At 34.7% G+C, this 1,153,433-nt stretch overlaps 15 protein-coding genes, 3 long non-coding RNA genes, 3 other non-coding genes and 2 pseudogenes across 28 annotated transcripts; 12 read left to right on the top strand and 11 right to left on the bottom strand.

Moving 5' to 3' along the window:
• The first annotated feature begins 114,453 nt into the window (after positions 1–114,453).
• LOC141486530 (uncharacterized) lies at positions 114,454–116,174 on the top strand. Its single transcript, XM_074184657.1, has 2 exons — positions 114,454–114,617; positions 114,692–116,174. Exons 1-2 carry the CDS (start codon positions 114,454–114,456, stop codon positions 116,172–116,174), a joined length of 1,647 nt encoding a protein of 548 aa, XP_074040758.1.
• A 412-nt stretch (positions 116,175–116,586) lies between these two features.
• On the top strand, positions 116,587–117,516 carry LOC141486529 (uncharacterized). The gene has a single exon (XM_074184656.1). It carries the CDS (start codon positions 116,587–116,589, stop codon positions 117,514–117,516), a length of 930 nt encoding a protein of 309 aa, XP_074040757.1.
• A 219,242-nt stretch (positions 117,517–336,758) lies between these two features.
• Positions 336,759–339,089, top strand: LOC141486604 (uncharacterized). Its single transcript, XR_012467947.1, has 2 exons — positions 336,759–337,390; positions 338,639–339,089. It is a non-coding gene; the product is annotated as an uncharacterized lncRNA (long non-coding RNA).
• Positions 339,090–446,272: 107,183 nt separating this feature from the next.
• On the bottom strand, positions 446,273–447,492 carry LOC141486567 (uncharacterized). The gene is made up of 2 exons (XM_074184744.1): positions 447,031–447,492; positions 446,273–446,747 (listed from the first exon to the last, which is right to left on the bottom strand). Exons 1-2 carry the CDS (start codon positions 447,101–447,103, stop codon positions 446,362–446,364), a joined length of 459 nt encoding a protein of 152 aa, XP_074040845.1. The 5' UTR covers positions 447,104–447,492; the 3' UTR covers positions 446,273–446,361.
• Positions 447,493–447,522: 30 nt separating this feature from the next.
• LOC141486566 (uncharacterized) lies at positions 447,523–449,353 on the top strand. The gene is made up of 2 exons (XM_074184743.1): positions 447,523–448,202; positions 448,692–449,353. The coding sequence occupies exons 1-2, from the start codon at positions 447,845–447,847 to the stop codon at positions 449,111–449,113; spliced, it is 780 nt and encodes a 259-aa protein (XP_074040844.1). The 5' UTR covers positions 447,523–447,844; the 3' UTR covers positions 449,114–449,353.
• Positions 449,354–513,805: 64,452 nt separating this feature from the next.
• LOC141486583 (uncharacterized) lies at positions 513,806–515,110 on the top strand. The gene is made up of 2 exons (XM_074184770.1): positions 513,806–514,236; positions 514,292–515,110. Exons 1-2 carry the CDS (start codon positions 513,999–514,001, stop codon positions 514,537–514,539), a joined length of 486 nt encoding a protein of 161 aa, XP_074040871.1. The 5' UTR covers positions 513,806–513,998; the 3' UTR covers positions 514,540–515,110.
• A 47,224-nt stretch (positions 515,111–562,334) lies between these two features.
• TRNAR-UCU (transfer RNA arginine (anticodon UCU)) lies at positions 562,335–562,407 on the bottom strand. The gene has a single exon. It is a non-coding gene; the product is annotated as a tRNA-Arg (tRNA).
• A 12,486-nt stretch (positions 562,408–574,893) lies between these two features.
• TRNAR-UCU (transfer RNA arginine (anticodon UCU)) lies at positions 574,894–574,966 on the bottom strand. The gene has a single exon. It is a non-coding gene; the product is annotated as a tRNA-Arg (tRNA).
• An 11,877-nt stretch (positions 574,967–586,843) lies between these two features.
• On the top strand, positions 586,844–593,941 carry sturkopf (lipid droplet associated hydrolase sturkopf). The gene is made up of 2 exons (XM_023167822.2): positions 586,844–587,358; positions 593,009–593,941. Exons 1-2 carry the CDS (start codon positions 587,065–587,067, stop codon positions 593,624–593,626), a joined length of 912 nt encoding a protein of 303 aa, XP_023023590.2. The 5' UTR covers positions 586,844–587,064; the 3' UTR covers positions 593,627–593,941.
• A 2,416-nt stretch (positions 593,942–596,357) lies between these two features.
• On the bottom strand, positions 596,358–597,904 carry LOC111511798 (enoyl-[acyl-carrier-protein] reductase, mitochondrial). The gene is made up of 2 exons (XM_023167821.2): positions 597,750–597,904; positions 596,358–597,607 (listed from the first exon to the last, which is right to left on the bottom strand). Exon 2 carries the CDS (start codon positions 597,591–597,593, stop codon positions 596,496–596,498), a length of 1,098 nt encoding a protein of 365 aa, XP_023023589.1. The 5' UTR covers positions 597,594–597,607; positions 597,750–597,904; the 3' UTR covers positions 596,358–596,495.
• Positions 597,905–598,141: 237 nt separating this feature from the next.
• LOC111511800 (proteasome assembly chaperone 2) lies at positions 598,142–599,161 on the top strand. The gene has a single exon (XM_023167823.2). It carries the CDS (start codon positions 598,359–598,361, stop codon positions 599,073–599,075), a length of 717 nt encoding a protein of 238 aa, XP_023023591.2. The 5' UTR covers positions 598,142–598,358; the 3' UTR covers positions 599,076–599,161.
• A 4,572-nt stretch (positions 599,162–603,733) lies between these two features.
• On the bottom strand, positions 603,734–608,687 carry LOC111511796 (pre-mRNA-processing factor 17). The gene is made up of 4 exons (XM_023167819.2): positions 607,873–608,687; positions 606,976–607,357; positions 604,244–604,599; positions 603,734–604,156 (listed from the first exon to the last, which is right to left on the bottom strand). Exons 1-4 carry the CDS (start codon positions 608,519–608,521, stop codon positions 603,834–603,836), a joined length of 1,710 nt encoding a protein of 569 aa, XP_023023587.2. The 5' UTR covers positions 608,522–608,687; the 3' UTR covers positions 603,734–603,833.
• A 2,521-nt stretch (positions 608,688–611,208) lies between these two features.
• On the top strand, positions 611,209–678,438 carry ENGase (cytosolic endo-beta-N-acetylglucosaminidase). Of its 2 annotated transcripts, none has more exons than XM_074184859.1 (8): positions 611,209–611,434; positions 617,275–617,543; positions 623,154–623,311; positions 647,769–648,069; positions 654,745–654,910; positions 664,464–664,667; positions 677,561–678,027; positions 678,244–678,438. In XM_074184859.1, the coding sequence occupies exons 1-8, from the start codon at positions 611,327–611,329 to the stop codon at positions 678,371–678,373; spliced, it is 1,803 nt and encodes a 600-aa protein (XP_074040960.1). In that variant the 5' UTR covers positions 611,209–611,326; the 3' UTR covers positions 678,374–678,438. The 2 variants fall into 2 exon arrangements, with proteins under 2 accessions (XP_074040960.1, XP_074040961.1); XM_074184860.1 differs by having other exon boundaries at positions 611,210–611,434; positions 617,314–617,543.
• Positions 678,383–727,209, bottom strand: LOC141486617 (uncharacterized). Of its 6 annotated transcripts, none has more exons than XM_074184865.1 (6): positions 726,985–727,209; positions 704,847–705,294; positions 697,794–697,904; positions 692,640–692,825; positions 683,990–684,016; positions 678,383–678,768 (listed from the first exon to the last, which is right to left on the bottom strand). In XM_074184865.1, exons 1-6 carry the CDS (start codon positions 726,994–726,996, stop codon positions 678,467–678,469), a joined length of 1,086 nt encoding a protein of 361 aa, XP_074040966.1. In that variant the 5' UTR covers positions 726,997–727,209; the 3' UTR covers positions 678,383–678,466. The 6 variants fall into 6 exon arrangements, with proteins under 6 accessions (XP_074040966.1, XP_074040964.1, XP_074040963.1 ...); XM_074184863.1 differs by having other exon boundaries at positions 683,990–684,205; positions 704,871–705,294; XM_074184862.1 differs by having other exon boundaries at positions 683,990–684,205; positions 704,847–705,290.
• A 14,868-nt stretch (positions 727,210–742,077) lies between these two features.
• Positions 742,078–763,820, bottom strand: LOC111514361 (uncharacterized). The gene is made up of 2 exons (XM_074184703.1): positions 763,663–763,820; positions 742,078–742,712 (listed from the first exon to the last, which is right to left on the bottom strand). Exons 1-2 carry the CDS (start codon positions 763,672–763,674, stop codon positions 742,203–742,205), a joined length of 522 nt encoding a protein of 173 aa, XP_074040804.1. The 5' UTR covers positions 763,675–763,820; the 3' UTR covers positions 742,078–742,202.
• Positions 748,496–750,947, bottom strand: LOC141486597 (uncharacterized). Of its 2 annotated transcripts, XR_012467942.1 has the most exons (4): positions 750,321–750,947; positions 750,123–750,217; positions 749,224–749,385; positions 748,496–748,840 (listed from the first exon to the last, which is right to left on the bottom strand). It is a non-coding gene; the product is annotated as an uncharacterized lncRNA (long non-coding RNA). The 2 variants fall into 2 exon arrangements; XR_012467941.1 differs by having other exon boundaries at positions 750,123–750,946.
• Positions 763,821–770,156: 6,336 nt separating the features above from the next.
• Positions 770,157–785,639, top strand: LOC111514360 (glucose-induced degradation protein 4 homolog). The gene is made up of 4 exons (XM_074184802.1): positions 770,157–770,439; positions 770,626–770,793; positions 770,849–771,081; positions 783,415–785,639. Exons 1-4 carry the CDS (start codon positions 770,293–770,295, stop codon positions 783,476–783,478), a joined length of 612 nt encoding a protein of 203 aa, XP_074040903.1. The 5' UTR covers positions 770,157–770,292; the 3' UTR covers positions 783,479–785,639.
• A 35-nt stretch (positions 785,640–785,674) lies between these two features.
• LOC111514362 (matrix metalloproteinase-2) lies at positions 785,675–1,131,731 on the bottom strand. Its single transcript, XM_074184801.1, has 10 exons — positions 1,131,226–1,131,731; positions 969,401–969,663; positions 849,343–849,489; positions 834,280–834,422; positions 813,465–813,629; positions 812,069–812,392; positions 805,630–805,808; positions 799,846–800,147; positions 797,130–797,233; positions 785,675–793,868 (listed from the first exon to the last, which is right to left on the bottom strand). Exons 1-10 carry the CDS (start codon positions 1,131,376–1,131,378, stop codon positions 793,609–793,611), a joined length of 2,040 nt encoding a protein of 679 aa, XP_074040902.1. The 5' UTR covers positions 1,131,379–1,131,731; the 3' UTR covers positions 785,675–793,608.
• On the bottom strand, positions 810,148–810,624 carry LOC111510321 (uncharacterized). Its single transcript, XR_012467938.1, has 2 exons — positions 810,457–810,624; positions 810,148–810,363 (listed from the first exon to the last, which is right to left on the bottom strand). It is a non-coding gene; the product is annotated as an uncharacterized lncRNA (long non-coding RNA).
• On the top strand, positions 989,119–990,754 carry LOC141486606 (uncharacterized). Its single transcript, XM_074184835.1, has 3 exons — positions 989,119–989,642; positions 989,702–989,923; positions 989,981–990,754. Exons 1-3 carry the CDS (start codon positions 989,469–989,471, stop codon positions 990,203–990,205), a joined length of 621 nt encoding a protein of 206 aa, XP_074040936.1. The 5' UTR covers positions 989,119–989,468; the 3' UTR covers positions 990,206–990,754.
• LOC141486519 (ubiquitin carboxyl-terminal hydrolase 2 pseudogene) lies at positions 1,100,026–1,101,433 on the top strand (annotated as a pseudogene).
• On the bottom strand, positions 1,107,004–1,107,836 carry LOC111509065 (large ribosomal subunit protein uL10-like; annotated as a pseudogene).
• Positions 1,121,721–1,121,792, top strand: TRNAH-GUG (transfer RNA histidin (anticodon GUG)). Its single transcript has one exon. It is a non-coding gene; the product is annotated as a tRNA-His (tRNA).
• Positions 1,131,732–1,153,433: the final 21,702 nt, after the last annotated feature.

The raw sequence follows: 1,153,433 nt of genomic DNA, 5'->3' as shown, positions 1-1,153,433 counted from the left end.
TATGCCAAAAAAATATTAAAACTATAAAGAATTTGAATACTAAATTGAAAGATAAAACTGATACAACAAAAAAGTCAAATGTGATTTATAACATTCCTTGTAATAATTGTAACTTGAATTATATTGGAACAACATCTAGAATTCTTAATGATAGAGTAACTTCACATAAAAGTGATATAAAGCTCAATAAAAAATCATATGCATTAGCACAACACTCTATAGAAACAGGTCATAAACCAAATTACTCTAATATCAAAGTTTTACATACAGAAAAAATATTTCCAAACGCCTTTTTCTTGAAATGGTGGAAATTAATAAGTCTTCTGATTGTATGAATAAGAAAACTGACATTGATAATCTCAGCAGTATATATAGTAATTTACTAGAACTACATCAAAAACATAATAATAATGAAAGATGTATCAATCAATAACTCTTTCATTACAGTAAAAATTATCAAATCATCATACCCATTGAAGAATGACATTTATGTGAAGGTATGACATTTGTCAAACCCACAAAAAAATCGTATACATGTTAACTTTTACGTCAATTTATATCTTCAATTTATTGCTTTTCACTCATTTTTACTGTAAGTATGATTTGTAATGTTATTCAAAGGCGAAAATATTCAAAAATCATTAAATTATAGGCCCTGAAGAAGCTTTTCATTAGAAGCGAAAGCTTGGCAAAGTAAAGCAGACTTTGATTTTTGATTTTTTGACTGAGAGACCCTGTTAATCCATTTTACCATATATATATATATATATATATATATATATATATATATATATATATATATATATATATATATATATATATATATATATGAAACACCTGTTTCATGAACAAAAAATCCAATATTTATCAAACACGCGATGGTAACTGGAATATTTAAAAAAAAGGTACATACAAGGTAGATATCAATACTAGTATTTCCAGTATGAAAAATTATTTAATGAAAGCATCGCAGGATTTTTCAAGACTTATCTGAGTAATAAATACAGTCAGATTCAAAAATTTGCCCATCGATTCATGGGTTATGTCCATCATGACGCCCAGTAGTTCCTCCGATATATTTTAAAAGAATTTTATGGAGACCTTACTAGAATAATTGAGAAACCTGAAATGTTTTTAACGGAAATTGACGAAAAATTGGGCGACAGCGAAAAAGCACAAGAGTCCTGGTTGAGATATTTGAGGATGTACAACTTCTGAGATTGTAAATAATTTCGGTGGTCAATTGAAATCTACTAGGAGAAAGGCTACCAATATTCAGCAAATAACCCAAAACAAAACAGATATTTCCCTTTGAATTTGGATTTCGTTGATTTTATTATACAAGTTTATTACCTATCAAATATTGAGAAATTATATGATTATTTTGTTGTGAACCATGCGCATGTACATGTTACTGGGAGGAAGTTGTTGTTGAGAACCATAATTACGTACCTTTTTTTTTGCTCTTCAAGCGGAAAGATGTGTAGGCATATATATGATACGTGTTATGAGGTATTTTTGTTCTTATCATTAAATTATTTGATATATTCAGAGACTAGGTTTCAATATATACATATATATTTGATACACCCCTCAAATATTTGATAAAAATTACCTGCTGGTTCCTCGAGATCTGGAAGTCCTCTGGCTTGGGCTGCTTGAGAGCCAGTGGGTAGTGAAACCTACCCCCATAACACGCGTTACAACAACATATCGCAGACACCCATACAGTGATACGTGGCATGAATACAACAATTCATATTTGTTACCAGTTTCACCAGAAACGATTGTGAGTGGGGAGGCATATGTCCTCTTTTATAGCCATATCAGGCTAGCAAGGCGAATTCAGCAAAATTACAAAAAAATACATCAATTTGTAGTTAATTATTTGCCAAAACAACGATTTTGTTGCTCGTACCGATCTTTAGAAATCGCAAATAATGCTATCGTGATATCAAGGTAGCAAGGTAACTCAATAAATTATATACTTTCCTTTTGATCTTTACAGAATATTCAGTTGCTAAACCTTGGATTTACCGAAAAATTTTTAATTGTTTTTTTTATTTTTTATGATCTGTTATGAACTGTTTTTTCCTGGAATTGAAGATGTTCTGAATTTGTTGCTCACCAAGAGTGAACTTGAATACACCTTGAGTATCAGCAACAAAATAGTTGAAACCGATCGCCCGATTTTTGAATTCTTTTTCTTTATCCTGTTTCTTGCTAGCTTGAAACTGGTTTTTCTTTGAATAAAAAGTGTTTCAAATTTGTTGCTCACCAGGAGTATACTCAAATACACCTTGAGAATCAGCAACAAAGTAGTTGGAACCAATCGGTCGATTTTTATATATTTTTTTTTCATTTTCCTCGTTCTTACTATATTGAAACTGGTTTTCCTTAGAATCAGAAGTATATCAAATTTGTTGCTCATCAGGAGTATACTCGAATACACCTTGAGTATCAGCAACAAAATAATTGAAACCGATTGGTCGATTTTTTTTAAATTTTCCTCGTTCTTACTATTCTGAAACTGGTTTTCCTTAGGATGAAAAGTGTTTCAAATTTGTTGCTCACCAGGAGTAAACTCAAATATACCTTGAGAATCAGCAACAAAATCAGAATAGTTGAAACCGATCAGCCGATTTTAATTTTTTTTAATTTCCTCGTTTTTGCTATCTGGCAACTGGTTAAACTGGATAGTGAAACGGATGAAACTGGATTGTGAGAACGAGGAAATAAAAAAAAAAATGAAAATTGGCCTATCGGTTTCAACTATTTTGTTGCTGATACTCAAGGTGTATTTGAGTATACTACTGGTGAACAACAATTTTGAAACACTTTTCATTCTAAGGAAAACCAATTTGAAGATAGCAAGAACGAGAAAAATGAAAAAACAATTAAAAATCGGCTGATCGGTTTCAACTATTTTGTTACTGATACACAAGGTATATTTGAGTACCCTCCTGATGAGCAACAAATTCAATACAATTTTCTTTCCTAAGAAAAGCAATTTCAAAGTAGCAAGAATGAGGAAAATGAAAAAAAAATTAAAAATCGGCCGATCGGTTTCAACTATTCTGCTGCTGATACTCAAGATGTATTTGGGTCTCGATTTGGTGAGCAACAAATTTAGAACATCTTCATCCAGGAAAAAACAGTTTCAAGATAGCAAGATCATGAAAAATTAAAAAAATACTCATTTAAATTTTTTTCGCTATATCCAAGGTTTAGCAACTGAATAGCGACTGAATATTCTGTAAAGATCAAAGGGAAAGTATATAATTCATTGAGTTACCTTGCTACCTTGATATCTGGATTGCATTGTTTGAGATTTCTAGGGATCGGCACGAGCAACAAAATCGTTGTTTTGGCAACTAATTAGCAACACTTTCGAATTGAGCTTATTTTGAAAAAGATGTCTTGTTGTTAATATGTTACTAATAAAAGAATGTTCAGCTGATAATCTGACTTTTCACTTGCAAATACTGTATAGTGTAAATGGTGTAAATATATTTTGAGATATTATTCTAATAATACGACACAATATAACAATGTTAGAATGAAATAAAAAAAAGGAATTTCAAGTAAATTGAAAGGATTATATTTTTAGGAGTGACCAAGAAGTTTTTGACTTTCTACTACAATATATTTATTCATTCATTCAACGGCAAAACCAATTCACAAATATATATTTACGAAAGTGTGAAGAACTACAAATTTTTTTTGAATGTTCATGTCTGATGTCTACATTATAATTTACAATTATACAAAACATTCAGCGATGTGTAAAATTCAAAATATTGATAATTAATTATGTCTAGTAACTACATTACTAAAAGATGAAATGATTCTGGTACTTACAAGGAAAAATATGTAACAAATCTGGTACTTACGAAGAAAATAGTGAGGTAAAGAAAAGTTTCAAGAACGCTATAGCCTTTTCAATTGATTTTAAAAGACCAGAAGTGACACATTAAACAGATCTGAGTAGAAATGATATTGGTTTCCTTGCTTCAGAATACGAGGAATCGGACCGTTGAAGGCATAATCGGTATGGAAAAAAAATATATGAAAAATATCAGGATTTCTCGTATCTTTTTGTTTGATATGAAAACTTATTAGTTGAAGTAGTTCTGGGCAGTTTATCTCACTATTCAATAATTTGAAGGGGAAACTCAAGTTCATAGAAATTCTTCCAATGATTTTACATTTAACTTGGTCAAGAGTTGCCTGTACTCATATTCATTTCGTTGAATAATAAAGTAAAAAGCACAATTCCCTAAGAATTTCTTTTGAACACTATCAATCGAATCGATATTTACATTATAGTATAGGTCATGCATGAACTACACATCCAACATTTTTTTGTATCAAAATGGAGTGGTAGAAAGCCAAAAACTTTCTTTCTCAATAATTTTAATCTTTGGTAAAGACAGCATAATACTTCAATCATGTGTTGTTGTGTAAAATTCTCAGTCTTATGTTCTCAGTTTCATTTTCCCTTTCAATAGACTGCCACTGATTAACGATATGGACAATGGACTGCAGTTCTTGCACCGTATTCTCGAAAGAGCAGAACCAATCTAAATGTCACATATATCATTATAGACCGAATGAGTGCATTTCTGTGACATTATCACAATAGCTAGACATTTAGCGATGTTTCACATATTCCTCACTATTGATTAGTTGATGGATAGCTTAAAATTATTTAATGAATTGAAAGTTGAGTTTAAATGAAATTATGAACTAAGGTGAACTGTCCAACAGTGAACCAGTTTTCATCTGAAGTGTCAGTGCTTATTAATTTTCATGAAAATACCATAGAAAAAATATCGAATGAAGTGTCCTGAGTTTTGACACTTTATATCTATGATCATTTGTGCACTCATTGAATTTTTCAATACAGTTTTTAATTTTTTTTTAAATATGACATACGATGATGTGGATACAGTGAACCATCATTCAGTACACAGTGAATCATAGTTCATAGCTTAAATGAAACGATAAATTACTCCAAAAAAGTTTGTTTTTTTATAACTTCACATGCAAGTTAAAATAGAAGACTTCTGATGTACGTACTCGACGCAAGTACTAAATTGGTTGAATACTATCAAAAATAAACTTTTGAAAAAGTGGAAACAAAAACTGAATATTATTTCGAATCAAAATTGAGAAGGGCCTCCTTGAGGTAATATTTCGAAAACAATTGACTAATTTTCACATTTGGAAAATATAAAAAAGTTGACATAGAGACGAGGCAAATTAAATTTCGAAAGCTATCGTATATTGAGACCGGAGAAGTCTATGTTGAAAGAATAGAAGGAATTGTTGCACCTGGAAGTGGAACCATGGTCCAATGGTTTTTTTAGAATAATTTGGACATCCGATTTTGACACTGTAGCTAGATCGGGATTGTCAGGAATGGAGAACACATATTGTGTTGCGGATTTTTTTCTCAAGGAACTGACATCATAATCACCTTCTTGGACCACTAAAACTTTAGCTAAATAGTAAATTTTAACACTAAACTCAACCAGAACAAATTCTCCTTCGGCAGAATCTCTGGTTCTGATTTTTCTCAATAGGGATAGTATCTTCTACCCCTTTTCCTGTTCTTCTTCACATTTTTTCTTGGTTTTGCTTTGAAAGGTGAACGGAATTCGGTCGGATCTATGAATTTTCTGTGATCTAATTTTGATGATTCATTTAGTAATGAATTTTATTGAGTGGCAATGTTTTCTTTTTCTGAACAATCGGATCCATATCTATAGATATGTTGTCCGCTGCAACAGCGGTAGAATCAATTTCCTCAGATTGTGGGCGATCAGTGACTGTGCTAGATGAAAAGTCGATTTCTGTAAAAATCGTTTTATCAAAAGGAACAATTCCGGTTGATTTGAAGCTATTCACTACAGAGGTGGGTATCATAGTTTTTAGATATGCTTCACCGATCAAACTTCCCACTTCATAAATTGATACTGGTTGGCCGGGATTTCTCATTATCCAAGAATCCATGGCACTATTATAAAATGTTTTGACTGGCTTGAATAATTCAACATCTGAAGGTTGTGTTTTATGAGACGAATGAGGCGATAAACTGAGTATTGTAACTCCTTGTGGTTTAGCAATATTCAAAGACTTTACTGACAAATGCGACTCATAGTTGTCTAATATCAATAGCGATGAATTATCCATCGAAGAGGAACTACATTTTATGAAATGTTTCATTACTTCAGAGAACAATTCTGAATTCATCCATCCGCTCGATGTGGCCAAACCCAAAGAGACATCTTATTCCTTTCAGTGCCAGCACTTTTGGAGGTTTTTGAACAGTGATTGTAGCTGTTTCATCTAAATTGAAGACGCATGTTCCATTTGCAAAATTAGAATGGCGTTTCAAAGCATCTTCTAGATTTTGAAAATATGTATCGATGTTACATTCATTGAAACCTGTCGCTCGAGCCAAGCTACAATTTTCCGGTATTCTGAGACATACATCTTGATGACGATCCCGAAAAGATCGAAGCCTTTCGAGACCTGTTATTTTATTTTTTTTCAGGACTCTGGAATATGTATTTTATTCATAATTGCCGTCTCGTACGCTAATTTGCGATATCTTTATTTGTTAAGCCGTACAAAAGATAAGCATAATTTTTTAAATTTTTCTTCAATGCCTCTTCTTGTTCCTCATTAAAAATCTTATTTATGTCATAGTTAGGAAGTATCCTGACATTATGACGTTCGCGTGCATTTTTTGTTTTCCAATAATATCTCCTTAGCTGCCTTTCGAATCGCTGGCTATGCAAGGTGTGGTTACCTAACTGGCACAACAATATTGAAAGAATTTTCTTTTTTACGTACCTGGGCAAAGCACTTGAAGGGTAGTCCGATGGTAGACACTTCAACCACGGCAATCGTTTTGAGTTTTATGTAAGCAACTGCGCAGTGTACTTGACTAATCCACTGTGGGACACGGTTCACTGTTGGACAGTCTACCCTACTCTCATCAGTTGTTTCGAAAAATTCATTAGATATGAATTATTTTTTCGATCAAATCAATATTTCAGTAATCGAGTGAGATGGAAACATGCAATGAAAGAAATAGTGTCACTATTTGGACTAAGGAATACTGAACTAGACGCCTTCCTGAAACACATCAACCGCGTGAGACTTTCTATGACTTTCACAATGGAGAAGGAAATCCACAACGAATTGACATTCTTAGACGTTTTGGTAAAGAGGACCGACACTAAGTGGGAAACATCTGTATACCGAAAACCCACTCATACGGGACAGTATCTGAACCACGAATCCAACCACCATCAATCGACTAAAAGAGGAATCATCAACCCTATTAGACCGTGCTTTTGGGCTCTGTAATACGAAGGCAGGTCTCGAGAAGGAACTAGACAGCATCAAAAATGATCTTCAACGAAATGACTACTCCAAAACGATGGTAGAAAAGACTTTGGCTAAAAGACAGCAGGAGCCTCGCAAGGAAGGGAAGCCGTCACAACCAGTGCTTGCACTGGTTGTGGCGAGAGAGGATAAGAAGAATTGGTACCAAGTACAACATCAGAACCAGCTTCAGATCCGGTAACACTATCCGTAGCAGCCTCACGAATACCAGGCTACCAACCGCGGACTGCGATTCCAAGAATTGCATTTGCCGGATACCCTGTGATTGCGGAAAATCGTATATTGGTGAAACTAAGAGGCCATTGAAAGTTCGCATTGTCGAGCACAAGAAACATACACAGCGAGGGGAAACCAGCAAATCAGGAATAGCAGACCATGTTTGGACCCATCAACACAACATCGAGTGCTGTGCTGTGCTGAGATCTTGCACAGAGAGGAACATTGGTTCAGGAGAAAATTCAAGAAAGCCGCATACAACGTATGCGGCTTGGCTGAATACAACGTTTTCAGCCAAGCCAGCGTAGAAATACGCAACATATGAAAACCCATCATCAAGCGAAAAATGGCCAACGCCCGCCAAACGTTCATCTCCCACGGAACCAGTGAAGTGGAAAATGGAAATCGGGGATGAGTGAAAGTACTCGAACGACCTATAAATAGTCATCTCTTGGAGGAATCAGTCCAGTCATCACCCGAAGACGATTGTAGATACTAACAATCGAAACGTCGTGAACTAACGTGACTTGGAATCTCTTCACTTTCTATTTTTATTTCCTTTTTTCATTTCTTCATTTTTATTTATTCAATTGTTTTATTTTTACTTGTATTTTATTTCACTATTATTACATTTCAGGTTTATTTTGGTTGATATAATTGTAATTTTCAGCTATTCATTTTTAATTATTCTTTTTTAGTTGTTTCAGGGATTTCAAATCATTTTATGTAGTAGACAATGGAAGTCCGAACTAGTGAAATTCAATAATAATAATAGGTCTTTATTCCCAGATTGATACAAAAAATGAATGTGAACATTTACTGAAACGGAAAAGTCTGAAGATCAGTTGGTTGCAACCTCTGTTTTTCATCTCTGGCCAAGAATAATAAAGAAAGCCAGATCACTAGGTAAATCTATTTTTATTTCAAAAGTGGAAGACAAGCCTTTATGAAAGGTTGGTCCACTGGTTTGAAAATTCCAGTTGGAAAAGGTCGTTGTCTTATCATCACTCACATAGGCAGCAGTGAAGGATTCCTGAAAGATGGATTGATGGTGTTTGAATCGAAGAAAAATGGGGATTATCATTAAGAAATGGTGCCACAGTATTCGATGAATGGTTTGAAAACATACTTGTAGAACTTCCGCAGGGATCCGTAATAGTAATGGATAACGCAAGTTACCACAGTAGACGAGTCGAGAAGCTGCCGACGTCGTGTTGGAAGAAAGCAGATATTACTGAGTGGTTACAAATGAAAGCTATTCCTTTTGAATCGACCATGTTAAAAGTGGAGCTCCTCAACTTGTCTAAACGTCATAAGTCAAAATTCGTCAGGTATGTCACCGATGAGATGGCGAATACTGAAGAAATCTCGGTTCTTCGGTTGCCGCCTTATCACTGTGAATTGAATCCAATAGAGTTGATTTGGGCTCAAGTTAAAGGATTCATCGCAAGGAATGATAAGACCTTTAAGCTGTGTGGAGTAAAGAAATACCTATATAGTGTTCTGGAAACAGTCGACGAAAAAGCTTGGGAAAAATGTATCCACAAAACAATCAGAATCGAAGCAGAGATGTGGGATCTGGATGATCGCATAGACTCATTATCAGAAAAAAAATTTCCAGTTGTCATCAATCCTAATGAAACTGATTCATCCAGTGAAGAATCATTTAATGAATCCCTGTAGACTTTTTCCAGATTAAAATTATCGCAATGTCTTATTCGAAGTGAGTATTGCCATTAAATTAATAAAATTGTTTCTGAATCAACTATAAAATCTGATAAAGAATATGAAACTTCATTTCCAAACCAACAAGAATATATAAAGTGTATCTCTCAGTGCAGCCACACTTTTCCCCTTCCTGAAAATGTCAAAGTCGAAGCCGAAACGTCAAATAACGCAAAATTTTGTACACGGTTCAACTCGAAATCAGATGTTCAAATTTCTAACCGTGGAAATCCTACTATTTGTATACTTGTCTGGTAACGTTTCGAATACTTTATCCATCTTCATTATCATACCGACGATCAATTTGGTATTATCAGTGTCAATGATAATGATAATATCAAATTCATTTACATCAAAAGACGAATCATAACTACAAATTAAATATTTTGATTTAAATAGGTTGGATAGAGAAAATGGATAGAGTCTTTAAAACTTCACCAGATGATACATATTTTTTTTGATTTGCAAAATTTTTTGAATTCAAGTTAATGACAAATTTTATTTTTATTTCCAAAAAGCTAATTTATCAAATGCAGTAATTTGTTGCCCTTTCTAAATTTGTATTTATTTGTGAATTTGAAGTTCGGATTATTTTATAGATCTGTAGAAACTAACAATTCTAAATATGGAATAACTATTTCAAATATAAATTGTCCTTCCCAAAAAAATATTTAAACAAAATTAGTTTTCACCATATTTCAATTATCATCTCATCGTACAGAATATATCAATGGAAAATGTATATTAATACCCCCAGTCCGACGCCTATTAATATTATCTTAAACGTTAGAAGTGAAAACTATCGAGGAGAGATACATTCGTATAAGGGAATGAATGTTACGAATTAAATTTCGAAATATTACCGTAATATACTAGATACCTCGCGAATGAGAACAATTAGATGAATTACAGAAAAAATTTATGAAAATGCTCCTTGGGAAACTAACACAATACTCATCGGAAAAACTTTTCAAAGAATCAAAATTGCTCGACCTCAGACAAACTAACTTTCTAGGAACTGTTGTGGAACAAAAAAAAACGAACAGAATTGAACTATGTAGATCACAAGCATAATACCAATGCGCAATTGAACGCGACATGCTCAATAAAAACGATCGTTCAGAGAATATATATTCATCTTGCAAATCGGCTCTACAATTACCTCTGAAAACCAGAATTGAACCGAAAACTATTCCATTAAAAAAAGATGCCGAATGTTTCATTTCAGAAACAGATAGAATTTCTATACATCGATCAATTGATCCGTCGATCGCATGAAATGCGGTCAGTTTCCTCACTATACTTACCCAGAGAAAATGGGTATATGTTCATATTTCTTATTTTTTCTTATGATCCTTCAACCACATACATTACTTGAGTTTTCCTTAAATGCTGCATAAATGTGTATATGTCTACGAGACAAATACACATAATAATGGAGTGACATTAGACAATGTCTAATGTCACTCCACTATTGTTTTTTGTTATTATACTTATGATTATTCAATAACTATACACGATGAAAGAACATACACGTCTTAGTGAGTGGCCTTTCATCACTAAACTCATTTATACTATGTAGGAATACTGTTGAAACTACCTACTAAAATGGGTACTAGTAAAGGGAGACATTTATTTGTCAAATTTTGTATGAGATGCTTTCCATCATTAATATTGTTAAGTCATGGGAAATAATGGCACATTTCACAGCCTAACATTTGTTGCAATTTTTATACTTTTTAGATGTTTGCATTTTCATTTTCACATGTACTATTTTAACACTTTTTCCATTTTTATTTTTACATATCACCTTTTTACATTCTTACCTACATGATTATATTTTTACATTTCAACATTTCTAATATTTGAGATTTCCACATCTTTACATTTGCATAACCTAAATTTTCAAATCCATTTCACTATTACTGTTCTGATTTATAATGTGAATATTTTAAATAAAACAGTAATACCCACGCACAGGGTGTCCTTTGTGGGTTTCCTGAATTTATTCAGATTGTTCAAATTTTTATTGACTGATCCTTGTACGGAAAAATTGAATAAAACTTCATATTATTGCATTTCATTAGTTCTGACTTCCATTGTCTAATCCCTTCCCTACTAATATCATAAATGCGAACGTGAGTTTCTTTGTTACGGTTCCACGCGAAAACTACTCAACAGATCATCATCATGAAATTGTATACACATGTTCTTGGAGGTATGGAAACTAACATAGGATACTTTGTCAAAAAATCTGAAAATCTAGCTACTTTAACGTCATCTAGCATTCCAGTAATGAAGTTAGTTTAGGTTAGGTTAGGTTAGGTTGAGAAAAACTTATAACATAGTCTACAAAAACATCCTAAATTAATCTTCATTTTATCTTTTTGAATTGTGACAATTGAAAATTATTCATTTTTGTTTCAGTGAAATATATTTTAACATTTGTTGCTGCAATTCAATAAAGCATATTTTAAATTTTCGAAACTTCATCGTATGTATTGATAATCCTAGCCAAGCATTGAAATATAGTTCTGATATTGATTCATATCTATTGTACTGACACTTATTTAATGGCATAAATGCGAGCAAAGCCGTGGGTCCAAGCTAGTATGATATAAATTGATTTTAAATTCCTGAAAGAATCTGTAGAAATTCGAAAAAATTTGCTGAAAAATAACAATTACATTAAACAAAAGAAACTAAACTAAGATCAACAGTAACCTTCGGTACATGTTATTTCTAGCCTCATTTGTAGTTTTTTCATTACTTATATAGATTGAATAATCATTGGGTTCATATGAAAATTAAAAAAATATTGACAAGAAATGAAAACTAAGATTTGAAAGATTCCAAACCAAGTTACTTCACAACGTTTCGATTGTTAGTATCCAGAAGCATCTTCGGGTGATAACTGGACTTATTCGACCAAGACCAAGCGTCTTTATTTCAATCAGGTTGGAGCCCAGCTCCCTTACCCTTTCAGCTGATTTTTGTCGAAGAAGGACAAATGGTTCATGACTGAGGGGATGTTGGCGCTATGAAGTCCTCAGACATCAGTGCCGCCCTTCACGGGGTAGCCCTACCTGGCTGGGGTGGGATGGCTGGAAAAGCTATTCGTCCGTTAACGGGGGACATGAGGGCCTCATTATACAGAGTGTTGGGGCCTTACATATCGGGAGGGGTTGTCTACATCATAATCTATAGATTCCTTAACTAACGAATTTTCATGAGTTTCTGCGCAATAAAAAACTCGCTGATTCCTCAACTGAATGGACTGCCGAATGGAAGGTAGCTGCAAATTCACAAGGCGCATTCACAATCATCCTCAATAGCTTGTTTTGCAATGTCTCCAGAATGGAGATATCAGACGGAGCCCCTTGTCCCCAGATTCCTGAAGCATACATGATGACAGGCTTGAACATCGTATTGTAGATGGTGATTTTGTTCTCGAGGCTCATTTTTTATTTCCTGTTGATAAGAGGGTACTAACTATCCGACCATTGATCTTTGATTTAACGCACATAATGTGCGGGTTTCAAGTGAGCCAACGGTCTGTTAGAAGGCCGAGGTACTTCACTCGTGCTTGCCATTCGATCTCCCTTCCAGAGATTCTCACCTTACTGGCCGGAGAAGATAGCAATCTTTCCATGGTTATCAGGTTCACACTGATCTTCCAATCGAGGTACCAGCGCTAGAGGACGTCCAATACACGTTGAATGTAGACGACGCCGAGTTCTCGACCGATGGAAGATGATAGAGCCGTGTCATCGGCGTATAGGGATATTTTCACACGCTCAGGCCTCTGAAGGTCGCGGGTGTAAAGTGAGTACAGCTTGGGAGAGAGCACAGCCCCCTGTGGCACTCCAGGATCTCTCTGTTATCAGACAGAAAGCCCTCTACTCTGGCCTGAAATGTTCTGCCTTCTAGGAAAGACCCAATCAACCGGATCAGGCCCCGAGGCAGGTAGAATATGATCAGTTTGTGCAAAAGATATTCGTGCCATACACGGTCGAAGGCCTTCGAAATGTCTAGCAAAACAATGTGCACTATTTTGTTTGTGTTCAGTTCGTGGATGGTGTTTTCGACTAGCCTTAGAGCCTGTCACTCAGTGAAATGTTCTCTCCTGAAGCCAAATTGGTCGTCAGGCAGAACATTTCGGTCCTCAACTTCTTCGTTGAGTCTTTGCAGAACAACTCTTTCAGCTAGCTTAGCAGCCGACGAGAGCAGACTGAACGAGCGATAGTTCTGTGGGAATAGCCCTGTTTTGGGATCATGACGACGATTGCATGCATCCACCTTCTGGGGAAGTATCTGAGGGCTAACGAGCAGTTGATGATACGCAATTTTCCGGAAGCTTCTTCAACAACTTATTTGTTATTGGATCGACCCCGGGGCATTCTTGGCCTTTGCGATCCTGATGTAACCCTTTAGCTCCTCCACAGAAGCCGGGCGGATGTTATCATCGTCATCTTCTGGACTTATTTCTTTCATCTATCCGCTCCTCCCTCTCTCCGCTTCATTGGTTTTAGCGGAAGCTGACCGTTTGGCGGAAGTCTTAACTAATGAAATATACCACGAGACATTGTCAACCACCTTCAAACGAATATTAATATTATTATTATAGGAGTATATAGAGACAATAGAAATTCATAAACACAGGAATACTTTAAATAGAAAAGAGGAGGCAATGAACATCAGTGAAATCTAGCTACCTGTCTTAACTGGTTCACAAACAATGTCAGGTAATCCAATTAAGAGGAACCAAGCTACGTTCACTAAAAATAATATGAAACTAGAGTCAAATACGATCATCGTAGTTAATGCGACCGTTACCACATCTCATTTAATAATATCTACCGCAGTGGTAGACAAAACGTCAGGCATAAAACCTGCAAACCACGGCAAAAAAAATAGCTTTGACACACGTTTTTCAATTTGATTCATAACCAAAACTTTATCAAAATTCGATATTGATTGAACACATTTCATGTTAGTATTTCACAATGAAAGCATTGAGCATTTTTGTCAACATTTTTCATGTTTTTTCCATTTAGATATCAATAATCCTGCTCATTTCTTTTTCATATGAAATTTTACACTCCCTTTTGTCAGGCGCAAAACTAATTATCATTTCAAGAATCCATAATTCAGTTTATCGAATTGAGTGTATAGGCTGCCATTTCTTCACAGAATTGTAATTATATTCAGTCTATTCTTACCAGGGAGCAATGTTAAATATACACGACATGTATGATTGTTTAATCGATAGAGAAAGAGTTCGACGGCGTATCCGTCCCTTGATTAAAATTGTTTGCATGACGACTTATATGAATTAAAAACGACGTCAAAAGTAATGGATTATGGGAAATGTAGCACATGTGCGAACCACTGCATTATGAACTTGAATAATGAATAATTCTTTTCGAATCTAGTTATGCATATGTACTTTGATCAAATTTAGTGCAGTTCTTGGAAAATACTGTAAATGGAAAATGAGAGATTAATATTTTTCATGATAATGGATTGGTTCAATCAACACTCAGTTACGGCCTAATGTTCTGGGGTAGCTCAATCTACCTGAATCAGATATTCATATTCCAAAAAAACTCAGAAGCAGAATATCTAATAGCTTGGTATAATTAACATAGTCAAAAGCCCTGCTCAAGCGGAGCACTCGCCTGAGTGCCTGAGTCATCGTAGAAAGATAGTAGGGCACTTTGAGTTGATTCACCACATCAGACACTATGCTGTATTGGAGTCGGAATACTTTATGAGCCGATAAAATCGTTCAGGCGTTCTAAAAATGCATACCCAAAATCTGAGTATGAATTTCAAAATGGTCTGAAATTTTCTAATGTTGATTATTTTTTATTTTTTTGAATAGGAGTTAAGTCACCCACCTTCAGCCGAGATGGAAAAATGACGATTGAAAATGATATATTCACCACAAAAAGATTTCATGAAAATATTTAAGATTATTATTTCACCTAGAAGACAGATACCTCCGATTTCCGTAGACCTTGTGTTCCTCATTTTACGACTGCCGAGATCAAACAGTTCGCTTTCAATGAATGGTTTCAAAAATAAAGTGTGTGGTTAGGAATCTTCGCAATTAGTCGAATTGTCTAGATGCTATAGCTTCAGAATTTTCCCCATCAGTGCTTGGGGGGTCTCAATGAAAAAATTGTTTAATTCAATCACAATCTTTGCAGTATCTTCTATCAACTCACCATTATTTTGAAACGAATAAAGTTCTATCCTATTCTATTCTATTCGATATCAATTCGGATGAACTCGATAAATGAATATAAAGCTGATGTGATATGTTTTTCCTTCCAGGACAGAGATTTCATCCTGCCTAGGAACCTATGCGACTGTATTCCATGCAAAAATTTACCTACCCTATTGAATTGTGTGTGGAGAAATTGGAGGAATCCAACCTCATACACAACTCAATAAAAATATTCTTGGGCAGTCAAGCGGCGTTGAGAGCTCTTGACTACTATCGAGCAACGTCTAAATTGGTAGCAAATTACCAAAAACGACTCTACTCGATAGGAAGCCTTAACAGATTGTCTCTGGTCTGGATTCCTGGCCATCTGTATCTGTAGAGTAGGGAGGGTGAGTGTAAGCCCACGCACTTAGGCCACATGTGACCCATTGTACATCCTCCCGAGGAGTTGCCCTCCTAGGTCATCGTCCATCCTGTCCTTTCCAGGAAGGTGGACAGGTCGCTGGGAGACGTCTCCTTTATATCGACAGGTGTAGGCCAAGACTCGCTGAACACACACTCTCTTATTGACGATAACTCCGGGTACTCGCACAGGACATGCCTGACAGTCTCATTTTCTTAGCTGACAGTAGCCAGTCAGAAATCCTACTGTAAGGGGTGGATTTTTCCTGGTCATCGCCAGATATTTCTTCGGCGCCAGCTTCCCAGGATCGCCCAAGGTGATCCTGGCAAGATTGCATCCTTTGATTTCATCCCATCGCTTTAGAGATTGAGCATGGGTGTAACTTTTGACTAGTTCCGCAATTGTCGAAGTCATCAGGCCGTGGGTGCCACTTGGTCCTAAAATTCTTAGTCCAGCCGCTTCCTTGGCTAAAGAGTCGGCAATGCGATTACCTTTTCTCTTGTCGTGCCCTTTAACCCACCTCAGGATAATGTTATTATCTACCGAGGCTTTGGCTAAATCTTGGTGGCACTCTAGTGCTAGCCCTGAAGTAACACGGTGTCTGTTCAAGGCTAATCAGTGCAGATTGTTATGCTATCAGTGCAGATTGTTATGTTTGTGCCAGAAATTCTTTTCTTGGTTATTTCTTTTGTGGCGATTGAGATACCAGCCAGTTCTGTTTGGACCACGCTGATATTTCTTCCCATTCCCCACTTAATCCTTAGGCTTAGTGATCTGGAGTACACTCCACATCCTGAGCCTTCTTTGGTTTTTGAGGCAATGAGGCTGCTGACTCCCTTGCAAAGGAGGGTACCGCAAGCAGCTTCATCGGACCAGAACCTGTAATTGGCATCGCTTCAAGCTTTGCCAAACAAACATTAAACACCTTGGATAGGGAGAAGATTTATGGACTTCTAGCAGAATCTTCCAGGATTGGCTCACTCCAAGGCGTTCATTCACCCTCCGAAGCTTGATACCAAACCGTTGTTGGACTATAACAGGGATGAACTACGAAGTCTAACAGGCCTTCTCATAGGACACTGTCATTCGAATCATCATATGCAGAGACTCGACTGTCGGAAGACAGTTTATGTCGCCTCTATTCGAAAAAAGGTGAAACTACAGAGCACATACTTTGTGCCTGACCTGTTGAGGACCAAATCAGGTTTTCATAGTTTGGCAGAGCCGCACTCTTACCATCTGACCTGAAGACCACTCACTATACTAACTGATCGGCTTCGTTAAGAAGCTGAGTTTATTTGGTCGAGTGTGAATAGATGTGAACCACAATAATCCCGTGCAGGTTGCGATGGAGGGTCAAATAGACCCACTCACTTTGGACCTAACCTAACCAGACCTAATGTTTGTTTAGAATTGATGAAAAGAGAAATGGAAATTTCTATGTTTTTTACCACTTTTATTTGTAACTAACGTTACTGCAGTTTCGTCCTGTATGGACATTTTCAAACTTTTACAATAAACTAACAATCAATCAATCAATCAATTTATTTCATGAAAGGCAATGGTTACATTGGAAATTTACAAAGAATAAAGAAATTACAAGGAATAAACAAAAACCCTACAAAAGATAATCTTGTCCGTAGGGATTAATGTTGATTTTATTCACTTATCTTGAGGTTATTATGTGCGGTTTCTCGACTGAGTGAGATTCACATGATTTCTTGGCTTTCATAGAAAGCTATTAGTGGAAAACTCTACAATGTTCAAAGTGTGGTTAGTATATAATGTATAATAAAGTATAAAAGTTATAAAACACCTTTCACATAATGATAATTTTACATATATAATGTGTGGTTAGTTAGTATATTTCGGAATTCATGTAAAAAATATTTTTTTTTTCATTTTTTTTTTGTAAATATATTTAGAGACAAAATTGTACATATATACATTGAGATTGGTAATACGGTCAATTTGTTATTCCCAGAATTGAATAACTAGATGATACATGTGTACACATAGTTATTTCCTGTTATGATTGGTGGGCATTTTTCATATCAATAAGATCATGTATTTTCATTCGATCTACGCCCGTGATGTATTTTTTTAAGTTTTTTTTGAATATAAAAAAGGAGATTGTCTGAGTTCTGAACTCAAGGTGTCGAAAAGTCTGGGTCCAAGGTAAGAGTGACATCTTTGCCCAATAGCTTCATAGGATATAGGTATAGTTGACTTTCTGTTTACGTTTGCTCTTGTATGATAGGAATGCGATACTAAAACTAGGCTATCTTTATTTTTGTATTGATATATCAAAATTTTATGAAAGAATAGCTGTATGATATCAAAAACTTTTGTTTCGGAGATTTGTGAAGTAACATCGATCTTTTTTGAATAGTATTTTGATCAACATATTTTGTAAAGTTTGTAATTTATTTAAATATGTGCTAGCTACACCTCCCCAGCATATTATGCCATACGAGAGCCTAGATTCAACGAGTGCATAATAAGTTGTGATCAATTCAGGCATATCAAGCATCTTTGATAATACTCTGAATTAATATATTAATTTTCTGAGGGAATTTGTTACGTTGTCGACATGTATATTCCATCTTAAGTGTCTGTCAACAGTGACACCAAGGTATTTGATTTGGTCGGTTGCGCTAATTTCAAAAGTAGTTCCGTGATTGTTGAAAGATAACTTTTCATAATTAGGCAAGTTGGAAGCATAACAGCTCAGCGGTAGGAACATAGATTTTTCAAAATTGATGGTGAGTAGTTTGTGATTAAACCAATCTATCAGGTGGCTAAAATATTCTTCAACGATATGTTTCAAGTTCTCCCAAGAGTCTGCGCTATAAAAGATAGCCGTATCGTCAGCATAGCTGATGATATTCCAACATGTTTGCAAGGTGAGTAAGCTGTTTATATAAATCACGAAGAGGATTGGCCGTAGAACTTTCCTTGTGGAACTCCGCAAAGTACAGTTCTTCCTTCACTTATACATCCGTTTATAGTCACGAATTGTTTTCTTGAGTCCAAATAAGATTGAAAAAATTTTAAAGCATTTCCTCGGATGCCAACACTGTCTAAGGCTTCCAACAACTGGGAATGATCGACAGTGTCGAACGCCTTAGGAAGGTCGAGAAACAAACAAAGTGCTTATAATGTTTGTATAAAGTTTCTTTGCGTTTTATTGAATTCATTAATCCTATTGTGATCCAAGGTTTTCTTTTTTTGTGTTTACTATTGTATTCAATACTTTTAGTGTGTGTTTCGATCATGTTTTTTATTATATCAGTAAAGTATTCAGCTGCTTCTTCTACTTCCTCAATTTCATAAAATTCTATCCTGCTATGCGTCATTATTGTTCTTCTCAATTGTTCATAATCAATGAATTTCCTAAAGTACGCATCATCACATGTTTTTCTGATCAGTTTGTGGTTTATAATATTGGTTAATACGGTGGAGAAATGATCTGTGATAGAGTTGTCAATTACAAAAGCAGAGCATGAATCAGTTGGTAACCCATTTTTAATTTTCACAAATATGTGATCTAAGCAAGAGTCTTTTCTAGTGGCTACATTGGTAGTAGAGGTGAAATTGTATTCGCTCATCAGATTCAGATATTCATTTGTGTCTTTGCTATCTGGCAACAGATTTATGTTGATATCCCCCACTATGACTTCGAGGTCAAAATGTTACATTCGCCATTATATACCACACCTGTAGGTACTAATAGAAATAGAGGTACTTGACTTGATTGAGTACCTGAATTTACAGTTCACAATGCGGATGTGCCAATTTAAAAACCGGAGAGTCAATTAAATCGATTTGATCGTTCAACAGGTTGCACCCGCAATGTTTATGCTTGTGAATTTCCAAGGATTCTGAATAATTGAGTTCGCAACCCTTCCTTGCATAGTGAAGAATTTCCGTATCGTTTAGATTCGGAAACTTGTGGTTGCATGCCAAGGAATGGTTTGAAAACGTCGAATAATTTTTTCCTAGTCTGAAGGACCTTTCATGTTCAGCATACCGTTTTTGGAAATTTCGGCCACATTGTCCCACATAAACACTATTACACTCCGGACACTCAACCTTATGAACTCCAGATGTTTCCAACTTGTCAACCTTATCTTTGGCATTGAAAAAGAAATGAGATAACCCGGCATATGGTCTTAATGCTACTTCCACATTGTTTTTTCTGAAGAAACCTGCGATTATTTCTGTTGAAACCATTATCATGACACATATGTGTCACAACACAACAAAGTTTTTGTTTCGGGGTTGAAATTAGATGATTTTAATGTATTTCCACGTGTTAAAACCGAAAGTGACCATAAAAATTATATATTAGATCTTGTTTTCAAGATATAGTATCATTATATTATATATATGTATATTGAGTTTTCAACAAATGAAATATTTCATCACCAACAGTTGGTACACATGTTTGTTTACATAACACCCCTCTCATCAGCTGTTCTTAAGTAGTAAACATAACCTATGTGAGTTTGTCAATTGTACGCACGTGGTTGCTATTGAAATTATCGTGTGAAGTTGATTTTTAAATTAATTTAAGTGCTGATCTGAAATGCCTCGAAAGTGTGTGAATTCTGTCGATAGCTTTTGCTATATATGTGGTGAAATAACATTTAAGGCTCAGAAACGTAAAATGACACCTATCGTTTAGACAGCCTATGAATATTATTTTGGTGTGAAAGTTGGGGACCAAGATAAATCATGGGCTCCTCATATATGTTGTAATTCTTGTTCCGTCATATTGCGAGAGTGGCTGAAAAATAAAAACCGGGCAATGGCATTTGCAGTACCTATGGTTTGGCGTGAGCCTACCAATCTTACAGACGACTGTTATTTCTGCTTAACTCCTCCCATTAAGCAAGGTTTATCTATGAAGAAAAGAGGAACGGTTAAATACCCTAATCTCCCATCTGCTCTTCGGCCTGTACCACACTCAGACAATTTGCCAGTCCCTTCTCTACCCCAAAACTATGAAATTTTAGAGGAAGGTGATGAAGACTATTTAGAAGGAGCAACCCATCCTTCTACATCCTATGACCCTGATTTTGAGGTAAGCGATAGGTCTAGTGATCCGCACAGAATTAGTCAAGCAGAGTTGAGTGACCTTATAAGAGATCTTCGCTTGTCTAAGGAAAAGGCTGAGCTGTTAGGGTCAAGACTACAACAGTGGAATCTTCTAAAACATGATGTGGAAATATCTCAGTACAGACAGCGTCAAAAAGATTTGCTTCCTTTTTTTGAGAAAAAAGAAAACCTCGTAGTTTGTTCTGATGTTAATGGTTTGATGGACTGCTTGAATTTGGATCACACTCCATCTGAATGGAGACTGTTTATAGACTCTTCAAAACTAAGCTTAAAAGCTGTACTTCTGCATAATGGAAATCAGATACCCTCTATTCCTATAGGTCATGCAGATCACATGAAAGAAACGTATATAAATATGAAAACATTTCTCCAATCAATCAAATATGAACAACACAAGTGGCACATCTGTGGTGATCTGAAAGTCATTGCTATACTTCTAGGAAAGTAAATTAGGGTTCACCAAGTACTGTTGTTTTTTGTGTCTGTGGGACAGTCGGGATAGAAAATCTCACTATAAAAAAATGAACTGGCCTACACGAGACCTAAACCCTAATGAGAAAAATGTAGTTTACGAGCCTCTTGTAGATCCTAAGGATGTTCTCCTTCCCCCATTACATATTAAGTTGGGACTAATGAAAAACTTTGTGAAGGCCATGGACCAGGAAGAACAAGCTTTTAAGTACTTGAGAGAAAAGTTTCCCAGGTTGAGTGATGCTAAAGTCAAGGGAGGCATCTTTATTGGGCCTCAAATCCGTGAAATCGTAAATGATCCTGCTTTTGACATGATTTTAACAGGAAATGAAAAAAGAGCCTGGGAAGCCTTTAAGGGGGTTGTACATGGGTTGATAACTTCACAGCATTGGTTAAAGAGCTTCTTCAAGCTTACCACCAACTTGGATGCAACATGTCCTTAAAAATTCATTTTCTTCACTCTCATCTTAATTTCTTCCCACAAAACTGTGGAGCTGTGAGTGACGAACATGGAGAAAGATTCCATCAAGACATTGCCTTAATGGAACAGAGATATCAGGGCCGTTGGAATGAAGCAATGCTTGCAGACTACTGCTGGTCTGTGTGTAGGGATGCTCCAGAAGTTTTTTATAAAAGACAAGCTGAACGACAGCGATCTTACAATGAATCGGATGGACTTAATTGAAATTTGGTGGTACAAACTTCTTTTATTTGTCAAAACACTAAGAATAATGTTTTTTTTTATTAATTTTGTACTTAAAATATTCTAAAAGAAACATAACAATATTGTTTTATGTACTTTCACTTTTCACGTATAGTATAACTACTCTTTAAGATTAAGTACTGTGTATCTCAAAAACCAGAGCTAATAAAAATTTTTCATTATTATTTTCGTTTTTATCACCCCAAAATTAGTAGAAATTGACTAATTTAGTGTAGGAAACATTCAAAAAATATTTTTTTGTTGTGTTGTGTTAGGTATTGTCTGAAGATGAAGGCAGTGTGAATTTATGTGTGCCTGTATGTTTTTTACCTCTTTTATTTGTAACTGGTTACAAATAAAAGTGGTAAAAGAAAGAGAAATTTTCATTTCTCTTTTCATTATGATTTCCTACCACGTAGTAAGGGCTACATCCATCAATTTATTGGAAGAAGCAAGTACAACTAGACAAGCCACATACTACTTCAAACCAAAAATGAAGTACCATCAAGCATCGCAGAATTTATGGTTCATCAAGAGTGCCTGAGAAGAAAAATTACCCCGAAATACATTAACATCAGGACCAGGACAAAAACACCAGCAGCGGAGAAGGCGACAATGAAGGCACGAGTGATCTGGCTGAAAGAAGAGTGCAGGACACTGTTCTCAAAAAAGGAATATCCTGCAACATTATTTGAACTTACTTATAAACTTCACCAAATAGAATTTGACATTTTTTATGACCAAATTGGGTCTACAATTAGTGATTTCATATACCGGAAGTACCAAACTCAACTCAAGAAACTTAGAGCACTAACACAGAAACAACAACATATCATACACAGCGACACTAATTAATAAAAATAGTTTGGATACGTTGATAACAGATACAGCTATTGCATTGAAACAGACAGATAATAGGGATATAGGGCCATACAAGATAAATGAAGTAATTCACAACCACCCATTCTCTTTATCAAACAGTAGGGAAACAGGCATAATAAAAACGACCAATTCCCGCCAAACGGTCATCTCCAGCTGAAACCAATGAAGCGGAAAGAGGGAAGAGGGGATAGGTGAAAGCACTCGAATGACCTATAAATAGTCAGATCAGAATAAGTTCAGTTATCACCCGAAGACGATTGTGGATACTAACAATCGAAACGTCGTAAAATAACTTGGTTTGAAATCTTTTAATGTTTATGTTTAATTTTTTTTTTGTTCTCAGCTCTTAATGATATTTCAATTTTTTATTTGTTTTGTTGTTGCTTGTATGTTATTTCTTTGTAGTTTCAGTTTTTTGTTTAATAAAATTGTTATTTTCGGTTAATCTTTTTAATTTTTTTCAGGGTTTTCAAATTAATTTTTATTATATTAGACAATGGAAGTCCGAACTGATGAAATACACCACAAAACATTGTCAACCACCTTCAAACAAACGTCAAAACGGTGGGCAGCCATAGTAAGAGTAAAAGGAAAGGAATGGGAATATTACTGTTGAAGGGGAAGAAACCGACGAAACAGAGAAACTGGTAAAATATATAAGAAGAGACTGTACAATTTAAAACAGAGCACGATTGGCACAACATATTACTTTTTGTCAACAGCAAAACCAGAAAGATTTTTAAATCATTATTCAATGAAGTTGTAGTTGTAGTGTTTTGAAACAATGTTTTGAAAGAATTAAAGGAAATTATTGAATTTGTTCTCATCTCCTGTTTATTTGATAATATGATCATTAATTTTTGATTATTTTTCTTGAGATATTTGGATTTAGAACAGTAAGAATTCACTGATTTGTGTGCAGTAAGAATCTACTGAAAATGATGTGTCTTGTAAAATTAAACTCTCAAATCTGTCAGATCATCAAGCTGTCACTGCACAGATAAGAATGGTGAATATTATACATTTCGATACCGAAAAGATTAAATATGGTCGAATCTTCAGTACAACCAACTATGACAAATTTAAGACGTTGTGTAATTATTTCAATTGGTTCTCTGTTAACTATGTATTCGAAACGGGTATGTTTCATACCCGTTTAGCGAATTTTATGAGAATATAAAAATATTATTTCAATGTTCATTTCCCTAGTAAAAAATTCGGAGGAAATGTAAAAAGCAATGGATAAGGATAAGAACTGGAAATTTGTGTAAAACATGTTGGTATTACAATATATTGAAAAGTATTATAATGCCGATTTCTTCATAGAACGGTTATTAAGAAAACAAAAGACATGTATCACTTCTCTAGGCTGAAAAATGCGAAGAACACAATTAAAGAAACTTGGAGTATAGTCCATGAGCTAAGAGGAATATCTTCTCACAAGAAACCACATTGGTCTATAGATTCCGATTAGATCAATTCATTTTATTGCAACATTGTGCCGTCTATAACACAAAACCTAAACACTGACTAAAATCCACTTTTATATCTTAGGGTACATAACATTGTCTCATCCTGTATATTTTAAGACACCACTTGATATCGATAAAAAATTTAAATGGTCTGGGTTATGATGAGTTGTCAATAAAAATCTCCAAAAATCTTCCTCTTTCGGCTTTAATAGTACTTCCAATGCTGATTAATGATGGGTTTTGAAAAGACACATTTCCTGAGTTTTTGAAAACAAAGGCGTTGATTCCTATTCACAAAGAAGGTGATACTCAAGATCCATCTAACTTCAGACCCATCTCTCTTATTCCGAATCTAGGGAAAGTGATAGAGAAGCTCGTAAAAATTCGCCTGATAAAATATCTTGAAACGAACAAATTAATCACCAATGAACAATTTGGATTCAGAAATAACAAGAATAAATCTGATGTGATGTTTAATTGTCTAGAAATGGCATACAACACATGTAGTGTATGACTGAATCTATTGATTGTGTCAATCACACATTATTACTGCAGAAGCTCTCCCACTATGGTATAAGAGACATGACCCTGAAGTAGATGGAATCATATTTGTCAGGACGAAATCAACTGGTTGACACTGACCATACATCTGGATTACTAAAAGTAAGTTGGGGAGTACCTCAAGGATCAGTTTCAGGTCCATATCTATTTCTCCTATATATGAATGATTTTTTTCTCTTAGATATATCTGGTTTCTTCAATTTTCTTGCCATTCTACGGCACTCTGAAGATGTGAATTTGCTTCGAAAAAATATTACAAAGGTCCTACAAAAAATCAAGTCGTGGTGCGATGCAAATTTTCTGTGTTTGAATCTCAATAAAACAACATTTCTAACATTAAAATGTCTTCTTTCGGATATAGAATAAGGTGCTGACTCTGTATCATATGACAATATAAAATTCTTAGGGCTCAACATAGATACCTATTCCAAAATTACAAATCATATTAACAGTCTGAGCAAAATATCCGGCTGTTTTGACCTCAAGTCTACAGCTAAAGAGTTAGGTTATGCTGCGGCAAAAATGTCTATTTTGCTCTCATTGAGTCAAACTTGAGGTACGCAATCCAGTTCTTGGGTTTGTTTAGTAATGAACTCTTTGAGTGTGTATTTTTGCTGCAAAAGCGGGCGGTGCGGGATTTGTGCTAAGTGAATAGTTTGAGTTTCTGCAAACCTCTTTTCTTGACACGGAATACTGACACTGACCTTAATCTACGTTTTAGAAGCTACATGTCTCATTTACAAGAATATATCTTTATATAAAAATAACAATCGTATCGTACGGAATGCGATGAATTCATCAATAATCATCCCTAAATCCACACTGATAAAAGACTCATTAATTTACGTTGGTGTCAAAATGTATAATAAACTTCCTGAAGATATAAATAACATGGATTCTGATAAAGCTTTTAGGAAAAACTTTGAACGACTGGCTTCTAAAGCCTATTACAATCTGAGAGAATATTTTGATGACGAAATGATATGAAATTGACGGTGCTTATATGTAATAATATATGTGTACTTTTACCTAGATGTGATTATTTATCCCAATGTAGTTATTTACATGTTCTCTTTCCACCAGTATTTGTCAATAAGGTCCTGCATCTTGGATAATGAACTCATGCTCTCTCTCTTAATTTGTCAACATTCGTTGAATAATAATGATACTTCTGCTCACCTTATTGGAAAACCTAACTGTTGTTTTTTTTCAGGTCGAGTGGGCTAAAGTCAGAAGCTGAGGGGTTCGTTATGACCTTCCAGAGGTCCATTTCCCTACATTTGTTGTTGTAAAAGCTTCCAGAAGTTCACAGAATGAATAAAATCTGAGATTTTTCAATATTTTTTCATGAGTATTGACCCATAACCGTTACCATATTTATTATTATACAGTATGTGTACGTTTTGCAAATTAAGTTGACATAAAGATATTATTTTAACTTCTATCGAGTCATAATCCACTTTGCATATATTAAAAAAAAGCACTTTCGATATTTCTGGAGTAATTGTAAATAACAGTCATGCGGGCTTTCTATCCCTCCCTACAACAATTCACTAACGATAAAATCTCCTACATACAGGAATGTCGTTTGCTCCGATATTGAGCGATAAGGTGTGACTCTAGAAAATGACAAGAAAATTAACGCCAACTCTTCACCAGGAGGCGATTGGAAAAAGGTATATCTTCGGCAATAAGTCAACAAGCGATTGTTGTGAATACATTTACATTTAACCGCATAATCTCGACCAGATCTCTGACCACATGTGGGCTTTTAATAACAAGTGTCAAATCCGAATGTCGGAAACGACATGTAATGCACATTTATAATAATAATATCTCCGCCATCGGATACAAGCTGTGATGCAGCAGAGAACCCGCTACTCTCAAACATCCGCAAATCACGCGATCCGAAATATTGTTTGCCGCGGGATTTATGTCATAAGTGCAACGTGATTCTTTTATGTGATATATGATTCCGCGGTATCGGATGAGATAGATTTTCATTCGAAGTGGAGACATTTATGGGTGCTGAAGATTCCGGAAAATTAAATGATATATTAGCATTTATGATTCGTCTGGAGCTGTGGTGGATATTTTTTTCAATTATCACGGTGATATCGTATCTTTTACTGTTACCTATATAGTGTAACTTTCTTGAAGGATTTATCTTGGAGGCATTGAAAATCAGAACCAGATACTAGGTTGTTTCAGAAGTTTTATCCGTTTCGATGTCATACACTCTGGACATTGATGCTCTTAATTTTTTTTTTTCAAATTTTGATGTTGTTAATGTATATGATGTTGTTGAGCCAAAAAATTAACCAGGCATTTGGCAATGATAGTTTTAATAATAATAATAATGTTTATTCACTTAATATACATAAAAAGTATACATAATTCTCAAAAAAAAAGGAGTAAATGAACAAAGACATCACTGAAGGAACATCGGCGAAGGGGTGTTCCTTGTACGTGATATAGCCATATCAGTGAAAAACAATAATATTTATTTGTAGTTCCTTATTATACAGGCTGATTCACGGTGGATGGCACATTAGACGTTTCTGGTGAACCAGACAACGGATCACTTTGAAAATTTAATGGAGGGCATATTCGGACATTCTCTAGCCAACTAAAATATTTTCGACAATGCGGTGTTGCCGTTTCTATTAGAAAGCAGTAGCAACTTTGATTTTTCAAATGGAACACTCCGTATATAATATTATTTTTGGAATTTCCAACAATTGCACGACAACTTTTCTTGATATTTCCCTATACCTATCTGTTACCGTTTTCGAAATAATTAATTTCAATTTTTTTCTTCGCAAATCATGACTTCTAATGCCGATATCTTTTAGTTAAGAAGTACTATGATATCGAAATTTGGTTTGGAGTTAGGTGATACTTGGACACTTCCCACACGTCAGCCTAATCTCCGTTACTTCAATATAGGGTGGTAAAAAAATACAGTTTTTTCGTTTTCTTGAAAAAGTTGCTGAAATTTGATTATTTTGAATGGAACACCCTGTATATTATTGAAAATTCGGAAAGCTGCTGAAATTTGCTTTCTTTTTATGTATATCATACCTATACCTAACTAGTCAAGTTTCGGACTTGTCCCTTCAGAATGGTATTTCCATTCGGTATTTGGTAAGCAGGCCATGATTACTATTTGACAGTAGCGTTGTGACATTCTCCTAAAAATATCGACATTTTCGTCACTTCAGAAGTTGCAAATACCTTCGAAACGATGGAACGAAACTATTCAAACGAAGTTCTTATGAATTTGTTTATTATTTTTGGACAGTGTGACAAAATTATCAGCAGAACATGTAGAAAGTTCAATGAAATGTATCCGAATCTACCGCCAATGAACCTCAAGAAATTTATACGAATTCAGAACAATTTCAATATGTTTGGATAAACTTTAAAAAAGCACCAAGAAACTTGAAATTGGAAATATTGATATGAATAATTATAAAAAAGTAAAACAATCATGTGGAATATTTCAAAATATGTTCGAATCGCTGGCCGTTCACTTCCAAGCACTTTAAAATGCGGGTGTTGACTGCTTTCGTGGTGGCAGATCTGATTTCATTGGGATCCAAATCTTCAAATGTTTGGGCAATCCTTTTTAACAATTCATCTCTCGAACGCACGGGTATTTTGTAAACTTTGTCTTTAAACATTCCCCACAAATAAAAATCTAATGGATTAAGATCGGGTGATCTCGCTGGCCAATTCCATGGTCCCAAGCGCCTCATCCACCGATCGTCAAATAGTCTATCCAGTTCTGCGCTCACTTCTCTTTTGCAATGTGCAGGAGCTCCGTCTAGTTGGTACCAACAGTTTCGATAATCTTCGAGTGGCAGATTATCCACGAAACTGTCTACAGTATTCTCCAAAATATTCAGGTAGCTTCTGGATGTTAATGACTCCTCGTATATCACGTACCTCAATTTGTTGTCCATCAACATGCAGAAGACATTAAAACTAAATTTTTCTTGAAATCCGGCTTCTTTTGTGACGTGAGGATTTTCACTGGACCAATAATGACGATTTTTTCTATTGAAAATCCCTTCTCTCGAAAATTTCGATTCATCAGTCCAAATAATTTTATTTAAAAAAAGTGGATCTTCTTGAATGCATGTCAACAACATTTCACAAAATTCTACTCTCTGTTGAGGATCTTGAGGCTTCATTGCTTGAATTTTGGTGAATTTATAATCATGCATTTTATGTCTTCTCAAGATTCTTTGAACCGATGAATATTTTATACCCAAATCTTCTTCAGCACTTCTTATCGATGACTCGGGAAATGCGTGAAAATATGCTAAGACATTAATCTGGTTGTCTTCGAAAGTTACGGGTCGAGGCAAGTTTTTTGGTGCTTTTAAAGTTGATCCAAATGCATTGAAATTGTTCTGAATTCGTATAAATTTCTTGAGGTTCATTGGCGGTAGATTCGGATACATTTCATTAAACTTTCTACATGTTCTGCTGATAATTTTGTCACACTGTCCAAAAATAATAAACAAATTCATAATAACTTCGTTTGAATAGTTTTGTTCCATCGTTTTGAAGGTATTTGCATTTTCTGAAGTGACAAAATTGTCACTTCAGAAAAATGTCACCAAATACCGAATGGAAATACCATTCTGAAGGGACATTTTCACAAATAAATGTTCATAAGTCCGAAACTTGACTAGTTAGGTATAGGTATGATATACATAGAACGAAAGCAAATTTCAGCAGCTTTTCGAATTTCCAATAATATACAGGGTGTTCTATTCAAAAAAAAACTGTATTTTTTTACCACCCTGTATTGAAGTAACGGAGATTAGGCTGACGTGTGGGAAGTGTCCAAGTATCACCTAACTCCAAACCAAATTTCGATATCATAGTACTCCTTAACTAAAAGATATCGGCATTTTTAGAAGTCATGATTTTCGAAGAAAAAAATTGAAATTAATTTTTATTTCGAAAACGGTAACAGATAGGTATAGAAAAATATCAAGAAAAGTTGTCGGGCAATTGTTGGAGATTCCAAAAATAATATTATATACAGAGTGTTCTATTTGAAAAATCAAAGTTGCTACTGTTTTCTAATAGAAGCGGCAACACCGCATTGTCGAAAATATTTTAGTTGGCTAGAGAATGTCTGAATATGCCCTCCATTAAATTTTCAAAGTGATCCGTTGTCTGGTTCACCAGAAACGTCTAATGTGCCATCCACCGTGAATCAGCCTGTATATAAACATAATAAATATTCAATCTATGAAAATGATAAAAAACACTACAAATAAGGCTAGAAACAACATGTACCGGAAGGGTACTGTTGATCTTAATTCTAGCCTTGAAGAAAAGAAAACTAAACAAGAGAAAAATCAAAGAAAAAAGAAGAGAAAAAAGAGGAAGGAGAGAGAGGGAAGAGGGAGAGAAAGCATGTTAAATGTTATTACTGAAAATTTTTCAGAAGTATAAAATCTTTGAAATCGATGGCTTTCTGATTGAGCAGCAATGAGATATTTTTTGTAACAGCAGTTGAATGAAGGAACTTTAGTAACTTTATATTTTTGTGAAATATTATTATACAAACTATTTATATTATAACTGAGAGATCGTCGATATAGAGTGGTTCGATGGGGCGGAGGAGAAAGTAACCCTTTACACCTCAAATTTGAAGTATGTACATCGCTACTAAATCTTGATTTGTTATACAACTATGATGGACATTTGTTAATCAATATTTTATGAAAGAGGGTTGCCGAGTGTGAAACACGTCTATTTATTTTCCACAGTTAACCAATTAGTTTCCTTAAGTATAGATATATATGTATATATATATGTATATATATATATATATATATATATATATATATATATATATATATATATATATACCTTAAATTCACGTCCATTTCGATATCTAAATTTTTTGCCACGTCCGTGGGGCGTATCAATAATAACAATATTAATATGTCTTCCCACCAAGCTACGATTCGTACAAAAAACAAGCAGATTGGTTTTGTTTGAATTAATTTTGAGGTTATGAGTTTCAGATGCTGAAATAAGACGAGCTAGATCGTCATTCAATTTTCGATTAGCAGTAGCAACGTCATTAGGGTTTAATGATAGATATAGTCGAGTGTCATCCGCATACATGTCTCAAAACAGAATGTCTTAAAACAGAAACTAGATCACAAGTGTATATGCAAAATAATAAGGGTCCAAGTATAGATGCCTGAGGGATTCCAAATTCAATGAATTCACTTCATTTCAATAAATTAATGAATTGATAAATAATTAAAAATAAAAATTAGTACATATGAGGTAAACTGAAATACATCATGAGAAGTAATATAGAATTAATGTTGAAAAATTAATAAAAAAAGTATGAATTATAAAATAATGCTTAGGATCAGGCTAATATTTACAGTAGTTCAGCGACAATGGTTATTAACGGTTGACTGCAAAATATGATATTTTGTACGTGATAAAATGACAAGTAAAATAGTACAGAATGATAAGAACAATAGCTTAAGTTAAGTAATTATCTTACATGGAAGGTTCTGTAAATAGCCGCTATGTTATCAAAATTTGTTTTTCTTGTGTGTTTTTTTTCTGAGGGGAGGGAGTTTATAGGGGGGCAAATTTGTTTATACATTTTTTTGTATTCATTTTGATTGACCAGTTTATGGAAAAATGATCTTTCGGTGAGCAATTTCCATTTGTTTACCTTTTTTTTTGAAACTTTCATTATTATGATTGTCTTCGATTACATCGGGTATTATCTGATAAATTCGTGGTCCCACTTAACATGTATTTTTCTGTCCAATCGTTTTCTCACAACAAGGGGCGATCACAGAATTATCCCTGTTTCTTGTGTGATAGATGTGTTCAGCTAGGGTTACCTGAATATTTCCTTTTTGAATATTCTTCAGAATACTCATACAGAATAATTGCCTCATATCAGGGACCTGTGTCTGTGTCTCTGAAAACACTATCACTTGAGTATGTTCGGCCTTTGTGAAGTATTATTTTTAAAATCCACTTTTGAATTGTATCAAGATTCACCAAATAACAATCTTCAACTCCTCCCGATCCAATAATCCCGTACGACAATTGAGACTGAACAAGTGCAGAAAATAGGGGTTTCAAGTGTTTCATTTCTAGGAAGTATCTGAGATATGGGAATTTAGAAAGTGTACCTCTCATCTTTCTTACTGTGTCTTTTATGTGTTATCAATTGTTACCCCTAGATATATAATTGAGTCATTCTCAGTTATATAGAAACTATTGTTGATATTGAGTTATCCAATATCAGGCACTCTATTGGAGTATGACGTGAATCTTTCTGTTCAAAATCTGTTTTGCCGTTAATCAGCTGTCGCTCCCATACGGACGACAACTCCCAGAAGTTGAGAAACTTGTGCGAGCTAAGGACTAGCGAGGTCTTACCTTTTGACGTGTGATACCTAACACGGTTGCAGAATCATCCCAGCTTCAACCAGATAAATTCTCTCTCGAAATATCTGGTCGAGGCGGGAATCGAACCCACGGCCTTCCGATCGTGAGTCGGGCGCACAACCACAGCCAATTCCACAACAATGGTAAGTAATTCGTTTCATCGAAGTTGATTATGAGTTTGTTCTGTCGAAACCAACTTTCGATTGCTAGAAAATCTTCTTCTGACAATACTTGAGTTGTTCTCGCGTAGATCCTGTGTATAGGATGGCACTGTCGTCCACAAAGCTCAATACCTTACCTCTTGTATCAAGAAGAAGCAGTTCATTCAAGTAAATTGTGAAAAGAACGGGGCCTACCACAGTTCCTTGAGGTATCCCCAAGCTCACAGTTTCCGGATTACTCATTGTATCACCTATCCTGACCCTCTGTTCACGATCATTCAAATAACTTTTGAAGAGTTCATACGCCTTTTCGCGAATACCAATGTTTTACAGCTTTTGTAAAAGTTTAGGGAGACTCACGGTATCTAAGGCTTTAGAGAGATCGATAAAAATGTACACTAATGGAATCTTTCTGTCTTAAAAATCATAAATTGTGATGTAAGCTTATGTGTTGCATCTTCTGTCGATTTTCTCTCCCTATATCCATATTGTTCATCAGCGATCAGTTTATATTTATTTGTACATTTCACAAGACGCCTCTTCATGATTTTTTCAATAATTTTTGCTGTATTCGAAATTATTGTAATTGGTCTGTAATTAGTCATATCCATTTTATCCTGTTTTTTGTACAATGGTTTGATTATTACCGTTTTGAGTATTTCAGGAAAACAACCATTTCCAAAACATTCATTATGAGAATGGTCAATGGAACTTCAATTTCAGTAGAAATCATTTTCAAAATTTCTGAGCGAATTCCGTCATGCCTTGGTAACTTTTGTGATTTCAGTTCCATGATCACGCCATGTACTTCATTTGTATCAGTTTCATAAAGATACAATGAATTTTGTAACGTTTGTTTTGGAATATTGTAGATTTTTGGTTCAATAACCCTGTTCGCATATAGTTCTCCTAGTGAGGCATAGAATTTGTTGAACGAGTTACATATATCAATTACATCATCAGTTACTGTTCCATTTTTGCACTGTTCGACATTCGTTAGCAAAATTTCTTTCCTGAAATTTCAGCCTCAAAGATAACGTCCCACGCTAAGTGGGATGGCGTAATAACTGGACGTCAGCTCCAATGTAGTTTTTGATGGTTTAAAACGTATTGGAATAGTCAAAATGGTCCAAAAGTGGGTACCAATCTGTCAAACAGCTCCTAACTAAGTATTAATAACAATGAATATTTAGCATCCCATGCTTTTTTAAAACCAACTTTTCTTTTTTTCTGTGAATAGATTAATTCTGATTTCAGACTTATTGAAAGTCATTAGTTACATCAAGCCATTGGAGTTATTGAAACAAATATAGTTGACGTGATAGAATATCTATCTATCTATCTATCTATGTTTTTAACATCTCGACGCGTGTTTCGATCACCAAGTGATCATCTTCGAAGAGGAAGATTAAAATTAGAAACTATTGCGAGCTAACCCTGTTTATGCTATAAAGGTAACCCATATAGGTAAACCATCCAGGTGTACCAACCATACAGGTATACCAACCTAAATTCATTTTACAATTTTGCCTTATCTATTATTTTACAATATATGTTTATATAAAACAATTTTCAGCTATATAAAAATTAATTTCGCAATATTGCCTATCCAAATTAATTTTTTCAATGTGTCCTTATGTAGTAATCAGTAAACCCAACAACATTATTTTATTTTATTTTAACAAGCTATATAATATGCTCTTTGGTATAGGTCCATCATCGTTATTCATAATATTATAGTGTTTACTTGTTTCTACACTCTCATAGGCATCTAGTTGCCGGTTCTTGTTAACTTGTCTAACTAATCTTAATGAACTGAAGTCTATGGAATGGTTTTGTTGCAAAATATGATGGGCGACTGCTGATTTTTCAGGTCTTCCATATTTTAAGTGTGCTATGTGTTCCTTATATCTTACTTTAATAGATAGGTTCACATGATAGGTTCACAAAAGAAAGACGTACAATGTAGGAAATAGCAGCCACTAACGGTTTCTCGAGGAGTACTGTAGATGGCATAATAAGAAAAAAGAAGTTTAGGCTAAGAATGAACGTAATCTCAACTTTCAGAAAAGACAAAAACCAAGATAAATACATATCAGTTCCATACCACCAATATACGAGGAACTTTGGAAAGATTTTCAAGGAACTAGCTATGAAGGTGGTTTTTAAAATAAGTCATACACTACAGAGCCTTTTGGGAAGTCCAAACGACAAAGTCGATAATTCGGAAAAGTCTGGAATTTACGAAATTGAATGTAAGGACTGCGATGCAAAATATTATGGACAGACTAAAAGATCTATTGAAGTTAGATATAAGGAGCACATAGCACACTTAAAATATGGAAGACCTCAAAAATCAGCAGTTGCTCATCATATTTTGCAACAAAACCATTCCATAGACTTCATTTCATTAAGATTAGTTAGACAAGTTAACAACAACAGGTAACTAGATGCCTATGAGAGTGTAGAAATAAGTAAACACAATAATATTATGAATAACGATGACGGACCTATATCAGTATGTAAGAGCATACTATATAGCTTGTTAAAATAATGTTGTTGTGTTTACTGATTACTACATAATACTCATTGCAAAAATTGATTTGGATAGGCAATATTGTAAAATTAATTTTTATATAGCTGAAAATTGTTTAAATAAACATATATCGTGAAATAATAGATAAGGCAAAATTGTAAAATAAATTTAGGTAGGTACCTAAATTAATTTTACAATAGCCAAGCGGTTCGGCGTGGCTGCTTTGTTCGAATTGACTGCCGTGTTGGTCGGTGGTTCAAGCCCTAGTCTTAACGATCGATATTCACTTGCTATCGTCCAACCCATGTTAGGAATCACACCTTTAAAGGTAAGACCTCGTAAATCCTTAGCTCGCACAAGTTTTTACTTCTGAGGGTTGACGAAAACAGAAACACCAATTGTACCTCCACCTGGTAGGTAATTGTTATTGTAGAATGAGACAAATACAAAATGAAGAGAATATCGAATTCGAACTCAACTAGGCAAATTAAGACTTTTTGTAGTATATTTTACTAAAACACCTATGAAACCTAGGTGACAGATTGTACAAAGTTCATTCAGGGTGGCTCGTTTTCAACTCAAATAATTTGTAGCTTCAAAATTGTGAGCTTCAGACCAAAATGTATTTTACTTTGTTGAAATCTATTCATCGTGGAACATCTGATGATGCAAAACAACTGTTACCAGAGCATGTTACCATTAAAAAAATGGTAACATGCTCTGGGGGAAACCAATTTGTAGGTGATCTACTTGAATAATTTCAGCATGGTCCTGCTGCTGATACCGTGAGGTATTTCGCATAAATGTCTCCCGGATATAATTGAATACTCAGCGTGGTATTAGCCGGGAAAGTAGTTGTTTTTCAGCAGGCATTTACCAGAACCCACGGTGTAGGTGGTTGGGAGAAATTAATATTTCGAAATTTCGTTTCGGAATATTCATTTTCTGGTGTGGAGTAAATGTTAGTCATTTATTATTTCCATTTTTTTACGTATAAAAATCTTCAAACGGACCCATAGTTGTTTCACAACAAATCTGATGTCAGAGCTTTCAGTCGCTACATATATTACAACACCGCAATGGTGGAGCAAAAATCCACATAAAAAGGTTACATGGAAATGAAACAATAGATTCATTTTCTATATTGTGGGCAGAAATAATATCATCTCTACGAGGCAGGGAGCGGTCCGATGCTTTAACATATGTAGTTCTCCCAATAATAATATAGATGAAGACATATAATAATGATGTATTTACTATTTAGACGCGTGGGAGAGATTTGCATGTTTGGATTGTTCTTTTATACCACGTGCCGCTATTGTGTAACACAATTTTTACTATTTCCAAGAGATTTCGAGATATAAACATGACGACGTAAATGCCGCATTAAGATATACTCAATAAAAACACTAAATCAGTGAACTTGAAAGGCACTTCGGAAATTACTTTGAAAAATGAATTTTGTGTTAATAGCAATATACCACACCACATTTCGTTGTACAGATAATCGATTAGTCTGTTAATCAAAATTCAATTATATGCATTTATTTCAACAAAACAGATTCAAGGTAAACATGATTTGAATATAGGTACTAGTATGTTCTTTGTGAAATAGCTTTTCAGTACCATGACTGAAAATCAGAACCGTTATAAAAACAATTGGAGTTTTAGTAGCTATGCTTGATATTCGAGTACAGCCTACCAGCAATCAGTAGGAGCATATGCACAGGAGAACTATATGCTTAAATTGAAAGGGGAGTATTATTGCTTTCTTTCTTTTTCGGAAGATCCCCACAATTTTGATGTGTGAAGATAGCGAAGTAGAGAGCCAAAACTTTTCTTTCTTAAAAAATTCTATATGCAATTCTTCAAGCATTGGTTTTTGTAAATTAGTGAAATCACTGGAATTATGTTATTATAACGGATTCACTGATTTCCATACAGTCTATGGAAAAAAGTATAATATCACCCTTTTGGTCAATCTTATGAAAACAAATCGATATTTCGTGGGTATCATATATTGATTTAAATTTTTGAGTCACCTGTAGACAGCTGTTTCAGCCTGTTGGGCGTCGTCAGTACCAGGCAGGAGGTCGCCGATAGAAGACAAATTGTGAATAACCAAGAAAAATGCTTAATAAAAAAAACTGCGTAAAAGCAAGCGAGACATAAGTTGAATCACTTATTGGTGTGACACCCAAGTGAACTTGCCAAGTATTTATGTCAGGGTTGGTGGTTTGACCAATCTGAAACCGACAACTGCGGTAGCAAAATTTTGGGAAGCTATCCTGGAATGTCGTCGAAATGTCGTCCACATGTTCCTGGAAATGATATGAAATCGAAAAAGGTTAATGCAGTCAAGCTGCTAGAAAATCAATTTCATGAAAATCAAAAGATGAAAAGATAAGTACTATTCTGGTTATGCCCATATTGCCTTCAATTTAGGATCCACCGGTAAGCAACTGTTTCACATGTTGGGCATCGTCAGTACCATGCAGGCGGTGCTTGATTTAAGACAATATGTGAAAAACCAAGAACAGTATGCAATAAAAAATAACTGCGTAAACGCAAGCGAGACATAAGTGGAACCACCTATTAGTGGTGACAATTTGAAAACTGTTTTGATTGGCTTCCCTGTTTTGTGTGATCCTTTCTGATCATAATCTCCAAATGTTTCAACTGGAACTGGGGCAGTCATCTTCAGTGGCGTGGTTGAAGTACTCTTCTTGACGTGTTAACCGAAACTCAGTTGACGCCAATGATGAGTGAGCAGGTGCATTATCGTTATGCAAATGCCATGAATTGTTTTTCCACAATACCGGACTTTCTATTCGTACTGCTTCCCGCAAGCGGCGCATAACTTCAAGATGATACTTCATATTGACTGTACTATCATATAGCAAGGACTTCTGAGGCACTACACCACGGTAATCGAAAAAAACACTCAGCACACACTTGGCGTACTTTTTTGGTCTTGGCTCTTCCATTGGAACGAATGGACTTTGGTTTTGATGTCATAACTATATACCCATGAATCGTCACCAGTTATGACCCGTTTAAGATGATCTGGATCGCCGTAGACAACAATTCACGAGCGATGCTCATACGAAGTGGTTTTTATCAAAATACAGAAATTTTCAAAAACGTCCAGAGTGGGGCGTCCAGGGCAAGCGTCTTCATTTACATCTTCTCGATCTTCTGTAAAAAGCTTGTCCCACTTGTGAACATTTTTCTGACTCAAAGTACAATCACCGTATGCCACTGTCGATATTTCATGTGTTTTTGAGCACTCATTTCTATTTTTCACACAGAATTAGATGCAAATTTGTTGATCCATTTTTTTCGTTTATGCCAACAAACCTAGCATGCTGAACAGCTGAAACGGTGAACATATGTTCAAGACGAGTGTACCAACATAAAAAAATCAATCAGTGTAACTATTATAAGTTGGAACTGCATCCTAACGTTTCGCCAGAACGAGTGGCTGGCTTCTTCAGATGTTGCATTGTGCTGTTGCCACTTTAGTATCTTTTAGTATGGGATTCCAAATCCGGTTAAGCGTTACCGCCTTCTCTTTTCTGTTATAGTTTTACGTATTTTTATGGATTTCTATGGCTTCCCGTACAAGCCGACTGTGGTATCCATGATCGGGGGCAAGTAGTTTCACATCTTCAAACATTATCGTGTAATCTCCTCCAATGAGCGCGTGTTCCGCTACTGCTGCAACAGTTTCTCCGACGTTCATTCAGGATTGTACCCTGGGATCTTTTGGTGGCACCGATATGAACTTTTCTTCAGGTGCATGGTATACGATTTACTCTCGCGGGTGATAGTGGATCTCTTTTGTCTTTCGCAGATCTAAGGCTTTGTTGTATTTTCCTGGTGGGCTTGAACATCGTTTTTATTTTATGCTTCCATGAGATTTTTTTGAGTCTGTCTGTAACCCTAGGGATGTACGATAGAAAAGCACGTTCTTGATCTCGGTTACACTGTATCCATCGATCTTAAGGTCACTTGAAGATGCTCCAATTCTTTTCGTAGGTGCTCCGTTTCACATATTCTACGGGCACGTTCCGTCAGGGTGTTGATAGTTACCCGCTTTTGACTTGGATGGTGGTTCGAAAAAAAATTTAAAAATCGCTAATCGAATGTACGTTGCAAAACTATGGAATGAATTCCATAGAGGAAACCCGTGATAGGTTAGGTAATTTTCAAACTATGATGGCATATCCGTTTATATCATACTGATGACGTTACCCATCTGGGCGTGATGACGTGATAAATTATTATTTTAAATGTGAATAAGGTTCGTGTGACAGCCCATTTGAAAGGTTATTCTCTCATCCATTCAGTAATAGAAATATCATAAAAATTATTCATACAGGGAGGACAAAAAAATATTTCTTATTAGTCAGTGGGCTATGCTTGAAGACTGGCCGTAAACAAATCTAAAGTAAATGGAACTTCAAACGTTCCAGCCAGTCTCTATATACCTACACAGTAGGTTTAATGGACTGACACCTATCAGAAAACAACTACTCCCCTGGCTAATACCACGAAGGGCGTTGGATTATATCCGACAGGCGTCAGTGCAGGAATTTTCACAGAAAATGTCCTGCATATGCAATTGGCAATACAACTGAAAGAGTCGACCTTCAATTATGGAACGGGCACACTTGCAGACCGGTTTCGGGCTTATTAGCCACTCATCAGTGCAAGATAGTGACCATCATCACCATATTCAGAGGAATCGGGCAAATTACGGATATGCAGTTGGTTAGTACCTCGTCCACGAGATGGAGTGACATTTGTGATGTTCGCTCCAACTTCGGAAGAGGAATGAAATACTCTGAGAGAATTCCGATTTTCAATTGTGGAATATCATTGACTTCAGATCGATGATCTCGGTTACACTGTATCCATCGATCTTAAGGTCACTTGAAGATGCTCCAATTCTTCTTGTAGGTGCTCCGTTTCACATATTCTACGGGCACGTTCCGTCAGGGTGTTGATAGTTACCCGCTTTTGACTTGAATGGTGGTTCGAAAAAAATTTTAAAAATCGCTAATCGAATGTACGTAACAAAACTATGGAATGAATTCCATAGAGAAAACCCGTGACAGGTTAGGTAATTTTCAAACTATGATGGCATGTCCGTTTATATCATACTGATGACGTTACCCATCTAGGCGTGACGACGTAATAAATTATTATTTTAAATGTGAATAAGGTTCGTGTGACAGCCCATTTGAAAGGTTATTCTCTCATCCATTCATACAGGGAGGACAAAAAATATAGTTAATTTTTGATTGAAATAAATTAAATCATCAAGAAGTATATTATCAATTCATTCAAAACATTTTACTATTGTCAGAAAACAAAAGAAATATATATTTCAAAAATAAAAAATTCTTTCCGCTAAAATTACGTGTTCCATTTGTGATCTACCTGCCACCTAGCAGTAATTGAACCGACGACATTCTTCATGAACATTTCGAATTCGATGTTGTGACTCATTTTGATCAACCGCCGTCAGAGAATGTGGAATTTACTCAAATTCTTCATAATAACTCATAGATGTTTACCAGGGTGACCGCAAAAAATCGATGTCGGAATTTTGTTCATCTGGACCTCACAAAACGATTTTCTTTTCCAGTAGAACACTCAGCACACCTTAAATATGGAAGATCAGTAAAATCAGCAGTCTCCCATCATATTTTGCAACAAAACCATTCCATAGACTTCAATTATTTAAGATTAGTCAGACAAGTTAACAACAACAGGCACCTAGATGCCTATGAGAGTGTAGAAATAAGTAAACATAATAATATCATGACCAATTGTTGAAATGATATTTTATTATCAGATCAACCTGACTGTTAGCTGAGGCAAAATTGTGAATTTAATTTAGGACTAGTAGATAGAAAAACATGTGAAATTAATTTCAGACAACTAAGATGCAGATACCTAGCAGAGGTATCTAGATTATATATTATAGATTATATATAGACGATACTATATTTAATTTAGTTTATTCTTCCCCTTGAAGATGATCACTTGGTGACTGAATCACGTATCGGGGTGTTGAAAATAATGGTTTGGTGTTGGGCTCAAACTACAGTAATATTCATTACTACACTGAAAGTTCCAAACAGTGCATCACAAATATTGTCATAGTTGACGTCATAGCAGCGCCATATTGGATTTGGAGGAAAATCTTCACTGCCTTCAACTCGAAGGGAAATTGTCATTTGTGTTATATCGCTGAAAAGATTATTTTATATTCTCTTGAATTTTTGAATTTCTATTTGTCAAATATAAACCTTCATTTGTGAAATTATAAAACAACAATAAAAATTAATTGGCGCTCCGGGGTGACTTCACTGATTCCAGTGGCGCATTTGCTTTTTCAGCTGCAGGAAAACGCGGAAAAAACTTGCAGCACCACATCATCTGAAGATCTTGATCCGCCAACGCCCTCTCTCTCATAAAACAAAACGTAGGGTGTCTCCAGAGGCTCCAATAAATTCAATACATCGCCAGAACACTTCGTGACACGACTATCGTCAAACTTAAACCAGTCCGTTTCGTCCCTGACCAAGGCGTAACAATGCCAACGCCAGAACCACAGTGAACAATGACTGCATGAATATTATAATAATGGTCTGCTAGATGGAAGTGCTCATCCATTTCGAACCTTCGAAAGAGTTTGGTGCTTCCGTCAGAGGTTGAGTCTTGTTTGACTTCCACTTCCAATTTCAATAAATACTAAGGTCCAAATGAGCTATATCTTCTTTTCGAATTGAAGTTTTTTTACCCCAAAAGCAACAATGACGCTATGTTCAATGATTCCATTGTCACCCGGTATACTATACTTTCGATAAAATTCATTTTCATTCCATGTCTTCATATTTCTTTCAATTAGACGCAAATTTTTGAGACAGTTTTTGATTGAAATGTAACTCAAATATGATTTTCACCTTTCTACATAATTTATCATATTTCTATATTTTTCGTCCATGAACAAATCAACCAACACATTCATTTTCATATACATCTGATATGTTGAATATTGTTTCACTTTGAAGTGTCCTGACGTTGATTTTACGAAATTCGAAACGTCGACAAAACTCCTACAATGTTTTCATTCATTTGACATAATCCCTACTATTCGTCTAACTGTTAAAATATTTACTTTCATCATTGGCATAAATATGTGCCACTCTTACTCCGGCCCAGTTCAACCTCAATCAACAGGTTGCCAGTGATGCTGGAAGCATGTCGTCGCCACAAAACGACGCTTTGTGTGTCATTCAATCATCAAATTAATCCATTGAGAGCGAAACTCGACAGCAATACCTGTGAACATAGGTTCACGTACATAAAGTTGTGCTTTCAAGAACGCACGTGTACAAAGGAATGCGATTAAACTGTTCTAATGTATATCGTATGATGTGAAAGAAGACAAATCTGTCTGCATTATTTTATTATGTGACAGAAAGATATTTCTCGAGTGTCTATTGTATATGAAGAAGTATAGGCGATGACAAAATCACGGAAATCCTAAAACAAATTAAGTTTGATTTGTGAGGAGGATGAGGTTTGACCTGGAAACTGTTTCAACCGAGTTTCGTTTCTGATGTGGTGGTGGACGGACGTGCCGACAGCGACCGTCCACAAAGAAGGCACGCGGACGCCATTGTTAGGGACGAAACTCAGTTTGTGTTGTGAATGTCTGCATAGAACGTGCCATCATTAAATTAAAAGTTCTTTGTGAACAGTTTATAAGTGTTATAGAGAAACAGCACTCCCATTCACGCCGGTTGGAGGCCGGATGTCCACGTGGAGACAGGATTTTAACAAATAAATGTGTTAATTATGTGAAAATAGTCTGGAAGTCTCCAAAAAATATTAAGTGTTCTTTAATATAATGAAAAATTTAGACAAAAAGGGTGGCAACATTGCTGCGCGCAAGACAGCTGCGCCCCTCCGAATCGAGATGGCTAAATGCGTCTATCTGAAAGCAAAGGCCAAGAACTTTGAGTGAAGTGAACTGTTTCAACCCTTATTTTCTCTCAGCGAAAGAAAAGGGCTTTTGCTTTCCTATCTATTGCTGCTTTGATTTTGGGAATCGATCCTGTCGGTTAAAAAATATCAGTCTTTGAAATGCCTACAATGTAGGTATTTTTCGAAAAATGAAACAGTTGGATGGATTTTACTCAAAATCTCACTGGACCAATTAGATGAATCATGGAACCAACCTCTCTGCGAAATAAAGCAGGTTATCTTCAAACCGATGTCATACAATTTGGAGCACTCGTGGTGTTATTTTTTATACACATCAATCATTTGAGGGTATTCCAGTGAATCGAATGTAATGCGATAAAGTTCATTTTTATATTGACCAACAGAATTGAATCGAAAGAATTGAAATCGGGTGTCCGAGTAGGCTACTCATTTACAATCTTCGTCCCATCCAGAAACTTCTAAATATGTCGTTTGACTGAATACTTACATAAATCAATACGTGGAGGAGCACTTTGAAGTGATTATTGGTATAGTATTTCCAATACCAATTGGAACAGCAAAAAATAATATGCCGACATAGGCGTCGGCATATTATTTTTCAGTGGTAGTTTTTCAGTTACTTATTCTTACAATCATAGCAATTGATTACCCCATGAAAAAGTTATCTCAACTGAATTTTTCCACCATGGGTAATTATGAACTTCGAAATTCAAAATAGTTGATTTCCGAGTCGAAAACTCTAAAATACAATGAAAACACAAATAATTACACCGAATCCTCGTCAAACATATATTTACAAAATGATAGAGGCCAACATAATTGCTAGAAAAATCAAAATTTTTCTTCGCTATATTCGGATGAGGTGGAATCATCATCGAGTTGAATAACGATCGGATTTATGGAACTTTGCACATAATATTTGTTCTCTTCTTTCATAATGTGGGCCACACAGTTCTTCCACACATCACTATTACCTACTTCATTCACCACTCGCCTGATATTGTCAAGCACTACAGCTTTCAAAGTCGTTGACTGATTATATTTCCGCAAGCTTTTCTTCATTGTGGCCCAAACCATTTCAATTAGATTGAACACAAAAGTATGGAGGCAAACGTAAGAGAATTTGACCGAGTGTTTCACACATCGAATCAATAATATACTCTTTTTTGAAATTACGTTGTTTTATGGTCGCCAGTAATACCTTTTTCGTTGGAATCTTTTCGGGTATTTCCATGTTTCAATTTCGCATGAAATCAACAATATCTGCTTTTTTTGTGTTATTGTTTGGTATTGTAGTCAATGACCGAGAATGATACGAAGTGTTATCCATAACAATAACCGAGTTTGGAAGAATATTTGGGAGAAGCTGCTCACTGAACCAGGTTTCGAATAGGGCCGCAGTCATATATTCGTGGTGATCAGCAGACGAATCTTTTATATTTTTGGCCAACAGAAGCAAAGCGTTAGGTAAGAAACGACTTTCATTGTCATATTTGACAACATCATGGGTGTCAAACCAATTTTCGTCGAGGTAGATTATATGTCTGCTAGATTCTCGGTAGCTTTTCATTAGCCTCAAATATTCTTGTCGGAGTTTGACAATGCGTGTCGATTCCATTATGACCATCCGTTTGTTAAATTTTTTAAACCACAAGACAATAAGACACCTCGTAGAGTTTCTAAAGATTTGTAATCGGGATAGTCGAGTAATCTATACCAAATCATTTCCAAGGTTGCTACTTCATTTTTTTGGTATATACCATAAATTGTTCGCCGAATCACATCTTTTGTATCACCATCAACGTTTGCGAATTTTATATTCCTTTGTTTTCGTTTCATTGCATGGTCAATGACATCCCGTATTTAAATGACTCGAAGAACTGTCGATCGAGATAGTTTCATTAACTCGCATATTCTATTCACTATAGCATTCTGTGAAGTGTGACAGTTTTCCTTCTACAAGCATTCATGAATATTCAAAATTACTCGCTGAACTTGAACATGTAAGTCCTTATTTTCAAATTCCGGATCCCTGTCGATTGGCACAGACTCCTCACACGTAATGTTATCATTTGTTTCAAAAGGTCTCCAGAAAGCCATATCTATTGTTGACAAATTAATTTGTATATTTAGGTATATAAACAGCTAACCCTCGTCTTCAGATTCAGTATCAATTTGCTTCTCCTGAAGATGCTGACCTTGTTAGGGAAACGCGCGTCAAGTGCAAAAATATCAGTTTGGTGTTAGGGTAATTGATATCTAGAAAAAGTATTCAAAAATCGGTTTGCAAAACCACTCACTACCTCACCTAACCCCACGAACACACGGCACTGATTAAGAAATATTGTGAAACGACGAAAAATTAGTATTCAGCCAGTCCAGCTAGCCGAGCCTTCATTCCTCAACTACACTTGATAGCTCGTTTACTAATTATCTGGGAGACTAGGGGCCACAGGCAAGAAATGTTTATGACTGTACTCATCTTTTTATTGCCGTTCCAATTGGAAATGGATAGACTATACCTGCATATCATCTGTTGAATTTTCAGAAAAGAAGACGTAAATTTGCAAAACTACCTGATCATATGTTCACCTTTTGAAGGTATGGGCGTTCTGTGAGTAACCATATAATGACAATCATGTCGATAAACTACACTATTCAAAAAAAACTACACTTCTTTCAAAAAAAAACATTTAATAAGAAATTAGCATTTTTTTTCATTGCTCCTTAATATGTGTGATTCATGACTTGCTTATTTTGTGGTAATTCATGATCACTTTAAAACTGAAATGTGAAATTTGAAAACTCGGTTATATCGGAAGTTTTTAGATAAGATGGAAGGACGAGGTAGTTGAACGAACCAGAGTGCCAACTTTGAAATTCAACACTGATGATTACAGGGGTTGTTGAATTTATAAAATCAAGAGTGGAGACTTACACAAATCGATTTGTTTGAGGGTGGTTGACAATGTTTTATGGTCGATTTCATTAGTTAGGACTTTCATTGTCTAATACGATATAAATTGATTTGAAGGTTAGGTTAGGTTAGGTTAGGTTAGCTGAAAAATAACAATTATATAAATAAAAAAAAACGGATAATTACAACGAAATAAAATACAAACAATAAAATAAAAACAAAAAAATTGAACTATTAACACGAGATGATGATCAAAAATGAAAATTAAAAGATTCCAAACTGAGTTACTTCACGACACGTTTCAATTGTTAGTATCCACAATCGTCTTCGGGTGATAACTGGACTTATTCCTCCGAGATCTGACTATTCATAGGTCATTCGAGTGCTTTCACTTATCCTCTCTTTTCTTTCTCCGCTTGACCCTTTGGCGGGAGTTGGTCGTGTTTCACTTGATTAGAGGTTTCCATATGTTGCGTATCTCTACGCTAGATTGGTTAAATGCGTTGTTAGACAACATATATGCTGCTTCTTTGAATTTTCTCCAGAACCAGTGTTCCTCCTTGTAGATGATTTCAGCTTGAGCCCACTTGATGTTATGTTGATGAGTCCAAACATGCTCTGCTATTTCTGATTTGCTGGTTTCTCCTCGCTGTGTGTGTTTCTTATGCTCGGCAATGCGAACTTTCAATGGCCTCTTACGATGTATGATTCTTCGCAATCGCAGGGTATCCGGTAAGTGAATGTAATTCTTGGAATCGCAGTCCACGTTTGGTGGCTTTGCTTTCGTGAGGCTGCTACGGATAGTGTTCCCATATCTGAAACAAGTTCTGATGTTATGCTTGGACTCTATCCTTCTTATCCTTTTCTACAATCCTCTGACGTAGCGAAGTACAAGTATTGGTTGTGGCGTCTTCTCTTCCTCGTGGAGGGAGCTCTTGCTGCCTTTTAGTTAAAGCCTGTTCCATCATCACTTTGGAGTAACCTTTCCGTTGAAGGTCATTTTTATTGTTGCCCAGTTCTTTTTCGAGACTTTCCTTTGTATTACAGATCCCGAAAGCATGGTATAGTAGAGTCTTGATGATTCCTCTCTAAGTAGATTGATGGTGGTTGGATTCCTGGTTCAGATAATGTCCTGTGTGAGTGGGTTTCCGACATACAGATGTTTTCCATTTCGTGTCGGTTCTCTTCACCAATATGTCTGAGAATGGCAATTTGTTGTGGACTTTCTTCTCCATTGTGTAGTTGGTTTGGAATCTTTTAATTTTCAATTTACATTTTTGATTTTCACTCCTGTTGATATTTCAATTTTTTTTTATGTTGCTTGTATTTTATTCCATTATAATTTCAGTTAGCTTGATATAATTGTTATTTTTCAGCCAACCTTTTCAATTTTTTACTGATTTTTTCAGGTATTTCAAATAAATTTATATCATATTAGACAATGGATGTCCGAACTAATGAAATACATAAATCGAGTTTGCTCGTTTAGGTGTATATATTTCTGGTTTTTAATTGATTTGTTAATTTCCATGACTTACAACAAATCCATTTTTTCCCTTCATAACATATGTGTAGGATTTTGAGGTTATCTTAACTTATCTTGTGTTTTGATTCTTGAAGATGTTCACACATTGTAGATTTTTTTCTCCAAACAGACGTGTTCACGGAGCTTTACGTCAAAATTTCTACCGGTTTGGCCTCTATATACTGCAGAGCATTCGCCACACTCTATTCTATATAATATATAGATATCTGATTTTTTCATTCTATTTCGTTTGGGTTTTGCATTTAACAGAGGTTATTATTACTTATGGAAGCTGTTGATATTTTGTATTTAGAGAAGTAATTTTGATATTATCTGAAAGTTTACCTGAGTAGTTGATGTTTCTATACTTAACCATATCGTGTTCCCTGCAGTTTGGGTATAATTCACTTATAAGTGTTTCATGAGGTTCACATGATATTATCTTTTCTATTAGAGGAATTGGTATGTGATTGTTTACTGCAATTTGCTTAATTATTTTTAGTTCATCTTGAAAATTATATACAGATATTCCTATTAAGGAAGTCATTAGAAGGAGAACAATATTTCCAAACATTGATACTCTGATTTATTTATTTAGTGACCATTCAATTTCAACATTAATTAAAAATTCCTGATGACTTCATATGGTCGAGCGGTTTTGGTGAAAGAGATAATGTAAATAATGATTTTATTCCTTCGAAAAGATACTGCAAATTCTGTATTGTCATCAACAAAAAACAAAATTTTCCATTTCGAAGTTAATGTCATCGTCGAAAAGTCAAACTGTTAGAAAAGGTTTTATAGTTCAGGAAGATCTAAACTTTCAATGTCGCGTCTTCGAATACTTAAAAAATAATAAGAATGAAAACAAGAGTGGACTGTAAGAATTGTGGCATAAAGCGAACTCACCGAATTACTCGCACAAATCCCTGCTTCTGAAAGGGCCCTTTCTTGGAGTGTTCTTTCTTCAGCTTCACTGGATTGTACAATAAAACGGGAAGTTAAAATGGGTTACCAAACAGTCGAAGATTACACAGAGTCTAGAGCACACACGGCGAAATGAGTGATTAGCAAAAATAATAGCGATTCACGTAGCTTACTTAGCATGAGATCGTAGGTAGGTCTCTATTGTGATAAATGCAAAAATCATAAGTTCTATGTTAACGATCATCTGGATTCAGTGGATACACGGGAAAAGAAGCTTTAGAAACATTGAACAAGTGAATGAACTGGGTGGATTTCAAGTAATTGGGTAGATATCCAACTTCTATCGATAAAAAAATACTGGGGATGAAATGATGAAAAATGATTTGATTCATTTGAATGTGGTTAAAAAAATAGTGGAAAAACGAACGGAAATAACACTGTACATTAAAAATACAAATTATATAGCGAAAGTACATAAATGGCGTTATCAGTGGACTGTAATTTTAATTCTAATTAATTTCAATACGAGAGCATCAAAGTTACCTGATAGTTGGAGTTTTCCTCTTGTATAAGCTGCAATGGGTTTTCTCAGGAGCTTCTTGGAATGATTTCCAGCTAACTTAACTGTTGATGCATATACTCGTTGACACAACATTCACAAATGGAATAAATAGCGGTACATCGAAGAGATAGCGAACGAACTGATTATATCGTTTTCAATACGGTTGCGATTCAACTTCAAAATCATTCACAACACACTCAATCTTCTTTCTTTGTAAGTCATAAAAAACCATGAACAAAAAACTTTGAATGTTCGGTCTCGCGATAAAGACATCGAACTGAGAATTGAAATGTTGCCGGTTTTCCGAACAAACACAAATATTTAAGCAATTCTCCCACTGAATGAAGCATGAAGAAGTCCTAGTAGTTTTATATATGAGGATAGGAAACAGAATCGAAAGTGTTGAGAACTGTATGAAATCAAGACGTCTACACTGAATGGTAGGAGCTAGTAGTTTAATATGAATAAACCATAATCTGATCCCAGACAAGGTTAGCTCCTGCATTTTCTATATCGTAGTCTTTTCAGGAAAATCTGTTTTTTGATTCAGCTCACCTCTCAGTGAACTACAGTGAAGATGTAACAGTTCAAAACAGGCAGATATTTTCCTGCAGATATTTGCCAGATCCTACAGTAGAGAAATATTGGAAAAGGTGAATGTTTTTGAATTCCACCTCGATGTATTCAATTTTCCAGAATTTACAACAAAAATGACAAATGAAGGTGTTGACTCGATTCAGAAGCAAATCAAATGAAGGACATTCAAAAGGACTAGCTATTGAAGCATATATGAGCTATATAATACACACGAGCAAATAAGAACTAGATCACTATTTCAAACTGCTATAATAATAATAATAATAATAATAATATATTTCCATAAACATGATTGTGTAATACAATGGATGTATAAATAAATAAATGAATAAATGTATGGTAAATATAACAGTTAACACACAAAAGGATATATTCTTGTGCGTGGGGTTATAAGGGAAACAATAATACAAATGTTACTATACATATAGATATCATAGAGTATATATACATATACACAGACATATATACAGACATTTACACATATACACACATATATACATACACACACACACACACACACACACACATATATATATATATATATATATATATATATATATATATATATATATATATATATATATATACATATATATATATATATATATGTTAAGTTAGTATAAAATATAAAAAGAGGCATATAAATCCAAACATAAAAACGAAAAGTCAAATGCAAAATTTGACGTTGAAAATTTTGTTACAGCACCAGAGAAAATGTGATTATTATAATATTCACACATATAGTGAGATTTAAATGTAAGTGTTAAAATTATTAGTAATATGATATTGAAATTATTTGTTCAATTTTATTTATCAAAAGTTAAAATATAATTGTGAATTTGACTTAAATTTTGTATTTCTGATTTTTTGTTAGAATTATTATTATGTTTACTTATGTGAACCATTTCTAGAAAAAGCCTTTTGAATTTATTATTTTCAACTGTTAAAATTTCAGTATTTTGATAATCCATAACATGATCTGAAGAGATAACATGTTCAGCTAGTCCACAGGAACGTTTGTTTAGTCTGCAGTCACTTTTATGTGAAGTGATTCTTCCATATATATATATATATATATATATATATATATATATATATATATATATATATATATATATATATATATAAGTATCAACATGTTTTTTGCTGTAGATTCTTCCAAAGTGCTTCTTTGGCCTCGATGATTTTTGACCTCCTTGGAAATTGAACAAAACAGATTCATGGCCAGAGAGTCCAGCACTGCCGGGTATTTGAACATACATAGTCGAAAATAGTATTGAGTATTTAGAAATACGTGTAGGAGAATCAACATGGATGCAAAAGGTAATGAACTTTCGCAAAAGGATCTGTTATATTCTCAGCAGGAAGGTGCTTCCTTATTATTTTTTCCCGTCCGACAGTGGTTAAACGAGGGATTTCCGGATAGATGGATTGGCAGGAGGAAAGCAGTTGAATGGCCTCAGAGATCACCGGATTTAACACCCTTAGATTTTTCCTCTGAAGGCATCACAAATCCGTTGTTTATAAAAAATAAACTTTCGAATATTGAAGAATTTGAAAGACGAATAACAACACCATGCCAGTCAATTCGTAGTGAAGTTTTCCATAATTTTAGAGGGAAGGTCGAAAATGAACTTCATTACTATTTAGAGCAAAATGGACGGCATTTCGAACAGTTCATAATATAATCGTAAGTGGATTTTATGTTTGAAATGTCTTTCTCGCAAATTAAATTTTATTTTGTAAAAAGACAATGAAATCCCACACTTAATACGCGGGGACAAGACAACAATCATGTTGTCTCTCTCTCTTTGGTCTTCAACCAAATAGTTGCGAAATATTTACGTATGCCATGCCCTTATAATGAAACCAAGCATTTTATTCACCTTTTTAGTTAAATAAGATACCATTATATCAAATTATTTCACAATCGATGGGTGATATTTCAGGCAGTGATAAGAATGTTATCACTAAAGCTCATGTCAAGTTATGATTTCGAAAAGTAATGAATTTGTTCGTATGCTTCATCATAATTCATAACGATATATCAGATTGTGTTATTAGATTACTCGGGTACGAGATGTAGCAGATTGTTGTGCTGTCGATCGAAGTATTATGTATAGATTAACAATGCTATGGCGATTGATGTTTCAATAATACTTATCTTGATATGGTATCTTGTACAAACCAAACCACAAAGATCGATGGTCTGTAGTCATAATTTATTTCTCGAAACGTTTTCTCATTTATGTTCATAACCCGAGAACATAAATGAAAATCTCAATAATATTCAACAAAGATTTTCAGAAATAAGAAGAAGATTCCTGGAAAGTCTTCTGGCAAACATATCAAAAATTCTAGTAACGAAACTGAAACAAGAAATAAAATTCGATAGATCGGTCCACTACTTTTTAATATATATCTAAACGACCTTTTTAATCTTGAAATATCTGTCGTGACTTGATGAGTTTTGCTGACGACACGGTAGTCATTCATCATTCGAACACATGGGCTTAATTGAAAACCATCGTCGTCTTTCCAAATATTATCGAATGGTTTGCCAGTAAAACTCTCACGATAGATTCAGATGAGACTTTTCTTCTACCTTTCTCACAATATTCCAGAAACATGCCGATGTACAAAACTTTGAAAATTAATACGGGTGATATGGAAAAAGAAATAAAATCCAAAGATAAAATAAAATACATTGGCATATTCATAGATAGCAAATTGAATTGGAATCACCGCATTGAAGATATTGTAAAAAAATAAGATCATTGATTTCCATGTTCAAGTTCTTGAAACAAGTGTTTGATCAAAAGCAATTGGAAATTCTGTACAACCCTCTTGTTAGACCACATATAAGTTATGGCATTCTAGCATGGGGTGGAGAAACCAACAACTTCCTTAAAAACCTAAAAGTCAACCAAAAGTGGATCTTGAAAATAATCCATAATAAAAATTTCAATTATCCTTCAGATCTTTCATATGAAGCGAGCAAAACGCTAGATGCACGGCAACTATACTTCCAAAGTGTAGTATTGTATTTTTATAAAAATAAAACTGATTTTGAGCGAATAGATCATGTATAATATAACACGAGAAATAAAGCGAAATCAACTGCTATACCAAAAGTTGAAAAAACATTATCGCAGAGACACTTCACATACCTAGGACCCATAATATACTTAAAAATACCAACAAACCTCACTCGAATCCATTCACTCAGTATATTCAAGAATATTATCAAAAAATGGCTTCATTCTACGCCAAGAATGGAAATACACAAATGGATAGATAGAAAAAATAATTACTAAACAGATCCTTCTGCGAAAGTTCATTACCTTTTGCATCCATCTACTCAAATACTATTCTTGACTATGACAAATATCCGTCAGTGATGGACTCTCTGGCCATGAATCTGTTTTGTTTAATTTCCATGGAGGTCAAAAATTATCGAGGCAAAAGAAGCGCTTTGGAAAAATCTGCAGCAAAAAACATGTTGATACTTATGTAGATCTTTGCAATGATGCAAAGTGGAATGATTTACATCATCCCAATGATGACCCATTGAGTAGGTTTCATGAAAGTCTCTCGAATAATTTTAATACTGCGTTTCCTATTAGCAAAATTAAAACTGAAATTGAGAAGCCAAGGGCATTAAGGTCTCAGCAGAAAATCTACGATCACTATATTCAATTCGGAAACATTTAGGTTACAATGAAGGCTTCAACTCCCTATATAATAGGTGCAAAAACATTTATAAAAGAATTATAAGGACTGCAAAACAACTTCATCATATAAAAAAATGGAAAGGTCTGCAAACAAACAAAAAAAAGCTGGGCAATCATCAATGATTTCAGGGAAAAAAGAATATTGCTCCTACGAAAACTGACCTAAAATCTGATTGCATTAACAAATATTACTGCACTGTGGCACATAATTTATCCAAAGATATAAGATCCAATATTAATCCCTTGACTTTTTTTTAAGACAAATCAGTTTCAGGACCCTTTTTTTATGCCTACAGATGTTATGGAAATTAGGAGAATTCTTAACGAAATTAAAAATTTAAACTTGGCTGGTTGGGATGACATGAGCATAACACGGAAGATGCTATGTTTCATCTACTGGAAAAGTGTATCTCAATTTAAATAATCGTGAAATAGCAGCGGCAGTTTTTTGCGATCTTTCAAAAGCTTCGATTGCGTGGATCATGAAATTCTGCTGCAGAAACTAGAAGTGTATGGCTTTGGAAATATATCTTTGAAATGGTTCAGATCATATCTAGCCCGCATTAATATAACCGCAGAAATAACCCAATTCGCTGATGACATTACATTATTTTGGCATTGCAAGAATGAAAGGGAACTGCATGATTTGATCAGCATGGAAATTATAAAAGTGCTCCACACTAGATATCTAGTGTTTGTGAGTCACAAACACATTTTTCAAATCTAACCTCACAGGGCGTAGTCAAACAGTTCATCTGAACTCTGTACCCTCTTCATTTCGGGATATCACTTGTGGTGTACCTCGAGGATCGGTTCTAGGACCACTTCTGTTCATTATTTATATCAATGATATATTTGATCACCTTGAGATTGTGAAGGGGCTTTTATATGCAGATGATGCTACATTTTATTTCTCGGACTCGAATCTTGTCAATTTGAAACAGAAGGATGGAACCTTGATTGAAAAGATCGATGAATGGTTAATACCGAATGGTCTGACACAAAACCAATCAAAAACACAGAAATTGATTTTTTCTTCCGATTTTTCATCTAACAGTAATCAGTCTGTGAAGCTATTAGGTATTACTTTAGACCAGTCACTCAAATGGTCCCATCATATTGATATTCTTTCGAAGAAGCTGGCTTGTCAACTCTTTCTCATGAGAAGACTGAAAAGATCTGTCAGCACAGATATACTCATGATTTCCTACTTTTCTCTTGTCCATAGCCACCTGACTTATGGAATTTCACTTTGGGGTAACTCTATCCATACTTCCAGGATTTTTGTGATGCAGAAACGTGCGGTCAGAGTCATTGTGGGATTGGGTCCTAGAGGTTTATGCAAATCTCATTTTATAAGATTAGGAATTATGACAGTTCCCTCTATATTTATATTTCAATGTTTATTAGAGATCCATAAAAATTGCCACACTTTTTCCACAAATAGTTCAAACCATAATTATAACACTAGGCATGGCGATTCTCTATTGAATAGGAGGTTTAGACTAGGAATATCAAAAAAAAATTCGCTCGATTTGGATAAATATAATAAACTACCAGCGGAAATTAAGAAACTAGGACCAGCAAACTTTAAAGCGACAATAAAAAATTTATTAATACAAAACTGTTTTTATTCGATTGACGAATATATGAGTACGCCAACTACTGAACTTTTGAAATGACTTGTATATTTTTTGAGTATTAGTTTTAGTTGTTTTACGACAGCGTATGTTTCTATATACATGAAGGTATATATATATATATATATATATATATATATATATATATATATATATATATATATATATATATATGTGTATATGTGTATGTATATGTGTATATATGTGTGTGTGGGTATATTTATATGAATTTTTCAAGAACACGAGTGTGAATATGTTCCTATTTGACTTGCTACAAATATTTCATGTATATAACGTAGCCAATAAATATCTATCTATCTATCTGGGTACTCAATTAATAGAAAACAAAACGTCAGCAAAATTTCTGGGATTACAAATTGATTTGGATTTTGAAGGTCACATAAATAACCTATGTGAAAAAATTTAATCAGGATGCTCTGCAGTCAGAGTATCAGCAAATGAATTGGGCACTAACATGGCAAAAAATGTTTACTTTGCTCTCATTGATTCCCATCTGAGATACGGTATCTGTTTTTGGGGAACGTGTTGCCAATACATGTTTGATAGGGTGTTTGTACTATAAAAAAGAGGAATTAGAGATATGTGTATAGTTGGATTCAGGGATTTCTGTCGACCTTCATTCAGAAAGCATAAAATCTTGACCTTGCCTTCCATACTTTTATTGGAAATGTTATGTCTGGTGCAAAAAAAAATACAGGACGGAAATTTTCATTTCACCACGACAAAATACCAGAAATAAGCTGAATATAGGTTTACCGATTACAATATCATCAAAAATTGAGAGGTCTTTCATATATAATGGAAAAAAAAATGTTTAACTATTTGCCAATTGGGATCAAAGGCATGACATGTACCACTAAATTTAAAAAAGTCTGTAAAAAAAAGCTTCTGATTTCAAAGGCTTTTTATTCTTTAGACGAATTCTATTCAGACAGAAATTTAAATTATATAAACAATTGATTTCAAATATTGTGTTTCAGTACCTACAGGTATTTAAACTATGTGACTTTTTCACCTTTTTGTTTAATGTTTACATTCAGCTCTGAACTGTATAGTTGAAGATGTTTACGGAGTTGATACTTACTGTTATTTTCTATACATTCACTTTTATATTTTTATTCTTTTCAGTTTTTATATTCTCATACTTACATTTATGTGTTGCATGAGAATATTTATTATTATTATTATTTATTTCAATATGTGGCATATATGTTATTACTTTGTGACTAATTTTTCACCTCAAAATGCTGAAATCACCAAATGTTCAAATATTACTTTCAATTTGTATAACTTATATTCTTATAATATTATCTTCGACAATAAAGTACGTTTTGATTGGATTTGATTTGATTATAAACCATTGCTTCTCAAGAATCCACAAAAACAGAAACACCACTTCACCTGGTAGGTTACCGTTATTGTAGAATAAGACAAATATGAAAGGAAGAGAATATCGAATTCAAACGTAACTGGCAAAATAAAACTTTTTTGAAGTATACTTCACAAAAACACCTATGAAACCTAGGTGACAGATTGTACAGAAGTTCATTGAGGGTGGCTCGTTTTCAATTCAAATAATTTTTAGCTCTGGGGGTGCGATAAGGAAAGTTAAATCGTATGAGAATATGTCAAAATGTATTCCCCTGTATACTATTGTTGAGGTGTTTTTTTATTTCTCCTGAAAATCATTGTTCCACAAGTTATTCAGGATGGCTTGTTTCCAATTCTGATAAGTTGTAGCTCCCGATCCACGAGCTTCTGACCATATATTTTATACTTTGTTGAAATCTGCTCATCATGGAGCATGGATGATAATGGGAAACAGTATAGGGTGATATTCAGAAAAAAAATTGGTGACATGCTCTGTGGGTGCGATAAGGGAAGTAACATCAAATATGAATATGTCAAAATATATCCCCCTGTATACAACGGTTGACGTGTTTTTTCACTTTTCCTGCAAATTAGTGTACCAAAAGTTATTCAGGGTGGCTTGTTTTGCATGGAAGACACTATATATACTTTATAGTGTTTCTCGAAAAGAATATTTTTATATTCTTGCAATTCATTCGATTCACTTTTCAATCCAGATTTGTGCATATTGACTTTTGATTTTATGAGAACTTTATTTGGGAACTTGTACTAGTACTATGTAATATTATCATGGGCAGTGTAGTGGAATTCAGTTACAATATGAACAAGAGACAACATAACATATTAAAACGTTACTTACAATTCTAATAGTTTTGTCCTTTTATGAAGGTGTTTATGAATTGTTAAGGTTTTAATATCCTGCCAATTACTTCGCAGCTAAATCGATATCTCGTATGGAATCAATTTATTTTTATGGCGGTTATTGAAAATCAATCTCAACATTTATAAAAATATGGATTCAATCATCCGTTTTATTATCAATGTAGAAATATTGTGGTAAATCGCAAAATATATTGCATCATAAGAATTGCGAGTCATAAATCCTGTCACATGAGTAATCGTTACTCATGGTATTCAATAGAGATATTTGATACCGATTCAGAATCTTTTGAGTTTATTTTCTGGACATTTAAAACTGACAACAAAAAAGTTAGTTCATTATCATTACTCCATATTATTTCCCCTCCAATTGTATACGGTGCACTTGCTGTTCTTCCGGAATTATACACTACCGGTTGTTATGAATTTGGATACAAGTTGCCTCAAATATTTTCTACAGGTAGGACGATTCGGAAAACGTTCATTGAAAATCCTTTCGGTCTCGTGAAAGTTACGCGTCGCACCGTACTGTCCATTCTTGGACAAAAGCAATACTGTAAGCATGCTTCAGCCAACGCATTCACCAGATTTGGCCCCTGCGACTTTTTTCTCTCCCGAAGATTGAAGAGGCCCATGAAAGGACGGCTTCTCACAACGATTACATACCAAAGGACATACCAAAAAATGCGTATCAGAACTGCTTTGAGGATTTGAAAAAACGCTGGCACAAGATTGTTTTATCGGAGGAGAACTACTTTGAAGGGTGAAGAATAGAAATTAATGAATAAATTATTGTTTTTGAGAAAAATGGAAATTCACCTTATGTTTTCAAGATACCTCCTAGTAGACAGGACCGTATCAAAATTTTGAAAGCTCTTTTCACATTTGGCAAGTTTTATCTGAAAACATTCGTAGGGTCGTTTGATTCAATTCCAGCAATATTGATTCAATTCCGTTCGAAAGAAAATATTTTTAGAACAAGAACAGAATAGTTTTTGGGTAAAATTTATTTGGCTCGATACTTCCCCATGTTTATAATACGAAAAAAAATTAAAAATTTCAGAAGTAAGTGAAATTTAATATTTATATGAATTTAGTTGTTTGGAAAAAAATCTTTCGTGTAATATAATGTTCTTGTGACACTAGTTGTTCCGCTTGGGGAATTTGGTTTAACATTTTCTTCTAGCTCTAGGCTAATAGGTTCATTTTTATACAGGGCTTTTCATGATGAGCGTTAATCAGCCGTTTCTGACAAACTATTCAACGGATCAACGTGAAAATTCCACAGTATGCATAAATCAGTATGACCTACACGCCTAAAGTATTTCAGACGAAACGGCGTTGTCGCTTCTACTATAAAGTAGCGGCTTCTTTGATTTTTCAAATGGAACACCCCGTATATAATATCATATTATGATTCATTATCACTTTGTCAACAAATTCATATACTATTTCCCTATACCTATCTATTACCGTTTAGAAGATATAAATTAATTTCGATATTCTTTTTACCAAACATGAACTTTTATAAATGCTGATAATTTTGAACTCTCTTGCACTAAAACGATCAAATTTGAAATGGAGTGGAGTGATACTATGAGGATCTTCACTCCGAGTCATATTTTCATTTGCCTCATACAGGGTCTTGAAAAAATGCAGATACTTTGATCTCATGAAAAAATGAGTGGAACTCAATTTTTTCAAATGGAACACCCTGTATATTTTAACATTTTCGAGCTCTACATCCAATTATAGATTAACTTTGTTCAGATAATACTATTTCTATTTTGAACCGTTTTCGAGATAAACTGTTTCAAACGGAAACTGACGTGGTTTTCTTGCTCGGTTTTTTGAATTCATCACTTATTTTGGATATTCAACATTTTTTTTATACTTAGTAATATTTCTTTTTGATCCAGTTTTTAACTGTCTCAGATCAGTCAATTCGAAATGGGTATGTACCTACCTTAGAAAAAGTTACAATTTGTATACATTGAGGTATTGGTCTCTAACATACAACAGTACACATTAATATTTTTTAATAGTGTGCTTTGGAAAAATAAATAAACCAATTATTTAACGTCAGACTTCCGTTGATGGTTTTGACTGATTGTGATAGCTACCAATTATAATAGAATAATGTCAAGATTAGGTTACAGTAATGAAGATTTCTTGAATTTATTAATAATTTGTGGTGAGTGCAATAAAATTGCAAGTATACCATGCCGAGTATTTCATGAAAGATATCCACAATTTTCGAAGCCGAATAATAATGTGATAAATCGACTACTGAAAAAACTGTAGGTTGAATGTAACCTTCCGTTCAAAAATCATTCGTAAGAAGACTAAAGTGGATGATGATGAAAATGGTATAACAGTTTTGGGATACTTTCATGCAATTCCAAATGCTTCTCTGCACGAGGCTGAAAGGGAGATAGGTATACCCTACGTGACAATTTGTCGAATTCTTAATAAGCATAAATGGCATCCCTATAAGTTCTACTGTGTCCAACATTTGAAAGAGACTGATTTACCTCGTAGAGAGAAATTCTTTGCACGGTTACTTGTCAAGACTCAAGAGGATTAACATTTTCTTGACAATATCATATGAACAGATGAGGCCAAGTTCACAAAAAATGGAGTTTTCAATAGACACAACAGTCATTATTGGGCGCCAGAAAATCCCCATGTTGTCAGCCAAAGGGGTTTTCAAGAAAGATGGTATTTCAATGTATTTTGTGCCATAAAGAATGAGTCCATTTTTTATATCGAGTTTTATGATGATAATTTGAATACATCAAAATATGAAGATTTACTGAGGAATGGAATTCAAATCATTTTAAATAATAGACCAGGAAGAGAACGTGTATGGTACCAAATGGATGGTGCTTCACCCCATAATTCTCATCCAGTCAGCGAAGCTTTAACCAAATCTTCGAAGACAGATGGATTGGTAATAATGGACCTTTTTATTGGCCTCCTAGAACACCAGATGGTAATCCATTAGATTATTTCGTGCGGGGTTTCATTAAAAATATGGTTTACTCTACTCCAATAACAACAATGGAAGATAAGAATCGAAAGTTACAACTGCTTTCAATAGTTTGACTCCACACTTGATCAGAGATTACATGTTTGTTTAAGTAGAGGTGGAGATGTGTTTGAACATATTCTGAAATAGACTGACGATTAAATTAACTCATTAATGTATGGGTTTATTATTTTCAGTTCGTGTTTCAGCGTTAATAAAACTATTGTTCGAAGAGAAGTTTCATTCAATGGTTGAGGAGTATTTTAATGAGTATCTTTTCATTGTATTATATGTGACTAATTGAGAAACATCAAACGAAATCTGTTTTATAAAAATGAGTGATGAACAAGGAAACCATGTCAATTTCCGTTTGAAACAGATCTGGTGGTCGCGCTGGCCATTCAATCGATGCTCGCCTCCTTTTCCACCGATTGGAAATGTTGTATCGAGGTATTGCCGAACATTAACTTGGTAATGCTGAACTGCTGAAACCATATCGTATTCACTGGAACTTGAGGCTTTCCTGGATCGGGATATAAATTTGCTGAACTTGGAATGACATCATTTTAAAGTAGTGCCAAATGATTACCGCCATTCAAGTTTCCCTCAATGAAAAAGAGACCAATGGAATGGTTTCCTACAATCCTTGCCCAAACATTAACTCCTTGAGGATATTGCGTATGTTCTTCTCTCATCCAGTGAGAATTTTCCTTTGACCAGTAGTGGTATTTTTGCCTATTAGCATGACCGTTAAGAGACATAGTACATTCATAACAATATCATATTGCATGATATTGTTATCCAACATGTCCATCATTTGCTCACAAAAATAAGTTCGTTCATCAAAATCGTTCTCCATGAGCTCCTGAGTAGGTATCATTTTATAGGGATGCATTTTATTTTCTTTTAATATGATCACTATCGATGTATGGCTAACATTAAATGTAGTGGATGGCTGTCAACTCGATGTTGTGGGTTTTTCTCAAACTCAAGCATCATATCTAATTTGAGTTCACCACTCAGTGTATTGGCAACTGCTTTTTTTATCTAAGCTTGCGAAACTGCTTCTCTCTATTTTGTTTATTGTTCCGTGAGGTATATGGGCGATGAATTAGGAATATCTCATTAAGTAGGCGAGCTATTTCCTATTGTGTTCGGGTTTTATCCTTATAATAATATAATGATAATAATAACGTTTATTGAGCAAAAACAAGTTTCATACACAAAGGGAAAAGGGTTAGCCAGAGGCTATCTTCCACCATAATTAAGAGAAAAAAAAAAGCAAACATTAAGACTATAAGTAACAGTTACAATAGACACAAAAATAATATAAAAAAAACTATTATGGAGATAATATAAAACATTACAATCATTTTTGAACATCTAAGAAATTAATTTTCAAAGTTTTTTTGAATTGATATATAGACAAATGAATATACGGTAATAAATTATTTAGATACTTCGGTCCAAAGTAAGAAAAACATCCCTCAAATTTGGTGGTAACATGATATGGAATGGTAAATGTATCTTTTCTTAAATTGATAGAATGATTATCAGATCGCTTACTAATTAATCTGAACAAGTAATTGGGAGTTTTGCTTTCCAATAGTTTATATAAGAATACAGATATGAGATAACGAATTCTAAACTCAATATTCAGCTGATCTAATTTCAATAAATATGGAGTTACATGTCCACGGTAGTTTATGCAGCACACAAATCTCATACAAGTATTTTGTATGCGTTGAAGTTTGTGTTTTTTATAGTCTGGCAAGAAGTTGTAATACACTGAGCAGCAATACTCAATATGGGGATAAATCAATGATTGAACTAATTTCAGTTTTGTTTCTTGAGAAAGCTGGAACTTGAACTTGTATAAGGATTTCAGTTTAAAAAAGCAAGTTTTGTCGGAATCCAGATTGCACTTCTGAAAGTATGTTACTTGTATCCAAATATACTTTGATTTGTTGTGTTACTATTTTTTCAAAAATTTTTGAGAATGCTGGTAAAATACTTTTTGGACGTAACTCGTTGAAACAGGTGGGTATAGGTATTTTGGAAGTGGGTAATTTCCAAAGGCAATTTTCCAAAGATCAGGAAAAATGCCTTGCCTCAGAGACTCATTAAACATATGTTCTACTTCATCTATGCAATGTGGAATAATAATTGAAATCATTTTGATATTGATATTATCGATACCGATTATATTTTATTGATAGCTTCAAAGATATCCTTATTTGATATTTCCATAAACGAGAAACTTGCATTGATATTGAATCTGTTATACTATAAAATAATAAGGTATCACTGTCAATTGTAGAATTTCCAGTAACATTAAAAAAAAATATTAATTTCTTCTGGATTACGCAGTTCTTGCGGTAGACTGTTGATTTGTGAAGAACGCTTTGTATTCATGCCCCAATATGACATATTTTTCAAAATTGCTTTAGAATTTTTTTTATTTTTGTTTAGAATATATTGCATATATGCTGTTTTTTCGCGTTTCAGAGTGTCGTTAACGTAATTCCGTAGAGTTACATAATATTTCCTTGAAGCCGGTGTTCTCAAAGTTAAATATGTTTTATGAGCCTTATCCCCGGTTTGCATCATGAGCTTGAGGTTGTATGTAACGTAAAGCAGACATTTCTTTTTACAATTCAACCTGCAGATAGGAGCACATGTTTATCAAATAGATGTAATATATGTATATGTAACCAATCGTTTATTAAACTGCTATTTTATGCATTTCCCCTAATCTTACCATTTGTCAGACTTGAAGTTAACAAACTTCAAACTCATATTGAAATACTGTAAAGTTGCCACAAAAAGTATTTAGAGTTTTCAAAAGTATACCATCTAAAAGATCTTTGCTATGGTTTTTGCTTACTTTCTCATCATCAATACCTCAACATGAAATAAGTTTTGAATATATTGCAATAAATTTCAAGAGTATTTTGATGAATTTCGTTAACCACATGATTTTGATATATTTTATCTCAATTGTTGCAATAAACTTAAAAGCGATAACATTGTTGAATAGAGAGTGAAGAGATCTTTCAAAAAAATATCACAAGCCTATAGTTCCCAATAAAAAAATTGGTGGTTGTACCTGCCATTCGACGAAAGTTAAAGGTAGGGGTAGCATTTTTCCGTTGTAATATGTCAAATTATAATTCAAATTTGTTAAAATATGTACCGTAACGGGATTAATGAATTAATTTCATTTGGCTTTTACACACTGTATATGTTAAAATTACTATCCATTTCATCTTTTTCATTCTTTTCTCTGCTTTTCTGTTTTGTTTTGTATGCGACTCAGTATCTGAAAAAAAAGAAATCAACTCATACAACCAATTTGGTTATTATGAGGTTTCTATGTTTATGGTTTTTCTGTTTGTTTTTTTTCCCGGAAGTTACATACATTTTTTTGTTGAAAAATAGAAATGTAAAACGATGGAGAAGTAGAAAAAGTTTATTTTTTCTCAAGACTTACCTCTTCTGAGAAATATTCCTTCGTCAATTCAAACAAAACTCCTATGACAGGAATTAAATCGAATATATATTTCACAGGTTTGTTGGTGATGGTTCCCGGGTTTGTTTGAAGTGCAGGTTTCGTGCCTGACATTTCGTCCACTACGGCGGTAGACATTATATAAATTTCAGGAAGTTATACATGTTTACTCTGGATTTTCTATTCGTATTAGCTTGTAGGGGTTGAAATAATTAACAATCATAAGGGATTCCTCAAAACTCACCCTTTTTCACCATGTCTCGCAGATCTATATGTGAACTCATTCCTCTCTGACTCGGTTCGTTTTCCTTTGAATTTATTACCATCCAAATGAAATTACACATGTCAGTGGGTAAAATAAATAAAATGAACTCATTTCAACAACATGATGAAGGAGATAACGTTAATTTAACATGATTCTCGTAATATGTAATTCATCGTTACTAATTTATGAGAAATTTAGTTAGTTATAAGTCATTTCTAATGGGAAGCGTTGATTTAATAATTTAATTGCCCAAGTTGCTTTGTACGAATTACTATTCATTATGTGTTTAATCTGATTTTGATTTACATATGAATGAGATGATTCTAATGGTTCACACATCGTAAGAGTGAATAAAAAAGGTGTGAAGTATAATTTGAAGAATTACTACAATGAAGCAATCAACTTTGTTTGCGAAAGAAAACGTGGAATAACTGGTGCTACTGGAATATTGTGAATATAATTATTGAATAGATTTCAATTTTAATTCCAATTGAGAACTTCATAATAATGATGTTGATAATGATAACAAAAACATACAGACCGTTTCTTTCATTATTTGTTAACATTGCTATATTCTAAACCAGGGGTCTCCAAACTTTGAAGCCTTTGGGCCATAATGATTTTTTCAGTTTGTTCCAAGGGCCAATTTCTGCCCTTAACTATATTTCTAGACTAGGATAATTGCAAAGTGCGTGACCTAAGCAAACTTATGCTATTTTTGCATTTCAATTATTATTGTGTATTGTGACCCTTAACAACATCTAGTAACGAGTTGTGGTACTATGTACTATCTTTTCCAGCTACCCGCTAGGTGGCATTAGGCGTAATTAAATATTTGGAATTACCGCGTTGGTTCGAGAAAGTTCTGGTTCTAGCTAGTGTATTCCGATCACCTCGAAATGGCAGTAATAATTGCATATAAAAAGGCTAGCGGCGTAACTGCGAGTTAGTCTGCGTAGGAAAGGCGAAGGAAGCGGAACTGTCTATTGTGAAATAAAGTAACACCCGTCAATAAAAGTATTTTGATTTGACTTATTGTTTTTATGTGTGATTTGTTAGTATGGAAAATAAGCGAAAAATCGACAGTGAATGCAGAACGTTCCAAGAAAAATGGAACTTTCAGTATTTTTTGATTGAGTCCAGTAATAAGGCGCTATGTTCAAATTTGTAATGAAACCATAGCTGTTCTCAAAGACTATAACATTGAACGACACTATGAATCGAAACATCTTCAAAGTTATTCCAAGTATACAGGAAGTTTGCGGAAGGAAAAATTTGAAGCTTCGAAACGCGGACTCAAATCGCAGCAATCTTTGTTTACCAAAGCGAATACTGAACAAGAGTCTGCAACTCGCGCCAGCTTTCGTGTGGCTCTTGAAATCGGAAAACGTGGCAAACCATTCACCGATGGAGAAATGATAAAAGAATGCTTGATTGCAGTAGCCGAAGAAATATGCCCCGAAAAGGTAAATTTATTTAAAAGTGTCAGTTTGTCAGCAAACACCATGGCTCGGAGGGTGCAAGACATCGCAGAAAATATATCATCTCAACTGTCTGACAAAAATGGAGATCATGAGTGGTTTTCTCTAGCATTGGATGAGTCAACGGATGTGTCAGATACTGCTAAGGTGTTGATTTTTATTCGCGGAGTAGATAAAAGCTATGAAGTGTATGAAAAACTTCTTGATATTGATAGTATTCACGGCACGACAACTGGGGCAGATATTTTTGAGGGAGTTGAAAATGCCATTAATAAAAAGAACCTTCGATGGAGAAATTTGAAATCTATAACAACTGATGGAGGCAAAAATATGTATGGTAAAAATAAAGGAGTGGTTGCACTTGTGTCAAAGGCTGTAGAAAATGATAGTGGTTCAAAACCATTGGTCTTACATTGTCATTCATCAACAGTCCTTGTGCGGAAAATGTTTGGATATGTTTGAAGTTCTAAAACCAGTCATATCAAGTGTTAACTTCATCAGATCCAGTGGACTGAATCACCGACAATTCCGCGAGTTTATTCAACAGATTGGAGAAAATGATTTACCATATCATACTGCCGTACGCTGGCTTAGTTGCGGTAATGTCCTTAAGAGCTTTTTTGAACTTCGAGCAGAGATCGAAACTGAATTTGAGATTGCAAGGAGAAAATCAGCTTCTCCCTGATTTATACACCAATATCAAATCCTTCAGGCAGAAGTATTTGATATCGCAATCACGTGAAAAATGTTTCACACATTTTGAAACATGTGAAATATTCAGCCACACTACAGAGACTGAATTTCCCGTCAATTTTGCAATCGAAACTTTGAGTGCTTTGAAGATAAATGTTGATACTCGTTTTTCAGATTTTGATGTTATTGCGAATGAAATTAAGCTTTCTCAAAATCCTTTTGATTCTGACATTGAAACCCTGGCTCCGGAAGTCCAAATGGAAATTATTGATTTACGGTACAGTGATATGCTTAAATACAAATATCAAAATTCATCTTTGTTGGAATTTTATAAGAGTCTTCCACTGGAACAATTTGATAATTTGCATAAATTTGCTCGTGGGTTGTTTTCTGTTTTTGGTAGTACTTACTTGTGTGAGAAAACGTTTTCCAAATTGAAGTACACAAAGAATGTTTACAGATCTCAATTAACCGATGAGCATCTTAAATATCTTTTGATAATTGGTACAAGTAAAATTGACCCACAACTACAAAGTATTGTTGGTGGAAAATCAGAATTACATGAATCTCATTAGTGTTTTTGGTTTACTGTGATTTATTTCGATTATTTGTTAGTTATTAATATGCCTAAACTCAGATACTTAAGTTATGTTTTCTTTGTCATCATTTCTGTTGTTAAGTTTTACCTTGCAAGTAAATAAAACCGTGTAATTATCACTCTGTGTTTTCTTCTTCAACTTATCACAGCAATAGTAACAACAATTAGGTAATCATAGGCAGTCGCGGGCCAGATTAAATGGGAAAACAGGTAACTGCCATCGAAAATAATACAATGGTCGAAGAAAATTTACGGGGACTATTGATCTTCTGGAGTTATACGGAAAAAACCAAAAATGCTGTTTTTCGTTTTTTTGAATGTACGTAATTGTTATTTCGAAGAGTATCAAAAAATGAATAAGGAAAATGTTGTTGTATTCGAAGTGTACTATGACGACGTAATAATGAATATTCGATATAACGTTTCGTGTCAACATGGCCACCATTAACTTTTTTTTGAATACGGACCCGTCTTTTTCATTACAGATATTACTAAAGCAATAAATTTACGATCCAAGGTATATTACAATTGATATTTCTATTGCGTTTTATTTGAAATAACCACTATCATCAGTGACAACAATTTCAAATTACGGTCCTGTCGTTATAAATTGTTTCGATTTATTCAGAATATAATTCAGACAACTCAAAAAATTCGACAGGTAGGTACCCTACCACAATGAAAACTTACTTTTTCGTGTTTTGTATATTTTTGTATTGCCGTAATCCTCCTTTCAAGGCTTAGTTTTTCCTAATCAATTATAATTCGTGATATTTCTATTATTCTCAATCCTGGAAGTAACGAAAATATCAAAATTCGATTGTTGTATAATTGGGTATGATCAATTCATTTACCACTTTAAACGCGTAGGCTCTGCTTGGATTCTATGGCAGCAAAAATGAATGCGTTGTTGATATCTGTTGAGGACTGTCAGATGTTTATGAATATATCAAAGATGCATTCAAATAATGAGAGGACTAATTATACTATTTAGTTCAGTAAAATCAAATAGAAATCCTCCTTTGGCAAGGAATATACAGGGCTATTCAAATTCGTTTCTGTACATGGGGATCTCGTAAACGATAAGAGCTAGAGTGTCGGTTAAATTGTAGCAAAGTTGCATATTTTAGACACCTATTCAATGGTGTGAAAAAATCGATTATAGTTCATTGGGTTCTGAAGGTATATAGGAAAAACCGAAAAATCCCAAATTATTTTTTTGCCTATATCTTTTTTATTCGCAGATATATTGAAAATCTGTCCACATTTTGCTATTGGCACTTAATGTGAGCTATCAGAATATGTTCATGAATCTTTTAGATGACTTGGGCCACCCCACCTTTGGATTTTCAAATACGGACTTGTATTTTTTGTTGTAGTTTTTGGATCGTAGACGTTCACTTTCGGTAATATTTGATTAAAATTGGGTGAATTATTTCCTTTTAAATTACAGCCCTGGAAATTGGTTGACTTAGTGAAATAAAAACACAATAGGAACTTTCACGTCTCCCTATGTACCGTAGAGTTTTTAGAGAGTTTTTCTTCATTTTCAGGTACCTTTTCATATTTTTTCATATTTTCATTGCTCTAAGCATTTTCTACAATTAACTTCGAATAAGAAAATCTTAACATCCGAAACGAACATTATAATTTTAATGAAAATTGAAATGAAGTAATTGGAGTCCTTCCGTTTCGAGACAAACAATGGGCCAATAAGATGGCCTGCAAGATCACCATATCTTACTATTTTGGACTATTTTCTATGGGGGACATTGAACAATAGGATTTACGCTGGCAGAGAGATAGAAAATGTGGAAGACCCCAGATTGAGGATTTTGAATGATTTCGCAATGATGTAGCAAATAAGTGTATTAAGGGTGTATATAAATTACTTCATTTTAATTTTCATTACAATTATAGTATTCGTTTCGGATGTTATTATTGCTATCATTTCTTTTTCAGCTCATAAAATACACATATAATATATTTTTGATGTAGATATGTTTCAGATAATCATTAAAAGTTTTCTTATTCGAAGTTCATTGAAGCGAAGGTTCAATGATGAGAAATCCCTTGGGTTCCTTGTTAGCTAAAATTTTCATGGACAACCTGGTATAAGCCGGCAGCTGAGTAGTTTTTCAGTTTTTTTTTATTTCAATCACCCTTTGATTAAGTTCACGACTGAGATGACCGTCACTAGAATTATTAATGAACATGATTTTGCCTTTCCACAAATCATCTTACACGGACATCATTATACACAATTCATCTTTACATCCATAGCAACAAAATGTAGTAGCATTCAATAGTATGATTCACAGACTATTAAATATTTCACTTTCTTGTAGGAATTTGGCATTCGTAATGATTCAAGTTACTATGGAACTACGACACACAATTTTCACAGAGTGAGCCAAATTGTCTAATTTTGAAGGGAAACACCTGTTTTCAAACTAGATGAATGAACATTGATGACTGTGAATGAAGATCATGTTTTATGACAACCTTAATGGTGAAAACCGCATACCGATATCTATCATCTTTCCTAAGTTACAACATGTTTTCGAAAAGTGAACAAGTGGAATGAAAAATTCTTTTTTTCAAAAGGGATATCACCAGTTATCGATGGAATACTATTTTTGTAGAAACACCCTGTATAATCCTGCATATTTCAATAGAGTTCAAAATTTACTTTCCGAAAATGTAGCACACTTGTTTTGCTAGAGTCATCTTTGAAATACAGAGCTTTTAGGTTTTTTCATGTTGACTTTGAAACGCACACTTGTTTCAAGTAGGATTTGGACGATGCGGCGGTAAAACATAAAGATATTGTTCAGTGGTAGCTATCAAATGTTGATAAAGTTTTTTAACAGCAGTAATTAAATCGCATATTTTTAATAAAACTGATAACAATTCATAGATACTATATTCACCTACTACTAATAAATGAAACTTCAACAATAATAATCAGATTCCAAGAAGCCGGCACATCTACAGAAGATTATTGCAACAGTTAAGATAATATAAATTAAAATCTTGTGGTTACCGAAATGTAATGCAAAACTAAATGTAATGCAAACCGTTATCAAATGTAGAATACGAAAAAGAACTATGCATGTTAACGAAGTAGATTTTCAAAATGTTCACCGCGAACGTGTTGGCACATACATATCCCCATAAAAAAATCAAATAATGAAAGATCAGGTGATCGCGCTGGCCATTCAATTGATCCTCGCCTCCCTATTGAGAAATGTTGTATAGAGGTATTGCTTGCTGGTCTTTAACTTGATAATGTGATGATGCTCCATCCTGCTGAAACTATATCGTATTCACTGGAACTTGAGGGTTTCCTGGATCAGGATATATATTTGCTTTTTTATCGACCTTTTTTGGGTATTTGTTACCTTTCATAATCTGAAAAATATAAAAGTTATAATGGAGAACTTTATACAAGTGTAGAAGGGGAAACTTTCTAGTTTACCCCAATAAGTTACTGCGTAAAAATCAAAGTATTTTTGGTAAATTTTCGTTATGTAGACACCCGGCGATTTTGAAAAAATTTTTGACTGTACTTACGTATTTTGATGCGTACATTACGAATCCGAAAAAAAAGCGGCGCTCTCCCTTATTTAAAAAGTTACGGCCCTTCAAAGTTCAGAAAAGGGCAACATTTCAGCCTTCTTTTTCACTAAATGAACTATTTAAAAACACATGCATTTATTCACTAGGTCACCTTTACACCTTATTCCTCCTTCTTTAAAACTTTTCACTTCAATAATCAACATTTTTCTTATAAAAATGTTAAAAAATGTACGGAGCTGCTTTTTGTTTACATATCACTGTATTTTACGTTTTTAAGGTTAATGATATGGTTGGTACGACTGATGCAGTCCATATTCCTGAAGTAATTCAAATGTTTTTTTACCTTCATTCTTTAGATCGTAAATTGGTTTTTGGTGATGTATTACGAATTTGAAATAGTAGGCGACGACAAATACCAACCGCTTTTTTCTGAAATGTCACTAGTAACTAACCTAAAAATAGAATGATGTCATCAGGAGAAGCATTCGTTTTTAAATTAAGTTTTTTATAAGAAAAATGTTGATTATAATCAACATTTTTTGTGTCGGTGTCGGTGGATGTTGAGTCGGTAATTATTGAGTTGGATGTTGTTGAATTTGTGAAGCTGTTTGTATGTTCGTTTGGTTTTTAATTGACTCTTTATTTTCTATTGCATTTATCGTTGAATTCATGATCGAATCTGGATAAGTGTTATCTTTCAAACCAGATTTAATTAATGATATTCTTTTATTGAGATTTTCAGTTGAATTGCATATCGTTGTAGCTCTTTTGTAAAGACAATTCATTATACCTTTTTTAACACTCGCATGATGATTTGATGTATAGTGAAGATATCTATTTGTATGTGTTTTCTTCCGATAAACATCAAATTGATCTGATGACTTCTCCAACATTACATCAAGGAAAGGGAGTCGACCATCTTGTTCAATCTCTATTGTGAACTTCATTGTCGGCTCCCGCTCATTGATATAATTCAAGAAAGCATTCAGGTTATCATGGTTTCTATTCCAAACAGCAAAGATATCATCAACGTATCGCCACCAAACTTTGGGACCATTCTGATAAGTTTCAACAAAATATTCTTCAAAATACTCCATATATATATGTTAGATAAAGGGGAATCCATAGTCATGCCAAATTCTTGTTGATAGAAATCATCTCCATATTGAAAATAGGTTTTGTCAATACATAATCTTGAAAGTTCTGATATAGAACTAACATCCAACTTCGTTCGATGTTTTAAAGTTGAGTCATTTTCCAACCTGGATCTGACAATTTGAAGAGTTTTATCAATAGAAACATTCGTGGAAAGACTTTCAACATCAGAACACATTTTAAAATCAGACGGTGAACATCGAGTGGAATGGAATAGGACAAGAATGATTACCAATGAGCCTCATTGTAAGAGACGTAAGCTGAAAGATTCAGCGTATATTCTCATGTCTGGAGAGAATTGTATCTCGAATAGCTCCTTAGAAATAGACCGTACTTGGCTACCCAATTCGAAGAAAAATTTAGATAGTGGCGAAATGGCAACAGACTGATATCGGAGAGTACCTTGTATTACATCGAATGTTTCAGTTGTCAATCAATAACATTGACATAATTCCATATTTGGAAACTCCTTCGACATCTGTCGAAGAAGTAAAGGAATGAACAATCAAAAAAGGAATAACTGCGAACATATAGAATTTTTTCGTCCATTTCTGAAGACGGAGGCAGATTTCGGCCTCCGAAACGTAAAAGATAAGTATTGTATTATTTCTACAAGTTACTGATAAATAGAAGATTTTTCCTTGTGAAAAATACTTTGATTTTTACGCAGTAACTTATCGGGGTAAACTATAAAGTTTACCCTTCTATACTTTTATAAAGTTCTTCATAATAATTTTTATATTTTTCAGATTGTGGAAGGTAAAAAATACCCTAAAAAGGTCGATGAAAAACTGATTTTTCCTCCACAAAATATGACTTTCGTTGAATATATATTTGCTAAACTTGGAATGACATCATTTTGAAGTAGTGCCAAATAATTATCGCCATTCGATTCACCCTCCATGAAAAACGGACCAATGATATGGTTTTCTACATTCCCTGCCCGAACATTAACTTTTTGAGGGTATTGCGTGTGTTCTCTCATCTCAAAGATCAGATTGATTCATATGTGTATATAGTAATAACATCATCACTGCTGTCCAGTCAGGTTTCCGGGAATCCCACAGCACTACAACTGCTCTTGCTAACTTAACGCATGATTTATTCAAATCAATTGATAAAAATGAATTGCTTCTAATAGTATTGCTTGATTACAGTAAGGCATTTGATACAATGGACCATACAGTTTTCCGTAAGAAGCTTTCGTATTTTGGATTTGATAAAAACAGTGTTAAGTTATTAGGGAGTTACCAACAAAATCGTAAGCAAATAGTATGTATAGATGGTAGATATTCTGATACTTCATCAGTTTGTTTCGGAGTCCCTCAGGAATCAATTCTTGGTCCGATTTTGTTTTCAATATACATCTCGGATTTCCATAACATAATAATTATATCATACATACATACGCATACATCATTACGCAGATGATACTCAGTTATACTATTCATCCAGTAAAAATAACTGGCAAGAAGCTGTTCAGAAAGTCAATCAGGATCTGTAAAATCTCTCGCACATGTCAGGTGCTCACAACCTGAAACTGAACACGACTAAATCCCAACTTTTACCGATAGGTACGAAAAGAAAAAGGACTGAAATTGAAGACCATATCGATGTTCGACTTGGTAATGATACACTTTCGATAGTGAAGGAAAGCAAAAACCTGGGACTTTGAATAGACTCCGAACTCAGATTCCACAAGCATGTTAGTATAATTTGTCAGAACTCTTATATCTTACGTCAGCTGTACCGAAATAGGGACTGGATAACATCCAGGTTTAACTGAAGCTATGTGAAGCACTGATATTATCCAGATATTATCTATGAGTTTGCCATAATACAATCGGACATGAAACGCCTCCAGAAAATTCAGGAAAACTGTATACGGTTCTCTTATGGTGTAAGAAAGTTTAATCATATCTCAGCTAAATTTGAGAAATTGGCTGGCTCTGAAAGATTAAAATTAGGCAACTGCACCTTTTTGTTGCAACTCACAAATTGATCTCTCAAAAAAACCTCACTATTTATTTGAAAGATAAGCAACATTTGAAACACAGAGTCACTCTAAAACCCGAAATCGTGATAAATTCATCATTCCCAGACACTCCACAGCTTGTTTCACTCGAAATTCCTTATATAATTCAGTTGTCTTCTAAAATGCACTTCCCAGTGAGTTCAGACACCACACGTTATATAACTATGCATAATATGCAGTTTATCTTTTGTTTTTCTATCTACTATTTTGTCATTTGTTTTTCAATTTTTTGTATAACTTTCAGATATCCTTTTGTAATTGTCTATTTAACTAGGTTAAGTTGAAAAACAGCTCAAGCTGAACTTAGTCATTCATCATTATTTTTGTTTTTGTATACAGGCTGATTCACGGTGGATGGCACATTAGACGTTTCTGGTGAACCAGACAACGGATCACTTTGAAAATTTAACGGAGGGCATATTCAAACATTCTCTAGCCAACTAAAATATTTTCGACAACGCGGTGTTGCCGCTTCTATTAGAAAGCAGTAGCAACTTTGATTTTTCAAATAGAACACTCTGTATATAATATTATTTTTGGAATCTCCAACAATTGCCCGACAACTTTTCTTGATATTTCCCTATACCTATCTGTTACAGTTTTCGAAATAAAAATTAATTTCAATTTTTTTCTTCGAAAATCATGACTTCTAAAAATGCCGATATCTTTTAGTTAAGAAGTACTATGATATCAAAATTTGGTTTGGAATTAGGTGATACTTGGACACTTCCCACACGTACTTCAATACAGGGTGGTAAAAAAATACAGTTTTTTCGTTTGCTTGAAAAAGTTGCTGAAATTTGATTATTTCAAATGGAACACCCTGTATATTATTGAAAATTCGGAAAGCTGCTGAAATTTGCTTTCTTTCTATGTATATCATACCTATACCTAACTAGTCAAGTTTCGGACTTATGAACATTTATTTGTGAAAATGTCCCTTCAGAATGGTATTTCCATTCGGTATTTGATAAGCAGGCCATGATTACTATTTGACAGTAGCGTTGTGACATTCTCCTAATAATATCGACATTTTCGTCACTTCAGAAGTTGCAAATACCTTCAAAACGATGGAACAAAACTATTCAAACGAAGTTCTTATGAATTTGTTTATTATTTTTGGACAGTGTGACAAAATTATCAGCAGAACATGTAGAAAGTTCAATGAAATGTATCCGAATCTACCGCCAATGAACCTCAAGAAATTTATACGAATTCAGAACAATTTCAATGCATTTGGATCAACTTTAAAAGCACCAAGAAACTTGCCTCGACCCGTAACTTTCGAAGACAACCAGAATAATGTCTTAGCATATTTTCACGCATTTCCCGAGTCATCGATAAGAAGTGCTGAAGAAGATTTGGGTATAAAATATTCATCGGTTCAAAGAATCTTGCGAAGACATAAAATGCATGATTATAAATTCACCAAAATTCAAGCAATGAAGCCTCAAGATCCTTAACAGAGAGTAGAATTTTGTGAAATGTTGTTGACACGCATTCAAGAAGATCCACTTTTTTTAAATAAAATTATTTGGACTGATGAATCGAAATTTTCGAGAGAAGGGATTTTCAATAGAAAAAATCGTCATTATTGGTCCAGTGAAAATCATCACGTCACAAAAGAAGCCGGATTTCAAGAAAAATTTAGTTTTAATGTCTTCTGCATGTTGATGGACAACAAATTGAGGTACGTGATATACGAGGAGTCATTAACATCCAGAAGCTACCTGAATATTTTGGAGAATACTGTAGACAGTTTCGTGGATAATCTGCCACTCGAAGATTATCGAAACTTTTGGTACCAACTAGACGGAGCTCCTGCACATTGCACAAGAGAAGTGAGCGCAGAACTGGCTAGAGTATTTGACGATCGGTGGATGAGGCGCTTGGGACCATGGAATTGGCCAGCGAGATCACCCGATCTTAATCTATTAGATTTTTATTTGTGGGGAATGTTTAAAGAAAAAGTTTACAAAATATCCGTGCGTTCGAGAGATGAATTGTTAGAAAGGATTGCCCAAACATTTGAAGATTTGGATCCCAATGAAATCAGATCTGCCACCACGAAAGCAGTCAACACCCGCATTTTAAAGTGCTTGGAAGTGAACGGCCAGCGATTCGAACATATTTTGAAATATTCCACATGATTGTTTTACTTTTTTATAATTATTCATATCAATATTTCCAATTTCAAGTTTCTTGGTGCTTTTTTAAAGTTTATCCAAACATATTGAAATTGTTCTGAATTCGTATAAATTTCTTGAGGTTCATTGGCGGTAGATTCGGATACATTTCATTGAACTTTCTACATGTTCTGCTGATAATTTTGTCACACTGTCCAAAAATAATAAACAAATTCATAAGAACTTCGTTTGAATAGTTTTGTTCCATCGTTTTGAAGGTATTTGCAACTTCTGAAGTGACGAAAATGTCGATATTATTAGGAGAATGTCACAACGCTACTGTCAAATAGTAATCATGGCCTGCTTACCAAATACCGAATGGAAATACCATTCTGAAGGGACATTTTCACAAATAAATGTTCATAAGTCCGAAACTTGACTAGTTAGGTATAGGTATGATATACATAGAAAGAAAGCAAATTTCAGCAGCTTTCCGAATTTTCAATAATATACAGGGTGTTCTATTTGAAATAATCAAATTTCAGCAACTTTTTCAAGCAAACGAAAAAACTGTATTTTTTACCACCCTGTATTGAAGTAACGGAGATTAGGCTGACGTGTGGGAAGTGTCCAAGTATCACCTAACTCCAAACCAAATTTCGATATCATAGTACTTCTTAACTAAAATATATCGGCATTTTTAGAAGTCATGATTTTCGAAGAAAAAAATTGAAATTAATTTTTATTTCGAAAACGGTAACAGATAGGTATAGGGAAATATCAAAAAAAGTTGTCGGGCAATTGTTGGAGATTTCAAAAATAATATTATATACAGAGTGTTCCATTTGAAAAATCAAAGTTGCTACTGCTTTCTAATAGAAGCGGCAACACCGCATTGTCTAAAATATTTTAGTTGGCTAGAGAATGTCTGAATATGCCCTCCATTAAATTTTCAAAGTGATCCGTTGTCTGGTTCACCAGAAACGTCTAATGTGCCATCCACCGTGAATCAGCCTGTATCATTATTTTGATGAATAAAGCCGATTATCAATATTATTATTATATTAATGTATCGCTAACATTGAATGTAGTGGATGCCTGTCTACTCTATGTATGTGGGTTTTCCTCAAACTCAAGCATCACATCTAATTTGAGTTCATCACTCATTGCATTGGCAGCTGCTTTTTTTATCTGTCCCATATGACTTGGCTCGCGAAACTGCTTCTCTACTTTGCTTATTGTTCTTTGAGATATGGGCGGTAAATTAGGAAATTTCTCATGAAATAGGCGAACCACTTTCTGTTGTGTTCAGGTTTCACCTCCGTAACCAATCATTTGTAAAAATGTTATTTTATGCATTTGTCAGACTTGAAGTAAACGAACTTCAAACTTAAATTGAAATACTGACAAGTAATGTTTGAAGGTGGTTGACAATATTTCGTGATGCATTTCATTTGTTCGGATTTATAAAAAAAATTAAAAAGAACATCTGAAAAAATAAGAATTATATCAAGCAACAAAAAAATCATAAATTACAATGAAATAAAATACAAGCAACAATACAATACAACAATTAAAAAAATTGAACTATTAACACAACATGAAAATTAAAAAAGTATTAACGAGAAACGAAAATTAAAATATTCCAAAGCAAGTTACTTCACGACGTTTCGATTTTTGGTATCCACAATCACCCGAAGGCGATTGTGGATACTAACAATCCAAACGTATTTGTATTATATTTCATTGTAGTTTAAGTTTTTTTGTTGCTCAATATAATTTTTATTTTTTTAAGATAATCTTTTTAATTTTTCTTTCAAATCAATTATATGGCAACTAATGTCGTAACATACAAAACAAGTTGACAAGGCGTTTCAAACTAACCAACTAAAGAACATTACTATGGTTTTTGATTACTTTCTTATTATCAAGTCCTCTACGTGAAATAAGTTTTGAGTATATTGCAATAGGTTTTGAATGTTTTTTTTCGAATTTCGGTAACCACATGATTTCAATTTGTTCTATCTCAACTGTTGCAATAAATTCGAAAGCGATAACATTTCTGAATAGGGAATGACGAGACCTTCCAAACGATATATCACAAGCCTATACTTTCCATTTAAAAAATTGCGGGTTGTACTTGTCATTCAGCAGAGGATGAAGGTAGGGGTGGCATTTTTCCGTTGAAGTATGTCAAATTACAATTTAAATTTAATATGTTTCGGGATTTTGTTAAAATATGTACGTAACAGAAATAATGAATTTATTTCATTTGGCTTTTACACACTTTATACCCCTGGAGTACGATTAATCTAAAACAAGCACTGTTTCCAAACACCAACAAAGTCTGCATCTTCAGAAGATGAAGTAGCCTACTTCATCTCCCAACTCCTGAAGAGTATGTCGTGAAGAGAGTTCCAGCTCTGGTGTTTGGGGAAACTGTTTGTGTTGAAAGTACTATCGAAGACCTAGCGAGAAAATTCATGCAAGTAGATGGATGATAATCAATTAATCCAATCGGTAATGAGGTATTTACATTAGATCCGGTTAACCATAGTGAAACTCACCTGATGTCTCGTTGTCACCTGTACTGATGAAACAAATCTTTCACACAATAAAAACACAGTTTCATAACGAGAATACGTTCTTCATCACTCCACTCGAACCCACACACGCGATCAAAATCGAACTCCAATTCGAAGTTAGTGACTTTCAGGATGCTGCCCGTTCGAATTTGATACCGGAAACCGGATCAAATGCAGAATATGTATACTGAAGTGAGCCGTAGATGCGCGAACGCGAAGCATCAAAGCTATAGTGAAGTAGTGGGCTTAGAAATCAAGGTGGCTGGACAAATAAGACCGCCTTCAAGCCTTCCAAAAGCCAGCATTGGCCGTTAGTATTCTACTTCCACTCGTGTGGTAACTAGAATGTATTCTTTATTCACAATGAGCTTGCTTTGATTCCCCTTTCGTGGTTGTTGACAGGTGATATAAGTTGTGATTTTGTCACCACGTTCAACAAGAGGAGGAGCTAATGTTCCGCTAGATTTCGATTAGGCAAATGGTGAATTTAACAATTTCAACATATTAAATGAGGTATGGTAAAATTTGTATCATACACATTATATTTAACGTAAATCTCTTCAAGTTTTTTTCGGATGGAATTATTGCGAAGGTAAATATTATCTCATGGGTGAGGTGAAGTAATAATATCCATTATATTCTTCTTTTTTAATTCTATATATTATTTGATATGTTTTGCAGAGTAATATTGATTCAACTATATAGAATAAACTGACTATATTCGTACTTTCCCGAAACACTACTTTCTAATAGTATATAAATATTACTATTATTTCCTAATCACCCACTGAGTAAAGAAACTATTGTTCATCATTTACACTTCTGACATTATCAAGTCCATCAAGAAATGTAGAATACGGGCGTATGCTGATGACATATAATTATACAAAATCTCTTCAACACTGATCTTGATTCGATCAATGGACTATCAATTGAATATGATTTGAAAATAATCCTAATAAAACAATGATGATGCATTTTGGATCGCTGAAGAATCGTAAATTTGCAGAAAACAATTTCCGTTTAGAACTAGGTCATACTATCTTGACTCCTGTTAATACAGCTAAAAACTTAGGGGTGATGCTTGACACTGATCTTATATTCAATAGTCATGTTAAAAATTTAATGAAAGAAGCTTATATGTCATTGAAACTGTTATACTATAATCGTTTTATTCTGAGTCAACCTCTAAAAAGTATGCTCTGTGATAGTTTGGTGCTAAGCCATTTCAACTACTGTGACTTCATATATGGGCCATACTTATGTGATTCAGATAAAAAAAGAATATGAAAAGTGCAAAATTCTTGTTGCCGCCTAATATATGGACTTCGTGAGTATGATTCAATTTCTGAAGCCTTTAAAAACTCCCGCTGGCTCAATATGAAAAACCGTATGATTCATCATTTGGGTTGATTTGTGCATAAATTGATTACCCTTTCACATTCTCCCCATTTAATACAAAAACTAATTCTGCGTAAATATATTCACTCAAGAAACATTAGACGACATAAAAACAAATTAACTATGCCACAACATCGCACTGCACAGTTTCAGAGATCATTTCTTTTTGGTGCTGTAAAACTCTATAATTCGTTGCCCGAGCAATTGAAGAGATTCAATATCAGGAAATTCAAATACAAATATAAAAATTATATCTATGATAGTCAGTAATGTCAACTTTTGCTCATTGAACAAATTAATAAACAACAGATCAATGAAATTTAATTATTTATCAACTCTCTTTAGAGGGTAGTCACAAATTATTATTTTTTTTTACGTTTGTCATTTCGTGGTACCATCACTGTTGAGTGTCTTTTATTTTTGTATGTTCGCGTGCATTATGGAGTGGTGCTTGTTCGTTGAGTTTGAGTAGTTTTGCGCTAGACGCCAAGGAGTACCAGAATCTCCTGTAATCTATTTTCATTTCCAAATGTATTTTTATATTGTTTTTCTTTGTATTATCAATAAAGCCGATTTATTATTATTATTTTTTTTTTTCACCGTAGTGTGCGCTGGTCAGGCCCTATCCCCCGAAGCCCCGATACATTCGGGAGGGCGCGCCAGCATAATCAACCAATGACCACTCCCCACACCGTGGTGTAAGTGATCATTGGGTCCGAGAATCATGTGCCCTGAGCAAACGCAGTGAGCCAAGAATGACAGCCTTTTGCATCTGTGCGGCTAAGATTTCTGCCTTAGTGCGGCAAGCCGGTATGATTTTGAGATTCGAGAGTAGAGAAGACATCATTTCACCAAGGACTCCAATAATCAGAACGACCATCTTGACAGAGTGATCTGGATAGAGTCTGCGGAGTTTGAAGAGAAAATCTTGATATTTTATCCGTTTTTCCTCCTCTTTTCTGACGATATTCGTTTCGCCAGGAGCTGAAAACTCCACGACAAATATCGTTTTGGTCTGGTGGTCGAGAAGGACTACATCAGGCTTATTAGCTTATTATTATTATTATTATTATTATTATTATTATTATTGCCAACAATTCTTCATTGCTTCAATTATTTCATTCGGAAGTGGATTGAAAGTGAAGGTTGAAGTGGATGTGAAAAAAAAAATTAACAAGTCAAGTTTTTTTACTTACATCAACAATAGTATATTTTTCAACGAGCGTATAATAATGATAAAAATTTATTGACACACAAGTTCACACAAGTGATAAATATTTTTTACATCAACATATCAATGGAATTTGGAAAATCAATGACTGGTATTTCGTTTGAAAAGTTTCCAGTTCTGGATATTTTTCAAATTTTTTGGTGAGATAATAAAGTTTTGGATCTGAGTAAAGAAAACTTTTTTGCAATATGTTTTTTGATTCTTGCTACTTGCCACACGTTCGATTTTTGTCGTGTTGTACGGATGAATGATGGCTTGTAAATTTGCTTTATATTTATCTTGGCGGACCACAATGTTCATGAAATATAATTATAATTGTCGAATATCTAAGATTTTCGATTAAATAAAAAGTTGTTCAGTTGGGTAGGTATATGGTTTTATAAGAATGACTTTGAGGATGATTTTCTGCAGTTTTTCCAGGTTTTTGAAAAACGTTTTATTGGCTGTACCTCACGCAACGATTCTATAATTTAGGTGGCTCTCGATCAGCGCCTAATATATAATTTTCATTTGGCCTTTGGTGAGTATTTTGTAATAGTGTTCCATCCTATATAGAATACTCCTCAGTTTCTTCACTGCATAGTGTATTTGTACGTTACATTTCAAGTTACAATCTAGGTGGATTCCCTATCTACATACATATCTGCAACTATCTACCCTATTAATACTAATAACTTCATTAGTTTCTTGGATTTTTATGGTGTTAAAATTAGACAAATTTTTGGAGTTAGAAGTGAAGAGAATGAAGTATGTTTGGTCTGTATTTACTGTTAGTAGCTGCCCGTCAAAACATTCAAAGATATTTCCAAAGTCCCGTTGTACTACAGTTGTCAATTCTTCCCAAATTTTGGCTTTGTAGAATACTGCTGTGTCATCAGCAAAGCTCATGACATTTCCTTCTACATTCGATTTGGATGAGTTATTCTCTTATATGTTGACGAGTATAGGTCCCAGGACGGTACCTTGTGGAACAAAAAATTCAATTATTCGGATAGGACTTACGCAGCCTTTTATTTCGGTACATTGTTCAGGTAACTCTGAAAAGCAGTGCCTCTGAAACCTAATCGTCCAAAGTATTCAAAAGCAATTCGTGGCAGACACTATCGAATGCCTTTTTAATATCAACCAGGATACATGAAGTAGTTTGATTATTGTCTAGAACTTGACTTATTTATATCTTTGATAAGTTAACAGCATCATCTGTCGACCTGTTCTTCCCGAAACTATTCGATTTGATCCTGTTTTGAAAAGAGGCTTCACAATTGCCATTTTGAATGCTTTTGGATAAATAACAGTTTTCAGTGAAAGGTTCATGATGTACGTCAACGGTCTGCAGATGTGATATGCGATAAGTTGTAAAGTTTCGATCGTTATCCCATCCTTCTCAGGCGCTTCATTCTTTTGAAACATCTAATTGTTTCCAGTCTCCTTTTCAGTAATCTGTTCTGAGTAAAACTAGTTCAAACGACTGGTTCGAGGTTTGTTAGGTATAAAGCTGGCTTTGATTTTAATTTTTTCTGATAATTTCTTTCCGATCTTTGTAAAGTACTCGTTGAATCTATTGGCGATGTCTTGAATTTATCTCAATTTCAAGAATTTTATTTTGACTTTTATTTTTGTTCGACATGTCATTCAAATAACGGCAACGATATGAATAATTCTGCTGATTGAGTATTATTGTATTTTGGTAATATTTTGTTTTGGTTTCTTTCATGAGGTCGTTCAGTTTATTACGATTTTTTTAAAGTTATTTACGTTCTTTTGGGTGGGGTTATGTTTCATAAGAATAAACAATCGTTTTTTTTTGGTTAATGCTAGCTACTATACCTCTTGTTATCCACTCTTTATGTTTAATATCAGATCTCTTGTATTTGATTGTTGAAACGTTTAGGATAATTGTGTTCATAAAGTTCGTACCAGTTTTTAGCTTGAATGTAGGAAACTAATTTGTTGAATGCGTATTTTGAAGCTGTCTAGGATAGGATAGGATAATGATCGGTGATACCCATTTCCAACACGACTGGTGCACAAGAACCTTCATCAAGGGTATTTAAAAAAAATATATGATCAATACATGTTTTGGAGTTTTTGAAATGTCTTGTGTACGAATTAATTGTTGACAAATATCGATAACGATGGCTATTATTCACAAGGTGAATTTTACGATAGAATAATAGCCGTTATATGTGAGTAGAATACGACACTTTATCAACGACTAATAAAAATGTTTCTTTAAGTTTTTTTGTTGAAAAATTTTGTTACATTTCATAGATTTTTTCAGAAACACAACTATTTTATTTTAACAAATGGTAATTGTGGTAAATGTTCAAGAAGTACTGAAAACTTATGTGAATTTCTGGAACTTCATCTAGCTTTTCCTAATACGACTAATTACCAGTCCGTGCAAAGCTTATTGTTAAATCATCTGAAAATGGAATTTTTAACAGGTGATGATCGACTGTATTGTCAAACATGCGCCAAACTAACTGACTGTTATAAGGAAACAAGTATAGCTGAGGCACCAGTCAATCTAATAATAACACTGATGATTTTCAAACAAGACTCAACCTCTAACGGAAGCAAGAAACTCTTTGGAAGGTTCGAAATAGATGAACATTTCAACCTAGCAGACCACTGTTATAATATTCATGCAGTCATTGTTCACTGTGGTTCTGACGTTGAATGTGGTCATTATTACGCCTTGGTCAAAGAAGAAACGGACTGGTTTAAGTTTGACGATAGTCGTGTCACGAAGTGTTCTGGCGATGCATTGAATTTATTGGAGCCTCTGGAGACACCCTACATTTTGTTTTATGAGAGAGAGGACATTGTTAGATCAAGATCTTCAGATGATGTGGTGCTGCAGGTTTTTCCGGGTTTTCCTGCAGCTGAAAAAGCAAATGCGCCACTGGAATCAATGAAGTCGCCCCGGAGCGCCAATTAATTTTTATTGTTGTATTTATTTTATTTTTATCGTTAGTGAAACATAATATACATTTTTTAACAAATATCTCATACAATACATTATTATTCATCTATACAGAGTGAATAGTTATCAAAAATTATAATAATCAACTGAAGCAACCTTGAATTACAATATGTAATGAAATAACTATTTGAAAACTTCACTCAATATCTTACATTTGTTGCTAGGTATTTATCATCAAATGCTTCAGTTAAGAAGTTATCGATATCTTCGCTAGAAAGATTTTTCGCATTTTTAGGCTGAAAACCTTCTGATTTCGTTTTGGTAATGCTCGTAATTTTTCACAATCTAAATTCATACATTAATGTAGGGTGATCGTACTCTTAAGCATTGAATAATAGGTCCATAGTGTTGAAAATCTACTTTCCAATGGTGTTAAAAAAAGTCATTTTCATTTCCTATATCAATTTTCATTTCGTTTTTTAACACAATTCAACACAAAATATCAAAACTTTGATAAATTTACGCACACAAACAATAATGTTGACAGGTTTGAGTCAAATTTGTTTTGTTTTGAAAGCTATTTTGCTATGTATGGAATGTTTCGAATAACATGGTATGTTTAGAAACTCCGTGTAGAAAAATTCACTTTTTTCATATGTCGGTTCAGAACTGTTATATATATATATATATATATATATATATATATATATATATATATATATATATATATATATATATATATATATATATATATATGTATATAATTATATATAAGATGCAAAGTGGTTTTTGTTAATAGTTATTGTTTTTTTTTTAATTTTTAAGTAATAAAATTTCATTTCTGTTTGACTTTTATGATTATTATTATTTATATTGTGTTTTTTTTCATTTAGTGATATAATAATTTTATTCGGCTAGACTTTTAAGTTGAGTTGAAATCCCTATAGCTCAATGCACAGAGATTTTTCTCGAAACCTTAGGTGGATTCAGGATTTAATACAACTATTACTTACCCAAAATGATCTGACTAGCAGGTATTCCTGTAAATAATTTTGGGAAAGACCCAACTGAATATAAGAAAATGTAGAACAGTTTGATAAAATGTAAAAATTCAAATTCTAAACATAAGTTATCTAAAGAGAACAGCAACTAATTCTGAGAATGTTCTATGGCTATACCGAACTAATTATCGTGAATAACGGAACACACTAATAGTCTGTAAAAAGTCGGTTATTAATCTCAGGAACACTGTGATTTTCTGCTTGTGTTCAATGAAAATCCTTGTATTTAATTGTTTTATTTAATTTGTCCAGTTTTTGTCCTTGGACAATTTATTTTATTATATATGCGTATACTTTATATTTGATGTGGAAATGGTGAATAACTGGTTTTCCTCCAATGTGTTGTGTAGTGTAAATTTTCTAACCTCTGGATTCCTCTTCACTACTGCTTCAAGTACTGAACTTGAACTGGATCTGGCTTATACAGGTTGGTTTTTTAGTATACCTGCATTTAATTATTATTATTCAATATAATTATATATGATTTTCTACCTTGTCTTTTAAATTCAATTTAATTTCTGGAGACAAATTTTTGCGTGTAGTCCACCTTCGTCGCCTTGAGAAGAATCCTCTTGTTGACAAAAAAAAAAAAAATTGAAAATCCTGTTCTATATGCAATTTTTATATCTCGTTTCCTCAAAAATGAAGCCACTTTTTCTGTTGTTTATCCAAAATACGTTACAGCTCTATAATTTTGTTTTTGATCATCTAACTTAGAAAATCTTGATTTTGATGGTATATAAATATTAGCGTAAGAAGCAACTTGTAGAATCTGTTCTGTTTTTCCGTTAATCAGCTGTCGCCCCCATACGAACGACAACTCTGGGAAGTTGAGAAACTTGTGCGAGCTAAGGACTAACGAGGTCTTACCTTTAAACGTGTGATTCCTAACAGTATTCAAATCACTGTTGAAGAAGCTACTGTGCTAGCGAAACAGTGGTATATTTTTTTAAAAAAGTTTGTGAAGATTAAATGCTGAGGTGTAGTTTTTGAAGATATTTGTCAAAGAAACAAACCTGGCATGTTCACTATAAATGCAAACTCATCACAATTAGATTTACACACACTACTACTCCACATACTACTACTATAAACTACTACATACACATATAAGTGTGAACTAAAAACAAAAACATGAGTATTATAATAATAACAATAAAAACACCATCGTTAGTATGTATTGTTAAGCTTATCCTGACACAATACTGAGAATATTTACAATTCGTCATCATGATATTCCTGCAGGCTATAATAAGCTTTCATGAACAGTATATTTTTAACTGACTCCCTGAACGTCTCTGCTCTGTTATACCCTTAACTACCCGTCGTAAATGGATGAACATTTTTTTCCTTCGTACATGCTAGAGAGTTTTCTTGGAGTCAATCTGGGTATTGGCAGATGGATATTATTACAACTGTTCTATCTTGTGTTGTGAATTCTATGTGCATCAGAAAAATCAATGCTATATCTTTCATGAATCAGGCATGCTGAATAGGTTGCGGTGTTACGTTTCAATTTAGCACTAGATCAAACTGCTCTTTCAAAACACTACCTTACCTTTTAAGATTTTTATTCAAAGGATATTAACAATGTAATTCAGTTACAAGTAGAATTTATTCATTTAACATCATAGTAATGAGAATCTTCCGTTCCAAAGAAAACCATACCTGAAATGTACAAGAATAAATGTATGCTCCCTGACTAACTGCTTTGACCAGTACTTACGCATTTTCCTATTGCCAATCGACGTTGGAGATCCGAAATTCCTCGCTAGGTTGAATTAGTTGTTATTGTTTGTTTCTCAGTTTTCTTCACCTATCATTTTTTTCAGCCGTTGTCTGCCTTATTCCCTATACCTTTCCGAGAATATTTCTTGCATACATTGTTATTCATCACTTCCAGAAGGTTTACTGACATATTAGAGCCATATCGCCTGAAAAACAATATTAGTTACCTCTGGGTGTCTGAATACTGTTTGATATTTTCGGTAAATATTCTGCATAATATGAATGCTCTAATATTTGTACTGAAAGGGAAGGATGTGGCGACTTACCTTATATGTTTCTATTCCATCGCATGAATAAGGATTGGTAAATAGTTGAAAATAGGTTGGAACAATATTTTTGTATACATTCTAATACAAGGTTAAGAGACAGCTGTTGGTTGACATCTGCCGAACTTTCGTAGTGTCGTTCCGTCGACTTACACCGAACTAGTTCTACAGTTGTTCACGGGTGAGGGATTGATCGGTTACTCAAGTTGTCAAGGGTTGTTTAAGGGTTGCATTGCTTTGAGAAAGAGTTTTGATGGGTCATGGACTTGTTGATATTGTCTCAAGTGGCTGTGGAGGAATTTATAGATTTATGATGTTGTGCACAGCGCCCCCTTGGTGCTTGTAGGGTAGGTTGGACGCACTGTGGCAACAACTGGTTAGCTGTCAGATGTGGCAGTCTCGGAGTATTCGGAAGTTGGCTTTCGATGAGCTTGGTTCGGAGTTCAAAGCGTACCATCAGACTGATTTTAGAATATATTTGGTTGTATTTGTGCCATCCTTCACGGGGATTATTTCTACAAGTCAGGATTGTATAGTGGAAGACTGATTGATCATTTTGGTGTGGATATTTGCAGTCTGAAACTTAAGCTCTTTTGAGGATTTGTGGTGGTTACCGAACTCGTGCCAGGTGGAAGGATTTCCGAAATTAGGTATGTCTGAATCACTGTCGCATCTCTCATGTGGTCTTAGCTATGATATCACCTCTTCAATTCTACAACCTTCGTTTCTCGTCTCTAGATTCATAAGAAACAGAAGGCCCTCAGTCACTCATCAAGTCCCAGTAGGACTTCCGTGCAGAGCACCGCACACGAAGAATCGTATAGAAAACCCCTTGGCCAGGGTAAGAATTTTACCATTAAATGTGTTTTTGATGAGTTTAGTAATTTCTGATTCCATCGTTATATCTCAAATGAATATTAGTATTGAAGAGAGGTTTCAACACTCATTCAATTTTCTTGATTTTTACGGATCATATGGTTATACAGGGCACCCAAAAATATACTCTTGTTATCTTGCTACTTTGCTTGATGAAAATATACCAGGGGTATTGATTAGTCAAATAGTCCTATTGAATGGGGGTTGAATCTCACCTTGTTTTTATCTGATTCTGATTGAGAATTTTCTTCCGTAGGGTTTTTTTTTCTTCTTCTTAAGTTTTTTTATCTTTCTGGATCTTATTTGGTGATCCATTACTGGTCCAGCTTGTCGTGCCCTACAGGGTGATCTATCTTGGTGATGCTACAGGGTGATCCATCTCCGCCGTACTACAGGGTGATCCACCGGTGCTACAGGGTGATCCATCTCCGTCGAACTACGGGGTAGCCTAACAACATATACCGGGTGGCCCAAAAGGAGCACGCAAGTTATAATTGATTTAATTGAAAATTTGTGATATACTGAGATATTTGCATAATTGTTGCCCTTATGTTTATTGATACCTGTTTGATATAGTATTTGTTATTTATACCTGATTGATATAGTGATGCATTTGTGAAACGGAAATTGAGGTATTTTCTTCCTTTCACGATTGCTGATTGACACCGATGCACCTACGCCTGAGCTCACGCGACGCAAACGAGTTTGTCATACCATCCGATACTAGTATTTACGATTTCACCTACTCAATTTTCGTGGTAGTTTTACTCGACGTATTGTAGTTTTTTTGAGCGTCGTTACTACCGTAATTTATGGCTGATTGAATTCGTGGTTATATACACCGCGCTCGTGTATTGACATTTGAACATCGCGTAGTAGTGTGAATATTGCATTGTTGTCTTAGAAGCGTTGTTGGTTAATCCATGTAAGTTAGGATTACTGAATAAATCATATTGGGGATCTTTATCTTTTATTTCCAATATTAATTGGTAAGTTATTGATATAGTGAGTTACTTAGGGTATCTGGAGGATTAAATTTACCTGGCGCCCATTAAGATCTATTTGAAATTTGCTAAGTTGTTTAACCCACTCCCGTCTTCACTGTTTAGCTTAGCCGCGGATACCCATCTGTCTTATTTGTTACCGACAGATGATTTAGTCTCCTCTTGTGGTTTGTGAGGTGACAGCGGAATCGGTATTTAACGAAAAATTGTCTACAACTATCCTTACCTATAGTTTGCCCTACATAAAAATGGTGAAGATCTCTTTTGCATCACGCAGAGCTGAATAAATCGTTGTTAACTGAAGAATCCCCAAAATGCAATGTCAGATAGGACTCTACTAGGGCAGAGTAAGTCGATCTAGCAGTGAATATATCAAGTTAATTGAAGACGATTCTGACAGCAAATGATCCTGAAGCCAACTCTGTGCATTAAAATGTGATATGTTCCTCAAAATTTAACTTATTGTCAATAAACAGACCAAAAAATCAAGTACAAAGCATTTCTTCTATCTTCCTACCACCTAGTAGCAAGTTGTTACAGCTAAATTCAAATTTCACAATTTAGGTCTTGTCTACGTCGAAGGAGAGTGAATTAGAATAACAATTTGTATTGTACCACAGAAGTTATTCAATTCTTTTTTATTTGTTTCGACCAACAAGGAAAAGAATAACAAAGAATGTTGATTGTAAGATAATATTCTTTTATCACAGTACGGCAACAAAAACGAAAACGTACACCTCCAGATGAAAAATAAACAACGGATTACGTATTACTTAATGAACAATGTGACCAAATTTCAATGAGATACTTTCAAAAATTTTCCTTAAACCGAAAAATGTGAAGAATTCATTTTCAATTTCAAAATCCTTAAGATGAATAGAATTTTTACTACGTCTCCATAACTGGCTGGATCTATGCCATGCTAGTAAACAGAACTGCAACTACGACTCTTCAAGGTGAGGCTATCAGGTTAAGGGTCACCAGGGGCTGTCCTCAAGGTGGGGTACTATCTCCCCTTCTGTGGTTGCTCCTGGTGGATAGTCTGCTTGATGCCATCTACATAAGGAAAGTTGATCTGCAAGCTAATGCAGATGACCTTGTCATCCTGGCAAGGTCCACGTCGGGAAGGGTAGCTTGTAGTATCCTCCAAAGCGCGTTGGACGTTGTTCATAGTTGGTGCCTGAGGAAGCAGATGTCTGTCAAGCCCAGCAAAAATGTTTTAATCCCCTTCACCAAGAGAAGGAAATTGGACGATCTAACGCCACTTTCCGTCAATGGTGTGGTCATTCCATTTGAAACGGAGGTGAAATGTCTTGGCATTGTCCTTGATAAAATACTCACCTGGAACGCTAACTTGGAAAAAGTTTTACACAAAGCCAGACTGTCTCTATGGACATGTCGAAAGATTTGTGATTGTCAGACTAATGATCACTTATGGTGCATTCGCTTGGTGGCCGAAGGCTTTACAGAAAACGGCCCAAGCGAAGCTTTCTGGCTTACAGAAACAGACTTGTTTGGCTATCAGTGGTGCCATCATTACCACACCGTCAGCGGCCATGAAGATCCTTCTAGATATACCTCTTCTCAACATTTTTCTGGAAAGAGAGGCTAGATGGACTCCATACAGACTTGTGCACATTGCCTATTGCACAAATCAATTCAATGCAGAGTGCAACAGACTGTTGGTTGACATTGGAAGTCACAGCAATCTGGAAATGACCTCTGACTTTATGCCTCCAAATGTCAACTACGAACTGCCTCATAAAGTACTATTCCCAAGTAGAGAGGACTGGATCCTGCAGGAGAAGCAGGATATTAAGAGCAGATAGTTGTTGGTTCATAAATGGATCAAAAACAACTTTCGGTTCTGGTGCAGGTGTTTTCAGTCATAGACCCAAGACAGAGTTATCTACCTGCCTGGGAACTTATGCGAGTGTATTTCAAGCGGAAATTTACGCTATTGAATTGTGTGCGGAGAGGTTGGATAAATCCAACCTCTGTCTCTGGTCTGGATTCCTGGCCATACTGGCCTGGAAGGCAATGAAGTTGCTGATTATCTTGCAAAAAAGGGGACTGCAAGTGGCTTCATTGGACCAAAACCTGTCATTGGCATCGCTTTGGGCTTTGCCAAACAAACACTGAACACCTGGATGGCAAGAAGGGTTATGGACTTCTGGCAGAATCTTCCAGGATTGGCTCACTCCAAGGCGTTTATTCATCCTTCGAAGCTTGATTTGAAACAGTTGTTGGACTACAGTAGGGATGAACTACGATGTCTAACAGGCGTTCTTACAGGTCACTGTCATTTGAATCATCACATGCAGAGACTTGGACTGTCGGAAGACAGTGTGTGTCGCCTCTGTCTGGAAAATGATGAAACTGCAGAGTATATACTTTGTGCCTGCCCCGCTGGGGACCAAATCAGGTTCTTTGAGTTCGGCAGATCCGTACTCTCACCATCTGACCTAAAAGACCACTCACCATACAAACTAATCGGCTTCGATAAGAAGCTGGGTTTATTTGGTCGAGTGTGAATAGGTGTGAGCCACAATAAACCCTTGTGGGTTGCGGTGAAGGGTCGAATAGACCCACTCACTCTAGACCTACCTACCTACCTTAGTATTCCCAACATGATTTTGCAGCATATCCAAAAAATGCCTGTCGAGGTTGTAAGTTGCTGATCCTATGGCACTTGATATTGGTCTCATAGGTACATTCTCTTTGTGAATTTTTGGTAATCCATAAAGCCTCGCTGATAATGCTTTTGATCTGCAAAGTTTCTTCTGCGTCTCTAGTGGTTTTGGAGATTTTTTTATCAGTCGATTGGTCATTCTCAGGATTATCTAAATTGCGTACTTCTGTAATCTTCTCTACGTTTCTTGACTGACAAGGCTAGCAACTTTGAATCATTATTCAACGAGAATTTTTTCTATGGATAGAAGCAAACACCAAGAGAACTGCAACAGAAAGGAAGAGAGAACATATCCACCAAAGATCTGGCACACAGTATGTGCAAACCTGCCATTACAGTGAGTGTGTAGAAAATCATAGTCTGGGTCACTAGATTTTGTTTTGGAACTTTCGTCCAAGGGCACCGATCTAGGGCTCTTCCGATTTGGAATGACCTCTGGCAACTTTTTGAAAAATTTCATGAGGGGCTCGAAAAAATTGCAGATGTTATGAAAAATTTAGTAAAGAAGGGGGGAAATTTTCTCCTGAATGAGGAGGAATTTTTTTAAAAAAGTGTCACCTCCCGGAACTCTATCACCAGCATTCATAATTTCAATTTAGAGGCGAAAATAGCGCTAAAAGCGAGCGATGTGCGTTCCGCACGCACTGGCTGGATTCTCGGTAGTTTGAACAATGCATGTCGATTCCATTATGACCATCCGATTGTTAAATTTTTTATATTTGAGAACACAAGACAATAAGACACCTCGTGGAGTTTCTAACAATTTGTAATTGTAATCGGGATAGTCGAGTGATTTATACCAAATCATTTCCAAGGTTGGTACTCCATTTTTTTGGTATATACCATAAATTGTTCGCCGAATCACATCTTTTGTAGCACCATCAACGTTTGCGAATTTTTTATTTCTTTTTTATCGTTTCATCGTTTCATGGTCAATGACATCCCCTATTTCAATGACTCGAAGAACTGTCGAACGAGATAGTTTCGTTAACTCGTATATTCTATTCACAATAGCATTCTGTGAAGTGTGACAGTTTTCCTTTTTTCAAGCATTCATGAATATTTAAAACTACTCGCTGAACTTGAACATGTAAGTCGTTATTTTCAAATTCCGGATCAATGTCGATTGACACACATTCCTCACACGTAATGTTATCATTTGTTCAAAAGGTCTCCAGAAAGTCATATTGATGAAAGTACCCAAAAACACTAAGATTTTCACAAAAATCGGTTTGAACGATGAGATTGGAACCTTTGGTGTAAAAGTGGGAAACTTTTTCTAGAAATCAATTACTTTAACACCAAACTGATATTTTTGCACTCGACGCGCGTTTCGCTAACAAGATTTGCATCTTCAGGAGTAGCAAATTGATACTGAATCTGAAGATAAGGGTTAGCTGTTTATATACCTGTAGTTTTTTGGTCCGATGTGGACTTTGTTTGTTGAGTGATGATTATCCTAATTGATTTTTCGGTATTTAACTAGTAGAACCACTACCTGCAAACTAACTTGTCCGCTTTTTAATCTATTGTTGACATATTAATTTGCAGGTAGTGGTTCCACTAGTTAATTGCCAAAAAATCAAGTAGGACAATCATCATTTAACAAACAAAGTCCACATCGGGCCAGAAAAGTTTAGGTATATAAACAGCTAACCTTTGTCTTTAGATTCAGTATCAATTTGCTTCTCCTGAAGATGATAACCTTGTTATCGAAACGCGCGTCGAGTGCAAAAATATCAGTTTGGTGTTAGGGTAATTGATCTCTAGAAAAAGTTTTCAAAAATCGGTTTGCAAAACCACTACCTCACCTAACCCCACGAATACAAGGCACTGATAAAGAGGCTAGAGGCCACAGGCAAGAAATGTTTATGACTGTACTCTTATTTTTATTGCCGTTCCAATTGGGAATGGATAGACTATACTAATTAGTACTATGTTGCTGTATCGCTGCTGAATGTTTTGACAGAATCAGAATCAACGAACTTAGGCGTGCGCAGCGTTACAGAACAGTGCTTTCAGAAAATTGTTCTACAGCGTCATCTGGTGGCGAGTTACAGAAAAATTTATAGCTTATAAACCTTCTGTATGAAAAATTACTTATACATGTCAAGTTTTGAGTTGAGCGATGTGGAAGTTTATCACTTACCAACCAACCAACAAACATCCATTTTTATACATTAGATACCTCAGTTATTCAAGTAACTTTTACAAGTTTTAAATCTACATAAAAACCTTGATAATTTTCGAATTGAAAACCTCAAATTTTGTTCACTTCTTGGACCTTTTCTTGAAAACCTTCAAAAAAGATTCCGTTTGAAAAAATTGAGAAATTTTGATTTTCCACTTTGTTATTAATGATCGAAAACGTTAAAAAGGAAAAAATCCAATTGAAGCAATGAATTATTTTTCGATGTTCAAATTTTTTCGTATTCTTATTGTTTGATATTGAATATAAAATGATTTTTATAATGTTCAGCTCCATTGGTTTGAAAAATTATTATAAACAAATGTATTGTCTGTAAGATATTTGAAATTGTTTTGAGGGTATTTTCATCAGTGATTATTATCATGATTTTCAAAAACAAAATCATCTCTTAAAAAAAGTGTTCATTGCTTAAAAACACATTTGTTGATTACCAATTTTTTTGCCACTAAATATGAATATTGAGAAACGATTTTTTTCAATGATAATTTCTATTTCTCTTTAATAGTATGAAAAAAAATCAATCAATATTTTCTTCATTTATTCAATAAACAATTTGTTTTGAACAAATTAATTTTTTATACTACCAAAAAAAAACAACCATGCGTAACTTTTTGTTCAAAAAATGTTTTCTTAACTTTTTACAATTTTTTTAATATTTTTTTACACAAAAACTGACTCATGGTTGTTTCTAACAATCAATTTATTTAGAAAAAATTGTTCATTAAGTAAATGAAAGTATAAATGAAAAAAAGTTTTTTTCAGAATATCAAAGAGAAATATAAATTATGATTTGAAAAAAAACGTTTCTTGATATTCATATTTATGTAACAAAACAGCAACACCACGACGGGGGGAGCTGGATAGGTTCGTGCACTTGCCAATAATTTAAATAGAACTCGGGCGTTTTCCAACACTTAATTCCCAGCAGGAATATTGAAATTCCGTGAAAGTGAAAACTGCAAATCAAATAAACAATAATATTTCTATAGAACAGAGTAAGATATGAGAATTTTACCTGCACCAGACTCGAGAAACCTTAATCAGAATTTTGATTTGATTCGTCCCAGGAACTTCGAAACAATGGAGAATGTTCCTTCTGAAGAAAATCAAGTAGTTTTCATAAAAGAGCTCTAAAACAATGCATTTTAAATTTATCATTTCAACCTTTTCCTTTAAAAAATTATTTAAATACTTGAAAAAGAAGAATGAAATAATGCATTCAACATTTTTAAAGGAATTCGTTTCTATTTCACCATTTGGCAACATCTGTTATAGCTAACAAAGGACAATGAACCTGTTACCTGTATGAGACAAACAAAGATGACATATCTCAGAAGCGTATGTTCTGTTTACTTATGTTTCGTGTTCCGAGACATTCTGTGACATACGACATTTTGTGCACCTAACCTATCTTCCTCTATATAAATAAATAACAAAACAACTGTTGTTGATGTGGCTTGTGGAGGTGGTATTGACATATAATTTATATTTTGCCTTAATTGTTGATTTATAAAGATGATTTTCCTCTTTTTAAAGTAGAATATCTAGGTACATATAAATTATTTCAACTTGATATAGGCGCTGTTGCCAATATGTGAATTAGAAACAAATCCCTTCAAAAATAAAAACCCAACATTTGAAACATCAATTTGAATACTTTTTGAAGTGAATTTGAAAAACTCATGAATCAAACTCAACTGTATTTTGTTCAAACTTACATTTGCTGTTATAATCCAAATTGAGGAACATTACCCATTGACGAGAAAACAGCGTATCTCATACTACAAGAAAACCGACAAAAACTGGGCGATTTAATTCGAACACAATGGTCTATAATTAAATAGCAAAGGTACCTGAGATATAGGCGACCCATTACAACAACAACAAATGCGTTTTAAAGCAATACAATTTTTTTTTGAGAAACTATTGTTTTTAAAATCATATTATTCATCACTCATGAACATATCTCTAAAAAAATTTCAAATATATCATAAACCATTTGTTGATAACAACTTTTTCAACAAATAGAGCTAAAAATCATGAAAAATAATTTTTATGCAACTTCAAATGATAAGAATACGAAAAAAAAATTATTATTGGAAAAAACTTTTTTTTTATTGCTTCAATTGAATGTTTCACTTTTTAACGTCTTTGATTAATTATTATTAACAAAGTGAAAAATCAAAATTCTTCAATTTTTCCAACGGAAATCTTTTTTGGAGACTTTCAAGGAAAGCTCCAAGATGTGAACAAAATTTCACTTTTTTAGTTTAAAAATTATCAGGGTTTTCATGTTTTTCATGGATTTTCGTGTATTCAAGTGTCTAGAAGGTTAGGGGTTTTTTTTATTTTCGCCTCTTAATTAGAATTATCAACATCGGTGATAGAGTTCCAGGATATAGAACTTTTTTTCAAATAAATTTCCTCCTCTTCAAGGATCTTTTTTCAATTTCGAGTATCTTCAATATTTTTTGAGATATTTGCAAACCCTCCTTTTTTACCTAAATTGTTTGTAACTTTTTCAATTTTTTCGAGCCTCCTTTGAAATTTTTTAAGAAGTTGCTAGAGTTCATTCCGAATCGAATGAGGCCTGGATCATAATTTTCGGTACCCTTGGACAGAAGTTCTTAAAAAAGGATCTTGTGACTCAGACCATCAGCACTATAAATGTCATGGCGGAAATGAAAGCTTCAGTTTCAGTTTCAGCAGGGGAGCCCACGATGCAAAATGGGGATTTACTCGAGCGTCATTGAGACATATTAGGTTGCAAAGCTTAGATGATAAGAAGAAAAAAATGTTATATAATATATACCTTTTCATCGGTGGGGGAAGCGGATATAGACTTTTGAATATGTAAAAAAATACTGTTGCAAAAGAAAACAAATTCAATCGAGCGCGTCAGATTTTCTAAGGAGGTGTTAAATGCAATAAAAAGCTCTCATTCAATAATCTGACGATTTCGATCTGACGCAAACTCGCGGTCATTATTATGATGTGCAAAAAAAATTCGTCATTTTGAAATACTCAGTCGCTTCAGATCAAGATATATATGGTTCATCTTTATGTTTTAGACGTGCTGTCTCATAATTTGATGATAATCTAGAGGGATTCGCTTAATCTGACAAAATCAATATTTTTTTAAAATTCATTGAACTCAATTAATTGAAAAGCTCAGGAAATAGATGGCAAATGAATAAGTGTATGTTTTTTAAGTAGAATACTTGTATTTATAAGAAAATAATTTTTAAAAAATGCTCAAAAAAATTTAATTTTTTATAATCAATTGATTAATTAATGAAGGAAAGAGAAATGAAACTTTATATGTTTTTTGCCACTTTTGTTTGTAACTAACGTTACTGCAGTTTCGTCCTATAAGGACATTTTCAAACTTATATATTGCATAAGTTTGAAAATGTCCTTATATGAATTTCACTAGTTCGGACTTCCATTGTCTACTAAATAAAATGATTTTAAATCCCTGAAACAACTAAAAAAGAAGAATTAAAAATGGATAGCTGAAAATAACAATTATATTAAGCAAAATAAACCTGAAATTGAATAATAGTGATATTAAATAATAGTGAAATGTAATACAAGTGAAATAGAACAATTGAACGAAAATAAATAAAAATAAAGAAATGAAAGAAAAAAATAAAAAGGTGGGAGATTCCAAGTTACGTTTCGATTGTTAGTATCTACAATCGTCTTCGGGTGACGACTGGATTGATTCCTCCGAGAGATGACTATTTAAAGGTCGTTCGCATTCCATTTTCCGCTCACTGGTTCCGTGGGAGATGGCCGTTTGGCGGGAATTGGTCATGTTTCGCTTGATGAAGGGTTTCCATATGTTGCGTATTTCTACGCTGGCTTGACTGAATACATTGTTGGACAACATGTAAGCGGCTTCCTTGAATTTTCTCCTAAACTAATGTTCCTCTCTGTGTAAGATCTCAGCTTGGTACCACTCGATGTTGTGTTGATGGGTCCAAACATGGTCTGCTATTCCTGATTTGCTGGTTTCATCTCGCCGTGCGTGTTTCTTGTGCTCGGTAATGCGAACATTCAATAGCCTCTTAGTTTCACCAGTATAAGATTTTCCGCACTCACAGGGTATCCGGTAAATGCAATTCTTGGAATCGCAGTCCGAGTTTGGTGGCCTGATTTTCGTGAGGCTGCTACGAATAGTGTTACCGGATCTGAAGCAGGTTTCGATGTTGTACTTGGAACCAATTCTTCTTTTCCTCTCCGATAATCCTCTGATGTAGAGAAGTGCAAGCACTGTTTATGACGGCCTCTCTTCCTTGCGAGGGCCCTGCTGTCTTTTAGCCAAGGTCTTTTCTACCATCGCTTTGGAGTAGCCATTCCGTTGAAGATCATTTTTGATGATGACTAGTTTCTTCTCGAGACCTTCCTTCGTGTTACAGAGCCCAAAGGCACGGTCTAATAGAATCTTGATTATTCTTGATTTTAGCTGATTGATGGTGGTTGGATTCGTGGTTCAGATACTGTGCCGTATGAGTGTGTTTTCGGTATACAAATGTTTCCCACTTAGTGTCGGTCTTCTTCACCAAAACGTCTAAAAATGGCAATTCGTTGTGAGTTTCCTTCTCCATCGTAGAATTGATGGAAGGTCTCACGCTGTTGATGTGTACCCATGGTTCCATATTATGAAGGTGTCGTCAACATATCTCAACCAGACTCGATCGAGGTTTCCTGTGGAGAAAATAGAGAATAGAGAAATAGAAACGTGGAAAGGGAAATATAGGTATCACACAGCTGCACGCATTAAACTTTTTTGACGAATTTTTGTTATTTCGGCTTGCGGAAATCGTCAGATTATATATTTTTTGTTATCTTTGAATTATTTTCTTCAAAATAAAAAAAATTAGCTACGCTCGAGAATGTCGAAATGACGTTATTTTTTGTAATTTTGCTTTGCTCCTCTTTCTTTACGTCACTCTCAAATTGTCAGATTACTGGAATATACAATTTTTAGCAGGTAATCAACTCACTCTACCTCAATCTGGCGCGCTCGAGAATTTCTGATGATCAATTTTTTTTACTAATTTGATCCTTTATCCCTCACAGGCGGCCTTATATATGGGGCTCATATTTGGTGGAGGTACTTAACCGAGTACAAGGTTTCCCCCTGTATAAAAATCAGCCGCGCTTCAGTAAATGCCTAAATCCCTGCTTGGGCTACCCTATTATTAAAGTGAAGATGATTACCGCAGTTGTAGCTAAAACGTTTGGAGATTTTAACCTAAAAAGAACACGGCAAAACTCGGAAACCAACAAAAACATTGGCGCCAGCCGTGAAAGCCTTCATTCCTATACGTTTTTTCTGTTCGCAGGTAATTTTTCCACCTGTTTTTCAGACCTAAACACTGGAGTACTTTCTCTTGTGAAACTCATATCAACTAAATTACATTCAAACTAGATTTATCATAACTAAATTGATGAATTGAAAGCAATGATTTGTTAATGGAGTTTCTCGGAGTAACTGAGCAATCGGATGATTTACTAATTATAGATATCGTTTATTGATAAGAGTTGCGAACGACGCTGTATACTTGCGATCGCATATCGCCCCAGGCATTGTGTATCGAAATGCTTCTTTGTTAGCCGTGGGTCAGCAGTTCACATATGATCTTTACCTGTAATTTATAACCCATTGCAGTAAGAGTGCACTGAGAATATTGTCGACCCAATTCACTGTTGAGCAACACACAACGTAAATGTGGAGCTTTATTTGTCAAGTAACGATATTTCAGTCACGACAAACTCATGAGGCATATACTTCATAACATAAACATGATGTACGTTATGTATGTGTATTATAGTCTGCCTCATTTGTTGCAAATGGCTTGTTTTCTTTCAGTATCATAATGAGAATCCCACTGGCAGTTGAGGAATGATAATCAGTCATCGATTCGAAAGGGAATGTCTTTGAATCGTGAGTATGGTCTGACATGTTTCACCCTAACGCATATAGGTTTTGAAGCGGATCAAGAGAAACTATAAATTCTAGATCTATACAGATCAGACAGATAGTCAGTTTCTACAGTACCTAAATATCAATAATTTGGTATATGATATTCCGTTCTTTGTTCCGGGCGCCCTTGCTGAGTGGTATCCTTAACATTCTATATGAATGCGTTATATGCAGCCATTTTTTGTGATGGTGGATGGTTTGAACTTGCAGGTATGGTGGAGCTTGTTTGTGTAGGTTTCCTGTATATTGCCATTTGAAATTGTGCTTTGTTGTGGTTATATCCGATGGTTATGTCCAGGTAAATGAGTTTTGAGTTGTTTTCTTCTTCGTCGATTCATATCTTCAATACATTGTTTTTTACTCATTTTTAGTGCCCTGAAGAAGCTTCCTACTAAAAGCGAAAGCTTGGCAAAGTAAAGCAGAGTTTTGATTTGTGATTTTTTGACTGGGATACCCCGTTATTCCATTTTACTCTACATTTATCCAGTCGCTAAGATTCTCAAGATATTTATATATATATATATATATTATATATATATATATATATATATATATATATAAATATATATATATATATATATATATATATATATATATATATATATATATATATATATATATATATATATATATATATATATTTATATATATATATATATATATATATATATATATATATATATATATATATATATATATATATATATATATATATATATTTCAATACTGAATTCTACAAATAGGTTTTGAAGCTTTATATCTTCTATTAATCATCTGAGAGCGCTTTCGACAGTTGGTAATACTGTCATCTTCTAGGCACTCCTCAAACTGCAGTTTGAGGAATGCCTAGAAGCGCTCGCAGATAATTAATAGGAAATATAAAGCTTCAAATCCTTTTTGTAAAATTTAATGTTGAAATACTCAAAATAAAGGAAAATTAGTTGCATCAATAAAAATATATATATATATATATATATATATATATATATATATATATATATATATATATATATATATATATATCTTGGCAAGTTGACTCGGGTGTCACACCATTAGGTGGCTCCACTTATGTCTCGCTTGCTTTCAAGCAGTTATTTCTATCAAGTACTTTTTTTGGTTTTTCACATTTTGTCTTCAATCGAGGACCGCCTGCCCGGTACTGACGATGCCCAATAGGCTGCCACAGCTGTCTACCGGTGGCTCTTAAATTGAAATCAATATGGGAATGATCAGAATGGTACTTATTTATTTATCTTTTGATTTTCATGGAATTATTTTCCAGCAGCTTGACTGTATTAACCTTTCTCGATTTCATATAATTTCTAGAAACATGTGGATTCGTTTTTCGATTACATTCCAGGTTAGCTTCGCAAATTTCTGCCACCGCAGTTGTCGGTTGATTGGTCAAACCACCAACACTGACATAAAATCTTGGCAAGTTGACTTGGGTGTCACACCAATAGGTGGTTCCACTTATGTTTCGCTTGCGTTTACGCAGTTATTTCTATCGAGTACCTTTCTTGGTTTTTCACATTTTGTCTTCAATCGAGCTGCCTATCCGGTACTGACGATGCCAAATTGGCTGAAACAGCTATCTACCGGTGGCTCTTAAATTGAAATCAATATGGGAATGATCAGAAAGGTACTTTTGTATTTATCTTTATATATATATATATATATATATATATATATATATATATATATATATATATATATATATATATATATATATATATAGAGAGAGAGAGAGACGGTAGAAATATTAAAAGAATTGGAAAGTGGTATGTCTGTAAATTGATATCAGGTCTTCTTGAACAAAAAGATATCTCAACAAGGGAAATGAACAGTAATTCTATAAACCAGGAAATAGTACTTGAATCATCAGATGGGGAAGTCCAAGAATATAGTCAGATCTCACTTGCTACAGAATTAAAAGACATCGAAACCAGGAAATTCAATACTGAAGATAATTTTTTATATCATCTCCAGGACCAAGAACACCATCCATAGACGAAGTTCCAAGAATCACATCAAACATATTAGTCAGCAAATACACTTCAACAACATTACCTCATAAAAACAGAAACATTGTCAATTTATCCACTTCAAAGGTTTTTACTTTGATTCATCAAAATGTACAAGGGTTCAGTAACAAATTGTTAGATTTTGAAATTTTCTTAGAAGACAATAATTGCGACATATTTTGTGTATCAGAACACTGGGCCAGAGACAATAGTATATCATCTCTAAAAATAGAGGGTTTTCAGATTGCAAACTCTTTTTGTAGGGATAAATCTATACATGGAGGGGTAGCTATATATGTCAGAAACAATATAAATTTTGACATAGTAAAAACTAATTCTGTCGAAATGGATTTAGAGGTGACAGCAATCAGATGTAAGGCAGGTACACTTGGCAAAGGCATGTTAAATAGCCTAGTTATAACAGTTTACAGAAGCCCAAACGGAAACTTTGACATTTTTATCAAAAATCTTGAGGAACTGCTCCGAAATTCAATTGTAAAATTCAAAAACTATAAGGTAATATTATGTGGAGATTTTAATATCAATTTTCTCAATGAATCGAAAAACCTCAACTTATTAACAGATCTGCTAACTTCTTATAATATCATACCAACCATTAATACCCCAACAAGAGGAAATAATTGCCTGGATAACATCTGCACAAACATTCACTATGAATTATATAAGAGTACAGTAGTAGATAATTATTTTAGTGATCATCAAAATGCTCAACTGATCTATATTGATACCAACTCACATGAAATTACAGAAACAAAACCTCGACAGCAATTTAGAGACCTTAATAATAAATTTAATATTGAACACTTTATCTCATTTTTGAGGCAGGAAGATTGGAATGATATGTATATGTGTGGGGGTAATGCAAACGAAAAATTTGAGATCTTTTTTCGAACTTTTAAATATTACTTCGACATTGCTTTTCCTCTAAAAAAAGTAAAAGAAAAACAGGCATCATATAAAAGAAAACCATGGTTAACTAAAGGTTTACTCATTTCTGGAGAGAAATTAAAATATCTGTATACGCTAACCTTAAACGGAAATGATGATACCAAAGAATATTATAAAAAATATAAAAAGTTATATAAACATCTATTGAATGTATCAAAAAAGCAATATAACAATGGCATAATTGCAAACGCAAAAAATAAATCTAAAACGGCTGGACTATTATAGGATCAGGCAAAAAATCAAAAAGGAGGTTGGAACCAATTCACTTAACTATTGATAACAATATTGTACAGGCACCCCAGAATGTAGCAAATCACTTTGTTGAATATTTTAATACCATACCCACACTACTGGCTAGCAATGTTGAAGAATCATCAGAAGAACCCACACTTAGATACTTCAATCCTTATACTTTTTCATTTAAACCAACAACAGAACCAGAAATAAATGATATCATCAAAAACCTAAAATCCTCTCAATCTACTGGTAATGATGAAATAAGTCCTAATCTTTTAAAAAAGTGTTCGTCATTTATTGCAGGCCCACTAACTTTTGCCATCAACTGCTCGTTGGAAGAAGGTATTTACCCAGTTAGTTTAAAAATTGGAAAAATAAAACCTATACATAAAAATGGAAATAAAACTCAAGTTGAAAATTACAGGCCCATTACTGTCCCCAGTGCTTTTGCAAAGGTTTATGAAAAATGGGTGTCAAATTCAGTCGTTTCATTCTTTGATCTTCATAAGCTATTCAATGAAAATCAATTTGGTTTTAGAAAGGGACGTTCAACTACTAAAAGTGCTATGTAATAGTCTAGATATGGGTAATCGAACTCTGGGTATTTTCTTAGATCTAAGTAAGGCATTTGATCTTGTAGACCACAGAATTCTACTAGACAAATTGGAAAAGTATGGTTTTAGGGGAAACTCACGTAGATGGTTTGAAAGTTATCTCCAAAATCGAACACAATACGTTGAAATAGATCAGTATCAATCTAAACGTTTAAAGTATACTATTGGAGTACCACAAGGCTCTATTTTGGGACCTCTACTTTATATAATTTATGTCAATGACTTTGAAGGAAATTTTGTAATGTATGCGGATGACACAACACTACTGGTTAGTGGTAAGAATGTTACATCCACAGTAGACTTGGCACACAGGGAAATTTTAAAAGCCCAGGACTGGTTTTCTAGCAATAAATTAATCTGCAATGATAAAAAATCATCCTTCCTAAGATTTAGTTATGCCCCAAATGGTCATGATCACAGTTTACTGTTAAAATCACAGCACGGTTTAATGAAACAGGTGAATTCAATAAAATTTCTAGGACTTACTCTCACTGAAGATTGTAAATGGAATCAACATATTAATGAAATATGTAAAAAAATAACGCCTATGTTTTACTGTATCTATCAACTCAGTAAAATTATAGATAAGTCGGTGGTACTCATGTACTATCATGCCCAATTACACTCAACAATCTCATATAGTATAGTAGCTTGGGGCCTATCACGTGAGGCACAAAGGGTATTTATTTTACAGAAGAGAGCTGTCAGAAACATTCAGAGTGTAAATAGACGTACTAGCTGCAGAGATATATTCAAAGTTTTAAGAATATTAACTCTCCCATGCATTTATATGTACCAGCTGTTAATTTTTGTAAAATCGGATCGGCGACCTTTTACCTTCTTAAACAAAAATAATTACAGCACAAGAAATTCAACATTGTTAGAAATACCAAATCATAGACTGGCTAGATCAGAATCAAGTCCAATATTCATGGGTGTCAGGCTATTTAACAAATTGCCAAATCATGTTAGAAAAATGTCACTAAGAAAATTTGAACCGTTCCTAAAAAACTTTCTGATTGATAAAGCCTACTACTCCATTGAAGAGTTTATAAATGACTTATCAATATAACTGAAGAATTGAGATTGTCATCTAGGGATGTTAATATATTATAATTTTACCTAGTTATAAGTTTTAATATATAATTTTACATAACTGTTCATGTCCTATATGTACATAATTTTTTCTTTTTTATAAGTTTATTTATATCATATTACACTGACTTGTTCTATATCATTGAGTTATGATCCAGAAGAACCAATAAAATAATATTATTATTATTATTATTATTATTATTATTATATATATATATATATATATATATATATATATATATATATATATATATATATATATATGTATATATATAGCTCGCACAAGTTTCGACTTCTGAGGGTTGTCGTTCGTAGGGGAGCGACAGCTGGTTAACGGAAAAACAGATTTTAAACAGATATATATATATATATATATATATATATATATATATATATATATATATATATATATATATATATATATATATATCTGACACCGTGCATATGTGATGTTTTTTCATTTTTGGTAACCAGTTGTTGTACATCTTTACAATTGGCTGCACCGCGCTGATGAGGTCAATAGCCAGAAACACGTGTCCGCGGTTTGCCTCCATATTTCTTGAGTGTTCTGTCCACGAATTTCCCCTTTTGATCTATATCATACACACTCGATAATAATCTATATCTATGTATTTATATCCTGGACCCGGAAGTCACGCAGGTAGCTATAGCTGCCTACGTGGTGATGTTAGATGATGCCTGGGAATGCTGGGTCTTCTAATTGAAACCACAAATGTGCGGTTGGCTCTTGTTGCTGACACCGTGCATATGTGATGTTTTTTCATTTTTGGTAACCAGTTGTTGTACATCTTTACAATTGGCTGCACCGCGCTAATGAGGCCAATAGCCAGAAACACGTGTCCGCGGTTTGCCTCCATATTTCTTGAGTGTTCTGTCCACGAATTTCCCCCTTTTGATCTATATCATACACACTCGATAATAATCTATATTTATGTATTTATATCCTGGACCCGGAAGTCACGCAGGTAGCTATAGCTGTTTACGTGGTGATGTTAGATGATGCCTGGGAATGCTGGGTCTTCTAATTGAAACCACAAATGTGCGGTTGGCTCTTGTTGCTGACACCGTGCATATGTGATGTTTTTTCATTTTTGGTAACCAGTTGTTGTACATCTTTACAATTGGCTGCACCGCGCTGATGAGGCCAATAGCCAGAAACACGTGTCCGCGGTTTGCCTCCATATTTCTTGAGTGTTCTGTCCACGAATTTCCCCTTTTTGATCTATATCATACACACTCGATAATAATCTATATCTATTATATATATATATATATATATATATATATATATATATATATATATATATATATATATTTTGTTATGATAAGTTTTTTATAAGATTATTCTGTTTGCGAAGTTAAAGATTTTCAAATTTTAATTAGTTAAAAGTTTACATTTATTTTAGTAGTTAAAAGTTAAAAGTTTGTATTTATTTTGATAGTTCGATGTTAAAAGTTTTTCATTTTATTAATAATTTGATGTTAAAAGTTCACATATTTTGTTACTTCAGTGTTGAAAGTTTGTGAAAATCAAAGTTATTCTTAGATGTTTAATTTTATTAGAAAGCCAGATACTTTACCTTTATTCAAATTCTTATCTGTATAATTTGGAGTAATGTTCATGCCCAGATCAGGCAAAGTTGTGACTTATCAGTATTAGAGTATTTCAGATCATTTCCAAACAGCACAACTAACCAGAAACCATCAATCATCGGGAAAAATACACTGAAAACAGTAAAGACATTAATACAACATAATAACATACAATAAAACAGATTTACACTACAAATTAATAACAAAAATTCAATTAACACTGACATTAGGAACTTTATCTGAAAAATGGTAAGAACACTCAGTACATGATTTGGATGCAACTAAAGAGTAGCCAATCAGATTAATAAATTGAAAAGGAGGTGTTAACTTCTGAAAAATGATGAATTTTGGATTCAAAATTAGAAAAATTCAAAACAAAATGTGATGAAATGTAATCAAAATTAATCATTATTAGTATTAGTGAAAATTGGGTGACAGAAATCGTAAATATAATATGTGTGAACAGTGAAAAGTGTCAAAATTGAAGAAATTTCAAAATTATTGTGAGGAAGAGCAGCAGGCAGGAAAATTTTGTCTGGTTGCCAGGGGTGAATCAATAATCAGAGAGGAGAGAAGCTTTTGAATTGTCCAGACGCGAATTTTTTTGAAGAGCTGTTAGAAATTAAAAAAAGGAAAAGAAAGAGGAAAGGCCGTTTTGCATGTTCTTATCAATATAAATCCATCAATAGGAGCCAGAGTATAAATAATAATAACAAGAAAGGATACTTACTGGAGATTTTAGAGTGTCTGGATGAATTCAAAATTCCAATCAAGGGAAAACCAATCCAGGGAAGCTGTACCAGTTTTGAGGTATTACAATATTATTTATAATTCCCAATCCATAAGAAGAATACATTTTTTGAAAATCTTGAACAATTCATAACCTCCAAATCGAATCAAAAGTTTTCCAGTCACAAGGAACTTCCAGTGTGAAAATCACAACTTCTGAACTTTTATTTATCAACGAACTTCATCACTTTATTTACAAGAACTATTATTGGATTTAATATTAGGAAAATTTGAAAAATTCACTGACATTTAGCACAAATATTTTTAGAATCGTTTCCCACGCACGAACCACAGACATCTTAAGTTTTCAAGTAACTAATTTGCCGTTACACGTAAATTTAACTGTACGGAACACAATTCTAAGAATATTTTTGTTTCAAATTTAACATTTACTGTAACATTTCTTAGCATAAGGTATTTTGGCGCAGTTTTAGGGTAATTTAAGTTTGGTTTGACAAAACATTTACAAAAATTTTACATTCATTATATTTTTTTTAACTTTGAGAAAAAGTTTCATTTTCAAAAACACAGACTTACAAAATTTTATTTATAACACCTTTCCAAGAACTCTACTCTGAGAAAGAGAGCTGCATGAGCTTCGATTGAGCTGAGCAACCTTGAAGAATAGAGGTAAGATTTAGAGGTAAGGACAGGTATCTGCCGGAGCACTAAGAATTTTGATATCACAGAAAAATTTCAAATTATTTGAACTATCAGAATAACAATCAAGAATCAAATTAATTAAATTATAAATACTCTTCTAATTTTATATTTTTATAACAATATATATATACATATATATATATATATATATATATATATATATATATATATATATATATATATATATATATATATATATATATATATATATAAAGCGATGGGTAGTCTTGACTACCCATCGCTAAAAAGTCGAACAATGTGTGATACTTTTCTACATAAAGAAAAGTACTAAGTTTGTGTTTCTCAGCGAAACGTTCGACTTTTTACTATAACCTCAAGTTTATATATATATATATATATATATATATATATATATATATATATATATATATATATACGACAAATGACTGAAAACTAGCAGAGTCAATTACAAGGTCAATGGTTGACATTTTTGGGTGGAGAGTGATTCCTAAATCTCTCATTGTGTTTTTTGTTTTCAGTTCTGATTGATTGATTTTATATGGCCAGTTAATGGGATTTTTGTTTTGGAAAAAAGGGAAAAAAGTAAATTTTTGATATTTTTCCATATTTAATTGCAGTAGATTTATATCACACCAGTGAAAAAAGTTAGATAAATCGTACTGTGATAATTTTGTATCAGTTGAGTCATGAATAACTTTCAACATCTTCAGGTCATCAGCAAACAAAAGAAATCCACTGTAAAGAATAACATCTTTCAAGTCATTTACAAATAGGTTGAAAAGCAATGACCCTAAAAGAGAACCCTGTGGTACACCCAATGAAACTGTGATTGAGGAAGAAACTGAGTTACCATATTTCACAAATTGTACTCTGCAGGCTAGATAATTTTCAATCCATTTCAGAATGTTTTCTTGAATACCCAAAGCGTTTAGTTTATGCAACAACAAATTGTGGTTTACTCTGTCAAATGCCTTTGAAAAATCTGTGTGAATAGAATCCACCTGGTGTATATTTTCGTATTTATTATATAGTGTTGATAAATTAGCAGATTTTTGCTGGTAGATCTACCACTACTGAATCTGTGTTGTTGATCAATGATTATATGTTTACAATCCCATATTAGCTTTTTTGTAATCAGGCTGTCTAACAATTTGGGTAATTGTGATTGATTACAGACTGCTCGATAATTTTTTATATCATTATGTGATCCACGTTCATGAGTAGGTTTCAAAGAACTGGTTTTCCTATAATCTGGAAAGATCGACGATTTCAAGGAAATATTGAATATTATGTGAATTGGTTTTACCAGGGTTAAAATACTTTTTTTGTTTAGGAATAGCGGAATTCCATCCTGTAGTTCTTGTGGTTTGTCCCCAAAAAAAAAAGAATGTTCAATATTAGAAAACATATTTTTTGAATTTGATGTAGAGTTATTCACATTTTTTTTATTTCTCATTTGAACATTTAACATTATTCGGAAATATAAAAACTCTCGATTTCAAAAGTGCTCGTAAAGTCTCATCATAATCAGAGGATTCCAATATTGGGAGGACTGAATACAAAACCTTGTCGATAATTTCCATTCTGATACTGTTACAGCAAATAAATGATCACCATGTATGGACATTGCATGAAACTAGAGCACATTCAATTGCTTTTCAGTTCTGTGAATCTTCACTGAACGCTTGATAACAAATTTTAATTGCTATAATTTTCGCTTCAAGTATTGTGTACTTTGGAAAACAATGAACAGAGAAAGTAGGAAAACGTGATTCTTGGTAGAATTCGTTATTTTATGTATATTTTCCTCGATATTTCATAGGATGGGAGAGGAAATGCTTCATTATTTTTCACACAAGTATGACGATTCATTGAATCATATCATCTGAAATTGATAATTTTACAGAAAATGCGCACACGGGCTCGATTATCAGAACTGGAATTGGTTATTTCTTTTGAATAAAAAGTATATCAAATGTTTGCCACACCATAACTTCTGTTTGAAAACAGAAATACTAATTTTGTAAAAATAAATTCAGATCAAAGTGTTTTGTAATAATCCAATTGTATACTTTCCTTTTCATATCGTTTTCTGATGATCTATTAGACTTCCAGGTCACATCATATGTTATGCCAATGATACTGCATTGAATTTCAAAGGCAACACCTGGAATGACACTATTTGCACAGCCAAGAAAGATTTGAGGAAAATTGGATTATGGCTAAATAATAACGAATTGAGTATTAATATACAAAAAAACAAAATTTATTACCCTTTATTTTCCCTTAGATGTAACCATTAACCCATCAAAGAAACAATTGAAATTCATAAACCAGATTGCTCAAGTCTACAGTGCCAATGCACCGAAATAACAAAGACATCATTTTTTCCGACCAACACATGAGGTAGGACAAACATGTTAATCACTTGATCAAAAGAATTCGATTGCTAATGAATAAATTTTACAATCTGAGGGACATCGTATCCAAAAATAATCTAATAACTCTATATTGCAGTTTAGCTGAATCTGTCCTAAGTTACTGCATTACAGCATGGGACAGCGCCTTTAATAATATTCTCGACCCTCTAAAAATTGCTCAAAATTCTTGACTAAAAATTATTTACAAAAAAAAAAACGATTTTCAACCATGTTACTTTACAACAATACACCGATAATGAATATAAATTCTTTATATGTTTACAGAAGTATTCAGAGGCAATATGGCGGGCGAGACGGACGTACAGTCGAACACTTCTCTCAATAATTGCAATAAATGCAAACAATTTATCGTGAAACAAGTTTTAAAATGTGAAAAGTGTCACAACGTATATCACCCAAGTTGTGCAAAACAAAAAAATGTGAAATTCATCAGCAACAATGTGATAAACTGCTGTGTGAGCACCGAAGCCTGTGATATGGTACATTTTTTTGATGCCATGGATGACCAAGACTATAACAAGGTAGACTTTAATCTATTCAAATATATGATACATCAGAAACACGTCGTAATTTATGAATTACGAGAACAAATAGAAATTTTGAATGATCATATAAATCTGCTAAAAGTGGTCAATACAGATTCACATCTTTCAACGCAAAAACCATCTGCCATTAACTCGGTAGTAGATCCAAAAAATGAGGCCGAAAGTAAACCATCCAAAAAAAGCTGATACTACGAACAAAAAGAAAATAGATAATAACAATAAACAAACATTTATTAGTCATCAACATGTGAGTGATGGAATAAACCAGGTCGAAAATACACTGAAATTAAGAAAATATATTGACATAAACTCCGATAAGTCGGATAGAAATGTCACACCTACACCGTCGGGATCATCTAACACCACCACGGAAAACCAGCAAGATGGGCAGTGGAAGAAAGCGATGGGAAGAAAGCGAAGACGACAAATGGTTGTTGGAAGTTATGATGGAGATTCTCGTGTAAAAGGTGTCCCCAAACTGACACATCTACATGTTTACAGAATTGATCTGTAGACCTCGTCTCATGATTTAACGGAACTCTGGAAAATGCACTTTCCTGAAGTAAAATGTGAAAGTATTACTCCCAAATACCCTAGTATTTACAATTCCTTTAAAATTTCAATTTTTGAACATAATTTTAGGAAGGCTATGGATCCTAAAATATGGCCCTTTGGGGCATGTGAACAACGTTTTTTCGAGTTTGTGAAAAAGGAATCGACGAAAACATAGACTGTAATTCTTTTTCACCGAATCTGTTAGTTCTCAACATTGTTAGCATTAATCCTCACATGATAAACGAACTTCATTGCGACACATATTTTTACAAAAAAATTAAACTTTTTATGTTTGACTGAGATACATGAAAAACCAGATTCTGTAAACAGCATATATATACCAGGCTTCACTCTAGCGAGCTCTTTCTGTAGGACAGACCACCAAAAATGTGGCGTGGACATCTGGGTTAGAGATTCTCTAATTTTAAAAAATTTATAACTAGCTAACCATTGCAAAGAAAAGGACATTGAAGTATGAGGCATCTCTTGGAGAGGCAATAACCAAAAATTTATTTCAATAAACTGTTAGGTGTCCCAGTGGGAATCTTAAAATATTTTGTGACGTACTGACAGAAATATTGGAGTTTATGTTCATACCAAATATTCGCTTTATACTATTCGTTCCTCCTCACAATTCAAGTATAAATCGACTACATATGGAAATGGAGCTGATAAGAAGAGAGAGAGAACTTACTGAAGAAGAATCTAAGGAAAAGCTAAAAGCCTTAGAACTAGAACGTCAGTTTTTACGAAAAAAAGCTGAAATACGAAGAAAAATTGCCGATAAAAGTGAAACCAATAGTTCGGTGAACGAAAAAGAGAAATTTCCAACTTATTCCGAACATTTTTATGCAAATCCAAATGTTATCGATAATTGGGTAACAGAGTCAAGACAGTGTATTCACAAGGATCACAGTCAACCAGAATCGTTTAATATTGTATCTTCCCCTAATGTCAATGTTCCAAGTTTTGTTGGGGGTGGAGAGAATAACCAGCTGCTTTTAGATATTGTCAAACAATATGCACAAAATGCGAATGCCACGAATAAAGTTCTTTCACAACAAAAATTGAAGAATCTCACGGAATTTTCTGGCGATTTGTCTGATTGGCCTATTTTCATCAATGAGTTTAGAAGATCTACAGATCAGCTTGAGTTATCTGATGAAGACAATTTGATCCGTTCGAATCGGGCATTGAAGGGCAAAGCAAGAGAAACTGTCAAAGCTCATCTCATTTCCCGAGAAACGTCTCCAAAATTATCAAGATGTTAGAAATGAATTTTGGTAGAGCGGAGTGGATAATTTTGTCGCTGATAGAAAAGGCGAAAAAAGCTGGTAACGTTAAAGAAGACAAGTGGGAGTCATGGATTCATTTTTATAATGTTGTGAATAATATGGTAACCACAATGAAAAACGTCAATTCTCATCTGTATCTCTACAATCCAGATCTGTTAACAAATTTTATAGAAAAGCTTCCTACTATGCAAAAGTTTTCATGGGGAAAATTCAAGCATCGAAGTGATTTGAAGGGAATACAAACATCATTAGAAGATTTTTCTGAATGGTTTGAAGAAGAGCTCAACTCGATGGCCGCTTTCAGTAATCCTTTTCAAAGAAATAGTCTATCTAAGAATTCTATCAGAAGGGAAACTGTCATGATTTCAAAAAGAGATAGTTTTTTGGAGAATAAAACTAGTAAGTGCATTTTTTGTAAAGAGCTAGACCACGTATTATCAAAATGTACGAAATTCTCTGATTTATCAGTGAATGAAAGACGAAAGAATGTTCTCAACCTCAAATTATGTTTCCTCTGCCTCAAATTTGGGCATATGTCGAATAAATGTTTTTTGAAATCGAGGTGTGGTAAGGATGGTTGTAGAGGTAGACATCATTCTCTACTTCATATTTTACGCAATGAACAATCACAAAATGAACTGCAAAGCCTAAATAATATTGTGAATAATCAACAATCACAAAATGAATCGCAAATCTTGTGAGTCAATTTATGTGCTAGTTTTCATAGTAGATCTTCAGGAAATGAAACAAAAACTGTACTACTACGAATCGCACCTGTGATTCTTAGAGGACCAGCTGGGGATATTCCGACTTACGCACTCTTTGATGAAGGATCAACCTGTACCATGATTGAGGAAGACTTAGCTCGCAGATTACGACTTCTAGGAGCGGTTGTTCCACTCTGTTTTCAATGGACTAATGAAATAACTCACCACGAAGATCATTCACGAATGGTTTCTTTAGATATCGCTGCTTCTAGAAACCTACAAAAATTCTTCACGCTGAAAGAAGTCAGAACCGTGCAGAATTTGCGACTTCCATCTCAAGTAATAGATGTTGATAACTTGAACGAAAAATATCCTCATTTAGACCGTGATCTATTGGCATCAATAAGAAATGCTAAACCGGAGCTGTTGATCGGTCAGGATAATTGTGGCCTCATAGTACCAAGAAATATCATCCAACCACAACTGCATCAGCCCATTATGCCTCAATGTAAATTAGGATGGACAGTGCATGGTCCTACCACTGAAACTGAAACCTTTCTTTCCCATGTAACTTTTTGTTGCAAACATTTGAATGATGACAAACTGCATGAAATGGTGAAAGATATTTTCGTCTTGAAGCTTTGGATGTAAAAATATCAGACAATGTTATCAAATCAATCGAAGACAAAAGGGCTGTGGAGATCATGTAAAGAACTCTGAAGAAAGTCGGTAATCATTATGAAATAGGGCACTTATGGAAACGTGACAACCTTACTCTACCGCCCAGTAAAACTAATGTCCTGAATCGTCTGTATTGTATGGAACGAAAAATGGACAAGGATGCCAAATTTGCTGAGGAGTATACTGCAAAGATTACTGAGTATCTTCAAAAAGGATACGCCAGGAAGTTACATCCATCTGAAGTTCAGAATAATAAAAACAACTGGTATCGTCCACACTTTGGGGTTGCGAATATCAACAAACCTGAAAAAGTGTGAGTCTAAACGATTTCCTTTGCCAAGGTCCTGACTACGTTCCATCTTTGATATCTGTCTTGTGGCGATTCAGACAAGGAAGAATTGCTTTTGGAAATGATATCAGAGATATGTTTCATAGAGTTTCAATTATCGAGGAAGACAGATGTGCACAATTATTTTTATGGCGAGGTATGGAGAGAAACCAAAGTCCAGATGTTTACGAAATGAAGGCGATGATTTTTGGTGCAATATCGTCTCCGTCTGCAGCACAGTTTGTAAAAAACAAAAATGCAGCGTCGTTTGAAGATAAATATCCAGGGATTGTCCATGCAATGGAGAAACAACATTACGTCGACGATTACTTGGACTCTTGCCATACGATAGATGTAGCTATCGATAGAATTCGAAATGTTATTGTTGTTCATAAAGAGGCAAATTTTGATATGGTGAAGTGGATAAGTAATTCAAATGAAGTAATGCAGTCGATTCCAGAGAACTTGCGTACTAATTCTCAAGTAGATGTGAAACTGGACTCAAAAATGTTAGAAAGAGTTCTGGGCATATCCTGGTCTCCTACGACGGACGATTTTGTATTTATATTGAACATGAAAAAAATCCCTGATGAAATCTGCCATGTAGAGAAAGTACCAACAAAAAGGAAAGTACTGCGCACGGTTATGTCAGTATTTGACCCGCTTGGTTTTCTTGCTCCTCTCATGATGAATGATGGAATTCTGATTCAGAATATATGGAGAAGTCATATTGATTGGGATCAAATAACAGAAGAACTTTTCTACACCTGGCTGAAATGGTTGACCCAATTGAAACATTATACTCCTGTCACTATCAATAGATGTTACTTTCCTAATTCTACGTTAATCAACAAAGTTGATTTGCATTTATTTTCCAATGCAAGTGATAAGGCATATGCGGCAGTCGCCTTTTTGGGGATGGTTGAAAATGACGAAGTCCACATTTCATTTCTAGCAGCAAAATTCAAAGTTGCTCCAATGATTCAACAAACCATCCCGAAATTGGAGTCACAAGGAGCAGTGCTTGCATGTAGAATGGCAAAATCTATAAGGAAGGAACTGGAATATGAAATTGATAAAGTTTACTTCTGGAGTGACTCAATGATTGTTATTCATCAAATCAGGTCTGAAACAACAAGATTCCCGATTTTCGTAGCTTGTCGACTTGAAAAAATTCACGAAGACTCTGATTTGTTGCAATGGCATTGGTTACCATCTGAATTGAATGTTGCAGATCGAGCGACGAAAGAAAGAAAATATATCGATTTGTTGCCAGGAGGAGAATGGTTTTCTGGACCACATTTTCTAAAATTGCCTGAAACTGATTGGCCGGAAGAACCACGTTGCTCCACTGAAGACAATCTGATACTACTCTTAGATATTAATGATAGTCTAGTTCTTCCGATGGACTTCCCCAATATATCCAGATTCTCGAAATTTAATCGACTCATTCGATCTACTGCTTGGATTCTACATTTCAAAAAAGTTGTCAAGATTACAAAACTGTCTAGACCGACCGACTTAAATGTTGAGTGCAGATGAAATCGAAGATTCCATGAAGTTATGGATCAGAAAGTGTCAGGAAGAAACGTTTGGAGAAAAAATTTCCATTCTAAAAAGAAAGCTATTTCTACCAAAGTCTAGTCGCTTATATAAATTATCTGCCTTCTTGGACGAATATTTTATATTACGCCTGGGCGGTAGGATTCCAGATACGAAAGAATTGGATATATCATTTGAATGGCGAAACCCTATTCTGTTAGATCCAAAGCACAAATTCACAGAGCTCCTCATAGATAAGTATCATCAAGAATCTAAACACATAGGTTTGGAGACAGTGGTCAACAATCTTCGTTCCAAATATTGGATTATAAATATACGAGTAGCTGTAAAGAAGAGCCTCAGAAATTGTCAAGAATGTAAAAATCGAAATTGCAAACCTCTTTTTCCAGAAATGGGTTTGTTGCCTCCCGAGCGGTTAGGAGCATTTCCTTTCCCGTTTTCATACGTTGAAATTGACTTTTTTGGTCCTATGACTGTTGCAATAGGAAGAAGAGTAGAAAAACGATACGCCGTACTCTTTACTTGTCTCACCCTCCGTGCAATCCATATTGAACTCGCGGCATCTTTGGACACAAGATCTGCTATACTTGCTATCCGACGTTTTATGTGTAGAAGAGGTCAACCAAAGGAGATAATAACAGATAACGGAACCAATTTTGTTGGAGCAATACGTGAACTTAAGAAATGGTTCCAAAGCTTAGACCAGAAAAAGATTTCAGAAGAAGTCGCATCTAAAAATATAAATTGGAAATTTAACCCTCCCGGAGCTCCACACATGGGTGGAATCTGGGAAAGGATGATAAGATCTATTAAAACAGCTCTGAAGATCAGTTTGAAGTCCATCAATCCAAAAGGAAAGGTTTTGGTAACCTTGATGAGTGAAATTGAATATATTATTAATTCAAGGCCCTTGACACACATATCAGTCGATCCAAACGAACCAGAAGCTATCACTCCGAACCATTTTCTGCTACTGCGACGAGGTGATGTCAGATCATTCGGCAATGTGGAGCTTTCTAGCAGAAAGCAATGGAGAATTGCACAAGCATTGGCAGATACGTACTGGAAACGATGGGTAATTGAATATAGACCAACACTTCTTCAGAGACGAAAATGGCATGACAAAACTAATCCTATTAGAATTGGAGACATGGTTTTGATTGTGGACGAGAAGGCACCTAGGAATCAGTGGATCATAGGAAAAATAGAAGAAACGTTTTCCGGTAAAGATGGAGTCATCAGAGTTGTTCGAATTAGGAATAAACATGGAACATATGTGAGACCTGTCACCAAAGTGTGTATTCTTCCAGTCAAGAGTTGATATACTCACCTTGCAAAGTCTGCTTGGGGGTGGAGAATGTTACTTATTCTATTTGTATTTTTTTATATCAGTTAATTGTTCATCACTATGTATAAGCTGTTTGATAAATATCATAGGTTGTTGGAGAATTAGACAGATGAAAAAAAAATAATAACTGTCAAGAAAAGTCATTAAAGGCGAAATTGTTTGAATTCGTTTTTAATTTGATTAAGTATTTTACACCAGGTTTAAAAACTATTTTGAAATCAAATTTTTGTAGCTGCATCATCATCTTTTGTAATTTCGAAAGACGTGATGTCAAAGGCTTTTTAAATACACCTAATAAGGGCTTATGATCACTTTCTACAACGAATGTTCTACCAAAACAAATTCATGAAAACTTTCGCACCCAAAGAGTATTGCATATAGTTCTTTTTCTATTTGGGCCCAATTTTTCTGTGTTTCCGTAAGGGCTTTTGAAGCGTAAGCACAGGGCGGATTATTTCGCAAAAGGCAAGCACCCACTCCATCTTTTGAAGCATCAACCGAGACTGTTACCGGTTTATTTATATCATAAAATTGCATTTATTACATAAATTTGGTATAAATCTACCGACATATGTAATCATACCCAAAAATCTCTGTTCATTAATTTCATTCTTTGCTAAAGGCATATCTTTTATAGCTGCAATTTCATTTTCGTCTGGAAAATATCCATCTTTTGTTAGTTTATGACTCAAGAAACTTATTCCACTAAGTCTAAATCTACATTTATCTATATTGAGAGTAACATTATTTTTTCGAGCTATTTCAAAAAATTTTCTCGACCTTTCATCATGTTCATCTTGATTCCTCCCCCAAACAATTATATCATCTACAAATATAAGACACCCTCAAAATGAAAAATATTTTTAAAACGTTTATGATACACTTCTGGAGTGGAGCTGGAAGCCTTAAAAAACATAATCTTCCAAAGGGTAAATTTTTTTGTGCTGTGGAACTACAATTCATTGTCTAAGCAAATGAAGATATTCAATATCAGCAAATTCGAATACAAATATGAAATTTTCTGCTAAGATATTCGGTAATCTTAATTTTGGCTCATTGAACAAATCCATAATATTTCACGTATAGTCAGTGGGCATACTTGAAGACTGGCTATAAATCAAATCACCTAAAAGAACAATTCGTTCAGGCCAGCCTCAACACCCTACACAGTAGGTTAATGGACTGACACCTATCAGAAAACAACTACTCCCCTGGCTAATACCACGAAGGGCGTTGGATTATATCCGACAGGTGTCAGTGCAGGATTCTTCACTGAAGTTATTCCTGCCTATGCTGTTGGCGATACAACTGCCGCAATAGATTTTCAATTATTGGAACACACTTGCAGACCGGTTTCGGGCTGTTTGGCCACTCGTCAGTGAAAGGTAGTGTATATCATCAACATAAAGTCGATGATTTCCGATAATTGAAAATCGAATTCCGTCAGAGTATCATTCCTCGAACTAAGCTGAAGACTACAACAAACAACAGGTTTGTCGTCGCTCCATCTGCCTGTGAACGAGGTAACCAACTGCATATCCAAATTTGCCCAATTCCTCGTAAAAGGAAAGAAATCTTTCACGTATAGTCAGTGGGCATACTTCAGTGAAGAATCCTGCACTGACACCTGTCGGATATAATCCAACGCCCTTCGTGGTATTAGCCAGGGGAGTAGTTGTTTTCTGATAGGTGTCAGTCCATTAACCTACTGTGTAGGGTGTTGAGGCTGGCCTGAACGAATTGTTCTTTTAGATGATTAAATCCATAATAGTCTACTTCACATGTAGGTACTTTTTTTGTAAAATTTTTCAGCCCAATCCAAAAATTACGATTCGTTCGTACTTATTTTTGCCTAGAAAGTTTAAGGAAAGATCCGAAAACGCGCCGATAAAAATTACAAAAGTTATAAACAATTGAGTGAAAAAAAATAGGGCTTTGGTTTTTTCTTAATATCTCGAAAAATTTCCAAAATTTTGGAAATTTGAAAAATGATTTGAAAAGATCAATGAATTTGCGTAAAAAAAGTCCCGATTCCCGAAACTGTATCTCGATTATTTATAATTTTTACAGAGCCCTGAAAATAGAGCCAAAAGCGGGTAGTCTCTGGCTTCGGCGCCTTTCGTCACTCTGACATAAAAATAAAAAAAAATTATTCAAACATATGAAATATAAATATTAAAAAAATATAACCCCTTCAATTCAAATAAATATTAAGGAATGAAAAAATTCATGTAATGTTGGGATACATCAATAAACAATAATCCGCAGTCAAAAAGTTTTTATTCCAATTTTAACTATAATTATAAATTTGTTAATTAATAACTTTTTCTGAATTGAAAGTTAATATAAAAATCCCTATAATTATTAAACTAAAACACTGGCATTTTTTTCCTTTGGTGAAGTTATCCTTAATAGGCAAAAAAATAGATTACCGTTGCCAAAATAAAAAAATTGTTATTTTCTATTTTTTATTGATAATTGAAAATTATAATTTTATAAAAAAATACATTTCAACATTTTTTTTCCTAATTCTTTATTGTTTCAATGTCTCATGGCTAAAATCTAATTAATGTTTTTTTTTTATTTTTTACAGCCATTGTTAATAAATTTATCATAAACAAATACATTGTTTATAAGCAATTCGAATTTTTTTTTGCATTATGTTAATTGAAAAAAATCATGATTTGTAGAAAAAAAAGCTTTCTTAAAAAATTTCTCTGTTGCTAACAAATGCGTTTGTTAATTAACAATCGTTTTTTGCAACTGAATATTAAAATTAAGGAACCATTTTTTCATTCATAAATTCTATTATTCTTTAAGGTTTTGAAAAAACTTTTTATTTTATTATTTTTTTAATTGTTTATTAAAAAAAAATGTTACAAACAAATTATTTCTTTTATAATTTTCTTAAACTCCTGAACTCTCAAACAATAAAAAATAAAAAAAAATTGTAATGTATTATTTATAAAATTATAATTTTCAATTGTTAATAAAAAAATAGAAAATAACAATTTTTTTATTTTGGCAAAGGTAATCTATTTTTTTGCCTATTAAGGATAACTTTACCAAAGGAAAAAAATGCCTGGGTTTTAGTTTAATAATTATAGGGATTTTTATATCAACTTTCAATTCAGAAAAAGTTATCAATTAACAAATTTATAATTAACGTTAAAATTGGTATAAAATTTTTTCTATTGCGGATTATTGTTTATTGATGTATCCGAACATTACATGAATTTTTTCATTCATAATCATAATCATAATTTATTAGCCCAAGTATGTATAAAGTACATTCAAGGTTGTCATAACAGAGGTATATGTATAGAACGTAGATTCAGTGTAAAACATAGAAAAAGTAAACGACATATAGTTTAGTGACAAACAGTACATGACATTTACAGTATCTGAGAAACTTTCAACAAAATTATTAACAATTTCGGTGGATTATGGTTGTATTTCATCAAAAGAGAAGTCAAAAAATTCGTCGAGATTGTAGAAAGCATCATACAGTAAAATTTCCATAACTGCAGCTTTAAATCTTTTTATCGGAGCATTTTTTAGTCCATTTGGTAATTTATTGAAAAGTTTCAGAGCAGTATAATTTGTTGGCTGCTGAGTTCTTTTCATTCTATGGTAGGGAATACTCAATAAATTTTCATTTCTGGTGTTGTAGTAGTGATATGATGAATTTAGAGAAAGTGAATTCTCATTTTATTTAATGTACATCATGCATTGTAATATAAAAACTGTTGGTAGAGTTAATATATTTAATTTTTTAAATAATGGTCTGCAGTGGTCCTTGAAACCAGCTTGAGCTATTATTCGTATGACTTTTTTCTGCAATTTGAATATTCTCTCACTATCTGAAGAGTTACCCCAAATTAAAAGGCCGTAAGAAAAGACCGAATAGAAGTTACTGTAGTAGTATGTTAGTGTCCTGTCAAAAGTGGTGAATTCTGTAAGTTTTCTGATTTGATAAACTACTTCATTCAATTTTGCTGCTAATCGCTCAATATGTTTTTTCCAATTCAAGTTAGTGTCAATATGGATGCCTAATAATTTCACGCTTTGTTGATCAGATTTTCCGAATAGTAACTCGTTTGTTTTTTCAGTATTTAGTTTAAAATTGTTTGCTGTAAACCAATTGGTAGCTCTCGATACTGTTTCAGATTTTTTTACAGTTAATTCCTCGACCTCTTGGGCTACATTCAGAATGGTCGTGTCATCCGCATATAAAATAGCTGCATCTGCGTTCATCGTTTATAAAAACAATGAAAAATATTGGTCCTAGGACAGACCCTTGAGGAACTCCGATATCTAAAGGCAATAATTCTGATTTTTCGCCCGAGGGTAAAACAAATCTTTGCTGTCTCCGACTCAAATAAGAGGAGAAGAACTCAAAAGCTTCACCTCTGATTCCATAAAAATCTAATTTATTCAGCGATATTAAGAAAAAACTAAAGCCTAATTTTTTTTCACTTAATTGTTTATAAGTTTTGTAATCTTTATCGGCGCATTTTCGGACCTTTCCTTAAACTTTCTAGGCAAAAATACGAATCGAATGACACCTTGGTCGTAATTTTTGGACAGGGCTGAAAAATGTCACCAAAACGAGTACACTAAATCGAGTACATGTAAACCAGACTATAATGAATAAAGATCCATTTGAACAACTTTTCATGGGATATTTACCAATTATTATTCTAATTTTTTTTTCTGTATATTTGCGTTCATTATGGAGTGGTGCTTCAATTAAGTTTGAGTTGCTCTGAACTAGATTTCAGGTTTGTCATAGTTCAATATAAATCACACTGCGATTTTTTGAGGCACAATTCCACAATTAGTTACACCACTCATACTTACCAATTTTGGGAATTCGTTGAACATCAAATTATGAGTGCTTGAAAACTGACCGTATTCAACACAACCAGAGTTAAAAGTTGAATGACAATAGCTGACTTGGCAATAGAATAGAAATAAAGATATAGATCGTGTGAAGGAGCATCAAAAGTGCGTGCCGAGCGTGCCAAATAATTACCAGAAGAGTGACATAAATTGGCAAAATTTTATCTTTGCAATAAATGAAAGGCAAGGGGGGAAATTCAAAAGAGGCCTTTTTTGCGATAAAAATTATTAAAAAACAAAACTGCATATCAATAGTAAGTATATGAGTTTAGTCTAATCTAATACATATTAATAGTAAGGAAATGTCTGGTAGCGGAGATGTCCTAACCATGAAAGATAGTTTCGAAGAAATAGATAGTGAAAAAGATCTGAAAGGCATAATTGAAGCCAGTGACGCATTTCTCTGAAAGTGAAAAGCCCGAAGTCTAAAATAACCAAACTGGAAGGTTAAAATCGAGAAGTGAAGAAAAAATAGAACACCTAGAAAGAGATAACAAGAAAATGATATTTATAATATTCGGTTTCGACGAAGTACTCAATCAAAAATATTCTTTATTTTTCGTTAAGAAATCAACCGATTATTAAACGTCGAAGTGAATGACACAGATATAAGTGAATGATATACAGAGTGGTCCAACGAAAAGTATGCACCTTGCTTTTCTCCTTTTTTTGTAACTTAACGCAAAAATGCTCGGAAAGTAACTTAACGCAAAATGCTTTTGAAGGGGACACATTTTAGATGTATTTTTCTACCTGTGCCTTCAACCCCCTAGCGAGGGTGAGTAACAACTCTAAAATTTTTAATAGAAAGTGGGGTCGAGTGATATACCATTTGAAAGGGCACAAAATTCTCTTTCCAATGATACCTAATTTGTTGTATTTCACTCAAACATGTAGGTATTATGAAGAAAAACCACTACAACCCAGTACTTTGAAATGTGTAATTGACTTAGTAGAATCCTACTTCAGCAAGTACTGAAAATGTGACCATTTGCTTCCATACAGTGATACTCTTTTATTCAAATCTATTCCTAACATTCTGTAGCATATCAGGTGTTATACTTCTGCTGGACTCGGGCTGCGTAGCAAAACATTTATTTTTCAAGTGTCCCCAAAGGAAAAAGTCTAAAGGCGATAAATCAGGTAACCTGGCAGGCCATTCGATGGGGCCTCTTCTTCCAATCCACCGTCCAGGAAACCGGTCATCTAAAAACTCTCTTACCGGAGCAACATAGTGAGGAGGTGCTCCATCTTGCTGGAAATGAAGCCGATCATCATTATGATTTTGGTCATTTTCAATTATTTCTGTTATGAGAGGATCAATTGTATCTTCAAGCATGTTCAGGTAGACCTCACCAGTTAAATTCCCAGGAATAAAAAGTGGCCCTACGATATGACTACCTAATATGCCACACCAGACATTGATTTTCTGAGGGTACTGGGTATGGACCTCTCGGAATAAGTGTGGGTTACTCTCATCCCAGTAACGGCAATTATTCCTATTCACAGCTTCATTAAAAAAAAATGTACTCTCATCGGAAAAGCACGTGTTGAATGATAGGTGCGGATCATCAATTAGTAGCTGGCTCAGTTGTTCACAAAATTGCAGCCTTCTATCAGGATCATCTTCATTGAGTTCCTGTACTAATTTAATTTTGTACGGATGAAATTTATAGGCTTTCAATATCAGTATTATGGACGAACGGGAAACACCTGAGGCTGCAGCAAGCTGACGGGTACTTTGAGTATGATCCAATTCAACATGTCCCAAAACAGCGACTTCCACTGCTTCATTTCTGATCGATTTCCGTGGCTGGTGGTTCACATTACAGACAGATCCGGTATCGATAAACTTTTGGACTAACTTGGCAACGTACGGATCATTCACATTTTTCCCGGGATGACAGTTATTAAAGAGGCGAGCAGTAAGTCTAGCACAACTATTATGTTGATAATAAAGTTCAACAATTTCAACTCATTCAGGAATGGAATAAACCATCTTTACAGTAAAGTTGAAATAATTTCAAAAGCAACCAAACTGAATCAATGAACGTTTGCCTAAATTCTTTTGGTACACTTATCTGCTGTTGTTATTTGAACCAAAAAACGCACGAGAGAAATTGAGGAATGTAGTGGTGATAAAAATGCCGTTTTTTCCGCATTTTCACCAAAAATATCGAGTAAATGTTCTTGCTTTTTTTATAACCATGCAAGTAAATACAACAAATTGGGTATCATTGGAAAGATAATTTTGTGCCCTTTCAAATGATATATCACTCGACCCCACTTTCCATTTGAAATTTTAGGGTTGTTACTCACCCTCGCTAGGGGGTTGAAGGCACAGGTAGAAAAATACATCTAAAATGTGTCCCCCTCAAAAGCAAAATTGACCTGTCCGAGCATTTTTGCGTTAAGTTACAAAAAAAGGAGAAAAGCAAGGTGCATACTTTTCGTTGGACCACTCGAAATATACATTTGGAACCACAATAACGGCATCTTTAAAGGTTGAACTTGTATCATATCGAACAAGGAAAATCATACTACAAATCTATTCGAAACTCAAAGAGTTTCCAACATCAGAATCACCAAAAAGACCTACATAGAGCGATATTGAAGACATACTTTGGTTTTTTCTCAAGGCATTCATTGATTTGTGGAGGGTCAGTATTTTCTCCTTGAAATAAGGACAGTCAGTGGCATTGAATTGAATCTGGTTACTTTCACCTCAATTCGAAACCACTTCTAGTATTTTGTTACTCACAAAAAACGCAACTTTGACCCAATTTAAACTACGACGTATCTTCTGTAGTTTAGGAGATCCCAATGTGGGGGTCGAATTTGAATCACCCTGTATGATGCTGACACCCCTCATACTGTGATACAATTCAATGAAGTCGATAAATTTTGAATATTTTTCTTGAAATGTTCATCAAATGTTACCAAGCTTCTCGTGTCGGGAAATTCACAATGCATATTATGAAACTTATATATTTGCAACCTAAAATCAAACTGGAATAGGCTTGAATCTGAAAATATTTTTCTATTTCCATCAAAGCATGAATATTATTTCAACATAGAGATATCTCCATCCTCAAAAAGTCACCATATCTCACTGTGTACTAAATTTAACATAGAATACGGTGATATCTCTCTGCTCCACAGTTGCACACAGCATACGTGTTGCAAAATGCATGTACCTTTCAGCATTGTTCCATTATCATAATTTATTTTACGTAACCCCGTCGCTAAATCAAGGCGTGCTCTTGTAGCATTTAAAACTGACCCAAACAATAGCGAGATACACTTGAAGATACGTGGGGATTTCGCCTCTTCAAGTTCGTCGACCTGAACGGTACCTGATCTTCCCCAAGGGTGGTTGACTGAGAGCGGTCAGTGGAAAATGAAAGCCAATAAAAACGAAAGTTTTACCTGCACCGCGAGTCTTCTAGGTGTGAATTGGTTGGGTGGCAACTGAAACAGGAATTGGAAGGCAATTTTAATGTCAACTGAATTCGTCTTATCCTTTCCAATAATAATAATGATAATTGTATGAAGGCTATTTTCCGGTTTGAAGGTGATTGACAATGTTTCGTAGTGTATTTCATCAGTTCGGACTTCCAGTTCTAATATAATATAAATTGATTTGAAATCCCTGAAAGAATCTGTGAAAAATTAAAAAGATGAACCAAAAAATACAATTTTATTAAACAAAAAACTGAAATTACAAAGAACTAACATACAAGCAACAACCAAAAAAATAAAAAAAAATTGAAACATTAATACAAGCTGAAAATTAAAAAATAAAAAATAATCAAAATATTAATAGCAAAAAATGAAAAATAAAAATTAAGAGAGACCTTGGAAGAAGATCATGGACCAATCTTTGCCAAAACTGAAAGCACGTACTTGAAGATCCGACAAGACATGGAGAATACACACAACAGGAAGTGGGCAAAGTTGGCGAGGAACCAATGCCCAAATGCAGAACGAGAACAGGACAACTATGAAGCCGCCAACGTCATCAACATGAGTTCCCGCCTGCTCACGGACATTGAGGAATCCTGGTTGAGGAAAGGTCTAAACTTCGCCATTGCACCAACATCTGTGCCCACTTTGGAAATAATAACTTCAGTAAAGTCCAACAGTTCCCTTATTGATCAGATCGAGGTAGAAGAATTCAGATGAAAATCAGAGAACAGCTAGATCGAGAACCAGTTTCAACCTCTAATATCAGCAATGAAGAACGAAGAGCCCTGAATGGACTACGTAGAGACAACACCATCCAGATCTTACCTGCAGATAAGGGAAACGCTACTGTTGTGATGAATACTGATCTCTACGAACAGAAGATCGAAGAGGTGTTTCAGAAAAGAAAATACACAAAGAACGTAAGAGACCCTACTGCATCAATTGGAAGAAAGTTGTAGCAGATTTTGAAAAAACACCAAGTCTATTTTTCGAAAAAAGAGAGATCATCGCTAACACCGCACCACAGTAAGCCCCCTCACTTGTATGGACTACCCAAAATCCACAAAAAGGATGTTCCGCTCAGACCAATCATTAGCTCCAGAGATTCAGCCACTCAGAACTTGTCCAGATTTTTACTACCAATAATTAATCCACTGCAAGGTAAAACATCATCTTTTGTGAAAAATTCAAGGCATTCCGTTGAACTACTAGGGGAAATCGAAGTCAAAGAGCAGGATCAACTGATCAGTTTCGACGTGGAAAGCCTCTACACTAATGTTCCTGTCAAAGAACCACTTCAAATTATACAGAAGAAGCTATCCGAAGATGAAGACCTGAAATATAGAACAAACTCACCGATACAAGCAATCAAAAGTATATTAAACCTTTCATGTCAGAATCTTTTGGATGAAGATGTTTTCCTTATATTGCACCGAAACTATACAACTCTTTTTCATATAAAATAACCAGCGTCAACAGTTTTTTCTGTTCAGAAAACCCTATTAGATGTTTTTCAAAAAAACACCTAGAAGTTGAATTAGTGACATTTTCGAAGGGAAAAAAATCTAAATTTTTCTGAAATGTAATCTGGTTTGTGAAACTTATTGAACTATGTATATATCCTATTAGATTTGTTCTGGTTCTAACATCTGAAACTGTTTGGAAACAGTGCAAAACATGATGCGTACAGGCAAAATATCTCAAACAGTCCGAAATAGTCACTTGTTTAAACTAGAACGCTTTTGAGGAGACCACTGTGCCACATATCATATATATGTAGAGATGAAGACGAGAAAATACTACTAATCATTTCCATTTTGTTATGTAGTGTATCCTTATAGTCAGTTCAAATGTTATTTAACCTCAATCATCAATTATTCAAATCAAATAAATAAAAAAATCATCCTACCAAATAGCCCAAACAAATTTTCATATGAATGCACATGAGCAACGGGAACAGTTCTCAACAGTTCAGCCTCGAGAGCAAGAACGATTCGGGACGGTTCAAAACAGTTTAGGATGATTTCGCAGAACAGAGGATTCATCAGTCCGAAATTATTCTCAATAAACCAGAACGCTCTATATCAACTGCGCATGATCCTGACGTCCTAGAACCTGAATTTCGTTGAACCAGAACAAACCTATTATTATGTATCGTATGTGTGCTTCTGTGTGTAAGCAAATGTGTGGAGTGTAGGATACGTTTAAAATAATAAGGTGAGCCCAAACATCAGTAATAATGTTTTTCGACCCCCGTGATGATTGTTGGGTACTAAAATATTTAGAAAATGTTTGTTTGAAGGTGGTTGACTATGTTTCGTGGTTTAAATCTGTTTGAAATCTGTTTTTCCGTTAACCAGCTGTCGCACCCCTATGAACGACAACCCTCAGAAGTCGAAACTTGTGCGAGCTAAGGATTAACGAGGTCTTACCTTTTACCGTGTGATTCCTAACACGGTGGTGGTGCATTTCATCAGTTTGGACTTCCATTGTCTAATATAATATAAATTGATTTGAAATCCCTGAAAAAATTTCTAAAAAAATTAAAAAGATTTGTTGAAGAAACAATTTTATCAAGCAAAAAAATGAAATTACAATGAAATAACATACACGCAACAACGAAAAAAAACAAAGAAAAAAATAAATATTAACACGAGCTGAAAAAATTAAAAAAATATTAACAAGAAATGAAAATTCAAAATATAAATGTAAAAGATTCCAAACCACTTTACTTCATGACGTTTCCATTGTTATTATCAACAATCGTCTTCGGGTGATAACTGGACTTATTCCTTCGAGATCTGACTATATATAGGTCATTCGACTGCTTTCACATATCCCCTCTTCCCTCTCTCAACTTCATTGGTTTTCAGGGGGAGCTGTCCATTTGGCGGGAGTGTATTGAACACAACTACGTAACGCCGAATCAGTGGGAAGGGAATCGCATAGTCGCTTACGCATGACGATCCGTCGCCACGATATGCGTTACCACGCCAGCAATCGGTTTAACGTGCGGCCATAGATGTTTCACATCAAAAAATTTGAAAATTGTTTAGACTTTCGTAAGATTGTTCATATGTTTATTCATTTTTTATGTATTACTATCCTTGTTTCACCGCTCCGAAACAAGTATAAAGTTTCTTTTTGATTATTATTCATTCAACCGTTTATATCATTCATAGTTGTATTGTCGTTATTTTTAATCATGAATAGAACAGATTTTCTACTACATCTCAACTCGCTCAACCCAAAAACATCAATTCACAGTGGAAGGAGAATCTCAAGGGAATCTAGCCTTCTTGGATGTTCTTGTGAACAGACGTGAGGGCCACCGAATGTACAGAAAACCAACGCACACAGAGAGATACCTGAACAAAAACTCGAACCACCAGCAACAATGAAAGAGAGGGATAATTAAAACGTTGGTTTTAAATCTGTGAACCTGAAGGTCTGCCTGAAGAAGTAAATCATCTGAAAAATGCATTCAAACGTAATGGGCACAGTGAAAGAGAATTCGAGCGGGCCATACGACTCAGGAGAGAACATCACAAAGCAACCCAGCTAGGCGAGTCAAAGGTGAAGCTTTTCTTCCCTATGTGAAAAACAGATGGAAAACATCTGTATACCAAAAACCCACTTATACGAGACAGTTTCTGAACCACTAATCCAGCCACCACCAATCGACTAAAAGAGAGATCATCAGAACTCTATCAGACCGAGCTTTCGGGATCTGTATTACGAAGGAAGGTCTCGAGAAGGAAATGGACAACATCAAACATGATCTTCAACAGAATGGCTACTCCAAAGCGATGGTGGAACAGACTTTGGCTAAAAGACAGCAAGAACCTCGCAAGGAAGAGAAGCCGTCACAACCAGTACTTGCACTTTCCTACATCAGAGGATTATCGGAAAAGATATGAAGAATTAGGCCCGAATACAACATCAGAACCTGCTTAAGATCCGAAAACACTATCCGTTGTAGCCTCACGAAAACCAGGCCACCAAACGCGGATCGCGATTTCAATAATTGCATTTACCGGTTACTCTGTGAGTGCAGAAAATCCTATATCGGTGAAACTAAGAGGCCATCGAAAGTTCGCATTGCCAAGCACAAGATACACATATAGCGAGGGGAAACCAATAAATCAGGAATAGCAGAGCATGTTTGGATACATCAACATAACATCGAGCTGCCCCAAGCTGAGATCATACACAGGGAAGAACACTGGTTTAGGAAGGAATTCGAAGAAGCCGCAAACATGTTGTCCAACAATGTATTCAGCCAAGTCAGCGTAGCAATACGCAAATATGGAAACCCATAATTAGGCAAAAAATGGCCAACTCCCACCAAACGATTATCTCCTGCTAAACCGGTGAAGCAAAAAGAGAAAAGAGGAGATAAATGGAAGTACTCAAATGAATCGTAAATAGTCATCTCTTGCAGAAATTATTCCAGTCATCACCTGAAGACGATTGTGGATATCAACAATCGAAACGTCGTGACCTAACTTGGCTTGGAATCTCCATATTTTCTATTTTTGCTTGATTGCTCTATTTTTTACTCCTATTCTATTTCACTGTAATTTTATTTCAGTTTTTTTTGCTTGATATAATTGTACTTGTGATACACTGTTTGGAACCTTTTCTGTAGTAATGACGACACGATGGGACGTCAGTTTCAACTTAACGTTGACGCGATGACGACATCGACCGCGATATGCTGTTGGAAGACTTGGTTCACCGTATCCTCAGGGAAGATGACGATGATAACATCCGTCCAGCTTTTGTGGAAGAACTGAAGGGTTACATCAGGGCCGCAAAGGCCAAGAAAGCTCCGGGGTTCAACTCAATAACCAACAAGTTATTGAAGAGGCTCCCAGAAAACTGCGTTTAGAACCTTCTGAACATCATAAACAGTTCGTTGGCCCTCAGACACTTCCCCAGAAGATGGAAGCATGCGATCGTCATCATGATCCCAAAACAGGGTCAGAATCTGCTGTTCCTACAGAACTATTGCCCGATCAGTCTACTCTCGTCGGCAGATAAGCTGGCTGAAAGAGTCGTTCTCCAAAGGCTCAACGAAGGAGTTGAGGACCGAAATTTCTGCCTGATGAACAATTTGGCTTCAGAAGAGAATACTTCACTGAGTTACAGGCTCTAAGGCTAGTTCAAAACACCATCCACGAGTTGAACACTAATAAAAAATTGCACATTGTACTGTCAGACATCTAGAAGGCCTTCGACCGTGTATGGCATGAAGGTCTTCTGCACAAATTAATCGTGTTTGATCTGCCTCGGGGCCTGATCCGGTGGATTGGGTCTTTCCTGAAAGACAGAACATTTCAGGTTAGAGTAGAGGGCTCTCTGTCTGACAACAGGAGAGATCCTTGCAGGAGTGCCACAGGGGCCGTGCTATCTTTGATGTTGTACTCACTTTACACCGGTGACCTTCCAAGGTCTGAGCGTGTGAAGATATCCCTATACGCCGATTACACGTCTCTCCTCTCGTCTTCCATGGGTCGAGAGCTCGGTGTCGTCTACATGCAACGTGCATTGGACGACCTCGAGCGGTGGTACCTTGATTGGAAGATCCGAGTGAACTCGGACAAGACTCAGGCGATAACCATGGGAATGAAGATTGAAATCTTCTGCGGCCAGAAAAGTGAGAATCTCTGGAAGGGAAATCGACTGGCAAGCGCGGATAAAGTATTTCGGCCTTCTAATAGATCGTAGGCTCACTTGGAACCTGCACATTACGTGCGTTAAATGAAAGATCTAGGGTCGGATAGCTAGTATGTACCCTCTTATCAACAGAAAATCCAAAATGAATCTGAAAAACAAATATACCATCTACAATACGATGTTCAAGCCAGTCATCATGTGTGCTTCAGGCGTCTGGGGACAAGCGGCTCCGTCTAATATCTCCATTCTGGAGAATTGCAAAACAAGTTGATGAGGATGATTGTGAATACTCCTTGGTTCGTGCGAAACAGCTATACGCTGTAGATTATGCTGTAGACGACCCCTCCCGAGATGCCCCGACACTCTGTCAAATGAGGCCCTCATGTCCTCCGTTAACGGACGAATAGATTTTTCATCCATCCCACCCCAGCCAGGTAGGAGTACCCCGTGAAGGACGGTACTGATGTGTGAGGACTTATCGATATCCCCAATATCATGAACCCATAAATAGGCTAAAAGAGTAAGGGAGCTGTGCTCCAACTTGAATGAAACGGAGACGCTTGGTCGGTGTGTAGTAATAAATATTACTGGAGTTTCTTTCCAACACCAAATCGTTATTTTCAACACCTCGTCACGTGTTTCAGTTACCAAGTGATCATCTTCAAGAGAAATATTAAACTGGAAAAACTTTTGCAAGGCTAATCCTATTTATTCTCTATAGGTACACCATACAGTTGTACCACACATACAGGTATACTACACCTTCGATGTCTTGAAATGAATTTACAATTTGCCTTATCTACTAGTTTTACAATACGTCTAATCTGATCTAATCTAATATTTAAATGTTATAGCTATTAAAACCATTTTCAAGCTATATAAAAATTAATTCCACAATATTGCCTATCTACTTGTCCTAAATTCATTTTTACTATGTGTACTTATGGATTTACTGACTTTTACTGTCCAGCTTGAACCCATTTGTCCTTCTGACAAACTGACAAAAATCAGCCGCAAGGGTAAGGGAGCTAGGTTTCAACCTGTCTGAACGACAGATGATTGTTTGAAATCTGTTTTTCCATTGATCAGCTGCCGCCCCCATACGAACGACAACTCTCAGAAGTTGAGAAACTTGTGCGAGCTAAGGACCGTGTTAGGAATCACACATTTTTAACGTGTGATTCCTAACACGGTTGCAGGATCATTCCAGCTTTAACCAGATAAATTCTCTCAGATACTAACAATCGAAAAGTCGCGAAATAACTGGAAACTTTTTTAAATTTTTTTGCTCATTTTAATTTTTATCCTTTCTATTTTTTTTTACTCTATGGTCATTTCCATCATTCATCTTGATTATTTTTATTCGTTTCATTGTTTTCTCATTTCAAGTTATACTGCTTACTATAATTTATATTTTAGCTATTCATTTTGATTTAATTTGTTCTTTCATAGATTTGGAATCATGGAATCAATGGAAACCTGGTAAAATTCCTTTATACGACAAGTGCAGTTTTTGTTTCTTTTTTCAGTTTTTTTCAACGAGCATTGTGGAGAAAAAGAGTTATTTGGTTCACGTTTTATTGAATTATCTATTGTAATTGTAAACATCCACACTTTTTTCAAAATTTCTAATAAAATAACATGACGATAGTTAACACCTCACCTTGGCAAATATCGGAGATAATGAATCCCATGAAACGTTCATGAAGTCCACCATCTCATAAGTTTAGTCGAAAGTTGAGAACGAAATAGCTTAACAGATTCATAGCTTTTAACACCCAAACTCGTAGGAGTGTGGAGCAAAGTGAATGTGCAATTACTTTTCCGAAACATGCACGTAGTTTGTTCCAACGTCCTGCATGCAACACCAGGGTGTATCGATAATTGTTATGGGTGCGTATGAATTATCGACATTTGCCAGTGTTAACCATCACCCATTGTTCATGGATGAAATTAATTGATTCTTTCTTTCTCAAACTTTCCTTGCGAATTAATTATATTCAAGTTGTAGTAACAAGTTGAGTAACGATTTAACAGATTGTTATGTCATAAGTAGAAACAGCATGTCATTTATGTCATAATATAAATATTGCTTTACAGGGTGAGTTCAAATTCGTAAATAATGCTTTCGAAATCATAGTGGACTTTTGTGACAAGACCAATGAAACAAAATATCAAAACTCATTGACATATGTGGGGAAACAAACAGGAATATTGCCCGTTTTTTGAAGAAAGAAGGCGTAAACGTAGCTTATAGAACGAATAATAACCTAAGTAAATTTATTAAAAACAATAAGGACAAAACTTTGGTGTCGGATAGATCAGGAGTATATAAGCCGACTTGTGGCTCTTGTCCAAAACTGTATATTGGCCAAATAGGAAGAACATTTTTCCAACGAATTAAAGAACATAGGAGTAGTTTTGTAAATAGAAAGACCAATTCCACATTTAGAAGAGAAGAGTTTGAAACTTAATCTTCTAGAATGTTTAGAAATCAATAGATCCAGGAATTCGGGTAATTTACTGAATGATCAATTAGAACTCAATAACTCTCCGTTACTGAATATATTTTTTCAAAGGTGAAAATGGAACATAAGTGCAGGTAATTTAATTCGTTAGAAACTCAGGTAAAATATCAGCTACTTAAAATTCAGGTACTTCGTTTAAGGGTACTTTGATTCAGGTACTCCATAAACTATATATATATTTAATATTGAATGTGTAGAATTAGTTGAAAGACACGCCAGATGAAGCCATTGTATGGCGAAACACGTGTTGCATTTTTGTAAAACAATTTAGTGAAAATCTCACAATAAAGTGTTTTTGGAATACGTTAGTTATGGATTTTCATCAAGTATCGGCCGATTCCATCATATATCATTAGTATCGAACTAAAATTCTGAATTGTTAGTCTTTGCTGACTGATAAAAAACAAAATTTGTTCAACTATTGGAGTACGCAGCATGCAGAAAAATAATCTTATGATATTGTATCCAATATTTCGACAGCGTTTAATGACATCATCAGAAATACTATATAGAGAAAGCAAAAGACCTACCAATACTGTTTCATATTTGCCATAATTTGATATGATTTGATTTGCAATACGACGTTTCATTCATTACATTTCATCATCAACTTATTTTTTTCTAATAGAGACCTCTCGTTTTTTCATCGATTTTTGTAATCACTTTATTGAGAACTTCAGCTATTTATTACAATACACTTTATAAGTTATTCAAAAACTGTTAATGATGAATTTTAACGAACGATACGTAGCACTGCCAATTATTTATATCAGATTATGGTGAAAATGAAACAGTGCCTCTTTTTACAATTTGAAATCGAGGTGGTGAAGTGAAAAAATAAAATTTGACAAATTTGGTTTCAAAAACAACCAATTAAGGACATAATAAATAAATAAATAAATAAATAAAAATATATTATATATATATATATATATATATATATATATATATATATATATATATATATATATATATATATATATATATATATATATATATATTTATATTTTGATTGATGCAACTAATTTTCCTATTATTTGAGTATTTCAATATTAAATTCTTCAAAAAGGATTTGAAGCTTTATATCTTCTATTAATTATCTGTGAGCGCTTTCGACAGTTGGTAGTACTGTCATCTTCTGGCACTTGAGGAGTACCTGTTGACCTAGTATTATTGTTCCAGCGCATGAGTATTACTGCAGCATTTCAAGATGAAATTGAGAAATATTTTGAACATGAACTGGCTCCCTACTCTTTATCGTTGTTTGATTACCTCGGGATGCGTAAAACACAGAAATCTGCCATTAACGATTGTTTCCAACAGGTCAATATTGAAATTAACAATACTAATACGACATAAATCATTGGCGGTGGATACTTACTACATCGTGTTGTGTGGGATAGTGAAGAAACATTTAGTATTATTTTAGATAAAGTTCAGTATGTACGTAGACATTTTGGTGCCAGAATTACGGTCGTATTTGATGGCTACGATGATTGCACGAGAAATATTAAAGCTGTGGAACAACGTCGTCGAACTTTAGCAACATCTTCATCTTCCGATATTCTATTTGATGAACTTATGACAGTTCCTACCAGTCAACAGAAATTTCTTGCGAATACTCACAACAAATCTCGGTTCATTTCAATGTTGAATGATGAGTTTTTTGGCGAAAATATATTGGTTAAACAGGCTAATAACGATGCCGACGTACTGATTATTGAAACAGCTATAGAGCAATTTAATTTGACAAATGCAACTATTGTTGTTGGTGAAGATGTAGACTTACTCGTACTTCTTACTGCTCGAACTCTACCTGAAAAAACGATTTTCTTTATAAAGCCAGGAAATACTCGAAGTCAAACCAAAATATATTCGTCAAAAAGTTTATCTACTTTTGCAAGTCAAAATCATGTACTATTTTTACACGCAATAACTGATTGTGATACGACGTATGCATTTTCCAGAAGGGGTAAAGCAACAGTCTTTAAAATGTTTGATAAACAAGATTTAGTTCAATGTGCTGAAGTTTTCAAAAAAAGTACTTCGACTCAACAAGAAATTATCACTAACGGGATTCAGTTTCTTCTTTCTATGTACAAAGCTCCGAAAAGAACCACTTGCTTAGATAAGTATCGATATGCATGTTTCGTAAAAAACACTAAAAATAAGAAACAGGTGCAATTAGCTTGTCTTCCTCCAACCTCAGTTGCTGCCCATCAACATCTTTTCCGAGTATATTACCAAGTTCGAATGTAGCTTGGTTATCAGCTAGACCGAAAAGACTGGGGTTGGAAGTTGTTCGACAATGCATTAGAACCTATACAGACTTTACTCCCACCTGCACTTCAAAAACTGCTGACCACAATTTTTTGCAACTGTAAAAAGGGATGCAGCGCTAAATGTGGTTGTAAAAAAGTTGGACTGTTGTGTTCTCTGGCATGTACACATTGCCAAGGTCAGTCATGTTCTAATGTTGAATCATCAATAGTGGAGGATTCAATTGATACCAACGAGGAAACATGCTATACATCACTCTTAACGCAGTTTACCTACACCCAGGATGAACATCGAGAAGAAGAAGAAGATCAAGAAGAAGAAGAAGACCAAGAAGAAGAACGACAAGAAGAAGTATTTGAAGGTTATGACTCAGATGAATACATTTTTACATTTTTTTAATTTCAATCGGTTTTATAATTTCCAACCCTTTCTAATATATTTTATTATGCCAGTTTTCAATTTTACAGAATCACAACGAACATGTGGAATAGGCCTACTGGAGAAACCACGTTGAAAAAACGCGCTAAGTACACTATACCTCATAGGTGGCGTGGAAACGTGTGCATATAATGACGATTACAACTTTTACGACTTTTTGACTCGTCGTATCTCAGAAACGGTGGCTCTAAGGAAAAAAAGTTTCGAAACATTTTTTGTAGAGAATTTCATTATCTACAATATTTATATGGGGTTATTTTATGATTAAACCCACCGTTTTCCTGAAAATCGCGAAAAACCAACTTTTTTCGAGATTTTTAACATTTGACCTCGAATAAATTTTTTTCCAGGCGTCGCAATTATTCGGAATTCCAAAATCTCATTTTTACCTATGTTTTCAACAATTATACGCATTAGCAGGTTGTTGTAAATTTATGTCCCTTCCAATGTCTAGATTGACCGGATTATAAATAATAATAATATATTTGTAACAGAGTTTAATTGTATCTTTATCTTCAATTCAAAATATTCAAAATATGATCATTCATTTTTAACGAATTCAAATAAAATACAGAACTACAATATTGACAGTATAGACAAAAGTACAGAACTACAATATAAACAAATGAAGAGTATGGAAAAATAAACGTAGAGAACCTCAAAAAAGCTGGGGAAAGCTTGTCTTTGAGGTATTTGGCTTTACATTAGGAGTAATTTCAATTTTTTAGTAACTGGGTAAAGGGTCAATCACCAAGCACCAACGAATTGACGTTGTTAATTTTTGTTCGTATTTCAAATTGATCATAATAAACAATAATAATAATCTAATTGATGTATATAACACATTTGTAACATAATTTAATTGTATCTATATCTATTGTTCATAATAAAACTTTTTTGAATATTTAAAAATTGTTTGTTTGAAGATGGTTGACAATATTTCGTGGTACATTTCATCAGTTCGGACTTCCATTGTCTAATATGGTATAAATTGATTTGAAATACAATAAATACAAGCAACAACCGAAAAATAAAAAAATTGATCTATCAACACGAGATGAAAATTAAAAAATTATTAACAAGAAATGAAAATTAAAAATTAAAAGATTCCAACCCAAGTTACTTCACGACGTTTCGATTGTTAGTATCCACAATCATCTTCGGGTGATAACTGATAAATAATTATGGTTGAAAAAAATTGTGTTATTGTAACGTTCAACACTAGTGATGAAAATATTTTCAACACGCTACTTTGTAAACATCATCCTTTAATACTCTTGACAACCATTAAGAATGTCACTTTCAATGACGGTTGTACAAAACTGTAATTTTGTCAACTTGTCTTATTCATACCAAACATACTAGTCACCAAAACTCCGCGATTGTAATTTTTCGATATCACTTGAGGTCCACTTAGATGCAATTTCAAAAGTGACTCTGAAAACATCAAGTAGGCGTAAAAACTTTCGAAAATATCGCATCCTGATTCAAATTTGTCTCAACAATTCACAGAGTGTTCTATTTGAGAATTTAAAATCGGAGTCATTTCCGGTGAAACCGGAGTGACCGGGAAATGAAAAATATGTGAAAACTCTTCTCTCCCCGTACTATTCCATAAACTGAATAGTCTTTGGAATGAAGAAGTTTTTGAAGGAGATCATAAAAAGACAATATATTTGGGAAAGAAAGTTTTTGGCTTTCTACTACTCCATCTTGATACAAAAAACAAGGATGAGGGAATCTTCCAAGGAAGGAAGGAAGTAATCAATTTTAAAATAAGTAACTCTATACATGGATGTGTAGATCATGCAAAGAAATAACTTTCAGACACAAACTGAAAGAAAGTCCTACTGAAACAGCTACTTTCATATAAACATTGAATTACACGAAAGAAAAAAAATTTTTCAAAACAAATACTTCTATATGAACACTGAATTATACAGAAGATACTTTTCTCTACTCAGTTTGTATTTCAAACATTCGTTGTGGAATGAAAATTAGATATCATTCACATGGTAATAAATTGCACTTACATGGAACACTGTCACCCTCACTGGTATACACCGATGTTTCGCCTTGAGACACTTGCCCCAAGGCTCTTCAGTACCAAATTGGATAACATTATAGAAAATACCCACAGTTCATTCATGAATTACGATTTTTCAATGTCACGGAATAAGCTTGATCTGCTTATGTCATCGATGACATCGTAATGTCATTCATTCACCCATTTGATTTAATCCCAGCCAAAAGGAATCTTATTTGAATTGAAGGGGTTATATTTTAAGGAGTGATTAATTTTTGGGAAAGAAAGTTTTTGGCTTTCTACTACTCCATCTTGATACAAAAAACAAGGATGAGGGAATCTTCCAAGGAAAGGAAGGAAGTAATCAATTTTAAAATAAGTAGAAAGCAAAAACTTTCTTTCCCAAAAATTAATCACTCCTAAAAATATAACCCCTTCAATTCAAACAATATATTCTAGTGAATGAGAGAATTGACTTTAGGTCGATGATGGCCACTATCTTGCGCTGATGAGTGGCTAAGGAGGCCGAAACCGGTCTGCAAATGTGCCCGTTCCAAAATTGAAAGTCGACTCTTTCAGTTGTATAGCCATTTGCATATGCAGAAAATTTTTTGTGAATATTCCTGCACTGGCGTCTGTCTGATATAATTCAACGCCCTTCGTGGTATTAGCCAGATGAGTAGTTGTTTCCTGATAGGCTTCAGTCCATTCAACCTACTGTGTAGGTATATCTGAGACTGGCTGGAACGTTTAAAGTTCATTTCTTTAGATTTGTTCACTGCCAGTCTTCAAGCATAGCCCACTACTAATAAGAAATTTGATATTGATACATTGTTTTTACTTCAATTCTCAATGACTCTCAATCCTAGCTAACAAATCTCAATGGCAATTTTTGTGGCAAATATAACTCATTTTAATCGGTTTTGACACATTGAATTCCTAATTTAACGATTTCCGACATTTTTATGAATGAATGAAAATGGTACCCTCTCTTCCACTACAACAGGATATAAGATCATGTCCAATATCTCCAAACATTCTTCAGGTAATTTTTTTTGCGAAATACGTGTACGTGTACCTTGGATTCTCGCAGAGAACGTGTCTATCTGTGAACCAAGTTGAATTATACACTGCGACGAAGGGTTGTTAAACTGATAGATCCGAATTGCTACCGTTCGTAGTGGAGAATAGGAAATACCTTGTTAAACCACAACATACTGAAAGGGAAATAAAATTTTCTACGGAACAAACTACACATTCATTGTGTTTTGCCCATGTTAAAGCATTAGTCAACCCTTCTCTCTGACTTTGGTAGAGGCACGGCTAACCACATGGTCTGTCCCTGTCTAACCTTTTCCTATTTCGTCTGAAAGATTTGTTCACGGTTAGTCGGGAAAGTGTAATATATAGTATTCCAATCAAATATTCATCATGCCAATTCTGAAACGCTATATTAATGCAAGGTTTTATTCGAAATGAAAAACTAATAGAGATATCATACATTTCAAGCGTCATACATTTGTTACATTTTTGTTTATCAAAGATGAACATGAATGGGTAGTTTATTTTTTTCTGTTATGATTTACTTCAAATGCTATGTGCATATTCACCAGTCTAGCAATGAAAATGGATGCTACTTGAATATTTAGAATAGAATAGAATATCTATTTACCAATATACTTGTAAAATTCACAAAAAAAGGTGTATATCGGACAACACAAAATATTTACACTGCACAAAAAGTTTACACAATGAAGAAATAATTTAGATTCCTCATTCCTCCTATTTTCAATTTGACAGGTCATTTATTTCTAGTTATAAACTCATCTATATTATAAATAGCATTCAGTATCAAATATTGTTTTATTTCATTTTTAAATGATAGGCAAAGGAACACAATTTAATAAAATAATACAGTTATAGTAAAGACAGTTTTTAAATGCAGCTGTTTAATGCCCAGGTATCGACAATAATTTTTTGTGTCGTGTTTCGTACATGTGCCTTTCCGCAGAGCCTAAATCTTTTTTTGCACTGCGAATGGAAGCTTCTGGATATGCATAAAAATATGCCAAAACGTTAACAGTATTGTCCTCATTTGAAGTAACAGGTTTTGGTAATGTTGAAGGCGCTTTTAACATGGAGCCATAGTTAAGGAAATTATTTTGTAATCTTACAAACTTCCTCTCGTTCATTGGTGTTAATTCAAGATACATTTGATTGAATTCCCTACAAGTTCTGGCAATGATTTGATCACACTGTAAGTGTATAATAAATAATTTTATAAGAACTTCGTTTGAATAATCAATATTTGCATTCATTCTTGGCGATTTTTTGAAACACCGTCAATAACCATTTATCAATTACTTATAAAAGTCACCAAACTGTCATAAGCTTGATATTTCCACGGCTACCTAGAAATCAAATTCTTTACAAATTATTTTTTGTACAATTGTTATTGAAAATCTCTTTGATAGAAACACTTCAATCAGAACACCTACCAAAAAATCATTTAGAAAAATTCACACATGCAGTTCGTGCTATTGGTAATATTAAATCCCTGTGAAGTTACTGACGATGACGAAGTAGTATTCAGTCCAACTGTAGAAAGTCCTTCATGACTAACCAATAATCCACCTTAAAATAACGTGAGTTGGTGTATGTAGTTGTAACATATGCCTTGTAATCCAAAGATCGTGTGTTCAAATCCCATGGACCCTGTAATTTTTTTTATTACCAGCAGTAACGTTATACAAAAAAAAAATGTATGATACATTTGTTAAAAGTGATTTTATTTTGCTCGTGAGTTTGCTACACTTGCTGATGCTCGTTTTGCAATAATCCCCACTCACAAAATAAAATGCCACTTTCAACACTTGTAGGTAAAACGTGAATAACTATTTTTCCACAAAAACGGCTTTATTAAGAAAACTTGACGATTCAGGTATAGGGACATGTATATCATCTTGAAGCATTTTTTACCATCTTTCAATTTATCGAGTAATATACAGGGGGTTTCATATGAAAAATGAACTTTCGACTACTTTTATGCACAATGGAAATAATAGTAATTTTAGCACGCCCTGTATGATATGGAGTCGATTTCTTGGTGTTATTTGAATATTTCGAGTTTGTCCAAACTATCATCAAAATATCAACTTTTCATGAATTGAGAGTACTGATGTACTTAATTTCAATTAAGGCTATGTTTTGGACCATATTTAGCACAATTTATTTTTTATCTCGAAAGCAGATAGAGATAGGTATAGGACATCATTGACAAAAAAGTATTAAAACACTAGAGCGATTCCAAAAATGTATTAATATATGGAGTGTTCCATTTAAAAAAATATAATTGCTAGCACTTTTTGATAGAAGTGGCAACGCCGCAGTGCTGGAAATATTTTAGATCGATAGAACAGGTGCGGAAATGTGAGAGGTGAAATTTTCAGAAAAATCATGCTTGCGTTTTCCAGAAACGTCTAACCTACCATCAACCGTGAGTCACGCTGTATATCCGTTCGAATACTCGGTCAACTACGGAGAGTATTCGAATATATGAGATGCTTGTAATCGGTCGATGATACTTAGAAATCAACAATCCTTCGTTTTTGAACATGAGAACGTTTCTCTCCTCGACAAACCAATTCGAAATCCGCGGTTCTCCGTCCTGCCATGAGTCTCTGGAAAGATGACGGTGGGTACTTACCTGTTTTTTCACCAATGAATATCCATCCCATCTGGCTCCGGAGCAGCGAAGTTCTTGGAATCCACAGAAGCTCTTCGAGTGTCATCCAGAATCATCATCACAGTTCAAAGGCTTCGAATTTGTAGTGAAGGTTGCAAACTTTTCCAGCCGGAGATAACTCCGTCAAATATATTTTTTCGGTTTGCTAGTAGTGGCTCGCGAGTTCAATGTCTGACGTTTCGTTCACAATTGTGGTAGACATTATAAACGGCAATGAGAAAACGAGCGTAATTCTCCAGTTGTCTTCAACATCATTATAGTGATTGAGTATATTGCAGTATCCAGAAACTCGTATCGTATCCACATCGAACTATGATCAAGTTTTTGGTAAATTTTCGTTATGTGGACACCCGGCGATTTTGAGAAAATTATTGACTGTACTTACGTATTTCGATGCGTAGATTACGAATCCGAAAGAAAAAAGCGGCGCTCTCCCTTATTTAAAAAGTTACGGCCCTTCAAAGTTCAGAAAAGGGCAACTTTTCAGCCTTCTTTTTCACTAAATAAACTATTTAAAAACACAAGCATTTATTCACTAGGTCACCTTTACACCTTATTCCTCCTTCTTTAACATTTTTCACTTCAATAATCAACATTTGTCTTATAAAAAACCTAATTTAAAAACGAATGCTTCTCCTGGTGACATTATTCTATTTTTAGGTTAGTTACTAGTGACATTTCAGAAAAAAGCGGTTGGTATTTGCCGTCGCCTACTATTTCAAATTCGTAATACACCACCAAAAACCAATTTACGATCTAAAGAATGAAGGTAAAAAACATTTGAATTACTTCAGGAATATGGACTGCATCAGTCGTACCAACCATATCATCAACCTTAAAAACGTAAAATACAGTGATATGTAACCAAAAAGCAGCTCCGTACATTTTTTAACATTTTTATAAGAAAAATGTTGATTATTGAAGTGAAAAGTGTTAAAGAAGGAGGAAAAAGGTGTAAAGGTGACCTAGTGAATAAATGCTTGTGTTTTTAAATAGTTTATTTAGTGAAAAAGAAGGCTGAAAAGTTGCCCTTTTCTGAACTTTGAAAGGCCGTAACTTTTTAAATAAGGGAGAGCGCCGCTTTTTTCTTTCTGATTCGTAATCTACTCATCAAAATACGCAAGTACAGTCAAACATTTTTTCAAAATCGCCGGGTGTCCACATAACGAAAATTTACCAAGTTTTTTTTGGAAAGAAAGTTTTTGGCTTTCTATTACTCCATCTTATACAGACAAAAAAGGGATGAGAGAATCTTCCAAAGAAAGGAAGGAAGTAATCAATTTGAAAATAAGTAACTCTATACATGGATGTGTAGATCATGCAAAGAAGTAACTTTCAGACACAAACTGAAAAAAGTCCTCCTGAAATAGCTACTTTCATATAAACATTGAATTACACGAAAGAAAAAAATACTTTCGAAAAACAAATACTTCTATATGAACACTGAATTATATAATTGATACTTTTCTCTACTCAGTTTGTATTTCAAACATTCGTTGTGGAATAAAAATCAGATATCATTCACATGAGTTCTACTTTGAATGAATGGTAATAAATTGTACTCACATGGAACACTGTCACCCTCATTTGTATACACCGATGTTTCGCCTTAAGACACTTGCCCAAAAGCTCTGCAGTACCAAATTGGATAACATTATAGAAAATTCAAACACTTCATTCATGAATTACGATTTTTTAATGTCACGGAATAAGCTTGATCTGCTTATGTCATCGATGACATCGTAGTGACATTCATTCACCTATTTGATTCAATCCCAGCCAAGAGGAATCTCATTTGAATTGAAGGGGTTATATTTTCAGGAGTAATTAATTTTTGGGAAAGTTTTTGGCTTTCTACTACTCCATCTGATACAAAAAAAGTAGCTGTTTCAGGAGGACTTTCTTTCAGTTTGTGTCTGAAAGTTACTTCTTTGCATGATCTACACATCCATGTATAGAGTTACTTATTTTCAAATTGATTACTTCCTTCCTTTCTTCGGAAGATTCTCTCATCCTTTTTTTTTGTATCAGATGGAGTAGTAGAAAGCCAAAAACTTTCTTTTCCAAAAATTAGTCACTCCTAAAAATATAACTCCTTCAATGATCAAGTTATTGGATCAAAATCTTACCGAGTTTGATTCGTTTGAAAAGCCAATGAAAAAATACTGATACAGAATTAACAATCAAAATTTGATAACTGAGGTGTATATGAGGTGAATTAGACATTGTGTTTTTTTTAACGAAAAAAGAACTCTGAACAAATAACAATAATTCACTGAAACTTAAACACAAAAGTGATAACACAACTATGCCTTTCTTCGAATATTATCAACTACACGATTAATATTCCTCTTCCTCAATCTTTCGAACTCTCTAACAATGGTGTGTTGAAGGTCCTCAATATGTTGATATTCTCTCTGACCATAAACTCTATATTTCAGTGTACCATATATGAATGTATTCATAAAACTTGAGTCTAGAAACCAAACCTTTCAGTCAGGTAAATTAGATACTCGTCTGGTAGTGTACGGTGAAGTACCATACGGTGTAAATTCCTGCCCACACGTTAATACTAAATCGCTCTTGATAGTCTGGTTCACATGTACTCGATTTAGCTCTTTTTGGTGACATTCTTCAGCCCTGTCCAAAAATAACGACCAAGGTGTCATTCGATTCGTATTTTAGCCTAGAAAGTTCAAGGGAAGGTCCGAAAACGCGCCGATAAAAATTACAAAAGTTATAAACAATTAAGTGAAAAAAAATGGGGCTTAAGTTTTTTCTTAATATCTCGAACAATTTTCAAAATTTTTGAAATTTGAAAAAAGATTTGAAAAGATCAATGAATTTGCGTGAAGTCCCGACTCCCGAAACTGTATCTCGATTATTTATAATTTTTACAGAGCCCTGAAAATAGAGCCCAAGCGGGTAGTCTGGCTTCCGCGCACCTTTCGTCACTCTGACATAAAAACAAAAAAAATGATTTAAACATATCAAATGTAAATATTAAGGAATGAAAAAATTCATGTGATGTAGGGATACATCAATAAACAATAATCCGCAGTCAAAAAATTTTTATTCCAATCTTAACGTTAATTATAAATTTGTTAATTAATAACTTTTTCTGAATTGAAAGTTAATATAAAAATCCCTATAATTATTAAACTAAAACTCTGGCATTTTTTTCCTTTGGTGAAGAATACATTACAATTTTTTTTTATTTTTATTGTTTCAATGTCTCATGGCTAAAAACTAATTAGGTAATAATTTTTTTTAATTTTTCACAGCTATTGTTAATGAATTTATTATAAACAAATACATTGTTTGCAAGCAATTCGAAAAATTTTTTTTGCACTATGTTAATGGAAAAAAATCATGATTTTCAGAAAAAAAATGGTTTCTTAAAAAAATTTCTTTGTTGCTAAAAAATGCGTTTCTTAACCAACAATCGTTTTTTGCAACTAAATATTAAAATTATGGAACCGCTTTTTTTTTAATCACAAATTTTATTGTTCTTTAAGGTTTTGAAAAAACTTTTTTTTATTCTTTTTTTAATTGTTTATTAAAAAATTTTTTCTTATGAACAAATTATTTTTTTAATTTTTTTTTTCAATACTTTGTTCTATAATAAAAGTAACTATGTGTTTTTTTTTCAATTCATTCTATTTTATATGAAACTTTCAATATTGTGATATTTAAAAAAAAAACGTAGGTACTTTTATTATAGAAAAAAAATTGTTTATAACATTTTTTTTAATAAACAATTAAAAAAGAATAAAAAAAAGTTTTTTCAAAACCTTGAAGAACAATAGAATTTATGATTTAAAAAAAAACGATTTCTTAATTTTAATATTTAGTTGCAAAAAACGATTGTTAATTAACAAACGCATTTTTTAGCAACAGTTTTTTCAAGAAACTATTTTTTTCTAAAAATCATGATTTTTTTCCATTACCATAATGCAAAAAAAAATTCGAATTGCTCATAAACAATGTATTTGTTTATAATAAATTCATTAACAATAGCTGTAAAAAATTTAAAAGAATATTAATTAGTTTTTAGCCATGAGACATTCAAACAATGGAACATTAAAAAAAATTGTAATGTATTTTTTATTAAATCATAATTTCAAATTTTTAATAAAAAATAGAAAATAACAATTTTTTTATTTTGGCAACGATAGTCTATTTTTTTGCCCCTTGAGGATAACTTCACTAAAGGAAAAAAATGCCAGAGTTTTAGTTTAATAATTATAGGGATTTTTATATTAACTTTCAATTCAGAAAAAGTTATTAATTAACAAATTTATAATTAACGTTAAGATTGGAATAAAATTTTTTTGACTGCGGATTATTGTTTATTGATGTATCCCTACATTACATGAATTTTTTCATTCCTTAATATTTACATTTGATATGTTTAAATCATTTTTTTTGTTTTTATGTCAGAGTGACGAAAGGCGCGCGGAAGCCAGACTACCTGTTTTTGGCTCTATTTTCAGGGCTCTGTAAAAATTATAAGTAATCGAGATACAGTTTCGGGAGTCCAGACTTTTTTCACGCAAATTCATTGGTATTTTTCAAATTCCCAAATTTTTAAAAATTTCCGAGATATTAAGAAAAAACTAAAGCCCCATTTTTTTTCACTTGATTGTTTATAACTTTTGTAATTTTTATCGGCGCGTTTTCGGACCTTTCCTTGAACTTTCTAGGCAAAAATACGAATCGAATGACACCTTGGTCGAAATTTTTGGGCAGGGCTGAAAAATGTTACAAAAAAAGAGTACATGTGAATTAGACGAATTTTTTGGAGCTGCCTGGGGTTGTTTATGCTCCAAATATGTTCGTTATTTCGGTTAAATATCCCACGATTCGTAAAAGTGCTTTCAGTGCAAACAGGAAAATCAGGTCTTCTAATTACAAAATTCTAATCGACATCCAGGATCACCTGGATGCAATTTTCGAAATATATGTATTTTGTTACATTTCAAACCGCTTTTTTTGAGATATCTCCAAGCACTTGTATTACAAATATTCATTTCGGAGGAAATTTGACGTGCAGATTTCCTTGGGTTCATGTTCATCTGCAAATTATTAATTTTTATTGAAAAGGACACAATGTCTAACTCACCTCATTCATACCTCAGTTATCAAATTTTCTTTAGTTTCCTGGTCCATTCTGTCTCGGTATTTTCTCCTCAGCTTTTCAAATGAACCGAACTCGGTGAGATTTTGATCCAATGACTTGAATATAGTTCGATGTGGTTGTCCTCTTTCGTGATACAAGTTTAAATGAATTTCCGATGTCCTAACACTGTTTTTATTCTATTTTTAATAAATTTGTATCGTATCTCTATTTTCTCCATTTGTGGAAGCCAGTATTCGACAAAAATTCAATGACTTGTGTAATAACAAAATGTCATTAAGTGTATTAAATTGAAAGTCAATGATGATGGTGATGAAAATTCATTTTTTCCAATATCTCCAATTTTTCGAAATCGAATGATAACTTATGATGGAACAACAGAAAGAATCCAATGTAACGCCCGTAATAAAAAATAAAATTGATGATGGTGGCCGGAAGACGAAACGTCGCATAGTGAATCTGAACACACCATGATGTTGCAGGGAAAAAGTGACAACGTGAGAGTGAAATTTATTTTCAAATCATTCGAAAAATAGAGCCAGAAAAAATAATTTTCCGAATATTCTGTTTTTCCGGATATCTCCGGATATATTCGGAATTTCGGAACTTTCCTGATAGTATATTATTAGCCAGGTAAATGCGCAACTTTATCTCGATTTAACCATCTTCGATAGTTTCCGAGATCCCAATGGTCAAATTTGAAACACCCTGTATAAAGTCAACACGTTCTTTTGATATCTCTACAATGTCATACAACTCACGCAACTTCATTTTTCGATCATTCAAAACGATTTTGTCGATTTTTTTCTGGTATTACTGTTTCATATGGACGTCCACTGCGTTCTGCATCATCAGTGTCTATACGACCAACGTTTAATTGTTGTTTCTGCTGAAGCGGAGTCCTTATAATACTTTCCAATCCACTGCTTCACTTGAACGGTATTTTTTCCTATTAAGAATCAGTGTAAAATTAAAACACTAAATTATTGTTGACAGATTGTTTCGAAAATAACGAAAGTGCCATTCTTAGCACGATAACTCAAAAACTTATGATTTTATTATCATGGAATTTCAACAGTTCTCTTTTGAAGGTTAGTACGAACTGAAAAACCGGTTAATGTAATACGATTAGCGCCATCTATGTGTTAGACCGGAGACTTTTCAGCCCAAGTAGTATACATTGTTTTGATGTATTTTTCAAAATTATAAATTATACACATGTCACTTTTTCAAGGAACGATCAAATAAATGGTGTTCCTTCAATATTCTGGAATTCTCATGCGTTTCTGTTCACTTTTTCAACAATTTCATCCCATTTTTATATAATTTGTATATATTTGAAATGAAAATCTTTCATAGAAAGTAGAAAGCCAAAACATTTCTTTCCCAAAAATCAATATCTCCTAAAAATTTAAATTTTCAATTTATTTTCAATTCATATTGAAGGAAATGAATTTTAAACGTTCGAGCCAGTCTCATATATACCTACACAGTAGGTTTAATGGACTGGCGCCTATCAGAAAACAACTACTTTCCTGGCTAATACTACGAAGGGCGTTGGATTATATCCGACAAGCGTCGGTGCAAGAATCTCCACAGAAAATTTCCTGCATATGCAATTGGCAGTACAACTGAAAGAGTCGACTGATAGGGCCCATCATCGACCTGAAGTCAATGATATTCCATAATTGGAAATCGGAATTCTTTCAGAGTAGTTCATTCCTCTTCCTTAGTTGTAGCAAAATAACAAAACGCCATTCCATCTCGTGGGCGAGGTACTAACCAACTGCATATCCTAAATTTGCCCGATTCCTCTGAATAAGGAAGAAAAACTTTCTCATTAGTCAGTGGGCTATGCTTGAAGACTGGCAGTAAACAAACCTAAAGAAATAAACTTCAAACGTTCAAGCCAGTCTCAGATATACCTACAGAGTAGGTCTTCCTTATTCAGAGGAATCGGGCAAATTTAGGATATGCAGTTGGTTAGTACCTCATCTACGAGATGGAGTGACATTTTGTTATTTTGCTCCAACTTAGGAAGAGGAATGAAATACTCTAAAAAAATTCTGATTTACAATTATGGAATATCATTGATTTTAGGTCGATGATGGCCACTATCTTGCACTGATGAGTAGCTAATGAGCCCGAAACCGGTCTGCAAGAATGCCCTTTCCAAAATTGAAAGTCGACTCTTTCAGTTGTATTGCCATCTGCATAGGCCTCAGTCCATTAAGAGAGTCATAGTTACAACCGTGTGGAGGGGTGGATTTTCGGGAAATCCTTGCGGGTACCGCCCCTCACCCCACACCAACAGGATTTCGCAGGGCTTCCTCCCGCTCACCGAACCCAGAGTTGCCTCCTTACATCTACTTAGTGTGGCTAACCAAGAGACAGGACCATCAGCAGCGTTCGACCGAACGTTGGTACAAGTTAGCTAAGCTCTTCTTTCGCCAGAGAGTGCTCGAGTCGCACACCTGCCCCCGCCAACCATGCCAAATCAGTTGGGAATATGGTCCCGGAACCGGTCGGGGTCCTAAGCTCGGATACTAGTAGCTCCGTCCAACCGGGGTCCGACACCTCAAGCGTCTGCCTTGGTGCCCTCCAAGACTAGACTCGGATACTAGAGCCCGGAAGGACCGCCAGCCCCGATACCTCGAACGCTCGGATCCGTACAGAAGCAGGCGAGGATCACGGAACAGCATAAGATGTCCAGTACCTCGGTATGGGGCTGCAATGCACCCATGAATGGATTATCGCAACCCTGTATCCCTTTACCCGCTAGTGGAGCCGCTGCCCCTAAGAGGCCAACGCCAGTTGGAGATGAGGCTCGCTAGCCTCCAGCCGCGAGCGGGCACTCACCTCCACCCAAGAACTCATGTTAGGAAAGTTCCCTTTCCAACGTTTGATGAGTAACCGTCGAGGACTCTTTCGAGCATCCTCTACCACACATCATATGTCGAAGACGTCGCGCCCATTACCCGTATAGGTGCGAGATAGGGCGGTTCATTAACAATTTTTGGGTGTACACCGTGTGGTCTGCACCGCATACCCTTACGTTACCCCGAAGGGCACTCATGTTAGGAAAGTTACCTTTCCAGCGTTGGATGAGTAACCGCCGAGGGCTCTTGCGAGACACCTTGAAACTGGCCAACGCCTGTTACCCGAAGGCGCGGGATTGGGTGGTTGACCGATAACTTTATTGGGTGAGTGCTGTGTGGTCTGCACCGGGGGACTGTCAAACACCCATAAGAGAGAGACAGTGATCCCCCGCCACTCACTCATCTGAGACTGGCTTGAACGTTCAAAGTTCATTTCTTTAGATTTGTTTACTGCCAGTCTACAAGCATAGCCCACTGACTATAATAAGAAAATCATATTCAAATATTTTCTTTAAATAATATGTGATTAGTCTGGTCATGTCGAATGATAAAATTGTTCTTTCAAGAGAAATACTTTTCTCATCAAAACTTATCTGTCTAAGATACTGAAATTTAGGTTTTTTGAGACATCCAGTACAAGTATTCTCAACACACAGATAACCCCGATAATTTTTTTTCCAGACGTCTCACTGCAAGAAATCAAGCAACGTTTTGTACTACAGGAATAATAAATAACAGAATATGTAGCTTTCCTTTGAAACAGTTTTATGCACACAACTCATTTGAAGTGACTTGCAAGAATCTACAAGCAAATTAGTCTTGTAGCGTTCCCTGATACGTTACGGTAAATTTGGGTGTTTTTTGGCGTTGTGAGTTCGCGTGAATACAATTAATAAATATGCAGTCGAGTTTACGGTTCGATACAAACCTTTCTCGTTCTGATTTATTAGACTGCACTGATTCCGTTTCAGCGTGAGAAAAAAAACGTCATGGACAATGACTTCAGGGTTTCGTAACAGAATTGATTTTTATAAAAGCATGGATTCGTGAACGCTCTGTTCAATGATAGATCAGCGGATTAGATGTGTTATTGTAGAACAATATTGAAAAATAGGTTGATTGTCAAGGAGATAACGTGTTTTAAATTCTTTTACCAAAATCATAAACTCTTGAAATTGATCAGGGTGCAGGGAATTTCGAAAATGGGAGATCACGTGGTCACACAATGAAAAAATTGCAAAATGCACCGGCAGGTGCATTTTGCAGTGACAGGATAATTTTTTGGATGGTTTCCTGGGCCCAATTTAGTCTTGGTTTCATGAAAGCTAAGAAAAAATTCGAAAGAAATGTTGAAGGAACACAATTCATGTGCTTCATGAAAAATAATATGATGCGATGTAATTTAGGATGTGTAAAGCATGATATGTTGCACCTAGTTTCATTGAAAAATTCACAACTTACCAAAAAAAAATATCGCTAGTTTCTTTCTTCCACTCAATACGTTGGCACTTAAGGAAAATAGGAAGGTAACTCAATGGCCTCAACTCTATCGAATATATTGCCACATCCGGTGCACCACAAGGATCAAATATAGGACCCCTACTGTTCAATATGTACATTAATGATATCGGAGCTGAGATTGATGTCAATTTCCTTTCATACGCAGATGACTTGGATCTCTATCACAATTCAACATGTTCTAATGATTGCAAACGTCTCGCCCTGAATTTAAATCGCGTTATTACATGTTGTAGGAAGAATAATCTGTCTCTCAACATTTAATTCAATGTCTTACCCACTGAAAACGAACTTGAATTTACTTAACTACGTCATAAACAATCAAGTTCTGGAGCATCCTGACACACTCACTGATCTAGGTGTTACTTTTGTTTCATCCCTCTCTTTCAATAAACATATTGACACTACTCTAACAGCAGCTTACCGCATTATGGATTCTCAGTTAGAAATACAAAAGATTTTGTAAAAGCTACAACATTGAAATAACTTTATTTCACTTTTGTTCTATCTAGGCTGGAATATGTATCTGTAGTGTGGAGTCCCTACTATCAGGCACGTATCCCACTATAGGAATATCCTATTATGAGTTGCTTGTAACTCACAACTTTTGTAGTGTCGAGGTAAGGCGTGAATATTATTCATTTCTTTTTTTATTTAAGGTCATAAACAATATCATCACCTGCTCTCAACTGTTACATATGTTGCATTTTTGGGTTCCTAGACGGTCATCTAGGAATAGTGTCACATTTTATCTCGAAACTCCGCGTACAAATATAATGAAAAAATCTCCAATGTATACAATGTGCGATACCTCTAATTCTGTTAGTCATGTCATAGATATATTCAACTGCCAGATTATACAAATCAAAAGACATTTCTTATTTAACTGACAGTTCTTTTTTTAATTTTTTTATATAGATTCACAAATTAATTATATTATCTAACTGCACATTTGTAAATGCCACTGTTACTCCCTATTCTTTGATTGGGTTTATCCTGCAGGATGGTGTATGGAATAAATAAATAAATAAATAAATAAATAAAAATGAAGGAAATATGAAACATAATCGAAAGATCCAATGAAAACAATAATGATAACATATCATAAGCTCCGTATTTCATTAACTCAAGAAACAGAGCATTTTTACGTAACAATACGGTTCGTTTTCCTTTTGAAAAATGCGCGGTTGCCGAACTGTATAATTTGTACCTGTAGTTACAAAATTTGAACGATACGGAACATGATATTACCAACAAAATATACGTAAAGCATTGAAATTCAATAAATTGATGGATTTAGCCGTTACTACGTGGTAGGAAATCATAATGAAAAAAAGAGAATTGAATCTATCTATGTTTTTTACCATTGCAGTAACTAACGTTACTGCAGTTTCGTCCTAAAAGGACGAAATCGTCTTTCTGCAATAACGTTAGTTACAAATAAAAGTGGTAAAAATATAGAAAGTTTCAATTCTTTTTTCATCATTGAAATTCACCTTAAGATCGATTTTGGATCTCTGGTTGCTTCAAAAGTTTTGTCAGAGGTTTACTTCAAACTGTAATATCGCAGTGAATACTTATGCTAATTCCAAAAATAATACAAGTCGAATTGCAATATGTTTTGATGTATTTAATTCTAAATTGGAATTAGAGAGTGATGAAGGAATGTTCAATAATCTGTTGCTAATCCCTAGCAATCCACAAATTCCAAGATTATACGGTCTCCCGAAGATACACAAAGATGGTACTCCAATCAGACCAATGATCAGCTTTTACAATACTCCTGTCTCTATTCTGTCAACATTTGTCTCACAAGTGATAAAAAATGTAACCAACTACAAACCTGCCAATTCAGTAAGTGACATTTTAGATTAAATTAATAAAATTAAAAATTTTCAACCTAATTCTAACACCCTCATGATATCCTTTGATGTAAGCAACCTGTTCACATCTGTTACTAAATCTGAAACTCTACCTTTAATTTCCAACTTGCTTTCTCAACACTCAACATCTGACTCTATCAAAATAGATATATTAACTTTACTTAAATTTTGCATTTCCCAAGATTTTTTTGTCTTCAATAATAAATTTTACAGTCAACCTGGAGGCCTAGCAATGGGTAATCCTCACCTTTCCTAGCAGACATTTTCATGTAAAATTTAGAAAATTCCCAAACAAACAAAAATCTAAATTCAAATGTATCGCAAACCGATGAAAACAATAATAATAACATATCATGAGCTCCGTCTTTCATCAACTCAAGAAACATACTATTTTTACGTAATAATACGATTCGTTTTCCTTTAAAAAAATGCGCGATTGCCGAACTGTATAATTTGTATCTGTATTTACAAAATTCGACCGATACGGAACATGATATTACCAAGAAAATATACGTAAAGCATATAAATTTAATGAATTGATGGATGTAGCCGTTTCTAAGTGGTAGAAAATCATAATGAAAAAAAGAGAATTCAAACTTTCTATGTTTTTTACCACACTGCAGTTACTACAGTTTCGTCCTACAAGGACGAAATCGTCTTTCTGCAATAACGTTAGTTACAAATAAAAGTGGTTGAAACATAGAAAGTTCCAATTCTCTTTTCTTCATTGAAATTTACCTTGAAATCGATTTTGGACCTCTGGTTGCTTCAAAAGTTTTGTCCGAGGTCTATTTCAAACTGTAATATCTCAGTGAATACTTATGCTAATTCCAAAAATAATACAAGTCGAATAATTTCATCACCATAAAAATTGTGTGCTCGGGATTCAGTGAAGTCGACGAAAGCCGTTTTCGCCTGATCCTAATTGGCGGAGGTTCCACCGGTTATGAATATATTGAAGTACATAAAAAGATGGTAGTCGGTTGGCAAGAGGTCTAAGGAGTATAGAGGATGAGGCAGAACTTCGATGCTACTTTTGATCAATTTTCCGACGGTGATTTATGAGACATGCGGAAAGGCGTTGTCGTGGAGCTGGATCGGAACTCTTCTGTTGACGAGTGCCGGATGCTGCTTATGCAATTTTTGGTACATTATGTCGATTTCGTGGCTCAGAAGTGTCTCCTGTTGTCGTACAGAATTAACTTTTCATCACACGTGACGATCTGATCCAAAAAAGGATCGTTTTCGTTGCACAAAAGAAAAGAATAATAGACCTCGAAACGTGATATTTTCTGTAGGTCGTTCAAATCGTGGGAAGCCCACTTTTCGAGCTTCTTGACCTTCCCAAAACATTTTAAATTATAAGGAACCTCATGAAGGCTGACGTCCAATTCGTCTGCCATCCCATGCATCATTTGTGATGGGTCAGTCTTCACCAAGGTCCCCAAATCCTCGACTTCGATTACTATCCATTACTATCATTGCCAAATACCTGGTTGAATTTTTGGGTTGTCCGAAAATCGTTAAACAAAAGGCAGCAAATTCAAACTTTGGAAATGAAAATGAACAGCATCAGTATATATAGAGTAGAAAATTCTCTATCGACCAGTATATACCATATACTGAATATTTATGGAGATATAAAGCTACAAAAACGGACGAAACTTTTGAAAAAACCTAATATTTGCATTCCATCATTTATCTTGGGGGGTTTTATTGTTTTAATTGCATATTTTTCATCTGAAACAATTTCAACTTTTTTTTATCGGAGGTGAAGTCTTTTAGTGCCACTAGTTGTTGCCCACGACTTCGCCTGCGAATAATTCGGTTTGTTATATTAAGTTTCGTGACAGACCAATTTAAACAAATAGTTACAATAATTTTTTATCATCCCAAAAGGTTTCCAACTTCAAAACTGATGAAATTCAATAGAATTTCTGAAACCCTATTTTTCCACCTTGGAGATGAAAATTCCTGATTCCTTTTCTTGATGCTTTTTCACGCTATACAAAGAACCTACCTGCAAATTGAAGGATTCTCTGTTCAGTAGCTTCGGCTGTACGTTATTATATGAGCGGGCAACAGCTAACAATTTATATTTTTATTTCAAAAGTACGGTAACTGAATAAATATGCCAACTGCACCAAGTATTGAATAGCTTCGAAAATCGAATTATGTTACCTAGAGAGAAATTTGCAAAACTGACACAATCGTAAACGACGTCTGCCTCACGCATCTGCCCGCGTTCGTTTTGCGTTCTCGGCGATGGCGCTTCACTGCTTAGACCACCCCTCTACCCCCGCGCATCGTCCCCCGTCGTCTTATAGTAGAAGCAACGCGTAATGTCCTACTGCGTTACGTTAAGTTAATCTTATCGTGACAACTTTAAAACAATTCGTCTAAATTACTTAGTATAAACGACAAAGTTCATCTATATTGAATACTTAAAACGACAATTATATCAATTTTTGTTAGAATTCGACAGATGCGTTAAAAAAAATCAATTTGATTGAACTCTGTTAACCAGTTATCGCACCCTACGAACAACAACCCTCAGAAGTCGAAACTTGTGCGAGCTGCACAGTAGTGAGTACGGTGACCCTCTGAATCCGATGCTGTCCAGTACTTCTTATAGTTGATCGTGACTGACAGTGTCAAAAGCTTTTTCCAAATCTACGAATATACATGAGGATAGTACATTTTTATCTACGTATTACTAATTTGATAGGTGAGAACTGATATGGCGTCTACAGTTGATTTGCCTTGTTGGAAACCGTTTTGATTTTTATACAGGGTGTTCCTTAAACACATGCTGATATTTAAGGAGGTAATTCTTAGACCCATTTAAAGTACAATTTTCTTAATTTTCTCTGCCAGTGGCGTACGTACGAGTTTTGAAATGTATATTTTTGGCGAAAAAAATACTACGCCACTGCTTTATCTTGAATTAAAAATTATTTTTGAAATCTCCATACATTTTTGAGCACATTTGATCTGCTGGGTTTTCTTTGTCCGACGCATGGTTTTCGCTCAAAAAATTAAAAATCCCTTTACTTAAGGAAAAATTCCTTAAAAATCTGACGCGGTATCGTACATCGACTGAAAGCAAACTAAGAGATCAGATTTGTTGCAAAATAATTGAGGATCTAAAAGGTATTTCTTGGAAGCGGTATTGAGGAAGCGGTGCTGCAAGAAATTGAGGAACATCCTGAGACGAGTACGAGGAAGATCGCTAGAACTCTGGATATTTGTCATCAAATTGTTTGGCGTATTTTGGTTGATTTTTTGTTATACCCATACCATATTTCAAGAGTGCAGGCATTACTCCCCAGAGATTTTCCACAGCGTGTGAACTTCAGTCAGTGGTATCTACAAAGTATTGCACTAAATCCGCAGTTTGAGACACAAATTTTGTTCACAGACGAAGCAAATTTTTCTCGAAATGCCATTCAAAATTTCCATAACAATCATGTGTGGGCTGAAGAAAATCCCTATGCAATAACCGAAACCCATTTCCAACACCAATTTTCGGTTAATGTATGGGCAGGAATTATAGGTGATCATCTAATAGGCCCATTTTTTCTACCAGGACGCCTTGATGGACGTTCTTATTTACAATTTCTCGAAGAAGACTTACCTGGGTTATTGGAAGATGTGCCGCTTGCGTTAAGGAATCGAATATGGTACATGCACGATGGCGCCCCTGCTCATTTCAGTGTAATTGTCCGAAACCATTTGAATACAGTTTATCCTAATCGTTGGATAGGTCGCGGATGACCTCAGCAATGGCCAGCAAGATCCCCCGATCTAAAGGGTCACCTTAAAACTCTTGTGTATAAAACTCCCGTTAATACTTTAGAAGATTTAAGAGAGCGAATAGTTGCCTCGTGTGAAACTATACGAAATACGCCGGGAATATTTGAACGGGTGCGTAATTGCATGCGTAGAAGGACGGAAGCATGCATACTAAGTGCAGGTGGCCACTTCCAACAATTTTTATAATCAGTTTTGGTATTATTACTAATTATTAAATTTGTGCTATTCGTTTAGACTTACTGTCACAAAATAAAATAAAACTCGTTTTTGTGAAAAATTTATTTTTTTGCAGATTATGTTTTCAATTATTATTAGGGAATTGGTAATGTGTTATGAAGCAATTTTCAGATTCTCATTCATTTTAGAATTGATCTAATTTATTAATCTGCTTTCTGTCGATTTTTATTTTTTGAGTGAAAATCATGCGTCGGACAAAGAAATACCAAGAGATCAAATTTTCTCAAAAATAAATGAGGATTTTACAAAAGATTTTATTTTGAAAAGAAAGCATTGGCGTAGTACTTTTTCCCCAAAAATATTCAATGCGAAACCCGTTGGGATGCCACTGTTTGAAAAAATACAAATTTGTGTACGTCAGAAAATGTGCCTTGAGGCATTGAAACATATATGTACCAAATATGCCAAAAATGTCTACAAAATTATCTCAGTTATTATTAAAAAACTGATTATTTTTGAAAACGTTGCCACCCTGTATCTCAAAAGTTATGGCGTTTAGGACATACGTCCATAGAAAGTTTTTTTCTTAAAATGGGTCTAAGAATTACCTCCTTGAATATTAGCATGTGTTTAAGGAACACCCTGTATAAAACATTATTTTTATTCATTTATGCGCTGATTCGCGATTTCAGGATAGTCTCGAAAACTCTTGCGGAATTTGTAGTTACAGATATTGTACGGCAGTTATTCAATTTCGTTCTATTTCCAAATTTAAATATTGGTGAAATAATAGCAATTTTGAAGGGGTTTGGACATATTCCACTACTGAAGGACCAGTTTATCAGGTAAGTTAATGGTTTTGCTAGTTCTCTAGCTATTATTTGATAGTTTTTGCTCGGATGTTGTCTATTCCGGAACACTTTTTATTTTTTAGGTTCAGTATAGTTCGCTTCTGATTCGTTGATTCCTTCTAGGAAAAAGTAATTCATTTTTCTATTTTTCAGATAGTGTTTTCTGTTATTTGGCCTTTCAAGAATGTCATTTTCTAGGTTTTAACCAACTTTCCTGAAGTATCCGACGAATTCATTGGTAATTTGTTGGGGATCATGAGTTTTCTCACCATCGTTTGATAGATTTGTCTTATTTCTTCTTTATTATTTCCCTTGTGTGTGGTTTCGTTTGTTTTCCATAACTTTGAGGAATCTCCTTTATTATTATCAATTTTTAATTCATAATAGTTAGTTTTAGATTCATCCATTACTTTTTGAAATGTGCTTTTATATTGCTTGTTCACTTCAGTTTGATTCGCCCTCATTATTTTATATAATTCGGTTTTTCATGTATTGACTTGAGTATAAAATCAGTAACCTCTGGATAAACCTTTTTTTTCAGCATGACGTTGAAAATAATGAGTAGAGGATACTTCAGAATAATAATATGTGTTTTGACAAGTTGGCAAGATATATTATCCGGGCCACATGTTTATTTTTTAGTTTAGAGGCTGCAAGTAGATTTTCTTCCGATATCTCATCAATGATACTTTAATTATTAAATTTGAGGATATTACCTTAATTATAATTATGCCAGTCTGTTGAATAAACACTTCCAAAATTATTCGCAAATGAATCGACAAGTGACTGGCTAGAAGAAAGTTTTTCACCACTGTTAAACAATATACCAGGAATTTTTGACAGTGCGTTTGACCAAAGTCCTTGCGGATTACTTTCTAAGTTTGTTTCAGAACTTCTAATGAATTTTTCATAAGTTTCATCTATTTCTTTTTGCTGGTGCGTCTCACGTTCTTGAACTTGTTCAAATGAAAAAGTGATTTATGTTTTTTTGTATAATTTGGGATGAGATTTTTTTTAAATATTTTTGATGAAGGTTCTACAGTACCAATTGGAATACTTATGTGTATGGTTCACCTTCATTGGAGTACATTGTCTGATGTTTGTTCGTAGAATACTTTTGAATTTTGTACATATTTCATCAATACTCATAAGGTTCATTGAATTCACTCTAGTTTATATCGTTGGCTAATGAACTGAATTTTTATGTGTGATTGATGACTTGTTCATTTTGTGGTAATTCATGGTCAGTTTGGTGAAATGAATTTAAACACTTTTGTCTAATTTCCACTAGTTAATTTTATTTATACGACCGGTTTCGAGTTTAACCTCTTTATCAGATATAAAATTGAAATGTGAAATTTTAAAACTCGGTTATATCGGGAGTTTACAGGTAGTTAAAGGAACCAGGGTGCCGACTTTAAAATTCAACACTGAAGATTATAGGGGTTGCCAAACTTATAAATTCAAGAGTGGAGCAACTGAAGTTGCCCGATTAGGGGCATATATATATATATATATATATATATATATATATATATATATATATATATATATATATATATATATATATATATATATATATATATATATATAGAGAGAGAGAGAGAGAGAGAGAGAGAGAGAGAGAGAAAGTTAACGTTTTGCTTATTTTTGACAGATATCCCCTTTATTTCAGAAAACAAGTTTGGTTAATTGTCATCAATTCATGTATACATAATAAACTCATTATGGAGTTTAACTTTTCTGATACATTTTTACTTATACGAACATTTTTAGAGAGAAATTAAAAATGTGCTATAAAAATTTTAACATGACTGGTGCAAAGTTTCAATCACTTGGCTATTCTCTTAAACAAACCTTTGATTTCGAAAAAGCAAAGGCAACTAAAAAAAATGCAAATAATTTCAATATAACTATTATTATTATTATGAATTTTAAATAACATTAATATTTTAGAAAATACAAATGGGTACAAAAAATTACTTATTGATCTAAATGAGGTTGTCAAACACTTATAGCCTACATTTCAGTATGTCGTCCTCCACATTCAATACAAATTATGGTCCTTCTACTGATATCTGTAACTGCATTTTTAATAAATCGAGGATTTATATTTGCACAGCACTCGCGAAGGGTATTTTCCAGATGTTGTATGTCAGTAAATGGTCTACTTCGATACACTTTTCGTTTCAGGTAACCCCACAAGAAAAAGGCTAAAGGCGTCAAGTCGGGTGATCTAGGTGGGTGATCTAGTTGGAGGGACTATTTTACAGCAACCGTGTGATGTATTGGTGCGCCATCAGGCTGATATCATAGGTCGTATTTAATATTTAAAGGCATATTATCTAAAACTTCACTGACCTCATTATTTGAAAGGTTGAGATAACCGACGGATGATAAATTTTCCCTAAAGAAAAATGGCTCAATTATTTGATCGTTAAGTATCCTACACCATACATTAGTTTTAAAGGAATACTGATCACCACATTCAACTGTGAAATTGGGATTTTCTTGGGCCCACCATCGGCAATTTTGAGAACTTACCGTTCCATTTGAAGAGAACGTTGCCTCATCTGTCCATAATATTTTATACGGAAACTTTACATTTTCTTCTCTCCCTCTATGAAACCAGAGTAAAAACCCCAAACGGACATCAAAATCTCGTTTTTTCAATGTGTTAATAAATTTTGGCTTATGAGACCAAAATTTCTCTCACTTTCTCTTTTGTAATCGGTATTTTTCATAACCCAGTTATGCTCGTTTTCCCGTGTTCAACAACTTTTACACAAATGTTAAGTTGGGCCTCCTTATCATATTTACTCGGAGTGTGCTTTTTCTTAAATTGATTTGCTACGGATCCTTTTTCTCTGAATTTCGACGTTATCCTTGACACAGTAGTATGTTGAACATTTTTTCCTGGATGCCGTTCATTAGAAATGTTAGCTACTTGCCGGTATGGTGTATTCTCACCACATATCAAAACTATTTCTTTTTTTTTCTGAAGAGACAACATTATTGCAACAATAACTGCTAAAAATTTGACAAGTAAATCAACAACTTAACAATACCATAGCATGCATTTTGTCTGTCAAGACCTACTTAAAAAATGTATTCAACGTGATTTAGTACCCTTACCGCCCTAGTTAGTGTTTATAAATAATCTGTAAATACTGAATATTGAAATTTTAATGTAATTTCAACTCTAGAAATTTTATTATTACTTATTGCAGTTTTTGAGTTGTGTCTGCTTTTTTAAAATTGAAGGTACTGACGTTTGTTTAGGAAAAAAGCCAAATGATTGAAACTTTGCACCAGTCATGTTAAAATTTTTATAGCACATTTTTAATTTCTCTCTAAGAATGTCCGTATAAGTAAAAATGTATCAGAAAAGTAAAACTCCATGATGAGTTTGTTATGTATACATGAATTGATGACAATTAACCGAACTTGTTTTTTAAAATAAAGGGGATATCTGTCAAAAATAAGCGAAGCGTTAACTTTATCCTAGTTGCATTAAATTTGGCATATGGATATAAAATTGCCGTAGTCACAACTTTTCCAAGTAACTTTTTGTTGAATTCGATTTAGAAATGCACTTTTTCAATTTTTTTTAAGTTGAATTTGCCAAACACTGAACGTTAGTGGGTCGCAGTTGGCCGCATCATTTTGAATTGAATTTAAAGCAAAAACAAGTGCCGAAGTTAAACTTCATTGAAACTTTTCGAAAAAAAAGTTTCACATATGGTGCGCACTTTAATGGTGACACTGTATATAAACATAAGTGGTTCCACTTATGTTTCGCTTACGTTTACGCAGCTATTTTTATCAAGTACTTTTCTGGTTTTTCACATTTTGTCTTCAATCGAGGACCGCCTGCCCGGTACTGACGATGCTGAAATAGCTATCTACCGGTGGCTCTTGAATTGAAATCGATATGGGAATGATCAGAAAGTACTTATCTATTCATATATATATATATATATATATATATATATATATATATATATCCATACATGGATGTGTAATTCAATGGTTATATGAAAGTAGCTGTTTCAAATATGTATTTTCTTGGCTATGATCCTATTTTGTTTTATATAAGTCAAATATTACAAATGTGCCATGTACTTATTTTGATACTTCCTGTTGACTGACAAGTAAGTAATCTTAAATAATTTTTCCAAATTTCTCAACCTTAAAGATTAAAAATTTTTTGCAACTTCAATTTTCACTAAACTTCCTTTTCAATTAGATCACTCACTTTCAGGTGAGCACTGTGATGACTGATTGTTTTGATTAGTTGTAGTTCTATAATATTGAAGTCGCCAACTGTGAAACTCACTGATACCGTTAAAGTTTTCAAAAAATTCTAATAAAGCTTCATACGGATCAAGAGTTGTTGATAACGGAATGTAAATCAAAAAAATATATTCAAACGCAGAATTGTTGGGAATTAATTTGACACATGAAAGATTGACGGATGGAATAGATAAAAAAATATCTAAATTCACTATATCGCCATAGTGTGATATAAATCTTTGTATCTGTATTCACTATATTCAATTATTATATATAATATCACGAATCTGAAATTGGAAAATAGGCATGAAATATTCAATCGAAGTAAATATTCACTCTCCAGTTGAAGATTCGAAGGGTCAGACGTTAAAAATGTACGCCTCAACATCAAGAACCAATTTTAATTTTTCAGTGAATTCTCACCGCACTAATTAACCCTCGAGAGTTCCGGATGTGACAGGATCCTTTGAGATCCAGGCTTTCGAGACCCAAATCTGAGAGTAACGTCTTAAACTCCGGTATTCGCATGCATGAGTCCGGAGAGTCCAGGCCTCGAAATCCGTGATGTGTGGACGTGAATATGCAATGGGGACAGAAACGAGCTAAGATTAATGGACCGCCAGCCCCCGGATTTCTCGGCCTAAAATAACCCTTAGTTATGCTCGGGGGCTAGTTGGCAGTCTCCAAGTAATCGTTTTTACCCCCGTATGTAGATTAGAGGACGACTTCCTTTATTGCGCTACGTCTTCGATGTTGTATTATTCCCTTACACCATAGACGGGTCACTTCTATACGAATTTCATTATACAGTACCAATTAAGATTCTCTGCAGACCTCTTCGAATTATCGAATTGTCAATTGTAATACCAGTCAATATTTATCCAAGTATCATTTTGAGTCAGGTGGATTGAGAGTTATAAGAGTTATAAATTATTAATATTGAGTTAACGTATTCAAAACACACTTCATTGTGAGATTTTCACTGCACGATTTTATAAAAACGCAACACGTGTTTCGCCTTACAACGACAAATGTTTAAAATATTGAAAACATTTGCAAATAGATTTTTTTTTGTCATTTTTCCCTTGTTTCTTTGATCATTTTATAACTAAAAATATTTTTTTAATTAAAAATAAAAAATCATGCATTTAAGGGTTCATATTCAAAACACACTTTATTGTGAGATTTTCACTGCACGATTTTACAAAAACGCAACACGTGTTTCGCCATACAATGGCTTCTTCGGGCGTGTCTTCACTAACTAATTCTAAACATTCGAAGCTAAATATACCTTAATGTACAAATTGAAGTACCTACATTTCAAGTATCTGATTTTCTTCTAGGTTTTTAATGAGAGAGAGAGAGAGAGAATATGCTTTATTGTATACATGATAAATCATGGTTACAAAGCTTAAAAACAGTGCAAAATAATACATATAAAATATTAAAATCAGTACAAGGTGTGTGTACACACACACCAACAGACACACACATGCATAGTACATACATTAAAAACACAATAAAGTCCTAAGCCTGAGTCAATTTTTACAAGAGAGAAAATATATATATATATATATATATATATATATATATATATATATATATATATATATATGTATATCAATCTGGATAACAATGTGTGAAATTATGAATCATATACCTAAACCACTATATCGCTTTACGAATATTTAAAAATGAACTATTACTAAGAATTTTGGAGTATGAATAGTACAACTATGATAGCGTGTCACTGAAATATTTCTCAAGGTGGTAATACGGTCTAACAACCAAAATATTTTTTACAGCTTTTCTGAACTGCTTAAGAGGTATAATGTCTTTAATTTCATAAGGTAAATGATTGAATATTTTGCATCCATTGTAAATGAATGAATCTTTAAATAAAGTGGAAGTCGGTCTCGGAAGTTTAATATTATTGTCTTGTCTAGTAGTGTAATGAACTTGGGGTGACCCAAATCTGTCAATATGTTTCTTTATTAATGTAACAGTTTCAAAAATGTATAAAGCCATTACTGTTAGAATTCCGAATTGTTTGAATAAAGGTTTGCAAGAGTCGCGATAATTAGCTTTGGACATATATCGTATAGCACGTTTCTGTAAAACCAGAATACTATTATGGAATGGAATTGGTCTTTCTATTTAAAAAACAACTTCTATGCTCTTAGATTCTTTGGGGAAATATTCTCCCTGTTTGGCCAATATACAGTTTTGGACAACAGCCACAAGTCATCTCATATAGTCCTGATCTATACGATACCGAAGTTTTGTCTTCATTGCTTTTAATAAATTTATTCAGATTATTATTCGATCTGCAATCTACGTTCATGCATTCTTTCTCCAAAAAACGGGCCATATTATTGGTTGGTTCACCCAAATATGACAATGTCCTATAACTGACGTTACCGCATCTTGAATTTGGGCACACCAGGTCCATGGCTTGCTTTTGTAGTTTTTTGGAAAGAATGGAGTCCATAATATCTACCTTATAAACGCTATTAACAGCGATTTGTTTGATCAAACACAGCTCGATCTGGAAATTACTCTCAGACAGTGGAATATTCAATAGTCTGTGAAGCATACTATTGAATGCAGCATCTTTATGCTGGTGAGGGTGTGTGCAGGAATTATGTATGATAATGTCCGTGTACGATGGTTTGTGGAAAATTGAAAATTCATGTTCATTGTTACTTTTCGTAATGGTTGAGTCAAGGTAATTTTTTGAATTATTTACCTCCCTCTCAGTGGTGAATTTTATTGACGGGTGGATGGAATCGACATATTCAATGAACTTGCCTCATTGCCTATCGGTACCAGTGAAACAGACTAAGATATCATCTACGTATCTGTTCCAATACAAAAAACTGTTAGTTAACTGATTATTGAGGATTTCATACTCTATGTTATCAAATATTACTGTAGTTTCTTCCCCAACACCAAACCGTTATTTTAACACCTCGACACGTGTTTCGATCACCAAGTGATTATCTTCGAAAAGAAAATCAAATGTAAATTTATTAAAAACAATGAAGACAAGACTTCAGTGTCGGATATATCAGGAGTATATAAGCCAACTTATGGCTCTTGTCCAAAACTGTTTATTGGCCAAACAGGGAGAACATTTTCCCAACGAATTAAAGAGCATAGAAGTAGTTTTATGAATAGAAAGACCAATCCTACATTTGCAAACCAACATTTAGCAGAAGGACATGAGTTCAATCATGAATATGATGTGTTACATTCAGAAGAGAAAGTTTGGAACTCAATCTTCTAGAATGTTCAGAAATCAATAGATTCAGGGATCAATTTACTGAATGATCAATTAGAATTCATAGTGAATATTTTGATTGATAGTAAATATTGTTTCAAGTGTGGAAAGTGGAATAGGTAATTTAATTCATTATAAACTTAGGTAAAAATCAACTACTTGAAATGTAGGTACTTCAAATTGTAAAATAAGGTATATTTAGCATGAATATGTAGAATTAGTTAGTGAAGACACGCCCGAAGAAGCCATTGTATGGCGAAACACGTGTTGCGTTTTTGTAAAATCGTGCAGTGAAAATCTCGCAATGAAGTTTTATCTGTTTTAATGTCATGTGCTCAAAAATTGTATGTATATTGATAACTCTTTTTGGCAAACATTTGTTAACCTTAAATGCATATTGTTGCAATATTGCAACAACCAATTTCATAGGCTTTTAAATTTATACTGGCTATTATACGATGCCATCACACACCGTTGCATATCTACAACGATCCAATTCGAAGTATACCGTCGGATATTTCGATTATAAAAGGGAATGTATTTACGATTTTGGAATTTATACTTCAGTTACCAGTTGACATTTGACGGTTACAGTATAGATGTAGTAAACTGAAGAATAATATTAGTGTTTTTGCAGAAAACTTCATAAGAAAATTGTATTCTTGTGTGATAAGGATATAATTTCATGAGGAATGTCAAATATAGTATATTGATAGTAATAATTGATTATGAATTGTTGTTGCAGAATTGCAACACTGTGCATTGAGAGGTAAAACTTTCATAATAAGCATGGATCGGAGAAAACCGCTTACTGACGAAGAATTGGCTGATATTTGGGAGAATTGGTCAGACAGCGAGGATGGCTTGGACTTTTCAGATACAGAAAGTGTTGCTGACCCAGATTATGCATCAAGTGAGGCAGATATAATAAATGCACTTGTAGATCAAAACGGAGATATTGAAGAAGCGTTATCCCAGGAGCCTTCCAATAAGATAGAGGAAGAATTTGTACCAGAAGATCAAAATAAATCTGTCCTGCAGCATTCAGTGGACGAATCGGTAAAAAAAAGGTTGCAAAAGCAAAAAGTGGTTTGGAGAAATAGAAATATTCATTTGAACGATCTGCAATTGGCGTTTCATGGAGAAACTGAACTTCCACCTGCAGTTATGGCTTTGGAAACCTCCAATAGTTTCTTCTCTTATTTTTTCAGTGACGATTTTGTAGAAAATATTATGGAACAGACCAATATATTCGCTATTCAAACAAATCCGAATAATTCACTGTAATAGACATGAAGTAGTTTATGGATATTTGCTTCTACACTTCAATAATTCATTTGCCTAGTGTGAGATCTTATTGGGGCAGTGAGATAGGCTATGATCTTGTGAGAAATGTAATGCCTCTAAACAAATTCGAAAAAATCAGACGTTTTATACATTTCAACGATAACTCTAAACATGTCCCACGTAATACTCCAGGTCATGACAGACTACATAAGCTTCGCCCAGTAGTTGATCATCTGAATGGGAAGTTTATTAGCATTCCACTAGACCCTACGCTTTCAGTAGATGAAGAAATGTGTGCCACAAAAGTCAGGCATTACATGAAGCAATATATGCCCATGAAACCCCACAAATGGGGTTTCAAATTATTCGTACTCGCTGGTATTTCAGGATTTGCATATCATTTTGCAGTATATTCAGGTCAAAAAAATTTAAGAAATAGACCTGCTAATGAACCAGATATTGGGGCATCTGCTAATATTGTTGTTTGATTGTCCCGGGTCATACCTAATATGAAAAATTATAGATTGTATTGTGACAATTATTACACGTCATTAGAACTAATGCTTTATCTTGCAAAAAGAGGTATATTATCTCTTGAAACAATCGGACGTAATCGAATTCCAGATTGTAAATTACCAATAGAAAATGATCTGAAAAAGAAAGAACGTGGGACCTCGGATGAGTGTGTAGCCACTATAGAGGATACTGAAGTGTCATCCTTGATATGGAGAGATAACAAATGTGTGACACTCCTCTCAACATATACTGGTAAATATCCTATAAAAAGTGTTCAACGATATGATAAGAAGAAAGGGGAAAATGTGAATATAGAATGCCCCAATGTCATTCAAGAATACAATCGACATACGGTTGGAGTGGATCTAATGTATAGTTTCATAGGACGCTACAGGATCAAGTTGGAAAGTAGAAAATGGTACCTACGAATATTTTATCATTTACTTGATTTGAGTATGGTAAACGCATGGCTACTATATAAGCGAGTTTTGACTTTACACGGAAAACAGAAAGCAATATTACCACAGTCGAAATTCAGAAGCCAAGTGGCAAATTGTTTGTGTATGGTTGTATCTAAAAATACCACCACACGAGGTAGACCAAGTCTTAGTCTGGAAGAAAATATTGAAGCTAAACGGCACAGAGGCAATGCATAACATATTCTTTCAAAAGATGTACGATTTGATCAAGTTGGACACTGGCCAAAACATGCAGAGAAAAGGACCAGGTGTAAATTTTCATGTTGCAAGGGGCATACTGACGTAATTTGTGAGAAGTGTGGTTGTTGTTCTTTGTTTCAACAAAAAAATAATTGTTTCAGACAATTTCACCATTGAGAAACTTTTATAAATTTGTGCACAATGTTGCATTTCTGTAACAACGACAAATGTTGAATATATTAAAGGAATATATAAATAGAATTTTTCATTATTTTTCCCTTGTTTCTTTGATCATTTCATAACGAAAAATATTTTTTTTATTTGAAAATAAAAAATTATGCATTTAAGGGTTCATATTCAAAACATACTTTATTGTGAGATTTTCACTGCATGATTTTACAAAAACGCAACACGTGTTTCGCCATACAATGGCTTCTTCAGGCGCGTCTTCACTAACTAATTCTGAACATTCGAAGCTAAATATACCTTATTCTACAATTTGAAGTACCTACATTTCAAGTAGCTCATTTTTACCTAGGTTTGTGATGGAATTGGTCTTTCTATTTACAAAACTACTTCTATTCTCTTTGATTCTTTGGGAAAATATTCTCCCTGTTTGGCCGATATACAGTTTTGGACAAGAGTCACAAGTTAGCTCATATAGTCTAGATCTATACGACACCAAAGTTTTGTCTTCATTGCTTTTAATAAATTTACTCAGATTATTATTCGATCTGTAATCTACGTTCATGCATTATTTCTCCAAAATACGGGCCATATTATTGGTTGGTTCACCCGAATATGACAAAGTCCTATAACTAACGTTATCGCATCTTGAATTTGGGTAGACCAGGTCGATGGCTTGCTTTTGTAGTTTTTTGGAAAGAATGGAGTCCATAATATCTACCTCATAACCGTTGTTAACCGCGATGTGTTTGATCAAACACAGCTGAAATTACTCTCAGACAGTGGAATAGTCAATAGTCTGTGAATCAAACTATTGAATGCAGCAACTTTATGCTGGTGAGGGTGTGTGCAGGAATTATGTATGACAATGTCTGTGTACGATGGTTTGTGGAAAATTGCAAATTCATGTTCATTGATATTTTTCGTAATGGTTAAGTCAAGGTAATTTATTGAATTATTTACCTCCCTCTCAGTGGTGAATTGTATTGACGGGTGGATGGAATCGGCATATTCAGTGAACTTGCCTAATTGCCTATCGGTACAAGTGAAACAGACCAAGATATCATCTACGTATCTGTTCCAGTACAAAAAACTGTTAGTTAACTGATTATTAAGGATTTCATGTTCTGTGTTATCAAATATTACTGGAGTTTTCTCTCCAACAACAAACCGTTATTTCAACACCTCGACTCGTGTTTTGATCATCAAGTTATCATCTTCAAGAGGAAGATCAAATGCAAATTTATTAAAAACAATAAAGACAAAACTTCGGTGTCGGATATATCAGAAGTATGTGACTCTTGTCCAAAACTGTTTATTGGCCAAAGAGGAAGAACATTTTCGAAAAGAATTAAAGAACATAGAAGTAGTTTTGTAAATAGAAAGACCAATTCATCATTTGCAAACCACGTTTTAGCAGAAGGACATGAGTTCAATCATGAATACGATGAGTTACATTTAGAAGAGAAGAGTTTGAAACTGAATCAATAGATTCAGGAATTCGGGTAATTTACTGAATGAACAATTGAAAATGAATAACTCCCCGTTAATGAATATTTTTGCAAATGTGGAAAGTGGTATATGAGCTCAGGTATATCAATTCATCATAAACTTAGGTGAAAATAAGGTACTTGAAATGTAGGTAGAATATAGTATATTTAGCATTGAATGTGTAGAATCAGTTGATGAAGGCACGCCTGAAGAAGCCATTGCATGGCGAAACACGTATTGCGTTTTTGTAGAATCTTTTAGTGAAAATCTCACAATGATTTTTTTTTGAATACGTTAGTTCCGGATTTTCATCAAGTATCGGCCAATTCCATGATAATTATTGGGTCGTTTCAAATGTTTTGTCCCTTTTAATGTCATGTGTTCGAAAATTGTATGTGCATTGATAGCCCTTTTTTGTGAACATTTGTTGATTATAATAATAACAGTCATTTATTTCAAGTCTATGATGACAGTTCTTTTCATACACAGGTGTTATTTCACCACATTTCAGCAATTCTGGAAAACCGCTAGCAGATAATAAGAGATTTACCATAAAAGTAAGTAGTATACAATAAGTTGTGATAGGCAGTTTTTCAATAGAATTGGCATGAGATATGGCATGAGAAGAAGAGAATTTGGAAGTGACGTATCGTTACGTCAGAAAATGATCGAAGCCTTGTCACAGGAGACTATACAGGGTGTTTCAAATTCGATCCTTACCATTGGGATCTAGGAAAATATGAGGGATATGAAGATGGGTAAATTGGGGCAGAGTTGCGCATTTACCTGACTAACAATATGTCATTGAGAAAGTTCTGAAATTTCGAGTGTATCCGGAGATATCCGGAAAAAAAAACAAAATTTCGGAAAATGTTTTTTTTATTTTTTCTGACTTTATTTTCCAAAGGATTCGAAAAATAATTTCACTTTTACATTGTCACTTTTTCCCTGCTACATAATGGTGTTTTCAAATCTTCTATTCAATGTTTCGTCGTCCGACCACTTTCATCAGATGGTGGCAGATGGTTACCTTTTCATTATTTTTCAAAAATTTGGAGATATTAAAAAAAATTAATTCTTATCATAATAGGCTTTGACTTTGATATTCCCAAATTTGACTTTCAATTTATTACACTCAATGATATTTTGTTATTGTACAAGTCATTGAATTTTGGGCGAAAAATGGCTTTCACGAATGAAGAAAATAAAAATGATACAAATTGATTACGAATACAATACAAACACTGTTAGGACATCGGAAATGTATTTAAACTTGTATCACGAAAGACAACAACCACATCGAACTATGTTCAAGTCATTGGATCAAAATCTCACGTTGTGTGGTTCATTTGAAAAGCAGCGAAAAAAAAAAACGGAGAAAGAAACGGACCACGAAACTGAAGAAAATTTGATGAATGAGGTATGTATGAGGTAAGTTAGACATTGTATCCTTTTCAATGAAAATTAATAATTTGCAGATAAACGTATCATACAAGTGCTTATAGACATCTCAAAAAAAAAGCGGTTTAAAATCTTACAAAATACACATATCTCAAAAATTGCGTCCAGGTGATCCCGAATGGTGATTGAAATTTTGAAATTGGCTAATGCGGAGACCTGATTTTCCTGTTTTTCTATAAAATGTAATTTAGACAGATGAAAGAACTTTTACGAATTGTGGGATATTCAACAGAAATAACGAACACATTTGGAGCATAAACAATCCCAGGCAGTTCCGAGAAATTCGACTTCCAATGCGATTTAGTATTAACGTGTGGGCAAGAATTTACAAAGAATTTGGTGATAAATGGATAGGGAATAATGGGCCGGTGAGGTGGCCAGCGAGGTCTCCAGACTCAAGTGTTATGGATACAATCTTAAGGGATAAAATAGAATTTATGGTCAGAGGGAATATGAAAATATTGAGGACCTTCAACACATCATTGTTAGGGAGTTCGAAAGATTGAGGAGGGAAATTAATCGTGCAGTGAATAATGTTCGAAGAAGGGCATAGTTGTGATATCATGAATAAGGCCAGTATTTTGAGCATTTGCCGTGATTTACTTTTGTCTTTTATGTCCTATTTTAATTGAAAAGGACACAATCTATGATTTACCCTATACACACCTCATTTATCAAATTTTGATTGCTGATTTTGTCTCCGTATTTTTTCAGTGAAAGGAAAGAGAAATGAAACATTCTATGTTTTTTACCGCTTTTATTTGTAACTAACAATACTGCAGTTTCGTCGTATACAAACATTTTCAAACTCATAGGATAACAAATCTGAAAACACCATTATGCAGCAGAGAAAAAGTGGCAGCGTGAAAGTGAAATTTATTTTCGAATCCTTCGGAAAATAGACTCAGAAAAAAAAAACATTTTTCAAAATTTCTGCATTTTCCGGATATCTTCGGATGTACTCGGGATTCCAGAACTTTTCCAGCGGCATATTGTTAGTCAGGTGAATGCGCAACTTTGCCCCAATTCAACCATTTTCGTATCTCTTATAGTTTCCGAGATCCCGATGGATCGAGTTTGAAACACCTTGTATTGCTGAATATCTTTTTAGGCGCATCTGTATAGAATTTATTGAAGAGTTCAGCAACCTCTTTTGGATCGTCAACAATGGTGTTATTATCGTTTATAGTTATATATATTTGATTTAATAGCCTTCGATTTATTAGATGGCTCTGACACTAGTTGCCATGCAGAACTTGATGGAGGACTCTCTGAATTCTTTATTTTGTTTTAAAAATATTCCATTTTTGTTTTTGTTATCAAATTATCGTGATTTTTTTTTCTGACTCAATAGATGTTTTTCAGTTCGGGACAAAATTTTTGTAGGTTAAAAAGGTCTTTCAAATTATTACTAGATTGTTTTATTTCATGTGTGATCCATTTTTTTCATTCTGATTCTTTGAACGAGTAGGTATTTTGGAAAATTCGTCTCAAAATAGTACGAGAATGTTAACAAAAATGCCTGAAACGTAAGATCAATATCAGTTTTATCCAAAATTTCAACGCAATTTTCATTGCCGATGTTTATTTTGAAATGATTTATACCTATTATCATTCGTAAAACACCATCTGTATTCTGTTTTTGTTGCTTTTGACATTTCGCTCAACTCTATATCTCAAAATACCAGACTATGATCGGATATTTCATTATCAGTGACACAATATGTCGTTTCCTCATATAAGTTAGTGATTATGTGATCAATTGTAGTGTCACTACTAGTGGTAACTCGTGTAGGCCACGATACTGTATAATTCAAATCTAAAGAAATGAACTTTGAATGTTCAAGCCAGTCTCGGATATACCTACAGAGTAGGTTGAATGGAGTGACGCCTATCAGAAAACAACTACTCCACTGGCTAATATCACGAACGCCGTTGAATTATACCCGACAGGCGTCAGTGCAGAAATCTTCACAGAAAATTTCCTTCATATGCAATTTGCAATAAAAGTGTAAGAGCCGACCTTTAATTTTAGAACGGGCACACTTACAGACCGGTTTCGGGCTCCTTAGCCACTCGTGAGATCAGTGTATAATAGTGACATCATCGACCTGAAGTCAATGATATTTCAGAGTATTTCATTCCTCGTCTTAAGTGGAAGCGGACAACTAAAATGTCACTCCATCTGGTGGACGAGGTAGGCATATCCGAAATTTACCCGATTCCTCTGAGTAAGGAAGAAAAAACTTCCATTTCAATCGCAATTACGTAAAAAATGTTTCACACATTTTGAAACATGTGAAATATTCAGCCACACTACAGAAACTGAATTTCTCGTCAATTTTGCAATCGAAACTTTGAGTGATCTGAAGATAAATTTTTATACCCGTTTTTCAGATTTTGATGTTATGTCGAATGAAATTAAGCTTTTTCAAATTCTTTTTGATTCTGACATCGAAACCCTGGCTCCGGGAGTCCAAATGGAAATTATTGATTTACGGTGCAGTGATATGCTTAAGAACAAATATCAAAATTCATCTTTATTGGAATTTTATAAGAGTCTTCCACTGTAACAATTTGATAATTTGCATAAATTTGCTCGTGGGTTGTTTTCTGTTTTTGGTACTACTTACTTGTGTGAGAAAACGTTTTCCAAGATGAAGTACACAAAGAATGTTTACAGATCTCAATTAACCGATGAGCATCTTGAATCTCTTTTGATAATTGGTACAAGTAAAATTGATCCACAACTACAAAGTATTGTCGGTGGAAAATCATAATTACATGAATCTCATTAGTGTTTTTATTCTACTGTGATTCATTTCAATCATTTGTTAGTTATTAATATGCCTAAACTCAGATACTCAAGTTATGTTTTCTTTGTCATCATTTCTGTCGTTAAATTTTACCTTGCAAGTAAATAAAACCGAGTAATTATCATTCTGTGTTTTCTTCTTCAACTTATCACATCAATAGTAACAACAATTAGGTAATCATTGGCTGTCGCGGGCCAGATTGATGACAGTAAATCATTGGCTGTCGCGGGCCGGATTGATGACACTGGCGGGCCGGATTTGGCCCGCGGGCCGTAGTTTGGAGACCCCTGGTCTAGCTCATTGCCAGTAACTTTTGATGCTTTATAAAGCTCAGATCAGACCTGCATTGGAGTATTGTTCCCAAATTGGAGCTCCGCATACTCTGAAGCTGCTGAATTCTATCCAGAAAAGAGCCATCCTCCTGAATGGAGACAAGAACATCACTTGCAACCTTGATAGTCCGGAAGATTGAAAAAAGGTTGGATATTTCTCTCTTTGATAGACACCTTCAGGGGAGGTATTTAAGTCACTTGGCACATTTGATTTCATCAATAGCGGTACATATTAGAAATAAGCGTGAAACTTTGTCTGCTCGTCGTTTTGAAGTTCAACTCAGTACACTTCGAACTTCACTTTTTCAGAACTCTTTCATCTGAAAAATGCTTCACCAAGTGAATGTAATCATCAACTATTCAAATCCAACGTTAATCGCTACGTTTGCACTGGTTCCGCTTGTACGAAGAATTATCCCGTAGTGCTTGAGTTTTTTCCTCAAATAAACAAAATTTTTCATTTCTCCCAGGATTCCAAATATTCATTAATCTCAAAATCATCACAAAGACCTTCAGGTTTGAGTTTTCCCAGATTTTCAGTATTTAGCCAGTTATAGAAAATGATGGTATTCAGAAAAAAAGTACCGATCATTTAATTGAAAAGAAAACTGATACAATTTCATCAATTTGGCTTCTTGATACCTTCAGAATGATACAAAAAGAATGCCAAGAAGAACAGCTGAATTTTTTGAACTCCTGGCCGAGTGTAATTGAACGAAAACGAAAGGGGGAAACTGATTTCATGGAAAACAAAATAAATCTAGAACGCAGATACTTCGTATGCATATCGCCTGGATTATCATGCCTAAATCGAAATTAAATCTATTGTGTGTAATCCAAACGACTGAACCCTTTTTGTTTTTCTTTCACCTTTTCCATTAGAGTATTTCTGTGAGCATTACCAATCTATCTAAACCTCTTCTAATGATCCCGTTTGGCGTTTGTATACACATGGAATTAATTTTATATACGGAAGGGATCTACTGAGATCCAACGGGATGATATCGAACGGACACAGTATGTAATGATTATCCAAATGAATCTTTTATTCAGAACAAGCTTGTACAATTTATTTGTCATCAAAATCAATATCAAATCATCGTGTGAATGACAAAATATCTTCTTCATTCCCGATAAATGAAACCCAGTTTTTCCGTTGTTTGTCTTGAATATGTTAAAGCTATATAATTTTGATTATCTAACTTATCAATAGGAAAAACGTCTCGAATCGCTTTTGCGTAGACTTTTTTGGAAAGTATTTCGTTTATTAATTCGGCTTTGAATCCATTTTTTACTGCAATTTGCTTGATGAAATTGAGTTCTTTATTGAAATTATCAATTGAAAGAAGAACATTGACTGATCTGTGAATCATGCTATTATGCTACTTTGTGTTGATATGGATGGGTAGAATCGCAATGTATAGTAATATCCGTATAGGGCGGTTTGTGATGAAATAATGTTTGTTGTTCATTCTACTAATTGCTAGGTCCAAGAAATTGATTGAGTTGTTTGGTTTATTTCAATAGTGAACTTAATGTTTCCATGAACTTTGTTAATATCCCTATGAAAAGTATCTAATTGTCTCTTAGTACCTGTAAAACATACCAAAACGACAAAAATTATCAGAAAGGCTAAATGGTATCATCCTGAACCATTATGACCTTCAACCAAAGTTCAATCTACGGTATTTATATAACTTGATCAATAAAATAGAGAACATAACTCTACCAGACAAAGCAAAATTACCATCCTTTGATGTGCAGAATCTATTTCGCATCAAAAACATGAAAAATAGAGTTGAAGGTCCCAAAAATATGAGCTCATTCGATTCGGAATCACCTCTAGAAAAATGTTTTTGTAGAATTTTGGCGCAGGTAAAAAATTGCAATGTGTATTAACAAATTAAGATTAAAAAAATGGTATTTAGTTTTTCATTAATAACTCAAAAAATATCAATATATAAGCAATTATGAAGAAGGGTCCTCAAAGAGGAGGAAATTTTCGATAGAAAGTCAAGACTCATGAAACCCTATCTCAATTATTTATGATTTTAATTTGATGTTGAAAATAGGGTTTCGCGCAGCTGTTACGGCTTGCACGCGCTGCAGCTAAAGAGAGTTTATCAAAAGAAATAATTTTTTTATAACATGAAATGTCATTTTAAAAATTTGAAAAAAATCTAGTATCTTCTTAACACTTGAATGAATCGAGTCCTGTAGAAAAATAAGTTAAGTAATAACAGACAACAAAAAAATAAAAAAAAAAATCAAAAATATTGAAGTATGCAGCCATATGAACGAAAAACTGAACTGGAAAATTGTGATCCGACCGGAATTCGAACCAAATTTCTGAGCAGGAGCATTAACCAACTACGCGATTGGAGTAACCAAGTATAATGACGGTCAACTTTCATCTTCAATTATGTTTGTACACTTACAATATAGTTTGAATGCGCTGATTCAGGTAGGAGCAATCATATTCTAAAAATTGATGGGGAAAGACGATCCAATGTCCATCGTTTACAGATATTGTAAAACAATAACAAAATGAATACCAAAATTCGATATTAAAAATAGTAGATTGTACAACAAGTGAGAAATATGCCATATTCTAACGCATTGTACACTGTACTTTTTCAACGGTTGCGTTGTTTTCAAGTATTGAAAATTAAAATACATATACAGGGCTATTCAAATTCGTTTCTGTACATGGGGATCTCGTAAGCGATAAGAGATAAAGTGTCGGTTGAATTGTGGCAAAATTGTGTATTTTAGAGACCTATTCAATGATGTGAAGAAATCGAATATATCTCTTTTGGTTATGGAGACATACAAGAAAAACCAAAAAATCTCAAATTGTATTTTTGCCTATATCTTCTTTATTCGCAGACGTATTGAAAATCTGTCTACATTTTGCTATTGGCACTTGATTTTGGCTATCAGAATATATCCATGAATATTTTATACAGGGTGTCATCTGACTTGGGCCACCCCTATCTTCGAATTTTTAAATACCGACGAACCTGTATTTTTTGTTGTAGTTTTTGGATCGTAGACGTTCTTTTCATACTGAGAAATTATATTCAATTTTATATTTCGGGATTTTTCGGTGATATTCGATTATAATTTTGTGAATTATTCCCTTCAAATTACGGCCCTGGAAATTGGTTGACTGAGTTGAATAAAAACACAATAGCAACTTTCACGTCTCCCTATGTACCGTAAAGTTTTTCGATAGTTTTTTTTTTCATTTTTAGGTACCTATTCATATTTTTTCCATTGCTCTGAGCGTTTTCTACAATGAACTCCGAATAAGAAAACCTTTTATGATTATCTGATACATATCTACAACAAAAATATATTATATGTGTTTCGATGAGCAGAAAAACAATGGTAGCAATAATAACATCCGAAACGAACACTATTATTATAATGAAAATTGAAATGAAGAAAGTAGTTTATATACACAAAAAAATAATTGTGCAATAAATGTTCGAATTGGAGTCCTTCCATTTCGAGACAAATAATGAGACAATAAGATGATCTGCAAGATCACCAGATGTTACTATTTTGGACTATTTTCTATGGGGGACATTGAAAAATAGGATGTATGCTGGCAGAGAGATAGAAAATGTGGAGGACTCGAGATGGAGGATTTTGAATAATATCGCAACAATGCAGCAAATAAGTGTATTGAGGGCAATAAATAATATGAAAAACCGAGTTTGAAAATGTCTCGAAATGGAAGGACTCCAGTTCGAACATTTGTTGCGCCAATAATTTTTAGGGTACTTATATATATTACATCATTTCAATTTTCATTACAATCCCCCATGCCCCCTCCCGGGTTGTGTGCCCAGGTCGCAAGCTCCCTCCTTACGGAATTAATTCCGCAGGTTTGGACCTGGCGACCCATTCCTTCCACCCCCGTTTCTTAAGGAAACGGTCCTCAAACCAGCTGCTAGGCACTTCAGCAAGATTGATATCTAACCTCTTTTGGTTGGAAACCAGCCTTTAGGTGCTTTTATTTCCCTATCTAACTTCTCGGTTTAAATTTTGTTTGGCTCTTCTTTGTCGCGGTATTCCTAACTGAATTTTTGCATGGGGGCCCCCAAAACTAACGGCGGCCAGAATTATGGTTGACGGGCGTTTCTCAGTGAAGCTGAGAGAATGTGATTTGAAAGTGAATCGCGGTTTTCCTGAAAGAGAATATATGGTTAGTACACTTTGGAATGTTATACTTGCCGGAGCCGCCTGACGGCGACCCGTGAAGGCGGTCTCTGGTTTTGTTTAGTCGGCCTTGGATGTTTGTCCCTTTCTCGGAACCTGGGGTCATCCATGTTTAACGCTCGTGTAGATCGCGAAACGCTGGATTTAAGTGCGATCTGATTCTATCGAACGTGCTTTCTGCTTGTTCTCTCATATACACGTCCACATATTGCGTGTCCAGGTCTAGATCTCTGTATATGTATCTGTTTGGAATATAATACGGTGCATTTACGGCGGCCCTTACGTTCGTATTCATAAATGCTTGGATCTTCTTTCTGTATGTCTGCGCACACTGGCCCCAGGCAGTGCATGCATACAGTATTATTGGCATTAGGATCGTTCTGATCATCAGTAGCTTGACTTTCAGTGCCATGTTGCTACTTCTTCCTATGATCGGCGCCAGGCGTCTTCTGGCCTGTTTGGCCATTCCTATTCTTTGCTGTACGTAGTCCTGGAATGTTAGCTTCTTGTCTAGGATGACCCCGAGATATGTCGCTTTGTTTGTCCACGGAATCTCTTGTCCGTTGAAGATGACGTTGCCTTCCGGTTGTACGAACCTGCGGGTGAACAGTATCGCCTGACTCTTGTCAGGGTTCGTACTGATTTTCCACAGGTTAGCCCACTCCTCTAATCTGTCTGCCTGTTGTTGTAGGTATCTCGTAACGAGTGCTTGACTCCTAGACCTCGCCAGCAGGGCCGTGTCGTCCGCGTAGAGTGCCAACTTGTTAAAGTTGTTCTCTGGCTTGGGCACGTCTGCCGTGTATACGGAGTAGAGGTGTGGAGAAAGGACTGAACCTTGCGGGACTCCTGCCTCCAGTAGTCGAACTGTTGATAATTCGTCTCCTACTTTGCAGCAGCATCGCCTGTCAGCTAGTAAAGACTGAATTAATCTTACCATTGGCTTTGAGTATCCAAAATCGCTCATCTTGGCTAGTAGCCCGTCGTGCCAAACTCTGTCGAACGCCTTGGAGACGTCTAAGAAGATAGCTCCGATGTTGTGTCCTTTGCCAAGGTTGAAGCCTTCTGTCGCAAAGTCCACTACCCTCAGGACTTGTAGCTCTGTTGAGTGTTCTGATCTAAAACCGAAAACCGAATTGTTCGTCGGGGAGGATCCGTAACTCTCTGGTTTGTTCTTCTAATCTCTTCAGGATGACGCGTTCCGCCACTTTACTTACGGATGGCAGTAAGCTTATTGGCCGATGGTTCGCTGGAAATAGGTGGTTCTTCTTGGGCTTTGGTATGTGGATCACCGTTGCCTCTTTGAACTGGTACGGGAAGTGTTGCAGTCTGAGTATAGCATTTATGATGTTGGTTATGGCTGCTGTACCCTTTCGTGGCAGCACTTTCAGTGCTCGATTTGTTATATTATCTGGGCCTGGTGCTTTCCGAGTAATAAGGCGTCTCAGAATGTCCTTCACTTCCTCAGGCGATGTCGGGGCCAGGGGTTGCGCATTATCTGTCCGTCAGTTGAGCCTCCGTACCGTTCTTTCCACCTGGTTTTCTATTTCTTCTACCTCGTCTGTGAACGGGACGTCATTCTCTTTGCACTGCCTTTCGAAGTTGTCCGCGAATGCTTCCGCCTTCTCATGGTCAGTGTAGACAATTCCTTGCTCGCCATGTATTGGTGAGCAGGGTTGTCGAGGTCCGTTTCTGAGTTTTTTCTGCATTTGCCACGCAGATCTGTCTTCTGTGCTCTTCTGTGGACCACCCGTCTTCCAGACGGGTGGTCCACTGTCTTTCTCGGATCGCTTTCAGCTCTTCTTTCAGTATCCTGTTTACTCTATGCATGCACCTTTTGTTCATCGGTGCACGTGTTCTTTGGTACTGTCTTTTCAGGCGTCTTCTTATTCTGATTAGTTCCATCGTTTCTGGTGGAAGGTGCTCTTGGAAGTTATAGCGCGTGGCTGGGACTTCCCTCGCGCTTCTTTCCGTTGTTTGTATGATCGCCTGCTGAAGCTGGTCCGTGGCGTTTCATTACAATTATACTTCCAAACAACTAACCAACCATGTACCTGATTAGTCATCTTATGTGTGATAATTTATATTTACTTATATTTGTATATACTATATTATGAATACTCTTTATATATCAATTTCAACCTGACTCTGTACTGTACATACGTACCTATATATTTCATTGTATCTTATCTACCTGACTTCATATACAATTTTATATTGTCGCAAAGAAATAAAATTGATTTGATTTGATTTGATTATGAGGAATTTTGTCACTGCAGCTGTAAGAGCCAAAAAAGCGTGTCTGAACTATGATTTTCAAAAACTCAATCGAAAACAAATATGGCATTTCTTGTTAATAACTTTTTTTTTATTTTTCAGCTTGTATTATTATTTAAATTTTTTTATTTTATTCTATTTTTTTGGTTATTGCTTGTATGTCAATTCTTTGTAATTTCATTTTTTTGTTTAATAAAATTGTTATTTTTCTGCTAATCGTTTTTATTTTTTTACAGATTTTTTCAGGGATTTAAAATCAATTTATATTATATTAGACAGTGGAAGTCCGAACTGATGAAATTTATTCCATCATAATGAAATTGATCGACACTTGATGAAACTCCATGATAATGAACATTTTGTTCAATGAGATTTTCACTAAACAATAAGAGAATAACACAATTCAATGTGAATAGCTTCAGTGGCAAATCTGTAAATCTGTAATCAGATTTTCTCAGTGAAAATTTTCGAAAAATAAGAGTATTTCAATCCTCTATAATAATTGTATAACGTCTATCATATGCGATAAAAAAAATAATAAATTTCACTTGGACATTATGAGTTATCGACAATAAACAAATTCTATTTTTATAAAATGAATAATAGAAAATTCTGTATTACATTACATTTCTTTTTACATTTTCGTGAATATCTCTCGAAACTAGGGATATTTTACTGATGTATCTCCATGCACTGACACTTGACAATAAAAAAAATCAAAAGTTATATTGGTTCCATTGTGCCTACACTCATCATCAGAGAAACTCTGTGATTCAGGAATACAAAACAATTTCAAAGGAGAGCATTGTGTTTGGATATCTGCTGAGTTAACCTGATTTACCTGATAATTGAATCGAATCTTACTGTTCGTATTGTTTGGTAAACGTTACTTCCCACGGTCATTTGTTTTGCATATCGTGCTAATATGTTTTGGGTCTGGAAAGGGTCTCTACGCTGGGTTACTACTAGGAAAACACATTGTTAGTAGAAGAAAATTCAGGGCCGGCATTAACTTAAACGAATCACACTATGGAATCCTACTGGATTTATCAATGGCTGGAAATGGAGAAAATTCTCTCGGCTCATGTTTCATCGAATTAATTGAAATCATCAGTGAGTGAGTTGATGGCACACTTGCAACGATCTAGAAAAAAAATTCGAAAGCATTTTCCAATATTGAAATTAGTTTTTCAGTGGTAATATTCAAGTACTTGGATTCTAAATATCCATTCACTCATTATGTCGACTCCACTTCATTGTTTTGCTTGAAAATTTATATTTTATGTACTACTGTCTATTGCAAACACATTTGAAAGTCATCTAAAACAATTTCTTCATAATTGAATGAGTTGTAAGAAGATAGTTGTGGTATGAAGTGAAAGGCACTTATTCTTCATTTTTCTGACCACATTTATTCACAGCTATAATAACCAAATCATTGTGAGGACAAATTTCAATTAATATTTTCTTTTTCACGTCCAGTATTGCCACTATTTTGGTGGAAGCGCAGGGCATACAATTTCCTTCGCTTTTTTTGGGTACATGAAATAAAACAAGAATCCGATAGTTGAGCATTTCATTCAAAATGGCAATATCTTGGTCAAGATCCACTTCACCATCAAATTATTTTTTCCCCAGTCCTCATTTCTCAAAAGATAGTGCATGCTGAAATTCAAAATGTCCGCCATGATCTACTCAATGTCATACGTCTGAAAGTAATGAATGAATATATTCCGTTTTAGGAATCACACGTTAAGAGGTAAGACCTCGTTAATCCTCACCTCGCACTAGTTTCGACTTCTGAGAGTTGCGACAGCTGGTTAACGGAAAAACAGATCTTTTTTCTTTTGTGAAGCAAAAATATCAAGATTGCCGTGGTGGACTACTTTTCTTCTGGAACTGTATGTGTTTATAATGAGTTTATACTCAATATGAACTTCAGAATGAAGCTAACAACTCAAAAATTGAAATTGTAAGAAGTGAACAAAAAAGTCTTCAAAGAATTATAGTGTTGAAGGAATTCAAATTTAGGTTTTCTGTGCTTCATTCAAAATTATTGATTTTTAATGGATGTATACAGGGTGTAACTAAATAAGTGTAAAATATTTGGGGAGGTGATTCCTCATCGAAAAAAAGTTGGGATCTTTCAATTTCATTGGAGCATCCCTTGTTAAGATACAGCCCCTTGAAGGGGGTAGGTACATAAAATTTGTATAACAATTTTTTTCACAAGCACTAAAAAAGTTACAATATTGAAATTAACGTGACGTTTTAAACTATCAGGGTGGAAAACGCAACCCCTGAAATTTATTTCCAATGTAACTTTTTATCTTATCATTTGTTTACCATTTAAAAATTTATTTCCAATAGCCTGTTTCATTCTAAACAAAAAATGTCACCTGGGTTTTTTACCCTAAATAAACCAGTTCGCAGCAAAAAATTATTTTAGGAACAACTACAGAGATAAATCGTCATAAATGCGAAAATACGAAACTAATCTATCTAGTAGGTCGCTATTAGCGATAGTGACAATTAAATTGGTATGACGCTGTCAGTTTGTGAATTTTCGAAATTGAATTAATACTAATTGCGTGTTGTTCTGTTCTTAATTTGTTACTTTATTAATTCACTTGTTATTAAAATGGCATACACAGATGAGAAAATGGCTGATATGCATTACGTTTACGGTCTATCGCAGGGGAATTGGTTAGAAGCTTCTAGAAGATATGCTGAATTGTATCCTCAACGGCAGCATCCTTCACATAGAATATTTACTCGACTTCATCAACGATAACGAGAATATGGTTCATTCGGCAAAAGAACGCAGGATTGTGGTCGCCATCGAGAAGAACGAACACCACAGCTTGAGGAAGCAGTACTTAATTTGATTGAAGAACAGCCTACTATCAGTACTAGAAAGATTGCTTTCCAGCTGAATGTTGATCATATGACGGTATTTCGAATTTTAAAGGAACAACTTTCATACCCTTACCATCTACAACGCGTACAGGCACTGTTACCGCAAGACTTTCCGAACCGTCTTGAATTTTGCAATTCGATGCTGGAAATGATTAGAAGAAATTGTGACTTCCTGAAGACGATAGAATTCACAGACGAATGTAGTTTTTCTCGGGACAAGATTATTGATTTTCATAATTACCACATATGGGCTGATGAAAACCCTCACACTATTGTCGAAACTAACCATCAAGAACAGTTTTCTTTCAACGTGTGGCTCGGAGTTATTGGAGATGATTTAATTGGGCCTCATTTTCTACCTCCTCGATTAAATGGTGAGGCATACGTTAAATTTTTAAGAGAAGTGCATCCAGTACTGCTGGAGGAAGTTCCTCTGGGCGTCAGAAGGGATATGTTTTTATGCATGATGGGGCTCCCGCCCATTTCAGTCAAGTAGCATGTCAGCATTTAACTGAAACATATACAAATCAGTGGATAGGTCCAGGAGGACCACAGAACTGGCCCGCTCGATCCCCGGATCGGGGCCTTTTACAGCACTTGGTTTATCGTACTCCTGTTCGCGATGTAGAGGACTTAAGAAACCGCATCATCGATGCATGCAGGGTAATCAGACATACTCCAGGATTAATTGAGCGAATACGTGGCTCAATGCGCCGACGTCTAGACGCATGCGTAATATCTGAAGGTAGACTTATTGAACATTTACTATGATTTGTGTGTTTTGTTATTAATAAATTAGTTTTGTTTATTACCCTTTAATAGTTTGATGCAGGTACTGACTACAAAATAACAATAAATCCAGTTCGCATTTATGACGATGTATCTCTGTAGTTGTTCGTAAAATAATTTTTTGCTGCGAACTGGTTCATTTTGGGTAAAAAACCCAAGAGACATTTTTTGTTTAGAATGAAACAGGCTATCGTAAATAAATTTTTAAATGGTAAACAAATAATGAGACAAAAAGTTACATTGGAAATAATTTTAGAGGTTGCGTTTTCAACCTCTTACAACCATGGGGCAAACCAAATAAATTACTGGCTGAATGTCTTTCTGGTAGTACAAAACGCTATCATAAGCTGCTACTTTGTGTTGATATGGATGGGTAGAATCGTAATGTATAGTATTATCCCTATAGGACGGTATGTGATTAATTGAAAAATCATGTTGATTGTTCATTCTACTAATTGTTGAGTCCAATAGATTGATTGAGTTGTCTGCTTCTACTTCAATAGTGAATTTAATGTTTTCATGAATTTCATTAATTTCCCTATGAAAAGTATCTAATTGTCTCTCAGTACCTGTAAAACATACCGATATACAAGAAATTATTAATCAAAGGATGTTTGAAAATCGACTTCTCTAGGTCATCAATAAAAAATTTCCTCAAGTAAGGGGCTCAATAGATTTTCCATAATTGAACCTTTTGAAGAGGAATAAATTTTGTTAAATTAAAAATAATTTTGTTTGAAACATAACGACTGAAGATCAATGATTTCTCTTATCATAACTTGCATCCTAAGGTATATATTGGTCAAACTGGCAGAATATTTAGGAATCAAATCAAGGAACATCATATGAGCTATGTAAATAAGAAAACAAGTTCAAAATATTCAAATAATTTTTTTAGAAGAAAATCATATCTTTCAACGGAGAGTTCGAAATTTTGCAAATAAAGGTTTGAAGCTGAATCATTTGAAAGCAATGGAAATTAATAAACCTAAAGATTCAAACATTTTAATGAATGACCAACTGGATTTGAATAGATCATTATTATTGAACTTGTTTTATTAGAAAAACCGACAAAGAATTATTATTGATGTAGAAGTGAGGTAATTGATTCATGTGATCATAATTGAAGAGGTACCTCAGGTAAAGGTTTAGATAATTTGTTGGCGGTAGTATCAATTATGGTTATCTGTTGTATATGAATATAAGTGTAAGAAGCAACTTGTAGTATTCAAATCTCTGTTGAAGAAGCCACTCTGTTAGCGAAACATGTGATATATTTTTCAAATAAAGTTTGTGGATATCGAATCGTGAGGTGTAGTTTATGAAATTACATGATTGAAGTTTGAATTGCTCCCATATCCACCGTTTTCGCCAGATTTAACTCCCTGTGACTACTGGCTATTCGCAGACCTCAAAAAATGCTCAACGGTAAGGAAATTTGCTCGAATGAAGATGTTATTGCTGAAACTGAGGCCTATTTTGGGGCAAAAGATAAATCGTGCTACAAAAATCATATTGAAATGATAGAGCGGCACTGTAATAATAGTGTGGCTCATGATGGAGATTGAATTGATGAGTTAAGCCAATTTTTGACAAAAAAACGCGTTTTCTCTCTTTGACCCGGTACTTTTCAGCCCAGCTGTTATTATTTCATATGAACATATAGAGATGTTTGTGACATACGGTACCTAATGAACCTTTTTCCTGAAGTACGAAAAATCACTCACTAGCGGCGCTAGTAGTTCGGTAAGGACAAACAGTGCCTAATCCTCATATAAACATATGGTAAAGTACAATTAAAAAATAATGTTTTCAAAACAAGATGTTCCTGGAGCAAAACTAAAATTTGCAACTGTGAAGGATAACAATGTTGTAACACTGAAACGTTGGCTTGCATGCCGTAATTTGAAAGTAACTAAAAAAAAGTGAATTAATAGACAGATCATTATACAGTCTCTAGTTAAAGGGTAGCAGTATATTCAAACTGTAAGGAAAGAAATTTAAAATAAATATGAATTTCAGATTTATTTCCGAGTAAAATATGAATCAAATATGTAATGAAATAAATTCAAATAAATATAATAAATGAATATAATTCAATAAACGATTGAGGTTATATCTCATTCTAATCAATATTGAACAACTATGAAAAATTTACTATTCATTTCATGTTTAGAGCATACATATGGATATTTTTTCATTTTTTGCACTGTTAAATCCACTCTCCTCGAAGCATGTATCCATGTCTTACATCTAACCTCATATTAATATGAGGTTTTATAAATGGTATGAAAAACACGTTTTCTTCCGGATATCGATTATCCGACGTACAATCCGCAAAACAGCAATGCTTTGTTGGCATTATACTAGCACAAAATAATTTTTTATTTCAGATTCATATTTTTAAATAATAAATTAATATCACGTAAACAATACTGTTTTACATGTGAATAGTTTATGTTCGTCCCTACTTCTAGTGCTGCCTCTCGTGACACGTTCGCAGTACTATTCTCAGGATAAAGTCTCATTGAATAGAAATGGCCAACACTTGATGAAAATCCATATTAAAAAACTAATCAATACAGTTTATCTTCACTATAAAGGGTTTTACAGAATCCGCGGTTTTTGTAAAGCCCTTTATAGTGAAAATCATACGATGAACTTTATTGATAATTTTTTTTTTTGTGACATACGGTGTCAAAAGCTCTGGATAGGTCTATAAATATACCGGATATTGGCATTTTCGCATCTGAAGCAGTATAAATGATTGAAGTTAGTTTATAAATGGCGTCCTGGGTTGACCTGCCTGCTCTATATTCTCATAATGTATTCAATTTCTTCAAGAAATCAGTCAGTGTGATTTCTAATAATTTTTCCAGAATCTTCCAAATGAAAGAAAGTGAGGGAATTGGTCTACAATTGCATATCTTTCCCGAATTGAACTCATTTAGGTATTTGATTCAGGTTTCACAAACTACACCTAAACGTATACTAAAACCTAAAACTACACCTAAAGTATATTTTGATTTGATTTGATCTCCACAAACTTTATTGAAAAAATATATCACAACATGTTTCGCTAAACATTAGCTTTTTTAAGTTGTTAATACATCTAATTATCCTTACATGGATACTTATATACTACAGGTAACCATAATTGAGACTGCCTGTGAGAAATTACCTGAACCTCTACATCTCGTACCTGCTCAATAATGATTACCTAGAGCATATTGCCTCACATCTACATCAATAATAATTCTTTCTTGGTTTTCAAGAAAACAAGTTCAATTCAAATCTAGTTGGTCATTCATAAGAATGTTTGAATTTTTAAGTTTATTAATTTCCATTGCTTCCAAATGATTCAGTTTCAAACCTTTATTTTCAATGTGCAAAGTTTCGAACTCTTCATTAAAGATGTGATTTTCTTCTAGAAGATGATTTGAATATGTTGAATTTGTTTTCTTATTTACATAGCTCGATATTATTACCGCTTCAAAAAAAATAAGAAATAAACTCACCGCAGGCGTTGACAATGTTCGTAGTCTTGTGATAAAGGACTGTATCGACGTTCTCTCTATACCTCTAATATGTATATTCAACTTGATTTTGTCAATTTGTGCCTTCCCTGAGCAGTGGAAAACGGCTCGAATTTGTCCGATATTAAAAAAAGGCGACTCTAGCGATATCACAAATTACAGGGCGATTTCAATTTTATGTAATTTTTCTAAACTCTTCGAGATATGTGTGCAAAATGTCATGTACTCCCATATTCAAAAAGTTATTTCTCCTACTCAGCATGGTTTCGTACAACAAAGATCATGTACGACAAATCTTACATGTTTAAGTCAATATCTCTGTATGAACCTGGACAAGCAAAAACAAGTCGATGTTGTTTATTTAGACTTTCAAAAAGCCTTCGATCAAATAGACCATTATGTTCTTCTCAGCAACTTGACACAATTGGGACTCTCTAATTGACATTCTAATTGAATCATATCTAATTACCAAAAAACAATTCGTCGAATATGAATCTTTCAAATCGGCCCAGTACGTAGTTACATCTGGGGTACCACAAGCTTCCAATCTTGGACCTTTTTAATTTTTAATAATAAATTGGCAATCTCTTTGAATATTCCTAACTTACTATTTGCAGACGACCTGAAGCTATATTATAAAATCGACGACATTACTGACTGCGAACGTGTACAACATGAATTAGATGTAATCAAACTTTGCTGCAATGATAATCGTCTAAAACTAAACGTATCCAAATGTAAAAAAATATCATTTACAACAAAAAAGCGAACTTTAATGCACGATTATTCAATTTACAATCAACCGCGTACATGAGATTAAAGATCTTGGTATAACATACGACAGTAAATCAACATTTACAACACATATAAGGAATATGACTGCTGATGCAAATAGGATGCTTGGATTCATTTACAGAAATGGCAAGAACTTCAAAAGTATTGCCACCTTAAAATTACTATATTTTGCGTATGCCAGATCTAAGTTAGAGTATGGCTCTTTGTTGTGGAATCCGGTTTACGTCTACCAAAAAACATCAATTGAGAGCGTATAAATGAAGTTCCTAAAATACTTATGTATAAAAGTTGATGGTCAATACCCCACGAGAGACATCGATCATAAGTTTATTAACTACGTTACATTAGTATAAATGTTTGTAGCAAGTCATTCAAGATACATCAATAGATTGATGAACATTTTTAAAAGAATGATAAAAATTAATGATTGTATATACAGGGTGTCCCTGAACTTCCTCTTTTCCTCTCGGGAATGTATAGATGGGGTCAAAATATCACCAGTACTTCATATAACTTTTTTTCCTAAAATCCTTCGTTACCAAGTAACGGGCCCTCGAAGTTACAAAATGAAAAATGTTTTTCTTTGATAACTTTTCAAGTGAATATTCAAAATCATCCAAATTTTGATAATTGACTAAACAAATGAATTCCTTCGATGAGCTTTCATGCAGGAGTCAGTTGTTTTGCTACAAAGTCAGGAACGGACTACCCCCGATGGTCCACACCCCAAAACTTTGAAATGACAGATATTTTTCAATATTTTTCAACAAATTAAGGTTACTTGGACAATTTTATGAATAAAAGTACTCGTGTGGAAAGTCGATCGGAGCAACGAGTCTTGATAAAAATGTAGTTTCACTCGACGACATCAAACCCGCTCGTCCACCATTATTTGAAATGAATAATTATCAAAGCAGAAATAATAATGATAACGTTAATTCAACAACATTTATTCTGAGATGTCTACCATTATTCGAAAATATTAGTTTTTAAGGAAAATGGAAATGATAGGTAAAATGTTCATAACGAATTTTTATAATGCAAACACGTTTAACTAACGAAACTCAAGAGCCTCAAGAGCAAACAGAAATGAAAAATCCGCTACAGAAACTGCTCGATATGACCACCTTCTCTCTCTATACATTTTCTTAGTCTGCGAAGACACCCTCTCTGTACTTGAAATAGCAATCCAGGGTCGTTTCGTATGGCTTCACAATGTAATGTTATTCTATTCAACAATGCATCTCTTGTGTGAATAGGTGTAGCGTAAACAAGGCTTTTTGGATGCCCCCACAGAAAGAAATCCAATGGATTTAAATCCGGAGACCGCGATGGCCATGAATATGGCCCACCTCTACCAATCCATCTATTGTGGAAAATATGGTTCAGATCGTCACGCACAATCAAACTAAAATGAGGAGGAGCGCCATCATGCATAAACCACATATCTCTTCGGGTTTGCAATGGAACATGTTCCAAAAGTCCATTCAAATCGTTCTGAATGAACTCCAAATAACGTTCTCCATTCAATCGGTCCTGTAGAACGAATGGTTCTATAAGATGGTTTCCTATGATACCAGCCCAAACATTCACGTTGAATTTCCGTTGGTGTTTGGTTTGCAATATACCATGGGGATTTTCTTCGGCCCATATATGGAGATTATGAGAGTTGATAACTCCATCTCTACTGAAACCTGCTTCATCAGTGAATAAAACTCGATTAATAAAAGTCATATCTTCTCTTTGCCCATCCATGAACCAATTGGCATATTCCAGTCGTGCTGGAAAATCTTGAGGTGTCATGGCATGTACCTTCTGGATGTGAAATGGGTGGAGCAGTTGTTCCCTAATTATTCTATGAATAGTGGACTTGGATGTATGGAACTGTTCTGATAGATTTCTGATGCTCATTGAAGGATCATCAGCGACGGCTTCCAAAATATTTTCCTCCAATACAACGGTACGTACAGTCCTAGGAGCGCCCTCACCACCTCGTTTTGGCAAAACTGTACCTACAATAATATCGAAATAAAACAACGTGCTCAAATTAATTATCAATTATTACATACCTGTCTCCCTCAAGCTGCGATCGACACGCTCGAATGTTTCTCTTGACGGTACCGTTCGATTGGGAAAATGGTCGGAATACAGACGACGAGCTTCTGCAGCATTACAAAATGCTCGTCCATAAAATATATGCATATCTGCATATTCATTGAATGTATACTGTTCGGCCATATCAAAAAAATTCAAAATATCCTATAGAATATTGACAATACAATGATAGTCATATGACAACGCACCACTCAACAAAACAAAATCGCATTCCAGTTTCTCATTTTTTATCAAAACTTTCTAAAAGGTTTTTTTGTCAACATCTGTGAAAAAAATGGAACATAATTATTCCCTGGATATTTTTCACCTGATCATGTGCAGCCGTTTTTGTAGTTCATTCGTTTGCTTTTTATTAGTATAGTAAATATTTTTTCAGATGTGCGTTTTTTCAGCTAAATTTAGATTCGTGTTAAAGAATTTCTCCCATAAAATTATAATTATCAGTGAAACTCCTCAACAGTTTAGCTGTGAAGAAGAATTTGAAACATTCGAATGTTGAGTTTCATGATATTCAGATAACTGATCAACACGAAACGTGATTATTCCACACGTATTATGTACATACAAAATATGGAATGAATTCGATATTTCATAGTAGAGTAGCTTGTTAGTTTAAAAACACCACGAATCTACAGAACTTGATATTTCTTTTGAAAAAATATCTGCTATCACAATTGTGACTTAAACTTCCATGTAGGTACTGTACTTTTTGTTTACGACTTCATTTTAGCATACTTTGTATTATTCCTGTTATAAATGTTGTTGAATTAACGTTATCATTATTATTTCTGCTTTGATAATTATTCATTTCAAATAATGGTGGACGAGCGGGTTTGATGTCGTCGAGTAGAACTACATTTTTATCAAGACTCGTTGCTCCGATCGACTTTTCACACGAGTACTTTTATTAATAAAATTGTCCAAGTAACCTTATTCTGTTGAAAAATATTGAAAAATATCTGTCATTTCAAAGTTTTGGGGTGTGGACCATCGGGGGTAGTCCGTTCCTGACTTTGTAGCAAAACAACTGACTCCTGCATGAAAGCTCATCGACGGAATTCATTTGTTTAGTCAATTACCAAAATTTGGATGATTTTGAATATTCACTTGAAAAGTTATCAAAGAAAAACATTTTTCATTTTGTAACTTCGAGGGCCCGTAACTTGGTTACGAAGACTTTTAGGAAAAAAAGTTATATGAAGTATTGGTGATATTTTGACCCCATCTATACATTCCCGAAAGGAAAAGAGGAAGTCCAGGGACACCCTGTATAACATACATATATCACAGATTTCGAAAATGGGTGACATATTCACTGACAAAATGAAAGCAAAATCTCAAAAGATAAGCCTTTAATGTTCTTTTAAATTTGGTTATACCAAGGTTCTTCAAATCTTCTGGTATGTAATTGTGCAGACTATATATAATCTAAGGTATTTTTCTGGCTCTTACTGTTTGCATTTCTGGTGATATAATCATATATATCAGATTGTTTTGTCAAAGAGTCCGTGTTTTTATGTATTTCTACCAAGACACTGTACAAAAATGAAGTTGGTAGCGGCATTATTTTCAGTTTTAAGAAAAGAGGTTGACAATGATCTCTGTAACCGGCATCACTTAAAATTCTGATAGCTTTTCTGATAGCTGTTTAAAGATTTGCAAGGCATTAGTGAAGTTACCTCAAAGTATAACACCATAGGTTATATGCGAGTGAAAAGTGAAAAATTTGTCATTTTAAGGATATCATAACTAGTAATTTCTTCAAGTTGTAGTAAAAGAAAAAGAGTTCTACATAATTTACTTTTTAGTTGGTCGATATGGTGAGACCAGGTGAGAGTACTACCTAAGATAATGTCCAATAATTTGACTGTATTTATACCTGATGAATTATTAATAGTAGAAAAACATAATTTTTGAGTTTTTTCTGAGTTTAACTTGAAACGGTTAACTGAGAAACAAGTTGTGGCTTTATCTTCTATCTGTTCAGATATTTTAGAGAGTTCTGATGACTCTCTATGTGAATAGATGAAGGTTGTATCATCTGCAAAGGTAACAGTTTTGAAGGGGTTCATGAAAGATGAAATGTCATTCATGTAAATGGTAAAAAAAAGTGGACTCAATATGAACCCTTGAGGTACACCATGTTTTACTAGTTTGAAATCTGTTGTAATATTATTAATAGATACGGCTTGATGACGATGTTTCAGGTAGGATTCTATAAGTGAAAGAGGAGAGCCCCTGATTCCATAGTAATGTTTTCAATCAAAATGTCGTAAGAGACGCAGTCGAAGGCTTTGGACAGATCGAAAAGCGTAATTGCTGTGTGAAAATCCTGTTCAATGCCTTCCATCACATCACTGACCACTTTAAGAATAACTTGTGTTGTTGACCGCTCTATACGAAAGCCGAATTGACATCCATTAAAAAAATTTTGTTTTTCAAAGTACTGATACAGTCGTTGTTTGAGGATTTTCTCCACAATTTTTGCAAAAATACTTATGAACGAGATTGGACGATAATTCTTGATAAGAGAATTGTCACTTATTTGAATTGAAGGGGTTATATTTTTAGGAGTGATTAATTTTTTGGGAAAGAAAGTTTTTGGCTTTCTACTACTACATCTGATGCAAAAAAAAGGGATGAGAGAATCTTCCAAAGAAAGGAAGGAAGTAATCAATTTGAAACTCTATACATGAATGTGTAGATCATGCAAAGAAGTAACTTTCAGACATAAACTGAAAGAAAGTCCTCCTGAAACAGCTACTTTCATATAAACATTGAATTACACGAAAGAAAATAATTCTTTCGAAACAAATACTTCTTTATGAACACTGAATTATACAGAAGATACTTTTCTCTACTCAGTTTGTATTTCAAACATTTGTTGTGGAATAAAAATCAGATATCATTCACATGAGTTCTACTTTGAATGAATGGTAATAAATTGTACTCACATAGAACACTGTCACCCTCACTGGTATACACCATGAATTGTGTGTATTTTCTATAATGTTATCCAATTTGGTACTGAAGAGCCTTAGGGCAAGTGTCTTAAGGCGAAACATCGGTGTATACCAGTGAGGGTGACAGTGTTCTATGTGAGTACAATTTATTACCATTCATTCAAAGTAGAACTCATGTGAATGATATCTGATTTTTATTCCACAACGAATGTTTGAAATACAAACTGAGTAGAGAAAAGTATCTTCTGTATAATTCAGTGTTCATAAAGAAGTATTTGTTTCGAAAGAATTATTTTCTTTCGTGTAATTCAATGTTTATATGAAAGTAGCTGTTTCAGGAGGACTTTCTTTCAGTTTATGTCTGAAAGTTACTTCTTTGCATGATCTACACATTCATGTATAGAGTTTCAAATTGATTACTTCCTTCCTTCCTTTGGAAGATTCTCTCATCCTTTTTTTTGTATCAGATGGAGTAGTAGAAAGGCAAAAACTTTCTTTCCCAAAGAATTGTCACCTTTTTTAAATAAAGGAATAACGCGGGATAATTTGAATGCACTTGGAAAAATAACAGTAGTGAAAATTAAATTAATCAATTCCGTAAGTAGCTGTAAAATTACATTGCAAGTCTCTTTGATGATAATGCTATTCAATTCATTGGCATCGAGACATTTTGAGTTACCCAACGATTTGATAACATCTGAGACTTCAATTTCGGTAACTGGAATCAAAAAAAAAGAGCTACATGGTACCAGATAGTTTTTGAAGTTCAATATGTCAGTATCTGACACATCAGGTAAGGTTTTCATTATAGTGTCAGCAATCTGAACATAAAAATCATTGAATTTGTCGGGAGAAATGCCTATATCCGGGGACGGGTTGATAGTTTTATTACTTTCAAAATTAATTATTTGCCAGCATGCTTTTGCTCTATTTTCTGCTAATAAAATGAAGTTATCATAGGAATGTTTTTAGAAATTTTCAGTTGCTGACTGTAAATTTCTCTAATATTTTTATAGCCTGATATATATTTGGGATCTTTGGTTATCTCTAGTAAATTCATGAAATGATGTTAAAATGTTTTGCAAGTCATTTAAATATGTTGAATTTTGTTTAAAATCGTTATTGAAATCACCAGTGATTTTAACTTTTGGTTCTACTATATGATTCAATAAGTTTTCAAAATTGTATAAAAACCTATTGAAATCACCCTTTCCAGAATGGCAAACAGTGATAATATTTACATTTTCTTGTAGTCATTCAATTCCACAGACTTCGGAATCCAGCTCACTATTGGATACCTGCAAATGAAGTTGTTTAAATTTGATGGATTTTTTTTATGAATATGGCAGTACCGCCGATATTTAATTGTTTTTTGCAGAAAAAACTTGAAAGAGTATAACCTTCAAGATTTATACTTTTGAGATTCAGCTTCCTCTGCCAATGTTCCGATATACACACTATTTCAAATTTTGAATTGTATAAAAGTGTCACAAAATTTTCAATTTTATTACTGAAACATTGAGAATTAATATGAAAAATGCTGACAGAACTATTACAATTAACCAGATTTGCTAACTCACAGTTATTTGTTTCAAAAGCTTCTTTCGAACGTCCTAAGAGTTTTCTGTTGACAGGGACTTTTTTAAATTTTTTTTATTTGAAGCGTCTGATTACTGCACCTCTAGGCCATGTATCAGGATTATATACACTATTTACATACTGAAGAGGAAAAGATACTTTATACGTTGAAGAGTGCTCCGTTCTGTTCCATTCGTTGCATATGAAAGGAACGTTAGGAGGTGTTTCATTGAGAACTGCTAATATCAGGTCCAATCCGAGAGACATGCACATATCCCGTTCTTGGTACAGTTTTAAATTCCGTTGTTGACACGATTTGATGTGACATCTTTGGAAAATAGGAGAGTTATCCTTGGTATAAAATTCCATTGACAGTACGGTTCTTTTACCCGAGATCAATTTCTTAGTACCAAGAAGTGAAGGTCGACACAATCTGAAATTCTATTTCGGAGCATCACGCACAAATATTATGCTACGATCACCATTGAATTTTATGTGCAGTAGCTTCAATAAAATCTGTGAACACTGCGATATTCATTTCGACTCTCTGAATGCCTTGGTATCTTGTATCCATAGTCACTTGTAATAATACTATAAATGAATGACTTTTGTGTCAGTACTGCAACATTGCATGATTCTTGACTTTTTGTGTTATATACTCAATTTTTCTTTCCTCTTTGAAATTCTACTTTAACGAATATTTTATATATACTTTGTTTTACCATTTACTTTCATACATTTCTATATTTCATTATTTTTTATATTTATTCCATGTATACTCTGTAATAATAGCATTTCTTGTAACTGGGAACTCCTGTTGGAAATAAATCGCTTTTTTTTTCATTCTGTTTCCACATCTTCAACTATTTTTATGTCCCCTGGAATCACACATCAAATTAAACGTTCATGATATTTCAGAAACGTAAGGACTGATCTCCTTCAGAAACATACATGAAAGCGCATAATTATCAGAGAAGCCGAATCGTTAACTGATATCCAAACAGAAACGCAGGTACATTGTGATTCCAAGACACATAATAACTGATTCGTGAGGAAAATGGAACGAACATGAGAGAGGGACGGCAAATCCTTGTACATATTCAGTAGGAATAAGGCATGGTCGGTGTACAATCAATTCCTTATTCCACCTCTCTGGTAGTATGGTCCCTTCCGCTTCCGGTGGTCCACACAGCATCACTTTGGCCTCTCTCCCCACCCGCTGTGGCCCTCAGGATCGTGTGTGTGCATGCAGATATGGCCATGGCGTATATGAATCTATTGATTACAGAACATAAGCAACTTGGTTCTCTAACAGGGTCGGCATCCCATGTCATGTGGATATATCTCTGGAGCGTTCGAAATGAATTATTGATAGTTTACTGGCTTGGAGTAAATGTACGAATGGACTTTCGATGAACCGTTTGGGATGTAAGATGCATGGATGGATACGATCTCGATATATGCAAATATTGATTGATGTTTTATCATTAGTTACTACTGCAGTCGATTATTTACTATGAATTAAAGAATGATAATAGATGAATTTTTGTAGGTTTCAGAAAAATGGAGAACAAAGCTACATCCTTGTCACGAATCGAAAATAGGAGACTGCGTTTTTCATCAGCACCTGTTTAAGTATCGATCGAACAATTCATTGATGAGAAAATTCAACGTAGTGGAATTCAATAAATATTGTCGTTTTTTTCAAGGACAAAAAACACAAGCACTACAGACGCTCTAAGAGCGGTGCCTTCGCGAAAGTAGTGATTCACGTTGGATATAAATCGCTGAAAATTAAATTAATTTTGGAAAAAAGTTTTCAGGAAGATTATTCTACATGAACGCAGTACTCCAAATGAAAGAGTTCTCAAACAATGGAGTTCGAGGTGTACTGAGCTGAACCTCAAATAAACCTCGAAACGATGAGCAGCCAGCAGTCCATGCATATCTCAGATATTGTCCTCTCTTGGTGGAATCAAATGTGCCAAGTCAGTTGAACACCTCCCTAGAATGTATTTATGAAAGAGAGAAAAATCTCCCATCTTTCTTCGATGTTTCAGACTATCAAGGTTGCAAGTTATGTTCGCGTCTCCAATGGGATGGCTCTTCTCTGGATGGAATCCAGTAGCTTCAGGATATACTTAGGGCAGAGCTCCATACATTTTTCAATCAATTTTATTTTTCAATTCGATATAACAAGATACTTAGATGAACATACAGCGTGACTCACGGTCGGTGGTAGGTTAGACGGTTCTGGAAAACGCAAAGCATGATTTTTCTGAAAATTTCACCTATCATATTTCCTTACCTGTTCTATCGATATAAGATATTTTCAGCATTGCGGCGTTGCCAATTCTATCAAAAAGTCCTAGCAATTATTTTTTTTCAAATGGAACACCCCGTATATTAATACATTTTTGAAATCGCCCTAGTATTTTATTACTTTTTTGTTCAAAATGTCCTATATCTATCTCTATCTGTTTTCGAGATAAAAAATAAATTGTGCTAAATATGGTCAAAAACATAGCCTTAATTGAAATTAAGTACATCAGAACTCTCAATTCATGAAAAGTTGATATTTCGATAATAGTTTGGACAAACTCGAAATATTCAAATAACACCAAGAAATCGAGTCCATATTATACAGGGCGTGCTAAAATTACTATTATTTCCATTGTGCATAAAAGTAGTCGAAAGTTCATTTTTTCAAATGAAACCGCCTGTATATACATGTCCCTATACCTAAATCGTCAAGTTTTCTCAATGAAGCCGTTTTTGTGGAAAAATAGTTATTCATTTTTTACCTACAAGTGTTGAAAGTGGCATTTTATTTTGTGAGTGGGGATTATTGCAAAACGAGCGTCAACAAGTGGAGCAAACTCACGAGCAAAATAAAATCACTTTTAACAAATGTATCGTACAAATTTTTTTGTATAACGTTACTGCTGATAATAAAAAAAATTATAGGGTCCATGGGATTTGAACACACGATCTTTGGATTACAAGGCATATGTTACAACTACATACGCCAACTCACGTTATTTTAAGGAGGATTATTGGTTAGTCATGAAGGACTTTCTACAGTTGGACTGAATACTACTTCGTCATCGTCAGTAACTTCACAGGGATTTAATATTACCAATAGCATGTGTGAACTTTTCTAATTGATTTTTTGGTAGGTGTTTTGATTGAAGTGTTTCTATCAAAGATATTTTCAATAACAGTTGTACAAAAAATAATTTATAAAGAATTTGATTTCTAGGTAGCCGTGGAAATATCAAGCTTATGACAGTTTGGTGACTTTTATAAGTAATTGATAAATGGTTATTGACGGTGTTTCAAAATATCGCCAGAAATGAATGCAAATATTGATTATTTAAACGAAGTTCTTATGAAATCCTGAATTAACACCAATGAACGAGAGGAAGTTTGTAAGATTACAAAATAATTTCCTTAACTATGGCTCCATGTTTAAAGCGCCTTCAACATTACAAAAACCTGTTACTTCAAATGAGGGCAATATTGTTAACGTTTTGGCATATTTTTATGCATATCCAGAAGCTTCCATTCGCAGTGCAGAAAAAGATTCAGGTGTATCACATGCTTCAGTACAACGAAATTTGAAAAATCACGGAATGCATCCGTATAAATTTACCAAAGTTCAAGCTCTAAAAGCAGAAGACTTCGAACGTAGAATGCATTCTCGTGAATCCCTTTTGATTCATATACAGGAAGATCGGGAATTTTTGTCAAAAATAAGTTGGAGCGACGAATCAAAATTTATGAGGGATGGTATTTTCAATAGAAGGAATAAACATTTTTGGGCTGATCATAATCCTCATGTTACAAAAGAAATGGGTTTTCAAGAAAAAGAAAAATTTGACCTGAATGTTTACTGTATTCTGAAGAGCAATAAAATTAGCTTTTTCATTTATGAAGACACACTGAATGCAGAGAGACATCTCCAAATATTATGGACGACTGTAACCGATTTTTTTGAAAATTTGCCTTTAGAGGAATATAGGAATTCGTGGTTTCAACTGGACGGAGCGCCAGCTCATTCCACCCAGGAAGTTTCCAGGAAACTTGACGAACTCTTCGACTCCGTTGGTTTAGGCGTTTGAGGCCGTGGGATTGGCCACCGAGACCACCCGATCTCACGCCACTTGACTTTTTTATGGGGTGTTTCAAAAGAAAGGGTATTCAGTGCTCCAGTGCCTACCAAAGAAGAATTGCGACGGCGAATATTGTGGAGTATTGAAGATCTGGATCCCTAGGAAATTGAAAAAGAAACCACACGTCGCGTAAAAAATTTTTTTTAAAATGTTTAGAATGTAATGGACAACATTTTCAGCATTTATTGTGAAAATGTGATATTTTTTTTACAATTTTGTTATTTTGAATCATCCTATTCTGTTATTGTCTATACTTTTACATGTTTCAGCCCACAAAATCTTACTTTTTACCTAGAAATGACTGATTTTTGGTACAGTTGTTCCCTGGAAACTTTGAGCCATAGTTACGGAAATTATTTTGTAACTTAACAAACTTCCTCTCGTTCATTGGTGTTAATTCAGGATACATTTGGTTGAATTTTTTACACGTTCTGATAATGATTTGATCACTTTGTTCATGTGTTTAATAATAATAAATAAATTCATAAGAACTTCGTTTGAATAATCGATATTTGCATTCATTTTGGAAGATGATTCGAAACACCGTCGATAACTCTTTGTAAATTACTTATAGAAGTAACCGAACTGCTATAAGCTTGATAATTCCACTGCTACCTAAATCCATATTAAAAAAAAAATGTTTCTAGAAGAAGCGACTTTATTGAGAAAACTTGACGATTTAGGTATAGAGACATGATATATCATCATGAAGCATTTTTCACCATCTTCAATTTATCGAGTAATATACAGGGGGTTTCCTTTGAAAACATGAACTTTTGACTACTTTTATGCACAATGGAAATAATAGTAATTTCAGCACGCCCTGTATGAGTCGATTTCTTGGTGTTATTTGAATATTTCGAGTTTGTCCAAACTATTATTAAAATATCAACTTTTCATGAATTGAGAGTTCTGATGTACTTAATTTCAATTAAGGCTATGTTTTGGACCATATTTAGCACAATTTATTTTTTATCTCGAAAACAGATAGAGATAGGTATAGGACATTATCAACAAAAAAGTATTAAAATACCATAGCAATTTTAAAAATGTATTAATATACGGGGTGTTCTATTTAAAAAAATAAAGTTGCTAGGACTTTTTGATGGAAGTGGCAACGCCGCAATGCTGGAAATAGTTCAGATCGATAGAACAGGTAAGGAAATGTGAGAGGTGAAATTTTCAGGAAAATCACGTTTTGCGTTTTCCAGAAAAGTCTAACCTACCATCGACCGTGAGTCACGCTGTATATTATTATAACAGTTATCCTTTATTATCACAAGGGTTCTTCCTTGAACTCGAGTTGCTTGTTTTGTGCATCCCTTTGGAATGATTCAGGATTTTCATTAGGTAATTGAAATGAATGGTAATCATATTATATATACATACATTGTCATCCCCAAAGTGAACACCATATAGAGAACTTATTTGTTAAGAATTTTTCGACAAAATATAACTCCTGATGAAAGTTTGTGCATTCCCCAAAACTAAACATGCACCAACAAAATATAGTAAAACACACGTAATATACGAAGAACCTTAAAATTTTAGATTTTGAGACAAGATTAAAGTACTCTTATCTTGAAAATTTTCGGGAAATGTTACTTGAAAAAGTTGTTCAGCATCAAAAAATACATCCAGATTTGAAGACATGGCCATCCAAGCAAAGTTTTATTTTTTTACTTATTTATTTTAAATGGGGACTACGAAAAAAAAATTGCTAAAACGTTAAATAGACAGCATCCTGTTTACGACGGTTCATTTTAAAAGCCTACAATATTATAAATTACACAACTATGGTGTTAACCATGGTCAATTTTTTTGAAGAGTAAAATAATTTTCAAATTTTTGCTGCAAAGTTATTTTTGTTTTTTGTTTACACCGAAAATTACTCAAAATTATGCAGTATTGTAACAAGAACTCAATATTCAATAATATCAAATCACAAAAAATCAAAATAAAATAGGTATTTTGGAACAAACTCATTGATTTACCGGAGATTATTTTTGAGAATTATTTTGGACTAGAAAATCAATGAGTCTGTTCCGAAATACTTATTTTATTTTGATATTTTGTGGTTTGATATAATTGAATATCAAGTTCGTGTTACAATACAGTATAATTTTGAGTAATTTTCGGTGTTAACAACAAATAAAATAACTTTGCACCAAAAATTTTGAAAATTATTTTACTCTTCAAAAAAATTGACCGTGGTTGATACTATAGTTGTGCAATTTGTAATATTGTAGGCTTTCAAAATGAACAGTCGTGTACAGGATGCTGTCTAATTATCTAATCAGAAATTTTACAGTTTGAGGCGAGATTTTCATAGTGAATACAGGTTTTGAAAACGGAATAGGATTGTTTTCCGAAACGTCAACTATTTTCAATAATTTTCTCAATGAATTGTTTCAATTTGTAGGCAAAATTTAGTGACAAGTTACTGACCGATTGGACGTTTTATTAGTTTATATTAGGCAGTAACTTTCCGGGGTAAACTTTCCATTTTGCCCTTTACTACAGTTCAGCAGATTCTATATTGATTTAGCTTTATTTTTTTCAGATTGTGGAAGGTTATAAACCACAGAAAACAGTATTAAATGAATACCGTTTTTTTGAAAAAACTTCAACGCCCTGTATTTCAGAAACGAAGTAACTTTGGACATATGTTCATTTGATAAAACGACCTGAAGAATCACCCTCTGAAGTTCCGTACCTTAGTTAGGAAAAATCCCATCATTAAAAAAATAGCATGAAAATGTCAAATCTCAAATTTTCACTTAATGATATGCCCTTGGAGTCAAGATATAAGAGTGGAATTAGGAATATTCTAAATATATGAAAATCAGGTTCTTGTAGATTCAACTTCGTTGAAGATGAAAATTGAAAAACAATGTCTGCAAACCAAAATCACACCTCTGGTATTATACCAACGCAGTTTATGTTGATACCCAATTTAACTTTCCTATTTCGCATCACGTGCAATTACATTAAAATAGCTAATTGAAATGAACTTTTCTCCCTAGCAAAAAGTTTGTTACTCAGATATCGAGGGGTGTCTCGCGTGAAAGTTTGTTCACGAATATATGAGGAACGTGAACGAAAACATTTAATTTCCAAACAGATATAGTATGAAATCGTATTGGAATGAATTACTATACAGGCAGTTTCTTTCATCATGTGGTAACATTGCCATCTCGAAAACCGCAACAAATATGAAAACGATTAAAAGAGAAAAGGGTATAGTCGAAGTAACCGGTATTGTGCATACTCGAAGTGTCAGCTTTCTCAAAGGTCAAAAAACCAATACAGAGAAATAAATCCGCTGCCAACTAGTCCACGTGGACTGAAGAATTGGCGGTTCGTAATGGATGATTTTTACTTACCGAGTTTTATGATTGGCTGCAGAGTCATAAAATTAAATTTGAAGTCATGTTACGCTAAATGCACACACACCGATTTTGGACGGCCGATTTTATACCGCTCGTCCAACTTCCAATAGTGAACCAACCACATGTGGGAATGGGACCTGGCACACATGTGTGCCGCTGATCGACGCCGATCACCGGTAGGCATGTGTGCCAGGTCCCGTACCCACATGTGGATCACTATTGGAATTTGGTGTGTGTGCATTTAGCGAAACGCTAAATGCACATACACCGATTTTGGACGGCCGACTTTGTACCGGTCGTCCAAATTCCAATAGTGAACCACACGACTGCTCACCGGTATTTTACCGGCGACGATCACCGGTAGGCATGTGTGCAAGGTCCCGTTCCCACATGTTGTTCACTATTGGAATTTGGACGACCGGTACACACCGATTTTGGACGGCCAGTATAAAATCGCTTGCATTGCATATCAGCATATCAGCCAATTCCTCATTTGTGTTTGCCATTTTAATAACAAGTGAATTATTGAAGTAACAAATTAAGAACAAAACAACCACACACAATTAGTATTAATTCAATTTCTAAAATCCACAAACTGACAGCGTCATACCAATTTATTTGTCACTATCGCTAATAGCGACCTACTAGATACATTAGTTACGTATTTTCGCATTTATAACGATGAATCTCTGTAGTTGTTCGTAAAATATTTTTTAGCTGTGAACTGGTTCATTTTAGGCAAAAAAACCAGGAGACATATTTTGTTTAGAATGAAACAGGCTATCGGAAATGAATTTTTAAATGGTAAACAAATGATAAGACAAAAAGTTACATTGGAAATAAATTTTAGGGGTTGCGATTTCCACCCCTTACAACCATGGGGTAAACCAAATAAATTACTGGCTAAGTGTCTTTTTGGTAGTAGAAAACGTCAGGTCAATTTCAATATTGTAACTTTTTCAGTGCTTGTAAAAAATATTGTCATACAAATTTTATGTACCCCCTTTAAGGGTATGTATCTTAACGAGGGATGCTCCAATGAAGTATCTTTATATGAAAGATTCTATCTTTATTTCGAAGAGGAATCACCTCCCTAAATGTTTTACACTTATTCAGTTACACCGTGTATATATATACAGGGTGTCCCTGGACTTCCTCTTTTCCTTTCGGGAATGTATAGATGGGGTCAAAATATCACCAGTACTTCATATAACTTTTTTTCCTAAAATCCTTCGTTACCAAGTAATGGGCCCTCGAAGTTACAAAATGAAAAATGTTTTTCTTTGATAACTTTTCAAGTGAATATTCAAAATCATCCAAATTTTGGTAATTGACTAAACAAATGAATTCCTTCGATGAGCTTTCATGCAGGAGTCAGTTGTTTTGCTACAAAGTCAGGAACGGACTACCCCCGATGGTCCACACCCCAAAACTTTGAAATGACAGATATTTTTCAATATTTTTTCAACAAATTAAGGTTACTTGGACAATTTTATGAATAAAAGTACTCGTGTGGAAAGTCGATCGGAGCAACGAGTCTTGATAAAAATGTAGTTTCACTCGACGACATCAATCCCGCTCGTCCACCATTATTTGAAATGAATAATTATCAAAGCAGAAATAATAATGATAACGTTAATTCAACAACATTTATCCTGAGATGTCTACCATTATTCGAAAATATTAGTTTTTAAGGAAAATGGAAATGATAGGTGAAATGTTCATAACGAATTTTTATAATGCAAACACGTTTAACTAACGAAACTCAAGAGCCTCAAGAGCAAACAGAAATGAAAAATCCGCTACAGAAACTGCTCGATATGAACACCTTCTCTCTCTATACATTTTCTTAGTCTGCGAAGACACCCTCTCTGTACTTGAAATAGCATTCCAGGGTCGTTTCGTATGGCTTCACAATGTAATGTTATTCTATTCAACAATGCATCTCTTGTGTGAATAGGTGTAGCGTAAACAAGGCTTTTTAGATGCCCCCACAGAAAGAAATCCAATGGATTTAAATTCGGAGACCGCGATGGCCATGAATATGGCCCACCTCTACCAATCCATCTATTGTGGAAAATATGGTTCAGATGGTCACGCACAATCAAACTTAAATGAGGAGGAGCGCCATCATGCATAAACCACATATCTCTTCGGGTTTGCAATGGAACATGTTCCAAAAGTCCATTCAAATCGTTCTGAATGAACTCCAAATAACGTTCTCCATTCAATCGGTCCTGTAGAACGAATGGTCCTATAAGATGGTTTCCTATGATACCAGCCCAAACATTCACGTTGAATTTCCGTTGGTGTTTGGTTTGCAATATCCCATGGGGATTTTCTTCGGCCCATATATGGAGATTATGAGAGTTGATAACTCCATCTCTACTGAAACCTGCTTCATCAGTGAATAAAACTTGATTAATAAAAGTCATATCCTCTCTTTGCCTATCCATGAACCAATTGGCATATTCCAGTCGTGCTGGAAAATCTTGAGGTGTCATGGCATGTACCTTCTGGATGTGAAATGGGTGGAGCAGTTGTTCCCTAATTATTCTATGAATAGTGGACTTGGATGTATGGAACTGTTCTGATAGATTTCTGATGCTCATTGAAGGATCATCAGCGACGGCTTCCAAAATATTTTCCTCCAATACAACGGTACGTACACTCCTAGGAGCGCCCTCACCACCTCGTTTTGGCAAAACTGTACCTACAATAATATCGAAATAAAACAACGTGCTCAAATCAATTATCAATTATTACATACTTGTCTCCCTCAAGCTGCGATCGACACGCTTGAATGTTTCTCTTGACGGTACCGTTCGATTGGGAAAATGCTCGGAATACAGACGACGAGCTTCTGCAGCATTACAAAATGCTCGTCCATAAAATACATGCATATCTGCATATTCATTGAATGTAAACTGTTCGGCCATATCAAAAAAATTCAAAATATCCTATAGAATATTGACAATACAATGATAGTCATATGACAACGCACCACTCAACAAAACAAAATCGCATTCCAGTTTCTCATTTTTTATCAAAACTTTCTAAAAGGTTTTTTTGTCAACATCTGTGAAAGAAATGGAACATAATTATTCCCTGGATATTTTTCACCTGATCATGTGCAGCCGTTTTTGTAGTTCATTCGTTTGCTTTTTATTAGTATAGTAAATATTTTTTCAGCTAAATTTAGATTCGTGTTAAAGAATTTCTCCCATAAAATTATAATTATCAGTGAAACTTCTCAACAGTTTAGCTGTGAAGAAGAATTTGAAACATTCGAATGTTGAGTTTCATGAGATTCAGATAACTGATCAACACGAAACGTGATTATTCCACACGTATTATGTACATACAAAATATGGAATGAATTCGATATTTCATAGTAGAGTAGCTTGTTAGTTTAAAAACACCACGAATCTACAGAACTTGATATTTCTTTTGAAAAAATATCTGCTATCACAATTGTGACTTAAACTTCCATATAGGTACTGTACTTTTTGTTTACGACTTCATTTTGGCATACTTTGTATTATTCCTGTTATAAATGTTGTTGAATTAACGTTATCATTATTATTTCTGCTTTGATAATTATTCATTTCAAATAATGGTGGACGAGCGGGTTTGATGTCGTCGAGTAGAACTACATTTTTATCAAGACTCGTTGCTCCGATCGACTTTCCACACGAGTACTTTTATTCATAAAATTGTCCAAGTAACCTTATTTTGTTGAAAAATATTGAAAAATATCTGTCATTTCAAAGTTTTGGGGTGTGGACCATCGGGGGTAGTCCGTTCCTGACTTTGTAGCAAAACAACTGACTCCTGCATGAAAGCTCATCGACGGAATTCATTTGTTTAGTCAATTACCAAAATTTGGATGATTTTGAATATTCACTTGAAAAGTTATCAAAGAAAAACATTTTTCATTTTGTAACTTCGAGGGCCCGTAACTTGGTTACGAAGACTTTTAGGAAAAAAAGTCTCTATATATATATATATATATATATATATATATATATATATATATATATATATATATATATATATAGGAATTAGTTCCAATTTTAAGATGTAATTGTAAATATTGCTGAGGTTGTGGAGCTCATTCTTTTTGTTCATGTTATTAGTATTCTTTTTGATAAAAAACATTTCTTTAAACAACCTTTTTTGGAAGTTGCTTTCAGTACACAAAACTTTAACTTCGATGTAGTTCATTGTGTGTTTAGTGCTGATGACATGCTCTGCAAGTGCACAGGTAGCTTTGTTTGTGTTACAATCACTTTTATGTGACGTTAAGCGTCCAGAAATAATTCTAGATGCTTGTCCAATATATGTTTTGTCACATGTATGACAAGGAATTTCAAATACTACATTTGACTTTTCTAAAGTTTTCAACGGAGTTTTAATTTTGGAAAAAAACTGTTAGTAGTGATAACCATGCATTGGGCAAATTTAATATGATCACTCTTGAAAACGTTCATGAGTTTAGGTGTTAAAGACTGAAAATATGGTAGTGTGTCGAAAATAATGTACTCGGAGGTAACTCTCCACTATTTGATATATTTAAATTATTATTTTGATTGTTATTATTTATGGAATTATTTTAATTGTTTGGAAAAGTATTCGTTGCTATGGAAGGGGAGCTAAAAAGTAATTTATTCGAATGTTTGCAAGGATATGAATTTTCAAGAAGGAATACCTTTCAATTCTTCAATACATTCGTCTTTGAAAAGTGGATGTGTTAGATCTGTTCTTCATGGCTAGGACTAAGTTTATTTTCATCTTCGTTGGATAGTAAGAGTGGTTGTTTAGTAACCTGTTACTGGCACATGGTTTCCTATACCATTTTGTACGTAGGACATTATTAACCAAGTGTCAGTAACATGTTACTGAACTGCCACTCTTAATATCCAACGAAGATGAAAATAAACTTAGTCCTAACCATGAAGAACAGGGTGATCAATCTAACATATCCACTTTTTAAAGACGAATGTATTAAAGAATTGAAAAGTATTCTTCTTGAAAATTCATATCCTTGCAAACTTTCGAATAAATTACTTTCTAGCTCTCTTTCCATAGTCACGAATACTTTTCCGAAATATTAAAATAATTCCATAAATAATAACAATCATAATAATAATTTGTTTATTTCAAATAGTGGAGAGATACCTCCGAATCCAATATTTTTCAACGCACTACCATATTTTCAGTCTTAAACACCTAAACTCCTGAACATTTTCAAGAGTGAACATATTAAATTTGCCCAATGCATGGTTACCACTACTAATAGTTATTTTCCAAAATCGAAACTCCGTTGAAAAATTTAGAAAAGTCAAATGTAGTATTTGAAATTCCTTGTCATACATATGACAAGACATATATTGGACAAGCATCTAGAATTGTATCTGGACCCTCAACGTCACATAAAATTGATTGTAACAGAAACAAAGCCACCTGTGCACTTGCAGAGCATGTCATCAGCACTAAACACACAATGAACTACATCGAAGTCAAAGTTATCAGTGTACTGAAAGCAACTTACAAAAAAGGTTGTTCAAAGAAAAGTTTTTTATCAAAAAGAATACCAATAACATGAACAAAAAGACTGAGCTCAACAACCTCCGCAATATTTACAATTTCATCTTGAAATTAGAACTAATTCCTCCAGGTTCCCCAAGCAACAGATAGTGTTTGGTTTGGGCACAGTGCTGAGTCTGTCAAAAAACCATTAACTTCAGTTGAGAGTGTTTGGCAGCCCTGTACTCAGAGTCAGATACTTTTGATTTTGTTTGTGTCAGCCATGGGGTTGGTGTGCTTTTTGGTAATGCTGTTGTTGTTTTTGTCTGTCAAATCATCAAATTTCAAATGTCTTTTCAGAATGTCAATTATCAAAATTCAAATATTTTCTCTTTCCTCTCTTTTTTTGGTTGCTACCACGCCACCGAGTAAGTGCCAAGCATGGCCAGTGAAATAATTTCAAATGTTTAAATAAAATAAGTCTTTTGTTCTTTTTCTCTGAAACTTTAAATTGAATATATGACACTTTCCTACATGATGAAAAGTATTACCTTTGTTTTTCTCATTGCCACGTCTGACTTTTTACTATAACCTCAAGTTAGTAAGTACATTTTTCACCTATTTGTTTTACAATTTTGTTGCAATGGTTTGAATTTCGTGTAGATGTTTTGATAAAGGGAATAAACATTCTCGAAAGCTCGACCATATAACAAAGAGTATTCTTTAAACAACAGCCTAGTGATTTTGACTGCATCTCCAACAATATTCCATATTTCTAGCACACCTATAGATAACACCTAGATAATAACAAATTAGATTTTGTCGAAACGTTGGTGAAATTAAAGATAATATCACATACACGGATAAAATACCCGAAAACCAGTTCAGCATAGTCCTATCTGTGAGAACTTCAGATTTAACATTGGATACCTTAACGGGAAAAAGAGGTTAACTAAGAAGAAGAAGAAGTTAGGTGAAAATCAACAACTACATCCAAATAGTAGGCAGTAGAGCGTGTAAGGACATTCTACTTCCGAACACGTAACAAACACCATTTCACCAGTATAGTAAGAAGCGGTTCGGGTAGGGTTAACCGACTTCTGAACACGTAACAGCACACCAAGATAATGACAAATGAGATTTTGTCGAAACGTTGGTGAAATTGATCATAATATCAGATACACGGATCAAATACCCAGTTCAGCATAGTCCTATATATGATATTTTCTTCAATGCAGATATTTCAGCGATTCATAGAACATGACACCAGCTCACAGTCCTGATACGAATCCTCTAGATTTTTATTTATGGGGTCATCTGAACGTTCTTGTTTATTAAACTCCTGTACTCGATGTGAATGATTTGAAGAGTCGAATAATATCGCAATGTCATAAGGAATAATCCAGGTTATTTTCAACGTGTCAGACAATCAATGACAAATCGACTGCAGTCGTGCATTTCATCAGGAAGTGGACATTTTGCTCATTTACTTTGAGGTCAAAATTGTTTTCATTCACTTTTGGTTTTTATTTTATGTTGTCCATAAACAATGTGCTAACAAATGATTTTTCTTCGCGAAAACGAAGCTTGATATGCAGAAAACACAAGTAACGAAAAAGTTGTATTTTTAGTTGATCAATCTAAAAAAAAATAAAAAACTACAATAAATCTAAGTGGCGTTCTTTTTTTCCCAATAACAATATGGGAACAATCCCATTTATGATATTTTCTAAATGACAGATATTTCAGTAATTCGTTTTGCACTTTTTCTAAATCACCTAAAACACTTTTTTGACTAGACTTCGGATGCATAGCTACTCAAGTTCAGGACGGACTAAGATATAATGAAGTTATCTAATAGTTGTTATTCTGCCTGCTTTCTATGACTATATATCCTTAGATCTGATTAGCAAATTTCATATTGTAAATATGATCGACAAAGGAGAAAGTGAAATCAAAATTTACTCCCATATCTTCAACTTCCTCTACACGCTCTAATACTCCATCTTTCATTGTGTCATAAAAAATAACTGGATGTTTCATTCTATTCATAGAACATGACATTTATTCATGTTCATGGAAGTTTGTAATCATGACTCCATTTTAATCTGACTTTGAGGTGAATTTTTGAGCAGTCAAAACAGTGAATTGATGACTGATCCTCCATTCAGTCCTGATTTTGCACTCAACGACTCCTTTTTGTTCCCAAATATCAAAGGTAAACTGCGTTGTCAACGATTTTCAAGCGCCGAAGTAGCAGTTGAAGCGTTCAAAAATCATGTTTTGGAGGTGGTGGTGTGAATGGAAAAACTGATTTGACAAATGGTTTTAATGAACTCAGAAGTGTTTTGATCATCAAGGGAAACATTTCGAAATACAATTATACTATTTTTATTGAAAAATATTTGTTATTATCTGCTATTCCCGAAATATAATTAGTACCTACCCTTCTAGTGATACTATACATACAGAAAACAAGAGTATCTTGATCACATCCACTTTTTTCTTATTCGATAGCGTGATCAGCAATCTCTTCTGAATCAATCTTCTTTCCGATAACAAAATCCATTTGCATGCATGTTCACATGCAAATCAGTCTGTATAATTTTGACCCAAAAACAGTTGGAAGAGATAACAGGAGAAAGGATTAGGCAACTAAACAAGAACAGAGAAACCCATGCAAATGACATAACATGTAGTAGAACACTTCCTTAATATCCAAAGTTGGGTATAGACAGCAAGGACAAGGACGAGACGGAGGGTCCTGACAGGACAAGGGAATCAAGAGAAAGACATGCAGGACGTGAAACGGTTGGTCATTGGCGGATCTAAAGAAACAAAATATAAGGTAAATGCAAATGGTCCTGTGGCTATACACAGAAAACTTCATCTACCTGAATGTTGAATATAATATATAAATTTTTCACTTTTTACTTTCGTATTTGATATCACCTGGGGTTTTTTGTGCATCTAAAATTCAATTATATCAATCGAAGTTGTTATTTTTATATACTTCCATAATTATAAACTCTTTATTTTTGCATGTCTCCATCAAAAGAGTGAGAGTAAGTCAGTAAGACTTCATGTCCTTCATGACAAAATAATTTGTATAGTATCCTAGTCAGTGAAAAGTCTGAAACTGAAAATAATACCTAGCCTGAATTCAAGTCTACAACATTCATGTCACGAAAAAAAACATACATATACAGGGAGTTACATCTCGGACGAGCCACCCCGTATATTTCTTATCCCATAGTGAGTGGAAAAATTTCCCGAGACACGTCGGGTGATTCTGTTTGGAGGACATCTTTTGACGTATATTTTAGGCTTGTAAGAGCAACCCCCTAATAGGGGGTTGCCCGAAGCCAGTTGGTTTACAATTATGTATAAACTAAAATGAAGTCATTTGATGACCTACCAAATTGCTGAAGAAGAACTATTAGAACGAATGCTGAAGAGGATACAGAACAAGAAATAATTATCAATTCTATGCAACCCAAAAAGCAAGCAGGGTTATTTTCATCCAAACAAGTTGTCACAGAAAGTGAGAAAAAGCCAGAGTTATGTATCTTTTATGGGACACCATCAATATGACAGTAGATATAAGTTATTCGAGGAGTTACTTCTGAATACTTTCTGTAAAGCATACTTTGCTGTACCTGAATTTGTCATCATTCAAAGGGTTGTAACACGAAACTGCTTCACTCAGAACAAAATATTCGGGTTTTCTAAATAGATAACGAAAAACTGAAACTTGAAAGTACAAACCTTTTGTATTTTACAGTCTTCCAAATTGTGAATAATGAGGTTGAGTTACTAAACCCAATGCCTTGAAAATATTGAATTTCCTTATGGAGTACCTTTACTCAATAAAAATCAAATATTTAGAAGTTGCTGACGAACTAATTTCCACCACGATATCGATGGTGTTCCACTTGAATAACTAAACAAAAGTATTCTTACTGAACACAACTAAAATTTTGAAGAACTTTTCAAAGCTGTGATTAGGAATCGATTTCAGCTGGTTATTCTTAAATGCTGCATTTTATTCTTGGTGGCAGCAAATACATATTAGCAAAAGCAATTTGATTTTATAACAGTTATATTAGTGTTTTTGAATTGTAGTAAATATACCATACTATAAAATAGTTGGGACATTATCATTGAAGTGACAATATGGTAATGAAAATAAAATAGTGTCTGAAAGCATTCTAATAAAATAATTTCATTAAAGCTACAGGAAACAGTTATAAAATAAGCTTGAAATAGTTTCATAACTATCATTAAAATCTCGCAGAAAAGTGTTATAAAAACTACTACATAACAATTCACTTTTATAGGAAAATAAGTTTTATAAGTTACTTGTAAAATGTTTCTGTGATAATTTCCTGACTACTTTATGATGGTTTTTTAATTTTATTTCATGAACGTTTCTATGATGAATTTATAAAACACTTTTATCACCTACAACTGTATTGTGTTCACCGATCATCTAATACAATCCATTAGTATTTTGAAAGTAATTATAAAATACTGATAAAATAAAACTGTTGCAACACCATGGAATTATAAAACAACTTTGCTGTTTGGGAAAAGCTGTGGCGACTGATATTTCTAAGGCCTTTGACCGTGTTTGGCATGTGGGTCCGCTGGCCAAACTTCGATTCTATAGCTTGTCGGATCATTTTTGTGTGTGGTTCTCCAGCTTTCTGAAAGAACGTTCCCTGCAAGTGGCCGTCGATGGAAATCTCTGACGACAGCACACTTGTCTCATCATTCCATTCAGATTCCAGGACATCGGCTGCAGATGCATATCTTCACCGGCAGCAGGAGGTTTTATATCTTAATGAGGATCTAGAAGTGATTCCAAATTGGGGTGAAAGTAACCAGATCTTTCCAGAAAGAAGCCATCCGCCTGATTGGTGACTCGGACATCACTTGCAACCTTGATAGTCTGGAACAACGAAGAAAGGTTGGAGATTTGTTTTTCTTTCATAGATACTTCTACGGGAGGTGTTCAAGTAACTTGGCATATTTGACTCCACCAAGAGAGGACAATATCTGAGATATGCGATGGACTGCTGGCTGCTCATCGTTTCGAGGTTTATTTGAGGTTCAGCTCAGTACACCTCGAACTCCATTGTTTGCGAACTCTTTCATTTGGAGTACTGCGTTCATATAGAATAATCTTTTGACACCTCAAAGTTCACTGTCTGAGATTTCTTCCATTTGGAGAGCTGCGTGTGTAATAAACTTCGTGAGAGCGTTTTTCCAAATGGATTTAATCCGCACTCCCAGAATGCCTTTAGAATTTTTCTGTAGTGTTACGTCAGGCTTATTAGCTTCCCAACCAGCAAAGTTGTTTTATAATTCCATGGTGTTGCAACAGTTTTATTTTATTGGTATTTTATAATTACTTCCAAGACGCTAATTGATTGTATTAGATTATCGATGAACACAATACAGTTGCAGGCAATGAAAATGTTTTATAAATTTGTCATAGAAACGTTTATGAAATAAAATTTAAAAACCATTATAAAATAGTCAGGAAATTATCACAGAAACGTTTTTACAACTAACTTATAAAACTTATTTTCCTATAAAAGTGAATTGTTATGTAACAGTTTTATAACAATTTTCTGCGAGATTTTTATGATAGTTATAGAACTATTTCAAGCTTATTTTATAACTGTTTCCTGTAGCTTTAATGAAATTATTTTATTAAAATGCTTTCAGACACAATTTTATTTTCATTACCATATTGTCACTTCAATGATAATTTCCCAACTATTTTATAGTATGGTATGGTATATCGATGTCGTGGTGGAAATTAGTTCTTCAGCAGCTTCTAAATATTTTATTTCTATTGAATATAGGTACCCCATTAGTAAATTCAATATTTTCAAGGCATTGGATTTAGTAACTCAACCCTATTATTCACAATTTGGAAGACTGTAAAATACAAAGGGTTTGCACTTTCAAGTTTCAGTTTTCAGTTATCTATTTAGGAAACCTGGATATTTTGTTCTGAGTGAAGCAGTTTTGTGTTACAACTCTTTAAATGATGACAATTTCAGGTACAGCAAGGTATGCTTCACAGACAGTATTCAGAAATAACTCCTCGAATAACTAATAACTACTATCATATAGACGGTGTCCCATAAAAGATACATAACTCTGGCTTTTTCACACTTTTTGTGACAACTTGTTTGAATGAAAATAACCCTGCTTGCTTTTTGGGTTGCATAGAATTGATAATTTTTTTTTGTTCTGTATCGTCATTTTTCAGCATTCGTTCTAATAGTTCTTCTTCAGCAATTTGGTAGGTCATCAAATGACTTTGTTTTAGTTTATACATCATTGTAAACCAACTGGCTTCGGGCATATAATTGTGGTTTCGTATTAGCTTATCAGCATCAATTTTTGGTCATGAGAGTTGGTTATTATTTTTTCTATTTATAGCAGTTTTATAAACATATTGAAAACATTTCTGGGAGATATGCAGTTTTATAATTTGTTTCTCCGAAACGTTTCCGCAACTATTATAAAATACGAAATTGCTAGTTGGTTTGTATGAGCCTGAGGGAGAGCAATGAATAGTTTCAATAGATTCGTCACTTCTCATTCCCCACAACGGATTCAATATCCCTTGAAGCGTAGGGCAACACTGGTGTCTCGTCATTACCGTGAGAGTGCCGCAGATGGTAATATAGCACTCTTAGAGCCGTGTTATGTCGATGAATATAAGTCGAGACCGCGTATGCAGGACATACATGTCAGCCTTACCAAGGAAACTGTTAGCATAAATATTGTATGTATCTACAGACCTAATGATGTATCCCATGAAGCCAATGTCCAATTGATCAATTACTCAAATCAACTATCGACCTTTGACAACCTCATCATTGCTGGTGACTTTAACTACCCCAATATCACTTGGCCCCTGACACAAATAGCGCCCCGAGTAATTTCATGCATTTCGTTGTCGATTCAAACCTTTTCCAACTCATCACTGAACCAACTAGATTCCGAATCAACAACGAGCCATCTGTTCTTGACCTCATTTTTACCAACGATGAAAACATCATCACAGATCATGAAATCCTATCACGTATTGGATTATCGGACCATGCAGTAATCTACGCAACTGTTCAGCTCAACATACACATGCCAAACAAGTACGAAACCGAAGTTGTCAAAATAATCGATTTTGATCAGTTATCCGAGGAACTTTCTACCATCGATTGGACACAACTGTTTAACGCATGTGATGACGTTGATATCCTCTGGGAAAAATTATACTCGACCGTAACTGCCTCTGCTGACAAGAACTCCCTCAACAAATTATGCCGGAAAAACCCTCTCGAACCATAGATCAATGCGGAAATAATGTCACTCATACGTCACAAAAAAAGACTCTGGAAAAGATACAAAAGATCAAAAGCCACAGAAGATTACCAAGCTCATTGAAATTTCTCAAAACACTTGGTATCAACAATACGATCTTCACGTCGTGAGTTCGAAGAATCTATTGCAGACTCTGAAAACAATAAAAAACTGTACAAGTTCATACGATCTAAGCTGAACACCAAAGTAAGCATTCCGCTCCTATGAAAACCTGACGGTTCCTTGTGTTCTACAGAGATTGAATCAGCAGAGATTTTGGCCAATTATTTCACAAGCTCCTTCACGATCGAGCCTCGAGATGACCAATTACCAAAAATTATAGCAGAACGACTACGTGATGATCTGAAATGTGTCGCTTACTTCGGAAAAAATTAAAAATCATTTATTGCGAATTCATCTCCTGGTTTCGCCATAAAGTTTCCGAAACCAGGAGATGTCACAATATAATAATAATAATAATAATAATTCTATTCTGCATCTCACTATTGCCATTATCCGTTGCGCTCAGAAAGACTCGAGGGTATAATTGTGGCACCCCCGGAAACCGAAAGCACAAGACCACCCATCTGTTTTATATGGATGATCTTAAACTTTATGCCTCTGGAGAGAAGGATCTCCATCAGTCCTTGACGGTGGTGGAAGAGTACACGCATGCTATCGGTATGAAATTCGGGATAGACAAATGTGCAATGGTTCATCTCAAAAGAGGACGATGCGGGGACTACGGAGAGGATGTGCAGATCGTAGATGGAAGCATCCTACACCATCTGGATGCCGGAGAGACGTATACTTACCTCGGAGTGGAACAACGCCACTCACAAGAGGTAACTGCAGTGAAAAACTCTCTCCCCGGCAAGTATCAGCACAAACTTCGACAGATCTGGTAATCGGAACTGTCGGGGAAGAACAAAGTAGCTGCAACAAATATGCTTGCCGTTCCTATCTTACTCTACTCGTTTGGAGTAGTGAAGTGGACTCGGGAGGAGCTGTATCAACTCGACGTAAAGACCCGAAAAATGATGCATCTCTATAGGAGTTTGCATCCCAAATCGTCCGTTCCACGGTTGTACTTCCCCCGACAACAGGGAGGTCGTGGACTTTTGAGTTTGGAGTGTCTACATGACAGAATGGTACTGGATACAGCCTGTAAAGTCGTCAGGAGTTCGGATCCCCTCCTCTGCATGGTCCGTGACCATGAGAGAGCAGGAATTGGAGCATTTCTCTTTAGGGCAGCTGCTCGAGCAGCTGATGAACTCGGTATAGTTTTCGACTCTGAACGGGGTGACTACAACTCTGTCACCGAGTTGGAACCCGTTCAGCAAAAAGCTCAGATAAAAGCCGCAGAGATCACCTTACTTCTGCGGAGACACAGGAATAAGCCAATGCATGGGTCTTCTTCAATAACATTGAAGACCTTGGCTTATCAAAGCGCCTGACGTTCGCTTTTCTCAGGTCGAGTGGACTGAAGTCGGAAACTGAGTGGTTCATCATGGCTTGCCATGATGAACTGCAGTCGCGTGATGGGTATAGAGGTTCTTGACATAAGGTGCAGGGTCTGCCGCGAGGCGCTCGAGATCCTAATGCACTTGCTATCAGCATGTCCAGCATATGCGGTCTCGGCCTATATCCATCGACATAACGCGGCCCTAAGAGTGCTATATTACCATCTACGGCACTCTCACGGTATTGACGAGACACCGGTGTTGCCCTTCGCTCCGGGGGATATTGAATCCGTTGTGGGGAACGAGAAGTGCCGAATTTATTGGAACTATTCGTTCCCCACCTTCAGGCTCATACAAGCTAATAAGCCTGATGTACCACCAGACCAAAACGATATTTGTCGTGGAGTTTTCAGCTCCTGGCGAGACGAATATCGTCAGAAAAGAGGAGGAAAAACGGATAAAATATCGAGATTTTCTCTTCGAACTCCGCAGACTCTATCCAGATCACTCTGTCAAGATGGTCGTTCTGATTGTTGGAGTCCTTGGTGGAATGATGTCTTCTCTACTCTCGAATCTAAAAATCATACCGGCTTGCCGCACTAAGGCAGAAATCTTAGCCGCACAGATGCAGAAGGCTGTCATTCTTGGCTCACTGCGTTTGCTCAGGGCACATGATTCTCGGACCCAATGATCACTTACCCCACGGTGTGGGGAGTGGTCATTGGTTGATTATGCTGGCGCACCCTCCCAAATGTATCGGGGCTTCGGGGATAGGGCCTGACCAGCGCACACTACGGTGAAAAAAATTATTTGCATTCAGTTCAATTACATGGTTCAATATAAACTTCAAAGTATATATACAGATATATATATATATATATATATATATATATATATATATATATATATATATATATATATATATATATATATATACAGTGTGGTCCAACGAAAACTTAACACCTCGATTTTCCGGCGTTAACATGAAAATGTGGAAAATCGCTCGAACCCGTCAATTGCTGATTCGAGGGGGAACAACTTTTCCGCTGTTTTCATCCCGTGACTTCAACCCCCTAACGGGGGTGAGCACAACCCCTTGATTTTGAATAGGGATGAGGAGTGTTGAGATACCTCATTTTGAAGATCTTATCGTGTACTATCTGCCCGTAAAATTTCACTTCAAAATATCCATCGATAATGAAATAACAGCGAAAATAGTGAAAGAGGCAATATGGAATTTATCTCGAGAATATTATTCGTATCCGACGCATTTCAAAGGTATTGAGTGGTTAATTTTTTGTCCAAAAAAGTAGACGGACCTTGTTTTTGTACCTTAGTCTATCGTGAATTGTTAAGAACGGTACAAGTGTGTACAAGCGATTGTAAATTTGTAGTGGAATTAAAATGGTGTATTCCGTAGAAGAAAGGGTGGAAATGATAAAATTATTTTTCCGAAATAACGACTCTGCGCGCACAACAGCGGCTTTATTTAACGAACGACATCCTGGAAAAAATGTATCCGCTGCTTACGTTGTGCAACTGGTTGCCAAATTTGACGCTACTGGGTCAGTTGGAAACAAAAAGAGGGTGCATGAAAGAGACGAAGCGAGGGACGTGGCTGTCTTAGGTCATATAGCAATGGATCCGACCGTTAGTACTAGGAAATTGTCCGAGGTATCTGGTGTTTCACGCACAACAATCATGAGAATCCTGAAACAACATAAATTCCATCCGTATAAGATACGATTGGTTCAGGAACTGAATGAGGATGATCCCGATCGCCGACTCCAGTTCTGTGAAGTGATCAGTGAAATAATTAACTGCAATCAAAACTACATGTTCGATATCTGTTTTTCGGACGAGTGTTCATTTTACCTTAACGGCATTGTAAACCGGCATAACTGTCGGTATTGGTCAGATGAAAATCCACGATTATTTCGTGAGGTGTATACACAGCGCCCCCAAAAATTAAATGTTTGGGCGGGTATTTATGGAAATCACATAATCGGCCCTTTTTTTCTACCCGGTAATCTCACAGGCCAACTTTATCTCGATCTATTGGAGAACGCTATTTATCCAGCCCTCGTGCAAGTATTGGAGAATGCAGAAGACCATCAAACGATCATTTTCCAACAAGATGGCGCACCACCTCACTTTGTTCAACCGGTGCGTCAGTTTTTAGATGACAATTTTCCTCACGCCTGGATTGGAAGAAGGGGACATATTGAGTGGCCACCCAGATCACCGGATCTGGCTCCACTGGACTTTTTTCTATGGGGTCACCTGAAATCCAAGATTTACGCTACCCAGCCTGAGTCACTGGATGATTTGCGAACTCGGATCATTAATGAATGCCGTCAAATTACACCAGACATCTTGAGTAATGTACGTGAACGTTTTCAGCAAAACTTATATTACTGCATGGAAGTGGATGGTGCCCATTTCGAACATTTAATAAAGTAATCACAAAAGTACGTACTCTTCCACTCTTTTACCTGTCATGTCGTTATCGATGGATATTTTGGAGCGAAATTTTACGGTCAAATAGTACACGATAAGATCTTCCAAATGAGGTATCTCAACACCCCTCATCCCTATTCAAAATCAAGGGGTTGTGCTCACCCCCGTTAGGGGGTTGAAGTCACGGGGATGAAAACAGTGGAACAGTTGTTCCCCCTCGAATCAGAAATTGACGGGTTCGAGCGATTTTCCACATTTTCATGTTAACGCCGGAAACTCGAGGTGTTAAGTTTTCGTTGGACCACACTGTATATACAGATATATATATATATATATATATATATATATATATATATATATATATATATATATATATATATATATACAGATATATATATATATATATATATATATATATATATATATATATATATATATATATATATATATTCATCCGTTCTGTACTATTCGATAGTCGACGTTTCGCCATCATCTCAGATGGCATTATCAAGACGAGTTACTGCTTCGCTTCGAGAGGTGTATATATATATATATATATATATATATATATATATATATATATATATATATATATATATATACATATACATATATATATATATATATATATATATATATATATATATATATATATATATATATATATATATATATATACACATATATATATATATACACATACATATATATATATATATATATATATATATATATATGTATATATATATATATATATATATATATATATATATATATATATATATATATATATATATATATGCAAAATGGAGTTGAAAACAATTTGAAAAAGTTCTAGTTCAACCCCAGTTTATATAAACATTGTAAATATAATTGTTCGCATGGAAATAATTTTTATTTTTATTTTAAAAATATTGCAGTATAAACAAATATTGTATAAATATTGTCTGTGGAAACATTGGGTTATTCATTTTTGGCCAAGAGACTCTCTCATTTTGTCTCGGAATAAATACAGCTTCATAGTACGAAGTGATGGGTCAATCTCATTATAAAGCTTGAAGACATTGTAGGTAAAGGTTCTTCGGAACAGAGAAGTTTTGTAAGGTGGAAGCGAGATATGACCCCTATGACGTAAACTGAGGTTTTGAATATCTGTCCTATATTTTATTTTATTGCAAAGATATGGGGGACACTGTTTAATGATTACTGCATGAGTTAAAATGGGAAAATGAAGTTTTCGACGATCTTGCATTTTTAACCATTTTGCGGATCTTAACTTGTGAGATATTGGATCATATTTGCGAATACCGTAGATCAATCTGAGACATGATTTCTGAATTTTTTCTATCCGATTAATATCGTTATGATCTAAGCATGGCCCATTCAGAACGTCATAAAAGTTAAAGTGACTCAGGACAAGTGTATCACTTGAAGTTGTTTTGAGTGATTGTGAAAGAACATGTCTATGAGGGTAAACCATTTTCATTGAACAATAAGCCTTTTGAAGACAAGAGTTAATATGTTTTCTGAATCGAATTTCTGTATCTAAGTGTAAACCTAAATTCCTTGCATCACTTGTAAATAGTAACTCTTCATTTTGAATTTTAATTCTCATAATAGTTTCAATGTGATGTCTGTTTTTTCCAAATTTCATTACTTTGGACTTGAGTGCGTTGATTTTCAACTTATGCGCATGTGATACCTCTACTAATCGGTTTATATCTTCAGATATAACTTTTTGAGCCTCAAACCAATCTTCTGGAGCAAATGAGTGATACAGCTGTGTATCATCAGCGTAAAAGTGGACTTTACAAGTTGTAATGCTCGAAATAAAGTTACTTGTGTATATACTAAATAGTACAGGGCCAAGTATAGACCCTTGTGGAACCCCACAAGTGACCTTTTTCTCTTGATGACTGACCCACAGCTGTCTCCACATATTGACTCCTGTCCTGTAGGTAATCACACACAAGACTGATAGCACTGTCCGAAAAACCTATAAAGTGTAAAATAGAGAGTAAAATTTCATGGTTGATCGTATCAAATGCTTTTGAATAATCTAAGAGAATAAGAACAGTTGTTTTTCCTGCATCTGTCTCTCTAATAATATCATCAACAATGCTAAGTAAGGCTGTAGCGCAACTGTGTCCCGGTCTGAACCCTGATTGTTCAGAAGGCAATATAGTATATTTTTCAAGATGATGTCTTATCTGAAAGTTCATAATTTTTTCAATTACCTTCGACAGACATGGTAGTATACTAACCGGGCGGAGGTCATTGTAACTCAATATATCACTTTTCTTAGGCAATGGAATTATCCATGACACTTTCCAGATATCAGGAAAAATACCTTCCAGTAAACATGAATTGACAATATTTGTTAATACTGGTAGAATTGTTGGGCAGCAAAGTAATATCATTTCTAAGTTTATTAAGTCAGGACCAGTAGCTAGTGATTTCACTTCTAGCAAGCATTTATGAATTTCATCGACAGTAACTGTCGAAAAATGAAAGAGTTCCCTAAAATTAGATTTTTTGTTTTGAATATACTTGTTGCGCAAATTTTGTTCAGGTTCAGACTTATCCGATGATGACTGCATAAAGTGCTGATTTATTCTATTAGGGTTGTCAAGACATTCTGGTATAGATACAGTTGTTTTGCTGTGCATATTCAAATTTTGTAATCTTTTCCATAGAATCTTACTACCATTTTTGTTTCTTGCACTGAATTCTAAATAGCTTTTCTTTTCGTTATGGACAGCTATATTTACACGATTTCTGAGTTGTTTGTAATAGTTCCAATGACCTTCGTTCTGCAATTTCTTGTATTTACGGTGAGCTTTTTCCCTCAGTTCAATAATTTTTTTGACAACATCTGTAATCCAAGGAGGTTTTTGGTATTTGAATGAAATTGTTTTCAAGGGTGACAATATGTCAAATATGTTCAATATCAGGTCGTTTACATAACTTACCTTGTGATTATTATCTTGAATATAAAAAACATTTTCAAATGGAGCATCTTGTATAAATTTTTTCAAGAGGGTTTCATCTATTCGTTCAAGATTTCAAAATGTAATTAATTTCCCACTTTGTTCTGATTTTCTGCCATCTAATCTACAGATTATGAGACATTGATCTGAAATATTTGTAGCATCCCGTATATCCCAAGAGACACTAGATATATTTTTTGGAATCAAAATAATGTCAAGAAGGCTATTGGATGTCTTTGTTATTCAAGTTGGGGATTCAATAACCTGTTTCAAATTGAAAGACTCAACAATATCTAATAATGAGGCAGTTATCTGAATATTTAAATCCAAGCAATTTATATTGATATCACCCCCACAAATGAATCTATCACAAGATATCGTTAGTTCTGACAACAAATCCTCTAGATCATTAAAAAAATCAATCGTGTTGCTTTTCGGTGATCGATACAGTGACCCAACCTTGTAAATTTGCTTGTTAAATCTAAATTGAACCCAAATTTGTTCCAGATAGTCACACGATTGATATTCCAAAATTTCAAATTTGAAAATATTTTTAAGATACATACCAACGCCTCCACCTCTTGAACCTCTGTCTTCACGAATGAATGTATAACCCTTAATGTTCAGCATATTGGTCAAAATGTTATCTGACAGCCACGTTTCTGACACTCCAATAATATCGAAATATTCTTTCAATAAAAGGGATTTGAATTCTGCAAAATGGCCAATCAAGGGCCTAGTATTTAAAAATGCAACAGATATTTCCCTCATGTTTCCACCTGCAATATTTTTATATTACAATATCAAGAAAAACAAAAAAAATATATAAATTGAAAAAATATATAAATAAATATAAATATATTAAATAACAAATAATATTCACTTAAAATAGAAAAGAAAAAGAAAAATATTTCCGATGTGTCATTTTTGTGTATCCGGCTATTTACATAAATTAAGTATAGCTTCTTCTGTTTTCCGTAGAGTTCTCTTCCCATCAACCACAGTAAATAGGTTTCCATTGTACGTCCAAACGTTATTCTTCCCCAGCTTATCTTTAGCAAAGTTCAACAAATCGAATCGACTTTTGATTAGGTCTTCAGCTAGCACTATATGTCAGAATTTTTAGCAAAAAACGCAATCACACCACCAGAACAACATGGTTTCGTCAAAGGTAGATCAACCACCAGCAATCTACTACAATGCATGAACGATTGGACCACAGCTTACGATAGGAAAATACCGACAGATATCGTTTATCTTGACTTTACCAAGGCTTTCGACAGGGTCCCAGTGAGGAGGCTAATGCACAAACTTGACACACACGGTATTCGAGGCCAACTAAACCTATGGATTGAAAATTACATGACAGATAGAACTTTCTCGGTCAAAGTAGGTCACTCTTTTTTTTCGCACAGACAAGTCACACGCTCCTCTTCGTTGTTTATGCAAGTGATCTTGCTCTTCACATAAATTCCAGCAAGTCGTTCTATGTCGATAATACTAAACTGTATGGAAATGCCTTAGTCGAACATCATTCCCTTCAAGAAGTCAGTGGTGCGAGGATTGACTTCTACCTCTTAACGCCGACAAATGCGCCGTACTTCATCAAGGAAAGAACAGTCCACTCCATACGTACACAATAAGCGGTCAATCATTACGTACAGTGTCCTCACATGTAGACTTGGGAGTGACTATTAATACCGACTCAACTTGGTCCGAACATATAATATCCACATGCAAACGCGCAAACACACTGATTTACCCCATTCTCAAAACGTTCCTCCATCTATCATATTCAAGTTCCATAAAACTCTACAGAACCTACGTTCATCCAATCATGGAGTATGCAGGTCCAGTGTAGTGTCCTGTTCTGGTACGCGATAGGGACTTATTGTTGGAAAATGTACAGCGTCGAGCCACACGTTTGACTTTTGGTGAAGTGCGTCCAACCTATCCCGAAAGACTGAGGATGGCACAACTGCTATCTTTTGACCAACGTAGACTCCGTGGGGACCTCATCATATCTTTCCGTATAGCTGAGTATAACTATGGTAATCAGAAAGAACATTTTGTTTTCAACAACGATTCGCTGTTACTCAAATTAAAAAAGGAAAAATTCGCAACGAGGCAGAGACAATATTTTTTGGTTAATCATATTTTCGAAACATGGAATAACTTACCCAACGATGTTATGAATTCCGACTCAGTGAACAGTTTCAAAAACAAAATAGACATTTGCTTATTTGCTTAATCGACTCTATGCATATATTAATTATTTTTCTTTTCTTTTTGCATGCATTATATTAACTTGTTGATATCCTTCATTTTTAGGCTTACATAGGACTTTGTCCTCAGCCTTCATTTATATGCAATAATTATAATAGTAATAATAATGCTGATAGCAAATACATTAGGGTCTCGGACGCATCGCGGCGGGCCCTGTCGGTATGCCGTGATGAACATCTCAGTTTCCGACTTCAGCCCACTCGACCAAAGGAAAGCGAAAGTCAGGCGCTTTGATAAGCCAAAGTCATCAATGTTATTGAAGAAGACCCATGCATTGGCTTTCCCTTATGTTTCCGTAGAAGTGAGGTGATCTCTGCGGCTTTCATATGAGCCTTTTGCTGAACGGGTTCCAACTCGGTGACAGAGTTGTGATTACCTCGTTATTATTGTTATTATCATCATTATTTATATCATTCTCATTGATCACATTCCATATTGCAATACAAATTACCCTTTTCCCGACAAAGACAAATCTAAAAATACAAAAATCATAAAATTTGGTCCAGCCGTTGAGTTAATTTTTTTTTCACCGTAGTGTGCGCTGGTCAGGCCCTATTCCCCGTAGCCCCGATACATTCGGGAGGGCGCGCCAGCATTATCAACCAATCCGATAATCCGATAATCATGTGCCCTGAGCAAGCGCAGCAATAGCTGTAAAAAATAAAAAAAAAATATTATTAATTAGTTTTTAGCCATGAGACATTGAAACAATAAAAAATTTTAAAAAAATAATTTGTAATGTATTTTTTATAAAATTATGATTTTCAATTGTCAATTAAAAAATAGAAAATAACAATTTTTTCATTTTGGCAACGGTAATATATTTTTTTGCCTATTAAGGATAACTTCACCAAAAGAAAAAAATGCCAGGGTTTTAGTTTAATAATTATAGGGATTTTTATATTAACTTTCAATTCAGAAAAAGTTATTAATTAACAAATTTATAATTAACGTTAAAATTGGGATCAAAATTTTTTGACTGCGGATTATTGTTTATTGATATATCTCAACATGACATGAATTTTTTCATTCCCTAATATTTACATTCAATATGTTTGAATATTTTTTTTTGTTTTTATGTCAGAGTGACGAAAGGCGCGCGGAAGCCAGACTACCCGCTTTTGGCTCTATTTTCAAGGCTCTGTAAAAATTATGAATAATCGAGATACAGTTTCGGGAGTCGGGACTTTTTTTACGCAAATTCATTGATCTTCTCAAATATTTTTTCTAATTTTCAAAATTTTGAAAATTTTCCGTGATATTGAGAAAAAACTAAAGTCCAATTTTTTTTCACTTAATTGTTTATAAATTTTGTAATTTTTATCGGCGCGTTTTCGGACCTATCCTTAAACTTTCTAGGCAAAAATACGAATCGAATGACACGTTGGTCGTAAATTTTGGACAGGGCTGAAAAATGTTACATAAAAAAGTACATGTGAGCTACACTAATTAACTACTGATAATTTCATTAAATCTCTTACACCAAATATAAGCTGGTAAATTTCACTTTCAGTGATTAATCTTTTCATTACCTGCCTCCTATAGGATTATTATTTCTATTTTTTGAAGTGAATCAATAATATTATCACAGTAAGAATTGTGCGGTATGTTTCACTCATCACGAGAACTGTTCGACCATTCCTAGAATCAAAATTTTCCACCTTCCCTACAGTGAAGCAGGGATAATTGGACCGCAATGTCGGCAAGATTCAAACCAATGCAGTTTGGTTAATTTGAGCTGGCGTGTGTGAAAGGGCAATCGATGTATGCTCGTATTAAAGACGACGCAGCAAGATTAATGGAGGTGTACAGTACACCCCAAATTTATCTTATAATGAATATCTGAAACTAACGTCTTGGGTTGTGTTCTTGAATTAATGGTTTTCCTTGGACATTAGAAGGGCAAATATTGGCTCGCTTATTTTACATTGGAGATGGAGTATAAGCGAATGAAAGATGATGATCTATATCCAGAGGCTTGATTCCAAAAATGAATGTGGAAAAATTCTTGAAAGTCAAGTCAGTTTCTTTCAATTCGAGTCGATTTTCAGAACACAATCATAGTAACTTGAATAATGTTAGAAAATAATTTCATGAAAATGGGGCGAGAGCTTAATAACATCGAGGAACTCGCGTAGTGAACATCGTGTCAGTACAGCAAGTCAATAAATTTTTCTGTGTGGTGAACTATGAATAAGTTGTTTGCTTTGGAAAATTTCCGAACAATTACCTGAAAAACAAGTTTGACAGTGGACAAAGCAGAGATTAATGCAAGCGAAATCAACGACAGTTGGAATGGGAATTCTTCTTGGAAAATTAGGAGTTATTAGTAATAGTGAGTGGAATAGTAACCAATATTATATTTTAACTTTGAAGGTTGAAGAACGATTACCTGAGGCCGCAGGTGTTTGTATGCGAACTGCACGTAAAATCAAATGTTTGATGAAAAAATTGAAAAAAATAAAGAAAAAACTTTTTTACGCCGGATGAAAAAAAAACATATTGGAAATTACATAACTGTGATGGTTGATGTTGATTTTGTAACTTCACGCAGATGTATAATTGATTTCTATTATAACTTACCTACCTACCTTATGTAATTACAAAAAAGTAACTCGGCCCAGGCTAGTCGATTATTGTTGGGGCTGAACGTGGGTAAGGAAAATATGTTTTTTTACAGTCGAAGTAGATGGAAAAAAGTAAGCCCTGGGGCGCCAGTTGAATGGACTCAACAGGGAAGGGGTGGAGAAATAGCCAAGAAGTCAACAACGAAACTCCAAGCTTGAAATTTATATTAAATCGATATATAGAAATAAATATTTTCCAACTTCACTAACAACTGATGTTTAATAACTTAAAAATTGATTTTCATATATTATTCGCAACGAACGAATGTAGAAAAAATCAGGCAAATATATATGCATCAAGTTTAAAGAACTTAATGAGAGAACTTAATACTAAAACGTACGTTTCCAGTAAAGATATTAATACGCCGCTATAGGCCGTTTTGATCACGTTATTACTACTGGGGAACTCTTATCACGGAACAATATTGAATCAAAATATTCGAGTATTAAACTAACACCGATAAATCATTACATAAATTGAAAGTGAGGGAACAAATAAGTCGTGAAAAGTATCTGTCTGAATCTTAATCTTTCCAGAATCTACTTTTCGATTAACTACAATCAAACTCGATAATTATTAATTACCCCCGTCAACAGCTGTCTTGGGTCCACAGAGAAAAGGTAAAACTTAAACTGTCCTCTGTAGATTTCAATAAGCAGACCGCTCCAAATATATCATCAATATCAAGGCTTCTACTCACGGGGTATCAACATTTTTGATATTTTTTATACTTGCTACGGTTCTCCGTTGGTACTTTCTAGAATGTCTCCTCGTATCTCAAAGAACGACGTGTATGATGCAACTATAACTTTTCCGAATGGATTTCTCCAATTACCAGATAAATATGCTTCGAAAGCTTTTTTTTACCACCAAAAACAGAATAAAAGTCGGACAGTGCTCGGCGTGAATCTTTCATAGGTGATCTTATTATTATTGTCCAAAAAACCTGAAAACATGTGTTATGGAATTCTCTAACAATATTTTAAAAATAGGAAATGAAAATATTGAATTGACTGATTTGACTGACCTTAGATGTTTTAGGTTTCGGACAATCCCTAGCTAGAGCCTTGCTTTCGTGTCGGCTTTAGATAGATACTAATCTGAATCGTTTCTAAATCCTGATCGTGAAAATCTCCTCGGTTTTATTTACTCCTGCTTAATAAACAACCCAGCAATATTCTGATAAAATAACGAACCCACAGGGCGGCTGGACTGATTCTTCTGAATTCAGAAATTTAAACCGTTACACTATATCAAAGAGAAATGAATTCCTACGCTCAGGAGAATTATTGAAGATATCATACGGAATATTGACTATCAGGTTAGCATGGAGTTTTTTCGAGAAGAAATTCATAAAATTGGATTTCGATGGAGAAAGGTGAACAATTACAGGAAAATATTTATTGAACGCCAGCCTATTCGACTACTAAGGGTGGAACTCTTAAAGAAAATGCGGACCTATAGAAAAGAATGTCGACCTATTATTTTTATGGATGGAGATAGAGACTCTGGTAGGGTATTCAACAAAAACATACAGAATAATCAAAAGTTTTGTCTGTTTTCATGAGACTAATTTGAACTGTATTATCTCACTGAATACTCATTCAAATCAATTCAAATAATCGTCTTTCGAATCAGTGCATTTCTGCCAACGTAAAACAAGTCGATTAATTCGATCAGTATGAAAATTGTATGCTCGGAATTCGATGAGAGCAACGAAAGTCGTTTTCGCCTGGTCCTGAATGGCAAAGGTTCTATCTGTGAAAGAATTATCAAAGTGTTCGGAAAGATGATAATCGGTTGGCGAGAGGTATGTGGAGTATGATGGATGAGGTAGAACTTCAATACCCAATTCGTTTGATTTTCGGACAAAGATTTGTGAAACGTGAGGTCGAGCATTGTCGTGGAGCAGTATCAGACCTCTTCTGTTGGCCAGTGCTGGCCAGTGCTGGCCGGGTAGTTCATTGGTGTCCAATTACTACCCACTCTTAATCACACATGACGATCCAACCTATGAAAGGATCGGTTTGGTTGCGCAAAATCAAAGAAAAACAGACTTCGCACCGTGACAATTTCTGTATATCGTTTAAATCGTAGGGCACTTTTTGAGCTTTTTGACCTCTCCAGTACCTACATTTCTAACCACTAAAAACCTCATAGAAACTAACACCCATTTCCTTCGCTATCTCTCGTACTGCTTCTGATGTTCAGCCTCTTCCAGGATACTCAAATCCTCATCCTGGATTGATGTAGGTCGATCGCTCCGGGGCTCATCTTTGAGGCTAAAATCTTCGGAATGGAATTTCGCAAACCAACATCGAACAATGTTTTTTTCAACACTACCATCTCCAAATGCCTGGTTAATTTTGTGAGCTGTTCCGGCAGTGCTTTGGTTCAATTTGAACTTGTAGAGAAAAACTGGATGGAAATCGCTTAGAGACACCATGTAATGAGAATAAGAGGCAAACATTTGAAAGTCGGCAATAAATGAACAGCATCTCAATTCAAGGAGTACAAAATTCCCTATCAATCAATATACAGGGTGTCAATTTGAAAACTTCCCACCCTTAATATCTTTCTTTCAGTATATAATATGGAGAGTCGAAATAATAGGTCATTTTCATAGTGAGGGGGGACATTTTCAAGGAATTTTTATAGCTCTCGTGGTTCAACACCCAAGGAGGGGTGAGTGGCGGGGGATCACTGTCTCTCTCTAATGGGTGTTTGACAGTCCCCCGGTGCAGACCACACGGCACTCGCCCAGTAAAGTTATCGGTCAACCACCCTATCCCGCATCTGCGGGCAACAGGCGTTGGCCGATTTCAAGCTAGATGTGTGGGAGAGGTGTCTCGCAAGAGCCCTCGGCGGTTACTCATCTAACGCTGGAAAGGTAGCTTTCCTAACATGAGCCACCTAACATGACCACACGGCGTACACCCAAAAGTTGTTAATGAATCGCCCTATCCCGCACCATACGAGTAATGGGCGCGACATCTTCGACATATGATGTGTGGTAGAGGATGCTCGTGAGAGTCCTCGACGGTTACTCATCAAACGTTGGAAAGGGAACTTTCCTAACATGAGTTCTAGGGGGAGGTGAGTGCCCGCTCGCGGCTGGAGGCTAGTGAGCGGCCAACTGGCGTTGGCCTCTTAGGGGCAGCGGCTCCGCTAGGGGGTAAAGGGATACAGGGTTGCGGTAATCCATTCATGGGTGCATTGCAGCCCCATTATGAGGCACTGGACGGCTTATGCTGTTCCGTGATCCTCGCCTGCTTCTGTACGGATCCAAGCGTTCGAGGTGTCGGGGCTTGCGGTCCTTCCGGGCTCTAGTATCCGAGTCTAGCCTTGGAGGGCACCAAGGCAGACGCTTGAGGTGTCGGAACCCGGTTGGACGGAGCTACTAGTATCCGAGCTTAGGACCCCGACCGGTTCCGGGACCATATTCTCAACTGATTTGGCATGGTTGGCGGGGGCAGGTGTGCGACGCGAGCACTCTCTGGCGAAAGAAGAGCTTAGTTAACTTGTACGAAAGTTCAGTCGAACGCTGCCGATGGTCCTGTCTCTTGGTTAGCCACACTAAGTAGATGTAAGGAGGTAACTCCGGTTTCAGTGAGCGGGAGGAAGCCCTGCGAAATCCTGTTGGTGTAGTGTGAGGGGCGGTACCCGCAAGGATTTCCCGAAAATCCACCACTCCACACCCGATCGCATTCAACGCCAGGGTGCGTCTGGGGGGCCTAACCGGCCCCCCAGGCCCCCCGGTGCGGTCGTAACTATGACTCTCTTAATGGTGGATGTGACCCATAAAATCTTAAATGGAAAGGGTGGTCAAGCGGCGCATAATTCTGATTGGCGTTCAATTCATCATCATCTAACTCAATGGTTCTTAAACTTTTTTTGTGACGGAACCCTTTTGGAACGCGAATTACTTGACGTAACCCTACAATGAAACAATAGTGTTTAAAAAAATATATTTCAATGATGAGGATAATGAAAGTACAATGTAACTATCACTTATCTCTCATTTACAGAGCAAGTATGATGAAATAAGATATTAAAAAAAATATAACTAATGGGAGGTATGGAACCGTTTTTTATTTTTCATCAATTGGTTGATACTAGGTTTGGTAGAAGACAGTTCAAATCTTATATCAAGTTCGGTGTCCAGTCTATTGCGGTATTTTGTTTTCGTGGCTGCATAGTTTGACACTACTCCTGCTGGTTTACCCATAATCGCCTTGGCCCCATTTGTACAAATGTCAATGCAATCGTTCTAACTGAGATTATTTCTATCAAAAAATATATTCATTTCATTAAAAATGTCTTCTCCGGGAGGGTTTTTGGGCAGCGGTGACCACATAAGCATGTTTCTTCGATATCTCATGATAACCAGCATGACAGCAAACTGCAGTTTGAGTAGAGTCAAAAAGATGATAGTACGACTAGCTGTCGGAAGCTTTCGCATATAATAAATAGAAGTTATAAAGCTTCAAATTCTTTTTGTGACATAAGATAATATCAAAATACTGAAAATAAAGGAAAACTAGTTGAATTATTCAAAAAAAACTATAAATTTGTTACATTTCCTCTTTGATGTTCGCAGTATTTGTCAAATTATATTCTCGAAAACAATTCCGTTGGATTTATATGTCAGACCAATGATCACTTATGGTGCTATTGCCTGGTGGCCGAAAGCTTTACAGAAACTGTCTGGCTCACAAAGACAGGCGTGTCTGGTCATCAGTGGTGCCATTAGTACCACATCGTCAGCGGCCATGGAGATCTGTCTAGATTCACCTCCTCTCCACATTTTTCTGGAGAAAGAGGCTAGATGGACTGCATATAGACTTGTGCACATTACCATTTGCACAAATCAATTCAATGCAGAGTGCAACAGACTTTTGGTTGACACTAAAAGTCACAGCATTCTGGAAATGACCTCTTAATGCCTCCAACTGTCAACTACGAACTGCCTTATCTGTTTCCGAGTAGAGACGACTGGATCCTCCGGGAAAAGGAAATATTAAGAGCAGATAGTTGTTGATTCACAGATGGATCAAAACACTTTCCGGTTCTGGTACAGGTGTTATCAGTCGCAGACCCAGAACAGAGATATCAACCTGCCTAGGCACCTATGCAACTGTATTTCAAGCGGAACTTTACGCTATTGAATTGTGAGCGGAAGAATACTACCTCATAGCAGGGGAGGCCACGATGCAAAATGGGGATTTACTCGAGCTTCATTGAGACATATGAGGTTGCAAAGCTTACGCGATAAGAAGAAGAAAATTTTATATGATATATATACCTTTTCATCGGTGGGAAAAGCGGCTATAGATTTTTAAATATGTTATAAAATACTGTTGCATGGACATACTCGACCGCGTCAGATATTGATACAATCAATATCCTACGTATTTTTAATAATGTTGGTATGTTAATCTGATCGTTTGCATGATGTGGGTGGTTGTACGTAAGGGTTAAAAGTGAAAAAAAATAATCGGGCGCGTCAGATTTTCTGAGGGGGTGCAACAAAAAAAAGCTCTCATTCAATAATCTGACGATTTCGATCTGACGCAAACTCGCGGCCATTTTTATAATGTGCAAAAAATATTCGCCATTTTGAAATACTCAAGCGCGTCAGATCAAGATATATATATGGTTCATCGTTGTGTTTTAGACGTGCTGTCTCATAATCTGACGATTGTCGAGAGGGATTCCCTTAATCTGACAAAAACAATATTTTTATAATATTTTTTCAATTCATTTAACTCAATTAATTGTAAAGCTCAGGAAATAGCATGAAAATAAATTAGTGTATGTTTTTTAAGTAGAATACTTGTATTTATAACAAAATAATTTAAAAAAATGCTCTTGAAAATTTAATTTTTTATAATCAATTGATTAATCAATGAATGAATAGAAATGGAACTTCCTATATCTTTCACCACTTTTATTTGTAACTAACATTACTCCAGTTTTGTCCTATAAGGACATTTTCAAACTTATATATTGTATAAGTTTTAAAATGTCCTTATAGGACGAAACTGCAGTAACGTTAGTTACAAATAAAAGCGGTAAAAAACATAGAAAGTTTAATTTCTCATTTCTTCATTATGATTTCCTACTACGTAGTAACGGCTACATCCATCAATTGATTGTTGAATTAATCATCATTCTCATCTTCATCACGAACGAGTCTCTGTGATCAGCTGTTATGGCATCATGACAACAGAATTCAGAGTGGGGACAGAGTGAGAGAGTAATAGATAGAGAAAAAGTGAATGAAGAATATAGGAATAGAAATTCGGAGAGGGAAATATAGGTATCACACAGCTGCACGCATTAAACTTTATCGACGAATTTTTGTTATTTCGGCTTGCGGAAATCGTCATATTATATATTTTTCGTTATCTTTGAATTATTTCCTTCAAAATAAAAAAAAATTAGCTACGCTCGAGAATGTCGAATTGATGTTATTTTTTTACAACTTTGCTGCCCTCGCCTTTCTTTAAGTCATTCTCAAATTGTCAGATTACGGGAATATACACTTTTTAGCAGGTAATTAACTCACCCTACCTTAATCTGACGCGCTCGAGAATTTTTGATGATCAATTTTTTTTACTATCCTGATCCTTTATCCCTCACAGGCGGCCTTTCCTGAAACCTTACCTGACCAGAACCTGACAATGGCATCGCCAATGACAGGTTCTGGTCCGCCATTTGCCAAACAAACATTGAACACCTGAATGGCAAGAAGATTTATGGAATTCTGGCAGAATATTGCAGGATTGGCTCACTCACAGGCATTTATTTACCCTTCGAAGCTTGATACCAAACAGTTGAAGCCACAATAAGCCTTTGCGGGTTGCGATGGGAGGCCGAACAGACCCACTCACATTGGACCCAACCATAACTAACCTATATTCTCGAATTAATTTCCTTAGACAGATCTCATTCCTTCCATTTCGAAAAATTTCCCTCTCCTAAGCGGTGAGTTTTATCTATTAGTGAATAGACACCAAATCCGAATATCCGAGAAACTATTCTTCAACTTCGTATTTGTATTTCACCTTTTCATTCGCTGAAGTCATTATTATTATTTTTTTCTCAACCTGAGCACAAAAAACGTCCTCGAAGACAATCCGTTGACATTTTTCTGAAAATTTCAGTTGAAATAAAACCTTCCGCATTCACAATACAATAAATAACTCAATTCCAAGCTCAGATTCAAAATGGAAACTACTATCGCTATGCTACAAGGACTGTTACAATTTCGTGAGCAATTTTCCTACATAAATCTTTCAGAAATTATCATGTTTGTGAAGATGAGAGGATGTTTAATCTTATTCTTTCTCAAAAACCCTCAACAGCAGATAAACGTAATGAAGGTATTCGATATTCATGAATGATTGATGAATGGAATGAGATAGAATTCGATTGATATTGTAATGGTACACTAGACTACTGTCTGAGAAGGAGAGGAGGAATTCTTTTTCGAATGATCGAATGTATTATTCCCACATCAAACATGTCTGTGGCTCGCTACATTGGTTTTCATGACTGATGTTAGTTAGGACTTTCCTGTTTTGGAGTAAAGCATTCAAATGCTTCATGATTACACAGTTTATGTAAGACGATGAATACAGTTTTGGTCGAAATTCAATATTTAATAATAAAAAATATTTCGACAAGTTTAAAATTGTACATGATATCAATGTCACAATTTTCATGAAGAATTTTATTTAAGACGCTCTAGCATTTCATTTTTCCACTTTTCATTATACACCCAACCAGCAAAATTGTTTTAAAATTTCATGGTGCTGCAAAAGTTTTATTTTGTTGGTATTTTATAAATACTTCTTAAATGCTAATTGATTATATTAGAAGAGCCGTGAACATAATACAGTTGTAAGCAATGAAAGCGTTTTGTGAATTTGTCATAGAAATCTTTATATAATGAAATTAAAAATTCGTTATAAAATAACACAGAAACGTTTTTACAATCAACTTATGAAACATATTTTCCTATAAAAGTGAATTATTTTGTAGCAGTTTCAGAGCAATTTTCTGTGAGGTTTTTATGCTCTTTATAAAACTATTTCAAGCTTATTTTATAACGGTTTCCAGTAGCTTTAATGATATTATTTCATTGGAATGATTTCAAACACTTATTTTCATTACCATATTGTCACTTCAATAATAATTTTCCAAATATTTCATTGCATGGTATATTTGATACAATTGCAATACAATTAAATGACTGTTATAAAATCAAATTGCTTCCGCTAATATATATTTCCTAGCGCCAAGAATAAAATGCAGCATTTAAGAAGAACCAAGTGACATTAATTTTAGAGGTCGTGTAGTGAAGTATAATTTGTCAGTTTTATTTGACTATCATCCCAATAACTATATACCTGATAACGTCGTGTAATATTGGTCATCGCAAAAAAATTACCAAAAGTGGTTTGTTTTTGACGAAGACCCACATAACCTAGTGCTTCAATTTTGTTCTTGCTAAAAACAGGAAAAGGTTATTGATGATTGAAATCCGTTGATTTAAGTGGAGCACCATGTTTATATAAACTTTGAGCAAGTAAAAACTCCTTCGAAATACAGCCTTTATAATCGATTGAAAAAACTTTTTAGCCAAAACATTCCGGCAGATAATATTTATGCAAACAATACGTGAGAAATCCTATCTTCATTTTTACAGAAATCCATAGCTTTAAAAGTAGTCCGACTCTGCCGCAATTCTTTACTCCTAGAAATAAGTGTTTCTTTACAATTTTATAGGGGTAACAAATAAGCTAAAATACGTTAAAACTTTTGTTGTTGATATCAAATTATTATATAGAACGATGCCATTTTGATATGATAGCAAATCGGGATACTAACATTAGATCAGTTGAAAATATGAAATACTGCACATATAGTGATATTTTCAGATGAAAAGTACATAGATATTATAAGATTATATAATTTAGAACAAACAGAGTTAATTTGCGACCAGAAACTTATTACGTTGACAGAGTGAATTTTTGTATAAATCATAATTTTTTCCAAAAATTTTAATAAAAGAGTGGCTCATTCAAATGTTACTAATAATAGGCTATACATTTGTCAATGAAATTTCATTCGCAGTTGGAATATCAATCTTTGAAGCACAAACAATATCTTCAGTTGGTGACATATCTGTTATATTTTCATGATGTCCAATACAAAATGACTTTTACACCTTTAAGAAAACATGTTGAACACTATTTTATTTCAGGCTGTATTATATTTTATAAAGCTTACTTGGAATTACTAACTATATAATTGAAATATAATTTCAATTATATAATAAGATTCTTCACGAATAGTTTTAAAAAAATTTATAGTAACTGCCGAAATGTTCATAAAACTGTTTCGTAGTTTTTGTGAAAGGCCTAAGAAAATATTAATAAAGACTATAATGTTTTGTAGAACGGTGCCAATTTCCTATGTATAGCTGTTTGAAAACATTTCTAGGAGGAATACAGTTTTATAATTTGTTTCTCCGAAACGTTTTCACAACCATTATAAAATATGAAATTGCTAGTTGGGCAGTGTTTGCAAGGCAATCTGAACATGATGAAAATTTTTTTGCCAATTTCAACTTGTGAATTATAATAAACCAATTATTTGAATTCCTATTTTTCATCAGAATACAGAACTAGGATTTCTATGAGCAGTCGGTAACGAAATTCCGTAAGCTAATGCCAAAATTCTGACAGCTATTTGAATTTCATGTTAATTGTTCATTTCGTTCATTTTATACATTCTACGGTTAGGCAGATGCACTAATATCTAGTATTTTTCTTCATTATTTTTGTTCAAGTGATTAACGTGAAGTGAGGTACAGACAAGAATATTTACCCATTTTTGCGAGGATGTCACAACTTAGAATCGGCGAGTGTCCTTTGTTAACATGTTTGAAAGGACTGACAGAACAGGTGGTAACATTGCCTGGGTTCTGAAGTGAAATCGATATCATTTATGAAAGTTGAAATTTTGAAAGGATCTTTACTGTGCCAGGCTTCATACGAAAAAGACGTAGTGGTGATGTAATGGGTAATTTTGATAATCACCAAGCAGAAAAGCTAGTCATTTCCACTTGGGCAGTACTACTATTTCCTTACTAAAATAAGAAAATCGAAAGAATATATTATAACGCGTTTCGATACACAGTTGGTTCATCAGTTGGACTGGTATATCAAATTAACGTGCGATGTATTATATACAGGGTGTTTATTGAACATGCGGCAAAAATTTGAGGGACTGTTCCTCGGAATATTCTAAGGATATTTTGTCCTTTGATGATTTTTGTTAGTATTTGCGTTTTCCAGGACTTCAGCAGGTTCAATTTTAAATTTTCCATTTTCTGCATGTGAATAATATGTCATATGTTGAAATCGTGCTTTTCGTTTTGGAATTTCTTGAAATTATTCCTATATGAACTTTTGGCAAGCTATCGTGTAGCGAAATGCTACACGTGAAAATATACTTAAGAAAAACGTCCTTTTCAATTCTCCGTCTATAATTACCCGAAGGATTGTTGATAAATCAACATTGAATAATCCTGAACTGAAATTATTCAAATTAGCATTGAAATGATTTCAATTAAATCATTTTTTTCTTTCTGTAAATGAATAATTTTTGCACTGAATTCAGACCTTACAGATATTTGTACATTCCTATTGTGATATGAATGTTGTAGACTTTAATTTAGGCTAGATATTATTTTCACTTTTAGGACACTGGCTAGTCATATACAAATTATTTTGTCATGAAGAGAATAAAGTCTAATTTACTCAACTATTCATTAAGTTTAGAATTATTCTGAAATTTCAATACTTTACAAAAAATCACTGAAATTTCTTTTTAAAGAAAATATTAACATTGTTTTCGAATTCGCCACTAGTCATCTACTCATCCAAATATCAACTATGGCTGGCGATTGCTTCATTCAGATAGCGACTGTCCTTGCCATATTTCATAATAATATCGCTCATTTGCGGCAACAACTTCATAACTCAAAAACTGAGCTGAGAAATGACACTCTACCATTAAAGAGTACACGTCAATATCACCATCATGTGGTGTGAACTAAAAAATCCCAGTATTTGAGTTATGACAGTAAATTTGAAATCAATAGAAAGATTGGTAGCATGTCGATAGTAGTAAAAATAATCTGGTCTTTCCTGGAATGGGAGACAACTAAATTATTATATAATTTTCACATTTTCCGCTAATCAAATTAGGCATTTTTCTGAGTTGATATGGTTTCAAATACTCTGAGACCTAATAGAAAATTCAAATCCACATAATTTCATTGTATATACACTACTAATATCCGATATCCAAAATGAATACTCCAATTCAGGTGAAATTTCGAACAGAACTCAATTTTTCCTGACAAACTTTGGTGATGTTCTCCACAGAAACATGTTTTGTTAATATATAGATATAGTATGTTTCACTCTAAATGGTATTGGCTTATCAACTGCAATGAACTACCTGGCTTAATACCATTGTATAGGGTAATATTGTGATCATCTTCCTTTTATTCGATTCGAGTTTCACAACTCAAGGATCTGATTGCTTTTATCATAATCGTTTAGCAAATACCACATACCGTAAACCTATAGTAGCGACTCAACCCGGCTTCGCACGGTAACAGAACATATATGTCTTCATTATTTCTCTCTCATAGTGACACATCAGCTGGTATATATAGAAGATTCCAGTTTTCATCTGAATTGCGTGATTTTCAATTAATAAAGGGTATTATAATTTATTTGACAAGCGATATCTCCGTTATCCCTGCCGCTAAAATATTAAACAGAGGTGCTATTGTGAAACTTCATAATGCCATTCCAAGATCGTGTATGAAATCGTTGTAACCATAGCACTTTCTATGAAACCACACCCACTCTAATCTTTCAAGTGCACCTTTCTGCTTTGTTCGAGTCTCCATTTTATTATCTGTTGAAAACATTTTTTTTTCGTTAACCTAGCTGTCGCACCTCTACGAACGACAACCCTCAGAAGTCGAAACTTGTGCGAGCTAAGGATTAACGAGGTCTTACCTTTTAACGTGTGATTCCTAACACGGGTTGGACGATAGCAAGTGAAAATCGATCGTTCAGACTAGGGATTGAACCACCGACCAACACGACAGTCAATTCGAGTGAGTTAACAAAGCACCCACGTCGTACCGCGTGTCTCATATTATTTTTCAAACAAGGTGTTTCAAATTTCAGTTCATAATGAGAAGAGTTGCAGAAATGGAACAAAGTCAGCTTGAATAGAATATCATCGATATCATGCTGATCATGTTTTGACTAAAAATGCACTACTGTAGTTTCCAAAGTGGACACATATCATGAATGGCACGTTTTACTATTTCGAAGTTCCATTGTCTAATATGATTCAAAATATATGAAAAAACAAATGGAATTGAAAATGAATAGAAATAAAAATGATTAGGTATGGTTCAGTCATCACCTGAGGACGATTGTGGATACTATATTCAAACATATAGCCAATGTATGCCCATTTCACGGCTGGTGTCAACTGAAACTGAAATAGTTTCAATTGACACGTCAAGAAGAGTACTTCGACCACGCCATTAGTCTCAACTGCAAATGCATGACTACTTCAGTTGCAGTTGAGACATTTGGAGATTATAACCAAAGAAGACCACGGCAAAACCCGGAAACTAACCATTGTAATGCCAACCTCCCTCATCATTCATCAACAATCGAAACGTCGTGAGGAAACTCAGTTTGAATTTTTTTCAATTTTTTATTTCTTTCTATTTGATTTTAATATGTTCAATTTAAAAATTTCTTTGTCCACTTTTATTTTATTGTTATTTGATTTCACGTTTCATTGCTTGATATAATTGATATTTTCAGCTATTCATTTTCAATTTTAGTCCAAACTAGTGATCACCTGAAGTTATCACCCGAAGACGATCGTGGATACTAACAATCGAAACGTCGTGGACTAACTTGGTTTGGAGTTTTTCATTTTTTTTTATTTTTTCAATTTTTTGTTTCATTTTCTTGTTAATAATTTTTTGATTTTATCTCGTGTTAATAGTTCAATTTTTTCATTTTATGATTATTGCTTGTATTTCACTTGTATTGTAATTTCAGTTTTTTCACTTAATATAATTGTTAATTTTTCAACTAATCTTTTTTAATTTTTTTTACAGTTTTTTTCAGGGATTTCAAATAAATTCATATCATATCAGACAATGGAAATCCGAACTGATGAAATAGTAAGTTCGAACTAGTAAAATTCACCATGAAACTTCCAATCCACTTCCAATCAAACGTTTAATACCCGGTACGGGCTCATTTCGAGGATATGACTGTGGTCAAGCTTACCAAGGAAGAAACTCATCTCAGTTTTTTGTGTAGAGCGAAAGACAGCAACATCATCCCCACAGATTTTCTACTGGAATGGCCTGTCCCAGGAGAAAGAGCCAAACGTTTAATGGAACAGCCCAGCCGAGCATCAATAAGGTCTCAAACTACCACGGTTAGGGGAGGTCAACTCTTATGCAGGATGCCACAGAACAATTCGAAGAAATCAGAAGAGAGACCTTTGAAGAGGGTCATGGACCAATCGTTGCCAAGATTGAAGGCACGTGCTTGAAGATCCGCCAAGACACGGAGGATACCCACAACCAGAAGTGGGGGAAATTGGTGAGGAAACAATGCCTACATGCAGACCAAAAACACAACCACTACGAAGTCATTAGTTTCATAGATACAGGTACTCAAAACTCCAGATTTTAACTTTCAAATATATAACCACTACAAGAAAAATATCACCTTTTGTAGAAAATTCGAGGAATTTTGTCGAATCACTAGAGGCAATCGAATTCACGGTGTTAGATCAGTTAATCAGTTTCGACGTGGAAAGCCTCCACACCAAGGTTCCTGTCAAACAAGCACTTCAAATTATACAGAGGGAGCTATTCAAGAACGAACTTACCTATAGAAGTAATCATGGACTCACTAGGATGATGTGAACGGAATTGCTATTTCCACCTGAAGGACGAATTCCGAATTCTTCCAATGGGATCAACATTTTCACCAGTTATACTCGACATATAAATGGAGTGGTTTGAAATTCTGGCAACTGAAGAAGCCCACAAGAAGCCCCGCGTCTGGTTGAGATAAGTTGATAACACCTTCATAGTATAGACCATGGGGATATAGAACTAGACATCTTTCCGAAGTACATCAACAGCGTAAAACCTTTCATTACCTCCACAGTGGAAGTCTACAAAGAATTGCAATTCTCACACGTATTGGTGAAGAGGACGTCTGTTTACCGGAAACACCATCAATGGCAGCCTCACGAAAATCAGGCCACCCAACGCAGACTGCAATTCAAAGAATTGTATTTACCAGATACCTTGTGAGTGAGGCAAATCCTGAATGTTCGAAACCAAGAGGCCGTTGAAAGTCCGCATTGTCGAGTACAAAAGAAACACACAATTGGAAGAAACCAGCAAATCGAAAATAGCAAAGCATGTTCGGATCATAACATCAATTGGTCCCAAGCTGAGATCATCCACGGGAAAAAACAGTGGTTCAAAATAAGATCAAAGAAGCTGCATATATGTTGTTTACTCTTGAATTTTTTGTTAATTTTTATCATATTGTAATTTCTTCTTACGTTTTGTTACTCAATATAATTCATGTTTTCATCCATTCATTTTTAATTTCATTCATTCTCTCAGAGATTTCGAATCAAATCAGAATCATATTAGACAATGAAAGTAGTAACTATTAAAATTCACTATGAAACATTGTCAATCACTTTCAAACGAACGATGAATGGGACAGTTATCAGCCGAAGACGATTGTGGCTCTTTCACGCCTAACCGACTGAACGGATTTAGATGAAACTTTAAATAAATACAGCTCATACATTAGAATAATGTGGGCTACAATTCACAAAGGTTTTGTGTGATTTTGGTAATGATATAAAGATAAGCATTTAAAATAGAACAAATTTTGCGAACAATCGTTTTTAATGTGTCGAACAAATGCATGAGTCAATTAAATTCAAACAAATAAATTGTTAGTTGAATAAATTGAGGAATGAATATTTGTGACAATAAAAAGTAAAACGGCGTTCCATACATATATTTGTTCATATGCTGCTTTCTCTAGAATTTTTGATGTAACCGGCAATATGTTTATGGGTCTCAGATCATTGTAGGATTTTGGCTTGGATATTTTGTTAAGAGGAAGTGTCACAGATTGTTTCCAACTATCTAGATAACATCCTTTTCGCCGAACTCGTGAAATAAAGTAAATTTTCATAATTTCGAATGACTCTCTATCACAAAAAACAGTTTTGGTTGATTTTCGGGTTTTACCATGATCTTCTTTGGTCATAATCTCCAAACGTTTCAAATGCAACTGCGGCAGTCCTTATAACCAAAAAATACCATAATACGCGGAAACTAACCAAAACATTGACGCCAGCCGTGGAAGCCTACATCCCTAAATCAGTTTATATTAGTGTTGTATATGGAATCCAATTCACCAATTCTGATTTCATTCAAATGTTTTCATTATATTCTCAAATCAAAATAGATTTTCTGTTCGGACCACCTGTCGGCTTATTGAAATAACTTGCACGCCCCTGAATCTATTCGTACACTATAAGCCGGTGGCGGATCTTTCCGATTTCACTTCATAAGGTCATTCGGTGACATTAGCAAGCTAAGACATTGAGTTGGCAGGGCTGTGCAGTTAAGACGTCGTGGCCTGGCGGACATACACGCTGCGAACCATCCTCAGTCTGCAGTAGTCCGATAATTAATCATACATTGTAATTAGTTCCTATGAGGGCTCAGAGCCAGGCTGGCGTGACCCCCAGATACGGCATTGTATAGCTGACTCTTTCCCTCCTTGTCCCTTGTCCGCAGATACACAAAATGTCTTTGTATCATGCACACGGCCTACTGCCACCAACGCCTTTGTCTACCGCAGAACCCTGGTCCTTTCTTGGGAGGATCCGTACAGAGATTTCAGGATAATGCAAAGTCGTATAATGTATTCCGGATCTTGGTCACTCAGCTGTACATGACATAATGTATTCCAATTATATGACGAACAATGTTTATCACGACAGATCCCTCTTTGATGGTGACGAGCTTCCTTCGATGTTCTTTGCATGCTCGAGATATTCGATACTGCCTGGAATTCGGATAGTTCGGTGTGATCTTGTCAGACTTAGAATGTAACACAAACTGAAAATATTCTTTTAAGGGTGACAAATATCACAACACAACAAAAAATATTTTTTGAATGTTTCCTACACTAAATTAGTCAATTTCTACTAATTTTGGGGTGATAAAAACGAAAATAACAATGAAAAATTTTTATTAGCTCTGGTTTTTGAGATACACAGTACTTAATCTTAAAGAGTAGTTATACTATACGTGAAAAGTGAAAGTACATAAAACAATATTGTTATGTTTCTTTTAGAATATTTTAAGTACAAAATTAATAAAAAAAAACATTATTCTTAGTGTTTTGACAAATAAAAGAAGTTTGTACCACCAAATTTCAATTAAGTCCATCCGATTCATTGTAAGATCGCTGTCGTTTAGCTTGTCTTTTATAAAACACTTCTGGAGCATCCCTACACACAGACCAGCAGTAGTCTGCAAGCATTGCTTCATTCCAACGGCCCTGATATCTCTGTTCCATTAAGGCAATGTCTTGATGGAATCTTTCTCCATGTTCGTCACTCACAGCTCCACAGTTTTGTGGGAAGAAATTAAGATGAGAGTGAAGAAAATGAATTTTTAAGGTAATGTTGCATCCAAGTTGGTGGTAAGCTTGAAGAAGCTCTTTAACCAATGCTGTGAAGTTATCATCTCTTTTGTTACCTAAAAACCCATGTACAACCCCCTTAAAGGCTTTCCACGCTCTTTTTTCATTTCCTGTTAAAATCATGTCAAAAGCAGGGTCATTTACGATTTCACGGATTTGAGGCCCAATAAAGATGCCTTCCTTGACTCACTCAACCTGGGAAACTTTGCTCTCAAGTACTTAAAAGCTTGTCCTTCCTGGCCCATGGCCTTCACAAAGTTTTTCATTAGTCCCAACTTAATATGTAATGGGGGAAGGAGAACATCCTTAGGATCTACAAGAGGCTCGTAAACTACATTTTTCTCATTAGGGTTTAGGTCTCGTGTAGGCCAGTTCATTTTTTTATAGTGAGATTTTCTATCCCGACTGTCCCACAGACACAAAAAACAACAGTACATGATGAACCCTAATTGCATTCCTAGGAGTATAGCAATGACTTTCAGATCACCACAGATGTGCCACTTGTGTTGTTCATATTTGATGTGAACTGCATGACCTATAGGAATAGAGGGTAGCTGATTTCCATTATGCAGAAGTACAGCTTTTAAGCTTAGTTTTGAAGAGTCTATAAACAGTCTCCATTCAGATGGAGTGTGATCCAAATTCAAGCAGTCCATCAAACCATTAACATCAGAACAAACTACGAGGTTTTCTTTTTTCTCAAAAAAAGGAAGCAAATCTTTTTGACGCTGTCTGTACTGAGATATTTTCACATCATGTTTTAGAAGATTCCACTGTTGTAGTATTGACCCTAACAGCTCAGCCTTTTCCTTAGACAAGCGAAGATCTCTTATAAGGTCACTCAACTCTGCTTGACTAATTCTGTGCGGATCACTAGACCTATCGCTTACCTCAAAATCAGGGTCATAGGATGTAGAAGGATGGGTTGCTCCTTCTAAACAGTCTTCATCACCTTCCTCTAAAATTTCATAGTTTTGGGGTGGAGAAGGGACTGGCAAATTGTCTGAGTGTGGTACAGGCCGAAGAGCAGATGGGAGATTAGGGTATTTAACCGTTCCTCTTTTCTTCATAGATAAACCTTGCTTAATGGGAGGAGTTAAGCAGAAATAACAGTCGTCTGTATGATTGGTAGGCTCACGCCAAACCATAGGTACTGCAAAAGCCATTGCCCGGTTTTTATTTTTCAGCCACTCTCGCAATATGACGGAACAAGAATTACAACATATATGAGGAGCCCATGATTTATTTTGGTCCCCAACTTTCACACCAAAATAATGTTCATAGGCTGTCTTGATGATAGGTGTCATTTTACGTTTCTGAGCCTTAAATGTTATTTCACCACATATATAGCAAAAGCTATCGACAGAATTCACACACTTTCGAGGCATTTCAGATCAGCACTTAAATTAATTTAAAAATCAACTTCACACGATAATTTCAATAGCAACCACGTGCGTACAATTGACAAACTCACATAGGTTATGTTTACTACTTAAGAACAGCTGATGAGAGGGGTGTTATGTAAACAAACATGTGTACCAACTGTTGGTGATGAAATATTTCATTTGTTGAAAACTCAATATACATATATATAATATAATGCTACTATATCTTGAAAACAAGAGCTAATATATAATTTTTATGGTCACTTTCGGTTTTAACACGTGGAAATACATTAAAATCATCTAATTTCAACCCCGAAACAAAAACTTTGTTGTGTTGTGATTCTATCGAATCGATAGTTCCCAACTAGCAACTGCATATTTTGTAACCGTGCGTAGTCTTCATTAATATTTTGTAAGGCCTTTTACAAACACTACACATATTTCAGCAATAACCACATAGTTATTTATGATATGAATGTTTAAAGTAAGGTTTCATTTTGTGGGTGAACAAAATAAAACTTACTTTTAACACAAACATCATACAATAGTTATTTATTATACAAGGGAAAAAAGTATTAGATTTAAGCTTGACGCGAAGCGGAGGTAGACAAAAAACTGAGAGGTGAAATGTAATATTTTTCCCGTGTATAAAACACAATGTTTTTCTGTGACGGGAAAAACGACGATTCAATATTGAAAAAAAACATATTACTACAATATGTTAAAGTCAGAAAATTATCGATATGAAATTTGAATTTTGAAACAGGTAGGCTGTTGTACTTATAGCGTTGCTAAGAAACCAATCAATAGAAAATTAAATATCTGTCAATTCAAAAGTGTATTGATATAGTTCAGAGGAATTAAAACAACGATAAAAATGAAATAAAAACAACAATAAAAATTAATTGGCGCTCCGGGGCGACTTCATTGATTCCAGTGACGCATTTGCTTTTTCAGCTGCAGGAAAACCCGGAAAAACTTGCAGCACCACATCATCTGAAGATCTTGATCTAACAATGTCCTCTCTCTCATAAAACAAAATGTAGGGTGTCTCTAGAGGCTCCAATAAATTCAATGCATCGCCAGAACACTTCGTGACACGACTATCGTCAAACTTAAACCAGTCCGTTTCTTCTTTGACCAAGGCGTAATAATAACCAAATTCAACGCCAGAACCACAGTGAACAATGATTGGTGAATATTATAATAGTGGTCTGCTAGGTTGAAATGTTCATCTATTTCGAACCTTCCAAAGAGTTTCTTGCTTCCGTTAGAGGTTGAGTCGTGTTTGAAAATCATCAGTATTATTTTTCAGCTATACTTGTTTCCTTATAACAGTCAGTTAGTTTGACGCATGTTTGACAATACAGTCGATCATCACCTGTTAAAAATTCCATTTTCAGATGATTGAACAATAAGCTTTGCACGGACTGGTTATTAGTCGTATTAGGAAGAGCTAGATGAAGTTCCAGAAATTCACATAAGTTTTCAGTACTTCTTGAACATTTACCACAAAATAAACAAGTGAGGATTTTTCCAGCAAAAGATTTACAAACACAAGACGAGATGGGTTGTACGGAATCATTCAGTACAGAGCGGTCAGGAGTATTGATTTTGCTATTGTTTTGCTCACGAAGAGTATTCAACAAGAACCCCAACTATTCGGAACAATCCTCTTGTTGTCCTAGCGAGTATCTAGTGGACTTCAAAGACTCCAGAAAATCGGTTGGAGGTAAAGATGATACCTTCTTACGAAACTGCAGCTGCATGAACAGTTGTTTGAGTTTGATAAATAAGTAGGAAACATTCCCGTTCTCGTTCATCATTAAAACTTCCTTCTTGAAATTCTTCGTCTTGACAACACTTGTAAAATGCTATTCATGTAGCAAGTGTTTCCTAAATTATCCAATCCAGTTTTCTTCTCTAGATTTTCAGGACAACTATCTAATGATTCGTAAGGAAGAACATGTGTCACAGAATCTCCATAAGAACCATTTCTCAAGCTGCGATCGATCCTTCCAAGTGAAGAAGGGTTTCGTAGAGGGATCGATTCGGCTCTTGCTTCAAGAAGCTCTTCCACTGAAAGGGTACCAGTTCTACGAGGACTGCAACTCATTTTTTGGGGGCAAGAATGACCTGAGTCCACTGACCGCACTGAAAAAGAAGAAGGTGGATCAATCACTTGTGAATTAACCTTGATAGGAGACTGATGAGTATCTACCTATCTCGACTTGTTTCGAAGAGGTTTCAGTTCCGTACTGAAATTAGGGCAATACATAAACTTATCAAAATTATGTGAAGGAGGAATAGTTCCAAGTACTGAAGCAGCATTGCCACGTTGAATAGCGATACTAATTCTTTCTATCAAAAAAGAGGTAGAACGGTGATCTTTCGTTGCTTGGCCTATTCTCCTTCCGAGTTCATGATCGAATAACAGAGTCTCCGGGCCATAAACACCAAAAGTTTCAACCGCTACCGGATGAAACAGATAGTTGTTTCCAAGATTTTGGTATTTTTTCCTTTTCAATTTCTTGCCAGACAATGCTGCAGTTCCAGCAGACTTGGAACATTCGGCTAGATGGGAAGCCGCGACCGTGTCAATTTAATTCTGTAATTTGATTTAAAAATTGCCATCTTAGTGGTCAGTAGTTATTTTGAAAAATGTCTGATTCGGAGTTTTCTCTGACTCCACCGAAGTTAGTAGAAGCAGGGAAAGTAGCCAGCTAAATCGCGGAAAATTAATGAAACCGCGTATTCAAGATTCATGGAATGGAAGATGAAAAAGGCATGCAGTTTTTTTTCGGAGACGTAATACTGGCTTATTTTTCGGAACTGTCACAACAACAAAAGCCATCAACAGTGTGGTCGAATTATTCAATGATTAAAAGTATGTTACAATTCAATAATAATGAAGACATTTCAAAATATTTCAAACTGATTACATTTCTGAAACAAAATCGGAAAGGTTACACGCGCAAGAAAGCTGCGATATTTACGAGTACACATATTAGTGAGTTTTTAAATAATGCTCCCGATGAAGTTTATTTGATGGCCAAGGTTGTTGTATTTGGGATTGCAGGGGCCTGTCGAATTTGAGAAATCAGCCAGGTAACATAAGATGACATTGAAGATTCGGGAACGTTATTAATTGTGGAACCCAAGCAAACAAAGAATGATGTAAACGGGAGATTTGTAGTTACTGAAGAATATATTAAATTTTACCGATTGTACATAGCCCTTCGTCCAGCAGCAGCAAAGGATCACCGCCTCTTTTATGTATATCGCATGAAAAATGTATCAGTTAGGTTGTGGGTAGCAATCAGATTTATAAGGTACCTAAAGCAGTGGCTAATTTTCTTGAAAATGCCAATTCATATTCAGGTCATTCATTTCGAAGATCGTCTGCTACACTTTTAGTTGAATCTGGTGGGACTTGATGACACTAAAGAAACATGGCGGTTGGAAGTCATCAACGGTCGCTGAAGGGTATGTTGATGAATCGGTAGCACACAGGACAGAAATAGCTAATTAAGTGTTTAGAACGTTTGGCAGTGCTGAAATAACACCCATACTCGATTTGCCCCCAGGTACATCAACGGCAGTTGTGTCCATGGCAGAAAAAAATATAATTCCAACACAAGAAAATTCGACTGCTGTACCGAATAGTTCAAGGAACATATCATTCATGCAATGCACATTTTATGATTGTACTTTTGATATAAAGGAAATGTAACTTTCGTATCAGGAAATATTCTCAAATTAAATTTCTAACTTTACGTATGTATATATATATAGGTTAATGCAGTCAAGCTGCTGGAAAATAATTCCATGAAAATCAAAAAATAAATAGATAAGTACTTTTTGATCATTCCCGAATTGATTCCAATTCAAGAGCCACCGGTAGACAGCTGTTTCAGCCTATTGGGCATCGTCAGTACCGGGCAGGCGGTCCTCGATTGAAGACAAAATGAGAAAAAACCAAGAAACTACTTAATGAAGATAGCTGCGTTAACGCAAGCGAAACATAAGTGGAACCACCTATTGGTGTGACACCCAAGTCAACTTGCCAAGTTTTTATGTCGGTGTTGGTGGTTTGATCAATCAACCGACAACTTCGGTAGCAGAAATTTGGGTGGCTCTTATATTGGAATCAATATGGGATTGATCAAAAAGTACTCATCTATTTATTTTTTTGATTTTCATGGAATTATTTTCCAGCAGCTTGACTGCATTAACCTTTCTAGATTTCATATCATGAATATATGTATGTATATATATATATATATATATATATATATATATATATATATATATATATATATATATATATATATATATATATATATATATATATATATATCAAACTTTATTCCCGTCACAGAAAAAAGTTTTTTGTATATCTGTTTTCATAATGAAATAGATAAATTTATTATTTCTATAAAAACACATTTTGATATATGTTGCCTATTTTCATGTTATCGCATTTGCTGTGAAGTGGCCGTGTCAGATGACCAACAAACAGTATTGCTTACAGCTCACGCGTTTTATTTGAAGTCACATATAAAGTTCTTGCTAGTGTTTAATAATGAAGAACGATAGTGAGGAACTGTGTGTTCCTGATGATATTGGAGAGGCTACAAAAAGTGCTTCAAGGAAATTTCAGCGAAACCGTCTTCTTAGCCTATCTAGAAAAGAAATCAAAAATAAGGAACTCGTCAATTTTGTGAAGCAAGTTTTCAATGATAAAGTCGAGTTGAAAATGGTGTTAATACGCGCAAATATTTCAAGGTGATATCATTCTTAAAGTGGAAAAATAGAAGTTATAGGCCCAAAAAATCAAAACCTCTTACGTTTGCACAAGTCCAGAGGTTTATAAATGAGGCATCATATGAAAAATATTCGATAATGAGTAGTTTTGTAAAGGTACTCATGAAATATTAATATTACAAATTTATAAGAGTCATTTAAGAGTTCCAAGGGCAACTTGAAACGATAACGATAAAATAAAAAAGTATTCAAAATGTTCTCTCGGAGGCACAATATGTAATTCTGTATTGGACAGTAGTAACATATGATATAGATATAGAAAGTTTATTAATTTCTATTTTGAACTTATAAAAATGTTAAAGACATTATTTGTGTTTCAAATATTGTAATTTTCACTGGTAAGGAAATTTTATTGTTTATAGTCTTTTATTAACAAAATTCAAGCGAGCCAGTAATTCATTAATGTTTTTGGAAAAGTTTTTCCTAAATAATATATTATATATGTATGTAATTTTCAGCTGTGAATTTCATGAATAATTTCAAAACGTCTAGCTCAAGTTCATCTGATGAAGAATTTATTTATACCAGAAGACCAAAAGTGTATAGGAAAAGAAGAGACTGTTTTGAAAAATATGATGAGCTTGACTTCTACCAACGTTTTCGCATAAAAAAACAAACTGTTTTGTATCTACTAGATGAAATAAAAGAGTGAATTGAATTACCTACTGATAAGTAGGTTGTAAAATTTTTATTAATAAAATAATTATCAAAAACTTTTATTTAAATTTTAGAGGAGGATGCATTACACCAGTACAACAATTATTGTTGACTTTAAGATTCTACCTATCAGGAAATATGCAAATAATAGTATCAGATTTAATGGGAATGTCTAGGAGTTCAGCTGTAATTCGTCCTCACGAATAATAAAAACACCAAACACGACAACTTTTAACTTTAATCATTTAAACACAGAAAACTCGCCAAATATGACAAATCTTGTCAAAATCCATGAATTCCAGGTTAACCAACATCTTAAAAATTACTTAAAAGATACTTTATGAAAATGGCACTTTAATATCAATTATGACACAAAATTACGCCAACAGCTACTTTAAAGGGGACTTTAGTGTAAAGTCTCCTTTCGGTAAAGTGGACTTTAGATATTGATTATGAAATCGGCCGGTAGACTTTGAAATTCACACTTCCGATCAAGTAGGTTTATGACAACTCGGCGATAAAACATAAATAAATTGTTCAGTAGCAGCTATCAAACTTTTCACAGCAGAAATTATAAAGCATAATTTCAATGAAACTGATAACAATTCATGTAGTCATTGTTCCCTGTGGTTCTGGCGTTGAATTTGGTTATTATTACGCCTTGGTCAAAGAAGAAACGGACTGGTTTAAGTTTGACGATAGTCGTGTCACGAAGTGTTCTGGCAATGCATTGAATTTATTGGAGCCTCTGGAGACACCCTACATTTTGTTATATAAGAAAGAGGACATTGTTAGATCAAGATCTTCAGATGATGTGGTGCTGCAGGTTTTTCCCGGGTTTTCCTGCAGCTGAAAAAGCAAATGCGCCACTGGAATCAATGAAGTCGCCCCGGAGCGAATGCAATTTCAACAATAATATTAAAATAATATTACAGAACAAATAATGAAACATGTTTCTTCATAGAAGGTGTTCAAAATATCTACCAGCTTTTTCTATATAGAGGCGATACCATTTCTGAAGGTTTTTTTGCCGAATTAATTAGTTCAACAGGAGTGAGATAAGCAAAACTAGGCATCACTGCCGCTTCCAATACCTGTCCAGAATTGGTCGGCAATTACAAAAGGAAGATCTATCAACCGTCCTAGAGATGAAAGTCTATAGGCCGGTCAACGGTTGTATCCTTTTTGACTATCTAATTATCACCAAAATTTGCAGCCACAAAATTGGTGACAATTGCAGTGCTGTGGAAGGAGCTCCATTAGTGACATTTCATCAACAAGGAGTTCAATATTCTGCCTTAAAATTTCCAAATACCTGTGAAATGTGAGAGTGCCATTATAAATGAACGTACCGGGCCGATAATTCTACCCCTGAAAACATCTGCCCACCCAGCAACCACTTAATACAAATCTTCTTCGACTTCTCAGCTCTACAATAGATTGAGGATTTTGTTTTGCCCATGTGAAGGAATTGTAGCGGTTGAAAATGCCAGCACTGCTCTAATAAGCTTCGTCTGTCTAAATGCAATCCAACGAAAAATCACACACGTGGTTACAACTTTTCAAAAACCACTGACAAAAAGACATGCGGTATTCAAAATCTCCTGGTCTGAGTTGATGAACTTTTCTGGTTCTGTTTGGCTTGAATTTGTGTTTTTCCAAAATCTTTATAACATTAGTTCTTGGTAGGCCTGTTGATACTGTCAAATTTCGCGTTGAGGTTTTGGGATTATTGTCAACAGCTCCTGAAACGACTATTCGTTCCAACTCATTGTCCCTATTTGATTTCAATAACAGGCACAGGCATCGCTCTCAGAGCGCCTTTTGTAGTGCTTGTGTTTTGTCCTTGAAAAAAGGTAAGGGACGTCAATGAAATTTTTCTAAATAATAAATGGGTATATCATTAACTGTTGTGTAAGGTATGAAAAAATATTTTTATATATATTTCATTATATAAAATTTTTCATAGGTCGAAAGTACCGAAATTTCAGATTCCTCGAGCCTTCTAAAGTTCATATCTCCAAAAAAATCAACTTGATGTTGAAACGTCATAGTACTTTTTTTATTTTTCTGATTGGCTTGGCCGTTACTTGATGAAGATCCATAGTGATTCAATTTCAGAACGAACACAACGTGTTTCGCTAACACAGTAGCTTTTCCGTAGTGAATAACATACTCAAATATGTTATTCACTACGAAGAAGCTACTGTGATAGTAGAAGATGTCGTGATATTTTTGTTAAATACAGTTTTTGAAGCTCTGATCGTTGAATGTAGTTTGTAAAAAGGATTTTTTTATATTTGTACTTCGAAACAGAATTCGCAAATAATTGTCCGATTGAAGAATAACAATTTCTTGCAATTATTTAAACCATTTCGGTTTGAACAATAAAGGGTGTTAGTTAAGTATGTATCATAAATTCAACAGACGATTCTTTAGGTAATTTTAAGACGGAATATCCATTTGAATATGTGTCCGCAAATCCTTCGTTCTCAAGATACAGGGTGTTGAAATAAAAATAAAAAAAAATATTCGTAAATATCTTGAATATCCTTTACCTAATTTTGTTCTGATTTGGCAATGGTATTTATAACATTAAGGAGCTAAATTAGCCCGAACGTGATTAAATTTGAGTCCAGTGGCGTCTCGAGCGGGATTTGAACGAATATTTTTGACTTAAAAATGTACGCCACTGACTTTTGTGCAATTTTCAATATTTCTTTGGATCAAGCAATTAGAAATACAACTTCTTTGTCTCTTGAATTTTTTTCGTATCTTGCTTAGTTTTTAAGAAAAAAAAATCGACCCAATTGTGGAATTGGCCGCGGTGGTAGTGCGCCCGACTCGCGATCGGAAGACCGTGGGTTCGATTCCTGCCTCGACCAGATATTTTTCAAGAGAATTTATCTGGTTGAAGCTGGGATGATTCTGCAACCGTGTTAGGAATCACACGTTAAAAGGTAAGACCTCGTTAGTCCATAGCTCGCACAAGTTTCTCAACTTTTGAGAGTTGTCATTCGTATGGGGGCGACAGCTGATTACCGGAAAAACAGATTTTGAACAGATTAAACACATTTTTTTAAACAGAAATTGCATATCCCTGGACCTCACAAGGAATAATATGGGGAATTAAATATTTCTTTTAGAAATTATTATTTTTACAATTTTTCATTACTAATTATGTAACAATAACAACAAATATTAAATACAACCGTCTAGCCGCCGCATCATTGAATTTCGCACTCTTCTGAAAATACCATAAATAATAATCAAGGGTTGTCTTGGAAAACGATTGCAGCATTTAATAATCAACTTGACTGTTGTTGTCAACTTTATAAGCTTTCAATTTATAATTGTTAAGAAAAGTGTGTTTAGTGGTTATTTTTCGAACCAGTTTTGTAAAACATGGTTCAATTTACTGACAGTGAAATGGCAGATATGCATTTCTGTTATGGAATGGATCACGGAAACTCGAATGCTGCAAGACGAATTTACCATGAAAGACTTCCTCAGCGTGAAGTGCCTCATAGAAGAACTTTTGTACGTTTCCATGCACGACTCTCTGAAACAGGCAGCTTTAAAAGATCGACGGTTGTCATTGGGAGGCCTGCAACGGTAAAAACAGTTCAAATTGATGAAGCTGTTTTAAATGAGATTGAAGTAAATCCTCATACCAGTACTCGAAAATTAGCTGAAGAACTGAATATTATCCATGTCACAGTGTGGCATGGATCACATACAAAGTGTGCAAGCTCTATTGCCCAGAGATTTGCCTGTAAGGCTAGCTTTTTTTAATTGGTTACGCGGTAAAATAAGAACAAATCTAGGTTTCCTAAGTCGAATATTGTTCACAGATGAAGCTTGTTTTTCTCGCAATTCAATTATTTACTTCCACAACAATCACATTTGAGCCGAAAACAATCCACACGCCTTGATAGAAAATAATGTTCAAGAACAGCTTTTTTTTAATATTTGGGTTGGAATTGTCGGTAATCATCTCATTGGGCCTCACTTCCTTCCACCTAGACTCAATGGAGGAGAATATCGAAGGTTTTTAGAATTCGTTTCACCTGGACTTTCAAACTTTCAGTCATGAAAAGATTCCGTATGTGGTACATGCACGATGGTGCTCCACCACACTTTAGTGTAGTGGCACCCAAATTTTTTGATGAAAATTACCATATTCGCTGGATTGGGAGAGCAGGCCCACATCCATGGCCACTCCGCTCGCCCGAAATGAATCCCTTAGATTATTTTCTCTGGGGACACCTTAAAGCATTGGTATACAAAACTGCTATTCGAAGTGAAGAGGATTTACGGAATAAAATCAGTAATTCATGTGACATAATAAAAAATACGTCAGGTGTTTCCAGAAAAGTGCTAAATTCAATGATGCGGCGGTTAGACGGTTATATTGAAGCCGAAGGAGGCCAACACTTAATTTAGTGCAATTCGCTAGTCTAGATGTTAATGTTATTTAATATTTGTTGTTATTGTTACATAATTAGTAATGAAAAATTGTGAAAATGATAATTTCCAAAAGAAACATTTCCTCATATTATTCCTTGTGAGGTCCAGGGATATGCAATTAGGACGACTTTTTTTTCTTAAAAACTAAGCAAGATACGAAAAAAATTCAAGAGACAAAATAGTTGTACTTCTAATTGCTCAATTTAAAGAAATAAGAAAAATTGCACAAAAGTCAGTGGCATACATTTTCAAGTCAAAAATATTCGATCAACTCCCGCTCGACACGCCACTGGACCTAATAAATTGAATTACGTTTGGACTAAATTAGCTCCTTAACGTTATACATACCATTGTTGAATTACATCAAAATTAGGTAAAGGATATTCAAGATATTTACGAATAAATTTTTTTTAATTTTTATTTCAACACCCTGTATCTTGAGAACGAAGAATTTGCAGACCCATGTTCATATGAACATTTCGTCTTTAAATTACCTATAGAATCGTCTATTGAATTTATGGTACATACTTCATTAACACCCTGTAGAGCACGGGGTTGCCCTATGACATGCATTCATATCATTAGTAGGGTAATTTCAAGAGTATTGCATAAAAAAATTTAGGTGGAATAGTTTTCGGTACTATTTGCCAATTCTTCATGGACTTTTATATGACGACAGAAAATGTACTGGTATGTATTTCAGGCTATATCATTAACGTTATCTATGTAATAATAACATCGATATCAACAAAAAACAGTACCTTATGAAAAACGTCTGACTCTTCATTGGAAAAATGGAATCCCATCCAGTATTTTCTACAAACCCAATGCATACATTCCATAACTCACAGGTCATGTTTTATATATGATTCACATTTCAGCTACTATTAAGACATATGTTCCAAAGAAATCATGAGGGAATGCAAAAACAGCAGAGTAAACATCAATGTTCCAAGCCACGTTAATTATGAAACGAACAAATGTTAGTCTACTTTGTGTAATATGTAAAGCTCAATTTACTGACCTAATCAGAAAAAGCGCCGTTGTTGTTTCTAATGAGCTGGCTAAGCGATCTTTATGATATTCTTCTTTGTGTAATCATCTTGCATTGTTATAAAGGGAATTCGTATTCCACCGATTCCAAATAAAATTATTTCTCGCACATAAATTACACTGAAACTGCAGATGAATGCATTTTTTTCCATAGAAACCATACAAAAATAATCATATAACTGAGCAACACTATACGACTATGTTGTTTGTGAATTATGAATTATTTAGTTATCATGAAAAATGAGAAATGATATATATATATATATATATATATATATATATATATATATATATATATATATATTTATTTTACCACTTTCATTGGTAACTATAAAGATACTGTAATTTTGTAAGGACATTTTCAAACTTATACAATGAACAAAAAATAATTGGTAGTATTAGCCCTATTACATCCGAACACCACCGTAGGAATTAACAGAGGTACGTATCTTTGTTGATTATAGACGAAATAAGTGATATAGTGATTCTTAAAGCTATCGGCGAACTCAAAGGCCAAAAAACCTATACAAAGAAATAATGCCGCTACGAATTAGTCTATGTGGACTGAAGAACTGGCGGTTCGTATTGGACAATTTTTGCTAATCGAGTTTTATCACATTATTACAAATAGTACTTGTCCTTGGACAAGTACTATTTGTAATAACGAGTGTGATAACAACGCAGACTTTTTCCTGTGTAGTGATTCCAATAGCGCTGGTGAACAATGCAAAAAAGAGATATCAGTGAATGAGTTTCGGATGCATTTGAATATGGAAACACAGTTTGTATCAATGTATATAAGAATCTTCTTGTCAAGTTTGGTTTCGAGAAAAAAACTATTACAAGCAACATCAGATTTGACCGAAATTCCTTTCTCAACTGTACGTTAAATACTCAAAAACATATCTCATGAACGCAAGACGCGATGTGATGTGCAATTAGCAAAACCTTTAGATGTTCATCTATAAAATCAATAAAAAAAATATACGAATGTTACAAAAGCAATCAGATTCCTACAATTGAAATCATAAGGAAGGAATTGAATACTTTCGGCCATAACGTGAGCTGCTATGACGAAACTCTTCAGAATTGGTTAAAGAAACTATGATTTAGATTCGAAATAATAAACAAATGTCAAGCAGTTATGGAAAGCAGAAGAATAGTGGAATTGCGTAAAAAATACTTAGAACAAATAACTGAATATGGACAAGAACAACGCGAAATTTTCTATTTGGACGAAACTTTGTATGACACTCACGACACAGATACGAAAGGGTGGACTGATGGTTGGAGAATGTGTACGCCTAACATGCCTGCAAACAAAGGATCGTGACTGATCATTGTGCATTGCGAAGGAAGTAAAAGATGGGTTCCGAATTCTTTGAACTTATGTGGAAAAAACTTGACTATCATAAGAACATGCAAGCTAATATTTTTGAGGAATGGTTTGAAAACACATTGGTCCCAAATTTGGATGCAAATAGTGTAATAGTTCTTGGCAACGCTTCCTATTATTCGCGACAGCTCATCAAAGTACCGAATAAAAATTCGGGGAAAGATGAAATAGAAAGTTTTTTGATGGATAACAATTTGTATTTTGGAGATAACTATACAAAAACCAACTACTTAAAGTTTCACAGACAAAAACAGTTGAAAAAGTGTATGTCCTTGAGAGTATTGCTGAAAAGTATGGACACATCATATTGAGACATCCCCGCTATTTTTGTGTTTTCAATCCCATCGATTGATTTGGGGAAAATTGAAACGAAGCATTTGGCGTAAAAATAATTTTCCAAAATTTGATAAGAAAGTGATGAAGCCTGTTGAAGAAGAAGTATCTGATATAACCGAAAAAGACTTACAGAAAATAAATAAAAAAATAATTTTAGTTGGAAAAAACTATATGGAGAGTGGACACTTCCATATCAATGGTGGAAATGAATTCATTAGAAATCCAGAAGTATTTCCAATCATCACTCTGGTATTCGAATCCCTACTTTCCCACTTATCTATTTTATCGAAGGGGAACTGCTGGAAGGTAGGGTGCACTATATCGTTTACTTGAACTGTACCTGAATTTTGTTTAACTGTGACAACATGGGTACGCTAATCTAAAAGAGGGTGTGTAAACTAGGCTTATTTGATCATTTAGCATGTTACATTCACAACGCTTATGCATATTAACATCCAAGGATTCCAAATGATTGAGTTTCCAACGCTGGTTTGCATAGTGTTCTTTCCTTATCGTTTAGATTCGGAAACTTGTAGTTGCATTCCAAGAAATGGTTTGAATACGTCAGATCATTTTCACCCAGTCTGAAAGGCCTTCAATGTTCAGCATACCGTTTTGAGAAATTTTGGTCGCATTGTCCTACATAAGCACTATTGAACTCCGGCCACTTAAACTTGTCCACTGAATTTTTGGCATTGAAACGTAAATTAGATAATTCGGCAATAACACATTTGTATGTGTTCTTTCACCAAAAGAGTTACATATTCCAATTGATGCTATCAGGATGGTCAGTAAATGAGCGTGTATTCTATATACGTCATTGGTCTCGAAGTGAAAAATATCATTGAAGATTCAGAGTGATTATTTTCGAATTACATTCATTACCAACCATTGTCCACGATTTCTTCAGCGTAATGGACTTCGGTTTCTGAGTTTTCCAGATTATCTAAAAGCAACATGTTCTAATGTATTTGCCTTTCTTCAATGAGATGATTGATTCAACCTGAATATTATTTCTATAGTATTTTTCCTATCAAATGTTTGATATGATAATTCTAATAGTTATAATTACTTTATTTATGGATCTATTGGGAAAATGAAACATTTATGTAACAGTGGAAACTGCTATCGAACCGGTTGAGACATTTCTGAAATGAGCACACAAAATGCGCAGACAAAAATTCTTGAAATCATTGTTTTGGGGACTATTGTTTTATTGCTTCTTCCTAATGATCTTTAACGCAATCATCAGTTACACTTTTACTAACCTTATTGATTTTGAGCATTCCAATATTGATAAAGTCATAATCAAATTTCAAACAGATTTTTCACTGATCTGAGCAACTTTTTGATAGTAGTCAACCTACGGATCGAATATACTAAAAATTACTTTTCTCTTTATCAGAACTTTGATATGCACTAAACCAGATTATTATACGCTGGATGAAACTCATATCGAAAGAAAGCAGTACACGGTTTTGAAGCTGAGAAAGTTAACAACATTGATAACGTAGTTGATCTGAAAGTCCAACCTATTTATCATCTTTATCTGAATTAGATTTTTCATATTTTATTCTCAATGTATAAATTTCAATCGTATCTAAACGAACAAAGTAATTCAATAAATAAATATGACAAAATTTATTCTGAGTCAGTAATAAATTTTCCAGAATTGAAATGATTTATAGATGTCTACAGTTGGAATAGAATAAATAAGTGTACAGAGTGGGCCAAATTAGAGACTTTTGAAGGGAAACTCCTGTTTTTAAACTAGGTGGATGAAAACTGAAAACTGAGAATCAAATTTTCCCTGTCAGAAATTTATTGTTTCTATGAACACATTTCCAAAGCAATGTTTTACGTAGAATTTACTGGTAGGTATCAAATTTTGATTTGAGCAGTAAAGACACTCAATTAATGGTTACTGCTCAATTTTCAAACACATTCGAAATGAAGTATGAGAAATATGAAAAATGGAATATGATAGTTAGTTTTTTACAAACCGGGGAAAATGCAGGAGACATCCTTTAAGAGACAATTTCGCAAGATTGCGACACATCCCTACTGATGATGGTTAATTTGAAGAGAAAAGGCCAAAACTGTATGAATCAGATAGGGATAAGGAGTTGGAAGAAATATTCGTTTCAAGAGCTGTTCAAAATATCAACAGATCTATCAAGAACTAACTTAAAGAGGATATTGAAAAAAAATAAATTCAAACCATGCAGGACCAGAAGATTTCATCAACTCACACCGGGAGATTTTGAACGCGACATGGCTTTCTGCCAGTGGTTCCGGGAAAGTTTTAGCCAATTGCGTGATTTTTTTTTAATTGTATTTGGACAGACAAAGCTTATTTGAGCAGTGCTGGCATTTTTAACCGCTTCAATTCTCATACTTGGGCACCAAAAAAATTCTCATTCTATTGTGGAGCAGAGAAGTCAAGGAAAATTTGGATTTGTTGGGTGGGTAGGTTCATTTAACGTGACACTCTCATATTTCAGAATTCGAAATTTTGAGGAAGAATATATTTTCAAGAAGACGGGTCTGACATTGTCACCAATTGTTTTGCTGCAAATTTTTATAATATGCGGATAGCCAACCAAAGATCCAATAGTTGGCCGGCCAGGTCACGCCTATGGGGCGTTAGGTCCGTTCTCCTCTGCGGAAAGTTGGAAAATCCAATTTTCAAATTGCTGACCAATTCTAGATACGAAATAGAAGCGACTGTGAAGCAAAGTATCGCTTCTGTCACTCCTAATAAACTAAAACTAAAAAGATAACCGCAACTCTTCTTGGTGGAACAAAAGCCTGGAAAGTAAAAGAAAAGAAGCTTGGCGGCTATTCAATCGAGCTAAAAAGTCAGGTAACTGGGAGTTTAATAAAACTACTCTAACGATATACAACAAGGAAATTTGAAAGGCAAAACGAAAGTCTTAGAGGAAGTTCTGTGAGAGTATCTCTGATTCACCTCGCAGCACAAGAATTTACAAGATTTTCTGAAATTGGGTCGCCTAAACGATCCGATGTAACATTTACGACCTCTAGTGAAGAAACGTTAGAGCTTTTGATATAAAACCACTTTCCTGGAAATCTGACTCCTGATAACATCTTCGAGGGCGCTAAACGCCCAAAAAAGAACGACTGAGACGTCGCAAAAAATCGTTACAACCAATCAGCCTAACATCCTTCCTGCTTAAAGGACTTGAGAGAATACTGGACGGACATATCAGGAGAGTAGCATTATATGTATCCCCTCTGAGTAACCACCAGTATGCTTATCAAACCGGCATATCTACAGATTCAGCATTAAACAACCTCGTTGAGAAAATTTCCCAATCCCTTGACAACAGGGAAATTGCAGTCGCTGTTTTTCTTGATATTGAAGGAGCATTTAACAATGCACCATAACTGGCTAGATCTATGCCATGCTAGTAAACAGAACTGCAACTACGACTCTTCAAGGCGAAGCTATCAGGTTCAAGGTCATCAAAAGTTGCCCTCAAGCTGGGGACTATCTTCTCTTCTGTGGTCGCTTCTGGTGGATAGTCTGCTTGATGCCCTCGACAGAAGAAAAGTCGATCTGCAAGCTTATGCAGTTGCCCTTGTCATCCTGGCAAGGTCCACGTCGGGAAGGGTAGCTAATATCTTCCAAAGCGCGTTGAACATTGTTCACAGTTGGTGCCTGAGGAAGCAGATGTCTGTCAACCCCAGCAAAACTGTGTTAATATCCTCCATCAAGAGGAGAAAATTGGGAGATCTAACGCCACTTCATCTCAATAGACGGAGCGGAGGTGAAATATCTTGGCATTGTCTTTGATAAAAGGCTCACCGGGAACGCTCACTAAGAAAATGTTTTACACAAAGCCAGACTGTCTCTATGGATATATTGAAGGATTTTTGGTGGAACTTGGAGTCTCAGATGTCTCCAGTATACTAAAATTCACAGTTACGCAGATGACACTCAAATCTATATGCAGTTTCCTGAAAGATTACTGGCAACAGCTTGCCAACAAATCAACCAAGATCTGAATTAATTATTAACCACCTCTAAAGAAACTGTCTAACAAACAATCCTTCTAAAACTGTTGCCATGCTATTCGGGAGGACAGCAATGAGAAAAAAATGTCAAAATCAAGTTTCGATTCTTCTTGATAATGTTAATCTTAGTTTGTCTGAGCGCACTAAAAATCTTGGTCTCACAATAGATCAGTCTTTCGGATTTTCACCTCATGTTTCACTTATCCTGAAGAGGGGATATTACAGCTTGAAAACTATATATTCGAATAGAGAGATTCTCAATAGACAGTCCAAGAAATTGCTGTTTGATGCCTTGGTACTATCTCAAGCAAATTACGCGGATACTGTATATGGCCCAAGTTTGTTACAGTCTGACAAAAAAAGACTACAAACTTTGCAGAATTCTTGTTTGAGACTTATCACTGGAACAAATAGGCGACAACCTATATTCCACTCGTGCATTTCATTTCATAATTGATCTCTAGGAAAGTACCGAGTTATCTTTATGGAAAGATCAGCTTCAGCACCGACGTTTATCATCTGAACTTGAGATTCAAACATCATTTAGCCACTCCATCCTATAAAACTTCATTATTTCGATGCTCCTTTTCATATATGTCTCGGCTGTATAATCGACTCCCTGACTCATTGAAGTCACTGTCGCTTGCAAAATTCAGAAAAAAACTGAAAGATGATTTACTTTTAAATGAATTTCTCCTACCAAATTTATTGTCTAGCTGTAAAAAATTATCCACTTATATATGTGAGTATATGAATGCCTATGTGTATATACATGCAAATATCTGTTTCTAGGTAGAATGATTAGCCAACATTCTTCTGTTTCTTTACTAGTTTTCATTATCGTTTTGTAGGCGAATTACTGGTTAACACTTTTCTATTTTTTTATTGTTTTTTATTGTCGTTCATTGAACGAAATAAGGATAGGTGATAGCATAAGTGGTTGATGATTAAAATTTATTTGTAATTATTGTTATGAAGTCCGTTGAATGGAAGAGCAATTTCTGATTGCGTTACTCAAATGACAAGATCAAAACCTGAATTCTGCCATTTGACAAAAATGTAGGATATCATTTAAAAACTGCCTGTTTTTTATATCTACTATATGTTGTACTGCATTTTGTCAATAAAAGCAATTATCATTATTATTATCCCGAATTTCAATTTTTTGAGTTTATCCGTTCAAAAAATAAAAACGAAGGGGGTACATTGAGGAAAAGCACTGTATAAACTTCTGATCCAAATTCTTCATCAAGTTTGTTTCGAGATTTCATCTCATTTCATTCATATCTCATTGACTCATGGGGTGAAACTGGTATCGGAAAAAATAAGAAAGTTGTTTCCCAATCAAAATATTACTGATTCAGTTACTTATCGCATAAACTTCCCAGCAAATCATCAAAGTTGCGGAATTCTCTCCAATCCAACTATAACAGACACGACATGAATTATTCAAAAGGTTATTGGAACTTCAAATCGTGAATTACCTATTATTATTGTTATATTTGTTGTCTTCAGTTGTGCCGGTGATTTATTGAAGAATTAAGCAATACAAATAAACACAATTCGTTTGTGAAAAGAAATATTCATATCAAATACTATGAAGTATTTACTATATATTGATTTTGAAATTTCGGTGGAGCAATCATACATTGAGAAAACCGTCGATTCCAAATATTCGGTTGTTTCGAAAGTTTTTTTCCGATTTTATGAGTCTAATTTCAAGTGTAAATACTCATTAAATTTCATCAAAATAAGCGCCATCAAATCAGTGCACTTTTGCCAACAACACAAGTCGATTTATTCCGCCAGCATAAACAATTGTGCTCGGGATTCGATGAAGTCGAGAAAAACCATTTTGCCTATTCTGTTTTACCGGTGACGAGGTAATTGATGTGCTTGAAAAGATAGTTAGGTCCAGAGAGAGTGGGTCTATTCAACCCTCCACCGCAACCCGCAATGGTTTATTGTGGCTCAATGAAAAGATCGAAAGGATTTACCACCATCTCACCAATTACTTGCACTTGCTGTTCTTCCGGAATGGACGGATGACCTGGGGACTTTTTTTATGTACACAACCGGTAGATGTGAATTTGGATACAAGTTCCCTTAAATATTTTCTACAGATAGGACGATTCGAAAAGCATTCATTGAAACTCTTTTTGGTCTCGTGAAAGTTACGCGTCGCACCGTAAATAAAAAAATTGTTGACGTGGTATCTTTCTACTAGTAAAACCGAAAACTAAATGAGAATATTCTTACTGAACAATGATGGTCTTTGCCGTACTGACATTTTTCGTTGTTTTTATAAACAAAAAAGTAACTCAACAAATCTTGTCGGGTTGTTGGTATTGCCTTATGGCAGATAAAAAGGAATATTTCTAGAAATATCGTTATTCCGCCATTTTGTAGTAGATGAATACCTATATTGACTTCATATTCTAGGGTTGTGAAGCATTCGCCCATTGCGCCCAGTCGCCATCTTGAAAGTTTCATCTGTCAATTTCAATGAAGTAAATTATTTATGCGTTGATTTCATCATCCCCAACTTGAATTTTTTGAGTTGACCCGTTCAAAAAATAAAGGGGGACATTAAAGAAATGCACTGTATATTCCACTTCATTTGAAAAATGATACCATTTTGGAATTTTCAGAAAGTGATAATTATGAAAATAATTCGTATTATGAAAATATGTATTTTTTGCTTTCGAAATATCAAATCACTCATAGTTTTCATTCAGTATCAATCATTATCGAATCCACTCTTCAACAAAACTGGCACAAAAAGTACAGAGTTGCCGCACATGCACGCGTGAACAGATCACGATCGCTTTTTTTCGCCTCGCCTGCCTTTTGTCCAACGCCTGGAACACATCAACAATGTTTGTTGTAGGTGGTTGTGCCCGGGGCTACCTCGATCCTCAACAATGTATAACTTATTTTCAATTGTTTATCAAAGTTACTATAATTAAAATAGTTCGTTTTACTTCAGGGAAGTAGGATCAAGGCAGGCCCCGATCTGAGGCCTCCACGAAGGAGAATAGATGAAAAAAATGATTGGGACTGGCAATGCGTCTTTTGTTGAACGGTTCCAGATTTTGAGGGTGTTTCGAGATTTTCGATTTGTACGTGATTTCATGAGAAATCAGTCAAAGGTCACTGAAGAACAATGAACCAATTGCTTCGTCAACTATCAGATGAGGAAGTATTTTTTATATTATATTACAGATACTTGTGAGCAGTTCTTCAAAAGAGAGAGAGAGAGAGAGAGAGAGAAAGAGTATGTGTTTTTTATCCAATCTGTTTTTCTGGTAACCAGCTTTCACACCACAAACGTCAAATTTATTTCCAAAGCATCCTTGTGAAAAATGCAAAATATTCGTAATAACTTCAACATGCATCGATTATCAAATAATCGACTTGAAGTTTTCTAGTCCAAATATTTAGAAAACGGTTACTTACAGCGACTAGTAACAAGGGTAGCTTATTTACGTAGATATGATAGAGGAATCGATTTTTTTACTGAAAAATGTGCTAGAAGTACGCCCAAAAAAAGTTATGAACCTTTAAAAAAGAAAAAGACGTGTAGGTGGCGCCTCCTACGAGTAAGAGCAATAAGAACATCAGGTTCGAATTCGACACCTCAAATACCTTCTATTACCAAGTTTCGTTTAATTAAGTTCAGTATTTCAAAAGTTATTTGGAAAAAACGAAAATAAAAATAAAACTTCAACATCCTGTATCTTGGAAACGAAGCGTTTCGGGACATTTATTTATTTGGACAATTCATATTAGAATATTGTGAGGAATCACCTCCTGAAGTTTGTCAAAGTACTTTTGGATCACCCTGTATGTTATGTGCACAAATTTCAATAGCATTTGTGCCCATGGTGATTTATTCTTCATTAACCTTCATAACATTATTAGAATTTCTAACGTGTACTCGAAGTAGGTAATTAGAATTAGTTTTTCTTTTTTGTTCATTTTATTTTTCGTTTATGGTTAAGTATTGTGAATAAAATTTTATATTGTCCTGTAAGTGGGTAACTGTTGAACAATAAAACTATTATTATTATTATAAAGCTAAATTATTAAAAGTGTTCGAGAAATATCTGCCTGAACGTTATCTACAAAAACAGCAGAAATGGATGATGCTTTCCACAAAGCTTCGACATTGGCCGCCAAAATAGAAATCGGTTTCTGTCCTTATATTCGACGATTGATATCAAAACCCAGCTTTGGAGCAGACCCTCGTGAGAATCTTTTGGATAAGCTAGGTTTGAGTTTTCTGTTGATCCCTTGATTGCCGTCTTGATAAGGAAAGGTGTGCATACTTATTTATATTGACGATAATGATGATAATAGTTGACACATGATGTGTCGTAAATTAATCGATTGTTTCAACCAAGCTATTGAATTATATAAGACATCTTTTAAATATTTTCTTATAATCTACGCCCCAGGTCATGACCTAGCTTGGCCTTACGGGTAATCTGGGCCTTATTATTGAGTTATATGCTATTTTATAAAGAATACTCTGAGAATTAAAAATAAACCTAAAATAATTTCTTGTTCATGTTTGAATTAGTGTTTCAGCAGCATGGATGACAAAACGGAGTTTTTGAATTATTTATATCATTTCATGTGTATCTTTATGTAATTATTTTCAAATTGTTACTTTTGCTTTGTCTCTAAGTGGTTCGTTTATGATATTCATATTTTATGCGTTATATCATGTTTCGAAATTGATTATAAGGTTGTTACATGTTACAGCTATTCATTTGAAACGAATATCATTCTTGTGAGACCACTATTTGAAAATCATTACAACGCTCATTTCCTTGTTCTTTAGTTCTTTGGTGCTTTTACTGAAACTTCCATTTAAAATATCTCTTACTCATGATTCAGACTATAATAATTTCGGAACATGTAAATTTTCCCGATATTGAAATTTTATTGATAATCAATAGATGAATTTGAAAAATGAGGGCTGAATTATAGAAAATATTCATTAGTTATCAAGTAATGCACTTTAACATACATTCTGAAATACGTTAGTTATAATTCTTGAATTGAAAATTTTCAATGAACATCCAAACAATGTGTCACCAGTATTGAAGGGTAATCTCTACCTTCAAACTGAAATATGAGTGACCTCATATCTCATTGGAAAGGGTTAGATACTTCATTTGGTTACAATAACTTGGTATTCATTGAATTTTTTTTTTCTATAGAATGACCAAAAAGTGGGAAAAATTATGAAATGGTAACCAGCTCATAGTTTTTGACTGCAAAATGGAAAACGTGCATACGATTTTTGATGGTTTGAAACCAAGGCCGTCGCCATGAGGGGGGATGGGGGGAGTCTCCCCCCTGCTTTTTCGACTTTGGAAAAAGTTGGGAAAAGTTGGGAAATTTTGGGCCGTGAAAATAGAAAAAATAATAGTGAAGAAATTAATAAAAATAAAAAAATTAAAAATGAGAGAAAGGAAAGGGAAGGGTAATAAGAAAAGAGAAAGAACCAGGAGAACGTTGGGATTTCCTAACATGCATCCCATACTTTAAAATTCTGATTAGTTTGAAAACTTCAAAAAAGTTTAATTTCTTCCAAATAAGAGAACAGTCCACAAATTTTAAAGTGACAATTTTACAAAATTCCCAACTTTTCGATGTTTTTTCAACTTGGAAAAGTGGGGAAATAATAGTAGAAAACAGTAAGCACAATATTATTACAGTGTTGTTTCCTTTCATTTGTATTGAATATTCCTATACATGGTGGATATGGTGGAAAACCAAGGACCTTGGTTCAGAGTAGAATAATTCCCATTATTATTTTTATAATTACCAAAATTTATTTTTGTTTGTGCATACCCCAACAAGCATAAACATTCAGCCAATCTTTGGATAGCTAAGTATGAACATTAATATATTATCGTAGTAACTGATCCCTCGGCTTTCAATTTTTCGAAAGTTGGGAAATTTCACTGGTGGGGGTTGGGAAAATTTGAATTCCCTACCCCCCCCTGGTTTCTCTTTTCGTTACGGCCCTGTTTGAAACATATGGGAAAGGTCGGAAATTTGGAAAAGCTCGAAAAGTGGGTGCTTCACGGTTTGAACGATCGACAAAAATTATCTCGTTTCGAAGTCTATTCTTCTTTGCTTTTACGCAACCAAAACGATCGTTTTATTGGATCCTATCGGCAAGTGTGATGAAAAATGTATCCTGTACGACAATCTGATACCTTCAGAATAGCGGTTGGGCTTTGATGAGCAAACCAGGCACTTTCCAAAGGCGAAAACCCACAAAAAACAATTATTACTGTATGATAACTTTCTTTAACCGGGCCAAACCATCAATTCAATCAAAATAAGCACCATTCAAATCAATGCACTTTTGTCAACGTAACACGAGTCGATCAATTCTGTCAGCACAAAATTTGCATGCTTGGAATTCGATGAAGTCGACAAAGCTCGTTTTTGCCTGGTCGTGATTGATGAAAGTTCTGCCGGAGAGTTGAAGGACTGCTTGAAAAAACGGTGGCCTGTTGGCGAGAGGTCAGGCGAGTATGATGGCTGACGCTCGACGCTCAATTCATTCAGTTTTCGTGAGTGTCTGGGTATCTCCTTAGTATCCAACCAACATCCTGAACGTTTTATGGTGTCGTATGTAACGATATATTCGTTACTGCCATTTTATTCATTTATGATACCATAAAATGTGACATCTATGAAGTGTTGTTCAATACTAATTTCTGAATTTCGTGTAACCGGTTTTGGCAGCTATTTCTCCTAGCATAAGCTATATTTGGTTTACAACTAACGTGAAGATAGATAAGAAGAGAAAATGGAAGGAGGAAGATTTTGACAAGGGGGGATCAACAAAAAAAAGAGAGTTCTCTCTGGCAGAAGTCTGAAGGTGGGAGAGCTGAATATCTTGAGATTGTTTTTTGCATCAATGTTCAAAGCACAAAATTATCTTGTTTTTATTCAAGAACGAAACAAGAGCACTACAGAAAAATCCTTAAGGCGCTCCTAAAACGGTGCCTGTGCGAAAGTATTGATTCACATTGGATTTGAATCGCTGGAGATTAAATTCATTTGGAAAAACGTTCTCAGGAAGTTTATTCCACATAAACGCCGATCTCCAAATGAAAGAGTTCTCAAACAGTGAAGCTCGAGGTGTACTGAGTTGAACCTCAAAACGCTGAGCATTCACAGTCCGTCGCGTAATTTTGATATGTATCGCTCTCGGTGGAATCAAATGTGTTAAGTCACTTAATTACTTCCCATGAAAGTATATATAGAAGAGAAGCAAATCTCCAACCTTTCTTCGATGTTCCAGACTAACAAGGTTACTAGTGATTCGCGTCTCCAATCAGGTGGATGGCTCTTTTATGGATGGAATCCAGCAGCTTCAGGGTATGTTTGGGGCGAAGCTCCCTCCATACATGAGAACAATACTCCAAAGAACTTCTGATCTGAGCTTTATACAGCATCAAAAATTGCTGAGGTATGTACAGTTTTCTGGTTCGGAATAGAGTTCTAAGCTTTTGAGAAGCAGCATTAGCAATTCCAGCGACATGATTGTGCTAAGACATATTGGTGCCCACTTCAACCCCCAATAAACTCATCGAAGCAGATAGCGGAATTGTCTAACCTCACATTATTATATCCGGTTCGGAGACATTTATCTTATTGGAAAAAACCGATGCCTGGGTTTTTGTGGCATTGAATTGAACCTGGTTACTTTCACCCCAATTCAAAATCAATTCAACCTCCTGCTGCCAGTGAAGAAGTTCATCCGCAGCCGATGTACTGGAACCCAAATGTAATATTGGACTCTTGGCTTTTTCCAATTCGTCGTTGGTGGTCCCTGGGGACCACCAGCTTTGAATGTGTAGCAATTAAATTTTCGCTACTTTACTTTGTTAATTTTAGAAGTTTTTCTGTAGGGACCTATGGTGGTATAGTTGCTTGCCTACCATCAATTCGGACAATTCTCTTAGATCAGATGTCCAACTTTCGGGGCGACCCGAGTTCGTTCGTTTGTTTTCGTGTTGGCGTGGTCCTAGATGGCTAACGATGCCAAGAGGCAGTGTAGACACCTCGGTTTCTGACCGAATGTAGCTGAACGCGTTGGGATTTTTACCCATTCAGTCTGGGTGAGTGGCGTGGAACGTGTCAACAATGGCAGTTTGCACCATCTTCACGAGTAGGGAGATGGGAAGGGGAAGAATTCTCTGACTGGAAGTTAGTCACTCCGAGTCACTCAGTCGGTGAGGAGGTGAGTTGATTGATGGTGGAGAGCAGCGGTCGTTACGGAAGAAGGGCAGAATTTGTCTGGTTTTGGCATCCTCCTTCCAAAGTTTTATTTAGACCCACAAGACTCCATCGGACGATCACCCTGACGCCCTTCCCGAACAGGGTTACGCCGTTGAGATCAAGTCCATAGCCTCCCCACGATTTTTGGTAAATAAAAAATAACCTTCGCCAAGAGAAAGTTTTTAGAGAGGAGGTTTTTTTTTGTTGGAAGAATAGTTTTTATGGAAGGATCGTTCTTGGAAAAATAGTTTTTTTGTTATTTCGGAGGAATGTAAATTGAAGGAGAGACAATTTTTTGAGGAACCGTTTTTGGAACGGATTATTTTGGGAAGAAAGACAAACCATCATCGGGATACGCTTCGTATGATTTTTGATGAAACCCTTTTGAATTGTGGAAGTGGACCCCGCTGAAAATTCATCCAGGATAATTCCACCGTTGACTCCTACCACGGCTCCAGTGAACAGGTTTTATTAATATTAAGAACCATTTAATTTGTAAAATCTTATTTTGATACTCAGGTATAACTATGTATCTCAACCATATGTAAAACCACCACAGTACTGTGTGGCTAAAAATGGCACACAATCCACCTGATAATTGAGTATAATTTGAGTATCCACTAACAGAAACATAATTTTCAATTTTTTTTGAAAAACTGTTCCTGAACCAGTGAAGAGTCAAATTTTAATAAAATTGTATGTGTTTATGTTTCATTTATTTGTCGATTCACACTCATCAACTTACGAACATCTTATGGTCAAGTCTCTAATAGTTCTGGGTATACCATCTAAGTAGTCATTATTTGGTTGCTCAACTTTCCAAGTAAGTACTCTTTGACTAGATATTATAAAAAGTTGTAGTGGCGCCCCTCTCATTTTCCGTTGACCTTTAAATTACTGAAATTTTGCTCGAACCCATAGTGCCAACGAACCCATAGTGCCTACCGACGAAGAGCTGCCGTCTGCATTGTACCATTTAGATAAATTTTTGAAAATTTCCCTTTTGAGTGAAAGTTTGGTACAAATGCAAAGGTATTCAAGAGATATCCATAGATGGCCACTTACAAAATGAGTTCGTTCATGAAGTTGAAGAGCCATACACAAAAATAGAATCAAAGTTTGGCCAGCAAACACTCATGCCACACACGGTCAAACGTCTTAGAAATATCAAGCGCAGCAACAGCCCTTGACTCTCAATATTTCTTGATTGCCTTATTCCAAATATGAGTGACATACTATAGGAGGTCGCCTGATGATTTTTGTTTCCGAAAGCCATATTGATGATCGCTCAAGATGCTGAAGCCTCCAAAATATTTGAGGATATGGTAGTTTACGGCTTTTAGACAGGATGAAAAGTCTGCTAAATACTGGTGCGAGTCTATTTGCGCACTTTTTAACTACAATGATGGTCACTTCATCAGGACCAGATGCCTCGGTGATATTGAGCTGTTTCAAAATTTGCCTGGCTAGACCCTACCGAAAAATAATTTCCTGCATTGTGAATCCTGGTGTGGAAATGGTAGATGGAGCCTTTTTCAGAAAATTACTGTGGAGTGGGACACAAATTGTTCAGCTGGTAAATTTGATTTTTCTATGTCTGTTGTTGCAGCTTTTGTTAGTGGTGGAATCGTGGATTTTGTAAAGTTCTGATTAATAGCTTCAGCTACCGACCAGAAGGATCTGGACCCAGTGGGATTGGCAAGCAGTTTATCCCTAATTCTTGGACTGAGAAGTTATTTGCTTTCATTTATCCTAAGTTTGCAGCTTTTACGAGCATTACCAAACCTAGATCGGTTTTCTGCAGTGGGATTTTTGCACCTTTGCCGGTAGGCGAGATTTACAATCTTGTCAGTGATAACTTCCCCGCAGCAATCTATAATTTCATTCTGTGTGATTTTGATGATGTAACTGGCTTTCCTTTCACACTCTCTCATGTGTGAGGCTAGAACATCATCACCAGCAGTGCTCTGATATTTCCTTCGCCAAAACAGCTCTACCAGTTGTCTCAATAATACCACCGTCTCTGATTGGCGTGAAGTTATCCACAGATTTCTGGCCACACATACTGACGTAGAGGAAAATAAAAATATGTGGTTGGGATACGAAATTATTAGCACCCGTACTAATATCTGTGGCTGGAAATAACCATTCACTATAGGTTGAACGTGAAATTATTAGGACTATTTGGTGTAAAACTTTTTTATAGAATCTTGAGTAGATTGACGCGTTGATAATCGTTTTCTCATCAACAATACAAATTTAGGGAAAAATAAAATTTGAAATATTAGACTAACTTTCCAATACCCCATACAAAAATGATATCCGATGATGTGCGTCCATCAAAATCACACAACTTCCATGGTTTTTTGAGTAGATTAACTTGGTGATGACAGTTTTCTTGTCATCTAAACAGATTTCAAAAAAGAAATTGTTCAAACAATCAGAATAATTTTTTGAGATTCCTTATAATCATGAAAATCACACAACTCCTATAGAATCTTGGGTATATCAATATAGTGAAAACCATTTTCTTGTCACCCATACAGATTTCGAGAGAAAAATTGTTGCAACAATCAGACTCACTTTTTAAAACACCTTGTAGAATTTTAACAAGAAGATGTGTGTTCATGAAAATCACACAACTGTTATAGAATCTTGGGTTGATCAATATAGTGAAAACCGTTTCCTTGTCACCCATACAGATTTCGAGAGAAAAATTGTTGCAACAATCAGACTAACTTTTTAAAACACCTTGTAGAATTTTAACCAGACGATGTGCGTTCATAAAAATCACACAACTGTTATAGAATCTCGGGTAGTGAAAACGGTTTTTTTTGTCACCCATACAGATTTCGAGAGAAAATTTGTTGCAACAATCAGACTCACTTTTTAAAACACTTTGTAGAATTGTAACCAGAAGATGAGTGTGCATAAAAATCGCACAACTCTTATGGGGTCTTAGGTAGATTGATGAAGTGATAACAATTTTTATGTCAACCGAACAGATTTCGAAAACAAAAATGTTGAAACAATCAGACTCATTTTTTGAGATTCCTTGTTGAATTGGAACCAGAAGATGTGCGTTCATGAAAATCACACTATTCACATACAATCTTGGATAGATAAACACAGTGAAAACCGTTTTCTGGTCACCCATACAGATTTCGAGAAAAAAATTGTTGCAACAATCAGACTCACTTTTTGAAACACCTTGTAGAATTGGAACCATATGTTATGTGTTCATGAAAATCACACAACTCTTATAGAATCTTGAGTAGATCGATAGAGTGAAAACCGTTTTCTTGTCACTCATGCAGATTTACAGACTCAAAATATGAGTCTGATTCAACAATTTTTCTCTCGAAATCTGTATGGGTGACAAGGAAACGGTTTTCACTATATCAATTTACCCAAAATTCTATAACAGTTGTGTCATTTTCATGAACGCATATCTTCTGGTTACAATTCCACAAGGTGTTTTATAAAGTGAGTCTGACTGTTGCAACAATTTTTCTCTCGAAATCTGTATGGGTGACAAGGAAACGGTTTTCACTATATTGATCTACCCAAGATTCTATAACAGTTGTGTAATTTTCATGAACGCACATTTTCTGGTTCCAATTCTACAAGGTGTTTTAAAAAGTGAGTCTGATGATTGCAACAATTTTTTTCTCGAAATCTGTATGGGTGACAAGAAAACAGTTTTCACTTTATCGATCTACCCAAGATTCTATAAGAGTTGTGTGGTTTTCATGAATACAAGGAATCTCAAAAATGAGTCTGATTGTTTCAACAATTTCTTTTTCGAAATCTGTTTAGATGACAAGAAAACTGTCATCACCAAGTTAATATTCTCAAGAAACTATAGAAGTTGTGTGATTTTGATAGACGCACATCATCTGATATCATTTCTTTATGGGTTATTGGAAAGTAAGTCTAATATTTACAATTTTATTATTCCCTAAATCTGTATTGTTGATGAGAAAACGATTATCGACGCGTCAATCTAGTCAAGATTCTATAAAAATGTTAAACACCAAATAGTCTCAATAATTTCACGTTCAACCTATAGTGAATAGGTATTTCCAGCCACAGATATTAGTACGGGTGCTAATAATTTCGTATCCCAACCACAGATTTTTATTTTCCTTTACGTCAGCATGTGTGGCCAGAAATCTGTGGATAACTCCACGCCAATCCGTCTCTGTGCCACCTCAAGGGTATATTTTGGGTACCACATGAACTGACCGTTTAATTGAATGGAATAAGCATACTGTAGTTCCTTATAATTATCTTTCTATCTGCTGCATTTATGCTAACTACTACACTCTTTGCTTAACCCTCGTGAGTCATACGAAAGTTGTGAATAACCACTGTTTTTTTTTCATGATATTCGCATTGAAATGATTTTTCAAAATGCCTACAGTTTTTTTTAAATGTTATTGGAAAATTGAATTACCGCTATTGTTTACCGTCCTGATTTTCATAACAGAACTCTTGTAATTGAGTCATTTTCATCATCATTATTAAAATAGTGGTTTCAGTGGTTCCAGTACAGTTCTGACTATGTGCTCATCCTGGATTGGCCAGCATGATGTTAAATACTGTCATAGATCACAATGTATTCAAAAGAATTGGAATCAAATCCGTTCGAACAAAAGCTGAATAGTTAAGATTATTCATAGAACATCATGACTGAGGGCTAGTTGTAGTTGAAGCCGCACTTCGTATCACTCTTTTAAAATAGGTTAATGGCGTTTCCACGCGTGAAAGGTGACAATCGAGTGTCAGTTGAATGTAACTTTTTAATCACACGTGTGCCATTCACCAACTATTTTGTCCATTGTTTACTTATCTGAGATTTATTCCTTCGGGTCGAGATCGGTTTGGACGACGGACGTTGCATAAGTGCCGATAACAGTTGTGGCAGATCGTGATCGAAATCGATGTGAATGAAGATAAGGAAATACATGCGAGAGAAGTAAATTGCCATCGCCGACTTTCGTTGCTTTTGTTCGGGAAGGTGAAGAGATTCAGTTAATCCGTTAATCCGTGAAGAATTTTTTCGATACGTTCTTCGAATTAAGCATGCATTGATCATGCGATATCGAAGCCGATAATAGGAAGTACCAGTTCTCATTTTTTGATTATAACGTTACAACGGTCGAATTTAGCAAAAATCGATGATATATCTGATAAAATATATGCTTTGGTTATTGATTTGGAAGTGATACATTGGCAGAAATAAAATATTACTGAAGTTCTATCCCAAACTGTTTGATCTTCCTCTTGAAGAACAAGTGGTGAAGATAAATGAAATACAGGTTTGTTATGACAAATTTATTGAAAAACTTGAATTCCATTTGAGAACAGCACCATATTCATATAATACTCAATATAAAAAATATAAAAAAATAAAACCATGGATCACTATTGACCTGATTATCGCAATACGGCAAAGGGATCACCTGAAAAAGAAATTATTAGTTAGATATACCCCAGAAACCAGAAAGGAAAAATGAATATAATTCATACAGAAATCGAATAAATAATATCATGAAGCTGAGAAAAAATCAATATTATAAAAACAGATTGAGAACAATAAAAAGAAATTGTAAAAAAACATGGGAACTTATAAATGAAATAAGGAAAGAACACTTTAATGAAAAAAAAGTCGGTAATAGGGGAGAGGAGGGTAATTGTACGCATCTAAGCAATATTTGTCAAAAATCAAGTGTTTTTATCGGTAAAACTGCAGATTTGCCATAGTCGTTCATTAATATGTACCCTTCAACATAGCCATCTCAAATTTTCTACAAAATAAAAGGGGTTGGTAAAAAACAGATAAACCTGAGTTTTGTGGTTGGCATTACCCTTCACGGCGGTTAATGATACGCATTTTGTCGGGCAATGATACGCAAATAAAAACTGCTTGAAAAAATCGTGTTTATTGAAAATTGTTAGGAAATATCATGAATTGAAAAAAAAATAAACTTATTCGTAATTAAAACTTCATAAAAACGAAAACTTAAAACATATTTTACATATTTAACAAAAACATTAAACTAATTTCACAAACTAAATTAAAGTGTGCCAACAACCCACACAGCACTAGATATTCATGGAATATTCCCTGTATATCATAAAACGAACGTATATATTCCAAATATTCATAGAATATTCTTGGAATATATACATGCCTTTAGAATATTCATAGAATATGCTTGAATGAATATGGCAGGATTATTCCCGAAAGAATGTGCAAAGAATGTCTATAAATGAATTATTCTCCCTTGAATATTCTAAGAATATTGTCGATCGAATATACCATATGGTATATTCTTAGAATATATCCCCACGGTATATTGTGGAATATTCTATACATTCATATTCTATGAATTATCTTATAATAACGTATTCAAATAATTCAATATTATTAAAAACAAAAATATTTGAAGATCTTAATCGAATGCATAACCTAATGTATGTAACCCTGATAGTGTTAACCAGTTTTTGAACTCAACGTGAAGATTCTGGATGAATTGCTCCAACAGCAACTGTTGGAAACGACAAAAAAATTTGAATGGGCCAATAAATGAACCAATTGCATCAATAAATTGGTTAGTTCTCATCATATTTGTCTTTTTGTAGTGTGTCCAAGCAGAGCGAACAGGTTAGAACTCGTTTTTGCATTGCAGAGGGAAAAAAGTGATATTGCAAGTGTTTTTACGCGATATTTGTACCTGTACCTGTACCTGTGTACCTGTGTTAATGTATTATTTCAATACCGAGCTTATTATAGTAGTTCAAAACATTAAATTCAAACCAGATTTTTTCGCCGGTAAAGTTTAAGGTTAGAATTGTGTCATCTTTTCTACCTACGTGTGGATTGGGGCATAATGGGATACTATCCCGTAAATGTGGTATATGGCCATTAGATAAAAATGTTTTTACGGATGCTGATTTCATAGCTGCAGAGACGACTAACACAGAAAATCTGGCAAGAGAAGAGCTGAATGTGGAAAATGCTCCATCAAATCAAACACCCGAACCAGCAATCACTTGGACAAATTTCGTCTGCAACCCAGCAAAATAATGTACCATCTTCAGCTATTTGTTCTCAGGCTGAAAATGGTCGTGGTTTGTCAGAAAATACAGAAACCATTATTTCTAATCCAAACTTACAAATTGATAAAGGGAGTGTTCCAGAGCCTCTGATATCCTCAGAAAATGCTGTCCATCCAATTTTATCCACTAAAAAAGAAGATATTGTTGAACCAGCCACATCCTTTTCGAATAACAATGATGCCCTGGTCTCGTTGAATTCTCAAATTGACATTTCTATGACTACCACATCTTCCCAAAACGTTGCTGCAGATGCTAACTTCAATAAATATTCTCCCGAGATTATTAATACTAGAAAGAACCCTGAACAAACATTGGCCGAGCAACCTTCGACGTCAACATTTCGAGCTAAAGACAAAACTCCCGAAAGGCAAATAAAAAGAGTAACTTCTTCTTTTCTGGTAAGTCCTGAAAATATTATGGCTATACCTAAAGAAGTTAGGACTCAGGAGAGAAAGACTAGGAAACGGGGGGAAGACTGCAATACTAACTGAATCACCTTACAAAAACGAACTCATGAAAGATATAAGTATTAAAGAAGGTAAAAATAAGAAAAAGACTGATAATCAAGTGACTGAAAAAGGTAAAAAACGAATAAAGAAACCTGGAAAAAAGACTGCAAAGAAGATTAAAAAGAACAACTGACAAGGAAAACCTGCAGAAAAAGCGTCAAACCAAAATGTGCAAAAAAGAAACTGAATCGGAAGATTGTTCATCCCAAGAAGAGGATGATGACTGTGCTTGCATCTGATGTGGGTACTTATACTCAGATTCAACCGAATGTTGGGTCATCTGCGGCGTGTGCCACGGTTGGGCGCATAATTCATGTGCCGGAGTAGATGAGGAAGATGAAGAGGCACACATTTGTGAACGCTGTCTACCTGATTGAAAAGCGTACTCGTTTTGCCCCACAGCGTTTCCCATCTTACCCCAGTTATGGGGCAAAACGGGAAATTTGCCGAGTTTATTTTTTCATTATTTGCCAAAAAAGTTCTGTGATTTTGCATGCTACAACGTTCAATTATAAGAGAGAAATGTATAATGGTTACCTCTTTTGTTAAAGAATGTTATTAAAGAGTTTAATTTTCCTTGTATAACGAGTTTTGTCTTAGCTATCTCATCTTGCCCCAGTCTCCCCTAGCTGTTAATATTTTTGACTTTCAATTGGTACATTTTCTAATTTTTCTTCTTCCAGAATATGACGGCAATGCTGAAAGTTCTGCAATGTAGACTTCGTCTTTTGCTAAAGCACTCATCACTTTTGAATTTCGTTTAGGACAGGATTGGGGTATAATTTGAACGTTGGAAGTTGACGGGCCGGGATCAGGCTGATTTGTGGAGTCCAACCTGATATAGCTTTTTCCATTGTCGCAATTTCAACGTAGGCATTTTTAAATATTTATGCCAAATCTGGGAAAGTTATTTTCTCTTGCCAGTTTTCAAAAAAATATCGCACTACTTATTGAAAGCGCATCTGAATGGGCCGAAAAACGAAGTATCGAGAGGTTGTAAGCGGTGGGAGGTATGTGGCGGTATTGACAACATGTTGATTCCATTATCTTTGCAATAGTTATAAATTGGAATGGATATATGGCTAGAATGGTTGTCGAGAACCAGGAGAACACGGTTCGCTCTACTTGAATTTACATGCAATTCAAAATGCTGTAACCACTGGAGAAAACATTTTTCGTCGCTCCAGTTATTATCGATAACTGCATAAATTCCCTCTAGTGGTTCATTTTTCGTCAATGTACGAGACATTCGTTTCCGAGGAAATATTAGGAGGGGTGAAATAAAGGTCCCGGAAGCACTTATTGTGCATATGGCAGTTACGTTCTTTCCACGTTCCCAAGATAGTTTTGATCCAAAATGTTTTACGCCTCTTGGTCCCAGTTGCTTAGTTGTCTTCTGAACAGTTGAAACCCATTCTCGTCAACATTGATGATTCTGCTTTGACCAAATTTAATTTTTTTTAACAAAGATGCCAAATTGAAAGCAGTAATTCTATTGATACGTGTTCCTTCAGGTTTTCTTAGGCTAATTTGGGGGTTTCTCTCAAGAAATAATCGCAGCCAATCCTTGCCTGCTTCTTGGCGAGTATTATTAAACTCGTGTCGCATGCCATTGGCTTCTGCAAATTTAAACGCGAGTTTCCGTAACGCTACCGGAGTCTACCCATGAAACAATTCAGCTAATTTAAGAACGTGACTTGCCATTTGAGTTTCAACCTGAGCTGAGAAGATAGAGGGTCTTCCTAGTCTTGGACCAGATCTGTTGTTGTTCTTTCTGCGCGATCTCAGCGTTGACTCGTGAATGTTGAATGATCTGGAAACCTGTCGAATTTTTTTAGCAGAATCTATTGCCTCTAGAAATTTCTGTAAAGTCTTCTCGGTCGAACCAGCGGTATTTGTTTTTCTCACGTACTTGTTAGGCATCTGAAACAACAATATGGGCAGCTGAAACACATATACTGACATATAACAACATAGGCATCTAGATGCCTATGTTGTTAACTTGTCAGATGTCATCTGATGCCTATCAGAGATTCTAATCTTTGATAGGCATCTAGATGCCTATCAGAGATTAGAAATATGTCAACATAATATTATGAATAATTATGGTAAACCAATACCTATATAGCTATATACTTTATAAGAAAAGAAAGTTTTTGGCTTTCTACTACTCCATCTTGATATAAAAAAATGTGGTAATCTTCCAAAGAAAGGAAGGAAGTAATCAATTTGAAAATAAGTAACACTATACATGGATGTGTAGATCATGCAAAGAAGCAACTTTCAGACATAAACTGAAAGAAAGCCCTCTTGAAACAGCTACTTTCATATAAACATTGAATTACACGAAAGAAAAAAATTCTTTTGAAGCAAATACTTTTATATGAACACTGAATTATACAAAAGATACTTTTCTCTACTCAGTTTGTATTCCAAATATTCGTTATGGAATGAAATCAGATATTATTTACAGAAGATCTACTTTAAATGAATGGTAACAAATTTCATTTACATGGAGCACTGTCATCCTCACTGGTGACATCGATGTTTTGCCATAAGATACTTGCCTTAATACTCATCAGTACCAAATTGAATAACATTATAGAAAATACACACAATTCATTCATGAATTACGAGTAGTAGAAAGCCAAAAACTTTCTTTCCAAAAATCAATCACTCCTAAAAATATAACCCCTTCATTTCATACTATATAGCTTGTTATATTTTTAGTTATCAAATTCACCCGACCAGTAGATGAGGTAACATTGTTAAATTAATTTTACGACAATCAAGACGCAGGCACCTAGAAGATGTATCTATGGTATGAAAAAGGACAACATTGTATGTAGATTCAGTTCAATTATTTTCTTGAAGATGATCACTTGGTGATTGAAACACGTGTCAAGGTGTTGAAAATTACGGTTTGGTGTTGGAATAGAACTCCAAACAGTGCATCGCACGAAAACAAAGTCATTCGTGTAGATTGAAGGTTTTGTAAGCAAGATGCCGTTGAAAAGAGTAACACTGAAGATTATAGGGGTTAATAAACTCTTAAATTCAAGGGTTGAGACCTACATAAATCGAGTTGCTCGTGTAGGAATATATATCCCAGATTTTTTATTGATTTGTCAATTCCATATGTTCATTACATATGGGTAGGATTTTGAGGTTATCTATACTCATTTTGTGTTTTGATTCTCGAAGATGTTCATACATTGTAGACTTTTTGTCCGAACAGACGGAGTCTAACGTCAAAATTTCTACCAATTTGGCCTGTATACTGTAGAGCATTCGCCACACTTTATTCTATATATACCTGATTTTTTCATTCCATCTCGTTTGAACAGAGTAGAGCCTAAATAATCATCAATTGTGAATGCTGTTGTTATTTTGTATCTTGAAAAGTAATTTTGAATATTTTCTGAAAGTTAACGGATCGGTTGAGTTTTCGATTTGGCATTCTGTATACATAGCACAATTAGTTACCCGTGTCTCTACTGTTTTTTCTAGTCAACAAAAAATACTTTGTGAGTTCAAATTTCCTTCCACATTTCTTCATTTTTAATTTCTTCTACAATTTCTCCTCATTATCTGTAATGAACAGAATACGTTTACTCACTGCTTGTTGCAAAAATTTGAACTGAAAACGAATAATATGGTGTATTGGTATTGTTTCTCAAAGTTACTAACTACAACTCGTGTCTGGAATTCTCGATGTAAAGAAAAATGTTTCTTTTTCTTTCCTCTTTCGCGTCATATTTCGAACATAATTAAAAATACCTCACGGGCCCATTGACGAAGAAACATAAATTATGTTGCAATCGCACTCAGTTTTCCAACTTTTCTGTAATTATACACAAGCAACAAACTATCATTACCAGTGCCCTGAATTATTTTTTTTTTAATTTTACAACGTTCTCAATGTGACGGAATTTGTGTAATTCATTGTTTGACTTTCTAACCAACATTATGTCAAATAAAGATCAAAAATAATATAACAGTATGGATTCATAGATAAAGCCATCACTATGTGGTAGTGAAAAATGTTTTTTTTACCACTTTCATTTGTAAGTATCATTTAGATCCGGGAATGTTTTTGAAGGTGATTGACAATATTTCACGATGAATTTCATTAGTTAGGACTGTCTAATATTTTATAAAATGATTTGAAATATCTGAAAGAATCAAAGAAGATTTAAAAATTGAAGAAGAATGAAAATGAGTAGCTGAAAAAACAATTGAATTAAGCAAAAAATCCTAAATGAAATAATAGTGAAAATGAAACAAATTGAACAAAAAATTAAAATTGAAATTAAAAAAAAAATGTTAGTATCCACAATAGTAGTCGGGTGATGACTGGACTGATTCTTCTGTGACCTGACTATTTATAGGTCATTTGAGTACTTTCACTCATCTCTGTTTTCCTTTTCCCGCTTCACTGGTTTAGTGGAAGATGACCGTATGGCGGGAGTTGGCCATTTTCCCCTTGATTATGGGTTTCCATATTATATTGTGTATCTCTACGCTAGCTTAGCTGAATACATTGTTGGATAATATGTATGCGGCTTCTTTGAATTTCCTCCTAAACCAATGTTCCTCTTTGTCTATGATCTCAGCTTGGAACCATTCAATGTTATATTGATGGGTCCAAACATGCTCTGCTATTCTTGATTTGCTGGTTTCCCCTCGCTGTGTGTGTTTTTTGTGCTCGGCAATGCGAACATTCAATGGTCTCCTAGTTTCACCGATATAGGAGTTTCCGCACTCACAGGGTATCCAGTAGATGCTGTCTTTTAAACAAAGTCTGTTCCACTATCGCTTTGGAGTAGCCATTTCGTTGAAGATCATTATTGATGATGTCTAGTTCCTTCTCGAGACCTTCCTTCGTATTATAAAGTCTGAAAGCACGGTCTAATAGAGTTTTGATGATTCCTCTTTTAGTCAATTGATGATGATTAGATTCATGGTTCAGATACTATTCCGTATGAGTGGGTTTTCGGTATGAAATGTTTCCTACTTAGTGTCGGTCCTCTTCACCAATACGTCTAAAAATGGCAATTCGTTGTTGACTATGACTGGTGAAAGTGGCAATCCCATTGGCAGTTCCTCATCTTGCGTAAAAAAATTTTCATTCAGTTGAAATAACAGTTTCGTACACAGCATCCGAGTAATTCCATAATAACTCCTATATGTGAATTCATCTTTCAGGTCCTCGTCTTATATAGCTTCCTCTGTATGATTCGCAGTGCTTCTTCTACCGGAACGTTGGTATAAAGGCTTCACATGTCGAAATTGATTATTTGATCTTCATGTGTGACTTCTGTTGTCCCTAGTAGTTCGATAAAATGCCTTGAATTATTCACAAATGACGATGTTTTCCTTGTAAAGGTTGAATCATTGGGAGTGAAAATCTAGGCAAGTTTTGTGTACTTCCTTATTAGCCCGTGGACTGTGCTTGAAGACTGGTAGTAAACAAACCTAAAGAAATGACCTTTAAACGTTTAAGCCAGTCTCGAATATAAGTACCTACACAGTAGGTACACCTCGTTTGGGTTTTGCACTTAACAGAGTAGGTAGTGCCTAAATGATCATTACATGTGACTGCTGTTATTTGATGTTGTTTTGTGTACTTCCTTATTAGTCCGTGGACTATGCTTGAAGACTGACAATAAACAAATCTGAGGAAATGACCTTTAAACGTTTAAGCCAGTCTCGAATATAAGTACCTACACAGTACGTTGAGTGGACTGACGCCTATCAGAAAACAACTACTCCCCTGGCTAATACCACGAAGGGCGTTGGATTATATCCGACAGGCGTCAGTGCAGGAATCTTCACAAAAAATTCACTGCATATGCAATTGGCAATACAACTGAACGAGTCAACCTCCAAGTGTGTAAGTGTGCCCGTTCCAAAATTGTAGGTCGACTCTTACAGTTGTATTGCCAATTGTATATGCAGGACATTTTCTGTGAAGATTCCCGCACTGACGCCTGTCGGATATAATCCAACGTCCTTCGTGGTATTAGCCAGGAGAGTAGTTGTTTTCTGATAGGCGTCAGTCCACGCTACCTACTATGTAGGTATATTCAAGACTGGCTTGAACGTTTAAAGTTCATTTCTTTAGATTTGTTTACTGCCAGTCTTCAAGCATAGCCCACTGACTGATAAGGAAGTTTTTCTTCCTTATTCAGAGGAATCGGGCAAATAACGGATATGCAGTTGGTTAGTATCTCGTCCACTAGATGGAGTGACATTTTGTTGTTCGCTCCAACTTAGGAAGAGGAATGAAATACTCTGAAAGAATTCCGATTTTTGATTATGGAATATCATTGACTCCAGGTCGATGATGGCCACTATCTTGCACTGATGAGTTGCTAATGAGCCCGAAATCGGTCTGCAAGTGTGCCCTTTTCAAAATTGGAGGTCGACTTTTTCAGTTGTATTGCCAATTGCATATGCAGGAAATTTTCTGTGAAGATTCCTGAACTGACGCCTTCGGATATAATCCAACGTCCTTTGTGGTACTAGCCAGGGGACTAGTTGTTTTCTGATAGGCGTCAGTCCACTCAACCTACCGTGTAGGTATATTCGAGACTGGTTTGAAGGTTTAAAGTTCATTTCTTTACATAAGTTTTGTGTAGCCGAATCTCTGGAGCTGATGATCGGTCTGAGGGAAACGTCCTTCTTATGGATTTAGGATAGTCCATACAAGTGGGGTGGCTTACTGTGGTGCGGTGTTAGCGATGATGTCTCATTGTCCGAAAAGTAGACTTGGTGTTTTTCAAAATCTGGTACAACTTTCTTTCAATTGATGCAGTACGATCTTCGTGTATTGTCCCTTCTGAAGAACCTCCTCGATCTTCTGTTCATAGAGAACAGTATCCATCAACACAGTAGCGTTTCCTTTATTTGCAGGTAAGATCTTGATGGTGTTGTCACTACGTAAGCCGTTCAGAGCTCTACGATCCATATTGCTGATGTTAGATGTTGAAACTGATTCTCGATCCAGCTGTTCTATGATTTTCCATCTAAATTCTTCTGCCTCGGTCTGGTCGATGAGGGAGCTGGTGGATTCCACTGTAGTGCTTATCTCCAAAGTGGGCACAAACGTTGGCGCAATGGCAAAGTTCAGGCCTTTCCTCAACAAGAATTCCTCTATTCCCGTGAGCGGGCGGGAACTCATGTTGATGACGTAAGCGGTTTCATAGTTGTCCTGTTTTCTGTCTGCACTCGGACATTGTTTCCTCACTAACTTTCTCCACTTTCTGTTGTCGGTATTCTCCATGTCTTGGCGGATCTGGAAGCCAATGCTTGAATATTCCGATAATAGAAAATCGAATTCCTTCAGAGTATAATTCCTAGAACTAGGCTATAGCGGACAACAACAACAGCATCATTATCGCCTCGTCTACCTGTGAACGAGGTAACCAACTGGTCTGCAGGTGTGTTTCAATAATCGACAATCTATTGCGGTAGTTGTATCGTCAACAGCATATGCAGGAATAACTTCAGTGAAGAATCCTGCACTGATACCTATCAGATATAATCCAACGCCCTTCGTGGTATTAGCTAGGGGAGTAGTTGTTCTGTGATAGGTGTTAGTCCATTACTACAGTGTAGGTAAGTTGAGACTGGCCTGAACGAATTGTTCTTCTAGATGATCTGATTTATAGCCAGTCTTCATATATGCCCACTCACTTTATGTACACCTTCAGTGGTGTTCAGATATATAAGGGCTGATCAACAATTTTCAATTCATTTTTTCACTTTGAAAATGTCCTTGCGGCACGAAACTGCAATAACATTAGTTACAAATAAAAGTGGTAGAAAAATATAGAAAGTTTCATTACTCATTTTTCAATATAGCTGTAATTTATTACGAATAACGGAATGTTCTTCCACACTTCATGCTCTGGAAAAACTGGAATTGTGTTATTGGATCCAATGTTCATGCGCCCTTTTGTGTTGGTAGTGATCACCTACCTACTCACGATGTATTTTTTCAATTCCATCACTCCACGAAGTGAGGAGTGATTATTGGTTGGAACCAATGACCAATTATAGAGTAACACAACAATGATAATTGAAAATTTATTGCGGCAGTTGTATCGCCAACAGAATATGCAGGAATAACTTCAGTGGAAAATTCTGCACTGACACCTATCGAATAAAATTAATTCAACGTCCTTCGTGGTATTAGCCAGCGGAACAGTCTTGTTCCTATTGATCGTTTGGTGGTTCCGATATATTGGACAAACACGACATCGCCTCAGGTCGGCTAAAGACAAAAGAGACCCATTATCAGCAGCAGGAGTCTATCGCATACCGTGCACTTGTGGAAAGGTATATATCGGAACCACCAAACGATCCATGGAAACAAGAATGGAAGAGCACAAAAGGAACTGCAGACTAGGCCACACCGACAAGTCAGCTGTGGCAGAACACGCACTTAGTGAAGGAGACCGCAGAATTTTGTTTGAGAACACAGAACTAATTGCCCCCAACCAGGGATACCATAGCCGACTGGTACGGGAGGCAATATAAATCCACAAACACACGGAGAATTTCAACCGAAATGAAGAAGCGGTGCACCTCAATCAACAGGCAGCAAGATTGTTAATGTTCCAAGTTCAAGTGCAGGAACGAGTACAGGTACAAATGCAGGTACAAATACAGGTATAAATACAATTGATTACCTGATGAGGCATAAATACGCTTCACGAAGCCGAAAAGGTAGTCATCGGACAGCAAGCCATGATGGTTGAACCTTTGAAGAAGCTAGCCACTCGCGCCAGCGAAACGACAGGAAGAAATTCCAAAAATCCACGGCTTTCAAACTCGAAAAGAAATGACACTGAAAACCTCAGTCATGAAAGTCTAGACCATTTTAATTCACATTATTTTTTGAACAAACTACTTATATACAGTGTGTCAATTTTGAAACTTACAATGGGCTATATCTTACAAACAATTTTCCCTTCACAGAAAACACTGAACTGCATCTCCTCCAGCGACACCTGAAAACATTCCTCTTCGAGTCATTCGCTTCATTCGAAACGTTGAAATGTCCATATAGATGGCTAATGAATCCAAAAATTGTCCAGAACGCAACCGTGCACTGTCCCCAGGAACAAACAAATCCGTTCGCTTCTATAGGTATTTCGACAACCCTCTTCAACCTGCATATGTATAAGGAATTTTTATTCACCAAATTAGTGGTCAATTTCGCTAAATATCCGTGATGTGATAAATGCTGTTTCAAAAGATGAGGAGCGGTGGTCCTGTGGTCGCAGTTAGACCATTGACATTCCAACAATTCGGACTCAGTATCGATGTGAGCCATCGAGTGAGAGTCTAGATTCCCCCAAGAGTCGAATAGATTATTGCATGTATCCCATTCGCATGATATTTTCAAATCTTCCTGCGATAACCTGATTTTCTTTGGTTTTCCGCCATCAGTCGATTGGGATTCGGCAACTATTTTTACACAACGTCTGTTTGCTTCCATTCTGTAGCGTCTACCACAGCTCTTCAACAAGTAATGAAACTATTCAACATGTATCGCCTTTTATAGTCTTCGAACGGACCAATCAAAATTGATCCTTCCAGATTAAACGAGTTCCGGAAATTGATCTGATGTCATTCACTCAAATTGACATTTGCACATTTTATTATAATGTTCTCAGTCTTAACTAGTTATCCAGTATCATGAGTGTTCATAAATCATCACATTTTCAAAGTGGTTTAAGAAAACAATTCTTCTCATGCTTGCTTCATATACATAACCTCAACTTTCGTAAGTAATGTACAACAAATTTTGACAATTGTTAATTTTCATCTTATCATCTAGAGTTCCTGAAGAAGAGTCAATAAAGTCTCGAAAGCTTGAACAGAAAAAAGAGTTCTCATTTTTCTTGTCTCCGACTGCGCACCCGTTCCAATCCCCGTGCTGTTTCTATATAATTATAGAGATTTTTATATTAACTTTTAATTCAGAAAAAGTTATTAATTAACAAATTTATAATTAACGTTAAAATTGGGATAAAAATTTTTTGACTGCGGATTATTGTTTATTGATGTATCCCAACATTACATGAATTTTTTCATTCCTTAATATTTACATTTAATATGTTTAAATTATTTTTTTTGTTTTTATGTCGGAGTGACGAAAGGTGCGCGGAAGCCAGACTACCGACTTTTGGCTCTATTTTCAGGGCTCTGTAAAAATTATAAATAATCGAGACACAGTTTCGGGAGTCGTGACTTTATTTACGCAAATTCATTGATCTTTTCAAATCTATTTTCAAATTTCCAAAATTTTTCGATATATCAAGAAAAAACTAAAGCCCTCTTTTTTTCACTTAATTGTTTATAACTTTTTTAATTTTTATCGGCGCATTTTCGGACCTTTCCTTAAATTTTCTAGGCAAAAATACGAATCGAATGACACATTGGTCGTAATTTTTGGACAGGGCTGAAAAATGTCACCAAAAAGAGCTAAATCGAGTACATGTGAACCAGATTATGGTGGCAATGCTAGTGGGCAGTGATTAAATTTGTCATACATGCCAAGAATCAGTTCACATTTTATACAAAAGCAAACATAATTCATTCCTCGTCAAATAATAATTCATACACCACGTCTGCTGGGTAAGCTAGAAATACCCTTCGTTGTCATAATTCACCTCGTCATAATTCACCTATTATATTTTTCGTGAGTAACTAGGAACACATCATCCTTCCAAATAAAAAAAGGGTCACATCCTCATCAGATCCACGTTCAGACACTTATAAAAATTCCTCTGTGGGGTGGCGATCGTCATTACTGAGCTAGAGCACTAGAATTACGACATTATTACGAAATAAGTGATAGTCTCTACTTGTACCAACTACTTATTACACTTAACTTCGACGCGCATCTCGTTCACTCAACCTGTGCCCTGCCGCTGCAAACATATTGTAACAGAGATTATCACACTCTCAATTATCTCCCGAGGGACTCTCAACTTTCCGTGCCGAATACAGCGTGCTACAAGACACGATATTTAAAGGTGGGTGGAAGAGGTCATGGATTTGTGTGAAGTAATTAACGCTTTATATACTTAATTTGATCTTGGTTGGTTTGTTTTACTAATAGATAAATATTGGAGATGCTGTAATTTGTATTCGCTGCTGAAGCTTACATCGTACAAGCATCCATCGAGTTGATGATATTTTCTTTGATTTTGTGGTTCATTAAAAGATGATTCTTTTACGAGTATAATGGGATATTAATCAGTTCATATTTTTGTTTTCTTAAATATTTGTTTGTATTGCCTGATCTGTTTTTTGAAAATGTGTCACATTGAGATACATCCCTTGAATCTCTCAAAAGAAATATTGAAAAGCGTCTTGATTGAAGCAAGTATCAGATGGAAACAACGAAAAAAAACTCGACAAACAAAAAGAACTTCTTTGAGAATGCATGAACTCGCATGAAATTTAATTTTTTCTGGATTAGATCGTTTCTCAATAACCTTTCCTGAAATAACGTTCCCTGCAAGTGACCGTCGATGGATATCTCATCAACATCGGTATTCCCCAGGGATCCATATTGTCTCCAAACCTCTTTTTTGGAAATGAACAATATATTGCTTTGCTGACGGTAGTGCACTTGTCTTATCATTCTATTTGGATTGCAGGACATCAGCTGAGGATGCACATTTTCACTGACAGCAGGAGGTTGTATATCTCAATAAGGATCTAGAATGATTTCGAATTGGGGTGGAAATAACCAGTTTCAATTAATTCAATCAAAAAATCCAGGTATCTGTTTTCACCAAGAAGTTAAATATCTCCGAACCGGATACAATAATATCAGGTCGGACAATTCCGCTTTCTGCTTCGATAAGTTTGTTGGGGGTTTGAATGGATACCAAAATGTTTTAGCACAATAATGTCGCTAGAATTGCAGAAGCTTTGAACACTGTTCCGAACCAGAAAACTGTACACACCTCAGCAAGTTTTGATGATTTATAATGCACGGATCAGACCGTCTTTGGAGTATTGTTCTCATGTATCACTCCGTCTCGAAGTATACCTTTGAGCTGCTGGATTTCATCCAGAAAAAAGGCATTCGCCTGACTGGAGACGCGAACATCACCTTGATAGTCTGGAACATCGAAGAGGAGATGGATATTCGTCTCCCTCTTCTATAGATACTTTCACAGGAAGTGTTCAAGTGACTTGGCATATTGATTCCACCAAGAGCGATACAAAAATATGTGACGGACTGTGGCTGTAATTTTGGATTGAAAACAAATCATTGATACGATACTTATTTCATTAGACTTTCTCAATATACACCTCCCCAAAAGCCATTGCAAAACATGCCACCGTGGATCAGCCTACCCAAGCTAAGGTGTGAGGAATCGTGCCGAAAGCTGGCTGGTCGCAGGGTGATATGCGGTTACGAACGATCCTCTTGATGAACCGGGCGAAACCTCATTATAATCAGCCTTCCTCTGGTTATGCGGAGCTCTGCCAAGGGTGACCAACTCTTCCCTTGCTACTCGTGGGAACACAGATGGATCCAATACGAAAAACAACATATCTCGAGGCTGAACAGAAATGCTCACCTCAATCTCTGTATCTGTAGAGTAGGGGGGGTGAGTGTAAGCCCACGCACTTAGGCCACATGTGACCCATTTTATATCCTCCCGAGGAGTTGCCCTCCTAGGTCATCGTCCATCCTGTCCTTTCCAGAAAAATGGACAGGTCGCTGGGAGACATCTTCTTTATATCGGCAGGTGTAGGCCAAGACTCGCCGAACACACATTTTCTTATTGACGACAACTCCGGGCACTCGCATAGGACATGCCTGACAGTCTCATCTTCCTGTTCACACATCCTGCATAGAGGTGTGTTCACTAGCCCCATATTATGGAGGTGTTTCCCTTGTTGACAGTGGCCAGTCAGAAATCCTACTGTGAGGCGTAGATTTTTCCTGGTCATCGCCAGATATTTCTTCGGCGCTAGCTTTCCAGGATCGCCCAAGGTGATCCTGGCAAGATTACATCCTTTGATTTCATCCCATCTCTTTAAGGATTGAGCATGGGTGTAACATTTGACTAGTTCCGCAATTGTCGAAGTCATCAGGCCGTGGGTGCCACTGGGTCCTAAAATTCTTAGTCCAGCCGATTCCTTGGCTAAAGAGTCGGCAATGCGATTACCTTTACTCCTGTCGTGCCCTTCAACCCATCTCAGGATAATGTTATCATCTACTGAGGCTTTGGCTAAATCTCGGTGACACTCTAGCACTAGCCCTGAGGTAACACGCTGTCTGTTCAAGGCTGATAGTGCTTGTCTGCTATCAGTGCAGATTGTTATGTTTTTGACAGAAATTCTTTTCTTGGTTATTTCTTTTGTGGCGATTGAGATACCAGCCAGTTCTGTTTGGACCACGCTGGTATTTCTTCCCATTCCCCACTTAATTCTTAGGTTTAGTGACCAGTAGTACACTCCACATCCGTATTGCATTTGTAGCATCTTTTCAATTCCATTGCCGCGGTTGGTGTTGTTCTCATGGCTCCTGTGATGTTTAAACAAGCCAGTCGTTGTATTTGATATAATTTTTGGATGGCCGTTGCTTGTAGAACTTTCGGTCCCCATGCAATGGCTCTATATGTTAACATAGGTCTTATTATTGCAGTGTAGATCCAGGTGACCACACGGGGTGGAAGACCCATGCGCGTCCCACTGTCCTCCGACATTGCTCATAAGCCACGTATGCTCTTTTTGCTCTACTCTGTAGATGAGAGTTCCATGTTAGCTTCTTGTCGAGGATAGTACCAAGGTATTTCACCTCTTCAGAGAAGTTTAGTTTGCTTTTGAAGATTTCGGGAGGTTTTAAGCCCGTTAAACTTCTTTTCCTGGTGAAAAGGATCATCTCAGTCTTCTTGGGATTGATCGTCAGTGAGTGTTCCTAACACCATGTTTCTATTAATTTGAGCCCATCCTGCGCTCTATCGCACAGTGTGTTTACAAATTTGCCGGTCTGCAAGATAACTATGTCATCTGTGTATGCAATTATGTAGAATTCATTTTTGTTAAGGTGAACAATTAGGGTATCCAGAACTATGTTCCAGAGGAGGGGTGATAAGACACCTCCCTGTGGACATCCCCTCATGACCAGTCCTTTTACTGTGATGTCTTCTATATTAATACTTATTGCTCTACCAGAAAGCATCTGGAGTATCCATTCTCCTACTACCAGGGGTACATTCCTGGAGTGTAGTTGCTGAGTAATTGTTGGAAAGGTTGTTTTATCGAACGCTCCCTCGATATCTATGAATATACCCAGGGTGGATTTTTTGTGGTCCAATGGTGAAGGACCGAATCAGTAGACCTTCCCGGGGTATATTCATGCTGATTTGGATGAAGTGGGTTACTCACCTCAATCTATAGCGGTGGCTGGGGATGAACAGAAATGTCTACCCCAATCTACCGCTCAGAATGAGGCAGATCACCTCGTGACGTAACACAAAGGCCAAGGCGTAAGCGCATTTTCGGCGCCGAGGCCAAAAGGAGAAGGAGAGCGAAAGAGACAGGAATGGCAGCAACTATAAGTGCACCTTCCTCTTCTTTCACTCAACCTCCAACAGCAAGGACACTCCCTGCGGCAGGCGTCAAGAGCTCCGCCTTGAAAAAAGGCAAGGAACCGGCTGCCCCTGCCGGAAAACGCCCTCACGTGAGTACATCCACGGAGGGAACCTCGAGAAGGGTAAAAAAGCCGCGCAGCGACAGTAATGATGCTGCACCTTCAAAAACCTTCGTGGATGCCTCCTTGGGTCACCTCAAGGTTGCTATCATAGATTAGAGTAACCCGTACGGTAAGGTTACCGCAGAATGGGAGTGTATCATAAAAAAATAATTGCTGGAGGAGCTGGACAAGATCATCTTCTCCGCCTTCAGCAGCAACAGCAAACCGCTCACGTTCAATTCGTGAACATACTCCGGTGAACTCATCAGAGTGGTCTGCGATGAGAACGTGACGCGCCGTGGGAGGAGGTATTACTTGCGGTCGTCAGTTTGGATAAGCTCCCGAAGCTTACCAAAGCCTCGCTATGGATCCCGGAGGACGTCCATAAGACGACATTCGGTGAAAAAGAGAGGCTGAAGGCGCAGAAGTTGCAAGATAGTGCACTTTTCACCATGAGGTGATGATGATATGGCTGTCCTAAAGAAAAATTCAATGAAGATGAGCTACACGTTTACCTCATTGACTATAAGAGTAACACGTAAAGAAGCAGACAGTACCTCTGAAGACCCCAAGTTCTTGGAGCCAACTAAAGTGGATATTGACCCCGAGGCGACCATGCGTCCCGAAAAGGAAGTCGAAGCATCAGAACAGATGACAGTCGATGACCTGATAGAGGAGGAGGCACCCAAAAACAGCGAGGCCGCCTCCCCCTATCGGAGGAGCAGATGTACCTCTAAAAGTAATTTTAAATCCAAAAACTGTGTCATGAGCAAGGACGTTGGAAACAAGATAAATATAATACAATGCAACCTCCAACACAAAAAGGCGGCAACGGCAACTACACTCCAGGAATGTACCCCTGGTAGTAGGAGAATGGATACTCAAGATGCTCTCTAATAGCAATAAGTATCAATGATGACCTAGGAGGACAACCCCTCGGGAGGATGTACAATGGATCACATGTGGCCTAAATTCTGTGGGCTTACACTCGCCCTCCCTACTCTACAGATACACATATACACCTATACTTTTCATCTTTCCGAAACTATCAAATTCCGAAAAACTGTATCTGAATATATACTGGGTGTCCTTTCGAAAACAAATTAAATTACTAATAAATATATTTCTTAGTGCAAAACAGCAAGCCACATCTTTGTCAAGAAAACTACCGTTTTGGTAAACTGTGTGCTGTTTGACATTTCAAGTTTTCCATTCTCTGTATGACGTTGTTCCCATTTTGCATTCTTATGGATACGTTAACGAGAAATAAGGATGAACGTTGTTGAGCAATTGAATTCAGTCATACTTTATATCTTTATTCATTTACTGACTCTAGTTTTGTTTTACAGTTTCCTTAAGTTCTGTTCAATAAACAAAAAAGAAAACTAGAAACTTCCTCTACACTCTACTCTTCACAGTTGAATTAAAAGAATCAAAAATATTCATCCGTTCGGACTTCCATTGTCTGATATCATATATAATGATTTGAAATCCCTGAAAGAATTAAAAGAGAAAAATTAAAAATGAATAGCTGAAAATAACAATTATATTGAGCAAAAATTACGCTTATTACGTTGTTGGACAACATGTATGCTGCTTCTTTGAATTTTCTTCTGAACCAATGTTACTCCCTGTGTATGATCTAGCTTGAGACCACTCAATGCTATGTTGATGGGTCCAAACATGCTCTGCTATTCCTGATTTGCTGGTTTCCTCTCGTTGTATGTATTTCTTGTGCTTGGCAATGCGGACATTCAATGGCCTCTCAGTTTCACCGATATAGGATTTTCCGCACTCACATGGTATCCAGTAAATGCAATTCTTGGAATCGCAGTCCGCGTTTGGTGGCCTGATAGTGCTACGGATAGTGTTTCCGGATCTAAAGCAGGTTCTGATGTTGCACGTGGAACCAATTCTTCTTATTCTTTTCGATAGTCCTCCTATGAAGGGAAGTGCAAGCACTGGTTCTCATCATTGTGAGGCTCTTGCTATCTTTTAGCCAAAGTCTGTTCTACCATCGCTTCGGAGTAGCTATTCCGTTGAAGATCATTTTTGAAGATATCTTGTTCCTTCGTATTACAGAGCCCGAAACATGGTCTGAAAGAGTATTTCTTGATGATGCCTCTTTCAGTCGATTGATGGTGGTTGGATCCGTGGTTCAGATAGTGTCCCGTGCGAGTTTGTTTTCGGTATAAAGATGTTTCATATTTAGTGTCGGTCCTCTTCACCAACACGTCTGAGAATGGCTATTCGTTGTGGACTTTCTTCTTCATTGTGAAAGTGAAGGAAGATCTTATGCTCTTGATGTGTTTCAGGAAGGCGTCTAGTTTAGTATTCCCATGGCTCCATATTATGAAGTTGTCATCAACGTATCTCAACAAGACACGAGGTTTCTTGTGGGCCAGAGAAAGGCCAGAGTTTCAAACCACTCCATATATATGTTGGCTATGATTGCTGAAAGTGGCGATCCCATTGACAGTCCCTCATCTTGTGTGAAGAATTAGTCCTTCAGTTGGAAATAACAGTTTTGTACACAGCATCCTAGTAAATCCATGATAATTTCTATAGGTCGTCGTCTTCGGATAGATTCCTCTGTATCATTTTGGAGTAACCGGAACCTTGGTATAAAGACTTTCCAAGTTGAAAATAATTAGTTGATCTTCCTGTGTGACTTCAATTGCCCCTAGTAGTTTGACAAAATGCCTTGAAATCTTCACAAATTACGATGTCTGTCCTTGTGATAGTTGTATTATGAGGAGTAGAAATTTAGACAAGCTTTGAGTAGCCGAATCTCTGGAGCTGATGATCGGTCTGAGCGGAACGTCCTTCTTGTGGACTTTGGGTAATCCATACAAGTGAGGGGGCTTACTGTAGTGCAGTGTTAGCGCAAAAATTCCTTTCAATTGATGCAGTAGGGTCCTGTACGATCTTCGTATGTTGTCCCTTCTGAAGAACCTCTTTGATCTTCTGTTCGCAGAGAACAGTGGTGATGGATACTGCATTTATAATTTGAGTATTTCAGATAAAAACAACGTAGATGATAGATTTCACAAGGTTGTGATGCAACAACGTATTCATTAAAATTTGTCAATGATTTTCCAACAACGCCAAAAACACGACCAATTTTCGTTTTTGTATTTGGAATTTGAACAATCAATGATTTATCCATTAATTTAATGTCTTTTATTGATGAATGACACAAATCTTCACGCCAGCAGGCTTGTTTCTGAGTCTACACCAGCTAAGAGAATTAGAATATGTGATGACGAACTGCTGAGCCAATTTTTTTGGTAACAATTCAATTGAAGCTCTTTTTACAACCTCCTCATTATCTTCAGGAACACACAATTTCTCACTATTGTTCTTCATCATGCAAGACATCAAATATATATCAGTAAGAACTGGTAAGAACTTTAAATAACACACCCGTGAGCTTTAAACAATACTGTTGGTGATTCAGTATCACCTGACACGGTCACTTCACAGCAAATGCGATAACATGAAAATAGTTAACTGACAAGGAATGTCAAGATGTGTTTATATGGAAATAAAAAATGTATCTATCGTATTATGAAAACAGGACAGTTGTACAAAAAACTTTGTATGATATTTGTGTTGAAAGTAAGTTTTATTCTGTTCGTGAAATTGCTCAACTCGCTACACTCGTTTCGCAAACTTTTCCACTCGCAAAATAAATCCTTACTTTTAACACTCATATCATAAATAGCAATTACGGTTTTTTTCGTTTTTGAGTGGTACAATCATCAATAAAACTACGGAAATTGAGCGAATCTCACTCCCATCAAAACCAACCATGAAGCGAAAAAGACTAGAATATTGATAAAAGTAATTGTTTGATAATAGTAGGCGATGTAAACGGTCGTGAGCAAACACTACAATTTACGCCGGATATACGGGTAAAAATGTAAATGCTTTCATCGCTTTCATAGGCAATTTTTACGGAACGGGTGTTGAGGGTATTAAAAAAAATTAACAAGCCATTCGGAATTTATCTTGGTAACTTGTCATGCATGTTGAAGCTTATACAACTGACACGCAGATAGATGTATCTTTCGCTATTAAACAAAAATTGTTATTGCTACTTGTGTATTGTTTGTCATTATCCAAACGAGTTGTGCTCAGATATTTTTGTAGCTGATGTGAACATTAACAGCGCTTTTCTTGTAACATATGGAACTGAGTTTTGAGCCATTTCCATATCTTCAGAATCAGTTATCGATTCCAAACACTCCTCCAGGACAATGAAATTAGGTATTTTGATGAATCAGTGATAGATTATTCATAAAAATTTTGAGGTTTATGGTGGAATTTTATGGAGTAAACAAATGAATATCTTAACAACGATTCATTTTTGGTCAAGAGTATATCACATAAACTTAACTACAATTATGCTAGGTATTCAAAATTGTGGAAAATACAGGGTGTTATATTTGAATTAAGGGAGTGTTTGGAAGTGGTTCACGATGTTTCATGGTGAATTTTTCTAGTTCAGACTTCCATTGTCTGATGTGATTTGAAATTTATGAAAAAACAAATTAAATTAAAATGTATAGCTGTTCAAGAAAGGAAAATCAACAAATGACGCCGTCAGTAATCTTCTAAAGAGAGTCTATGAAGCTGTCGATGATGGGTACCCAGACCTGCGCATCTTCCTAGATATCATCAGATCGGACTTCCATTGTCCAATATAATATAAATTGATTTGAAATCCCTGAAAGAATCTGTGCAAAATAAGAAAAATCAAAAAGATTACTCAAAAAATAACAAAAAAAGAAATAACATACAAGCAACAACCAACTGTTACGTTTCAATTTAGCACTAGATCAATAGTGCTCTTATGTGACCTTTCAAAACACTACCTTACCTTTTAAGATCTTTATTCAGAGGATATTAACAATGTAATTCAGTTACAAGTTGATTTTATTCATTTACATCATAGTAATGGGAATCTTCCGTTCCATAGAAAACCATACCTGGAATGTACAAGAATATATGTATGCTCCCTGACTAACTGCTTTGACCAGTACTTACACATTCTCCTCTTGCCAATCGACGTTGGAGATCCGAAAATTCCTCGCTAGGGTGAAATAGTTGTTATTGTTTGTTTCTCAGTTTACTTCGCCTATCATTTTTCAGCCGTTGTCTGCCTTATTCTCTATACCTTCCCAAGAATATTTTTTGCAGAGATTGTTATTCATCACTTCCAGAAGGAGTACTTACATATTAGAGCCATATCGCCTGAAAAACAATATTAGTTAGCTCTGGTTTCTGAATACTGTTTGATATTTTCGGTAGATATTCTGCTTAAGAAGAATGTTCAAATATTCGTACTGGAAGGAAAGGATGTGGCGACTTACCTTATATGTTTCTATTCCATCGCATGAATAAGGATTGGTAAATAGTTGAAAATTGGTTGGAACAATATTTTGTAAATATTCTAATTCAAGGTTAAGGGACAGCTGTTGGTTGACATCCGCCGAACTTTCGTAGTGTCGTTCCGACGAACTACACCGAACTAGTTCTACAGTTGTTCACGGGTGAAGGATTGATCGGTTACTCAAGTTGTCAAGGGTTGTTTTAGGGTTGCATTACTTTGAGAAGGAGTTTTGATGGGTCATGGACTTGTTGATATTGTCTCAAGTGGCTGTGGAGGAATTGATAGATTTAGGATGTTGTGCACAGCGCCCCCTTGGTGCTTGTAGTGTAGATTGGACGCACTGTGGCAACAACTGGTTAGCTGTCAGAGGTGGCAGTGTCTTAGTATTCGGAAGTTAGCCTTCGATGAGCTTGGTTCGGAGTTCAACGTACCATCAGACTGATTGTAGGATATATATGGTTGTATTTGTGCCATCCTTCACGGGGATTATTTCTACAAGTCAGGATTGTTTAGTGGAAGACTGATTGGTCATTTTGGTGTGGATATTTGCAGTCTGAAACTTAATCTCTTTTGAGGATTTGTGGTGGTTACCGAACTCGTGCCAGGTGGAAGGATTTCCGAAATTAGGTATGTCTGAATCACTGTCGCATCTCTCATGTGGTCTTAGCTATGATATCACCTCTGCAATTCTACAACCTTTGTTTCTCGTCTCTAGATTCATAAGAAACAGAAGGCCTTTAGTCACTCATCAAGTCCCAGTAGGACTTCCGTGCAGAGCACCGCACACGAAGAAACGTATAGAAAACCCCTTGGCCAGGGTAAGAATTTTACCATTGAATGTGTTTTTGATTATTTTAGTAATTTCTGATTCCATCGTTATATCTCAACTGAATATTAGTATTGAAGAGAGGTTTTAACACTCATTCAATTGTCTTGATTTTTACGGGTCATATGGTTATACAGGGCACCCAAAAATATACTCTTGTTATCTTGCTATTTTGCTTAATGAAAATATACCAGGGGTATTGATTAGTCAAATAGTCCCTATTGAATGGGGGTTGAATCTCACCTTGTTTTTATCTGATTCTGATTGAGAATTTTCTTCCGTAGGGATTTTCCTTCTTTCCTTTTTTTTTCCTGTTCTCCTGTTTTCCTGTCTTCCTTTTTTCCTTTTTTTCTTCTTTAAGGATTTTTTTTCCTATTTTTTCTTGGGTCTTATTTGGTGATCCATTACTGGTCCGGCTTGTCGTGCCCTACAGGGTGATCTATCTTGGTGGTGCTACAGGGTGATCCATCTCCGCCGTACTACAGGGTGATCCATCTCAGCAGTACTACAGGGTGATCCACTTCCGTCGAACCACGGGGTGGCCTAACACCATATACCGGGTGGCCCAAAAGGAGCACGCAAGTTATAATTGATTTATTTGAATATTGGTGACATACTGAGTGATTTAAATAATTGTTTGCCCTTATGTTTATTGATACCTGTTTGATATAGTGTTTGTTTATTTATACCTGATTGATATAGTGATGCATTTGTGAAACGGAAATTGAGGTATTTTCTTCCTTTCACGATTGCTAGTTGACACCGATGCGCCTACGCCTGAGCTCACGCGACGCAAACGAGTTTGTCTTACCTACCGATACTAGTATGTACGATTTCACCTACTCAATTTTCGTAGTAGTTTTGCTTGACGTATTGTAGTTTTTTTTGAGCGTCGTTACTACCGTAATTTGTGGCTGATTGAATTCGTGGTTATATACACCGCGTTCTTGTATTGACATTTGAACATCGCGTAGAAGTGTGAATATCGCATTGTTGTCTTAGACATTCCCATGGTTCCTCCGGTGAAAGTGGCGATCTATTGGCAGTCCCTCATCTTGCGTACATAATTCTTCCTTCAGTTGGAAGTAGCAGTTTCCATGATTACTTGTATCGGTGAGTTCGTTCCATATTTCAGGGAACACTTTTCTTAGCAGTCTCACGAAAACCAGGCCACCAAACGCGGACTTCGATTCCAAGAATTGCATTTACCGGATATCCTGCGAGTGAAAATTCAAAGAAGTCGCGTATATGTCGTCCAATAACGCATTTAGTCAAGCTAGCGTAGGGATACGTAACATATTGAAACCTCTAATCAAGCGGAATACGACCAACTCCCGCCAATTGTTCATCTCCCGCTAAAACCAATGAAACGGAGATAGGGAAGAGGGGATAGGTGAAAGCATTCGAATGATCTATAAATAGTCAGATCTCGGAGGAATAAGTCCAGTTATCACCCGAAGACGATTGTGGATACTAACAATCGAAACGTCGTCACGTAACTTGGTTTGGAATCTTTTAATTTAATTGCTGCTATAAAAATCGACGCCCAGAATTTAACTGCTTATCCAGTAAACATAAAAACGAGTCCATGAATATACATGCAAATTATGAAATCAAATACCTGGGTATAACAATTGATCAACACCTCAGATGTTGTAAACACTCTCAGGAGCATGCTCTACAGATTCAAATATTTTTCAAATATTTTAGATACCAACCATATATTGTACTTTGCCCTTATCGAGTCCAGACTGCAGTATGGGATCCTGGTATGGGAAAGTGCCTTAAAAGTACACCTGAAACGATTAATAATATTGCAAAAATACTTCCTAAAAATTATTCATTAAAAAGTGAGGAATTACCCATCTGAAAGACTATTCACTGAAACAAAGATTTTTGACTTGACATTTTTTCAACATTATGATACATACCTACAAAAACAAAAATTACATACTACAAACATCAGACGAACTACAATTGTAGATACTGACAATCGAAACGTCGTGAACTAACGTGACTTGGAATCTCTCCACTTTTTATTTTTATTTTCTTTTTTCATTTCTTTATTTTTATTTATTCAATTGTTTTATTTTTACTTGTATTTCATTTCACTATTATTTCATTTCAGGTTTATTTTGGTTAATATAATTGTTATTTTCAGCTATTCATTTTCAATTCTTCTTTTTTAGTTGTTTCAGGGATTTCAAATAATTTTATATAGTACACAATGGAAGTCCGAACTAATGAAATTCACTATTCAAAGGTCTTTCGAACGCTTTCAGATAACCCCTCTACCCTCTATCCGCTTCACCGGTTTAGCGGGAGTTGACCGTTTTTCGCTTGATTACAGGTGTCCATATCTGTTTCTGTTTAAAATCTGTTTTTCCGTTAATCAGCTGTAGCAGCCATACGAACGATAACTCTCAGAAGTTGAGAAACTTGTGCGAGCTGAGGACTAATAAGGTCTTACCTTCTAACACGGTTATGTTGCTAATCTTCAAGCTAGCTTGGCTAAATGCGTCGGTGGGCAAAATATATGAGTTTCTTTGTGTTTTTTGTGCTCAGCAATGCAGATTTTCAATGGCCTCTTAGTTTCTCCAATATAGAGTTTACCGTACTCACAGAGTATCCGGTAAATGCAATTATTGGAATCGCACTCCGCGTTTAGTGGCCTGGTTTCAGTGAGACTCCTCATCCTTTCCGACAATCCTCTGATGTAGGGAAGGGCAAGCACTGGTTGTGACGGCTTCCCTTTCTTGTTAGGCTCTTGCTGTCTCCTAGACAAAGTCTGTTTTGCCATAACTTCGTTGAAGATCTTTTTTGATGATGCCTAGTTCCTTATCGAAACCTTCCTTTGTGTTACTGAGCCAAAAGGCACGATTTACTAAAATTTTGATGATTCCTCTTTTGGTGGATTAATGATGGTTGGATTTGTGATTCAGAAACTGTCCTGTGTGAGTGTGTTTTCAGTATAGAGATATTTTCCACTTAGTGTGTCCTTGTCACCAGTATGATTGATGTAATTGATTTTTCAGCTGTTCATTTCGATTTCAGTTGTTCTTTCATTGATTTCAAATCATATCAGACGATGCAAGTCCGAACTAGCGAAATTGAATTAGAGGGGTTGGTACCAACTCTAATGAAACACCTACAATCGCCAATTTTCAGGATAGAGCGGATAGAAATTTAAACTAAAGTTATCCGCTAGGATTATACACATCCCTCTTTCAGGCGAAAGTGTATGCTATCTTGCAGTGTGCAAGGCTTATTGAATTGAGACCTCAAAGGAATGAGCGGATCAACATTTTAACAGACAGCAAGAGCGCACTGACAAACCCGAAGGTGACATCAAAACTGGTCTGGGAATACCATGAAGAACTGAATGAGCTTGCAAACAGGAACAAATCAGCTTTGTACTGGGTGCCAGGGCATTCAGGAATCACAGGTAATTATAAAGCTGATGAATGCACTAGACGCGGATCGTCAACTTCATATATAGGTTCTGAACCAGCTCTGGGGGTACCAAAATCATTGGTAAAGAACCAGATCAGGACATGGAACAATAAGAAGCACACAGAGTACTGCACAAAAGTACCTGGCAACAAACACAGTAGAACCTTCATTAGGGAACCGTCCGAGAAAAGAACCGAAGAACTACTTCAATATAGTAGGGATCGGCTCAGAATAATTACAGGGTTACTAACCGGTCATTGTCCGCTTATAGGACACCTGAATAAAATAGGGCTGTACAACGGAGACCTCAGCTCCAGATTATGCAACGAAGGGATAGAAACAGCTCGACACATCTTATGCGAATGTGAGGCACTGAATCACAGGGTTCAGGCAATATATGGACGTACAAAATTACGTCCAGAAGAATATGTCGAACATCCAACACGGAACCTGTACAAACTAGTACAGGGAATGACACTGATGAAATGGGTGTCATGAGAAGATGCGAGAATAAACGCAATAAGCCTAAGAGCTGCAGTGTATTCTGAAGACAAAATGGACAAGTCAGACAGCTCCCAAGGTACCAAAAAAAATTGATTTTTCAGCTATTCATTCCGATTCCAGTTGTTCTTTCATAAATTTCAAATCATATTGAACAACGCAAGTCCGAACTAGCGAAATTGAATCAGAGGAGTTGGTACCAACTCTAATAAAACACCTACATTCGCCCATTTTCAGGATGTGAATTCTTTTATTTCACAAAATACTGCTAACCGACGGTGGTCGCCCTGTAGCCTGTATATATTGTATATTTTGCTCGACTAAAATTGGTGATACAATTGTCAAATGAAATTGTTGATTGATTTGATTCATTCGTGAAATATAATATAGAGATAATAACATCATACGACTCATGTTCGTTAGGTGTTAATGCATTACTCGCTTATTTATATTCCTCGCCTCGTACGTAAAACAACTCTTTCTGTAATTAGTCACCTACCTGACTCATAACGTAGAATACTATCATTAACATGAACCGTACAAATATTATGTATGACATATGTCCGTCATTAGGCAGTGATGTCCTAAAGTAACGGATGAATTCATTTTCTACATAATTATGACTGCAAATGAAAAATCCTGAAACAGGTAAATTTTTATACATGAAAATACACTTTCTCAAAAAATTATTGAACCATAGGGATGATAGCTACCCCTGTTTGGATTCTAAATGAAAAAGGGTTTGAAAGGTTTGAAAGGATTTTCAATACTCTAGTCTAGCATATTAACTTTGTTGATGAAGGGCATGCGAGTTAGAAGTGTTTTGCGTGTTCGTTGATTCTCTGCTATCGAAAAAAAAATGGGTCAAAGAATTTGCATCAAATTTTGTGTGAAAAACGGAATTATGTGCCCAAAAACACTTGAGAAGTTGACAGTGGCATTCGGTGATTATACAATGAATCTAAAAAATATCAACAAGTTAACAAACAGGTGGTACAAGCCTTCCACAGCACATTAATAGTCAATAGAAATGTTGAAAAAGTGGAGATAATTGTTATGGAAAATCGTCGAATCACTATTAGAGAAGTTACTGAAAAACTTTTGGCATATCGATTGGCTCATACTATGCAGTTTTTTCAAAAATTTCGTGCATGAAGCGTGTAGCAGCGGAGTTCGTTCCAAAACTGCGGAATTTTGAACAAAAAAACCGTCGCATAAGAATCGCTCAGAAATTATCAAATGGCATCACCAGTGGTCCAGAAGTAGTCATAACTGGTGACGAATCATTGGTATATTACAATTGCCACATACATCATATTGATGTTGTTCAAAAAAAATATCAATCTGTCTTTTAAGTTCACAGGAATATATCCTCAGAGGGGAACAGACTATTCTATCCTTCTGAATCAATTTAATGTAATATATCTGAACACACGACAACTTTTTGTCGCAATCTTCTTTCTTCACCAACTAGTAAATAATAAGATCACGTCTGCCCCCCTTTTACAAATGATCAACTTCCGCACCCCTCACCTGAATTCAAGATATCCAACGACATTTCATTGTGATCTTGGCAGAACAAATAACAGTTTCGAAGCACCAGTGTCAATAATCTGTAACAATTACAAATCTGTGATATGTGCGATATTACCCGTGGATTGGGTTATCTATCGGGCGGGTCACCAGGTGGCGGATATGGGAACGGCCAGGGGACTGGGAGCCCTGTCTGGGAAGCCAATGTGGCCAGACGGACGGAGTCGCTGGACTCCTGGTCAGTAGCAGAAATAAGTAGGGTGAGGGGAACTAAAACTCCCCAAAAGTCTTTGCAAAAACATGCCACCGTGGACCACCCTACCCCAGCTAAGGTGAAGGAATCGTGTCAACAGCTGAATGACGGTAGGGTGATATGCGATTACGAACGATCCCCTTAGGGAACTGGGCGAAACCTCATTGTAATCAGTCTACCTCTGGTAATGTGCTCCGCCTTGAATAAAGGTAAGGAACCGGCTGCCCCTGCAGGAAAACTCCCTCACTTGTGCACCTTCCAGAATGAAACCCCAAGAAGGTTGAAGAAGGCGCCCAAAGACAGTAAAGTCGCTGCATCTTCCAAAACCTTCGCGAGGCCACCGTGAGACACCTCAAGGTTGCCTAAGAGAGTGTGTGTTCGGCGAGTCTTGGCCTACACCTGCCGATATAAAGGAGATGTCTCCTAGAGACCTGTCCACCTTTCTGGAAAGGACAGGATGGACGATGACCTAGGAGGACAACTTCTCGGGAGGATGTACAATAGGTCACATGTGGCCTTAGTGCTGTGGGTCTATACTCAAACTCCCTAGTCTACATATACAGATACAGATGTGCGATATTAATAGCGATACAGTTCTCTTTCAACTGTGATCTCTTTCACTTTTTCCTTCTTGTGATACCTTCTACTTCTATTCATTCCATTTCAAATCTGTTAAAAAAAACTGTTCGAAGTTATGCGCCGCTTGCAAGATTTGGCCTCTACAACATTTTTTGTTCCCAACACTGGAAGACTCATGAAAGAACACTGTTTTGCGATGACACTCAATGGCTTTTATAATGTTCTGTGAATTCATGTCTTCAAATCTAAAGAAATGAACTATAAATGTTCAAGCCAGTCTCGGATATACCTTCACAGTACGTTGAATGGACTCACGCCTATCAAAAAATAACTACTCCACTGGCTAATACCGCGAACGGCATTGGATTATATCCGAAAGACGTCAATACAGGAATCATCACACAAAATTTCCTGCATATGCAATTGGCAATACAAATGAAAGAGTCGACCTCCAATTTTGAAACAAGGCACACTTGCAGACCGAGTTCAGGCTCCTTAGCCACTTGTCAGTACAAAATAGTGACCATTATCAACCTAAAGTTGATGATATTTCATAATTGTAAATCGGTGGAAGTCATCTTGAATTTAGACAGGTTGGAGCCTGGCTCCCTTACCCTTTGGACTGATGTTTGCCAGAAGGACAAAAGGGTCATGACTGATGTGAGTGTTAATGGTAAGGCGCCCTTCACAGTGTACCCCTGCCTGGCTGGGGTGAGTTGGATGAAAACGTTGTTCATCTTTCAACGGAAGATATAGGGGCCTCATTCAAGAGAGTGTTGGGGCCTTCTATATCGAAAGGGGTCGTCTACAGTATAATCCATTGCTTTCCTGACTGATGGGTTTTCATGAGTTTCTGCACCATCAAAAATTCGACTGAATGGGCTGCCGAATGGGAGGCAGCTGCAAATCTCTGCGGATGGCTTCATTCCGCACAAACCAAGGAGCATTCACAATCATCCTTATTAGCTTGTTTTGCAATACCTCCAGAATGGTGATATTAGATTTCGCCGCTTGTCCCCAGACGCCTGAAGCATACATGATGACAGGCTTGAACATCGTATTATAGATGGTAATTTTGTTTTTAAGACTCATTTTTGATTTTCTGTTGATCAGAGGGTACAGACGTGCTATCCGACCCTCGATATTTGATTTGACGTACGTTATGTGCGGGTTCCAAGTGAGCCTACGGTCTATTAGAAGGCCGAGGAACTTTACCCGCGCTTGCCAGTTAATCTCCCTCTCAGAGATTCTCACTTTTCTGGCCGGAGAAGATTTTAGTCTTCCCAAGGTTATTGCCTGGGTCTTATCCGGGTTCACTCGGATCTTCCAATCAAGGTACCAGCGCTCGAGGTCGTCCAATGCACGTTGCATATAGACGACGCCGAGCTCCCGACCCATGGAAGATGAGAGGAGAGCCGTGTCATCGGCGTACAGAGATATCTTCACACGCTCGGGCCTCGGAAGGTCACTGGTGTAAAGTGAGTACAACGTCTGAGAGAGCACTGCCCCCTGTGGCACTACAGCAAGGACTTCTCTGTTATTAGACAGAGATCCCTCTTCTCTAACCTGAAATGTCCTGTATTCCAGGAAGGACCCGATCCACCGGACGAGGCCCCGAGGCAGGTCGAATGCATTTAATTTGTGCAGAAGATCTTCGTGCCAAACACGGTCGAAGGCCTTCGAGATGTCTAATAGAACAATGTGCACTTTTTTGTTGGTGCTTAACTCGTGGATGATTGTAAATCGAAATTTTTTCAGAGTATTTCATTCCGAGTCTTAAGTTGGAGCGAACCACAAAAATGTCACTCCATCTAGTGGACCAAGTACTAACCAACTGCATATCCGAAATTTGCCCAATTCCGCTGAATAAGGAAGAAACATTTCCTTATTAGTCAGTGGGCTATGCTTGAAGGCAGGCAGTAAACAAATCTAAAGAAATTAACTTTAAATGTTCAGAAGCCAGTCTCGGATATACCTACACGGTAGGTTGAATGGACTGACGAAATACTCTGAAAGAATTTCGCTTTTCAGTTATGGAATATCATTAACTTTACGGTTTCCAAGTTCCACCACAAGTTCTTTTTCCAAGCAAAAAAAACCTAAAATATGATCAACGCCTTCAGCAGCCTAGGCCGTATTTACTACCTGTGACAGTTCTGATGCAGTTCTGTTCGCGACAACTAGTAGATGAAAAGATCACTTTCTTCCGTTGAAATATCAGCTAATTCATGATATACCCTTTTCCAAGCCGTTGTAATAATAACAACGTTCAACAAAATTTGGAGAGTTTACTGACGATCCACAACTCCTCACATTCTTTGCTTTTGCTCAGCCAAAACGATCCCAGCTAAAGTGGCTCATCGGTGGCTCAGCGCAGGTGGTCAGGTTCTGGTGTGATTCACTAAAATTTTCTGCAAAACCATTACAGCAGAGTTACATTGTGAGGAAATCGACGAAATGTACCAAATATCATGTCAGCAGCAGCCGGCACTGGTGTTGACCAGCAAGTTCGGACCCCTTTTGTTGAAATGAATACGAACGTTGTTTTTTTGGGGAAAGGAAGTTTTTGGCTTTCTACTACTCCATCTGATCACAAAAAAAGGGATGAGAGAATCTTTCAAAGAAAGGAAGGAAGTAATCAATTTGAAAATAAGTAACTCTATACATGGATGTGTAGATCATGCAAAGAAGTAACTTTCAGACACAAACTGAAAGAAAGTCCTCCTGAAACAGCTACTTTCATATAAACATTGAATTACACGAAAGAAAAAAATTCTTTCGAAACAAATACTTCTATATGAACACTGAATTATACAGAAGATACTTTTCTTTAATCAGTTTGTATTTCAAACATTTGTTGTGGAATAAGAATCAAATATCATTCACATGAGTTCTACTTTGAATGAATGGTTATAAAATGTACTCACATGGAACACTATTCGGTTTCTTAGATCTTCCTCGTTCACTACTGTCTTATAAAGTAGTGACTTTAAATGTCCCCAAAAATAAAAATCTATCGGGTTTAGATCTGGGGAGCTTGGGGCCCACGCCTGGTTAGGTTCTTCTACACCCCTATCAATTCATCGATTTGGATAGACTGTGTTAAGGAATTCCCTGGCTACAACGCTAAAATGGGCCGGAGCCTCATCATGCATAAACCACATGCAGATACGAGTTTCTAATGGTACATTCTGAAGTAGTCCCGGCAATTCATTTTCTAAAAAGTGTCTGTAAGTTGCGCCATTCAGTCGGAGCGGAAGAAAGAAAGGACCTATCAAGTAATTATCAATTATTGCCGCCCATATATTTACAGAAAATTGATACTGATAATGCCTTCCACTAACTGCGTGCGGATTTTCGAGAGCCCAAACATGGTTGTTATGAAAGTTTGTGATAACATTTCGGGAGAAGCTTGCCTCGTCCGTGAAGAGAACATATCTTAAATATTGAGGATTTCAGTAGTGTAACAAAGAGACTTCTGGCGCAATGGGAGTGGGGGTAACCTATCAGCGTCATCGAAATCGACGCAGGATGGAACGAGTATAGTAGCGATTTTAGCGTGGAACTCCGCCCCTCGGCCCCCTTGGTACTCCACCTAACCTATCGGCCCCCTTGGTACTCCACCTAACCTATCAGCTCCCTCGGCCCCTTCAGTCACGTGATTTTAAATAAAAAAAGTTTATAGTTATGAGATTCGAACCTGGGTCGTCCGCGCCGTAGACATTGTCCTTAGCCTCTACACCATCGTAAGATATTGAAGTTAACTGCGAATGTTGGGTATTTATAGCGTTAGTTTTGTCAGGACCGAAATTGACTCATTCATTATACTTGACAGCATTATTTTTGATTTCCGTAGAATGTAATCGTCATTATCATATTGAAGATAGGAAAATATACTTAGATTTGGGAAAATAATTAATATTTCATGTAAAGATGTGTATGTGTGTGTAAGAGCGAGAGGCGCGTGTGACGTAATCGATGCAAAGAGAGATGGAGATTGAGGTTTTACCGGTTGCTAGTGCAAGCAGGTGTTGCCAGTTGTACAATAAATCAATGTTTATGGAGTAATGTAGCGTTGCCGGTTTGAAAATTAAGTTATAGAATACACAGAGTCATCTATGAGTCACTAGCTGAACTATCTATTGGTTGAAGAAGGACACTGTAAACACTAGACTCATAAGACTGCATCTGTCAAATGTTAATACATGCCAGCATGTCAGGTTCGGCGTTGCCAGTTGTACAATAAATCATTGTTTATGGGGCAATGTAGCGTTGCCGGTTTTGGAATTAATCGTGAACTACTCGACGAAAATTGGAAGCGCGAAAGTTATATATTAATAATAATGAATCAGATTCAAGAAAAAACATTACAGATTAATGAGGCTGTATCGTTTCAAAGTGTGATCCCTCAATGTTACAAGGTATTTCAAAATACATCATTGAAAACAAACATGACGTCGAAGTGTACAGGGTGCGTCAAAATATACCATTTAAGAAAAAACATGTCAGTTCAACAGAAGTCTAGCATTCCAACATGCCAAAAGGGCACTATGTTTCGTATCTTTGTTAACCAAGTTAGCATCATCAGGAGAAAGAGGAGATTCAAAAGTGTCGAGAGGTTAAGCGTTGTGGACTTAACGTGAGGGCAATGGTATTCGACAATGACATTTCAAAATACGTGGTTTTCCGTGCGTTTTCGATCGTTTTTCGTGCGTTGACGATCGTTTTTCGTGCGTTTTCGACCGTTTTACGTGCGTTTACGGTCGTTTTTCGTGCGCTTTCGATCGTTTTTCGTGCGCTTTCGAACGTTTTGCATACGTTTTCTATTTTTTGTTGAGGGTATCATAAGGCGGTGAGGTTAGATAAAAAAGAAGAAATGATTTGGACATTTATTATACATTTTTATTTTGGTAATATATCACAAAGCCATTTGTATAAAATATCTACGTTTCGGAGACTGCAATTGTAGTTGGTTCGCTTGCGAATGTGATGCATACAGGGTGAGGTACCTTCGTTGTTGTCGAATGTGGGAACCAACCATGTTGTATTGTCATAGCCCTCCAAATTCACAACGCGTGTCGGTATATTCAACTCGTGAAATTTTTCAGTTAGAAAGTCATATTTTTGATGTCCTCGCACATAAATGACATCGACACCTTGTAGATTCTCCATGAGGATGGCATCCAATTGATTATATTCCACAAAGCCAGAGGAATACCTCAATCCGTGAATGTTTCGCTCCAAGTAACAGGCGGTACGACGATCTTCTTTACTCAAACTGGAAAATGGTGTGTTTGGCAGCAGTAAAAAGTTACTACACTGAATTCCAATCCTAATGGCTATTTCTTTAGGATGGAATTTTTGCTCGACGGTGAAGCCTTGAATATCTACAACAGCTATTCTCATGTTGACTCTTCGATTGATACTGAAGCAAAATAACATGTTCAGTTCCATTTTTTAATAATTTCGCTGAGTGGGAGGTGTTCTATGACAGTGTCGTGCACAATTATGCAATAGGCTCTAGTATTTTGAGGAAATCCCTCGGATGCTTCGATTTCAAGTTTTACATCAACACTGGAACTTTTGATGCTCTCATCCCTTCTGGAACAATCGATGACAAAGAGAGCTTTGTCCGTGAAGACGGTGGAAGTAAGAAGAGGATTATGTTGATTGGTTATTTTGTAGCTGAGACCAAATTGTGAGTAGTTGAAATAAGCTTGCGAAAAATTCCCCTTTGCAAAATTCAAATGCATATTTTCCTTGGGGTAATTCTCACCGTTAAGAGTGAGCGTTATATTGGTAATATTCAAATGATTGAATATTGTTGGATCATTGTTGACTTTAGTGTAGTCACGATTTTTTTGGAAACATACAATTACATAGCGAGGGCTTTCGAGGAACGAAGAAGTCTTGACGGCCCATATTTCATTTTTTGCACCTTGTGTGAGAGCTGGCAGCATATGAAGTTCCCATTTTCTGAACGGTATGAGAATAGGAGTGTCTGCTTGGATAGCTTTCAAAAGTTGCAATTTAATTTGATCATGCGGAAAGAGTCGTTTAACTTTCAGTTCGATATTTTCAATTTCCAATTTAACTTCCGTTTTCGGTGTTAGTGCAGCAGGAGTCTCTTCTATTTTGAAACAGTTGCTATCATCTCCAGCTCGTACTAATCGAATGGTATGTTTACCGTAGGAAACACACTGATAATCGTTGAAGATATTCAAAAAATGCTTGATGGGTATGAGCATGTTGAATGTTAGATGAGTTGTGTTGATGGCGCCTGTATTGTTGGGAAAAGTCCAACCGGAGGTGGCCAAGTGTTTGATATCTTCGTCGGTGTAGATGAGAAAGCCTCTAACAGTACTAACAATTCCAAGTTCACGAACTGCTTCCAATTCCTTACCACTCTGCTCATAACTAGCAGATTGAAACATGAAAGCACCAGCATTGTTTACGAATGACACCTTACCGTCCCCTTTAGTTTTCTCAACTTTTCCACTAATGAACAGCAGACTATCGTACAAAGCATCGTAGGCATCAGATTGATTGATGTTAATTTCAATAACATCGTTGTTGCGAAAAGATTTGACATATGGATAGTAGGTCCGCCATTCTATCTTTTGTATGGACTCATCGATTTGCGGTTTTCGGAAAATGTTGAACACTTGATTGGACAACATGATAACCAAGAGATTCCAGAAACAATTTATTTTCCGTTGTCAATAGTTGTCGACTAGTGAAGGTCTTGGTGAAGACTGATTTGGGGTATGGAGGTGTATTATTTTTATAGATAGTCAGCACCATACTTCCGCTTCAATTCCAAACGAATTATTATTTCTTCGTTTCGGAAATCAATGAGCCTAGAATGTTGGTCGAGCACTCGCAGCGTGATATTGTTTATTTCGTCTCTATGTGCAATAGGTAGGTAAATGGGGTGATTAGGTATTTCGTCAATTGCATACCCCGGATCAACACCAACAGCAAATTCGTATATCGTATGAGTCGGTGTGTCGTTGTAGAAGGCTCCAAACGTAATGTTGCTATCTATGTGTATGGTGCGTACTTTAATGATATCCACAGGTAGATCGGATTCGTGATGTAAGTTTGGTTTGAGAACAGTAGATGAAAACCCCAGTATGTGAGCCAAGCTATTTGCAGGTCGGAAATCAATCGAGTGCTTCAGACAGAATATTTCACTTTTCAGGGTATTATTATTCGGTTTCAGATAGAAAAAATCCTCAGGGTTTTCCTTGAACGTTTTAGGCGTGATGTATTTGTTTATTAATTCTTCAATGTCACCAATTTCGTAAGATCCAAGAGGTATATCGATGCTTTTCTGTTTAGTTTTGTCAGCGTTTTCATAGTAGTAGAATTTCGTACCTTCTTCAATGTTGGGTATACTGTTGTACGAATGGAAACTGAGCAAAGCCAAAGTATATTCAGAATCAGAATCTAATCGAATGGGTGGATTGAAATCGATGGAGAGCGTCGAAGAACGACTCGTTAGCGTTAATATCATAGACATGACTGATATAATGTCAGTATGACATCTCCTTAAATAATGATTGAAACAATAACAACAACATTTTGCATAAAAATCATTTATTTCTACAATAATAACATTCTATTTGCGAACTCACAGGACCATAATACATTGCTTTTTGTAGCGATGACGCAGCTGATGTAGGTGGTGGTACCTCATGTCGGTAATGGATGAAACATGGTAAACGAATCTGCAAAGCGAATCGATGTTGGTAGTCCTTTGGTAATCTATGCCAAACATCCAATAATTCCCAAGGTTGAGCATTCTCAATCAAATAGTCGATCGATAAAGTTTTCAATTCAGCATCGGTTAAATCTCGCAAAGATTTATCTCCAACCATTTTTGCAGACATTATGGAGCAGAAACTGTAGGCACAGATGTCCGCAATTACTCTGGTCAAAATTTTGATACTGATCATTGTTATATGTAATCGTTATACCCCCTCCAAAATATCTGACCAATTCCATTGGAGGTTTGAGATTACCGAAACTATCAAAGTATTGTACAGCATTGCCGTTTTTAATGTAAGCTACCCAATGAGTGCCTTTATTCAATCGAGAATCCAAGTTCAATACAGCACATTCTCGCAGTCGAGGACCACGAGTTGGCAACGTGTCGCGCATAAAGACTCCACGAAAATGTGGAATTCTCATTTGACGGGCACATTTTTGAATTTCCGAATCGTATAATGCTCTATGGGGTAGCTTCAGTAGGAGTTTTTTTGCTTTTTCAAGTAAAGACCTCGCCCTTTGCGTTGCTGTTGTTTCTTTAGGAACAGACCAAATCCTCGAGGTGTTTTGCGTAGGTACAAACCGGAACCTAAATGTTCCATAGCTTTATTGTGACGTTGATCTTCTTCAAGTTTCTTTTTGGCATTTTTAGCATCTATTACGGTTTTTGCGATAGCGCCTGCTCCACCTGCCAACGAACCCAAAGCTGAAAGGGCAGCGAATATAGGGATGAGGGGAAGAATTCCTCCACATTTTGCTTCAAATGGTATTATCCTAGGTATCCGTATGTTTTTACGTCCTCCAGCTTGACTCAATGCCATTTTAGCAGCTCGCAAAGCCGAAGCACTAGATTTCTTAATATTGGTAGGATGTGGCTTCCAATTTTTAGTAATTTTTTGAAGCATATTACGTCGAAAGGACAACCCCATGCCGAACTTACGTTTCGCTTTCATTGTTGTAGTAACGAGCCAAGCTGCAGCTTTTTCACCAAATCTAGCGTCTTTCGATTTAACGCGTTCCCAAGCTCTATTTTCCAACACTTGATCTGCTTTATGACGGTCTTCTAATGAGTCGCTTTGAGAGTACGCGATATCGTGATCTTTACAATATTCGTCCAAAGGATTTACACCGGTGTCACCGCGTTCCAATCTCTTTTTCAATTTGGTGCCTGGTCCGCAAAACTGATAACCAGGTAGATGTAATTCGAACGGGAGCTTATTGATAATCGAATTGACGACACCTGCACCGGAGTAAGTCAACATTGAGAATGATTGGGTGATGACTGTGATGTTTTTATTTATAAGCGTAGCGCACTCATTATCCAGCATCACATCATGAAAGTCGTTCAACAAGACAAGACATTACCTATTGAAAATTTAGACTTTTTGAATGAAGCCAACAATAGTAGTGTAGTTGGGAAGCATGGTATATTATTACCCAATTCGTTTCGTGCAATAATTTGTGGGCCGAGTGGTTGTGGAAAGACAAACGCTATCTTAACATTGCTATTCCACCAGAATGGCGCCAAATTTGAAAATATCTACGTATATTCAAAATCATTGTATCAACCTAAATATCAAGTGATTCAAGAAATTTTCAGTAAAGTCAAGGGGTTGGGATATTATCCGTTCAGGGAAAATGAGGATATCATAAGCCCTCACGAAGCCAAATCAAATTCCATATTCATTTTCGACGATGTCGCATGTGATGGCCAACAGAAAATTCGCGAATATTATTCTGTATGTAGGCATAAGAACATTGACGCCGCCTATCTTTGTCAGACATATTCAAAAATCCCCAAACAATTGATACGAGACAATAGCAATATGATTGTACTTTTCAAACAGGATGAAATGAATTTGAAACATGTATTCGATGAACACGTCTGTCCCGACATGTCTTTCGATGAATTCAAGAGAATGTGTGCCGAATGTTGGCAACATCGATATGGAACCGTTGTAATAATGAAAGATTTCGATAAGAATGGTGGACGTTATCGTCAAGGATTCGACAAATATATAAGTATACACAGTGCGTGATGTAGTATCATTCACCATCATGAAACCGTTGAGCAAAGAAGTTGATGTTATTCGAAAGAATAAGATCAACGAAATTGCACGCATCATTCGAAAAAAATATTTGGCTCTGAAATTGGGCAAATCCGAAGAAGATGAGTCATTGCAAAGATTTTTCAAACCTCTGTCTATTCCATTGAGGAAAATAGCTAATAAAACAGCAACACAGTCAGCTAGTACCCCATTGAAAACTGAGGCAAAAACCGAAGTCAAACAAGAGACAGTGGAAGAGCCTGAAACGACTCCATTCCAATCCCTCGTACATGTTGCAGGTACAGATGAGGATGACGATGATGATGATGAAAACGTCTTTAGTGGGTATGCAGAAGACGAACAAGACGACAACGTTGCGTCAGGCATAAATGAACAAGTTTTAGAAGAATATATCGATCAATATCCGATAATGTCTCAACCGTACATTAAAAAACATTGGGGAAATGACAAGGAAATCGACAAAGTATACGGTCCCATATATGATGGGGTATCTTCAAAATGGTTCCTAGGCCAAAAGGAAATCGATTTTGACAAGCGTAGCGGAAACATAAAATTGGCTGGGTATCACTGGAAAGGAACACCCGGTATATATGAACTGTTATTTCTCGACATGCCTGAAAATTATAACACTGAGGATTTGAATGTATACAAAAAGATTTTGAATTTATCGAGCGCTCACAAGAATTCGGCTGGGCATCTAAAAGGCACACAGAGATACAAGTACACCAACATAATCAAACCGTTGTTTCCTACAGCAGGAAATCGTCGTAAAACTGGTACTGGGTTTTTTCAACCTAAAACACCTCTCACTACTACTACTGCGATGACATCATGTCTACCCAAAACGTCACCTCTTGCAATGACATTCAATACGAAACCCATTGAATACATTTATTGGGACGATCCCAACGAGCTATGCGAACGTCTCAAATTATTGCTAGCCTCTCGAGATGCAGGAAATACTTCGCACAACAATGAAATCATTGCCATTTTGAATGAACTCAAAGAGGCAAAAATAATTCTATAAGATACACTACGTTCCCCAATACATTATCATTTTCAAAATGGTTATCGATAAGTTTGGACGTAGCGACAGCAACAGAAAGCGAAAATTGCCAACGCCCTCTGGAGGATGTTTGTTGCATTATACCTCAGATGGTAATATTCATTGTGGTGATGTGAAATTGTGTCATGTGAAGAGCCCCACCACTGATTACGATGTTGCTAATAAAAAGTATGTGGATGGAACCGATAATGAACTTGCTTCATTTATATATCAACTAGCTAAGAAACACGAAAAACAAATGATCCAAGTAAATGAAAAACTAACCAAATTTCAAGGTGACATCTCCAAACAAATTACCGAAATAAATTCTACTATCAAGGAAATCAAAAAGATACAAAATAAAGTTCAAGCAAAACCATAATAAAAGAGCGGGGTTCACACATCTTCTCCATCAGTCGTCATGACTTCCAAAGACAAGATTCAACTTGTCAACGAACTACATAAACCAATTAGAAAAAATTATCCTCGACGCCGTACAGTTATCAAAGGAATAGATGACTTATGGCAGATGGACTTGGCTGAGATGAGATCGTTCGCTCACCAAAATCGAAATTTCAAACTGATTCTAGTCGTCATAGATTGTTTTTCGAAATTTGTGTGGACTCGACCACTGAAATCAAAAACGGGAGAGGAAATTACGAAAACGTTTGCAGATATCTTGACACATACGAAACGTTGTCCAAAAAATTTACAAACCGATCAAGGTAAAGAATTTTACAACAATAAGTTTCAAACTTTGATGAAAAAACATGGAATAAATCACTACAATACGTACAGTATCACGAAGGCTTCTATGGCTGAACGTATCATTAGAACGTTAAAAGAAAGACTTTTCAAATATTTTAGTCTGAATGGCACCTACAAATGGTTGAATGTCTTGCCTGAAATCACAAAATCCTACAATGATACGCGACACTCGAAGACGGGCATACAACCTTCGAAAATTACCAAAACTAACGAAAAACAAATTCTCAAATCAACATACACCCATGTGAAAATAGCTGGACCGAGAAAATTCAAAGTCGGTGATGTTGTACGAATCAGTAAGGCGAAACACGTTTTTGAAAAAGGCTATACGCCCAATTGGACTACGGAATTATTCAAAATTGTCAAAGTCAATATTACCAACCCCGCCACCTTCATGCTAGAAGATATGCAGGGTGCACCTATTAGGGGTGCTTTTTATGGAGAAGAATTACAAAAAACTGCAAATCCTGATATATATCTCGTTGAAAAAGTCTTGAGGAAGAAAGATAAAAAAATGTACGTAAAATGGCTGGGTTTGGATAACAAACACAACAGTTGGATCGAAAATGTCGATTTTGTATAGAATCTTATGGAAAACAAGCACACTGACAATGTATTGGGAGGGCCTTTTGTGAAGAAATATTTGTGTGTTTAACAAACGCACAATATCTGAAACGGACCACGTGATCTGAAGCTATAAGAGCGCAAGCAAACACAGATGGACATTCAGTTTGAAAATGTCTCTCGATAGTGGTTACGGTAGTGAAGTTGAAGTAATATTCGACAGTGATGGTGAAGATTATAATGGAACTCTAAATGCAATAGACAGAGCGTTGGAGCAATACGAAATGGCTGCTCGAAACGAACATCAATTGCTGTTGATGGCATTCCCCATGTCATCTTATGAAATTCGATGTGGCCTAAGTCCATGCAGAGACTTCAGCCCATGCATAATTTTGAAGCAGCAGTTCTCCATTCGTTCCATCAATTTAACAAGTTATGAATGGGCGACCCTCATTGACATCCTGCAACAAATAAAGGAAAATTTCTTCGAATCACAAATCGATGGATATCTAGACGAATATGATCCAATTACAACACGTTGCGGGGATTACATTTACGTCACACAGTACATCGAAAGTAATACCAAACAAGTTTCCATTTCCAAGGACACCACGAACATGGAGCTGTTTCAACGAGATGTAAACGATATCCTGAATACTCACCTTGGTGTGCTCTCTGACCGTATCGCTATGCTGGATGCTTTGAACTTTTGTGATTATTATCGAGGTGTTTTCAATATAATAAAATCATGGTTACGTGAGAATAAAACTAATTTAACTTTGGAAGAAATCATAGAAGGTTTTTGTCAAGCCTCAGCTCTAGATAGTCTGTATGCTAATGCTTTACGTGAATATTTATTTTATTATAAACAAAAAATAGTGTATGATTTATGTAATAAATGAGAAAACGTTGTAACATTTGTTTCATTTAATGTATAAGGTGAAAACAACAGCTTTAAAAAGTTATTTGATGGAAAAAAAACACCAAAATTTCAATATATATTTTATTCAAATTTTATCAACGTGTGTGTACAACAATAAATAAGTATACAAAATTTCAATATATTTCATTCAAATTATATCAACGTGTACATGTACAATAATAAATAGTATGCAAAATTTCAATATATTTCATTCAAATTATATCAACGTGTACATGTACAATAATAAATAGTATGCAAAAACTGAAATACTCAAACATATTTCTGTTTGCAGTCAATTCTTGAAAAGTTGGTGGTCTCCTACCGCTGTTGAAAATTCTCAGAGTAACACACACCTATTCGTCATATTCAAACAAGGACAAAATATATCAATCAATCACATCAATAGAAATAAAATCCAAATGATAACCTCATTTCAAGCTATAGTGCCCCCAAGGTAAAGTGTCAGATGATTTGGGGATTAATTTTCGTTTATCGTCGTGTGGACTCAAGCCTATTTTCACCTGCTTGATACTGAAAACGCTGTGAGCGTATGATCGAATAGTGAACTGCTCACATATTTTTTCTTTAAAATTTCTGAGACAATCCATATAATCTTTGAAATCAATTTTATTTCTGACTACATTATATCGAATTCCCTTTGATTTTTTGATAACTTTTCCACCCTGCACTTTGTAGGTGTACATTTTGGAACGTAACCCTGCAAAGTGCGTGATGATTTTACCATTTGCTTCATCTTTCATTAACCCAGGAATTTTTTTATTCACAAGTGGAATTTGAAATTTATTATCGGGCGAATAATCGGAAGTATCAAATTTTGATAGGTTATTTTTGATGAGTTCTGAATAGACATCTTCACACGTTATTTCGTAGATGAAGCTATCTGTATCTGTATACATTAACTTGCAATTTTCTATACCTAGAGTGGGCACCATGAAATCGTAATGGAAATCAAACATGCATGTTTTTGAAATATCTAAAATTGCCATTCCGATGTACAGAGGTTTATTGAAAACAAGTTCAGTCTTTTTCAATTCAATAGCCACCAAGTCTGTATCGAAAACGGTTCGACTCTGAAATCGAGGGCTCGCAATTAAATTTTTGGCGCCATAACGACCGTTCCAGGAATTCACAAGTTTGACCACCCTGTGTAATCGAATGTTTTCCATCGTTTTCCCAAAAATAGCATTTACCATTAGTTTATATAGATTTTTGCCAAAAGAACTGGTGGCTGCAGCCCTTAGACGAGTATTCAACTCGATGTAGGGACGCAGCCATGCAGATTGTTTGAATTTCACAACCCGATGAATTTTGGTTAGAATCAAACCGTTTTTCAATGCTTGTTTCAAGTTGCGATAATGCAAAATATATTTGTCTTTATGATACAGGGTACCCATTAATTTTTTTTGTTTGGAATTTGGTGGTGCTTGATGCTCTGGACAAAACGGAAAATCTTTATGTGAATCATGTAATCTCTCAGGGTATTCCAAATCAACTTCCAATATGTAGCCTTCTGAAGCATTGTCAGGAATTTCAGTTATATCTTTGTCAAAATTTTCCACCCACTGAAAACCGTCGTAAGGTAAAAATTCTGACATTGCCCACCCATATAAATTATTGACGTCTAAATATAAAAGATATTTTGAAGGTTTTTCGGGATTGTATGCTTCCATATATTTATTATTTGCTTCAGAATATCTATTTGAACAAACCGATATTCCGCCCCTTATCCCCTTTTCTACAAACATAATCATGTCAATGTCTTTTAAAATTTGTAATTTACACTTTGTATACTTCAACATGGCATCCCACGTGTACCCAGGCATAGTATAATACCATGCGGGGTCCAACCCATAAGTTGCCATGCTTTTTTGACGAAAATTTTCAAAAACGTCTGCCAGTAATAAAATATCTGTTTTCAAATATAGGTCCGCATACGATCCCAAATTTGTAATTTCGAATGATTCCCAAACATTTTGTGCGTGAACATATTTCTCTTCTGTTATGTGTTCATCATTTAATTTATTATAGAATTCTTCTCGTGATGGTAACTCGGTGATGTTCAATTTTTCCATGCTATCTATATAATCATACGGAAATACTCCCTTCCTGGTGAGAAGAGCGAATTTCTCCTCATCTAAATGACTAAATTCTTTTTTTAAAATTTCCAAATCATTTTGATCCAATGTGGATACTAATTCATCCAACGATGTTCCCATGAATCGAAAAGAATCTATAAATCGAAATTTAATTTTAGTTTCAGCATCCTTCTGTGTAAAGGAAATGTATTTTTCTTTATTTGAGGGAAGTATGCTCACACAGCCTTTTTTTGCGATATCTCTGATAATGAAGTGACTGTCGTATCCTGAAAGATTATGAAAAGTAATGGGTACCACGAATAATTTTCGAAAGTTGACATTACAGGGGGCTTGGTGGGCAAAACCGCGGAACGCCCCCGTATAATGATTGTGATCGTACACAATAACATCTTTGGGGGCGAACGGTTTTTCGCAAATATGACAAGTCGTTGCAGCACCGATATTATTTAAAGGCACTGTCATCGGCTCAATATTCTTAATTTTAGATTCAACAAATTTTGCAATATCAGACAACTCATCGGCAAACCATTTCATACAGTCTTCACCTCGATAGCTTTTGAAATGAGAGAGACTGTCGTCATAGGAACACTTGAAGTAGTAGCCTGCACTGAAAGGTATATGTTTTTGGTATTTTGTAGTTTTGTTAGATATGCTTTCGTTACATTTTTCCAACAGTGACTCGAAATCAGCAAAAATTATAAATGGGCATTTTTGTTTATAAACATAATTTCGAAATTCCACATAATCGTATGTAGGAAAGGAAATTTTACAATCATTCACTTTTTCGCACAAAACAGTATGATCATTTAATTTTTGCTGACTTGAAAAATAATTCAGGCATCTATCACAAAAAAACTTTTGACCTCTATGATTACTCATTTGTTTTGAAAATAGTCTAGACATGTCTTTGATCCAACAATAATGGAATTTAATTTCAGTCTCGTCATCGTCATTAATGGGTGGAGCCTCATAATCGTTCAATTTTGGAAAATATTTGTCTTGAATCAATAACAAATTAACATGTCTGTCTCGTTTTGTTGTCGTGAGTCTGGCAGGTACTACTACAAAGAATGATTTTTCCTTTGCTTGATTCAATTCCAAAGTGTAAACATTAACAGAAATATTATTAAGTTTTTCAAATTTGGAAATTTGATGTAAATCCATTGGAGTATTTAGCCCTGTAGTATTCAAAACTGTAGAATAGTGTGGATATTTTGACACCCTTTGTGGATCTTTTGCTACAGGATACAAGGCGCTAATAATACTCCAAAAGAAGCACATTTCGTCATTGTTTTGTACATTAATGCATGCCTTCTTCCTTGCGATTTCTTGTGGCAATGGAATGAAAGAAGAACCGTTACCAATGACATATTTATTAATTGCTACTTCCAACAAAAGAATTTTACTCAAAGCCCACCCCGACAATTGTTCTTCAAATTCGCCTAATTTATTCAATACAACATTCACCACATTTTCATTGTACCAAGCAGCCAAGTCCGTACCTGAATCGATAACTTTATTTGGTGTACTGAAATATTTACGATCAATAATTTCCCCATCATTCGATTTCTTAATAAAATCCCCTGAAAATGTAAAATTAACTTTGAGACATGACATTTGTTTCAAAATTTTGAAAATCTCACGTTTGAATATTGAAAAAGCATCGTCTAGAAACTTTTTAGGATCTTTATGAGTTAAATTGATGATTACCCCCGTTGTAACTCTACGATTGAAAACATTGTTAACAGTTTGCCACTTTACCCTGGAGCTTCGTCGCTTCAAACCCGAGCCTGTATGTTTATTATTCATCATTTTGACAATCACTTTGAAGCGTTTCAATTCCCCAATTTTTGTAATTATTTTCTTTTTTTCTCCAACCGAAAATTTAATTTTTTTCATAGCTAAAACGCATTTCCTTATATGATTATTAATAAATTGTATAGCTTGTTTGGCAATATACTCTGAATAATTATCTCTAATAACTAAAAGGTGATTATCAATTACCGACTTAGTTTTTGGAAAATCGACCATTTGGATTTTATTTATTGACATGACTCACCGATATTTTGTTCACAAATGAAATTCTAGGTGTTATGAGTCGGTTTTGGAAGCTGTAGAGAATTGAATTTCGTTCTGTGGACACTGTTGAGATGGTTCTGGAAGCTGCTGTGATTTGAAACTCGATGTGGAAAAGGTTGCTAAGACGATTTTGGATGTAGTTGTTGAGATGACTCTGAAGTTATACTGCACACGTTGATGTAGTGTTCTGAAATAAATGCAATCTTCAATAGAAACATACACCAGAGATAAATAAAATTCAAGAGTGGGGGTAATGTTTTTCATGGAGTGATTGTGAAAAATGAGCGAGCTACAGTTATAATTGGAAAAATCAACTGTCATTCAAAACAACGAATTTAAAACACATATTCTGCAAGTACTAAACACATAAAAAATATTGAAAACACTTCTTTATGCGGATCATATCTATGAATGAAAAAAAATTTGAGTCGAATAAAAAATATAGTATACAACCACAAACTCTATACATATATTGAACAGAGAAAAAAAACAGTACTTACCTTAATTTCGTACAATTTCAAATGAAACAACACGACAGCGTATTTTCTAAATGCTTCTCACGATGTTGGCTGTCAATTTCTTCTGCGGCGTCTCTACAGGTGAATCTGCTATTTTGTTATTTGGTTTCCTCTCCACGACTGAAATTGAATTTCAGGAAATCCACCTGCGAGAAACCAAAAATAAAAAAACAATGTTTCAAATTATACGAACACTCTCTCAATAAACGACAACATGAATGAAAGTTATTCGTAACTCACTATGCGTTTTATTCAACTAGAAAGCTGCTCACAAAATGAGCTTCTGTTTACCACATTATAAATGTGTATATAGACAAGATATGGCATTGTCAAAGGCGACTAGATAAAATACGAGAAAAACTCTTATTCAGCTTGGATGATTTTCGAGTAAAATTCATAATCACGTTTTCCGGTTCTGAGGCCGCCATCTAACATCAAAACAAATTGTGCGGTACAATAATTACTGTAAGAGATAGTATTCGAGAAAAATGAATGTCAGCAATTACCGGTTCTTATCTTTTATTCATTATTAAAGATTGAGAAATATCAGTAATTGTTATTTCTTATCTTCTGATGTATGTAGGATAAGAATAGTTGCCCAGGGTTGGCTTGAGGAATACGTAAATACCTCTGAACCGTTTTATATTACAAAATAATTGAAAAAAAACGTTAATCCTCAAAAACTATATATAGAAAAACACTCAAGTATATTTTGGAAAATTAATGATAATTCAACAACAACTCTCACGACCTTTGAATTAAATTAAATTTGAATAAATTCTTTTGTGAAAAAGTCAAAAACGTATAAAAAATCTTGCAATGAAAATTCATAAAGTGAACATGAAAAACACTTACTTTCAGATAAAATCGTTACACTTGTCACTAGTATCACTGATACAACTAACTCATCATTTTGCCTCGCAGGAGGTATTTATAGGAAAATAAGTGATGACATATTTCAAAACCAAACAAAGAGCCTTTGTTCCGTCGCTTTGAGAACTGCATATCTCTGGGTGCTGATTCGGCATTGACAGTGATCAATGTCACCTTGGCTAAGAATAGGAAAATAGGTGATGACATATTGTGCAATCAAACAAAGAGCCTTTGTTTCGTCACTTTGAACCACGTGTCTGGCTTTATCGATAAGTGATAGCGATAATGCTGCATACCTATATTATATATTTTTACCAACTTGAAATGAAACAAAAAAATTTACTGTTTCAATCAAAATATTCATTTTTTTATTAAAATTCATAGTTGTTGTACAAGTCTAATTAGAATACATACTGACATCGTAGATTCTATGATATCTCTATAAACGTCAAATTACATTTGTGACTTCTTTTCCTCTTGCCTCGTTGTGTGTTCTGCAACAAATTCAACAGTTTTTTTTAATGATGAAGATCTTGAAATATATTTTTCAATTCACATTTGAATGGTGTATTCTTTGGAATTGCGCCTGCGCAAATATCCTCATTGACTGATCGAACGAACCGATTTCCATTATTTACACTAGCCTTCACGCATATTTCCTTGGAATTTCACCCACATTCGTTTACATATTGAACAGAAATTATTGTAGTCGGAAGTACAAAATTTGTTTTTCAGCATCGTTGACGACATATTCTACACTCTGAGGCTGGAACACTTTGTCTTGAATGTATAAATTATTCAACTGCTTGAGAACCATTTTCTTTTCCTCATATAATTGAATATCTTTACTTATTTGTTGGACACGTCTCTCAAATTCCTCTACTTTACGTCTGTACTCTCTGAATGCCATTTTATTACTAATTTTTGTTTACCAATGACGTACGGAAGATCGTTTTTCTTCGAAACTTATGCAAAATAACGTATTTTGAAATGTCATTGTCGAATACCTCTTTCCCCCAATGCCCTCACGTTGAGTCCACAACGTGAGGGCAATGGGAGAGCGAAGTATTCGACACTTTTGGATCTCCTCTTTCTCCTGATGATGCTAACTTGGTTAACAAAGATACGAGACGTAGTGCCCTTTTGGCATGTTGGAATGCTAGACTTCTGTTGAACTGACATGTTTTTTCTTAAATGGTATATTTTGACGCACCCTGTACACTTCGACGTCATGTGAACCTGACATGCTGGCATGTATTAACATTTGACAGATGCAGTCTTATGAGTCTAGTGTTTACAGTGTCCTTCTTCAACCAATAGATAGTTCAGCTAGTGACTCATAGATGACTCTGTGTATTCTATAACTTAATTTTCAAACCGGCAACGCTACATTACTCCATAAACATTGATTTATTGTACAACTGGCAACACCTGCTTGCACTAGCAACCGGTAAAACCTCAATCTCCATCTCTCTTTGCATCGATTACGTCACACGCGCCTCTCGCTCTTACACACACATACACATCTTTACATGAAATATTAATTATTTTCCCAAATCTAAGTATATTTTCCTATCTTCAATATGATAATGACGATTACATTCTACGGAAATCAAAAATAATGCTGTCAAGTATAATGAATGAGTCAATTTCGGTCCTGACAAAACTAACGCTATAAATACCCAACATTCGCAGTTAACTTCAATATCTTACGATGGTGTAGAGGCTAAGGACAATGTCTACGGCGCGGACGACCCAGGTTCGAATCTCATAACTATAAACTTTTTTTATTTAAAATCACGTGACAAGGAGGTCTGAGCGCTGATGCGGAATCCCAAGGGGGCCGAGGGGTGAGGAAGAGTCGCAAGAGGTCCTGAGCGGTGATGTGGAGTACTAAGGGGGGCGTGAATGCTTGAATCGCTACGAAACTCGTTCCATCCTGCGTCGATGACGTCACACGTTTCTCCCACTCCTGTTTGAACCAAAAATTGCAGAAAGTTTAGCTCCATAAGAAAATACATGGGATTTTGAGCCAGAACATACGTTGTTCATCTACTGATTTCCAGCCAATTTTCTCAAAAACCATTGACACATAGTAATGCGTTGGGGAAAGTCTCGTGGCAAAAGAGCTTGTACCCTTTGAATATGGTATGGATAAAACTGTTGATCGTGGATAATTCTCCAAACTGTGAACTGAGTAGAATTGACAGCTTCAGCAATTACTCTTGTGCTTGTTTCTGGATTCTCCTCGAGAGCGTTCAAAACAGCTTCTTCCAATTCTGGGGTTCGGACTGCTCGTGGTCTTCCAATAAAGCTACCTGTTTCTGCCAAACGACGGTGGAGACTAGCAAATGTTGGAGCTGAAGGCAGTACTCGATTAGGAAATCGCTCGTGGTAAATACGTCTTGCTTCGCGCGCATTGCCATCCGCAAGGCCATATACGAAATGCATATCGGCTAAATGAGCAATGAGTATTGTTTGAATAATCCATTTTTTCAAAATAAGTGTTTTTTACTTCTATTTACGGAAACTTCAACAAAACGTCTAACTGTCACAAAATATGTAATTACCAACTACTCACAAACGTCAAATTTATTTCCAAAGCATTCTTGTGAAAAATGCAAAATATTCGTAATAACTTCAACATTCATCGATTATCAAATAATCGACTTGAAGTTTTCAAGTCCAAATATTTAGAAAACGGTTGCTTACAGCGACTAGTACGCCCAAAAAAGTTATGAATCTTTAAAAATAAAAAAGACGTGTAGGTGGCGCCCCCTACGAGTAAGAGCAATAAGAACCTCCTATTACCAAGTTTCGTTTAATTAAGTTCAGTATTTCAAAAGTTATTTGAAAAAAACGAAAATAAAAAAAAAATCAACATCCTGTATTTTGGAAACGAAGCGTTTCCGGACATTTATTTATTTGGACAATTCATATTAGATTATTGTGAGGAATCACCTCCTGAAGTTTGTCAAAGTACTTTTGAATCACCCTGTATAATAGTTTGAAATAAAGTCATAAAAATGGACAGAACTTGTGAAACAACATTTACTCGTATAATTAAAGACGTTTTGCAGTTTTGCACACTGTCCAGTGAAAATCTCACAGTAAAGTATTACATTATGAATTTTCAACAAGTATCACTCACATATTACATGACTCGTAATTGACACTTTTTGTCTTATACACTGCTTTTCCTTTGAAAGTCCTCATGTGTCACCAATGTCTGTTTCGGATATTTCATGCGACGAAATGTACCATACTCGGTCCCACAGATTACTTCATATATTCATCGACCATATAATTTCATGGGAGCACAAGAATAATGATATTCTGTCTGGATTATCACATACGTGATCTGCGCATCATAAGTCATTACACTGGACGTACGTGTGTCTCTGCTACAGATGTGACTTGAGATATGGAACGTGCTCAGAGGAAGACGAATGTAGTGCGTTAGAGGTATGGACAGTCTTGGAGAAAATTGATAGGTACAGGTGAAATATTTCAAGTACTTTGGGATTCTCAATGAGAATTCTGATCCACCCAAAGAAAGAAACTTTGATGCAAGTTTTGATATTATTTAAGGTAATTATCATAGGTGAAACTGTATTTTGTCACTCAAATAATTCAAAATCACTAATTCGGATGCACATGAAATATCTTAATAAACTTCTGCGATTCCTCAACAAATGATTCACAAATATAGAAAAGAAATCATCATTTCCAAAATCACCCAATACAATTATAAATTATCCAACTGAAACAACAAACGTCATCAAAAATAAAAAACTACGAAATACAAAACTATTTCCGTGGACTGAGAATATCACGAAAGAATATTGAAAAAATTTGAATATATATTTGGCAGCCCTGGTCAGCTCAAAGGTTGTTGCCTGGACACAAAATGTTTGAATAGAAAGGGTCACATTTTTAGGAGTGACTAAATTTTGGAAAAGTTTTTGGCTTTCTACTACTCCATATTGATACAAGAAAATGTGGGAATTTTCCAAAGGGAGAAAGGAAGTATTGCATTTTAAAATAGGTAACTTTATACATGGATATGTAGATCATGCAAAGAAGTAACTTTCAGACAAGAACTGGAAGAAAGAGCCTTCCTGAAACAGCTACTTTCATATAAACATTGAATTACACGAAAGAAACATCCTTTTGAAACAATAACTTTTATATGAACACTGTATTATACAGAAGACACTACTCTCTACTCAGTTTGTATTTCAAACATTCGTTATGGAATAAAATCAGATATTATTCACAGGAGTAGTTCTACACTAAATGAATTGCACTAAAAAATTGCACTTACATGGAACACTGCCATTGTCATATGAATTAAAGAAGAAGAAGCTGATTTCAGGGTGTTGGTTTTTTGTGACGATGTGCGTGCGCATCTTAAAAATTTACTTTCATCATTTTTCCCTAAGGCGTCAAAGAAGTATAACTTCAATAAAAATGATGAATGGTACTAATGTCTAATGAAACTTCTGACCTTTTGCACCCTTACATATCCTTGAATAGTTTGAAGCAACTTGTGAAATTTTTGAAATGAACTTGTCGAAATAACTTCGTAAATGAAGTAACAATGTTGAATGTGTCTTCTAGAAGAAGTGGTGATGAATAATTAATTTATGTGTTCCTTTATAGACACCCTGCATGTGTGTATTTCTCACTTTTTTTTATTTTCACATATAATATTCCATTTCATTTATTACAATTTGGGATGAAATATTTTTGTAGTAATTACAGAAACATTTTTCTATTTCTCTTGGAAAATAGAATTGAACAAATAATTTACGCGAAACATATCAATAATGAATTCATTACGGTATAATGACCCTATGATCACTATTTCTCCATTGATGAGATATCGATGATCTATCTTAATGAAAACAAAATCAACTGGAACTCTGATAGACCTCTTCACACAGTAGCTTAATTTCTCAATATCAATCTTTGATGATCACCAACCAAGATCACGATGATGAGCCTTCATATCACAAACGTATATCTCGCAGACAAGCAGTATAAATATCCCCCAGTACGGCCATGAAATGAATCCAATATCGGTGGTACAAACCCATAAGATACGTGATCACGCGTGGAGTCCATTTGATCACAAGGCGGCCGCTTATTAACGAACAGATCTGACCACTTGCTCCTATCAATGCGATATATTAATCAAACTGAAATGCGTTTGTTTCAACGTCCGTGCGCGGGAACCAATCAATGTATTGCTGATATACAGAGTGATATACTCTGTATATCATTGGTTTCAAGTGGTGATTACTTGTCGAATTTTATGAAAAAAAAAGTTCAAATGAACGTGTGACCCAGGTTAGGTTAGGAGCCACAATAAATACTTGCGCAACCCGCAAGTATTTATTGTGGCTCAGACCTATTCACACTCGACCAAATAAACCCAGCTTCATAACGAAGCTGATTAGTTCGTATGGTGAGTGGTCTTTCAGGTCAGATGGTCCATAATACTTCTTGCTAACCAGGTGCTCAATCTCTGTTTGGCAAAGCCTGAAGCGATGCTAATGACAGGTTCTGGTCCGATGAAGCTGTTACAGCACCTTCTTTTGCAAGAGAGTCAGCAGCCTCATTGCTTCCAGGCCAGTATATCCAGGAACGTATGCCCTAATTTGCTTTGTTTTCGAGTAACCTGTGTTTGCTAGCAGTAACAAGGAGCTTTTTTTCATGAAATTAAAAGGGGATATTAATTCCACCGGTTTCATAGAGGGTTACCCGTTTAATATGGTAAAAATCATTGTACTCCACTGTTGTTTTTATTGAATATAATTTTATAGTATTCAATATAATATCGAATATATAATTTTCGATTTCTTTCTTTCTTTCAACAAAAAAACACGGGCATTACAAAAAATTCTCAAGGGGCTCTGAGAGTGGTGCTTGTGCAAAAGTGGCGATTCACGTTGGATTTGAATCGCTGGAGATTAAATTCATTTGGGAAAATGTTCTCAGGATGTTCATTCCACATAGACGTGCACACGAAAAACAATTACCAACGTTCAAATATGATTTCCAATCATCAGTTGATGAGTTGCAAATATTTTTCTGATGGAACTACACAGGGTGTATAATTAAGGATGTCATTAATTTCTGATGATGATTACTTGTCATATATCATGAAAAAAATTCTCCTGGAAGTGTGCACTACTACCTACGTTTCCGAGTAAAGGGGTTTTAGTTCAACTGAATAGTTTGTTCTTCTATTAATTTCACCTGTGCCTGTTAACAGTAACGAGAGGCTTCTTTTCATGAAACGAGATTATGCATGTTAAGCCCAGATTGATATTTTCATCAGATTGAACAATTGATAATAACAAAATAAACATTTATGACGACCATTTGTGACGAGCGGAATCGGTCCTAAATGGAAAATTTAGTATACAGGGTGTAACTAAATAAGTGTAAAACTTTTAAGGACGTGATTCCTCATCGAAAAAAGATAGGATCTTTCATATAAAGAAACTTCATTGAAGCATCCCTTGTTAAGATACAGCCCCTTAAAGGGGGTACATAAAATTTTTATAACAGTTTTTTTCATAAGCACTGAAAAAGTTACAATATTGAAATTAACCTGACGTTTTGTACTACCAAAAAGCCACTCAGCCAGAAATTTATTTGGTTTAGGGGTGGAAAACGCAACCCCTAAAATTTATTTCCAATGTAACTTTTTGTCTTATCATTTGTTTATCATTCAAAAATTAGTTTCCGATAGCCTTTTTCATTTTAAACAAAAAATGTCTCTTATCTATCTAGTTGGTCGCTATTAGCGATAGTGACAATTAAATTGGTATGACGCTGTCAGTTTGTGAATTTTCGAAATTTAATTATTACTAATTGTGTGTTGTTATTCTGTTCTCAATTTGTTGCTTTAATAATTCACTTGTTATTGAAATGGCATACACAAATGAGGAAATGACTGATATGCATTACGTTTACGGTCTGTCGCAGGGAAATGGGTTAGAAGCTTCTAGAAGATATGCTGAAACGTATCCTCAACGGTAGCATCTTTCACATGCTCGACTTCATCAACGATTACGAGAATATGGTTCATTCGATAAAAGAACGCAGGGTTGTGGTCGCCATCGAGAAGTCCGAACACCACAGCTTGAGGAAGCAGTTAATTTGATTGAAGAACAACCTACTACCAGTACTAGAAAGATTGCTTTCCAGCTAAATGTTGATCATATGACGGTATTTCGAATTTTAAAGAAACAACTCTTATACTCTTACCATCTGCAACGAGTACAGGCACTGTTACCGCTAGACTTTCCGAACCGTCTTGAATTTTGCAATTGGATGCTGGAAATGATTGGAAGAAATTGTGACTTTCTGAAGACGATAGAATTCACAGACAAATGTAGTTTTTCTCGGGACAAGATTATTAATTATCATAATTACCACTATGAGCTGATGAAAACCCTCACGCTATTGTCTAAACTAACCATCAAGAATAGTTTTCTCTTAACATGTGGCTTGGAGTTATTGGGGATGATTTAATTGGGCCTCATTTTCTACCTCCTCTATTAAATGGTGGGGCAAACGTTCAATTTTCGAAAGAAGTGCATCCACTACTGCTGGAGGAAGTTACTTTGGGCGTCAGAAGGGCGATTTCTCTATTTGGGGCCATTTACAGCATTTGGTTCATCGTACTCCTGTTCGCGATGTAGAGGACTTAAGAAACAGCATCATCGATGCGTGCAGGGTAATCAGAGAGACTCCAGGAATATTTGAGCCAATACTTGGCTCAATGCGCCGACGTCTAGACCCATGCGTAATGACATATTGAACATTTACTATGATTTCTACATGATGCGTGTTTTATTTTTAATAAATTAGTTTTGTTTATTACCCTTTAATCGTTAAATACAGGTACTAACTACAAAATAACAATAAATCTAGTTCGCATTCATGACGATGTATCTTTGTAGTTGTTCGTAAAAGAATGTTTGCTGCGAACCTGTTTATTTTGCGCAAAAAACCCAAGAGACATTTTTTGTTTGGAATAAAACAGGCTATCAGAAATAAATTTTTGAATGGTAAACAAATAATAAGACAAAAAGTTACATTGGAAATAAATTTTAGGGGTTGCGTTTTCCACCCCTTACAACCATGGGGTAAACCAAATAAATTACTGGCTAAGTGTCTTTTTGGTAGTTCAAAACGTCAGTTTGATTTCAATATTGTAACTTTTTCAGTGCTTGTGAAAAAAATTGTCATAAAAATTTTATGTACCCCCTTTAAGGGGCTTAACAAGGGATGCTCCAATGAAGTTTCTTTATATGAAAGATCCTATCTTTTTTTCGATGAGGAATCACCTCCTCAAATGTTTTACACTTATTCAGTTACACCCTGTATAATACAACAAAAGCTATTTTCTTCGTCCTATAAAGAATGAATATATTTTGTATTTATTTTCCTGTTTTATGTCTTAAAATTATAGTAAAATAATTTTCTCTAATGGCAAATGAACGGTGTAGTTCCGAGTAGTATCAAATATATCACTGCGAGAAAGTGCACTCCAGCGCAGTATTTGTTATTTTTCCTTAGAAGCAATATACAGGGTATAACGCGATGACCATCGCTTAGCCGTTCTTTAGGAAATAATTGGATTCATGCACTAAAAAATTGACAAGCACAGGTGAAATACCTGTGTTTGCTTCATGTAATGAAAATAATGAAGTTTTTCTAATACTTCCGGTTATGTCGGAAGTTGGTATGAACTTTCTCAATTCGAATGTAACACCTTTTGAATATTTTTGAATATCTGGTATAATCCTGATGAGAGCACTCAAATTATTCATTTGTTCACTCAAAAGAAGTATGTATTCCGCTTTCGAGTGATTTCCAAATGAAACTCAAAATTTGATAGAATTTTTTTTTAAGAACAAAACACGAGCACTACAGGAATGTCCTTAAAGCCTGTGGTGCCTGTGCGAAATTAGCGATTCACATTGGATTTGAATCGCTGGAGGTTAAATCCATTTGGAAAAAACGATCTCAGGAAGTTTATTCCACTCAAACACAGTTCTCCAGATGAAAGAGTTCTTGAACAGTGAAGTTTGAGGGTACTCAGTGAAACTTCAAAACGATGAGCAGCCACAGTCCGTCACGTATTTCTCATATGTACCGCTCTTGGTGGAATCAAATGTGCCAAGTTATTTGAATACTTCCCGTGAAAGTATCTATACAAGAGAGACGAATCTTCAACCTTTCTTCGATGTTCCAGGCTATCAAGGTTGCACGTGATGTTCGCGTCTCCAATCAGGCGAATGGCTCTTTTCTGGATGGAATCCAGCAACTTCGGGGTATGTTTGGGGGCAGAGCTCCATACATGAGAACAATACTTCAAAAAAGGTCTGATCTGAGGTCTGATAAAGCATCAAAAGTTGCTGAGGGACAAAAGTTGCTGGTTCGGGACAGTGTTCCAAGCTTTTGAAAAGCAGCTTTCGCAATTCCAGCGACGTGATTGTGCCAAGATATATTGGTGTTCATTTCAACCTCCAACAAACTTATCGAAGCAGAAAGCGGAATTGTTTGTCCTGACATTATTGTATCCGGTTCGGTGACATCCATCTTCTCGTAGGAGTGATATTTTCAAAATGTTTTAAATATGTTCGGAATCAATTACAGATTCTGAAGATTTAAAAATGAGGCATGAAGCACAGTTTTTGTATTTTAAATAGAACACCTCGTATTGAAATATAGTTTTGAAATTCCGAGATGATTTTGACTCATTCCAATAAAACACTTTTAATTTCAAAAATCAACCTACCACGAGATATTTCAGTTCATCTTGAAAAACTAAAACATTCGCATGTCCATCATAAAACTACGGGCTACAAAATCTTCATTTCGATCAGGTACAGAGAGGTTTTTGAAGTTATCAATTTGCCGCCATGGTTTTTATTGAAGACAGGATGAATAATGGATTGAAGAATGTCCATTCTGAATGTTTCATAAAAAAAGGAAATTAAACAAAATTGCTTTTTTTCACACACAATATTGAACTATTTCAAAATATGTTCCAAGACATTTCCTTTAACTTCCAGGCATTCATTAACTTCATTAACTAACTTCATCAAATTGTTAATCACAGCAAGACTGATTTACTGACAAATTCAATAACATGAACAAAGATTTGTTATCGACCTTTTTTGGGTATTTGTTACCGTCCACAATCTGAAAAATATAAAAATTATAATGTGGAACTTTATACAAGTGTAGAAGGGCAAAAGGTAAAAATCCAAAGTATTTTTCACAAAGAAGAATCTTATATTCATAAGTAACCTGTCGTATTTAACAATTTCGCCTACCAAAAAAATTATTGAGAAATAATACTCATCTTTTACGTTACGGAGGCCAAAACCTGCCGCCGTCTTCAGGAATGGATAAAAAATTCGAATATATTCGCAGTTATTCCTTTTTTGATAGTTTATTTCTTTACTTCTTCGACAGATGTCAGAGAAGTTTTGAAATATAAAATTATGTCAATGTTGTTGATTGACAACTGAAACATTCGATGTGATACAAGGTACAAAAACAAAAAATTGTATTTATGAAATACCTTGTTCTTGTGGTGAAAGTTACATTGGTGAAACCTCGAGACCACTGAAAGTGCGTGAGAATGAACATCGAGATTAGATAAAAAATAGACTATTAACAGGATCAAAATTATGAGAACACTTTTTAAAATCAGACGGTGAACATCGGGTGGAATGGAATAGGACAAGAATGATTACCAATGAGCCTCATTCTATGAGACGTAAGCTAAAATTATCAGCGTATATTCTGATGTCTGCAGAGAATTGTATCTCAAATAGCTCCTTAGAAATAGACTGTACTTGGCTACCCATCTTGAAGAAAACTTTGGATAACGGCGAAATGGCAACAGACTGATATCGGAGAGTACCTTGTATTACATCGAATGTTTCAGTTGTCAATCAACAACATTGACATGATTTTATATTTCAAAACTTCTTTGACATCTGTCGAAGAAGTAAAGAAATGAGCTATCAAAAAAAGAATAACTGCGAATATATTCGAATTTTTTATCCATTTCTGAAGACGGAGGCAGACTTTGGCCTCCGAAACGTAAAAGATAAGTATTATTTCTTAACACTTTTTTTGATAGGCAAAATTGTTAAATACGACAGGTTACTGATAAATAGAAGATGTTTCTTTGTGAAAAATACTTCGATTTTTACGCAGTAACTTATCGGGGTAAACTAAAAAGTTTGCCCTTCTACACTTGTATAAAGTTCTCCATTATAATTTTTATATTTTTCAGATTGTGGAAGGAAACAAATACCCAAGAAAGGTCCACTTCCACCCTATCTAATTACCCTCACCAAAAACAAACGGAAGCTATATATGCACGAACATGCGTACGAACTACAGACCCCGCTCTAAAGACGGATTGGGATAGACTAAACTCAGACATACGTCTCCTCATCAATCAATTCACCCAGAAAAAGTGGAGAGAGGAGATAAAATTACTCGACTATAGGGACGGATCGGCATTCTGGAATTGATTCAGAGTCCTAACCGGACAAAAACGGAAATCTAACAGTCACCTAGTGATCGATGGTAACATCATTTCCAAACCTCCCGAAAAAGCAGAAGCCTTCTGCGAAGACTTCAAACTCTCCAAATTTCTACTGAAGCATACTTCGACAACCGACTCCTAAATTACATACACCAACAAGTGCCCGCACATCTGAGCTGGCACCCCGGACAAGTTCCCCTCGACCTAAACTGTGCCTTTAGATCCTCATTCAGCGAGGAAGACATTCTCAAAGCAACACAACCCGGTAGAAATGCAGCTCCAGGTCCCGCCGAGTCCTAAAAAACCTCTCTGATTCCACCCTTGTTTTTTCTGAAACACGTCCTTGATGCATGTCTATCACATGTCTACTTTCCAAACGCCTGAAAACAGGCAAACACGATCCTAATTCCTAAACCACATAAAGATCTCACCAAACCCGAAGCCTGCTCAGTTGTCTGGGCAAACTGCTGGAACAACTCTTGACCAATAGACTTAATGACTTTTTACAAGAACACGATATCATACCTCCTCACCAACATGGTTTCGGTCCCGAACATTCCACACTGGTCAAATTATACACCCACATCTCCCAAAATATCAACTTTGATTCCGGCACAGTCGCAATCATTCTAGATATCCATAAAGCCCTCGACAAAGTCTGGCACGCAGGCGTGATCAGGAAACCCATCCAAACTCGCCTTCCGCACCACTTAATCCGACTAGTGGCATCCTACCTATCCAACCGATAAATCCGCGTTGAGGTCGGCGATTCCCTATCCTTCCCCCTCAAAACCAAATCCGGTTTCTTTCAGGGCTCAGTCGTTGCCCCTTCCTTATTTAAAACAACGTTCACCACGACTCAAAAAGTCATCCAGTACACACACTTCGAGCAATGATGCAACACGTGGCGCATCAAAATGCATCTCACCAAAACCCAAACCATGACTCGGTGACCTACTTGGGGGTAATTTTCACGAGGATTCTCTACTGGAAAATCGACCTGAGAGAAACTCTGGACGGAACTCGGAAAAGAGCAAATCTACTGAAAGCACTGAAAGGCAAGCTCGGGAGATGCGACAGTAAAACCCTTCTGTACATTTACATAATGTTTATAAGACCGATCCTGGATTACAAAGCCACGATCTACTGCACGCTTCCTTCGAGACAATCCCACCACATCATAACAACCAAGAGAAGGCACCTACGTAACATTTACAACCTTCCATACCGCTATCCATCCCAAAACTCATAACTTAATGAATACTACCCCAATCAACCTAAGACTTCAGGAAATCCAAGGACCGCTGCCGTCAAGATGCTGACAACACCATGGACTCCCCGTGGAGGCTCCAGAAGAATACCTAGGAAGAAGTTTGCGTCTTCCACAGCGAGACTCCTGGAAGCAATGGAAGATCCGACGGAGCAAATCCAAGACATTTCGGAGGATAACCAGTGGAAATCAGATAGTGGACAGCTAGGTACATCCTGGAAGAAACTGAGATCTTACAACATCCACCCCCGGCTCAACCACCTGAACCTATAGAAACACCGACTACCGTAAGGAACCCGGACTACCTCGACGGAACAAAGGAAAATTCAAACTAAACACAAAATTACAAAATTATCAATATCAACTTCCATACAAAGTCCAATTCTGAAGAGGCAGAAGCCTATAGTAGGGCCCCCTCATAACCCCATCACAAACTATGTATCAACTCAAAATTGAATATGCGTTCTTGACTTGAGGTATATCAATTCTAGATCAATAATACAATTCCTAAGAAGACTCAGATACATCGGTTTCCAAGAAAACAAGTTCTATAGTGGTGATTTATTCAAATCCAATTGGTTAGTTTAGGTTAGGTTAGGTTTGTTTGTGTAAGGTTAGGAAGAAACTGAGATCTCACAACATCCACCCCCGGTTTAACCACCTGAACCTATAGAACAACCGACAACCGTAACGGACCCGGACTACCCCAACGGAACAAAGGAAAAATCAAACTAAACACAAAATTATCAAGATCAACTTTCACACAAAGTCCAATTCTGAAGAGGCATAAGCCCATAGTAGGGCCCTCATATAACCCCATCAAAATTGAATATACGTCCTTGACTTGACGTATATCAATTCTAGATCAACAATACAATTCCTACGAAGACTCAGATACATCGGTTTCCAAGAAAACAAGTTCTGTAGTGGTAATCTATTCAAATCCAATTGATTAGGTTAGGTTAGGTTAAGAAGAAATTGAGATCTTACAACTTCCACCCCCGGCTTAACCACCTGAATCTATAGAAAAACCGACTACCGCAACGGACCCTGACTACCTCAACGGAACAAAGGAAAAATCAAACTGAACACAAAATCATCGAGATCAACTTTCACAAAAAATCCAATTCTGAAGAGGCATAAGCCTATAGTAGGGCCCCCTCATAACCCCATCACAAAGTAACTATGTATTAACTCAAAATAGAATATATGTTTTTGACTCGAAGTATATCAATTCTTGATCAATAATACAATTCCTACGAAGACTCAGATACATCGGTGTCCAAGAAAACAAGTTCTGTAATGGTGATCTATTCAAATCCAATTGGTTATTCAGTAAAATATTTGAATTTATTAATTGTAATTACTTCCAAATGAATAATTTAACTTGGAACCCTCATTTTTATGTGTGAAATTTCAAAATCTTCGTTAAAGATATGCTTCTCTTCTAAAAGATAAAATGAATATGTTGAACTCCTCAATAATACAATTCCTACGAAGACTCAGATACATCGGTGTCCAAGAAAACAAGTTCTGTAATGGTGATCTATTCAAATCCAATTGGTTATTCAGTAAAATATTTGAATTTATTAATTGTAATTACTTCCAAATGAATAATTTAACTTGGAACCCTTATTTTTATGTGTGAAATTTCAAAATCTTCGTTAAAGATATGCTTCTCTTCTAAAAGATAAAATGAATATGTTGAACTTGTTTCCTCATTTACATACCTTATATGATGTCCTGGATTCGATTCCTAAATGTTCTACCAGATTGACCAATATATACCATAGGACAAGTTCCACAATTTCATCGATACGCTTCCGATTTCTCGAATTTGGATGTTTTGTCTTCATTATTTCAACCTAACTTTCCCAACGTAACGTAAAATGTAGTTTATGGAAGTACTATGGATCTTCATCGAGTAACGGCCAAATCAATCAGAAAAAAAGCAAATATTATTATTGTTTTCGCAGTCCATGTTACACAATTTTAGTTTTGAATTCAGATACCCCACACCTCAAGAAATGGAGATGAAAAAGTTGTTTTGTAATATGAATTTCCTGTACTAATGAAAGAAATTGGTGCATAACTGACAAGATCATCGGAGACTCAAGAGGGGGTAGAACTTCTCCGGCACGATATGATTATGATCAGCGGCTCGACATATATCATTGTAGCTATTATTATTGCTATTTGTTACTAATGATTGTGTATGTTGGAATCAGTCGTGCATCATTACTCATTAGTATGGTTCGATTTGATCTCGGCCAGCCATGAGAAATATCGGCGTGCGATGAACCAACAACGTTCCTAGTTTGATATTTTTTACACGTTACTGATTTCATGGATTATTTCACTATATGGAATGATTAAAATGGTAATTATAATAAATCCATTTCGATGTAATGCTCATGAGATATGGAAGAAAGTTCTGCTCTGATGAGCGCATAGATCATAATTCATTCAGAATTTTTTAGGTGATAATCAGTTCAATTATTTCCTCGAACCCCAATCAGAACATTCAACATATTGGTGCTTTATGAAATGTTATATCTTTTTGTAATTTGCAGCAATCATACTTAATATATCAAAAAATAATCAGGAATATACAGGGTGTTTAAAATTCCATCCTCACCATTGGGATCTCGGAAACTATGAGAGTTACGTAGATGGTTAAATTGGGACAAAGTTGCGTATTTACCTGACTAGCAATATATCGTAGAGAAAATTCTGAAATTCCGAATATATCCGAATATATCTGGAATGAACACAAATTTCGGAAAATGGTTTTTATTTTTTTTCGGCTTTATTTTTCGAAGGATTCGAAAATAAATTGCACTTCCACATTTTCCTGCTAGAAAATGGTGTTTTCAGATTTGCTATCCGACGTTTCCTCTTCCGGCCACCATCATCAACTTCATTTTTTCTCATGAACGCTACATTGGATCCTTTATGTTTTGAATAAAACCAGACTTCACATTTTCAATGATGAATCATAAGTTATTCTTTTTCAAAAAATTGGATATATTGAAAAAAAAATTCTTATTTATAATAGGCTTCGACTTTGATGTTTCTAAATCTGATTTTCAACTTGTTACACTCAATGACATTTTGTTATTGACACCAACCAGGGATACCATAGCCATGGTACGGAAGGCAATAGAGATCCACAAATACACGTATAATTTCAACAGAAAAGATGAAGCTGGGAACCTCAGCCGAATATGGAATCCCATTCTGAGGAGTTCAAAAGTGGCAAACAGCGTGACGGCAGGTGGAAAAAGGTCGACGAATGTTATTGACAATTTACCTAATCCAGGTACAGTAATTAGCACACCAAACTACATGGGAGATAAACACAAGATGTATGAACCTCTGAAGAAGCTAGCGAAACGCTAAGATGAAATTCCAAAATTCGACGGCCTTCATAAATAACATAAAGATAGTGGCACTGATATTAAAACGGTCCAATAAATGAATTTCGACTCTGAAATTACTGATACTTGCAAGTGGAGGAAACATCCATTTGTTTTTGTCTCTATGATGGCATTTCTTCATCGTTAGATTCGACAAACTTTTCCAATTCTAGTTGATCTTCAGAATCTTCAAGAACATTACCGTCTTCGTCTCCAATATTATTCCCAGTCTGCATTGGTTCTTCATCTACAATTGTATCTGAATCATTAACTTCCTCGTAGGTGTTTTCTTCCATATTGGAGCAATTTTCAGGACCATGACAATTTGAGCATAAATTTGTTCATTTTGAACCATGTTTTTGACAGGCACATTTTTCAACTGTTATATCCAGTTTTACAGCTGCAGCAAAGAGTTTTAAGCGATAACATTGGAGATAATGCCACGTTGATGTTGCTTTCAGCTCCAATCTGTTGCTGTCAGTTCGTTATCTAACCAAGTTTGAAACTGATAATATGCCCTGTAACAATGTTGTTCTGCTATTCTTTCTGTGGGTGGAAGGTTTGCCAAAATTAAAGATGAATTGAATTTTGCCAATTGATATTTTTGAAATCTTAATTTATTCAGTGTAATTTTTTCATGTTTACATTCACAAATAGATTTGATTGATTGTAATCAATTGTTCATATCTCCTGTACTTGCATCTCTCTTAAACAAAACATTGGCCAAATTTTCCGTAAGTCACTCAGGTATATAAATTATTTCAAAACAGTAATAAATAGGCATCTACAAATATTATTTAAAGAAGGCTCTACAACCTTCTCAAAATATTGTAGATGTCTTATTAAATATTAACTTCATCAACTTATTTGTTTTTAAATACAGTAGTATATTTTGATTTGCAATTCTTTCGTTTATCAATATGACAAGGAATCTTACGTTTTTTGAGTAATTAAAGTGTTAATTTTAATAAACAGCTCAAATTGTACATAATAATAAAAAAAAATCAAATTCAGGTTTTTCTCGATTTTTGTATTTTTAGAGAACATTCACTAAAGTCATATAATATATTTCTTTTCACACCATCAGAAAGTAGAGATTTTAACGAACAAAAAATAAATATTTTGAATCAAATAAATTACTGTGTATTTCACCTAATTTCGTAGGATTTTGTTTTGAAGATGAAAAATACAAAAACTTGATTATTTGAATTTTTCACATAAATATTGAGGTTATGTGGAAAAATTGTGAATACGACAGTTGTAGATCTTTTTATTACCTTATTACCTGACGAGGAAAAATGGCGACAAAGCCGCCAACCTCCAGGAGAGTGCTGAGATTCTTATGGAAACTCACTACCCAGGTTCTGTCTTTCCTGGAACGAAGAACTGTACGGATGTACCAACAACACCCTCACAATACGACTGGCAATCTGCTAGTGCAGTAATTGATGAGAACAAAATAAGATGGGCTATATCGGGCTTTTCCTCTTTCAAGTCACCAGGACCTGACGGTATAAGACCAGCCCTACTTCAATGGGGACTGGATATTCTTATGCCGCACCTGGTTGGAATATTCAGAGCCTCTCTAGCTCTGAAGTATATTCCCAGTAAGTGGAGGGAAGTAAGAGTAGTATTTATACTATCCAAACCAGGTAGGATGGACTACACCCTATCAAAAGCATTCCGACCTATTAGTCTCACATCATTTTTCTTCAAAACTATGGAGAGGCTATGTGAGCGGTACAAAAGAGTTGAAGTACTAGTTCACAACCCACTTCATCCAAATCAGCATCCTGAAAGGCCTACTGATTCGGCCCTTCACCATGTGGTTGGCAGAATCGAGAGATCATTGGACAACAAAGAATCCACCCTGGGTATATTCATAGATATCGAGGGAGCGTTTGATAAAACAACCTTTCCAACAATTACCCAGCAACTACACTTCAGGAATGTACCCCAGGTAGTAGGAGAATGGACACTCGAGATACTCTCTAGTAGAGCAATACGTATTAGTGTAGAAGACATCACAGTGAAAGAACTGGTCATGAGGGGATGTCCACAGGGAGGGGTCTTATCACCCCTTCTCTGGAATATAGTTCTGGATACCCTGAATAATCACTTAAAAAAAATGGATTCTACATAATTGCATATGCAAATGATATATGTATCTTGCAGACCGGCAAATTTATGAACACGCTATGCGATAGAGCGCAGAATGGGCTCAAATTATTAGAAACATGGTGCAAGGAACACTCTCTGTCGATCAATCCCAAGAAGACTGAGATGGTCCTTTTCACCAGGAAAAGAAGTTTAACGGGCTCAAAGCCTCCCGAAATCTTTAAAAGCAAACTTAACTTCTTCGAAGAGGTGAAATACCTTGCTACCATTCTTTTGCTCTACAGAGTAGAGCAAAAAGAGAATAATTGGCTTATGAGCAATGTCGGAGGACAGTGGAACGCGCATGGGGTCTTTCACCCCGTGTGGTCACCTGGATCTACACTGCAATAATAAGACCTATGTTAACGTATGGAGCCATTGCATGGGGACCAAAAGGGGAAGCGCTAACTGCGCAACCTCTGCTGCAGGCAACCAGTGATGCAATTGAACCCAGGTTCGTGTTCAATGAACCAAAATACAATTCAAGCAGAACACAGAGTCAGATGCTATAAATGCAATATGCATATGTACATACGGTTCAAAAACCAAAGAAGGCTCAGGATGTGGAATGTACTCCAGATCACTAAGTGGGAAAATGGGAAGGAAAACCAGCGTGTTTCAAACAGAACTGGCTGGTATCTCAATCGCCATAAAAGAAATAACCAGGAAAGGAATCTCTGGCGAGCACAAAACAATCTTCACCGACAGCAGACAAGCCCTATTAGTCTTGAACAGACAACATATAACCTCGGGGCTAGTACTAGAGTATCGCCAATATTTAGCCAAAGCCTAGGTAGATAATAGTATCATCCGTAGGTGGGTTAAAGGGCATGACAGGAGTAAAGGTAATCGCTTTGCCGACTCATTAGCCAATGAATATTACTGGAGTTTTTTCCCAACACCTAATCGTTATTTTTACACCTCGACACGTATTTCGATCACCAAGTGATCATCTTCAAGAAGTTTTATCTTAGAGTTTTATCTTCCTCTTGAAGATGATCACTTGGTGATCGAAACACGTGTCGAGGTGTAAAAATAACGATTTGATGTTGGGAAAAAACTCCAGTAATATTCATTACTACACCAAAGGTTCCAAACAGTATATCACAAGTCATTAGCCAAGGAAGCGGCTGAACTGAGAATTTTAAGGACCAGTGGCAACTACGGCCACTGGTCATGGACGATGACCTAGGAGGACAACTCCTCGGGAGGATGTACAAAGGGTCACATGTAGCCCAAGTACTGTGGGCTTACACTCACCCTACCTACTTTATAGATACAGATACAGATTACCTACAATTTTGCTATTCAACTTTTTCCATAGGACTTGTAGTTTTGCCGAAAATCGAGATAAACCATTTTTTACCCTGAAAAACTCACCCTCTCCCACTTCCTGAACTCAGATCGCCGTAATTTATTTTTTCTTTCATATTCTCCTTCTTTTCTAATTGGTTGAAACCTACTATAATTTTTGTTCATTTCTTATCATTTTTGAAGATGGTCTAGATGGTCGTACGGTCAATAAGGAATATTGTATTGGAGTTATGCGCTGCTTGCGGGAAGCAATAATAATTAGATATAGGAATAAAATACTTTGTCTAATTTCCACTTACTTAATGTATTAATATTGATACGACCAAGGTTTCGGTTTTTACACCATTCTCAAGTGTTCTAACACTACTCAAGTAGTGTTAGTACTACTTGAGTAGTACACTACTTGAGTAGTGTAAAAACCGAAACTTTGGTCGTATTGATATCAATACATCAAGTAAATGGAAATCAGACAAAGTATTTCATTCCTATATCTAATTGAAGATGAATTTCCAGAAAATAAATAAGTCATCAATATCACAAAAAAGCAATACTTACAAAACGTCTAGTATTGTGAGCCCCTTGTAACTTCTTTCTGTTTCTCATAAATGATTGGGAACATAAAAACCGGATTGCTGAGAGAGCTCGAGTACATATGAAAGAGTGCATATCAGAACTTCTTCGAAGTTTGAGAAAGACACTAGCATAAGCGTGTTACACCTGGGAGGGCTATTTCTAAGGGAACAAAAAAGAAATCGATAAATAAATGAATGTTTTTTGAGAAAAATTATTTTTCATTTTATTTTTTTCAACATACAGCGTATACCACTCATGAATATAAGTGTGTATTAATGCACCAGTCGCATATTTCGAGTCGTATAACTTCATATTTATCTTTCGTTACCAATAGATATTTGCGACTTATCTAGTGTTGAAGAAATTGTGATTTCTAATTCACTACATTCATTACCATTATATTACTTTTTGTTGGTAGAATTCTTGTCTTGCACAATTATTATATAACCTCTCAGAATTTTCGTTTATTTGCTAAGTTGATTATTCTACGGCGGAAAGTTGAACACCTCTAGCCCCAACACCTCGGTGGTCTTCCGTAATAAAAAATTTCAACACAGGTGTCGTACCAGAAATCTGACAGACTTGAGAGCATTAACACCCACTTACTATTAAGTCATAATTATATACTACGTTGTAGAAATCTTCGTCAACTAGCGATCGTGTGATACACATCAAATTTTCGTTTCAGAATAATAAAGCATTTTTCAAACATGATCATATTTCACGACCTTGGCTACAGCGAATGATTTCAACTGTTCATTGAACAAAAATCATTTTTGTGAAGCAAATCAGTGCCTTTCATTGAACTCCGTTGGAAAATGTTACTTACCAAAATCCAAATGAAATACTTTCTGCAGGGGTGAAAAGACCAATCTTCTAGTTCACTCCAACTATTTGATAAGAAAGCTTACCAATTTCAACTTATTACTTCATGGTACCAAAGAATAAAAATCAAGAAATAGATATCAATGTTAGATATTAGGAAGGCGAATAAAGATTGGTCTTAGTCAGTAACATATGTATACTTTTGATTTCAAAATTCATTGTTTGCCTGAAATAATCAATTATACAATGCATGGGTGGGGGAGAGGGGGGCAAGTTGTCACAAAATTGATTCTAGTTATTTATTTGGACCATAGTGGGCCTTTCATATGAAAATTAAAATCGGAATAGGGTAGTAGATACATTTACATAAATGATGCTGATTTTAATTGAAAAATATATATGAATTGATGGATGTAGCCGTTACTATGTGGTAGGAGATCATGATGAAAAGAGAAATGAAAATGTCTATGTTTTTTACCACTTTTATTTGTAACTAACGTTACTGCAGTTTCGTCCAATATGGACATTTTCAAATTCAAACAATAATTGTTTAAGAAATTTTCATTTCTCTTTTCATCATGATCTCCTACCACATAGTAACGGCTACATCCATCAATTTATTGAAAGAAGCAAGTACAGCTAGACAAGCTACATACTACTTTAAACTAGTTTATTGTTTAAGTTTGAAACTTCAGTAACGTTAGTTACAAATAAAAGTGGTAAAAACATAGAAAAATATATATATTCGGTAATTCGTAATTACCAGTTTAACTCAAATTGTAAATTGTAACAACATGCCCTCTGTGGTGGCAAGTTGTTACAGTCTAGGGGGTAATATGTTACATGAAAAAAAAATCTAAAAACTCCAAGCAACAACTTCATTAAGTGGTCATGGAATGAACCCTATTACAAAAAGTGCCAAAAAAAATATAATAAAAGTAACACAAAATGCAATGAAATGAAAAATAACAATCTGAACAAACCTGTTAACAAGAATATTAAACTAGTCGCTATCGGACGAGCAGTGAATACAAGTGCAAAAATCGTCGTCTTTTCCACAACCAATATGTGCCAATTTTTTACACACAATGCACTGAATCCATTTTCCGATTTTAGACTGCGAAAATGGAGCTAAACATACCAGACACGCCGATTCCTCATCCCCTTCCGAGCTTTCAGAATTTGATTTTTCGAAAGTGTGATGGTGTTACGTTTCTTGCATTTTTTCAAAGTACTCTTCACGCTGCTTTTTGATTCACCTGATATGTTTCTTTTGGTTGCCCCCACATTTCTTTCTCTTTGTCTTTCTGTTTGTTCCTCTTCTAGAGCTGCTTTGATAGGAGTATCAGTCAATACAGCGGAAGTTCTTTTCTTCCGAACTTTTTCGATTTTCTTGGCATTGCTTTTGGATAAGGTTCCACCTCTTGGGGCGTTAAATGAGTAGGTGCCAAATCAACAGGTTCATTTTGCGCCAAGTTTATATATGTGCTTGTAAAAGGTTAATGTGGAGAAGGAGTCCTATGTCTCTCGGTGCCAATAGGTGAGGGATCTATGTCTACTCTTACGTTTATATTTACTGTTATTGGCCTATTTGTTACCTCTGCAGGCAAGAATTCATCATCATGAAATATTTCCTTGTGTTTGGCCAAATTCCTGTCACACGGAATCCTTTCTGTATATTAAGAGGAGTAACAGCAAGAGGAAATGCATCTTCGAGAATTGTAGGTATGTCGTAAATGTTCAATACTTAACCGGGATTAGATATTAACCATGCATCTGCAGCACTGTTGAAATGTCTTTTGAGTGGGCCAAATACCGTTCTTTCAAGTGGTTGCAATTTGTGCGATGTATGTAACGGAAAACTTGAAAGAATCACTCCATTTTCTTTGCAGAAATTCAACACAGAGATAGACAAATGCGACTCGTGATTATCCAACACCATCAAAACGGGTTTCTCTTTGCTACATCGTACAAAGTGGACGAAATGTTTCATAAACAACAGAAAGTTATCACATGTCATCCATCCAGAGAAATGAGACGCACCTACACAACCAGGAGGTCCATTGGCTACCATGAAATCTTTGAATTCTTTTCTTGGAAATATCAAAAATGGAGGCACAGAATTGCCATTTGCGTTGACAACTGATGCCGAAGTAACAAGTTGACCCCTTTCTCCAGATGTGATGGCGCCTAGCTGCTCAGTTCCCTTTTTGGCAATGATTTTTGTGGGCCTTTGGACAGTTGTAAGTCCAGTTTCATCCATATTATAGACTGCTTGGAGCTCGAATTTATATTCATCATAAACTTTGCCAAAGTTATTGAAAAACTGCGACACATTATGGCGATTAAACGCGGTGGCTCTACCCATACTAGTAGCTTCAGGTGTTCAGACAGATAAAGTTCGATGCCTCTTCAAAAATCCAAATAACCAATCTCTGGAAGCTATTTCATTAACCTTACAATTTTCCTGAACAGATATTTTGTTTGCTGTTGCATACTGGAATGCAAATTTTCGTAAATTAGAAGTTGTAAGACCGTAATAAATTTTAGCAGAATGCTCGGTATATGCGGCAAGTTCCTCTTCTTCAGCATTGTTAAATATTTTTCTGGCCGTAGCGTAACCGTCCAAGCTCTTGTTACTGTTTTCAACGCCTAACTTTGATTTTCTATTCATATAGCGGTGCAATGTCATGAAATCAACTTCACCGCGAGTAGCAGCATCCCTAATTGACAAGTGTTCTTGTAAAACTGATTGCGCTGCCCTTTCAAATTGTTCCGTTGGAATAATACCCCTTGTGGTTTTCTTGTTGTACGTTCGCACCATATTGAGCAATCTGAAAACAACCAAAACAATTCAATAATAGAAAAATTTAATAATATTCTGTGTTTGGTGACATGCTGTGCGAAAATAAATGTATGCTATTCATTACAAACAAATTACTATCTACAAAATATTCCTGATCATATTTGAATTTTTAGTGGAATCATAAATCATAATAACCTTGAATTGTAGGTATTTCGACATATGTTTGCATCGAAGTGTCAGGTTGTCAGTTGTTAGAGTAACAACTTTCCCCCAGATTGTTGTAACAACTGGCCCCATGTGAACGAAATGAGGATAGGTCGACGTTTTTTGGTAAATATTGGGAATCAATTACTAGCAACAGCATGCCAAGAACGAGAAATATCTACGCTTCAAAACTATATAGTACACATATTTATACTACTTACCAATTTCTCACAAATGGAAACAAAAGCCAACTGATAACGGTACAGTTTCAGACCCAAAACCACATTCTAAGCAATAACACGACGACGGATGCCTTGATTGAGTATCAGTATCCGTTCACAGATCGCGGGTAGGCAGAGCCTGCTTTCCGTAAAATATCGGCAAACCATTATACTTGCTGCGTTTTAAAATGATTGCGTAACAACTTGCCCCTGTAACAACTTGCTCCCCTCTCCCCTACCCTTATTACCAACAGAAAGCCTCCTTCCAATGTAGGAATTTGGCTGTCTTCTGCTCCAACTTATTTCTCGTATCCTTAGTGAAACCACAACTGAAGTCATAGTACCTCTCATAACGATTTTATCGTTTGATAACATGATAACGGTCGTTGCCATCCGATGAATCGTCAAATCGACAGTCAATGTAATCTTTGAGAGTATTGATACCTGTGATGTTTCTTTCCCGCTTGGGGCTTTGTTCAAAAGAACTAGTAATAGACACAAACTTTTTCTCTCAGACGAATATTTCATGCATGCAGTTGAGCCGCGTTTAAATCAATCGAGCCCAGTTACACTGCTGTTTATGTCGGATCTTTCCTGCACTGACGAAAGGTTAAATATGGAAACCAGTCTGTATTGATCTCCTCGACTGATTCCACCATGGCCCTGCTGCTGGATGAAAGAGAATCTGCAAGACTAACCACTGTGAGGAATCTTGCATAAATGTCTGTCGGATGTAACTCAATGTCCAGCGTAGTATTAGCCAGGGAAGTAGTGGTTTTTCGGCAGTCATTCACCAGAAACTGAGGTATAGATACTTTGGGAGAGATGAATGTGTCGAAGGTAAGTTTTAAAAATATAAAAAATAATAATGTATTTAACGGCTAGTAAATAACGAGTTGAAAATCATTTCGTATTCCACTTATGGATCCATTCGATTCCAACCCCCTGCATGCGTTTTCGGTAAATTACCGTCCTTATAGAATCGATGAATTAATAATAAATATGCATATATTCTGCATTCAGTTCACGATGAAAGAGGGATGTGATCAAGAATAAAAAGGGAATCCAGAGGGCCCAGGGAAAGAGTTGCCCAGTTTAATTAAAATTCATGCCAAGCGACAAATGCTCTACACGAGCGGGCCGCTGTACACCTACGAGTCAACTTTCTTATATACCCTTTTCCTCAGCATCGGACTGGCCCCTTGTACAAAAAGGAAATAAAGGAAAAACTTTATCGCATTAATACCCAGTTTACGATCTATTATGAGGAAGTTATGTTAATATGGTCAGTTTTCATATTTTATAGAATTATTTCTTACTAGCGATCTGACCCGGCTTCGTACGGATAGCAAACATACGAGGTCCGGCTATTAAATAACGAGACTGGTAACGAAAAAATGTTTTATCATGAAAATTGTTCTACATTCGAATGCTTCCCTTCAATATACTTCCTTTTCCTCGCCACACACCTTTCCATACGTTTTTTCCATTGATCGAAGTAGTGTTGGAAGCCTTCTTTGGTAAGGGCTTTAGGAGCTCTGTCGTTTTTGGCTTCATCACTTCCATCGACTCAAATCGGGTCCCTATCAAAGCAGATTTTATCTTTGGAAACAAAAAAAAGCGCAAGGTGCCAAATCTGGCGAGTACAGCGCGTGTTCGAGCACTAGAGTGCGTTTGTCGGCCAAATACCGCTTCACAGGTAGCGCTTCATCGACAGGTGCGTTGCCCTGGTGCAAAATCTTCGAATTGTTCTTTCACTCGGGCTGTTTCTTATGAACTCGTTCTCGCAGTGTTGCCAAAACTGACCGATAGTAAGTCTGGTTGACAGTCCAACCCTCTGGAACCCATTTGGTCATCACGATACCGTTAATGTCGGAAAAAACGATCAACATTGTCTTGATTTTTGATTTGGACATCCTTGCTCTTTCGGCCCTCACTGAAGCGCTTACACCACTCAAAAACACGCGCACGAGATAGATAATTGTCCCCATAGGCCTTTTGCAACAATTTATAGCACTCAGTCGGAGTTTTTTCAATTTAACGAGAAATTTCAGGTTGATACGTTGCTCCTGTTTTTTGTCACGAGAAAAAAACACGTTGCACAAATACTATAATAGTGACGGAAACGTGTTTTGGTACGTGAATAGAGAAGATTTTCAGATACCCAACACACTACCCATTTTTCCCCACCCCTCTAGAGCGCCCTCTAGTCGCGCAGTGTCGTTATTTAATAGCAGGACCTCGTAGATGCCTACATTTGTTCCTTCGATATTGTCAACGATTTGATAGGGTCAATGAAGAAGTTTCGCTTTCTAAAAAAATCAAGAATGTTGTAGAATGTTCAAGAATGATCTGAACGATCTAGGGAGTGGTAGCCCTCTATCCTCCATCCCGTCTTCACCTGAAGAAAATGGCGTCGTCAACAGGGGGCAGGGGGGCAGTTCCCTCCCCCCTAGAGATCAATTGTTGCTAGCCGCAAAGAGACCAAAGTGCGAGCAATTGACTTCCTTACCCATTAATCAACTCCGCATGGCATGATTAAAGGTTTAATGTATATTGTAGAAAGTATTGAAATATTCAGAAAAACATTAATATTTTGATATCGTTTTTAAAATCGACGCCATTATCCTCACGACTATATCAGATTTGCCATTAAACAGTGTAAAAATATGTAGATAGGAGGTAGGTATGGTGTGTGTCTGTTGTGTGCATTTCATTTCTTTCAACGACAGCTGTTCACCAGCATTCACGTTAGTTTTGTTTTGGGAATCAGTTTTGAGGAGGAAGTTGATACTTAATATTTCCAGACTTTGCCAGACAAGATGGAGTGAAAAAAACAAAATCATCAGAGTTTTTAAAGAACATCTTCCAATAATTCTGGAAGCCTTGCAAACATTATCTCAGGAAGGAAATAGTGCAACTCGGAAAAGTGCATTCCAACTGCATGCGGCTACTTCCAGAATATCTTTCATTCTCGGAATCATGTTAGTAGCCAAATACTCGGCATTGATGGAACCCGTTGTCAACGTACTCCAACTGAGCTTTGGACGTAGTCATAGCCTCGGAACACGTTAAAAAAATATAACTTTCAATTAAAAATCCCCGTGAAAATCCGAAAAAAGTGGCAGACAAAATTATAAAGGAAGCTACTGCTGTTGCGAAGCAAGTCAGACTGGAGGAGGACATTACATACATTTCCCGCGTATTACGGGAAAATAACATCATAGAAGCAATCATCCAGCAGAAAGCCCTTCAGAATACTGGAAGAGGTCTTAACTAATACCGTACTTGGATTCAATTATCACCTCCCTTGAAGTACGTTTTGCTAAAGAAAACACGTCATCATTCGCATCATCTAAGTTACACCCGGCGCAGATGCAAAAGATAACAACTGACTGAAAATCTGAAACAAACTTAGAATGAAATCGAACTTCGGCAGCAATTGTGGTACGATAGGCTTAATCTAACAAATCTGACAGTTGTTGATATCCCAAAAGAAACAAATTCCTCCTTTCCCGAAACGGAAATGGCATTGAAATTTTGATCGCTTTACCATGCACCACCTCTACAGTAAAGCAATCCTTTAGCAGCCTCAGAAGACTGAAAACATGGCTAAGAAGCACCATGGCAGAAGATCGTCTTAATGGTCTGGCCATGGTGAGTGTACTCAGAGCTATAATAAATAAAAACCTAAATAATTTTAATGATAAAGTGGTTGAAAGTTCTGCAAAAAATCTCCGCAGGTTATGTTTTAATTAAATATTATATTTGTTGAAATAAATAATTATTATTGTGTTTGAAAGTTTGATTTAGTTACTGTGCTGTCGAGAGAGCTTGTGAATGTGCATACTTCCAAAATATAACGCTTTATGCTTTCGACTGTAGGTACCGGGCGTTCATATTTTTTATCCTCCATAATATTGCCCCATTGCCCCCCTTAGTCATAAACTGGTGCCGCCCTTGCCTGAATAACTTGCTTTTTGAGATATGAACAGTGTAAGTTTGGCCCTTCAGAAATTCGGAGAATTGTCTAAAATATTCTAGAGTATTCGAGAGCATTTCATAGCAACAGAGCATATCGAAATATTCTGGAAAGTTGCTAAATGTTGGGAAATCATCTAAGAAATTCAAAAACATCCCGTGATATTCCGAATCATTGTTAAACAATCCACAATACCCTTGAATGTTGTAGAACATTGTGAACCACTCGAAACCGTTTCTGTGTGAGTGGTACTATCCATTGGCTGTGGTATATGAAGTGAGTTTGGACAACCTCTTATTCAGTCAATACCTTCCTCAGGCGTGTCTGTACTCACGCCTGAAGAAGCTATTGCAAAGCAAAACAAGCGTTGCGTTTTTGTGAAACTGTTGAGTGAAAAATCTCACAATGAACTGTTTCTTGAATACTTTATGGATTTCTATCAGTATCGGCCGATTCCATCACAGATCGAGTACTCCAGCTACTCTTGATGCAAAATAAAAATTCAACCCTAACATTCAAGATGAGTCACACAAAAGGGAACTTGCATAAAAATTTAATAACGAAAATTACATTGAAAATCGATAGATATCATTGTAATGAGTCCTTTATTACAAAAAAAAACTATTTTTTAAACGCTATTCGTTCTATAGAAACAAATAAATTTCACTAAAAATTTAAATTTCGTCACGTAACCAAAAACTCCCAGCCATCGGATATTTTTTCAATTCAGCATTAAAATAATTTTTTCGTTGAGTAATCCGTTCTTTTTTTTATTAAAATTTCATCCTTGAGTAAATAGTAGTATTGTTTGTATTGTAAAGGCCAAAGCCTTTGACACCGTTTCCCACGAAATTCTCTTGCATAAGCTATATAGGTATGGAGTTCGGGGTTTGACACTTGATTTACTTCGAGACTATCTATCAGAGAGAACACAAAGAGTGAAGATAAACGAAGAACTTACTGATTTCTCAACAATTACCGCCGGTGTACCACAGGGCACTGTATTAGGACCTATTCTATTCTTGGTATACATAAATAGTATTAGTAAAATTGAAAACTTTCAGGGACATATTATATCCTACGCTGACGATACGGTCATTATCTTCTCAGGGGACTCATGGCAAGGAGTCTACAGAAAAGCGGAAAATCAAATGAAAAAGATGAAAGCATGGCTCGATTATAATCTTCTTAGCCTAAATGTTGGAAAAACAAAATTTATGACAATCACTTTAACAAAAAGCGACCAACCAAATGAAAAGTTTTTGAAGATACATAAAATAAATTGCGCTCAAAATATCTGCCAATGTCCTACGATCGAAAAATCGATTGAACTTAAATATTTAGGAGTCATAATTGACCAGCATTTACGATGGGATGAGCATACGCAGTATATGATCAAGAGACTAAGGCAACTCATTCACAAATTTTACTCCCTGAGAGATATCCTAACCCGTAAGAACATGCTTACCTTATATTATGCACTGGCAGAGTCTGTTCTTAAGTATTGCATTACAGCATGGGAAGGAACGTTTGAAAAAAATTTAGGAGGTTTACAAATAATGCAAAACACATTACTGAAAATTATTTGTAAGAAGGACCGTTTATTTTCCACAAAAAAGCTGTATGAAGAAATCAACTTATTCAACATCAGAAGTCTCTACTCTTACTCTTGTTTAATATGGATATTTCATAACAAAGTAAATTACCAAAGTTCAACTATTGAAAAAGAGACCAGATCTGTTATAAAAAAGTCTATCCATCTACCTTTATTCAAAAAAAGTCATTCACAGAAATCTGTATATTACTTTGGCCAAAAACTTTTCAATTTACTACCACCCGAGTCCAGGAATATTATAGACATAAAGAAATACAAAATTGCTATAAAATCATTTCTACGCTACAATCAACTTATTATTGAAAAATTATATTGAACACATATACTTGAAAGCTCCATTCCTCAGAAATATCAAATGTATATAAAATGTCTGACAGAATAAAAATCTCCTTTTAAAAAAAGGGATACCTATCACAAAACAAGCGCATTTGCGCTTAGGTGAAAGGTCCCAATATATGAAAGGGGATAAGAAATATTTATATATTATTATTAATTTTGTATTATTATTAATTTGTAATTATTATTTGAAATTATTATTTGTAATATTATTTGTAATCTGTATACGTTGTGAATAAAGTAACGTAGTACAGTTGTATTGCTTTTTGTATTATATTTCAATCAATTCCAATCAATCAATGATGTACTGTATTGGATCGGATCGTCACATGCGATGAAAAGTGGATCATCTACAACATCAGGAAACGTGGTTGGATACCGATGAGCCACCCAGGAACTTTCCTGAGACAAAAACCAATTCGATTGATTTTCGGACGGTGATTTGTGAAACGTGCGGGCCGACGTTGTCGTAGAGGCGGGATCTCTTCTGTTGATCAATGCCTGCTGTTGTTGAGCAGTTTTCAGTACATTTCATCGATTTTCTCACAATAGGACTGTGGTGTGATGGTTTGTTCGGTTGAATGTTATAGTAAATAACAACAGCCGCACACTATACAGTAACCATGGTCTTTTTCGGTGAGTTTTCCATCACACGTGTCGATTCTATAAAAAAAATGATAGTTTTTGTTGCGCCAAAGCACCGAATATAATTTCTGTCGATAGTTCAAATCGTGGAGCAACCTCTTTTCGAGCTTTTTATCAACTTTAATACGTTTTATACCATCAAAAACCGCAAGGGGCCAGTCACAACCAAGGTCCTCAAATAATCTTCCTGGATTACTATAAGTCGACCACTTTGGGGTTCATCTTCGAGGCTAAAATCTTTGGAACGAATTTTCGAAAAACAACGTTGAATAGTGCGTTCATTAACACAATCATTGCCAACTGATTGGTTAATTTTTCGGGCTGTTTCGGCAGCGTTTTGATTCTATTTGAATTCGTAGAGAAACACTGGACAAAAGTCCAGTCCTTAACGACATTATACAGGATATATCTTGACGAGTTAACGCAATCTATATATAGAAAACTGAGAGTAGGTGTCAGAACCATATATATATCCAATGCACAAGAAAAAGCAAAAGATTTTTTTCAAATGTTCATAGAAAATCCTGTTTTCTAACGTGTAGAAAGTATCCTGTAGTTCAGACTTTTGTCAAATAATTTTCCGTTTTCAAATGACAATGAATATATACAAGTATTCAGTTCAGAAAATGAAATAAATGAAGTCGATTGTAACCACTTATTTTGTCATTCTCTCATCAAACCTTCACAAATACCTACTCCAAATAATTCTGTAGCTAAAACTATTCATATACAGTCGAAATCTTAACTTTTATTCAACACCAGACATTTACAACTATGTTAAAACGTATTTAAGAAATTCAGTCACATGACCCAGAAACAAGCTGGCCCAGCCCAACACTGCATTTCCTTTAAATCTCGTCTCCGTCGACCTACGGCCGATAATATTTCTTCTTCTTCTTCTTTAAAGTACAAACTCACATTTTAATCGATTTCATTTGCGCATGTGAGCCTGTGGCAAAAACTCTGCCCTCACTTGGTGACGAAGGGGGTCGATGGCGGAAAATTAAGCATCCAGGGGACGGCAAGTGGCAGAAAGAACGGGAAAAGTGCGCGTGAATTAAGCAAAGACGCGCTCTTCGGCTCATTTGCATTATTTCTGTTTCACTTACGTTTCGCTAAAGAACATACTCGGTTCGAACATGAACGCGAAGTTAATGTTTCCTCCTGACAGAAAACAATTTTGCTATTGAAGGTTTGGCAGGTTCGAAATGAAATGGATTTGATATACAGGGTGTCCCTGAAATTCCTCTTTTCCTTTTCCACATCTTTATATTCCTCTCGGGAATATAAAGATGTGGTCAAAATATCACCAGTACTTCATAAACCTTCTGTTTTGTTCTAGAATCTTTCTCCAGTTTAATCTTCCTTTTGAAGATGATCACTTGGTGATCGAAACACGTGTCGAGGTGTTAAAAATAACGATTTGGTGTTGGGAAAAAACTCCAGTAATATACATTACTACATCAAAGGTTCCAAACAGTGCATCATAAGTACCAAGCTAAGGACCCTCAAAGTTACAAAATGAAAAATGTTTTTCTTTGATAATTTTTCAAGTGAATATTCAAAATCCAAATTTTGGTCATTGACCAAACAAATGAATTGCTTTGATGAGGTTTCATGTAGGAGTCCGTTGTTTTGCTACAAAGTCAGGAACGGACTACCCCCGATGGTCCACACTCCAAAACTTCCAAAATGACAGATACTTCTTCAATATTTCTCAACAAAATTAGGCTACTCAGACAATTTTCTGAATGAAAGTACTCGTGTCCCCGGATTTAAATCCATTGAATTTCTTTCTGTGGGGATATCTTGAAAACCTTGTTTAGGCTACACCTATTCACACAAAAGATGCCTTGTTAAATAGAATAATATTACATGGTGAAGCCATACAAAACGACCCTGGAATGAGATTTCAAATACAGATAGGATTTTTTGCAGACTACGAAAATGTATTGTGAGGGAAGGGGGTCATATAGAGCAGTTTTTGTAGCAGATTTTTCCTTTCTGTTTGTTCATGAGGCTTGCTTGATATTTATACCATGAGTTTAATTAAGTTACCGTGTTTGCATTATAAAAATTCGTTATGAACATTTTACCCATCATTCCTATTTTCATTCAAAATTAATCGTTTTAAATAATGAGACATCCCAAGTTGGATGTCGTCGAAAAAAGTGCATTGTTATCAAAAAACGTTGTTTCGATTGATTTTTCACACGAGTGCTTTCAATCATAAAATTGTCTATGTAACCTGATTTTGTTGAAAAATATCTGTCATTTCAACGTTTTGTAGTGTAGACCATCGGGGGTAGTCCGTTCCTGAGTTTGTAGCACAACAAACTGACTCCTTCATGAAAGCTCATCAAAGCAATTCATTTGTTTAGTCAGTCACCAAAATTTGGTTGATTTTGAATATTCACTTAAAAAGTTATCAGAGAAAAACATTTTTCATTTTGTAACTTTGAGGGCCCGTAACTTGGTAACGGAGGATTTTACGGACAAAAGTTGCATGAAGTACTGATTATATTTCGACCTCATCTATACATTTTCGAAAGGAAAAGAGGGAGTCCAGGGAAACCCTGTATTCTAGTGATAATATCATGACCTCGGAGTCTACTTATATAAACATCCTTGAAAAGAAATTGAACTAGAGGGTTTTGCCATACCTCTTTCAAATACCCTGGTGCAAAATTTGAACTTTAATTTTTTGGTGTAGACAGGTATGCTGGGACAAAATATATCCCGCTTTGTAATGAGCTTATACTTCGTGGTACGTCGGTTCATTTTTTTTCCCAAAAAAAACTCACTCTTATTGGTCATCATCTGTTCAAGGCTGAACCACAGTACACAAAGCGTTAGTTGTGAATAACAAACAATCGAAACTCGTATAGTACGTTGTGTTTCTCCATTTGAATTTCGGTTGAAAAGCGTATCCATTTATTATAATAACCCTTTCTTTTGTATGAAATATAATTCAGTCAAGATAGGTAAGCTACCTGTTTCATTATTTCAATTCATAAGATTATTTTTCATTCATAATCTGTTGAAACAAACCCTGTGCAAAATTTGTCCCACCATACAACAACACATATTTTCTTACAGAAATGGCCAAGAGATTTTTCAAGGAACCCTCACCATTTACGCTGATTGGGATGACAAAAGAGGCACTGTATATTGGAACAAACCTGGAAGTTGATGCTCCGGAGGGATATACAGATATACCTTCTGATATTGGGTCTGAAAATGGTAGTGATGGGGATAATGACTGCGAAATTACCAATGCAGAAGCTGAATTCAATTTTGATGATGATAACATAATGCTGTCGGATGAAGAAGATGAGACACCGTTACCCATGTATACATGGGACCCGGAAGATTTGCTATCCCTATCACAGTTGAAGGCAATAGGGAAGATACAATGGTGTAAACTGGATAAGATCACTCCACCAGAAGATTTCAAAGAACCTTTCGGTGATGCTCAAGAGATCGAGGATTTGAGTAATCCATCACCCTACACTCTTTTCTGTCAGTTTATCTCGGATGAAGTATTGAATAATATAGTTTTCGAGACTTATCTATATGCTGAGCAGAATTATCAGAAAACTGGAAAACCATATAAACTGACAGACATACCTGAAATGAAAACATTTTTAGGGATAAATTAGTTGGTGGGCATGAAAAAGTCACCTTCGTACAGAAATCACTGGAGTCAAAGTCCCGACTTTCATGACCCTTATATAAGTAAATTGATGACTGTTCACCGGTTTGGATGGATGTTGAGTAATATTCATCTGAATGACAACATTATAATGCCTGGAAGAAATACCAACCAATTTGATAAACTGTATAAAATACGCCCTTCCATAAAAATCATCAGAGACAATTTCAGGAGATGCATTCACCCACATGAACATATAGCAATAAATGAGTCAATAATTAAATCCAAAAGTCGATCTTCTCTGAAGCAATATGTTCTAAAAAAACCCATCAAAAGGGGATATAAAGTCTGGATGATTGGTAATGAAAGAGGATATCGTATGGACTTTGAAATCTATTCAGACAAAGCTGGAGAAGTGAAAAAGGCTTTGGATTCTAGGGTTGTGAAAAGATGATCTTCAATGATTGAAGGTAAATCTCACAGACTATTATACTTTGACAATTTTTTTTCGACTGTCAGTCAGATGAAAGACTCAATAGATAATCATATACAGGCTGATTCACGGTGGATGGCACATTAGACGTTTCTGGTGAACCAGACAACGGATCACTTTGAAAATTTAATGGAGGGCATATTCGGACATTCTCTAGCCAACTAAAATATTTTCGACAATGCGGTGTTGCCGCTTCTGTTAGAAAGCAGTAGCAACTTTGATTTTTCAAATGGAACACTCTGTATATAATATTATTTTTGGAATCTCCAACAATTGCCCGACAACTTTTCTTGATATTTCCCTATACCTATCTGTTACCGTTTTCGACATAAAAATTAATTTCAATTTTTTTCTTCGAAAATCATGACTTCTAAAAATGGCGATATCTTTTAGTTAAGAAGTACTATGATATCGAAATTTGGTTTGGAGTTAGGTGATACTTGGACACTTCCCACACGTCAGCCTAATCTCCGTTACTTCAATACAGGGTGGTAAAAATATACAGTTTTTTCGTTTGCTTGAAAAAGTTGCTGAAATTTGATTATTTTAAATAGAACACCCTGTATATTATTGAAAATTCGGAAAGCTGCTGAAATTTGCTTTCTTTCTATGTATATCATACCTATACCTAACTAGTCAAGTTTCGGACTTATGAACATTTATTTGTGAAAATGTCCCTTCAGAATGGTATTTCCATTCGGTATTTGGTAAGCAGGCCATGATTACTATTTGACAGTAGCGTTGTGACATTCTCCTAATAATATCGACATTTTCGTCACTTCAGAAGTTGCAAATACCTTCAAAACGATGGAACAAAACTATTCAAACGAAGTTCTTATGAATTTGTTTATTATTTTTGGACAGTGTGACAAAATTATCAGCAGAACATGTAGAAAGTTCAATGAAATGTATCCGAATCTACCGCCAATGAACCTCAAGGAATTTATACGAATTCAGAACAATTTCAATATGTTTGGATAAACTTTAAAAAAGCACCAAGAAACTTGAAATTGGAAATATTGATATGAATAATTATAAAAAAGTTAAACCAATTGTTGCACCAGATAGGACCATGAAAAGAGGTGATTGTGAATGGTTTTGCAGTAACACGGGAGTTGGTGCTTATAAATGGCGAGACAAAAGAGCAGTTCGTTACCTCTCGAATTTTCACAGTCCTCATCACGTAACTGAAGTGAGACGAAAAGGAGGTGATGGAAGCATCACAAATATACCGTGCCCTGCTGTTCTTGTAGATTATAATAAAAACATGAATGCAATTGATAAATTTGATCAGATGTGGGCCGTTTATGGCATTGATCGTAAAAGAATAATGTTCTTTTTCTTGGATGCTGCTGTTGTGAATTCGTTCATCTCATACAAATTACTTGGTCTTCTGAAGTTTTCAATGAAAGACTTCCGCAGAAGTATCATAGATCATTTAGTCGCTTCAAACAACATCAACTGAAATGAAGATACCAATAAAGAAAATGAAACCTTGTCAAAATCTGGCTTTGAGCTTACAGAGAGTGCACATCAGCCTGAACGAACGAGTTCAGTTCAGTAGAGTTTGAAATTAGAACAAACTGGTTGTGTTCAGTTTGTAAAGTTCCATTTTGTCTTGGGAAAAACAAAACATGTTTCCAGACATATCACAGCAATTTCATGAAAAATTTCAACTAATAGAATGGTGGGTTAAATTTTGAACCTCTATTTTTCTGAAAAATTTAGTTAATTTCAATTTTTTTGTTTGCTTGTTTTCCTTTCTTGAATGATTTCCATTTGGTTCGTTGATAAATTTCTCAAAAAATAGGCGAAAAAATAAAGCTGTACATCTAGGGGGTGTTTAATTTTGAATTTTCTGTACCTGAAAGAGATACAGAAAAAATGATTGGTGGAAAGCTGAGATAATCAAATATGTGGAGATAAACGAAAAATATAGATATTTCAGTAAAACTGTTCTTATCTTTAACATTCATTATTATACAGTGTGGAACACTCAAAATGAAAACACCTCTGTATTTTATTCATTTTCGAAAGCGGATATTTGATTATTCATACCTTCATAGGACGCACTTCTCGCAAAACTTAGCCTCAAACGCAGCCTACTGCAAATTCTCCATATTTTGCTTCGCGTTGATACCGAAATGAGTTATTTGAAAAAGTTGCTGAGAAATCGATTTTGACCCCACATACCAAATTTCAAGGCAAAATTTGGATTTTGATTTCTTTCTTTGCCAACCACCACTGGTAGCCACGCACCAATTGTGACGTAGCTAAGAGCGCGCGAATTTTCGATATTCGCTGCCGTTCTAGATGCAGAGAGAATAATACTACCGGCATCGATGAAATTCCGAGGAATGTTCCAGCGTCTTCGATTGACGAATATAAGCGCCATCCACTCGCCCATCGAGAAAGTCAAATGAAAGTTACAGTGCGGTACGCGGACCGATCTCGTAAGGCAATAGACATTCGAATAATAGTTGAACTATCAGTTAAAGTGTTTTATTATATTGATGGTGAAATAAAGTTGGGTTTGATTATTGTTAAACACAATAATAGCGATAGCAATGAATTACCATTACTTGAGGAAAATAAGAATCTAGGATTATACATCGATTCTGAATAAAAATTTCTTATTGTGATAGCATCTACAGACCTGTTTTACTGCAATCGCACATCGCTTACGACGTATTCAAAATTCATGTTTGAGACTTTGTTATGGAATTCGTAAATATGACCACATCTTATTGAATATGAAACACTCTGGGTGGTTGAGACTAGATACCCTCAGAACTTTGCATCTATTAACTAACACGCATAAGATGAAACCAGAATATTTCTTTCGGACAACTTTTTCCAGTGTAAAACGATCAAATAATCGAAACATTAATTATACCTTGAGATCGTTCTATCATTTCCTCCTGCAGCTTTTCGTACAATGCTATTGAATTATAAAATCAATTACCCAGTGATTTAAGATCGTACTCTCTTTCTAATTTGAAAAAGAAGGTTGAAGATTCACTATAAGAAAGCATGGATGAACTGAATCCAAATATGACACGGCATGGCATTGTACTTTCTGAAGACACTATATAGAAATGAGCTATATACAGGGTGTAACTGAATAAGTGTTAAACGTTTAAGGAGGAGATTCCTCATCGAAAAAAAAGATAGGACCATTCATATAAGGAAACGTCATTGGAGCATCCCTTGTTGAGATACAGATACAATTTTTTTCACAAGCACTGGAAAAGTTACAATATTGAAATTAACATGACGTTTTGTACTACCAAAAAGACACTCAGCCAGTAATTTATTTGGTTTACCCCATGGTTTTGAGGAGTGGAAAACGCAACCCCTAAAAATTATTCCCAATGTAACTTTTTGTCTTATTATTTGTTCACCATTTAAAAATTTATTTCCGATAGTCTGTTTCATTCTAAACAAAAAATGTCTCTTGGATTTTTTGCCCAAAATAAACCAGTTCGCAGCAAAAAATTATTTTACGAATAACTACAGAGATACATCGTCATAAATGCGAACTGGATTTATTGTTATTTTGTAGTTAGTACCTGCATTGAACGATTGAAGGGTAATAAGCAAAACTAATTCATTAATAACAAAACACACAACAGGTAGAAATCATAGTAAATTTTCAATATGTCTACCTTCAGACATTACGCATGCATCTAGACGTCGGCGCATTGAGCCACGTATTCGCTCAAATATTCCTGGAGTCTCTCTGATTACCCTGCACGCATCGATGATGCAGTTTCTTGAGTCCTCTACATCGCGAACATCTATGTAAATGACCCCAAATAGTGAAATTGAGAGGATTGAGATCCGGGGATCGAGCGGGCCAGTTCTGTGGTCCTCCTCGACCTATCTACTGATTTGCATATGTTTCAGTTAAATGCTGACATGCTATTTGACTAAAATGGGCGGGAGCCCCATCATGCATAAAAAACATATCCCTTCTGATGCCCAAAGGAACTTCCTCCAGCAGTACTGGATGCACTTCTCTTAAAAATTGAACGTATGCCTCACCATTTAATCGAGGAGGTAGAAAATGAGGCCCTATTAAATCATTTCCAATAACTCCAAGCCACACGTTAGGAGAAAACTGTTCTTGATTGTTAGTTTCGACAATAGCGTAAGGGTTTTCATCAGCCCATATGTGGTGATTATGAAAATTAATAATCTTGTCCCGAAAAGAACCACATTCGTCTGTGAATTCGATCGTCTTCAGAAAGTCACAATTTCTTCTAATTATTTCCAGCATCCAATTGCAAAATTCAAGACGGTTCGGAAAGTCTCGCGGTAACAGTGTCTGTACTCGTTGCAGATGGTAAGGGTATAAGAGTTGTTCCTTTAAAATTCGAAATACCGTCATATGATCAACATTTAACTGGAAAGCAATCTTTCTAGTAGTGGTGGTAGGTTGTTCTTCAATCAAATTAGGTACTGCTTCCTCAAGCTGTGGTGTTCGTACTTCTCGATGGCGACCACAATCCTGCGTCCTTTTGTCGAATGAACCATATTCTCGTAACCGTTGATGAATTCGAGAAAATATTCTATGTGAAGGATGCTGCCGTTGAGGATACATTTCTGCATATCTTCTAGAAGCTTCTAACTCATGCCCCTGCGACAGACCGTAAACGTGATGCATGTCAGCCATTTCCTCATTTGTGTATGCCATTTTAATAAGTGAATTATTAAAGTAACAAATTAAGAACAGAACAACAACACACAATTAGTATTAATTCAATTTCGAAAATTCACAAACTGACAGCGTCATACTAATTTAATTGTCACTATCGCTAATAGCGATGCAAATCATTCAGATTGTTCTAATGGACTAGATTGAATTCTTTTCATCAACTAAAATTATCTAACAGAAGTTTTTCAGCCAAAATATATGAAAAATATGAAAAAGTATCATACATCAAACAAATTATTCAAGAGTGTTGATCTCTTGGAGAGGAAAACTGAATAAAATATCAGTGAATACTTTCCTTTCGGACATAGCATTTTTAATTTAAAGGGAAAACATATCTAACTCAACACTGAAATGACTAACTTCTAAAATAGGCATCTTTTTCAATTTACTGAAGCTCTTTCATAAAACAGGAATTCATTCAGAAACAACCCTGTTGGAATATAATGTTAAAATTTCAATCTGATCAGCGACATCTTGGAGACGAGGGCTGAACGAAATTACTAATTCAACATTCAAAGTCACTGAAATCTAAGGGAAGAATTATTGAGCAAACGAGGTGTCTTTCGAATATGGAGTGGAAAACTGAATTTCGAACTTGGTCCATGAAAAAACATGAAATGCATATGCTTCGCAAATGTGATATTCGAAATAAGAAAATTCAGGTTCAAATAGTAAATATGTGAATGAATATGAAAAAAATATGAACAGAGTACAACGTTATGGGGAAAACAATAGAGAATTTGAGAAGTGTGAATGGTACCTTCGAAATAGGATAAATTTCAGAAAACTACTTTTCCACAAACCAGAACTGTAACACATATCAACTTGTTTCGTTCCGTTTTATGGGTCTACGCATCAGAAATTTTGTGCTCGTGATTCGATTAAGTCGACGAAGGCCGTTTCTGCCTGATCGTGATTGGCGAAGATTCTATCGCTGAGAAAATTACGAAGTGCTTGAAACGATGATGTTAGGTTGTCGAGAGGTCTGAGAAATATGATGGTTGAGGCTGAACTTCGATGCTCAATTTGTTTAACTCTGGGATTTGTGGAGCAGGTTCGAACTACTTCTGTTGACTTGGTTTAACTCGTTTGCAGAAAGTTATAGTGAATCACACCGGCGGCTGACCACCATACAGTAAACATGATTTTTTTGAGTGGGTTTTCGCCTTTGGGGAGTGACTAGGTGACTCATCGGTGTCCAACCACTGTCCCGAATATCTCTTGTTGTAAAGGATCCACTTTCCATCACCCGTGAAGATCCGATCCAAAAAAGGGTAGTTCTGGTTGCTTGAAAGCAAAGAAGAACAGATTACAAAACGTGACAGTTTTTATCGATCGTTCAAATCATAATGCACCCACTTTTCGAGTTTTCTGATATTTCCCAATGAATTGTTAACCATCAAAACCTACATGTAAGCTGACGGTCAGTTCTTCTGCCATGCCATGCACCATTTGAGATGAGTCACTCTCCACCAGGGTCTTCAAATCCTCGTCCTGGATTACTGTAGGTCGAATACTTCTAGGCTCCTCTGAGATCTCTGAAATCTCCAGTATTTAGAAGAAGCCATCCGTACTGAGGTACTAATGGTTGGTCTGCCTCTCATGAGTGATAAACCTAAGAATGTTAAAAACTTGAAGATTTCGGAGTAGCAATTGAAATGGATCACAGAACAATGACGAAGAATCCACTGAAGTTGAGTTAGAAAATAAAGGACAACTTCCATTTCTTGACGTTTTGGTAATAAGGAACCAATATGGAGGGTTAGAATACGACGTATTCAGGAAAGAAACAAGCACGTACAGGTATATTCCAGACTTCACATCACTATAGACAGTACAAACGTGCTGAATTTTTTAGTGCATCGTCTTTTGAATTCTATTCTGACACATGAGAGGTTCACAAATGATAAACGTACAATATAGAAAATAGCAGCAACTAACGGATCCTCGAGGGGTATTGTAGATGGCATAGTAAGGAAGAAGAAGTTTAGGTTAAGAATAAACGAAAGCTTAACTTTTAGAAAGGACAAAAACCTAGATAAATATATCTCAGTTCCATACCACCAATATACGAAGAACTTTGGAAAATTTTCAAGGAACTAGGCATGAAGGAGGTTTTTAAAATAAGTCATACACCACAGAACCTTTTAGGAAATCCAAAATACAAAGTCGAGAAATCGTGAAAGACTGGAATTTACGAAATCGAATATAAGAACTGCGATGCAAAATATTATGGACAGACAAAAAGATCTTTCGAAATGTGATATAAGGAACACTTAGCACATATAAAATATAGAAGATCTGAAAAATCAGCAGTTGCCCATCATATTTTGCAACAATACCATTCCATAGACTTTAGTTCATCGAGATTAGTTAGACAAGTTAACAACAACAGGCATCGAGATGCATATGAGAGTGCAGAAATAAGTAAACATAATAACATTATTAATAATGATGGTGGACCAATACCTAATAGTATACTATATAGCTCGTTAAAATAATATTTCAATTATTAGATTCACCTTATTATTACATAAAATTTACCTGAAACAGGTATCCATTGTATAAATAGGGATAACTGTGAGTATGATTACTTTGATCTTCCTCTTGAAAATTATCACATGGTGATCGAAACAGGTTGAAATAACGGTTTGGTGTTGGAGAAAAAACTCCAGTAATATTGAATGAAATTACTTTGTGAACAGTACGTTCATTAAGTTATTTCATGGATGAATTGAGTACTTCATCTTGTAGTGTAATTATCCAAATTGATGCTGAAGAGGCAGTTAGGCAAGCGTCTCAGTTCTGTATAGAAAAAAGTGTTTTTGTATAATTCAATGCTCATATGGAAGTATTTTCTACGAAAGATTTCATTTCCGTGATCGACACTTCTTTATCGAGAGTTTGTTTTGATATTGCTATTTTCTTTTTTTTGAAAGTTTCCCACATTTTTCAATGGAGATGCAGAAGTAGAGAGCCAAATTCCTCCTTACTCAAAAATTATTTTTCCTTGAAAATAAACCTCATTCAATTTAAACATGAACCCTATGGCTGGGTTCAAATCAAATAAGCGAATTAATGTCATTACGTAATGTCATCGATGACATGGGTAGATTCAACTCATTTGTGACATAAAGTCGTAATTTTATTAAATAATTGAGTGCTTCATTTGAGAGTTATAATACTGGATGTATATCTCTTTCATATTTTATATCGTGTAGCAATTCTGTGAATGAAACCTGATTCATTCCATAAAAATATTTGGGGTCCAAACTGAATAGAAAGAAGAAGCCGCCACAGCCAGTACTTGTAACCCCACATCAGAGGATTGTCGGAAAGGATAAGAAGGATTGGGTCCAAGTATAACATCAGGACTTGCTTCAGATCTGGGAACACTATCCGTAGCAGTCTCACGAAAACCAGGACACCCAACGCGGACTGCGATTCCAAAAATTGCATTAACCGGATACCCTGCCAGTGCGGAGAATTATACATATATCGATGGAACTAAGAGGCCATTGAAAGTTCGCAGTGCTGAACACAAGAAACACACACAGCGAAGAGAAATCCGGAGTAGTAGAGCATCAACATAACATCACATGGAGGAACACTGGTTTAGGAGTAAATTCAAAGAAGCCGCGTATGTAATGTCCAACAACGCATTTAGCCAAGGTAGCATAGAGATACGTGAATATGGAAACCTCTAATCAAGCGGAAAACGACCAACTCTCGCCAAACGGTCATCTCCCGCTCAAACCAATGAAGCGGAGAGAGGAAAGAGGGGATAGGTGAAAGCACTCGAATGACCTGTAAACAGTCAGATTTCAGAGGAATGAGTCCAGTTATCACGCAAAGACGATTGTGGATACTAACAATCGAAACGTTGTGACGTAACTTGGTTTGGAATCTTTGAATTTCCATTTTCATTTCTTGTCACTACTATTTTATAATTTTCAACTTATATTAACTTTCCAATTTCTTAATTGTTTTGGTTGTTGCTTACATGTTATTTCTTTGTAATTTCAGTTTTTTGTTTGATAAAATTGTTATTTTTCGGTTAATCTTCTCAATTTCTTTCAGGAATTTCGAATCAATTTATATTATATTGGGCAGTGGAAGTCCGAACTGAATAAATACACCACGAAACATTGTCAACCACCTTCAAACATCAACGCTGGTGTTCCCCAGAGATTCATATTGTCTCCAACCCAATCTTTATTGTATATCAACGACTCATTAGAAAAACACAAGAATCCAATATATTGCTTTGCTGACGACATCACACTTGTCTGGTTATTCCCTATGGAGTCCAGGACATCGGCTACGGAAACACATCTCCGGCAGAAGGAGATTTCATTTCTCAATGAGGATCTAGAAGTGTTTTCGAATTGGGGTGGAACTAACTAGATTCAATACAATGCCACAAAAACCCAGGCATCGGTTTTCTCCAAGAAAATAAATGTTTCCGAACCGGATATAATAATGTCAAGTCAGACAATTCCGTTTTCTGCTCCAATAAGTTTGTTGGGGGTTAAAATAGACACCAATATGTCTTGCCACATTCATATCACTAGATTTACAAAGGTTGCCTCTCAAAAGCTTGCAACACTGTTCCGAACCAGAAAACTTTACACACCTCAACAACTTTTGATGTTTTATAAAGCTCAGATCAGACCTTATTTGGAGTATTGTTCTCATGTATGGAGCTCTGTCCCCAAAGATATCCTGAAATTGCTGGTTTCTATCCAGAAAAGAGTCATCCACCAGATTGGAGACGCAAACATCTCTTGCAACCTTGATAGCCTGAAACATCGAAGAAAGGTTGGAGATTTGTCTCACTTCTGTAGATACTTTTACGGGAAGTGTTCAACTTACTTGGCACATTTGATTCCACCAAGAGCGGTGCATATCAGAAAGACGCGAGGTACTGAGGCTGCTCATCTTTTTGATATTCAACCCAGTACACCTTGAACTCCACTATTTGAGAACTTTTTTATCTGGAGAGCTGCGTTTATGTGGAATAAACTTCCTGAGAACGTTTTCCCAAATGAATTAAATCCCAACGATTCAAATCCAATGTGAATCGTTACTTTTGCACAGGCACCGCTCTGAGGGCGCCTTAAGGACTTTTCAGTAGTGTTTGTGTTTTTTCCTTGAAGAAATGCTCGAAGAAATCGGATTTACAAAATTTTATTCATCTGGTGATGATGACATCCTAGTATCACGAGTTACACTAAACACTCTCAACATAAAACGGAATATTTTGAGCCTTATAGGTATTGTTAAGAAATTAGAGATACAGGTGAGGCAGCTGATCGGAAAACATATCAAAATGATCAAATCATCAAGAGAAATCGCTCTTATCCGAGGAGTTTCTCTTACAGCATCTGAACTGATGTGGAGTAAATTTTCCTATCAGTTTTATATATTGTATTCTAAAAAATAAATAATTATTCGGTGGAACATAATGGCGACACCTTTAATTTATTTCGCTATTAGTGAATTCCATCAATATATAGTAGAGAATAAATCAATTTTATGTTTTGATCACAAGCCATTAGTAACCTCGTTTGGAGAACAAGAAGGTGTATCATTCATTTTATCACAGAGAACAAGCAACTGAGAAATCCGAATGCATTTTTGATATCATAGTTAGAATAAAAACTTTTTCGTCAATACCTATACTTATATGCATATAAAATCGAAGTTTATCCGTAACCATGAAAGATACAATGAGATGATCTCTAAATTACCTATTGAAAATTTTCATTTTCAGTCTCCTGATTTATATTAAGGTATACTTCATAACAAATAATATATGTGCATCCAAAAAACACACTTCAATTTGAGATTTCCACTAAAAAGTTCACAAAGCTGCGACACGTGTTTTGCCATACGAGAGCATCTTCAGGCGTCACAATACTCATGTAGTTTTGAGTATTGTGACGCCCGAAGCTGGTATTGTATAGCGAAACACGTGTCGCGGTTTTATGAACTTTCAGGTGTAAATCTCACATGGAAGTATCGGTCAGTTCTATTATATTTTCAAATGATACTTACCAACTTATGATGCACTGTTTGGAGCTTTTGGGGCAATAATGAATATTAGTGGAGTTGTATCCCAACACGAAACGGTTATTTTAACACCTCGACACGTGTTTCGATCACCAAATGATCATGGTCAAGAGGAAGATTAAACTAAATACACGTTCAATGATAGATATCTCTGCTAGGTACCTGCTGCTCCTTAATTGTCTTAAATTGATTTTACAATGTTAACTCAGTCAGGTAAATCTGATAACTAAAATAATATTTCAACAAGCTACATCGTATACTATTAGGCATCATTGAGTGCCTCATCTTGTATTGTTATTCATATTGGTGCTGGAGAAGCAGTAGAGTAAGAGTCTCGATCCGAAACATGGATGTTCGCCATTGGGAATGACAATGTTTCATGTGAGTGAAATTTTCCTCTTTCATTCACTATATTGTATAGGTTAGGTAAGGTCCAAAGTGAGTGTGTCTATTCGACCCTCCATCGCAACCCGCAAGAGTTTATGGTGGCTCACACCTATTCACACTCGGCCAAATTAACCCAGCTTCTTAACGAAGCCGATCAGTTTGTATGGTGAGTGGTCTTTTAGGTCAAATGGTAAGAGTACGGCCTTGCCGAAGCCTGATTTGGTCCCCAACGAGGCAGGCACAAAGTATGTGCCCTGCTGATTGACAGTGACCTATAAGAAGGCCTGTTAGACATCGTCGTTCACCCCTACTGAAGTCCAACAACTGTTTGATATCAAGCTCCGAAGGGTGAATAAACGCCTTGGAGTGAGCCAATCCTGGAAGATTCTGCCAGAAGTCCATTAATATTCTTGTCATCCAGGTGTTCAACCTTTGTTTGGCAAAGCCTGAAGCGATGCCAATGAAAGGTTCTGGCCCAATGGAGATATTTGCAGCACTCTCCTTTGCAAGGGAGTCAGCAGCCTAATTGCCTTTCAGGCCAGTATGGCCAGGAATCCAGACCAGAGACAACGCCGCAGACCAACGCTGCTTGACTGTCCAAGAATATTTTTATTGAATTGTGTATGTATTCTTCCAATCTCTCCGCACACAATTCACTAGCGTAAATTTCCGCTTGAAATACAGTCGCATAGGTTCCTAGACCGGTTGATATATCTGTCCTGGGTCTGCGACTGACAATACCTGCACCGGAACTGGAAAGTGTTTTTGATCCATCTGTGAACCAACAACTATCTACTCTCAATATTTTATTCTCCTGGAGAATCCAGTCCTCTCTACTCGGGAACTGTACTTCATAAGTCAGTTCGTATTTGACAGTTGGAGGCATAAAGTCAAAGGTCATTTACAGAATGCTGTGACTTCCAGTGTCAACCAACAGTCTATTGCACTATGCATTGAATTGATTTGTACAATGGGCAATGTACACAAGTCTATATGCAGTCCATCTAGTCTCTCTCTCCAGAAAAATGTGGAGAGGAGGTAAATCTAGAAGGATCCTCATGGCCGCTCATGGCCGCATGGTATGGTATTCATGATATCTCTAATGGCCAGACAAGCCTGTCTCTGTAATCCAGAGAGCGTCGCCTGGGCCGTTTTCTGTAAAGCCTTCGGTTACCAGGCACTTCCACCATAAGTTATCATTGGTCTGACTATCATCACATGAATCCAATGAATTTTTTTGAAAGCTAAACCCTAAGATTCACCACGAATATAATGTCTAAAGAGACAGTCTGGCTTTGTGTAAATCTTTTCCCAAGTGAGCGTTCCAGGTGAGTTTTTTATCAGTACTATGCCAAGATATTTCACCTCCGTTCCAAATGTTATGACCTCACCATTGAGGGAAAGTGGCGTTAGATCGTCCAGTTTTTTTCTCCTGGTGAAGAGTTTTGCTACCCTTCCATACGTGGACCTTGCCAAGGTCATCTGCATAAACTTGCAGATTCACTTTTCTTCTGTCAAGGGCACCAAGCATACTATCCATCAGGAGCAACCACAGAAGGGAGATAGTACTCCACCTTGAGTGCAGCCTCTGGTGACTCTAAACCTTATGGCCTCGCTTCGAAGACTCGTAGTTGGAGTTTGGTTTACCAGCGTGGCATATATCTAGCCAGTTATCGTCCATTCTGTACTTTTTCTAGCCAGAGATGATCCTAAGAATTTGGGTAGTGTACTGTCAAATGCTTCTTCAATATCTAGAAATGAAGCAAGTGCAATCTCCTTGTTGTCAAGGAATTGAGAGATTTTTTTACAAGGTTGTTCAATGAAAAATCTGACGATTTGGCGGTTTGATAAGTATACTGGTTGTTATTCAGGGGGGATGCATATAATGCCAACCTCCTGACGTGTCCGTCCAGTATCTTCTCGAGTCCTTTCAACAGAAAGGATGTAAGGCTGATTCGGTGTTCATAAAGAAGTATTTTCTCTAAAGTACTTTTCTTTCGTGTAATTCAATGTTTATATGAAAGTGATTGTGCCAGAAAGGCTTTTTCTTTCAGTTTGGAATTGAAAGTTACTTTTTTGCATGATATACACATCTATCTCTAGAGTTACTTGTTTTGCTTCCCATCTTGTTTTGAAAGTTTCCCTCGTTTTTTATATCAAGATGGTGTAGTAGAACGCCAAAAACTTTTTTTACCAAAACTTAATCACTCCTAAAAATGTAACACTTTTAATTCATATAATTCAATGTTTATATAAAAGTAGTTGTCCAAAAAAATGTTGATCTTTCAGTTTATGTCTTAGAATTCACATCTTCGTGAATAGTTTATTTTGAAAAGAATTGCTTTCTTTTTTCCTACGCAAAATTTAGCGTCATTACATAGTTCTCTTCAATCTTGAAAACAGTAAAACGTCGCAGGGGTCATATCTGGTGAATACGGTGGCTGAGACATGACTACTATGCTGTTTTTGGCCAAAAAGTTACAAATAAGCATTAAAGAGTGAGCGTGTGCATTATCGTGAAGCAGAAGCCAAATGACTGGTTTTTCCACTATATCGAACGTTTTCTTCGTATCACTTCACGCAAGCGGCGCATAACTTCAAGATTGAACTCCTTATTGACCATACGACCAATGGGGAATGTTCCTCAATTTGAGTTATTAAAGCAAATGCAAGTTTGAACAAAATAAAGTTGAGTTTAATTCATGAGTTTTTCAAATTCACTTCGAAAAGTATTCAAATTGATGTTTCAAGTGTTGTGTTTCGATTTTTAAAGAGATTTGTTTCTAATTCACATATTGGCAACAGCGCCTAGAAATAATTTATACGTACCTAGATATTCTACTTAAAAAAAGGAAAATTACCTTTGTAAATCAACAATTAAGGCAAAATATAAATTAAAGTTCACCTCCACATGCCACATAAACAACAGTTGTTTTTTATTCATTTATATAGAGGAAGATAGGTAAGGTGAACAAAATGTGATATGTCACAGAATGTCTCGGAACTCGGAACATAAGTAAACAGAACAGCACGCTTCTTGAATATGTCATCTTTGTTCGTCTCATACAGGTAACAGATTCATTGTCCTTTATTAGCTATAACCGATGTTGCCAAATGGTGAAATAAAAACGAATCCCTTTAAATGTTGAATGCATTATTTAATTCCTCTTTTTTAAGTATTTAAATTATTTTTAAAGGAAAAGGTTGAAATGATGAGTTCAAAATGCGTTGTTTCAGAGTTCTTTCATGAAAACTACTTGATTTTCGTCAGGAGGAACATTCCTCATTGGCGAAAACTCTTGATGCACTATGCCACGGTAATCGAAGAGAACAGTGATCAAACTTGAAGTGCTTTTTTGGTCTTGGTTCTCCTGGAGTATTTGGGACGACTATACTTTGGTTTCAATCTCCTAAACATATGCCCATAATTCGTCACGAGTTAGGACCCTTACACGCAAATCTGGATCGCCATTGACGTCATTCAATAATTCCTGAGCAATGCTCATGCGACGGTTTTTGAGGTCAAAATCAGCAATTTTGAGACTAGTGTATCAACATAAAATAATGAAAAAAAGCCGCAAATCGAATGTACGTAACCTTCAAAATTTGAACAATAACCTTATTTTTCGAACAGACCTGTAGTAAAAAATTAAAAATCGTTATTTCAATTTGCTAAATTTTTGACAAACCTTTGCTAGTGTTGTTCATCCAAGTGAATGAGTGCAAATTCAAAGGTGAGGTACTCGTAGTTGAAGAGGAGAATATAAGAGGATATTTTCCGTAATGAACATGTGCCGCAGAGATCGGTGTCGGACTCGTGAAATCCCTCAGGCAGTCTCTCTGTGTGTCCGATCGTCACTTTAGAGCTGGTAATTTATTTTATTCTTGTAAACATTATGTCTGTAGTGGTACATTTATGATCTTGGAATCTTAGGAAGTATTTTGTTGTTGGTTTTCTTTACAGGGTGTCAATTTAATATCTTCCTTCCAGTAAGAAATATGTGGAATGGAAAAACAGGTCAATTTTATCATCAATGGGGCACTTTCATAAACTATTTGTTGCCCTCGTTTAACCTAAGGGTAGATGTTACACTTGGAATTTCAAATGGGAAGGGGTTCAAGTGGCTCATCACTTCGATTGGCGTTCAATTCTGCTCCCACAGGTACCCTGACTCATTATTTTTTGATGAGCATTTTTCGAAAAATAACGTTCTGAACTAACAGAAGTAATTATCAGTACTTCAACCGAGATGCATGATTTGACCAGAACTGGTAAGAATATCAGGTCTGTCTGTTCGATAATCTTCGATTTAGTCAGGTCCCTCACCCTTGTGGCTGGCGTTTGTCAGAGAGTCAAATGGGACACAATTGAATTTGAGATGGCGGAATGAAAATCCACAGACATCACTACCACCCTTCACGGTGAACCTCTGCCTAGCTGGGGTGAGTGGACGAAAAGATTGTTCATCCGTTAACGGAGGACATGAGGGCCTCATTCAACAAAGTGTTGGGGCCTTCTATATCGGTAGTCATCTACAGCATAATCTAGGAAAACAAACGGATCATCGCACCATCGAAAACTCGCTGATTCCTCGACTGAATAGACTGCTGAATGGAAGGCAGCTACAAATCTCTGCGGATGGCCTCATTCCACATGAACCACGGAGCGTTTACTATCATCCGTATTAACTTATTTTGCAATATCTCCAGAACGAAGAGATTCATTGGAGCCGTTTGTCCCCAGACGCCTGAAGCGTAAATGATGGCAGGCTTGAACATCGTGTTGCATATCGTAATTTTGTTTTTTAGGCTCATTTTCAACTTTTTATTGATCAGAGGGTTCAGACTTTTGATCGGTCCCTCGATCTTCGCCTTCATGGATATGAAGTGTGGGATCCAGGTGAGACTATGTTCTATTAGAAGACCGAGGTACTTTACCCTCGCTTGCCAGTCGATCTTCCTTCTAGAGATCCTCACTTTCCTAGCCGGAGAAGATATCGTTTGTTAAATATTCGAAATTCACCTACCCGGTGACTGAATACGTCGAATATAGGACGAACTATGGATCAGAAACTATGAAAGTACTTAACAAACTCAAATATATTCAAAAGAAAGTTCAATACAATTGACTTATCAATCATATATCGATGACAGTTACTTGACAACTTCTTAGAGAAAATACAACGTGTATAAAAAAAGGTTACCAAATTCAGAAAATGAACTATCTGCGACAAACTCCCACCTAGAGTGGAACCTTGTTCACCAACAACTCAAATTGCTACGAAGAAAATCTTTGAACAGGTTTAACTTTTCTACCATATCTAGTACCTAGTTATCGGAAGTGGTTCAGGATTTTGGAAACATATGTTGTGATTTTCTTGTGTTTCTTCAGTTTCTTTACTTTCGGTCTCTCTTGTAGAAACTGCTCTGTCTGATATCTGAGTTGAGTCAAAATCGTCAGCACAATTCATCTCTAAAGAATATACACGTTGTAGGGGCCTGAGTATTATTCCCTTCGTTGTCTTCAGTTTGACCAGACGTGTTTTTGACATACGCTTTTGGACATACGCCAAACGCCATTCCATCTTTTTAGTATTGTCGGTTCCTATCAGAACGACTTCACCAATTTTGATTTCTCTCTGTTTTCGTTTTGCCGATGACAATTTCAGCTGACCTAGATATTTATTTCTAAATCTCCAACGAAGATCATCTTTCAGCTGCATCCTGTATCTCAGATGTTTACTCAGATCTGAACTTTCCACGGCGTCCAAATCCGGAACTCCGCACTCTGAAATATCCTTGAGGAACATAGCAGGAGTCTTCGGACATATAAGTGAGGAGTCTCGAATTCAGTACTGATTCACAATCGCAAAGTATCGTGAATAACTTCTCGTATGTCAGACTGGCTTTTCCCAAAACTTTCCTCAGTAGATCCTTCATAATTCCGATCAACCTCCCACTAACCACCACACCAGGCAGCTGTTGGAGGATTACATTTCCTCCCTATCCTCTCGGTGGTACTGTATGCGGTTATCATTTTCCAATCCAATTGTGAAATGGCATTTTCAGCACCAACACAATTTGTGCCATTGTCGCTGTATACAGTCGATGGTCTTCCTCTTCTGGCCACAAATCTTCTGAATGATTGTAAGAAAACATCTGTAGCCACATGTATCTAGGCATATCCAAACCGTCTCTCCAGTTCGAATGTAGAGTGGGCCGGCTAAATCTACACCGATGTCTTTGGCTTCTCGCACACGATTTTCTGAAAGTGCTATGGCTGGAACCTCAATACGTCTGAAGTTGAATCTGCGACATTCCTGACACTTTGAGATGATAGATTTTACTGATTTCACTGATCGTTCTCCCCATGGTTGTCGCCTGAATTTTGTTCGGGTTCACTTGGATGTTCCATTCGAGGTACCAGCGCTCGTGGTCGTCCAATGCACTTTGAATTTAGACGATCCTGAGCTCCCAACCCATGGAAGATAAGAGGAGAGCCGTATCATCGGCGTAAGAACTTCAGGTGGTAACGTTTCAACCCTTTATTAGGGTGAAGGAAAGAAAATGAAACTTTCTATGTTTTTTTCCACTTTTATTTGTAACTAACTTCACTGCAATTTCGTCCTATATGGACATTTTCAAACTTATACAATAAACTGTATGTCCGTATAGGACTAAACTGCAGTAACGTTAGTTACAAATAAAAGTGATAAAAACATAGAAAGTTTCATTTCTCTTCTCTTCATTATGATTTTCTACCACGTAGTTACGGCTGCATCCATCTATTTACCTTTATTAGGAGTAACATTAGCCATTAACTCCAATTAATCAATATCAAAAAGTAATCTGATAGTGAAACGTAGATGGTAGTGAACTTGTGTTTAGTAAATACTGAATTTTCAATTCTCATTGCAGAAAGTATACAGATAGCTGTTTTTCGCTACTTATGCTGTAAAAAGTTTTTTTTTCAGGCAAAAAATCATCGATTCGCAAATTCGTGGTAGTATTGAGTATACGGTCGTACCTTTTGGGCTGTTTACTGATTACTTTTATAAGTGTATGAAAGTGTTAAAATGGTTCACATTATTCAAGACAGAATTGAAATAATTATAATTTATAGAGAAGTTAGAAAGTGCGCACGATGAAGGGCGGCATGTCTTTTTAACGAAAGACATCCTAATAGTAATGTAAGTCACCGGTATGTGCTTGATTTGGTGAATAAGTTTCACGAAACTGGTTCACTGACAAATAAATAACCCCAGAGTACTAAATGAAGCAGCTCAAATTGTAGTTTTGGGAATATTTGCTGCAGAGCCCACGAGCTCCTGTAACTTTCGCAGGAGACTCTGTAACATTTCCAGAAGGATGGTGCTTCACCTCTTTATTTTCTTCCCGTCCGACAGTGGTTAAACGAGACATTTCCGGATTGAAAGATTAGCAGAAGAGGAGCAGTTGGATGGCCTCCAAGATTACCGGATTTAACAACCCTAGATTTCTCTTTTGGAGGACATCTCGAATTCGTTGTTTATAAAACACAACCTTCTGATATTGAAGAACTTAAAAGGCGATTTACAGCAGCATGCCAGTCAATTCCTAGTGAAGTTATTCGCAATGTTAGAGAAGGTTTCGAAAACAGACTGTTTAGAGCAAAACGGACGATATTTCGAACAGTTTATGAGATAAGGGTAAGCAGATTTTATGTTTGAAATGTCTTTCTCGCAAATTGAATTTTCTTTTGTAAAAGGGCAATAACCAATAAATAAAAAATATCACGCGTACCTAATACATTTATTCCTGTCATTCAAAGATTGGAACGATGCCACATACTCTTCTTACCATTTTTATTGAAAGGAGTCAATACAATAATGCATCTCAGAGTTGGCAAATTCATATTACATGTGTAGGTTTAGAACGCTATTTTTTGGAAAATGTTCATAAAAAAAATAAAAAGTCAGGGCACCATCAGAAGCAGAATTGAACGCCAATAAAAATGATGTACCACCACTCCTAGGGGGTTGAACCACGAGGGCTACAAATAGTCCTTGAAATTGTTCCCCTTGACAATAAAATTGACCTGTCCTTTGGATTCCTCATATTGTTTACTGGAAGGAAGATATAAAGGGTGAAAAGTTTTCAAATTGACACCCTGTATTTCTCACACTACTTCATCCAATTGGTTTTGCCAGGATATTTTTTGTTCCAATCAAGACTTTCCTACAGTTGCAGTTGATTTTGGTAAAATGAATAACTTTCCTTGAATTTCGTAATTCCACGCAAGCATTAGTCTATAACTAATACTGTTCACAAGAAAAATAAGGTAACCAATTGTGCTCAGACTTTTGATAGATTTACTAATGTTAATATGTAACGCGATGACCCTCATTTAGCCGTATTTTAGGAACCAAAAGGATTATTATTCTGAAAATTGGCAACAATTGTTTTCTCAATATGCTTCATCGAATGAAAGTAATGGCGATTTTGCAACACTTTCGGTTTTACCTGTCTTTCAAAATGATTTTGAAATTCCTAGATGATTTTGACTCATTTTTGTGAAACATTCCCTCTATCAAAAATTAACCGTTCACGGGAAATATCAGTTTTGTTTTTTCAATTGAAACATGTGTTATTTTCGGAATGATTCTTTTTGAAGATAGGATTTCAAATGAATGAATGATGGATTAAAAAATGTTTATTCTTAACATTTCATAAAAAACCGAAATTTAAAAAATATGGCATTGTATTTCCATACAAAATATGAAAATGGTTATAAAATATGTTCGAAGACAGTTCCTCAACCTCCAGACATTCATTAACTCTCTTCATCAAATTCATCAAAATTCACAGCATGAATGATTCCATCGGCATCTAAGGCAGGGGTCTCCAAACTTTGATGATTTTTTCAGTTTGTTCCAAAGGCCAATTTCTGCCCTTAACTATATTTCTAGACTAGGATAGTTGCAAAGTGCGTAACCTAAGCAAATTCACGCTTTTTTTGCATTTCACTTATTATTGTGTATTGTGACACTTAACGACATCTAGTAGCGAGTAGTGGTACTACGTACTATCTTTTTCAGTTTCCCGCTAGGTGGCATTAGGCGTAATCAAATATTTGGAATTACCGCGTTGGTTCGAGAAAGTTCTGGTTCTAGCTAGTGTATTCCGATCACCTCGAGATGGAAGTAATAATTGCATATAAAAAGGCTAGCGGCGCAACTACGAGTCAGTCTGCGTAGGAAAGGCGAAGGAAGCGAAACTGTCTATTGTGAAATAAAGTAACACCCGTCACTAAAAGTATTTTGATTTGACTTATTGTTTTTATGTGTGATTTGTTAGTATGGAAAAGAAGCGAAAAATTGACAGTGAATGCAGAACGTTCCATGAAAAATGGATCTTTCAGTATTTTGTGATTGAGTCCAGTAATAAGGCGCTATGTTTAATTTGTAATGAAACCATAGCTGTTCTCAAAGACTATAACATTAAACGACACTATGAATCGAAACATCTTCAAAGTTACTCCAAGTATACAGGAAGTTTGCGAAAGGAAAATTTTGAAGCTTTAAAACGCGGACTCAAATCGCAGCTATCTTTGTTTACCAAAGCGAATACTGAACAAGAGTCTGCAACTCGCGCCAGCTTTCGTGTGGCTCTTGAAATCGGAAAACGTGGCAAACCAATCACCGATGGAGAAATGATAAAAGAATGCTTGATTGCAGTAGCCGAAAAAATATGCCCCGAAAAGGTCAATTTATTTAAAAGTGTCAATTTGTCAGCAAACACCGTGGCTCGGAGGGTGCAAGACATTGCAGAAAATATATCATCTCAACTGTCTGACAAAAGTGAACATCATGAGTGGTTTTCTCTAGCATTGGATGAGTCAACGGATCTGTCAGATACTGCTCAGGTGTTGATTTTTATTCGCGCAGTAGATAAAAGCTATGAAGTGTATGAAGAACTTCTTGATATTGATAGTATTCACGGCCCGACAACTGGGGTAGATTTTTTAATGAAAATAACCTTCGATGGAGAAATTTGAAATCTATAACGATGGAGGCAAAAAAATGTATAGTAAAAATAAAGGAGTGGTTGCACTTGTGTCAAAGGCTGTAGAAAATGATGGTAGTTCAAAACCATTAGTCTTACATTGTATCATTCATCAACAGTCCTTGTGCGGAAGATGTTCGGATATGTCTGAAGTTCTAAAACCAGTCATATCAGTTGTTAACTTCATCAGATCCACTGGGCTGAATCACTGACAATGCCGCGAGTTTATTCAACAGATTGGAGAAAATGATTTACCATATCATACTGCTGTACGCTGGCTCAGTTTCGGAAAAGTCCTTAAGCGCTTTTTTGAACTTCGAGCAGAGATCGAATTTTTTTCAAATGAGAAGCAGCGCCCTTTTGCGGATTTAGAAAATAGTGAATGGATGTGAAAGTTAGCCTTCTATGTCGATTTGGCAAATCACATGAACGAACTGAATTTGAGATTGCAAGCTTCTCCCTGATTTATACACCAATATCAAATGCTTCAGGCAAAAAATAATACTATTTCGACCGCAATTACGTAAAAAATGTTTCACACATTTTGAAACATGTGAAATATTCAGCCACACTACAGAGACTGAATTTCCCGTCAATTTTGCAATCGAAACTTTGAGTGCTTTTAAGATAAATGTTGATACTCGTTTTTCAGATTTTGATGTCATTGCGACTGAAATTAAGCTTTTTCAAAATCCTTTTGATTCTGACATTGAAACCCTGGCTCCGGAAGTCCAAATGGAAATTATTGATTCACGGTGCAGTGATATGCTTAAAAACAAATATAAAAATTCATCTTTGTTGGAATTTTATAAGAGTCTTCCACTGGAACAATTTGATAATTTGCATAAATTTGCTCGTGGGTTGTTTTCTGTTTTTGGTACTACTTACTTGTGTGAGAAAACGTTTTCCAAGATGAAGTACACAAAGAATGTTACAGATCCCAATTAACCGATGAGCATCTTTAATCTCTTTTGATAATTGGTACAAGTAAAATTGATCCACAGCTACAAAGTATGGTCCTGGCTGAACTATCGATTTTCACTAGCTAACGTCCAACCCGTGTTAGGAATCACATGGTAAAAGCTAAGACATCGTTAATCCTTAACCCGCACAAGTTATGACTTCTGAGGGTTGTCGTTCATAGGGATACGACAGCTGGTTAACGGAAAAACAGATTTTTTTCAAACAATCACAGAATCAATCCTATCGCTTTATAGCACAATAAACATCAAAACTCCAACATTATCGAAAATATCGGTCACAGGTGAGGTGTAGATTTTCATCAGCCAAAAAAAGAGAATTATGACGATCAATGGAATCCATTTTTGGTGAACAAAGCCTCATGTGATTCGTTCTAGAAAATGTGGATTTTTTTGACCTTTCAAAAGCGATCATCCACAAAACTTAATTCAACGGTGGGAATTCTCGTCTTTCAAATGATTTCTGTACCATAGGATAGTTGAAAGGTGAGCTGTTCTGGTTTTAACTAATAGGTTTATCTCACAAAAACCAATTCGAATGAGCAACAAAATATCCAAGGGAGAAACTTCATAATGGCTCTCTTCCAGACAGTTCGGCATCCTGAGTTAAACAGGGATTTATGATATAGGTGATGTAGGGTAAGATAATTAGGCAACAAAGCTGTATCAGTTTGATACTCAATCTGTCGCATCCTTTAGCGTACACAAACATATTGTTGATTTTGTCAAAATTGAATTCAGTATCAACCCGTTTATCATTTTTATAAAAATTCAATGAATCTAACGGTGGTTCATTTTGTGGAATTGATTCTATAAAATACCTATTCAATTCCTGAGGATTTCTCAAAATTTTTGGTATATTATTTATCTATTTATTCAATTATGTATTTATTTGTATACAAACATACCAAAGGTCTAGGGGTAATGAATATAAAATTATCTTCACATTTCAATAATTATAATCAAGAAAGTCGATTGTGTACATTACAGGTATAAATTTGTTAGATTTCTGAGAGTTTTCCACATGTCCTTTGGTGAAGTGTTATTGAATTCATGGACGAAATATCCGTGACTTTTCGACTTCTCAACAACGATTCATATCAAAAATAAATTTCCCTCAAATATTCAACGAAAGTCATTTCATGTGGAGGAAAAAATCAGTTTTTTATCGACCTTTTTTTGGGTAATTGTTACCTTCCACAATCTGAAAAAATATAAAAATTATAATGGAGAACTTTATACAAGTGTAGAAGGGCAAACTTTTTAGTTTACCCCGATAACTTACTGTGTAAAAATCAAAGTATTTTTCACAAAGAAAAATCTTCTATTTATCAGTAACTTGTCGTATTTAACAATTTTGCCTATCAAAAAAATTATTAAGAAATTATACTTATCTTTTACGTTTCGGGGGCCAAAATCTGCCTCCGTCTTCAGAAATGGATAAAAATTCGAATATATACGCAGTTATTCCTTTCTTGAGAGCCTATTTCTTTACCTCTTCGACAGATGTTAAAGAAGTTTTGAAATATGAAATTATGTCAATGTTGTTGATTGACAACTGAAATATTCGATATCAGTTTGTTGCCATTTCGCCACTATCCAAAGTTTTCTTCAAGATGGGTAGCCAAGTACGGTCTATTTCTAAGGAGCTATTCGAGATAAAGTTCTCTCCAGACATGAAAATATACGCTGATTCTTTTAGCTTACGTCTCTTAGAATGAGGCTCATTGGTAATCTTTCTTGTCCTATTCCATTCCACCCGATGTTCACCGTCTGATTTTGAAATGTGTTCTGATAATTTTGATCCTGTCAAATGTCTATTTTTTATACAGGGTGTTCCTGGACTTCCTCTTTTCCTCTCGGGGATGTATAGATGGGGTCAAAATATCACCAGTACTTCATATAATTTTTTTTCCTAAAATCCTTCGTTACAAGTAACGGGCCCTCGAAGTTACAAAATGAAAAATGTTTTTCTTTGATAACTTTTCAAGTGAATATTCAAAATCATCCAAATTTTGGTAATTGACTAAACAAATGAATTCCTTCGATGAGCTTTCATGCAGGAGTCAGTTGTTCTGCTACAAAGTCAGGGACGGACTACCCCCGATGGTCCACACCCCAAAACTTTGAAATGACAGATATTTTTCAATACTTTTCAATAAATTAAGGTTACTTGGACAATTTTATGAATAAAAGTACTCGTGTGGAAAGTCGATCGGAGCAACGAGTCTTGATAAAAATGTAGTTCTACTCGACGACATCAAACCCGCTCGTCCACCATTATTTGAAATGAATAATTATCAAAGCAGAAATAATAATGATAACGTTAATTCAACAACATTTCTAACAGGAATAATACAAAGTATGCTAAAATGAAGTCGTAAACAAAAAGTACAGTACCTATATGGAAGTTTAAGTCACAATTGTGATAGCAGATATTTTTTCAAAAGAAAAATCAAGTTCTGTAGATTCGTGGTGTTTTTAAACTAACAAGCTACTCTACTATGAAATATCGAATTCATTCCATATTTTGTATGTACATAATACGTGTGGAATAATCACGTTTCGTGTTGATCAGTTATCTGAATCTCATGAAACTCAACATTCGAATGTTTCAAATTCTTCTTCACAGCTAAACTGTTGAGGAGTTTCACTGATAATTATAATTTTATGGGAGAAATTCTTGAACACGAATCTAAATTTAGCTGAAAAAACGCACATCGGAAAAAATATTTACTATACTAATAAAAAGCAAACGAATGAACTACAAAAACGGCTGCACATGATCAGGTGAAAAATATCCAGGGAATAATTATGTTCCATTTCTTTCACAAATGTTGACAAAAAAACCTTTTAGAAAGTTTTGATAAAAAATGAGAAACTGGAATGCGATTTTGTTTTGTTGAGTGGTGCGTTGTCATATGACTATCATTGTATTGTCAATATTCTATAGGATATTTTGAATTTTTTTGATATGGCCGAACAGTTTACATTCAATGAATATGCAGATATGCATGTATTTTATGGACGAGCATTTTGTAATGCTGCAGAAGCTCGTCGTCTGTATTCCGAGCATTTTCCCAATCGAACGGTACCGTCAAGAGAAACATTCGAGCGTGTCGATCGCAGCTTGAGGGAGACAGGTATGTAATAATTGATAATTAATTTGAGCACGTTGTTTTATTTCGATATTATTGTAGGTACAGTTTTGCCAAAACGAGGTGGTGAGGGCGCTCCTAGGACTGTACGTACCGTTGTATTGGAGGAAAATATTTTGGAAGCCGTCGCTGATGATCCTTCAATGAGCATCAGAAATCTATCAGAACAGTTCCATACATCCAAGTCCACTATTCATAGAATAATTAGGGAACAACTGCTCCACCCATTTCACATCCAGAAGGTACATGCCATGACACCTCAAGATTTTCCAGCACGACTGGAATATGCTAATTGGTTCATGGATTATTAATCGAGTTTTATTCACTGATGAAGCAGGTTTCAGTAGAGATGCGAGTTATCAACTCTCATAATCTCCATATATGGGCCGAAGAAAATCCCCATGGGATATTGCAAACCAAACACCAACGGAAATTCAACGTGAATGTTTGGGCTGGTATCATAGGAAACCATCTTATAGGACCATTCGTTCTACAGGACCGATTGAATGGAGAACGTTATTTGGAGTTCATTCAGAACGATTTGAATGGACTTTTGGAACATGTTCCATTGCAAACCCGAAGAGATATGTGGTTTATGCATGATGGCGCTCCTCCTCATTTTAGTTTGATTGTGCGTGACCATCTGAACCATATTTTCCACAATAGATGGATTGGTAGAGGTGGGCCATATTCATGGCCATCGCGGTCTCTGGATTTAAATCCATTGGATTTCTTTCTGTGGGGGCATCTGAAAAGCCTTGTTTACGCTACACCTATTCACACAAGAGATGCATTGTTGAATAGAATAACATTACATTGTGAAGCCATACGAAACGACCCTGGAATGCTATTTCAAGTACAGAGAGGGTGTCTTCGCAGACACTTCGCATGTATAGAGAGAGAAGGTGGTCATATCGAGCAGTTTCTGTAGCGGATTTTTCATTTCTGTTTGCTCTTGAGGCTCTTGAGTTTCGTTAGTTAAACGTGTTTGCATTATAAAAATTCGTTATGAACATTTTACCTATCATTTCCATTTTCCTCAAAAACTAATATTTTCGAATAATGGTAGACATCTCAGGATAAATGTTGTTGAATTAACGTTATCATTATTATTTCTGCTTTGATAATTATTCATTTCAAATAATGGTGGATGAGCGGGTTTGATGTCGTCGAGTGAAACTACATTTTTATCAAGACTCGTTGCTCCGATCGACTTTCCACACGAGTACTTTTATTCATAAAATTGTCCAAGTAACCTCAATTTGTTGAAAAATATTGAAAAATATCTGTCATTTCAGAGTTTTGGGGTGTGGACCATCGGGGGTAGTCCGTTCCTGACTTTGTAGCAAAACAACTGACTCCTGCATGAAAGCTCATCGAAGGAATTCATGTGTTTAGTCAATTACCAAAATTTGGATGATTTTGAATATTCACTTGAAAAGTTATCAAAGAAAAACATTTTTCATTTTGTAACTTCGAGGGCCCGTTACTTGGTAACGAAGGATTTTAGGAAAAAAAGTTATATGAAGTACTGGTGATATTTTGACCCCATCTATACATTCCCGTGAGGAAAAGAGGAAGTCCAGGGACACTCTGTATAATCTCGATGTTCATTGTCACGCACTTTCAAAGGTCTTGAGGTTTCACCAATGTAACTTTTACCACAAGAACAAGGTATTTTATAAATACAATTTTTTGTTTTTTCTTCAGTGTTGTTGGGTTTTGTATGTGTGAGTATAGAAGTAGTTCTAACATCATATCTATTTCCAATTCGTCATATTTTTTCAGATAGTCTTGGAATATAAGGTTGTTGTCAATCAACAACATTGACATAATTTCATATTTCAAAACTTCTTTGACATCTGTCGAAGAAGTAAAGAAATAAGCTCTCAAAAAAGGAATAACTGCGTATATATTCGAATTTTTATCCATTTCTGAAGACGGAGGCAGATTTTGGCCCCCGAAACGTAAAAGATAAGTATTATTTCTTAATAATTTTTTTGATAGGCAAAATTGTTAAATACAAGTTACTGATAAATAGAAGATTTTTCTTTGTGAAAAATACTTTGATTTTTACGCAGTAACTTATCGGGGTAAACTAAAAAGTTTGCCCTTCTACACTTGTATAAATTTCTCCATTATAATTTTTATATTTTTTCAGATTGTGGAAGGTAACAATCACCCAAAAAAAGGTCGATAAAAAACAAATTTCCCTCATTTTGTCAATATTCACTGATGGATAATATATCAGAAAACTCAATTTGAATGATCTCCCATACTAACTCCTCACTATTCTCAGCCCATCCTCCGATATCTTACATGGTCATGCATGACTATTACCATGGTTTGTTGGTTTTGAGCTAATTACCCACTATAAGCGTACCTGTCTCTCACACGTCGTTATTTATTATCCTTGCTATCTATCCCAAGCCTCGAAGTAATAAACATACACGGTAGAAATAAAATGCGAGTTCACCACATAAATTACCACAAAATCTGAAGTCGTGATTTTATTTTGCGTTATTAAAGTCAGCTTGTTCCACTGGCTATGTGGTGAAAACATTTTCATTATATACAATCGAGATTATTATTATGGTCTAGCGTTTTTATAACGATGGGTTTGGAGGTTAAACGTGTAATAGTATGTTACAATATAGTAATGTATGAGTACTCTTCGGATAATCAGTATATGAAGATGTGGTTCGTAGACCTAACCCATGGAGATCCAAAATTATATGTAGTCAGACAATTCACACTAGTAGAAAAAGAAAATTTGGTTTTTACAGTTAATTTAGACCATGCCTATTTGCATAGAGACAATGCGATGATGTATCACTGTTTAAATATGAGTAAATTTATATTTATTTTTGACGTATATACAGTGAGGGTCTCTAACATGGAACAAATTCACTAAATCAAAGGTGTTGTTTCTTTCGGATATACGCTCGGACACTTCGATTAGTTTCACTAGTTCGGACTTCCATTGTCTACTATATAAAATGATTTGAAATCCCTGAAACAACTAAAAAAGAAAAATTAAAAATGGATAGCTGAAAATAACAATTATATTAAGCCAAAATAAAGCTGAAATGAAATAATAGTGAAATAAACTACAAGTAAAAATAGATCAATTGAATAAATAAAAACAAAATAAAAATAAAGGAATGAAAAAAGAAAATAAAAATAAAAAGTGATGACAGTCATCACCCGAAGACGATTGTAGATACTAACAATCGAAATGTTGTGAACTAACGTGACTTGGAATCTCTACCCTTTTTATTTTTATTTTCTTTTTTCATTCCTTTATTTTTATTCAATTTTTATCTATTCAATTGTTCTATTTTTACTTGTAGTTTATTTCACTATTATTTCATTTCAGGTTTATTTTGGCTTAATATAATTGTTATTTTCAGCTATTCATTTTTAATTATTCTTTTTTAGTTGTTTCAGGGATTTCAAATCATTTTATATAGTAGACAATGGAAGTCCGAACTAGTGAAATTCATCATGAAACATTGTCAATCACCTTCAAACCAACGTTGAATACCCGGTACGGACCCGGAACCAGGGACTTATTCCAAGGATATAAGAAGACTGTGGTCTAGCTTACAAAGGAAGGAACTCACCTCAGTTTTCTCTGCAGAGCGAGAGACAACAATATCATCCCCAAAGGTTTTCTGCTGAAATCGCCAATTCCAGGAGAGAGAGCTAAACGCATATTGGAACGCGCCAGCCGAGCACTGATAAGGTCTCAAATCAATTATCACCGTTGGAAGAGGTCAACTTTGTTGCAGGATGCCACAGAACGATTCGAAGAAATAAGAAGAGAGACATTGGAAGATGATCATGGACCAGTCATCACCCGAATACGATTGTAGATACTAATAATCGAAACGTCGTGAACTAACGTGACTTGGAATCTCTACACTTTTTATTTTCATTTTCTTTTTTCATTCCTTTATTTTTATTTTGTTTTTATTTATTCAATTGTTCTATTTTTACTTGTAGTTTATTTCACTATTATTTCATTTCAGGTTTATTTTGGCTTAATATAATTGTTATTTTAAGCTATTCATTTTTAATTATTCTTTTTTAGTGAAAAACTAGTGAAATTCATCATGAAACATCGTCAATCACCTTCAAACAAACACGTCGATTAGTATTTTAAAGTGCCTTTATTTTCATGCCAAAATAAATAATACAGTGTGTCTCAAATATGAGATATGACGTCATCGATAATTTTTTCAAATGACAACCCTGTTTCTTTAATGACTTTTATTAAAGGGTTCAACAAGTTGCACACGACTGCCAAATTTCAGTTTTTTACTCCTTGTCCTTTGAAAGATATTTAACAAACATTATCTTATCCAAAAACTGAATTCAATTCAATAGTCTTCCTTCAATAAATGCTTAAAATATCAGGGATATCTGACAGTGACATAGTCATAAAAAAGTTATCAAAAAAAAAGTAAGGATTCCAATCATATTTGTCCACAAAAACTGTTAGTCGTTTCACAGTTTGTTGTTCGCCATTAGTAAAATGCCGTACTTAACTGAAACACATAAGATTGAAATTCTAATGATGATTGGCTACGGAGATAGGACGAGAACACAAAATAAAGTTACCCATTTATTCAGAGAGAAGTATCCAGATTTACCACCCATATCGCGAAGTACCGTAAGCAAGATCGAAAAACAGTTCCGAGAAAATGGGCATTTAAGAAAAACAAATGATCATCGTCGGAGTGCTCTCAGTGAAGAGGTCAAAATAAATGTTCTTCTCTCAGTCGAAGAAAATCCCCATGTCTCCACTAGACAGATAGCTAGGGAACTCGAAATTAGCCAGTCTTCAGTGGCAAGAGTTCTTAAAGCTGAAACATTTCATCCATATAAAATAACAATCCTCCAGGAACTCACCGAAGAAGATCCAGATAGAAGACTCCAGTTTTGCCAACAAATGATGGATCTACTAGACATGAATGTTGTACAAAAAGAAAACGTTCTATTTTCTGACGAATCAACGTTTAGGTTGAATGGTGTGGTAAATCGTCAAAACTCACACTAGAGGAGCGAAGGCCACACTCAAAATTCAGAAAAAGTCAATGTTTGGGCAGGGATCGAGTTATAGGACCGATTTTCTTCTAAGAAAATCTTACTGTAGCAAGATATTTAGAATTCTTTCAGGAGGACCTAGTTCCGAATTTGGCTGTTTTGTTCCCTTGTCCTAAAGAAACTGACGTCCCGAATAGAAACATCTGGTTTCAACAGGACGGCGCGCCTCCTCATTTTGCAAGACCTGTCCGTGAGTACCTGAATGATGTATTTCCAGGCAGATGGATTGGCAGAAGAAAACCCTATGAATTGCCACCTAGGTCTCCGGATGTAACACCTCTAGACTTTTTCTCATGGGGTTACTTGAAGAGTAAAGTTTTAAGACCGAGCCGGCAAATATTGAGGATTTAAAAGAACGAATAAGACAGGAGTAGCGAAGTAATCATAAATATTCAAAACGAGTTTCAGTTACGTTTAGGGTACTGTCAGTTAGTAAATGGACAACATTTTGAACACTTGTTGAAGAAAGACTATTGAATTGAATTCATTTTTTGAATTAGATAATGTTTGTTAAATATCTTTTAAAGGACAAGAAGTAAAAAATTGAAATTTGGCAGGCATGTGCAACTTGTTGAACCCTTTAATAAAAGTTATTGAAGAAACAGGGTGGTAATTTATAAAAATTATCGATGACGTCATATCTCATATTTGAGACACACTGTATAATTTTTCTTGCATTAAAATAAAGGCAATTTAAAATACGAATCGACGTGTCCGAGCATATTTCCGAAAGAAACAATACCTTTGATTTAGTGAATTTGTTCCATGTTAGAGACTCGCACTGTATATACGCAAGAGGGCATCACTGATATATACAATTATGTAGTACAGAAGAATGTAGTCGTCATCTCAATGGAAATGTAGAAAGTTGTAATGTGTGGTTACTTGTTCTGAAAACCTGTATCTCCTTTATATATACAGGGTGTTTGAAATTCGATCCTCACCATTGGGATCTCGGAAACTACGAGACATACGAAGATGGTTAAATTGGGACAAAGTTGCGCATTCACCGTTGAGAAAGTTCTGAAATTCCGAGTATATCCGGAGATATCCGGAAAAAACAGAAACTACGGAAAATGGATTTTATTTTTTTCTGGCTTTATTTTTCGAAGGATTCGAAAATAAATTGCACATCTACATTGCCACTTTCTCCCTGCTACATGATGGGGTTTTCAGATTTGCTATCCGACATTTTGTTTTCCGGTCACCACCATCAACTTTATTTTTTCTTATAGGCGCTACATTGGATTCTTTCTGTTCTCAATAAAACCAAATTTTATATTTTCAATGATGTATCATATATTATCATTCTTTTTAAAAAAATTGTAACATTATAAATCGCTTTTATTATGTCTCCAAGCACTTGTATGACAAATATTCATTTCGGAGGAAATTTGACGTGTAGATTTCTCCGGGTTCATGTTTATCTACAAATTATTATTTTTTTTAAAAAAGGACACAATGTCTATAGTCCGTTCATAATTTGTCGATATCACAAAATGAGGGCCCAAGTCATAAAACGGTCGTAAAACTCGTAAAATCATAGGCGGAGGTTCCTGAGGTGTTTATTCATTAAATATAAAGCTTCAGTTTATATTCGAAACTTGCCTTGAAAGGGTGAAGTTGTTACGAACGAAAATAATTTTTGGCTTAGTACATTTTTTAATCGCATTTAATTTACGGCTCGTTGGTGTTTCGGCGTCTACGGCAGTAATTAACGTCTCTAATATTTATTTTGCGAATTTTGTGCAGTGCGTGAGTAACTTTTTTTCATATTCCTACAAACATATACGTACCTTTCGTTCCTGCTTGTTTTGTTTGATTGCTTGCGATGGCTTCATCATCATCATCAAAATCATCAAGTTTTACACCGGTACTGTTGCGTACAGTCAGTAAGTCTGTCTATTCACCAAGAGAGAAGACTATTGTTTTGAACGTTCACGATGCTCTGGTTTCTCAGAATCCCACAAACACTGTTCAGAACATAATCAAGAGTTGTGCCAACATGACAGGCGTAGGGGAGTCAACAATATATAGGTTCCTATCAGAAAGAAAAAAAAAAGGTATAGCTAACCCAAATACAAACGAATACTTAAAGAGGGGGAGAAAACCTATTGAAATTGATGAATTTGCCAAAAATGGTATTCGAAGGAAAATTCACGAATTTTTTTACAAAAAAGAAATACCCAACTTAAACAAAATTTTACAAGAAGTTAGAGACGATCCGGATTTGCCTCATGTCGGACGAACCAAATTGTGGCAAGTTTTAAAAGAATTAAATTTCCGGTGGGAGAAATCAGACCGAAAATCACTTTTGATTGACCGGGAAGAGATAATATGTTGGAGAAGAAAGTATCTAAGATCTATACGAAAATTTCGGGCTGAAGGAAGGCCAATTTACTATCAGGACGAAACGTGGGTAAACGCAGGTCATACTCTCACAAAAATTTGGACAGATAAAAATATATCAAGCTCCAGGCAAGCGTTTATGGAAGGTTGGTCTACTGGTATTTCCCCACCCTCTGGTAAAGGCAGTAGATTAATAGTTTCTCACATTGGCAGTGAAAAAGGATTTGCTAAGCATGGTTTGTTGGAATTTGAATCCAAAAGCACAAAAGACTATCACGAGGAGATGACAGCTGATGTTTTCGAAAGTATTTTGAGCAGATGATTGAACATATACCACCAAACTCAATTATAGTATTAGATAATGCACCTTATCATTCACGACTAGTTGAAAGACTTCCAACGACTGCGTGGAAGAAACAGGATATCATTGACTGGCTGCGGAATAAGTCCCTGCCTTACGAAGATGGAATGGTTAAAGCAGAACTTTTAAAAATTGCCCGGCAACACAAATCTAAGTTCAAGAAATACGTAGTTGATAAAATGGCGGAAAGACGAAACATCACAGTCCTTAGACTTCCACCCTACCACTGCGAATTAAATCCAATTGAACTCATTTGGGCACAAATGAAAAGCTATGTGGCTAGAAAAAATACGTCATATAAAATACAAGCTGTACGTGAATTGTTATATGAGTCTTTACAACATATCACAGAACAAAATTGGCGAGATGCAGTAAGACATGCAATAGAAGAAGAACAAAAAATGTGGGATATATACCTCTGATTTATAAAATTTTCTTCAGTTTCCTGATCCATTCTGGCTCCGTATTTTCCGATGTCCTAACACTGTTTCAATCGTATTTGTAATAAATTTGTATCATATCTCTTTTTTCTTCATTCGTGAAAGCCTTTTTTCACCAAAAATTCAATGATTTGTACAATAACAAAATGTCTTTGAGTGTGACAAATTGAAAGTCAAATTTAAAAATATCAAAGTCAAAGCCTATTATGACAGGAATTAATTTTTTTCAATATCTCAAATTTTTAGAAATTATTTCAATTTTCATATTTGAGTATTTTTTTTAAAAGTCAAATTTTTAAGAAACGATGATATTTTTGAAAAAATAATCAAGACGGATATTGAAATTCAACTAGCTGTAGACTACGGTTTATAAAACCATTCTCAAGTACAACCCAAAAGGGATAAGTGGAAAAATCAGGCATTTTAGACTATAATGTGGACTAGACTAGAATATTGACATCTATAAGAAACAAACCATCAATGAAGAAAACAATGAAATTGCCTATACGTGCAGTGAAAGAAGGGAGATGACTTTGTTGGGAGCATTGTAAATAAATAAATTAAATAAAAATCCCAAATTCAAAACACTTAATGTCCAACTAAATCCATGCAGCTCTTCCCTTTTGATTTTGTGAGTTTGGACAACTAGTTCAGGATCCATTGGTTTTGGGATCAATACTGAGTAATTTTAAGTTTTATGGATGTTGAATAACTATTTTTTTGATGTCTCACATAAGGTAACATTTTTGTTATTTCAGACATAGGTTTAATTAACCTACCCAGATATCACTGTATATTTATTGTATTAATTGTATATTCAAAGATTTGTTGGAGGAAAAAGGCGCACCCATAAAGCAAAACAAATTTTTCATCACTATTTCTCCGTGCCCTTAATATTTCGGTGGGTAATTTATATTGTACCCGTGCAGGGGCGATTGGTAATGGTTTAATAAACCGAAACCGGTCGTAACAAATAAAACTGTAAGACTAACTATGTGAGAGGTAATATTTTGATGAAAACGAATAAACAGGGTAATCACTGAAGCTGAATTGGATACAGCTTTTGCGTGATGATGATGTGTAGAATTTTTTCAGCATATAGACTTGTATATTTGCAGATGTTGACGTGATGAAATAACATGAGGAGTAGACAGACTAACTGGTTAAGTTATGCTGGTTAATTACAGTAAAATAGAATAAGACACATGAACCAATTCTCAAGAAAAGACTAAAAGTTATATCACTATATATAGAGTATGTGTTGGACCTCATATTACAGATGAAAACGTAATTATAGAACATAAAATGCGGATGAAATCTCATTAGAAATTAGACAAAAGTTATCTATATATATATATATATATATATATATATATATATATATATATATATATATATATATATATATATATTACAATGTAGGTTTTCACGGATGGTAGAATATGATGTGTTGTTTTTCCGGGTGTTCATCCGTTGTGTACTGACTTACCTCGGGCGTTGATATCCTTGCTGCCCCAGCTCACGTGGTGAGAGTTAGAGTCGCAACCCAATATGAGCTCCACTCTCTGGTTGAGGCAGTGGTCCACTAGTACTTCCATTTCTCTGGTCGATGGTAGGGTGGCTGCATCTGAAGGGAGGTACACCGATGCGATTATCAACGCCATATATTTGCCTTTCCCAACTGAACATTCAACTTTGACCGCAGTGAGATCAGAGGTGCTGAATTGTGCCATCGGAAACGCTCTGTATTTCCTAGGAACGTAGACAGCCGTCCTAGGTTGCTGGTTACTTGGTAAGCTGAAAATTTGACCAGTTAAACTACTGAAACCAGTAATTTTGGTCTTTATTATCCAGGGCTCCTAGATCAAAGCTATTGCCTCCTCCAATACATCAAGGTGGCGACATAGTGTTGCCGTTGCCGCCTTTTTGTGTTTGAGGTTGCATTGTATTATTTTTACTTTTTTTCCAACGTCCTTGCCCATGAGACAGTTGTTGGATACAAAGTTACGTTTAGAGGTCCATCTGCTCCCCTGCTAAGGGGGAGGTGGCCTCGCTGTTTTCTGATGCCTCCTCCGTCAGGTCATCGAATGTCATCTGTTCAGATGCTTCGACTTCCTTTTCGGGACCCATGGTGGCCTTGGGGTCAATATTCACTTTAGGTGGTTCAACTCCCAAGGACCTAGGGTCTTCAGAGGTACCCTCTGTTTCTTTTACTGTTGCCCTAATAGTCAGTGAGGTAAACGCGTAGCTTAACCTCATCGACTTCTTCTTGAGGACAGCCATATCATCTTCTCCGATCCCGAAGACGAAGAGGTGTCCTTGTGGGTTCATCTATATATATATATATATATATATATATATATATATATATATATATATATATATATAGACGTTTGACCAACAAAAACTATGTTGGTCAAAAGTAAAGAATATTAAGCTCCAGAATAACCTCTCACAAAAATGTGAACATACTATCCCGAAAGATGCGCTCTAGCCGAGCATGTCAACAAGTTTGACCACCATATGGATGTTGATTCCACTAAAGTCTTACCAAGTGAAACACATTCGACAAAAAGATCTTTTCTTGAAATGCCCTTCATCGCTGAAAATAAAAACTGCATTGATAAAATATGTAGATAATAGTCATTCCAGTGAGATATATACCTACCTTTTGACGTTGGATAAAAATCCATATACCAATATTTCAATGAATCTATCAAACCTGGAATTAATAAAATAATGTACTCAATACATTTGATTCAAATGTATTGATCCTAACTTTGCTGTTGAAATTCTACCCACAGGTAGAAATTTCCCAAGAATTTTTTCACAATTTGAAGTTGGTAACAACTTGTATCACTATTACCACTGACATATGTCATGTCAACTGTCTGTCAATCCTCTTGTAGCTTCATTTGTTTTCAAAGCTTTCTTGGTTTGGTATTGCTTCGAATGATTAACATTTCAAATATTTCCCAAAATCGGATATATCTTGCCAGGGATGTATTTTAGATATAGGACATTCTTCATGAATTTGATATCTTTTTTTCGTAATATCCAAAAATGATAGAATAGTGTATGGTTTTCATTTGAAAAAGTCGTGTTTCTCGATGTTATGTTTTAGGTGGAAATTTCGACCACTCCGTTAATTATTTTCGATAATTCCATGGACCTTTTCATGTCTTGATGGCTAAGGTGTGATTCTGTGAAATTTCACATTTTCAACTGTTACTGTCTATCAGTTATGATTTTTTCGGAGTGGTGCTGTAACTGTCTAATCTTTCAGAAAAAAGTTAATATCTCGAAAACTGACAAATTTTGGTATAAGCATTGTTATGAAAAGTGGGCCTGAAATGTGCTGAGAAATTCAGAAATGTAATAAAATGCAGAGTGTTCTATTTGAAATGAGGAAGTTGCCCTCAGCTTCCGGTATAACGGAAAGAGGCCAAAAGTTGAAAATATTTCAGTTGAGAAGGACATTTTGTAAAACCATCTACCACAAAATTTCAAGTTTCTAGTTTGAATCGTTCTCCATATATTCCTAACGAACGCTAGTCGTAAAAGACCCTGTGTATAATCATATTTCTTTCTCACAGGTGTACAGTTTTTTATGACCATAATCACTTGAAACCTACTAACCTACTGTAATTTTTTGGTCGATTGTATTTCACCTATCACTCTGTCTGTTTTATTGATATTTGACGAGTAAAGAGCTTGTATCACAAAAATATCACATTCCTCTAAATTACATATTGCGGCATCGGAAACACCCTACCTTGATAAATTTGACAAGAAACAGACGATGATATCAGTTATATTGATATAAATGATATTCACAAACATATTCGGTCAGAATGCTTTCTCCAATTTCCTTCCCCTAGAACCTAGAGTATATGTGAGAGAGATATAATATACCGTGATAAGTACAAGACTATCCTATCGAATTGGCTGTAGACGTATTGCCTATGGAAGCAAAAGCTAATTGAAAACAAATTAATGAAAAATTTCAAAATTTCTCATAGTTTCGTCAGCATAATCATTTGAAGCAGCATTTCACAAACTTGTTTCCTTATAAAGAGGTGATTCTGAAAAGGATTTGCAGAAACGTTTTTGTTACATTTTTTATGTATTGTAATTTTATAGTCGAGTGTCAAAAACACTTGTCAGATCGTCTTTTTGTATGGCTCTTCAGCTTTCTGAAAGAACGTTCCCTGCAAGTGGCCGTTGATGAATATCTCTTGAAAATTTTCACCATCAACGCTCCAGGGATCCATATTGTCTCCAACCTTCCTTCTATCCCAACCAGCAAAGTTGTTTTATAATTTCATAGTGCTGCAACAGTTGTATTTTATTAGTATTTTATAATTACTTCCAAAATGTTAATTAATTCTATTAGACAAGCTGTGAACACAAGACAGTTGTAGACAATAAAAGTGTTTTATAAATTTGTCATAGAAACGTTTATGAAATAAAATTGAAAAACCATTATGAAATAGTCACGAAATTATCACAGCAACGTTTTTACAACTAACTTATGAAACTTATTTTCTCATAAAAGTAAATTATTTTAAACTATTTCAAGCTTATTTTATAACTGTTTCCTTTGATGAGATTATTTTATTACAATGCTTTCAAACACCATTTTATTTTCATCACCATATTGTCACTTTAATGATAATTTCCCAACTATTTTATAGTATGGTATATTTACTACAATTACAAAACACTAATATAACTGTTATAAAATAAAATTGCTTTCGCGAATATATATTTGCTGTGGCCAAGAATAAAATGCAGTATTTGAAAACAACCAGCTGACATTGACGTTTGATGTCGTGTAATGAAAGTATATTAATTCATCAGTTTTATTTGATTAGCGTGTCAATAACTATCTCTATTAGTAATATCGTGTATTATTGGTCATTGGAAAAAAATTAAGAAAATTGGTTCGTTCAGAGGAAGACTGAAAATATGTTACGAAAATATGTTGTGCAGTGATAGGGTTAATGTTCAAAAAGAATCAAATAATAGACGAAGAAATGACTGGGTGTTCCATAAAAAAAACTTTTTGAAAGTTTTTGAGTCGTTCTGTATATTGGGAATACTAAAAAAACACTTTGAACTATCCCACGCCGTAACTTAGCAGTGCTTCAATTATTTCTTGAGAAAAACAGGAAAAGGTTATTATAATGGTTAAAACTCGTCGATAAACCTTTATAATATGAAAGAAGATTTTTAGCCAAAACATCCCGATAGATAATATTTATCCAAACTATATGTGACAAATTCTTTATTCATACAAGCACTTTGTAGGAACCTATAGCTTTAAAAGTAGTCCGACTCTGCCGCAATACCATCAGTCCTAGAACTAAGTGTTTCTTAACAGGGTAGCATAGTAGGTAAACAACGTTGAAATGGTTGCTACTGATACCAATTTATTTTATAGAACGACGCCATTTTAAATTATAGCAATCCGGAATGCTGAAATTAGATGAGTTGAAAATATGAAATACCGCACATATAGTGATATTTACAGCTGAAAAGTACATAGATATTAAAACATTACATTATTCAGAACAAACTGAGTTAAGTTTGCGACTTGAAAATCAATACGTCGACAGAGTGGATTTTTGTTTAATTAAAAATTTTCTGCAAAAACATTAATGAATGAGTGGCGCGCTCAAATTTTGCTAATAATAAGCGGAGATCTCTTATAAGGTCACTCAACTCTGCTTGACTAATTCTGTGCGGATCACTAGACCTATCGCTTACCTCAAAATCAGGGTCATAGGATGTAGAAGGATGGGTTGCTCCTTCTAAACAGTCTTCATCACCTTCCTCTAAAATTTCATAGTTTTGGGGTGGAGAAGGGACTGGCAAATTGTCTGAGTGTGGTACAGGCCGAAGAGCAGATGGGAGATTAGGGTATTTAACCGTTCCTCTTTTCTTCATAGATAAACCTTGCTTAATGGGAGGAGTTAAGCAGAAATAACAGTCGTCTGTATAATTGGTAGGCTCACGCCAAACCATAGGTACTGCAAAAGCCATTGCCCGGTTTTTATTTCTCAGCCACTCTCGCAATATGACGGAACAAGAATTACAACATATAAAAGGAACCCATGATTTATCTTGGTCCCCAACTTTCACACCAAAATAATGTTCATAAGCTGTCTTAACGATAGGTGTCATTTTACGTTTCTGAGCCTTAAATGTTATTTCACTACATATATAGCAAAAGCTATCGACATAATTCACACACTTTCGAGGCATTTCAGATCAGCACTTGAATTAATTTAAAAATCAACTTCACACGATAATTTCAATAGCAACCACGTGCGTACAATTGACAAACTCACATAGGTTATGTTTACTACTTAAGAACAGCTGATGAGAGGGGTGTCATGTAAACAAACATGTGTTCCAACTGTTGGTGATGAAATATTTCATTTGTTGAAAACTCAATATACATATATATAATATAATGATACTATATCTTGAAAACAAGAGCTAATATATAATTTTTATGGTCACTTTCGGTTTTAACACGTGGAAATACATTAAAATCATCTAATTTCAACCCCGAAACAAAAACTTCCCTGTATTGCTTGTGGTTTATCTTAAAAAAATATGTATAGAATAGAGTATTCATTTGTTCGACGTACGTATTCTGGAAAACTTTGGCTATCCTACTTTTATAGAAGATCCAGTCACGTTCACGTTTTTCGAAATTATTTTGAAAGATTATACTTTTTTCAAAAAGTCAGTAGGTACCTAGATGTTCTGAGAAAAATGGCACAGTTTGATTCAAGAAATAATTTCGAGTTCAACTTCCATCGATTTTCATATGACGGGAATCAACTTATTCTCTCATTTTCTCTCTTTATCTCAGCGAAATATTGTAAATCAGAATACATTTTTCAAAACGAACTCAGTTTTATCGAATGGTTGCTTTCACATATTCTCTATTATGTCCAGTATTTTTGACCAAGAATAATCATATCCATAATCTATCGATACAAGTAATAGGTTATTTAAAAAATTTCGTCTGTTTTAATGTCACGTGTTTTTGTAGCTCCATATCTCAATAAATATTTATTCTATTGTGTCGTGATATAAACTGAACGACAGGGAATTCCTTATCTATACATTGATGCTGTTGATTTTTTTTCCAAATGTTTTACGTCTCTTCACCTCATTACTAGATGATATCGTTGAGCGATGTTTGCCCAATTTATCTCTACGAATTCAAATTGAACCAAAGCGCTACCGAAACAGCCCAAAAACGCAATCACGCATTTGGCAGTGATAGTGTTCCTGTCTGTAGAGTAGGGATGGTGGATGTGAGCCCACATCACTTAGGCCACTTGTGTCCCATTGTACATTCTCCCGAGGAGTTCTCCTCCTAGGTCATCGTCCATCCTTTCCAATCCAGGAGAGTGGACAAGTCACTGGGAGACATCTCCTTTATATCGGCAGGTATAGGCCAAGACTTCCCGGACACACTCTCTTATTGACGATAACTCCAGGCACTCGCATAGGACATGCCTGACAGTCTCTTCCTGTTCACACATCCTGCATGAAGGTGTGTCCACTAGCACCATATTATGGAAGTGTTTTCTTAATTGACAGTTGACAGTCAGAAATCCTACTAGCGTAGATTTTTCCTGGTCATCGCCAGATATTTCTTCTGCGCCAGCTTCCCAGGGTCGCACAAGGTGATCCTGGTGAGATTGCATCCTTTGATTCCATATCATCTCTTTAGGGATTGAGCATGGGTGTAACATTTGCCTGGTTCCGCAATTGTTGAAGTCATCAGGCCATAGGTGCCACTGGGTTCTAAAATTCATAGTCCAGCCGTTTCCTTGGCTAAAGAATCGGCAATGCGATTACCTTCAATCCTGTCGTGCCCTTCTCCCACCTCAGGATAATGTTATTATCTACCGAGGCTTTGGCTAAATCTTGGTGGTACTCTAGTACTAGCCCTGAGGTAACACGTTGTCTGTTCAAGGCTAATAGGGCTTGGCTGCTGTCAGAGCAATTGCTATGTCTTTGCCAGAAATTCCTTTCCTGGTTATTTCTTTTGTGGCGATTGAGATACCAGCCAGTTCTGTTTAAACCACGCTGGTATTTTTCCCATTCCCTACTTGATCCTTAGGCTTAGTGATCTGGAGTAAACTCCACATCCTGGGCCTTCTCTGGTTTCTGAGCCAACTGTATGTATGCGTATTGCATTTGTAGCATCTGACTCTGTGTTATGTTTTATTTGTATTTTGTAGTTTTTATTAAACACAAACCTGGGTTCAATTGCATCACTAGTTACCTGCAGTAATAGTGTTAATGTGGTTTTCGAAATTGCGTTCTGGAGATTTCAGCCTCGAAGATGAGCCCCGTAGTAATCCAGGACAAGGATTTGAGAACTCTGGTGGATACTGACCCATCACAAACGGTGCGTGAAATGGCGGATGAACAGTGCGATAGCTCTCATACGGAAAACTCAAAGAACTCGATAAGAGGGTGCCCCTCGATTAGAACGATCGACAGAAATTATCGTTCACAACCGTAGTTGGATACCGATGAGCCACCCAAGCACTTCCCAAAGGCGAAAACCCAATAAAAAAGGCCATGGTTACTGTCTGTTGATCAGCGGCTGGTATGATTTACGATAATTTCGTGCAACCGGGCCAAACCATCACAGCAGAATCCTATTGCCAGGGAATCGACACAATTTACCAGAAATTGCGTCAACAGTAGCCGGCACGGGTCCGATCTTGCTCCATGACAACGCCTGTCCTCACTTTTCCCAAATCACCTTCCGAATATTTGAACGAATTTAGCATTCTGCCTCAGCAGCTCACCTGACCTCTCGATTACCATATTTCCAAACACTTCGATAACTTTCTCACTGGTAGAACCATCGACTACCAGTCCCTTGTGCCCAATTTCTATGTTGACGGATGAAATCGACTCGTGTTACGTTGGCAAAAGTATACTGATAATCCGGTCAATCTAGACATTGGAAGGTACGTAAATTTACAACAAGCTGCAAACGCGTGTAATTGTTCAAAACATAGTTGAAAATGAGATTTTAAAATTCCGAATGATTGCGATGCCTGGAAAAAAAATTATTCGAGGTCAAAGGTCGAAAATCTTGAAAAAAATTGGTTTTCCTCGATTTTCAGGAAAACAGTGGGTTTTATCATGAAATAACCACAAATAAAAATTGTAGAATATAAAATTTTCTACAAAAAATGTATTCATACTTTTTTTTCTTAGAGCCACCGTTTCTGAGATACGACGTGTCAAAAAGTTGTAAAAGTTGTAATCGTCATTATATGCACACGTTTCCACGCCACCTATGAGGTAGTGTACTTAGCGCGTTTTTTTCAACGTGGTTTCCCCACTAGGCCTATTTCACATGTCTGACGTGATTCTGTCAAATTGAAAACTTGCATAATAAAATATATTAGGAAGGGTTGGAAATTATAAGAGCGATTGAAATTAAAAACATGTAAAAATTTATTCATCTGAGTCATAACCTTCAAATACTTCTCCTTGTCGTTCTTCTTCTTGGTCTTCTTCTTCTTGATCTTCTTCTTCTTCTTTATGTTCATCCTGGGTGTAGGTGAACTGCGTCAAGAGTGATGTATCGCATGTTTCCTCGTTGGTATCAAATGAATCCTCCACTATTGGTGATTCAGCATCAGAACATGACTGGCCTTGACAATGTGTACATGCCAGAGAACACAACAGTACAACTTTTTTACAACCTCATTTAGCGCTGCATTCCTTTCTACAGTTGCAAAAAATTGTATTCAGCAGTTTTTCCGGCGCAGGTGGGAGTAAAGTCTCAATAGGTTCTAATGCATTGTCGACCAACTTCCAACCCCACTCTTTTGGGTCTAGCTGATAACCAAGCCACACTTGAACTTGGTAATATACCCGAAAAAGATGTTGATTAGCAGCAATGGAGGTGGAGGGAGACAAGCTAATTGCACCTGTTTCTTGTTTTCCAAACATTTTAAAGACTGTTCTGTACATTGATACGATACTATTTGTAATTCTTTCAAATAATATAAGGAGTGATAGCTAAGGGTATTCAGAGTTAGATTTGACTGACACAAAATGTAAGAATCACTTTACGGAAAACATAATCCCGTTTGTTTGTTGCAACCCACGCAGAAATGTTCCTCTATTCTTACATTAATAGCCGTAGATTTGACTGAAACCTTTGGTGTTAAAGAAGAAACATTCGAATGGAGCCCAATTTCTTAAACTCCAAACATTTTTATACTTGTTACACGTTTTCACTACCCAAGTTAGCATCTTCAGAAGTGGAATTGATATTAAACATCAATCAATAAGATGCTAATTTGGTTACTGAAACGTGCAGCATCGAGTACGAGTATGGTGTATGGGAAATTGAGCTCTAATTAAAAGGTTTCATCAAGGGGCGATTATAGTCTGGTATGATCCTCAACTAAAGATTATCTTATTTTTATCAGCATACCTCATTTGTTGAATATCACCATCCAATTGTTACAAAATTCTGCACCACTTCTATCAATGATAACAGCTTTGTTCCATGATACTTCACAGTGTAGAACAGGGTAGAATTTGAAAAAAAAGTCAATCATAAAAATCAGAAACGCAATAAAATGTTTTCTCTATCAAAAAATATTGTTTGAATTTCTTCTTGAACTTGTATTTGGAGTCGTCGTCTAAATTCCAAATATGATCAAATTCAGTTTGAAGTTATGTATGAACTCGCTTGAATAGAAAAATTGATCAATCAGATTGAAAGAAACCATGCTCAATAAGCGACTCACAAACGTTAGTAACTGAAACTCTCAAATGAACATGCAGTTGATTGTATAAAATTTATTAGTGGTACCTACAGACAAACATACACACATTCATGCATGCATGTATGTATGTGTATCTATAGTATCTTTCACAGATAAGTAATTTGTTCACAAGAAGGAAGGGGGTTTCTTCTAAAACAACTACTCCTAAAGACTTTGTATTACATAGAAATAACTTTTACTTGAACAGTTTGTATATTATTATTATTTACATATGTACCTTGAATCGTTCAGATAACATTTATAAGATTACACATCATGTATGTATGTATAGTGTAATTCTTAAATACCTATATTCATTCAACCTTAGAAATCTGAATGTGATCTAGTAAACCAGACAAATTTGTTTTTGCAAATGACAGCTGTTCAGAGAGCTTCATCTAATAAAGAAGGTTTTTATTTTCTATTTTCATTGATTTGGTGAAGTAGAAGTTGAACACAGTTTCATTCAAACAAAATAATAAGTTTTTGAAAGTTATATTACCTATCATAGATTCTTTAAGTATTACCTATGTGAATTGCTTTTTAAATATCATGTCAACTGGGATCTCAATAAAATGTCCGTGACCTATGTGGAAAAGTATTCTAGATATTCATGGTAAATTTTTCATTGAATATATATGGATCTTCAACTTTCATTGATGCTTCCAAATAATTAATTCATTTTTTCTTCTCTTCATCTGAATATTTCTCTGAAATCTGAAATTTTTAATAATAGGTATATTTCAGAGAATAAAATAGTCTAACTCTACTATATAATTTCAGTAAGTGAAGAAGCGGAAAATTCTGACAAGGATGAACAAAATCAATTTTTTGAAGGAAGTTACGAATCGTTGTATAACATTACTCTGAGTGAGAAAAGATTCGAAATTATTTTGAAAGCTCACTTCCAAGGTTGAAATAAAATAGACAAAATCATTATGGGGCATTTTTAAATTTCCAAAGGTGTCCAGACTACCATTTTCGTAAGCCCTAAAATAACAATACAAAGATTCATCATCTAAATCAGTATAAGTTCTGAAATACTGAAGGCAACAATCACAACAATGGATTTTTAGCTTTATTTATCAGGTACCTGATATATACTGGTATATATACTGGTATATATCTGATAATATTTTGTTTTAATAGGTCATGAGATCTATAATCTGTATCAATTGATGGATTGTGTGGGTTTTTTATAGTTATCACTGCCTCAATTTCAGATCTACTTTGCAGTGTTAAAATTTGCAATTTTCAACAAAATTTGGTCTGTATCACCTTCGCAGTTTTCAATTCCAGAATTCAATAAGTTCAGACATAATAATTTTTTGAAACTTCTTTGGAACTGAATTGGAGTTGGATTGCCCAAAAAAGTTTTCCACACTATCCTGGTTGATCCTACGAGTGAAGAGGTATTCAAACTTAGATTATTTAACAATGGTCCATAACTGTCTCAATCCATTAATGGAAATTCTCCAGCCCTTAATAAATTTCAGTCGATTAGTTATATTACAACTATTTTTTATCCAAAATTATTATTTCTTTCAGGAACTTGTCTGAATCTTCCAAAAATTCAACCTGATATTTCAATCCCTTATAAGCACGATTATATGTCTGGCTTTAGAAAGAAAATAATTTTTTCAGGTGGAATTCGAACAGTAAGAAGTACGAGTAAGTCTACATCTTCACCAACAACAATAGTTGTATTTGTCAAATTAAATTGCTCTGTAGCTGTTTCAATAATCAGTACGTCGGCATCGTTATTAGCCTGTTTAACCAATATATTGTCGCCAATAAACTTATCCTTCAACATTGAAATGAACCGAGATTTGTTGTGAGTATTTGCAAGAAATTTCTGTTGACTGGTAGGAAATGTCATAAGTTCATCAAATAGAATATCGGAAGATGAAGATGTTGCTAAAGTTCGACGATGTGGTTCTGTACAAATTAAGGGACTGAATTCCATTCTACCTGATATTCTTATATTTATACTTATGTATACCAATAGAAAAATATTTTTACTAAAATTACAATTTCAGAGATGCATATACGTGGCATACTTATGCATATAATTACAACTTTTACAACTTTTTGACTCGTCGTATCTCAGAAACGGTGGGTCTAAGAAAAAACGTATTGATACGTGTTTTGTAGAGAATTTTATGATCTACAATTTTTATCTGATGTTATTTTATGATAAATCTCACCGTTTTCGAGATTTTTGACCTTTGACTTCGAATACATTTTTTTTCAGGCATCGCAATCATTCGGAATTTTAAAATCTCATTTTTAACTATGTTTTGAACAATTACACGCATTTGCAGCTTGTTGTAAATTTATGTACCGTCACTCTTATTCTTTAGTCTAATTTGACCGGACTATGATTCAAATGATGCTTACTTCCGTTTAATTAATTGAATAAATATCCACTTGATGGCATTGTTCCTCATGTTGTTCATTGAAACCGCCTAGATTTTTGAAGAAGCTCCATCAGTGTAATTAGAAAGTGAATGTTTATATTCACATTGCATTTTTAATATAGTTATTGTTTTTAAATAAAACCCCATTTTCTTTGTGTCACCTTAATAATTCAAGGCAACAAACTGTTTAATTTAACATCAAATTTTAATTTGTCGGGGAAATTTTCTAGGGCAAAATAATAATAAGGATCGAGTCAATCTTCAAATAATTGGCATTATTTTTCGACTACTGTTACGATAACAGTGGTCGAGACTAAAAATGTAATGTATACAAATTAGATGAATTACTTTCTATCATATTATTCGAATCAATTGAAGATAACTTGGAATTGTTTCTATACTAAAATGAAACAAATGCCAAAAACAACGATAAAAATAAAATAAAAACAACAATAAAAATTAATTGGCGCTCCGGGGCGCCAAAACTAAGAACAACATAATGACTTATCCCGTATTCAATAAAGTAATAGACGGAGTCTCCGAACTGTTACATGATTTTCAATTTATATTTATTCGAGTAATCTATGTTGATTTTCACGACTCCTGCTGGACACACTTGGAATCTGAAACTTTATTCTCCGAATTCTGAAATTGCATTGAAAGGCAAATACTGGAACATGTTCACATGGTCGTTTCGTGGGGTCACGTAATGGTCTAAAACGTGACAGATCCTGCTCTATATTAGATTAAATATAATAGATAGATCTTATCGGGCCAAACATTTTAATTGTAATTAGTATTTGACGAAGAATGTTTCTACATACACTGTTAAATCCGGCTCATCATCGGCATAAAAATCGATGAGGTGGATATCCGACGATAGTAAAGGATGGAATTCTGTTAATTACCAAGTCGTTAACTCAGCTTTAAGAAATATGTGTTTTTTTGACAAAATACTTCATTTGAATGAATGCCCATTTTTATGGATCATTATGTTCATCAGGTTTCCCATTTCCTTGCGTCCCAATTCCACAGACCTTACAATAACTCGGAATTACTAGAGATAAATAATTTCAATAATAACGAAATTTATATATTGGTATAAGGTTGCTTTTATGAACAACAGAAGGGAACAACAATGGGTAATCCCCTGTCCCCCTACTAGGCAAACTTGATCATGAGCAGATGCAAAATGGAAACCAAAGAAAAGTCAAAGTATTTTTCGAGGATATGGCTAAGGTATGTGGATGATGTTTTCGCCATATTCCATAACAAAAAATCGAATATTGAGGACTTTCCATCAATAAAGTTCACGTATGGGTTAGAAAATAAAGGACAACTTCCATTTCTTGACGTTTTGGTAATGAGGAGCCAATATGGAGGGCTAAAATACTATGTATTTAGAAAGGAAACCAGCACGTCCGGGTATATTCCCGACAGTTCCCGACGAAAGTTACATTGGAAATAAAATTTAGGGATTGCGTTTTCCACCCCTTACAACCATGGGGTAAACCAAATAAATTACTGGCTAAGTGTCTTTTTAGTAGTACAAAACGTCAGGTTGATTTCAATATTGTAACTTCCTTAGTGCTTGTGGAAAAAATTGTTATATAAATTTTATGTTCCCCTTTCAAGGGGCTGTATCTTAACAAGGGATGCTCCAATGAAGTTTCTTTATATGAAAGATCCTATCTTTTTTTCGATGAAGAATCACCTCTTGGAATGTTTTACACTTATTCAGTTACACCCTGTGTAATTCTAGCTAGTCATGAACTTTTTCTGCAGTTGATTCAGTGGGATGTCTACTGAGCCACCTGGCTCTGTCTGGAGGTGGGAAATAACTTGCGACGAATCTTCCTAACCGAAGACGTTGCACAGGTGTCTAATGATTTCACTTCAACTCTCTGTTTTCTGGCTCTGTCTGCAGGTGGCGCAGTGAACATTTCACTAAATCAACTGCAGAAAGAGTTCATGACTAGCTGGAATTATATTTGCTTGGTCGTATTAGTCAGGGAAGCTATGGATTATACTGTAGACGACCCCTCTCGATATAGAAATTTCCGACACTCTGTCGAATGAGGCCCCTATGTCCTCCGTTGAAAGATGAACAATTTTTTCATCCAACCCACCCCAGCCAGGTAGGGGTACACCGTGAAGGGTGGTCTGAGGACATTCATGCCGCCATACCATCAACACTCACTATCAGTTATGACCCGTTTGTCCATCTGGCAAACATCAGTCCAAAGGGTAAGGGAGCCAGGCTCCAACCTGTCTGAAATCAAGACGACGTGCAGGTGCTTGGTCGTGATACTCAGACGGTTCAAACCGTTCTGAAGAGACAATGCTCGGTACTGATGATGAGGCAAGTACCCTGAAACCGGTTTATCGGTTGGTCGTATCTACCAAACGAAAATGACTTCTGCTATTCATAGTGGGAAATAACATGCGACGATTCTTCCAACTCGAAGACGTTGCACAGATGCCTGATGGTTTCACTTCAACTCTCTGCGCGGCATAACTGGGTTAGTTATTGTTTTTTCGTTGGGTATATGCCACACACGTTCCTAGAAACTCGTAGGTCTACATGAGAGGCAACGGGTAAGGTGTTTTCACCTGAACCTGCAGCATGTCATATACACATCTCCGGAATGAAACAAGTCAACAATAGTATACAGGGGGACACATTTCGAGATATTCACATTTGTGAAAAAATTTCTTCAAATGGATCACTCTATATTGTTTCGCATTATCAGATGCTCCATGCTGGACAAATTTCAACTAGGTATAAAACATATGGTCTGAAGCTTATGGTTCGGGAGCTACAAATTATTTGAGTTGGAAACGAGCCCCCTGAATAACTTTTGAAACAATGATTTTCAGGAAAAATAAAAAACACCTCAACAATAGTATACAAGGGGACACATTTTGAGATATTCACGTTTGATGTTACTTCCCCTATCGCATCCCCAGAGCATGTCACCATTTTTTTTTCAAATATATCACTGTTTATTGTTGCTCCATGCTCCATGAGCAGATTTTAATAAAGAATAAAATCTATGGTCTGAAGCTTGTGGTTCGAGAGCTACACATTATTTTATTTGAAAACGAGCCACTCTGAATAACTTTTAGAACAATGATTTTCAGGAAAAATAAAAAATAACTCAACAATGGTATACAGGAGGACACATTTTGACATATTTACATTTCATCTAACTTTCCCTTCCGCACCCCCAGAGCATGTCACAATTTTTTTAATGGGTCAATTGTTTTGCATTATCAGATTTCAACAAAGTAAAATACATTATGGTCTGAAGAAAAACGATTTGAAGCTTCAATACCTTCTAGTTATTAGAATATAGAATAGAATTTATTGTTTCATTGAAATACATAGATATAATAAATGAGCACAGAGAGTATAGCGCACCACAATTATAGTACGTTTTGGAATGGTGATATATGTGATATAGTTTAATTTACATATATAGATATAATTACCGTGTATAGTAACGCAGTAACAACGCACCACGAATGTATAATAATACAATCTGAACAAACAAATACAGAGTGGTCCAACGAAAAGTATGCACCTTGCTTTTCTCCTTTTTTTGTAACTTAACGCAAAAATGCTCGGACAGGTCAATTTTGCTTTTGAGGGAGACACATTTTAGATCTATTTTTCTACCTGTGCCTTCAACCCCCTAGCGAGGGTGAGTAACAACCCTAAAATTTTAAATGGACTTTGAAATGTGTAATACAGATTTTCCTAACATTCTGTAGCATATCAGGTGTTATACTTCCGCACTCTGCTGTAATTCATTGGCGAAGATCTTCTATGGACTCGGGCTGCGTGGCAAAACATTTATTTTTCAAGTGTCCCCAAAGGAAAAAGTCTAAAGGCGATAAATCAGTTGACCTGGCAGGCCATTCGATGGGGCCTCTCCTTCCAATCCACCGTCCAGGAAACCGGTTATCTAAAAACTCTCTTACCGGAGCAACATAGTAAGGAGGTGCTCCATCTTGCTGAAAATGGAGCCGAACATCATTATGATTTTGGTCATTTTCAATTATATCTGTTATGAGAGGATCAATTGTATCTTCAAGCATGTTCAGGTAAACCTCACCAGTTAAATTCCCAGGAATAAAAAGTGGCCCTACGATATGACTACCTGATATGCCACACCAGACATTGATTTTTTGAGAGTACTGGGTATGAACCTCTCGGAATAAGTGTGGGTTACTATCATCCCAGTAACGGCAATTATGCCTATTCACAGCCCCATTAAAAAAAATGTACTCTCATCGGAAAAGCACGTGTTGAATGATAGGGGCGGATCATCAATTAGTAGCTGGCTCAGTTGTTAACAAAATTGCAGCCTTCTATCAGGATCATCTTCATTGAGTTCCTGTAATAATTTAATTTTTGAACGGATGAAATTTATAGGCTTTTAATATACGTATTATGGACGAACGGGAGACACCTGAGGCTGCAGCAAGCTGACGGGTACTTTGAGTATGATCCAATTCAACATGTCCCAAAACAGCGACTTCCACTGCTTCATTTCTGATCGGTTTCTGTGGCTGGTGTTTCACATTACAACAGATCCGGTATCGACAAACTTTTGGACTAACTTGGCAACGGACGAATCATTCACATTTTTCCCGGGATGACTGTTATTAAAGAGGCGAGCAGTAAGTCTAACACAACTATTATGTTGATAATAAAGTTTAACAATTTTAACTCCTTCAGGAATGGAATAAACCATTTTTACAGTAAAGTTGAAATAATTTCAAAAGCAACCGAACTGAATCAATGAACGTTTGCCTAAATTCTTTTTGTACACTTATCCGCTGTTGTTATTTGAACCAAAAAACGCACCAGAAAAATTGAGGAATGTAGTAGTGATAAAAATGCCGTTTTTTTGCATTTTCATTGACACCAAAAATATCGATTAAATGTTCTTGCTTTTTTATAACTATTCAAGTAAATACAATAAATTAGGTATCATTGGAAAGATAATTTTGTGCCCTCTCAAATGATATATCACTCGACCCCAATTTCCATTTAAAATTTTAGGGTTGTTACTCACCCTCGCTAGGGGGTTGAAGGCACAGGTGGATAAATACATCTAAAATGTGTCCCCCTCAAAAGCAAAATTGACCTGTCCGAGCATTTTTGCGTTGAGTTACAAAAAAAGGAAAAAAGCAAGGTGCATACTTTTCGTTGGACCACTCGATATAACAAAACAATAATAGAAATTACTACAGAGCAAGCTCGTGTGTAGCGAACAGTAATACCGTAGTTTCAAATATATGTCTCTAGTGTATCGTTAGTAAGTGTTATGTGTCGCGTATTACAGGACTATGAACTTAGACATAATTATTTGCGACAGAATTTAAGAAGAAAGAGGAGAAAAAGGCTGAAAAAAGATGAGGGGTAGAGATGTCTTGGTAGATAGTAGTTGAATATAAATTGTGTGAGTTTGAAAATGTGAATACAACTTTTTATTGTATTGGATGATATAACAATTGCAACAACTGGTTGGAATTCTCAACGATCCACGGAGTTATTTTTGATTTGAAGGAACTGAGAAACTTAATATCCCTTATTGATTTATCTACAATGTTGTACAATTTTTTACCGAGATAATTAAAACTGTATCTCGTCAACTCATAGTTAAAAGATGGAACTTGTATATTTCTATTAGACACAGCTCTAGTTGTAACACCATCGTAAGATAATGCATCAGACGGGCTTCGAGTTTTGTGGGTAAATATCAATAAGTTTTTGAGGTACAGTTCTGTGACTGTAAGGACTCTGAATTCTTTGAAGAGAAGATTAGATGGATATCTTCTAGGTTTCCGAAGGCAGATCTTGATAATGTATTTCTGTGCTGTAACCAATGATTCCATGATTGTTTTATATGCCGATCCCCATGCTATTATGCAGTTCTGCAGTAAGCTCTGTGTGATAGCATAGTACAGTGTTTTAAGAGTTACAGTATTCAGTATATTTCTTAGTAACTAACATTTATGAATGGTTTTTCTTATTTTCGAACTTTCCAGCCTAGTTTATGTTCAATTATTATTCCCAGATACTTGGAGTTCTCGAAATAGCTGATATTTCGTTTGTTGATATTAATGTTTTGTAGGTTATTATCACTATTGTTTTTGAAAGGAATTGCTACTGTTTTGTCAATATTCAAAGTAAGCAAATTATTATTCAGCCATTTGCTGACAGACAAGAGATTTTGGTTTGTTCGGTTGATAACTTCGGGCCAAGAATTCCCCACGAAAGTAATCGCTGTATCATCGGCATAACCTGTGCATTCATCTTCAAGACTCTACTCAAACTGAACGTTTTATCTCCTTGTTTGTTCTTTTACATGGTTAGAACGCTTCAGTGCAGGTATTTGTCCCCTCCTATCAACAGGATGTTTTTTTTAAATTAGGATGTATCAGGTTACATCCTTTGTTCATTGTTTCTAGGAATGTGTATGGTATTGTATAGTATATTGAATATTAGGTCTTATTGTGTTTTGATTTGTATGTGTTCCTCAATAAGTGTATTATGACTTTTGAATTTATGGATGTTTAGGTTTTCCGAGATGTCCATACGGTTTCTTTCATTAACTTGTTTTGTGAATTTTATGTTTTCTGGTGGGGGAAAATTATATTTGTTCTGTATAGCGTGTGTTTCGATGTTTGATTTATATTATTGGGTTTATGTATGCTTATTTGTGCTCGTCGTACCTTTGGATCCAATATTAAATATACAGTTCAACACGGCTTAGTTTAAATTGTCACATTTTTTGGGCGTCCCGAAACGCACACCTTTTTTTTAATGTTTCTTCAAAGGGTTTTATTGATCATGTCACTAAACTCCATATTCATAACTCATAGATATAACAAATCAATTTTTCTCATATATTGCTTCAACTTTATGTCCCAATAATGATAAACAGAATAAACCTGTTTCCAACATCGATAATAAGTAGGTGAAAACCATTTTTGTAAATGCATCACAACCTTGGTGGAATAGAGTGACATAAACATATGGCAAGATTTGTCCGTAGGGGTTGAAGATGGTCGGGTTCGAACCCGGCTACTAATAGCGCAGCACATACGCATACACCGACATCTGGAATGGAATCGATAATCTACATTACAGCTCGAACAATAGCTATATTTGCTCATATATTACCGATTCATATGTACGGCAGCGCCGAAACTCATCTTCAGGGGATAGACGCCAGATATAATCTTGACCGAAATGTTTCATTCAATGTTTCACGAGACGCAGAACAGGGGTGAACCGTACATTTTTGACAATGTGCGGTTGAATGTTAAACAAATGTGGGTGAGAACTATAATATAGTCTTCCTACAGGGACTTTCGAACTTTGACAATTATTGATAGCGTCATTTTGTTGAAGCTACATCTGTCATTTCAGTTGTTAATCAATAACGCGTGCAAATTTGAGTCCACTGGTTCAGTTAGCGATCGACTAACACCCGAATGTCGAACAGCAACTTTTGATTTTTTATAAATCTCAGATTAGACCTTCTTCGGAGTATTATAGGAAGCTCCGCCCCTAAGCTGTTAGATTCCATCCGAAAAAGAGTCATTGGAGACATGAACATCACCTACAACCTTAATAGTCTGAAACATCGAAGAAAAGTTGAAGATTCGTCTCTCTTCTATAGATAATTCCACGGGAGGTGTTCAAGAGACTTGACACATTTGATTCCACCAAGAGCGGTACATATCAGAAATACGCGACGGACTGTGGCTGTGCTTTTCCATCTGGAGAACGTCGTTTATGTGGAATAAACTTCCTGAAATCAATCTCCAGGGATTAAAAGCCAATGTGAACCGCTACTTTCGCACAGGCACCACTCTTAGAGCGCCTTGAAGATTTTACTGTAGTGCTTACCATACCCGCAAGTTCAAACCACCCACCATCACACAAAATGACTGCCTATAACGCATTCATATACAGAATATTGAGGATACCACTTAGCAATGAAGCCCGGAACAATGAAAGGAAAATTATATACCAAATAGCGAACGAGAACGGATACACCCAAAATACAATAGATAAATTAGAAAATGGAATCAAACAGAAAATACAGAACAAGGATCAAACTACCCACTCCAATAGATAAAACAACAGAACGATGGACTGCATTCATATACATAGGTTACCAAACCAAAAAACTAACAAACATCTTCAAACCCCTGAACATCAACATCACATACAAGCCGAACACGAAGATAACACAAAAAATAAACAACTATGAAAAAGAAGATGACAAAGACCAAAACGGGATATACAGTATACATATATATATATATATATATATATATATATATATATATATATATATATATATATATATATATATATATATATATATATATATATATATATATATTTTCTCCCCATAAGGATTATTTTCACAACGTTTCGGCAAAGTCTCATTTGCCATCTTCTGGTGATGTCTGGTTTTATTCAACTAGACATCACCAGAAGATGGCAAATGAGACTTTGCCGAAATGTTGTGAAAATAATCCTTATGGGGAGAAAATACACAGAACACGGAGTGAAACCCGAGAAAACAGCTCATATATATATATATATATATATATATATATATATATATATATATATATATATATATATATATATATATATATATATATATATGCTGAACTGGTTTTTCCGGGTATTTGATCCGTGTATGTGATATTATCTCTAATTTCACCGACGTTTCGACAAAATCTCATTTGTCATTATCAAGGTGTGCTGTTACGTGTTCAGAAATTTGTTGACCTTGCTCAACTCACTTCCTACTATAATGGTAAAATGGTATTCGTTATGTGTTCAGAAATAGATTTCTGAAATAGGTCAACAAATTTCTGAACACGTAACAGCACACCTTGATAACAAATGAGATTTTGTCGAAACGTCGGTGAAATTAGAGATAATATCACATACACGGATCAAATACCCGGAAAAACCAGTTCAGCATATTCCTATCCGTGAAAACTTCAGATTTCATATATATATATATATATATATATATACAGTGTGACCCATTTTTAATGGAAACACCCCCCTAAAATTTGAAGTTGTAAATCGATTTTATTTCATTTTTTTCAAATGTCAAGTACGAAAAGGTCTACCTTGGGACAAAATTTGAAATGTTTATTAAAATTTCAGGGCATACTACGATATTTTTTCTTAGTCGAAAATAGTGATTTTTCATTAGCGATTTTTTCATTGAAAAAATCACTACGCCACTGGATTCAGAGTGTCTCTAAATAGGTATGACCAAAATTTTATGAAAAAATATTCATTATTAACAAAGTTATGACAACTTAAAAATTCGAAAACTCACACAGCTGACATTCACAATATGATTTCAACAATAAAGTGCCGCCAGATGAAAAAAAAAACAAATAGAGTAAATATTTTTAATGAAAATAACGGAATTACATTCACACAATTCAACTAATAATGAAGCAAAAAAATTTAATAAACGTAACTAATAACTAATTATTGAAATGTTTCGATTCAGTGCAACAATTGATTCCAACTCATATTCTAGTAGCCTCTACTAATCCACCTCGTATTTCGATACGATTCTGATTACGTTCTTTAGTTCTTGAGGGCTAATATCTGCACATACCTGTCGAATTCTTGCACAAAGTTCATTTCTATCTCTTGAGCAGTTTTTGTAAACCTTTTGTGTGAGAAGTCCCCAGAGAAAAAAGTCCAAAACTGTGAGGTCTGGAGATCTGGGTGGCCACTCTATAAACGGACTACCACGGCCTATCCATCGGGTTGGAAAATGTTCGTTAAGCCATTGCCTCACAACTCTGGCATAATGAACTGAACACCCATCTAACTGGACAATTAAATTTGATCGTTCATTGATTCTAGAAATCTCTGCGCATTAATGTTTTACTCAAAAAAGAAAGGACCAATAATTCGTTCGTTCAATATCCCACACCAGACGTTGATTTTCTGGGAATTCTGGCTTTTACAGTTTATTACCCATTTAGGATTATCTGCTGCCCAATAGCGACAATTCTGTGATGACACTACCCCATTTATAGTGAAAGTGGCTTCGTCGGTAAATAAAATATTTTTTAGGAAATTTCTATTGTTTAAATATTCCCCTTGGGCCCATAAACAATATTCCAGGCGTCTTGTTTCGTCGCCTTCTTGAAGTGTGTGTAAAAATTTTGCCTTGAATGGTTTAATATTCTTCGCCTTGAGACATCTCCGAATACTTTCTCGTGGAATATTCAAATCTGAAGTGGCATTCCTTATACTGGCATTAGGATCATTTCCAAAATAATCTAAAATGATTTGATCATTCCTGTCATTTCTGTTTCGTCTTTGTACAGGATTACTTTTCAATATCATTTTTGATACTGCACCAGTTTCATTGAATATTTTATTTATTTTATTTACCGCAGCTAATACGAGGACGATCTGGGTGTCTCTCATTAAATACTCTACAAACCTCTCCAGCACTTTTAACGTCATCTCCCGAAAGGCGTACTATTTCAATTTTCTCTCTTACGCTCAATCTTGCAGCCATGACACAAAATTATTCTAAGAACTGTAAGGTGAATATTGTTGACAATAGTACACTTAAATCTTTCACAAGTGTCAAACTGTAATATCATTTCCATGGCAACTAAGATTTAAATTGAAATATTAGGTCTTAGTTTTAGTTAATTCGCGTGAAAACTTGAATGTAATTCCGTTATTTTCATTAAAAATATTTACGCTATTTGTTTTTTTCTCCATCTGGCGGCACTTTATTGTTGAAATCATAAAAAAAATATTCTCATGGCTATATCTGTTGATATAGGGTGTTTTTTGTGACTGTTAGCTGTGTGAGTTTTCGAATTTTTGAGTTGTCATAACTTTGTTAATAATGAATATTTTTTCATAAAATTTTGGTCTCACCTGTTTAGAGGCACTCTGAATCTAGTGGCATAGTGATTTTTTCAATAAAAAAATCGCTAATGAAAAATGTCGATTTTCGACTAAGAAAAACTAAGAATAATAAGAAAAATAAGAAAAAGTATGCCCTGAAACTTTAATAAACATTTCAAATTTTGTCCCAAGGTAGACCTTTCAGTACTTGACATTTAAAAAAAAATTATCAAAATCGGTTCACAACTTAATAATAAATATACTAAAATAACTCAAAATTGGCTGAGCCAATATTTATGATTTTTGTTTTTTTGGGTTTGTCTCCATGGGGAAAAGGGTGATAAGTATTGAATAATAATATTTTATCAATAAAAATGATAACAATTATGATAAAATGACTCAAGAACGGCTGAAACAATTTTTATGACTTTTTTTCTTCGTCGGGGATAGGATAATAGGTAATAAAATATGATATTTCATCGCGTGATCGACACCACATCACCTCACGTGTAGTCAGGCAAAAAATACGGTCCTAGATGAACAACATTGTTAAACAACGCGTCTTTGGGAAAATATCGACGCTGAAAGTATTCTATGGTATTTCTTATGGTTGGTCAAAAAATTCGACCAGACGAAATAGACGATATAGAAAATGAATGTTTTTCATATGGTCAATTGTACGTGGCATATTCACGAGTCGAACAACCATCTGCTTTATTTGTTCTTGTGCCTGATAACAAAACCAAAAATGTCGTATATCTCAGGGTGTTTCACTGAAGAGTTCACTCTTCCTAACAATTCACATTCATTTTATTTTATACCGATACCATTTATTTTATAATTTTGTATAAATTTTGAAATCTCCTCCTTTATTGACTGTTAGGCGGAACGAAGTTTGCCGGGTCCGCTAGTAACATCATGAAACATAAATTGAAGGGGTTATATTTCAGGAGTGACTACTTTATGACAGAAAGTTTTTGGCTTTCCACTATCAATTTTAAAAGGAGTAATTCTATACATAGATGTGTGGATCATGCAGATGAGTAACTTTCAGACACAAACTGGTATTGTTTGTTTTTTATTATAATATTATCCAGATTGCTACTCAAGAGCCCTAAGGCAAGTGTCTCACGGCGAAACATCGATGTATACCAGTGAGGATGGCAGTGTTCCATGTTTGTTTGAAGGTGGTTAACAATGTTTCGTGGTGAATGGTGAATCACCCGAAGACGATTGTGGATACTAACAATCGAAACGTCGTGACGTAACTTGGTTTGGAATCTTTCAATTTTTATTTTTATTTTCCATTTTTGTTAATAATATTTTTTAATTTTCAGCTTTTATTAATATCTCAATTTTTTTATTTACAGGTTGTAGCTGGTATGTTATTTCCTTGTAATTTCAGTTTTTTGTTTTGATAAAATTGTTATTTCCGGTTAATCTTGTGACGTAACTTGGTTTGGAATCTTTCAATTATTATTTTTATTTTCCATTTTTGTTAATAATATTTTTTAATTTTCAGCTTTTATTAATATCTCAATTTTTTATTTACAGGTTGTAGCTGGTATGTTATTTCCTTGTAATTTCAGTTTTTTGTTTTGATAAAATTGTTATTTCCGGTTAATCTTTCATTTTTTTCAGGGATTTCAAATCAATTTATATTATATTAGACAATGAAAGTACGAACTGATGAAATAGTCTTGTAATATAAGTGAAATTTTTACATTTCATCCAGTATACTGTGTAGAAATCCTGTGAATGATATCTGATCCAGTTCCATAACGAATGTTTGGAATACAAACTGAGTAGAGAACAGTGTCTTCTGTATAATTCAGTGTTCATATAAAAGTATTTGTTTCGAAAAAAAATTTTATTTCGTGAAATTCAATGTTTATATGAAAGCTGATAAATCGAATGGCATCGTTATCCTTGAACGAGAAACATATGTTGAGTCAGTCATTCGAGATGAATACCTTACTATCATCAAGACAGACCCGACGAAAAATAGTCAAAATGAACTGAAAAATTTCCTCTCAGATACTAAAATCATTTTCAGGGAATCAGAGAAACGGAGAATCACCAACATGAACCCCTCTTTCCCTAAACTACATAGCCTGATAAAAACACATAAAGAGGATAATCCCATAAGACCGGTAGTTTCGTATATAAATAGTCCGGTAAGAGAACTAGGAATACGTCTCAACAAGTTGTTCAAAAATATTACCAATTTCGTCCCACCTCACAGCATTAAAAATCCACTGACTTTTGTAGAAAACATAAGGAACCAAACCACGCCACATAAATCATTTAAGTTTCATTCGATGTAAAGAATATGTTCTCCAACATACCGTACAACGAGTGTAGACATATTAGATCAAGTCAAAGTGGACCATATCACTTCCTTTGAAGTTTCAACAGCTCTCCATGTGTGCCTAAATCAGAGCTACCTACAGTTCAACAACAAATTTTATAAACAGGATTCCGGTTTACTAATGGGCTCACCCCTTAGTCCACTTTTGGCAAACATATTCATGAACAAATTGGAGACCACTATAGTAAACTCTGACCTGGATAAAAAACATATTAATTTTTGGTACAGATATGTAGATGATATTCTTGCCTGTTTCAAAGGTACTACACGACATCTGAACCAATAGCAACATTCAGTTCACACTCGAAACAGAAATAAAGAAACAGATAAATTTCTTAGACCTGGCCATTACACACAATCAGAATAAATTTGAATTCAATGTTTCAGAAAATCTAGCTATACAGACATCACCATCCCAAGCGATTATTTCTATCCAGACAGTCATAAATTAGCAGCCTAAAATTCAATGTTGCACTGAGCATTCTCACTGCCTTTGTCTGCAGACAATCTAGCTAGGGAAATTGATATAATAATACAGATAGGTCATAATAATGGTTTCAACGCAGATACTATTCAGAAGTTAGTCAGGAAACACGGCTGGAAATTCACTTACAGATTAATATACCCTCAGGTCAAACAACCAGAAATCAAGAAATGGGTAACGCTAACATATTTTGAAAAAAAAAGAAATAATTGCAGGTTTCTTCAGAAAAAACAATGGGGAAGTAGCACCCAGACCACATGTCAGGTTATCTCATTTCCTTTTCAATGCCAAGGATAAGGTCGACAAGTTGGAACAATCTGGAGTTTATAAGTGTCCGGAGTGTAATAATGTTTTTGTGTGACAATGTGGCCGAAATTTCCAAAAAGGGTATGCTGAACATGAAAGATCCTTCAGACTAGGACAAAATGATTCGACATTTTCAAACCATTCCTTGGCATACAACCACAAGTTTCCGAATCTAAACGATACATAAATTCTGCACTATGCAAGGAAGGGTTGCAAACTCAATTATTTAGAATCCTTGGAAATTCATAAGCATAAACATTGCGGGTGCAACCTGTTAAATGATCAAATCGATTTAATTTACTCTCTGATTTTTGAATTGGCACATCCGCTTTGTGAACTGTAAATTCAGGTACTCAATCTAGTCAACTACCTCTATTTCTATTAGTACCTACAGGGGTGGTATATAATGGCGAATGTAATGAATCATTGTTAGTTTATTGTATAAAACTATAGAACGACACTGCAGTAACATTAGTCACAAATAAAAGTAGTGAAAAACAAAGAAATTTTCATTCATATATATATATATATATATATATATATATATATATATATATATATATATATATATATATATATATATATATCATGAGGCAGATAGTTGAAGAACTTTGGAACCAAATGGGTATGACAGCGTTGACCGATAAAGTTTGAGGCAAATGGTGTTCTGAACTGATCCGCCTTCCTTCTCGTATCGTAGGTATATTCTAGTTTGAAAAGGTATGATTTATGTTTGAATTCTAAGCAGGTTGCTTTGAATAGAGTTACTTTTATTAAAATTGATTGCTTCCTCCTTTTTTTTTTAGAAGATTATTACATTTTTTATTGTATCAAGATGGAGTAGTAGGAAGCCAAAAACTTTTTCTTCCAAAAATTATAAAATATTTAATGATTGTATAATTTTAAACCAATTTTTTCAGTGCATATCCACGCCGCTGCAAACAGCAATGACTGATTTAGACTCGAATGTCTACACATATTCTTCACATCGTTAATGAATGCGTGCCGACTCCCGCTGCTTCGGCGGGTACAGATCATCTCCTCTATGGGAAAGCCGACCATTGTTATCCGTTCGTATTATGTGTGGTCCACTTTGTTCTACGACATTACCGGCTGCTATATATAAAAGTAAATATAATTATGATGTGATTGATCTAATCTAATACGTATCAATTTATTTTTCAAAACAGCCATTGAAATTGAATGACTATAATGATCGTGCAATACACAGTCAAGTGTATTGAACATGAATGTTGAAATGAAGTTTAGTACGCAGTAATAACTCTGTTCCAGATTTGCAAAATTTCAAGTAAGGGCAGTATATTCTTTCATTTCCCAATAGTGGTTTTCAATCAGACCAACGGGACCTAACAGTCAGACTTTTCGCAATCTCGAATACACATCCAAGAACAACTCTCCGCCCAAAGAGGTGAATACATTTTTACAATAAATGTAGTTTAAAAAACTGAAAAACACGCTTTCAAAGAACATCGAACTGAAAAATCAAAAATATTTTTTAAATAAGCTTAAAACAATAACAAATGAAAAATACTAATATTAATGTGAAAAAAGCGAGAGGAACTTGATATACAAAAAATATGCCACAAAGCACCCACGCTTTTTTCCAAAGAATACTAGTATTTTTCGTTCGTTATTGTTTTAAGTTCATTTAAAAATTTTTTTTTAACTTTTTAGTTCTCTATGTATGAATAATAATAATAATAATGACTTTATTCACATTACAATGAAAATGATTAAATTCACATCAATATATAAAATAGACATCACAGAAAACGTGAAAAAAGTAGGAAAGCGATAGGTGTAACACACTTGTTTCGCAATAAAAATAACAATTTACACACAGCTTACACATATACACAAGTTTTTTTCTACACATTTCAAATAAAATATACCTATGACTAGTTTATATCAACTGAACATATATACATTTAGTACTACACAAATATAATATAGACAGTACACTGAACAAAATCACACACAAATATAAGAGAAATATTGAATTTAAGACAATGAACTTTGGCTACTCTTGATAAAAATTTTGGTAAAAGGCAATAATAATGTCTTTTTTGCAATGGTGTCTTCATTCTATTGAATTTTGGGTAAATTTCCTACCAGCTGTTAATAAAAATGTTTTCAATTTTTTGTTGAATAATAATAATAATAACGTTTTTTCATACTATTTCATTACATATTTCAATTCTACCAATCATAAAATTAACAAAACAGAAAAATACCACAAGGAAATGATTCCGCGCGTGGCATGAACTCTTCGTACGAACATTTGACGTGAACATCATAAAAGTACAAATATTCTCTAATTTTTTTTTAATATAAAAACATACAAATCTAAAAATTGTTAATACTAGAAAATTCAAAAACCAAACCAAAGACTAAACAATTTAAAGTGGAATAAGATTATAAAAGTTTAAGTTATGTCACATTTCTAAAATATTGAAGTTCATATCAGATTGAAGAAAAATTTTGGCACTAATATCACATTACAACAATTACATCCGAATAATTATATCTGCAGATTATATTATGAGCAACACCTCATGCAAGTCTATAACATACTCTACTTGTAGCTATAAAGCTTTCTAGTGCTTCTGGCGGAAAAGTGAACAGCCAAGATCTGACCCTTTTCTTGAACATTTCATATGAGTTGATCATTTTGAGTTCGAGCGGTAGCTCATTAAAAAGTTTTGGTCCCAAAAAAGTATAACATTTCTGCCCTCTCGTTTTTTTAGTTCTGGGTATCACAGCGTTAGTTTTATGCCTTGTGTTGTAATGGTGCTGCAGAGGTACCAACGACGATTTATGTCTATACTGCCTCAAGAGGATCGCAAAAACAAATATCTGACTTACATTCATTATCGTCGTTTCTCTATATAGGCTACATGACGGATATTCTCGCGGTTTTTTATATATCATTTTAAGAATGCATTTTTGAATTTTTTGTAGATTATTGATAAGTGTTTTTGAGGCTTCTCCCCATGCAATGATTCCATAGGAAAGATGACTTTCGACCAAAGCATGGTACAGTATTTTTAGATATTTTATATTAATGATGTTAGATATGTTTTTGAATTTATAGACCATGAATCGCCACTTCTCAATTACATAATCAATTTGATATTCCCAATTCAAATGAGAATATATATATATGTCTTTCAGAATTTTGGATTTTATGTTGTCGATCCCCGGTGATTTATTACTTTTCAAATTTAATATAATCTCCATAACTTCTGCTTCATTTGTCTCCGTTAAAAAAAATTGAATTTGGATTATTTTTATATCTGACAGGCTTTGCTTCTATTTTTTTACTTAAATCTTTTGCCATTTTTTCACCAATATCAGTAAAGTGTGTGCTGGACATTTAATATTTTTTATATATTCTGGTATGCTATTATAAAGTTTAATGGCTATAAAGGAGTGAGCTCTTTGTGAGATTCACTTTTTCAGTATCACGGGGTATTTTAATTTTTCGCAGTGACGTGTACAGTATGGGTGATCACGAGATTTTGCTTTGTTTGAACTAAAATGGTATTTCACGCTTGTACTGAAAGAAAACAACTGTCGCACATCCAAGTTTCCACACTCTTTATACAAACGCTCTGTTGAAAATCGCCGATTTTGTGACATTATGAGTTTGAGGAATCTCTTCTGCAACGTTTCCAGAGGTTTCAAATGTACACGTAGAGCTGATCCCCAAGCAGTTATTCCATATCGTAAATGACTCTCAACAAGGGCCGTATATAAATGTTTCAGTTCGTTGAAAAGTAAATATCTTTTCAGAACCCGAAATCTGTAGAGGACTGTTTGGAGTTTTTTTATAATATATCTGATGTGGTAAACTCATTTTAGATGTGTGTCAATATATCCGCTTAAGTATTTCGATTGTTTAACAGGCTGAATTGTTATTGTATGGATTTGTGTAGTCAGAATATTGAGGTTGTCATGAGGACAGGCATTAGATGCATTGCAAGTGAAATGAAGAAAATTCGTTTTCTCCACATTTACAGTCATAAGTCTGTTATCAAGCCACAGTTTCAATAATTGGAAATCTGCCTCTACCTTTTCTTTCAATTCGTGCCAACTGTCCGCTCCATAAAATATGGCGGTATCACATAAAAACCTCTCAGTCACTCCTGTGAAATGGAAAAGTATATTAAGAATTTTGAATTGAGTACAGTTGAGACACAAATATTATCTAACATGGCAGAATGTAATGAAGTCGTGGAAATAAACAACAATAAGGCAAATTTTAAGATAATCCACAATAAAAAACGGAGTATACATGAAAATTTCAACGACTTATTATGTTACTTGCAACAACTAAATGATAAACCATAAGTTATTGTTCTCACTGAGACGAGACAAATTCAAGATCTGAATTTATATCACATCGATGGTTATAACATAGTATACAATGAAGGAATGTACAATCAGGACGATGGTGTAGTGATGTTCATTAAATCAGATCTTGAGTTCACATATGAAATACTGAAGTTGAGCAACGAAAACAACATGATCTTTTGCCATATTTATTTCAATAACAGAAGTTTATCTATTCTCGCTATGTCTAAAAACCTTTCCTATTGTTGTAAACTGTTTGTAAATTCTTTGAAAGCATATCTCACACAATGCGAAAATAAGGCAGATTATTTCCTCTTTTTTGGAGACATAAATATTGACATAATGGATGAGAATATGGATATATCAACAATTGAATCCTGAATGTTATGGGGGAATTTGAATTTATATCTTTGATAAATAATTATACAAGGGTGACAGAAAATACAAAATCTTGTCTGGATCACATGTTTATTAGAACTAAATCCGACACTGATTTTTTATTACCTATTATCATTACAACAAAACTCACAGACCACTATACTACATATCTCCAAATAGTACTAGATAAAAAAATCAATGAAACTGAACGATTTGTGAATAATTATACAGCAGTAGACTATAATAAACTTAGGACGCATATTCAGACGGTTGACTGGGAACCAGTAGGTATATCGCGCAACTAAACTAGAATCTGCAACAATTTTTTTATAGAAATCCTAGATAATAAAATTTCCGAATGCAGCTACAAAAAAAGTCTAAGCAAAAAAAAGGAAAATATGGATTACAAACGGAATAATAAATTCAATAAACACTAGAGACCGCATGTTTCAAGAGTATCTACGCAACCCGAATGCTGACAGTTTGAAAAGGAAGTACAAACTCTATCGAAATAAATTAAACAGTACTATAAAAAAGGCACGAATTACTTTTTACCGGAATGATATTGAAAAATATAAAAGTGATAACTCAAAATTGTGGGAAACTGTTGGAGACATTTGTGGGAAAAAAAGGCCAATAAATAAAATAATACAGATAAATATAGAAGGAAGATCCACGGATAATATTCCCGAAATTGCTGATAATTCAAATTATCCAAATTATAAATATCCGAGAAGAAATATCAATAATCATATGTCAATGTTTTTATTTCCTACTGATTTCACCGAAATAAAAAATATAATTCTATCATTGAAAAACAGAAAAGCGGTGGGGGTCGATGGAATAAAGGCTGAACTTTTGAAAAACACAATTCCATTCATAGTCGAACCATTAGTATATTTAATAAATAAATCTTTCATGGACGGTATTTTTCCATCCGCGCTGAAATTGACACAAGTGATACCAATTTATAAAAACGGCGATAAAAATGAACCTATAAACTATCGACCAATATCACTGATCAATTCTATAGCCAAAATTTTCCAAAATACGACTATCATCCTACCTCAAAAAATATAACATTCTTTCCTGTAGACAATATGGTTTTCGAGAAGGTGTGTCGAACCAAGATGCTGTCCTAGACCTAACAACTGAAATGTATTCTGCTATGGATAACAAGAAGGCATATCTATGTGTCTTCATAGACCTGTCAAAGGCTTTTGACACAGTTAGCCACCCACTCCTTCTCAAATCACTTGAAAACATAGGTATAAGAGGAACAATACTAAAGCTGTTTCAGAGTTACCTGCTAAACAGAAAGCAATGCGTAAAAATTGGAAACCACAAAAGTCAATACAATACATATGGTGTGCCTCAGGGAACTACCCTGGGCCCAATTCTTTTCAATATTTACCTTAATGACTTATTCTCAGTACCAACAATAGGAAAAATTTTCACATATGCTGATAACACATCCATTTTTTATGAGGACAGGTCTTCCCTGAAAAATAAAGTAGAGATTGATCTCAGAAATATCAGAAAATGGTTTTCACATAAACTCCTCACAATAAATTTCAGCAAAACGTACTACCTACCAATTTATACTTCTGCGCGCTCCTCACCATCTTTTACTTCCCTCAATGTGTCCAGCTTGTTTAATATCACACCTGTTAAACAGTTTGAATATCTCGGGATTATTATAGATGACCAACTCAAATGGGAATCCCACATAATCTATGTAATAAAAAAACTCCAATTTCTAATGCACCGTTTCAAGGTCCTAAGAGACATATTAGACAACAAAACACTCAAAACGTTATATTTCGCTCTCATCCAAACGCATATAACTTACGGGATACTGGCATGGGGATCAGCTGGAAAGACTAGTATGAATAAATTGATAATAACACAAAAAAGAATCCTTAAAATAATTTTCAAAAAAAAGAGGAATCACCCAACAGATGCTCTTTATCACGAAACAAATATATTTGATCTCGTGCATCTCTTCTTTCTGATTACTAATATAACATGCTTCAAATCGAAACAAAAACACCCCAGGATAGAACACGAATACAACACTCGAACAAAACAACTTAACTTCAAAATGCCGTTTATGAACAAAGTTGTAGGACAAAAAAGCTCAGCCTCAAATTTTTTAATTCGCTACCCAATCAAATAGAAAGTTCAAAAAACCAAAATGAATTTAAAAAACGATTAAATGACTACATTACCAGTTTGCCACGTACAGAGATACATAAATTAGTGTATTGATAATATTTCTGTGTCTATACATATATAGCTATTAACCTCAAATAGTGTTCCGTTATATAAGTATATCTTTAAATCGAAAAACAAACTGACCATATGTATGTGTATATGTGTATGTATGTGTGTGTATATGTATGTATATGTATATATGTGTATATATGTATTTTAGCTAATGTAAGTGTAAATAAGGATATATCTAGGGTTGAATATGAATGTTGTATTTTTATTATATTATTAGTTTTCTTTAAGTAATTTTAACTTTGATTGTAATAAGGGGCCCAACACTGTGCCCTGGGGAATTCCACATTTAATTTCTGACTCATCACTAGTTTTATCTGCTATTCTAACAACTTGTTTTCTGTTTTGTAGATAACTTTCAAATACGTTTGGTGGTCAATCGTGTCGAAAGCTTTTTTTAGGTCGATTAACAGGCAAAGTGAAGGTTTTCCTTTTTCTAAGAATTTGTGTACTATTTCTGTTAGTTCAAGTATCGCATCTTCGGTAGATGTTTTTTCTTTGAATCCAAATTGTTTGGTCGAAATAAGTTTATATTTATTGATAAATGAACATAATCTTTTCTTCACTAATTTTTCGAAGATTTTTGAGAGGTGGGTAATAAGCGAAATAGGTCTATAGTTACCGATTTGGGTTTTATCACTTTTTTCATGGATAGGCGTGACTATTGTTGTTTTGAGAGCGTTTGGCCAAAACTTCCGCTCTGATTTCATCGTTCCCTGGTGATTTATTTTTTAATTCATTAATAATAAAATTTAACTCATTTTTATCCGTTGGAATTAAAATTAAAGAGTTAGGTAAATTATTAGTGATTGGGGTGTATTTGGGGTTCCTAGGTATTTTGTTCGATGAACTCTTTCCGACGTCTACAAATTTACTATTGAATTCATTGGCTATGTCCCTATGGTCAATTAATAGTTAACCTTGATCGTTCGCGATTAGACTAATAATATTTACTTTGCGTTTAGTACCCGTGATTTCCCTAACAGTGTCCCAAAGTTGTTTAGTGTTTTGTTATTATATTTTATTTTTATAATAGTTTTGTTTGCTCTTCTGTATCTCGTTGGTGACTTTGTTCTTGTGATATTTGTATTTATTTATCAGAGTGATACAATTGGGGGATTGCTGTAGAGTTTTGAAAATACGATTTTTGTGATTTATCATTGCTAATAAAGGGTTTGTTAACCACGGTGCAATCGTTGTGTTACTTCTACGGGGCCGTTTGACTTCAGTGCATTCGTTGAGAGTAGTTAGGAAGCTAGCGACAAAATTTTCTAGTGCCTTGTTGGGATCTTATGCGGTATAAATATTTTCCCATGTTATAGCTTTTTGACCTTTCTAATAGATTTTGGACCCCCAAAAACCTGCGATCAGCTTCATTGGACCAGAACCCGTCATTGACATTGCTTTAAGCTTTGCCAAACAAAGAATTGAACATCTGGATGACAAGGAGATTCATAGACTTCTGGCAGAATCTGATTGGCTCACTCCAAGGCGTTTATTCACCCTTCGAAGCTTGATACCAAACAGTTGTTGGACTACAGTAGGGATAAACTACGATGTCTAACAGGCCTTCTTACAGGTCACTGTCATTTGAATCATCATATGCAGAGACTTGGACTGTCAGAAGACAGTGTGTGTCGCCTCTGTTTGGAAGATGATGAAACAGCAGAGCACATACTTGATTCCTGCCCCACTGGGGACCGACTCAGGTTTTTAGAGTTCGGCAGATCCGAACTATTACCATCTGACCTGAAAGACTACTCATCATACAAACTTATCGACTTCGTTAAGAAGCTGAGTTTATTTGGTCGAGTGTGAATAGGTGTGTGAGCCACAATGAACCGATCCAAAAAGGGATAGTTTTGTTTTCGCGGAAGCAAAAAAAACGGACTTGGAAACGTGACAATTTCTGTCGATCATTCAAATCGTGTAGCAAACACTTTTCGAGCTTTTTGACCTTTCTAATAGGTTTTGGACCCCCAAAAACCTGCGATCAGCTTCATTGGACCAGAACCCGTCATTGACATTGCTTTAAGCTTTGCCAAACAAAGATTTGAACACCTGGATGGCAAGAAGATTCATAGACTTCTGGCAGAATCTTCCAGGATTGGCTCACTCCAAGGCGTTTATTCACCCTTCGAAGCTTGATACCAAACAGTTGTTGTACTACAGTAGCTTTCTTTCAGGTCACTCCCAACCAGCAAAGTTGTTTCATAATTCCATGGTGTTGCAACAAATTTATTTTATTAGTATTTTATAATCACTTCCAAAATGCTAATTGATTATATAATATGATCGGTGAACACAATACAGTTGTAGGCAATGAAAGTGTTTTATAAATTTGTCATAGAAATGTTTATGAAATAAAATTAAAAACCATTATAAAATAGGAAATTATCACAGAAACGTTTTTGCAACTAACTTATAAAACTTATTTTCCTATAAAAGTAAATTGTTATGTAGCAGTTTTATTAGACTTTTCTGCGAGATTTTTATGATAGTTATGGAACTATTTCTAGCTTATTTTATAACTGTTTCCTATAGCTATAATGAAATTATTTTATTGGAATGCTTTCAGATACTATTTTATTTTCATTACCATATTGTTACTTCAATGATAATTTGCCAACTATTTTATAGTATGGTATATTAACTACAATTCAAAAACACTAATATAACTGTTATAAAATCAAATTGCCTTTGCTAATATATATTTACTGCCACCAAGAATGAAATGCAGCATTTAAGAACAACCAGCTGACATCGATTCCTAATCACATCTTTGAAAAATTTTTCTATATTTTAGTTATGTTCAGTAAGAATATTATTGTTTAGTTATTCAAGTGGGACACCATCGATATCGTGGTGGAAATTAGTTCTTCAGCAACTTCTAAATATTTGATTTTTATTGAGAACAGGTACCCCATAAGTAAATTCAATATTTTTAATTCATCCCTGATTTTAGACACTATGATATGCATATATATGTGTATATATATGTTATACTTTCAATTTGTTAATAATTCTATTGTGTGGATACTGTAGTGGATTTTTCTGTTTATATCCCGAATATATAAATAAAAATAAATGATAACTCAATGGCGGCCATTTTGAACATTTATTAGGGGGTATATAATAGTTTCAGATTATGTTCGATGTGCTTCAAATAGAAGAAGAAATGACTTGGTGTTCCATAAAAAAACTTTCTGGAAGCTTTGAGTCGCCCTGTAGATTGGAAATACTAAAAAAAACACTCAAAACTATCCCACCTAACCTAGTGCTTCAATTTTTTTTTGCAAAAAACAGGAAAAAGTTATTGAAATGGTTGAAACTCGTCGTTTAGTCTTTATAATCGATGTAATAAACTTTTTAGCCAAAACATCCCGACAGATAATATTTATCCAAACTGTATGTGAAACATACTTTATTCATACAAGCACTTTTGTAGAAACCTACAGCTTCAAAAGTAGTCCGACTCTGCCGCAATACCATCACTCCCAGAAGTAAGTGTTTCTCAACAGTTTTATAGGGGTAGCACAGTAGCTGAAATACGTTGAAATACTTGCTACTGATACCAATTTATTTTATAGAACGAAGCCATTTTGAATGATAGCGATCCGGGATACTGAAATTAGATAAGTTGAAAATATGAAATACCGCACATATAGTGATATTTACAGCTGAAACATACATAAGTCTTATAACATTATATTATTCAGAATAAAGTGAGTTATGATTGTGACCAGAAAATTATTACTTCGACAGAGTGACTTTTTGTATAATTGATAATTTTACCGAAAACGTGTATAAATGAGTGGCGCGCTTAAATTTTGCTAATAATAAGCTATATATTTGTCAATAAAATATCATTTGCAATAAGAATATCAATCTTCGAAACAAAAACAATGTCTTCAACAGTTTTATGAGTGCAAAAGTGAAATTTTAAAATGGCTTCAACCTTTCTATTTCTTAGTTTTCAGTTGGTGACATATCAATTATATTTTTCTAGTGTCCAATACAAAATTACTTCTTGCGTCTTCAAGAAAACATTTTTAACACTTCTTCATTTCATTGTTATCGTTTTCGGCTGTAATATATTTTATAATGCCTACTTGGAACTACTTGAAAACTCTAATAAAACTGTCTTCTGATTATTTTATAGGTATCGCTTGAATATGTTGCAAAAATGCAGTAAGGGAAGTCTTTACAAAACTACTTTTTAAGTGTGTTAGACAAATTTTATAGTAACTGCCAAAATGTTTATAAAACTGTTTTGTAGTGTTTGTAAAAGGCCTTACAAAATATTGATAATAACTATAATGTTTTATAAAACGGTGCCAATTTCCTATTTATAGCAGTTTCATAAACACATTGAAAACATTTCTGGGAGAAATATAGTTTTATAATTTGTTTCTCCGAAACGTTTCCGCAACTATTATAAAATACGAAATTGCTAGTTGAGTTGTCATTTGAATCATCATATGCAGAGACTCGGACTGTCGAAAGACAGTGTGTGTCGCCTCTGTTTGGAAAATGATGACCGACTCACTCACCATACAAACTCATCGACTTCGCTGAATTTATCTGGTCGAGTATGAATAGGTGTGAGAGCCACAATGAACCCTTATGGGTTACGGTGGAGGGTCGAATAGACCCACTCACTTTGGACCTAACCTAACCTAACCCCAAAAACCGCATGGGAGCTGACGCCCTGTTCTTCCGCTAAACCATATACTGTTTGTGGTGGGTCAGTCTCCATCAGGGTCCTCAAATCCTCATCCTGGATTGCTTTAGGTCGACCATTTCGGGGTTCATCTGCGAGGCTGGGATCCCCCGAACTAAATTTCGCAAACCAACGTCGTGCGTTAATAACACTATCATAGCCAAATGCCTGGTTAATTTTTCGGGCTGTTTCGGCAGAACTTCGGTTCAATTCGAATTCTTAGAGAAAAATTGGCTGAAAATCGCTCAACGACATCATATAGTCATAAGCTGAAAAGCAGAAAGCACTAATGAAAGCACTAATGTATGCAGTACAAAATTTTCTTGAGATATGGAGCTACAAAAACAATTGACATTGAACCGGACAAAACTTTTGTAACAACCTAATACAAGAACATCACCTTGAATAGTGTGGATATTTTTTGGATGAACGATATGGATTTTGCAGGCTACTGTTCGCACATTTGCAGGCGAGTTTGTCTCATCCCGTCGATGAAATCTGTATACGTGCGACCATGAACAAATGGCAAGGCATGTTCGACGATGGCAGTGGCATATACATATTACATTAACCGAAGGGATAGCGATGGGTGGCGGGTGATTCCGAAAGGGTTGCAGGTCCAGCAGCACGTGCGTGTTAACCACACTCTAACATCTCCCACGCAACCCTCGTAAGGAAACAACACAACTAATATATCTAGCTTTTGGGTGTCCTCATGTAACGGTGCGATTTTGCACCACGGTCGTCTATTCTGTGCATCGATCGAATGATTTGCGGATATGTGTGTATTATAGTCTAGTTTACAAGTTGAAAATGGTGAAAATGGAAATGATAGGCGGAAAAATAGGTGCGATGGCTCATTCGATCCGGAATGGGGAATGTTCCTCCTGACGAAAATCAAGTACCTAGTTTTCATAAAAGAGCTCTAAAACAACGCATTTTAAACTTATTATTTCAATCTTTTTCTTTGAAAAATTATTCAAATACTTAAAAAAGAGGAATGAAATAATGCATTCAGCATTTAAAGGGAGTCGTTTTTATTTCACCATTTGGCAACTTCGGTTATAGCTAATAAAGGATAATGAATCTGATACCTGTATGAAACGAACAAAGATGACATATTTCAAAGGCGTGCTGTTCAGTTTACTCATGTTTCGAGTTCCGAAACATTCTGTGACATATGCCATTTCGTGTACCTTCCTCTATATAAATAAATAACAAAACAACTGTTGTTTATGTGGCTTGTGGAGGTGGTAATGGATTATAATTTATGTTTTGCCCTAATTGTTGATTAATAAAGATAATTTTCCTTTTTATAAAGTAGAATATCTAGGTACGTATAAATTATTTCAACTTGATATAGGGGCTGTTGCCAATATGTGAATTAGAAACAAATCCCTTTAAAAATTGAAACCCAATATCTGAAACATTAATTTGAATACTTTTCGAAGTGAATTTGAAAAACTCATGAATCAAACTCAACTTTATTTTGTTCAAACTTGCATTTGCTTTAATAACCCAAATTGAGGAACATTCCCCATTTTATCTGCCACAATGTGCTGAAACCATTTTTGGCACAAAGTATGCACCATATGGGAAATTTATTTATTAAGAATTTTTCGATAAAAAGTTATTTTTGATAAAAGTTTGTGCATCCCCTAAAACTAAACATGCACCAACAAAATACAGTAAAACACACGTAATATACGAAGAACCTCCAAATAATTGATTTTGAAACAGGAGTAAAGTATTCTTATTCTGAAAAATCTTGGGATATGTTATTTAGAAAAGTTGTTCAACATCAAAAAATGCATTCCAGATTCCAGAGTAATGGCCATCTGTGTGAATTTTTATTGTTTCACCGTTGTATACAGCATCTTGTATACGACTGTGTATTTTGTAAGCCTCAAATATTACAAATTACACAACTATGGTGTTAACCACGGTCAATTTTTTTTGGAAAGTTTTTTGTGCAAAGTTATTTTTATTTTTTGTTAACACCTACAATTACTCAAAATTATACAGTATCGTAACAACAACTTGACATTCAATAATATCAAATCACAATACATCGATATATAATAGGTATTTCGGAACAAATTCATTGATATTTTCTTGTCCGAAATAATTCTTATATTCGCTTTGAAAACAAAAGCATGTTTCCGAAAAAAGTATTTTACATCTCAGTATGATGTCCATCTCGCAACATGCACAGTTCGGTTCTTCTTATACAATCCTTGATTGCATTTGTAATGTGCTTCGGTTGAATGGCCCTGACGCAATTGGTAATAACAGTTTTTGAATGTTCTTTTTCTCCAAAAGGACGATGTTTGTAAACTCCGTTCTTCAATAAACCCCATTAGAAAAAATCCATTAGGGTAAAATCTGGTGAGCGCGCTGACATTGGATAGTTTGAGTAACGTCCTATACATTTTCCATTAAATGTTTAATTTGAAAATTGTCGTATTGGTACACTACAGTGAACATCAGCTCCATCTAACTGATACCAAATTCTTTCTCTTTGTCTACGCGGCATTTGATTTGAAATTGGTAATGAAAATCTTGTTGTGAAAATTGTAAATATTTGTTGGCATTGAGGTTTCCATCATTGAAGAAGGAACCAATCACAATATTGTTTAACAGTTCACATAAGACATTTACTTTGAATGAGTATTGGTCCTTGCACACTATAGTGAAATAAAAGGTTTCTGAAGCCCACCTTCTATAGTTCTGTGAACTTACTGTTCCATTAGTTGTGAATGTTGCTTCATGAGTCCATTAAATATTTTTTGGGAACCGTGCGTTTTCTTCGTATTTTCCCTGATACCATACGAAAAACCTAAATCGTGCAATAAAATCCATTTCTGTTAGGGTATTTATAAATTCCGGTTTGAAAGATTCGAATTTATTTTTCCTTAAAAATGTTTGTACGGTTTTTTTTCAGTACCTTGGGAGCTGTCTGACTTATCCATTTAGTATAAGCCTCCAGAAAATACTGCAGCCTCTTGGACTTATTGCGTTTATTGTCCCATCTTCTCATGACACCCATCGTGTCAGTCTCGTTCCCTGTACTAGTTTGTACAGGTTCCGTGTCATCATATTCTTCTGGACGTAATTTCGTACGTCCATATATTGCCTGCCTCCTGTGATTCAGTGCCTCACATTCGCAAAAGATGTGCAGAGCTGTTTCTATCCCTTCGTTGCATAATCTGCAGCTGAGGTCTCCGTTGTACAGCTCCATTTTATTCAGGTATTCTCTAAGCGGACAATGACCGGTTAGTAACCCTGTAATCATTCTGAGTCGATCCCTACTACATTGAAGTAGTTCTTCGGTTCTTTTCTCGGACGGTTCCCTAATGAAGGTTCTACTGTGTTTGTTGCCAGGTACTTTTGTCCAGTACTCTGTGTGCTTCTTATTAGTCCATGTCCTGATATGGTTTCGTATCAATGATTTTGGTACCTCCAGAGCTGGTTCAGGACCTATACATGAAGTTGATGATCCGCGTCTAACGCATTCATCAGCTTTATCATAACCTGTGATTCCTGAATGCCCTGGCACCCAGTACAAAGTCAATTCATTCCAGTTTGCAAGTTCATTCAGTTCTTCATGGCATTCCCAGACCAGTTTTGACGTCACCTTCTGGTTTCTCAGAGCCCCTATTCCGCTCTTGCTGTCTGTTGAAATATTGATCCGCTTATTTCTTTGAGGTCTCAATTTGATAAGCCTTGCACAATGCAAGATATCATACACTTCCGCCTGGAAGACGGATGTGTATAGTCCTAGCGGATGTTTGTACGGGAGTAATAAGTACATCAAGAGATGTTGATATTTGTTTATTTGATGTCTTACCATTTTCGATAACACTTTAACACACTTTTGCAGCTATGTGAGGTTTTTGGAAATTGTTATTAATACTGTCTGTTTCTTTGAAGTTATTTAAAAAAAAGTAATTGAGAATAAAAAAAATATCCTCTAATTGGAGGAAATTTTTAAATAAAGTCTCACCTATCAGAACCCTATTTCTTTTACTAATAATTTTGAAATAACGCCAAAAATAGGCCAATGCGGGTCAATTTGTGAAATCCGGTCGCGGCATCTAAAGTGAGTACGGCACAACTATTAGATATGATTCTGAAAATTTATAAAAATCAGGGTATATTCTGAATACTATAAAAAATTAATTTTCATTGAAAAAATCTTGACCTGCGTCTTCATTGAATACCACAAAAAAGGTTTAAATGATGTTTTGGTTACTTTCCGGGTTTTGCCGTGGTCTTGTTTGGTTACAATCTCCAAATGTTTCAACTACAGTGTGATCAAAGTGCTCGTTTTGAGGTATCAAGTGAAAGCAAAGAAGACCACGGCAAAACCCAGAAACCAATCAAAACCCTGGCCAACTGAGAAAGTCTACATTCCTGTAATATTTGAATAATTCTCCAAAAATTTTTTTGTGCTTCGTAGAGCTCTTTTTGTCAGCCTACCTTATGAAGTCACTTCCGAAAAGTTTGAAAAATTCCAATATTTTATTCATTGTAATAGTTTTATACCAACAAAAAGTGAATAATTGACATTATATTTCCGTTTCAATATTGAATGAAGAAGTTTGGTGAGTTGAACAAAAAATGTTCAGAGCCATTTCTATATGAATTGTTAATAATCTATTTTTACAATAATTGACGATGTTATTGAAACGAAGATAAAAATAAAATAAAAACAACAATGAAAATTAATTGGCGCTCCGTGGGACTTCATTGATTCCAGTGGCGCATTTGCTCTTTCAGCTGCAGGAAAACCCGGAAAAACCTGCAGCACCACATCATCTGAAGATCTTGATCCAACAATCTCCTCTCTCTTATAAAACAAAATGTAGGGTGTCTCCAGAGGCTCCAATAAATTCAATGCATCGCCAGAACACTTCGTGACACGACTATCGTCAAACTTAAACCAGTCCGTTTCTTATTTGACCAAGGCGTAATAATGACCAAATTCAACGCCAGAACCACAGTGAACAATGACTGCATGAATATTATAATACTGGTCTGCTAGGTTGAAATGTTCATCTAATTCGAACCTTCCAAAGAGTTTCTTGCTTCCGTTAGAGATTGAGTCTTTTTTGAAAATCATCAGTGTTATTATTCGATTGACTGGAGCCTCAGCTATACTTGTTTCCTTATAACAGTCAGTTAGTTTGGCGCATGTTTGACGATACTGTCGATCATCACCTGTTAAAAATTCCATTTTCAGATGATTTAACAATAAGCTTTGCACGGACTGGATATTAGTCGTATTAGGAAAAGCTAGATGAAGTTCCAGAAATTCACATAAGTTTTCAGTACTTCTTGAACATTTACCACAAAGTAAACCAGTGAGGATTTTTCCAGCAAAAGATTTACAAACAAAAGACGAGATGGGTTGTACGGAATCATTCAGTCCAGAGCGGCCAGGAGTATTGATTTTGTTATTGTTTTGCTCACGAAGAGTATTCAACAAGAACCCCAAGAATTCGGAACAATCCTCTTGTTGTCCTAACGAGTATCTAGTGGACTTCAAAGACTCCAGGAAGTCGGTTGGAGGGAAAGATGATACCTTCTTACGAAACTGCAGCTGCACTGACCGCACTGAAAAAGAAGAAGGTGGATCAATCACTTGTGAATTAACCTTGATAGGAGACTGATGAATATTCACATATCTCGGCTTGTTTCGAAGAGGTTTCAGTTCCGTACTGAAATTAGGGCAATGCATGATCTTATCAAAATTATGTGAAGGAGGAATTGTTCCAAGTACTGAATTAGCATTGCCACGTTGAATATCAATACTAATTCTTTCTATCAAAAAAGAGGTAGAACGGTGATCTTTCGTTGCTTGGTCTATTCTCCTTCCGAGTTCATGAACGAATAACAGAGACTCCGGGCCATGAACACCAAAAGTTTCAACCGCTACTGGATGAAACAGATAGTTGTTTCCAAGATTTTCATATTTTTTTCTTTTCAATTCCTCGCCAGACAATGCTGCAGTTCCAGCAGACTTGGAACTTTCGTCTAGATGGGAAGCCGCGACCGTGTCAACGCAAGTAAAGTCCCATACCACAGGTTCACCGTATTTCCATGGTATGAGAGACATACCATCTGGTCGTTTACCATCATCTCGACTGGTACCTAAGGGTTCCAGAATTGCAGGAACATCCGCTGACAACATAGCTCGTTTCAATATGTCGTTCACTTAAAAACAAATAGAATATGTGAGTATTCGAAAAAAAGTGATAATTTCATTGTCTTATTGGTATAATAATTTTGAGTGGATTTTTTAAGGAATAGCTGATTCGATTTCGAAATAATCTTAGTGATGTTTATTAAGATAATTTCTAAAATCTCAACTTTCAGAAATATATAGGGTGCTCGGTAATACCAGTCAAGTTTTATTCATCTTCATGGAACACCTTATATTTTTTCATTTGTAAGAAATGTTTTCAACATTTCACTACATTTTCATCAGAGGTATTCTATACAAAAAACATATTTTACAAATTATAACCAGTTTTTTATCAATTGTTGTAATCACAAAAAACTGATTTATTTACGTTCACTTATTCAAAAATTTACAATATTATCAATAACGCCTAATTTTTTTTTGAATAGAGGAGTCCAAAATATGTTCAGAAAGGCGACCATTTTCTGCAACACATAATGTCAGTATTTTTTAAACGAATTCTCTACACGTTCCAACACATCCTCTGGGATTTTCCTGAAAGCTCTAGCTATTCTTCCTTTCATGTCTTTTATAGATGCTGGAGAAGTTTGGTAGACAATCCATTCGATAAACTCCCATAAAAAAATCAATTTTGGTCAGGACAGGTGATCTAGGTGGCCACCTCAAGGACCATCTCAAGGACTGATGGAGATCCTTCTCTCCAGAAGCAGTAAGTTCAAGATCATCCTTATAAAACAAATGGGTTATTATTATTATTATAACTGTCCAGAGTAGACTCAGATATATTCTTCAAACGATATTATTTTTTTGTATAAGACACTTCATTTTATACTGTTTTTTTTGGGTTTATAACCTTTTACAATCGTAAAAAATGAAAAATAAATCAATAGAAAATCTGCTGAAGTATAGTGAAGGGCAAACTGAAAAGTTCACCCTGAAAAGATACTGCGTAATATAAAACACTGAAAATTTCAATTAATCAGTAACTTGTCGTATTCATTTTTGCCTACAAATTGAAAAAAATCATCTGAAAAAATAAATATTGATAGATATATAGATATTTTAGATATTTCCATAGATTTAAAAAAACTTTAGGCTCTGAAAATTAGCATCCGAAATAGTATGATCCCATAACAAACTTCTGATAATACAAGTTCGATTTTGGAGGAGCTTGCAAGATATAATGAAAGGATCATCAATAAAATTTCAATCGGTTTGATTCGTTATACTCATTAAGAATTCAATAAGCCTTGTAGCAATAATTTCATACAGAATATTCACAATCAGATGAAATCATCCCACTTGTTCATGAAGGTATGTGAGTGGTAACCAGCATAATGCATGCTAGAAATTTTTGTTGAAAAAATTGTTCGTGGGTGCAGATGCACAATGAGAGGCGTTTTCTCCAGTCGACCGTGTCCATACGTATTGGACAGTGACGTACAAGATTTATGTCATTACATGAGTTTCAGTTGTTAATATATTATTATTATTATGTTTTTCTCAATATATCGACGCCGTTTTCGGAAATTATACCATATTTTGTTAGTGTCCTAATATAAAACTGTTTTTCACTACATTTTTCAATTATTGAACATTTTTACAGTCACGTTGAGATAACTATTCTCATTAGGTTGTTTCCGTATTGTCCGTTTTTATGAGTCTACTTGAAACTTTAATATATCTGTGAATATATATCCAATTCAATCGAAATAAGCGCCATTTGAATCAATAAACTTCATCCAATGTAGCACAAATCGATTAATTCCGTGAGCATAAACACTGTGTGCTCGGTACTCGATGTAGTCGACGAAGGCCGTTTTTGCACAGTCCTGATTGGCGAATATTTTACCAGTGGGAAAGTTCTTGAAGTCAAATCATCTAAAGGGTAAATTCGTTCAAGCCAGTCTCAACTCCCTACACAGTAGATTGATGGACTGACACCTATCAGAAAACAACTACTCCCCTGGCTAATACCACGAAGGGCGTTGAATTATTTCCGACAGGTGACAGCTTCACTGAAGTTATTCCTGCATATGCTGTTGGCACTACAACTGCCGTAATAGATTTTCAATTATTGGAACACACTTGCAGACCGGTTTCGGCTGTTGGGTCACTCGTCAGTGCAAGGTAGTGTTTATCATCATCATACAGTCGGTGATTTCCGATAATTGAAAATCGAATTTGTTCAGAGTATGATTCTTCGAACTAGGCTAAAGCTTTTAGATGATTTGATTAATAACCACTCTTCAATTAAGCCCACTGACAATATGTGAAATGTTTTCTTTCATCTTACGAGGAATTGGGCATATTTCGAATATGCGGTTGGTTACCTCGTTCACAGGCAGATGGGGCAATGACAATGTTGTCTGCTTCAGCCTAGTTCTGGGAATGATCCCTATCAGGCTAGCATGGCGAATCCAGCGAAATTTAAAAAAAAAATACATCAATTTGTAGGTGAATAGTTGCTAATTAGTTGCCAAAACAACGATTTTGTTGCTCGTGCCGATCCCTAATTTTTTCTGATCTTGCTATCTTGAAATTAGTTTTTCCTGGAATTAAAGATGTTCTAAATTTGTTACTCGCCAAGTGTAAACTTAAATTCACCTTGAGTATCAGCAACAAAATAGTTGAAACCGATCAGCCGATTTTAATTTTTTTTTTCATTTTCCACGTATTTGCTATCTTGAAACTGGTTTTCCTAGAATTAAAAGTGTTTCAAATTTGTTGCTCACCAGGAGTATACTCAAATACAAATTGAGTATCAGCAACAAAATAGTTGATACCGATCGGTCGATTTTTAATTTTTTTTTTCATTTACCACGTTCTTGCTACCTTGAATCTTTTCCTAGAATAAAAAGTGTTCCTAGAATAAAAAGTGTTCCATATTTGTTGCTCACCAGGAGTATACTCAAATACAAATTGAGTATCAGCAACAAAATAGTTGATACCGATCAGTCGATTTTTAATTTTTTTTTTCATTTACCACGTTCTTGCTACCTTGAAACTGGTTTTCCTAGAATAAAAAGTGTTCCAAATTTGTTGCTCACCAGGAGTATACTCAAATACAAATTGAGTATCAGCAACAGAATAGTTGATACCGATCGGTCGATTTCAATTTTTTTTTTCATTTTCCACGTTCTTGCTATCTTGAAACTGGTTTTCCCTAGAATAAAAAGTGTTTCAAATTTGTTTTTCACCAGGAGTATACTCAAATACAACTTGAGTATCAGCAACAAAATAGTTGAAACCGATCGGCTGATTTTTAAAATATTCGACGTGAAACTTCTTTAGGCGTGACCAGGGATCAACTCTAATTTTTTTCTGATGGAAGTTACGGTAGTCAGTTCGTTGTCTTTTTAGATAGTTTCGGCTATTCAAAAATATTTAACTGTATTAGTCGTGAGTATTTGTTAATGTACTCCGTGTCTCTTGACTCATAGATGAATTAGGGGCAAAGATCATAAACAATCAAGAGATTATTTACTTTCTATTTCATCAAACTTATGAATCGTGATAAACAAAGTTGATCAGGAGTTAACGGTTTCAATAAATCAATTATTGTAAATTGTTCGGTTATATTCTTTAGAAATTTCTAAATGTGTTGATTCATCTGTTATTACATTTGTAATGCATTGATTAGTAAAAACATTTTTTTTAATTTTCTGATGTTAGTGACATTTTATCATTTTTAATAACGAGCGTATATTGACAAGTGCTAATTCAACCTTCAATTCAATATTTTTTATTTTGATATTAATTTGCTACCAGACTGTTATCGTTCAATATGGAATATTATTTTAATTTTGATTTTTAAATGACACCAAACAGTCGGAAATGAAAAACAAAATTTAAAAATCGGCCGATCGGTTTCAACTATTTTGTAGCTCATCCTCCAGGGGTATTTGAGTATTCTTCTAATGACCAACAAATCAAGAATACTTTGCATTCCAGAAAAAACCGGTTTCAAGATAGCAAGAACAGAGATAGTTTAAAAAATACTAAAAATCGGCAGATCAAGCCACCTATTTTGTTGCTGGTTCTCGTAGTGTATTTGAGTACCCTCCTGATGAGCACCAAATTCAAAACACTTTCTATTCCAGAGAAAACCAGTTCCAAGATAGCAGGAATGAGGAAAATGAAAATAAATTTTAAAAACCGGCCGATTGGTTTCAACTATTTTGTTTATGATACTCAAGGTGTATAAGTCCACTCTTGGTGAGCAACAAATTCAGAACATCTTCAATTCCAGGAAAAACCAGTTTCAAGATAGCAAGATCAGAAAAAAAATAATTTAAAATTTTTTTGCTATATCCAAGGTTTAACAACTAAATAGTAACTGAATCTTCTGTAAAGATCAAAGACAAAGTATATAATTTATCGGGACGAGCAACAAAATTGCTATTTTGGCAACTAATTAGCAACTATTTGGCTACAAATTGATGTTTTTTTTTGCAATTTTCCTGGATTCGCCATGCTAGCCTGATAGGGCTTGGGGAATGATACTCTGAAGAAATTCGATTCTCAATTATCGGAAATAATCGACTTTATGTTGATGATAGACACTGACGAGTGGCCAAACTGCACGAAACCGGTCTACAAGTTGTTGTGGAATTCCGCGGTGGTAGTGCGCCCGACTCACGATCGGAAGGCCGTGGATTCGATTCCCGCCTCGACCAGATATTTTTTTCGAGAGAATTTATCTTGTTGAAGCTGGGATGATTCTGCAACCGTGTTAGGAATCACACGTTGAAAGGTAAGACTTCGTTAGTCCTTAGCTCGCACAAATTTCTCAACTTCTGAGAGTTATCGTTCGTATGGGTGCGACATCTGATTAACGAAAAACAGATTTTATACAGATTTTTTTTAACAAGTGTGTTCCAATAATTGAAAATCTATTGCTGCAGTTATATGGCCAACAGCATATGCAGGAATAACTCCAGCGAGGAATCCTGCACTGACACCACTGACATAATCTAACGCCCATCGTGGTATTAGCCAGGGGAGTAGTTTTTTCTGATGTCTGTCCATTAGCCTACGGTGTAGAGAGTTGGGACTGGCCTGAACAAATTGTGAATGTAGACATAACAAAAGTATTTTTGTTTTTTTCATTGTTATATTGGCTTGCATCATTTATTTTATCTTCATTATTGGAAATCAGGGTTTTTTTTGAGATTCTACTGGCGAATCTTCTGTTGTTATCGAAACTTCGGGATTCAAGCCAATTTCTAATCATAGCAGGAGTAGTTGTTGATTTTTCATCAATAATTTGCAAGATTTTATCAGCAATTTGATTATAATTTTCTAACTGAATAGATAGAACCGAAAAAGTACTAAGCAAATGTTTTAGAGATTCAGAAGAAGTATTTATTTCTGCTGAAATATTTTGTCCAAAAGAATTTCCATTTCAATATCACAGACCATATACCCTAGACGGTTCACGGCAATGCTAAACAACAGAGACGGAAAAAAGCGCCATCTGATGATTTGTATCAGTACCATTGTGACGGACGCGGGATATTCAAATGTTGTATATAGTTGGAATATTCATTTTATTCAAATGTTTTTTGTAAATTTCAACGTATTGTTTAGAGTCTCAAACTACATTTTATATTGAGTGTTGTGTGGAGTTTAAACAATACGCAGAAATTTCCAAAAACAATGTAAAAATTAAAGTTAGAACAAGTTTTTAACCACTGCTTTATGTTGCAGGGCAATAAGCTTAAAAAAATCAGCTGAATTATTATAGATTTTTTATTCAGAACATTTCAACATTAAACATTTTGTGTGATTATATGTCCAGGTTGCTTAGAATTCTTTTTCTCTATTCTGTTCAAACGAATTTTATTACATTTGTACCTGTATACAGTTTCGATTTTCCCTGTATAATTTGATTTACACGCTTGCACCAATTATGTGTGATATTATATTATGAATTATATTATTTTTATGTTCCTCTTTGTTGCAAGATAAGAATTCAAAGCTAACCTTGCCTCTTATTGTATTTTCAATTATACGAATTAAATGTTTGGAGTATGGTTGTTTATCTAAACAATAGTTTATCACTTGGACAATATCATAAAAAGAAGTGAGAAATAATAACGTTGGGTAACACAATCTTCTAGTGAAAGATCCACCATATTCTCTAAACGGAATTAACAAATTTTGGTGTGAATGATAATTCATTGAGAACATACAATTCTTACAAACTGAACATGAAACAGTTTTCCTGATTTTTTTCAGAATATAACCAGCTACGTAATTTGTGGCCAATTCATGTAACTGATGTGACAAAGATTGTTCAGATTCAGCTAATTTTGTACATTCCGCAATATCAGATTCACTGATGGCTATTGTGCTGTTATCTTGATTTACAAGAAGTTTCTTAATTGAAAAAAAACATATTTTCACATTTGGCATCCTCACAATTGAAGGAATTTTCGTAAAAAGACAGAGCAGTGTTAAACAGCAGTATTTTAAAATTTCCTACAAATTGGTGTGCAGAGGGATTGACATTTTAAGCTCCAAAGCTCCTTAATTGACCAAAGGCATTTTCTAGGGGATCCTGATTCAACCTTCTTGTTAATAAGTCAGAAAAATCTTCTGATTTCAAAACACTCCAAATTGATTTCATGTTCTTTAAAATGAAAGACCAGTTTTTCAAACTTGGAGGTCTTGATTGATCTCTAGGTGACCTCTTTTGAAACTGCATCGTGTCCAGAAGGGGCAATGCTTCTCTATTCCAGAAGTCGAGGTGGTCAGATTCATCTGTTAAACCAGCCCGTAAACATTTTCCACGATCAGGAAGTTTGGTGGAACCATTTACTGAATCAAATAAACGGTCGAAAAAATACAATAATTCAGCAGTGTCCTCAACATTTCCCTCACATCTTCGCTGTGTATCTGCAAAAAAACAAAGTTTAATAACATATACATCATGTTGGATACTAATAATGCTAACTACTTGTATGCATACAATCAGTCTGTACCTTTTCTATTCCGAAGCTAAAACACAGACAACATACAAAGGTATATTTTTTGTGAAAACTTCAAGGGGTAACTTATTTTGATGGAAATAACATTTGTTTGTCATTACTTCCAACATGGGGAATTTCAATGGTATGGTTGAATTTTAGTTTGAAACACAAAATGGCTGAAAATACACCCATAATCATTATTTTCTCACCAAATTGACTAACTAAACGCAGTGTTGCAGCCAACCTTTGGCTAAATATTTGGGCAGCGTGCTTGACCTTCATCTTATTTAATTTATTTTCATAAATAAGCTCATCAGTTAAGTGTGGTAGAACCTTCAAACCATCAACTGCTCCATTATCACTCTCATGAAGTAGTTCAATATGTTTCCGTCTTGCTATTTTGTTAATATTGCCTTTAGTATAACACAAGTCTTTCTTTATTAAATTGTTTCGAAGTCCTTTCAGTTAAATGTGGAGGGTGAAAAATTGGATATATTTTTGAATTTCCAACTTCTAATGAACCATGTCGGTAACTGTCTATGCTTCCAAATCTATGATATTTTTTTTTGTCTCTTGAATTAAATTATTTATAACACTTGAATTATCTTGATCGCATATCACAGTTATGGGTTTAAGGCCTATGTTTATAAGCTTTTGTATAATAACCACTAATACATCGTCGTTGTCACTGCAATAATATCTGCTATGTGAGTTTTTGGCCAATTTGACCTGTTTATCATATAGAAATATATGCTTTGTTTTCTATAAAACGAAAATATGCCATGTGCATATTTCCCTCCAGAAGACCGGTAAACATTGTTATTTAATATCTGCTATGCGAAGCACTGAAATGTAATTAATGCTATGTGCTAAAACTAACATATGGCATAAATTTTTACCAAGAATTTACCACGTGACTGCCAGAATTTTTTCACATAGCAGAGATTGCATAACCTCAAAAAGTCCGCGTCATTGGCATTGTTCTCAGTTCAATAATAAGGTCCTGTTTATTACGAATGAAAAATGTGTTCTCGTGGTATATTAATGGTACAAATGGCATTAAAACGTAATAAGGCTCCAAATGACCGCCAATCTGGTAAGTTGCACGTTTTGTCATTTTTGTTGGTTTTGAGTAATGTGGTGTTTCGGTTTTCTCTTCAAGCACCAACTAGCAAGGCTTTTGAAGCTGATTTATCGGATTCAGATGAGGATAATGAACCTCTAAGCAAATTATTGAGGATCAAGGCCCCTGAAAACGGGAGTAGTTGCATGTCTCAAGCTGCCCATGATAATTTATCGGATTCAGAGGAGAACAATGAACTATTAAGCAAATTATTATTTAAGAGCTCTAATGAAACTAACCCTCGCAATGTAACTAGTCGTAAGTAGTACCTACTTTTTGTTAGTGCTTTTGTGGGTATACAGTATGTCCGGCAATAGGGTAGACAAGAGGACAAACTGACCAAAAATTTCATTTTTCGAGGAAAAGTAATTCTTTATAAAAAGTTTTGGTTATTGAGAAAATACGATTGTCGATATGGAAGTATTTAAAATTTATAATTATACAGGTTGTCCCAAAAGTTGAAAATTCAATTTTCTACAAGAATAAAGTACCCTAATTTTTTAATTTTTGCGACATCCTGTATACAATTTTTAATTTTTTTCATTGACATTCGTATTCTCTCGGTAAGCAAAACTTTTTATTAAAAATGACTTTTCCTTGAAAAATGAAAATTTAGGTCTGTTTGCCCTTTTATCTGCCCCATCGCCGGACATACTGTACAAGGATGTAATACTTACCTACATTACTTTCAACTCGACTTTTAATTAGAACTATTAACTTCACAATAATACGTGTTTTATATTATAGATGAAACAACTTCTGAGGTAGCCAATGCAGATGCCCAGCCGATTATATCATTTCAGGTCCCAGTTAATGAAAATTTTACGCTGCCTCCTGATATTAAACTACATGAAATTAAAAGTCAGAACCTAATAATCCCAATCAATGACAAAGAAGTATTGGACAGCTCAGGACATGACGAAAATATTTCCAATCATGACTTAAATGCCGAAATGAAAATATTAGACGAAGAAATTCAAGATAATCTGCAAAATACTGAAAGGGGAATCATTACAGAAGCTAGCAGCAATGTAAACAGGCTGCGTAGATCTCGAGAAGTAACTAAATTAAAAAGGCTAAGAGGTGAGAGCTACATAGGGTACACCCGGTCAAAAAAGGGAATTATAAGGCATGACAAAGAAAGGGAGAAGAGATGTATGAAAGGTTGATGCTGTCATAATGAAGCATCAAGAAAAAAGACAAGCAAAAGTTTTCTTTGTCACCAAGTAACGGAAGGACTAAGAAAGAAATCATTCGATTATTTTTGGAGTTTGCAAAACTTGGATTCAAGAAAATCTTACCTTAGGGGCTTAGTTTCGACGACAGACGTAAAAAGAAAAAGAAAGGAAAATAGCAATAAAACTGACAATCGTAAGAAGCAGTCTCATTCCTGTTATCTACCACTGGAAACTGGTAATATCTTGTTTATAATTATAAAATGACTTCATCTCTTATCTGTTATGTTGTAACAGGTGAAAAAGTGTTAGTATATAGAACAATGCTACTCCATACTTTTGACTTGGGGCGAAATATGTTTGACCGATGGACTAGCAATTTTCATCATACCCAAGTCTCAAGCAACAACCAAGAGAATAAAGACAATGATGAAGATTATGTTACAAACCACGCTAAATTGAATGTAACAAAATCTATGAAAATGCAAGCTCGTCAGTGGTTGAAAGACCTGCCAAAGGTCCCGAGCCATTATTGTCGGAGCTCTTCAACGAAAATGTACCTTGAATCTGTATTTAGGTCAACCCTCCATATTTACAAAGTATACGTTAATTTTTGCACAGAAAGGAACACAAAACCAGTATCACGTACACTATTTACAACGATATCAAAGTCTGAAAAAATTGCTATTCACCAACCTAGGAAGGATCAGTGTGATCTATGTTGCTTGTGGAAAACAGGCAATATTCCAGAAAATGTATACAATGACCACTTGAGGAAGAAAAACGAGGCCGAGCAAGCTAAAAAAGACGCAAAAGAATCTGCCTCAGATGAAAAGCTAATCATAACAATGGACTTGCAAATTGTCCTTTTGGCACCTAAGTTAGAAGCTTCTGCTGTTTATTACAAACAGAAATTGCAAATCCATAGCTTCACAGTTTACGCACTCAACGACAAAACTGTGGATCTTTATGTTTGGCACGAAAGCAATGGAGGTGTAACATCAAACGAATTCACAACTTGCATAGTTCATTATATAGAACAAACTTTTGAAGAGAAAATCTACAAACATGTTGTTTCAATATCCGATGGATGCGGGTATCAGAAACGCAATAAGATACTTTCAAGTGCACTTAATAATTTAGCCAAAAATTTAAATATTACCATAGAGCAGCTGATCTTGGAACGTGGACATACTATGATGGAGGCTGATTCCGTTCATTCATCGCTTGAAGCATATTTTAAGCCACCAATTTACGCACCATGTGACTACATTAGTAGAATGAGGCAGGCAAGGGATCATCATCCATACAGGGTACATAACTTGAACTTTACTTTTTTCGTAAACTACGATAATGTTGAGGGCAATTTCGGTTCAATAAGACCTGGAAGAGAGGCAAAAGTAACGGACATACGTGGATTATTATATCTGCCATCCGGCATCATGAAGTACAAATTAAATCACAGCGATGATTGGATTGAATTCGAAAAACCTCGTCAAAGTCGCAATAAAATACAATCTGCAGAGATTCCATCTGTACCACAGCAACTATATTCAGCTCCAATAAAAATAACAAAGCAAAAATTTGATCACTTACAAGAGTTAAAGAAGGTAATGGAAAGTGACTATCATGCCTTTTATGATGCATTGCCGCATCTGTGAATATTATTTTGTAATTTTGAAATAAAAATTTAGTTTCTAATCCTTTTCTATTGCTTTATTTAAATTTTAACGCAAAACATAATAATATTATTTTCAAAAACACAACTAACAACATAGCAACATCTGCTATGTACACAGTAATGACAATTAATCCCTGCTATGTGTAAGTAACAAGCAATATTACAAATTACGAAAAAACCTCACTTTATTTTATGATTTTTGCTTTCAAAATACATTCCGAAACTATTGTGCCAAAATTTCATTGTTTTAAAAAGACTTCAAACTTATATTTATCACAAAGGTCTAGTTTTTTCTTTCTACTGAAAAAAATAGTTTTTTCACATAGCAGATATTGCAGTGACAACGACGACATGTTTTATTTGTAAAGTTGATTCACCACCATTATTTGAAAAATGGTATGATATAGGCGCTTTCCTCTGTGTTTTCAATCCTCTAACCATAAATACTAGTACATGGTTAGCTAAAGAATGTCCCCTATTTTCGTCTACATCTTCAAATCCTTCTATGAAATCAGAATGCTCATTGAAATGAAGTCTGGGCATAATAGCCATTTCAACAAATAAAATGGCTATATATTTTTCAGAAGAATCCTTGTCAGCTATCAACTTCTGTGATGAATCAAAAAATACATCATTTATACCTGGTCCCCCCACAAGTTCTGCTAGAAGCCTGGTCAGTGTAGATTTACTGGGTTAAGTGAAAATTTTTGAAAGAACTGAGTAAGACTTAACGTTTTGTTTGTATAGGATCAAAGCCAACAATTTTTCATCAACTGTGAACCGTCTAAGTTTTTTTGATTTTTTGGATTCCCGCAGCTGACATTGAATAAGTATAGATGCCATACTGTTTAATTTGGCAACATTTTCTTCGAGGTAATGTGCTCTTTTGAATTGTTCAGCTTCAGACAATCTACGCCGGAATGATTGTTTCTTGTTTCTTTCCATGGTATACTTTTTACGCAATTGTTGCAGTACTCCATACAATTTTTCTTCTTTGGTGTCATTGTATGCTTTGCAATCCCAATTTTTTTACTAGTTATCATTTATAATTATGACACTACTAGAAATACAAATCAATTCAATGAACTAAGATTATAAAAAAAAAGGAAAGAAGAAAGAAAAGGAAAGAAAAAAAACACATCAAAGGTGCTGCTTCGTTCCCTCCTGTTCATAAAAGAGGACATATGCCTCATTGCTCACAATTGATTTTGGCGAAATTGGGAACACGTGTGATTCGTTGTATTCATGCCATGTGGCACTATATGGGTGTCTGCAATATGCTGTGTAATGTCCGTTGTAAGTAGTCCCACTGTGATTTGAAAGTGCATATAAATTATAATGACAAGGAGCCACATTGTCTGCTGCATAACTGCTCATATCTAATCCATCTGAAGAAAAGTCAATGGAAACATTCAATTTGCCTCTGAACCTTTCCGTCGGAGAGAATTTTTTCAAATGAATTACTAAAATACGGGGAAACTTATAGATTGATAAAGACTTTGTACATTTTCTCCTTTGCTTGCACCTCGAACATATTGGTTTTTCATCTCCATCCAGAGTTTTCTCTCTTGTGAAAGAATCCAAGCAATGTGACAAACTCACTTGGCCAGATCTTTGTGGTATGGGAATGGACAAATCCCAGAAAGGATCAAAGATTACTGATGAGTGTCCACAGTGTGTGCACTTTATAGTGGATTTTAATTGACCGACGAAATAGTCTACAATCTTGGAGTTGTTCATACTCAAATATCTCTGCCAGGACTCCTGTGCTTTTCCGTTATCGCTCAATTTTTCGTCAATCTCAGTTAAGATTGGTTCAGGTTTCTCAGTAATTTTGTTGAAGTCCTCATGTAAACCTTCTAAAAGATATCGAAGGAACTCGTGGGCGTCTTGATGGGCAGAACCCATGTATCGAGGGGCAAATCTTTGAATCTGATTTTTGAAGTAGACTGTGTTAATTACTCTATCAGATGAATCTTCTCACCATAATTCCTTGATAACTTCTGCGAACGATTTGACTAAAACACCTTTCATACTAGAAATACTAGTATTGATATCTTCCATGTATGCATCCTTTTTTAGGTATTCCAGCAACCATCCCGTGTTTGATAAACATTGGATTATACTGTTCATGAAACAGGTGTTTCCAAGATTTTTTAAACCCAAGAGTTTTGATTGAAGAATGTATCACCGATCTATTGTTGCAACTACGTTTGCCACTACTATCTTCTTCTGAGTAAACACGGATAGGATGATTCACCCCTTCATTAGACTGGTAGGATGAAGAATTCGAAGCAAAACTGCTCAAAACTGAATTAGATATTAGTTCTTTTGAGGGCTCAGCCAGAGGACCAAACTCAGCCTCATTTAGAGTCCCCACTTCCTTTTCTGTCAAAGCTTGACGGTTTTGCTGCGAGTCTTCCACCAAACTGCACAACTCCAGTTCTTGCACTGTCTGTACATGCCGATATATTTTGTTCATGGGAAACATTGATAATTCACTTAGGGTTTTTGATTGAGGAATTGAACCTAAACATGAAGCTGCATTTCCTCTTTGAATCAGAATGTTAATTTTTTCAATCAAGAAAGAGGTAGCTCTTGGGTCATTCGTTTCTTTGGATATCCTAATGCCGATTTCACGAATGAACTCCAATGCTTGGGGGCCTAAGGTACCAAATGTTTCGATTCCTATTGCATAAAAAATGAAATTATCTCCCAAATAATTGTATTTCCGTGTTTTTGACAATTCCGCTGATGAAACTGCTGCACCGCTGGATACAGAAGTCGAAGGAACGTGACAAGGAGCCAAAGTATCGACGCATGTGAAATTCCAGACAACCGGTTTTCCTTTCCGCCAAGGAATGAGAGTCATGCCATCTGGTCGTTTCCCATCATCGCTGCAAGTGCCTGGGGGTTCTAAGATGGAAGGTATATTTGCCGAACCTAAGGCACGTTTGATGACATCATTTACAGCTTGATGACGGGAAAAGCGCCCGGCGCTATATCTACAACTCAATCCATGATATCCTCGGGTGTCTACTTCCACTCCACACTTGCATTTGTGTTGAACAGAAATATTGGAACCTAGTCGAAGGCCTACAGCAACTCCAAAAGATTCATTGTCTAATAATGTACCAAGGGATGAAACTGGTAAGGCATCCAACCAAGCACCTGCATGTTTTGACGACACTGCTTTTATACGTGCCTTATCTATAGGAGATTTAGCCAAGTCTAACAAATTATTCAAAGCATTTCTTATAAGAGGACTATCCCAGGTTTGCTGAAGATTTTTTCTGGTTCTTGGTACTTCTAGATTAGGTCGTGAGATCCATAGTTGTTCGGCCTCGCTCAAATTGTTATCCGATGGAAAGGAGGGTGGTAAAATTGAATCTATCATATTGATCACACTATAACTCGAAGAGAGGAAGGTAGGTAGTGAAAGATCACTGATTGTACGAATGCCTAAACCTCCATAAGATACAGGAGGAGTAGCCTGATGCCATGCATTGCTTTCCAATTGATCATTCAATAAAAGTCGAAGAGTGTTACGAATTTCTTCATCAAACTTAATCAGATAAGTTTGGTGATGCCAGGTTGGAAAACATCTCATGAGATGAAGGAGCTTTGGAATAGTCAAACAGTTTTTGAGAAGATGAAAGCTATGTGTCTTGGAAGAGTATGAACACGAGAAGACATAATTCTGAAATTATGTAATTTTTCCTCAAAAAAAGTGATGAATGATTCTTCCGTGAGAGGGGAACCAAGAAGAATTAAACTATTCCTCTCAATTATGTTGATTCCAGGAGCAACGTCATTGAATTTTCTCGAAATATTTAAATCAGGTTCACTTAGAAAATGAAGTTCACATTTATGGAAGTTTAGTTCAAGCCCAATTTCCTTTGACTTTTTAATAACAGACGAAAGGGCATTGAGAACTTCCTTATAGTCTCCTCCCAGAGAACCGTCATCTAAATACCAAGCATTGAACTCTGTTTTTAAATTTTTGATGATATTGTCAATAGACAGGCAAAAGAGAGCAGGTGCTAATGGATCCCCTTGCTGGATCCCAATTGATATCAGTAACTGATATGGTGACAATAGTGCACTGCCTACATTACCTAAAAAAGAGATCAAATTTTATTAATTCAAAAATAATGTTATAACGCTAATGTTATATAAAACTACATTAAAATAATTCTATCGAGGTGAAAAAGATGCACTACGGCTATGCGCTAATTTCATACCAAGAGCTATTATCCAATGAACTCAGATTTCACGCATCAGTTGAAAAAAGAGAGTAATACACTGACTCTGCACGAGTTCTACCAAAAGAATTCGATATATGTCTGTATGTTTATATTCATTACCTTCAATACTGTGAGAAGATTCGTTCAATTCTGGAATCTCAATGACTAACTCATTAAATTGAGTACTCTCTTGAGCAGAACTATTCGAAGACTTAGATGTTGATGGAGTATCATATACATCATTTGGGCCTGTTGAACCTATAAAAAAGTCTGTTTCATTTAAGTTTCACGAATTAAAATTTTTACCCACCAGGAAGATTTAGAGTTGGAACAGCGTTCCCAAATAACTTGTGAGACCAAGTAGAAATGTATTTTGCCTCAAAATCAAATCAAATCAAATATGCTTTATTGTCCAAAGTATAAACTCGTTGACAAAGCTAATCATGTATAAATGAGTTTCACTATAATAACTATACATTATACATATACATTGGTTTAATGTATGTGTCATACTGACATATGGTTACGATTTTTAGTGCACAGCTAAAACAATTATAGATAAATAAATGAAAATGCATATATAAACGCACATAAATACCACACACATACATATTTATATACATCCTAAATGAACGAATAGTCAGACATTAACAGGTAAATAAGGAAGTCAATAAATAAAATATATAAATAAATAAGATAAACAGAAACTGTTTTCAAAATTGCAGGAGCTATTAAAATCAACATAAGCAGTGCTTGAACAGGGAATAATTTTATTTCAGAATTCCATCCATATCTTTATCAAAGTACTCTTGAACACTATAAAACACCTGGTCAATGAGAACTTGCTTTACAGATTTCCTGAACTGATAAGGTGATTGGATATCTTTAAGACTGGTCGGTAGATGGTTATATATTTTAGCTGCATTATAGATCAGTGAGTTTTTAATCAAATTTGATGATGGAATAGGCAGTCTTAATTTGTCGCTTTGGCGAGTGAAACCAACAACAACATCGTAAGATGATTTGTTCTTATGTACTAGGCATACAGTTTCGAGTATGAATGAAGAAGAAAGTGTTAGTAATTTTTGCTCCTCGAACAAGGGTTTACAAGTCTCTCTAGGCCCAACTTTGCACAGGTATCGGATGGCACGCTTTTGGAGAATGAAGACTGTATTGAAGTGTTGTTAGTTGCAGTTATGCAGTTATGGCATAACAGTTATGCAGTTATGCCATATCTTAGATGCGATTCAACCACAGCGTGGTACACAATTTTTGCAGTTACAATACCCAATTCAGTTGACACCGTTCGTAAAGCATAACATTCCGAAGCTATTTTTGTGCTCAGCAAATAATATGGTTATTGAAATTGAGGTTGCTGTCCAGATTGATTCCAAAAAATTTATTTAGTTTTTTGTTTGATATATCATTACCCATCGGAATGCCTGACAAGTTGCAATTGAATGATATCAGATTGGTTTTTTCTATATTGAAGGATAGCAGATTGGAGTTGCACCACTTTCTCACTTTAAGAATATCTTGTGCTATTTTGTTTTGAAGATCAATTTCATTAGTGTCATGCCACAGGATGGTTGTATCATCTGCAAAAATTGTGAACGTTCCCTCAGAATCAATATAAGCTAGATCATTGAAATACAACAAAAACAATACTGGCCCCAGTACAGAGCCTTGGGGTACTCCGCGTCTAATAGAGACAATATCTGACAGTGTGTCAGTTCTCACAACTTGGGTTCGTTGACTCAGATATGATTTCATGCCAAATGACTATCACACAGCTTTCTAGAACCGTAAACTTATTTTGGGTCCATTTCCATCAGTGCCAAGTTATTAATTACCAGTATCCACTTCTTGAACCTATTTATATCTTTATCTGGATTAGGGAACGCATGTTTTATACTAGATATTCTTTTGCAATAAGGAACGCAACATTTGTTGTGGTAAACCATCGTAAAACAATCAAAATAACGAAATAAATAATCACAAGGGTACACAGTCAGACAACAACACCACAGACCAACAACACATGAGTGACATGAGTCACATGACCATCTTTTATATATTATGCACATGTTCTTCTTCTGCTTATTTTTGACATACATCACAAACCACAAGAATATATGTGGATCCGTGACATAAAACCAAAGAACAAATTTACAGTGCCATCTTAAGATTCGTATCGGTACTAAAAAAGATATTCAAGGTGAAGTAACCTACGTGAACAGTCTAGGGTATATGGTCTTTGTTCTATATCGTGCAATACTTTTCACACCGTCTGAACTTCCAGGTGACATAAAAAATATTTCAGATTTTTTTGTTGATATGATGGTTCCATACGGTTTCATTCTGGGTATGATATTTTTTTATTTCGATATTAAATTCTACAAAATGGATTTGAAGCTTTATATCTTCTATTAATTATCTGCGAGCGCTTTCGACAGTTGGTAGTACTGTCATCTTCTGGCACTGCCCAAACTGAACTGGTCATCCTGTTGTCTGTCTCTTTATACGGTCAGAGCTTCTTAACTCAGGTATTTCAGGTACTTTAGGTAAATTTGCCTGTATTTGTTCTGCATCAGGTATTCTTCTTCATGTTAGATCTTCTCTAGGAATGTGTATGGTTTTGTTTAATATATTGAATGTGAGATCTTGTTGTGTTTTGATTTGTACTTGTTCCTCGATAAGTGATTTATGACTATTGAATTTATGGATGTTCAAGTTTCCCAAATGTCCATGCGGTTTCCCTTGTTGATTTGTTTTATTAGTTTTATGTTCTCTGGTGGGGGGAAATTATGTTTGTTTTGTATGGCGTGTGTTGCAAGGTTTGATTTATATACTGTTGGATTTATGTATGCCTTTTTGTGCTCATTGTACCTTTGGATCAGTTTTTTCTTGGTTTGGCCGATATAGAATTTGTTGCAGTCCAAGCATTGTATACTGTATATCCCGTTTTGGTCTTTGTCTTCTTCTTTTTCATAGTTGTTTATTTTTTGTGTTATCTTCGTGTTCGGCTTGTATACTTGTTCGGCTTGTGATGTTGATATTCAGTGGTTTGAAGATGTTTGTTAGTTTTTTGGATTGGTGTCCTCCGTACGTAAATGCTGTCCATCGTTGTGTTGTTTTGGCTATTGGGGTGGCTTGATCCTTATTCTGTAGTAGATGGTTTGAACTTGCAAGTATGGTGGAGCTTGTTTGTGTAGGTTTCCTGTATATTGCCATTTGAAATTGTGTTTTGTTGTGGTTATATCCTATGGTTATGTCCAGGTAGTTAAGTTTTGAGTTGTGTTCTTCCTCAATGCTAAAACATAGTTTTTGATTTATTTCGTTAATTTCTTTTGTTATTTGTTCTATTCTTATTCCATCCATTGTTTTGTGATATGTACAATCCATCGTCAAGGTATCTGAACCATTCTCCTTTTTCATCATGTGTTTTTATTATTGTTAAGATTTTCTCATCTATGGTTCGCAGGTATATTTCGGATATAATGCTAGATAGTGGGGATCCCATCGCTAGTCCATCTGTTTGTTTATAAATTTTCCCTTCAGATTCGAAATAATTTTGATTAAGTATTGTACTTAGACTGTGTTCCATTTGGTTAATGTAGGTTTTGTCTATGTTTTGGTGTTTTAGGTTCTCAGATATGATGTTTATACTTTCGTTGACTGGTATGTTGGAGTACATGTTTTTTATGTCGAACGAGTACAGTTTAGTGTTCGGACTGGCATTTGTCGTAGAGATTCTGTGTGTGAGTTCCATTGAATTTTTGATGCTGTGGTCGTTGTTCCTGTTGATTTTGTTTTTCAGTTCGTCGGCTATGATTTTTGAAATTTTGTATGAAGGTGCTCTGGTGAAATTGATAACCTGTCTTATAGGTTTATTTTCCTTATGTATCTGTATCTGTGCGTTGAGTTTTGGTGCTTTTGGGTTGTTGACTGTGTATCTGTTCAATGATTTGTTGTTAAAGATCTGTTCGTTGGATTTTATTAGGCTATTAATTTGTCTTTCATATTTTGTGGTGGGATCATGATTCATCGTGCTAAAATCGTCTTCCGTTATATATTTGTTCACTTTCATACTTAATTCCTGTTTTTCAATAATAACTGTGGCGTCACTTTTGTCGGCTTCAACTGCTGTGAGGTTGTTGGAGATCAACTTCTTTTTTATTGATTTGATGGCTTTCGTGATTGCTGGTTTCTCCGGAGTTTTTTCTGGTATTTTGATTATTTGTTTCAGCGTCTTGATTGCTTCTGATGTGATTTCGTCTACTTTTGATGCTTCTACTTGGTTCAAAGCCATCTCTGTGTCTACGATTAGGTTCTCACATTTTTTTTAAATTCATTCATTATTAATTGAATAGAACTGGACGATACTTGATGAAAATCCATATTTAAAAAAAAACTGATTAATACAGTTCATTGTATGATTTTCACTATATTCACAATATTGATGGTATAGAAAAATATGTTTCTGTTTAATTCAACAGAAAACATTTCATATGCTTCCATTATGACTATTTTCATCCTCTACAATGCCCGATCGTCCAAATTGAATACAAGCCGTTCACAATAAATGTGTGTGGACTGCTCCCAAATTAAATTTGAATCCTAAAAATACTAACAAGATACCCCGTCGGAGTCTCTATCAAATCAACACATCATCGAGTAATGTTAGATTTAATAACTAATTTGTAACAAGCACACGTCAACTGCGTTACATGAACAACGACTAGGTGAAATAAATTGAAAAATATGCCCCTCTGTGATGAGAAATAAAATGAAGGTGTGCCGGATCTAAGATAGTTCAAAGACCACCTCATATTATTACCACATATATAAATTTAATTAGGTTCAAATGACTTGCTGTATGCCTCTGGCTAATCATTCAATCGTTTCGATTGTTGGGTATTCAATTATGAACTACAAAGAACATGCATTTGAGTTGCATCAGAACCTTTTTTTTTACGGAGTGCGAGATATATTTCTATATGATCTCAACCAATATTATAATCGATTAGATTCCTTCAATTGACTGAGCGATTATCTCTTCATTTCGAAAATGTTCAATTATTCGCTAAAAAAAACAATGATTGATGAGTATATTCCAAAACAAATAAGTGAAATGTTCTGAAAGTAAATATGAAAATAGAATATTCTGAAATCATTGTCACTGATAACATCAACAAATGTGTGTTTGAAGGTGATTGACAATGTTTCATGGTGCATTTCATTTAGTTCGGACTTCCATTGTCTAATATGATATAAATTGGTTTGAAATCCCTGAAAGAATCTATAAAAATAGAAAAAGATTAGCTGAAAAATAACAATACTACTGAGCGAAAAAACTGAAATTACAATGAAATAAAATACAAGCAACAACAAAAAAATCGAAAAATTTAACAATTAACCAAGTTTTTACACGACGTTTCGATTATTAGTATACACAATCGTCTTCGGGTGATAACTAGACTAATTCCTCCGAGATCTGAGTATTTATAGGTCATTCGATTTCTTTCACCTATCACCTCTTCCCTCTCTCCGCTTCATCGGTTTTTAGCGGGGGATGACCGTTTGGCGGGAGTTGGTCGTTTTTCGTTTGATTAGGGGTTTCCATATGTTGCGTATCTCTATGCTAGCTTGGCTAACTGCGTTTTTTTGGAAAACATATATGGAGCTTTTCAAATTTTCTTCTAAACGAGTTTTCCTCCTTGTGGGTGATTTCAGCTTGAGCCCACTTGATGTTATGTTGATGAGTCCAAACATGTTCTGGTATTCCTGATTTGCTGGTTTCAGATTCAGATTCTTTATTAACCATTTGTAGCTAAGCTGTGCTAGGATATGGCAAGTTATATTATACTTAGTAGCACATTGTTAATGCTATGCAAATCATTTTTTTTAAATTAGAAATTCAATAAATTATTTTAAAAGTACAATATTCATACAGGGGCATACTTACATACAAGTATTAACATAAATTAGGTACTTTTGCAATAATTCACAAATTCTTCAAGGCTGTAGAAAGCATTCATTGTCAGCATTTTTTTAATTTTTTTCTTGAAGAGAGGGTGTGATAATTCTTTTACATTATTTGATATATAATTATATAGTGTAAGTCCATTATGTTATGGTGATTTTGTATAATATGTGTCGTTGAATTTTTTGATGCGGAGGTTATCCTTGTTTCTTGTTTCACACATGTGTCTATCACCATTTCTAGCATAGCAATTTTTATTAGTATGTATATACAGTAATATATTTAGAATGTATATGCAGGGAAATGTCAATATACCCTTTTGTTTAAATACTTCTCGGCATGAGTCAAAAGGTTTCATATTATATATCATTCTTATTATGCGTTTTTGGAGAACGAAGACTCTAGTCCATTCAGTTGCAAGGCCCCATCTAATTATGTTGAATGATAAGGTCGAGTAGACTACGGAGTAATATACTTTCAGGAGAGATGATTCATGAAGAGATTTTCTTAGTGTTAGGAAGGCAAAGCAGCTTTTTTTGAATTTGTTACATGTATTATCTATTTGTTCGATCCACGTTATGTTATTATCGAGATGTATGCCTAAGAATTTTGTTGAGCTTGATAATTCATGTTGATTGTTGTTTATATTCAGATTGACAAGGTTTGGTTTATTACTGCGTGCACTGTTGAATTGAATGAACATAGTTTTTTGTAGGTTCACCACAAGATGGTTTCTTGTACACCATTCATAGAATTGGTTCACTACTGAGGTCACTTTCACATTAAGAATACTCAGCGAAGAGCCTGTCACTATTATTGTCGTATGGTCTGAATACATAAACACCTTTCCCCCTTCAATGAAGTCGGGTAGGTCATTTATGTACAACAGAAATAAGAGTGGTCCTAAGATACTCCCTTGAGGGGTTCCAATACCTACATTATATTGGCTTGAGAGATTATTTCCAATTTTCATATATAATTGCCTTTATGTTACATAGGAAATTATCCAGTCTTTAATAGGGCCCCGCAATTCTAAACGTTCCAGTTTTCTTTCGAGTATGTTTGGGTTCAGCGTATCGAAAGCCCGCGTTAAATCAAAGAGTATACCGAGAACATTTTCACCATTATCAAGACTGTTATATATATATATATATATATATATATATATATATATATATATATATATATATATATATATATATATATATATATATATACTGGGTGACCTCAGTTGTTGCAGTTTGGGTTGATAACACAGCTCCTCGTTGTGTGTGCTTCTTGTGCTCGGCAATGCGAAGTATCAATGGCCTCTTAGATTCACCGATGTATGATTCTCCGCACTCGCAGGGTATCCGGAAAATGCAATTTTTGGAATCGCAGTCCGCGTTTGGTGGCCTGGTTTTCATGAGGCTGCTAGCGAATAGTGTTCCCAAATCTGAAGCAGGATCTTGGACCCTATTCTTTTTATCCTTTTCGACAATCTTCTGATGTACAAGTACTGGTTGTGGAGGCTCTTGCTGTCTTCTAGCTTAAGCCTGTTCCACTATCACTTTGGAGTAACCATTCCGTTGAAGGTCATTTTTGATGATGCCTAGTTCGAGTTCCTAGGCATCATCATCTCCATCAGGGATTTCAAATCAATTTATATCATATTAGACAATGGAAGTCCAAACTAATGAAGTCAAAAAATGTCTCAAAATACAACTGCATTGCCGAAAAGTTCATTGTTAAACAGGGTGTGGATAAAAATTACCAATTGGTCGAAATGAAAATAGTCGGAAGTAAAAACATAACAATCAACAACTAGACTAGAGTGCCGGAACCTTTGAAGAAGGCAATATTGTAGGTAATAAAAAATAACCTCAAAGTTTTTCTTATTTTTATATTCTTTAAAGAAAATTTGTCTTCATCGGTAAGAATTTCATTTTTTTTCATCCCAAACACACTGTGATTTTTTGGATCTAAAATATCGTTATGTAAAGTTTTGAATTATTTATTGAAATTCGAACTTTGATTGCATTGATGAACAAAAAAATCCTTATTGAAATATACTGCTATAATAATCAACAAACAAATACCTTAATGAAGTTAGAAGTTGATACTTCGAAAGACATATAGATATTTGGGAAAAAAAGTTTTTGGCTCTCTACTACTCCAGCTTGATACAAAAAAGGATGAGGGAATCTTCCAAGGAAAGGAAGGAAGTAATCAGTTTGAAAATAAGTAACTCTGTACATGGATGTGTAGATCATGCAAAGAAGTAACTTTCAGACACGAACTGAAAGAAAGTCCTCCTGAAACAGCTACTTTCATGTAAACATTGAATTACACGAAAGAAAAAATTCTTTCGAAACAAATACTTCTATATGAACACTGAATTATACAGAAGATACTTTTCTCTACTCAGTTTGTATTTCAAACATTCGTCGTGGAATAAAAATCAGATATCATTCACATGAGTTCTACTTTAAATGAATGGTAACAAATTGCACTTACATGGAACACTGTCATCCTCACTGGTATACATCGATGTTTCGCCTTAAGACACTTACCCCAAGGCTCTTCAGTACCAAATTGGATAACATTATATAAAATACCCACAATTCATTCATGATTATGATTTTTTAATGTCACGGAATAAGCTTGATCTGCTTATGTCATCGATGACATCGTAATGACATTCATTCACGTATTTGTCTTATTCCCAGCCAAGAGGAATCTTATTTGATGATTTTGAGAAAGTTGTGGGATATTTCCTAAATTATATGTGTATATGTATGAATTATATGTATTATTCATTATATGTGAAAATTATATGTGTATACAGTCTCCTAACCAACGCGCATCTTAGGGGAGGGAGGTCCATAGATGTTAGATATACAATGAGGCAGTACAAAAGTGTAATTATATCGAGTGATTGAATACTAAAGTATTATGTATCGTTTATTTAGCACAAGCTAATGCAGTTAGAATATTAGTCTTAATCTAGGTTAAAAATTTAAATGTCACAATTAAAATTTAAAATTTAAAATCATGTACATTGAAACATATAAATAAAAACAGCACAATAAATAAAATAAAAAGAAGAAAAAAAAACTGTATTAGCAGGTTCCTATACTAAACACTTTGTAGGTCTAAAAGGTGCACTTTTAATTTTCTTTTAAATATATTTAGAGAGGTAGCATTCTTAATATCCTCCGGTAGTTCGTTGAATGCTTGAACTCCTTTAATGAAAACTGTATTATTTGAATTGACATTACTAGTCTGACGTATATGAAAGTTATTGCGATTTCTTGTATTGTATTCATGATATTCAAAGTTATACTTTAATTTGTCACGTAGATATACAGGAACATCACCAGTTTTAATTTTAAAAATAAATATTAATGCTAAATAACGAAAGTGATTTTTTACTGATAACCATTTTAATGTATTCAACAATTTGTTTTTCGAAAACGAATCATTCTTCGTTAAACATTTTATAGGAAAAAGTTGTTCATTTTGACGAAATCCGCCACATACTTAGTTTTTGTAATGTTCTCAGCAACTTCACTTAGCGCCCTAGGAGTTGAGTAATATGCATCGATATAGAAAATTGTAAATATCTCGAAAACGATTACCTCCATCATTGTTGAGGTGTACCTTTTGAACTTGGACAGGGTGTGAGAATTAGGTTTTTTTATGAAAAGTATCAAAAGTTCACTATCGAAAAGTTAGGGCAATTTGAAATAAATAATGACAGCGTATGTAACGCCCTCTAGAAGTTACATGAAAATTAATACGAAATCATGATTTCTCACGTCAAAAAAACCCTGGGTACTGTATTTCCTGCAGATAACTTAATTTTTGCAAGAGTTACTTTCAAATGGCGAACAAAAATATTCAATTTCAACACCCCGTATTTCCGAAACGGAGCATTTTCTGACACAAGTTCATATAGACTTTTTTTCCTAAAATTGTCTCAGGAAAACGTCACTTGAATATTTCAACGTACTCATGTTACACCCATTCAAATATATATATATATATATATATATATATATATATATATATATATATATATATATATATATATATATATATATATATATATATATTATATATATATATATATATATATAATATATATATATATATATATATATATATATATATATATATATATTATATATATATATATATTATACCGTGAAACTAACATTTCTATAATCAATGGAAATCTCCGTCCAGTTTTCAAAAAGTATTTCCTTTTACTTCTTACAGATAGGGGAAAAATGTCAGATATGTTGTACATAATATTCAATAACCGTGTCGATTGTTCAAAGATGATAACAAAAATTTATTTTGTTTGGAAGTGGTTGACGATGTTTCGGGGAGCATTTCATTAGTTCGGACTTCCATTGTCTAATATAATATAAATTGATTTGGAATCTCTGAAAATATCTACAAAAATAAAAAAAATTAGCTTAAAAAGAACAATTATATCAAGCAAAAAAATCTGAAATTATTATGAAATAAAATACAAACAACAATCAAGAAATCCAAAAAATTGAACTATCAACACGATATGGAAATTAAAAATTATCAACAAGAAATAAAAATAAAAAAATTAAAATATTTCAAGTCAAATTTATTCTGTGAGTATCTCTAACACAGTCTAACACTCAACTGTCATTTAGCTTTCAATTCATGCTTAGCTATGATTGAAGAACGGGACCTTTATATCCTTGACTCCATTCAATCACTGAAATGAAGATTCTAGTCCACTTATATGACTCATATTGATTCAAGTAAAGGCAATTTTTAACGAGCATGATGATAAAGAGTTCTCATCATCTGCTCACAAAGAGTTGTCTTCAAACTAATCCAAATGTGCAAGTAACGATACATTTTCGAGATATCTAAATCATCGAACCGGCAAATTTACAGGTCTCGAAGTTCTAATAATGCGCGTGAACATTAGTTCTCTTCTGACATTGTGCCATAATAACGGTCAATTAATGTTAATGGTGAAAATGACCACCTAAATCTAACAAAATGAGTTTATACGCTGTGATATATTAATTACCTCGTCGAAAATTAAGTTGCCCCCATGAATAGACATCGAGCCTCTGGCAACTCATATTTTTCGAATCATCCAGGTTGCACGCATTACTGAGACAGCGTACGCCAATTAGAGAACTAGGTTATAAATAGTATATAATAAAATGAAAACCACCCATTATGTCTAACATGAATTGCTTGTTGAAGAATCTGAATTTATAGAAGAATAGTGGATATTTAAACGAATGGAAGTATGATATAGCATAAAATGAATTAAGGGCTACTCCAGGGTGAAACTTCACTTGAAGATGAAAATATCAAAATCCATGTTTTGCTCACTCTGTTTATAATGTGGAAATTCATTAGAGATACTTTTTCTCATACAGTTTCTTGTGAGTACCATATCAAATTTTCCTTTGTATGGACAGCTACTTTATTTTAAAATCAGTTATCTTTTCAGTAGTTGGTTTAAGCCGATTTCAGAACCACCCCCACCACTGTTAACCAAGAAACGCACTGGACCTACATTGCATAACGTAGTCAAGATGACTTTGAACGTTGTCCAAACAAAACATCACAACGATGGACAGCATTTACGTACGTAGGACACCAAACCAAAAAACTAACAAACATCTTCAAACCACTGAACATCAACATCACATACAAGCCTAACACGAAGATAACACAAAAAATTAACAACTATGAAAAAGAAGACGACAAAGACCAAAACTGAATATACAGTATACAATGCTCGGACTGCAACAAATTCTATATCGGCCAAACCAAGAAAAAACTGATCCAAAGGTACAATGAGCACAAAAAGGCATACATAAATGCAACAGTAAATAAATCAAACCTCGCAATACACGCCATACAAAACAAACATAATTTCCTCTTCTTCACGAGACGTCAAGACTATGGTATCAGATAACGAGTGCTATCAAAATTCAACAGATTTCGCGCACGTAACACATTTTCAATGGTTTATTGATTGAAAAAATTCATCCAGGCTGTAATAGGTGTACTGTTTCAGGTATCATTCAACTTCACATTTGAATTTTTTTTTGGAAAGTGATTTGAATTTGTCAGGAATTTTATTGTACACCTTAATGCCTGTGTAAAGTGGCCCTTTTCTTGATCTGTCGTACCTGTATGTGGGTAGTAAAAAATCTTGATTTCTTGTTGAGTAGAAATGTACGTTTGCAGGTCAGTTCGGTTCTCCTCTTATGAATAATGAGAACTATTTTGAGAATATACGTATTATAGAATTTTGGGATATTTAATTTCTGGAAATGGTTTCTGCAGAAGTCTCTTTGTGTAAGGTTACATAAAGGTAAGGTTACAATTCGTGTTGCTTTTTTTTGAACAATGAAACTATTTTTTGCATCTTTTGAATTACCCCAGTATTCGATGCAGTATTGCATTGAGGAGTGAATGTTGGTCGAATTGCATAAAGGAACTTGTAAAGTTTTTTACTCAGTTGACTAACGTGTTCTGTCCATCTCAGGTTGCAATCCAAATTGATGCCTAAAAACTCTGTAGAATTTGTCGGAATAATGACCTCTTCATTGATTTCAATATCAAATTCTGGAATATGGCTATGAAATTGAAAGCATATGGAGTTAGTTTCGGAAAGATCGCGACGTAATTTGTTAGGAGAAAACCAGTCCTGCATGTGGTACATGACATTTTTTGAAGTGTTATGAAAATTGGACTGCTCGAATTCTTGAACGATCATACTGGTGTCGTCTGCGAACAGTGAAAAGTGTGCTGTAGGAAAATTGTATGCCGTAATATGAATCAACCACCTGGTAAACATTAATCTCGGGTAAAAATCCTGAAGCAATATAGTTTGGACCCATTGTATGTGATATGGGTATAGAAGGTTTCTTTTCAGAACTGTCCGTACGGTTTTTGGGCTGAATTCCACCTGCAGTGCAATCTTCCTGGCACTATTTGTAGGATATTATTCTATTGCATCTTCGAGTTCAGGCGTTGTTACAGTTCCTGGTCTTCCACCACTCGTCTCAGGTCCACATAATCTAGCGTGTAGCATTGGAAATGTTTTAGCACATAGAATCACTCTCTTTAGATATCTGCCCTGGAAAAGTATCCGTACTTCTCTCGTATTTCCATTTGCTAATCCATAAATGAATTCCATATCAGTCATTTCAGTGTTAGTGAAATTATTCATGATGGAATCACTGCTATGACAACACTTCCACTGTCAGCTGGTCTCCAAAGCAGTTTTTCATGATATGCAAAGTGACTTCAATTTTTGTTTCTCGAAAATGAAGCTAGATATGAAGAAAACACAAGCAACAGAAAACTTCTAATTTCAGTTGATCAATCTGTAAAAATAAAAGGCTATATCAAGTCAGTGGCCTATTGTTCCCCCGATATTGTTAGCTATGGTACCCACTGAGACGTCACTGGATCTAATAATTTCTATTTAGTCAGGGCTGAATGAGCGTCTTATCACTTCAAATGACTGTAGCAAATTTCAACCAAATTGGTGTAAGTATATTTATAAATACCATTTTTTTATCCAAACTGTATCTCAGAAACAAAGCAACTCCGGACATATGCTCATGAAAACTTTTTTTCTTGAAACGGACTAACGAATCACCCTCTGAAACCGTACTTAGGAAACACCCTGTATATCAACCATGAACGTGAACATTTTTCAAATTCCTCTCCTTCTTCAATACACAATCTCAATGATATATTGCAATACAGTGGATTCATTGGATGGAATTCAAAACTAATATGTAATTGAATTCATTGTAAATCATTTGTGAGTAAAAGAATACCTGCCACTGTATAAAACAGTTACTCCAATACGTTGCTGCACTTTAAAATAGAGTTGGGACAAAAAATCAATCATTATCCTGTTTGAAAGATGGAGAAAATCAATAAGCTTCAAACGTAACGTAATGCAATTATAAAATATCGTGTAATTAAGGATGCCTCAAGAAAGCCTTTCATCTTGAGATATGTTATTTTACGAATAATTCTGATGAAAAAGTTTGTGAATTTCATTATCGAACGAAAATGAAGGATCAGTTAGATTATATCTCGAGAAAATTGTGAGTATATTCAATGAAGTTTCGACGGGGATGTTATTCGAGAATTTTCTTAGTGAAAGTTTTCATTTCATCAATTATTTGTAAGAAACAGTTGGGGTAATGGAGTTTCCTCTGAATAATTCTACCAGGAATATATTACCGCTGAAAAAAGATATTCTACACTAGTTGTGATCGTATATAAGGTGTCTTAATGAAATCCTAAAGAAGTATATGTGAACGAGATATAAATCGCACGTATACTGAACGAAAGTCGTTTTTTGAGGATAAAATCTGGGTTTTAATTTTATTATTTTGGAGATTTCAACTTCCACAATCTGAAATATATCGAACTCAAATTACATAATAGTAGGTAGGTACTGAATTCCCAGAAACATTATTGCATTAAAACAAAGACATCTTTGTCAGGTTGTGATTCTACAGGGCTATTCAAATTCGTATATGTACATGGGGATCTCGTAAACGATAAGAGATAGAGTGTTAGTTGAATCATGGCAAAGTTGTGTATTTTAGAGACCTATTCAATGATGTTAAGAAATCGAATAGAGCTCTTTTGGTTCTGGAGATATACAGGAAAAACCAAAATATCCCAAATTATTTTTCTGCCTTTATCTTCTTTATTCGTAGACATATTGAAATTCTGTCCACATTTGGCTATTGGCATTTGATGTGGGCTCTCAGAATATATCCATGAATCTTTTATACAGGGTGTCATCTGACTTGGGCCATCCCCATCTTTGAATTTTTAAATACGGACCTGTATTTTTTGTTGTAGTTTTTGGATCGTAGACGTTCACTTCAGACTGAGAAATTAAATTGAATTTCATATTTCGGGATTTTTCGGTAATATTCGATTATAATTGTGTGAATTATTCCCTTTTAAATTACGGTCCTGGAAATTAGTTGACTGAGTTGAATAAAAACACAATAGCAACTTTCACGTCTCCCTATGAACCGTCGTGAGTTTTTTTTTCATTTTTAGGTACCTATTAATATTTTTTTCATTGCTCTGAGCGTTTTCTACAATGAACTTCGAATAAGAACCTTTTATGAATATCTGAAACATATCTACAACAGAAATATATTATATGTGTTTTGATGAGCAGAAAAAAAAATGGTAGCAATAATAACATCCGAAACGAACACTATAATTATAATGAAAATTGAAATGAAGTAAGTAATTCATAAACACAAAAAATTAGTTGTGCAATAAATGTTCGAATTGGAGTCCTTCCATTTCGAGACAAATAATGGGACAATAAGATGGTCTGAAAGATCACCATATGTTACTATTTTGGACTATTTTCTATGGGGGACATTGAAAAATAGGATCTACGCTGGCAGAGAGATAGAAAATGTGGAAGACTTGAGAGTGAGGATTTTGAATGATTTCGCAACAATGCAGCAAATAAGTGTATTGAAGGCAATAAATGATATGAAAAACCGAGTTTAAAAATGTCTCGAAATGAAAGGACTCCAATTCGAACATTCATTGCTCCAATAATTTTTTTGGATACCTATATAAATTACTTCATTCAAATTTTCAATACAATTATAGTGTTCGTTTCGGATGTTATTATTGCTATCATTTCTTTTTCTCCTCATCAAAACACATATAATATATTTCCGTTATAGATATGTTTCAAATAATCATAAAAGGTTTTCTTATTCGAAGTTCATTGCAGAAATCGCTCCTCGAAAAACTCTACGATACATAGGGAGACGTGAAAGTTGCTATTATGTTTTTATTCAACTCAGTCAACCAATTTCCAGGGCCGTAATTTAAAAGGGAATAATTCACACAATTATAAACGAATAATAATCGAATATTACCGAAACATCCCGAAATATAAAATTGAATTCAATTTCTCAGTATGCAGTGAACGTCTACGATCCAAAAACTACAACAAAAAATACAGATCGGTATTTAAAAATTCAAAGATGGGGGTGGCCCAAGTCAGATGACATCCTGTATAAAAGATTCATGGATATTTTCTGAGAGCCCACATCAAGTGCCAATAGCAAAATGTTGACAGATTTTCAATGTCTGCGAATAAAGAAGATATAGGCAGAAAAATAATTTGGGATTTTTTGGTTTGTCCTGTATATCTCCAAAACCAAAAGGGATATATTCAATTTCATCACATCATTGAATAGGTCTCTGAAATACACAACTATGCCACAATTCAACCGACGCTCTATCTCTTATCGTTCACATCCCCATGTACAGAAACGAATTTGAATAGCCCTGTATATATTTCATCATCTATTTATATATCATACACACGCAGTTGTATGCGTGCGGACGGGCGTTGTCGTGGAAAAAGATCTGGACTCCTCTGTTGACCAATGTCGGCTGCTGCTGACGCAATTTTTGACACATATCGTTGATTTTCTCGCAATAGGACTCTGCTGTGATGGTTCGATCTGATTGCAGGAAGTTATAGTGGGATTGCTATACAGGGTGTTGATTAGGTATGTACCATAAATTTATCAGACGATTCTTTAGGTAATTTCAAGACGAAATGTTCATATGAACATGGGTCCGCAAATCCTTTGTTCTCAAGATAAAAGGTGTTAAAATAAAAATAAAAAAAAGTTATTCGTAAATATCTTAAATATCCTTCACCTAATTCTGTTGTAATTTGGCAGTGGTATTTATAGCATTAAGGAGCGAATTTAGCCCAAAGTCCAGTGGCGTCTCGAGCGGGATTTGACCGAATATTTTTGACTTAAAAATGTACGCCACTGACTTTTGTGCAATTTTTATTATCTATTTGTATTAAGCAATTGGAAATACAACTTTTTTGTCTCTTGAATTTTTTTCGTATCTTGCTTAGTTTTTGAGAAAAAAAGTCGTCCTAATTGCATATCCCTGGACCTCACAGGGAATTGAATGTTTCTTTTGGAAATTACTTTCTTCAACATTTTTCATTACTAATTATATAACAAAAACAACAAATATTAAATAACATTATGCAGAATCTGTCAAGTATCTCGGAATCATAATAGATAGGCACTTACGCTGGGACAAACATACTAATTATATTACAAAAAATATTAGAGGTCTTATTGGTAGATTCAGATGCTTAACACAGTTTTTGGATGTACATCACTTGAAAACCGTATATTACTCATTAATCCAATCCCAATTGACATATGGAATAATGGGCTGGGGTGGAGTACTTGATTGTCATCTGGAAAAGGTGAATGTATTGCAAAAATGGATTCTGAGAATTATTCACAAAAAAAAAGTTACCTTTTCCTCTAACGAACTCTTTCTTTTGAGTGGAACACTAGATATAAGAAAATTATACTGCCAAAACGTTATTATCAACATACACAAATCTAAAATTGAACTGAAAGCCATCGATCATAGTTATCCTACTCGAAAAAGAAATACAACTGTGCAAATTCCCAAATGTGAAAAAAATATCGGACAACGATGTACAAGCTTCTTAGGTCATAAATTGTACAATCATTTTCCTCCAGAACTTAAACTGATCAACAACATTAACTCATTCAAACATAAATTGAAAATTTGGATGCAAACCACCGGAAGACTGTTTTTTAGTGATATAGTCAACAACAAAATTTAATGAAAACATAACTTTTGTAAATTATATATTATTCCATACTCTAATCTGAATATTATGAAATTTATGATTACGACAAAATGCCTCGATTGTGATAAAATTTTCTCGAATATGACAATCTCACTTTTAGTGTATTCAATACTCAAATTGAATAGTGAAGTTTCCGCTTTTGACAAAATACCCCGATTCTGACGCAAATTTCTCGAATATGACCCCTCATTATTATCGCATATATTTTAGTTATAAGTGTTATCGTTATTTCGCTTTTACTGTTTATATTTTTATTATGAGTGTTATTATTATTATTATTATTATTATTATTATTATTATTAACATTTAGACTAACGAATTGCACTAAATTAAGTGTTGGAAATGGCCTCCTTCTGCTTCAATACAACCGTCTAGCCGCCGCATCATTGAATTTCGCACTCTTCTGAAAATACCTGGCGTATTTTTTATTATGTCACATGAATTAATGATTTCATTCCGTAAATCCTCTTCACTTTGAGTATCAGTTTTGTATACCAACGCATCAAGGTTTCCCCAGAAAAAAATCTGAGGGATTCATTTCAGGCGAGCGAGGTGGCCATGGGTGTGGGCCTGCTCTCCCAATCTATCGATTATGGTAATTTTCATCCAAAAATTGCTGTGCCACTACACTGAAGTGTGGTGGAACACCATCGTACATGTATTAGATACGAAATCTTTTCATGACTGAGATTTCTTCTAAAAGTCCAGGTAAACCAAATTCTGAAAACCTTCGGTATTCTTCTCCATTAAATCTAGGTGGCAAGAAGTGAGGCCCAATGAGATGGTCAACGATAATTCCAACCCAAATATTAAAAGAAAACTGATCTTGAAAATTATTTTCTATCAAGGATTGTGGATTGTTTTCGGCCCAAATGTGATTGTTGTGGAAGTCAATAATTGAATTGCGAGAAAAACAAGCTTCATCTGTAAACAATATTCGACTTGGGAAACCTGGATTTCTTCTTATTTTACCGCGTAACCAATTAGAAAAAGCTAGTGTTACAGGCAAAAATCTGGGCAATAGAGCTTGCACACGTTGCATGTGATAGGGATATAGCTGCTGGGCTCTTGAAATCTGCCACACTGTGACATGGGTAATATTCAGTTCTTCAGCTATTTTCCGAGTACTGGAATGAGGATTTACTTCGATCTCATTTAAAACAGCTTCTTCAATTTGAAATGTTGTTGCAGGCCGTCGACAACCGTCGATCTTTTAAAGCTGCCTGTTTCAGAAAATTCTATTAGGCACTACACGCTGAGAAAATCTTTCATGGTAAATGCGTCTTGCAGCATTCGAGTTTCCGTGAGCCATTCCATAACAGAAATGCATATCTGCCATTTCACTGTTAGTAAATTGAACCATATTTTACAAAAATGGTTCGAATAATAACCACTAAACACACTTTTTATAACAATTATAAATTAAAAGCTCATAAAGTTGACAACAACTGTTAGGTTGTTTATTGAATGCTGCAATCGTTTTCCAAGGCAACCCTTGATTATTATTCATGGTATTTTCAGAAGAGTGCGAAATTCAATGATGCGGCGGCTAGACGGTTGTATTGAAGTCGAAGGAGGCCATTTCCAACACTTAATTTAGTGCAATTCGTTAGTCTAGATGTTAATGTTATTTAATTTTTGTTTTTATTGTTACATAATTAGTAATAAAAAATTGTAAGAATAATAATTTCCAAAAGAAACATTCAATTTCCCATATTATTCCTTGTGAGGTCCAGGGATATGCAATTAGGTCGACTTTTTTTTTCTTAAAAACTAAGCAAGATACGAAGAAAATTCAAGAGACAAAAAAGTTGTATTTCTAATTGCTCAATCCAAAGAAATTATAGAAACTGCAAAAGTCAGTGGCGTACATTTTTGAGTCAAAAATATTCATTCAAATCCCGCTCGAGACGCCACTGGACTTATAAATTGAATCACGTTCGGGCTAAATTAGCTCCTTGATGTTATAAATACCAATGCTAAATAACAACAAAATTAGGTGAAGGATATTTAGGATATTTACGAATAACTTTTTTTTTCATTTCAACACCCTGTATCTTGAGAACGGAAAATTCGCGGACATTTCGTTTCAAAATTAACTGAAAAAGTGTCTGTTAAATTCATGGTACATACTTAATTAACACCCTGTAGGTCGACCACTACGGGACTCGTACAAAACAAAATTCTTTATCGATAGGTATATACCATGAAACAAGAATAAATATTCATTGAGATATGGAGCTACAAAAACACACTTCATTAAAACGAACTACACTTTTGAAACAACCTAGTAAAAAAAGTATGAAGAACTTTATGTCGGTGTAAATAATTGTTCTGTCCTGTTGGTTTAGGCTTTCGCGACCAAGATTTTCAGTGGCTGGCTTCTTCAGAGATTTATCCATCTTGATGATTCACCAATGACTGGTGATTTCTACTTTGTAGGTTGTATTTATATTGATTCAGGTAGTCCGCCTCTCTTGTTGATGCGTTGCTATTGGCCGAAGTGTTATTACCTGTTAATGATGTAACATTCCATTGCTCTGTTGCCACTTTAGCATCTTTTAGTGAGGGATTCCAAATCCCATACCACCTTCTCTTTTCTGTTGTACTTTTCCGTGTGTTTATCGATTTTTATGGCTTCCCGTACAAGCCGACTGTTGTATCCATGATCAGGGCAAGTAGTTTCAAACAGTATCATGTGATCTCCTTCACTAAGCGCGTGTTCCGCAACTGCCGATTTGTCTATTTGACCTAATCTACAGTTTCTCCGGTGTTCATTCAGCCATATACCCATGGATCTTTTGATAGTACCGATATAAACTTTTCCGCAGGTGCATGGTATACGATATATCTGCGCAACTGATAGTGGATTTGATCAATATTTTTATTCTATGCTTCCCTAAGGTTTTTCCGATTCTGTCTGTAACCCTAGGGATGTATGGTAGAAATGCACGTGCAACCGTTTGAGGTTCCTCCCTATTTAGACTTGTGAAAGTCCTCAGTTTCATGGCCATGTTGATATTGGTTACACTGCATTCATTCGATATTAAAGACACTACTCCAATTATTCTTGTAGATTTTCCAGTTGATATATTCTACAGGCACGTTCCGTCAGAGTGTTGATAATTAGCCGATTTTGAGTTGGATGGTGTTTTGAAAGTGCATGCAGATATTTGTCCGTATGTTTCGGTTTACGGTACATTTTATGTATCAGTCGTATGTCACGCCTTTCGACGAGTACATCTAGAAAAGCTATCCGTTGTTCCTGTTCGGTCTCCATGGTGAACTTGATGCTAGGGTGTTGAACATTTATGTGGTCTAGAAATAGGTTCGATCTGTCCCTCTTATGTCTCCAGATGACGTATCGTAGCCAAATGGTTGGTTTGAAATCAAAAGCGTCGATTGCCTTCCTCTATGTCCGTGAGCGGGTGGGAAATCATGTTGATGACGTTGGCGGCTTCATAGTTTTTCTGTTTTCGGTCTGCATTTGGGCATTGTTTCCCCACCTTTCCCTACTTTCTGTTGTGGGTATTCTCCATGTCTTGTCGGATCTTCTTGCACGTGCTTTCAATCTTGGTAAATATTGGTCCATGATTTTCTTTCAAGGTCTCTCTTCTCATTTCTTCAAATCGTTCTGTAGCATCCTGCATCAAAGTTGACCTCTTCCAGGGATGGTAATTAATTTGAGACATGTGCTCAGCTGGCGCGTTCCAATATGCGTTCGACTCTCTCTTCTGGGATTGGCAATTTCAGCAAAAAACCTTTGGGTATGATGTTGTTGTCTCTAGCTCTGCACAAAAAGCTGAGGTGAGTTTCTTCTTTGGTGAGCCCGACCATATCCTTTTCATATTCTCGGAATGAGTCGCTGGTTCCGGGTCCGTACCGGGTAATCAACATTTGTTTGAAGGTGGTTGACAATGTTTCGTGGTGCATTCTATTAGTTCGGACTTCCATTGTCTAATATAATATAAATTGATTTGAAATCCCTGAAAGAATCTGTAAAAATATTAAAAAGATTAGCTGAAAAAATAACAATTATATAAGACAAAAAAAACTGAAATTACAATATGTCTATTTAAAAATCTGTTTTTCCGTTAACCAGCTGTCGCACCCCTATGAATGACAACCCTCAGAAGTCGAAACTTGTGCGAGATAAGGACTCACGAGGTCATACTTTTCAACGTGTGATTCCTAACACGGGTTGGACGATAGCCAGTGAAAATCGATAGTTCACCCTGGGGCTGATGATGCGTCAAACCGACCGGTTACCGACCGACTAAATAAAATACAGACTGAAATAAAATACAAGCAACAACCATAAAATCGAACAAATTGAACTATTAATTAATTGAAAGATTCCAAACCAAGTTACTTCACGACGTTTCAATTGTTAGTATCCACAATCGTCTTCGGGTGATAACTTTTGATATATTCATTACCTCTGCTCCTTTCTCAGTTCAAATCGGCAGTCGTCTAGTACCATTTGGTGAACTTTGGCGATGTTTTCGTTGATAGTCGCCGTTTTTGGACGTTCCGAACATTATCGTGTCTCAAGATCTTATATACGTTTGAATTCAACTGCCCAAAATTTCACTAGAGTAAATGATGGTGCAGAGTCACCATACACAGAATCCAACTCATCGTTGATTTGCATAGACGTATTGCGTTTCAAAAACAAATATTTAATGACAGTTCGATACTCGATTTTGTCCAGTTTCATGAAAACATCCACATCGACTCATTTAAACGACTGTTACATAACAACTGCGCGTCAAAAATGGCAGAAACTTTGGTGACTAACGGTCAACAGATGAACAACGAAATCCACTAGCTTTTATTTACGAGTGCTGCCATCTTCATGTTGATGTCGGAAACGTTTCAGACCACCCTGGTATATTGCCTTTCATTCCATGAATACTATGTTCCAATAATCAAATTACATTTTCCACATTTATGAGTTCAGAGGCTTCCGTTTTTTTAATTAGAATTTGGAAGAGTTTTCCAATTTCTATTTCTTCCATAAATGACGTTTACTCGTATATGAAAAGAATCATTGCATCTCTAGAAACAACGCTGTTCTACAGTGTCATTCCCAAAGTATGCACCATATGGGAAACTTATTTATTAAGGGGTTTTCGACCAAAAGTTTGTGCATCCCCAAAAAACTAAACATGCACCAACGAAATACAGTAAAACACACGTAATATACGAGGAGCCTTCAAATATTTGATTTTGTGACAGGAGTAAAGTACTCTTATTTTGAGAAATTTCGGGAAATATTATTCAGAAAAGTTGTTCAGCATTGAAAAATACATCCAGATTTGAAGTCATGGCCATCCAAGTGAAGTTTTATTTTTTTACCATTTTTTTTTAAATGGGGACTATGAAAAAAAATTTGTTAAAACGATAAATAGACAGCATCCTATATACGACAGTTCATTTTAAAAGCCTGTAATATTACGGATTGAGCAATTATGGTATTAACCACGGTCAATTTTTTTGAAGAGTGAAGAGTTTTTGGTGCAAACTCATTTTTATTTTTTGTTATCACCGAAAATTACTGAAAATTGTACAGTATTGTGACAAAAACCTGATATTCAATAATATCAAATCACAAAACATCAAAATAAAATAGGTATTTCGGAACAAAGTCATTGATTTCCTGAAGGTTTTCTTATCAAAAATAAGTGTTTCAAGTTGAATATCCAGAAATATTAAGTTCTTGTTACAATACTGTTTGATTTTGAGTTATTTTCGATGTTAACAAAAATTTAAAATAACTTTGCACCAAAAACTTTGAAAATTAAATTTGTAATAATTACAGGCTACTGAAATAAACCGTCGATACAAGCAAAATTGTTCTTTCGTAGTCACCATAAAAAAAATGATAAAAATATTAAACTTCACTTCGATGGCCATGACTTCAAATCTAGATGCATTTTTCAATGCTGAACAACTTTTCTAAATTACATTTCCAGAAATTATTCAAAATAAGAGTACTTTATTCCTGTCACAAAATCAAATATTTGAAGGTTCCTCGTATATTACGTGTGTTGTACTATATTTTGTTGAAGATGTTTAGTTTTAGGGGATGTACACATTTTCATCAAAAAATTTTTTTTGTCGAAAAATCCTTAATAAATAAGTTTCCCATATTGGGGATGACACTGTATATTCCATGGTGAAAGCAACGTTTCAACTCGTGTATCAATTAGTTGATATCTTCGACTTTGAAATTCACATAATCGGTTGAAAAAAATCAAAATCAATATATTAAAGTTGTTACGTGTAAATACTTTTAAGAATTGAGATTCTGAAAACTTTTCATGCACGACAAAATTTATTATATAAACTACAACACCAACAGCAAGTGAAAAAATCCAAATGGTGTTAACTTCAGGAAAATGAAATTTCCACATATATTTTCGTCTCTATGATGCAATTCCTCGATGCCATCATATATTCCACACTGATGGAAGAGAGTATATCACTCCTTTGTTCCAAATGAAGTAACTACGTCACTAATATAAGATGAATAAACATATCTTGAGCGCTCATTTGATGAAGAGGGCATTGTGAATGACGTTAGAAGAAGTGTTTCTGTCAGTCTGTATTGGAAAGATATATTCCAACAATGGAAGTAAGAAAACATAATTCTGAATCTGTGGGATTTGTATGGGAAACATTCAAAGGATATCAGTGGCGCTACAATTAAAAATGTGAAAGGTACCTTATATCCGGAAGTTATATGTTATATCACTGCAATATATACAATCATTTGAATATTACGAAATCATCGTAGATATCCCCAAAATGTCAACATAAACGTTCATGAATGATGAGGATCTGAATAACTGGATTGTATATATAGTTATATAGACAATCAATGTTCCATTTCCAAGTTGTGTACATCCAGTTAAAGAAAATGTTATAGAAAAAAATGCTGAAAATATGACATAGTTAGATTCGATTGATATGTTGTATATAAGTATGGAACCTTTCTTAGTGCCAATGAAATTTTGCGAGTTCTAGTAATCTAATAATCAAGAAAATAATCGTAATAACAACTAATATCAACTTATTGATCCAACAGCGTGTATCCAACTGACTTGAACATTCTCGAATCCCTATTTTGTAATTGATGTTATTAATCATCGTTCTCAGTAACCACGTTTCTTCTATATTTTCAAACGGTTTTACTTAGCTTGCCCCGTTTGTTTATTCATTTATTTGCGTCAAATATGTTAATTGAAGTTTGACCCCCTTTCTTTCGACAGATTGATTTGAAATTTGATACTTACATTTCGTTTTGATGACATTACAATTCAATACATTCTGAATCATTTCGATTCCAACATGGCCGCAGCTACAAAACAGCGGATAACATATTGTTTCACAACTATTTCAATATTGGTATCAAATGATTTGCCTTGACTGATAAAATAGTGGTAAATTTTGAAAAGAATGAAAATTCATGATGGCCGCAGCTACAAAATGGCGGATAACATATTTTCCTACAACTACCTCAATATGGGTATCAAATGAAAGGGCTCGACTAGTAGAACAGTAATGATTTTTTGAAAAGATGCTAATTCAAGATGGCCGTAGTTATAAAATGACGGAATACATATTTTTTCACAACTACCTCGATATGGATATCGAATGACAAGGATTGACTAATAAAATAGTGGTATACTTTGAAAAAGAAGCAAATTCAAGATGGCCGCAGCTACAAAATGACGAATAACCTATTTTCCTACAACTACCTGAATATGGATATCGCATGACAGGGTTCTACTAGAAGAGTGGTGGTGAAATAGGAAAAAGATGCTAATTCAAGATGGCCGCAGATACAAAATGACGGAATACATATTTTTTCACAACTACTTTGATATGGATATCAAATGACAAGGCTTGACTAATAAAGTAGTGGTATACTTGTAACGTAATGAATTTAACAGCTTTGAACTGTACAAAAAAAACAATTATACCAAATGGTTACGTAAACAAAGTGAAGTAAAAGGTTATGCTCACAGCTAGCCTGAACAGGGAGAGAGGGGTGAGTTTCTGAAATACTAGGTGTCACTTTAACGGGCGCCAATACATTCAAAAATTCAACCCTGACTCAAAATAAAGAAATTAGAGAAATTGATTCTATTAGATCTACTCTAAAAAAAAGTAACCAATTGATAATGAACTTTGGCAGGTAACAATTAGATAGACTACGGTATCAATTCAATAGAAATATATTATATACTGGCTTATCTATTAATATATAATGAATAAAACAAGATTTGCAATGGTTGGGGGGTTTCGTGCACTTAGAAAGTCTCATGAGAGGAAAGAAGAGGAGTGGATGAGATCTGTATTGTACCTAGGTCTTCGTCCAGTCACCCAAAGACATTACGCAAAACTTGCATAACTAATACTGATGACAGAAAACATTTAAACAATATTCGCCGAAAGTAGTTCCCAGTTGATGAAAAGTAGATATTGGACCGTGGAAGTTACGGAAAGCAAAATAAATGATCAAGAACAAATTATGGTATGCGGTCCAGATTTCTGGATTGTACGGAGTACTGCACTTCCTGGAACGGGTGTTCACTCCCTTAATTATATCCTTAGAAGGCGACTATGAATATTACGGTATTGCGACCAGCGAATGATATACTTTCTCTTCCGAGTAACTTTTATTTCCTCGAGATGATTTCAATATATGGAGTTGAACGCCTAGAAAATCATATTTATGATTGTAGTGATTTTATTATAGAAATTTGAGCTGAATGAAATATAGTAAACCTATTCAACTCAGTGAAATTATAAGAACTCACCTCCGATTACCGATTCCCTAATAATCGCAAGACGTTGACTTCCTTTTCCACCAAAAAAAAAAAAGAACTGATATCTAAAATCCTCCGTAGAGACAAACCGACAGTTGATAATACAGGGTGTTCTTTAAACACATGCTAATATTCAAGGAGGTAATTCTTTGACATATTTGGTACATATGTTCCATGCCTCAAGGCGCATTTTCTGATGTACAATTTTCTTAATTTTCTCTGCCAGTGGCGTACGTACGAGTTTTGAAATGTATATTTTTGGCGAAAAAAATACTACGCCACTGCTTTATCTTGAATTAAAAAATATTTTTAAAATCTCCATACATTTTTGAGCACATTCGATTTGCTGGGTTTTCTTTGTCCGACGCATGGTTTTCGCTCAAAAAATTAAAAATCGCTTTACTTAAGGATAAATTCCTTAAAAATCTGATGCGGTATCGTGCATCGACTGAAAGCAAACTAAGAGATCAGATTTGTTGCAAAATAATTGAGGATCTAAAAGGTATTTGTTTGTTGTCAGATGCACTGTTCTCAATTAAAATTACGTCATAACGCAGTACCGCTTAATAATTTTTGAAAACATGAATTTAGTTATCCTGGAATAAATGACGTGTAGCAGAATTTATTTACTGCACCTCTTGGAAATATGGAGTTTGTCGATATGTGATTTCTTTTAAAGATTAAAAGCAGAAAAAACAGCGTACCCACCATAGCAATAAAAAACGAATTCTCTGTATGTACAAACGTCAGTAGCTAATATTGATGTTGGTTTAAAGTAAGGTGTTGGTGTTAAAAACTGTCACAGCGCGTTTTGATTGATTTTGAAGTGTTGTTGAAGTTATTTTGGTAGTTCGCTGTTTTTCTAAATATCAGTAAATATGGTAAATTATACGAATGCGGAAATGGCGCAAATGCGCCATTTCCGCATTCGAGGAAACCTTTTGCAAATGCAAAAGGTTTCCTCGTTTCATCGATTATGGCAGCAGCTCTCGTATGCGATATGAAAGATAATTTAAATGTATTCCTGGTTGCCTACCTTTTAGGAGTTTTTCTGAAATTTCACGAATAACGTAACATACTTTGAAAAAGATGCAAATTCAAGACGGCCGCAGGTACAAAATGGCGGATAACAATTTTCAACAGCTACCTTGATGTGGGTATTAAATGAAATGACTTGACTAGTAGAATAGTAGTAAACTTTGAAAAAGATGCAAATTCAAGATGGCCGCAGCTACAAAATGACGGATTATATATTTTTTCACAACTACCTCAATATGGGTATCAAATCACAGAGCTTGACTGGTAAAATAGTAGTAGCTCCACTTTGAAATAGAACTACAAAATGGCGAATTACATATTACCTTGTATTATTGAAGCACTAAATGAACTAAACTGAATGAGAATAATTGAGTAACAGAATTAGAAACTGAAAACTTGAAAATAAAATAAGCACAAAAAATTGTATATCAAACGGCTCTATCAAAAAAAATATGCTGTAGATAATGTACTAAAAACTAAAAAATAATTCGGAAGGTATTAGGTAGCAGTCATCATACCACTCTCCTCAGCAATCTACGGTGTTGATTAGATTGAAAATGATAAAATAGTTGGGCGTAGTATTTACATATTTACTCAGGTTACGCGACATCCACCTGATCAATATCGTAGATTGCTGAAGGAGGTGGTGTGATGAAGGCTACCTAGAACATCAATATTTTTCTGTCTGAAATGCGCTGGTGAGAATTTTGAAGATACGTACACTGTAGCATTCTATTGTGGAGATACTGCTCTTTCTGAAGAGACTAAGTATTCTTATTTTAGCCAGTTTTGACCTAGATGGAAACGAAAGCCAGCAGTTTTTACCGACGGTAATACTACTTTGGTAACTCAATGTATCACTTTTTCAAAATCTGCACGGATAACTGAAGACGAAAATGTAACTTCCAATTCAATGTTCAGTTGGGTCAGGTAGGGCACAGTGTTACAAAAAAAAATAAATTAGATTATAGTGACAAAAATATTTGTTTATTCAGTCTGTTTTTTGCATACAAATGAATTTTAATAATCCCTCTTTGATTAAAATAACTCAAATAGTAACATTATTTTAAACCACTTAATAAAATTTACACTTTAAAAAAATTAGTCTATTGTTACACTCAGCCCCGCATCTGGGGTACTCTGTTACAGGGTAAGGGGCACAGTGTCACAACATAAAAGTTATCGAAAGACTAACAAATAATAAAGAAAAAAAGTGTTACAACATAAAAAAAATAAAAATTAACAACATTTTAACAAATATTAAATTTCTTAACAATATTCTTTGGGAACGTATAGTCTTCCTTTCTGCAACATTTTCCAGAGGTAGCACAATTTTGATATCTTCTAAATATATACTGTTGCCATATCCGATTCAATAGGAAAGTAGAAATTATTGTCAACTTTACCACTTTACCACTTTTACGTAAGTAGCTTATGTCATATTCATTATTCTCAATATTTGTGAGGCAACATAATGCCTGACTAGCTGTTTTCCAACCAATTGAACGACTACAAAATCGTCCTTTTTCGGTTCCACAAAATGAGCTAGTGGCAGTTCATCCTCAGACGTTAAACTATCAGAGGAGGCTATCGAGATGTTTTCTGTATCAGTTTCATCGTCATCAAATATAACTCTTTCAACTGTTTCTTTCGTCTTCAGTCTCTTGCTAGGAATTCTTTTTCTTTATGCACCTTAGTTTTATTTCCTTTTCCCAATTTTTTACGTTCTCTTTCCAAGGATTCTCTTTCAATTTCATTTTTGATAGGGGTATCAGTTGGGATGCAGCTTTATCCTCTCTTTCTACCACGATGTGACTGGAGTCTTGGCTGAGCTTTTGGATAAGCTCGACATTCTAGAGGAGAAACAAGAATTAAATCAGCAGTAGATGGATGAAAAAGAGTTGTGAATGAAGAGTGTTCATTAGCTGCTATGGATGGTGCTTCCGCAGGTTGGGTTAGCAAACTTGGGCTTACGGATTCAGAATGTCTATTCTTCATCACTTGACGATCAGGAGTTCTGGATCAGTAACATGGTCATTACCATCTTGACTTGAACTGGGGGCATCTGAAGAATCTTGCTGAGGTTAAAAGAGCTGTTTGGATCCAAGGGCATTAGAAGACGAAGCTGTTTGAGAATCATGTTTTTGACCAAAAGTTTGACTTGTACTGGGAGCACCAGAAGAAGCTGGTTGAGTTTCTATGATCTGACGTAATCCAGAGGCACTAGAAGGATCTTCATGAAATTCATGAGGCTGACTAGGATCGGGAGCATTAGAAGGGTCTTCGAGTGGCCGATTTGTTACTTCGCTTGGCATGAAATCATTGTCAGTAAAAATGTGCCTATCAAACGGAAATATTCCAGTTTTGCGGAATCCTGATTCAATATTTGAGGGTGTCATGGCTCGATCGAAAGCTTGTCCTAACAATTCTGCAACATTATAGATAAAAATTGTCTTCCCAGGGTGACGCATCAACCAGGAATCCATTGCTGCGTTGTAATAAGTTTGCAGAGGCCCAAATATCACCACATCAAGTGGCTGTTAGTGAGGTAACACCATTATCCTTTGCTATATTCAACACTGCAGGTGCTAGGTGGCTATCATGATTGTCATCTATCAGTAAAGACGGGTTGTCTTTTGTAGAGGCTGTTACTTTCACAAAATGTTTCATGACTTCAGGAAACAATTTGCTATTCATCCATCCGGTGGGTTATGCTAGACCTAGGGTTCCTACTGGTGCACCATTAATCATGAAAGACTTGTATTGCTTTCTGGGAAACACCATTGCTGGAGGTAGTGCTGATCCCGTTGCAGCCACAGCACAACACGTGGTAACGAGTGTACCTCTCTCAGCGTTTGTTACTTTATTTAGCTGTCTAGCTCCCTTTACTGCAATGACTTTTTTGGGTTTCTGGACAGTAGTGGTCCCAGTTTCATCTAGACAATATACTCTACTGCCATCTGCAAAACTAGGACATCGCCGCATGACATCTTCCAAATTTTTCTTAAATTATCTTGATAATACTTTTAATGTCAGAAAAATTAAAAAACTACTTGAAATATATGGATTAAAGCAAACTATCACTGATTCCACCCGTATTACATTACAATCCAAAACTCTAATAGACTATGTAATATCAAATGAAAATAATTATGTGTCAAATGTACATTTATATCCGAGTATAACAGATCATTTACTGATATCAGTAAATTTTTGGTCAGTTAAAACAAATAGCAATTATATAACAAAACAATACAGAAATTTTAGTGACCGTAATCTTGATCTTATTAAAAATAGTCTTATATCATGTAATTGGTCATTGGATTCTATTGATATTGAGGTGATATACCATGAAATAATGGAAAAATGTTCTCTCATAGTCGAAAATGTTGCTCCTCTTCGAATTTGTCGGTATAAGACACATCTCCCATGGTTTAGTTATGAAGTTCTAATCAAAATCAAAGAGAGGGACAATACATATATTTCCTTTGTAAAAGCTAACGAAATTGAAAAAGATTATTTATGGGAAAAATTCAAAAAGCTTAGAAATGAAGTAGTTAATCTATTAAAAAAAAATAAACAGAACTACTACCATGAGAAAGTAGATAATTATAAAAATAACACAAAAATGATGTGGAAAACACTGAAACAGTTGGTCAATAACAAAGAACAAGAAACGCCCAGACATATAACATTTGAAAAAAATGGTTATCACATAATAATAAAAAATGAAACTGAAATTGCCCAAGAGTTCAATGAATATTTTGTTAATAGTGTTAATCTAATAACGGATAGCATTGAAACCCAAGAGTTATGGTCAAACCCAGATCACAACCTATACAGACCATTTAAAAAATTTAGAGCAATCACTTTAAAGGAGTTGAGAGAAATTATTAATTCTTTGGATAATAAACACAGTATTCATGAAATACTAAGTTGTAAAATACTTAAACAAATATTTGAAACGGCTGGTCATGCTATACTTAATTTTATTAATACTTCCTTACGAACGGGAAAAATTCCACAGGGACTTAAAACCAGTACTATTATTCCAATCCAAAAAATCAGTAATACTATAAAAGCTGATGAATTCAGACCTATTAATACACTACCAGCCTTAGAAAAAATTTTAGAAATTACTGTTTATAACCAATTGTTGGAATTTACTAATGACAATCAAATCTTATTCGAAAGACAGTCAGGGTTTCGAAAAAACCATTCCTGTGAGTCAGCACTCCAGTTGTCATTAAGTAAATTTAATAATGAACTAGAGCACAACAAATATGTTGTTTCTGTGTTTCTCGATTTGAAAAGGGCTTTTGAGACAATTGATAGAAATATTCTTCTTGCTAAGCTCAAGAGATATGGTGTAGGCGGTCAGACCTTCAATTGGTTTTATGATTATTTGTCTAATAGAAAGCAGAGGGTAAGAATTAACAATACATTTTCAAATGAAATCACAAATGACAAGGGTGTTCCTCAAGGTAGTGTTTTAGGTCCACTGCTTTTCATAATATATCTTAATGATATTAACTTATTTGTGGACTGTGAATTCATAAATCTGTTCGCAGATGATACATTATTAGCATGTAGTGATACAGACGTGGATAGAGCTATTCACAAAATGAATTCCATCTTAGTCAGTGTTAAAAGATATCTCGATATCAATAAATTGAAATTGAATGTAACTAAAACCAAAGCCATGATAATTACTAATAAATTTAAATACAACAAAATTCGGATAAATAATTTAGACATAAATATTGATAACAAGAAAATTGAGATCGTCACGAATATAAAATACTTAGGAGTCCAACTCGACAATACACTTTCTTTTGATAGCCATTTTGACTATGTTCACAAAAAAAAATTCAAAAAAATTATACTTTTTTTCAAGAATTGCTAGTAATTTATCAACAGCCACTAAAATAACAGTTTATAAAGCAATTATTCTGCCTCATTTTGACTATTGTGCATCAATCATATACTTTATGAACTTAAATAAAATTAATCAACTGCAGAAATTGCAAAATAGAGGCATGAGAATCATTCTGAGATGTAATAGACACACACCAATAAATTCAATGTTATCCACCCTTCAGTGGCTGCCCGTATTACAAAGGTTACTGTACTTCGCAATGATATTTATTTATAAGATAATAAATAATTTGTCTCCTTCTTATTTCATGAATATGGTCAACTACAACTATGAAATCCATGAACACTATACTCGCAATATCTGCAATCTACATATTGTCAGAACAAATTTTAAAAGTAGTATGAATTCAGTATTTTTTAAAGGCTTCATTAAATTTAATGACCTACCAACTGACGTAAAAGACTGTTTATCAATAAATGTCTTCAAAAGACATTTGTTAAAATATATAAAAGAAACATAACTTACATTTGGATAAAGTTGTAAATCTATGTTTTATATGTTACTTTTGATTGTGAAATATTTGAATTGTTTCGGTATAAATCTTCTAATGTTACCTATATAACTAGCATTACTAAGTAGAAATAATGAATATTATTTGTAAAATAATAGCACGGAGCGATAGAACTATTTATTGTTACTTGTAATAGTTTTAAAATTACTGAATAGCATATATTAGTTACTTTTTCTGTTCTATCTTTTCCAATTTTTTTTTATTGTATATTAGGGAAACCTATTTCTGAAATAAAGAAAAGATTATTAAGAAATTCATTCACATTGTGACGATTGAATGATGTTGCCCGGGTCAAGCTACAAGGTTCAGGCTTTCTTAAGGTTAAATCACGATGCCGTTTTCTAAACCCATATAACCAGTCAATTCCTACCATCTTCTTGTCTCCCCAGTTTTTCGGAATATTCAAATTATAATAAACAGCCATCTCATAACAAGCTTTCTGCACTCAACCGTATCGAGACCATAGCACATCCTGGAACAGTTAATTAAATACTCCTTCAACGCATTTTCTTGAATTGCAGTGAATACGACTCTATTGGCATAATTTGGAGTAAGTCGCATATTTTCGGCTTCTTGCGGTGTGATTTTTTTCTTCTTTTTAACATATCTTTGCAATGTCATGAAGTTAACATTCTTTTCAGTTGCTGCTTTTCGAAGACTATTACCACTTTCAACCATCAGAATCGCTCCTGCCATATTTTTTTTCAGTATGAAGACCGTAATCCGTCTTCCTCTTACGATTTCGCACCATTTTCCTTTAATACCTTTAAATAATACAAAAATATTTTGATTGGGGCTGACTGTTACAGTAGGGGCTAAATGTTACAGTGTCACACAGTGCCCCGTAATACAGTACCCCGGAGGTACAAGCCTAATAAATAATGCGGATGAGTATTTTAGGTTATGTTTGCAACAAACTACTTGCCGTTAATTTATAGCGAAATATACATGAAATAAAGGGAAATTAACATGACTTACCCAAACACGATATGCCCGGAAAGAAATGAAAAACTTTGAAATGATTTTTTTGGCGTTTAATCACATTAAAACCTTTTTTGTTTTATATTTCTAAAACTCAGTACAAACTGCAGCTATGACATTTGTCTTAATATGGCGGCTTCTGCACTTGACCAACGTGTATACCAACATCATAAAAATGAAAGAAAGGAACAGAGATATTTGCATTGTAACATTGTACCCCGTGTAACACTGTGTAACACTTCTATAACTGAACGGAAAACGAATTCATAAGATGATTGTCCTTCTGAGAACTGGAACTGTAGAAAAGCAAACAATATTCTTGAAGGAATCGTTGATTTGAAAAAAATTCAGATAAAATTAGATTTTACCTCCACTCCAATAGGTACTAATTGCTTCACTTTTCACTCTTTGCATTTTCAGGTGAGTAGTGGGAACAGCACTCCGGACGGAATTTCAGGTACAAATGTTGACAATGGGACGCAACTAGAGGGTCGTATTGTGGAACCCAGGACGGGACTCGTGTAGGCCCAGATTTAGGATGAGAGAAATTTCATCACGTAGTTATATTGCTGTTCATTACGTGGTGTGAAGCTGAATCTGACAATGAATTTCTATAATTTCATTTCATGGTCTTTTTTGCATGCATGTAATATCTGCCTAATAGTTTCATAATGGATTTGTTCAAATTCTCCATCTGCATCTGTTGATTTGGAACCAATAAGTGTCTGAATAAGCTCTGTATTATTAAAACTCTTCGCCCCCGAATTATGATCTGTCATATGTTTGTTTCCAATTAGCTTTTGCTCGTTAGAATAACAGTTCTGTCAAGTGGCAGGTGATTATGAACGAACTTGCCTACCTCAAAAATTGTATTTCATGGCATTTTGAATGGTAATATGTTATGCGCAGTATCATATCTATACTGGAAACAGGCATCGTCCTTATATTTACTTGCCATGGACCATCATGGAATTCGTGTGTTGTTATTCAAATTGGAAGACTGAAAGACATTTTAAACATTGTTTCAAGAACTGTTCCATCTGGCGGTAGATCAGTAGCCACCATACTATGGTTGCCAACCATCTTTTCCTAATTGTCTTCCTAGGATGACGATTCAAGTATTAGTTGGGTCAGCGATTCGTAGATGATTGTTCTCCCGGCATACACTGAGTATCTGATATGGGGAAAACCTGCAGACCACGATTAACAAATCCGGAAAATAACTATGATACAATTCAATCTTCATTAAAAATTTCATCTATTGAAAACACTTGCTAACTCGGTGAGCGAAACGCTCGACGCAAGACAACATTTTTGTTCAGGCGAAGGAAAAGTATTTCCAATAGATTCTAAATTCTACCTCCGGGAAGGTCTACTGATTCGGCCCTTCACCATGTGGTTGGCAGAATCGAGAGATCAATGGACAACAAAGAATCCACCCAGGGTATATTCATAGATATGGAGGGAACGTTTGATAAAACGACTTTTCCAACAATTACCCAGCCCCTACACTCCATAAATGTACCCCTGGTAGATGCTCTCTAGTAGAGCAATAAGTATTAATGTAGAAGACATCACAGTGAAAGGACTGGTCATAAGGGAATGTCCACAGGGAGGGGTCTTGTCACCACTTCTCTGGAACATAGTTCTAGATACCCTAATTAATCAACTTAACAAAAATGGATTCTACACAATTGCATACGCAGATGACATAGTTATCTTGCAGACCGGCAAATTTGTAAACACACTGTGCGATAGAGCGCAGGATGGGCTCAAATCAATAGAAACATGGTGTAAGGAACACTCACTGTCGATCAAATCCAAGAAGACTGAGATGGTCCTTTTCACCAGGAAAAGAAGTTTAACGGGCTTAAAACCTCCCGAAATCTTCAAAAGCAAACTAAACTTCTCTGAAGAGGTGAAATACCTTGGTACTATCCTCGACAAGAAGCTAACATGGAACTCTCATCTACAGAGTGGAGCAAAAAGAGCATATGTGGCTTATGAGCAATGTCGAAGGACAGTGGGACGCGCATGGGATCTTTCACCCCGTATGGTCACCTGGATCTACACTGAAATAATAAGACCTATGTTAACGTATGGAACCATTGCATGGGGACCGAAAATTCTACAAGCAACGGCCATCCAAAAATTATATCAAATACAGCGACTGGCTCGTTTAAACATCACAGGAGACATGAGAACAACACCAACCACGGCAATGGAATTGATCACGGGTCTGTCCCCTCTGGATCTGTACGTTAAGGAGGTTGCGTTAATGGCCATGGTACGATTGCGCACGGCTGGTGGTAACCTCGAAGTGGAAATGGGTCAATTGAGGCTGAGCCTATGACAAGAAGCGTTTACTGCGCAACCTCTGCTGCAGGCAACCAGTGATGCAATTGAACCCAGGTTTGTGTTTAATAAACCCTACAAAATACAAACTGAGCAGAACACAGAGTCAGATGCCACAAATGCAATACGGATTTATACAGACGGTTCAAAAACCAAAGAAGGCTCAGGATGTGAAGTGAACTCCAGATCACTGAGCCTAAGGATTAAGTGGGGAATGGCGTGGTCCAAACAGAACTGGCTGGTATCTCAATCGCCACAAAAGAAATAACCAAGAAAGGAATTTCTGGCAAAAACATAACAATCTGCTCTGATAGCAGACAAGCACTATTAGCCTTGAACAGACAGCTTGTTACCTCAGGGCTAGTACTAGAGTGCCATCAAGATTTAGCCAAAGCCTCGGTAGATAATAACATTATCCTGAGGTGGGTTAAAGGGTAATCGCATTGCCGACTCTTCAGCCAAGGAAGCGGCTGGACTAAGAATTTTAGGACCCAGTGGAACCCATGGCCTAATGACTTCGACAATTGTGGAACTAGTCAAATGTTACATCCATGCTCAATCCTTAAAGAGATGGGATGGAATCAAAGGATGTAATCTTGCCAGGATCACCTTGGGCGACCCTGGGAAGCTGGCGCCGAAGAAATATCTGGCGATGACCAGGAAAAATCTACGCCTTACAGTAGGATTTCTGACTGGCCACTGTCAGCTAAGGAAACACCTACATAATATGGGGCTAGTGGACACAACTCTATGCAGGATGTGTGAACAGGAAGATGAGACTGTCAGGCATGTCCTGTGTGAGTGCCTGGAGTTATCGTCAATAAGAGAGTGTGTGTTCGGCGAGTCTTGGCCTACACCTACCGATATAAAGGAGATGTCTCACAGCGACCTGTCCACCTTCCTGGAAAGGACAGGATGGACGATGACCTATGAGGACAACTCCTCGGGAGGATGTACAATGGGTCACATTGGCCTAAGTGCGTGGACTTACACCGCACCCTCCCTACTCTAAAGATACAGATAAATTCTACTTCTCAACGTTTGTTTGAAGGCGATTGAGAATATTTCATGATGAATTTCTCTTGTTCATACTTCCTGATAATATAAAATATTTGAAATCCCTGAAAAAAACAATAAAAAAGAAGAATCAAAAGACAGATGAAAATAACTATTATATTAGGTATAAAAAACCTGAAATGAAATAACAGTGAAATAAAATAGAAGTTAAAATGAAACAATTGAACAAAAATTAAAAATAAAAAGTTAGGATATTCCATGCCAAGTTATTTCACGACGTTTCGATTGTTAGTATCAACAATCGCTTCGGGTGATAACAGGACTGATTCCTCCAAGAGATGACTAATTCATGGGTCATTCGAGTACTTTCACTTATCACTGCTTTCCTTTTTTCCACTTCTACGTATCTACACGCTAGCTTGGCTGAATACATTGTTGGACAACATGTATGCGACTTCTTTGAATTTCTTTCTAAACCAATGTTCCTCCCTGTGTATGATCTCAGCTTGGGACTACCCGATGTTATGTTGATGAGTCCAAACATGCTATGCCATTCCTGATTTGCTGGTTGTTCCTCTCGCTGTGTGGATTTAGCAATGCAAACATTCAATGACCTCACCGATATAAGATTTTCCGCACTCACAGGGTATCCGGTAAATGTAGTCCGCGTTTAGTGGCCTGGTTTTCGTGAGGCTGCTACAGATAGTGTTTCCGGATCTGAAGCAGGTTCGATGTTGTACTTGGACTCAAATCTTCTTATCCTTTCCGATAATCCTCTGATGTAGAGAAGTGCAAGCACTGGTTGTGACGACTTCTCTTTCTTGCTAGGCTCCTGCTGTCTTTTAGCAAATGTCTGTTCCACCCTCGCTTTGTAGTAGCCATTTCGTTAAAAGAAAAGACCTCGTTAGTCCTTAGCTCGCACAAGTTTCTCAACTTGTGAGAGTTGTCGTTTGTATGGGGACGAGAGCTGATTAACGGAAAAACAGATTTTTTCGAATAGATAATGTCTAGTTCCTTCTTGAGACCTTCTTTCGTATTACAGAGCCCGAAAGCACGGTCTAATGGTGTCTTGATGATTCCTCTTTTAGTCGATTGATGGTGGTTGAATTCGTGGTTCAGATATTGTTCCGTGTGAGTGGGTTTTCGGTATACAAATGTTTCCCACTTAGTGTCAGTCCTCTTCACCAATACGTCTGAGAATGGCAATTCGTTGTTGATTCTCTTCTTCATTGTGAAGGTGATGAAAGGTCTTACGCTGTTGATTTGCTTCAGAAAAATGTTTAGTTTTGTATTTCCATGGTTCCATAGTATGCAGGTGTCGTCAACGTATCTCAACCAGACCCGAGGTTTCTTGTGGGCTTCTTCAATGGTCAGAGTTTCAAACCACTCCATATGTTTAATTGTTCTATTTTTACTTGTATTTTATTTTACTGTTATTTCATTCCAGGTTTTCTTGCTTAATATGATTGTTATTTTCAGCTATTCTTTTTTTATTCATTTTATTTTTTTATATATTTTATTTATTTTTTTATTAATTTTTTCAGGGATTTCAAATCATTTTTATAATATCAGTCAATGGAAGTCCGAACTAATGAAATTATCTACGACTCAAATTCAAAATTTCAGGTTGATGTGCAGAAACTGTTCAAAATTCAATTCATCTCAACAGCATTGTCACTCTAAGAACTCTTGCTAGCCTTTTCCGACATGACATCTTCAGTAGGGACGTAAATGATTACTTCAATTCAATGCAAATATTTTCATACAAAATAACCAGCCCGAGGTTCTAGAAACCCACGTGTTCTATAATCTGTATATGCGGGAATACTGAAGAATGCCATTTATTATGTGAAGATGTTAATCATATTATAATTATATACATTTGGATGTGTTGTATTATCACAATTTGTTATGGGCGGAATGAGGAACCGACACAAGAATCCAACTAGAATATCTTATCTAATTGATGCTTATGAATCGAAGAATATATTCACAATATAGTGGTCAACTTAAATATAGATTAATGCATTCGTTTATCTAGCGAATTATGATGATTCCCTTCGTAGCAAAATTTCAACGTCAAGTATATAAGTAACTATGGCGATTTATCGAGTATCTGATATTAGGAATGCAGTCACATTCCAATGTAACGAAAATGAAAAAGTATATTTTTCAAATGATTTGGTGATTGTTTTCAACAATCGAGACTTATCATATCAACATATTGTGAAGGAATGGGAGACACTTGAGCAAAAATGTCACCAAACCATCAATTTTACTAGTACTGTTAATTATTATATATTTTTGGTAATTATTTGATATTGGTAAGTAATTTTTTTTAGACAAGCACTACAGAAAAATCCTCAAGGTATGGTATACAGTATGGCGCTTTTGGGGAGGGGTTCATATATGTAATTAGTGAAAGAAAAATTGATGTTTTCACCAGTGATGCGCGGAACGCAATTGCAGAATAATTAATTGAAATTGCTCGAAAATCCAGAGGTGTAAAACAATTTCTCTCACAAAATTCCTTCAATTTATCGGTATTTTAACAAAAAACTCCGGCGCTCGCAATATGTCATACTTCTCCGGTGGGTATTTAGGACCGTCATACTTTTTTGAAAATGTTCATTTTAAAGTTTTTTGATTATTTTTTTCTATAGGCTGATTTTTTCAACAATTACTTTTATTTAATCTTGTACAAAAATCACCACTCCATACCATTCCAAAATACCCGCCATGCCCCCCTCAAACATATATATATATATATATATATATATATATATATACATATATATATATATATATATATATATATATATATACATCGAGAAAGGTTAATGCAGTCAAGCTGCTGGAAAATAATTCCATAAAAATGAAAATATGAATAGTGGAGTATTTTCTGATCTTTCCCATAATGATTTCAATTTAAGAGCCACCGGTAGACAGCTGTTTCAGCCTATTGGGCATCGTCAGTACCGGGCAGGCGGTCCTCGATTGAAGACAAAATGTGAAAAACCAGAAAAGTACTTGATAACAATAGCTGCGTGAACGCAAGCGAAAGATAAGTGGAACCACCTATTGTGACACCCAAGTCAACTTGTCGGTTGATTGGTCAAACCACCAACACTGACATAAAAAGTGTATAGTCCAGTGTTCTGGACTATACATATTGGTATAGAGTTAATTATTTTAAAGCGATTGCTTCCTTCCTTTCTTTGGAAGATTCCCACATATTTTATATAAAGATGAAGAAGTAGAGAGCCAAAACTTTCTTTCTAAAAAATTAATCTCACTTTGAAGTATAACCCTTTCTATTCAAGCCGAAATTTGTGATCCTCTAAATGAGGACATTATCAATTCAGTCTTTTACAAATTGGTCATCAATTTCTTTGATATTTCCTTGAATAGTTCTATTTTCACAACAAATTTTTGGTACACAATGATTTTAACATGTTATTTATCATTATAATGAAATAATATAGTTTCAGATTCGAAAAAAAATTTTTTCTATCTACAAATAAGTTCAAATTTGAGTTTCCAGTAAAAACGTAAGTTATACCTTTCCACTATAAGAATGAGAAATAATTCTTCACCGGTGGAAAAGCAAATTACTCACAATCAATTAAACGAAATCTCAGACATTTTCCACCATTGAAAATATGTATACAGATTCCTTTTGAAATAAATCAGGACTTGTATGAAAAATGTCGAGTCATTAATATTTTCGGTGATAATCGCTGCGACTGAGAAATGACAATAATGTATGTGGATGCTTTTACTTCAGAAATTCGGAGAAGAAAACGCCTATAGCAACAAAGAGGGACTTTTCTCACCCTTTATAATTTCCACCCTACATCCCGCTCGTTTTGTTTCAAGACGTGACGTTATTTTCCGTGCACGCACTAATTTCTTTAAGAGCTCAAATCCCTCGAGAATTAATGGAAAGATTGCATTCCAACTGATATAATTGTTGAAATGAGGAGACAATGAAAAAATATTATCTCAGAAATTTCTCGACGAATATTAAAATGTTTACTGTGACTGAACAATCCAAGTAATATTCAAATAATCTAAGTTGAAACTTACTGGAGTTTTGCCCCAACACCAAACCATTATTTTAACACCTCGACTTTTTTGATAACCAAGTTAAAATAACGGTTTGGTGTTGAGAAAAAACTCCAGTAATATTTATTACTACACCAAAGGTTCCAAACAGTGCTTCACAAGTAATCTAAGTTGGTTTTGTGCCGAAAGTACTTACCTGGTAAACATTACAGGATTCTCAAGACGATTGAGTCCAAGATAGTACCATTTTCTGCAATTATTCACGCTCAATAATTATAATCAGAAATTACTTTGGTGATCACATCCGAAGCTAAAGGAATCGAGAAGAATCAATGTACAAATTACAAAAATTCACCATAGAGTACTATTGTAGACAACTTTTTAGACTCTGCAAATGCTTCAAATTATCAAATGCTCATAATCAGATAATATGTAACACAACAATTTCTGGAAATGAGAAAGGGTGAAGCAAAAGACGAGAATCACTCTTTTCTTTCCATGACGCTTCTTATAATCATAAAATTTCATTCTCGTAAATTGAAATTGGTGCACTGGTGCACCAATAATAATAATAATAATAACAATAATAACATTGAGGTCGTGGACTCTTGAGTTTGGAGTGTCTACATGAGAGAACGGTACTGGATGTAGCCTGTGAAGTCATCAGTTCGAATCTACTTCTCTGCATAGGCCGTGACCATGAGAGATCAGGAATTGGAGCATTTCTCTTTAGGGCAGCTGCCCGAGCAGCTGATGAACTCAGCTGATGAACTCACTTCTGCGAAAACACAAGAATAAGCCAATGCATTGGGTCTTCTTCCATGACATAGAAGACCTTGGCTCATCAAAGCGCCTGACTTTCACTTTCCTCAAGTCGAGTGGGCCGAAGTTGGAAACTGAGGGGTTCATCATAGCTTGCCAGAATGGTGTCTTCAACAACTTAGTCTACCGCAGTCGCGTGATAGGTATAAAGGTTCCTGACACAAGGTGCAGGGCCTGCCGTGAAGCGTCAGAGACACTACATCCACCGACATACCGCTGCTCTGAGACGAGACGAGACGCGGTATTGACGAGACATCGGTGTTGCCCAACGCTCTGGAGGATATTGAATCCGTTGTAAGGAACGACAAGTGCCGAATATATTAGAACCATTTGTTCCCCACCCTCAGGCTCATCCAAACTAATGAGCCTGATGTAGTCCTTCTCCACCACCAGACGATATTTGACGTGAAGTTTTCAGCTTCTAGCGAGACGGACTAACGTCCACAAAAGAGGAAGAAAAAACTAATGAAATATCAAGATGTTTCTCTCCGCAACTCGACTCTATCCCAACCACTGTGACAAGATGGTTGCCTTCTCTACTTTCGCATCTCAAGATTATGCCGGCTTGACGTACTCAGGCAGAAATCTTTGACAAGCAAATGCAGAAGGCTGCCAGCGACCACTACTACGGTGTGGTGTGTGGCCATTGGTTGTTAATGCTGGCGCCCCCACCTGAATGTCTCCTCTTCAACCATCTCTATCAAATTATGCCATCAATAGAGATAATCAGAACACGCGTGGCGCTCCACAGAATTGGGCCCATGAAACTACAAGGAATGGCTTGTTTGGATGCAGAGATTCATACTGTCCTAGCAGAAGAGGCTGACATTTTTTATTTTTTTCTAAGAACAAAACACAAGCACTTCAGGAAAGTCCTTCAGGCGCTCTAAGAGTGGTGCCTGTGCGATAGTAGCGATTCACATCTGATATAAATCGCTGGAGATTGAATCCACATGAACGCAGTCTCCAGATGGAATAGTTCTTGAACAGTAAAGTTAGTGGTGTACTGAGTTGAACCTCAAGACGATGAGGTCACAGTCCGTCGCATATTTCTGATATGTACCGCTCTTGGTGGAATAAAATGTGCCAAGTCACTCCAATACTTTCCGTGAAATTATCTACAGAAGCTAGACAACTCTCCAAGTCTTCTTCGATGTTCCAGGCTATCAAGATCACACGTGATGTTCGCGTCTCCAATCAGGCAGATTTCTCTTTTAAATGGATGGAATACAGCAACATCAGGATATGTTTGGGGGCAGAGCTCCATACTTGAGAACAATACTCCAAAGAAAATCTGATCTGAGCTTTATGAAGCATCAAAAATTGCTGAGGTGTGTACAGTTTTCTAGCTCGGAGCAGTGTTCCAAGCTTTTGAGAAGCAGCCTTTGCAATTCCAGCGACATGATTGTGCCAAGTCATATTGGTGTCCATTTCAACCCCAAGAAACTTATTGAAGCAGAAAGCGGAATTGTCTGACCTGACATTATTATATCCGGTTCGCAGACATTTATCATTTTGGAGAAAACCGATGCCTGGGTTTTTGTGGCATTGAATTGAACTTGGTTACTTCCTCCCAAATTCGAAATCACTTCTAGATCCTCATTAGGATTGCTGCCATTGAAGATGTGCCGCCATAGCTGATGTCCTGGAATCCAAATGGAATGACGAGACAAGTGTGCTGTCGTCAGCAAAGCAATATATTGGATTCTTGGTTTTATTCCAACGAGTCGTTGGTATGCAGTGTCATCCCAAAGTACGCACCATATGGGAAACAATTTAAGTAACGATTTTTCGACAAAAAGTTATTCCAGATAAAAGTTTGTGCATCCCCTAAAACTAAACATGCCCCAACAAAATACAGTACAACATACGTAATATACGAGGAGCCTTCAAATATTTGATTTTTTGACAAGAGTAAAGTACCTTTATTTTGAAAAATCACGGGAAATGCTATTCAGAAACGTTGTTGAGCAATGAAAAATACATCTAAATTTGAAGTTATGGCCATCTAAGTCGAATTTTATTTTTTTATCCGTTTTTTTAAATGGGTACTACGAAAAAAAGATTTTTGCTAAAACGATGAATATACAGCATTCTGTATACGATGGTTCATTTGGAAGCATGTGATATTATAAACTACACAACTATGGTGTTAACCACGGTCAATTATTTTGAAAAGTTCATTAATTTTCAAAGTTTTTGGTGCAAAGTTATTATAGAGTATTGAAACAAGAACTCAATATTCAATAATATTAAATTACAAAACATCAAAACAAAATAGGCATTTCGAAACAAACTCATCGATTTTCTGGAGATTCATCTTGGTATTTTATTAATAGTTTGTGGTGTATAGGACTGATAAAAAATAAATAGATTTATTTATTTCTAAGCAATTATAATAGTTATATTAAGGATTTTACTTGTTGGGTTCATAACTGAACTCTAATGCTTGACTGGTTTCCACAATTGAAACTTTCTTGACGTACCATTTGGGATTTTATAATAATTCTGTAGTGTACTTGACCGATAAATAAATAAATAAATAAAAACCCTTATTTTGGACAAGAAAATCTCCAGGAAATCAATGAGTTCGTTCAGAAATACCTATTTAATTTTAATGTTTTTTGACTTGATATCATTGAATATTAAGTTTCTGTTACAATACTGTATAATTTCGAGTAATTTTCGGTGATAACAATACATAAAAATAACTTTGCACCAAAAAAATTAAATTTATTTTCAAAAAAATTGACCGTGGTTAAAACGACAGTTGTGTAATTTATAATATTACAGGCTTTCAAAATGAACCGTCGTATACAGGATACTGTCTATTTATCGTTTTAGCGAAAATTTGTTTTTCGTAGTCCTCATTTTAAAAAAAACGGTTAAAAAAATAAAACTACACTCAGATGGCCATGACTTCAAATCTATTCGTATTTTCCAATGCTAAACAACTTTTCAGAATAACATTTCCCGAGATTTTTCAAAATAAGAGTACTTTACTCTTGTCACGAAATCAAATGTTTGAAAGCTCCTCGTATATTACGTGTGTTGTACTGTATTTTGTTGGTGCATGTTCAGTTTTAGGGGATGATAAAACTTTTATCAAGAATAGCTTTTTGTCGAAAAACTCTTAATAAAAAAGTTTTCCATATGGTGCGTACTTTGGGGATGACACTGTACAATGAAAAGAGGGTTGGAGGCAATATGAATCCCTGGGGAACACCAGCGTTGATGATGGAAGTATTCAAGAGATATCCATCGACGGCCACTAGCAGGGAACTTTCTTCAAGGAAGCTCAAGGGCCATACACAAAAATAATCCGATAAGCCATAGCATCGAAGTTTGCCCAGCAAATCCTCTTGCCATGTTTCTCTATTGCGTTATTCCAAATATGAGTGACATGCGATTGAAGGTCGCCTGCTGATCCTCGTTTCCGAAAGACATATTTTTGATGGCTCAAGATTTTGAAGCCTTTTGATATTTGAGGACATGGTGGATTGTAATTGTAAATTTTGTGAATTTCTGTTCAGCAGCTTTAGCTACCGATCAGAAGGATCTAGTACCAAAAATCGATTGCATCTGTATCTGTAGAGTAGGGAGGATGAGTGTAGGCCACATGTGACCCATTTTACATCCTCCAAAAGAGTTGTCCGCCTTGGTCATCGTCTATCCTGTCCTTTCCAGGAAGGTGAAGAGGTCAATAGGAGACATCCTCATTGTATCGGCAGACATCTTTATTGGTCAACAATTACTTAGAAGTTTTATTTCCTTAGAAACATCCTACATATACAGGTTGAGACTCAGTCGAGACAAAAGGTGTCTTCTACAAACCAAATACTAGTTAACTATAATTAGCAATACAATTATAATGTGCAATAGTTATAATATTGCAATGTCAATCAGTCCAGATGGATGAAATATAAAAGTCTAATTCAGCGTCCAAGAAACACAAGATAGAGCTAATATTCTTCCAACCAAAAGCTATTTTCACATATAGTCAGTGGGCATACTTGAAGACTGGCTATGAATCAAATTATCTAAGAACAATTCGTTCAGGCCAGTCTCAACTCCCTACACAGTAGGTTAATGGACTGGCCTGAACGAATTGTTCTTAGATAATTTGATTAATAGCCAGTCTTCAAGTATGCCCACTGAATATATGTGAAAGTTTCTTTCCTTATACGAGGAATTGGGCAAATTTCGGATATGCAGTTGATTACCTCGTTCACAGGCAGATGGGGCGACGACAAACCTGTTGTTTGTTATATGCTCCAGCTCAGTTCGAGCAATGATACTCTGACGGAATTCGATTTTCAATTATCGGAAATCATCGACTTTATGTTGATGATATACACTACCTTGCACTGACGAGTGGCCAAACAGCTCGAAACCGGTCTGCAAATGTGTTCCAATAATTGAAAATCTATTGCGGCAGTTGTATCGCCAACAGCATATGCAGGAATAACTTCTGTGAAAAATCCTGCACTGACACCTGTCGGATATAATCCAACGCCCTTCGTGGTATTAGCCAGGGGAGTAGTTGTTTTCTGATAGGTGTCAGTCCATTAACCTACTGTGTAGGGAGTTGAGACTGGCCTGAACGAATTATTCTTAGATAATTTCAAAAGCTATTTTAAAAATTGGCACTATAATAATAATATCATTCAATGAATTTGGGATAAACAGTGCTATATTCGAAATTCGTGTATATTTATTAATCAAAATATTCATGAGACATGATGGGTTCAATTATTCTGCATCGAACATATATTATATGACCATAATCCGTTTCATAATGATAACCATTATGATACAGATTTTTCATAACGATACAGATTATCAACCAATAGAAACCCATAATTTTTCAATCAAGAATGCTGTTCCTTTGTTTGTCCTAGATTCTAACCTGAGTAACTAATTGCTTTATTTGTCAAAATCAGTTTTCATATTACCTACCTATATTATCAAAATGTCTGAAAACAGCGATATAGAAGGAATACCATCGACTCCAATATTTTTAAAAAAGATCAGATTAATTACAGTTGTTATATTCAATATAAATATAATTAGAATCTTTATAGTTTCCATATATTCATGATAATACCATTAAGTTTGTGTTTTTTTTTAAATATGAGTTAATTACTGTAAATATGTTCAATACAAATATAATATTTATAGTTTTTCATTATTTATCGGGTTTAGAAAAAATAGCGTATGCAACTCTCATGTAATGGTTATTAATACACTCGCATATACCATACAAAACTCGCCTTCGGCTCGTTTCGTATCCCGGTTAATGCTCGTGTCTTAATAACCATCATTACATGTTCGTTGCATAATATACTATTACATTACTGTGAGTAAAATAGTAATACGAGTATCATTGAAATTCATTGGCATCTGGCATCCATCGATGGCATGATGCAATTCAATCAGTCCAGATCAATGATCAAAATTAGATTGACAAATCTAAAAAAATGGTGTGTATATCCAGTTTGAAATGTTGCCGAAGGTGCAGACATTAAATATTGTTTTACCTGAATCTGTAAAGTAATATGATATACTATAATTCCAAAATAGTAGGCACTGACTTATCAGACATAACTGACGTTTTTGCACCAATCTGTGTCTTGCAGTGGCGTACGGAAATTATACTGAACAGATGAGGAAAAATGATGATAGAGTATATAGAATCACAATCTTGGCAACAATTTTTCCGTTGTCATTTTTTGAGAATTTACTGCCTACTAATATGTAATTGTACAGTAAAATAATATATGTAGCTGGTACTACGTGGTTGGAGACCATCATTAAAGACGAGAATTAGACCTTTTTTTGTTTTTATACTACTTTATATTTGCAACTAACGTTATTGCAGATTTTTTCTACGAGGACATTTTCTAACAAATACAGTTCTGTATTCGTTTCTTACAAATACAAGGTGGTATTGAAATATTTGGTTTCAATTCTCATTTTTCATACTATGACAGTATTCAATTGATTGGTAAGTCATACATAGACCAATATTGGAGTCACAGATCCAAGATGAACCACTTTTCACATGTTAACGCTACGGAATTTAAATGAACTTTGAAGATATAATGAAATTTCAACTTTGAACAGATTATAACAATAGAGGTGCACTAACAGCAGATGCACTACAATCACACAAGTTGATTCAAATGTTTATTTGTTAATATTGTGATACTAAAAAGGTTGAGAAAGAATTGAAGAAACATTTTGTCAAATGCATGTGAAGCATTGAGACAGATCACTTCTGAAATGGGTGAAAGAATAATCATGAATGGTATGACATATTACATATTCGTTTTCTACATATTCAGTGGTAGTTGATAAATTGGAAATAATGAAACTCTCATGAAATGTATGGCTCTTATCTTAATTCGGAGAAATTATTACCGAGGAGCCACCCAGGACACAGCCGAACATTCACAGCACTATTATGGAAAAATCGACAAAATGTATCAAAAATTGCGTCAGCAGTAGCCGGCATTGGTCAACAGTTTTCGGTCTGTTACGGCAGCGCTTTGATTCAATTTGAATTCCTAGAGAAAAATTGGCAGAAAATTGCTCAACGACATCATATAGTTGTAAGCTGAAAAGTGACAAAAAATCAAACTTATAAAAAATGAACAGCTTCAGTGTATAGAGTACAAAATTCCCTATCGATTAGTACATATTATGACACAGTAAAACTAATTATTATTGACATATGGAGCTACAAAAACACATAACATTAATGAATCGAGGAATCAGTGCTCACCTGGAACGAAGTTATCTAATTGAAAAAAGGTTTCTTTGTGAAAATTAATTTTTTTAATTTTGAGGTTGTGAATTTAGAAAATTGTTGGTGATTGCTTACTCGTTGGGTAACAGAAAGTATGGAAAAACAAGGACATAGTACATCATAGTACATAGATTTTATTTGTATAAAACTAATTAGCCTAGTAACCAACGAAATACATGTTAGATATATATAAAATTACTTTTTTAATCCTTTTCTGCCAGTTTTCTGCGGTAATATTAGATACTTCTTCTTTAACTAGCTCTATTACCTTCTTATCAAATTTTGGAAAATTATTTTTACGCCAGTATGGTGTGTCCATACTTTTCAGCAATACTCTCAAGGGCATACACTTTTTCGAATGTTTTTGTCTGTAAAACTTCAAGTAGTTAGTTTTTGGTATAATAATCTTCATAATACAAATTATATTATTTTCTCGTATTTTTATTCGATACTTTGATGAGCTGTCGCGAATGATAGGAAGCGTTGTCAAAAACTATTACACTATTCGCATCCAAATTTGTGATCAATGTTTTCGAACCATTTCTCAAAAATATTAGCTTCTATGTTCTTATGATAGTCAACATTGCAGTCCTCAAGTTTTTTTCCACATAATTTCAAAGAATTCAAAACCCATCTTTACTTCCTCCGCAATGCACAATGATTAGTCGCGATCCTTTGTTTGCAGGCATGTTACGTGTACACATTCTCGAACCATCAGTCCACCCTTTCGTAACTGTGTCGTGAGTGTCATACCAAGTGTCGTCCAACTAGAAAATTTGCCGTTATTCTTGTCTATATTGAGTTATATGTTCTAAGTATTTGTCACGCAATCCCACTATTCCTCTGGTTTCCATAACTGCTTGCCGTTTGTTTATTATTTTGAATCTAAATCCTAGTTTCTTCATCCAATTCTGAAGAGTTTTGTCACAGCAGCTCACGTTATGGCCGGAAGTATTCAATTTTTTCCCTATGATTTCAGTTGTAGGAATCTCATTGCTTTTGTAACCGTCGTTTATTGTTTTTTTTTTATGATTTTATCAGATGAACATCTTAAAGTTTTGGTAATCCCGTATCACATCGCATCTTGCGTTCATAAGGTTTGTTTTTGACTATTTTACGTACAGTTGAGAAAAGAATTTCGGTCAAATCTGCTTGTAATAGTTTCCCAACTAGCAATTCCGTATTTTATAATAGTTGCGGAAACGTTTCGGAAAAATAAATTATAAAACTACATTTCTCCCAGAAATGTTTTCAATGTGTTTATAAAACTGCTATAAATAGGAAATTGGCACCGTTTTATAAAACATTATAGTTATTATCAATATTTTGTAAGGCCTTTTACAAACACTACAAAACAGTTTTATAAACATTTTGGCAGTTACTATAAAATTTGTCTAACACTCTTAAAAAGTAATTTTAAAAAGACTTCCCTTACTGCACTTTTGCAACATATTTAAGCGATACTTAACAGTTTTATTAGAGTTTTTTAGTAGTTCCAAGTAGGCGTTATAAAATATAATACAGCCAAAAACGATAACAATAAAATAGAAAAGAAGAAGAAGAAGCAAGAAGTAATTTTGTATTGGACACTAGGAAAATATAATTGATATGTAACCAACTGAAAACTGAGAAATAGAAAGGTTGAAGCCATTTTAAAATTTCACTTTTGCACTCATGAAACTGTTAAAGACATTGTTTGTGTTTCGAAGATTGATATTTTTACTGCAAATGAAATTTTATTGACAAATATATAGCCTATTATTGGCAAAATTTAAGCGCGCCACTCATTTATAAATGCTTTCGATAAAATTATTAATTATACAAAAATTCACTCTGTGGACGTATTGATTTTCTAGTCACAAAATCAACTCACTTTATTCTAAATAATATAATGTTATAATATGTATGTACTTTTCAGCTGTAAATATCACTTTATGTGCGGTATTTCATATTTTCAACTCATCTAATTTCAGTATCCCGGATCGCTATCATTTAAAATGGCGTCAGTAGCAAGCATTTCAACGTATTTTAGCTACTATGTTACCCCTATAAAAATGTTAAGAAACACTTAGTTTTGGGAGTGATGGTATTGCGGTAGAGTCGGACTACTTTTAAAGCTGTAGGTTTCTACAAAAGTGCTTGTATGAATAAAGGATTTCTCACACATACTTTGGATAAATATCATCTGTCGGGATGTTTTGGCTAAAAAGTTTTTCATCGATTATAAAGGCTAAACGACGGGTTTTAACCATTATAATAACCTTTTCCTGTTTTTAGCAAAAAAAATTGAAGCACTAGGTTAGGTGGAATAGTTTAAAGTGTTTTTTTAGTATTTCCAATATACAGGGCGACTCAAAGCTTCCATGGAATACCAAGTCATTTCTTCGTCTATTTAAAGCACCTCGAACCAAATCTAAAACTATTATATACCCCCCAATAAATGTTCAAAATGGCCGCCATTGAGTTATTATTTATTTTTATTCATATATTCGGGATACAAACAGAAAAATCCACTACAGTATCCAGTATGGAATTATTATCAAATTGAAAGTATAACATATATACACACATATATATACATATCATAGTGTCTAAAATTGAGGATGAATTAAAAATATTGAATTTACTTATGGGGTAACCTATACTCAATAAGAATCAAATATTTAGAAGTTGCTGAAGAACTAATTTCCACTACGATATCGATGGTGTCCCTTGAATAACTAAACAAAAATATTTTTACTAAACATAACTGAAATTTTGAAGAATTTTTCAAAGCTGTGGTTAGGAATCGATGTCAGCTGGTTGTTCTTAAATGCTGCATTTTATTCTTGGTGGCAGCAAATATATATTAGCAAAAGCAATTTGATTTTATAACAGATATATCAGTGTTTATGAATTGTAGTTAATATACCATACTATAAAATAGTTGGGAAATTATCATTGAAGTGACAATAAGGTAATGAAAATAAAATAGTATCTGAAAGCATTCTAATGAAATAATTTCATTGAAGCTACAGGAAACAGTTATAAAATAAGCTTGAAATAGTTTTATAACTATCATAAAAATCTCGCAGAAAAGTGTTATAAAACTGCTACATAACAATTTGCTTTTATAGGAAAATAATTTTCATAATTTTATTGCAAAAAGGTTTCTGTGATAATTTCCTGACTATTTTATAATGGTTTCTTAATTTTATTTCATAAACGTTTCTATGGCAAATTTATAAAACACCTTTATTGCCTACAACTGTATTGTGTTCACCGATCATCTAATATAATCAATTAGCATTTTGGAAGTAATTATAAAATACTAATAAAATAAAAATGTTGCAACAACATGAAATTATAAAACAACTTTGCTGGTTGGGTTGTTTCCCTCGAAACCGAACTTGAGATGTAGATTTTTGTATACGTTGGAACATACTCTCTGTGTATCATTATTCAAATACATTCGAATCTTATTCACTGGTATATCTTTTTCGCATTGTTCACCATCGCTATTGGAATCACTACAAAGGAAAAAGTCTACGTTGTTATCACACAAATAACAAAAATTTTAAGTAATTATAACTGCAATAATATCGAATTTTGACACTCAAATCGCGATCAGTTCCTGAACTGAACATTGACGACACAACGGCGATACTCATCCCCACATTCTATTCGTTACCATAACATGACTTCAAATTTAATTTTAAGACTCTTCAGCCAATCATAAAACTCTGTTACTGAAAATTATCCAATACAAACCGCCAATTCTTCAGTCCATGTGGACTAGTTGGCAGCGGCATTATTTTTCTGTATTGATTTTTTTGGCTTTTGAGATACCGATAGCTCTAACTATTCACAATACAGGTTAATTCGACTATACCAACTATCAAGGAGTGATCCACCATGGATTTTAAATTTTTGTCGTTGGGACATTAAAACCAACAAGACTTCTGAAATACATTAGTAGTGTCTTGTATTGAAATCAAATTTCTCGAAGTGTTACGATAACCAGTTCATTACGGTGTGGCCCATCATCGGTTGATACAAAATTAGTACCTACCTTAATGGTTACAAATATAGTAAAATTGTCCAATATTGGGTACTCAAATGTTGACATTATCGAGAAAACCTGACCGCATTAGTGTGACTGGAGAGGGATGATTTCAATTATATTCATTCGAATATAGAACATTAGTGCCATCTAGGACTGAAAACCGTAACATAAAGACTTCCATGCGCTGTTAGTGTTCTGTAAAATGATTCATTGCATTATACAGGTGTGCGCAAAAGTCCGGAATAAAATTAATATCTTTTTAACCAGTATTTTAGGAAAAAAACGCTGGAACACGTCAGTTGATTTCACGTTGTACGCATTTTTTGACAATAAAATGAATTTTTTTTTAACCCCTTAGCTGCAAACCTCCCCAATTTTCTTTTTCAAATGCAAAACTATGTCGTATATGGGCTCATTGAAAAACTCGTAAAAAATGGATTCTAACCATACCCTTTATTTGTGGTTACAACGAAATGAGGAAAAACTCTTTTGAAAAGTTACAAATACCTAACGTGCTATCTACGGGTGAATTAACGTAACAGATGCTGAAATTGGCCTCCACCCTCTACTTGGCAGACTCCTAGGCGATGGTAAAACCCGTCTACGGAATTCCAAATGGCCTCAGCATGTATGTTATGTGATTCCACTCTAATTCTGCTTTTTAGATCTTCAATATTAGCCGGCCTATTTTGATAAACCTTGTCTTTCATATATCCCCAATAAAAATAATCTAATGACGTTAAGTCTGGGGATCTTGGCGGCCATTCAATTGTACCACGTCGTCCAATCCAGCGTCCTGCAAATATGTCATCGAGATATTTTCTGACATTATTACCAAAATGTGGGGGAGCGCCGTCCTGTTGGAAACATAGTGTTTCAGTGGGGATATCTGGATCTGCTTCATTGGGAAACATAACAGCTAAAGCAGAGACTAATTCGAAGCGTGAAAAGTCTAAGTAGCGTGCATCTGTAAAGTTTTCCTCAAAAAAGTATGGCCCTAATATTCTGTTGTTGATGATGATGCCTGCCCATACATTTACTTTCTGAGGACGCTGCGTACGAGTTTCGCATATCCAGTGTGGATTTTCCTAACTCCAGAATCGATCGTTGTGCCTATTAACTACTCCATGTAAATAAAAAGTAGCTTCGTCCGAAAAGGGTATGTTAAGTGGAAACCCATTATTCTCGTCACATAGCCTCATTAATTCCTCACAAAATTGCAAACGCTTGTCATAGTCATTTTCCAAGAGCTCTTGGACAAGACATACCTTATATGGCTTGTCATAGTCATTTACCAAGAGCTCTTGGACAAGACATACCTTATATGGGTGGTATTTTTCTGTTTTTAAAAACCTCCCAATCGTACGTCTAGACGCAGGATTGTTTTGGGCTAATGAAACCGTTGACAAATGTGGATCTTCCTGCAGAGATACGGCAATGTCCAATTTTTGATTTTCGTCTAACACATGTGGCCGGCCACTTCTGGACAAGTCCTTCACTATACCATGTTCTTCAAATTTGTGTAAGATCTTACTCACAGTAGCCTGGGAAATGTGATTTTCCGGATATTTTGCATTAAATAAAGTACACACCTCACTTTGACTCCGGATTCTATCCCCACATCCCAACAATATCAAGACTTCGATACGCTGCCTCACTGACAATACCATTTTTGTTTAGCAAATTAAAAAAGAACACTTTGAAGGTACCCAATTAATAAACTAAACATACATATTTTCAATTTCACCCAGAAATGCCACAATTTTGAAACTGAGTCAAGACAATAGTTCTTATCAGGGCATTCATTTTGGTACAAAAAATGCAACAACCTTTTTCTCTTTTTGAGGTACACTGGTCACCAATTGCTTGGCATGGAACTTATTTTATGTGTAAGTTTTTTGTGAAAAACTAAAATCCACAGAATGTTGATGCTACATTACGTTATCAGTTTTACACATAAATCAATAAAATTTGTTGTGGTGCTTGGCCCGGTTGGTCTGTTCTTAAAATTTGTAAACTTTCAGAAAGTAGATACTGGTGATCCTTAGCAATTGTTGAGCAAAATACATCATCACCATTTATTTGTTTTTTGCAACGTTAATTTACCCGTAGATAGCACTAAGTAGGTATTTATAAAAGAGTTTTTTCTCATTTCGTGGTAACCGCATGAGTTAAAAAAAATAAAGGGTATGGTCAGATTCCTTTTTTACGAGCTTTCCAATGAGCCCATACACGACATAGGTTTGCATTTGAAGAAAAAAGTTGGGAAAAAATATTTCATTTTATTGCCAAAAAATGCGTACAACGTGAAATCAACTGACGTGTTTCAGCGTTTTTCTCCTAAAATACTGGTTAAAAAGATATTAATTTTATTCCGGACTTTTGCGCACCCCTGTACATGGAACTACATATTATTCTTTTGGTCATTTGACTACTATCTTCGACATTTTCTGTTCAACCGACATTTGCCCGAATGAAATGTTTTTATACTTTTTCCACAGGCAAAGTCTCTAATACCACTCAGAATTCTTAGTTTCTTCTTTTAATATTAGTTGATTTCTGCAATGGTCAAAATTGTTTGGAAAACTTATTGAGCCGGAATGTATCCTTTGTGATGTGACTTTGATTACGAAAATTGAAGTATGGAAATCAGTTCTATTTCAATTAGATTACAGAACCTTTGAATTGAAAGGGTTATATTTTTAGGAGTGATTAATTTTTGGGAAAAAAAGTTTTTGTTTTTCTACCACTCCATCTTGATACAAAAAATGTGGGAATCTTCCAAAGGAAGGAAGGAAGTAATAAATTCGAAAATAAGTAACTCTATACATGGATGTGTAGATCATGTAAAGAAGCAACTTTCAACGAATGTTTGGAATACAAACTGAGTAGAGAAAAGTATATTCTGTATAATTCAGTATTCATGTAGAAGTATTTGTTTCGAAAGAATGTTTTCTTTCGTGTCATTCAATGTTTATATGAAAGTAGCTGTTTCAGGAGGGCTTTCTTCCAGTTTGCGATATTTTTTTCTCAGTGTACTTTATGGAAGTGGATAACATTACACCCATCAAATTCAGCATGATTTATACGCCAGTCATGGAAAATTGGAAGTTTCGGATACTGGCATCAATAGGTCTTTAAAACGAATGAAAAATTTTGATTATATCTTACACACACTTTGTTTTGTTTGAATTTAAAGATAGGATGATGAATGAAAGATCCGTTACATACCTGATCTAATAATTGGTGGAGGTTTAGGTTTTATACCGCTGTAGATATTTGGAAATCCTTTGCCAAATTTTATTTTATTTTTGAATGATTGATATGACTATATGTATGTAAACCGGTATAATAATTAAATTCATCTATCATCTCCATTCCTTCTTCAAAAATCACACCTCAAGATTTGATCTCTAAAAACTTCATTTGAAAAATATATCACATGTTTCTGTAGCACAGTAGCTTTGTCAAGTGATTTATACTTCAAGTTGATCTTACATTAATATGTATATACTATAAGGTAACCATAATTGAGACTACGTCCAAAAAATTACATAAACCTCTAACTAAGGTACCTGTTCAATTATGATCACCTGAAGCATATTACCTCACATCTACATCAATAATAATTATCTTCGGTTGTTAAGAAAACAAGTTCAATAATGGTGATCTATTCAAATCTATTTGGTCATTCATTAGAATGTCTGAATTTTCAAGTTTATTAATTTCTATTGCTTCCAAATGATTCAGTTTGAAACGTTTATTTTTTATGTGCAAAATTTGGAACTCTTCGTTAAAGATATGATTTTCTTCTAGAAGATGATTTGAATATGTTGAATTTGTTTTCTTATTTACATAGCTCGCATGATGTTCCTGGATTCGATGCATAATGTTCTGTCAGTTTGACCAATATACACCTTAGGGCACGTTGCACACTATAATTTATTTACTCCTGATTTCTCGAATTTGGTCTTTATTATTTTTAACTAACTTTCCCAACGTATTATATGTTATATATGCAATTTCATTATCTCGTTTCCTCAAAAATGAAAAATGTTCAAAAACGTTTCCACCAACTTCCATACAATGATACAACCGAGCTTCCATTGCCGCTCTCACATAGTTGAGAATCTCGGGAGTTATTTCTCTACAATGCCTCATGATATCCTCTCTGAAATCTTCTAATGTTGTTGATTCTATCTCATACACTTCAGACTTCAAATGACCCCCATTGAAATAAATCTACAGGAATGAGATCTGGATATCTTGGTGGCTATTCTGTAGAACATCTTCTGCTAATCCAGCGACCAGGAAAATGATTATCAAAACATTGTCGCACTAGAGCTGCATAATGAAGAGGTGCACCATCCTACTGAAAAACTATTCCGTTTTCGAATACATTTCTATCCTTCTCAATTACCCCATTGATGCACGGTATTACTCGATTCTCCAACATATCCAAATATTTATCACAAGTTAAATTATCATGGATAAAAATGTGTTCTATGATATGGTCACCTAAAACTCCTGCCCAAGCATTCAGTTTTTGACGTCGTTGGGTATGAACTTAACAGTATAAATGAAGATTTGTAACACTCCAATATCGACAATTTTGCTAATTCACCTCCCGATTCAAACTAAACGTACATTCATCCGAAAAACAAATTTTATACAAGAAATTCGGATGCAAGTTGATACGTCTATCGAAATCATCTTCGTTTAATTCATGAACTAGTCTAATATGGATGAAATTTGTACTTATGAAGGATCCTGAAAACATTTGTACGACTGATTCCTGATCCTAGTAAGAGATTTCAAAGTTTCCATTAGTCCAACGTGCCCTAAAACTGCGGTACAAATAGCTTCATCGTTGACAACTCCTGAACGGAGTTCCATTCTGGTAGTACAAACTCAAGTACAAACTCACTATTTCAATCCGTTCTCGAAGCGTATGAACCATTGCTTCACCTGGTAGGTAATCGTAATTGTAGAATGAGACAAATGCAAAATGAAGAGAATATCAAATGCAAACTTACCAAGGAAAATAAAACTTTTTTGAACTGTACTTCACAAAAACAACTATGAAACCAAGGTAACAGATTGTATAGAACTTCATTCAGGGTGGCTTGTTTTCAGCTCAAATAATTTTGAGCTTCCAAACTATGAGCTTCAGACCATAATGTATTCTATTTTGTTGAAATCTGTTCATCATTGAACATCTGATAATGTAAAACAATTGATTCATTGGAAAAAAATGGAGACGTGCTCTGGGGGTGAAATTGGGAAAGTTATATCAGATATGAATATGTCAAAATGTGTCCCCCTGTATACTATGGTTGACGTGTTTTTTTATTTTTCCTGCAAATCATTGTACCAAAAGTTATTCAGGGTGCCTTTTTTTAAATGGAATGCACGACACAGTAAAATAAATATTGGTCGACATATGGAGCTACAACAAATGACATTGAAATAAAACTTTTGGAATAAGCTATAAGTCTCCACCTGTTATATATTATATTACCATACTTTTGATGACAACTTTTGATGACAACTAGATATAAGTATTAGGAATAGGAACTGTCATGTTTGTTGTTAGTTACAAAAATGCGTTGTTGAATCATTAGCTCTTGAAGTGAATATTTCCTTTATATATTATATATTTAAATAAAGAAAATCAAAAATATAACATGGTGGCAGCGGTAAAAGACCAAGAAGTGTGATTCGGAAATAAAATAGAGTAAAGTTAGAAACTTAGTTGAATAAATTATTTGAGTAAAGCCAAAATGACAGAAGGTTTCAATAAGCCTCCACTATTGAAATTGAAAGGAAATGCCGGCACCGAATGGCCAAAATGGAAAAGTTGTTTTGAAATTTATTTGAGTGCAGCTGGATTGGATGGCGCAACAGATAAAAGGAAGATCAATATACTTCTGAATTTGATTGGAGAAGATGCTATAGAAGTGAAACAGACATTTGAATATGAGAATAAGGAAGACGAAACTAACTTTGATGTGATCTTGGGTAAATTTGAACAATATTGTGTACCTGACGATTGAAAGATTCAATTTTTTTGCAGTTCAGCAACATAACGGTGAGCCGTTTGAATCTTTATTGTTGAAATTGAAAATGCGAGTTGCAACTTGCGAATTTGGCAGTTTGAGAGACAGTTTAATAAGAGATAGGATTGTTAGCGGAATTTTCGACAAAAAGACGCAAAAGGCTTTATTGAAGACAAATGACATTTCGTTATCAGAAGCAATAGACTTTTGTGTAACACAGGAGCTTAGTGAAGAACAGGCAAGGGTTTTGCAGGATTCGCCATAGGTAGACCAAATCCGGTCAACCACAAAAACTAAATCAATGGCTGTTAATTCATCGAATGGTTGTCATACTGTACATGAATATAAGTACAAAACAAATCATTGTTCAAAATGTAACAGGTATCATAGTTTTAGAAGTTGTCCTGCATTTGGAAAATTTTGCAACTATTGTAAAGGTAAAAATCACTTCTAGAATTGTTGTTTTTTGAAAATTTCTCACAATCAGACTTATAATATAAAAAAAAATGAAGAAATTGAAATCGAGGATTCCAATGATGAATTTTTCATTTTCGAGATTGTAATGAATGAAATAACCAAAGCCTGGTATTCAAATGTTCAAATTGGAAAACATAATATCAATTTCAAACTAGATTCGGGAACTGAGGTGAATTTATTACCACAAAGTGTGTTAGAACAGTTGAAACAAGATAGTTTGAAGCTTAATGTACAGTCAACAAATGCGATTTTAGTTAGTTATAGTAATTTCAAAAGTAAGGCTCTGGGTAAAATATCATAAATATGCAATAATAAACACAATTTGGATTTCTTGATAACAAATGTAGAATCTCAACCTATTTTAAGAGTGGAAGGCTGTATTAAACTGAATATTTTTAAACGAGTGGATAACGTAACTGAAAACTGTGAAATTGATAAATTGATAGAAAATCATACCTCTATTTTTACAGGTCTGGGAAAATAGAAGGTGAATATCATATTGAATTAGATACAAATGTGACTCCGGTAGTTCATGCTTGTAGAAAAGTACCATCCACTCCAAGGTCCAAACCACAAAAAGTATTAAATGAGCTTGAAAATATAGGTGTTGTGTCGAAGGTTAATTACGCAACAGACTGGGTACAATAGTTTGGTAATAGTAGGAAAAAAGAATGGATCTCTTAGATTATGCCTTGATCCAAAAGATCTCAACAAAGCTTGGAAGAAAGTTGCAACTGATATATTGGAATTTAGAGGTGTGAATTATTTACTTCTGCAACTGGTTGGAAATCAAGGAATTAAACTGCGTTGTATGTAATATTCCAACTGAATGAAATATTTGCGAGAAACGGTATACCAGAAGAGCTGGTATCAGATAATATGCCTTTCAATAGTTATCAGTTTCATTTATTTGCCAAAAAATGGGATATAAAATTAACAACAAGTTCCCCAACATACCCGCAATCAAATGGGTTAGCAGAACGAGCTGTTCAGATTGCGAAAAACATGTTGAGGAAGGCTAACGAAGAGCGTACGGATATTTATGTAATGCTAATGGAATACCGAAAGACACCACTCAAACAATTAGAAAAATCTCCAGCACGCACAAATTAAGCTCAATAAAACACTAAGAACAAAAATGCCCATTTTATAAAGTGAGCTGATGCCAAATATCACAGAAGGAATTCATGAAAAGAGAATATTAGCACATGAAAAACAAAAATTCTATTACAATGGAGGAGCAAAAGACCTTTGAATGAAGGGGATAATGTGTATTACAGAAAAGGAAAACTTTGGGAGAAACTTAAAATAAAGGGAATTCATTCATCTCCTAGGGCCTATGTGGTAGATACAGATGACGGTCAACTTTTGACAAACAGAAAATTCTTCAGGTCAGAACCAACTATTAATAACAGTCCAGATAATCAGCCATCGATTAAAAACACACGTGATGAAAATAAAATAGATTCGGAAACACATTCGCCCTCATCTTCTATTTCACGCATCCCTAGAAAATCTAATAGAATTATTAGAATACCATCAAAATTCAAAGAATTCGAATTATATAAGTAATTGAACTTGAACGGAGAGATGTTATATATTATATTATCATACTTTTGATGACAACTAAAGTCTATCCAAATCCAAGATAGAGTAAAACAAAACAAAACCGAAGCGTGATGTTCACGTGATCGCCCAGTGTCAGATGGAAAGGGCAGCGGTCATTGGTGAATAAGCCTTCTTGGTACGAGTTCGGTACCAGCACAGGGTTTTAATCAGTCGTTTGCGTGTTTGTGTGGCGTGCGTTATATTATATTGTTTAAAATTGTTTTCCAAGATGTCCAGTACAGACACTGCTGATGACACTGTGAGCTATCCTCTGAGTCCAGCCAGGAAACGATTCAAAAAAAGACATTTGAGTGTTGAGATGAAAGAAGTGATTTCAAATGTGTTCAAGAAAGAGATCGAAGAAATTGAGACATCGACTGTCGACGAAGTCATATCGAAAGTTTCCGATAAAATTGGAGTGTGTTGCGCTTCGATTTACAATGTTTTACGGGAATATAAACAAAATCATACATTTTCCAAACCGAATACGAATCAGAATCGTCAAACCATTATAAAATCAATAGATGATGCTGATAAACATGCAATCAGGAGGAAAGTGCATGAGTACTTTTTCAGAAATGAAATACCCACGATAGACAAAGTACCTACTCACAGAAATAAATGAAGATGTTTTATTGCCAAGTTTTAAGCGGTCAACATTCCATAAAGTATTGAAACATTTGAATTTTGTATGGAAAAAACGAGGGCGCAATAGTTTATTATTGGATAGAGAGGAAATTGTGTTATGGAGAAGAGAGTATTCGACCAAAATTGAATTTTATAGGGAACAACAGAGAACAATTTATTATATGGATGAAACCTGGGTTAATGCTGGTCATACTACCCCTAAAGTATGGGTCGATGAAACTGTGACCTCATCTAGGAGGACCTTTCTAGATGGACTATCCACTGGATTAACAAATCCATCAGGTTAACTTATATTTATATTAGGATCTGCCTCAATCTCAATATATAAAAAGTAACCCTCGTATTTGTTTTATTTACTTACATACCTCTTCATAATTTCAGGTGAAGGAAAACGGCTTATTATTTGTCACATCGACAATGAGAATGGGTTTGTTGCTGAAGAGCTGTGGTGTTTCGAGTCGAAGAAAACTAGAGATAATCACGGAGAAATGAACGCTGAATCTTTCGAACAGTAGTTTTCCAAAGTTCTACCCCATCTGGAGGATAATGCTGTGATTGTAATGGACAATGCACCTTATCATTCGCGACGGTTAGAGAAGATTCTGACAACGTCTTCAAAGAAGGTTGAAACACAAAATTGGCTGCGATCAAAGAATATTAGCTTTGAAGACTCGATGCTAAGAGTACAGCTACTAAAAATTGTCAAGGAGCGCAAGTTTGAATACTAAAAATAAATAGTCGATGAGATGGCAGCAGGCCAAAACATAATTGTCCTTCGCCGGCCTCCATACCACTGCGAGCTCAATCCCCTCGAGTTAATATGGGCGGATGTGAAGAATTTTGTAGCTCAGCATAACACAATGTTTTTGATGAGGCTTTGAAAAGAGTCACAGCGGAGAAATGGGAGAAGTATGTTCGGCATATCGGAAGTCGAGACAAAGATGTGGAAGCTTGATAACATAATAGAGGCACAAATCGAGCCACTGATAATTCAGATTGGTGAGGATGACACTACTGATGAAGAGACAAATTCATCCAGTTGAATAATTTTGATTAATATTCCTTTTGATTTTACATAAAATAAAAATTATCAATAAAGAAATAATTACGTCTCTTTTCATATAATGCTTGAGTGCGCTGTGAAAAATCCATTGAAAATATTTTTATATTACACATATTATCTGCATTTTTCCCGTTAAACTGAAAAACTTGTGCATTTCACTCGTTATTGCGATCAACAAGATGTTGGTTCTAAATATGACCCTGGCCAATTCTTGGGATTTTCAATATCACGTGCGTAGGGCATGTCAATGTTTACATCCACTCTATCTTGGATTTGAATTTGCTTCAGATATAAGTATTAGGAATAGGAACTGTCATGTTTATTGTTAGGTACAAAAATACGTTGTTGAATCATTAGCTCTTGAAGTGAATATTTCCTTTATATATTATATATTTAAATATAGAAAATCTAAAATATAACACCACCTATCAGAAAATATTCCTGTGTAGAAGGATAAATTACATTTATGAAAATGTCGTATATATTCAGTCAATTCGCCATATACCTCTCATCGTAACTTCAAGAAACACAGTATAAGTACAACTTTTTTCTGCTTTTGTAAAACTCACGTTTCTGTCGTGATTGTACGGCTACAAAGGATGGGTATATAACACATGACTCCCGTTCAATAGAGAGCTAGACAACGTAAAAAGGGCGTCTCTACGAACGAAATGACAAAATTCGCCTCAATTCTTACACTTACGCGACATATCCTACTCGATCTGGCCGGATCAAAGCAAAGGACAACGCACCTCGTGTACTCCAGCCGTTGAGCTTCTATCTTCAAGCGACGTCATTTCTGTAGTCGCGCCCTTTAGGCGGGATTCCGGAGTCGGAAAGCCTCCACATGTGTGCGTGTACTCATGAGAAATGTTCAAAGATTCGATAATGATGATATTTGAGTGGCACTAGTTATGCGAAGAACTACTGGACCCAATCGAAATATTTCAGGAACTCCCAAAAAATCAGCAGCCAGTTTCCAAAACGCAGTACAGTGAAAATTGAAATTTTCTGTCGAAAAAGCCCAATTCAGAGTTTCTACTTCGCAATTGAAATGTATTCGGTGTAATCCAGATATATTTTTGCCAAATGCAATAGTTAACTTAAGTATAAATTTAAGGGAGTGTAATTCGAGAGATTAATTGAATCTAAAGAAATGAACTTTAAACGTTGAAGCCAGGATCGAATATACCTACAAAGTAGGTTGAATGGACTGACGTCTATCAAAAAACAACTACTCCTCTGGCTAATACCACGAAGGGCGTTGGATTATATCCGACAGGCGTCAGTGCAGGAATCTTCACAGAAAATTTCCTGCATATGCAATTAGCAATACAACTGAAAGAGACGACCTTCAATTTTGGAACGGGCACACTTGCAGACCGGCTTCGGGTTGATTAGCCACTCATCAGTGCAAGATAGTGTCCATCATCTACCTAAAGTCAGTGATATCCCATAATTGAAAATCGGAATTCTTTCAGAGTATTTCATTCCTCTTCCTAAGTTGGAGCGAAAAACAAAATGTCACTCCATCTAGTGGATATTCGAAATGTGCCCGATTCCTCTGAATGAGGCAGAAAAACTTTCTTATTAGTCAGTGGGATATGCTTGAGGACTGGTAGTAAACAAATCTAAAGAAATAAACTTTAAACGTTCAAGCCAGTCTCGAATATACCTACACAGTAGGTTGAATATACTGACGCCTATCAAAAAACAACTACTCCCTTGGCTAATATCACGAAGGGTGTTGGATTATATCCGACAGGCTTCAGTGCAGGAATCTTCACAGAAAATTTCCTGCATATGCAATTGGCAATACAACTGAAAGAGACGACCTTCAATTTTGGAACGGGCACACTTGCAGACCGGTTTAGGGCTCATTAGCCACTCATCAGTGCAAGACAGTGGCCGTCATCGACCTAAAGTCAATGATATTCCATAATTGAAAATCAGAATTCTTTCATAGTATTTTATTCCGATTTTCAATTATGGAATATCGCTTTCTTAACCTTCACCAATCAGGACCAGACATAAACGGCCTTCGTCGATTCCATCGAATCCCTAGCACACAATTTTTATGCTGACAGACTGTATCGACTTGTGAAACGTTGGCTTATTTCTATTAGATTGAATAAGTATTCACTGAGATATTCTAGTTCAAAGTAGAATTATTAAAACGGACAACCTCTTACTACTTTTCAAATGGGGAGCCATACAACCCGTCTTTTCAATTATGATTTTTTGTGATATTCGTCATAGCTATCACTTCCAAGGGAACATAATTTCTGAACCTCACTCTATAATAATTGAATAAACGAAATCTTTCAACTCATGAATGTATTTCATCATTCAACCATTCCAAATCAATAAAAATGCTTACTAACATTACTATTGAAGCCACGAATGTTACATTGTCAAATATCATGTACGGTTGTTTCTGTGACAGATAATACATATTAGGTTGCTTCGAAAGTTTTCTCAGTTTTTATAAGTTTATTTTGAACTGTGATATCTCAGCGAATACCTATTTAATTTGATCCAAATAAGTGCCCTTCGAATCAGTATATTTTACCACCAGTGGGAAATTTCATCAAAGTATTTGAAAAGATAGTAGTCGGTTAGCGTGAGGTCTGGGGAGTATGGTGGGTGAGGCAGAACTTCGACACTCCCCTTATGACTCTGTTGTGATGGTTTGATCCGGTTGTATGAGTTATAGTAAATAATCACAGTAGCCGCTGACCACCACACAGTAAGCATAGTTTTTTTGGTGGGTGTTCGCCTTTAGGAAATGCCTGGGTAGCTCATCGGTGTCCAATCACTGTCTAGAACAGTGGTCGCCAACATCTTCAATGTGTTGAGCTACTTTGTTGATTTTGGAATAAACAGCGAGCTACCCACACGGAAGCCACGTAATGCAACGTAAATGAAATAATCCACAGTTAATTTATCATTATATGTATTTATTTTACTATTTAACTGGTAATACATACTAATAATAAACTAATAACAAAATAACTAATATTACTAGTACGTACTTGTTCATAGCCTACATTCCTACCTATCAAACCAAGGTGTTTGAAAAATAAACACAAACTTTTATCCAGCCACAACGGCATGTCACGTATAATTTAAAAATAGTTAATAATAACAACAAAAAAGTAACGCACTATCATGAACATAAATATTGAAAAATAAAAAAGCACGTTCAATGAGAAGGCTGACACTCAGACTCATCGATAATTTTTTTAAAGTTTGCAGTATAATTTGATGCAGCCATTCGAATACAATTATCCAAATGTTCATCTGTAAGTCGATTGCGATATTTGTTCTTAATAAACTTCATATTGGAAAAAGAAGATTCACACAAATAGGTTGAACTGAATAATACTTTCACTTTCAAGGCAACACGGCATAGAACTGAATATTTGTCTTTACTTACAATAGGCCAGATACATTCAGTACTTGAGACTAACGATTTTAGGGCTAAATCATTTTGAAACTCAATGGCTTCCATTTCTGTTGCAGCGATGTCTTCGCCAAAGTTCTGCATAACATAAGTTGCAAACTGTTGGATATCAATTTTCATAAAGGGTGAAACAACAAACTACGCTACTAAAGCCATTTCATTGAAATCCTTAAAACGATTTTTGAAGTTATTCTTCAGGGTAGAAATTATTTCTACATGATATTTGTTGTCATAGGGTTCTAATGGATTTTAAGATATTTTTTCTGAAAGAATAAGAAAATGCTTGGCATCGCTGTTAATTAGGTTTTGTTCCCAAAACTCCAGCTTTTTGATAAATGCTTTTATATCAGAAATCATTTCCGCTAGTTCTTTGTCTCTCACCTGAAGCTGCAAATTAAGTTCGTTGAATTTCTCTGTAATGTCCACGAGAAAACCAAAATCTCTAAGCCAGATTTAATTTTCTAGTTCCAGAGTCGGTTCATCGCGTTGTTTGAAAAATTGAACTATGCCAGATAGGACATCATTAAAACGTTTCAGCACCCGTCCTCTACTTAACCATCGGACTTCAGAGTGAAGGAGTAGGTCCTCGAATTGACAGTCAACTTCATCGGCCAAGGTTCTGAATAATCTTCTTTGTAACGCTTGAGCTCTAATCTTGTTCACAATTTTTACCACCAGTTTCATAACGTTGTTTAGTTTCAGGAAATTTCCACATAATGCTTGCTGATGGATAATGCAGTGGTAATAGAGAAATTGCGGAAAAGTTTCATCTTTACGACATAACGCCACCAGACCCTTATCACAACCCATCATAGCTGGAGCGCCATCGGTTGTCAAGCCTACCATTTTCGATATTGGAATTTTCTCGGAAGAAATAATATTTTTCAAATGAGAAAACAACTCACGTCCAGTAGTGTGTCCTTTCAGTGGAATGAACTTCAAAAGATCTTCTTTAATCGTAAAATCACTAAAAACCATCCTGACGAACACGGCCATCTGGGCAGTGTCAACGACATCTGTTGATTCATCCAGTTGAAGTGGAAAATGAACACAGTTATCTAAGTCAGTTCTAACTGTAAAAAAATATCATTGCTCATTACTTCTACACGTCTCATCACTGTATTAGCAGAAAGCTGCATAGATTTTATAGCTGAAACTATCTCGTCTTTATTTCTAAAGTTGGCAAATAACGAATCGGCAGCTTCTAAAAACGCCTGTTTCATCAGGCGTTTCATAAGGTTTCTTTTTTTGTGCAATTATCTGGGACACACGGTACGATGCTTCAGTTTCAGCCTTATTTTTGTCGACTGTTCTTAAAAATATTGATTGTTGTCCAATTAACTGCTTTTTTAACTGTTTCAGGTTCTTCTTTCTGGCGGCAGAATGTAGTGGGAATGATTTTTCAAAATTAGAATGTACAGTTTTATGATGTCTCTCAATATTTCCTTTTTTAGCAACGGAGACCGAAGTAATACATAACAAACACACATTTTTATCTTTAACTTCTGTAAAAAAGTAGTGTTCTTTCCATTCCGAATGAAAGTGGTATGTCTTCACCTTCTTACAACTGCTTGCCATAATATTATTTTTGTTGTTCTCTACTAACCCAACCGCTGGACGTTGGTTACGCGTTCAGTTTTAAACTGGGCGCAATGTCGCCACGCCGTGCGTATTTATCCCTTTCAAAGCAATCCAGATCGTTCTCGAACACTAACGCGCTTGTCCGGCTGGTCGGTTCTAGCCGATTCTAGCTTGATGGCGTCAGCGGCAGATCGCTCACCGCAACGTTGCCGCTGTTCATGTTTAATATTATGACAATTAGATTTTTTGTGGAATTTTCGAAAGCTTCTCTGATTTTTGCAGTTTGTATTTTTTAAATTAAACTCGTTGTGAGAGCTACAAGAATTGCCTCCGCGAGCTACCGGTAGCTCTCGATCGACAGGTTGGCGACCACTGGTCTAGAACGTCTCTTGTTGTCGTATAGGGTTCATATTCAGCGCACATGACCATCCGATCCAAAAAGAATCGTCCTGATTACGAAAAAGCATAGAACAGACTTCGAAACGTGACAAAAACTACAGATGAGGTATCAATAAAACTGAGATCAATTACGAAAGAATATGATGAACTGAACCAACGTATACTACACTTAAAAAACATCTAATATTGTACGGAGTCCCAGAAAAGCAGAACAAAAACACCAACCTGATCACGATGGATATCGCAAATACAGTGGGTGAATCAGTGAGAGAATATATTGAAATCAATTGTAGAATGAATAAAAACGATACTGAGAAGAAGGAAGAAATGATAACAGAAGCCAAAAAAAATGAGAGGAGTAAAGGTAAATGACTGTGGCCTTGAAAGCACTAGCAGAAATATTTATTTCAATGACGACCTAAGATTGCACACTCAGATGCTCCTCAAAAAGGTGAGAGATCTCGGAACCGAAAAAACTACAAAGCTGCGTACTGCATTGGAGGTAAAATATTTCTGAAAAAATGTGATACAGATAGTCCAAAAAGGATACACTGTAAGAACGACTTGCAAAATTACTGAAACAAATGCAAATAAAAATAGAAGTGACAAAGAGAGAAGTGTCCAAATGGCAATTATAAATAAAATGAACATACTATATATATATACAAATCAAAAATGAAACAATTAGTGGACATAACACTCCATTTGTATATTCTACACACTCGATAAAATCTTTCTAGGAAATGTTTCCTACTTATTCATCAAACTCAAACAACTGTTCATGCAGCTGCAGTTTCGTAAGAAGGTATCATCTTTCCCTCCAACCGATTTCCTGGAGTCTTTGAAGTCCACTAGATACTCGTTAGGACAACAAGAGGATTGTTCCGAATTCTTGCGGTTCTTGTTGAATACTCTTCGTGAGCAAAACAATAGCAAAATCAATACTTCTGACCGCTCTGGACTGAATGATTCCGTACAACCCATTTCGTCTTGTGTTTGTAAATCTTTTGCTGGAAAAATCCTCATTGGTTTACTTTGTGGTAAATGTTCAAGAAGTACCAAAAACCTATGTGAATTTCTGGAACTTCATCTAGCTTTTCCTAATACGACTAATAATAACCAGTCCGTGCAAAGCTTATTGTTAAATCATCTGAAAATGGAATTTTTAACAGGTGATGATCGACTGTATTGTCAAGTAACTGACTGTCATAAGGAAACAAGTATAGCTGAGGTTCCAGTCAATCTAATAATAACACTGATGATTTTCAAACAAGACTCAACCTCTAACGGAAGCAAGAAACTCTTTGGATGGTTCGAAATAGATGAACATTTCAACCTAGCAGACCAATATTATAATATTCATGCAGTCATTGTTCACCGTGGTTCTGGCGTTGAATTTGGTCATTATTACGCCTTGGTCAAAGAAGAAACGGACTGGTTTAAGTTTGACGATAGTCGTGTCACGAAGTGTTCTGGTGATGCATTGAATTTATTAGAGCCTCTGGAGACACCCTACATTTTGTTTTATAAGAGAGAGGGTATTGTTAGATTAAGATCTTCAGATGATGTGGTGCTGCAGGTTTTTCCGGGTTTTCCTGCAGCTGAAAAAGTAAATGCGCCACTGGAATCAATGAAGTCGCCCTGGAGTGCCAATTAATTTTTATTGTTGTTTTTTATTTTATTTTTATCGTTCTATATATATATATATATATATATATATATATATATATATATATATATATATATATATACAAATCAAAAAATAAACAATTAATGGACATAACACTCAAAAAAAGGGGGCAAACCGCGGACACGTGTTTCTGGCTATTGGCCTCATCAGCGCGTTGCAGCCAAGTGTAAAGATGGGCAACACTTGTTTGCCGAAAGCAGGAAACAACACATATGCACGGAGTCAACAACAGGAGCCAACCGCACATTTGTGGTTCCAGTTAGAAGACCTAACTGGTTGGCTCCTGTTGTTGACTCTGTGCATATGAGTTGTTTCCTGCTTTCGGCAAACAAGTGTTGCCCATCTTTACACTTGGCTGCAACGCGCTGATGAGGCCAAAAGCCAGAAACACGTGTCCGCGGTTTGCCCCCCTGTTTGGAGTGCTGTATCCACGAATTTTTCATTTTTGATTTATATCATGCACACTCGATAAAATTTCTAATTGTATTCATATCCTGGACCCGGAAGTCACGCAGGTAGCTGTAGCTGCCTACGTGGTCGTGTTAGATGTAGCCTGGGAATTCTAGGTCTTCTAACTGGAACCACAAATGTGCGGTTGGCTCCTCTTGTTGACTCCGTGCGTTTGTGTTGTTTCCTGCTTTCGGCAAACAAGTGTTGCCCATCTTTACACTTGGCTGCAACGCGCTGATGAGGCCAATAGCCAGAAACACGTGTCCGCGGTTTGCCCCCTTTTTTGGAGTGTTATGTCCATTAATTGTTTATTTTTTGATTTGTATATCATACACACTCGATAAAATCTTCTTTGTCTATATATATATATATATATATATATATATATATATATATATATATATATATATATATATATATATATATATATATATATAGAACAGTGGCGCGGTGTTCCATATCTCAATTTAGGAAACAGATAGAAATCTAAATTTTTATAATATTACCTCATCGCACGAGCCTGACAAAATAAAAATATTGGCGGTCACAGAGGGTGTTCAATTTTTTCTGAGCGGATCCCAACTGTGTTTTTTCAAAAGGCAACCTATACTTTTTATCGCTTTTTCGGTTTCTACATAGAAAATAAAACACACTTTACGTATATCTTCACTTCGAAAATTTTAACGGTTTTCGAGATATCTAGCATGACAGGTTTTTTTTTCCAATATTCGTCACTCAGAATATTTGAAATTATAAAGTTGTGCCAAGTCCAATTGTATTTATTTTTTGATCAAATATTCTACAGTGGTAACTCTCTCAAACGATATATCTGAAGTCGACCTGCGTTATACAGCGTATTAAAAACCGCTTGCCACATATTGTAAATAAAAATTTGCAGAATCTTCCTTATTTTAAATGGAACATCCTGTATATTATTGATCCATAAAGAGCGCCAACGAAACCTCTACAAATTTTATTAAATATTCCCTATGCCTAGGTTCAATAGTTTTTCTTCCAAAAAGCATTTTTTTCGAAAAATGGTCGTTCTTTCTATTTCTACGCCGTAAACTCGATGAAAGAATTTTTTCAAAGCGAAATCCATTTGACGACTGATAAGAATGTACGAAAGATATCTTGTTTCAATTTTGTACATTATAACGTGTCCAAACAAATAGTTTTTTACGAAATAAATGTAGGTATGTATCTATCACAATTTTCTAAATGGAAAATTATTTTTTTCATTGGATGCAGAATTTTTTCCATAAATCGTGCAATATAAAACCAAACAAGATTAAATAAAAAAACATTGTGAATATTACTATTTTTTTTAATGTTATGGTGTATATTCATGAATTCAGGGCCTAAGTTCTAGATATTTAAATTTGTCAGCTGACAAACTACAAAACTAAAAAAGGAAGAGTTTAATGAAGGCTGGTAATGAAACTTTCTATAAAATATGTTCGAAATGTCTTCCATTTTCTTGAATGCAGAGCTGAAGTCTATGTTTTTTAAGAAAAACTAGTGAACCTAGCCATAGGGAATACTTAATGAAATTTGTAGAGGTTTCGTTGGCACTCCTTATGGATCAATAATATACAGGGTGTTCCATTCAAAATAAGAAAGATTCTGCAAATTTTTATTCACATTATGTGGCAAGCGATTTTTCATACCCCGTATATCACAGGTCGACTTCAGATATATCGTTTGAGAGTTACCAATGTAGAATATTTGACCAAAAAAAAAATTCAATTGGACTTGGCACAACTTTATAAATTCAAATATTCTGAGTGACGAATATTGGAAAAAAACCTGTAGGATGGAGCACCACCGTGTTTTCAAGTTAATGTCCGGCAATACTTCGATACAACATTTTCCAATCGGTGGATAAGGAAAATTTTTTTTTATTAGGATATGAATGACTTAAAAGAACGAATAACGATTGCGATTAGGTCGGTCACGCCTGATATGTTAAATAATGTTAGAAGACAGTTTTATTTGACATTAGGATGGTGCCAAGACGTTCGCAGTGAACATTTTGGACATCTACTTCGTTAACATCCATTTTTTTTATATTCTACATTTCATCACGTTTTGCATTACGTTTAAATTTTTGAGTGTATTTTATCGAATTTCGGTAACCACATGATTCTAATTTATTTTATCTAATTGTTTCAATAAATTTGAAAGCGATAACATTTTTGAATAGAGAATGAAGAGACCTTTCAAACGATATATCACGAACCTATACTTCCTATTTAAACAATTTGTGGTTGTACCTGTCATTCGAAGGGGGTTGAAGGTAGGGGTAGCATTTTCACGTTGAAGAATGTCAAATTATTATTTTCATTTGATGTGTTTCGGGATTTTCTTTTACATATGTACAGTATCCGAAATAATGCAATTATTCTTTTTGGCTTTTACACACTGTATACTGCGACACAGTAGAATGAATATTCATTGAGATATAGAGCTACAGAAACACATGACATCAAAAGGGCCAAAACTTCTGAAACAACCTAATAATGACTGTCAAAGAAACGACTGGGCTTCACTTCATATAACTTCATATAACATATAACTCTTGCAAAATCCATGAAAGATGTAGGTAGATATGCGAGTTGATACTGTCCAACATTCCTCTGCATCCCTTACAAAATTTAATCGTCCAAAGCTATTTCACACACATACTTTACAATCTAGGAAATTGCCACAAACCCAAAGCAATTCAACTGAAACTCTAATGAAATATGGTGTAATGAAATAGCCCGTCAATATATAGAACCAGCAATTACAGGTAACTAATACTGCTTGATACGTGTTTAAAGTTTGCTGCATTGTTTACGATGTAACCGCAAACCCCAAGAATAATGGAGAAGGGAGGTCAAGTCAAACCAAGACAAATGGCATTCACGTCCAGGTTAATACCACTACTTGTGAAACTTGCAGCAGTCGAATTCCTGAAACTTTAAGCAACTGTCCACTCAATACAAATCTCTCTTGACTCTATCGAACAACATAGATAACCTTTGCCAACGCCATAAGGAATTTCATAATCAGTGACTTAGTATAAGATCCTTCGGGATGTAATAACTTCTCTTCGAGATTTATGGGATACATGAGATGGGAGTTATGTTTCCAGGATGAGTGGAATGAAAATTCCACAGCTGTCCGGTGACAGTATTCCATTTTATTCCGAAGTTGTTCACTGAAGTAATGGGGTGGACTGTGTTCCCTAACTAGGGTACGAAACTTCAGAGGGTGATTTGTTAGGTCATTTTAAGAAAAAAAGTCCCTATGAACATATGTCCAGCATTGCTTCCTTTCTGAGATACAAGGCGTTGAAGATGTAAAAAAAACGGTTTCTATAAAATGTCATAACTATCCTTACGCTGATTTGGTAAAAATTTGCGCTAGATTGAAATTATTAGGTCGAGTGGCGTCTCAATGTAGCAGAGGAGCCCACGATGCAAATTAGGAATTTACTCGAGCGTCATTGAGACATATTAGGTTGCAAAGCTTAGATGATAAGAAGAAAACAATGTTATATAATATATACCTTTTCATCAGTGGGGGAAGCGGCTATAGATTTTTGAATATGTAAAAAAATACTGTTGCATGGACATACTCGAGGTTAAAAGTGGAAAGAATAAAATTCAATCGAGCGCGTCAGATATACTAAGGGGGTGTTAAGTGTAACAAAAAAAATCTCTTATTCAATAATCTGTCGATTTCGATCTGACGCAAACTCGCGGCCATTATTGAGATTGAGATATATATGGTTCATCTTTATGTTTTAGACGTGATGTCTCATAATCTGACGATTATCTAGAGGGATTCGCTTAATCTGACAAAAAAATATATTTTTTTTTATTTTCTTCAATTCATTGAACCTAATTAATTGATAAGCTCAGGAAATAGCATGCAAATGAATGAGTGTATGTTTTTTTTAGTAAAATACTTGTATTTATAAGAAAATTATTTTTTCTAAATTCTCAAAAATATTAAACTTTTCATAATCAATTGAATAATTAATGAAGAAAAGAGAAATGAAACTTTCTATGTTTTTTACCACTTTTATTTACGTTTAAGTTTAAGTTTAAATTTGAAAATGTCCTTATAGAATGAAACTGCAGTAACGTTAGTTACAAATAGAAGTGGTAAAAACATCGAAAGTTTGATTTCTCATTTTCTACATTATGATTTTCTACCACGTAGTAATGGTTACATGAATCAATTGATTGATTGAATAATCATCATCTTCATCACGAACGAGTCTCTGTGATCAGCTGTGATGACATCGGCAAACAGAATTCAAAGTGGGGAAGGAGTGAGAGAGTAATAGATAGGGAAAAAGTGAATAGAGAATAGAGAAATAGAAACCCGATGAGGGAAATATAGGTATCACACAGCTGCACGCATTAAACTTTATCGACGAATTATTGTTATATCGGCTTGCGGAAATCGTCAGATTATATATTTTTCGTTATCCTTGAATTATTTCCTTCAAAATGAAAAAACATAGCTACGCCCGAGAATGTCTCAATGACGTTATTTTTTTACAACTTTGCTGCCCTCTTCTTTCTTAACGTCACTCTCAAATTGTCAGATTACTGGAATATACACTTCTCAGCAGATAATTAACTCACCCTACCTTAATCTGACGCGCTCGAGAATTTCTGATGATCAATTTTTTTTACTAATCTGATCCTTCACCCCTCACAGGCGGCCTTATTTATATGGCTCATATTTTTTGGTGGTACTTAACAGGGTACAAGGTATCCACCTGTATGTTAATCTGCCGCGCTTTAGTAAATCCCGAAATCCCCGCTTGGGCTCCCCAATTAATAGGTACCATAACCAACAATGTTGTTTCTTCACTAGGTCCACCCTATTTTTGCAAGTTTTATATTAGCTTCACCTGTATGTATGTATGTATATTTGTTTGCTTGTTTGTAACTCTCAAGCTCGGGATCTGTATTGACAGGATTATCGACATTATTGCTTGATCTATTCGCGGGCAGATGGCGCTGTACGTAACCTCCTTGAAAGGTTGTTAAAAAAAATAAAAAAATGGATTTTAAGAATTATAAGTGTTAGCGCAATTTTGTACTACAGATGAAATATTTAGATATTTAAAAATTTGAATGAAAAGAAAGATACATTTTAAAATCTAATTCGATTATTTGAAAGCAAACCAGAATATGGATTTTAACAACGAAAACGTTATCGTAAAATGTAGGGGAGAGCGTTGTACCTTTGGGCAAATTTCATGTCGATTGACTCAAAATGTTTAAGAGTTACTTTATAGTCACCATTGAAGAACACAGAACTAGATACAACCTTTATCTATAAATCACAAAATATACGTCTATGGATTCGTTTCAGTTACCTTTTGAAAAAAAAATTATTTTTTTTTGACAGGGCGTCCAAAGGTACAACACTGTGTTGTACCTTTGTCCATATTATGTTGTACCTGTGGACAGAGGACAAATTGTCTTCAATTGAGAAAAAACAACACAAACCAACGAAATCTTCTGTATTACATTAATTATAAGATGACAAAGATGATTACTTTACATTGTATGTATTGAATTCAACATTGAAGGACATCATATTTTGTTGGCGTTGTGATGTTCCAACCAATTCTGGTGAAGGCAGTTATTTTATTATGTCTCCTTCGGAGATACAAGAGACCTCCTTAAGTGAATACACAAATTTATTTGAATTGAAGGGGTTATATTTTTTAGGAGTGATTAATTTTTGGAAAAGAAAGTTTTTTGGTTTTTGGAAGGAAGTAACTTTATAGAGTTACTTCCTTCCTTTCTTTGGAAGACTCCATCATCCTTTTTTTTGTATCAAGATGGAGTAGTATGAAGCCAAAAACTTTCTTTCCCACAAATTTATTATTTCCAATAACTGTTTTGGAATATTTGACTGAGTATCCGTCATCTAAAACCTCAACTATCTTGGCAACGTAGTGTGCAGCATTGTTTTTACTGTCCAATTTTACGTTTGACCAGCCTGATGAATTTGCCCATCCAATTGAACCCGGTGGTGCACCATGTAACATGTGGTCTTTGAAAAACAGGCGAGGAAATATCAACATGGGCGACACATGGTTACCGATGGCATTAACCGCAGCAATCATAGTTACATTGATCCCACTTTCTCCGGATGTCATACTACCCAGTTGCTTCAAACCTTTCAAGGCTATTATCTTAGGTGGTGAATAGACTGAAAAATTCCCGGTTTCATCTAAATTATAGATATTGGCAGAAGAAAACTTATAGCGTGACATTACTGTTTTAAGATTGTTAAAGAAAGTTTGGATATTTTCTTTGTTAAAAGTAGTTCACCTTGCCAGGCTTGTAGCCTCGAGTTTCTTCAATGACAATGATAGATACTTATGATGCACTGTTTAGAACCTTTGTAGTAATGAATATTACTGGAGTTTTTTCCCAACACCAAATCGTTATTTTCACCACCTCGACACGTGTTTCGATCACCAAGTGATCATCTTCAAAGAGGAAGATTAAAACTGTAGTAGTGTTAATCTTCCTCTTTGATGATCACTTGGTGATCGAAACACGTGTCGAGGTGTTAAAAATAACGATTTGGTGTTGGGAAAAAACTCCAGTAATATACAATGATAGATGTCGATTCATGTCATGTCTCAGCCATTCTTTGCCTGCAGTTGCATTTACAGTCCAATTGTCTGGTGTTTTGATCTTGTTTTCACGTGCGTACTGAAATGCTAAAATACTTGCATCTTTTTTTGTGAGTCCATGATGAAGCGACGCTGCCTGTGACTCTTGTTCAAGTGAAAACACTTTTTAAACTTCGTTGTTCGAGTTGAATTCGAATGTAGGATGTTCGGAGTTCACATGAATTCGAATATGATAAGATAAGGTTGATCGACAAATATATTTTCTGGCAGCTTGTCGAACCGGAATCTTATTTTCGAGGATGTCTTCGACAGCTTTCTGCAAAGCACCTACATCCATTCTGTCTCTTTTTATTCCACTTTTGCTTCGTGGCATTTTTTCTGTAAAGAAGCTTGGTGTCAGTTTACTTGTTATTCAAGTCAAAAAGCATTGAAGTTCAATTCTGTAGAGTTTATTAACCGAGTGCAGTAAGGCTAATAAATCACACGAGTGATAAAATTGACTTACTTAATGCAGCGGTGCATATTAAAGCAAAGAGACCACTGAGCTTCCTCTGATTTGAGAATTATTTATTGCCTATGCATTCAAAACACAATTCAATGCCAATTTCGCCTACTTCCAATGGAATTACCTACAGATAAATTAGAAAAAGGTAAAATGTTATGTCTAGTTGTACCTTTGGATGGGCCAAAGGTATAACAAACGTTATTTCCCAAGGTACAACATTGTTCACTTCTACAAAAACATTTTTGTTCTCAGGTTATGTTGATTTAATGGATTGGTGAACACAAGTTTTAAATAGCAAACATAGTATATTTCTTACCTGGGAAATTATAGATTAAACCAGCCACAACTCTGTAACACACCGACTCTTTATGTTCTAGCTAATTATTTATTTTTAGATAGCCTGACTAAATTCCAGAGTTTTTATATTCAATTTTAACGACAGTGTCCAGAGTTACAAGCGCCCAAAGATACAACACTCTCCCCTACACCTGAAAAATTCAGTTAATTAAATATTCCATAAATATAGGTAAAATAAATAAAAAACACGCTTTTATAGCGTATGAAACTGAGAAGTAAAAAATAAATATCGTTTTAAAAAACTAAAAAACACGCTTTTGAAAACCCTCGAACTAAAAAGTTAAAAATGTATTTTTAAATAAGCTTTAAACGATAACGATCGAAAAATACTGCCTCCCTCAAGATTTATTGAGAGCATGGCAACGTTCCCCGCATAGATTTGAACCTGAAAACTCAGGAAGTGCTACAAATGTCTCAACGGAGTCAGGTCCGGGTAAGTTAGAAACTCGTCTCGAAAATCTCATGAAGTTTCTGAAAACCGAAGTTGAAAACGAGCAGCATATTACATTGGCTTCGGAGGGTTTCGGTTTCGACGGTCAAGGTAACGCCAGTACTAATTTATCGAGAACTGTTTCAAACTCTTCGGCTAAGAAAAATGTGAGTTCACCGGTACCCACCGCCGCAAACTTGGTTAATTTGAATTCAAATTGTGACTTTTGTGGGAGTTCTAATCACATTGGTGAACACTGTTCCTAAGCACAGAAGATGTTTTTGGAGCTAAAGAAACGTATTTTGATCAGTAACAAAATTTGTTTCAGATGCCTGAAAGCTGGTCATACTTCAAAAAGTTGTGGTGGACATCCTAGGTGTGCTATCTGTCAAAAATCTCATCTGGTAATAATGTGCCCTGATTTGCCTAGTAACAAGGAGTCTCTTGATACTCTTGATCAAATTAAGAAACCTGAGGTGGATCCGGCACAACAACTCACGAACCCATGTATTTTTGCAAACTATGAGAGTGAACATATTTGGTGCTAATGGGTCAAAGTACGTGAGGGCTCTGATCTATAGTGGTTCTCAACGATCATACATTCTCAAGTCAACTGCTGAGAAATTGGGATGCCAATCAGTGGGTAAGGAAAAACTTATTCATTGTTTATTTGGGGGCTATCAAAATGAACGACTTCATGAATGTTATGTGGTCAAATTGAAGAATCAAAATTATTCATATAATTTAGAGGTTTTAGACCAACCAATAATATGCAGTGAGGTTTCGCCTGTCTGTTCTGGACCATGGATTGAAGAGCTCAAAGATCTCAATATTGAGTTGTCAAACATAGGATCTACTGGACCTATTGAGATTTTGATTGGTGCTGAATCAGTCGGTCAAACCTTCACAGAAAATCGTCACTCATTATCCAATGGTCTAGTAGCCTATGAAACTTCATTCGGTTGGGTTCTTCTTGGAAAAATACCAATGCATAACAAGCTGAATATAGCCAATGCTTTGATCAGCTCAACCTTGTTGTTTCTAGTGAAGGATTCCATCATCAGTTCTTTGTGGGATCTTGATGTATTGGGTATTGAAGAATCAAGCAAGCTCAGAACACGAGAGGAATTGGTATCAGTCGCCAAAGAAATTTTTTTAAACACCGTGACAATTGACATTGAAGGTCGTTATGTGGTCCGGTTACCTTGGATTGATGGTCACCCATCACTGTCAAAAAATTATCACCTTGCCAGAAGGAGACTACACAATACTCTTCAAAAATTACAGAATAAAAACCTTGTTCAATCTCATGTCCAAGTCTTTAAAGGGTGGCTAGAAGAATAAATAATTGAGATAATTCCATATGAACATGACAAAAGCGGCATTCATTATCTGCCTCACATAAAAGAAAATAGCCTTACAACAAAAACCCGGCCTGTGTTTGATGCGTCTGCTCATGAAAAAGACAAGCCTTCTTTGAGTTTGGAGTAGTTACAGACATCCGGAAGGCATTCTTGCAAATCAGTCTTTACGAGAGTGATCGAGATTTTCTTCGCTTCTTATGGGTTGATCAAGATGGAAATGAGTTGACCTTTCGCCACTGTAGATTTGTTTTCGGCGTTAATAGCAGTCCTTTTCTCTTAGAAGCAATCATTGAACATCACCTTGAAGAAATGTTAAGAAGGGCTGAAAGCGGCGACACGAGATATTCCCGTGAAGTAATATTGAAGCTGGCAAATGAAGGATTTTATGTCGACAACTGCGTCACAAGTCTTTCTGATGAATTGACTCTCAATATGTTTTTGCAAGAAGCCACTATGATTATGGCAGAGGGTAAGTTTGACTTAAGAGGGTGGGAGTTCACTAGAAAGGACAGTAACTACAACAATGAAGATGTAGTACCTTTGCCAGTATTGGGATTGATGTGGGATTCAGTACGAGATACACTGAATATTAATCCAAGTTACCTAAAAGAAGTGATCTCACAAGAAGAATACATTACCAAAAGAATAATTTTGTCAATGGCTCAACGTGTCTTTGATCCTACAGGCTTTGTGTGCCCTGCTACATTAGTTCCAAAATTGCTGTTACAAGAATTGTGTAATAAAAACCTTTCCTGGGACGAGCCTGTAGATGAAGACACATCTGTTGAATTCAGAAATTGGTTTCATGAACTACCTAGTCTACTAGGAATAGCTATACCTAGATGGGTAGATATTGCTCCAACTTCCAATTTCGTTTGCTCTATTCATACGTTCTGTGATGCCAGTAACACAGCCTATTCTGCAGTTATATTCCTACGTGTTGTTAAGAATCAACAAGTATCTGTCCATCTCCTAGCGGCGAAGTCTAGATTGGTTCCTATACAGAAGAAAGAGAAAAATTTTGACAATTCCAAGGCTAGAGTTACTTGCAGCGACAATTGGCGCAAGATTGTTCAGGAATTTCATAGACAATTTTGAATTCAAACAAATAACGAGCTATTTCTGGAGTGATTCGTCTACGGTAATTTCCTGGATACAAAGAAAAGAAGAATGGGCCACATTTGTGTGGAATAGAATTGCTGAAATCCGTAGTTTACCTCCTTCCGATGCATGGAGACATATTCCTGGGATTCACAATCCTGCAGACCTTCCATCACGTGGTTGTTCTACAAAAATTTTACTCCGCTCGAGGTGGTGGTCATAGAGCCAGCATGGCTCTATGAAATGCCAGATAAGTGGCCTAGTGGCATTGTCAACTGCAATGAAAAAGAAGTCTACAGTGAGCGTAAGAAAAAGTTGATCACTACACTTCTTGATAATGATTGCTCTGATTTTTGGCATTTAACTGTTTTCTCAGAATTTTTTCAAACAGTAAAGCTAGTGGCTGCTGTCTTCAGATTCATATTCAATCTGAAAACTAAAAAAGCTAGTCGGAATTGTGGGCCACACTTGCGAAGAATTGAACGCCGCTGAAATATTCATTTTGAAAATTGTTCGAGAAGAAACTTTTCCAGACAAAGAAAAGGACAAACCCATCATCAGTCTGTCTCCTTTCTGTGATGAAAATGTGTTGATTCGTCTTAAATCTAGAGTATCATCTCGTACAGACTCCGAGAGTTTTCGTTTTCCTATTTTACTTTCTGCTAAACATCCTACAGTTCATAAAATCATTTTTCAGGAGCACATACGGTTTTGTCATATAGGAACTCAGGGATTGTTGGGCATTCTTCGAGAGCGGTATTAGGTACTAGGTGGACGTCGTGCCGTTCGATCTGTACTTATTAAATGCTTCACGTTTAGGAAATTCAATGCAAAAAAATTGACTGTTAACTCCGCACCATTAGCAATCGATCGAGTTCGCGATGCCAATGTGTTTGAAATAACAGGTATCGACTTTGCTCGCAGAGGTCGGCCTAAGACAATTTATAGTGACAACGGTAGATGTTTCGTTGGTCTAGAAAATGCTTTTCGAAAACTTGACTGGTCTAAAATTTCGGAACAGTGTTTATCGCAGCGCATTATTTGGCGTTTCAACCATCCGACAGCCGCATGGTGGAGTGGGTTCTGGGAACGTTCAGTTGGTGTTGTAAAGACTCTTCTCCAAAAAGTATTGGGTCAGGCTTCCCTGGACTATGAAGATTTTACAACTTTGGTTTGCGAGTGTGAAGCTGTATACTAAAACCAATAATGATTGAGAGTAGAAGCCCAGTTGACAGCAAATCGGGGGCGTGCTTATTAATTTATGAGAGGGTTAAGAATGAAAGAAAAATTCTTAGTACAATTAGTATATATATATATATATATATATATATATATATATATATATATATATATATATAACTTTTTTTCCCTATTGGGTTGCAGCAATTGATAAGAGAACTCTTTATAACTATTCTCAAGCTTTCGAGTAACTTAAACTCATCGTCAGGGGTACTAGAAAATACAAATTACCAATTTTTGATAATAAAATATAATATTAATGTAAATGTACAAATTTTCGTCTAATCTCCAACCTCAGATTCGTCACTGTTGCTACCGCTATCATCAAAGTGAATTATGATCGGTTCAATATTGTGTTCAATACGGTTGTCTACGTCCCACATTTTTTGCTCCTCTTTTTAAACATGCTGCATGCATTTCTTCCAGTCTTTTGCAGAAACAGTTCGAATAGCTTCTTGTAGGTGATGTTGCACGTCCACTAATTTAAATGTTCTGTTTTCTCGTGCCACATATCCTTTCACTTGCGCCCAGATTAATTCTATTGGGTTTAATTCACAGTGGTATGGTGGTAACCTTAAAACTGTAATTCCACGACTTAACGCCATTTCATCCACTGAGAATTTTTTATATTTGTCTGTGTGTAATTTTGTTAGCTGAAGTAGTTCTGCCTTTAAACTATCTTTGTTATATTGAATGTTCTTATTAATTGAACATTCTTGAATTGCTGCTTTTTTCCATGATTATTTCGGTAATGGTTCTAAATGTCGACTATGGTATGGGGCATTGTCCATGACGATGACAGACCCAGGTTCCACAAGTTGAATGATGCCTTCAAACCATTTTTCAAACACCTCCGCATTCATCTCTTCATGATAGTCGCCTGTTTTCTTAGATTTAAATATTAATTCACCATTTGGTAAAAATCCACTGTCGCTTCCTATATGCGTAACTATCAGACAACTACCTTTTCCAGATGGCTGCTTTAACCCAACTGACAAACCTTCAATAAAGGCTTGTCGTGCACTTCTTATATTACCATCCTACCATACTTTTTTGACCGTATGTCCTTGGTTAACCCATGTCTCGTCCATGAAGTACAATTTTTTTTTTTTAGCTTCCGAAATTCGTCAATTTTTCTTAGATAGTTTCTTCTCCATGCTATTATTTCTTGACGTTCAATGAGAATGCTTTTCCTGTCAATTTTTCCGTACGTAAATTTCATTTCGTGTACAAGTTTCCTAAAAGTTTCTTTACCCATTTTTGGGACCAATTCATGATCGCTAAGTGCCTCCAGAACTGTTTGTAGTGTGGGCAGCTCATTTCTGAAAAAGAAACTGTGAATAGTTCTGCGTATACTGGTTTTGGCTTCTTCATCAACTGTGATTTTTTTTCGTCCGCTACTAGTTTTGGGCGTTTGTACGTTCCCATGAATTTCTGCTTCTCTTAGTATTTTGTAAATCGATGATTTTGGTACACCGGTATAATCAGAGCACATATCAACTAATTTATCTTTTGTATTTGTGGAACTTAATGATGTAGAAATGCCCGGTTGGTTATTCGGAGGTACATACGTAGAATTACAGCACATATGCACAAAGTCATCTTTTGGTGGCTGATGATCTCTTTCAAGACAGTGAAATACTCGCAGTACAATTTGTTTTTCTCTTACTGACCAAGACTCCGACCGTTTTACCTTTTTCGACGTGGAAGGCCCGACCATGTCTCCCATTTTTTGAGTAGTTTGAGAACGGTGTAGAAATATAATTATGTAACGCTTAAACACTTATTAGCACTATTATTTTCACCAATTGTTATCACAACACGTCGATTGCTGACTAACTTAACTGTAAAACGTACAATTCACGCTGTATAATTCACAAACCAATGATACGCTCATGGCTGCAAGTACATTAGTGAGGACTGCAACGATGAGATGGAAGTTACGGTAAAGTGACAAAGACAGAAATATCGTTGCGTACAGCGTTGCCACTAGTTGTAATAAATATCTAACACTATACAGAAAATAATGAATTTTAACTGATCAGTAATCAGGAAATGTATAAGTATTACTCATTACAAGCTCATTACTGATTTTTGTCATAAATAATACTTTTTAATCGTACTAGTATTGTGTATTATCTATAATTTGCCACAACCTACAACTCTACTGCTTACTATATTTTGATTCTGCTATAAACTGGTAACGTAAAATTTAGATATGACAACGCGCTTTACTCTCAATCATTATTGGTTTTACTATAGTAGTTAGTAGACCAATTACCTATGTATATAACGATCCAGCAGATCTAGTTGCCTTGACTCCTGACAAGCACATTGAGTGCTTCTGATTGAACTTTTTCCTGGAAAAGATGGTGTAGTTCGCCTGGTTCGGGTTCAAACTAAAATTGGTCAAATTCTTCGACCAGTACAGAAGCTATATCCTTCCATGTATCCGCCATGTCTTCTAATTGAAGAAGATGATAGTGCGGGAGTGAATTCAAAACACAGAGTATCCAATTCCGTTATGAAAACGCGTTGTGGCAGAATTTCGAAAAAACCTGCCAGATTTAATAATTGATGTTTTGTGAGAAATAATATTACGAATAATAATTTTTCTCAGGTGGGAGAATGTTACGAAAATGTTGAAAAATCTATTTTGAGTTTTGTCCCAAACCACCATGTATAATACTTTTTTATATTGAAAATACTATGTCTGTCAGAAGAGTTGTCAATTTTTGCCAATGTACTAACGTCAAAAAAAGTTTTTGCCGATAAATCGTATTATTGTTGGGGTTTGCAGTAATTGCTGTACGAACAATAGATACTCATTTGACAATTTCCATTGAACTGAGAGAACCGGATTTAAACGGGTAGTTTTTTCTTCTGGACTCTACAATATCAACATTGTCAGTCGTAAACAAAATTCAGATACTCAATCAAGCTAAGTACCTCTATTATCACCTACAGTGGTGTTATATAAGACCTAATAATAATAATAATAATAATAAACGCCTTTTATTGTCATTCAAGAACAGTAAATAATTGGGTCATTCATAGACTGTTGGCGAAGTCTAGCTCAAAGCTATTCTACTCAACCAACAGAGGGACACAGCCCAAGAAAAGGAAAAAAAAAAAAAATATATATATGAGGCCAATAGCCAGAAACACGTATCCGCTGTTTGCCTCCATATTTCCTGAGTGTCATGTCCACGAATTTCCTCCTTTTGATTTATATCATACACACTCAATAATATCTATATCTCTGTATATATATATATATATATATATATATATATATATATATATATATATATATATATATATATATATATATATATACAGGGTCCTGCAACAGTGGCGCGGTGTTCCATATTTCTATATAGGAAGCAGATAGGAATCTAATTTTCTATAATATTACCTTATTGCTCGAGCTCGACAAAATAAAAATATTGGCGGTCACACAGGGTGTTCGATTTTTTCTGGGCGGATCCCAACTGTGTCTTTTTAAATGGCAACCTATATTTTTTATCGCTTTTTCGGTTTCTTCATAGAAAATAAAATAAACTTTATGTATATCTGCACTTCGAAAATATTGATGGTTTTCGAGATATCTAGCATGACAGGTTTTTTTTTCCAATATTCGTCACTCAGAATATTTGAAATTATAAAGTGGTGCCAAGTCCAGTTGAAATTTTTTTTTGGTCGAATATTCTACATTGGTAACTCTCTCAAACGATATATCTGAAATCGACCTGTGATATACAGGGTATGAAAAACCGCTTGCCAAATATTGTAAATGAAAATTTGCAAAATCTTCCTTATATTAAATAGAACACCCTGTATATTATTGATCCATAAGAAGCGCCAACGAAACCTCTACAAATTTCATTAAGTATTCCCTATGGCTATGTTCAATAGTTTTTCTTAAATGAGCATTTCTTTCGAAAAATGGTCATTTTTTCAAAGCGAAATCCATTTGACGACTGATAAGAATATACAAAAAATACCCTTTTCTTAAAATATCGCCCATTCATAAAATTACCTGTTGCTAGATAAACAAGTTGCGAATTACACCACAAAATGGACGTTCTTGAATAGTTACAATAATTTCAAGAATCTCGGAATTTGTGCCATATTCTTTCGGTCTAAAACAACCTTTCAGCGAATGAAATATTTATTGAAAATCAAGTAGTCTGGCAAATGACAGAACAAAATATTTGGCTGCAAATGAATATTGAAATTTTTAGTCAATCGTGAAGTTGAACTGTCGGTATAATTTCATTAGAATGTTGTTATCAAAAAGTGATTTGATTGATATGATTTTCATATTAGGTGAATCAGACAGGAATTGTTTATTGGCAAGTAGAATTTATTCTCAACGGTATCCAGATAGAAGGCATCCAGATGAAAGATCTTTCCGAAAGGTCTTGGGACGATTCGTTGAAACTGGATCTATTAATTATTCCAAACATGAGCGCATCAAGCCAGCTACTAATGAAGATAATGAATTGCAAGTTCTTCTTGCTGTTGAAGAAGATCCTAGTAGGAGTCAACGACAAATTGGGGAAATAGTGGATATAAGTGAGAGATCAGTGCAACGAGTATTGAAGAAACATCGCTTGCATCCATACCACGTTCAGTTACATCAAGAACTATTGTATGCTGATTTCGAGAAAAGAGTGAGATTTTGCAATTGGGCCATGAACAAAATTCGTCGAAACGAATATTTTTTCAATAATATTTTATGGTCGCATGAATCGACATTCCATAAAAATGGATTTGTAAATCGACATAATTACCATTATTATGCGACAGAAAATCCTCACTTATTGAGACAGGTGGATTATCAACATAGGTGGTCGATAAATGTCTGGGGAGGCATCATTGGAGAATATGTAATTGGTCCATACTTTTTTGAGGGACATATGAATGGTGCAATGTATCTCAATTTCTTACGAAATGATTTACCAGGTTTGTTAGATGATATTCCTTTTGACCTCCGCAATAGAATGTGGTTACAACATGATGGTGCACCTGCTCACTATTCGGCAGAAGTGAGAGATCATCTAAATGAAGTATTTCCCAATAAATGGATAGGACGGAATGGGCCTGTACGGTGGCCCGCTAGATCACCAGATTTGACGAAACTAGATTTTTTCTTATGGGGATACATAAAAAATATGGTTTACGTTGAGCCACCAACTTCTCCCGAAAATATGCGACTTAGAATAACGAATGCTTTTCGCAGCATTACACCAGCTGTCTTGCGCAGGGTAGAACAGTCTTTCAAACATAGACTTCAGCTCTGCATTCAAGAAAATGGAAGACATGTTGAACATATTTTATAAAAGTTTCATTATCAACCTTAATTAAACTCTCCCTTTTGTAGTTTTGTAATTTGCCAGTTGACAAATTTGAATATCTAGAACTCAAGCTCTGAATGAATATAATAACATGAAAAAAATAGTTATTTATAATGTTTCTTTCTTTTAACTTGTTTGGTTTGATATTGCACGATTTATGAGTGAAATTCTGCATCCAATGAAAAAATAATTTTCCATTTAGCAAAAAGTGATAGGTACATACATTTATTTCGTTAAAAAATATTTGTTTGGACACCTTCTAATGTACAAAATTGAAACAAGATATCTTTCGTATATTTTTATCAGTCGTCAAATGGATTTCGCTTTGAAAAAATGACCATTTTTCCAAAGAAATGCTCATTTAAGAAAAACTATTGAACTTAGCCATAGGGAATACTTAATGAAATTTGTAGAGGTTTCCTTGGCGCTTCTTATGGATCAATAATATACAGGGTGTTCCATTTAATATAAGGAAGATTTTGCAAATTTTCATTTACAATATTTGGCAAGCGGTTTTTCATACCCTGTATATCACAGGTCGATTTCAGATATATCGTTTGAGAGAGTTACCAATGTAGAATATTCAACAAAAAAAAAATTTCAACTGGACTTGGCACCACTTTATAATTTCAAATATTCTGAGTGACGAATATTGGAAAAAAAAAACCTGTCATGCTAGATATCTCGAAAATCGTCAATATTTTCGAAGTGCAGATATACATAAAGTTCATTTTATTTTCTATGAAGAAACCGAAAAAGCGATAAAAAATATAGGTTGCCATTTAAAAAGACACAGTTGGGATCCGCCCAGAAAAAATCGAACACCCTGTGTGACCGCCAATATTTTTATTTTGTCGAGCTCGAGCATTAAGGTAATATTATAGAAAATTAGATTCCTATCTGCTTCCTATATAGAGATATGGAACACCGCGCCACTGTTGCAGGACCCTGTATATATATATATATATAATATATATATATATATATATATATATATATATATATATATATATATATATATATATTGCAGGACCCTGTATATATATATATATATATATATATATATATATATATATATATATATATGAAATAAAATGAGATATAAATTATAACTTGTAAATTAAATATGTATAGCTAGCTATAAAATCATGATAAATTGAAATGGAGTATGAGCTGTGGATGAAGTAGTCGAAGTAATTAATATGCCTGGTCGTATAAATATGCTTACTGCTCACCAAGTAAAAAATGCTTTAATTTATATTTTAACTTATTTATATTGAATAATTTGAATTCATCAGGCAGAGTATTGTACATTTGGATGGCATTGAAGACAAAACACCTTTGGAAAAATGCAGTTTTGTGCTGAGGCATGGTCAAGGTAGTCAATCATTGTCAGTTTAATGTAAAAGTTTGAAAATGTACTTACAGGACGAAACTGCAGTAACGCTGGCTACAAATAAAAGTGTTAAAAAACATGGAAAGTTTCATTTCTCTTTTCTTCATTATGATTTCCTACCACGTAGTAATGGCTACATCTATTAATTTATTGACATGAAATTGATTCACATGACAGAATATATATTTTTCAACAATTACAAATCAGAGATTCACGTGTTCCAGGGAAATTTCCGAGTAACTCAACTGCTAATGGAGAGAATGTTTCGTTTATAGCACTGACTGTAATCAAAGCTGTACACAACTTTCTTATACATATTTATTCATCCTGAATCCACGTCTAACTTCAATTTCTAATGGTGACGGACTCGGATTCTACCCCGAAGCTGTCTATTAATTGCCGAGACGAGAGTAAACAACATATTTCTGAGAAAACTAAATTTCGAACAAATTTTCTCGCTAGTGAAAAGTGTAGGTTAGATGCAATCTATTTATGTTGTGAAGTAATATACTCTGCGATTTCATCATTGCTCACGGCAACGTAACTCCAAGATTTACATTATGTTATACTTACACCTGGAACGAACTTGCGCAGTAATTACGTAATTTTAAATTCATAAATGAAAATTAACCGTGATTAAATTTTACGAGCTCACTTTCTGAGAAGTCCTTGACTTTTTTTTTATTTAGTTTGAAATTATCTGAAACATTTTTATACAATTTGCTGCCATTGGGCTATAATAATAATATTGATAATAATAACAATAATAGTTATTCATAAAGAAAAATAATTACAGAGTATAATTTAACAAATGCCGCATTATTGTGAATAAACAAGAATATAGGTATGGGGGCGTCCATAAATTACGTGAAGTGTTTAAGGGGGGGAGGGGGTCGAGTCAAATCTCATCTAATCTTACGTTGGAGAGAGAGGGGACCCCGGCGAATATCACGCAATTTTTTTCTGATTGAAACAACAAAAAATTATACTATTTTGGTCCATTTAATCCAGATTGTACATGCTTAAGATTTAATCTTAAGCGTAATCGTAATACGATTAAAATCATTTACTAATTCGTTCGAAAGAAAATAATGTCATTCATACTTCGACGTTATACATCTACTGACTGTCAAACCACCATATTTGTTTTATACCAAATAGCTCAATTTAATCTGAATTTACGGTATAGTGTAGCCCGTTCCAAGGAGCAGATGATTTTACTGAAAATCATATGGACATGGGTATTTCCATGTCATGATTTCGCATGAAATCAACAATATCTGCTTTTTTTGTGTTATTGTTTGGTATTGTAGTCAATAACCGAGAATGATACGAAGCGTTATCCATAACAATAACCGAGTTTAGAGGAATATTTGGGAGAAGCTGCTCACTGAACCAGGTTTCGAATAAAGCCGCAATCATATCTTCGTGGTAATCAGCAGGCGAATCTTATATATTTTTGGCCAACAGAAGCAAAGCGTTAGGTACGAAACCACTTTCATTCCCGGCATGCAAAATAATAACACGTTTTCCTCTTGAAGAAGGTGTGTTCAAAGCACAATACATGGTTTCGTCTACCTAACCATATTTGACAACATCATGGGTGTCAAACCAAGTTTCGTCGACGTAGATTATATGTCTGCTGGATTCTCGGTAGCTTTTCATTCGCCTCAAATATTCTTGTCCGAGTTGAACAATGCGTGTCGATTCCATTATGACCATCCAATTGTTCAATTTCTTATATTTGAAACCACAAGACAATAAGACACCTCGTAGAGTTTCTAAAGATTTGTAATTGTAATCGGGATAGTCGAGTAATTTATACCAAATAATTTCCAAGGTTGGTACTTCATTTTTTTGTTATATACCATAAATTGTTAGCCAAATCACATCTTTTGCAGCACCATCAACGTTTGCGAATTTTTTATTCCTTTGTTTTCGTTTCATTGCATGGTCAATGACATCTCCTATTTTAATGACTCGAAGAACTGTCGAACGAGATAGTTTCGTTAACTCACATATTTTATTCACAATCTCATTCTGTGAAGTGTGACAGTTTTCCTTCTTCAAGCATTCATGAATATTTAAAATTACTCGCTGAACTTGAACATGTAAGTCCTTATTTTCAAATTCCGGATCCCTGTCGATTGACACAGATTCCTCAAACGTAATGTTATCATTTGTTTCAAAAGGTCTCCAGAAAGCCATATTGATGAAAGTACCCAAAAACACTAAGATTTTCACAAAAATAGGTTTAAACGATGAGATTGGAACCTCTGGTGTAAAAGTTGAAAACTTTTTCTAGAGATCAATTACCCTAACACCAAACTGATATTTTTGCACTCGACGCGCGTTTCGCTAACAAGGTTAACATCTTCAGGAAAAGCAAAGTGATACTGAATCTAAAGACAAGGGTTAGCTGTTTATGTACCTAAAGTTTTTTGGTCGGATGCGGACTTTGTTTGTTAAATGATGATTATCCTAATTGATTTTTCGGTAATAAACTAGTAAAACCACTACCTGCAAATTAATTTGTCCGCTTTTTAATCTATTGTTGACAAATTAATTTGCAGGTAGTGGTTCCACTAGTTAATTACCAAAAAATCAATTAGGATAATCATCATTTAACAAACAAAGTCCACATCGGAACAAAAAACAGCTAACTCTTGTCTTAAGATTCAGTATCAATTTAATTCTCCTAAAGATGCTAATCTTGTTAGCGAAACGCGTTTCGAGTGCAAAAATATCAGTTCGGTGTTAGGGTTATTGATCTCTAAAAAAAAATTTCAAAAATTGGTTTGCAAAACCACTCACTACCTCACCTAACCCCCCACGAACACACGGCACTGATAAAGAAATATTGTGAAACGGACAAAAAATTAGTATTCAGTCAGTCCAGTTAGCCGAGCCTTTATTACTGAACCACATTTGATAGCACGTTTACTGAGTATCTGGGCGACTAGGGGCCACAGGCAAGAAATGTTTATGACTGTACTTTCATTTTTATTGCCGTTCCAATTGGGAATGGATGGACTATACCAAGGAAGCAGTAGGTACTGATTGTGTGTAGGCGGATACACCATGACTGTATAGAACTAAATTGATCGAGAGTACTATACAAAAATTTCTAACAATAAAATCAAGTATACAATTATCGTGAGAACAAAATAAGTGTAATTATCAATGCAATACAATATATTTACACAAATACACACACTCTCATATAACATGAACGCATTTAAATATATGTTAGAAATTTGACAAGTCATTAGAGAGGTTTCGAACATTTCCTTGATCCAAGTGCAACAGTTAGGAATATATTTCATTCAAATGTAATGATCGGCACATCTCTAATATATTCTCAACTTTCTGTGGAAAGCTTGTACCACTTGTGAACATTTTTCTGACTCAGAACTGAGCACTGAATTCCATTCTTTACACACAATTTTATGCCAATTCTCTGATCAATTTTTCTCGATAACCGAAAATTGCCGAACACGCAAAAAACTTCTTACTTTTATGCCTCTCACCAACAAACTGAACATGATAAACAGCCGAAAGTGTGAACATATGTTCAAGTGTACCAACAGAAAAAATAAAAAAATCGCTAATCTAATGTACTTAGACTGCGAAATTTGAACATTCACCTATTTTTTCAACAAACCTCGTATACCAGCGAAGGTTACCGAACCTCCCTCTTCTCTCAGGGAAACAAAGGAGACCCAGTTGACCGGATGAGTGGAAAATAAAGCTCTGGAGGGCCATATACATATTTTTAAACGAAGTGAAATATTATCGTATTAATTCTTGTATACAATAACGAAAATATGATGGAGGAGTTACTTCTTCCTTTACTCGCTCTTAAGTATATATTATCTGGAAGTAACATGTGAATATGAATGAATTGGATGAAATAAGGGTTGATATTTCATTTTCTGTATAATGGTATTGTTGGGAAGGAATTATTTCCTAGACAACTATTTTTTGAAGTGAAGTGATTCTGACAAATCAGTTTTTTGTATCTTCGTTTTGGATCATGCTAGTTTTAGTAGGCAAATTTATTTTTTCTACTCCTTCCATTTTGAACTAATTATTACGCGTTTGACAACAGGTAGGTAACACAACACAACAAAAAAATATTTTTTGAATGTTCCCTACACCAAATTAGTCAATTTCTACTAATTTTGGGGTGATAAAAACGAAAATAACAATGAAAAATTTTTATTAGCTCTGGTTTTAGAGATACACAGTACTCAATCTTAAAGAGTAGTTATACTATACGTGAAAAGTGAAAGTACATAAAACAATATTGTTATGTTTCTTTTAGAATATTTTAAGTACAAAATTAATAAAAAAAACATTATTCTTAGTGTTTTGACAAATAAAAGAAGTTTGTACCACCAAATTTCAATTAAGTCCATCCGATTCATTGTAAGATCGCTGTCGTTTAGCTTGTCTTTTATAAAACACTTCTGGAGCATCCCTACACACAGACCAGCAGTAGTCTGCAAGCATTGCTTCATTCCAACGGCACTGATATCTCTGTTCCATTAAGGCAATGTCTTGATGGAATCTTTCTCCATGTTCGTCACTCACAGCTCCACAGTTTTGTGGGAAGAAATTAAGATGAGAATGAAGAAAATGAATTTTTAAGGACATGTTGCATCCAAGTTGGTGGTAAGCTTGAAGAAGCTCTTTAACCAATGCTGTGAAGTTATCATCTCTTTTGTTACCTAAAAACCCATGTACAACCCCCTTGAAGGCTTCCCCGGCTCTTTTTTCATTTCCTGTTAAAATCATGTCAAAAGAAGGATCATTTACGATTCCACGGATTTGAGGCCCACTAAAGATGCCTTCCTTGACTTTAGCATCACTCAACCTGGAAAACTTTGCTCTCAATTACTTAAAAGCTTGTCCTTCCTGGTCCATGGCCTTCACAAAGTTTTTCATTAGTCCCAACTTAATATGTAATGGGGGAAGGAGAACATCCTTAGGATCTACAAGAGGCTCGTAAACTACATTTTTCTCATTAGGGTTTAGGTCTCGTGTAGGCCAGTTCATTTTTTTATAGTGAGATTTTCTATCCCGACTGTCCCACAGACACAAAAAACAACAGTACTTGGTGAACCCTAATTGCATTCCTAGGAGTATAGCAATGACTTTCAGATCACCACAGATGTGCCACTTGTGTTGTTCATATTTGATTGATTGGAGAAGTGTTTTCATATTTATATACGTTTCCTTCATGTGAACTGCATGACCTATAGGAATAGAGGGTAGCTGATTTCCATTATGCAGAAGTACAGCTTTTAAGCTTAGTTTTGAAGAGTCTATAAACAGTCTCCATTCAGATGGAGTGTGATCCAAATTCAAGCAGTCCATCAAACCATTAACATCAGAACAAACTACGGGGTTTTCTTTTTTCTCAAAAAAAGGAAGCAAATCTTTTTGACGCTGTCTGTACTGAGATATTTTCACATCATGTTTTAGAAGATTCCACTGTTGTAGTCTTGACCCTAACAGCTCAGCCTTTTCCTTAGACAAGCGAAGATCTCTTATAAGGTCACTCAAGTCTGCTTGACTAATTCTGTGCGGATCACTAGACCTATCGCTTACCTCAAAATCAGGGTCATAGGATGTAGAAGGATGGGTTGCTCCTTCTAAACAGTCTTCATCACCTTCCTCTAAAATTTCATAGTTTTGGGGTGGAGAAGGGACTGGCAAATTGTCTGAGTGTGGTACAGGCCGAAGAGCAGATGGGAGATTAGGGTATTTAACCGTTCCTCTTTTCTCCATAGATAAACCTTGCTTAATGGGAGGAGTTAAGCAGAAATAACAGTCGTCTGTATGATTGGTAGGCTCACGCCAAACCATAAGTACTGCAAAAGCCATTGCCCGGTTTTTATTTTTCAGCCACTTTCGCAATATGACGGAACAAGAATTACAACATATATGAGGTGCCCATGATTTATCTTGGTCCCCAACTTTCACACCAAAATAATGTTCATAGGCTGTCTTAACGATAGGTGTCATTTTACGTTTCTGAGCCTTAAATGTTATTTCACCACATATATAGCAAAAGCTATCGACAGAATTCACACACTTTCGAGGCATTTCAGATCAGCACTTAAATTAATTTAAAAATCAACTTCACACGATAATTTCAATAGCAACCACGTGCGTACAATTGACAAACTCACATAGGTTATGTTTACTACTTAAGAACAGCTGATGAGAGGGATGTTATGTAAACAAACATGTGTACCAACTGTTGGTGATGAAATATTTCATTTGTTGAAAACTCAATATACATATATATAATATAATGATACTATATCTTGAAAACAAGAGCTAATATATAATTTTTATGGTCACTTTCGGTTTTAACACGTGGAAATACATTAAAATCATCTAATTTCAACCCCGAAATAAAAACTTTCTTGTGTTGTATAATGTCTCATTTCGAATACACATATATTCTAAATTAATGGTGGTCACTTCCATAAGAAATTTTTAAAAATAATGAGATATGTAACATTTACTCCGATAAATATGATCTCATTCAATTGTCCAAACGCCAAAATCAGTGAATTATCTCTCCAAATTCTCTGTAAAATCGAAATGAAAATCATATTTTCAGTGAAATCATTGATCAACAGTTTGTGGATTGGTAATGAATCTAGTCATATATTGTCTATCCATTCCCAATTGGAACGGCAATAAAAAGATGAGTACAGTCATAAACATTTCTTGCCTGTGGCCCTTAGTCGCCCAGATAATTAGTAAACGTGCTATCAAATGTAGTTGAGGAGTAAAGGCTCGGTTAGCTGGACTGGCTGAATACTAATTTTTTGTCGTTTCACAATATTTCTTTATCAGTGCCGTGTGTTCGTGGGGTTAGGTGAGGTAGTGAGTGGTTTTGCAAACCGATTTTTGAATACTATTTCTGGAAATCAATTACCGTAACACCAAACTGATATTTTTGCACTCGACGCGCGTTTCGCTAGCAATGTTAGCATCTTCAGAAGAAGCAAATTTATACTGAATCTAAAGACAAGGGTTAGCTGTTTATATACCTAAATATACAAATTAATTTGTCAACAATAGATATGGATTCGTCTGCTGATTACCACGAAGATATGACTGCGGCTTTATTCGAAACCTGGTTCAGTGAGCAGCTTCTCCCAAATATTCCTCCAAACTCGGTTATTGTTATGAATAACGCTTCGTATCATTCTCGGTTATTGATTACAATACCAAACAATAACACAAAAAAGCAGATATTGTTGATTTCATGCGAAATCATGACATGGGAATACCCGAAAAGATTCCAATGAAAAAGGTATCACTGGCGACCATAAAACAACGTAATTTCAAAAAAGAGTATATTATTGATTCGATGTGTGAAACTCGTCGTCATATTCTCTCACGTTTGCCTCCATACTATTGTGTGTTCAATCCAATTGAAATGGTTTGGGCCACAATGAAAGAAAGCTTGCGGAAATGAAATCAGTCACCGACTTTGAATGCTGTAGTGCTTGACAATATAAGGCGACTGGTGAATGAAGTAGGTAATAGTGATGTGTGGAAGAACTGTGTGGCCCACGTTATGAAAGAAGAGAACAAATATTATGTGCAAAGTTCCATAAATCTGATCGTTATTCAACCCGATGATGATTCCACCTCATCCGAATATAGCGAAGAAAAATTTTGATTTTTCTAGCAATTTTATTGGCCTTTTTATTTTGTAAATATATGGTTGACGATAATTCGGTGTGATTATTTGTGTTTTCATTGTATTTTAGAGTTTTCGATTCGGAAATCAACTACCTTAAATTTTGGAGTTTTTCATAATTACCCATGGTGGAAAAATTCAGTTGAGATAACTTTTTCATGGGGTGATCAATTGCTATGATTGTAAGAATAAGTAACTGAAAAACTACCACTGAAAAATAATATGCCGACGCCTATGTCGGCATATTATTTTTTGCTGTTCCAATTGGTATTGGAAGTACTATACCTGTATCAACAACCATTTGTTTTAATTATGAGCTGTCATTCAGTATCTCGTAAAGATTGCAAATATTGCGATGAATAATTTGCTGCCAGCAAAATCAAGAGAAAAATACGAATACAATTTCGAAAATGTTATGAATTGGATAGAGAAGAAAAATATAACTTCGTTTTCCTAAAACGAATACAAAGTGCGTGGGCGCTTTGTGCCATATTTTTTGTATATCAAACGCCCGTCGCATTTTTCACATTAATTAATACTAGTATTTTTTTTTAGTTATTGTTTCAAACTTATTTAAAGAAAAACCTTCCTAACTTTTTAGTTAAATATTCTCTAAAAGCGTGTTTTTGAGTTTTTTAAACTATAATTATTTACGTGAATGATATAACTATATATTAGTGATATTTTTCGGAGCGTAGTGGTAAAATAAAATGATATAACAATTCAAATTTATTTTTAGGTTGCAATAATTATTGTTATTTCTAGAGCATGCCGAAAAAGGGAAATGAAAGATAAGCAAATAGATCATATTAAAGATATGGCCCAAAAACTATACATCAAAGTACCAGACACAAAAACTAAAACCGATAGGTCACTTATCGTTTCTGGAAATTTCTATAATATTTGTAAAAAGTACATGAACCTGAGACCAAAAAATGTTGACAACTACCAAATTTTTTTGAATTACCAAAATGGAAAAAGCACTCGTCAGGTTGTTGGACTCAATGAGTTGGGTGACCAACCAGAAGTTATTGCCAAATTTTTACATTTGGAAAATCTAGAAACATATACTGAGTCACTGACTGAATGAGTTTAATCTTCCTCTTGAAGGTGATCACTTGATGATCGAAACACGTGTCGAGGCGTTAAAAATAACGATTTGGTGTTGTGAAAGAAACTCCAGTATTATTCATTACTACACCAAAGGTTCCAAACAGTGCATCATAAGTACATTCATTAGAATGTGTGAATTTTTAAGTTTATTAATTTCCATTGCTTCCAAATGATTCAGTTCCAAACCTTTATTTTCAATGTGCAAAATTTCGAACTCTTCATTAAAGATGTGATTTTCTTCTGGAAGATGATTTGAATATGTTGAATTTGTTTTCTTATTTACATAGCTCTTATGATGTTCCTGGATTCGATTCCTAAATGTCCTGCCAGTTTGACCAATATATACCTCAGGGCACGTTCCACACTTTAATTTACATACTCCTGTTTTCTCGAATTTGGATTATTTTTCTTTATTATTTTCAACTAACTTTCCCGACGTAGGTATAGTAATATCCATATAGGACGGTTTGTGATAAATTGAAAAATCATGTTTGTTGTTCCTTCTACTAATTGTTAAGTCCAAGAAATTGATTGAGTTGTCTGCTTCTATTTCAATAGTGAATTTAATGTTTTTATGAATTTTGTTAATATCCCTATGAAAAGTATATAATTTCCTCTTAATACCTGTAAAACATATCAAAACGTCATCCACATATCTGTGCCAATACAAGAAATTTCTAATCGAAGGATGTTTAAATATCTAGATCTAGATCAGTGTTTGTCAATCTGTGGGTCGCGGAGCCTTACTCGGGGGTTCGCCGGCAAAATAAAAAAAGGGAAGGCTCTACATGGTTCAGTACAATAAAACAAAATTATAGTGTGAAGGATGAGCTTGTTTATTTTTCAAAAAAAAATCAAATCGTGGTGCTATTTTTGAAATATTTACAATCAAATCGTTTTCTAATTGAAGCCTATTTCTTTTTTTAGATTTAATTGCTACCATTGAAGAGAACGTCAGTTCACTTAGGTAAGTATGAAGTGACGAATGGCACTAATAATTTAAGAGCTTCCTTTGTCAGCTCAGGATATTCTTGTTTCCTTTTCATCCAAACCACGTCAACAGTTTGTGAACAAAATTCCATTTTAAGCATCCCGTCAGCAGCTAAATCTATAAGATTTTTTTTCACATTTGTAGTCAGATCAGCCAGTTCTATTGACTTATCCAAGAAAGGGTTTAGAATCCATCTGCGCCGGTTGTCAGCTTCAGAGTGCAAGTCTGGAAAGTATGTTAATAGTTTCTCTTGCAGATTATGTAAGCTCTGTATCAAGCAGGGAATGTGAGTTCCGACTACAAACGATTGATCTGTTGCATTATCTTTAATAGTTTTCTGAATAGTTTTCTATCGTCAAACTTAAACCAGTCCGTTTCTTCTTTGACCAAGGCGTAATAATGACCACATTCAACGCCAGAACCACAGTGAACAATGACTGCATGAATATTATAACAGTGGTCTGCTAGGTTGAAATGTTCATCTATTTCGAACCTTCCAAAGAGTTTCTTGCTTCCGTTAGAGGTTGAGTCTTGTTTGAAAATCATCAGTGTTATTATTAGATTGACTGGTGTCTCAGCTATACTTGTTTCCTTATAACAGTCAGTTAGTTTGGCGCATGTTTGACAATACAGTCGATCATCACCTGTTAAAAATTCCATTTTCAGATGAGTTAACAATAAGCTTTGCACTAATAATTAGTCGTATTAGGAAAAGCTAGATGAAGTTCCAGAAATTCACATAAGTTTTCAGTACTTCTTGAACATTTACCACAAAGTAAACAAGTGAGGATTTTTCCAGCAAAAGATTTACAAACACAAGACGAGATGTGTTGTACGGAATCATTCAGTCCAGAGCGGCTGGGAGTATTGATTTTGCTATTGTTTAGCTCACGAAGAGTATTCAACAAGAACCCCAAGAATTCGGAACAATCCTCTTGTTGTCCTAACGAGTATCTAGTGGACTTCAAAGACTCCAGGAAATCGGTTGGAGGGAAAGATGATACCTTCTTACGAAACTGCAGCTGCATGAACAGTTGTTTGAGTTTGATGAATAAGCAGGAAACATTCCCGTTCTCGTTCATCATTAAAACTTCGTTCTTGAAATTCTTCGTCATGAACAACACTTGTAAAATGGCTATTCATGTAACAAGTGTTTCCTAAATTATCCAATCCAATTTTCTTTTCTAGATTTTCAGGACAACTCTCTACTGATTCGTAAGGAAAAACACGTTTCACAGAATCTCCATAAGAACCATTTCTCAAGCTGCGATCGATCCTTCCAAGTGAAAAAGGGTTTCGTAGAGGGATCGATTCGGCTCTTGCTTCAAGAAGCGCTTCCACTGAAATGGTACCAATTCTACGAGGAATGCAACTCATTTTTTGGGGCCAAGAATGACCTGAGTCCACTGACTGCACTGAAAAAGAAGAAGGTGGATCAACCTTGATAGGAGACTGATAAATATCCACATATTTTGGCTTGTTTCGAAGAGGTTTCAAAATTAATACAGAAACACTAGAAACTACAAAAATTGAAATAAACTCGGCTTGAGTTCGAACGCTTAAGCGCTGACTTTAATACTACTACAACACTATGTGAAAGCTATTTCATTACCTGAATCATAGTATTTTGCTGATGGTTAAGAGCTTTCAACTTTCGTTCAAAGAAATCTAACGGCTTATCAGCTTCTTTTTGATGTCGTATAAGCTTTGACGGTTTCATACTCTCACGTGACAAAACATCGCCACAAATTACACATTGAGGTTTACTATTTAGGACTGTAAACCCGTATTTCAAGTAATTGTCATCATATTGTCTATTTTTTTCGGGTGTGATTCACCTCCACTACTGGCACTCGTACCAGATGTTGAAGGCTGCGATCTTTTAAGAAACTTATCCATTTTGAAGCGCGCGTAGGAAGTAAAAATGGAAAACAATCACGTTCGTACTGATTGGTAAGTCGAGAATGGTTGAGTCGAGACAAAAAAACGTAATTGCGCAGGCGGTGGCGGCGGGTGCGGGGCGCTCCACCCCCTTCACCCGCAAAAACAACGCGGTGGGCCCTACCTCGTAATTTACTGTATATTTATTTTTTATTTTATTAAATAAAGAAATGAAGGAAGTCATAAATTTAGTCTATAATTATTTGACATTTTTTTGTCTTTCTATTGCCCAAAGGGGGTCGCCGGGATTTTTCAGCCTGGAAAGGGGTCGTGTATTCAAAAAGTTTGAAAAACACTGATCTAGATTATCCATGAAAATTTCTGCAAGTAAGGAGCTTAATGGATTTTCCATAATTAACCCTTTTGAGGAGGAATAATATTGTTGTTAAATTGAAAATAATTTTATTTGAGACATGACGACAAAAGGTCAATTATTTCTCGTTTTATAATTGGGTTCACTCTATTTTCATATAATAATTCTATTACTAAAGTAATAGTATCATCAGGAGGTATGCTGGGAAATAGATTCTGCACATCAAAGAATAGTAATTTTGCGTTTTCTGGTAGAGTTATGTTCTCAATTTTATTGATTAAGTCATATGAATTCTGTTGACTGAATTTTGGTTTGAAGTTACACTGGTCCCAGATGATATTGATTAACCTTTCTGATAATTTCACTGATGGTGCAGTGACACAGGAAACCACTGGTCTAATTGGATAACTCAGTTTGTGCAGTTTTATGAGTGAATATAATTTGGGCATCTGGGAGTTCAACAATGTTAATATGAACTTTTCCCTTTCAGTAAAAAGTATATTTGAATTTTTCAAAAAAATAATATAATAATAATAATGTTTATTCATAAATAGCGAAAAAAAATACAGACCTTCTATTGTTACAAAATCAAATGTCTAATAAAAAAAACTCAGTAATATGAGGCTTAGAATAAACAAAAATCCACTGAAGCTGATATTATCAGCTTGTGTGTGGTGACATATTATCCTGGTGTAAAGTTGATGAATCAAATGTAATACAGTCAAATTAATGGAAATGAAAACAAGGGTAAAAATGAGATTATAGGTTAACCAAAAGAATGTGTTTTCAACTAGCTTGAGAGTTTCGGATATAGCTTAATTATAAAAGGAGCAGTAGACGAAAGTTGGAACAAAAATGGCTGAAGAAAAGTGTAAACAATATATTTTTTTGTACAGGGAAATGATTACTATATAATAATACCAAAAATTTCAAAAATAAAATTACTATTCAGGACATCATACCGATAAGATTGAGAGTATTCACAGAATATATGAATTGTAACTATAATTTGCTGTGAAATAAGGATAATTAGTACAAAAAAATCGTTTTAGACGTTATATTTACGTCATAAATTAATCATGAAATATGGGGCAAGCACGATCATCAAAATCAGGAAAGTATAACTTGTGTTGATATGATGATAGCATGCCTCAGATTTCCACAGAAAAATCTAACAGAAAGAGTGTGTGAAAGAAATTATTTTAAATAGCCTCAACTTAATATCAATCATAGTATGTATTTTTTATATCGACTAATCGATGTGTTGAAATTCTTGATTTTGAAGTCAGCCATAATTTCAGCTTCTTCTTGAACAGAGATAATGAGTTTAGTTGTTTCAGTTCATTTGGTAGATCGTTGTATACCTTTGGCCCAAGAAACATGCTAGATCTCTGGGATATAGTTTTAGTCACATGTGGAACTAAAATGTTAAATTTTTTTGACCTTGAATTTAGACAATATGCTTCTAATTTTTTGCACTAATTTCCTAATGTGTAAGTTCCATTTTAAATGATTGTCTATCATCACACCGAGATATTCTATTTCTATAGCTTGTGTGATTTTCACGATGCTGTTTTCACCTCTGATTTCAAGGGGTTGAAGACTGGGTAAGTTTTTGTTATTCACTGAAAAGGCTAAGTATTTTGTTTTAGAAAAATGTATAGTCAATAATTTGAAATTGAGCCAGTCAATGATTGTTTTAAAGTCATTTTGTGCTTTAGTGATGAGCGAGTTCCAGTTTTCGGCTCCATAAAAAACTGCTGTGTCTTCTGCATAGCTTATAATTGTCCCCTTAGTGTGGAGATTAAACAGGTTATTGAGATATACTGTGAAAAGAATTGGACCAAGTATGGTGCCTTGGGGTACCCCAAACTTCATCACTTCATATTTACTTAAAGTATTACCTACTTTGACACACTGCTTTCTCTCACTCAAGTAACTTTTAATGAGAGTTAAACACGTTCCACGAATACCTAAATCTTCTAAAGCTTTCAGGAGTTTATTATGACTGACAGTATCGAACGCCTTGGCCAGATCAACGAATATGCAGAGGCACGGTTTACTACTATCAAATGATTTATAAACTTGTGTAGTTAATTCCTTTATCGCATCCTGTGTTGACCTGGCCTTTCTAAATCCAAACTGTCTAGATGAGAGGAGATTATATTTCTCAAAAAAAATCTGTTAACCTTCACTTCAAAATATATTCTAGAATTTTAGTTATACCAGTGATTAGAGAAATCAGTCTATAATTTATACATTTCAATTTTTCTCCTTTTTTAAAAATGGGTTTAATAACTGTCGTCTTTAAAGATTTAGGCCAATATCCGGTCGTTAGTATTTTATTGATGAGCAGTGTTAGTGGCTCTTTATTTGTTTATTATTTCTTCAACTTCCTCTATATTTGCTTCTGTTAAATATATTGAGCTTTGGTTAATAGTTCTGAGCTCTTTATAATTCCGCGAAGTTTCTATTTTGAGCACTAGGTCCTCAGCAATTTTAGTATAATGCTCTAAAAAAATTTCCGCAATCTCTATAGAGTTAGTTGTGGTTTTGTTATCCCCATTTTCAATTTCTGTTACTTGCGTGCTTTTGGATGGTTTAGAGCAAGCAGCATTTACTGTTTTCCATAGTAGTTTTGCACTGTTTTAATTTTTATCGATCTCGTTCTGATAATAATCAGCCTTAGATTTCTTCAACAATGTATTCAATTCATTTCTATACATTTTGAATTGTCTTAATAGAGAATGATTTTCTTTATCAAGTTTCCATTGATTGAATAACATATTCCTTCTGGCGACAGAGTTTACTAGAGCTGAGGTTATCCAAGGTTTTCTCTTCTTTTGTATTTTATTTGTCACTTCTTTTGTACTAGCATTCAATATTTCTTTTATTTTTTTTATAAATAGATCAGTTGCTGATTCTACGTCCTCGGTTGCATAGAAGTTGTCCCACTTTTCACATTTCATTAATATTTCGAGTTTGTGATAGTCAATTATTTTCTTAGTGTCAAATTTCTCTTTGTTCAGGTTCTTATCGGTTTTAAATTCAATCATAGTCGTGAAGTGATATGTGATGTGAGTATTCAGTAGAAAAGGAGACACGTTGTTATGTATATTACTAATAAAGATATGGTCCAAGCAACTACCTGAATTTCCTTGTGCTCTAGTAATTTCGTTAATAGTGAAGACGAAATCAGATTCGTTGAGAATATTGAGATACTCTTGAGTTACATCATTTTCATCTAGTAAATTGATATTCAAATCCCCCAAAATTATATTTTGGTGGTTTTTGTTAATATGGTTTCTTATATATTCTTTAAGGTTTTGGTTAAAAGCATAAGGACAAGAAGAGGGAGATCTATAAGCGCAAGTTATTCTTAAATAGTTTTTAGGTAGTTTGATAATTACTTTAACAGCAGTTACCTCGTATATTTCACAAAGCTCAAAGTCATAATTATAACTATCTCTGATGTAAACTACGACCCCATCGTTCTGGTTGAGTTCGCCTTCGCTGTATATTAAGTTGTAACCATTTAAGTTGTATAAACTAACGTCTTGTATTTTCCACGTCTCAGTAAGAACGATAATGTCGATATTTATATTGAAGGTATTTAGAAATATTTCAAAATCTTCAAAATTTTTTGCCAAACTTCTAATGTTCATTTGCAAGACTCTGAAATTTGCTTCAATTTTCATTTCTTTTTCGTACTCCATAACAGATTGACATATAATAGTATCTGGTATATTGCTTTCAAAATCTCTTATAAAACTATCCATACTTTGAAAAATAAACAGAAAAATTAACAGTTAAATAACCAGTAAAGTTTGAATCAAAAGTAACAAATGATATTTATATATTTATTCATTCTTAGATATAGAGTTATGTCTAGTAACGGGCCTGTCAGTTGTACGTTCCTTAACAAGTTTCTTGTCTGAAACTGGTTTTGAAGTGGAAATATTCTGGGAGTCTGCTAGTTTTTCCAGAGTTCCCATTTTTTTTCGAAACGGCTGTATTTCCTGTATTTCTTGAAATTGTTGTCAGAGATCAGGCAAGGGGCGTTCCTGGATCGCTAGAGGGGTTTCAAGTTCAGCTACAGTATACACTTTATTATCAACAATCAGTTTATCGTTTCTGATGTAACAATTATTTTCATTGTTTTGTTTTGCAAGATAAAGGTGCTTCCTTAGGATTTTTCCCTCCTCTCTCTGTTTAGGTGTCAAGTCATTCACAATGTGTATTCGAGTGTCTCTCAATTTAGCGCAATTTTTGATAACCGAAGATTTTTTGATGAAAGAGTCGAATTCTATTTCAATAGGACTTTTTTCTGATCTTCCTAAAGTGTATACGTCATTGATCTCAGACTCAGCAACATCTATCTCCAATAAGTCTTTAAGAATCTCAGTAGTTTCATTTGCAGTTATCGTCTCATTTTGTTTCCTTTCTATTCCAAAGATAACAATGTTGTTTTTTCTCAGTGCTCTCTCCAAGTATTCTATCTTATTTTTCAATATTCTATTTTCAATCTCAACTTTATCAACTCTATATTTCATTTCTTCAATTTTTAGTGATAATCTAAATTCCACTGCCTCTATTATTGTTTTCAATTCTTTATTGCTTTTGATCATTTCCTCTAAAATTTGATTATTTGTAACTTCAGTTTCACTCATTATTTTGTCGTGTATGGGCTACTTTATGTTATCAGAGATGCCAAAATATAAAAAGCCTCACTCTCCAGTGATAATAATGATTGGAATGTAAATGTTTATAGTTGTTGAATATTAAGAAACCCTCTCGTATTGGGATTGAAAGTGGTGCTTTAATTTATTCTTTCATACAATAACTACTGCAATATTAGTCAGTATTGAAAGTCTACTTCTGGTTAATTATAAGTGGCTGTAACATACCAGAAAATCAAATTCAATGTAGCTCGTCAACTCACACACTCGCAAAGCTAAAGGTGCCATATACGAAATATACGAAATTAGTTGGATCACGTTTCAGCATTTCAAAATTTCCTAAATTCAAGAAATCAAGGCACAAGTTTTGCAGTTTAACGGGAAAAATGCAGATAATATGTGTAATATAAGAAGATTTTCATTGGATTTTTCACAGAGCACTCAAGTATTATATGAAAAGAGACGTAATTATTTCTTTATTGATAATTTTTATTTTATGAAAAATCAAAAGGAATATTAATCAAAATTATTCAACTGGATGAATTTGTCTCTTCATCAGTAGTGTCATCCTCACCAATCTGAAATATCATTGGCTCGATTTGTACCTCTGTTATGTTATCAAGTTTCCACATCTCTGTCTCGACTTCCGTTTTCCTTTACCTGAAATTATGAAGAGATATGTAAATGAAACAAATACGAGGGTTACTTTTTATATATTGAGATTGAGGCAGGTCTCAATATAAATATAAGTTTACCTGATGGATTTGTTAATCCGGTGGATAGTCCATCTAGAAAGGCCCTCCTAGATGAGGTCACAGTTTCATCGACCCATACTTTAGGGGTAGTATGACCAGCATTAACCCAGGTTTCATCCATATAATAAATTGTTCCCTATAATATTTAATTTTGGTCAAATATTCTCTTCTCAACAACTAACAACAAAAAAATAAAAATTAATTCAAGATTGTGTTCAATATCTGTAGTAATCCTATGACTTAATGTAACTAATGACTTTTAATAAGTCTGAAATGAGAATAAATCTATTTACAAAAAAAGTATTTTGTTGTAAAAAAGCATGGGGTGCTACATATCCATTGTTTGTTAGTTAGGAGCTGTTTGCCAGATTGGAACCACAATAAAAATATAATTTGAAGCTTCCCACGCTTTTCTAGAACAAAATTTATTTTTTTGTGAATTTATTCTGACTTCAGACTTATTGATAGTCATTAGTTACATCATGCCATAGAACTTATTATCGATGTTGAACACAATCTTGAATTAGTTTCGAATAATTTTTTAGTTTGTGTTGCTAGGAAAGCGTGTCTTTTAGTTTTTTTGTAAGTATTTTATTATAAATTTTGTTTATCGTGATGATTTTAATTGTTTTATTATTATAAGATGAATTCAGGTTTTTTTGTTGATAGAAATGTATAATCGGCTATGACTTGCGTAAACAATTTTTTCAAAAAATTGCATCTTCACTGCATCCCTGGTGGGGATCGAACCCACGACCTTTGGATTAGAAGTCCAACGCGCTATCCTCTGCGCTACAGGGACTCGCAACTTATAATCGAAATTACATAATTCAACCCATAAATGTTCCAGATTATTTCAAAATTTAAGTCAAATTTACAATTATATTTTTAATTTTGATCAATAAAATTGAACAAATAATTTCAATTAAAGAAAAATTATAGATCACTAATAATTCTCCATTTAAATTCAAATCTCACTATATATGCAAATATGATAATAATTACATTTTGTCTTGTGCTGTTACAAAATTTTCAACGTCACACTTACGTTTGACTTTTCGGTTTTTTATATTTGGATTTATATGTCTTTTCTATATTTCAAACTAACTTTGGTGAGTTTTTTGTAACGTTTTTATTACTATATAATGTTTGCATCACATTTATTTTGTAGATATTCTTGATAAAGTAAAAAATAAATTTTCGAAAGCTTGAATATCAGAAAATTGTGTTTTTATAGCCTGCAGAGATTTACATCGGAAAAAATCGATCAGAGGATTCGGTCATTAAAAAATTCGAATTTCCATATAAATAACAAGGGAAAAAGTTTTCTTCGATTTCAGCTCGATTTTTCGGTATTGAAAAACTTTTTTAGAAAAAATTAGTGAACAGCTTTTATAGGAAATTATTCCTCTGAGCAAACACTCTCCAATGAACAGTGTTGGGTTGCAGAACTGATTGTTAATAATTTGTCATTATTATTAACGTTAATAGTGTTGATTATTAACAATAATATTGTATTGTTCATATCATTAAATCTTAATATATCAAAAAAAAACTAATCAATACAGTTTATTGTATGATTTTCACTATAAGGGTTTTACAAAAACCGCGACACGTGTTTCGCTATACAATAGCTTCTTCAAGCATAACTGAGAGTTACTTCTAAATTACACCATTATATACTATAACCTAGTACCTATTTGTCTAGCTAAATAATAAATCTACCTGGAAAAATCTACATAACTATTTTTACCTGCGAATGAACAGACTCAATAATGGCGAATTATTCAATTCAGTTTGATCGTTAATAAGATGTTGTCCCTCTGAGATTAAATGACTGGCATATGTGGAATTTATTTTTCCATTCTGAAAACTATATTTATGTTCCTTTATGCGGGTTTTGAATGTTCTTCCAATTTGACCTATATAAAACATCGGACATGACCCACACGATAATTTATACACTCCTGATTTTTCTGAAACTGAACTTTTATCTTTTTTACTTTCAATGTACATGCCCAAGTTGTTGTTGGTTTTGAAAGCAGTCTTTACACCTTTGCTTTGCAGAAAATCTGAAATATTTGTTAGTGGGTCGGCCTAAGTAGGTTAAGGTTCTATAACTTTTATCCTCTTCTCTTCGAATTGATGAAAGAAGTTTACCCAATCCAAATAATTTGGATTATGTTGGAACAACATCTAGAATTCTTGGAGGTAGAATAACTTCACATAAAAGTGATATAAAGCTTAATAAGAAATCATGTGCATTAGCGCAACATTCTATAGAAACAGGACATAAACCAAATTACTCTAGTATCAAAGTTTTACATACAGAAAAAAATATTTCCAAACGCCTTCTTCTTGAAATGGTTGAAAGTCTTCTATTTGTATGAATAAGAGAACTGACATTGATAATCTCAGCAGTATATACAGTAACTTACTGGAACTACGCTAAAAATCATATTGATAATAATGAAAATTGTATCAATCAACTTTCCCTTTAGAGTCAAAGATTATCAAATATCATGCCCATTGAAAAATGGCATTTATGTGAAGGTATGACATTTGTCAAACCAAAATAACTTTTTTCGTCGATTTATATGTTCAATCAATTGTTTTTTTACTCATTTCTACTGTAAGTATGATTTGTAATTTTATTCATTGGCAAAAAACCCACAACCCATTGAATTATAGGCCCTGAAGAAGCTTCCCACTAGAAGCGAAAGCCTGGCAAAGTAAAACAGAATTTTGATTTTTTGACTGAGAGACTCCGTTATTCCATTTTACTGTATATATCTATATATATATATATATATATATATATATATATATATATATATATATATTGATTTTTGATTTTTTGACTGAGAGACCCCGTTATTCCAGTCTACTGTATATAAATATATATATATTTGTTCATTGCATATTGGTCAGCCCGGTATATGAACGGGGCGTTGGTCCACCCAGCACTTCCCGAATATATTTAGGTATATACTTTTCGGAATACTCTTCAGTGGTATGATTTTATTAATAGGCCCATCAGAGGGGTAGATTTTTTCTGAAAATAAAAATTTTACATATCCTTTAAACCTTTGTCAGCCCCATGCTGTTGGTCAGCCCATAGTTATACAAATCGCTATATGAAGAGCATCTTGGTTAGCCCGACAATGCTGCCACATCGAAGGGCTGACCAGGAACGCGATCCATTTCAGTGTATCATTGGATTTCATCGTGAGGTTATCAAGTGTTTTTAAAATCCTGGCAAATCCAGTTTTTCAGAGGTAAACTATGTGTTAGTTTACCGGAAAAAATATATTAGGAGAAGAAAAAGATGCCGTTACTATTGGCTATTTGTTTCATATAGTTTCTGTATTATGTATGATTGATTACTTGTTTATTTTGTGGTAATTCATGATCACTTTATTGAAATGAATAAAAACACTTTTGTTCAAGTACCACTAGTTGATTTTATGTATACGACCAGTTTCGGGTTTGACCCCACATTATTAAGTATTTTTTCTATACTTCAAATCAAATCAAAAATCATTATTTCCGTAGACCTAGGTACGGCATGGAAAAAGTCACATAACTCAGTACAATTACAATGAGGTCACAATCATAAAACAACATAATTATATGATATATTACATAACATTCAGACCATAAAAGGGGTACAAAAATTAAAATTTAAAATTCCAAATCAGACTGAAAAAATTCATCAAGCGAATAAAATACCTTATCACATAATACTTTCCGAACTTTTTGTTTAGAGAGCTTTACACTAGTTATTTTTTAATGGATATTGGGAGCTTGTTGTACAGTTTTTTGACATGATATGAGGTCCATTAGTCACCTTGGCTAACTTATGACTAGGAATTAAAATGTTATAGTTTTTTCTCAGGGTGAAGCCCGAAAGAAGACATGTATCATCTCTGTTCTAAAACTTGGAGCAATTTGATTTAACGTAGATTACGCAATTAAAAATATACATGCAAGTAACAGTTAATATATTCAACTTTGCAAATAGTGGTTTACAGGAATCGATTTTTTTTAAAACAAATTGTTCTGATATTTTTTTCTGGAAAATTAATGAGTCACTGATTCTATTGCAGTTGCCAAAACAAATGATACAGTAATTGAGGGCAGAGTAAATATATGCATAATAGTAACTTTTAAGAATTTCAATAGACACAAAATTACGCAGATTCCATATAACGAAACAATGTGTCGCTAATTCCTTCAGTATGAAATCAACATGATGATTCCAATTGAGTTGGGAATCAATGAAAACTCCTAAACATTTTTTATAGTTCACCTGTTCAATATTTTTAATCTGAGACCTAACCAATACACTACAATCAGTTTCCTGAATTGTGAAGAAAATGGTGTTGGTTTTAAGATTATTTAGAATCAAGCCATTCTTAGAACAATAATTTTGCATGTTGGATACAGCATCATTTGCTCTTACTGACAATATTTCACATTCCGAACCACTGACAGTAAAAGATGTGTCATCAGCAAATTGTATAGAGCACTGTGGATGATTAATTTTTGAAAGGTCATTAACAAATAAAATAAATAGTGTAGGCCCCAAAACACTACCTTGGGGCACACCTGTAACAACGTTTCGAAATTCAGAGAAAAATGACCCAGTCTGAAGCCTAACTTTAACAATCTGTGTACGACCAGTTGAATAGGTTCCAATCCATTTCAGACTTGGACCACGGACGCCCATGTCAAACAGTTCATCAAGAAGAAGACCATGATGACTGGTATCAAACGCTCGTGTCAAGTCGAAAAGAACACTAAGTGATTTTTCATCGTTGTCGAAGTTTGATAATACATGATTATGTAGAGAAAGGATGGCATCCTGGGTTGACAAGCCCACTTGAAACCCATATTGGTTGTCAGATACGATATTGTATTTATTTAAAAAGGACACAAGTTTTGATATGATTCTTGAAATATTTTCGAAAATGGAGATAGTAAAGCAATACCTCTGTAGTTCGACATTACATGCTTATCGCTTTTTTTATAGACTGGGACGACCATTGCTTGCTTAAGTCGGGAAGGAAAAATACCTTCAGAGAAAGATAAATTGATTAGAGTAATCAGAGGTTCCATTATTTTCAAAGCAGCCTTCAATGAAACATTGCCTGGCAATTCATCAACCTCACTGGAATTTTTCGAACATGCGAATTTAATTATTTCCACGAGTTCAGTTTCATCTATTGGATAGAGGAAAATGCTCTCAGTTTTTACACAACGATTTTCAATGCCACCAGGTGCAGTATTTTTTACTAATGACTCCACTGAATCGACAAAATAACTACTAAATGCTTGAGATATACCGGGACCATCGTCAACAAGTACACCATCGCCAATGTCTTAGATGAATCGTTTATAATAGTATTTTTCCTGATGATAGACCAGGCAGCTTCAGATTTATGTTGAGCCTTGAGGAATTGATTATTAAAGTATTGACTTTTTGAGAGCACAATTTTTTGTCTATGATTTTTTAAGAGTTGCTTATATTGACCCAATAAATGTACATTGGTTTGGCTCTTGTTCAAATTATAAATATCTCTGAGTAATATACCTTCTTCAACGATATCCTTAGTAATCCATGGTTTGTGTCTACTTGAATTTTGATTTTGTTTAATTTTTTGAAACTGTTTAGGAAAGGATATATCAAAAGCTTGAAGAAAAACATCATGAAAATGGGAAAATTTAGTATCGAAGTCAAATTCAGTGAAGTATAGAAAATTGCACTTTTCATCCGATAATAAATTTATGAAATGGAGGATATTATGATCATCAAAATTTCTCTTCTCTTTGGTATACTTTGAGAATAATTAGAGAATATATGGGTATATGACGATTACAAATAAATATCATAGAATCTACTTAATTTTAAGTAATTCACTGTTTTCCAATTCCTAACTCAAATGAAATATTATTTTCCTGTGTTTTCATTTTTATTTCGAATGGATGTTCCAAATTTGGTATATCGATTTGATGTGAATGTGTGTAGAAAGTAGCAAGTATTAGAATAAATATGATACTTCACGGAAGCTCATAAAATTGTTTTTATTCAAATAGACGTTACAGTTTGTTCAGGACTGTTGTATTAAATATTCATTATGCAAGTATTTCTTCAAGCATTACGATATCCATTTATCACTAGTGAATAATGAAATCATTACAGAAAAGCAAGTAGGCAAGTTCGTTGAATATGTCAATTCCATCTACCCGTCAATAAAATTTACCACTGAGAGGAAGGTAAATAATTCATTAAATTACCTTGACTCAACCATTACAAAAAATAACAATGAACATGAATTTGCAATTTTCCACAAACCATCTTACACGGACATTATCATACATAATTCCTCTACACACTCTTACCAGCATAAAGTTGCTGCATTCAATAATATTCTTCATAGACTATTGAATAATTTCCAGAGAGAGTTGAGTTTGATCAAACAAATCAAACAAAAACTACAAAAGCAAGCCATGGACCACATCTACCCAAATTCAAGATGCGATAACGTCAGTTATGAGACATTGTCATTTTTGGCTGAACCAACCAATAATATTTTTTTGAAGAAAGACTGCGTAAACTTAGCTCACAGAAATAGTAATAGTCCGAATAATAGTGTGAGTGCATTTATTAAAAACAATAAAGACAAAACTTCGGTATCGGATAGATCAGGAGTATATCAGCTGAGTTGTGGCTCTTGCCCAAAACTGTATAATGGCCAAACAGGGAGATTATTTTCCAAAGAATTAAAAGCTTAGATGTAATTTTGTGAATAGAAAGACCAATTTCACATTTGCAAACCACCTTTTAGCAGAAGTACGTGAGTTCAGTCATGAATATGATATGTTATATTTAGAAGAGAAGAGTTTGAAATCCAATCTTCTAAAATGTCAAGCAATCAATAGATTCAAGAATTCGGGTAACTAACTAAATGATCAATTAGAATTGAATAACCGTTACTGAATATTTTTCAAATGTGGGGACTGGGACATAAGCTCAGGTCATTTAATCCATTACAAACTCAAGTACTTGAAATGTAGGTACTTTAAATTTCAAAATTAGGTATACCAAGCATTAAATTTGTAAAATATAGTAGATAGAGATACGCCCGAAGAAGCCATTGTATGGCGAAATACGTGTCGCGTTTTTATAAAACTGTTTAGTGGAACATTTTTGTCTGTGAGTTTAGAAAGTATTTTGAAGTGTTTTGTGTGAGAAACTTTGCCAAAAATCCGACAGATATAATTCAACGCGACAAAAGTTGTTTTCTGTTAGGAACTTGACAATAGAAATAATTGTTGTATACGTTTTTGTGAGAGATTGTATCAATTAATCTAAAAAGTCGTTCACTTATACTTCAAGGTCCTTCTTCACAGTAAATAGAAATCAACCCTGAAAAATCATCGTTGAATTCCTGATAAAATCACTTATCCAATAGATGGCATATATGGGGTTATTTCGTTTGATATTTTGAAGGGGAGTGTGTACGCATCTTAGCGATACCTTATATTATTTCACAAAAATTAGGTGTTTCGGGAAATTTACATTTCTGTCTTATTTATGGAGATATTGAACGTGACTCCTTTCGAAAACATTTTCCTATATGCAATCAATTATTTATATTTTGAGCTGTTTTGGAATCATCCGTATCTCTGAGTATAGGTTGGAAATGAGTCAAATCACTTTTCAGTATCGTCCTTCCATTTTTTATTTTCATTCATTCATTTTTGGATCCATTTTCAACCCGTTTGATATCTTGATAGAGTTTTTCAACACACTGATCTCATTTCAGATCATCAGACACGCACAGTTTTGAAAATAATAAAACCTTCTCAAAAACAAACTTGGTCTAAGGAGCAAAACGAAATATAGTCAAAAAGTTTTTCGCTCCGAAAAAAAAAGAAGTGCTAGAATTGAATTGAGTTCTTGTTTGTATCTAAAATATAAGGAAAAGAAATATTCATCATTATTAAAAAATAGAAACTGGGCTGCAATCAAAGAATACGTTTACAGTTGTTATAGAAAGAAGAAATAATATTAATATTTTTCATTTGATATTTTTTTACCCATGTAGTTTCATTTCATTAGAAATTATGTTATTTTTTCATACTACGTGTTTATTAGTTTACCGAACAATTTTTGTCAGCAGTTCTCAAATTGAAGAATAATACTCCATTCAAATAAATGTTTATTCAACCTGATCAAATTTTTTCTGTGCTGAAATATTCCAAGTCTTTTTTATTTTGATTGAAATGTCTGCTGCAGGTTATAATCGATGATGATATGACGTATTCATCGTCATGAACAGTCAACATAATAAAAAAACATTGGTTTAATCTCCACTTCATTATGTTCAACCTGAACAACATCATACCTCCAAAAACTGAAAGGGAGTTTTCGAAAAAACTATTGTAGACATTCTGGATAGTCACTATTCATTTCTCAATAAATTCATTACCAGATCATTCATCACATTTTAGATTTTTCGTTTGTGAAAAAAATGTCATTTCTCATCTACTCATTTCTACTCAGTCACACTTCGATTATTTTTGTGCAGTCAGGTTTTCAAATCTACAATTTCAAAGTCAAATCCGAAGTTTCCTGCTTGATGTCTAAAACTGATTTACACAACGCGATTTCTGTTGAGGCGTCCATGCCAAATAATTAGAATTTGAAAATACAAACAGGAAACTGTTTAAAATATGTCTGTCGCACCCCTACGAACGACAACCCTCAGAAGTATAAACTTGTACTAGCTATAGATTAACGAGGTCTTACATTTTAACGTGTGATTCCGAACACTATATTGATATTTTCAACTTATAACATATTCAAATTTTTGTATCTAAGATAGCGCAGAAGTTAAAATTGCTTCGACAAGCTAAATGGAATAACGCACTGTTAGTAATTATATTATTATTATCCTAACTAGAACGGAAACAGTACATTTCCGTACTCGACACCGTTATCCGAAAAAGCTGATTTCGGGTAAGTAGTCGAATGTGGGAAAGTATGAGTTCAGATCAAGCATTTTTCTACAAGTGAATATGTTACGAAGCTCTGATAAAACTTTTATATGCGAAACAATTCCTGATCTAAATTGCTTGTAGATATAGGGTGATGCACGCACACGCACTCTTGTACAAAAAACATACAAAACAGGAACTTTTTCATAAAATTCTACATCTCTCAAAAAATGTTCCATCTCTGTTATCGAATTTCTGCACCACGACAATCTAGTTAGAATCATGAAATGCAAGTGCAGCGTTGCCCGATTGTGGGCTGACCAACATGCTATCCATTGAAAGTGTTCGTATAAACCTGGGCTCACAAAGACACTATTCACATCAGGTGTATACAATTACACAGCCACGCCTCCTGGCGAAGTTTTGTGAAAGTAGGTGGTGTATCAGCTATGTGTATATGGTGTAATGGTCGGCCCAACCGAAAATTTGCCAAACGTCATTTCACATGATAACATGTCCTAAAAACACTATATACAGTGGGAAACGTTGGTGAGCCCGAAACCGGGACGACCGACGTTTCCAAGGGCTGACCAGAGTTCACATCGCATATTCTACGGGCTGACAAATGACCGTTTACATATATATATATATATATATATATATATATATATATATATATATATATATATATATATATATATATATATATATATATATATATATATATGTATATATATATACCGGGTGTCCCACATTTTATGTGACAGGCAATATCTGGTTTGTTGAAGGAGATACACAAAAATGTTTCATACAAAAGTTTTAGGAGTTCATGAGAGCTATATTTTGATATAATTTTTAAACATACAGGGTGTTTGGTGTAGGTGCTACAGACCAAAATTCCATTTTTTAAAATAGAACGCCCTGTATATCATTACATATTCAGATGCTACGTTAAATTCTGATATCATTTCATGTTTGGTTTTTGAAATTCGGTTACGGCGTTGTTGAGTTATTGCACTTTTCCTTAAATATAAAGTTTCAAAAAAACTTATTTACTCGTACACGAATCCAGTCTATATCTTTTATTGAATTGAACTAGACTACTACTGAATACAAACCATTATTCTCACCTCTACGATACGATATCGATATCAGTTGAATATAATATTGAAATTCTTGAGAATGTGACTAACTTGAGGGTGAATTGCTTTATATTGCACAATTTCATCAAGTAGCTTATGCTTGTTGATGCCATAGTAACAAATGTTGTTGGATTGTATCTACTTGTCAGTTCGATTCAGTGATTCTTTGCAAAACAGTAACTATGTTCTTTGTGCGAAAACTCCAGTATGCCTTTCGCGTTTAGTCCAAGTGATTGCATTGATATGTTATTAATTTTTGGGGAATGTCAGAAAAACTGCCGTCAAGCACAACGTCTATACCAAGAACGTTTTCCAGACAGACCCATTCCGCCACGAATGACTTTTTCGAGAGTTGTAGAAAAATTGCGAACTGGGTCATTTCCTTGTACTATAAAGCATCGTCATCATACGAGATCTGTTAGAACTGAAGATTTAGAGATCAATGTATTGGCTTATATTATTATTCATCCACATGTTTCTATCCGTACTCTTGCAGAAGAAGTCGGTATGAGTAAATCTAATGTACAGAGAATTCTGAAAGAAAATAAATACCACCCATTCAAAATTCAGTTGGTACAAGGTTTGAAACCCACAGACTTTGAACGACGACTTGAATTCATTGCTTGTATTCAGGTAATATTACATGAAAGTCCTAACATATTCAGTCAAATTTTGTGGAGCGATGAATCGCGATTCCACAATAATGGAGTTGTGAATCGACATAACAGTCACTATTGGTCTCAAGAAAATCCCCACTGGGTCCGCGAAAGTAATTTTCAAACTACTTGGGGTATTAATATATGGTGTGAATGGTTCAATGGCCGCATCATAGGACCTTACTTTTTCAATGAAAATCTCAATGGATTGCGATATTTACATTTTCTAGAAAATGATTTGATCCAGTTGATGGAAGATATTCCCATAGCAGAACGACAAGGAATTTGGTGGCAACAAGATGGTGCTCCTCCTCACAATTCACAGGTTGTTACTGAATATCTGGATAGAACGTACCCAAATAGATGGATGGTAATAAGGGTCCAATTCGGTGGCCGGCTCGTTCCCCAGATTTATCACCGCTTGATTTTTTCCTATGGGGTTATTTAAAAGATATTGTTTTCACTACTCCCCCTATGAATTTGGATGATCTGAAAATGAAAATTCGACTAGCGTGCAGTGATATTACGCCTGATATTATAAGAGCGACTTGTACGAGAGAAGTGATTCGACGTTTCGAAGCCTGTATAATATCTAATGAGCATCACTTTGAACAATTTTTATGACTTATTTCTAGGTACCTACCATTCTTATGAATTTCATCAAAATGTTGGAATAACTTGTGTTACAAGAATACATTTCCGTTCGGCTGATCATCCAAAGAAAATTCCCAATCGCCAAGCTTTCGTCTCTGAAAAGAGACTTCGTCAAGACGAAATAATCTGAGTTTTACAATTGAAAGTTGAATATTGATGAAAAATTTGAACAAAATTGGCGCATTGATGTTAATAATGTCATAATTTTCAGATATCTGATATCAGTAACGTCATGTTCAAAACTTACTGTAATGACAAGAGTGACATTATCATTGAAAAGATTTCTATTTCATAAATGATTATTGAATGAATTTTATACAACGTGCGACTATTTCGAATTGAAAATATCACCAAGATTTATCTAATTAATTGTAAATTATACACTGTTGAAAATAGCTATACTAATTTTACAAAAAAAGTTTTGGAAGTTTCAACGCATAACATTTTTTTTTAATAATAAGATCATATTTTGTAAATTTACTACACGATTTATTTCAACTTCATTTAGAAAAATCACAAAAGAATTTTAAAATTTCAGTAAACTTACACCTGACGTTTGTGTATACCTACTTAGATTTTCAATGTCTTTTTTTTCTGTTCATATTATTAGGATTGTTGTTAATTAGGACCATTTCGTAAAAAGTCTTTTGAACATATTTTTTTCTGAATATAAAACAAGCAGAATAACTTCACACAAAAGTGATATAAAATTAAACAAAAATTCATGTCTATTTTTTGTTCATTTTATTAGGATTTTTGTTAATAAGGACCGTTTCATGAAAAAGCCTTTCGAACATATTTTTTCTGAATATAAAAAAAGCAGAATAAGTTCACACAAAAGTGATATAAAATTAAACAAAAATTCATGTGCACTATTGAAAGAGAACACAAAATTAAATTTGATCAAGCAAAAGTTTTATATTCAGAAAAAAATATGTCCAATAGGCTTTTTCACGAAATGATCCGTATTAACAAAAATCCTAATAATATGAACAAAAAACTGGCATTGAAAATCTAAGTATATAATTTACAATTATTCACTAGACATAGATAAATCTTGGTAATATGTATTCTCGATTTGAAATAGTCATCCAAATCCCGCGGGAATTACGCGTGAACCCGCCATTACAGAAAGTGCGCGGAAAATCTGCACTATAAAATACATGGCAGAAACGAGAGCTTCAGTTTCAGTTGATACGCCAAGTATTTCGACCACGCCACTGAAGATGACTGCCGCAGTTGCAGTTGAAACGTTTGGAGATTGTAACACAAGAAGACCACGGCAAAAGCCGTAAACGAACCAAAACATTGACTGATATAGATATATCATTACCAGAAAATTACTACTTTATGCCACCGTAATAGACATCTGCTCTTGTCACAATGAAAGTTCGTGAAAAATGTTTCGAATGGATTTTTTCTTCCACAATGTATGAGAAAGAAACTCCTGTGCATGATCTGAACATCTGAAACATCTGAAAGAAAGAAGTGTCTTTCTTTCTGTCTTAGAAAATGTTCAGCATTTTATATAAAATAATGAATAACCTGACACGCTATTTTCTGAAAATTAATAACACTATCCACATAACAATCATTATTATAGAATTTTCGTAATAAATTTTCGCTACAAGATCACAGTCAGTTACTGGTGAGGCTACCGTGTAACTTCAATTAAATTAAAAACGATATACACACTGCCCTGGTTCTACTATCCGTACTCCAAATGCACCATACTTCCAAATTTAAAATATTGAGATGAACATTATTATATTCAGAATAAAGTGTGCGATTTGTATAATGAAAAAATTTAAAAAAAATATATTCACACTGCATCCCTGGTGGGGATCGAACCCACGACCTTTGGATTAGAAGTCCAACGCGCTATCCTCTGCGCTACAGGGACTTGCTAACCTAAAATTGAAATTCTTTATTTCAATAGAATTATTTTCAGATACATAAGCAGCTTCTGTATCCGAGCTTGGAAAAACATAGAATGAATGCATAATCTTCCGAATAATATTCATTGAATCTTCCCAAAAACAAAACCTTTCGATATCGCAATTGTGTGTTGAAAAAATATTTTTTAAATATTCCGTTAATCAGCTGTCACACTCCTACGAACGAAAACCCTCGGAAGTTGAAATTGTCCGAGCTAAGGCTAACGAGGTCTTACCTTTCAACGTGTGCTTCCTAACACGGGAATTCAACATCTTAGCTTTCCATGACCTGCGGCGGCTCAACAAAATATTCCTCATGGGGTGAATAATTCTTATAATACACACCACTTACGTTAAAACAAAGCTGACCAGACCTCAGATTCTAGTATGGATAAGACAATTTCAATTTGTTCCACGGGAGATTCAGTCCTCCTCCCGACCGACATATTATTGTTTTTTTATGATTTCGTTTATGACTTGTTACTTAATAAATTTGTGAATTTTCAATTTATTGTAGCCATTTCTTTCCATAATCAGTATTCATGGTTTACCCCTTATTTTTGCCCCAAATATATCGAAGGTAAAATGAAACAATTGGACTCTTAAGGGTGCAGGTCACATTTGCCTTTGTGACAAAAAATTTATTCTTATATTTTCGAAAAACAGAATCTCTAATAATGTACAGTAAGATCAAGACATGTAGATACATCAAATCTAAAAGCTGGGATTGTAGATGAGAGACTCTTATGAGAAATACATAATTGTTTCCTTCTCAAGATAGTTGATGAATATAATACTATGCACATCCCAAAATACCAGGGTCATAACCTTTCCAGCCGATTGTTGTGCATTCGGTGTATTTCGTGGATTTTTTTCATGTGTTCTGGTGTCACTGTCTCATTTGGACGTCCACTGCGTTCGCATCATCGGTGTTTATTTGTTATTTCTGATGGAGCCGAGTCCTAATAACACTTTTCAAGCCATTGCTTCGCTTGAACGGAATTTTTCCCATCAAGAAACATTGTGCAATTAAAACAAACATGAAATTGTTTTTGAACCATTGTTTTGCACAATAACTCACAAACTTATGAATAGAATATCATGAAATTTCAACAGCTTTCTTTTGAAGCTAGTACTAACTGAAAAAAGGTGAATGCAATAAGACTAGCGCCGTCTATGTGTTAGGGCAGAGACTTTTCAGCCCAGGCAGGAGGTAGCTACTTAAGGTTGTTTACAATTCTGAAGTAGGGAGCAGATTGTATCCTCCGAAAAGTTAAGATAAGTATCTGCATAATTTCTCAACCCTTTATTGAAATGCAAAATTGTGATACACGACAAATTACTGATTATTATAACATTTTTCTTTGTGAAGAATACTTTAAATTTACGCAGTAACTTATTGGGGTGAACTAAAAAGTTTGCTCTTTCAACACGTGTATGAAGTTCTCCATTAGGTATCACTTTCATATTTTTCAGATTGTAGACGGTGAAAATGCTCAAAAAAGGTCGATAAAAAAGGATGGAATATTTAAACATGTCAGATTATGACAGGGTTGGTACCTACAGGGCGTTCCAACGAAAATTTGAACCCCCCGTACCTAATCGAAATTTTCGAAGAACACGTAAATCTTTATTTCTAGAGGAACCAATCCTGATATAGAAATCATACCCGCCCACATAGCAATAGATATTTCAGGTATATTTTATGAATATACATTTAAGGATATTGTATTATGCTATGAATATGCCATGGATATATATATCTTCTGGAGAATATTCCCTGGAAGTGCTCCTGGCGAACCTTTGATATATTCTAAGAATATTCCTTGGGAATATTCTTGGAATATCTTATAATATTCTTAGAATATCTAAGGTATATTCTATTAAGAATATTCCAGGAATAGAACTCGAGGAATATTCATAAAATATTTAGGATATTCTTAGTTTATTGTAGGAATATACAATAGAGAAACACCATAGAATATTCTTTAAATATATTTTATGAATATTCTAGGAATATTTGGAATATTCCAAGAATGTGACGAGTAACCGCTATTAGGCATGTATATATTGCATTTTGATACAAGATTCACACAAGTAATAAAACACATAATATTCATAAACAAATATATTTTAAAAACAATATACACTGAAATATTTGACGTTTCAACCAATATTAAAAATAAAAAATCTAATTCAAAATATTTATTCACTGAATAAAATATTCCTGAATACTGTCATATTACAAATATTAGAAATGTATTCAAATTAGGATATTCCTCCTCTCAAACAAATGTATACTAAAAAATATACTAAAATAACAACTCTGTGAATTCATCAGTACTAATTAAAAAATAATAAATATATCATTTCATTGAAAAAGAAAAAGTGTATTACATCAAGAAATAGGTTAGGTTAGGTTTCTCACTTAGAAAAATAAACCCACAAATGAAGTATTTAAAATGAGTAGTATGATGGGTTCTTCAATGAATTTCACTTACTTAAAGTTATTCAAACTTTGCTCACCAGAATAGTTTTCCTTATATTTGTCCAACAATGCATCAGCCAGTGTTTCAATAGTAATACCTGGAACAAAATGTACATTAACGTTCATTATCACTATTTGAAAGTGGCACAATAAAACTGGAATAAAAATCAAATAGATATTTTTCGCATAGGTTACTCATGAACATTTACAACATTTTATGACTTGTAGAGCAACTTGCATTGTCTTGTTGAAAAGTAATCATTACGTTTTCAGTTCCTTGGCGCACCTGCCTGTACCAGGTACCACTCTGTTTCCTTTTAGGCAAATTGATACTATCTTGAAAACGAGTGATAAAAATCATGAAAACAAATGATACAAAAAAATGTGTTATTCACTTACTTTCCTCTATTGAAGATACACAACTGTACTTAGTCAAACCAACAAATCCCACACACCAACTCTCCTCGAACCTAAAATGAGGTATAGTAGGTTCATCACCATGACTTTACTATCGATACTTTTGCATTTTACTTACTTTTCTTGAAGACTGAATAGATGCAACTCTCCTGTTTGAAGATCCAAAATCAAACTATTCGCTGTACTGCAAATTGGACAACCCCAAATTATAAATGGTACACTGAACGTGACAGAATTATACTTTGATAATAACACCAACACACCATGCATTACACACGCGAACCTGCCACGTCAACCGCCATGTTGAATCAAATGTCGAATTTAACGCAAACGCAAATGTACCATGCATTAAGGGACAGCCGCTTTCACAGAGCTTATTCGACTGTCGCGCGCTACACTTCAATTGACCAATGAGAAACGTTTACTCCAATTATTCACTTCCCCATTTCTCTGTTTCCAGGATTTTTCGCTTTGTAATTAAATAATTTCAAATACAAAAAGACAAATAGGATGAGAATTAACCAATTCATTGATGCAACTGGTTCATTTATTGGCCCATTCAAATTTTTTTGTCGTTTCCAACAGTTGCTGTTGGAGCAATTCATCCAGAATCTTTGCGTTGAGTTCAAAAACTGGTTAACACTATCAGGGTTATATACATTAGGTTATGCATTCGATTAAGATCTTCAAATATTTTTGTTTTTAATAATATTGAATTTTTGGATACGTTATTATAAGATAATTCAAAATTCCATTGTATAGAATATTCCAAAATATACCGTGGGGATATATTCTAAGAATATATCATATGGTATATTCGATCGACAATATTCTTAGAATATTCAAGGGAGAATAATCCATTTATAGACATTCTATGCACATTCTTTCGGGAATAATCCTGCCATATTCATTCAAGCATATTCTATGAATATTCTAAAGGCATGTATATATTCCAAGAATATTCTATGAATATTTGGAATATATACGTTCGTTTTATGATATACAGGGAATATTCCATGAATATCTAGTGCTGTGTGGGCGAAACTTCACCCCGCTGCGGTCAGCAACTACCCCCCTATTTTTCTCAATCGCATGGGGGTCAAATGATACATCATTTGAATAATCTTCTGTTCTTCTACTATCTCTGTGATTCGATCATTCGTTATTGAGAAATTAAATGTTGAACGTTTTATTTAAGAAAAAACAGAAATGTCGCTGTCGTTTATTTTAATGAGGAAATCAACAACAAATAATATCAGTGGAGACCAAATCAACAGACACTTAAATGGTTCAAAATGACCTCCATCTAGTTCCATACAATAATACAGTCTACTTTCGAAACCGTTTCTTACATTATTGAAGATGTCGGGAGTCAGAAATCGGCATTTCCGAACAATTCTCTTTCGCAGGTCTTCTAGATTTGTAAAATGTATTTAATTAGTAGTTAACGTTTTGAAATAGACATCACTATTAGTTTTCTCTGCACTGCTAGTTTTTGTTGAATCTAGTTGTCGCAGAACAAAAAGTAGATAGTTGGCCCACTGTCACTTCTTCAAGAATTATTCAGTCATCCTTGATGACTGTGTTCCAAAGAAAAAAAAAAGTTGCAACCTATTATCAAAATAATGAATGTGCTAAAGCTGCTGCAAGAATTTATAATACGAATCCTCCAGACCACAACGTGAGCCATCAATACGTTAAACAGTTAATGAATAAGTTTCAAACTTCAGGTTCCGTTCACAACAGAAAACATGAAGTATCCCGTCCTGTCAGAAATGACGAAGTTGCAGTTTTCGGACATGTACAAATGAATAATCGACAATCTATTAGACAAGTAGCTAGAGCGTCTGGTGTATCAGCTACTAGTGTTTTTCGGATTTAGGAAGCCTACAAATGCCATCCTTCCAAAATAAGGCTAGTTCAGGAATTGAACGAAGATGATCCTGATCGTCGACTTCAGTTTTGTGAGATGTTCGGCGAGAAATTGACCAATAACCCAAACCTATTATACAATACATGTTTTTCAGGCGAATATTCTTTCATGTTCGATGGTGACGTGAATAGACATAATTGTCGTTACTGGGGCAATGTGAATCCTCATTTGGTAATGGAAACACAATCACAAACTCAACAAAAAATTGAATGACTGGGCCGGCATTTTTGGTAATCATATTGTTGGACCATTCTTCATTGAAGCTGATCTCAATGGAGACACATACTTGAATCTATACAAGACTGCGTAGATCCTATGATTACACAAGTTTTGGAAAATGATAACAATTTAGTAGAAAAAGAAATAACATTCCAGCATGATGGTGCATCCCCACATTTTGATGTTCGGATGAGACAGTTTGTAGACAAACGTTTTCCAATGCGTTGGAACGCAGCTAGATCACCTCCTCTCATACCGATGGACTTCTTTCTGTGGGCACATTTGAAGTCGAAAGTGTACTCTACTGAGTGTACAAATCTAGAGGATCTGCGACAGAGAATTGTTCGGGAATGCCGATTGCTGACTCCGGACATCTTGAATAATATACGGAACACTTTCAAGAGTAGACTGTATTATTGTATGAAACTAGGTGAAGGTCATTTTGAACAATTTATAAGTTGATTCAGTTTCCATTGATATTATTTGTTGATGATTTTCTAATTAAAATGAACGACAGCAAATTTTCTGTTTATTCTTGAATAAAACGTCTAACATTTAATTTCTCAATAACGAATGAACCAATTTCGAAAAAAATCACAGAGGCAATATGAACGGACGAAAGATCTTTCAAATGATGTATCACTCGACCCGTCATGCCATTGAAAAAAATAGGGGGGTTAGTTGCTGACAGCAGGGGGTGAAGTTTTGGGTATGATTTCCATATCAGAATTAGTCCCCCTAGAAATAAAAATTGACGTGTTCTTTGAAATTTTCGACTACACGTCCGTTTGACTTACAGGGTGGGTCAAGTTTTCGTTGGAACGCCTTGTATATAGGAGAAGTGGATTATAAAATGGAAGAAAGTAGCGCTGAATTTGAAATGATAAGGAATGAAAACAGGAAGTATGATTCTACAGGAACATTTCATCAAATGAGATCCTTAACCCTTTGGAGCCAATTTAGGTTCCGCCGATAGATAGTTTTTCATGATAAAAAATAAAGTGTTGGAAATAAAGTGCTAAAGTTGATGAATCGTTTATTTTCGAATATAATCTGATGATCTTTAGTTTTTTTTTGTTCTTTTCATCTTACGTCAGAGCAAACTATATCATTTCCATTTAGGGTGTATATATATATATATATATATATATATATATATATATATATATATATATATATATAGGAAGGGTAGTCGTTGCTGACTAGTTAAGAATAAAAACTATTGGATAGTGGGGTATTGCAGCAAGTAAATGAGTACTCTTTTAAGTTAGTCCAAGCTTTCGGAAAATTTTATTTCCATCATCAGGGAAACTACAATAATATAAGTTTTAAGGTAAAATCAAAAATATTAATTGTTTATGACTTACATCTTATGTGAGGATGGTTACATTGATGTTAAAGAAAAAATGTTGATACATTGGAGAAGATGAAACTTGATACACAATTCTAAATGCTTGAGATTATTTTTTTTAAAATATTGTTATTCGTCAGACCGTTATTCATACCATGCGTGCAGGATTCAAATGAACGAGTCTGAGAATAGAACGTTAAAATGCCAGAGTGACATCTGTCAATTGATAAAACTTATATGCTCTCACTAGGAGTACAGTCACAAAAGTGACTGTAGATTACATCCAGAAAGATGCTCTTTAGCAGACCATGTGAATAATTTGGACCACCTTATGAATTATAACGCAATGAAAGTATTAGCCACTGAATCAACCTCAGTTAAGAGGTCCTTTCTAGAAATTTCTTACATTTTTGAAAATAACAAAAAACAGACATTAATCACTTGAGTGAAATTTATTCCTACTTATTGACTCTAGATAAAAGCTTTTACAAAAACAATATCAATTTAAACAATTCCATTGTATAATATATCTTAAATTTAATCTTTCATAATAATTTTACCAAACATAAATTTTACATACACTAGAGTACACTTGGTACTCCTAGTGAGAGCATATAAGTTTTATCAATTGACAGATGTCACTCTGGCATTTTAACGTTCTATTCTCAGACTCGTTCATTTGAATCCTGCACGCATGGTATGAATAACGGTCTGACGAATAACAATATTTTAAAAAAAATAATCTCAAGCATTTAGAATTGTGTATCAAGTTTCATCTTCTCCAATGTATCAACATTTTTTCTTTAACATCAATGTAACCATCCTCACATAAGATGTAAGTCATAAACAATTAATATTTTTGATTTTACCTTAAAACTTATATTATTGTAGTTTCCCTGATGACGGAAATAAAATTTTCCGAAAGCTTGGACTAACTTAAAAGAGTACTCATTTACTTGCTGCAATACCCCACTATCCAATAGTTTTTATTTTTTTTATATATATATATATATATATATATATATATATATATATATATATATATATATATATATATATATATATATATATATATATATATATATATCCATGATGATCTATCACGTAGTAACGGCTACATACATCAATTTATAATATCTAATGTTCTATTTGCTGGTACATAAGTGTACCATATGCCATCAGGATGGATTCAAGCACCAGTCTTAAGTAGCATGTTAAAGGTAAGAATTCATGTTTTTCATGTAAACCTAATAAAAACTCCCAACTTGTGCACATGCACAGTTGCTACTTCATAAATATACCTGCAGTCTTTTTGAAACCAATAATTTTCAATCGTCATAAGAATATCATAACGCTAAATGAACTAACACTGAAGCCGAGTTTCAAAAATTGTCCAAAAATAATAGCATTCTATAGAAAGAAGATAGGCAAACTCGATAGGCTGGACAGTCATTATTAATTCAGGAGAAAATTGGTGGATTGAAGTCTTTAACAGGTTTTTGATGACAGTGGATGTCTGGATAAAACCGAAATTTTCATTGTACGTTTGACAGTGAAATTATTAAAAAAAAAAGAAAAAAATAAAAGTACAAAACGCGGTAGGATATCGCTTCACTTGCCAATTGAAAATTAGACATGAATATGTGTACTTTGTTCATCAAAAAAATCAGACCAAAACAATAAACATTTGTCATGTGTGTAATGGACCGTCTTTGTTAAAAATGCTCTTTGAAATATGCATTATATACACTCATCCACGAATATCAATGAATCTAAAGCAAATTCAAATCCAAGATAAAGTGGGTGTAAACATTGACATGCCCTACGCACGTGATATTGAAAATCCCAAGAATTGGCCAAGGTCGTATTTAGAACCAACATCTTGTTGATCGCAAATGCTATATCATACTTAGGAAAACTTTTTTATAATAACGAGTGAAATGTACAAGTTTTGCAGTTAAACGGAAAAATTCAGATATGTCTGTGTAATATAAAAAGTTTTTCATTGGATTTTTCACCGCGCACTCAAGCATTATATGAAAAGAGACGTAATTATTTCTTTATTGATAATTTTTATTTTATGTAAAATCAAAAGGATTATTAATCAAAATTATTCAACTGGATGAATTTGTCTCTTCATCAGTATTGTCATCCTCACCAATCTGAATCATCAGTGGCTAGATTTGTGCCTCTATTATGTTATCAAGCTTCCACATCTTTGTCTCGACTTCCGATATCACATGCCGAACACACTTCTCCCATTTCTCCGCTGTGACTCTTTTCAAAGCCTCATCAAAAAGTACTTTGAGATCTACAAATTTGAACGTGGTGTTATGCTGAGCTACAAAATTCTTCACATCCGCCCGTATTAACTCAATGGGACTGAGCTCGCAGTGGTATGGAGGCAGGCCAAGGAAAATTTTGTTTTGGCCTGTATATTTTTGGTATTCAAGCTTACGCTCCTTGACAATTTTTAGTAGCTGTACTCTTAGCATTGAGTCTTCAAAGCTAATATTCTTTGATCGCAGCCAATTTTGGATGTCAACCTTCTTTGAAGACGTCGGAATCTTCTCTAACCGTCGCGAATTATATGGTGCATTGTCCATTACAATCACAGCATTATCCTCCAGATGGGGTAGAACTTTGGAAAACCACTGTTCGAAAGATTCACCGTTCGTTTCTTCGTGATAATCTCCAGTTTTCTTCAATTCGAAACACCACAGCCCATTCTCACAGCCATTCTCATTGCCGATGTGATAAATAATAAGCCGCTTTACTTTACCTGAAATTATGAAGAGGTATGTAAGTAAATAAAACAAATACGAGGGTTACTTTTTATATATTGAGATTGAAGCAGGTCTTAATATAAATATAAGTTTACCTGATGGATTTGTTAATCCGGTGGAGAGTCCATCTAGAAAGGCCCTCCTAGATGAGGTCACAGTTTCATCGACCCATACTTTAGGGGTAGTATGACCAGCATTAACCCAGGTTTCATCCATATAATAAATTGGTCTCTGTTGTTACCTATAATATTTAATTTTGGTCTCCTCCAGAACACAAGTTTCTCTCTATCCAATAATAAACTATTGCGCGCTCGTTTTTTCCATAAAAAATTCAAATGTTTCAATACCTGGAATGTTGAACACTTAAAACTTGGCAATGAAACATCTTCATTTATTTCTGTGTGTACTTTGTCTATCGTGGATATTTCATTTCTGAAAAAGTACTCATGCACTTTCCTCCTGATTGCCTGTTTATCAGCATCGTCTATTGATTTTATAATGGTTTGACGATTCTGATTTGTATTCGGTTTGGAAAATGTATGATTTTGTTTATATTTCCGTAAAACATTGTAAATCGAAGCGCAACACACTCCAATTTCATCGAAAACTTTCGATACGACTTCGTCGACAGTCGATGTCTCAATTTCTTCCATCTCTTTCTTGAACACATTTAAAATCACTTCTTTCATCTCAACACTCAAATGTCTTGTTTTGGATCGTTTCCTGGCTGGACTCAGAGAATAGCTCACAGTGTCATCAGCAGTGTCTGTACTGGACATCTTGGAAAACAATATTAAACAATATACTATAACGCACGCCACACAAACACGCAAACGACTGATAACAACCCTGTGCTTGGTACCGAACTCGTACCAAGAAGGCGAATTCACCAATAAACGCTGCCCTTTCATCTGACAATGGGCGATCACGTGAACATCATGCTTCAGTTTTGTTTTGTTTTACTCTATCTTGGATTTGGATAGACTTTAGATTAAAATAATTATTTCAAAAAAGCGAGTTCCTAAATTCACCGACTGATCCGAAAGATTGATCTGTTGGTCCATTTGAGATGTTAGAGCGATTCTTTTGGTTGACGTTATCCATAAAAAAAATTCTGTTGAATTTCAGAACTCGCCTGAGAATATCCGTGACATTGTTGGATGAATATGGATGTTTCCTTACCTTTGTTCGAAGTCGACTCAATTTCGTTATCCGCTTTAAATAGGAACCCTGGAATATGTTTATTCATTTGATTTTGGGTCTGTTATCTCGAGCATAATACTCAACTTTGGAGACCCTATAATCACTCTTCCTGAAGCATTACGAAGGTCTCACTCGAAGTGATATCTAAAATGCCTCAAACTATTTTGATGCACTTGTATGATATTCATCGTATTACAAACATAAGATTGCAATGAATGTAGAATGTAGGTAGTTCAGTACAAAATTGACTCTCGCTTTCCCATCAACGAGAATGGCCACCATACTTCTGCTCCTCGTGAAGGTGCAAGAAGTCGGATATCTTCATTTACAATATTCGCATGCAACATTCACAGACCTAACTGATACACCATCGGAAAAGTTTCAGACAAACCACAGAATACTTTATAGAAGAGACATTCGGCACGGAACTAGAACCATTAATTTTTGACAATCACAACGTGATTATTGTGAACCTAAAAATTTCTTTGAGTTGTTATTGAACGTGAAGATGGTAAAATGAAACTAGTTTGGTTAAAATGTTAACCTAACAACCTGCAATTGAATTATCTATTCGATAAGTTTCAAATAATTTGAATTCACTGCTACAAATGACCCTAGATCTCCAACACTCAATATCAGTCACAGAAACTTGACCTCTCAACTCTCAACATCAAAATGTCATCAGCTGAGTGTCACTTTTGTAACGTTTTCAGTGGCCACTGTGGGCAGATTAACAGCAGTGTCAACTGTCAGTCTCGTCTCGTCACAGAGTATTGTGTAATATAGTGTGGTCTCGTGCAATCCAATTCCAATGCCAATTTGCAGGATTCATGACACATGTTATAGTATTCGGTAAGGGTCATCGACATAACCTTGTAAGGGCACACTGTAGGTGTGTTCGGTTTTAAAAATCTGAAACCGAACCTACAGATGAAGATTTGATACCCGTGAGCGAAATATATTTACCGAACAATCGATTCTATTTGAATGAAGAGTCGACATTCATTGTATTTTTGTTATCATAAAACCTCTATTATGAGATCGATGAAATATCGGTCCTACAAAACCACTGTAATTCACAATTTTCTTCTTAAAATTCAAACACTTTTTACAACTAACCAAGAATGACTAGTGTTAAAGAAAGCAGCATCATGTCAATAAGAATGCAGCATCATGTCTGAAAATACTATGTGCTAACAAGACACAAATTTCACCAAAAGTAAATTTTTCAGAAATACCTGAAACTCAACCAATTTTCTTAAATATGACAACTAACCACTAAAATATCTGTCTGAGCCCTAAGTTGATTTCGCAGCTAACCGATCACATGTTTTTCCTCGCTCTTTCAAATATCAAACACAGAGCAGATGTAATTGAGATAATAGATCTGCATTATTGTACTCTTGCTGACTTGCTGTTGTAGCTAGTCGAGCCCTCACTCGCTCAGGCTCAAAGTTGTTTTGTAGTAAACGAACAAACCTTGTGTTCATATTCAATATTTTCCTTGCAAATCATTCATGTTTGAAATTTCAATATATCTAGATTATTGTGTATGATGTAGAGCTGTTTTTCTCTATCAGCAATATATTAAATACCTAGGCTTCTAAACGTCAACCGATATAGTGAATATTATTTCAGATATTTGAATTGCATTATCAACATAAATTATGCATCAGGGATACTTGGAAATCAATGGTGTTTGTACGAAAATTACTACTTTTGGGAGATGGGTAGAAGAAAATTCAAAGAATTGCGAAGATATTGTTATACTTATCCCAGGAAATCCTGGAGTCGTAGGATTCTATGACGAATTTGCCAAAACTATTCATAAAAATTTGCGGTTTCCAGTTTGGTGCATTGGACATGCTGGTCACAATTTACCAAAGCAGAAATTGAATCCTCTTCCAAAGTTGGAGGGTAATGAAGTGCTTTATGGACTAAAAGGACAAATTGAACATAAGGTATTAATACTAAGTTGAAATCATATTTAAATTGTCAGCAAGAAAGAACCTAAGAACTTTGTAGATTTCTTTAATTCAGCATAATATATATTACAAGCCCGTTTATCAGAAGCATAGCCATAACTCAATGAATTAATCAGCATTCAGCATATCTTCAAATTACATTCTTGAAGTTTTGCTTAATCGTTAAGTTATTGTCCATATAGACCTTTTATTTATGGCTTATTCAATATTATAATCAGTCCTCGCTATTTTTGATATGTGATTCAATCCTGAATGAATAGAGAGAGGTGATGTCTGTTCGTTATTCACTGAATACCACATTGCAAATTCAAAGGTGGCATGCATGTTGGGTTCATATTTCTTCACCATTGTCCTTATGTTTCAAGTAATTTTTGTCATGTGGTTATCTATTGATTTGTTTCATTATTCTTAACCATGACGAATTCAAAAACCCTGAATTCTGGCTTTTCCAGACCAATTTTAGAACTAAAATTTAACCCATTTCCAGAATAATTAACTTTTTTTTGATTGCTACCAGCTTCAGCTATGAATGCAGTCCATGAGTTATGTTTTCTAATTAAGTAGACTATCTGATATTAAAAAGTGTAAATAGTGACCCACTTAGTGCTTGTAATTATCATGTTAATATTTATGGTAAATCTTAAGTCTGGATTTTACCTAATTAGTTGTCACAGAAGAAAAACTAGGTCAAACACAATTGAACTCAGAATATATAATAAATGTTTGAAAACTAAAACATACTCTCAGATTAATAATTGATTATTTTTTAAATATTTCTCTCATATTCATTCACTTATTCACTTAAAGATTAAAGCATCATAATTTCAACATTCAAAAATAGAAAAGAACATGTATAATATTCATCTATGAACAAAGAAAATACTAAGATTTTTAAGTCGTGTTTGGATTGAAAGAAGATTGCTTAGTGGAAATGACAGATCTGACAGAGCAATAACATTATTATTCTGGTTTGAATATTTTTATGGATGCTGCAGATTTGTAATCAGGTGATAATATATTATAAAGGGGAGTGTTGGCACCCTCCAATAATTTCTTTCAACATTCATGATGGAGTTCCTGAATGTGAATATTTTTATTATTTTCAGTTAAATAGGAAAGGATGTTGATATGCTTAATATATAAGAAATATTTTAACTTTTTACTTCTTCATTTTGATACAAAAAATGTGGAAATCTTCCAAAGAAAGGAAGAAAGCAATTAATTTCAAAATAAACTATTCACAAAGATTTGTAGATAATGCAAAGAAATAACTTTCAGATACAAACTGAAAAAAAGTCTTCTTGAAACAACTAATTTTGTATGAACATTTAATTATACAAAATACTGTATCCTATTCAGTCTGCATTCCAAACATTCTTATGGAATTGAATCAGATATCTGATTCTGAATTGCTACATAATATAGTATATGAAAGAGGTAAAATTTCACTTACATGCAACACTGTTCACTATGGTGAACATTCGATGTTTCAGAATAAGACACTTGCTTTATTGCCTCTTCAGCACTAATCTGGATAAGATTACAAGAAAAAGCACTCAATTCATTCATAAAATCATGAATTTATGTCATGATTGAATCTACTCATATAATCGATGACAGTAGGTACATAATGACATTCATTTGCTTATTTGGTTCAATCCCAGCTATAGGAAAAAAAAATTTGGTTTTCTACTTCTCCATCTTTCTACTTTCATATAAAAATTGAAAAATAAAAAAAAATACTTTCGAAACAACTACGTACTTTTATATGAACATTTTGTATCATTTATTTTGTCATATGTACATTAATATTTTGAATAGATATATTCTAAGTAAGGTATTATTTATTTATTAAGATTTGTTTACTGCCAGTCTTCAAGCATAACCCACTGACTAATAAGAAAGATTTTTTTCCTTATTCAGAGGAATCGGGCAAATTTCAGATATGCAGTTGGTTAGTATCTCGTCCACTAGATGGAGAGACATTTTGTTGTTTGCTCCAACTTAGGAAGAGGAATGAAATACTTTGAAAGAATTCCGATTTTCAATTATGGAATATCATTGACTTTAGGTCGATGATGGCCACTATCTTGCACTGATGAGTGGCCAATGAGTCTGAAACCGGTCTGCAAGTGTGCAGACCGTTCCAAAATTGAAGGTCGACTCTTTCAGTTGTATTGCCAATTGCATATGAAGGTTATTTTCTGTGAAGATTCCTGCACTGACGCCTGTCGGATATAATCCAATGCCCTTTGTGGTATTAGCCAGGGAAGTAGTCGTTTCTGATAGTCCTTTCAACCTACTGTGTAGGTATATTCGAGACTGGCTTGAACGTTTAAAGTTCATTTCTTCAAATTTGTTTACTGCATAACCATAGCACCCATTCGACTTCCAACCATGAGAGCTGAAAGTTTGCGAACCATTCAATCTCCTCCAAATCTACCACTTCTATCTATGCCATTGTTCAAATTCAACCTGATTAATGCGCCACAGTCATGGAAAATTGGACGTTTGGGATGCGCTCCATACAGAGAAGACATGGCGAACATTTTAAAGATGTTATATTCCACACATAATGGCATCAATAGACCTTTCAAACTAATAAAAAATATTGATTATATCTCACAGACACTTTGTTTTATTCAATTTTGAGGATAGGAAGCACCTAATGAAAGACCCTATACAGGGCTTTTCATGATGAGCGTTAGTTAGCCGTTTCTGGCAAACTATTCAACGGATCAACCTGAAAATTTCACAGTATGCATACGTCAATATGACCTACACGCCTAAAATATTTTAGATGAAGCGGCGTTGTCGCTTCTACTATAAAGTAGCGGCTTCTTAGAATTTTCAAACGGAACACCCCGTATATAATATCATACTATGATTCATTATCACTTCAAACAAATTCATATACTATTTCCCTATGCGTATCTATTACCGTTTAGAAGATATAAATTAACTTCAATATTTTTTTTACCAAACATGATCTTTTATAAATGCTGATAATTTTGAACTAAAACGAACAAATTTGAAATGGAGTAGAGTGATACTATGAGGATCTTAACTAAGAGTCATATTTTCATTTGCCTCAAACAGGGTCTTCAAAAAATATGCAGATACTTTGATCTCATGAAAAAATGAGTGGAACTTAATTTTTTCAAATGGAACACCCTGTATATTTCAACATTTTTGAGCTCTACATCCAATTTTAGATTAACTTTGTTCAGATAATAACTATTTCTATTTTGAACCGTTTTTGAGATAAACTGTTTCAAACGGAAATTGACATGGTTTCCTTGTTCATCACTAATTTTTGTAAAACAGATTTCGTTTGATGTTTCTCAATTAGTCACAGATAATACAATGAAAAGATAATTGTTGAAATACTCCTCAACCATCGAATGAAACTTCTCTTCAAACAATAGTTTTATTAACGCTGAAACACAAACTGAAAATAATAAACCCATAAATTAATGAGTTAATTTAATCGTCAGTGTATTTCAGAATATGTTCAAACAGATCTCCACCTCTACTTAAACAAACATGTAATCTCTTCAATAGATTGTCATGTGTAGCGCTTCTGATCAAGTTTGGAACTATTGAAAGCAGTTGTAACTCTCGATTTCATATTTTCCATTGTTGTTATTGGAGTAGAGTAAACCATATTTTTAATGAAACCCCACACGAAATAATCTAATGGATTGCCATCTGGTGTTCTAGGAGGCCAACGAAAAGGTCCATTATCACCAATCCATCTGTCTTCGAAGATTTCGGTTAAAGCTTCGCTGACTGAATGAGAATTATGGGGTGGAGCACCATCCATTTGGTACCATACACGTTCTCTTCCTGGTCTATTATTTAAAATCATTTGAATTCCATTCCTCAGTAAATCTTCATATTTTGATGCATTCAAATTATCATCATAAAACTCGATATAAAAAATTGACTCATTCTTTATGGCAAAAAATACATTGAATTGCCATCTTTCTTGAAAACCCCTTTGGCGGATAACATGGGGATTTTCTGGCGCCCAATAATGACTGTTGTATCTATTGAAAACTGCATTTTTTGTTAACTTGGCCTCATCTGTCCATATGATATTGTCAAGGAAATGTTCATCCTCTTGAGTTTTGACAAGTAACCATTCAAAGAATTCCACTCTACGAGGTAAATCAGTCTCTTTCAAATATTGGACACAGTAGAACTTATAGGAATGCCATTTATGCTTATTGAGAATTCGACAAATTGTCACGTAGGGTATACCTATCTCCCTTTTAGCCTCGTGCAGAGAAGCATTTGGAAATGCATGAAAGTATCCCAAAACTGTTATACCATTGTCATCATCATCCACTTTAGTCTTCTTACGAATGATTTTTGAATGGAAGATTCCATTCAACCTACAGTTTTTTAGTAGTCGATTTATCACATTATTATTCGGCTTCGGAAGTTGTGGATATCTTTCATGAAATACTCGGCATGTTCTACTTGCAATTCTATTGCACTCACCATAAAGTATTAATAAATTCAAGAAATCTGCATTACTGTAACCTAATCTTGACATTATTCTATTATAATTGGTAGCTATCACAATCAGTCAAAACCACCAACAAAAGTCTGACGTTAAATAATTGGTTTATTTTTTTTCCAAAGCATACTATTAAAAAATATTAATGTGTACTGTTGTACGTTAGAGACCAATACCTCAATATATACAAATTGTAACTTTTTCTAAGGTAGGTACGTACCAATTTCGAATTGACTGATCTGAAACAGTTAAAAAACTGGATCAAAAAGAAATATTACTAAGTATAAAAAAATGGTGAATATCCAAAATAAGTGAAGAATTCAAAAAAACGAGCAAGAAAACCACGTCAGTTTCCGTTTGAAACAGTTTATCTCGAAAACGGTTCAAAATAGAAATAGTATTATCTGAACAAAGTTAATCTAAAATTGGATGTAGAGCTCAAAAATGTTGAAATATACAGTGTTCCTTTTGAAAAAATTGAGTTCCACCCATTTTTTCATGAGATCAAAGTATCTGCATTTTTTGAAGACCCTGTTTGAGGCAAATGAAAATATGACTCGGAGTGAAGATCCTCATAGTATCACTCCACTCCATTTCAAATTTGATCTTTTTAGTGCAAGAGAGTTCAAGATTATCAGCATTTATAAAAGTTCATGTTTGGTAAAAAAAATATCGAAATTAATTTATATCTTCTAAACGGTAATAAATAGGTATAGGGAAATAGTATATGAATTTGTTGACAAAGTGATAATGAATCATAATATGATATTATATACGGGGTGTTCCGTTTGAAAAATCAAAGAAGCCGCTACTTTATAGTAGAAGCGACAACGCCGCTTCGTCTGAAATATTTTAGGCGTGTAGGTCATATTGATTTATGCATACTGTGAAATTTTCAGGTTGATCCGTTAAATAGTTCAGAAACGGCTAATTAACGCTCATCATGAAAAGCCCTGTATAATGATTTTGTAAATTCACAACCTGGGACCTATTGGATAGATATGACCTATTGAACATGTTTTCTGTGTCAATCTGAATTCTTTGCCATTAGTACACAGCAACATGATGAAAAGTTAATATTTTTTCATTTTGTTACAGATCGATTTCTTCGAAAAATATATACCAAAGAATGCAAAAATACATCTCATAGGCCACTCTATTGGTGCTTACATGATTCTGGAATTACTGGAACATCCTTCAATCAAAGATAAAATAGCTGATGTTCATCTCCTTTTCCCTACATTTGAAGAAATGGCATTAAGCTCAAATGGGAAGTTTCTTACACGTTTTGTCAAACATATTGTCTGGTTGATAATCTGGCTATCTTGGATATTTGTACAGTTACCAACAATAATTCAAACTATTCTACTTTATGGATATATGACTATAGTCGGAATACCAGCAAACCAACATCACGATAATATTAAAGAACTAATTAATCCTAGTGTACTGAAAAGGGTATTTTTCTTAGCTTTCCAGGAAATGGAACAAGTGAAAGATAGAAACAATGACATCATAAGAAGAAATATCTCTAAGCTCAAATTTTATTACGGAGAGAACGATGGGTGGACTCCACCTCAGTTCAGAGAACAATTGAAAGTTGACATTCCAAATACCGACATTGAAATTTCTAATTACAATCATGCTTTTGTATTAAAACGCAGTGTTGAAGTTGGAGATATTGTATCTGTTAGTATACTAGCAGATGCAATATAGGTACTTCCTAGCTGAAAGCTAGGAAATGATCATGAGTATTGTTATAATTTTACTAGGGGAAGGCTAAATGTATCACGAGTATATATACTAGGAGAAATTCTTTAGAAAATAAACAATTTTGATTATCTTATAAAGTGGTTTTTTGTGCATCAATCCGGCAAAATTAGTTCTAAAAAGAATGACATAATGCATACTTTTGTCTTGTTCTTTATCAACAAAAAAATTTTAACTCATAAGGTTGTAAATAGCATAACTGATGAGAGATGATGGGAATTATTATAAATTATTGACAAAGATTATATTTTTTCATCACAGTATGAGTTGTTTCTAATTATTTAAAATATTTTTACCGTCTTTATTTTTATGGTGAATACAGAGAATGTTGCTGTTTTGTGGATGATTGTTAACCATTGTCTTTTGAGACTAGGTAGACAAATATATATTTTGTACCTGAAAATCGTTAATAACATCTTGTTGACAACTATTTTGTTACATTTACTCTGTAAGAGGTCTGTTTAAAAAATACACTTGTATCAGCGTTTTTTTTTTCAACATTTAAACAGAACATTAACTCAGATTGAAAGGGGTAGGTATCATTTTATAGGAAAGCATTTTATTTTCTTTCAATATGTTTACTATCGATGTATGGCCAACATTGAATGTAGTGGATGCCCGTCTACTCGATGTATGTAGGTTTTCCTCAAACTCAAGCATCACATCTAATTTGAGTTCATCACTCATTGCATTGGCAGCTGCTTTCTTTATCTGCCCCACACGACCAAGCTCGCGAAACTGCTCTATTTTGCTTATTGTTCCTTGAGATATGAGCGGTAAATTAGGAAATTTCTCATGAAATAGGCGAACTACTTCCTATTGTGTTCGGGTTTTATCTCCGTAACCAATAATTTGTAAAACTATTATTTTATGCATTACCGTTAATCTAACCATTTGTCAGACTTGAAGTTAACGAACTAAACTTAAATTAAAATACTGACAACTGATGTTGTAACATAGAAAAAAAGTTGACAAGGCGTTTTAAACTAACGTTGCCACGGAAATTATTTAGTTTTTTGAGGGATACCATCTTATAAAAACATTGCTATGGTTTTTGCTTAATCTCTTATTATCAATACCTCAACATGAAATAAGGTTTGAGTATATTGCAATAAATATTACTGGAGTTTTTTCCCAACACCAAATCGTTATAACGATTTGGTGTTGGGAAAAAACTCCAGTAATATTCATTACTACACCAAAGATTCCAAACAGTATATCACAAGTATATTGCAATAAGTTTTTAGTATATTTTATCAAATTTCGGTAACCACATGATTTTAATTTATTTTATCTTAATTGTTGCAATAAACTTGAAAGCGATAACATTTTTGAATAGAGAATGAAGATACCTTTCAAACGATATATCACCTATACTTCCCATTTAAAAAATTAGAGGTTGTACCTGTCATTCGACAGGGGTTGAAGGTAGAGGTAGCATGTTCTTGTTGAAATATGTCAAATTATAATTGAAATTTGACGTGTTTCGGGATTTTGTTAAAATATGTACCTACTGTAACCGAAATAATGAATTTATTCTATTTGGCTTCTACACACTATACGAATACAATCTTCAAAGTGCTGTATTTTTGAATATAAAATAATTATGTACAGTGAGGTCCTAAAGCAACAGATAAATTTATTTTCTAAGTAATTATGAATGCAAATCAAAGATCCTGAAACAGGTCAACTTTTATATAATAATAATACCTTTATTCGTCTTCAGAAACACATATACACTTTCCCAATGAAATTATTAAACTGCCTATTCGACCTCCTTAGGTGTAATAGATTTCTGTGTAAAGATTTGAAATGAAAAGAGGTATTGTGTGATACCCCGTTTAAAAGTATTTTCATTTCTCTATACAGCAATATAGCATGACAGACTTAGGAGATTTTTCCAGCTCCCGTTTTTTTTTTTTTTGAAAGACATCAAAGTTTAATTTTTGAATAAAACACTATTACTATTACATTTTGGAAACGATGTCCCATAGTTGATATTTGAATTAAGGATTGGAAGACATGGTTCTGTCATGTGGCCTGCAAGATTACCTGACTTAACCCCTTTAGGCCTCTTTTAGGTTCTCGCGGGTTATTTGGGAAGTTGCTATGAAACGATAAAACAGCTGTTAGCGTTTCGATGAACTGTTATTGTCAGTTAGATACTGAATACGTTAACAGAAATAAGACATATAAGCAGATAAAAATAGTCAGCAAGGATTTTAAGATTTTTTCTAATTCTCATTGGTTTTTTGGGTCTATAACCATCCACAATCTGAAAAATAAACACAATAAGATGAGTTGTTATTCTACAGCTCAACTTTTCACATGCTTGTGCAATTCTTTGTCTAATTTCTTGATCATTATCATGTTAATTGGTCAAAAACGAGGGCTACATAGTTTTAATAGGAATAAAATAGAAGTTGAGAGCAATAACGAAAATATCATAACTCATCATAACGCTTGTTGACATGGTTAATCAGAATTAACGTCAGTGGTTATATCATAGGTCAGCGTTTTTTTAAGGACAAAACACAAGCACTACAGGAAAATACAAGATACAATTTTTTTAACCTGTTTTACCCTATTGAAGTGAAATTTTCTTCAAATCAGGATTTTTATAATAATTTAAAAATATACATTTAATTTACATTATATGTATATATAATATACCCCGTTCAATTGAAAAGTTATATGTAATTGTGAATTATTTCTTAAACTGTTTGAGCATATGAACTACACCTAATTATACATTCATAATGTATATCACAAATATACAGTAAGTAGGTTACTTTAAAACAAAAAAAAATCTAAATCACTTAGTGAAGTCTAGAATAAATTTTTTCCCAATCATTCCTTTGACAGTCATGGTATTCATTAGAGCTTCCCTGTAGTCATCAAAGCTGACCATTTTGTGAGATGGGCCTCGCAATTCATTATTAGTCATCAGTGTTATTAATTCTTCAAACATTTTTATTCTCTCAAGACTATTGGCATTTGTTTTAGTCCAGTGTGTCATCCAGAAGCCTCGAATCTGAATGTCTTTGAAAATTAAAGCAGAAGTAGGTACTGAAACAGGTTCCCTAGACATGCCCCCATATGTAACCAGAGGACTACTCCTGTCTAAGTGACGAACTAGTTCTAAGGCACTCTGCCCTCCAACACAATTCAACCCCAATTTGGGTTTTTCAATTTTGTTGGTTTTGAATATATCTGTAGTTCTGAGTTCTTCCTCTGTAAGCACATATGTAGCTCCTAATTTTGTCAAAAAGTCTCTAAGTTCTTGCAAGTTTGGCCTGTTTCTCACTATATTCACAGACCTTACACCCCAAGAGTGACAAATTTGAATAACATTTTGGCCACAAGCTGAATTAGCCCCATTTTGAATAACTGTATTGCCAGGTCTCAAGTTAGTAAAATCTTTCAACATTCTGTAAGCAGTACAAGGATTGACAGTTAGCGTAGCTGCTTCTACTAAACCAAGTTCTTTTGGTACTTTCAGGAAGCAATCTTGTGACAGAATTAAATGTGTTCGCCACGTTCCCAGATTATTAGTTGTGGGGACAACATGATCACCTACTTCCAACTCTGTTACATTCGACCCAACTTCTACTACTTCTGCAACTCCTTCGTTACCAGGAACTGCTGGTAATGATGGTTTTGAGGGATATTTTCCTTGGATAGTATTGATATCAGCTGGATTTACAGGCGCAGCTAACATTTTCACCAGCACTTGATCATTCTTTGGTTTCGAGATTTCTTCACTTTCTTTATTCACAACCTTAAGTGGATCTCCATATTCAGAATACATAAGTTTGAGTGAACTGAATCTACGGAATGTTTGGTTAACCGTAAATAACATATTTCTCCTATGGAATTCAATAATTGACTTCGCCACTGCTGATGACGACATGTTGGACAATGTTTCTGTAAAGAAGCATAATTTCAACTAAGAAATGGAAATCTTCAGTTCTGCCATGAATCAAACAGCCCCTTAAAATTATGAATAGAAAATATTCCACAATAGAGCGTCATCTTTTACACTAAAATAAAATTTTCCATTTCTCACCTACTAATTCCAATTATTTCTAAAAATGTTTAATAAACAAATGTATCTAATAACTTGAAACAATGTCTGTTTTTTAAACTTTAAAAAAGTATATATTTTTCTTCCAGAAGTCAAAAATCAAAATCCATGATGTTCTGTGATTGACATTCTGATTTCTGGAATTCTCTCAAGTTAAAAGGAGTTCTTAATTTCAACAGAAAGATTGCACATGCACTCATGCACGAAGCGAATCAAAGTACCCCTCCTCACTTTTCTTTTACACTCGATCAAATGCGCGAGAACTGTAGAGAATCTTAAATTACATTGAACACCTTTTTCACTTGAAAAAGAGGTATTTCATATTTAATGTTGGCTACACTTGCCGTTGAATTTTCGGTAAACTGTCATATATTTTTCATGTTTCTAACCTCATCATCATCGTGAGTTGTCATAATATTTTGTCTACATAACATTTTTTTTATGAATACTTCTGCAGAAGACGAAAATATTTAGATATATTCAAACATTAACTAATGGAAGCTTTGTAAATTCTGCAAAAATTGATACTTTGAAAAAGGAACTACTATTCTAAAAAAAAATAATATTCAGTTTGTTCCTAGGAGTAGAAATATGCCTGCCTTCTTGCGATTTTGTACAAAATCAGATTTAAGTGGATACACCCTAATTATACCAAGTGTCTCTGTAGGAAATGTTCCACAGTTAACAGTAGATCTACTGATAACTACCTACAATTTCAAAAAGTGTGCAACAATTTGGCATTCTGCGATAGTACCCTCCGTTGGAAGTAACCCTTATGACTCTAAGTGTTCAGATTTGTGCACTGCATGTGAAATATATTCCAACGAAGACTTGAAACTTGCTGCTCTTCAAATACGCTCTACGATTGACTATCGAATAGCATCTAGGTTTTTTCTGGATTTAAAAGAAAAGCTACAAACTCTTTTTATTAAGAATGTAACTATATTGTCAAGCATGTTCGATTATGAACAACATATCGTCAGTAAAAACAAATTTTACTATATAAGTGCTGGTGAAGATGAACGTTTAGTGCAGTGCAACAACATAACTTTGTTAGAACGTGGCATCAATGGAAAGTATAATTCTAATGGTTCAGGGTTTGCCTTCAAATTGTACGAGACACTGTCCACTGATTTTAGGTGCACCGTACTTGGGAAGTATATTTCAGAAGGTGACAATAGACCAGATGCTTGTATGTTCTTGGAAAAATTAGTTTATATTTTGGACCTAAATAGTGCCATGGATCTTATAATTCCCAGTTCCTGGAATTTTGTTTTTGGTGCACCACCTCCTATTGAAATATATTAGAATAATTTTAAATTATGTGTTTATTATTCAGGTACATATCCCATTCGTTAAGTAATTAGATTGAAAATATATAAACATTCATTGATGGTGTTTAGTTTTAAACAAATCCTTAAGTTAAGTGATTAACACTAAGAAAGTTGTTAGTAGTATAATGAAGATGATGGTCACAAATCTACAAAATGAATAGTTTTAGTTCTTAAGGTATTTATAATTGCCATTAATAAGATACATACCCTAGTGTGAAAATAATCAGTAATTGAACTCTGAAGTTATATTCTTTTATCATAATGGTGTCAAGATTATTATATTCTTTTTGACAGCTCTCTTACTAATTTGTAGGATTCGACAGTTCAATATGAGATTTGAACTATTTTTTGGGGTTAATAAGTGGAATGATAAGTGGAAGCTTCCTAAAAATTCTAAAAATTAATGTGAAAATTCTATAATAATTATCATGGATAGTGTTATAAATTTTCGACGAGTGTATTCATAAATTTATATAAGAACCTAATAAAGCACAGTATAAAGAAGTTTGTTTACATTGTATAAATAATTCTACAATTTTATAGCCCGTCATTTCCAGGAATGAATTTATATATATGGAAGAACCAAACAAATATATTGCTTTATGTAATGGCAAAACTTAATGCAGCTCCTTTTTATGTACTAACAGTAAGCTCACTTTAAAAGGTATTAGCTCATACAAGTTCTGATTTTTGAGAATTGTTGGAGAAATGACAGTTAGTTAACGAACAAACCCTCATTAGTACCTAGGTTATTTTCATAGACGTACATACATAAAAATATCCTTCAAAATTGGAATTCAAGACAAACGTCAGTAATGTTAAACATTTTCTGGATTTCAATTAATTATATCTAGATTTCAATTTATTTCTATGACCATAAAATCAGTGATATCAGATATAAAAGAGGATCACTTTTTCCTACCCTATAAAAATCAACTCGAAGGGGTGTGATGGAATTGGCTGATACTTTTTGAAAATCCATATCGTATTCAACTAACACTTTGTTGTAAGGTTTACACTAGACATTTTACAAAACCGCAACACTTGTTTTGGTAAACAATAACTTTTTCGTGCTCATTTTTTTTTAAATTAAGCAAATTTATTGAAAATTGTAAACAGAAAACTTCACCTTTTCCAAAAGATTAAAACAACATAGGAGTGGTTTCTTGAAAATGAGAAAACCAATTCTACATTTGCAAACCATCCTTTGGCAGAGGGGCATAAGTTCAACCACTGCTATGAGGTATTATATTGGAAGAGACAGGTTTGAAACTCAATCTTTCGGAATGCTAAGAAATTATTAGATTCATTCTGTGTTAGGAATCACACGTTAAAAGGTAAGACCCCGTTAGTCCTTAGCCCGCACAAGTTTCTCAACTTCTAAGAGTTGTCGTTCGTATGGGGGCGACAACTGATTAACGGAAAAACAGATTTTAAACTTCTTCTGAACCTGTTTTCTTATAATGTTGGAATTGTTCATGATATTATTTTGATGTTAATATTTTCTCTCCCTATATGAATAATTTTGTTTTGTGAATTGTTTTGTAACTATTGTATTCAGTTGTTGACATATTAATAAAAAGTCATTGCGAGAAAAGTCAAAACCTATTTTTATAATGTATGTTTGTTAAAAACTTTCTCTTACAGTGTTTAAAATTTTTAAATTAGTTTTTGCCTAAACTCATGTAAAATTATTAGTCATCAAATATGTAGAAATGAATGAAAAAGTGATCATGAATTTCCAAAAAATAAACAAGTCATCAATTACACAAAAAGTATGTATAAGGTCATATGATTCAAATTGTTATTATTTGAAGCACAAATTATGAATATTCTTTTTTTATAGTTCATTACATATCCATATAAGGAGTTGGTATAATTTTTTTTATGATGTTTAATTAGTTTTTACCCAAATTCAAGTGAAATGAAGTTATTAGTCATTAGGTATGGGTAGTTCATGTGATCCAAATTGTTATTAATTAAAGCACAATTTAGTCAGTATAAAAAAGGTCGAGAAAACTATTGAAAGTATAGTGAAACATGTGTTGCGGTTATGAGCCTACTTTAAACTGTAATATCGCGATTATTACTAATTCACCTATATATTAATTGAATAGTGACATTTTATTTCAATTAAATAGCCAACGTGACACAAGTCGATAAATTCCATCAGCGTAAAAATTGTTTGTTCCTAATGTGATGAAGTCGACGAAGGCCATTTTTGAGGTTCTACCGATGAGAAAGTTGTTGGAATTGTTCATGATATTATTTTGATGTTAATATTTTCTCTCCCTATATGAATAATTCTGTTTTGTTAATTGTTTTGTAACTATTGTATTCAGTTGTTAAAATATTAATAAAAAGTCATTGCGAGAAAAGTCAAAACCTATTTTTATAATGATGAAATAATAAGAATCCATCCCATTTACAACATTTGGCGACTGTGACAGCACATAAAAGATGGATAGTTCAAAGAAAAATAGGCAGCAGTTGAGGAGACTTTTCAAAAAATCTGTTGAAGCGCTTGATGGAGCTTTGAAGCTGAAAGATTCGACTAAAGAGGATTTACTGTTTCTGCTGAGACAATTGGAGGATAAGAGTAGCAGATTATTCGAGAGAGATGAGAGTTAAAGAAAAATTGTTATTAGAAGTCAGCGAAGATATTGAATTAGAAGAGGAGTACTATGAGGTAGAATATTACAGAGACGAGCTGATAAACTATGCGAATTCCGATTGAACGTGATTACGAAGGCCCTGGAAGATCGTTTGAGCTGTTCCAATTTCTCCACAACGGAGAAAATTCAAAGGAAAGTTCATTTACCAAGACTAGAACTAAAGAAATTCGATGGGAACGTGAAGAATTGGATTGGGTTCTGGGGACAAGAAGATTCACAACGACCCAGAAATAGATAATGAAGACAAATTTCAGTATCTTATACAATTCACGGAAAGTGGTTCAGCTGCCCGAGAGTTAGTAGAAAGTTACCCCCCCTTCTTGTCCGAATTACATTAATTGATCAGTTGAAGACTCGTTTTGTCAGGGACGAATTCCTAATCGAAGTTTACGTAAGGGAACTATTACAACTTGTACTGTAACAAGCTTCAAAAACTAAAACAGGCATGTCTCTTTCCAATCTGTATGATAAACTTGAAACCCAGTTAAGAGCTTTGGAATCCCTAGGAGTTACCATCTTGATTTTCTGGTATCTCGTTAGTATCCCTTCTCTAGACTTTTCTAATTGGTTCGCCGTGTCTGTCTCAATTTCTAATGGAAACAATCGCTGCAGAGGACGAATTAGTTCCCCTCGTTCTGTTTTAACTCGTGCTTATCTTTCAATTCCATCTCTTCCTGGAAACAATAGCCAGTTTACTCGTTTTTTGTTATCATTTCCAATGAGTACAATATCTCCAATTTTGAGTGAAGTTACTCTTTTTTGACCAGTATGGACTAATTCTGCCAGATATTCCTTTCTAAATCGACTACGAAGGCCCAGGGGAGTAGTTGTTTTCTGATAGGCGTCAGTCCATTAAACCTACCGTGTAGGTATATCCGAGACTGGCTTGAACGTTTGAAGTTCATTTCTTTACTGCCAGTCTTCAAGCATAGCCCACTGACTAATAAGAAAGTTTTTCTTCCTTATTCAGAGGAACCACGCAAATTTTGGATATGCAGTTGGTTAGTACCTCGTCCACTAGATGGAGCGACATTTTGTTGTTTGCTCCAACTTAGGAAGAGGAATGAAATACCCTGAAAGAATTCCGATTTTATAGAATATCATTGACTTTAGGTCGATGATGGCCACTATCTTGCACTGACGAGTGGCTAATCACCCCGAAACTGGTCTGCAAGTGTTGCCTTTCCAAAATTGAAGGTCGACTGTTTCAGTTGTATTGCCAATTACATATGCAGGAAATTTTCTGTGATATAATCCAACGCCCTTCGGTGTATTACCCAGGGAAGTAGTTGTTTTCTGATAGGCATCAGTCTATTCAACCTACTGTGTAGGTATATCTGAGACTGGATTGAACGTTTAAAGTTCAGTTCTTTAGATTTGTATACTGCCAGTCTGCAAGTCTAATAAGAAAATATTGGTGATTGTCTAGCAGTACTCCTGTGATTTGAGCTGCGCATTTGACTGTGTCGATCATGAAAAACTTGCTTTAAAACTGGAATATTATGGTATAAGAGGTGTTTCACTCAGTTGGATAGATTAATTTCCCAGAACCGGGGTCAATTTGTGTCATTGTAAAGATTGAAAAATAATACTTTCAAGTTAAACTCCGAATGTAGGAACATAAAAATAGGTGTAGCACTGGGCTCCATAATAGGTCCTATTTTGTTTATTCTCTATGTAAACAACATTGATTCTATGATTAAAAACAGTAGTTACACAGCCTATGCTGTGATATTCCAATTATCTCTGCATGTAATACTAAAATTTTAGAAATTTAATGCAAAAGTATCCAGTATTTTCAATGGGCACAATTCATTTTTCAACACAGACATCACTGACACCACTGTTTCGACCCACCAAGGTCTCATCAGTGGTGGTAGGCTGAACCATTCAACTACCATAAACAAGATCATCCTGAAAGTAAAGCCATTTGAGTAGAGATAAGTAACAATTAATATTTCCCTAAATAACATATATTACAGCTTTATTTACAATGATTATCTGGCATAAATCAAGTGTTCACCACGTTGATTTATAATTTCTGAAGCGGAAGAGAATTAATCCCAATACTTAATGAGTCCATCCCAACCTGCCGTTATCAGTTTACTAGATTCATGAGGATGCCACAAAGCACTTATGCATACATTGTCATGTGCTTTCCATTTTTTATAAAGTTTGGTTGTCTTCCAGTCCCAAATATAACACTTTCCATCGGCATCTCCAGAAACCAAGTAACTCATATCCGGTGAAAAATCTAAACTGCAAGCATAACCTGCTACCATATGACCAGTAAAAGTTTTCTTGCGGTTTATTTTGAAGCGATTCATAGCCGAAAAGATGACTATTTTATTGTCCATGCTCTGGCAAGCCAGCCACTTTCCTGAAATTAGGAAACAAGTTAATACCTACACGATTAAAAGATGTGGATTGTCGATGAAGGTATTAAAAATTTGACGTTTCAACTTACCATTCGGTGCTGGAGTGACTGCAGGCATGCTGTGCATAGTTGGGTCAGCGATATACTTCATATCCACTGGAATATCCCATTCCCACACCCTCAGTGACTTATCATCAGACGTGGTCACAAATCTCCTGTTTTCGTCCACAAATGTAATTGAATTGACTGCTCCTAAATGCCTATCATATTCTTGAACAATATCACCTGATCTAGTATCCCAGCATATTATTTTTTTATCTGAAGTTCCCGCGACAAATAAGTGCTGCTTATTCTTATCAGGATTGAACTTGACACAGTAAGGAATTTTCCTGCTGGTGAATCTTGAGAGAACCTGCCCTGTTTCCGTATCCCATAATTTGATATATCTGGAAAAAAATTAGAATTAAATATATTTTATAGTCGTAAAAGAAATTTGATATGATAATTTCTTAATATATGAAGAGAATTTATTTCTGGTTGTATTTGAATTTATTGGTTTTAGTGTTGAACCTCAAAAAATATATTTTCAAAAGGAAAAGCACCAGCAGTATTTCTTCCATGTATATTTATAGAAATATAGATTTATTTGAAAAAGATATCCTACTATTCGTAAATATTATACAAATAAATCAGTTACTATTAAACAAAATACAAAAAAACTGAAATATACGAGATTAATAGTATTTGAATTCTTTCTCAATTTCAATAGTTTCACCATAGATCTCAATATTAATGGAGTTGATATCAATTAAGTTATATTTATATTGTGTTGTCAATATCATAGCTTTCGTTTCAGTGGTATTCAGTTTTGAGTTTGTTTATGTTCAAAAACTTCGCCATGTTTTCAAGAGTCAAATTAATTTTGCGTACAGCATTATGAATATCAGAGTCGCTAGCTACAATGAGAGTATCATCTGCAAAGAGGTTGATAAATTCACAATCACTAATAAAATTTATGTCATTCAAATAAAGTATGAATAAAACAGGGCCAAGTACACTCCCCTGGGGGACCCCGGTATCAATTGCTTTTTGGTTTGATAGGACGTTATTTATTTTAGTACATTGAGATCTGTTGAGTAAATAACTTCTTAACCATAGCAACACCCTACCGGTTATTCCATAATACTTTTGATAGCAAAATAGATATATCTATATTTTCAAACGCTCTTTTGAAATCCAAAAATACTGCTACTACATATTTATTGTCATCAATTGACAGTTTCCATTTAGACAAAGTGAGTTGAAGAGCAGTTTCACATGAGTGTTGCAATCTAAACCCTGATTGATACTCCATCAAGAGTTTGGTACTCCATCAAATATGCATATGTGCATATTTGGTTATAAGCAGCTAACTCTAACACTTTTTCTAAAGTAGGCAGAGTGTTTATGTGACGAAAGTTGAAGGCTTCATTTGCGTTGTTAACTTTAGGTACAGGGACAACTGTACTAATTTTGAGTTGATCTGGAAAATGCCCATTCATCAAAGAAGTATTGACAAAATCAAGAAGTATGTTACCTAGTATGTTACCTAGTACCAAGAAGATACTCTTAAGAACCTTGTTAATCATTATATTAGTGTTACACTTGTTATCCAAACAGGAAATAATTGACTTCAATTCCTTCAGCAACAAACGTTTAAAATCACTTCAAGATTTTCACATGACCTTTGTACACAAGCCGGAATTGTTGCTTTAATATCAAGAATACTCTCAATAAAAAAATTATAAAAGGTTTCAGCTTTGTCTTGGCCTAACATCACTCTCTGCCTGTCAAATACAATTACATCAGGAAGGGGACTATTATTGGGTTTAATAAGTGTTTTCAAAGATTTCCACATATTCATTGAATCATGCGAACAATCATCAATCTTCCGTTTGTAGTAGTCAGGAAACTCTTCAATCCTTTCACCAAAAACACTACAGACTTGAGATCGGAAGTTTGATATTACCAACTTAAAACTATTACCGACCATACACTGCATTAAAAAATATCCATTACAATATCACGGAAAGAAAAGATATTATTTTCAAAAATCATTCAATACCCAGATTCGGTTAAAGAAAAATTGGCACTGGTCTGTCTCTTACCATCACATATAGACCTGCAATAGTCTAAAAAGTCGAATATGTTTTTTTGTGATGTAAGGGCTAAGTATTGCAAAAAGTGCGGCGCATGAAGGTCTACGGCTGTACCAAAAATCAAATCTCTGCTCTCAATAATGACTAAAATACAAGGGTGTATTCATCTTAAGTGTGTCACACTGTATATAGAGAGGCAATAGGAATTCTGAAACAGGGATGATTTCAACATAAATTCTGGCTACCTGTCCTTAATTGTACACAAACAAGGTCAGCTAATCCAATCAATAGAAACCAAGAAACGCTTAAAAACAACAACCTGAGAGCTTCAGCCATTACCTCATCACTTTTGATTATGTCTGGCGCAGTATTAGACAAAACAGCAAGCATAAAAACCTATATATCGAGGCTAAAAAACCCAGAAAATAGCTTTCACACATCTAGCTGAGAGTTATCAAATATTGTTACAGTACATTTGTGAGAATTTGTTAATTAATTTGTAAATATGGGCAATGTTGTGAGTAAATAAATATATTGGATTACTCAACTTTGAAATACAATAGAAAAAGATAAATGCACCCAAAGTAACACCAAGAGAGAACTACTTACAATCAACCCTGGAGGAACACGGTAAAAGAAACGACAATAAAATCTATATATGAAACAATAATAAATAATACCAACCTGTCATAACCAGCAGAGAGGAAGTGTTTTCCGGAGTTATTGAAATTGATATCCCTTACGGCTTGTCGATGACCATAATATGTCCTTACACATCTTCTTTCATTATACACTTCCCAAAGTTTAATACGACAATCCATACTAGCTGATAAAAATAAATGTGCTGTTCTTGGAAACCATCGTATGGCTGCAATTCCTTTGGAATGACCTGACCAGGTGTGAATATGAGATTTTGGCAAAAAGCATTTTTCTGGTGGTGTGTCTGATTTAAGATTAACACCTACATCTTGTGGAGCATGCAAGAATGACCGACCTTGATAATCAACAGCGTCCTTGATGTGAAGAACAGATTTCTCTTCAACAGGTTTATCTTCTGTAGGTTTACCTGCAAAAATAATTGTTATAAAGAAATGAAAATCACTAGTGTTTATGATTTATGTGATTCAGAATTTTCTAGATGAGTCAGTAATATTATATGAAAAGAAAAACTGGAATTCATTCAGTTCATTACTTTTGGAAAAACAAAAGAGAAAGAGATTTTAGCCTATGAAATGTTAAGATAAGTATTGTATAATTTCTTAGTTTTTTTTGTTAGACAAAATTAATAAATACCTACAACAAGATACTGATAAATAAAATATTATTCTGTGCAAAAATACTCTGAATTTACGCAGTACTAACTGAATTAATTCAAACTCAATTTGAATCTGCAATAAGCAAGTAAAGAAGTCTTATCAACGTATATTTTCATACACAAATTTGTCAATTGCACAATGAATTACCAGAAAACATAATTACAAAAAGTTAAAATTCTAATTCTTCTCTGGAGAAGAAGTTCATTCAATATTTGTTTCTAATGAACTATACAAATATATTGTGGATTGAATAAATGAAACATACCTCTTTTGTTCTTTTTAGATATTAGTTCATCTAATTCTGCTTGTTCTTCTTCACTAGGCTTAGCAATTTTTTGTTCATCGACGAAACCACCCCACGGCCCCAAAAAACCATCAATGTCGCTAGGGTCAGCATTTCTTTTACGTTTCCTTTTGTCCAAAGGTCTATCCTTTGATGATTCAAAAACAGTTTTGATATCATCAGGATTTTTGCCGTCATCTGTGGAACCTACCACTTTAACCTGACCATCAGTACTAACAGATGGATCGAGGGCATAACCATAGCTTGTGAAAGTTCGTCTTTGGTTTTCAAACTGAAAATCACTGACATGAGCAGGTTCTACATGGCCTGATAAAATGTTTCTATCGATACTTTGTTGTTGTGTTTTGAAAGGATTTTTTGGTCCAACCAATGGAGCAAACAACTCTTCATACTTGGGATTGAAGGTTAGTTCTGTTGTTTCAGGATGGATATAAATGTTTTCTTCATTTAAACCCGTTGGAATTACGTCGGGAGCCGAACATATCGCAAGCTGTTTTTGTAATAACTGTGAATTTTTAGGAATAGTTGGAAACACTTCCACATTTGAAGAATGAGTATCCTCTCCACAATCTTCATCACTACTTCCTGAATACTGTTGTAAAGCCAACATAGTCCCGAATTTTCAAAATACAGTTTGTTTGAAGAAATCACTTGTCTAATTCATATTCTGAAGAATACTTTTTCAGGCACAAAATAACCAAACTACCAAACACTTTATTCAACTGACATATGACACATTTCACAAAATAATAGAGTACTTATTGTCTTTTGTTACTCTGAGACTACCTGCTGACTACCTATAAGACTAAAAGGTTTGTTCGTTTGTTTTGGTTCTACGAAATTCAGGTTCTAGGACTTTAGTATCATGCGCAGTTGATATAGAGCGTACTGGTTTATTGAGGATAATTTCGGACTGATCATTCCTCTGTTCTGGTTTCGACTGCCAAATGATCCTAAACCACTGAATACCCTAACTACATTTGATTTAAATAATTGATAATTGAGGTTAGATAACATTTGAACTGACCATGAGGATACACTACATAAGAAAATGGACAGGATCAATAGTAATTTCTCGTCTTTATCTCTTCATATATACGATAGGTGGCACAGTGGTCTCCAAACAGTTTCGGACTTTAGAAGTTAGAATCACAACAAAACTGCTTCGAGAATTGGAAAAACGTTGGGACAGGTGTATTATATCTAAGGAGGCCTACTTCGAAGTGGAAAAATGGAAATTGATGAATGATTGAATATTTTTTTGAGAAAAATGGAAATTCACCTTATTCTTTTAACAGACGTCGTATGTTATCGCGATTTTTTCTGTAATCGCTCGCGTCCCTACTCTTGAGTATTCTCCTCAAAATAGTTGCAATCGAACGGCCGACGAGTGCGCATTAATTTTTATATCCATTTTAACGAATTTAAACTGATTTTGGGTCCACGGGACCGGTGGGTACTTTTAATGTTATAGTTTCTCATTTTTTATCAGTCTGTTTACATTTCGATGAAGAACAAACGAGGGAGGAAAGAAGGAAAACTGATAAATTAGCACCGATTGTTGAACTTTTGATAAATTCCTAGAACATTCTAGAGAAAATTTCATGCCTGGACTGAATCTCATCATGGATGAAATGTTGGTACCCTTTCGAGGTCGCTGGTTCACCTCCCAAAGAAACCTGCAAAATATGGGATAAAAATACAATTTATGGCTGACTCCAGGACACACTACTTATATTGTTAACGCTGAAGTCTATACAGGTGCCACTGGAGAAAAAAATAAAAGGGGAAACACGAATAATGAATCACCCCATGCTACATAAGTTGTTTTACGGTTAGTAGAACCAATCATTAAAACTAAAAGAAACATAACAGTTGATAATTGATATACTTCTATCGAATTAGTGAAAGAATTACTGAAACGAGATTTGACATGTGTGGGAACTATGGAAAAAAAAATTAAAGATGTATCCCTTCGGAATTCCTACCAGCGAGGAAAATGCCCGCACAATTATCTATTTTTGGTTTTCAGTCACAGTTAACTTTGGTTTCACTTCACATGTACCTAAACCAAATAAATCCGTCGTTTTGTTATCCAGCGTGCACAATGATATGTATGATATGCAAATGATAAGTAAAAAACCCGAAATTATCCTTTCTTATAATAGTACCAAATAGACCAAAAGTGCGCCAATTATTCACCATCCCGGCGTACTAGAAGATGGCCAATGGCCATTTTTCATATGTATTGAATGTATCTACTATCAACAGTAGAGTTATTTATCAATTTTCTCCATATGGAAAACAAATCAGACGCACTGAATTTATCAAACAGCTTGGAATTTCTTTGTGCGAGGCTCAAATTAGACATCGAATTTCCAACCCAAAAGTTAATTGCAAATTACTAGATAGAGCCTCCGATATCTTCAATATTGTTCCAGAAGGCCCTGTTTCGTTACCCGCTGAAGTTTACAGGTCAAAAAGAAAAATATGGTCTGTATGTCCATCGAAAAACGACCGTAAAACCAACCATAGTTGCGACATATGGAAAAAACCTATATGTTTGCAATGTGAAAAAACAATTTGTCCAAATTGTTTGTGAATTTTTTTTTATACTTGATATGGGTTAACATTATATCATAGAATATTTGTTTTCATTTTGAAATACATTTTTGCAGAATAGTTCACTTTTTCTGCTTATTTTTGTAAAGGGTTCCAGGGATCCAGTTGTAGTAGTGGTTAAGTAACATATTTATGTTGGTAGTAGTTACAGGTTAACAACAACCATGGATGGAATCGAAGAAATTGAGGAACAAAATCAAATTTCTTTAGGAATATCGGGAGAATCATGTGCAGCGAGTGTTGATTTACTGCCGAAAATAACTAAAGAGCTATATCAAAAAGAATATGAGAATTTAGAAGAGTGGGGTGAAAGCAAGAATGTAAAAGTGGTTAATGAAGATATATTATTAGCCTCTACGAAAAGAAAATCAAAGGTTTATTTTCCTCACTCGCTGTGCACCTAGATTTCAATGTTTATATTTATTGTTGTTATCAGAATAAAGTTTTGTAAACAATATTCAAGTGATTTCTTAACGGCCGCCAGCCGTTAAAAAATCTCAACGAACCAAGGATGTTAACATTAACTTTTCAATTGTCATCTGAATACCGTTAAATCAAAATAACAGTATGGTATTACAAAAAGAATAAAACAAGTAGTATTTATCTTTAACGGTTTTCCGGAGAGGCAATCAGCTTTTCATGGAACAGGATTCAAAGTTGCCTACCTATATTCTCAATTTTGGAATTGATTTATTTTGGTGCTATATTGCCACTCAATTTTTGGTTTAATTCAGATGTTATCAACCGTGAAATAATTCTCCTATAAAAAATATCAAAAGGCCCATAGTTAACAATGTCTAAGAGAAAAGCAAAAGCAGAAATTTCAGAAGTTGGTTCAGTAACACTAACAGTAACGTCATCTGAATTGAAAAAGTTGAAGGAATGGCCAGAACAGAAAAATGTGAGTAGAATGCCTTTGACTCCATCAAAAATGATAATATTGTTCTTAGTTTTGATGACGAACCAAGTATTGAATTTAATTTGTAAGTCAACTTTTAGGTTAGGTTATTCACATCTATTTACCTAGTAGGTACACTGAGAAAACATAATAAATTATCATTTTATTTTTGGTTTGATAAGTAAAATGAATGGGCACAGATAATATGAAAAAAAAAATGAGTGTGGGTGGTGTATGATTTGCTTACCAAAAACAGGAAAATATCTTTAAAAAACAATGACTTTTCTCGTTTACCAAAACTGCAATACCCATCTCTACGCGAGTTTCACCAACCAAGTTGACGTCTTCAGGAGATGAAGGTATACTTTCACTTTTTGGTACAGTTCATTGCGTGTTGAGTGACACTAGGCTTTTCTGGTCTTTAGAATGGGATACTTATTGCGTGTTCTGTGAAACGAGTTTTATTGGCTTGGTTAGTCTGACCGATATATTTTTTGTCACAGTCCTCTCAGCTTATTTCATATATCCCGACTTTTCATTTTACAAAATATTGTCGTTAGAGAAACCTAATGTTCAAATCTTTGAAAATTCGATCTGATCCGTCAGTGTATCACTTTTTAAACTTCTTTTGACCTTTGCAATAGGTTTTAAACCATCAAAAATCGCATGGGAGCCGACACCCAGTTCTTCCGCACCCTTTGTAATGGGTCAGTACCCACCTCGGTTCTAAATCCTCGTCCTGGATAACTGAGTCCAGTCATTATAGTAAGTTCACCTCGGAACTCGAGATACCCAGCTGTAAATCTGTAAATACTTGTATATTGACATCCTAAAAGTTGTCTCAAAACCTACATATGGTAGGGTGTAAGTAACTATTAAATTTCAAGGTCAAAGGTAACAAAAATCGGGTTTTTGCGTTTTTTTTTTGTAAATATCTATTTTCCTTTGGGTTTTTGATATTTGTATTTATTTATTTATTGCCAAATGTCTAGTTCATTTTTCGGGCTGTTTCGGCAGCATTTTGGTCCAATTTGAATTCGTAGAGAAAAATTGTCCAAAAATCGTTTACCGACATAGTAATAAGCTGAAAAGGGGAAAAAATTCTGTCAGATCCAGTTCGGGTGGCTAGTATGAATATACAAGGTACAGGTCGAATACCGTGTGTTAACTATATTTTGAGAAATAATGGGATACATCTGTTTGAAAAATATGTCTGTTTAAAATATGTTTTTTCGTTAACCAGCTGTCGTCCCCGACGAACGACAACTCTCAAAGGTCGAAACTTGTGCGAGCTAATGACTAACGAGGTCTTACCTTCTAACGTGTGATTCCTAGCAGGGGTTGGACGGTAGGACGTGATAATCGATAGTCCGGTTTCGCGTCTTGAACCACCGGTTCAAGAGAGAGTAGAGCAAAGCACCCACTTCAACCCGACCGGATACCGTCCCACCGCTTAGTTAATTTTTCGGACTAAAAATTAGCAAATATGCTTTATCGAATGAAACTATCGAAAAATAAAAAATAAAAAAAAAACAAATGAAAAACTGGATTGTCATTAAGCTGTCTTTTGATTTGTATAATCTGACAGTTGAATAAATCTAGGACGGGACTAACAGAATTACAGGTAACGCATATTGTATAAATTGGTAATTTTTTCATTATATTTGTCCATGGAGTGTTGAGATGAAAGGTGACTCTATTCCTAGATGACCGTCTGGGACCCAAAAATTCAACATATGTAACAGTTGAGAGCAGGTAATGATATCGTTTATGACTTCGAGTAAAAAAAAAGAATTATATTCACACCTTACCTTGAGACTAAGTACGAAAATTATGAATATCAAGAAACTCATAATAGGGTACTCCTACAGTAGGATATGTGCCTTCGAGTTTAAGAAAATTACATTTCAAGAAGCGCCCTTGAAGAGCTTCTAATAGATCTGTATGAACCTGATAGTAGAGACTCCATAGAACACATATATATTCCAGCTTAAATCGAACAAAAGTGAAATAAAGTAATATGAATATGGGAGCTTCTTCGAAGTCTTTAGTATTTTTAACTAAAAATCAGTACATGTGATAAGCAGCTGTCAGAGTACTTTCAAGATGTTTATTGAAAGAGAAGGATGAATCAAAAGAAACACTCCAGAACTTGATTGTTTATGACGTAGTTGTGTAATGTCAGATTCGTTTTCAGTTTGTGAGAGAGTTTCAAGTCATCTACGTATAGAAGGGAATTAACATCAGTCTCATCTCCGATATCATTGAAGAATATATTGGTACACCAGATGTGGCTATCCGACAGACTTGAGGCCATTGAGTTAAACATAATGCTTACGGTTGTAAAAATACGATTTGAAGAGAGTAATCAAGTCATTAGATAACCCAAAAGTCGAGCGAGATACTATGGTCAAATATGTCGAACGCTTTAGAAAAATCAGTGTAGATGACGTCAGTCTGAGACTGACAATCAACACTCTCCGCAATACATTGAGTAATTGTTACCAGATTAGTGATGGTTGAACGTGATAGCAATTAGTCTGAAATTTTTCATCTCATTTTTATCTCCTGGACAGACTCTCGATATTTTCCATATCGATAGCACAGTTGATGTTTTCAGGAGAGTAGTTGGTGGTAACCAAAGCTGAGGCACAATCTTCAATGATGAATTCTGGAATATGATTATGTTCCGCAGTAAATTTAGGCTCTAATTTGCTAATACTGAAGGGTTTGATTACTAGGCTGGGAATATCACTACTGTTGTTCCCATGATCATTCTATGTTGACACTATATAAGTAAGACCCAATAAATAAATCTGCAAAACCGTCAAGAATATCTGAAGAATTATCGAATAGCCTACCTTCATGTAACATTTTATCTCAAATTCCATTTGTACATTTTTCGGTTGTTAATGAATGACCAAAACTTATTGGGGTTATTAATAATCTCGCTCTCAGTTTTCTGAATGAATTTTTTATGGTTCCTTTGATTTCTGCCCGAAAACATTTGAATTCGTGAAAAGAGTGAATCGCCGCCTATTTTGTATGTACAAGAAACAGAAAATGTGATGTACCACCTGACCATGGTGTGGAACGATCTTTAACAGCCTCCGAGGATGACATTGACGATAATGGCAAAGGAGTAAGACCGGAATGGCAAGAGATTTCTAAACACGGCTAGCAGTGTTACTGCCTCAAATGGGACTCCATGATGATCCTTTCAAAGACGTGTATCCCGAATATACTCGAACAGCTCCACGATGGTCGCACTGGAAGGCAAATGGTCTGAAGTAGTAGCCCTACCCAACCATGAGGCTAAAACGGTGGCAGAAGCCTTGTTGCAGAACGTAATTGCCAGACACGGAGTACCTCAGGAACTACACTCAGATCAGGGCCGCAAATTCGAATCGGATTTATGGAAGGAAATGATGACTTAGTTGGGAATAAAGAAAGAAAAAAGAAGGGTTCGGAACCTTCAACATAAACAGGGACATACTAACGACCACGCTTCAAATGATAGAGGGCAACCTAAAACATCTAGAAGATATCAATAAAGTACTGCAGGATGCTCAAAAAGCTCTCTAAGCCAAGACCAGAGTGCTAGGAGAAAGACACAGCCTACTTGGTGGAACGACGATATTGAAACCGCTAGAGCCGAATGCAACCGCATCAGGAGAAGACTGATACGGGCGAGAGGAAGAAACGGGGATCCACAGGACCTTAGAAATATGGAGGAGACATAAAAATGTCAGACGGGAATTGAGGAGGGATATAAACAGTGCTCAAAGGGAAAGCTGGAAGGCGCTATGCGATGCTCTGGAGGATGACCCGTGGGGGCAGGAATACCAAATAGCGACCAAACAATTGGGTATAATGAGGCATCCCTACGAAATCGACCCACAACAGGAAGCGGACAAGCTGAAAAAGCTATTTCCAATCTGTAATGAAGAGCATCGATGGCGACGCAAAAATTCGGCGAACCTGGTGCACTTCACGATGGAGGAGAGCTTCAGATCGCTGCAGAAAAGATGAAAAACAAAAAGTCCTCCGGACCCGACCACATACTACCGGAAATAGTAAAGGTGGCGGCAAGGATAATGCCAACGAATATCCTAAGCCTCATGAACACTGTACTTACAACGGAATCCTTCCCGCGGACTTGGAAAACGGCTAGGGCTGTTCTTATACCGAAGGGGAACACGGATGGACCCGAAGTTAAGTACAGGCCAATCTGTCTCCTGGACTCCCTAGGGAAGCTTCTTGAGCAAATGAATAAGGCTAGACTGGAGGTGAACTTGAAGAAAGAGGAGCCATCTCGGATAGCCAGTACGGATTCCGCACAGAACGTAATTGCCAGACACGGAGTACCTCAGGAACTACACTCAGATCAGGGCCGCAAATTCAAATCGGATTCATGGAAGGAAATGATGACTTAGTTGGGAATGAAGAAGACAAGAACAATTGCTCTTCACCCACAGTCCGACAGAATGGTTTGGAGGCATACTCTCTCCGAAAACCAAAGTGACTGGGATAAATTGGTTCTTTTTTTTTCTGTTTGCATGCAGGAGCTCTCAACATGACGCTTCAGGTTACACACCATCCACGTAGTAAACTGGTAGGGAACTGAAACTTCCGATAGATGTATTGTGTGGCAGTCCATCCGATGAGTCTCAAGAGGTACCTCTTTCAGAATATGTGAATGACCTAAAGTAGAGACTAGAAATTGTACACGAATTTGTCAGAAGCAAATTACAGCTTTCCAGCGACAGGATGAAGATGAGATTTAACAAAAAGTCCCTGCTGGTGAGCTTCAAGGGCGATGCAGTGTGACTCTACCAACCCCAACGTTGGAAAGGTTTGTGTCCCAAGTTGCAGAGACCATGGCAAGGACCAAAATATCAACGATCTGGTGTACAGAATCCAATTATCACCCAGTAGCAAGTCCAAAGTTGTCCACATAGAGAGACTGAGTTCTTACATGGGTCATGATGTTCCCTCTTCGAATGTTTTTCGGGGCGAACAACCTCAGGGAAGGGGGTAGGTTGTAAATCATGTCCTAAAAAAAGATAACACGGCCGTCGTAAAACAACTGTAACGTGGCCAAGATCGCAGCCGAGTCGGCGTTTCGTGGTTGTTCGTCGTTTCGATGGAATTCCAGCGAATATTCTACCGGCTTCGATGGATCTCTGAAGAATTCTCCACCGGTTACTGGATAGTTCGTTTTCCGCTACCTACGAGCATATCGAGATCGTCAAGTTTCACGGATAATGCGGTGGAGAGAGATCTAATAAGGCGATAGACGTTTGAATGATTGTTGAAGTTTTAGTTAAAGGGGTTGGTTGTAATAATAGTGAAATAAAGTTCAGTTTGATTATTGTCCAGTGTAGTTAATTATTGGTAAACACACGGGAATAACGTATTCCCAACTAAGTCATCATTTCCTTCCATAAATCCGATTCGAATTTGCGGCCCTGATCTGAGTGTGAGTCAAGCGATTCTACAGCTTCACTGAATGTTTTGAATTTTATTTATTGTTGGGTGTTACATTTGAATTGAGAAAGAAAGTACCAAATTCCGGTTTAATCTAAGTTTAAAAATTCGCCATTACTTTCATTCGATAAAGCATATTGAAATACCTATATTTGCCTATTTTCAGGATATAAATCCTATTATTTCCCAAAATACGGCTAACCGACGGTCATCGCCCTGTACCCTGCATAATAATAATCTTATCGTTATGAAGTTTATTGGACCAACGAACTTATCTCATATCCTTTCTATCTAGTTTTAACCACCACACATTGCATTTCCTGTTCCCATGCACTGTTCGTTATTTTACTTAGAGTTGCGTTTCTAAAATGATGCCTAACGTATTCATCCAGTGTCAACCAATAAGCAATGTGGAAGATTTGGATGGGGTGATTCAAGAACCTCCTGGATGGGTTGACAGAGTTGAAATTTTGCAACCGAGGTCTTCAACCGTCCTTCTGAACAGTGTACCTTACTGCCACAGTCATGTGAATAATTTTTTTGTGAGAAACAGGGTTGATAGAAGGACCGTCCCCAAGACACTGGTGTGCCACGATTATAAGGGAGGCTATCAGTCAGACAGGTGAGAATACCAGATTTTATACCTAAGTAAAAAGTAAGGTGCAAGTACTTTTATCTTAAAACTTGAAATAGTAACGTTGAGTAGTACTTGAATGGTTTGGTTAGGTTAGGTGCAAAGTGAGTTGGTCTATTCGACTCTCCATTGCAACCCACAAGGGTTTATTGTGGCTCAAACCTATACCAAATAAACCACCTCGACCAAATAAACCCAGCTTCTTAACGAAGCCGGTTAGTTTGTATGGTGAGTGGTCTTTCAGGTCAGACGGTAAGAGTACGGCTCTGCCGAACTCTAAAAACCTGATTCGGTTCCCAGCGGGGCAGGCATAAAGTATATGCTCTGCTGTTTCATCATTTTCCAAACAAAGGCGACACACACTGTCTTCCAACAGTCCGAGTCTCTGCATATGATGATTCGAAGGACAGTGACATGTAAGAAGGCCTGTTAGAAATCGTAGTTCATCCCTAATGTAGTCCAACAACTGTTTGGTATCAAGCTTCAAAGGGTGAATTAACGTCTTGGAGTGAGCCAATCCTGGAAAATTCTGCCAGAAGTCAATAAAGCAATGCCAATGACAGGTTCTGGTCCGATGAAGCTGCTTGCAGCACCCTCCTTTGAATGGATAGGATGAAAATAATACGACACACTGTGTCACCTTCTGAGCGAGTCAAAAACTAACCTATGTACAGCTTGTCAAATGTAGGAAGGGCACTGTTAATTTCGATATGGTCAAGGAAACACGTAGGTTATGAGAATTCTCAAGTCTCTTCCTAGATTTGACAACCTGTATATGATGCCATCTCCTTATATATTAAAAGTTGCATCGGTAGGTAGAGAGATATCAAGAGGCTTTTGGGAAATTACTAATAACATTATTTATAATTGGTGAATTAGAAATATCTATCTTATCATTCAGAATAATGTTGTTTTCATTAGCAAAATGTTTTTCGATTAATATAGATTCCAGTATATTTAATATCAGACTTTTTGACTGAATTGTAGAATTTCCGGCTTTTGTGTGAAATTATGAGTGTTTTCTATGAGATACTTGGCGTAGTTAAAATCTTGTTTATTCAATCTGAAACTGTTCAAATGCTCATCGAATCTCACGTTGAAACTGCGGCCAGTCTGTCCTATATATGAGGTATTGCAGTCGCCGCACTTGAGCTTATACACCCCAAATTTTTTCAATCTCTCCCGTGCTGACTTTCATTTAATGTTGAATACACAAAATTGTTTTTGTTTTATTTATTAGTTAAACTTCAAGTAATTTTTGTATTCCTTGGTTCGACTCTGTACAAGCAGGGAGCACGTGTACAGAGTACAGGAAGTACAGGAGCAGGGAGCACGTACACTATGCATGATAATGTTTTGGAGCATTCCGTTGCTTGGATGGGCAGAGTTCAGTTTAGTTTTCAAAAACAGAAACAATACTTGATTTGTTCAAAATCCGTTCATATTCTGTTTTTCCGTTAACCAGCTGTCACACCCCTACGAACGACAACCCTCAGAAGTCTAAACTTGTGCTAGCTAAGGATTAAAGAGGTCTTACCTTTTAACGTGTGATCCCTAACACGAAAACAAACTCGAAACTCGAATTCCCCTAAACAAAAACTAGTTTCCACTACTCGAACAGCAACTAAATTGCTTGCTTGAAGGTGGTTGACATTGTTTCGTGGATTTGAAATCCCTGAAAAAAAAAGGTTAACCGAAACAGTTTTATTAAACAAAAAACTGAAATTACAAAGAAATAACATACAAGCAACAACCAAACAAATAAATTATTGAAATATTAATAAAAGCTGAATATTAAGTAAATTTAAAAAAGATTATTAACAAAAAATGAAAAAAATAAAAATTATAACATTTTTCAAACCAAGTTATGTCACGACGTTTCGATTGTTAGTATCCACAATCGTCTTCGGATGATAACTGGACTTATTCCTCCAAGATCTGACTATAGGTCATTCGAGTGCTTTCACCTATCCCCTCTTCCCTCTCTTCGCTTCATAGGTTTTAGCGGGAGATGACCATTTGGCGGGAGTTGGTCGTTTTTCGCTTTATTAGATGTTTCCATATGTTACGCATCTCTACGCTAGCTTGACTAAATGCGTTGTTGGACAACATACGCGGCTTCTTTGAATTTTCTCCTAAACCAGTGTTCCTCTTTGTGCATGATTACAGCTTGAGCCCACTTGATGTTATGTTGATGAGTCCAAACATGCTCTGCTATTCCGGATTTGCTTGTTTCTCCTCGCTGTGTGTGTTTCTTGTGCTCAGCAATGTGAACTTTCAATGGCCCCTTAGTTTCACCGATGTATGATTCTCCGCACTCGAAGGATATCCGGTAAATGCAATTCTAGGAATCGCAGTCCGCTTTTGTTGGCCTGGTATTCGTGAGGCTGCTACGGATAGTGTTCCCAGATCTGAAGCAGGTCCTGATGTTATACTTGGACCCAATCATTCTTATCCTTTCCGATAATCCTCTGATGTAGGAAAGTACAAGTACTGGTTGTGGCGGCTTCTCTTCCTTGTGGAGTTCTTGCTGTCTTCTAGCTAAGGCCTGTTCTATCATCACTCTGGAGTAACCATTTCGTTGAAGGTCATTTTTGATGATGCCTAGTTCCTTTTCGAGACCTTCCTTTGTATTACAGAATCCAAAAGCACGGTCTAGTAGAGTCTTGATGATTCATCTCTTAGTCGATTGATGGTGGTTGGATTTCTGGTTCAGATACTGTCCTGTGTGAGTGGGTTTTAGATATACAGATGTTTCCCATTCAGTATCGGTCCTCTTCAGCAATACGTCTGAGAAAGAACTAGAACTAGACACTTTCCTGAAGCACATAAACAACGTCAGTCCTTCCATCACAATGGAATTGCCTTTCTTAGACGTATTGGTGAAGAGGACCGACACTAAATGGAAAACATCTGTATATCGAAAAACCACTCACACAGGACAGTATCTGAACCAGAAATTTAACCACCATCAATTAACTGAGAGAGCAATCATAAAGGAATGTCTCGTAAAGGAACTCGGCATCACCAAAAATGACCTTCCACGGAATGGTTACTCCAGAGTGATGGTAGAACAAACTTTAGCTAGAAGACAGCAAAAACTCCACAAGGAAGAGAAGCCGCCACAACCAGTACTTGCACTTCCCTACATCAGAGGATTATCGGAAAGGATAGAAAGAATTGGGTCCAAGTATAACATCGGGACCTGCTTCAGATTTGGGAACACTATCCGTAGCAGCCTCACGAAAACCAGGCCACCAAACGCGGACTGCGATTCCAAGAATTGCATTTACCGGATATCCTGCTAGTGCGGAGAATCATACATCGGTGAAACTAAGAGGCCATTGAAAGTACGCATTGGTGAGCACAAGAAACACACACAGCGAGGAGAAACCATCAAATTCGGAATAGCAGAGCATGGTTAGACTTATCAACATAACATCAAGTTGGCTCAAGCTGAAATCATCAACAAAGAGAAACACTGGTTTAGGAAAAAATTCAAAGAAGCTGCGTTTATGTTGTCCAACAACGCATTCAGTCAAGCTAGAGTAGAGATACGTAACATATGGAAACCTTTAATCAAGAGAAAAACGACCAACTCCCGCCAAACGGTCATCCCCCTCTAAAACCAATGAAGCGGAGAGAGGGACGAGGGGATAGGTGAAAGCACTTGAATGACCTATAAATAGTCAGATCTCGGAGGTAATCACCCGAAGACGACTGTGGATACTAACAATCGAAACGTCGTGACATAACTTGACAATTGTTTTATTTTTGATTTTTTGTTAATAATCTTTTTAATTTTTTTTAATATTCAGCTTTTATTAATATTTGAATTTTTTATTTGTTTGGTTGTTGCTTGTATGTTATTTCTTTTCAATTTCAGTTTTTTGTTTGATAAAATTGTTATTTTAGGTTAATCTTTTTAATTTTTTTCGGGGATTTCAAATCAAGTTATATTATATTAGACAATGGAAGCCCGAACTGATGAAAAACTAAACTGCTGCATTCTTCACCTGTCCATTGCTTTTTTGCTCATGTTCTACAAAGGGAAATCAAACAGCAATACAATATATCGATAAAAGTAGCCTGCCTATAGTGCCGATAATCGAAATTTATACCTATCACAGATTAACATTTCAAATAAAGTAATAATGTCACCGATGTATTCACATAGCAAACGTTTAACGTATTCAAAAAACACTTCATTGTGAAATTTTCACTAAACAATTTTACAAAAACGCGTTTTTGTAAAATCATTTAGTGAAAATCTCTTAATAAAGTGTTTTTTGAATACGTTAGTTATGGATTTTCATCAAGTATCGGCCAATTCCATCATGAAACTCAGTTTAGACACAGACAAAACACGGATTTTTTTATCTTTCCACCTGCCGACGGGACATTGTTGGAAAAAACAGTCTCCTGAGACATGGAAGTTTTCAAAATGTTTCTTAAGCTTGTCGCCTACTTGGCCGGCACAGTACAGCACGGCGCTGTCCGCCACCTGTTGGCGACAGGTAGTAGCATCGCCCACTTGTCCAGCTACAACGATTTCAAAGGAAGTTCAGGTAACATCGAGCGGTGACAGAAACATGTCTATCACTAGCAGTTCTGACGAAGAAGTCGTCATTATAATGACTGCATTGTTGAATGTAGAGAAAATAGTCAAAAAAAAAGTTGTGGGTTCAGCCCATCAATCAAAAGAGAGCAAATCTGAGAGAGTTTCATCATATTTTTAATGACCTGAAAGAAGACGAGGAGAAATTTTTCCAGTATTTCCGAATGACTCCAGGCAAATTTTCAGAACTTCTGGATATTCAAGAGTCTACCTTAACAAGCGACTCAATTTTTCCTCGTACATTTTCATAGGTACCGTCTAACACTATGCTGTCAACTGATGGAATAGCAAAACAGAGAGATAGAAACTTCCCAGGCGCGTTTGCACAGGTTGACGCTGGCAAGCGCTGGCCGGCGACGCGTTCACTTGGCCAGTCCGTCACAGCACGTACCGTTATTTGCCGGACAGGATCGGACAGTTGGAATCCTTTCCGGCGGCGGACGCTCTTGGCTGTGCTGTGCCGGGCTAGTGGGCGGTTGTCATTTTCATTGGTCAATCCTATAAGTATTTTGACAGGCCGTGCTGTGCTGTGCTGAACTAGTGGACGACAAGCTTTATTTAGAGAACTCAAGGTTTTGTTTTGCTTTTGCTGCTCTGTTGTGATTTTGTCCGTTTGGTGAAAATCCGCTATTACTGTGGGTGTTTACACGACTTGATGAATTCAGATTTCCCAAACGCTAATACATTCCCAAAAAGTTTAGCGATATGGAACCGGTATGATAACATCAGATGAATAGTGTTTGTACAGACTTTAACGTTGGTTTTGATAGCATCACTAAAGAAACTAATTAGAACATTTATCATTCAGTTAGAACAACGAAACGTCAACCTTATGATGGAAAAAGGCCGATTTGTACTTTTTCAATGATAGATGATAAAACTAAGAGTTTAGTTTCAGAAAAGATCAAAATGTTCAGACAATCAATTTTGATGAAAAACCAGCCTGGTCAAGTAATGATATTATTGTTTTTTTTTTCTAGATACCTACACAAGGCCAATGAAGACATTTTGGGTAATGGTTATACATTTTACAATTGGGCCCAGATAGATATTTTCGTATATTTCAGTCATCACTTCATTACAATTCCTCCTCTTTGCTGGATCAATGCTGCTCATAAAAATGGAGTAAAAGTTCTTGGTAAGTGTACTATTTTTTAAAACATGTACCTTCGTGGGATTATTCACTCAAAGAGACTGCGAAAGTAAACTATGGTCATTCCGTAATTTGATTGATGATTTTTAATTCATAGATTTTTGTGTAATAAATTGAATATGGAAAATGTTCCCATACATATAGATCTATTGAAAAATGGGTTCTTTCGTCAAACACTGCGTTCATGACGACAGCTGTTGGTTTGCGAAATTTCGTTCTGGAGGTTTTTAACTCGAAGACGAGCCCGAAGTGGTCGACCTACAGTAATCCAGGACGGGGATTTGAGGACCTTGCTGGAGACTGACCCATCACAAATGGTGCGAGGTATGGCAGAAAAACTGGGCTTGAGCTGTCATGCGGTTTTTGATGGTTCAAAACGTATTACGTGTTCGGAAGTTGGTCGTAACAGTAATACCCAGATGATGACAAATGAGATTTTGTCGAAACGTCGGTGAAATTAAAGATAATATCACATACACGGATCAAAAAGACGAAAACCAGTTCAGCATAGTCCTATCCGTGATAACTTTAGATTTAACATTTCAAACCTTTACGGGAAGAAGATGTTAATCGAGAAGAAGAAGAACTCAGGTAAAAACCAACAACAACATTTAAATAGTAGGTTATGATTGATTGAAGAACAACCTACTACCAGTGCTAGAAAGATTGCTTTCCAGCCTAATGTTGATCATATGACGGATTTCGAATTTAAAAGGAACAACTCTTATACCCTTAACATCTGCAACGAGTACAGGCACTGTTACCGCGAGACTTTCCGAACCGTCTTGAATTTTGCAATTGGATGCTGGAAATGATTGGAAGAAATTGTGACTTTCTGAAGAACAGTTTTCTCTTAACGTGTGGCTCGGAGTTATTGGGAATGATTTAATTGGGCCTCATTTTCTACCTCCTCGATTAAACGGTGAGGCATACGTTTAATTTTTAAGAGAAGTGCATCCAGTACTGCTGGAGGAAGTTCCTTTGGGCGTCAGAAGGGATATGTTTTCAATGCATGATGGGGCTCCCGCCCATTTTAGTCAAGTAGCACGTCAGCATTCAACTGAAACATATGCAAATCAGTGGATAGGTCGAGGAGAACCACAGAACTGGCCCGCTCGATCCCCGGATCTCAATCCTCTCGATTTATCTATTTGGGGCCATTTACAGCATTTGATTTATCGTACTCCTGTTCGCGATGTAGAGGACTTAAGAAACCGCATCATCGATTCGTGCAGGGTAATCAGAGAGACTCCAGGAATATTTGAGCGAATACGTGGCTCAATGCGCCGACATTTAGACGCATGCGTAATGTCTGAAGGTAGAGATATTGAACATTTACTATGATTTCTACATGTTGTGTGTTCTGTTATTAATAAATTAGTTTTGTTTATTACCCTTCAATCGTTTAATGCAGGTAATAACTACAAAATAACAATAAATCCTGGAAAAAGAAAACGATATTTTCAAAAAAGAATTAAAATACCTCACAAGAGCCCAAAATAAAAAGAATATTTTGATATTTGGACTCAATAAAAAAAAAGAGGAAATTACACCAAAAAATTTGTGTGGAGATCTTAAGGATCTTGTAGGTATAGATCTGAAGGATAACGATTTAGCAGACGTGTGGATACATGTCTAGGAAAATCAGAAAATTGTCCAATAAAAATTGAACTCCTTTCATATCCGAAAAAAAAAGAAATTCTGAAAAATTGCAACAAATTGAAAGGAAAGGGTATATCAATATCCCAAGATCTAAGCCATCAACAAAGAAGTGAAGGTAAATTACTCAGAAAACATCTTTTTCTGGTCAAGCAAGAAGGAAAATATAAATACTGCTACATAAAAGGAAACAAACTCTATGTTGACGGGGCCACTTATGATATTGAAGATCTGGAAAAGGAGGGCAACGAAGACATCAAACTCAGCAGTACTCCATCTACTTCTACATTTGACACCACAACAAAAGTTTTTCCTGAATATAAATAAGATCCAAGAACACCAAAGACCAAGACAACTAAAAAACTAGTCCAGAAAATAATACAAGATAAACCCAGAACGTGCTCAGGTAACAAATAACAGGACAGCACTTGCGATTAAGTTCTCACTTGTTGTTACTTTCACTTTTACTAATATTGTACTCGGATATATGTATAAGTGTATGTGAATGTGTATATATTATTAGGTAGAGGTTATTTAGTAGGCTATCTCGTAAAAAAGTAGGTTACACATATTTCCAATTCCTATCTTTGCACAACTCTTTCTATATATAAGTTGTTCAGAAATATGGAAGAATCTAAGGTATTCGAAAAAGCACTGAATTCGAGGATAACTTCATACATTGATAAAAAAAGGCTTATTTCTTGCAAACAATATGGTCTTAGAAAAGGTCTCTTAACTGATGATGTAATTGCTGCACTAACAGGGGAAATAAACGGACACATAGATCAGAGACGGCCGGCATTATGTGTATTTTTAGACTTAGCAAAAGCTTTCGACACTGTTGACCACGATCAGTTGTTAAAGGTATTAAATGAATCAGGAATACGAGGCAAAACTCAACTATTTTTCGGGAGTTATTTGAATAGCAGAAGGCAAATAGTGAAAGTAAACAATACTCTCAGTTCTGAAAGAGAAATTAGTTTATTTTTTATAATTTTGAAAAAACAAAATTTCTACCCTTTGCAAGTTACGAAAATCAACTACCCAACTATAATGAATTAATAATAAATAACCACGGAAAAAAATAGAAGTCCTAAGAACAGACCATATTAAATACCTGGGAGTCACAATTGATTCACATCTCAGATGGAATGAACATATTGAAGAAATAACTGGCGTCCAAGTACGCCACATTTTAAACATTTTAAACTCGGTTAGTAAAAATTATCCAATACGAACCGCCAATTCTACAGTACACTTGGACTATTTCGCAGCCGGTTAATTCCTATGGCCTTTGAGAGTGCTGCCAACTTTGAGAGTGCACAATATCGTTTACTTCGACTATACCTACCGAAAATTGCGTCAGCACCAACCGGCACTGGTCAACAGAAGAGGACCGATACTGTTCCACGACAACACCCATTCGCATGTTTCACAAATCGCCGTCCGATAATTTAACGAATTGAGCGTCGAAGTTATATCTTACCTACTGTACTACCCAGACCTCTCGCAAATCGACTATCATCTTTTCAAGTTCTTCTATAATCCAGTCATTTAAGCTTAAATTAGGTAAGAATCTCGGAATTCGAGATACCCAGCTGTAAGTCTGTAAATACTTGTATATTGACACCCTGAAAGTTGTCTCAAAACCTACATATGGTAGGGTGTAAGCAACTATTAACACTGGAAAGCGGCATTACTTTTTCGGAGCCTTTAAACTTTATTTCATTAAATGATAAGTCGGTGATCTTCTTCATAGACTCTAATCCAATTTCGTAAGCTCTGTGGCAGTTAATTTGCTCATTTCCAACAATTCCAGAAGCTATCGATATTAACTGCGTAGTATTTGGAAAAGGATCATGGAGTTTAAACCAATCAAATAGGCACCGGTTGACCCGAAGTGATGCTGTGACCGCGTGCTCTCCGCCCTCTATCTCGAAAACGGTTCACCGTATAAAAAATTTTTTTAAACAAAATTTGTAGAGAATTTTGTATTCTACAATATTGATGATAAATACAAATAGCAAAAAACCCATAGGAAATGAGATATTTCCAAAAAAAGCGCAAAAAACCGATTTTTGTGACCTTTGACCTTGAAATTTAATAGTTGCTTACACCCTACCATATGTAGGTTTTGAGACAACTTTTAGGGTGTCAATATACAAGTATTTACAGACTTACAGCTGGGTATCTCAAATTCCGAGGTGAACTTACTATAATGACTGGACTACTATAACTTTCTCACAGGTAGAACTTTCGCCAATCAGGACCAGTCAAAGAGGCCTTTTTCGACTTCATCGAATCTCGAAAACACAATTTTTATGATAGTAGTTGTTTACAGCTGATTCTCGGCCTCCCCCCACCACTATGACGTATTAATTGCTTTTTTTATTGGTTGTTGTTTGGTGAAGTTTTTTTGTTGTGCAGTGAAGTGAAGGCGTTGTGACCTTGAAGTGTCTGGTGCATGGATCGTTCAGATTTTTTTTTCATATGAGATTTTGTGTGTTTATGTGTGTGTGTAGGAGAATGCACGGTACAGGGTTTCATCATGTGCTTGTTTGTCTATGTACAAACATACGTCTGCATACTTCGAAGATCCTCCAAGTAATAAATGCTCCATCGGTGTTAGGGCACCAAGTTAGTAGTGGAGTGACGTCACAGCAATAACCGTTCAACGGCTAGAGAGCGACATGTTCACTCCACGACGTGTGGCAGAGTAATGCGTATTCATCGGTCTGCCCTCACCTCTCCCGAAGCGATGAAGGTTCGCTCTAGCCCCGCTATCGATGGTGACACAACGGCAGCCGAGGACTGTCTGCCTAGCGTCTACCCTCTCCGAGACCGCAACGACCACTGCTTGCTCGTATATCGACATCTGTTATCGCATTCAGTTGGGAGGTAATCTTGGCGCATGTAGTTGAGAAGTGGGGTTGGCTATGACGTCTTGACGGGTCCTATCAGAGTGTATTTAAGAAGCGTACGAGTGTTGGCTATGTCAGTTTACATCAAGTGAGTTAGTGAGAACTATTATATAAAATGTATTCCTGTGACTGTGGTAAATCTTTCACTCGTAGTGATAATCTTCGTCGGCATCAGCTCCAGAGTTGCCAAGGAGGGCCTGCAGTGAAACGGGTGAGAGTGGATAATGCAACACCTATGTATACGTGCAATTGTTGTAATGTGACAATTCCTATGACCCAAGTGAATTCTCACCGAAGAACCATGAGTCATAAAAATAATGCATGTGTTCAATTGTCTGACGGTGTTCAAATTATAACGAATGCATTCAATTGCCGCATTGCTACATACAGGGTGGAGAGTTCGATTGTAACCAGTGACTACATGTCATTTTTCAATAAGATTAGGCAGAAGGTCATTGAATTACTGGAATCAGCCATCAGGATCCATAAAAGCATCAAGGTGAATATGGAAGTTTTTGGGAATTATATTCTTCAGACTGATGATTCGAGGGACACGAAGTCATTTAATTCCCAAAATAAAATAGTGGACCAATCTTCAGATTTGAATGCTGTTTTTGATGGATTCCGTGATGTAATTGTGGCTCAAACGACTGAGTTCCAGGATCGTGACTCAGGTATTTATTTTTTAAAAATTTCAATAAGATTGAATAGTAATATTTTTTTTTTATAATTCAGGTTGGACTTGTGAAAAAATATTGTTTCTCGAGGTCAACATTAATAAATACAGTCCACTGGAAGGACGTTCATATGTGAAGCTGCCTCAATGTATTCAATGGAAGAAAGCTGTTGTGAATGTTCGTAATGAAGATCAATATTGTTTTGCTTGGGCTATAACATCAGCATTATATCCTGCAGATAGTCGAGTGTCCGAACTTACGTCATATCCACATTTTTCCACTGTTTTAGATGTCACAGGTATGGATTTTCCGGTTAAAGTTAATAATAAGAGTATCGAAATATTCGAAGATAGGAATGATATTTCAATTAATGTTTACGGTTTAGAGAGTACATTTGAGAAGGGTAAAATGAAGTATGAAGTGATTGGTCTATTGCGATACTCACAGAGAAGACTCCGGAGACATGTCAATTTGTTGTTTATAACTGATGACTCCGGTAATGGTCACTATTGTTGGATCAAAGATCTTTCAAGATTAGTTTCTAATCAACTATCAGCTCATAGACAGAAAAAATATTTTTGTGACGGATGTTTGATATATTTTCCTGATGAGAGATTGCTTTTACGTCATAATATGTATGATTGTAATCACATTAGTACCACAACACCAACTACTAATTTAAAGATCAATAAATATGGTAGAATGGTTGCGGAAAATAAACTAATGTTTGAAAACTTTGAGAGGCAAATGAGGGTGCCATTTGTAGTGTATGCTGATTTTGAATCAGTGCTTAAACCGATTCATGTGAATGAGCCAAATCCTGGAAGTTCATTCACGATTAAAACATTCAAACATGCCCCATATTCATTTGCTTATTTGATAAAGTGTTCATATAATGATGATTTGACAAAATTTGTTACATATAGGGGTGTAGATGCAGCTCAGAAATTTGTGAGTAGCATTGAAGATGATTTGAAAGAGATACATGAAAATCATCTCAGAAACCCTAAACCAATGGATACACAAACTGTCGAAGAAGAAGAACAGTTTGTTGCAGCCAGAACTTGTGGTATATGTAATAAAGCATTTACTGATGGTGAAGTCAAAGTAAGAGATCATTGTCATGTCACAGGAAAGAAAAGATCACATGCCGCTCACTCGAAATGTAATTTAAATTTCAAAATACCAAACTTCATACCTATCATTTTTCATAATTTAAGTGGTTATGATTGTCATTTATTCATAAAAGAATTGTATAGGAATAAAGAGAAAGTTGATGTTATCCCGCAAACTAAAGAGAAATATATATCTTTCACGAAGCATCTCTTTACACACAGCTATACCGATAAAGATGGTGTGGTTAGGAAGAATTATCTCAAAATGAGATTTATCGATAGTTATAAATTTATGACTAATTCGTTGGAGAAGTTGGGTGCAAACTTGACCTCCGATCAATGTTTGGAGATGCACAAACATTTCCCACAAATTGAGAAATTCAATTTGATGAGACAGAAAGGTGTATTTCCATATAGTTTTGTTGATGACATTGACAAATTGAATTATCCATTACTTCCGACAAAAAATCAGTTTTATGACACACTCAATTGTGAACATATATCGGAAACTGATTATGATAGGGCTAGAAATGTTTGGAATTTATTCGAGTGTCAGAATTTGGGGGAATACTCTGATTTGTATTTGAAGTCGGATGTATTGCTACTATGTGATATTTTTGAAAACTTCCGCACCACAAGTTTAGAGATATATAACTTAGATCCGGCACAATATTACACTGCACCTGGATTATCATGGGATGCCATGTTGAAGTTCAGTAATGTTGAATTGGAATTACTAACTGACATTGATATGATTCACTTTTTTCAAAAAGGTATACGAGGTGGAATTAGTCAATGTAGCGAGAGGAAACATATAGCAAATAATAGATTTTTACCCAATTATAATCCCAACGAACCTTCCACATTCATTACATATTTAGATGCAACAAATCTATACGGTCACAGTATGTCACAACCTCTACCAACAAGTGAATTTACATGGTTGACACCAAATGAAATTCTTAATCTCGATGTGATGGATGTGAGTACTGATAGTCCGTATGGGTATGTATTTGAAGTGGACATTCATTATCCACAAGAGTTGCATGATAAACATTCTGACCTTCCATTTTTAGTCGAAAAAATAATACCACCTCGTACACAATCGAAAATTCCCAAATTAATTCCAAATTTGAATGATAAAAGAAAATATATTGTTCATTATAGGAATCTACAGCAAGCTGTCAAAAATGGATTGATTGTAATGAATACACATAGAGTATTGAAATTCAAACAATCATGCTGGATGAAACCCTATATAGATCTTAATACTGAAATGCGTAATAGGTCTAACAACAAATCTGTTAAAGATTTCTATAAACTAATGAATAATGCGGTGTATGGAAAGACAATGGAGAATGTAGATAATCGAATTGATGTTAGACTCGTTACACATTGGGAAAATATAAAGAAAAATATAGGTGCCAGCACTCTCATAGCCAAACCAAATTTCAAAAATTGTTCAATTTTCACTGATAATTTCGTTGCCATTCAATTGGGTAGAGTGAAGGTTCATTACGATAAACCATTATATTTGGGATTTTCCATATTAGAATTATCTAAAACAGTCATGTATGACTTTTTCTATGGATGCATCAAACAACACTTTGATGAAAATGTCTCTTTACTTCACACAGATACCGACTCGCTCATTCTTAAAGTAAACACAGAAAATTTTTATGAATTCATAAAAACTAACATAAGTAGATTTGATACATCCAATTACAGTATAGTTAACCAATTCAATATTTCAGTAACAAGTTCAGTCTTGGGTAACTTCAAAGATGAATTTCCAAATGATCCAATCATGAGTTTTTATGGTACAGGTGCTAAAGCATATTATGTGAAATCTGTTGATGGTGAATTTAAGAAAGCCAAAGGGGTTAAACGATCTGTAATAAAGAATGAATTGACATGCGAAGATTATCAAAAAATCGTCGAACAAGGTGGTATGATATTCAGAAAGATGAATTCATTTAGAAGCGTGTTACATGATATGTATACTGAATTAAAAAATAAAGTTGCATTATCATATCACGACGATAAACGATTTATCATTCCGAATACTACCCACACTCTTCCTTGGGGTCATAATGATATTGAATTTTATGAAAACGATCCAAATGAGAACATTCGTTGGATAAGTAATATTATTCAACAATCACAATCTCAGGAGACTCCATTGGATCAATTGATTAATTTATTATCTGCCGAGATCAATGATTGAAATATCATTCAATATCTTCAAAACCGGAAAATTCAATATTGATATTTATGTAGCCATTTATAATTAATAATATATGATAGAAGTAATGTGATATTAATGTATTATGTATGTATGTATATGTATTACTGTAATGAATATAAAATGATTAAAATTTTATTTGTATTATTTCTATTTCCCTAATCAATTACTGCAATATATAGTATAATGTAAATGACAGAAATATCAGTTTGAAGAGAATCATCGTAGAGTGCACAATGTCTAAAACAATCGATAAGTTTGGTAGAAAAAGAAAATGGGGTGGTAATGTCATTCGAGGTCCTCCTGGGAATGGTTTTAAATTAACAAAAGATGGTCATTATGACATGCAAAGGAAAATATTGAAAAATACAAGTGAACCAATTGACAAGAGTGATTGTGTAACTGTATCATATCTTGAGGGGGAAATTAATGGAGCAAAGGAAGTTATACTTCTAGCCCTACAAGCTGCAATACAATCCACAATAGGCAATATTGCTCGGGACGCCCGGCAAGCATTTGACGATAAAATTGCAGAGGCTCGGATAACTTTCACTCGTAAATTTGACAAACTTACAAGTGATGTAGACATAAAAATGTCTGACATAACAGCGTCTACAAAATTTGATGCTATGTCAAACATAACAGGGACTACAATGAAAAAGTATGATGTACTGGAACAGAGAGTTGAAGTATTGGAGAAAAACCATAAAGAAGTTTTGGAGAGAAACTATAAAGTCAGGCCATCATCATCAGGTGGACTGGGATATCCAGGACTGAACATTAATCCAAATCATAGAATAATACAACCAAAACCAAAACCAACTGATGATGTATTAATGGAACCAACATGGTGGATGTATTCCCTCGTTAGGTTAGGTTAATAGCTACGTTAGGTTAGCTGCATACTTACGTTAGGTTAGGTGTTAGGTTAGTATTCCCTCGTTAGGTTAGGTTAATAGTTACTGTAGGTTAGGTTAGGTTAGGTTAGGTTAGGTTAGGTTAGGTTAGGTGTTCGGTTGCATAGCGGTAGGTTAGCGTACTAGGTTAGGTTACGTTAATACATACGTTAGGTTAGGTGTTCGGTTGCATATTATGTTAGGAACGCGCAAAGCAGGCGTAGATGTCTCTCCAGATGTCCCGCCTACCTGGGGCCGGAGGCCCCACCCACCTGGGCGGAGCCCAGGCAAGCAGAACGAGCTTCCCGATCTAGCGAGGCCGCGTTGGTTACCATGAAGCGACAAATGGCTGAAATGGATAACCGACGGAGGGAACTCCAAAAGGAAATGGCCGAAATAGATCGGAAGTATGCATCTCTGCAGGAAAGGTGTAAAGCAGAGACCTCTTCGATAAAGCTGTACAAAAAAATAGTGACAGTTATGGACACTCTTTTTGTAGATGAAGTGTAAATATAAGATTAGTTTTAGGTTAGTTAGGAGTATTTAATTATGGTAGTTTTAAGTTTATATTTGTTAAGTTTATATTGAATAAAGGAAAAGGAAGTGAAATAAAGGGTGTACACTGTTTTTTGGTTTGGTACACATTGAACAATGCGATGGTTGGAGCATTTTTCTTCACTTCCTCTTATTATTATTATTTTTTTTTATTTCAATTCCAAGTTCTTCTAGACAAATACCTCACATCAATTTTTGTGTTCTCTAATCACTTGTAAATAATTTCATGTGAAGAAAATTTAAAAAATAAAAAATAGACATGTTTCATAGTGAAATCGACAAGTATATTTCATTTGTATTTTATCCATTCAAGTATCTCTTTCATTGAATATGTCTTATGTCACTTTGCAATTTACCCCTACTCATTGAATATGTTTTATGTCACACTACAATTTACCCCTACTCAATGTTCCACTCCTCTCCCACTCCCTCTCGAAAGTATAAAAGTAGAAATCATCTGATGAAACATTCAGTTGATCAGCTAGCATCGAGATGGAACCCGATTCAACCTCCGAACCCTATAGCTGCCCGGATCAGGGGTACAACTTCAATTACTGGGATAACAGCCAGGTACAGGTAGTCTCTTCCACCACGGAACCCCACAGTCCGCCATACGAATACCGGATCACGACATCAGGATGCAAGTTCAACATGTCACTGGCAGTGACGAAGGACACTTGGATGACTCGGAATATCCAGATCCTGACGGATGGTGGGACCCTGCTTATGATGACATTGTCCCAATGAGTAGCGATGACGACGATGATGACGACGACGACTCTGGTGATGATGCTGATGACGAGCTTGACGTCCTCCACCATCCCCTATCCTCATCGAGGATAGTCCTCCGCCATCCCCAATCCTAATCGATGATGATGTCCTCAATTCCGATGATGACATATAATCATCTACTCGTCCATCATTTCCTTTCCTTTCCTTCCACGGAGTACACACTTTTTGGTTGGTGTACACGAGGCACTGCGAGGCTGGGGCAGTGTCTTCCTCCCTTCCTCTCCCTCTTATTAGTTTTTTTTTCCATAATAATCACTAGAATTTCTCCTAATAATCGCTCAGAGTTTCATTCTTGATGTTTTCGAATCTCAAACACTGTTCTACATTTCACCCCCTCCATTTCATTTCTTACAATATAAATATAGCAACAATCCCAGTTCTATATCATTCTTCCACAATGTCGAGTACAGGACCCATCCAAGTACATGAAATAGATTCAACGTCTGATCATTTGAGTACAACCTTCGCTTAATTTTTGCAGCGAATCTATGATCTTCCTGATGATTTCGCAGAACGAGTGGAACAAGGTATTCAGGACGACATAGATGCTGTTGACGATAATAATGCGGATGATGTGATTAGTATATCATCTGATTCAGCTGATTATGACGACGACATCATGAGTATATCATCTGATTCAGATGACTATGAGGATGATATCATTAGTATATCATCTGATTCAGATGACGATACCATAATTATTGTTTCTGATGATGAGGAGCGTTAGTCCATATCATTGTATGGATTAATAAAAAAAATAACAGCCCTTTTCAGGGCTACAATTAAAGACTGAAACAATAAAAAAAAATAGCTCTTTTCAGAGCTACCATTATACTTTCAAACAGAAACAGATTCATACCATTGTTAACATTATGTTAACATTATAATCTCAAACGAAATATATGTATGTGAAAGTATTCATCATTATATGCATATGAATGATTGACAAATGCCAACTTCAACTTTCATTTAAAGTAGTACTCATCATATGCATAGATATTCAATGACTATCAAATTCCAAATTTCGACTTTTCAGTCAAAGTAGTAATTTATTTGTCATATAATGTATAGATATTCAAAGACTAACAAATAGTAATTTATTTGTCATTTAATGTATAGATATTCAAAGACTAACAAATTTCCAACTTAGACTTTTATTAGTCAAAGTATTCATTTGTCACATAATCTATGAATACTAATACAACTAACTACTGTTTGTGTGAATAATGTAGCCCTGAAAAGGGCTGTTGTTTTTTTTTGACCAGTAGGTCCACGGTTATTGTGCCACAGGTTGGACATTATTACATATAATACATGTAGATACTCGGGTGAAGTTTGTTAGTGGCCTCTCGCAAGCTTCACACCAATTCTGTCCCATTTCCATAATTGAGACAGTGTTGTGGGTGTTGACATGGGCATACCACCCTCCATTATTGTTTCTATGCGAATAAAACCGAAAGCAGCACCAACATAGTTTTTTGTTCTCTCCATCTATTGTGCTGATCAATACGTATGCATCCAATGCACAATACAAATCCAAGGGATCTTCCAGTGTCTCACTGACATTGAGTGTTCGCATACCGATCCTCATAGCACCATCACCTTCAGTTGTGTCAGCTTCTATCCCTTCATCATCTCCTTCTTCATCCATGACCCTCTCAAACTCCATCACGTCATCATCTTCGTCGCTTTGGTTGGCCTCGTTTTCAACTTCGTCTATCTCATCTTCATCGACTCCAACATCTTCTGCTTCAACTATTACTTCCTCTAGCGGAACATTGACATCCTCATCATCTGATTCGTCTATCCAATTGTTTTCATCAACAGCAGCTATTCTATTTAATGCAGCATTTATTTTTGCAGAATTCATCTTGTTGTTGTTTGCTCACAGTTGTAGAGAGTGAATGAATGAACTCTAGGTTTGCAAGTCAACTTATATAGGAGGTGATGCGACTCCCACTTGACTCGTTTAGAGTGGAATAGTAGGAGAAGTTATCCCACTATACTTCCACATGATGTTGATTTGTATAAATAGAGATCGTAGGTATAGGAGAGAGCATTCAGAGTTTATGTAAGTCATCTCTTAATATTTCTAATCGAATTAGTAAAATGCCGTTTCCAAAAGAGTGGAATGAAAAACCAAAAGTGTGTGTCTACCCAATGATGATTGCAGGAGCTATTGTGTGCTACTTTTGTCAAATAAGTAGACCTAAGGATTCAATCAATCCATGTACTGGTATGTGTAGTGATTGCGTGTTGCGGATTCAACTATCGCCTCCTTCTCATCCACCGAAGCGAACAAAATCGGATTATCGTCAACAACAGTTACAGTGTCTGAAGTGTTCCGAACCTATAATATTTAACAATATAGGTATCTGTAGAAATATTTGTGGTACCTGTGCTGCCGTTCCAACTCCACTGCAACGTTGTTTGCGTTGTGATACATATTCCATGAATTGTTGGAATCATGTATGCAATGCATGTAGAAGTACTTGGGATCTGTGTGAGAAGGTTGGTCAACTCTACCCCAATAGGAGAATCCATTTTTTTCAATGTTGGTGTTTGACGCACGAGCAACAACTATTGAGGAATAGAGTCAAAGAACGTTCCACATCCACAGAGACATATTAACATTTTTCATTTTTTATTATCGTTATTGTCCTCTATTATTAATAAATATATATATATATATATATTTTGAATTTATTTGTATTATTTTCTAACATTTAAAAATACATGCATGCAACACAAAGTTTTCCTCTTAAATGACAAAGATTGTTACATGCGTGAATAGTTTAGTGAGAGAGCGCATGTGCCAGTTGATGAAAGAGCGCATGCGCTAGTTTATTTTCTTCTATAAATGGTGAGGTCTCAGTAACATCATCACCTTTCCTATCCACATTCTATTGCTATCACATATCATTCCTCAGACCTTAATAATCATGAGCTCTATGTCGCTATTGATTGCTGAAGATGGTTCACCACTTGTTGATATCGATCAGACTGATTTTGAAAATATTCCAGTATTACATTTATCGAGTCAAGATTCGATAAATGATTTTGATATTAACGACTTCGTTAACTTTGCAGATGTGCCAGAACCAAATGAGCAAATTATTATTGAAAATCCGATCGTTTCGCAATTATCATCACTCAAACACTCTTCATCTACCCTTCCTCTTGGTGTTGATAAGAAATCTAGAACAATCAAGAGGAAGATTACTAAGGCATCTTCATCGATTGTCACTGACTTTAAAGAAAAGAAAGAATCCAAAAGTGTTGTGCGACAGAAAAAACCCGCAACGAAAAGTGACAGATCGAAGAGGAAGCCAAAAGGTACTCCTAAAGAAATGAAGAGTGATTTGAAAGCTGAACCGCTATCTTCTTTCAGTCCCCTCCATCGGTTTGGGGAAATGAAAAGGAAAGCAAAATGCCGTCTTGTAAAGGCACAGATGACTATTGCTGAACTTGAAAAGAGTGAGCGAGCTATTAATGCTAATAATGAAACTCTTGAAGCATTAGATGCCAAGATTGCATTAGCGAAGGTTGAATTGGCTAGAATGTCTAAAGATGCTGATGAACTCCGTTCAAAAATTGGTAAAGATAAGCAATTCCATCAACGTTCGAGAATGCAAGCTCAGGCTGAGCTTGAGGAGTCGACTAAGCTTTATGAGACAGCATTATCAGTGAGAGATAATTGGCAAAAAGAGTTGGATACTGCATTTCAAAGTGACGGCGATTAGTTTTGGGAATGATAATGTGTTTTCAATATCGTGAGTTGAAAAATATAAGCGGGAATGGAGTATACAATTAATTTGGTTTGGTATACACAGAACATTGCGAATGGCTGGGGCAATGTTTACCGCTGCAATATTTTTCAGTTCACATACTTATAATTGAAATGAAAACAATAATGAACTTTAATATTACTTTATTCATAAAAGTCACTATTATATACATTTAAACCATATTTGATTCATCAATCCAAGAATTTTGTTCGCTAGGAAGGCCTAACCACTTTACATATACTTTATTTTTTCTTCTCTTCAACACCTTCTCAATCAGATATACGTCAGGATTCTCGGTTCGTAATAACTCTTCTTCGTAAAAACATCCTCTAATCGGCTGTTCATTCATATCTTCAAGATTATAAGTCGTTGGGATGGTTTTATTAATTTTAACAATCTTGAATAGCTCCGTGGTAAAATTCGCAGTGTAAGACTTTTCAAAAATATGTTTGTATTTACTTATACGTACAATATCATTTAATTGGAATTTGGGTTTACTTTGTCTTCCTCCAATTCCATTGATACCCTTGAATTTTAATTTTGTTGTTGAATCAACATTGATGGGTGCCATACCTATTGTACGATGAACTTTATTATTATATCTACTAGTTATAATTGGAAGAATATCAAGCCATTTGTGGTGACCTCTCATCGAAAATTCCTTGTAGAGCCATGCCTTTATTGTACGAATCACTCTATCTGCTATAGCTGCCTTCTTTGTGCTAAATGTTGAATAATGATTGATATTATATTCTCGCATGAGAGATGAGAAGCTTTTATTGAAAAATTCTTTCCCTTGATCGCTTTGTATGTGTTTGGGGGAGTATTTGGCTTCTTTCAGTACATGTTTCATTGCATTAGTTACTGTACTACCTGTTTTATCTTTAACTGCTACAGTCCACAGATATTTGGAGTAACAATCTATCACTACAAGTATATATCGGTATCCTTCATTACTTTTTGCATAAGGTTGCAGTTCAGCTAAATCTATTTGCCATAGATCTGCAAAACCTTTGATGGTGGTTATTCTTCTACGAAAATTACGTCTTGCAGGTTTATGTAATTCATTAACAACTTGTCGTTTGACATCACTTATTTCATTAGTCATTCTATTTCAATATGATTAAAGAGAAAAGGTGATAATGTTACTGCATTGAATGATGATGTGACAGTGATCATTACATGTGAATATGTTAATATATTATACCTTCTTCACGTAATTCTTCAATTATTGAAATTATTTCATTATCATGTCCGGTATGTCCAGCTGACTTTGAAGCTACCAATAGTCGTAGGCGAGCAACTAACTCTTTCGGTGAATTCCAGTACACATAATTCACAGGTTTAGAATTATATATTTTCTCCATTTTCACTCGTTTGAGTGCTCCACCAATTTTACTTCTACTTCTTATTGGATATTGTCGTGAGTCTAATAGAGGTTTGATAACTTCACGAAATTTTTTAGAATTTGTATTTTTAAAACCATTCTTCAGATGATATTGTTTCTATGGAGCATTCGTTATTTTCAATATTTTGGAATATACTTGACGAGTTTCTTCATTATCAACATCTTGTGGATTCTTCAAAAAAATCATATCATACAATTCTGGACTACCTGCGCATTCATATTTTTTCACTTTATTAGCATCCCAAAATGAAATGTTTCCATCTTTGAAATTTACCACTAGACTTCCCATTTTCAGCTTTTGTGTAATTGGATCCATACGTACGCCAAATGTTCCATCATATGCTGGATTTCTAGATTTTATATTATTCAAATGTTTCATCAAAACATCTTCACCACTTTCATTCATAACAGGTGAGATGTCAGGATCCGAGGAATCGATGTGGGACGATGATGGTGTTTCGAATAGAGTTGTTCTCATATCGTCTTGAAGTGTGCTCGTGTCACTATTCACAGATGATACACTACCAAAAGATTGTTTTCTTCCTATTGGAGTACTCATGGGATAATTTGAAGTAGATTGAACAGTTCCATGATTTGGTGATAACACTGGTGATTTAGAAGTAGCGTTTGATGATAAAACATTCAATGGTTTCATTATGGGCTCATACAATCTTTCAAGTGTCGTACGATTTTCAATATTATCATTCTTGATAGAGTTGAATTTCTGCCTGACAGCTTCTGTTGTCTCTACTAGTTGACGTTTCAAATTAATTTCATTGTTTTTATTTTCAGGATCTTTTTTTGTATTCATAATGCCCTTTTTTTGAATTAAAGCTTAATTCGTTGGTGAAGTGACCACTACAATATTCAGTGATCGAATAAGTTCCAAAAACAAGATCATGGGTATATAAAACTATCGAATCCTTTGCGATATCTACCTTCATCTATTTTTCTATCCTTATCAATGACTAGAAATCCATATTGGTCCTCCCAGCATTTAACACACATCAATTGGAATTGTTTGAATGTTACATCGGGTGAAACATGATCTGAATAAATGTGATGTAAATTCGTCTCATCTTGTTTGAACATTATAATGAAATTGGTATTGTCACGCACTAACTGTTTGGGTACCCGTGAATATGTCTGTGCTAGATAAAAACAATCAACATCCTTATGACGTCCCATACAGAAATATGATCTAATAATATCTTGCTTTTCACATATCACATCATCGAAAATGAAAACAGAATTAGGCTTAGCGTCGGAGGGTTCCACTATTTCTGCATTATTGCTGAATGTATAAAAACCTAATCCTTTTATAGGTTCCAAAACACTTCGCAAGTACTGATATTTAGGTTGATTGAGTGATTTCGAATAGAGATACACATTTCTAAATCTCAGTCCTTGTGGATGTGTTAATAGTGATATCATTGCATTTGTCTTTCCACAATTTGAAGGTCCTATAATGAGTCCTCGAACTGATGATGGAAGTAGTGGACCATGTCTGAATACCCTTTGTCCATTCAATCCACAACCAAATTTCTCATCTAGATTATCTACAGCAAACTTTTCTTTCTGTTTTACAATGCGCATCGTGCCGTGGTTGGAGACTATATAAATGTTATTAGCTTATTCATTTCAATGTGTACCATCAAACGATACGGACGTATTGAAAGTGATCGTAAAATTAAAAGAGGTTGTGGTTTTGTTAATGATTTAATAAACAAACTTCCTTTCGAATTACATCTACCCGGAGGTTATCAATACTGTGGACCGGGTACAAAATTGAAACAACGTTTAGCTCGTAACGACCCTGGAATCAATAAATTAGATATTGAATGCAAAAAACACGATATTCAATATTCTAAGCATCCATCCGATCTTGCAGCAAGACATTTAGCCGACAAAGAACTTGAATACAGCGCTTGGGATAGGGTTAAATCGAAGGACGCGAGTATTGGGGAAAGAGCAGCTGCATTACTTGTCACCAACATTATGAAAGCGAAAAGACATATGGGCATGGGTTGTAGTACCAATAAGAAAAAATGTAAGAGGAAACAATCGAAGAAAAATAATATTAAAAAAGTTGCATTTGGTGCTGGGATAGTCCATAAAGTGCGAAATGTATTGAAGAAAGCTGGTGGGAATCAATTTGTGACGAATAATAGCAAAAAAGCTATCACTGTGGCATTGCAGGCGGCACGTAAATACCTTAAAGCTGCCGGTGGAAAGAAGAAAATCCGCACACCACGCATAATTCCTGTTCCCAAGATCGGTGGACTTTTACCATTGATACCAATTTTTGCTGGACTATCCGCACTAGGAAGTTTGGCGGGAGCCGCTGCTGGTATTACCAAGGCCGTGAATTCGGCAAAAGCCAGCAGAGCGGCTTTAATGGAAGCCAATCGTCACAATAAAACCATGGAGGCTGTAGCATTAGGCAAACGCGGAAGTGGAATATATCTCAAACCATACCGTAAAGGTTTAGGACTATATTTAAAACCATACAAAGCTACAAACAAAACAAAAAACTAATTGAACCCCTACCTCAGAGGCCTCTTACTGATCTCGATCTCAGTTATTATGCACAAAAAATGAAAATTCCACATGAAAATTCCACATTTTCGTGGTGTTTTTATGCGTGATAGACTACCATCTTCAGGTCCAAAACAAAACGAGACAGCTATTGTTAATTTAGATGGAATAAGTGGACCAGGAACACATTGGGTGGCATATAAAAAATGTGGGAAAGAAGTCACATATTTCGATAGTTTTGGAGATCTACCCCCACCATTGGAATTGACTCGATTCTTTCGAAAATGTTCGAATGTAAAAATCAAATATAACTATGATCGACAACAGAAATTTAATACAGTTCTCTGTGGTCACTTGTGCTTGCAGTTTCTCTCTAAATAATTTTCCAAATAAAAATGGATTCAACACCAAAACTGGATCGGGAGGCTATCAAGGGAATGGGGTTTTCACTTAGAATGTTTTCAAAATATGGTACCTTGAAAAAAATGGATAAAGTGATGCTTGCAAATATGCCTAAGGAAGTGATACTTGCATGTGTTGCACATGAGATTGCATATGTTTGGGAAAAGTTGCCTAAGCATCTGCAAGATGACATCGATATAATGAAACATAGATATTGTTATGAGCACCACCACCACGATCAAAATTCAGAATCGGATGTTAATGACGGTCCTATACCTCGGAAATCTATGTGTTGTATTTGTAATATAGAGGATGTGAATATTGGTATCAATAAAAATGATACTTATTACAATACAACACCTTCCAAAAAGTGTAAATTGTCTCAAATGTGCTGTTGCTGTGTACAATAATAAATTGAAATGTGTTTCAAAATATTCATCAGTCATGTCACGAAAATTCGAGCTACAAGCTATCGGGACAAGTGTCTTGAGTGCGGATTTTTTTCCACCAATTGAATTGGATAGGAACAGTCGTTATGGATTAGGACTTTTGGGATTCTATGGGTGCAATACAATCAATAATATAACTGAAGCTAATAACTTAGTTAGTTTTAGAATCAGTAATGACAACTCATCGATACCCCAAAAGTTGACAATTGAAATTCCATGTGGTGCTTATGAAATAGAAGAGATCAATGCCGTCATACAGAAACATATCATGTTCAGATTGTTTCATGATAAAAAACCAAATGATGTCGTTGCAGATGATATTTTCTATCTACACGCCAATAATAATACATTCAAATGTGAAATGCGATCCAAATATGAAATTGATCTGACACATCCAAATTCAATAGCAGAAATGATGGGGTTCGCTCATGAAATATTTCCACCAAATCAGATACATGAATCATCATTACCAATAAACATTACAACTGTGAGACTTATCCGCTTAGATTGCAATATAATATCTGGTTCATATATAAATGGTGAAGAATCCCACATTCTTTTCTCATTCGATATTGATGTTGAACCTGGCTACAATCTCACTAAAGAACCACACAGTATTATATATATGCCTGTCAGTCCAGAAGGTCGTCAATTGATTCACAACATTACAGTGCGTATTTTGGATGAAAAAAATAACCTTATCGATTTTGGAAGTGAAGAAGAGATTTTCATTATTTTGGAATTGAAGAAAATCGAATAACTGTTGTTATGGGTTTCATTTATAATAGACAAAATCGCATTGAACAATCCCAAACGAGTTGCACTATCAAAAAGAAAGGTGTGCATAAAAAGAAGCTCATTCCACAAGTGTATGCTAAACAGTTAGCACATAACGCTCTGTCTGTGAGTGATCTTAAATTTTTGAAATCGATTGGATTGAAAGTGAGAAAATAACAATGGTGCTCGAAACAAACAATGAAAAGTTGAATATATTCAATGAACCAGTGCTCGATCATTCTCTCATAAGTTTACATGAGCACACATATAAGCCCTATGGATCACCGCTATTCAGGAATTCGGATGAAATCAGAATTGCAATCAATAATCAAGATGTTATACTAGATATTGCCGAGAGCTTCATTTACATAGAAGGTAAATTCACCCCCACAGATGTAGCGAAAACATGCTATCTCTCGAATAATGCAATTGCATTTCTCTTTGACGAAATTCGTTATGAAATGGGTGGTGAACAAGTGGCTGTTGTTAGAAAACCTGGGATAACATCTACAATGAAAACCATGATATCATTTGGACAATCTCATGCTAACACATTATTGACATCTGGTTGGGGACTTTCACAATTGAAGCAAGATATCTTGGATACAAACAGTCATGTTTTTAGTGGAAAACTACCACTGAAATATTTGATGGGTTTTGCTGAAGATTACAACAAAAGTATCTTGAATGCCAAACAGGAATTGATTTTGATTATCGCTCGATCATTCGAAAACTCATATATAGGTGAGGTTGATGCTGATTTGGAAATAAATAAAATCGAATGGAAAATAAGGCATATTGTACCAGATGATAAACACAAGCTCAAACTTTTGAGTAGAATAAACAAAAGCGGTCTGAATGCCAAAATCAAGTTGGCGTATCGTATGTGGGACCTCTATGAACTACCATCATTACGTGGGACTTCTTCAGACATATGGGCCATCAAAACAACTAACGCATTGGAAACTCCTCGTTTTGTCATCATCGCATTCCAAAGTACTACCACATCTGAAGATAGAACACAAGATATTACAAAATTCACAACTGCTGATATCAATAGTATTCGAGTATACTTGAATTCTGAAGTTTATCCATATGAGCGTTGGAATTTGAATTTCGATAAAAAACTTGATGCTCCTGCTTATTATGCTTTTGAGAGTTTCCAGCGAAGTTATTATGATAAAGATATGAGTGAACCTCTGATGGACATTGGACAATTTAGAGAGAATCCACTATTCGTCATCGATTGTTCCCATCAACCGAATGCAACAAAATCATCAACTATTGATATAAAGATTGAGTTTGAGACGAGGAAGACCAAGTTTCCAGACAACACTAAAGTATATGCATTAATTTTGCATGATACAGTTTTAACATACAATGCATTGGATGGTTCAGTTCATAGCAGATATTGACACTTTTTTTTTCACTCTATCATGTACTGTTTTATGATCTTTTTTTTTTTTATTTGTAACTGACTTATATCATGTATTGTATTTTATATCATATTTATTGTTTTGTAATCATTTTCTATTGTATTTCATCAGATTTAAATAAATAAAACATGAAAATAATACAAAGTTTTTTTATTTGACATCATTTATGATTTACAGGAACATACAGACTATCTAAAATAACTTCTTCCTCATAATCATCATTTTCGCGACCATCTTCAATTTCCTCTCGATTTTCATCATTCAATTCAAAGTGATGAATAATCCATTCTGGCAAGTATGGTTGGAGGCTATACAGGAATCTTCTTAGGTTCAGTTCAATCATAACCTCACAAAGTTGCCACAATTCCAATTCATTATCCAAAAATTTGTTGCAAACTTCTGCACCACTCCAATAGTTCTCAGCATCACGAAGGCATAATTCGATTTGTTTTTCATCATAGCATACACTCATATCATAAACGCTTGCATGTTCGGCTCCATCACCCAACACCTTCAATTTAGACGACAAATGTTGAACCGATGATTTGAGATCTACAATCTTGACTTGCGTACTGCATCCACATCTTTAAATGGTGGAACTGAAATCGAATAAAAAAAAAACAATAAGCAACCTCCAATTTTTCAGTGATATAATACTCACATTCCCATTTTACTTGTAGTTACAAAGTGAGTGTATTCAACTAAGTTAGTAATGTTTATATTTCCATATAATTATCATCTAATATATGAATATCAATAAAACAATAAGAAATTCATTATAATTACTATTATTATTCAATCATATTGAATTTGACTAGAGTTAGCGTTTTCACACCAAAAAAACTTTGTAAGCTATGACCTAAAGAAATTCACTATAAATTATTACTATTATTCAATCATATTGAATTTGACTAGAGATCGCGTTTTCATGCCAGCAAAACTTTGTTGGCTCTGTCCTAAATACATCATCGTATATTTACCACCTGATGAGTTGATACAAGATATATCGTCATCACTGAATTGCAACGAAATACGTTTTGGTAGCCATGTTTTAAATAATTTATCATTGCTCACATCTTGCAAAGTTAATAAAATTGATTTACCAAATCGTGTAGAATAAGTTGACATATTTTTAATTATGTACACTTCATCAATTGGCAATGATGATAAGGCCTTTTGCTCTAGTATTTCAACCTCCTGGACAATCAAATTATTAATTTTATTCAAGTCTACTTTTGAAACGGACATGATGAAAATATATATGAAAATATAAACAATTTCCAACAGACAAATACACTCACCGTCTTCCTTCTATTACGAACTGAATAACACTCTACCAATTGCTAACTGCTGCAGATATATTCGTCTACTGATTTCATAGTGTGCCAAGCATTTCTTTTATATTAAACAGTGCGAGTCACCCCCACCATGAAACCGTGAAAGGTTCACATTGCTAGTTGCTATCCACTAGAGATGCCTGATGTCACAGCCAAGCCCATCTCCCAACTTGATGTGATAACAGTTGCCGGTACGAGCAAGCAGTGGTCGTTGCAGTCTCAGAGAGGGTAGACGTTAGATAGACGGTCCTCGGCTGCCGTTGTGTCACCATCGATAGCGGGGCTAGAGCGAAGCGGCGCTTCGGGAGAGGTGAGGGCAGACCAATGAATACGCATTACTCTGCCACACGTCGTGGAGTGAACATGTCGCTCTCTAGCCGTTGAACGGTTATTGCTGTGACGTCACTCCACTACTAAGTTGGTACCCTCACACCGATGGAGCATTTATTACTTGGAGGATCTTCGAAGTATGCAGACGTATGTTTGTACATAGACAAACAAGCACATGATGAAACCCTGTACCATGCATTCTCTTACACACACACACACACACACACACACAAAATCTCATATGAAAAAAAAAATCTGAACGATCCATGCACCAGACACTTCAAGGTCACAACGCCTTGACTTCACTGCACAACAAAAAAAGCAAATAACACATCATGTTGGTGGGGGGAGGATTAGAACCGGGAAAAAATTTCTGAACGATCCATACACCACACCCTTCAAGGTCACATCACCTTGACTTCACCAAACAACAACCAATAAAAAAAGCAATTAATACGTCATAGTGGTGGGGGGAGGCCGAGAATCAGCTGTAAACAACTACTTATGATGACGAAATCAATCGTCATGTGAAACTGTTTCAAATGGCGCTTATTTTGGTTAAATCGAATGAATTATTATGTATGGATGAACATTGAGTAGAAAATTTTACGAAAAATAATGAAAAATTAAATGGGCGGTTATGATTTTGCATTTGAACGTAATTTGCAAACATTCATTATATTTTTTATGAACGCTGAATAAAACGAAAAACATTCTTTCTATACCGTTTGTATTCCAAACATTCGTAATCAGATATCATTCACAGGATTTCTACACAATATAATTAATGAAAGAAGCAAATGTTACTTACATGGAACACTGTCATCCTCACTGGTAGACATCTTGATGTTTCGCCGTAAGACACATGCCTTGTTGGCTCTTCAGTACCAAATATGGATAACATTATAAGAAAAAACACTCAAATCATTCATAAAATAATCTCTCGTAAAGATATACCCTTTCAATCTAAAGGTACTTTATTCTTGACCTGCCCTGTTGGTTGTTCAACATTTAAATATGGTTATCAAATATGCGGTATGGGAACTTATATGCCATGAATTAAAAAAATCCCTCAACAAATAATCAGATAATCATCAACAATTTTTCCATTTTTCAGGGACCCTTATTACTGAATTCGATACGGGCAATAAAATTTGTGACTTGAACATATTTAAAGATACAGAAACGATGATTAGCTTTGCCAAATCTTTAGCAGCATTGACAAAAATTTTTGGTTTTGATGGTTGGTTATTGAACATAGAAAATAATGTTAAAAATATTGATGTACTGAAGGAATTCGTGCCATACATAACACGTTTAATACATGAAATAAACCCTGAAAACTTGGTTATTTGGTACGATAGTGTTACAGAAAAAGGCGAATTATTATGGCAAAATGCATTAAATGAACATAACAGGTGAGTTTTTTGTGCTAACGATTTATCTGTGTGCGAGGAAAACTTCCAAAATTTTGCCAAGCAGATGGCTTAAATGTATGATAATTTGACTTGAGGATTTCAAATTATTAAACATGAAAAAGTTTGACTGAAATCAGCTTCTGAGTGCTGAACAGTCACCACATTCTAATCTATATACAGTACGATGCAAATGTATGGAATGAATTCGATATTCACAAAAGGAGCGTCTTTCGGAAGAAATCCAAAAACAGGTCAACTTCAATTTTTGACGGCCCATCTCATGATATTCATATGAAAGACGTTTCGTCACCAGTGTTGACGTGATGACGTAATCGACAATTTTTTCTAAATGCAAACAGGGGTCATGTGGCACCCCATTCAAAAGGTCTACTAGTCGTCTATTCAACGGTATAATGGTTTCAATATGTATTAATACAGGGTCAACCGAAATTATGTATTCAGAAGACTGGAATTACAAATAATAGTAATTCGTTGAACCAAATAATGCTATGCACCGCCACTGAGAATAAAGTATCGTACTGTCTTCTATTGTTTTTGTTGATTAGAAAAAAGAAATGGTGATAAAAGTCCTACACTCTACTTGAGATTAGTCAATGTCATTGAAGTGAAGTATCATTGAAGCGGTTGACATTATTTCTAGAAAAATATTTAAATCACTTATAATCTGGCAATGAAAGTAACAGAAACCCAAAGAATCGAAATTTTAATTATGATTGGCTGTGGAGATAAAGTAAGGACTCAGGCAGAAGTTCATGATTTATTCAATGCGAAATACCCCAACCGAGAACCCGTTTCTCAATCAACAATAAGTAAAATTGAGAAAAAGTTTCGAGAAACGGGCCATGTTAAAGATCTCCCTAAAAGTGGTAGAAAATCAACTTCAGAAGTCCAAAAACTTGATGTGGTACTTGCGTTCCAAGAAAACCCCCATACCAGCACGAGGCAAGTCGCACTGGATAATAATTTACACCAATCGACTGTTGTTAGAGTGTTGAAAAAAGAAAAGTGGCATCCGTATAAAGTTCAGCTGGTCCAAGAACTGTTAGAAGATGACTTTGACAGAAGAGTCGAATTTTGCGAAATCATGATGGAGCGCTCGCACAGAGATCGGAGTTTCATACAAAATATAATATTTTCAGATGAAGCTACTTTTATGCTCAACGGTCACGTAAACCGTCAGACTTATCGATACTGGGCAAGAGAAAATCCACATTGGATGGAGGAGCATAGCACACAATATCCACAAAAAGTGAATGTTTGGGCCGGAATTTTGAACAACCAGATAAAAGGACTATACTTTTTTTAGGAAAGCGTAACTGGTGCTCGGTATCTACACTTTATTCAAGATTATCTGATGCCACAACTGAATCAGCTATTTCCAAATAGAAATGATTTGTGGTTCCAGCAGGATGGGGCGCCCCCACACTACGCCGTTGATGTACGAACCTACCTGGATACTGTTTTCCGAGGAAAGTGGATAGGAAGAAGAGAGCCGATCGAATGGCCACCAAGGTCTCCGGATTTGACCCCGTTAGACTTTTTTTATGGGGATACTTGAAGAGTAAAGTTTACCAAAATCGACCAAATGATTTAGAAGAGTTGAAGGAACGCATCAGAGCGGAGATTGCACAAATAACCCCCGAAGTTCTCGGAAACGTTAGAAATGAATTCAGTGCCCGGCTTTCACATTGCATCATAGCTGAAGGTCATCAATTTGAACATTTATTATAATTTTATTGTACTTCAATAAATAACATGTTTTGGTTCATCTTGTATAAATGAATATTGGCAAGGTTATACCGTTGAATAGATGATTAGTAGACCTTTTGAATGAGGTGACACATGACCCCTGTTTGCATTTAAAAAAATTGTCGATTACGTCATCACGCCAACACCGGTGACGAAACGTCTTTCATATGAATATCATGAGATGGGCCGTCAAAAATTAAAGTTGACCTGTTTTTGGATTTCTTCCGAAAGACGCTCATTTTGTAAATATCGAATATATTCCATACATTTGCATCGTACTGTATGTCCGATATTTTCCTCTTATCCCTTTAGGGTTTTACGTTGAATGACATGTCACAGGAATTATTCTTACTGGTAAATGATGTGATTATGTTGAGTTTTGGAAAATTATTTTTAATGTTTTCGGAGAGCTTTTCCGAATAGCTTATGCTAGAATATTTCTTAGATCTTTTGGGTCCTTCATAATTTAGATATAGTTCGTTCCTGATCAATTTTTGGTGCAATGAAGGAAGGTAGATTCATTTGTTGGAAGAATTGGAAATGAATAAACTAGAACTATGAAGCTCTCCCCATATGAATTTGTGAATTTTGACAACTAGTTTATAATGAAACAAAAAAAGTCGATTCGAGTGATGTCAGTGCTTTCATCTCTTCATTAATTTTTAGAAAATTCATAGATTTTCCAGCGATATTGTAAACTATTTTTATGGGACAAAACGTTTTGGATAATTGTATATTAAATCTGGTGCTCATTCTGATGAAAACACGTTTTTTTCTGAAATATTTCCATTCACCACTTGGTTGACGTTGGGTGACGTTCAAGATTTTGGACGATACAAGAAAGTCACATAGGAATTAAAAGACTCCGATCACGATAAATCAGACCAATTTGATCTATATTCGATGACAGAAGAAGAAAGACAATCAGCTGGCAAAGCAGAATGTTTAATATGTGGAAAATTTTACAAAATACGACGATTGAAAATCCACATGCGAAAACTTCATTCTAAATCAATCGATTCTACAAGTTCCTATGAAAATTTCAATCCCGATAATGATTTCGAAGAATTTGACCCTGGAAACAAAAAAGTTCTATTTCATATCCATTTATCTAATTTGCGAAGAAATATACATATTATTAAACGTATTCCGAAGGCTGCAAGGTTACTCTCTAAAATCACCCTCACAAAATTAATTAACGAATGTGTATCCAGGAGTTCTTTCACTGCTTGGAAAAATTTGCTCATGTTTGCTTATGAAAGTGTTTTAGTATTCAGAGAACTAAAGATAATCGAAAAATTTCAGTCACAACAATAGTGAAGAAAAATTTGAATAGTTTCAATAATAACATTACGAGATCGACTAATTGTTATGCCAACATTTCTGATGAACATACAAATTATAATGACATCCTCAAAAAACGAGTACAGCGGCTGTTAGATTTCTCTGTTCTACTGATAGTCCGGCTGAACATCGTAATTCGTCCTGCTGAACAACATTGGAAGAATTACGAAGTAAACATCCTGCTGGACAATTCTGGACAATATACAACTTCTCATAGTCCTCTGGAAGTTACAAGCGTAGATGTTCTCATAGCAGTGAGATCTTTTCGCACCAGTTCTTGTGGAGCTCTTGATTCATTGCGACCGTCCCATATTCAAGATATGCTAAGCTATAGTTCCGGTTGTTGTGGCGAAAATCTTTTGAATTCTTTAATGAACCTTTGCAATATGCTTCTTTCTGGAAAGGTCAATCAAGACATACATCCTATTTTATATGATGCTTCTTTATGTGCGTTAAAGAAAAAGACTGGCGGTCTACGTCCTATAGCTGTTGGAAATTTTTATCGACGTTCAGTAGCGAAACTTGCTTGTTTCAATTTACGAGAATGTCTTGAAAATCTATTTCATCCCCAACAATTTGGATCCGGAACAAATGGTGGTTGCGAGGCAGTAGCCCATGCTGCACGATGTTATATTAATCAAAACCCTAACCCAGTTAAGAAAAATCTGAAACTTGATTTTAAGAATGAATTCAATACTATAGACAGGAATCTCATGTTACATTCGGTGGCTAACGCCATACCAGACATATATTCTTTTATTGGATGTCACAGTGAACCTTCTTTCTTAATAATTGGTTACGCAATTATAATGTCCGAACAAGGAGTACAGCAGGAAGATCCACTTGGACCACTATTGTTTTGTCTTTCTATCCATCATATTATAACTGAAATATCCACTGAATTCAAGGGCTGGTATCTGGATGATGGTTCAATTGGTGATAAAGCAAATGTGGTATTAGAAAATTTTCGTAACACAATAAGTCATTCGAAAGACCTGGGACTTGAACTGAATTTCGAGAAATGTGAACTCATTTCTCTGGATAAACATGACCCTAACATCATCGATCAATTTAACCTAATAGCTCCCGGTATACGAGTGATTGAAAACCCCAATTGGTTTCTTCTTGGTGCCCCATTATCTGATGATGCCTTAAAATTTTGTTTGAAAAGAAAAATTACAATCACTTCGTGTCATGTCAGGATGTTTATCTATTTTACCAACACATGTCGCATTCCATTTATTGAAGAATTCATTAGCCATTCCAAAATTATCATATATTTTGAGGTGTAGCCCTACTTGACATGACGAATAAGGATTACAAAATATCGATGACGAATTAAGAAGGATGCTGGAACTCATTACTAATAACCGTATCGAAGACGAAACTTGATTACAGGCATCACTTCCAGTTTCTAGAGGAGGATTAGGAATTCGTTCGGCCACTTCACTCGCTTTGCCATCATTTCTGTCCTCATTTTGCAGTGTTCTGATTGTTTTCGATCGGGGAAAATCTCTTTGGAAATCTAGAACTGGCCAAACAATGAAAATTGATGACATGAAAAACCAAAGGGAATGGGATAAACCATTACTAGATCAAGCAACTAGTATTTCACTGAAGACAGCTTCTGACACTTTGAAAAATAAGGCTCGTCTTCTCGCAGTAACTGTGAAATAATCTGGTGCTTGGTTAAATGCTGTTCATGTAGCATCACTTGGGACTCTATTGGATGACGACTCTTTCAGACTTGCCATCGGATTTAGACTTGGTACACTACTGTGTGTTCGACACTTTTGTAAATGTGGTGCATTTGTGGATGAATCAGGTACTAATGGGTTGAGCTGCTGTTTTAGCGCTAGTCGTTTATCTCGCCATTATGCAATCAATGATCTAATCAAAAGGGCTTTAACTTCAGCAAAAATTCCTGCGATTTTAGAACCCATAGGCACAAGTCGAGATGACGGAAAACGGCCGGATGGTATGACACTTGTTCCATGGAAAAATGGTAAATCTGTTGTTTGGGACTTTACTTGTGTAGATACATTAGCAACTTGCCATCTTCCTGCTACTTCTGCGAAAGCCGGTGCTGCTGCTTCTTTAGGAGAAAGTTCCAAACTACGGAAATATCAGAATTTGGGAAATGATTATATCTTTCGCCCAATAGCTATTGAAACGTGTGGTGTTTTTGGCTCTGAAGCCTTATCTTTCATCAATGAAATTGGAAAAAAGGTAACCGATGAAACCCACGAATCAAGAGCCACATCTTTTCTCATTCAGAAAATCAGTATAGCCATCCGAAGAGGAAATGCAGCTTCGTTTTTCGGTACTCTCCCTGATTCCAATAAACTTGATGGAATTTACTTGTTTCCTGAAAATCAATTTTATAAATAAAAGAGAAGTAATAAGAAACCACTTTATGAAATTAAAATAAAAGCAAATGGAAAAAGTACTTTCTCTCAGCAAAATTCTCAAATGGGTTTCAAAGATATTCCGGATTGTTCAGTGATAAATTCTTCAGTCAAAACCTTTGGGTTAAATGGTTTAAAAAATATTGGTAACACCTGTTTCATGAACAGCGTAATTCAATGTTTATCAAATACGAGATGGTTATTGGAATATTAAAAAAAAGATGAATTCATGAAAGATATCAATACTAGTATTTCTAGTATGAAGGGTGCTTTAATCAAAGCGTTTGCAGAAGTCATCAAGGAGTTGTGGTCAGAAGATTCATTTGATAAAGTAGTAAATACAGCCTCCTTTAAAAATCAGATTCAAAGTTTTGCTTCTCGATTCATGGATAATTCCCATCAAGACGCCCAGGGGTTTCTTCGTTATCTTTTAGAAGGATTACATGAAGAGGTTAATGATTAATTATATTAACGAGAAACCTAAACCAATCTCAACAAAGATTGACGAAAAATTGAGCGTGAGCGGAAATGCACAAGAGCCATGGCTCACATATTTGAGGATGCATAACTCTAAGATTGTAGATAATTTCGTTGGCCAATCGAAATCCACGATGAAATGCACACAGTGTGGACACTCTTCAGTAACATTTGATCCTTTCTGGGATTTGTCTCTCTCCATACCACAAAGAACCGACCAATAAACCACACAATAAATAAAGAAAACATGAAAATTATCCATACGTGCAATAAAGGAAGGGAGATGAATTTGTTGGAAGCATTGAAAATAAATAAATTGCATAAAAACTCCAGTTTCAAAACCCTCAATGGTCAACTAGAACTCTACAGCTCTCCCTATTTGAATTCGAGACTTTTGACAACTAGTTCAAATTTTGACAACTAGTTTAGGATCCACTGGTAGCTGGTAGCTAGATTTCATTTCAGAGTATTTATTTTCTCATCAGTATCTATCTCTACAAGATACAGTCTTCATCCCGCAGCCTTCATCATCTTTCATCAGGTGGAACCTGTGCCTAGTTACAATAAGGAAGTGCACTTGCTCATCTACCAAAATCTGTGTATAATTGTTATATGCTTTATCGCTTGCTTCAAATTATCTCTATTTCAAGAAGTTGTTGATCATCCAAGTTTTCAGGTTCTTCTTTGATTCCTGTGATGGCATTTTTTTGAATTATACCTGGAGCGAAGAGACTCTTATGAAAACTGCAGAAATTGACAAATTCAGAAATTTCGATGTTTTTGTTGGAATAGATGTTTTTGGGAGAAACATGTTTGGAGGTGGACAGTTCAATACGTACAAGGTAAATAATTACTCCAATATTACTTTTCGTGTAAAAGCCGTTTCTGGTTTTGTTGGCCATGGTCTGTAGACTTTTCTGCCTGACGTTTCGTCTACCACTACGGCAGACATTATCAAAGACAATGAAACAACGTATGAATTGATTCAGTTGTTCTCACCTCAGATACTACATCATTGATTCGGGTCTCCGGTGTTAATCCATCGTTGGTAAGCATGGATTGTTTCCTTTCATTAATAATAATAATGTTCATTCAACAAGGAATTGACAATAAGCAATTGAAAACATTACATAAATACAATAGGATGAACATAGATACTCATAAAAGCAAGTGATTGCCTGTGCGTGAGAAAAAAATTCTTGGAAGTTACAAAAGGAGTACGAAAATAGCAGCAGCTATATAAAAAAAGAGTTGAATAAATGTTGAGCCATGTTGAATTATTTCACAATGTAGAGATTTTTTCACAATCTACGAGTTAGTCGCTATACATTAGCCATGCTGATGTTTAATGTAAATTAGTCAATATAGGTAAATTACTTCTACTATTGGAAAACTTATATCAAATTCGGAAAATGAATGGTATTTTATCATTATTGATTACATTCTATTGTTAAGTAGGCCACTAAACTTATTCTATTTGCATTGAGGAGCCATTTCTTCCGTTTCAGATTGAATTAATTTTCATTTCTTATCAGTTTTGATAGTGGAGGCATAGTATTAAGATTATCTTTATACTAGGGTGGACGTAACTTATTATATAATTTTGAACCTAGATAGAATACTGTCAAATATTTTTACATCTTGGGACCTCCGCTTTTACTGCGAGTGGCGTGATTAGTTATCGGTAATTATTCAAAATCATTCTATGACAGTATAACCACAGTATACTTATATACAGTAGTCCCACTTAGCGTCAGTCCTTTTGATGTTGGTGTCCAGGAGTTTCAGTTTTTACAACGCTGACGTATTTGATACTAATGGTATTTCTCCCTAGTACAATCTCAACCAAAGCGTCTAAACACTGCTTAACATAACAACTATTCATATAAACTGCTCAAAACAATACCAAAGAGACGAATGACCCAAAAGCTACCTCTTTCTTGATTAAAAAAATTAGCATTCTGATTCAAAGAGGAAATGCAGCTTCATGTTTAGGTACAATTCCTCAATCAAAATCCCTAAGTGAATTACCAATGTTTCCCATGAACAAAATGTATCGGTATGTACAGACAGTGCAAGCACTGGAGTTGTGCAGTTTGGTGGAAGACTCGCAGCAAAACGGTCAAGCTTTGACAGAAAAGGAAGTTGGAACTCTAAATGAGGCTGAGTTTGGTCCTCTGGCTGAGCTCTCATAGTCCCCAAAAGAACTAATATCTGATTCAGTTTTGAGCAGTTTTGCTTCGAATTCCTTATGCTACCAGTCCAATGAAGGGGTGAATCATCGTATCCGTGTTTACTCAGAAGAAGATAGTTGTGGCAAACGTAGTTGCAACAATAGATCGGTGATACATTCTTCAGTCAAAACTCTTGGGTTCAATGAGTTGAAAAGTCTTGGAAACACCGGTTTCATGAACAGTATAATCCAATGTTTATCAAACACGGGATGTTTGCTGGAATACCTAAAAAAAGATACATACATGGAAGATATCAATACTAGTATTTCTAGTAATCAAAGCGTTCGCAGAAGTTATGAAGGAATTGTGGTCAGAAGATTCATCTGATAGAGTAATGAACACAGTCTACTTCAAAAATCAGATTCAAAGATTTGCCCCTCGATTCATGGGTTCTGCCCATCAAGACGCCCACGAGTTCCTTCGATATCTTTTAGAAGGTTTACATGAGGACCTCAACAGAATTACTGAGAAACCTGAGATTGACGAAAAATTGAGCAATAACGGAAAAGCACGAGAGTCCTGGCATAAATATTTGAATATGAACAACTCGGAGAAACTTATAGATTGTTCAATCTATAAGTTTCTCCGTATTTTAGTAATTCATTTAAAAATATTCTCTCCAACGGTAAGATTCAGAGGCAAAGTGAATGTTTCCATTGACTTTTCTTCAGATGGATTAGATATGAGCAGTTATGCAGCAGACAATGTGGCTCCTTGTCGTTATAATCTATATGCACTTTCAAATCACAGTGGGACTACTTACAACGGACACTACACAGCATATTGCAGACACCCATATATTGACACGTGGCATGAATTCAACGATTCACACGTGTTCCCAATTTCGCCAAAATCACTTGTGAGTGATGAGGCATATGTCCTCTTTTATGAACAGGAGGGAACGAAGCAGCACCTTCGATGTGATTTTTTTTCTTTTTTCCTTTTTTTTTATAATCTTAGTCTTTTGAATTGATTTGTATTTCATGATTGTTCCAAATTTCATATTTATTGTAATATTCAAAATGTTGGGTACCTGAGAAAATTGTACAAATGGTAATTTTGCATTTGTGTAATATTCAAGTATAACCCAGATCATTTGGACAATGATGAACTATGTTTCAAGTAGATTTTAAAAATTCGTATTCGGATGTGACAAAATATATTTTCATTTCAACAAGAAAAAAGACAAAATGAAGAACGAACTTAGTTATTCATGAACCATGATACGAATCCATGTGAAATGTCTTTATAGTGATTTTTGGGGTCAAATATTCATTTATTGATTTGAGAATTCAAGATGGCTGCCGAGTTTTCCGATTCGATTATATTAAGGGCCAATTATTAAAAATATTCCTAGTCGAATTCATCACTCAAGATTTAAGAATCTGTAGAGCCTATTCTTTGTGAATTATGTAGTACTATTTAGGGCTTGAAGAAGTAAAAAAGTAATTGTGTAGTGATCAATCATACAAAAATAATTTTTTTGTATGTATGTACTAACTATGAATGTATGTGAGAGTTTTCGGAGTCGGAAGTTATGAATTATTTAAACCGTATGATAATTAATAGATTGTTTTGTTTGCTGCCTTCAGCTTTTACCCAAGTAAAAATTGACAATAAAATCACTGACAAGCCTAAATGCATTTTGACTATACCTTTATACATGTTTTCTGACAGAAAAAAACTACTTCTTTAGCTAATAACTCGACATATATTGAAAAATGTACAATTGATATTGGAATCTATAGAAGTGTAGATGTCTAATCAAGTTGCTGCGTTGATTAAAAACAGTTATTCTAAATGAAAATGTCCTATTAGTCAGCAACATCTTATATAATATAAATTTGCCTATCAAAAATACCTTACGACTGTTAACGTTTCGGAATCCAAGTCTCCTCAGACATAAGTGCAAAGATTCCCATTTTTGGAGAAACAACTTTGCAAGAGCTCTTTAGGACAAATAGTGGGACTTCGCCTGATTCGAACAAGGAACCAACTGCGGACCGTTTTGAAGTGTTCCTCATCAGTGCAGAACCCCACGGTTGTATACACACAGGGACTCGGCGTTCCTCCTAGAGGGTTCTTGCAGAGTTGTCCCTAAAAAAAGGATCTTTGCACATATGTCCGAGATATAATTCAACATCTGTTGGGATAGTTGCTTGAGAAGTAGTTGTTTTGTCAGACACATGCCATACAATGTATACAAAGATATAGACATTTACAAAATCAATGTTTGCGACTGTTTTACAGTTTCTAAATAATTTTAAGAACGTTTTTTCTCCTGACCTGACTGATAAGTACAGTAGGAAAAAATAAAACTATGTAGCCTATAGTGTATCTGGAAAAGCTTTAGTGGGGTTGCAGTCAGAATTTTCGGTACTAGGTCAAAGAAGACTCCTTATTTTCGTCAAGCTTTCGATAGTTTATTTCTACCTTCCTTAAATAAGAAATCACACCTTATTCAGAAAACAAACAAATTTTTTTATTGCTGAAGTATAATAAGTCGTGGGTACATATAAGCACTGGGTATTTAAAGAGTAAAAAACAAAATTTACAAATGTCGATGGTTTTGTATTTTTTGATTTTCTTTCATTTTTTCGATGTAGTTTTAAAACCACGATTTATAAACTTAATCGAATAATAAATTCTTACCCGCACATATAATGAAATTAAATAATCAACTAGAAAAAGGCACTTCCTGGAGTTTATGTTTTATGCTTCTTCCAGCACCAGTTTCTATCGATAAGTTGGGAAAATGTTCACTGAAAATAGTTTCCACAATGTTCAAATAATGTATTAACTTTTTATTTGGAGTTTGTAGATTTCCAGAAGTATCGTTTTTTGCATTTTGATATGCTCTGAATTGCTTGTACAAAGTTTCTGCGCTTAATAATTTATTTTCTCTAGCATACTCAATGCAAATGTCACATTTGTGTTTTTCGAGACATTTTTTCATAAAATAGCCACTTATGTAACTGAAAGAGTTCTGCTCAGGCAACTGTAGATTTGTGTATTCATTGCTATCTAGGAAAAGATATTGATTTATTGTATTCGGTACTAATACCTCATATTCTTTCAAATTTTCAGTAGGTTGGGTGAAATCCATGAAATTCGACAACTATGGAAGGGTTGCGTGCCTGTCTTGAACTCGTCGTTTACGCAGACCTGAGACTGCAACTCCTGGGTCTGCGTGTAGAAAATTCAAACCAAAAATCACCCGAAGTGGGAATACTGTATATAAGTATACTATGGTAGAACTGTCTCATGTCAGGTATTTTTCTCGATAAAAAAACCAGTAGGAAATGTAAGTTTTTTGTTCCGGATGATTCTCAAAACCATTGGCGTGAAGTTATCCACAGATTTCTGGCCACACATACTGACGTGTAGGAAAATAAAAATCTGTGGTTGGGATACAAAATTATTAGCACCCGTACTAATATCTGTGGCTGGAAATACCTATTCACTATAGGTTGAACGTGAAATTATTAGGACTATTTGGTGTAAAACTTTTTTATAGAATCTTGAGTAGATTGACGCGTTGATAATTGTTTTCTCATCAACAATACAAATTTAGGGAAAAATAAAATTGGAAATATTAGACTTACTTTCCAATACCCCATATAAAAATGATATCCGATGATGTGCGTCCATCAAAATTACATAACTTCCATAGTTTCTTAAGTAGATTAACTTGGTGATGACAGTTTTCTTGTCATCTAAACAGATTTCAAAAAAGAAATTGTTGAAACAATCAGAATAATTTTTTGAGATTCCCTGAATTCATGAAAATCACACGACTCCTATAGAATATTGGGTATATCAATATAGTGAAAACCATTTTCTTGTCACCCATACAGATTTCGAGAGAAAAATTGTTGCAACAATCAGACCCACTTTTTAAAACATCTTGTAGAATTGTAACCAGAAGATGTGCGTTTATGAAAATTACACAACTGTTATAGAATCTTGGGTATATCAATATAGTGAAAACCGTTTTCTTGTCACCCATACAGATTTCGAGAGAAAAATTGTTGCAACAATCAGACTCACTTTTTAAAACACCTAGTAGAATTGGAACCAGAAGATGTGCGTTCATGAAAATCACACAACTGTTATAGAATCTTGGGTAGATTGATATAGTGAAAACCGTTTTCTTGTCACCCATACAGATTTCGAGAGAAAAATTGTTGCAACAATCAGACTCACTTTTTAAAACACCTTGTAGAATTGGAACCAGAAGATGTGCGTTCATGAAAATCACACAACTGTTATAGAATCTTCGGTAGATTGATATAGTGAAAACCGTTTTCTAGTCACCCATACAGATTTCGAGAGAAAAATTGTTGCAACAATCAGACTCACTTTGTAAAACACCTTGTAGAATTGAAACCAGAAGATGTGCGTTCATGAAAATAACACAACTGTTATAGAATCTTGGGTAGATCAATATAGTGTAGACCGTTTCCTTGTCACTCATACAGATTTCGAGAGAAAAATGTTTGCAACAATCAGACTCACTTTTTAAAACACCTTGTAGAATTGAAACCAGAAGATGTGCGTTCATGAAAATTACACAGCAGTTATAGAATATTGGGTAGATTGATATAGTGAAAACCGTTTCCTTGTCACCTATACAGATTTCGAGAGAAAAATTGTTGCAACAATCAGACTCACTTTTCAAAACACCTTGTAGAATTGTAACCAGAAGATGTGCGTTCATGAAAATTACACAACTGTTATAGAATTTTCGGAAGATTGATATAGTGAAAACACTTTTCTTGTCACCCATACAGATTTCGAGAGAAAAATTGTTGCAGCAATCAGACTCACTTTTTAAAACCCTTGTGGAATCGAAACCAGATGATGTGTGTGCATAAAAATCGCACAACTCTTATGAGGTCTTAGGTAGATTGATGTAGTTATAACAATTTTCATGTCAACCGAACAGATTTCGAAAACAAAAATGTTGAAACAATCAGACTCATTTTTTGAGATTCCTTGTGGAATTGGAACCAGAAGATATGCGTTCATGAAAATCACACAACTCTCATACAATCTTGGATAGATAAGCACAGTGAAAACCGTTTTCTGGTCACCCATACAGATTTCCAGAAAAAAATTGTTGCAACAATCAGACTCACTTTTTAAAACACCTTGTAGAATTGGAACCATATGTTATGTGTTCATGAAGATCACACAACTCTTATAGAATCTTGGGTAGATCGATATAGTGAAAACCGTTTTCTTGTCACCTATGCAGATTTACAGACTCAAAATATGAGTCTGATGCAACAATTTTTTTTATCGAAATCTGTATGGGTGACAAGAAAACAGTTTTCACTCTATCAATCTACCCAAGATTCTATAACAGTTTTGTAATTTTCATGAACGCACATCTTCTGGTTCCAATTCTACAAGGTGTTTTAAAAAGTGAGTCTGATTTTTGCAACAATTTTTCTCTCGAAATCTGTATGGGTGAAAAGAAAACGGTTTTCACTATATCGATCTACCCAAGATTCTATAACAGTTGTGTGATTTTCCCGAACGCACATCTCCTGGTTCCAATTCTACAAGGTGTTTTAAAAAGTGAGTCTGAATGTTGCAACAATTTTCTCTCGAAATCTGTATGGGTGACAAGGAAACGGTTTTTACTATATCGATCTACCCAAGATTCTATAACAGTTGTGTGATTTTCATGAACGCACATCTCCTGGTTCCAATTCTACAAGGTGTTTTAAAAAGTGAGTCTGAATGTTGCAACAATTTTTCTCTCGAAATCTGTATGGGTGACAAGGAAACGGTTTTCACTATATTGATCTACCTAAGATTCTATAACAGTTTTGTAATTTTTATGAACGCACATCTCCTGGTTACAATTCTACAAGGTGTTTTAAAAAGTGAGTCTGATTGTTGCAACAATTTTTCTCTCGAAATCTGTATGGGTGACAAGGAAACGGTTTTCACTGTATCAATCTACCCTAGATTCTATAATAGTTGTGTAATTTTTATGAACGCACATCTTCTGGTTCCAATTCTACAAGGTGTTTTAAAATGTGAGTCTGAATGTTGCAACAATCTTTCTCTCGAAATCTGTATGGGTGACAAGGAAACGGTTTTCACTATATCAATCTACCCTAGATTCTATAATAGTTGTGTAATTTTTATGAACGCACATCTTCTGGTTCCAATTCTACAAGGTGTTTTAAAATGTGAGTCTGAATGTTGCAACAATCTTTCTCTCGAAATCTCTATGGGTGACAAGAAAACGGTTTTCACTTTATCAATCTACCCAAGATTCTATAACAGTTGTGTAATTTTCATGAACGCACATCTCCTGGTTCCAATTCTACAAGGTGTTTTAAAAACTGAGTCTGATTGTTGCAACAATTTTTCTCTCGAAATCTGTATGGGTGACAAGAAAACGGTTTTCACTATATCAATCTATCCAAGATTCAATAACAGTTGAGTAATTTTCATGAACGCACATCTTCTGGTTCCAATTCTACAAGGTGTTTCAAAAAGTGAGTTGGATTGTTGCAACAATTTTTCTCTCGAAATCTGTATGGGTGACAAGAAAACGGTTTTCACTATATTGATCTACCCAATATTCTATAACAGTTATGTAATTTTCATGAACGCGCATTTTCTGGTTCCAATTCTACAAGGTGTTTTAAAAAGTGAGTTTGATTGTTGCAACAATTTTTCTCTCGAAATCTGTATGGGTGACAAGGAAACGGTTTTCACTATATCAATCTACCCAAAATTCTATAACGGTTGTGTCATTTTTATGAACGCACATCTTCTGGTTACAATTCCACAAGGTGTTTTAAAAAGTGAGTCTGATTGTTGCAACAATTTTTCTCTCGAAATCTGTATGGGTGACAAGAAAACAGTTTCCACTTTATCGATCTACCCAAGGTTCTATAAGAGTTGTGTGATCTTCATGAATACAAGGAATCTCAAAACTGAGTCTGATTGTTTCAACAATTTCTTTTTCGAAATCTGTTTAGATGACAAGAAAACTGTCATCACCAAGTTAATATTCTCAAGAAACTATAGAAGTTGTGTGATTTTGATGGACGCACATCATCTGATATCATTTCTATATGGGTTATTGGAATAAGTCTAATATTTACAATTTTATTATTCCCTAAATCTGTATTGTTGATGAAAAAACGAATATCGACGCGTCAATCTAGTCAAGATTCTATAAAAAAGTTAAACACCAAATAGTCTCAATAATTTCACGTTTAACCTATAGTGAATAGGTATTTTCAGCCACAGATATTAGTACGGGTGCTAATAATTCCGTATCCCAACCACAGATTTTTATTTTCCTCTACGTCAGCAGGTGTGGCCAGAAATCTGTGGATAACTTCACGCCAATCTCAAAACCCGTCTTCGTAGGCAATTAAGAATTCCTCCCCAGTCCAGGATACAATAAGCTGAATGAGCCTGAATCAATAGAAAATGAACTGCTTTCATATGACGAATAACCAGAAATTTTGCTAAATACTTTAGTCTTGGACATGAGTTAATCATATTATTCATGAAGATGATGAAGAGTACTGGGGTCATTATAGAACCCTATGGAACACCTATAATAATTGTGGTTTTTCTTTAGATTTATTATCACATGCTACTGCAATCTGTTTTCTATCTTTTGAATATGCTGTATGTAATCCAATCATTATATGAAATATGAAACAAACGTTTGTTTCAAGTGATTTTGTGTTGTTGTTGTCTCTTACGAAACGTCAGTATGAAAACATGTGTTTTTTTAAGAAAAAAATGATCCTGTTACCCAACCAACCTTTTTTCAGAAAAATAAATTAAGATCAATATTTCTTTTCACTTAAACTGCAGTATTTTGCCCATGAATTGCCAGAAAAGTGAAATGATAATTGGAATGTACTTTTTTCTGAATCAGTATGGAAAATGATGACTAAAAATCAAAGAAATAATTTGTTCCTATGTCAGGCATGATATAAAAAAATGGCATGCGTGGTATTGCGAGCCAGAAAATAAAGCTTTTTTGGGCTCCTTTACAATCTTTATAAGCTCAAGAATAGGTGTGTGTGTCTTATCGATATTGATTTTCAAAATTGCTACAATAACATCATACGACAATTTAATGTCATGTTGTTAACCATTTTTTTAGGCTGCAGAAATTGCACGACGTCATAATTTGTCTATAGCCATTTTTGCACCAGGTTGGACACATGAGACGTTGGAAGTTACCGACCAATTTTTCGAAGAATTTTTGAATCGTGACACTGCATTTTGGAGTAGTTTATCGCCGTATATGTATACTCATCCAATAAACACGTACTTCTCAACGGATTTTTATATTGGACTGGACAAGGTTAGTATATTATTTGATAGCGATTATCCAGTATTGTAAAAATGATTGCAATTGAAAAAGAATTAGGGTAGAGCGGGTACAATTGAAACAGGGGACAATAGAAACAACCGCCATAGTAGACCGAGTTCGCGGTTTAAATCACGCGCGCTTATACCAAACGAAGCGCCATTAGATGAAGCACGTAGCCATCTATCGGCCACTGACAGCAGTTGTGAGTGTATGTGCACGTCCACGATAACTTGATTTCCCGCTATCGAAGTAAACTTTTAGGTACATTGATTGAAAAAGTGTGTTACAAGAGATAAAAACGTAAGTATCCAGCTTCGACTATATTTATTACTTTGTTTGGTATATGCCCTTTAGTCGGGATACTTTAAATTATTACTCTAATCCAAGAGTAAGAAAATATTCGAGAGTTCACTCAAAAATGTGCTGCAGGGACAGTTGGAACACATGACATGGGGGACGATTGAACCATGTTTCAATTGTCCCCGTCGTGAATTTTTCATGTGGTTCATATTGTAGGTTGTGTAAGGGTACGTTAAGGTGTTAACTTTTGTTTTAGGATGCCACGAGTAAGAGTGAGAAAAACTGAGAGAGGATTAAAATCCATTTTGGCATATGAAGAAGCTTACAAAGAGGTTACTGAAAATAATGCTTCGATAAGGTCGGCAGCAGCTAAATATGAACTACATTACGTCTCTTTGAGTAGATTTATTAGGAAGAAAAAGCAAGCAATTGAGCAAGAATCCGCTGTTCCTGTCACTATGGGTTATCATTGTGTGAGGCGAGTATTTGACGTGAACCAGGAAAAAATTATTGTTGGCTAGATAATCAAAGTAGCGCATATATTCTACTGATTACCACCCAAAGAAATTCGGAAATTAGTTTTTCAGTTGGCCGTGAAATATTCGCTGAACATGCCTGATACATGGAGACAAAATGCCATGGCAGGAGAGAATTGGTTTTCTGGATTTATGAAACGCAATCGAAAATTTTCAATCCGCTGCGCTCAAGCAACATGTCTTTCCAAAGCAACTAGTTTCAACGTTACGAACGTAAAACTTTTTTATGACAACCTAGCTAATGTTATGGACAGGTACAAATTTGAACCGAAATGTAATGTAATGAATGTAATGTCGACGAGACAGGGGTCACGACGGTCCAAAAACCTGTTAAAGTAGTAGCCGAAAAGGGAACCAAACAGGTAGGCGCACTGACATCAGGAGAAAGAGGAACGCTGGTAACCGTAGCTTTAGCTGTAAATGCTATCGGTAACAGTGTACCCCCCATTTTTATATTCACGATTGAGATACAAGGATCACTTTGTCCGTGACGGTCCAGTGGGGTGTATTGGAGCAGGAAACGCGAGCGGCTGGATGCAAGAAGATGAGTTCTTGATATACCTCAACCATTTTCAAAAGCACACCAATGCTTCAATTGAAAATAAAGTATTGCTTTTACTTGATAATCATCAGTCACGCATAGGTATATGATGCTTGGACTTCTGTAAAAAAATGGCATTGTCATCTTGTCTTTCCCCCCACATTGTTCCCACAAATTGCAACCGCTAGATCGATCTGTCTACGGTCCTTTTAAGAAGGCTGTAAATTCAATTTGCGATGCCTGGATGAGAAATAACCAAGGCAAAACAATCACAATTTACGATATCCCAAGCATAGTCAAACTAGCTCAGTCGTTAGCCCTCACTCAGCCCTCACTCATTTATTAGCACTGGCATATGTCCCTTTAATATAAATATATTCACGGAAGTAGATTTTGCTGCCTCGTATGTCACGGATAGACCAGCATCACCAGGCACTCATCACACTTCTCCAGCATCTCAAAACTCATATTTTCGCAAGCTGACGCAGAACCAAGCACCTCAAAATCTGTATTTTCACGTGCTGATGCAGAACCAAGCACTTCAAAGGACGTATTCTTGCCAGAAATTGTTAGACCATTGCCGAAAGCTCCGCCTAGGAAAACATGTTACAAACGAATGACTAGAAAATCTGCTATCTATACGGACACTCCTGAAAAAAATGCAATTCAAGAGGAGTAAGACGCAAAAAAAAAAAGGAAAGTTAAGAGAAAAGTTACGGAGTTCAAAGACATGCCGAAGGCAGTTCGCCAGCTCAAGAAAACCAAACAACGCCAAAACAATCAGGAACAGAGTGAAAGCGACGAAGAAAAAACTTACTGTCTAGTTTGCCTGGAACCGTATGGCAGAAGTCGCCCTGGATAGAAATGGGTGCGGTGCATTGAATGTAGTCACTAGTCCCACGAAGAATGTACTCGACAAGAAGATCTTTACATGTGTCACAATTGCTTGTCAGAATGAATATTTTAATTATTAATGTAATTTATTTTGTATTGGAATAAAAATATAATGGAGAACTTTATACAAGTGTAGAAGGGCAAACTTTTAAGTTTACCCTGATAAGTTACTGCGTAAAAATCAAAGTATTTTTCACAAAGAAAAATCTTCTATTTATCAGTAACTTGTCGTATTTCACAATTTTGCCTATCAAAAAAATTATTAAGAAATTATACTTATCTTTTACGTTTCGGAGGCCAAAATCTGCCTCCGTCTTCAGAAATAGATTAAAATTCGAATATATACGCAGTTATTCCTTTTTTTGAGAGCTTATTTCTTTACTTACGTTACTATATAACGTCCTCCCCAATGAATTGAAGTTAATAAATCAGGCACACATTTTTAGGAAAAAAACTAAAGACTTCTTACTTCATATTACACCGTACGATCTGAATGAGTATTTTGAATATTGTCGCAATTGCTAGTGCTAACTTTTGTCATGTCTTTAAATATACTGTGCGGTCCGCTAGCATTTACATATTTTATTCACTTGTATACATATATTTATTTTATGCTAGTATTTAGTTTTCTTATGTCTTCAAATGTACTGTGCTGTCCGCTAGCATTTATTTATTTTATTTTATTCACTTATATGTGTATGTGTATGTATGTGTATATATGTGTGTGTATGTATATATATATATATATATATATATATATATATATATATATATATATGTATATATATGTGTGTATGTGTGTGTATATGTGTGTATATATGTATGTGTATATATGTGTATATATATATATATATATATATATATATATATATGTATATATATATATATATATATATATATATATATATGTATATATATGTATATATATACCTATAATACTATATTTTACTACAATTTTGTATACCTTGACTTGCCCTATAGCAAGCTTCTTGTATGCTCATATTAAGGACCAATAAACGTATTATTATTATTATTATTATTTACTTCTTCGACAGATGTCAAAGAAGTTTCGAAATATGAAATAATGTCAATGTTGTTGATTGACAACTGAAATATTCGATGTAATACAAGGTACTCTCCGATATCAGTTTGTTGCCATTTCGCCACTACACAACATCCAACTCAACAATTACCGAATTGGAAATAGATATGATGTTAGAACTACTTTCAGAACAAAAAATACACTGAGATCTATACTCACACATACAAAACCCAACAACACTGAAGAAAAATTGTATTTATAAAATACCTTGTTCTTGTGGTAAAAGTTACATTGGTAAAACCTCAAGACCATTGAAAGTGCGTGAGAATGAACATCGAGATTATATAAAAAATAGACAATTTACAGGATCAAAATTATCAGAAAACATTTTAAAATCAGACGGTGAACATCGGGTGGAATGGAATAGGACAAGAAATATTACCAATGAGTCTCATTCTAAGAGACGTAAGCTAAAAGAATCAGCGTATATTCTCATGTCTGGAGAGAATTGTATCTCGAATAGCTCCTTAGAAATAGACCGTACTTGGCTACCCATCTTGAAGAAAACTTTGGATAGTGGCGAAATGGCAACAAACTGATACCGGAGAGTACCTTGTATTACATCGAATATTTCAGTTGTCAATCAACAACATTTACATAATTTCATATTTCAAAACTTCTTTGACATCTGTCGAAGAAGTAAAGAAATAAGCTTTCAAAAAAAGGAATAACTGCGTATATATTCGAATTTTTATCTATTTCTGAAGACGGAGGCAGATTTTGGCCTCCGAAACGTAAAAGATAAGTATAATTTCTTAATAATTTTTTTTGATAGGCAAAATTGTGAAATACGACAAGTTACTGATAAATAGAAGATTTTTCTTTGTGAAAAATACTTTGATTTTTACGCAGTAACTTATCGGGGTAAACTAAAAAGTTTGCCCTTCTACACTTGTATAAAGTTCTCCATTATAATTTTTATATTTTTTCAGATTGTGGAAGGTAACAATTACCCAAAAAAAGGTCGATAAAAATCTTATTTATCTATCATTTTAGGCGAACGAAATGATGTAAATAGAAACCCTATTGAATATGCTCCCTTTTACCCATGTCATAATTAAGAAATTTGCGATAGCCGCAGAGAAAAAAATTCAAGAAGCAAAAATATTTCAATTGTCCCCGGTCTACCCTAAGGTTTGTATCTGCCACTGTGCCAGGATCAACAAATGATCATAGTCAAGTTTTGAGAAAACAATTTGGAAAAAAAGTTGCAAAAGAGGTATAAAACTCGTTTAAGGCCCGTCAAAAATACGAATGATGATACAAAAAGTCTCCAAACGATAAAGATGGTTTGAAGATAACGGCTACTCTGTTACTTCTTTAAGTGAGACGAAAGCAGTTTCAAAAAGTTAGTTTTGAAGGGGATTTTTTTCTCCACCATAAAATATGGACTTAGTCACACCCAGTGAATGCATGAATGAAGAAGAGATGATTGGTTGTTTCATTCCATTGATATGGTTAGAACTGGAGCCTCTGGCGTGGAATAAATCCAAAACAAGTACTGCTCTCAAATAATAGGACTGCAATACTTAAATCGACGCACGTTTTCAAGAGATGAAGGAAACTAACTTTTAGACATACATCATATGTTTTCTGTTGAATGAACTCATTGTAAGGCATTAGTTTTGACAGTTGAAAAATGTTTTTTCAGTTATAAAGTGTTGAAGCCGTCAAGACAACTAGTACATCGATATCCTCATGGAAGTTACTACCCGGAGTTGACTGTGCAAATAAATAACCCACATGGTCAGTGATCAAGTATAAAATTGACTCCAATCAACATTATTTTCAGAAGTTTTCAGAGAAATATGTTCCTCATATAAATAAACGATTGGGGTCCGCTTCAGCCTAGTTCGAGGAATGATACTTGGAAATCATCGACTTTATGTTGATGACAGACACAACTGTAATGTTTCGTCCTGTATATGTTGTTTTTAATTATTGTATGTCAAGTAGACTGTGAGTTGTCACTTTGCAGATTTAACTGAGAGATTGTTTAAAATAAACAAAGATTGAAAACTACTTCCACAATTTCAATTAATATTCCAACACGAATATTACATTTGGCGACGAGAATAACAACCCACGTCAGTAATGGAAAACATCAATTTGAATTTTGTATCATTTGATACTAAATCCGATATAATCAATATTGGAACCAGATGGGAAAGATGGATCAATCGTTTTGAGATATATCTTCAGGCAATGAACATTACCAAAGAATCACGAAAAACAGCTATGTTACTGCATTACATTGGAGATGATGCATATGATTTGTATACATCCTTACCAGATCCACCATCTTCATCTTCCGATAATGAGTATGACAAAGCAAAGTGGAAATTATCCAATTACTTCAAACCTAAAATCAATGTTGAGTTTGAAATATATAACTTCAGACAAGCTAAACAGTTACTTGAAGAAACCTTGGATCAATACTACGCTCGTTAGCTGAAATTATCCAAGAACTGTAATTTTGATGACCATAAGAAAGAAATCAAGTCTCAAATTATTTTCAGTACTAACTCCACCCGGATAAGGCGAATTGCATTATCTGAACAATTAACACTAGAAGAGCTTTTAGCAAAAGGCAAAACATTTGAAGCTACCGATCATCAACTTATGGCTATTGAACAGAAAGAAACAGCAAATTTTTCATAAACCAGCAAAGAAAGCAGGAAGGATAGAAAAGATAATGGCTATTTCAAGCACAATAAACGAGAAAAGTCAAAATGTCAAACTAGAAATTTTGAATCCGTCAAAGAAAATAAAACGGAGAAAATTTGCAGAAATTGTGGCAATAACTGGCATAATCAAGATCCCAAGTTGACATGCCCAGCAAGAAATGCACAATGTAGAGGATGCGGAAAAAAAGGACATTTCCAAAAAGTTTGCATTACTACTGGAATGATGAAAATTCCTTCCAAACAACAAACAAGGGCTATAATGAATAATCAACCAGAAATTGAACTTATGAAAGATAATGAATCATCGTCAGAAGAAGCATTCAGAATAATTCAAACAATAAATACAGTTTCGAATAGGTCTATCAAAGTCCAAATTCTACTAAATGGTAAAAGAACGGAATTTATTGTCGATACAGGAGCAACTGTAAATATTATGAGTTCCGAAACAGTTAGAAAATTAGCAGAAAACAAGAACATTTTACCAACAAACCAGCAAATATTTCCATACAACTCAAAAACTCCTTTGCCAGTCGATGGAAAATTACCCGCCGTACTTGAATATAACAATAATAAGAAATTTCGAACTGAAATTTTACACAATCGGAAGTTTCGAAGAGAAATTTCCCGCCGTGCATCTTCATATCGATAAATCTGTTCAACCAGTAGCACAAAAACATCGAAGAATACCATTTCATGTGAGGGAAAAAGTGAAAGCTGAACTGGGCAGACTACAAGCAGCCGATATTATCGATCCTGCCATTGGGCCAACTCCATGGGTATCACCTATTGTTATCGTTCCTAAACCAAGTAGAGATACCATTAGAATATGTGTGGATATGCGAGCTCCCTATCAAGCCATCAAACGAGAACGTCACTTAACACCAACAATCGATGATAATATATTGGCTCTCAATGGTGCTGCTGTATTTAGCAAAATAGATCTCAATGATGGATATCATCAGTTTGAACTTGACCAAGAATCAAGAATGGTGACTACTTTTTCAACACATGTTGGTTTGTTCAGATATAAACGCCTTAGCTTTGGTGTGAATGCTGCAGCTGAAATTTTACAAAATATCATTCGTCAAACTCTAATAAACATTGAAGGACTGTTGAATGTCAGTGATGACATTTTCATTTTTGGAAAGAATCAACAGGACCACGATGATACTTTGAACAAAGTTTTCCAACGTTTTAATGAATCTGGTTTGACAGTTAATAAAGCGAAATATCTATTAAATCAAAAAAATCTAGTTTTTTTTGGATACGTATTTTCTCATGAAGGAATTAAACCAGATCCAGCAAAAGTAGCAGCTTTCAAAAACTTAGAAGCCCCGAAAAATGCATCTGAAGTAAGAAGTCTTTTGGGTATGATTAATTATGTTGGGAGATTCATTCCGAATCTAGCAAGTACCACCAAACATTTGCGAACATTGATCTTGAAAAATACATGTTGGACGTGGACAAAAAAACATCAAGATACATTTGAATTCTTGAAAAGTCAGCTGAGTGAAGAATGTCATCTTGCATATTTTGATATTCACAAAGAAATTCACTTGTACGTCGATGCTGGTCCTTGTGGAGTAGGAGCTATCATCGCACAAGGAGATAATGAAAATCCTGAAATTGTTGCATACGCCAGCAGATCACTATCTCAAACAGAGGAACGATATAGTCAGATTGAGAAGGAAATGGTTGCCATAACTTGGGCAATCGAACATTTCCACATTTACATATATGGTATCTCTATACCGATCATTTACCTCTTGTCAGCATACTTCAGAATCGTCGATCAGTATTCTCAGCCCGAATAGAAAGATTGTGTCTTAGGATTCAGCAATACCAGTTCAGAGTGAAACATCAAAAAGGTATAAATAATCCGTCTGATTACATGTCTAGACATCCATTACCAGTAGAACATAAACATACTACATCTGAACCTGCAGAGTATATAAACTTCATCCTTCAAAACTCACTTCCAAAGGCGATTTCTCTTGAAGAAGTAATAAAATTTTCAAAAAGAGACCAAGAATTCCAACATATATTTGAGGCTTTGAAGAATTTTTGGAATACCAGTGTTTTAAAACCATACAAAAAAGTTAGATATGAGTTGACTTCTGCAAATGGAACAATTCTGAGGAACACAAAATTGGTCATTCCAGAAACTCTTCGCAAACAGGTTATCCAGCTAGCTCATAAAGGTCATTTGGGAATAGTAAAGACGAAACAACTTCTCAGAAGCAAAGTTTGGTTTCCTGGAATGGATAAATTAGTAGAAAATAAAATAAAGTCCTGTCTGTTGTGTCAAGCAGCAACATCCACTAAAAGTAGAGATCCAATTCAGATAACAGCTTTACCTACAGGTCCTTGGAGAAATTTAACCATGGGTTTTGCTGGACCCTATCCTAATGGTAAATACATCATGGTTGTAGTTGACGAATATTCAAGGTACCCTGTTTGTTATGAAATACCAAGAGTGGACTTTGAAACTGTGATTGATAAACTATTTTCTTTGTTCTCCCTAATTGGAATTCCAAATCAAATGAAAACAGACAATGGACCACCTTTCAATGGGCAAGAATTTGGTGATTTTGTTGATCATTTCAAATTCAAACATCATAAAGTAACCCCTTTTTGGGCTGAAGCAAATGGACTTGCTGAAAGAACAGTCAGAACTACCAAGAAGACAATTTTGTGTGCAGTGATGAGCGGACGAAATATTAAAGATGAATTAGAATCATTTTTAATGAATTATAGAGCTACTCCACATTCCACTACAGAAATTTCTCCGTTTGAACTACTTTTCAACCGATCCATGCATACGACTATTCCTGAAATTACCAATCAAGATGTAGATGGAAATTTGAAAATTATTGATGAAAAAATAAAATGAAATTCAAAAAGTATGTAAAATCTGATCAAATGAATCCTGTATTAGATGTTACACCTGAATACGATGAAGATTTTCATGATTATAGGAGACCAGATGAAGAAATAGAATCAGAAGAAGATACACCAATTCAAGAAATTGTTGAAGCCGAAGTTCATGAACCTCCTAGAAGACAACAACCACATAGGAAAGCTAAACACACAAATTATTCTTCTATATGAATGTGATAAAATTGAAGTTAGGGAGGAAATGTAATGTTTCGTCCTGTATATGCTGTTTTTAATTATTGTATGTCAAGTAGACTGTGAGTTGTCACTTTGCAGATTTAACTGAGAGATTGTTTAAAATAAACAAAGATTGAAAACTACTTCTACAATTTCAATTAATATTCCAACACGAATATTACAACAACCTTGCATTGACGACTGGCCAAACAGCCCGAAACCGGTCTGCAAGTGTGTTCCAATAATTGAAAATCTATTGCGGCAGTTGTATCGCCAACAGCATATGCAGGAATAATAACTTTATTGAAGAATTCTGCACTGACACCTATCGAATATAATACAACGCCCTTCGTGGTATTAGCCAGGGGAGTAGTTGTTTTATGATAGGTGTCGGTCTATTAACCTACAGTGTAGGGAGTTGAGACTGGCCTGAACGAATTGTTCTTTGAGATGATTTGATTTATAGCCAGTCTTCATGTATGCCCACTGACTATATGTGAAAAATATTTATAAAATATTAGGGGTCATACATTTTTCAAATTTAAATTGAAAAAGCCCATCTAGCACTACTATTTCCTTCTACCGATATCGAATCATATCGCTTTTATCTTGATTTCTGTAACCAACATTTGAATTAAAATTGTTCGTTTAAAACACTATATAACCTATAATATGTTCAGAAATGAGAGAGACTACAGACTACTATATATTTTAGTGCCATAGGCGTACTGCATTTAAATTATTTACTCTCAACGAATACAATATTTATTCTTGAAAAATATTATTCATAACAAACAAAATAACAAATCTACTATGACAAATGTTAAAATATGTCCAGTAGTAACCAAGTCATTCTCCAACAAGTAGGTAATTAGGCGAAGGGGATTGAATAAACATTGTTTTTTTGAAGGCGGTATAAATAGACATTCCTTTGAATTATACTGTCAACAGACACATCGCACCCATCAATAAGACCGACTTGGCTTTTTAGCGGGATTATTCGCGGTATTCTTCAGTTTACTTCGAGAGCGCGTTGAATAAACAGCTCTACAACATGGTAGCTAGTTGTGCGGGAATCGTGAAGCGTCCGAAATTGTCCCCATTAAATATAAATGAAAAAACAATTGTTTTGAATTTATATATAATTCTTTAAGAATACAATATCCGCCCGAAATAAAAAGTAAGGAGGAAGTAGTGCAAAAATGCGCAAGTATGACCGGTGTCAATAGATCGACAATTTTCAGAATTCTCAAGGAACTCAAGGAAAACAACAACTCTTTCGATCCGAAAGTATCCACTGGTAGAAAGTGTTTGGTTATCGATGAAGAAGTGAATAAATCTATTAGGAGAACAGTACACTCTTTTTACATAAAAAACGAAATACCTACATTGAATAAAGTTCTGCCAGTTATTTGTGAAGAAAGTTTTTTCCTGATATAAGAAGAACTCGATTATGGAAGATAATACATGAGCTGAATTTCACTTTTGGAAAGCAAGATAGAAAGAGCATGTTAATAGAAAAATCAGAGATTGTAGAATGGAGAAGAAACTATTTTAGAGGAATAAAGAAAGCCAGAGCACTAGGTAAAGCTATTCTTTATTTGGATGAGACATGGGTCAATGTCTTATAAAACTTATAAACTTATACTTATAAAACTTATAAAACTTCCGCAGGGATCCGTAATAGTAATGGAAAACGCAAGTTACCACAGTAGACGAGTCGAGAAGCTGCCAACATCGTGTTATAAGAAAGTAGATATTACTGAGTAGTTACAAATGAAAGCTATTCCTTTTGAATCGACCATGTTGAAAGCGGGTATCCTCAACTTGACTAAAAGTCATAAGTCAAAATTCGTCAGGTATGTCACCGATGAGATGGCGAAGACTAAAGGAATGTCGGTTCTTCGGTTGCCGCCTTATTACTGTGAATTGAATCCAATAGAGTTGGTTTGGGCTCAAGTTAAAGGATTCATCGCTAGGAATGATAGGACCTTCAAGCTGTGTGAAGTAAAGAAACATCTATACAGTGCTCTGGAAACAGTCCACCAAAAAGTTCGTGAAAAATGTATCCACAAAACGATCAGAATCGAAGCAGAGATGTGGGATCTGGATGATCGCATAGACTCATTATCATAAAAAATTATTCCAATTGTCCTAATGAAACTGATTCATCCAGTGAAGAATCACTCAATGAATCCCTGTAGACTTTTTTCAGATTAAAATTATCGCAATGTCTTATTCGAAGTAAGTATTCTTATTGAATCTATAAAATTTTTTCTTAATCAACTATAAAATCCAATAAGGAATATGAATCTTCATTTCCAAACCAACGAGAATCTCTCTCCAGTCCAGCCACACTTTTCTACTTCACGAAAATGTCAAGTTCGAAGCCGAATCGTCGAACAACGCAAAATTTGACCGTGGTTCAACTCGAAATCAGATGTTCAAATTGCTAATCGTGGAAATCTATGCTATTTGTATACTTATCTGGTCATGTTTCGAATACTTTATCCATCTTCATTATCATACCGACGATCAATTTGATATTATCAGTGTCAATGATAATAATAATAATATCAAATTCATTTATATCAAAAGACGAATCATAACTACAAATTAACTACACCATAACTACACCAGATGATACATATTTCTTTTAATATGCAAAATTTTTCAAATTCAAGTTGATGACAAATTTTATTTTTTTCCAAAAAGCTAATTTATCAACTGCAGTAACTTTTTGCCCTTTCTACATTTGTATTCATTTGTAAATTTAATATTCTGTTTATTTATAGATCTGTAGAAGGTAACAATTTTAAATAATAAAAAACTATTTCAAATATAAAATATTTAAACAAAATTACTTTTCACCATATTTTCCATATTTTTATTATCTTCTCATCATAGAGAATATATCAATGGAACATTTATATCAATACCCCCAGTCCGACGCCTATATCAATATTATCTTAAACGTAATATCAGAAAAAACATCGAGCGGCTCTTCTGGCGGTATTTTCGCATTCTTTGTCGGTGTTTTGCGGTGTTTTGCGTTCTTTGCCGCATATCCCTATTTAAATGGCTCGTTAGCGGCGTCCTCAAGGGATATAGAGGGTAGACATATCTCAATGATTTTGTAGGTGAATTGCAGTGCTATTTGCTTGATGTAGCGGCATGTTTGCATTCTTGAGATTCTTTTACTCTCAGACAATACTGAACGAACTATAAATGATCAAATCGATTTAGTTTCTCACCGGTTTTCAAATTAGCATATCCACATTGTCACTAGTAAACAAAATTCAGGTACTCAATTAAGCTAAGTACCTCTATTATTAGCTACAGTGGTGTTATATAAGAGCTAATGTAATCAATCATTGTTAGTTTATTGTGTAAGTTTGAAAATGTCCTTATAGGACGAAACTGCAGTAACGTTAGTTACAAATAAAAGTGGTAAAAGACATAGAAAGTTTCAATTCTCTTTTCTTCATTATGAGTACCTGCCACGTAGTAACTAACGGCTACATCCATCAATTTATTGATTTTCAAATTTTTTGTGTACATATTTCATGGATATTTTTTTATTTTGCTTCCTTTACGTATTCATAGGAAAATGCGAAGTTTAAAAAGAAATTAACTTTTTTTTCAGTCCTTCGAATAATTACGGTACTTATCAATTATCGATTATTGACGTTATTCATCTTCTGTTTCAGAGGTGTTATAATATGTTTAGCCAGCAGCACCAACTTTCGAAATTTTTGCACCCAAACAATTCGAAATTATTGAACGAATATGAAACTATACCAAAAATGAAAGATACCTGCAGATGTTTACAGGTCGATATAGTTGATTCACGAAATGTTTGCCTGATATCCAAGGAAACTTTGAACGGTGAAATAGACTATATCCACCATTTGTTTGCATGTGATTTGAAAATTGATGGCAACACCGTTGTTTTCTTCTTAACCAAGAGTGCAAAGCAACAGGCTTCTCTGGAAATAACTCTAATCATCGGTACCTGTAATGACAGTTTTAGAAAAATTGTCCTTCTGGAGAAAAATACAGAAAAAATTTTGAGTAACGCAACAGTTTTGGAGGTTAATCCAACAGAATCCCCAGACATACTGAATAATATCAAATGCAGATACAGCAGAAAAATTGAAGAGGGCTGGCTACCTAGGTGAGAACGATGAACTTTAGAATATTTAGAATATTTTGAGCATCATTTTTTAGGGTTAAGTGAGAGAACAGTTCAGTTGTTGAATTTATCCAGGAACTGAACTGAACTTTATTTTCAAAAATTTTCTGTTGGTGTATTTCCTCCATCTTGTTTTTTTGACATATTTTTTGAAAATAATAAAGTCGACTATTATTAATATTATTATTTGAATTTCAGTGTATACTTATTCAATACACCTCCAAGTAGGATCCTAGAAGTAGGTGCATCAATCAAAGAAGGAGCGATGATACACCTGGGAGGATTTGGAATCGAGAATGCAGATGGAACATTTTTGATCAATAAATAACTCCAAGAGTCCAAAAGACGCTTTTTGTATATTTTATGAGTTCAATAAACTTTTACGAATATGTACATTTTCAAGTGATTCTTCTTACTACATTTAAGAGGGAAATATGAACGGTCTTCCTTGTCGCCTTTCCATTTGCTTATCGGAGATTCTTGAGTTGAATGAATCTTCCTGGAACTTACGAATATATGGAAAAGGTTTCGGATCATTTGAATAGACATTGAAACTTCTCTGTTGAAATATACGGTTATCCTTGTTCTGCCTGTGCTCGATACCATCATGCATAGATCGAAACCCGTATTCCTCTTCTCTGCGATTTTCCTGGCGTGGATAATTTATACGGTTTAGTGGATTCTGTTTCAAACGATTAAAGTAGTATTGTTGGCTACCATACCCTGTAAACAATAAAATAGTAATGTTGACAATACGGCATAGAAACGAGGATGAAAAGTAGTTGTTTTAGAAAAGGAAGGTACTGGATTTCAACTTGTCCATCTTTATACAAAAAAATTGGGAGTCTCCTGAAGAGAGGAAGAAAATAATTGATATCAAAATAAACTCTTTATCAATATAAATATGTACATCATACAAAGAAGTGACTTTCAGACACAAACTGGAAGATAGAACCCTCTCGAAACAACTACTTTCACGTAAATCTTAAATTGAAAGAAAAAAATCTCTGTAAACAACTATTTTTATACAGGGTGTCTCAATTTCGATCCTCACCGTTGGGATTTCGGAAACTATGAGAGATACAAAGATGGTTAAATTGGGGCAAAGTTGCGCATTTAACCTACTAACAATATGCTGTTGAGAAAGTTCTGAAATTCCGAGTATATCCGGAGATATCCGGAAAAAAACAGAAATTTCGGAAAATGGTTTTAATTTTTTTCTGGCTTTATTTTTTGAAGAATTCGAAAATAAATTGCACCCCCACATTGCCACTTTTTCCCTGCTATATAGTGACGTTTTCAGTCTTCATTCATTTCGTCTTCCGGCCACCATCATCAACCTAATTTTTTTATGGGCGCTACATTGAATTTTTTCTGTTTTGAATAGAACCAGATTTCATCCTTTAAATGATGTATCATAAGTTATCATTTTTTTTTAGAAAAATGGGAAATATTGAAAAAAATTACTTCTTATCATAATAGGCTTTGACTTTGATGTTTCTAAATTTGACTTTCAATTTTTTACACTCAATGACATTTTGTTATTGTACAAGTCATTGAATTTTTGGCGAAATAAGAGGTATGATACAAATTTATTACAAACAGGTACGATAGAAACAGTGTTAGGACATCGAAAATGTATTTAAATTAGTATCCCGAAAGACGACAACCACATCGAACTCTGTTCAAGTTATTGAATCAAAATCTCACCGAGTTTGGTTCGTTTGAAAAGCCAATGAAAAAATACGGAGACAGAATCAACAATCAAAATTTGATAAATGAGGTATGTAAGAGGTGAATTAGACATTGTGTCATTTTCAATGAAAATAGAACTTTGAACAAATGACAATAATTAACTAAAAGGTAAAAACAGAAGTAAATCACAGCAAATGCTCAACATGTGCACAAGCAGGGCACAACTGTGCCCTGCTTCGAATATTAATCACTGCACGATCAATTTCCCTCCTCCTCAATCTTCCGAACTCTCTAACAATGCTGTGTTGAAGGTCCTCAATATTTTGATATTCCCTCTGATCATGAACTCTATTTTTCAGTGTACTCCATAAGAATATATCATAACACTTAAGTCTGGAGACCTTGCTGGCCACCTCACCGGGCCATTATTCCCTATTCATTTATCACCAAACCTTTCAGTCAGATAATTAGAAACTCGTCTGGTCATGTTGAAACTAGATGTTGTTATAGTTAGCCAAAAGTATATCATCTAAATAGTCTTCGAAAATCGTCATGTTGAAACTAGATGTTGTTATAGTTAGCCAAAAGTAGATCATCTAAATAGTCTTCGAAAATCGACATTGAAAACTGGTGATAGGTTTCTTCATTCAGAATCCCATCAAATAAATGAGAACCCTAAATTCTACCTTTGTGAATTCCTGCTCACACTTTAATACTAAATCGTACTTGAGGTCGAATTTCTCGGAACTGCCTGGGGTTGTTTATGTTCCAAATGCGTTCGTTATTTCCGTTGAATATCCCACAATTCGTAAAAGTGCTTTCATCTTTCCAAATTACATTTTCCAGGAAAACAGAAGAATCAGGTTTTCTTATTAGCCAATTACAAAATTCTAATAGCCTTTCGGGATCACCTGGATTGAGATATGACTATTTTGTAACATTTTAAACCGCTTTTTTGAGGTGTCTCCAAGCATTTGTATGGTGAATATTCATTTCGGAGCAAATTTGACGTGTAGATTCCCCGGATTCATGTTTATCAGCAAATTATTAATTTTTATTGAAAAGGACACAATGTCTGATTCACCTCATACATACCTCATTCATCAAATTTTCTTCAGTTTCCTGGTACATTCTGTCTCCGTGTCCCACAATATTTTAAATTTGGGTTCATTGAAACAACTCATTCAATCTTTTTATGAATTTCATTGATCTACAGCCTCAATTGTGACTTCAACAATATCTTAAAAAAAACTATAGTTTTTATGAAACAAAATTACTTTTTCCAATAGCAAAATTCTTAGTCATCTGATTAGTGAAAAAAAAATTGGTGAAGTGGAATCTTTCATTTGCCGGTTGGGTTGGCGTGAGTGTTTTGTTTCACTCATTCAATCAACCTTCAGGTGAAACGGTGATTCAAGCCGCGAGGCCGGACGATCGATGTTCACTGCCTATCGTCCAACCTGAGCTAGGAATCACACGTTGAAAGGTAAGACCTCGTTAATCATTGGCTCGCACAAGGTTGGACTTTTTAGGGTTGTCGTTCGTAGGGGCGACAACTGGTTAACGGAAAAACAGATTTATCAAACAGATTAAATTCTTAGGCGGTTATTAAGTAACGAATGGAATTAATTATCTAGGTCTAGTTATTTAGTGAACGATGCAGTTCTGTTAAAAACTTTGAAACAAATGTGAGTCACTGCTACCATTACAATTACACAGGCCAACAATAAAATGTTTTTGAAAACTTTGTTTACTTTAATAGCTGATTTTTATAGATTTTTGTATGCTGAATCCAAATGTGGTCTTAGTTTTTGGTATCAACCATAGTGTTTGAGAAATTTACTTTTTTTATATAATTTAAAATCTGTACGGTATATGGTAAAATTATTGAAACACTATGTTGAATCACTATCATGGTTTTTATTTACAGTAGGTTACTTGAAATAATGATACAGTGTTGTAATGTTGGTTTCACCAGTCAGATGGAATTGGTTTATACTTCCTTTTTCTTTGAAGTTTCTTGTGTGGCTTTTCCTGCGATGAGTCGCTTGTTGACCTTCACGGTGAAGTGACCAACAGTAGTCTTCCATCATGTTGATGTTCCAGCGGCCCTGGTAACGTTTTTCCATCAATCTAATATCTTGGTAAAAACACTCACCTTGCTCCTCACTAACATCTCCCAAATTTACCGGAAAGTAATCAAGATGACTGTTCAAGAAGTGGATTTTCACGCTCATCAAACATCCTAGTTTCTTAAAAAATTTCAACATGTTAGCTGGGTCTTTTGCATTTCCTAAGAATTTTGTAACAACTTGCTTGAATGATCGCATGCTTCTTTCTCATGTATGGTCATTGTGGCTCCAAAGTTCACTTCGAACATCAATTTTCGAATGTCTGTTTAGCCTGAAAGGTTTGGAAATTTCTGACATAGATACTTGAAACAAGTTTCATCTTTTGGCAATACCTTTATAAACTGTTTCATGGGGCCTAACTTTATATCTAGAGGTGGTAAGATAATGTTTCGAGGATCTAATTATCTAATTACAAGGTTTTTGCGGAGAATGTTCTTCTCGCCGGGTTTTAAAGACCCCCTCACAGGCCAGTTCTTTCTGCACCAATGTTGATCCCCTGCTCTACTGTCCCATTCAAACAAAAAACATGGAGATTTGGTAAAACAGCCTTGCTGACAAGAAGCATGCATGTTACTTTCAAGTCACCACATATCATCCAACCATGAGCCGAATAGCCAATTTTAATCAACACTATTTCTTGGTTTTCATAGGTCTCTTTCATATGTACAGAATGGCCAACAGGTATAGATGCATAAGTGTTACTATTGTGTAATAAAACAGCTTTCAAAATAGTTTTGGAAGAATCAATAAACAGCATCCAGTCTTCTTTCTTGTATTCAACACCAAACTCTTTGATCAGACCTGGAATGTGTGAGTCGTACACCAAATCACCTTCTTGTGCAAAAAATTTCGAAAACTGCTGCTCTCTCTTCCTATACACATATATGCTAGTTCCAACCGCCAACAAGTTATTTTCTTCTGGTCTAGAACCAAACAATTCAGCTTTTTCTTTTGTTAACCCAAGATCCCCAACTAAGTCGTTAAGCTCAATCTAAGTAAACAGTTTAGCCTCTATATTTGCTGTAGCACATTGGAACTTTGCTCATCTATATCTGACAGTACATCAGAAAATATTTCAGTTTGAACAGAATTCAAATCATCTGGCGGTTCTGAGACCGGCAAATCTACATCGTGTCCTACTGGTCGGATGGCGGAAATTAGGTTGGGATAGCTTATCACCTTCTTGTTTTTCGAGTTATGGCCAGTAATATTAATACTACAAAAGTAGCAATCATCAGTGTGGTTTCTATTAGGTTTTTTCCATACCATAGGAACAGCGTACTTAAAGACTTTTTTCTCCTTTTTTGACCATTTTCTATGTGTTTCAACACAAACATAACATACTTTATGCGGTGCCCAAGATTTATCCTGATCACCAAGTTTAATTCCAAAATATGAAAATATGAGAAATGAAACTTTTTCACAAAGTCTGTAATGTTTCTTTGATGTTTTTTAATAACAAACTCACCACAAATATAACAAAAACTGTCAGCAGAGTTCTCACAACCGCGATTAGACATTTTAATGAGCACATGTACTGGAAACCAGAAAGTAAGGTTAGGTTGACAGTAAACAAAACATCAGCTGTGAACAAAACAATATAATTCCCCTTTTTCTGGACAGTAAATGTGTTTCGGCAGTGCTGCCAACTCTTTTACATTGAAATTATTTTACAATTTTATTTGTAGTATATAAAAGCTGTTAAATTCTGTAATAAATCAAAAAATGTAATATATTGATGTGCAAATGTGAAAAAATGGTAGATGATACGGCTTAATAAGTGTCATTTTTGGATTTAGCACCCTTAAAACAAAATAATAAGGTGTTTTGAGTAAAAAATTTTTTTCATCGTTGGCCTGTATTATTAATAACTTCAAATGTAGGGTTTTAGTATCGAAATGCAGCCTATGGATCAGTTCATTAATAAAGTAAGTGAAATGAATACTAACGTGTTAACCAATAAAAGCACCGCTTCTCTTATCTTCCGAAATCGAACAGATCTCCCAAAAATTCCACCACCTCTTCTGAAATTTGTTTGTGAATTGTAAACGGGTTAAAAGCGGATACATCCTGGGTGTAAGTACCAAGCAACGGATGGGAAGCCACCAAATACTGACCAGGTCGCAATCTGTTGTTGTAGGGATCTGTAACAAGATCATGATTTTCATGAACAGGTTTTGTCTCGTCACTGTATATTATATCATCTGGATCTACTGGATCGGGTCCAACATCAGGATTGGGAAAAACTGTCGTAGGTGCAAATGTTGGTGCAGGTGCTGGTGCAGGTGTAGGCCTTGGAATAACTGGACGTGTCGGAACCAAACCTTGACCACCTACATATGGCTCGAAATATATGAATACAAATGATCATTATTATCACGAAAGGCGCTGGAAGGCCGTACAGTATTTTTTACAATCGACAGTTCTGACTGTCGATTATTTAAAATTGACAGTTTAACCTGGCTGAGGTCGAATAAACTGTTGATCATAGACAGGGCCGGGCTTGGAAGTCTGGAGGCCCTGGGGCAACGAAGGAGTAGAGGCCCCTAATTTTTTTTGGATAAAATTGGCACATTGATGTTATTAATGTGAACTTTTTTCATCAATATTCAATTTTAAATTGTAAAACTCAGATTACTTGTAAGTATTGTTCATTTTTTTTGTTTCTTTTTATTGTATTTCATTTTAGCGTCCTGTTATATGAATATAAGTAACTCAATGAGAAAACCTAAAATCAAATATGTCCGATTTCATATTAATTAATTGATAACACCCTAATTAGTCTTGAGGAAAATAAGTGAAGAGGTGTTGTTGAATGAAAGTAAAAACCATAGTGAGGTTGAAAATTTGTTCAAATAAGAAAATATTTAATATGTTATGAATTATTTTAATGAAAAATCAGAACTATTGCTGGTTTGAAAATCATGTGAATTTTTATCAATGTGTAATAGGAAGGCATAGATTTCACTGAGGTGATCAATGTCTAATCTTCTATTAAGGCAATTATTTGATTGTAATATAAATGACATTTCCAAAAACAATCTATCACATATATTTCTTTCAGTTGATGAAATTTGAGTTGAATTATTTTATGACCTTCTTTGGAGACATGATTACTAAGAGCACATCTCTCAGGATGTAATCTACTATCACTTTTATGTGAACTGATTTTGTCTTTGAGTCTTGACGTTTGACCAGTATATTCCCTATACCACAATTTGAACAAGGAATGCAATAGATTAATTGAAACTGGAAGTTGATAGGAGTTCTAGCTTGAAGTTTCTAAAATGATTTATTAGTGGTTAATATGGTTCTGAAAGATATTTTTACATTGAAATTTTTGAAAATTCTGCATAAATCAGGTGTCATATCACTTATATATGGTGAAAAAGACAAAAGTATAGAAACTGGAGGTGGATCAGCCCCAATTGTGAAGTTGTCAGACTGTAAGGGATTTATTTCCAACTGGTTGTTATTGTTGATTTGAACGTCAATAATTGACGTTTAAGATCTTCTCAAGTAGAGGATCTGGGTAAGAGTTAATGGTGAATAATTAGAAAAGTATATTTAAATTTTTGTTATAAAAAGAAGGATCGGAAATATATATATATATATATATATATATATATATATATATACCGGGTGTCCCACATTTTATGTGACAGGCAATATATGGTTTGTTTAAGGAGATAGACAAAAATGTTTCATACAAAAGTTTTAGGAGTTCATGAGAGCTATATTTTGATATAATTTTCAAATATACAGGGTGTTTGGTGTAGGTGCTACAGACCAAAATTCCATTTTTTAAAATAGAACGCCCTGCATATCATTACATATTCAGATGCTACGTTAAATTCTGATATCATTTCATGTTTGGTTTTTGAAATTCGGTTACGGCGTTGTTGAGTTATTGCACTTTTCCTGAAATATAAAGTTTCAAAAAAACTTATTTACTCGTACACGAATCCAGTCTATATCTTTTATTAAATTGAACTAGACTACTACTGAATACAAACCATTATTCTCACCTCTACGATACGATATCGATATCAGTTGAATATAATATTGAAATTCTTGAGAATGTGACTAACTTGAGGGTGAATTGCTTTATATTGCACAATTTCATCAAGTAGCTTATGCTTGTTGATGCCATAGTAACAAATGTTGTTGAATTGTATCTACTTGCCAGTTCGATTCAGTGATTCTTTGCAAAACAGTAACTGTGTTCTTTGTGCGAAAACTCCAGTATGCCTTTCGCCCATTCCGTCACGAATGACTTTTTCGAGAGTTGTAGAAAAATTGCGAACTGGGTCATTTCCTTCTACTATAAAGCATCGTCATCATACGAGATCTGTTAGAACTGAAGATTCAGAGATCAATGTGTTGGCTTATATTATTATTCATCCACATGTTTCTATCCGTACTCTTGCAGAAGAAGTCGGTGTGAGTAAATCTAATGTACAGAGAATTCTGAAAGAAAATAAATACCACCCATTCAAAATTCAGTTGGTACAAGGTTTGAAACCCACGGATTTTGAACGACGACTTAAATTCATTGCTTGTATTCAGGTAATATTACATGAAAGTCCTAACATATTCAGTCAAATTTTGTGGAGCGATGAATCGCGATTCCACAATAATGGAGTTGTGAATCGACATAACAGTCACTATTGGTCTCAAGAAAATCCCCACTGGGTCCGCGAAAGTAATTTTCAAACTACTTGGGGTATTAAGGTATGGTGTGGATTGTTCAATGGCCGCATCATAGGACCTTACTTCTTCAATGAAAATCTCAATGGATTGCGATATTTACATTTTCTAGAAAATGATTTGATCCAGTTGATGGAAGATATTCCCATAGCAGAACGACAAGGAATTTGGTGGCAACAAGATGGTGCTCCTCCTCACAATTCACAGGTTGTTACTGAATATCTGGATAGAACGTACCCAAATAGATGGATTGGTAATAAGGGTCCAATTCGGTGGCCGGCTCGTTCCCCAGTTTTATCACCGCTTTTTTTTCCTATGGGGTTATTTAAAAGATATTGTTTTCACTACTCCCCTTTGAATGTGGATGATTTGAAAATGAAAATTCGACTAGCGTGCAGTGATATTACGCCTGATATTATAAGAGCGACTTGTACGAGAGAAGTGATTCGACGTTTCGAAGCCTGTATACTATCTAATGGGCATCACTTTGAACAATTTTTATGACTTATTTCTAGGTACCTACCATTCTTATGAAATGATTTATCAAGTTATATTATTTACATTGTTATTAATTAAAGATTTGTTTTCGAATACACCTCTTTCAATTTGGCAATTGTTTCATATTCAAAATGATTCCTGACTGAATTCCACAACTCAAAATTGAAACCATTACTTCGAACACCCAAAATTTTGACTAAGTTTCATGTGATCTGATGCAGAGAGAATAATTGTATGAGATATTTTAAAAAATAATAGTCGTTCTCAAGACTTTACATTTTAAGCAATAACTCAACAACGCCGTAACCGAATTTCAAAAACCAAACATGAAATGATATCAGAATTTAACGTAGCATCTGAATATGTAATGATATACAGGGCGTTCTATTTTAAAAAATGGAATTTTGATCTGTAGCACCTACACCAAATACCCTGTATATTTAAAAATTATATCAAAATATAGCTCTCATGAACTCCTAAAACTTTTGTATGAAATATTTTTGTGTATCTCCTTCAACAAACCAGATATTGCCTGTCACATAAAATGTGGGACACCTGGTATATATCTCGGGTATTAAATTAAACAAAAGTTGTTTTTTTAACACATAATGGTTTTCTCGGATCGATAAAATCACGAACCGTTTCTGAGATATTTGCAAAAAACTGAAAATGACAAATTTTATTTTTTTGCTCTACCGCCTCTATTTTCAATAATAACAAAAAATGACATAGAAACTTTTTGCTTCATTCCATGTTTTTCATAATTTGGCTCGACCCATTTACCAATGTGACGTTTCGTTCATTGAAATCCATCATCAATATATTTTTTTTTAATACGGACCTGGATATTTTTTTATACATTTTGGTAGTCATATCAATTATAAATTTATTGATGTATTATAAACATATTATGTATTTCTTGACGTTTTTCCCGAAAACACATCATCAATATTCTATAATTTTTTATTGAAAACTCGAATTGTCGAATGTTACTGACATCCAAACAGAGTTCTCCCGTTGGTGAAGTCGTTCTTTGAGATCCTGAATATGTATATACACTGAAATCCAAATATGATTTATGTCAGGGTTGTGTTGAAGAAGAGACACAAATATTCTTTGTATCAATACCAAGCCATTATAATTTCCAAATATCTCTTGAAAATGTATAGCCACCCAAATATGTCTGTTCGGAAAATTAGTATATCAACAAGAATTCACTCAAAAAATACTGTATTTATCAAAAAAGTCATAGATGAAATTCAGGAGAAACATGTTAGCGATAATTTCTTTTTTTTTAAGTAAGCCATGAAATACATGAATGTGAATGTTAATTGTCAAACACAAAATAAAACAGTTATTTAATTTGTTGAGCGATTTTAAGGGAGAAATATTAACTTTTCCAATGACGAAAAAATGGATATGCTTTTTGTTTATTTGAGATGTTTGAGAAATACTACCACTGTATGAGGAATTATATCCTGAACGACGACAATCTAATAATAGATATTGTCAACGTATCGAAAATAGTTTACGAAATTATGGATCCTTTGAAAAACTCCCCAAAAGAAAATGTACAGTCACTGAATGTGGTGGCGACATTGAAATAGGCTTTCAAGGTGAATTCAAAAAAGATTCATAATAATGATAAAGTGACATTCATTTGATTTAGGATTTTTAGAAAATAAAGAAAATGAGAACAAGGAAGTTTTTTGTTATTAAAGTTGAATTTTCAACTTCCTGCTAAGAAAATAAAAAAATTCAAAAAAGGGAAGCTGGCAAAAATCGACGCGTTCAATAGATAGTGTCGTTCAAAAATTTCCATTTGAGTGATTTCGTCATATAATTTTTAAATTCTTGAGCTCGCAGGAGCTTGTGAAAATGACCTGCAGAGTCAACCGTTTTTTCGGATTTTTTATTTATATCATTTCTCTTCAACTCATGGGTACAAATTACCCATTGAAAAAAGGGTTTTCTGATATATCGATAACAATATTATTATGTTCGCGCAAATATTCTTAGTAAAAATGCAGAAAAATATTCGGGAGAAAAAACGTAAAAGATGTTGAGTCGTTAAAATTTGGGTATTTTTTATCTTTATTGTAGGGGCCTCTCTCCCGTGGATGCCATGGAGCAATAGCCTCTCCTGCTTTTTCCTAAATCCGGTCCTGATTATAGATAATCGACGTTTGAAACTGTCGATTATTAATAATCGATAATTTCAACTTCAGATTGTAAATTAAAAATTCACTGAGCCCTGTTAGCGCCTACGTTTACAATAAATCAACAAATCAAAATACAAAGAAATAGATTGGGTACTCAACTTAACATGAAAAAATCCGCTACAATTGTGAAGGCAAAGCTTTATCTCACGCTCAAATTGGACCTTCAAAGCTTTTTGGATATAAACAGTGATCACAAATCTACCTTCTATAGATGCTTGGAATAGTATAATTTCAGAATTAATTACAAATGATTCATTCGAATTTGCTACATTCTGTTTTGGTATTGACAGAGAGTAAGTAACCCATGTGTATAAAATGCCCTACAAAGTGGACAAAATATGGTAGGCAAATACAGGAAGTAAAGATTCGAATCGTAATATAATTATCAACTTCTAAGAATGTTGTATACGTATGAAAGATCAATCACTCTTTTTCAAACAGATCATTTTTATATTCAAACATGTGCAGCTTGAATTTAAAGATCTCTTCTTTATACAGGGCTTTTCATGATGAGATTTAATTAGCCGTTTCTGGCAAACTATTCAACGGATCAACCTGAAAATTCCACAGTATGCATAAGTCAATATGACCTACACGCCTAAAATATTTTAGACGAAGCGGCGTTGTCGCTTCTACTATAAAGTAGTGGCTTCTTTGATTTTTCAAATGGAACATCCCGTATATAATATCATATTAGGATTCATTATCACTTTGTCAACAAATTCATATACTATTTCCCTATACCTATCTATTACCGTTTAGAAGATATAAATTAATTTCGATATTTTTTTTACCAAACATGAACTTTTATAAATGCTGATAATCTTGAACTCTCTTGCACTAAAACGATCAAATTTGAAATGGAGTGGATTGATACTATGAGGATCTTCAATCCGAGTCATATTTTCATTTGCCTCATACAGGGTCTTCAAAAAATGCAGATACTTTCATCTCATGAAAAAATGAGTGGAACTCAATTTTTCAAATGGAACACCCTGTATATTTCAACATTTTTGAGCTCTATATCCAATTTTAGATTAACTTTGTTCAGATAATACTATTTCTATTTTGAACCGTTTTCGAGATAAACTGTTTCAAACGGAAATTAACATGGTTTCCTTGTTCATCACTCATTTATGTAAAACAAGATTTCGTTTGATGTTTCTCAATTAGTCACAGATAATACAATGAAATGATAATTATTAAAATACTCCTCAACCATCGAATTAAACTTTCTCTTCAAACAATAGTTTTATTAACGCTGAAACACGAACTGAAAATAATAAACCCATAAATTAATGGGTTAATTTATTCGTCAGTGTTTTTCAGAATATGTTCAAACACATCTCCACCTCTACTTAAACAAACATGTAATCTCTTCAAAAGATTGTCATGTGTAGCGCTTCTGGTCAAGCCTGGAGTCAAACTATTGAAAACAGTTGTAATTCTCGATTTCATATCTTCCATTGTTGTTATTGGAGTAGAGTAAACCATATTTTTAATGAAACCCCACACGAAATAATCCAATGGATTGCCATCTGGTGTTCTAGGAGGCCAACGAAAAGGTCCATTATTACCAATCCATATGTCTTCGAAGATTTCGGTTAAAGCTTCGCTGACTGAATGAGAATTATGGGGTGGAGCACCATCCATTTGGTACTATACACTTTCTCTTCCTGGTCTATTATTTAAAATCATTTGAATTCCATTCCTCAGTAAATCTTCATATTTTGATGCATTCAAATTATCATCATAAAACTTGATATAAAAAATTCACTCATTCTTTATGGCACAAAATACTTTGAATTGCCATCTTTGTTGAAAACCCCTTTGGCGGACAACATGGGGATTTTCTGGCGCCCAATAATGACTGTTGTGTCTATTGAAAACTCCATTTTTTGTGAACTTGGCCTCATCTGTCCATATGATATTGTCAAGGAAATGTTCATCCTCTTGAGTCTTGACAAGTAACCATTCGAAGAATTCTACTCTACGAGGTAAATCAGTCTCTTTCAAATGTTGGACACAGTAGAACTTATAGGGATGCCATTTATGCTTATTAAGAATTCGACAAATTTTCACGTAGGGTATACCTATCTTCCTTTCAGCATCGTGCAGAGAAGCATTTGGAAATGCATGAAAGTATCCCAAAACTGTTATACCATTATCATCATCATCCACTTTAGTCTCCTTACGAATGAGTTTTGGACGGAAGGTTCCATTCAACCTACAGTTTTTTAGTAGTCGATTTATCACATTATTATTCGGCTTCGGAAGTTGTGGATATCTTTCATGAAATACTCGGCATGTTCTACTTGCAATTCTATTGCACTCACCATGAATTATTAATAAATTCAAGAAATCTTCATTACTGTAACCTAATCTTGGCATTATTCTATTATAATTGGTAGCTATCACAATCAGTCAAAACCACCAACGAAAGTCTGACGTTAAATAATTGGTTTATTTATTTTTCCAAAGCATACTATTAAAAAATATTAATGTGTACTGTTACAAATTGTAACTTTTTCTACGGTAGGTACATACCAATTTCGAATTGACTGATCTGGGACAGTTAAAAAACTGGATCAAACAGAAATATTACTAAGTATAAAAAAATGTTGAATATCCAAAATAAGTGATGAATTCAAAAAAACGAGCAAGAAAACCACGTCAGTTTCCGTTTGAAACAGTTTATCTCGAAAACGGTTCAAGATAGAAATAGTATTATCTGAACAAAGTTGATCTAAAATTGGATGTAGAGCTCAAAAATGTTGAAATATACAGGGTGTTCCATTTGAAAAAATTGAGTTCCACTCATTTTTTCATGAGATCAAAGTATCTGCATTTTTTGAAGACCCTGTATGAGGCAAATGAAAATATGACTCGGAGTGAAGATCCTCATAGTATCACTCCACTCCAATTCAAATTTGATCGTTTTAGTGCAAGAGAGTTCAAGATTATCAGCATTTATAAAAGTTCATGTTTGGTAAAAAAAATATGGAAATTAATTTATATTTTCTAAACGGTAATAGATAGGTATAGGGAAATAGTATATGAATTTGTTGACAAAGTGATAATGAATCATAATATGATATTATATACGGGATGTTCCATTTGAAAAATCAAAGAAGCCACTACTTTATAGTAGAAGCGACAACGCCGCTTCGTCTGAAATAGTTTGTCAGAAACGGCTTATTAACGCTCATCATGAAAAGCCCTGTATAAGAAGAGCTACACTCTCAGCTCGGTGGGGATCTCATAACATTTCAAGAACATGTTTCTGAATCAGTTATCCATTACATGAATAGGAAATTGAATAATTATTTTTCCATACCTGGTAATAAAGATGGTAAGTTCGGAAATTGGAAATCACCGAAATTTGGTAACAGAGATTGAAAACTTTGTCCTATTTGTGGGATAGTTTGTACAAAAGATGTTATACCATCTCCCAAACCTTGACCAAATTGCTGTGGAGTTGGCAATAGTCCGGCAACACTGGAAATGACGTCACCAAAAATTCCTGTTACAAATAGATAAAAAATGAAATGTAGATCTGGGAAAAATGTTATTCGTTTCAATCATACTGAATGTCGATGACGTAGGTATGTTATTACTTTTTTTTGCCGTTACTTGATGAAGATACATAGTGATTTTACAAACCAAAACGGTTGGATCTTCACACACTTTATAACCAAAAATATCACATGTTTTGTCACAGTAGTTTTTTCGTAGCGAATAACATTCTGAAAACCAATTATTTATTCTAACTATATAGGTACCCCAAGTTCAGTAATGGGAAATCTCTTTTACGATGATCATTCGAATAGTGAAATGTTTCTTCATTTTCTATCGAATGAATTCGATGGCTCCTTAGATGAATTGCCACTGAATATTCGCCATGAAATACAATATTTCCAACAGGACGGCGCTCCTCCCCATAATGCAGCAATATTAAGGGAACATTTAGATGCAATATTCCCAAGAAAATTGATTGGAAACAATGGACCAATTAACTGGTCAGCTCGATCCCAAGATCTTACTCCTTTAGATTTTTTTGTCTGGGGACACACAGAGGATAAATTTTTTTCTGAAAACCAATTATTTACTCTAACTATATACCTACCCCAAGTTCAGTAATGGGGATTTCCAATATGTCGAAATCTCCGTTAAAGATATTACTTTTTTCTAAACGATGATTTGCATATGTGGATCTTGTTTTTTTTATTCACATAGCTCATATGATGGTCCTGGATGCGATTCCTAAATGTTCTGACGGTTTGACCAATATATACCTTAGGACAAGTTCCATAATTTAATTTAAATACTCCCGATTTCTTTGATTTGGATATCTTGTAATTAATTTTCCCAACGTATTAATTTTAATATATTCTTTATTAAAAAATGAAGCCACTTTTTATGTTGTTTCTCCAAAATATGTTGAAGTTTTAAAATTTTGATTATCTGACTGGCCAGTAGGAAAAACCTCCCGAATTGTTGTTGCCTACACTTTTTTGGAAAGTATTTTATTTATCAATTCAGCTTCAAATCCATTGGTTACTGCAATTTGCTTAATGATATTGAGTTGTTTATTAAAATTATCTATTGAAAGAGGAATATTGACCAACCTATGAATCACAATATTATAGTAATATGCTATTTTGTGTTGATATGAATGGGTAGAATTGCAATGAATAGTAATATCTGAATGGGAAAGTTTGTGATAAATTGAAAAATCATGTTTGTTGTTCATTCTACTAATTGTCAAGTCCAACAAGAGTCCAAGTCAAAAAAACTATAGAGGTTTAACATATTTTCAACAAACAATAGAAAAAGTGGCTTTATTTTTGAATAAACAATATAGAACAGGTAATACGTTGGGAAAGTTAGTCAAAAATAATAAGAAAAGCAATCCAAATTCAAAAAATCATGAATAGGTATATGAATTAAATTATGAAACTTGTGTTAAGGTATAGAGGCCGTTTCTTTTATCATGTGGTAGCATTGCTATATTCTATAGTCTATTTCAAAAGAGTGTAAAGTAATAAAATCTCATTAAGTATTCAAAAGCGCTACAGGGTGATCCGTCAATAAATTCTGTCACTTCCCTAGTCCGCATTGCAAAATTATGTCGTTTCATAAAGAGCAGGTAGGTATCACCCTGTTTCAAGGGATTTGTCCATTGTTATCGACGGATAAATACTGAGCCAGAGGCGCGCTAGTGGGATAATTGCCAAAAGAATATGCATTCATAAAAATTATATTAAAGGAAATAAAAATTTAATACAGCAGAACAGTGTTATTAAAAAAATATAAAATGTAACAATAAAATATATACGAACCGAAATCGGAAAATACTCACAAACACACACGAACGAACTTTACGTATTGAAACACTTGTGGGGACTTTAAATCAATTTATTCACAAAAACGACAAGAACTTTACTGGATACGTTATTACAATTTGACACTTGAACAATACTAAAACTGTGAACTTCCCTTAACGTTTAACAACACTCTATTTATACCCTAATTGAATGTTCTAGAGATTACTAGGTACAATTTTCGAGAACCTTCCGAGAAAATAATTATTCAGACTACCCTTAATTCTAAACCCTAACCTAAGCAAAAGTGTCACTGTCACTGATACACTGGTCTCTGTCCAGATTGCTTATCCCGCTACAGTATATTTACAATTCAATTAAATTATTCTACATAAGTATAGTCTTCATCCGAAGAACTGTCATCATCCCCTGGTGTTATAATTATAGGGTCAACCACCTGATCGACCAAGTTGTCCAGTTCCCACATTTTATCTTCCTCTTTTAAAACATGCTGGATTGCTTTTTGCCAGTTTTCTGATGTGATTTCCATAATGGCTTGATCAAACAATACCTTGACATCTTTCATTTCAAATGTGGTATTGTGCCTTGCAACATATCCTTTAACTTGTGCCCATATAAGTTCTATAGGATTTAATTCGCAATGATATGGCGGTAGGCGCAGCACAGTTACTTTATACTTTTCTGCTACATCTTCTACGGCATATTTCATGAAGCGAGATTTATGTTGTTTTACTATGGCTAGTAGTTCCTTCTTTACTGAATTCGTCTCAAACTGAATACCTTTATTTGACAGCCAGTTAATAATTTCTTGCTTTCTCCAAGCTGAAGTTGGTACCTTCTCTAAGCGCCTTGAATGGTAGCTTGCATTATCCATAACCACGACCGAATCAGCTGAAAGAAATTTTAACATTTCCCCGAAGTAGTCTTCGAAGACATCCGAATTCATGTCCTCATGATAATCTCCCGTCCGGCACGACTCAAAGCTTAACAAACCTTCTTTTAAAAATCCGTCTTCGCTTCCAATGTGAGCAATTATAAGCCTCTTCCCTTTTCCCGAAGGCACTTTAATACCCGTCGAAAGGCCTTCTATGAAAGCTTGGCGAGAACTTGTTATATTTTTATCTTGCCACATTTTTTTGACTATATAACCTTCGTTTATCCACGTCTCATCAAGATAAAAAAATTTCTTTTGCTCTCTGCGGTACTGCTTTATAGTTGTCAAATATTTTCGTCTCCAGCAAACAATTTCATCACTTTCCAGTAATAGTGCCTTTCGATTGTGCTTTTCCCAGGCAAAATTCATACTTTTTAAAGTTTTCCATAAAAGTTTTCTGGATATCAAAGGAATATCGTTATCTTGGCTTATCTCGATAAATATTTTTTCAAGAGTGGGTATTTCCTTTTTAAAATAAAAGGAATGAACTTTTCTTCGAATGTCACATTTGGTGTCTTCATCTAAGATTTTTATTGGTCTTCCTGATTTTCTCTTGCATGGACTTACCTGGCCTGATATCTTTCTTTCTCGCAATAATTTAAAAATCGTGGACTGTCCAATTCCAGTCATTCGGGCACATCGCTCAACACTTTCTTGCACAGACAAACTAGGGTGATCGTGTTTTATGCAATCATATACATTTAAAATTATAACTTTTTCGCAAACAGATAGCGGAGCATTTTTTACACTTCTTTTCTTTGGAGTAAATGTCCCCATTTTATAACTTTTTCACTATTTCTATATCACAATATCACTGTACGTTTAATTGGTGTAGTAACAATTACTATTATAACTCGAATGTTTAAGACACCATTACAATATATTTAAACCCTTTTTCTTAATTACCTGGGTTTAATAGGTATTGCATGATTGGTGGGCAGGGTCAAAAAGGGATTATTATAATGACATGGCACCTCGGAACTAAGTGTTAACCCTTTTTTGAGAAATCATGCTCAAGTATATGAACCCAAATTGCATATTAAATAAGTTTACAAGAACCACTAAAATTAATCTTAATCTTTTTTTAAGAAATTTTACTTACCTAAATACATGTAGGTACTTAGTTTTAGACCAAATTACTTCCCAAAAATGGCCTTTTATTATTATCTATGTCTGTAATTTTTAATTTACTTTAATTATTAAGTTTAATAATCCTAAGATTTGCCTACGCCCATGGACGACAACGAAATTCAGGCAAATTTTATGACACTTCATGATTTATTACTCTACACTCTTTTGAAATAGACTATAAACCATAACATGCATTCGAAATGTACTGTGACGATGTAATGATAAATATTCGATAAAACGTTTCGTGGCAACATGGCCACCATCAACTTTTTTTTTTAATACGGAACTGTCTTTTTTATTACAGATATTGCTACAGCGATGAATTCACAATCCAAGGGTATATCACAATTGATATTTTTATAGCGTTTCATTTTAAATAACTACCATCATCAGTGACAACAATTTCAAGTTACGGTCCTGTCGTTACTTATTTTGAAAATTATTTCGATTTCTTCAAAGCATAATTCAGACAACCCAATGAATTCAACAGGTAGGCACCCTAATACAATAAAAATTCGTACTTTTTCGTTTTGTAAATTTTAGAAATATTGAATTTTGCCTGCGATGAGACAAGAGACATAAATTCTCTATACGAGAATATATAATTTAAATGTGAAGTTTCAAAGTTTTTCTTCTCCCAACGCCTTTATACAGTAGAATATAGAAAAAAAGCATAGGTACCAAAAAAAACCACCTCCCTGGATAATAGGATAATGGAAATTGAAAGAGGAGGGGTAATATTTTTAAAACAATATGTAAATGATCACACGGTTGATTTCGGCATTTTTCAGATGCTGACGAACGAGAAGAACGAATATAAATGAATGTCGGCCGTAGTATTAGCCAGTGAGGTACTTGTTTCCCGAAGAAATTTGACAGACCAGACTGGGACTGTTGGTTAGGGGGATGAAGTTTTGGAATCTCACACTTAAAATATTTATTTTCGTTATACCTATTATATTCAAATCATAAATATAATAAATTTCACTATCTGATAAATCTCTCCTTACTCAAGGGAATAACTGACAAAAAATACTTTGAAAATAGAGTAATAAAAAACAGATCTCAAATATAAACTTACCTGATTGAGATGAACTTTGGCCAAATAGAGTTTGTAATGGTTTGTTCGTCAGAATCATTGATAAAATAGGTCTATGAGGTAGAAATCCATCGCTATGGTCTCCACTGTCACCTACAAATTTGTAATTATTTTATTTGTATTTCGTTTTGTTGCTATTTCATTATTGTAAAAAATAACATATACTCTTCATTTGATTGGATGGCATTGTTGGTAATTAATACTTGTTCAAAAATTATCGTAACTGAAATGACAAATGATATAGAGTTTCAATTTGTTTTCATCGATTCGAGATGGATATACCGCATATAAACAATTGTAGTATGTTTTCAAAACCTTTCAATTATCAAATATCCAAATGAATAGTCAAATTTGTCAAGAATAGGAAAAAGTTTCAAAATCTTAATTTGAGACCGCCTTAGCTGTGCGCAGAAGACAGGAGTGGAAACGCCCACAGCCCCGTCAGTCGAATTTGTCTGTTGTGAAATGAGCATCGCGGGTTAATCGAGGGTACAGTCCGAGCAGAAATAAAGCGTAAAGGGTACAATTTGAGTATTGTAACTCAACTAGGATGGAGTTTTAATCAAACCTAAATCGTAAAGTGCTGACAAGCCAAACGAGGGAAGTTACAGCCGATGTAATTTTTTTTATACAATGAGAAGCAGCAGAAAATAAACCTATAAAGGACTTTAAAAAAGTTCAAGAAAGAGCTGCTATGGCAACTGTCGTGAACTTAAGCAATATATAAAAAAGTTCAAAGGAAATGAAATCAATTGAGAATGGAGAAGCCGCTGCTTCTTTGACACTAAAATGAAAGAAAGTCGCAGCTAAAACTAACTTTGATGGTTTTGATGAAGGATTGCTTCGAAGATTTATTATTAATTATTATACTGTCGATAAAAAGGCTCCAACTCTTCGGCGCATACATCATAAATTCAAATCCGAAAATAACTATGCTGGTTCCTACGAAAGCTTGGGAAAAGTTATGCATGACATGGGATTTCGTTGGAGGAAAACGAAAAATAATCGAAAATTATTAATGGAAAAGCCAGATATTGTTCAGTAAGAACAAATTTTTTGCGAAGTATGAATAAATGTCGACAAGAAAAGCGACCCACAATTTTCATGGACGAAACCTATATTCATTTCTCGCAAACCCACATAAAAACCTGGAACCTAGTGAAGGTTTACATAAACCAGTATCAAAAGGGCAAAGAATAATGATAGTGAATGCGGGCAGTGAAATTGGTTTTGTGAAAAATGCTTATTTGAAATTTAGATCAAATACGAAGTCAGGTGATTATCATAACGAGATGAACTTCACGAATAAAATAAAATGGCTACAGGAGATGCTTATTCTTAATTTACCACCAAAGAGTGTCTTAGTGATAGACAATGCTCCCTATCACAATGTGCAGTTAAATAAGTCCCCTACTTTATGTAATAGAAAGATCGAAATGATGGAAAGGCTAAGGCAACGAAATATACCTTTTACAAAAGATATGCTAAAAATTGAATTGTATAGTCTAATTACAATTCATAAACCGCGATATAAAATGAATAAAGTTGATGAAATTATGAGACCCCACGGGCATACCGTTCTAAGGCTTCCTCCATACCACCCTGACTTAAATCCTATAGAGTTAGTGTGGGGCGTCTTTGAAGCAATATGTTGCACAAAAAAATGTAGATTTTAGCTTAAAGACCATGGGAAGATTATGCGATGAATTTTTTAGTACCTTTTCTGAAACTGAGTGAAAAAAACGATGTGAGCATGCTCAAAGTTTTGAACAGTTTTTCATGGAAAAGGAACCAACATTAGATTTCATGGTGGACGACATGATAATCAACTTGCAAGAAGGTAGTGACACTGAACCAGATTACATCAGTTCAGACCTTAGCGAAGATTCGTCCTCCGAAGATTAAGATAAAATGTTTTTTTATTTAAATTTTTGCGTTTTTTGCCTTTTATAATGTTTTGCTTTGTATTGTATTATTTGTACTTGTCACGTTCTTAGAAATTTTTCGCCGTATTTTGCGTTTAATTTGAGTATAAAAAATGTACATATTTGAATGTAAAATAAAAGCAACCTTCTAATTCAAAGCAAGTTTTATTTATTTATTCCAAACATTTCTTCAATTATTGGCATAACCATTATTCATAATTTCCTAACTCAGAAGAATACTAATCTCATAATTAAACAAGTTATCTTTATAGCCCTAATTTCCTGCCTTGACCAAAATTATTTTGAATTCAATAATGAGATGGACTAATAGTGGGGACTTTGTACGTTGGTTTCAGTTTATTCAGGAGACTGTACATCTACACTAAGCAGAGACAACTTCAATCGCAAATATGTGCATCTTTGTTCCTCCGAATGCTTTGTAGCTCTTAGCTACTCGCTGGCCGCAAACATTTCACCCTTTTTCCTATTCTTGACAAAGTGTACCATATAATTCGTACGTCAAACTAAGGAAACGTTGAATATTACTGGAATTTTTTCCAACACCAAATCGTTATTTTTACACCTCGACACGTGTTTCGATCACCAAGTGATCATCTTCATGAGGAAGATAAAACTAATAACTACTCAAAACTAAAGCTACTTATACTAATCAGGTACATCCAGGTAGGTAATCAGTAATACCACCCATACAAGTGTACCACCCTAAATTAATTTTACAATTGGCCTTTCTATTATTTACAATATGTCCTTATGTATGTTTGAATGTTACAGCTATATATAGAACAATTTTCAGCTATATAAAATTAGTTGTGAAACTAATTTTATATATATAGCTGTAACATTGTAAAATTAATTTAGGGTGGTACACTTGTATGAGTGGTATTACTGATTACCTACCTGTATGATGTACCTGATTAGTATAAGTAGCTTTAGTTTTGAGTAGTTATTAGTTTTATCTTCCTCTTGAAGATGATCACTTGGTGATCGAAACACGTGTTGAGGTGTAAAAATAACGATTTGGTGTTGGGAAAAAACTCCAGTAATATTCATTACTACACCAAAGGTTCCAAACAGTATATCACAAGTAAGGAAACGTTCATTATTGCCATAAGAAACCATCACAATCTTTCGAATATTGGTTTTTAATTTATTTATCGTAATATTCCAATGTACAAATGCAAAATTCAACTTTAATAACGACTAATATATTTTAAAAATATTGTTCAATGAACCACTGGTAATTTATATACTTATGTGTTTGTAGTCAACACTTTAATTCAAGTGATTTTATATAAATACTTCAAATATTTTCATTTATGTACTTATTAACAAATGTCCAACTGATTTTTTTGTTTTCTCGTAGTTTTGCGGTCTGTCGTAGTCTGCGAAACACATGTTAATTTTTTATAAAGCTCCTTATTGAAAATCTCACAATGAAGTGTTTCTTGAATACGTTAAAAAATGATCTCGATAATCTAAACAATTGTTGTGATAAAAATACCTAACTTATATTCGAATTTTTTTTTCAAGGATATACAAAAATTCATCTTTCATCACACAATGAAAAGTTGTTCTGTAATTTGTTCTATTGAAGATTTTGGATACATGAACAATCAATATACTGAACATACTGAAAACATTTCTCTTTGAAGTCATTGAAAGTTGAAGCATTATTACTTTCAATTAACTAGTTTAGTGATCCAATAATGTTTCTGAAACAAGGTTGGTTGGCTAACAAGATCTATTTTTTCTTAAAAAAACAATTGTTTTCTTGCTGACGTTTCGAAATTAATTAAATTCTTCTTCAGGGCTCTGTAACAATGAATACACATACCTTCCACAAAACTTATACGATTATTATCGTTTCAATTTCACAAGAAATAATGAGTTTTTAATTAAATTAGTCACCGAAAGGTAGTGTTTTCGTGTTGATAATATCACTATTTCAAAAATCATCAGAAAAATTAGATACATATTAAAAAAACATTGCAAACAACCAAAATTTCCGAGACAACACCAACACAGAACGACATAAAACAAACGAATGGCGTTATCTGTTATTCTGATAAGGTGGTGTCTGTTTTTTAATCAATGGCAGAAAGAAAAAGAATAAAAAAAGGGCAAATTATTTTGGTATTTTACCTTTCAAATTGAAATATGCAGTATTAAGGCCGTCGACATCGCTTCTAGTGTTTTGGATAAATATGGTTGAACATCTAGACTAGTCTTAGAGACTCTCATGTGTTCTAAAATTCGTGTTTTTAAGATATCGCTAGTTTGACCAACATAGAATTTATGACAGCTTCCACACTTCAATTTGTACACTATATCAGATTGTATTTCTTGTGGTGATTTTGTTTTGTGTTTCGAGAAAAAATGCTTCCCAACTGTATTTTCATTAGAAGAGGCCCGTTTAATTTGTTCCGTATCGAGTAGCATTCCAAGTTTATCAGATAAATTTTCTACAAATGGAATTTTGTGATATTTGGGTTTCACCTCTGTATTTTGGGAGGAGAAACTTCTTTCTTTAATTATTTTTCTAATAAGGCTCTAGGAAAATTATTTTTTACTAGGTAATTCTCAATTAATTGGATATTTTTGTTACGGAATTCAGAATTGCAAATGGCAATTGCTCTTGTTTTGAAATGTCTTATAATGTTGATTTTACTCTGTAAAGTATGTTTCGAAAAATCTCTCCTTTTCAAATGAAAATACAGTTGCAAAGCATTTTTTCTCGAAACAAAAAACCTAAACACCACACGAAATAAAATCTAATAAAGTATACAAATTGAACTGTGGAAATTATCACAAATGCTATGTTGGTCAAACCGGACGGTATCTTAAAAACACGAATTTCATAACACATGAGAGACTCTAAGGAACTGAATATAAAAACCCCACAGCTCTCGTTGAACATGAAAAAGAATATGGACACATTTTTTATATTGTTCATCCAACAATTTTAGATGTTATTCAACCATATATATCCAAAAGACTTTAGCGATATGATACAACCAGCAAAGTTGTTTTATAATTCCATGGTGTTGCAACAGTTTTATTCTATTAGTATTTTATAATTACTTCCAAAATGCTAATCGATTATATTAGATTATCCGTGAACACAATACAGTTGTAGGCAATGAAAGTGTTTCACAAATTTATCATAGAAACGTTTATGAAATAAAATTAAAAAACCATTATAAAATAGTCAGGAAATTATCACAGAAACGTTTTTACAACTAACTTAAAAAACTTATTTTCCTATAAAAGTAAATTGTTATGTAATAGTTTTATAACATTTTTCTGTGAGATTTTTATGATAGTTATAAAACTATTTCAAGCCAATTTTATAACTGTTTCCTACGCTTTAATGAAACTATTTTATTAGAATGCTCTCAAACACCATTTTATTTTCATCACTATATTGTCACTTCAATGATAGTTTCCCAACTATTTTATAGTATAGTATAGTATTCTTTAGATTAAAGTGAGTTAAATTTGCGACTAAAAAACTAATACGTCGACAGAGTGAATTTTTATATAATTAATAATTTTACCGAAAACATTTATAAATGAGTGGCGCGCGTAAATTTTGCTAATAATAAGCTATATATTTGTCAATAAAATTTCATTTGCAGTAAAAATATCAATATTCGAAACACAAACAATGTCTTTAACAGTTTTATAAGTGCAAAAGTGAAATTTTAAAATGGCTTCAACCTTTCTATTTGTTAGTTTTCAGTTGGTGACTTATCTATTATATTTTCCTAGTGTCCAATACAAAATTACTTTTTGCGCCTTCAAGAAAACATTTTCAACAATTTTTTATTTTTATCGTTTTCGGCTGTATTATATTTTATAACGCTTACTTGGACTCACTAAAAAAGTCTTGTAAAATTGTCTTCCGATTATTTTATAAGTATCGCTTAAGTATGTTGCAAAAGTGCAGTGAGAGAAGTCTTTACAAAACTACTTTTTAAGAGTGTTAGAAAAATTTTATAGTAACTGCCAAAATGTTTATATAACTATTTTATAGAGTTTGTAAAAGGTCTTACAAAATATTGATAAAGACTATAATGTTTTATAAAACGGTGCCAATTTCCTATTTATAGCAGTTTTATAAACACATTGAAAACATATCTGGGGGAAATGCAGTTTTATAATTTGTTTGTCCGAAATATTTCCACAACTATTATAAAATACGAAATTGCTAGTTGGGATTTCCTCAAATGCCACAGTGTTAACACCAGAAGAGATGTCGATGTCCTTAATACTGCATATTTCAACTTGATAAGTAAAATACCTTTATAATTTACCCTTTTTTCATTCTTTTTCTTTCTGCCATTGATTAAATTGATTGAAAAACAGACACCGCCTTATCAGAATCACAGATAGAGCTATTCGTTTGTTTCATGTCGTTTTGTATTGGTGTTGTCTCGGAAATTTGGTTGTTGCAATGTTTTTAATTTTTTTTTGAATGTATCTAATATGTCGGATGGTTTTTAAAATAGTGATATTATCAACACAAAAAAGTACTTTTCTTTGAGTAATTTAATTAAGAACTCATTATTTCCTGTGAAATTGAAATGATAATAATCGTATGAGTTTTGTGGAAGGTTTTTTTTTACAGAGCCCTGAAGAAGAATTTATTTAAATTCGAAACGTCGGCAACAATTGTTTTTATAAAAAAAAATTGATCCTGTTACCCAACCAACCTTTATTCAGAACTATTACTTTTGCAATTGAAATATATGTCTTCATTATATTTTCCCTACATACTGGTAATATTATGCATACATTTTCAAATCATTGAATGATTTTATTGATCGCCTTAAATTTCTTGAATAGCAATATTCAAGTTTATGGTCTGACTTCAAACAATTTTTACACTTTCGAATACTCTAAATCGAAAAGAATATGCAAATAGTTTTCATTTACAGTTTCAGCACAGTCACTTATATTTCATTTCGAATGTAGTTTTTAATTTTCAACAAATCTTATATTTTCTATATTCGAATAGAAGGGTTTTCAATATGATATTTCATTGTTTTATGAGATGAATTGATCTTTTCATATGAATGAAACTAGCCTGTAGGTTCATGTCCCCCCAAACCTGGTTTGTGACCTCCAAAAATCGGCTTGTGTCCTCCTAAACCGGGCTTGTGTGCTCCCAAACCGGGCTTGTGTCCTCCCAAACCGGGCTTGTGACCTCCCAGCGCGGGTTTGTGACCACCTAATACTCCCTCATTTGGATGAATTCCAGCCCCTCCGCCTGGTTGACCACAATTTATATTGTATTGATAATTATATCCTACATTCAAGAAAGCCAGATCAAAAAATGTTCTCCCGGTGGCATCTGATTTATATCTTCCCCCCTTTCCTCCATTGAAATTACACCCTGATGCACCAGATGATGGTCTCCGTCTACGACTTTGATAATCTTCTTGAAAATTATTGTTTAAATGTTTTCCATCCTCTTCTGGTCTGATGTTGTGGGAAATCCTGATGTTTTCACTAAGAACCACAAACATAACTATCTGGAACAATAGAATATTTTAGTGAATTTGGTAAGTTAAATGGGATGGAAATCATATAGAAAACTATTTATACAGGGTGGACTAATGATAAAGGAACAAGATCTTTGCATTTAGATAGTTGACATTTAGATATTAATAGCTCAGCCCCGTCGATTTTTATGTTGAGAGGAGAATTTCAAACGCTCAAATAGTAATTTGCCAGCCGAATATTACATCTTTGCACGCTTTGGAGTCGGTTCACCACGGGCAGTCCACTCAGATGACGATCGTTTTGATTCTGGTGTATATGATGAAGCCATGTTTCATCCATTGCCACATATCTCTAAATATATATAACTCAAAGATGACTGACTGACTAACATAGTGATCTATCAACGCACAGCCCAAACCACTGGACGGATCGGGCTGAAATTTGGCATGCAGGTAGATGTTATGACGTAGGCATCCGCTAAGAAAGGATTTTGATCAATTCTACCCCCAAGGGGATAAAATAGAGGATGAAAGTTTGTATGAAACTTTGTCGATTGTAAACCGATCGGGCTGAGACTTTCCATACATAAAGCTACTATGACGTAGGCATCCCCTAAGAAAGGATTTTGATAAATTCCACCCCTAAAGGGACAAAATAAGGGACGATGAAGGATGTAAATTTATTAGTTTGAACCTATCAGTAACTAATGGAACGAATAAATTAAGACGAACAAAATAATTTTTAGTTCTAAATGTTGACAATAGATGGCGTTAGTAGTATTTTAAAACGTGATGTCGTTGTGTTTCCACTGAGTTACATATATTCGATGATGAGTGGCCGCCGTATCTAATAGTACCTACATACTATACCTAAATATTTCTAGCGGATTATATTTGAAGATTTTGGCTGTTCTTTTCTTGGCATATTTTGGATTGCATTTGCTTTGTTTCGGTTCAGTAGTTTTGGTTATATATAGACTCTGCTTTGTATTTGGCATTTGTTTTGTTTTCGTTTGGTTTAAGTATATGTTTTGTCGGTTAGACTTTTTTAAAATGGCTAAAGAAAATCTGAACGTTAATGGAACAGTTGCAGAATGTACTGTCGTCCCTATTGTTAGTATCAGTGCATCTTTGTTTCGTGCTCTCTCTTGTTTTATGTACATAACACAAGAAATTGACAGATATGTGGTTAGTGACTGGAGCAAGTTTTCAATTATGACCCACGACAGGAATGGTGATAACTACGTAACACCTGACGAATATTTTGTTGATATGATGAAAAATGCTACTTATGGCGGATTTTGTGAGGTAATAGCAGCAGGATTAATATTCAAATTTGAGTTTGAAGTTTATAGAAACGGTCTCATATATACGGAATCTGGATCTAACGACTTTCCGGTAAGGCAATTACGATTCAGCAAAGATTTGTCCAGTGGGCATTTTGATGCCTATCTTCCCATAGCAGCACAGAAAATTACTTGGCGTCGTATTGAGGTAGCTGTAGAAGAACATGATTTTGGAATTGACACACCTTCGCAACTTAAAGTTGATACGGGTTGTGAGGAGTTACCTGTTTTAGAGCATGAACATTCACCTATTGTATTTTCAATAAATTATTAAGGAAATTTAATAAGAAGTTTATTGTCCCAATCTGAGTCTGTGATATTAATAGAAAAAAAGAAAAACAAACGTAGGGCAAGGTTCACTAATTACACACGAAAAAATCAAATGAAAAAGGCACAAAAAAATGGACAGACTCTACCTGAACCCCACCGTGAAGCTGTGTCTGAATATAAAAAAACCCTGATGGTAGATTTTCAGATGTCCTTCTTAAAACCTGTAATGGTGATTTTCCATCGTTTGATGGAATGATAACCATCCCGGAAGAATTGTGCACAGTTGTTACTACGGATCAAGAATTGCTGTCTAAAGTTTATCCAGACATTATTCATATACATGATAAACCTATTGAATGGTTATGTGAGCGTGTCATACTTACTCCAAAGAACGATCAAGCAGCAGCTATCAACGATATCCTGCTCATGTCGTTTGAGGGCGGAGAAAAGGTCTATACTTCGATTGATACTGTGGTTAATACAAATGACGCTAATAATTACCGTGTAGAATTTTTAAATTCATTGAAACCGCCAGGTTTGCTTTGTCATAAGCTTATTCTGCATGTGGGCACTCCAATTATGTTGTTGCGAAATTTAAAACCACCAAAACTTTGTAACGGTACGAGACTGCAAGTGAAAGCGTTACATCGCAATATAGTGGAAGCCACTATATTAACTGGGAGTGCGAAAGGGGAAACTGTATTTATACCACGAATCCCATTAATACCTAATGATATCCCGTTTGAATTTAAACGATTACAGTTTCCCCTAAAAGTTTGCTTTGCTATGACAATAAACAAGTCTCATGAGAAACTCTCAAATTTGCGGGTATTGACTTGAGAGAACATTGCTTCTCTCATGGACAGTGTTATTTTGCTTGCTCACGAGTAAGTTTGCCCAATAGCTTGATAGTTTTAGCGTCTAATGACTGATTAGTTAGGCATATTGTGTACAATATTCTTAACTAATCACGTCACACAAAAGTAAAGCCGCAAAAACTATACCTAATTAATAATAATACTTCTTAACGCGAGCGAAGCCGCGGACAAAAGCTAGTCAACGTATAACTTCAGGTTCATATAGTAGAACAATTCGTCATTCCATTTGGATTCCAGGGCATCGGCTACGGAGGCAAATATTCACCGGCAGCAGGAGGTTGCATGTCTTGATGAGGATCTAGAAGTAATTTCGAATTGGGATGCAAGTAACCAGGTTCAATTCAATGCCACAAAAACCCAGGCATCGGTTTTCTCCAAGAAGATGAATGTCTTCGAACCGGATATATTAATGTCAGGTCAGACACTTCCCCCTTCTACTTCGAGAAGTTTGTTGGGGTTTGAAATCGATACCAATGTGTCTTGGCACAATCACGTCGCTGGAATTACGAAGGCTACTTCTCAAAAGCTTGGAACACTGTTCCGAACCAGAAAACTGTACACACCTCAGCAACTTTTGATGCTTTGTAAAGCTCAGATCAGATCTTCTTTGGAGTATTGTTCTCATGTATGAAGCTCTGTTCCCCAGCATACCCTGGAGTTGCTGGATTTCAACCGGAAAAGAGCCATCCGCCTGATTGGAGACGCAACTTTCATAGAAAGGATAGAGATCTATCTCTCTTCTATAGATACTTTCACGTGAAGTGTTCAAGTGATTTGGCACATTTCATTCCATCAAGAGCAGTACATATTAGAAATACGCGACGGACTGTAGCTGCTCATCGTTTTGAGGTTCAACTCAGTACACTTCAATAATATAATAATGCTGATGTTGTCCTTCTCGACCACCAGAGCAAAACGATATTTGTCGTGGAGTTTTCAGCTCTTGGCGAGACGAATATCGTCAGAAAAGAGGAGGAAAAACGGATAAAATATCGAGATTTTCTCTTCGAACTCCGCAGACTCTATCCAGATCACTCTGTCAAGATGGTTGTTCTGATTATTGGAGTCCTTGGTGTAATGATGTCTTCTCTACTCTCGAATCTCAAAATCATACCGGCTTGCCGCACTAAGGCAGAAATCTTAGCCGCACAGATGCAGAAGGCTTTCATTCTTGGCTCACTGCGTTTGCTCAGGGCACATGATTCTCGGACCCAATGATCACTTACCCCACGGTGTGGGGAGTGGTCATTGTTGATAATGCTGGCGCACCATCCCGAATGTATCGGGGTTTCGAAGGATAGGGCCTGACCAGCGCACACTTCGGCTACAGATTGTGAATAAAGTAATACCACGGAAGCAGTATTACTTGTGTGTGGATATACATACATATATGAGGCTAATATAAAGTAATATAACAATATAAACATTCAGAGTAATATTAGAGGTCAAAATATAAAAACAAAATCTGAAATTAATTTATATGTGAGATGTATATACATGTTAAGGTTACAATATAAAAATAACTATTAAAATTCCAATCTTAAAATGTATATATAAATTCTAGGAGTGGTAGAGAACTTGGTAATTATTGAAGGTATTATAAGCATATTTGAAGTTGATAATAACAAGGCTTACATATACAATATGGCTGGTGAAGGATGAAGAACGAATATAAAAGAATTTATGATATTATTACGCTTAAATAAATGTGTACATGTAAGAATATTATCGGTATGTATTGAAAATGTGATTTTTCATCGTGGGAAATTATGGTGAACAATCAATATAGTAGTTAAAAAAATTATTGTTTTTCTATTTATTTTCTTTATTTATTTAATTTTTTCAGTTTTCAATTAATGCATCAATTAGATCATATCGATCAAATTGTTTCGTGAAGAGTTTTATTCCTTTCTTGAATCTGAATTTGGAAATCTCGTTTTTCAATTCTTTAGGAAGTATATTAAATGCTTTTGGAGCTAGGACTCTGTAACAGTTTTGACCAATTGATTTGGATGCGAAGGGTATTGAGAAATTATCAATTTGCCTCGTTGTATAAGCATGAGATGGTTTCTGGAGTTCATTTTTATTCAAGAACTGTGTTGTAGTTAAGCTAATAAAAAATAATTGTCTCAGATCAAACATATTAGACTCTTCATAAAGAGCGTCGCTTGAATATCTATTATTTCTGTCTAGAATCATTCTCAAAAAACGTTTTTCCTCCACTTCAAGATGTTTGAGGTGGTGAGGTCCTATAATCCCGTAGTTCAAATGAGATTCTACTATACTGTATATATATACAGGGTGTCCCTGGACTTCCTCTTTTCCTCTCGGGAATGTATAGATGGGGTCAAAATATCACCAGTACTTCATATAACTTTTTTTCCTAAAATCCTTCGTTACCAAGTAACGGGCCCTCGAAGTTACAAAATGAAAAATGTTTTTCTTTGATAACTCTTCAAGTGAATATTCAAAATCATCCAAATTTTGGTAATTGACTAAACAAATGAATTCCTTCGATGAGCTTTCATGCAGGAGTCAGTTGTTTTGCTACAAAGTCAGGAACGGACTACCCCCGATGGTCCACACCCCAAAACTTTGAAATGACAGATATTTTTCAATATTTTTCAACAAATGAAGGTTACTTGGACAATTTTATGAATAAAAGTACTCGTGTGGAAAGTCGATCGGTTTTTATCAACGAGTCTTGATAAAAATGTAGTTTCACTCGACGACATCAAACCCGCTCGTCCACCATTATTTGAAATGAATAATTATCAAAGCAGAAATAATAATGATAACGTTAATTCAACAACATTCATCCTGAGATGTTTACCATTATTCGAAAATATTAGTATTTAAGGAAAATGGAAATGATAGGTAAAATGTTCATAACGAATTTTTATAATGCAAACACGTTTAACTAACGAAACTCAAGAGCCTCAAGAGCAAACAGAAATGAAAAATCCGCTACAGAAACTGCTCGATATGACCACCTTCTCTCTCTATATATTTTCTTAGTCTGCGAAGACACCCTCTCTGTACTTGAAATAGCATTCCAGGGTCGTTTCGTATGGCTTCACAATGTAATGTTATTCTATTCAACAATGCATCTCTTGTGTGAATAGGTGTAGCGTAAACAAGGCTTTTTAGATGCCCCCACAGAAAGAAATCCAATGGATTTAAATCCGGAGACCGCGATGGCCATGAATATAGCCCACCTCTACCAATCCATCTATTGTGGAAAATATGGTTCAGATGGTCACGCACAATCAAACTAAAATGAGGAGGAGCGCCATCATGCATAAACCACATATCTCTTCGGGTTTGCAATGGAACATGTTCCAAAAGTCCATTCAAATCGTTCTGAATGAACTCCAAATAACGTTCTCCATTCAATCGGTCCTGTAGAACGAATGGTCCTATAAGATGGTTTCCTATGATACCAGCCCAAACATTCACGTTGAATTTCCGTTGGTGTTTGGTTTGCAATATCCCATGGGGATTTTCTTCGGCCCATATATGGAGATTATGAGAGTTGATAACTCCATCTCTACTGAAACCTGCTTCATCAGTGAATAAAACTCGATTAATAAAAGTCATATCCTCTCTTTGCCTATCCATGAACCAATTGGCATATTCCAGTCGTGCTGGAAAATCTTGAGGTGTCATGGCATGTACCTTCTGGATGTGAAATGGGTGGAGCAGTTGTTCCCTAATTATTCTATGAATAGTGGACTTGGATGTATGGAACTGTTCTGATAGATTTCTGATGCTCATTGAAGGATCATCAGCGACGGCTTCCAAAATATTTTCCTCCAATACAACGGTACGTACAGTCCTAGGAGCGCCCTCACCACCTCGTTTTGGCAAAACTGTACGTACAATAATATCGAAATAAAACAACGTGCTCAAATTAATTATCAATTATTACATACCTGTCTCCCTCAAGCTGCGATCGACACGCTCGAATGTTTCTCTTGATGGTACCGTTCGATTGGGAAAATGCTCGGAATACAGACGACGAGCTTCTGCAGCATTACAAAATGCTCGTCCATAAAAAACATGCATATCTGCATATTCATTGAATGTAAACTGTTCGGCCATATCAAAAACATTCAAAATATCCTATAGAATATTGACAATACAATGATAGTCATATGACAACGCACCACTCAACAAAACAAAATCGCATTCCAGTTTCTCATTTTTTATCAAAACTTTCTAAAAGGTTTTTTTGTCAACATCTGTGAAAGAAATGGAACATAATTATTCCCTGGATATTTTTCACCTGATCATGTGCAGCCGTTTTTGTAGTTCATTCGTTTGCTTTTTATTAGTATAGTAAATATTTTTTCCGATGTGCGTTTTTTCAGCTAAATTTAGATTCGTGTTAAAGAATTTCTCCCATAAAATTATAATTATCAGTGAAACTCCTCAACAGTTTAGCTGTGAAGAAGAATTTGAAACATTCGAATGTTGAGTTTCATGAGATTCAGATAACTGATCAACACGAAACGTGATTATTCCACACGTATTATGTACATACAAAATATGGAATGAATTCGATATTTCATAGTAGAGTAGCTTGTTAGTTTAAAAACACCACGAATCTACAGAACTTGATATTTCTTTTGAAAAAATATCTGCTATCACAATTGTGACTTAAACTTCCATATAGGTACTGTACTTTTTGTTTACGACTTCATTTTAGCATACTTTGTATTATTCCTGTTATAAATGTTGTTGAATTAACGTTATCATTATTATTTCTGCTTTGATAATTATTCATTTCAAATAATGGTGGACGAGCGGGTTTGATGTCGTCGAGTAGAACTACATTTTTATCAAGACTCGTTGCTCCGATCGACTTTCCACACGAGTACTTTTATTCATAAAATTGTCCAAGTAACCTTATTTTGTTGAAAAATATTGAAAAATATCTGTCATTTCAAAGTTTTGGGGTGTGGACCATCGGGGGTAGTCCGTTCCTGACTTTGTAGCAAAACAACTGACTCCTGCATGAAAGCTCATCGACGGAATTCATTTGTTTAGTCAATTACCAAAATTTGGATGATTTTGAATATTCACTTGAAAAGTTATCAAAGAAAAACATTTTTCATTTTGTAACTTCGAGGGCCCGTAACTTGGTTACGAAGACTTTTAGGGAAAAAAGTTATATCAAGTACTGGTGATATTTTGACCCCATCTATACATTCCCGAGAGGAAAAGAGGAAGTCCAGGGACACCCTGTATATAATTTAAAGTTGTTTTGTATCGAATATTCCTGAGTTTTTTGAATCCATACTATACGAAATTCATCGGAGTTTTTTTACCTGATATTCTACCTGTGCCATTTTGAATGTCCATCAATTATGATTCCAAGGTATTTGATTTTATCTGCTGAGAGTATAGTGGAGTTATCATCCAGTGTAATTTGATTGAAATGCGGAAGACCTGTTTTGTTGCTGCAAAAAGCTAGGTAAACGGTTTTTTGTTAGGTTCATCGAAAACAGTCTATGATTCAGTCATTTTATAATGTGAGGAAAGTTATTTTCAATTTTTTTCTTCAGTTTTTTCCAGGTTTCGTCTTCGTATATAATGATTATTTCACAATCTCCTTTTGTGAAAAAAAGATTGTTCATATATATTATGAAGAAAATTGGCTCCAAAACCGTGCCTTGAGGTACACTACATGTAATATATTTCTCTTCACTGATGTGCTTTCGTACTTTAACTCGCTGTGTTCTGCCAGTCAAGTATGACGTCATTAGACTATGCGCTGTACCACGTACACCCACATCTTCCAAGACTTCTAGGGGAGAACTGAGTGATCGACAGTGTCGAAGGCTTTTGCCAAGTCTAGAAAAACTCCTATTGTTGGTTTCTTTGTATCAATTGCACAATGATGCCTTTAGATGCCTCAGATTGATATCTTCAGAACCTCAGCTATCTCGCTACACTTCACTTTACGGTTATCCGAAATTATTTTGTGGATTTTCTTTGATGTTTTCGTCGGGAACATCCTCTTTGGGGCGTCCACTGCGTGCATCGTCCTTGGTGCTCACTTCACCTTGTTCAAATCCTGCAAACCATTTCTCAACTGTCGATTTTCCTGGTGTAAAGTTCGAACAATGTTTATCAAGTCAAGCTTTGGCTTCAACAGTTATTTTCCGCTAAAAACAATGTTTGATTAACATATGAAATTCCATTTTCTTCAAACTATCAAAAGTTGCTTCCTCAAAATAATTTATCCCACGAACTAATAGTCCGACAGCTGTGAAATTTATACACGGGTCTTTTGAAGGTTATGGCTAACTAAAAATCATATTGATTCAATACTACTAGCGCTATTGTAGCAGAATGACCTGATGCTTTCCATGTTATTGCATAATAGTCAGCTTTAATCTATTGTCCGTCTTAAATAACTAATTTCAAATGATAGTTGACTATCGTTCAACATCTCCTGAAAAAACTAATGATGTGATTCATCCTTGGTAGGCCTTCCAGATTCGAACATCGCCCCAGCTTGGTAATAGAATTTGGATTGTGATATCTGTAGTAGAAACTTTCTAATAATTCTGCAAAAGCTGTTATTATATGTTATAGACGTTTTATAAGATACACTCATGCTCCCATTGAACTTTTCTCAATTATGTTCTACCAAGTTTCAGTTTTGTAACTGTAGTCTTCCAATCCAGTTATATTTATTTTTGTTACCCAAATCCTGAATAATTTTTCATTATTTATATATTTATTTACAATAGCATCGACCTCTAGGGTCATTAGCGAAATTAGTTATATGTTTATGAAAAAAAACTTAGAAAGTATGTAACAAATTAGTATTTCTGAGAAAAGCTAATAGATTATTAATATCACATTCGTCCTTTACTGATGGTGAGAAGCCATATAGTCCAGTCATTATAGTAAGTTCACCTCGGAATTCGGGATACCCAGCTGTAAGTCTGAAAATACTTGTATATTGACACCCTAAAAGTTGTCTCAAAACCTACATATGGTAGGGTGTAAGCAACTATTAAATTTCAAGGTCAAAGGTCACAAGAATCGGTTTTTTGCGCTTTTTTTGTAAATATCTCATTTCCTATGGGTTTTTTGCTATTTGTATTTATTATCAATATTGTAGAATATAAAATTCTCTACATTTTGTTGAAAACGTTTTTTCATACGGTGAACCGTTTTCGAGATTGAGGGCGGAGAGCGTGCGGTCACAGGATCACTTTAGGTCAACCGGAGCCTCCGGTCGAAAACGCGCCATATATAGTTGATGAACTATCAATAAATCAATGATTATAAATATTTATCAATTTTTATAAACTATTATATTTTATTTTATAATTTTTTTCCTAACCTATCCACTTTTCATTCAATATTAATTTATTTAACAACACTTACCTGCTCATGTAATTACAGAATTGTTAATGAAAATATAGCAATTATATTTGAATTTCAAACTAATTAATAACTTCTTACATGATGAAAAAAACAAATAAATTATGAATTAATCTTTTTATTAGAAAATATCATTCAATACATTTATTTTTATTAAAAGTAAAAAAATGGACTAAAGTTTTGTGGACTGGACGTAATGCATATAACGAAGATGATCGAGATTTTTCACACATTTCGGAGCATTATAGACTGCCAATAAGGTTTGAGTTCCACTCTCTAATAATCTCTGGGCCGAACAGTTTTCTTTCTCAAATGCTGCAGCATTTTCTCAAAAACTTTTGAAAATTATTTTTTCCCTTTTTAAAAAGCGCAGAAATTGTGTCACAACCACTTAATGCGTGCAGAAATAAAATATGTGTTTTGGGATGAGGATAATTATCAAAACTTTTAGTCAAGTATATCTCCGTTTTTACATTTCCTTTCCCAACTTTTTTTAAGAAAATTTCTTGTTCGTAAGACAGTGTACGCCCAATTAAAATGACAAGTAAATCAATATCTTGTCCTATTATAACTGCAGTTTTTTCAGACTTTGATTCTTCAATTGCAGTTTCAACAATAAGAACATCCGCATCATCTCTGGCTTGTTTAGTAGTAATATTTGCAGCTTGTAATTTTTCAATTTACATATTAATTATTATTATTACTACAAACATTATACTGTGTAACGTGTCCTACCCTCAAACGTTTTCCTTGTCGCTGTACGTATAACAATGTACTTTTTAACAAGGAAATAATAAAAAATATTATTATAATGAGCATATCTTTGTTATTTCGATTTGATGAGAATTTTTCTTGAGTAACTGGTACAACCATTGTTTCATCGAAACAGACTTCATACGTTTTTGAAAGTACAGCAGTTCTTCTCTGCTGCTCCATAGCTTTTACGTTCTTACTGTAGTCTGAATATCCGTCAAATACTACAATTATTTTAGAACTGTAATGCCTTTGTAAATAATTCATGTATTTATCAAAAATAATAGAAAAAGTATCTTCTCTGCTCCATACAACATGATGAAGAAGAAATCCGCCATCAATAATGAACGTCACATTATTTTCATTGGGAACAAAATCAACTGGGCTCATGTTGTCATAAAATGACGATTTTGTTGTTTTTCTCATGCCATCATTATCAAATAGAGCTGTTGGATACGGACTCAATTCATATTGAAGATATTCTTCAAAATTACTTTCAAATTGTTTGCTGACAGTAATTCTTTGCAAAAGTAACAATGGATCCACGCGTTTTCGGCCGAAGGCACCGGTTAACCTAAAGTGATCCTGTGACCGCGCGCTCTCCGGCCTGTATCTCGAAAACGGTTCACCGTACGAAAAAATTTTTTAAACAAAATTTGTAGAAAATTTTGTATTCTACAATATTGATAATGAAAACACATAGCAAAAAACCCATAGGAAATGAGATATTTACAAAAAAAGCGCAAAAACCGATTTTTGTGACCTTTGACCTTGAAATTTAATAGTTGCTTACACCCTACCATATGTAGGTTTTGAGACAACTTTTAGGGTGTCAATATACAAGTATTTACAGACTTACAGCTGGGTATCTCGAATTCCAAGATTCTTACCTAATTTAAGCTTAAATGACTGGTGTAATACTTTCGTCTTTCGTTGTGATATAGCACGCACTCGGTAAGAATATGTTTCAATTTTTGAAGACTATCATACACTTCACATACGGGTGTTCTTCTTCAGATAGATACCCATGGGTGAGATGAGTGTGGCCTAGACGAAGACGAGATAAATTGACCTCGGCTTTTCTTTCATTGGGGTTGTTTTTCCAAAGAGATACTGACTGTTCTACCTCATGAAGTTTTGCTGACGAACTATTCCATTGGGATTGTCAACTGTTGATGATCGTTTGTTTGTATAGATATTTCAGATCCGTATGAACGGTAAGGAACACTGTCAGTGACGGCACGTGCATTAGAGAACAAGGAAGATTAAAGTCATAAAGACTAGTCCTTAGCTCGCACAAGTTTCTCAACTTCTGAGAGTTGTCGTTCGTATGGGGGCGACAGCTGATTAACGGAAAAACAGGTTTTAAACAGACTATATATACCCAGAAAAGTCCGCCGGAGGTGCGAAAATTTTTTGGGGTACCGCACCTATTTAAAGCAAAATACGTAATATTTGCATAAATGCAAACAAAAATTGTGTATTGCCGAAAATTATACGTATAAAACTGACCATTAAAGCAACAAAAACAAGGAAAAAGGGTCGTCTTTGAGTTATTTAATAGTATTGAAAGACGCTTCTCAGTCAATAAATAATAATACTTTTCTCTTCTAATATAACAGTTCTGTTAAAAATTGCTACAAATATTTTATAAGCACAAGTAATTAATTATGCTTATAAAAACAGGTCTAAAATTAAATTTTATTGTCCAGCAAGAACCAACGGGGAGATGAGAGTCGTGTCGTGCCAGGAAAGGAAGGATGGGGTAGGAAGGAAGGTTAAATCTTGTTTAAGTGAATTCACAGGCACCCGCAAACTACTTTTAATCGTCGGTCATTCGAGTTCAATATAGTCTGCGAGGGTCCCGCATTTTGAAAGATGAATTTTAAGGTGTATATTGTAATTTTGGATAGGAAGGAAAAAAAGAAACTGAAAGTAAACATAACATTCGTTCTTAACCATATTTGCTATATTTTATTTGCTAAACAATTTTAATTTACAAGACAAAAATATATGCTCCTTAGATTTAAAATGTCTTTCTGTAGAACGAGGTAAATTTTTTAAATCGGAGTATCCCATTTTAGACCACGTTTGGTATTCGGTTTGTACGGAAAATAAAACACCGGGCCAGCAACCAGCAAAAAAGTTTTTCTCGTTTAAAGGAGCCGGTTAACCAATCGCATTTATCGTACCAAATGATATTAAATCCTGAAAACACCTTGAAATTGAAAGAAAACACTTAAAAACACATTAAAAATATCACCAAAAAGCACTGCTTCAATACAACACTGCCTGTTTTATACACAAATAACAAATATTATCAAGAAACAATAAAACAATTTACCGAAATATTTTTCAGTCCCGGTCCGTCACCAACAGGAGGCTAGCCTCCTCTAACGCTATAATTTCTGCAACTAAAATTACAAATCGGGACGTATGTCGCTGGTTGAATCGGACTCGTGGAGCTTGTGTTTTTTAAAACGGTCGAAGGCTTGGCTCCCTTGCAACGTAGGGTATTTATTATTTCGGGTTGATGGTTTATTCGTTATTCGTTCATGGGCGGTGCGTTTGAGGTTTATTGATACAGTATACAGTGTGGTACGTACTACATAATGAGTGATAGTGTTTTTACGGGCATATTATGTATTTATATTAAAAATTAGTGGTGAAGTAATGGAACCCAAGCATTTTCAGAAAAAAAATAATCATGATTATTTGTCAATATCCTTTAATTTATTGTGATGAATAGCCTCAAATTTTATGGGGAGGCTGTACTGTATCTGTTAGCGGGCTAGTAATTGCTTCTTTCGCTAATTTGACAGCTCTTTCATTTCCAATAATGCCAGTGTGTGAAGGGACACACATAAACTGGATGAAATTATGTTTTTGATGTAGTGAGTGGAGATACTGTTTCATGAGAAGCAAGATGGGATGTGTGTAATTGCTTCGAGAGCGTTCAGAGAATCTGTGACAATGAAGAATTTTGGGATGTTTTTTTCTTCCATGTACTTCAATGCTCTCCAAATAGTTATAATTCACGTGTAAATATCGTGTTTTCTTTCGATAATTTGAATGAACAGCTGAAGTCAGACCTGGTGAAAGCTGTCCCTACCCCATCTTTCGTTTCAGATGCATCAGTGTATAATGGAAAGGAGTCTTTGTATTGCTCTAGAACTTGGTTGAATGTTGCATTGATCATCCTGGGATTTGTATTATTTTTGTCAAATTGCAGCAGTCCATATTCAATGTTGGATCGAGGGATTATCCAGTGAGGAGTACTGGGTGTATCGGGAATTGATAAAGTACGTGGTTGTTTGAGTTGGAGACTCGAAAGATACTGGTTATTGGTGATAACGAGGGTTTGCTCTGTTTTTTTTTGCAAAAATGTTATTTTTGAGCGCTGTATTATTACATTGTGGTATACTGAATTTTTTGGAGTGGATATGATGGATGCTACGTAGATGACGGTTATAAGCTTTCTTCTATTGGCTAATGATGGTTCACCTGCCTCACAGTATAAACTTTCCGTTGGACTTGTGCAAAAATCAGTTTATTTAAATTTGCAATTATCTTTATGATCCAAGTTATTTAAATCACCTTATACTTTCAAAAGTTTTTCGAACAATTGAACGAACTGTACTTGAACTATATTACATATATCGATGTTCACCTTCGGAACAGTTTTTTGCACAATGAAAGGATAACTATTGCAGTCTGGACATTTGTAAAAAAATGCATTGTTTGCTTTGAAAACACCCATCGTTTACCACCTTTAAGAGTGAAATCCTTTGTTTCTCACTAATTACAGTAATTGTTCACTATTTTGAAGTAGCCAATGACTCATTTTATATTTGCTACACAATCAGATTTCATTGTTCACTGTTAAATTCATTAAGAAAATGTTGTATTAGTTTCATCACAATTATAATGTAATTGGTTTTCTATTTCTCTATTTTTATACGAAAATATGAAAAACAACAAATTAAAAAAAGGAATTGAATTCAAACTTAACTTCTCACAAAGATGTGTTATGCGAATGAGTTTCTCTTAGACTTAGACTTCAAACATTCAGTATCAGATTATGAGCTAGCTACCAAATAAGCATTTGAACTCGAAAATGATTATTTTTTTTATGAAAAACATAGTTCAAGTAATTTAAAAGTTTTGGCTCAAAAGGTTCTCAGAAAGGTTTTGTCGGCTGATCGCGTGGATGGCCTAAAGTTGTTAAGTTTTTAATAGAATAATACGTACCAAGTAGGATAAGAAGCCTATTACCCACGAGCCAAAAATTGTAAGCACGAGGTGTTAGCCAAGTGCGATAATTCGCGAGGCACGTACTATACTTTATCTACGACTAACCGTAGAAAAAAATGGTACAATATATTTGCTTGTGATTTTGGCTTTGGATAATAAACTCATTCAGTCAATCAGTCAGAACTGTCAAGTGTTACCGCTGAGCTACTCTAGCGATTACCAACGTGATGTATGTGATATGAATGGTAAACACAATAGATAGTCACTTTGTGAGTGAATGAATAAATTTGAAGAGTTTTATAAAATACTAGTACTATGTTGCTGTATCTCTGTTGTTCCAATGTTTTGACAGAATCAGAATCAACGAACTTAGGCGTGGCAGCATTATAGAACAGTGCTTTCAAAGAATTGTTCTACAGCGCCATCTGGTGGCAAATTACAGAAAAATTGATAGCCTAAAAACCTTCTCTATGAAAAATTACTTACTTACATCACGATCGGTTGAGCTATGTAGAAGTTCATCACTTACCAACCAAGCAACCAACAAACATCCATTTTTATCCATATATGATAATAATGTCAGATACAAATGCGAACAGGTATTTTTTGGACTGTGAAATATTTTCAAATCCTTTTGCTTGGCTGTTATAGTTCATAGAATTAACAGAAGTAGGCTTTACTTCAGAGGCGTGTGGCAAACGAAATATGATTGACTGTTGCCTGGTGAGGCTGAATAATTCACTTTTAACCTTTATGTTGTGTCTCAGTATTTCAAAAATTCTTGCAAAAAGTTCATGAAAAATGAATAGAAAGGAGAAGAGAGTTGCGTTACCTTCGAAAACAAATATTTGCCATCTGGAGCTTCCTTAATGAATTGATTTATTTATTCAGTGGCAAGTGTCGACGATTTCTTCGGTTTATAACCTTGAGATTTGCGTTTCAGAGAGGCACGTAATTTTGAATATATGCTGATGGCCACATTTTTCTTGATATTCAGGGTACTTCTCAGCGTGGAGTAAATTGCCCATAATGAAGATGGTTCAAAGTTTTTGTTAAATCTTTGAAATAAACGAGAATAACGTTTTTGGAAAACGAAGTTAAGTTTTTCTCTCTCTCCAACTCATGGAATAGTCTAGTTCTTTTTTTTGTAACATTTTTCAGCCCTGACCAAGGTGTCATTCGATTCGTATTTTTGCCTAGAAAGTTTAAGGAAAGGTCGAAAACGAGCCGATAAAAATTACAAAAGTTATAAACAATTAAGTGAAAAAAAAGGGGCTTTAGTTTTTTCTTAATATCTCGGAAAATTTTCAAAATTTTGGAAATTTGAAAAAAGATTTGAAAAGATCAATGAATTTGCGTAAAAAAAGTTTTGACTCCCGAAACTGTATCTCGATTATTTATAATTTTTACAGAGCCCTGAAAATAGAGCCAAAAGCGGGTAGTCTGGCTTCCGCGCGCCTTTCGTCACTCTGACACAAAAACAAAAAAAATTATTTAAACATATTAAAGGTAAATATTAAGGAATGAAAACATGCATGTAATGTTGGGATACATCAATAAACAATAATCCGCAGTCAAAAAATTTTTATCCCAATTTTAACGTTAATTATGAATTTGTTAATTAATAACAAGTTAATATAAAAATCCCTATAATTATTAAACTAAAACCCTGGCATTTTTTGCCTTTGGTGAAGTTATCCTTAATAGGCAAAAAATAGATTACCGTTGCCAAAATAAAAAAAATGTTATTTTCAATTTTTTTATTGACAATTGAAAATTATAATTTTATAAAAAATACATTACAAATTTTTTTTCTTACTAATTTTTCATTGTTTCAATGTCTCATGGCTAAAAACTAATTGATAATATTTTTTTTTATTTTTTACAGCTATTGTTAATGAATTTATTTTAAACAAATACATTGTTTATAAGCAATTCGAATTTTTTTTTTGCATTATGTTAATTGAAAAAAATCATGATTTTTAGAAAGAAATGGTTTCTTAAAAAAATTTCTTTCTTGCTAAAAAATGCGTTTGTTAATTAACAATCGTTTTTTGCAACTAAATATTAAAATTAGGAAACCGTTTTTTTTAAATCATAAATTCTATTGTTCTTTAAGGTTTTGAAAAAAATTTTTTTTATCCTCTTTTTAATTGTTTATTTAAAAAAATTGTTATAAACAAATTTTTTTTTTTATTTTCTTTTTTCAATACTTTGTTCTATAATAAAAGTAACTATGTGTTTTTTTTATTCATTCTATTTTTTATAAAACTTTTAATATTGTGATACCTTGATACTTGTCTTTTTCATAAGCTCCTTCGCTTTAATAATTATAATAACTTTCAAACTATTGCAGTTATGATTAATATGCTTCCAGTGTTTTTTGTTCATTATGAATTTATCAACAATTTAAGCCTTTTACTATTATTTATTTAATTATTGATCGTTATTTATTGAAAACAGTCTTTTCAACATAAACTTCGTGTCATGTAACAAAAAATCATAGAGATTTTATTACTTGCACTTTTAGTAGTTGTAGGATCATTAACATTCACTTATTGTCATATTTGTATGGAGTTTAAGAAAATTAAATGAAGCATTCAGTCATTCTGTTAATTTAATTTTAATGATCGGTCGATTAAAAGCTATCGAGAGTAATCCCGATAGAAATTAAGACGACCTTAATGATTATCAAGATTTTCCAGTAGGAGTTCAAGAATACTGTGAACCGATGCTTGAAGAAGTCGAAGAGGAGGAGGTTCAAGGAACATCACGACAAGAAAATACAGAAGAAACCACAGATGATGAGCCACCTCCACTAAAACGATATAAAAGTTTACAAAAAAAATAATTTTACAGGGCTGAAAAATGTCACCAAAAAGAGCTAAATCGAGTACATGTGAACCAGACTAGAATTTTCGTAATTATATTCGTATTTTCCTCTTGAGTTTGCTGGCAGCGAATTATTCATCATAATTTTTGCTTGCTCGGTTATATCTTAGGGTAGCATGAATTTCTTGATCGTTATCACTTATTTTGAATATTCACGAGATACTGAATGACAGCTTATAATTAAAACAAGTGGTTGATGATTCACGGATATAACTAGATTGATTATCAACCCACAAACTGTTGAACAATAAATTTACTGAAAATATGATATTTATTTAGATTTTACAGAGAATTTGGAGAGGAAATTCACTGATTTTGGCTTTTGGACAATTGATCTTGAGATCATATTTATCAGAGTGAATGTATTATCTCATTTTTTTTTTTATTTCTTACTGAAGTGGCCGCTATTAATTTAGAATGCATGTGTATTCTAAATGAGCTATTACCTACCTGCTGTCAAACAATGATTAGTTTAAAATGGAGGGAGTAGAAAAAAATTATAAATCTATCTAAAAAATGGCGGATTTTCTTATTCGATTCAAAAATGCTTCGAAACTCAAAGCCAGCAGACCGCTCAAAATTTTTTGTCAAATCGGCTGACAAGGAAAATGCATTAAAAAAGACTATTAGTGTTAGAGCCACTTTTACAGCAAGTTTCATTTGTTATTCGAAAGATAAAATTGAATTGGCTCTCAAAAACTACATTTCGAAAAAAAATTCTTTCAGGGAGGATATCCACAATATAAACGTTCGTTTTAAAGGAACTATTTATTACATCTCCAATTCATAGAACAACCACATATGAAATATCTTTTTCTCATCAAGTTTGGAAGGTTTATAATTTATTTATTTATTTATTTATTATCCACACAAGCTATTACAGCCTAATTACATGGATAAAAAAAATTGAAGTTCATATAATCCTTGAAATACTTATAAATATATAAAAATAGTAAAATAATAAAATATGTACCAGAATTGAAGAGGGAAATACTGCTTAAATAGGTAAATTTAACATATTTTCCAAAATTTTTTGGCGGAATGCTGATTGGGAAAGTGTCCAATCAAGATCTATTGATATATTCAAACTATTGACTAACTTTAGTAAGGATATTAGTGGTGCTTTCATTGCGGTACTTACGGTTGGAATATTGAACATGAGCGAAAATCGGGTGCGACGAGGAGGTACGTGAAATGGTAACATACTGAGAATTTCTGAAGAATCAATGTTGTTATTCAAGAGTTTATGCATGAATATTATTGCTGATAATTGGCGTCGCTGTTCTAAAGATAATATTTTAAATTCATGTCGTAGGTCCAAAGACCTTGTTGAGTTATAGTTTGGCCACCTGTGATATCGCTTAAAAAATAGATACCTCAAGAATTTGATCTGAATTTTCTCTAGTTCTTTCATATAGGTTTGGTACTCCGCAAACCAAATAATAGAAGCAAACTCCAATTTCGGTCTTACTAACGAAAAATAAAGTAATTTAATAATGTCTATATTAGAGAATGAAGAAGTTTGTCTGATTACAAAACCCAACATTCGACTACCAGATTTCATAATATCTCGTATATGATCAGCAAATGAGAATTGTGTATTATACCTCAATCCAAGATCTTTAGTATCAGTTTTTCTTTCAAGAACCACACCATCAATCTCATAACTACATATGATTGGCTCCTGGCTCCTTTATGCGAGTTATTGAGATGATTGAACATTTATTGAGATTGAAGTATAATTTATTCTTCAAACTCCAATCTAAGATGTTATTTATATCCCTTTGCAGATATGTACAGTCTCGGACTGTTTGCACTGATTTAAAGAGTTTCAAATCATCAGCAAAAAGAAGACAGTCCGAATATTTCAGGGTTGATGGTAAATCATTGATGAAAATTATGAATAAAAGTGGACCTAGATTTGATCCTTGTGGTATACCTGACCTAGCTGGAAATTTATCCGAAATTTTTCCATTATGTTTGACAATGAAACACCGATTTTGAAGATAAATTTTCGTTAGTTCTAGAAAGTTTCTTGAAATTCCATATTTACTAAGCTTTTCTATCAGAATATCATGATGAACCTGATCAAAAGCTTTACGAAAATCAGTGAAACCAACGTCTAATTGAGTTTTATTATCTAAAACTTTGAAGGCTTTATTACTGAATTCAAATAAATTTGTATTGATAGACGTTTTTCTCATAAATCCATGTTGTTGAGGTACTATATATTTGTTGATGTATACAATGAGTTTCTTAAAAATGATATGTTCGAATAATTTTGCTGGTGAAGACATGATTGATATACCTCTGTAATTTTTAATGTCCATTTTGTTTCCAGATTTGTATATATGCGTCGTAATTGAAGTTTTCCATACACCAGGATAAATATTTGATTTGAAGATTAAATTAAATATGTGTAGGATAGGGGTTCTCAACCAATCACCACATCCTTTCAATATATAAGGAGATAATTCAATTCGCCAAGATTTAAAGAAATTTGAGTGAACAAGCTTTCGAAAAAAGAATAAAAGCTCATCTTCTTGATGAACAATCAAATGAAAATATAAATTATATTGATGAAATGTGCTGTTCCCTAGAAATTGTTTATGTGCTGATAGGAAGATGTAAATAAATATAGATAGACATACGTATCTGCTATTTTTTATTTTTGCTTTCCTCTATTTTTTCTGTCTGTCTATCACCAGATATGGCATTTTCCCAATGTCTTAAGCGTTGTTCTTTTTTAAATAAATTTGATTTATTTGATTCATATGTATTAGCTAAGGAAAATAAATACTCATATTGAAATTATTATAAAAACGACATATCGTTTTCATTAAAAAAATATTGTCAAAAAAGCACGTGTGAGTGAGTGTCCATGCAATTTTTTATGAATTACAATCAAAATGCTTGAAAATTTGTGAATTGACTTTCGTGATTGATAATTTTTGTTGGAAAATTAGCTCCCAAAATAACCGTGACAAATCGGCAAGCGATCAGAGCTAAAGTTCGTAAATGATGAAGAAAAATTCGATCTCTAAAATGAGAGTCAATTTTACAATAAGTTCATTGATAAGAAAACACTTCACTGTTAGGAATCACACGTTGAAAGGTGATACCTCGTTAGTAATTAGCTCGCACAAGTTTCTCAACTTCTGAGAGTTGTCGTTCATATGGGGGCGACAGCTGATTAACGGAAAAACAGATTTTAAACAGATTTTTTCAAAAACCACTTCGTGCCTGAAAGTTACTTCTTTGCATGATTAACACATCTCCGTATAGTTCAGGTTCATTTAATTATTCAAAACGTAGGAACGAATCGGTTCCCAAAAATTCTGTGACCAAAAATAGAAAAAAATCATTTTAAATCTTGAACGTAAAATAATTATTTTATACTTGAGAAAGCTATACTATTGTACAATAAACTGTATTAATGAGTTTTGAAAATTTTTGTTTTGGGGGGTGATGGAAATTAGTTTTGGAAAAGTTCCATTTGTCACTTAATCTCTATAGTTCATTGGTTAGATTTGAATGTATATTGATTTTTTTACTGTCCGAATTGAAGCCTAGTTGTGTCCAGTCCATTTTAGTTTACTGGTACATTAAAAGCAAGGTTAGATTTTCTTTTATGAAAAAGTAACATTTGTTGAACTAATCACTATTAACTTCATAATATGGAACATTTTATGAATTATTGTATCTGTCTTGACCCACATGCTTAAAATGGAATTTTATAAAAATGATATATGTTTATAGTTACAACTTGAAATTTCTAACAACCGTTTCTGTGTTATGTTTACGGGATATTCCTAAACAAATTATATTTAATTTTTGGCATCTTCATAACATAACTCTGTAATTATAAAACATCTTTTGTAACTTGCACTTTTTAACACTTAAAATAACTGTGAACTCACCATTCGAAACATCCCAAAAACAAATTTTGTAGGATCACAAAACAGCGAACGGAGAACAACACATCTGCGAATGAAACAGCTGAATAATCAACGATAGTATGTAAAATCTTGCAAGTGAGAGTACTATAAAACCATATTACATAAAAAATTATGTCATATTATTGAGGTTATATGATGATCTAATATGAATATTAGCGATTCGCAAATAGTCTTAATATTTTAATGAATTATTCGAGGAATTAACAAAAACTGTGGGTGGAATTCAACTAAAAATCGAAAACGCGTTTGATTACTTAATGAAACTGACTGCCGCTGATTCGGAATGGGGAATGTTCCTCCTGACGAAAATCAAGTAGTTTTCATAAATGAGCTCTGAAACAACACAACGATAAACTTATCATTTCAACCTTTTTCTTTAAAAAAATTATTTAAATACTTAAAAGAGAGGAATGAAATAATACTTTCAACATTTAAAGGGATTCGTTTCTATTTCACCATTTGGCAACATCGGTTATAGCCAATAAAAGATAATGAATCTAGTACCTGTATGAGACAAACAAAGATGACATATTTCAGAGGCGTGCTGTTCTGTTTACTTATGTTCCGAGTTCCGAGACATTCTGTGACATATGACATTTTGTGCACCTAACCTATCTTCCTCTATATAAATAAATAACAAAACAACTGTTGTTTATGTGGCTTGTGGAGGTGGTATTGGACTATAACTTATATTTTGCCTTGATTGTTGATTTATAAAGATAATTTTCCTTTTTTAAAGTAGAATATCGAATATCGAAGGCCGTAGGCCGTAGGTGCCACTGGTTCCTAAGATTCTTAGTCCAGCCGCTTTGGATGTTTTGTGAAAGTTTATTTTATGAACAAACCTAGTGTGATCTGCAGAGATATGATTCGACCACAAAGCGAAATATACTTACAACAGTCGAAATTAAATTCACTTCGACTTCATAGCGATGAAATAAAATTTACAAGGTATGATACCAGGATTGTTTTCCAAGATTGTCAATGTCTTGGAGCCTGGATACAAAAGGTCTTTATGACAGCAAGTTACTGTATATATACTGTATATACTGGAACTACACCAAAAAACATAATGATAACAATGAAAATTGTATCAATCAAGTCTCTCTTTAGAGTCAAAGATTATCAAATCATCATGTCCATTAAAAAATGACATTTATGTGAAGGTATGACATTTGTCAAACCCAAAAAATCCATACATTTTAACGTTTTTTCGTCAATTTTATGTTCAATTCATTATTTTTCACTCATTTTTACAGTAAGGATGATTAGTTATGTTATTCATTTGCAAAAAAATCCAAAACTCAATTAATTAATAAGAAGCTTCCTATTGGAAGAGAAAGCTTGGCAAAGTCAAGCAGAGTTTTGATTTTTGATTTTTTTACTGAGAGACCCCGTTAATCCATTTTACTGTTCTACATTTCTCCAGTCGCTAAGATTCTCAACTTTATATCTCTGTTTTAAAATCTGTTTTTCCGTTAATCAGCTGTCGCACCCCTACGAACGACAACCCTCAGAAGTCGAAACTTGTGCGAGCCAAGGATTAACGAGGTCTTACCTTTTAACGTGTGATTCCTAACACGGAATTTTCATTATTTATATATATATATATATACAGTGTGACCCATTTAAAATGGAACCACCCCTGTAGAATGTGCATTTTTCAATCAATCTCAATTTTTTTTTTATTGAAATATTAAGCATGAAAAACTGTATCTTGACACTAACTTTCACAATTTTAGTTTCATTTCCAAGGCACTCTATGGTTTTTTTTGTTTGTCAAAAACGGCAAAAGTTTATTAGGCAATTTTTGTTTTCAAATTTGACTACACCACTGGATTCGTAGTCGTTATAAATCAAAACTGTCAATTTTTCATTAAAAAATATTTGTTAACAACGAAGTTACAACAACTTCAATTATGGAAACAAAGTATTTGTTTGTAATTTTTATTCAGATTATAGACATATTTGAGATCTGACAACACTGTCATCACCAAGTAGAACACCAGTGAATTTATACAGTGAAAATCCGAAGTCAACAGCTCAATGCGTTCTACAGTTATAACTCCTGAAAATATGGTAATGTGAGAGATTTGTGGTGCAAGCGTTTTGTAATAAAAATCTGACTACGCCACTGGATTTGTGGATAATATTCCCTTAAAATCATTCATTTGAGTGTAGGTTACGAGAAGTGAAAATTAAAATAAAAATTGAATGATTGAATAACAGAAAATTAAAAGTTCATTTTCATGTTACGCAGTAGTAGACCAAGTTCAGAATCTCATGTCATGGGATCTCCCAATTGCGCTTTTACCAAATCTTGATAGAATCTTGAAGTATTAATGGTTATACTTGTAAGCTTTTTGGAAGTTTCCCAATAATAAATAATCGTACTTTTGTAACAGCGCACCTGGAAAATCACATTTTATGAGATTCTGAACTTACTCTACCTTCTTCTATAGCTGATGAAAACAAAATGTATACAAACAAGTTTCAAAGTATTTATTCAACAATTAATTGCCATTAAGAAAAAACTGATACTAAAATAAACATTGATTTAAAACTAAACATTCAAATTTTTGTGGCTTCTACCAAGCCTCCATTAAGTTCAATACATTTATCGTATCTCTTCCGAATATTGTTTACACTATTTCTTATTTATTTGTTGAACTGTAATTTCGGCACAAGCTTGTCGTATCCTTTGCATGAGTTCAGCTCGATTCGTTGGTCTTGTTCTGTATACTTTTTGTGTCAGAATACCCCACAGAAAAAAGTCTAATATTGTTAGATCAGGCGATCTAGATGGCCATTCAATTAAGTCACTACCTCGTCCTATCCAATGATTTGGAAACTGGTTATTTAGCCACTCTTTAACAATCCTCGAATTGTGCACGGAACAGCCGTCGAGCTGAAAATATAAATTTACTTGTTCCGCAAGAGGCATTTCATCTATTTCGTCCGATAATTGGTTATTTAGAAATTCCAAAAAATTTTGCCCGTTTATGTTTCCATCAAAAAAATATGGACCTATTATTCTATTTTGTACTATACCACACCAAACGTTAACTTTTTCGGAATATTGACTTTTACTATTTATGATCCAGTGCGGATTTTCCGTAGCCCAATACCGAGCATTTTGCGATGAAACTACCCCATTGGTGCTGAAAAAAGCTTCATCACTAAACATTATGCAGTTTAAAAAATTTCTTGTATTCAGGTACTCGCCTTGTGCCCACAAACAAAATTCCATACGTTTCACTTCATCACCTGCCTTTAAAGAGTGAAGAAATTTAGGTTTAAATGCTCTCATTTTGTTTTGTTTAAGACATCGTCGAATAGTCTCTCTCGGTAAGTTTAAATCCAAACTGGCGACTCGTAAACTTCTGTTTGGGTGGTTTCTAAAATAATCTAAAACAGCACCTTCGTTTAAATTTCTTCTTCGGTGATTTTTTTTTAAAATATGTTTGCTGACTGCACCGGTTTCTTTAAATGTTTTGTTAATTTTACTGACGGTGCTTCTGTCAATGGGAAGTCGATTTGGATGTCTGTGATTAAATATCCTAGCTGCTTCTCTTTCACTATGATAATTGTCCCCAGAAATTCTCACAATTTCAATTCTTTCTTCTAATGATAATTGCAAAGCCATTATTAAATGCACGTAACTAACAAGTATTATTTTATTTATGATTAACTGTCAAAATCACAGCCTACTGTTGATTTATTATAAAACCTTTGCATAATGAGTTCAGCTTCCTCAAATTATTGATATCTCCTCTAAAAGATTGTTTTAGCTGAGTTATGAAGAATTTACAGGGAACAATTTTTGTCCTGCTCTCTGTTTTATTATTGAATAAATGATTTCCATGCTTTAAATCAATTTGATTTTAGCGGCTATGCGGAAGAATGTACTAAGTACTGCATAACTTGAAAATGAATTTTTAATTTTCTGTTATTCTAGAATACACTTCTCGTAACCTACACTCAAATGAATGATTTTAAGGAAATATTATCCACAAATCCAGTGGCGTAGTCAGATTTTTATTACAAAACGCTTGCACCACAAATCTCTCACATTACCATATTTTCAGGAGTTATAACTGTAGAACGCATTGAGCTGTTGACTTCGGATTTTCACTGTACAAATTCACTGGTGTTCTACTTGGTGATGACAGTGTTGTCAGATCTCAAATATGTCTATAATCTGAATAAAAATTACAAACAAATACTTTGTTTCCAAAATTGAAGTTGTTGTAACTTCGTTGTTAACAAATATTTTTTAATGAAAATTTGACAGTTTTGATTTATAACGACTACGAATCCAGTGGTGTAGTCAAATTTGGAAACAAAAATTGCCTAATAAACTTTTGCCGTTTTTGACAAACAAAAAAAACCATAGAGTGCCTTGGAAATGAAACTAAAATTGTGAAAGTTAGTGTCAAGATACAGTTTTTCATGCTTAATATTTCAATAAAAAAAAATTGAGATTGATTGAAAAATGCACATTCTACAGGGGTGGTTCCATTTTAAATGGGTCACACTGTATATATAATATATATATATATATATATATAAATATATATATATATATATATATATGACGGGTTTCGCTCCGTGTTCTGTGTATTTTATCCCTATAAGGATTATTTTCACAACGTTTCGGCAAAGTCTCATTTGCCATCTTCTGGTGATGTCTGAAGTCACACCAACAGACGACTCAACATACGCAAAGATACGCAGTGAAGGCAAAAGTCACCACGTCTTCTCTCTTCCAACACGTACTAATTGCAGACAGGACATAACATCAATTTCGATAACACAAAAATACTAGCAAGCAATGAAAACTTATACTCGCGAACAATCAGAGAGGCTATTGAAATTGAAAAACGACCTAATAATATGAACAAGAGGGATGATGCGCAAATATTACCATCAGCATGGAGATCCGTTTTATCGCTTCGCACAAGCAATCAGACCGCTCAACCCCAGAAGCAAAACTCGGCACATGACAATATTGGTACAATAACAGAGGCAGGAGGGGCAGCTCAGGCAATAAGGCCAAAACAGGTAGTCGAGCAAATACAGGTAGTGGCAGCAACGCAGGTATATGGGAACATATATCCCTATAAATTGAGACACAGAGTTCGAACTAATCAGTCTAGTTGAAAACACTAGAGACATCACCAGAAGATGGCAAATGAGACTTTGCCGAAACGTTGTGAAAATAATCCTTATGGGGATAAAATACATAGAACACTGAGCGGAACCCGAGAAAACAGCTCATCAGACTTTATCATTATTTTTTAGAACTATTTGAGACAAACAATCTTACGATACATTATTTGCATGTAACTCCAACGATATAGGCAGCGCACGCCAAGATAGCTCTCGTTATATTATGACCAAAATTACACACGTCGATGAAACGCCAGATCTGCCGAAAACATCACCGCTATCTGTGAGAGTGTGCAGGAGACTCCGAGGCAGTCGATTTTGCGTCGCTCACAAGAACTCGGCCTTTCGCAGACCACAACTTGGCGCATTTTGCCTTATGAGTGGGGCCTACACCCGTACACAATTCAATTGGCTCAGGAACTGAAGATAGACGACTATAGACAACGACGTTTGTTCGCTGGATGGGCTCCGGAGCAGTTGGCAACTCTCCCTAATTTTTATCAAAAAATCGTCTTTAGCGATGAGGCCCATTTCTGGATAAATGGGTACGTAAACAAACAAAATTGTCATATTTAGGACGATACCAATACACATGAGATCCAAGAGCGTCCAATGCATCTCGAAAAAGTCACTTTTTTTTATTGAGAACATAGTCGCATCTACCTGAAAGGTGATTAGCGACGGATCAGTACAATGCTATCTAATAATAAATACTAAAACAGTAAATGTGTACACATATTTAAATTTTGTTCAATAAGTCTATGTCTTTAAAATAACCAATCAGATTTCTTGAGGGGAATTCTGTTCCCAGGAGAACTCTAATGCCATTCGGGAACTGATGATTAGATCGTTGAACATTGTATTTAGGGCATTCAATTAAAATATGGTTTACACTCTGAACTGCATCACATCTAGGAGGATCACTATTCGTCAGAAGGTAGCCGTGTGTAAATCTTGTGTGACTAAGACGGAGGCGCGTGAGAGTCACTTGTGCTTTTCTGCTCTTACAAGTTGGTTGCCAACCCAAGATATTGTTTTTAATGTTACGCAGTTTTGATCGCGAATTTAACCACTCTTGATTCCACAAACATGACAATTTATTTTTGGGAAAGACTTTCAAATCACTCGGTACACTGCGAGATACTACTTCTGATTCAGCACTTACTATCGCATTTCGCGCACATTGGTCTGCTTTTTCATTTCCGTCTATCCCGTTGTGAGAAGGGATCCACATAATGCTGATCTTCCGGGAGTTTTTTTGCTTCCAACAGTTCTGATTTCATCATTTTGGCAATAGGATTGATAGGATAAATTTGCTGTGATATTTCTACTGAACTAAAGGAGTCTGTGAGGATTAGGCCTAACGAAGAATTGGAGTGATTAATGTACTGGATTGCCTTGTATAATGCATACAGTTCTGTGGTAAAGACGGTAGTGTCAGAGGGCAGTTTATATTTGAAATCATCGTTAGGAGTTACCACCGCTGCACCAACACCATTGTCGGTTTTTGAGGCATCGGTATAAACTTTCGTGAAATTATGGTAACGCTGATTTAAAATAGAGGCCAAGGCAGTGCTGATAATAAAAGGGTTTGTATCGTGTTTATTATAGCGATGTAAATTGGTGTTAATTTCAGGAATTGCTATAGTACAAGGAGGTGGATGATCGAGATCTAACGGATAGACATCCGGGAATTCAATGTTTAGGTGCTGAAGATACGTTCGAATTCTTTCATAGTATGGTTTAGGTGTGCGTGTCTTCCCATCGAAATAGTGCCGGTATTTATTGGTAAACGTATTATTGTACAAAGGCTTATTTTCTATTGCTGCTATGGATGTGGCATGTGATAAGGTTAAATACATTCGTCGCTGTTGCAAGGCGGGTTCACCAGTTTCAGAATAAATACTATCAATCGGAGTAGTGCGAAAAGCACCCAAAGCGATTCTGAGAGCAGTATTATGAATAGTGTCAAGCGGTCACAAGACTGATTTTGAAGCAGATGCATACGCAATGGAACCATAATCAATTTTTGATCTAATTAGCGTTCTGTACGCAGTAAGTAGCATGGCATAATCAGCTCCCCAGTTTCTATTGGCTAATGTTTTAAGTAGGTTCAGTCTTTTGTTACAGGAAAGTATTAGTTGTTTGATATGCTCTTTCCAAGATAGTTTTGGGTCAAACCACATTCCTAAAAATTTAACAGATGATTTGAAAATAGTTTTAACGAGGGAACTTCTATGGAAGAGAATTTGGAAAACACCATACCATTAGTTTTTTAACTGAGAATTTGAAGCCTGTTTCGGAGGACCAGTGTTTTAACTGCATTAGGAAGTGTAAGATGGTTTTCATCTAAGTTATGTCTTTGCCTTTAATGTAGATCACCAAATCATCAGCATATAAACGAGCCTTTAGAGGTTTCATTGAAGTTTTAATAATATCATTCATTGAAATCAACAACAACGTTGGACTGATAACGGATCCTTGTGGGGTGCCGTTTTCTTCGATGGTATTATGGGAGAGAAAATTGTGAACTCTTACTAATGAGGATCTATTTTTCAAAAAGTTGTTGACAAAGTTAAGACAATTACCACGAATGTTCCATAAATGTAATTGCTCGAGAATCTTAAATTTCCAACATGTGTTAAATGCTTTTTTTAGGTCAAAAAATCTTGCCATACAGGTCTGTGAAAAAGTCACTGTTCGGTGTAGATTTTGGGATGGCGAAGTCATCGGGATATTATATAGCACTTTTTTTCTACAGGCATTCATCCAATCACAGGAACGTTTAAAGGCGTTGATAAAAAATGTATGCAAAACAGGGTAATTACTAATCAATTAAAAATTAGCTACAGTTGAAAGTCAATGAATATAAATAGAAGATATCACAAGAAGCAAAAAAAAAGTAAAAGAGAACACAGTTGAAATATTCTAGTTAGAATACATTTTGAAATATAACTTAGAGAACTATCATTAATATCGCATATATCACAGATATAATTGTGGTTGTTACACTGGTGCTTTGAAACTGTTATTTTTTCTATCAAGATCACAGTAAAATGTAGTTCAATATCTAGAATTTAGGCGTGGGGTGCATATTTATTTGAGAACAACGTTAGCCAGACCTTTACTATCAATGACGAGCACTATAGGTCGATTATAGGTGGATGATCTGGACACCAATGAAATGTGATTTCAGTAGGACTGCGATGTGTGCCACATAGCTCATGCCACATTGGATAATATGCTGGAGCGATTTGAGGGCATAGTCATCTCAGGTGTAGGTGGTGTGAACTGTCCACCAAGATCGTACGATTTGACGCCGTTAGACTTTTTCTTGTGAGCATTTCTTAAGTCGCAGGTGTATGCGAATAAGTCCAAAGCAAAGCGGCCCCAAAGCCAACATAACCCAAATCATCGGTCAAATTCAGCCTGGTTTATGCGCCAGAGTCATGAAAAATTGGACGTTTCGGGACGATAAAAAGAATTTTAGTCATCGTACCATTGATTAAAATCAACAAAATTCTAAAGTTAGTATTAGTAGGTGTTGATTGAATGAAATCAATCATTTCTGAACGAATTCAATACAAAACAGGATTTGAGGTTCCCTTCGATTTCCGATGTCAATGATTCAATAGTTGTTTTTGGGTTCATTTAAAGAATCTGCGACGAATTTAATTCAGTTCACTTGAACACTTTCATTGAATATTCTTTAGGTGAATTTAGAAGAAAGTGGGTCAACTCCTACGCTTCTTTTGGGTAACTTCCCACTGATCGTTTCGTTACTAGATGTGTTATGAAATATCAAGTGTTCCTTTTAAGCGTGCTGATTCGTAATGCAAAATTTTATATTTTTTGCATCATATGACCCAGATGTTATGGATAACCTAATAAGTAAAATGGAAAATGTACTCTCAAGGTGTTTATCAACTCAAACGCGTTGATATTTTCATTGTCCTGTTTGAAACATATATATTTGCAAATAGTACTAGAAACGCTAAATGAACCTGATTAGATTTTAACAAATAAGCTTATCGTATATGATAATAAAAGTAATATTATATCCTAGAAAATCATTACATAGTTACTTATTTTTGTAGATTATTCTGAAATCAACACCAACTTCGGGAATAACATCAAGTATATCTTCAAAAAGGCATCAATACCTGAAGGATCGGTAGTCCTACACTTTTTATCTGAGTCATGAAAGAAGTTATTGAAAATTTGATATACATTTTCAACATTTTATTTTTCTATTAGGATAATGGATTGTGAATACAGGGTGTTTCAAATTCGATCTTTTCACATTGCCACTTTTTCCCTGCTACATAATGGTGTTTTCAGATTTGCTATCCGACGTTTCGTCTTCCGGCCACCATTATCGACTTTATTTTTTCTTATGGGCGCTACATTGGGTTCTTTCTGTTTTGAACAGAACCAAATTTTACCTTTTCAATGATGTATCATTGATGTATGATAGTTCTTATCATAATAGGCTTGATTTGGATGTTTCTAAATTTGACTTTCAATTTTTTACACTCGATAACATTTTATTATTGTACAAGACATTGAATTTTTGGCGAAAAATGGCTTTGACGAATTGAGAAAAAAGAGATATGATACAAATTTTTTACAAATATGTTAGAAGCAGTGTTAGAACATCGAAAATGTATTCAAATTTGTATCCCGAAAGATGACAACCACATCGAACTCTGTTCAAGTTATTGAATCAAAATCTCACCGAGTTTGGTTCGTTTGAAAAGCCAATGAAAAAATGCGGAGACACAATCAACAATAAAAATTTGATAAATGAGGTAAATAAGACATTGTGTCCTTTTCAATGAAAATATAACTTAGAATAAATAACAATAATTAACTAAAATGTGAAGACAAAAGTAAATCACAACAAATGCTCAAAATGCTGGCCTTGTTCATGATAACACAATTGTGCCTTCTTCGAATATTATTCACAGCACAATTTATTTCCCTGGATTTCCTGGAAACAGGAAAATCAGGTCTTCTTATTTGCCGGTTCGGTCGGTAGCCAAGCGGTTGGGCGAGGGTGCTTTGTTCACTCACTCGAATTGACTGCCGTGTTGGTCGGTGGTTCAAGCCCTAGTCTGAACGATCGATCTTCACTTGCTATCGTCCAACCCGTGTCAGGAATCACACGTTAAAAGGTAAGATCTCGTTAATCCTTAGCTCGCACACGTTTCGACTTCTGAGGGTTGTCGTTCATAGGGGTGCGACAGCTGGTTAACGGAAAAACAGATTTTTAAACAGATTTTTTTTTTCAATTACAACATTGTGATAGCCTTTCGGGATCACCTGGATGCAATTTTTGACATATGTGTATTTTGTAACATTTTAAACCGTTTTTTTTAAATGTCTCCAAGCACTTGTATGACAAATATTCATTTCGGAGGAAATTTGACATGTAGATTTCCCTGGGTTCAGGTTTAACTGTAAATTATTAATTTTTATTGAAAAGGACACAATGTCTATCTTACCTCATACATACCTACTTCAACAAGAAGTCGGCTAAGATTTCTGCCTTAGTGCGGCAAGCCGGCATGATTTCAAGATTCGAGAGTAGAGAAGGCATCATTCCACCAAGGACTCCAATAATCAGAACAACCATCTTGACAGAGTGATCTGGATAGAGTCTGCGGAGTTCGAAGAGAAAATCTCGATATTTTATCCGTTTTTCCTCCTCTTCTCTGACGATATTCGTCTCGCCAGGAGCTGAAAACTCCACGACAAATATCGTTTTGCTGTGGTGGTCGAGAAGGACTACATCAGGCGAACGAATAGTTCCAATAAATTCGGCACTTCTCGTTCCCCACAACGGATTCAATTTCCCCCGGAGCGTAGGGCAACATCGGTCTCTCGTTAATACCGTAAGAGTGCCGTAGATGGTAATATAGCACTCTTAGGGCCGCGTTATGTCGATGAATATAGGCCGAGACCGCATATGCTGGACATGCTGATAGCAAGTGCATTAGGGTCTCGGGCGCCTCGCGGCAGGCCCTGCACCTTGTGTCAGGAACCTCTATAGCCATCACGCGACTGCGGTAAACTGAGCCATGATGAACCCCTCAGTTTCCGACTTCAGCCCACTCGACCTGAGAAAAGCGAACGTCAGGCGCTTTGATAAGCCAAGGTCTCCAATGTTATTGAAGAAGACCCCATGCATTGGCTTATCCTTGTGTCTCCGCAGAAGTAAGGCGATCTCTGCGGCTTTTATCTGAGCTGAACGGGTTCCAACTCGGTGACAGAGTTGTGGTCACCTCGTTCATAGTCGAAAACTATACCGAGTTCATCAGCTGCTCGGGCAGCTGTCCTAAGGAGAAATGCTCCAATTCCAGCTCTCTCATGGTCACGGACCATGCAGAGAAGGGAATCCGAACTCCTGACGACTTTACAGGCTGTATCCAGTACCATTCTATCATGTAGACACTCCAAACTCAAAAGTCCACGGCCTCCCTGTTGTCGGGGGAAGTACAACCGTGGGACGGACGATTTGGGATGCAAACTCCTATAGAGATGCATCATTTTTCGGATCTTTACGTCGAGTTGATACAGCTCCTCCCGAGTCCACTTCACTACTCCAAACGAGTAGAGTAAGATTGGAACGGCAAGCATATTTGTTGCAGCAACTTTGTTCTTCCCCGACAGTTCCGATGACCAGATCTGTCGAAGTTTGTGCTGATACTTGCCGCGGAGAGAGTTTTTCACTGCAGTTACCTCTTGTGAGTGGCGTTCTTCCACCCCGAGGTAAGTATACGTCTCTCCGGCATCCAGATGGTGTAGGATGCATCCATCTACGAGCTGCACAGCCTATTATTATTATTAAAATTTCATTTATTATTGTTATTTTCGCAGAAAGGTAAGCATTGATATTAACCAGTGACCACTCCCCACATCGTGAGGTAAGTGATCATTGGATCCGAGAATCATGTGCCCTGAGCAGAGGCAATAAGCCAAGAATGAAAGCTTTCTGCATTTGTCCAACTATAATTCCTGCCTTAGTGCGGCAAGCCGGCATGATCTCAAGATTCGAGAGTAGAGAAGGCATCATTCCACTACGAACTCCAATAATCAGAACAACCATCTTAACAGAGTGGGATAAATAGAGTTCGAAGAGAAAGTACTTAATCCGTTTTGCCTATTTTTTTCCAGACGATATTTGCCTCACCGGAAGCTGGAAACTCCACTACGAATATCGTCTTGCCCTGTTGGCCGAAAAGAAATATATTGGGCTCATCAGCTTCTATGAGCTTAAGGATGAGAAATGAATAATTCCAGTCAACTCGGCATTTCTCATTCCTACAACGAATTCAATATCCTCCGGAGCGTAGGGCAACATGGGTGTCTCGTCAATACCGTGAAAGTGATGTAGATGGTAATAAAGCAGTCTTGGGGCCGCATTATGTCGATGAATATAGGCTGAGACCGCATATGTTGGATAAGCTGATATCAAGTGAATTAGGATCTTAGGCGCCACGCGACAGATCTTGCAGGAACCTCTATCCCCATCACGCTACTGCGGTAGACTAAGGTGTTTTGGGAGATCATTCTAGCAGGTCATGACGAACCTCTCAATTTCCGACTTCAGCCCACTCGACCTGAGGAAAGCGAAGGTCAGGCGCTCTTACAAGCCGAAGTCTTCAATGCATTGGATCGTCCTTGTGTTGCCGCAGGAGTGAAGTGATCTCTGTGGCTTCTACATGCGTCATTTGCAGAATAGATTTTAACTCGGTGACAGAGTTATGATCACCTCGTTCAGTGTCAAAAACTAAATCGAATTCATCAGCCGCTTGCGTTGGCCCGTTTCTTCACGGAGATTCTCCAAACAGGCAGAATCCCTCATCTCCTTAAATTATCAAAAACTATAGTCATACTGAAAGCAGGCAAGCCAAACGATATGTCACAAAGTTACCGCCCGATCGCTCTACTCAGCATGATCTACAAACTTCTAGGAAGGCAACAGAGTTAGTCAGAAAAAATTGGATGAAATTCCTGTTGAACAGGCAGGTTTCCGCCCTACCAGAAACTGCACGGATCAAGTCCTATCACTAACGTCATTAACAGAAGTAGGCTTCCAGAATCAGCTAAAGACAGCAGCCGTCTTTAAAGACACTGCGTACGACACTGTATGGAAATCAGGCATCATTTTTAAGCACATGCGTGTAATACCCTTCAAGAAAACAGTAGACCTGATAGATGCTATGTTCTCCAATAGAAGCTCCCAAGTACTTTTGGGTAATATCATGAATGCTCAGAAGAAGCTTAACAACGGCTTACCACAGGGATCAGTACTTGCCCCCTACTGCTTATATATTGCTGACATGCCTGAAACGATTTCGAGAAAGTTACATACACTGACGACTGGTCACTAGCTGCTAAACACAAAGATTTTGAAGTCACCGAGGATATCCTAACAAACGACCTGCTGGCTATCAGGCAATACTTTCGCGAGTGGGGACTAAAAGCAAGTACTGCCAAGACAGATTTCTCTAGTTCCCACCTGAACAACAAATTAGCCGATAGAGAACTGCAGATTTACTTTGAAGGCATGCTACTTAAACATAATAAACAACCTAAATACCTAGACAGAACTTTGAGTTTTAAAGAATATCTGTCGAAAATAGCAGCTAAGATCAAAACGTGTGATAACATCATCCAGAAACCATGCAGCACCACTTGGGAAGCATCAGCCTCCACACTGAGATATTCAGCTCTGGGCTTGGTATATTCAGCGACTGAATACTGCTCCCGATGTGGCTTAATAGCGTTCACGTTGGCCTGGTTGATGTCCAGCTCAACCACACAATGCGGCTTATTACAGGTACGATCTAACCAACACCTACTTTTTGGCTCCCCACATTCAGCTACATAGCCTCCGCTCTCCTCCGTAGAAAGCACGTTCTTGTCAGGGAATTCAAGGAGATCATTGTTAATCCTCAACTTTTGACATAACTGTACACTAGTGAGAAGAATGGGAGGTCAATGCTCCACTAACCTACCACAACTTGCTTTGCATATCCAGCAAACTACATGGATTCGACCTACCCCGCGAAACATGGTCAATCCTAAGTATAATTAGAACCAAATGCGGGAGATGCGCTGCCTCACTTTTTAAATGGGGTTCAAACCTTCCTCCCAGGTGCGACGTTGCAGAAAATATGCAAATAATCAGCCACATCGTTGAAGACTGGCCACTGAGGGTCTACACCGGCAGCGACTTCCAGGCAGCGACCAAAGCCGCAATTGAATATATACTTGACTTAGATGTTTGTTTGTAAACTCAATTTCCTGTGTCTTTTTATGCTTTTATACAATTATGTTTGTTATGTTAACTTGTGTGATGTGAATAAGCCATAAGCAAAATAAATGATTGATATATTTCTGAATCATCTTGTAAAAAAGGCCATCATCTTAGCAACATCAATTATTGATGATGAACTTGTCTAAAAACTCGAATTTTTTTTCTTTGGGAATGAATTGAGGTCATATTTTCTTAGGTGTGTTCGGAATTTCAAAATTATACCCGTCAATATACGCACTCATTCGATTAATTGATAAAAATGTGGAAAAACTGATTTTCTGTGGTTAGACTGTTCATGAATTGCTCATGTTTTTATGATAGTTTTCTTGCCTATTGAATTTAGAAAAACAATCTTTGTCAAATGATTTGAGTGTAAAAACAACATTGTTTACCGGTTTGTGGAATAATAGTTATCCATAACCATAATCAATATGATGTAGATTTCAAAATGTTCTGAAAAATATCATCACAAAAATATTTTGTTTTTCATCTCATCTTTTTCAATTATGTGTTCTAATCTTTCAACGATTCGTCAGTAATAATAAGATAGATAATAAAACCATAAACATTTAATGAAATATTACACATTATTCTGTGACATTTAAATTAATAAATATTATTAATCGAATTTTACACCCCTTCTAGTGGATATAATTTTAATATCAAGATACGTCTGAAACTATCGCTTATAATAACTTTTGGTTCCATAATATGGCTTGTATCCTCCACCCAAGAAATTACTGCCTCCATATCCGCTGGACCCTCCATAGCCATCGTACCCTCCATATCCGCCATATCCTCCATATCCTCCGTACCCTCCTAGTCCACCTAATCCTCCATATCCTCCGTGACTTCCTAGTCCTCCCAAACCTCCATACCCTCCATAGCTACTTCCACTGTATCCTCCATATGTGTTGTCGTAACCTCTATATCCTCCATATCCTCCATAACCTCCCAATCCGCTGTAGCCAGGCTTGTAACCAGAGTACCCACCGTATCCCGAGTAGCCTTTATAACCAGGATAGTAAGCACTTCCTCCATAGTGATTGCCATAGCCTGTTGAGTATGTGGAGTCATAGCCACCTCCATAGCCACTGCCATAGCCACTGCCATAGCCACCATAGCTGGTGGAGAGAAGACCGTAGCCACCAGCGTTTACTGCTGCTATTACTGTACAGAGGCAAAATACCTGGAAAAAACATGTGAATGATTATAATGATACATTAAAACGAATGGTCATCATTTGAAATAAAAAAATTATAAAATGTAACAACGTCATATATTGAAATATATTGAAAACTATGTAGGAATCCCTGAATCGATTATGCTTCTAATTATATCGAAAAATTATCAACATAGTTTTTAATGGTTTTGAAACTTCCACAAAATAACGGTTATTTATCGAAAAATGTGAAAATTATGACCTGAAAGACCTCTCACCATACAAACTAAACGGCTTCGTTAAGAAGCTGGGTTTATTTGGTTGATTGCTAATAGGTGTGAGCCACAATGAACCCTTGCGGGTTACGGTGGAAGGTTGAATAGACCCACTCACTTTGGACGTAACCTAACCTAACCTAGTGTTTTTGAAAAATAGAGTTGGTCATTCTCATTCGTAGAAAAATATTCGAAGCCGGTCCGAGTCTTTCGAACAACATCAGTAATTCGATAATGCAGGCTCTGAACTCATTCTAAATGACAGATTCATGAGTAATATAAAAATTGGTTTTGTAATACGCTGTCACAGGGGACAAGTTTGGTGAGTACGGTGGCTAAGGCATGATTACAGTGTTGTTTTAGGCCAAAAAATTACGAACAAGCAGAGAAGAGTGAGCTGGTGCATTATCGTGATGTAAAAGTCATGAAGCACTTTTCCACAATATTGGACGTTTTCTTCGTATCGTTTCTCGCAAGCGGCGCATAATTTCAATATAATATTGACCGTACGATCATGTGGTAAGAACTCCTAATGCACTACGCCACGGTAATCGAAGAAACAATGGGTAAAACCTTGACATTTTTTTATCTTGGTCCTCCTGGGCTCTTTCACTGAAACGATTTGAAAAATCTCAAGAAGTGTTTTTACAATAATCTCTCTCTCTCTTCAAGTAGAAGACTGTTTCAGAAAGTGTAGTTCAAGAGCTACCGAATACTATGAAGTGATGGCCACCTACAGTTTTACGCGTAGGTACTTCTGATATAAAAAAATTGGAGAAACTGTTTTTACCGAGTCTCCGCGTTTTTCCACAATAAGACACCCATTCCAACCATCTTGTTTACTGTACTAGTCTGTTTAGGTCCCTTGCTGCACGTATGTCATATTAGTCAAGGCATAATTTGGATTGTTTGCCATTCGTGATCCAGATCCTCGCATTGAATGGTATCCTCATTTTTCCAATAGCCTTCATGTTACTCATAGACCCATTTTCCAATCAGGTTCCGTACCAGATTGGTAGATTGAATCCGCCAGTTTCAGATTATGCTTGGGAACATGGCTCTCCAAATACTGGACCAATATTCAAAAGGTCTAATTTGCACATTCTATGGCACCAAATTTCTGCTAACGTGTGTACCATTTCAGTCTGGAATAGTTTTCAGAGTTACTAGAAAGCTTCCTTTGTCAGGGGATTCTGATAAGATTAAATGCTTTGTATGGCTGGACATTATTGTGTTGAAATCTGACATATCAACCATGTCTGTGTTCTTCTACTATTATCAGCATTTAATTTCACTTGCTTGCTGTCATCTCGAATCTTTCCATGTTTTTCTTGAGGTGAATATTGAAAGTACTCAGATTTCAAAGTAAGGAACAGTTTCATCAGTAGGCAGTCTCATCTATAGCGAAACTGTTAGTCTACAAAGTTCTAGAAATTGAAAAATCATAAAACATCTGAAACAGGCATGGAATGTAAACAATTTTCTTTACTTCCTCAACTGATCATCAAGGGGAATATTTCGAAAAACAATAAGCCATTTTCATTTAAAAATGTTTGTCATTATTTGCTATCCCCGAAATATAAATAGTATCCCTCCTATTGTCTAGCAATCCTGTGAATATTTAGAGTTCATATAAAAGTAGTAGTTTCGAAAATTTTTTTATATAATTCAGTGTTCACATGGAAGTAGTTTAACGTATTGAAGAAAACATTTCAATGTGGGATTTCCTCTTGACAGTTTACAAAACGGCGACACGTGTTTCGCTATACAATAACATACAATGCACAATATCCAATCTACAATATATAATACATGGAGTATTGTGACGCCTGAAGATGCTATTGTATAGCGAAACACGTGTCACGGTTTTGTAAACCATCAAGGAGGAATTTCACATAAAAGTTGAATACGTCATGATGGATTTTCATGGAATATCGGTCAGTTCTATCATATTTATGAAAGTAGTTGTTTCGATATGGCTTTTTCTTACAGTTTTTGTCTGAAAGTCACTTCTTTGCATGATCTACACATCTTTGTGAAGAGTTGATTTTGAAATCATTTATTTCTTTTTTTTTTTGGAAGATTTTTCCAAATGGAGAAGTAGAAAGTCAAAAACGTTTCTTTACCAAAAATTTGATCTCCCCTACAAATATACTCCTTTCAATTTAAATTTCAAAGAATGTTTCTTATAATAAAGGCTTATGAAAAATTCAGCTTTCTGCAATTTTATTAGCATTAAAGTCTAGTCGTTCTGATTATAGTCTTTAATCAACTCTCACTTTACATTCTGACTTACGAAAACAAATAATTAGATCGACACTTCTGATAAATAACTGAATTATGTGGAGTATCGGAGAGAAAAAACATAAAAATTCAGTGTTTGAAGACGATTGACAATGTTTCATGATGAATTTTCGGACTTCCATTGTCTAATATATAAAAATGATTTGAAATCCCTGAAACAACTAAAAAAGAAGAATTAAAAATGAATAGCTGAAAATAACAATTATATTAAGCAAAAAAATCTGAAATGAAATTTTAAAAAAATGGAAAGCGGGGATAAGTGAAAGTACTCGAACGACCCATAAACAGTCATCTCTCGGAGGAATCAGTCCAGTCATCATCCGAAGACGATTGTGGATACTAACAATCGAAACGTCGTGAACTAACTTGGCTTGGAATCTCTCAACTTTTTTATTTTCATTTTTTATTTCTTTATTTTTTGTTCAATTGCTCTATTTTTACTTGTATTTTATTTCACTATTATTTCATTTCAAGTTTTTTTGCTTGATATAATTGTAATTTTCAGCTATTCACTATTAATTCTTCTTTTTTATTTGTTTCAGGGATTTCAAATCATTTTATATACTAGACAATGGAAGTCCGAACTAGTGAAATCCAAAAATAGAGTTTTTTCATCTCAGTCATCTCAAATCCATGGATATCTCTCAAAGTCTCCACCAAGATTCACTAGGTTCCAGATCTTATCCTCAAGGATAAGGCTCTTTGCTTTGTTGATGGGAAAATCTATTTTACATTTTTATTTCTCAGTCACGCGTAAGTACTGGAGATACAATGAAATAGACAACAATGAATTTGTCATATTTTGAATAATTTAATCATTAATTAATCACATCATGCATGGAAAGAAGGACAAACATATATATTTTTTATTTACCTACTTGTTATACGTACCCATTGTTTATTAATTGAAGGAAATGCAAATTGCCTACATGAAGATATACTTCCTAATGACGTTCTGAAGGAGGAATCTAATTAGACAAACATAATGACAATAATTCGATTAGGAAATAACACATGGTTGGATTTCTTTGATGACCACCTAATATCAAATTCGTTAAAATATCGAAATATTATAAGGACAAATTCTTTCTTATAACTGTATGTCTGTTCCATTTGATTCTCAGATTATTTTCCAGTTTAATTTCTGGTTTTCGTAACTACACCCTACATTGGTGCCCGTAATCGTACTTAGAAAGTGCGCAATGAAACTCGCACCAGTATTTTGCAGACTTTTCAACCTTTCTTATACGAAAAGGGTTTTTCCTTTTTGTTGCAAGATTGTTCGCGTTTAGCCAATTCCCAATAAGCGCAAGAAAACTCTTCCAAATTACTATAGACCAGTCGCTTTGTTATCTGTGATTTCAAAAATCATGGAGAAAGTCGTAAACCACCATTTTTGACCTGTCATAAATGTTTTTATTGTATACATAACATGATAAAATAAATTATGTCTGTCTGTCTGTCTATCCTCAAATACTTGGAAGGCTTCAACATATTGAGCGTATTATCAATACGGCTTTCGGAAACAAAGATCAACAGGATTATGTCACCCATATTTGGAATAACGCAATCCAGAAACATGGAGAATCAAGAGCCGTTTTTCTAAGGCCTTTGATATTTCTAAGGATATAAACGTGTCTAAAACAAAAGCCATGATTCTGACCACAGCATATAAATATAAATTACTATTCTTTGGAAATTAATAAAGAAAAAATTGAATTTGTAACCGAAATTAAATACCTGGGATTCATGTTAGACAACTGTTTATCTTATGATGCACACTTCAAATACAAAACTAAAAAAATATCGAAGAAACTTTACTTTTTTACTCTAATCTCTTATCATTTGTCAGTTTCTTCCAAGGTCACTATATATAACACAATCATTCAGCCTCATTTCGAATATTGTAGTACATTACTATATGGGTGTGATCAAAACAAAATTTCGACTTTACAAAAACTACAAAATCGTGGAATGAGAGTCATATTAAAATGTAATCATTATACAAGCATAAAGTTTATGCTCGACGCATTACAATGGTTATCAATACAAGAAAGGTTCTATACACTGTTAAAAATTTCTATACTGATTTTACAGAAAATGCTTTGGAAGTTTTAACGCATAACATTTTTTTGAATAATAGAATCACATTTTGTAAATTCACTACACGATTTATTTCAACTCAATTTAGAAAAATTACAAAACATTTTTGAATTTTCAGTAAACTTACACGTGACGTTTGTATTGTTATATTACAATACAAACTTTGTATTTTTGTGAAGCAAATTTGGTAGAAAATGATTTTCAATTTCAAGAAGCTGCATTGTAAATTTACTACCGAAATCAATTGAACTTTGTTTTAAAAAATTACAATATATTTGTTGTTTTTTTGGTAAACATTTTGTGGACAATTGTTTTGTATTAATACAACACAATCTTTGTGAATTTGTTAAACATATTTCGAAAAAGTTGATTTGTAATTTCAAGAAACTACATTGCAAATTTACTACGCATTCAGTCCAACACAGTTTCAGAAAATTACAAAAAATTTGTTGCTTTTTTGTAAACATTTGATGGGAGTTTGTTTTCTATTATTACAACACAAAATTTGTGAATTTGTTAAGCAAATTCGGTAAAAATTGATTTGTAATTTTAAAATACTGAAACCCAAATTTACTACGCATTCAATTCAACATAGTTTTGAAAAATTATAAAACATCGGTTGCATTTTTAGTAAACATATATTGAACGTTTGTTTTGTAATATCACAATACAAACTTTGTAATTTTGTTAAACAAATTCAGTGGAAAAATTTGTAATTTTAAAATGCTGCATTGCGAATTCACTAAATATGAACACTGTGATTTTCTAAAATAAGTTTTTTTTTTTAATTCTTTACTGATTCACAAATGAAGCATATTATTGTACTGCAGAACTTATAGTAGTGCTCTAATTGAAGATCTTGAACAATTTAATTAGAGATGTTTATTAATAGTGGATATATCCAAAGTTTTAACTTAGCAATATAATATTGCAAATAATTTAGTTGTTGAATGAGAAGTGCGATTTATAGGCTTCTTATCTAGATACCAAACAATAATTCATCATTTTCTTGATCAAAAAAACAGTTTATTGGATAAAATCACTTTAAAATCAACAAATGAAATTTCATTCAATGTAGGATATTTAGTCTACATTATATAAATAAAACTCATACTTGATTATATTGTATTATAATTCAAACTCAACGTAATATACATTAGGTAAAAAGTAAAAATTAAGATAAGTGAGTAATGCAGTCGAATAGTAATAATAAGCATAGTAAAAAATTAAAGATTATAACAAGTATTATACAAAATAGAAATCACATCGTATTAATGAATGATAATTATGTAGTATGTAGGTATGTATAACATAAAGAGTACATAATTATATTAAAATAATAATTTAATGCGATTCATCAGCAATACATGACTCGATTGCTTCTTCAGCTTGCTGACTTTAGGATGGATATTGGTTGCTTTCCTTTTTCCGTCCCGCTTTGTACGTTTGGGAAGACAAATTTCCAGAAAAAATCTAAAATCGAAGTCATTTACAAATCAATCGCAAGCAAAAGAGAAAACAAAATTGAATAATATAAATTGTCCTGAGACAAAATTAACATGATTCAAGTGATGTTTTTTATCAGTGCAGTATCTATAAAGTCTTATATAAAGCTTTTTCGCAAGAAATATGTACAAACAAATTATTAATCGCTTTAGATTGAAAACTTCAATTATTCAGATAGCGAAAATGAATTATCTTTAAAATCAATTGTCAACAGTAAGAGCATTTGAAATGTAGAGTTTAATTAATCCAAAAATGAAAATTAAAACTGATTTCAAACTTTTTTTAAGCTGTTTACAAAAGAGAAAATTGGAATTATCAAAAATCTAGAGAAAGCAGTTTTTAACACTCACCGTTAAATTGCTTCAATTGTTCCACCAATTCATGGGGGATATGCGAAGCCAAAAACGTGATAGCACAGGAATGTAGCCAACATTCCATCAAGAAATGAAGGAGCATGTATTTTTATTTCAAATACCACATGTATACATTTCCACTGTCATGTAAATCTTTTCCTAAAAAAAATATTTGATAAATATATATAAAATATTTCAGACTATTATTGTTACATTATCATTGTTATTGATTATTTTTAATCAAATGAATTCAACTTTTTCATATACAAATTATTTCTAAAAATAGGTGAATTTTATGAAATATCAAGTACAATAATTTTGAATTTCATTACTTCATACTTCCATTGTCTAATATGATATAAAATCATTTGAAATCCCTGAAAGAACAAATAAAAAGCAAAAAAAACCTGAAAGCAGATTACAATAAAATAAAAATTAAGCAAAAAATTGAAAAGTGAACAATTGAAAAAATAAAAATTAAAAGATTTCAAGCCAATTTACTTTACGAAGTTTCGACTGTCAGTATCAACAATCGTCTTTGGGTGATGACTCATTAGCCGAAATCGATTGTGGATACTGACATTCGAAACGTCGTGAAGTAACTTGGCTTGAAATTTTTGAATTTTTCATTCCATATTAATGGTTCAATTTTCAATTGTTGCTTTTATATTATTTCATTGTAATTCCATTCCATGGTTTTTTGCTCAATATAATTGTTATTTTCAGCTATTTATTTTAATTTTCATTTTTATTTGTTCTTTCAGGGATCAAATCATTTTATATCATATTAGACAGTGGAAGTCCGAATTGATGAAATTCACAATGAAACATTGTGAAACACCTTCAAACATACATTAATTTTGATAAAACTTACTCGATAGTTAAAAGGAACTAACTTTATAGAAATATGGAATTCTTACGCATCTCTCACCATCAATACGGGAATTGAAACAGGCACCTTCTCGAGTAACTCATCATCAGTTAATTCCTCCTGCCGAAAAAATTAAAAAACTTTTTAGAAAATCACATTTCTATAAATTCATCAATTTGTTAACATAAAGTATAGTATTTGTAACTTAAGTTAGTAAACTTACGTTAAAATTGAAAACTGATGGATACCATAACAATCTGAAACATATTATTAAATAATTACATGGAATGACTTTATTTCTAAAAGATCTTGAAGAGTTTTATATTTTATTGATTTAAATTTTTACTATTGACTATAATCGATTCCTTACTTGAGCAAAAGATTCACATGCACTATTCACGGGAAAACAAAAGAGACAGTTTTAATTCACAGAAATCAAATAAATGTAATTCTTCAAGCAATGCTTACAACTTCGACTTATATGTGTCTGGATCCTTCCTCTCTCGGCACTGTTACACTTGACACTGAATATGTTATAATACATACCTACTCCTTACTCCTGAAATGTAAAAAAAAAGTGTCTAGACAATTTCTAGCGGGGCTGGACGCGTAACCGCCAAAACAAAACAGTATTGACACCCAATCGACTTGAAATATTAATGGGGCCTGCAACGATTTTTTCAGGATATATGTGTTCAGTGAATAATTACCCTGAGTATAATAACACTGATAATGATAATAATAGAAATGATTATTGATTATTATTCAATTATTAGGGTTAGATATGATTTTAAAAAAACATTTCATAAGGAACATATTAAAATTATGTGTTATTGAAATTATTAAAATTATATATATATATATATATATATATATATATATATATATATATATATATATATATATATATATATATATATATATAAATATATATATATATATATATATATATATATATATATATATATATATATATATATATATATATATATATATATATATATATATATATATATATCAAATCTAAAAAGGTTAATGCAGTCAAGCTGCTGGAAAATAATTCCATGAAAATTTATATTTATATATGAAATCGAGAAAAGTTAATGCAGTCAAGCTGCTGGAAAATAATTCCATGAAAATTAAAAGATAAATAAATAAGTACCATTCTGATCATTCCCATATTGATTTCAATTTAAGAGCCACCGGTAGGACAGCTGTTTCAGCCTATTGGGTGTCACACCATTAGGTGGTTTCACTTATGTCTCACTTGCGTTTACGCACTTATTTCTATTAAGTACTTTTCTTGGTTTTTCACATTTTGTCTTCTATCGAGAATCGCCTGCCCGGTACTGACGATGCCCAATAGGCTGAAACAGCTGTCTACTGGTGGCTCTTGAATTGAAATCAATATAGGAATGATCAGAATGGTACTTATTTATTTATCATAACATAAGTATTTATTTAACATAAGTACGTTAAAATGATATTCAAGTGACGTATTCTTGAGACGCTTTCAAGAGAAAAAGTATATATAATCTTGAGTTAATCAAATCGAGGAGGCTATGAACGTTTGTTTATCGTTCGCTGTCACATTTTCAACTATTCATTGATAAATTCACACTTCGAAGTTTATAAAGTGATTTTTTTGTACCATGTCCGACTTTACGAATGCTGAAGTGGCTGATTTGGTTTTTGCATCTCCAGCGCGTGACTTCTTGTGCAGGGTTATTTGCGAATCTTTTTCGGCGATTTTCCGAAACTGGAAGCCTTGAAAGAAATTTTGCGGTAGGATGGCCACAGACAACAAGATGTATGGAATAGGGGGAGGTGATTCTCGAAGAAATTAGTGAACATTCAAAGACAAGTACAAAAAAAATTAGTCAAACTTCAAATGTGAGTCACATGACCGTTTACAGAATTTTAAAGGAACAGCAATTATATATCCTTATCATATTGAGCGTATTCAGGCACTTACGTTACGTGATTTCCAACCACGTATCGAATTTCCTCAATGGCTCTATAGAAAAATCGAACAACATCCCCAAATTTAATCGAAAATCCTCTTCACAAGTGAGGCTAATTTTTCAAGAAATGGGGATTACCCACATGCGATAACGCAAATTCATTTCCAAAACAGATTCTCTTTCAATGTATGGGTAGGCATACTTGGAGATCATTAAATTGGGCCCTATTTTCTTACCTCACCTTTGAATGGAGATGCTTGCCTACATTTTTTGGAATGCGAGCTTTCCCTGCTCATGGAAGATGTTCCCATTGGCCTCTGAATACACTCTTGGTTTATGCACGATGGAGCCTCTGCTCATTTTAGTGTGATAGCAAGAAATGTATGAGACCTAGCATATCCCCAATGATTGATAGGAAGAGGAGGCATACAGTATTGGCCCCCGAGGTCTACGGATCTCAATGCCGTCGATTTTTTTGGGGACACCTCAAATTACTAATTTATGCCAGTCCCATTGAAAACAAGGAAATGTTGAGGGATCGCATATAGCATCATAGCTTAGGTACTATGAAACACTCCCGGCATTTTCCAACGGGTACGGAATTATTTGATGAGGAGAGGAGAAGCTTGTATTGCTGTTGGAGGTCGTCACTTTGAACAGTTGTTGTAATAGTTGTTTCGTTTAATTTTTATATGTTTATTTGCCTAATTAATAACACAGGACTTTTCTAAATTTTTATTTTCACAAACTCCGAAATGAAGCACTTTCTAATTGAATAATTATATTTGAATTTTTTTCAGTTTGGATTGATTAGGCATTTCAATAATGATCAGTTTAGGAGACGTCTGTCCGGGTATACTGCCTATAAAGTTTGATGAATTGCAAAAAGCTTATGACAAAAACTAAACAAATGATTTTTCTATAAACATTTTATAGGAAAAAGTTGTTTATTTTGACGAAATCCACCACATACTCATAGTTCTTGTAATGTTTTCAGCAACTTCACTAAGCGCCTTAGGAGCTAAGTAATATCCATCGATATAGAAAATTGTAAATATTTAGAAAACGATAACCTCTAGCGTTGTTGAGGAAGTGTACCTTTTTCACTTGGAAAGGGTGTGGGAATAAGGTTTTTTCGATAAAAGAACCAAAAGTATACTGTCAAAAAAGTTAAGGCAATTTGAAATAAATAATGACAGCGTACGCAGTGCCCTAACGCGTGATCCCTAACACGTGTTGAAATATGTTTACATAAAACAATACACTAATGATAATGCATTTAATTTCCATCACCACAAAGTTATTCATCAGAAAATTAGAATTGATAGGATAGTAAAGTTAAAAAAAAATGATTACAATCCAATAGATGGAACAAAAATTGCTTTATCAACAATGATAGAAATTAGGATCGAATGATTTTCAATACAAAAAAAATTAACCGTGATTACGATTCGAACTTGCGACTACAGTCAACACCCCCAAGCTATCGCAATATACCAATGATTGATGTTGAAAATTCATATTCAAAATTTTCATTCAAGGCTAAACTTCCATTCATCGTATCCATTTCCTCAAATGATTGTTAGTGATAACAAAATTCAAATATTGTCGCCAATCAAATTCGCAATGATTTTTTTCTGATATATAAACGCATGAATCAGTGGAAATTCCCTAAAATTCATAAATATTCATTTGTTTCGAGTGATAACCGAATCTCTATTCATACGAGTATACATGATTCAATTGACACCAAAAATCATTAGTGATTAACCACTCAGTTATATAACTATATACTAACTCACATTTCTATCACAACTTTGATTATCGCATTGCGACCAATAAATGATATATACTTTTTTGCAATCTGAAAATTGTAATGAAAACATTAGTGAAATTTTCGTTACTTCATAGTACTTTCCATTCTAACAATTATTTATAATTTTAATTGAAGTATATCACACCATAAACGATGTACATTTTGAAAACTTCTCATAAAAATTGCTAAATACAATACGTGTGGGACAAATAAAACATTTTTAGCCGAATTATAAAGCAATACGAAATTTGCACAAGAAAGTTGTAAAATGACTAAAAATATTTGTAAAATTCAAGTTACTTCATAGTATAATCTCAGTTTGAAAAATATTTCATAATTTTACAAAAAAATCAAAGTAAATGTAAATAATTCACCAAATAAAATTTGTGAATTTAGAAAACGTTTTGTGGAAAATTGACTAATGACTTAGTGTAATTACAATGTGTTTGAGAAAAATGAAATTTTTTTGTGAAATCATAAAGCACTATATAATTAGCAAACGAAAGTTGTTAAAATACTGAAAGTATTTGTAAACTTTCAATGACTTCATAGCAATTCCAGTTAAAAAAATATTTTATCAATTCACAAAAACTTACAGTGGAAAACTTACAAATGATATTTGTAAATTTCAAGAAATTTTTATGAAAAATTTAATAACGGTTCAGTATAATTACAATAAGTGTAATGAAAATGAAAATTTTTGGTCAAATTACAAAGCACTATATTATTTGCAAACAAAAGTTGTTAAACTACTGAAAGTATTTGTAAAATTTTGATGACTTCATAGTTATTCCAGTTTCAAAAATATTTTATTAATATACAAAAAATGTAAGTGATTCAATTTACAAATGATATTTGTACATTTCGAAAACTTTTTATGAAACATTTAATAACCCTTCAGTATAATTACAATACGTGTGAGAAAAATGAAAATTATTGGCCATATTACAAAGCACTATATAATTTGCAAACAAAAGTTGTTAAAATAGTGAAAGTATTTGTAAAATTTTGATGACTTCATAGTTATTCCAGTTACAGAAATATTTTATTAATTTACAAAAAAATTAAGTGATTTAATTTACAAATAATATTTGTACATTTCGAAAACTTTTTATGAAAAATTTAATAACGATTCAGTATAATTACAATACGTGTGAGAAAAATGGAAACTATTGGCCCAGTTACAAAGCAAATTTTAAAAATACTAAAAGTTTTTGTAAAATTTTATGACTTCATTTTAGTTCCAATTCCAACTTTTTTTTAATAATTTTACAAAAAAATAAAGTGAATCAATTCACAAATAATATTTGTAAATTCGAAAAACTTTCTTTCGGAACTGACTTACGGTTTGGTAAAATTACAATAAGTTTAAGGTTATTTGATGATGATTGTAAAATCACGACTCAGTTTAGTAGGATGCCAAATATTTTTTGGGAAATTACTCAAATCGTGTTGAATATTGTATTGGCAACACTTTGATTTGTAATTTAAGTAGTCATTTGTTTTGTAATATATTTGTGATTTTACATACATTTTTAACAGTGTAGATCAGTAATGATATTTATTTTTAAGACTATTAATAATATGTTACCATCTTATTTTGATGAATTCATTACTTATCGTGATAGTACTCACAACTACGAGACAAGACAAAGTTATCTTTTTCACTTGCCAAGATGCAGATTAACCAGCTCAATGAAAATATTGTTTTATAAAGGTTTAAACCATTTCAATAAGCTACCAAGAGACATAAAACAAAGCGAAAGTATTTATATATTTAAAGCTAAACTGAACAACTATATTAAAACAAACACAATTTTGTAGGAAAATACTCAATGATGCAGAACATCAGTAGTCTTAAACCTTAACATTTATTATCATGTATCGGTATGTTTTAAATTGTTAGTATAGTCTTATCTAAGTTAGTTAACTTTGAATTTTGTTTCCTTTTCTATTTTACTTCTCAACATTGTTAGGTTACAGTCATATGTATGACTCTAGTTATTAGTTATTATTATTGTTGTTTAAGGACATATTATTATTGTTTACTGATTTATTATTATTATTATTGTATGTATATCAGGATTTCCTAAATAAACGGATTTATTCATTCATAATAATGTCAGGTCAGACAATTCCGTTTTCTGCTCCAATAAGTTTGTTGGGGGTTAAAATGGACACCAATATGTCTTGGCACAATCATGTCGCTAGAATTGCAAAGGCTGCTTCTCAAAAGCATGAAACACTGTTCCGAACCAGAAGTTTGTACACACCTCAGCAACTTTTGATCTTTGGAGTATTGTTCTCATGCATGGAGCTGTGTCCCCTACATACCCTGAAGTTGCTGAATTCCATTCAAAAAAGAGCCATTCGCCTGATTGGAGACACAAATATAACGTGCAACCTTGATAGCCTGGAACATCGAAGAAGGGTTGGAGATTTTTCTCTCTTCTATGAATCCTTTCACGGGAATTGTTCAAGTGACTTGGCACATTTGATTCCACCAAGAGCGGTACATATCAGAAATACGCGACGGACTGTTGCTGATCGAGGTTCATCTCAGTACACCTCGAACTTCACTGTTCAAGAACCCTTTCATCTGGAGAACTGTGTTTATGAGAAATAGACTTCATGAGAACGTTTATCCAAATGGATTTAATTTTCAGCGATTCAAATTCAATGTGAATCGCTACTTTCGCACAGGCACCTCTCTGAGAGGGCCTTAAAGATTTTCCTGTAGTGCTTGTGGTTTGACCTCAAAAAATCTATTCCTCTCATTGTTTTATCAATTCTAGGCCAATTAAAATATAAATAAGAAAATTCGTTCTCATCACATAGGATGTAATTGAGAATTTTTTCACTCTTTTTCACTCACTGTTTTGAAACTTGAAAAATTCGAGTATTTCCGGAAATAGGCCCTATCCTCCGAAACCCCGATACATTCGGGAGGACGCGCCAGCATTATCAACCAATGACCACTCCCCACACCGTGGGGTAAGTGATCATTGGGTCCGATAATCATGTGCCCTGAGCAAGGGCAGTGAGACAAGAATGATAGCCTTTGGTATCTGTCCGGCTAAGATTTCTGCCTCAGTGCGGTATGATTTTAAGATTCGAGAGTAGAGAGGACAGGACAGATTTAACGGAAAAACAGATCATTCCACCAAGGACTCCAATAATCAGAACAACCATCTTGCCAGAGTGGTCTGGATAGAGTCTGCGGAGTTCGAAGAGAAAATCCCGATATTTTATCCGTTTTTCCTCCTCTTTTTGGATGATATTCGTCTCGCCAGGAGCTGTAAACTACACGACAGATATTGTCTTGCTTTGGTGGTCGAAAAGGACTACATCAGGCTTATTTAGGCTCATTATTATTATTAGTCATCTGAAATAAACAAATGTCAATTCATTCTTTAAAAAAAATGAAACAGATTCTATTTGATGGTTTAAACCAATTTTTTCAAATGATTTATTACTGTGCTGATATCATCAATGTAATTTTCAACAATATAATTATTATTACCTTTCTGTGTCTAAATGTATTTGCAGGTGTCACATAAAACTCAAATATATCTATTAGGAAAGTTCATTTATTTTTCATCTTAGCATTTGTTTTTTCTTCCTTTTTCTATTATTTGACCATCTAGGGATTCATTTCCATACACTGTTTCAACCTGAAGTAGAAATTTTAAAGAACATCGAACTAAATAGTTAAAAATAGTTTTTTTCAAATAAGCTTAAAACAATAACGAACGAAAAATACCAGTATTATTGTGAAAAAAGCGACGGGCACTTGATTTATAAAAAATAAGGCACAAAGCGCTCACGCTTTTTTCACAATAATACTACTTAGTATTTTTCGTTCGTTATTGTTTTTAACTCATTTAAAAAAAAACAACTTTTTAGTTCGATGTTCTTTAAAAGCGTGTTTTTTAGTTCTCTTAAACGATACTTATTTTTCATTGTTTAGTTTCGTATACTATAAAAGCGTGTTTTTTAGTCTTTTTAAACTATATCCATTTTGAATATTATTGGAGCTTTTTCCCAACACCAAATCGTTATTTTTTTCATTAACACCTCGACACGTGTTTCGATCACCAAGTGATCATCTTCAAGAGGAAGACAATTTAGTCTTGCTCTTTGATGATGATTTGGTGTTGGGAAAAAACTCCAATAATATTCATTACTACACCAAAGGTTCCAAACAGTGTATCACAAGTATATTTATTTCATCTAACCTTTGAGATCAATCATTGATATTTTCCGATTCCGAGAGGGAGCCTGAAAATCAGCTACCAAACCCAAGGAAGGCAGCAGGCCCGCAAAGGAGGGTAACAAATAAGGTAGCAGACGGGCGTGGTAATAAAAAATACTTATTTCAAATGAAATGATACATGAATTGAAGGGGTTATATTTTTAGGAGTGATTAATTTTTTGGGAGAGAAAGTTTTTGGCTTTCTACTACTCCATCTTGATACAAAAAACAAAGGAAGGAAGTAATCAATTTCAAAATAAGTAACTTTATACATGGATGTGTAGATCATGCAAAAAAGTAACTTTAGACACAAACTGAAAGAAAGTCCTCCTGAAACAGCTACTTTCATATAAACATTGAATTACACGAAAGAAAAAAATTCTTTCGAAACAAATACTTTTATATGAACACTGAATTATACAGAAGATGCTTTTCTCTGTATATATATATATATATATATATATATATATATATATATATATATATATATATATATATATATATATATATATATATATATATATATATATATATATATATATATATATAAGCCAAAAACTTTCTTTCCCAAGAAATGATACATGTAATCTGAGTTCGAATTATATCAAGGAGGTTACGTACAGCGCCATCTGCCCGAGAATAGATCAAGCAATAATGTCGATAATTCTGTCAAATAAAGATCCCGAGCATTCAAACGGAAATAAATATGAAATGAAAAGGAGAGTTACAAACATACATACATACAGGTGAAGCTAATAAAAAAGCGTGTTAAAAAATGTTTTTGGAATCAATTTGTAGGTTGAGTGAAAGATCGCTGCTTTTTAACTCTTGCTGAGAAAGCATGAACTCTGTCTTTTGTCAGACATGTATATTTTGTTTTTTTTCTTTTTCACTTTATTATATGTATATGTTTGTGATTTTCTGGCAATAGAATCGATTATTAATTATTATTATGATCATTTTTATTATCAGAGACTGCTAGCCTAGTGAGCTGGTTTAACTAAACGGAATAATACCCGAAAAAGCACGTCTCCTTCCAAACCATTTCATTCATTATTGACTTTTTTCAGAATGTTTAAAAGAAAACTTGTAATCAATTAAGAAGAGTTCTTAAACCATCATGGGTGTGGTCTATTGAGTCATATTTAATGAAAGGTATAAGCGGTGTAGTTGATGAGTAATGAAAAATGTTTGCTATTAAAAAATTACCCACATGACATAGCGTAATTGTGTGAAATGATCCAATAACAGATGGAATTATCTGCAATTAAACTTGAAGCTGCGTGAAAAAGTGAATCTTTCAATAGCAATTTGCAGTAAAAACGCACCTCCTGCCTAAGTGTAAGTAATATTTGATCTAGAGAACACGTAACTTCCTTGTTTCTGTGAACTGCTAATAATAACCGGATTGAATACAGGATTTCCAACTGATTCCGTAATTGTCAATTCACGTCGAAAACCTTTCGTTTTTGTCTTTTCGAATATAAGTGGGTTAACGAATTGATAATTCAAAAACTAATCACACGGATAGACAAAAACGAAACTGGTGTAACGACCTACTGATATGTTGACATAACAGCTTATGAAATGGGATTTGGTCTATGCAAAATCAGCATGATTAAAGCAGTACCTATATCAAGTTCCTGTTAAAGTTCTGAGAGTTGTTTCTGATTAAATTTTTCTAAAATGTTTCGTTACTTAATTGAGCCGGCAGCCGGTGGGATTGGTGTGATTGCTGCATATCCTACTCATCCAGTTGATTGCTATGTAGAACGGTAGTTCAAGCCCCACGATCGGGCAATCGTTTTTCACTGTTTATCGTTTAACCCGTGTTAGGAATCGCACGTTAAAAGGTGAGACCCCGGTAATCTTTTGCACACGTGTCGCCTTCCGAGGGTTGTCATTCGTAGAAAGGAGAAAGCTGATCTCAGATAATTATATTTATTTTCTATAAAATTTAAATACTTTTATGAAGTTCAAATTTCAAAACTCAAGAATGGTATTGGTACTTGAGATTACAATTTAATAAGGTGATACAGGATGAGGAAATGAAGTACATTCAATTTAACAGAAAAATCTCGAGCAAAAAATTAATATAGCCCTTTTAAGAGATGCCATTTTTTAATAGTCTCTTTAAATTTTTGCGAGTTGAAGAAAAGGAAATCGTGATAATGATCTATTAAAAAGCTTCAAGATAATTATTCAAATTGAAGGGGTTATATTTTTTAGGAGTGATTAATTTTTGGGAAAGAAAGTTTTTGGCTTTCTACTACTCCATCTTGATACAAAAAAAAAGATGGATGAGGGAGTCTTCCAAAGAAAGGAAGGAAGTAACTCTATACATGGATGTGTAGATCATGCAAAGAAGTAACTTTCAGACACAAACTGAAAGAAAGTCCTCCTGAAACAGCTAGTTTCATATAAACATTGAATTAAACGAAAGAAAAAATTCTTTCGAAACAAATACTTCTATATGAACTCATGTGAATGATATCTGATTTTTATTCCACAACGAATGTTTGAAATACAAACTGAGTAGAGAAAAGTATCTTCTGTATGATTCAGTGTTCATATAGAAGTATTTGTTTCGAAAGAATTTTTTCTTTCGTAAAATTCAATGTTTATATGAAAGTAGCTGTTTCAGGAGGACTTTGTTTCAGTTTGTGTCTGAAAGATACTTCTTTGCATGATCTACACATCCATGTATAGAGTTACTTCCTTCCTTTCTTTGGAAGACTCCCTCATCCTCCTTTTTTCGTATCAAGATGGAGTAGTAGAAAGCCAAAAACTTTATTTCCCAATAAATATTCAATTCCAAGGATTCCAAGATTATTAGGTTTTTGGTGTAGTTCTGGTAAATAATTGTGAATATTCTCAATGTTAGTTCAGAAGACATATTAATTTCGACCATTTTGAAACAAAGTTGCCTGGAAATAATTTTTCTGCATGTAAAATTTTAATATCAGTATAATTTGGTTTATGTCCTGTATCCATAGGATGTTGTGCTAATGCACATGATTTCTTATTGGGCATTATATCACTGTTGGTATAATACTGTGTCAACATAATCCAAGTTTCAATTGTTATGAATTATGTTTGACTTTTTAGGACAATGTGTTTAATTTTTCAATTTAGTATTCAAATTCTTTGAAATATCAATATTTTTTTGGCATATTTTGATATATTCTTCAATATGAAATTTTTTTTATGATATTTGAAGATAAATTCTCAAGATTAGTTAGAGACTTACAAGAAGAATTGGTAGGTGAGTTATCATTACATACATTTCTGCTGATTTTATTAAAATTTGTATAATTGCTAGTATTGGATTTTATTTTCATAAGGAGCTTTCTAAGATATGAATTATCAATTTGTAATTGTAATTTATAATCTTCAAGAAGACTAATATTTTTGTTTTAGGGAAGAGTGTACTAATTTTTTTATTTTATTTTTAGAAGAGAGTATAATTTTTTGTGATTTTGATAGTTGGCTTTTCACGGTTTGTTAATTGATGACCGCTTACCCGGTACTGCCCAACTGTCTATATAGAGTGGGTTGTCTTAGCGACTCGAGAAACGTTCAGGAAAATGGATTAACGGGGTCTCTCAGTGAAAAATCAAAATGAAAACTTTGCTTCACCTTGCCGAGCTTGCCTTTCTAATAGGAAGCTTCTTCAGGGCAGAAAAAATTAGTATAAAACAATGAATTAAATATAAATAAATACTATATAGACGGCTAATAACCTAAAAGTTGATAACGCACAAAAAATACTATATAGTATTCCTTGGAATTATTTGGATGTTTTACAATGGAAATTTATATACAAAGGGTAAATGTTTAAATGTTACTTCTAGCTTCCATTGTTTGAAGTTGGAGATGAAGTTTAAGATATCAATGCATTGGACTTTTTTAAATTACTCACATACACCTACATTATACCGAGTAGAAGTGTGACATATGAAATTCATGTTGTTACTTCAACTGAAATGTCATATATTGCTTTTCACATTCGAATTTATCAAAAATGAAGTCAAATACTGTTTTATTCAGCTGCCCTCAAGGATATTCTGAAACAATAATTTTTTTCAATGTCAAATAATAATTCGACCAAAATCAAACAGTTTTACTCAAATTTTCCAAATGAAACATTATATTTTTTCAATATGTGTACTTCTATAAAGAGCACTTTCTCAGAATATGAGGAACACTATGGGTTCGTTAATCACAAATTTGGTGTCTAAAAATATTTTATTTTCATCTGATCAAATTTCTAAATCAAAAACAACCCTCTGGGTGATATAAGTACGAAGGTATTCAATATATCTTCAGGTGACCAATTCTATTGAAAATATAAAAAGTAGAAATTTTCGTAATGATAGTTTTTTGAGACTGGTATTGAACAAAAAAAAATTAAGTTATTGAACACCCTCTACGCAATCTACATGTAAAAGCTTACTTCATATTGCCAACCAGATTTATTTAGCAGTTATAGTATCGGGGTTAAATTAGCTACTTTCCTATGAAATCTTGAAGTGAAATCTATCAGATTAGATACCTATTCCATAGACGACTCAAAAAGTTCATAAAAATGTCTTATGCCGTGTCAATGAATCTATATCTAGTCAAAGAAATAAAACATGTTTGTTTCGTAGTTAGTACAACACACAAAAATCAAACTATGAAAATATAAAACTTATTTAATCAGATAAAAGCAATGAGATAATCCAAAAACAGGCTTTAGACAGAGATTCCTCAACATAAAATTTGAATAACTACGAAAATATTTGACTTTATCATGTAATTTGGAACACACAACTATATTTTGTAAAATATCACCTTATAATGCGCACAAGATAAACTTGGTCCAATACCAAATCGTGACTAAGAATAACAATGAGAGGGTCATTGATATTTGAATTTTATTGCACTCGTCAATTCCTAAAATGCCAAATATATTTACTTTTCTGAAATAAAAATTCACAAATGTACGTATTACCATTCAATACAATGTGTAATAATACTTTCGTAACAAGAAAAAAATTCATTTTTAACTGAGATGATTTGCCATCAAAAACTAGGAAAAACATTTTCGCTATGGCTTTCATTGCCCAATTAGGTACTGCATGATGTTTCGAAATTTCCAAAAATTCCAAATATCTTCACTTTTCTGAACTAAAAATTCACAGATGCACCATCAAATATAATATGTGAGAGAATATTTTCGTACCAAAAGAAAGAAAAATAATATATCTAAATGAGATGATTTGCCATCAAAAATTAGGAAAACATTTTCGCTATGGCTTTCATTGCTCAATTGGGTCCTGCATGATGTCCCCGAAAAATATTTTGTCTCAGATTAATTATTCTTTATAGGCTTGAAATATTGGTATGAAAAATATTGAGTGCCTATAAATTTAAATCATTATTATTTTGCGAATATGTAGGTATATTCATTGAAATTATTCAAATCTAGCGTTATTGTATTTTCTCGATGTTTTGAAGTGTTTTCCCATAGAAAACATTTACTTACTGTTATTTTCATATTGAACTGTGCACAAAACACTGAAGTTAGTTGATCGAAAGAAAAATCACTTCAGTTAATGCTGGTACAACGGTGGATTTATATACGTACTTACGATTTACAAATCAACCTTGTCTCCCACCTGTTCGGACTCTAATAAGTTGGTTTGTTCTAGAGATTTGATTGAACGACGATGTAAAATATTGACCCTTGAAAAAGGTGATTTTTGGCAAATATTACAGAAACAGGATGTCCTCGTTTAAATATTTCATATTCTAGTGAAGGCGGTTTCGTTGATAATTGACTTAAGAGTATAATGACCCAATATAGAATAGAATAGAAAAAAGATATTTTCGTGCAATTCCATGTTCATATGTTTGAAAGTACTTCTTTGGAATTGACTTTTTCTCTCAGTTTGTATTTGAAAATAACCTCTGTGTGCATGGTCTACACAACTCTGTAAAGAGTTTATTTTGAAAATAATCATTTATTTCTTTCTCTGAAACTTTTCCACATATTAGAATATAAATTTGTAGAAGTAGAAAGCCAAGAAGTTCTTTCGTAAATATTTTTTCCACGTTCATGAGAACGTTGATCTACTTTAAAAACTCCAGAATATTTCCCTAACTATAATTTTCAGTTGAAGAGTTCAAGACTATCTCGAGAGTTGAAGTGATTCAGTATTTTCTACATTTTTATCTGAATTTAAATAATGGTTATGAAAAAAACTTTTTAATTTCAATTTGAATTATAAATATTAACGAAAATTAAATATTCACCCAAATTATTCTAATTGAAATATATTATATTACCAGTAAATTTATATACCGGGTGATTCTCTACGATGGCTCACCCCTATAACTTTTTTATTATTGGAGATAGAAAAACAAAATTTGGGGGCTGTGTATTATAGCTCAATTTACATTTTTTGACATATTTACTTGCTTTACCGTACTTCCGGTTCGACCGGAAATTTGACATCCTATATATTTCCACTTAATTCGATCGATAATGATATTCTAAATCCAACAATACTCCACTTGTCAATATTTGACAAATAAAATCATATTTATTCCAATTTTCATGTTTTGATCTAGAATGCCATGGATCGTGTAAATTGCTTCATTCTTGATCAAGTAACATGTGAAAACTACAACTTTGAGGCTTGTGACTTCACAGTCGTTTTAAGAATTATTTCACAGTCGCAAATATTAATTTTTTCAGCTAACTTGATTTTTTCAAATGAAAAGGGGGTGGCTCGTCGGCTTTTTGTGAAAGATCATTTTCTTACGAATAATTTGATGCTACACACTTTCACTTTATTTTTTCTATTTTTCTGAATAATTGCAAGAAACGATCATACCTAATAACAAATAATACGTATTCGGGATACTTATGCACTTAGTCCTGTTATTCTAGTTATCCGTGACAAACAATCGAAACTGTTGTTAGGACTACCTAAACAAATAGGCTAATGAATATGCTGTCACATTTAAAAATTTATTTGTTGTTTCTGTTTAAAAAATCTGTTTAAAATCTGTTTTTCCGTTAACCAGCTGTCGCACCCCTACGAACGACAATCCTCAAAAGTAGAAACTTGTGCGAGCTAAGGATTAACGAGGTCTTACCTTTTAACGTGTGATTCCTAACTTTTGTGTACTTTATAATTAGATATGGCAAATTATATTAGAAACGAGAAAATTGATATGTTGCTAATTTACGGAGAAACAAAAGAGAATGCAACTGATGCAGCTCGAATTTATGCTCAGAGGTTCCCTAATCGTCGCCATCCCTCTCTGGAAAGAAAAATGCTAAATGAACCAGAAGAAAATGCCAATAACATCATCGTCAGTGAAGAAAAAGAAGTAGACGTGTTGGCCTATGTTGAAGTGAATTGAAGTGAAATGACACTGTTATTCAAAGTATCTTTGAATAACAGTGTCAGTCAAATGAGAGCAATAATATTTGGTGTTCTCCAAGGAACAGTACTTGGACCTCTTTTATTCAGCGTTTATATAAACAGTCTGTTGGAATTTGAATCAAGGGGTAGTATTATCAGTTTCGCTGATGATACTGCTATATTTTACACGTCGGAGGGTGATTTTTCAATGGTTCAAAAATGGTTTCAGTTAAATAGGCTCACATTAAATGTCGATAAAACACAGTACATGTCTTTTGTCTCATATAAAAGTCACTTACCAAATCTAGGAAATCTAATAATCGACTCAAACACACATATTCCAGAAGTCACAACAGTAAAGTACTTGGGAATTACCATGGATCAACATGTACGGTGGGATCTACATATCAATAGTCTTGTCAATAAATTGAGGCCTTTTGGAAAGATTCAGATTCTTGAATCAGTTTCTGGATATAAATCATCAGAAAATCATTTACTTTTCTTTGGTTCAGTCTCCCCTAGCCTATGGCATCCTTGGATGGGGAGGAGTATACGATTCACATCTAGAAAAACTAAACGTCTTACAGAGATGGATATTAAGAATCATATACAAAAATAACATCAGTTACCCTTTGACAATCTATATGAGATAAGTCAAGTATGCGATATAAGGCAGTTATATGGACAAAAACTTCTCATCTATATGTACTCAAACAAAGATTTAATATGCCCACCAGAATATTCTTACCAGACAAGAACTAAAAATATCAGAATACAAGTTCCTAAGTGCAATAAAACTATCGGACAACATACTTTCTATTATTTGGGTCCTAAATTATATAACATGATACCAGAAGAATTACAGAATATGGTAAAATCGTATTTGAAGAAAAAAACTGTTAAACTAAAAATAAAAACATGGATTCTTGAAACAGGAAAAGGTATATTTAGTAAACTGATAAAAAACCATATCTAAAAAAAAAAAGAGAACCTCCTAATTTGTCAAAAAATGTTTAAGATACTAACCAGAATACACGTTCAATGTGGGAATATGGGATTACCTGATTATAAAAATAAAATAAACCAGATATACCAAATAATTATGTTATATGTATGTAGGTGTGTATATGAATGTGTATATGTGTATATATGTATATATTTTTTGTTTTTTTTATGTGGAGTTATAGTATATTTAGCACGCTAAGTAAACTCACGTACAAGAGGTGAATAATGTAAGTTATTCACCACTTCAGTGAGATCTATCATGTTTATTTGTATTTTGTGAATTTGATTAATTTTTAAAACTTGTCAAAATAAACATTATTATTATTATTATTATTATTATTATTGTACAGCGTCAATTCGCCAAATTGTTTCTGAGTGTGATATAAGTTATTCGTCCGTTTGGAGGATTCTTCACAAATATAATTATCGATCATTCATCTTTACGATGAAGATCACAACCGAGGATTGACTTATTGCAACTGGTTTTTGACTAAATACAAAGAGGATGTACGTTTTCCATTTAAAATTATTTATTCAGATGAAACCCGATTCACCAACTTGGGTATGTTCAATAGGAATAATAAAAGGTACTGGCCTAAAACAAATTTACATTTGATGCAAGAAGGAAATTTTCAAGAACGATTTGGTTTCAACTGCTGGATGGGTACTATCGAAGGAAAACTTTTGGGGCCAATAATTTTCGACGGACAATTGACTGCGGAAACATATCTACAGTTCCTTAGAAATCAAATTAATGGTTTCATTGAAGATTCGCCACTGGCTAACCAAGTTGATATCTATTTTCAACAAGATGGAGCGCCACCTGACAATTCTCAAGTCGTAAGATAACAGAACATCTGAATGACACTTATGGATCTATTCAGTGGTCTGCGAGGCCACTGAGTTGAGTTGTCATGTTTTTACATAAATGTATCATTACTTTTTCATATTCTAGATCACCAGATCTTACTCCGTTAGATTTTTTCTCTGAGGAACAATTATAAATCAGGTTTACAATACAACATCAACTACTCGTGAAGAACTAGAGCATAAAGTAAGGGTGGCATTCTAGAATATCACTATGGAACAGCTAATGAACGTGATGCGCACAACAATTGAAAGAGTTCAACTTTGCCGTGATCAAGGAGGAGGCCATTTTGAAAATGTATAACCTCAATGAACTAATTTGCGACTTTTTTGCAAAAAAAGAGAAAAAAGTGAAAGTGTGTGGCATTAAATTATTAATAAGAAAATGATCTTTCACAAAAAGCAGACGGGCCACTCCATTTCGATTTGAAAAAATCAAGTTAACTGAAAAAGTTCATATTTGCGATTGTGAAATAATTCTTGAAACGACTGTGAAGTCATAAGTCTCAAAGTAGTAGTTTTCCCATGTTACTAAATAAAAATTGGAATAAAAATTATTTTATTTATCAAATATTGACAAGTGAAGTATTGTTGAATTTAGAATGTCATTTTCGATCGGAATAAGTAAAAATTTATAGGATGTCCTGTTTAAAAATCGAAAGTTGGGGTAATTTCCGGTCAAACCGTGTGTACGGCAAAGCAAGTAAATATGTCAAAAAATGTAAATTGAACTATAATACACAATCTCCAAATATCGTTTCTCCATCTCCAATAATAAAAAAATTTTAGGGGTGAGCCACCGTAGAGAATCACCCGGTATAAAGTAATACAAGTTAGGAAACAACAATCCTGCAGCACCACATCATCTGAAGATTTTGATCTACCAGTGTCCTGTCTTTCATAGAATAAAATGTAGGGTGTCTCCAGAGGCTTCAATAAATTCAAGATATCGCTAGATATCTTGAATTTCGTAAGAGTTTGATGCTTCCTTCAGAGGTTGAGTTATGTTTGAAGATCATCAGTGTTATTATTAGATTGATTGGTGCCTGAGCTATACTTGTTGTCTTATAATAGTCAGTTATTTCGGCGCATATTTGGCTATACAGCTGATCATCACCTGTTGAAAGTTCTATTTCCACATGATTTAGCAATAACAATAATAAGTAATATTAGGAAACGCTAATAAGTAATATTAGGATTGCACGGAATCATTCAGTCCAGAGCGGTCTGTATTGATTCTGCTATTTTCCTGCAAACAAAGATTATTCAACAAGAACCCCAAGCATTGGGAACAATCCTCTTGTTGTCCTAACGAGTATCTAGTAGACTTCAAAGACTCCAGGAAATCGGTTGGTGGGAAAGATGATACATTCTTACGAAACTGCAGCTTCCTGAACAGGTGTTTGAGTTTGGTGAATAAGTAGGAAACATTCTAATTCTCGTTCATCGTTGAAATTCTTTGTCATGAACAACACTGGTAATATGCTATTCATGTGTTTCGTAAATTATCTAATCCAATTTTCTTCGCAAGATTTTTAGGATAACTGTCTACTGATTCGTAAGGAAGAACATGTTCCACATAATCTGCATCAGAACCAATTCTCAAGCTGCAATCGATCCTTTCAAGTGATGAAGGGTTTTGTAGAGGGATCGATTTGGCTCTTGTTCCATAAAGTTCTTCCACTGAAAGGGAACCAGAAGCACGATAACTGCAGTAAATATAATTTTTTGGTTGAATCTAATTTTGCATTTCATAAAAGTTGATAAGAGTATCTCAATTCACCCTGTAAATTTACATCTCTAGTTGTGTGGAAAACTGAAATCGAGTGGAAAACTGTGAAAATGTAGTAACTCAGATCCTTTCTCTTTTTGCAAAGAGCAAATTATTGCAATTATTCTGAAGATCACTTCCAACACCAAAACGCTATCGGTATATTTGAGAACTTTGTGTTCTGAATGAAGAATATGCCGAGAGAAATTATTACCTGACGAACCCTTCTGTATATCAAATATTGAGGAACGCGTTTTATCTAAATCAATAGCGCAAAACATCTTTTATGCTTGGTCAAAATTCGAAGGGATGATTTCCATACCTAACATTTTCATAAAAAATCAATAATTCGAGAAGTAGGATGTCAAAACCCCAAAATGGAGAAATTCTTATAATTTAATTGTTTGTTTCACAGGTATCGTGTCGTATGGGGTGTATTTCTACCAGTTAGTCGAATTAACTTTACTATTCTCATATATAAATATACACACTCAACTCGAAATATTGTGAATTGTGAATAAGGTCAGAACAGGTCAAGCAGTTAATATAAAGAAAACGTTTGAAGTTGAAAGTAGGAAGTTTCCAAATAACATTTTAGAAAAAAAGGTAAAATCCCCCCGCCCCCTCTCCCCCATTCCAAACGGGAGACGTTCGTCCTAAAAATAGTTTTCCTTGCCATTTCCTTTCACTTGGCATGTGTTTTACCATCTGATATGTTTTTTTGTACTTCATCATTCACCCATAGACATAACAATATGGACTAATCGTGACGTCACTTGTACCTATATTTCACCTGCGGATCACACAACGTCTTTGAGTCATGGCCACTGCGTCACATCACCATGTGACAAATTAAATTCCAAAACTTTCACAATGTAAATATGCAACACGTAAAACATCGCAACGTTGTATCTGACATTGAGTGTATGTGACGTGAATGCCATCTTCTTCATCTTTTATTAGTTGTTTAAGTCAATGTTTTCTCTTCAATGGTCAGTCCATATTATGACATCATCGCATTCATCTTACCAGTCACTTTACCATTGTTTGTTTTTTGACGTTTTTGAAGATATTGAACCTAAATATATTGAAGAAAATGCCGGTTAGGGTGGATATAACGCCTCCCCCGCCGGCAAACTCTAAACAACCAGGCGTTACAAATTCTCTACTTTATAATGGATCAAGATTTCAAGGATTTCAAAAGTCCAAAGGAAACAGATACGAAGTGGAAGTCATTTTCCAGGTTAGAATTGCATTTATGCACAAATCTTTTGAATTTTCTTTGAATCCTCATTGTACTAATATTATTCCTTATATATGTCTATTTCTGAGCTTCTTTTATATCATAAATATCTTAGTGCTGATATTCATTGACAACATATGGGTGAAGCCTTGAATTTTTTTTTTATTTCATTTTTTTCCTTCACAGCATGTTGATGAAGAAAATTCATATCTTTGTGGTTATCTACAAATAAATGGTTTGACTGATGAATATCCAACACTGACGACATTTTTTGATGGAGAAATTATAAGCCAAAAGTATCCTTTTCTCACACGAAAGTGGGATGCCGATGAAGATGTTGATAAGAAGCATTGGGTACGTCTATATGTTGTAAATTTATTCAGTTTTACTATAAATCTTCATATTGCAGAGTAAGTTTCCACTGTTTAGTCAGTATGCCAAAACCTTCAATACCGATTCCTTTGACTATAAAGCCTTGGCTGATGCTGATCATGTTTTCATGAGGTGGAAGGAGCATTTTTTAGTTCCTGATCATACAATAACAGACATAAGTGGGGCATCGTTTGCTGGCTTTTATTATATATGTTTTCAAAAATCGAAAGCCAACATTGAAGGTTACTATTACCACAGAAACTCCGAATGGTGAGTGATAAGCATTAATTTTTCACTGAATCAATTGTTCTCTAATTGATTCTAAGGTTGTCTGTTTGGTTTATAGGAAAGGTTTCCAAACACAATATTTAAAATCATCTCCTTTTTTTAAATTTTCATCATTTTAGATTAAATATCTATCACACTGCCCAAGAACTATTGATCTATTTCTCGAACTGATTGAATCTCTTTCTGCAACTCGACTTTCTCATATATACATATAGCCCAATTGAAGTCTGTCGAAGTTCTTTGAATCTGCTCGTTTATCGTAGAAGTTTGACCATTGGTATGGTGATTATTCAATGTTGCAATACAAAAGTATTATTGCTATGCTTAGAGGAAGTTAGTTGTGGCGGACAACGTTTTAACAAAACTCGTAACAGGAAATAGCAGTACCATGAAAAAATTAAAACATACTTGGATAAATTGAAGAATTTAAAAATGTTATAGTGACATATCACTCTTGAAACTGTTCAACTTGAAATTGAAGGGATAAAACCGAGGTAGAGATGAATTATTATTTGAGAAACAATAGAGGAGAAGAAGAAATTGTTACTGATTTTGAAAGATGCTAAAAGCAAATAATATGAGGCAAATCTAAAGCACTATGAAAAATGATATCTACACATTAGAAATCTTGGAGATAGAAGAAGAAGCAAAGTTATAGGCACCCATATAGAAAGTATAGGAAATAATAATGAGACCAGAGTGCTTAGCTTTTGCATGATAAAATGATAAATAACCTAGTTACGTTCTGTTACGTAACTGCTCTTACGAAGCAGGAGCAGTAGCAAGTTTTGATAATGTCATCTGAGATGATGGCGTAACGTTGACCTTTGAAGGATACACAATCAATGAACATCCCAAAAAAGGGAGTTTGAAAGCAAAGTAGAGAAATTAATAGTTGATTATATGGTGTGACGAAAATTTAACTGCATACTAATTGCTATCTCATAAGAAATACATAATTAGTTGAATTAAAAAAAAGTTGTAGTTCTTGGAATACATGGAGATTGTAAAATATGAAATGTACATTCCACAAAGGGCTACAATTTTTAGGTATTTCATATGTGTAACTCTTTTAGAGCCAGCATTTTGAAATGGCAATGATGTGCAATGAAATTTTCACCACCCTGTATACTAGTAGAAAGAAAAAATAGGACATAGGTGAAAAATTAATTCTCTTTGGTAAATTCTTTTGGTACCCAAATCATGGAGGTGTATTAAATAACTAACTTTTCATCATGAACGGTCAGCCATATTGGTTTTATACACTGTTTCCTAATAGTAAAGAGGGAATTAATGCTCATTAATAATTCAAAATGTTATCAGAGTGTTCAAATTACAGTTTGTGCCGTATCTGGTATAGACGGATTTACAATACTTTACCAGGTGCCCTTATTTTTGTATGGCAATCTATAATAGAATCGAAGAAAATATGAAACAGCTTTCTTAATTATCTTTCAAATATAGATTGAAAAAAAATGCCTGAATTAACAATGATCTTGAAATCGAGTAACCAAAAAAAAGTTCTTAAGAGTTTTTCCGTTTTAGTTTATTTTTTAACAGTTTAACTTGATTCATCGGCCGTGAAATATGTTGCATTGCAAGTTTCATGGAACAATTTTTCCTTTATGGCCTTTTTTTCACATTCCATCACAATTCTGCATCATTGCAACAACAAAAGCTTCTTCTACATCACCTTTAGACCATAATCCTTGGACATATACATTATATATATTCCCGAGTCCATATTCTTTATTTAAAAAAAAACATTTTATTGTGAGATTTTCACCTAAACAGTTTTACGCAACACATGTCTCGTCATACAATGGCTTCTTCAGACGTGGCTTTGAGTAAAGACACACCTAAAAATCATAATAGTACCTATTACAATATAAAATTTCGTTTGTGTTTCAAAAGATGTAAAAATGTCTGCAGATATAACATCAACAGGCAAATAATTAAACTGGTTGAAACCTTCAAAAACAGAACCATAAACTCAGTGCTATTAACCCTGCATATAAGCAAATCATTCATATTCCGAGTAAAATATTCATGAATTTCTATATTGAATGTAATGGAGTCGTATAGATAGAGTGGTGCTAATTTATTCAGTATTTTGTAAATGAAAAGTTACTGCTAATTGGGTATAACGATTGTATCTCAAATTTATTCACATTTCTCGATTCTGAAGTTTTTGCAGTTGCGGTAATTCAATACAATTAAAATTGAGGTTGAATAACACTTCTATAAAAGGTGATTCTTGTTTTGAAAGTTTAAATTATCAGTATAGTTTTTCCCCAATAATCTCGAAATGCTGATTGAATGGTAAAATGTTATCAAACTGAAAAACTAAATATTCGACAAATTCAGTAGTCATTATGTGATTGTGCTATTGCACAATAGCACAATTGAGGCTGAATAATACTTTCGAAATGCTGGTTGAATGATAAGGTGTTATCAAATTGAAAATCTAAATATTCAAAAAATTCAGTAGTTATTTTTGATTGAGAAATTGATGTTCTTTAATTTTTTTTAAGACAAAACGCAAGCAATACAGGAAAATCCTTAAGGCGCTGTAAGAGCGGTGCCTGTGCGAAAGTAGCGATTCTTTAAATTCTGGCGTGAGGTTTTGGCTATTCTGCACTATTTAGGCTTACCAGTAGAAGAAATTAAGTTATTTGAGACATATTCATTCGGACAGAAACAAAAAGTGTTTATTGACAACGCCAGTTCAACAACCCTAAACCTCAAACCCGGTATCCCACAAGGCTCTGTATTAGGACCACTTGTTTTCTTTATATACCTCAACAATTCCTAAATCTCTTGAACAATGCACTGCTCACTGCTATGCCGACGATACACATATTTATTACAGTTTTCATCCAGATTAATGAAGATCTTCACAACTTCATACAAGAAGCAAAAGTATCAGGAATGGAAACTCTACTAATGACTCTAATATTAACAAAATAGTTCAAGAAATCCAAGAGAGACAGGTTAGGGCAACAAATATAATCATTACAAATATTCAAGAATCTTCTGAAAGGAATCAAACTCGCAGGGCAGAAGAAGATACAAATAATGTGAAGCATATATTGGGTGACCTCTCGGCAGCCGTCACTGTGAAAAAAACCTTTTGATTAGGTAAATTTGATGCTAACAAAAAATAGGCCGTTGAAAGTTATTCTCAACAGTGCAGATGAAGCTCTATTTATTTTACGGAATAAAAAATCGATCAAAGTATCTAATATAAATATTTTTTGGGGATCAAACTATAATGCAGAGAAATTATTTGTTGGCCTATCCTTATAAACTTTATTTTTCAAGTTTCCTCATAAATAAAAACCCAGTGGGGTTAAATCTGGGGATCGTGGTGGCCATACTACGAGAGGGCTATTGGGTCCTATCCATTTCATAGGTAGATTCCTTTTCAACCAAACCCTTGTTATGCCACTATTGTGAACTGATGAACCATCTAACTGAAAAATCAATCTGTGTCTCACATCCAAAGGTAGTTCTTCCAACACATCGGAAAATGCATTTTTGAGAAAATCAAAGAATAGTCTTCCGTTTAAATTTTGATCGAATAAAAATGGCCCGATAATATTTTCGTTCAGGATACCACACCACACATAAACTTTCTGAGATATTTGGTCTCTACAATTCACCACCCAATTTGGATTTTGTTCAGCCCAAAACCTCATGTTCTGGGAAGATACAACACCATTCGGTGAGGTAGCCTCATCACTGTATAGGATATACTTTAAAAAATTCCTGTCATTGAGATAATTTCCCTGCATCCATAAACAATACTCCATACGGCGGATTTCATCTCCTTCGTGCAAAGTATGTAAAAATTTGGGTTTGAACGCATGCATTTTATGCCTCTTTAAACACCTCCATATTTTACTGCGGCTCATATTGAGTTGAAGCGATAAGTTTCTCAAAGTAATTAGAATCACCTTGATGAGCCGCCAATATCGTATCATCATCAATATGATGTTTTACAATTTTTCTGTCCTTTGTTATGTGGCCGGTGCTCACGAATAGATTATATATTTTATGTACAGTTCCAGGGTGTACAGCTACCTCTAGCGGGTGTCTTCTATTAAATTCAGCGGCCGCTTCACGATAAGACCTCACCCCTTCACCAACAATTAAAACAATTTAAATTTTTGCTTGAAGTGACAGACGTGCCATGTTCAACTTTGTCAATCAAATTGAGCTGATATCAGTTAAAATGGGAACTTCAGAAATATTAAAATATGAACAGGAACTCACGAACAGAAAACAACTGGAACACAGGAACAATATCCAACACAAATACAGGAACAATAAACACAATGGGAACAAAAACACGGCAGAAACAACAGGAACAACGGTGATTCAAAGAACAACAATACTAGAAACAACAAATGCAATGAAAACTGGTCAACAGGAATTTGGATGTCCAGCAAACATAATTAGATTTTCGAATAATCTTCTTCAGTTGTAATAGATGACGCCATCGATAATTTTTCATACACTGCTTCACACTATCTCGATAATCTGAGAATGTGGTGCTGTGACATTTTCCTCAGATAGGCTCAAAATGGATGATAGCATCTTACAGCATCTGTATCTTTCATACCTGAGAGTACTCTCCAGATAGAATGAAGGTATTGGAAGCGAACTATTTTGCCCCGTAATATGTTTTACCTAAAAATGGGGTGTTCCATCGCGAGTCGCGGACAGTGTATATCACTTTGGCCAACCCCATTCAGGTGGTAGGTGCATTTTGAGCTTTTCCATCAGTCCCGAGAGTTTCATCGTTCCACCTCGAATATTACGGAAGATACGGGGGTGTTTCCATAAGAAGTGAGACAAATTTGGATTTTTCAGGACTGAAATTTTTTCAGGAAAAAAGTGTATTCGTAGTAAGTTGGTAGTCCTGATCACGAATCTGAAGGAATTTTGAGCCTATTTTGCACCCTAATATGTTTTACCGTAAAAATGGGGTGTTCCATCGCGAGTGGTGGACAGTGTATGTCACTTTGGCCAACCTCATTCAGGTGGTAGGTGCATTTTGAGCATTTCCATCAGTCCTGAGAGAGATTCATCGTTCTACCTCGAATATTACGGAAGATACGGGGGTGTTTCCATGAGAAGTGAGACACACTGTATCTATCAAAGATCTGGCACACAGCATTGAAAAGCGCCAAAATGAGGCCAAGTCACCCAAATCGCACTATAAATGACACGGCAGAAATGAAACCTGCGGTTTCAGTTGACACGTCAAGAAAAATACCTTGACCACGCCATTGAAGGTAACTGCCACAGTTGCAGTTGAAACGTTTGATAATTATAACCAAAAAATACCATTTGAAAACCCGGAAACCAACATTGAAGTCAGCCGTGAAAGCCTACATTGTCCTCCTAATTTTTGAGTTATAATCTTAAAGCAAAACATATTTGAAAGAAATTGCTAATTTCAATCAATTTGGTTCTGGCTGGGTTAAAGAGGGTCTATCTAGTAGGTAAGTTATGAGGTCCACTCCTGCTTATCCAATGCTTTGGAAAGCTTCAATTCAAACATTTTTCCCTATTAGGCTATTATGATGAGGCCCTGTCTTGTTGAAAACACATGCCTTCGGCATCAATACCTGCATCATCGAGCAAAACGGATAAGATAGTTTGCAAGAAGTCCAAATAAATGAAGTTCGTTTGGAGGAATGTATTTTCAACATGAACCATACCTCATAACACAAAATTTAAATTTTTGCGTGCGTGCGTATGTTTTGACGTTTCAGCTTTGAAGCGATACACTGAGGACTTAGTCTGCCTACTCCAATTCAAGGGCTTTGTGATTTGACGCCAAGGTCTCAATCTGCTCCAGGTTTTGTTATTGGTCTCCGCAAGGTTCTCTGCGTAGTCTCAAGCAAGGACTCTGGGTTCACAGTCTAGGGTCTCGTATTTATGTCCCTAGAGAGGTGGAGGGGGGAAACTGTAGTGTGTGGCCTGTTCCAAAGTGGTTTTTGAAGAAAGATGAGACTGGGTCTCATAGGAACACAGATAAATAATGGATATGTCAGTGAAATGTGTTAGGTTCTTCAAAAGTATTTTTGCTGGACATGATTCTAGCTTTATGATTTCCAATCACATTTTTATTTGAGTATACATTTTTATGAATTCTGTTATTCATCTTTTTTTTTAATTTTTTTTTATGAAACCCTCTGGTTATTAGGGCAGGTTGGCAAAGTTGTGGATACGGTTGTTGCAATGTCTTGAATATTCTTCAGATTGAATATTTTTACGTCAACTTTGAATTTGAAACCCTTTGTTGATATTCAGAAACTGGGATATTCAATACACTGACGATTCTTGAATTTTCATATCAATTTACTGTCTCTTTTATAAACTGTGTGAGTATTTGATATTTAAAAAATGTAGGATGTGATTCATCAAGTTTAAATACCAGCAAAGTTGGCTAGTGCTATTGATTGAGTATTATGGTTGCAGTTGAACCTCAGTATCCAAATGGTATTTCTATGATAATTACATCTGTACACTGAAGAATATATGCCTCAACCGAAGTGTTGAATATGTGAGGTATTGTATATAGTATATAGCATAAAGTAGTGGTGAATTGTGGAATACTTTTTTAAACTCTCCATTTTCTTTTCACTAGTACACCAAATAATCTGAACTTTGTAATTTATGCAATTTACATAAGATTGAGAAGACCTCTTGGTGCAGAATTGATGACCAGGGCCATTTCTGTTCTATTGTTATTCAATTTGTATGTTTTGATGCTGTTGGCAAGAATCGTGAGTGCAGGTTATTCACAACCTGGAACTTTCAGTGTTTTTAATATTCGTATAGTGTTCGTGTATTAAGATAGTTTTGACCTCTTTTCTCGTTCATGATCCTTATGTGAATCCTCTTGATAGTTTTAAATATATTTTATATATTTATCTATATCTTTATTTATCTATATTGTGCCTTGTTTCTTGGTGAGTACATTAATCACTCTTACAAATAAATATAACACTTCAAAATATGTCTCCAAATATTTGACCTGATTATGTTTCTACTTTTGCGCCAATCTAGGGACTAATTATTTTCTTAGAACCCTTTTACATCATTTTTCATAGCTTTTCATTTCCGTCTTGTGAGCACTAGAATCGAAGTTTTTTTTTTCAACAAATTTTACTAGAAATGAGATATGTGTCATTCTCTGAAGTCAGCAATGCTTTACAATACACAATACGCATATGAACTAGAGAAGTTTGTTGAAGATTGAAATGAAAAAATCACCTAAATATTCATTGAATAAGGCATGAATAAATGTATTAGGTTGTTTCAAAAGATTTGTCCGTTTTTATGAGTTTACTTTAAAATGTGACTTGTCGATGAATACTTATTCAATTTAAATTCAAGTTCAAATTCTTCATTGGTGCTAGGACACACGAGTGTTTACAAAAGAGCTTGGAAAAGAAGATAGATAAAAAGTCACATTAAAAGTCTGACATTCATTAAAATTAGGTCAAAATTTGTATAATTGAGTTGTTCTGAAATGTAAGAGTACCATTGAAAAACTCATTGACATCATAAAAGGCATATTTAAAAGAAAATATTTGAGTTTCAATTTGAAATTATTGAGTTTTAGTTAATCAAAATAAGTGTCATTTGAATTAGTGCACTTTTGCCAACGTAGCACAAGCTGATTAATTTGGTCAGAATGGAAATTGGGTGCTCGGGAAGTCGAATAAGGCCATTCTCGCCTGGTCCTGATTGGTTCTACCGGTGAGAAATTTATCGAAGTGCTTGGTACGGTTGGCGAGCGATTTGGGGAGTATGGTGGATGAGGCAGAACCCGTGCGGACGGGTGTCATCGTGGAGCAGGATCGGACCTCTCCTGTTGATGCTGCTGATGTAATTTCCTGTAAATTTCGTCGATTTCCTCACAATAGGACTCTGCTGTGATGGTTCGGCCAAGTTGCAGAGAGTTATTGCGAATCACATCAGCCGCTGACCACCATACAGTAACCTTGGTCTGTTTTTGGTGGGAGGGAAGTGCATCAATAGATAGAGTACAAAATTCTCTATGAATCAGTATATACCATGACACAGCAGAATTAATATTTATTGAGATATGGAACTACAAAAAAAATATCACATTGAACCGGATAAATTTTTTGAATCAACCTTATATATATATATATATATATATATATATATATATATATATATATATATATATATATATGATATATATATATATATATATATATATATATATATATATACATATATATATAAATAAATAAATATATATGATAATTCGTGACTTGATATATTATATGAAGAACAATATTTTGGGGTTGCAGCCAGGTTTTGAGGGCTATTCAAAGATAACTATTTGTTTCTGTCAAGCTCTCAGTAGTGCTTACCACCTTCCTCAAGACAAATGTAATGTATTTATTAACATTATGTTTTTATATACAAACGGAACTACTTACTAACGTGAGATAAAAATGGAAATTAGTATCTCTACAGCAGAGTGAAAACTCCAAGTAAAAGTGAAGAAAAATATAATATAGTTTACAAAATTCCTTGCATGGAGTGTAACACATCATATATTGGACAAACATCGAGAATTCTAAAAAGTTGCATCGTTTCTCATAAAAGTGATTGCAAGAATAACAATCAGATAATAATAATGTCTTTTTTTCACTACTAACCTGAGAAATTGCTATTATTTACTCCATTCCCCTAACGAGAATTAATATTTCTCGTCCTTAGTAAATAATGATAATAAAAAAACACCTAGGTAAATAATGAGAACAATTCTATAATTTTAAAGATATTCACAGAAACTTTTGTTAACTTAATTATCAACTAGAAGTAGGAAATTGAACATTGGAAATACGCTTGAAAATTATTTGAAACTATAATTAATTGTACAATTGTGACAAATCAGGCGGGGTGGTACACATCATCTCTAAATCATCGTCACTTGAATTTTCACCCATTTTTCAATTAATTATATTGACATTTAACTTATATAGATCTTTTAACTTCTTCAAAATAACATCTAAATTTGAATTAAAACCGCATATGGCAAACTGACAACAATAATAATCATTGTGCATCATTGTGAAGTGGTTTGGTTGTCATGGAAACGCCGGCAAACGTTTTCTTGGCCTAAGTAGATGTTTTGCGCTTATCATCGACATCGCGTATTCAACATGGAAAGTGTACCGTTTCAATTTGACATGCAACAATTCATAGCTCCTTGGGTTATCATATAACCAAGGAATTTTTTTTCTCACTATAATGCAGAATTGAGAAATTTTAAGTTCTAAACATACAGAAGCGATGAGAGAAGTGAAACATTGAAATATATCAAAAATGCAATGAGATATTTCCTAGATTCATATCAAAATTTGACACATGCCAAATTTTTACATAAATAAAGCCAGTCTCATTAGAAACACGCTCCACTCTACTTAATATTCCGATATATTCAACAAATTGTTAGAAAATTTCTAATGCCAATAGTAGTGAAAAAAATTCTATATGAGGCTCGGCTCTATATATACCTCACTTCTCACCCCAGGTTTATAATATACTATTATTTACCAAGGTAAAAAAGACAGTACACAAAGGAAAATACAATGGGTTTGGTAAAATCCCGAAGCGGAATTCATGAAACAAGCGTGTGCAACACGCCGAATCCTGCTCTTCCATTGAACTCCTTTACAATATACAAAACTTAAAAGTATTCATCGAACATATCGCACCCTTGCGACAGAAGTGTCACATGTGAAAATCATTAGTTTTTCAGGAAACACGAAAAACCTGTATTGACTTAACTGAAACGAATTCATAACAATTTTTTCGGCAGTCGAAGATAATAATTGAGATAGTAATGAATTATTGCTACTGTTTCAATAAGTTGGTGTGAAATCAGTTATTCTCCCATTCTCCCAATGAATTTGCAAACTACAGAATTGCATCACTATTCAAATTCCTGCTGGAATAACACTTTTTACAAAAAGTGCACCACATACTTCTTTATAAAATATTTATTCATAAGAAATAAGGAACATCAAACCGATAGTAGTATTTGTAATCTCAGAAGCCTCTACTTACTACATATTGAGATCATTGAAACAATATTGCAAAACTTTGGTTTAGGAAAAACAAACTAAATAAATGAATTCAATGACAAATAGAGGTAAAGATAATGAAGGATTTTAAGATTAACCAAGAATGTGTTTATAAAAGAGTTGAATGAATCATGAATCATAAATTTATGTGTAATACATTTGATTTTTAGTGTATTCACTGCATAATGTAAGCAGATACTTATTCTTTTGTTGGCCAGAGCAATTGTCCGAGTAAAACACAGCACGTAGATCTTCTTGGTCACTTTTTTCCTCCAAGGCTCTGAGATAATGTAACACACAACTACATATTTCATTTGCTCCTCGGTTTCCTTCCATTTCAGTCCAGAAATAAAATTCCACGTGTTTCGCATGTAAGTCACTTATGGTGAAATTATAGCAGTTGAGTTTTGACTTATAATAAAATGAGGAAGCCTGTCCTTTTGGCACGGGTAACACCGCCTGTAGGTCATATACAGCGACATTTAGGTTAACATTTTCATCGTAAGTTTTTTTTTCTTTTTCCTTTTCGTTTCTACGCAACTGTTTTTCTTTTAGGTGGAGGTTATATTCATTTTCAAACTTCTGTTTTTCAGCTGAACTAGCATTTTTATAGGACTCACAAAGGTCACATAGATCTTTTTTTGCAAAAAAAAACGAGATATTAAATTCTTCATTGAATATTTTATTGAACATTATTGAGTGCGCAAACGGTAATTCTTGTCTTTCACGCTCTTCTTTATAGTCGCGATATAAATCAGCCAAGCATTTACTTCCATCGATATACTCACGACTTGTCTGCGCCCTCAAATAGTGTGACTCTATTCGCGGTATCCCATTAATAAATATTCTGACACTTTCTATAATTTCTGGTGGAACAGTTGGCTGCTTTCGATGTTTCCCTCTGTTATCCCCATAACGAAATCAGTATCCGTTCTTTTTGACAAAGCTGTCCTAATCGGCCTGTCATTTATATCAATTATAAATTCTCGTTGCTTTTCTATATTGCCCAATTGCCAGAAATTTTCAAAAATTTTCTTTCTCATAGGCTCACTTATCTTTTTACTGCATCCTACTCTACATTTCTCTCCACAAGGGGGCTGAAGTTTTCTTTCAGAAATTTGTTTCTTACTTTTTGATAATGACACATAGGCTTTTCCCGAATTTCTTAAACATTTGGCTTCGACTGTTTTACATTTTTCAGGATTTGCCTTCTTTTTTTTTCCCATTATTTTTATTCTCAATATTTTTTTGTCAATGTCTTGTGCAGATGAAGAAGTACGTCTTTTCGCTTCCTCACGTCCTAAATTTTCTCGATTACTTTCTTGCTGAGCTAGTTCAAATTTAAAACTACGCGTCTTTTCAAGGGCTTCAACCGCAAAATCTGGATCGGAATCGTCCACATCGCTTTCTTCGCTATTATTTGGTGATATGACATAAAACTTACATGTTCGGAATCACAAGAAACCTTGTACATCTTGTTAGAGTTTGACTGTGAGTTAATTTCATTTAGAACTCGGTCTGTTCTAACAGGCAGAACATCAATTAACTGATTATTGGAACAATGCGGAATAGCAACAGGTTCGAAATTATTCAAGTTGATAACGTCATTACTGATACCTATAGAGTCATCCCCCTCGATAATTTTAGGCTCTTTGCCTGCCACATCGTTTGTGACTAAACTTTCATCACGAAGCTGTAGATCTCTAAGATTATTTAGCTCCTGTGGTGCCACAAGTTTTTCCGGAAATGGTATATATTAATAATGATGATAGATCCATGAATAAAAGAACTGATTTAAATAATCTCAATCAAGTCTATACTTACATTCTCAAATGTCACAAAGAAAAAATTCACTTCTAATCAAAATGTTACTCCTTAAAATTATTGTCACTGTAGGTTAACTTTCACCAAAAAAGATTTTTTTTTGTTTTGTAGAGAAACAAATTATCTTTCTCAATCTCACGTTAGTAAGTAGTTCTGTTTGTATATAAAAACAGATTGTTAATATATTACAGTTGTCCTGAGGAAGGTGATAAGCACCGCCGAAAGCTTGACAAAAATAAAGAGTTATATATATAACTCTTTATTTACTTTACTCTTCCAACTGTTTCTTGAAATCATATGTAATAATAAATATTCTTTTTAATATTATTTTTTGTTTTAGGTATCAATCCTTAAATCTGACACATGTGCCTGAAAATAGTATACAAATTTATGAATTTAGGTAAAAATCGAACACAAATTATTTTTACACTGGAGTATTTGGTGATGATTTTCTTATACCTGCAATAGGAGTAACTCCAAATGATCATTTTTGTATTGTTTTTATAAACCGACTTATCATTATTAGCAATATGTTTTATGTAAATTTTGGTTATATGATTTGCTTTTGGTCAATTATTTTACAGCCCTCTTTACATCATTTGTACAGATATTTTTTAATATTGCATTGGTTGTTTACATGTTCCATCATATTCAACATTGATTTTTCATAACATTATCTGGATATTGGTAACTGAAGATCAATTTACATTTATCAGCACATACCATTTGAAGTTTTAATTTTTTATGCCTCAATATTTTTTTAATTTCCTGGTATCACAAGCAATAGGACAATAAATTACTATTAAGTATTGCTAAGTAACTTATAGTTTGATATAAAATCACTGTTTTCTAAAACAGCGGTATTTTTTGAATTGGTATGCCAAAAGAAATTTTTTAAATGTGTTTTTTTGGAGTAGATACTCAGTTGGTTTTGTTTGAAGGAAATTATGGGAATGTGAAACAATGTAGAAATGTTCCATTATCTGATTAGTTAGTTTTATATTTAGTATAAAAGTGTAACAGTAGTTAAGTAGTGTCACTATTTTTCGGCTTCGAAGGCCAAGGATTTTTGAAATTTCTTCCTGACGTTTCGCTGACGAGACTGGCTAGCTTCTTCAGAGATTTATACATCCTGGATTAATATCCGATGACTGAGTAGTTCAGTAGGTTTTTTAACTTGTCGTGTTTCATTTGAAGTTTAAAAAATGTCTAGAAGACCGCTGTACAATATAAAATTTAAGATCTCACTACTTATGCTACTTTTTTCATCACTATGTTACCAAGCAAGTTCTAATTGACCTTTATTTTTGAAGTCAGTTCGGGATTTGTAGTATTTGCACACTATTGATAAAAATCAAAAATGTAAAGAACTTTGAACAATGACTTTTTACTAGATTATTGTCATCAAACAATTGTGAAACTTTGTTTTCAAGATGTAAAAATGAGTTAAATAGTTTACTCAATTATTTGAGATAAAAAATTGGCATATTATAACACCGAAAGTCATTTTCAAATTCAAAAATATAAATGTAATACTTTTACAGTCAGTAGCAATAACAAATTACTTCTGAATATCAAAAGTGGTTTATTATAGTATTAACAGAGATTTTGAAAAGATGGAATTTAAATTGAAAATTTTGTACTTTAGAAAATAATTATATTTTATATAATTGATTTAATACAAATTAGATGTACACTCAATTTTATAGGAATGTCTATTGACCTATTTTTGGAAGAACTTAATTGTTGGATTTGAGGAAAAGTTGTTGATAAGGAAAAATTTTGTAAACAAATTTTCAGTTGTTTTGATTATGATTATATTCTGTGTTGCTGTTAAAGCTGTTCTAATTCTAACGATGTATTTAAGAATATTGATTACAAACCCCAAGCTACTTACTGAATGTGTGTATCACATCTATGGTGAGTGACCAACAAACCTGGTGAAGCCTTATTTTCCGATTGCTTGTGAACATCACAAGTGTCAATATTTTTATTCTTGGAGTTTATTAACGTTTGTGCATTAACATTAACAGCATTAAAATATATTTAAATACTTTTCAAAAATTCAGACTGACAAATCATATTGTGAAAGAAATCACTAATGCTTTTTCATAATAATTATAATAAATAACATTTTTCGAATATGCACAATGAATTTGTATATAATCGAATTAATGCGCGAACTATAATTATTATTTTCTTGCACATAACTGATAATTTATGAGGATCAGCAATACTTCTGAGTTGTTAACCCCTATATTATATGAAGTTATTTTTCAAAGTATTCATGTTGCTCTTAAATTCGCCAAAATTTCAACTTCATCTATGTTATGAATAAAAATTGTATAGTGAAAAATCCCAGGAGGTTGTAAATATTTGAAATATATAAAAACATGTTGTTTTCAACTACAATGTTGAAGTGAACTGAAATTTGACTGGATGAAGTTATAAATCTTTTTATTTGGAGATTTTGTATGTTTTGTTGGAATACTCTTTAATAATTGATTTGTTGTGTATATTATGTATAAATGTATTGAATATATTTTTTTGAAATTGTTTTTAAAATGGTTTGTTATTTCATATCCAAATAAAACAACCTGTTGAAAGAAAATATTTTGAAATATTTATTCTCCTTTACTGTCTCACATTATAAATACAATTAAGTTATGTACAGATATAAAATACTTCCAATTTACAATATAAAATTTGACAACCTTATTACAAAAACTTACATAATCTATAATATTATATGTGTAGAACTAAAATGTTCTGGTTTATGTTGAATATCTCTTATTGAAAAAGAAATTTCACCATTGTTGGCGAGGATGGTAAATGTTCAAACATTATTATTTCAATGATTTGAAGATTGTTTGAATAAGTGAATAAAGATGACTCTGAATTTCTCGGAGTTATTATTACTTGGATATCAATTAAAACTAGAATATTTATATCACAGTAATTCAAGCAATATTCCATTTCACGATTACAATGCTTCAATATACCTAATTAAAAAATAAAATTAAATCCTTTGACATTTTTTTATCACAAAATCTTTAAAAAGTTTATCATATTGGCAGTTGGTATATAAGATTTTATTCAGATTTCAGTCTTAAATTTTATTAAAGTGAGTGAATATCCAACAGTAAAAAATATCCAAATCCTATAAAACCTACTGCTGTATGATATCATTAAAAAAAATACAAAAAAAGGCAGTTACAAAAACCTGCAGTGAAATAAACGGCAGTGTGGCCAGTAAGTGGCAATACCAAAAAATCTACCATTGTCGATTAAAAATCTCGCAAACGCTATTTTGTATGTATGTTACACAGCAAAATGCATATTTCATGATAAACAAATTAGACGAAATTGTGTCATTTTATTTTTTCGTTAGTGCGATGATAATACACAAATTTACACACATCGGAAAAGTCTAGGGATATTTTTATAACATACTAAATATCATAAAAATAAATGCACGAGGTCGTTTAATTTTGATTAAATTGGTACACTCGACCACCCTGTAGATTTCTATGGGTTGAACAAAGCCTGCAAAAACGGTAACTAATCTTTTATCAAGTTTTTTACAAACTGTAGGTTTTCGGCTAAAATGGATAATCTGAAAGTGTCGAGTTTGTACATTCTATGCAGTTCTTGCTCAGCAATTAAACAGGAAATATTGTGCTTTAACATGGAACGCCATCACTTACCATTGGCTGAGATGAATAGAGCTGTAGGGCTTCTTCTAGGTGGCATGCGACAAAATGATATAGCTCTTCGTTTGGGGGTCTCCCAAAGTTATCAGTCGATTGTGGCGGCGTTTCCGTGAAACTGGCAGTCCAGCCGAACAACATCCAGGGCGAGGACGCGCTACAACTCTAAACCTCAAGAAGACAACCGACAATCACAGCACCTGAGTTGGTTAACGTGTTGCAGCAGACGCACCAGGTAACCATTGGTCGTGATACTGTCAGAAATCGACTGCATGAAGCAGATCTCCACAACAGAAGGCCACTTAGATGTCCACCTTTGTCGAGAGGCAATCGCGGTAGAAGATAAGAGTGGTGTCAAGAACATCAAAACTGGGATGCAAATGATTGGGCCACAGTTTTGTTTACAGACAAATCCAGATTTGGATTTCATCCATATTCTCGTCGAGTAAGACTGTGGAGACGACCTGGAAATAATGAACGTTTGAGACACGTCCAGGAAGTCCACACATACAGAGGTGGTATAGTAATGCTATGGGGCGGCAGAACCGATCTCATTTTTCCAAATCGCTCCCTCACAGCTCGACATTACCTCGACACCATTCTTCTACCTATCGTCCGTCCGTTTGCTGGTGCTGTTGGTGAAAACTTCCACCTAATGCACGATAATGCTCGTCCACATGTCGCGCGTCTAGTGACTGACTGGCTCACCAACGAAGGAGTTGATGTATTGCCATGGCCAGCACAATCACCGGACCTGAATCCCATCGAGCATGTGTGGGACATGCTTCAACGAAGAATTACTCCGCATATGGGGAACATTCACACAACGTTTCAATTGAGAGAGCTTTTAATCGCTGAACGGGCAAATGTACCTCAACAAGACATTGACAATCTCATTTTGTCGATGCACGATAGATGTAGGGCCGTAATAAACCAGCGTGGAGGCCATACTTTGTACTGATTCCATTTTTTTTTGTATTATGATTTTTTTTCGGGGTGCCAAAGAAGAGCCATATTTTTTTTTAGTTTTGCTTATATGCGCACTCAGTATTTTTGACCATTTAATAAATTTTGTTGTAAGTTACATTCGTTTAATAATCACCCGTCAACTTTTTTCCCTAAAGCGACCTAAAAAAAAATTATAGCCATTTTTAAAAATATCCCTAGACTTTTCCGATGTGTGTATATAATTGTAAAATAGTTCTGTGGTTTCTAAAAGTAACGATTAGAGATTACTTTGGTGGACTGTGCAAATTGAGATGGCAAGTGTAAGAGTATTTGAGCAAGTAGTTTGTTAAAATCTATAGAGGATAACTTGAAGAGCTAGAAGGGTATTTTTCAATATCAGACGTTCAACTATATGTGGCTCAATGAAAGGTATAGTACAAAGAAGAGGTTCAAGATTGCTCCGGTAGAGTGCATTCCATATTTTCAAATTTTATTTCTTTCACATTTATACAAACAACTCTTGTTTGACTGATAACTGTGAGAGTACAGAGAAATTCATTATGTCTGGTTAGAGTGCAATCCCAGACATGCTAGAAACTAGCATTGAGCATTTTTACAAAAATAATTAGATAACAAATACACACATATAACTGTCAGCTAGATGTAAGGAAAAAAAGAAGAAAAAAATAAGCTAAGCAATTACAAACTTTTCACAGTCTTTTTGAATGATTTCAAAGAAGAATTAAAAAGTTCTAAATCTACATTGTAAGTGTTTGCAAGTCTCAAAATTCTACCTATAGACTCATTCTGGCCATAGTTGGAATAATAAAAGGGTACTTTGAAGATTTCTGTATTTCTTGTTCTCTTTAGGTTCACATTCAAAGTTCTGGGGAATCAGTTAATTATTTTGTGAATTAGTGTAAGATCTGATTCTAATCTACGAGCCAATATAATTTTATACTTATATTCACCAATATGATATCCCAGTTTGTATGCAGAGTGCCTTAAAACTTGTTTTGAACACTTTCAAGCATATTAATATCTACATTATAAGAAGAGCACCAAATTGTGGAAGTTGTATTTGATTATGTTCTAACAATTCAGCAATATATGATTTTTAAGGAAGAGAGAAATAATTTCTCTACAGATCTAAGAGTGAAACCCAAAATTTTTTTTAGTGCTCTAGAAGTAACGTTAGCAATAAGGGGTTTGAATTACATTTTTGGGTCAAGAGTGATCTCTAGATCTTGGATTGTATTTGTTGTTTCAATTGCTTGCTTTTAGATGGACTATTTATGGATTTTTGTTTCAGAAAAAAGGAAATTTATGTCACTCGTCTATATTCAATTGCAATAAGATCATATCACACCAGCGTATAAAGTTAGATAAATCGTACTGAAATAATTCAATATCAGATGATTCGTGAATAACTTTGAACATCTTCAAATCATCAGCAAACACAACAAAGCCACCATAGAGAATAACCTAATTCAAGTTATTTACAAATAGGTTGAAAAGTAATGGTCTTAAATGAGATCCCTGCGGTATACTAGTTGGAACTGCGATTATGAAAGATATGGAGATATGAATTTATATTTTACATATTGTACTCTGCAGGCAAAATAATTTTGAATGTGTTCAAAAATAGGTATTCACACTTGGTATTACGCTGAAGCTACCTGACATATAGCCCTTTTGACAACACACATTTTTTTGGTGCATTTGGGTATCTGTTTGAAATTCTATCTATTTTATCATTTTTCGAAAGTTGTATTCTAAAAGTATTTTGCATACCTACTCGATAAAGTATAAAAGGTGTTCAACATAAAAGTATCTACTTGTTGCCAATTGCTGTAACTATCATTATTTTCCAAATTTAACTGTTATTTTTCATTATTCATAATATGATCAGTTATGTATTAATTTGTTTTGTGCTTTGGTGTTTTGGGAATTTTTATTTCAAAACGACGAGAGAACATGTGTTTCTATTGTCAAGTACACTAACTTTTACTCGATTTTGAAATCCCAAAGTTTTGAGAATCAAGTTCAAGAAAAGTACAATATCAATTTTAACCTCACTTCTGACTCAAATCAAGATGGATGCTCATCTCAATTCCATGGTAACATGGAATCGGACATTAGTTGAATATCTCTATCTCGAGGAGTTTGAAACTCTGTTTTCAATTTCTCCTTATATCTCATTCATTGTATCAAGAACAAATTTTTGAAAACATTTCAAAATACAATATTTCTCTTGTAGGTTAATCGTCGCAATTCTATTGCGCTGGACTCACGATTAAAAGGTCTTGTGTTCAATCCTAACCTTGACCAGATATTTTTGTCAAAACAATGTATCTAGTTGAAGGATAATTCTGCAACGTTACATGGCTGACGGACGGAAAATAACCATAATGCTCGGGAAGTTATTAATATGGCCTATCCAGAACAAGGAGCAAATGACCAAGCAGTCAATGCTGTTGACACCCAAAAAAATATCTCACTCTGATACAGTCAGAATACTTGAGTAACGGATTTATAGGGATGGAGTAGTGTAAAATAAACTTTAGAATAATCGAGAAACATAAAAAAATATGATTGAACATTTGATATAGTCCGAAAAAAAAATGAATAAAAGTTCAAGTCATTTTTATGACATTCAGGGTGTAACATAAGTTCGTTAAAATATTCTAGTGACGTATTCCTGAGACGATTGTAAGAAAAAAGTTTTTATAAACTTGTGTCCGGAAATGCTTCGTTTCGGAGATATAGGGTGTTGAAATTGAATTTTTTTGTTCGCTTTTTGAAAATAACTCTTGCAAAAAATAAGATATTTGCACGAAATTCGGTACCCGGGGTTTTTTGACGTGGGAAATCATAATTTCGTATTAATTTTCATGTAACATCTAGAGGGCGCTGCGTAGGTACGCTGTCATTATTTATTTCAAATTGCCCTAACTTTTTTGACAGTAAACTTTTGGTACTTTTCATGAAAGAACCTAGTTCCTACACCTTTTCCAAGTAAAAAAGGTACTTCCTCAACAACGTTGGAGGTGAATCTTTTCGAGATATTTACAATTTTCTATATCAATGCATATTACTTAGCTCCTAGGGCGCTAAGTGAAGTTGCCAAGAACATTACAAAGTAGCTATGTGGTGGACCTCGTCAAAATAAATATCTTTTTCCCATACAATGTTTGATGGAAATAATTAAAATTGCAAGAAACTTATAACAAAAACCAGCTATGTTTTGAAAAATTTCAACAATTTGTATCTCGAGAACGAATGGTTTTATCAATAAACATTTTATAGGAAAAAGTTGTTCATTTTGATGAGATCCACCACATACTTAGTTTTTGTAATGTTCTCAGCAACTTCACTTAGCACCCTAGAAGCTAAGTAATATGCATGGATATAGAAAATTGTAAATATATCGAAAACAATCACCTCCAGCATTGTTGAGGAAGTACCTGTTTTACTTGTAAAAGGTGTGGGAATTAGTTTCTTTCATGAAAAGTACCAAAAGTTTACTGTCAAAAAAGTAAGAACAATTTAAAATAAATAATGACAGCGTAGGCACCGCCCTCTAGATGTTACATGAAAACTAATACGAAACTGATTTCTCACGACAAAAAAAAAACCGGGTAGCAACTTTCGTGAAAATAACTTATTTTTTGGAAGAGTTATTTTTTAAAACGAAAAAAAAAAATCAATTTCAATACCCTGTAACTACGAAACAAAAAATTTCTGAACCCAAGACTTTTTTTCTTAAAATTGTCTCAGGAATACGTCAACTGAATATTTTTAACGTACTTTTGTTACACCCTGTACATAACAAATCAATTGAATGAGCTAATAGTTACTAGGAATTTATTTTATACCAGAAATATAATATGTCAGATCACGTTAAGACAATCAAATACTTTTATTCCTACAACAATGAGGTGAAAGAGTGGTTAAACAATTGATAACTATTTTTGCTATAATTTGAGTGACAAATAGTTTAGAAAAGGCGTTTAGCGAAACATACTCTTTTATTGAGAAATATACTCAATCTATATACTTTGAATACTTTTATATTTTTCCAAGAATAAAATCAACCGCAATTTAGGCATTTTTCGATTTGTCAAGTTGCACTTACTGGAGTGTGATATGAGATGAAGAAAATAAATGTTGAGCAGCTGCAGAAGCAGTTGGTTAACATTTCCTAAAATAGTAACCAAGAATTTGTATTTTTCTTCCAATTTCAAGTATTTCTATATAAAATCTGTAGAAAGATGAGATGTAATATGTCTCTCAGGAAGAACGGAGTTCTTTTATGAAGATAGAAACAATATTTATACATGGAAAATAAATATTTCGAAATAAAATGTTCATCTCTCCCAACTACCTACACCCAGGGGTTCCTAATTTTATTTGGCCATGGAACCCTAATTGAGCCTAAATTTTTCAACAGAACCCTTAACTAGTCATTTCGATAATTAAAGTCCCCTATTAGTTTGAATATTTTCATGTTACGACTCGAAAAAAGGAAACATTATGAATGAAAAAAGATCATTATAATGTAACAACTATTTGATGTAGAGAATGAAAATTTTCAAGATATTTTCTTATAATAGTACTAATGTCCGACAGTTAGATGCCTGGATCCGAAACTGTGTCCAGTCTGTTTCTGTATTTATCTTTTGTGTAAGCTAAGCTGTAAATTCAGACTTGCATCGGTAAGTCATCACAAATGGAAGCAGAACTGAAATAGCTTTTTCAACAATTGCAGGGTATTTAGATCTGACAGATCGTGCGGAACCCCTGTAACCTTTCATAGGAACCCCAGGGTTCTGCGAACCACCATTTAGGAATCTAGGACCTACACCATAGGTTCTGGTAAATGCCTGCCGGAAAACAACTACTTTTCGGCTAATACCACGCTGTGTATTATATTATATCCAACAGACATTTACGGAAGATACTTCACAGAGATTAGTCTTCCTGATGTTTCTCTTCATCCAGCAGCAGAACCATGCTGAAACCAATCGAGTAGATCACCTACATACTGGTTTTGAGGTATTACCCCTCATCAGTGCAGAAAAGATCCGACCCAAACAGCAAAGTGCCTGGGACTCGATTAATTTCAAGGCTTCGTCTAAAAGAAAGATTGTTAACTAGTAACAGCTCCATCTCGTGAACAAAACCCTAAGCGGAGTTTGGCTGTTTGGTTCGGATCTTTCCTGTACAGATGAGAGGTAATAACTCAAAATCGGTTTGTAGGTGATCTTGATTGATTTCAGCATGGTCTTGTTGCTGGATGAAGAGAAACATCTGCGAGACTAACCGCTGTGAGGAATCTGCCATCAATTTCTGTAGGATACAACTCAATATACAGCGTGGTTTTAGCTGGAGAAGGTTTTCCGGCATGCATTTACCAGAATCTAAGGTGTAGGTAGTTTGGAGAGAGACACGGTCTAATATTTATATCATCAATGAGAACTTACTCCAAAACTTTTACTACTATTTTCTTGACTCGTTATTTCACTCTTCTATTCATAGTTGAACTTTAAGCTTGTATCGTCTATGTATTTCTTTCTTCTGTGATATTTTACAAACCCTTTTTTAACAAGAATCCTGGGCCAACTGAAATTATCAAGGAATAGTGTCCCAAATCAACTTTACCACAACTAAAATACACAGCCCTCTTTGAGATTACTGAAAGATTCATGATAAATAAAAAAAATTGCTGTTTTAGTGAACGGTTCTTTCATAAAATTAGGTAGATAATTTTTCAAACAGTACAATAGTGTAATCTTACTGCCATCTCTTAACTTTTTCCGACAATTTGGTACGAGTTGCCAGGGGTCATTGAAAACTATTTACCTGAATTCACTTTATATTCTAACACTGCTCACATATCCCCGAGTTGAAAATAAAAAAATAATAGTTAATACAAATGTACACAGGGTGTCCTGTTTACTGGCTCTGCTTGGTACAACTGAAGTCCTTGGCGATTTTTCTTTATCATTTTGGCGGAAGTTTGTTGTACATCCCATCCAGAAGGGAGCTGATAGAGTCTGTTCTTTGTTTTCAACCCGCATATGGAGATCATTGAATTTCCAGAAACCTTTTCCTTTGAAGAAATATGTTTTTCCTGAAAAAAAATTAATTATATCAGAACATATTGTGTGGGTAGGAAAACTTCTGACTTGGAACGAGCTTCTAGTGAAAACCACTTTTCCAACTACTTACATCGTAGGTTCTGGTAAATGCCTGCCGGAAAACAACTACTTGCCCGGCTAATACCACGCTGGATATTGATATGCGACAAACATTAATGCGAGGATAGCAGAGGTTTCTCGTTTATCCAGCAGCAGGACCATGCTGAAATTATTCGAATAGATCACTTACAGAACGGTTTCGAGGTATTACCTCTCAACAGTGCAGGAAATATCCGACCCAAACAGACACAAATGTCTGTGGAACATAATTCAATATCTGGTGTGGTATTAGCCGGGAAAGTAGTTGTTTTCCGGCAGGCATTCACCAGAACCTGCGGTAAAGGTAGTTGGGAGATATTATTTCATTTTGAAATATTCATTTTTTAGTAGGTACATTTCTTTCCTTGATACAGTCATCACATATGGATTTCCAAGAATGCCAAATATCTTATCTAAGTATGAATTGAAATGAAGTCATCAGAAGGTGATGGTAATTGTGTATCACAGTTTTGATGCTACAAAAGTAGTTTTTGTTTGCCAATAATCTTGGTGGCCAATGCCACTTTTTGTTCTCATATAAAAGGAGAAGTTTTTGTCAAAGTTGTATTTTTGACTTATTCTAAAAACACTTTATTGTGTGATTTTCACTAGATAGTTTTTTACAAAAACGCAACACGTGTTTCGTCATACAATGGCTTCCTCGGGCGTGTCTTAATAACTAATTTTACATATTGAATGCTATATTTGAGGTACCTGAATTTCAAGTACCTGATTTTTTACCTAAGTTTGTAATGAATTTAATTACCTGAGCTTATGTTCCATTTTCCACATTTGAAAAAATATTCAGTAACGGAGAGTTATTTAATTCTAATTGATCATTCAGTAAATTACCCGAATTCCTGAATATATTGATTTCTAAACATTCTAGGAGATTAAGTTTCAAACCCTTCTTGTGTTACATTTAAAAGAGAAGAGTTTGAAACTCAATCTTCCAGAATGTTTAGAAATCAATAGATTTATGAATTCGGGTAATTTACTGAATGATTAATTAGAATTAAATAACTCTCCGTTACTGAATATTTTTTGAAATGTAGAAAATGGAACACAAGCCCAGGTAATTAAATTCATTAAAAACTTAGGGAAAAAATCAGGTACTTGAAATTCAGAAACCTCAAATTGTAGAATAAGGTATATATATATATATAGATTTAATGTATAGAATTAGTTATTAAGACACGCCCGAGGAAGCCATTGTATGGCGAAACAGGTGTTGCGTTTTTGTAAAAAACTATCTAGTGAAAATCACACATTAAAGTGTTTTTAGAATACGTTTGTTATGGATTTTCATCAAGTATCGGCCGATTCCATCATATATGTTGTATTTTTGTAAAAAAATACTTTCATTCTCCTTTGAAAGATCAGACTCAGTACAGCTTACAATCACAGTACATTTGAATGATAAATAAATGGTGAAACCTTTTTTTTTAATTTCAAAATGTGCCAATTACAGTTTAATGACCATGGCAGTTAGAGTCATTTTTTTATATAAAAAAAAAATAATATACAAATATACGATAAGTATTGAAACCATTACGCTAATTCTCAATATAATAGAAAGATACTATTTCAAAATGAACTTATTACAAAGATGTGTAGGTTAGGTTATGTCTAAAGTGAGTGGGTCTATTCGACTCTCCACCGCAACCCGAGCCTCTGCATATGATGAGTCAAATGACAGTAAGAAGGCCTGTTAGACATAGTTCATCCCCACTGTAGTCCAATAACTGTTTGGTATCAAGCTTCAAAGGGCGGAGTGAGCCAATCCTGAAATATTCTGCCAGAAGTCCATAAATCTTCTTGCCATCCAGGTGTTCAGTATTTGTTTGGCAAAGGCCAAAGCAATGCCAATGACAGGTTCTGGTCCGATGAAGCCGCTTGCAGCACCTTCCTTTGCAAGGCAGTCAGCAGTTTCATTGCCTTCCAGGCCAGTATGGCCAGGAATCCAGACCAAAGACAATCTGTTAAGTTTTCCTATCTAGGAGAGTCATTTTTGGCAATTTGCTACCAATTTAGACGTGGCTAGGTAGGAGCCAAGAGCTTCCATCGCCGCTTGACTGTCCGAGAATATTTTTATTGACTTGTGTATGAGGTTGGATATATCTAAACTCTTGGCACACAATTCGATAGCGTAAATTTCCGCTTGAAATACAGTCGTATAAGTTCCTAGGCAGGTTAATATTTCTGTCCTGGGTCTGCAACTAAAAACACCTGAACCAGAACCGGATGGTGTTTTTGATCCATCTGTGAACCAACAACTATCTGCTCTCAATATTTCCTTCTGCCGAAGGATCAAGTCCTCTCTACTCGGGAAAAGTACTTTATAAGGCGGTTCGTAGTTGACAGTTGGAGGCATAAAGTCACAGAATGCTGTGACTTCCAGTGTCAACCAACTGTCTGTTGCACTCTGCATTTAATTGATTTGTGCAATTGGCAATGTGCACAAGTCTGTATGCAGTCCATCTAGCATCTCTCTCCAGAAGAATGTAAAGAGGAGGTAGATCTAGAAGGATCTCTATGGGCGCTGACGGTGTCGTACTGATGGCACCACTGATAGCCAGACAAGCCTGTCTCTGTAAGCCAGAGAGCTTCGCCTGGGCCGTTTTCTGTAAATCCTTCGGCCACCAGGCAATTGCACCATAAATGATCATTGGTCTGACAATCATCACATAAATCCAGTGGATTTGTTTGGGACCCAAACTCCAAGTTTTACCACAAATCCTTCGACATGTCCATAGGGACAGTCTGGCTTTGTGTAAAACTTCTTCCAAGTGAACGTTCCAGGTAAGTTGGACAATGCCAAGATATCTCACATCCGTTTCAAATGGAATGACCTCACATTGAGGAAAAGTGGCGTTAGATCATCCCATTTTCTCCTCCTGGTGAAGAGGATTATCAGGCACCAACTGTGCCTGAGGGAGTTAATTTTATATTCATAATTGAGAATTGGGATCTAATAAATCATTGGGTTTATATTAATTAATTGTTGATTCTAAATGGGGTAGAAGAGCTTTTTCTCCATAAACTCATCTCGAAAAAACTCTTGCCTTTTCAATTTTATATTCCAACCTATTCAAATAATATAATATATAAAAATTGCTTTACGTATTTTAATAAGGTCATATGAATAAACTCACCATCCTTCCATTGAAATACTGCATCAATATCTGTGCCAACACCTCCCCATCTTGATATATGCCTGGGATAGTCTAGCTCAATATATTGCAGTGCTTCATCAAATCTGAAAAAATTAAAAATCAGTCAATCGACCGCTCTGCGAATTGGTGGTTCGAACCGCAATGCCGGACGCTTGATTTTCACTTCCTATCGTCCAACCTGTGTTCGGACTCACTCGTTAAACGGCGAGACCTCATCAGTCCTTAGCTCGCACAAGTTTCAACTTTTGAGAGTTGTCGTTCGTAGGGGGGTGACAGTTGGTTATCGGAAAAACAGATTTAAACAGCTTAACAGATATTACGGGGAGTTCAGTCTCAGCGATAACGTTCGACCACGGAGAAAGTACGTGGTTGCCATGTGCTATCGCCACAGAAAAGTAAACAATCTATCGTGGGGCTTCTTTTTTGTGTAGTGAATGTGCGTTATGTCTTGAAGTGAACGTATTGTCAAATGTGAAGTGAGAGTCCCCTGTTTTCACATATTTCACGTCACATTAAAAAACCCACACAGCATACCACATCCAATGGATGTCCGTTTCACGTCCGGCTCAAGTCCAAACGTCCATGGATGTTGCGAAGACATCCACTGTACGTTGAGATATGGACGTATAATGGATATTCCAGTTTTGTGCACCCGTTGTACGTATAGTATTTCCAATACCAATTGGAACAGCACAGAGAAGGAATTCCCGCCTCGACATAGGCGTCGGCAGTTTATTTTTCAATAATAGTTTTTCAGTTACTTATTCTTACAATCATAGCAATTGATCACCCATGAAAAAGTTATCTCAACTGAATTTTTCCACTAAGGGTAATTATGAAAAACTTCGAAATTTAAGGTAGTTGATTTCCGAGTCGAAAACTCTAAAATACAATGAAAAACCAAATAATCACACCGAATTCTCGTCAAACATATATTTACAAAATAATAGAGGCCAACAAAATTGCTAGAAAAATAAAAATTTTTCTTCGCTGTATTCAGATGTGGTGGAATCATCATCGGGTCATCCACCACTCGCCTTATATTGTCAAACCCTACAGCATTCAAAGTCGGTGACTGATTACATTTCCGTAAGCTTTCTCTCATTGTGGTCCAAACCATTTCAATTGGATTCAACACACAATAGTATAGAGGCAAACGTAAGAGAATATGACCACGTGTTTCACACTTCGAATCAATAATATACTCTTTTTTGAAAGTACGTTGTTTTATGGTCGCCAGTAATACCTTTTTCGTTGGAATCTTTTCGGGTATTTCCATGTCATGATTTCGCTTGAAATCAACAATATCTGCTTTTTTTGTGTTATTGTTTGGTATTTTAGTCAATAACCGAGAATGATACGAAGCGTTACCCATAACAATAACCGAGTTTTGAGGAATATTTGTGAGAAGCTGCTCACTGAACCAGATTCGTGGTAATCAGCAGACGAATCTTTTATATTTTTAGCCGACGGAAGCAAAGCATTAGGTACGAAACCACTTATATTCCCGGCATGCAAAATTATAACACGTTTTCCCCTTGAAAAAGGTGTGTTCAAAGCACAATACTTGGTTTCGTCTACTTGAACATGTAAGTCTTTACTTTCAAATTCCGGATCCCTGTCGATTGACACAGATTCCTCTCACGTAATGTTATCATTTGTTTCAAAAGGTCTCCAGAAAGCCATATTAATGAAAGTACCCAAAAACACTAAGATTTTCACAAAAATCGGTTTAAACGATGAGATTGGAACCTTTGGTGTAAAAGTTGAAAACTTTTTCTAGAGATCAATTACCCTAACACCAAACTGATATTTTTGCACTCGACGCGCGTTTCGCTAACAAGGTTAGCATCATCAGAAGAAGCAAATTGATACTGAATCTAAAGACAAGGGTTAGCTGTTTATATCCCTAAAGTCTTTTGGAACGATGTGGACTTTGTTTGTTAAATGATGATTATCCCAATTGATTTTTCGGTAATTAACTAGTGGAACCACTACCTGCAAATTGATTTGTCCGCTTTTTAATATATTGTTGACAAATTAATTTGCAGGTAGTGGTTCCACTAGTCAATTACCGAAAAATCAATTAGAAAAATCATCATTAAATAAACAGAGTCCACATCGGACCAAAAAACTTTAGGTATATAAACAGCTAACCCTTGTCTTTAGATTCAGTATCAATTTGCTTCTCCTGAAGATGCTAACCTTGTTAGCGAAACGCGTGTCCAGTGCATAAATATCGGTTTGGTGTTAGGGTAATTGATCTCTAAAAAAAGTTTTTAAAAATCGGTTTGCAAAACCACTCACTACCTCACCTAACCCCACGAACACACGGCACTGATAAAGAAATATTGTGAAATGACAAAAAATTTGTATTCAGCTAGTCCAGCTCTCCGAGCTTTTACTCCTCAACTACATTTGATAGCACGTTTACTAACTATTTGGGCGACTAGGGGCCACAGGCAAGAAATGTTTATGACTGTACTCTTATTTTTTTGCCGTTCCAATTGGGAATGGATAGACTATACCTACATGTAATGTACAAAAATTCTTAGGTGTATGATTTTGATATTTTGAATGAAATAATAATATTCAGAAAACAAATATTTGAGGATATTTTCCAACTTTCATGAAGATCATTTTATTCATTTAGAAAATAGGAAATTAAAAATCGAATAAGACTGTATTCACATACCTCCAGTACCTGTCTCCGCTATAGAAATATGTTTTTCCATTGTGTCCCCATATCATTGCACCATCTATATGTTTAATCTCCTTGGAAATTCCAAGGTGAGAAAGAGGCTTGGGATAACCATTGTCTACCCTATTGGTAGTGAACACATAATACAAGTCTCCAATGAAGAATACGATTCGACCGTCATTTCGTTCATAGACAGCATCTACGTGGGTCAAATTGCGTGGTAGACCATGCCATAACCTGTGAATCGATGCTGGATAATCTGGTAGTAGACCATTTGCTCCAATTCTCCAGAAGTACTGAAAGAAAAAGATATTTTGTCAATCTGCAGAATAGAACTAGAACAATAATTCATCGTCAACACTGATATTGAATTTCAAACACGTTAAAATGTTATTACATTCAAATTTGAGAGTGTCATTTTTAGAGTTTTGCATGAAGGTTATCCTCATAGAGGAATTATATAGCTTGTTTTAGGAATTGTTAACCTTCCTGAAAAATACTAATATAAATGGTTTCTTGTACAAGGGTAGCGGAAATCCCCGCAGCTTGGGTTCAACGAGAAATATTTTGAAGTATAATGATTATTTACTTCGTTGAAGTAATGCAGTATTCAGAACAGAATTAAGAGACTACTCTTACACTTAACCCTGGAATAGCACTAGTCGTAACAACTTCTTCACTTTGCTGTGTGACCCAATTACACAATAATTTTTTTGGTATTGCAGAAACTGATTGAGATCCTAGTCAATCAGCATGTTAGTAAATTTTCCTTTCACAGTTGATGATCAAACATGTCTTAACCTCTGACGGAAGCACCAAACTCTCACGATGGTTCGAATTGGATGAACACTTCAATCTAGCAGACCACTATTATAATCTTCATGCAGTCATTGTTCGCTGTGGTTCTGGTGTTGAATTTGGTCATTATTACGCCTTGGTCAAAGACTAAATGGACTGGTTTAAGTTTGACGATAGTCGTGTCACTAAGTGTTCTGGCGATGCCTTGAATTTAGTGAAGTCTCTGGAGACACCTTACATTTTGTTTTATGAAAGAGAGGACATTGGCAGATCATGATCTCTAGATGATGTGGTGCTACAGATTTTTCTGGGTTTTCCTGCAGCTGAAAAAGCAAATGCGCCAATGGAATCAATGAAGTCGCCCCGGAACGCCAATTAATTTTTGTTGTTGTTTCATAATTTCATGATTTGTATTACTTTATTCTTTACTATTACTCTACTCTACATTTGCTGAAAAATTAATGTTTGTTCACTTGTTATTGTTGTCGGGACGATAGCCGGTTGGGTTAACGTGAGTGGTTTGCTCCACTCATTCAATCAACCGCTGTGTAAACCGGTGATTAGAACCCAGAGACCGGATGATCAATTTTCACTTCCTATAGTCCAAGTCGTGCTAGGAATCATACGTTAAAAGGTAAGACCTCGTTAAGGTAGGGGGGCGACAGCTGGTTAACGAAAAAACATACATATTTGAACAATGTTTATCATAACGAGAAAATTGATTCGTTTTGGATTTCCTTTGAATCACTAATTTTGGAAATGACATCGCTATGGACGTACTTTTGGACTACGTGGACTGTTGAAAAAATAAGATGAATTTTGAAATTACGCGGGCTACGTGCATAAGATTAACGATTTTTTATATTTTTTATTTTTTATGTTGTAACACTCGTCTCGAACATATGTTCACAGTTTCAGCTGTTTAGCAAGTTTAGTTTTTTGGTGAGAGGCATAAAAGTGAGAAGTGTTTTACGTGTTCAGCGATTTTCTACTATCGAATAAAATGGATAACACTTTGTGTTAACAATGGAATTATGGAATTGAGTGCTAAAAAACCCTTTGAATGTTTAGTAATGGAAGAGCCCAAGCGGGGATTTCGGGATTTACTAAAGCGCGGCAGATTAATATACAGGGGATTGTATCCGGTTAAATACCTCCACCAAATATGAGCATCATATATAAGGCCGCCCGTGAAGGATGAAGGATCAGATTAGTAAAAGAAAATTGATCATCAGAAATTCTCGAGCGCGTCAGATTAAGGTAGGGTGAGTTAATTACATGCTAAAAAGTGTATATTCCAGTATTCTGACAATTTGAGAGTGACGTAAAGAAAGGAGAGGGCACCAACGTTTTAAAAAAATAACGTCATTTCGACATTCTCGAGGCTAGCTAATTTTTTTTTCATTTTAATGGAAATAATTCAAAGATAACGAAAAATATATAATCTGACGATTTCTGCAAGCCGAAATAACAAAAATTTGTCGATAAAGTTTAATGCGTGCAGCTGCGTGAAACCTATATTTCTCTCTCCGAGTTTCTATTTCTCTGTCACTTTTTCTCTATCTATTACTCTCTCATTCTGTCCCCACTCTGAATTCTGTTGCCATGGCGCCATCACATCTGATCACAGAGACTCGTTCGTGATGAAGATGATGATTAATTAATCAATTGATTATAAAAAATTATTTTTTTTTACATTTTTTTTTAATTATTTTCTTATAAATACAAGTATTCTACTTAACAAGCATACACTTATTTATTTGCATGCTATTTTCTGAGCTTTTCAATTATTTAAGTTCAATGATTTAAAAAAAAATTAAAAAAAATTGTTTTGTCAGATGAGGCGAATCCCTCGAGATAATCATCAGATTATGAGACAGCACGTCTAGAACATAAAGATGAACCATATATATCTTAATCTGACGCACTTGAGTACTTCAAAATGCCGAATTTTTTTGCACATTATAATAATGGCTGTGAGTTTGCGTCAGATCTAAATCGTCAGATTATTGAATGATAGCTTTTTTTTGTTGCACTTAACACCACCTTAGAAAATCTGACGCGCTCGATTAATTTTTTTTTTCTTTTCACTTACAACCACCCGCATCATGCAAACGATCAGATTAACATTCGAACATTATTAAAAATACGTAGACCATTGATGCTATCAATATCTGACGCGCTCGAGTATGTCCATGCAACAGTATTTTTTTAAATATTTAAAAATCTATAGCCGCTTTCTCCACCGATGGAAAGGTATATATTATATAACATTTTTTTCTTATCATCTAAGCATTGCAACCTAATATGTCTCTATGACGCTCGAGTATATTCCCATTTTGCATCGTGGGCTCCCCTACTATAGGCAGTGGCATACGGTAATTGTACTATGAGTCAAAAAAATCACAAGTGGGACAAGCTTTTAACATAAGGTCGATAAGATGTGAATGACGACGCTCGCCCTGGACACTACAGCAACAACCGATGAACACACTGTGCAATAGAGCGCAGGATGGGCTCAAATTTATAGAAACATGGTGTAAGGTACACTCACTGTCGATCAATCCCAAGCAGACTGAGATGGTCCTTTTTACGAGGAAAAAAAGTTTATCGGGCTCAAAACCTCCCAAAATCTTCAAAAGCAAAGTAAACTTTTCTGAAGAGTTGAAATACCTTGGTACTACCCTCGACAGAAACCTAACATGGAACTCTCGCCTACAGAGTAAACAAAAAGAGCATGTGTGGCTTATGAGCGATGTCGGAGAACAGTGAGACGCACGTGGGGTCTTTCACCCCCTGTGATCACCTAGATCTACACTGCAATAATAAGACCTATGTTAACGTACGGAGCCATTGCATGGTGACCGAAAGTTCTACAAGCAACGGTCATCCAAAGGTTATATCAAATACAGCAACATCACAGGAGCCATGAGAACAACACCAACCGCGGCAATGGAATTAATTACTGGTCTGTCCCTTCTGGACCTGTACGTTAAGGAGGTTGCGTAAATGGCCATGTTACGATTGCGCGCGGTTGGTGTAAACCTCGAAGTTGGAATGGGTCAATTGAGGCTAAGCGTTTATTGAAAACAAACCCAGGTTTGTTTTAAATAAACAGTCAGATGCTACAAATGCAATACGCATATATACAGACGGCTCAACAACAAAAGAAGACTCAGGATATGGAGTTTACTCCAGATTACTAAGCCTAAGGATTAAGTGGGGAATGGGAAAAATACCAGTGTGGTTGAAACAAAACTGGCTGGTATCTCAATCGTCACAAAAGAAATAACCAGGAAAGGAATTTCTGGCAAAAACATTACAATCTGTACTGATAGTAGACAAGCCCTATTAAACAACGTGTTACCTCAGAGCTAGTACTAGTGTGCCACCAAGATTAAGCCAAAGCCTCGGTAGATAATAACATTATCCTGAGGTGGGTTAAAGGGTACGACAGGAGTGATGGTAATCGCATCGCCGACTCTTTAGCCAAGGAAGCAGCTGGACTAAGAATTTTAGGACCCAGTGGCACATACGGCCTGATGACTTCGAAAATTACGGAGCTAGCCAAATGTTACACCCATGCTCAATTCCTAAAGAGATGGGATAGAATCAAAGGATGCAATCTTGCCAGGATAACCCTGGGCGACCCTGAGAAGCTGGCAGCAAAGAAATATTTGGCGATGATCAGGAAAAACCTCCGCTCAACAGTACGATTTCTGATTGGCCACTGTCAACTAAGGAAACACCTCGATTTTATGGGGCTAGTGGACACACCTCTATACAGGATGTGTGAACAGGAAGATGAGACTGTCAGGCATGTCCTATGCGAGTGCCCGGAGTTATCGTCAATAAGAGAATGTGTGTTCGGCGACTCTGCCGATATGAAGGAGATGTCTCCAAGTGACCTGTCCACCTTCCTGGAAAGAACACTATGGACGATGACCTAGGAGGACAACTCCTCGGGAGGATGTACAATGGGTCACATGTGGCCTAAGTGCTGTGGGCCTACACTCACCCTCCCTACTCTACAGATACAGAACAACAGAAAGTGGAGAAAATTGTTATGGAAAATCGTCGAAACACTTTCAAAAAAGTTTCTGAGGATGTCGGCATATTGGTTGGCTCATGCCATGAAATTTTTTAGTAAATTTTGGGCAAGAATCGTGTGGCAGCGAAGTTCGTTACACAATTGCTGAATTTTAACCAAAAAAAACCGTCGAACTGTTGAATGATGTTAACGGCAATCCGATTTGCTCAAAAGATTTTTAAATGGTGACGAATCATGGGTATATGATTATGACATCGAAACCAAAGTCCAATCGCCTCAATGGAAGAGCCCAGGAGTGCCAAAACAAAAAAAAAAACCGAACCGCTGAGAGCTCATCAAGGACATACCAAAAAATGTATATCAGAACTGTTTCGGAATTGGAAAAAATGCTGGCACCATATATGTTATATGAGGAGGAGTACTTTGGAGGGGAACAAATAGAAAATGATGAATGAATAAATATTTTTTGAGCAAAATGGAAATTCACACCATTTTTTCGGACAGAGTAGTATAATTTCGGCCAAAGATGAAGGTAAGTTCTCTACATAATATTTTTTTCAGGTTCAATAATCAAGTAACATTTCATTTGTGCTGAAATGTCTTAGAGTCCATGTCCACTGGTACTTGCTTCTTCTTGTTTTTTGAAAATGTTCTATTACTAACGTTCCTGAAGAGAAGTTGAAATTGTTCTTCTATTAAATTGGATTAGCATAATGTTTGAAATGAATAACGTTCAAACAGTAAACAATATAAATTTTGCGTTATCATTATGGCAAGTCAATCATCTTCTCTTGTACTTAGTTGAAATTAGGAAGTTTCTAGTTCGAGCACAAAACAGTTTCAAGTTGGATTAAAAAAACTACTTCCTGTTCGATAATAACGAGTAATTATAGAGATGAAAATGAATCTTGTTGATATTAGATACTTACTGCATCTTTGAAAATGAAAACTTCTTGCCTAATAACAGTTATAGCATCGTAACTTGTATCACAGGTATCTGGTGGTGGCTTTCTGGTTGGAAAATCTATAGGATAGTAATCTGGTCGTTTAGTTGGAGACACCACTGTAGTATATACTCTATCTGGATACTTTCGGTCTGGTATTCTCTCTGCAAAAATTAAACACGAATAAGTTGCAAAAAATGTCAGTTGAAACGAATATTTTGAATTGTATCTAAAGGATTGTGTGACAGTAGTCGTTATATTGTATGATAAGACTTGAGTGATTATGAAAGTTACAAACATGAAATAAACTTGACATCAGTAAAAGTAAATTGAATCTCACTGGCTGAACCACGAAATCATTTCCTAAATTTTTATATGAAAGTTATTGTTATGATTTTTTTCCATCAATGTGAATTTTATTTTCGAAAATTTGTTTATATATTGAGGAATTGATTTTCTAATCTCAGTTTTAATTTTTCTGCATAACAATTTTCCTGCCTTTTCAATAAAAACATTTTGAAATGTCATTATATTATAACTCCCGCCCTGAGAGACGATTCCATTCGGATTGAGTTCCATGCCAATTGACAATTGACAAAATCAACAAAATGATTTTCGAAATTTTCAAACAATTATTCCAATTTAATTCGATTCATCTCTCTGTTTTAACTATGTAGTGTTGTTTACATTTGTTTAAATTTTATGAGTGTTTTCATATCCTTCATATACTGTATTGAAGGAAAACATAAATTTTCAGGCTTGCTTCATATTTATGACCTCAACTCTCGTAGGTATAAAGTTTTTTATTGTCTTACAATTGTTATTATATCATAGCTTATTGTACTATAGAGTTCCTGAAGCATAGCCAATAAAGTCTCTGACTACATTACCTGCTTCAACCTTTCTTAACTCTGCTGTTCGAGCTTAGATCCTTCTTCAATCCTCAAGTAGATGAATAGTATTGGTATTTGAAATAAAGTATTGAAAATAGGTTCAATGAAAAAATCACAATGAATATAAAAAATATTTGAAATGTCATACTGAAATGTCATACATGTGACATAGTTTAGTTTTAACACAATTAGTTAAAACCTCAGAGTAACAAAAGACAATAGAGAGGCCTTTTCCATCCTTACATTGAAGGCAGCATAACTTAGTAAGTTGGACCTTAAAATAGTGGCGGTTGGTTTAATTGATAATCGGAGGGATATTAGGTATATATTTATAAAATAAATCATTTCAGGTGAAAATGTATTCTCAAATAGTTCATACAGGAAATCTGATTTATTAATAATGATTATGAAAATGGGGCCAGTTTTTCTACCACCTACTAGATTTTTATTTATGTATGGCTTTATAATAAAGCGCATAGTTTACTGGGTTAAAATTAAATTATTTCAAATGAACTAATTCATAACAATGATGAATGTTAATTTCAAAGTAATGAACTTTGCTTCATAAAATCAGATGAAGAAATTTGTGATTTATTCTCAGATTTGATAAAAAAAAGCGGTACGGTTTGTGAGGTCCGATATAAAGAATTTTCGATTAGAAATCATGAATACTTATAATTACGATTGAGGTTTGATATTATTATGTGATTTCATTCAAAATTGATACCAATGGTCATTTTTTTGGTCTTATTCTTATAAATGAAGTTTTTGAAACTAGGTTTATATTATATCATTATTTGAGATATCCCAACCGAAAAAAGGTTAGAAAAATGACAACCGTCATTTCTCATTGAATATTGTCTATATGCAACTCGAGAGCCTCGTGCAAAGAAAGAAAAACCAAAACGGAAATCATATTCTTCGTGTGACGTAAGTTAGTTGTTAAGTGAGCAATAACAGATTTAACACCGGTTGCACAAGAATACTTATTTAGTATACAAACCGAACATTGAGCAGAAACCTTTTTAGTCTGTTGATCACGGAATGAATATGACCTATAGCACACATATGAAAAACATAGTTTTCATTTTTGAATACAGTTTTTTCATTTGCATTAATGATTTTTCTTAATTATAGAATTCGTCAGCATGAATTATTGAAAGAACACATAATGTCGGTCCACAAAGACCCCTAGATATCAATTTTGAATGAAATCACATAATAATATCAAACCTCAATCGTAATTATAAATATTCATGATTTCTAATTTAATTTTAACCCAGTAAACCACGCGCTTTATTATAAAGCTATACATAAATAAAAATCTAGTAGGTGGTGTAAAAACTGGCCTCATTTCCATTATCATTAATAATAAATCAGATTTCCTGTAGGAGCTATTTGAACAGAATACATACTCACCTGAAATTATTTACTTTATAAATATATAATATCCCTCCGATTATCAACTAAACCAACCGCCACTGTTTTATGGTCCAACTTACTTCAAATGTAAACAATCTCTCCATAACCTCTCATTACCCGCTACCCCCTATAAGTTGTACAGAAAAGGATAGTAGGATACCCGATTCAAAATACATGTATTGTATTGGTATAGGCACGTATAGGCATGGCAACTCTATGTCTTATTATTACTCTGAGGTTAAAACAATTTTACTCTGTTAAAAGGAATTGTATTGAACCGGAATTATATTATTGTGTCGTGGTGTGTCGTGACGCGCCACAAGTATAGTATGTTTAGAATTATATTACTAAAGTGCAGTGTGTCGGGACGCGATCTGTCGTGACGGCGATCGGTCGATTCCCGGTCGATTCCCGTCAGAACGATGGTGGGGTTCTGACGCGTCAGAACACACCACACTAGTTTTTAATTTAACGCGTTAACTAGCTAGAGAATAGTCGTTTGCATTTATTTGCGCACAAGATGTCAGACGAACTTATTGAACTTGTTAGAAACTACGGGTTTGCATTTTTTAATATCATTTTCTATTATAATCTACTCAAATTGATTTTTTGACATCCTGAAATATTGATGAAATCTTTCTTCATCACTAGTAAATGATATCCGTTTCGACTACCTATCATTTACTGGATGAACCCAATATTTTCTCTTTTTTCTTTAAGTAAACTTTACATTAGCAGGCATGCAAGGTTTTCCTGAATATCCCTATCCGAATCGGAGTAAAGCATTGTATATGCTCGTATGCATTTACTCCAAAGGACACCACTGTATTGGCTCGAAATAACGTCAGAGCGCGCTCCGACACGACAGAATAGTCTGCACACTCGCTGTCACGTCAGATAGCATCATAACACACCACAACATAATAATGTAATTCCGTCTTTATATAGGAATGTATTATGTGAAGAGCGATTCTGAAAAATGTACTTTAATCAAATGAATGAAAACACTTTTGTCTAATTTACACTAGTACTTCATTTTTACGACCGTTTTCGGGTTTTATCCCATTATCTATATATATAAAAATGGATGTTTGTTGGTTGGTAAGTGATAAACATCGCTCAACCGATCGTGATGAAACTTGACATGTATAAGTAATTTTTCATAAGGAAGGTTTTTAGGCTACCAATTTTTCTATAACTCGCCAAAAGATGGCGATGTAGAAATTTTTTTTGAAAGCACTGTAAGTAGAGGGAATAAGAGACTTTTGGGGCGTATTCCCTAGGGGACGTAATTACGGTAGTGAGTGGGAAAGAGAGGTGTGCGACGTGATCGACGCATATAAGGATGGAATGAGCATCGAGTAGATTCATTTGATAGATAAGGGCGCGGTGGAATTACAAAAATAACGGTAAAATAATAGGTTTGTTCTAGCAAGAAATTTCGGATTGTTTGAAGCTGGTGTTATGGACTGGCCAACTGCGCATGTATGCCGTGAGACTGGTTGTAAATAGTTTGGGATTCATGTCCTGCTAGAACGCTTATTTGTGTTGATAAATGTCAATTGTCAAATTGTCATTTAAACTGACTTATTAGTTGGAAATTTGAAATTTATATTTTGTGCAGCGAAAAGTAAAGGTGAAAACCGATAAAAATGAACATATTGAATTGGCTTGAATAGTCATCGGCTTGGTCAAAATGGAAAAATTCAAAATAGAAGAAATGTTAAAATTGGAAAAAGAAAAGTTATAAATAAGAAAGAGAAATGAATTATTTGAAACAAGAAATAATTTGCTCAGACAAATGAGCAAAAATAAGAATTCAGATGTTGATAAATATTCTGAATTCAATGTTAGTATGAGGGATTTAGTTTGATATCATGTTATACATAGGGTTCCTGTTATGTATATTATATAGAAAGAAGTTATTAGTTTATGTGTTAGGACGAGTACTTTACTACCTGATTAACAGCCCGTTAAAATAATCAGTGCTGGGGCTGTGCTGTCTCTCTAGCAAATGACAGGATGTGGTGTCATTCTCAGCACCGATTATTTTAATTGACTCTTAATCCGGTCGTAAAGTACCCACCTTTGAGCAAATTATATTTTTATACTGTTTTAAAAATCATTCTTATTTTACCTGAATGGATGTTTATTTAACTTATGCCAAACAATGAAATGAACATCAACAAACAGAAATATTACAATTTTATTGCTATCTTAAAACTTGTCAAGCTAAAAAATTTCTGTGGTCTGCAGCATCTCTATTGATGTGATTATCTTCATCCTCTTCCTCATGGTGATGAAACAGCATTTCGACAAGTTCCTCATCATTGGATGATTCAGAATTATTTCCCCAATTTGATTCAGAGCTTGATGACTCTGATGACATTTCGGCTAATCCTACCTGTAATAATGGAGTTGAATAGTTGATGCTTAGTTGAAAATCACCAAATGCTTGCTTGATTTTCATTCAAAAACATAAAATCATTTTACTCACCTGAATTTCCAAACGCAAATATGAAAAAATTGACAGTTTTGAGGATTGCCGTTCTATAAAAAACAAGATTTTTAAACCAATTATTAGGCCACTAAATATTTCTATTTTGGTTTCTCATTTCTTTAGTACATAACATAACCAACAAATCCATATTCCAAAATCATAACAAACGTGATCGGATCACTCGATCACTCCGAATATTTGCGCATGTCACAAACTGAAAATCCTTACGAATTCCTCTGGACTACTTCGACAGTTCTCATACGGTTTGCAAACTGGATTTCGTCTTCGCTAGAACATGCGACTATTAGTTCGAATCCTGGATTTGCTTTGCTAGAACGCCTATATTCGTATGCGCATGCTTCGTACGATTCCGTATCGTTTGAAATCGCTGCTAGAACAAACCTATTAATAATGAACGAAAAATCGGATTAAAAAAAACATGGCCACGGACGTTAAAGAAAAAAACATGTCTGCCAACGTAATAGAAAAAAACATCGCTGCCATACAGGGCGTCTCATCGTTTAAGAAAAAACATGTACGGGGTGTCTCAAATATGTCAGCGTGGAAAATAACGGTATATATTAATAATGAACGAAAAATCGGATTGAAGAAAAAAAACATGGCAGACATGTTTTTTTATTTAACGCCCGTGGCCATGTTTTTTCCGATTTTTCGTTCATTATTAATATTATACCGTTATTTTTGTAATTCCACCGCGCCCTTATCTATCAAATGAATCTACTCGATACTCATTCCATCCTTCTATGCGTCGATCACGTCAAACACCTCTCTTTTCACCTCACTACCGTAATTACGTCCTCTAGCGAATACGCCCCAAAAGTCTCTTATCCCCTCTACTACTGTACTATAACGCTGCGCACGCCTAAGTTAGTTGATTCTGATTGTGTCAAAACATTGGAACAGCAGTGATACAGCAATATAGTACTAGTAAACTATAAAAACTTTCTAATACATTTGAAATCTAAAAACGTGGTTATATAGGAAGTTTGTAGCTAAGCTGGATGGGGAGATAAATCAAATGAACAGGGGTGCCAACTATGAAAATTCAGCACTGGGTTGTCAAACTTATGAATTCAAAAGTGGAGACCTACATAAATCGAGTTGTTTGTTTAGTTGTTTGGGCTCTTGATTGATTTATTAATTTCCTTGGTTCCAATAAATCCATTTTCTTCCCTTTATTGCATGTGTGTAGGATTTTGAGATTATCTTTACTAATCCTGTGTTTTGATTCTTGCAGATGTTCACACATTGTAGATTTTTTGTTCAAACAGACGTGTTCACGGAGCACAAAATAAACAAGTCATCAATTACACAAAAAACTATAAAATGCACATTCATATCTACATGTATTTATATGTTGGATACGGTTCATGGAAACAAATGTTTTTATCATAAACATGGTCGATGAAAGAAATGAGTAGTTTGATTAATTTTTTAGATTTATCATGATGGAAAGTAATTCGAAGGATGAACGAAAATCAATATCAATGTAAACTAATACCGGCCGAGGAAAAAAACTATATGAGTTGACAAAGTTCTCTAAAAACTATTCTCATTATGATTTAAAAGCCAGTGAGTGTCTTCTTACCTGGAGTATGCCTATGCGGTGTATCCTTTCTATTTGGTATGTATGGATACTGCCTGCCAGTTTGTACTGGGTAATGTTTTTTAGGATACATGGGTTTGTGAGGGTAGTGCTCATGAGGTCGTTCATGAGGATTGTGAGGAACATAAGGACGACCTTGTGGATTTTGGGGATAATAAGGAATTTTTGGCCTATGGATATATCCTCTTGTGCGAGGACGAGGAGTGGTAGTTGTTGTAGTGGTAGTGGTGGTGGTGGTGGTTGTCGTTGTTACAACGGGACGGTATATAGGATTTTTGGCCCATTTCCTTCGATTGTCTCGAGCACCTGTAAATAATTTGATACATAAGATATTTAGGTCTAGATACTAGTAGTTGAATGAGATTCAGTGAAGATAAGTTTCATATACTTTGTTCAAATGTAATTTTTTTTATTGGGTGATTGATAAATAGTGAGAAAACGTGAAGTTTTTCGATCTGATTGAGCGATACAATCAATAGTATAAGAGATCAAAGTTATCAAAGAAAATATCAACAGGTCGTTCTAATGATGAAAAAATGAAATTATAAAACATGGAAATCCTGTTGTGGGTGACATTTTAGAATAATTTGAGTCTGTATATAGCTCAAATTTATGACTCACATCTGATGATTTTTGTCTTTAAAAAATAGTGATTATAATTGTAAATCATGCCCTGAAGAAAATAACGCTGGCCGCCACTGGTAGCCATAAACCAATTGTGACGTAGCTAAGAGCGCGCGAATGTTCCATGTTCGCCGCTGTTCTAGATGTAGCAAGAATAATGCCACCGGCTTCGATGGAATTCCGAGGAATGTTACAGGGCCTTATATTGCCAAAATATAAGCGTTATCGACTCGCCCATCGAGACAGTCAAGTGGAAGTTACAGTGCGGTACGTGAAGCGTTCTAGTGAGGCGATAGACATTCGAATATTAGTTGAAGTTTTATTTGAAGTGTTTGTTGTATTTAAATTGAAATAAAGTTAAGTTTGATTATTCAGTGTAGTCAATTATTGGTGAACCCACGGGTCCCATTGAATCCAACGTCAGTCGCTATTTTCACACAGACGTTGCTCTTAACGTGTTGAGAATTTTCATTTAGACCTTGGGTAACTCCATTTTTTTGATTATGTATTCTACTGTCATTCTTCCTCGTCGAAAAAATCTTCGCCTAGGATTTTTTTCTATGATCTAATTACAATTTAATGTAACAAAAGAACATTGCAGCCAATCCCAATTCGTGATCGGGATGAAAAATCCTAGGAAGTAACAAACATGAGGTTTGTGTACCAAAGCAACTCTTTTCCATTGAACCACTACAAAAATATTTCCAACTGATATTCTGAAATAGTGGCACCCAAAGGAATTTATTGTACTCACCATACAGAAACTGTATTGCTTGCTTATCATCATCTGGTAGTTCGTAGTCGAAACCGTTGTCCATTTTCTTGTACCAAGAGTACATCAATGCACTTTCCACATTAGAATGCGACAATCCCAAAGAATGACCAATTTCATGAGCAGCCACATTGAATAAATTTGTTCCTGAAAGAAATAAAATTTCGAAAATTTCATATGTTTTAAATATAAATAATATTTGAACTCGTGATATTTCCTAACACTAAATGTTAGGTAAGGCTTTGATACTGGCACACAAGTTGAACATTCTTCTCGTGACTCGTGAATTCGTTACTTTTATGGGAACGAAAGGTTTTGGCTTTCTACTTCTCCATCGGTATATACAAAAATGTGGGAATCTTTGTGGAGTTTATTTCGAAATAATCATGTAGTGATTTTTTTTTGAGTCAATTCAATAGGTAACATTGTATGCGGCAATATCGAATATATTTAAAGGAATGTAACTTTTCTTGCTATTTACAAAGATGCAAAGTTTCAAAATTTTGATATACCTACACGGATCTTTTAATTAAAATCATATTTGTGATTTTTTTCAAGTATTTTCTACGTTGGTTTTTATGAAATTGTATAGAGATGGAGAAGTAAAAAGCCAAAACTTTTCTTTCCCAAAAATTAATTTCTCCTAAAAATATACCCCTTTCTATTCAGAGATAATATTGCATCATGTGTGCTCTTGTTGCTCTGGAATCCAAATTGATTTTTCCTCGCCATAACATTATAAGGAAACATCAATTTGGATTCCAGAGCAACAAGAGCACACATGATGCAATATTCTCTCTCCTGTTTGAGGTGTATTCCAATATGAATGATGAAGATGCTGCTGCAGCAGTATTTTGTTACCTTACAAAAGCGTTTGACTGCGTTGATCATAAAATACCGCTACGAAAGCTGAATATCTATGGATGTAGAGGGATAACACTACGGTGGTTTGAGTCGTATCTTCATGGTCGCAGTCAGATTGTGAAAAAATGTTCAAACAGTATTGAAATAAATACTGGTGTACCACAGGGATCGGTTCTCGGTCCCATATTGTTCCTGTTGTATATTAACGATTTGATGAACATAAGTATATCTGGAACATTCACTCTTTTCGCTGACAGCACTACTATATTGTGGCATCATAAAGGTATAGATATACTCAATGAGAGTATATACAAAAAATCAAGTCTTGGTGTGATTCTAATCTACTCTCCCTTAATATTTCGAAAACAAATATTATGACTTTCAAATGTTCACTTCAGAATTTATCTGTAGCGAGCGGTATCATTGGGAACAGAGAGTGTACTAAATTTCTGGGGCTGTATATAGACGGTGGACTGAAATTTGACACTTAAATCAGAGAAATGAAAAGTAAAATTTCCACCGGCTGTTATGCAGTGAGAGTTATTGCTAGAGAACTGGGAGTTTATACTGCAAAACCAGCATATCACGCTTTGGTAGAGTCTCACTTAAGGTACGGTATACCTTTTTGGGGTGTGTGTAGCCTTAATTTGCTGGAGTCTGTATGTGTATTTCAGAAGCTTGTGCAAACCTAAACCTCGTGACTCATGCAGGCAACTGTTTATAGATAAAAAAAAATTGACGGTTATAGCTCTTTTTATTCTGGAGACAGTGTGTTTGATTAAGAAACATCTTGTGAAACTTGAGGTTACCACCCATCACTATACAACTCGTCAGAGCGTACAAAACAATTTAAAATTACCTATTCCTTGCAACTCTCTGGTCAGGGACTCGTTATTTTACAATGATGTGAAAATGTATAACCATCTGCCGAGTTACATTTAAGAGATAAATATTGATACCAATCAGTAGAGAAAAATGATTGAAGAAATTTTGAGTAGTAGACCCTATTACAGTTTGACTGAGTTCTATACCGATCATTTTTAACTTAGCATGTTTTATGTGTATGTATGTTTCCACCATTATTTGTGGTTTTTTATTCAGTGTTTTTATACTTACGTTTACATTGTATTTTTATATTCATATGACATTCATGTATTCTTTGATATTTATTAACTAACTTTGTCAACAAGATTTTTTCTTTGGACAATAAAGTATATATAATAATAATAATAACAAGGTTCCTATTGCTGGAATTAAATCAAATGAGCGAATGGACGTCTTTAGGTACTGTCATCGAACAAAAGCCTGGAAAAGTTAAGAAAAGAAGTTCGACGATTATTCAATCGAGTTGAAGAGTCAGGTAACGGGAGCTTTATAAAACTACTCTAACGGCATACAACAAGGAAATTAGGAAGGCAAAACCTGAGTCTTGAAGGAAGTTCTGTGAGAGTATCTCTGATTTACCTCGCAGCACAAGAATTAACCAGATTTTCTCTAGAGAGCCGACTGTTGAAATTGGGTCGCTTAAACAACTCGATGGAACATTCACGACCACTTTCCTGGAAATCTGACTTTTGATAACAACATACCTCCCATTTTCGAGGGCGCTAAACGCCCAAAAAAAAAACGATTGGGAGGTCGTCAAGAAGGTTATCACAGCACCGGCAGTTGAATGGGCTATCAAGTCGGTTCAGCCCTTCAAATCTCCTGGAGGGGATGGTATATTTCCAGTCCAAAACGGACTGGAAATGATTTTACCTATTCTCATAAAATTGTATAGAGGTAGTTTGGCGTGGAACTTTATACAACCCAGTTGGTTGGCAGCAAGTGGGTCGGAAAGATCCGCACCCTAAATCGGTACGACAAATCAGTCTTACATCCTTCCTGTTGAAAGTACTTTAGAGGATACTGGACGGATACATCAGGAGGGTGGCATTATATGCATCCCCCATGAATAACCACCAGTCTGCAGTGAGGGTTTTTACACTACAGAAATATGCCATCAGAACTGTTGCTCGTATAGGATGGAGGCAATCGTGTAGAAACATTTTCAAAGAACTCAAAATACTCACCGTTGCGGATATTTATATTTATGAATTATGCATATACCTGTACGAGAATGGTCATAATTTTATATCTAATCAGCATAAATACCCTACCCGCTCTAAAAAGTTATTAATACCCCATCTGCATCGAACCACCATATACCAAAAAAGCCACCTTTTTCTTGGACCAAAATTTTACAATAAGATGATTCGGTAAAGAATGCGCCAAATGTCAATATTTTTAAATCAAGACTGAAAGCTGCTCTCATAGAAAAAAATTGCTACACCCTTGAGAAATTTTAGGTTAGGTGTTTTTTTGTCTTCTTTAACGTTCTTGTCACTATTTGACATTACCATTATTTGAAACTTTTTAATTATAACCATGACCCTCAATTTTACTGTTGTAGTATTTTGCTACTTTTATGTGTCCACATATATTTTTCATCTTTTTATCTCAATTCTTTTAAAATATTTAGATAAATACTTGAGTTTGAATATATGGATATGAAAAGCACAAAATCTTATGACGTTTTCCTTGTTATTGTACTGATATAATTATCCACTATTATGTACTTTTTAACAAGCGAAATAAATGAATTATTATTATTATTATTATCAAACTGGCAAATCGACAAATTTAGCATTAAACAACCTTGTAGAGATAATCTCCCAATTCCTTGACAACAAGGAGATTGCGGTTGCTGTATTTGTTGATATTGAAGGAACATTTGACAATGCACTACCCAAATCTATAGAATCGTCTCTGGCTAGGAAAGGTATAGAATCGACCATAACTGGCTAGATATATGCCATGCTGGTAAACAGAACTGCAACTATGACTCTTCTAGGCGAGACCATTAGGTTCAGGGTCACCAGGGGCTGCCCTCAAAGTGGGGTACTATCTCCCCTTCTATGATCGCTCCTGATGGATAGTCTGCTTAATGACCTCGACAGAAGAAAATTTGATCTGCAAGCTCATGCAGATGACCTTGTTATTTTGGCAAGGTTCACGTCGGGAAGGGTAGCTTGTAATATCCTCCAGAGCACGATGGACGTTGTTCACAGTTGGTGCCTGGAAGAGCAGATGTCTGACAACCCCAGCAAAACTGTGATAATACCCTTTACCAGTAGGAGAAAATTGGACGATCTAACGACACTTTCCCTCAATGACGAGGTCAGTCCATTTGGAACGGAGGTGAAATATCTTGGCAATGTCCTTGATAAAGAAGTCATATGGAACGCTCAGTTGGAAAAAGTTTTACAAAAAGCCAGACATGTCGAAGGATTTGTGGTAAAACTTGGGTTTAGGTCCCAAACAAATCCATTGTATTTATATGATGATTATCAGACCAATGATCACTTATGATGCAATTGCTTGGTGGCCTAAGGCTTTACAGAAAACGGCCCAGGCGGAGCTCTCTGGCTCACAGAGACAGGCTGGTCTGGCCATGAGTGGTGCCATCAGTACCACATCGTCAGCGGCATGGAGATCCTTCTAGATCTAACTCTTCTTCACATTTTTCTGGAGAGAGAGGCTAGATGGACTCCATATAGACTTGTGCACATTGCCAAATGCACAAATCAATTTAATGCAACATACTTTTGGTCGACACTAGAAGTCACAGCATTTTGGAAATAACCTCTGACTTTATGCCTCCAACTGTCAACTACGAACTGCCTTATGAAGTATTGTTCCCGATTAGATAGGAATGGATCCTCCGGGAGAAGGAAATATTAAGAGCAGCTAGTTGTTGGTTCACAGTTGGACACTTTCCTGTTCAGGTGCAAGTGTTTCCAGTCGCAGACCCAGGACAGAGATATCAACCCGCTTAGGAACCTATGTGACTGTATTTCAAACCGAAATTTATGCTATCGAATTATGTGCGGAGAGATTGAAAGAATAACCTCATAGACAAGTCAATAAAAATATTCTCGGACAGTCAACACCGTAATCAAGCCTCAGCCTCCGCATTCACCAGATTTGGCGACTTTTTCTTTTTATCAAGATTGAAAAGACCCACGAAAGGACGGCGATTTGTGACGATTGAGGAGATGAAAATCATAAGGCTTAGAGACCTCAAGCACATACCAAAAAGAGCATATCAGAACTGATTCGAGGACTGGAAAAACCGCTGGCACAAGTGGGGGGACTACTTTGAAGGGAAGAAAATAAAAATTGATAAATTAATACATATTTTTTGGTAAAAATGGAAGTTTACCTTATTTTTGAAGAAACAGCGTATTTCTTCTTATAATGCACCGTTTGTAACCTTTGGTGTAGTAATGAATATTACTAAAGTTTTTTCTACACACCAAACCGTTATTTCAATACCTCGGCACGTGTTTCGATCACCAAGTGATCATCTTCAAAGATGATCGAAACACGTGTCGAAGTGTTAAAAATAACGATTTGGTGTTGGGAAAAAACTCCAGTAATATTCCGCGTATTTCTAGGAAAAAGCTATAACCCCCTTTTCCTTAAGAATTTTTTTCTTTGATGACTTGCTCTATATTTTCTATATATTTCTCGTTACTGGTATCATCCGTTTTCTATCAATTGTGAGCTGTTAACATACTGAAAAATGTTTTTTCCTAATTAAATTTAAATTTTTGGAGTGTATTACTAAAAAAAATATTTCGGATGTATGAGTTTCAAGTCGGGAAAATTTAAATCATTTTTTGAACAACGTATCTTGAATTCATATGGAGGAGTGTTTTGAGTTTTCTTTTCATTCTATACTTCTTGTCGTTACTTTTTTCTTATTTGGATTAGGTATTTTCCGGCAGTTCACCAGTAGGTTAAATGTACCAACGAAATTAGTCCTCATTTACTTCATTCATAACGAAAGTTTGAAGTGTAAGAATGTGATTAAATCAACATGTGTGAAGAAGTGTCAACATCAACTTACCACGAGAAAATGTCAAAATCAAAAACCAGAATAGCCAAACTGACACAGACATATTTCCGAAACAACAATATTACTTCTTGTATTGCTGAATTTTCGGATGAGACGAATAGAATACGCCAATTTGAATTTATTCACGATGAACTATGTACTATCTGCTTGTTAGTTCTGAATGAAACACTGCAATGAAAATAGAAAAAACATGGCGTATTTAATAACGCTCTATTCTAAATTTAAATCGTGGAAACTTCACTCGTTCGAGTGTGATAGTTTTCTGAATTAATCAATTTTATTGTTTCAGTGAATTGAAACAGTTGATATTTCTGTCCGATATTTTAAAGAAATGGAATCTTATCTACGAATATATAAAGAGATTCCCTTATTGTAGGAGAGTCCACGATGCAAAATGGGGATTTACTCGAGCGTCATAGAGACATATTAGGCTTAGATGATGAAAAGAAAAAAAATGTTATTTAATATATACCTTTTCATCGTTGGGGGAAGCGGCTATAGATTTTCAAATATGTAAAAAAATACTGTTGCATGGACATACTCGAGCGCGTCAGATATTGATAGCATCAATGTTCTACGTATTTTAATAATGTTCTTATGTTAATCTGATCGTTTGCATGATGCGAGTGGTTGTATGTAAGGGTTAAAAGTGAAAAGAAAAAAATCAATCGAGCGCGTCAGATTTTCTAAGGGGGTATTTAGTGCACCCAAAAAAAAAGCTCTCATTCAATATTCTCTCGACTTCAATCTGACGCAAACTCGCGGCCATTATTATAATGTACAAAAAAGATTCGCCATTTTGAAATACTCAAGCGCGTCAGATTAAGATATATATCGTTCATCTTTATATTTTAGACGTGCTGTCTCATAATCTGACGATTATCTAGAGGGATTCGCCTAATCTGACAAAAAATATCATTTTTTCAATTTTTTTTTAAATCATTGAACCTAATTAATTGAAAAGCTCAGGATATAACATGCAAATAAATAAGTGTATATTTTTAAGTAGAATACTTGTATTTAAAAGAAAATATTTTTTTCAAAATGCTCAAAAAAATTTAATTTTTTATAATCAATTTATTAATTAATCCTCATCTTCATCACGAACGAGTCTCTGTGATCAGCTAAGATGTCGTCATGGCAACAGAATTCAGAGGCGGGACGGACTGAGACATTAATGTATAGAGAAAAAGTGAAAGAGGAATAGAAATTTGGAGAGGTAAATATAGGTATCACACAGCTGCACGCATTAAACTTTATCGACGAATTTTTATTATTTCGGCTTGCGGAAATCGTCAGATTATATATTTTTCGTTATCCTTGAATTATTTCCTTTAAAATGAAAAAAAATAGCTACGCTCGAGAATGTCCAAATGACGTTATTTTTTTTACAACTTTGCTGCCTTCCCCTTTCTTTACGTCACTCTCAAATTGTCAGATTACTGGAATATATATTTTTTAGCAGATAATTAACTCACCTTACCTTAATTTGACGCGCTCGAGAATTTCTGATCAATTTTTTTTACTAATCTGATCCTTTATCCTTCACGGGCATGGGGCTCATATTTGGTGGAGGTACTTGACCCTGTATATTAATCAGCCGCGCTTTAGTGAATCTCGAAATCCCCGCTTGGACTCCCCTATTATCACAGAAGTAGTTATGTTTGCTGATTTGAAACATTCAGTATACGAGATGTTTCTTTTATCATGTGGTAACATTGCTATATTCTGAACCGTAACAGATACGAAGACGATTAAATGGGAAAAAAAGCAATTGTCATCGGGAACAATACAATAGTTGAAGAAAATTCACGAAGACCCTTGACCTTCTCGAGTTACAGGAGGAAAACCAAAAATGATGTTTTTCGATTTTTTCGAATGGAATGTTATTTCAAAAAATGGAAAGAAAAAATATTACTGTATTCGAAGTAACTATGACGATGTAATGATAAATATTCGATAAAACGTTTCGTATCAACATGACCACCATCAACTTTTTTTTCAATACAGACCTGTCTTTTTTATTACAGATATTGATAAAGCCATAAAATCACAATCCAAGGGTATATCACATTTGATATTTTTATAGCATTCCGTTTGAAATAACCATTTGAAATAACCACCGTCATCAGTGACAACAATCGAACAATTTATTTTATCATGAACTTTTGGGAAAAATGAAACCAATACGGAAAATCAAAGCTACATGGCAATCTACATTATATGCTCGAATTGACGACCTCATTGTTCAATACGCCTAAGTTGTCGGTCTAGGCAATTTCTGTGGCAATTTTCTAGCATAATAGGTGTATTTCTAATACATGCATCTCTTATTTTTTGTTTGAGATGGTCGATATCTGTACTTGGTGTTGAAAAACTTTATACTTTATGTATCCTCAGACAAAAAAATCTAAAGAAGTAAGATCTGGGGATCGAGCTGGCCAGTTAATTGATCCATTGTTTCTAATCTATTTTCTTGGGACTATTGCATCTAAATAATTTCTTACTATTGCTGCATTATGGGGAGGAGCGCCGTCCTTTTGAAAATATTTCATTTTATGGCGGATATTCAGTGGCAATTCTTCTAAGTAGCCATGGAATTCTTTGAATAGAAAATGAAGATACATTTCACTATTCAAATGATCATCGTGAAAGAAAGGGCCAAGGATGTTTGTTCTCACAATTCGCAACCAAACATTTATTCCGAACCTTTCTTGGATATTGGTTTCCCTATTTAAATGTTCATTTGTATTATTCCACCTATAATGGATATATCTGTTAAACCAGCCATTGTTGGTGAGTTTTGATATGACAAAAGGACGTATATACAGGCTGATTCACGGTGGATGGCACATTAGACGTTTCTGGTGAACCAGACAACGGATCACTTTGAAAATTTAATGGAGGGCATATTCAGACATTCTCTAGCCAACTAAAATATTTTCGACAATGCGGTGTTGCCGCTTCTATTAGAAAGCAGTAGCAACTTTGATTTTTCAAATGATTTTCCAAAATTATTTTTGGAATCTCCAACAATTGCCCGACAACTTTTCTTGATATTTCCCTATACCTATCTGTTACCGTTTTCGAAATAAAAATTAATTTCAATTTTTTTCTTCGAAAATCATGACTTCTAAAAATGCCGATATCTTTTAGTTAAGAAGTACTATGATATCGAAATTTGGTTTGGAGTTAGGTGATACTTGGACACTTCCCACACGTCAGCCTAATCTCCGTTACTTCAATACAGGGTGGTAAAAAAATACAGTTTTTTCGTTTACTTGAAAAAGTTGCTGAAATTTGATTATTTTAAATGGAACACCCTGTATATTATTGAAAATTCGGAAAGCTGCTGAAATTTGCTTTCTTTCTATGTATATCATACCTATACCTAACTAGTCAAGTTTCGGACTTATGAACATTTATTTGTGAAAATGTCCCTTCAGAATGGTATTTCCATTCGGTATTTGGTAAGCAGGCCATGATTACTATTTGACAGTAGCGTTGTGACATTCTCCTAATAATATCGACATTTTCGTCACTTCAGAAGTTGCAAATACCTTCAAAACGATGGAACAAAACTATTCAAACGAAGTTCTTATGAATGTAGAAAGTTCAATGAAATGTATCCGAATCTACCGCCAATGAACCTCAAGAAATTTATACGAATTCAGAACAATTTCAATATGTTTGGATAAACTTTGAAAAAGCACCAAGAAACTTGAAATTGGAAATATTGATATGAATAATTATAAAAAAGTAAAACAATCATGTGGAATATTTCAAAATATGTTCGAATCGCTGGCGGTTCACTTCCAAGCACTTTAAAATGCGGGTGTTGACTGCTTTCGTGGTGGCAGATCTGATTTCATTGGGATCCAAATCTTCAAATGTTTGGGCAATCCTTTCTAACAATTCATCTCTCGAACGCACGGGTATTTTGTAAACTTTTTCTTTAAACATTCCCCACAAATAAAAATCTAATGGATTAAGATCGGGTGATCTCGCTGGCCAATTCCATGGTCCCAAGCGCCTCATCCACCGATCGTCAAATAGTCTATCCAGTTCTGCGCTCACTTCTCTTGTGCAATGTGCAGGAGCTCCGTCTAGTTGGTACCAACAGTTTCGATAATCTTCGAGTGGCAGATTATCCACGAAACTGTCTACAGTATTCTCCAAAATATTCAGGTAGCTTCTGGATGTTAATGACTCCTCGTATATCACGTACCTCAATTTGTTGTCCATCAACATGCAGAAGACATTAAAACTAAATTTTTCTTGAAATCCGGCTTCTTTTGTGACGTGAGGATTTTCACTGGACCAATAATGACGATTTTTTCTATTGAAAATCCCTTCTCTCGAAAATTTCGATTCATCAGTCCAAATAATTGTATTTAAGAAAAGTGGATCTTCTTGAATGCGTGTCAACAACATTTCACAAAATTCTACTCTCTGTTGAGGATCTTGAGGCTTCATTGCTTGAATTTTGGTGAATTTATAATCATGCATTTTATGTCTTCGCAAGATTCTTTGAACCGATGAATATTTTATACCCAAATCTTCTTCAGCACTTCTTATCGATGACTCGGGAAATGCGTCAAAATATGCTAAGACATTAATCTGGTTGTCTTCGAAAGTTACGGGTCGAGGCAAGTTTCTTGGTGCTTTTAAAGTTGATCCAAATGCATTGAAATTGTTCTGAATTCGTATTAATTTCTTGAGGTTCATTGGCGGTAGATTCGGATACATTTCATTGAACTTTCTACATGTTCTGCTGATAATTTTGTCACACTGTCCAAAAATAATAAACAAATTCATAAGAACTTCGTTTGAATAGTTTTGTTCCATCGTTTTGAAGGTATTTGCAACTTCTGAAGTGACGAAAATGTCGATATTATTAGGAGATTGTCACAACGCTACTGTCAAATAGTAATCATGGCCTGCTTACCAAATACCGAATGGAAATACCATTCTGAAGGGACATTTTCACAAATAAATTTTCATAAGTCCGAAACTTGACTAGTTAGGTATAGGTATGATACACATAGAAAGAAAGCAAATTTCAGCAGCTTTCCGAATTCTCTATAATATACAGGGTGTTCCATTTAAAATATTCAAATTTCAGCAACTTTTTCAAGCAAACGAAAAAACTGTATTTTTTGACCACCCTGTATTGAAGTAACGGAGATTAGGCTGACGTGTGGGAAGTGTCCAAGTATCACCTAACTCCAAACCAAATTTTGATATCATAGTACTTCTTAACTAAAAGATATCGGCATTTTTAGAAGTCATGATTTTCGAAGAAAAAAATTGAAATTAATTTTTATTTCGAAAACGGTAACAGATAGGTATAGGGAAATATCAAAAAAAGTTGTCGGGCAATTGTTGGAGATTCAAAAAATGATATTATATACAGAGTATTCCATTTGAAAAATCAAAGTTGCTACTGCTTTCTAATAGAAGCGGCAACACCGCATTGTCGAAAATATTTTAGTTGGCTAGAGAATGTCCGAATATGCCCTCCATTAAATTTTCAAAGTGATCCGTTGTCTGGTTCACCAGAAACGTCTAATGTGCCATACACCGTGAATCAGCCTGTATAGCAGAATAATAAATCTTGAGTAATTTGAAATATAAATTATCTCAAAGTTGTTGTTTGATATCAGTTTCCAATCTGTAACTTTGAATATCTTTCTTCAACACGATCAAGTACGGTCAATTTTCAACGATATGCATTTTTTACCAGAAAAATATTTGAAACGTTTATCAACAACTTTGGCATAAATATTTCTAATACTTGATTCGAACTGTATAAGTACTAATACAATACTTAGCTTCCCCTTTCTTGATAGGCAGAATTCATGAATGAGCTAAGCTACTGAGAAATATCACATTTCTTGCGAGAGAAGTGAAGTGCTTGGATTTTTATTTCAGTAAAACATTTCGAGTGTGATATATTACCTAAAATTAGGTATCTACTAATGTAATTATTGTAATAACAGAAATAGAAAGAAAGAAAATACGTAAAATTATAAAAAAGTAAAGAAAAAGAAAATGTTGAATGCTTTTATTCATAAAGGAATTGTACTCTCAGATGTTTGTAGTGTTCATTTCATATTGAGTGTATGTTATTCAGTGACACTTTATTGTACTAATTTATTGTAATTTATACAAAATTGGGAAATATAAATGTTAATTTAATTTAATTTTTCAGAAGTTTTCAGATGTTTATTTTATTCAGTGACTCTTTTTGTCTTAATTTATGTTAGTGCTTGATTTATACAAAAAATGTAAAACATAAATGTTAATTTTATTATATTTGATATCTGGATCCTAATATTTTTTACCCATATTGTTTTTAATTATCATAATTGTTTAAGCTTGTTATTGTTCTGTAATTTACACACACACAGGGTTTTACCCTCAGTGGAAGTATATGTTTATTCTTCAAGGTATATTGTACTCCATATACTCCATTTTATATTTATGTGTTATAATTTACTGATGAATAAATTATTATTATTATTATATTATATCCGAGATATTTGTCACTGGAATAACAGTACAATTCGAAAACTTTCATAGACCCAGAAATACAACATGTATTTGTGAGTAAAATAACTATCGTCTGTTTTCAGTGCCATATAAAAGCTTTTGGTGCCACGTTTCTGGAAAGGAAGTTGATAAATGATAAAAACCAGCATTTGCAGCGTTTTCTACATACACCCCCGCTCGCTGTAATCAAGTCCTGGGTATACGGAAATATAGATCACAAGTCAAGTGGGTAGAATGATAAGCAAAAGTCTGTTTTGTGTTAGTCTGGTGGGATTTGGAGAAGAACGAGTTATGTTTCACATCGGCCTTATATGCAACATTACGGACGAAAATAATGGAGCTGAAACAATTTGAGTTTCTATTAGAGGGCTGGAAAAGACAATTTCGATACGCGCGAATTTCAGGGTATTTTTTTCAACTCTAAAATCATTAACCATATTGGAAAAATTATTTGAATATCTCATATCATATTACAAAGTTATAAATTCGTTGGTATCATTTTCAAAAACTTTCAATTAAGTCCGGTAGTTTGTTATGCCAGAATTTTACATAATAAGAAATTATATGTCCGTTTGTTTGAAGGTGATTGACAATGTTTCATGATGAATTTCACTAGTTCGGATTTCCATTGTCTAATATATAAAATGATTTGAAATCCCTGAAACGACTAAAAAAGGAGAATTAAAAATGAATAGCTGAAAATAACAATTATATTAAGCAAAAATAACCTGAAATGAAAGAAAAGTGAAATAAAATACAAGTAACAGTAGAACGATTGGACAAAAAATAAAAAATGAGGTATAAAAAATAAAATAAAAATAAAAAAAAAATTTAGAGATTTCAAGCCACGTTTGTTCACGACGTTTCTTATCCCCACTTTCCATTTTTTCTGCTTCACTGGTTCAGTGGGAGATGACCGTTTGGCGGGAGTTGGCCATTATTCGTTGATGATGGGTTTCCATACGTTGCGTATCTCTACGCTAGCTTGGCTGAATACGTTGTTGGACAACATGTATGCGGCTTCCTTGAATTTTCTCCTAAACCAATATTTCTCACTGTGAATGATCTCAGCTTGGGACCACTCGATGTTGTGTTGATGGGTCCAAACATATATTTATATATATATATATATATATATATATATATATATATATATATATATATATATATATATATATATATATATAATCGATCGCTTCAAAAACACTTCACTACCTTTCTTCGAAAGCTTCTGATAATTCCCCTTCCATATTCTCTGTTTCACTATCACTGTAGTCATTTAAATCAATAATGAATTTATTCCCACGATCAATTTGGAAGTGTTCAATCTCTATATAGTTTTTTCAACTAAAATCACTTTCTCAATCCTCTTCTGCCAGTCTTCTTCGGTAATTTTAGATACTTCTTCAATTAGCTCTATTACCTTCTTATCAAATTTTCCCCCAATCAACTCGGTGTGATTGAAAACACAAAAATAGGGGCGAAGTCAATACTCTCAAGGGCACACACTTTTTCAAATATTTTGTCTGTAAAACTTCAAGTAGTTGGTTTTTCAAAATACAAATCCATTAAAATTAAAAAACTTTGTATTTCTTCTTTCTTCGAATTTTTATTCGGTACTTTGATGAGCTGTCGCGAATGATAGAAAGCGTTTTCAAGAACTATTACACTATTCGCATACAAATTTGGGATCAATGTGTTTTCAAACCATTCCTCGAAAATTTTAGCTTCCATGTTCTTATGATAGTCAGTCAACATTGCAGTCTTCAAGTTTTTTTCCACATAATTTCAAAGAATTCGGAAACCATCCTTCACTTCCTCCGCAATACACAAGGATTATTCGCGATCCTTTGTTTGCAGGCATGTTAGGTGTACACATTCTCGAACCCCCAGTCCACCCTTTCGTAACTGTGTCGTGAGTGTCATACCAAGTTTCGTCCAAATAGAAAATGTGCTGTTGTTCTTGTCTATATTTAGTTATTTGTTCTAAGTATTTGTTACGCAATTCCACTATTCTTCTGCTTTTCATGACTGCTTGACGTTTGCTTATTATTTTAAATCTAAATCCTAGTTTCTTTATCCAATTCTGAAGAGTTTTGTCACAGAAGCTCACGTTATGGCCGGAAGTATTCAATTTGTTCCTTATGATTTCAATTGTAAGAATCTCACTGATTTTGTAACAGTCGTGTATTGTTTTTGTTAATGATTTTATCAGATGAACATCTGAAGGTTTGGGTAATCCCACATCAAATCGCGTTCATAAGGTTTGTTTTTGACTATTTTACGTACAGTTGAGAAGGGAATTTCGGTCAAATCTGATGTTGCTTGTAATAGTTTTTTCCCTCGAAACTAAACTTGATATGTAGATTCTTATATACATTGAAACATACTCTCTGTGTTTCAATATTCAAATGCATCCGAATCTTATTCACTGGTATCTCTTTTTCGTATTGTTCACCAGCGCTATTGGAATCACTACACAGGAAAAAGTCTGCGTTGTTATCACACTCGTTATTACTATTAGCACTTGTTCAAGGACGCCACATTTTAAACAAATAACAAAAATTTTAGGTAATTATAACTTCACCAATATTGAATTTCAACACTCAAATCGCGATCAGTTCCTGAGTTGAACATTGACAACACGACTCTTCTAACCATCCTCACAGTCTATTGGTCACCGTAACATGACTTCAAATTAAATTTTATGACTCCTCAGCCAATCATAGAACTCGGTTAGTACACATTATCCAATACGAACCGCCAATTCTTCAGTCCACGTGAACTATTCGTTTTTTGGCCTTTGAGTTCGCCGATAGCTTTAAGAATTACTATATCGGTTACTTCGACTATACTTATATCATCGTGGAGATGTTTAAATACTATTCTCTCTATATATTCAGCTCAAAAAATCATGTACTTTCAATTTTCTTTCCTTACATAACCGATTGAGAACGTAAAATAATTAATCGTTGGTGAACAAAGCCTACCACGCCGATGACCGACCAGCGTTCAACTCTCCGATATTTTTTTATTCCCCAATGATGTGTGCTGAGACATCACAAAGGTGTGGCGAGCCGGAAAAATTGATAGGTTGAGAAAAGCGCGCCACGTGACTGTTGCGATTGGCTGACCCACTGTCTTGTTTACTAGCTAATCTGTCTCGTTGAAGTGGGGGAAAGTCTGAATAGGTATTACTGAAGAACAGAAGGGCCACATATTTTCATTATTCTTTTCTTGAAAATTATTGAGATTTACGTCGAAATTTCGACTTAGATCTTGAAATTTCAAATTTTATCTCGGAATTTCCAAGAAACGAATAATAAATAATATAGGTATAGCCCTTCTGCACTTCCGGAGAATATGAATTAAATACCTAATTATTATTTATGTTATGAATTGAACGACCATTTCTTAGTCAGTGATCAGCAAATTTTGCGTGAAGAAAATGTATTAATCAAAGAAAACACATACAAACCAAATACTATAGCCACCGTAAAGGTAGCCCACCAGCCACTCGAGACCTTGTTCTCCCAACCCCAACCTCTTGAAGCGCACGGCGCGTAATTATATGTCATTTCACTTCTGAGACATGAAACAAACATCACATATTCAAGTGATGTTCCAAGAGAATTTCTTTAAAAGGATATACGTGTTATAGCATGCAATTCAGTATGCCACAGGCGATTTAATAGTGCATATACAGGGCAGGGCACCGAAAACGAAACAGATCGATTATCTTCAAATAGGGAAAGTACTAAGTGTGACACATTATTGAGAAGGTAATTTCATAAGGAATTCGACCATGTCAATTTTTGCTATCTAATTTTGGCACCCTATTGCGGGAAAAAATGTTCCGCATTTCAAATTATGACACTTCATTTGCAAGCTAATTTGACATAAATTCAGTGACAATGCTTAATGGAATGTTTCTAAGAGAACAAACAAAATGGCGGCTCTACAATAATGATTGAGAGTAAAGCGCGTTGTCATATCTAAATTTTACGTTACCAGTTTATAGCAGAATCAAAATATAGTAAGCAGTAGAGTTGTAGGTTGTGGCAAATTATAGATAATACACAATACTAGTACGATTGAAAGGTATTATTTATGACAAAATTCAGTAATGAGCTTGTAATGAGAAATACTTATACATTTCCTGATTACTGATCAGTTGAAATTCATTATTTTCTGTATAGTGTTAGATATTTATTACGACTAGTGGCAACGCTGTACGCAACGTATAGTATAGCTTGCAAATGAAGTATCATAATTCAGAATACGGAACAGTTTTTGTCCCGCGAGAGGGCGCCAAAATTAGGTAGCAAAAATTGACATGGCCGAATTCCTTATAAAATTATCTTTTCAGAAATGTGTCCCTATTCGAATTGTTTGAGTGATAGTGACCGAGGGGTGGGGGGAGATATATGACAGTTGAGGTCATGAAAGAAAGATGGCCCCCTTTTGGATTACAAATCGACGTCATTTTGCATATTTTTTTCAGAAAACATGTGTTATGAATATATTCAATCTGTTTCGATTTTGGTGCGCCACCCTGTATAGTTAGGATCACATGGCACATTTGCAAAATTAATTTGTGTAGATTTTCACTACTAGACCGTCCATGAAATATTTTCGAAGAGAAACATGAAAAATGTTTCTCGCGTGCCATAGAAACTGAGGTTAGTTTTCATTTTTGTTTTCCATATCAACTTTGGAAAAATATAAAGGAGTTGGGTCGATGCTTTGTTAAATTTTTACATGTTCAAGAAAAATAAATCTAATAGTCTTCCTCTGAAAAAGTCAACTCGAAAACTACAAAAACCCTTATTTTTATTTTTTGACGTCATGTTTTGGACCACCCTGTATAACAACACTCATTTGAAATGTATTCATAGATCCGCCCTTGCTCCAACGAAAAATGCACCAGAAATTTGTGATGTGGCAAGAATTTTGATATTTTTTTAAAATTTCGTCACAAACAAAATGAAAGTAGTTATAAACTCGTAGTAGTTAACAAACACACTGATTTTTAAGGAAATTGATTGGTTGAACTTTCAGTCTGTAAGCCAATTATTCCTAGTTCAAATCACATCGACTGCAGTTTTCAATTAAAAAGAAATCAACTTTTGAACTATTTGAAAATGTATTGAGTGGCAAACAAAAGGAAGAAATTCCAAAAATCCACGGCTTTCAAACTCGAAAAGAAATGACTCTGAAAACCTCAGCTGAGAAAGTCAAAACCATTTTGTCAAAAAGAAATTTGTTTGAATATTTTTTGGATAGCTTCTTGTTAAGAAATTTTATATTATTACTTTTCCTTCATTCATAGGAAAAGTATAGCATTGTACAGAGTGGGCCAAATTGAACACTTTCAAAGGGAAACTCCTGTATTCAAACTAGATAGATGAAAATTGATGGTTGTGTCTGAGGGTCGAATTTTATGACAGACTCAATGGTGAAACCCGCATATCGATATTTATCATCATTTCTGAGTTACAGCATGTTTTTTGAAAATGTGCATTTTCGAAAAGTTGCTAGAACTTTTTTATGTGGAATTCAATGGTGTTAAAAACTTAATTTTCCGTATTGATATATCAATAGTAATTGATGGAAAACTATTATTTTACGGGACACCCTTTATTTTCCTGCATATTTCAATAGAGCTTCTCTGTATCTGTAGAGTAGGGAGGGTGAGTGTAAGCCCACAGCACTTATGCCACATGTGACCCATTGTACATCCTCCCGGGGAGTTGTCTTCCTAGGTCATCGTCCATCCTGTCCTTTCCAGGAAGGTGGACAGGTCGCTGGGAGACATCTCCTTTATATCGGCAGGTGTAGGTCATGACTCGCCGAACACACTCTCTCTTACGTCTGTCAGTCTCAGTCAAAATTCCTACTGTTTAGCATAGATTTTTCCTGGTCATCGCTAGATATTTCTTCGGCGCCAGCTTCCCAAGGTCGCCCAGGGTGATCCTGGCAAGATTGCATCATTTGATTCTATCCCATCTCTTTAGGGATTGAGCATGGGTGTAACATTTGGCTGGTTCCGCAATTGTCGAAGTTATCAGGCTGTAGGTGCCACTAGGTCCTAAAATTCTCAGTTCAATAGATCTTCAATATTACCTTTTCAAAAATATAGCACACTTGATGTTTTGCTAGGGTCATTTCTGAAATACTGAGCTTTTAGATTTTTTCATGTAGACTTTGAAACGCACACTTTGATCAGGTACCTTGGACAATGCAGCGATAAAACAGAATGCAAATTATTACTGATAGCAGTTAAATTTTGATTTACACAGTAAAGACGCTCTTCAATTAGTGGTTTTTGTTCAATTTTCAAACACATTTTCACTGTGAGTATTATGAAAAATGGGATATGCAAACCAAGAAAAATGGAGGAGCAGCAAGCAATTTGTATCACGAGAGGTATCCAGAGAGAAGACAACCTTCAAGAGACATTTTCGCAAGATTGCGACATAACTTAGTTGATGGTGTCTTTTTAACACACGTTGATTGATGGTGGTCAGTTTGAAAAGAAACTGCCAAAATTATATGTATCGAATTGGGATAAGGGGATTTTGAACGCCGCATGGCTATTGTGACAATATACCGTGGGTACCGGCACCTTTGGTTGAGACACAGCACTGCTGGCCTTATCGAGGTAGTCGTTCATAGCGCAGCTGCGAGAAAGTAGCATTCGTGGGTATTTGGGAGACATCTATGGCATTTGAAGTTGTCGGTAAACTCAATGTGACACCCGTGCTTTCTGGTGATAACGAACGTAGATATTTGCTACTCGTCACCTGCAGGTATGTAATAGATGATTATTGATAGTTTGGCTGCTTGTTTGGTGGCTGGGTACTGCTAGGTATGCTAAATTTGTATCTCCTTCCAGGGTTGTCTCTTGTTGATGTACCTGTTCCTGGAAAGTTGTAACCAAGTGCGTGATTTTTCTTCAAATTGTATTTGGACAGACGAAGTCTATGTGAGCAGTGTCGGCATTTTCAACCGCTATAATTCTTATACTTGGGCAGAACAAAATCCTCATTCTATTGTGGAGCAGAGAAGCCAGGGAAGATTGGGGCAGGTGTTTTCAGGGGTAGAATTATCGGCCCGTTAACTTATAATGGTACTCTTATATCTCAGAGGTACTTAGAAACTTTAAGGCAAAATATTGAACCCCTTGTTGATGAATTGTCACTAATGAAGCCTAGAAAAATATATTTTCAAAAGACGGGGCTTCGCCTCACAATACTGTAATTGTCATCAATTTTTTGGAAACAAATTTTGGTAACAAGTCAATAACCAATCAAGGACCCAACCGTTGGCCGGCCAGGTCACCGGACCTAACGCCTACGGACTTTTACCTCCGGGAAAGGTTGAGCTATTGAACTATATGATTCGGCAAAAAACGTTCACAAAAGGTGTCGTCTGTGTGTAGGAGAAGCTGGTAGACATTTCGAACACCTCTGAAGAAATATATTTCATTGTTTGTTCTTCATCATTATTATTATTATCATTATTGTTGAAGTTTCATTTTCTTCGCTTTGTCCAAAGCCTAAGTACTTGGTCCAAGTGTGCGTTTCAAAGTCTACAGTCTACATAAACAAACCTAAAAGACCTGTATTTCAGAAATGACTTTAGCAAAACTTCAATTGTGCTACATTTTTGGAAAGGTTATTTTAAGCTCTATTGAAATATTCAGGGATATAAAGGTATTTCATAAAACACATGTTTTCCAGCAATAACTTGATATCTCATTTAAACAAATGTGTTTACACTATTGAATTGTACATAAAAAGTGTTTTGAAAATGTTTTCATAGATACAAGAAAATTTTGACGGGAAAAAGGTTACAGCAACTTTTTGAAAATGCACATTTTCGAAAAACATGCTGTAACTCAGAAACAATGGTTGATATGCGGTTTTCACCATTAAGTTTGCCTCAGTTTTCATCTACCTAGTTCGAAAACAGTTTCCCTTCAAAACTGTCCAATTTGGTTGACTCTGTACTCGTGAGAAATTGTCATTACTAGCTGGAATTCATTCTCACGAGTACTGGCCACATTTATTGCTCATTGAATAGTATTTGTACAATAATTATATAAGAAAGTGATGTTTCAAATGTGGTTTGCTGTTATTTCAAAAGTGGGGTTGCACTTCTGAAAGGCAGTTTTCTGAAAAATGGCTGAGAAATAAGAAATAACCTCAAGATTGCTTGTGATATCCAATTTTTATTGAATAACCCACTCGGTAGCATATTGGCATATTAACAATTGTATTACCTACGAAGATGAGAAAAAATTTATACCTAAATTTGGATATACTTTCAAACGAGTCGAATAAAAATCATGGGGCGTATCCATTTTAACCGAAAAAAGTTTGAAATGATTTTTAGAATATGAAAACGTACCTTCTTCTGAGTTTGGATCTGTAGTCCAATACTCATCGGCATCGAAGTGGATTTCCACACTAGTTTTGAGTCCCGTTGGAAAAAAGGCATGGGCCAATATTGTCCCCCTTCCATCGAATGGAAAATTGTCACGGTGGTCCCCTCTGAAAAAAAAAAACTTTGATTAAGCTATCCCCAGCAATAATACAACGCAAAAGAAAAAAATGTCTGTCGTGTAAAGACACGCCCGAAGGAGCCATTATATGGCGAAACACGTGTTGCGTTTTTGTAAAATCGTTTAGTGAAAGTCTCACAATAAATTGTTTTTTGAATCCGTTAGAACAAATAACTACATATAGAAAAGATCAACGACAAATTTACTATTTGGACGAGACTTGATATGACACTCACGACACAGATACGAAAGGGTGGACTGATGGTTCGAGAATGTGTACGCCTAACATGTCTGCAAACAATGGATCGCGACTAATCAATGTGCATTGTGGAGGAAATAAAGGATGGGATCCGAATTCTTTGAAATTATGTGGGAAAAAACTTGAGGACTGCAAAGTTGACTATCATAAGAACATGGGAGCTAATATTTGCAAGGAATGGCTTGACAATACATTGAATTCAAATTTGGATGCGAATAGTGTAATAGTTCTTGACAACGCTTCCTATCATTCGCGACAGCTCATCAAAGTACCGAATAAAACTCGAGGAAAGATGAAATACGAAGTTTTTAATGGATAACAATCTGTATTTTGAAGATTACTATACCAGGAATTGAGAAATCCTCTTTGCTATTCGTTGACGTTTCGTAAAATTTTTATTACGTTTTTTGAGAAAGAAATATTAACACGAGATTTGCAGAGAAAATATATAAATCACCTTAGTGAAAACTTCTACACAAATGCAAAAGTATATACTGCTCTATTCAAAAACCATATCAAAAATATATTGAGAATTTGGCAAACAAAATATTAAAAATAAAATTTTAAGACAAGTTTATTTAAAAAACATTTCACACACAATTTGATTAATTTCAGTATCTATTAGGATCCTAATTGAAGTGCTTAATTTACGTCCTATTTCATCTGGTTGATTTTTATAGCTTTCTTATTGGCCAAACTATCCCGATGAAAGTCGTAAAGAACCTATTCGAGGAACTAATGGCAGCGCAAATCTATAGACTTGTTTGATTATTGAATAACGATTTGCAAACACCTCCAAGAAATAAATTGATTCAATATATTATTCAATGTTCCAACTAATGTAAGAAATGAGAATTGTTATTAAGAGTGTTATGTAATAGATGACCGATATTTTACAGGACGATTCCTCAGTTATTTATAAAGTAAAAAGTTTATATAAACGTCCGCAAGACCTTCATTTTTGAGATATTTTGTGTTGAAAATTAACTTTTATTTTGGTTTTCCGTGAATTGACTTTAGGATAATGTCGATATTTGGAGAAAACTGCTATTTGGGGACTTCTGAAAGTGATGAATTCAAATTTGGCTTCAGTTAGACACTAAATTGTAGAGGGTGCCACCTACAGGCCTTGGTTTCTTTTGGGAAGTCACAACTTCATTGTGCATGTATGTAATACATTTTCTAGAAGAAAAATCGATTCCTCTGTTGTGATATGTTTGTCAAAAGTCGCTACAAACAGCCGTTTTCGAGATAATTCAATCAACTCTTGATTCGTGAACTCTTTGAAAATAAATCAAGTAGACTGGTTACTTTATTCCAAGGTTTGTATTTGTTTTGTTTTCGTGCTCTCATGCCAAAAATAATGTCTTGAGGCATAATTAAATAGTTTTATTTGTTATTAGTGTGAATATTTATTTGAGAGTGGTACTTAATAATAATGATAATAATAAACTGCAGAAAAACAGCGCTAACGTTGAACATTTCTCATTTTCTGGTATAACATTATTTCCTTTGTATGTTATAAACGCAGAAAACAAAATCGAACATAAAACCAGGTCAGTCTAGGATCTAGTATCACTGCCATATATTTAACCTTCCATGACTTTTTAATCTTCACCTCACAGTCACAGAGGGCCTAGTTTCTCCATTTTGGTCTTTTTGGTACATTTTACTACAGTTGATGGATTTATGATGAGCTCTCCCTCCTGCACCCATCTTATTTATAATATTCATGGCCTCTTCAATGCGTTCCCTAATCGTATATTCGCCCTGGACTAAGATGACTGAGTCGTCCGCAAACTCTAGTACTTTATATACATTACGGTTCGTCTATTACGAGGTTCATCAACAGGGGGACAAGATTCCAATGAGATGTTCCTTGCTACCTTAATACAATTATTTTCACCGTAATGGTCGTATGTACTAATTTCTTTGTAAGCAAGCAGTCTTATCCACCTGCATAATTGATTCTAAGGTTTACTAATCTTTTTACCTCGTCCTACATCAGATCATCATAGTCCAAGATCCCAGGGCCATCAGGGTCCCGTATTTTCTGACGAAGGAAATGTGGACGATTGAGTACTATTAGTATGTACTATAAGAACGCATGCCTATCTGCTAGCTTGCTTAGAAGGCCAATTTTTAGGTATTAGCAGGGGAGCTCACGATGCAAAATGGGGATTTACTCGAGCGTCATTGAGACATATTAGGTTGCAAAGCTTAGATGATGAGAAGAAAGAAATGTTATACAGGGTGATTCAAAAGTACTTTGACAAACTTCAGGAGGTGATTCCTCACAATATTCTAATAAGAATTGTTCAAATAAATAAATGTCTTGAAACGCTTTGTTTCCAAGATACAGGATGTTGAAGTTTTATTTTTATTTTCGTTTTTTTCAAATAACTTTTGAAATACTGAACTTAATTAAACGAAACTTGGTAATAGGAGGTTTTTGAAGTGTCGAATTCGAACCTGATGTTCTTTGTATTTCAACGACCTATAAAATAGTCATCTCTCGGAGGAATCAGTCCAGTCATCACCCGAAGACGATTGTAGATACCAACAATCGAAACGTCGTGAACTAACGTGATTTGGAATCTCTACATTTTTTTTATTTTTTTATTATTTTCTTTTTTCATTCCTTTAATTTTTTTTTATTCAATTATTATATTTTTACTTGTAGGTTATTTCACTATCATTTCATTTCAGGTTTATTGTTGCTTATTATAATTGTTATTTTCAACTATTCTTTTTTAATTATTCTTTTTTTTACTTGTTTCAGGGATTTTAAATCATTTTATATAGTAGACAATGGAAGTCCGAACTAGTGAAATTCTGATGTTCTTATTGCTCTTACTCGTAGGGGGCGCCACCTACACGTCTTTTTCTTTTTTAAAGATTCATAACTTTTTTGAACGTACTTCTAGCACATTTTTCAGTAAAAAAAATCGATTCCTCTATCATATCTACGTAAATGAGCCACCCTTGTTACTAGTCGCTGTAAGCAACCGTTTTCTAAATATTTGGACTTGAAAACTTCAAGTCGATTATTTGATAATCGATGCATGTTGAAGTTATTACGAATATTTTGCTTTTTTCACAAGAATGCTTTGGAAATGAATTTGACGTTTTAGTCGTTTGAAGAGGTCATTACTGTTGGGTACGTTCCTTTATGACATCCTTGAGCGAAATAGTTATTTTTGTATCAAGGGTGCATAATCAGTATTTGTTTTAATAAAATTTGCAAGAAATGTCAACATTTTATTTCAGGAAATTTTGAATATGTAGAATAAACTAAAATAAACGAAACTAAATTGTATTCAAATAAATTGTTGGAAGTGTCCACCTTCAGCGAAGATACAGGCAGTCAGTCGTCTAGTCATTGAATCTCGTACCCGCTCAAAAATTATTGTTTCACAGGCGTCTACTATTCGGTTTCTTAGATCTTCCTCGTTCACTACTGGAGTCTTATAAACTAGTGACACCAAATGTCCCCGAAAATGAAAATCTATCGGGTTTAGATCTGGGGACCTTGGTGCCCACGCTTGGTTAGGTTCTTCTACACCCCTACCGATCCATCAATTCGGATAGACTGTATTAAGGAATTCCCTGGCTACAACGCTAAAATGGGCCGGAGCCCCATCATGCATAAACCACATGCGGATACGAATTACTAATGGTACATTCTGAAGTAGTCCCGGCAATTCATTTTCTAAAAAGTGTCTGTAAGTTGCGTCATTCAGTCGAAGCGGAAGAAAGAAAGGACCAATCAAGTAATTATCAATTATTGCCGCCCATACATTTACAGAAAATTGATACTGATAATGCTTTTCACTAGCTGCGTGCGGATTTTCGAGAGCCCAAACATGGTTGTTATGAAAGTTTGTGATAGCATTTCGGGAGAAGTTTGCCTCGTCCGTGAAGAGTACATATCTTAAATATTGAGGATTTCCAGCCAATTTTCTCAAAAACCATTGACACATAGTAATGCGTTGAGGAAAGTCTCGTGGCAAAAGAGCTTGTACCCTTTGAATATGGTATGGATAAAACTGTTGATCGTGGATAATTCTCCAGACTGTGGACTGAGTAGAATTGACAGCTTCAGCAATTACTCTTGTGCTTGTTTCTGGATTCTCCTCGAGAGCGTTCAAAACAGCTTCTTCCAATTCTGGGGTTCGGACTGCTCGTGGTCTTCCAATAATATCAGCTGCCCTCTTAAAGCTACCTGTTTCTGCCAAACGACGGTGGAGACTAGCAAATGTTGGAGCTGAAGGCAGTACTCGATTAGGAAATCGCTCCTGGTAAATACGTCTTGCTTTGCGCGCATTGCCATCCGCAAGGCCATAAACGAAATACATATCGGCTAAATGAGGATCATTATTTAAATAATCCATTTTTTCAAAATAAGTGTTTTTTACTTCTACTTACGGAAACTTCAACAAAACCTCTAACTGTCACAAAATATGTAATTACCAAAACTACTCACAAACGTCAAATTTATTTCCAAAGGAATCTTGTGAAAAATGCAAAATATTCGTAATAACTTCAACATGCATCGATTATGAAATAATCGACTTGAAGTTTTCAAGTCCAAATATTTAGAAAACGGTTGCTTACAGCGACTAGTAATAAGGGTAGCTTATTTACGTAGATATGATAGAGGAATCGATTTTTTTACTGAAAAATGAGCTAGAAGTACGCTCAAAAAAGTTATGAATCTTTAAAAAAGAAAAAGACGTGTAGGTGGCGCCCCCTACGAGTAAGAGCAATAAGAACATCAGGTTCGAATTCGACACCTCAAAAACCTCCTATTACCAAGTTTCGTTTAATCAAGTTCAGTATTTCAAAAGTTATTTGAAAAAAACGAAAATAAAAATGAAACTTCAACATCCTGTATCTTGGAAACGAAGCGTTTCCGGACATTTATTTATTTGAACAATTCATATTAGAATGATTTGAAAGGGTTATATAGAATATTAGAATATTGTGAGGAATCACCTCCTGAAGTTTGTCAAAGTACTTTTGAATCACCCTGTATAATATATACCTTTTCATCGGTGGGGGAAAAGCTATAGATTTTTAAATATGTAAAAAAATACTGTTGCATGCACATACTCGAGCGCGTCAGATATTGATAGCATCAATGTCCTACGTATTTTTAATAATGTTGGTATGTTATTCTGATCGTTTGCATGATGTGAGTTGTACGTAAGGGTTAAAAGTGAAAAGAAAAAAAAATTTAATCGAGCGCGTCAGATTTTCTAAGGTGGTGTTAAGTGCAACAGAAAAAAAGCTGTCATTCAATAATCTGACGATTTCGATCTGACGCAAACTCTGCCTGTGAAAGAGGTAACCAACTGCATATCCGAAATTTGCCCAATTCCTCGTATAAGGAAAGAAATCTTTCACGTACAGTCAGTGGGTATACTTGAAGACTGGCTATAAATCAAATCATCTAAAAGAACAATTCGTTCAGGCCAGTCTCAACACCCTACACAGTAGGTTAATGGACTGACACCTATCAGAAAACAACTACTCCCCTGGCTAATACCACGAAGGGCGTTGGATTATATCCGACAGGTGTCAGTGCAGGATTCTTCACAGAAGTTATTCCTGCATATGCTGTGTTGGCGATACAACTGCCGCAATAGATTTTCAATTATTGAGAAAACTACGGGTTTCCGTCATTTCAAAACAAAAAAACATTTCAATTATCCTGAACGCAATTTGAAATGAATAGCAAAAATAAATCCATCTTGATTTTTTCTTATTATAGAAATGTTACCGGAAAATGGGTCACCGGTAACAATCTGAAGTACATTATTCCGTGAGCTACAAAATCAAAGTTATTTGAAAAAAATGCATAATAATAATCGAAAATAGCTATAATATATTCCGTTCATGAAAAGTATTCAATAATATAATTTATTTGTATTGAAAATACTCGAATACAACTCACTGAAGTCTTATTAAAATCACTTAGCTACCTTACTCGTCAACAGTACGTCTGCTCTATACCGGGTGTCCCACATTTTATGTGACAGGCAATATATGGTTTGTTGAAGGAGATACACAAAAATGTTTCATACAAAAGTTTTAGGAGTTCATGAGAGCTATATTTTGATATAATTTTTAAATAAACAGGGTGTTTGGTGTAGGTGCTACAGACCGAAATTCCATGTTTTAAAATAGAATGCCCTGTATATCATTACATATTCAGATGCTACGTTTAATTCTGATATCATTTCATGTTTGGTTTTTGAAATTCGGTTACGCCGGTTACGCCTCAAATATAAAGTTTCAAAAAAATTTATTTACTCGTACACGAATCCAGTCTATATCTTTTATTGAAGTGAACTAGACTACTACTGAATACAAACCATTATTTTCACCTCTACGATACGATATCGATATCAGTTGAATATAATATTGAAATTCTTGAGAATGTGACTAACTTGAGGGTGAATTGCTTTATATTGCACAATTTCATCAAGTAGCTCATGCTTGTTGATGCCATAGTAACAAATGTTGTTGAATTGTATCTACTTGTCAGTTCGATTCAGTGATTCTTTGCAAAACAGTAACTGTGTTCTTTGTGCGAAAACTCCAGTATGCCTTTCGCGTTTAGTCCAAGTGATTGCATTGATATGTTATTAATTTTTGGGGAATGTCAGAAAAACTGCCGTCAAGCACAACGTCTATACCAAGAACGTTTTCCAGACAGACCCATTCCCTCTCGAATGACTTTTTCGAGAGTTGTAGAAAAATTGCGAACTGGGTCATTTCCTTCTACTATAAAGCATCGTCATCATACGAGATCTGTTAGAACTGAAGATTTAGAGATCAATGTGTTAGCTTATATTATTATTCATCCACATGTTTCTATCCGTACTCTTGCAGAAGAAGTCGGTGTGAGTAAATCTAATGTACAGAGAATTCTGAAAGAAAATAAATACCACCCATTCAAAATTCAGTTGGTACAAGGTTTGAAACCCACGGACTTTGAACGACGACTTGAATTCATTGCTTGTATTCAGGTAATATTACATGAAAGTCCTAACATATTCAGTCAAATTTTGTGGAGCGATGAATCGCGATTCCACAATAATGGAGTTGTGAATCGACATAACAGTCACTATTGGTCTCAAGAAAATCCCCACTGGGTCCGCGAAAGTAATTTTCAAACTACTTGGGGTATTAATGTATGGTATGGATTGTTCAATGGCCGCATCATAGGCCCTTACTTTTTCAATGAAAATCTCAATGGATTGCGATATTTACATTTTCTAGAAAATGATTTGGTGGCAACAAGATGGTGCTCCTCCTCACAATTCACAGGTTGTTACTGAATATCTGGATAGAACGTACCCAAATAGATGGATTGGTAATAAGGGTCCAATTCGGTGGCCGGCTCGTTCCCCAGATTTATCACCGCTTGATTTTTTCCTATGGGGTTATTTAAAAGATATTGTTTTCACTACTCCCCCTTTGAATGTGGATGATCTGAAAATGAAAATTCGACTAGCGTGCAGTGATATTACGCTTGATATTATAAGAGCGACTTGTACGAGAGAAGTGATTCGACGTTTCGAAGCCTGTATAATATCTAATGGGCATTACTTTGAACAATTTTTATGACTTATTTCTAGGTACCTACCATTCTTATGAAATGATTTATCAAGTTATATTATTTACATTGTTATTAATTAAAGATTTGTTTTCGAATACACCTCTTTCAATTTCGCAATTGTTTCATATTCAAAATGATTCCTGACTGAATTCCACAATTCAAAATTGAAACCATTACTTCGAACACCCAAAATTTTGACCAATTTTCATGTGATCTGATGCAGAGAGAATAATTGTATGAGATATTTTAAAAATAATAGTCGTTCTCAAGACTTTACATTTTAAGCAATAACTCAACAACGCCGTAACCGAATTTCAAAAACCAAACATGAATTGATATCAGAATTTAACGTAGCATCTGAATATGTAATGATATACAGGGCGTTCTATTTAAAAAAATGTAATTTTGGTCTGTAGCACCTACACCAAACACCCTATATATTTAAAAATTATATCAAAATATAGCTCTCATGAACTCCTAAAACTTTTGTATGAAACATTTTTGTATATCTCCTTCAACAAACCAGATATTGCCTGTCACATAAAATGTGGGACACCCGGTATAGTGGTCCACTGAACGACTGACTGTTTACTATGTCGTTGGTCGTTGCCGAAAGCATTATAAGGTTGATGTGTTTGCAATAGGGCTCTTTTGCTTCAAGGATATATACAGTTGACGTATGGTAATGAAAAGGCACATTATATTTTGTATATTTGTTATTTTATGGCGAAAATCAAAAAGTTCCGTAATAACGTACTACCCCGTAATAATGTACTTCTACCTTATTACCTGATACTCAAAAATTGGCCGTCTAAGCAAGCTAGCAGATAGGCATGCGTTCTTATAGTCTGCGTTCTTATAGTCTGCGTTCCTATAGCCTGCGTTCTTATAGTCTGCGTTCTTTTAGTCTGCGTTCTTATAGTCTGCATTCTTAGTCTTTTTTTATAGTACATACTAATAGTATTCAATCGTCCACATTTCCTTTGGCAGAAAATACGGGACCCTGGTGGCCTTGGGATCTTACTCTATCAGACTTTTTCATCGAAAACCACGAAAATATTTCTTAAACCGGAGCTGACAAGTAATCGTGCATGTCCCATTGAAAGTTCCCGCTATCCCCTTTAAAATGTCACACGGGTAACTTCCCTTGCAGTGCATCAAATAAAATAATGAAAAGGGGACATGTCTTCAGACTGGTGTAGTGTACTTTGACTTGAAGTGGAAAAGGCTCATTAGCAGACAAATTGTTTAAGTCATATTTTCCCCGCGGGGTAATTCAAATAGACACAAGTGGAGTGTTGAAAACCTGTATGTAAATATTTATGATGGCATCGGAAGGGTGGCTCTATCTGCAGAGCAATATTTTCAGAAATAATTTGTTGATTATTTTTTTAGGCGTATGAAAGTATGATATTTTCATTCAGCAATAGAACACGGGTATACAATTGAATATTTGAAATTGGGAAATAATAATAATAACATAATAATAATATGTTTATTTACCAGCAATAGAAAGAGTATCCAATACATCATCTGCAATTTCATATAGAATACAAAAAAAGAAAAACAATCATTTAAATGGAATGTTCTAGATATGGGTAATAAACATCGAGAGAACCCATTAAAACCCTAAGGTTGTGCATGGGAATTCTTTACTTATTGTGTTACCAAATAATCTTCGAACAGTATTTCAGTGTGAGTATTTACAATATTTATAGAATTCTGGACCTGAGAAAAAGTAAATGACAATGAGAGGAGAATCGAAAATTCAGTTCATTTCTAAAGCGATGAAAGTAGGAAAATTTGTTTGTTATCAATTATATTCAATATGATTTCATGATCTACATTGAGGAGATACTTTTTGAATATATTTTTATTAGTGGTATCGAGTTGACTTTCATTAGCTTATTTTTATGCATATCGTCTAAAAAGTTATAGAATTTATTTGCCAAGAAACTGAAACAACGTTGTCCCACAGATTGTTTTTTTTTTACAATATTTTTTATTTTATTTTATTATATTTTATTATGTATTATGTATAACGATGAATCACTTTTTTCAATTTTCTTCTCCTGAGGATGCTAACTTTGTTGACGAAACGCGCGTCGATTGCAAAAAAAAATATCAGTTTGGTGTTAGGGCAATTGATCTCGGAAAAAGTTATTATATATATATATATATATATATATATATATATATATATATATATATATATATATATATATATATATATACGTATATGTATATATATATATGTATACGTATATGTATATATATATATGTATATGTATACATATATATATATATATATATATATATATATATATATATATATATATATATATATATATATAAATCAAGAATGAAATAATTCGCGGACAGAACACTCAACAACAACACAACACAACTTCTAACTGGAACCACAAATGTGCGGTTGGCTTCTGTTGTTGACTCCATGCGTATGTGTTGTTTCTTGCTTTCGGCAAAGAAGTGTTGCCCATCTTTACACTTGGCTGCACCACGCTGATGAGGCCAATAGCCAGAAACACGTGTCTGCGGTTTGCCTCCCTTTTTTTTCTTTGAGTGTTGTGTCCACGAATTATTTCATTCTTGATTTGTCTTGATTCAAGTCTAGTTGAAAAAACCAGACATCACCAGAATATGGCAAATGAGACTATGCCTTATGGGGAGAAAATACACAGAACACGGAGCGAAACCCGAGAAAACAGCTCATCATTCTTTATCCGTGAGAATGCATGATAAACGATATTATTATTATTATCATTATTATTCTGCACGACCTTTCTATTTTTCGCATCAAGCTTTCCCAAAGAAATGATTTGGAACAGAAAAATTCACTCTGTGTCAAGTGTAATGCCCAGATTCAATTCTTTGGTACCATTGATTAGGAATCATTCAACCAATCAATTTGAATAATTGAAAACTTTGTTTTGAACAGAATATTGATGAATGATTGAAGACTATATGGGGTAAGAAATTGCACTCATATATTTGAGTTGAAAAAAAAAAGAGAAAATGTAAGCTATGAGGTATGATACTTTCAAAACAAACCAAATAAAAATACAGAACATACGAAGTTTTACCTAAAAAAAGATTTGAATAAAATATGTTTTATCGACTCAGTGAATAGAGGCAACATTTCTTGTCAATATGCAGTTATTCTATGAATAACTGGATATTGCCGTGGCTTCGTCCGCGTAGAATTTAGTTTGTCACATTACATTTCGTGACAGACCATTTAAAACTAATAGTTACAATAATTTTTCATTAACCCAAAGCTTCAGGTTACGAACTTCAAAACTGACGATATTCAATACAAACTGTGAACCACTATTTTTCTCTCTTGAGGGTGGAAATTCTTTTTTCCCTTTTTTGATGATTATTTACGCTATACAATGAACCTACCTGCATATTTCAAGGTTCTAGGTTCAGTAGCTTCGACTGTACGTCAATATAAGGGCGTACAACAGCTAGTCATTTATATTTTCACTTTGAGAACACAGTTACTAAAAAAAAATATGCTAACTGCACCATATTAATGATTGTATCTGTATGTTTGACAATTCATTTGTATGTCTACATCATATAAAAGATCTTATTTGTAAAAATTTCATATCTCCCTATCATTCCTTAGGCACAGACTTGATCTTCTGTAGGGTTTCCATTTGATTTTTATCCACCCTCTTATCTGAACAAATACAGTTGTTTTTTATTCGAAATAAATTACAATTATTATCAATTTCTGTATCTCAGTAAAATATGTAGGGTTTTAAAATTCATTCTGTGATCATCAGCTAAAGCTCAAGAATTAGCATTTCGTCTACAGTGGCTCTTGTGTGAAGTAATGCGACTACTGAGAAGTTAAGATGTCTACTCTATACAGGTTGGGCCATTGAAAACTTGACATGGAGGTTTTGGATACTAATCTTGCAAATCCGAAAAAACGCTCAGACGGTTCGATTTTTATTGGGAGGGAGACAGTTTCTTTCCCCATTTACAGCGTCGTCACTTCAACCCCGGAGCAGAGGGGTTGAAGTGACGACCCTTGGAATTTTAATAGGGAATAGGAGGCGAGTCACATATCGTTTGAAAGATCTTGGAATTCTCTGAACACTGGTGTACATATTTTTGAATTTGGACGTATTTAAAAGAGTTCTTTTTGAAAATTAACTTTTTCAATATTGTTAATAGGAACAAATTGTAGGCCACTGCTCAGTTGGAATGTATTTGGAACTCTTTTATTTGTTTCTTACGCTACTTTTTTGTTGATTTTTTAGTTCTCTGATAAGAGGATTATTACAATTGAGAAATGGTTGAAAATGCAGTTTCTATCTCTCATTTTTATGTTAGAAGTGATATCTACATTATTACTAGTAGTGAGTGGCGTAAAGTGTTGCTAAAGAAACAATAGTTTACACAACTGCAGAGAGGGTTGAGTGATTAAACTGTACTATGAAAATAGACGTTGTGCTGCGAGAGCCGCTGAACTGTTCAATCAAAAAAAAGGGAAGAATGTGTCGCGACAGTATGTTTTCGATTCAATTGCAACTGGATTTGTAGCAAATAAAAAATGGCAAATCAAACCACCAGTAACAAATGAGGCGACACAACTGGCAATTCTGGGCCATGTTGAGCTTGACCATACTTTAAGTACAAGAAAGTTAGTATTTGTTTCTGGAGTGTCACTAACTAGCATTCGGCGTATTTTGAAAACCCACAAAATGCATCCTTACAAGATTAAATTAACGCAAGAAATAAATGATGACGATTTTGACCGACGCTTGCAATTTTGCGACTTGGTTAGTGAACAACCGGTGGTATATCCACATTTCGTTATCAACATTTGCTTCAGTGATGAATGCTCTTTTTTTCTAAATGGCACAGTGCATACTCAACTTCCACAAAAATTTACTGTATGGGCTGGAATTTTTGGTGACCGTATTGGTGGCCCATTGTTTTTAGAAGGCAATTTAAATGGACAAATGTATCTGGAGCTTCTGAAATATACTATCAATTCCCTTCTCACTGATATTATTGAAAATGACCACAATTATCACTATCGAATGGCCACCACGATCACCAAACCTTCCGCCGTTAGATTTCTTTCTGTGGGGTCATTTGAAAGGCAGAATTTACTGTACTCCTCCTGCATCACTCGAAGATTTACGGCAACGAATCACGAATTAATGTCGCCAAATCACTCCAGAAATGCTCCACAGTGCTCGAGAACGTTTCCAGCAGAATCTCTATTATTGCATGAAAGCTGGATGTGCCCATTTTGAGCATATGCTAACATGAGAATAAAGTAATACATACATGTATACCAGTGAGGATGACAGTGTTCCATGTAAGTGCAATTTGTTACCATTCATATAAAGTAGAACTCATGTGAATGATATCTGATTTTATTCCACAACGAATGTTTGAAATACAAACTGAGTAAAGAAAAGTATACTCCACAACGAATGTTTGAAATACAAACTAAGTAAAGAAAGGTATTTTCTGTATATTTCAGTGTTCATATAAAAGTATTTGTTTCGAAAGATTTTTGTTCTTTCGTGTAATTCAATGTTTATATGAAAGTAGCTGGTTCAGGAGGACTTTCTTTCAGTTTGTGTCTGAAAGTTACTTCTTTGCATGATCTACACATCCATGTATAGAGTTACTCATTTTCAAATTGATTACTCCCTTCCTCTCTTTGGAAGATTCCCTCATCTTTTTTTGTATCAAGATGGAGTAGTAGAAAGCCAAAAACTTTCCCAAAAATTAATCACTCCTAAAAATATAACCCCTTCAATTCAAATCAGATTCCTCTTGGCTGGGAGTAAATCAAATAGCTGAGTGAAGGTCATTACGATGTCATTGATGACATAAACAGATCAGGCTTATTCCGTGACATTAAAAATCGTAATTCATGAATGAATTGTGTGTATTTTCTATAATGTTATCCAATTTGGTACTGAAGAGCCTTAGGGCAAGTGTCTTACGGCGAAACATCGATGTGTACCAGTGAGGATGACAGTGTTCCATGTAAGTGCAATTTGTTACAATTCATTTAAAATAGAACTCATGTGAATGATATCTGATTTTAATCCACAACGAATGTTTGAAATACAAACTGAGTAAAGAAAAGTATCGTCTGTATAATTCAGTGTTCATATAGAAGTATTTGTTTCAAGAGGTCTTTCTTTCAGTTTGTTTCTGAAAGATACTTCTTTGCATGATTTATACATCCATGTATAGAGTTACTTATTTTCAAATTGATTACTTCCTTCCTCTCTTTGGAAGATTTCCTCATCTTTTTTTGTATCAAGATGGAGTAGTAGAAAGCCAAAAACTTTCTTTCCCAAAGATTCCAAGATCTTTCAAACGATGTGCGACTCGCCCCCAGTTCCCTATCAAAATTCCAAGGGTTATTTACCCCTCTCCTCCGGGGTTGAAGCGACGATGTTGTAAATGGGGAAAAAACTGCCCCCTCCCAATAAAAATCGACCTGTCTAAGCGTTTTTTCGGATTTGCAAGATTAGTACCCGAAACCTCTATGTCAAATTTTCAATGGCCCACCCTTTATATGTTTTAGAAAAACCCATACAAGAAAGTCCTTATAATAAATTCGATTTTTGTTTATTTAAAATTGGAACTTTGAATTCACTGTACAATTTGAATATACCAAGGTGATATATGTCTTGGAAATTATAAAATCATTATTTTGGAACACATTATTTAATTTTGGTGTTATAGTTTTTGAATATTTGAAAGCTATTTATATAAATTTAAATGAAGGCATAAAGTTATCATGTTCAATATGGGACCGAGCTTGAAAAATCAATACTTCAGGAGATTCGACTGAAAGAAGTTTTGCATAAGAGTTGTGCGTGTCGTTTTCATCATTATGGAATTAATTAATCACGTATCCAAAAATACCTGCTAAAGAATTTTGACTCTTTGCGTAATATCTGCGAATATTTGTTAAAGTTTTTGTTAGAAAAAGTCAAATACCTGTAAAAATATATGAGTAAATCGGCTTTATCGCTGTCAACCTCCGTGAAAGTCAACTGGGAATGCTTGGACCATACTTCGAAGGCTTTCGATATGACATAACGCACTTCGTAAGTCCCCAAATTCTCCAGATTTATCGTCCTTAAGCTGAAACAAAAAAATTTCACAATTCAATCACTGGAAACGAATGAGATTATAAACACATCAGTTTCAAACATGAACTTGAAAATGACTTGGTACGTATATTTTGCGACATTCTTATTTCAAAAGCGTAGAATTTTTGAAGAGAAAGGGTCAATGAAAAGCCGTTGAATCATCTAATTGATGCAGAATTCAAATTATGTTTTCGTAATCGTGGATCTCAACAAACCAAATGGATTAATTGAATGAACAAGAAAATCTAATTCTAATTACAGCTATGAAAGTAAACAAGGAATCAACGGAAAAACTAAAAATGTCGTCTGTCAATTGTGAGAAAAAAATGTATATTCAATATGAATATTGAAAAAACACTTCAATTATGTTGCCTTTTCTTGTTATTATACATAACCCAAACCTTTGAACTACTGACAGTTGACCAGATTCGAGACAGTTGACCTTCGAGACCAATCACAGATGAACGATACTTTACAACAATATTTCAAGTATATTTTCAACCGCAAGTATGATCCGAGAATTAACCTAATTCAAGAAATGTTTTCAGATATCATACTTAAATATTGAACTGACTGTTCGTTTTCAAATACAAGATCTGTTAAAAAAATAGGGTGAATTTTCATTTTTCTCAAAAAATATTCATTCATTCATCAATTTCTATTTTGTCCCCTTATGCCAGCGATTTTTCCAATCCTTGAAGTAGCTCTGATATGCACTTTTTGATATGTCCTCGGGGAAAATTCGCATAGGACCAAATCTGGTGAATACAGTGACTGAGGCATGATTATGGTGTTCTTTGTCGCCAAAAAATTACGAACAAGCAATGACGAGCGAGAAAGTGCGTTATCCTGATGCAAAAGCCGTGAGTTGGTTTTCCACAATACCGGACGTATTGTGAAGTTGTGTGCCGCTTGTGAATTGCACCTCGTAAGTGGCACAAAACGTCAAGATAATACTCCTTATTGACCGAACGACCTTGTCAAGAACTGATGCAATACGCCATGGTAAGTAGTCTCATTGTCACTCGAAAATGTATACAGGGTGTAACTGAATAAGTGTAAAACATTTAAGTATGTGACTCCTCATCGAAAAAAAGATAGGATCTTCCATATGAAGAAACTTTGGAGCATCCCTTGTTAAGATACAGCCCCTTAAAGGGGGTACATAAAATTTGTATAAAATTTTTTTTCACAAGCACTGAAAAAGTTACAATATTGTTTTGTACTACCAAAAAGACGCTTAGCCAGTAATTTATTTGGTTTACCCCATGGTTGTAAGGGGTGGAAAACGCAACCCCTAAAATTTATTTCCGATGTAACTTTTTGTCTTATTATTTGTTTACTATTTGAAAATGTATTTCCGATAGCCTGTTTCATTCTGAACAAAAAATGTCTCTTGGGTTTTTTGACCAAAATAAATCAGTTCGCAGCAAAAAGTTATTTCACGAACATCTACAGAGATACATCGTCATAAATGCGAACTGGATTTATTGTTATTTTGTAGTTAGTACCTGCATCAAACGATTGTAGGGTAATGAACAAAACTTATTTATTAACACAAAACACACAACATGTAGAAATCATAGTAAATGTTCAATATGTCTACCTTCATACATTACGCATGCGTCTAGACGTCGGCACATTGAGCCACGTATTCACTCAAATATTCCTGGAATCTCTCTGATTACCTTGCACACATCGATGATGCGGTTTCTTTAGTCCTCTACATCACGAACAGGGGTACGATAAACCAAATGCTGTAAATGGCCCCAAATAGAGAGGATTGAGATTCGGGGATCGAGCGGACCAGTTCTGTGGTCTATTCTATTCACTGATTTGCATATGTTTCAGTTAAATGCTGACGTGCTACTTGACTAAAATGGGCGGGAGCCCCATCATGCTTAAAAAAATATCCCTTCTGATGCCCAAAGGAACTTCCTCCAGCAGTTCTGGATGTTCTGGATGCACTTCTTTAAAACATTGAACGTATGCCTCACCATTTAAGCGAGGAGGTAGAAAATGAGGCCCAATTAAATTATCCCCAATAACTCCGAGCCACACAAGAGAAAACTGTTCTTGATGGTTAGTTCCGATAATAACGTGAGGGTTTTCATCAGCCCATATGTGGTAATTATGAAAATGAATAATCTTGTCTCGAGAAAAACTACATTCGTCTGTAAATTCTATCGTCTTCAAAAAATCACAATTTATTGTAATCATTTCCAGCATCCAATTGCAAAATTCAAGACGGTTTGGAAAGTCTCGCGGTAACAGTGCCTGTACTCGTTGCAGATGGTAAGGGTATAAGAGTTGTTACTTTGAAATTCGAAATACCGTCATATGATCAACATTTAGCTGAAAAGCAATCTTTCTAGTACTGGTAGTAGGTTGTTCTTCAATCAAATTAAGTATTGCTTCCTCAAGCTGTGGTGTTCGTACTTCTCGATGGCGACCACAATCCTGCGTTCTTTTGTCGAATGAACCATATTCTCGTAATCGTTGATGAAGTCGAGTAAATATTCTATGTGAAGGATGCTGCCGTTGAGGATACATTTCACCATATCTCCTTGAAGCTTCTAACCCATTCCCCTGCGACAGACCGTAAATGTAATACATATCAGCATTTCCTCATTTGTGTATGCCATTTCAATAACAAGTGAATTATTAAAATAACAAATTAAGAACAGAACAACACCACACAATTAGTATTAATTCAATTCCGAAAATTCACAAACTGGCAGCGTCATACCAATTTAATTGTCACTATCGCTAATAGCTACCTACTAGATAGATTAGTTTCGTATTTTCGCATTTATGACGATGTATCTCTGTAGTTATTCCTAAAATAATTTTTTGCTGTGAACTGGTTTATTTTGGGCAAAAAACTCAAGAGATATTTTTTGTTTAGAATGAAACAGGCTATCGGAAATAAATTTTTAAATAGTAAACAAATAATAAGACAAAAAGTGACATTGAAAATAAATTTTAGGGGTTGCGTTTTCCACCCATGGGGTAAACCAAATACATTTCTGGCTAAGTGTCTTTTTGGTAGTACAAAACGTCAGGTTAATTTGAATATTGTAACGTCTTTAGTGCTTGTGAAAAAAATTGTTATACAAATTTTATGTACCCCCTTTAAGAGGCTGTATCTTAACAAGGGATGCTCCAATGGAATTTCTTTATATGAAAGATCCTATATTTTTTTCGATGAGGAATCACCTACTTAAATGTTTTACATTATTTAGTTACACCCTGTATAGATTATAACGACAAGGAGTCACATTGTCTGCTGCATAATTGCTCATATCCAATCCTTCTAAATGGAAATGAGTAATGAAAAAAGATACCAGCTTGATCCAAACAGAACTGGTTGGTATCCCAATCGCCAACAAAGAAATAACCAGGAAAGGAATTTCTGGCAAAAACATAACAATCTGCACTGACAGCAGACAAGCCCTATTAGCCTTGGACAAACAACGTGTTACCTCAGGGCTAGTACTAGAGTGCCACCAAGATTTAGCCAAAGCGTCAGTAGATAATAACATTATCCTGAGGTGAGTTGAAGGGCACGACAGGAGTAAAGGTAATCGCATTGCCGACTCTTCAGCCAAGCAAGCGGACTAAAAATTTTAGAACACAGTGGCACCTACGGCCTGATGACTTCGATAATTATGGAACTAGCCAAATGTTACACCCATGCTCAATCCCTAAAGAGATGGGATGGAATCAAACGATGCATTCTAGCCAGGATCACCCTGGGCGACCCTAGGAAGCTGGCGCCGAAGAATTATCTGGCGGTGACCTGGAAAAATCTACGCTTAACAGTAGGATTTCTGACTGGCCACTGTCAACTCAGGAAACACCTCCATAATATGGGGCTAGTGGACACATGCAGGATGTGTGAACAGAAAGGCATGTCCTATGTGAGTGCCCGGAGTTATCGTCGATAAGAGAGTGTGTGTTCGGCGGGTCTTGGCCTCCACCTGCCGATATGAAGGAGATGTCTCCAAGTGACCTGTCCACCTTCCTGGAAAGGATAGGATGGACGATGACCTAGGAGGATTATTTCCGGGAGGATGTACAATGGGTGACATGTGGCCTAAGTGCTGTGGGCTCACACTCACACTCTCCATCCAGAGTTTCCTCTTTTATGAAGGAATCCAAGCTTCATGACAGACTTAATTGGCCAGTTATTGGTGGTATGGGGAGGGACAAATCCCAGAAAAGAAGAAGGTTACTGATGAGTGTCCACAGTGTATGTACTTCATCGTTGATTTCAATTAACCAATTGAAATCAATTATCTAAAACCTTAAGAGTTGTACATCCTCAAATATTTTAGCCAGGACTCTTGTGCTTTTCCGTTATTGATCAATTTTTCATCAATCTCCGTTAAGATCGGTTTCGGTTTCTCAGTTCTTCTATTAACATCCTCATGTAAACTTTCTGGAATATATCGAACTAACTCCTGGGCGCCTTGATAAGCATAACCCATGCATCGAGGGGCAAATCTTTGAATCTGACTTTTGAAGTAGACTGTATTTACTATTCTATCAAGTGAATCTTTTGGCCAAAATTCCTTGGTAACTCCTGTGAATGCTTTGAATAAAGCACCCTTCATACTAGAAATACTAATATTGATATATTTCATGTATGCATACTCTTTTGAATATTCCAGCAACCATCTCGTATTTGGTAAACATTAGATTATACTGTTCATGAAACAGGTGTTGCCAATATTTCTCAAACCATCAAGCCAAATGGTTTTGAGTGATAAACTCAATTTCGCTTCCTCAGCTGCTTTACTTATTTCTGGTGGAGTATAATTCAAACTTTCTTCGACGCTTAAATCCATTTCAAAATCAGTAATGAATTATCTGTAACCACAAAAAATGACAGCAAAAATGGCTACTAGCCTATACCGGGTATCCCACATTTTATGTGACAGGCAATATCTGGTTTGTTGAAGGAGATACACAAAAAAGTTTCATACAAAAGTTTTAGGAGTTCATGAGAGCTATATTTTGATATAATTTTTAAATATACAGGATGCTTGGTGTAGGTCCTACAGACCAAAATTCCATTTTTTAAAATAGAACGCCCTGTATATCATTACATATTCAGATGCTACGTTAAATTATGATATCATTTCATGTTTGGTTTTTGAAATTCGGTTACGGCGTTGTTGAGTTATTGCACTTTTCCTTAAATATAAAGTTTCAAAAAAACTTATTTACTCGTACACGAATCCAGTCTATATCTTTTATTAAATTGAACTAGACTACTACTGAATACAAACCATTATTCTCACCTCTACGATACGATATCGATATCAGTTGATAATAATATTGAAATTCTTGAGAATGTGACTAACTTGAGGGTGAATTGCTTTATATTGCACAATTTCATCAAGTAGCTTATGCTTGTTGATGCCATAGTAACAAATGTTGTTGAATTGTACCTACTTGTCAGTTCGATTCAGTGATTCTTTGCAAAACAGTAACTGTATTCTTTGTGCGAAAACTCCAGTATGCCTTTCGCGTTTAGTCCAAATGATTGCATTGATATGTTATTAATTTTTGGGGAATGTCAGAAAAACTGCCGTCAAGCACAACGTCTATACCAAGAACGTTTTTCAGACAGACCCATTCCGTCACGAATTACTTTTTCGAGAGTTGTAGAAAAATTGCGAACTGGGTCATTTCCTTCTACTTGATGGAAGATATTCCCATAGCAGAACGACAAGGAATTTGGTGGCAACAAGATGGTGCTCCTCCTCACAATTCACAGGTTGTTACTGAATATCTGGATAGAACGTACCCAAATAGATGGATTGGTAATAAGGGTCCAATTCGGTGGCCGGCTCGTTCCCCAGATTTATCACCGCTTGATTTTTTCCTATGGGGTTATATAAAAGATAGTGTTTTCACTACTCCCCCTTTGAATGTGGATGATCTGAAAATGAAAATTCGACTAGCGTGCTGTGATATTACGCCTGATATTATAAGAGCGACTTGTACGAGAGAAGTGATTCGACGTTTCGAAGCCTGTATAATATCTAATGGGCATCACTTTGAACAATTTTTATGACTTATTTCTAGGTACCTACCATTCTTATGAAATGATTTATCAAGTTATATTATTTACATTGTTATTAATTAAAGATTTGTTTTCGAATACACCTCTTTCAATTTCGCAATTGTTTCATATTCAAAATGATTCCTGACTGAATTCCACAACTCAAAACTGAAACCATTATTTCGAACACCCAAAATTTTGACTAATTTTCATGTGATCTGATGCAGAGAGAATAATTGTATGAAATATCTTTAAAAATAATAGTCGTTCTCAAGACTTTACATTTTAAACAATAACTCAACAACGCCGTAACCGAATTTCAAAAACCAAACATGAAATGATATCAGAATTTAACGTAGCATCTGAATATGTAATGATATGCAGGGCGTTCTATTTTAAAAAATGGAATTTTGATCTGTAGCACCTACACCAAACACCCTGTATATTTAAAAATTATATCAAAATATAGCTCTCATGAACTCCTAAAACTTTTGTATGAAACATTTTTGTGTATCTCCTTCCCTGTCACATAAAATGTGGGACACCCGGTATAACCTTATTTCGAAAAATTGACTGAGTTGCCATGGTGACATTCCTTTCATCACTTCTCGATTTATTCTGTTTCCTTGATGTATTCCTATCGGGTTCTAGATATAATGAGGTATCGATCTACATGACATCAAATATACTGGTCGTGCATCAAATGTTGTATGTATTTTGGCCGTAATTTGTTTTTATGGACCTAGGCCTGTCAATATTACTCACACTCTGCGGTCCATTAAAGCCTATTTTACGCCCTTGTTATATAAATAACTATTGTATATTATCCTGCAGCTGTAGGAACTTTCGGTGTGTTTGGCCCCTTATTTTTTTGTTGGTGTTCGTTAATAGAAGAATGATTGAAGAAACTAAAGAAAAAAATGTTCCACCTTTATTATCCAAAAAATGTGTTTAGCTATACAGCGTGATAATTCAGCTTCTGTTTTTTGGCTCTATTCTATCCTCACCATCACTGATTAAAATTTTTCTTCACTCCTCTGTTTAAAAATCATATTCATACCCCTGTCAAATTTAGAGATACATCCCTCATGAAACCTTTCATTTTTCTTCTGATATTTTTCCCATTAGTGTCCACCAGAGGATGCGGAGAAATATGAACAAGTTCTCGAACTTTTATTTTCACCCAAACTCAAGAGGTCTGCCTTAATTCTGTCCAATTCAGTTTCAAGCAGTTTAGCTTCGAATTCCTTATCCCATCGGCACCGGTCCGATGATGAGTAGAATCATCGCATCCTTTATTACTCAGAAGTCACAACATCTTCAGAGGTATATCAAACTTTCATATTCGAAGAGAAACGGCAAAAAATGTGTTGACATAGATCCACCTAATCGCTCACTCAAGGAGGTTGTGATGGCGTCAAATATACATCACACCCAGGTTGAGTGAGTAATCAAGGTGACCCAGGATTGTTCTCTTCATTTTTTCCTTCTTCTTCTTTCTTCTGAGTATGTCTTTCATACCAGATGATGAACTGGAAAGTATTGCGTCACAGGAATTACAATCGAGCGTATGTATAAGAGTTAACGCCATTAACCATCCTATTAGGGAATGCGGAGCGTTCCAAGAATATTCGCGGGCCTACAATTGTTGTTTACACTACGGACCTACCTCGAGCATTTTGAAGTGAAACAAGTGAATAGTCGTGTTGATGAGTGAGAGTGTTTCAAGTTGAAATTTGACTTATTGAAGTTATTGATTTATTAAGGCGTGAAACTTTCTTCTGTGGTTAATTCAGTATTACAATTAATATGGCCGACTTACACTCATAAGGTGTTACTAAATGATAAATTACTGGTAAACAGTGCTGAAAGTGACTGAAAAACAGCAGAATCCTCGCAAGGAAGAGAAGTCGTCACAATCAGCGCTTGCAGTTTTCTACATCTTCTATCGGAAAGGATAAGAAGAATTGAGTGTAAGTACAACTTCAGGACCTGCTTCAGATCTGGGAACACTATCCGTAGCAGCCTCACGAAAACCAGGCTACCAAACACGGACTGCGATTCCAAGAATTGCATTTACCGGATACCCTGTGAGCGCGGAAAATCCTATAGTGGTGAAACTAAGAGGCCATTGAATGTTCGCATTGCCAAGCATAAAAAACACACACAGCGAGGAGAAACCAGCAAATCAGGAATAGCAGACCATGTTTGGACCCATCAACACAACATCGAGTGGTCCCAAGCTGAGATCTTGCAAAAAGAGGAACATTGGTTTAGGAGAAAATTAAATGAAGCCGCATACATGTTGTCCAACAACGTATTCAGCCAAGCTAGCGTAGAAATACGCAACATATGGAACCCCATAATCAAGTGAAAAATTTTTAACTCTCGCCAAACGGTCGTCTCCCGCTAAACCGGTGAAGCGGAAAGAGGAAAGCGGAGATAAGTGAAAGTACTTGAATAATGTATATTCATAATAAATAATGTTTATTCATAAATAGCGAAAAAAATACAGACCTTCTATTGTTACAAAGTCAAATGTCTAATAAAAAAAAACTTAGCAATATGAGGCTTAGAATATACAAAAAATCCACCGAAGCTGATATTATCAGCATGTGTGTGGTGACATATTATTCTGGTGTGATGTTGACGAATCAAATGTAATACAGTCAAATCATTGGAAAAGAAAACAAGGGTAAAAATGAGATTATAGGTTAACCAAAAGAATGTGTTTTCAACTAGCTTGAGAGTTTCGGATAAAGCTTAATGAATGAATGAATGATCTATACATAGTCATATTTTGAAGGAATTACTTTTTTATTGGTTCTTTCAGAGATTTCAAATCATTTTATATACAGTGTGTAACAACGAAAACTTAACAGAGCCATTTTTGAATATAAAAAGTAAAATTTTTAAAAAAAGCTCGTACACATCGATTTCTAATTAAAGGGGGACACCTTTCAGACTAATCAGATTTTTTGTAGTACGCATCTCCTCGGAGGGGTGCGTCCGACGACCCTTATTTAGATAGGGAAAGTAGGTCGAGTGGCACCTTGTTTTAAAGGTCTTTCGAATACCTTCACAAGACTGTTAAAAGAAAATTTTTGTAACGTTTAGTTTTCGAGATAATTTGAAGTTAAAATTGGCATGTTAATAATACATTAGACCACTCGGTAACTTGTATCCCTGAATAAAAAAAAATTTCGAGCAGTTCTTCTTATCAGTTTTTTGTTAAATGAAATCCCTTTTTTAAAATCAATACCCACTCCTCTTCTTCCGGTTTTCATTCGTACATTGTTTGATTGTTTTGTTTTAACACTACTACTGAAAGGGTTTCAGTTATTGCTTTATTTTTTGGCAACGACCAAAATGCTAATAGAATATCAATTTTATTTAGGAGCAAAACCCTTGTAAACACCTAAGCAGAAATCATGTTCTGGATTTGGTCACAACATTCAGAGAGACAGGTTCGGTTTTAAATAGGAAAAGAAATGTTCAGAGAATGGTAGTGGATGACGATAATGCGATTGGAGTGATTGGTCAAGTCATCACAAATCCCAGGTTAAGTACCAGAGGTTTATCAGCAATGGCCGGAATAAGCCATATGAGCGCATGGAGAATCCTTAAAAACCACAAATTTCATCTTTACAAAATTAAACTTGTTCATTAACTCAATGAGGATGATTTTGACCGAAGACAGGAGTTTTGTGAGGGCATGAGTGAGAGATTAATGCAAAATCCCGAGCTGCTTTATAACATCTGTTTTTCGGACGAAAGCTCATTTTATTCAAATTGTTGCGTGAACCGTCACAATTGCCGTTATTGGTCGAATGAAAACCCAAGATAATACGCAGAAATAAATACCCAACATCCCCAAAAGTTGAATGTCTGGGCCGGAACATTAGGCAATCATATTTATAGTTCCATTTTTCATTGATGGAAATTTAACCGGTAATTCTTATTCACAACTTCTTGAAGAGGCAATACAACCTCGTAAAGTTGAAATAATTGAACAGGATCCAAGATGTCAAAATGAATTTATCCATTTTCAACAAGACGGTGCACCACCCCGTTATGCCTAGCAGGTTGGAAATTTTTTGAATAATCATTTTGAAGGACAATGGATTGGCAGAAGAGGTCCAATTGAATGGCCAGCACGATCACCAGATTTAACACCACTGGACTACTTTTTGTGGGGATATTTAAAGTCTAAAGTTTATGCTACACAGCCAGCCAATTTGGATGAATTACGTCGTAGAATTATTGATGAATGTCGAGCTATAACTCCTGAAATGTTTGTTGAATAATGTAAGAGCAAAATTCGAACAAAATCTTCATTGTTGCATGGAGCAAAATGGCGCACATTTTGAACATTCACTCTAAATTTCCTATGTGAGTTACCCTTATTAGGTGTTACTTTTTTGTTTGTGCTTTAAAAACAATTATTGGGATTTATTAACCCTAAAACAGTTTTTTAAACTTTTCAGTGTCATCAGCATTCAAGGAAATCAGCAGGTTGTAAAAAATCTCCTCGTAATAAACAAATAATTCTTACTTTTTTATGAAATAAAATGGACACGTATTAGCAGGTTGTCATAAAAGCAAAAATTTATTTTTTTTATAAAAGTTCTGAACGTAAATTGTACCTTAAAAACAATTTGATTTATTTTAAAAAGAGTTGAAGTCAATAAAAATACCTTTAAATCTTCAAATTATCTCGAAAACTAATCGTTACAAAAATTTTCTTATAACACAGATGTAAAGGTATTCGGAAGACCTTTAAAAAAGGTAACACTCGACCTACTTTCCCCATCTGAATAAGGGTCGTCGGACGCACCCCTCCGAGGGGGTGCGTACTACAAAAAATCTGATTAATCTGAAAGGTGTCCCCCTTTAATTAGAAATCGACGTGTCCGAGCTTTTTTAAAACTCTTACTTTTTATATTCAAAAACGGCTCTGTTGAGTTTTCTTTGTTACACACTGTAATATTAGACAATGGAAGTCTGAACTGATGAAATTCACTTGTAAACATGATTGAAATTTACATTGAAATTTAAATTGAAATCATCATCATTGAAAAACAAAAATTATTTCAGTTATTTTGAAAAAATACTCTGTGTAATGAATCACTCACATTCACAGGTGTAATTTCAATAAGCAATGTACATTTCATGCAAAAATAATTTCCAACTGGATGATGTAAATTTGTAAATGTATGTAAATGTAAATTTTCACCATGTGTTGATCGAAAGTACAATTACATTTGTATTTGTGTGCTACATTTACCCCGTTAGTTCTTGAATAGAGACAAGCAGTTTAATATTTGACGTGTGTATAAAGATATTTCTGGGTGTTTGTGTGAAAAAAGTAAAGAAGATGAGTACATTTCTTGTGAACTTTCAATTATGATTGGCCGAAAGATAAATCAATCCAAAGTTTTCTTATTATAAAGTATAGACTGCTTTTTAAAAATTAAAATAAAAAGTTAAGAGATTCCAAACCAAGCTACTTCACGATGTTTCGATTGTTAGTATCCACAATCGTCTTCGGGTGATGATTGTGGAAACTAACAATCGAACCGTCATGAAGTAACGTGGCTTGGAATCTGTTAACTTTTCATTTTTAATTTTCATTTTTATTTAATTGTTTTATTTTCACTTGTATTTTATATCACTATCATTTCGTTTCGGGTTTTTTGCTCAATATAATTGTTATTTTCAGCTATTCATTTTCAATTCTTCTTTTTTTACACGCTTCATATTAACTTCACCTGTATGTATCTATGTATGTATGTACGTATGTATGATTGTTTGTATGCATGTTTGTTAGTAACTTTCAAGATCAGGATCTGTATTGACAGAGTTATCGACATTATGGCTTGATCTATTCGCGGGCAGATGGCGCTGTTCGTAACTATAAATTATTGCTTGATCTATTTACGACCAGATGGCGCTGTACGCAACTATCAATTATTGCAATCAAATCAGATCAGAATGTACTTTATTGTTGAAGATGAAATCTCATTGACAAAGTGTTACTATTCTAAGAAATATAAGACACTCAACTTAAAAGATATTGTCGAAGATAAAATATTATTGTCAAAGTGTTATTATTTTAAAGAATATAAGTTACACAAATTGAAAGTAATATTTGAACATTTGGTGATTTCAGCATTTTGGGGTGAAAAAGTAGTCAGAAAGTGATAATATATATGCTACACATTGAAATAGATAATAATAATAATAATAATAATAATAATAATGAATATTCTCATGCAACACATAAATGTAAGTATGAGAATATAAAAACTATGAAGCATAAAAATATAAAAGTGAATGGATACAAAATAGTAGTAAGAATCAACTTCGCTTGAGCTATTCGCGGGCAGATGGCGCTCTACGTAACCTTCTTGATGGTTGTTCAAAAGAAAATCAGAATAAAAAACATATTTTAAAAATTATACGTGTTAGCGAAATTTTGTACTACAGATGAAATATTTAAATATTTTCAATTACCCGTTATTCAGTACAGAAAAAAGTTTTGATCGAAACGGAAGATACATTTTAAAATCTAATTCGATTATTTGAAAGCAAACCAGAATATGGATTTCAACAATGAAAACTTTATCGTAAATTGTACACCTAAAAAATTCAGTTACTCAAATTTAAAAAAAAAATCGAAAAATTAGAATTGAGGTGCTTGACATACATATCAAATCAAAAGATTTACTCACACCGACTTCTTCTGCAAGAGTACGTATAGAAACATGTGGATGAATAATAATATAAGCCAACACATTGATCTCTAAATCTTCAGTTCTAACAGATCTCGTATGATGACGATGCTTTATAGTAGAAGGAAATGACCCAGTTCGCAATTTTTCTACAACTCTCGAAAAAGTAATTCGTGACGGAATGGGTCTGTCTGAAAAACGTTCTTGGTATAGACGTTGTGCTTGACGGCAGTTTTTCTGACATTCCCCAAAAATTAATAACATATCAATGCAATCACTTGGACTGAACGCGAAAGGCATACTGGAGTTTTCGCACAAAGAACACAGTTACTGTTTTGCAAAGAATCACTGAATCGAACTGACAAGTAGATACAATTCAACAACATTGGTTACTATGGCATCAACAAGCATAAGCTACTTAATGAAATTGTGCAATATAAAGCAATTAACCCTCAAGTTAGTCACATTCTCAAGAATTTCAATATTATATTCAACTGATATCGATATCGTATCGTAGAGGTGAGAATAATGGTTTGTATTCAGTAGTAGTCTAGTTCAATTCAATAAAAGATATAGACTGGATTCGTGTACGAGTAAATTAGTTTTTTTGAAACTTTATATTTAAGGAAAAGTGCAATAACTCAACAACGCCGTAACCGAATTTCAAAAACCAAACATGAAATGATATCAGAATTTAACGTAGCATCTGAATATGTATGAAACATGTTTGTGTATCTCCTTCAACAAACCAGATATTGCCTGTCACATAAAACGTGGGACACCCGGTATATTATAATTTTGGAGACAATTGTGCAATAACGTAATAACCAAAACTCGATTTCAGAGTCGGTAGTATCGTAAGAATGTTTTTTCTAATTTTATTTCGCCCAAAATATTTTCTCTATTACTCAAATGTTTATTTCAATTGTGAAATCGACTTACTACTTTTTTTCAGTTTAACAAAATTATTTTTTTATCTTTCATTATAAGTTTCAAAATATTCGTACCTTCGAGAAAAGTTTCGATTATAATTTAGTCATTAATGGTGTTACAAGCGACATTTTTCACAAACCCTTTAAGCAAAAATTGTTACAATTTTCAGTGGGTGGAAAGAAATCTTTTATCTCTAGACATCGCTTCACATCAAACCGTCGGCGTCAAGGTGTTCTAAATGATCGATATGAAGTCTGTGCTTCAAAATAAGAGTGACATCAATTTGAACTGATTGATGGCACTTGCCTGTAGACCTTTATTGGATTACTCGAAAATTTACTGGGTATAATATGGATTGACGTCTATTTGGAGCCTTAGTGGACCTACAATATTGTAAATGTTATGCCAAAGTTCACTGCTCGCTGTGTCGACCTTTATTTTGCTTGAACAAAACTGACTGAAAAAAGTTTTAATGCCGGCATATTTATCTTTTTGTCTCATATTACAAACACCCGCTTCCAAGTGAAAACTTGCTTGAAAGGTAGAAAGAAGAGAGTATTGGCTTGATTTAGTAATTTGAGATTGCTTTGGTGTTTGTTCATAGACATTCGATCACACAAACTTTTATGAACGGCTAGCGGTAGTTTACTCCGTTTTATGGATGTACCTATAATTGCAAAGTACGTCAAAGTGTTCCTGACAATTGCTTTGAAAGCGTAGACCGAGACAACACGATACTTATAGGTTCAGGAAAATAGATATTTTGGGTTGAAATCTCGAACATCCCAACAGTAGGTTTTGACAAATATCTGCCGGAAAACAACTACTTCCTTGGCTAATACCACGCTGAAAATTGAATTATGTCCGAGAGACATTTACGTAAGATACCTCACTACTTCCCGGCTACTACCATGCTGGACATTGAATTATATCCGATAGACATTTATGCTTCATGCAAGAAACCTCACAGGTGTTTCTCGTCTAGCAGCAGTACCATGCTCAAATCAATCGAGTAGAGCACCTTTAGACCGGTTTCGCTCGCAGAGATCACTCAATATTTGCCGACATAGGGGAGAGGGGGGGCCTTCCCCCTGCTTTTTCGACTTGGGAAAAAGTTGGGAAATTTTGAGTCATGAAGATAGAAAAAAAATAATAATAAAAAATGTACTTATGATGCACTGTTTGGAACCTTTGGTGTAGTAATGAATATTACTGGAGTTTTTTCAATACCAAATCGTTATTTTTAACATCTCAACACGTGTTTCGATCACCAAGTGATCATCTTCAAAGAGGAAGATTAGCAGGTAATCCTGTATGGGTGGTACACCTGGATGGTTTACCTGTATGGGATATCTATATAGCATGAATAGCGTTAGCTTCGCGTTAGTTACTAGTTCAATCTTCCTCTTTGAAGATGATCACTTGGTGATCGAAACACGTGTCGAGGTGCTAAAAATAAAGATTTGGTGTTGGGAAAAAACTCCAGTAATATTCAGTAAAAAAATGAATAAAAATAAAAAAAACAAAAATGAGAGTGAAGAAAAGGGAAAGAACCAGGAGAAAGTTGGGATTTCCCAACATGCATAACTTGAAGAGAATTCTGAGTTGTTTGAAATCTTCAAAAAAGTTCAATTTCTCCCAAGTAAGAAAACAGTCCTGAACAGTTCACAAATTTTGAAGTGAAAATTTTACAAAATGCCAACTTTTCACTGTTTTGTCGACTTGGAAAAGTTGGAAAGTTTCGGGCCAAGAAGATGGAAAATATAATAGTAGAAAACAATAAGCACAATATTATTTGAGTGTTATTTCCTTTCATTTGTATTGAATATTCCTATGCATGGAGGGTATGGTGGAAGACCAAGGATCTTGGTCCAAAGTAGGATAATTCCCATTATTATTTCTATAATCACCAAAATTTATTTTTGTTTGTGCTTTCCCTAACGGGCATAAGCATTCAGCCAATCTTTGAATAGCTAAGTAAGAAAATTAATATATTATAGTAGTAACTAATCTCTTGGCCTTCATTTCTTCGAAAGTTGGGAAATTTTGCTGGTGGTATTGGGAAAATTTGGATTTCCTTCCCCACTGGTTTTTCTTTTCGCTACGGCCCTGTTTGCAGCCACTAGAGAAAATAAGACTATAAGAAGATATTCGTTTTTTAGGAAAAGATGTTTCGTTTCAACTATCAACATTAACACGCTTTCTAACACGGTTATATTAGCTTCACCTGTATGTATGTATGTTTGTTTATAACTCCATAATTATCGACGTTATTGCTTGATCTATTCGCGGGCAGATGCCGCTGGACGTAACCTCCTTGATATAATTCAAACTCACTTTACATGTATTTCATTTGAAAAAAGTGTGTATTCATTATTATTTTATATTAGCTTCACTTGTATGTTTGTTTGTAATCGACTTCTTTGGACTCGATTTTGACTAACTTCAAACGGACAGATTTAATTAAATTTTTTTACAATTATCAAGAATCAGCGACAATACAATAATTCCATAGGTTTATGTCGTTATCCTGATCAGGATCGCTGGGATTAAATAATTTCCTTACAAAGTCTCTGTGTGACAGCAAATTTGACAACCACAGTGTCTGCGCAAGCGTATATACTTTATATTAAAACAAATGAGCTTGAAATGGCAAGCCAAACTGAAAAATGAAAAATAAATCATAGTTCTAAAAAACTTAAAACACGTTTTGAAAACAACACAAACTGAAAAATAAAATATAATTCGAAACTAATTAAGGATTGTGTTCAACATCCTATGGCTTGATGTTAATAGTGACCTTTAATAAGTCTGAAATCAGAATGAATCTATTGTTATAAATTCTTTATTAGGAGCTTTTTGCCACGCTTTTTCATAACAAAATTGATAATTTTGTAAATAGACTTCTTCTGATTTCATACTCATTGAAAGTCGTTAGTTACATCAAGCCATAGGTCACAATTTTAAATTAGTTTCGAATCATTTTTTAGTTTGTGTTGCTATTGAAGAGTGTTTCTTTAGTTTTTTGAACTATTATTTATATAATTTGAACTTTCAGGTTTTTGCATTCTGAGGCTTCACGAGAAATTAATTCGTTCAACAGAGATATTTGTCATTATTGTAACTTGTTACATGGTAAATTTCAACAGAGTCAAAATATCATTAAATATTACCGACCGGTCGGTTCAATGTGGATGCTTTGTTCATTCACTCAAATTGACCGTCGTGTTAGTCGGTGGTTCAAACCGCAGGCTGAACGATCGATTTCTTGATATCGTCTAACCCGTGTTAGGAATCAGACATTGAAAGATAAGACCTCGTTAGTCCTTAGCTAGCACAAGTTTTTAAACTTCTGAGGGTTGGCGTGCCTAGGGGTGCGACAGCTGGTTAACGGAAAATATATTTTAAACATATTTTTTTAGTTCAAATAGGGAAATTTTATGGTTGTATGCGTTTCCGTAACATTTTTGTTCTCAATTTTCATTTGCTCAATTTGCTAACTCATAATGAATAATATTCTCACGAAATTTTACAAAAGAATCTTTTGAAGAAAGTGAAATAAACCAAACTATTGCGTATTTCTAATCAACAAGTTCAAAAACATGAAAAATAGAGATAAAGGTCCTAAAATTATGAGGGATAGCTCATTCCATTCGAAATCACCTCAAGAAAAATGTTTTTGAAAGATTCTGGTGCAGGTAAAAAATTGCAATTGTTATTAACAAAATAAGATTTGAAATAAATGGTATTTAGTTTTTCGTTAATAACTCAAAAAATATTAATATTTAAGCAATTTTGAAAAAAGCGCGTTAAAGAGGAAGAAATTTACGATTAAAAAGTCCCGACTCCCAAAACTCTATCTTCATTATTTATAATTTTAATTTGACGCTGAAAATAGGGTTCCGCGCCATCACCATTTTTCAAAAAGTTATTCAATTGTTAACTAACAAATTTTTTCCCAATCTCCGTTGGCATAAATAATGGGATAAAAGGTATGAATATTTGGCTTATAAATTTTAAACTTCGTGGAGCCCTTTTAATATATATATTTCATACGATCCTGCGATGAAAGCTCATAATGATTTATAAATTTGTTAATTATGATTTTTTATAACTATTGCAAAATGAAATATCTGAAAATTCAATATTTTTGAAAAATGTTTTTTTGCTTTTTTGTTGTCTAGAGATAATTATGATTAAAAAAAATCCCAATTTTAATTTTTAGTTGTTTAAAATCGATTTTTTATATTTCGATTGTTTAAATAATTAGTTAAGAAATAATTTTGCATTTGAAAATCATAATTTACAATTTTAAATAGTTTGGCAGAAAAAAAAAATGTATTTATTATTTAATTGTTCATTAGTTTAACAATTTGTTGTAAACAAATATTGACCAACGTTATATTTTTATTCTGAAGCAGGAAAAAACTATGAAAACAGCTAGACCTATATAAAAAAAAGTGCCATAAAAAATTATATGATCAATTGAATTATAAAATTATAATAAATGAAAAAAAATTATGACTTTTTTTATATATAGCTGCTTTTATAATTTTTTTTCTGCTTGGTCAATATTTATGTATAACAAATTGTTAAACTGATAAACAATTAAATAATGAATAAAAGTTTTTTTTTGCTAAACTACTTAAAAGTGTAAATTATGATTTTTGAAAGCAAAATTATTTCTTAACTAATTATTTGAACAATCGAAATGTGAAAAAATCGATTTGAACAATTAAAAATTGAAATTAAGGAAAAACATTTTTTTGAAAATCATCATTATCTCTAGACAATGGAATAGCAAAAAAATGTTTTCAAAAATATTGAATTTCTCTATTTGTTTAAAACAATTTAATGAACAAATTACGTAAAAAAATCATATCCTATGTTAATAACTGCCATTGTTCAACGTGAAAACAGACATAGCTAAATAACAATTGAAAAAAAAATTTATCAACAATTTTTAGATATTTCATTCTGCAATAGTTATAAAAAATCATAAATAACAAATTAATAAATTTCTATGAGCTTTTATCGCAGGATCATATGAAGTATATATATATCAAAAGGGATCCACGAAGTTCAAAATTTATAAGTCAATTATTTATACCTTTTACCCCATTATTTATGTCAACGGAGATTGGGAAAAAATTTGTTAGTTAACAATTGAATAACTTTTTAAAAAATGGCGATAAAACTTTTTTTTCCACGGTACTCGATTCATTCAAGTGTTAAGAAAATACTAGGTTTTTTCAAATTTTTAAAATGACATTTTATGTCATTTTTATTGCTTTTGATAAACTCTCTTTAGCGGCAGCGCGCGCATGCCGTAACAGCCGCGCAGAACCCTATTTTCAACGTCCAATTAAAATTATAAATAATGGAGATAGAGTTTCTGAAGTCCAGACTCTTTAATCGGAAATTTCCTCCTCTTTAACGAGCTTTTTTCAAAATTGCTTGAATATTAATATTTTTTAAGTTATTAACGAAAAACTAAATACCATTTTTTTTAAATCTTATTTTGTTAATAACAATTGCAATTTTTAACCTGCACCAAAATCCTTCAAAAACATTTTTTAGAGGTGATTCTGAGTCGAATGAGCTATCGCTCATTCGATAAAGGACCTTTACCTATTTTTCATGTTTTTGAACTTGTTAATTAGACTACTCTTTGCGTTTGCACAACAAAAACGTCACGTGTGACGATCCGTTCCAAAACAATCGGATAGTGGTTGGAGACCAAGGCAGTTTCCAAAGGCAAAAACCCGACTACCACCTTTTCAAGCACTTCGATAACTTTCTCACCGATAGAACCAATCATGATCAGGCAAAAACGGCCTTCGTCGACTTCATCGAATCCAGAGCACGTAATTCTCATGCTGACGAAATTAATCGACTGGCGTTGCGTTGGCAAAAGTGTATTGATTCAAATGGCGCTTATTTCCATTGAATCAAAAAAGTATTCAATTATATATTGCAGTTTAAAGTAGACTCATAAAAACGAACAAATCTTTTGAAACATCCAATATACAACTCAAGTCATATTCATATTTGTCTTATATGGTATAAATGAACGGAATATCATGGCATTTTGAAAATTGCACTTGAGCTTTCTGAAATGTCTTCTGAAATATCTTACTAAATTGAATGACAGCTTTTGTACATTGGATATTACGAATAATTTAAGTGTAAAATACTCCCAGTTCAGCTCATTTTCTCAGGAAAAATAAAGATAGTGTTTGTTCGAATTGGTAAAGTGCGATGAGGATTTTAATCAAAAAACACACACTTTTCTTACAATTACGCGATTTCCTATGAAAGATGAACCATTTGTCGCTAACAAACTATTAATCTCAATTCAAAATCGTTTTTCTGCAATTCGAAATGTATTTTCCTAAATGAGACATATTTGTGAAATCCACAGAGCTATTGGAAAAGGAAATGGATAAGAAAATCAAATTTTTGAGCTTCCTTATTCCATCGATCACTGATAAAAGTCATTGGCGCGAGTAATATTTATATTAGCGAGACTTCGCTGTAGAAAATCAAATTCACTCGTAGGAAATTCGGTCCTCTGATTATTTGCTTTAACTTTTCGCTTCTTCTGAACGGAAAACAAGTTGTCATCTCGTCTGTATTCTGTTGGCCGGATTCGGATAAATAGATTGCCATTTTTTACTGCAGTAATAACAGATCGAGATTGATGTTGCTCAACTGAGAATATTGATTGTGAATTCTTTTTCCGGACTGCAGAGAAGATTCTTGAGGTAAGATTGGAAATCAACGGAAAGTAAGTCTGAACGAATGTATTTCATCATTTTGGTTCATCCGATTGGATGAAATACAACGATCTTCTTCAATCATCGAATAAAATTGTAATCGATTATTTGGTGTTATATCACCAGGTTCTTTATGAAGGTTATACATATGATTGTCGAAATAAAATCAGAAATCATTCGTTATCGCCTGATGACAAATATAAATAATATAACAGGTTCAACAAAAGTTCTCAGGGTCAGAACTTGCTGAGAGTTCGTTAATTAAAAAAAAAGCCATGAAATAAAACCTTCCTTCTTGGGAAAAAAAGGTTTTGACTTTCTCTTTCTCCATATTCAAACAAAAACATGTGAGAACGTTCCGAAGAATGTTCCGAAGAATGTTCCGAAGAAAGAAAGAAAGCAGTTAATTTCAAAATGAACTTTTACAAAGACGGGTAGATCATGCACATCAGTAACTTTTAGACACAAACTGAAAGAAAAATCCCTTTCGAAAAATATACTTTCGACAAAACACTTCTTAGAATTGCAGTCCACCTTTGGTTCTGATGTTGTTGTTGTTGAAGATCTAGATATCATCAAAAAAGAAATAATGGTTTGATACTAGAAAGTTCTTCCAACCAATTTTCAGATGCATCACATTTCACAACAACCGACAAGGAGTTTCACAACTTTCTGCAGGCTTTCTTCAATCAAATTCTCTCTGGAATTTTGTTGATACTGTATAGAAATGACGAAAAATCGTTGAATTATGGTAGGTATTTGAATCGAGTGCAGTTTTGATTGTATCAACATTAGAATAAACGTTTTCAATTTCAAATAGACTTTGGTCTATTGGTGTCTATATATATATTTGTACTCAAATGAAATCTTTTTTAAAAGAACGAACCAATTCAACTGAGTAATGCTTTATTAGCTGCATTATAAGTATGTTTGATAAATCCATGGTCTCAGATGGTATAGCCTTGCTAACAATATTTAGTTGAAACAATATGTCATACAAAGCTACTATATGAGTATAAATTCAGATTGCTTCATGTATTGAATCACTGAAAATGTTTCAGAGGCTGCAACTGCATCACTTGTTCCTTTATGAGAAGTAATTATAGAGAACCGCAGTAAGACTCTAGTCTTCTAATCATGTATAAACTTTTTTCAAGCATAGTCTTTTTATATCTTCTTATAATGACCCAGACCCAGGAAACAGACCCAAAAAAGTTGACCAAAACCAAACCCTACTAAATGAAACCAGTTGTCTTTTATTTTATGTGGTCGAAAAATGTCCATAATACTTTTTTTTGAAAATTTCCCTACATGAATCACGTGGCTTCATGTTGAACATCAATCTAACAATTCGCTTTTGTATAATAAATATCATATATATTTCGATAGGATTTCCTCTTGACATGATGTAAAATGATAATGCAGAATATACAAATGCATTATAAACTTGCTACAGAGTAGTATCATGAGCATCATACCTCAATTTCAAAATTTCAAGGTAGGATTTGGAAATTTTTTGACAAAGTTACAAACCTTGTCGAGTTATGTATCGATCAGATTGTTTTTATTGAAATATATACTTTTTTTACTGTGCATTCAGCCTTCAGTTTGTTTGAAGGTGATTGACAATGTTTCATGATGAATTTCACTAGTTCGGACTTTCATTGTCTACTATATAAAATGATTTGAAATCCCTAAAACAACTAAAAAATAATAATTAAAAATGAATAGCTGAAAATAACAATTACATTAAGCAAAATAAACCTGAAATGAAATAAAAGTGAAAAAAATACAAGTAAAATAGAACAATTCAACAAAAATAAATAAAAATAGAGAAACGAAAAAAGAAAATAAAAATAAAAAGTTGAGAGAATCCAAGTCACTGGACTGATTCCTCCGAGAGATGACTATTTATAGGTCGTTCGAGTACTTTCATTTATCCCCGCTTTCCATTTTCCGCTTCACTAGTTCCGTGTGAGATGACCGTTTGGCGGGATTTGGCCATTTTTCGCTTGCACAGAGAGCTACATTGGTTTAGCAGAAAATTCAAGGAAGCCGCTTACATGTTGTCCAACAACGTATTCAGCCAAGCCAGCGTAGAAATACGCAACATATGGAAACCCATCATAAAGCGAAAAATGGCCAACTCCCGCCAAACAGTCATCTCCCACGGAACCAGTGAAGCGGAAAATGGAAAGCGGGGAAAAGTGAAAGTACTCGAACGACCTATAAATAGTCATCTCTCGGAGGAATCAGTCCAGTCATCACCCGAAGACGATTGTAGATACTAACAATCGAAACGTCGTGAACTAACGTGACTTGGAATCTCCCAACTTTTTATTTTTATTTTCTTTTTTCATTTCTTTATTTTTATTTATTTTTGTTCAATTGTTCTATTTTACTTGTATTTTATTTCACTATTATTTCATTTCAGGTTTATTTTGCTTAATATAATTGTTATTTTCAGCTATTCATTTTTAATTCTTCTTTTTTAGTTGTTTCAGGGATTTCAAATCATTTTATATAGAAGACAATGGAAGTCCGAACTAGTGAAATTCAGCCTTCAGTTTATTGGAATGACAGTATTTCGTCATTTCACTAATACCAAGTTCAACCGATAGAATCATATCCTCCATAGATGATTCAGCCATTGCCAAAGGTTGTATTATCAGCAGAAATAATGAGATAGAAACGTCTATCAATATTTAGTGAAAGGTCATTGACAAAGAGTATGCAAATCAATAGCCCCATTATTGAACATTGCACTACTCCAGCTGTGATAATTCCCTTCATCAGGAGGAGAAAATTGGACGACCTAACGTCACTTTCCTTTTATGGTGAGATAATTTCATTCGGAACGGAGATTAAATATCAATGTTTTTGATAAGAAACTCACCTGGAACGCTCACTTAGAAAAAGTTTTACACAAAGTTAGACTGTTCCCATGGACACGTCGAAGGATTTGTGGTGAAACTTGGCGTTTAGGTCCCAAACAAATCCATTGGATTCATGTGATGATCGTCAGACCAATGATCACTTACCTGGTGGCCGAAGGCTTTACAGAAAACGGCCTAGGCGAAGCTCTCTGGCTTACAGAGATAGGCCATCAGTAGTGCCATCAGTACCACACCGTCAGCGGACATGGAGATCCTTCTAGATACACCTCCTCTCCATATTTTTCTGGGGAGAGAGGCTAGATGGACTGCATATAGACTTGTGCACGTTGCCAATTGTACAAATCAGTTTAATGCACAGTGCAACAGACTGTTGGTTGACACTTGAAGTCACAGCATTCTGGAAATGACCTCTGACATTATGCCTTCAACTGTCAACTACGAACTGCCTTATAAAGTACTATTCCCGAGTAGAGAGAACTGCATCCTCCGGGAGAAGGAAATATGAAATGAAATGAAATGCTTCATTCAAATAGGATGATACATCCTTATATACAAAAATGATGGTAATGTTAACATTAATATACACACATCGGAAAAGTCTAGGGATATTTTAAAAAATGGCAATAATTTTTTTTAGATCGCTTTAGGGAAAAAAAAGTTGACGGGTGATTATTAAACGAATGTAACTTACAACAAAATTTATTAAATGGTCAAAAATACTGAGTGCGCATGTAAGCAAAACTAAAAAAAAAATATGGCTCTTCTTTGGCACCCCGAAAGAAAATCATAATACAAAAAAAATTAGAATCAGTACAAAGTATGGCCTCCACGCTGGTTTATTACGGCCCTACATCTATCGTGCATCGACAAAATGAGATTGTCAATGTCTTGTTGAGGTACATTTGCCCATTCAGCGATTAAAAGCTCTCTCAATTGAAACGTTGTGTGAATGTTCCCCATATGCGGAGTAATTCTTCGTTGAAGCATGTCCCACACATGCTCGATGGGATTCAGGTCCGGTGATTGTGCTGGCCATGGCAATACATCAACTCCTTCGTTGGTGAGCCAGTCAGTCACTAGACGCGCGACATGTGGACGAGCATTATCGTGCATTAGGTGGAAGTTTTCACCAACAGCACCAGCAAACGGACGGACGATAGGTAGAAGAATGGTGTCGAGGTACTGCCGAGCTGTGAGGGAGCGATTTGGAAAAACGAGATCGGTTCTGCCGCCGATCATGATTCCGCCCCATAGCATTACTGTACCACCTCTGTATGTGTGGACTTCCTGGACGTGTCTCAAAGTGTAAACAAAACTGTGGCCCAATCATTTGCATCCCAGTTTTGATGTTCTTGACACCACTCTAATCTTCTACCGCGATTGCTTCTCGACAAAGGTGGACATCTAAGTGGCCTTCTGTTGTGGAGATCTGCTTCATGCAGTCGATTTCTGACAGTATCACGACCAATGGTTACCTGGTGCGTCTGCTGCAACACGTTAACCAACTCAGGTGCTGTGATTGTCGGTTGTCTTCTTGCGGTTAAGACCAAAAATCGGTCTTGAACTGCAGCTGTAGCGCGTCCTCGCCCTGGATGTTGTTCGGCTGGACTGCCAGTTTCACGGAAACGCCGCCACAATCGACTGATAACACTTTGGGAGACCCCCAAACGAAGACCTACATCATTTTGTCGCATGCCACCTTGAAGAAGCCCTACAGCTCTATTCATCTCAGCCAATGGTAAGTGATGGCGTTCCATGTTATAGATAGATATTTTATTGGTGTTAATATACTTACAGTATTCACACAAGTCAAACAAAGATACAACATAAAATAAGCTCATTAACATTATATTGAAATTACACACTAAAATAATCTTAAATAATTTCACGAAACTACATTTAAAGGTGAATACAATATAAAAATATTATCATGATTCGTCATATGTATTCATATACTAAGGTCAACCTGTGAAAATTCATCTATACTGTAGTAAGCTTTAGATACTAAAAACTCTTTTATTTTACGTTTGTGTTAAACCACAATATTTCCAGTCTAATTGCTAAGCAAGAACTGCATAGAATGTACAAACTCGATACTTTCAGATTATTCATTTTAGCCGAAAACCTACAGTTTGTAAAAAACTTGATAAAATATTAGTTACCGTTTTTGCAGGCTTTGTTCAACCCATAGAAATCTACAGGGTGGTCGAGTGTACCAATTTAATCGAAATTAAACGACCTCATGCATTTATTTTTATGATATTTAGTATGTTATAAAAATATCCCTAGACTTTTCCAATGTGTGTACATATAAATACAATAATATAAAAAAGATCTACGTATATTTGTTAATAAGTAGTCTTACCTACGATATTTGAAATACAATATATTGAGAATACAAAAAAAAATAAAAGATAAAAAATATCACATAATACTTTAATGGTTGGTCTCCTGAATGTTCTAATAAATTTCTTTTGAACAGAATAAGACTGTTAGAAGACTACATTTTCAGATAGACTGTTATACCTAATAAATCCTTCGAACATTATTGTTTTAGTGTTGAATGTTTTTGTTTGATTATCCACTCACAAATTCTTTCTATTCTAGTATTATACTGGTGGATTTGATCTATATATCAAGAACAGATATTTGTTGGTTCACAGATGAATCAAAAACATCTTCCGGTTCCGGTGCAGTTGTTTTCAGTCGCAGACCCAGGACAGAGATATCAACCTGCCTAGGAACCTATGCGACTGTATTCCAAGCGGAAATTTACGCTATTGAATTGTGTGGGAAAATATTGGAGAATCCAACCCCAAGCACAAGTCATTAAAAATATTCTCGGACAGCCAAGCGGCGTTCGAAATTCTTGGCTCCTACCGAGCAACGTCTAAGTTGGTAGCAAATTTCCAAAAACGACTCGACTCAATAGAAATACTTAAAAGATTGTCTCTGGTCTGGATTCCTGGCCATACTCGTCTGGAAGGCAATGAGGCTGCTGACTCCCCTGCAATGCAGGGTGCTGCAAGCAGTTTCATCGAACCATAACCTGTTATTGGTATCGCTTTAGGCATAGCCAAATAAACATTGAACACCTGTATGTCAAAAAGATTTATGAACTTCTGACAGAATCTTCCAGGACTGGGTCACTCCAAGGCGTTTATTCACCCTTCGAAGCTTGATACAGTTGTTGGACTATAGTAGAAATGAACTACGATGTCTAACAGGCCTTCTTACAGGTCACTGTTATTTGAATCATCATATGCAGGACTGTCTGAAGACAGTGTGTGTCGCCCCTGTTCACAGAAAAGGATGAAACAGCAGAGCACATACTTTGTGCGTACCCCGTTGGAGACCGATCTGGTTTTTAGATTGTGGCAAAGCCGTACTTTCATCATCTGACTTGAAAGACCACTTACCATATGAACCAATCTTGAGAAGCTGGGTTTATTTGGTCGAGTGTGAATATGTGTGGGCCACAATAAATCCTTGCGGGTTTCGGTGGAGAGTCGAATAGACCCACTCACTTTGGATCTAACCTAACCTAACCTAACCCCAACATCAACTGTATTTTTGTCAGATTCAACACTATCTAATTTTACAAAAAAATATCTATTTATTCGGAATGAAATGATCCAGACAAGAATATGTCCTCTAATACCAATGTTATATAGTTTTGAAGCCATTGACACTGCATCAATACAGTCAAAAAAATTTGAAAGGTCGGAGAAAATTCTTGCAGCATGCTTCCTAGTATCCGTATTTCAAGATATGAAATCAACGAAAAGAGTAGTAGCAGATTCTGTTGACCTGTGATTGCAAAATCCATGTTGAGAATCAGATAAAATTTTATGACTTATTGAAATTTCATAAGTCTATTTCACATTAGTCTTTCTGAAATTTTTGAAAATACACTGTGAAGACAAGTCACTCCATAATTCCTAATTCACCTGTTTCAATAGACATATTTGTTAGGTCTGTTGGGGTTTGCACCACACTATCGGAAACCCGTTTCAAAAGATTGGGAAATACATTATCAGGTCCTGATGACGTTTTACTATATGAATGTCTTCAGATATGTCGATTAATTCAAAATTGTTTTATATTGTTAAATAAGTTACATGTACAGGATCTAATAGGGGCCTGTGATGCTACACTTCAGTCGGTATTCGCATATATCGAGTCAACTTCTATACAGGGTGTTCCTTAAACACATGCTAATATTCAAGGAGGTAATTCTTAGACTCATTTTAAGGAAAAAACGTCCTATGGACGTATGTCCTAAACGCCTTAACTTTTGAGATACAGGGCGGCAAAGTTTTAAAAAATAATCAGTTTTTCAATAATAACTGAGATAATTTTGTAGACATCTTTGGCATATTTGGTACATATGTTCCATGCCACAAGGCGCATTTTCTGATGTACAATTTTCTGAATTTTCTCTGCCAGTGGCGTACGTACGAGTTTTGAAATGTATATTTTTGACGAAAAAAATACTACGCCACTGCTTTATCTTGAATTAAAAATTATTTTTGAAATCTCCATACATTTTTGAGCACATTTGATTTGTTGGGTTTTCTTTGTCCGACGCATGGTTTTCGCTCAAAAAATTAAAAATCGCTTTACTTAAGGATAAATTCCTTAAAAATCTGATGCGGTATCGTGCATCGACTGAAAGCAAACTGAGAGATTAGATTTGTTGCAAAATAATTGAGGATCTAAAAGGTATTTGTTTGTTGTCAGATGCACTGTTCTCAATTAAAATTACGTCATAACGCAGCACCGCTTAATAATTTTTGAAAACATAAATTTAGTTATCCTGGAATAAATGACGTGTAGCAGAATTTATTTACTTGCACCTCTTGGAAATATGGAGTTTGTCGATATGTGATTTCTTTTAAAGATTAAAAGCAGAAAAAACAGCGTACCCACCATAGCAATAAAAAACGAATTCGCTGTATGTACAAACGTCAGTAGCTAATATTGATGTTGGTTTAAAGTAAGGTATTGGTGTTAAAAACTGTCACAGCGCGTTTTGATTGATTTTGAAGTGTTATTGAAGTTATTTTGGTAGTCCGCTGTTTTTCTGAATATCAGTAAATATGGTAAATTATACGAATGCGGAAATGGCGCAAATGCATTACGTAGGTATATGGCCTTGCCGATGGTAATGCAACAGAAGCCAGGCGCATTTATCAGGAAAGATATCCTAATCGTGCCTTACCAGATAGCCGAACCTTTTCAAATATTCATCGTCGACTTGGGGAAACTGGTAGTTTCAAGAAAGGGACACCGGAAGGTAGACCTCGTGTAGTAAGAACTCCTGAAATTGAGGAAGCGGTGCTGCAAGAAATTGAGAAACATCCTGAGACGAGTACGAGGAAGATCGCTAGAACTCTGGATATTTGTCATCAAATTGTTTGGCGTATTTTGGCTGATTTTTTGTTATACCCATATCATATTTCAAGAGTGCAGGCATTACTCTCCAAAGATTTTCCACAGCATGTGAACTTCAGTCAGTGGTATCTACAAAGTATTGCACTAAATCCGCAGTTTGAGACACAAATTGTGTTCACAGACGAAGCAAATTTTTCTCGGAATGCCATTCAAAATTTCCATAACAATCATGTGTGGGCTGAAGAAAATCCCCATGCAATAACCGAAACCCATTTCTAACACCAATTTTCGGTTAATGTATGGGCAGGAATTATAGGTGATCATCTAATAGGCCCATTTTTTTTTACCAGGACGCCTTGATGGTCGTTCTTATTTACACTTTCTCGAAGAAGACTTACCTGGGTTATTGGATGATGCGCCACTTGCGTTAAGGAATCGAATATGGTACATGCACGATGGCGCCCCTGCTCATTTCAGTTTAATTGTACGAAACCATTTAAATACAGTTCATCCTAATCGTTGGATAGGTCGCGGAGGACCTCAGCAATGGCCAGCAAGATCCCCCGATCTCAACAGTTTAGATTTTTTTTATGGGGTCACCTTAAAACTCTTGTGTATAAAACTCCCGTTAATACTTAGAAGATTTAAGAGAGCGAATAGTTGCCTCGTGTGAAACTATACGAAATACGCCGGGAATATTTGAACGGGTGCGTAATTCCATGCGTAGAAGGGCGGAAGCATGCATACTAAGTGCAGGTGGCCACTTCCAACAATTTTTATAATCAGTTTTGGTATTATTACTAATTAACAAATTTGTGCTATTCGTTTAGACTTACTGTCACAAAATAAAATAAAACTCGTTTTGTGAAAAATTTATTTTTTTTGCAGATTATGTTTTCAAATATTATTAGGGAATTGGTAATACGTTATGAAGCAATTTTCAGATTTTCATTCATTTTAGAATTGATCTAATTTCTTAATTTGCTTTCTGTCGATTTTTATTTTTTTGAGTGAAAATCATGCGTCGGACAAAGAAATACCAGGAGATCAAATTTACTCAAAAATAAATGAGGATTTTAAAAATGATTTTATTTTGAAAAGAAAGCATTGGCGTAGTACTTTTTCCCCAAAAATATTCAATGCGAAACCCGTAGGGATGCCACTGTTTGAAAAAATACAAATTCGTGTACATCAGAAAATACGCCTTTAGGCATGGAACATATGTACCAAATATGCCAAAGGTGTCTACAAAATTATCTCAGTTATTATTAAAAAACTGATATTTTTGAAAACTTTGCCACCCTGTATCTCAAAAGTTAAGGCGTTTAGGACATACGTCCATAGGAAGTTTTTTTCTTAAAATGGGTCTAAGAATTACCTCCTTAAATATTAGCATGTGTTTAAGGAACACCCTGTATAAATTCTTCTTAAAGATATAAACCGAAAAGAAGTCCATTCAAAACAACTACTTTCAAGGATATGAACATATCCACACTGAAGACATTCGTAAATATAATTAAATGAAATGATGAAGAAGATGCCCTTAGAGTCATGACGGGTCAGGGGACATATGGTCGCCAGCGTTCTGTTCAATTAAAGTAAATTTAACTCGAACTCATCAGTATGAATTCCAATTGTACCCAGCTCGATGCGGTTGCATGTTTGAATATAGGAAATGGTTAGCGAAGGATATATAATGGTATGGACTACTATCGACATTCCTGTGATCCAGAGTGGTTCATATGTATGTGCAGAATTATGTGGGTTATGACTATTTCGTCAATGGGTTAACGGTGGTTTACTGCTCCCAATCAACTAACACATTGTCGCGTTACATTGTTGGTATTACGTGCAGAGTATTTAATTCGAATGCTATTCACAATAAAACAGAAATACTAGTAACGATCGATACTCCCCATTGCAAAATTAATTGTCTTTTTCCATATCAGAATAATGACATCACAAGAGAAACATTAGATGGAAATAAAAAGAGGAACTTTTGCTGCGGAGACGAAATAGAGGTTGAAATGATAGTGACAAATGTTGAGGTTATTAACAATATATGTTGGAGGGATAATATCAAAAATTGGAAACAATGGAATAATTAATATCACTGGAGTTTTTTCCCAACACCAAACCGTTATTTTAACACACATCAAACTGATATTTCTCTTGAAGATGATCACTTGGTGATCGAAACACGTGTCGAGGTGTTGAAATAACGGTTTGGTGTTGGTAAAAAACTCCAGTAATTTCATTACTACACCAAAGGTTCCAAACAGTGCATCACGAATGGATTAATTAATCATTTCTGTCAATACATTCATATTCAAATAGAAACTGAATGTATGGAAATAAACATAAGAAGAGGAACAAAAAGCACTCAAATGATGAACCCAAAATGAACGACAATGTATCCACAATAAACATGTTGATATAAATATGAAAGAATAGAAGATTACCTGAATTTATAACTAGCAAATACATAATAACTAACTTGAAGGAACTTCATGTTCCACATCATTTTTTCTATAAATCGAAAGTAAACAGTACAAAGTGAAGTACAAATTTAAAAGGGGTTTAGACTAAACAGAGGCATTGAACAAGGATATAGCTCAAATCATTTACTTGATTACCAACGATCCACCCCGGCTCCGCAAGCGTGCAATGCTGATACTAAATATGAATTCAGATTCGCGAAACTAAAGAGCATGGAGAAACAGTGATGAAAAGGTAGGTTTACTTATGAACGCGCCTTTTTTTCAAGCAGCTGGCTCCACAGTCGAAATATTTAAAACCCCTTTCTTATTGCACATCTACAACATAAAGCGAACCTGCATACAAAATTTCAGCCTCCGAAAGTATGGTATCCACAATCGAAATGTCGTGACGTAACTTGGGATTTTAAATCAATTTATATTAGACAATGGAAGTCCGAACTGATGAAATAGAAGAAGAGGTAATTTTCATCTGTAAATGCGCTTCCTTCAACTCCAGGGGGATCCCTAGACGAAATAATTGAAAATCCTTTCTTTTTACACATCTACAACATAAAACGAAACTTCATAGAAAATTTCAGCCTCCGAAAATCTAGCGGTACTGGAAAAACAGTGATGAAAAGGTAATTTTATTTTATAAATGCCCCTTTTTGCTCCGCGGCTGGCCCCCCAAATTGTAGTATTCAAAGTTTCAGCCTCCGAAAGTATAGCGGTACAGAGAAGTAATGATGCAAAAGCGATTTTCATATGTAAAAGCTCCACTTTTACCCCCACGGGGAGGGGCCCCAGTTGGAATATTTGAAAATATTTAAAAACACATCTAAGGCTAAGAAGCATCTATATACTAAATTTGAGATTTCTAAGATTTATCAGTACGGACAAACAGAGATGAATGGGTGAGTGTTAAATGAGAGACTTTAATAATTCGGTATAATAATACCGAATTGGTATTATGAAAAATTTGAAAAAGAAGGCTCATTGAATAGACACAGTTATAGGTTACAATAAATGAAATTGAGTGAATGTGGTTTACAGATTTGACTCAATGTTGATATAATATGTTGAATATAAGTTTGTTAAAACGAATAACATTGCAAAAGAAGACGGTTAATAACGGGAAATGTAATATATTGTAATACCGTGTTAGGAATCACACATTAAAAGGTAAGACCTCGTTAATCCTTAGCTCGCACAAGTTTCGACTTCTGAGGGTTGTCGTTCGTAGGGGTGCGACAGCTGGTTAACGGAAAAACATATTTTAAACATGATGAAAACTTAGGAACTGAGTCAGAAACTTGATGAAAGGTAACTTGCGCCCCTATGACAAAAAAAAAAATACAAATGTTGAATTGTTCATCTCATTCGGAAAACCACTTTCGATGATCTTTTATTCTCGTGGAGAAAGTTCTTCCGGTATGGCCGATATAAAATTTATGACAAGAACTACAAGTCAATTTGTATACATCTATTCAATATGTTTGCGGTCCAAAATGTTTTTCTAAATATATAGAACACGAAAGTGATGTTTATACAACATCCCATGGAATGACTCATGAATATACAAATCGTTTTAAGAGTAGTCAAAATAATACATTTCGTTTGCATTCTTGAAATGGTAATTTGAATATTGAATGAAAATGAATTTTGATTACTATTTAATATTGTTCATATTCAAATATTTGTAGAAGTCTATAAAAATAAAAACAACAATAAAAATTTATTGGCGCTCCGGGGCGACTTCATTGATTCCAGTGGCGCATTTGCTTTTTCAGCTGCAGGAAAACCCGGAAAAACCTGCAGCACCACATTATCTGAAGATCTTGACTCTACCAATGTCCTCTCTCTTATAAAACAGAATGTAGGGTTTCTCCAGAGGCACCAATAGATTCAATGCATCGTCAGAACACTTCGTGACACGACTATCGTCAAACTTAAACCTGTCCGTTTCGTCTTTGACCAAGGCGTAATAATAACTAAATTCAACGCCAGAACCACAGTGAACAATGACTGCATGAATATTATAATAGTGGTCTGCTAGATTGAAATCTATTTCGAACCTTCCAAGGAGTTTCTTGCTTCCGTCAGAGGTTGAGTCTTGTTTGAAGATAATCAGTGTTATTATTAGATTGACTGGTGCTTCAGCTATACTTGTTTCCTTATAACAGTCAGTTAGTTTGGTGCATGTTTGGCAATACCTGTTAAAAATTCCATTTTCAGATGATTTAACAATTAGCTTTGCACGGACTGGTTATTGGTCATATTAGGAAAAGCTAAATGAAGTTCCAGAAAATCACATAAGTTTTTGCTACCTCTTGAACATCTGCTACAAAGTAAACAAGTGAGGATTTTCCAGCAGAAGATTTACCAACACAAGACGAGATGGACTGTATGGAATCATTCAATCCAGAGCGGTCAGGAGTATTGATTTTGCTATTGTTTTGCTCACTAAGAGTATTCAACAAGAACCCCAAGAATTCGAAACAATCCTCTTGTTGTCCTAACGAGTATCTAGTGGACTTCAAAGACTCCAGGAAATCGGTTGCAGGGAAAGATGATACATTCTTACAAAACTGCAGCTGCATGAACAGGTATTTGAGTTCGATGAATAAGTAGGAAACATTCCGGTTCTTGTTAATCATTAAAACCCCGTTCTTGAAATGTTTCGTCAAGAACAACACTTGTAAAATGTTATTCATGTAGCAAGTGTTTCCTAAATTATCCAATCCAATGTTCTTCTCTAGATTTTCAGGACAACTCTCTACTGATTAGTAAGTATCAGTATGAAAATGAAAATTGTTGTGTCCAACGTTTCAATTCAGCAGCACAAATACATATTTTCGCATTAAATACGTATTTTCATAGTGTCAAAAATGTTCGAAGGAGTAGACATTAATTTTAAGTGAATGTCTTTGAAAACTATATTTAAGTATAAATGTGAAATACACTCGCTTAACAGTCACTTATTCATCTCTGTTACTCCGTACTGGTGAGTCATAGGAAGCTAAAATTTGGTATATAGGTGCTTCTTAGGTTTTAGATGCGCACTAAGAAAGGTTTTTCAAATATTTCAACTGTGACTCCCCCCCCGCTTTCACCTATGAAAATTACTGTTCCTTCGTACCAGTTATTTTCGTAGGCTGAAATTTTGTAAGTTGGTCTTTTTATATTGTAGCTGTGCAATACAAAAGGATATTTCAATATTTCAATTGGAGCGCCATCATTGTTTCCCCATGCCCTTAAATTTCCAGTGGGTGAATTTATATTCAGTATCAGCATTGCACCCGTGTGGAGCCGGTGTGGCGCTACTGTCAAATAAATTGCCATTCTATACTTGCATACACGTTCTTGCGCTTTCAAATGTTTACAAAGTATTTAGAAATCAGTAGTGACATGTTTCGTGAATAAACTAATTCGAAATACTAATTCTTCTAAGAATCAAAGAATATTTTACTGGAATCTTTTACTGCTTTTCTCAATCGTCAATTGAACAAAGTTTATTCTGACTTTCCATTCAGAATAAATGGCGCAATAAAAACTATTTGTGACACATCGTAACTAATCCACAATTGCCTTTTCATTAGAGATATTTATTACGGATTGATAGTTTTTCGATAATTAAATTGAGAAATTGTCTGTCATTTGATTTAATGACAGGAAAGGTATTAAGAACACTTCAATGTGAGATTTCCACTTGACAGTTTACAAAACTGTCAAAACAGTGACGCCTGTGGCTGTGACGGGTCAAAACTGTGACGCCTGAATATGCTATTGTATAGCATTTCCATGAAGTATGGGTTCTATCATATTTTTGACAGGAAAGGTTTAGAAAAAAATCTCTAAAAGTACAGACGATGAATTGAAAAGAAATTAATGCATTATTTACGTGTATTATAATTATCAAACTGACAAGTTAGTCACATTTCTAATTGATCTACATCATGAATGTGAAATTTTCTATCAAAAGAAAGAAAAGAAATCCTATTTCATAGTGGTTGGATCATACTTAATGAATTAGTATTTAATATTATATCGGGTACATTTCCGAAAACACGATAGATATCCTAAATAGTTTAATCATAAACATTGTGAAAAATTGGCAGTATGAGAATGATGTTCAAGAGTTTATGTACAATAATCCTTGTTTCAAAATAAAATAAATGTTTAGAAATGAAATTTCGAAACATTCATCACTCCCAAGTTCACACTGGAAAACAACTACTTCCCCGGCTAATGCCACGCTGCAGGTTGAATTATATCCAACAAACAATAATGCAAGATTCCTCACAAAGATATTTCTCGTTTATCCAGCATGCTGAAATAAATCTAGTAGATCACCTATAGTCCTGCAGGAAAAATTCCACCCCAACATTAGTGTTCCTGGGACTCCATCAATTTCAACACGGCTCGGTTGCATGTATGAAATCTTCGGCTGAGTAAAAGATTGCTAACTGGTAAAAGCTACAAGCGGGGCTTGGGAGTTTGTTCACAAAATTGTTTTAACAATGCCATGTGATAAGTTTGTAGTTCAATATTCTCACAAACATAAAATATTGCGGAACTGACATGTTGATCGCGATAGAATAAGAGGAGTTTCATTTAAAAAAGACTTGCCAGTTTTCAAATACAAATTTCAAATTCTTCTGAAAACTGCTTTCGGACAGATCTGTATCTGTAGAGTAGGGAGGGTTAGTGTAGACCCACAGCACTTAGGCCACATGTGACTCATTGTACATCCTCCCGAGTAATTGACCTCTTAGGTCATCGTCCATCCTGTCCTTTCTAGGAAGGTTGACAGGTCGCTGGGAGACATCTCCTTTATATCGGCAGGTGTAGGTCTCACCGAACACACACTCTCTTATTGACGATAACTCCGCTCACTCGCATAGGACATGCCTGATAATTTCACCTTCCTATTCACACATCCTGCATAGAGGTATGCACTAGCCACATTTTATGGAGGTTTTTCCTTAGTTGACAGTGGCCAGTCAGAAATTCTACTCTTAAGCGTAGATTTTTCCTGGTCATTGCCAGATTTTTCTTCGGCGCCAGCTTCTCAGGGTCGCCCAGGGTCTATAGGAATTGAGCATGGGTGTGACATTTGGCTAGTTTCGCAATTGTCGAAGTCATCAGGCCGTGGGTGCCACTGGGTCCTAAAATTCTTAGTCTAGCCGCTTTCTTGGCTAAAGAGTCGGCAATGCGAGTGCCTTTGCTCCTGTCGTGCCTTCTAACACACCTCAGGATAATGTTATTATCTACCGAGGCTTTGGCTAAATCTTGGTGGCACTCTAGCACTAGCCCTGAGGTAACACGTTGTCTGTTCAAGGCTAATTGGGAATGTCTATTAGCAGTGCACATTATTATGTTTTTGCCAGACATTCCTTTCCTGGTTATTTCTTTTGTGGCGATTGACATGCCAGCCAGTTCTGTTTGAACCACCCTGGTATTTTTTCCCATTCCCCACTTGATCTATAGGCTTAGTGATCTGGAGTAAACTCCACATCCTGAGCCTTCTTTGGTTTTTGAGCCGTCTCAATATATGCGTATAACATTTGGACAGTTATTTCTTCAGTTTCCTGAAATGTTTCATGATAGAAACATTAGAAAGTACATAGGACTCTTTTTTGAAACAAAAGGTTCAGAAAATGCAACTTTTTATATTAAATATCAACTATTTCGGAAACTATGAGAGATAATAGATATGTGAAAGTTCTGAAATTTTATTTTATTTTCTAATTTAGTTTTTCAATTGTAATTGATAATCATCGATTATATCTTGTCTTCATCCTGAACCCATGTATTCGTTGGGTCAATTATCTATTTTCCATATAATTTTGCCAAACTGAACGGATATTTTTCAAAATATGGGTTTAAGTTCTATTTCCTCTACAACGCTTAACTCTTACTTTTACTCTGAGGCTGGATACTACTCCTTCTCGGGGAGGAAGATAAATGTTTCATTGGAAACAACTATACGTGTTAGATAAATTGACTACTTCTGTCCAACTTTTGTTTTATATCATTTTTTGTGAAAGTTGATACTTTTCTACTGATTCGTGGGTATAAGTGTCGATTTTTTATTACCCCACGTTTTTCGTGAATAACTGAAAAGGAAGTATTTCATCGGAAAAATTAAATATAACTTAGTGAAATTGTAGCTTACAGAAAAAATGGGAGTGATGTGTCTGTAGACCCAATGCAAACGAAGTAATTACTAATTGAAAGGATGGTGATAATTCGTCAAACGTCCCACTTGAAAGTTCAAACGTGAAGTACCCAAAAACAAAGCATTTTCGGGGAAAACTCATACAACCTATTTTGAAATACCTGTAAAAAACCTTTCTTTTTGGTTTTTGTGAGAGTCCCTAGCATCAAAAGTTAGTGAGTTATGACGATAATGATATTGTTTCCTATTTGGTTGACGCCAAAGAAAAGGGAAAATCACCCCTAATTACCACCACAATTTGTGATAATCGTTACCACTTCACAATTCCTTTCATTTACGTACTTATTAAATGCTCTAGAAGTTGATTTTGAAAAAGGTTGAGGTTGAAGTGAAACGATCATTTTAGTAATTTTGCGAAAAAATCCTTTTTCTCCAAATTATCTCCAGAACTATTGATATGCAAAATGTTATACAGTATAAAATTGTAGGTATTGCTTTGCTTTCAAATTCTCATTTTGTTTTTTGTAGGATTGAAACTGTATGAGAAAAGAAAAAGCAGGTGCTGTTTGATATAATTATACAGTATCGATGTTCTTTACTCTCAATGACTATATGAGGGTTACTTAAACGCAGTTGTGAGCTGCCCTATTGTCAACTTTATACCAATATACAAAATTTATCATTCATAGCAGTAGAAGTTAACACAGTATAATAAAGGTCAACGAATTGAAAATAATGAATGATGATTGGAAGTGAACTATGTGAGAGATCTTAATAGTCTGTTAGAGTAGTCACCACTTGTTCAATATCCAAAGTATGTGAGTACAAATCAAGTTTATATTCATTTGATGAATCGAATCATAAAGCATTAAAAGTATGAGTTGAACAAAGATCTGATTTCTGTAGCTATCCACTGCTAGTATGGGTCTTCATTTGCGCAATTTCGAACTAGAGTTCGCATTCATATTGACGTAAAACAGGAAGCCCGGTAATGAAAAATCAGTAGAAAAATCAACGAAAGTCTGAAAAAGACGTAGGTATGATAGAGCCAAAAACTAGCATTGAGTCAACTGAGAGATTAAAGTCGAGTCACTTCTGAAACTCTTTAAGTTAATATAATTATAATATAATATACTTGTAATACTGGATTATTCAACTAAAAAGCTACCAAAGTAAGTATACTTGTACCTATGCTCACACAATATTGTTTTTTTTTTTGATTGATTGGGCCGTTACTTGATGAAGATTTGAAAAATAAATCAAGACATGTTTCGCTAACACAGTAGTGATTTGAATACTACAAGTTGCTTCTTAAGCTACTACTTATATACCCCAGGTAACTACAATTGGGACTACCTCCATCAAATTACCCAAACCTTTACAATTCTCAATTATGATTACCTGAAGCATATTACCTCACTTCTACATCAATAATAATACGCCTCGGTTTTTTAAGAAAACAAGTTCAATAATACTGATCCACTCAAATCCAATTGGTCATTCATTAGAATGTTTGAATTTTAAGTTCATTAATTTCCATTGCTTCCGAATAATTCAGTTTCAAACCTTTATTTTCTATGTGTAAGCTTTCGAACTCTTCGTTGAAGATATGATTTTCTTCTAAAAGATTATTTGAATATGTTGAAATTGTTTTCTTATTTACATAGCTTATATGATGTTCCTGAATTCGATTCCTAAATTAATTAATTTATCAATATTGATATTAATAAACAAAATACTTTCCAAAAAAGTCTACGCAAAAGCGACTCGAGACGTTTTTCCTATTGATAAGTTAGATTATCAAAATAAAAATTATAGAGCTTAAACGTATTTTGTATGCTTAAACGTATGGAAAAAGTGGCTTTATTTTTGAAGAAACGAGATATTTAAATTGCATATTGAACAAGTAATACGTTGGGAAAGTTAGTTAAAAATGATAAAGACAAAACATCATTATTTGAAAAATCAGAAGTATATAAATTAAAGTGTGGAACGTGCCCTGAGGTATATATTGGTCAAACTGGCAGAACATTAAGGAATCGAATCCAGGATCATCATATGACCTATGTAAATAAGAAAACAAGTTCAACATATTCAAATAATTTTTTAGAAGAAAATCATACCTTTAACAAAGAGTTCGAAAGTTTACACATAGAAAATAAAGGTTTGAAACTGAATTATTTGGAAGCAATGGAAATTAATAATCTCAAAATTCAAAAAATTTAATGAATGACCAACTGGATTTGGATAGATCACCATTATTGAACTTTATTTTTTTTTTAAACCCAGGAAGTATTTATTATTGATGAAGAAGTGAGGTAATATGCTTCAAGTAATCATAATTGAAAAGGTACCTCACGTATATGAGAATTGTAGAGGTTTAGGTGATCCGATGGAAGTAGTCCCAATTGTAGTTACCTGTGGTATATAAATATTTGCGTAAGAAGCAACTTGTAGTATTCAAATTACTGTTGAAGAAGCTACTGTGTTGGCGAAACATGTCGTGATAAATATTTTGAATAAAGTTTGGGGAGATCAAATCGTGAGTTGTAGTTTATAAAAAAACATAATATTGTGTTAGCATAGGTATAATTTCTGTAGTCATATCTACAGTTTCATGTAGTCCCAATAATGGCTTGTAGCAAAAAATTAGCAAAACAACCCCGCTAAACTAAATGTTATTATTGCATTGGAAATTAAAGCCTCTACTGAAGAGGCTAGGAATCAGGAAAAGTAATGCAGAATTTTGAACACTCGTCAAACCTTTATGAAAATCATATATTTGAATAAAAAACAAGTGTAAGGCAATATCACTAAGTGAAAAAACTAATTCTCCAAATCCACGATATTGTGAATGAACCTCAATTAAGTGTCTAGTTATTATATAACCCCTCAAACTGAATCTTAATCGTTATCCTCACAATTAGTATCAAATAAATTTTCATGCGCATCCTACGGCGAAACATCGATGTCTACCTGTGAGGATGACAGTTTTCCATGTAAGTGAAATTTTTATCTTCCATTTAATATAGTGTGTAGGAATCCAGTGAATGATGTCTGATTCAATTCCATAACGAATGTTTGGAATACAAACTGATTAGAGAAAATTGTTTTTGTATAATTCATTGTTCACATGAAAGTAATTTTTTCAAAAATAGTTTTTTCGTGTAGTTCAATGTTTATGTGAAAGTAGCTCTTTCGAGAATATTATGTTATCCTGTCCAGGATAACAAAATATTCAAGCAATTTTCACACTATACATATCATTTGTGATGCGTTTCACTACAAAGTAGCTTCATCAGTTGGACATCCAAGTGATACCACGCGTCACAAATAAACTTGTTAATCTGAAAATTGTATATACATTATCATGGTTATCGTGTTATTAATTCAACATGAGCTTTTGAAAACGACCTAAATTATGGTTTGTACATAATGGATGTTCTGTTTATTCTACTAGAATTGTTACAGAATGGTTGAATGAGAAATTTGATTAGGACGAAATACTGATCCACAGTAGCCTCCTCCTTTACCAGATCTTATCCCATTAGATTTTTTTCCATAGGAAGCAATGCATGTTACAAGGTTCGAACATTAAATAATGCTGAGGAGCTTGATCTACTCTTTGTGAATTTCATGATCGGACAATTAGATGCATTGAACGAGAAGGTGAACACACAGAGACATGTCGATAATTCTTTCTTCACACATCTGGTAAGGGTTAAGTTATAATAAAAATGAGCCAATGAAAATTGTGAAAACCATTGGCACCCCTTTTAAATACAATTGCAATTATTGTATTACTTTTTTCTCATTATGTTGTTAATATCATTGTGAACAGTTAGTATCAAAGTAAGGTAGCATCACATTTTTCTTTAAGAATTAAAAAGATGTACTGGAAGAAAATCAGTTGATAACTTTCTATCACTCTCAAGTAAATTCACGAGTGAGGTATGGGTTGTGTCTGTGGGGTAACACTATCTATGCACGGGATGTTTTCATCAGATAAAAGAAATTTTTGAGACTGATGGCAGGAGTCCTATGATCATTCATGTAGAAATATTTTTCGTTCTTATAAAATGTTACCTCTTTGTTACCAAGTTTATTTTTGAAGTATGCGTGTATATATTTGAAAATATTGACTAATTTTATAAAAATTCCAACATTCATAAATTGACCACAAGGCAAAAAAATTATATTCACGTTCCATATGCAAGACTTAATATTACATCAAATTCTCCTAATTGTATTGGATATAGGATATATAACCAAGTTTTCGAAGTTATTGAAGCAACAAAGACATTATTTCGCTTCTTCCTATTAAAATGTTTAATATAAATTTGTGCTTGTTTGATCTATTTTCATGTACTTTTATTGTGATACCTGTTTTTGTGATATTTTTGTATTCGTTTTGTATGTACTCCATTTTATTTCATTAAAGACTATTCCTACATATTCATATGGCAAAAGGAAAAAAATAAATAAATTTCAAAAACTTATAATGATTATAGGAATTTTTTTTCGACCTATATTTTTACCATCCATAATCTTACGTTTTCGAGGTTAAACCCAAAACCGGTCATATAAATAAAATTAATAAGTGGTATAGACAAAAGTGTTTTTATTCATTTCATTAAAGTTCTCATGAATTACCACTAAATGAACAAGTCACCAATCACACATATCGTGGAAGGTAAAAATATTCTAAAACGTCGAAAAAAAAACTAATTTTCCTCCACAAATCATGATTTTCGCTTCAAAAAACTTTTAGTGACTTCCTATTGGAAAAATGTTTTTACTCACTAGACGAGTATTAGAAAGAAAATTTTTAATATTTATTTGTGCTTATTTGATGTATTCTCATGCACTTTTATTGTAATAAATACCCTGTTTTTGTGATATTTTTGTTTCGTTTTGTATGCACTCCATTTTGTTTTATTGAAGACTATTCCTATATATTTATATGGTAAGAAGAAAAAAAAAAGAATTTCAAAAACTTATAATTACAGAAATTTTTTGTCGACCATTTTTGAGTATTTTTACCTTCCGTAATCTTACATTTTTGGGATTAAACCCAAAACCGGTCGTATAAATAAAATTAACTAGTGGCAATTAGACGAAAGTGTTTTCATTAATTTCATTGGAGTGCTCATGAATTACCACAAAATGAATAGGTCAACAGTCACACATATTGTGGAAGGTAAAAATACCCAAAAAGGTCGAAAGAAACTGATTTTCCTCAACAAATCATGACTTTTGCTACAAAAAAACTTTAAAAGTGACTTCCTATTGGAAATATGTTTTTACTCACTAGACGAGTATTCGAAAGAAAATTTTTAATATTAATTTGTGCTTGTTTAATGTATTCTCATGCACTTTTATTGTAATACCCTGTTTTTGTGATATTTTTGTTTCGTTTTGTATGCACTCCATTTTATTTTATTGAAAACTATTCCTATTTTATATGGCAAAAAGAAAAAAATAAATAAATTTCAAAAACTTATAATAATAATTGAGATATTTTTTGTCGTTTTGATTGTTTGGGTTTTTTTACCTTCCACAATCTTAACGTTTCGGAGGCTAAAATCTGCTTCCGTCTTCAGAAATAGACAAAAAATTCAAATATATTTGCAGTTATACCTTTGCTGATTATTTATTTTAGATATAGATTTTAGCCTCCGAATCGTTAAGATTGTGGAAGGGCGCCAAAAAACCGATTTTCTTCCACAAAAATTACTTTCGTTGAATATTTAATAATTATAATTTATTAATTGCGAATTATAAATAAGAGTGCATACGACGATATTTGAAAGATTAATTTTTATTGATCTGGTATGAAATTGAATTTTTAGAAGTGAAAGATACTTTGTTTCTGACAATGATTGAATACTTGACTAAACGAATAGTTAAGAACAAATATATGGGACAACGACCGAAACACCCATTTAATTATTGAAGAATGAAGGGAATGATGAATTATAAAAGTGTTGATGACAATACGACATCAATATAAATAGTTGATATGTTGGTACCCGCATAAAATCTGTATTGAGTAATGTAAAACACAAGACAGCCAAATTAAATATCTGTGATTTATTCGTAACCACCCTAAAAAAGCACATTTTACTCACCATTTTCATTTTTACAACGCCAATGTGTGCACTGGATGAGATAATTTCTCGAGAAACTTTAGCAGCGACATATATCTGGCAGCTTTCGCGGAATATTACGAGCTTTCAGCTTTCGAATAGTTTGGACCACCAACTTCTGCACTCTAACTGACAACTTGTCTGGTTTACAGACATTTATAAGCTCCGTGGAGAGTTGCGTGCGCACTTTTACAGCCAATCATGGAAGTATTCAAAAGTAGATATCGTGTCAATGAAAATACTCAATTGGAATCATTTATTTACTGGAAAATAACACAGGAAATCGTAGACGAAGGGGCGTATGATATCGATTAGCGTTTTGATAGCATTCATTTGAAAACTTTTGATAGTAAAGAAATATTTTATGAGTTCACGTTCTCGAAAAATCGGTATCAAAAAAGTTGGAAGGAAGCGGATTTGCCGATTAAACATTACAACGATGAATAGGGTTTGATTATAATTTGTGTGTGTGAGAACAATAAGTTAAACTTCGGTGGTGGGATTCTATCTTTCTGAAATTGATATATTCAACGAATGTTACAGAATGTATACAGGGTGTTTCCTATGAAATTTCAGGGATGATTCATTAGGTCATTTTGAGAAAAATAGTTTTTATGAATATATGTCCGTAGTTGCTTCGTTTCTAATATACAGGGTGATATTCATGAAATATAATGAATATGCTTACACCGATTTGGCTGAAATTTTCTACAGTTATTTGAAGTAATAAAACGCTTATTTAGCCTTAAAAAGATTAAGAAATAAGGTCCAGTGGAGTCCCAATGGGCAGCACAGCCAACAATATTGGGAAAAAAGAACGCCACTGACTTGTTGTAGATTCGAATTTTTTTAGATTATTCGACTGAAAAAAAAATTTTGCCGCTTGTGTTTTCTTCATATCTAGCTTCGTTTTGGAGAAAAAAAATTGAAGCCACTTTGCATATCATGAACATCTTCTTTGGAGACCAGCTGATAGTGCTGTCATATCAGTAAAAGTCAGAATTGTCAATTAGCAGTCATTCCACCATGGATAATTTCAGTAACCCTGAAATGGCTGACATGCATTTTATATACAGTGATTTTTAAAACAAGCTTGGACACGTCAATTTCTAATTGAAGGAGGACACCTTTCAGACTAATCAGATTTTTTGTAGTACGCACCTCCTCGGAGGGGTGCGTATTTAATTTCGTAAAAAAGTAAGAATTATTTGTTTATTACGAGGAGATTTTTTCGGGGGATGGGGTTGGTTACCACCCTTACATTTTAGGTAAATTGAGTGGCACCTCCTTATGAAGGTTGCGTTTTGACGTGGATATTTTATGCTTCTGATAAAAAAGTGAATCATAGTAAAAACTATGATTCACAACGAATATAACCTGATGATTTCCTTGAATGCTGATGACACAGAAAAGTTTAAAAAACTGTTTTAGGGTTAATAAATCCCAATAATTGTTTTTGAAGTACTCACAAAAAAAGTAACACCTAATAAGGGTAACTCACATAGGAAATTTAGAGTAAATGTTCAAAATGTGCGCCATTTTGCTCCATGCAACAATAAAGATTTTGTTCGAATTTTGCTCTTACATTATTCAACATCTCAGGAGTTATAGCTCGGCATTCACCAATAATTCTACGACGTAATTCATCCAAATTGGCTGGCTGAGTAGCATAAACTTTTGACTTTAAATATCCCCACAAAAAGTAGTTCAGTAGTGTTAAATCTGGTGATCGTGCTGGCCATTCAATTGGACCTCTTCTGCCAATCCAATGTCCTTCAAAATGATTATTCAAAAAATTTCGAACCTGCTGGGCATAATGGGGTGATGCACCGTCTTGTTGAAAATAGATAAATTCATCTTGACATCTTGGATCCTGTTCAATTATTTCAACTATACGAGGTTGTATTGCCTCTTCAAGAAGTTGTAAATAAGAATCACCGGTTGAATTTCCATCAATGAAAAATGGACCTATAATATGATTGCCTAATATTCCGGCCACGACATTCAACTTTTGGGGATGTTGGGTATGTATTTCTGCGTTTGTCTTGGGTTTTCATCCGACCATTTAAATAAAATGAACTTTTGTCCGAAAAACAGATGTTATAAAGCAGCTCAGGATTTTGCATTAGTCTCTCACTCATGCCCTCACAAAACTCCTGTCTGCGGTCAAAATCATCCTCATTGAGTTCATGAACTCAATGAATTTTGTAAGGATGGAATTTGTGGTTTTTAAGGATTCTCCATGCGCTCATATGGCTTATTCCGGCCATTGCTGATAAACCTCTGGTACTTAACCTAAGATTGGCGATGACTTGACCAATCACTCCAATCGCATTATCGTCATTCACTACCCTTCTCTGAACATTTCTTTTCTTATTTAAAACCGAACCTGTCTCCCTGAATTTTGTGACCAAATGCAGAACGTGATTTCTGCTTAGGTGTTTACCAGGGTTTTGCTCGTTAAATAAAATTGATGTTCTATTGGCATTTTGGTCGTTGCCAAAAAATAAAGCAGTAACTGAAACCCTTTCAGCAGTAGTGTAAGGCATTTTTAAACAAATAACAATACACGACCTGTTTAAACAAAACAATCAAACGATGTACTAATGAAAACTGGAAGAAGAGGAGTGGGTATTGATTTTAAAAAAGGGATTTTATTTAACAAAAAACTGATAAGAAGAACTGCTCGAAATTTTTTTTATTTAGGCATACAAGTTACCGAGTGGTCTGTCTAATGTATTATTAACATGGCAACTTTAACTTCAAATTGTCTCGAAAACTAATCTTCACAAAAAAAATTTTCAACAGAGTTGTAAAGGTATTCGAAAGATCTTTAAAACAAGGTGCCACTCGACCTACTTTCCCTATCTAAATAAGGGTCGTCGGACGCACCCCTCCGAGGGGGTGCGTACTACAAAAAATCTGATTAGTCTGAAAGGTGTCCCCCTTTAATTAGAAATTGAAGTGTCCGAGCTTTTTTTAAAAATCTTACTTTTTATATTCAAGAACGGCTCTGTTATGTTTCCGTTGTTACACACTGTATGTATTAGCAAATGGAAATGCGGAAAAAGCAGGGAGAATTTACCAGGACAGATAATTGGTAAGAGTAATTCCATGTGCTAAAGTATTTAGAATGTTACATGCAAGTTCGTGTGAAACTGGGAGTTTTAATAAAAATACAATAATAACAATGCCTCAACTAGAAGAAACTAAACTTCATGCGATAGAAGAAGATCTCTCAAATACTATCAGGAAGGTTGCACTGCAGCTGAAAATCAGCCCAAAAACCGTATGGACATTTCTAAAAAAAAACCTTCTATACCTATATCACATACAGCGTGTCCAAACTCAACTGCCTCTGGATTTTCACCCAAGATAATTGTTTTACAGGTGTTGATTCATACAATGGCACATAATGATACTTTTTCACCAAATATTTTATTTACGGACCAAACAAATGTTTTACGAGATGCTATCATGAACTTTCACAATGACAATTTTTGGGCCGACGAAAATTCCCTAGTTATTACAGAACCTTATTTTCAGCAACAATTTTCGCCAAACGTTTGGGTAGGAATGATTGGTGACTACTCAATTGGTTCATTTTTTTACCAGCAAGATAAACACTGTTGCAAATTTCAACCAAATAGGTGTTGAGATATTTTAAAAATACCAGTTTTTTTTAACTTCAACGACCTGTATGTCAAGAATGAAGCAACTCCGCACACATTTTCATAGGATTTTTTTTAAACGACTTAACAAATCATCCTCTGGAGTTTCGTACCATAGTTAAGAAACACCCTGTACTTTACAAATTGCAATAGGTATATTTTTATAAGGTACTAGTACTATGTTGCTGTATCGCTGCTGTTCCAATTTTTTGACAAAATCAGAATCAACGAATTTAGGCGTGCGCAGCGTTATAGAACAGAGGTTTCAAAAAATTGTTCTACAGCGCCATCTAGTGGCGAGTTACAGAAAAATTGATAGCCTAAAAACCTTCTCTATGAAAAATTACTTATACATGTCAAGTTTCATCACGAACGGTTGAGCGATGTAGAAGTTTATCACTTACCAACCAACCAACGAACCAACTAACCAACCAACCAACAAACATCCATTTTTATAGAGTAGATTAGGTTTTTGGGAAAGAAAGGTTTTTAGTTTTCTATCTCTCCGTTTTTATTAGAATAAATTTGGGATATTTCCGAAGGAAGGAAAAAAGCAATCAAGTTTAAAATGAATCTCAAAATTTGTGAAGTTTTCGTGAAAACAGTTAGTAGAGTTAAACTTCGGTGGTGGAATTTTATCTTTCTCCATCTTCATACTTATATATATGGAACACTTCCGAAGGAAGGGATGGAGCATTTAAGTTTGAAATGAACCTTATAATTTGTGAAGTATTTGTGGAAAAAATAAGTAAAATTAGGCTTCGTTGATGTGGGATCTATCTTTTTCTATTCTATCTATTTCTCCATCTTTATACTAATATATACGGAACACTTTCGAAGAAAGGAATGGAGCAATTAAGTTTCAAATGAACCTTATAATTTGTGAAGTATTCATAGAAAAAATTAGTGAAGTTAAGCTTCGTTGGTGTGGGATCTATCTTATTGTAAATGAAAGGTTTTTGGTTTTCTATTTCTCCATCTTTATACTAATATATATGGGACACTTTCGAAGGGAGGGAGAAAGCAATTAAGTGCGATGTGAACCTTATAATTTTCGAAGTATTCGTGGAAAAAATAAGTAAACTTAAGCTTCGTTGGTGCGGGACCTATCTTTTTGTAAATGAAAGGTATTCGGTTTTCTGTTTCTCCATCTTTATACTGATATATTTGGGAAACTTTCGAAAGAAGGAATGGAGCAATTAAGTTTGAAATGAACCTCATACTTTGTGAAGTATTCGTGGAAAACATAAGTAAAGTTAAGCTTCCTTGGTGTGGGATCTATCATTTTAGAAATGGAAGGTTTTCGCTTTTCTATTTCTCCATCTTTATTCTAATATATATGGGACACTTTCAAAGGAAGGGATAGAGCAATTCAGCTTGAAATGAACCTTATAATTTGTGAAGTATTCGTGGAAAAAATAAGTAAACTTGAGCTTCGTTGGTGTGGAATCTATCTTTTTAGGATTGAAAGGTTTTTGGTTTTCTATTTCTCCATCTTTATACTAATATATATGGGACACTTTCGAAAGAAGAGGTAAACCAATTAAGTTTGAAATGAACCTTATAATTTGTGAAGTATTTGTGGAAAAATAAGTAAAGTTGAACTTCGTTGGTGTGGGATCTATCTTTTTAGAAATGATATATTTAACGAATGTTACACTATGATCATTTTACAAATTGAGAGAGGTATATCTTCAGAAATTATTAGTTTTCACAAGCAATCGGCATTTCACTTTTCAAAGGAACTGTTCGCACTAGTGCATTTCTTATCTGCAAACATGAAAAATAAATAGAGATTTAATATTTTATAAGCATTTCACTAAGTTACTGTCATCTGACAAATAGAAAACAAGCACTGAATTCAATCAGTTCGGACTTCCATTGTCTAATATGATATAAAATGATTCGAACTCCCTGAAAGAACGAATACAATCGAAAATTGAAATGAATCGCTGAAAATAACAACTAAATCAAGCAAAAAACCCTGAGAAGAAATTACAGTGAAATAAAATACAAGCCAAAAGTTGAAAATTGAAAAATTGAACAAAACAAGAAATTACGTTTTTTACCACTTTTATTTGTAAATGACGTTTTCGACATTTTCAAACTAATACATTAAACTGAAAATGATTGATTACAAGAAAGATCCAACGGAAAATAGTCAAATTGAATTGAAAAATTTCCTTTCATATACTCAAATCATTTTCACGAAATCAGAGAAACGAAGAATCACCAACAAGAACCCATCCTGCCCTAAACTATATGGCCTGATGATAACACATAAAGAGGATAACCCCATAAGACCGGTAGTTTTGTATAAAAATAGTCCGGTAAGAGAACTGGGAATACGTCTCAACAAGTTCAAAAATATAACCAATTTCGTTCAACCTTACAGCATTAATAATTCACTAATTTAGTGGAAAACATAAGGAACCAAACCACGTCACATAATTCAATTTTAATTTCATTCAATTTGAGGAGTTTGTTCTCCAACATATCGTACAACGAGTGTGAGCCACTCATTTTAGATATATTAGATCAAGCCAAAGTAGACCATATCACTTCTTTTGAAATTTCAACAGCTTTCGATGTGTGCCTAAATCAGAGTTACCAACAGTTCAACAACAAATTTTATTAACAGGATTCAGGTTTACCAATGGGCTCACCCCTTAGTCCACTTTTAGCAGACGTATTTATGAACAGCTTGGAGACCTCTATAGTAAACTCCGACCTGGGTAAAAAACATATTAATTTTTTGTACAGATATGTAGACGATATTCACGCCTGTTAGTAGTACTTACTACACGACAGCTGAACCAATTTATGACATTCATGAATAATCTCAATAATAAAATTCAGTTCACACTCGAAACAGAGAGAAACAGATAAATTTCTCAGACCTGACCATTACACACAATCAGAATGAATTGGAGTTCAATGTATTCAGAAAAACTAACCTACATAATAATAATAATAAGTTTATTCCCAAAATAATAATAAGTTTCTCAAAATAATAATAAGTTTGTCAAAATAAAATACAATAATATAATATTTGTGCACTTTCATTCAGAGATATTTTGAATAAACAAGTATCCACTAAGGCAGTGCCTGTGCGTGGGTGATTTACTTATTCCAAATATTGACAATAATTAGTACACTTTAAAATCGGGTTCAGTTGCATTTCTATATAAGAATTATATGTATAAAATTATGTATAATTCACTAAAATGTTGTAACATAATGAAATTGAAGTAAATGTAATAAAATTAGGCTAATGGGCCTTACATACAATCATTGAAACATAAATATCATAACATAGGTAACGAACATAAATAATCAACAAGAATAAAATATATTGAATATTCTAATATTCAAACAATGAATGGATAGCCTTGCGTTCTAAAGAAAGAATATAATGTTTGGTCTTTTTTTTGAAGGAATATATGTTTGGGACCTCTTTGTTTTTGGCAAAAATTTATAAAATTTACTAGATAAAAAAGTATGACTCCTCTGTCCTATTCTCTTTCTGGCTGGTTTAATTTTCAGAGAATATTCTCTTTCAGACGAGTTATGGCTGATGAGTGGGAGATTAAATCTGTTTTTGAATTGCCTTATCACAATTCTATAGTAATAATGCTGACGCAAAACAAAGACTTCCGTTTCTGCAAATAGTAGGTCGGAGGAATACCTGATTGGTTTGGAAGATATAATTTTCAAAAATCTTTTTTGTATTACTTCAAGATTCTGCAAGTGAGTATTTGTTGCTGCCCCCCAAGCTAGAATACCGTAAGTAGGTCGTGTTTCCACTAATGATTGATGAAGAATTTTGAGATACTTGAAATCCAGTATTTGAACCTATATAGGAGAGAATGTAGAGTTATACAGACTTGCACCAGGTGTTTATTCCACCTTAGATGACAATCCACTATTATGCCCAGATATTTCGCATTATTGGCTCTTTTAATCGTAATAGTTTCATCCGAGCTTATATTAATTTGTAACTTGTCGTAGCCCGGGAGGCCACTGACGTAACAAGAAAATGGAACGAAACAGGTTTTTTCATAGTTTACTGAAAGTTCTTTTTGTCCAAAACATTTAATTAAATTTGCCATATCTTTTTCTGCTTTTTCTTTCAACCCGTCCCAAGTATCCTCCTCATATAGACATTACCATCCGAAGTGACAGTCATAAATTAGCAGCCTATAATTCAATGTTGCACAATGTTCTCAGTGCCTTTGTCTTCTAACAATCAAGCTAGGGAAATTAAAATAATTACATAGATAGACCATAATAATGGTTTCAACGCAGATACAATCCAGAAGTTAGTCAGAAAACAAAGCCGTAAATTCACTTACAGATTGATATACTCCCAGATCAAACAATAAGAAATCAAGAAATGGGTAGCTCTAACATATTTTGGTATCTCTGTATGAACAGAGATAATTGCGGGTTTCTATAGAAAAACAATGTGGAAGTGGCATTCACATGCCAGGTTATTTGATTTCCTTTTTAATTCCAAAGATAAACTGGACTAGTTGGAGAAATCTGGAGTTTATAAGCTTAAGTGTTCGGAGTTTAATAGTGTTTATGTGGGACAATGTAGTCGAAAGTTCTCAAAGCGGTATGAAAGGTCATTCAGTCTAGTTGAAATGATTCGAAGTTTTCAAACCATTCCTTGGCATCCAGCCACAAGTTCCCGAATCTAACCGATACGGAAATTTTGCACTAAGCAAGAAATAGTTGCAAACCTATTCATTTGGTATCCTTGGAAATTCATAACCATAAACATTGCTGGTGCAACCTGTTAAATGATCAAATCGATCTAGTTTACCCACCGGTTTCCAAAATTAGCGTACCTACCTACCCACATTGTCACAGGCAAACAAAATTTAGGTACTCAATTAAGCCAAGTACCTCTATTATTACCTATAGTGGTGTTATGTAAGGGCTAATGTTATCAATCATTTTTAGTTCGATGTATAAGTTTGTGTAGCGTTGTTTGGAACCTTTGGTGTAGTAATGAATATTACTGAAGTTTTTCCCAACACCATACCGTTATTTCAACACCTCGACACCTCATGAAGATGATCACTTGGTGATCGAAACACGTGTCGAGGTGTTGAAATAACGGTTTGAAGTTGGGAAAAACTTCAGTAATATTCATTTAACATATGAGCTTGAAAATGTCCTTATAGGACGAAACTGCAGTAACGTTAGCTACGAATAAAAGTGGTAAATAACATAGAAAGTTTCAATTCTCTTTCCTTCATAATGATTTCCTACCACGTAGTAAACGCTACATACATCAATTTATTAAAAAAAAAAATTAAAAATTAAAATTAAAAGATTTCAAGCGAAGTTACTTCACGACGTTTCGATTGTCACCTGAAGACGATTGTGGATATTTACAATCGAAACATCGTGGAATAACTTAGCTTGAAATATTTTAATTTTCATTTTCTTTTTATGTTTGATTTTTCAATTTCAATTTGTTTGCTTGCATTTCATTTCATTGTAAATTCATTTCAGATTATTTTTTGCTGAATATATTTGTTATTTTCAGTTATTCATTTTAATTTTCAATTGTATTGGTTCTTTCTGGCATTTCAAATCATTTTATATCATATTAGCCAATGGAAGTCCAAACTAATGAAATTTACCGTGGAACATTGTCATCCCACCTTCAAACAAAACATGCATTGTTTCTCAAACACCAAAACTGCAACACTCTTTGCGACGCGTGTTTCCCCAACCAAGTTGCTTTCTTCAGGAAATGAATATATATTGCTTTGCTGACGACAGTCTCAACTACCTACACAGTCCATTAACCTACTGTGTAGGTAGTTGAGACTGGCCTGAACGAATTGTTAATAATAATAATAATAATAATAATATGTTTATTTGTCAATTGTTCACATGCTAATTTACATCGATTATATTATATAAAATATACAAATAAACACAAATAAACACCAACACAGAACATCGCGAAAGCAGAGCTTGTATGCGATGAAACTGCCAAAATTTTCGATTAAAAAATATACGTATTTTATGAAATGAACTATAGCAACAAACAAAAAAGAAATACAGAAGAAATAATCTAGACAGTAAATAAAACTTTTGTATGTAGTAGTTAATAAAAATAATAATAAACAAAAAAAACTACAAACCATTGCAAACAACAGGATTTGCCAATACAAAAAAAGAACAACATACCATGTTACTAGGACGTCTTAGATAATTAGATTTATAGCCAGTCTTCAAGTATGCCCACTGACTATATGTGAAAGTTTTCTTTTCTCATACGAGGAATTGGGCAAATTTCGGATATGCAGTTGGTTACCTCGCTCACAGGCAGATGGGGCGACGACAAACCTGTTGTTTGTTGTATGCTTCAGCTTAGTTCGAGGAATGATACTCGATTTTCAATTATCCGAAATTATCGACTTTATGTTGATGATATACACTACCTTGCACTGACGAGTGGCCAAACAGCCCGAAACCGGTCTGCAAGTATGTTCCAATAATTGAAAATCTATTGCGGCAGTTGTATCGCCAACAGCATATGCAGGAATAACTTCTGAGAAGAATCCTGCACTGACACCTGTCGGATATAATCCAACGCCCTTCCTTATACACAAATTCCAGTTCGGGTTCAGAAATAATCGGAGTATATTTGATGCAGTTTACACTGTGGTAAAAAATGTAGTCTAGAGTTTCGAATAAGGTACTTATACTTCAATAACCTTAGTAGATCTCAGCAAGGCCTTTGACTGCGTTTTCCATGATCTACTGATAAAAAAGCTGGAGCACTATGGTACAAGAGGGCTACCACTGAAACTATTGAAATCTTACCTAACGGACAGATATATATGCGTCTCAGATGGCACGAGACGTTCTCAAGTGGAAAAAAATTAATCATGGCGTTCCGCAAGGGTCAGTTTTAGGGCCCCTTCTTTTTATCATCTATATAAATGATCTTTTCTATCAATTTTTGCCTAATAAATTAGTTATGTATGCTGATGACGCTACCATACTTAACACCGACCGTGTTCTACATAATCTCACAAATATAGAGGATGAGGTATTAGACTCAGCTGAACACTGGTATTCTGATAACCTGCTGACTCTGAATATAGATAAAACGCAGAAATTAAACTTCTTCAGCAATTATACGTCGAGTAAAGGTGATACTGTTAACCTTCTGGGAATAACACTGGATGACAATCTAGCCTGGGTAAGAAAATCTCCACCTATATCGTTGTTCTCCGCAAACTAAAAACATTTACAAATCGAGAAACTCTACTCAATACTTTTCACGCCCTCATTCAATCACATCTGAATTATGATGTCATGTTGTGGGGAAATTCAACGCACGCCAGTAATGCTGAATACAGAGATCATTGCCGTCCGCTATTTGTCAGGTATGGTATCATGACAGTGCCTTCATTATATATCTATCATACTCTTCTTCACATTCATAAACATAAAGACATATTCACAACCAGTTCGGATTTCCATACTTACAATACAAGAACAAAAGACATTTTACTTGAGCCTCGATATCGTCTAGATAAATTGGCTAGGAATTCTCCCAATATTGAACTTTATAATGAATTGACTGAGAAGACAAGAAATCTTGACAGTATAAAATTTAAATCTGCGATAAAAAAATCTCTTTTACAATACGGTTTTCACTCTGTTGATTAATGATTACTCTATATAGCCAGCTAGTCTAGACATAGTCAAACCCTCTCATTTATTTATATATAATGTATATGTGTATATTTTGTGTGTTGTAATGTTATACAAATAGCTGAATTTATGCCAGAAGTATACTTGTTTTTCTAATCTGAATGTTAGATTAGTATTTATATTTTTAAATCTCTTATTGTAACCTAGTACTAAGGAACTGACTTGCTATAAATGTATCTTTGTACATAATGTAGTAAAATAAACATCTATCTATCTATCTATTAGCCAGGGGAGTAGTTGTTTTCTGAGAGGTGTCAGTCCATTAACCTATTGTGTAGGTAGTTGAGACTGGCCTGAACGAATTGTTCTTAGATAATTTGATTTATAGCCAGTCTTCAAGTATGCCCACTGACTATATGTGAAACTTCACATTGTTCACATTATAACGAAGTGAAATAACTATTTATTTTGAAACATTTATTATGGAAAAAAAACATTGTCTTTTCAATAAACAAATCTAAACTTGAACATTCTGATTTTCATATTTTTTATACCCGAACCATATTAGAAGTGCATACTCTGTTTAATGGGTATAGTACATAGTCTGCTTAAATATACCAAACGGCACTCCTAGAGGTAGCGAGCAACTGAAAATAATTTTTGTCTTTCAAAGAAGAGCGAACCATATAAAGCTGTCAAGTTCCTATTTTTCACAGCCGTATGAAATTCGCTGTTATTCAAAGGGTAAATTTTATTAGTGGTTGACTTCACCCAGAACAAAATAAGAGCGTTTGTAGACAGTAATTCCGGAATGAAATTCGCTAATATGTGTCCGGAATCAGGAAAAATTTTTCTTTATATTTATTATGGAGTCTCTCAATACTGATATTCAACGAATTTCTTTGATTCGTTGGAATAATGTTAAGATACTGTATAATAAATATATGTAAAATTCTCCCAAATTCAAGAAACATTCGCGAAGTCTCTCTTTGGGCAAAAGACAGAATGTGTTACAAAAATAACAAAATAGCACTTGAATACTGACAGGAAGTACCCTAAATTACAACAATGCTTCACGGTAGATCTAACTGGAAACTTCTAGTGAAATTCCATGGAAAAAAATGTCAACTACAGATGGAAATTACTGTCAAAAATACGCAGGTAATCAAATAGAAAATACAAGAAATTCCAGTTAAATACTAGGTAACTACAGGAAATTCTGTAAAAGCTCGGGTTATAAGCTTCGAATACAACTAACTAGTACTGTAATGTATAAAGGAAAGTTCTTTAATTCAATGGAATATTCCTGTTGAATCGACACTACAGTTCCGGTATAAGTAAAATAATTCCTGTTTCAGTTAAGGGTAAACTACTGGAAATTCTTGTAAAAACTGAGGTCCGAAGCGTCGGATACAACTGTCTAGTTTGCTTATCAAACAGAAAATTCCTGTTATATCGAAATCACAGCTCGGGTAAAAGTAAAGTAGTTCATTAAAATAACTGGAAAATTCCAATTAAATCAGTGTAACGATTCTGTAAATACACACATCGGAAAAGTCTAGGAATATTTTTAAAAATGGCAATAATTTTTTTTAGATCGCTTTAGGGAAAAAAAGTTGACGGGTGATTATTAAACGAATGTAATTTACAACAAAATTTATTAAATGGTCAAAAATACTGAGTGCGCATATAAGCAAAACAAAAAAAAATATGGCTCTTCTTTGGCATCCCGAAAAAAAAACATAATACAAAAAAAATTGGAATCAGTACAAAGTATGGCCTCCACGCTGGTTTATTACGGCCCTACATCTATCGTGCATCGACAAAATGAGATTGTCAATGTCTTGTTGAGGTACATTTGCCTATTCAGTGATTGAAAGCTCTCTCAATTGAAACGTTGTGTGAATGTTCCCCATATGCGAAGTAATTCTTCATTGAAGCATGTCCCACACATGCTCGATGTGATTCAGGTCCGGTGATTGTGCTGGCCGTAGCAATACATCAACTCCTTCTTTGGTGAGCCAGTCAGTCACTAGACGCGCGACATGTGGACGAGCATTATCGTGCATTAGGTGGAAGTTTTCACCAACAGCACCAGCAAACGGACGGACGATAGGTGGAAGAATGGTGGAAGGTCATCCCCGTTTCCTTCAGGTTTGGAGTCCAGCTCCCCTTCCCTTTCGGCTGATTATTGGAAGAAGAATGGTGTCGAGGTACTGTCGAGCTGTGAGGGAGCGATTCGGAAAAACGAGATCGGTTCTGCCGCCGATCATGATTCCGCCCCATAGCATTACTGTACCACTTCTGTATGTGTGGACTTCCTGGACGTGTCTCAAACGTTCATTATTTCCAGGTCGTCTCCACAGTTTTACTCGACGTGAATCTGGATGAAATCCAAATCTGGATTCGTCTGTGAACAAAACTGTGGCCCAATCGTTTGCATCCCAGTTTTGATGTTCCTGACACCACTCTAATCTTCTACCGCGATTGCCTCTCGACAAAGGTGGACATCTAAGTGGCCTTCTGTTGTGGAGATCTGCTTCATGCAGTCGATTTCTGACAGTATCACGACCAATGGTTACCTGGTGCGTCTGCTGCAACACGTTAACCAACTCAGGTGCTGTGATTGTCGGATGTCTTCTTGCGGTTAAGACCAAAAATCGGTCTTGAACTGCAGTTGTAGCGCGTCCTCGCCCTGGATGTTGTTCGGCTGGACTGCCAGTTTCACGGAAACGCCGCCACAATCGACTGATAACACTTTGGGAGACACCCAAACGAAGAGCTACATCATTTTGTCGCATGCCACCTTGAAGAAGCCCTACAGCTCTATTCATCTCAGCCAATGGTAAGTGATGGCGTTCCATGTTAAAGCACAATTTTTCCAGTTTAATTGCTGAGCAAGAACTGCACAGAATGTACAAACTCAACAGTTTCAGATTATTAATTTTAGCTGAAAACCTACAGTTTGTAAAAAACTTGATAAAAGATTAGTTACCGTTTTTGCAGTATTTGTTCAACCCATAGAAATCTACAGGGTGGTCGAGTGTACCAATTTAATCGAAATTAAACGACCTCATGCATTTATTTTCATGATATTATTAAAATATCCCTAGACTTTTCCGATGTGTGTAGTAAAGCATATTCCGGTTTTCGTAACATTATTATTTTCCTGTTAAAATAACAAACTGCAATTTGGTTGCAATTAAAAGACCGGAATTGTCACGTACAATTAACAAATATTCCTGCTGTCGCCTATATAGCGGAAATTTCCTGTAGAATTCGCCGAATTCCTGTTGTAAATCCCGGTATATTTTTTTGAGTGCAGACCTTCTTTGGAGTATTGTTCTCATGTATGGAGCTCTGCTCCCAAACATACCCTGAAGTTGCTGGATTCCATCCAGAAAAGAGCCATCCGCCTGAATGGAGACGCGAACATCATGTGCAACCTTGATAGACTGGAAAATCGAAGAAAGGTTGGAGATTTGTCTCTCTTCCATAGATACTTTCACGAGAGGTGTTCAAGTGACTGGAGACTTTTGATTCCACCAAGAGCGGTACATATCAGAAAAACGCGACGGAATATGGCTGCTCATCGTTTTGATGTTCAACTCAGTACACCTCGAACGCCACTGTTTAAGAACCCTTTCATCGGAATGTTGTTGATAGATACCAACGGAATTGTTAGAATTTTTATTACTTGGTAGGTCCAGTGTAGTAAGCTATACTTTTATTTTGGCTACGGCAATAATTCGTATCTACGTATCTTCAAAACAAAACGCCCTATCAAAAATCATCAAATGACTAATTATCCTTAGAATAGTCCAAAGAATGGTCCCTTAAGTTTCGGCTGCATGTTTAATAAACACCCTGTATATTGATAAATAATACATACATCATTATCATTATTATTTTTATAAGAAAATAAAGAAATTAGTTTTGATAAGTAGGTATTTTTGATGAAAATATCCAAAATCTAATAAAATATTTTTGTTTGCGAACCTTTTGCGATACAAAAATAGGGTGGGCCTGGTAAAGTCTTATAAATCCGCTTATATGTTCTGAGGCAAATCATAACGAAACCGAAAAAAAGTTGAGCACTCTGTCGTGCTATCAGGAAACAGAGTATAGCCCTATTGATTCAAAACACCCGTATATTATGAGAAACATAATATCAGTGTAGTGGATCACGCCATCGTTTATTGAAATAATATTAGAAGGTGCCCTAGAGACTTTATTAACCGACGAAGGGGCGTCAGCCTATTAAATTTCATTTTCCATTTCCCTTCGAACACGACAGAATTAGATAAAAATTAATCTTCGGCAAATAGAAATGGGAGGCTGGAATGGAACGCAGAACTGATAGACGTTGAAACACGAACATTTTACTTTATTATCAGTCACAATTATTACACAGGGTGGCAATGTGAGAAAAATATCACTCAAGATAGGAAATACCAACAAAAACGCAGATAAATGTTGAACGATGTATAAAATTATTTGAATATGCAGGTATTCAAAAATATATGTTTATTTCTGAAAAATTGATAACGTAAAGTTAGTGGGAAAGGTTTTGGTATTCTACTTCTTCATCTTTATACTAAAAAAATTAGGAAATCTTTCATTCCCAATTTAAATAAACTTTTTATGTTCAATGTGAATGAAATTTTACCTCCTTCACATACATTCCATAAGGAATGTTTAGAATACGTGTTGGGAATCACACATTGAAAAGTAAGACCTCGTTAATCCTTAGCTCGCACAAGTTTCGACTTCTGAGGGTTGTCAAATCAAATCAAATTTTTATTTGGTTCATAAAAAAGCTACAGCTTCAGAACATATCACAAAATACCATAAAATTAACATATGCTCAAAAGTAAAATATAAAATCTTCAGAAGATACTGTGCAATAAAAATAATAATACAGTACATACATACAATCGTGCAAGGCATCTTTGTCTTGCCGTAAGTAATGTCTTCAAATGTTTTTTGAATTTAGTATAGTTTAGAGAACGTACTGTAAGAGGTAGGGCATTGTACATTTCAATATCAATAGTATCGTCCATTCTTTGTAACCGGGTTTGAGGTACAATCAAATTATTTTCATTTCTAGTATTGTGACCGTGTATATCGGACACAACAGAGTAACTATTAATGTTTTGTTTGACATATAGTAACTTCACAAAAATTATCAGACAGTAAAGTGTCTTCATTCTCAAAGTTTTAAAGATTGGTTTGCAGGAGTCTTCAAAATTAGCTCCTATAATAGATCTTACAGCCCTCTTCTGAATGACGAATAGAGCATTTGAATGAAACTGAGCTGCCGAGCTCCAGACAGACAAGCCATATCTAATAATGGATTCGAATAGTGTATAATAAGTAGTTATTGCAGCGGATTGGTTAATAAGTTGTTTAACTTTTATTATAGCAAATACTGCACTATTTAGTCTATTGCAAATTGTATATATATGTATGTTCCATAATAGCCTGACATCTATATCTACACGCAGAAATTTAGTGTGCAGCATGTCTAGGTCGTTTTCTACATTGTAGGATAGTCTGGATTCGAAAATGGGACTTATGTTTTTTTTTTCATTGAGTATGAGCTTGTTTGTCAAGAACCAGGTTTTTGCTTGTTCCATAACTTCCCCAAGGATTGTAGCCGGACACTCCCCTTTATTGATACTAATGCCAAATGTGGTGTCATGAGCATACATAATTGTCTCGATATTTGAAGAGAAAGGGGCCCAATATTGATCCCTGAGGAACTCCTCTACTTCGTTCTTAGGGGTGCGACAGCTGGTTAAAGAAAAAAAAACAAATGTTTTCAAACAAACTGAAAGAAAAGTTTTTTTTGAAAGTATAAAAGTAGTTATTTTCTTCCATGTAATTTAATGTTCATATTCAAGTAGTTGTTTCGAGACGACATTTTTCATCCTGTTTGTGTCTGAATGTTTCTTCTTTGCATGAATTGCACATCTTTGTACAGAGTGGGTCAAATTGGACACTTTCATAGGGAAACTCATGTATCAAACTAGATAGATAAAAACTGACGGCTGTGTCTGAGGGTCATATTTTATGACAAACTCAATGGTGAAAACCGCATATCGATATCTATCATCGTTTATGAGTTCTGAGAAGAGTTGCTGTCACTTTTTTCCTGTCAAAAACTCCTTATTTCTATGAAAACATTTCCAGAGCACTTTTTCACATAGAATTCAATGGTGTAAAAAACGTATTTTTTCAAATGAGATATCGATAGTTATTGATGGAAAAACAATTTTATTGATGAGACATCCTGTATATTCCTAACTGTAGGCTTTGGACGATGCCGCGATAAAACAAAATGCAAATCTTAACTGGTAGCTGTCAAATTTTGATTAAGGCAGTGAAGACGCTCTTCAATTTGTGGTTTTTGTTTCATTTTCAAACACATTCGTAATGAAGTACTAACATTATGAAAAATCGGATATGATATTCTGTTTTATAGTGAGTGAGTTAGTGTGAGGGCTGGAATTTTCAGGCGTAGAATTATCGGCCCATTCATTTATAATGACACTCTCACATCTCAGAGGTATTTAGAAATTTCAAGGCAAAATATTGAGCCCCTCATTGATGGAGCTCAGAAAAATATATTTTCAACACGACTGGGCTTCTTCTCATAACACTGTAATTGTCACAAATTTTTTGGCTGCAAATTTTGGTAATAATTGGATAGCCAACCAAGGACCTAGCCGTTGGCCAGCTATGTCACCGGACCTAACGCCTATGGACTTTTACCTCTGGGGAACGTAAGATCTTACTTTAAATTGCCGACCAATCCAGCAGCTTCAGGGTATGCTTAGGGGTGGAGCTTCATACATGAGAACAAAACTCCGAAGAGGGTCTGATCTGAGCTTTATAAAGCATGAAACGTTGCTGAGGTGTGTACAGTTTTCTGGTTCGGAACAATGTTCCAAGCTTTTGAGAAGCACTCTTTGCCATTCCAGCGACATGATAGTGCCAAGACATATCCATTTATATCCCCAACAAACTTATCGATGCAGAAAGCGGAATTGTCTGCCCTGACATTATTTAATCTGGTTCGGAAGTTTAAAGTGAGTGACACATAAGAGTACAAGTATTTTGGAATGATAAGACACGCTAGAATACACAAACTTTTTTTGATGGATGACCTATTTATTTTGTAGAAATTCATATTGAATATAGTGCAAAGAAAATAACTTTTGTCTAATTTCTACTAAGTTTATCATTTGTCACGACCAGTTCCGTTTTATTGGACCATTTTCAAGTAACTTACTTACTTACTACTATTACTATTTACTATAGTAGCAGTTACTTGAAAATGGTCTAATAAACCGAAACAGGTCGTAACAAATAATAAACTTAATAGAAATTGGACAAAAGTTATTTTATTTATTCCATACACAATCTTTGAATGTATACGTTGGAAAGAACAGAGACGAAACGCAAAAATGATGACGGAGAATTATTAACGGAAAACACGATAGGGAAGATGCTCAAAAATAAAGAAAACTGGGAAGCCGTTAACAAACTCTCCAAGACCAGCCTGACAGAGAAAAGAAAAGAATTGAATGAATGAAGATAAAGTACCGAAGAAAAAGAAAGAGCCCTGGACTATGACTACTGTCTTACCTTATATACCCAAGTGCATAAAAATGGTTTAAAACATTATTATAATAATTTTTCACCCTAGTGCTCGCTGGTCAGGCCCTATCCCCCGAAGCCCCGATACATTCAGGAGGGCGTGCCAGCATTATCACCAATGACCACTCCCCACACCGTGGGGTAAGTGATCATTGTTTCCGAGAATCGTGTGCCCTGAGCAAGCACAGTGAGCCAAGAATGACAGCCTTTTGCATCTGTGCGGCTAAGATTTCTGCCTTAGTGCGGCATTCCGATATGATTTTGAGATTCAAGAGTAGAGAGCGCATCATTCCACCAAGCACTCCAATAATAATTATAATAATTATTTTTTTTCACCGTGGTGTGCGCTGGTCAGGCCCAATCCCTCGAAGCTCTGATATATTCGGAAGGGCGCACCAGCATCATCAACCAATGACCACAACCCCACACCGTGGGTTAAGTGATCATTGGGTCCGAGAATCATGTACCCTGAGCAAGTGCAGTGAGCCAAGAATGACAGCCTTTTGCATCTGGCGGCTGCGATTTCTGCCTTAGTGCGGCAAGCCGGTATGACTTTGAGTAGAGAGAACATCATTGCACCAACGACTCCAATAATCAGAACATCCATCTTGACAGAGTGATCTGGATAGAGTCTGCGGAGTTCGAAGAGAAAATCTCGATATTTTATCTGTTTTTCCTCCTCTTTTCTGACGATATCCGTCTCGCCAGGAGCTGAAAACTCCACGACAAATATCGTTTCGGTCTGGTGGTCGAGAAGGACTACATCAGGCTTATTAGCTTGTATGAGCCTGAGGGTGGGGAATGAATTGTTCCAATAAACTCGGCACTTCTCGTTCCCCAAAACGGATTCAATATCCCCCGGAGCGTAGGGCAACACCGTTATCTCTTCAATATCGTAAGAGTGCCGTAGATGGTAATATAGCACTCTTAGGTCCGCGTTATGTCGATGGATATAGGCCGAGACCGCATATGATGGACATGCTGTTAGCAAGTGCATTAGGGTCTCGGGCGCCCCGCGACAGGCCCTGCACCTTGTGTCAAGAACCATCACGCGACTACGGTAGACTAAGGTGTTGAAGACACCATCCTGGCAAGCCATGATGAACCCCTTAGTTTCCGACTTCAGCCCACTCGACCTGAGAAAAGCGAACGTTAGGCGCTTTGAGAAGCCAAGGTCTACAATGTTATTGAAGAAGACCCCATGCATTGGCTTATCCTTGTGTTTCCGCAGAAGTGAGGTGGTCTCTGCGGCTTTTATCTGAGCTTTTTGCTGAACGGGTTCCAACTCGGTGACAGACTTGTGGTCATCTCGTTGTGTCGAAAACTATACTGAGTTCATCAGCTGCTCGGGCAGCTGCCCTAAAGAAAAATGCTCCAATTCCCGCTCTCTCATGGCCACGGACCATGCAGAGAAAGTGATCCGAACTCCTGACGACTTAACAGGCTGTATCCAGCTTCATTCTGTCATGTAGACACTCCAAACTCAAAAGTCCACGGCATCCCTGTTGTCGGGGTAAGTACAACCAGGGAACGGACGATTTGGGATGCAAACTCCTATAGAGATGCATCATTTTTCGGGTCTTTACGTCGAGTTGATACAGCTCCTCCCGAGTCCACTTCACTACTCCAAACGAATAGAGTGAGATTGGAATGGCAAGCATATTTGTTGCAGCAACTTTGACAGTTTTGATGACCAGTTTGTGCTGATACTTGCCGCGGAGAAGGTTTTTCATTGCTGTTACCTCTTGTGAGTGGCGTTATTCCACCCCGAGGTAAGTATAGGTCTCTCCGGCATCCAGATGGTGTAGGATGCTTCCATCTACGAGCTGCACATTTTCTCCAGAGTCCCCGCATCGTTCTTTTTTGAGATGGACCATTGCACATTTGTCTATCCCGAATTTCTTACCGACATCATGCAATAGTGAGATGCAGAAAAGAAAAGGACTGAGGGAATCACCCTGAAATACACCCCTTCTGAAAGTGACCCACCCGGTAATACACCCCTTCTGAAAGTAACCAACCCTGTTTGAACTCTTGCTTGACCAGATGTTATAGTAAAGCGAGTTCGCCAAAGTGGTATCAGTTGTTCAATGCGTCTCACTATGTTATCGGGTACCGCAAGGTATCTGAGCAAATGCAAGATGAGCTCATGCGAAATTGTATCAAATGCCTTACGGTAATCGATCCAGGCCATAAAGAGGTTACGCTTATATTGTATCAAGTCCTGTGTTATTATTATTATCATTATTATTCTACTACGAAGTAATGCCCGAAGGCGGTTTCAGAATAGCCTGCTTGACTCATGATTGGTTTTTCAGTCGGTAAGAATCCGTCACCACCTGGTCACAGGACGAATATTTTTCCACTCGCTAAAAAAAATACTACCACCATTACTACCTCACTAACACTCCACTACTACTACCACAACTAGTACTAAGTAGTAAAATTATAACCGATGAAGTTACGGTGTAAGCTAAACGTGTCTGGAATAGAAAAGTGAGAAATTGTTTTCTTTTTATTAAGTAATTTTTACCATATTTTCATAACAATCGTTACCATATCCATGATGAGAAAGAATTAATTTCGATAGTGATATCTTCGCCGCATTTTAATGTTGAATCTTTCATGTGGACTTCTTATCAGCTCCGTATGAAGTGAGGAAGAGGGGGTTTTTCCAAGTATCAAAAAAGACATCGAAATAAGTAACCACACAAGTATTAAAAATACATATTCCAGTTTGCGCTTCATCTTATCCGCAATATAGAGATCAAAACGCTAATGTCTTTACAGTCACCATCTAGTATCATTTTGGTGCGAAAACAAGAGAAAGACGAGCGCATACTTGGTGCCGGGGGAAGTATAATTGAGATGAGGACGACTTATAATTTCCTCTTGGGATCTGAAGTCCAGAGATTCATTCACCAACTGAAATAGACCGTTGCGTATTTATCTGAAGCGATTTTATGTAGACTATGCATCCGCCTCTCTATCTTATTGAGCAACTGATCACTGAACAGTATATAAGAAGAAGAATAATGAATATAAGGTATGAGGTCTTTCAATAAGCGCTCCCTATCTTTTAATTTATACAGTGCATTCCATTCAAAACGAGCCACCCTAAATAACTTTTGGTACAATGATTTAAAAAAACATGTCAACAAAGGTATACAGGTGGACACATTTTGACATATTCACCCCCAGAGCATGTCACCATTTCAAAAAATGGATCACCCTGTATTGTTTCGCATTATCAGATGCTCCATGATGAGCAGATCTCAACAAAGTATAAAACATATGGTCTGAAGCTTATGGTTCGGCAGCTACAAATTATTTTAGTTGAAAACGAGCCACCCTGAATAACTTTCGAAACAATGATTTGCAGAAAAAATTAAAAACTAGGTCAACAATTATACAGAAGGCCACATTTCGAAATATTCGTTTCAGAGACAAATGTGGAAGCAATAAACCAGAAAGAGATTTTTTACTAATTCTTGAATCAACATCTGATGACTGGACGATGAGAAGAAAAAAATTTTCTATAGTAAATGTTCAAAAACGTTTCCAGCAACTTCCATACAATGATACAAACAAGCTTCCGTTGCCGCCCTCACATGGTTTAGAATCTCAGGAGTTATTTCTCTGCAATGCCTCATGATATTCTCTCTCAAATCTTCTAATGATGTTGATTCTACCTCATACATTTCAGACTTCGAATGACCCCATAGAAAAAAATCTATAGGAGTGAGATTCGGAGACCTTGGTGGCTATTCTGTAAGACCTCTTCTGCCAATCCAGCGACCAGGACAATGATCATTCAAAAATTGTCACACTGGAGCTGCATAGTGAGGAGGTGCACCATTCTGCTGAAAAACTATTTCGTTTTCGAATAAATTTATATTCTCCTCATTTGCCCTATTGATGCACGGTATTATTCGATTCTTCAACGTATCTAAATATTTAACACTATTCAAATTATCATCAATAAAAAAGGTTCTATAATGTGGTCACCTAAAATTCCTGCCCAAACATTCAGTTTTTGAGGTCACTGGGTATGAACTTGACGGTATGAATGAGGATTCGTGTCAGTCCAATATCAACAATTTTTGCCGATTCACTTCTCCATTCAAACCAAACGTACATTCATCCGAAAAACAAATTTTATACAAGGAATTCTGATGCAAGTTGATCCGTTCACAAAACTCGATACGTCTATCGAAATCATATATATCAAATGTGAATATGTCAAAATGTGTCTCCCTGTATACTATTGTAGAGGTGTTTTTTATTTTTCCTGAAAATCATTGTATCAAAAGTTATTCAAAGTGGCTCGTTTTCAACTCAAATAATTTGTAGCTCCCGAATCATAAGCTTCAGATCATATGTTTTATACTTTGTTGGAATCTGCTCATCATGGAGCATCTGACAATGCGAAACAATACCGTGTTAGGAATCACACGTTGAAAGGAAAGACCTCGTTAGTCCTTTGCTCACACAAGTTCCTCAACTTCTGAGAGATGTCGTTCATATGGGGGCGACAGCTGATCAACGGAAAAACAGATTTTTTGAATAGAATATAGGGTGATCCATTTGAAAAAAAAATGTGACATGCCCTGAAGGTGCGATAGGGGTAGCAACATCAAATGTGATCCGCTAGGACTATACACATCCGTAGCTATTCAGCTATTCAGCTATGCTATCTTGCAATGTGCAAGGCTTATTAAATTGAGACCTCAAAGAAATGAGCTAATGAATATTTTTACAGGCAGTAAGAGCGCACTAGGGGCTCAAACCCGATGGTGACATCAAAACTGGTCTAGGAATACCATGAAGAACTGAATGAACTTGCAAACAGGAACAAATTAACTTTGTGCTGGGTGCCAGGGCATTCAGGAATCACAGGTAATGATAAAGCTAGAAGCGGATCATCAACTTCATATATAGGTCCTGAACCAGCTCTGGGGTACCAAAATCACTGGTATGAAACCAGATTAGGACATGGACCAATAAGAAGCACACACAGTACTGGACAAAAGTACCTGGCAACAAACACAGTAGAACCTTCATTAGGAAACCATCCGAGAAAAGAACCGAAGAACTACTTCAATATAGTAGGGATCAGCTCAGAATAATTACGGAGCTACTAACCGGTCATTGTCCGCTTAGAGGACACCTGAATAAAATGGGGCTGTACAACGGAGGCCTCAGCTGCAGATTATGCAACGAAGGGATAGAAACAGCTCTACATATCTTATGCGAATGTGAGGCACTGAATCACAGGAGGCAGGCAATATATGGACGTACGAAATTACGTCCAGAAGAATATAACGAACATCCAACACGAAACCTGTACAAACTAGTACAGGGAACGAGACTGATGGAATGGGTGTCATGAGAATATGGGAGAATAAACGCAATAAGCCCAAGAGGCTGCAGTGTTTTCTGAAGACTTGGACTAAATGGACAAGTCAGACAGCTTCCAAGGTACAAAAAAAAACATCAAATGTGAATATGTCAAACTGTGTGCCCATGTATACTATGGTTGAGGTGTTTTTTATTCTCCTGCAAATAATTGTAGCGAAAGTTATTCAGGGTGGCTCATTTTAAATGGAATGCACTGTATAAACCAGTGTGCGTGAGATATCATCGACATTTTTTATTCTTTTGTAAAACCTATCGATGCCATTATGTGATGCCATCGTTAAAATGTCATTCTGAATTTGACCGATGGCATGGGTTACGCTAGTTGCACACACACCGATACACCGATTTTAGACGGCCGATTTTGTACCGGTCGTCCAAATTCCAGTAGTGAACCACATGTGGGAACGGGACTTGGCACACACGCCGACCGGTGATCGTCGCCGGTAAAATACCGGTGAGCAGCCGTCCACTGCCACTGTATCGCCGGCAGTACCGGGAACTAGTGATTTGGCAAAACAGAGTGAATGAATGACAATTAATTTGACAGATGTAGCTTCAACTAGATGGACGTAATTAATTGTCAAAGTACGGAAGTCCCTGTTGGAAGACCCGTTATCCACCCATATACAATAATATAATTAATTAACGAAACTCATTTCATTTCCCATTTCTGCTCATTACTTTTGATTGTTGTTACATTTTTTTAGAGTGTTCACATTGTATGTTGTACCGGTCGTCCAAATTCCAATAGTGAACCACATGTGGGAACGGGACTTGGCACACACGCCGACCGGTGATCGTCGCCGGTAAAATACCGGTGAGCAGCCGTCCACTGCCACTGTATCGCCGGCAGTACCGGGAAGTAGTGGCGTACATAAGTAAAAACATTCTTGCATACTCACCGGTTTTTTACCGACCATTCCAGTCTCGAATGCTCGGTGAAATTCAAGTTACTATGCATTAACTTCGTTTTGGTAGTGCGTGCTAATTTCGACAACAAAGCAACTGATTGTTTGACCGATAAAAATCCGGTGAGTGTGCAAGCACCCGCTACCAATAAAATATCGGCCGATTTTATACTGGCCGTCCAAAATCGGTGTGTGTGCAACTAGCGTTTACGGATCATCCAATTCAGACCAAACGAAGTTAGTAATCAACGTAGTAATAGTATCACTATTACTGTTATTACTATCGACCTATAGTGTTCACTGTCGACAGTGATGTCCTGGTCAACGTTGTTCTCAAAGAAATATGGACAGATGACGCCGCCAGCTCAAAATACACACCAGTGGTATATATATATATATATATATATATATATATATATATATATATATATATATATATATATATATATATATATATATATATATATGAAAATGGATGTTTATTGGTTGGTTGGTAAGTGATAAACTTCTACATCGTTCAACTGATCGTGATGAAACTTGACATATTTAAGTATTTTTCCATAGAGAAGGTTTATAGGCTATCAATTTTTCTGTAACTCACCACTAGATGGCGCTGTAGAACAATTCTATTATACTGCTCACGCCTAAGTTCGTTGATTCTGATTCTGTCAAAACAATGGAACAGCAGCGATATAGCAACATAGTTTTTTCGTTGGATTCACAATAAAACTGATTTCGACGGCATTAGAAAATAATTAGTGATTTTCACTGTCCTCAATAATAACAAATTGTGATTGTGACTTTGACAGTGATTAGCCTATTATAAAACAAAGTACCGCGGCCGTTTCTGTCTGAACTCGATATACTCAAAAAGTACCGAACGGATTTTCATAAGGTTTTCATCAATAGTCGAAGTGATTGAAGAGGAAGGTTTTTGTGTATATTTCATTATTGTTTTGTGTGAATTGGTTTGCAATATGGCTATGAAGGCGGGGTGACTGCTAGTTATCATATAAAGTACAGCCACAAGTAAGTTAATCATGAAATAATAATAATAATAATAATAATTAAAATAATAGTGATTTTTTTTCGAAAAGTAGCAAAAAAGGAAGAAAAATGCTGTCCAATTTTGAAAATGGACATAAAGGATCACTGAAGCTTCAAAAGCTTGTATGTTTTAGATTGTAATAATAATATAGTATAGAATAAAAAATAATCTCGCAGTTTTATTCTTTAGGCCTACTGCGCGTCAGGCATAAAAACCAGCCAAAAAAACCGAAAAATAGGTACTTTTCACACAGTTATATCCGAACTTGAAACTTTACATTCTTTGATTTCTCTCATTTTTCAAACTATTTAGTGGTTCATTATCATTTTGGGTGACAATGATTTGCGGTCTTCATAGAATAATTTTTTGAATTTTTGAATTTCCTACTTATTAATGACATAATGTGATAGCCACATCACAATCACATCACATTACAAATACTATTGTGGATATTACACTGAATTATTTATTGAAATATTGTTGAAAATATACCATCAACATAGACTTGGTACAAAACGTAGATACAATTTTGATGATTTCACATACATAAACCACTTCTCTTGAAAATTTACTTTCAACCGGATTCGCCAATAGATTAAAATGGCGCTCATTTCGATCAAATTTAATAAGTTTTCACTAAGAACTATTACAGTTTGACGTATACTCATGAAAACAAACAAAACTTTTGTAGTTTCAGTGTTTTTTTTCACCTTCACCAATAATAATTATATTTTCTTCATTTACAAAAGCACATATTTTTTTTAATCGTAAAATGGTAGTGTGAATATCATGTACCATATAGTGATTAAGTTCTTCAATTTTTCCATTTACCTACCCCCAAAGTTACGGCAATGTCAAAGTTCAGTTTTCTAGCTTCCTTTTTCCGTGAAAATTCCATAAGATTACTCTTTCCTGTCAATTCAGAAACATATGTCTGTCTTTGACGTTTTAACAAATCGAGGTGACTTCATTTCCACCAAGTTCAAGATTCTCTTAATTGATGTAATTTCTCAATAACTTGGCCTGCACGTCTCAAATAATTATATTATAAATTCCACTTTGAGATAACATCTGCACACTTATATTTCTCGAAAAATATCCTACTTTTTTCACATAGGGAACTCTCGCAACTTCTTCAGGCATCCTATTCAATTAATATTGAAAGCATGAGAAGAGATTGGGATTGGGAACTTGTACTTCATGATTATGAAAAGTTAATTAGAGGGTACCGAATCGAAATTATTTCGTTTCAGACGAATTGATAGGATATGAACGTACAATGTAAACACTCTAAAAAAAAGTAACAACAATCAAAAGTAATGAGCAGAAATGGGAAATGAAATGAGTTTCGTTAATTAATTACATTATTGTGTATGGATGGACTTTGACAAATAATTACGGCCATCTCGTTGAAGCTACAACTGTCAAATTAATTGTCATTCATTTACTCTGTTTTGCCAAATCACCATGGACGGATATAACATTCGGATATAACGGATATAACACATGCAAATGATAAAAGTGTTTCATCAAAATGGGTTCGGGCAACGTACCGCGCTCTCCTTCCATTTCGAAACATCGCTGCTGTCTGTGAGAGTGTGCAGGATAATCCGAGGCAGTCGATTTCGCGTCGCTTACAAGAACTCGGCCTTTCGCAGTTTTGCATCGTGACTTTGGCCTGCACCCGTTTAAAATTCAATTGAACCAGAAACTGTAAATAAACGGTCACAGACAACGACGTGTGTCTGTTGGGTGGATTCTGAATCAGTTGCCATATGCCAACTGCTGTTGGCATGTTGTATTTTTTACTTGTGATGCACTGTTTGGAACCTTTGGTAGAATAATGAATATTACACGACACGTGTTTCAATCACCAAGTGATCATCTCTGAGAGGAAGATTAGATTGTAATATTCGTAATGTATTTTGTTTATTAAAGCCAATTTCTGGTTCAATCTATTCATAAAAGTATCATTTCACGTTCCTCTACAGGCGAAATGGAATAAAAAAGACAGATGCAGAAAGCTGAAGTTGATCAGGCTTTTTTGGGTGCCTGAAATACCTGAAAGGAGAGAAAATTAGTGTGTACAGGCCAAATGGACAAAATTCATTTCGATAAGAATGAAGAACACTCCAAATTTACTACGGCTGCTATTACATCTGGTGATATTTCGGTGATGAATTGTTACAGGTTCAAACTTTTGTCTAAAATGGTGTTGCTAGATTACAAATATATAAGAAAAAATGAAAAGAAGAAGAAAGTGTTGAAAAAATTATAGATAACACGACCGAAATATTTAAGATGAGTCATATATATATATATATATATATATATATATATATATATATATATATATATATATATATATATATATATATATATATATATATATATATATATATATTTCAATATTAAATTCAAATTCTGATATCATTTCATGTTTGGTTTTTGAAATTCGGTTACGGCGTTGTTGAATTATTGCTTGAAATGTAAAGTCTTGAGAACGACTATTATTTTTTTAAATATCTCATACAATTATTCTCTCTGCATCAGATCACATGAAAATTAGTCAAAATTTTCGGTGTTCGAAGTAATGGTTTCAATTTTGAGTTGTGGAATTCAGTCAGGAATCATTTTGAATATGAAACAATTGCGAAATTGAAAGAGGTGTATTCGAAAACAAATCTTTAATTAATAACAATGTAAATGATATAACTTGATAAATCATTTCATAAGAATGGTAGGTACCTAGAAATAAGTCATAAAAATTGTTCAAAGTGATGCCCATTAGATATTATACAGGCTTCGAAACGTCGAATCACTTCTCTCGTACAAGTCGCTCTTATAATATCAGGCGTAATATCACTGCACGCTATTCGAATTTTCATTTTCAGATCATCCACATTCAAAGGGGGAGTAGTGAAAACAATATCTTTTAAATAACCCCATAGGAAAAAAACAAGCGGTGATAAATCTGGGGAACGAGCCGGCCACCGAATTGGACCCTTATTACCAATCCAGGAGGAGCACCATCTGGTTGCCACCAAATTCCTTGTCGTTCTGCTATGGGAATATCTTCCATCAACTGGATCAAATCATTTTCTAGAAAATGTAAATATCGCAATCCATTGAGATTTTCATTGAAAAAGTAAGGTCCTATGATGCAGCCATTGAACAATCCACACCATACATTAATACCCCAAGTAGTACTTTCGCGGACCCAGTGGGGATTTTCTTGAGACCAATAGTGACTGTTATGTCGATTCACAACTCCATTATTGTGGAATCGCGATTCATCGCTCCACAAAATTTGACTGAATATGTTAGGACTTTCATGTAATATTACCTGAATACAAGCAATGAATTCAAGTCGTCGTTCAAAGTCCGTGGGTTTCAAACCTTGTACCAACTGAATTTTGAATGGGTGGTATTTATTTTCTTTCAGAATTCTCTGTGCATTAGATTTACTCACACCGACTTCTTCTGCAAGAGTACGGATAGAAACATGTGGATGAATAATAATATAAGCCAACACATTGATCTCTAAATCTTCAGTTCTAACAGATCTCGTATGATGACGATGCTTTATAGTAGAAGGAAATGACCCAGTTCGCAATTTTTCTACAACTCTCGAAAAAGTCATTCGTGACGGAATGGGTCTGTCTGGAAAACGTTCTTGGTATAGACGTTGTGCTTGACGGCAGTTTTTCTGACATTCCCCAAAAATTAATAACATATCAATGCAATCACTTGGACTAAACGCGAAAGGCATACTGGAGTTTTCGCACAAAGAACACAGTTACTGTTTTCCAAAGAATCACTGAATCGAACTGACAAGTAGATACAGTTCAACAACATTTGTTACTATGGTATCAACAAGCATAAGCTACTTGATGAAATTGTGCAATATAAAGCAATTCACCCTCAAGTTAGTCACATTCTCAAGAATTTCAATATTATATTGCATTCTACGAAAAAAGCCCCTCATATAAGAGGCATACAGTTTTTCAATCATCTTTCCGCCAACCTGAGAGAGCAACGGAATAAAAATTTCTTCAAATCAAAATTGAAAGTATATTTGCAAGTATTACAAAGTAATACAGTATCAAAGAATTTCTTGATGCGAAATGAAAATGTGTTTGCTCATATGTATGAATAATAATGTTATACATGTTTTCATGTATATGTGAGGAATTCTATTGAATTGTGATATTTTAATATTGTTGATTGTAAATTTGTCTATCATCACACGGTTTTTTATTTGTGACGTATCCTATATCATGCTGTATGTGATCTGTAAGGATTGAATAAAGATTATTATTATTAATATTATAGATGCGTAGTAGTCCTGAAGAATAAAACTGTGAGACAGAAACATCAAAGGTTCCCAGCAAATGTGAAACTACTGGTACTTTTATATGTATTTCTATCTTTTATTCTGTATCATATTTATATTACAATCACGCACAAGCTTTTGAAGCTTCAGTGATCCTCCATGTCTATTTTCAAAGTTGGACAGCATTTTTCTTCCTGTATTTTGCTACTTTTTGAAAATAAACATTATTATTATTATTTTATCATTATACTTGAAGCTGTACTTTATATAATAATTTCCATATGACAAAACACTCCCTACAAATGTACAAGAAAGGCTTGTAACTGTATACGTTATTCACAGAAATTGTTCGAGTGATAAGTCATAATTTTCATGAAAATATTGAAAATCAAACATCATTGACCAAAATTTCATTTATTTTCCAACAAAAGACCTACTCTGATATAAAAATGGTGCATTACCAAGTCGCAACGTTAAATTGAAATGAAAAAGAGAGCTTTAGACCTGTAATGCTGTGATAATTGACATTTGAGAAATGCCATGTTGTTTTCAAACAGGCTCAAAGTTCCAAAGGCCAATCTGGTCTCTTGAGAAATGACAGAAATTGCTGAGTTCAGGGTTGGATTCACACACGAATAACAGTGAGAATATTTTCGAAAATACGTTTGTTTGAAGGTGATGAATTTCATTAGTTAGAATTGAATTGAACAAAACATAAATAAAAAAATTGAAAATTAAGAGATTTCAAGCCAAGGTACTTCACGACGTTTTGATTGTTAGTATACACAATCGTCTTCGGGTAGATGACTGGACTAATTCCTCCGAGAGATGACTATTTATGGGTCATTCCTCTTTTCTCTTTCCGCTTCGCCGGATTTGTGGGAGATGCCCGTTTGGCGGGAGTTGGCCATTTTTCGCTCGATTATGAGCAAAAAATAACTGCGTAATATGAACCACTGAAGAGTTCAATTAGTCAGTAATTAGTCTTATTCATAAAAAATTGAAAAAAATCCATCGGAAAAAAATTCAATACTTGACTTTCTTTGGTGGACGATGTATCGGAAAACAATCTTTTTCCGTTATCAAAACCCAAAATTCACTTTAAAACTTTTGCTTCAAATCGTAAATAGCTTTAATTCCTTTCACATACGTCAGAGGAATGAAATGTTCAGTTGTCTTATGCGATACTATTGGTCTACAGGATAATCCTCTGGTGTAGAGAAGTGCAAGAAGTGTTTTTTATCGACCTTTTTTTGGGTAATGGTTACCTTCCACAATCTGAAAAAATATAAAAATTATAATGGAGAACTTTATACAAGTGTAGAAGGGCAAACTTTTTAGTTTACCCCGATAAGTTACTGCGTAAAAATCAAAGTATTTTTCACAAAGAAAAATCTTCTATTTATCAGTAACTTGTCGTATTTCACAATTTTGCCTATCAAAAAAATATTAAGAAATTATACTTATCTTTTACGTTTCGGAGGCCAAAATCTGCCTCCGTCTTCAGAAATGGATAAAAATTCGAATTAATATGCAGTTATTCCTTTTTTGAGAGCTTATTTCTTTACTTCTTCGACAGATGTCAAAGAAGTTTTGAAATATAAATAAAAATATAAATTCTGTACGGGTGCACGCACAAGTCACAACACAAAATTCGACAAGTTATAGTCTGCGAATGGCCACAGATGTAGCTTCAGCAAGATGGCCGTTATCAATTGTCAAAGTCAGAAAGACAGTGTTGGAAGACCCTATAAAAGGAGAAAACAGATGGCAGGATCGTGGATATATATATATAAATATAGTGCCCGCTGTTGACAGTTATGGCCCGGCCAACTACTTTCTCGAAAATATATGGATTGATGATGCCGCCAGTCCAAAATCCACACCAAACAGTAGCGATAAAAAACCGATTTTTTCCTCCACAAAAAATGACTTTCGTTGAATATGCAAGAAGTGGTTGTGACGGCTTCTCTTTCTTGCGAGGTTCTTGCTGTCTTTTTGCCAAAGTCTGTTCCATCATCGCACATCATCAAAAATGATCTTCAACGGAATCGCTACTCCAAATATTGTATTTTTAATATACCTTGTTAACGCAATAAGCCCAAGAGGCTGTAGTGTTTCCTGGAGACTTGGACTGAATGGACAAGTCAGACAGCTCCCAAGGTACAAAAAAAAATACCTTGTTCCTGTGGAAAAAGTTATATAGGTGAAACATCAAAACCCCTAGAGGTGAGAAAGAATTCACCTCGCATATATAGAGACTTTCATTAAGCGCTTTCTATCTTTAACTTTGAATGGAATAAAGTGTATAAATCATACTCAATTTGACCAATGGCACGTGCTTAGTTGGCTTTAAGAACCGCTGTGGGTTGTGGTTTATCCGCACACACCTGTGACTTGAGAAAACCCCACAAAACACAAGTCTAACGGGGCCAAATCGCACGATCTCTGTGGCCAGTTCACATCATCTCCACGTAAGATGACCATGCCAACGTGCAGAATATCCAATGTGGCAAGAGCTGTGTGGCATGTAGCGCCGTCCCATTGGAACCACATGTCGTTAGTATCCAGATCATCCAATTCAGGCCAGAAGAAGTTGGTAATCATCGATCTATAGTGCCCGCTGTTGACAGTTATGGCCCGGCCAACTACTTTCTCGAAAATATATGGATTGATGATGCCGCCAGTCCAAAATCCACACCAAACAGTAACTTTTTCAGGATGCATTGGACGCTCTTGGATCTCGTGCGGATTGGTATCGTCCTAAATTCGACAATTTTGTTTGTTGACGTTTATTCAGAAATGGGCCTCATCGCTGAAGATGATTTTTTGATAAAAATTATGGTCAGTTGCCAACTGCTCCAGGAAACATATGAGCAACATGGGTCTGACAGAAGGAACCCAATGTAGGTTATGTCAAGAAAAGGAAGTTATAGTCTGCGAAAACCGCACTCCATGTGCTCTGTGGATGCGGGAAGAAAAACCAAAGGCTGCCAGCTATGTGAAGGGGTCAGTGTCAAGGTTATGGAGTGTCATCAAAGAGATCAATAGACAATGAGCTCTAACAACCAAGAAGCATTACAATAGATCTGAAAAGGTCGCAGTGAATCAGGCCATGGGCTAACTCCCCGACAATCTAATCTAATCTAACTGCTCCAGAGTCCATTCAGCGAACACATGTCGTTGTCTATGATCGTTTAACTTCAGTTTCTAGGTCAGTTGAATTTTGTACGGGTGCACGCACAAGTCACAACACGAAATTCGACAAATTATAGTCTGCGAAAGTCCACATTTGACAGATGTAGTTTCAGCAAGATGACCGTTATCAATTGTCAAAGTTAAAAAGACACTGTTGGAAGACCCTATTAAATGAGAAAACAGATGACAGGATCGTGGATAGCGGAGCATATTCTAAAATAATCTAGGAGAGTTACAAATAAGGCAGCAGGCGCGCGTGTTAATAAAAAAATAATATTTTTTTCAAATGAAGATATACATGTGAAGTGAGTTCGAATTATATCAAGGAGGTTATGTAAAGCGCCACCGGCCCGCGAAAAGATCAAGCAATAACGTCGATATATCAAGGAGGTTACATACAGCGCCATCTGCCCGCGGATAGATCAAGCAATAATATCGATAATTCTGTCAAATACAGATTGAGAGTTACGAGCAAACAAACAATCATACATATACACTTACATACATACAGGTGAAGCTGATAAAAGCGTATTGAAAAAAATCCAGTATATGTATGCCTGTAGACTACCGCATATGACATCTGAACATTTCATTCCTCTGACGTATGTCAGAGGAATTAAAGCTATTTACAATTCGAGGCGGGAGTTTTGAAATGAATTTTGGGTTCTGATAAGGGAAAAAGATTGTTTTTCGAAACATCGACCCCTAAAGAAAGGTAAGTATTGAATTTTTTACCGCTGAATTTTTTTCAATTTGTAGGCAAAATTTATGAATAAGACTAATCACTGACTAATTGAACTTTTCAGTAGTAACTTTTTGGGGTAAACTTTTCAGTAGATTCTCCATTAATTGAGCTCTGTTCATTTTTCAGATTGTGGAAGGTTCTACACCCAAAAAACGGTAAGAAGTTTCGAGTTCTCCACAAAAAATGTCTCTCAAAAAATACAGATTCTTTTTTCAACGAGCCGTGGTTGAAGAGTGATCAGTTAATTAGTGTTTTTCTGAAGTCTTTACTACTTCTGGACTAACAGTACATTCGGTATGTCTGGTTATTTTCGTCTCACTCTGGAAATACGTCAAAACCGCTGAGGAAATGGATATTGATGCTTTCAGTCTCCGTCAAATTATCACTCTTTTAACGGATGTGAAGGGTTAAATTTCAGTCGGCTGAAATAGGGGACAGAGGCTGTAATGTAATAGGTTTTCAGCACTTAACCATCGAAAATTATTGGGATTGGAAATATGTGTGTGACATGTTATACAGGATTCGAAGTTAATTTAGCAGGACAATTAAATTTCAATAGGGATATTTTCAATAAGCAATTGGGTTGATTTTATGTCATTTCCAGATTCTACAGATAAATAGGTGTTGTATCAATAAACGGATGTCATGTATTCCATGCAATATAACAGATTAGCCGTCAGTCAATTTTTATGCGGAAAATAAAGTTCAATTTGATGAAAGCCCAAACTGTCTTTCCTGTTTAACGTGATAACTTCGCTAAATCATGCATTGATACTACCTAAAGACAACGAAAAAAAAGTTCAAATCAAATCCATGATTTCATAACATTGCACAAATTGAATGATATACAGTGCAGTTCTTTAATGTCCCCCCCTTTTTATTTTTTGAACGAGTCAACTCAAAAAATTGAAATTTGGGATAATCTAATTAATGCATGAATACTTTATTTTGAAGTAAAATTGACAGATGAAACTTTCAAGATGGCTACTGGGCGCCATCTGGGAAAAAATTGGATGAAAAGGGGTGGTCGTGTGCCACATCTTTTTGAAGCCCCTGATAAATGCTTCACAACCCTGAAATATAATGTCAATATCTTCAAACACTACAAAAGGGCGGAACTTTTAATAATTGACTGAATACATTGACATTTAGCTACATAATATGAGGTAATAAGCTTGAGGTCAGTTCAGAAGATGCTCGAAATGGTTGCCTTGAACTCCTTGACATATGAACAGCCTATTCGATATTTCACGCCGAACATTTTCGAACACAGTAACGTCAATATCTCTACAAATATTTATTATTCTCTGTCGTATATCCAAGATTGAAGCAGGTTCAGTTTCGTAAACTTTTTGCTTCGAATAGCCCCACAAAAAAGTCCAGAGGTGTCAAATCTGGCGAGCGGGCTGGCCATTCTGTAGGACCTCGACGACCAATCCAACGATCGGGAAAAGTAGTATCCAAATAGTTTCTTACTTGTCTGGAGTATTGTGGTGGTGCTCTATCTTGTTGGAATACAATATCTATATCGAATTCATTAGGATTCGCTTCGACGAGTTCAGTGATGAGAGGGTCAACAGTAGTTTCTAGCATATCCAAATACAGTTTCTCTGTTGAATTTTTATCAATAAATAGAGGTCCTACAATATGGTTTTCCAATATTCCTGCCCAAACGTTTTTTCTGGATATTGGGTATGTATTTCCCAGAAAACGTGAGGGTGGGTGTCACTTCAATAACGACAATTTTGTCTGTGAACACTGCCGTTTGAAAAAAATGTACATTCGTCACTGAAACAAATATTGTGAAGATAGGTAGGATGCCTTGCAATGGTTTCCTTCATGATTTCGCAGAATTCTGTTCTTCGATCAGGGCTATCTTCAGTTAATTGGTGTACCAATTCAATTTTGTATGGATGATAGCTATTTCTCTTCAAAAGTCTCCACACAGTAGAAGGAGACACCTCACAAACATTCGTGACGAAATAAGTAGACTGTTCAGGATTTACTACCGTCTCACCAATTATTTGCATCCTTCCGGAATGGACGGATGACCTGGGGGCTTTTTGTTATGTACACTACCAGTAGTTGTGAATTTGGATACAAGTTCCCTCAAATATTTTTTACAGATAGGACGATTCGGAAAATGTTCATTGAAAATTCTTTCGGTATCGTGAAAGTTATGCGTCGAACCGTAAATAAAAATCGCTTCAATTTTTTTTTCAATGGACGAGAGAGAATGGACGAGACTGAGAATATTCTAACTGAACAATGATGTTCATTGTCGTACTAACATTTTTTGACGTTTTTATAAACAAAAAATAACTTAACAAACCTTATGGGTTTGTTGTAATTGCATATGGCGAATAAAAAGGAATATTTTTGAAAATATTATAATCGATTAATTAATATGGATAACAAATTTCATGACTATTACTTACTTACAGGTATCGTACTGATGATGGCGTAAAAGCCGAAACGCTCTGCAATTAACAAATAAATTATTTACACGAAATACGACTCCATTCCAACAAATATCACCTTAATATCACATATCCTTCAGAAAAAAGCGGGTATAACTGACAGCAATAACAAATACAAAATTAAAAATTTATCTACATCCTCTTGTAGTGACATGATTGCCAAATACTTCGTCATGAAACTTTGGGTTAGGTTAGGTTAGAAAGAAGACATTCTCAAATTCATGGAAAGTGAAAACATGGAATTCCGAAAAAGGCTACGAAAAAAGGTGTTATTGGAAGCTATAAAAAAGAAAACTTCATTAGAGAATATGTAATCGACAAGATATGCGGAGGTCATGGTCATACTACGTTTGCCACCCTTTCACTGAGTTTTCAATTCGATCGGGATGATTTGGACTGCTGTAAAAAAAACGGAGGAAATGTAATCAATTTCCAACAGATGATGATCCCGTACTAGGAAATACACGATCGGTTATCACTGAAGTTGACGACGGTGGTGAATGGATAAAATGTGTCCAGAATGTCATAGTAAAATAAAATGAATATTATATTTCATTTTCTATTGACCACAGCGTTGAAGGTTGAGTCAAAAGTGAGTTGTCTATTCGATCCTCCACCGCAACTCGCAAGGGTTTATTGTGGCTCACACATATTCACACTCGACCAAATAAACCCAGCTTCTTAACGAAGCCGATTAGTTTGTATGGTGAGTGGCCTTTTTGGTCAGATGGTAAGAGTACGGCTCTGACGAACCTGTTTCATCATTTTCCAAATAGCGGCGACACACACTGTCTTCCGACAGTTCGAGTCTCTGCATATGATGATTTAAATGACAGTGACCTGTAAGAAGGCCTGTTAGGCATCGTAGTTCATCCCTACTGTTGTCGAACAACTAATTGGTATCAAGCTTGGAAGGGGTAAACGCCTTGTAGTAAGCCAATCTTGGAAATTTCTGACAGAAGTCCATAAATCTTCTTGCCATCCAGATGTTCAATGATTGTTTGGCAAAGCCTGAAGCGATGCCAATGACAGGTTCTAGTCCGATGGAGCTTCTTGCAGCACCCTCCTTTGCAAGGGAGGCACCAGCCTCATTGCCTTCCAGGCCAGCATGGCCAGGAATCCAGACGAGAGACAATCTGTTACGTCTTCCTATCGAGGAGAGTCGTTTTTGGCAATTTGCTACCAATTCAGACGTTGCTTGGTAGGAGCCAAGAGCTTCCAACGGCGCTTGGCTGTGCGATTATATTTTTATTGACTTGTGTATGAGGTTGGATTATTCCAATTTCTCCGCATACAATTCAATAGTGTAAATTTATGCTTGAAATACAGTCGCATAGGTTCCTAGGCAGATTGATATCTCTGTCCTGGGTCTGCGACTGAAAACACCTGCACCAGAACTGAAAGGTGTTTTTCACCCATCTGCGAGCCAACAACTATCTGCTCCTAATGTTTCTTTCTCCTGGAGGATCTAGTCTTCTCCACTCGGAAACAGTACTTTATAAGGCAGTTCGTAGTTGACAGTAGGATGCATAAAGTTAGAGGCCATTTCCAGAATGCTGTGACTTTTTCAACTAACAGTCTGTTGCACTCTGCATTGAATTGATTCGTGTAGATCTAGAAGGATATCCATGGCCGCTGACGGTGTGGTACTGATGGCCAGACAAGCCTGGCTCTGTAACTTTGGGTACTGTGTGTTATCCGGGCTAGGTAGCAGTGGTCAAATGGAGGGATTGGCTCTGAACGTCTGGCGCGTAACAGAAACGGCGTCTTCATCGGTGGTTGGCAGCATTGCGTCGCGACCTCCTGATGTCAACCATCGCAAAACATGCTCATCACAGATATAAGCCAGCCTGGATAACCAGAATTCCCATTCGGCTACCGGTGGTGAAAGATTAAAACTTCAAAGTTCAATAAACTTTGTTCTAACTTTATTTTGGAATGAGGGCCCAAATAATAGTCCACCCTGTAATATATATTATCGATTGAGCACAATGCAGTCTGAAGGAATTTCAACGAGAATGAGATCGCAGACGTGTAAGAAATTGCTTGATATAAGTCAAGTGAAAAATGAGATCGATTATATTATTGGGCTGTATAATACACCTTTATTTAATCCCTCCACATCGCGCTGTGCAGTCGCCTTTTCAGTGAGAATTAAAAGAAAAAACTCATTTCCTAATTGATTCCATTAGGATTTCTCAAAGCGAGAGATTATAATTTGATTCGAAAATTTCGCATTGCCGATGAAAGTCATCTAGATAAACTAATCAGGTGACTTAATACGTAGAAAGAGTCTTAATTCATATTTCCCGTCGATATGTCCTTTCTCTTGAAAGTTCTGTACTGAGATGTCTATAATAATAATAATAATAATAATAATAATAATAATAATTTATTTAGGCACTGAGGTACAATATGTACATATGGTATGTCACAGGTACTATTTATACTAAACATATACATTTAAAATATAGCAAGTAAGTAAGATATAAAGTTTAAAATCTCAATGAGAGTTTGTTAGTATACTAAACGAAATAAAATAAAACTCAGCTGAAGTTGCCATCCAGATACTCTTGTACATTATAAAAACATTTTTCAATAAAAAATTCCTCAGTACTTTTTTAAAAAATATTGTCTGATTTGGAGTTTTTTAAAAAGTTGGGTAGTTTATTATAAAACGTAATAGCACTATACTGGGGAGAGTTTTTAAATTTAGATGTGGTGTGGGCTGGTATTCTCAATAAGCTTCCATGCCGCGTGTTATGATTGTGGGATGATGCATTGGTTGCAAAAGTGGATAGATTTTTTCTCGCAAAATTAACACATTTGAACAGATAAATTGATGGTGCCGATAATAGTTGCATTCTGACAAATATCGGTTTACAGCTATCTCTATATTCCATATTGAAAATCAATCTTACAATACGTTTTTGTGCTACAAATATTCTATTAAAATCTCTACCAGAACCCCAAGACATTATATTGAGTGAAATATGGGAATAAGCCATAGCGAAATAGATTACCAATAGACCTTGCTGGTCAACACAGTTTTTCATTTGCTTGATCGCAAAATATGCTTTATTTAGTTTTTTACAGACACTATCGATGTGTTGATCCCAACTTAATGTTTCATCCAAAATTGTTCGTGGTTGTTGCGATGCCGTTTCGTTTCAGAAATTTTTGTAAACCAAGTTCTGACTTTGTTGCAAGATGATGCCAATAGTCAATGATTCTATTTATTTTAGTCATCAATTGATTCTTGATGAATTATGTTTCCAATATTATTATGGTGCAATGTGAAAGCCGGGCAGTGAATTCATCAAATGTTTTCGAGAACTTCGAGGGTTATTTCTGCAATCTCCGTTCTGATACGTTCCTTCATCTCTTCTAAATCATTTTGTCGATTTTGGTAAACTTTGCTCTTTAAGTATCCCCATCCCAGGGTCAAATCCGGAGACCTTGGTGGCCATTCGATCGGTCCTCTTCTTCCTATCCAATTACCTCGTGAATCAGTATTCAGGTAGGTTCGAACATCAATGACGTAGTGTATTCATGATATGCAAAGTGGCTTAAATTTTTTTAAAAAGTTGTATTTTCAGTTGACAATTCTGAAAAAATAAAAAACTACAACAGGTCAGTGGCGTACTTTTTTTCTCAATATTGTTGGCTGTAATGCCCACTGAGACCCCATTGGAACTAATAGTTTCAATCCAGTTAAGGCTAAATGAGCGCCTCATTAATTCAAATAACTGTGCTGATAATAATAATATTAATATTGTTTATCATGCTTGAATTCGTGTTTGTTGTTGTTTACAAGCATCTAAAACACACGAATACTCACCGCAATTGACCGAGTCTTCGAACGGATATATGAGCAGAGAGGGTCGTAGAGAGGAGTCGCTGGATGTGAAGAGAACCTGCTCATCGATAGATGTGTAACGCAGGACTCGATGCAATATAAGCGTAACCTCTCTATGGCCTGGATCGATTACCGTAAGGCATTTGATACAATTTCGCATGAGCTCATCTTGCATTTACTCAGATGCCTTGCGGTACCCGGCAAAATAGTGAGATGCATTGAACAACTAATACCACTTTGGCGAACTCGCTTTACCATAACATCTGGTCAAGCAAGAGTCCAAACAAGGTGGATCACTTTCAGAAGGGGTGTAGTTCAGGGTGATTCCCTCAGTCCCCTTCTCTCCTGCATCTCACTATTGCCATTATCCGTTGCGCTCAGAAACACTCGAGGGTATAACTGTGGCACCCCGGAAACCGGAGGCACAAGGTCACCCATTTGTTTTATATGGATGATCTTAAACTTTATGCCTCTGGAGAGAAGGATCTCCATCAGTCCTTGAGGGTGGTGGAAGAGTAAACGCATGCTATCGGTATGAAATTCGGAATAGACGAATGTGCAATGGTCCATCTCAAAAGAGAACGATGAGGGGACTACGGGGACGACGTGCAGCTCGTAGATGTAAGCATCTTACACCAAGGCAAGTATCAGCACAAACTTCAACAGATCTGGTCATCGGAACTGTCGGGGAAGAACAAAGTTGCTGCAACAAATATGCTTGCAGTTCCAATCTTACTCTACTCGTTTGGAGTAGTGAAGTGGACTCGGGAGGAACTTTATCAACTCGACGTAAAGACCCGAAAAATGATGCATCTCTATAGGAGTTTGCATCCCAAATCGTCCGTTCCACGGTTGTACTACCCCCGACAACAAGGAGGCCGTGGACTTTTGAGTTTGAAGTGTCTACATGACAGAATGAAGCTGGATACAGCCTGTAAAGTCGTCAGGAGTTCGGATCCCCTTCTCTGCATGGTCCGTGACCATGAGAGAGCAGGAATTGAAGCATTTTTCTTTAGGGCAGCTGCCCGAGCAGCTGATGAACTCGGTATAGTTTTAGACACTGAACGAGGTGACCACAACTCTGTCACCGAGTTGGAACCTGTTCAGCAAAAAGCTCAGATAAAAGCCGCAGAGATCACCTTACTTCTGCGAAAACACAAGGATAAGCCAATGCATGGGGTCTTCTTCAATAACATTGGAGACCTTGGCTTATCAAAACGCCTGACCTTCGCTTTTCTCAGGTCGAGTGGGCTGAAGTTGGAAACTGAGGGTTTCATCATGGTTTGCCAGGATGGTGTCTTCAACACCTTAGTCTACCGCAGTCGCGTGATGGGTATAGAGGTTCCTGAGACAAGGTGCAGGACCTGCCGCGAGGCGCCCGAGACCCGAGACCCTAATGCACTCACTATCAGCATGTTTAGCATATGCGGTCTCGGCCTATATCCATCGACATAACGCGGCCCTAAAAGTGCTATATAACCATCTACGCTCCGGGGGATATTGAGATTTTCTTTTCGAACTCCCAGACTCTATCCATCCACCTGTCAAGATGGATGTTCTGATCATTGAAGTCCTTGGTGGAATGATGTCCACTCTACTCTCGAATCTTAAAATCATACCGGCTTGTCGCACTAAGGCAGAGATCTTAGCCGAACAGATGCAGAAGGCTGTCATTCTTGGCTCACTGCGCTTGCTCAGGGCACATGATTTTCGGACCTAATGATCACTTACTCCACGGTGTGGGGAGTGGTCATTGGTTGATAATGCTGTCGCGCCCTTTCATAAGTATCGAGGCTTCGGGGGATAGGGCCTGACCAACGCACACTACGGTGAAAAAACATTCGTTTATTATGCATAAAAAATACATTCATACATAATAGGAAAAGGGTTAGCCAAAGGCTATCTTCCACCCCTCCCGAAAATTATACAGTGACTGTAAGAAAATGATTATAAAAATACTTGTTTACTATCATAACAATGATAGAGAAGAGAAAAAAATAATAGATCAATAGTTGCTAATAACTCTTGATATTCTTAGCATTATTTTGGTCAATTTAACAATTTCATTGCACTACCTACCATACATTGAATTTCAAATTTTTTAAATAAGCACTGAGCAGTAAGCATCTGCGATTTCATTTCTTTCTTAAATTGATGAATATTATGATTTAAAAGGGGTAAAATTTATTCAGATAAGAAGGGGCTATATAAGGAAAACATCCTTGAAATTTGGAAGTACGGTGCCTAGGTAAGTTGAATGAGTTAATTCTCAAATTGACCATATGTATGTCAGAATGCCTGCTTAATAAACTATATAAATAACTAGGTGTTTAAGTTTGAAGCAACTTAAACAAACAAAAAATTATCAAATATTGGACTCTGTACCTCACATTCAGCTCCTTCATATTTAACAAAAATGGTGTGACATGTTCACCATATGGTATACAGTACACGAATCGCATGCAAGCATTTTATATACTTACGATGTAACTTCTGCTTGTTCTATTGCGGCAAAAAATTGTAATACACCGAACAACAACGAACGATATGGGAGTTTCATTTTTTCTGATAACTGATACTTGAATTTGTATAGCATTTGAGTTTGAAAAATGATACTTTGAAAATGTTTGTCACATGTTCATGGAAAGACTGTCTACCCAGTCAATGTCTGCGTTATCGAGTATAGGAATGTTTTGTGGAAATCTGTGTTTATATTGGCCACGCAACTTTCTGTGTCGGTGTTATGAGAAGACAGATATAACTGTACATCATCTGCGTATAGATGTACTTGAAAATGTGATAAGAAAGTGGGGTAATCAAAAATAAACACTGAAAACATCAAGGGTTCTAAAATACTTCCCTGCGGTACACCTGAGATTGTTTCTTTTAGGGATGACCATCAGTAATCATCCAGTTTGATCCTCTGTGATCGGCATGTGAGATAGCTGGTCATCCATTGAAGAGAAATGTCATCGAATTTTATGAACTTGGGCTTGCTGATGAGTAAATCGAAATTAACTAAATCGAAAGCTTCACTTCGATCAAGCAGTACTAAAATGATGACTTTTGATTGATCTCTGAATATCGCAACATGGTCGATTACTTTCAAGAGGACAGTCTGTGTTCCGTGTTTTTCGCGGAACCCAGACTACACGTACGGGAGAATTCGATTCTCTTGAAGAAAAGCTCTTATTTGACGGGAAACATTTTTCTCGAATATTTTAGGGAATGAGGGAAAAATGCTGATAGGGCGTAGGTCACTGAACGTGGTAGGTGCATTCTTTTTCGAAATTGGAATTATATTAGCAACCTTCCAAACATCTGGAAAAATACCCTGTCTGAAGGACTCGTTGATAACATGTTTAACTTCATCAATATAGTGTGGTATCACTAGAGAAATCATATTGATATTTATATTGTCAATACCTAAAGCATTACATTTTATTTCTTTGATAGCAGTCAAAATATCATCACGCATATATCGGTGAGGGAAAAGTTCATAGGAGCCTTCAATTTATTATTACTGTAGAATGAAGGAGTGTTATTATTCACTATTGAATGTCCAGCCACGTTTAAAAAATATCATTGATTTCTTCAGGTCTGTAGTTCAATTGGCAGGCTACTGATTTGCGAGGATGATTTTGTGGTAACACCCCAATCTGCAAGATTTCTCCATGTCATGTTTGAATTGTTTTTATTTTTGTTCAGAACAAATTGTATATTTGCTGTTTTTTCACGTTTTACTGCGTCACTGACATAGTTGCGTAAAGTTACATAGTACTGTCTAGCTGCTGCTGTCTTTTCTTTAAGATATTTGGCATGAGATCTATCACTGGGTTTCATCATCATTTTGACATTATAAGTAATATACGGGGATGCTTTACTTTTTCTGTTTACAGTGAATGTTTATCAAAAAGCAAAATGATGTATTCGTTGATAAAATTTACTTTGGAATTAATATCTGTAGCAAATTTCAACCAAATCGTTGTAAGAATATTTATGATATTTAATAAATGCCGAATTTTTAAACTTCAACGCCCGGTATCTCAGAAACGGACATATGTTCATAAGAACTTATTTTCAAAACAACCTAACGAATCACCCTCTGAAGTTCCGTACCGTGGATGTGGTTAGAAACACCCTGCATATGTTCAGAAGAGTGTCGTTCAGTAATATACTTAAGTGGAAAAGAAATAGTGGATATAATTTTTTTTGAGAATCAGTTTTCGCCAGAATTTCTTCATTCAAAAAAAAACATTTCTCCAATTCTCCACACGAATACATCTACTCCATTAGAGCGAATTCAGTGTACCGTATTGCGTATCGTGACTAAAGTATATTGTTCAAGGCCATAAATGCAACCATTTTCATGTCATTCCCTTAAACGTAAATTGCTGGAGATATAAAATTCAGATTGAACGTTAAATGGATTAGAAACGAAGCGAGAGGTTAGACGGCTGTGCTAATATCTCATAACGAAGCAAGGTGTTGAGGTTCACTAGTGGAGGGCGAGAGAACTTATATTAACTGTGTTAACCACTTGAAAATTACTTAATTTCACCGTAATTTATATTTAAGAACTTCCTAGCTATAAGTACAAATGTCTTCTGACTTCCCTGGACAAGAGAAGTCAAGTAGATACACCAACATGGTGTCAAATTAAATGAAAATCATTCATTTCGTTGTTGTATGGAAATAGTCAACATAACAATGAAAGTTCAGTTCAGGAACGAATACAAGGACGGTAAATATACAAACATGTATATTTTTTAAGAGTAAAAAATGTTATTGAAAGTAATACAAATTATGAAATTATGAAACAACAAAAAAATTATTGGCTTTCCGGGGCGACTTGATTGATTCCAGTGTATAACCAAGTATGACTTGACTTGAAGGCGAGTTGAAACTATTTGAATACATGAAACGTCATTAAATACTTCCTCTCCTGAAATTTCAAATCATAGTTTTGAAATACGTCTACTCGCAATTAGTACTAGTTAAAAATCACACTGCATTTCAAATCTGACATACGTTCACAATGTGAAATGGAGTCGTATACAGTGTATACTTTAGTTTCGGCTCATATAGTGTCATAAGCAACAACCAGTTCGGCTTTCAACACCCATGATGCTATCTTTTCTTTGTTATATGACGTTTATGGAAATATTAATGAAAAAGAGTCATCAGCAGCAGTGTTCTGTGACTTTTCTAAAGCCTTTGACTGTGTAGATTATGGAATACTGCTGAAAAAACTATATCACTATGGCATCCGTGGAATTACTCACAAGTGGTTTGAAAATTATCTCATAGGAAGAAGTCAGATTGTGAAAACCTCATCAACCTCATCAGAAGGCGAAATAAAAAATAGCTTACCTCAAGGTTCAATACTGGGACCGATACTTTTCCTGCTATACATAAACAATTTAGCATCTATCGATATGAAAGGAAATTTCACCCTATTTGCTGATGACACCACAATATTGTGGCGTGATAAAGCTTTATGTAATCTACACGAGAATATAAGTGCAGATATAAAAAAAAGAAAAAAGTGGTGCGACTCTAATCTGCTGTCTTTCAATGTTTCCAAAACAAATTCAATATCATTCCGCTGCTTCATTGACAGCATTCCTTCACCAACACAGGACGCGGACAGGATAATTGAAAACAGACCTAGTGTCAACTTTTTGGAGGTAATAATTGACAATAAACTCAAATTCAATGATCACACTGATCAGAAAAGGGCTATAAGATTCATGTGTAATGCCAAAAGTCGAGACTCTTGCAAACCCCTATTTGAATTACATAAAATCTTGACAGTTTTTGGAATCTTTATTTTAGAAACAGTATGTTTAATTAACAAACATAAATTGATATTTAGCGGTTACTCCAATTATTATGCCCTTCGTCAATCTAGCGACCTAAGATTACCCATACCAGCCTCTACCCTAGTCAAAGACTATATATATATATATTATAATGATCTCAAAATGTTCAATTATTTACCTGACCATATTAAAATTTTAGAGGATAGCTGGGTATTTCGAAAATCAGTAAAAGACTTATTATGTGGTAGACCCTATTATAGTTTAGAAGAGTTCTTTGAGGACCTCTTTCTCTATTTTATTTTATCAACTGTATTTTTTATTGAACAAAGTATATGGTATACTGCATTTGAACATTTTAAACTTTTTTGGTATTTTTTATTGTATGATATCTTTAATCAATTTTATATGTGTTTGAGTATTTTAACATTATTTGTACCCTATGTATATATATATATATATATATATATATATATATATATATATATATATATATATCTATTGTATGCTTATGTTTATGATGACTGATAAAAATTTGTAGCTTTGTCAATAAGACATAATGTCCTTTGGGCAATAAAGCATATTAATTATTATTATTATATAAAAATACAAGGTTGATGATGTTTCCTAAAAGACGAAACGTCGCTGAAAATTCTGCTTACGTATGGTAAAGTTTTATTTGTTTTACATTTTCTTTGAAAATAAAGCTAGAAGAAAATTAACACGAAATAAATTGATGGATATAGCCGTTACTACGTGGTAGGAATTCATAATGAAGAAAAGAGAAATGAAACTTTCTATAGTTTTTACCACTTTTATTTGTCCGTATAGGACAAAACTGCAGTAACGTTAGTGGTAAAAAACAGACAGTTTCATTTCTCTTTTTTTCATTAAAACGAAATTCTCAAATTTTGGTTTTTCTCGGATATCTCAGAAACTACTTGGAATATTGAAACTTTCTAAATGGCACATTATTAGGCACATAAATGCGCTACTTTTCTCTAATTCAATCGACCCCGTATCACCCACCGTTTCCGATATTCCCATGCTGTTCATTCTTATCTTGGACACAGTGTATAACTCTAATATCAGTTCTCGTTCGAATTATTAGATTTCGTAATTCATCAATAAGGGTTGTCTACTTGAAAACAAGGTCAACTTCGAGGGTTGGGATCGGTTCAAGGACCATTGGAGGATGAATTGTATAGCACTATGTGTGTGACGTCACGCGTTTGAGCAGCACTTCACTGGTACTTCATTCAAGTGACTTTCCTAAGTTCTGCACATATCAAAGTTAATCAAAGGCGTGATTTCACTCAGGTACAGGAATTGCAGACGACAAGTAGAATGAATTAGGAATCTATTGAAAACACTTTTCTCTCACCAGACTAACAATGTTGTTTCTTGGCTCGTGTTTCGCTAACCAAGTTACCATCATCAGGAAATGACTGAAAATGAATCAGGAATGTTTTATCACACATATAGAAACAGTCTATGCATTCTAAGAGAAAAATGGTAATCCAGCAAAACAAAAAATGAACATCATAAAATATAAAACAAAAAAATGAACATCATTATTCATTAGAATATTCTTATTTAGTTTTCGGTTTTACTAGTAGAAAGGTACCACGTCAACAATCTCTAAAATGGTCAATTCTCAACCATTGGTAGGAAAAATTGAAGCTATTTTTATGTACGGTGGAACACGTTTCTTTCACGAGACCGAAAGGATTTTTAATGGACGTTTACCGAATCGTCCTATCAATCAATCAATCAATCAATCAAAAATTTATTGAATCAGTTTTCATTTACAATCACATTAGGCAAACATCATCATAAAATACTGGCTGATACAACAGGTCAAACTATTATAAAAAATCAAATACGCCTAACTTAAATAAAAATAAAATTACTGGGCTACAATCAAATAATTGAAATATTGTTTCTTATATATATCAGAGTTTGGTAGATATACAAACTAGGCATTGTTAATACACTATAACGAATGAATAATGGCCTGCAGTTTGCACTTGAAGATGCCCCAGCCAGAATTCTGATTAACTTTTTCTGAATAACAAACACTTCATCAGCTTTAGCTGATAAGCCCCACTGTTCAAGACCATAGGAAATCACTGATTGAATTAAACTGTGGTATAAAAGCATGAGAGCATCATAAAAGAGACTGTTTGTTTCAACCTACGAAGTGAATATATATGTTTACTGAGCTTCAGTTTGACACTATCAACATGGAAACTCCAGGTAAGTTTATTATCAATATAAACACCCAAGAATTTAGTACAATCAACTTGATGTAAAGTTTCTTTATTTAATTTTACCAAATAGCTTTTATCAATAGTTATATTTTTAGTAACAAAGTTGAGCATTTGAGATTTGGCAGAATTTAGCAGCAGGCCATTTGTAGAACACCACTCCTCAATTTGATCAGTTACTTCATTAGCTTTGACAATTACTTCGGACATAGTTTCCGCAGATACCAAGATGTTAGTGTCATCCGCAAAAATTATAATAATGGAAGCTTTCGAATAAAATTTCGGAAGATCGTTAATGAAAACTAAAATAAAAGAGGTCCTTAAACAGAGCCTTGAAGTATCCCTCTTACTATACATTTACTTACAGAGTTAATTCCATTCACACAGACCAGCTGACTACGGCCAGTCAGGTAAGATCTAACCCAATTCAATACAGGACCACGTATACCATAAAACTGCAATTTGTGAAGCAGTATGTCATGGTTAACGAGGTCGAAAGCTTTGCTCAAATCAAAAAATAACCACAGAGTCTGCTGTTTGTTTTCCAAGATTTCCAACACATGTTTAATGAGTTGATCAATTGCACCAACAGTGGATTTATTTCTTCTATAAGCATTCTGACTAGAAGAAAATAATCTGAATGATTCAAAGTAATCATATAATCTTTGTAAGAAACAGTATTCAATAATCTTTGAAAACTGACTAAGTAGCGATATAGGCCTGTAAGATGCACAGTCAGATCTCGAGCCCTTATTTTTATATATTGGCAAAACCTTCGACATTTTCAGTATATCAGGAAACCTCCTCTCTATGAAAGTGGAGTTAACTATATGAGTCAAAGGCTCAGAAATTACTTTGGCAACGTTTTTTTATAACAAGACCAGGAATTTCATCAATACCGGACGATTTTTTCTTACCAATTTTTTTGATAACTTATTCAATTTCCATCTTAGTTGCTGGATATAAAAAATACTTTGATGTGAAGATGACATATAATTAATATTTTTAGTATCAGGTTTGGATATGCTACTGCTAACAGTTGAAAAATACTCACTAAAAAGGTTGCATATAGCAAAATCATCAGAAAGAAAGACCCCATCTTCAGCACTTTCTAGACAAGGTATTGCATTGCCAGAATAACCAGTCTGGGTTTCCTTGATGATTTTCCAGAATTCTTCCACTTCATTATCAGCAGAAGAGATTCTATCATCATTGCTAGTTTTCTTAGCATGTTTCAATTTATCCTAATATATTATTTTAATTTCTTGATATTCCCTCTGATATAAACCATTTTTATATACTTTGTTCAGCTCAGATAACTCTGTAGAAAATATTTGAGGGAACTTGTATCCAAATTCACAACTACCGGTAGTGTTGATAAAAAAAGGCCCCCAGGTAATCCGTCCATTCCGGAAGAACAACAAGTGCAAATTATTGGTGAGAGGGTAGTAAATCCTAAATAGTCTACTTATTCCGTCGCGAATGTTTGTGAGGTGTCTCCTTCTACTGCGAAGAGAAATAGGTATCATCCATACAAAATTGAAATGGTACAGCAATTAACTGAAGATGGCCCTGATCGCAGAACAGAATTCTGCGAAGTCATGACTGTTATGTGTGGTTTTGAGTTTTTGTGGACTGTATTTGAATAAAATGGCACCACATTCACTACTTACGCTTTATTGCGAAAACTAACAAAATGTAAAATACGAAATGTGTTTACTGTAAAGAGTGTCTACTACAAGTGTCTTTATCTTGGAATGTTGAGATGAGAAAGGGACCCTTTATCAGGTAGCGATGCATGGAGGGATAGACGCTGGGTGTTTAGCACCCGGTTCTTCGGTGTTGCCAATATTCGACATAGCCCCCGCCTTGAAAGAACCACCTTCTTTCAATGAAGAACTATCTGCTTTTGGAAGAACACAGATTTTGGAGAAGGCTCGTCGTAAGATGCCTGCCTTGGTCCGGATCGTGGCCACTCTACAAATACCATCTCTTCCAGGATGTACTGAAACGATTCGTTCGAGGGCCCACTTGAATGGAGGGAGGTCGTCATTCTTGATTATGACCAGGTCGTCCTTTATTAGTACCTCTTGGTTGCTTCTCCACTTGGTACGCACTTGGAGCTCGCATACATACTCCAAGGACCAGCGCTTCCAGAAATGCTGTTGGATCTGCTGAATTCGCTCGTAGTGTTTCAACCGATTGTCAGGAATTGCTAGCAGATTAGTGTCTGCGATGGAGACCATTTGACGGCCGATGATAAAATGAGAGGGCGTGAGGGAATTGAGGTCTGATGGGTCAGAAGATAGTGGGTGCATGGGTCTCGAGTTGAGGATTGCTTCGATTTGCACTAGCAGTGTGTAGCACTGCTCGAAGGTGAGTAATGCATTTTCCGCTACGCGTATCAAATGGTGTTTCATCGATTTCACGCTAGCCTCCCAGAGACCACCAAAGTGCAGAGAAGCCCCTGGAATGAAGGACCATGAAATGCCTTCATTTTCTACTGTTTCGGCTATGTTTTTCGAATTGGTTTTGAGGAAAACGCCGAGATCATGAAGCTTATTGAAAGCTCCGACACAGCTGGTTCCGTTATCAGAATACATTCGAGACGGTTTTCCTCGCATTGCTATGAAACGCCTAAAGGCTGCGATAAATGAATCTTTAGTTAGGTCAGGCACTATCTATATGAACTGCGCGAGTGGTGAAGCAGACGAAAACGCTAGCGTAGGCCTTGCTTATCTTACAACCGCGACCTTGTCGATCCTTGACCTTGAAAGGTCCAGCGTAATCTACCGATGAGATGAAAACCGGAGGAGAAGGATTCACCCTAGTGGCCGTAAGATCTCTCATGAAAGGGTTGGTTAGGGTGGGTTTCGTTCTGAAGCACGTTACACACTAATACACTATCCGTCGAGCTAGGCTGCGACCAGCCATTGCAAGGCATCCTACCTATCTCCACGATATCTGGTTTAGTGACAAATGTACTTCTTGTTGAACGGCAATGTTCACAGAAAAAACTGCCGTTATTGGAGTGACTCCAACCCTCACGTTTTCCGAGAAACACATACCCAGTATCCAGAAAAAAATAACGTTTGGGCAGAAATATTGGGAAACTATATTGTAAGACCTCTATTTATTGATCAATCAAAATTTAACAGAGGAACTATATTTGAATATGCTGGAAACTACTGTTGACCCTACTGACATCGTCGAAGCGAATCCTAATGAATTCGATATAGATATTGTATTCCAACAAGATGGAGTACTACCACATTACTCCGGACAAGTAAGAAACTATTTGGATACTACTTTTCCCAGTCGTTGAATTGGCTGTCGCGGTCCTACAGAATGGCCAGCCTGCTCGCCAAATTTGACACCTTTGGAATTTTTTCATGGTGATATTTGAAGTAAGGTGTACGAAACTGAACCTGCTTCAATATTGGATATACGGTCGAGAATAATGAATATTTTCGAGCTTATTAGCTTCTTACCTGATATTATGTTGTTGAATGTAAAAGTATTCAGCAATTATCAAAAGTTCCGCCATGTTGTAGTAGTTGAAGATATTGACATTATATTCTAGGGTTGTAAAGCATTTGTCAGGAGCTTCAAAAAGATGTGTCACAAGACTCCCCCTTTTCATTTAATTTTTTTTCCCAAATTCACTTCGAAATAAAGTATTCATGCAATAATTTTATTATCCCAAATTTCATTCAAAAAATAAGAGGGAGGGGGCAATGAAGAAATGCACTGTATGTTTGAAATTTGTATTAGTACAAATGGTGAAACTTTCCAAAAATAGATAGTTTTTTCATGAACACTTCTTTCAGAAATATTAGGAAAATTATATACTGATTTTCTACCACGAAGTAACGGCTATATCCATCAATTTAATTATACAAGGTCCTGCAACAGTGGCGCGGTGTTCCATATCTCAATTTAGGAAACAGATAGGAATCTAAATTTCTATAAAATTACCTCATTGCTCGAGCCTGACAAAATAAAAATATTGGCTGTCACACAGGGTGTTCAATTTTTTCTGGGCGGATCCCAACTGTGTTTTTTCAAATGGCAACCTATATTTTTTATCGCTTTTTCGATTTTTACATAGAAAATAAAAGACACTTTATGCATAACTTCACTACGAAAATGTTGACGGTTTTCGAGATATCTAGCATGACAGGTTTTTTTTCCAATATTTGTCACTCAGAATATTTGAAATTATAAAGTTGTGCCAAGTCCAATTGTATTTATTTTTTGGTCAAATATTCTACATTGGTAACTCTCTCAAACGATATAACTGATGTCGACCTGTGATATACAGGGTATGAAAAACCGCTTGCCACATATTGTAAATAAAAATTTGCAGAATCTTCCTTATTTTGAATGGAACACCCTGTATATTATTTATCCATAAGGAGCGCCAACAAAACTTCTACAAATTTCATTGAGTATTCCCTATGGCTAGGTTCAATAGTTTTTCTTAAAAAAGTATTTTTTTCTAAAAATGGTCGTTCTTCCTATTTCTACGCCATAAACTCGACTTTTTTCAAAGCGAAATCCATTTGACGACTGAAGAATGTACGAAAGATATATTGTTTCAATTTTGTACATGATAGCGTGTCCTATAGTTATTCTTATTTTTTTTTCTAAAAATGACAACTCTCTACATGAGAAACTCTGAAAATTCATTACCTGAATTTTCAGAGCTTGAATCTGAATTTGGGGTTATAATAATGGAGTCGATGGAAGGTGAAATGTAATATTCATTCTCCTTTTCTATGACATGCTGAACACATTTTATCTATTCACCACTTTCATTTACTTCAGTGATAACCGATCGTATATTTTCTAGTACAGAATCATCATCTGTTGAAAATTGATTATATTTTCTCAGTTTTTTTAAAGCAGCCAAACTCATCCCGATCGGATTGAAATCACAGTAAAAGGGTGAACGACGTAAAGTAGTATGACCATGAGCTTCGCATATCTTGTCGATTACATATTCTCTAACGAAGTTTTTTTTTATAGCTTCCAATAACTTTTTTTGTAGCCTTTTTCGGAATTTCATATTTTCACTTTCCATGAATTTGAGAATGTCTCCTTTCTTTTTTTTCTAATTGATTCGGCCGTTACTTGATGAAGATCCATAGTAATTCCACAAACTACCCCATACGATTGAGGTACCTCTTCAATGGGGAATGTTCCTCAATTTGGGTTATTACAGCAAATGCAAGTTTGAACAAAATAAAGTTGAGTTTAATTCATGAGTTTTTCAAATTCACTTCGAAAAATATTCAAATTGATGTTTCAAAAATGTTGAGTTTTAATGTTTAAAGGGATTTGTTTCTAATTCAAGTTGAAATAATTTATACGCACATAGATATTCTACTTCAAAAAAGGAAAATTATCTTCATAAACCAACAAGTAAAATATAAACTGTAGTTCAATACCACCTCCACAAGTCACATAAACAACAGTTGTTTTGTTATTTATTTATATGGAGGAAGATAGATTAGGTGCACAAAAATGTCATATGTTACAGAATGTCACATACACGTAACAGATTCATTGTCCTTTATTAGCTATAACCGATGTTGCCAAATGGTGAAATAGAAACGAATCCCTGCAAATGTTGAATGCAATATTTCATTCCTCTTTTTTAAGCATTTAAATAATTTTTTAAAGAAAAAGGTTGGAATGATAAGTTTAAAATGCGTTATTTCAGAGCTCTTTTATGAAAACTATTCGATTTTCGCCATTATGATCACCTGAAGCATATTACCGCACAACTTCATTAATAATAATACTTCCTCGGTTTGTTTCAAGAAAACAAGTTCAACGATGGTGATCTATCCAAATCTAGTTGGTAATTCATTGGAATGTTTGAATTTCTACGTTTAGTAACTTCCATTGCTTCCAAATGATTCTATGTGTGAAATTTCGAACTCTTCGGTAAAGATATGATTTTCTTCTGAAAGATAATCAGAATATGTGGAACTTGTTTTCTTATTTACATAGCTCATATGATGTTCCTAGATTCGACTCCGAAATGTTCTGCCAGTTTGACCAATATATACCTTAGGACACGTTGCACACTTTTTTTTGTGCTACTAGTAGGAATTTTGTCGTGTAAACGGGAATGATAAGCCGCGTTGTCAATAACAATAACAAAAGTTGGGGAAAGATATATGGGGATTTTTACTTTAGATCACCTTCGTAGAGAGACAGTCAACACCTTCAAAGTTAACATTTTTTAGAAAGCTTATAGCAACGATTACACCTTCAGGTATGATGGGCCTGAAAAAAAAGGTATTCTGAACATGAATTGTTGTGTAGTCGTTGAAGGATGTGTTGTTGAAATAAGCATCTATCACATGTTTTACATTAGTTGCATATTATCTTATGCATATTATTCATCTATCCAAGTTCAACAGGTACTTTACAGAAATATGGGCACTCGATAGATGGTGTTGTCTGTCTCCACCGAATGATATGAGTATCCCATTAATCATTGAGATTATATAAGCACCCATTATATTGCTTTACGAACGAACGGCTCTGTTCCTTGTCACGGACATGTATGTGGATTATAGGGTTAGTTAGCACTTCGAAAGGGATTGAGTGTGGAGGCAGATACGACCGTCTAGTTTTCATAACTATGTCAAACAATATGCATTCAGATTGGAATTGGGATTTGCGATTGATTGGAATGATAAATTGAATTCTGCAATTGATGAAAGTGAAGTAGTGAAGTGATATTTGAATGAAATTGTATCTGAAAACATTGGCGACTCGTGAAAATGATCTACTCTACACGATTTTCAGCTGTTTGTCTTACAGAGAGTTTACAAAGAATTATATTATCACATGAAACAACAAATTGGAAAACACAGTTTTTACTACAAACAGTAAAATCAGTTCGTGCCTATTTCTTTATGAAGTGATTATTTGTTTTAATGTTTCGGAAATCCATCTGCAACTATTTTCTTGAATTTTGCACCAACAAGGTTGACAGAAGTCGCCAGGGTTCCCAACTTAGGGGTTTTCCCCCCAAATTCAGTGGGAAAGAGTGGGATTGGATTTTTTTAGGAATATTTTCAAGGATTTTCATAACTTCAATTTTTTATGGTTCGATTCACGCTGTAAAGGAGTGGTAGATTCTGCACAACATTTCAACTCTCCGCGAAAATGTTGAAATAATTCAATTTTAATATGAATGACTCTTTAAAGTCAGATACTGAAGAAAATTTGTTTCTTGAAGTTTTAAATAATTTATGAATGAAGAATAATAAAAAATGTTGCTGAATGATATTATTTATTGATTGTTTTGAATTCATTATTTGTTTGATGATATTTTATCATTCATTAATCATTTGTATTATTTATGTACAAATATTCAATTATTTATTTCATGCATAATAAATTTTTTTTAGGGGGTATTCCTAGTAATTGTGGGAATTTTAGGAGTTTTTGATTGGGGTTTCAGTGAGATACATTTTTAAGAGTTGAGGAAGGAGAAAAACATTCAATTTCAAAAATCTTCACGTGTAGAGCATGCAAAGAAGTAACTTTCAGACACAAACTGAAAAAAAGCCCTCTCAAAAGAGCTACTTTCATATAAACATTGAATTATATGAAGAACAAAATACTTCCGAAACAACTTTACTTATGTGAATATTGAATTATACGAAACACCCTTTTTCTTATTCAGTTTTTACTGCAAACATTCGTTATGGAATCGAATCAGATATCATTCTCAGGATTACTTCACAATAAAGTATATGAAAGAAGTAAAATTTGACTTACATGGAACACTGTCATCCTCAATGATGGACATTCGATGTTTCGGAATAGGACACTTCGTTTATTACCTCTTCAGCACCATAATGGATAATATTACAAGATGAAGCACTGAATTCATTCATAACATTATGACTTTATGTCGTCCATGACAGTGCGTAATGACATCAACTCACTTATTTTATCCAATTCCAGCTATAGATAAGAAACATTGTTTGAATTGAATTCAAGGAGAGATTCATTTACGGAAAAGAAATGTTTTGGTTTTCGCTTCATCATTATCTTTCAAAGGAAGGAAGGCAGCAATAAATTTCAAAATAAACTCTTTCAAAAGATATGTAAATCATGCTAGACAGTAACTTTCAGACACAAACTAGAAGAAAAAGCCCTCTTCAAGCAACTACTTCCATATGCACAATGAATTATACAAAAAAACTTTGTCCTATTCAGCTTGTACTCCAAACAATCGTTATGAAATTGAATCAGATATCATTCACATGATTCCTACACAATAAAGTATTTTCATGAGAAAAAATTCACTTACATGAAACTCTGTCATCTTCAATGACATGGCCTATAGATCTTTGTAATGAGTTCATTTTGAAATTGATTTCTTTCTTACTTTCTATGGATTAGATTCCTAATTTTTTTGTATACAGATGGAGAAGTAGGAAGCCAAAACTCAAGTTTGAGAAAAAAATTAATTTTGAAGCTTATACGAAGCTCATGGGGAGTTTTTAGTGTTTTTGAAAAATGTATCAAAATGAAAGGTATTAGACAAACCGACATTTTTATCTCCACTATCTTCAGAACCAAGAACCTAGAATTATTGGTTTCTGATATCAACTTCTCTCTGGAATTTAACATGATATAAAAGAAATGAACTCATTTACAGTTTGACATCAAAAACCAGCTCATTTTTCATAAACAGTAACGTGTAATTTTCATGACTGACTGACAATTGACCAGTTTTTTCAAACTTCTGGAAGTCGTACAATGTGGGAAAACATCTTTGAAGAATCAGAGATTTGCCACAACACAATCTAGGTAGAAAACCATAGACCAAGTACAACGCCATAGATCGCATCAGTGATGCTAGGCTGAACCACAAATACATTGTTGAACTCAACTCTCTTCAAAGGACAAGACTGAGTAAGTTACTCAGACAAGCCTAAAAGAGTTGCTCAGACTGAGAAGCAGCCTGAGAAACTCACTCAGGCTTGTCTTTCAAGGACTGTTGAGTTCTGCACAAGCCTTAATGAGTAACTTGAGCTTGAACTCAATTGTCATTTGAAAGACAAGCCGGAGTGATTTACTCAGAATTGGATTCAACTGTCCTTGAAAGACAGGCCTGAGTAAGTTCCTGAAGCTGTTCTTTTAAGGACTGTTAAGTCTAGAACAAGTCTTAGAAGATAATTCACGCATACATCCTTGTGTCGAAATCCCCAGTACAACAGAATACGTTTCAAGGGTTGAATTCGCTTGCAAGTGACCCAAAATGCATCAAACATTCAAGCCCTAACAGCCCTTGAAATGTATATCCGCACTTTTGCGAAAGTCAGTCAGTGATAGTTATGAACATTTACTAGGCAGATATCTTCATGTTTTTCTCCACGAATCACTATCTAATTTACGTCTTTTCTAATCTGTACCGAGCCTGAGTTTTTCTCGCGTTGAAAAGAAATTTATGAAGAACTACTATTTTTGTAGGGTGTTTGTGATACATCTTTAATTGAACTTAATTAGATACAACGAAATGATTCGAAAAAATATTGTAACACCAAAAAATGGGCAACTGTGTCATAATTCAACCCTACTGTCTTTTTCTAACCTTTCACGCGATCCGCATACATACAGTGTCACCATTAAAGTGCGCACCATATGGGAAACTTTTTTTTCGAAAAATTTCAATGAAGTTCAACTTCGGCACTTGTTTGTGCTGTGAATTTAACTTAAAATGATGCGGCCAACTGCGACCCACTGACGTTCAGTGTTTGTCAAATTCAACTTTTTTTTGAAAAACATTGAAAAAGTTCATTTCTAGATGGAATTTAACAAAAAGTTACTTTAAAAAGTTGTGTCTACGGTAATTTTATATCCATATGCCAAATTTTATGCAACTAGGATAAAGTTAACGTTTTGCTTATTTTTGACAGATATCCCCTTTATTGTCATCAATTCATGTATACATAACAAACTCATCATGGAGTTTAACTTTTCTGATACATTTTTTTACTTATACGGACATTTTTAGAGAGAAATTTAAAATTTGCTATAAAAATTTTAACATGACTGGTGCAATGTTTCAATCACTTGGCTATTTTCTTAAACAAAGCTTTGATTTCGAAAAAGCAGAGGCAACTAAAAAAAATGCAAATAATTTCGATAAAACTATTATTATTTTTATAAATTTTAAACAACAATAATATTATAGAAAACACAAATGGGTACAAAAAATTACTTATTGATCTAAATGCGGTTGTCAAACACTTATAGCCTACATTTCAGTATGTCGTCCTCCACGTTCAATACAAATTATGGTCCTTCTACTGACATCTGTAACTGCATTTTTAATAAATCGGGGATTTATATTTGCACAGCACTCGCGAATGGTATTTTCCAGATGTTGTATGTTAGTAAATGGTCTACTTCGGTACACTCTTTGTTACAGGTAACCCTACCAGAAAAAGTATAAAGGCGTCAAGTCGGGTGATCTAGGTGGCCAATAATGTTTCCAGTTACGTCCAATAACTTTGCCTCTGAACATTTGTTGGAGGGACTGTTTTACAGCAACCGTGTGATGTATTGGTGCGCCAAGCTGATACAATAAGTAGTATTTAATATTTAAAGGCATATTATCTAAAACACTAACCTCATTATTTAAAAGGTTGAGATAACCGACGGGTGATAAATTTTCCCTAAAAAAAATTGGCCCAATTATTTGCTCGTTAAGTATCCCACACCATAAATTAGTTTTAAAGGAATACTGAACACCACATTCAACTGTGAAATTGGGATTTTCTTGGGCCCACCATCGGCAATTTTGAGAACTTACCGTTCCATTTGAAGAGAACGTTGCCCTATCTGTCCATAAAATTTTATACGGAAACGTTACATTTTCTTCTCTCTCTCCTTGAAACCAGGATGAAAACCCCAAACGGACATCAAAATCTCTTTCTTCTAATGTGTTAATAAATTTTGGCTTGTAAGGCCAAAATTAATAACACACTTTCTCTCGTGTAATCGGTACTTTTTATAATATCGGTTATGATCGTTTGTCCGTGTTCAATAACTTTTAAACAAATGTTAAGTTGGGCCTCCTCATCATATTATTTGGAGTGTGCTTTTTCTTAAATTGATTTGCTACGGATCCTGTTTCTCTGAATTTCGACATTATTCTTGACACAGTAGTATGTTGAACATTTTTTCCTGGATGCCGTTCATTAAAAATGTTAGCTAATTGCCGGTATGGCAATTTGCAACATTATTGCAACAATAACTGTTAAAAATTTGACAAGTAAATCAACAACTTGACACTACCAAAGCATGCATTTTGTTTGTCAAGACCTACTTACAAATTTTATTCAACGTGATTAAGCATCCTTATCGCCCTAGTTAGTGTTTATAAATAATTTGTAAATACTGAATATTTAAATTTTAATGTAATTTCAACTCTGGTAATTTTATTAATACTTATTGCAGTTTTTGAGTTGTTTCTGTTTTTTCAAAATTGAAGGTACTGACGTTTGTTTAAGAAAATAGCCAAGTAATTGAAACTTTGCACCAGTCATGTTGAAATTTTTATAGCACATTTTTAATTTCTCTCTAAAAATGTCCGTATGAGTAAAAATGTATCAGAAAAGTTAAACTCCATGATGAGTTTGTTATGTATACATGAATTAATGACAATTAACCGAACTTGTTTTTTTAAAATAAAGGGGATATCTGTCAAAAATAAGCAAAACGTTAACTTTATCCTAGTTGCATTAAATTTGGCATATGGATATGAAATTGCCGTAGACACAACTTTTTCGAGTAACTTTTTGTTAAATTCGATCTAGAAATGCACTTTTTCATTTTTTTTCAAAAAAAAAGTTGAATTTGACAAACACTGAACGTCAGTCGGTCGCAGTTGGCCGCATCATTTCAAGTTAAATTCAAAGCACAAACAAGTGCCGAAGTTAAACTTCATTGAAACTTTTCGAAAAAAGAAAGTTTCCCATATGGTGCACACTTTAATGGTGATACTGTATAGTGTGTAAAAGCCAAATGGAATGAATTATTTCGGTTACGATACATTTTTTGAAAAAATCACGAAATACGTCAAATTTGAATTATAATTTGACATACTTCAACGGAAAAATGCTACCCCTACCTTCAACCCCCATCGAATGACAGGTACGACCCCCAATTTTTCAAATGGCAAGTATAGGGTTGTGATATATCGTTTAAAAGGTCTCTTTATTCTCTATTCATAAATATTATCGCTCTCAAGATTATTGAGATGAAATAAATTTAAATCCTGTGGTTACCGAAATCCGATAAAATACACTCAAAACTTATTGCAATATACTTAAAACTTATTTCATGATAAGGTAATAATAATAAGAAAGTGAGCAAAACTTATATCAATGTTCTTTTAAGATGGTATCCTTTAAAAAATGTAAATAATTTCCTTGGCAACGTTAGTTTAAAACGCCTTGTCAACTTATTTTGTGTGTTACGACATTAGTTGTCAGTATTTCAATTTAAGTTCGAAGTTCGTTTACTTCAAGTCTGACAAATGGTTAGATCAACGGAAATGCATAAAATAACAGTTTTACAAATGATTGGTTACGGAGATAAAACCCGAACACAACAGGATGTAGCTCACCTATTTCATGAGGAATTTCCTAATTTACCGCCCATATCTCAAGGAACAATAAGCAAAATAGAGAAGCAGTTCCGCGAGCTTGGTCATGTGGGGCAGATAAAAAAGCAGCTGCCAATGCAATGAGTGATGAACTCAAATTAGATGTGAAGCTTGAGTTTGAGGAAAACCCACATACATCGAGTAGACAGGCATCCACTACATTCAATATTAGCCATACATCAATAGTAAATATATTTGAAGAAAATAAAATGCATCCCTATAAAATGATACCTACTCATGGAGCTCATGGAAGACGATTATGATAAAAGAACTTATTTTTGTGAGAAAATGATGGACATGTTGGATAACAATATCATCCAATTAGAAGATGTTTTGTTTTCAGAGTGTACTATGTCCCTGTTTGGGCAGGGATTGTAGGAAACTATATCATTGGTCACTTTTTCATTGAGGGCAACTTGAATGGCGATAATTATTAGGCCCTACTCCAAAATGATGTCATTCCAAGTTTAGCATATTTATATCCTGATCCAGAAAACCTTCAAGTTCCAGTGAACACGACATGGTTTCCACCACTTTACCAAGTTAATGTGTGGTGGATCGGGAGGCAAGGATCAATTGAATTGCCAGCGGGATCACCTGATCTTTGATCATTAGATTTCTTTTCATGGGGATATGTGAAGAGCAATGTGTACAAAACTAAACCTTCAGAACGAATAACGCTTGCGAGTAGGTCGGTCACGCCTGATATGTTAAATAATGTTAGAAGACAGTTTTATTTGAGATTAGGATGTTGCCAAGACGTTCGCGGTGAACATTTTGAACATCTACTTCGTTAGCATCCATAGTTCTTTTTCGTATTCTACATTTCATTACGTTTTGCATTACATTTTAGTTTTTGAGTGTATTTTATGGAATTTCGTAACCACATGATTCTAATATATTTTATCTTAATTGTTGCGATAAACTCGAAAGCGATAACATTTTTGAATAGAGAATGAAGATACTTTTCAAACGATATGTCACAAACCCATACTTCCCTTTTAGAAAATTGGGGGTTGTAGCTGTCATTCGACGTGTTTCGGGATTTTTTTTAAATATGTACAGTAACCGAAATAATCAATTTATTCCATTTGGCTTTTACACACTGTATACTCGAATTTGAATAGCCTTGTGTATTAAAGAAGAGAGTTCATTCCATTTCCATTCATCATATAGCTTAACCTTCAAAAAAAGAATGAAAGATGGCACAGCATGAACACATGTTCGATTTACAGACGTAGTGAATATTCTGAATGCTGTTTCTCAGGAAACCCATGTTTACCCTGCAATAGGATGCAATAACTTGGTGTAGTTCCTTCGCTCAACAGCAAAAGCAAAGTAACTGCGGTGTCTGTTATATTGGCAGGGCGATTGACATCGCAAGGACTTCAATATCGACGAGCACTTTACATTAAGCTGGCAAGCACTTAGTTTTGGCTTTTCGACATATTACTTATGTCGCCTTTTCGTCATCGTCTGCATAGTGCCGCTTTATTAGATTACTTTGCCGGTTATGGTTTGGGAAGTATGAAGTATGTGAAACGTTCACGAAACAAGCTGCATCTTCACAGGGCATTCCCTTTACTCGTCTCATAGGCCGAGGCACTTGCGGTACGTTTCACAAAATGATCAATAAGTGAGCAACCACGTGTGTCCTGAAAACTATTTCACCTTGACAGTGTGGTTTCCATGATGTACCACCACCCAGAAAATCCTTCAAAAGTAGTTTATCGATCGAGTCCTACAGAAACTCTAAATGTCTATTCAATAACAAACAGCTAAACGTCGGTAGAATATATCTTATTGAACTAGAAAATGAAAGTGAACTGTAATATAGCACGTACCTAAAAAAACTAAACCAGTCTGTTATGTCGGAAATTTGCTCATGAGAGAAGAAGGTATTGACAGAGTACCTATCCTATATTTTCAAGAATTATCACCAATCATACTGATTTACCAAGTAACATTTTTCAAGTTGCGATACACACGAAAAATGTATTCGTTGGAAATAGTTGATAATTCGCTTAAACAAATTTGTCATGTGGATATGGAGAAACAAACCTAATTTGTGTAATTGCGGACTCATTAACTTTGTGGAAATTCATGATCTCATTAATGAAATGAATGAAAACAGTTTTGTCTAATTTCCACAAGTTATTTCATTTTCGGGTTTTATCCCATCATCGGGTATTAAAACTAACTAATATATTTTGAATCTAAAAACGTGGTTATATAGGGGGTTTGTAGGTATCTGTATTTGTAGAGTAAGGAGGGTGAGTGTAAGCTTAGGCCACATGTGACCCATTGTACATTCTGCCGAGGAGTTGTCCTCCTAGGTCATAGTCCATCCTGTCCTTTCCAGGATAACTCCTCCAAACATTATACACCATGGATTACAGACAATGTGAATTTTATGATGAAAATAAGAGATAAAGCCAGAAACAAATTAAAAAAACCGGTAAAGCTGAAGATTGGAATTATTACAAAACTCTTAGGAACTACACTAAATCTTCTATTGAATACATCGCCTCTAATAATAACCATAATAACTATAGAGATCTGTGGTGGAAACCAAAAACACTCGAAATTCACAATAAAAAACCTATATTGAATCTTCCCTCCCATTTATGTGATCCTAACAACATGAATGATTTCTGGAACAATTTTACAGTAATAATATGAATGATTCTATCACATCATTTCTTGAATTGACCACCGAAAATGAATTGTTAACCTTCTTGTCACAAATAAGAAGTAGATCAAAAGAAATAGATGATCTCGATAATTTTCTCTTAAATCTCTGTTGTCCACCTATAGTGCCCGTTATTTTACATATTATAAACTTTTGCTTGGAGAAAAAAGTTTTCCCAAGTATGTGGAAGGAGTCTATCGTGGTACCAATACCCAAAATTAAAGAACCTTAGGAATTCAAAGACTTGTGTCCTATAAGTCTTCTTCCATTTCTTTCTAAAATTTTGGAAAAGGCTATTGCTCAACAGTTGTGAAACCACCTTCACAACAACAATGTACTTCCAATTATGCAATCTGGTTTCAGACCAAACTATAGCTGTGCTACAGCTTTATTGAATATATTAGATGATATCGTCACAGCATCGAATAGAGACGAAATCACTGTCCTACTATTGATCGACTTTAGCAAAGCTATTGATACATTGAATCATCAACTACTTCGATCTATATTACATTATAATGGACTTTTTGTACACCCGTACTCTAACAATACACTTATATGACCATAATCCGTTTCATAATGATATCCATTATGATACAGATTTTTCATAACGATACAGATTATCAACCAATAGAAACCCATCATTTTTCAATCAAAAATCCTGTTCCTTTGTTTGTCCTAGATTCTAACCTAAGTAACTAATTGCTTTGTCAAAATCAGTTTTCATATTACCTACCTATATTATCAAAATGTCTGAAAACAGAGATATAGAAGGAATACCGTCGACTACAATATTTTTAAAGGATCAGATTAATTACAGTTGTTATATTCAATATAAATATAATTAGAATCTTTATAGTTTTCATATTTCCATGATAATACCATTAAGTTTGTGTTTTTTTTAAAAAAATATGAGTTAATTACTGTAAATGTGTTCAATACAAATATAATATTTATAATTTTTCATTATTTATCGGGTTTAAAAAAAATAGCGTATGCAACTCTCATGTAATGGTTATTAATACACTCGCATATACCATACAAAACTCGCCTTCGGCTCGTTTCGTATCCCGGTTAATGCTCGTGTCTTAATAACCATCATTACATGATCGTTGCATAATATACTATTGTCAAAATAATTCACACCTCCCATTTGACAACCCGTTTGATAAAACTCAAATATCATATGTATGCCGATGATACACAGTTGTATTATTCTTTCACTCCTGACTCTGTACAGCAAAGCGAAAATATCATTAATGAGAATTTGAATCAATTCGTTAATGTATCGAAGAAACATGCCCTGGAAGTTAATAATTCCAAATGCTCTATGATTGTATTTGGAAGGAAAGTCGCAAGGTCGAAACTTATAGATCTGATCATAAAAATTGATGATAGGTACTGTTTTACCAGTTGTAAATCAGATTGAAAATCTAGGAGTTTTTATCGATGATGAACTCAAATTCAAAAAACATACTTCAACATCGATTCAAAGAGCATTTGGCAAAATGAAAGTATTATACCCTCATAGGCATACCTTGAGCCTAAAAACCAAATTACTCATTTGTGATTCGTTGATATTATCTATTTTCAATCATTGTGACGTAGTATATCATTATTTTCTGAATAAAAATAAGCAACAACGAATTCAAAGAGTTCAAAACTCTTGTTTGAGATTTTCGTTGAATTTTCTCCTAAACCAATGTTTCTCTCTGTGTATGATCTCAGCTTGAGACCACTCAATGTTGTGTTGATGGGTCCAAACATGATCTGCTATTCCTGATGTTTCCATGTAAACCAAGACCTTCATATACGGTTTGTGATATCACATTTGATGTGCTACTTCGGAATATGATAATCCAGTCTTCGATCTCCAAAAGTTTCTATCAATTTCTGTCAATTTCATTTTTCTTATGCTATAGTATTTTTATGTTAGACATTATAATTTTCGTAATGAATAGATAAAATCGTTTGAAAATATGTTATAAGGCTGCTTTGTCTTCACAGAATGGTTAATATGTTTCTTTTTCGCACATAATTATGTCAACATAATTTATGTGCATGGTTAGAAGAAAGCCTTTCTGGATGACTGCAAATATTCAATATATACACAGCAGTTGTGAATTTAGAAGAATTCGAAGATTGGTCTGTTCCAAATTTCGAGGAAAACATTTCGTTCTGTATGCATCATTCCAAAAAGAGAGTCCGTTCAGCCGCAGTCTCAATAGCGTTGATATATCATATAAACGCATTATATTCACAACCAAAATGAATATGTTACACACCTATGCTTTTTATTTTCGTGTTCCCCATTAGAAATCGTGAGGTTAGATACCAAAATAAATAAAATGCATGCTGCACACCTATGGTTTTTATGTTCGCGTTCTCCTGTAAATATTTTGAGGTTAGAATACACGCACGCCCCCTTGTATCGTCAGTAATAAGTATATCACTTTTTCAATTCTCAGTTGACATCTAAGAACATTCTGTATCATCATAACACTTCTATTATATATTAATCAGTCTACTGAAGTCAATGGGTATGGCTATTTCAATTACAGGATAATGCAATTAATGAATTGAAATAATAAGGCAAGCCCTTTAAACACTGAACCGAATTATGCGAAATCTACGCACATCAGGGTGTGTGTGTTTCTTGTGCTCGGCAATGCGAACATTCAATGGCCTCTTAGTTTCACCAATATAGGATTTTCCGCACTCACAGGGTATCCGGTAAATGCAATTCTTGGAATCGCAATCCGCGTTTGGTGGCCTGGTTTTCGTGAGGCTGCTACTGATAGTGTTACCGGATCTGAAGCAGGTTCTAATGTTCTACTTAGAACCAATTCTTCTTATCCTCTCCGATAATCCTCTGATATAGGGAAGCACTGAAACACATCAACAGCATGAGACCTTCCATCACTTTCACAATGGAGAAGGAAATCGACAACGAATTATTCTTAGACGTTTTGGTGAAGAGGACCGACACTAAGTGAGAAACATCTGTATACCGAAAACCCACTCACACGGGACAGTATCTGAACCATGCACGAATCCAACCACCATCAATCGACTAATCGAGGAATCATCAATACTCTATTAGACCGTGCTTTCGGGGTCTGTAATACGAAGGAACTTCTCGAGAAGGAACTAGACATCATCAAAAATGATCTTCAACGGAATGGCTACTCCAAAGCGATGGTAGAAAAGACTTTGCCTAAAAGACAGCAGGAGCCTCGCAAGGAAGAGAACCCGTCACAACCCGTGCTTGCACTTCTCTACATCAGAGGATTATCGGAGAGGATAAGCAGAATTGGTTCCAAGTACAACATCAGAACTTGCTTCAGATCCGGTTACACTATCCGTAGCAGCCTCACGAAAATCAGGCCACCAAACGCGGACTGCGATTCCAAGAATTGCATTTACCGGATACCCTGAGAGTGCGGAAAATCCTATATGGGTGAAACTAAATGACCATTGAATGTTCGCATTGCCGAGCACAACAAACACACACAGCGAGAGGAAACCAGCAAATCAGGAATAGCAGACCATGTTTGGACCCATCAACACAACATCGAGTGGTCCCAAGCTGAGATCATACACAGAGAGGAACATTGGTTTAGGAGAAAATTCAAGGAATCCGCATACATGCTGTCCAACAACGTATTCAGCCAAGCTAACGTAGAGATACGCAACGTATGGAAACCTATCATCAAGCGAAAAATGGCCAGTTTCCGCCAAACGGTCATCTCCCACTAAACCAGTGAAGCGGAAAATGGAAAGCGGGGATAGGTGAAAGTACTCGAACGACCCATAACTAGTCATCTCTCGGAGGAATCAGTCCAGTCATCACCTGAAGACGATTGTAGATACCAACAATCGAAACGTCGTGAACTAACGTGGCTTGGAATCTCTTAAATTTGTATTTTTATTTTCTCTTCTCATTTCTTCATTTTTATTTAATTTTTGTTCAACTTTTCTATTTTTACTTGTATTTTATTTCACTGTTATTTCATTTCAGGTTTTTGCTCAATATAATTTTCATTTTCAGCTATTCATTTTTTAATCTTCTCTCTTAGGTATCTCAGGGATTTCGAATATTTTTATATATTAGACAATGGAAGTCCGAACTAGTGTCATTTTTTGAAATTTCGAAAAAACTAATTTTTAGAGGATTTTCGAAAAAATGTCAAATTTGACGGGTTTAGAGTAGCACATAACAAAAGGAGAGAGGCTGTTTTTTACTCATTTTTCAAACACAAACTAATTGCGAAGTCAAATTTTCATTGTATCTAATAATAACAAAACTTCCATATATCGCGAACTTTATGTGTGACACTGTACATATATCAAATAATCAACCCATAACATATTTCATTCATTCGCTAGAGCTTCTGAAAACGGAACTCTGCGGACACTAACGTACACATTTGAAAGTTCGTTGATCTAGCGACATGCATACAAATTTGTATTTACGCCCAACAAACAAGAATTCGAGTTTCATATGAAAGGACACCCGTCGGGAATATGTTACTAACGAAAAACAGAATTAGGACAATCAGTCTAGTTAAATTCATCAGAATTTGTACTAAATTAATATGAAACTCGACTAAATGGCAATGTGCATGAGTTCATTACTGACATATGGTCGATGACTCGCAGTTGAGTCTTAGTCCAGGCATATTAGGGGTTTCACCTCGGAATTGAAGTCTTTTCTATACTAATATTATAAATGTGAAAGTTTTTGAATATGGATGTATGTTAACAATAGTAAGTTTGTCACATCCAATTCTAACATCTTTTTTGTTCACTAATTCAGCCCTTTTACGTTTAGTACCTATCAGTAGCAGATGAGATTTTTTGGAGTTTAATTTTAAGTTATGCGCGATAGAGAAGCTCGACAGATTTTCAAGATATTCGTTAACCAATGCAACAGCATCATGTCAGTTGTTCTTGGCAAAACAACAATCTTTGAGATACCTTTCAATCAAAGCAACGGCACTAGCTCCAAAACCAAAGTATTTTGGTTTTCTACAATGTGTTGATGGCACAACACAACAAAGTTTTTGTTTCGGGGTTGAAATTAGATGATTTTAATGTATTTCCACGTGTTAAAACCGAAAGTAACCATAAAAATTATATATTAGCCCTTGTTTTCAAGATATAGTACCATTATATTATATATATGTATATTGAGTTTTCAACAAATGAAATATTTCATCACCAACAGTTGGTACACATGTTTGTTTACATAACACCCCTCTCATCAGCTGTTCTTAAGTAGTAAACATAACCTATGTGAGTTTGTCAATTGTACGCACGTGGTTGCTATTGAAATTATCGTGTGAAGTTGATTTTTAAATTAATTTAAGTGCTGATCTGAAATGCCTCGAAAGTGTGTGAATTCTGTCGATAGCTTTTGCTATATATGTGGTGAAATAACATTTAAGGCTCAGAAACGTAAAATGACACCTATCGTTAAGACAGCCTATGAACATTATTTTGGTGTGAAAGTTGGGAACCAAGATAAATCATGGGCTCCTCATATATGTTGTAATTCTTGTTCCGTCATATTGCGAGAGTGGCTGAAAAATAAAAACCGAGCAATGGCTTTTGCAGTACCTATGGTTTGGCGTGAGCCTACCAATCATACAGACGACTGTTATTTCTGCTTAACTCCTCCCATTAAGCAAGGTTTATCTATGAAGAAAAGAGGAACGGTTAAATACCCTAATCTCCCATCTGCTCTTCGGCCTGTACCACACTCAGACAATTTGCCAGTCCCTTCTCCACCCCAAAACTATGAAATTTTAGAGGAAGGTGATGAAGACTGTTTAGAAGGAGCAACCCATCCTTCTACATCCTATGACCCTGATTTTGAGGTAAGCGATAGGTCTAGTGGTCGATGGTGTCAAAAGCCTTACTATAATCAAGAAGGACCATTAGCGATAAGTCATTGTTATCAACTGCCTGGAATAAATCCTGAGTGATGTTGATGAGAGCGGTTGTTGTACTGTAAAAGCTACGAAAACCAGACTGAACATGTGTAATAATGTTAGTATACGCAAATGTGTCTAACTGACTCTTAAGAGCCAGCTCGAATGCTTTGGACAATACAGGTAGTTTGCTAATGGGTCTAAGGTGCGAGAATTCTGTAGGATTGTCACATTTAGGCAAGGGTAATACTATTGCTTTTTTCCAGAGGGTGGGAAAGGTATTAGTTTCAATTGCAATGTGGGTATTATGGTATCTGTCAAATTCTTATAAAAATTGATACAATTGTCGTTTCAAATAGGTAATTTGGTCAGATCGTTCAAAAGTAATCACGATGAAATTAACTTGACGCAACACAGTAAGCCATTACGCGTCGCTTCTACTGTAAGACAATGGGTGACGATGCGCGGGGGTATAGGAAGGGTCTAAGCAATGAAGTGCCATCGCCGAGAACGCGAGCCGAACGCGGGCAGACGTCTGAGGGCAGACGTCGTTGACGGTTGTGTTAGTTTTGCGAGTTTCTTTATAGGTAACATATTTCGATTCTCGAAGCTATGCATTACTCAGTGCAGTTGCCATATTTTCAAGACACTGTATTCTTAAAGTAAAAATATAAATTAATAGCTGTTGCCCGCTCTAATATAAACATACAGCCGAAGCTACTGAGCCTAGAATCTTAAAATATGCAGGTAGGTTCTTTGTATAGCGTAAATAAGCATTAAGAAAGGTAGTCAGGAATTTCTACCCCAAGAGGAAAAAATAAGGAGCCAAAGATAGCATTGAATTTTGTAAGTTTTCAAGTTGTTCAACTAATAAAATTATCATTCGAGGTCAATTGGTAGTCCCGATCAAAAACATGCCGTATGAATAATTTGCAAATATCATTAACTATTACGTTATATTTATTTTTTTTCCATCAATGATATAATATTACTCACCTACTCGTACAATTAAAATTTTTTTAAGGAATATTTGATTACATTTTAATTCTGACATCATTTACACTTATTACTTCCTTACTGAAAAATAAGAATTATACTTATTAATGTTTTTGTTAAAACACCCCTGCGAACGACAACCCTCAGAAGTCGAAACTTGTGCGAGGATTAACGAGGTTTTACCTTTTTACGTGTGACTTCTAACACGGGTTAGACGATAGCAAGTGAAAATCGATCATTCAGACTGGGGCTTGAACCACCGACTAACACGGCAGTCAATTCGAGTGAGTGAACAAGCACCCACGTCGAACCGCCCGGCTACCGACCGACCAATAGACAATGAAAACTACCAATGACTTCGACAGTCGTTGCTATTGAAATAAAAACATGGGTAAAAACAGCTTCAATACAATCATGTTTACTCACTCAATATTCAATTCAATATCAATTTGAAGCTCTATGTTAGACATGGGTTACATAACACAACCTTCGTGTTGAATAAATAATACGGGATTCATCGTAACAGTTGCAAAAATTATATGTCGTCGATGAATTTAACATTGCGATTGAGACATGTTAGACTTAAATGCTGCCACTCGCAAAGAAAAACCTCGAAAAGGAAATCAAATATATATCAATATTAACCAGTGAAATTCTCAGAATTTCAAAATGCCTCCAGTTAAATTTCTTTTACGTTCTTCTTCATGTATTTTCATTGGGAAACGGATGAATGCCAGTGGTATTTATGCATTATTTATATACGGATGTTAAGGAATTTTCCGCTAGCATCTAATACAAAAAATTTCTAATCCTGAAATACGCTATCTGTTCAAAAAATGGGGTGAATTTTCATTTTTTTCAAAAAATTGTTAATTATTCTTCTACTTCTATTTTGTTTTCTTCGAAGTAGTCCCCTTAGAAATTCTACACTTCTGCCAGTGTTTTTTGCAATCCTCGAAGCAGTGAATATAAAAAAGTCGCAGGGGGCAAATCTGGTGAATAGGGTGGCTGAGGTAAGATTACGGTGTTGTTTATGGCCAAAAAATTACGAAAAACCAATGACAAGTAGCAGGTGAAGAATCGTGATTTGAAAGCTATAAATTGTTCATTCACAATACCGGACGTTTTCTTTGTATTGATTCTCGCAAAGGGCGCATAACTTCAAGATAATAGTCCTTATTGACCGGCAAGAACTCCTGTTGCACTACGCCACGGTAATGGAAGAAAACAATGAGCAAACTGATCGAACTTGGCGTCTTTTTTTGGGTTGGCTTTCCTGGGCTCTTCCATTGGGACCATTAGACGAGGCGAGAAGTCTCAGTGTGGTGTGTCCATACTTTTCAGCAATATTCTCAAGGGCATACACTTTCTCAAATGTTTATGTCTGTGAAACTTCAAGTAGTTGGTTTTTGGTATAGTAATCTTCAAAATACAAATTATTATCCACTGAAAAACCTTGTACTTCATCTATCCTCGACTTTTTATTCGGTACTTTGATGAGGTTTTGCGAATGATAGGAAGCGTTGTTGAGAACCATTACACTACTCGTATCCAAATTAGGGATCAATGTGTTTTCAAACGATTCCTCGAAAATATTAGCTTCCATGTTCTTATGATAGTCAACATTGCAGTCCTCAAGTTATTTCCACATAATTTCGAAGAATTCGGAACCCATTCTTTACTTCCTTCGCAATACACAATGAATAGTAGCGATCCTTTGTTTGCAGGCATGTTAGGCGTACACATTCTCGAACCATCAGTCCACCCTTTCGTGACTGTGTCGTGAGTATCATACCAAGATTCGTCCAAAAAGAAAATTTGCCGTTGTTCTATAATATATTTAGTTATTTGTTCAAAGTATTTGTTACACAATTCCACTATTTTTATGCTTTACGTAACTGCTTGAGGTTTGTTTATTATTTCAAATCTAAATCCTAGTTTCTGTATTCAATTCTGAAGAGTTTTGTCACAGAAGCTCACGTTATGGCCAGAAGTATTCAATTTCTCCCTTATGATTTCAATTGTAGAAATCTCATTGCTTTTGTAACAGTCGTGTTTTTTTCAATGATTTTATTAAACGAACATCTGAAAGTTTTGGTAATCCTGTATCACATCGCGTCTTGTGTTCACTAGGTTTTTTTTTGACTATTTTACGTACAATTGAGAAAGTAATTTCGGTCAAATCTGATGTTGCTTGTAATAGTTTGTTTGCCTCGAAACCAAACTTGAGATGTAGATTTTTCTATACATTGAAATATACTCTCTGTTTCATCATTCAAATGCATCCGAATATTATTCACTGCTATCTCTTTTTGTATGGTTCACCATCGCTATCGGAATCACTACACTGGAAAAAAGTTAGCGTTGTTATCACACTCGTTTACTATTAGTACTTGTCCAAGGACGCCACGTTTTAACAGATAACAAAAATTTTAAGTAATTGTAACTACACCAATAGCGAATTTTGAACCTCAAATCGCGATCAGTTCCTAAACTGAACATTGATGGCACGACGGCGATAACCATCCCCGCATTCCCCAATTTCTATTCGTCACCACAACATGACTTCAAATTCAATTTTATGACTCTTCAGCCAATCACAAAATTCGGTTAATAAAAATTATCCGATACGGACCGCCAAGTCTACAGTCCACGTGAACTAGTTCGTTGTCGGTTCATTTCCATGTATTGGTTTTTTTTGGCCTTTGAGAGTGTGCAACTGTAAGTTTGCACAATATCATTTACTTCTCCTATACTAGTTCTGTTCGATCACTACCAGCCCGAATTTCATTTTCTCTAATTTCAGCTACTGTTTAAGCCATTATCAGTTCATTTTTATTTCAGGTCACGATAATTTCTTTTTTTTCACAAATTAGCGTTCTTACTTTTCAACTAAGTCGACCGAACAGTCCGATTATTTTCAGTATTTTTAATGAATTCACATTTTATTCAGTTCCATTTCCACAGATACGAAGCTTTTTGACTTCAAAACAATAATGTCTGGAAAAACCAGTACTGAGATCATTCCATGTAAAACAATAAGTGGAAACATTTTTGGCTACCATTAAAAACGGCAGTTATTTGGTTCATCCACAGTTATTTGAAATTTCCAAAGAGTTTTCGTTTAACACTTTCAATGCGGAAGGCGTTAGGTAAAGTTAGGTAAAGTTAGTTAGGTAAAGATATATGCGGACGGCGCGCTTGAACGTCCTGAGTCCTGTAAATTATAATGAACTCTTAGATAATCCCGCACGTACGATTAGGCTATGAACTTTTCTCCGCATATTTGGACATATGTGGAGAAGATTCCTACAATATTCGTTTCTCAGACAAATAAATCGCTCGCTCCTAGGTAGCATAGGTTTGCTAGTAGTTTACAGAAGGCATAATAATACCAGTGTATCTAATACGTTTCATTTATTTGTGCACTGTGCTTATTTTTTGAGTTCTTCTGGGTCTTCACGTCACGTCATTCACCTCCTACTGGTAAATGCTTATTTACTATTTAGAAAATATAATAGACCAAATATATCATTCTATGATTTTCGACTAGCAGTAATTGAAAAATTATTACCGGAAAAATTAGTTGAACCTACTCCAGAAGTTTCACAACATTTACCATCTAAAATAGGCATGAAGAATGGAAAACTGTTGGAAAAAAGTGTCGTATGTGTCGTCAAAAAAACATTCGAAAAGACACAATTCATCATTGTTTGATAATAATAATCGACTTTATTCAGTATTTAATATTACATAATAGGCGAAGTTTAGCTATTAGCCACTCTTACACTTAACCTAATATGCATTATAAGAAAAAAAATAAAAATAACTGGACCAAATAAAAATAGATTGTGTGATGAGACAAATTGTTAGGAGTATACAACAAGATCATAGTTTAATGTATATATTTAATTCTTCTGATCACATATTGAATTTTGCTTTTAGTTTCTTTTTGAATGTGGATTTCGAGAGTTTCATGAGATCCTTAGTACCTAATCGTATTATGAAAAAATACAGCAAGAAAGGAAAATGATTTTCTAAACATGGCTGACGAATGACGAGGGATGTGAAAGTTTTCGTTAGTTCGAAGGTGGTAAGGATGGAGCTCTAACCTCTTTGTCAATTTATTGAATAGAGAAACAGGTATTTTAGATTTCAGTATTGAATAGGTGATATTGCAGTAGTTATATTCCCTGAGAACGGACATTGATACCCAACCAAGGTTGGCACGAGCTTGATGTGTCCACAAAAACGAGGGTTATGTCTTGAGCCATGTTTTCAAGAATATTGTTGTTGAGCTTACCGTGAATTGTTTTTGTTTGTTTTTTTCTTGTGCTTTGTTTTGTTAGATATCTCATTTTTCCGTTTTTCGTCCAGAAATAAAACTTTTTTTTTTGTTAATAATGATTTTTTACTTTTGAATTTCAACACATTTTAAAACTGCAATTCAAAATGCTAGACGCACAAGTGCGCTTTCCGCATATAACCAGAAAATGTTCGAAATATGCGGTGAGCGCTTTACAAAAAAAACATGAGCAAACACTAAACAAGGTTTGATTACGATCAAGACGTCGTTATGTAACATATAAGGAGCTTTTTTGATGAGATTGAAATCAAATATTGATTCCGCACTGTACGGTACCATATTTATTATCGCAGTGAAAGTGTTTTAAACCAAAAAATAATATCCAACATCCGTTTATCGGATTTTCCCAGTACCTACTGCATCTTTATTTCAATACACGATACAAAATATCTAAATAATAATCAAGAAATGTACAACAATCTCTTTCGGAAGAAAACATTATAAAACAACTCACCTCCACGTTAAAGTAGTATAAGGCCATTTAGGAGCGTGAATCGAAAACCGTTTCGTCCGACTTGGCCGAACTTCCTTATCAGGCACGCCGCATCTCGGAGTTGCTATCAACTTCTTCGTTCTTTCATCTAGCTGCCCTGTGACGGGCAATCCGGCGAACTCCTGCATCTCGCTTAACGCTTCTCGGATGGATTCTTCAGTGCGAAGGGCGAAAGCGCCATCTTTCGATTCTTTCATGTAGCCGAATTTCATCAAATAGCTTTGCTGAAACGAAACAGATAGTTGTCTATTGGCTGCAGTTTGTATTACGATAGCCGCTATAATTGACGGCTAGATGGCGACAGTATATACATTTTATCACTGGTAATTGATTTTAAATTTGGGGTGATAATAGTCAGAATGAGTTGATCTATTTATTGTTTGATAACGTAGGATAGTTAAAAATATGTAAAATTTCAATGTATAAGTTTGAAAATGTCCTTATAGGACGAAACTGCAGTAACGTTAATTACAAATAAAAGTGGTAAAAAACATAGAAAGTTTCAATTCTCTTTTCTTCAAACAGTGTTAGGACATCGGAAATGTATTTCGAAAGACGACAACTACATCGAACTATGTTCTAGTTATTGGATCAAAATCTCACCGAGTTTGGTTCGTTTGAAAACCCAATGAAAAATACGGAGACAGAATCAACAACCAAAATTTGATAAATGAGGTGTGTATGAGGTAAATTAGACACTGTGCCCTCTTCAATGGAAATATAACTTTGAACAAATAACAATAATTAACTAAAGACAAAAGTAAATCACAGCAAATGCTCAAAATGTGGGCCTGGTTCATGATAACACAACTTTGCCCTTCTTCGAATATTCTTCACTGCACGATAAATTTACCCCCTCCTCAATTTTCTGAACTCTCTAACAATGCTGTGTTGAAGGTCCTCAATATTTTGATATTCCCTCTGACCATAAACTCTATTTTTCAGTGTACCCCATAAGAATGTATCCATAACACTCATGTCTGGAGACCTTGCTGGCCACCTCACCGGCTCATTATTCCCTATCCATTCATCACCAAACCTTTAAGTCAGGTAATTAGATATTCGTCTGGTAGTGTGCACCATCATGTTGAAACCAGATGTTGTTATCGTTAGCCAAAGGTAGATCATCCAAATAGTCTTCGAAAATCGACATTAGAAACTGGTGATCGCCTTTCGTGATCACCTGGATGCAATTTTTGAGATATGTGTTTTTTGTAAAATTTTAAACCGCAAGCACTTGTATGACGAAAATTAATTTCGAAGGAAATTTGACGTGTAGATTTCCCCGGGTTCATGTTTATCTGCAAATTATTAATTTTCATTGAAAAAGTCATAATGTCTATCTTACCTCATACATACCTCATTTATCAAATTTTCTTTAGTTTCCTGGTCCATTCTGTCTCCGTATTTTTTCCTCGGCTTGTCAAATGAACAAAACTCAGTGAGATTTTGATCCAATAACTTGAACATAGTTCCATGTGGTTGTAATCTTTCGGGATACAAGTTTAAATACATTTCCGATGTCCTAACACTGTTTTTATCGTAATTGTAATAAAATTGTATCATATCTCTTTTTTCTTCATTCGTAAAAGCCAGTTTTCGCCAAAAATTAAATGACTTGTACAATAACAAAATGTCATTTAGAGTAACAAATTGAAAGACAAATTTAAAAACATAAAAGTCAAATGATGAGCATTAATTTTTTTCAATATCTCCAATTTTTCAAAAAAAAATGATAATTTTTCATAAGTCATTGAAAAGCTAAAATCTGGTTCTATTCAAAACAGAAAGAATCCAATGTAGCGCCGGTGAGAAAAAATAAAGTTGATGAAGGTGGCCGGGAGACGAAACGTTGAGTAAAAAATCTGTAAACACCATTATGTAGCAGGAAAAAAGTGGCAATGTAGAAGTGCAATTTATTTTCGAATCCTTCGAATAATAAAGCCAGAAAAAATAAAAATCATTTTCCGAAATTTCTGTTTTTTCCGGATATCTCTGGATATACTAGGAATTTCAGAACTTTCTCAACGGCATATTGTTAGTCAGGTAAATGCGCAACTTTGCCCCAATTTAACCATCTTCGCATCTCTCATGGTTTCCCGCTGGAATATTCTTCGAGAGAGATATCCAGCTTGTTTCCTAGTGACATTGTCGGACCCTTCAAAGGCTGCCTGAGGTGAAGTAATACTTCCAATGAAAAGGAGATTTTTATGAGCACTTAGACGTCGTAGCGATGGGAAGTCATCTCAGCCCGGTGATAGTCAACTTCTTCATGGAGCGGTTTGAGAAGAAGGCATTCGACGCTTTCGATTTCAAAACAACCATTTGGCTTCGATATGTGGATGACACCTTCATCATCAGGATACATGAGAGGGACCGACTGAACCTATTTCTAGACCTCATAAATGCTCACCACCCTAGCATCAAGTTCACCATGGAGACCGAACAGGAACAACGGATAGCTTTTCTAGATGTACTCGTCGAAGGGCGTGGCACACGACTGATACATAAAGTGTACCGAAAACCGTCACATGTGGACAGATATCTGCATGCAGTTTCGAACCACCATCCAAGTCAAAAAAGGGAAACTATCAACACCCTGACGGACCGTGCCCATAGAATATGTGAACCGGAACACCTACAAAAAGAATTGGAGCATCTTCAAGTCGCTTTAGGGTTGGATGGATACAGTGTAATCGAGATCAACAACGCCATGAAACTAAAGATTTCTACAAGCCAAAATAGGGAGGAAAATAAAAATAATCTTCAAACCCAACAGGAAAATACAACAAAGCCTGAGATTTGCAGAAGACAAAAGAGATCCATTATCAGCTGCAGGGGTATATCGTATACCATGCATCTACGGAAAAGTTTATATCGGTACCACCAAAAGATCCATGGGTACAAGGCTGAATGAACATCGGAGAACATTGGCGAAATTGAACAAGTTTTTCAAAATCTCTTCCTATCAATTCTTGCATCAATTCGCATGTGGTAAGGATGAAATTTGCTAGCTCAGGTCTCGGGTACTCGCATGGAGGTTATCAACAAGTTGATGAGCAATTTGAAATGTATTCTCTTCATTTGTTACAGGGCAGACACGTTCGAACTACTCGTGATTGATATTATCAGTTCTTTTAAATCTTTTAGAGCCTGAAATGCCATTCCTTCTGGTTGTCTTTTTTTGGAGAACTTCTTTTTGTAAATCCTAGTTTCCGTAGCTCAGTCACGCTGGAACCCACTTTGAAAAATAACCTGCCTTTTTTTAGCCTACTTTACCTACAAACGATACTAATAAATGTAGTAATGTTAATTTTTTTGTAGTCTTATCGGTTACTGAGAAAGCACTATTGAAATTATTCAAACTACGAAATACAAGTAATAATGCGGTAAAAAGTTTTGAAATAGGTTCTATATTGATTGTAGTTTATTGTAGTAACAACACAATATCAATATATTTTATATTCTTTTGAAGTATAGCAAAAAAATTACGATAACAAGACTCCAAATCATAAAATAGCAATTGTCCTCAAACTACAAACGATGGAGTTGATGGTAGCTAAAATTAGATGTTGAAAAATTAATGAAATAAAATCGAGCATTTCCCAACTAAACTAATCTAACATAACCTATCCTAACCAACATATGTAACCTGAAATTTGAAGTAAAAATTAACGTATTTTAGAATGCTTCATTTGGAAAAAAAGCATCTACCCTCAACATTTAACTTGACTTCCTAATTCAAAAACGAACTCATGTTAGATGTTCAGGATTAAGAATTATTTCCAACATACTAACATGAGTTTGACTACAAAAAAATTAACATCACTACATTTATTAGTATCGTTTGTAAGTAAAGTAGGCTAAAAAAAAGGTAGATTTTTTTCAAAGCGGGTTTCCGTCACTTTCCCCAAAGCATAGACCATTTGCACCATATCTTCCAGTACATAATTCATAATGAAAATGATTCAATCTACACGCGAAAGAAACTTCAACACATGGCGTTATTGACAAATTACGAGAATCACTTTTTGATGAATTTCACTAGTTCGGACTTCCATTGTCTATTATATAAAATGATTTGAAATCCCTGAAACAAGTAAAAAAGAATAATTAAAAAAAGAATAGTTGAAAATAACAATTATATTAAGCAACAATAAACCTGAAATGAAATGATAGTAAAATAACCTACAAGTAAAAATATAATAATTGAATAAATAAAAATTAAAGGAATGCAAAAAAAATAATAAATATAAAAAAGTGTAGAGATTCCAAGTCACGTTAGTTCACGACGTTTCGATTGTTGGTATCTACAATCGTCTTCGGGTGATGACTGGACTGATTCCTCCGAGAGATGACTATTTTATAGGTCGTTGAAATACTTTCATACGACCTATAAAATAGTCATCTCTCGGAGGAATCAGTCCAGTCATCACCCGAAGACGATTGTAGATACCAACAATCGAAACGTCGTGAACTAACGTGACTTGGAATCTCTACACTTTTTTATATTTATTATTTTTTTTGCATTCCTTTAATTTTTATTTATTCAATTATTATATTTTTACTTGTAGGTTATTTTACTATCATTTCATTTCAGGTTTATTGTTGCTTAATATAATTGTTATTTTCAACTATTCTTTTTTTAATTATTCTTTTTTACTTGTTTCAGGGATTTCAAATCATTTTATATAATAGACAATGGAAGTCCGAACTAGTGAAATTCATCACGAAACATTGTCAATCACCTTCAAACAAATCATTTTTTGATGTCAGTCATGGATAACTGGGTTTTTAAAGAAAAAAGCACTTTAAATATTCTTTAGGTTTTTTACGCATTTCTTACCGTTGAAACCACTGATAACTATCACTAGATGGTGTGGAAAAAGCTACTATAATCCAGTTCTCAGAGGATTTCACCTTACAAAAGGTGGGGTAGAAGACTTAATTTTTTTATTTCGTTTTAATGGGTATAAAGAGTAAAATATAAAAAATGTGACTAAATTTGGGCTCGGCACAACTTTTGATAGCTGAAAAACCTTGAAATTTTCGGAGATTTTTCGGTTTTTTCGCAATATCTCGAAAAGGAGTGGTTCTAGCAAAAAACAGTCCCTATACAAAGCTGTAGAGCATTAAATTCCCTACAAATTTCATCAATGATTTTTTCTTCTATTCTACGACCAATAGGTAGCGAGCTACAGCATCTCAAAGATGAACCATTTTTCTCAAAATGGTAAAAAAGCCAAATAGCGCCTTCTTTTGTGTGTGTTATTGCGACCTATGCATTATTTGGTTGTATTTTCGAATTAAATTTTGGTCCGATAAGGTTCTCCAGACTTCCCCATCACCATCCCCCTCCACCCCCCAAATTGATAACTGACGTGGAATGAGTAGGCATATCGAAACCCCCACAGTCCAACGCAATGTGAGAAAAAGCACTTCAACCTATTTGCCGAGCTTTCGCATTGTTTCAAAGCTTCATCAGGGCCTAAAGTTAATACAGTGAAACAAAACTAAGGTGAATGAAATAGAAAGAGTTTCTTTTCACAAAATGGTGCTTAGAAAATTCGAAATAGGCGTTATTGTTATGAAAATGAAGTAGAATGATCTAGAACTTTTCTGTGAGCCCCTTCATTACAAAATTAATCAACAACTAAACGAATAAAGGAGACAAGAGAGTGAGAAAACATGTGTATGGAAAATACTTTTATTAACAAGTGAAGTATTTAATCACAACTAAATCATTGAAAAATTGACCAATGAAAAGAGAAGTTAACCTTCCATTGCACTTCCTTCTTAGGCGTTTCGACGGTCCTGGTTCCTCACGAACAGGTGCCATGATAGGTGGGTCCTCATAGATCTCATCCATGGTTGTTGAGGTGAATGTATCTTCCCCTTACTCACCATCTGTGTCCAGGTCGGAGAAGTACAGTGGGACATTGTCGTAGTCGGTGCCTCTGCATTTCTTGCAGATGCTGGAGCATTTAAACGCGGCTTTGACGCACGAGCAGGCTAGCCCACATCCAGATCTGCAGGTGCACGAGACACTTTCAAGTATGCTTTTGGGTGCTTGGTCCTTCGTTGCATGCTGTGGAATCAGGCCCTGTACACTGCTGGTCCACCCATAATGTTTGGGGTTCAAGTTTGTGGCACCCAGCCAATTTTGAATTTAGTACAACGATCTTAGCGAGTGTAAAGCAGCAGTATCAGAAGTGGGTGGCAACCGAGCAAGATTAACTTCACCTGCAGACACGGACTTTTTAAAAAGATCGTATCGCATGTTGTCCAAGGTTTCGAGTCCACTGAATATCCCCTGTTGGTACAATGCTTTGAACACAAGCTCTCCAGCTTCAATAATAATTTCAACAAATACCTACTAATTCGTCATGAGTTATCAAATTGGGGGTGGGGGGAGTTGGTGATGGGGGGTCTGGAGAACCTTATGGGACCAAAATATAATTCGAAAATACAACCAAAGAATGCATGGGTCGCAATAGCACACACAAAAAAAGGCGCTATTTGGCTTTTTACCATTTTGGGGAAAATGATCCATCTTTGAGATGCTGGAGCTCGTTTCCAAAATGGTATATCTTTGAGATGCTGTAGCTCACTCCCTATTGGTGGTAAAATAGAAGAAAAAGTTATCGATGAAATTTGTAGGGAATTTAATGCTCTACAAGTTTGTATAGGGACTGTTTTTCGCAAGAACCACTTCTTTTCGAAATATTACAAAAAAAACGAAAAATGTCCGAAAATTTAGCAGTTTTTCGACTACCAAAAGTTGTGCCGAGCCCAGATTCAGTCACAATTTTTATATTTTACACTACATATCCATTTAAACGAAATCTTCATCATTTGCAAGGTGAACCCCTTCTTTGGTCCCTGGGAACTGGACTATTAGCGATTAGTTCGAATATTCGAAATATAAATTTGAGTAAGTGAACGTAAGAAAGTACATTTTTTGTGGTTACAACAATTACTAAAACTTGGTATTATTTGTAAAATATCGGTTTTTCGTATAATATACTTCTGATAAAAATGTTGAAAAATGTCATGCAAATGATGAACTACAGGGTGTTCCATTTGAAAAAGTTGAATTATGTCTGTTTTAAAATGAATGAAACTTGACCGGTTTTACCGAGCACCCTATATATTGTTTCCGAAAGTTGAGAATCGAGAAATTATCATAGAGATCTTGACTAACTATTCCAAAAAAAACGACTTAATTACTGTAGACATGCCGGTGGTGAATTAAAAAATTATTGTCTGCAAAATAGGTTTTGCTAGAATAACTTGGCAATACCGCAATGGAAATTCGAAAACAGAAATTCCTTAGAATGCTAAAAAAATATGGAATCGAATGACGTATTCATATAATGGGTTTTCTATTTCCAAAAATATAACTTAGGTTAGCCACGCGCGGCTGAATTACCAAGTATGCGAGAAAATAATTTTAAGAGGTAGTATTTATTGATATGACCGATGGAATCTTGTTGACTCACCCTGTATAGGAACCCATAGGAACAGACAGCTCCAACTGTAAAAACAAAATTGATTCACCAAGTCACTAATCTCACTTTGTGAAAGGAGAATTTCAACGAAGAACTTTGTAAGCGAAAGACAAACACTTTTATCTTCTTCAAATTTCTACTTCACACAATATCACCTCATTGACCCTTAAAAAGGTTTCGCCTTCTGATATCAGCTAGCAGGCAGTATTATTATCTATCAAATAACGCATCAATCACTCTAACAATAGTTTAACAACAGACATTTTTTCATACAGGAAAACAGAATATTCCGTAGAATTTATTCCAAAACTAATGTAGAGTTTTAAATTTTATGCTTTTTCATTTTGATATGAAGGGTCACATGGGCAGGGAATTTCCAACAGAAAAAGAAATCAAATTATTCAACTCCAAACTTTCCTCGCATAAGAATATGATTCAAGATATAAACAAAATAAAATTTCAGAGGAAGTTCGAAGAAAGAATTCTTTATTCTCTTGAATCTCAGAATAATCTAACATCGTACAAGTTTTAATGAGGTCTTTGGCCGATGTGGATAATGAGGTCGGGATATTAAATTGATTACAAACATTCAGTAGGAGTCTGGATCGTTATTAAAATACAGAAATATAATGATGTAGAAAAATGGAAGGAAACGAAAACATTGATTAGAAAAGGAGTTCTTTGCATAAAAGAAACTTCAACGAATTATACGTTTTCTGTCCTTAAATTTGGATAAAACGAAATCTGTATGAGATATCAATGAAATTTTTCATCCGTTTGAAAGACCTGCATAATAATCTAAAGAATGAATTGCATGAACTAACTCAAAGTGCTGAAGAATTGTATTTCCAAGCTGAATTCTCAAAAATTGAAATAAATCTTAAAGCCTCTGGAATAGTGTATAGATGAAGTTTGCAATAAAGCAAAAAATAAAATAGACATAACGGAAATGAAAGTGAAAAACAATAAAATTATCACTGATAAAAAAGATATTTCAAATGCTTTTAACCAACAGTACAGTGAAATTGGGAAAAAACATGCAGATGAAATAAAATCTCCCGATATCTTTGAAGAAAAGATATTTAGAAATGACAAAAGCATGTTTATTTATGCAACTATGCATCATGAGGTTATAGGAATAATAGAAGAACTGAAGTCAAACAAAAGTCCAGGAGATGATAACATAAACGCAGAGAAAAAAATAGCAAATGTCCATTTGGTCATATCATCAAATAATTGTTTTCTGGAAGGAATATTCCCGAATATTTTCAAAAACGCTACCGTCAAACCACTCTTGAAAATCGGTGATAGACTTCAAATCAACAATTACAGACCCATTTTACTGATTTCAAATATAACAAAAGTTATTGAAAAAATCATCAAAAAAAGAATGACATAACTTATGGATCAGATCAAGATCTTCAGACGATGTGGTGCTGCAGGTTTTTCCGGGTTTTCCTGCAGCTAAAAAAGCAAATGCGCCACTGGAATCAATGAAGTCGCCTCGGGGCGCCAATTAATTTTCATTGTTGTTTTTATTTTTATCGTTGTTTTATAATTTCACAAATAAAAATTTATGCAGAAACATAGTGTCCTGTCAGAAAATCAATACGATTTCAGAGGGGGATGTCAAAACGGAGGATGCATTATACAGACGTACATCAGTAATTTATGAAACGCTAGACGATTCAAAGACAACAATTTGTATCTTTGTCGACCTCTCCAAGGCGTCTGATACCGCCGCCTGTCACAAAAGGCTGCTAGAAAAATTGGAGAATATTGGCATGCGCGGCAAGATGTACGATCTCCTCGAGGAAGCAAAAGTTATGTATGGTGTCCCGCAGGAAACAGTCTTGGGCCTTGTTTTATTCACCATATACATCAATAGCTTGTTAACGCTACAATCAACAGGTGAAATTGTGAGTTTTGGTGATGATACAGCTGTAGTGTATAAGTCAAACACATGGGAACAACTCAAAATAAAAGCCGAAGTTGATTTCAACACAATTGTCAGTTTGAACATAACAAATTAACATTAAATGAGTATAAAATTGAATTAATTTTGAATATTCAATTTCCATTTTCAATAGATTGGCTATACCACACACAAGAAACTCTGTTGTGCCTTGTTTATTTTATTTTTTTCTCAGTAATGTTTCTGTTTAAAATTTGTTTTCCGTTAACCAGCTGTCAGACCCCTACGAACGACAACTCTCAAAAGTCGAAACTTGTGCGACTAACGAGGTTTTACTTTTTAACGTGTGATTCCTAAAACGGGTTGGATGAGAGCAAGTGAAAATCGATCGTTCAACCTGGGGCTTGAACCACCGACCAACACGGCGGTCGATTTGAGTGAGTGGTAATAGGTTACCTGAAATTGTATATTATAAATTAAATAAACTTCATTATTATTATTATTGATTCCATTATGTGTGGAATATAATATCTTTCAAATGTCCACCACGGCTTCTCTGAAAGGAGCGCATTCGGAACGTTCAATTTTTCATGAGTCTGTCGCATAAATCAAGCTGAATTTGACCGGTGGCATGGGTTATGTTGGCTTTGAGGCTTTGTGGATTGTGAACCATTTGCATATACCTGCTTCTTAAGAAAACCTCACAAGTAAAAGTCTAACGGAGTCAAATCACACGATCTCGGTGGCTAGTTCACATCACCTCCACGTGAGAATCCAATGTGGCATGTGCTGTGTGACACGCAGCGCCGTCCTGTAGAAACTACATGTCGTTGGTGTTCTGATCATCCAATTCAGGCCAAAAACAGTTGGTAATCATAGACCTATAGGGCTCACCGTTGACAGTAATGGCCTGGCCAACGTTCTCAAAGAAATGTGGACCGATGACGCTGCCAGCCCAAAATCCACACCTAACAATGCCTTTTTCGGGATGCAGTGGTCTTGGATCTCATGTGGATTGGTATATCGCCCCAAATTCGACAATTTTGTTTGTTCACGTACCCATTCATCCAGAAATGGGCCTCATCGCAGAAGATGATTTTCCGACGAGAATTAGGGTCATAGTCTAATCAACAAGTTGAGAAACATGAAAAATAGAGATAAAGGTTCAAAAAAATATGAGCGATAACTCATTCGATTCGGAATCACCTCTAGAAAAATGTTTTGAAGGGTTCTGGTGCAGGTAAAAAATTGCAATTATTATTAACAAAATAAGAATAAAAAAATGGTATTTAGTTTTTCGTTAACAGCCCAAAAAATATTAATATTTGAGCAATTTAAAAAAAAAGCTTGTTAAAGAGGAGGAAATTTCCGACAAAGAAGTCACGACTCTCGAAACTCCATCTCCATTATTTATAATTGTAATCTGACGTTGAAAATAGGGTTCCGCGCGGCTGTTGCGGCATGCGCGCGCTGCCGCTAAAGAGAGTTTATCAGAAGAAATAATGTTTTTATAACATAAAATGTCATTTTAAAAATTTGAAAAAATCTAGTATCTTCTCAACACTTGAATGAATCGAATCCCGTAGAAAAAAAGTTTTATCACCATTTTTCAAATTTCAAATTTTTCCTCAATCTCCGTTGGCATAAATAATGGGATAGAAGGTATACATGATTGGCCTATAAATTTCAAATTTCGTGGAGCCCTTTTGATATATATACTTCATACGATCCTGCGATAAAAGTTCAAAATTTCTCAATTTGTTAATTATGAATTTTTATGACTATTTTCCAATTGATATTCAGATATGTCTGTTTTCACATCAAACAATGGCAGTTATTAACATTGAATATGAATTTTTTACGTAATTTCTTTATTAAATTGTTTTAAACAAATAGAGAAATCCAATATTTTTGAAAACATTTTTTTGCCATTTTGTTGTTTAGAAATAATTATGCTTTGAATAAAATGTTTTCTTAATTTTAAGTTTTAATTGTTTGAAATCGATTTTGTTATATTTCGATTTTTTAAATAATTAGTTGAGAAATAATTTTGCTTCAAAAATCATAATTTACACTTTTAAATAATTTGGCAAAAAAAAATTCATTATTTAATTGTTTATTAGTTCAACAGTTTCTGAAGCAGAAAAAAATTTTAAAAACAGCTATATATAAAAAAGTGCCATGATTTTTTCTTTATTTATTATAATAAAATATTATAAAAAAATTATAAGAAAGTTTATTATACGCACGTGTTGCGTATATCCACCCATGATGATTTGGGAAAACAGACTGTATAAATGACAACTGATTTGACAGATGTAGTGTCAACAATATGGCCGTTATCAATTGTCAAAATTGTCCTTATGGGAAGACCCTATACATGAAAGCGAAACGATCGTCTCAATATATTTGCAGATTGTACCACCTTCAAAGATTTGAAATGCGATTTATACTATCTGCATTTATTTTCGAGCTGTTGTGAATTTTTCATTATAAAAAACAGTTTTCTCAGTATTGTGGCCTTGGGAAAATATGCTTTGAAGTGGAGAAGATAATAATAACGATGGTATAAATACTAACTAAAAGTAATAAATAAACGTGGTGTGTCGCAAATTACATTCAAATCGAAATGATTCCTAGACAGTTGACTTCACATTGCAAAGAAATTATTTTATTTACATTCACAATGAATAATGCACCATCCACCCTCGATAACAAGCACAACATATATCTTCACGAAATGCTCAGGTTCATTTCATGTCATACAGAAATCTTTCAGAATTTGATTTATTCTCCCCAACCCAATACAATAAATCAACATAATTAACGTTGGTTATTCAAAATAACTCATATTACTCCCACTATTAGTCTGGAAATTGACACAGGCTTCATTAGAACCTGTTTCTCTCTCGAAATCTGGCAATATTTGAATTCCATAAATTTCATTCTACAATCAAAAGGTTATATTTTTGGAGTGGCGCTTTTGCATCTAAGAGTTATTCTATGAACATTTTTTGAATAACGTTATAGCAGGGGAGCCCACGATGCAAAATGGGGATTTACTCGAGCGTCATTGAGACATATTAGGTTGCAAAGCTCATATGATAAGAAGAAAAAAATGTTATATAATATATACCTTTTCATCGATGGAGGAAGCAGCTATAGATTTTTAAATATGTAAAAAGATACTATTGATAGCATCAATGTTCTACGTATTTTTAATAATGTTGGTACGTTAATCTGATCGTTTGCATGACGTGGGTAGTTGTACGTAAGGGTTAAAAGTGAAAAGAAAAAAAATTCAATCGAGCGCGTCAGAATTTCTGAAGGGGTGTTAAGTGCAACAAAAAAAAGCTCTCTTTCAATAATCTAAGATTTTGATCTGACGCAAACTCGCGGCCATTATTATAATGTGCAAAAAAAATTCGCCATTTTGAAAAACTCAAGCGCATCAGATTAAGATATATATGGTTCATCTTTATGTTTTAGACGTGCTGTCTCATAATCTGACGATTATATAGAGGGATTCGCTTAATCTGACAAAAACAATATCTTTTACAATTTTTTTTATTCATTGAATTTATCGATCGGAACACGTGTCGAGGTGTTAAAAATAACGATTTGGTTGGGAAAAAACTCCAGTAACTTTGAACTTAATTATTTGAAAAGCTCAGGAAATAGCATGCAAATGAATAAGTGTATGTTTTTTAAGTAGAATACTTGTATTTATAAGAAAATAATTTTGAAACAATGCTCAAAGAAATTTAATTTTTCATAACCATTGGATTGATTATTGAAGAAAAGGTAAATGAAACTTTCTATGTTTTTTACCACTTTTATTTGTAACTAACGTTACTGCAATTTCGTCCTATAAGGACATTTTCAAACTTATATATTGTATAAGTTTGAAAATCTCCCTATAATACTGTATAAGTTTAAAAATGTTTTTATAGGACGAAACTGCAGTAATGTTGTTTATAAATAAAAGTGGTAAAAAACATAGAAAGTTTAATTTCTCTTTACTTCATTATGATTTTCTGCCACGTAGTAACGGCTACATCCATCAATTAATTGATTAATTAATCATCATTTTCATCTTCATCACGAACAAGTCTCTGTGATCAGCCGTGATGGCGTCAAGGCAACAGAATTCAGAGTGGGGACGGAATGAGAGAGAAATAGATGGAGAAAAAGTGAATAGAGAATAGAGGAATAGAAACTTGGAGAGGGAAATAAAGGTATCACACAGCTGCACGCATTAAACTTTATCGAGGATTTTTTTTCATTTCGGCTTTCGGAAATCGTCAAATTATATATTTTTCGTTATCCTTGAATTATTTCCTTCAAAATAAAAAAAATAGCTACGGTCGATAATGTCGAAATGAATTTATTTTTTTACAACTTTGCTGCCCCCCCTTTCTTTATGTCACTTTCAAATTGTCAGATTACTGGAATATACACTTTTCAGATTACTGGAATAAACACTTTTCAGATTACTGGAATATACACTTTTCAGCAGGTACCTAATTAACTCACCCTACCTTAATCTGACGCGCTCGGGAATTTCTGATGATCAATTTTTTTTTACTAATCTGATCCTTTATCCCACACAGGCGGCCTTATGTATGGGGCTCATATTTGGTGGAGGTACTTAACCGGGTACAAGGTATCCCCCTGTATATTAATCTGCCGCGCTTTAGTAAATCCCGAATTCCCCGATTGGGCTCCCCTATTATTACGATTCACTCAATAAAATAATAACTGATTCAATTCTAAAAGATTACTTTTTTTAAGGACAATACACAAGCACTACAGGAAAATCCTCAAGGCGCTCTTACAGAGGGGTACCTGTAGGAAAGTAATGAATCACATTGGATTGGAATCGCTGGAGAATGAATCCATTTCGAAAAACGTACTCAGGAAGTTTATTCCACATAAACGCAGTTCTCCAGATGAAAAAGCTCTTGAACAGTGAAGTTCGAGGTTTACTGAGTTGAATATCAAAACGATGAGCAGCCATAGTCCGTCGCGTATTTCTGATATGTACCGCTCTTGGTGGAATCAAATGTGCCAAGTTACTTGAAAAGCTTTCGTGAAAGTATCTTCAGAAGAGAGGCAAACCTATAACTTTTTTTTGGTGTTCCAGAGTATCAAGGTGATGTTCGTTTCTCCAATCAGGCGAATGGCTCTGTTCTGGGTGAAATCCAGTAACTTCATTAATAGTTGAATGAAACGAGAAATAATGAAATCTCAAATTGGATTTTTCCAAAATGCAACCTAACCTTACCGAATGTTTTGAGATTTTTGGTTCGATTTATTTCTGGTGTTTGGTATAACTTGGGTCCGAAGTCAAAAATTGTTATTTGAATATGTTTTTTCTTATTGGAAAGTCTTTATATTTCTTATGTTTATGGCACTATTCAAAACATTGGCCAACTTTGCACCACATGCTCTGCTAACCTATAAATCAGACTTTTTCAACAGTATATTTCAGATAGTTTATATCATTTGTTCAAGCCTCTCTTCACCCACTAATGTATGTTCATCTCATCTCCGAAGCTGTTGTGAAAATAATCCTAGATACTTGATTTGGATAATTTATGTTTTCCTGGCTGTTGTTGGTGGCTACATGTAATAGTGAAGGTCATGAAATTTATTTTATATGAATTCAAACTGAGGAAGTTGTAACTTAACCAGATTCATAGAACCTTCTTCTCTCTCTTTCTTTCTATTTCCATGATTTACAACTATTATTATGTTGTCAGCAGATGAGATGAAAGTGCCTATGAAGTGCCTATGTCAGGTGTATAACACCTGACATATCACCATATAGAGAATTACCAACTGTACATTATAATATTCGAGTACAAGCTTTCATCAACTTGCTCAAAAAAAAATAAGATTGAAAATAATTCAATGTCATCAATTAATTCACAATACACAATTTATTTGATGTAGAAGCTTGTAACGACATTCACTTATTTTATGATAAACTTATCATTGTCAAGATCAAGTTACATATTGTTTTTTAATTTATCTGAACAAGTAAACCTCGCGACCAACTTTAATGTCATATAAATTATGTAATATAATACATTGATGGGTATCAATTATTCAAAAATTCATTTTCTTCTTTTTAGAGCATGTTAATGAAAGCATGTACTTAGATTTTTTTTGCCACTAATTGATTTTTTTGATACCGCTGGACATATTCTTGTCTGTTCATTTTATTTATAGTTTGGCAGACATCTTATTTCCCGACATTTTGAATTTTTAACGCTTGAACCCTTTATTTTGATCTCCATATCATGTATTCTTTCCAGCAAACTCTTTAATTATATACCCATTTCATGAGGGTGTATAGAGAGGAACTAGTCCGTTTTATTGGGCGAACCCGCCATATTGGATGTAGAATGGAGTCATGCATTGTCATCTAAATTAAACAAGTATACAGAATTTCAGGTCAATTGGTGAATTGTTCCAAAATTTTACTTTCAACATTCACGCCATCATTCACCAATCTGTCATGAATTCCTAATAGGCTGTTAAATCCTTTTCGAAGATGAAATGATGTATGTAGCCATTACTACATAGTAGGAAATCATAGTCAAAAGAGAAAATTTAAATTTGAAAGGGTTATATTTTTAGGAGTGATTAATTTTTGGGAAAGAAAGTTTTTGGCTTTCTACTACTCCATCTGATACAAAAAAATGGATGAGAGAGTCTTCCAAAGAAAGGAAGGAAGTAATCAATTTGAAAATAAGTAACTCTATACATGGATGTGTAGATCATGCAAAGAAGTAACTTTCAGACACATACTGAAAGAAAGTCCTCCTGAAACGGCTACTTTCATATAAACATTGGGTAAATTTTCGTTATGTGGACACCCGGCGATTTTGAAAAAATTTTTGACTGTACTTACGTATTTTGATGCGTAGATTACGAATCCGAGAGAAAAAAGCGGCGCTCTCCCTTATTTGAAAGGTTACGGCCCTTCAAAGTTCAGAAAAGGGCAACTTTTCAGCCTTCTTTCTCACTAAATAAACTGTTTAAAAACACAAGCATTTATTCACTAGGTCACCTTTACACCTTATTTCTCCTTCTTTAACACTTTTCACTTCAATAATCAACATTTTTCTTAAAAAATGTTAAAAAATGTACGGAGCTGCTTTTTGGTTACATATCACTGTATTTTACGTTTTTAAGGTTAATGATATGGTTGGTACGACTGATGCAGTCCATATTCCTGAAGTAATTCAAATGTTTTTTACCTTCATTCTTTAGATCGTAAATTGGTTTTTGGTGGTGTATTACGAATTTTAAATAGTAGGCGACGGCAAATACCAACCGCTTTTTTCTGAAATGTCACTAGTAACTAACCTAAAAATAGAATAATGTCACCAGGAGAAGCATTCGTTTTTAAATTGAGTTTTTTATAAGAAAAATGTTGATTATTGAAGTGAAAAAGTGTTAAAGAAGGAGGAATAAGGTGTGAAGGTGACCTAGTGAATAAATGCTTGTGTTTTTGAATAGTTTATTTAGTGAAAAAGAAGGCTGAAAAGTTGCCCTTTTCTGAACTTTGAAGGGCCGTAACTTTTTAAATAAGGGAGAGCGCCGCTTTTTTCTTTCGGATTCGTAATCTACGCATCAAAATACGTAAGTACAGTCAAAAATTTTTTCAAAATCGCCGGGTGTCCACATAACGAAAATTTACCAAACATTGAATTACACAAAAGAAAAAAATTCTTTCGAAACAAATACTTCTATATGAACATTGAATTATACAGAAGATACTTTTCTCTATTCAGTTTGTATATCGAACATTTGTTGAGGAATAAGAATCAGATATCATTTACATGAGTTCTACTTTGAATGAATGGTAATAAATTGTACTCACATGGAACACTATCACCCTAACTGGTATACACCGTGTTTCGCTTTAAGACACTTGCCCTGAGGCTCTTCAGTACCAAATTGGATAACATTATAGAAAATACACACACTTCATTCATGAATTACGATTTTGAATGTCACGGAATAAGCTTGATCTGCTTATGTCATTGATGACATCGTAATGACATTCATTCACCTATTTGATTTAATCCCAGCCATGAGGAATCTTATTTGATTTGAAAGGGTTATATTTTTAGGAGTGATTAATTTTTGGGAAAGAAAGTTTTTGGCTTTCTACTACTCCATCTGATACAAAAAAATGGATGAGAGAATCTTCCAAAGAAAGGAAGGTGAATAGGTGAATGAATGTCATACGATTCAAAATCGTAATTCATGAATGAAGTGTGTGTATTTTCTATAATGTTATCCAATTTGGTACTGAATAGCCTTAGGGCAAGTGTCTTAAGGCGAAACACGGTGTATACCAGTGAGGGTGACAGTGTTCCATGTGAGTACAATTTATTACCATTCATTCAAAGTAGAACTCTTGTAAATGATATCTGTTTCTTATTCCTCAACAAATGTTCGATATACAAACTGAATAGAGAAAAGTATCTTTTGTATAATTCAGTGTTCATATAGAAGTATTTGTTTCGAAAGAATTTTTTTCTTTCGTGTAATTCAATGTTTATATGAAAGTAGCTGTTTCAGGAGGACTTTCTTTCAGTTTGTGTCTGAAAGTTACTTCTTTGCATGATCTACACATCCATGTATAGAGTTACTTATTTTCAAATTGATTACTTCCTTCCTTTCTTTGGAAGATTCTCTCATCCATTTTTTTGTATCAGATGGAGTAGTAGAAAGCCAAAAACTTTCTTTCCCAGAAAATTAAAACTTTTTTACCATTTTTATTTGTAACCAACGTTACTGCAATAACGCAATTGTAAGGCTTATAGCTTTGCTATAAGTGGTAGAACACTTGCTATAAGTGGTTAAGTGGTAGAACAAACTTGTAGTGTTCTACACTGCAGTTTTGAACTCCGCCTTTTGGATGTTATATTGTATTTCACCCAATAAAGACCATTATTATTATTATATTCAACAGAGCGAATTTGGTCAGTCAAATGACTAGATATTTAAATTTAAAGAAATGAACTTTAAATGTCCGTCGCGGATATACCTACATAGTAGGTTGAACGGACTGACGCCTATCAGAAAACAACTACTCCACTGGCTAATACCACGAATGACGTTGGAATATATCCGACAGGCATCAGTGCAGAAATCAACTGATATTTTTTCATAACCTCAAACTACTTTCGAGTAAATAGGTTAATAATGTAGATAAATAAATAAAATAAAAAAAGTGGAATCATTCATTCATAGAATCAAATAACATTAAATTTTAAGAGAGAGCGAGATATAAACATTGTAACTCGCTCAGAAGATGACACAGTGTGTCGAAACAGCTGTTAGCATTGAATGTCAGTGTAGTGTAAACTGTGAAGTATTATTTTCACCCTACCCATTCAATTTTCTTTGGCTGTTTTGAACTTCGATCAGGTACAATATATTGTTTGAAAAAATACATAGAGTATAATATCGTAGAAACCTTTTCATCAGCTTTGTGTTGTTAGGCATTTCTCTTCATTCGTTCATATAATCCATTCAATTGTTGAGATGATCGTAGGCTGCTTGTTTGACTGTTAATATATATTAATTTTTTTCTCAACACTGAAGTTTTTGCTTATTGAACACTGCAATAGTTCTCATGTTTTCAGTGATTTTGAAATATTTCTTCACCAATGTAATTGAAATATCTATTTCTCTGGTTGTGGGATTGGGGCTTCGACTTTCCTTTTGAATTTTCCTTTGAAATAATACTATTAAATGAACAGAAACGTTCATACATAAACTAATAAATATAAATATACTGTTAAATCTAAACAACTTGTTACCTAACTTTTCGACCTGTCTTACAAGAAAGGTGTTTTTCCTTCTTGTTGGAAGTTTGCTCGCGTTCAGCCTATTCCCAAAAAGGGCAAGAAAAATCTTCCAAATAACTATAACAGTCGCTTTGCTGTCAAAGATAAACAGGCGACCATGTATCATATGTTACCCATATTTGGAATAACGTAATCTAGAAACATAGACAGTCGAAAGCTGTTGTGCTTGATATTTCTAAGGCCTTTGACCGTGTGTTGCATGTGGGCTGCTGGCCAAAATTCGATGCTATGACTTATCGGATCATTTTTGTGAATAATAATAATAATAATAATTTCATTTCTTTTCTCTTCGAACTCCGCAAACTCTATCCAGATCACTGTCAAGATGGTTGTTCTGATTATTGGAGAAAAAAAATAGTTATTTATGTATCAAGGGAATTAGGAGGGCCTTAATTACCGATGGCAAAGTTTGCGTCCCGAGGGCCTCTGGCCCGAGGGACAGCAATTGCCTGAGGTTATTAAGGCTCATTAATTCCCGTGGTACATAGATAATTTTATTTCTGACCGATTTCAATAAAATTTCGTTCATTTTTGAAACGGAAAAATGTACCAATTCATTACCTTCCCGGTATATTTGAATCAGGTACCGTTGATTATAGTAGAGTTTTCTTGTTGCTAGGTTGTTGCTATGTTACTTGTTTATAAACAGAACTTTGTTATCAAGCTGTGTTTGCGGTGAAAACGTGTTTTCTACCCCAAATATAATGGAGGATATTTTGAAAAAAGCTGAACAAGCAAGAGAATCATTAATTCCATCGAAAAGTAAAGCCGTATACCAAAAAGAATACAAGATATATCTGATGGACTGGCTGACACGGAAAAATGTTATGCCAAAAGATGTCACTGAAACTGTATTTCTGGCATATTTTCAAGAACTGGTAAGGAATTTTCTATGTTTTTCGGTAGATTTGGTAGTAATTGTGTTTATTCGTTTCAGTCAGAAACGTATAGTCCGAATTCTTTATGGACTAAATGGTCAATGCTAAAATCGATGGTGACTATACATGAGAAACGAGATATCACCAAGTTCAATGAACTACAGGCTTTTTTGAAACGGAAGAGTAAGAGTTATAAGCCGAAAAAGTCTGCTGTTTTATCTCCTAAAGATGTTATCAGATTTCTAAAGGACGCTCCTAATGATATTCATTTATTGCATAAGGTAATTTTTTTCTTATTTTCCTTTTTGTGTGTATTTATTTCCTTTTTTTTGTTATAGGTTGTTTTGATTATGGGTTATTTTGGAGGATGCAGAAGTCAGGAACTTTTGAATATGAAGATATCGGATATAGAGGACCGGGATTCCGTTATGGTAGTGAACGTACCGGAAAGTAAAACTGGTGTATCGAAGAAATTTACAGTTGTGGATGAAAAAGAGTTCTCCGCTTTGCCTCTATTAAGACTTTGTCTTTGCGTCCTAAAGGTATTGAACGATTTTTTTTGAGCTTCCGACAAAATAAATGTACACCTCAGCCAATTGGAAAAAACATGTTTGGGAAAATCCCCAGCAAAATCGCAATGTATTTAGGATTGCCAAACTCATCTTCCTATACGGGACATTGCCTTCGTCGCACTTCTGCTACTGCTCTAGCCAATACAGGAGTAACTATGACTAACTTAAAAAGACACGGAGGTTGGAAAAGTTCCACGGTGGCGGAGGGGTATTTGGAGGATAGCATCGAATTGAGAAATAAAACGGCGCGTATGTTGTCTACTTTGTCATCAGAAGAGGCAGGTACCACGACTGTAGTGAACAGAAGCTCCAGCCATACAAAAGAAGAAATTGTTTCCAGTGGCGGAAGTAATTTTCAGGGAACATTTCAAAATTGTACATTTATTATTTGTAATGACGTGAATAAATAAAATATGGTTCAGTTTTCATTTCTATTTATTTTTACTTGTGAAAGGTAGAGGGAATTATAAAATCTATAATGTCCCAAGGGAGTTATGACCCTCTTTATTGATAGCGTAACTATGACGATATAAGCTTATAATATCCCGGTCAGAAATAAAATTATTAAACCACCGTGGTATAATATATATATGGTACGTCAATTAAATCAAACCATTTACCCTTAGTACAAAGTTGAAATGAAGTATAAAAAAATGTGTGAACCAATTAAAACGATAGGTAGTAGAAACACAAAAAAATAAAAACATAGATATACTTACAAAAGCAATTGTCAGTAAGATATGTCTTGTATTATAATACTAAAATCAATAGTAATTTATTTTCGTCAATGGGTACAATATGTACATATGTAAGGTTAATTAAAAACAAAAAGCATACTATAACACTAATAAATAACATTTATGACATTCACATTAGACTTATTCAGAAAATAACTACATTAAATTATCATTTAGGTATTCTTGGCGACTATAGTAACACTTTTCAATGAGCAAGGATTTAACACGGTTATAGAACACATTTTCGGATTTCAGATTTTCAATCGAAGATGGCAGTTTATTATACAGGATGATCCCATTATATAGTGGTGATTTTTGGAATCAAGCTGTCCTGTGGAGAGGTATTCTCAATTGATCAGCGTGACGTGTAAACAAATTGTAAGAGGATCCATCAGTTGTGAGAGTTGTAAGATTTTTTCTTATAGAAACTACACATTTAAAAATATACAGTGCTGGGATAGACAGCAATTTCATTCTTATGAACACTGGTTTACAACTTTCACGATATTCCACGTCAAAAATTAGTCACAGAATACGTTTCTGTCCTATAAACACCCTGTTGAAATCCGAACCACACCCCCAAGACATGATTGTCAAGGAAATATGTGAAAAAGCCATTGCATAATAGATGCTGATCAGACTGTTCTGATCTAAAAAGTTTTTCATCTGCTTTATTGCAAAAAATGCTTTATTGAGTTTCTTGTAGACACCATCAATATGAGAGTTCAAATTCAAGGCTTCATTCACAATTGTTCCTAAAAATTTTACTTCTTGTGACATATCTATTTCATCAATAAAGAACACTGCATCTTGAGTATTATTATTTCTGTTAACATCGTTATGTGGCAGTCCCTTACATATTCAGGCAAATCATTGATAAATATAATGAATAATAATGGTCCTAAAACTGAGCCCTGGGGAACGCCTAGTTTAACAGCATGCTCATCTGACATGGTTCCTCCATATTTGACTGACATACAGCGCCACTCCATATAGGAGCCTAACCATCTTAATACATTGTTTGGAAGACCAAGTCCAGTCAACTTATTAGACAGAAAATTCCATGACACAGAGTCGAATGCCTTTGACAAGTCGAAAAATACACTTATAACAAAGTTACCAGCGTCCAAGTTGGAATATATGTTGCTGAGAAAGTGATAAGTGGCTGTTTCTATGGAACGATTTTTCCTGAAACCATGCTGGTTGTTACATAATATGTTGTTGATTCCTACATACTCCCTTATTCTGGAGCCTACAATTTTCTCATACAATTTTGATAACGAGCTTAGTAGAGAGATCTGTCTATAGTTATCAATCTCAGCACGATTTCCTTTTTCAAATAGGGAAATTACCAAAGCCTTCTTAAATTCCTTTGGGAAGTACCCGTGTATGAAAGACTGGTTCATCAAATAGGTAAGTGGATCAATTATAACACTGATTACATCTATAACTGTAATTATTGATATTTCATCAATGCCCGTCGACCTACTAAATAGATTAGTTTCGTATTTTCGCATTTATGACGAAGTATCTCTGTAGTTGTTCCTAAAATAATGTTTTGCTGCGAACTGGTTTATTTTGGGCAAAAAAACAAAGAGATATTTTTTGTTTAGAATAAAACAGGCTATCGGAAATATATTTTTAAATGGTAAACAAATAATAAGACAAAAAGTTACATTGGAAATAATTTTTAGGGGTTGCGTTTTCCACCCCTAACAATCATGGGGTAAACCAAATAAACTACTGGCTAAGTGTCTTTTCGGTAGTACAAAACGTCAGGTTGATTTCAATATTGTAACTTTTTCAGTGCTTGTGAAAAAAAATTGTTATACAAATTTTATGTACCCCCTTCAAGAGGCTGTATCTTAACAAGGGATGCTCCAATGAAGTTTCTTTATATGAGAGATCCTATCTTTTTTTCGATGATGAATCACCTCCTCAAATGTTTTACACTTATTCAGTTACATCCTGTAAATAGCACCCTAGGAGCTAAGTAATATGCATCGATATACAAAATGGTAAATATCTCGAAAACGATCACCTCCAGCGTTGCTGAGGAGGTGTACCTTTTTTACTTGGAAAAGGTGTGGGAGTTGGGTTTTTTCATGAAAAGTTTACTGTCAAAAAAGTTAGGGCAATTTGAAATAAATAATGACAGCGTACGCAGTGCCCTCTAGATATTACATGAAAATTAATACGAAACTATGATTTCCCACGTCAAAAAAATCCCGGTTACCGAATTTCGTGCAAATAACTTACTTTTTGCAAGAGTTATTTTCAAAAAGCGAACAAAAAAATTCAATTTTAACACCCCATATTTCCGAAACGAAGCATTTTCGGAAACAAGTTCATAAAAGACTTTTTTTCTTGAAATTCTCTCAGGAATACGTCATTTGAAGATATAAAGCTTCAAATCCTTTTTGTAGAATTCAATATTAAAATACTGAAAATAAAGGAAAATTTGTTGCATCATTCAAAAAAAGCTTGTAATGAAGACATCCATTAACAATTCTAACTGTAATGCAATTAAAAACCATCATCGTACGTCAATACATCCAAGAAATACATAGTATTCAAATGACGCTTGCAGACTACCTTTAAAAGGATAAATGATAAATTCTAACCACCAGATAGCAAGCAGATAAGCATAAACATCGCCTTCCGCTGTGAGCTGCCAGTCTATATACAAGCCCCCATAGTCTGTATCTACATTCTGAATCGGATTTTACGATTATTTTTATGTAAATTCGGTCCCAGTTAGTCATTTCTACTACTGTTGAAATACGTTTTGGAACATCCGATTTATCTTTTCCTATGAGTAGACCAAAGGAAATTGCTTTTACCATGAAAGCATATTGATTTGAGTGGGCGAAAAAATTCCATGACGTGATACATTTTTGAATTTAATTTCTAGTGAACATTCTTCACTAATAAGGCTAAAAACGTCAAAAGAGAAACAATATTAGCCAACTAATGAAATTAAGGTAGTGAATGAGATTGAAAACTAGTTCTCGATCTATACCTGTTAATTGAACAGAACATCTGAAACATTGTTATGAGTCTGAAATATCGCCTCTGAGTTAGATCGTAGTTTTTGAAATGAATGTTCTATTAAAGGATTCAGATACACCAACACGTTGATATGAAAAATGTTTACTATCATAGTGACATGCATAGAAACTGATTCACATATTCATACAAGAAGATTGATGATATAATTAAAATAATATGTCTGATAATTTTAAAACGTCTTACCTTTTATTTATTTACCATACCACTTTATATTTCAAATTTTAAATTGTATTCATTAGTATTCAAATTTTAAATTGTATTCATTAGTATTCAAATATTAAATTGTATTCATTAGTATTCGAATTTCTGCAGACCCCACGCACAGGTATATCCTTCTGTGGGAATTCTATATTTATTTGGAAATTGACTCGTACAATTTGTATCATTGAACAATGTATCTTTGCCAATAAATATTATTATTATTATTATTATTCAGATCTTTCTAAAAAATACTTTCAAAAAGGAAAATGAGTTGGCATGTTCAATGTACGGGTATTAATTACATATGGAATCTTTATATATTTTTCAATTTCAAAATTTGATGGGTAGATGAAATATTAGGTGGTTTAAAAAGTTTTAATATCGTAATATATACCGATCGATAGAGAATTTTGTACTCTATACGATGATGCTGTTCATATTTTTTCCAAATTTCTATTTTTTGCCTCTTCTCAGCTTAATACTTACTATACAGGGTGTTAATTAAGTATGTACCATAAATTTAACAGACGATTCTTTAGATAATTTTAAGACGAAATGTTCATATAAACATGGGTCCGCAAATCCTTCGTTCTCAAGATACAGGATGTTGAAATAAAAATTAATAAAAAAAGTTATTCCTAAATATCTTAAATATCCTTTACCTAATTTCCTTGTAATTTGGAAATGGTAATTATAACATCAAGGAATTAATTCAGCTCAAACGTGATTCAATTTATTAAGTCCACTGGCGTCTCGTGCGCGATTTGCGAATATTTTTGACTTAAAAATGTACGCGAGTGACTTTTGTGCAATTTTTATTATTTATTTGGATTAGGCAATTAGAAATACAACTTTTTTGTCTCTTAAACTTTTTTCGTATCTTGCTTAGTTTTTAAGAAAAAAAAAGTCGATCTAATTGCATATCCCTGGACCTCACAAGGAAAAATTTGGAAATAATTATTTTTACAGTTTTTCATTATTAATTATGTAACAATAACAACAAATATTAAATAACATTAACATCTAGACTAACGAATTGCACTAAATTAAGTGTTGGAAATGGCCTCCTTCGACTTCAATACAACCGTCTAGCCGCCGCATCATTGAATTTGGCACTCTTCTGAAAATACCATAAATAATAATCAAGCCTTGCCTTGGAAAACGATTGCAGCATTTAATAAACAACTCGACAGTTCTTGTCAACTTTATAAGCTTTCAATTTATAATTGTTATGAAAAGTGTGTTTAGAGGTTACTTTTCGAACCATTTTTGTAAAACATGGTTCAATTTACTACAGTAACCATGTTTTTTTGGAGGGTTTTCACCTTTGAAAAGTACCTGGATGGCTCATCGGTGTCCAACCACCGTTCTGAATGTCTTCTGTAGTCGTAGAGAGGATCCACTTTTCATCATACGTGAAGAAGCAAAGAAGAATAGTTCTCGATACGTCACAATTGCTGTCGATCATTCAAATCGTGGGGTACTCACTTTGCCGAGCTGTTTGACATTTGCAATACGTTTTAAACCATGGAAAACCGTATGGGACACGACGTCCATTTCATCTGCCATGCCACGCACCATTTTTTATGGGCCACTCTCCACCAGGTCCTCGTCCTGGATTGCTGTAGGACGACCATTTCGGAGCTCATATTTGAGGCTAAAATCTCTGGAACTTTCATTAACACTATCATTGCCAACTGCCAAGTTGTTTCTATTCGTAGAGAAAAATTGGCTGAACATCGCTTAACGCCATCATATAATAATAAGCTGAAAAGAAGCAAAACTTCTGAAACAACTCAATACATCTTGTTGAAGAGCAGAGTGTATTGTTATAATAAAGCACAAACCACTTTTGCACTAAAATTTAGAATTAGACCATTTCCGTTAAAATACGTAGTACTTGTGAAAAAACTTTGAAATCGTATGACACATACATCAAATTGAAAAATTTTGAGAAATTTGCCATTAGGTCGAATAATTAATTGGGATTATAATGTCTGTATAGCTCAGTTTTCTGAATACATTGAACTCAAATTTATTAAGATCATTTGTAATGGTCAGATCTAATACATTGATCTGTTTCTCTATCTCTGTTTCGAATGGGAACTAACTGTATGTTTCTACATTTCATTATTACGGACTTCTATTGTCTAATATGATATAAATTGATTTGAAATCCCTAAAAGAATTTGTAAAAAATTGAAAAGATTAGCTGAGAAATAACAATTATATCAAGCAAAAAAACGGAAATTACAATAAAATAAAATACAATACAATAAAATACAAGCAACTACCGAAAAATCGAAAATATTGAACTATCACCACGAGAAAAAAATTAAAAACATTATTAACAAGCAATGAATTGATTAATTAAAAGATTCCAAACCAAGTTACTTCACGACGTTTCGATTGTTAGTACCCACAATCGTCTTCGGTTGTTGCTTGTATTTCTTGGTTGTTCTTGGCTGTTGCTTGTATTTTATTGCTTGTATTTTATTTCATTGTAATTTCAGTTTTTTTGCTTGATATAATTGTTATTTCTCAGTTAACCTTTTTTAACTTTTTACATATTCCTTCAGGGATTCCAAATCAATTTATACACTGTGTCCGTAAAGTATGGAACAAATTCATTTTTAGCTAAACAGGTCATTTTAAGAAATAATCCTGAAACACGTCGATTTTTGATGTCAATTTACCGTATTTTAAAATAATAATCTAATATACAGGGTGAATTACGTTCGAGTAATGACGTCACCGTCATTTTTTTTAAATGGAACACCCCCATTTTGTCTCAATTTTTGGATTACTCTAGCTGAGTTGATTTCAGAAATGTATCACATGTTGATTCCAATTGGTACAGGGTGGACAAAAATACAGTAGTTGTGTGTGTGCTAATAAGGTAACGCGTAACATTCTTTATTAGGTAAATTAACAATATTATCAAAAATACTTATTGTTTAGCGGACAGAATATGCTGGAATACATGACTTTATATTAAATGTTCGAACTGCAGCCCTTGCTGTATTTGACAGTAACCCAAACGGTGTACAAATTCTTGAACCTTGTGTATGGTTTCTTGCGTAATATTGTTTATTTCTGTTCGAATTTTCACTTGTACATCTTCAATATTTGCTGGTTCCGTTTTGTAAATAACATTCTTCAGATGGCCCCACAGAAAATAATCCAAAGGATTTAAATCTGGTGACCTCGCTGGCCATTCAGTGGGTCCACGTCTACCAATCCACCTGTTCGGAAAAATTTCATCTACGTACCTTCTAACATCTACAGCATAATGTGGAGGTGCACCATCCTGTTGAAACCATAAACTTTCATCAAAACCTCCAGGATTACGTCTGCTGGGAAATAAATTACGTAAAGTAGGTACGAGATACCCCCTTAAAAACTAAAGGTACTTTGCCCCGTTTGAATTACCTTCGATAAAGTAGGATCCAATGATTCGATTTCGTACAATTCCAGCCCATACATTTACCTTTTGAGGGTATTGTGTATGATGCTCACGCATCCAGTGGGGGTTTTCTTTTGCCCAGTATCTACAATTCTGACGGTTAACCTCACCATTTAACGTGAAAGTGGACTCATCAGAAAAAATAATGGGTCTCGGTGACACTTATCCATCATTTCTTCGCAAAATTGGAGTCGTGTATCGGGATCATCTTCGTTTAATTCTTGCACAAGTTTGATTTTATAAGGATGCCATTTTTCAAGCTTCAATAGTTTGTGTACCGTTGTTTTGCCAACACCGATTTCGCGACTAACTTTACGAACAGAAGTGTGCGCATCTTCTTCAAAACTCAGTAAAACATCTAATGCTGTATCAGCATTTGCAGGGGGACGACCTGATTTGCGTACATTTGCAACCGTACCAGTTTCTCGAAATTTCGTTTCCAGCTTACTGACTGTTGAACGCGTTATAGGTCTTTCTGGATATTTATCATTAAACAAATTGCACACTTCCATCTGAGTTCGCGATCTGTCTCCATACCCAATCATCATAAGTATTTCAATTCTTTGTTTTACACTTAACTCCATTTCTACTTCCAATTAAATCTAAGCAATCATTCGAATATTCACGAATAGGTACCAAAAATATTGTAGTACTAAACTGTCACTAAACATCAATAAATTACTAAACAAATAATGATATTTCACAAAAAACTAGACGACTATGTTTTTTATAAATGTAGATAAGAAATAATTTCTTTCATATTCTGTCTGCTAGACCACAAGTACCAAACATGTTTGGAAACAGCTCATTTTTATTACTCTAAACATGTAGCAAACTACGGGGTGTTACATTTAAACCAATTGCCTCTAGACAATAAGTATTTTTGATAATATTGTTAATTTACCTAATAAAGAATGTTACGCGTTACTTTATTAGCACACACACAACTACTGTATTTTTGTCCACCCTGTATCAATTGGAATCAACATGTGATACATTTTTGGAATCAACTCAGCTAGAGTAATCCGAAAATTGAGACAAAATGGGGGTGTTCCATTAAAAAAAATGACGGTGACGTCATTACTCGAACGTAATTCACCCTGTATATTAGATTATTATTTTAAAATACGGTAAATTAACATCAAAAATCGACGTGTTTCAGGATTATTTCTTAAAATGACCTGTTTAGCTAAAAATTAATTTGTTCCATACTTTACGGACACAGTGTATGATTTTATACTTTGGAAGTATGAACTAATGAAATTCACCATGAAACATTGTCAACCACCTTCAAACAAACTGTATGTTTCTATTGAGATTATTCATAAATTTCATGAATTAGATCAGCTGTTGTGTAGTACCTTCTGAAACAGGCGAGAATACCGTCTACATGAATTTTTCTGCTAAAACTAGACTAAGGAATGAGCCCATTGGTATATTTATAAACAGGATTCAGGTTCAAAAAGTTCAATTTCTCGTTTTTCATTTTCTTATTTCCCAAATTCGAACGTTCAGAAATGGAACTTTATAAACAATGCGATGGTTGCAATGACACATAATTGTAATGTGGGAAGAACGTTATACAAACTGATTTTATTAGTAAACAATTTGAATAGATCACCATGTAGACCCATTTCAAGTGTATTTCACTAAGCCAAAGCTTTGAAGAACATAAAGGGCATGTAGGGGTTTACGAAATACCTCACAGATAAGATTCATTTCCATTATAATAGAAGAAAAGAGAAAACGCCCACTCTTTGAACATATCGACGGGATCTTATCGTGCCGGGAACGACGTTATCCCCATGTACCAAAAGCCACAACTATAATGAGATGAGTTGTATGTCTGAATATCACTCAATTAATGTTGGTCGGTCTGCCCGAGTACAAAAAGTTCCGCAGCTACTTCACCACAATAACTCAGGATGTTATAATGAGATGTAATTATTGTTCATTACTATTATACTGACTCACTTTGAAGCTTATAATTAGAGAACAATAAGAAAGTTCAAGCAACGACGATCGGGTTAAAGGTGATATGAAATGTTAAGATATTCTTTGGTGTGTCATTTATCTCTTACGCAACAAACTTTTGTTCTCCTATTTTCTGTTTGATCATATTGAATCATTTATCTTTCATTAATGACTCAACACATTCAATATTAGGTTACTCATTCTGAATGAGTATATTGGATCCGACGTCAGTATTAACAGCGCCTTAAAGTTTTTCCTGCAGTGCTTGTGTTTGGTCTTTAAAAAAAGTTGATACTTGTTTTTAAAGTTACGTATACATCCTGAACTCTACAGGGTGATAAGCCTGTGCAAAACGCACGATTCAATTGTAGGTGAGGTTAAGAATATGATATTTATGAATTTAAGGGGTTATATTTTTAGGAGAGATTAATTTTTTGGGAAAGAAAGTTTTTGGCTTTCTACTACTCCATCTGATAGAAAAAAAAGGATGAGAGAATCTTCCAAAGAAAGGAAGGAAGTAATCAATTTGAAACTCTATTCATGAATGTGTAGATCATGCAAAGAAGTAACTTTCAGACACAAACTGAAAGAAAGTCCTCCTGAAACAGCTACTTCTTCTTCTTCTTTCTCAAAGAATGATATTTATGTTGAGGTTAGTTCATTGAGGTTGATATTTCTAATGATAATAATTGCACAGTACTCCCGGTTTGGGTGAAAGAGGTCTCGAATTGAAGAATTTAAGAAAATCGACAGTGTTCCCACTAAAATACTTTTCAGTTGTTGAAAATGGAGAATTTCGACTTTTTCAAATTACTGTTTCACTGGATTCAGCGTACCTACTTATAGGTTGTAATTGTGACCAAAACTTCATGCAAATATATTTGTCATCAACAAAGGTAGGACCCACTATACTAACGTCTCAAACATTCCGTAGGTATATCAATAAATGACCATGAATATTATTTTTTCAATTGATTGTAACGATAAATCATCATATGAACATTATTGAAACATTCAATGAAAATACCAGAATTACATTCAACTGTTCATACAATTTAGTGTCAATGTTAATTTATGCGATATTGTTGACTTATTTATTTTGTGGAAATTCATCTTCAATTAGATATAGGAATAAAATACTTTGTCTAATTTCCACTTACTTACTACTCTAGTAGTAGTAGTGTTAGAACACTTGAGAATGGTGTAAAAACCGAAACTTTGGTCGTATTGATATCAATATATTGAGTAAGTGGAAATTAGACAAAGTATTTCATTCCTATATCTAATTGTTAATTTATGCAATGTTATTTATAACAGTTCAAATAATCATTTTGTATAACGGTTGATTTGATTTGTATAATGGTTGATTTGAATCAATGAATTGAAATTTATTACCTTCAGATTATATCACTCTCATCCTTGAACATTTATCATACATTCCTAGGAATTCATAATTACGAACTCCACATACTCGTATTCGTGATTTATTAAGAATACCCATAATAATACAGATTGACGGGCTAGATCTTGAAAAAATTCATCTAATGCTCTATTGTAGGGGTATTTGATTTTCTTAATCTTGAAAATATATTCGCGTCGCTTCTACGGTAAGAATCACAAAATGATTTAAATGAAAACTAAAAACATTGACTCAACTATACGCTTGATGAAACTGTTCAACGAAGTTGATACTGGCGATTTGAAGATTGCTTTGGTATAAATTATTATTTTACCTGAGTTGAAGTAAAAACTCATTGGTATTTTTGATTGTTGTAAAAGAAGAATTCACTAAACTCGTTAAATGGATATTTTATGCTTTATTTGATAACAATTTGAGTCACACGAATCAACTCCTTGGGATTTTCACCATTCAATATTAATATTACTAGATACAGCTCTGCTTCAATTGCTGAATTTATTTTGCGTTGTATTGACCCTATGAAGGGCTCACGATAAAATGTCGGCACAATAAAAAACAACAAGTCTAAAAATAATACAGGAATCTTGATACGAGTAATGATATAATTGGAAAGTTTGGAAACTTACAATTACTAAATGACGGATTTTATTTGTAATCTAATCAAATTCCCATTGAAAAATTATTTTTTTATGTTTTTTTTTTTTATTTCAACAATAAGTATAGACTTTTCAGAAAATGTCTCTTCTATTTTATGAAAATTGTTTATAATTAATCAAAATGATTGCGTTACAAAGAACAATATATTTGATTCAAAAAGGGCGTGTATTTCACTGTTGATAAAAATATTATGAGCGATTAGACACAATTTTTGAACAACTTACTTCAATTTTGATAAAAAAAAGTTTTTGAAATGTTTTTGCAACGACATGCTTGTGATAATAATTATTATTCAAGTGAACTACTGACATTGTAGATACAAAACAAGTCTATTTGACTACTTCTTTGAAAGATTAATAACCAACATTTCAACAATAAAACTACAATAGAGTAACTCCAATCAAAATTACAGTTTTTTCAACTGTAAATTTAAATGAACTAGCTTATATCGAAAATACATTTAGACTGTATTGTAATTTGAATCCGTATAGACGTGCGCTAGGTCGATCTCCGATCACCACTACAAATCAAAAGCGATGTTTTCAAAACGCTCAATAGAGGAGTGTTGAAGCGTGAATTCGTCATCTGCGCCTGTATGAGTCATAGCCAGTGAGAATACAACTATCCATGATGATAATTACACAATTGTCATAATTATTTTTGTTCAAGACACATTTCCTTGCACGGTAACACGGTAACCAGAAATAAAATGTATTGGACTTCGACCTAATAACGGTTTTGTTATAAGCAAACCGTTGTGACTAATGTATTGAAATGTAATAATTTTTAATGGTTGATTTCACAAGCAAAACTCTAGTGAATGATTGCGATAATTATGTTGCTTCATTTTGTAAAGACTGTATTTGATAAACCTGTTCTAATTGTCTAGCGTCCACAAAAATATAGATATATACCGGGTGTCCCACATTTTATGTGACAGGCAATATCTGGTTTGTTGAAGGAGATACAAAAGTTTCAGGAGTTCATGAGAGCTATATTTTGATATAATTTTTAAATATACAGGGTGTTTGGTGTAGGTGCTACAGACCAAAATTCCATTTTTTAAAATAGAACGCCCTGTATATCATTACATATTCAGATGCTACGTTAAATTCTGATATCATTTCATGTTTGGTTTTTGAAATTCGGTTGCCCATTAGATATTATACAGGCTTCGAAACGTCGAATCACTTCTCTCGTACAAGTCGCTCTTATAATATCAGGCGTAATATCACTGCACGCTAGTCGAATTTTCATTTTCAGATCATCCACATTCAAAGGGGGAGTAGTGAAAACAATATCTTTTAAATAACCCCATAGGAAAAAATCAAGCGGTGATAAATCTGGGAAACGAGCCGGCCACCGAATTGGACCCTTATTACCAATCCATCTATTTGGGTACGTTCTATCCAGATATTCAGTAACAACCTGTGAATTGTGAGGAGGAGCACCATCTTGTTGCCACCAAATTCCTTGTCGTTCTGCTATGGGAATATCTTCCATCAACTGGATCAAATCATTTTCTAGAAAATGTAAATATCGTAATCCATTGAGATTTTCATTGAAAAAGTAAGGTCCTATGATGCGGCCATTGAACAATCCACACCATACATTAATACCCCAAGTAGTTTGAAAATTACTTTCGCGGACCCAGTGGGGATTTTCTTGAGACCAATAGTGACTGTTATGTCGATTCACAACTCCATTATTGTGGAATCGCGGTTCATCGTTCCACAAAATTTGACTGAATATGTTAGGACTTTCATGTAATATTACCTGAATTCAAGCAATGAATTCAAGTCGTCGTTCAAAGTCCGTGGGTTTCAAACCTTATACCAACTGAATTTTGAATGGGTGGTATTTATTTTCTTTCAGAATTCTCTGTACATTAGATTTACTCACACCGACTTCTTCTGCAAGAGTACGGATAGAAACATGTGGATGAATAATAATATAAGCCAACACATTGATCTCTAAATCTTCAGTTCTAACAGATCTCGTATGATGACGATGCTTTATAGTAGAAGGAAATGACCCAGTTCGCAATTTTTCTACAACTCTCGAAAAAGTCATTCGTGACGGAATGGGTCTGTCTGGAAAACGTTCTTGGTATAGACGTTGTGCTTGACGGCAGTTTTTCTGACATTCCCCAAAAATTAATAACATATCAATGCAATCACTTGGACTAAACGCGAAAGGTATACTGGAGTTTTCGCACAAAGAACACAGTTACTGTTTTCCAAAGAATCACTGAATCGAACTGACAAGTAGATACAATTCAACAACATTTGTTACTATGGCATCAACAAGCATAAGCTACTTGATGAAATTGTGCAATATAAAGCAATTCACCCTCAAGTTAGTCACATTCTCAAGAATTTCAATATTATATTCAACTGATATCGATATCGTATCGTAGAGGTGAGAATAATGGTTTGTATTCAGTAGTAGTCTAGTTCAATTTAATAAAAGATATAGACTGGATTCGTGTACGAGTAAATAAGTTTTTTTAAAACTTTATATTTAAGGAAAAGTGCAATAACTCAACAACGCCGTAACCGAATTTCAAAGACCAAACATGAAATGATATCAGAATTTAACGTAGCATCTGAATATGTAATGATATACAGGGCATTCTATTTTAAAAAATGGAATTTTGGTCTGTAGCACCTACACCAAACACCCTGTATATTTAAAAATTATATCAAAATATAGCTCTCATGAACTTCTAAAACTTTTGTATGAAACATTTTTGTGTATCTCCTTCAACAAACCAGATATTGCCTGTCACATAAAATGTGGGACACCCGGTAGATAACTGATCAAAAAGTAATAAAAACGCACTCTCAATTTGTTTTGTTCAGTAATAATAATGATGGAATACACGATCTTCCCATCCGCACGCCTATGCAGCGTCGACCGGAAATAGCTCTCTAGCTTTAACGTTTGTTTGGGCGCCACTTGCTAAAAATTCTGGCGAATGAACTCCGCTGCACTCGATTCCCGACACCTACACTGCTACAATTTGCAGGTTATATGGAATATTTCGTATTCACAAGGTATTGGTTAGTTTACAAGAATCATTAATAAACTTTTCTGGGAAAGGTTATTAATATGTTTTTGAAGCTAGAGCCAGCAGACGGGCATGCATGAGTGGCAGTTTATTTGTTCACGAACTTTCAATATTTCGAAGGTTAAATCTAGGTGAAATCAATGCTTATCGGCCTTGAAATTTTTTATTTCGTTTTATTGCTGAAACACAACCAAAATTTATGACAAGTAGAAACATTTTTGGAAAAGAACGGTTTTGGCTTTCTACTTCTCTATCTTCATACAAAAAATGTGGGAATCTTCCAAAAAGAGCAGAATTGATTTCAAAACTCTTTACAAATTGTCTCATTGCCTCTTCCGCACCAATCTTTATAGCATAACAAAGTGAAGCACTCAATTAACTCATAGCATACGACTTTTTGTCACAAATGTCATTATGTAATCAACATAAACTCAAATCATTTCCTTAACGAAATTTCAAAAATTTCTAAAATTGGATTTTCACAGATTTTATTCGATTGCACTCAAAATATATAATTTGACTAAACCCGGATGCGCATTTTGAAAATTAAGCTCTCATTAGGCCTTCTGTGGCGCATGTCAAATTTGTCCGATATTAAAAAAAAGGTGACTCTAGCGATATCACAAACTACAGGGCGATTTCAATTTTATGTAACTTTTCTAAACTCTTCGAGATATGTGTGCAAAATGTTATGTACTCCCATATTCAAAAAGTGATTTCTCCTACTCAGCATGGTTTCGTACAACAAAGATCATGTATGACAAATCTTGCATGTTTAAATCAATATCTCTGTACGTACCTGGAGAAGCAAAAACAAGTCGATGTTGTTTATTTAGACTTTCAAAAAGCCTTCGATCAAATAGACCATTACGTTCTTCTCAGCAAATTGACAAAATTGGGACTCTCTAACCAACTGCTTACTCTAATTGAATCATATCTAATTAACAGAAAACAATTCATCGAATATGAATCGTTCAAATCGGCCCAGTACGTAGTTACATCTGGGGTACCACAAGGTTTCGAAATTGGACCTCTTTTATTTTTAATTTTCATTAATGACTTGGCAACCTCTTTGAATATTCCTAGCCTACTATTTGCAGACGCCCTGAAGCTATATTATAAAAGACGACATTAGTGACTGCCAACGTGTAGAACATGAATTAGATGTAATCAAACTTTGGTGTAATGATAATCGTCTACAACTGAACGTATCCAAATGTAAAGTAATATCATTTACAACAAAAAAGCGAACTTTAATGTACGATTATTCAATTAACAAATCTACAATCAACCGCGTACATGAGATAAAAGATCTTGGTATAACATATGACAGTAAATTAACATTTACAACACATATAAGAAATATGTGAATATTGAAGCCACTCTGTTTGCTGCTAATATGATTGCATTTATTGCACAAATCTTCAGAGATTTCTCGGAAGGATCAACATAGAAAACCTTATATTTTGCTTTCGTCAGATCAAAATTAGAATATGTATCCCTAATCTGGATTCCATCTTATCAGTTGTGGTTTATTTGTGGATGAATCAGGTACTCATGGATTGAGCTGCCGTTTTAGCGCTGGTCGTTTATCCCGCCATTGTGCAATCTAATCAAAGGGGCTTTAACTTCAGCGAAAAATCCTGTGATTTTAGAACCCATAGGCACAAGTCGAGTCGACGGAAAACGGTCGGATGGTATAACACTTGTTTCATGGAAAAATGGTAAATCTATTGTTTGGGACTTTACTTGCGTAGATACATTAACAACTTATCTTCTTGCTACTTCTGTGAAACAACAGAAATATCAGAATTTGGGAAATATTTATATCTTTCGCCCGAAAGCTGTTGAAACTTTTGGTTTTTTTGACTTTGAAGCCTTATCTTTCATCAATGAAATTGGAATAAAGGTAACCAATGAAAGCTACGAATCAGGAGCCACATCTTTTCTCATTCAAAAAATTAGTATAGCCATCCAAAGAGGAAATGCAGCTTCGTTTTTCAGTACTCTTCCTGATTCCAAAAAATTGATGAAATTTACATGTTTCCTGAAAACCAACTTCATAAAGAAAAGGGAGGTAATAACAAACCACTTTATGGAATTAAAACAAATGCAGATGGAAAAAATTCTTTCTCTCAGCAAAATTCTGAAATGGGTTTCACAGCTATTTCGAATTGTTTAGTGATACATTCTTCAGTCAGAACCCTTGAGTTAAATGGTTTGAAAAATATTGGTAACACCTGCGTCACGAACAGCGTAATCCAATGTTTATCAAGTAGGAGATTACTGGAATATTTGAAAAAGGATGAATTCACGAAAGATATTAATACTAGTATTTCTTGTATGGAGGGTGCTTTAATCAAAGCTTTTGCAGAAGTCATCCAGGAGTTGTGGTCATACGATTCATTTGATAGAGTAGTAAATACAGCCTCCTTAAAAATCAGATTCAAAGTTTTGCTCCTCGATTCATGGGTAATTCCCATCAAGACGCCCAGGAGTTTCTTCGTTATCTTTTAGAAGGGTTACATGAAGACGTTAATATAATTAATGAGAAACCAAAACCAATTTTAACGGAGATGGACGAAAAATTGAGCGACAGCTGAAATGCACAAGAGTCATGACTGACATATTTGAATATGCATAACTCTAAGATTGTAGATTGAAATCCACGATGAAATGCAGACACTGTGGACACTCATCAGTAACTTTTGTTCCTTTCTGGGATTTGTCTCTCTCCATACCACAAACAACCGACCAATTGAGTTTGTGGCAATGCACGGATTCGTTTACAAGAGAAAAAACTTTGGATTGAAATGAAAAACCGACGTGTTCGAAATGCAAGGAGAGAAGAAAATGCACAAAGTCCATATCAATCCACAAGTTTCCCCATTTTTTAGTAATTCATTTGAAAAGATTTTCTCCAACGGAAAGATTTAGAGACAAATTGAATGATGTCATCGAATTTCCTCTACTAGGAATATGAACAATTTTGCAGCAGAAAATGTGGTTACTTGTTGTCATAATCTATATGCACTTTTGAATCACAGTGGGACTACTCACAGAGGGCATTATACAGCATACTGCAAACACCTGTATATTGGCGCGTAGCACAAATACAACGATTCACACGTGTCACCAATTTCACCAAAATCGCTTGTGAGTGGAGAAGCATACGTCCTCTTTTATGAAAAAGATGGAACAAATTCGCACCTTCAAGATAACTGAGGGAAAGTTTTTTAGCGCAATTATTATTTATTTTTTGTTAAGTTCTTACATGTACCTATTTCGTCATATTATAATGAATTAAATGGCCAAATAGAGTTGTATATAGAAAAAGTTGAATTAGTACAACGTCTTTTCCAAAAACTTCTCTCCTATAAATCAGACAACATCTATCTACCAATTGAATTTCTCCATGATGCATTGTTAGCTTCAGTTGCCGACGTGATTGTCACTCCACAATTTTTAACAAGTGTGTCAAATCCAATTCACCAAGTTATCAGCTGGACATTTTTTACTGTTTCATCTCTGAGATAAGGTCTTTTTTCTTCGGCTAATTCTCTATGTATTGTTTTTACCTTATAACTTATTATGCTTGCATTGTATTGTAATTTGACTTATATCCTTGTTCTGTAGTTGGGTGTAACCTGTTGAACAGTGTATAAATAAATAAATAACAGAAAAATGTGATTTCTAGATAATTAAAAACCAGTGATTCAGTAGTGGAATAACTGCAAGTAACAATTCTATTCTCTCATTGGAAGTGGTTTCGCATATTCCATAAAAAATTAATCATATTGGGATATTCCAACAATTATATGTTGTGAAAATCGGTTAGTGGCAAACCAAGAGCAATGACGTATTTTGTATATCAGTTTTCAGAGTCAATTCAGTAATTCTAGTGAGGATAAAATATATATCGTGTGAAAATTGTATAGTGTAGGTAGGGAAAGCCTACCTTTAACATACCTAAGTAATGAACTTGAAATAACAAAATCTATTCGTGAATAACTTGAAAAATTACTCGGCTTTTATTTTCTGCGAATCGATGCTTGTAATCGACTGACTTTGGTTCATAACTTTTTTTTATTTGCCATCCAAAATATATAGAATTACAATTACAATTACTCGATCTAATTCAGCAAATAGATCGGTTTGTTGCTCATAAAAGGTATAACCTTGTGCATGAGCAAGCTAACTAATCAATCAATGAACGTTGTAAAATTGGAGATATAAAATGTGAAATGTAATCATCAAAAATTTAAAATGTATAAATGTAGAACGTTGATATCTAAAATTTCAAATGTAAAATATGTGTATGTGAATAAGTACATAATATATAATATAAAAAGAATAACTAAATATCTTTGAAGTATGCATTCAATATCGTTTCGACCCACGTACACCTCTCTCATGACTAATTGAACGATTTTGAAAATAGAATACTTTCTATAATTATATCCAATGGATTACGAGCTCTCGATACTCAACTTACTGTTCGAGATAACTATTCAGTATATCCTTCTTTCGATAATTTGGTTCACTCTATCTGCAGGTATTGTTTGAAGCCACTTTTTGTTTTTTTTTAATGTTTGTTGTTGCGGATATGTCTTAATTCATCGGTTATTTCAGCATAGACAACTGGACTCAGATAAGACAGAAACTTTTAGTGTTTGGTTGTTCCCACTATGGCTATTTTTGTTGTTTTTTGTTTGAATCTTGTGTTATGATTGTGTTCGATAGTAGCCATAAATTATTTATTTTTGTGATGATAGATAGCTAGATTCATGAAATATAAGTGACGACAAGTAAAGGTTTGTGACTTTTCAAATAGTTTGTGTGACGCATATATGTAAGTTATGTTATAACAGAGCCGTTTTTGAATATAAAAAGTAAGATTTTTAAAAAAGTTCGGACACGTCCACTTCTAATTAAAAGGGAACACCTTTCAGACTAATCAGATTTTTTGTAGTACGCACCCCCTCGGAGGGGTGCGTCCGACGACCCTTATTTATCTTGTTCTCAAGATCTTTCGAATACCTCTTCATCTCTGTTGAAAGAAAATTTTTGTAACAATTAGTTTTCGAGATAATTTGAAGACTTAAAGGTATTTTTATTGAGTTCAACTCTTTTTAAAATAAATTAAATTGTTTTTAAGGTACAATTTACGTTCAGAACTTTCATAAAAAAATGAATACCTATTTGCTTTTAATGACAACCTGCTAATACGTGCCCATTTGATTTCGTAAAAAAGTGAGAATTATTTGTTTATTACGAGGAGATCTTTTCGGGGAATGGGGTTGGTTACCACCCTTACATTTTAGGTAAATTGAGTGGCACCTCATTATGAAGGTTGCCTTTTGACGTGGATATTTTATGCTCCTGATAAAAAAGTGAATCATACTAAAAACTTACCTACACAATGAATACAACCTGCTGATTTCCTTGAATGTTGATGACACAGAAGCGTTTAAAAAACTATTTTAGGGTAAATAAATCCCAATAATTGTTTTTCAAGCACACACAAAAAAAGTAACACCTAATAAGGGTAAATCACATAGGAAATTTAGAGTAAATATTCAAAATGTGCACCATTTTGCTCCATGCAATAATAAAGATTTTGTTCGAATTTTGCTCTTACATTATTTAACATCTCAGGAGTTATAGCTCGGCATTCATCAATAATTCTACGACGTAATTCATCCAAATTGGCTGGCTGTGTAGCATCAACTTTAGACTTTAAATATCCCCACAAAAAGTAGTCCAGTGGTGTTAAATCTGGTGATCGTGCCATTGTCCTTCAAAATGATTATTCAAAAAATTTCGAACCTGCTGGGCATAATGGGGTGGTGCACCGTCTTGTTGAAAATGGATAAATTTATCTTCACATCTTGGATCCTGTTCAATTATTTCAACTATACGAAGTTGTATTGCCTCTTCAAGAAGTTGTAAATAAGAATCACCGGTTAAATTTCCATCAATGAAAAATGGACCTATAATATGATTGCCTAATATTCCGGCCCAGACATTCAACTTTTGGGGATGTTGGGTATGTATTTCTGCCTATTGTCTTGGGTTTCCATCCGACCAATAACGGCAATTGTGACGGTTCACGCAACAATTTAAATAAAATGAGCTTTCGTCCGAAAAATAGATGTTATAAAGCAGCTCGGGATTTTGCATTAATCTCTCACTCATGCCCTCACACAACTCCTGTCTTAGGTCAAAATCATCCTCATTGAGTTCATGAACAAGTTTAATTTTGTAAGGATGGAATTTGTGGCTTTTAAGGATTCTCCATGCGCTCATATGACTTATTCCGGCCATTACTGATAAACCTCTGGTACTTAACCTGGGATTGGCGATGACTTGACCAATCACTCCAAACGCATTATCGTCATTCACTACCCTTCTCTGAACATTTCTTTTCTTATTTAAAACCGAACCTGTCTCCCTGAATTTTGTGACCAAATCCAGAACGTGATTTCTGCTTAGGTGTTTACCAGGGTTTTGCTCTGTTAGCATTTTGGTCAATTTTTTTTTATTTGGGCATACAAATTACCGAGTGGTCTGTCTAATGTATTATTAACATGGCAATTTAAATTTCAAATTATCTCGAAAACTAATCGTTACAAAAATTTTCTTTTAACAGAGTTGTAAAGGTATTCAAAAGACCTTTAAAACAAGGTGCCACTCGATCTACTTTCCCTATCTAAATGAGGGTCGTCGGACGCACTCCTCCGAGGGGGATTTCTGATAATTTAAAATCGAATTCATTCAGAGTATCATTCCTCGAACTAGGCTGAAGTGAACGACAAACAACATATTTGTCATCGCTCCATCTGCCTGTGAACGAGGTAACCAACCAACTCGACTGAACGAATTGTTCTTTTGCATAGTTTGATATTCAGCCAGTTTCCAAACATGCACACTCAATTTGTAATGTTTTCTTGCTTATACGAGGAATTGGACAAATTTCGGATATGCATTTGGTTACCTCATTTACCGAATAAAAAAATCAATCAAGAAATATATTTACTCTTTCTGCATAAATTGACCTGCACAAACCTGAAGAGATTCATTAATTATAATAGTGTATACATCACCTTCACCGTATTGGTTAGGGTAGGGACTAGGGGGAGAAGTATGGCGAAGGGGCGGGTGGGGAGATCATGGGGTTTGCAGGGAAAGAAATCGAAAGAAGGATAAGTTGTGGGTCCGTCCGGATTTGGAATTATAATAACCGATGGAGGTATAAAATTCCTTATTCCAGTATAATCTAATAATGTTTGATTTTTCAGTCGAAACTACAATTTGAAAAAGCTTAATAGAAATATTTCGAATTAGTATACAGAATAATACTTTTCGTTTCTTTTGAGTATTGAAGAGGTGAAGCTACTTTTCACAAAAATTCGGATATTCTGAAGTAATTCTTTGAAAAATTGATACGCTTTATACTAAGAAACAATTTAAAAATTGAAAGAATTCATTCCAATGTTGAACATATCCAGGGAGTTCTCATATTCATCTGAATAATATAATTCAGTTACTGGACGAATACAACATTTCCATTAACAGAAGTATTGATTGTTTCGAAAGTTCTGTCCGTTTTGATGAGTTTATTTTGAACTGTAATATCTCAGTAAATACGAGTACTCATTCAATCCAACTGAAATGAGCCCTATTTGAATCAGTGCACTTCTGCCAAAGGAACACAAATCAAATAATACGATGAAATTTACGAAGGACGTTTTTGCCTTGTCCTGATTGGCGAAGGTTCTACCGGTGCGAAAGTTATCGATGTGCTTGAAGAGATGATAGTCGGTTTGGGGAGAGTTCTGAGAAATATGGTGGATGAGGCAGAACTTCCACGCTCAATTCATTCTACTTTTGAACGGTGATTTGTGAAAGGTGCGAACGGGCGTTGTCGTGGAGCAGAATCGGACCTTTTCTCTTGGCCAGTACCGATTGCTATGATGGTTTGGCCCGGTTATAGAAAGTTATGATGCGTAATATTAGCCGCTGACCATAATACACTAACCATTGTATTTTTTGGTGGGTTTTTGCCTCTAGACCTACCTGGCGGTGGCTAATCGGTGTCTAACCACTGTTCTGAACGTTTCCTGTTGTCGTCACACGTGGTGATCCGCTCCAAAAAGGATTGTTTTGGTTGCGTCAATGTCAATGGTTTCGTGGAGCACCTACTTTTCGAGTTTTTTGACCTTTCCAATACGGTTTCTTTCATCGAAAACCGCATATGAACTAACAACCAGTGCTTCCGCCATTCCACGCACTGTTTGTGATGAGGTAGACTCCAACAGGGTCCTCAAATCATTGCCTTGGATTACTTGAACAGACAGCGTGTTACTTCAGGGCTAACACTAGAGTGCCACCAAGATTTAGCAAAAGCCTCGGTAGATAATAACATTATCCTGAGGTGGGTTGAAGGTAAAGCCATTGCCGACTCTTCAGCCAAGGAAGCGGCTGGACTAAGAATTTTAGGACTCAGTGGCACCCACGGCCTGATGACTTCGATAATTGCGGAACTAGTCAAATGTTACACCCATGCTCAATCTTTAAAGAGATGGGATGAAATCAAAGGACGTAATCTTGCCAGGATCACCTTGGGCGACCCTGGGAAGCTGGCGCCGAAGAAATATCTGGCAATGACCAGGAAAAATCTACGCCTTACAGTAGGATTTCTGACTGGCCACTGTCAGCTAAGGAAACACCTACATAATATGGCTCTCTATGCAGGATGTGTGAACAGGAAAATGAGACTGTCAGGCATGTCCTGTGCGAGTGCCCGGAGTTATCGTCAATAAGAGAGTGTGTGTTCGGCGAGTCTTGGCCTACACCTGCCGATATAAAGAAGATGTCTCCCAGCGACCTGTCTACCTTCCTGGAAAGGACAGGATGGACGACGACCTAGGAGGACAACTTCTCGGAAGGATGTACAATGGGTCACATGTGGCCTAAGTGCGTGGGCTTACACTCACCCTCCCTACTCTACAGATACAGATACTGTTGGTCGACTACTTCAGGCTCATCTTCGAAGCTAAAATCACCGGAACGAAATCTCACAAAACAATGTCAAACAATGAGTTCATGAACACTATCATTGCAAAATCCCTGGTTGATTTTTCGGGCTGTTTTGGCAGCGCTTCATAGACTTCATTTTACAAATATCGCTCTACGACATCATAGAGCTGGCTGGAAAGATGCAAAAAATAAAAATTTGGAAAAAAATTAACAGCATCAATGTATAGAGTACAAAATTCTACAGTACCGTAGATATACTGAGATATGAAACCATGAAAACAACCTAAAATATATTGTTAAAGAGCAGAGTATTGAATGTATGGTTACGTAATTATATGTACATGTGAATTTTAAATTGAAGGGGTTATATTTTTAGAAGTGATTAAGTTTTTGGCTTTCTACTACTCCATCTTGATACAAAAAAAAAGGATGAGGGAATCTTCCAAGGAAAGGAAGGAAGTATTCAATTCTAAATTAAGTAACTCTATACATGGATGTGTATGATCATACAAAGAAGTAACTTTCAGACACAAACTGAAAAAAAGTCCTCCTGAAACAGCTACTTTCATATAAACACTGAATTACACGAAAGAAAAAAATTCTTTCGAAACAAATACTTTTATATGAACACTGAATTATACAGAAGATACTTTTCTCTACTCAGTTTGTATTTCAAACATTCGTTGTGCAATACAAATCAGGTAACATTCACATCAATTCTACTTTAAATGAATGGTAATACATTGCACTTACATGGAACACTGTCACCCTCACTGGTATACACCGATATTTCGCCTTAATACACTTGCCCCAAGGCTCTTCAGTACCAAATTGGATAACATTATAGAAAATACACACAGTTCATTCATGAATTACGGTGATTAATTTTTGGGAAAGAAAGTTTTTGGCTTTCTACTACTCCATCGTGATACAAAAAACAAGGATGAGGGAATCTTCCAAGGAGTAGAGAAAAGTATCTTCTGTATAATTCAGTGTTCATATAGAAGTATTTGTTTCGAAAGAATTTTTTTCTTTCGTGTAATTCAATGTTTTCTTGGAAGATTCCCTCGTCCTTGTTTTTTGTATCAAGATGGAGTAGTAGAAAGCCAAAAACTTCCTTTCCCAAAAATGTGAATTTAGCTTTCATCATCCAACCCTGTCTTGATTGTTGTGATTATTACTCGCCAAGAACACTCTACTGATCCATCTGAATGATTTAATCAAACTAGACACACTGTGAATGCTTTTATAGAACCTCTTCTGCAACGTCTCTGTTCACAAACGGGTCGTAGATTATTAATGTCATTCGTGTCTGGCATTTATGCAGTCACAAACTACATTCTCGAAAACAGACAGCACACGCTTTATGCATCATTAATCCTATTCTTCAGGTTGGTGCAGACGAAAAATAACCAGGACGCCAACAAATTACGTCCTCTTTAACTGCTGACTGACTGCAGAAAACGAGAAATTCTTAAGGTGGGTGTTACCTCGTGCGTACGTAGTCGTTTCGCCCTGAGGAGGCTATAACTTATGCCGAAACAGGTCTGCTCACGTCTCACGATATTCCGAGTTGATGACAAGTTCTGTATTGGTCAAGGAGCTTGATTTGTTTGGGTTTATTCATTCCACGCTTCATATCTGTAGTTTTTATGATAATGAATATCGGTTTCTGAATATCTGTGTTCATTTTGATAATAACTTCTAATTATAGTTATCAAAAGTGTCAATGCGTTGAAAATTGACATCAACATGTAATTTTTAGCATTTGTTAAATATTATTTTTGAACGATCATTACATTGAACAATCTGAAAATGTAGGACAAGGCTGAACATGATAACTGAGTTAAGCTCCTCTCACGTGAAAACATGAAAGTATGTAAGTGATATTTGCAGTCTTCAAAAGCGCGTAAAAAATCTAGACCAGCATTGACAAGTGACGTGACCATTTGAGGAGAGACAGCTAAAACTGTATCATCACGGAGGCAGCTACATTTATCTGGGTAACGTCCGAATCCAGTTATGTGAATCTGGGTTCATGGTGACTTCAGTGTAAAAAGTCCAACCCGTGATAACCTAACCGAAACCACTAAGTGCCGCTGGCTTCTGTTGATGACTCCATGCATTTGCCATGTTTCCGGAAACCAAGTGTTGCCATAACCTTGCAATTGGCTATACCGTACTGATGACAGCTAATGAGTTAGAAACGCTGCCTGCGGTTTGCATTTTTGTTGGTGTTTTGTCCATTAAATTTCTCTATTTCTGATGTATACCAAATCCACTTACTATTCCATCATCTGTATCCTATACTGGACCCGGACGTCCCGTAGGTAGCTTAAGCTGCCTCCGTGGTAACTTAAGTAAATAAAATCTCCAACCCGAACTGACTTAACCGAAACCACGAAGTGCAACTGGCTTCTGTTGATGACTCCGTGCATTTGTCCCGTTTCTGTCAACCAAGTGTTGCCCTAATATTTCAATTGGCTATACCGTACTGATGATAGCTATTGAGTCAGAAACACGTGTCTACGAACGTCATGCAGGTAGCTTAAGCTGCCTCCGTGGTAACTTGAGTAAAATCTTCAACCCGAGATGACCTAAACGAAATCACAAAGTGCGGTTGGCTTATGTTGATGGCTCCGTACATTTGTGTTGTTTCTGCAACCAAGTGTTGTCTAACCTTGTACTTGACCATACCGTACTGATGACAGCTAATGAGCTGGAAACACGTGTCTGCGGTTTGCTTATTTTTGAGTACTTCATCCATGAATTTTTCCTGCTCCAGGACTTTCTCTATTCCGTTTGTATTCCAAACATTCGTATGGGATCGAATCAGATATCATTCACAGGATTTCTACACAATATAATTAATGAAAAAAGTGAAATTTCACTCACATGGAACACACACATTCTCACTGCTAGAGATCCGATGTTTTGCCGTAAGCTTTATCGGCTCTTCAGTAGCAGATACGGATAACATTATAAGAAAAAACACTCAATTCGTTCATAATTACGACTTCTTGTCACGGAATGGGTCGAATCCACCCATGTTATCGATGACAGTACGTTAATAACATTCATTCTCTCATTTGATTAACTCCCAGCCATAGGAATCGTGTTTAAATTGAAAGAGTATATTTTTAGGAGAGATTAATTTTTGATAAAAAAAGTTTTTAGCATTCTACTTCTTCATCTTGATAAAAAATTGTGGCAAAGGAAGGAAGGTAGCAATCAATTTCAAAACTTAACTCTGTAAAAAAATGTGTAGATCCTGCAAAGAAGTAACTTTCAGACACAAACAGTTACTTCTTTGCATTATCTACAACTTTTATATGGAATTAGTGTTTTGAAATTGATTGGTTCCTTCCTTTCTTTGGAAGATTTTTGTATTCAATGGAGAAGTAGAAGACCAAAATCTTTCCCAAAAATCTATAGGTAAGGAGTTCGATATAATTATTTAAAAAAATTAAGATAATGAGGCAATAATGTTGTGAGCTGATGCATAGTACAATGGGTAAGCATTTTTAATCTATGATGAGATCTCAAATTGAGTTCTCAGTCTTCTACTTCTATATCACACGAGCCTTTATTTGGTTTAACCTAAATATACAGGTGTGAATTTTAATTGTTTACTTTTTATGTTATTACTTAACGACCAAACTCGACAGAATACCTTTCACTAGTTCGGACCTCCATTGTCTATTATATAAAATGCTTTGAAATCCCTGAAACAAATAAAAAAGAAGAATTGAAAATGAATGGCTGAAAATAACAATTATATTAACCAAAATAAATAAACCTGAAATGAAATAATAGTGAAATAAAATACAAGTAAAAATAGAACAATTGAATAAATTAAAATAAAGAAATGAAAAAAAAAGAAAATAAAAATGGAGAGATTCCAAGTCACGTTAGTTCACGACGTTTCGATTGTTAGTATCCACAATCGTCTTCGGGTGATAACTGGACTGATTCCTCCGAGAGATGACTATTTATAGGTCGTTCGGGTACTTTCACTTATCCCCGGTCATCATGAAACATTGTCAATCACCTTCAAACAATCGACAGAATACGTATTCATCAATTTAACGCATTTGATTTCCCATCATTATTTCCATGTATTTCCACAAAGTTGGGGGGGCACGTTTGTCAGTGTCGATTTGAATTTGATGAAAACAATTTTTTACCAGCTCATAGTGCTCTCCAGCCAAAACCTTCGTTCGCAAATAAATGTGCAACAGATTATTGAATTGTCAATAATTTGCTGCTACCACCGTATTGGGAGGACATATTGTTGGTTCACAGATAGATCGAAAACACCTTCTAGCTCTGATGCAGGTGTTTTCAGTCGCAGATCCAGGACAGAGTTATCAACCTGCCTAAGAACCTATGCGACTCTATTTCAAGCGGAAATTTACTCTACTGAATTGTTTGGCGGAGAGACTGAAAGAATCCAACCTCATACACAAGTCGATAAAAATATTCTCGAACAGTCAAGCGGCATTGAAAACTCTTGGCTCCTACCGAGCAACTCTTAATTGGTAGCAAATTGCCAAAATTGACTCTCCCCGATAGGAAGACGTAACAGATAGTTTCTGGCCTGGATTCCCGGCCATATTGGCCTGGAAGGCCAATGCTCAGTCACTTGTAAAGGAGGATGCCGCAAGCAGATTCATCAAACCAGAACCTGTCATTGGCATCGGTTTAGGCTTTGCTGAACGTATCATACGTATCTGCAGTTTGCATTTTTCCATGCTTCGTCCATGAATTTTCCCTATTTTTGATGTACATCAATTCCAGTCACTGAACTGTGACATTCTTCATATGTCATGTTACTTGTTTTAGTGTTCTAAGATACTGAGCACATGTGCTTTATATTTTTTAACGTTTCTAAATACGTTTCATTATTTCATGTATATCATAATATACCAATCTAATTGTCTTATATTAAGGACTTGTCTTGCTTCTAATCGAAACTCATATTGTATATTTCATCAATAACCTTTGTAGCTATTTCCTGAATATGACAATTTTGTCGAAATATTGGAATAACTTGTCAATAACAGAATTTAATTCGAAAATATTTCCAAAGTTGTCAATAAAGATTTTGTGGAGTATTCGATCCAACAGATCGCGTCACAAACGCCACCCGTGTTATTTTCAGTGAAATGGTCGCGGCTCATTGAAATCGTATTTGTGAAGAGTTTATTTCCTTTTCCTTTTATTTTTGTTCGAAGTTGTAAACACTTAAGGTTAACAGAAGCATATTTTTACGTTATTTTCCACATTTGGTCGGTCTGTTTGAAGTCTTCCCAGAGAACTCTAGCTAGAAATTGATGAATTGTGTGGTATACTAGAAAATATATTGCCACAATAATCCAAAAACTATTGGAGAACTGTCTGTTGACACAATTTCATCCACCTTTTTTTTATCTGGAGAGCAATTTCTGAAATGTCCGAGTTTTCTTTAGATGTCAAAGATCAAACTTTTTACAACGTCCTTTGAAATATCAATAATAGTGTAGGACTGCTATTATTCTTTTTCTTCACTATTGAATTCTATGGCCTCAATGGAATCAATTTGGAACCGTTATCAAGTTACCTGGAAGGTAGAAGACAAGTAACATTTTGCGGTGGCACTCTCTCAGAAGGAAGAATCGACAGGCACTGTGTACCATAAGGCTCAATTCTGGGTCCTTTATTTTTCTTAATTCACATAAACAATATATGCCTTTGCTTATAGCTCCCTAATACTTACGACTTTTACAAATTCCGAGGAAAACTTTGAATTTTTAAAGGATAGTATGACTGCATTAAACTTTCTTGATTTCATATCATTTCTAGAAACATGTGGATTCGTTTTTCGATGACATTTCAGGTTAGCTTCCCAAATTTCTGCCAACGCAGTTGTCGGTTGATTGGTCAAACCACCAACACTGACATAAAAACTTGGCAAGATGACTTGGATGTCACACCAATAGGTGGTTCCACTTATGTCTCGCTTGCGTTTACGCAGCTATTTTTATTAAGTACTTTTCTTGGTTTTCACATTTTGTCTTCAATCGAGGACCGCCTGCCCGGTACTGACGATGCCCAATAGGCTGAAACAGCTGTCTACCGGTGGCTCTCAACAACAAACTATCTTGCCAGATCGGGGATTTCAAAACAAATAAACTGATGATTTTATTGAAAGATTATTCAATAAACAAAGCCTTCTTCAGCTACGATGAATTCCTCAATAGTAAATTTGAAATGAAATGTATTCTTTAGAATGTTGTATTTATTGTATTTGTCTCTGAGAAAATGAAATGAAAACTTTAAATTGTTGATATTGTGAAACCAACGTACCTAGTTCGATATATTTCATATAATTAATAAGTTATATTTCTGTATCTGTGCTGTATTTATCTTTGTAAAAACTTAATGTTTATTCCAACACCAATAAAAATACTCTATTCTATTGTATTCTTTGAAATCCTCAGCAATTATTTTTTGATGAAAATAGTGTTTCTTAAAGATGATTCAGCATTCAAGTCATAATATAAATATTCACCTCATTTTTTTTCCTTCCATAACTTGAAATATGAATGAATATAGATCAAAAGGAATCTTCTCCAATGTTAAGGAAAAAAATTAGAAATTCACCCCTAACAATTGATGCAAAAAATAAACTTGGAAAGAAACAGGTGATCAGTTGAAAAAAAAAAGGTAAATTATGTTTTCTCGTTGACTAGCTTTCTCCCCCTATGAACGATAACATGAATCGCACTTTTCAACGTGCGATTCCTAGCAGAGTATCTCGTCCTATTCTTATATTTTGTTCAAAAAATTTTCAATTTCAAGTAATATAATCGGTATTGTTGTAAGAGTGATGATTGTAATAACATAATTCATCCCAACTGTGAGATTTTTCTTGAGCAAAACCCTTGACCCATGACACTTGAGATAAGCTAAACATACAAGTTTCCAGCTGAATATAAACGTAGACCTTTACAATATTGAACTTTATTATCCTTACGGAAGATGGTATGCATTGACATTGAGTACAGCCAAATGCCGTAACAAAGTTAATTACAGGAAAAGAAAAAGATACAGAGTAACGGTATTAGAAGCAAAATAATCCGGGGTAACTCAGGATATATTCTTTGACTTCGATTTTGTTTTTTTATGCTGGATATTTCTCTAAATCAATTGAAGTGGTACTAAACTATAGAACTTTGGTCCATAATAGAAAACGTATCTTCGTGTGTGAATCTTCTTGAAAAGTGGTGTGTCCAGTTTTTTAATAAACGTGTTTCTAATATTTCTAGGTTTATCAGGCAAAGTTTTTTCGGTTTCTTTAAAAGTACATAGAAGACTTATGATGCACTGTTTGGAACCTTTGGTGTAGTAATGATTATTACTGGAGTTTTTTCTCAAAACCAAAACGTTATTTTTAACACCTCGACACGTGTTTCGATCACCAAGTGATCATCTCCAAAGAGGAAGATCAAAACTAGAAACTAATGTCAGCTAATCCTATTTATGCTATAAAGGTAACCCTTAAAGAAGAAAGAAAAAAAAGAAAGGAGGAAAAAGAAGTTTAGGTTGAGAATGAACGAAATCTCGACTTTCAGAAAGGACAAAAACCAAGATAAATACATCTCAGTTCCATACCACCAATATACGAGGAACTTTGGGGAGATTTTCAAGGAACTAAGTATGAAGGTGGTTTTTGAAACAAGTCATACACTACAGAGCCTTTTGGGAAGTCCAAAAGACAAAGTCGAGAATTCGGAAAAGTCTGGAATTTACGAAATTGAATGTAAGGACTGCGATGCAAAATATTATGGACAGACAAAAAGATCTATTAAAGTAAGACATAAGGAACACATAGTACACTTAAAATATGGAAGACCTGAAAAATCAGCAGTCGCCCATCATATTTTGCAACAAAACCATTTCATAGACTTCAGTTCATTAAGATTGGTTAGACAAGTTAACAACAACAGGCAACTATATGCCTATGAGAGTGTAGAAACAAGTAAACACAATAATACTATGAATAACGATGACGGACCTACACATATAGCTTGTTAAAATAAAATGATGTTGTTGGGTTTACTGATTACTACATAAGGACACATTGCAAAAATAAATTTGGATAGGCAATAAGGTAAAATTAATTTTTATATAGCTGAAAATTGTTTTATATAAACATATATTGTAAAATAATAGATAAGGCAAAATTGTAAAATCAATTTAGGTTGTTATACCTGTATGGTTGGTACGCCTGGATGGTTTACCTCTATGGGTTACCTTTATAGCATAAATAGGATTAGCTCGCATTAGTTTCTAGTTTTAATCTTCCCCTTTGTAGATAATCACTTGGTGATCGAAACACGTGTCGAAGTGTTAAAAATAACGATTTGGTGTTGGGAAAAAACTCCAGTAATATACATAGAAGACACTGATGGAAATATAAGATATGAATATTAAAAACATTTGTATTAATAAAGATTCCCTGCGTAGAGAATAGAAGGTTTGAAATTATCTTCAGAATATAATTTAGCGTATATTGGAGACTTTTTGTTACTTTGTTGAAACTACCAGCCTATTTAACAGTGCAGTATATTAGTAACGATTCCACTAGTGACTTGTAGACTAGTATTATATTAATTCGACGCAGGGTGTAGAATTTGTTAATCATTTGTCTCAACATTTTGATTAGAATTGAAACCTGCTCATCCCGTCTCATATGGTTGGTCCAGGATAATTCCCAAATATTTTGAAGAATATGCTTTTTTTTATTTCAGGGCATGTAAAGTTTAGCTGCTCACAGTTAGTTTCATGAATTTTCAGCACTCTGATATCTGGTTGATCTTCGGAAGTAAGAGAAAAAGTTATAAATTTGCTTTTGCTCACATTCAAACTGAGTGTGTTATGATTTAACCAAGCTTGAATGTTAGTTAGCCCCAAATCTCCAAGTCACTTATTTTTAGTTGATTAAATGATAATTCAGTTCCCCTATATAGGTTTCAATGTTAATTGTGTATAAAATTTCACATACTATGTATATTATGAGTTGAATGCTAAATTTCTAAAAACTGGGCTATGACAAAAAGTTAGAACATTTCAGGATTCGTTCTTCATGGTATGTATCATATGTACCACATTTTTGTATAAATTTGTAATTATTTTAACACATATTCAATAATCCATGTGACTCCTGTGTTGATGAGAAACAAGAATAATTAAAGACTAAATTTTTCAATTTGGTTTCTTGTAGAATACTTGTAGAAAGTGGTCAAAATGAGTTTTCGCCCGCTAAGAAACATAAAAAAGCCATTTGCCTTGAAAGAGGCCTGAATTCCGCCATTGCACCTATATTCGATAATAATATAATGATAATAAACGTCTCTATTACCAAAACAACAAAAATTTTCATACAGCATTAAGTTTTAATCACATATATAAAGTTATAGCAAAAGGCGAAGTTCAATTTTCGCAGTTATGCAAATAACTGCTAAACTGTTCCTCCACTTAACCTAAAAAAAATATCTGCATGGGTATCAAAGTAGCACAGCATAAGTAAATGAATAAATGAATAAAGATCTGTGACTGGCGCTGTATTATGATACAAAACTAAGCAAACAGTCATTGGTCATGAATCACGCAAAGAGATAATAAATTATAGAAGAAGATGAAAGACGATGAAAAAGCGGAATGGTGAAAGGTTCGTTATGTTATTGATCTTGAAAAAGATATAATTTCAATTTGAATTCAAACTGAGAGGGTGGCAGTTCAGGAATAGCATTGAATACTATTGCTACCTGGTAACTGAAAGAGCGTTTGAATAGGTGGGTTGTGAAAATGGGATGCGTTGAAGATCCTTTGAACCTGATGTTGATATTATGAACATCGGTTCAAAATGTAACTTTTTTATGTAGGTACGAAGGGATTTTATATGAGAGCATCTTATGGTAGAGACAGGCAGCAGGCATTCTCCATATTTAGTCATCCAACTTCCTTGTGAGATAATCTGTTTTTTTTCTCATTCCATATATCTCTGACAAGAATTCTGGACCGTCTGAATCTTTCGTTCATAATGACTTGCCAGATTCTGCTCTTAAACAGTATCTGCAAAATTCAATTGTGCTAGCACTAAGCTCTCACATGATTTTTTTTCAATTCTATTGATAGGCAGTGCCTATTACAGTATATCAGTTTGTGGGAGGCATGAGCTCATTGAATGAATTGTTTGGTGTGTTTTTCAAACCTCATATGAGAATCAAATAACACGCCAAGGTTCCTGGCTTCATCAACATCATCTGCATTTATATGAATTTCACTGAATGGATGATTTTGCTCCTATTGACCCGAAAAGGATAAATTGAGACTCTTCTGTGTTGATGGAAAGCGAATGTGATGTTGCTAGTTCAATGAAGTGTCTAATATGAGAGTCTATGATTCATCAGGCTCCTTTGACATATTCTGGATGAAAACTGTGATAAAACTGAGGGTTTTTCATATAAAGATGCACATTACAAGTTTCCTCAGCAAGGTTGATGAGTATATAGACCCAAAACTGATCCTTGTAGTACTCCTGCCTTCACTTTCAGATTATTTGACACTTGAGAATCTAACCCATAAGTTTGACAGCGTTATATGATAACCACACATATATGAGTTTATGATTCAAGGTAGAACCAATATCGTGTAGTTACCCTGATCCATTGCTCTAATTATGTCATCACTGATACGTAAGAATGAAGTTGAACAACTATGACCTTTTCTGAATCCAGACTGTATATTTCTCTTAAGATATTTTATTAACTGTAATTCCATTGCTTTTTTCTAAAACATTCAATTGTCAAAATACTGATTCCACGCAAGACTTTGAACTCATTGAAAATATTCAGTACAGTTCCATTATTGAAAAAAACGAAGAAGGACGGTAAACCTTCCTCTTGACTCACTTTTTCCGTAGATGAGAACCGCATGAAAATTCTTTCGGTAGTTTTCGAGTTTATCGCGGTCAGACAGATGTGGTGGGGAACTTTGTTTCATAATATTTAATGATAACATAATCACAAACGGTTAGAATCGGAAAACTTCAAAAATAGTTTTTTTTTCAACAGTATTCAGAATGTAATTGAGAATTTCAATTTGGAACCGTTATCAAGTTACCTGGAAGGTAGAAGACAAGTAACATTTTGCGATGGCACTCTCTCAGAAGAAAGAATCGACAGGCACTGTGTACCATAAGGCTCAATTCTGGGTCCTTTATTGTTCCTAATTCACATAAACGATATAAAATATGCCTTTGCTTATAGCTCCCTAATACTTACGACTTTTACAAATTCCGAGGAAAACTTTGAATTTTTAAAGGATAGTATGACTGCATTAACCTTTCTTGATTTCAAATCATTTCTAGAAACATGTGGATTCGTTTTTCGATGACATTTCAGGTTAGCTTCCCAAATTTCTGCCAACGCAGTTGTCGGTTGATTGGTCAAACCACCAACACTGACATAAAAACTTGGCAAGATGACTTGGATGTCACACCAATAGGTGGTTCCACTTATGTCTCGCTTGCGTTTACGCAGCTATTTTTATTAAGTACTTTTCTTGGTTTTCACATTTTGTCTTCAATCGAGGACCGCCTGCCCGGTACTGACGATGCCCAATAGGCTGAAACAGCTGTCTACCGGTGGCTCTCAACAACAAACTATCTTGCCAGATCGGGGATTTCAAAACAAATAAACTGATGATTTTATTGAAAGATTATTCAATAAACAAAGCCTTCTTCAGCTACGATGAATTCCTCAATAGTAGATTTGAAATGAAATGTATTTTTCAGAATGTTGTATTTATTGTATTTGTCTCTGAGAAAATGAAATGAAAACTTTAAATTGTTGATATTGTGAAACCAACGTACCTAGTTCGATATATTTCATATAATTTATAAGTTATATTTCTGTATCTGTGCTGTAGTGATCTTTGTAAAAACTTAATGTTTATTCCAACACCAATAAAAATACTGTCGTATTCTTTAAAATCCTCAGCAATTATTTTTTGATGAAAGAAGTATTTCTTAAAGATGATTCAGCATTCAAGTCATAATATAAATATTCACCTCTTTATTCTTCCTTCCATAACTTGAAATATAAATGAATATAGATCAAAAGGAATCTTTTCCAATGTTAAGGAAAAAAATTAGAAATTCACCCCTAACAATTGATGCAAAAAATAAACTTGAAAAGAAACAGGTGATCAGTTGAAAAAAAAAGGGAAATTCTGTTTTCTCGTTGACTAGCTTTCTCCCCCTATGGACGATAACAAGGATTAACAAGCTCCTACTTTTCAACGTGCGATTCCTAGCAGAGTAACTCGTTCTATTCATATATTTTGTTCATGAAATTTTCAATTTCAAGTAATATAATCGGTTTTGTTGTAAGAGTGATGATTGTAATAATATAATTTATCCCAACTGTGAGGTTTTGCTTGAGCAAAACCCTTGAGCCATGACACTTGAGATGAGCTAAACATACAAGTTTCCAGCTGAATATAAACGTAAACCTTTACAATATTGAACTTTATTATCCTTACGAAAGATGGTATGCCAGTAGTATTATTTGTATATCTGTGACATTGAGTACAGCCAGATGCCATTAACGAAGTTAATTACAGGAAAAGAGAAAGATGGAGAGTAACGGTATTAGAAGAAAAATAATCCGGGGTAACTCAGGATACATTCTTATACTTCGATTTTGTTTTTTTATGTTGCATATTTTCCTCAATCATTTGAAGTGATACTGCATTTATATGAATTTCACTGAACGGATAATTTTGCTCCTATTGACCCGAAAAGAATAAATTTCTGTGTTGATGAAAAGCGAATGTTATGTTGCTAGTTCTATGATTCCGCAGGCTCCTTTGACATATTCTGGATGAAAACTGTGATAAAACTGAGGGTCGTTCATATAAAGATGCACATTACAAGCTACAAGTTTTCTCGGCAAGGTTGATGAGTATATAGTAAAGAGTAATGGAACCAAAACTGATCCTTGTGGTACTCCTGCCTTCACTTTCAGATGATTTGACACTTGAGAATCTAACCCATAAGTTTAACAGCGTTATATGATAACCACACATAATGTAATATATTTAATACGAGTTTACGATTCAAAGTAGAACCAATATCGTGTACCTACCCTGATCCGTTGCTCTAATTATCTCATCACTGATACTGATGATAAAAATGAAGTTGTACAACTATGACCTTTTCTGAATCAAGGCTGTATATTTCTCTCAAGATATTGTCAATTCAATTGTCAAAATACTGATTCTACGCATGTCTTCAAACTAATTGAAAATTTTCAGTACAGTCCCATTATTGAAAAAACCAAGAGGGATGGTAAACCTTCCTCTTGACTCACTTTTTCCGTAGATGAAAGCCGTATGAAAATTTGTTCGGTAGTTTTCGAGTTTATCGCGGTCAGACAGATATGGTGGGAAACTTCGTTTCATAATATTCAGTGATAACATAATCACAAACGGTTAGAATCGGAAAATTTCAAAAACAGTTTTTTTTCAACAGTATTCAGAATGTAATTGAGTATTTCTGACAGTGATAATATATCAAATCCTTGATAAAGCCTGAAAGCGGGTTGTAGATTATCTGCAGACTGTATTTGTCGTCGATATCATTGCAGTAAAGAATTTCACTTTTGGCATGGATGACCATATTTGGCGCCGACCACATGGAATACAAAGAAACAAGAAACGGCATTCTGCCTGATATCAGAATCACAATGTAGGAAATGAACCGATAGGTGAATGATTATAAATATGGAAAATTTATTATTTGAGATATTATCTTCTATAAGTAGTCGATAATTTAGAAAAACGAGTATAAACAAGCTTGACAAGCTTGTGATTTTGCCTCCGAGTCACATACTCAATATTTATATACTGGTTTGGATAGAAAGCGGACCAAATAACTAGAATGAATTCTGTGAATAGGGCGAATGTCCTGTTTCGATGTTTTCTCCAAGTGGCATACAAGTCTTTCTACTGGTAGAATATGATGTATTTTTCGTTTTTCGCAAAAAATGACTCAGCAAATTGTGGCCTTATGTTGGTTTTCACGACATCTTGGAAATATAATTTAATTTGCATCAACATGTGCCCAACTAACATAATAACATGACAATCCTAGATTTTATTTTACCTTTATCCGTTTCGAATTCTTCAAACTACTGAAAAACACTCCTAGTCTGGTAAACATATACTCGATTTAGCTCTTTTTTGTAACATTTTTCAGCCCTGTCCAAAAATTACGACCAAGGTGTCATTCGATTCGTATTTTTGCCTAGAAAGTTTAAGGAAAGGTCCGAAAACGCGCCGATAAAAATTACAAAAGTTATAAACAATTAAGTGAAAAAAAATGGGGCTTTAGTTTCTTCTTAATATCTCGGAAAATTTTCAAAATTTTGGAGATTTGAAAAAGGATTTGAAAAGATCAATGAATTTGCGTAAAAAAAGTCCCGACTCCCAGAACTGTATCTCGATTATTTATAATTTTTACAGAGCCCTGAAAATAGAGCCAAAAGCAGGTAGTCTGACTTCCGCGCGCCTTTCGTCTCTCTGACATAAAAACAAAAAAAAAATATTTAAACATATTAAATGTAGATATTAAGGAATGAAAAAAATCATGTACTGTTGAGATACATCAATAAACAATAATCCGCAGTCAAAAAATTGGTATCCCAATTTTAACGTTAATTATAAATTTGTTAATTAATAACTTTTTCTGAATTGAAAGTTAATATAAAAATCCCTATAATTATTGAACTAAAACCCTGGCATTTTTTTCCTCTGGTGAAGTTATCCTTAATAAGCGAAGAAATATTAACAATTGAAAATTATAATTTTATAAAAAATACATTACAATTTTTTTTATTTTTTATTGTTTCAATGTCTCATGGCTAAAAACTAATTATTAATATTTTTTTTTAATTTTTTACAGCTATCGTTGATAAATTTATTTTGAACAAATACATTGTTTATGAGCAATTCCATTTTTTTTGCATTATGTTAATTGAAAAAAATCATGATTTTTAGAAAAAAAATGGTTTCTCAAAAAAAATTCTTTGTTGCTAAAAAATGCGTTTGTTAATTAACAATCATTTTTTGCAACTGAATATTAGAATTAAGGAACCGTTTTTTTTATTAATAAATTATATTGTTCTTTAAGGTTTTGAAAAAACTTTTTTTTAATATTTATTTAATTGTTTATTTAAAGAAATTTTTGATTATTAACAAATTATTTTTTTTAATATTTTTTTTCAATACTTTGTTCTATAATAAAAGTAACTATGTGTTTCAAGGTATCACAATATTGAAAGTTATATAAAAATTAAAATGAATTAAAAAAACACAGTTACTTTTATTATAGGACAAAGTATTGAAAAAAAACTAAAAAATTGTTCATAACATTTTTTTAAATAAACAATTAAAAACAGAATTAAGGAAAATTTTTTCAAAACCTCAAAGAATAATAGAATTTATGATTTACAAAAAAAAACCGGTTCCTTAATTGTAATATTTAGTTGCAGAAAACGATTGTTAATTAACAAACGCATTTTTTAGCAACAAAGAAATTTTTTTAAGAAACCTTTTTTTTTTCTAAAAATCATGATTTTTTTCACTTACCATGATGCAAAAAAAAATTCGAATTGTTTATTAACAATGTATTTGTTTATAATAAATTTATTAACAATAGCTGTAAAAAATTTTAAAAATATATTAATAATTAGTTTTTAGCCATGAGACATTGAAACAATGAAAAATAAAAAAAATCTATGAAAAAATAGAAAATAACAATTTTTTTATTTTGGCAACGGTAATACATTTTTTTGCCTATTAAGGATAACTTCACCAAAGGAAAAAAATGCCAGGGTTTTAGTTCAATAATTATAGGGATTTTTATATTAACTTTCAATTCAGAAAAAGTTATTAATTAACAAATTTATAATTAACGTTAAAATTGGGATAAAGATTTTTTGACTGCGGATTATTGATTATTGATGAATCCCAACATTACATGAATTTTTTCTTTCCTTAATATTTACATTTAATATGTTCAAATAATTTTTTTTGTTTTTATGTCAGAGTGACGAAAGGCGCGCGGAAGTCAGACTACCTGCTTTTGGCTCTATTTTCAGGGCTCTGTAAAAATTATAAATAATCGAGATACAGTTTCGGGAGTCGGGACTTTTTTTACGCAAAATCATTGATCGTTTCAAAACTTCTTTCAAATTTTCAAAATTTTGAAAATTTTCCGGGATATTCACTTAATTGTTTATAACTTTTTTAATTTTTATCGGCGCGTTTTCGGACCTTTCCTTAAACTTTTTAGGCAAAATTACGAATCGAATGACACCTTGGTCGTAATTTTTGGACAGGGCTGAAAAATGTTACAAAAAAAAGTACATGTGAACTAGAATATCCGAGGTGACAACTGAAATGATCTTTTTCTTCAGGGATTTTTTTTGTTATTGGGAGATTACAAAGTTGAAAATCGCAGTTAAAAATCATGGAGAAAGTCGTAAGCCTCCATATCCTCAAATATTTGGAAGGCTTCAACATCTTGAGTGATCATAAATATGGATTTCGGAAACAAAGATCGACAGAAGAGCTTATGTCGTATGTCACCCATATTTGAAATAACACAATCAAGAAACATGGAGAATCAAGAGCTGATGCGCTTGATATTTATAAGGCCCTTGGCCATGTGTGGCATGAGTGTTTGCTGACAAAATTTCAAGGCTATGGCTTGTCGGATTATTTTTGTGTATGGCTTTTCATCTTCCTGAAAGAAGGTTCCCTGCAAGTGGCCGTGGATGCATATCTCTCGAATACTTTCACAATCAACGCTGGTGTTTCTCAGGGATCAATATTGTTTTCAACTCTCTTTTTTTTTGTATATCAACGATTTTTTGGGGAAAAAAGCAAGAATCCAATATATTGCTTTGCTGACGACAGCACACTTGCCATTCAATTTTGATTCCAGGATATCGGCTACGGAGGCACAACTTCACCGGCAGCAGGACGTTATATATCTTAATGAGGATCTAGCAGTGATTTCGAATTGGGGTGAAAGTAGTCAGATTCCATTCAATGCCACAAAAACCCAGGCGTCGGTTTTCTCCAAGAAGATAAGTGTCTCCAAACCGGATATAATAATGACGGGTCAGACAATTCCGCTTTCTGCTTCGATAAGTTTGTTGGACACCAATATGTCTTGGCACAAACATATCGCTGTAATTGCAAAGGCTGTTTCTCAAGAGCTTGGAACACTGTTCCAAAACAGCACACCTCAGCAACTTTTGATGCTTCATAAAGCTCAGATCGGACCTTCTTTGAAGTATTGTTCGCATGTTTGGAGCTCTATGCAGAAAAGAGTCATCCGACTGATTGGAGACGCGAACATCACGTGCAACCTTGATAGCCTGGAGCATCGAAGAAGGTTAGATACTTTCACGGGAAGTGTTCAAGTAACTTGGCACATTTGATTTCATCAAGAGCGGTACATATCAGAAATACGCGACGGACTGTTGCTGCTCGCTGTTTTGAGGTTCAACTCAGTACTCCTCCAACTCCATTGGTCAAGAACTCTTTCATTTGGAGAACTGGGTGCATGTTAGTCCAGTCATTATAGTAAGTTCACAGTAAGTCTGTCAATACTTGTATATTCACACCCTAAAAGTTGTCTCAAAACCTACATATGGTAGGGTGTAAGCAACTATAAAATTTCAAGGTCAAAGGTCACAAAAATCGGTTTTTTGCGCTTTTTTTGGAAATATCTCATTTCCTATGGGTTTTTTGCTATTTGTATTTGTTATCAATATTGTAGAATACAAAATTCTCTACAAATTTTGTCTGAAAAAATTTTTCATACGGTGAACCGTTTTCGAGATAGAGGGCGGAGAGCGCGCGGTTACAGCATCACTTCAGGTCAACCGATGCCTCCGGTAGAAAACGAGCCATATTTAGTTGATGAACTATCGATAAATCAATGATTATAAATATTTGTCAATTTTTATTAACTATTATATTATATTTTATCATTTTTTTCCTAACTTATCCACTTTTTATTCAGTATTAATTTATTTAACAACACTTACCTGCCCATGTAATTGCAGAATTGTTAATGAAAATATAGGAAATATATTGGAATTTTAACCTAAATAATATTTGTAACTTCTTACATGATGAAAAAAAAAACAAATAAATTATGAATTAATCTTTTTATTAAAAAATATCATTGAATACATTTATTTTTATTGAAAGTAAAGAAATTGAATAAAGGGTACAAAAACTACAATTTATAATTTTAATCATCTTCTTCCTCTTCATCGTCGTCTTCTGGCTGCTGGTAAATTTCAAACTGGTCGTCATTATCGTCTTCAACGACATTTGTCTCAAGTTCTTCCATGATTTCGGGGTCAAAGGTTCCATCTTCGTTAATGTCGCTCTGATATGGTAGAGTATTGAGACAAGCTTGCCCATTACATTGGCCACAAGCTAAAGAGCATTGCATGCCCGCTTTCCTGCATCCGCATCGCGAACCACAACCACTCTTGCAGTTGCAGAAAATTGTATTTAGCAAATATTCTGGAGCAGGTGGTAAAATTGTCATGATAGGCTCCAGAAAATCGTTTCGCATTGCCCAACCCCATACCTGGGGTTCCAAATCATGTCCTAACCAAGTTTGAACTTGATTAAAATGTTGATGAGCAGCTGCACTTGTTGGTGGAATATTTGAAAGCTGCACAGGTTTATTAAGTTTTGCAGACTTGACGTAATGGATATAACGAAGATGATCGAGACTTTTCACAGATTTTGGAGCATTATAGACTGCCAATAAGGTTTGAGTTCCACTCTCTAATAAACTCTGAGCCGAACAATTTTCTTCCTCAAATGCTGCAGCTAGTTCATCCAAATTTGTCAGTTTCTCAAAAACTTTTGAAAATGATTTTTTTCCCTTTTTAAAAAGCGCAGAAGTTGTGTCACAGCCAGTTAATGCGTGCAGAAATAAAATATGTTTTTCAGAATGAGGATAATTATCAAAACTTTTAGTCGAGTATATCTCCGTTTTTACATTACCTTTCCCAACTTTTTCAAAGAACATTTCTTGTTCGTAAGACAGTGTACGCCCAATTAAAATGACAAGTAAATCAATATCTTGTCCTATTATAACTGCAGTTTTTTTAGACTTTGATTCTTCAATTGCAGTTTCAACAATAAGAACATCCGCATCATCTCTGGCTTGTTCAGTAGTAATATTTGCAGCTTGTAATTTTTCAATTAATATATTAATGAACTTATCTTTGTTATTTCGATTTGATAAGAATTTTTCTTGAGTAACTGGTACAACCATATAGATAGATATAGATTTAATGCATGAAGAAAATGATAAAATATAATATAATAGTTAATAAAAATTGACAAATATTTATAATCATTGATTTATCGATAGTTCATCAACTATATATGGCGCGTTTTCGACCGGAGGCACCGGTTGACCTGAAGTGATGCTGTGACCGCGCGCTCTCCGCCCTCTATCTCGAAAACGGTTCACCGTATAAAAAAAATTTTTAAACAAAATTCGTAGAGAATTTTGTATTCTACAAGTATTTACAGACTTACAGCTGGGTATCTCGAATTCCGAGATTCTTACCTAATTTAAGCTTAAATGACTGGATTATGTGCAATAAAATTCCAGAGATTGTTTTTCCAAATGGATCGCTACTTTCGCTAAGGTACCGCTCTTACAGTGCCCTGAGGATTTTCCTGTATTGCTTGCATTTTGTCCTTCAAAAAGAAAAATACAGAGGTAGAATTTAACTTACTTGGAACAGTGTCATCCTCAATGAAGAACATCTGATGTTTGGGAATTGGCCACGGTGGTAGTGCGTCCGACTCACGATCAGAAAGCCGTGGGTTCGATTCCCGCTTTGACCAGATATTTTTCTCGAGAGAATTTATCTGATTGGAGCTGGGATGATTCTGCAACCGTGTTAGGAATCACACGTTAAAAGGTAACAACTCGTTAGTCCTTAGCTTCCCAATGAGAGTTGTTGTTCATATAGGGGCGACAGGTGATTAACGAAAAAACAGATTTTAAACAGATTTAAAACAGACTTTATTGCCCTTTCAGCACCAATATGTATAACATTACAGATAAAACACTCAATAATTTTATGAATGAATGTATGAGGAGCAGGAGAAAACGAAGCAGCACTTTTGAGGTGTTTTTTTCTCATCTCTTTATGAACTAAATTCTGGAATGGAATGAATTGAAAGTAGTTGTTTCCATGAATCTTTTTGTCTTAGTTTGTGTCTGAAAGTTACTTCTGTGCATGACCTACACATCTTTGCATATAGGTAATTATCTGAAATTGATTGCTTTTTTTCTTCGGAAGATGTCCACATTTTTTGTACAAATATGGACATATGTTAATATTAAAATATGGAGAAGTAGAAAGCCAAAACCTTTCTTTCTCATCTATGAGTAATAATTGACACCTTCCTACATATATAAACTGACATTCGGGAGCTGAAATATAAATGAAATGTCCAATCATCATAAATATCATCCCACAAGTACCCTTGTCACTATAAATTTTAACTGTCAATTTGTATTGGTATTGTTACTAACAAAATATTTTTTGATAATTCTTCAACGCACTAATAATATTCTTCTCTTGAGGAGTGCCAGTATAATAAATCACGAATATATTCATTGCATAATTATCGGACATAAATTGAGGTGCAGGGATCTTCTGCAGCAGCAGATGTTCGCGGAAAAGTGAGAATGTAATATTCTCCAGGGTTGTAGTTGCGTGAAATGTTTGGCGCCAACGTTATCGATTAGGAAAAATGAATGAGGTTGAACGTGCGTAGCGTCTGAAACGTTCCAGAGAAATTGATATTGGCCTTCTACTTCTTCATCTTCATACAAAAAATGTGGAAAATTTCCTTAAAAAAAGAAAGCGATCAAGTTCATAATAAACTTTTAACAAAGACGTTTAGATCATGCACAGGCTTTTTTATCAGTAATAACTTGGACAAATAAGCTCTCCCGAAATAACTTCTTTCAAAGGAACATTAAATCACAAAAAAAAAGGCTTTCGAAACAACTTCTTTCATATGAACATTGAGTTCTATTCAGCGTTGGGATTTTCAGTACTTTAGTACTAAAAGCAGTACTTTTCCAGAATTCATAATACGTCAGTACTTTATAACAAAAAACAGTACTTTTTAACTAGATCTTTTTGAATTATTTATCAGTCAAATCAAACATATGATCGAAAGTAATGAGAAATATCAAAACATATGTAATTTTAAGAACTCAGAAGTCACAAAACATTATGACCTAAAAAAATAAGAAGAAGAACTGGTCCTTTGTATTGAATTGACAACTGAAGTCTGAGTGTTTTGTTTTGAGATTTTTGTCATTGGTTTTTATAGAATATTTTAGCGATAATTTAAAAAAATATTATTTACTGCTAAAACAACCAGAAAACAATGGATAGGTAATCGGCATGGTAGACAAAAAATTAGATTTCACACTCTTTTTTTCAAATTTTTGCAGATGGCTTAAGAGGATATTAACATTGCATACCCAGGTCACTAGGTTGATGACCTAAGCCGAAGACACGTAAAAAAGGGCTATTTTTTATCAAATCAGTTTTCCCATATGACAAACCAAAAAATACCTCAATCTGCTAGTGGCCTCAGCAACTAGGGCTATTCGACTAGTTGGTAACGGATGTCGTTTATAAAGCCAAACGTGACCTCACTCAAATTGATTTTAATGCAACCTATTCATATTCAACCTATTCATATATGACAAAATGCTACAATGATCTTCAGAATTAATAAACACTACGCAATAACATTTCAAAAGTATTTTATTCAAAATGGAGTCATATATAGGCAAAATAATTGTGACAGCGTGAAATGACAGTGGCAGTTATGACATAATTCATGGTTGTCATAACTGTCACAATAATTTAAGCTATATTTGACTCCATTTTGAATAAAATACTTCTGAATTGTTATTACTTATAATAGTGTTTATTTTTGTTCTTTGGCAGTTGCCAATGAATAATGTGAGTTAAATATTGTGATAATATGAAAAGATATTGACAGTTGATTCAGAAATCATGGTTGCCAATAAGGAATTATGGAAACCGGCCACCACTTTATCCTTATCGAATATCGTCAATTGTTGATAATTACAAATATACTTTAAACATGGTGGGTCAGTTTCATAATCATCTAAGAAATCATGGTCATTGTCATTATAGTCAACATTGTCAATGATAATTGTCAGAACTGTTATTTTACCTATGGTCCTTTGATGAATCATATTTGATACATAAAGGCCAATTTGTCTTTGAATTTTTCATAATTCACAACCTGTTAAACACACATATCTAAGCCCTATATTCAGAAAATTTTTTCTAAGGTGTGAGAAATTGATCGATTCAGTACTGTTTACTACAAATTCAGTACTTTTTGATGGATAAATTCAGTACCAAAAACAAACTCCCTAGAACAACGCTGGTTCTATTGTTTCGGCTTCTAATATGCGTACACAACACTAACATTTAATTCTAACAGCTGTTTGGACACACTGTGTCATCTGAGCGAGTTATACAACTCACCTGGGTATAGTCAAACTAACCGATATAGTAATCTTAAAGGTGTCGGCGAGTCAAAGGCCAAACAAACCAATACAAAGGAATTATGCCGCAACGAATTAGTCCACGTGGACTGAAGAATTGGCGGTTCGTATTGGATAATTTTTACTAACCGATTTTTGTGATTGACTGAAGAGTCATAAAATTAAATTTGAAGTCATGTTACGGTGACTAACAGAATGTAGCGATGAGTACCGCGTTGTGTGTGTTATTTGCGGGGGAACTGCTGCAAGGTAGGGGGCACTATATCTTTTACTTGAACTATATTTGATGTCATCTCCTTGAATACTCAAAGTTTATTGGTAGGTAGAGAGAGGTATCAAGGGATATCTGGGAAATTACTGAAAACATTATTCATAAGTGGAGAACTATAAATATCTATTTGATCACTTCGCACTTTTTTTATTTCTATAGATTCCGAGATATTAGTTTCAGACTTTTTGGTTGGATGTGTAAAATTTCCGGATTTTGTGTGAAAATGTGAGTGTTTTCTTATAAGATAATCAGCGTAGTTAGAACCTTGTTTATTCAATATGTAATTTCTAAAATGTTCCTCGAATCTCTGTTTGAAACAGAGGCCACCTGCAGACAGAGCCTGCCTCTGGCTGCTGGTAGTCACATGTGACTATATGCTTGTTTGTTTTAGAAAATATCATAGAAATGTCATGGCATCGTATCAGGAAGTCTGATCCACTAGTATTACAGGCAGTGATACTGCGTATTGCAAAAGAAGTGATTTTGGGAATAATTATTATCGTATTCTGACACTGTTTTGTGAAAAATTCACTGTCGAAGAGATAAGCAACACGGTATTATCAATATCATCAACAAATATTGGTTATCAAAGGTATAGGCAAATCTTTACCGACAAATAGAAGAAAGAATTAGAGAGATACATACTTATAGCTTCATGTATTTATTTCTGTTCGTCTTCCAAGGATATTTGAAAAACAGCGTTACAATTACCAGGTTACATTTGCCATAATTGTGATTTCGAATATTCACTGAATTTTAGACTAACTAATATAATTTCGCTAGGAAGGGTATTTTTAGTTCACAAACATTGCGGCCTGGTGGATAATTTTGGTATTTCAGTTACCAGAAGGAAGTTATTTATTTGGAGCAAATATGTTTTTTCCTACAAATTAGACACTTTTTCTTTTTTTGGATATAATTAGTTACGTATATTATTCCACGTCCAATGAAAATATACATTTGAATGTGTTTTATACCCCTCAATTACCTATGTGACTATCTGCCCACATACTGTGACAACCATTCCCGTACTGCAGTTAAAAGTCACACTTTTTCTTTTCCATAAGAATGGTTATATTTCCTCTACAAATTATGTTGGAGAAAAAAAAGATTTTATTTTATAATGAGTATAAGAACACGATCTATTGATAAAAAACTAGGGTCTCCCCTACGTTTCACAAATCACCGTCCGAAAATTGAACGAATTAAGCGTCGAAGTTTTGTCTCACCTTCCATACTTCTACCGGTGGGGGAGTATTTGGAGGCCGGTGTGAGTTCATGGGAAACTACATAGTGTCATAACAAACACATCACTACAACACATGCCATTGGGGAGCACTTTTCACCCAATTTTATTATAAATAATTAGAAATAAGGGAATATATTTTAAATTGTAGTTTTGTTTTGAATGTGTATTTTATTTTATTTTATATTTTATTTTATTTTTATTTTATTATGCTATGTCCTGGACCTACCATAAATAGATTAATAATCTGTAATGTGGCCGAATGAATGAATAAAACATACTCCCCAGACCTCTAGAAAATCGACTGCTGACGTTGGCAGAAGTGTAGTCATTCAAATGAGGCTCAAATAGAATAATTTGATTAGTATTTACCTACACTCATAAAAACGGACAAAACTCTTGCCACAACCTAAAAGAAATTGATCAAATAAAAAAAATTAAAACATCGTTGTGTGTAGCGTAACCTGAGTAAATATGTAAATACTACGCACAAAGATTCTTTTATTTTCATTTGATCAATACCGTGGTTTCCTATGGCGAGTGGTGTGATGACTGCTACCTAGGACCTTCCGAATCATTTTTTAGTTTTCAGTGCATTATCTACATCAGAGGTTCCCAAACTGGGGTACGCGTACCCCATGGGGGTAAGCAAAAATTTTTAGGGGGTACGCGGCTGGCCAACAAACCAATACATTTTAATGGAAGAAAAAACTCTAAAATCCAAGATATACGCAAGGTGGACGTGTCCCTTAACAAAGTGAAACTTGGATAAACCTCCAGCATATGTTTTATTACATCCCTTTCGTTTTTGCTCAAATTTTTGTTTTCCATTTTTATGATGACTAAATTAAAATAAATTAAATAATAAAATGAAATAAGTACGAAAACCAAAAAAACAATTATTTTTTATTATACTGTGAGCGGGATACGGGAGCACAGAGTTCAAGTCTCAATAGTGTGAAACGTGAAGGAAAGAGCAGGTGTGGATTGAGAAGCAAGGCCGAAAAGGTGGGGGGATGGAACGTCAAAAGGAAATTTCTTCCTACCTAGTAAACACCGTCAAAACAGTGTTTTTGAAGTAGTCAGTGTTGCCTGTTAATTTCGTGGTTACTCAATCGTGTTTAAACAATAACGATTAATGAAATCTTGTGTGATCCCACGTTGAAAAAGAAATATTCTGGTACTACATTGTTAGATTTTTGGATCTGTGTTGGGAGGGAGCACAAAGAACTGTCTCACACTGCTATTACATTTCTTGTTGGGTTTTGCACCATGTATTTATGTGAGAAAGGGTTCTCAAGTTCAACTTATCCCAAAAATAAATACAGAAATAAATTAAATGTTGAAGATGACTTAAGATTGTATCTAACCAAGCTAGAACCCAATATTGAAGAACATCTGTGCAAACAGAAACAAGCGCATCCTTCTCACTAATTTTTGTTTGGGAATTAAGCGCGTTGTGATATTTTTATTTTGTCCTGTTTTTTGAATGCAATCAAAATTAAATTATATACATATGTATAATCTTCATAGGCAAAATATTGTATTGGCGCATAATGGGACTGTAATCGCTTTTCGTAACTGGAAAATTTAATTTGTGACTAATGTAGCGAAGAAATTTATTCTGGACTCTCAATACGATCTATGTTTGTGAGGATTCCAAACAATCGATGCACAGCAGAGTCTTCTATGTACATATGCATAATATAAATTGAGGGGAGGTTTTGCCTCGACAAATTCGAGTCCATAATTATTCCCAAGTCTTTAACTTCTGAAACTGATTTCAGTTCGTGATTTTCAAAGAAATAATTATTTCTGATTATATTTTTGTTTCTGGAGAATCAGATTGACACGCATTTTTGTGGATTGAGAAACAAATAATTATAATCACAGAATTTTTTGAGCCGCTTCAAGTCCTCCTGAATTTCTTCGCTGTCATATGAATCCTTTACTGTGTGATAGATTTTCAAGTCATCGGCATACAGTAAAAATTTGAACTTATTGTAGCAACTAGAGATTTCGTTGATGTATATAATGAAGAATAAAGGACCCAAATGGCTGCCTTGAGGAACTCCGGAGAATACCGTGAAGGGGAGTGACGTAAATCCATTTATGGCCACCATTTGTGACCTGTTATTTAAATAGGACCATATCCATCTCAATAAAAAGTCATTCACGATGTACCATTTTCAGCCACTCTAACGCCACACAGTTCTCCACACGATAAAAAATCTTGACTTGGGTGGAAGATCGATGCTTGTATCCCGATTTTGAGTTAAAAGAGTTAATTGTATAGATTTGCATCTTTTTTATAGTGTACCACCATTCTACTAGTCAAGCCCTGTCGTTTGATATATTGAGGTAGTTGTGAAAAAATGTAATCCGCCATTATGTAACTGCGGCTATCTCAAATTTGCATCTTTTTCAAAGTGTACTACTATTCTACTGGATGCGGCCATCTACAAAATGGCGGTATTGAATTGTATTGTTATCAAAACTAAATGTGCGTACCATATATCAGATCAATCTGTCAACAGGTAGGGGGTCAAACTTCAGTTACTAAATTTGAGCCCAATGAACAAACAAGGTAAGCTAAATAAAACCGTTTTAAAATCAAGAAAGGCTAATGCAGTCAAGCTGCTGGAAAATAATTCCATGAAGGTGAAAGAATAAATAGATAATTACTTTTCGTATCAATCACAATTTGGTTCAAGAGCGGCCGGTAGGCAGTTCTTTCAGCCTGATGATGCTCATCACACTGAAACCACCATTTACAATAGTCTTTTCATTTTATCATTTCGGACTTCCATTGTCTAATATAATATAAATTGATTTGAAATCCCTGAAAAAATAAAAGATTAACCAATAATAACAATTTTATTAAAACAAAAAACTGAAATTACAAGGAAATAACATACAAGCTACAACCAGAAAATAAAAAATTGAAACATTAATAAAAGCTGAAAATTGAAAAATATCATTAACAGAAATGAAAAATAGAAATAAATGTTGTCCAACAAAGCATTAAGTCATGCTAGCGTAGAGATACGTAACATATGGAAACCTCTTATCAAGCGAAAAACGACCAACTCCCGCCAAACGGTCATCTCCCGCTAAAACCAATGAAGCGGAAAGAGGAAAGGGGATAGATGAAAGGTGAAAGCACCCGAATGACCTATAAATAGTCAGATCTCGGAGGAATGAGCCCAGTTATCACCCGAAGACGATTGTGGATACTAACAATCGAAACGTCGTGACAACTTGGTTTGGAATCTTTTAATTTTCGTTTTTATTTTTCATTTTTGTTAATAATATTTTTTAATTTTCAGCTTTTATTAATATTTCAATGTTTTATTTCCTGGTTGTAGCTTGTATGTTATTTCCTTGTAATTTCAGTTTTTTGTTTTGATAAAATTGTTATTTTCGGTTGATCTTTTATTTTTTCAGGGATTTCAAATCAATTTATATTATACAGGGCTTTTCATGATGAGCGTTAATCAGCCGTTTCTGACAAACTATTCAACGGATCAACCTGAAAATTTCACAGTATGCATAAATCAATATGAACTAGACGACTAAAATATTTCAGACGAAGTGGCGTTGTCGCTTCTACTATAACGCAGCGGCTTCTTTGATTTTTCAAATTGAACACACCATATATAATATCATATTATGATTCATTATCACTTTGTCAACAAATTCCCTATACCTATATATTACCGTTTAGAAGATATAAATTAATTTCGATATTTTTTTTACCAAACATGAACTTTTATGAATGCTGATAATCTTGAACTCTCTTGCACTAAAACGATCAAATTTGAAATGGAGGAGTGATATTATGAGGATCTTCACTCCGAGTCATATTTCCATTTGCCTTATACAGGGTCTTCAAAAAATGCAGATACTTTGATCTCATGAAAAAATGAGTGGAACTCAATTTTTTCAAATGGAACACCCTGTACATTTCAACATTTTTGAGCTCTACATCCAATTTTAGATTAACTTTGTTCAGGTAATACTATTTCTATTTTGAACCGTTTTCGAGATAAACTGTTTCAAACGGAAACTGACGTGGTTTTCTTGCTCGTTTTTTCGAATTCATCACTTATTTTGGATATTCAACATTTTTTTTATACTTAGTAATATTTCTTTTTGGTCCAGTTTTTTAACTGTCTCAAATCAGTCAATTCGAAATTGGTATGTACCTACCTTAGAAAAAGTTACAATTTGTATACATTGAGGTAGTGGTCTCTAACGTACAACAGTACACATTAATATTTTTTAATAGTGTGCTTTGGAAAAATAAATAAACCAATTATTAAACGTCAGACTTTCGTTGGTGGTTTTGACTGATTGTGATAGCTACCAATTATAATAGAATAATGTCAAGATTAGGTTACAGTAATGAAGATTTCTTGAATTTATTAATAATTTATGGTGAGTGCAATAGAATTGCAAGTAGAACATGTCAAGTATTTCATGAAAGATATCCACAACTTCCGAAGCCGAATAATGATTTGATAAATCGACTACTAAAAAACTGTAGGATGAATGGAACCTTCCGTCCAAAAATCATTCGTAAGAAGACTAAAGTGGATGATGATAACAGTTTTGGGATACTTTCATGTATTTCCAAATGCTTCTCTGCACGAGGCTGGAAGGGAGATAGTTATACCCTACGTGACAATTTGTCGAATTCTTAATAAGCATAAATGGCATCCCTATAAGTTCTACTGTGTTCAACATTTGAAAGAGACTGATTTACCTCGTAGAGTGGAATTCTTTGAATGGTTACTTGTCAAGACTCAAGAGGATGAACATTTCCTTGACAATATCATATGGGCGCCAGAAAATCCCCATGTTGTCCGCCAAAGGGGTTTTCAAAAAATATGGCAATTCAGTGTATTTTGTGCCATAAAGAATGAATCAATTTTTTATATCGAGTTTTATGATGATAATTTGAATGCATCAAAATTAGAAGATTTACTGAGGAATGGAATTCATATGATTTTAAATAATAGACCAGGAAGAGAACGTGTATGGTACCAAATGGATGGTGCTCCACTCCATAATTCTCATTCAGTCAGCGAAGCTTTAACCGAAATCTTCGAAGACAGATGGATTGGTAATAATGGACCTTTTCGTTGGCCTCCTAGAACACCAGATGGAAATCCATTAGATTATTTCGTGTGGGGTTTCATTAAAAATATGGTTTTCTCTACTCCAATAACAACAATGGAAGATATGAAATCGAGAGTTACAACTGCTTTCAATAGTTTGACTCCAGACTTGATCAGAAGCGCTACACATGACAATCTTTTGAAGAGATTACATGTTTGTTTAAGTAGAGGTGGAGATGTGTTTGAATATATTCTGAAATACACTGACGATCAAATTAACTCATTAATTTATGGGTTTATTATTTTCAGTTCGTGTTTCAGCGTTAATGAAACTATTGTTTGAAGAGAAGTTTCATTCGATGGTTGAGGAGTATTTTAATAATTATCTTTTCATTGTATTATCTGTGAATAATTGAGAAACATCAAACGAATTCTGTTTTACAAAAATGAGTGATGAACAAGGAAACCATGTCAATTTCCGTTTGAAACAGTTTATCTCGAAAACGGTTCAAAATAGAAATAGTATTATCTGAACAAAGTTGATCTAAAATTGGATGTAGAGCTCAAAAATGTTGAAATATACAGGGTGTTCCATTTGAAAAAATTGAGTTCCACTCATTTTTTCATGAGATCAAAGTATCTGCATTTTTTGAAGATCCTGTATGAGGCAAATGAAAATATGACTCGAAGTAGAGATCCTCATAGTATCACTCCACTCCATTTCAAATTTGATCGTTTTAGTGCAAGAGAGTTCAAGATTATCAGCATTAATAAAAGTTTCTGTTTGGTAAAAAAAATATCGAAATTAATTTAAATCATCTGAACGGTAATAGAATCATAATATGATAGTATATACGGGGTGTTCCATTTGAAAAAGCAAAGAAGCCGCTACTTTATAGTAAAAGCGACAAACGCCGCTTCGTCTAAAATATTTTAGGCGTGTAGGTCATATCGACTTATGCATACTGTGGAATTTTCAGGTTGATTCGTTGAATAGTTTGCCAGAAACGGCTAATTAACGCTCATCATGAAAAGCCTTGTATTAGTATGAAGTATGAACTGATGAAATACACCACGAAACATTGTCAACCACCTTCAAACAGAGTGTTTTCATAATGTTACTTCATATGAGACATCTGAAAACAACTGTCTTAAGTTTTCGAAGCAGAAATTCGAATAATTTATTCAATTCCATTGTTTTTGAGTGAGTCATAACCCAAATATCGGATGGAGACGAATACCAGTACCTACGAACAGTAATGAATCACTCTAAAAATCGCCTCTGTTTGTGAAATTGGAAGAGTATTCAACTCAAATATTTATAAACAATTCAAAATCAATTGAGTGAGATATTTTTCACCCAATTCACATCGAAGTTTATTTATATTAATTTAGGTAGGGCATCTAAAAATAGCTATCTGCATTCTGATCTCGCTATGTGATTACAATTGCATAAGAAATACTGTCTCTGGACTACAACAAAAACAAACCTTAGGGCATCGAACTGAGACGCACGCTTCTTTGTCACGGGGGCACAACTTGTTTTACAAATAAATACAGCTCCTCTTGCAGTGTTTCAAGGTAACCCTCCAAGGCATTCTCGTATCGAATGCATTCAAATTGTATAATTACGTCTATTGTTAATTGTTCTCGAAAGTCAATTGAATACTTTCAGGTACCAAAATGTACCTAATTTATATTAATGTATGTGTTCTGAAGTCGCGTTCCATTCCCCGGAACTCCAAGAAACATTTAACATTGGCTGAAAAGTCCCGGGCCTAAGAAACAAAACGCGTATTTTTCCATCAAGAGATGCACAATTATTCCAGTGCTACTTTAGACGAAATATTATTCTTTTGTCTCAAAATAGGCCTCAATTTCAGCAATAACCTCTTCATTCAAGCAAAATTTCTCAACACTGAGCATTTTTCTGAGGTCTGCGAACAGCCAATAGTCGCTGGTAGCCAAATCCGGCGAATACGGTGGATGTAGGAGCAATTCGAAGTTCAATTCATGTAGTTTTGCCATTGTTTTGATTGACTTTGTATTGTAACGTTCCGTTTTTCCATTGGTGATTTCATATTGTTTGTGACACAATCTGAACACAAAATAAATTGATGGATGTAGCCGTTACTACGTGGTAGGAAATCATAATGAAAAGAGAAATGAAAATTTATATGTTTTTTACCACTTTTATTTGTAACTAACGTTACTGCAGTTTCGTCCTCTACGGACATTTTCAAACTTATACAATAAACTAACAATGATTCATTACATTCGCCATTATATAACATCCCTGTACGTACTGATAGAAATAGAGGTACTTGACTTGATTGAGTACCTGCAACCACAAGTTTCCGAATCTAAACGACACGGAAATTCTGCACTATGCAAGGAAGGGTTGCAAACTCAATTATTTAGAATCCTTGGGAATTCACAAGCATAAACATTGCGGGTGCAACCTGTTAAATGATCAAATCGATTTAATTTACTCTCCAGTTTTTAAATTGGCACATCCGCTTTGTGAACTGTAAATTCAGGTAAGCAATCAAGTCAAGTACCCCTATTTCTATTAGTACCTACAGGGGTGGTATATTATGGCGAATGTAATGAATCATTGTTAGTTTATTGTATTGAAAATGTCCGTATAGGACGAAACTGTTACAAATGAAAGTGGTAAAAAATATAGAAATTTTCATTTCTCTTTTCATTATGAACACAAAACACTTGAATCTTTTCCTTTTCAGTCTCAAATTGTGAATTATAACATACCCATTATCTAAATTCCTATTTTTTTTCACAGATCTGGGATTCTTCTGAGCAGTCTTCGGTAGCGCTACCAAATAAATATAAATCGGAATATTGACATTCAAAAGCCATATCATTTTTTGAATGAAAGCGGTTATATTTTTAGGAGTGATTAATTCTTGGGAAAGAAAGTTTTAGGATCTCTACTACTCCACATATTTTTATCAAAATGGAGTAGTAAAAAGCCAAAAACTTTCTTTTCCATATTATTTGTTTTAATTATGTTATCCGTATAACGGTTAGGTATGCCAATAGACGTCAGATAAATATTCTTCTTTCAGAATCCATTTTCAAAGAGTAAAGTCAGAGAATTCATTTTTACCGTGTAAGGTCAAGTTTAAAGTTAGACACAGAGATATTTGTATATTTTTATGTCATTCTTATAATCGGTGGACTTTGTTTATATGACTATTTTATTAAGTGAGAGAAGAGTTTGAACTTTGAACACCGATTCGGTGTAGGTAGAAGGAAATTGTGAAACGGTCCTTTCTGTGCTTGGCTTTCAAATAAGGAGCATTAAATGGTGACAAAAATTATAATTGGTTTCTGACAGTCATCCATATAATTGAATTCCAACTTTCAAGGTATTTATGGAGTGGAATTTGAATGGGCATAATATTGAATCAGTTATGAAGTTGTGAATTGAAATAACCCTAGAATCGATTGAATTTTTCGACAGTAGTTTTTTATTCTAATTCTGCCAATTGAATTTAAAAGTGAATCGAATCAGAATCGGTAATAAAAAAAACTGAACCTAACATTCAGGCAAAAGTGAACCTAATATTGAGAAGAACTAGGGATTCAAGCTCAGTAAAGCGTAGTAAAACAATAACAAGAACTATTGAAAGAACTAAATCAAAATCGGTTGAGATAAGGAGCACCAATGTGCGAGAGTTGGGGGAGACCGTTAATGGAGTGTCTAAGGTAGCTATGGGTGACTGCCGCAATCCCGGATCACCTGGATCAGAGAAGTCTGAGTTTGAGATCACCAGTCATCGGTTTTGATTTTCAGTGATGATTTCAGAAGACAGGATTTCCATCTGAGTTTCTAAGGTTTAATGCATCAAACCCTTGGGTAAGATCTTGTATCTGGTGAATATTCTTATCGAGACCATCATTAGACAAAAACTCATTCTTAACCACCGACTTCCTGGTTCATTTACACAAGAGTCAGTCCCATTGTTTTATTTGATTCATTCAATTTTGTATTGAACCGTTTTTTTTTTTTGTTTTATTGGTAGTCTGGAAGTGTCTCCTATTCCTGTGTAGCAACGGTGATCTACAGTGACAAGTGTTGAAAAGGGTGCCCTATTTCTATAAACTTCTGTAGATGGCGCCCAAATAAGGACTTGGATTTGGTAACCTTTTTCAGCAGCCAATATTGAGCCTCTATAAAGAATCAAGAAACGAACCAAGCTCTTGCTTCCGCATAATCCACTGCTAGTCGTGGCACTTGTACCGTTGTCTTACTCTGGATTCAGAAAAGAGTAAGGTAATGTTAGAACTTGTGACACAGTGTGTTGTCTTGATGAAACACAATTTTTTTCTTTGTCATATGCGATCGTTTCTTTGCAATTTCAACCATCAAACGCTTCAATACCGCTGTATAATATTCACTGTTGATGGTGTTTCCTTTCTCAATATAGACGATAAATATTACACCATGCACATCCGAAAATATCAAGGCCATAACCTTACCAGTCGATTGTTGTGCTTTCGGGTGCTTTGGAAGAGGTTTACCAGTTTCTCTCCAATCAGACGACGATCGTTTTGATTCCGGAGTGAAGTGATGGATCCATGTTTCATCCATTGTCACATATCGACGCAAAAATTCTGATTTTTGGTCAACAGTGACCTCGCGCGGCACCCACTTTGAACAGAGCTTCCTCATAGTCAAATGCTCATGAAGCCATCACGTTATTTTGATATCTTTACAATGTCAGCTGAGTCATGCAACTTCATTTTTCGATAATACGAAACGATTTGTGGATTTTTCAATGTTTTCTGGTGTTACCGCCTAATTTAGACGACCACTGCATTCTGCTTCATCGGTGTCACAATGACCACGTTTCAAATCAGAAAATTAGTATTCAATTGTTGTTTCTGATGAAGCGGAGTCCTTAAAATACTTTTCAATTCATTGCTTCGCTTGAAGGGTATTTTTTTCCATCAAGAAGCAGAGTAAAATTAAAACACGATAGTGCTATTAATCCATAATTTTGATAAAAACAAACGTAGTGTTACATTTTTCCCCGTGGGTTGATCAATACTTGACATCACTAAATAATCAAACTCAACTTTATTTCAGTTTAAATTCAACAAACATTCAACTAAAACTTCAACTATTATTTGAATGTCTATAGCCTTACTAGATCACTTCGCGTACCGCTCTGTAACATCCACTTGACTGTGTCGATATGCCCGAAGCTAGCGTTTAAATATCGTAATCGTTCATCGCAGAAATTTCGACGAACTTCCGTCGAAATCGGAAGTATTATTCTCGCTGCTTCTTGAGTGGCGGGGAATTATCGTACATTCTCACACTCTCACCTACGTCACGTTTGGTTTATGGTTACCAGTGGCAGCCGGCGTTACTTCCTTTCGGGCATGATCTACAACACTACCCCCTTTCCAGAGGTTATTCGCCTCTCTATGTGGACAACTTTGGGCTTGCTTTCGGGTGACAATTGGATTCTTGGGTGACAATTGGATGCTGTACACCAGGTCGCTTATCTTTTTGGTTACCAAGTAAGGTCCTTGCCATGGTCTCTGCAACTTGGGACACAAATCTTTCTGACGTTGGGATTGGTAGAGCCATACTGCATCGCCCTCTTCGAAGCTCACTGGTAGCGACTTTTTGTCGAATCTTATCTTCATCATGTCGCTGAAAAGCTGTAATTTGGTCCTGGCAAATTCGTGAACGATTTTCAGTCTCTCCATCAGGTCATTCACATACTCTGAAAGAGGTACCTCTTGAGATTCTTCGAAAGGACTGCCATACAAGAGATTTCTCGGAGGCTTCAGTTTCCTACCAGTTAACAACATTAATGGTGTATAACCTGTCGCGTCATGTAAAAGAGGAACGGATCTATCCCAGTCTCTTTGGGGTTTTCGGAGATGAACATCGAGAGGTAGTTATTGATGGTGCGATTATGCATCTCGACCATTCCATCGGATTGTGGCTTAGGATCAGTTGTTCTTGTCTTCTTTATTCCCAACAGGGTCATCATTTCCTTCCATAAATCCGATTCGAAGTTACGGACCCGATCCGAGTGTAGTTCTTGGGGTACTCCGTGTCTGATAATTACGTTCTGCAACAGGGCTTCTGCCGCCGTTTTAGCCTGTTGGTTGGATAAGGCTTATACGTCAGGCCATTTGGAAAAGTAGTCCATCACAATCATAAGGTACTTGTTACCGGATGTGGTCATAGGAAGTGGAACTTTCCTCTCTGCCTTGTCTTTGGACCCATTTTTGAAGAGCACAAGTCACAGCGCTTACACCACTCTTCCACGTCTCGACGGCAATTGACCCAATAGTACCTCTCGCGCGCTCTTGCTAGAGTTCTATTTACTCAGAAATGCCCTCCAGTGCGACCATCGTGAAGATGTTCGAGGATACTCGGGATACACGTCTTAGGAAGGATCATCTAAAATTTGTGGGTTCTTCAATCCGGGCTTTCCCATTTCCAAGTGACTAGGTCAATTCGAATGGTCACGGAGTCCCATTGGAGCCATTGCTGGCCGTGCTTGGAAGACGGAATCCTCCATCTACGCTACGATGATGTCTTGCCTCATCAGGGAGGCAATGCCACCCTCAGAGGCTCTTAACGACCGTACCACATTATGGTCAGGTGATTCCTCAAATTGTCTGTCCTCACAGGTTGCTACCCTCCGGTTCAGAGGGAACCCGAAGCGGTGACAGGTAGAAGAGCTCATCTGCCTATCAGAGCTGTTCATAAAGAAGTCACTGCCCGCTACTTTATCACATCTGGTGGGCAGTTCTTCTTCTGGTAGCTGGGTATCCTTGTCTTCCTGGCGTTGGCAAAATTTGCATCCGGATGTCATCGGCTATCGGCATCAGCTATATGCGTTTCCGTGACTCTTTCCTTTCCGATGTTGAATTTCAAAATCGTAAGTTTGTGAATTTTCGATCCACTTAGCTATTTAACCTTATGGCATTCTCCTTCTCTTCTCTCCAGGGTAGCAAATGCTTGTTGGCAGTTTGGGGAGTTATGCAGCGGTCTGGCGATTCTTCCATTGTGCTTCACGAAACGCCGGTAATAGCTACAGAGTCCAAGGAAGCTTCTCACGTCGTACTTGCTCTTCGGTGTTGGCCATCCTTGCACTGCCTTGATTTTCTTTGGATCTGTTTCAACTCCTTTTGAAGATACAACGTGTCCCAAGAAATTCACCTTTTCTTGGAAGAGGCCGCACTTCTTGAATTGATCTGCAGAGAGCATTCCATATCCCCGTGAAAACATTCCTCAAGTTTGATAGATGTTCGTCAAAACTTTTTCCGCTGACTATAATGTCATCAAGATAGACCAAGCATGTTTTCCACATTAATCCTCCCAACACCAACTTCATCAAGCGTTCAAATGTTGCGGGAGCGTTGCATAACCCGAACGGCATAAACTAAAATTAGTATAATCCATTGCCGGTGGAAAAGGCAGTCTTCTCTTTATCCTCGGGTCGAACTGCCCCCTGCAAATATCCGCATTTCATATCTAATGTTGAGAACCATCTGTATTCGGCCAAGAGGGTATCTGTTCTTTCTGGTGACATCATTAAGCTACTTGTAGTCTACGCAAAATTTTGCCGATACATCTTTCTTAGTCACTAACACAACAGGTGATGACTAGGGGCTGTTTGATTCCTCGATTACTTCATCCACCAAGATGTCCTTGACCATGGAATGTCTTGTTTTGCGAAGGGAAGACGTCTCGATGGTTGGCGTATGGAATTGGCATCACCAGTATCGATGCAATGTTGATCTAGATCTGTTCGTTTTCTTCAAAAACTAAACCTCACAATTTGATCCCCACAAACTTTATTTGAAAAATATATCACAACATGTTTCGCTAAAACATTAGCTTTTTCAAGTGATTTAAAATTACTATGGATCTTCATCAAGTAACGGCCGAATCAATCAGAAAGAAAAGATCTGTTCGATTAATGATTTTGACCTTCACAAACATATCATTCTCTTCCTCGATGAATCATGTGGCCTTGGACATTTCTTCTTCAGACACATGGTTCCACGTCTTCTCGAAAGAGTCTATGAGTTTTTTTGCGGGTTGTTGAAGGTACTTCTTCTTCGATTCTGGAGATTTTCACGATCGGTTCGCAGGTGCCTATAACTTGCCCTTTCTTGAGAGTCACCCTGTTATAATTAGGGTTGATTATTCTTACTGGAATAGTCTGATTGTTACCATTCACGAGGGATCTGGACACGATAATTCCTGATTCAGAGCCACTGGATGGCTCTATCAATGCTGTACCCAAGTCGCCATCGGTGTTCAACCACTGTCCTGAACATTTATTGTTATAAAGGATCCACTCTTCATCATATGTGATGATCCGACCCAAAAAAGGGTCGTATTAGTTGCGCGGATGCAAAGAAAAACAGATTTCGAATAATGAAAATTTCTGTTATTCGTTTAGTTCGTGGGGCACCCACTTTACGAGCTTTTTGACCTTTCCAATACATTTTTTAAACCATCAAAAACGGCATGGGATCTTCCGCCATCCCTCGCACCGTTTGATATGGGTCAGTCTCCACCAGGATCCTCAATTTCTCGTTCTGGATTACTGTAGATCGACCACTTCGGGGCTCATATTCGAGGTTGAAATCTCCGGAGCGAAATTTCGCAAATCAAACATTGCCAAATGCCTTGTTGATTTTTCGAACTGTTTTAGCAGCGCTTTGGCTGAATTAGAATACATAAAGAAAAATTGGTCGAAATTCGCTTAACGAAATTATATAGTAATAAACTGAAAAAAGGCAAAAAACACAAGTCATTGAAAAGGACAAACATTTGAAACAACCAATAGCATATTGCCATGATTCAAACTCTCATTGTGAATAGTTAAATTTACTAAAATACAACACAACACTGATAAATAAAGAAAATGGTCACCTGGGATCTCTGAAATTTATTGAAATTCAGGGTAATATTTAAAGAAATAAAAGATATCTGAAAAATTTCAATACCCTGTATCATACCGTGCAAGAATCAGAAAACGTGATCAGATTTTCAAATAATAATATATTTGTTTTTTATGACGCGACCAGTAACTTTTCTTAAACCACTGACCTATGGGATATCAGAATTAACTATAGGTTCATCATTACTCTTATTTCCATTATTAGCATGTCTTATCTTTGTAACTTTCTAATGGTGACTTTTATGGTACAAATCTAAAGCAACTGAACTTCAAACGTTCAAGCCAGTCTCTATATATCTACACAGTAGATTTAATGGACTGACGCCTATCAGAAAACAACTACTCCCCTGTCTAATACCTCGAAGGGCGTTGGATTATATCCGACAGGCGTCAGTGCAGAAATCTTCACAGAAAATTTCCTGCATATGCAATTGGCAATACAACTGAAATAATAATAAGAAAGTTTTATGGTACAGTTGGATATATTTTCATAAAGAAATATTCTGTCATTAATATGGAATACGGAATCACAAAATGATGTTTCTATATATGAGTGTATTATCGATACCTACAAATGAAGACGTCTAAATCCACAGAACTTCTCAATATTATAACAATGAGATTCACATCTTCAGCCGGATAGTTTTGAATTTCAAAAGTAGAAAAGACAACTCTACAATACTTCAATAAAGTAGTGGAGTGAGTCTGTTGAAATAATTTGAGTAGTTATAACCGGGAAACGTCAAGAACGTACGCTTTCTGTATGTTTATTTTTGGTCTATTTTAGTTGTGCAGAAAACCTATTTCGAGAAAGTGAAATGAAATGAAACTCCAGGCGGGTTCGAATTCATGTCTAGACGAACTTCTTCCTCTGAGTAAAAGAATAAATAGTTGATAGAATTATAAATTACAAACTATGTTCGCACAAAACGACGGCAGGATTTTCGAGTGGGTGATAAAGGGCAAAATAATGTAAGAAAGTAAGTATGTAACCTCATACCCTTCATATTTTCTGATGATGTTTTTATTTCAATATTGAAGTTTATATTTACTGAGCTGCAATCAAAATATGCAGAAGGGTGCATTAATAGTGAAAAAAAGTGTAACACCTCTCATTTACAAGCTTCAAAAAGAAGGAGATGCAAACTCAGACTCATCAATTTATCACATTAGGCAGTTTGTCGAATGGTAAAAAAATGGAAAATCAATAGCAGAAAAACATTTTTGAGTAAGAGTTTGAAATCAATTGAAACCTATCAATTCATATGATATGAAAGCTTCTCGCGAGATTTACCTTTTTCCTAGCTAGAAGTACTTATGTACTTGAAATTTCGTTCAGAAAACTTCAGCCTCGGAGATGATGTCCAAAGTGGTCAACCTACAGTAGTATTGGACGAGGATTTGGGAACCCTGGTGGCGACTGACCACGCACAAACGGTGCGTGGGATGCCGGAAGAACTGTTCGTCAGCTACCATGCGGTTTTTGAACGATCGACAGAAATAGTTACATTTCGAGGTATGTTTTCCTGTGTTTTGCGCAACCAAAAGGATCCTTTTTTGGATAAGATCATCACGTGTGATTGAAAGTGGATTCTTTATGACAACAAGGGACGTTTAGGACAGTGGTTGGACACTGAGGAGCCACCCAGACACTTTCTGAAGACGAAAACCCACTACTTCTGTTTCCGAAAAAAATTTGGTTTTATACTAGTTTACAGCCAATTTACGACTGAAATGCCAGTTCTTTGCTAATGTTTGGTCCCTACATGCGAAAATGATAGTCAAAATTTCCTAGCACAAAAGATTTTTGAGTTATGATGTTTTTCACAAAAATCAAATGAATACGACATTCCAAATTTGCCTTTCCCCTAAATCGAGGAAATTGTTCAAAATTTGGCAACACAGCGGCTCTGCCCAGTATTCGCTGTATATGAGACTAGTAACGCCGCTTCTTGAACTATCGATACTCGAAATTTCCAGAAAATACAAGAAATGCGGAACCGCTACAAAAGGAGCCGGTTGACAATCGGATCATCAATATTGGTTTAACGCGAGTAGTGGTGAGTTGGTATTAGAGAAACGGGATGAGCAAACACGCGAATATTAAGAGTATTATGTTAGTGTTACCTTTGTGAATAAAATAATTTGACTCTTGTAAACGCAGTATCACATATTTGAACTCGACGTACGCAACAGTACAAAAATGTCCAAAGTACAGAAACGTGGCTACGTTAATCCAGCAGATAGTTTTTTCTATATATGTGGTCAGTTTACTCCTAAATCGCAGAAATGGCAAATTAATGAAATGACCAAAGTAGCTTACCATAAGTATTGAGATCAAGATCGGGATTGGGCTCCTCACGTATGTTGCCAAACATGTGCACCAAATGTAAGTAACTGGTTGAATGGCAAACGCTCTTCTATGCCTTTTGCAGTTTCAATGATTTGGCGAGAAACAACAAATCATTACAACGACTGTTACTTTTGCATGACAAACGTGTCTGGTTTTTCAAGAGAGAGCAACAAATTTTTATATCGGGATATTCCTTCTGCAAGAAGGCCGGTTCTCCATGGAGAAGGTTCCAACACCCCCGGCAAATTGGGAGGAAGATATGGAAATGTTTGATGACCAGGTAGGTTCCCATGATGTGCCAGAAAAAGTCAGTCCTCATTTTCCCGAGAGTAAAGAAAGAACACCCCATTTGATCGAACAACCTGAATTAAATGACCTAGTTCGGGACCTCAACTTGTCCAAAGATAATGCTGAACTATTAGGGTCTAGATTACAACAATGGAATTTACTAGCCTCTAAAACCAAAGTTACAATATTTAGAAACCATAACCATGATGTATCCTCGTTTTTTACTATGCAGGGTGAAATGTGTGTTTGTGTAAATCCAAATGGTGTGATGGAAAAATTTGAATTTGCACATAACCCGGATGAATGGCGTTTATTAATAGATTCGTCTAAAACAAGTTTTAAAGCCGTTCTGCTTCATAATGGTAACAAAAGACCCTCTATTTCTCTTGCACATGCAGTTGTCATGAAGGAAACACACGAAAGTATGTCACTCACTTTAAATACAAGAAGTTATAATACGTATAAATGGCAAATATGTGATGACTTAAAAATCATTGGACTATAACTAGGTCTTCAGGGCGGATTTACACAGAGCCATTATTAAGTAAAAGAATGATCTCCGAGAGATAAATATATTCCAGGTCAAGCTACCGTGAAGAATATACCTCTTGTTGATCCCAAAAACGTTTTGTTACCTCCATTACACATTAAACTGGAGTAAATGAAAAATTTCGTGAAAGCACTCGATAAAGAAGTTGATGCATTTAAATATCTTAAACACGTTTTTCCAAAATTAAGTGATGCAAAGCTCAAGAAAGGTATATTCAATTTGTTGCACCACGAATTAGAAAACTACTAAGTGATCAACAGTTTGATAAAAAATTACGTAATGTTGAATTAGCTGCGTGGAGTTCTATCAGGAGATTTTTTTCGGAGTTTTTAGGTAATAAGAAAGTAGAAAATTACGAAACACTTGTAGAAGAACTATTTTAAAACTACTGCAGAATGGGATGTCGCTTGTCTCTCAAATTTCTTGCATTTCTTGCACTCCCATTTGAATTTTTTCCCAGAAAATTTGGGTGCCGCCAGTGACGAACAAGGGGAAAGGTTCCACCGAGACATTCTGACAATGGAGCAACGTTACCAAGGCAAATGGGATGCAGTAATGATACATATAAACAACATTTGCAAAAAGGTTCTGCACAAAAGACATCATTTGAATGTTTTTTCATGTGTATTGTAAATACATAGTCTGTTATTCTCAAAATATATTGTTTTTTTCTTGTTTTGATCTTATATTTCCCTATAATATGTGAAAATTTTTGTATAAAATGAAAATAACTAAAACTCAAAATCTTTATATATGCTTTAAACTTTCATCTATAGCCATTATAATAGTCGCAACTGTTTTTTTGTTGTTTTGGTTATTGGAGTGGTCAAGAAACATGAACATCTTATACCTCATATTTTACTTATTATTTACGTCTGATTTTCGAATCACCTTCCAAGGTCAAGGTCACTCAAAGTCATATTCGGTCGACCTTGACCTACAAATGATATGCAAGATCTAATACAGACTGAATAATTTGACAGACTAATTTGACAGATATAGCTCCAAGAAGATGGCCGTTATCAATCGTCAAAGTTTGGAAGTGTCTGTTGGAAGACCCTGTATATCGACGGCCTACCTGTAACTGCCTTTTCGATTTCATAAAACAGACAAAAACATGATTCATTATTTACATGAATGTCTTATGAATTGAATTTGTCACATACAGTTCTCAAATTAATTCTATATAATTGAACAATCAGTTTATAACTGTCGGATGTGATTTGACAACATAGACTTCGATATACAGACATCATACTTGAGATTTCTAGTAATGAGATGCAAATGTTTCATTCCATCTATGTTTGTTAGTACACATATTCAGCTCATTATACCAACCGAAATGAATGTTTAAATGATTAATGTGGCAGGTTTCTGCAATTGAAGTTATTAACTTCACTTCCTGGAAATAATATAACACAATAAACGAAAAGATCAAATAGTTACTCAGAAGTTTTAGCACGCCATGGTATGAAATGTCGCGTGTGACTCAGCTGTCTGACCAAACTGAACCTCTGGGTCTCAAGGCGCCTCACCAAAAAAACTGGCGTCAGTGAATGTGGTGTTATTAAGGAAATTAGCGATATTTCAAATGACTAAAGGAACAGTTGAACATATTCGATTATGAGTGAAATGAATTGTATTTAAATTTTCTACATTCGTTATAGATAGAACAACAAACCTACTATTTCGTCTGTTCAGGTTGACTCAAGTTTTGATATTTATCATAACATTTCGACATCAATACCATAATCTACTGTGATGCGTCTGAATATTCTTGACAGCAGAAGCAGAGTATCAAAAATAAATGCACTTGGCATTCGTGGAAGCATAGCACAATGGATACGTTCATTTCTAGAAGGTTGTGAGCTAATAGTGAAAATTAGTGAACAAACCTCCGATGATTACTTAATCGACACTGGTATTCCTCAGGGGAGCGTTCTCGAAGCCTTAATTTTCTCATAGTTCATCAATGAGCTTACTGATTACATAAATAACGGAGATATTTATATGTTCGCAGACGATACATCTATAATAGTATTCAGCCCAGATACACATGAGCTACTCAGAAAAACAAATAACGTTATTCTCCAATTTAATAATTGGTGTAAAAAGAACCGTTTGATCATAGATTATTCCAAAACCAATGCGGTTCAATTCCACAAATCCAAAACAGGAAAAAACTTTTCACCGAACACAGTGGAATAATAGTATAGGAGCCAGCAACGTTTTCGAGGGAGAATTTCAGAACAGTTGGTTTTTTGATATGCTGTCTTTCTTGCTCTTTCGGTTAGAGTCCGGGCTACCTGTCTGGCGGTAGTGGTTGCGTTTATTAATGCGCATCTTACCTTCATTCCAACTTGTATATATACAAGAACAAGTGTAAGTAATGTATTTTTGCAATTATTTCCCGTCTCATTCTTAAAATTTTCAGTTATACACTAGCCGATACGCTGCCGTCGCTTTCTATCTGTCTTGCACTTTGAACTGTCTCTCTCTCTAACCACAAGCATTATACCGCAATACTTTTTCATAACTTTTTTATTTATATTGAATACTCAACAATCGAATTAACGTCTGGCGAATTGATTTCAGATTATTTTCTGTTTAAAGAACATAATATAAAAATTACAGACATTCAAAAATACTTAGAATTTTTTATTTGAAAAAATGCAAATGCCTGGCAATAAAAAATTGATATCTGGTGGATCTATCTGAAGGCAAAAAAATTAAAAATTACGCTTTAAAAAATTCTTTCAAATTTAAGGATTTTCACCTGTGCAGGTAAGATGCGCATTAATAAACGCAACCACTACCGCCAGCCAGGTAGCCCGGACTCTAACCAAAAGAGCGAGAAAGACAGCATATCAAAAAACCGACTGTTCTAAAATTATTGTTTTCCAAACGTTGCTAGCTCCCGTACTATAATATTTCAAGAAAGTTGCAAATTTCTAGGTACAATTGTTGATAGCAATCTCAGATGGGAGGAATGCATCACTATGATCTGCTCCAAATTGTATAAACACTACTTCGCAATAAAAAATCTGATAAGTTGCCTTGATGCGGAGGGTATAATTTCTATGTACTATGCATTGGTTTACTCGACTATAAGTTATAACATTGTAGCTTATCGTTTGGCCACCGATAGTACCAGAGTCTTTTTAGCACTAAAAAGGATAATTTGTCTGATGTTCCATTTCACACCTACATTCACAAAAACAGTCTCATACAAAATCAAAATTTTACAACTACCAAACTCGCAAAAAAAGAGTTTAGACTAGAACTAGCCCACATACAACAATTACAAAAAATCCTCAAAATATGCAGGCGCGAATTTCTACAATTTATTGCCCCATGAATTGAAAAACCAGTCAAACCTGTTCAGATTCAAGTCTAAACTGAAATCTTCAATTCTATTGGATAGTTTTATACAAGTATCCTTATATTTTACGAACATTAATAATTTTTATGTTTTATTTCAGCGATTAGCAAAATGCAACTATGGTATTTTGACTTGTCAATCCAATGTTTAATTGGTGTCTGATCAATAAACTTCTATCTATCTATGAATTGATGGATGTAGCCGTTACTACGTGGTAGGAGATCATAATGAAAAGAGAAATGATAATTTCTATGTTTTTTTACCACTTTTATTTGTAACTAACGTTACTGCAGTTTCGTCCTATATGGACATTCTCAAACTTATACAATAAACTGACAATGATTCATTACATTCGCCATTATATACCATCCCTGTAGGTACTAATAGAAATAGAGGTACTTGACTTGATTGAGTACCTGCAACCACAAGTTTCCAAATCTAAACGACACGGAAATTCTGCACTATGCAAGGAAGGGTTGCAAACTCAATTATTTAGAATCCTTGGAAATTCACAAGCATGAACATTGCGGGTGCAACCTGTTAAATGATCTAATCGATTTAATTTAGTCTCCAGTTTTTAAATTGGCACATCCGCTTTGTGAACTGTAAATTCAGGTAAGCAATCAAGTCAAGTACCTCTATTTCTATTAGAACCTACAGGGGTGGTATATAATGGCGAATGTAATGAATCATTGTTAGTTTATTGTATGAGTTTGAGAATGTCCATATAGGACGAAACTGCGTAACGTTAGTTACAAATAAAAGTGGTAAAAAACATAGAAATTTTCATTTCTCTTTTCATTCTATCTATCTATCTATGAAAACACCCAAGACAATTATGCATTTGATGTTAGCATTCAGTCAACAACCACTGATAAAATACGGTTACATGTCGTTTATTAGCTCTGAATCTGTTGTGAAGAAATAGAAGTGCAAAATTAATTGCAACTGAAGAAGTTGAGAGTTCTTCGTGTTCTGGAATCCTTTGCCTTTTACTTCTAGAAAACTATAAATACAAATTTGTTGAACTCAAATCATATACCTATATAAAGGTTGATTCAAAAGTTTTGTCTATTTCAGTGTCATGTGTTTTTGTAGCTCCATATCTTCAATAGATATTCATTTTACTCTGTCGTAGTACAAACCGATCAATAGAAATATTCTGTACTGTATACTCTGTACATTCAAATTTCAAGTATTTGCTTTTTTTCAGCTCATTACTACATGATGTCGTTAAGCAGTTTTCGGCCAATTTTTCTCTACGATTTCAAATTGAACCAAAGCGCTGCCGAACCAGTATTAATGAAGGCACTGTTCGATGCTGGTTTGCTTAATTTTGTTCAGGAGATTTTAGCCTCGAAGGTGAGCCCAGAAGTGGTCGACCTATAGTAATCCAGGACGAGGATTTGAGGACCTTGGTGGGGACTGACCCATCACAAACGGCGTGTGGCATGGCGAAAGAACTGGGCGTCAGCTCACATGCGGTTTTTACTGGTTTGAAACGTCCTGGAAGGGTTAACAAGCTCGAAAAGTGGGTCCCCCACGATTTGAACGATCGACAGGCATTATCATGTTTTCAGTTCTGTTCTTCTTTGCTTTTGCGCAACCAAAACTATCTTAATTGTATAGAACTGGCCGATACTTGATGAAAATCCACATTCAAACTAATCAATACAGTTTAATGTATGACTTTTATTATAAAGGGTTTAACCAAAACCGCGACACGTGTTTCGCTTTACAATAGCTTCCTCAAGAGTAAACTAAAAGTTCATTAACTATATGAATAAATTCTTCGAAAGTACCCTAAATATACTCAAGTATTGTTGCCTGGAAATGAACAGATTTAATAATGGCGAATTATTGAATTCAGTTTGATCGCTCATAAGACATTGAGAGTTTTTAAATTTGTTTATTTCTCTCCATCGGACATGTTTTATGTAGATCAAACTGAAAGAACGTTCAAAACCCGTATAAAGAAACACAAAAATAGTTTTCAGAAACGAAAAATGAACTCCACATATGGCACTCATTCAATCAAAGGTGGATATGTTTTATATAGGTCAAACTGGAAGAACGTTCAAAGCCCGCATAAAGAAACACTTAAATAGTTTTCAGATTGGAAAAATTAACTTCACATATGCAATTTTTTTAATCACAGAGGGACATGAGTTCAACCATGAATACAAGCACCTTCATTTCCAAAAGAAAAGTTTGAAACTTAACCTGTTGGAGAGTATGGAAACCTTCGCCAATCAGAACCAGGCAAAAAACGGCTTTGAGCAACCAATTTTTATGCCAACGGAATTAATCAGATTGTGTTATGTTGGCAGAAATGCATTGATTCAAAGAACACGTATAGAAATACGTACAAATTGAATGAGTATTCACGGAGATAATGCAGTTTGAGGTAGGCTTATAAAAAGGACCAAAACTCTTGAAAACCCTAATAGTATTCTTTTTTTTTGTGTAAGTCAATGTTTATGAAACAGTGATTGTTATAGAGTGCTTCATCTACCAGTTCTAAACTTCTATGCATGATCTAAACATCTTTGTGGAAAGTTAATTCTGACATTGATTGTTTTCTTTCTTTTTCTACAGATGGAGAAGTAACATGCCAAATCCTTCATTTCCTAAACATGAATATCTCCTAAAAAATACTCATTTCAATTTGAAAAAATTTCTTTTGTAATTCTAGTCCTTGCCTGTCTTTCTGTAAATTTTCAGTGACGATTCAATACGTTTTTTCCATGCAATGAAATAGGAGAATAAGGGAAGAAACACATCAAAAATCTTCACATAAAGTGAGTGGACATACTTGAAGACTGGCTGTAAATCAAATTATCTACAAGAAAACTTCATTCAGGCCAGTCTTTTCACGGAAGTTATTCCTACATATGCGATACAACCGCCGGAATTGATTTTCAATTGTTGGAACACACTCGCAGATCGGTTTCTCGCTGTTTGACCACTCGTCAGTGCAAGATAGTGTCTATCATCAACATGAAGTCGATGATTTCTCATAATTGAAAATTGTATTCGTTTCAGAGTATCATTCCTCGAACTAGGCTGAAACGAATGACAAACAACACGTTGTTCACCGCCCATCTGCCTTGTATAAGGAAGAAAACTTTACATTTAGTAAGTGAAGACGGGCTGGGCGGTAAACCAACAATTCGTTCAGGCCACTCTCAACTCACCTACAGTGTAGGTATCCTGCAGAAAAATCCTGCACTGATACCTGTCGGATATAACGCCCTTCCGGGTATTAGCCAGGAGAGTAGTTATTTTCTGATAGGTGTCAGTCCAATAACCTACAGTGTAGGTAAGTTGAAACTAGCCAGAACGAATTGTTCTTTTAAATAATTCAAATCAAAAATCATTTCCTGTATCAAAGTTGAATTTGTAATGAGGCTGAATAGGAGTGTTCGAATCGACCAAGAAAACTAATGATGTGTTGCATAAGAAAGCAGAAAAACGTCTTCGATAACAACCGGGTAAGTTGATTCTTGCATATAATTAATTGAACGGTAATTATTGAACATTATTTCTGAAATTACGTTATCACGGTTTTTCATCATGTTTTCACCACGAATTGCAATAAACACGTTTGAAAATGATTACCTGCCATTCAATATTCAGCAACTGTCAAGCTGTTGTTTTTTGAGCTGGTAGTGCTGTACATATAGCTATTAGCAATTCAACTATAGAAAGTATGTATGTGAAATATATTTTCCGGATTTTTTGGCTGTGGTAAGCCGTCTACTAATGCGGTAGATAATATCAAAGGCGCAGAAATAGTTTCTGCACTTCGATAGTTTGTAACGGTTCAAAATACATTTAATTATTTTTTTTATTCGGTTTCAGTTTTACTTTATTTTAGGTATTCATTGGAATCGTAGCCACAGTTCATTTAGCTCGGATGTTAAATGGGTTGCATATTCTTGGTGGACAGATCCATATTCATAAAGAATCACGGGTTGCCGCAGTACAATTTATTTATCAGTTCTCCGTATGGAGAAGAAAAAAAAAGCTTTCTTTTTTCTACAAGAGATAAAATTAAAACAGGTCGGATTTTGCGAAGTAGCAGTGCTGATGTGTAGGAATTTTTCTGTCGTGTTTCAAATTGAAAATTCTCACAAAATTGTGGATTACTGCACTTCTGCTTTCAAACAACTAATTGCCTATCGTTTCGTCACTTTATTGTGACCTCAGCGAATAGTTTGCTCTTCGTTACGAAGGATTTACGTAAGCCGATAACAACGTCATCAATCGATACTACCCTCAACCAACCAAAGAGGTAAGGGAAAATTAGAAAGCCGGTAAGGCTAAAGATAATTATAACGGGGAATATTTTTTTAGGGTTTTAGTTCTATTCTTAGTCTTAGTCTTCGTCCTGGTCCTGGTATCCATGACCCTAGGTTTTACCGTGACCATTCCGTGACCATCCGATTATTGGGTTTCAATTGGGCTCCCAAACGATTATTTCTTCAATATTCCATAACCGGCCGTTCCATATCTGAGACCGCCTGGAGAAATTGCAACCCACGTGCGAATTATTTGAACGTTCGAGTTCCGTAACGACGATTTCGAGTTGGAGGGCTGTGCCTGCTATTCCGTGTGCCGTTGGACAGTGGAACCATCCTCGACATCAAATTATTCAGATAAGCTGCATGATTTTATTAGATTTCTCTTTCCGTTGGAAAGCAAATATTTAGTATATATTCAAAATATCAAAAGTGTACACTCAACGTGATCACGTAGAGGTAACAACAGTTGGTAAAATTTGAGTTATTTCTGTCTAAACAAGATTCTGAAGAAAAGTGTTTGGGGACCAGTAATATAATCTTGTTCAGATTGTTCCACGAAATTTGTCTATATTCATTTCGTAAAATTTAGAGATACAAATAATAAGAAGAGATCTTTGCAGTTATTTAACTTATGTTGGCTCTGGGAAACAGAACCATAACTAGCTAGTGGAAGTCTCCCAACTTAGACTCGCTCATTTTCTTTTGAAGTTGGTGGCGCCCTATATATATATTTAATTTTTTTCTCTATCCGGTATAGAGAGTGTTTGAGTTCAACCCACCCTATACCCGACTGAGCTGCCGTGCAATCTTTTGCGCGTGCCTCTTGAGCGTCTGTTACCGAGCCCTTCAGAAATTAGCTAACCTGTTAAGAAATAACTAAGAACCATAAGTTTTTTTTTTTTTTGTTATTTTCGTTTTGTTTTGTTGGCACGTGGCAAGTTACCTCATCGCTTTTGATGAGGTCTACCGCAGTAGTAGACGAAACGTCAGTAACTTTCAGAAAATCCCTCTCGAAACCGCATAATTTTATACAAACATTGAATTACACGAAAGAAAAATATTTTCGAAAGAAATACTTTTATATGAACACGGAATTATACAAAAAACACTTTTTTCCTATTCAGTTTGTATTCCAAACATACGTTATGGAATTGAATCAGATATTATTCACAGGATTCCTACACAATGTAGTAAATGGAAGAGGTAAATTCCACTCACATGGCACACTGTCATCCTCACTGGTAGAAACTCAATGTTTTGCCGTAAGATACTTGCCTTATCAGCTCCTCAGTACCAAATCTGGATAACATTATAAGAAAAAACACATAAAATTTTGACTTTGTCACGGAATGAGTTTAATCTACTCATGTCATCGATGCGGTATAATGACATTCATTCGCTTATTTGATTAAATCCCAGCCACAGATAATAATTTTTTGAATAGGTTTCGGCTTTCTACTTCTCCATCTTGATACAAAAAAAGGTGGGAATCTTCCAAAGAATGGAAGGAGACAGTTAATTAAAAAAAACTCTATACAAAGACAGAAACCGATGTAAAATTGATATAATAATTTCTAGGTCATAACTGAGGATATACCTTAGGTATAAAAAAATTGAGTAGATTGTAATTATGATCGAGTAAGTACTTGTTGTGATTACGTAGGGTATATTTATAAATATTAGAGTTAAAAATGAAATGTTATGGTTGGTTTCCGGGTTTTTACGTGAATAATTACAATATCCAAACGTTTCAACTGCAACCGATACGTCAACTGATGACGTTAAAGTTGATAGGTCAAGAAGACTACTTAGACCACGCCACTGCCGCAGTTGCAGTTGAAACGTTTGGATATTGTAACCAAAGAAGACCACGGCAAAAGTCGGAAACCAATCAAACCACTGATGCCAGCCATGAAAGCTATATTAAGAATATTTAAAATACATATTAAGAAAATGACGTTTCGAAACAGCTACTATCATATAATCACTGAATTACACGAAAAAAAAAACTTTCGAAACAAATACTTTCATATGAACCTAATTTATTTTTGAAAAGAGCTATGTCGACTCCCAGCCATATATGAACATTAGAAACACAAATGAAAGCAGAGTAGAAGAAATAATGAAATATACTGAAGAAACTGCTGAAACGGAATCATTTCAAATTGCCATTTTGCACTGATACTGATTATTTATACCCTTTCGTTTGATACCACTAACCAACAAATAAAAAAAATTGCGACTAATATTATAATGGCTATAGGTACATGAGAGTTTGAAGTATCCTGAGTGCGACTTCAACATCAAACATTTTCCATCACGTAAAGAATTTTCAAGTTATAGTTATTTGTTTTTCATACAAAAATTTTCAATATAAATATAAGATCAAAACAAGAAAAAACAATATATTTTGAGGATAACAGACTTCATTTACAATACACATGAAAAAACATTCAAATGAAGTCTTTTGTGCATATCCTTTTTGCAAATGTTGACTTTCGTTTATATGTTTCATCGTTTTCCCTCATAAGGGACCAACAATAATTCCTCATCATTGCTGCATCCCATCTACCTTGGTAACGTTGCCTCATTGTCAGTATGTCTTGGTGGAACCTTTCCCCTTGGTCGTCACTGACAGCACCCAATTTTTCTGGGAAAAAACTCGAATGGGAGTGCAAGAAATGGATTTTGAGAGACATGCGACATCCCATTCTGCAGTAGTTTTCAAGTAGTTCTTCTACAAGTGTTTCGTAATTTTCTACTTTCTTGTTCCAATATTATTCAATTTTTGATCAAAATGTTGATCAGTTAGTAGTTTTCCAATTTGTGGTACAAAAAATATACCTACCTTGAGCTTTGCATTATTTAATTTTAGAAAAACGTGTTTAAGATATTTGAACGCATCACCTTCTTTGTCTAATGCTTTTACAAAATTTATCATTAACCACAGTTCAATGTGTAATGGAGCTTGATCAGGAATATATTTATCTCTCGGAGGCCATTCTTTCACTTGATAATGGCTTCTGTGTTGCCCTACTGTTCCAAAGGCAAACAAAAACAGCAAAACTTCGTTAATCCGCCCTGAAGACCTAGTAATAGTCCTCCTATGACTTTTAGGTCACCACATATTTGCCACTTATACGTATTATAACTTATTGCATTTATAATAAGTTACATACTTTCATGTGTTTCCCTAATGGCAACTGCCATTGGCACTGTCATCGGGTGATGACTGTCATCACCCGAAGACGATTGTAGATACCAACAATCGAAACGTCGTGAACTAACGTGACTTGGAATCTCTACACTTTTTTATTTTTTGTTATTTTCTTTTTTCATTCCTTTAATTTTTATTTATTCAATTATTATATTTTTACTTGTAGGTTATTTCACTATCATTTCATTTCAGGTTTATTGTTGCGTAATATAATTGTTATTTTCAACTATTCTTCTTTAATTATTCTTTTTTACTTGTTTCAGGAATTTCAAATCATTTTATATAGTAGACAATGGAAGTCCGAACTAGTGAAATATATAACTGTTGCGTTTTGTCTGTATTCAGTTTGAGTCGATTTGTCACGAACCAAACTTTCTGCCTTCTCATCGACTTCCTTTGATATTCTAGATAGTTCAATAAAATTTTTGTCAGAGTAAATGAACGTAGTGTAATCGCCAAACAAAACAAATTTATATGGATGCATGAAGTTACTAATGTCATTTACGTAAATTATGAATAGAAGTGGTCCCAATACTGATACTTGGGGAACACCATGTTTAACGAGTTTTGAATTCGAAATGTAATTACTGCTACTGACTGCTTGATATCTATTCGACAAATATGATTTTATGAGAGATAGAGATACTCCCCTGACGCCATGTTAATATAGTTTTTCCAGCGTACAGACAGCGTAGATTCTTAGTATCGCTTACATGTTTTTGGGGTCAATAAAAAGCTAAATGAAGCGAGCCATTAGTTTCATTAGAACTATTCTCTTTCCAACTGTGCAGTTTCAAAATATTATTTCATATGGAAGGTTCAACAGAAATTTTTAATACGGCCCTGCTTGAGAACAATAACCAGACAAATTCATGGCAAAATACGAGCTTATCGCGCCGTACGAAACCATAACTGACACTGCTGCAAATGCTTAAGTTCACAATATAGATGGGCGATATGGAACCGCATTGACGCGTGCTTGAAAGCTGAGGACTGAAACCTTTCACAAAATCCTTCAAATAAGCCGCTCTTCCTTCTCCTCTGTTTATTTACAGGCCGAACCCTTCGATTTAACGCACAGCACACTCTGGCCATTACTCTCCCTAATTTTTGAAGGAAACGACATATGCTTAGAGCATTATTTAATGACCGTAGTTTCTCGTCATGGGTGGCATAAATTACGTAACATAATAATATAATGGTTGGTATTGACCGAGGAAAATATCCAACACATTAGTGAAAGACAACGTTTATGTTGAGATCAATAAACAGGCAGGTCCGTACTGAATGCGGTTCTATCATGTACAGTGTGTAATAGCCAAATGGAATAAATTCATTATCTCGGTTATGGTACATATTTTAACAAAATCCGGAGACACGTCAGATTTAAATTATAATTTGACATACTTCAACGGAAAAATGCTACCCCTACCTTCAAATCCCGTTGAATGACAGATACAACCCCTCAATTTATTAAATGGGAAGTATAGGCCTATGATATATCGTTTGAAAGGTCTCTTCATTCTCTATTCAAAAATGTTATCTCTTTCAAGTTTATTGTAACCATTAATATAAAATAAATTAAAATCATGTGGTTACCGATGTGGGGCAGATAAAAAAGCAGGTGCCAATGCAATGACTGATGAAATCAAATTAGATTTGATGCTTGAGTTTGAGGAAAACCCACATACATCGAGTAGACAGACATCCACTTCATTCAAAGTTAGCCATACATCGATAGTAAACATATTAAAAGAAAATAAAATGCATCCTTATAAAATGATACCTACTCAGGAGCTCATGGAAGACGATTTTTGAATAGAACTGGCCGATACTTGATGAAAATCCATATTAAAAAACTAATCAAAACAGTTTATTGTATGATTTTCACTATAAAAGGGTTTTACGAAAACCGCAACACGTGTTTCGCTATACAATAGCTTTCTCAAGCATAAACTGAGAGTTACTTCTAAATTACAACCATTTTATACTCTACTCGTCTACCTAAATAATGAATCTACCTGGAAAGGTCGGGTATGAATTCATTAACAATGTCAATAATTTTGTTTTGAAAGTATACCTGTAAATATATCTATCTATTTTTACCTACAAATGAACGGATGCAATAATGACGAATTATTCAATTCAGTTTGATCGTTCATAGGATGTTGAGAGTTTTTGAATTTGTTAATTTCCATACTCTCCAACAGGTTAGGTTTCAAACCTTTCTTCTGGAAATGGAGGGGTTTGTATTCATGGTTGAACTCATGCCCCTCTGAGATTAAATGACTGGCATATGTGGAATTTACTTTTCCATTCTGAAAACTATATTTGTGTTTCTTTATGCGGGCTTTAAACGTTCTTCCAGTTTGACCTATATAAAACAGCGGACATGACCCACACGATAATTTATACACTTCTGATTTTTCCGAAACTGAAATTTTATCTTTTTTATTCTTAATATGCATACCTAAGTTGTTGTTAGTGTTGAAATCAGTATTTACACCTTTGCTGTGCAGAAAATCTGAAATATTTGTAGTGGGTTGGCCTGAGTAGGTTAAGGTTCTATAACATTTATCCTCTTGTTTTCGAATTGGGTAAACTTCTTTCAAATCTTGATTGTATAACTTTTTTGATAATAAAGAATGTATCAGACCGCTATCATAATCATTGTTGACGGCTATTTGCTTCATTATATTCAGTTCTGTATTGAAATTTGCTTATGACAAGGGTACATTTATCAGTCTGTGGATCATATTGTTGAAAGCTGCTACCTTATGCTGATATGGGTGAGTGGACGAATTATGAATGATAATATCTGTATGTGCCGGTTTACGATAAATTGAAAAATCATGTTTGTTGTTAACTTTTGTTATTGTCAAGTCCAAAGTCACAATGGAGATGGAACAGGACGAGTCTATACATTTTTTGGTAATCTAATCTCAGAGGGAAATGAGTTCAACCATGAATTTCCAGAAGAAAGGTTTGAAAATTAACCTGTTGGAGAGTATGGAAATTAACAAATTCAAAAACTTTCAACATCTTATGAACGATCAAACTGAATTGAATAATTCGCCATTTATTGACATTGTTGATGAATTCATACCCGACCTTTCCAGGTAGATTCATTATTTAGGTAGACGAGTAGGTACTCGGTTAGAGTATAAATTGGTTGTAATTTAGAAGTAACTCTCAGTTTATGCTTGAGGAATCTATTGTATACCGAAACACGTGTCTCGGTTTTTGTAAAACCCTGTTATAGTGAAAATCATACAATGAACTGTATTGATTAGTTTTTTTTAAGACAATTTTGAAAGAAGAACTTATTTCTGTGAGTAAATGGTGCACATGTCGGATAACAATATCATCCAATTAGAAAACGTTGTTTTCTCATTAGTGTACTTTGCCTCTAAACGGTCTTGCTAATCAACAAAACTGCCGCTACTGGTCAACGGAAAAATCCTCACTGGATGACAGAAGAACACGCGCAATACCCTCAAAAGGTGAATGTTTGAGCATCGATTGTAGGAAACCATATCATTGGTCCCTTCTTCATTGGGGGCAACATGAATAACGATAATTATTTGGCACTACTTCAAAATGATGTCATTCCAAGTTTAGCTAATTTATATCCTGATCCAGGAAACCCTCCAGTGAATACGATATGGTTTCAACAAGATGGATCACCACTATATTATCAAGCTAATACCCGGCAATACCTCGATACAATATTTTACAATCGGTGAATAGGGAGGCGAGGATCGATTGAATGGCCAACGCGATCACCTGATTTTTCATCGTTAGATTTCTATTCATGGGGATATGTAAAGAGCAATATGTACAAAACTAAACCTTTATGACTTAAAAGAACGAATAACTCTTGCGATTAGGTAGGTCACGCCTGGTATGTTAAATAATGTTAAATGGCAGTTTTATTCGAGATTAGGATGTTGCCAAGACGTTCGCAGTGAACATTTTGAACATCTACTTCGTTCACATCGATAGTTTTTTTTCGTATTCTTTCCGATTCGAAACTAAAACCTGTGGTTTTTGTAACAAAAGATACAAAGATACTTTTCATAATAATAAGACTTTATTGTCCGAAGAAAGAATTTTGTTGCCAACCGCCCGAAAAGTACCTAATTTTCATTAGGTACTTATACTCTATGCATGGATGCTATACATTTTTCCAAATTTTTGCCTCTTCTCAGATCATTAGTATATGACGTCATGATTTTCGATCAATTTTTCTCTACGAATTCAAGTTGAACCAAAGCGATGCCAAAACAGCCTGAAAAATTAACCAGGCATTTGGCAATGACAGTGTTAATGAAGGCACTGTTCGACGTTGGTTTGCTAAATTTTGTTCCGGAGATTTTAGCGTCGAAGATGAGCCCCGAAGTGGTGGACCTACAGTAATCCAGAACGAGGATTTGAGGACCCTAGTGGAGACTGACCTATCACAACTGGTGAGTGGGATAGCGGAAGAATTGGGCGTCATCTCCCATGCGAATTTTAATGTTTTGTGGAAGGGCTAACAGCTCGAAAGTTAAGTGTCCCACAATTTAAACGATCAACAGAAATTGTCACGTTTAGAGGTCTGTTCGTCTTTGCTTCTGCGCAACCAAAACGATCATTTTTTGGATTGGGTCGTCACGTGTTGTGAAAAGTACTTTCCAGATCTCTCGTCAACCGACTTTTCAAGCACATTAGACAGACAAAACTTCTGAAACAACCTAATAACTGCCGACGTATTTGAAGAATTATTCTTGCACATGCTAGATTTGATTCCAAGGGACTCTGTAATTGTAAAAGACAATGCAAGATACCGTTTTTGTTATAAGAGAAACTAACAACAAGTAGTTGGCACATATTAGAATGATTGCGGTCAAAAATATAAACATATTCCAGATGACTCAGAAAAAAGAGAACTCTTAGAATTAGCCAATAGGTGAATATATATAAACATAAGTTCAAAAAATATGTATTCGACGACCTAGTGAAGGATATAACAGTAAAGCAATCCCCTCCTCCTTATCATTGTGATTAAAATCTGATAAAGGAGAAGTCTACTAAGAAACTCTTCGAAAACTAAATATACTTACAGTTTTATCCTTATTTGTACCATAAATACCTCTTCTAGGTACCTGCGTCTTAAGTGTCTTAAATTAATTTCACATTATTGCCTCATCTACTGGTCTTACATTAATTTTACAATGTGTCCTTATGTAATAGTCAGGTAAATCTAATAACTGAAATATTAATTGAACAAGCTATATAGTATACTATACTGATAATATTATCATGTTTACTTATTTCTACACTCTCATAGGCATCTATATGCCTGTTGTTGTTAACTTGTCTAATTAATCTTAATGAACTAAAGTCTATGGAATGATTTTGTTGCTAAATATGATGGGCGACTGCTGATTTTTCTGGTCTTCCATACTTATATCTTATTTTGATAGATTTTTTTGTCTGTCCATAATATTTTGCATCGCAGTCTTACATTTAATTTCGTAAATTCCGGACTCTTCCGAATTCTCGGAAGAAATAAGTAAACATGATAATGTATACTATAGTATACTATATAGCATGTTAAAAAATATTTTAATTATCAGATTTACCTGACTGTTACATAAAGACACATTGTAAAATTAATTTAAGATACTTAAGACGCAGGTACCTAGAAAAGGAATTTATGTTATTAATAAAGATAACATTATAAGTATGATGATCACTCGGTGATCGGAACTCGTGACGATGTGTTAAAATAATGGTTTCGTGTTGGAAAAAAACTCCAACAATATTCAAAAGAAATCATGTAATTTGGCAACTGTCATAACACCCTGTTATCATTTCTATTCAAGATAATGAGGGTCAGCATGGGAAAAGCGCAACCTTTGAGGTTAAATTAGGATATTCGATTTTTCCGTAAAGTTATTTGAGGAAATATTAATTATTGATATAATTGTTATAAAAGTCAACTCTATAAGCAACAATTTCACTGATGTTTCATACATAACTGGATTTCAAAACGTCACTCTAACAAGCTCTCTGAAATGGAAAACTTTTTTTAATTCAACGGACTTTGTATCAATTGCAGTTTTTGATTTTTCCATAATTACCCCAGTCAATTTAGATATACTGTATATGAATAGTTATCGTATCGATCCTACATTTGTTATATGCTTAAATGCACCTTTATCTCATTACTCACTTCGCAAAAACTGAGCTCTCACTGTTTGATTAAATAATTTTTTGTTGTCGACAGAAAATCGCTGAATAGATATCCAATAATACAATAAATCAGGAAATGGCAGTTTGATCAGCAGATCAAAGCTGGCAACACATCAAAATCATTCATCATTTCTCTTCTTGGTAATTCAATCAATATTTTCCAGCATTGTGAAAGGATCATTAAAGAGAAGAATACCAAAAAATCTAGCAATAAATCATTTTAAGCATAGCCTTGCATGAAATAACTACTCGTTATGATAAATATTCCGTATGTGATAGTGTAGTTTTAATTGTTATTTTATGCGTGCATTTACTTTTACTTGATAAAAAATTGCCTATAAAGTACAAGTTCTGCAACTTGCCATGAAAACAATATACTATTAATATGCTCCAATAACAGACGTTCTGGAGAATTCCGTCTTTCATGATATATATATATATATATATATATATATATATATATATATATATATATATATATATATATATATATATATATATATATATATATATATATATATTGGATTCGTCAGACAAAACTCCCCCCAAATGAAACCAAAAAAATAATCAGATTGGAAGTATACAAATTTTGAAACCAAATGAAAACAAAACATACTCAAAGTAATTTAGTAAAAAAAAAATGTTAAACGGTTTTGTTGAAAAAAAAAAGACAATAATGGTTGATATAATGTACTAACAGCTAAAAAATTATTCCAAAGCTCCTTGGTAGCAGCCATCACACCAATCTCCTCAGCCATCTACGGTATTGATGTAATTCGTCATTTTATAAAACATTTTAAAAAACAAAACATACTCAAAGTAAATTAAGTAAAAAAAATTATGTTAAACGGTTTTGTTGAAAAAAAAAGACAATAATGGTTGAGATAATGTACTAACAGCTAAAAAATTATTCCAAAGGTCATAGGTAGCAGCCATCACACCAATCTCCTCAGCCATCTACGGTATTGATGTAATTCGTCATTTTGTAGCTGCGGCCATCTTGAATTTGCATTTTTTTCAAAGTGTACTACTATCTTACTAGTCAAGCCCTGTCAGATGAAATCAATTTTGAGGTAGTTGTAAAAAATACGTTATCCGCCATTTTGTAGCTGCGACCATTTCGAATTCACATCTTTTCCAAAGTGGAGTCGATCTTCAATTACTAAATTTGACCCAAACAAACAAACAGAACAAGCTGAATAAAACCGTTTAGAAAGTAGTCAATTTCATCTCTCAAATCTATTTCAACCATTTATTCGTGTTTTTATCTCAATAATGTATAGTCGAAGTAAAGGATATTATGCACCTTAAAGTTAGCGGCACTCTCAGAGGCCAAAAAAACCAATACATACTAGTGGACTGTAGAATTGGCGGTTCGTATTGGATGATTTTCACTAACCGATATTTATGATTGGCTGAAGAGACATTTAATTAAATTTTAGGTCATGTTACGGTGACTAATAGAAATCGGGGAATGCGGGGATGGTTATCGCCGTTTAGCCATCAATGTTCAGTTTCAGGAACTGATCGCGAATTGGGTGTTGAAATTCGATATTGGTGTAATTATAATTATTTTAAATTTTTGATATCTCTTCAAAATGTACTTGGACAAGGACTAATAGTAATTACGGGTGTAATTACAACGCAGTGATTCCAATAGCGATGGTGAACAATGCAAAAAAGAGATATCTGTGAATAAGATTCAGATGCATTTCAATATTGAAACACAGAGAGTATGTTTCAATGTATATCAGAATCTACATCCCAAGTTTGGTTTCGAGGAAAACAAACTATAACAAGCAACATCAGATTCGACAAAAAATTACTTTCTCAACTGTACGTAAAATAGTCAAAAACAAACCTTATAAACGCAAAACTCGATGTGATACAGGATTATCAAAACCTTCAGATGTTCATCTGATCTAAAATCATTGAAAAAAAAATATTCGACTATTACAAAAGTAATGCAATTCCTACAACTGAAATAAGGAAAAAATTGAATACTTCTGACCGTAACGTGAGCTTCTGTGACAAAACTCTTCAAAATTGGATAAATAAACTAGGATTCAAATTTGAAATAATAAACAAACGTCAAGCAGTTATGGAAAGCAGAAAAATAGGGGAATGCGCAACAAATACTTAGAACGAATAACTAAATATAGACAAGAACAACGGCAAATTTCCTATTTGGACAAAACTTGATATGACACTAACGACACAGTTACGAAAGGGTGGACTGATGGTTCGATAATGTGTTCGCCTAACATGCCTGCAAACATAATTTGATAAGGAGGTAATAGAGCTAATTAAAGAAGAAGTATCTAATATTACCAAAGAAGACTGGCAGAAAAGGATTAAAAAAGTAATTTTAGTTGAAAAAGACTATATAGAGATTGGACACTTGCATAATAATGGTGGGTTATTGTGATTCGTATATAATCAAAAATGATAATTGAATAAAGAAATTAGTTAGCTCCCTACCTATATTATCAAAAGGGAGCTGTTGGAAGGTAGGTTGTACTATACCGTTGACTTGAACTATACCAGGTTTACTCCAGGAAAATATAAATAATCGATCCTCATTTGTACTCCTCAATTCCATAAGTCGATACTAACGAACTACGTTTTGTAAATTAGAACGTCAATGATATCTGAAGATGAAAAACAGGATGTTGAACTAGACTTCGAAGCTTTTGTTTATTAGTAGTTCCTAAATTTAGGGGATATACAAGACAGTACTGAGATGGAATCTGTTTATTTTTTTAATAATATTTCAATTTTGTTTGAGATTGATTATTGATATTTTTGAGCATATGTTCATCACAACTTAGAGAAAGGTGTTTGTAAATGATCAACGATATGAAGCCGGTGATGAATAACCTTCTATACCTCGCAATACGATGATGGCCGGAAGTATCCGGCCCAACAAGGAAAACACAAAAATATTGTGAAAAAATGTGATTGTTTTTCAGTATAATCTCCTTGCAGCTCTCAAAATAGTCAATAACTGTCAACATCACTTCTTCATCGTTAGACAATCTTTGACCACTGAACCATTTCTCAAGTTTGAGAACAAAAAATAATCCGAGGGGGCTAAATCTGGCAAATGGGGTGCATGAGGTAGCAAGTCGAACTTTAATTCGTTAATTTTGGTTATTGCAATAGTGGATTTGTGAGCTGGTGCATTGTCTTGATGAAACAACACTTTTTTCTTAGCCAAATGCGAGCGTTTTTGCTTGATTTTTTTAGTCTTACGTTGCAATAAGTTCGCATCATACTAGCCGTTGATAGTTTTACCTTTTTTAAGATAGTCAATGAAAATGATTCCACGCGCATCACAAAAAACCGATTCCATGACCTGGCCTGCAGACGAAACGCTTCTTTGGAGCCGGTTGCCATGTTTTGATTGTTTTTCTGTCTCGGGTATGAAGTAATGGTTATGAAACGACGCAAGAATTCTACTTCACAACACTGTTTTTGCTCGAGTGTGAGCAAACGGGGCACTCATCTTGCACAGAGCTTTCTCATGTACAAATTATTAGATAATATACGATGTATCGCACTTTTTGAAATGATACTGAGTCTGCTAGCTCGCGCATATTCAGTCGACTATCATTCATTATCGCTCTATTGATTTTTTTCACCGTTTCTGGAGTCGTCATCTCATTTGGTCTACCACTGCGATGCTCGTCTTGGTGCTCGTACGGCCTCGTTTAAACTCTGCTACCCAATATTTTACTGTTGTAAACGAAGAAGCAGACTCACCCAGAGTGAAATCCAGTTCAGCTAAGCTGAGTCCTTCCAAATAAAAGTATTGTATCACATAACGGTGCCCAATTTTCTCCATTTTCACAAATTCACCGAAAACGTTTGCTATTGATTGCTGTCAAACAAATACTAAACAACGCTGCGTCTTCAAACTTGAAACATAGACGTCATAGATTTTATACCTTCTAATACAGTAATGCTTCTTTCGTTCAAAAGAAAATAACTACACAAACAGCACCTTGGCTAACAGAAAATCTGGTAGTATTAAAAACAGAAAGGAATAGAGCGCTAAACAAATTCAAAGGAACAAAAATGAAATCAGATTTTGATAGGTACAAAGAACTACACTTTCAGTGACGAGAAGTGAAAAAAAGCTAACCTCAATCATGTACTTCAAATGAAAGACTCGAAAGCACATTGGAAAAATCTTAGGAACCTGAGTGTTTGCTAACGTCAGAAAAATTATATTCCTGAGCATTCATCTCACCCAAATTCTTTGAACGATTTTTTTCTGCTTATCTACAAAATGTGAACAGTAATTGTGATGAAAAAATAAATTCTTGCATAATATTTGAACTAAAGCTTTTGGAACAGATAGTATAAACGCGGAAATGCTGAAATATTGCAGTCCTTTGATAGATAGATATATTGCCCACATAATAATTTGCTGTATAGAAAAATTCTATTTTTCTGTTGTATGGAAGAGCTCTGTTAGCATACCTATCATTCAAAAAAAATCCTAAATGTTTTGCAGATTTGAGAATTATAAGTTTACTTCCAGCTCTATCTAAAATTTTCGAAAAATTTCATTATTCTCAAATTTATGATTATTTCATTTCAAAAAATTTACTTCCTGATTGTCAATGTTCTTTCAGACCTGCAGGAAATACTGAAACATCTTTAGCAACTGTAACGATTGATATTTTAACAGCCTATGATCAAGGTTTAAGTAGTGTTTTGGTGTTACTTGATTTTTCCAAAGCTTTCGATGAAATTAGTCATGAATTGCTTTGTCCTAAATTGAGATATGTCTTCGATAATAAATTACAGTACTCAATGTGGAATTATTTCCTCAGACGTTCCCAGAGAATATTGGTTGCTGATACGTACTCATCCGAACTTGATATTCTTTCAGGTGTCCCGCAAGGTGTCTATACTGGACCCATTACTTTTTATTATGTATACTGCAGATATTTCAAATGGAATACAAAACTGTAACGTTCAAGCTTTTGCAGATGATGCACAGCTTTATCTCAGTTTTCGTATTGAAAATTTCGAGTCTGCAGAAGAAATGGATTGAATAAAATCAAGGTAGCATCAGAACAACACAACTTGAAACTCAATTCTGAAAAATCCAAAGTGTTATATTTTGGTAGTGAAAATAATATGAACTTTTTAAAGAATAGTTTCAATCTTCAAACTGATAATACTACATTGGAAATCTATAACTCAGCCAGAAATCTTGATTTAGTATTAGATACAGATATGCGTTTTTCTCAGCACATAAAAAATCTTATTGGTAAATCTTTCGTATCTCTGAAACTTATTTACTGTAATCGTCATATCCTCAACTTCAAAATGAAGTGAACGTTGTGTGAATCACCAGGTCTGAGTCAATGAATATTACTGGAGTTTTTTCCAAAGGTTCCAAACAGTGCATCATAAGTCCTGAGTCACTTCAACTATTGTGATTTCCTTTATAGACCATGCCTAACAAAAGTCGATAAGGATAGAATACAAAAAGTGCAAAACAGCGGCGCAAGACTGATTTATGGTATCATAAAATATGAAAATATTTCACACAAAATTGTTGAATGCAACTGGCTCACTATGTACAATAGAAGACAGCTCCACATGGGTACCTTCACTCACAAACTTTTAAATGATCCTAACCCTCCAGCATTGATCAATAAATTCATTCCTCGATTCAAAATACATTCGCAAAATATTAGATTCAAATCTACCCTGACCATGCCTCAGCACAAAACTACATTTTTTCAAAGGTGTTTTGTCTTCAATGCCATCGGTTTAAATATAAATCAAAGCATCATTTACTTGGTAAGCAGTAAGGATATTCATGCGACCAGATATATTAATTACTTCACTTCTAGCTCATACTTAATTTCAATTTATCATGATCTTTATTGTTAGCTATGTATGCACCCATAATTTACAATTTATAATGTATTTTTTCCTTTTATTTCATGATTTTCTGTCGATTCAAAGTTTGTCAGTCAATTTTGTTAGTATATATTTATATTTTGTTTCCTTTTGGGCTCTGTCCCTCTGTTGGTTAAGTGGAATAGCTTTGAGCTAGACTTCGCCAACAGTCTATGTATGAACCAATTATGTACTATTCTCTTATAACAATAAAAAGACGTTCATTATCAACATTATCATTATTATTGTTATTATTATATTTTTCAATCAACTACCGTCATCTCTAGATCAGGCACGGAACTTCTGGGAGCACCCTCGTATACCTACCTCCTAACAATCGATACATCACCATCACAAATGATAAAGAATAAATTGAAAAACAAAACTGCAAGTAATTACTAGGTTGATATTTCAAGTAGTAATTACTTTGTTATTAAACTCAATTTGGTATTAGTCACCCATGTGAAACAAGGTCACAGCCTACCAATTACTGTCGACCCAAAAATAAACACAAGGAATAGACTATTTTTATACTTTCTGTATTATAGAACAGACATGTTTCAACGCTATATCATTTCACAAGTAACAAAAAGAAACGGTCTCTAGTTGGAGATGTCACGGAACAAAGACTATTTTTATTTTCGTTATCGCATCATTCATGAACGCGTTGATAAAGTATTCTTAACTGTTGAGCGATTTTATTTTCAGAAGGGGCAAACAATATATTGGCCTCAAGGGACCCTTCAAAATTGACGGGGGACAAAATAGAAAGAAAGTAAACTGGAGGTCACCTCCAGCACTAAGTAACGAGTTATTGTCAAATAATTTCAATATATTTTCAGAATATGTATATTGGAATTTTCTAATAAGTATATGCTTTTTGATAGCATATTTGAATTCTTCCATTTCTGAGACTGTTTTAGGCTTCATAGGAAGCCGGTTATATAATTTTGGCCCAAAAAAAAGACGAATATTTGGGAATGGGATTTTGGGTAATAAAGAAAATAAGTCGAATAAATATTTTTACCTTTTGCAAATTGCAGTGTTGTCTTCAAGTTGACGGAGAATCTTGAGAGTTCCCTGTAATTGTTCAGTCAAGGAACTTATGAACTCAACGACACTTGCAAAAAAACAAACAGAACAGACCGCGGGGTCTGGCGTAAATTGATAAAAAACCTACTGTGAATAATTACATTAATTTCGTTTATTATGGAGTTGAAGTACGAGTATATTTATGTCAAAGCCAAATGGTTGTCTGCAGTATAGAATTACATGTTCCACGAATGTAAATGAATGACCCGCGAAATTGAAAAAAACAGCAAAACACAACGTATTGGTTTGGAGTATTCACACGTTAGTGAATCAAAACATGGATACTTCAATAGAGATTGTTCAGAAAATAATAGAATAGAACAAAAATAATATGAACTCAAAACTTTTCCGAGTTGACGAGTATTACCTGTATACTATCACTCAAACGAAAATTGCTTTAGATCAGACGAGCCAAACTCAATTTGCAAAGGGCCTATTAAATTTAGAATGTTGTCATATCAAAGTTATAAAAGAGGGTGATTATTTTGATCTCAAAGATCCGCTTGTTTTTGAAAAGCTTATCGATGTCAGAAATAGTGTTTCTGGTCAGCGAAATATTTTGAAACATCGGCACCTTTCAACATACAGTCTTGGATAAAATCACATCATACACTATTATCACTGACTTTGAACTGTGCAGCTAATTTTCGGGTAATTCTTGCAGAATTACTTCATCTAAATGTAGTATCATTATTGATGTCCTCGGTCTACCAGATCCATTTTCGCGCAGTCTAACATGTGATCTAACCAAAGTTCTTTCTGCTGCGATATCTCTGTTAGAATATCTTTCCCGATAGAGTAGACGGGCTTCTGTAGCATTTCCATTTGCTAACCCATAAACAAAACGCATTCGAAGTCAATTAAATCTAAAGAAATGAACTTTATATGTTCAAGTCCGTCTAGAATATACCTACACAGTAGGCTGAATGGACTGACGCCTATCAGAAAACAACTACTTCACTGGCTAATACCACGAACGGATTTGGATTATATCAATTATGGAATATCATTGACTTTAGGTCGATGATCAAGTCAAGTCAAAAATGTCTATATTGGTTTATAAGAATATTTACAAAATGTTGTGAATGTGTATTGTGTTGTGTGGGGCCCTGCTATAGGCTTATGCCTCTTCATGGTTAGTAGGTTGTATGTGCGGTGTCTTGTGTGGTGGTTTCTAGTGTAGTGTTGTTTTAGTGTCATTTGTTCCTTTTGTTTTTAGCCTTTCCGTTGTTCCGTTAAAGTGGTCCGGGTCAGTTGCAGTGGTCGTTGGGGTTTTTATGGTATGGGTTTTAAGGCCGGAGGTCACGGCTTCAGATTTCAGCTCCTTCCAGGACGCAGCTATCCGCTATCTGATTCCAAGTGGGTATTCCTCTAGGATATTCTGAATATGCTCCGCCGGATCTTCCATTGTTCCCAGGAATCTGACTGGGAGAAACGGGAGCTTCTTCCTAGAAATCCTTCTGAATCCTCCACGAGGAGTCCACGGTGTCAATGGTCGATGATGGTCACTATCTTGCACTGACGAGTGGCTAAGAAGCCCGAAACCGGTCTGCAAGTGTGCCCGTTCCAAAATTGAAGGTCGACTCTTTCAGTTGTATTGCCCATTGAATATGCAGGAAATTTTCTGTAAAGATTCCTGCACTGACGCCTGTCGGATATAATCCAACGCCCTTCGTGGTATTATCCAGTGGAGTACTTGTTTTCTGATAGGCGTCAGTCCATTCAACCTACTGTGTAGGTATATTCGAGACGAGCTTGAACACTTAAAGTTCATTTCTTTAGATTTGTTTACTACCCTTCTTCAAGCATAGCCCACTAACTAATAAGAACGTTTTTTTTCTTCATTCAAAGGAATCGGGCAAGTTTCGGATATGCAGTTGGTTAGTACATCGTCCACAAGATGGAGTGACATTTTTGATGTTCACTCCAACTTAAGACGAGGAATATAATACTCTGAAAGAATTTCGATTTTCTACTATTATTATCCGTTAGTTAGGGAAGCCACAGATTATGCTGTAGACGATCCCTCCCGATATAGAAGGCCTCGACACTCTGTCGAATGAGGCCCTCATGTCCCCGTTAACGGATGAATAACTTTTTCATCCATCCCACCCCAGCCAGGTAGGGGTATCCCGTGAAGGGCGGCACTGATGTCTAAGGACTTCATGCCGTCACCAATCAGTCATGAACCATTGGTCCCTCTCAAGACCAACAATCAGCCAAAAGGGTAGGGGAGCTGGTCTCCAAACCTGGATGAACTGACGATGACATTCTGGATTTTCTATTATGGAATATCATTGACTTTGAGATGGGCTTAAACATTTAAAGTTCATTTCTTTAGATTTGTTCACTGCCCGCCTTCAAGCATAGCCTATAGTGACTAATAAGAAAGTAATTCGGAGTTGTTCATATTTACTTGATAGTATGTCATAATATTACGGTGTTTGCACTATTCGGCGTATCTCTTCTTGATAATAACAGTCAAATACAAGCAATTTTTATGTGAAGTAACTTATGACAAATGTTACTTCTTGGGTAAATCCAGTGATTTTTTTGAGGGAATCTAGTGATACCTACTATTTTGCTATGAAAGTTTACATGGGAAAAATACCACTTTGCTCATAGAACTGTCATAGTTTATTCATGTTATGTAGACAGTGATGGTACTGGAGTCAGTGATAAACTTTAGTCCCTGATCTGTTGATGATTCTCTCAATTCATCGCAGTGAAAATCAGCTGGACAATAATGGCTGGGTGGTGTAACAGTTGCCTGTCACGAACGAGCCAACAAAATAGGTCGCATAAATTTGTCACTGGCTCCTGGGCTATAAGGAGTAGTTCACAAGAATAAAACGAGTCATACTAAGATGACTGATTTTCTGTTCAATTAAAAAAAACATAACCTCCCAACTTCAATTTGCTTCATATTTCTATTTTGTTGAAGGACTTTTTATTAGAAGTGAAAAACGCTTTGATGTGCAAAATGATGATCAACAACATATGACTTTAAATTGAGATAAGCAAAGTACAGAAGAATGTTTCATAATAAAATGGACGTAAACGACGTATCCGAGGATTAATTAGAGTTGCAGCTAATGAGAAGAATCGTGCAATATTATTTATAGGTTTATTCACCTCCATGTTTGATATACTCCCAGATACTGTTTGTTTCTCTAAAAGATAATTAAAATTCGCATTCGCTTGAAAATAAAAAACACTGAGCTCAGTCTTTAATTCAGAAGACTCAACGATATATGGAAGATCAGATACTACCTTGAATGTATTTAACGAATGTCGTTTTTTGTGGAGGAAAATCAGATTTTTATCGACCTTTTTGGGGTATTTACACCTTCTACAATCTGAAAAATAAAAAAATTATAATGGAGAACTTTATACCGGTGTAGAAAGGGCAAACTTTTTAGTTTACCCCGATAAGTTACTGCGTGCAATCAAAGTATTTCTCACAAAGAAAAATGTTTTATTTATCAGTTGTATTCGTATTCAATAATTTTGCCCTATTAAAAATAGCTAAGAAATAACACAATACTCATCTTAACGTTTTGGAGGCCAAAATCTGCTTCAGTCTTCAGAAATGAACAAAATTCAAATATATATGCAGTTATTCCTTTGCTGACTGCTGCTTTTTTATTTCTAAACTTCTTTGACAGATGTCAAAGAAGTTTTGGAATGTGAATCATGTCAACATTGTTGATAGACTCCTTAAACATTCGATGTAGTACAAGGTGTTCCTCGATATTGGTGTGTTGCTAGTTTGCCACTATCCATATTTTTCTTCTAACCGGGTGGCCAAGTACGATCAATTTCTAAGGAGCTGTTCGAAAAACGCTTTTCTCCAGATATGATTTCAAAATGTGTTCTGATAATTTGGATCTTGTTAATTGTCTATTTTTGATGTAATCTCGATGTTCATTTTCACTTCGAGACTATTAACAAAAATGGATTTCAAAACTCCTTTGACATGTGTCAAAGAAGTTGAGAAATAAAAAATCAGCAGTCAGCAAATGAATACGATAGGTTGCCTTTAATGTTTCGGGATTTGGCAACCCTAGTGTTGCAATCTGGCAACTGACAGCTCTATCGTAAAGTTGGACATTTTAGAGCTTAACGTACTCAGGAGGTTTTGAAATACGCGCGATATTTCAGTTGTTTACAGTAACTTGAAAGATTCTTCTCGGCCCAAAAGTGGAATTAAATCGTGAACATTTTCGTGCGATAATTGTTTACAACTTTCGACGTCAATTAACTCAGCAACAGTGCATGGATGAACTTAATTAAATTTTTGGCGATGAAGCTCCATCAAGGGCCAGTGTTTATCGATGGTATGGTGAATTCAATCGTTGTCTTAGTTCACTCCAAGGCAAATTTCGTGAAGGTCGTCCAAAATCAGTTGCTGTTCCGAAAACCATTGATACTGTGCACGAATGACGTATCCGACGTCATGTGATCGTCATGTGACCTATCGTGAGATTGAGACAACCTTAGGCATTAGTGGGACCAGCATACATTCAATATTGCATAAACAATTGACTGTTCAAAAAATTTGTTCGCATTGGATCCCACACAATTTGTCAATAGCTCAAAAGAAGGCTTGTGTCGATTGGTCGAAGGAAATACGATCGCGGTGCTTCGAAACACGTCTATGACATCGTGACAGGTGATGAATCGTGGATTCGCGCGTATGAGCCCGAAAGTGAACAGCAGTCGACTGTATGGGTGTTCCAAGATGAGCCAAATCCAACAAAAGTTGTTCGTGCACGAAGCACTTCCAAGCAAATGGTCACCTGTTTTTTCGGAAAAACTGGACATGTCGCAACCGAACCACTAGAACAAGGTAGAACAGTCAATTCTGAGTGACACACAACCATTCGTTTGCCATTTGTCTTCCAAGAAATCAGGAAAACCAACCGCCGAATATAGATCACTCTTCACCACGAGCGAGCTCTCACACATCGGCTCAAACAAATGCATTTTTGAGCACCCAAAACATCGATTTGATGAGTCATCCGTCGTATAGTCCTGACTTGGCACCTAATGACTTCTTTCTATTCCCACACGTAAAAAACAAACTGAGAGGTCAAGGTTTTTTGACACCTTAAGAAGCGGTTGCTGTATTTAGAATGCATGTTTTGGAAATACCTCAATCAGAGTGACAAAAGTGCTTCGACAATTGGTTCAAACACATGCAAAGGTATATAGATCTTCATGGGGAATATTTTGAAAAACAATAAAGTGATTTTTGATGAATATGATGTTTTCGTTCTCTAATCCCAAAATATAAAAGGCAACCAACGTAACTGCATATATATTTGAATTTTGTTCGATAGGCAAAATTATTAAATACGACAAGTTACTGATGAATAAAACATTTTTCTTTGTGAAAAATACTTTGATTTTGGGCAGTTACTTATGAGGTAGACTAAATAGTTTGCCCTTTCTATATCTGTATAAAATTATCCATTATAACTTTCATTATTTTTCAGATTGTAGGAAGTGAAAATACCCAAAAAGGTCGAATGTACTCGATCAAAAAAAATACAACTTTTATAATACCTCCATTATTGAAATAGAAGAAACTTGAATGTTCTAACAATTTGTCAGGAAGCTTCCATTTGCAAATGACCATTCATAAAACACGTATAGCTATACAGGCTGATTCACGGTGGATGGCACATTAGACGTTTCTGGTGAACCAGACAACGGATCACTTTGAAAATTTAATGGAGGGCATATTCGGACATTCTCTAGCCAACTAAAATATTTTCGACAATGCGGTGTTACCGCTTCTATTAGAAAGCAGTAGCAACTTTGATTTTTCAAATGGAACACTCTGTATATAATATTATTTTTGGAATCTCCAACAATTGCCCGACAACTTTTCTTGATATTTCCCTATACCTATCTGTTACCGTTTTCGAAATAAAAATTAATTTAAATTTTTTTCTTCGAAAATCATGACTTCTAAAAATGCCGATATCTTTTAGTTAAGAAGTACTATGATATCGAAATTTGGTTTGGAGTTAGGTGATACTTGGACACTTCCCATACGTCAGCCTAATCTCCGTTATTTCAATACAGGGTGGTAAAAAAATACAGTTTTTTCGTTTGCTTGAAAAAGTTGCTGAAATTTCGTTATTTTAAATGGAACACCCTGTATATTATTGAAAATTCGGAAAGCTGCTGAAATTTGCTTTCTTTCTATGTATATCATACCTATACCTAACTAGTCAAGTTTCGGACTTATGAACATTTATTTGTGAAAATGTCCCTTCAGAATGGTATTTCCATTCGGTATTTGGTAAGCAGGCCATGATTACTATTTGACAGTAGCGTTGTGACATTCTCCTACTAATATCGACATTTTCGTCACTTCAGAAGTTGCAAATACCTTAGTTAAGAAGTACTATGATATCGAAATTTGGTTTGGAGTTAGGTGATACTTGGACACTTCCCACACGTCAGCCTAATCTCCGTTACTTCAATACAGGGTGGTAAAAAAATACAGTTTTTCGTTTGCTTGAAAAAGTTGCTGAAATTTGATTATTTTAAATGGAACACCCTGTATATTATTTAAATTCGGAAAGCTGCTGAAATTTGCTTTCTTTCTATGTATATCATACCTATACCTAACTAGTCAAGTTTCGGACTTATGAACATTTATTTGTGAAAATGTCCCTTCAGAATGGTATTTCCATTCGGTATTTGGTAAGCAGGCCATGATTACTATTTGACAGTAGCGTTGTGACATTCTCCTACTAATATCGACATTTTCGTCACTTCAGAAGTTGCAAATACCTTAGTTAAGAAGTACTATGATATCGAAATTTGGTTTGGAGTTAGGTGATACTTGGACACTTCCCACACGTCAGCCTAATCTCCGTTACTTCAATACAGGGTGGTAAAAAAATACAGTTTTTCGTTTGCTTGAAAAAGTTGCTGAAATTTGATTATTTTAAATGGAACACCCTGTATATTATTGAAAATTCGGAAAGCTGCTGAAATTTGCTTTCTTTCTATGTATATCATACCTATACCTAACTAGTCAAGTTTCGGACTTATGAACATTTATTTGTGAAAATGTCCCTTCAGAATGGTATTTCCATTCGGTATTTGGTAAGCAGGCCATGATCACTATTTGACAGTAGCGTTGTGACATTCTCCTACTAATATCGACATTTTCGTCACTTCAGAAGTTGCAAATACCTTAGTTAAGAAGTACTATGATATCGAAATTTGGTTTGGAGTTAGGTGATACTTGGACACTTCCCACACGTCAGCCTAATCTCCGTTACTTCAATACAGGGTGGTAAAAAAATACAGTTTTTCGTTTGCTTGAAAAAGTTGCTGAAATTTGATTATTTTAAATGGAACACCCTGTATATTATTTAAAATTCGGAAAGCTGCTAAAATTTGCTTTCTTTCTATGTATATCATACCTATACCTAACTAGTCAAGTTTCGGACTTATGAACATTTATTTGTGAAAATGTCCCTTCAGAATGGTATTTCCATTCGGTATTTGGTAAGCAGGCCATGATTACTATTTGACAGTAGCGTTGTGACATTCTCCTACTAATATCGACATTTTCGTCACTTCAGAAGTTGCAAATACCTTAGTTAAGAAGTACTATGATATCGAAATTTGGTTTGGAGTTAGGTGATACTTGGACACTTCCCACACGTCAGCCTAATCTCCGTTACTTCAATACAGGGTGGTAAAAAAATACAGTTTTTCGTTTGCTTGAAAAAGTTGCTGAAATTTGATTATTTTAAATGGAACACCCTGTATATTATTGAAAATTCGGAAAGCTGCTGAAATTTGCTTTCTTTCTATGTATATCATACCTATACCTAACTAGTCAAGTTTCGGACTTATGAACATTTATTTGTGAAAATGTCCCTTCAGAATGGTATTTCCATTCGGTATTTGGTAAGCAGGCCATGATTACTATTTGACAGTAGCGTTGTGACATTCTCCTAATAATATCGACATTTTCGTCACTTCAGAAGTTGCAAATACCTTCAAAACGATGGAACAAAACTATTCAAACGAAGTTCTTATGAATTTGTTTATTATATTTGGACAGTGTGACAAAATTATCAGCAGAACATGTAGAAAGTTCAATGAAATGTATCACAGATGGACCAAAGACACCTTCCGGATCTGGTGCAGGTGTTTTCAATCGCAGACCCAGGACAGATATATCAACCTGCCTAGAAACCTATGCGACTGTATTGAATTGCTATTGCTATGCATTGCTATTCAATTGTGTGCGGAGAGATTGGAACAATCCAACCTCATATATACACAAGTAAATAAAAATACTCTCGGACAGTGTCATGCAACATCTAAATTGGTAGCAAATTGCCAAAAACGACTCTCCTCGATAGGAAGACTTAACAGATTGTCTCTGGTCTGGATTCCTCCCTTGCAGAGGAGGGTGCTGCAGGCAGCTTCATCGTACCAGAACCTGTCATTGGCATCGCTTTAGGCTTTGCCAAACAAAGATTGAACACCTGGATGTCAAGAAGATTTATGGACTTCTGGCAGAATCTTCCAGGATTGGCTCGCTCCAAGGCGTTTATCCACCCTTGATACCCTTGATACAGCTTGATACCAAACAGTTGTTGGACTACTGTAGGGATGAACTACGATGTCTAACAGGCCTTCTTACAGGCCACTGTCGTTTGAATCATCATATGCAAAGACTTGGACTGTCGGAAGACAGTGTGTGTCGCCTCTGTTTGAAAAATAATAAAACAGGAGAGCACATACTTTTAGAGCCACAATAAACCCTCGCGGGTTGCGGTGGAGGGTCAAATAGACCTACTCACTTCGGACCTAACCTAACACCAGCCGCTGACCACCATACAGTAACCATTTTTTTTGGTAGGTTATCGCCTTTACGAAGACTAATCGGTATCCAACCTTTGTCCTGAACGTATCCTGTTGTCATAAAAAAGCACTTTTCATCATACGTGACGTGAAATTTGTGAATAAAAAACACCTAACATAACCTAATATTTCCTAGCCAAACCTTGTATATTCCCAGTGTGAGATCCACTGTTAATTTTTTTAGATCTATTCTTATGAGTCGATTAACTTTGTGCCCTAGTGTGTTTTGTCTGATTCATTTTTCTTTTCTAATTACTCCTCACATTTTTTAATGAATAATGAAACGGAAGTCGCTTCGAAAGATAATTGGATAATCTACTCGAATTCTCGTTCCTGAACTCATCAGTCACCTTCAATTCACCAACTTGTCAAGGTGAATCGCGCAGCAAGTCACGGAAAATGATTGTGTGAATACAATTTTAGATACTAAACTCTTCTATCATTTTAATCATTTAAGAGGAATATCTAGATAGTCCATTACACACTCCTAGTGTCGTAAATACTTTTAAAACTGAAAAAGTGATTAGTCTACTCGCTTGACACCAAGTTTTTCATAACATTGGAATGCCGGAAAAATTATTCTGAACGATAAATTACGATATTGAATATTTCCTTTAGGATTGTGTGATTTCGAAAGCCAACCCACCTTGAAAACAAGCGCTCTTTGTTCTTTTGTTCTTTCACAAACTAACAAATAATCCTATCGTTCGGTTTCACAAAGAAAATAGACGAAGTGCTTTTAGAGGCAATGCAGTAATCCTTGGTGCAACATGCTTCGGTCAGAAATAAAACATTTTATCACCTCATTCTTGGCATTTGCGATTTTCTTGTAAACGAATGTTATTTTTTTGCATGACATCGTACGTGTTTCAGGTAATCTGTTCTCGAGTGACGCCCACGGTGCCAACATCACTTGTTGACATTTCTTGCGATCGAATTTCGCATTCACTTTGTAAAAAATACATTATTTTTCATGCAGAACGAAATTGTATACATTATCGATGGAAAAAAGTAGTTTCGATGGAATGTGCTCTAGACTGATTTGATTACATGATTGATTTGAAAAGCTACGCATATTGGTATGTTAATTGAAATGCATCTATTATACAGGGTGTAACTTAAATGATGTCATTATTTCAGGTGGTGATTACTTGTCATATTTTATAAAAAAAGTTCATAACTAACCTCGTTTCCAAGTAACGGGGTGTCTTTAATGTTTAATAAAATATTGTTCTTTTATTAATAACTCAAAAATCTCGCCGATTTCAATGAAACAATGTGCACTTGCTAACAAAACCAAGCGGCTCTTCATGAAATCACGTCACGGATGATAAATCCAGTGGCGTTACAGAAGACTTCGAATCTATTGCAGAATAACTTTGTTCAAACAATTAAGGAAACTATTATTTCAATTTAGTGCATTTGTATAAAAGCTTGTCCCCGAACACTATTTTTAATAACTTTTTAATCTGATGAAACTACCAAACTTGGAGAAAAACAGTGGTGTACAATTATTTTTACCGTTAATATCTATCAGCTTACCCACTGTGACGCCACTGGAATTATTATCCGCGATCTAATTTCATGAAAAAAAGCTCCTTGTAACTGTTAACAAACACATGCAGTTCATTCAAAATCGGCGAAAAAACTTTCGAGTTATTGATGAAAGAAAAATATTTTCAGTCAAACTTTCACACCCGTTACTTGGAAACATAGCAGGTTAGGACACACGTACATATGATTTTTTTTTTCATAAAATATGACAAGTATTCACCACCTGAAATTGTTGACACTATTTAGGATACACCCTGATATATGTGTCTACTAAAGCCTTTCATTATCTGGGAAATTATTTACTCGGATAGGCATTATCTATCGAGCTCAATTTTCAGATGAGAAATCAAAAAAGTTGCTTGGGGCTATATGGCGAGTAGGTCAAGCAATTTGTACCGTAATTCGTGGATTTCCGCCATGACAACCGCTGAGATGTGAGGCTGTACGTTGTTTCTGTGGAACACGATTTTCTTTTTCTGCAATTGTGGCCGTTTTTCGAAAGTTCTGCCTTCAGCTTGTCATCTAATGATGCGTAGAATGCTCCTGTAATGGTTTTTCCTTTTTGAAAATAATCGATGACTATTTCATAAAAACAGTCACCATCATTTTCCCAGTCGAAAAAACAGTTTTTTTTCGGGCCTATAATGGTGTATCCAAATTTCATCTACAGTAACAAATCGGCTCCAAACTCGGATTTATTGCGCTCAAACTGCGCCAACAGATCGTTGGAATTGTTAATTCGAACAGGTTTTTAGTCTAACATGAGCAAACGCGGCACCCAACGCGAAGACAGCTTTCTCATGCTTAAATGTTGATTCAGTATGTGACAAATACGTTCTTTTGACATGATCATAACCTTTACTGTTTGTTTGAAGGTTATTGACAATGTTTCGTGATGAATTTCACTAGTTCGGACTTCCATTGTCTACTATATAAAATGATTTGAAATCCCTGAAACAAGTAAAAAGGAATAATTAAAAAAAAAAAGAATAGCTGAAGATAACAATTATATTAAGAAAACAATAAACCTGAAATGAAATAACCTACAAGTAAAAATATAATAATTGAATAAATAAAAATTAAAGGAATGAAAAAAGAAAATAATAAAAAAGTGTAGAGATTGCAAGTCACGTTAGTTCACGACGTTTCGATTGTTGGTATCTACAATCGTCTTCGGGTGATGACTGGACTGATTCCTCCGAGAGATGACTATTTATAGGTCGTTGAAATACTTTCACTTTCTCTGCTTTCCATTTTCCGCTTCACTGATTCCGTGAGAGATGACCGTTTTGGCGGGAGTTGGCCATTTTTCGTTTGATGATGGGTTTCCATATGTTTCGTATTTCTACGCTGGCCTGGCTGAATACGTTGTTGGACAACATGTATGCGGCTTCCTTAAATTTTCTCCTAAACCAATGTTCCTCTCTGTGCAAGATCTCAGCTTGGGACCACTCGATGTTGTGTTGATGGGTCCAAACATGGTTATTATTTTCTTTTTTCATTCCTTTAATTTTTATTTATTCAATTATTATATTTTTACTTGTAGGTTATTTCACTATCATTTCATTTCAGGTTTACTGTTTGCTTAATATAATTGTTATCTTCAGCTATTCCTTTTTTTTTTAATTATTCCTTTTTACTTGTTTCAGGGATTTCAAATCATTTTATATAGTAGACAATGGAAGTCCGAACTAGTGAAATTCATAACCTTTGCTATCTCTCTCTCGTTAGTTCTTGAGTCGTCTAGCACCATTTGGTGAACTTTGACGATTTTTTCGTGGGTAGTCTCGAAAGTTAATCATCACCGTGGTAAATGATGGTGCAGAGTACTCACAAACATAATCTAACTCATCTTTAATTTGCGTAGGCGTATTGCCTTTCAAAAACAAATATTTAGTGAAGCTCCATACTCGATTTTGTCCATTTTCATAAAATACTCATATCAACCCACTCAAACTACTGTTACATAACAAGTATGCGTCCAAAATGGCTAAAACTTTGGTAAGTAACTATCAACAGATGAACAACGAAATTCACTAGCTTTTTTGACGAGTGCTGCTATCTTCACGTTGAAATTAAAAACTTCACAGACCACTCTCGTATAGGCCTAATTCCCAGTTCTAAAACCCTACTTCATGAACAGAAAATTTTTGAGGAGCATTATTAGGTATAATCGAAGTAAACGATATTGTGAACGTTCAAAGTTGGCGGCATTGTCAAAGGCCAAAAAAACCAATACATAGAAATGAACCAGCTGCGAAATAGTCCACGTGAACTGCTGAATTGGTGGTTCGTTTTGGATAATTTTCACTAATCGAGTTTTATGATTGGCTGAAGAGTCATAAAATTAAATTTGAAGTCATGTTACGGTGACGAATAGAAATCGGGAATGCGGGGATGGTTATCGCCGTCGTGTTCAGTTCAGGAACTGATCGCGATTTGAGTGTTGAAATTCGATATTGGTGCAGTTATAATTACTGAATATTTTTGTTATCTGTTTAGAATGTAGCGTCCTTGGACGAGTACTAATAGTAATAACAAGTGTGATAACAAAGCAGAATTTTTTAGTGTAGTATTTCCAATAACCATGGTGGACAATGCAAAAAAGACATACCAGTAAATAAGATTCAGATGCATTTGAATATTGAAACACAGAGAATATGTTTCAATGTATATAAGAATCTACATTTCAAGTTTGGTTTCGAGGGAAACAAATGAAATGCTTTTCTCAACTGTATGTAAAATAGTGAAAAACAAATCTTATGAACGCAAGACGCGATGTGATACAGGATTACCATAACCTTTAGATGTTCATCTAATAAAATCATTAAAAAAACAATATAGGACTGTTATAAAAGCAATGAGATTCCTACAACTGGTATCATAAAGAAGAAAATGAATGCTTCCGGCCATACCGTGAGCTTTTGTGACAAAACTCTTCAGAATTGGATGGAGAAACTAGGATTTACATTTGAATAATAAATAACCGTCAAGTAGTTATGGAAAGCAGAAGAATAGTGGAATTGGGTAACAAATACTTAGAAACAAATAACTAAATATAGACAAGTACAACGGCAAATTTTCTATTTGAACGAATCTTAGTATGAAATTCACGACACAATTACGAAAAAGAGGACTGATTGTTCGAGAATGTGTACGCCTAACATGCCTGCGATAAAAGGGTCGCGAACAATCATTGTGCATTGTACATTGCGGAGGAAGTAAAAGATGGGTTCCGAATTCTTGGAAATTATGTGGAAAAAAACTTGAGGACTGCAATGTTGACTATCATAAGAACATGGAAGCTAATATTTTCGAGGAACGGTTTGAAAACACATTGATCCCAAATTTGAATGCGAATAGTGTAATAGTTTTTGTAATAGTTAAGATGAAATGAAATACAAAGTTTTTTATTGGATAACAATTTGTATTTCCAAGATTACTATGTCGAAAACCAACTACTAAGTTTTACAGACAAAAACATTTGAAAAAGTTTATGCCCTTGAAAGTATTGCTGAAAAGTATAGACACACCATACTGAGACTTTCCCCTATTTTTTTGTTTTCAATCCCATCGAGTTGATTTAGGATAAATTGAAACAAAGCATCAGGCGTACAAAAATTCCAAAATTTGATAAGAAGGTAATAGAGCTAATTAAAGAAGAAGTATCTAATATTACCGAAGAAGACTGACAGAAAAGGATTGAAAAAGTAATTTTAGTTGAAAAAGACTATATGGAGATTGAACACTTCCATATTAATGAAATGTTTTCAATTATCACCTACAAACGAAATATTTATTTGATATATTATTATTTATATTTTTATTACATATATATTTTATGGTTATTTTGATTTTTATATAATCATAAATGATTATTGAATAACAAAATTAGTTAGCTCTCTAACTATATTATCGAAGGGGAGCTGTTGGAAGGTAGGTTGCACTACATCGTTTACTTGAACTATACCATCTCAAAGCTCCATACAGGTTTTGTCATGATACCCTAGTTCACTTCAGATTCAATTATTTGCCGTGAGCACTGTTGTCAAGGTGATCTACATATATATTTTTAAAAACATACTACGTTTTGATTACCTAATCAGTAATTAAATGACATTTCATTGAATTCAACTCTCTTCCTGAAACTATTCCTCTTTTTCTCCCGCATTGAGTACTGAACAGTTATGACGACCTAAACCGGTAAATATAAGGTTTAATAACATTATTATTTTTTATCTACTCAGAAACATAATTATGACAATGAACTTTCCGTAAGATAAGCCATTAGATAACCCTTATTAATCGTACATCTTGCGATACTACACTGACTCAATTACTTTTTCAACATAGTATACCACTTTGACAGGATGCACTTACAGAATGACCTCGTAATGTTCGCTATCTACCAAAGTCTAACGTAATTAAACTAGCTGGATTTCAGAGCGCCACACGATTTATTCATCACAGCAAACAGTACAGTAAATTATTCATAGATATGTTTGGAATAGATGACATATAATTTCAAGTCGTTTTACCTCGTTTGCTGATAAGAGTAGTGCATTTATTCTTAATGGTACTGAACTTTATAACAGTGCTATGAACAATTACTTTATCAAACTAAATAATCACGATGTCAAGAAAAGTTATACTCTGACTTTCAAGTTAAACTTGTTTCTCCGCCTCCGAAAAATATGAAGGAGATGTCAAACGATTCAATATAGCGTGTAGATGATTTTTGAAAAACTTCAAATGCCACTTACAATGGGGTTTGGTTTTTTGCAAATATCTCAAAAACAATTTGACATTTTTCAAATTTCAAAAAAGATTTTGAAAGAGGAAGAAATTCCCTCAAAAAAGTTTGACCTTCCGGAACTGTAGAACCAATATTTATAATTCTCCAGAATTCTACTCTGAGTAGAAGAAAATTGTCAATTGACTTATACATAATTACCTGGAAAATCACGGTAAAAATTTTTAACCGCCGCGAATTATTGTTCATTCATTTATCCAGTAGGTACCTGAATTTTTCAATTCTACATTTTGACATTTATTAAGTTGAAATAATATATCTTTATCAAAAATTGAAAAGCTTCATTAATCATTGGATATATATTTTTTCAATATTACTATGGATGTGTTTTGTTATGATCAGAAGCTACATCAAATTGATTTTTTTTTAATTTTTATCTGTTATTGTTTCAAAAAAATGTTATAAACAAATACGTTGTTTATGAGATGACATACATTTTTTTAACAAAATATTCAATGCAAATTACGATTTAAAAAAACGTGTCTTAAAAAAATTCAATATTTATTTTTTCTCAAAAATTAATACATGGTTGTTTTTGTTGCATTATGTAAAAAGACAAAAATAATATGTAGAAATAATTAATTTGTTTTCAACAAATTATTTATTGAACAAACAATGAAAATTTGATTAGAAACAATATTTTAGTGTCAAAGAGCAAGATAAATTATCATTGGAAAAAAAAATCATTAATATTAATCACAAGTGGTAGGAAAAATCGTTAGTTGATGAACATTTTTTTAGGAAACGATTTTTTTATCAATAATTTGCATCAAAGATTAAGTTTTCAAAAAAATGTATAAATTATCCTATAACGCACTTGTGTATAACAATTTGTCAAACAATTGCAGATGATAATTTGAAAAAAAAATATTTTCATGTAGCTTCTGGTCATAAGAAAAAGAATCGATAGTAATATTGAAAAAAAAATATTCAATGATTAATGAAGCTTTTTAATTTTCAATCTAAGTGAATTGTTAACGACAAATGGAAAAATAACAATTATTTAATTTTTCCAAAGGGAATGTACGCTGAGAACTTTCGAAAACAGGTTAAAAAACATCTCTGACTTATTTTTTAACAACTATTGCACTTGCAATGTTCCTGTTTGGGTAGCAAAATTTTCTTGTGATTCACTGTTTGGAACCTTTGGTGTGGTAATGAATGGAGGTTTTTCCCAACACCAAACCTCGGGCCGTGTTTCGATCACCAGTGATCATCTTCAAGAGGAAGATCAAACTTGATTTGTTTGAAGATGATCACTTGGTGATCGAAACACTTGTCGAGGTGTTGAAATTACGGTTTGGTATTGGGCAATATTTAGAAAAAATGTTGATTGACTAATGTATAATTGACTGAAAAATCTCGATAAAAATGTTTTGACCGCAGATTATTGTTCATTCATTCATCCAATATAAGCCTGTCACCGGAAATTTTCAATAGGGCCTTACTTGAATCCATTTTCATTGAAGTTTCCGTTTCAGTGTTGTGATGTGACTTGACGACTTCTCCATCAAAATATCTTTTTTACAGGGAAGTTGAGTTGAAGAAAAATAAATATTCTGGAACAGTTGATCTGGAATCCTAAGATGATTATATGAGGTAGTAATGATTTGGTGAATATAGTTTTGTTTTTCATTATTCCGTATAGCGGCAAAATACCAAAATTTTTGATATTTTATTGCTTTTATTGGTGCAACTTAGTTTCACAGCATTTCAGATCATCTTTTCTGCAACCACGAGCTGATACATTCGCGAAAGATAGTTTTAGGACTTTCGAAGGTACTGCATCTCTAATATATTTACAGCAACCAACTCTATATTCCCTCTCCCTCACTTTCAGGGATTTCTGTCATTACCCAAATACTCAAAGCACCTAGTGGTATATTCTTAGTCAATGGAAGTAAGTTGTTGGCGAAAATTATCTTAGATAATATTTATCCTTAATAATTGTTATTGGTATTTTCAGCTGCTTCCAATTGGGTCTCTGGGGCGATATTTGAGTGATTTTTCCCCTTTTCTATTTTGACTGCAACTTCCACTTGCTTTTTCACTCGATGCGCTGACAGAATTTAGTTGAGTTGGACGTAAAGGACATGACTAATTTATGTAATTTATTGTCCATGCTTTCTCCTTCACATGAATCTAAATATAGGGCGTTCCAACGAAAACTTGACCCCCCTGTAAGTCCGAAACGTACGTGTAATCGAAAATTTCAAAGATCACGTCAATTTTCATTTCTAGGGTGACTAATTCTTATATGGAAATCATACTTCACACTTCAGCAACTATCCCCCTATTTTTATCAATGGTAGGGGGGTCGAGTGATATATCATTTGAAAGGTTTTTGGGAAAGAAAGTTTTTGGCTTTCTACTACTCCATCTTGATACAAAAAAAAAGAAAGGATGAGGGAATCTTCCAATGAAAGGAAGGAAGTAATCAATTTGAAAATAACTCTATACATGGATGTGAAGATCATGCAAATTAGTAACTTTCAGACACAAACTGAAAGAAAGTCCTCCTGAAACAGCTATTTTCATATAAACATTGAATTATACGAAAGAAAAAAAATCTTTCGAAACAAATACTTCTATGTGAACACTGAATTATACAGAAGATACTTTTCTCTACTCAGTTTGTATTACAAACATTCGTTGTGGAATAAAGATCAGATATCATTCACATGAGTTCTACTTTAAATGAATGGTAACAAATTGCACTTACATGGAACACTGTCATCCTCACTGGTATACATCGATGTTTCGCCTTAAGGTACTTGCCCTAAGGCTCTTCAGTACCAAATTGGATAACATTACAGAAAATACACACACTTCATTCTTGAGTTACGATTTTTAATGTCACGGAATAAACTTGATCTGCTTATGTCATCGATGACATCGTAATGACATTCATTCACCTATTTGATTCAATCCCAGCCAAGAGGAATCTTATTTGAATTGAAGGGGTTATATTTTTAGGAGTGATTAATTTTTGGGAAAGAAAGTTTTTGACTTTCTACTACTCCATCTTGTTACAAAAAAAATAAAGGATGAGGGAATCTTCCAAAGAAAGGAAGAAAGCAATTTATTTCAAAATAAACTCTTCACAAACATGTGTAGATCATACAAAGAAGTAACTTTCAGACACAAACTGAAAGAAAGTCCTCCTGTGTCTGAAAGTTACTTCTTTGCATGATCTACACATCCATGTATAGAGTTACTTATTTTCAAATTCCTTTCTTTCTTTGGAATTAATCCTAGAAATATAACCCATTCAATTCATTTGGAAGGTATTTTGTCCCTCTATTACTTCTGTAATTTTTCTCGAAATTGGTTCATTCGTTATTATGAAATTAAATGTTGAAAGTTTTCTTTTTAGAAAAAACATAAAATTTGCTGTCCCTCATTTTATGGAAAAAATATAGAAATATCAATAGCAACACAGTCAACGGATAAAGTGTTTAAAATGACCTCCATCTAGTTGTATACAACAATATAGTCTACTTTCGAAAGTGTTCCTTACATTATTGCAGATGCCTGGAGTCAGGAATCGGCATTCCCGAACAATTCTCTGTCGCTTATGGAACGCCGTTTTACTTTTCATTGTCACAAATATTAATTCCCCAATTTATTCACCTAAAAATTTATTTGTTTGAATTTAATTGATTCGCGTGCATTCATTCAACACATTAAAAACGATTGTTCGCAAAATTTGTTCTGTTTTAAATGACACTTAATTTAAAATGTTACATGAATAAATTGTTATTTGAATAAAAAAGCCTAATGAAATAACTTGAAGATTTTATTGATTCCGAAGACAAATTTCGTTTCAGAGTATTGGAAAATGGAACGCCAATTTACTATATATTACTCTGAGACATAATCTATATACATATAGTCCAACTCAGCAATGAACAAACATTTTATTCAACTGTCAATGAAGTGTATTATTCGAGTAAATTCAACCAACGTTTCAATTCCGCATATAATTTTGACCTTTCAATGAAATGTTAGTTATTTATATGATTGTTGAATTAAAATGAAACTTTAAATTCACTTTTTAAAAGTAAGTTTGGGAATAAAATTTCATTGATTATTTCCCATGAAACATTGTTGGTCATAAAAATAGACTTCCGTTTGTCTGAAAATATAGCAAATTAACTTTCCATACTAAATATTTTTCTATGAATAATAAAGATGAATCAGCTATTAATATTTTCAATCAGAAAAAATATTTGGAAGCAGTTCTTTATATCACAAAAAAAAATTTAGAAAAATTTAAAACATCTCGTTTCTTAGAGTCGTTATTAAGAATTATCAGGAGGATTTTTAATAATGTACTTCGCTTTTCAGATGAACTAGAATCGAGTGATACAACCGAAGTGAAAAACTTCACGAGATCAAAAAATAGAAAGAGATGAACAAATGAGTCAAAATCTCAAATTTTCAACCAATTGTAATGCAATTAGGATGCTTCAAGTAGAATCGACACAGGAATGATTAATACCAAGAACATATGTCGATTCACATTTCGGGTAATAATATTGTGTAATCACTAACATTTTCAGAGTCTTCACGGTTTGGATTACTATTGACCATATAATATGTCATATAATTCAGTATTCTAGGCATCTTTTGTCTAGCGGCAACTCTCACGACTGAATCGATCAGTATTCTGGAATACTCATGAAAGGCAATGAACCGAATAAAATTTACATTGATAATCAATACTATTTCCATATATTTTATTTCAATTTTGGCACCATTATCAATGAAGAGGTAATGTTTATTCAAATAGGTGTTGTTATTATGAAACACATAATGAACACTTCAAGAGAGAATGAAAACAAATAGAAATCTCATGCATTTATGTATTTATTCAAATGATCAATAATCGATTAGTCCTCCTCTAAGAGTTCACCGTTTAAATAATTGTTCGATAGAGATAGCGATAGAGGTTTTCGAGAATATATTCATTGAAATATACAATATCATATAAAACATATTACTAACATTATAGAAATTGAAAATAATTATAAAAAACTTAAAATTATATTATTGAAAATTGAAATTATTAAATTATAAAAAACAAAAAATTAGCATTCTGATTCAAAGAGGAAATGCAGCTTCATGTTTAGGTACAATTCCTCAATCAAAAACCCTAAGTGAATTACCAATGTTTTCCATGAAAAAAATATATCGGCATGTACAGACAGTGCAAGAACTGGGGTTGTGCAGTTTGGTGGAGGACTCACAGCAAAACAGTCAAGGAAGTGGGAACTTTCTTCCTCTGGCTGAGCCCTCACAGTCCCCAAAAGAATTAATATTTAATTCTGTTTTGAGCCGTTTTGCTTCGAATTCCTTATCCTACCAGTCCAATGAAGGGGTGAATCATCGTATCCGTGTTTACTCAGAAGAAGATAGTAGTGGCAAACATAGTTGCAACAATAGATCGGTGATACATTCTTCAATCAAAACTCTTGGGTTCAATGGTTCAAAAAATCTTGGAAACACCTGTTTCATGAACAGTATAATCCAATATTTATCAAAGATAGAATGGTTTCTGGAATACCTAAAAAAGGATACATACATGGAAGATATCACTACTAGTATTTCTAGTATGAAAGGTGTTTTAATCAGAGCGTTCGCAGAAATTATCAAGGAATTGTGTTCATAAAATTCATCTGATAAAGTAATTAACACAGTCTACATCAGAAATCAGATTCAAAGATTTGCCCCTCGATTCATGGGTTCTGCCCATCAAGACGCCCACGAATTCCTTCGATATATTTCAGAAGGTTTACATGAGGACCTCAACAGAATTACTGAGAAACCGAAACCGATCTTAACTGAGATTGACGAAAAATTGAGCGATAACGGAAAAGCACAAGAGACCTGGCAGAGATATTTGAATATGAACAATTCCAAGATTGTAGACTATTTCGTTGGTCAAGTAAAATCCACTATGAAGTGCACACACTGTGGACACTCATCAGTCACCTTTGATCCTTTCTGGGATTTGTCTCTTCCCATACCACAAAGAACTGGCCAATTGAGTTTGTCACATTGCTTGGATTCTTTCACAAGAGAGGGAACTCTGGATGGAGATGAAAAACCAATATGTTCGAGGTGAAAGCAAAGGAGAAAATGTACAAAGTCCTTATCAATCTATAAGTTTCCCCATATTTTAGTAATTCATTTGAAAAGATTCTCTCCAACGGAAAAATTCAGAGGCAAATTGAATGTTTCCATTAACTTTTCTTCAGATGGATTATATATGAGCAGTTATGCAGCAGACAATGTGGCTCCTTGTCGTTATAATCTATATGCACTTTCAAATCACAGTGAGACTACTTATAACAGACATTACACAGCATATTGCAAACACCCATATAGTGGCACGTGACATGAATACAACGATTCACACGTGTTCCCAATTTCGCCAAAATCACTTGTGAGCGATGAGGCATATGCCCTCTTTTATGAACAGGAGGGAACGAAACAGCACCTTTGATGTGATTTTTTTTCTTCTTTCCTTTTTTTTTTATAATCTTAGTTCTTTGAATTGATTTGTAATTCATGATTGTTCCAAATACATTGCAATATAGGTGCAGCTCCAATACAATGATACATAGAAGAAAACAACATACAAATACTATATTCATCAATATTATCTTATCAAGTTTTATTCTATCTAGCATAATGGCTGGATTTTAATAACTGTTTTTTGAAAATACTCAATGATGGACTAGATTCAATTACATTTGATAATATATAGTATGCATCAAACCCTTTGAAAAATAAAGAATTCGTAGCACTTCTATTTGTTCTGCATAAATGCAAATTAGTATGCTTTCTTATGGTATATTTGTGCACTTATAAATTTGAACTAACAAATTCAGAAAAAAATGAAGGTGAAAATTTATTCAGAATTTTATATATATATGTCAGTCAGTTAAGTAATACAACTGTACAGAAACTGGTAGCCACCGCAAAGTTTGTAACATGATGCCGATTTCAGTGAATCTATTCACTTTTAGAACAATTCGCATACCGCGATTTTGAAGTTTTCGTAATTGAGATGTTTGATTTAGATTAAACAAGAAAATAATAGAAGCACAGTAATCAAAATGTGGTTGGATAATCGCATTGTATACAGTAATTTTAGACTGAGTGAATAATTACCAGAAAATTTTGCAAAGAAATATAGTTTTTTAGATATTTTTCACATATATAATCGGGATGATTGCCAAAAAGTAATAAATTATCTAACTGGAATCCAAGATATTTGATACATGACACAATTTCAATGTTTTCATTATCAATTTGTAGATTTATTTCATTTAAATAAAGATTGTTCCATTTATATTACGTTGTCATAATCATTTCTTTAGTTTTCATTTTATTCACTTTCGATTTATTTGCCATGAGGTAGATACTCATTTATATACTTTGATGCGGCATTCATTTTATCAATATCTTTATCTAAGCTTATATCATAGCATGCCAATAGTGTATCATCTGCAAATAAATTTACAAAATCAACATTGATAAACAAGTTTATGTCATTCAAGTATAAGATAAAAAGCAGAAGTCCTAAAAGGCTACCCTGCGACACACCTACATGTATATGCAATTCCTGTGAGATATTATCTTGAACTCTGACTTTTTGCTTTCTATGGGATAAATAGTCAGATAACCATTGGTGAACATCACCATCAACACCATAACTTCTTAATTTTATTAGAAGAATATTACGGTAAATCGTTGTCAATCGTTTCAAAAGCCCGCTTCAGATAATGGAAAACAGCTACTACAACTTTATTGTTATCAGCTTCTTTTTTGAATTCAGATAAAGTGAGTTGTAATGCGGATCCACATGCATATATTTTTTACGGAATCCAGATTGATTGTTTATTAAAATTTCATTTTTGTCAAGACAGCTAGTTCAAGATTTTTTTCTATTGGTGGTAATGTATTTTAGGTCTATATTAACTGGCTTTCATTGTATCGCTTACCTTTTGAATGGGGACTATAGTACTAACTTTTAAAGAATTTGGAATTTTAGAAGTTTGGAGAGAAGTATTTACAAGGTTTAAAATTATATGTTCACATGTTTCAAAATAACATTTTGGAATTTAAGATCTCATGAACTTTGTTTTCTTGTTTGAGGAGTTAACAGAGTATATAATTCAGATACAATTCTATTTGAGAAAAACCAAGAAAGTACTTGGTTTTTCTTATGTTGTCTTCAATCGAGGACCACCTGCCCGGTACTGACGATGCCCAATAGGCTGAAACAGCTGTCTACCGGTGGCTTTTGAATTGAAATCAATACGGGGCTGAAACAGCTGTCTACCGGTGGCTTTTGAATTGAAATCAATACGGGAATGATCAAAAAGTACTTATCTATTTATTTTTTGATTTTCATGGAAAATTATTTTCCAGCAGCTTGACTGCATTAACCTTTATAGATTATATATATATATATTATATAATATATATATATATATATATATATATATATATATATATATATATATATATATATATATATAATATACATACGTGAGTAAGTAGTATTCAGAAGTATTTTCAATTATCACCCTGTTATTTAAATCCCTACTTTCCCCCTCACCTATATAAACGAAATATTTATTATATATAATATTATCATATGTATTTTTATTATGTATATAGTATATAATGTGATTCTTATATAATCAGAAATGGTTATTGAATAACGAAATTAGTCAGCTCTCTAACTATATTATTGAAAGAGAGGTAAATAATAATATTTATTTTCCAGTAGACACAGATAAGTAACATGTATTGGAATCGTCAAAGTACATATAAAGCCATGACTCAAAGTTCACAGTGTGAGCAACACCGTTGTTATTTGGACACAACAAAATTAAAAGAGAATAAAATACAGCACAGATACACTTTCATATTACGAATCGTAAAATTCTTGCAAATCATAAAAACAATTCTCAATCAAATAATTCTTCAGCAGGTTACTAAATCTATTGAGGTTTGTTATATCTTCCAAACACCTAGGGACCTTATCAAAAATAGTTAGACCTACCACTGATGGGCAATTTGATGTTGTTCAATATTGACGAAACGGAACATGAAGATCACGGTTTTGTCTGGTGTTCACATTATGAATACTTCCATTTGAAGGAAATCTATTCTTGTTTTCAAAAACATAGATTCAAAAATGTTGGAAGGTGGGTTGCACTATATCTTTCACTTGAACTATATTACCGACGTTTATATTTTACTCGATAAGCATCATGCCAAACCTAATTTTTTTATATACAAAGTTTTTTCTTCAAATCATCAGCAACGGAAAATATGTCATTGTGTTTTATAAAAACATTTCGAATTTATTTGAACCTCCTACTCTTGGTTTCTTAACAATAATGAGGTGGCCTTGATATAATAGGGGAGCCCAAGTGGGGAATTTCGTGATTTACTAAAGCGCGGCAGATTAATATACAGGGAGATACCTTGTACCCGGTTAAGTACCTCCACCAAATATGAGCCCCATATATACGGCCGCCTGTGAGGGATAAAGGATCAGATTAGTAAAAAAAATTGATCATCAGAAATTCTCGAGCGCGTCAGATTAAGGTAGGGTGAGTTAATTACCTGCTAAAAAGTATATATTCCAGTAATCTGACAATTTGAGGGTGACGTAAAGAAAGGGGAGGGCAGAAAAGTTGTAAAAAAATAACGTCATCTCGACATTTTAGAGCGGAGCTAATTTTTTTTTATTTTGAAGGAAATAATTCAAGGATAACGAAAAATATATAATCTGACGATATCCGCAAGATGAAATAACAAAAATTCGTCAATAAAGTTTATTGCGTGCAGCTGTGTGATACCTATATTTTCCTCTTCGAGTTTCTATTCCTATATTCTCTATTCACTTTTTCTCTATCTATCTATCTATCTATCTATCACTCCGTCCCCACTCTGAATTCTGTTGCCATGACGCCATCACAGCTGATCACAGAGACTCGTTCATGATGAAGATGATTAATTAATCAATTAATTGATGGATGTAGCCGTTACTACGTGGTAGAAAAGCATAATGAAGAAAAGAGAAATGAAACTTTCTATGTTTTTTACCACTTTTATTTGTAACTAGCGTTACTGCAGTTTCATCCTATAAGGACATTTGCAAACTCATACAATATATGAGGACATTTTCAAACTTATACAATATTTGAAAATTTCCTTATAGGACGAAACTGCAGTAACGTTAGTTACAAATAAAATTAAAAAACATAGAAAGTTTCATTTCTCTTTTCTCCAATAATTATTCAATCGATCATCAAAAATTTAATTTTTTTGAGCATTTTCTTCAAATTATTTTCTAATAAATACAAGTATTCCTCTTATTTATTTGCATGCTATTTCCTGAGGTTTTCTATTAATTGAGTTCGAAGAATTGAAATTAAGAAAAAAAAATTGTTCTTGTCAGATTAAGCGAATCACTCTAGATAATCGTCAGATTATGAAACAGCACGTCTGAAACATGAAGATGAATCATATATATCTTAATCTGATGCGTTTGGGTATTTCAAAATGGCGGACTTTTTTTGCACATTATAATAATGGCCGCGAGTTTGCGTCAGATCGAAATCATCAGATTATTGAATGAGAGCTTTTTTTGTTGCACTTAACATACCCATAGAAAATCTGACGCGCTCGATTAAATTTTTTTTCTTTTCATTTTTAACCCACGATCAGATTAATACCAACATCATTAAAAATACTTACATTATTGATGCTCTCAATATCTGACGCACTCGAGTATGTCCATGCAACAGTATTTTTTACATATTTGAAAATCTATAGCCGCTTCCCCCACCGATGAAAAGGTATATATTATATAACATTTTTTTCTTCTTATCATCTAAGCTTTGCAACCTAATATGTCTCAATGACGCTCGAGTAAAATCCCATTTGCTATCGTGGGCTCCCCTGATAATACCACATTGGACATTGTTCATCTAAGTAAATATATGATCATTTGACTTTAAAATTCAATAAACCTTGAAGCATAATGAGAAATAGAAAGACATTTCGAATTTGTTATTGAATATTGAAAATAATATAAAAAGCAACTTTTTTGTGATACTCGAAGTATTATAAAATTTAGATAAAATTGAATGAATGGAACAAAAGTGACTCATAACAAATGTAATATCTTTGAATTTACTTTAATTGAGAACCGGTCATTATGGTTAGGCTATGCGACATGACCGAATTCTTTTACCCGAACTGTACTTTTGTACAATGCCCTGATCGGAGTGAAGTAATCGCTGTCTCTAAAAGGAACATTATTCAATTTACAACTAACGTTTTCATAGAGTTAACCAAGTAAAGCGATAAACATACACGAAAGACATTTGACCACATCGAACTCAATCGACCTTTCACACTTAGAAAATTACCAGTTATGCATTGCTAATGCGGTGAATCACAATAACCTACATAATTGTTATTCAGTGATGTCCGTGGTACTACCGTTTATTTTTTCCGGCATATCCGGTCAAAAACGTGGCAAAACCTCACTTCCTCTCTTCTTGGGAACGATGCTGGATAAAATCGTCATTTCATTTTCTTGTTAGTATATGGCGATATATTGTTATGATAAAGTTTCTGACGTGGAAAACCTTTCCAAATAGGATTTTGACAGGAAATACTATCTAGTAACAGTTTTATACAGTGTAGGTTTTTATGAATCGATTGATTTGAGTAATTTCAAAGCTTATTTTCAATATGTGAGCAGATCAGCAGGTTCATTTTTGTTTTTTTTTTGGATTTTCAATTGTTGTTTTTTTTTTGAATTTTCAATTGAACTAGGGAACTGAAATTTGGTATAAAAGTGCCTTTTAGATCGTAGATGAGCACTAAGAAAGTATTTTCATTTTGATCCCCCATGGGGAGCCCCGCAGGGGATGAAAGGGAATATTCTCGGAGGCTGACATTTTGTATGTATTGTATGTATGCATTTTATATTGTAGATGTGCAATAAAAAGATTTTCGAATATTACAACTGGGGGCCAGCCGCGGAAGAAGTTTTTAATTGACAGTCTGACTCAACAAACAGCAAGTAAACAAATCATTTCGTAAAAACCCCAGGACAAATCTAGTCCAAAAGACCGAAGCCCATATCATCATCCTCGCTTTCGGATTTCCTTTCTTCTCTTCCTTCTTGGCGGCTGCGGGTTCGGCAGCAGCTGCAGTGGCGGCGGCAAACTTGCTTGGGTCCTTGATGAACTCCTTGATGGTAGCAGCTTCTTTGAATTCAACGTCAGTAATAGCAGCAATAGTCAACAGATTTTTGAATCCGTTAGCAAAGCTGTGAGGAGCAAAAGCTGTTGTAGGATACCCGATGCTCAAACTAACGGCAGCGGAGTTAGCAATACCAGCAAGGAACTTCTCTCTCAGATCTTCAGGTTTATATCCAGAATTGCTGGGGCAAAGATGGTGCCAGAATCGTAAACATGTTCCACTTGAAGACCGTAAGAGAATGGAGAGATGTTCAACATATTCAGATGTGTGGCTACTGAAGCACCAACTTTGTCACCAGGTGCCAAAATGTGGACATCGTTGATGATTTCAATGGTACCCTTAGAAATCTTGGTTGGAATACTCAAAGCCTGGAAGAAATATGTCTTTTCGGGACCCAATCCAGTGTTCTGTGCTGAAATAACAACAGGGAGTGGTGCGATGGCCCCACTACTGACTGGGGCCCTGACTTTGTTCTCGAGAAGCTTGTTACGGATATCTACAAGGTCCGACCGGGTGAAGACAAACCCTACATTACCCTTGATGTGAGGCAAGATCTTCTACAGAGCCGGGTTGCGATCTACGTAGCCTTTGATGGCTTTGCGCATCGTAGTATTTTTCCCCATGAGGACCACTGCGCTGCCACGGAGCAAGATGCATTTGTTTACAGCCGACATTGTCAACGCCCACAATGAGTAGTCTTCCAAGAGTTGAATGAGTTTGGTGAAATAACTGGATTTCCAGGTTACCTTTTCATCACTGTTTCTCCGTAACGCTATAATTTTGGAGGCTGAAATTTTGTATGTAGGTTCGTTTTATGCAGCGGCGGCTCGTCAGAGGAGGCAAGGGAGGCTTAGGCTCCCCATAAAATTTGAAGCTATTCATCGCAATAAATTAAAAGCTACTGACAAATAATTATGATTATTTTTCTCTTAAATTGCTTGGGTATCATTACTTCACCATTAATTTCCAATATTAATACATAATATGCCCGAGAGAACACTATCACTCACTACAGACGGCCTCACAGACGGGATCGCCGGACTCCTGGTCAGTAGCAGAAATAAGTAGGGTAAGGGGAATTGGAACTCCCCAAAAGCCTTTGCAAAACATGCCACCGTGGACCAGCCTACCCCAGCTAAAGTGTGAGGAATCGTGCCAAGAGCTGAACTGGGCGAACTGGGAACCCTCATTGTAATCAGCCTACCTCTGGTAATGCGGGGCTCTACCAGAGGTGACCAACTTGCCCCTTGCTACTGGTGGGAACACACATGAATGAAACAAACACAAAAAAAGAAACAACAAAAACAAAAACTAATCCCGAGGCTGGACAGAAGTGCTCACCTCAATCTAAGGCGGTGACTGAGGAATCTACTGCTTCGAATGAGGCTGGACATGGCAGATTACCTCATGATGTAATACAAAGACCAAGGCGTAAGCACATTTGCAGCGCCGAGGCCAAAAGGAGGAGGAGAGCAAAGGAGGCAGAAGTGGCAGCAATTATAAGTGCACCCTCCTCCTCCCCACTCCACCTCCAACAGCAAGGGCACTTCCTGCGGCGGGCACCAAGAGCTCCGCCTTGAATAAAGGCAAGGAACCGACTGCCTCTACAGGAAAGTTCCCTCACTTGTGCACCCCCACGGAAGGAACCCCAAGAAGTCTGAAGAAGCCGCGCCACGACAGCAATATCGCTGCATCTTCCAAAACCTTCGCGGAGGCCACCGTGGGGCACCTCAAGGTTGCCAAAGAGAGTGTGTTTCGGCGAGTCTCGGCCTACCTCTGCCAATATTAAGGAGATGTCTCCTAGTGACTTGACCACCTTCCTGGAAAGGACAAAATGGACGATGATCTAGGAGGACAACTCCTTGGGAGGATGTACAATGGGTCACATGTGGCCTACACTCACCTTCCGTACTCTACAGATACAGAGAACACCGGAAAACATTTGAAAAATCCACAAAATCGTTTCAAATGATCGTGAATTAGTTGACATTGTAAATATATAAAGAGAATGTGTTAGATTGATACTGCATGAGCGGCTGACTATGAGAAATGCTCAGTTCAAAGTGGGTGTTGCGCGAGCTCACTGTTGATCAAAAACAAGAACGTCTTGATGATTCTGAGCAGTGTTTGACTATATTTAAACATAACAAACCGGAAGTTTGTCAATATGTGACAATGGATGAAACATGGATACATCATTTCACTCCCGAATCAAAACGATAGTCACCTGAGTGGAGAGAAGCTGGTGAACCTCATCCAAATCATAACAATCGACTGGAAAGGTTAAGGCTACGGTATTTTGGGATGTGAAGAGAAGAGAAATAGCATCAACAATGTATATTATATAGCGTTATTGAAGCGTTTGAAGGCCGAAATTGCGGAAAAACCACCTCATTTGAAGAAAAAGACAATGCACAGTGTCACAAATCAATGAAAACGATGGCAAAATTGCATGAAATGGATTACGAATTGCTCCCACATACACCATATTCGCCAGATTTGGCTCTCAGTGACTACTGGCTGTTCGCAGACATCAAAAAATGGTTATCGGTGGGAAATTTCGCTCGAATGAAGAGGTTATTGCTAGAAGTGAGGCCTATTTTGAAGCAAAAGTTCAACAGAAACGGTATAGAAATGTAAGATCGACGCTAGAATGATTGTGTGGATCTTGATGGAGATTACGATGATGAATAAAGCTAATTTTGAAAAAAAAAACACGTTTTTTTTCTTAGTCCCGGGACTTTTTAGCCTAGTGGAAACAATTTGGGAAAATCTAGCACATCTTTCATCTTGATGGAGATTACGATGATGATTAAAGCTAATTTTAACAAAAAAACACGTTTTCTTTCTTAGCCCCGGGACTTTTCAGCCTAGTGAAAACAATTTGGGAAAATCTAGCACATTTTTCAAGAAAAAAAAAGAAAATTTTTTTCTGTCATATTGCTTATAAATTTATGAATGTTTTTAGTTAATTTTTCCTATGTAGAATAATATTAATGTTTTGAATATTGTTATTGCATATCATGTAATTTTTATTTCTACCACAAACCAATAAGAGAAGTAACTTATATTAATGACTAATTTGAAGTAGTTTCTTTTTAACTAGATACGTATTGGAACATAAATATGAAAATAATATGAAAAATACAGAAAATGTTAACGTCTTTGGAACAATATATTCACAGCAACAGCGGCAGCGTTAAAACTCGAACTGGTAAATAATGATACAAAAAAATTGGCTCTTCCGTTCGTCGTAATTTCGCGATTCATTTAATTAACTGAAACTCTAGCGTGGTTCACAATGACCTCCAGTAAGCTTTATTGTCGGCGTCTATTTTTGCACCCATATCAAGTTGTTTTTAACGCCCAATCTAGACAGTTTTCGACCGGATGGAATCCAGGCGCGGGTTCAAGCGCGTTTCGCGGAATTAGGGTCAAGAATCTTTGGATTAGGCAGTGGTCAATTTTCAAAAAAAAAAGAAGATGCTACTAAACCCAATAGTGTAGTTCACAAGTTAAAAATGGTGAAAAATAATATAATGGTAGGAAAAATATGTGCATTGGCTCATTCGATCCGGAATGATATCTAGAAAAATGTGTTGAATCGATTTTTCAGCACATAAAAAATTGCAAAAGTTATGAAGAAATTAAGATGTGAAGAAAAGGTATTTAGGTTTTTGCAAATATGTCAAAAATGAGAGAAATGAGAAATTAAAAAAAAAAGATTATTAAAGAGTAGGAAATTTTCAAAAAAAAAGTCCATCCTTCCGAAACTCTATCTCTATTTGAATTTGACGCCTCCACGGCTGAATTTGCAGATGCAGGCGCGTCATCTAAGTACGTCACAAAAAATGTGTTTTCAACTGTCAGATATAATAATAATAATGATACTAATAATAATAATAGCGACTTTATTCTCCATTTTACATAATAAATAAATATTTCCATCTTGAAATGCTAATTGTTGGCATAATAGGCGGAGTTCAGCTTGAAAAAAAATGATATGACAATAATATTTGACTATTCAATTGAACTGCTCTTCCACTCAACCTCATAAAGCGCCATATAACGAAAAAGTAAATAAATTAAAAAACATTCTCAACATTAATATCGAAGGGTGTTCTGCTTCTTCAATAAAATTATTTTCACATTCTCTTTAAACTTTTCTAACTTCATCTCTTTCCAACTGGTCGGAATTTCATTGTAAATTCTTGAGATCTGATAACTGTAGGATCTTACATATTGTTGTGTTTTGTGCAATGGGGGTGTTAAAAGCCCTTCAAACCTCGAATTTAATGTATGTACGTCAGTTCGGAATTTGATTTTATTATATAGATAAATTGAAGGGTTTATATTTTTAGGAGTGATTCATTTTTTGTGAAAGAAAGTTTTTGGCTTTATACTACTCCATCTTGATACAAAAAAGGGATGAGGAAACTTCCAAAGAAAGAAAGGAAGTAATCAATTTGAAAATAAGTAACTCTATACATGGATGTGTAGATCATGCAAAGAAGTAACTTTCAGACACTAACTGAAAGAAAGTTCTCCTGAAACAACTACTTTCATATAAACATTGAATTACACGAAAGAAAATAATTCTTTCGAAACAAATACTTCTATATGAACACTGAATTATACAGAAGATACTTTTCTCTACTTAGTTTGTATTTCAAACATTCGTTGTGGAATAAAAATCAGATATCATTCACATGAGTTCTACTTTGAATGAATGGTAATAAATTGCACTTATATGGAACACTGTCACCCTCACTGGTATACACCGATGTTTCGCCCTAAGACACTTGCCCCAAGACTCTTCAGTACCAAATTGGATAACATTATAGAAAATACATATCCCTTTTTTGTATCAAGATGGAGTAGTATAAAGCCAAAACCTTTTTTTCCCAAAAAATTATATAGATATTCTGGTGTTTTAGATTTAATTATACTATGATATAAGCTTGCAAAGTGGAGCAACATCAGATTATCCATATTCAACCAGTTTATATATTTCAAAGTATGGGTAATGCTTTCATATTTAAGAATACCGAAAATCAATCTTAAGCAAGAATTTTGTATTTTCTTTTTATAAAAAAACTGTGAGAATTGGACCATAGAGACAATCTGCGAAGTTAAAATTGGACAAAACCAAGCTCTCGCAGAGTATTGATTTGATTTTTCTTGATAAATATTGTCTACTACTGTATATCAATTTCATCATGATAAATAAGGCAAATATTATAATATACCTATGAGAAAATGTCAATTATTGATTCAATCTGAAACTGATGCATCTATCTAAAAGTAATTTGGTCATTCATCTGATAATTTATTTATTAACTCAACATGTGTCGTATTCTGAATCTACTGGAATACACATTAAAAGGATTAATTTTGCAAAAATGCCCGAAGAACACGACAGAAAATGTACTCAATCTATTGGAATGTTTTTTTAAGATAAAAATACAAGCATACAGGAAAATCCTTGAGGCGCCCTTAAAGCGGTGCTTGTGCGAAAGTAGTGATTCACATTGGATTTGAATCGCTGGAGATTGAATTAATTGGAAAAAACGTTCTCACGAAGCTTATTTAAGGGGAAAAATTTAAATTGTTTTTCCTGGAGGAAAGTAATCCAACTTTTCTCTATAAGAGAGACACTAGTTCAACAAATATCCGAATCAATTGAGCTCTGCGCCTTCGTAGATCATACAAATATATCAGGACAATCCACAATTAATATTCATTACACCGCAGATTATATATTCACACCATAACAACTCACGTATTTCTAAGGAATCGTCAGCAATCAAGTCGTGAATACTTAAGAAGTATTTTCTCCGTGATGAAACTTTCTGTTCCACCTACAAGACCTTTGACAATGCACACTAAATGATATCAAACTCTAGTCAGTAGACCTTTCTCATCTCTTTACTGTTACATAATTCACCCATTCATTTTTGTGAAAAATGAATCAAATTAATGAAATAACATATACAAGAGGTTCCATTCTCCAAAGTATGTATATACCGTGATTTGGAGATTTCATATGTATCTTTACATTAGCTAGTATATTCGCTAATTATTACAATCAAAATGATCTCTTCCATTATAAGTACTTCACATCATTCAAGAGGACAACTGGTGGAATTGCAGCTCCCATTAAATGTCAACCATGCCAACTCAATATTATATAAGGTCTTCTAACAGGGACTTCCGAACTTTGACAATTAACAGCCATCTTGTTAAAGCTACATCTGTTAAATTAGTTGTTTTTTATTCACTCTATTTTGCCAAATAACCATGGACGGATATAGCATTCAACAACGCCTGCAAATAATGAAATTGTTTTACCAACACCGGTACGAAACGCGCGATCTGACAAAAACATCGCCGCTGTCTGTGAGAGTGTGCAGAAGAATCCGAGGCAGTCGATTTCTTGTCGCACACAAGAACTCGGCCTTTCGCAGACCACAGATCGTGCGATTTGACTCATCAGAGTTTTTCTTGTGGGGTTTTCTTAAGTGTCTTTAGCCTTCAGTTACGAAAACTCCTCCCTAATTCTAACTTGACCAGGCCGGGGCATTCCAGGGCCGAACTTTATTCGCCGACGTGTTCGTTCTTCCAAATTACATTTTAGATTAAAACATGTTCGTTTTCGTGTTGATCTCAAAGTTTGCACGAAAATTGCAGATTATTTGAAAATTATGAATCTTTTATCAAAATTGATAAATTCAAGATGCGGACGAGATTTGTGATTAGGGCCCGATTTGACTTGCTATAAGGAAGTTTTCGGGGTCAGAGATTATGAATCTTTTGTCAAACTTAACGAATTCAAGATGACGGTTCCAAGATATCGAACGAGATATGTGATTATGGTCCGAATCGATTTGAAATTAGTAGGTATGTGGATTTTTTTGGGCTCGTAGAGTATAAATGTATTGTCAAAATCAATGAATTCAAGGTGACGGACAAGTTGTGTTATCCGATTCATATTTGGTACAATGGGGTTTACGGGTCGCACATTATGAATCTTCAGTTAAAATTAATGAATTCAAGATGGCGGCTTCAAGATGTCTGACGAGTATTGTGATCATGGACCGATTCGATTTAAAATTGGTATTCTGTAGTCTCTAGGCGTGATTTTTTTCTATTGAATTTCGGAAATTCAAGAGGGCGGACTAGTTTTTTGATATCTGGTCGGGCTCTATGGAAGACTGGCTTTAAGGTTCGAAGGTAGTTATTTTTCTGTTGGAATTCAGAAATTCGAGATGGCAAACGAGTTTTGTTATTAATTGTCAAATTATATATAACACTGGTATTTTGAGGTTGAAGATAATGAGTTTTTCATCAAATTTTAAGAATTCAAAATAGCAGCATAAAGATGGTTATGGGTTATTTTGTGATTTATAGTCGTGTTCTGTTCAAAATTTATTTTTTCGAAAACATGAGCAGGGTGTTCAGAAAATCAGATGATACTTATGAATAAAAAATTGAGAAATCAAGTATCAGATTTTGTCTTTCAAGTAAGGGTCCTTTCACAATATCAATTTTCAGCATTAGTTCGAAATGACGGAAAGATTTTATGATTCATAGTCCGATCCTCAAAAATAATTCATCTAGGGCTCTCCGGGGTAAATTACTCATATTTTTCCTCAAAATTAATTCATACTGCCAGATATATTTTTAAAATTGAATGATTTGAATATAATATTTTGCAGGAAAGGTCCACAGTTTAAATAATATGTCTGATTCCATATAAAGGGTTAGACAATATAAGTCAATACCAATCGTGAATAATTCAATTCCGCTGATGTGTATGCAACTGTTGAAAATGAATGAAATCCAACAATGTTTTTGCTACCAATTTTGATTGTAATCAAATCAAAAATAACGAAATTCGTCCAACATTCTAGAGCCTCCATGTTAGTATTTCTTAATATGAAAATATCATGAAGTTTTGTCCCTAGTAATGAATACCTGTAGAATTTCAAGCCAATCGGAAGATATTAGACTTGCAAGATTTGATACAAACGTGTACACACGCAAACATACAAATAGGTAAGTTGAAAACTATCTGGTTATTGTAGAAATTTTAATATTTCAATCTTTCGTTCGGTGAGAATGACTTTTATCTTTTCCTATTCCCAATCCGACCCTGTGCTACATTTTACAATGGCTCTATGATACTCTCTCTCTCCCTCACCAAACGTGTGGGAGCAGCTACCTGACGGGCGTCTCATTTAAAAGAAATTCATCTACTATTCTGACTCCAGATTCAAAAGTAATAATTAGTTTTCACTAGTCGACGGCTGAAGCAAAACTTTATTAGTTGACTTTGATAAAATTTGATATTTCCCATTTCGAAAGGCATAATGCAAGGAAATCAAATCCCTATAAATAACACATTCTTATTAAATCAATTACAAAATAAAGGAAACATTAAAAAGAAAAATGAGAAAGTCGTTTAACTGAGAAAATGATAGGCTTCAATACCGAAATGGAATAACACCAAAATATTCGTTAGTTTTGATGGTGGATTTGAAGAAAAATGCCCAAAAATGAGAGAGAGAATACTTTTTATTCATCTAATATTCGAAAAATATTTTTTTTATTATTTTTCCTTTATACACCCATACAATCTTTCCTCAATCAGAATAAGAAAATTCGTTTCTGACTCCTTTTTTTTCAGGGATGAAGACCCTTAAGTCGCAGGTGTAAACGAGTAAGCCACAAACCACAGCGATCCTCCAGGCCAACATAGCCTATGCCATTGGTCAAATTCAGCCTGATTTATGCGCGAGAGCTATTGAATGTTTCGAATGCGCTCCAGTCAGAGAAGCCGTGGTGGAAATTTGAAAGATGTTATATTCCACACAAAATGGCATCAATAGGTCTTTCAAACGAATACAAATTTTTGTTAATATCTCACACATACTTAGTTTATTTGAATTTAAAGACAGAAAGCGCTCAATGAAAGACCCTATACAGTGTGTCCGCAAAGTATAGAATGAATTCGATATTTCCAAAACCAAAGGTGGTTTCACAAAAATCTGAAACACATCGATTTTCAATTTTGATATTCTACATTTTAAAACAAAATTTCATTATATAGTGTGATGACGTCATCGGTATTTTTTTTGCGGCACACTGTATTTGGTGTCAGTTTTAGATAATCCGTAATGAGCTGATTCCGAAAAGGTAGATACTTGGGGTCTAACGGACAGAATTTGAAATATGTGCGCTTAGAAAATAAATTTTATTGATATCTAATAAAAGTGGAAATTCATTAATTATTGGATTTTTTTCTAATGATTAATGGAAAAGTAATCCAGTAATAAATACATGACTCTATTTTGAATGTTCGAACTGTAGTCCTTGCTGTAGTTGACAGTAACCATGCTAACAAATATTTCTCATTAATTTCAAAAAACTAGACTGCTAGTTTTTCTTTGTCATTGTGAAATGTCATTATTTCGATTGACGTTCAGTAACTGTTAAATAGGACAGTAGTTGTTGTATTAATTCGTAAGTAGTAATGAATTTAAGCGTAAAGCAAAAAATTGACATACTTATGATGATTGGCTATGGAGGCAGATCGCAAACTCAGATGGAAGTTTGTAACTTATTTAATGAAAAATATCCAGAAAGACGCATAACGCAGTCAGCAGTAAGTAAGATTGAAAATAAATTTCGAGAAACTAATACAAATGAAAATGCACCCAAATCAGGTCGTTTTTTTGTAAATGATGATACAAAACTAGATGTTCTACTTGCTTTTGAAGAAGATTTGAACATTTCTGTTCGTAAAGTTGGTCGTGATTTCGATGTCACTAAAACAACTGTACACAAAGTATTAAAATTGAAAAAATGGTATCCCTTTAAAATCGAACTTCTACAGGAATTAAACGAGGATGATCCAGATAGGTAAATAGAATTTTGTGAAGTCATGATGGATAACTGTCACCGAGACCGTCTCCTCGTAAAAAATATAGTTTTTGGGAGGTGGGGTCAACCGTCAGAATTGTAGATACTGGGCCAAAGAAAACCCCCACTGGATGCGTGAGCATCATACACAATACCCGCAAAAGGTAAATGTATGGGCTGGCATTGTTAGAAACAGGATCATCAGACCCTACTTCTTCGACGGTACTTAAGACGGGCCAGCATACCTTCAATTTTCAAGGGGATATCTTGTATCTACTTTAATTCCTAGTAGAATTAATCTTGGAAGTTTTCATGAAAGTTTATGGTTTCAACATGATGGTGCGCCTCCACATTATGCTGCAGATGTTCGAAGGTATCTCGACCAAATGTTTACGAACCGATGGATTGGTAGACGTGGACATATTGAATGGCCAGCGAGGTCGCCAGAATTATATCCGTTGGATTTAAGTCTGGCGACTGAAGAATGTTGTTTATGAAACGAAACCAGCAAATATTCAAGAATTAAAAAAGAGAATTCGAACAGAAATAAACAATATTTCTCAAGAAACCATAAACAAGGTTCAACAAGGTTACTGTCAAATACAACAAGGAGTACAGTTCGAACATTCAAAATAGAGTCATGTATTTATTACTGGATTACTTTTCCATTGTTAGATTAATCATTAGAAAAAAAACCAATAAATAATGAATTTCCACTTTTATTAGATATCAATAAAATTTATTTTCTAAGCGTACATCTTTCAAATTCTGTCCGTTAGACCCCAAGTATATCATACCTTATCGGAATCAGCTCATTACGGATTATCTAAAAGTGACACCAAATACAGGGTGTTGCATTAAAAAAAATCCGATGACGTCATCACATTAAGATGGATCACCCTGTATAATGAAATTTTGTTGTGAAATGTTGAATATTAAAATTAAAAATCGACCTGTATCAGGTTTTTGTAAAACGACCTTTGGTTTTGGAAATATCGAATTTTTTCCATACTTTGCGGACACACTGTATGCCATTTCGATATTATACTACTCTGTTCAAAAAATAAGAAATATTAATTTTTTTGTACGTATGTATCTCTCCTCGATAGTCTTCAGATCAATTTTGATTTCATGATATTCAAACTGAATATTGAATTTGAAAATTGCTTCTCAAGGATTACTTTTGAGTTCTGATGAATCGTCGGAGGAAGATGAAAATCACAGAGGGTCCCTAACATTAAAGAATTTCATGAGATGGCGATAAAAATATCTTTACTATACTTTTCTGCATTCTGTTGTCATCCGCATAAAAAAAAATATATAGGTGACTGTAGTAAGTTATGATGACCCGAGGTCACGATGAAATGCTATGAAAATGGAATTCATCTGATTCTACTCGTCTACGTATGTGAACTATAAAATATTTTTTCACTTTCCTATTACAAAAACGAGTTGGTTCAGAAAATATCTTGTATTTCTCTGAACAACACAAAAGTGGCTGAGGTACCTTATAACTCGTCATCTTTCGATTGTCACTCTCACCACAAAATCTTCAGTAAGTATTTTTATAAAAATATGAAACTGGTACCTTTGGTGTACAACAAATTCAAAAACAGTCAATTTTACCAGTCATCAGAAATGCAATATTCTATTTGACGCACGTTTCACCTATCCAACCAGAATCTTCAGGAGATTCAAAAAACTGTTTTTGTTCGTAAAAACCAGATTTGAGATCACAATTACTAAAAACATATTCTTTGAAGTAAGTTGCTGACAGTATCTGGAATCACCCATTTTATTTACCATGCATTCTAACTGACACATTATTAATGAAATGAATAAAATGTTACTCAACGCAACGTGCTTAAAAGTATGTAGGGCAAACTAAAATAACCCCTTACACTCGTTTTGAGGAACGACACACATCCGACAATAACTTGAACAACAAAGAATAATTATTGAGATAACGCTGCTCATTCCTTCCCTGCGTCATCAGTTCGCACACTAAATAAGTCTGTCACAAAAAAAATGTGATCAAAAATATTTGCTTCTGTTTTATTCATGAGGCTAATTGCCACTAAGGAGATGTAGAAGTTTCACTAGCAAACTCTATTCATGAGAAGTATTTGATATCACTATTTCTGATTGAATATACAGATATTAACAAAGATAATTTTAACACTATGTCATTTTACGTGATTCACAAATAATCACATCGTGACAAAAAACATATGTTAAACATATTATATCACTGAAGCGCCAGCCTAATTTATTCTGACATCCTGGTTCATATCTGGCATTTTTTCAATGACTAAGAAATCTGCAGGTATATGCTCAGATCTAAAAATATATTTCAGGCTAATTATGATGTTTCAAATCATCGAGTAGTGTGAGTCAAATTGAGAAAGGAATTGTTTCGAAATTAACATTTACCCAAATATGTACCTAATTATTATGTTGAGCTATAAATGGGTATAAAAGTTTTCCGTTAACCACTTCAAAAGCATTTGGTGTGTAGATTGGCACTATACATTTTTTGAACGGATCAACTCAAAAAATTTAAGTTTGGGTTAATGAAATTATTGCATGAATACTTCATTTTGAAGTGGAATTGACGGATACAATTTTCAAGATGACGACTGGACGCCATCTGGGAAAAACAAATTAAATGGAAAGGGAGGTGTTGCGACAAATTTTTTTGAAGCTCCTGAAAAATGCTTCACAACCCTGGAATATAATATCAATGTCTTCAACTACTACAAAATGGCGGAACTTTTAATAATTGCCTGAATACATCGACATTTTACTACATAATATGAGATAATAAGCTGCAGGTCAGTTCAGAAGATGCTCGATATTTCACGCCGAATATTTTCGAATACAGTAATGTTTGCTAAGTTATTTTTTGTTTATTAAAACGTCAAAAAATGTCAGTATGACAATGAACATTCAGTTAGAATATTCTCATTTAGTTTTCGGTTTTACTAATAGAAAGGTACCACGTCAACAATCTCTAAAATGGTCAATTCTCGTCCATTGAAAGAAAAAATTGCGTAATTTCCACGAGACTGAAAGGATTTTCAGTGAACGTTTTCCGAATCGTCCTATCTGTAGAAAATATTTGAGAGAACTTGTATCCAAATTCACAACTACCGGTAGTGTACATAACAAAAAGCCTTCAGGTCATTCGTCCATTCCGAAAGAACAGCAAGTGCAAATAATTGGTGAGATGGTAGTAAATCCTGAACAGTCTACTTATTCCGTCGCGAATGTTTGTGAGGTGTCTCCTTCTAGTGTGTGGAGACTTCAGAAGAGGAAGGTATCCATATAAAATTAGAATGGTACACCAATTAACTGAAGATGACCCTGATTGAAGAACAGAATTCTGCGAAATCATGACGGAAACCATTGCAAAGCATCCTACTCATCTTCACAATATTTGTTTTAGTGACGAATGTACATTTTTTCTGAACGGCAATGTTCACAGGCAAAATTGCCGTTATTGAAGTGACAGCAACCCTCACGTTTTCCGGGAAACACATACCCAATATCCAGAAAAAATCAACGTTTGGGCAGGAATATTGGAAAACCATAGTGTACGACCTCTATTTATTGAACAAAATTCAACAGTGGAACTGTATTTGAATATGCTGGAAACTACTGTTGACCCTCTCAACACTGAAATTTTCGAAGTGAATTCTGATGTATTCGATATGGATATAGTATTCCCACAAGATGGAACACCACCACATTACTCCAGACAAGTAAGAAACTATTTGGATACTACTTTTCCCGGTCGTTAGATTGGCCGTTGAGGTCCTACAAAATGGCCAGCCCGCTCGCCAGATTTGACACTTCTGAACTTCTTTTTTATGGGGCTTTTTGAAGCAAAAGGTGTACGAAACTGAACCTGCTTCAATATTGAATATACGGCAGAGAATAATAGATATTTGTAGAGATATTGACTTTACTGTGTTCAAAAATGTTCGGATACGCTGTTCATATGTCAAGAAGTTCGAGGCAACCATTTCGAGCATATTCTGAACTGACCTCAAGCTTATTACCTCATATTATGTAGTTAAATGTCAATGTATTGAGGCAATTATTTAAAGTTCCGACATTTTGTAGTAGTTGAAGATATTGACATTATATTACAGGGTAGTGAAGCATTCGTCATGAGCTTCAAAAAGATGTGTCACAAGACCCCGCTTTCCATTTAATTTTTTTCCCAGATGGCGCCCAGTCGCCATCTTGAAAGTTTCATCTGTCAATTTCACTTCAAAATAAAGTATTCATGCATTAATTTCATTATCCCAAATTTCAATTTTTAAAGTTGACCCGTTCAAAAAATAAAGGGGGGCATTGAAGAAATGCACTGTATAGGTAAAGTTTTTCGTTAATCACTTCAAAAGCATTTGGTAAGTAGATTGGCACCATATATATGTTAAAGTAGACGTGATGCATATCGAAGAAGATATGATGAATCAATCCTAAAACTAGTGCAAAACTTTGTGAATATTTTTCTATTAACAATGGTGCGAGAAAAGTCAATGTTTCACCGATTCCACACTTGAATGGTTGTATGTTACACTGTATACATAACTTCGCGCAATTCTTACATCGTCTTCGATAGCCGTGATCGTCTAGTGGTTAGGACCCCACGTTGTGGCCGTGGTAACCCAGGTTCGAATCCTGGTCACGGCATTGTGAAAACATTGTCACGGGAAGACATTTTTTTCTTTTGAATTCAAGTGATTTTTCCTTCATGAAATTATTTCACCTAAAATTGTATTTTATTTTTGTCAATTTTGGAATTTTAAAGTCATAAATATACTTTAGGTTTAGTAATAATTCAATTAAAAAGGTACATTTTTAATTATAGTGCCACTTCAATTAGTATTCTTTTTTTACTCGTAGACTCTTTTTGTTGTATAATTATAGTGGAGTAAAGAAATGTAGGGTTTCACGACTGGCGTCAATATTGATACGTCAAGAACACGTCAGTTGACACGTCAAGAAGAGTACTTCGACCACGCCACTGACGATGACTGCCGCAGTTACATTCGAAACGTTTGGAAATCATAACCAAAGAAGACCACGGCAAAACACGTAAAATGACCTTAATATTGTGGAGCAGTTCCTTTCTTCAGTCAAACCTTCAATTATGTTTTCAAATAATGTTTTGGAAAAGGCACTGAAGATATTTTCAATAAAGAGTCGTCACAAGGTTTATTGTCAATAGGGAGAGCTAACAAAATTTCTGAAAACAACTGAGGAAAACAATTTTCTCTCGACGCGCGTTTCGGTAAAGTATCATCATCAGGAGAAGTTTTCACCGGTCGGTAGCCAAGCGGTTCGGCGTGGGTGATTTGTTCACTCACTCGAATTGACTGCCGTGTTGGTCGGTGGTTCAAGCCCTAGTCTGAACGATCGATCTTCACTTGCTATCGTCCAACCCGTGTTAGGAATCACACGTTAAAAGGTAAGACCTCGTTAATCCTTAGCTCGCACAAGTTTCGACTTCTGAGGGTTGTCGTTCGTAGGGGTGCGACAGCTGGTTAACGGAAAAACAGATTTTAAACAAAACAGACAGACAGATATTCGTGATTTCTTGCCTTTTTTGGCAAGTTTTCTATTGTTCAACATTAACGGAGTAGTAGAAAACTACATAAAGTTTTTCTTGTGTGTTGAAAACATGTTTGCTGAAGGAGTCAATATTTTCAAAACTTCTTTAGGTGTTTAACCTTCACACAACATAAAAATCTCTATAAAAATATATAAATGAGAAATTGTGGGAGCGTAATAAAAGAAAATTGGAAAATCAAATAAATCATTGTTCACTGTGGTTCTGGCGTTGAATGTCATTATTACGCCTTGGTCAAAGAAGAAACGGACTGGTTTAAGTTTAACGATAGTCGTGTCACGAAGTGTTCTGGCGATGCATTGAATTTATTGGAGCCTCTGGAGACACCCTACATTTTGTTTTATGAGAGAGAGGGCATTGTTAGATCAAGATCTTCAGATGATGTGGTGCTGCAGGTTTTTCCGGGTTTTCCTGCAGCTGAAAAAGCAAATGCGCCACTGGAATCAATGAAGTCGCCCCGGAGCGCCAATTAATTTTTATTGTTGTATTTATTTTATTTTTATCGTTGTTTTAACACATTGTAATAATTACAGAATTAAATTTAATTATAAATCATTGAGTTGGAATTAAATATTCACCAACCCTTAACTAACCTCTTATATTTCAAACAAAACTAGAGCACGACTTGCTATCCATTTGTTTTATGAGGAATCCTCATTTTGAATAATCTCCGATTTGGACACACATTAACCGATTAAAATCGGACCAAACCATCACAGCAAAGCCCTATTGTGAGGAAATCGACGAAATGTACCGAAAATTGCGTCAGCAGCAGCCGACACTGGTCAATAGAAGAGGTCCGATTCTGCTACACGACAACGCCCGTCCGCACGTTTAACAAATCACCGTTCGAAAATTAAATGAATAGAGGGTCAAAGTCCTGCCTCACCCACCATACTCCCCAGACCTCCCATCAAAAGACCACCATCTTTTCAAGTACTTCAAGTACTTTCTCACTGGTGGAACCTTTGCCAATCAGCACCAGACAACAAATAGCCTTTGTCGACTTCAACGAATCCCGAGCACACAGTTTTCATGCTTACGGAATTAATCGACTTATATTACGTTGGCAAAAGTGTACTGACTCAATTGACACTTATGTTGACTAAATTGAATGAGAATTCACTGAGACATTACAGTTTAAAGTAGACTCATAGAAACGGACAAAACTTTTGAGACAACCTAATATAATCCTTGAATATCTGCAAAATATTGCAAAATTATTACAACGGAACTTGGTATTCATTGTTATTTTTAGATATATTTATGCACAAAAATTCTTAATGAATCAACAGTTTCATTGGCATTGAATATGAAGGAATAGAGCTTGAACATTTCCACAAGCAACTTCCCCATTGTTTCCTATCTCCCTTCGTGTTTGTTGAATTCACGGTAGACGATAAGATTAAAACGTTTTCCTGGCCGCAAACATTGGAAAATGGGAGTGAGATCAATAAATTGTTTCCACATCAGTTTCATTACTCGGAACTGATAAAAAAATGTTATGCCGATTGTATTATCATTCAAAGGAAATATATAAACCAAGAATCTACAATTTTTCTTAGAATTCTCAGTTTCTTCTGTCAGTTATATCAAATTCATGATATTTCCAAACACTGGGTCCATTCAACAAGATTATTTTCAGAAAAAACTTTTCCATTTCTCCAATAGTACTAACGAAACAGGAAAAACAAAGGAAAGTATTGCCAAATATTATTGAAAGTTCTTCAAGAAAATATGTAGACTTTCTTCAGATACTAACTTAGAAAAAATTGTATATAAAAGAAGTATCTACTTCTTTAAATTGGAAGGGGTATATTTTTAGAAGAGGTTAATTTTTTGGGAAACAAAGGTTTTGTATTTCTTCTTCTCCATATTTATAAAAAAAATTGAGAATCTTCCAATAAAAGGAAGAAATCAATAAATTCTAAAATAAATTCTTAGCAGATATGTAGATCATGCAAAGAAGCAAAGTTCAGAAACATAATAAAAAGCCGACTCGAAACAAGTACTTTCATACAGTGCATTTCTTTAATGTCAACTCAAAAAATTGAAATTTGAGATGATGAAAAAAATTAAATGGAAAGAGGAGTCTTGTGACACATCATTTTGAAGCTCCTGTCGAATATTTCACAACCCTTTTGAGTTGACCCGTTCAAAAAATTAAAGGGGGCGGCATTAAAGAAATACACTGTATAAATATTGAGTTATACGAATGAAAAAATACTGTCGAAACAACTTCAATATGAACATTGAATTATATAAATCACTTTCTTCTGTTCAGTTTATACTACAAACTTTCGTTATGGAATTGAATCAGACATCATTCACAAGATTGCTATACAATATGGTATATCAAAGAGTTGAAATTCTGGACATCCGATGTTTTGGAATGAAACACTTGCCTTATAGGCCTTTTCATCACAATTTTTTGTGCGCATGCGTCAGTATCAGCCATCTTTTTCGTACTGTTTTTTGTAAACAAAAATGTTTGAAAATTGAAATATACATTGAAGTTCATTAACTGTAAAAAAGTGAAAAAAAAATAAAGTTGTAAGTCAAAATAATCAGAAAAAAATGTTTATACTCCATTATAATTATGTTGTCTGCACAAAAAGGAACAACAAAACGGTGTTGTTATGTAGTATGTAAAAGTATTACACGATACAAATCATTCAAAACCAACACATACTATTTTATTAATTTTCCAAAGCCTTGTCTTGAATATCGAAAAAAAAAATCAAATCATCAAACAAATTACATATTGAAGCATGTGCGATATGTGAATTATGAGTGAAAAAAATGTGGCAGGAGTGACCGAGGCTTTAAATCTACACTACATTTCATTTGAGAAAGTGGTACAACTGAATAAAACCCTGATACTTTAATTTATCAGGAATTTCAACATACGTACATTATTCCTTATTGCATTTTTGACTGTAAATTTCATAAATATCATATATATTATGTTGTATTAAATATTTCCCTCTAATAAAAATTACTAAACATATTCAATTCAGTATTTACATATTTGTCTAATTAATAATGTCATATATACAGCCTCAAAATATTAATATCTTGATTTATTTATTAATTCCATAAGTAATACTCTTGTCGAATGAAATATATTTTCAATTACATCAAATAAATTGACATTATTAAATAATATTTTTTATATGTTTTTAGATAGTAAACAAATGCTGATGCCTAACCTCTCAATCATCACTTTTTTTCCTTTTTGCGGACGCCCATGACGTTTTAACCACCTTTTTAATTGTTTACAATTATGAGCCTCAACTGAATTATAAACAAGGGAAGCACCATCAATGGTTTTTTTTTTCAATAATTTATTTGTTTATAGAGATAATATTCCTTGCCCAGCTATTGTTGATTAAAACAGTACGAATGTTTTGAAATACCGCCATTTCAATATGACGGCTACGCTTGCGCTCGTCTTATGATGAAAAGGCATATTTCTTCTTCGTGCAATAGCTATACAGTAGCTTCAGAGTAAAGACACGTTTGAAGAAGCTATTGTATATCGAAACACGTGTTGCGTTTTTTAAATACTGTTTGGTGGAAATCACACAGTAAAGAGTTTCTGGAATATAATATATTATGAATTGAGAATTCATATAAGGAGTTTTATTTTTAAACATTAACATATTTTTCGAATATAAATATTGTGTAATAAATTCAAAAGATTGCAAAACCTGCTATAAGTTCTCGTACAATTTTTCGGCAACTTTTGGAAATGTTATGAAGTAAACTTTGAACTTTGAACCCCAAATTTACATGTAAACATATAATTGAAGTTGGATGAAACTAATATTCAAGTGATGAAAAAGTAAACATTACAAAGTCAATTGGCAAGCCACTGTCCAATTCTTCAAAGCCGAAAATGCATTTAGTTTTCCCTTTTAGGTACTTTTCGTGTTTATGTATACATTCAATGTAATTAATAATATTGGTTTCCTGTATACAAAGAAAAATCTTCGTTGCTTTCGCAAACGTTGCAGAATATAATAATATACCAGTAAATGTGTCATTAAGGAACTGACATTTGTGATTTTATCTTAGGAGAGATGGTTGTCCCAGTTTCTAACACGATATCTAACGCCTTGATAAACAATTGTACCAGAGGCGTACCGTTTTGAACGCAGCTGAATTAGAGTCACTACGAGACATGGAATTAATATATCTTCTCTTTTTCGTTTGAGTTCTTTTGTGTACGTTTAAAAAATGTTCTTAGCTATTGAAGAAGTGAATGCCAGTAGATTCTGATAACGTTGGGTGATTAAATGCGAAGCAGTGGGTTTCAATTTGCCACAGAGCTTACAAGCAGTATTAATTTTCTGATTGATTCGGCCGTTACTTGATGAAGATCCATAGTAATTTCATAAACTACACCTCACTATTTGATCTCCACAAACTTTATTTGAAAAATATGTATCACATGTTTCGCTGACACAGTAGTTTTATCAAGTGATTTGATAAATCGCTTGATAGACTACTTGATAAAGCTACTGTGATTTGATAAATCACTTGATAAATCACTTGATAAAGCTACTGCGTTAACGAAACATGTTGTGATATATATTTTTTAAATAAAGTTTGTGAAGATCAAATCGTGATGTGTAGTTTATGAAAAAAGCAGTATTAGCTTAAACCAAAACATTAGAGCATGATGTTTCTCAACAAGCAAGATCCTGAGTGAGAAGCGAGTATGTTGACTACCCTGATTGAAAAGTCATCTATCGAGTCTTCCAACAGGGACTTTGACAATTAATGACAGCCATCTTGAAGCTACATCTGTCAAATTAGTTGTCATTTATTCAGACTGTTTTGCCAAATGTTGGCAAATGTTGTGGAATTGGCTGTGGTGGTAGTGTGCCCCACTCACGATCGGAAGACCGTGGGTTCGATTCCCGCCTCGACCAGATATTTTTCTCGAGAGAATTTATCTGGTTAAAGCTGGGATGATTCTGCAACTGTGTTAGGAATCACACGTTAAAAGGTAAGACCTCGTTAGTCCTTAGCTCGCACAAGTTCTCAACTTCTGAGAGTTGTCGTTCCTATGACGGCGACAGCTGATTGACGGAAAAACAGATTTTAAACAGATTTTTTTTAAACAGAAATCACCATTGACGGATATAGCATTCAACAAAACGTGCAAATAACAAATTTTTTCATCAAAATGGGTGTTCTGTTCAGGCAACAACAGCGCGCTTCGCCCATTTTACGGTCGCCATAATCATTTTAGACTATTCGCAATATGGTGGTTGAATTTGAGTACACTGGACTCAAATTCACTGGTGCAGTGAACGATCGACCAATACCCGTACGTAGCCGAAACGCAAAATGTGCCGAAAACATCGCCGCTGTTTTTGTGAGTGTGTAGACTTTTCGCAGAACCAACTTGGCAAATTTTGCGTCGTGACTTGGGCCTGCACCCGTACAAAATTCAACTCATCAGGAACTGAAGGTGAACAACAATAAACAACGCTGAATGGGTTCTGGAGCAGGCTCATTTCTGAATGAATCGGTAAGTGATCAAACAAAATTGTCGAATTTGGGACGATGCCAATCTACATGAGATGCAATAGCGTCCAAAGCATCCCGAAAAAGTCACTGTTAGGTGTGGATTTTGGGCCAGGCCATCACTGTCAACGGCGAGTACTATAGGTCGATGATTACCAACTCCTTTTGGTCTGAATTGGATGATCTGGCAGAGTTGCCAACCGTAGTGGAATTCCGCAGTTGTAGCGGAATTTACTCGACGCTAGCGGCGTAGCGGATTTGAACATGAAGTAGCGGAATTTTCTACAAATAATCAATACTGAAAAAAATATGGAAGAAGGAGAGGCAATGGACAGCACTTGAAGCTGACAGCTGACACTTGAATAATTGAATGCACAGTTAATACTGTTCTATCATTCATGATGTTATACCTTTGGTGGGTTCAGAGACACGGCGAAGGGGAGCTGTCATGATAGGGGCCTTGGCACCTCGCTTTCGCTCTGGGCTCGACCATCGGTGCAACTGGCTGATAGAGTCTTGAAATAAATACTAATAGTTATTTTTGATACTAGTTACTAGTTATTGATGCCTAAGTGATATCGAACAAGTTGAACGAAGTACAAGCTCTGTGGTACAAATGATTTCGGTTTCTAACCTCTCGATGCACGTGGCACCTCCAGAGAAGTTCACCTTCTCAACTCCGGCGTTTCCAACGATTTATATATCAGTTTCGGGCCTATCATCCAAATCTGATAAGGAGAAAATTGATATTCTCATGTATGTGATTGGTGATGGGTGGTCACTGACTTTTGCGACACAACCAACTACATACGAAGATACGCTGAAGCATTCGAAGATTATTTTCACAACTCACGATTTGATCTCCACAAACCTTATTTAAAAAAAATATATCACAAGATGTTTCGTTAGCACACTAGCTTTGTCAAGTGATTGGAATGCCTGTACATGTACATTGACTACATATATTCAAATCACTTGCCAAAGCTACTGTGCTAGCGAAACATGTTGTGATACAGTGTGTAGCAACGAAAACTTAACAGAGCCGTTTTTGAATATAAAAAGTAAGTTTTTAAAAAACGTCGATTTCTAATCAAAGGGGGACACCTTTCAGACTGATCAGATTTTTTGTAGTACGCACCTCCTCGGAGGGGTGCGTCCGACGACCCTTATTTAGATAGGGATAGTAGGTCGGGTGGCACCTTGTTTTAAAAGTCTTTCGAATACCTTTACAACTCTGTTGAAATAACATTTTTGTAACGATTAGTTTTCGAGATAATTTGACGTTGAAATTGCCAGGTTAATAATACATTAGACATACCACTCGGTAACTTGTATGCCTACATAAAAAAAATTTCGAGCAGTTCTTCTTATCAGTTTTTTGTTAAATAGAATATTCCCAATACCCACTCCTTTTCTTCCAGTTTTCATTAGTACATCGTTCGATTGTTTTGTTTACACGGGTCGTGTATTGTTATTTGTTTAAAAATGCCTTACACTACTGCTGAAAGGGTTTCAGTTATTGCTTTGCTTTTTGACAACAACCAAAATGCTAATAGAACATCAATTTTATTTAACGAGAAAAACCCTGGTAAACACTTAAGCAGAAATCACGTTCTGGATTTGGTCACAAAATTCAGGGAGACAGGTTCGGTTTTAAATAAGAAAAGAAATGTTCAGAGAAGGGTAGTGAATGACGATAATGCGATTGGAGTGATTGGTCAAGTCATCGCCAATCCCAGGTTAAGTACCAGAGGTTTACTAGCAATGGCCGGAATAAGCCATATGAGCGCATAGCGCATAAAAAAATATTGATTATTGAAGTGAAAAGTATCAAAGAAGGAGGAATAAGGTGTAAAGGTGACCTAGTGAATAAATGCTTGTGTTTTTAAATAGTTTATTTCGTGAAAAAGAAGGCTGAAAAGTCGTCCTTTTCTGAACTTGGAAGGGCCGTAACTTTTTAAATAAGGGAGAGCGCCGCTTTCGGATTCGTAATCTACCATCAAAATACGTAAGTACAGTCAAAAATTTTTTCAAAATCGCCGGGTGTCCACAAAACGGAAATTTACCGAAAAAAGCATCGCTCTCCCTTATTTACAAAGTTACAGCTCTTCAAAGTTCAGAAAATGTCAACTTTTCAGCCTTCTTTTTTGCAAGATAAACTATTTAAAAACACAAGCCTTCATTTACCAGGTCACCTTTACATCTTATTCTTCCTTAATTGACTCTTTTCAATTCAACATTCAATAAAATAATAATAATGTTAAAATATAGGAATATTGACAGCATCAGTCGTACCAACTATGCCATTACATTTTTTAAAATTTTTATTGGAAATATGACAATTGTTGCAGTGAAAAGTGTCAAGGAAGGAGGCATAAGGTGTAAAAATGACCTAGTGAATAATTGCTTGTGTTTCCAAATAGTTTATCTTGTGAAAAAGAAGGCTCAAAAGTTGCCCTTTTCTGAACTTTGAAGTGCCGTAACTTTGTAAATAAGGGCGTAGCTTTTGTCTTTCGGTAATCTACGCATCAAAATACGTAAGTACACTCAAAAAATTTTTCAAAATCGCCGGGTGCCCTCAAAACAAATACCTGTTTACCAAGAAATCATTAGAAAAGTAAACCAAAATTTTATCAAATATCTGGAGACCTTAGTAACTATCTGGTTTATTGCTGGAAATTTTGAGCACATTAATTTAAAAAGCAGTACACATTTGTTTTCTGTTGTCCAAATATTCTATCAATATTCGTACTGATTTGATTATTTAATTCATGTACGTGAAACATATTTCACTCAATATCGACGTCAGATTGTTTATCATCTTTGTAATTGATGAGTACAAAGCAAGTTCGTGAATAAAATATTACACGACAACAAATAAAATAAACAAAGAATATTCAAACCTGAATGAATAAAAAGGAGCGCGCGAATTCGAAAACAATTCCTACTTACCAGGCTATCGCTCAAAACTTCCCGTTTCATCCTATTAACTCTTCCCTCAGATGCATTCAAACTTAAACAAAACACAACAATAACAAAAACACTGTAGCACCACCTCCTACACAAGTTTTTAAAAAAACTCGATCGACCGTTGAACACGCACATTTCGACTCGGCTGTCTTTTGTTCAAAAACAAAGAAATCGAAAGTCCTCGCGAGATATCTGCTAATCATCTACTGAGTTACAAAAAACATTAAACAATTATACAGATATGATAGGAAGTTGCCAAACCGCAAGTAGGCTCATTCATAATTTTCTCCGTGTTGGGTTTTTTATAGTGACTGTGGTTCTTTCTTCCTTCAAATCCATTCTCCACATAATTTCAATGAAGTTTGTGCGCAGACAATTCAGAACCAATTTGTATCGATAAAGTAAACACTACGGAAGAAAAATAAAAATCGCAGTAGGCCGATGCAACAGACGTCGCCTACTTCGCGGACGAACTAAAACAGAGAGAGTATGCTTTGGTCTGAGTGCACGAGTGCGTTATTCAGCTGTCTCTATCATAAGAATGAGACGCGAATATCCAGTCAGCTGGGTGTGTGAGCTTTCAGCTTTTTTTCAGAAGGACAGGTCATACTCAGTTGGGAGTTCGCTGAAGTTGCAACTTCTAGGGCAATGTCGTGTTCAGGAAGGGTCCGATATTGGGGAACGTAATAGACTCAATAATCAATAAAAAGCGGTAATTTATCATTAGGAAATATACAGGTCGTTCTTTTTAGCCGATTTTGTTATTGCTATCTCTGAAACGGAAAGATCTACAAGATCAGTAGAGAAGCACAGAAGTTTTCTATTTTGGGGAACTGGAATGATCTCTTTTCAGATCGAAAACATCAGTTATTGTTTTTGAAATATTTGCCAAAAACTAGAATCATCAAATTGTGTTCCTTGGCTCAAATGCTTTCATTTCGAATGATATGAAAAAGGCAGAGGAACTCTCAATACTGTTTCATATTTGTTATAATCTGAAATAAAACAATTTGAAATGCGATGTTTCGTTCTCTAGATTTCATCAATAATTCAATAAATTTAAACAAGGAGCTCTAGTTTTTTCTTCGATTTTTGTAGCAACTCTAATAACAAGTTCAGCTATGTATTACAATACAGGTCCATATTAAAAAAAAATTAGTTGATGATGCAATATAATGAACGAAACGTCGCATACTAAATTGGTTCACATCAGAATATGAGGAATATGAAACAGTATCGAAAGTTCCTATGCTTTTTTGTATCATTCGAAATGGAGGCGGTAGAATAAAATAATACTTGAAGAATTTCACAGCATATCGAGAGGAATACTCATAGACAATAAACGAAGAAGGAAAGAAGGAATGGAAGAAAGGAAATGATAAAACAAAACAAAAAAGAGAAGGAAAGAAAGGAATAAAAGAAAAGAATAGAAATGTCAAGACAAACAAGACAAGACAAGACTTACAAGACAGACAAAGCAAGGCAATACAGACAAAGCGAGGCAATACAGACAAGATAGGCAGGATAGGACAAGACAAAAAAAATAGAAAGACGAAATAAGACAAGACAAGACTATAGAGCAATTTTTTTTCTTCATTTGGAAAACAATAAAAGTTACGTTTACTTACTTGAAGATAGGAGACAAATAGTGAAGATTGGGGTTCTGAAAAACACAATGCTAATGGTGTATCTCAGGGATCCATTCTCGGACCTTTTCTGTATCAAGTATTTGCAAATGATCTATTAGTGTATCTGAATGGAAAGTCTGCCATTCACTGTATATATTACGCTGATGATATTCATACTGGTTATTGAAGAAGATCTAAACACTGTTATAAATATAGCTGAAAACACTTTCGGTAGAGTTATCACTTGGTGTGAAAAAAACAACTTGATAATAAATAAAACAAAAACTAGTAGGTTACCTACAATTCATGGTATGACGACAACACCATGAGGTGAGTCTATACCAGAATACCGAATTACAATTGGATCGCAGAACAACAATCAAATTGTTAGCAGTTACTTTTGATAACAACTTGCAATGGAAGTCACAAATGAATAATTTGTGTGAAAAGCTCAGAAATTCCTGTTATTCTCTCAGGTATCTCTCCAATCACTGCAGTCAAGAGATTCCACTTACGCTTTATTACGCGAATTTTACTGAACTGGGGCACAAGCTCTTCTGTGGACCGAGTGTTCATGATACAGAAGTATGCAGTTAGGATTATTGCTAAGTTGGGAGTTAGGGATTCCTCTAGGGGTGCAGTTCAGAAGTGAAAAATATTAACAGTTGTAGGAATATACATACTTGAGGCATGCACATATGTATACCGCAATAAAAACAAATTGGCTGCCAACAGATCCTCACTTACCCATTTGACACGAAATGGCCACTTACTTTTACCCAGTCAACATCGAAGTGCTCTCTACCAAAAAAGTTTTGAATATCAGGGATGCAAACTGTATAACAAACTTCCCGACGACATTAAAGTTTCAGAAAATGTACATATTTTCAAGAGAAAATTTAAGAAACTCTTATTGTCAAAAAACTTCTACACTATTGAGGACTTTGAGCCGTAACTTCATTTCCGTGTGAAGTGAACGATTTATTTAATATACACCTTTTTTATACATACGTAGAATTAGTAACTTTAATATATTTTATATGTATACTTTATATTATTTGTAATAATTGTTTGTGACGTGGATGTGATAGTCCTATACACATCCAGAGATATTTAATCATTCTAGTCATTCATATGTATATACATTTCCTTATATCATTTCTCTAATTGAATTTATTAACGTTTTCCTCTTTTTTATTTGCATTATCATGTTGTTGATGTGCAAACTAATTTGTGAAAATAAAGAAATTATTTTTTCCCGAAGTATGCGCTGATCAGACCCTATCCCCGAAGCCTCGATACATTCGGGAGGGCGCGCCAGCATTATCAACCAACGACCACTCCCCACACCATGGGGTACGTGATCATTAGATTATTATTTTTTTTAACCGTATTTTGCGCTGGTCAGGCCCTATCCCCCGAAGCCCCGGTACATTCGGGAGAGGGCGCCAGCATTATAAACCAATGACCACTCCCTACACCGTGGTGATCATTGGGTCCAAGAATCATGTGCCCTGAGGCCAAGAATGACAGCCTTCTGCATCTGTCCGGTTAAGATTTTTGCCTCAGTGCGGCAAGCCGGTATGATTTTAAGATTCGAGAGTAGAGAGGGCATCATTCCACCAATGACTCCAATAATCAGAACAACCATCTGGACAGAGTGGTCTGGATAGAGTCTGCGGAGTTCGAAGAGAAAATCTCGATATTTCATCCGTTTTTCCTCCTCTTTCCGGACGAAATTCGTCTCGCCAGGAGCTAAAAACTCCACGACAAATATCGTCTTGCTCTGATGGTCGAGAAGGACTACATCACCCAACCAGCAAAGTTGTTTTATAATTCCATGGTGTTGCAACAGTTTTATTTCATTAATATTTTATAATTACTTCCAAAATGCTAATTGATTGTATTAGATGATCGGTGAACACAATACAGTTGTAGGCAATAAAAGTGTTTTATAAATTTGTCATAGAAACGTTTATGAAATAAAATTAAAAAACCATTATAAAATAGTCAGGAAATTATCACAGAAACGTTTTTAAAACTAACTTATAAAACTTATTTTCCTATAAAAGTAAATTGTTATGTAGCAGTTTTATAACACTTTTCTGCGAGATTTTTATGATAGTTATAAAACTATTTCAAGTTTATTTTATAACTGTTTCCTGTAGCTTTAATGAAATTATTTTATTAGAATGCTTTCAGACACTATTTTATTTTCATTACTATATTGTCACCTCAATGATAATTTCCCAACTACTTTATAGTATGGTATATTCACAACAATTCAAAAACACTAATATAACTGTTATGAAATTGAATTGCTTTTGCTAATATATATTTGCTGCCACCAAGAATAAAATGCAGCAATTAAGAACAACCAGCTGACATCGATTCCTAATCACAGCTTTGAAAAAATCTTCAAAATTTTAGTTGTGTTTAGTAAGAATATTTTTATTTAGTTATTCAAATGGGACACCATCTATATCGTGGTGGAAATTAGTTCTTCAGCATTTTTATTTTTATTGAGTATAGGTACCCCGTAAGTAAATTCAATATTTTCAAGGCATTCGGTTTAGTGAATCAACCTTATTATTCACAATTTGTAGGACTGTAAAATACAAAGGGTTTGCACTTTCAAGTTTCAGTTTTTAGTTATCTGTTTAGAAAACCTGAATATTTTGTTCTGAGTGAAGCAGTTTCGTGTTACAACTCTTTAAATGATGACAAATTCAGGTACAGCAAGGTATTCAGAAGTAACTCCTCGAATAACTAATAACTACTGTCATATAGACGGTATCCCATAAAAGATACATAACTTTGGCTTTTTCACACTTTTTGTGACAACTTCTTTGAATGAAAATAACCCTGCTTGCTTTTTGGGTTGCATAGAATTGATAATTTTTTCTTGTTCTGTGTCGTCATTCTTCAGCATTCGTTTTAATAATTCTTCTTCAGCAATTTGGTAGGTCATCAAATGACTTTCTTTTAGTTTATACATCATTGTAAACCAACTGGCTTCGGGCATAGAATTGTGGATTCATATAAGCTTATCAGCATCAATTTTTGGCCATGAGAGTTGGTTATTATTTACCCATGATGACGGAACCATGGTGAATATATATACCTAAAACGTAGATAAAATGAGTCAAATCCAGCTTCAAAAAAAACTATCAACTGAAAATATAGGCCTGAATTATCAAATATCTGGTCAATTATTGAAGCTAATTAAAAAATATATTCTGACATCAAAAACTTACCCGTCATTTCCTCTGAACGCATGATTAATTATATATCAACAATATTTCATCGGCGATCATATAGGTTATGTCTAATATTCACCATGTATTTAGCATTAGACAACGGATATTTATCATAAAAAAAGTAATATGTGATGAATATAAGTAATTTATATTATAAGAGTCACCAAAGTGTCGTTTATTAGCAAAAAAGTTGCCAACTAACTTATAACAATGACAATAGCGACAGCAGAGCCACAGTGGAGCAGAAAGGCAAACAAATATTAACAGGGCCGTATTCTTAGTATTCTGTGTAAAAAAACATCAAAATAACGGGGTGCTTAGTTGTATTTCGAAAAAATGGGAGTTCAGTTTTAGCAGCTAAACCATACAAGGTGATTCACGGATTTTTTTTCCATTTGGGAGTATCTAGGTTTCCGATAATTTTGTGATTTGAGCGTATGCGTTCGCGTTCAAATTCGATTGTATGGTTTCGCTACCCGCTTTCTATAATTAATTCGTGACAGTGTTCATATCCATAGGTATTCGTTAGTGTAAATGCCTTTGATGTTGGGATGTTGACTGATTGACGTTTGATTAATTTTTGTGACGAATGGTTCGAATACTTTATTTGTAACAAATATTTTTTTATAATTTTTTATTTAGTAATGGTTTGAGCTAGTTTGGTTTTGTTCAAGTTATTTCAGAAAATCCATCTATTAAAAAAAAATACGGTCGAAAATCTTAATAGTGGATCTAGAACAGTTTGATGTTGGGAGAAAACTCCAGTAATATGAGGTAACACTCTTGCAAAATACTTCTATATTTTTAATACATCGTAGCTTAGGGCCAAAAAAATATTGAAAACTCATTAATCTAAATTATAATTCATTGATATATTTTGTCAATAACTAATAATCAGTTTTTATTGTTACTGTATTCAATTCTAATTCAATTTCCTCAATTTTAGACACTCTGATATGCATATATTAGTGTATTAATTAATACTTTCAATTTGATAATAACACCATTGTGTGGATACTGTAGTGGATTTTTCTGTTTGTATCCGGAATATATAAATGGGTGTATATAATAGTTTTAGATTCAGTCCGAAGTGCTTCAAATAGACGAAGAAATAACTTGGTGTTCCATAAAAAAACTTTCTGAAAGCTTTTTGAGTCGCCCTGTATATTGGATATACTAAAAAATACTTCAAACTATCCTACCTGACCTAGTGCTTCAATTTTTTTCTTGCGAAAAACAGGAAAAGGTTGTTATAATGGTTAAAACCCGTCGTTTAGCCTTTATAATCGATGAAACATTTTAGCCAAAACATCAAAGACAGATAATATTTATCCGAACTATGTGTGAGAAATCTTTTATTCATACTAGCACTTTTGTAAAAACCTAAAGCTTTAAAAGTAGTCCGACTCTGCCGCAATACCATCACTCCCAGAACTAAGTGTTTCTCAAAAGTTTTATAGGGGTAACATAGTAGCTAAAATACGTTGAAATGCTTGCTACTGATACCAATTTTTTTTATAGTTTTATAGAACGACGCCATTTCAAATGATAGCGATCCGGGATACTGAAATTAGATGAGTTGAAAATATGAAATACCGCACATATAGTAATATTTAAAGTTGAAAAGTACATAAATATTATAACATTATATTATTTAGAATAAAGTGATTTGATTTTGCGACCAGAAAATTAATACGTTGACAGAGTGAATTTTTGTATAATTAATAATTTTACCGATAACATTTATAAATGAGTGGCGCGCTTAAATTTTGCTAATAATAGGCTATATATTTGTCAATAAAATTTGCAGTAAAAATATCAATCTTCGAAACACAAACAACGTCTTTATAAGTTTTATGAGTGCAGAAGTGAAATTTTTAAATGGCTTCAACCTTTCTATTTGTTAGTTTTCAGTTGGTGACTTATCTATTATATTTTCCTAGTGTCCAATACAAAATTACTTCTTGCGTCTTCAAGAAAACATTTTTAACACTTTTTTATTTTATTGTTATCGTTTTCGGCTGTATTATATTTTATAACGCCTACCTGGAACTACTAAAAAACTCTTATAAAATTGTCTCCTGATTATTTTATGTGTCGCGAAAGTGCAATAAGGGAAGTCTTTATAAAACTACTTTTTAAGAGTGTTAGACAAATTTTATAGTAACTGCCAAAATGTTTATAAAACTGTTTTGTAGTGTTTGTAAAAGGCCTTACAAAATATTGATAATGACTATAATGCTTTATAAAACGGTGCCAATTTCCTATTTATAGCAGTTTTATAAACACTGCGAAAACATTTCTGTGAGGAATGCAGTTTTATAATTTGTTTCTCCGAAACGTTTCCGCAACTATTATAAAATACGAAATTGCTAGTTGGGCAGGCTTATTAGCTTGTATGAGCCTGAGGGTGGGGAACGAATAGTTTCAATAAATTCGGCACTTCTCGTTCCCCACAACGGATTCAATTTTCCCCAGAGCGATGAACCATAACTACCTCTCCAGATGCTTGCTTCCAAAAGCAAGTAAGTAGTTTGCACACTGAATTTGATGTCTGAAAATATAAAATGTATCAACTCCAAAATTGAATATACGAAACAGGCACATGTTCCACAACATAATTAAAACCTGACCGTAACCCTCGCTATGAATATTGATCACATAACTCATTCATAGTTCATCATGGTGACAGACAAGACAAGACAGAAAAGACAGACAAGACAGACCGAACGAGACAAGACAAACAAGACAGACAATGCAGAGATGACAAGACATACAGAACAAGGTAACAAGGTAATATAGACAAGACTGGCAAAACGGTTGACAAATTGGATAAACGAAACAGACAGAAACATATTCTATAACATGATTGAAACATGACGATTACCCTCGCTACGAATATTGATCACATAACTCATTCATAGTTCATCATAATGACCGATCAGTTTCAACTATTTTGTTGCTGATACTCAAGGTGTATTTGAGTATACTCCTAGTGTGCAACAAATTTGAAACACTTTTTATTCTAAGGAAAACCAGTTTCAAGATAGCAAAAATGAGGAAAAAAAAAAAAATTTCAAAAATCGGCCGATCGGTTTCAACTATTTTGTTGCTGATACTCAAGGTGTATTTGAGTACCCTCCTGATGAGCAACAAATTTAAAACACTTTATTGGCGTGAAGTTATTCACAGTTTTCTGGCCACACATGCTGACGTAGAGGAAAATAAAAATCTGTGGTTGGGATACGAAATTATTAGCACCCGTACTAATATCTGTGGCTGGAAATACCTATTCACTATAGGTTGAACGTGGAATTATTGAGACTATTTGGTGTTTAACTTTTTTATAGAATCTTGATTAGATTGACGGGTTGATAATCGTTTTCTCATCAACAATACAAATTTAGGGAAAAATAAAATTGGAAATATTAGACTTACTTTCCAATACCCCATATAAAAAAGATATCCGATGTTGTGCGTCCATCAAAATCATACGACTTCCATAGTTTCTTGAGTAGATTAACTTGGTGATGACAGTTTTTTTGTCATCTAAACACATTTCGGAAAAGAAATTGTTGAAACAATCAGACTCATTTTTTGAGATTCCTTGTATTCATGAAAATCACACAACTCTTATAGAATCTTGGGTGAATCGATATAGTAAAAACTGTTTTGTTGTCACCCATACAGATTTGCGATAAAAAAATTGTTGCATCAATCAGACCATTTTTTGAGATTCCTTGTAGAATTGGAACTAGACGATGTGCGTTCATGAAACAGATTTCGAGAAAAAAATTGTTGCAACAATCAGACTCACTTTTTAAACCACCCTGTAGAACTGGAAACAGAAGATGTGCGTTCATGAAAATCACACAACTGTTATAGAATCTTGTGTAGATCGATATAGTGAAAACTGTTTCCTTGTCTCCCATACAGATTTCGATAAAAAAATTGTTGAAACAATCAGACTCATTTTTTGAGATTCCTTGTAGAATTGGAAGAATTGGAACATGAAAATTACACAACTGTTATAGAATCTTGGGTAGATCGATAGTGAGAACCGTTCTCTTGTCACCCATACAGATTTCGAGAAAAAAATTGTTGCAACAATCAGACTCACTTTTTATAACATCTTGTAGAATTGGAACCATGAAAATCACAAAACTCTTATAGAATCTTGAGTAGATCAATATAGTGGAAACTGTTTTTTGTCACCCATACAGATATGCGATAAAAAAATTGTTCCAATTCTACAAGGAATCTCAAAAAATGTAACTGATTGTTGCAACAATTTTTTATCAAAATCTGTATGGGTGACAAGAAAACAGTTTTCACTTCATCGATCTATCCAAGATTCTATAAGAGTTGTGTGATTTTCATGAACGCACATCATATGGTTCCAATTCTACAAGGTGTTTTAAAAAGTGAGTCTGATTGTTGCAACAATTTTTTTATCGAAATCTGTATGGGTGATAAGAAAATAGTTTTCATTATATCGATCTACTCAAGATTCTATAAGAGTTGTGTGATTTTCATGAACGCACATCTTCTGGTTCCAATTCTACAAGGAATCTCACAAAATGAGCCTGATTGTTCCAACAATTTTTTTATCGAAATCTGTATGGGTGACAAGAAAACAGTTTTCACTTCATCGATCTATCCAAGATTCTATGAGAGTTGTGTGATTTTCATGAACGCACATCATATGGTTCCAATTCTACAAGGTGATTTAAAAAGTGAGTCTGATTGTTGCAACAATTTTTTTTATGGAAATCTGTATGGGTGACAAGAAAACAGTTTTCACTATATCGATCTACGTAAGATTCTATAAGAGTTGTGTGTTTTTCATGAACGCACATCATATGGTTCCAATTCCACAGAGTGTTTTAAAAAGTGAGTCTGATTGTTGCAACAATTTTTTTTATGGAAATCTGTATGGGTGACAAGAAAACAGTTTTCACTTTATCGATCTATCCAAGATTCTATAAGAGTTGTGTGATTTTCATGAACGCACATCATATGGTTCCAATTCTACAAGGTGATTTAAAAAGTGAGTCTGATTGTTGCAACAATTTTTTTTATGGAAATCTGTATGGGTGACAAGAAAACAGTTTTCACTATATCGATCTACGTAAGATTCTATAAGAGTTGTGTGTTTTTCATGAACGCACATCATATGGTTCCAATTCTACAAGGTGTTTTAAAAAGTGATTCTGATTGTTGCAACAATCGAAATCTGTATGGGTGACAAGAAAACAGTTTTCACTATATCGATCTACTCAAGATTCTATAAGAGTTTTGTGATTTTCATGAACGCACATCTTCTGGTTCCAATTCTACAAGGAATCTCAAAAAATGAGTCTGATTGTTGCAACCATTTTTTTGTCGAAATCTGTATGGGTGACAAGAAAACGGTTTTCACTACATTGATCAATTCAAGATATTATAAGAGTTTTGTAATTTTCATGAAGGCACATCATATGTTTCCAATTCTACAAGGTGTTTTAAAAAGTGAGTCTGATTGTTACAACAATTTTTTTTATCGAAATCTGTATGGGTGACAAGAAAACAGTTTCCACTATATCGATCTTCCAAAGATTCTATGAGAGTTGTGTGTTTTTCATGAACGCACATCATATGGTTCCAATTCTACAAGGTGTTTTAAAAAGTGAGTCTGATTGTTGCAACAATTTTTATCTCAAAATCTGTATGGGTGACAAGAAAACAGTTTTCACTATATCGATCTACTCAAGATTCTATAAGAGTTTTGTGATTTTCATGAACGCACATCTTCTGGTTCCAATTCTACAAGGTGTTTTAAAAAGTGATTTTGATTGTTGCAACAATTTTTTCTCGAAATCTGTATGGGTGACAAGAAAACGGTTTTCACTATATCAATCTATCCAAGATTCTATAAGAGTTGTGTGATTTTCATGAACGCACATCTTCTGTTTCCAATTCCACAAGGAATCTCAAAAAGTGAGTCTGATTGTTGCAACAATTTTTTTCTCGAAATCTGTATGAGTGAGAAGTAAACGGTTTTCACTTTATCGATCTACCCAAGATTCTATGAGAGTTGTTTAATTTTCATGAACGCACATCATATGGTTCCAATTCTACAAAGTGTTTTAAAAAGTGAGTCTGATTGTTGCAACAATTTTTCTCTCGAAATCTGTATGGGTAACAAGGAAACGGTTTTCACTATATCGATCTACCCAAGATTCTATAAGAGTTGTGTGATTTTCATGAATATAAGGAATCTCAAAAAATGAGTCTGATTGTTTCAACAATTTCTTTTTCGAAATGTGTTTAGATGACAAGAAAACTGTCATCACCAAGTTAATCTACTCAAGAAACTATGGAAGTCGTATGATTTTGATGGACGCACATCATCGGATATCATTTTTATATGGGGTATTGGAAAGTAAGTCTAATATTTCCAATTTTATTTTTCCCTAAATTTGTATATTTGATGAGAAAAGGATTATCATGCGTCAATCTACTCAAGATTCTATAAAAAAGTTAAACACCAAATGGTCTTAATAATTCCACGTTCAACCTATAGTGAATAGGTATTTCCAGCCACAGATATTAGTACGGGTGCTAATAATTTCGTATCCCAACCACAGATTTTTATTTTCCTCTACGTCAGCATGTGTGGCCAGGAATCTGTGAATAACTTCACGCCAATAAACACTTTTCATTCCAAAGAAAAGCAGTTTCAAGGTAGTAAGAATGAGGAAAATAAAAAAAAAATAAAATCGGCCGATCGGTTTCAACTATTTTGTTGCTGATACTCAAGGTGTATTCGAGTATACTCCTGGTGAGCAACAAATTTGAAAAAATTTTTATTCCGAGGAAAACCAGTTTCGAAATAGCAAGAACGGCAAATAAAAAAAATATTTGAAAATCAACCGATCGGTTTCAACTATTTTGTTGCTGTAAGTCAAGGTGTATTCAATTTTACTTTTGGTGAGCAACAAATTTAGAACATCTTCAATTCCAGGAAAAAACAGTTTCAAAATAGCAAGATCATAAAAAATTAAAAAAAAATATTAAAACATTTTTCGCTATATCCAAGGTTTAGCAACTGAACATTCTGTAAAAATCAAAGGGAAAGTATATACTTTATTGAGTTACCTTGCTACCTTCATATTACGATAGCATTATTTGCGATTTCTAGGGATCGGCACGAGCAACAAAATCGTTGTTTTGGCATCTAATTAGCAACTAATTAGCTACAAATTGATGTATTTCTTTGCAACTTTGCGGGAATTGCCTTGCTAGCCTGATAGGGCTTACTTCAGGTTCCATTCGGTCACGTCCTACCAGCCCGGATTTTGTTCTCTTTAATCATTGTATTCATATCATTGGAATTCGAACGAATAATTGAACTAGAACGTTCAACCGTTTCAGGATATTGCAAGTATATCGTAAAGGAGGACGTGACTAATTCCATATGTCTCACACTCACATGAGAAGTAATATTAATATGAAAGTGAGTTACGATAATACTGAACTACTGCATCGGTGCGGTGCTGTTTGTTTCTAAAACTGGATATGGAGAATGAAAGTGACCTTTAATTTTGCCTTATTAGGAAGAATTGCATAAAATACAGCCATGGTTAATGCACAATGTTCAGATCAATGTGTTTTGTACTGCGAAGGTTGCCGTAATGTGTTGAATGGTATAGAGCTGATAAATAGATTACTTTTTTAAGCGATGTTAGACACTTGAATTGGTTCGAATGTGTGGATATATTATTTATTGGTATATTGTGTTTGATTCAGTTCGTCTGTTAATTTATAGCCGCCTTGTTAGGTGAGAATGAATTGGATATCAATCTTATGACTGAAAATGTGGTTTCGTGAAACATTTCCGTGCAGAAGCAGTTCAAAAGGGGCTGGGTATACAGTGTGTAAAAGCCAAATGCAATAAATTTATTAATTCGATTACAGTACATATTTTACCAAAATCCCGAAACACATCAAATTTGAATTATAATTTGACATACTCCAACGGAAAAATGCTACCCCTATCTTCAACCCCCATCGAATGACAGGTACAACCCCCATTTTTTTAATGGAAAGTATAGGCTAATGATATATCGCTATATGATATATAGTTAATTATCGGATTCTACATTTGAAAGAATATTTAGTAACAGGGCGATATTCAATTCTGTTTGAAAGCGGTTGACAATGTTTCATGGTGAATTTCATCAGTTCGGACTTCCATTGTCTAATGTGATCTAAAATGAATTGATGGATGTAGTCGTTACTACATTGTAAGAAATCATAATGAAGAAAAGATAATTGAAACTTTCTATGTTTTTTACCACTTTTATTTGTTACTAACGTTACTGCAGTTCCGTCCTATAAAGACATTTTCAAACTTATACATTAAACCAACAATGGTTGATTACATTAGCCCTTATATAGCACCCCTGTAGATAATAGTAGAGGTACTTGGCTTGATTGAGAACCTGAATTTTCACTAGTTCGGACTTCCATTGTCTATACTATATAAAATGATTTGAAATCCCTGAAACAACTAAAAAAGAAGAATTGAAAATGAATAGCTGAAAATAACAATTATATTAACCGGAATAAACCTGAAATGAAATAATAGTGAAATAAAATACAAGTAAAAATAGAACAATTGAATAAATAAAAATAAAAAAATGAAAAAAGGAAATAAAAATAAAAAGTTGAGAGATTCCAAGTCACGTTATTTCACGACGTTTCGATTGTTAGTATCTACAATCGTCTTCGGGTGATGACTGGACTGATTCCTCCGAGAGATGACTATTTATAGGTCGTTCGAGTACTTTCACTTATCCCCGCTTTCCATTTTCCGCTTCACTGGTTCCGTGGGAGATGTCCGTTTTGGCGGGAGTTGGCCATTTTTCGCTTGATGATGGGCTTCCATATGTTGCGTATTTCTACGCTGGCTTGGCTGAATACGTTGTTGGAGAACATGTATGCGGCTTCCTTGAATTTTCTCCTAAACCTCTGTACAAGATCTCAGCTTGGGACCACTTGATGGTGTGTTGATGGGTCCAAACATGGTCTGCTATTCCTGATTTGCTGGTTTCCTCTCGCTGTGTGTGTTTCTTGTGCTCGGCAATGCGAACATTCAATGGCCTCTTAGTTTCACCAATATAGAATTTTCCGCACTCACAGGGTATCCGGTAAATGTTATTCTTGGAATCGCAGTCCGCGTTTGGTGGCCTGGTTTTCGTGAGGCTGCTACGGATAGTGTTACCGGATCTGAAGCAGGTTCTGATGTTGTACTTGGAACCAATTCTTCTTATCCTCTCCGATAATCCTCTGATGTAGGGAAGTGCAAGCACTGGTTGTGACGGCTTCTTTTCCTTGCCAGGCTCCTGCTTTCTTCCAGCCAAAGTCTTTTCTACCATCGCTTTGGAGTAGCCATTCCGTTGAAGATCATTTTTGATGATGTCTAGTTCCTTCTCAAGACCTTCCTTCGTATTACAGAGCCCAAAAGCACGGTCTAATAGAGTCTTGATGATTCCTCTTTTAGTCGATTGATGGTGGTTGGATTCGTGGTTCAGATACTGTCCCGTATGAGTGGGTTTTCGGTATACAGATGTTTCCCACTTAGTGTCGGTCCTCTTAACCAAAACGTCTAAGAATGGCAATTCGTTGTGGATTTCCTTCTCCATTGTGAAATTGATGGAAGGTCTCACGCTGTTGATGTGTTTCAGGAAGGCGTCTAGTTCAGTATTCCCACGGTTCCATATCTCAACCAGACTCGAGGTTTCTTGTGGGCTTCTTCAATGGCTAGAGTTTCAAACCACTCCATATATATGTTGGCTATGGCTCGAAAAGTAACTATTTATTATCAAAAATGATCTTCAACGGAATGGGTACTCCAAAGTGATGGCGAAAAATACTTTGGCTAAAAAACAGCAAGAGAATCAGTCTCAACCAGAACTTGAACTTCCCTACAATAGAGGAGTGTCGTAAAGGATAGGAAGAATTGGGTCCAAGAACAGCATCAGAACCTGCTTCAGATCCGGAAACACTATCCACAGCAGCCCCACGGAAACCAGGCCACCAAACGCGGACTGCGATTCCAAGAATTGCATTTACCGGATAACCTACGCCAAATCCTATATCGGTGAAACTAAGAGGCCATTGAAAGTCTGCATTGCCGAGCACAAGAAACACACACAGCGAGGAGGAACCAGCAAATCGGGAGCATGTTTGAACTCATCAACAAAACATCAAGTGATCCCTAGGTGAGATCATTATCCAACAATGTATGCAGCCAAGCTAGCTTTGATATAATAATGTCACTACTTATCATTTGCAATTTGCCAATAATAAATCATGCCAGGACGATTGAATTACACCAACGAAGATTATTTCATTTATTATTCACGGAGAATAATTTGTGACCCGATTTCCGGAAAGAAGGAATCATCACTAAATACTCTCAAGAAAATTTTTCAGAATTTCAAGAATTTTGGATCCATATGAGCAAGAGTGCAAAAAAATAAGCCATTAGTTAACAATGAAAATATTGAAATTACAATTCTGGGATATTTTTCGGCATCCCCAAGAATATCTCGTATTGACGAAACGTTGAGGAATTTACTCAAAAGGTACGTCGATTAACAATCCCGAAAATCGATGAATATAATGAAACCTGCCACAGAACTTCACTCAAAATAAAGTAAGCCTAATTTTCTGATGTTGATTCATATTCACGATATTTTTTATATCATTGTATTCTTCGTAAACTATATTCTGTCTCGAATTTCTCTCTCAGCCTAAGACAAGTAAGACAAAAGTTATGAACAGACATCCTAATGAGGAAATCATTAATTTTCAGATGGCAGGACATTCACCATTTTATGCAGACATGTTGATTACTATAATATCTGCAACAAAACAAAGTTAATGAATGCGGGCAATTTCTTATACAAAGAAAAAGGTGCAATTCATTTCATTTCTGTTCTGTTTAAAATCTGTTTTTCCGTTAACCAGCTGTCGCACCCCTACGAACCACAACCCTCAGAAGTCGAAACTTGTGTGAGCTGAGGATTAACGAGGTCTTACTTTTTAACGTGTGAATCCTAACACGGGTTGGACGATATCAAGTGAAAATATATCGTTCAGACTAGGGCTTGAACCACCGACTAACACGGCAGTCAATTCGAATGAGTGAACAAAGCAGCCTTGTCGAACCGCCTGGCTACCGACCATAATAACGAATAATTTTCGTTATTTGCCAATAATGCATTGAATTTTTGTAGGTACAATACTTTTTTTCAGCTGAAGAAATATTATGGAATTTTTGGTGATTCTTCAGAAACTTATTGAGTAAGTTTACTTAAATCTATTAGATGTCAGTGGAACGAAATGAAATGAAATGCTTATAAACGGAAGTAATTTGAGGAAGAAGAAATCCATTTGTTTGTGGGAAAGACAGTTTTTGGCTTTCTACTACCCCATCTTGATATAAAAAAATGTGGTGGTAATCAATTTTATAATGAGTAATTTCCTTCCTTTCTTTGGAAGATTCCCACATTTTTTTGTATCAAGATGGAGTAGTAGAAAGTCAAAAACTTTCTTTCCCAAAAATTAGTCACTCCTAAAAATATAAGCCTTTCCATGTAAAACAAAATCCATTTGTGTTTTTCATCCATTCAAAACGGCAGCGTGAGACCCATTTTCTCCAGATTTAATATGGGGTCACTATGACTCAATCTATAGATCATGAAACAACTTGATGTAGGGCCAAAAAAAAACGAAGTTTGTTTAGTTTCTAAGGAGAACTAGAGGAACTGATTTCAATTCGAATTCAGTTCCACAGTGGTATTCATTTGAAATTCACCATTGAAGTGTATATCGCTTATGCCACAGAAAGGATTTCTGGCAAAATCTTCCCGGATTGGCCCACTCCAAAGCGTTCATTCACCCTTCGGAGCTTGATACCAAACAGTTGTTGAATTACAGTAGGGATGAACTACGATGTCTAATAGGCCTTTTCACAGGTTACTGTCATTTGAATTATCATATGCAGAGACTCGGACTATCGAAAGACAGTGTGTGTCGCCTCTGCTTGGAAAATGATGAAACAGCAGAGCACATACTTTGTGCCTGCTCCGCTGCGGACCGAATCAGCTTTTCACAGTTTGGCAGAGCCGTACTTTTACCATCTGATCTGAAAGATTACTCACCATATGAACTACACTGGTAAAAAATTTTCTGCCGGTACCGGCGGCAATTTACCGCCCATATAAGCGAGAAATTACTTTCGTGCGTGATCTCACATTCCATGTGGAATATTATTTTGTAATTCTACTCCGATGACAAGTGTGAAATTTTTCAGTGTAATTTTTCATTTTGAGTGTACTTTTGTGTTGGAATAAAACTTTATAGGATAAATTTACGATATAAATTTATATCGAGATATTACACTCTTGACAGAATTTTACAGTATAATTTTACACTCTCATATAATTTCACAGTGGAATTCTATACTCTGATAAAATTTTACGGTGTAATTTCTTATTTACGGGTTATATTACCTTGGGATATTCCGTTGTAAGAAGGTCCGTATTCAGAGTAGTCTTGAAGACAATGATACCTCAATCGGATGTTGACTCTTGAATTCAATCGAGTATCTTTTGAGCTTAGATAATTGAATGCCCAAGACAAATTGCACATTGATATATTAAAAATATATATGTATATATATATATATATATATATATATATATATAAATTAATAGATAAGTACTCTTTGATCATTGTACTCTTTGATCTTTGCACATTGATATATCAAAAATATATATGTATATATATATATATATATATATATATATATATATATATATATTGTTATGATGATAAGTTTTTTTATAAGATTATTGCAAAGTTAAAGATTTTCAAATTTTAATTAGTTAAAAGTTTACATTTATTTTAGTAGTTGAAAGTTTGTATTTATTTTGATAGTTCGATGTTAAAAGTTTTTCATATTATTATTAATTTGATGTTAAAAGTTCACATATTTTGTTAGTTCAGTGTTGAAAGTTTGTGAAAATCAAAGTTATTCTTAGATGTTTAATTTTATTAGAAAGCCAGATACTTTACCTTTATTCAAATTCTTATCTGTATAATTTTGAGTAATGTTCATGCCCAGATCAGGCAAAGTTGTGACTTATCAGTATTAGAATATTTCAGATCATTTCCAAACAACACAACTAACCAGAAACCATCAATCATAGGGATAAATACACTGAAAACAGTAAAGACATTAACACAACATAATAACATACAATAAAACAGATTTACACTACAAATTAATAACAAAAATTCAATTAACACTGACATTAGGAATTTTATCTGAAAAATGATAAGAACACTCAGTACATGATTTGGATGCAACTAAAGAGTAGCCAATCAGATTGATAAATTGAAAAGGAGGTGTTAACTTCTGAAAAATGATGAATTTTGGATTCAAAATTAGAAAAATTGAAAACAAAATGTGATGAAATGTAATCAAAATTAATCATTATTAGTATTAGTGAAAATTGGGAAACAGAAATCGTAAATATAATATGTGTGAACAGTGAAAAGTGTCAAAATTGAAGAAATTTCAAAATTATTGTTATGAAAAGCAGTAGGCAGGAAAATTTTGTCTGGTTGCCAGGGGTGAATCAATAAGGGGATGAGAGAGAAGCTTTTGAACTGTCCAGACGCGAATTTTTTTGAAGAGCTGTTAGAAATTAAAAAAGGGAAAAGAAAGAGAAAAGGCCGTTTTGCATGTTCTTATCAATATAAATCCATCAATAGGAGCCAGAGTATAAATAATAATAACAAGAAAGGATACTTACTGGAGATTTTAGAGTGTCTGGAAGAATTCAAAATTCCAATCAAGGGAAAACCAATCCAGGGACGCTGTACCTGTTTTGAGGTATTACAATATTATTTATAATTCCCAATCCATAAGAAGAATACATTTTTTTGAAAATCTTGAACAATTCATAACCTCCAAATCGAATCAAAAGTTTTCCAGTCACAAGGAACTTCCAGTGTGAAAATCACAACTTCTGAACTTTTATTTATCAACGAACTTCATCATTTTATTTACATGAACTATTATTGGATTTAATATTAGGAAAATTTGAAAAATTCACTGACATTTAGCACAGATATTTTTAGAATCGTTTCCCACGCACGAACCACAGACAGCTTAAGTTTTCAAGTAACTAATTTGCCGTTACACGTGAATTTAACTGTACGGAACACAATTCTAAGAATATTTTTGTTTCAAATTTAACATTTACTGTAACAATTCTTAGCATAAGGTATTTTGGCGCAGTTTTAGGGTAATTTAAGTTTGGTTTGACAAAACATTTACAAAAATTTCACATTCATTATATTTTTTTTTAACTTTGAGACAAAGTTTTATTTTCAAAAACACAGACTTACAAAATTATATTTATAACACCTTTCCAAGAACTCTACTCTGAGAAAGAGAGCTGCATGAGCTTCGATTGAGCTGAGCAACCTTGAAGAATAGAGGTAAGATTTAGAGGTAAGGACAGGTATCTGCCGGAGCACTAAGAATTTTGAAATCACAGAAAATTTTCAAATTATTTGAACTAACAGAATAACAATCAAGAATCAAATTAATTAAATTATAAATTATAAATACTCTTCTAATTTTATATATTTATAACAATATATATATATATATATATATATATATATATATATATATATATATATATATATATATATATATATATAAATTAATAGATAAGTACTCTTTGATCATTCCCATATTGATTTCAATTTAAGAGCCACCGGTATACAGCTGTTTCAGCCTATTGGGCATCGTCAGTACCGGGCAGGCGGTCCTCGATTGAAGACAAAATGCCCAATAGGCTGAAACAGCTGTATACCGGTGGCTCTTAAATTGAAATCAATATGGGAATGATCAAAGAGTACTTATCTATTAATTTTTGATTTTCATGGAATTATTTTCCAGCAGCTTGACTGCAATAACCTTTCTAGTGTCACCGATAAAGTCCGCATCAAATGGGAAACTTTTTTATTTATCGTTTTATGTGAAATTTGATTTTGGCAGTAGATTTTGCTTAAGAAATGATGTCAAATGGCGTCTACAAAATAGGTCACGTGATTTCCTTAACCTGTCAAAATTGACATTTAAAAAAAGAAACATCGAAAAATGACAATATTCTTCAAAATATCCAAAAATATCAAAGGATAAAAACATTTTCTTTTGTAATTTTATACCCACACACCAAGTTTCAAACCCATAATAAGTATTTTATATTTTCACTATTTTTCCGCATTCCTGTTTTTTCTACTTATCAAAATTTAAGCACACCTGTACTAAATAATTTATTTTAACTAAACTCGTCACCAAATTTCTTTTTTTGTAATATAATAATATTTTAAGAGCCTCTTTGATGTTTAAAACAAATTTAAAAAAATAAAAGTTGTCAAACTTGATGCAAAGTTCATCTAGTTTCAACGGGGCTTTCCAAACTATACAGTACTTTTTAATGAGCAAATGGCCTCACAATATGAATTAGGACAAAACGGAACATTAGGAAACAATATCTTAGAGTGTTTATTGTTTTTTTAATAAAAAATACAGTGGAATTTAATCTTAATTAAAAGGAACTGAAAATAAACATGTACCTATACCTAATAGCAAAAAAACACGAAAAAAAGACTCACGACATTAAATACACTACATTTCTGTATGTCTTCCATCGCGTTCTATGCAGATAATTGTCCTTCTCGATACATCTTTTATTGAGTTGCTGATACTCACAAGGTTTATGTTTAAAATAGAATTTCTAATAACAGTTTCTAGGTGATTCACGTCACGAAAAGGTCTTTGTTTATAAACGATTTGTTTTAAGTAACCCCACAAGAAAAAATCTAGTGGGGTTAAATCTGGCGACCTAGGCGGCCATATTTGCTCCATATTTCGCCCAATAACTTTGCCCCTAAACATTTCTAATAGTTTCTCTTTGACTATGAAAGAGAACTATGAATAGGAGCCCCGTCACATTGATACCACAGACTGTGTCTTATTTCAACCGGCATATTGTCCACTATATCACTGATCTCAGTATTTAGAAATTGCAAATAATCCTGAGAAGTTAAATTGTGTCTAAAAAAGAATGGTCCCATTACCTGATTATTTAAAACACCGCACCACACATTTGTTTTAAATGAATATTGGTCCCGACATTCTATCACAAAATGAGGATTTTCCTGAGCCCACCACCTACAATTCTGGGAACTGACTACGCCGTTCGATGTGAAGGTAGCTTCGTCGGTCCATAGGATTTTGTAAGGAAAGTTTCTGTTTAATTCTACTTCTCCTTGGTACCAGAAAGAGAAATCTAGTCGAACATCGAAATCTCTTTCCTTTAAGGTATTTATAAATTTGGGTTTGTAGGGTTTGAATTTATTTTTATGTAAAATTGCTCTTACGCTTTCTCTTTTAACGCCAGTTCTATCTACAATATTGGTAATACTTGATTTTCCCTGTTCGATAACATCCAGGCAGACAGCCAACTGAACCTCATCATTATTGCGTGATGGATTATGACGTTTTTTAAAAGTATTTTCAACTGAACCAGTCAGTTTAAATTTTTTTAAAATCCTACTTACAGTGGATTGCTGTACATGTCTACCAGGATGTCTTGCGTTAAAAATATCAGCCACTTGTCGATGCAATGTGTTTTCACCACAAATTAGAACAATTTCAATTTTTTCTTGTAAAGATAACATATTATATTAATTTTCATACATTACATTGAACTAACGGGCATTAATTTATTCAGTGACAGTGACGTTTTCTAAAACACATTATGTAGTTTCATATTTTTTCACAGCCTACCCAGTTTTTTTAAATTAGTGTTGTTAGCGGAGTAGGTAAATGTAAATACTATGAGTTTTTTTCTTTTATTGAATGGGCTTCAAGAATCACGAAATGATGTTTCCTAATGTTCCGTTTTGTTCTAATTCATATTGTGAGGCCATTTGCTCATTAAAAAACTCAAGTACTGTATAGTTTGGAAAGCCCCGTTGAAACTAGATGAACTTTGCATCAAGTTTGACAACTTTTATTTTTAAAAATTTGTTTTTAACATCAAAGAGGCTCTTAAAATATTATTATATTACAAAAAAATAAATTCGGTGACGAGTTTAGTTAAAATAAATGATTTAGTACAGGTGTGCTTAAATTTTGATAAGTAGAAAAAGTAGGAGT

This window comes from Leptinotarsa decemlineata, unplaced genomic scaffold, assembly GCF_025532065.1.
Source record: "Leptinotarsa decemlineata unplaced genomic scaffold, Ldec_3_MD MMD2_tig00026358_RagTag_RagTag, whole genome shotgun sequence".
Lineage (NCBI taxonomy): Eukaryota > Metazoa > Arthropoda > Insecta > Coleoptera > Chrysomelidae > Leptinotarsa > Leptinotarsa decemlineata.
Note: the sequence above shows the minus strand (reverse complement) of the source record. Positions and strands in the feature narration are given on the sequence as shown.

Bases quoted from the DNA above. Each gene is read 5' to 3' on its own strand.
- ENGase (XM_074184859.1), top strand. From the start codon at position 611,327: ATGTCTAAGAGAAAAGCAAAAGCAGAAATTTCAGAAGTTGGTTCAGTA. The intron at 654,911-664,463 runs GTAAATAATTAC...CCATTTTTTTAG, and splicing joins GACAGTTCAATACGTACAAG to GCTGCAGAAATTGCACGACG. The intron at 664,668-677,560 runs GTTAGTATATTA...CTTCTGTTTCAG, and splicing joins TTTATATTGGACTGGACAAG to AGGTGTTATAATATGTTTAG.
- sturkopf (XM_023167822.2), top strand. From the start codon at position 587,065: ATGCATCAGGGATACTTGGAAATCAATGGTGTTTGTACGAAAATTACT. The intron at 587,359-593,008 runs GTATTAATACTA...ATTTTGTTACAG, and splicing joins AAGGACAAATTGAACATAAG to ATCGATTTCTTCGAAAAATA.
- LOC141486567 (XM_074184744.1), bottom strand. From the start codon at position 447,103: ATGAAGGTCAAGCACGCTGCCCAAATATTTAGCCAAAGGTTGGCTGCA. The intron at 446,748-447,030 runs GTGAGAAAATAA...GTTTTTTTGCAG, and splicing joins GCGTTTAGTTAGTCAATTTG to ATACACAGCGAAGATGTGAG.
- LOC141486583 (XM_074184770.1), top strand. From the start codon at position 513,999: ATGACAGAAGGTTTCAATAAGCCTCCACTATTGAAATTGAAAGGAAAT. The intron at 514,237-514,291 runs GTAAATTTGAAC...ATTTTTTTGCAG, and splicing joins TAACTTTGATGTGATCTTGG to TTCAGCAACATAACGGTGAG.
- LOC141486530 (XM_074184657.1), top strand. From the start codon at position 114,454: ATGGACAAGGATGCCAAATTTGCTGAGGAGTATACTGCAAAGATTACT. The intron at 114,618-114,691 runs GTGAGTCTAAAC...GTGGCGATTCAG, and splicing joins ATCAACAAACCTGAAAAAGT to ACAAGGAAGAATTGCTTTTG.
- LOC141486606 (XM_074184835.1), top strand. From the start codon at position 989,469: ATGGAGGATATTTTGAAAAAAGCTGAACAAGCAAGAGAATCATTAATT. The intron at 989,643-989,701 runs GTAAGGAATTTT...TATTCGTTTCAG, and splicing joins TGGCATATTTTCAAGAACTG to TCAGAAACGTATAGTCCGAA. The intron at 989,924-989,980 runs GTAATTTTTTTC...TTTTTGTTATAG, and splicing joins ATATTCATTTATTGCATAAG to GTTGTTTTGATTATGGGTTA.
- LOC111511798 (XM_023167821.2), bottom strand. From the start codon at position 597,593: ATGTCGTCATCAGCAGTGGCGAAGTCAATTATTGAATTCCATAGGAGA.
- LOC141486529 (XM_074184656.1), top strand. From the start codon at position 116,587: ATGGGTTTGTTGCCTCCCGAGCGGTTAGGAGCATTTCCTTTCCCGTTT.
- LOC111511796 (XM_023167819.2), bottom strand. From the start codon at position 608,521: ATGTTGGCTTTACAACAGTATTCAGGAAGTAGTGATGAAGATTGTGGA. The intron at 607,358-607,872 runs GTATGTTTCATT...TTATTTTTGCAG, and splicing joins ATCTAAAAAGAACAAAAGAG to GTAAACCTACAGAAGATAAA. The intron at 604,600-606,975 runs GTTGGTATTATT...ATTTTTTTCCAG, and splicing joins CTCTCTGCTGGTTATGACAG to ATATATCAAATTATGGGATA.
- LOC111511800 (XM_023167823.2), top strand. From the start codon at position 598,359: ATGCCTGCCTTCTTGCGATTTTGTACAAAATCAGATTTAAGTGGATAC.
- LOC141486617 (XM_074184861.1), bottom strand. The intron at 697,905-704,846 runs GCTAGTTTCATT...ACAAATTTGTAG, and splicing joins GGGGGGACATGAACCTACAG to GTGACAGTGGAGACCATAGC. The intron at 692,826-697,793 runs GTAAGTTTATAT...TATTTGTAACAG, and splicing joins CCAAAGTTCATCTCAATCAG to GAATTTTTGGTGACGTCATT.
- LOC111514362 (XM_074184801.1), bottom strand. From the start codon at position 1,131,378: ATGTGCGTGTTCAACGGTCGATCGAGTTTTTTTAAAAACTTGTGTAGG. The intron at 800,148-805,629 runs GTAAGTATCTAA...TTTTTCTTTCAG, and splicing joins TTTTCATTTTCAAAGATGCA to TACTTCTGGAGAATTGGAGC. The intron at 793,869-797,129 runs GTGAGTTTATTC...ATTTTTTTTCAG, and splicing joins AGTATTTCAATGGAAGGATG to GAAAAACATATTTCTTCAAA.
- LOC111514360 (XM_074184802.1), top strand. From the start codon at position 770,293: ATGCCGGTTAGGGTGGATATAACGCCTCCCCCGCCGGCAAACTCTAAA. The intron at 770,440-770,625 runs GTTAGAATTGCA...TTTCCTTCACAG, and splicing joins AAGTGGAAGTCATTTTCCAG to CATGTTGATGAAGAAAATTC. The intron at 770,794-770,848 runs GTACGTCTATAT...TTCATATTGCAG, and splicing joins ATGTTGATAAGAAGCATTGG to AGTAAGTTTCCACTGTTTAG.
- LOC141486566 (XM_074184743.1), top strand. From the start codon at position 447,845: ATGTGTTCTCGTGGTATATTAATGGTACAAATGGCATTAAAACGTAAT. The intron at 448,203-448,691 runs GTAAGTAGTACC...TTTATATTATAG, and splicing joins CCCTCGCAATGTAACTAGTC to ATGAAACAACTTCTGAGGTA.